Source organism: Phocoena sinus, chromosome 5 (assembly GCF_008692025.1).
Source record: "Phocoena sinus isolate mPhoSin1 chromosome 5, mPhoSin1.pri, whole genome shotgun sequence".
In the NCBI taxonomy this organism is placed as follows: Eukaryota; Metazoa; Chordata; class Mammalia; order Artiodactyla; family Phocoenidae; genus Phocoena; species Phocoena sinus.
Window position 1 is genome coordinate 27,160,908 of NC_045767.1, and position 1,153,433 is coordinate 28,314,340.

The 1,153,433-nt window shown below is 38.6% G+C and overlaps 8 protein-coding genes, 2 long non-coding RNA genes, 1 other non-coding gene and 5 pseudogenes across 31 annotated transcripts; 7 read left to right on the top strand and 9 right to left on the bottom strand.

Moving 5' to 3' along the window:
- Positions 1-74,634: 74,634 nt before the first annotated feature.
- On the bottom strand, positions 74,635-648,921 carry ANK2 (ankyrin 2). 5 transcript variants are annotated; one of them, XM_032631821.1, is made up of 45 exons: positions 648,654-648,921; positions 564,762-564,822; positions 282,820-282,921; positions 250,737-250,835; positions 248,432-248,530; positions 226,876-226,974; positions 222,651-222,836; positions 219,071-219,169; positions 217,295-217,393; positions 210,191-210,289; positions 207,255-207,452; positions 204,959-205,057; positions 204,695-204,793; positions 199,266-199,364; positions 194,308-194,505; positions 190,991-191,089; positions 190,355-190,453; positions 186,038-186,235; positions 181,849-181,947; positions 181,379-181,477; positions 164,244-164,342; positions 163,037-163,135; positions 155,332-155,404; positions 145,639-145,783; positions 139,151-139,253; positions 138,350-138,453; positions 124,822-125,046; positions 121,901-122,055; positions 119,159-119,370; positions 118,649-118,853; positions 116,420-116,516; positions 113,289-113,517; positions 112,683-112,808; positions 110,406-110,528; positions 108,169-108,201; positions 106,226-106,247; positions 95,642-95,716; positions 93,299-93,430; positions 91,885-92,028; positions 88,907-89,189; positions 86,963-87,254; positions 83,969-84,052; positions 83,693-83,857; positions 82,506-82,688; positions 74,635-76,896 (listed from the first exon to the last, which is right to left on the bottom strand). In XM_032631821.1, exons 2-45 carry the CDS (start codon positions 564,780-564,782, stop codon positions 76,882-76,884), a joined length of 5,613 nt encoding a protein of 1,870 aa, XP_032487712.1. In that variant the 5' UTR covers positions 564,783-564,822; positions 648,654-648,921; the 3' UTR covers positions 74,635-76,881. The 5 variants fall into 5 exon arrangements, with proteins under 5 accessions (XP_032487712.1, XP_032487714.1, XP_032487711.1 ...); XM_032631823.1 differs by lacking the exons at positions 82,506-82,688; positions 564,762-564,822; positions 648,654-648,921 and adding exons at positions 80,067-80,158; positions 97,236-103,499; positions 317,962-318,308; XM_032631820.1 differs by lacking the exons at positions 564,762-564,822; positions 648,654-648,921 and adding an exon at positions 317,962-318,308.
- Positions 126,293-128,290, bottom strand: LOC116754480 (ER membrane protein complex subunit 3-like). The gene is made up of 2 exons (XM_032633166.1): positions 127,585-128,290; positions 126,293-126,330 (listed from the first exon to the last, which is right to left on the bottom strand). Exons 1-2 carry the CDS (start codon positions 128,288-128,290, stop codon positions 126,293-126,295), a joined length of 744 nt encoding a protein of 247 aa, XP_032489057.1.
- LOC116754481 lies at positions 255,890-257,322 on the bottom strand (annotated as a pseudogene).
- Positions 390,261-390,720, top strand: LOC116753869 (annotated as a pseudogene).
- A 20,072-nt stretch (positions 648,922-668,993) lies between the features above and the next one.
- Positions 668,994-682,300, top strand: LOC116754482 (annotated as a pseudogene).
- Positions 682,301-810,325: 128,025 nt separating this feature from the next.
- On the bottom strand, positions 810,326-830,123 carry LARP7 (La ribonucleoprotein 7, transcriptional regulator). Of its 4 annotated transcripts, none has more exons than XM_032633262.1 (13): positions 829,948-830,123; positions 823,747-823,957; positions 823,173-823,273; positions 823,017-823,100; positions 822,719-822,883; positions 822,547-822,640; positions 822,125-822,475; positions 821,897-822,041; positions 819,877-820,028; positions 818,961-819,079; positions 815,453-815,612; positions 815,114-815,205; positions 810,326-810,989 (listed from the first exon to the last, which is right to left on the bottom strand). In XM_032633262.1, exons 2-13 carry the CDS (start codon positions 823,946-823,948, stop codon positions 810,909-810,911), a joined length of 1,746 nt encoding a protein of 581 aa, XP_032489153.1. In that variant the 5' UTR covers positions 823,949-823,957; positions 829,948-830,123; the 3' UTR covers positions 810,326-810,908. The 4 variants fall into 4 exon arrangements, with proteins under 4 accessions (XP_032489153.1, XP_032489154.1, XP_032489155.1 ...); XM_032633263.1 differs by lacking the exon at positions 829,948-830,123 and adding an exon at positions 829,594-829,704; XM_032633264.1 differs by lacking the exon at positions 829,948-830,123 and adding an exon at positions 829,626-829,644.
- A 214-nt stretch (positions 830,124-830,337) lies between these two features.
- On the top strand, positions 830,338-899,573 carry ZGRF1 (zinc finger GRF-type containing 1). Its single transcript, XM_032633616.1, has 29 exons — positions 830,338-830,465; positions 833,843-833,930; positions 835,056-835,136; positions 841,443-841,502; positions 843,838-844,023; positions 844,336-846,547; positions 855,995-856,068; positions 857,826-857,876; positions 859,662-859,745; positions 871,210-871,312; positions 871,404-871,501; positions 874,609-874,732; positions 875,382-876,037; positions 876,757-876,895; positions 877,383-877,567; positions 879,228-879,424; positions 880,625-880,764; positions 882,777-882,920; positions 884,195-884,309; positions 885,731-885,990; positions 887,691-887,850; positions 891,106-891,183; positions 891,380-891,527; positions 893,150-893,277; positions 895,169-895,292; positions 897,720-897,896; positions 898,035-898,169; positions 898,885-899,146; positions 899,322-899,573. The coding sequence occupies exons 2-29, from the start codon at positions 833,910-833,912 to the stop codon at positions 899,477-899,479; spliced, it is 6,300 nt and encodes a 2,099-aa protein (XP_032489507.1). The 5' UTR covers positions 830,338-830,465; positions 833,843-833,909; the 3' UTR covers positions 899,480-899,573.
- A 3,900-nt stretch (positions 899,574-903,473) lies between these two features.
- TRNAW-CCA lies at positions 903,474-903,547 on the top strand. The gene has a single exon. It is a non-coding gene; the product is annotated as a tRNA-Trp (tRNA).
- Positions 903,548-905,132: 1,585 nt separating this feature from the next.
- Positions 905,133-906,294, bottom strand: LOC116753914 (annotated as a pseudogene).
- A 10,450-nt stretch (positions 906,295-916,744) lies between these two features.
- LOC116754731 lies at positions 916,745-932,139 on the bottom strand. Its single transcript, XR_004350153.1, has 3 exons — positions 932,025-932,139; positions 920,112-920,258; positions 916,745-916,863 (listed from the first exon to the last, which is right to left on the bottom strand). It is a non-coding gene; the product is annotated as an uncharacterized LOC116754731 (long non-coding RNA).
- On the top strand, positions 931,458-934,112 carry NEUROG2 (neurogenin 2). Of its 2 annotated transcripts, none has more exons than XM_032633619.1 (2): positions 931,458-931,787; positions 932,161-934,112. In XM_032633619.1, exon 2 carries the CDS (start codon positions 932,162-932,164, stop codon positions 932,984-932,986), a length of 825 nt encoding a protein of 274 aa, XP_032489510.1. In that variant the 5' UTR covers positions 931,458-931,787; position 932,161; the 3' UTR covers positions 932,987-934,112. The 2 variants fall into 2 exon arrangements, with proteins under 2 accessions (XP_032489510.1, XP_032489508.1); XM_032633617.1 differs by having other exon boundaries at positions 931,474-931,783; positions 932,161-932,986.
- Positions 934,113-942,486: 8,374 nt separating this feature from the next.
- Positions 942,487-947,511, bottom strand: LOC116754812. The gene is made up of 4 exons (XR_004350160.1): positions 947,329-947,511; positions 943,878-944,059; positions 943,628-943,760; positions 942,487-942,886 (listed from the first exon to the last, which is right to left on the bottom strand). It is a non-coding gene; the product is annotated as an uncharacterized LOC116754812 (long non-coding RNA).
- Positions 947,512-963,334: 15,823 nt separating this feature from the next.
- On the bottom strand, positions 963,335-1,105,652 carry ALPK1 (alpha kinase 1). 10 transcript variants are annotated; one of them, XM_032633023.1, is made up of 16 exons: positions 1,105,542-1,105,605; positions 1,100,423-1,100,579; positions 1,081,758-1,081,806; positions 1,033,214-1,033,445; positions 1,028,743-1,028,897; positions 985,838-986,036; positions 981,834-981,893; positions 979,452-979,538; positions 978,621-978,698; positions 977,645-977,740; positions 975,575-975,679; positions 972,753-974,886; positions 969,999-970,152; positions 966,620-966,782; positions 965,171-965,357; positions 963,501-964,001 (listed from the first exon to the last, which is right to left on the bottom strand). In XM_032633023.1, the coding sequence occupies exons 10-16, from the start codon at positions 977,693-977,695 to the stop codon at positions 963,802-963,804; spliced, it is 2,994 nt and encodes a 997-aa protein (XP_032488914.1). In that variant the 5' UTR covers positions 977,696-977,740; positions 978,621-978,698; positions 979,452-979,538; positions 981,834-981,893; positions 985,838-986,036; positions 1,028,743-1,028,897; positions 1,033,214-1,033,445; positions 1,081,758-1,081,806; positions 1,100,423-1,100,579; positions 1,105,542-1,105,605; the 3' UTR covers positions 963,501-963,801. The 10 variants fall into 10 exon arrangements, 9 of the variants coding, with proteins under 9 accessions (XP_032488906.1, XP_032488914.1, XP_032488910.1 ...); XM_032633015.1 differs by lacking the exons at positions 1,100,423-1,100,579; positions 1,105,542-1,105,605 and adding an exon at positions 1,094,466-1,094,615 and having other exon boundaries at positions 963,335-964,001; positions 977,645-977,742; positions 978,624-978,698; XM_032633019.1 differs by lacking the exon at positions 1,100,423-1,100,579 and having other exon boundaries at positions 977,645-977,742; positions 978,624-978,698; positions 1,033,214-1,033,393; positions 1,105,542-1,105,652.
- LOC116754851 lies at positions 1,017,888-1,018,054 on the top strand (annotated as a pseudogene).
- A 23-nt stretch (positions 1,105,653-1,105,675) lies between the features above and the next one.
- Positions 1,105,676-1,112,389, top strand: TIFA (TRAF interacting protein with forkhead associated domain). 3 transcript variants are annotated; one of them, XM_032633026.1, is made up of 3 exons: positions 1,105,676-1,105,996; positions 1,106,408-1,106,586; positions 1,110,896-1,112,389. In XM_032633026.1, exon 3 carries the CDS (start codon positions 1,110,920-1,110,922, stop codon positions 1,111,475-1,111,477), a length of 558 nt encoding a protein of 185 aa, XP_032488917.1. In that variant the 5' UTR covers positions 1,105,676-1,105,996; positions 1,106,408-1,106,586; positions 1,110,896-1,110,919; the 3' UTR covers positions 1,111,478-1,112,389. The 3 variants fall into 3 exon arrangements, with proteins under 3 accessions (XP_032488917.1, XP_032488918.1, XP_032488916.1); XM_032633027.1 differs by having other exon boundaries at positions 1,106,446-1,106,586; XM_032633025.1 differs by lacking the exon at positions 1,106,408-1,106,586 and having other exon boundaries at positions 1,105,681-1,105,996.
- A 5,043-nt stretch (positions 1,112,390-1,117,432) lies between these two features.
- Positions 1,117,433-1,144,391, bottom strand: AP1AR (adaptor related protein complex 1 associated regulatory protein). Of its 2 annotated transcripts, XM_032633343.1 has the most exons (10): positions 1,143,901-1,144,391; positions 1,133,632-1,133,680; positions 1,133,113-1,133,139; positions 1,130,468-1,130,493; positions 1,128,066-1,128,162; positions 1,126,784-1,126,882; positions 1,124,784-1,124,842; positions 1,123,892-1,123,965; positions 1,122,691-1,122,819; positions 1,117,433-1,119,567 (listed from the first exon to the last, which is right to left on the bottom strand). In XM_032633343.1, the coding sequence occupies exons 1-10, from the start codon at positions 1,143,981-1,143,983 to the stop codon at positions 1,119,302-1,119,304; spliced, it is 909 nt and encodes a 302-aa protein (XP_032489234.1). In that variant the 5' UTR covers positions 1,143,984-1,144,391; the 3' UTR covers positions 1,117,433-1,119,301. The 2 variants fall into 2 exon arrangements, with proteins under 2 accessions (XP_032489234.1, XP_032489235.1); XM_032633344.1 differs by lacking the exon at positions 1,126,784-1,126,882 and having other exon boundaries at positions 1,143,901-1,144,345.
- Between the last annotated feature and the right edge of the window lie 9,042 nt (positions 1,144,392-1,153,433).

Consider the following 1,153,433-nt stretch of genomic DNA (forward strand, 5'->3'; position numbering starts at 1 on the left):
CTCAACTTCTTTCAGTTTATGAAAAGCACCACACGTTTATGTTTCTAGAATATTCTTCCCCTACTTCTTCAATCTAATTCTTACTCATTCCTTGAAATTCAATTTAGACTATCATCCCCTCCAGCAAACCTCCCTAGACCATGCTCTAAGCTCACTCTCTCTCTCTCTCTCTCTCTCTCTCTCTCAGTACTGACAATACTTTGTGTTCACCTCTTCTGCCAACCACATTGTTTTGGAAATACATCTTTGTGTGTTCTCTACTGGAGTAATGTCTCTCTAGGCAAGAACTGTGTGTTTGTATCCGTGGCTCCATATAAGAGCCAGGAAGGGAGACGCTGTCAGTGGTTGCTGAACCATGGCCAAACCATAAATGGGAAACTCACAGTGCAATCGGAGTCCTGGGTTTATTGTTCGGTTCTGTCGTTGTTGTCTTTGACACTCTGAGCAATTTGCCTCTTCCCTCTGAACCTTCGTTTTCGTGTTTATAAAATGAGAAGGAAAAAAACAATAAGGATATTGTGAAGGTTAGAGATAATAGGTACAGAGTACCTAGAATAATATTTGGTGGAAAATATTAAATGAAAGCAGCTCTAACTGTTCTAATCACTGATAGTAATACTCCCAATGTTCTAGTTATTCCTTACTCAGAAGCGTATAGAACTCTTGTTTTGATATGAGCTGCCCTGTTTAGGTAGATTTACTGATCATTGCTAAGGATGTACTCATATTCAAATGTCTCAGCAGCAAAATAAGGAACAGCGAGGTAGTAATCTAGCCGAAAGTAGGGAAAATTAAATGGAGTAAATCAGTATATTCTAGGGAAATTCAAGGAATCTTAGCCTAAAGTAACTGAAATTTTGAATCTCTGTAAATAAAAACTATATAATGTAAGGGTGAACACAGAAAGCACAACCTTTGAGTGATTTCATTAAATAAAATTCTACTGACTTCTACAAATGTTTCAGTTTCCATGGTCTCCTTTGTCAGATGAAAGTGAGAATATATATTTATTTAAAAAAAAAAAAAAGATACTGAATATCAGCACACTAAACCATGTGTCCGTGACCAGAACAATAAGCAGCCATAAAACACCCTGGCCCGAGAGAGCAGCACGAAGTATTTACAGGACTTCTGCTTTTCTGTCAAATAAAACAATTCTCAAAAGTAAGCTGAAATGTTCTCCTGAGGACCCGGCTTCTGACTTCACAGCAAGAAATAAAGCCATCTCTGCATCTCTGTCTACGCACCTGGCCTTCTCTCCCGTTGCTGTGGATAAATAGTTTGTGCACCTGGCAGAGGCCGACACCCTTCCCCCTCACACCTGCTGGCAGGCATCGCAAGTCTCCCCGCCACACCCCGTCATCATAAATCGCTTCCTCTACACTAGACATCCCCACCAACGCCCCGTTTCTTTCCTTCATGTCCAGCCTCCTTGAAAGGCCTGCATGCGCTTGCTGTCTGCCACCTCTCTCCTCCTGTCCCCTTAAGCCCACCCTCACGAATCTACAAAGCAGTTTCTCCCAAAGTCACCGATGACCACCGTGTCATTCATTCCAGGGACCAATTTTCAGTCTTCATTTTACCTGCTCTCTCAGCAGCATTTGACACAGCTTCCTGTCTCAATCTTGAAACATTTTTCTCTTGTCCTTCAGACAATACACTTGCCCAACTTTCTTCCTACCATTCTAGATGCTTCTTCCCAATCTCTAACTGGTCTCTTTTCAACAGCCTGGCTTTTAAATTTTGGAACGCTTCGACTTTTTCTATATTCACTCACTCCCAGGATAATTGCACCCAATCTCAATGACTTTATAATGACTCTCAAATACGTCGTTATCTCCAGCCTGGATCACTCTCTTAAACTCCAAACATGTAGATCCAACTGCCTACCTAAAATCTACATTGCAGATCTACTAGGCATCCCAAAATGTCCAAAGCCGAGCTTTTAGTCGTCTGTGCCAAGACCTGCTCCCCTTAGAGCTGTTTCCATATCTCAAGAATTAGCAATTTAACTCTTCCTCTGATCAGGCCAGAAATCTTGGTCTCTCTTTTAATTCCTCTATTTGAAATCCCGTCATTTTTACCTCCAAATTATAACCAGAATCTGACGACTTCTGACAATGGCTTCTGCTACCTCCCTTGGGCCAAATCACCTTCGTGTTCTCTATACTATTGGAATAAGCCCCCTAATTGGATTCTCAGCTACTCTTATCTCTCTTCTGTTTACTCTTGATGTAGCAGCTAGAAATGAGCCTGTTAAAATAGAAGTCAAAGCATGTCACTTCTCTGCACAAAACCCTCCAGTAGTTCCCCTTATCACTCAGAGTGAAAACCAAAGTCCTGAGAGTGGCCTTGGAGGCTGGACCTGATACTGCTCCCTGTTATCTTTATGGATGCTCCCACCTCAGGGCCTTTGCACTTGCCTTTTCCTGTGTTGAAACACTCTTCCTCAGACATCCAAGTGGCTGTCTCCTTCACTTATTTGTTTGCAAAATATAGTCACTTTCTCAGTAAAGCCTTCCCTGACCATCTTATTTAAGACTTCAAACCATCTTATCCAAGACTTCAGATGTAACTCTCCTACAGGACACTTCATATCCTCCTTCCCCAATTTTTTTTTTCTCCTTACAATGACTATTTTATGGTTTCCTCATTTTATCTATTTCATGAGGGTGGAGATTTTTGTCTTTCTTGTTCATGATATATTCCCCGCTCATAGAACTGTGTTTGGAACATAGTAGGTGCTTAATAATTTGTAGTTGAACAAATAAATTAATGAATTGCTCTCCTCTTTTACAGTTAGAAAAGCTGAGGATCCCAGCCCATATATGAGTTGCCTCAGAGTAATGCCAAGGGTTGTAAACTGCCTACATCATCATTACTTGAAGAAGGAAAAAAAAAAAACTTTACTATAAAGAATAAACTTTCAGCATCAATGTACAAATTTGGAACTTTTTTAGGCTGCAAGGAACAGAAAACTGAATTCCAAATAGCTTAACAAGGAAAATACATTATTTCACAGAACGAGAGATGGATGAATTAGTTCTAGGGTTGATAAACAATCTGGATAAACAACCCGATAAATTCAGTGACAACAACATAAACATTTTTCAGCTTGCCCTTCCAAGGGTATAAACTTTATAATCCAGTTTAAAAGACCTCACGGTCCCAAAATACAAGGCATGGCTTCTAGTGACACATCCGGACAGGACAACATCCAATGGAAGGTTGGATTGCTCTCTCTCTCCTCTACCTGCCACCCCTCACCCCCCAGCAAAGAAATATTTCTTAGGTCACAAGCCTTACCCAGTTCAGCTTAGACTGATAAGGACCTGCCCCAGGGCTAGGGGTGGGCTACTTCCCCTTAGACTATGGGTGTCTACGGAAGGGAGAAGACCTGCACAGAGACTGGATCAAACTTTCAAAAAGTTTAGGCACAAATATTGTATAACAAATACATTGGGAATGTCAAAAAAAATCTTTGTTTTTATCGACCCCTTTAAAGCTGCTATTCTATGCATGTAATGAGAATGGTGAAAAAAGAAAAGGAAAATGAATCGTTACCTCCTCCAAACTACATCTCATCCACAGAAGCCTCTCTCTTGTTATATTCCTGATGTGCCCAGTGAATTCTCCCCCCACAGAACTCCTCGGGAGTAGGAAAGTTTAGTCATTTCACTCCACTGGAAGTTCTTCCAAGAACTCCAGTCCCCCAAAAAGGGCCCATTTAAGCCCTCCAGACACCCTGCCCAAACTTCAGTGAAAACCTCGGAAAAAAAAAAGAAAAAAGTAAAGAACACTTGGTGCCTGAAACCACATTTAGTGATCAATTTCTTCAGTGCTGTTTTTCTTTTTTTATCACTTTAAATAAGTAAAGTAGGAAAGTGGGGGTGTCGAGCCCGGGGAGTGTAACAACTAAGTAAACATCAGAGACCTTATTCACCATCCACCCACTGGATTCTGCTCCACAAAGTGAACAAAAGAACAGGCAGTTCATCTCTAGAACCTGTTCCTGCGGGGTCTGAAGCAACAGTTTGCTGTTGTGTGGGAAGAACTGATTTGTGATTACATGCTATGTGTACAATGCTCTCTTTGTATCACAGTCACAAATATAGGTGACTCAGAGGCATCTTCCACTGAAGATGGGGTTGGTCACCACAGTCTTTCTTCCAAAAGCCTTAATTCTCAGACTTTACCTTCCTTTCATATTTGCTCTTTGAATATATTCATAAGCACCTCTTCACCCCCAAACAAAAGAACTAGATTCCCTATTACTCAAACTATGAGGGAGGGGCTCCCTCTAGGGTGCGGGGCTAAGAGGACAAATTTGAAAAGTGACCACTGATCTCACGCTCCCACCTCCCCTCATTCAGTTTGTAAGAAAATTAGCTCATCCACCTTGAGACCACTCTGCTAAAAGATGAAACGCTGAATATACACAGGCATAAGCTTACATATATATGAAGAGACAGGGAGAACGAAGCGCTTTGGGACGGCAAACAGGCACCGGGCTGGCAATGGAACGTGATGAGTGGGAAAGACAAAACAAAACTAAATACCCTCACAGGCAGGCAACAAGGACAGAAGGAAACATTGACCAAGTACCTACTCTGTCACAGGCTCAGTGATAAAAATTGTCCCAGGAGAGGGCCCCTTGCCAGGAGATGGCCGCTGTGGGCGTCTACCTTGTTCCTAAACTGGCTGCCCTGCTGACTCATGCTAAGGCCACCAAACTCCTTAAAATTTACACAATAAACATATCTGACACTTGGTAGACGTCAAGAAAGCGGTCTCTCACCACCCAATCTGTTACCATTCCCTAAGAGCCGTCCCCAGGGTTTGAGGCATGGAGGCTGCAGAAGCCTCCTTGCCTCGTACTGTTTCCCCCTGAACAACGCAGGTCTGAAGAGCACAGATCCACTTACATGTGGATTTTTTTCAGTAGTAAACATGACACCACTGCAGGATCCTGGCTGCTGGAATCCTCAGATGCAGAACTGCAGATATGGAGGAACCGTGTATATGGGGAAAGCTGACTATAAATTATGCAAGGATTTCCGACTGCATGGAGAGTTAGCATCCCTAACCTCCGTGTTGTTCAAGGGTCAACTGTATAATGTTTCCTATATGATTTCTACGCTGATTCAATGATGCCACTTGGCAGGAAAGAAGGAAAGAGGGAGTGAAAAGAAAGAGGGATTATGAAGCTCCAGATCCCAGCAGCCTGAAACCTCAAGTTTCTCTTTTGAGTTAATCCCACCTTTGTGCTCCACATTCACTCTTTTTTACTTTTTTGTTTTTAACATATCTGTTAAAAGCATGAATACACACACCCTCCCAAGAACAAACACTAATTCTTCCAAGACAGAAAGTGATAAAAGAAATTTTCAAAAAGAAATTTTCACATATTGAGATATGGAGAAGTCATTCTGGCTTATACATGAGTTAACTTCCGTTTGATGCTAACTAAAACAGCCTGTTTGTGGCCTATCAAACACACACCATACATCTGCTTTAATTATTAGAGAAAAAGACACAATGACCATAAGTAAAGAATATCCATGTTGGACTTCACTGGTGGCGCAGTGGTTAAGAATCCACCTGTCAATGCAGGGGACATGGTTTCGATCCCTTGTCCAGGAAGATCCCACATGCCACAGAGCAACCAAGCCCATGCACCACAACTACTGAGCCTGCGCTCTAGAGCCCGTGTGCCACAACTACTGAAGCCTGCGCACCACAACTACTGAAGCCACACACCTAGAGCCTGTGCTCCGCAACAAGAGAAGTCACCATAATGAGAAGCCCGTGCACCGCAATGAAGAATAGCCCCCGCTTGCTAGAACTAGAGAAAGCCCATGCACAGAAGACCCAACGCAGCCAAAACTTAATAAATAAGTAAATAAATAAATTTTTTTTAAGTCCATATTAAAAAACAAAGATTAAGGGCTTCCCTGGTGGTGCAGTGGTTAAGAGTCCGCCTGCCGATGCAGGGGACACAGGTTCGTGTCCCGGTCCGGGAAGATCCCACATGCCGCGGAGCGGCTGGGCCCGTGAGCCATGGCCGCTGAGCCTGCGTGTCCGGAGCCTGTGCTCCGCAAAGGCAGAGACCACAACAGTGAGAGGCCCGTGTACCAAAAAAAAACCCAAAAAACCCCAAAGATTAAGTGCCTCTATTCCTGGCATGCCAGTGTTGGTTATCCTTTGATGATAATACTCCCTTCCCAGGTGAAAGGCCATGCTAACTTGCTATGTACATGATGTACTGTCCTTTTTTTGTCTTTTTTGAGGTAATGTAACCCTGATGTGTTTAGTGTTCTTTTCTTTGCTCTGACAAGATATAATACTGTGCTGAAAACTCCGCTACTCCGGAGCAGTTTCTCAGAGTAATCCGGGAAGTGGGCTTCCAAGCTAGTCCTCAGTTTGGCTCAAATAAAACTCTTTTCTATTCTTATTATAGATTGTTTATTGATTATTTTCATTGACAAAAGGAAACACATTGCTAGTTGCCTCATGATCACCAACAGCCTTTCTCATTCTTAACGGATTTGGTTTCTTTCCTACTTCTCCTCCAAGCTTACTAGAAAAATGACACGGCCCTGTTACCTTGACTGATTATTTCATAAGAGAGGCTTGAAATGCTGAGGATCTTTCGTTTTTATCATTCTTCATCTACAGGAAGGAAAAACTCGCTGTTCAGTTCTCCCAATTACAGACATAAAACAAAAATAAGATGATACTATATGTTTCCTTATATAAGTTGCTTTTTTCACTTGCTAGCATATAATAAACAAATTTCATTTCAATATGCTCCTAGGGCTTCCCTGGTGGTGCAGTGGTTGAGAGTCCGCCTGCCGATGCAGGGGACACGGGTTCGTGCCCCAGTCCGGGAAGATCCCACATGCCGCGGAGCGGCTGGGCCCGTGAGCCATGGCCGCTGAGCCTGCGCATTGGAGCCTGTGCTCCACAACGGGAGAGGCCACAACAGTGAGAGGCCCGAGTACTGCAAAAAAAAACAAAAACAATATGCTCCTATACCATTACTTTTAGTAACCTCATACTAAATTATTTACCCAAATGATATACCGTTACTTATTTAACCAATTCTCTATTGGTGAACATGCATGTTTCTTTTTACTTTTATTCTATCAACAATAAGTAATGAACATCCTTGTAGCTAACTTTTTGCACAGATCCTTGATTATTTCCTTAGAGAAATTACCAGAGAAGAAAATACTGAGTCATCCATTTAATCTTAGCCTCACAAAAACAGTTATGATTTATAGGGAAGAAACTATCAGAGAGGGGAGGAAACAAGATGGCCGAGTAGAAGGACGTGCTCTCACTCCCTCTTGCGAGAACACCAGAATCACAACTAGCTGCTGGACAATCATCGACAGGAAGACACGAGAACTCACCAGAAAAGATACCCCACATCAAAAGACAAAGGAGAAGCCACAATGAGAAGGTAGGAGGGACGCAATCACAGTACAATCAAATCCCATAACTGGTGGGTGGGTGACTCACAGACTGGAGAACACTCATACCACAGAAGTCCACCCACTGGAGTAAAGGTTCAGAGCCCCACGTCAGGTATCCCAACCTGGGGGTCTGGCAACGGGAGGAGGAATTCACAGAGAATCAGACTTTGAAGCCTCGTGGGAATTGATTGCAGGACTTTGACAGGACTGGGGGAAACAGAGACTTCACTCTTGGAGGGTACACACAAAGTAGTGTGTGCATCGGGACACAGGGGAAGGAGCAGTGACCCCAGGGGAGACTGAACCAGACCTACCTGTTAGTGTTGGAGGGTCTCCTGCAGAGGCGGGGTGTGGCTGTGGCTCACCGTGGGGACAAGGACACTGGCAGCAGAAGTTCTGGAAAGTCCTCCTTGGCGTGAGTCCCTCCAGAGTCTGTCATTAGCCCCACCAAAGAGCCCAGGTAGGCTCCAGTGTTGGGGTGACTCAGGCAAAACCACCAGGAAGGGAACCCAGCCCCACCCATCAACAGTCAAGCAGAATAAACTTTTACTGAGCTCTGCTAACCAGAGCAACTATCAGCTCTACCCACCACCAGTAACTCCCATCAGGAAACTTACACAAGCCTCTTAGGTAGCCTCATCCACCAGAGGGCAGACAACAGAAGCAAGAAGAACTACAATCCCGCAGCCTGTGGAACAAAAACCACATTCACAGAGAGATAGACAAGATGAAAAGGCAGAGGGCTATGTACCAGATGAAGGAACAAGATAAAACCACAGAAAAATAACTAAATGAAGTGGAGATAGGCAACCTTTCAGGAAAAGATTTCAGAATAAAGATAGTGAAGATGATCCAGGACCTCGGATAAAGAATGGAGGAAAAGATCGAGAAGATGCAAGAAATGTTTAACAAAGACCTAGAAGAATTAAAGAACAAACAGACAGAGATGAACAATACAATAACTGAAATGAAACCTACACTAGAAGGAATCAATAGCAGAATAACTGAGGCAGAAGAACGGATAAGTGACCTGGAAGACAGAAAGGTGGAATTCACTGCTGTGGAAGAATGAGAAGAAATGAAGACAGCCTAAGAGACCTCTGGGATAACATTAAACACAACAACATTCGCATTATAAGGGTCACAGAAAGAGAAGAGAGAGAGAAAAGACTCAAGAAAATATTTGAAGAGATTATAGTCAAAAAATTCCCTAACATGGGAAAGGAAATAGCCACCCAAGTCCAGGAAGTGCAGCAAGTCCCATACAGGATAAACCCAAGGAGAAACATGCCGAGACACATAGCAATCAAATTGGCAAAAATTAAAGGCAAAGAAGAATTATTGAAAGCAGCAAGGGAAAAATGAAAAATAACATACAAGGGAACTCCCATAAGGTTAACAGCTGATTTCTCAGCAGAAACTCTACAAGCCAGAAGGGAGTGGCATGATATACTTAAAGTGATGAAAGGGAAGAACCTACAACCAAGATTACTCTAACTGGCAAGGATCTCATTCAGATTTGATGGAGAAATCAAAAGCTTTACAAACAAGCAAAAGCTAAGAGAATTCAGCACCACCAAACCAGCTCTACAACAAATGCTAAAGGAACTTCTCTAAGTGGGAAACACAAGAGAAGAAAAGGACCTACAAAAAACAAACCCAAAACAATTAAGAAAATGGTCATAGGAACACACATATCGATAATTACCTTAAATGTGAACGGATTAAATGCTCCAACCAAACGACACAGGCTTGCTAAATGGATAGAAAAACAAGACCCATATATATGTTGTCTACAAGAGACCCACTTCAGACCTAGGGACACATACAGACTGAAAGTGAGGGGATGGAAAAAGATATTCCATGCAAAAGGAAATCAAAAGAAAGCTGGTGTAGCTATACTCATACCAGATAAAATAGACTCTAAGAATGTTACAAGAGACAAGGAAGGACACTACATAATGATCAAGGGATCAGTCCAAGAAGAAGATATAACAATTATAAATATATATGCACCCAACATAGGAGCATATCAATACATAAGACAACTGCTAATAGCTATAAGAGAGGAAATCGACAGTAACACAATCATAATGGGTGACTTTAACACCTCACATACACCAATGGACAGATCATCCAAAATGAAAATTAATAAGGAAACACAAGCTTTAAGTGACACAACAGACCAGATAGATTTAATCAATATTTATAGGACATTCCATCCAAAAACAGCAGATTACACTTTCTTCTCAAATGTGCATGGAACATTCTCCAGGATAGATCACATCTTGGGTCACAAATCAAGCTTCAGTAAATTTAAGGAAATTGAAATCATATCAAGCATCTTTTCTGACCACAACACTATGAGATTAGAAATAGAATGAAAGGGAAAAAAACGTGAAAACCACAAACACATGGAGGCTAAACAATATGTTACTAAACAACCAAGAGATCACTGAAGAAATCAAAGAGGGAATCAAAAAATACCTAGAGACAAATGAAAATGAAAACGTGATGATCCAAAACCTATGGGATGCAGCAAAAGCTGTTCTAAGAAGGAAGTTTATAGCTATACAAGCCTACCTCAAGAAACAAGAAAAATCTCAAGTAAACAATCTTACCTTACACCTAAAGGAACTAGAGAAAGAAGAACAAACAAAACCCAAAGGTAGCAGAAGGAAAAAAATCATAAAGATCAGAGCAGAAATAAATGAAATAGAAACAAAGAAAACAATAGCAAAGATCAATAAAACTAAAAACTAGTTCTTTGAGAAGATAAACAAAATTGATAAACCGTTAGCCAGACTCATCAAGAAAAAGAGAGAACTCAAATCAATAAAATTAGAAACGAAAAAGGAGAAGTTACAACAGACACCACAGAAATACAAAGCATCCTAAGAGACTACTACAAGCAACTCTATGCCAATACAATGGACAACCTGGAAGAAATGGACAAATTCTTAGAAAGGTATAACCATCCAAGACTGAACCAGAAAGAGTTAGAAAATATAAACAGACCAATCACAAGTAATGAAATTGAAACTGTGATTAAAAACCTTCCAAAAAACAAAAGTCCAGGACCACATGGCTTCACAGGTGAATTCTATCAAACATTTAGAAAAGAGATAACACCGATCCTTCTCAAACTCTTCCAAAAAATTGCAGAGGAAGGAACACTCCCAAATTCATTCTATGAGGTCACCATCACCCTGATATCAAAACGAGACAAAGATGCTACAAAAAAAGAGAATTACAGACCAATATCACTGATGAATATAGATGCAAAAATCCTCAACAAAATACTAGGAAACAGAATCCAACAACATATTAAAAGGATCATACACTATGATCAAGTGGGATTTATCCCAGGGATGCAAGGATTCTTCAATATATAAAAATCAATCAATGTGATACACCACATTAACAAATTGAAGAATAAAACCCATATGATCATCTCAATAGATGCAGAAAAGTCTTCTGACAAAATTCAACACCCATTTATGATAAAAACGCTCCAGAAAGTGGGCATAGAGGGAAGCTACCTCGACATAATAAAGGTCATATACGACAAACGCACAGCAAACATCATTCTCAATGGTGAAAAACTGAAAGCATTTCCTCTAAGATCAGGAATGAGGCAAGGATGTCCATTCTCACCACTATTATTCAACACAGTTTTGGAAGTCCTAGCCACAGCAATCAGAGAAGAAAAAGAAATAAAAGGAATCCAAATTGGAAAAGAAGAAGTAAAACTGTCACTGTTTGCAGATGACATGGTACTCTACACAGAGAATCCTAAAGATGTTACCAGAAAACGACTAGAGCTAATCAATGTATTTGGTAAAGTTGCAGGATACAAAATTAATGCACAGAAATCTCTTGCATTCCTATACACTAATGATGAAAAATCTGAAAGAGAAATTATGGAATCACTCCCATTTACCATTGCAACAAAAAGAATAAAATACCTAGAAATAAACCTACCTAGGGAGACAAAAGACCTGTATGCAGAAAACTATAAGACACTGATGAAAGAAATTAAAGATGATACCAACAGATGGAGAGATATACCATGTTCTTGGATTGGAAGAATCAATATTGTGAAAATGACTATACTACCCAAGGCAATCTACAGAATCAATGCAATCCCTATCAAGTTACCAATGGCATTTTTTATGGAAGTAGAACAAATCATGTTAAAATTTGTATGGAGACAAAAAAGGCCCCGAATAGCTAAAGCAGTCTTGAGGGAAAAAAATGGAGCTGGAGGAATCAGACTCCCTGACTTCAGACTATACTACAAAGCTACAGTAATCAAGACAATATGGTACTGGCACAAAAACAGAAACATAGATCAACGGAACAAGATAGAAAGCCCAGAGATAAACCCACGCACCTATGGTCAACGAATCTATGACAAAGGAAGCAAGGATATACAATGGAGAAAAGACAGTGTCTTCAATAAGTAGTGCTGGGAAAACTGGACAGCTACATGTAAAAGAATGAAATTAGAACACTCCCTAACACCATACACAAAAATAAACTCAAAATGGATTTGAGACCTAAATGTGAGACCAGACACTATAAAACTCTTAGAGGAAAACATAGGAAGAACACTCTTTGACATAAATCTCAGCAAGATCTTTTTTGATCCACCTCCTAGAGTAATGGAAATAAAAACAAAAATAAACGAATGGGACCTAATGAAACTTCAAAGCTTTTGCATCGCAAAGGAAACCATAAATAAGACGAAAAGACAACCCTCAGAATGGGAGAAAATATTTGCAAAGGAATCAACGGACAAAGGAGTAATCTCCAAAATATATAAACAGCTCATGCAGCTCAATATTGAAGAAACAAACAACCCAATCCAAAAACGGGCAGAAGACCTAAATAGACATTTCTCCAAAGAAGACATACAGATGGCCAAGAAGCACGTGAAAAGCTGCTCAACATCACTAATTATTAGAGAAATGCAAATCAAAACTACAATGAGGTATCATCTCACACCAGTTAGAATGGGCATCACCAGAACATCTACAAACAACAAATTCTGGAGAGGGTGTGGAGAAAAGGGAACCCTCTTGCACTGTTGGTGGGAATGTAAATTGATACAGCCACTATGGAGAACAGTGTGGAGTTTCCTTAAAAAACTAAAAATAGAATTACCATATGATCCAGCAATCCCACTACTGGGCATATACCCAGAGAAAACCATAATTCAAAAAGACACATGCACCCCAATGTTCATTGCAGCACTATTTACAATAGCCAGGTCATGGAAGCAACCTAAATGCCCATCAATGGACAAACGGATAAAGAAGATGCGGTACATATATACAATGGAATATTACTCAGACATAAAAAGGAACGAAATTGAGTCATTTGTTGAGACGTGAATGGACCTAGAGACTGTCGTACAGAGCGAATTAAGTCAGAAAAACAAATATCGTATATTAACACATGTATGTGGAACCTAGAAAAATGGTACAGATGAACAGGTTTGCAGGGCAGAAGTTGAGACACAGATGTAGAGAACAAATGTATGGACACCAAGGGGGGAAAGCCACGGTGGGGTGGGGATGGTGGTGTGCTGAATTGGGTGATTGGGATTGACATGTATACACTGATGTGTATAAAACTGATGACTAATAGAAACTGCAGTATAAAAAAACAAACAAAAAAATACAATTAATACTAAACTTTCTTTAGGTTATTTGTATGGAAATATGTTAATATAAATGTTTCAGATATTACATGAAATTTCTAAAAATCTTATATGTTCTGGTATAATGTTACAAGTCATAATTCTAGTTATTATTGTAAAATGTATATCTCAGAAATAACTAAATTTCCTTGTCAATTGCATTATTATGAACTTTCATCAAATCTTTAACCGTGGTCATTTTTAAGTCTTTTGTCATTTACAGACAGTTCTGGGTGTACTCTGATGCTTTTGCAAAAATGTTCCTATAAAAGGGTTTCATCTTCAAGGAATCCATGGAAAAGACTCTGACAAGTACAGGTTTCTGGTAAGTGACTATACTGCTGTACTGAATGAATAAGCATTTTCAGAACTCTAATGGAAAACTGATGAATTCATAAAAGTGCTAACAAAAGATCAAGATGAAAAAAAATTAATTACGTGGGACTGAGTGAACTGATGAGGATGATTATAATTTTTGTGACTTTCTGTTTGAACAAAAAAAAAATCCCACAAGGACTCAGAGGCAAAAAATATACAAATCAATTTTCACTGCAAAGTAAAGGAGCTGTTACAGTGGAGGATTACTGGACTGAATATCAATATTATGACATAGTATGAGTGTGTTTCATGTTTGGTAATTGCAATCATTGTTGCTTTTGTTGTGGTCATCCATTTACAATGCTTGGTGTCAGTTTATTTATCTCTTGTAAAAATAAAATACAGTGTGTGTGTGTGTGTGTGTGTGTGTGTGTGTGTGTGTGTGAAAAAAATTATCAGAGAGATTAAATTACATATCCAAGCTCACTCAGTGACAAAATTTTATCTCAAATCCAAGTTTCCTCATTTCATGTCTAGTATACGCTCCACTGTCAAATCGTCTGAAGTTCCCTTAAGCCCCCATGCTCTACTCTGGTCACCATAGTGGAAGGACAAGGTACCACATAGGAGGGAAATTCCAGAACACTCTTACTATTCATAGGTTTAGTTTTGAAATACTTGTTCTTTCAACTTGATTACATTCATCTCCAGATCTTCCTACACATGGACCTTGCTGTTTAGGCCCTGTTTGGGCTTTTATTCCTTTTCTTTTTTCACTTCTACTTGTCCTTTAAAATTGACATATCTATTTTTCTATTTAGGTTGCTATCTATTTTTTCTATTGCTATCTATTTAGGTTGCTATCTATTTTTCTATTAGGTTGCTATCTATCTATTTAGATTGCTGTCAAATACTATTGGGGCTAGCAGGTTCCCTTAGACAGGCCTAGGAAGTCCTGATGGAATTACTCAGCCTGGATAATCAGTCTGGTAACTACAGATGGGTGAAAATGACTATGAACACTCAAAAGGATCCAAGATCCTTTGAAACTTCCCTTTGTTATTCTTGTTCTATTGGTTGTATTAGTTAGGGTTTTCTAGAGAAACAGAACAAATATGATATATGCATATATAAAGAGATTTATTATAAGAAATTGGCTCACATAATTATGGAGACTCAGAAGGCCCATGATCTGCCATTGGCAAGCTGTAGTCCCAGCTCAAAGGCAGTCAGATGGGAGGAGCTCCCTCTTACTAGAGGGAGGGTAAGCATTTTTATTCTATTCAGGCCTTCAGTTGATTGGATGAGACCCACCTACATGAGGGAGAGCAGCTTGCTCTACTCAGACTGCCAATTCAAATATTAAACTCATCCAGAAACACCCTCACAGACACACTCAGAATGACATTAACCAAATATCTGGGCACCCCATGGCCCAGTCAAGTTGACACATAAAATTAACATAAACACCAGTCTTAGCAGTAATAGAGAAAAAAACTGTCTGATTTTTCAAGAAGACCAGATAAATTGACAGCTTACAGATGGCATCCAATCTAGTAGCCAATCTTGTGAGTAATAAGATCCAAGAATTGGCAAATAGCTATTACCAATTTTAAATGTGGAATGAAAAGGATGAATTTATGAAACCTAGAACAATGTTTCTCAAACACTTGAGTCTTTGGACACTTTGTACCCTTAAAAGCAACTGAGAAACTCTTAAAGGTATTGTTGATGTGGGTATGTTTATTGACATTTACCAAATTAGAAATTAAAACCAAAAAAGGTTTTCAAACATGATAATATACAAGCACACACCATCTATTAGACCTTAGAGCAACGATGTCACCATATGTCATGCAACCTCTAGAAAAATCTACTGCCATCATGAGAGAATAAAACAGGCAGTTAAGACTTTAGTATTATTATGAAAATAGTTTTGACCTTATGTAAACCTTGCTAATGTCTCAGGGACCCCTCAGATATTCTCGGGTCACGCTGAGAACTTCTGGTCTAGAGGAAATAAGAAAAAAGTGTGGAGTAACTAATCAGAAATGCAGTAATGTTCCTGAAGTCTTCACAAACAGAAAGCTATTTGCAATCCACTCTCCCCCAGTACATTTATGATGATAAACACAAACAGTGATTAGATACTAAACAGAGAATTAATTAAATGTAGGATGAGAACAAAGTGAAGGTCACCACTGATTAATAGGATAAGATGTAAAAACGATTTGGACAGAAATAAGGAGGAAAAAATGCAGCCAAAGACAGAAATTGACTGTATGAATATGACACTTGGAGGATGGGAGAGAGAAGAAGTCAAGCATCCAAAATTAAGTATGTCAAGATGGAATATCAGGGGTTGAATTTACCCTCCTGAATGAAACAATTTTAAAAACAGACAAAACAGTTTAAAAGCAAACCATGGTTTTCAGGCATTAGGTATTAGGTGCCACAGGACAGTGACCTCTGAGAGATAGGAAGAAACAAGGTAAACCCTATGATTACCCAAGTTCACTGCCTGGAGAGAGTTTCCAGCCGTAACACAACGTGAGGGTGGGGGCCCAAGAATTACTCAATAGTCTCCTTGAGTTGAGGAGAAGGAGGTGTGAGAACAGGGAGGCCAAGGCAAGTAGAATTCACAGAACCAAGTTCCAAGAAGAAGAGAACTGCACGGAGAGTGCTGTGGAGATTTGCAGAGGATCCGCTTCAAGTCTTCAGGTGAGTAATGATTAGTAAGTATGGGGGGAAATACCTGAGAGCTGATCATGAGGGGTCACATAGGCCTGGGAATAGTTTGTGCTTTCACTATCCAGAGTGGGAAATCCTTGTAATTCACAGGCATCAGATAGAGTACTCAAAAGTGCACTGCTCTTGTAGTGGAAGAAAATTAGCCCTGCAGGATTTACTGATCCCACCTAACAGATCATTAAAAAAAAAAACTCAAGAAGAATCAAACTCTTTCCAAGTAACTTAACTGAGCCCCAGAAAAAAAAAATTTTAATAATTACAAGAGTACAAAATACCCAGTAATAAATAAGGTAAAATTCACTGTGTCTGGCATACAATAAAAATCACCAGGTATGCAAAGAAGCAGGAAAACACAAACCATGTTCAGAAGAAAAATCAATAAGATGAACAGATCCAGAGAGGGCACAGATGATAAAATTAGTAGACAAGGGCATTAAAACAGTTACTGTACTTCTTGTGTTCGAGAAAATAGAGGAAATGTTGAGAATGTTAAGTAGAAATTCAAATATATATAGGAAAAGGTCCAAAAAGAACTTCTCTATATAAACATGACAATGTCTGGGATTAAAATACACTGTATGGGATTATTAGCACATTAGACGCTACAAAAGAAAAAATGAATGAACTTAAAGACAAAGCAGGGCTTCCCTGGTGGCGCAGTGGTTGAGAGTCCACCTGCCGATGCAGGGGACACGGGTTCGTGCCCCGGTCCGGGAACATCCCACATGCCGCGGAGCGCCTGGGCCCGTGAGCCATGGCCGCTGAGCCTGCACGTCCGGAGCCTGTGCTCCGCAACGGGAGAGGCCACAACAGTGAGAGGCACACACAATGCAAAAAAAAAAGACAAAGCAATTGAAACTATGCAAAATGAAGCATAGAGAGAAAAACTGAAAAAGCATGAGCAGTAGTTTAATGTACTGTGAGCAACTTCAGGCAGCCTAATACATGTATACTTGAAATCCCCATAAAAGAAGAAGAATAGGAAGAAATAAAAAACAAACATTTGAGGAAATTATTGCCAAAATTCCCCATATTTGATTTTAAAAATATAACCATATCACTATGGTTGTGTATTTTCTCCATATGATGTGTATTTTCTCTGTATTTCTTGTGCTTGGGGTTCATGGGCTTCTGAATCTGTCAGTTATATGACATAGGACTGGGTGGGGGGGACAATTGCAGGAGCAAAGTCCTTGAAAGGAGATGGGATCTAGTGCCCCAGAAGAAGGGTTGCCTTAGATGGAAGCACTGGCAGACCTTTTATATAACAGGAAGAAAAGTGGAGAACAGTAACTCACTACATACAGGATGGTAGGTTTTAGACGGGCAGCATGAAATTCTCTTCACTTTTTTCCTACTGTTTCAATTAAATAGGAAGCAAAACCCCCAGCTTAGTGAGAGGATGGAAGATGGGATATTAGGCTTTGAGAGGGGAGGAAAAGGTAGGAAATATTGTTGAGGGAGGGAGAAGGAGAAGAGGGAGCAGGCTAGGGAAGTGTACTTGTGTTGACAGTAAGTTCTGAGAGCCCACTAGGGTTTATGGTCACAAATAAAATATGAGACAAGTCAGCACAGTGAAATGTTTTTCTCCTGTCATGTTCATCTGCGTGGGTGCTGGTATAGAGCAAATCAATAGTTGGATTTTGTCAGGCTTATGCAAGGCAATTATCAAAGACTTCAGTTGAGCAGGTACATATGTTAACATTTGAAACATTAATAGAAGCTTTCTAGAAGAACTAAAGAAGAGATTCAGGTAGACATGTGGGAAAAAATGAAAGGCTAAAATGTCATGATACATTCAGAAACCTACAAGAAGTTTAGTGTTGCTGAAGCAAAAAGTAGAAGAGCAGGGAATGTATTAGGAAATAATACTAGAGAGATTGGTGGTTTAGTGTTTTCTCCTGGCAGGTAAATCTACTAAAAGTAGCAGATAGCAAAGGACATGCAATATCATGTATGGTAAGAATAACGGAACTTATACATAATGGATAAAGAGACATTAAGGAGTTGTGATGAACCTTCCAAGACACAAAAGTTAAGGACCAGGCGGTTTCATTGGTGCATTCTTACCAAACATTTAAAGAAGAATTAATACCAATCCATATCAAACTCTTCTAAAAAACAGAAGATTAGGAAACACATCCAAACTCACTTTATGAGGCCAGTGTCACCCTGATACCAAAACCAGACAAAAACACCACAAAACACAGGCCAATATCCCTGATGAACGTAGATGCAAAAATCCTCAACAAAATGTTAGCAACCAAATTCAATAATATATTAAAAGAATCATAAAATACAATCAAGTGGGATTAATTCCAGGGATGCAAGGAAGGTTTAACATAAGAAAACTCAATCAACATGACACACCACATTAACAAAATGAAGGGTAGAAACCATACAATCCTTTCAATAGATCAGAAAGAGCGTTTGACAAAATTCAACACCCAGTAATGATAAAAAGTCTCAGCACAGTGGATATAGAGGGAATGTACTTCAACATAATAAAGTTCATATATGGCAAGCCCACAGCTAACATCATACTCAATGGTGAAAAGCTGAAAGCTTTTCCTTTAAGATCAGGAAAAAGACAATGATGCCCACTCTCACCACTTTAATTGAACATAGTATTCAAAGTCCTAGGCAGATCAATTAGGCAAGAAAAAGAAACAAAACTCATCCAAATTGAAAAGAAAGAAGTAAAACAGTTACCATTTGCAGATAACATGACATTTTATATATAGAAAACTCTAAAGACTCCAACAAAAAACTGTTAGAACTAATTAACAAATTCAATAAAGTTGCAGGATACAAAATCAATATATGAAAATATGTTGTGTTTCTATATACTAATAATGAACTATCAAAAAGAGAAATTAAGAACACAATCCCACTTACAATTGCATTAAGAGAAAATACCTAGAAATAAACTTAACCAAGAAGGTAAAAATCTTTATACTGAAAACTACAAGACATTGATTAAAGAATTTGAAGACATAAATAAATAGAAGGAAATTTGGTGCTCAAGGATTGGAAGAATGTTGTTAAAAAGTTCACACTGCCCAAAGCAATCTACAGATTCAATGCAATCTCTATCAAAATTCCAATAACATTTTTCACAAAAATAGAACAAAAAACCCTAAAATTTGTATGGAACCACAAAGACCCTGAATGGCCAAAGCAATCTTGAGAAAGAAGAACAAAGCTGGAGGCATCATGCTCCCTAATTTCAAATTATATTCAAAGCTATTATAATCAGGACAATATGGTATTGGTATAAAAACAGATATATAAATTAACTGAACAGAAGAGAGTCCAGAAATAAACCCATGCATATATGGTCAATTAATTTATGACAAAAGAGCCAAAAATATACAATGGGAAAAGGACAATCTCTTCAATAAGAGGTGTTGGAAAACTGGACAGATACATGCAAAAGAATGAAAATAGACCACTATCTTATACCATAAACAAAAATTAACTCAAAATGGGTTAAAGACTTGAATATAAGTCCTGAAACCATAAAGCTCCTAAGAAGAAAACGGGTGATAAGCTCCTTGACACTGGTGTTGGCAATGATTTTTTTGGATTTGACACCAAAAGCAAAGGCAACAAAAAATAAACAAGTGGAACTATATCAAAAAAGTTTCTGCAGAGCAAAGGAAACCATCAAGGAAATGAAAAGGCAACCTACCAAATGGAAGAAAATATTTGCAAATCACCTATCTGATAAGGGGTTAATAGCCAAAATATATAAAGAACTCAAACTACTCAATAACAACAATGACAACAATCCAATAAAAAAGTAGGCAGAGGACCCAAATAGATATTTTTCCAAAGAAGACATACAGATGGCCAACAGGTACATGAAAAGATTCTCAATGTCACTAATCATCAGTGAAATACAAATCAAAACCAAAATTAGATATCACCTCACTCTTGTTAGAATGGTTATTATCAAAAAGACAAGAAATAACAAGTGTTGGTGAGGATGTGGAGAAAAGAGAACTCTTGTGCACTCTTTTTGGGAATGTAAATTGGTGTGGCCACTATGGAAAACAGTATGGAGATTCTGCTAAACATAGGGTATTTACTCAGAGGAAACAAAAACACTAAATCAAAAAGATATATGTACTCCCATTTGCACTGCAGCATTATTTACAATATATGGAAGCAACCTAAGTGCCCATCGAAGGATAAATGGATAAAGAAAATGTGCCATATATATAGCCATATATATATATATATAAAATGTTCTTCAGTCATAAAAAAAATAAGGAAATCTTGCCATTTGTAACAACATGGATGGACTTTGAGGGTAGCATGCTAAGTGAAATAAGTCAGAGAAAGACAAATACCACATGATCTCACTTATACGTGGAATCAAAAAAAAAATACAGCTCATAGATACAGAGAACAGATTGGTGGTTGCTAGAAACAGAGGATGGGGGTGGAGGAGGGTGGTAGGGGAAATGGGTGAAGGGAGTCAAAAGTGCACACTTCCAGTTATAAAATAAATAAGTCATGGGGAAGTAATGTACAGCATGGTGACTGTAGTTAATAACACTGAATTGCATATTTGGAAGTTGCTAAGAGAGTAGATCTTAACAGTTCTCATCATGAGAAAAAAACACTGTCACTATGTATCACGATGGATGTTAACTAGACATACTATGGTGATCATGTTATAATATATACAAATATCAAATCATTATGTTGTTTATCTGAAACTAACATAAGATTTTATGTCAATTATACCTCAATTAAAAATTTTTTTAAACCATGTATGTCATAGGACACAACAAAGTAAACTGGGAAATTACAAATGTTCCTGCTTCTGTATCTGATATGCATTTTCTCCAGTTGTTGTGATCTCATTTGATTCTTCATATTAGGTTTGCTTTGAGAAGTGGTTTTCCAAAATTGACTAGTCTAGTAATAAAATGTACTACTTCTCAAAAAAAAAATTGTAATGATACGAATGATTTGGTTAGTTTTGTACTTTAGAGAGATCACTCTGGCAGCAGTGTGGAGCATATATTGAAGTGGGTCAAGATTAGAGATGTGGATTCTGGGGTAGGCAAAATAATAACCCTTCAAAGATGCCCATGTCCTAATTTCTGGCACCTGGGAATATGTTATCTTATATGGCAAAAGAGATGTTATGCATGTGAGTAAATTAAGGATTTTGAGATGGGGAGATAATCCTGGATTGCCTGGGTGGACCTAGTATAATCACAAGAGTCCCGATAAGGGGAGAAAGGAGGCAGGGAAATTAGAGAAGATGTGACTACAGAACCAGCCATGAGAGAGAGAGGGAGAGAGGGAGAGAGGGAGAGAGGGAGAGAGGGAGAGAGGGAGAGAGGGAGAGAGGGAGAGAGGGAGAGAGGGAGAGAGGGAGAGAGGGAGAGAGGGAGAGAGGGAGAGAGGGAGAGAGGGAGAGGGAGAGAGAGAGAGAGCGCACGCAGGAGAGATCTGAAGATGCTATACTGCTGGCTTTGAAAATGGAGGAAAAGATTATAAGCCAAGGAACACAAGTGGCCTCTAGAAGCTGGAAAGGCAAGGAGACAGATTCTCTCAGACAGCCTCCAGAAGGTATACACTTTAGCCCAAGGAGAGTTCCGACTCTCAGAATTGTAAGAAAATAAATATGAGTTGTTTTAAGCCACTAAGTTTGTGGTAATTTCTTACAGCTGCAGTAGGAAACTCATACAGACTTCAACTAGGAATTTAAGGCAGTAATCCAGGTGGACGATGGAAACTCCTGAGCCCTGATGGTAATAGTGCATGTGGAGAAGAGAAGATGAATTCACTGGGTATTTATTAGTTGCCACCATAGAAAATTAGTGTTCTGGTATCCAGATCAAAAAGGAATTTGCCCTAGAAAAGGAAATGTGGCAGATGACTAACTTGTCACCACAAATCATTCTCCTTCCTAAGTACAATGGTCACTGGAAAGTCGCTGCCTGGCCCTGGGGAGGGATTGCATGTCTTAGTCCTCCCCCACCTCCCCGCTTCTCCTGCCCGGCAACGAGTGTCATGTGACTACTTCTCACCAATGGAATGTGAACAGAAACATTGTGTGTCACTTCTAAGGCCAAAGACCTGAAAACCCAGGTGTGCATTCTGTCCTCTCCCCGTCCTTTGTCTGAGTGAGGATTCTGAGGCTCTGGGTGGCAGGAGAGCAGGGGGTGCAGAGTCACAGTGTGAATGGAGGTCCTCAAATCTCTACATGGAAGGTCACTTGCTGACAAGGAACACCCACATAGGTCTGTGTGAGGAGCAGGAAATGTACTTCTATTTTTTTCAAATCACTGACTGAGACATTTGTTTTCATCCTAAAAATTGGCACTGCAACTAGTATGCTGTTCTAACAGAATCCTACAGTAAGTACCATCATTCAGGGGATGGCAGAAATTGATGGAGGAATTGGAAAGAGGGAGAGTCTGTTATGCAGTGGCAACTGATTTGAAAAAACTTGGCTGCCAATAAGTAAGTACCTGCCAAGCTTGCAGCTCTAAATTAGAATGTTAGTTGTGTTAGCTCGTTACTGGCTCTTTTTAGCACGCTGTTGGAAGAAAGATGAGCTTGGGCAAGAATTGACCAGTTTGCAATCAAAAATGAAAGGAAATATAGAGAATGCAGCTCTCTGGGGTTTCTCACAATTGGGAAGTCTGCATAATTCTAGCACTCAAACATCAATAGGTAACTGAAAAGTTTTCAAACAACAGAGGCCCTTTATGTTTTCAGTTAAACAACGTGACTCAGTCTTGGAACACAAAATCAGAATAAAGATATTTCCTTCCCACCTAGGCCCATTGTTTTAAGATAGTTTTAAGATAGGCATCACTAAGTTAAGAGAAAGGTGTGGGGCAAGAAATCCAAGAAATAAAGCAGACCTGAGAATGAGCTCTGGGATAAAATTCTAGTTGTAAGTCCTGGTATACGAAACTGCCTGGGACAGGAATCTACTCTAAGTTATGGAGGGAGGAAGTTACATTGCCAAGGAATCCACAATCCTGAACAAAAAGGCTGTTGATGGTCCAGCCACTATAGAAAACAGTATGCAGTTTCCTTAAAAAACTAAAAATAGAATGACCATATAATTCAGCAATCCCACTCCTAAGCATGTATCTGGAGAAAACCATAGTTTGAAAAGATATATGCACCCCAATGTTCATAGCAGCACTATTTACAATAGCCAAAACATGGAAGCAACTTAAATGTCCACCAACAGAGGAATGGATAAAGAAGATGTGGCACATATATACAATGGAGTATTATTCAGCCATAAAAAAGAATGAAATAATGCTATTTGTGGCAACAAGGATGGGCCTAGAGATTATCATACTAAGTGAAGTAAGTCAGACAGAAAAAGACAAATATCATATGGTATCACTTATATGTGGAATCTAAAAAAAAAAATGATACAAATGAACTTATTTACAAAACAGAAACAGACTCACAGACTTAGAAAACAAACTTATGGTTACCAAAGGGGAAAGTAGGGGGGATGCATAAATTAAGAGGTTGGGATTGACATATACACACTACTATATATAAAACAGATAATCAACAAGGACCTACTGTATAGCACAGGGAACTCTACTCAATACTGTGTAATAACCTATTTAGGAAAAGAATCTGAAAAAGAATAGATATATGTATAACTGAATCAGTTTGCTGTACCCTTGAAACTAACACAACATAGTAAATCAACTATACTCCAATATAAAATAAAAATTTAAAGAAAACAAAGATATTCAATGCCCATGAAAACAAATTGCTATTGAACATTTAAGCATTATCCTCAAAACTTGCACAAACGGAAAGCTCAACAGAACCAAAGGACAGTCTCTGACGCCCACTCCAATATGGCCATTCCCACCAGTGGAATCCCTACTAGAAAGCTGGTTCCATATTGAATCAAGGGACACTTCCCCCACCTACCACTCACCCGCGGGCCAGGACAGAGGGACTGACTTCACAATGCCACAAACTTAGCATGATTTCAACTTTGCCAGGGAGCAGGGACTTCTCTGTGATTCCCATTTTTCCTCTCAATTGTTGAATGCCCCAGTGTCATTAGTCTGTTAAAACAAATCTAAATATTTTAGACCTCATTGCAGTAAAAGAGGTTACTACCTCGTTGGAGGTTTAGCTGTGTCTCAGGAGGGAGAAGTCAGAAATGGGATATTGATAGATTTCAGAGTCCAGGATGAATTGGTTTAGGGCAAGTCATTCAAGGTGAGGAAGTATTTGAGTTAAGGCAAAGTATGTGCTATAATAGTCTAGGATTGGTAGATGTAAGTGAGAGGGAAGGTCTTGAAGTGAAGCCTTGAGCTGTTACTGATAATTGAGCTATTTACCCAGGTGAGCAGACCATTGTATCTCAATGAAAAATCTGTGGGAATTTCCTAAAGCAAACCATAAAATTATTTTGTGATTTACACCCATGTCTTTCCAGGTCAAATTTTTCCTGGAACAAACAACGAAATTGTGGTCCACAATACTTAGCTAAGTCCCATTGACACAAGTACTATCAATTCTCACTATTCTAGCTATCCTGTCCCTGCTCCACCATGATATGGGTGTCAGGGAGTGCCTTTTAACCCAAATGTTGCCAAATCATGAAGAGCCACATCTAAACCTGTGGAGAGGACTGTTCCTCGTCCAGAGATCTAAGATTTGGGGGATGTATTGACTGAAAATTCCTTGGGGAGGAAGTAGGCATATTCTGTGTTTAGAAAGAAGTTTGAATGTAGATATTGGCTGTGCAGATGGTGGAACACGTAAGAAACATTCAACTGATCATCACAAATTCTGTGCTTCCCTTCCATGGCCTAGAATCATCACTGGGAAGTAGCTGCCCAGCTAGAGACTACATTTCCCAGCTTCCTGCGAGGCTAAGCGGAGCCTTGCCACTGGTTCCAGCAATGTGAATGCGATGGGAGTAGAGATGATGCAGGTCACTTTCAAACTTGAAATCTGTGAAACAGATGTGCATTCTCCATTTTCTCTTTCTCCATCTGCCACTGAAGGCAAACAATTTTCAAACTCTAGGGGAGGACCAAGCCACAAGGGAAAGAAACCTGGATGCCTAAATCCACGTGTGAAAAGTTGCCCACAGACCAGAGCTACTCACAGTGGTTTGTTAGGTAAGACAGATACAAGCTTCTCCCGGGTTAAGTCACTGAGATTTGGCAGCATATTTATAATCATAGGTAGCACTGTCCTAACTAATACATAGGGCTTATTATAAAAGCTGGAAAATATATATCAATAGCAACAGTTGATATATTCATTGTAAAAGCAGGACAAGCACACGTGAATGGAACCATGCTATCTTCGTAACAACCACCATCTATATAAATAGAAGAATCAAGGAAGAATATCCATTAAAATGTTAATAAACAAGTCTGAATATTGTCATTACTGATAATTCCTGTCTTATTTTTTATGCTTCTCTGAATTTTCCAAATGCTCTGTAATATGAAACATTTTTGATATAAGGAAAAAGAAGTTTTTTTTAAGAAGAGGTAGCTATTAATAACCATATGTCAGTGTCTCTAAGACAGAAAGCATTACTACTGTGTCCTGGCACATAGTAGGTCCTCAACAAATATATACTTAATGATAATAATATTAATTAATAATAAAGCTCTCATATACAAATACCCTTTAGTTTCCCAGGGGTTGGTGATAGAATAGAAGTGGAGTGTTACATAGGTGCTTTTTCAGGTTTGTGTTTGAAGATGTTCTTTTCTCAACAAAAAGCAACTTCATTAATAAGTCATTTTTTAAAAATAAGAGTGTTTGGAAAGTAATACCAAAATGAACTTTACTCAGGCAAAGTTTTAAAAGTGTAAGACTAAAATAACAGCTTTCCAGACATGCCTGACCTAATACTGCTGTGACTCATAATTAAGAACCATCACCAGGGTAAGCAACTTGTTCCTGAAATTGCCTGCGATCAGAGTGGAGTTGCTGGCAGTGGTGTCTTTCTCCCCAGGGGAATGCTGAAGTGCCATCCAGTTCTGACTATCTCTGAAAACACGCATTCTATCACCATAGCAGCAAGGCTGATCATCTCATCTTGATTAAAGAGGTCTCTGCTCTCAGTTCCATGAGGGTAAAATCAGCACTTCCAGACACAGGATGAGTCATTGTTTTTGACCTCATTAACATGGTACAGCCCTTCTGTCTGCTAACAACCAGATATTTAAATAAAATTTAAAAAACATAAAAAGCCAAAGTCAGTTAACCAAATGAGTAAAATGAGGCAGCCAGGCAGTGAGAATTACAGCAAATAATTCCAAATCCCAACTTTGCTTTGGACGAAGAAAAGGTGAACTAAAAAACAAAACAAAAAAACACAACTCTAAAAACCTACATTAACCCTTTAAATGTGCATGTTCTCTAAAGAGCCAGGACCACCTGGTTGTTAGAAGAAAATGTTAATTCAAGTATGTACTTAGTTCTGAAGAACAAACAAGTTTGTTATGATGAAGGATTCCCGGTTGAATGTGCCTCTTCAGAAGAGATTTGGAGCCAAAGCAGAGGCTGTGTCTTGCTGCTGCTGGAATGGAGGGTTCGGTGGACAGGAAATGGAAAGCCCAGTAACAGCTTTGTGTGGAGAGGAGCCAGTTAGGCAGTTGGGAACATTCTGAAGCAACCTTGTGGCTTTTGGAACAGTAGATATGTTTTGTTAAGTAAGAGAAGGCACATGAAAGAGACTGAGCTGGACCAGAAGAAAATGCAACTGTTCAGCTCAAAGTTGTCTAAGTAAGGATTTGAGATCAGATTTTCCCAGGGTTAAACACACACACACACACACACACACACACACACACACACACACAGCGTAGAAAATAGAGTTCAAACTAGAATTTTTTCCACTCCCCTCACCACAAAAATGTACAGACAGCCTTTAGCATTAATAGCTAATTGAAGCCCCATTTTGTTTTTTCCTTGCAAGGATGACCCTCTAAAATTTCACAATCTTTAATACAGCAACTGGGTTAATATTCTTATATGGAGACCCTTCCTGATGATTCTGGTTCCAAAGAGAGCATATCTTGTGGACGGGATGGCAAAAGTAAGACGCTCCATTAGGATGAGAGGAGAGGCTAATAATTTGTCAATAAAAGTTATGAAGAGCAAGGAGTATCTTTAAAGAGCCCAAGTGAACATGATCTCATTCTTAAAAACATTACAACATAGAACAGTTTGGTAACAAGACAGAAAAGCTGAGGGAAAGAGATTCCATCCAAGACGGCAGTGAGATCTACAATATGCATGTGCAAGTGGAGAGCAACTTAGAGGGTCTCCTAAGGTCAAATGTATACTGTGGATGGAGAACAGCAAGTAAGTTCTCAGTTACTCTGAATGAAAGCTATCTCAGTGTCTCCAAACGAAGCATTGGAAGAAATCCAATAAACAAAATAGATTCAGGCTCTAGAGACCTCTAACAAAATGTGGTTACTGAGGAGAAAATACCCAAATGTGAATTGTAAACTAAACAAGTGAAGGAAATAAAGAGCCCAGTGACCATATTTAGTTTGCAATGTACTAGTCAATTAAACTTCACATTTCCTAAAGCAGTCTGATTTTGCTTGGGTTGAATGGATATGTGATTTTCCACAGAAAAGAGCATGGCAGTTGAAAATTAATAAAGTACCTATTAACCAGTGAGATTGATGGCAAAATGCTTGTAGACATGATAAGATTGTCTTTAAAAAATCTGTGGTGCCTAAGATCTACTAACAGTGCATTGTCCATGTTAAGGGCTACTGGACAACCTCTTCCTTAATTCCTGGGACATCTACCTTGCCTAGAAAATTCAGGTAGGTAATTGCTCATTGGTATTTTCTCTCTCCCTCTCTCCCTCACCTTACATAAAAGCTTCAGAGAAGAATGGATGTTCCAGCTAAATCAAGGATATGGAGTTTGTTTCCTACTCCACCCTAGATAAAAGCATGTTTAAAGATAGAGGAAAGAAATCCCTTTTCCTCCAAGGACTCGTGATCATCAACCTCAAATGATCACTGTCATTAATTCTTTCATAACACCACCCACCCCATCCACGAATGTCCCAGCTTGGATTGCCAAGAAAAGGATGATGAGATGGAGTTAAGGCACAAGATATTTATTAGGGATCAATGCTTATGAAGAAAAGGAGAGGAAGCAGGACTGCGGATAGGAAGAAGTCAAACTACAACGGACTACCGGCAAATCTTGGCCAACCAGACCAGAAACTCTTGAGCAAGTGTGGCCTGTCAAGAGTGTCATACAGGGCTTCCCTGGTGGCGCAGTAGTTGAGAGTCCGCCTGCCGATGCAGGGGACACGGGTTTGTGCCCCGTTCCGGTAAGATCCCACATGCCGCGGAGCGGCTGGGCCCGTGAGCCATGGCCACTGAGCCTGCGCGTCCAGAGCCTGTGCTCCGCAACGGGAGAGGCCACACAACAGTGAGGGGCCCAAGTACCGCAAAAAAAAAAAAGTGTCACACACTGAATGGAAATGGTTGGTCTTTAGATTCCTGCTCTGGTCAGTCATTCTACATGGGCTGCCCTGGGAAAGGCATGAACTTAAGTGAGGAGATTCTCTGCTGCTGAGGCAGACATTGAAGGAACTGACAGATTATCAGGTCGTCTAGTAATCATACTCTCCACAAACTGAGTAGCAAGCTTTTCTTTGAAGGGGATCTAGACAGTGCTTCTTCATATTTATCAAAGGAAAATTTTGAATTTCCTCTTAAAAATGGCCGTGACTCATATGTCCACACAAAAACTTATACATTAATGTTTAGAGCAGTGTTATTCATAATAGGTAAAAAGTGGAAACAACCCAAATGTCCATCAACTAATGAGTGGATAAATACAGTGTGGTATATCCTTCCAAAGGAATAATCATTTGGCAATGAAAAGGAATTAAGTGCTAATAGATGCTACAACATGGATGAATCTTGAAAACATAATGGAAGTTAAAGAAGCCAGTTACAAAAGATCACATATTGTATGATTTCCTCTTCTATAAATATCTGGAATAGGAAAATCTACACAGACAGAAAGTAGATTAGTGGTTGCTTAGGACTTGGGATGGGGATGGAAAGGAAAATGACTGATAATATACATGAGGTTTCTTTTGGGGATGATGGTTGCAATGCACAACTCTGTAAATACACTAAAACCACCCAGTTTACCATTTTAAATCAGTGAAATTTACACTATGCCAAGTAGATTTCAATAAAGTGGTCACCACTAAAGTCAGGTAGGCAAACGGACTTATTGCTCTCCTCTGAACATATTGGACTAATCATTACCATTGGCAGCATTATTATCATCATTAATATTTATAGGCACTGGTACCAGGCACTCATATAAAATGCTTTGCATCCATTTTCTCATTTCTATATCAACCAACAATTATTTGCTTCCCCATGTTATATATGATAAAATTTAGACTTAGAATTAAGTAATTTGCCTAGGACTACAGAGTTAGTAATATCAGAACTATGATTCAATCTCTTTCTGATTCCAGAGTTGCTTAATGGCTTCATTACCTGTGTTTTAGAAAGAGATCAAAACACCTGTGTTGATTTAGTGGCACTGTGCTAAAATTAACCCAGGATGACGATATGATGATTTCACGTTTTACATGCCCTGTCCTCTATGAGGTTTAAGAGAGCTTAAATCATATCTTCTAATTATTCATTTTGATTTTACTTGGATAATCAAGGTTTAATCCATTTCTCTACTTTTGGGAGCAGATTACCACTCTACCTCCATAATAAAATAATTATTTCCTAAAATATATAGAAATCTGAAGAGAATTAGCCCGTGGTTGAATGTTTTCCATTGAAGATATTAAATTTTCTTTGCATGTGGGTATAAAAAACTTTATAAGAAGATAAAGAGACTGAGAATGGGGTGACAGTAAGGTTTATGTAGAATGTTGTTGGATTTGTACAGACTTGTAGACTAATAATTTTTTTCTTTATAGACAGTTGCAAACTTTTTTTTTTTTTTTTTTTGCGGTACGCGGGCCTCTCACCGTTGTGGCCTCTCCCATTGCAGAGCACAGGCTCCAGATGCGCAGGCTCAGCGGCCATGGCTCACGGGCCCAGCCGCTCCGCGGCATGTGGGATCTTCCCGGACCGGGGCACGAACCCGTGTGTCCTGCATCGGCAGGCGTACTGCGCCACCAGGGAAGCCCAACAGTTGCAAACTTTTTGAGGCATGGCATGGGAACATTCTTTACACTATGATTTAATATGCCAGAAAGTAGGACTGAAAACCAGTGACCTCATGGAAACAGTCTCAAAAAAATGTGCCCTGATACTTTATTTAAGGCCTTGGGGTTATTTGTGATGTTTCTTCAGTGAAGTGGGATTTTAATTTGTTGCAGATTAGACCGTTTGAGTCTAGAATCTATCTCTGGCGGGTGCTCCTTGCCCTGGAACACAATGATATCTGAAGAACTATGCATCTCATCAAGAGGGAGTCAATCCAATATACACCCCAAGGAAGTTTATTTTTAAAATAAGAGAAATTTGGGGCTTCCCTGGTGGCGCAGTGGTTGAGAGTCCGCCTGCCGATGCAGGGGACACGGGTTCGTGCCCCGGTCCGGGAAGATACCACATGCCGCGGAGCGGCTGGGCCTGTGAGCCATGGCCGCTGAGCCTGTGCGTGCAGAGCCTGTGCTCCGCAACGGGAGAGGCCACAGCAGTGAGAGGCTCGCATACCGCAAAAATAAATAAATAAATAAATATAAATAAATAAAAATAAGAGAAATTTTGACAAAGTGAATAATATTTTGGACAGAAGCAAAATTTAAAATTCAGAGATTTAAAAAATTATTGTTACCAAGAAAAAAAAGACACAAAGTACTAATATCATAAATGAAAAAGGAGTCATTAATATCAATCTCCTGGATGTCAAAAGAATAATAAAGGAAAACTATGAACAGCTCTATGCTCACAAATTTGATAACTTAGATTTAATTGACTAATGTCTTGAAATACACAAACTACCAAAACTCATACAAAGAAAAACAGATCATTTAAATAGGCCTAGGGCTTCCCTGGTGGCACAGTGGTTGAGAGTCTGCCTGCCGATGCAGGGGACACGGGTTTGTGACCCGGTCTGGGAAGAACCCACATGCCGCGGAGCGGCTGGGCCCGTGAGCCATGGCTGCTGAGCCTGCGCGTCCGGAGCCTGTGCTCCACAACGGGAGAGGCCACAACAGTGAGAGGCCCGCGTACCGCAAATAAATAAATAAATAAACAGGCCTGTATCTATTAAAATAACTGAATCAATAATTAAGAAACTTCCAAAAAAAAAAGAAAGTGCCAGGCCCATTTCACTGGTTAATTCTACCGAACACTTAAGAAAAATATTATATAAATTCTCCACAATTTCTTCCAGAAAACAGAAGCAGAGTGCACACATTCTATAAGGTTAGTATTACCTTAATATCAAAGCCAGATAAAGACATTATAAGACAGGAAAACTATAGACCAATATCCCTCGTGAATATAGATGTAAACATCCTCAATAAAATATTAGCAACTTGAACCCAAAATTTATTTAAAAAATTAAATACCGGGCTTCCCTGGTGGCGCAGAGGTTAAGAATCCGCCTGCCAATGCAGGAGACACGGGTTCGAGCCCTGGTCTGGGAAGATCCCACATGCCGCGGAGCAACGAAGCCTGTGCACCACGGCTGCTGAGCCTGCACTCTGGAGCCTGTGAGCCACAACTGCTGAGACTGCATGCCTGGAGCCCATGCTCCGCAACAAGAGTGGCCACCGCAATGAGAAGCCCATGCACTGCAATGAAGAGTGGCCCCCGCTCGCTGTAACTAAAGAAAGCCTGAGCGCAGCAACAAAGACCAAACGCAGCCAAAAAAAAGAGAAAAACAAATACCGTATGCAGCCAAAAATAAAATTAAAAAAAAAAAGAAAGCATAACCTTAAAAAAAAAAATTAAATACCATAATCAGATGGCTTATTCCAAATATGCAAGGCTGGTTCATCATTTGAGAATCAATTAATGTATTCCATCACGTCAATATGTTAAAAAAATATGATCATATAAGTTACAGAAAAAGCATATGACAAAATTCAACACCATTCATGATAATAAGTCTCAGCAAACTAAGAACAGAAGTGGCTTTCCTTGAGTGATGTCAGCAAGATAATGGAATAGGAGATACGAGCCTTTGCTCCCCCTTCAAACCCAACAATTAGACAGCTATCCATGAATGAAAATAACCCTGGGAGGGCTCATGAGTACAAAAAGAACCTGCAGCAACACAGTGGAACAAAAAGCAGAGAATAAATGTAAACAAAGAATTGCTGGGGAGATTGGCATAAGTGAGATTTCTGAAAATAGCTAGGAACAAAAAAAGAATGGTGGGAACTCTCAGCATCAGCCATGCATCAGGTGACACCATGGTTTCCAGTGGCCCTTGTGGCAGCGACAGCTGCAGACTCCTTATAGTTTTCACAGCTGAGGGCCCCATAGTGTTCATCAGTGTGGAGCCTAGGGTCCTGCACCAGCAGCTTTTGCCACTGATGCAACCAACAGCCATCACTGCAGTGAACACCTGGAGAGGGAGACATTGCTGCATGCTCACCCACTCCCAAAAAGCAGCCACTGTTGCACCACCCCAAGACCAGGTCTTCCCTACCCCCACAATCCTGCACACACCCCAGATCTGGAGCTGCAGCCACTATGCGTACCTACACTCCAGACCTCAGCTTTGTGGCTGCTCTGCCCATGCCCATGCTACAAATTCTGACTCCGCAGCCAGTCCACAACTGCCTGTGCCTAGAGCATGAGCTCTGCAGCAAGAGCACCTGCACCCCAGACCTGTGGCCTCACTGACAGAGCTGCATGGAGACTGTGCTGCTGCACCCTCCCCGGTGTTGAAACCACCACACCCCACCCAGCCAGTGCCCTCACACCCACTGGTAGATAAAGATCTTTCCCTACCAAAGCCAGTCCATAACGTTTGGAAGAGATAACTGTTGCATCAAACTTGTGCAGACATCAAGGCAAGTCTACAAGAAACATGAAAAAAGTCAAGGGAAATGATAGTACCAAAGGAACACAACAATTTTCCATAACTGTCTCCAAAGAAATGGAGATTGAAGACTTGATGGACAAAGAATTCAAAATAATTTTTTCAGGGAAGCTCAGCAAGCTGTAAGAGAGGATAGACAAAATGAAATAATATCAGGAAAAGAATCCATGAACAAGAAGGTCAACAAAGATAGAAATTATGGAAAAGAACCAAACAAATTCTGAAGGTGAAGAATTCAATGACTAAAATAAAATCGCAGTGGAGAATGTCAACAGAAAACTTGATCAAGCAGAAGAAAGAACCTGTGAGCTCAAAGATAAGTCATTTGAAATTATCCAGTTAGATGAACAACCCCACTCCCCCAAAATGAATAAGACTAAAGCAAACATATGGAATTTATTGGACATTATCCAGTGAAACACATTAGGGGAGTCCATGAAGTAAAAGAGAGAGAGAAGGGAACAGAAAGCTTATTTAAAGAAGTAATAGCTGAAAACATCTCAAATCCTGGGATAGATATGGACATCTATGTGAAGCTCATAGGTTCCCAAGTTCAATCTAAAGAGGATTTCACGAAGACTCATTATAATAAACAAGTAAAGATCAGACAAAGAGAGAATTTTGAAAGCAGCATGAGAAAAGAAACTCTTCACATATAAGGGAATCCCATAAGGCTATCAATGTGTTTTCAGCAGAAACTTGTAGGCCAAGAGAGAATGAGATGATATATTCAAAGTGTTAAAAGAAAAACCTGCCAACCAAGAAGACTTTACTTGGCAAAGCTGTCCTTCCAAAATGAAGGAGACATCCATGGTCAGTTAATCTATGACAAAGGAGGCAAGACTATATCATGGAGAAAAGACAGCCTCTTCAATAAGTGGTGCTGGGAAAACTGAACAGCTACATGTAAAAGACTGAAATTAGAACATTCTCTAACACCATACACAAAAATAGACTCAAAATGAACCAAAGACCTAAATGTAAGGCCAGACACTATGAAACTCTTAGAGGAAAACATAGGCAGAACACTCTTGACATAAATCTCAACAATATCTTTTTTGATCCTCCTCCTAAAGTGATGGAAATAAAAACAAAAATAAACAAGTGGGACCTAATTAAATTTAAAAGCTTTTGCACAGCAAAGGAAACCATAAAATGAAAAGACAACCCACAGAATGGGAGAGAATATTTGCAAACAAAGAAAATGACAAGGGATTAATCTTCAAAATATACAAACAGCTCATGCAGCTCTAGGTCAAAAAAACAAACAACCAAATAAAAAAATGGGCATGATATAGTGTCTTTCCTTGTCTCTTCTGGACAGTCTTTATTCTAAAGTCTATTTTGTCTGAGATGAGTATTGCTACTCCAGCCTTCTTTGATTTCCATTTGCATGGAATATCTTTTTCCATCCCCTCACTTTCAGTCTGTATGTGTCCCTAGGTCTAAATTGTGTCTCTTGTAGACAACATATATACAGATCTTGTTTTTGTACCCATTCAGCCAGTCTGTCTTTTGGTTGGAACATTTAATCCGATTACATTTAAGGTAATTATCGATATATATGTTCCTATTACCATTTTCTTAATTGTTTGGGGGGCTACAGTAATCAAGACAGCATGGTACTGGCACAAAAACAGAAATGTAGATCAATGGAACAAGATAGAAAGCCCAGAGATAAACCCACTCACCTATGGTTACCTAGTCTATAACTAAGGAGGCCAGAATATACGATGGAGCAAAGACAGCCTCTACAATAAGTGGTGCTGGGAAAACTGGACAGCTACATATAGAAGAATGAAATTAGCACACTTCCTAACACCATAAACAAAAATAAACTCAAAATGGATCAAAGATCTAAACATAAAGCTGGACATTATAAAACTCTTAGAGGAAAACAGAGGCAGAACACTCTGACATAAATCACAGCAAGATCTTTTTTGACCTACCTCCTACAGTAATGAGAATAAAAATAAACAAATGGGGCCTAATAAAACTTAAAAGCTTTTGCACAGCAAAGAAAACCATAAATAAGATGAAAAGACAACCCTCAGAATGGGAGAAAATATTTGTGAATGAAGCAACTGACAAAGGATTAATCTCCAATCTATAAAAACAGCTCATGCAGCTCAATATCAAAAAAAATAAACAACCCGATCCAGAAATGGGCAGAAGACCTAAACAGACATTTCTCCAAAGAAGACATATAGATGGCCAAAAAAACACATGAAAAAATGATCAACATCACTAATTATTAGAGAAATGTAAATCAAAATTACAATGAGGTACCACCTCACACCAATCAGAATGAGATCAGACAATCTACAAATAATCAATGCTGGAGAGGGTGTGGAGAAAAAAGAACCCTCCTACACTGTTGGTGGAAATGTAAATTGGTACAACCACTATGGAGAACACAATGGAGGTTTCTTAAAAAACTAAAAATAGAACTACCATATGATTCAGCAATCCCACTCCTGGACATATATCTGGAGAAAACCATACATAAAAAAGATACATGCACTCCAATGTTCATTGCAGCACTGTTTAAAATAGCCCAGACATGGAAGTAACCTAAATGTCCATCAATAGAGGAATGGATAAAGAAGATGTGGTACATATATACAGTGGAATATTAGCCATAAAAAAGAATGAAATAATGCCATTTGCAGCAACATGGATGGACCTAGAGATTAGCATACTAAGTGAAGTAAGACACACAAAGACAAATACCATATGATGTCACTCATATGTGGAATCTAATTAAAAATGATACAACTGAATTTATTTACAAAATAAAAACAGACTCATAGATTTTGAAAACATACTTATGGTTACCAAAGGGGAAAGGTGTGGGTGAGGGATAAATTAGGAACTTGGGATTAACATACACACACTACTATATATAAAATAGATAATGAACAAGGACCTACTGTATAGCACAGGGAACTCTACTCAATATCTGTAATAACCTATATGGGAAAAAAATCTGAAAAAGAATAGATATATGCATATGTATAGCTGAATCATTTTGCTGTACACCTGAAACTAACACATTGTAATCAACTATATTCCAATAAAATTTAAAAAATAAAATTAAAAAATTTATACAAAAAACCCACAACAAAATGAAGGAGAGATAAAAACTTTTTTTAGACAAACAAAACCTGAGGGATTTCATCACCACAAGACCTGCCTTACAAGAAATGCTTAAAGCAGGAGTTATTCAAGTTGAAATGAAAAGACACTAATTAACATAAAACATATGAAAGTGTAAAACAATGGTAAAGGTAAATATATAGTCTAATTTAGAATATTATAATACTGTAATAGTAGGTGTAAGTCACTGTTAACTCTAGTATAAAGTAAGTATTAAAGACAAGTATAAAGATAAGAGTGTTAAAAATAACTATAGCTATAATAATTTGTTATGGATACACAATATAAAAAGTAAATTGTGACATCAAAAAGCATAAAATGTGGGTAAGGGAGTAAAGGGGTAGAGTTTTTGTATGCAATCAAAGTTATTATCAGCTTAAAATAGACTGTTATAGCTATAAGATGTTTTATGTAGCCTTATGGAAACCACAAAGCAAAAACTTATAGTAGATACACAAAGGATAAAGAAATCAAAGCATACCACTACAGAAAATCATCAAATAACAAAGAAAGACAGCAAGAGAGGAAGGAAATTACAAAACAGCCAAAAAACAATGAACAAAATGGCAATAGTAAGTCTTAACCTATTAATAACTACTTTAAAGCTAAGTGGATTAAACTATCCAATGAAAGAGAGAGTGGCTTAATGGATTAAAAAATAAGACCCAATTTTATACTGCCTACAAAAGATTCACTTCAGCTTTAAGGACATACATAGGCTGTAAGTGAAGGGATGGAAAAAGATATTCCATATAAATGAAAATCGAAAGAAGAGAGATAACAATAATAATATCAGACAAAATAGACTTCAAGTCTGAAAATTTAAGAGGAAACTAAGAATGTCATCATATAATGATAAAGGGGTCAATTCATCAAGAGGATATAACAATCATAAATATATATGAACATCAACCCCTAATTAGTATATTACTATGTTAAGCAAGGAGATTAAATCAGTAGTCAAAAATCTTCCAACAAAGAAAAGTCCAGAACCTGAGGGTTTCACTGGTAAATTCTACCAAACATTTAAGAAAAAATTAATGCCAGCCCTTCTCAAACACTTCCAAAAAGTTGAACATGAGGAAATATTTCCAAACTCGCTTTATGAGGCCATAATTACCTTGATACTATAGCCCGATAAATTACAGGCCAATATCCCTGATGAACACAGATGCAAAAATCCTAAACAAAATATTAGCAAATCTAATTCAACAGTAGATTAAAAGGATCATACACCAAGATCAAGTGAGATTTATCCCTGGGATGCAAGGATGGTTCAACATAAGGATATAAATCAATGTGATACACCACGTTTAAAAAAAATGAAGGATAAAAATCATATGATCATCTCAATAGATGCAGAAAAAGCATTTGACAAAATTCAACATCCTTTATGATAAAAACTCCTCTCAACAAGTTAGGTACAGAAGGAATATACCTCAACATAATTCAGACAAGGCCACAGCTAGCATCATACTCAACAGTGAAAATCTAAAAGCTTTTCCTCTAAGATCAGGAACAAGATAAGCATGTCCTCTCTCTCCACTTTTTTTTCAACAGAGTACTAGAAGTCCTAGCCAGATTGTTTAGGCAAGGAAAAGAAATAAAGGCATCCAAACTGAAAAGGATGATTTAAAATTGTCTGTTTGAAGGTGATATGATTTTGTATATAAACCTAAAGACTCCACAAAAAAGTTGTTAAAGCTAATAAACAAATTCAGTAAACTTGCAGGATGCAAAAATCAAAGTGCAAAAACCAGTTACATTTCTATACATTAACAACAAATTAACTGAAAAAGAAATAAATAAAACAATCCCATTTTCAAGATCATCAGAAAAATAAAATATTTAGGAATAAATCTAACCAAGTAGGTGAAAGATCTGTACACTGAAAACTACAACAGGTTGATGAAAGAAATTGAAAACACAGATAAGTGAAAGAATGTCCTGTGTTAATGGATTGCAAGAATATTTTTAAAATGTCAATACCACTCGAAGCAATCTACAGATTTAATGCAATCCTCATTAAAATTCCAATGGCATTTTTTGCAGGAAAAAAATCCTAAAATTTGTATGGAACCACAAAAGACCCCAAATAGATAAAGTGTTCTTGAGCAAGAAAAGCAAAGCTGGAGGAATCATGCTTTCTGATTTCAAATTATATTACAAAGCCATAGTAATCAAAAGAGTATTGATCTGGCATAAAGACAGACACATAGACCAATAGAACAGAATAAATAGCCCAGAAATAAACCCGTGAATATATGGTTAACTAAACTTCGACAAAGATGCCAAGAGTACACAGTAGGGAAAGGATAGCCTTTCCAACAAATGGTGTTGGGAAAATGGGTTACCCACGTGGAAAAGAATGAAATTGGACCACTATCTTACACCATACACAAAAATCAATTCAAAATGATTTAAAGACTTGAATTTAAGACCTGAAACTGTAAAACTTCTAGAAGAAAACATAGAGGAAATCTCCTTGACTTTGGCCCCAGCAATGATTTTTTGAATTTAACACCAAAAGCACAGGTAACAAAAAACAAAAACAAGTGGGTCTACAGACTTTAAAAAGCTTCTACCCAGCAAAGGAAATAATTAGAAAAATAAAAAAGTAACCTACAGAAGGGGAGAAAATATTTTGAAAACCATATCTAATAACCATATCTAAATATCTAAAATATGTAAGAAACAACTCAATAGCAAAACCCAAAACAAACAAACAAACAAAAAACTAATTAAGAGGGGCTTCCCTGGTGGTGCAGTGGATGAGAGTCCGCCTGCCGATGCAGGGGACACGGGTTCGTGCCCCAGTCCGTGAAGATCCCACGTGCCACGGAGCGGCAGGGCCCATGAGCCATGGCCGCTGAGCCTGCGCGTCCGGAGCCTGTGCTCCGCAACGGGAGAGGCCACAACAGTGAGAGGCCGGCGTACCGCAAAAAAAAAAAAAAAACTAAGAAAAACTAAGAAATGCACAAAGGACCTGGATAGACATTTTCCAAAGAAGACACACAAATGACCAACGGGTATATGAAAAGATGTTCAACATCACTAATTATCAGGGAAATTAAAATCAAAACCATAATGAGATATCACCTTATACTTGTTGGGACAGCTATTACCAAAATGCCAAAAGATAATAAGTGTTGGTGAGGATGTGGAGAATAGAGTACCCCTGTACACTATTGGTGGGAATGTAAGTTTTATAGCCATTATGGAAAACAGTATGGAGTTTCCTCAAAAAATTAAAAATAAAACCATCATATGATACAGAAATCCCATTTCTGGGTATATATCTAAAGGAAATAAAATCATCATCTCTAAGAGATATGTGCACTCCCAGTTTATTGCAGCACTATTCACGGTAACCAAGATATGGAAACAATCTAACTATCCATCTGTGGATGAATGGATAAAGAATACACACACACACACACACACACACACACACACACACACTGTCTCTCTTTCACACAGACACACACACACAACAGAACATTATAAGATCTTGATAAAGAAGGAAATCCTGTCATGTGTGACACAGAAAGACAATACTGTTACGATGTCATTTCTTCCCAACTTGTTCTATAGCTTCAGTGCAACCCAATCAAAACCCCAAGAGGCTATTGTGTAGATAATTGACAAAATGATTCTATAATTTATATGAAAAGACAAAAGACCTAGAATAGCCAACACAATACTGGAGAAGAACATAGAGGACTTACATTACCCAATTTCAATACTTATTATACAGCTCCAGTAATCAAGTAATCAATACCAGCATGGTATTGGTGAAAGAATAATACACTGATCATTGGACCAGACTAGAAAGCCAAAAAAAAAAAATAGACCCAAACAGATATAGTCAATAGATCTTTGACAAAGGAGGAAAGGCAATTCAGTGGAGAATGGATACTTTTTTCAATAAATGATGGTAAAACAAATTGGATGTCCATATGCAAAAAGATGAACCTAAACATAGACCTTACACTTTTCACAAAAATTAACTAAAAATGCCTCATAAACCCAAATATAAAATGGAAAGCTTTAGCACTTCTATAGTTTCTTCTAAAAGTATAAAAATTCTAGGAGACAAAAATCTATGTGACTTTGTGTTGGTGATGATTTTTTAGATACAACACCAAAAGCATAGTCCATGAAAGAAAAAAATTGTTAAGTTGAACTTTTGCTCTGTGGAAAACACTGTTAAAAGAATGAAAAGACAAGTCAGACTGGAAGAAAATACTTGCAAAACACATATCTGATAAAGGACTTGTACCCCAAACATACAAAGAACTCTTAAAAGTCAAAAATGGAAAAACACAGTTTAAAAATAGGCAGAAAAAACACCTTAGACACCTCACCAAAGAATATATACAGATGGCAAATAATCATATGACTCAACATCATACATCATTAGGGAATTACAAGTTAAAACAGCAAAGTGAAAGCACTGCACACTCATTAGTTTGGTTAAAATGTTTTTAAAAACCTGATAATACCAATTGCTGGTGAGAATGTGAAGCAACAGGAACTCTCATTCTTTGCTGGTGGGATTGTAAAATGGCACAGCCAATTTAGAAGACAGTTTATTAATTTCTTGCAAAGCTAAACACAGTCTTACCACACAATCTAGCAATCACACTCCTATGTATTTACCCAAATTGATAAAACTGTATGTCCACTTAAATATCTGTATTAGAATGTTTATAGCAGTATTCATACCCCAAACTACAAGCAACCAAGATGTCCTTCAAAAGGTAAATGAGTAAACAAACTGGTACATGATTACAATGGAATGTTTTTAGCAGGGGAGATAAAAAAAGAGGTATTAAAAGACAAAAAGCCATGTATGGATCTTAAATCCATATTGCTAAGTGAAAGAAGCTAGCCTGAAAAAGTACATACATGATTACAATTATATGACATTCTGGAAAAGATACATTTTTGGCAATGGTGAAAAAAAATTAACGGTTGGCAGAGTTTTAAGGGTGGAGGACACAGTGAATAGGTGAAACACAGGACATTTTTTAAGGTTGTGAAACAATCCTGTATTGATACTGCAATGGTGAATAAATGACACTGTGAATTTGTCAAAACCCGTAGAAGTTTACAGTATAAAGAACGAACCTTAAAGCAAATTTTAAGAACACGACATAGGAGGTCAGGGGAATCCAAGGATGGAATGCAGAATGTGACAATACAATCTAACTGTATCACAAATGTATGAAAAAACTTCACAAAAGAACGTGAGGGAAAAGGTCCTGATCAAGGCAACTTTAGAAAAGAGTGGAGTGTGTAAGACTGAAAGCAAAAGAAATTGTATATAAGCACTGCACTCTAATTGATAAATTTGTTTCCCATGCGGGTATTGGTTAATAATTCTGATACCACTCTACATATATACTAGAAGCAAACATTATGTAAGTGAAAAGCAGCTGGTTTGAATGGGAGATAAGTAACATAAATGAATGGTAAGATAAGGGGAAGAGGCTAGAATGACTCATGTAACAATGCATTAGAGTTGGAGACATCAATATGAATTCATATGTAGCCTAATGTAGATACAGATGGTTACAGATAATATTTTTCAATATATGTATATGTAAGGGTTATTATACACATACATTTCCTTGCTCTGGCAGCTGAGAAGGCCTTTGAGAAACAATATTTCAGTAGCAGTGAGCACACTTAAAGCCCAGATCTTTATACCATTCTCCAATGAAAGGAACCGAGAAATGGCTGGTTCTAGGACTAGAGCAGGAAATAAACAAGATGAGCCCTGGATATCTGTAGTGCCACTATGTAAAGAAGTGCTTAAAAAAACACCCCACAGTGATGGGAATGTATCAAAGGGAATACTGGAACCAAATGAAAGGGCTCTCGATGACCAACGTTGAAACAATTTAATCAACAAAATAAAGTTGTACTGGATTGTAACTCAAGATATAAAAATGGTCCTAAGTCCATACTGATATAAATAAATGATCAAATAAATTAATAAATGGAGGGAACAGGTAAGTTTCCTTTGCATAAGAATTAAAAATAATTCATGGAAATGTCTCCCTCAAGGAGGTAGAGCATAACTATCCACTCCTTACGTGTGGGCTGTGGAGAATGACTTTCTTCCAAAGAGTACAGTTCAGAAAGGGGGGAAGAGTAACTTTACAGTGGAGAAAACCAACAAGCATGACCTGAGCCAGGCGATCAAGGTTTAACACCAGTAGTGACGTCACAGTGAGATGGGTACTATATACCCCTGAAATATGATAAAAATGGTACATTCCCTCTGGGGTTTTTCTCCCTCAAACATTTAACTCTGGTCTAATCATGAGAAAAACATCAGACAAACCCCAATAGAGGGACATTCTCTGACCCGTACCCCTCAAAACTGTCAAGGTCATCAAAAATAAGAATGTCTGAGAAACTGTCACTGCCAATAAGAGTGTAAGGAGATGCAACAACCAAATGTTATGTGGTATCCTGGAAAAGAAAAAGGACAGAGGGTAATAACTAAGGAAATATGAGTTAATATGAACTCTAGTTCATAATAATGTATCATATTGGTTCATTAATTGTAACAAATGTACCATACTAATGTAAGATGCTAATAATAATAGAGGAAATTGGAGATAAGTATACAGGAACTCTTTGTACTTCACATTTTTTTCTGCAAATCTAAAATAAGGATTTGTTTTAGTTACTGTTAGAGAGGAGTTATGAAAGCTTACTTTGATAGAAAAAAGTTGACCAGAGTACAGAATCCCTGCCCTAATTTGAGTTTATGTGTATAATTATCAGAGAATACCATGATAGGTGAGATAGCCACCCTGAAAAGTATATTTCTTGAGGCATAGCTCCTAAAAATCAAAGCCAATTTCTAAGATTAGGAGATAAGATTTTCTCAGCACAGCACACCAGCAGTTTATGAATATTAGCTTTTAGTTCAGAAATGAAGCCACTGCTCCATCAAATTATGATTCTTGTTGGACATCCTGCAGTGATGTCCAACAAGTCCTTCCAAACCCGGAGGTCTTGATAAATGGGGCTCACTTTCAATTGTAGCATTCAAGATTTCCTGTTTTTCTTTGCTGTGTAAAATCACCACCCAGCCTGAGATCTTAGGGATTCTAATACTGTGTTCATGAATTTTAGTCGATTCTGTAACAGTTCCTGCTTATCATCTAATGATAATAGAGAAGGAGAGAGGGAGGGTAAGAGGGAGACATCACCTGATTATCTTGCATGTCACCTTCAAACCATATAAAACAAATGTGATATGGAGGAAATAATTACTCCTGTGTCCCTTGAAACCTTAATTTCCTTTCTCCTTTCAGGTGAGTAAACATGGCATGTAGCTACTGAATGACTGAAAGTCTCCGGGCAGAAACCTAATACCCTTGCCTCCTAAGACAAGGCTGGATTCTGGAATCATACTGGCAGACAATGATGCCTGTCTCTGAGTTAATCACTTCGTGTAATAAAGTATATGGAATTGGTTCGGCTATATCAAGCTTCTGTTCATATATCCAATGTGACAGCTTTGTAAGCTAAAAGCTATTTTTTGGCCAGCAATTTAACTTCCCGAGCCTCGATTTCATCATGTGAAAAAGGGGAGTTTGTGCCGTATTATAAGAGCCCTCTCAGCTGTATTAGTCCACACCCAGTGGCCTGAGATTAACTTGAGACCCAGAGCTTTTGTACTTTGTCTCTGTTATTTTAATGCATGGTAATTCTATTTCTATCTTCATTGTTTTTCAGAAAATTTGACTTCAACTTGAGATACCACCTTGCCTATCAACCTTATTTTCCCACTCTCAATTTCTAACAGTCCATTTACCAAACCAGAAAATTCCTTATAAAATTCTTATCTCCCACAGAGCAAAGTTCTACAATTTCATAACATTTTAATTTGTTCTTTTTAATTCTAAATATCATTTTCAAGAAGTATACCCATTTCCAGGGGCTGCCATGACAAAGTACCATGAACTGGGTGGCTTAATCAACAAAAATGTATTGTCTCAAGTTTTGGAGGGTGGAAGTCAGAAATCAAAGTGTTGGAAGGGCTGGTTCCTTCTGTGGTCTGGAAGGAAGAATCTGTTCCATGTCTCTCCTAGTTTCTGGTAGCCTCAGGCATTCTCCCCATGTCTTTACATTGCTTTCTCTCTGTCACGTTGTATTTCTGGGCCCAAATTTCCTCTTTTTATGGACACCAGTCATATTGGATAGGGCCCACCCTAATGACCTCATCTTAATTTGATCATCTGCAAAGACCCTATTTCCAAATAAATTCACATTCACAGGTACTGGAGGTTAGGACTTCAACATCTTCAACACAATTCAATCCATAACAAGAAGAGAAAAACTGTTATTCCTAATAACAGGTAAAAATGTTTCCTCTTCCAAGTTTGATCTTTATAAAATGATACTGACATCTAATGTCTAGTTGGCATAATCTTGCTTTCTTTTCATATTTATATAATTCTCTCCTTCTCCTTTTTCCCTTTCCCCATCACTTTTTATTTCTTTCTTCCTACATCATATGAAAATCTAAGAAGCTGATGCAGACTTTTGAACTTTCTGTTTTTTCTCATTCATCAAATTAGCTTCAGCCAATGCAAATCATAACCCAGAACTATTTGTTTAGCAGGGATGGCTAGGAAAATGTACTTAACCCCAGGAAAGAGGGAGAGTTAGAGCAAGGGAGGGAGGAGTCAGCATCAGCTATGAAATGAAAATTGGCCAAGGAAAGGTGAGATTCTACCTGCATGTCCATTTGCCCAAGCCTGGATAATTAAGAAAATTGCTTGGGGAGGGTGTAAATTGGAACACTGGGATTGACATATACATATTACTATATATAAAATAGATAACTAATAAGGACCTACTGTATAGCACAGGGAAATCTATAATGGCCTATATGGGAAAGGAACCTAAAAAAGAGTGGAAATATGTATAACTGATTCACTTTGCTGTACACCTGAAACCAACACAATACTGTATATCAACTATACTCCAATAAAAATTTTTAAAAATATTGTAACAGATTGAATGGAGAAACAGTTATGACAATCCAGCTCTTTTATTATTAAGCCAGATATTAAAGAAATTTTGAAAATTAAAAAAAAAAAAGAAAGAAAATTGATTGTAAAGCTGCTGATAAAATTTGTATAATTCTTCTTGGTTGTAATAGGATACCCCCTCACCCCAGATCCTGTTATCATGGAATAAAATTGGCTCTGGTTTGAAATTTGTACTTATACCAAGGTACCGTTAGTGTCTATGAAACAGACCTTGAACTTACCACTAGCAAGATACACATAGTGCAAAAGCCAATTAAGCCTGTCAGGAAGGCTACTTAATGCTCCTGGATCTGAGACTGGTCAGCAATTAGCATCTCTGTGCTTAGCACTTATTAGCAAAGAGGATTCTTTGCTAATATTTAAAGTTTTTCTTTGCTAATATTTAAAGTTGTTTGCGCCTTCTTTGAAAGGCATGATAGATACACGGACGAGGAATCTGTGTCTCTGTCAGCACCCATGGTAAACCTTTCTCCTGCTGTTTACATATGCAACGTATCTAGTAGTTTCATGCCACATGGGTGGAACTATTTTATAATTCAGCAAATTTGATAAATAGTGATTTCTGATCTCCCTAATTCTTTTCAAGTCCAGCCGAAAGATATTGTTTATAATCTTAGCAGATCCAAGAAGAAAGCATCAATTTGTTTTCTTCATGCATTTTTGCTTGATATAAATTGTGTTTCAGTGGTTTCTGGGACTGCAATACAATAAGTATTATTCTCTTTTTATCCACATTTATTATCATGGGTTAAATGTATTCCTTATATCTCTTTATGTTCTTACTTTACATGTATATCTATGCCAGATTGTACTCTAAGATTGTAGACTGCCATAACAGTACTCCTAAACTGTGGTGTGCATAAAATCAATGAATTTTATTATTAAAACGCATGTTTAGGGCCATTATCCAAACAGATTCTTAATCAGTAGTTATGGAAGAGAGACCCAAGAACCTGTACTTGTAACAAGCATCCTATATGGTTCCAATGCACCTGGTCCTTGGACCCCACATTAGGAAACAAACTGAAAGGATGGGGATTAATTCCATTTAAGATGATTTATACCATGCTGGGAGATATTTAACTAACTCTAGGTGTTAGCCTCTGCTGATTTCCTCCTAAGCACTCCTTATAGCCAACTTGCTGTACAAAAATGGAGTTTTACATGGTTCATTAGCCACTGAGAAACAGGAGAAAGGGCTGATGGATTTTTTTTCCTGAGTAGTAGAGACGGCCATTAATTCCTGGACAAGTTACTCAGACGCCCTCTTTTTCTTCAGTGCACACAATCCCTTTGGCTACAGCAGTTCTTATAGATGGCTATTCTATCTATGACTGACAACATATGAATGGAAAATGTTTAGAGTTTTAGAGCTGTACTCATTTCTATTTCTGTTTTGCCTCAGCATGTCACTTCTCTTCACATTTGTTTGATGTCAGTTGAGGAAGATGCATTTGTTTCATCAATTGCAAAAGTATTGCACATGAAGGAAAGTACGTAGTAGGCAATACCATGCCACTAAGGCTAAGGTTTGTGTACGAAGAGCTCTGCAACTTCAGTACCCCTGGCAGACACTTCACCTGACCCCGCATGATGTAGTCTAGCAGCCTCTGCCCCCCTCACTCCTTTTCTAGTCTCCTACAGTACAGTGTCAGAGACAATTTACTTGTCTGAATCCCACTGTCATTTCTCCTTGAGGGTAGGAATTATGTCAAAACCATCTGTATCCACAACTCTTGGCAAAATGCCTGACTTAAAGTAGACAATGTAAGAACAACAGTCTAATGAATGAGTCAATAAACCAACCTCCTGGAAAAGTAGAGCTAGTTTCTCCCACAAGCTTCTAGGAAAATTTCTAGTTTCTCCAGCAGTATTGGATCCGTACAGGAACCCATGTTGCTGCCCAGCCAGTTCACCACGTCTCAACCCTGCATGGCATCGACTTCACCAGATTTGTTTTGGAAGGATTGGTTGAAAAGAGATTTTAAAAAGAAATCTAACTTTCGCTCCCAAACATGAGATGTCTAAGGCAAAGGGCAAGCTTAGACCCATGAAGGGGGCATGTGTGTGTGTATGTATGTATGTGTGTGTGTGTGTGTGTGTGTGTATGTGTGTGTGTGTGTGTGTGTGTGGTAGGTGGGAAGTTAAAGGCATTCTCACAGATTATAAAGCTTCTGAAACTAACCGTTCACAATTTTCAAGTGAATAAACAGTTTGGGAAAATTATGGGCCACAGGCTGAAACCACAGCATTATGGTTAGTTCTCCCACTGAACTTAAAGGGGCCCTAGGATATAGAATTTAGCTTATAAAATCTCTCTCTGGACAATATTAAAGCACCTGTGATTACTTCCATTAAAAGGCTCTTCTGTGCTTCACAATAAAAATTTTATAGGAAATTATATGCTATGTAGCTGGAGATTTTAAAGACAATTTTTCTACATATCCAAAACTGTTTTCTTTTCTACCAGCCATGAAATCAAGAAGCAAAAAAGACTGTGGTTACTGAAAATAAAATCCTCCTAGGAAACCATTTCATACAATACAAAAATAATCTAATGCTGGCAGAAACGGTCCCTTGGAAATAGTGGCTCATTTGTTTAGAGTTCTACTGTTATTAACTTCTGGTGATCAGGGAGTGAGAAATGGAAAGGATGCCACAGAGAATCATTAAAAACAACACACCAGACAGAGAACCATTTAGCTGACAAGCCATATAATGCACTTTGGATTAAAAGCAAACAAACATAGAAAAAGAAAAAGTTTAAAACCACTGCTGGAGAGCATGTCCCTGAAAATCCTGGCAGATTCCTGAGGTCTCTACAAAGGAAGAGGTCACTGCAACTTTATTGTCCCCAAACAGTAACAAATGCCTAGTGCATTTAAAAGGAGCTAGGAAAATGAAAAAGAGACATTCTTATCTGGATGTTGGCAATGTTTAAATGAGAGATCTGAAGTGTCTAGTGGCTCATGACCTTTTGTGAACTTAAATGCTCAGATGCCTTGGAGGGGCAGAGCCTACAACGTCAGGCCTGACCTAACTGCAGAGCCCTATCTGGAAACCTGTGCATTTCCAGAGAGCCTTGATCCCAGCCTTTGGGGTTTTGTTTTGTTTTGTTTTGTTTTACTGTACTCTCTTTGTGCTGTCACTTACTCAAAATGATAGCATGAGGCTTTGAACTCTAAGACTAAATTAATCATTGTGTCCACACTGAAAAGTTTCCTGAACACTTGCTGAGGGCAGAAACAGTACTGACCTTTAAGAAGGTGAGGGTGTGATGGACCCACTTCAAGCCCAGAGCAGAGCCCCCTCTCCAACACAGGACAGATATGAAGGATGCTTATCCTCTCTTCTTGGGACTTTGACAAAGTCACCATTGAGTGAAACCAGCTAAAGGGTTAGAGCACTCTTGCCTTCTTACTATTTTCTTCCCTATAGCTTCTCATTTTGGAAAATAGGATAATTATTGCATAGGCACCAAAGGATTTCCCAGTGCAGTTATTCAGATATGGAGGGGATGACCAAGATTCTTGATTCCACACACAAAACAGTTTAGGGATGTTCTCAGTCATTAATAGAAGATTCAGGCATGTGGATCATATCAGGCTTGCAAAATGAAGTACCTTCAAATTATTAGATTTATTTGACTCATAAATAGAAGCTGGAAAACCAAGTCAGGTTAATTTGCCCTTGAAGAAAGACTTTTTCCTGAATTCATTTTTGAAAATTTTATCTTATTGTGGTAAGAACACTTAACATGAGATATACTTTCTTAATTTTTTTTACCTGAATGTATTGATCATTGTCTCATACATTTACTTTTTCTCTATCAGAGAAGATTTTCTGTTATTTGTCATAAAAATAATTGCTTCAAAATGAAATGCAGTTAAATCAGTTATTTGATAAAATATAGTATGTTTTTTTGAATTTAACAATGCCTTATATAAACAGATTTGACTGTTTTATTTTAAATACAGCCATTTTAGACAAAATCTTTTGAGATTTCTTCACACTGTTTTATCCTTTCAAACCAATTAGTTAATTTCATAGGTGTCTCAGTCCTTTTGGGCTACTAAAACAAATTACCATAGTCTGGGTGGCTTATAAACAATAGAAATGTATTTCTCACAGTTCTGGAGGCTGGGTGCCAGAATGGTGGTGCTCTGGTGAGAGCTCTCTTCCAGGTTACAAACTGCCTACTTCTGGGTGCATCCTCACAGGGAGATAAAGAGTGAAAGAGCTCTCTAGCTTCTTCCTGTAAGGGCACTAATCCCATTCATGAGAGCTCCACCCTCATTACCTAATCACCTCCCAAAGACCCCCTCTCCAAACACCCCCTCTCTAAACACCATTACATCAGGATTAGTCCCAACATATGAATTTAGGGGGAACACAAACTCACAGTCCATTGCAATAGGTTTCAGCCATAAACACAATCATTATGGAACTATTGTCTCCCTTTTGCAACACAAGGACAAAAAGGAATCAACCTATATATAAACGACCACACTCACTCTTCTCTCTGACCAGTCCTTCTTCCCTACATAGCTGTAAGCCTCACTCTCTTGCCTTTTTCACATCTTTACTCAGTTGTCACCTTAGTGAGACCGTCCCTGCCCAGTTCAAAATTACAGTCCCACCCCTACACCCTAGTTCTTATTATGCTTCCCTGATTATTCATCTCAATAGGACCTTTACTATCTGTGTTGCTATATATTTTATTTCTTTAGGAAAGCCTCCCATTTCCATGAGTGAACAGATCTTTGTCTCTTACTTGCTGCTATATCCCCAGGATCTAGAATAGTACAGACACATAGTATGCAGTAAATAAAGACTTATTGTATGAAGGAAGGAGAGACTTGTTTAATTGGAAATTTGCTTTGCAATCACCTCCAAAGTCACTTTACTATGAATGAAATTAATTTATAGATAGTCCCCAACTTATAATGATTCTACTTAACGAGTTTTTGACTCTGCAATGGTATGAAAGCCATACGCATTCAGTAGAAACCACACTTTGAGTCTCGAATTTGGATCTTTTCCTGGGCTAGCGACATGTGGTACCACATTCTCTCGTGATGCTGGGCAGCGGCCACAGCTCCCAGACAACCACGTGATCAAGAGAGTAAACAACCAATACACTTTCAACCACTCTGGGCCCACACAACCATTCTGTATTTCACTATCAGTACAGTATCCAACAGATTACATGAGATATTCAACACTTTATTAAAAAATAGGCTTTGTGTTAGATGATTTTACCCAAGCTGTAAGCTAATTAAGTGTTCTGATCACGTGCAAGATGGGCTAGGCTCAGCTATGATGTTCGGTATCTTAGGTATATTCAATGCATTCTCCACTTAGGCTATTTTCAACTTACAATAGGTTTATGAGGACATAACCTCACCGTAAGGTGAAGAAGATCTCTATGTATCCAGGAAAAGTATATCATAAAAGGTCTTTGCAGGGCAAATCAAACAACAAAAACAAATAGTGACAGTAAGTTATACATTATTTTTAGATGTTATGAAATAGAACAGAGAAAGGGCAAGCTCTGGAGGGGGAAAAAACATACGAATTCTATATTTGAGTAGAGAGACTAATTCTCAAAAGGGCTTTACAGTGCTTGGAACTCTGCAACAATAAATAGTGTGCACGGTCATAACTATTGTACATGGGTGAGTTGGCGGCAGTTTACTGTGGGTTTTCAGTTCCTTCACAGGTGACTGAAGAGATTGCTAAACCTCGTGAACTGAAACCAAAGGAAAGATTTCCCTGAGCTGCTGACAGGCTCTATCTGCCAAGAGTTTGATGTTTCTGATCGGGAGGTGCTGTTGAACAGCAAAAGAGACTTCCTGTAGCTAACAAGCCCTTTTGCAGGTGCTCTGCATTTGCTGAGGCCTCACAAAAGTCAACACCATATCAGGGATTGCTCAAGGGAACTTTCTGGAGCCAAACTGGGCTTTCCGATATTGTCATTAGGCCCAGCTATTGGCATGCCCTCAGGTGACCCAAGCTGCCTTCTCTGTACTCATTGCCACCTTCTTTAGCACCTGCTAGAGAAATGTTTGCAGTTTGTTGAGTTACAGGACAGAAAGGGCAGAAAAGGATTTACTGTGAGGCATGATGGCAGCCATCTCACCTCACAGGAGACCTCCCTCATAAGCTAGGTAGACCAGTCAACAGAACTGGGACCGGCAGCATCTATTCTGTCCTGTGTGTGGAGGACAAGGGTACACAGTGTGGCTCCCTCTCTCTCCCTTCCATTTTCTCTTGCTGTTAACTTTCTTCTCCTCTTATAGTAGGCTGGGTCGTCTAAATTCCATGACCCAGGCATACCTTGGAGATACTGCGGTTTGGTTCAGACCACTGAAATAAAGCGAATATCGCAATAAAGCAAGGCACACAAAGTTTTTGGTTTCCCAATGTATATAAAAGTTATGTTTAGGGCTTCCCTGGTGGCACAGTGGTTGAGAGTCCGCCTGCCGATGCCGGGGACACGGGTTCGTGCCCCGGTCCGGGAGGATCCCACATGCCGCTGAGCGGCTGGGCCCGTGAGCCGTGGCCGCTGGGCCTGCGCGTCCGGAGCCTGTGCTCCGCGGCGGGAGGGGCCGCAGTGGTGGGAGGCCCGCGTACCGCAAAGAAAGAAAAAAAGAAAAAAAAAGAAAAAAGAAAAGTTATGTTTACATCATGTCTAGAAAAACAACGTACATATCTTAATTTAAAAAATACTTCATTGCTAAAAAATGCTAACCATAATCTGAGCCTTCAGCAAGTCAGAGTAGTAACATCAAAGATCACTGATCACCATAATAAATATAATAATGAAAAAGTTTGAAATATCGTATTACAAATGCTGACAGAGACGGGAAGTGAGCAAATGCTCTTGAAAAAAATGGCACCAATAGACTTGCTCGATATAGCGTTGCCGCAAAGCTTCGATATGTAAAAAACAGTATCTGCGAAGTGCAATGAATGGAAGTGCAGTAAAACATGGTATGCCTGTACTCTATCGCCAGCTAGCTAGTTTGATGAAGTCTGTCCAGGGAGCATTGCTTTAATGACTGAGTTAACAACATTGAATGGGAGATCTCAGCTCTCGATAAGATATTTCATTCCACTCTAACCCCATGGAGGAAAGGAGGATATCACAGATTAATTCACTTTCTCAAAAGAAAAATATGTTCACCATACTTTCTCTAAGAATGAGTATGCCATAGTTTGCTATTAGAATAAGGAGGGTAATATAAAGGTTCAACTCTTGGGTTCTACAATCAGATAGCACTGCTTCTTACTAGGTGTGTGTGCTTGGCTATGGCCCAATTTTTGTGACTATGAAATAGGGGTAATAAAAGCATCTACCATTAGGGTTCTACTGAGAATTAAATGAAACCATGTACATAAAGTATTTAAGACCATGCCGGACACACAATCTCTCAATAAACATGCACTGTTACAATGATTTCTTGTTACACTGTTGAAAAGAAAACACTACAGTTCTTCCCAACCGTGTAGGGAACAAACAAACCAACCCAGTCTTTCCTTCCTATGAGTCTTCTGTTTTTCTTTCCCATGTGTCTCCTTTACTACTCAACACAGAATACCTCACTCCTGACACTTCTCATCACCAAATGTGTTGGGGTTTTTCCCCACACCAAGCAATTCTCCAGGCCAGCTGGGTGTCCTACAACTTAATTCACTTCTGAGACTTTCTACCCAGCTACATCATCAGATCCCACGGGTTAGAGGTTCAGTTGCACCAGATTGCTGCTCCCCATTCAGATGCTAATTACAAACCCAGGTGGTCACCTGTGTTTCTGACCTACAGGCTATAGATTAGAGCTTCCAATGATCCCCTCCTTGAGTTTGATTGATTTGCCAAAGGAACACACAGAATTCACAGAAAGATTTTACTTACGTTTACTGGTTTCTTCTTAAATGATATGATAAAGGATACAGAGGAACATCCACATGGGACGGATGCTAGGGCAGGGTTTGGGGAAAGGACACAGAGCTTCCACGACCTCTCCAGACACCTCTACTCGTTCACCAACCTGGACGCTCTCCAAACCCAGCTTTTCTTTGGGTTTTTATGGAGGCTTCATTACATAGGCATGACTGACGAACTCATTGGCTGTTGGTGATTGGCGCAAGCTCCTGCCCTTCTCCCCTCCCCGGAGGTCGGTGGGCGGGACTGAAAGTTCCAACCCTCTAATCATTTCGTTGGCTCCACTGGCAACCAGCCCCCCATCCTTAAGTGCTTTCCAAAAGTCATCTCATTAACATAATAAAAGACACATTGATTGCTCTCTTCATTTAGGAAATTCTAAGGGCTTTAGGAGTAAAAAGGGGGACAAAGCTCTAAAATATACTTATTATAAATCACAATATCATAATGTGAGAAAAAACCGCTTTAAACTCTTCTCATGAAGATGTGATAAATTTAGAGTGTTAAATAATATCACAGACACCTCTCAAGTATCTGCGCATCTGAGACCAGGAGGAGATAAAGGATGATCATCCCCAGTTCTAACTGCATTTCAGCTGCAACTGGTCAACTCTATTTTCACCAGTGTTAAGAAGTAATTAACAGGCTTCTGTTTAAGCTCGCCATCTCTAGCTCCTCCTCAACATCTGGCTCAGGTGCTAATTTGCAGTGAAATAGTTGAGGGAAAGAGAAGAAACAGAGAAAAGAGGAGAAACCTGGGGCCAGGTTGATCCCAAGCAAAGCAAGGACCCTGAGTCAGTGAGCAGGGAGCAGTGGAAGAACTGGTGAATGGCTCTGGGTCGAGTGGCCACCTATATACAAAAGTACATGTTGTACTTTTCTACCATTACAAACCTAGGGAAGACTACAAAGGGTTAAATGACGTTAGTGAGTCTGTCTGAAAAATCCTGGGAATTAGTTTCAGCCACAGCACGAGGCTTCGGCTTAGGTAGTGCCTGGCTGGCTACAGGACACGGTTTCCTGACTGTGTGAGAAAAAATATCTGCCTCTCTTCACCCTCCAGAGCAACAAAGCTCCACACTCTGGGATTTTGGCTGAAACTCAATTATCTGCCCAAATCCATCCTCCTTTTCTTCCAGGGTGATAGGACTCTAATGGGCAAGACCTTGCGGCCATGGGACTGAATTCTCACCAGTGAAACGTTAGCACAGGGGATTTTGCCATTTCCTGATGGGAGCTTTTAAACAGAGCAGCGGGACCTCTCTACACTCTTTTCCTCCCACCGCTGTCCACATGCACCTGTAAGGCCTAGCACATGGGTCTCTGAATCGCCAGGTGAAGCAAAGCTATCCAGTCACCCAAACATCCACACTGGATTGTTGTGTGAATGGGATATAAAATTCTGTTGTATTTGATCGATGATATGGTGGTTTAGCCCGTCCCAATTAATCCACCACCTTCAATTCCACTGCTGGAAATGTACTCCTTTGGATTAGAGCTTTATTCCTTTGTCCGACCCCAATAAAAGACTAATATGTCTGAGATATGCAAAATAAATGTTTTCTTAGTCATTTTCTCCTTGGTGAGATGATTCAATCAAAGATCTCTTGAAAAGTGATTATGACATGGATCACAGAGGAGGAACTATAAAAAAGCAGGAACATAACATAAGAAGGGAGAAGAGATCAGGACCTTGAGAGAATAGGTGAGAGTGACTTTAAGTCCTTTACAACTTTGTGTGGAGTCCGCTCTAACTAACATGGTGGACCTAGTAAGACCAAACCCTATCCTCTCTGTGTTTATAGGGTGAATGGCTTTTCTCTCAGCCTTGCTCAGGAAACCAGTCATATGGTATCTGCTGTTCTCCGGGGCACGTATGAAGGAGTTCCTCTCTGTTGACTGAGCACCTACCATGTGCCAGCTAATGTACATAATGTCCCAAAGAGCTGCCTCCCCCCTCCAGAAGTTACCAGACCTCTGACACTTACGGCTGGGCTTTCCACAGGGTAAGGTGGGGCTCACATCTGCACCCAAGGTCACCACAGCTGGAGGATCCCATTGGACAAAGTGATAGCTGATGTTTTTCATAAAGGTGCCTGCTTCCAAAGGAGCTTTGATCTACTAGACTCACTGGGCTCGGCTGCTAACCAAATATATATATTTCTCATTATAAATCACAATAACACAACATTACAAGGAGGAAAAAAATACATGAAACTCTTCTTAACATGAATATGTGATAAAGTCAGAGTGTTAAATAATCTCACAGACACTTCTCTCAAGCATCTCTCGAGCATCTGTGTCTATGAGACCAGGAGGAGATAAAGGATGATTATCCACAGTTCTAACTGCATTTCAGCTATAACTGGTCAACTCTATTTTCACCAGTGTTAAGAAGTAATGACCAGGCTTGTGTTTATTTCACCCTCTCGATCTTCTTCTCTTCACCATCTGGTTCAGGTGCTAATCAGCAGTGAAACAGCCAAGGGTCTTCCTGAACCAAACAGCCATTTCCAAACTACTTTCATTTAGTAGAAGGGCATTTATTGAGTACCCACTATGTGCTGGGAATTAGGTATTTGCTAGAGCATTAACTTTCCTCTGTCCCCTTTGAGACGAAGAACTTTACCTATGTGTACACATCTGCCCACGTTCTGGGAGACTGAAGTTTCGAAGAACAGGATCAGCCTCCACTAGTGCAGGAGCTGAGGGTGAGGGAGAATCCAAGCCATTGTGGATACAGAGGCCAAACAGAGAAGCCTTCTTCCTCATCTCTGCCCCAAGCCCTCCTCTCCCATCAAGGCTTCTGACCTTTCCTCAGCTCTTGGCTCTTGATTCAAACTGGCTCCTAATACAAAACCCTGGATCAACACCAAACCTTGGTTCTCTGCACAAAATCTTGGACCATTATTGAGGAATCCAAGCCAGAAACAAATAAGACCTCTATTCATCAGTTTCCATTTGTTGCAAGACTCATAGTTTGTTTCAGGGATAGCTCAGTTACCAGATCTTCCCCTGATAGGGAAGGTCATGAGGCCATAATGATCTGTTTACTCCATCATTCCTAAACCCAAAAGAAGGACCAATAAACACTGCTGTTAGCTCTGAAACTGAACTCTTATTTTAAAACTCCTCATAATTTACTCTCTTCACTTTAATGATCATTAAGTCCATTCATTTAATCCAAAGGGAGGAAATATATAAAATCCTAAGTAAAGCACTAGTAAAAGAACACCATGGATACTGTGAGAGCTGATCCACCAATCACCTCCTTGCATCTACAGAGTCCTACATTTTTAGCAACAGGAAAAAAAGAATTCAGACATGTTCAGTAGTAAGCATGACATTTATTATGACATTCCTCGTGTTGCTAAAGAGAGTGCTCTATTCCCTATGAATGAACAATTTTTGAAGAAAATTATTTCTTTTCCTCTCACCTTGCTTTGGCAGGTCCAGAAAGTTTGCAGGACATATGCCTTCTTGTAGGACATTACCCTGCTGTAACCAAGCAGGACCCTATGGGGTCTTCTCGGGAGAGACCCCCACCCCCGCCCCCCATGTCCTCCATCTGCCTCTTGTTTGTAGAAAAACTTTACCCTCCTAGGCCTTCCCTGAGTTCCAAAGGATAAATTTAATCAGAGAAGTGAGAAAATGCAGAAACAAAGGAAAACAGTTAAGCAAGACAAAGTAATCATAGTTTAGCCATTATACAAAGTCAGGGACCTTTAGTTCCTCCTCAAGGGCTAGAGATAATATTCTGAGACATATATTCTAGAGCTATTTTGCAGATACTTAAACCCCCACCAGCCAGAAGAGGTTAACCGTATGCTGACCACAAGCACGTAGACCCCAGACCGGTTGGAATCAGAAGGTTGATGATGTTGACCCCCAGTTACCTCACCACCAATCAATTAGAATAATGTCTGTGAGCTGATCACACACCCCTCAAAATTCTCCCTCACCCCCGAGAGAGCCAGGGGTGTTCAGGTCTTTTGAGCATTAGCTGCCTGGACTCCTTGTTTGATGTCTGCAATAAACATTGCACAACCCACTGTCAGTAGATTGGCTTTACTGTGTGTGGGTGAGTGGACCCAAGTTTGGTCCAGTAACGCTGCCACTATGTGAAAAGTAAGGTCATCAGGGCAAAACCTCTCCACCCACCCTTTCAAATAGGGTGGAAAAGTCGGCATAAAAAGTGGGAACAGAGCAGGAAGCTCAATTTTGGCCCAAATCCTTGCCTACTCCTATTTTATCTTACTACCAAAGTAAAGCTGATCTTTACTCCTAAACTTTTCTCCATCTGGTTGAGAACTCTCAGGAGAGGGGATGTGATTTACCATCACTTTCGGATCCCACGGCAAGCAGGGAGGTGGGTAATTAAAGAAGAATATTCACTTCCTTATACATAAACTCAGATTTGGTTTATGAAAACTGTTTTCAAAAATTTATTTTGAAAGTGGAAATTCCAATATCCCTTTTGAATGATTTGTTGAGTTTGTTGACCAAATTCTGGGTCACCTGTGACTCTCACTGGAGATGACCAGGTGGCTGACTATGACACAGGAGGCCAGAATGAGAGGACATTCAGAACCTCCAGTCTGTGGTGAGATAAGCAGGGTGGGGGGCGAACTTCTGTTGATGTTATGTGTGTGATTCCAGGCTTCTGTTGTGATTATTTGAAGGAAAGGAAGAACATTCATGCATTAATCAGATTTTCTAAATAAATATTTGCGAGCCACAACCATTTCTAATGCAATATAAAGCCCCAAACTCAACTTTCAACTTTCAAATGTGAAATCAGCACAATTGGAAGGTCTCTTTTTCAAGGTGCAATAACTTAAAATATATAAATATTTCATTGATTTTTATTACATAAGTTAGTAAGGATTTCTGCAAGGTAAAGAATGAAACCATAAATTTTCACAAATAGAAATGAGTCAAATGGGTCATTAGACATATAAGAGAGGAAATGTTCTTTCTCTGAGGAGTTTTACCAAATTGGAGTAAATTACATAGAATTTATTTTGCTTTTATTCTTATATTTTACAATATTTAATATTTTGTTACTTGTGAAAGTAACATATTTTCAAGGCAGAAAACTTGGAAAGCACAGAAAAGAATTCCTTTTTGTACTCACAGAAGACTATTGTCCATCTTACCCTTCCTCCATGTTGTACGTGATTGTGTGTGAGTGTGTGTGTGTCTCAGATGCTAAATGATCCTTTCCTGCTGACTCACAGCTTGGAGCTTTTGTGAGCCCCAAAGGGCAAGAACTATAGGTGCTCAGCCAGTTTGGCAACCCTAGCTCATCACTCACTCTGCAAGAATTGAACCGAAAGGGGAAGGTAGGGGAAGAGCCAGGCCTGATGATGTAGAGTACAGGTTGCACCCCCCCCCACCCCCGCTATCTGCAAGCAGAGCCTTCCTAAGAAACCTTTGTAAGCCGAAGTGACATATAGCAAAGACGCAATTACCTTAGGGACACGTCTTGCTCTGGATACACAAAATAAATGGAGCAAAAGCCCAGATGCTCACAGACACAGGTCAAAACTATGGTGGCCTGATGCTGAGATGCTGAGTGTAGTTCCCAGGGAAGGAGCTTGGCAGTGCCTCTCTCGGGGTTGAGGGTGCACGCTGCCTCTATAAAGGCTCCTGCAAAACAGACACTGAACGCTATTTTCAATTTTCGCCTTTTTCCATAGACACGAAAAACCTTTGGCATTTCTTTCAGTTGGTGAAAACAAGTATTAAAATTAGGTCTTTTGTAAAGGCGATGTGGCATAAAGCAAACTTTAGAAAAGTGGGGATGCCTGTACTTTGCAGAGACTGCTGGTGTCCTGTGAATTCCACTTTCACTCCCAGCTATGCAGGGAGAGCTTCAAGGAAACCACCTGCGCAGATAGGCATGTGTCCTCTGGAACTGGGGAGACTGAAATCGCCTGACTCGGGCCCGAAGAGTCTGGAATGGTCTGTGGTGGCAGAGCAAAGGCAAGAAACAGGTCTGCTTTGGTATGGCCTGAACTTGCAGATATTAACAGGGCAAGAATGCACAAGAACCAAGTGGACAGGAAAAGGTGAGTGGCCTTGAGCTGGCCTGAGAAGAGCTCAAGATGAGGACACACAGAGTGAGGTGGCCCCCAAACAGATTATTGGTAGTTGGGGGTAAGGCGGGTTAGCAAGCGGCCAGCTGACGGGCTCCAGAGATGGGGGCTGCAGTCAGAGGGAGAGGATGGAGGTAGCGCCTCAGGCCAAATCACACACACAGACGAGCACGCACGCACACACACACACACACACACACATGTGCAGAAGACCACCCTGTCCCTCCTAATCCCCCTTAGTTTTTTTCAAAGCATTAGTTATGTATACATGTATTTGTATGTGCATTTCTCCTTTGCAAAATAACATTTTACTCCACATACCAGTAACTCTATTCAAAAATTTTCCACTGTGTGTAAAATCCCATGTATAAACACATTTTTAAATACTAATTGCAGCTTTATTTTAATAAACCCTGTCCTTGGTAATTATATCCTACTTTTCCAATAATGTTCTTATTTTCAAAAAGTTTGCTCTTGGTAACACCATCAGGATTTTCTTTTCTTTTCCGTGTTTGCCAGGCTCTCTTTCCTGCACCACGCAGCACAGCTTTCTGTGTCTCCTGTCTGTGACCCTTCAATGCATTCTACCCAGCGCTTTCCTAACCAAATATCTGCTGTGGCTGCACAGACAGGGCTAACCCCATAACATCCAAACTCCACAGCCTGGATTAAGACTTTCGGTAATTTAATTTTAAAAGACCTTTTCAGATTTACTTCTCATCATTCCCCAAAACCAGCTTCCACTGTCACGAATACTGGTCTATTAGTACCCTTTGAATATGCCGCCTATAAGTCCTCCTCTCTGGCTCTCTTACATTCCTCTGGGCTCCTCTCTACCTACCAAGGAATAGTAGGTGAAATTTTTGGCCTTAAGGTTGGGGAGGAAGAGATAATGGAATGTATTTGGAGGAAATAGCAGATTCTAGTCAAGTTCATTTTAAGTTAGGCTAGAAAACACCATGGGGAGGTGGGAGACATTGCCAGCAGCTATGGAGATGGGGGCGGGGAGAGATTAGCGCAGAGATCAACAGCCATTGCAATCAACAGATTACAATGCTTTTACGGTAACAAAATATTGCTGAAATAACAAGGTATGGGATGCAATTGCATGAGTATATGCCTTGGAAAAGCTCCCAAGAAGGTCATTTTCTTAGAGACAAAACTATGAATTGCCAGCCAGATGCAATTAATGACATTTTATTAGACATTTGGGTTGCCTTTCATTGCGCGAGTTCCCAGCATGATGGAGCAGTTGTTATAAATGTGGCCTCTGGCGTCAGAGCTCTCACATCCTGGCCCTACCCCTCCTGGCTGAGAGACCTTGGGCAAGTTACCTCACCCTCGTCTTCTGCAAAATGGGAGCGTTAACTGCAGACACCTCAAATGGAATGTTGTGTACAAGCAAAGTGCTTAGAACAGTATCTGGCTCATAAGAAGCTCACCATAACTGTTAGCTTTTTAAAAAGGAATAGAATAGTATTTAAACAGTTTGGCTTAAATAAGGTTTGTTTATTTAATGGTTAAACATTAACGTGGCTAATTTCTAACTGAGTCCCTGTAGTCACTGAGTCTATCTAAAATCACAGCTTGTGAGAGCTGGCAGAGGTCTTAGAGCCTTCCAGTCCACAACTCGTCCCCATGTCTAATAAAATGTCATTAATTGCATCTGGCTGGCATTCACAGTTTTGTCTTTACAGAAAATGACACTCTTGGTAGCTTTTCCAAGGTATATAATCATGCAATTGCATCCCATACCTTGTTATTTCAGCAATATTTTGCCACTTCCCGGTAAAACTGAGATCTGGAAAAGTTCAGCCACTTTTCCAGTCGCAAAGCTCCTGAGCTGGGCGATTCCCACTCTCATTGGGGCAGCTACCACCTGGAGCTGTATGGCAAATGACCCATCGTCTGCTGCCCTCTAGTGGCAAGTTGGGGAAATCCTCTTATGTACAATGATAGCAAAGAAAACTGTACTAATGATAGTACAGTGGAGCCTTGAATATGGGACAACAGGGGTTAGGGGTGTTAACCTTACAAGCAGGTGAAAATTCGGAGATATCTCGTAGCCGGCCCTCAGGATCTGCGGTTCCATAGCCACAGTTCCCAGCTGAGGATCGTGTGGTACTGTACTGTTTACTATGGAAAAAAATCTGTAACTAAGTGGACGCTTACAGTACGAACCTGTGTTGTTCAAGGATCAACTGTATAACAAGAACTGCTTATTTGTAGAGGGCTCAACAGGCATGGACCAAAGTCTCTCTGTGTTGTCTCTATAATGAAGTGAAAGTTAAAACTACTAGACGTTTGTATTATTTATGTTTATAAGTAGCTAAAATTCTTTCTACACAAATAATATAAGGGATTATTCCTCTTTTATATACAGATCTCCCTCAGCATACAATGGGGTTACATCCTGATAAACCCACTGTAAGTTGAAAATATTGTAAGTCAAAAATTTAATACACATAACCGACAGAACATCATAGCTGAGTCTAGCCTATATGCTCAGAATACTTACATTTGCTTAAAGTTGGGTAAAATCATCTAACACACAGCCTGTTTTATAATCAAGTGTTGAATATCTCATGCAATTGAATTCTGCACTGAAAGTAAAAAACAGAATGTTTGTATGGGGACAGAATGGTTGTAAGTGTATCAGTTGTTTACCCTCATGATCACATGGGTGATGAGAACTGTGGCTGCAGCCACTGCCCAGCATCATGAGAGAGTGTGGTACCACATATCACTAGCCTGGGAAAAGATCCAAACTCAAAATCCCACATATGGTCTCTACTGAATGCATGTCAATTTCACACCATCGCAAAATTAAATGATCATAAGTCTGAGACTGTCTGTATTTACATTTCCCTGTTTCATGTACCTCCCTATTTGTTTAAAATTAAAGTGTTGTTTATGTATTAACAATAGCTCTTTATCGGTATCTATTTCTACTTGGGCTTAATCACCTACTGAATAACTAGATCCCCTCTCTCAAATAGCATGTGGTTTTTAAAAAAAGAAGAAAGAAATTAAACACAGCCAGAGACAGGCTACTGGGTTAGTCTCTCATACATACAACCTGGGGAACAACTGCCAACAGATTCACACATTCCCACCAACACATATATATTAAGTTCTACACAGATGTGGGCATACTATACCCCTTCCTCTGGACTTTACTTATTCATATTTATTCATATAAGACGTACTTGAAGATAACAGCTACATACTCTTCCATTACGCATCCTATTATGGATATAAAATTTGTCTTTTTTTTGAAGGTACAATATTTTCCTTTCCCATGGAGACCATCAAAAAAATCCCTTAAGTAAAACTGTTGAGTCAAAGGATTTGTACATATTTAATTCTGAAAGGCATTGCTTTGTAAATTATTTTTTATTCCCACTGGCATATAGGTGCCCCATTTTCCCACACTTGGGCTAATACTTGGTCTTAATGAAAATTCTAAGAGCGTACAAATTGACAGGTTTAAAAATAGCATATTATTGTTTTATTTTATGATGTCTAATTGTAGGTGAGACGGGGCTATTTTCTCAGGTAAACAAGTCATTTGAATTTCTTCCTATACCTGTGTGAAGTCTGTCCGTATCCTTTGCTGTTTTCATGTTAGGTTGTTGACATATGCAGTCTCTTTATATAATCAGTAAATTCATATTTTTTCATTTATATTTTAATTTTGCTTATGTTTTTTCTGTGTGCAAATTTCAAATATTTATATCATCAAATGTATGGGTTTTGTTCCACCTGGGCTTCTGGGTTTTGTCTTGACTACAAATATCTTCCCTATTGAAGGTAATAAAAAAATTGTTACTGTTTTCTTTTATTATTTTATGGTTTCTTTAAAAATTTTTGCATTTAATTAATTGAGTTATCTATAATTTGCTTTAGTGAAGGGAACAAATAGGGATTTAGCTTTATTTCATCCCCCAAATAACTAGTCATTTGACCCAACACTATATAGAATAGTCTGCTCTTTTCTGCTTGATTTGAAGGGCTACATTGATCATATACCAAATTTCAATTTATTTTCGATCAATTTCTCTTTCTGGATTTCCCATTCTATTTCATTGCTCTTGTTGTCACTTACTACACTCATATTAAACTATTTTAGAAACAGTAGCTTAAAATACATTTTAATATCCAGTAGGGCTACCTTGTTACAAACATTCCTTTTTTTTAGCCCCTAGAATCTTGATTAATTTCACATGCTTGTTTTTTGTCATACAAACTCCAATTAAAATCCTATAAGAAATTTTATTGTGATCGTATTAGGAAATAAATTAATGGAAAATTGACATCTTTACAATATTTTATAATTATATACAAGATAATATATCTATCCAATTATTTAAGTAAAGCCATTAAACATTTTTTAATAGGTCCTGTACATTTCTTGTTAAATTTATAACTAGGAATTTAATCTCTTTTGTTGCTATTATAAATTATACATATTTTTTTCTTCCATTTTTAATTTGGAGATTTCCTATGTTAAGGAAAGTTATGGATTTTCTATGTTAATCTTGAAAAGAGTGACAAAATTGTTGACTAATTTTTCTTTCGGTCTGTCTCTGGTTTTCCTGCTTCACAAACATATTACCTGCATAAATTGATGTTTTCTACTTCTTGTCCAGGTTTCATGCTTTAATTTCTTTGTTTTTATTCAAATTTGCATTGATTAATACTTCTTGATCAATTCTGGGCAGTAATGGAAATAATGGACTTTTTGTCTTGTTCAGAGTTTTAAAATAGGAATGCTCCCATTGTTCAAGGTTAAAAAGGATGAATTATGGTGTAAGGGGCACATGTCCCCTCCTTAGTGCCCTTAATTCATTAGAAAATAATCTGGGTTACAAGGCAAAAAAGCAATGAAATAAAAGTTATTTTCTATGAAGTACAAATTTTGCTTAAAATTGCTACATCATCTGTGAACTATGAAAAGTAAATTCTTTCTATTTGCAGTATATGCGTAATGAACAAAAGAATCCTCTGTTGCACATTCTTTCTGTTCTTATGCTTTAAATAACTTAATAAATGTATTAATTTTGAAACTTCTACATGCAAGGATTCATAAATATTCCAGAAATAATATCACCTTGCAAAGAGACAAGCTTGGGTACAAACGAAAAGTTGCTATTTGAAACAACCTGGATAGACTTGGAGGGTATTAATGCTCGGTGAAATAAGTGCAACAGAAAAAGACAAATACTGTATGATATCACTTATACATGGAATCTAAAGAATACAACAAACTAGTGAATAAAACAAAAAACAAGCAGACCCACAGATAGAGAGAACAAGTCGTTACCAGTGGGCAGAGAGAAGCGGGGAGGGGAAAGATAAGAGAAGGGGATTAAGAGGTATAAACTATTAGACATAAATTAAGCTAAAAGAATACATTGTACAACACAGGGACTATGGCAAATATTTTATAATAACTGTAAATGGAACATAACCTTTAATATTGTGAATCACTATATTGTACACCTGTAACTTATAACATTGTATATCAGCTATACGTCAATAAAAAAAGTTCATAAAAAAAATGCCATGGGGGATGCGGGGGAAGAAAAGAGAAAGAAATGCTTTCACCGGTGATAAAGGAAATCGTACATTGGGACCCATAAAATAGAGGCCGCCCCAGTGGTCTGGCCCACGTCACAAATCTGTCAGCTGCCACTTCCAGGAAACACATCACTGTCAAGGAATCCTAATATACCAATCACAACCCTCCAAATTAGGTTCAACTAGCTTACCTGACCCTAGAAAATAAGGCCTGCTTGCCTTATAAGGAAATCCTCCACCTCCTGGCCAATCATGCCCTGATTCAGAGTTGTCTCCTCTAATGCTCTGTGAAACTCGCTCTTGTCCCAAACCCCTCAGGAAGAGCGCCCCACCTCTTGGGAGGCACTGCATTCCTTCAATCCAGTGGTTGTTTTTCCCTTGAATAAAGAATCTCAAACTCGTTTGATAGTAAAACTAAATTATTTTTGTCATATGACGCTGGTGACGTGGAGGGCTAGCACAAGGCAGCTGAGGAGAAGCCTGTGGTTTTGTGTGGTGTGCAGTCAGAGAAGGTTTTCTCTATTACCGCAAAAGCCGTGCTCAGATGGGCATGACTTAAACGTGCTCCCCAAATTTATCTGAACATTTGTTAAGGACGTGCTGTTTATACGTGCACATGTATCATGTGATCATTTTAAGGAAGAATATATCTCTTCTGACTTCTTAAAAAGATACAAAAATCGGGCTTCCCTGGTGGCGCAGTGATTGGGAGTCTGCCTGCTAATGCGGGGGACGTGGGTTCGTGCCCCGGTCCGGGAGGATCCCACGTGCCGCGGAGCGGCTGGGCCCGTGAGCCATGGCTGCTGAGCCTGTGCGTCTGGAGAGACCACAGCAGTGAGAGGCCCGCGTACCGCAAAAAAAAAAAAAAAAGATACAAAAATCAAGACTGGAGGGGCTTCCCTGGTGGCACAGTGGTTAAGAATCCGCCTGCCAATGCAGGGGACGCAGGTTCGAGCCCTGGTCCGGGAAGATCCCACATGCCGCGAAGCAACTAAGCCTGTGTGCCATAACTGCTGAGCCTGCGCTCTAGAGCCCGTGAGCCACAACTACTGAGCCCGCGCGCCACAACTACTGAAGCCCACGCACCTAGAGCCCGTGCTCCACAACAAGAGAAGCCAGCGCAATGAGAAGCCCACACACCGCAACGAAGAGTAGCCCCTGCTCGCCGCAACTAGAGAAAACCCGGGCAGCAACGAAGACCCAACGCAGCAAATAAATAAATAAATAAATGTTAAAAAAAAAATCAAGACTGCATGCTACATTTTAGCAAATGCCTCTTGCCCAACTATGGGTTTGTCTCTTTCACTTTTCAATATGGGTAATATATTAACAGCTATTAGTAATGAGCCACTTTCATCTTTGAATGAAGCCACTTAGTCATAGTTTATTATTTTTAAAAATGTGTGCCAAATTATATTTGCTATTTTATTTGTGATTTTTGCATAGCTATACCTTAGTAAAACTGGTCTATGAGGTTTTTTTGTTGTTATTTTGGATGTTTTTTGGTCACATTTTGTCCAGTTTTGGTACCAAAGATATACTTGCTTTGTTAAAAAAAAACTAATGGGAAATTTTCTTTTCTCCCAGGGCCCTGTGGCAGTTTAAATGGTATTGGAATTGTCTGTTTACTGAAAGCTTAATATAATCCATCTGTGACAGCACCAAGATCTGGAGCTTTCTTGTGGGCTTAAGTCTTTGGCTACTTTCTCAATATCTTCCATGGTTATTGGGTGTGTTAATCAGTGTTCTCCCGAGAAACAGAACCAATAGGATATATATAAATAGATAGAAATTAGAAGGAAAGGGGGTCAGGGCACAACCTTTAAAAGAATGACACAGCCATTGACGGGTTAGAACCAATTAGATCCAAAATGGTGAAAAATTCAACTTCCCGTGGACCTTGAGCTTCACTATACGTTCATTGTAATACATCAGCAACTAAATGACACGCCCACAGGAACCATGACAGCCCCAGGCCGACCATAAAAGGCCAAAAAGTGGGTAGTCGCCCAATTCCTCAAAATCCTCGCCCCTTCCCCAAAATAGTTGGAATAATCCTCCCATACACTAGCCTATGAAATTACCCACCCTTAAAAACTGACCACCCCTGCAGCCCAGGCCACTCTCACCTTCTGAGACAGACTGCATTCTGCCTATGGAGTGTATATCTCTCTAAATAAACCTGCTTTTACTTCACTATGGCTGCTCTTGAATTCATTCCTACACGAAGCCAAGGACCCTGCTTTGGCAGCCCATCCCAGGGACTCACCTGCGACCTGAGACATGACCATCCTTTCGCGCCCCATTCCCCTGTAACAGAAAGAGATTCATTGTGAGGAATTGGCTTACACAGTTATGGCGGCTGCGAAAGCCCCACGGTCTGCTGTCTGCAAGCTGGAGGCCCACGGAAGCCGGTGGTAGAGTTCCAGTGCAAACCCGAAGGCCTGGGAACCAGGTGGTCCGTTGTATAAGTTCCAGGCCAAGTCCCGAGGTCCGAGAACCAAGGGCAGAAGATAAACGTTCCAGCTAAAGAACACTCGCCCTGTCTTTGTCTTTTGTTCTGTTCAAGCCTTTAATGGAATGCACGATCCTCACCTGCGTTGTTGAGGCGGTGTCTTCTTTACTCCGTCTACTCATCAAATGCTACCCTCTACCGGAAACAGCTGCACAGACACCCAGAAGTAACGTACCAGCTCTCTGGTCATCCCTTAGCACAATCAAATTGACAAGCAAAATTAACCGTCACTTTGGGGTTTACCTTTACTATCTCTTCTGTGATCAATTTTTAAACAAAATCATCTCTTTTATTCAGGTTTCTGCATTTACTTACATAAAATTAGGTAACATTTTCTTATAATTATTTCCTCCCTGATTATCTTCCTAAAGAGATTCTGCTCCTCATTCCTCTGTGTGCGTGTGCGTGTGTGTGCGTGTGCGTGCGTGTGTGCGTGTGCGCGTGTGTGTGCGCGCGCGCGCGTGCTGGCGAGGTGGAGGGGCCAGGCGGGGGGAGGGTGCGGATTCCTCACCCTAAGGAGCAACCCTCCAACACCAGCTGGATGGGGTCGATTCTGACACTATACTCGGAGACAGTATCAGATCCCACAGGTTCAGGGCTCAGTCTTACAAGACTGTCCCCTCCCCTACCCGCCCCCGCTTCAGACACCAGTCAAAAGCCCAGGTTGTTACCTGTGTTTCTGCACACCAGCTATAGAGTTTCCAGTGACCCCCCTCACTGGGTTCAATTCATCTGCCAAAGCAGCTCATAGAACTCAGAGAAACATTGTACTTACTAGATCGCGGGTTTATTATAAAAGGATATAACTCAGGAAGAGCCAGATGGCAGAGCTGCACAGGGCAAGGTGTGGGGAAAGGAGCTTCCAAGTCCTCTCTCTCCTAGCGCCCACTCTCCCCACATCTCCAAGTGTTCATTCATCCATCCAGAAGCTTTCCAAACCCCAGCCATTTGGGGTTTTGTGGAGGCCTCATTACACAGGTGTGATTGACTAAATCACTGGCTGTTGGTAATTGATTTAAACTCCAGCGCCCGCCTCTCCCTGGAAATTGGGGGGGTGGGGTGGTGGATGCAATATTCCACCCCTCTGTTCACGGTTGGTTCCCCTGGCATCCAGTCCCCATCCTTAAGTGCTTTCCAAAAGTCACTGCATTAACATAAACTCAGGTGTAGTGGAAAGGGTTTGTTAAGAATAGCAAGACATCTATTTCACGTTTGCGGCTCTGAAGCCATGTGAGGAACTGAGGAAAAGAGACCAAATATTATAACAAAAGATGCTCCCATTGATTTTGTCCCTCAGGAAATTCCCAGGGTTTTAGGAACTCCATGCCAGAAACCAAGACCAAATATATTTCTCGTTATAAATCACATTATCACACTCCCCCATTCTCTTTCTTACCATTGCACATTTCTGCTTTCTCTGACCTCTCGTTTATTTATGTTAGTGGCAATTATCTATATTATTGTTTCAAAAGACAGCTCTCGGATAGATTTTGCATTTTTACTGTTTTTTTATTGTAATTAATAAATTGATTCTTGAAGGTTTATATTTATCTCAATATATATTACATGTGGCATACTCTCTAAGTTTGCCACAGGCCTTACTAGTTCTTATTTTCTTTGTCCAGACAACTCACACATTGTTTTCCTGTCTGGCCACTCCAGGCATAAGAATTATGACCCTTAGTTTAAGGCTTTTAGTTTTCCTTTGACCTATGCTTAGACATATCCCGTAGTTTCTAATGCATTAAGTTTGTAGATTTTTTTGAAGCCAGGCTTGAAGGAGGCTTGTGAAAGAGGAAACTGGGGAAGCACACGCAGGGAGAGAGAGAGAGAGAGAGAGGGCGGGCATTGGTTGCCAGGACCGGAGGATAAATTTGTTTTCTCAGAAACTGGAAGAAACCTGAAAGTGTGCCTAGGCAGGAGAGAGAGCCAGTAGAGAGCATAACTGGTGAAAACAGTAAGGGCTAGCGTGCATGTGGATATGAATAATTTGGGAGGTAGGAAGAGGAAAAGCATTTGTGATGGTTAATTTTATGCGTCAACTTGACTGGGCCCTGGATGGTCAAGCGTTGTTCTGAGTGTGTCTCTGAGAGCATTTCGGGATGAGATTAACAATTGACTTGGTAGGCTGAGGAAAGCCAATTGCCCTTTCCAACGTGGGTGGGTGGGCCTCATCCAATCAGTTGAAAGCCTGACTAGAACACAAAGGCTGACCCTCCCTTGAGTAAGAGGGAACTTCTGCTTGACTGCCTTGAGTTGGGGCATGGATCTTTTCCTGCCTTCAAACTCAGACTGAGACATTGCCTCTTAGATCTGGAGCCTCCTGGCTCTTGGACTGAAGCTATACCATCCTGGATCTCAGCTTGCTGACTGCAGATCCTGATACTGCTTGGCCTCTAAAATCACATGAGCCAATTCCTTACCATAAGTTTCTATTTATGCATACATCCTACTGTTTCTGTTTCTCTGTAGAACCCTGACCAATACAGCACTGAAGTAATTAATGCCCATTGACAACTAATTTCTTATAAAACAGAGTCGAGGTCATCGGCTGAGTATGAAGCATGTGAGGAAGAGAAAGTCGGTTTTGGGAGAGATTTTGCAGAAGGATAGAAGTGAGGATGGTACTGAACAGGGCTTATTTCCTTATAAGTACGGTAACAAGGTCTTTCTCTAGAAGAAACTTAAATTTTAATTAATCATTTGTGAAATTATTGGTTCCGTATGTGTCTGCTGCAAGATTATATATAAACCCAAGGGGTAGGGACTGTGTTTCAAAGATGGAGCGTGGTTTGCTATTGGAGCCATCTGCTTGGGTTCTTATCCTAGCTTTGCTGTTTTTCAACTGCACGATCTTGAGTGAATTACCCAAGTTTTTTGTCCCTCAATTTCCTCATCTATATATACTTCACAGGATTTGGTAGAAATTAAACAAGTTTCAAGGGCACTTTCAACGGCGACTGGCAATGGTAAAAAGTCATGATCATCTTGGCCTCAACCTACCCTAAGTACTTAGGAAAATGTCTGGAATAGAGTAGGTCTTGAGTGCATGAGTGAGTGAACGGATGAAGACTGTTATTCTGTGGCTCAGCCCCTGTGTTGTTGCCGCTCTAGTCTACATTCTTCCCTGCAGGCAGGGGAAGATGCTCAGAACTATATTTCTTGGAATCCCTTTCCAGTGGCATTATGTGATACATTCTGCCAATGCTAAGTGTCTGCCTGATGTTTGAAAGGGAAAGAAAAGGAAACAAATTATTTGTCAAGGGGCAGCTGGGGAGCGTGCCTGGACTTTGGCAGAAGACAGAGGAGGGTTTTGTGCACTCATGTCCGGGCAAGCACACACTTCTTGCTGCAAAGAGCCCAACCCATCAGTGGCTGCTTGGAGTTCTGATTTCTGATTTCTGCACTTAAGAAGTTTCTTCAAAGTAGCATCGGCTTCCTTGCCGTCACTCTTCTGACTCTTCCAACATTTGTGTAAGCATCTAATTCCCTGCATTAAATCCTTCCCTACTTAAAATACCTAGTGGGCTTTGTTTTTTTGGACTAAACCCAATTGTGGGTGGAGTTGTGTCCTCCAAAAACTCATATGTTGAAGCACTAACCTTCATTTTGTCAAAATGTGACTGTAGTTGGAAACAGAGCCTTTAAAGGGGTGATTAGTTTAAAATGAGGCCAGTTGGGTGGGCCTGATGGAATCTGACTGGTCCTAATAAGAAGATATTTGGACGTACAAAGAGACACAGGGATGCACACACACAGAAGAAAGACCACGTGAGGGCATAGGGAGAAGACGGTCATGTGCAAGCCAAAGAGAAAGAGAAAGGCCTCGGAAGAATCCAATCTGCTGACACCTTGATCTCAGATCTCTGGCCTCCAGAACTGTGAGAAAATTCATTTCTGCTGTTTAAGCCATCTAGTATGTAGTGTTTTGTTATGGCAGTCCTAGGAAACTAACATACCAATCTAAAGGCTAACGGCATTGTTGGAACAACAGACTCTCCAAATTGTTCCTCTGACTTTTTGGGGTGAGAGAGTGGGTGGCCGGGGGAGGTGTTTCTCTAAGGTATCAAATATTTGTGAGTCACTTGGAAAATACACACAAGGTCCACCTCATCCAGAAGTTGCTGCTAGACTAGTGTCACGTAAACCCTATATCATGGCCTGGAGGAGGGCTGAGTTCTGATCAACGCCCAAGGAAAACTGGCAGGATGTGGATTTCACGCTGACATTGTAATTCAATTGTTTCTGCACAACCACAAAGGCAGCTGTTGTGTTCAGACCCACCTCCAGTCCAGCCCAGGGCCCTGCCAGCACGTCTCTTTGCAGCAGCTAAGCTGGACGTAGGGGAGTTTGGGTGGCTTTATCTAATTCGTTAGTTTTGAAAGCGGAAAAGAAAGAAAACCGGAAATAGAGTATGTGTGGGAAGTTTGAAAAAGGACTGGAGACCAGAACTGTGCGCTAAGAGCCTGATGAGAAAAAGAGTTCCTGAAGAATCCTTCCCCAGAAGGGGAAGTGAATCAAAGGGCTTAATTGACAAGCATGTTCTGCGAGTCCCTGAGAGGAAGCAGCTAACTTTATTTTCTAACCTAGAGGGCTAACACCTTCAATACCAATCCAGAGGCTCACTCCTCCCCAAAGAAGTAGAAGGTCACAAATACGGGTCCATACCTAATGGCCTCCAAGGACACATAGGCTACAGCGGCACTTCTGGATTAAAGGGGGTGTCAAATGGGGCAGGACTTGCTGCCCTTCCCTGGGTCTGGTAAGGCCAGAGGGTCCTGAGGCAAGTACAGTCAGCCCTCCTTATTCGAAGTTCTGCATTCTTGGATTCAACCAATCGTGGATCAATTTTTCACCTATTGAATCCCTGGATGCAGAACACGCGGATTTGGTGGGCTGACTCTACTACACAATTTTATACAAGGGACTTGAGCATCCACGGATTCTGGTTTCCGCAGGGGGTCTGGAAGCATCCCCCGTGGATAATGAGGGATGACTGTATTATCCTGTCTTATTTTACTGATAAGGGAATTGTGTTCCAGTGGGTAAACTTTCACAAAGTCACATAAATATCGACATAGCTGGATTGATTCTAGTCCAGCCTTTTCCAAGATCATCTATTTAACCCTTGTGTCATATTGCCTCACTGAAATATTTCAAGGATATATTAACTGAGCATTTCTAGTTATTGAAGATATCTGTTGAAGTACTGCAAATACCACTGTCAAGTATCTCTGGCTACCATACATAACAGCTCTACCCAAAATATATTTATGTGTATCGTTTACTCCATACCTTGGAGCTAATCCAAAGCAAGGGAGTACTTCTTTTTTTTCCCAGGAGTATAACCGAAAAAGAATATTTTAACTTGTGTGCAGGAGTTGGGTGGGAATGTTTTTCTTAAGGTCTTTAAAAGATTTTCTTAAATGTTCTATTCTTAGAGTGAGAAAAAGTTGTATTACATATTTACATAGGTGATTCATTCCAAGATTGTAATTCTAGCTTTAATTAGATCAGAAGCAGAAAGCATACCTTAACTGAAGGAAGGACAGTGTAGTTTTTAAGCAGGGAGTGGTGACTGAAGACAGACTTGTTCAAACAGCTTTTTTTTTTTATAACATAATGAAAACAAGCAGACCATCTTTATGAATTAAGAAAAACTTGTAGTGATTTTGGTTCTCATTAAATATTTGTTTAGCTTCCCTTTATCTGTTTTATTCATGTGCTTGTCTACTTGCCCACACCCAGACCTTCCGTGATGACATAAATGACACAGGCATCTCAAGTTCAAGTTTGTTTCAATGTGCCTGTATTTAATTTGCAACTCTCTATGGCTAATTCAAGTCATTTATGAGACGTGCATAATCTTCCCTCAGTCTGGAGGGCTCCCCCCAACTTCACATCTTAAATATATTTCTGTAAAAGGTCATATGAATCACTGTTCCTTTTTTTTTTACTGGGGTTTGCACACCACATAATTAAACATGGAAAGACACTGAACATTCTCTGATGCTTTAATCTCCTTAATTCAAACTCAAGGCAATGGAAGCTCAGAGTTCCTGTCAATAGAAAGCATAGCACGTGAAACAAATGGGAGGAAGAGGGATGGTCACACAGACACTCCCACTCTGGAAAAAAAATTTTTTTGACTCTCTTTTCTTTGAAATATTTCAAACATAACTGGTACTTTAATTTTGGAAGGTCTTGTAAATCATCCAGGCAGATAAGCCAGATCCAGTGAATTTCCTATCTCATACTAGATAAGATTTAAATAAAACTTAACTTTTAAACCATGTCTTTCTGTTCTGTTTTTGCAGTAAAAAATGCTATAGCAGCACTAAAGGGAGTTTTCAAAAAGCAAAACCCAAAATAGTCTCCAAACAAAACTGATTCCAGTTTTGCATATTCCTGCCCTGTCTTTATTTCTATTAACGGATCCATTTCATTTCTAATTCTCAGTCAATGAGAGAGAAATAAAACCCCAGAGCTAAACACTGCTCCCAAAGGCAGAAGGTGTTTCCTGAGAGCCATGACCTTACAGGAGAGAAGTGAATCCGGGGTCCTTCTCTGTGCTGCCCACCCCTGGATCCCCTCTCCTCATGTCCTCCAAGCCCACAAGTTCCTATTTCTCATTTACTAGTGATCCCAAAACTAAATCTTTGTTTTTCTCCCTTTGCATAACGATCGCAAGGAAAGTTCTTTGAGGGCAGGGATACAATCTTTCTGTTTCTCCCAGTGCTTAAACAGTGCTGGGCATGGAGCATATATTCAGTTACCAAATAAAAAGAACAAAGGCAAGCTGCTTTTCTTTTGGCTTCACATCTATTTCATCTCTTTAATAATGTCTCACCTCCTGAAATCACAGGTGAGTTCTAAAGAAGAACAAATCACTGTTGCCACACTTAACACTTGTACATTTTATTTAATTAAATCAGCCATTGTACACATTGCAGCTATGTATTGTTAGTGTTGTATTTTTTTCCATTAACTAATACATGCCCTCATAGATATATTCAATTAGTGTTATCACCATGGGAACAAGATGCTGATTCATCAACTGAAAATTCACTTCTTCTCACATTATTCAAGTTTTTTGATTACACAGCAAAAATCAAAATCAAAAAAAGGTGATTAACCATTATGTTGTTACACAGACATCATCTGCACTGCAAATAACACAACAGAAATGCTTTTCTTGAGCTCCAGTGAAGGTGTAGACAAGGAGGCCATGGTACGTCCAAAATGTTTCACCATTGGCCTCCTTCATTTTGGCTGCCAAAGATGCTTTCTTTCCTATCCAGCTGCCAAACGTGCTAGCATTCAAGGCTTAGGAGATTTGGCTTGTGGGAAACCTCCCTCCCAGGAAATCTTCTCTCTTGGCAAAATTACTTGAAATGATGAAATGCCATTGTTTGTCATCTTTGTTTTTGACATTCAGAACAATGAGTCATTTTTGCACAACAGGAAAAGACCAGATAGAATTCGAAAATGTTTAATCCCTGGAGGATAGACTCTGGTTTTCAAAATTTTTTAATTTCATCTTCATTGAATATACTTTTCTTTAACAAATAACTGATTCAAAATGTATACTGTTTATATGAATATATTTGTGAATATATATATATGTTAAAATGCTACACAGCTTCCACCACTAGAGGAATAAGGAATAGGACATGGAAATCACTCAGATGATTAAAGTCCCTTCTTTGAAACAAACAAACAGGAAAGTGCACAAATGCACTTCAGGGTTTCCAAGGGAGTTTGGATTTCAAATAAATAAACCCAAAATTTTAACCCAAACCAAAATTTTCAGGATTTCTCAATCTCATCTGCAAGCTAAAAAACAGACCTAGCTGAAAAGTGAAAAGTGCTTGCTCAGGGTAAAAAGAATGAAAACCATCAATGTGATTAGAAGATGGGTTTGAACTGTGGTTTGATTCTTAAATGCTACATGCAGGTATTAGAGAAGATATAAACCTGGAAGAAAAAAATGAAAGAAACCACTCCAACACGGGGAAGGAGTTTAACCGTTTGTGTAGGGGGCAAACCTTGTTTCCAATGAATTATGTACAGTGCAGTGGCCAGGAGAAAGTACCACCAATAAGACAGCGTGGTTTGCTAAAGCAGCAATGAAAACTGGAAAACTACAGTAGTTATAGCTTTTTAAAATACCCTGCCAACATGTCCCAAATCTAAAGGACCTGAAGACGCTAGACAGCTGCAGGATGCCACTGCTGGCAACTGAATACCTCACCGCTTCACCTCGTTGCCACTTCTCCCTTCCTCCCCTCCCTCAGTGGCTGCTGGAGAGTCATAGATCACAGCTGGCCAGCACCAGCAATAAGTGCTTAGTTAGGACAGTTCTTCAAGGTTATGAACCCATCTTTCACTAGGAGCCAGGGCTACTCTGGAAGTCCTAAGGACATGGTAGGTCTGAAGTGCTTCTTTTGCAGGAGAACTGTTATTACGTGCGATCGTGTTAGCAATGTCTTAGTGAACCATTGTTCAGCAATTCCTAGAGGCCTTTTATTCTGTGATGCCCAGTGTCGTTACGACAGGCAGTGGTTTTAATATTTGTTCGTCTGAGCATTTTAGCTATATATATTGTACACGGGTATCTCTTTGAAGGATTCCTAGGTATCGCCATTTGAAGAGGTCTGCAGGTGAAGTTCTTCTGTTCAATGGATTTTCATGGAGCTTGTGCAGAAGCCAAGAAGAATAATGGAGGTGGCCAGGTCCCAGGTGAGCACAGACACAACAAAGGAGTGGATACAGCATCCAGGATGAAGGATGCTATCTTTGGTCACAAATTAGCTTACAGTTAAAGAGGATGGGGAAAAACTCAAACAAAATGCAGTGTATATGCTAAGGGTGGAAATCCCATTCATCAAGCCAGTTAGTTCACTCCTCTAATGAAACGGGAAGTTGCATATCGAGTGAATGTGTGGTTTCTGGTGTGAGAATTGGACAGCCTCTCATTTGGCCTCTTGCTTCATGTCCTCCTTGCAGAAATGCCGAAGGAGTCGCTTGAGGTCATGCTGGAGGTCGTCCTGGTCTAATGCTTCTGGGACATCCTCCAGGTGCTCCAGGTAAATGCGTTTTCCATGCTGGTCCTTCACCACAGCCCTCTTCTGGGTTCTAGCTTTACTCATTGTTGTCCTGGAGGAAAACAGACAAGAGGACATTATATTCTTTCTTCACTGCTAAAAGGCAGCCACTACCTTTGGTATAAGAGTACCCATGATACGAAAGTACTGCTTACTGTCTTAACCTCTAGATATTTCTACACTGGGCTATTAGTAGAACAAGTACAGCCATCTTTTCCCTTCTTCCTTTTAAACATGGTTCTCCTATCTGAAATGACTCATGAGATTTTTAAAAAGTATTTTGGAACAAGGAGTTTTTTTTAAACCTTTAGGAAATATTTCAAATAAATGAAACCGTGCTTTCATATGATTCCCTCAAAAAGTAAGTAACCACACAATCATTCATGTTTTGATTAGGAAAGAACGTGACTCCTCCTGAAATAGCGATTCCATACGTAATTTTTGACAGGCTAAGAAAAACAGTTTTTGATTTAATTTATTTAAAATACCTTAGCTGCCAGCTTAATCCTTAGGAGTACTACCCAGCTCAAACTTTCCTAAAATGTCCTAAGAGAACTTTTCCATGGGACATAGGTCTTTAAAAACTGGAATAATATTCTATCAGCATAAAGGCGGGTGACTACCAGCAAGAGTTGCAGGTTGGCCCAGGCCTCTGAAGCTTCATCCGGAGACAGTGGGGAAGGGAGAGGGAAAGGAAAAAACCCACCGAGAGACACATCCTTCCTCTGTCTTCCCAGAACGCAAGTACTGGCCCACTTTATACCTCCTACAGCTACTCAACAGTGTACCGATTTCTTGGCCCGTCATCAGACTGGCCATTACTTGAGAAAAGCGGCTCTGACGTACTATTATGTCGGTACTATTATTTTCCTGCATCCTTTCTTGAAAATGATTATACTGTGATTTGTTCCCTCTCAGTTCTTCTCCCTCTCTACTTGTTTATGGATTTACTTTTGGTTCCATTGGATTTTCGTTGCTGCGCACAGGCTCTTCTCTAGTTGCGCCGAGCGGGGGCTACTCTTCGTTGTGGAGCATGGGCTCTAGGCGTGCGGGCTTCAGTAGCTGTGGCGCACGGGCTTAGTTGCTCCGCGGCATGTGGGATCTTCCCGGACCAAGGATCGAACTTGTGTCCCCTGCATTGGCAGGCGGATTCTTAACCACTGTGCCACCAGGGAAGTCCCTTCCTCTCTACTGGTAAATATAATTCTTCATTCCGCACATATGTGGTGAACGTGCCTTATGGGCCAGGTACTATTATTATAATAACAAGTAAGGAAACTGGATCTCAGACAATTTAAGCAGTGCTCCAAATAAAAAATAATCCAGTTACTACGCAGCGAGGCCAAAAGTCAAAGATTCCAGAGCTTGAATCTGTAACCACGACACCATGCAGCCTTGCTTTACACCACCATCAGAAGGATCAGTTTTCGTAGCTTTACCCAGCATTTTCCTTATAGATTCCTAGTGTCCGGAAGCTGGGGGCTCTGCCCATGGGCTGCCCTTAGCATTACTCTACCTTCCAACACCTCTATGCATTTCTTAAGATCACCTTGACTTTTAAAAAATGGCTGACTTCAGCCAGCACTCTTCTGGCTTTCCTTTGGACATCTCGTCTCCTACCTTCTTTCATGTTTTCTTACCTCCCCTTTCCTTTGATTCTACATGAATTATTTTGTATCGGAAAGCTAACTTAAATTTGTTCCTTTTGATAAAAAGGTCAAATTTGGTTCCAGTGGTTGAAATCAGATTATGTTTTCTAACTATTCAGCATCCACATATATTTTTTTCTCCCCAAAGGCAAATATCTGACTATTGCTGCCAAGAGCTAGTAAAAACCTCTTTGGCATTAGTGTCGGGGGATAAGCTTCTATCACAGGACATTCCCTGGTGTTTTGTGCTCACACACGTAGACAAATATATTTATGAATACGCATATGTATACGACTCAAGCAGCGGGTATGATCAAATGTCTTCAGCAACATATAAGATAAAGTGCTGCAGATAACAAACAGACTTCCATGACTAAGTAGCTGTGGAACTGGACTGAGATGTCTATATCCCTAGCTTCGCAACTCACCAGCCGTCACTGCGAATTTTGGATTAATTGATCTCTAAATCTATTCCCATGTGAAGATCTCATGACACTAGGGTGTCTGTGGTTTATGTGGTTCCATATGAATGATTGAGTAAAAGACTTAAAAGTTCAGAGTATAATAAGCACTTTATCCTTAATTCATATATAGCATGTTTAAAGTTCTGTGAGCAATTACTCTCTTTTACATTCCTAGCTGGGGCTGTTTTTCACATGTGGTTGGAGGGTGGAATCGTGACAGAACCTTTAATTTCACTGTTCTAATTATTATGCTCTACAGGCTAAACATAGCTTTGTAGAGTACTATAAATGACAATCTTTCTCTTCTTTTCAATGAAGTGAAAAGCACAACAGTCACTTCAATTTCCATTGTGTCTTTTCACTGCAAAGCTGAGAACATTCTGTCAATCCTCACAGTGCTGCTAGAGGCCCAGAGAGAGGTGAGGGTATAGACCAAGGCAACAGTGCCGACGTTTACACATCAGGTAGGTGATGAGGATGGGGGTGGACTGGAAAGCCTCATAGCTGGTCCCTGTTCATATGCACAAATATTAGCTGCTTACTGCTTTTATGATACTTTCTTAACTTATTAAAGCACCTGGTTTCAGCCTCGCTAGGTGCATTGAGGTTCAAACCTCATGTTATTTGCCACTCACGCTCATGTTATGTGCCACTCACATGCAGAGTCACGAAGCAGCTTGTTTAAAACAAAAACAAACAAAAACACCATGTGCCGTTCAAAGGAATGATTACCAAGAGCTGAAGGCAGCTGGTCACAAGATTAGTTTGTGAGCAATTGATTAGATTCCTCTTACTGTGCTGGGCAATGGAATATCCCAGCTGCTTGGCCTCAACGAAATTGATGACTTGCTAAAACCCAGGGAGCGACTGTGTAAACAGTTGTCTGACTATCATCATGCCTTAGTATTACATTTAAAGCATCAAGAGGACACTTCAGGAATGACACAGCGACAGATGTACCACATGACAAAAGTCTTACAATGCAGGGAGAGTCTGCAGTTTCCAAGGGGTTTTAAGGTAGATGCAGGGGCTCTATTTTTCTTTTCTTAAAATTGGAAAACTTTTTAAAGGTGTTAGTTGGCAAAGCATCACCCCATGCTAACCCAAACCTTCTAAGTATTGATCCATCCTCCTTCAGGATTTCATTCTCTACTAAACTGGGGGAGTGGACTTTCATGTGGCTACCTGTGTAACTCAGAGCCTGAAGTAAGAAAAAAAAGAAAAGAAGACAAAACCCATCATAAACCATAGACTGTAACATAACCTATTATTCTGCTTAACGAATAGTATAAAAAAAAATGCTTGAAAGGATAAAGAAAAACAATTCTTAGGGGCAGATCTAATTATTGAGTTTTATTTAGCAAGTCTGTTAAATTTCTCCCGTTTGTGAGGGAGATTTGTTCTATTGATAATTATTTTACAATTCTTGCAAACTATACTGGTTGACTTCTACTTTTGTGCTTGCCTTACCTGCATCCTTTCTGCAGTGAAGACACTAATAACAAATACAATGAATAATGACCAGAGGCAAAAACAAGCAACAGGCAAATAAGGCCCAAAGTGTATAATCAGATAATACATCTTTTGATTGTCCAAGGTCACCAGTTGTCAAAATGTGAAGAACTAAAAGTATTTAAAATAAGGTATGCTCTTAATATCCCAATGCATTCATATATAATCTCAATGCATATTGTGGGTATAAAGGAGGACATACATGTAACATTTAACTTCAAAATGTTTCAATAGCAAAGAGTGTTTCAAAGATGTTTGCACATGCCCGCCATCCCTTAGTTGAAACCTTTGGCGCCAGATGTGTTTTAGATTTCAGATTTTTTTTCCTTTTGGATTTTAGAAAGGTAATATGATATATATACTGTATATTCTAATAGCTCAGATAGGATAGGGACAGCATCCTGTAATCAAAGCCATTGATATATCAATAGCAAAACATGAACATTCACTCTTGTAGAGTAAAAAAGACTGCCAAGTCATTACAGCCCCATGTCAGTTCACATTAAGTTTTATTGCCAAATTAGCTTGCTACTAACTTATAAAACTTGTTTTGGTTTTCAGAATGTTGGGTTTTTTTTTTTTAAGATATGGAAATTTATTTCAGATGATCTTCACCAGCACCATAAGTTCCATTCCCTGGATCAAAATTCTTATACCAACATTTTGATATCTTCAGTGTTCTAAATCCAGAATTCAAAATAGAAAATTGTGACATTTTATTCAAATTGGCTGTTCATTTATTGAAAAGACGTAGAATGTGTAGTTTGAAAAACATTCTAGACAATAAGCGGCAGCCTGAAACCCTCTTTTAACTGGTGATATAGAAACAAAATATTCAATATTATATAAAATAAGCCAATTCATTTTTAATTGCAAAATGCTAATATAAGGTTATCAATTATGGCATTTGTAGCATTACCAATCTATTAGTTGTGGGGGTTTTTATTAATTTTTATTGGAGTACGGTCGCTTTACAATGTTGTATTAGCCTCCACTGCACAACAAAATGAATCAGCATATACACGTACAGATATCCCCTCCCCTTTTTCTTTGCGGTGCGCGGGCCTCTCTCTCCCGTTGTGGAGCACAGGCTCCGGACACGCAGGCTCAGCGGCCATGGCTCACGGGCCCAGCCGCTCCGCGGCATGTGGGATCTTCCCGGACCGGGGCAAGAACCCATGTCCCCTCCTGCATCGGCAGGCGGACTCTCAACCACTACGCCACCAGGGAAGCCCTATCCCCTCCCTTTTGGACTTCCCTCCCATTTAAGTTACCACAGTGCACTAGGTGAGCTCCAGAATGTTGGGATTTTTGAATTGTAATAAGTGTTTGTGGATGTCACCGTGGACCTGTTTCCTAATTACTGAAAATCAGAACTTAACTAGTAAAAGATACCCGAATTTTCTTTAATGCCTATCGTTGGAAATATCTGAGAATACTAGCTAGCAAAGATAATGTACAATACCTATTTCTTTCCCTTATTAATTGGGACTGCAAGTCACTTCTGGGACTTTTAGGCAAGATGTACAATCATGTCCCGACTTCAGAGATTCTGATTCTCATTGAGCTGAAGCGAATCCTGGTCATATGGATTTTTTTTTTTTGCGGTACGCGGGCCTCTCACTGTCGTGGCCTCTCCCGTTGCGGAGCACAGGCTCCGGACGCGCAGGCTCAGCGGCCATGGCTCATGGGCCTAGCCGCTCCGCGGCATGTGGGATCCTCCCGGACCGGGGCACGAACCCGCGTCCTCTGCATCGGCAGACGGACTCTCAACCACTGTGCCACGAGGGAAGCCCCATATGGATTTTTTTAAAGCTTTTAAGGTGGCACAAATGAACACAATAAGTTGAGTAAAATATCATTTCACTGTATACATTATTCAAACAGGAATTCTACTCTCTTGAATTATTCCGCATCCTTCCATGAATACATGTATGGAATGACACAATGATAAATGATTTTCTTCTCAAACACAAAGCACACATAAAATACCCCCCCCCCCCCACACACACAGACAAAGTGATGATGCTTTATACCTCTTCAAAGTCATCTTTGGCTGAAGGAAGATCACTGGCTAAACTAGAATCCCCCAGATGCTTCTCCATCCTCTCTCCATGTACCACAGTTGTTTTAACAACTTTGCTGACTCTACGGCCTTCCACTGGTTCAGCCTGAAATTGTGAGGTACTGGACAAAATGCTGGGCTCAGACAAAGTTACCTGATGAATGAAGGACATACAATATACAGTTTCTGACTGCCAAAATGTAACGATGATGAATTTTTCTATGTTAAAAAACACATTACAATGGTATACCCTGAAAACAGCATTTTGTCAACAAGAAGCAGTTAGAAGAAAACTCTAGAATCAATTGGTAATATCTATATTATGACTATATGTACACAGTACCAAATCAACCACTTAATTAGTCACTTGAACGAAAATTGGTCAGGAAGCTTCATGACTGAGAAATTGACTGCTCAGTGTAGTGCAGACATAGCACCCTGTGGATGAGCTCTCTTTTCCCATGTGTAAATGCTTTGTTTTGACATTATGGAGACGAAATTAACCTCCAAAGGAGGAACTGTCAGAGCTATGAGAAACTGAAAATGTAGATTTTTAGAGAACCTCATGTGTATAATAATTACATTTTGAGGATGTGAATGAATGCGAGATGGTAAGAATCTCCCAAATTACATGTCAAAGAGAGTAAATACGTTTCTGAAAGAGGGAAGTAAAACAGAAAGAAATAAAACTATAAATCAAGTGAGTTTCTGGATCCTGATTTCAGTGACTCTGAAATGCAGAAGTTTGGAAATCAAATATCTCTCTAAGGTGCCCTACAGAAGGCTGCTGCTGCCTACTGGGCAAAGCACCACAGTGCATTTACACAAGTATTTTTCAGAACCTACTGCTTGCCAACTGATCGGATCGCTGTCTTTTAAAATTTGACTTTTGGATTTTGGCTGCAGTCAACTGAATTAAAGAGAAAGTAGAACTAGAAAGGACAAAAGACAATGAGTATAATGGTTACAAATCTCACTGATGGTTACCTAAAAATTCCACAAAATCACGAAGAAAAAAAATGAATGTGTAACTAAACGAAGACTGCCTTATAAAGGGGAGAAGTGAGGCCAATAGGAAAAAGCAATCTCGTCCATCTCCTGTGAGCTGTATTTTACACCTCTCCATAAAATCAGTTCTGGAGAATAAGATGGTCTCACCTCTGACTGTTCAGTGTCACTCTTTAACACAATGCGCTTTATGACTTTGGAATAGCCATCCCCTTCCTCAATGTTGATGGGATCCTGTGGTGTTCCCTGCATCGTAATCTCTTCTTTCTCTGTGCCATCAGAGGAGACGTACCGCCTAATGATTTTCCTAGTAACCTGGAAGATATTTTATTCCTGTGTCTTGTTTTTGAGTGACAGTGCCAGGGTACTGATACATTTTAGACAGGAGGCTTGAAATTAACCATGGGGAGATACTTAAGATAATACCTTCTTTACCACAGTGTGTCCCTGCTCATCGATGTATTCTTCTTCTGTGACTGTTTCCGGGGGTATGTCAGGCATATCATCTCCCTACACATTTGAAAGAAAAGGGTCACTTCCATGTTTGGCATCAATGCTGAGGAACTACTCCCAAGTGCTTACAATGCCAGGAACGTTAGAAAATTACAGGGGCTTTGAGAAGCATTGCTGAGATGCCAAATCCTGTTAAGTAGTATGTTTAAAAGAAAGAAAAAAAAAAGGTGGGTAATAACATGCTAGAGAACCTGACCAAAGTCAGCTCAAACTTAAACAAACAAGCAAACAAACAAAAACAGACAAGCCAGAGGTGAGGTGGGTGGAACTGAAGAGGCTAAATCTTGCTCTTTGCTCTCTTGGAGGTAGGCGGCGAGTGTCATTACCGCTGCATTTCTTCACAAACAGAACTTAGGAGAGTTACGGGATCTGCTTTCTGAAGGCCATGCATTACCTAAGGAGCATGCCAAGCCCTCCATTCTAGGTCAGCCACTCTCGAAGGGTTACGGGGACAGAACTGTCCCGGACGTGCAGTAATTTAACAGCTGGTACCTGAATAATCACTCGTCGGCGGACAACCCTGGTAGTTAGCATCGCTTCCTCATCTGAGCTGGCCTCCAGCTCACCTAATTCCTCTGTTAGCTCCTGGTGGAAGCATGGAAGCACTTTTTTTTTTATCATGCTAAGGAATGTCCTCACTACTCGTTTCTGCTTTAGCTCACACCGGTTTCCGAAAGCTTTATTCATGGTGATTTTGGTGGAAAAGCCAGCAGGAGTGAAAACAGTGCATGCTGGGCTCAAACTTCAGTGAGAATATAGCTTTTTGTTCTTTGAATGAAAAAAACAAATTCTGGATTCTGAAAGCTGTCTGAGCACCCATCTGTCGAAATCCATCAGAAGAAACAAGCAGCTTGCCCACATTACATCTTGGACTCAAACTCCTGGTGAATAACCAAACGTAAGCATAGACCCTAGGCAGCACGATAAATACTTGTGAGCCATTGCCTCTTGGGTTTAAGCTTAGAATGATCCAACCAAAGGTACAGAAATGTCTTAATTCTTGTAGCAGAACTTTCTGCAGGAAGTCAAAGTTTCCTGTAGTTATTATCTGGCCAGTAGTACACTTCCCTACTGGCAAGACAGAGGAAGGAAGACGGGCTACGAATAGTATTAGACTCATTTTGCAGAGAAGTTGAGGTGCAGAGGCCAATCCAATTTTATGGGTCTGGCCCAAGGCCAAAGCCGGAGCTAAGAACATAACTTTAGATTAAAACGTATGTCTTGGGAGCTATATATCGAATCACTCTTTCCTAATGGAATGCTATTAAAAAAAAGAAAAGAAAACTCAACTAAATTTTGTCAACATAGTTTAAAATACCACTTATATTTCTATATTCTTTCCTGCTAAAGGAAAACATGTAAATTTTAAACCAAATTATTATTTAAATACACTTAGGAATCTGCTGCCTAGAAATATGGTCAGCAAGAAAAGTGATTGAAATTGGACCCTCAAGTCAGGGTCATGAGAGGATAAGGGTCAAAATAGGAAGCTTAAGAATTGGAAATTCATCAAGAATAAGTAGAACAGGCCCATATAAATAATGTGGAATACAGAACAACTTGTCAAAATTTATTTACATACACAGAACAGATTAAATATATGAATTATCCAGATGACTGTCTCAAGCCTATGCTTCAATTAGCCTATAGATTCTTAGACTAAAATTGGCAACATTTAAGTCCAGACAGCATCTACCAAACATTTTTACTAGGATTCATTTAAGCCAAAAACTTGGAGATGAATAATTCTATACAAAGGCAAACTTGGAATAAAAATTCATTCATGGGATGAATTCATTATTTAAGATAACTGCCAAAATTTCGAGCAGTTCTCATCTGCCTGGACCTCCGCTAATTTTAAACTATGATTTTAGATAAATCCTGCTAGCAGATATCACACTCATAGTGAACAAAAACAAATGTAGATGTTAAGCCCAAAGATATGTCATATCACTTTCTCCCCCAGAGTTTTAACTATTTTATAAAACATTCTTTCCTAAAAGATGTATATTCATGCTTTAAAAATACTTGGACATATGTTTTTGAATCCAAAAAGGAAAAATATATCTAATTTAATCCTCTACAGAGTTACTGGAATGCAGATTCTTCTCCCTCTCCTCCCCTTCCTGGGATTCATTCTGATTCAGGAGTCCTAAGTAGGGAGGGATCAAGCCCTCCAGTTAAAGCTGAGGGATATGAACCATTCAGACCAGTTTTGAGAATAAATGGTTTAAATGAGTTTCTCCACCTCTCTTCACAACATCAAAGCTCACTTAAAGACAAAGGAAAGACGGATGCATATTCACGCTGCTATCGATTTTCTGACATTTAGAACCAGCCATCAATTTAGGCATAATGTCCTTTTCATGAGTCATTCTTAAAATAAATATAAGGAGATTTTGCTTGGAAATAATCCTCCGTCTAATGAGAAAAATTTGTTTTGGGAGTAAACCCCACTCAATATCCACAGCTTGTGTGCTCATCACCTGACAGCACGGACCTAATGAACAAGAGTGCAGGTTCCAGCAATTTCCCATGGCAGGCCGACTTACTTACCTGAGGCTCGGTTAATTCCCCTCACTAGTCTTCTTTATGCCCAAGATTACTAATTTTGAAAAGCTACATCTGGTATATTGTTTTACCCCAGGGTTCATTTTTCTTAGCAAAAGGGTTTCCAGCTATAAAATTAGGGCTGATGGTCAGGTAGCTAGAAATGGAACCATGTATCATCTTTTTCTAGATTCACCGGTTCTCAGATTTTAAAAGGGATTGAGGGCTTCCCTTGGCCCAAGATAATTACTTTGGCAAACCTTTCTGTGAAAACATAAGCCATCAGAGAAATGGAAACTGGGAGAAGGTTTGTAGCTTTGTTACATGTGGGCAAGGAAATAGAGGAGGAGATTTTACCTTTTGAAAAGCAGCATCTTCATCGAGCCTTTCAAAGGCCTGTGGCTGGTCATCGGCAGACTCCACTATCACGAGGCTGGTTTTTCGAGGCGAACTCTCTTCCCTACGTTCTGGGGGCTCTTCGGGTTCTTGCACAATGGGAGAGTCTCCCCGCTCACTTGATGTCGGGGTCTGGAGATATGGCCTCTCCTCCTCAGTAGGGCTGCTGATTTCCTCAGGTGTCTTGGTGGGAGAGCCAGATGCTGCCATAGCCTTTTGAGTCTCTGACACTTCTGTCCCTGGGGTTGTCACACTGAAACAGAAAAGCCCAATTATACCATGAGAGCATATGCATTTCCGCCCCTGCTGATGCAAGGGATTTGGAAGGAAAGATGGAACTTGTCTTCACAGTCCGTGAAAGTCTAAAGAGGTTTTGTAAATTTGGCTAAGAAATGAAATGTGAATAAAAATTATATGCAAAATACAGAATACAGTTACAGCTCATTGATCTAGCACTGATTGGGAAAAATGTATTCTAAAATAATAAAAATTATCCTCAAATGTATTACCATTTCCTAATCTCTACAAAGTAGAGATAATTAATAATGAGAGATATTAATAAATAATAATTTCATCTCTCCTTTGATAACTCAAGGTAATACTGATGATTTGAGGAGGTATATACAGCAAAGATCTGTAGACAATAAGGCTTTTGAAGCAAGGATCAAAATTTGGCAAAATTTCAAAAAAGCAATATATAAACCCCATGTTGATATAGTTACCATAATCATAAACATAGGGAGAATCTTATTATCCATCCAGAAAACTGCGTTACTTGATAGGAAGATCTGTTGGCACTGAAACTTTTTCTACTGATATAGTTTGGAGATAAGCAATGTAATCTTTATAATACTCCTAAAAGAAAAACATTATCTGCTTGTTCTGCTCCTTCCTTCTAATTTTCTGTCACTCCATAGATATTAAATGCCCAAAATGCCTTTCTGATAGCCCCTCTTTGCTTCCCATCTTTTTCTCTTTCCCTCTCTCTTTTCCTGACCTATTCTTTATGCTCTCCCCTACAATCTAAAGGTAGATGGGTGAGGGGGCAGTGCTCCGTGGAAGAAAAGCTCATTTCAATAACCCCTTTCACCCTTTTCTCAAGTTCCAGTGACTCCAGCACAAAACTCACTCAAGGACAAAGGAGATGCTGTGTTACAGCCTCCTGACACGCTATTCTCACATTTCAGGGCTGGGACATGCTTGCCTTTCTCATGATCTGGTTGCTTTTTCTAGACAAGAAGTGTCATTTATACAACTCTTTTTTGCCTTTGCTTCCAGAAAGCCCAGAACTTGAGTTCTAAGCTGACTGTGCTCTGCAGCTTCCTTTAGGCAGAAGTGCTCTAGAAGACTTCTCTTTATTCCCACCCCAACCCCTAACGGCCTTTCATTCTGTGTGAGTAATCTGTGTTGCATTTGCATTTCTATTTTTATTGCTAGCCACCTCATAGCTTTGTTGAAATACACAAGGGCTGCTTCACCTACACTGTCACTGTTCACCTTCTGAACCAGCCAGGGTGTGACAGGCACATATTCAGAGAAGTGAGGTGCAGCAAACATACGAGTAATAACTGTGTGGTCTACAGTTTCAACAATGGTTTCACAGGCATATCTGTGACCTTTGAGCCTGTAAGATGAATAAGGTGTATATTATTATCATAATTTATAGACGTGGAAACTGAGACTCAAAGGGCTTAGGCCTTTGCCCAAGGTCATGGAACTGGCAGTCGGCTCAAGCAGGCTTGTGCCATACAACACCGTCACAGTCATGTCTCAAGTACTCTGCTTTTTTTCCTGTAGTTCTGAAAACTATATGAAAACGATTTACGCTTGTATATGCTTGGCACCCTCTGCATATTGGCTTGTGTCTTTGGAATGAGACCGCATAGGCTTTCTTTTGGAACTCACAAGTATTCCTGCTGTTCGAGGGCTGACTCTTCAGGCAGGTCTTGCATTTTCCCTGAGAAATCCTGTTGAACTTGTTCCTTGTGAGTCTGGGGAAGGAGCTCTGTTGCTGAGCCGTCGCCCTCAGTTTTGGAGATGCTATCCTGAAAAGTGGAGTAACCGACAGAAATGTCTTCCTCCGAGACGATGGGAGGGTGATCATAGGACTCGTCCTCTTTAGAAGCAGCTAGCTCCTGTTTCTGCTTGTGCTGGGCGGTGCATAGCTCCTCTTGAAGTACTGAGAACCCTACAGAGGAGAACGATTTAAATTAAGTATTTAATTGAAGCTAAACTATATTAAGTGGGTATTTATTAAGCGACTACTACATGCCATGTCTGTGATCAGTCATGGTTACAAAGCTGAAAGAGGCACTGTGTCTGCCTTCAAGATGCTGACCACCTAGGGAAGCTCAGGCAAGTAAGAGATAATTAAATGCAGAGTGACTGGGCCACAGGTGCCGGTCAATGAATGCCGAGCATCCAACTCAGGGTTAAAGAATCAGGAAAAGAAATGCAGAGGGTATGGCATCTTAAGGAGGCCTAAAGATAGGCAGGTATCAACTGCGACAGTTGAGGCATAAATCTACATGGTAAGAAGAGCATTAATAATAATAATAATAAATGCCTAACACCTTCTGAATATTTACTATGTGTCAGGCACCATTCTAGGTGCTTTGCAAGTATTAACTTGTATTAAACAACACTCTGAGGTTAGTACTCTTTTGATGAAGGGTCTCTTAGGCCAAGCTAAGGAATTTCATATAGCAAGGGCAATAAGGAGTCACTGAAAAACTTTCGGCAGAGGTGTGACTGACCTTCATCTATCTAGTTATTCACTCAGTAGATATATACTGAGTATCAACACTGTAGTAGGTGCTGTTAGATGCTGGATACATAGCAGTGAACAAGACAGAAGAGGCTTCTGGCCTGACTGAACTTGCATTTCTGCAGAGTCCTATTTCTGAAACCAGGGTAAAGGTACAAAGAAAAGAGGGCCAGTTTTTTAGATAGATTTGTCAGAAAAGGCTCCTCTTAGGAGCTGATACTTGAGCAGAGGCCTGAATAAAGTGAGAGGAAAAGCTACCGGGTGATCTTAGGGAAGAAAACTACAGAATGCAGGGAAGAGGAAGCACCAGAGCCTGGAAGCCTGAGAAGGTGTAGGGTGCCCAGGGCACAGCCCAGAGGCCAGGTGTCCTGGGACTTGGGAAAGACGAGAGAGGTGGGAGATGGGCCGAGCTATGAGGCTCTTGCTGAACAGTAATACATGCCATCATGTAAACCTATGGAAAGTAAGCTGCAGAAAGACATTGAGGAAGACTGTCCTATAAAATAAGAAAATAAAAAAAAAAACAAGAAGAGAGGTTATCATGGAAAGTGAGTGAAGAAAATGTCTTAAGAAGAAGGGATTAACTTTCTGTGTCAAATGTTAAGAAGAGGTAAAGGAAGATGAAGACTGAGAATGGCGTCAGTGCATTTGGCGATGAGGAAACAATTGGTTAATTTTGCAAGATTCTTTTCTGTCGAGTGGTGATGACAAAACCTGACTTGTGTGGATTCTAGAGACAGTTCTAGAGAGAAGGAAAGAGAGAAAGTAGAGAGTAGTGACAGAAAAGTTAGACTATTCTTTTGAAGAGATTTCCCATGAAATGGATGGAGAAACAGAGCAGTCATACAGGGGAGCATATAGGGTGAAAGGAGTTATTTGCTTTGCTTTGTTTTTAAAGCTGGGATCTATTAAAGCACGTTTCAGTGCTGTTCACAATGTTCTAGTTGTAGGAGACAGAGTGGGTGATTGCAGAAGTGAAGTCAATAGTTGGTAAAAGGGGATGAGATCTAGTACAAAAGAAGAGATGATGGCTTTGGCAAAGGAAGGCCATTTCATACAGCAGGGAAGGTAGAGTATAAGCACTGAGATGCACTTAGGTTGAGAGACTTTGTGGTGAAAGAATATGGACATTTGCTTACAGGTATTCCTATTTTTTCTAAGGAATATGAAGTATGGTCATCAGGTTGGAATAAATAAAAAGAAGAGTAATGTTGGAGGCTTGAAAGAAGAGAAAGTGTAAAAATAGCAATGAGAGAGAGAGAAGGAGAAAGAATGGGAGTGAGTGAGCATGGCAGTGAATGAGGGTGGATTCGAGAAACTTTAATACTGAAAAGGGGGTAGGACCAATGACTAGAGGTCCAATGGGTTTGCAGAATTATTGTGTAGAAGTAAAAGAGGATGTAAGTAAAATGCTTCAAGTTAGGGCCTGGAAGTAGTACAGTCACTGATAATGATTTAGTTTGGGTTGTGGGCACAGAAATGGGTCATTAAGGTAGAGTAAAAGACACAAGTATCAGAAGTGCCATCAAGGAGCTGAGCAAAGGGCACTGGACGGATCATCCATGCTGATGGCTGTTATGGACTGAATGTTTGGGTCCCCTTCAAATTCATATGTTGAAAGCCTAGTCCCAACGTGATGGTATTCAGAGGTGGTAACCCTGCGAGGTAATTAGGTCATGAGGGTGGAGCCCTCATGAATGGGACTGGCACCCTTATAAGAAGAGGTCAGAGGGCTAGCTATTTCTCTGTCCCCTACGTAAGGACAGAGCAAGGAGACAGCCGTGTACAATCTAGAATAGGGCCCTCACCAGAACCCAGCCATGCTATCCCCCTGATCTCGAATTTCCAGTTTTCAGAACTGTGAGAAACAAATTTCTGTTGTTTAAGCCACACAGTTCATGGTATTTTGTTATAGCAGCCCACGCTGACTGAGACAATGATGAAATAACAAAGAACGAGAGGGATGGGGGCACCTAAAATGGGCAGGGAAGTCTCGGGAGAAGAACGTACCAGCAAAGGCCATGGTCGACGCTCTGAAAAAAGGAAGACAGTGGGTCCAGTTGCCTGAATTAACCATACATCACAGACACTCATACACATACACAAATTGTCTGACCTTCACTATGATCCAGTGTAATGGTCTGTTCAATCTCTGCATAGCTATGACTGATGCGCTCCTGGAGATGCTCTGTGCTGGTCTCCATGAGATGCACAATATCCATTCGGTTGATCTTGGTGAGACATTCAATGAGACTGGTATCTGGGATATTAGAGAAAAACTATTTATTACGCCTGAGGGCTACTCTTTCAAAAATCTCTTTCATTTAGTTGCCTTACTGAATTTTTTTGGTGATATATTGTAAGCACAGGAAAAATTTACTACAATTTTGATGTTTGTACAAGAAACAACCAAAGCCCAATTAAGGGTCTTTGTAAACGTAAGCAAACAAACAAGGGCTATGTACGAAATGGGTGACAGAGCATATGCGCATAAGCCCTAAAGGCGGAGTTGCTAGATTACACATAGGACACCCTGTCAAATGTGAAGTTTAGATAAAAGACAAATTGTTTTAGTAAAAGTATATCCCCAATACTGCGTAGGATATGCTTATACTAGAAAAGTATCTGCTGACTATCTGAAATTTAAATTTAACTGGGTGCTCTCAATTTTTATTTGCTAAATCTGGCAATCCTACCTAGAATAATGTTAAGAGAAGGAAAGATAAATGTGGGCTAGATGTAAATAAGGGAGGTCTCTAGGTAGGTCTTCAAAGAGGCATTAAACAAAGTGGCAAACTTAGATCAGCTGAGGGATAAGAAGTAGTTATGTTCTGTATCACTTCCCATTTTATTTGATGTGGTCAGAATATCATATATAAATCATTATGTAGAATATCTACTTGACATTTCCCCCGATTTTATTTATTTATTTATTTTAATTAAAAACATTTTTTTTTCGGTACGTGGGCCTCTCACTGTTGTGGCCTCTCCCGCTGCAGAGCACAGGCTCTGGACGCGCAGGCTCAGCGGCCATGGCTCACGGGCCCAGCCGCTCCGCAGCATGTGGGATCTTCCTGGACCAGGGCACGAACCCGTGTCCCCTGCATCGGCAGGCGGACTCTCAACCACTGCGCCACCAGGGAAGCGCCCCACCCCATTTTAGTTATTTAGGAGTAAAGGAAGCAGGGACTGAATGTAATGCACCATCAGTAAGACAATGGCTAATAAAGCAAGTGTGTCTGCTGTCAATACATAGAAAATTTTAGGACTTTAAGAACTTTCCTGTTAGCAGCCAGTGCTAGTATCACTTTCCACTAGTTAATGCTGTTCAAAGGAACACAGTACAAGAATTTTTATGCAACATGCATATTTGAGAAATGTTACAGCTTCTTCTCATTTGCTTACAGTAGCACTTCAGGTTGATGGCATCTGTCATTTTATCTTTTTACTGAATTTGCATAAAAGGTTTGTTGAACAAGACTTTTTTCTACTTCCGGCCTATTGCCTTTTACATATAGCTCTCCACCTACCTGTCGCATGTTTCCCATCCCTTTCTAGCCAGTACTTCAATAGTGCATGACTCTGGTCTTGGAGGGAGTTAGGGTTCTCAATTCGAATTTGATGAATTTGCTCCTCAGTGAAATCCAGTTCTCTTGCTAATTCTAAAAGAGAAAATACTCCTCTGTAAATACATTAACTTCATAGTTTGAGTCTCTACACGTTGCCTTGTGATTTTCTTGTGATTTTGTAAATGACGTGTTCTTCGTATTGCTGTAACAGAGTTCCTTTATTTTTTCCTACTTATTAGAAATGACTCTCGTATGCCTCTGTTCTTCTAGCACTAACTGCAGATATTTTCCTTAAATTTGGGTATAGAATTGATCACTGTCATAGTGGAAATAGTAAGTTTGAGGCAATGATGATAAAATATGTAAATTCAGGACCATTTAATTCCAAAATTTGGAAGAGACCATTAATACTGGCTTATACTCTTAACCAAGACAATGGAAAATAAATGACTGAAAACAGTAGAAAGAGACCATGTCTCACTTTTAATCATAATTAGGGGACTTGCAAATACTATAAATTCTGTTTCTGGGTACTTGGATAAATACTGGTTGTAGCTATATTATGGTGGTTGGATAAACTCCTTTCTGTGATTTGATGTCACATGAATAAAAGGTCTGGGAAGGATTAACTGACCTAGGGAAGAAGCCTCAAAGTTTTCCTTTAAAGTCTACCATTAACATTCTATATGGTTGCTTACACATTGAGGTGTGTGTGCACGTGTGTGTGTGTGCGTGCGTGTGTGTGTGTGTGTGTGTGTGAATGAGGTGTCTTTTTGGAGGGCAATTTGCCAATATCTTTCAAAATTAAAAATATACATATATTTACGCAGCTTTTTTCCTTCTAGGAATATGCCCTATAGAAACACCCACAAAAATCTATCGGTGCATAAGGATATCTACTGCCACTAACAGGAAACAACCTAAGTAGCCATCAACAAAGGCCACTGATAAAATTGTGGTACCTCCATAGAGTGGAATTAAATAGCCATTTAAAAGAATGCCATAGATATTTCTATGCTGATGGAGTATTTATGAAGAATACTGTTAAGTAAAATTTTGCTTATTTTTAAATAATAAGCATAGATGTGGGCACTGCAGATTTTTTTCTGAATACATGAGAAAGTGTTAGCAGTTACCTTTGAGGAAAGGGGCTCAAAGATGAGATGTAGGTGTGAGAGACGAATTTATTTTTCATTTTATACCGTTCACTGATTGTAAGGTTTGAATTTTCACCAACTATTATAGATATTACGTTTAATGTATACACTCATAAATACTTAAGAAGCAAAATAAATAATTCTGAATGCTACCTACTTAGTCAGTCAATCAGGGATATTTTGATAACCTTCCTTCCCCTAAATCCCTCAATTAAATAAACCTGCTCAGTATTTTTAAATTACTTTAAAATGCTTTAGTCATTTATTCTACATTATTTATTCTACATAGATAATTCTACATTATCAATTACCTTTGTTAAGGATATTATGACTCCTAGCTCCTATTCATACCAAATTTTTAAGAAACTGAAAGGAGATTAATATTAACTTTAAACTGCTTGTTTCAATTAAGTAGTCACAAGTGACATAAAAGGAAGTCAGACCAAACAAATAAACAAACAACAAAAACAGAAAAAAGAAAAAAATCCAGACGGACAATCTTGCTTTAATATGTTAAACAGCAGGGAAGATGAAAGGGTAGAGTTTTAAAACCTACAACTCATGAGTTGTAAATAAACCATATTGATTTTAGAATTCACTTCCATTAAAAAATTATTTAACATACAATTTCTAAACTGAAACATACCCATCTCTCAGAGAATTATTAAACATCTCATTCATATGTACTTCAACAGTCATCTGAAGTAAATTTTAGTACTGTTCAGGATGAAGATATCTGATTCAAGGCATCTAAAACAAGGAGCCCCGGCTGAATCTCAAATTAAATTTTATGACAATTACAACTAACAATGGTTTTGAAACACAATAATCTCCCCGAAGTTTAGATATCCACAGCTCCCAAAGGAGGGTAGTGGGGCTTCTTATATTCTCAAAATCTCTTAATCTAAAGTTCTATTATTCAAAATGCCGGAGACAATTAAAGGCCTGCCCTGGTTCATGCAGTGAGTTAATGCAGACCCTGGATTCTCTAGTTCATAGTATCATTCTTTTCACTATTCCATGCGTTCTTCCTCAAGGAAAGAAAAAAAAAGGCCTTTTTTCATTGTTAATGACAGTTGGCTGATGCAACAATGTCGTTTAAACCAAGCAGGTTTTGTTGAAAAAAAAAGGGTCACACTCATTTTACCTGTCCAGCTGAAACCAAGGTGATCAGCAATATAAGCCAGCCTTTCCTCAATCCGTTCCTGCTCATCCTGTTGATCTACAGAAGGTCAAAAACAGAATGGCCAAAGGTTGTCCATGACAGGAGAGGAACCACAATACTGATCATCCAAAGAAAGGCAGTCAATTGTCCAAATATTTGATCACAGTACAAATTAACGATTACATTTTAAATCATATTAAATTGTGTGTTTGCCTGATTTCTGGAATGGAATGGGGAATAAATGTAATAAAAATCATGAAAACCATCTGCTTCCATATCTCTTTAATCAAGACTAGTCACTGGACATAATTATATAAGTTACCGATTTCTAGTAATCTTAGGACTTTCCTCTTAAAAATTATCTGAGAGGATACTGCCCACCCGAAGAGAATCATCTAGCTCATCAAACACCAGAAAAATCATAAATGGGATGGAGAAATGGAGTAATTGGTTAGGACCTCCTATTATTGCCTGTGGCAGTATAAGATCACGTCTGGGTCATGCTGCAAAGAAATCACATCCGAGATTCACAAGAGACCGAGATCATGGGTTGATCAGACCATCCTGGCTTTTTTCAGTATGGCCAGAAACAACATTTGTCTTGGTTCTGGTAACCTTGGAAGAAGGAAGAATAAAGTGTATGTATATGTATGTGTATGTTATATTGTCTTTTGGGCAAAGTTTCTGTCTGCTTACTACTAAGTAAGCTCATATAATACTCCCACAGACTATAATTTTCCCTTTGATTTTTAACCCCCATTAATTGATGGGCAGCATTTTAGGTCATGGTCATTTTTTTATAACCCAAATTTAAGAATAATAGTCTTTATTGTAGAGATATTGGAAGACCAGAGGCTACTTCTCAAAGCCATCTATGGTTTCCTTTTTTTATAATTCAAAGAGCCATCATCCCCTCACAGTCAACTTAAATCATGCAAAGTTTGAGTTTTTGTTGTCTGCTGCATCTAATCAGAGTCCATTCTCCATTCACATAAATGAAAAGCATGTTTTTACCTTATGATTGTTTGCTTAAAGTGTTTACCAATGGTATCTGAAATCCAACCTTTCTGAATCAAAAACAAATCCTCAACAATTAGAATTTCACGGTATGTGAAATCTTCTTGTGTAAATGGCTTCCTAATCATTATAAAATTGTTAAGTACTTATTAAAGTACTCAAAGGTAATTAGAAAAAGCAATGAATCCTCATAATATGAAACAAAACCAAATATATCCGTATGCTTAATTTAAGGCTGAGCCTGGAACGTCAGAACAACAAAACTCAAAGCTTGCATGGCGTCACGTGCAGCAGCTAGAGAAAAGGCAAGATCCCCGTTGCCTGTCGATCATGTTTATGTTTTCCATAAGCATTCTCATTACTCAATCTTGAGATTGTTTCCACAGACAAGAGTATACAGAGAAAGCACAAAACACAAAGGGCTTACACAAACATAGTAACCACTACAGAAAGCTTAAAGAAAATGAGACACAAATCACCAAATAAAACAGACACACAAAAAAACGATATCAAATTTATGACATGCGTAGCACAGGGAATCCCAGTGGCTGGCAAATACCTTCAGCATGGTCATGGCCATTTTCATCAGGGATGCGTTCAATCAGAGTCTCAATGGACTCATCCCAAATGGGCCTTGTGTCAAAGATGTCCTCAGGAATTGAGTTCTCGGTCTCAACAGGTGGCAGATTTTCAATTACTGAAACTTCCAGGGCACTACTACTTTCGTCATCTGAAACTAACTCCTGCTCCCTTTCTGACTGTGTAAGTCTATCCACTAACTTGGAAGCCTCATCACTAATCTCCTCAAAGAATTCTATGGAGTTCCTGTAAAGGTCAAAGAAATGCTCCTTATTTTCTTTTGTGGGGCTCGTGGGCCCCCTGCAGAAAGATGTGGTGCTTTTGCTCTTTACTGGCAATCGGGATGCAAATATCTTTGGTTTTGTGGCCCCTTCCTCTGATTCTAACTCAAGCTCCTCTGCCCACTCTGTGCTTTCTGTTTCTGTCTCAATGTAACTTCTAGCTTTTACTGGACATTTGGTCTTTGCATCCAAACTGGCATCAGATTCAGGTTTGCTTCTATTACTTGGCGCTCTGCTTGTCATGTCCTGTCCCTGAGGAGCCTCTGTTTTCTGTAGAGACAGGTCTAGATGCGAAGGCTGCTGCTCGACTCTTTGGACGGGCACTTTCGTGGGGATTTTAGACTTTGGTTTTGTTTCATCCTGTTTACTTTCCTCATCCAGGTTGGGTAGAAAATCTTCAGAAAGGGAGCTCTCAGACTCCACAGATGGAGGTGCTGGGGTTGAAGTGGGTATAGTCCTTACAGGGATTTTGGACCTGCTTTCAGTGGAAGGCACATTCTCCATGGGTGCAGTAGGGATTTCAATGACTGATTTCTGTTCCTCTGGGGATGAATCGGGAGAATCATCACCCCGATCTGCATATACAGACCTAGTGACTGTGGAAAAATCTAACTGCACTTGTCCAACCGGTTTAGGGGAGTCGGGGCAAGCTGTCTGCTTCACACTGGACAGGGGAGGTGTGTCACCCATTCCCATGGAGGGGAGGTCCTCAGCTCCCGCAGAAGTTGCCTCTTTCATTGATGTTTCAATGGAGGCTGAAATCTCCATTTGGGAGTTAAGTGGAGCATCTGAAGCGTGTATTTCTTCTACTTCCTCACTCAGGTCATCTGGGAGTAGCTCTGCTTCGTCATCCACTGTTTCTTTCGATTCTAAGAGTGCTAATGACTCAGCTGATGTCTCCAGCTGTAGGGGCTCAGCACCAGTACCCCCTTCTCTCATGTCTTCAGAGAGAGTCTCTTCCCTGGATTCTTGCCCAATTTGGAAAAAGTGAAAACTTTCATCTGCATAGGACCTTTTGGTCATATCAATGGCACCACTTCGGGTCATCTCAAACAATTTTCCTTCCTGAAAGAGAAACGGATTTTGCTCACTGGTTGGGGTCCCCTCTTCAGTTGGGGTCCTAGCAGGAGTGGTGTCAGGGGTGGTACCCTGCGATTGTCTGTCTACCATCAAACCAAATATCTTCTGTTCTTCCTCTTTCACTCGAGCCTCAAAGGCTTCATCATCCTCACGGATTTCACTCCAGGAATCAGAATCTACATCAGTTTTTGTGATGATGACTTTGCTTCTCTGTTCACCAGCAACTGTTGATGTATTTGGTACAGTTGGCTCTAAAGATGAGGAGGCTCTATCCGACTGCATTTCCCACAAGGTACTTTCTTGTTTGGGTTCTACGTCCAAGTTCTGGTCCTCAAAATTAGATTCTTCACTTGAAACAGTTCTTCCAGAGGCGCTTGTCACTTCTACGTCTTCAGTGGAGGATGTGATGGTAACAGAAGACACTTCAGAAGAGTGAAAACTTGTGTGTGTTGTATCTGTTTGGGTTTTGCTTTCTTCACTAGAGAAAAAAGGTTGAGAAGGAACATTTTCATAAGGGCTTATGATTTGAGGATCAGAGATTTCATCAGTCTCCACTGGGTCAGACACTGGAACATCCAAGGACGATCTATCAGCTTGAGTAGTAATGGATGAGTCTAGAGTGGACCGGTCCTCTGGTAAGCTCTCAAAAGCTTGGTCAGGTTTTGTGACCTCCATTTTTGTAGCAGAAGATGTGGAGACTGTGTCTTCATCTAATTCTTTTGCTTCAGATGCTGGACAATGATGCAAAGAGGACAAAGATGAAGAGCTTTCACTGGGGCAACCTACTTGTGGAGATTCGACTCCAGAAACATCAAGCTCTTCTTCTTCTGTATCTTTTCCACCAGCGTCTTGGAGAGCTAATGATTCCTTATGGATAACTAGCTGCTCACTGACAGCATCACCAGTGGAACTGTGGAGACCTGAAGAGATAGGAGTGGCTGAGCCGCTGGGACTCCCTGCTTCATACCCATGGTCATCACAAAGTTTTTGTTGATCAGCATCTCTGTTTAGATCATCGTTAGACATCTCTGGGCCATCAGTAGAAACAGTATGACTGTCTTCAGGTAAATGAGATTCACGATCTTTTTCTTCCTCTGATTTACCTGAATCTTCCTGAGTATCTTCATTCATCTTAAAAGTGTATTGTTTGGAAACGACAGGCTGGAATTGTATTTCTTCGGGACTGGAATTTGAGTCTATGCTGGACGGAAGAGGGGAAGGGGGTTGCACTTGAATAACTGGCTCTGATAAGAGGCCTGAGTCAGCACCTTTCTTCAGCTGTGTCAACTCAGGTTCACTTTCTGAGGAGGAAGAAGCCTTTCTGCTCTCTGATGTTACAACCACAGGGACATCGCTTTCATCCTCTACACTCTCCGTGTGTTTTGTTTCATCCATGTCTGCTGAACAGTCAACATCTGCGTCAGAGGATGAAGAAGACTCTTCTTGCTTGGCTTCTCTTTTGTAGTCCCTTTTCTGCTTTGCTTCTTGTTCAAGTTCATCAAACGTTTTGATTTTGGTTACCATTTTAAACATTTCCTCTTCAGGTGTGAACCTCTTTCTCTCCCCATTTTCTGAGTCATCCTCCTCTGCACATTCAGGAATCACAGCTGGTTTGGGGGTGCCTGCATCTGTGGTTTTGGGTGTGACCTCATAGCTAATTTCTTCGGAGCTGGGGGTGTCAGGGGAAAGGGGGCTCTTCCCTGAGCTCTCCATGAGTGACGTCTGCTCAAGGCTGTCATCCTCAGCACTGCCGTCTGGGTCTCGGAGCAGCCGGGACCGCATAGAGGCCACTTCCGTGAAGAGTTCTGTTTTGGCAACGGCTGAAGGAAGGGGAAAGTGACTCGGCAGAATTCCAGCCTTCATCTTTGGTTCAACAGGGCTGCTTTCAAGAGAATCATGGCAAGGGGATTCTTTCAGAGGACTCGGTTCCAGAGAGTCAGGAGTTTTGTGTGAGGAGTTATCCTCCAGCACTGGGCTGGCTTCCAGGGAGTCTTTGTGGCTCACTGTGAAGGATTCATCAGCCCCAGGGCTGAGGACCTCACTATCACGGCTAGGGAGTGCAAGTTCTAACCCTTGGGGACTTCTAGTGACTCCCTGGGGCTTTGATTCAGCCCTTGGGCCTGTCTTTACAGCAGCATCAGGCAGCGGCAAGGCCTTTGTCTCATCTGAGGGCTTGGTGGCTGTGGATCCCTGAGCTTCAGTATCAATTTGTGTCTCATGGGCTGAACTAACATATTTAAGTGGACCTTCATCATAGGACACTTCCTCAGTCAGTCCTTCGGATGTTTCTTTTGCTAATGATACACCTTGACTGCCAAGGCCGTCACCTTCTTGTGGGGGGCACGTGTCTTTGGAAGGGTCTAGGGTGACCTCCTTCAGCAAACACTCAGCAGAGGGCTCTGTGCCCCCCGTGACTGCAGCACCTTGCCCTTCAGAACCATCAGTAACGTCTTTGGTTGAGGGATGTCCTTTTTCGGAATGAATTTCTGGTGGTGTTTTTAACTTGGTAGTTTCCTTTGTTTCCTCAATTTGCTCCTCCCTTTTCTTTGGTGAGAAAGAAAGGCTTTCTGGGCTTGTCTCGGGGGTCTCTGCTAGGCCCTCATGCTTATAGCTTTCTTCTGAACTAATCTGAGGGGTCCCTTCCATCAGGCTTCCACACGGAGAACCTGCTACCCCTTCCTGCTTCAGGCTTTCCGAACTGCCATGTAAGGCACCACTCTGTAAAGACAGGGCTGGGAGGAACTCATCTTTCATGTAATCTAGTGGGAATGTTGTGTTGAAAGGACTAGTGAGCACTTGGTCTAAGTGAAGCTGCGCCTTCTCAGTCTCTTCACTCAGGCGGAACTGTTGGTATTTGTCATTGTCTTCCAGTTCCTGCTTAATGACCTCAGAAAAGTCAGTGGAGGTTTTCCTGTCTGGGCTGATCTGGAGATCCATGTCTCCCTGTTCATCAGCCAGCTTTTCTTTGGGGACTTCACTATCTTTATGGCTTTCTTCTTCAGGTGCTGGCTGAACAGGTTCGGGTGTTTTGTGGTTGAGTGCTTTCTCCTTTCCTTCAGCTACATCTTCTCTCTTAAACCCTGCGGAGGAAGCACGGACCGCTCTTCTGGATTCTGAAGGTCCCGTGACCAGGAATCGCTGGCCTCGTTTGATTGTCTGACTCTCCGTTTTCTGCGTTTCTCTCGGGGTTACTATCTGCCCCTTTTCTTTTTCTACCCGAACTTTGCTTTTTTCTTGTGGCTGTTTTGGTTTTGCGGATTTGTGCTCAAAGAGTCCAGTCTTATGTTTAGATGGGTCCTGACCTGACTGGAAAGCTTTCATCAACTCCCGAACAGACATCGTCTCCTCGATTCTTTCTGTTTTTGAGGTGGGGGAGACAGGTGGTTGCTTGTCTGTTTTCCCAGAAGGTGACACAGGCAGGTGCTTCTCGGTTTTCCCAGAGGTTGAGACGGGTGAATGTTTTTCCATTCTTCCAGCTGGTGATACAAGCAAGCGTTTCTCTGTTCTGCCAGGTGACACTGGTGGATGTTTCTCTGTTCTCCCAGAGGGCGAGCCGGGTGGGCGTTTGTCTGTTTTACCTGAAGGCGAAACAGGTGGGTGTCTTTCTGTTTTTGTAGAAGAGGATACAGGGGAGTGTCTTTCAGTTTTTGCGGAGGGTGACAAGGGTGAGTGTTTCTCGGTTTTACTTGACGATGACACAGGTGAGTGCTTTTCAGTCTTTGCAGAGGGTGACAAGGGTGAGTGTTTCTCGGTTTTACTCACTGGTGATACTGGAGGGTGCCTCTCAGTTTTTGCAGAAGAGGAAAGAGAAGAGTGTCTTTCTGTTTTCAAGGAGGGCGATGCTGGCGCGTGTCTCTCGGACTTCAGAGAGGGGGATGCAGCTAGATGTGTCCTTTGTGTTATCTTTTTTGGCACATCTTCTTTGCCTTTGACTCTGACAGGCAACTTGCTTCGCCCTTTCTGTTCATCTTCCACTCGTTTTTGAAGGGCCTTCACCTTGTCCTTTATGGAACCAATGGGAGTTTCTTCTATCAAAGGTGACGTAGCTTTTACAGGGGGAAGAGGCTCGGGGGCTAAACCTGGGTCCTCATCTAATGACTCTTCTGAACTACCTTTTTTAAGTTCAGTTTTTTCTGCACTAGCTTGTGAACTATCCTCTTTTTGTTTTTGTTTTTCTTTTAATTTCCTTCTCACTGGCTTCTTTATGCCCAGGCTTGGTTTGGGCTGTTTCTGCGTACTCTGTGTCTCCTCTGAAGACGCTCCTTTAGCTTTCCCTTCGCTTTCAGAGCTCCTGCAAGGACCCAGAGCCTCACGTTTCTCCCCTGCCAGATCTTGCACCGTCTGCGGTGGCTCTTTGTGAGGAGACACGTAGGTATTTAGATCCTCAGTAAGGGAGTTCACTAGCCCTGCTGAGTCTTTCTCTACTTTTTCTTTGGTCTCCTTCTCTATTCTAACTTCTGCACATGGGTATTCGGTGATTTCTAAAGATGCTTTTTGCTTAGCCTCCTCTATTTCCTCATCACTGACAATAACCCATTCCTCTTCCACTAATTCTCTCTCTGGCTGAGACCTTGGCACACTGTCTTCATCTCTCATGCAGGTTCCGCTTCTCAGGATTTTGTTCACCTTCTCTAAGTCCTCTTTAACTCTTTCAACAATTTCAAAAGGCTCCCCTGGCTCTTCCTCAGCAGCCTTCACCAGCTCCTTCACTTTGAGGGAACCTGCCCTATCGGATCCATCTGTGGTCAAGATGGCAGTCATTTTGATCAAATCTTGTTTCATCTCAGAAACTTCAGAGAGCAAGTCCGGACTTGCTAGGACAGGAACTTCATTAACCAGGTGACTTTTCAGGACAGATGTTTCTGTAGATTCTGTCTCATCATCTTTGATGTGAATGAAAAACATTGAAAGTAAAATGGAAATCAAAAAAGATATTGGCAAATGTAATCAGGACTGAAACGACACAGTGTCTTTTCCTGTTGTGGCGGGTGGAACAACAAAAATGGGCTGGGAATGGTGGATCCACAAGGTCTCAGGATACAAAAGCAAAGCAAGGCTAACGGAAAAAAAACTGAAAAGGAAAAATGAGCAGGAAATAACTTGCTTAATTTTCTCACTTGTAGCACATCCACACATACAACAAAACTGTCACAACTAATCAAGACACACACAAAATCACAAAACAAAGAACGAACGCAGTGAAATTACATAGAGATATCTCAAGATTGTTCAGATGTTACAGACCAATGTTGAAAAAAGATGAACATGGGAAAAAAAGGAAAAAAGCATTAGAAATTGCAGAAAGTTGATTTCCTCTAGGAGAAAGCCAGTAGTAGCAAACTCAGAATATCGTCTAATGATGTATAGACATTATTTAATCATACAAAAATCTGGAATTCAGTATATTTAGTTCTGCCAATATACAATGACTATATAAAATATATCTGAATCAGCTGCAAACCGGCATTTCATCTAAGGGAAATTCACACCAACAACAAAACAAACAGTCTTGTGCTGAGAGGCATGGTCCTTTCCTTGGAGCAACCTCCTTGTTTAGACACGTAATGGACAGACCAAGGAGGGAAAGAAAGGAAAGGAAAGAAAAACAACAAAAACAACGATTGTGATTAAACTTATATGTGAGTCCAAAGTTAAAATGTGATGCATGGCAACCCAAATCAGAGACAGTCACACAGGACACACGCACAGTTTATGTAAGCCAAGTTATTTCCATGCAAAGCAAAGGTGGAATAAAACTGGTGGGAGAGGTGGCCTTGCTGAAATGTGCAGGCAGGAGAATGGTAAGAAATTAGAACAAATATGGAAAACGTTACTGTGGTGAACCGTATTTACTTCCCTAAAAGTCCACATACAAGATGCTCGATGCAGTATGTTTGAGGCATAGGTAGTGGGGGCCTGCACCCATTAAAGGCAAGGGAGAAAACTCAAACTCTTTTAGGATTTACTCTTGAAAAGACCTTAGGAAAGAGTCCTTTCAACAGAGCCCTCCTTTGGAGATTATTTCATGCCTGGTTGAAGATTATTTTATGATTGTCTTTATACTAAAAGAAAGCCATACATGAGTCTATATTTGAAACTTTTAAAGCAGTCACAATACCTGGGAGTCATTCAGGAGGATCTATGACATTATAGCAATATAGTAACTTTTTAAAAATGATTGAGCCAGATGGATGAATTTTTAATTCCTACTAGCTTGTATCCAAGGAACAAAGGGCCATTTAAATAAACATCGTAGTCCCAGAGAAGAAAGTGGGATAATAAAATCTCTTTAAAAAAAGGAATTAATGAAGGCAATGATAATGTAAATTTTTTTATAAACATAAATGCCTTCTCTTGAGAGAATCAGTATATGTTGAGGAGCTATACTATGTGAAATGCATATACAAAGACATATTAATTTATATCAATACAGATTTGTTCAGATATAAAACAATGAAAACATCCAGAATTTCAAGTATTCTAGTCCTGAATAATGATTTAACATGAGGGTAAGGAGACTCTCATTTAAAAGTATTTCAATAACTTAGCAGTAAATTACATTGTGCTAGGACTTCAAAAGAAGGGAAAAAAAAAAAAGGCCTGATGATTATTGCATAGGGCCTGATGACCATATTAAACATGGTTCTAAGTTTTCTTCTTTTGGGAATAGCGCCCTGAAATACAGTGAATCAAAATAAATCTTAAAATGAATAAACATTAAAAATTAGATTTTTTTCTAGAGCATTTGGGGCATAAAAGCAAGAAGGAAACCTGAAAAACTCAACTTCTTCCACATAAGAAGCTAGAGTCACCAGAAACAGTCCAACAAACTAAAAATTTAATTGACTGTTACAAACCTGAAATGAACTCTAAGATAGCTCTCTCAAAGTCTGTAAAAACCAGTTCTCTTTGTACTAGATTACGTATAGGCTTTGAATCATTATTTAAAATTAGCACTACTATGACATACTGCTGTGATTAATAATTTCATCCAGGAGGTTTTAATTTTTGCTTTTCTGGTTCTTAATTTTTTCAGAAAGTTTTCACAAAAGTCCATTAGACCTCAGCCTAGAAAAGTCAGTTATACTTCACCACAGTAAGAGGTGTAAGGGGTAGGGGTCGGGGTGGGGTGAGGGGAGAGTTAGCTTTAGCTGAAAACTATTAAGACAGTATCACTTTTGCAGGTGTAGCCTACATAAATAATGAGCTCTCTACTGATGTCAGTTGTTGCTTGATATAAAAAGTGATACTGTCATGTCAGAGCTTAAAAAAATGAGATGACAATATTATGCTAACAAATGGACAAAAACGGTAGGGTGGGTTTCTAAACAAGCATAACAGCAGTAGCAGGGTTAACAGGGATCTAAAAGAAAGTGAATGCTTAGATGAATAATCATTGCATTTTACTGCTAATTAGCTCACAAATTAGATATATTCATAATTTAACTGGCCAAGCTGCTTTTCTAAATAAATATTAATGATTAATAAGGATAATATAAAAACATAATTATTATAGTGGTTAGTAATGGCAACTAGCTTGCATCCTGATTCATGCTTTTCTTTATTGTAGCCAGCTTTCAAACAAACTCAATTTTATTCGAAATCTTACTTTTTTCTGATGTCATATCGATCTGAAAGAAAACATACATAAATTGAATGGTTACAAATAGCATCTTGCCTCACAGCCCCTGATGTGTACAGTAAGCTCCTATTTTATATACGTGGGAAATGCCATAAGCTAGAGGAAGGTCAGAGTAATTTGCTACGGTTCTTCCCTAGAGTCTCTGATTCTTATCCTAACTTTGAAAAAACAAATCTCCCTTCTAGACACTATGGGTGGAAAGTCCTTTCTAACAGGTTACTCCTGGGAAGGTATGATGCAGGTGTGTTTGATGTTAGAAATACGTATTTTGGAAAAGGCCAGGAAAAAAGTGAAGTAGGTTTTAAACAGTAAGTGTCAATTTAGTTGAGAGAAAGGAAAGAACAAAGAGCATGCCAGGGTGTTACATTCTACAGAAGTAGTTTCATTATTAGTTATAAGCCAGAATTCCAAATCCTGAAAAGAATACAAACTGGATCTGTAGCCCTGAATAGTTCCTGAAAATACTCATTAGAAAAATCATAAGCCTAACGGAAGAATTCATTTGAACATAGCAAAGTTGGTTTCATAATCGTGTTGCTCTTTCAACAAGGTATGCACGTATCATCTTGAATAGCTTGGGGATTGAGTCACCAACTACAGAAAGGAAATTGAATATGAGAGACAAAGAGTGACTGCACAGTTGAGAGAAAAAATGACTTCAGTCTTGTCGTAAGTTTATTGTGTATCTGGTTATACATGGCAGGACAATGAGTCTATAATCACCTCTCTCATCCTGCCCCACTGCCTGGGTATCGGTAAAGAAGTGACTTCAGGGGCAGTCTATGAACTGATAAGGCCTTACATTTTAAGCTGGTGAGTACAAGCGTGTTTATTATGTTTTTCTTTATGGTTTTCTAGTTTAAATCCAACAGAATAACATTAAAAAATAAAATTAGTATATTTGACAACATTTATGTGCAACTAATAACAATTCCATTTGTCTGTCTTAGAAACAGGAAGCAACATGTTAATCAGTTAAGTGTAAGGACTTTTCCAATGACTTCTTTCATTTCTATGATAATGTTTGGGCATTTTCAGACCTTTACAAGGGAAACAAACACATACTTGCTTTGACTATCGAAGCAGGTATAATTCAAATGGATGTTTATTCAAGGTAACCTCTCTAAGGCTCATTTTCTTCATCTGTCACATATCTATGATATGATAGCACACACCTCATAGGGTGATTGTCAGATCAGTGTTGGTGGGGTATGTGGAGCACTTAGTAAAGAATCTACCTTATAAGAAATGCTCATTATATGTAGAGTTCTGCATTATAATATTAGTATAGTCAAATGGATGAACTACATGCTCCTTAAAGTTTTTTATTTCAGTGGTTCTCAAACTTTTTATTAACCCCCCTTTACACTCCTAAAAAAATACTGAGGAGTCTGCAGAACTTCTGTTTAACATATATAAATAAATATCTGTATTACAAATGAAAGCTGAGAATATACAAGAACCCAAGTATACACAAGCACACATTCCAGACTGTCAGGGTGATGATGTCATCACATGTAATGGAGCCTCTGGAAGACTCCTATGTAGCTTCTGAGGATATGGGAGCTAAAAGGCAAAAAATGTTTCAGTAATATTAAGGAAAGAGTTTTGACCTCCAGACATCTCCAGACCAACCTTTGAGAACCACTGAGATAATGGTTTTGGTCTTCAGCTGTTAGTAATCTATATTGCTGCATAAAGACAGGTAACAATTTATAGGGAAATATTACTGTCCTCTGAAATCAGTCCATAAGATGAGAAAACAGGCTCAGAGAGGTTAAGTAAGATCGTGACCCTTTAATTACTAAGGACAACGGTGTAACCCTTCTAAGACACAGGTAACCATGTGCTCTTATCAGTGGTTATAGCAGTAACACAGCCATTAACAAGTGACAATGCCACACAATTACCTCTTCCTCCTGTTCTTGATCTGACTCTGATTCCTTGCCGCCCCAAGATGCCATGCAAGATGGAAAAAAGAGAGCAGGAAGAGTGGAGAGTATTTAGAAGAAAAGACAAGACTAAATACCCTGACAACAGATATCAATAGGTAAGCATACGTCAGCGTACTTGTATTTTTTCTTACTAACAGTGTACGGAAAACAAGCACAAAAATTAAAGAAGATTGATTTAAATGCAAATGTCTGTAGATTCAAGAGACAAAAGAACCAAGATTATAAATAGACTAATCTACTAGACAAAAGAACTAAAATTATAAATATACTAATTTCAGATGCTCCGTTACCAGCAGCCTCAAAGTTTGACGTTTAATGGATTTGATGGCATATGTCTACAGAAATGGTGATGACAATATCTCAGCCATTTACAGATATTGGCTAAAAATGTAAAAGCCACAAATAAACATATGGTGAAAATATTTTCAATACACAGGCAATATTTAGGAGTTCTATTATAATTAAGAGCTACTAAGTTCTAAAATATATCTGAACTATACACTGTTTGGCAATGTTTTCTTTTGTTTTGAGTTACTAAATGGAAAGTTGTCCTGGACCATCACAGCATTAATAACTGTGTCTGATACATCTTGACTTAAAAGTAAAAAGTAATAATAAACTAAATCCTTTCTTTTATAGCACATTGAAAGCTCACTGAAATCAGAGACAAAGCTCATTCATCTTTACATATCACTTAGGTGGATTGCCCCAGCAGTACATATTTCTTCGTGGTTCTTATTTGGTAATCTGCTTCGGTGACTCAAAAGTGAGCAGCAGTACAAACCCCAAAGTACATTCTGTACCATTGGAGTGCAATTACAGTCCACTTACTGGATCAATATACTTATTGCTGTATTCTAATTCTTGGAATAATATGTAAATTTATGTAAACAGATACTGGTATTTCATTTAATTTTTATCATTTAATAAGAATTTACAATGTTAAACATGACACTACATGCTTATCTCTATGTGACTGATCTCTAATTTATAAGAATAATTAAGTAAGAAAAATATACTGTGGTAAATAAAAAGAAGTATAGGAAATGTTTTGTTTTGCAGAGTCAAGATTTAGAATTTTTTTTTTTTTTTTTTTTTGTGGTACGTGGGCCTCTCACTGTTTTGGCCTCTCCCGTTGCGGAGCACAGGCTCCGGACACACAGGCTCAGTAGCCATGGCTCACGGGCCTAGCCGCTCCGCGGCATGTGGGATCTTCCCGGACCGGGGCATGAACCCATGTCCCCTGCATTGGCAGGCGGACTCTCAACCACTGCGCCACCAGGGAAGCCCTAGAATTTTAAATATACTTCTACCTCTCCTCCAGGTCTCACCTGCCACTACTCATCCCACTTCCTAACCTCTAAAATTCACACTGATCACTTGCTATAACCTCCTATAAATTGCCATGTGGGAGCTTTCCATTAAAAGGAAAGGGATACTGGTTAAATTTTTTTTTAATAATAAATAAAGTTCTCCCCAACATTTAATTCATCCCCCTTGACTTCTTTGATTTGATCAGAGTAATCAAAGAATTCTATAATGGGGAGAGGTTTCACTAGAAAGTAATACCTGTAGGTAGATTTGGGTCAAGAATTAATGAATTTTCCTTTCAACCATGTTTCAAATCTACTCCTATAACATGCGAGTATTTTATATACTAATCATGTTAAAATACTTGAAAAATTAATTTGATGCTCCTAAAACAGTATAGGGTACAAGATGAACAAATAATTATTTTAGCAACAAGGTAAAATATCCTGTTGTTGTTCTGAATCTCATAATACATAATCCACCTGTGAAATGGTAGTAAACCGAAGCTAATAGACTCATAAAGTTTCGGTAGGGTGAAATGTACTAGTATGGTGCCAGGAGGGCACATAAAAACAATAAGAAAGGCAAAGTGAACTATTTAATTTTTAAAAATTAGTCCAAAAAATTAAATCTTAAATTTGAATTTTCTCTCTTCCATATCTAATATGTATTTACAGAAAAATTTCCATCAAAATGAATTTAATGTGAAATAAGGTAGAGTTACTTTTTCCCTTACTTAAATGGAAAATCATAAACTGGACAGGGTATCAAAAATGATTGTTATATATGGTTGCATTCAGTGTCTTTGCTTTTGTTTATTTTAAAGAATTTGAAAATCAAATGCTATACTCCCTGAATTGCACTACAGAAGATTACAATACCTTCGCATAAATTGGCAGGGTGATGTTTAAGTTGCAAATAGCTTGATGCACCAGGCCTCTTGTAGATTTTGGCTCTTTCATAAATGATAGTCGTCCGCAAGGTTCCTGAGTTGTATCACGTACCTTGAACAAGAAAGGCATACATGCTTCACCTATATGATGCACACTATTTATTTTAATGAGATGATACTCAAAAGAATCAGGAAAAATCATTAGATAATGCTAAATAAGGATTTGGAGGTGTTCCTTTTCCCCTTTCCTATTGTCATTTAGAATGGTTAAAAAAAATCATTTAGCTTAAAAAAATGTGGTAAAATATACATAAAATTTACCATTTTCGTTTATACACTCACCATTTTCAAGCATACAATTCAGTGTCATGAAGCACATTCACAAAGTTGTGCAATCATCACTACTATGCAGAATTTTCCATCATCCCAAACAGCCACTCTGTACCCGTTAAGCAGTAATTCCCCATTCTACTCCTCTCCCAGCACCTAGTAACCTCTGTTCAACCTTCTGTTGCTATAAGTTTGCCCCTTCTAAGTGCCTCGTATAGGTAGAGTTATACATTCACGTTGCAACATATATCAGAATTTTGTTCTTTTTGAAGTTTGTGTTAAATTATACATAAAACATCATTTCAACCATTTTTACATGCACAGTGTAGTAGCATTAAGTACATTCACACTGTTGTATAACTATTACCACCATGCATCTTCAGAACGTTTTCACCTTCACAAACTGAAACCGTTTCCATTAACTTCCCATTCCTTCCTTCCCCGATCCCCTGGTAACCACCATTCTATTTTCTGACTCTGCATTTGACTACTCTAGGTACCTCATATAAGTGGGAACATACAATATTTGTCTTTTGTGTCTGGCTAATTTCACTCATTTTAAGGCTGAATAATATTCCATTGTATGCATATACCACATTTTGTTTATCCATTCATCTGTGGATGGGTATTTGGGATGCTTCCACCTTTTGACTACTGGGAAGATGCTGCTATGAACATTGCAAGTAACCGAGTCCCTGCTTTCAATTTTTCAGGAATTGCTGGATCATATGCTAATTCTATGTTTAACTTTTCGAGGAACTGCCATACTGTTTTCCACAGTGGCTGCACCATTTTACATTCCCACCAGCAATCAATGTATCAGGATCCCAATTTCTCCACATCCTTACCAACATTTGTTATTTTCTGTTTATTTGTTTGTTTGTTTTTGATAATAGCCAACCTAATGGGTATGGAATGGGATCTCACTGTGGTCTTAGTTTGAATTTACTTAAGCTGTTGAGCATACTTTCATGTGCTTACTGGCCCTTTGTATATCTTGTTTGGAGAAATGTTTATTTAAGTCGTTTTCCTATTTTTGTATTGTGTTGGTTATAAAATGACTTTTGCACATCAATAATATCAAATATTAGCAGTTATACAGCTGTTTGTGTTAAATGGATCCATTGCCCCTCAGCAGTTAGTGCTTAATGTGTGATCTGTAAAAGCCTTTCTTTAATCAGGCAAAACAACTGAACCAGAAATGGCACAATGAAAGCCTGCAGTAGAGATCTTGAGAAAACTTAACAGACTTAGTAAAATTTAAATAGAATTATTACTTCAATTTCACAAATCTCTCACTCATATCCATTTTTGTCCCTCGTTAGAACTGGGAATCTAGGACAAAACTTGTATACGTTACTGCCAAATTCCTAATGTGGATTAATATTCCTAAAGAGGGACGACAAATTTATGGTACACTGAAGTGTCTCCATAAATGTTTGTTGAATGAATTTATGAAAGTATATCCAGTCTATAGCTCTATCTGGGATAATCTGTTAATAGATTAAGTGAGATCCTTGGTCTTTTGAGAGTTTTTTATTACAAAAATTTGTCACTAAGAACTCTTTTGGTCTCTACAATTGTGAAATCACATGTTTTAAAATTTTAAGCACAAATATTTAAAAGAAATAATAGTAAAAAAAAAAAAAGAGAGAGAGAGACTTGCCTTAAAATTTGGAGAAGAATGGCCAGTTTTTCTAATAAATGAATTGGCTATTTGTCCCTCATTCTTAGCCATAAACATAGTCTATAACTAAAATTTAAGGTTGAAATTTTAAAAAATGGTTGGTTTTCTAGGACTTGAAAAATTTTACAGAAATGGTTTCAAAAAATCACTGGAAATGACTGAAAAGCAAATATTTTCTTCTACTAAAGGAAGTCAAAGCTTTACTTGATCTTGAATTAAATGCATTACAAAGTTCCATGTATATATTACCTTGACAAAGAGAGGGAGTCTGTTTTCTTTAAAGGCAAAAAAACTGAATATATGATGTTGGCCACTCTTGGTTAATGGCACCAGGTTGCCAAAACAATCAACATAGATGGGTTTTCCTTCTAATACCTGGTGGAAATAGAGAAAAACAACACAGAATATAATAGCTGCAATTATTACTTGTTATTTACATGAAGAAGTGGTGGTATTACCTGGAACATTAAAATTCTTAAAATGTGCATACAATAATCTTTAAACTCCTGGCTGACATTTGGTCTTATCTGTGACAAAGCACGTACCAGCACTCCCTGGTATAAGTATATATGTATATGTATATTCATTTACATACTTTGAATTTATCAATGACATATAATTTTTCCCACAATAATCTTTAAGAGTCCTTTTACCTCCTCACACTGAGACTATCCCAATTGAATAGGTCCAAACTGGCTAAAAATGGCTGATTTTAGACCCTGACCTTCCAACTGATCAAGATGTCGACTGGTCTTTTTTTTGATGGCTCTATTTATGGTATACTATTTTAAATATAATTTATTAATAAAGGTATAAACAACATATTAACAAAAATTGGTTTTACAAATACAGTACCTCCACATCCCTGCTTCTGGCCACCTCAGCAAAGTTTTCTTGTTGTTCAAGCGTCTTATCCACTTTATCATCAGTCATGCAGAAACACCTCAACCTGGCTTCAATGGGGTCATGTGATTTGGCAAACACTACAAATTTGGCCATATATGGTACACAAATAATTTCTCTATACACTTGTGATGCAAAGGTAACGGACTCCTGGATTTGTCGACAATCTATCAGCCAGAACCTATAAAATAAAATAAGGTCAGTTATCTGAAATTTAACATACAGTTAGCCCTCGGTATATATGGAGGACTGGTTCCTGGAACTCCACAGATACCAAGATCCACAGATGCTCAAGTCCTTTATTTAAGATGGTGGAATACAGTCAGCCCTCTGTATCAGTGGGCTCCACGACTATGAATAAGGAAGGCCAACTGCATGAAAACCAAGTCCGTTCCTTCAATATGATCAAAGTAATCATTAAATGCTTCTTGGAAAAAGAAGGGAGCAAGAAAGGGAGATAATGAGAGGAAGTAAAAAGGAAGGGAAAGAAAGATGGGGAAGGGAGGAAAGGTAGGAGGATAGATGGGAAGGAGGAAGCAGGTGAGGGGAAGAGAAAAAGAGGTACCAGGTGTTTAAGGTCAACTATTAAATACTGTGTTTGTAATTTTTTCCCTTGGAAACTCTTCTGAGTATGCAATCTCCTGAAATATAGCTTCAGTGTTTAAAATCCTTTAGTGCTATAAGCCCAGTACTGGATATTACAACAAGTATATCACTGGATGAGTTTCTATTTTCCATGATTGCCCCTCCTGTTCATTTCATTTCCTGAAACTCTTTTCAACAAAATCTACCTAGCTCTTTTCCTCATTCCATCATTCTTTTCCAAAGGACTCACAGTCACCAAAGTTGGATCAACTCAGCCACTTAAAAAAAAATCTGCTTTTGCTTCAGAACTCCTAAGTATTGCTTAATACAATTAATAGAAGAAACTATTAGCTTTGTGACTAATTTATGATTTCTAGCCTCACCTAAATCTGTGACATATTTTGGCAACTTCTTCCTCAGATACCTTTTTTTTTTTTTTTCCGGTACGCGGGCCTCTCACTGTTGTGGCCTCTCCCGTTGCAGAGCGCAGGCTCAGCGGCCATGGCTCACGGGCCCAGCCGCTCCGCGGCATGTGGGATCTTCCCAGACCGGGGCACGAACCCGTGTCCCCTGCATCAGCAGACGGACTGTCAACCACTGCGCCACCAGGGAAGCCCCCCTCAGATACCATTTTATTCAGTACAGTAATGGTGCTAAACCTTTATGATACCCCTGGACCTTCTCCCTCACCTCAGAAAGGTAACTACACTGAGAAAGCAGAGATGATCAGATGGCCATTCTCTCAATTTGCTATTCATACACTTCAAAGATTTATTCCACATCCTCTTACTTTGAAACCTTTCTCCATCTATGATCACTCTCCTTCCCCCAACTCATTGCCCATAATCTTTAGGTATTCTGAGATTTCCTTATCTTCTTAGCCTTTCTTTCCTTCAGTTCCTGACCCATCTCTCTTCTTCTTTTTAATTGTGATAAAATATACGTAATATAAAACTTACCATTTTAACCATTCTTAAGGGTGCGATTCATTGGCATTAAGTACGTTTACAATACCGTGCAATATGACCACTCTCCATTTCCAGAACTTTTTCATCATCCCAAACACAAACACTGTACCCATTAAACAATCACTTCAAACTTTCCCCTTCGCCTCAGCCCCTGCTAACCTCTATTAAACTTTCCGTCTCTATAAATGTGCCTGTTCTAGGTACCTCATTTACATGCAACACCTGTCCTTTTGGGTCTGGCCTATTTCATTTACTATAGTGTGTTGAAGGTTCAGCATAGTTCCTGGCTCTCGGCAGGCACTCAACATTACCTTCCTCTTTATACTGATTGAACTATACTTTATTCACTGCTTCTTCAGTTGTCTGAAAAACTTAAATTATTAATACACTAACATAATAACTCATGATTTCCTGGTCTATCCTACAAGGCCTTCTGTAAATAATGTTGTTAACCAACATTCCGGCATTATTGCTGAATTATAGACTCCACTGTTGCCAGCTCCCAATGCCCTTCTGCATCTTTGCTCATGTTACCATCTTTTCCACTTTTATATATCCGCCTGTTAGGTTCCTACCTATCTCATGAGCCACCTCTTCTCAGACATCCTCTGTGACCACCCTGATAAAAACACCCTCCTCTAAATTCTTTTAGTACCTCTTTTGTACCTTTCCATTCAGAACTTGTCATTTTCTGGCATTAGAACGTGGATGCCTGAGTGGCAGGGCACACTGACACATAGAACAGGAGACTCAAAGTTGAGCCCTCTGGGTGGCTCGAACTATAAACATGTGTCACCACACCTATCTATTGCTGTGCACTGTTGTTTATGCATCTATCTTTTTTCCCCCCGAATAAGAATTTAAGCTTTAACCGCTCTCAACTTCAGTTTTCTCATCTGTGAAATGGACATAATGCTTCTTGCCCTTCCTAGGTCGCAAAGTTGTTGTAGTAATCAAATTAAAGAAATGGGAAAATGCTTGGCAATCTATTAACGATCATGCAAATGAAAACTCATATTAATAAACTGAGTTAGTGTATACACATGCAATAAAACTAAATAGCTTTTTAAAGATGCGTGATACATAAGTGGCAATATGTAAATGCATATTCGGTGCATAAACATCACCGAAACCTCTACACTGTTTAAGCAAACCATGATACGCTTTGTGTTTTGGTTATCATTCTGTTGGAAAAAGTAGTTCAGGCTATTTTGTTGACAACAGGAAATCTATCATTCCTAAGACCTTTGGGACTGGAAAAATCAGCAGTGGCTGCTAAAACCAGAGTCTGGGTCATACAGTAATAGCCAACAATCATTTATTTTCTTTAGATTTTAATCTGACTGGCTGTACTTTGTTATTGCATTATCACTATTACATTTACTGGCAGGTCTAGTTTATAATATGAAGGTAAATGCAGATCATATTTATAACCATACCAAAAAAAATGACTTTTAAAGAATGTAAGGAACAAAATAAAAGACATCGGGGGCATTTCACAGTAGGTTTTTCTGTGGAGTATAACCATACCTGGCAGACACATTAGTTGTAAAGGAAACACATTCATTGACAAATGTTAATGGCGTAGTTCCTGTAATATCTTCCCACTGAGCAGGGGTGGTTCCACCTGAAATAATATGATTGTTGAAAAAAATTAGGCAAAACTCCAGACCCTGCATTGTAAAATAAAGTCTCTGTGGTAGTAGCTATGTTCACTCACCCTTCAAGATGACACATTGGAAGCAAAATGACTAAAAACTGTATGCTAAAAAATGACGCATTGAAAACAAACAGCAAACACCACACTTCATGGAACTAAATTTAAGGGAGGTCATTTGAATAACTGCTTCAAATTACTAGGCACTCTATTCTCTGCTGACATTCTAAAGATTTGATTGTAATTGCGAGGCTCTGAAGATAATTTTGAATTATATACAATTGATGATTTTAAAAGATCCTTTGACCAACCAAGGAGCTGAATACTTCGTTAAAACAAAAATCCAAATATTCTTTTGTTCTTTAACTTCATATTTTATGCAATTATTTTCAAGAAAGAAAACTTCCTCTCAATTTGTAATTGAAGGCTGGCAAAAAAAGTGCTTGGAAAATATTAAGAGCCCAATAAATACTGCAAAGTGAATGAGCAAATGACTGAATGCCAAAGGATGACCTCTGTGCACAGACAAATCACTATGGAGGGTGATGCTGACTTTTATTTCTACTGAGAAATTAAGTTGGCATAGATAGGACAAAACCGTCTTCAAGCACTGCAGGAGAAATATATGTTTGAGATGAAAACCAATTTTGACTAAGGTTTCTTAAAGAAGGGAATGAGTTATCAAACAAAGGTCATGGAAACTTATTCTTGGAGGCCTCTAAAATATACACTGTAAGCAGAACCATAAAATATAACCGAGCAAAACACAAAAATCCAAACACCCAGGTTAACATATTTGTAAAAATTAATAGATAAATTAAAGAAATTGTTTACTACAAATCCATCCAAAGACAGAGGGCTGGAATAACTAGATCAGATGGTGCCTAGGCCCAGGTGGTATCTCCATTTTATCATCTATAAGGGCAGGATGTGCCACGGACATTTTTCAATCTGACTTGTTTTGCATCCACACTATTATGCTGCACATTGTAGGAAGGTTAATCATATACACATGGACCAAAAAGTATGGGAAAGATACCCAGGAATGCTATGTAATAACCAGAAATGAGTAATTGGGAAGAGGCCATAGGTAAAGCATATGATTTCCCACTACCCTCATTTTAGTCCATGTACGTTAAAATTATGTCATATTATTAAACTTATGCGGTAAAGTCTCAATGATTCGCTATCAAGAGTACAGAAAAAACATTAATAAGAAGGAAGAATGAAAGAGAGAATAAAAAAAGGGTAAACATTTCTGCTAATATGAAGGAGAAATGAAAAAAAAAATTCCAACAATACTTAAGCAAGCAGAGATGGTCATTATTCCTACTGACAACAGTATGAATATTTACTGAAAGCCAATACCATGTAGTTATTGTTAATTAGGGAAATTATCAGCCAAATTGTGTAGTTCTAACACAGGTTACTTGTGTGGATTTTTCACCTCTCACCATTTGTGGTGGTATTATTGGCAGAGACAACCAATATTCTGGGAATGTCTTTCTGGAGTTTGGTAGCTGACTGAAAGCTACTACAACTTCCAACTGAAAAGACCAATGTTCAGTTAATCACTAAAAACCTTCATTTTGTTTTTCCAAAGTTAGTTCAGCACATCAATTATAAAGACATAACCAATTCCTGGATAGAAAAGTTTGAATTATTGGGTATAATTATACAAGATATTATTTATTTTTCAACAGGTATAGGATGATGTCTTCAAAGAAGGCTTAAAGCTTGGGTTTTGAGGAATATGGGCTTGGGTTTGAATCTCAACTCTGCTAGATATTTACGGTATAATCTCAGGCAAGTTATAGAATTTCTCTCAATCTTGGTTTCCTTTTCAGCAAAATAGGATTAAAGTCTCCTCACAGGGCTACTGTGGAGATAAAAACAACAATGTATATGAAGTGTCTAAAAGTTTCGCATACAGGCTTTATTTAGTAAATATTAGCCCATTTCCTTTCCCCTAGTTAGAGTGCCTTTCCTGAATTAATGCATATAACCTTACAGGCATCTTACGACCAAAGTAATTTAATATTTATGACAATCTAAGTTTCTTCTTTCAGAACTTTCTCCTACAGTAGTCACATGTGACTCACCTGTGATGCTGCATAGTAATCTTAAGGTTGGTGCATCTCCCCCAAAACCATTCAACATGACATCACTTGAAGCTTTGGGGACAGGAATGGTCATGGTAATTGGCTTGTGAAATTTTCTTCTTCTAGGTTCCAAAGTGACTATAGGGCTGAAGGTAGCTTTGTTGCCTAGGATCTTCTTAACCAACTCACTGTGCATAGGTTGAGCCTTTTAAAAGACAAAAAAAAAATTAAAATAAACAATATATGATTATATTCCATGTCAAATTTCTTAATGCATTGCTCTTTATTTCATAAATCAGTTTTCTGGCTTCAAATATGGCAACTGAAAGTTTACTACTGTTACCAAACACTCATCTAAAACTTTATGAGACATATGATCTCCTAGGGCAGCTTTTGCTCACCCAGGAATAATTTGATTCTTTAACCATTTAATTCCCATTTGAAAAGTTGATTTTTAATCACTGGAATAAAATCCATGTTCGGTTAACTTGCATCTTGATGTGGGCATACCTGTAGGCCTACACGGATCCGCTTGGTTAGTGCCCCCTCTGGGAAGACGGCCTGCACCTGGGGTACCACTGTGCTGCTCAGCACGCCTCCCTCTGGGCCAATCAGGTTGCTGTCCTGTTTGATGCGAGACACCACTGCAAAGTACTGTGGGAAGTCACGGGTGATGATGCGGCAGATCCGTTTCTTTTCTAGGTCTTCCGGGCTATCCAGCACTGAGACAAGAAATGACCCTTCTTCATATAGCAAGGATTTCCTTCTGAAAGCATTCTAGCAGACTCACTGGCATAGTTAATAGTGAACAGGTGTTGTAACAAAACACTTCCTTTTTTAAATAATAGGAAAATTTAAAAAGTAAGGCTATCCTAACAACACCTGAAAAACGACTGCAATCTTTCAAGACCTGTCAGCATTTAGCTGGCACATTTTCTCTCTTTGTGGAAACTAGGTCTTTCCAGGGCACTGTGAAAGAAAAGCATCTAGTTCCAGATGCGGTATTGCAGGGCTGCCTTTGTAAGTGAGGGGGTTTGAGGGCAAACCTGGAATGAAAATGAACCTGTTCTATTCTCAGCTCAACAAGATGGAGAGGAAATTTGTTATGGGCTCCTTTTCTGTGCAAATTTCAAAGTTAGCTCAAGAACCAGTTATTGTGGTTTTAAGAAGTAACGTGGCCCTTTCAGCTCTCAGGGGAGCAGTGCGTGAACAAACTCTGTCTTGGAAGGGTAAGATTCGTGTTTGTGTGTTCATTCCAGTGGCATGGTTGTCTCTGAGATAATCACTGTGGATATTAAAAAAAAATCAGTGACTATAAATTCAGGGATTCAATATTCCCCGGAAACCATTAACTTACCAAACAGATCATCTAACATCAGGAGAATGGGATAATGGGCTCTTTATCAATTGTATTAGTGTAGATATGTAGGGCAATACAGTAAATCTGACTGGTTTAAAATGCTGAAAATTTGAACTAAGTGGATCACTGAATTTTAAGGGATTATGGAACTTTATTCGTTTTTAGAAATCATTTACAATTCTTATAGAGGCATGAACAACAATCATGTTTTTCCTAACTATTGAATATAACTAGATAGCAAAAGTCAGAAGTCCCAGGATCTGATCATTCATGATTGAAGATCGATGCATTGGCAAATACTAGCTTATACTTCTAAAAGAACAGGTTACCACACATAATGAACATAAAAATATACAAATCCTATTCTCTGTTTTAAAATGAGCCTTTTACATATGTAAAAAGTTATAAGAGTGGGTCCCCATCCAAGGACAAGATGGCAGTGTTAATGACAGGTAAATACTTCAGATGGAAATATCCTAAACTAAATGCAAGCAAAAGAAATGGTTTCAAGGAGTAGAAGCAGCTAAATACTGCACAGAACAAGCCTTATCAGTAAGAATCCTGATCTTTTCATCTTGCGTGGAAGATGCTGACCTACACATCTAGAAGGCATAATTTCCTCTTCCATCCACCTCTTGGATAGGGTAAGCCTGGCCTCTCTTCTTATTCAGCCTCAGCAGGGTGCAGAAAGAAATGTTAGAGCAGCTGCTGTCACGCTACACTTCGCTATTCATGAGCCATACCTGAAGCTACAGCCGGTGGTCCTGGAAGACTGATAAAACTTGACAAATAGCCACATGGCTGTGTGTCTACCTCTGTACAAACTTTGGTATGCTCTTGGCACTTAGGCAAAGAACCTGCCCTATTTCTGTAGTTACATAAAGTGCAACATACCTGCAGTTATCAGGACTGAGAGACCTCATCTCTGTGCAACCTCAGGAGGCCTAAGAATGAGGCACCTCCCTCTAGTCAAACTGAGATATTTCAACCTGGGGCTAAATGGCCTAAGCTGGGTTTGGGATTTACAGAGATTAAAGCCCTAATGAAAAATAAGTTCCTTAACTATATGTGTAGGTTTGTATATGAAATTCAACCCTAACTAACTCCCTGTTCAAATTATATATAAAGTGTGACTGAACTTAATTTTCCTATCTCCTTAATAGAAAGTTAAAAATTACATTATCTTATAATGCAGTAGTTATGGTTATATGTAGGTTTACCTACAGAAAAGCTTAACACTTTTTATCAGTGTCTTAAATATCTAAACGTTCAAGTTAGGCATTTTTTAAAATCATGGATTTATTATTCAGTATCAGTCGTTTTGTTATGAAACAAAAATATCTATCCTATCTCACGTTTTAGAAAAGTTTACATTAAAGATAGAGATGGGCTGTATCTTTTTGTTAAAATGAGATATTTACTATTAATGATTTTATTTTCCCAAATGTTAACAAAAGTAAGACTAGACAAATATATTGTATACTCCAACACATCACCATTGGAACATACAAGAATACTTGCTGTGGTAAAATAACAAAGGGACACATTTGTTACTAAACCAAACTTGGGTCTGCTTACCCTTTTGCAGTAGAGCCAATCTACTGACACCAGGTTGTGGTGAAGGAAATTGTGGCGTTTATTGCAGGTGCCAAACGAGGTGTCTGGGCAGCTAATGCTCAAAAGACCCAGACTCCTTGTTTGGTACCTGCAATAAACGCTGCACTTTCCTTCACCACAACCTGGGATCAGTAGATTGGCTTTACTGTGCAAGGGCGAGCAGACCCAAGCTGGACTAGGCAATACACACACACACACGCCCATAGGACATAAAGAAACGCATCATTATCATGCTTTCGCTTCAGAGTTCTTTTAAAACGTTTAATATGAAGTACCTTCATCCATGCCATTAAGGATTTCATTCAGTTCATCTTCAGTGTAGTCGCAGTAATGCTCTTTCCAGCTGTCCCCATTCTCACTGCGCAGGACAACCAGTTCCCTCTCTTTTCCTCGAAGGGCAGCAAAATGAGGGATCTCCACGATCACAGGCCTGACACAGTAAGGCAGAACATTCAGTGTGGACAGGAGCTAACCAATATCGAGACAAGCACCTTGACTCTGTCTGTTGCAAAGTGACCTGGAATTCTTCTCTTTCTGGGGACAGGGACCTAGTGGGCCATCCTCTGAAGCCCTGAGGCTAGCAAATGGTCCCGCAGTAGCTAGCACTTCACCTCAGGGGCACCAATCCTCAGGGCCACGCTGTTACCTTAAGCCAATGCTGTTTCTCTGTGAGTGCATGTGGCATTCTGGAACTTCTCCTTTGATAAATGCAAGGATAACACATTTAACCAAAAGAAATGTACATGCATATCTATGAGGTGTGCCAATCACTTAAAATGTTTTCTACAAGGTACAAAATGACAAAATGGTTTAAGAGGGAAAATGGCTCATACGCTGTGTAATTTGATGTGTTGTAAATGAGGAGATGTCAGAAAAGTCAACTACTTGGTAACTAGAAAGACATGCACTCATGGGATTCTTTTCCTTATGTTTTCTCCATTCAAGAAAACAATAGGCATGTGTACACAGTGTGGCCCTAATTGAGCACCTCAGCAGGCAGCCCCATTTGTGTCCAATGCCTATTATATTCAGGATCCAGAACATGCACTTCCCTACTGCTTTTTAGGTCACTCTCAAAATTTAGAGAGGCTTTGGATTTTTCAGTCCAGGTTGCTTTGATACAGACTCCCAATTTATCATAGTCACATCATAACTAGCACATAGTACAACTAGGCAGATCTCATGCTTTAAACGAAAATGAAGGTCACAGCACTTTAAGGAAAAAGATAGAAAAACATCACTCGAAAATAAAAGTCACATACCACAAGGGTCAGAAATGGTCCACTAAAGATAGGTTATACAGAATTTAAATCATAGAGAGGGACATGTCATGGGCACAATGACAAAAAGAGAAATCATATTGCAGAAGAAGGAGAAGAATGGGGGCCGGCAGCCATCAATTTGTTTTAAGTCACTCCTACCCAAGGAATTTGGTTCCAGGAGGCCCCAGCTGAAGGATGCGGCTGACCAAACTTTCTCCCTCATTAAGTGGGGGAGGAGCCGTTGGCAGGTGAAGTTTACTGAGTACATCCAAAGCAGCAGTGAAAGAAAGAACATAAGTAAGCTTCAGGTGTTGTTTTCCACAGAACCCCAGCATCACCAGCTGATGAACAGGGTGAAGTTTGGTTTCACACTGCATTTGGTTCTGCCCCCTCCATTGGTCACAAAGAGCAAGAACAGAGACCCAGAGTGTACAATGGAGGCGTGTGGAAGGAGGGAGCATGGGGGTCAGATCTGTCCCTACTTAGGTTCACTGCCAGGGCATGAGCCAAAAAAGAAAAAAATATGCTCCACTGGAAAGACAGAGCTGTTGGGGATACAGTAAAAACTCTGACTCCATAGCGAGGCCAGAAGTTTTTATGGATATTCCTCAACAGATGTGACGAGTATTCAAAAGCCTACAACTACCTGCACATGAGGGAGGGGAAAGGACCTGGTACATACAGAATGAAAGGAACCACTGGGGAATTACTCCAACCATGATGGCATCTTCTGATGCAACCCAGAACTTCACAGGCTCCTTCTAAATCTCTGGTCTGTCTGATGGGACATGGGGAGTGGTTTCCATAATTGGGAAATACAGACACACCCCTTTTCACGTGTGAACATAATTTGGAGCAACCTGTTAACAGGTTGCTCCAAATTACAAGGCTTTAGAACATTTCCTGAGTTCTAAAGCAAGAAATCCTCTCCCCAGTATGACATTGGCAAAGCAAGAGTTCACGATTAATAGAATTTTCTCCCAGTTTTTGAGCACAAAGAGTTGATATGACAAGACTTAAATACAATTGATTTGTTTCAAAATATTTTGAAACTTGTCCCCCTCCAAAACTTCATTGTTTTGTCAGTTTTCAGCAGTAGCTACTCACTTCTTGGCATACTGAGATACCACTTAATAAAATAGCAGCCATACAAACAAACAGAAGAAAGAAGAAATGTTTATTTCTGCTCAAAATTGCTAAAATGAGCATGGCGAAGGTTATTCTTGATTTGGTCCTCTTAATGAATACTATGGCTAAATAAAATGCCAGTATAATCACAAGACTCAAGGTAGCAATTCTGACAACAGAAAAGACAAATCACATAGACTAAATTTTTGGATGTTCTATAAAGAACACTGCTCTCCAAAGTGAAGATAATGATTCTGTTTTGTAACTATACAAGACTTTATATTTGGAATAGACTAGTACAGTTGACCCTTGAATGACTAGGCAGGTCCACTTATGCCCTGATTTTTTTCAATAGTAAATATTACAAGACCACACAGGCCGACTCTAAGGTGTATGCAAAGTTTTGACTGTGTGGAGGGTCAGCACCTCTAACCCCTGCATTGTTCAAGGGCCAACTGTATTTTTTTCTCTATGACTTCACCACTTAAATCCCAGATTCAAAAAATACCTACCATCGACCAAAACATGATTATTCATATTGGGAGACTAGCACCTACTATCACATTCAAAGAGAAAGAGTAAATAACAGTTAACCTGAATGTTTAATCCATTAATGCCTTAAAATAAGAGGCATTTAAGTGGAGTCAAGCATTGAGGCATTACTTCCAATTCTTAAAGAAATTTCATAGGGGCCAATCTTCTTTCAAAATGTTTTGACGTACCTTTTTCCATTCCATCCTAGTGATTTCATGTGGAGGACACAAGCTCATCGGTGACTAAGTGGGAGGTTTATCAGAAACCCTTACCCAAGGAACTGAGCACCCGAAGGTCCGACTTCAATCAGGCGACTGGCCAGGCCTTCTCCTTCCACCATTGGAGGCATTGTCGCCAGTCTATGGCGTTTGACCAGTCGGCAGGTGACTCGTGTTGGGGCAGTACACTTCCGAGGCGGAATGATGATGCGGAGCCCATTGTGTCTGCATCCTCGCATAGCACCACCTCGGGCGTCCACCATAAAACTAACCAGGAAACTAAAAATTAAAATAGAAGGTTAGATGTGTTTAGAAATATCAATGGCAGGTAAACAAGCTTTGTCAAGTTATTTTTTTTCCGTAATGCTCTGTTCTTAAAACATCTCTTTTTTATCTATATGCATGGTGGCCAAAAATTGGCCCTTAAAAGTTATTTTGCTTTATACCAATGCCTTTATTTTAGTTTGGTTGTTGTTTTAATTTTTGTATTTTTTGATCTGTAGCTAAAGAAGAGTTCTAATTTTTTTTGATAATGGTAATATTAAATATAAATTGTAAATTAAAAATATATCCAATTGACTCAGAAAGTAGAATGAAATTATGTAAAGAATATTGATTAGTTTCCTTTTGTTATAAATGCAAATACTTTTGCTTCCTTCTATGTGTGTCCTGAAAAAAATCCATATTTTGAAATAATATAAGGATAGAGCAGAGGGGAAAGACTAAATTGCAGCTTTTCTAAGTAAACTCAACTTGACTTTTAAAAATTACATCTTGTCCAGATCATTTTACTATAATTTTATGACTTAAAAATTTTCACAGGCCTTCTCCCAAGATCGAACCCATGTACATGCATCCTGCTCCAACATCGTCTTACCCAGGATGCAGGTTTTTAACTCATTACATTCTAAGAAAAAAAAGAGGAAAAGCAAAATAATCAAATGTTTTGGATAGAACCAATTTACTGGTTAAAATGCACTTTTTCACTTCTTACGTAGAAATCTCTCTGCTATACCTTTTTTTTTTTTTTTTTTTGCGGTACGCGGGCCTCTCACTGCCGTGGCCTCTCCCACCGCAGAGCACAGGCTCCGACGCGCAGGCTCAGGGGCCATGGCTCACGGGCCCAGCCGCTCCGCGGCACGTGGGATCCTCCCGGACCGGGGCACGAACCCGTGTCCCCTGCATCGGCAGGCGGACTCTCAACCACTGTGCCACCAGGGAAGCCCTGCTATACCATTCTAATTGAAGGGGTAGACAGGAAATGAAGATTATAAATACCCTCTATTCTGGGTTTTGACGTGGGAAAACCTGGGCTCATGCTAATGGAGGATATCTGTGCATCATGATTTTCCCCAAATTATAATAAATTGAATATGGAAAGTCATAGGTAGTAATTTAGAAATGTAAAGGCATCTCTATTATTTTTGCTCCTTTTTTGCCAAGCTAATTACTTGTAAATAGGGGAATAATGATCCAAGGTGACTTGGTTTGTTTATTTTAAGTGTACCAAGAGAAAGGGTTTGTCTTAACTTTGAAGTTGTTTCCTTTGGGCTGTTCCTGCAGCTTAGTTTGAGTTCTTCTCACTATGTTAGTGTAACACTCATTAAAGCCTTGGAAGCACGCACTTTGTCAAGGAGCAAAAATTAAACCAGGCAATCTGATGGTCATACACATAGACACAAAGACACACACAGTGTGCACACCCTTACACAAGTAACATTACTGTCTTTCCCAATTCTCCTTGCATTTGCAAGCTTTTTATACCAAAACAGAAAGAGGAAAGCACCATACAGGTGTATTATGGATCTAATGATAGCTTAACGAGCACAGAACTATACCAGATTCATCACACCTAGATATTGCATCCATGACAACATGTAAAACATTTCAAAGGTATTTCATCAAAGTAAGTTATGGGATAGAAACACAATACATTTATGTTATTTTTAGATAAGTGAAGGAAAAATACCTTAGCGTCCTCTTTATAGCAGAACACAACTCATTAAGCATGCTATTAAACAGAAACCCTGTTGCTAGTAATACAAATGGATGTGAAGGAGCCCAGATTGCCCGTCTGAAGCAGGTCGTGCAGGATGAGACCATGAGAAGAGGCGACACACTTCCTCCCACATGCAGGAGCCGGTCTAGACCTACCAAGTCACACCCAGTCCTCTAAGGTTTTAGTATGGGGCACAAACTGGGGAGTATAATCAACAGTTAAATCCTGAAGTGTGGATACTTCTGGTCTTTATCAAATCACAATGAGAAAATGTTGGCTGCTTTTCTTATTACTAGCGTTTAAGTAGGCTTTTTTTTTTTTTGGATCCCAAGAAAACAGGAGTTTACTGTGGTTTAGAATTCAGAATGACTGTACATAATAATTAGGTTTAACTGACAACACTTTTTCTGAAATTTCTGAATTTTTGCTAAGTTTTATATATTATCACTAGCTTGAGTTTCCCCCCCTCTCTTACTTTTATTACTAGAGTCACCAGAAGGAAAATTTAAAATATTTCAAAAATAGCTGTTTCTGGGCAAGTCACCCAGCACACACTCCTAATGTTTCCTCTGGTTTCAAACATAAAGGGGAACACGGCTCAGACAAGAACAATCCTTGCTGCACACCTGCCGGCTCATGCATCCCACTTTTTATTCCGAGAGGCTCCAGCTCAAAACAAAAGTTACAAGGTTAAGCGCTACTCCGAGTTCCTGACACAGCTAACCCCTGCTTCGTCTTCAAAAACATAGAAGTCTGTAATTCCTTTTTGAACATGCCTTCGAAGTGGAGGTCTTTGGCCATAAGCTCCTTCCTGACACCATCTAGTGCCCACTGGTGGTCCGTCAGCTCCAAAGCTTCCCACTCTGTCTTAAAAGCTTTATTGGTGTCTGCGAGCATGGCCATGGCTGCTCCAGTCATCTGTTGCTGCATTATCCGTGATTGGTCAGCAGCATTATCTTGGCCCAAAATCACAGAGTAAATGCTCCAAAGCCCAAAGACACTGAGGAAATACCAGGATGCAGAACTCACCCAGGAGGCATCTAATGTGAGTAGTTCAATTTCTTGCTGTAGCATAGGCTTAAAACAGAGGGTCAGTGGAAACAGGACCTTGGTTGTGACAAAGCCTGAAAATGTCATGTTGATCCATCCACCAATAAGAATCAGAGGGAGGACATTTGTGACATTGCCTTTCATTGTGTTGGTGAGCATAGTGGGATCAGTCATAAGAGAAGGAGGCACAACCTTCCTTTTAGTTTTTTGAAAAAACCCATCCTCTGGGTTGTTGAAGTAATATTTTCGTGTCAGGAAAGACTGTTCGGGAATGTATTTTCCATTTTCCCTGAGGACTCTGCTTCGAATTAGGACTTGACTGTTGGAGACTTGCTCCTGGGTGAGCTTCTTGTCACTCTGCAGCAGGATGGACATGTAGTGGCAAATCATGCCCATGAAGAAGGTGATGATAACGATGGGCAGGACCACCCAGAGGCAGATGTTGGAGTCGAGCAGCAGCTCCGGTCCTGCCATTTTCACAGAGAGCCGGCTCCTGGCCCGCTGTAGCTGGGTTGATCTTCACTGGGGCGTGGGCTGTGGGGCTCCTCGTCAAGTTCGCCTCTGGGCCTTCTCACGACCCTCAGCCAGGTGAGGCTGGGACAAAACCACAGCCTCGGCCCTTGCGCCCTGCCCACCGCCAGGCCGCCCACTAAGTAGGAATTCTTAAAAAATTATTTTCTATTTGCCTTTTAAAATGCACTATTGCTCAAAAGAATGAGAGAACTGGTAACGCTTCTAGATGACTATAAAGGCTTTCTTTTCCATTTTACTATTTTCTTTTGACTATGATATTTATGTTGATTTTTATAAAAACTAGAAAAAAGTGACTTAAGTTTCAACCAGTGCTATTCCAAACTCATTGCTACATTTCTGACTTTCTCTACTTTCTCTGATTTTGTTTCGTCTTTTGAATACTAGCAGCACTGGTGAAGAATAGGGACTCAAACTAGTAAGGAACCATAATACATCTGCTTGATATTATCAATCTTCAATACTATTTGTACCATTTGAAGGCATTTAGGGAATTTCCCAATTCATGTTACATGCTGTTACATTTCCACTATGTTTATTCCAGTGATGGCTTAGGGCCTATATAACATCTCCATTTAGAACATCTTCTAGAGGTGCAGGATAAAGCAGGGGTCCCCAACCCCCGGGCCATGAACAGGTATCTGTCCATGGCTTGTTAGGAACCAGGCCACACAGCAGGAGGTGAGTGGCAGGCAAATGAGTGAAGCTTCATCTGTATTTACAGCCGCTCCCCATCGCTCGCATTACTGCCTGAGCTCCGCCTCCTGTCAGCATTATGGTGAGCTGTATAATTACTTCATTATATGTTACAATGTAATAATAATAGAAATAAAGGGCACAATAAATGTAACGCACTTGAGTCATCCCCAAACCATCCCCCTGACCACTGTCTGTGGAAAAACTGTCTTCCATGAAACTGGTCCCTGGTGCCCAAAACGTTAGAGACCGCTGCTCTAAGGAATGAATTGAAGTAGCTATGTTCTTGGCTGTAACAATGTTAAAGTAACTATATGTTTGATTACTTTCTCTGATTTTGTGTCATTGACTGATTTTTTTTTTTTTTTTTTTTTTTTGCGGTACGCGGGCCTCTCACTCTTGTGGCCTCTCCCATTGCGGAGCACAGGCTCCGGACGCACAGGCTCAGCGGCCATGGCTCACGGGCCCAGCCGCTCCGCGGCATGTGGGATCTTCCCGGACCGGGGCACGAACCCGCGTCCTCTGCATCGGCAGGCGGACTCTCAACCACTGCGCCACCAGGGAAGCCCTGACTGATCTTTTTAAAATTCTCTTTTGTTCTCATTTACTCCATAATTTCCACGCCCCTTTTCATGAAACAATTTGTTACCCTCCTAGTAAGTACTAGGTGCCCTGCTAGGAACCAAGTGAGAATACAGAAAGTGAAGACGTAGTTGCTGCTGCCGAGATGCTCACAGCCTAAGCCCCAAATGTCACATGATGGTTTCACTTACTCAGAATCACTTACTTTCCTGATCAACAAGAAATGAATTAAACCATATATAGAAGCCATATCAGTGCCACAATGGCAGTGACCTTGTTCTCCATATTTCTTCCTGTGTCCCCTCAGTGCCTAGCACAATGTAAATGGAGCACATAGTAGGTAGTTAATAAATAACTGTTGAACAGTGAATGAACGGAAGAGTGAAAATGGTAAGTTGTGAGAAGCTGTATATATTTATTTCTTATTGAGAAGAAGCCTAAAATAGAAGGTTATTTAATTCTCTGGTCCCTGGACAAACAATCCAGTCAGACCTCATTCAAATTACTACACTCAGATATTTCAGCTCATAAAATAGCAAAACAGTTGAGAAGGACCGACCTCAATGTTAAATATTCCTCTATAGGTATTTTACTGCTCCAAAATGAGAGGCCCAATATATTTATTTCCCTTGATAGAGGATGAAGAAAGACCAAAGATTTGAAAATAAAAGAACTTAAAGACCGGAGCTGCAAGTAGATAAGTTTAACTATATGTGTCTCGGTGTCATCACAGATCTGGAAAATTATGTTTAAGTACTGCACTGGAACACAAAGCAAGCTGGAAAAATTTAGGTGCCAATGTGCATAATTCAGAGAAAAGAAAAACTAAATTTCCAATGAAAACAAGTTTTTGTGTCTTTATCAAATAACTAAAGGAAATGCAACAGAGTAACAAAAAGCAACAAGCTCTACTGAGGGAATTATTTGACAAGGGAGACAGAGAGAGAAAGAAAGAGACAAAGAAAGGGGTGGGGAGGGAGGGAGGGAGATGGAGAGGAAAGTAAATCAGAAGGATATCAAGAAAGAAACAAAAGCATTGGAAGTCATGAAAGAGCTAAATACTGATAGTAAAAATGAATAAAAATGTTTACAAATTTAGCAAGAAAATACCCTAAGCCAATCAGACTCAAATAATGTAACTGCAGAATAAACAACCAATTAAAAAGCTGACTATGTAGAACTCTATACCAAAAGAAGTCTTTTCTTCAAATAAGAGGGAATAAGAGAAATAATGATTCAAGATTATATCTAGTGCTGATGTAAAATCTTTTTGATAAAAGTCAACATGCTAATCATTAATCCCAATAGTTTGTAATATAAAATTAGGTTAGCATTTGAGCATTTTCATTTAAAAAATCAGAATCAAAAGGTGTCACTATTTGGATAGGTAGTAGAATTAGTGGATAGTTATTTTGTGATGTATAAAACAATTTCAAGGGACATCCCTGGTGGTACAGTGGTTAAGAATCTGCCTGCCAATGCAGGGGACATGGGTTCGAGCCCTGGTCTTGGAAGACCCCACATGCCGTGGAGCAACTAAGCCCATGCGCCACAACTACTGAGCCTGTACTCCAGAGCCCGCGAGCCACAACTACTGAGCCCGCGTGCCACAATTACTGAAGCCCGCGCGCCTAGAGCCCGTGCTTCTCAACAAGAGAAGCCACCACAATGAGAAGCCCATGCACCACTACGAAGAGTAGTCCCCGCTCGCCACAACTAGAGAAAGCCCTCGTGCAGCAACGAAGACCCAAAGCGGCCAAAAATAAATAAATGAAATAAATTTATAAAAATTAAAAAAAAATTTCAAAAAGCTAAAAGCAGATTTTAAAAGACCATTTACTTTTTTTGGTACCATAGGAAAAAGTGAAAGGTTGGAAAGGAGGGAGTCATTATATGAATCAGTTCACATACTAGGTTTGATTAAGTAAATACGATTTTCTCATATGTTCAGATTAAAAATGGGACAAGATAATGCCTATAAACAGTTGGAGATGAAAGGAGTTGAAGTAAAAACATGTAATTAAGTATGCACAGAGGTATCGTATATGGATTAAAGCTCAGCTCCACTGTCTGTGAGCACCGACTAAAGCCTCGTCTGTCAATGAAGGATAATCATACCACCACTTAAGGGCAGAGTGAGGATTAAATCATGTATGGGTAAAGCATATAGAATTCAATAAATGCTTGTTCCTATCATTTTCCTTTCCTGGCACCATATGGTTTTATATGTCTTAAAAATTATAGTGTAATATAATACCTAAAAAATAAACAGAGAAACTAACGTTTATTAAATACCTACAATGAACCCGGAACTTTGCTAAAGCAGTTTAATATGGAGTTTTCATTGGTTTATGAACTGTACTATTCAAAGAAGATATAAAAACACTATTACCACAGAGCACGAGGTAGTGCAGCAAGTACCATGCTGTCTCCTGGATACAACTCTGATCTACCAAGAGGTCTATCCCTGTCTTGAATTATTGCTGTAACCTTGGGCAAGTCACTTAACATCTTTAGGTTTCAGGTTTCTCATCCATAACATGAGCGACGTTAAATTCTTAAACTCTAAGATGGCCTTCTGGTGTTAAAATTCTAACTAGGTTAGGCAACCTACTGGAATATTCCATTCCAGATGTTCTGGAAGCATTCCTAATTGGAAAATAAACTGCTACTTCTGCAAGAAATATACACTATTTTTGCTGTATGGTTAAAACAGTCAAGGAGCAGTTTTGCAGAAAATGTATACACATACTGCACTAAACACTGAGTTCAGACTGTACAGACAAAAAACATCACGTGACATACTCAGTTTTAACTGTATATCTTACTCTCCAAATGAAATTCAACAATCATGCAAAGTAGAAACTCTTATTGAAGTTTTCTAAATTGTGAGATACGATGTTATCACAATTTAAAAGGAATAAAAGCAAAAGCAATCCACCATTATTATGCAGATGACTTGCCTAGGAATATGTAGTTGATTAGCTAGACAGGTACATGCTTCAGAGGAGGCAGCAGAAAACAATGATTCTGCACTTTTGAGGACTATATCCTCCACCCCAAAAGTTATGAATCCTTAGGTTTACTTTTAATTCATCCAGGACCATGGGGTGGGGACGGGGAGGACACTGCAGCATTCAGAGTTAGTTATTGATTGAAATAGGGGGAAAAATGTCATCAGGGTGCTTCAGTGATCCACATATACATAGCAAGAGGGCCTTAAATTAAATCTGATTTCTGGGGCACTATGAGAAAACCGTATCATGAGCTCTTTCTCCTCTATAATTTCCTTAATTCCTTCCCAATCTTTGAAATTCCATGAACTGAAAAACTGATGAAAAACGGCTTTGAAAAAAGTGCCTCAAACTTGTTAAAATCACCAAAATATTTATCACTCACTATGTTCACGTATAGAAACATAATATTCAGTGTGTATTTCAGAAAAAAGTAAAAGTATGGATGTAAATTTTTCAAAATTGAAAACGGTTTTATTTGTAGACAATCTTTAGTATCATGATGGATGACTGTAAAATAAAATATAATAATCAGCAGCTTGATAAGAACCTTTAAAAATAACTTTATTAAAATGAAATAGAATAATGGATATCTTTAGAACACTGGATTCATTCTATAGCACAATTTGTAAAATATCAAAAGGCTGCATTCAAAGTAGTACTAGCAAGCAAATGCACTCTTAATAAACTTTCACCCCTTGGTTCACCTAGAATATAGTTAAAAAAAAAAAACTCTGCTAAGTGACGCTTAAAATCATAACCTTTACTATAACTTGAAAATAGCTCAACCAATTTGCATAATTGCTGGAATAGCATTTTTCAGCTCTATGTAGCACTTGTTCTCACAAAAGAAGCTGAGATATGGAGACCCATGACCAAGACAGGCTCTCACTTTAGGTCTACATTCATTTTGGTACAACCCCACCTAATTTCCAACAAAATAAGAAATACCCACTTTCTCTATACCGTATGACCATGATTTGGAGAAAATACATCATTCTCCCTCGCGCTCTCTCTCTTTCTCTCTCTGGCTAGGTAGGGTCACACTAAAGCATCCTGAGGCAGGGTATATGCAGAAGGAAATGACAAAAGGAGGAGAGGAAGAGGCAACATGTTCAGAGAAAGAATTATGCAGAAGTTCACCTGCTGTTGTCACGATCAAGACATGGAGAGGTGCGGCTGCAACAGAATAGATACTTTAGCACAGAGAAGGAATGGATAACGTGAAATATAAAGAAGGAAATCAGAAGTGACTTTCAACTGAGATATATTATTTATATACCAATACCGTATTCATTGAAAAAAAGATGGAAATACAAATGGGATACAGCTCTATGCAAATGCTGAGAGAAGAGCCAGGTACGGGGGCTCTGTAGCAACTCCCAGACTAGGGAACTTGGATATTATAAAATCACTGGAACATGGATTTGTAGCCTTATTCAACTCTGGCTTACGTGGGCACTTAAAATCTAAATGTCCAAGAAGCTACAAAGCATCAAAAGGCATTATAATGAGAGTTTCAAAGTTTTCGATTTGATGGACATAGTTTTGCCTCCAAAGGTTTTCTTTCATACTTTCAAAATAATGGTAATGACCTTCTGGGCTCTTACAGAAGAAATGCAAACAGAAAAGGCACAATTTTAAAAAAATAGCTCCAATGACACACAATAGCAAAAACTATAAGGCAGAGTAGGTAACATTAATTACCTACTAGTAAGTAACAAAAACTATGCAAACAAAATCTTAGTGCTTTTTTCAAGACTTTCACTCCCTGTTTTGGGGATTGCTGTCTTCCTCGCTGGTCATATTGTTGAATCCCACTTTACAGTTCTGCCTTTCACTCCTCTTCTACCTGAGTCTGCTCTTCCTCAAAACACTCCATACGTTTTTCACAGTGTTCACTTGGGTTTTCAACACCTGATGATATACAAATGGATATACATATCCTTTGGACCAGAAACCCAGCCTTACAAAACAGTTGTTTTGCTACTTATAAAATAATTTTCTTCATCCAGAAGAATTTACCTCATGTACCTTTTAAAAAAAGAGTGTTTGAAATACACTAACAGCTAAATTAACCGCTATATGTACTTAGATAAATATTAACGTTGTCAAATGAGAAACAGCTTTAACTTCCTTGAGTTTCAAATATCACCCTCCACTATTTGAGCTAACATCTTTACTTTTTTTTTTTTTAAATAGACTATATTTTTTAGAGTAGTTTTAGGTTCACAGCAGAACCATCTTCAACATGTTTTTATGAAAAGGAAGTCCTTTAAAAGATTACTTTCTTATTGACTTCTAGTTACCATATCTTGTAGTATAACATCATGAATTGACATTTATTTGTTGGCACTTGGCTGTTATTAAAAAAGTATAAAAATAAAGACTTTCGAAATAATATTTCAAGTGAGTCACAAAACTAGCTCTCACTAGGAACTTGTGCCTTTCATCTGTTGATTCATTATGCACTTATGAAATAGGGAAGATTAAATTCAAATTCAATCTTGTCCAACCTTGTGTTGGATGTGATTATGACTGGGATACTAGAAATAATAATTGTTGGTTAGAGTGTGAATCAGTAAGGCAACTTCTTCAAGAACAACAACAAAAATATTACTGTCAGCCTTTCTTTTGCTAGCTATTGGCCGTATCTCTTGGTCAGAACAGGTTTTTTAATCACTGATACCTATTCTCCTATAGTGACAGACATTAGTCATCGGAAACAGTAGAAGTAAAAGAAAATCACTAATAGCGCTCATTGGTAGAAGCTGTGTCTTCCATTAATCTAAAATCCCTTTATCTAATCTAATAGAACATTATACATCAAATTAGTGGCATATGCATATAAAAGCTAACTTTATTATCCCTTCTATCAAAAATTATTTTTTTCTTATATTTTGGGCAGATTTTGAAGTGGCTTAGGAATTCACCCATTTAATTAAAGAGAAACTCAGTTCCTTGAAAACTATATAAAAACTATTACTCAGGAATCTGGTGTATAATGAATAAAATTACAGGTCATTGTTACATGATATATTATGAATTTTATTCATATACATTCATATCATGGTAGCTTTCAAATACCATCACCCTCAGAATCACTGAGTTTTCAGTGGTAACTACCCATCCTCTTAGAGTCATCTTTTGCACTGTGTTCTTTCAAATACTACAGTAGAGACACAACTTTATGATAGATTACCTGATTAAAAATAATAAGTCAAACACTGCCATTATGAACTGTACCACATTGGTTATTGTCATTTAGAGGATTCAGAATACACTTTGTTTCACTGATTTGGAATTTGTTAAAGATGTGGAAAATGTGTATGGGGATTATATAAATACTAATGACTATAATCTATTGAGTACTTATTCTTTCTAGGCAAAATACTAACTACTTAAGAAGTGTCGAATCCTTAAAGCTCCACTATGGAATTCATAATATAACATTCATCTTATAGGTAAGTAAACTGAAACTTATATATTTTATACAACTTGCCCAGTGTCACATATTGAGTGTCAGGGCCAGGATCTGAATTCTGATTGATCTGATTCCAAACACACTCTTAACCATCATGTTATCTCTCTTCCAGAGATTGTCTTCCAAGTTCAAATAACAACACATAGGCGTGTTTCTTAAAGGTAGTGGCTAGGTTTTACTCATCTATGTTCCTTAGTGCCTGGCACAAGGTTTGATACATTGTAGAATTCAACAGTGTGTGAAGAATGAATACTTAAGTAAACGGAAAGGATAAAAAATATTTGAAGTAACTAGTCATATGTTAATTACCTAAGTCACCCTTAAAGTCAAACTTTTATTAGGCAATTTTGTTCCTTTCTAACAGTTTGTATAAAACATATATATCTGCTCTATTGGTACTTGTAGAATATACCAGTGCCAAGGCCCCAGTGACAGAGACTGTGATGTAAGTGATTTGAGTTGGGGCCTAGGCATCAATATTTTTTAAAGCTCCCAGGTGATACCAATGTACAGCCAGAGTTGAGGATTAGCATCAGTGGTCAGGTGTGAAGTTCACAGAAAAACTGATTTATTAGAGACCAAGATTTTAAAGATCCTTATTTTAATGAGTGATTATACTTTAACCACTGGACACCCTTGTTTCATCATAAGTAATCAATTCTAATTACTTACACATGTATCTAGTTTTATACTATTGGTATGTATACTGATGTACGTCATCTGAGTATTTTACTGCCCTTCAGTAGTTAAGACTTCTTTAAGAAATTCCTTTTATAAAGTAAATTATTTTGGAAATTGAAATATCACCATAACACTTTGACTCTTTTATAAATTCGGTTACTAATAGTTAATTATATTTTGCTTAAAATAATCTTGTCACTTTGTAGGCTGGGTATGGGCTTCAAATACTAGACTATGGTTTCTAGATTCTGAACTATTATCCATCAACACTCTAGGTCCAACTTTCTTTTTTTTTTCTTCTCATCATTGTTGAAAAACTTAGTAGCAGAATGCAATGTTATGCTTTTTTGAATAATTTATAGCTGTCAGATTTTAATTATTTTATACTTAAAAATATGTAAGTAAATTTGGATGAAGTTTAATTGATTTTTAGTCCCTTGAATAACACCTGCATCAAGAACTAGCTTTTACTTATTTAACAAAGAAGAGTATTATGATTATTTTCAATAACTAATTTTACATTCATTCTCCGAGCCTTTAACAGAAGATCAGGCTAAGAAGTACAACATTTTTAACTACAATATCTTAGAATGCTTTCCTGAAAGGAGAATATTTTAGAATAATCAGAACAAGAAAAGAATCTACTAAAAATAGTTCTGGGGATTATGGAAAAGGAGCTTGGGATAATAATTTAAATCAAAATATTATATTTAGTTAGATAAAATATGAGCAAGGATTAAAAGTGATTAAATAAAAACATCTTAAAAGTTTATATGTAATTATGAAATTACTATACAACTTGACACCATTGAAATGTAAGGAAAAAGCAATCATGAAGAGTTTACAATTTCAAACTCCTTAAGGAATTTATATTCCACATAATTGAATCCTTATAACTTAAGAACATCTTTAAGAATGCTTAAAATTATTAACTCAAAGCCCTACTTTTTAATGAGTTAATATAAATAGGCAGCATTTCTTAAGTAGTGGCAAATATATTATCTGGATGACTTTTAAAAGATAACTGAGAACCTGACTGGTTGCATTCAAATTTTCCTTTTTAGAATATCCCAACTTCAAACAGCTTGTGAACTCCTCTATACATTTGTATGACTCACACTTCTGTAAGCGTGATTTTAAATGCATTAATACATAAGCAAAGGCATTTATGAAACTGGTCAGTTAATCTTAGTAAACAGAAATTTCAAAAAAGCAAATGATCTTGCCCCTCTTTTCAAGGCCATCTTAGAGACAAAAATGTGAACAGTAAGGAGGCCACTGGTATACTCTGGTTAGTCAGCAAGCTGTTTGACGCAATTCTACGACTTATTTGAAAACAATGGTCAGTTCTTCTGTGCTGAATTCAACGCTTTTTGCTGGTTTGTTTGTGTGGATAGAGTCCATGGTGGATAAAGCAGTGACAAGTTTTCAAAAAGGTCACTTCCCCTGTAAGCTAGCCATCAGCTAAAGCTACTGGACAAAGCTGTTATTTTCACTCATCTCTTTTTACCTCTCGATCTGGATGCATAATATTGATTTACTTACCCTGAATGAATAGGGCTGGAAGAAAGAGCCACGTTGTCTAAGTTCTCAGTGCCCCAGCTTAGACGATAAGAATTCCTTTCTGCCTCCTTGGCTAGAGTTGACACCTAAACACAAAGAACACTGGATTTAATAAAAAGACGTTCCTTCAATTAAATTAAAATATAATGAACTTTAAGAAAATGGCGTGACAGGAAAGTGGTATTACCTGGAAAAACGCTCATTTAAAAATATGATAGAAGACCAAGGCATTTAAAATGTATCTTTATAATGCATTCCCATTTAAATTATATTATTGATATAGGATCACATTTCTGTAATTGTCTTTGAAAAGAGTGGGTGTTCATCTACTTCCTATATCCAGCCAAAGCTGATAAAATTATATCTAAAATGAAAATATTCCATAACAAATTCTACATCTTTTCTAATAGAAAACAATTTTAAACATAGAGACACATTTTCACCTGTACCTTTCATCTTATACCTTAAATGCATCCTACCTTACATTTTCCTTTAATAGAGATTTTATAAAGGAAATGAGTTTTATATATAATGTCCACAGGGAAGAATCCAGTATAGCTGAAGAAACAAGCAGTATGTTATTTTAGAAAAACCCTGCTCACTGAAAAACGAAGTAAACACTTTTTATGTTTTAGAAAAACTCTTAAATCCCTTATCCTAGATTATCAACTGAATTAATACAATGTTTTTTAGATTAAAAAACTTCCTCTGGACATTTCCGGCATCCGATAATGCTAAAAAGCTCTCCAGAAAGCAGAAATGTGAAGGCAAAAAGTCACATACCTGGTGACTGGGGATCACAACTGTGTCGTCAATCATGGCACTGTCCCTCAGGTATGAGGCATGGCTCAGGGTGTGAGACCTGTCGGAACTGAAGGATCGAAGGCTGGTAGGTTGGCAGGAGGTCATGGTCAAATACCAACAGCAGTAGTAGGGTTGGGAGGATGAAATGATGAGCCGAGCAGGAGAGTGAAAAAAGCGTGCTATTAGCTAACAGTGCAACTTCCAGGGGGACATAAATCGCAACCGTGGAAGAAGGAAACACAGGTCTCTGTGTTGCCGTACCTCTCTGTCCCACAACTAAACTAACGTATCTTTTGACTGGTTCCTACCACTCAATGGCAAGGGCACAAGGGAATCCAGAAGATAAAATTTGATACTCCTAATCTGATTCATTTTCTTCCCAGAAATGTCTGAAACCAACAACTGTAGCTTACTGACTGCCACTATAAGAAATTCACACAGAAAATAATTCCAGGATAGATTGCTTAAATCTGTGTTAAATGTAAATCTCCCTGCAACTAAGAAAAATATTAGGGGGCGGGGGAGGGGACTACGACAGCCCTTGGAGAGAATGAAATGAAAGCACAGGTTCCATTTTCACTCATTTTCCTTTCTCTCCACGCCTCTTTTTCCTCCTCTCCAACTGTGAATGACTGAATGTTGGTGCACACCCCTGGAAGCTACAGAGTGAGATGAACTGTGGCCAGATGCATGTTTCCTGCGGAAGTGGTGTCCCTCCTGTTTGTCCCTGGTGTTTCCAACAATGCTATTTCAAAGGACAGCACTGTTCCTTGTGCATGTCCTGTGTGTGGTGAGTGAAGCACCAAAGAGTGCTGGTTGCTGTGGCAATGAGATGCAAGAGCACAAGAAACTGTTTCCAAGACCAACCCACAAAACACACACATCCGCCGGCACGAAAACGAACTGCCAGTAGACACTGACCCAAACTGAGGTCTGGCTTCAAAATGGGATTTAGGCCTTGATAATCAATGCTTTACATTTCTGATAAATCTGAATTTCAAAGTTCTGAATTATATACTCAAATGACATTGGTGAACCTTGACATTTGCATAGATGCAATTTCATTCCTTCCTAGTCAATTTGTACAATCAAATGACAAATAGATTGATAACTTAAATAAACTACATTTTATACAAGTTAGTCCAAGTATTAAAGATCTGTATTCAAAATATTAGCCCAAAGCCCATAGGGGAAAATAAAGAGATATGCAAACTTTCACAATATTGATAGAAGCAAGGTTTCATTTACGTTTAGCTAGTAGGTATGTGGCTAGTGAAGCGCTACAGAATTATGGACTAAACATCAAGTTAGCATATTTATTAGCTGAAGCTATTTTCTTTTGCAAATATACCTAAGTTTGTAAGCCATATACTGTCATCTTTATGAGGTGTCAATATTGCCAACTTCAATTATTTTTGAGGAAATCATCACTTGGTAGATAATTCATAGTAATTTGGGGCTCTCTCCTATTCTGCTGTAGGATTTATGCCCCCAAAGTGAATGCTGAATATTAGAGGGTAAGTGACATGAATCAAAAAAAGTTTAACTGTCTGATCCTGGGACTTCCCTGGCAGTCCAATGGTTGAGACTCCACGCTCCCAATGCAGGGTACAGGGGTTCGATCTCTGGCTGGGGAACTAAGATCCCACATGCCACATGGTGTGGCCAAATAAATAAATAATCAAATATACTTCAATAAAAAATAAAATAAATATTTAATTGATCCTATGTTTTTACACCTATATTAATCTGTGTTTATAATAAAATCAAATCTAAATAGAATTTGACAATATACTATTTTATGTTATATAAGCTCTTGGGGAAGATTGAGGCTCCTGACACGGCCAAGGCAGGAGCAGCCTGAATGCCTAGCAAACCCATTCACAGGGGTTTTAGTCCTGGCGCTTGGAAACAGCTTATATTATAGCTGTTTTTACAGCTGTGCAGTTAGATTTTGATGGTGCGCTTCATAAACAGGCTGCTGTGACCAACCTTGGTGTGCCCTTGAAATTGACAATGGGAAGGTGATTAAATTATTGGGGAAAGGGGTTTTTAATCTCAGCAAAAGCTTGTCTCAATTAGTGGACTGAGCATTTTTTTTTTCCTGCACTTGTATTGTTTTGTACCAGGCAGCACTAAGATCAACAGCTCTTAAATTCTATTATCCTTTATTTTGTTTTGAATTGAGCCAAGAGAGGGCAAACAGTAGAGAGGTCAACCTCTTGAAATGATATGGTGTCTACAGGCTCAACCATCTGCCCCCATTAGTTCTGTTGGGCTCAGATTTGTTAATTACTTAATCTCTATCCTCAGCTTTAAAATTCAAAGATCCAGATGGTGACTTTACACATTTAAAAGTGCTAGATTTATATGAATGAACAGTACTAAAGGACCAACAGGCACTGGAGTAAAGGAGTAAAGATGCCTGCTCATAACAGCAAGTAGAGACGTCGTCACTACGTAGATTAACCCTTAAAGGCAGCACTGGAATAGTAGAAACACAGGTCTCAAAGGGGAAATGGAAATTTAGCTTGGATGGGAACAACTCGAATGGCAAAAAGAAGGTACCAGTGACGTGGCTGCCACTACTGTAAATGTGTAAACTTTGAAAAAAAGGCAGCCAGGTCTCAATGGCCACTCTCAGGGAGGCACCACAACTGGGTGGATGTCTGTCTGCTTTAGGCATGAGGTATTAAAGAGCTCATTTGGCTGTGAATGTAGAGCTACATCCTGCAATCAATGTATCAGTAATAAAGGTGGATTACTGATATCCATCTACCTGATACCTGGGTCTATCTTTCAATTGGTTTTGAAACAGGAGCAAAGGGGTGTTGGTGCTATTTTTTGTCTTTCCTAGAGCCCCAACAGGAAAGAAATACAGGGGGAGAAGAAAGGAAAGAAAGAGACAAAGTGACCACAAAAAGGAGATTGGGGTAAGGAGAAAAAGATATTAGAAGATGCAGACAGAGAGTGAGGAAAGTTGGAGAGACAGAGGGAGAGAGAATAAGTTGAAACTATATGTCTAAATATCTCTATCCTCTGATTTTATTCTAGTTCACTCTGCTTACTGCCTTCTAAAATGCTAATTGGTATTTAATCAATGTTTATAGTTCTAACTGATCTTTTTTCTATGATGTCATAGAATCTACTTAAATGAAATATATGAAGTAAGAATATTCCAAGAGTAAAGAAATTATTCTCTCTAAAGGAATCATGACCAGCACAAAGGTCTGGGATAACTCAAGTCTCTGGATCAGAAATTGCCTACCCCGATTTAAAACAGTGCAAGCAAATTCAAATATTTTGTGCCTTTTTTTTTCCCCCAGTAAGTCAGAGGTGGTGCTGTTCAGTTAATAAATCTGCAATAACACATATCCATAAAACTGTCAATTTTTACTTGCTGTTTAGCTAAGGGATAGGCCAAAAGTTTTTTATGATCTTAAATTTATACTTTTTTCACCATGATACAACTGGTTTCTGGACACATATTAGGTGGTATCAAAGTCTGTAATTCCACAGAAAAGTATAATAATTACTATCTTAGGAAGCTGCAATATTTATTAGACATCCAATGGACGGTGTTTTCAAACCTACTGAGCAAGTGAATATCCAAAAATGTTAATGTGTCTGATTTAATACATGGAGAATCTTTTGTGGTTCATTGTTATTTAGCGTTTTACATTGAATTTGAATAGTATTTTAAATTTGTGAGTAATAATAAAATAAAATGGACACAAAATCCAACGAATCAACTTGACTGTGTTTCTATTCAATGTGATTAAAATTTACCTATTTTTATTCTTCTGCATCCATGTTCATTTTAGGCACCTGAATCATTTTTTTTTTAATCATCTCCAACTATACATAGGCTAATTAGGTTCCTTTTGGGGAAGCCATGCTAATGTTTTATCAACCACAAGGTGGAGCTGTGACAGTTAAAACAGTCAGGCCTGGGGCCTGTCACAGACTTTGATTCTAGTAAAATATTCACCCTTCTAGCTTGAATAGATATTCAATTTAATACATAAAAATCCTAATTTGAGAATAAATCCATAATTCTAGAATATAAGCACCCCCTGCCAAGACAGACACACACACACACACACACACACACACACACACACACACACACACACACACACATTGAGCAGGGAGCAGGGAAATGTGGATGTATCCAGGAAAATCATGTTTTCATGCTATGTAATACCTACCTGGGCATGGTACTATTGAAAGCACACCAAATAAAGAAATAATGAAAAGGAAAAAAATGGTTACCGAAAAAAGGTAACTTATATTGAATTGTCTAAGCAAAATTTAAAAAATAAATAAAACACTGCATTGCAATCATGAAAATGAGATACTGACTATAATTCCATCTTGGAGAGCATGAATACATCTGGTGTTCTAGAAATGCAAGTGTGGAGCTGGACAACAGCTCACATCTTCAATGTTTCATATCTCCTGTCTTTACAAGCTGAGAAGTATTCAGTTTAGGTAGAATCCTCTAACCACTGACCCCTGTCTTATAGAAAGTATTGTTCTAAATCTTTCTCAGTACTAAGTACTTTCAAAGAAGGCAAAAGGATCAAATCAAGCACTTACTCTTAGTAAAAGAAATCAAGCTGGAAAAAAAAAAAAAGGATTTTTGGATAACAGTAATATGATTATTCATAGCTTATTATGAATTTTTGCAAAGCCATAAACATTTCACTTTATTGAAATTTGAAGCTTTTTAAGAATCTCAGACTGTGAGGCCCAAATCAATCAGTGTATCAAAATTCAATATCTAGAACACTGACACCATCACAAGCTCCCCTACCCTCATCTGCCAAATGGCTCCTCCTTGTGTACCCTGATCCCAAGGACCACTCTCTACCTAAGTCATTGAAGCCAAGGAGCCAATCAAGTCTCCTTCCTCTTCTTCACCCACCCCATGAAATCCATCGCCAGATCTGGCCAGTTTTACCTCACAGATATGTTCTCAAATTTTTCATTTCTAAAACTCTCCCCATGACTGCTACCACCCAGGTTAGAGTTCAAGTCGTATCCCAGCAACTTCAGCGAACATTACCGCAATAATTTCTCAGGTGGTCGATACTGCTAAGTGTAGCCCTTTGACTACTTTCCTCTAAAATTCATCCTCTATATCACGGTCAGAGGGATCCATCTGAAATGTAAATGTGACCTCCCCTCCTGCATACTTACACTCCAGCCACACTGCACTATTCTGTTTCTCTCACACACCACGAGTCTTTGCTCACCTTATTTAAGGCTTCAAACGCCCTCCCCACCTTTCTTCACCATCATCACTATTATTCTGTCTCGGTTTGGGCCCATTCCCTCCAGGAAGCCTGAGCCTCAGGGCTCCAGTTGCACTCTGTGGGTACCACTAGCTTCATCTCTCTCTCACTCCATTAGATTCTGAACTTAGCAATTACATATTAGTCATGTTTGTACCTCTGGTACCCACCACAAAGCCAGCCCAGAAAGGCACTCATTACACGCACACTGAATTGTTTTAAAAAAAAAAAAAAGATAGGAGGGAGGCGTTAGTACTCAAGGGAAAGGCCCAAGAAAAGCTTGTTTTTGCTAATTGCCCATTCAGAATTGACTACTCTTTAAGGCACTTATTTCTTACACTCCAAATGTGCTGGATACAGCCAGGAATAGAGCCAATATTAAAGTTATAAACCTCAGATAATTGATTAGCAAAAGACATTACACTATATGTACAACCCACATGCTTAACCTAAATTGACAGTCATACTTTTGATGAGGCACCACGGAATGTTCTTAATGAGTTTACCTCAAAAAATAATAAACACCTGGTGTGCTAGTTAGTAATAACCCAAAAAATTGATTGTATATTTCAGAATATAATATAAACCTCCCTGGATTTGGCTATAAAATCTGGGCTCCTTCAGATTTTGCTATCATTGCTTTTGGTATCCAGGCTCTTTAGGGATTCTGTTCTGATTCTTTTTCACGAAAAAATCAGTTCCAGGCAACATTTCCTTCTCAATTTGTTACCTTTTAATCCTTCTTCACAACATACTTTTGTTCACAGAAACTATGGCCCTAACAGAAAACCCCAAGGAGATTGGGAGGGTCTTATAACTGCCGTTTAGTAAGAGTGTCCATAAGGCAAAACCGTCCTTTTAATTTGCCTAGAGAAAAAAGTTGCAGATGATAAAAAATATCATATTTTAATGGTTCAGAGCTCTTTACTGATCACGGCTCTGATTCTTGCAATGCTTGACTCCTACTAAACTACTTAATCTCTCTAGGCCTCAGTTTCCTTTAAAATGGACACGAAGTTGTTAGAGAACGCAGTAAGATAACATGCTAACTGCTGAGAGGAGTGAGATACCTATCTAGTGTCAATAATGGTGTCTACTTTTTAAATTATTATCATAAAAGTGTGTTGCACTCACTTCTGATATCAAGGGAAAGCTTTATGTGAATACCTGTCAGAGCGTCCTCCCTCCAAGCTGTATCTCAGGTAATTCATCCCATCCAGGAACTGACTGCTAGGTAGGGAGTCATCACCCAGTTCTTTTAGATCCTCAGGTCTAAGGTACTCTCCCCCATCACCTGTCATTGTGTCATCACCTTGAAGCAATCAGAGAAAGATGGAGAATTACTTGTTAAATGTAATATCGACTACAAAATATGATTATGATTGTGAAGAAATCAGCATAATAGCACTGACATCACTGAAACACTGCACGCTAGAAAAAAAACAGAAACAGAACACATGCAACTGAAGAGTGCTAAAACTCAGGTAAACAATGTTTGACCCATTTTTCTATTACCTACTAAGAAGAAAGAATTACCTGAATTGGAATTCTTTTAATATCAATTTTCTTTACTCATTTCTTTATCCCGATAGCTGATTTATCATGATAGCTGATTTATAGCTTTATATCTAACTTAGCAATTAGCACAATATGTAGACAACTTAGCTTCTGTCTATAGTATCAATAATTTTGTACGTAATGTCCAGCATTAACAGCCTTTTCATGTAATTGACAATATGCTAAGAAATACCTACTGCTCTAAAACAAATAAGAGGTGTATTAAATGGAACAATATGACTTATAAGATTAGCAAAATATGCACATTAGGGAAAGAACACTAGAACGAAGTAGACAGATTATGACATTGTAATAAACAACCTTGAATTTAATTTTAAAATCATTACGGAGCATAAAAAGGATGCTTTGCTGGAAACTAGATGGTTTCCCAAAAGTGAAGTACAGGGAAAAAAGTGAGATAGATAATAATTAAGCAGTGGCCAAAAGCGATGATTAAGTGTTGTAGCTCTCATTTGGAAGCACAGATGGTACGAGTACATTCCCTGCCCATGAACTGGAATAGAACACTTTTAAAGATACACATTTCAGGAAATTCAATAAATAATACCTCAGTCACAGAAATGCTCTCCATACCATTAATGTGCTGGGATGGGGCATGAGGCATTAGTACTCAAGGGAAAGGGGGAGTAATTTAGCTGAGAGAAACAATTTTTGATGATCCTTTAAGTGTACTAATCACACACTGAAAGCCTGATAACCAATGTAAGGGAAAATGTGAAAGAATGTAGTTCATTCCTATAATTCAATTAAATATTTATTTTAATCTCATCTGTTTAAAAGAAGTGTTCTAAATCAATACTAATTTATTTATAAAGATACAGCATTAAAGACTTTTAAGAGGAATATGTTTTCAGCATCTCATTACTTCCCTGTATATATGATCCTAAGAGCCCATAATCAAGACTATTAGCTCTCTAAATTACTTAAAGGCAAAGACACTTTGAACAAAAGACCTTCCAGTAAATAGAAATGTAACTTATTCACCACTAAATTTTTTTCTCAAAGTCAATGCATTTAATATTTGGCAGTTACAAATCTCATCATTAAAATTACTTTTATTGCTCCTCAGTGAAATCATTAGATTTTTATTTAGTTTTAGCTAAGTGAATTAGGCTACACAGAGTAGTTATTAAAAGTTTAGTCTTTAAAATCAGATAGACCTGGGCTCAAATTCTAATTCTACTACTTACTGGCCAGTTAATCTTCCTAAGCCTCAGTTTCCACAAGAAGAAAATGGGAATGATACTAATAATCTATCTCATGTGTCAGTTATCTGAATTAAGTAACATATAAGGATTATAACAGAGTTCTGGAATATAATAATCGCCAGTTATCATTTTTATCAATACAAAGTGATCTAAGTGTTGACACACCAATGAAATATGAGCTAAATTTCACTTATGAGAATAATTTTTGAAAAATTTAAAGAAAAATATAATTGCACTGTTTAGATATTTCATAAATCTGACAACTCTAATGAAAACATGAATACGTTTTTAAAATTAATTTTGTTAAAGTGGTTCCCCCCAACTCTTGTATATATTCTCTTCTTCAAAGTGTTCCCTCACAAAACACGATGCAGCAACAGCAGCAATCCAGGGATAAATAACAATATAGATGAACATGAAATGCATGATGTTGGTGAACTTTAAGAACCAAAAAGGTCAGAGGAGGGAGAGATCACTTTAGAATAATGTAGTGGGTTGGGTAATGTCTCCCCTGCCCCCAAATTTCATGTCTACTTGGAAGCCCAGGATGTGGTCTTATGTGGAGATAGGGTCCTTGTAGATGTAAGTAAAGTAAGGATTTAGACGAGATCATACTGGATAATTGCAATGAGGGTGTTTTTTACAAGAGGAAGAGGAGGACACACAGAGACAAAGAGGAGAAGGCCACGTGAAGGCAGAGGTTTGGAGTGATGTGTCTACAAGCCAAGGAACACCAAGGATTGCTGACAGGCACAGAAGCTGGAAGAGGCGAGAAAGGGTTCTTTCCTAGAGACTTCGGAGGTTAGCATGGTCCCACCATGGACTTCCAGCCTCTAGATCCGTAAGAGAATGAATCTGAGCCACCAGCTGTGGTAATTTGTTGTGGTAGCCCTAGGAAATTCCCAAGGAAGCTGGAGAAGGAATCACTGCACAAGGCATGGGAGCTGGTCAATTGCTTGGGGGCAATTTTTATGGGCAGAGATGATGGTATTTCAGGTGAGAGGCTAGTGTGTAAAGGGTCATGGAGGGCAGTAAAAACAGTATGAATAAAAGAGTAATACGCATTACTTACTTAGAGAATACTAAGTGGAATAACTTAGCACTACTCAGCGTCCATGCTGGTGAGCAATGGCAGAAAGTCCAGGAAGAAAGTTGGTGTCTGAACAGAGTGACAAGATCGTGAAGCTTGGACATTTTATTATAGGACTTGTGGGACTTATGTGTTCCACTATTTCCCCCTTCTTGTTTAATTGGTAAATCTTTATATAGGAGTATTTTTATGAGTCAAATAAGTTGGGATCCCCATTGCTTTATTTCTGGGAGAAAAAAAATTCTAAGATCAATTCTAAGACTTGGTTTACCAAAACACAGGCATTGTCTGGTTTGGATATAAGCCTAAATTATTTTCAGAAAAAAATATGCACGTCCTGTTAACTTTTGAGAAAACTAAGCCTAGTCTTATTTATGAAAAAGTGAAGGGAATGACTGAATGCAGGATGTCATATAATACAAGCTGTACCTTATGGATCCCTTGAGCAAGAGGCCTACAAAACTATGTAAAACCCCAAAGTCTGCTTGAATATACTCTCTCTCTTTCTCTATTCCCCACTCTACTACCCTCCCACCCCTAATCCCCAAGAATCTAAAATAATTGAGCTTTGCTTTCTAGCATCTAATTCCTAATTTCACCCAGATTAGGGCATCCTGCCCATCTTCAGAGTCAATCTGCTTTTGCATTTCATCTTGCTTCTCCTAATTTGCCAGTTCTCACCACAGTCTCTTAGCAACCAAGATGGTTACAGAGAACAAAGACAACTCAAAATAAGTTTCAATTTCTTGGTTCTTAAAATTACTCAAAACTCCTTAATACAGTAGGGCCTGCACTTCAAGTTTTCTGTCTTATTCCTCTCATCTTCCCCTCTTGTTATTCCTTGGTAAAGAGAAGGTTTATGAGTGAAGGAAAGAAAAGAGAAAAGAAGGAAATCTAGCTGGATTGACTCCCAGTATGGAGAAGCAAGGCCCAGTGCTGGCAGTTTTATCTTGTAAAAGATGCAAACAAACTACTTGAACTTAGCTTTCCCCCTCTTGTGCATAAAGAAACTTACTATAAGACAGAAGGAAAGCAACTGGAAGAGTACATTTTTAATCAAATGTATCAAATTGTGTGCCTCTGGTGTCCAGTCAATGTACAATTTCAAAACCCCTGATTACACTGAGTTCTGTGAAATAGTGGATGTCCTTTACATTCTCCTTCATTTCTGCATTTTGATGGCTTTATTACAATGCTATCTGACTAAGACAGCTGCTACATTAAAAAATCCCCTCCTAGTTTCCATGTTACCAAATGTGAAGTTTAGAGGTTTGGGGACACCTATGGTGGCCTTAGGTGTATATCCTGATGTCTTGATTATGTCTCAGAGAGAAATGGCCCAAAGATGCAAAACCCCTAAATGCTGTTGCCAGTGGCCAGATGCTAACCCAATGTTGGAATTAGCTGGAAAGGTACCTGTTTAGGTACTAATCTCACCAGTGCTACCATAAAATGTCTCTCCCAGGATACGTGTGCATAAAGCATGCTATGCAATAGTACATATCTGCAGTGTGGGATGGAAAGTAGAAATGCCTGTAGAAAATGAAAAATCAATTTGGGAAAAATATAATACAGCTCAACATTTTAAATGTTATTAATGTGCCCAAAAAATAAGATAATCATATCCTTGCCTTTCATCTTGGTAAGTGAGACGACCTCTACAGTCCAAGGCTAGCCTATCCCGGCCTTCAAATCCTCATCTTCTTTCATCGTCCTAGATACCTTGTCTGCTAGGACCTTCATCTTCAACCTCTACTTCTCTGTCAGCCCTTTCTTTCCACAGTAACATCATCCATATTTCTGCCATCTTTGAAATACAGCTTCCTCCAGCTCTTTAGGCCTTCTTTATTTCACACTCTGAGTCCTCTTCCTTTCATAGTCAAACCTATTAAAAGAGGCTTTCTATTTTACAAATTAATCAGTGGCCAAGAGGTGATTTCTTCTTTGGAAAACTACCCTCCTTAACTTCTCTGACATAGATCTCCCCTGGTCTTCCCCCTACCTCTTTGAGTCTTTCTTTTCAGTCTCTACTCTCCTTAAATGTTGATACTTCCCATCTGACTTTTCTTCTCATTTGACAAATTATCGTGTGTTTTTAAAACTTCAAGGACCACCTATATTTTGCCTGCACATATATCTGCGTCCATTCCAAATCTCTCTCACAAACTCAACATGCACATTCAAATGCTTCCTGGACTCCACCTAAACTTCCTATAAGCATCTCAGATTCAGCATGGTAGCATACAATTCATCTTCTTCCCCACCCCACTCTCTGCCCATCTGCTTCTCTGCAAATTCCCTACAGCAGCAAACAGTACAACTACTTCCCTACCCTAGCCAAGGGTGGGTGGGGGAAAGGGATGAAGGTCTGCTTTCACATAAGATTTTGAATTTAAATATTTAACTCTTGTTTGAGTACAGTTCTATTAGGCTTGGAAAGAATTTTGCATAACTCAGAAAGCTTATGAAAGAATGGTTATACCCTAACATACTTTCTTTTATCAACTTACTTACTTGATGTAAAACAAATAAACAAAAAGCAAACCCTATTTTTTTGCATCATAACAAACCTAAAGTGAATGTCCTTTTTGTTTCCTATACTTGAACAACCGCTTCCCTGCCATTACATATTTACTTACTTAATAGAATTCTGACTTCCAGGTTTTAGGACTTAACTTTTTTTCATTGTATTCTCTAATCTTTCCAAACAATTTTATGAAAACCCTTTCCTACTAATTGTAGAGCACTGATGTATCACTTGCTTTAAAAGTTTCATGTTTTAATATCTGGAAACTACAAGATTCCTCAGTGATAGAGGCACATTTAGCCATGACCAGCCTCTATAAGACACAGATCACAAGAGTATGGGCATAAATTAAGATAAAGTGGGAAGGTCCCAAGGATTCTTCATTCTGACAACTCTTCACAGTGCTGGGAAGAAGGAGATTCTCTGACATGTCACTGAGCTCTCTCTCTCTTAAGAATACTCAGCACTTCTGCTGATAAGTGGGTAAAGTACTGAAACCTCGGATGTGGAGCCCCACTAACGTCAAGTGTCCACAGTGGAAGTATGTCAAAAGGAGAAGGTAGATGTGCCTCAGTATTTCATCCCAACACTCAGTCATTCTGGAGTTCTCTTGATTATTAGTACACATCATCCCAGAGAACTAATGGAGAAGTTTATACAAACCACCCACTGACAAATCTCTGAGTATAAGGGATACGTGGGTCACATTTCCACAGGTAATTTAGTTACACAGGTATATAACCCCTGAGCCCTACCATATACTTTATGGCTATGGAGCTGAGTCAGCAAAGACAGGAGTCAGCTCAGGATCCTATGAAGATGCAGAGGATTACATTTACAGCTTTGTTTTAGTCTACACAGTAGAATATTCTGAGACTGAGTTCCCATTTCTCTTTTTCTTCCATTTCTCTGCCATTTTGCTCCATCAGGACTCATTTACTTCATGACTGAGCTATTACAACAGCTTTCAAAGTGGGTTTAGATTCCACATTCATCACTTAGTAGCTCTGTGCCACTGAACAAACTACTAAACGTGTTTAAGCCTTAGCCTCCTCATCTTCAGGTGAGCCTTTCTCACCTGAAAAACAAATGAGGGGAAATCCATAGCCTATCCCGTATGGATGCTGTAGGGATTAAATGAGACAATGCACCGAGCATTGTGATGTCTAGTAAATGCTTTCTCTTCCCTCAGATACCTGCTTCCTTCCAATTTCATCCTAATGCACTCCTTCGGTGCATTGTTGATTTAATCCTTGGACGAAACAGATTTAATTGTTTCAATCATTAATTGAAATCTTTAACACATCCTAATTTCCTTGACTTTTCAGTTGAGAATCCAAACATTCCACAGCGAAGCCCCGTGTGTTTTAATGCATCATCCAGAATGAATGACTAGATTATTCTGTCACTCTGTGTCTCTCTCTTGCCCTTTCCCATCTCGGGACCTTCCCATACTGTTCCTTCTCCACTCCCTAAAACCTGTGCCACCCTCCTATTTATCTCTCAGCTTTCAGCAGTTCCTTGAGACTGTGCTAGGTCTCTCCATCTCCAGATTTTTCCAGGCAGATATGAAAAGCAGATGACATAGTGCCTTTAGTTATGCTTCATTGATTTATACATCACCTCTCCATATATGTTCACTTTTGATTCCCCCATGGTACCAGTCATAGAGCTTTACACACAATAACATCACTTTCACTATCTGTTGATTGGATTAATGAGTGGAAAATTCTGATTGCTTCACTATAGCAAGTTAGCCTGAAAGGACATCTGTACTTGGTTTGCATATTCTTCTGAGTATTGACACATAGACTATCATTAAAATAGTAGAGCTGTAAAGAAAATAGGGACTGGCTCATACTATCCAAACACATGTGGCTGCACTTTGTCCATATAAATGATGGTAGGTTCCGTGAAAACATTTTAAGAGCACAAAAAATTAAAGGATTGGCAATGTCAACTAGTCAAATTCCTTTATACTAATTGTTTGTACTAAAAAGTTACTTCACAAAACTCAGACATATCATATACAAAAATATTATTCAAATTGAATTTCTTTCTGGGGAAAAATGTTAAGTTTTTGGCCATATCTAGACATGGAGAGCTTCCTCCATCACCATGAAAGATATTCTTGATCATTAGCCAACATTCCTCTCAAATCAAGAGTTCTTATCACTAATAACTTTTAATACATAATAGTTTTAACAAAAGTATACAAGATGTTATAACTAGGTCTTATATTATGCAATGGGCAGGTCCAAGAGGATGTTTCACACAAATGGAATTTCTAAAAACCCAGTAAATACTTTGGATGCATTAGCTATTGGAATTCTTTAACAATTATTTTGGAAATCAATAACTATTTTTAGATTAAATAATCACTATCTAATTTATCTGATTTATAAAGTTAGATTTTCATGTAATAGGTTGGCTTAAAGTGGTACCACATATACTTTGGAAACTTCTTGCTAGATAGAATATTTTATATTATTCATTTTTCCCTATATGCCAAAGTGCCCCCTAAATAATATTTAAAGGTTCCTTTATTCCTAGCTAACTTTAAAAAATTAGATTATAACTACTAACAATATATTTTTAACCACATCTAAAATATATCTTTATCCAGGAATGGGATGACTGCATATCAAGTAGCCTAACGTAGTTGTTAACGTGTTCATGATAATTCAATGTCAACTTGTCCAAAAATTAAGTTTTCTCTAAATTTGTATTTTAAGAAGAAATATTAGTTTTGGGAAAATATTTATATAATGTTCATTAGATAATTTAATTATGTTAATAGGTCTCAATAATAGTTTCAAAAATCATTAATAGCATAAGCAATTCATAGCGTTAACAATCCACACACCCAAATGCACACGTAAGCAATTCCACTCATATTACACACACTATTTCAAAAACCACCAGATTAGTATTAGGCACCCAGATTTAAATATTAAGCTAGTTGCTTCTCGCCAGTTAAAAAAAGTTAAAAGCAAAGACAAACTTTCACTTCAACAGTTTCCTCTAAAGGTACCTGAATCACTAAGCACTTCCCCATCAATAAAGTGGTCACCAAACTGTTTAAAAGCTGTTCAACATGTAAGCGAAGATAAGAAAGAAGATCACACGAAACAAAATATAGTGTGCATGTACGGATGCTGAAAATTGGCAAGTATTAGGATGGAACTCAAAATTATTATAATAAATACTTGGAACCATTAGCTTTGGCAATACCTTTTAATTTACTTACAATAATACATTGACCCAACATTTGTTTGTTCTTGTCGTAAGTTCTTATAAAAGCTGAGACAACTCAATGTCTGTTACCGATAGGTGGATTAACAAATTGTTTCCAAATAAGGGCATCTCAATGTAAAGTTTTACCTTCTGAATACATCTTGAAGAACCTAAAGAAATACCTTTAATATTTCTCCATAAAAGCAGTTAGTATTGGGCCTACTACTAGGGTCAGTATGGCAATAATTTTTCAAACATGTACACTTATGTACATGTATTCATGTATACATGTCATGTCATGTATATACATACATATATATTTTTCTAACAGGTACACTTGACCAATAGCTGCACTACTGAAACTTGGTTGCATACTTTATGTGCTGCATTCATGATTTTTTTAGCAGACTTTTCTTTTTGTTCAAGAAAAGTCAACTACTCTAGTTGAAGTAGAGGTGGGGAGCTAGAAACCCTGCTGGCAGTACCTCTAGCATGATGCCCCATACCCACCCCAAGGCAGTCCCTGGTGCTCCTCGTAGAGCTTCTCAGACCTTTGAAATCCACCGGCTTAGATAATTTTTATCAACTCTAGAACTATAGGGGGCATATAGTTCTTCTGACTTAAAGAATCAAATTCTTAGGTTGAATTTGTATGACTTACTCCTGCACTATTTTTAACCTTCGCTAAGGCTCTTTTTTTCTATGTATTAGTTTTTAAATATATTTTTTTCTATATATTAGTTTTAAAATATATTCTGTATGTTTGAACCAATTAGAAAGCAGAGATTTCTCAATATACCGTTGATAGAGTATACGTTAAGTTCTTTTACTTTAAAGCATTTTAATAAAAAATGTATTTTAGCATAGTTAAAACATATTAACAATAATTGTATTATCAGGTAGATATTTTAACAGATGGCCGACTTCCAGTTTCTCTCCCTTGTCCTAGTCCGGTTATTTAGTAAGTCATTAAAGATAACACCAAAAAAAAAAAAAAAAAAAAAAAGAAAAAGATAACACCAGTTGAAAATATATAAACAAAATCCTCCCTCCCCCAAATTGAAAAAGTAAATGTACTGAAACAAAGGTGAAAAGGTTACTTTAAGTGCTAAGATGCTGTCATCCACATCCACCGTACCAGCTTGTTCCCTGAAAAAATGGATGGTTTCCTTTGTGTAAGACCATGACAGATGTCATAGAAGAATGAATAAAAGTCTTACCCTCTTCATCAGAAACATCAAGAACCTCAGTCATGGTCTCAGGAACATTTAGCTTGTGTTTTTCAGTGATAGTCTGGAAAGACAAAAATCATTAATGTTCAACTTAAGAACAAAAATCAAACAAAAGATCAAAAGAATCACAGAGGAGAGGCCATAGTCAACAGCATCAGCAAGCGATCAGGCCCCGAGCACTCCATCTTCTCCACATGGACATTTTGGAAGCTTAGTCTCTTATTCTCCTTCATGGAACCTCATTTGTTCTTTCTGAAGATAAATGATCATTTACTCCAGTGAAGTTGTACAAGAGAAAGTTCATTATTTTGAATTCCCATTTGCAAAATAAATTCTTTAGCAATGGCATTAATAGCCATATTGAGAAAGCAGATTCAGGTTTTCAGGGCTTCCCTCAAATGGACTAAGTAATGTCTCCAGAAAAGCTTTCAAAAGAAGCAGTGAATATGTTCAATTTATGAAAAACAAAGGCACTGGAACGAAGCTGTAAACAATGGGAAAGACATAAACTTCGGGGCAGAAAATGTGATGCATCTCTTCTGGGATTAGAGGATCAACAGTGGAGAATCACCCATCCTTATAGTCTTTCATTGGTCTACAATTCTGGCTTGCTGCTTATTTGCCTTCCATAATAGCCCTCCAGAGTTGCCAGATGCACTGCCTTCTATCCCTGATGGATGATGTAAGGTTAAGAGACCAGGCTCTGGAGTCTGGCTACATGGGTTCAAATTCTAACTTCATCATTTATTAGCTATGAGGCCTTAGCAAGTCCCTTTATTTCTCTGTGCCTCAGTTTCATCATTTGTAAAACAGGATAATAATACTACTTCATAAAATTGTTATGAAGATTAAATGAAATATATAAGAGCTCTAAGAACAGTGCTTAGTATATGTTAGTATTCAATAAATATTAGCTAGCATAATTTATCATCACTATATTTTGATATTAAATTAATCTTAAAAACAAAGGGCCTCTGAACTTTTTAGTCATTCAGGCATTCAAGAAACACTCTGAGTGCCTATTGCATGCCAGGCACTGTTTCAGACACCAGGGATACCACAGTGATAAAAAAAAAAAAAGGATAAAAATCCACATCTCATAACTTGAAATATCACCTAAAGATAGTTGAGTCTCAAATTCCTATCTCTAGTTTCTGCATTGAAAGTGCATTAAGTACATCACTTGGCATTGTTATGAGAAATTTAAAAAACTAATCTCCTAAAATAAGAGCAAAATCTTCAACTAAAGCCACCAAAATACAGTAAAAAGGTTGTCTAGGTTTTTAAGCTTTGCTACCTAGAGACTACAGACCTGTTGGGCTACAATACCCCTACCGCCAACTCTTTTTTCTCCAAAAGCAGTAGAGAACTTCAAATAATTTTACAGGGAAATTCAACTGATTAATTTAAGAATATATTAACATACAGGGGTATAATTTCTATATGTGAAGAAGGACTGATTAAATCACAATGTGATACTGCATAACCTTTCAGTGGCTTCCCATTTTCTTCAGAAGAAAACTTAATACAGTTGATCCCCGAACAATGCAGGTTTGAAACTCATGGGTCCACTTATACGTGGATATCTTTAAATAGTAAACACTACATTACTACATGATCCGAGGTTGGTTGAACCCACGGATGTGGAACCGTCCATACAGATGGCTGACTGTAAGTTATATTCGGATGAACTCCCCGGGTTGTTCAAGGGTCTGGCAAACTGGCTGGAAGATGCCTGGTGATGTAGTAAGGAGAGGCAGGGAGGCCTCATCCCTCCACCACACGCTACAACCGTGTTGGCAGCCATGTTCTCTTATGCCTCTGCTTTTTTTCCCCATATATTCTTTTCTTTACCAGAAATGTTCTTTCTTCTCTTGTCCTGGCTCATATAAGATGCAACTTCTTTGGAGAAACACTCCCTGACCCTCCCCAATGAATGTGTTTGTTCAACCGTGTTTATCTGCCGCTACCCACTCCTATAGCATCACGTGCACCACACCACACACAGCTGTACGTGCCCCCTTCACCTCCCACCTCATGAGTGTGAGTCATGAAAGAAGTTGTTTCCACAGAACCTGAAACATAGTAGGGGCTTCTCAAATACATATTGGAATAAATTGATGACATAATACATTTAAAATCCACATAATGACCACATAGATTTTCTTTGGAAAGAAAAGAAGAGGAAGAAATGCAGAAAGTAAAGAAAGTCTCATGTTATCCAGATGAAGGTACAATTGAAGACTAGAGTAGTAAATTCAGCTTTCCAGCATGCTGTTTCTGATGTCTAAATAATTCCATAATGTCTTATTCACTGAAAACAAATTAAACACTGTAGGAAAGACAAAAGCATCTATCCAAAGTTCTGGAGAATAACAGGTAGTCAATAAGAATTTGATGAATGAACAAACTTAAAAATATACCATTTAATTATAATATTAATTAATTTATGAATTTAACACAGAAAGATGATAACCTAAGTTCTATATTAACGGTTCTCAGCTCTACCTGCATATTATAATTATTAGAGAAATTTAAAACATATTGTTGCTTGGGTCTCAACGCAAGCCAATTAAATCCGCATCCCTGAAGACAGGGCCCAGCTATAGGTATTTTGTAAAGTTCCTCAGGTGGGTCTATTGTGCAGCTCAATTTGCAACCCACTTTCCTGCATTAGGAAAATGTATAGATTGCAGAAAAATGACTTACATTTAAAATACAGGATAGAGACAATGACATTCAATTAAACTATGACTTTTGGGGAAACTTTTAAAATAAGTATCTAAATGTACATTAAATGATTAAAAATTTTAAGGGATACCTACTGCATTAGACCACACCAGAAAGTCCATTTTTGCAGAAATGTTCTAGAGTATTTACCCTTCATTGGAAACATTTCCACAAGAAGATGCTTCTCCACTTGAAAATAACTGATGGAAATACACTTTAAATGATTAAATTATATTGCCTGACCTTCTCAGTTTCTATTTTCAGATGCTGATAATGTGACTATATTTTCTTTGAACTTGTGAGAGTGGAACTAACTTTGCTTTAGTTTGGTTATTGAATGCTATTAAGGTTATTATCAGCAAATATATGTGGCAATAGAAAAAGTAACACTGATCATATTGGTCATGGATATTTTTTGGCATAGATATTACAACTGCTTTCTATATACAATGTAGTAAATATAGTATGCATTTGTACATGACGTAGTGCCTGACCCTTAAAAGGTCGTCAGTAAATATTTGTTGAATGGATAATAAATAAGTCTTCCCACTCATTAGTAATGTGATCAGAAATGAAAAAAATTGTCCCTTTAAATGAAGTGTCCTTTGAAAACTTGATTAGCCAAACATAAATATGGTTTTATGCAAGTACATCTGGATAGCCCAAAGAAAACAAGGATATAATTAAATGATCATGGGCATCTTCTTCTGCTACAGAATCTCGGATTCTATGGTCAAGATTAGAAACTACTTTAAAAGTTAAAATGAGTAGTGCACGATGCATAAGTTTAATAGGATGTAATTAAATCATATAATGTGGCAAAACAAATAGAATGCGATAGATGGCAGACTTAATAATGAGTTTTTAACATTTATCATGATGTAGAAAATAAAACATGAGTCCTTACATGGTGTTTTATAAATGGGGGATAATATCTGCTTTTTTTTTGTGCAAAAGAAAAAGTGTGCTTTACTGCTCTTCATTTAGCCCATCTCCCTGGTCAACCACCTCCTTTGTACCACTTACTCAGCAAGTCACAATAAGTCACAGCGTGGCGAGTGACCTTGGCTAGTATGCCACCTTCCAGTGTCCACACACATTGGCTCCCATCAGTGCTACAAGCTAAACCTGGTTTTGCTCCCAAACCCCTTTATACCAATTGTACATGTTAACATAATTTTTATATATAAGTTAAATACTACATAAGTAATATTTTTCTATAAAAACTAAGGTAAATGGTTTGGAAAGTCTCAACAAAGGTGGATCTCCAAAAATAACTGCTACTCAGGTGTGGTTGAGACAATTATAGCACGTTGGGGAAAAAATGTCAAAAGTTTAAAAAGGTTCTGCACTCAGAATAGTGTCTCTTTAAGATAATACACAGGATAAATTGTATATAGATATAGACATTATAGGATAGACACACACAATACAGTATGTATTATACATGTTCTTTGTTCAAGAATGACGACTTAGCCTTCTAGTCAATGGACCTATATTCAAAGAAAAGTTCTTGACTCCACTTAAAAAGTGTCAAATGACTTTACATGTATTGATTGCACTGCCACTTTTATGATCCCCATTTTAACGGACTTATGGCATCAGATAAGATTTAGAACCAAAGTTTTAATGGTAATATAACTATAATGTCATTTTTATTTTAGTAGCTTATTCAGTAATTTATGCTCTACATATCAATGATTATATGCAACGATCACTTTAAAACTATGCAAATAATTGATGATAGCTGATCAGTAAGTAGAGGGATGAGTCATATCTCACAGTTCTTCCAAACTGCATTAGGAGACTGAGCTTGCTGGCTTCTGCTGCCAGAAATGTGTCCCTCCCACTCTGATGTCCATTCCGGCAAACAGACGACTGTAATCCCCAGAGAGTGCTCAACTGTCTCACATCCTCTGCTAGGTCTTACGAAGTAAACTTAGAAAAGCAAAGGTTAAGGAAACAAACCAGGATTCCAAAAATGTCTCACAAATTTTGGAAGCAGTGACTTTTCCTTTACAAACTGCTGTCTTACTCTTCTCTCCACACAATGACTTTATTCATACTTTGGGGTGAAGAATTCTGGAGGGAGGAATAGCAAAGGAAACTTTCTCTGACGGCAGAGAACTCACATTGCTGCTCAAATGGCACATCGTATGAAGCCAATGATGTGAAATTCGTATGTTAGATGTATGGCTGTAGTTCAACTATTACATTCAAATGGTAGTAACATGAAATTTAATTGGATTAATTTTACATAATTATTGCCTCGTGCTATTTACCTACCACCAGTGAGTAGTTCCAAATTATTTTTAGTGAATCTGTAGATTTTAGAAAATGATACTGAATATGATACTTCCATGAAAATCAATAAAGGGCGCTATTTAAGTGAGTTTTTAAAAGTTGAAAATTCCTGGTAAGCTACTTTTAGCAAAGCCAAGATCAGTTACATCAGAGTGGTTAAGAATATGGATTTTGGAATCTGACAACCTAAATTTGAATCCTAGATCTACCCTCAGTGTCTGGCATATTTGTAACTACTAAATTTTAGTTATAGTTTTTAATATCATTAATATCATCGTTATGTGGGAAAAGAATGAATGAAAATCTCTTCTGAAAGAGAAGTATAAAGTAAGAAGACTCACATCACAGAAGGAATAAGTTCATCTTTTCAATCCTTAACCCCAAATTCCGTTTTACAAAACAATAAAACTCACAGTTCTAAGAATCGAATTCTAAGAGAAGAAGAAAGGATAGGGCAGCATTAAAACATGCAACCAATAAAACTACCCGTTTAGATAAAGGGGGTACTTGTATAGTTAATGTGGGCAATGAGTTCTTATCTTCCCAACTGAAAGCAGACATGTTGTTATGTTTTACATTTGTTTGTTGGCTTTTCACCTAGAAACTTGATTTCTAAGTATGGTGGTTTTTATTGGAGCAATGATTAGCTAGGCAGCATAGAGATTAATAGCTACCAGAAAAGAAAAAAAGCTCACAGAGAGTTTTATGAGGAATTTTCACATCCCCCCAGAGCTACATATGTGGAGATATGACTATATGTCTGATTTCTGACAAGGTATTTGAGAACTTTAGCAATAGTACTTTAAAAAATTGCTCCTCTTTTTAAATATAGACCTGTATAGTTAAATTCATTTACTCTAAGTAATATTTATGAGCCTGAGATCTCTTTGAAATTAGACGTGTACGTTCTATAGTTCTATTGATATTAAACAAGAATTTATTGACATTTTCTTACAAAACTTAAGTCTCATTCTTCACTACACTGTAAGTTGCTGGTAGGGAGGAGTAGTATTTACACCGTTGATGACACTTCAGCACTGAGCACAGAACCCAGCACATATTTTATATCCAATAAACACTAAAGGAATGAATTAATGAAATGAATGGAAGAAAAAGCAGGTCAAGATAGCTAAAAGATGCAAGTTTGCCATCTAGTGGTCATCTGATAAAAATGTACATGCATAATTCCCAGAACATGCAAGAGGTAAAGTTGAGAGAAAACATGACTTCTAAGAACAAAAGTGTTTACCCAATCTTGCCACCAAAACCTTCACTTATCTGTGATGTGCACATTGTTTCAAAGATGCCAAATAAAGATATATGTACAGGTCCCCAATATGAAGATTTTCCTGGTATAACAAATCATATAGTAAGAAAAAGCCATTACGATTCAGCCATATATAGTGACTCAGAAATATAGTGCTAGGTGATGACAAGACTTGTTTTTCTACTATATAATTTATTGACACTATACTTTAAATCTTTAAAAATATTGTGGTACACTGGCCAAAGATTTTGCTTGAGAAAAGCAGTGCCATTCTCTCATCTAAATTCAGTCTCTGTCTTGTAGTTCATTAATAAATCATACTCCACTCTATTTAAAACTTCACATCAAACCAACTACCTCAATATCTGTCAACAGGGACTTGCTGTCAGCCTGAAGAACAAAATTCCTTTCTTTTTCCTTACATCTATCAAAAGAACCAAGTGTTCCAAAACTCTATATGCATCATTCCTAGCTTGGAGCATTTATTAGAACCTCATTCAGAATTTTCTATTTGTTGATTCATGATCTTATTGTCTCTCAGGAACATCTAAATGTTCTGCTGTCGGTCTACTTTTCTACTTTATGAAGAGAAATTAAAGAGCTGTTGTTCTTAGAGTTGATGCTTAAGGAGAAAAGTTAATAAACATATGCAAAGAGAAGAGCACTTTCAGCTGCGAGTTTCCTCTCAGGCCTCCTTTCAAGCTTTGCTCCAGCTGACTAGCACAAGAGCATTAGGACTCATTAACATCACGGTCCTCACTCTTCCAGAGATTCTCTGGCAAAGGCCAGTGATGATCACTGTTCTCTCCTAAAGAATCAGCAGTCATATTCCAAACAGCAAAAATAAAAAATGTTACATATATATTCTGTCAAGATACAGACACAGTTTCTCTCTTAAGCACATTCGATTTTCTTTTTGAATAAAAAATAATCCGAAATAGGAAGAAAAGCAGGATGAATTGTTCTCACTGGGAATGCATCTGACCCAGTCATGAGCGTAGCAGGGATCAGGGTCTTCCCAGAGTCTGGCGTGACCTCCAGGCTAAGATAAAAAGTTTGCTGTGGAGTGTCCTACCACTTTGCCAGCGGTAGGTGTCACACTCAACTACAGCAACAGGGCAGAGGAGCCAGAAAAAAAGAAGTCAGTCACAGAAAAAGGAACTAAGTATTATAAAATTACATTCACGCATTTTATATGGATTCATGTTGACTAAAGGAAGCTGAAATCCCTGTTACTAGTTGTGTAAATGCCTTTACATCTGCATACTTCAATGTATGCTCTACAATAAAAGAAGTTCAAAATCAAAAGCTCAAAACATTTTGTAAGTGAAAATGTCTGTGGCTTAAAAGCCACGACAAGGGAGCCGAAGCCGATGGGTTCCTTTCACTTACCGTGGTGGTGGTGGTGACCTCCTCGGTTACAACCTTCAGGGTGTCCACCACGGAGATGTAGCCCAGACGCTTAGCAATCGCCAAGGCAGTGTTGCCATTCTGAAGACAGAGTGAAAGAGAGAGTGAGAGCCGGGAGGGAGGACGGCGATGTGAGCCAATGAGCTCACCCGCGGCTCCACATGAGCCAGCATTTCCTTCCAAAACAGGCACAGCTTAGGAAAATCACTAGTTTTTACCATTACAACTGAATCTTCTTTGTAACTTCTTTAGACTATAGCCCAGGTCACCATGGTAACACAACAAGCTGCAGCTGCTTGCTCTTTCTAATAAGAAGCGCTCACGGCTTTAACCCTAAAGTTGTCAAACCCCTCTCCGAATCCTGTACTATGCTTAGGAAAGTAACTCTTGAACTGAGGATGAGGCCTCCGAAGAAAACTATTCAAGTACCAAGTACACTCACTCCTCAACAGAGGTCAGGCCATCTGTTGCAGGTAAGATGTTACCACAGGGAACACAGTAACATATTTAGCTGCAGCTGTGCAGAAGCTCACCGTGCAGCAAAAGCACACAAACAAGCAACGCAGGCTCCAGCAGCCACTGGGGATCCCGGTTTGTTAAACCGCTTAGTTTACAATTCAACGGCTCCACATCCCAAACAGCTTAGTCGGAGCCAGCGGCCTCGGAAACTGTGCTCCCTTAAGAAGGCCGGGCGGGAGGGGGCGGACTCCGCGCCCAGCCGAGAGCCAGCTGGAAGCCAAGCTCTTTCCAGCAGCCCGAGCTCAGGGCCCCCTCCCGGAGGAAAGACTGGGTCAGGCCGCGGCGCGCTCCCTCCCGGGACGAGCGCTCCCTCCCGGGACGAGCGCTCCCTCCCGGGACGAGCGCTCCCTCCCGGGACGAGCGCTCCCTCCCGGGACGAGCGCTCCCTCCCGGGACGAGCGCTCCCTCCCGGGACGAGCGCTCCCTCCCGGGACGAGCGCTCCCTCCCGGGACGAGCGCTCCCTCCCGGGACGAGCGCTCCCTCCCGGGACGAGCGCTCTCAGGGAAATCCCAGGCTGATTTCTGGAAATCCCAGGCTTTTCCGAGTGCGGAGGCTCATTTAAGGAGGCTGTATGGGGACTCAGCTCAGCCAAGCGGCCCCCCCTGGAGGGGGATGGGGGCGGGGGCAAGGAAGGAGCTGCGCGGAAAGGGGCAGCCGGCGCCGCCTTACCGCGGTGGTGGCGTTGGGCTTGGCCCCGTGCGGCAGCAGGACGTTGATGATGTGCGTGTGGCCCTGCTGGGCGGCCTGGTGCAAAGGCGTGTAGCCGTTCTGCAGACGATGGTAGCGGCAGATCGAGCAGAGATTTGCAAAAGGAGGAGGAAAACTAGGTTAGCCTTTATTTTGAATTTCTTAGTCTTATTTACAACCAAACCGTCACGGATGCCTGCGTCTTTGGCGCACAGTATCACCAGCAGCCCATTTTCTCAGCAGCAAAACTCCCCCCCACACACACACCTTATCGTCTGCTAAACAGAGAGGCTGGCTTATGAAGTAGCAAGATTAACAGACTCCAAATCATAACTAGAGTTATATTTTCACCAATTAGCATTTGAGTTAGCATTAAAAATGTGTATGCTGAGAGAAGATTTATGAGAAAGAGCACTGTCACAGTGATTTCTTCCCTAGGAAAAAGGAATGGTCAAGTGTTTAACTGACGCTTCGGAGGACCATACAAACAGCTGCTTGTTCATCGAGACTTCCTTCATCATTAACCTCTGGGCTAGCTTTAAGAATTCTAAGCCAATGAAAATAAATCTAAATCTTATATTCCTTTCAGAGAACACCTCAGTCAAAGACGTACGCACTTAAGAGAAGATTTCATTGGAAGCTGAGTGGCCCACTTTCAATTAAATAATGTTTTTTAAAAGTAGGTTCTTTTTAACATTCTAGTCTAAACTTTCACTCCAATGAAAGTTCTGTAATCCGTGATTTGTGAGGAATTGCTGTTGAGGTTAGTGGGACGCCAATCTTGCTCAAAACTCTAGTGGGTGGTGGGTATGGTACAGGTTGGTCGCATATACACATTAATTAAACTGCATTTGAATCTTTGGAGGCACAGCAAAACATTAATAGCTCTTGTGTATTAAGCATCCATTTTATGCCAGATACTGGACCTTATATTTATTGTCTCTTTTTTTTTTTGCGGTACGCGGGCTTCTCACTGTTGTGGCCTCTCCCGTTGCGGAGCACAGGCTCCGGACGCGCAGGCTCAGCGGCCATGGCTCACGGGCCCAGCCGCTCCACGGCATGTGGGATCCTCCCGGACCGGGGCACGAACCCGTGTCTCTTGCATTGGCAGGTGGACTCTCAACCACTGCGCCACCAGGGAAGCCCCATTGTCTCTTTTAATCTTTATTACCATTCTGAAAATGCGAGTGCTTGGTACACAGGTGTTTTATAAATAATAGATGCCTAAATGAGGGCATGAACAAATGACTGAATAAATGAATAATTTTCTCCCCATTTCAGAGATGATGAAACTGAAAATAACAAGGTTAAGTAATTTCTTCACAGTCATTCTAGGTTCAGATCCTATGTAGAAGAGCATGATAGACAATGACTACTAGATTACTTTTTTATTGTCTACCTGCCTCACCCCCAATAAAATTTCATCTATGTATGTCAAACCCAAGTGTCCTGGGCACAAAGTCCTGAGTAGTAGTCCTGGGTTATATGTTCCCTATATGAGTATATGTTCCCTATATCTAGTGTCACTGCCTCCTCATGACCAACAGGCACATTTGCTTCTCCTGTCTAGATGAAGTGTCTGACTCTGTGCTGTTAAAAAGAAAACCACAGGCCCAAGATGGAGTCACTTATGCTAAGCCACACCACCATATTGGGGCTTAATACCTAACCTAATTGAAATTTAGTCTTAACCAGGCAGTCAAGAATTTTCTAGTCAATACCAATCAGGTAATACGTTCATTCCCCAAAGGAAGATGAAGTAATCTGCCACATAGACCTTTTCTGTCCCCCATAGGTAGGTTACCTAAGCCTGAAATAATCATTTTTCTTTATGATTTGCTTGTCCTGCCTTTAATAATCTTTCCCTTTTGGTAGCCCTTTGGAGCTCCCCTCTACTCACAGAAGGATGCTGCCTAATTCATGAATCATTCAATAAAGCTAATTAGAGCTTTAAAATTTAGTCAGATGAATTTTGGTTTTTTAACAGATTTGGTGGCAGCAGTGTGAACCAAAGTGAAGTTCTGATGGCATTTTGGGACAACAAGAAACACAGTCGTGATACCTGCAAACTCCTATCTGAGTCCACTGTCTTTCTCTCCATTTCTGGGGGCTGTTGGTAAGTTCCTCTCAGTTTGAGCTCTGCTCTTTTTGTGTTGAACTCCAGATCTAACTGGCTTTCCAGTTGGTTCCCAATTTGTTTGGAATCACTAGTTCCATGCTGGGTACTTCTGGTAGTCCTGACCACAATTTCCTATTTGATTGGAAACCCCAGCTTATGGTTCTGTCCCTAGATTCCATGTTGGGAACTGCTAGCTACAGTTCCCCATTTGTTTGGAATCAGTCCACAGACCCTATTTGTTGAGGTCTGCTGGTTCAGTTCTTCACCTCAGTCTCAGGTTCCAAGTTGGGAATTGTTGGTAGTGTACCAGGGCCTTTTTCTTGGCCAGGCTGCAGTATTTGGTATTTACTGTACTTAATTCTGCAGTGTTAAGGTACCCATACTTGTCTGTCCTGTTTTGTGTAGATAAAGCCTAGCTAAAAGAGATGGGATCTTTAATTTCTAAGAGTCAAGTGCACCACCTTCTGGCACAACTGCCTGTTTTATGTCTAAGAACTATAATCGCAGAAGCTATAGATGTCTACAAAAATGTCAAAATCTTACTGTGTCCTGAGAGTTTTACCTGGTAACTATCATGTTGGGGACCCCCAAATATGACCAGACAGAAATGTGGGTGGCACTCCGTTTGTGGCAAAATATGGCTGGACAGAAATGTGAGTTGAACCCCATATGAAGCTAGGGTCCTACCGAACTGCTGCCAGCCCTCAGGGAAATTACAGTGGCCATTATGAGGAACATTCCAATTAGATAAAATCTTTTAAGAAGTGAACTTAAGGGCTTCCCTGGTGGTGCAGTGGTTGGGGGTCCACCTGCCGATGCAGGGGACACGGGTTCACGCCCCGGTCCGGGAAGATCCCACACGCCGTGGAGCGGCTGGGCCCGTGAGCCATGGCCACTGAGCCTGCGCGTCCGGAGCCTGTGCTCTGCAACGGGAGAGGCCACAGCAGGGAGAGGCCCACGTACCGCAAAAAAAAAAAAAAGAAGTGAACTTAAAAGCAAGGGATACATATTTTAATTGGTATGCAAAAGCCTCCAAAAGGGTTCAAAATTTCAAAATAGCTCCACTGAAAGTTCTGTTGCAAAGAGCTAAGAAAAAATTAAAGATATAAGAGGTTCCTAAAACAAAAGACTGTAAGACTGACATCACTCCAGTGGTCTCCTCTTTCCTCCTTTACTTAAGTATTCATTCTAGTAATCCTGTCTGAATTGTCTTTTCCACTCTAAAGAGAACAGGAGACTGTAAACAAAAGCCCACCATGTTAATGGCCTTACAGACACCCCCATGCCTATCTTTGAAGGAGGGCCCCCATATGGACACCTCTCAGAGTTGATGAGACTTTGAGGGATCTTCTGGTAAACTGCTACACTATGCCCTTAGCCAAGAAAAGCTAAAATTGAAGTGAATAAAAAACAGGAGCCTGCAGAGGGGATCCAGGGAAAAATGGCAGAAGCCAGAGAAAGGTAAGAATTCTTACCAAACCCAGTTCTACTGAACCTGTCCATAGTGCCCAGGTGAAAGAGGAAAATAAAATTTCAACTTGTCCCTTCCTTTCCAAATACAGATCCATTAGTTATTGATCCTTTCTCTCCCAGGGATAGCCATTGCCTTCTTGCTTGTTTTGCTTGATGCCCTAAGTACCTGGCTTGGCTTTCTGCCTGCCTGGGACATGCAAGTTGTCAGTTCTTTCTTTTGCTTGCCTTTGGGTGACTCTAGATCTTGTGAATATAATATCTTTTGCACCCTTTTGGGGGACACCTCGAGTCCAAGAGTTTGTTCAATATTACCAGAAATATCCATTGTTTGCCCTGGCTGAAAACTGACAAGATATTTGAAAGGATTTAATAACTTTATAACCAGAGGTTTGGCCAAATTGGAAGCTGATATTCAGAGCCTGACAGATTAAAAAAAAATTTTTTTGGCCATCTTCTCTAAGCTAAATGTAACCAGAGAGAAACACTCCAACATAGGTAGAGGGGTATGTCAGTCCATTAGCATCCAGGCTCCAACCCAGTTCTTTAAGGAATTGAGAACAACTGTCCTTATCTTAAAAGTCTTTGCAAAGCTATAAGTATAGCTCTAGAGAACTGCAGGAAAAGAAAAAGGAGGTGGGGAAGGGGACTTTAAAAAAAATACAAATTGCTAAAGCAGCACTCTTGCCCAAAAATCTAGTTCAAGGAAAATTTTTAAATGAAAACTGTAAGATCTCTGTTTATGTCTGTCTGTATGCTCATGTGTGTCTATATATGTGTTGTAGGTGTGTGGCATGTTTCTACCTTTGAATGGTATTGCTAAAGTTAATTTGTAAAAGAGCTCCATTTAACTGGCTTAAACAAGCAAGCCTTTTACAAATTTAGGATTCAAACTAACCCAAATGCTTTTCAAGTTCACATGATCTGCGATAATGTTTGGTAAATAAAGGCTAGTTTAAGTTTGATGGTTTAATGAAAATAGATATGCCTTTAGAGTTAATAACATTGAATATAATGCAGACAAAACTTTTTATTCTACCTGGGCTTATTAGTCAAATAAATTCATGTTATCTCTTGCAAAATTTGTCAGCCAGAAAAATAACCTAGAACATTAACAGACTTTGTCTAATGTCTCATGAGGTTTTTGTGGGTGGTCTAAACATAATTATTGAAAACAAGTAAATTAAAAGGGTGTAAGTGAGAGAAAAGTTTCTAGATGAACTTTTTCGTACTTACCCCAAATCTTTCTAGTATCCTGAAACCTTAAAGTTTTGCTAAGTTGAATTAAATGATGGATAGTCATTGAATATCCAGACCATTTCCAAATAGGATAAAATATTGAAACATTTATTACTGGGCATAGGTTTATCCACTTTTTGCTTCCTTTCACAAAGGAATTAAAGATATTTGGGTCTATTAGCAAACATCTTTTGTGCCATTGTGAGAAGCATTTTTCCAGAAATTATAAAAAGTATTTATAAGTCTGCCAGTAAACAGAATGCTGATATAAATGACAGTTTATAATGCTTACTTCTTAGTTTTCACTAGAAATTAAAGGCTACTAAGAGTTAAATATTCTTATATGTGCAGTTAGTTAAGCCTACTAGAAATAATAAGGAAAAGGAATTTTACATGTGGTCAGGACTAGATTAGTAGAATGAATTTAGTTAAGTAAATAAGTTTGAATATCAAAAGTTGGCTGGTGCAAAATTGGAATTTGGTTTTTTCTCTGTGAGAAGGTCAACATTTTTTGTTTTCTATAAGTCTGTTCTTGAAAATAAGAGATTACGAAAGGTTTTTCTTTAAGTAATCTGCCTAGAAAAAACAAAGATATTATATCTTGTCAAAATAATCACCTATGTTCTCATTATCAGGTCATTGATTACTTAAATAAACCTAGTCCTCTAGATATTAAAAGAGCTAAGTTTTGCTCAGAACTATGTAACCTTCAATGTCTACCTAGGAACTCTTTGTTATTTTGATTAAATAGGTAACTAAGTATTGTTTCACAATGACCTATGACCCTATTTGATCAAGTTATAAAATCTTCTGATATTTTTGACAAACTTCCCCAAAATCAAATTCTAAATGAAGTCTTTTTGACCTTAAACTAACATGGAAATTTTCCAGAGGGCCCCTGGAATGTTTCAAAAGATTTGTTCTCTCTCCTTATAAAAAGGGAGATGCTTATTTGGTATTAATTATGCTTATTTGGTATGTTAAATTACATGGGAAGCATGTAAGAAGTAATACAAACCTTCTTTATGTTGTGTTTATTACAGGTATATAAGTATTTCATAAATTGTGTGAAATTCCTGGAAATCTGATATGTCCTAATTCCAGTTATTATCTAAATATGTTGTATGTCACAGAAATAACTAAATATGCTTGTTAATTCCATCAGGTCTTTAATAATGGACATTTTTTAAGTCTTCTGTCATTTGCAGAGAGCTACTGTTTTACTCTGACACTTTGCAAAAGTCTTCTGGCAAAAGTATTTCATCTTCAGAAAAATTCAAGAAAATAACTTTTTGACAAGTGCAGGCTTCTGATAACTTGAAGATCATAAAACTGAATTGGTAAGCATAAAGCCTGCCTTTGGATATTCTTGGAAGGGATTATACCAAGTCCCCTTTACTATTCAGATGACAGCGAAACTTCAACAATTCAAGCCTTGGGTACATATTTCACTGTTAACAAAGACTCCAGCTGACATCTGGTCCCATCCAAATGCTGGAGACCTCCAAATTAAACTGACTAGGAAGAGAAGTAGCTGACATCAAGGTAGACTGCTTCTTCCCAAGACACCAGATCACGACTTCATGCTTTAACTAAACGTGAAACCCTCTCTTCTCCTTTCCTTTACTCCAGCATTGGCCTGGAAAGATAACACCACCATTCATATCTCCCAGGCCATTGCTAAGAGAAGTAACCTTTCAGACTGCTGGATTTGTCATCAAAAACTTGGATCTGTCCATGAGGCTAGAGACCCCTGGTATGTTTCCCTGTCTCTTATTAATACCCCAAATTTGGGAAACTTTGTGTCCATGTTCTATGCAAAGAAAGGGATACAAGGCAAGAATAACCAGAGTGCAACTGCCTACACGGTCCACAGACCCTTAATACCAGGAGGCATGCATGATTCCAAATTAACTCTCTTTGACAGATCCCTACATCCCTGATTAGGAGTAAATGTTAATGAGGAACCTCTCTTCGCTTAACTTTTGAAGATGTTCCAGATTCTGTTGCGAAGATAAGAGCTGCCCAAGAAAGGTCCTTAGACTCTGTGGCTAAAGTTATTCTTGATAATAGGATAGCCCTTGATTCTGTTTGAGCTGAGCAAGAGTGTGTGTTGCAGCCAACACCCCCCGCTGCACTTGGATTAACACTTCTGGGGAAGTTGAAACAATTACATAAAATCACTGAGCAAGCCACTTGGCTTTAAAAAGGTGACTCCTTCAATGAGGTCTTGATTTCAATTGATTTCGGTCTTGGGCACCGTGGCTCAGAAGTGCACTCCAAACATTGGGAATTATCCTGCTTATAATAATTATAATAATCTCCCTCGTGCATCGTGTTCTGGCAAAAGCTTTAAATACCTGTTCACAGCCACTAACCACAAAGCAAATGATCTCCCTAAGACTGGAACATCAGGAAAGGAACGAAGAGAATAACCAATTTAAAGATTGTGAACCTGAAGCTATAATCTTTGAATATCACAGGGGTAGAAGAAACATCATAACCTATGGATACCACCAAAGGGATGATAAAAACCATGAGAACTTCAGAGAGGTAGCTGAGCGTGAGGCTAATGCCTTAAAGTTTGATCACTTCTTTCAGTTAAGTTGAAAGTCTGATCAAAAGGGGGGAACTGTTAAAAAGAAAAGCCATAGGCCAAAAAATGGAGTCACTTGTGCTAGGCCACACCATGAAACCGGGGCATAATACCTAACCTAACAGAAGCTTCAACCTCGCCAGAAATGTAGTCTTAATTGGTCAGTCAGGAATTTTCTGGTCAGCACCAAGAACGTAATCTGTCACGTGGGCCCTCACCATCCCCAAAACGAAGAGGTAACCTGCCACTTAGACCCCTTCTGTCCCCCATACGTAGGATACCTAGGTCCGAAATAATCTTTTTTCTTTATGACTTCCTTGTTCTGCCTTTTAAAACCTTTCCCGTTTTGCAGTCCTTTGGAACTCCTCTCTACTTGCTAGATAGATGCTGCTGATTCATGAATCATTCAATAAAGCCAATTAGATCTTTAAAATTTACTTAATTGATTTTTTTAAAACAATGCATAGGGTGCCACAGGATTCCTTCTATGCTTTCACTCTGGCCTTTCCATCCATGGGGATGTACCATATGTGTGACAGTCTATTTGTCTGACTACCCCCAGTCTGGAATGTCATCAGCTTTGCCTTGTCTGTTATGTATCCCTACAATGGAATGACCCCAGGAAACCTGGAAATATAAATCAATTACAAGGACTCTGGGAAACTTATAGCTACTGCAAGGACTTTGCTCTCAAGTCAAGTAATCCATGGATATTTCAGGAGCATAAAGTAAGTAATATTTCTTTTCCTAAAAAAATTACTCCTTTCCACTGTGTTTATAAAGATTATACCAAAGTTTTATAAAATTTCCCAAATTTTTATACCAAGTGATGAATGTTTGAAGAGTAAACGAAATACGTATGTTTTTATTTTCATAGCAACAAAACAATTTTTTAGTAACTATGGTTACATATGGGATGTGAGGAAGAAAACATGATTCCTCCTCCAAAAATGTCATTTTCTGTGAAAAAATTCTGAAGTATTTATTAAAAGAATGTCCTTTGAGGTATGCATCTGTCCACTCCCCTGAAGATATATGAAAAGATATATTACTTCCAAAAGCAGGTAAAATCTACATAGTTCACTTTTTTAAAATCTGAAAAGTTAAAATGAGATTTTTCTCTCAACCAAATGTCCATTTGAATGCAGATGAAACCCAGGGGAGGTAAACGATGTTATATAGACAACATGTCTGGCTTTTAAATATCCTAACAATTTCAACAAATACTTAACAAAAAAATATGGTAAACGTTTTCAAGTTCTGACAAAATCTCATTGCATTGCTGCATTTATGCCTTTCCAGAGAATACCTGGATTCCAACAAGAAAGTCTTTCCAGCAATACTTATATGTGAACTTACTCAGCAAAAAGGTATCACACGCTAAAGCCTGAGAATTCATATGGAAGCTTTTAAATAAGTCTCAAGTGCAATTTCATGAAAACTCAAGAACTGCTCAGAAACTAGGCAATAGCTATTCTTGTTAGAGTCAGATTAGAAGTTTTGAATCTCAAACGTTATTAATATTATCAATAATTTAAAAAATAACTTTATTTTTAATTCAGTTACAAATACGCTTATGTATAGGCATGCTTTTGTTTCTACTTCAAAGAGGATATAAAAAACTGAGTTCCAAAACTTATGTTTCTAATTAGTAGCATCTTTTTTTTTTTAACATCTTTATGGAGTATAATTGCTTTACAGTACTGTGTTAGTTTCTGCTGTACAGCACAGTGAACCAGCTATACATATACATATATCCCGATATCCCCTCCCTCTTGCGTCTCCCTCCCTATCCCACCCCTCTAGGTGGTCACACAGCACTGAGCTGATCTCCCTGTGCTATGCAGCTGCTTCCCACTAGCTATCTGTTTTACGTTTGGTAGTGTATATATATGTCCATGCCACTCTCTCACTTTATCACAGCTTACCCTTCCCCCTCCCCATATTCTCAAGTCCATTCTCTAGTAGGTCTGTGTCTTTATTCCTGTCCCACCCCTAGGTTCTTCATGACCTTTTTTTTTTTTCCTTAGATTCCATATATATGTGTTAGCATACGGTATTTGTTTTTCTCTTTCTGACTTACTTCACTCTGTATAACAGACTCTAGGTCCATCCACCTCACTACAAATAACTCAATTTTGTTTCTTTTTATGGCTGAGTAATATTCCATTGTGTATATGTGCCACATCTTCTTTATCCATTCATCTGTTGATGGACACTTAGGTTGCTTCCATGTCCTGGTTATTGTAAATAGAGCTGCAATGAACATTTTGGTACATGACTCTCTTTCAATTATGGTTTTCTCAGGGTATATGCCCAGTAGTGGGATTGCTGGGTCATATGGTAGTTCTATTTGTAGTTTTTTAAGGAACCTCCATACTGTTCTCCATAGTGGCTGTACCTATTCACATTCCCACCAGCAGTGCAAGAGTGTTCCCTTTTCTCCACACCCTCTCCAGCATTTATTGTTTCTAGATTTTTTGATGATGGCTATTCTGACCCGTGTGAGATGATATCTCATTGTAGTTTTGATTTGCATTTCTCTAATGATTAATGATGTTGAGCATTCTTTCATGTGTTTGTTGGCAATCTGCATATCTTCTTTGGAGAAATGTCTATTTAGGTCTCCTGTCCATTTTTGGATTGGGTTGTTTGTTTTTTTGTTATTGAACTGCATGAGCTGCTTGTAAATTTTGGAGATTAATCCTTTGTCAGTTGCTTCATTTGCAAATATTTTCTCCCATTCTGAGGGGTGTCTTTTGGTCTTGTTTATGGTTTCCTTTGCTGTGCGAAAGCTTTTAAGTTTCATTAGGTCCCACTTGTTTATTCTTGTTTTTATATCCATTTCTCTAGGAGGTGGGTCAAAACGGATCTTGCTGTGATTTATGTCATAGAGTGTTCTGCCTATGTTTTCCTCTACGTTGATAGTGTCCAGCCTTACATTTAGGTCTTTAATCCATTTTGAGTTTATTTTTGTGTATGGAGTATGGGAGTGTTCTAATTTCATACTTTTACATGTACCTGTCCAGTTTTCCCAGCACCACTTATTGAAGAGACTGTCTTTTCTCCACTGTATATTCTTGCCTCCTTTATCAAAGATAAGGTGACCATATGTGCATGGGTTTATCTCTGGGCTTTCTATCCTGTTCCATTGATCTATGTTTCTGTTTTTGTGCCAGTACCATACTGTCTTGATTAGTGTAGCTTTGTAGTATAGTCTGAAGTCAGGGAGCCTGATTCCTCCAGCTCCATTTTTCGTTCTCAAGATTGCTTTGGCCATTTGGGGTCTTTTGTGTTTCCATACAAATTGTGAAATTTTTTGTTCTAGTTCTGTGAAAAATACCAGTGGTAGTTTGATAGGGATTGCATTGAATCTGTAGATTGCTGTGGGTAGTAGAGTCATTTTCACAATGTTGATTCTTCCAGTCCAAGAACATGGTATATCTCTCCATCTATTTGTATCATCTTTAATTTCTTTTATCAGTGTCTTATAATTTTCTGCATACAGGTCTTTTGTCTGCTTAGGTAGGTTTATTCCTAGATATTTTATTCTTTTTGTTGCAATCGTAAATGAGAGTGTTTTCTTAATTTCACTTTCAGATTTATCATCATTTGTGTATAGTAATACCAGAGATTTCTGTGCATTAACTTTGTATCCTTCTACTTTACCAAATTCATTGATTAGCTCTAGTAGTTTTCTGGTGGCATCTTTAGGATTCTCTATGTATAGTATCATGTCACCTGCAAACAGTGACAGCTTTACTTCTTCTTTTCCGATTTGGATTCCTTTTATTTCTTTTTCTTCTCTGATCACTGTGGCTAAAACGTCCAAAACTATATTGAATAATAGTGGTGCGAGTGGGCAACCTGGTCTTGTTCCTGACCTTAGTGGAAATGGTTTCAGTTTTTCACCATTGAGGATGATGTTGGCTGTGGGTTTGTCATATATGCCCTTTATTATGTTGAGGAAAGTTCCCTCTATGCCTACTTTCTGCAGGTTTTTTTTTTTATCATAAATGGGTGTTGAATTTTGTTGAAAGCTTTCTCTGCATCTATTGAGATGATCATATGGTTTTTCTCCTGCAATTTTTTAATATGGTGTATCACATTGATTGATTTGCACATATTGAAGAATCCTTGCAATCCTGTTTTGTGATTGCTTGTGATTGCTCTGTTCATATCTTCTATTTCTTCCTGGTTCAGTCTCAGCAGGTTGTGCATTTCTGTGAATTTGTCCATTTCTTCCAGGTTGTCCATTTTATTGGCATAGAGTTGCTTGTAGTAATCTCTCGTGATCCTTTGTATTTCTGCAGTGTCAGTTGTTACTTCTCCTTTTTCATTTCTAATTCTACTGATTTGAGTCTTCTCCCTTTTTTTTCTTGATGAGTCTGGCTAATGGTTTATAAATTTTGTTTATCTTCTCAAAGAACCAGCTTTTAGTTTTATTGATCTTTGCTATCGTTTCCTTCATTTCTTTTCCATTTATTTCTGATCTGATCTTTATGATTTCTTTCCTTCTGCTGACTTTGGGGTTTTTTTATTCTTCTTTCTCTAATTGCTTTAGGTGAAATGTTAGGTTGTTTATTTGAGATGTTTCCTGTTTCTTAAGGTAGGATTGTATTGCTATAAACTTCCCTCTTAGAACTGCTTTTGCTGCGTCCCATAGGTTTTGGGTCGTCGTGTTTTCATTGTCATTTGTTTCTAGATATTTTTTGATTTCCTCTTTGATTTCTTCAGTGATCTCTTGGTTATTAAGTAGTGTATTGTTTAGCCTCCATGTGTTTGTATTTTTTACAGATCTTTTCCTATAATTGATATCTAGTCTAATAGCGTTGTGGTCGGAAAAGATATTTGATACGATTTCAATTTTCTTAAATTTACCAAGGCTTGATTTGTGACCCAAGATATGATCTATCCTGGAAATGTTCCATGAGCACTTGAGAAAAATGTGTATTTTGTTGTTTTTTGACGGATTGTCCTATAAATATCAATTAAGTCCACCTTGTTTAATGTATCATTTAAAGTTTGTGTTTCCTTATTTATTTTCACGTTGGATGATCTGTCCATTGGTGAAAGTGGGGTGTTAAAGTCCCCTACTATGGTTGTGTTACTGTCGATTTCCCCTTTTACGGCTGTTAGTATTTGCCTTATGTATTGAGGTGCTCCTATGTTGGGTGCATAAATATTTACAATTGTTATATCTTCTTCTTGGATCGATCCCTTGATCATTATGTAGTGTCCTTCTTTGTCTCTTGTAATAGTCTTTATTTTAAAGTCTATTTTGTTTGATATGAGACTTGCTACTCCAGCTTTCTTCTGATTTCCATTTGCATGGAATATCTTTTTCCATCCCCTCACTTTCAGTCTGTATGTGTCCCTAGGTCTGGAGTGGGTCTCTTGTAGACAGCATATATATGGGTCTTGTTTTTGTATCCATTCAGCCAGTCTGTGTCTTTTGGTGGGAGCATTTCATTCATTTACATTTAAGGTAATTATCGATATGTATGTTCCTATTCCCATTTTCGTAATTGTTTTGGGTTTGTTATTGTAGGTCTTTTCCTTCTCTTGTGTTTCTTGCCTAGAGAAGTTCCTTTAGCCTTTGTTGTAAAGCTGGTTTGGTGGTGCTGAACTCTCTCAGCTTTTGCTTGTCTGTAAATATTTTAATTTCTCCATCAAATCTGAATGAGATCCTTGCTGGGTAGAGTAACCTTGGTTGTAGGTTTTTCTCCTTTATCACTTTAAATATGTCCTGCCACTCCCTTCTGGCTTGCAGAGTTTCTGCTGAAAGATCAGCTGTTAACCTTATGGGGATTCCCTTGTGTGTTATTTGTTGTTTTTCCCTTGGTGCTTTTAATATATTTTCTTTGTATTTAATTTTTGACAGTTTGATTAATATGTGTCTTGGCGTGTTTCTCCTTGGATTTATCCTGTATGGGACCCTCTGTGCTCCCTGGACTTCATTAACTATTTCCTTTCCCATATTAGGGAAGTTTTCAACTATAATCTCTTCAAATATTTTCTCAGTCCCTTTCTTTTTCTCTTCTTCTTCTGAGACCCCTATAATTCGAATGTTGGTGCGTTTAATGTTGTCCCAGACGTCTCTAAGACTGTCCTCAGTTCTTTCCATTCTTTTTTCTTTATCCTGCTCTGCAGTAGTTATTTCCACTATTTTATCTTCCAGGTCACTTATCCGTTCTTCTGCCTCAGTTATTCTGCTATTAATCCCTTCTAGAGTATTTTTAATTTCGTTTATTGTGTTGTTCACCATTGTTTGTTTGCTCTTTAGTTATTCTAGGTCTTTGTTAAATGTTTCTTGCATTTTCGCTATTCTATTTCCAAGATTTTGGATCATCTTTTACTATCATTATTCTGAACTCTTTTTCAGGTAGACTGCCTATTTCCTCTTCATTTGTTAAGTCTGGTGGGCTTTTACCTTGCTCCTTCATCTGCTGTATGTTTTTCTGTCTTCTCCTTTTGCTTATCTTACTGTGTTTGGGGTCTCCTTTTCGCAGGACGCAGGTTCGTATTTCCCATTGTTCTTGGTGTCTGTCCACAGCGGCTAAGGTTGGTTCTGTGGGTTGTGTAGGCTTCCTGGTGCAAGGGACTAGTGCCTGTGTTCTGGTGGATGAGGCTGGATCTTGTCTTTCTGGTGGGCACGTCCACGTCTGGTGGTGTGTTTTGGGGTGTCTGTTGCCTTATGATTTTAGGCAGCCTCTCTGCTAATGGATGGGGCTGTGTTCCTGTCTTGCTATTTGTTTGGCATAGGGTGTCCAGCACTGTAGCTTGCTGGTCGTTGAGTGAAGCTGGGTCTTGATGTTGAAATGGATATCTCTGGGAGATTCTTGTCATTTGATATTACGTGGAGCTGGGAGGTATCTTGTGGACCAGTGTCCTGAAGTTGGCTCTCCCACCTCAGAGGCACAGCGCTGACTCCTGGCTGCAGCACCAAGAGCCTTTCATCCACACGGCTCAGAATAAAAGGGAGAAGAAATAGAAAGAAAGAAAGAAAGAAAGAGGATAAAATAAAATAAAGTAAGATTAAAAAAATAAAGTTATTAAAATAAAAAATAATCATTATGGAAAGTATTTTAAAAAGTAAAGAAAAAGAAGAAAAAATGAACAGACGGACAGAATCCAAGGACAAATGGTGAAAGCAAAGCTATACAGACAAAATCTCACACAGAAACATCTCAAAATCTCAAACAAAAAGAGAAAAGGGGAAACAATAATATATCTTGCTGCCAAAGTCCACCTCCTCAGTTTGGGATGATTCGTTGTCTATTCAGGTATTCCACAGATGCAGGGTACCTCAAGTTGATTGTGGAGATTTAATCCACAAGCAATCTGGGTTGTAGGTTTTTCCCTTTCATCACTTTAAATATGGTCCTGCCAGGAGTTTCTGCTGAAAGATCAGCTGTTAACCTTATGGAGATTCCCTTGTATGTTATTTATTGCTTTTCCCTTGCTGCTTTTAATATTTTTTCTTTGTATTTAATTTTTTTTTTTTGCGGTACGCAGGCCTCTCACTGTGTGGCCTCTCCCATGTGGAGCACAGGCTCTGGACGCGCAGGCTCAGTGGCCATGGCTCACGGGCCCAGCCGCTCCGCAGCATGTGGGATCTTCCCGGACCGGGGCACGAACCCATGTCCCCTGCATTGGCAGGCAGATTCTCAACCACTGCGCCACCAGGGAAGCCCTGTATTTAATTTTTGATAGTTTGATTAATATGTGTCTTGGTGTGTTTGTGCTTGGATTTATCCTTTATGGGACTCTGCACTTCCTGGACTTGATTGACCATTTCCTCTCCCATGTTAGGGAAGTTTTCAACTATAATGTCTTCAAATATATTCTCAGTCCCCTTCTTTTTGTCTTCTTCTTCTGGGACCCCTATAATTGGAATGTTGGTGCATTTAATGTTGTCCCAGAGGTCTCTGAGACTGTCCTCAGTTCTTTTCATTCTTTTTTCTTTATTCTGCTCTGCAGTAGTTATTTCCACTATTTTATCTTCCAGGTCACTTATCCGTTCTTCTGCCTCAGTTATTCTGCTATTGATCCCTTCTAGAGTATTTTTAGTTTCATTTATTGTGTTGTTCATCATTACTTGTTTGCTCCTTAGTTCTTCTAGGTCCTTGTTAAACGTTTCTTGTATTTTCTCCATTCTATTTCCAAGATGTTGGAACATCTTTACTATCATTATTCTGAACTCTTTTTTAGGTAGATTGCCTATTTCCTCTTCATATGTTTGGCCTGGTGGGTTTTTACCTTGCTCCTTCATCTGCTGCATTTTTCTCTGTCTTCTCATTTTGTTTAACTTACTGTGTTTGTGGTCTCCTTTTCGCAGGCTGCCAGTTCGTAGTTCCCGTTATTTTTGGTGTCTGCCCCCCAGTGGGTGAGGTTGGTTCAGTGGCTTGTGTAGGCTTCCTGGTGGAGGGGACTGGTGCCTGTGGTCTGGTGGTGGGGCTGGATCTTGTCCTTCTAGTGGGTAGGGCTGTGTCTGGTGGAATACCTGTATATCTTTTTTTCTTTTCCTTTGTGCTTGTCTAGTTTCACTTGAAGTGCACCCCACTCTTCAGACCAGAGTTCCTAGTGTGAAATGGCTGCGCCCAACACCTCAGCTTGGCAGGCCGTGTGCCTGAGCGCTATGCTCCACATGGGCAGCTCTCTCTTTCTCTCTCTCTCTGTCTCTCTCTCTCTCTGTCTCTCTCTTACTCTCACTCTCTTTTTCTGTGTCAATTGTGTAGTCTGTCAGAGTCTTATCCCCCTGGGAAGCCTCACCAGCAGCTCTGCCCAGCCCTGGAGCCTTTTTATTCCCTTTGTGCTTATTCTGTTTTTACTTGCTCATAGGGTACTGCATGCAGAGGCCTCGAACCCAGCACTTCAGACCAGAGTTCCTCGTGGAAATCGGGACACCACGACAGCTCAACTCAAGATGGTGGCGGCGAATTATTAGCATCTTGAATGATGACTTTGAAAACTCCCGAATGTGCTCACACTAATTTACTTGAGCCTATTCACACAGCTGCAGTTAGTGATTTCTGATACATAAACTTAAACAAATGCAATTACATACTTCTTTGGACCAAGAAAATTGGAGCTGCAGGTTATATTATGCATAGTAGCAGTAGTCATTTTATGCATTTCTCTTCCTTGAAATAATGTGAATATACTGAAGTGTGGTTTTATGTTCCCATCATGCTTTGCAGGATAGGACCCTTCAGATGGCACTGAGAAAAACAGTCAGCTCTGCATTATCTTTGAAATCTTCCAGGCCAGGCCTTACACAGTATTGCCTCACTGAGCACAACCACATGGTAGTCCAAATGTGACAGAATTCATTAAAAATGAAAGGCATGCAGTCCAGGCTGCCTGTCTGTATTTCCTCACCAGAGACTGAGGGCTAGGGGAGGGCCAAGGCCGTGAAACAATGTAAAGGAAATCGGCCAGAACATCAAGATATTCTAGCCAGCATCTATTGTATCCTATAGTAAATTGTTAAATCGATGTCGCCTACATGGCTGTCAAAGGTTATTAGAATGAAAAGTCCCAACAACTGTACAAAACTACATCGCTTATTCAAAATCACTTAAGAAGAACTAAAAAGAAAATATGTTTGTAACTATGGCGAGCTACTGAAGTGTCCATATAGCCGAACCATTTGTTTATAGAAAATAAAAATGAGTACATGTATTTTACCTTGGTTTTTGCATTGACATTTGCTCCCTGCTTCAGAAGAAAGTTGACCATTTTCACGTTTCCATAGTGACAGGCCACAATTAAAGGAGTGTAACCAAGCTATAAATAATAATAAACAAATAAATTACTACTCTAGTAGTTAATACTCAAGGGGAGAGGGGGGCATGGAGGGAAGCAAGTACAGGAAGAAAAGTGCAAGTCATCCTGACTAGCTGAAGTAATGAGGGAGAGAGGGTAAACCTAAGTCTGCAAAGTTGGAATCTTTTTGTAAAGATTCCAAATATCTGCTATCCATTTGCACTTGCTTTCAGCAAAAATGGAGAACCATTATAGATTTGTGAGCAGGAGACTCATAACTAATTCAGAATGGGCTTTGAGGAGGGGGAACTTGGACTTGTGGTGACTTGAATGGGGGCTACTGGGAATAATCCAAGGCAGAACCTGTCAAATATTACAGTGACTCGCTTTACCTTTGTGTGAGCATCCTTGTCAGCCCCATGCTTGGTGAGAATATCAGCAACATTCACTTTATCTTCCTGGGCTGCAAGGTGTAAGGATGTGAGTCCACTCTATAGAGAGAAGGGAAGCAAAGGGGGTACAATTGAAGAAGAAAATACATTGTATCATCTATAATACTATGTCTTGAAAAATCCTGAAAAGTTCACAGCCTCTCTCTAGAAACTGCATTTTCTGATATCTAAGACAAACCCTCCAAGTTAATATGACTTTCCATCTAAGACATACTCTCTAAGTTACTCAACACTTCCTTCAAATTACATTTTCTATACTGTGTACTTATATTATGATGTGAGCCTTTAAAATAACTCAGCTAGTAAGCTTCCAAACAACATTTATTTCAAACCCATCTGTGCCTCCTGTTGAATCAATTTATTTCCTTAAATAATGGACCAACCGGTTACTACTTCTACATTATAACCACAGCAATAATTTATATTTTCATCAATAAAACATCACATCAATGAAAAAGATGTCCAGAGTTACAGGAAATGAGTTCAGAATAATTTTCTCCAGCATCCAAAGATAGTACATTATTTTGGGGGTTCCTCTAAGTGCTAAATAGTGACCCCATCATTTATATATTGCCCCATAAATTTGGCCAGTTTTATGTAAATGTCCTGGCACACATACATCAAATAATTATTTTAATTATTTGAATATGCAATTAAAGTACAGTTAAGAATTAATAAAAGATGAAAGAATAGAGAAAGGAGGAGGGAAAAGTGGTTTATTCAGTCAATGCCACAGTCTGGCAGCGTCACTACATATGCAAGTATCTCCCATCAAGCAAAATTGAAATTTAAAGAGTATCTTTAAAACCTAAGTCATTTGTATGTTTAACTAGTGTTTTTTGAGTACCTTTCACATATCAGGAAGTGTTCTAGGCACTCGAATATATCAGTGAATAAAAGCTTCTGCCCTTTTAGAGCTTATATTCCAGCTGACAGTATATTCATGCCGTATGTTTCTCTCCTGCTATATTGTTCAAATACCTAGTATATTTATCCTCTACCTGTACATCCTGCATCTGTATACTGAGGTATCTTACTTGTTCTGAATTGGCACCCCCTCTCCCCCAATTCACACCCAATTAAAGTTGACCATCCCATGGCTTTGCAGGCCTGCTTTACTTCTATAAACTGACAAGTTCTCTGACCTTTAAAAAATCGAAGTGATATTTACAGAGAAAGAAAAAGTTCTCCAACTAGAGAAAGGGCTTTATATTTAAGAGTCCAAGGCTTTTTGATTCTTAGAGTGCTGGCTGAGCTCAGCTTTTGTTTTTCCTTTTTTTTTTTTTGGCTGTGCCGTGCAGCTTGTGGGATCTTAGTTCTCCAATGAGGGATCGAACCCAGGCCCTTGGCAGTGAAAGCGCTGAGTCCTAACCACTGGACCACCAAGGAATTCTGGAGCTCAACTTTGAGTTTCATAAACCATGAGAATGAGGTGGAATATGCACTCTTTTGCATTAAAATGTTATCACTTCTAAACAAATAGTATACAGTCCTAAAGTATAAACAGTATGAATATTAGGATAAAACAGAAGATTATTCTTCATGTTGTTTTTCTCCATATTAAAATAGCAAACAAAAATATTTCTCCTTTGAGATCATTGGTCTTTTAAAAATGTTATTGAAGTGATCATCAAATATCTCCAAGGCATCTTTAATGGCCTTTCAAATATATGTGCTGTTTTCTACATGACTTTGCAGAATGGATTTTCTACAATATAAGATTGCAAACTAACAACCAGTATGAAAATCCTCTATAGTTTATTATGGTAAAATTGCATACCTAAATCAAATTATGTAAACCTTCCTAATAAATTAAGAAAATAGAAGATGCTGAAGGAGTTCTTTTCAAAAAAAGTAATTTATTTCCTAAGATGTACCGGTGGACTTTACAGTTGGTTTTATTATTACATGGTGATTGGATAAGGAATGTAATATCATTTCTATGTTACAGTTCTTACTGAGAAATAATCATTTAGAGAATATGAAATTACTGATTTTAGCCGGTCTTAAGTAGAAAAAGAATATATGTAATTTACAAAAACAGGAGAATTTATTATCAGCTTTGCTTATTACCTGAGATACTTTCACGGTTGCATTATCTTATAATTTATTTATTTCATATATAACTTATTAATTATTATAATGTATAATTATAAATAATACCAACCAAAAGCCAGGGTCATATTTTTATATATTATATTGTTATTCAGATATATCTTAACATATTTACTAACATTTTACTCTAGTAGCAAATATCAGTACATCATGCCTTTGTTTTTAAGACACCACCCAATGTTGAAATCATTGTTATAAAGATAACATAAATACTTTGTGATTCAAATTGAATATTTTTCTCCATTGCTGCGTGGAGAAAATATTCAAAAATACTCATTAAATATTTGCTGATTGACTGCTAAAATTCTCTCAAAGGAAGTAATATGTTTAGAAGAATACTATCAGGGAGAACATAGTGAACTGATTCCAGATATGTATCTATAATTTTTATGAATTAAAAATTACACCATCAGAAGCACTGTGTGATCAGTTTCATGAAATGTCTAGAATTTCCATTCTCAAAATTTTGCCTGATTTGTTTATGGATTTCTTGTGTTTATTTTTTAATGAAGATTTGTTTTTAATGGACAATAAACACTTACATGACTCATTTGTATACTGATGTTAAATGAAATATTCTACTATTGGTTTCATGGTGAGACTATCCCCAGTGGGGTAAAAGACCACCTGAGAGGCATGATTTTAACGACCACAAGGAAATCCATGCCCGGGACTTTAATGACTGTCTGACACACTGAATTTCACCATAAGGCTTCATCATGTTCATTCTTGTTAAAATGCAAATATCTTTTGGAGGGCTAACCATGTAATTAGTTTCACCATGCTTTAAAAAAGGGTCTCAGAGGCCTTTCGATAGAGAAGAGAAAAGTGCGTAAGGGCAAGGGATGTACTGGAACACTTCTGAGTGATAAAGACACAGAATAGGGCTCTAGAGGCATTCAAGACAGCCTGTCTTTTTCACAGCTCTTTCTAAAGGACATAAGCTACACGACCCATTTACAAATGTTATTAAGACCAACTTACAACTGAGTCTCCAAAAGTACTAATTAATTCAACAGTGAGATGTGGAAAACATCTTATTTGTATATTTGTGGAAAATCCTAAGAAACTTAATTTTCTCTAAACCCACACCACGTGTTACAAAAAATATTAGGAGATCTAACTGATGAGCTAACTTATAAATACAGGCTCCAATTTTTTGTTTCTCAGCAGCTGGCTCCAATAGAAGTATATATAGATATAAATATATAGATATAGATACAGATATAGATAGATATAGATAAGATAGATAGGGGTATAGCTATATATGGAGAGAGGCTGACATGTACTTGTAAAAATCTAAATATTTGAATAATCTCTTTTTCTGATATGTCCCTAACTATTACTCTATTAGAGCTAATATGCTGTTCACAAAGGCTATTCTCTGGACAGGTGCTTTATCTGACCACCTCCACAACAACCAGCCAAGCTAGGCTCAACTGAAGCTGGCTCAGAAATCTTTATTTTACTGAGTTCCCTGCTCCCAACCAACAGGTGCCTCAGAAGCTCAGCCCAGCTGAAAATGACTTAGGTCATGGGCACAGACCAGCAGCTTAGAAGCAATTGCTTGGGCCGGAACCCAGACGAAACTGCCACCTCTCTCCCTCTCTGGAATTTGGAATTAGGACCAGCAGGTACCATGGCAATCTGGACTGACTGCTTGAATTGCAGCGATGCTGACTATTGGCAGCTATAGGGTAGCCTCTTTGGTCACATACACAGAGACGCACAGGAAGCAGATCCACAGAGAGAGGCAAATGAAACTGACTTGTCGGGAAAAGTCAAGATACAAACATGCAGCCCTACAGGCAGAGTCTGTGAGCCTCACTCCTGCTTCCCTGTGATCTTCCGGTCCCTCATGAGGCTTGACTCCTTTGCTACACTTGAATTCTATGAGATATTTTTGTTTCTCTTTCAAACCTGCCCCCTTTTTGTTCCAAATTATCTTAGATTGGTTTCTATTTACATTCATTCAGAAGACTCTTCACTAAAGCAAGAGGCAAAACCGGAATACCTTGGTTGACATGTGGATATTTGCTCCCTTATCCAGAAGCAAGGTGACCATATCTGTGTGCCCCTCTTGCGAGGCCAGATGGAGTGGAGTGACTCCTTGCTTTGTCACAATGTTCGTCTCTGCTCCATAGTTCAGGAGTGTGGAAGCTATCTGCATTTGATTCTTCTTGGCAGCAATATGTAAAGGAGTATAGCCATTCTAAAAAAGTAAAGATAAAACACATGTAATTTGTAAGCTTATCAACTGCCGTGATATATGTCTGAAGGAAATAAGAATCTCTAATCAACAGAAAAGTTCAAAGTGCGTTTATACTAAATCCAAATTCTTGCCCATCATGTTTCCATCCAACAACACCCAAATCTTTGCAACCCATGTCACAAGGCACCCCATTCTACTTACACGTAAGACAGATATAGACACAAATGCCCCAAAGCTTAAAATCTCCCCCTCATAATGCTGCCCCTGAAGAGCAATAAGCCAGATTCCTCTTTTGTATGACCGTCCTTTAAATACCTGGTGATGGTTTTCATATCTCCCTTTAGTCTTCAGTTTTCCAGGCTAAATTTCCCATTCCTTCAACTATTCCTGACAGAAGCCCCATTTCTAGAGCTCTCTCCATTAAGGATGACCTGCTCTGGACTGATTCTAGTTTGTCGATATAGCTCTTGAATTGTGTTGCCTGGAACTGGATACTACATTTCACACATGGTTTTAATAGAAGAGAGTAAAATGGATGTCTATGGTCTTGTTATAACATTCCTACTAATGTGCTTCGGGTTGGGTTGTACTTTTTACTCATTCAACAGCTATTTAGTAGGTACCTAGCGTGTGCTGGTCAGTGTGCTAGGTGTGGGGATATAGAGGTGGACAAGACCTGATCCCTGTCCTAAAGGGACTGCATTCTGGCGAAAAAGATATTAATAAAATAGGCTTCTATTAATCCTATTAGGTTAATTAATTAATTAATCCTATTAGGCGGTCAGTTAAAATCCTGGATCCCCCCCTTCATCTCTACAAACTGCTCAAAAGTAGCAATAAGAGGCTACTAGTTTTATGTGGGAGTTTGTGGAGAGGACCAGAGGAACTCATACTTCGTTTACAACAGCCAAACTTTAAACCCCATACTTAGTTAAAAGAACAAACAAACAAAACCCTGGAACAAGTGTAAGTCTGGAACCTGTATTGTTTCCTTTCCTTTTCTTTATCAAGTCAGGTAGAATTTTCCATGAAAAATGCGTGATAGAAATGAAAAACAGTGGCTTTGCCACTGACTGTGGCATGCTGAAGGGAAAGACTGCATATTGATCAAGGGCTTCTTTTGAAACTCTAAGAATTTTAGGTCATGGGAATTCCTGAAGTCTAACTGCAAAGGGTACCAAAAAAATACAAAGGAGTTTTGAGAACTTAAATGCCCTTATGTGTTGTCATGAAACCTTGATCTTCAAATGTCCCTACATTATCTATCTACTCTGTCTTCGTTTCTCCAAGCCAAAATAAGCATCTTTCAGTTCAGATGAATATTTCCCTCTAAGCTGCTCAAGAAATTCAGCAGCTCTTCTTGGAAGTCCTTTCATAGGTCCTTGATGTTCCACGTCCTCTAGAACATTGCACTTGGACCGTGGGCTCTGTTGAATAAAAGGGCACATAGATTTTTGTGGAACCTATAAGTTTAAACACTTTTTTGGCTACGGTGGGCTTTCTTCAGCCCCAACTCCCCCTATTTCTGCAGCACAGGCTTTACCAAGGCTAAGCAAAGAATCAGTAAACCTACCAAGTTTAGGTAAAGTCAGAGACCTACGTGGAGAAGGACAGGGAGGTTTTAACATAACAACATAAGAGATCATCAAAGAGAGTGTCAAATTTTTAAAATATAAGAGGTCTGACTGACCAGCAGATACTCAACCTGCAAGTCTGAAGAACCCTCCTAACTCCACGTAGAGTCAAAGTTTTTGGAACCAAATAACAACAGCAAAACCCGATGAAGACTAAGAAAAGATTCCGGATTTTGGTAGAAAGAAGCAAAGAGGTTCTAGGGTCCAAGGGACCATGTGTGTTGAGAGATGGGGTGGGGAACTGTAGTGAATAGAGTGTCAAAAGTGGAGTTAGGGGTGGGGTCCAACCAACTGGCAGCCTCTCGGAGTGGCCCCCGAGCTACAGGACTCATGCTGATTGACAGGCGAGGTCAGATGAGTGGAAGATACTAGAGGAGCCTCCTGAAGCCCCCCTGCTGTGGACCCTAGAGTAGAGGATGCTCTCCCTAGTGTTCTGGACTTTGCTCACGTGTGCCAAAGAGTAAGGACCACACTCTATAGAGGCTGGAGATCATGGGTACGTGTGTCTCTTTAGAAGAACCATACACGTTATTTTATAAGTTAGGTCTTCTCTCCCTGGTACATTGAGAGCCCATTGTGGGAGGAGAACACGTGTTTTATAGTTTTACTACAATCCCTTCTTTATACATATGTGTTGTATTTGGTGTTGATAAAGTCATATCTTTGTTCAAAATGGTCAGCCTAGAAAGTTAATGAAAGCAATACTGGCATGTTAAATGAGCATTTTTTTTTATTCCATTGGAATAGTCGCTCAGTCTTCATTCTTCCTTCAAATCTATTGAGAACCCACATAATACTGAATGAGACACCTCAGAGATATGCAAATATGAATATAACATGATTAATGTCCTCAAGTAGTTTATAATCTAGTAGGAAGAAAGACATAAAACAAATGCATGGTTGATGAGATTACAGAGAAAGGGTTATAAAGAAATAAGAATGGTATGTACAATAAAAAAATTTGTCCTGTTCTTTTGACAGTTTAAATATTTTATTATAAGCCGTATATTTGTAGCAATAAAATATGTGTATGTGTGTATATATATATATACATATATAGATCTATATATAGGTATGGGTACAAAGTTATACATATATAATAGTTTATTATATATAATTTGTTTATATACAAAATATACTTTCACATAGAGTATTCTATTTTATTATATATGTATAATGTGTATAATTTAAATAGACATGTGAGCATATATGTACATAGTTATATAATAGAAGTGGAATAATTCTCCTCTACTGCTTTGGGATGCAGTAGACCCAGTGGTTAAGAGTGCTGCCTCTAAAGTCAGATTGTCTGAGGTCAAATCCTAGCTCTGTCAATTAGTAGTCATGTGACTTTGGACGTACAAAGTAACCTATTTAAATCTCACTTCCTCATCTATAGAATAGAAATCATTATAATACCAATCTCATGGGATTATTATGAGATTAAATGAGATATTGCATGTAAAATGCTAGGCACAGTGTTTGGCATGTAAGTGGTAACAGTTGTTGCTTTATTATGTCATCTAACATAGCATGAATATTTTCCCACCACAAGAAATATTTTTCTTTTTAAATAAACTATGACATCTTCTCAATATATATTTACTGAATGAATAAATGAAAGATACAGTGATGACTTTATCTGTTATATGACATTTATGCATATTTTCAGTGTAGTACAGAGGCAGCTCAAATGGTGGGAAACACTCTGTCCAAAGGTTTAAGTCTTAGTTGGAGCTATTTTATGAGTTGGTGCTACACATACCCCCAAAATGCATTTCTAGCCTAGGAACTTGGAAGGATGTATGCTATAGTTAACACGAATGAAACATGTAAAGAACAAAGAGTCTTTCATATAGAGCACAGTGAAAAATTTGAAGTCAGAAGGAATGAGTGAATAAAAGGGTAGGTGTATCACGACATTCTGTTTATACGAGAGAAGGGAAAACCTGAACTACCTTTCTTAAATTTAATTTCTCAAAACTCATACTTGTGTGTCTAAAACACTGAGTGTTGGCAATCAGAGTCATCTTTATTGGTTCCTTGGGACGTCCCCTTAGTATTTGCTGACTTGTAAAAAATCTTAAAAGGCTTTGGGCTTCCCTGGTGGCGCAGTGGTTGAGAGTCCGCCTGCCCATGCAGGGGACGTGGGTTCGTACCCCGGTCCGGGAAGATTCCACATGCTGCGGAGCGGCTGGGCCCGTAAGCCATGGCCGCTGAGCCTGCGCGTCCGGAGCCTGTGCTCCGCAACGGGAGAGGCCACAACAGTGAGAGGCCCGCGTACCGCAAAAAAAAAAAAAAATCTTAAAAGGCTTTGTGGAAGCAAACTGTAGGGGGAATAAAAAAAAAAGGACAATAACCAAAAGCTACTATTGCCAGGACTGGTTGCAGTTATATCAGCACCATGTGCTTAAAAAACAATTCCCATGTCCAGTCAGATTAGAGTTACACCCTACAGTCTGTAAATCCTTTCTGTGGTCCTCACCTTGGCAGTGGCATGAGGGGAAGCACCCTTCTCCAGTAACAGCAGCGCCACCTTCTGGTTGTCATAATGAGCAGCAACATGGAGCGGGGTAAGGCCATTCTGTAACGGGTGTGTTGAAGTTTCAGTATTAATAAATTAGCATTAGCGGCCCTGAAGCTGCCAGGATGCAAGGAAACTGGTATCGATTAAGTCCATGTTAATTAATTAATATAGTCAATAGGAAAAAATAAAAATAAATACCTCATGATTTTCTTATTAGAAACGTAACTAAAACTGAAAATGATACGTTGAGCTTTCAGTTAGCACAGGGCACCTTGATTCCACCATAATTAAAATCTAAAATGCCATGTAAGGATTATTACGTTAACATTCCAAGGATTCTTCTTAACATAGAGAAGTTCTGGGCCCTGTTGTGACAGGAACACACATTTGAGGCACAGCTCTTCTAAACACCTTCTGAATCAGTGTATATGTGGGCAGGTCATGGACACCGCCATCATATCTATTTGGTATAGTTTCATCCGTTACATTCATATTCCTTTAAGAAGAGTGAGCAAAATATCTTGAAATGCAGATCTCCCAAGCTTCCAACTTGACCGAGTTATATAACAAACATATATGCTTGAAAACTTTTACCTTCCCTGCAGAATCTGCAGCAGCACGGCGTTGTAAGAGGAGTTTTGCCACATCCAGGCTTCCATACTTGGCTGCTACGTGCAAGGGCGTGAAACCCTTCTGAAAACGCGAAGAACAAAAGTAAAATGTAGCAGTTTTCTTTGTGACGGCTAACAAAATCTTTTTTTACTGGTTAACATATTAAGCAAACTTATGTTGATTCTCCATTTGGGAAAAATACTGGGAGCGTTAAATGTTAGCCATAAACAAGGACTAGGACAAAGAATAAAGTTTAACAAGCAAGAGTTTGGCTTGACAGACTGAACAAAAGAAATTTTATTTGGAGGGCTTAGAGACTGAAATTTGACGTTCTAGGCTTGGAATTTATGTGTCAGTAAAATGGCTCTGATTTGTGAGTGGAAGAAAAACAAACAAACCCTGTCTTTTTCTTGCCTCTAAAATTAATAGGATTGAGACAGTAGTACCTCCTGTCCAGGCCTTCTCGTTTTTCCTATCCTTTTTATAATACCTGAATTCCAAATTTCTTTATTTAAGGTTTAGGGTATTTCAGCAGCAATGATTAAAAAAAAATTATCTGTGATTCAGTTGATCGCATTTTCTGCAGAAATAGCAAGATAAAATGGTGGACAGAACAAAAACAGTTCACCGTTTAAAAAGCACCTCTCGTCCTGACTTTTATCCCTTGTCTCAAGAGACCCACACTTTATATAAGACCAATTCCTTTCGGAAAATACACTCTACTTCTGGCAGGATGTTGAGCTGATTAACATCAAACTTTTAAACTGCTGCTCTCCTACATGTTTACACGTACAGATTCTATGTCTTGTGTGCCTGACCAGTGTCACTCTCTGTAATTAGCAGTGTGTTACAAATAGAGCTAGGTCCCTGGACTCAGATCTCAAGGATGGCACAGTTCCTACACCATGATCTCAAATCCATCCTCTTGGCCAGACAGTCTAATCACATGTTCTTCTGGCACTATATTGGGAGTGGGAGAATTCTAAAGCTGACCCGGGCTTGCAAAACACACACAGCAAACATGCCTGGGTTAAGTGGTCTAAGATAGGGCTTATCCTTCAGACCATTTAAGCCTTCATCAGAATACAGAATATTCCTCAAGAAGCAATACTGCTTTTTCACAGTGTCACTACACAAATTATTTTTAGCTGAGATGTCATTTTTCTTTTTGCTCTTTTGAACATTAGGTACTAAGAAGTCCTTGGAGGAGAGTAAATCTGCTTTTTCCAAGTGTGGGGCAAATATAGGAAGTCCATTTAAGCCAACATTTGTTGTTAATGCTCTCTTCCCTCTAACTCAATCCACACAATGACCGAAGTGACACTCAGGATGAAGTCGAGTTCCCTGAGACAAGCCATGTGGTAAGAAAGAAAAAATAAACTCCTTATCCTTAAAGTCTTGCTGGAATAGCGGTCCAGCCCCTTTATAAATTTGGAAACTATTTTTAGGCAAAACTACATAGAATCTTTACTGCAGAATCACAAAATAGAGGTCGGGAAGCATCTCTCGAATCACACGTCTTCCTTCTACCCCTATGTTAATCTCATCAGGATTTCATTTACCCTCTGATATTTATCAACACTTAAATAGCTTTACTGATGATGAGACAGCTACCCTTCAGAATCCCAGTCAGTTCCACTGTGGAACTGTTTTGTTTAATAGTTTCTTCCATTTAACTGTCCTAATTTACTATTGCTTTAGATATATTTTTAATTCTAAAAATCTTTGGAAGACAAGGGATTATGTTTTATTCCCTATTTCTGTATTTTATATATCTAAATTTCATTTATTTATTACCTTCATCTGATGAGACAATCACCCAGTCTCTCTTGGGTTATTATTACTATTATTATTACACAGTTGCCCCTTGAACACAGGTTTGAACTGTGAAGGTCCATTTATATGTGGATTTTTTTCAATAGGCAATACTACAGTACTACACAGTCTGCAGTTAGTTGAATCCAAGGATGTGGAACCACGGATATGAGGAACCCAAGATACAGAAGAACTGTGGATATGAGGACAGACTATAAGTTATATGAGGATTTTCAACTGTGTGAAGGGTGGGCGCCCCTAACCCTCTCATTGTTTAAGGATCAACTCTATGTTTGTTGTTTAGTTTATGATTTTTAAAAAAAAATATTTTAAAAATCCTTTCAACCCTTCTGATTTCAGCATTTGAATAATTACCAACTTCTTACATCAAAGCATGTTTTACAGCCATAGGCAACCAGGTAAGTCGTAACAGCCAGCAGGCTGCTCCTACCTCTAAGAGGACAGATGCCACCACAGTACTTCAGTTCGTACTTGCAAACTCCCTTCTCCCCCAGATGCAGTATTTGTGCCCGTTCCTTAGTAATCTGAATCACTGTTGTATTTGTGGGAATTATTTTGCCCTGTGAATAATTCACTTGTTGTAGGCTATAATCTGTCTCATTCTTCTTCTCTTCTGTACTAGTCCAATTTCTTTTGCTCCAACTAGCTGTGTTCGTGTTTTATTCTAAGTCATATCCAAAGAGGGGATCGCAAATATAATGCATCAAGTGGAGATAAAATTACTCTGCCCTAGTTCAAAACTTTGAACATAAGTAAAATTCTTTGTTAGATGACAACTAATACAACTAATAAAGTGTGACTCTCCAGCCCAGTTCTGTTTAGACACTGTGTAGCTGGTAAAGTGTAGGGAGCAGAAAGGGCATAATAGCTGACACCAGGGATGGAAAAATGCAAGATTATGTGAAGTGAACGTAGTACTAAAACTCAACAAATACAGTATTGCCAATCTAATGCAACATTATCTTCCTCAGTAGTAATACTAGCTCAATGTATTTGGGAATTGTATTTTTTTTCTATAATATATTCATGGGAATATATTATAGATTTTTATCATGGAAAGTAAAGAGAAAATAACACTTGCTTTATGGAAATCATCTTACTTAAAGTTCTAGAGGGAATTCCCTGGTGGTCCAGTGGTTAGGACTCTGTGCTTCCACTGTAGGGGGCCCGGGTTCGATCCCTGGTCAGGGAACTAAGATCCCACAAGCCACACAGCGTGGCCAAGTCATAATAATAATAATAAAGTTCTAGAAACAACACCGGCATTAATTGGAAGAAGAGAATCCAGCCCTCCTTTTGAAGATATTATATGCAATCTCACAACCCCCCTTGGTCATTTAGAAAATGAATCTAAAACATTCAAAGAGGAAGAAGTCGGAGGCCTACAGGAGATCTACCTTTCTTGACACTCTATGATTTGGGATTGCTCCTGGTCCGTGCCAGCATGAAACCATTCCTCTTACCTTGGTAGCTAAGGAGTGGGCGGCTCCTGCTTCCAGCAGGACTGATGCCACGTCTACCTGGCCTTCCCTGGCAGAGATGTGCAGTGGTGTGTACCCATTTGTAGTGGCCGCATCTGGGTGAGCCATATGTTGTAGAAGCAGCTGAACAATTTCTGTCTTACCCAGGCGAGAGGCAATATGCAAAGGCGTCTGTTCCTCCTACAACTCAGATCAAGTAAAAAGTTAGTGCCAGGACAGACCAAACGTCACCAGTAATACATTTCACTCAGATGTTTCATGATGTCTTCTTGGAATCTCCAGGAACCCCTACCCAAAAGGAAATTACTGCTACTCTGACTACAATTTATATCTTGTTATATAGAATGACCTGTTTGGTCACAAAATCTTCCTTCAATTTTTTAAAAAGTAGATATTTCCATGAACTTGGTCACTGTTTTCTGGGCATGCCAAAATGTTTCTCAACTCATTAAGGCCTCAGCCTTCACTTACGTTTAAATATAAACCAGCTCATGGTTCTGAATAAGAAAGAAATCTAGTCCAGAAGCCCTAAGACCTAGATTCTCATCCAAAAGCTTTCACTAAGAGACAGTATTTATTCTGGGAACTGTATCAAGAGGAAAAAAAAAAGAGGGATGTTGGGAAAACTTTGTTCTTACTCCACTCAGCAAGCCAAGGATACAAATGCTGGTTATTTTCTTCAAGGAGAGACTGTGGATAAAGAAGATGTTGCAATCTGATTTAAAAAGATGTTGTTCCAGGAAACGTTGCAGATGGGTCTGGGACTTACATCCAGGGCTTCAAAGATGAAATGGAAGCCTGGCGAGGAGCAAATGGGGTTAAGTATTTGCCAAGTGCTTCTCATTTAAAAACAAGGAGAGGAGACAGCTGGTATAAGGGACAGGAAGGACACGCTGGAGAAGGCTTAAGAAATCACCTGACTCTAATGTGTGGTCAGGAAAATGTTTTCAGTGTTAAGAAAACGAGGCCAAACCATTGTCTTGATAAAAGAAAATTGTGTGTAACCTTAGTGATGAAAAGAGGTATATCTCTATAATCTGCCCAAGGGCATGTCATAACAAAGGTGAGAAAGGAAAAGCTGGGCCAACTTCCAGGGCTAAGAATGAATGGACAAGGTAGAATAGAATAGGGAGAGCTGTTCAAATAAATGCACTTTATCTTAAAGTTATAAGGAAAAAGTATTAAGTGGAAGGTACAGGAAGGGATGAACAGCACTGCATGCATTTCAGGGTGGTAAGAACTAAATAATAAATGTCATAGTACAATTATTTTAGCAATAGAATTGGAATTTTAGAAAGATTTGCACCTTATAAACTTCCTTCATGTATGATGCATACCTGACAAGTCCTATACTTAGACCTGAAAGGAAGGCGTAACATATATTATTCAACCATTTTCCAGTGAAAAGAGATTAAGAGGAATTAAATGAGTTTTCCAGGACTGTCCAAGGTTACACAGCTATGAAAACAGAACTTGAATTCAGGCATTGGATTCTAAAGACATTTCTTTGTCTATTCCTTCCACAGAAAGAGATACAATATGATGGCCTCTAAGAAAACTAACAGGACAAGAGGTCTCTCAATAGGAAGGGAGACAGACAACACTTGAAAGATACAACTTTCTCTGAAATACAGAGGAGAAAAGAGAGGAATGGAGAGAATTAAAAGTTACAAAAATAAATGGACAGCAAAACACAATCAAAGACCAAAGAACTTGAGGAGAGCTATCATGAACATCTGTCGTTTCTGGGTTTCCTGCTTGGACTTCTGCCCAGCAGAATTTGATTGAGGTGGGTATTACAAGTGACACACTCTAACATGTGTTTTCAGTGAGCGAGGGGGAGCGTTAGGGCAATGGTGACCCCTTAATCCATAGCTGAGAAGCAGCAGTCCTTGACTGGTGGTGGCCAAGTAACTGGTTAAATTATCGATCAGTGTCTCTTGGTTCTCAGAGCATTAAGGTACTTGTTTTTCTCAAAAAAAGGAAGTTAAGAAATAAGCTGTTTTGCCCATTTTCTTCAACTTTTGGTACGCTCCTATCTGAAAGTGGAAAAGGGAAGAACCTACAAATTTGATAAGAAAGTCTTTCTACCTGTAATCAGAGATTATAAGACCTTGGAGGTTTGGGTAATTGTTTCCCCAAACCTCCTTGTAGAATTGCAAAAGTTGAATTTGCCACCCCAAGCTAAAGCTAATTCAATCCAAGGCAAAGAATTGGGAAATCACAGAAGATAATATTCGTGGGAAGAGCTAAAGAAAAAAATGTGGGCAGCTTGATCCTCTAGACCTCTTCCAAATATAAGGGGCAATAATTCTCTCACCATAAAGCATCACTGACAGTGATACAGCCTGATCCAGGAAGACGTGAGCTCTGCCTTACCATCACTGCTAGTTTCCAAAATTAGGGAAACTTGCTGAGCCCCAACTCCTTTTACCAAAAGACAGAAATAGCAAAGGCTGGGACAGGGTTCAAATGTTTGATAAAATTTCTGCTGTAAGTTACTAGCTAACAGGATTCCCAGGAACCATATATGCCAGCAGTTAACTAAAGTTTTAAGTGAGTTAAGTTTCAAGTGAGTTTAAGACTAGGGGCCCTGTGATTGCTCAATCCCTAAAGCAAATGCCAGGCCCCTGTATTGTGCCAACAGAATACGGGCACCTAAAGCAAGAGAACTCCTAAAAGGGCAGGTCCCAGCGGCCCTCTCAGCTATGTCCATGGTGGACATTGGACAAGAAAGGACCTTCCTGAGGGCAGGGCCCTGGGGACAAGCACATTGGCTGACCCAGGAACTTATGCCACTGCAGCCCCAGCCTTCCAGTCTGTACAGCAAAATATGTCTTATGCTCTTGACTGGTGAATAGAGAATGCTGCTTGCACTTTGAACTGAGAGATATTATTGTGATGATATGACTTTTCTTTCATTATATATTGGGAGTAGGCATAAATATGACTTAGCCCCATGATTATATAACCATGAGGTATTATTTCTACACCTGATAGAGAAGAACACAGACTACCCAGAGATCTTGACCTTGGAGATCAGTGTAGTACTGGGTATAATTTTAACTATCTCCCCTTTGGAAGAGAGTGAATTGTAGAGCAATGGTATTCAGTTAAGAGAGGGAGCTTTCAGAAGTGCATGCATGTGGGAATTTGACTACAAACTATTAAGCAGTTTTATTTTATATTAAGAGGGATTCATGAGAAACCCTTTTATTATTAAGTATGGATTACAAAATATTTACCAGGAACACTACCACAATTTCTGGTAAAATTAATGAAGTTCAAGATATTCAGAGCGCATTGACGGACCATAAATTTTTTTTTAACAGCTGAATTGCCAGGTAAACTTAAAAGGAAATGAGACTAGGCAGAGCACAGAGGATTTTTAGGGCAGTGAAACTACTCTATATGATACTATAAGGATGGATACATGTTATTATATGTTTGTCCAAACCCATAGAATGTACAACACCTAGCGTGAATCCTAACGTAAACTAGGTGCTTGGGGGAATAATGATGTATCAATGTAGGTTCGTCACTCACAACCAATGTACCACTCTGGTGGGGAATGCTCGTAACTGGGAAGACTATGGGGTCAGGGGGCCTATGGGAAGCCTCTGCACCTCCCTCTCAATTGTGCTGTGGAACTAAAACTGCTTTTAAAAAATAGTCTTTAAGGGGGTGGGGAAGGGAAACAAGAAAAATGTCAAGGCAGGGAAGAAGAGAGTTTGAATAACAAAAGCATTCAATATATAAGAGCATAAAATGCCAATGATGAGTACCAAAGAACATAAATTACACTACTTGTACAATGGATAGAAAGGCAGAAAAAAATTAAAACTACTAGAGTAATGAAGGCGGCCCACGTATCACTGGATTCTGCATGAAGGTCTGTGGAAAAAAATGCTATAAAATTCATAGAGTCAGAGAATGTTAAGAAGTCTGGAAAGGAGTTTCAAGGTTTCTAAGTCCAACCCTTATATTTTAATAATAAAGACCCAGAAGTGAAATGACTTGTCTGAAATGACAATTTGTATGTTTCCAGCTGAATGTTTTCATTCCAATACAATACTGTTTTGAAAATGGACTCACTACGGTAGGATTCAAGGTGAAGTGAGTTCTAGCTTAGATATATCAAATATTGAAAAAGAAGCGAAAGTGTTTAAATATTCCATGAGAATCCCAAAGGTGCTAGTGCGAAAGTTAATGAAACAGCGTGGAAAAGGAAACAGAAGATATTGATAAAATATTCAGTGTAAAGGAAGAAGGTGAAAAAAGCAACTGGGAAGGGACATTTTTTAAAAAGAAGAAGAAAAAAAGTCAAGTTGTGGGAATCAGAAATAGGAGAATCCAATCACACAATCTCCCGGGCCAAAATTCATTTATTTTGGAATAGTGGAAGGGTAGAATGCCTAAGTATGGAAAATCAAAGTAAGAAGAAAAGTAGAACTCATTATAGAAATGAGGAAAGTAAAACAGATGAAGGGAAACAATAAAACTTTGAATATGGTTTGTCTTTAAGTTACTAGTAAGGAATGCCTATGGAAATTTGATTGGCTTTGGTGGTAAGAAATAAATTTTAATATATATAGTATCTATATAATATAGGTTAAAATGTTAAAATTCATGAAAATGAAGATATATGTGGAAGGGCTTTCATAAGTAAAAAAAATTTATTAAAATGTTAGTCAATGCCAAATTTCTTAGATACTAAATTGTATTATTTTTTCAAACGCTAATGTTTCTGAAATTGAAGTGCATTTTCCATTGTGTATATTTACCGTACCATTTCACTTTTGCCTGAAAAACTGTCACTGAATTGATGTTTTCACTTACAGTCCTTGGCATTTCCACATCAAGAGATGAAGAATAGCGGCATCTCTTAAAGATAGAACTCATGCACGTAACAGAAGAAAACCGCAAGCACCAGCACCTACCCTGGCTCTGGCATCGACAAGGGCACCATTTCTCAGGAGGCATCGGACCACTTCCACCTGCCCCGCCCGGGCTGCCATGTGCAGTGCAGTCTCCCCACGCTGCCAGGAAACAAAGATCATTCAATCATAAGTAAACCCACTGCTCTGCATGGCATAGAATAAAAATGTGCCTTTTTGTGAAAGATAGCATTATATCCGAAAATCTATGAAAAGGTATAATTATTCCATAATTGTTTAGTCTGGAAAAACAGTATCTTCTCCATCTTCAAAAGGATAAGACAAGCGTTTAATTTTTTTTTCACTCATGACAAACCAGTGAACTTACCCAAACATTCAGGATACCCTGAGGTTTAACTTCACAGTCAACGTGGCATAACCTAAATTGCTTTTGGTGGTATGAAGTTACCTTTCATCCTTCAAATCTAAAATCTGTCACACTTAAATATGTGATTACAGCTCTATCCCGTTTTTGAGAAACTCTAGATGCTGCCAATCTAGTCAACACAGTGCAAAAAAATCACATCATCTGTTACCATACATGTTATTTCTTTTCACAATTCAAAATTTACTTCTGAAATAAACTATTTTTTTTACTTTGGCTTTATCTTTGTGTTGTCAGACTAGATAAAGACTGTTCATACGAGGAATCTGATTTGCCCAGGAGGTCCTCTGCTTGTTATTGATGAGCGTATTTAATAACAGACAGTTACTTGAGAGAAATACCGAGAGATGAGTAAAGCAATGTTAACAGTGCCATCAGTTGAGGTGGGCAGCACTGAGCTTCAGGTGTCTCCTCAAGTAGCTTCATGCTGCATCAAGGAAGACACACTTATCAGAAAAAGGTAGCTTAACCTGCAGCATGAAGGATGATGGTTAGACATCAGAGAATTTTCTCATTGGGAAGCCTGTTAATTACTGCCTCTAAGAGAAGGGTTTTTTTTCAATCTGCATATTTTAAAACCACATGTAGTTCTAAAGAAAGCAGGGATTCATTCTTTCAAACAATTTTACAGTTATAAAAGAATAAGATATTGCAATAAAAGTTATTTTAGTCACCACAACTATACGAGAAAATAAGGTTGATTTCAACCAGGTAAACTAGTCCAAATAAACTAAATTGATTTCAACGTTGGTTGAGGTAACTGGATAACGTTTGACAAATTCCAGTGAATAATTTCTTCTGATTACTTGCACAACAAACCCTTAAACCCAGATTTAAGACAGACTTTAGTTTGGTACTTAGCTCAGAGTTCATTTTTTGCTAGTATTCAGAGACCCATTCCTTATGAAGTTATGAGAAATTCAATTCCAATGATTTGAATTTGAGAGCATTAAACTGGATGTCTATGCTAATCCTCTTTTTGTTGATAATTCATTTATCCTCTAATGGCCTTATTTTCTGATGACATCTTTTGACTTTTGTAGAGTAAATGTATTTGGAGTATGTTATTACATAAAATAACATGACTGGAACAGCAGTACTTTTCAGACTTCGGATGTACGGCAAGATTTTTCCTCTTCAGACAGCCATGATTTCTAACTTTTCTATATCACTTAAAACCTGCCTCTAAAAAAAAAACCCCTCAAATCTTTATTCCATTTCTAAGTCTTATAATAGTACAACAATTTTACTAATTTTAGTAGAATGAAGACAAAAAATGAGTTTCCTTATAAGAAGTTAAATCAAAGAGGCCTCAGGAGTACCTACTCAGCGATGAATTTATACGCTTACAAGCCAAACTTTATCAATGAGGGGTTTTCAAAATCTAAAAGGTTTCAAATACTAGTCTTAGTATTTCTAGTACCTTTATTTATGCTTAAAATAAGTTGTTTTTATGATGTTTACACATTTGAAATTGACAAATTAGATATAAAACCTAAAGTATTAAACATTATATACAAAGAAAACATTATATATACATATATATGCAAATGGTCTCTCTACTTTAAAACAATGGTCTTGTTTAATTCTTATTTAATGATTTTTGGGTAACTGACCTTTATGTAAATTGCCTTTACCTTTTTATATTATGTTACCCTTGTTTATACATAAGTATAAATAAGAAAATGAAAGAGGGTATATATATTTTAATCAGTAGGTTCCATTTCTTAGTTACTGGGCACCTCATCTTATTCAATGCTCTGTTTTCCTTATCTTAAGCTCATTAACTTTAAGGATTAGGGGAAATTCTTAAACATAATATGAAGTGTGAACTTAGTCATGAATCCGTTGATTTGCTGTAAGAAGAGAAAAACTCGATTGTCCCCCACTTTGCATTGTGGACAGCTCCAAAAGTGCTGGGTTTTCTACTCCCACAGTTGTCAATGAATACTTTGGATTATAGATGTATTACAACTGGCTTTCTAGGTTTTCAAGTGCATTTGTGAGCCTTCTGGAAAGGGAGATTTGCGGTAATAATATCTGCACATGGTTGAGTTATTGGTACACTTCACACTTGGAGTGAATTTTGAGACAAAAACAAGACTGGCAGGAGAATGGGTATGCTCATGTCCGAAGCAGGTACTACATTTCATGCCCCTCCCCCAGTTGTTAAAACTGACTGCTGACAGCTACATTGACTTCCACTTTGGCTGCATCAGTTGTAAAGCATCAAAGCACAACAGACAGCACTGCATTCAAAAATGCAACATGATTTCAGGCAACACACAAAGGCTTCAAGGGTAGGGTACTTTGGGGTCAGGAAATGACCAACTCTGACACAGCAAGCAGGCAGTCAGTGTTCACACCGTTTCTTAATCAACCTGCAGAGAGTTTTGGATGCAGCAGCTATATCCTCACGTTCTGAGAATACACCAGTTCACAGGCATCCCACTGCTAGAGAAAGTTAAATTCCTCTAAATGTAGGGTTGCCAGATTTAGCATATCACAATACAGGATGGCCAGTTAAATCTGAATTCCAGACCAACAAAGAATAATTATTTTAGTATAAGTGTGTCTCAACTATTGCATGGTACATACTTATACTAAAAACAATTATTTGGTGTTTATCTGAAATTCAAATTTAACCAGGAGTCCTGTATCTTATCTGGTAACCCTGTGTACATGGTATCTGCTCTCTGAAGGACACATCATACAAAAATTAAAATGAACAAACAAAAAGCAACTAGGAAACACATTTGAGAAGAGGATTACATTGGCAGGTGGCTCTCAAGTATTTGTTTTGAGAAGGCTGAAGAGAAAGAGTATGTAATGGACGAATGAGAAGATAAAACAAAATGAAGAACTTTATAATGACAACAGGTGGAATTTAAAGTTTAATATAGCAATTGCCAAATTTGGGAGTATTCAAGAACCTAAATATGTCAACATTTTTATTGTTTTAATTGATTTTGTTTAACAAATAAAAATTTGTTTTTTATTTGAAAATCTATATGTAGCCCATATAGTTTTTTGGTTTTGTTTTCATTTTTTTTGCGGAGTGGAGTATATCAATATGGAGCAAATACATAACCATCAAATAATTTGGAATTGGTCAGTTAAGAAGCAAATTAAGAGTGCCGCAAAATCATACAATCATTTCATGTGGCTTTTCTTTGATGATTTTGCAAAAATCTCCCCTCAGAAAAATTAACATGGGGGATTTCAATCAAGCATTGCATAGAATATACTTGTCTATGATACTATGATAATATAATTTCACATAGTATTACCATTGCTCCTGAGATCCTGTAGGCATTTTAATGCAAAGAAGGAAAATACAGTACAGTGGGAAAGTACTCAGAGAACTTCTTTTAAAAGGTACTGGTTTGGGGCTTCCCTGGTGGCGCAGTGGTTGAGAGTCCGCCTGCCGATGCAGGGGACACGGGTTCGTGCCCCGGTCTGGGAGGATCCCACATGCCGCGGAGCGGCTGGGCCCGTGAGCCATGGCCGCTGAGCCTGCGCGTCCGGAGCCTGTCCTCCGCAACGGGAGAGGCCACAACAGTGAGAGGCCCGCGTAACGCAAAAAAAAAAAAAAAAAAAAAAAAAAAAAAGGTACTGGTTTGTGTAGGTCTCAATTTTAAAAAGGGAGGTGGTCATCTCTGAACAGAAAAAGGATGCTATTGATATCTTTTAAAGTTCTAAGAAGTGACCATAAATTAAACTCAAATTGGCATGTTGTGAAATTACTCTTATCCTTCGTGGAGAAATTTTAAATTAGCATATATTGTTACTTTAGGATCCGTAAGCTGTAATTAGGGGGGTGTATAAATACAGACTATATTTCAATTCTTTGATGGTTTTATACTCCAATTGTGAATAATATGAAGAGAGGTATTAACACATATTTAAAATCAAATAAATTTATTTCACATGGATTTTGTCCATGCATCAGAAACTTCAGCACAGAAACAGTGTATAAAATACAAGGAAATGAGAAAATGAAAGGGAATATGAATAAAAAGTAAAATTGAACATTCCATTTCACAACTCAAAAGGAATGGAATACCAAAAATTAGCAACAATAGTAAACCAATTGCTTTTGAAAATATGATTCATTTTAATAATAAGCACTAAGATTTATTTGGGGAGTTATTTCTGTTGAATACTTTTTTAAAAATCTCAATATTCCAGTGGGTCCTGGTGAGCTTCAAATACATGACAGTATTTTGTACAGAGCAAGTTCTCTTGCTCAGGAGAAAATCTGTATTCAATGATCAAAGTTTAACTGGGTTGACACCAAGAAAATGAGAGAAATATAAAGAAATGGGAAGTAAAAATCCTAATTTATATTAGGTAGAAGAATTCTGGAATATCCAGCATTTATTGTCAGAACAAAAGTTGTCTGAAGACCAACATGGATTTCAGGATACATGAAAAAGTTGCAAGTTATAACTAATTCAGCCAACCAAATCAAAAGGAAAAATCAAAGTAAGGTTAGAAAATGGAAAATCCATGTAACTGAAGGAGGGAGGGAGAATTTGATATTAAGTAAAAAATCTTCTAATATCGGTCTATCTCTGGTTAATCGTTTGATAGAATTGATTATGGTATTGACTTAATATTTTAACCAAAATTTCCTGGAATGTGATTCACTCAAGCAAGTAGAGTGAGTCCTGAACATTTTATTCCAATCAATCATTTCTTCACGTTCAGAGGAGCTTTTAAAATGTATTTTGTTTTATAAGTGTATTTAAGATGCATGTTCAATTTATCTGCACCAGGAAGCTGACACAGTCTTATTCCACAGCTTCCATTTTATTACTTTCTAAAACATTTCTTACCCTATGGAGGTTCCTCTCAGCGACCTTCTAGCAATTATTTCAATAATACGTTATCACGGGGGCTCTTCTCAAAGCTCAGCCACTGAGCTTTGATCACACACACACACACACACACACACACACACACACACACACAAAACATCCCTACACACCCACACGCTTCCTCTCTTTCTCCCTGTGGTTATTCTGACCCAAGCCATACTCACAATGTTAGTGACATCTGGAGAGGCTCCATTCTGCAGCAGAAGTAGGACAATGTTCAAGTGGCCCATGAAGGCAGCCACATGTATTGGTGTGAGGCCAGACTGCGAAACAAAGCGACAGCAGTTTTACTCCTCTGCACCGGTGGGGGCTTTGGGGCTTCTTCAGATAAATAATGCTTGAGTGAAGAGGACAGAAGATGGGCAGAAGGAAGGGGAAGAAGGAGTAAGAGAAGGAATGTTTCGTGACAAGCTGAAACATTTTTCTACCTCTGTTATAGCTTGGATTGAAGCCCCATATTTCACCAGCAGTTCCATGACTTTGATGCGGTTTTTCTTGCAGGCAATGTGCAGTGGAGTAAAACCATTCTGTGCAAAAGACAATCAAGTTAGTTGAAAACATGCAGAAATGATTCTCACACAACTCCATGCTGGCACATTGCAGGCAGTAATGTTACATCCTCATGTAGTGCGACCATTTCTTCAAGTGCTGTAGGTGTTGGATTTAGAGAGAAAGTGGTGGTGTATTCCTGGAGGTTCTGAACTTGGTTTGTATGTGGTGGGCAGGTACGGCATTGTTCGCGTGGTTACAGAGAAAACAAAAAGGAAGAAAATTACATGGGTGGGCCTACTCTTCCAAGAAGGAAAAAACAGAGGCAATTATACTTTACAAGTTCTAAAATGTTTTAAAGTATACTGATTGGTCAGATTATGGAATGGCTTAAAGATGCATCAAAGATAAGCATGTGTCTTTCTGATGATGAGCTATTTCTTAAAGGGAAAAATCATTACCTGTTTTACTTCAAAAATCTAAGAACATGACTATAATAAATGTTTCAGCCTAGCTACTATTTTCTTTAGGGAATAGGTGTTACAAATTAACAGAAATTGTTATTTGTGTTGATAATTTTTTTATATCCAGAAGTTATGTTTATATTAAAAAGTTTTTATGAGGAGTTGTTGCATGTTAGTGGAAATCATTATTTATGTTGATAATATTTAATACCCAGAAGTTATATTTCTTATATTTTAATATAACATATTTTTTATAACTTATGTCAATCACATACATTTTGTTTCAAAAAGAAATGATTATTAAGTTCCCAAATATTTTCAAAATAAGTATGGAGAATTTTTGGAATAACTGGAAGAAGGTATCTCTTAGAAGCAAAGGAATGTGGAGAAGTCTTTAAGGTATTTTCTAACTTTCCATACTGAGCTAATGTGCAGCAATTAGGGGAAACTACATAAAAATTTGTTAACTAGCCCCATGCTTAATCCTTATGTGTTATATTTAAGTATTATATTTTTGTCTGAACAATGATGTCTCTACATAGAATCGTATCTATTCTGCTAGTTAACAATTTTGCATGTCCCAATAGGGACTGTTTATCAGTCAATATTTTTCTACACTAGCAGTTCTCAGGAAAGCATATGACTTTCTTTAACCTAATGACATTACTGTTCACAATATTTGTTAAGTAATTTCCCATTTATGAGCTGTGTAATAAGCCAGATATAAATAACTACATGTATGTGCAGCACTTAAAAGATCTGCAGTGATTAGAATGTGATATTTACATGCTTATTGACCACTATCCAAATGAAAATGAGTACTTTCCTCCTTATAAGAAAATAAATATCCTTACATAATGGCACATAAACCTAAAAGTATAGTTGCTTCCCAGGCAATAATAAATAAATTGATTCCAATGGAAATTTTCTAGTAAAAATAAGATTAATATTTGCTAATTCTAATGACATTCTCTTAAATATTGATTGTCTAAAGACTAATTTAACTTACATAAACCATTTAACAAATAGAAAAAAGGGTTTGCTTTTAGTTGGAGAATTAAGAAACAAGAGGCATAAATTAGTACATGTCTAATACTTCCAATGATTATGGTTAAAATATAAGTGAAGCAAGAAGATTTATTCAATATTAGAACTTGGGAGAAACACAAGCTGGTCTAGGGACAGCCTCTTGCAGATTTCTCCTGAGCAATTCCTGAAATAGTTTATATAAAATGCTTCCTGAAGCAAGAAGACCCTAAGCATTACTTCTGCATTAGCCTGTGGCTGAGTAATCAGGTCAATAAGGAATATCTCCAAGTGAATTCTTCACAGGCTTACATTTTATATTATCTTACGTAGTAAAATCTATTCGCCACTTTAAAACTTTCTTTGTCAAAAAGAAATTAATAAAGTTCAACTTTTTTACAATTTTATTCTGACTCTATATAGAGGTGTCTAGAACTCACTTGATAATTGCCTATTTTTCAACTTCTATATTCCGTTTAAAAATGCTATCACTCCAGAGGTTTCATACCTATGAGTTGCTAATTATGGAAATGTTACCTTGGTGTTCTCTTAAATCTATCCTTGCCATCATTTAATAGCAAACTGTGAAGGCATGAAGTAGGCAGGCGGCTTGTGGGAGGTGACAAATTTAGAATTAACTACACATCTATAACCATGCACTGCTGTGCCTACAACCATTGGTCAATCAATGCGGGTTTGCTTATGTCGATCTGTATTCAGTTAATGTGGACTGGGCTAGGTTTACCAGGGCTCTGGCGTTTGGATTGGCTCTCTTGTCCAGAAGGAGTTTGGTTACACGGTAGTGACCACAGTGTGCGGCAACGTGGAGGGCCGTCAGGTAGTCCAGGGTGACGTCATCAACAGGCGCCTTGTGCTGGAGCAGGTGCTTCACACATTCCACGTGGTCTCCTTGGGCAGCCATGTGAAGCGGAGACAGCCCATTCTGCGCATCAAAACCAAACCAAACCAAGACCACATTTTAGTCATTACTTTCAGATTCTGAAACACGACAAACAATTCTTGATCTCTGGAACCATTGGCAGCAGAGAAAAATAATTTCCACTTGATACCTAAACATACAGCAGATTATGTTTGGCAGAGAGGAAAGATAAAAGAATGTTTAATTTCATAACTGTGATATTCTTAGGCAAAAATTAACAGGTCTTTCATGAATGAATATATAGTACGTGTAGCAATTCAGTTGGCCCACAATTATCAGGGCAATATTAGATGTACAAAAACAAGTAATAGCTGATGCTCAAATTATCTGTATCCAGTTCCATACATAGAAATCTACATTCAATTCATCTCTCTGCATGAATTTCTTTACTTCTCAATGGTGGGGAAAGTGGATGCAGGAGGAGCAAGTGGGTGGATCAGGGAGAGAAGGAGACTTTGATCATCTCTGAGATCCACACTGCTCGGAAATTCTTTTTTCTGTCATGAGGCGTAAATTGGATTTGGTGAAAGCAGTCAGATAAGAGCTAGAAAAGTATAAGGCAAGTATGGACCATGTGTCAATGACCTCCCAACTTTAAAATTTTGAGGATAATCTAAATTTATCATCATTGATACTGCCAAAAACAGCTTTAGACTTAATCCTCAGAGAAGGTCAACAGCAGGGATACAAGACAGCCCAGTAGTTCACTGATAATTATTAGTCTAGGTGAGACTCTCATTTTTAAAAATTTAATAAACAAGCTTATAGGAAAAAGCGAAATTAGAAAATATTTGCCCATTAAAAGAAGGGGACTATTGTCCTTTCTTACTAATCAATGCAAATACAGTCACTAGAAAATAACTGTTGACCAAGGATTTAGTTTGGCAGTCATTATATTCAAAGAAGCAGAAACTGTCTGGATAAAGAAGCCAGAATAGGCCAAAGGCCCAACATTCTCAACCAGGAAGGTGATTTCAACAGTGTAGGACAGTCGCAGATTATGCAGCCACAGATGCTTTATGCTGTATGCTTACATATGAATGCTTTATGCTGTAACCTTATATGATGCTTTATGCTGCATCCTTATATATGAATGATATTTGATTTTACAAGAAGGCCATTAAAAATGTTCCATCTAGGTAACCCATGGTCTTCATTAGTGATATGACAATTACTGGCAGATTCTGTAGATGAGATTATTTTATGGTTTGTGCAACAGTATATCTACCTACCCTCAATTTGAGATGGGCCTTTTACTGGTTATAACATGACTAGTCTGAAATGTTGTTATTTCCATTTAAATTTCAATCCGTTTCCTCAAGAAAACTTTCCATAATTATCTTTGCATGACCCAGCCCAAAATGTTACATTTTAAAGACAGATCTCTACAACATTCTCAGTATAGGTATGAGAATAAAAATAATGCAGATGATTTATTTCTCATCTTCATATATTTCTGATTTGAAGCCACCCTTTCATGATCTGCGTGGCACATCCCTAAAGACTGAGTTCGTTCTATACAAATTTTGAATGTGTGGGCCAGTTTTGCTCCAAATGATATCAACTAAATATTCAATTAAGATATAACAAAAATTTAAAAATATTTGCTGTGTTTGCTGCCTTATTTTTCTCACCTTACCCTAGTAACAGCATCAGTTGATATGAATCATGTTCAGGGGATGGGGGAGATGAAATAGGGGGAAAATATTAAGACATGTCCCTTGTCTAAATTTTTGTTGTAGTTAAGGATCCGAGGGTTGTTACATGTCCCATTAAATAACTCTGTGTGATTATCTTCAAATTTCGTCTCATGATATTTTCTGGTAACCCAAAGAAAACCTCCAACAAATCAGCTCATCACTTGGTTTCTATCTATATGGATAAGAGTTTTCCCCATGGTTGGGCATGTTGATGAAATGAGACAAAAAATACTAGATGTACTGTGCCATAGAGAACAGTATGCTTGTTTATTGGTTCTTTGTAGCTGGTCTATTCTAACTCATGCTTTCCACATCACCTATTAATCCCAATTATAATCAACCAACACCACCGGTGAGTAATTCTTTCTACTAGTATTGTCTAAGAGATAAAGATTGGAGAGCCAAAAGACTTATCTTGTATTGCTACTTGTGCTTCTTTAAAAGACAGTTTTATAACAGACAGTTTTTATATATATTTTATAGTCATCTCAGAGAATCATAAAAATGTAGACTAATAAAATGTAAGAAATTTCTCACTTATATATAATATTCTCATTCACGTATAATAGAGTAATATTTACATTTCCATCTGCAGAGAGAATAGCAGGTAAAAATATAGAAAGAACTTGAAGTTATACATTTAATACATCTTAATGCATTTTTTTTTTTTTTTTTTTTAATATTTATTTCTTTATTTGGTTGTACCAGGTCTTAGTTGCGGTGGGCGGGCTCCTTAGTTGTGGCATGCGAACTCTTATTTGCAGCATGCATGTGGGATCTAGCTCCCTGACCGGGGATCGAACCCAGGCCCCCTGCATTGGGAGTGCAGAATCCCATCCACTGCGCCACCAGGGAGGTCCCTTTAATGCATTTTTTTATTTTAAATAATTTAAAAAGTTTGATATCTATTACTCTTTCCTTGAACACAAATATTGAGCAACTAGAATATGCTTGGCTGATGCTTTGATTTCAAGAAAAACAGAGATTATCAAAAAAATGTCTTAAAGAGTTTGTTGGATCCCATCTTCCTCATAATCTCACCTTCGTCCTTGCCAGCAAGGGAGCCCCCCGCTCCAGCAGAAGCTCCACCACTTGGTCATGTCCACTTCTTGCAGCGCAATGAAGGGGCGTCAAGCCATCCTGCCAAAAGAATGAAAGATAGGCCTGAGTTCACTTTTTTTAAAAAAAACAAGATTGCATCTATTGCCACCTTGAAGACAGGGTTTCTGAAACTCAGCCCTAGTGACTCAGTAGATCAGTAATAGAATTGCTATCAGTTAAATAATTAAGAACAGTAAGAGAGAAAACAAGACAGAGATCTCGGCAGAGAGAAAGAGAATGAGAAAGACGGAGACAAAACAGAAAGAGGGAGAGAGCAAGAGAAATCCCATGTGTGGAAGTTTAATGTAAAAAACACCGTGGCTGGTCATGTGTTTGCAAATTTAGGAAGATGGAAAAGCAGAGGGTGTTGCATTTGTTGAACGTGAAAGCCCTACCTGCCTGGAGCCACACCCAGAGATTATATTGTTATACTATTTTCCTTCTGGTTGTCCTAACACAACTCCTAAAAATTCTTCTTAATCTAATTTGTCTATCTTCTCTCTTGAATTACTATTATTTTCATAAATTCTCCTGAGCTCCCTGAGGCTCGTAAAAGGGAAGGGTTATTTTTTCACATTCTTCTAAAGGTTTCCACTCATATTTTTCATCATTTTACAAAATACATAATTATTTTTCAAAAATTAAATTTAGGGCTTCCCTGGTGGCGCAGTGGTTGAGAGTCCGCCTGCCGACGCAGGGGACACAGATTCGTGCCCCGGTCCGGGAAGATCCCACATGCCTCGGAGTGACTGGGCCCGTGAGCCATGGCCGCTGGGCCTGCGCGTCCGGAGCCTGTGCTCTGCAATGGGAGGCCCAACTGTATGTTATGCTATTTATAAAACTTTCTGACCCTGATAACCTCACAGGTAGTTTCTGATTCTAGAGCAATCTCCAAATACCTTCTGTCTTTTAGGTTTTATCTCTCTTTAGAGCAATCTCCAAATACCCTGTCTTTTAGGTTTTCTCTCTCTTTAGAGCAATTTCCAAATACCCTCTGTCTTTTAGGTTTTCTCTCTCTTTAGAGCGATCTCCAAATACCCTCTGTCTTTTAGGTTTTATCTCTCTTTAGAGCAATCTCCAAATACCCTCTGTCTTTTGGGTTTTATTTCTCTTATTCATGGCCAAAAAGCAGAATAGCTGGAAAATATGAGGCAAAATATAAGAACAATGGGCAAGAAGTGAAACAGAAAATAAAATCATGACTACATAAATTAACTGGTGATTTCAGACTTAAAGGACTGTCTCAGGGAAAGAGGTTGAGAAGGTAGGTAGCGGTCTAGAAAATGAGGGATGACAAGCAGTTAAGAGGACTTTAGAAGCTTCTGATTTATCCAGAACTCTAATGGACCATATCTCTGAGTTATGCTTTCCTCCTAATAAATATAATTCACCGGGATTACAACACTCTTCCCGATCCAACATTCTGGGATTCCTAAGCTAGCTATCTTCCATTTGCCCTTCCAGATCCATCCTCTTCCCTTCTCCACTGTTTCTTGTCAGCTGGTCTGATCTCTCTCGATTGTATCAGTGGGCTACCCTGCCCTCTGGCTTCTGGTTGGGGCTGGCCAATGGGATCTGCAGCAAGACAAGGAAGCAACTCCCTGAAGGATCTACTAGATCTGGCTGTGACTCTTTGCCCAAGGTTACGCTCCTGCCAGAGCAGCCTTCTCCATACAATTTTCTCCTTTGAAAGGATGGTAACCTCTTCTACTTCTCACCTTTCAGGTCTAGGGTTGATAATGAGCCCTGCTGTTAACTAGCCCCAAGGATACCCCGCTATCCCTTGTGCCTCCCCTTCAGTCCAGCCACAATGGTATAAATAAGCCCTTTAATAATCTCTATTCAAATTATCAAATTTGAGTGTGTCATCTGTTTTTGTCTAGGACCTTGATGATAATTATTCCTTGCTTTGTTAAACCTATTTAGCCAGTATTGAGATACTAAATAACCAAAACAGACCTTGCAGTTTTGGTTACCTGGGAATTAGCATGAAAAGACTGTCTTTTGAGAAAAAAGTATGTAACTACTGTAGTTGGGATGCCAAGTTATTTTAAAGTTTGCCAAAAGGAGCTTAAAAGACAAACTGTGCGGGCAAAGTGATTAAAATGATGATGCTTTTGTATCTTGTCCTCAGTGCCCTATGGTGGAAACACAGAAACAGCATTGGTTGCTATATAAGTGAAATAGCAGTTAGATACAGCTTGATTTCTCAAACATATTCTTCGTGGGAGCTTCACTGAGATCTAGAGTTTGAGAAATCCAACACAGCGAATGAAGGCATGATGTGCACAGTCCAGCGGGTAGGCCCTGGAATCACAGAGCTCTGGGTGTGAGTCTCAGATCAGCCCATCATGGGTGAAGCTCTCTGAGGCTCAGCTTCACGATATTTCAAATGAGGATGCTTTTTCTTACCCTGTTTAATTTACAGCCTTGTTTGAAAAATGAGGGGATGCTGCCTTACATCATTTTTAAAAAGGTAGAGTATTGTTTTCTATGGATTACATGAAATAGTTATTGGGTAATCACGTTGAAACCTCTAAAATGCTCTCAGAACAACAATAGGAAAATATGGAGAACACTTAATAAACCCGCAAGAACATCAAGTAACAATAAGGATTAAGTAATTGGGTCTAAACCTTACAGTTTAGTGATGCAGTTTATCTGCTCTTAAAAAGGATATGTGAGTTATATCAAATTCAAGTTGCCCAACATGCTCAATCTGGGTAGATTTTGGATATTTTCTACAAAGGGCAGTGTCTCATTATTGTCCCCCATAAAATCTTTATCAAAAGGTTTTGTATTCAAGAACTTTTTAACTTACTCTTTTAATTTAGTTTTTACTCTTAGAGACTATGATCTGTTCATTATCTTTTTTTTTTTCTTTTTTTAAATTCTTAAGACTGCGTTTGAAGTTTACATTTTCCTCCCCTCCAGAGTCCCCTTCCCTGTGTTCTCTCTTTTTCTTCCCTGGAATCAGTTCAAATCACATGGTGATGTCAGTAATTCTTAAAGGGACACCATTCATCTAGCTGGTAACCCACAGCATTAGCTTCTTACGACCATTTCTTTCCTTATCTTTTCCTCTCTTCCCTCTCAGCTTAGATTATTCTTCCAGCAATGTATCCTGAATTCTGTGTACTAATATAGGCTCTGCTAATTACTAAGCTGTGTGTCCTAGGTTAAGTTATATAACTCCTCTGGAACTCATTTTTCCCCTTGGTAGTCTCATTTCTCAAATGGAGACCTCTATATTTTCTCAACAAGAAAATAATAATACTTTGTAAGTTGTTAGGAAGATGAATTAAGATGATATTTGTATAGTACTTAGCAGGGTGCCCAGAACATAGTGGGCATATGACAACTGGTAGCCACTATTGTTATTATTTTAATTATTACTCCTAATAACAAATAGCAAGGGTGATCCCTTTTTCTGATGTATTGTTTTTCATTCATCATCCTTTAATGTTTTTTGTATACTTTTATTGTTTTCATTGAAATATGTATTTCAATATTTTAGCCATAATCCTTATAGGAAGTATTTCCACATTTAAATAAAAAATAAGTTTAGGGCTTCCCTGGTGGCGCAGTGGTTGAGAGTCCGCCTGCCGATGCAGGGGATACGGGTTCGTGCCCCGGTCCGGGAGGATCCCACATGCCGCGGAGCGGCTGGGCCCGTGAGCCATGGCCGCTGGGCCTGCGCGTCCGGAGCCTGTGCTCCGCAACGGGAGAGGCCACAACAGTGAGAGGCCCGCGTACCGCAAAAAAAAAAAAATAAGTTTAAAAATAAAAAATGAATAATGCCTTTAATAAAACTTGAATTAATAATATAATTTTAGCTCTAATGTTTCTGTTTTAACATTAAAATGAGGTTTTCCAGATACCAGAAAACCAGGGCTCTGGTGAAAATGTCTCAGAGTTTCACACTAGATTCTAGTCAATGATGAGAATGCCAATGAGATGCAAAATGTCTCAGTGATTGACATAGTGCTGGTGAAAGTGGTGGAGAAACTACGGGTATGATTTTTTTTTAATTACCCCAAAGCCTTTATATATCTTGCTCTTCTCCTAATAATGAAAACATTACAAGTGAGAAAATAATAAGACCAAGGGAAAATTTTTGATGGAACATACTAAATTTAGAATGTTTATGACTAATTTGACGGCTAGGGGAAATTGAGACCTCTGTGAAAAAAATGAAACAATAATATTATTTGAAATTCCATATAAAGACACACTATCGTGCTACCTAAAAAGATAGTCAAAAACAAGTATAACATTTTTTAATTTAAAAATATATTTTTAAAGGACAAAAGAAAAAGCAAACCATATTCCCTTAGTAATCAAATATTATAGTTCCAAAAATATATATATATTATAGTTCCAGAATTGGCCTCCTGATTCCAGACCACAGTACTGCATTTCAGTATTTACCTCCTACTTGATTTTACTTTTGGTAAGAAGGATACAGGTCTGATAGTTATAGCCAAAACTGAAAGAACCTAACTGTTTTTAAAATCCTACTCCTTATTGATGAGGAAGTATTTTCACTTACAGGGAAAGGCTCAGCAGCACCTTCATTATTGTGACTGATCCTTAGGGTGCACTGGAACCAGTTTTCACACACTAGTGAGAGTCAATTTTTTGCACATCTTTTCCCAATTCTGCATTCAGTGATACCATATTGGTAGCTCCAATTTGCCATGGTGAAAGTATGGAAGTATTTACACCATGGAAATCATCAAAGGCAAAGGTTACAAATCAGAGCTTTTTATTTTATTTTTTTGAAGAGCTGATTATTAAATTTTTACCAGTATACTGCTAACCTAATCCCTTGGGTACTGTTGATTTGCATCTCTGAGTAAAGGGATATAGTCTGTCTTGTTAACTACTGTTATCTCTAGGGTTCACAACACCAAGTAGGAAATCAATAATTATTTGTTTAAGGAAGAAATGAACAGAATGTCCGTACAATGTTTAATTAGAAAATCCATTTTCACTTTATAAATTCTTGAATGAAATTCCATTTATTTGCTATATCTATCTAAAGGCTACACCGGATGAAATACAGTCCAAATATTCCCTTCAAGAATAATTAACCAAGGCTTACATTTCATTGCTAACTTGCTCAAGGACAATTAGTTAGTGGCAGAACTAGCATAAGAATCCATTTCTCTCCATTTCTTACTACTCTTTCATGAAAAAACAATGTCTATTTGGAGTTAGACTTTTAAATTATATATGCAAATGTATGTAGGGAATGCAAATTAGAGCATCTTTTAAAGAATAAAGCAAATATTGTGACGATCAATAAAAACAAAATCAATTGCCTCAATAATGAATGAATACTCCAGAAAAGCATTAATAAGAGCAATGTGCATCCTTAAGACATTGACCAAGATAAAAGTTTTTTGCATTTACAAAGTGCTGTCTTTCCATTGGTCCTCTCAATTATTAGAGAGTCTCAAGAGAAACAGAAAGGTGAGTGTAAAGGGACTCATTATGTTAGAAATGTACTTAAAGGAGGAGGTACAGAAACTCCTTCCTTTAAATATAGAGAACAAGTAAGCAAAGCATGCAGCATTATATATAATTGTTCCAAATTCTGCACACCTACAGCATAGCAAGGGAAAAGGCATGCCATCAAATCAAAGGGTAGAAACCATATAAAACTCTGATGCAAAGACAATGGACACCAGAACAAAGATCTTGATAGACAAAGCAAACCACTCCAGAACTCCCACATGATAATATGACACAAGTGCTCTGGACCAAATGTCTTAGAGAAATGAGATTAAGAAAGCAACATTTCCTGAGGTCATTAAAACCCAAAATGTATAGTCTGCGACTGGTGTAGTTTCTAGAAGCTCAAAGATGATAAGGTTTACTAAACAAAATATTTCTTAGCCTCAAGATTTGCAAGGTAATTAAATTAGATCCTTATTCCTTGGACTATGAGAATGCAAAGTCCCAGAATTAAACAAAGTGAAGATAAAATATCACAAGGGACATATTCTATCTACTAACTTCCACAGACTTCTTCCACCATATATTTCAAAATTTTATATAATAGGAATGTTTAAAGTTTTACTTAAGTCTATGATTAATCAAGTCTACTCCAGAGAATTAATATTAAAGTACAATACTAGTTTAGTTTAAGCAAGTAATTGTGCATAATTTCCATTACATAATAAAAAATTATGAGTAGCTAAGTAATTTACTTAATGCCACTTAAAAAATACCTAAGAGTTGATTCTCAAACGACCCTATGAAGTAGGTAGTATTATAGCCTAAGCTCAGAGAAGGCAAGTAAATTGCCAATGTCATTCAGCTTGTAAGCAGTAGAAGCAGGCTTTGAAATTAGGTAATCTGCATTCAAAGTCTGCACTTACAACAGGTGTACTGTCCTGCCTATCTTATTATTTATTTGTTGGGAGTACGTAAAGACTCAGAATTATATTTAACTCAACAAGTCTGAAATGAATGAAGGGTACTGCCTCTTAGCCAGCTGACATGAGTAAAAGTGCAACATAATAACTGTATGCCTTTTTTTCCGTGAGCATAACAGGAGATCTCCTGCTCAGATCCCTATAGCGTAGCCACTTAAGAAAAATGATTTAGGAGCTGAAAAGTTCGAAGAAAAGATTTTCAACATGTATTAAAATATTTTACATAAACACCACACTCTCATAGCTTAATGTATGCAAATGAGTTTGGGTTCTTGATACTTACAGCTAGCCAAATCAGAGATGAGTAAGTTCAATCTTTGATCTTTGTTCCATGAAAATCAATAAGCAAGGACTTGAAAAAACTGTCTCATTGAGAGAGGCTAGCATTCTGTTCCTCCAGGCACTTATGAGCAAATATTAATTCCACTTTACATATGATGTGCAACCTTTAAATGCTGTATGAGGTTTAAATCGAATCCAAGAAAGCAATTTCCTTGAAAACACATTGCCTGTGTTTAGGGACTGGTATTTTAAAGTGTCTGCTAAAAGAATACAAAAAATAATAATGGTAGGAAATTGAAAGAACAGAGACACTCACCCTGGTTTTGGCATCGATCTGACCACCACGATCCAGTAAGAGCTTCACCATGTTTGTGTTTCCCCTTTTGGAAGCCACATGCAGAGGAGTGATTCCATTCTACACCGTGGAAAGACCAAACAAGAGCATGTTGGGTACGACAGGGCATGATGGTGATGGCTTCATATCAGCACAAAGGAGATTGTGACCTATTTTGTAATTTTATCTGAGGTTTCTATGGTTTCAATGCTTTTGATTTTTAAGGAACAAAAAAAAGCACACAAACCACAAAGCACTGTAGAGAATGACAAATGGAATGAAACTGCATAATTAAGTTAGTCAATAACTACAACATATGTACTGAATGTACACATCACAGTCAAGAGACAAAGGGAGCACTTTGGCATAATACTCAATGGAAACAAAATTTCAGATCCTACCTAGATAGAGCCCTAGGCTAAAGACTATCTTTCTTATTATAACACTTATGTACTTAAAGATTCTGGGATCCTAAAGTTTACTATGCTTAAAAAGAGAGTACACATATACATATCAATACCCAATGGAAAAATGATTCTTAAAAACACCTTCTTCAGAATAATTCAGTATGAAAAACTTGAAAATAACTCAATGTAGTTTCAGAGAAGAAGACTTCTAAGGACAAAAATACTATATACATGAATTATATGTATTTCTTTCCTTGGCTATCATATACCATCATTAGGTCAAGGATGTATACCTGATTTTTTGGTATGTTATGATTTTGCAAATATTCAAGTCCTGCATTTACTGATTCATATTAAGTACACTGAGTTTTATAATTGTCATGTAAGTGAATTCTTTCCAGTGAAAGCATACCATTAAAACTATAACACAACATAATGTTTTTACTATTTCAGTAAGACTCCTCATATGAGCAAATTCTCAATTTATTAAAAAACAAAATCCTGCGACTTCCCTGGGTGGCACAGTGGTTAAGAATCTGCCTGCCAATGCAGGGGACATGGGTTCAATCCCTGGTCCGGGAAAATCCCACATGCTGTGGAGCAGCTAAACCCGTGCGCTGCAACTACTGAGCCTGTGCTCTGGAGCCCGCGAGCCACAATTACTGAGCCCGTGTGCCACAACTACTGAAGCCCGCACGCCTAGAGCCCGTGCTCAGCAACAAGAGAAGCCGCGGCGATGAGAAGCCCGCGCACCGCAATGAAGAGGAGGCCCCGCTCGCTGAAACTAAAGAAAGCCCGCATGCAGCAGCGAAGACCCAACATAGCCAAAAAAAAAAATACCTGTCAAATTGTATGCCCTATAGTCACTCTTAGGACATACTCTATAAATGTAGTTATACATTTTATACCTAATGTTTTAACAGTTTAATTTTTTATCGACTTGAAGCTGCTTGTTCATGGTGTGACCTTTAAATGTAACTGCTCATACTGATGTCAGAATCAACATCTTCCTTATTGCAAATGATTTGCATGCATGTGAACTGACACACTATTTTTCACATGTTGGGTTGTGACGACTTCCTGTGATTTGAAGGGAAAAAAATGGAAAATCTAATATCTCCAGCACAGATAAATCCAGGTAAGGAAAAGGAAATAAAATCTTTATCATTGTTAACTTTTACTTTAGTAAAATGCCAAATTCTCTGGTGGTGCAGTGATTAGGACTCCACGCTTTCACTGCCAAGGGCCTGGGTTCAATCCTTGGTCAGGGAACTAAGATACCGCAAGCTGGGCCACATGGCCAAATAAAATAAAATAAAATAAAATAAAAAGAAACTATTTTAATCCATACCCTGGCTGTGAAGTCCACAGCAGCTCCCCGGTTTAGAAGAAGAGTTGCCACATTGACGTTTCCATAGTGGGCAGCGATGTGCAAAGGGGTGAAACCACTCTGTGGAAAGCAAAGAAAATGACAGTCAGTAAAGCACTTCACCTCTGTATGTTGTAGTCACTGGATTAGAGAAGAAAATCACATCTACCTAATACGTGAACAATGCAATTCAGATCATAAATGCTTTATAAGACTTTTTAAGTTTCAGTGCTATTATTTAAATTTAGTGGTAAATAAGTCAACATATAAACAGGTAAATAAATAGCCTACATTTCTTGGCAACATTATTTCCAATTACATTAACAATTTATCTATTTATGAGATGTGTTATCTGTATGAAACCATGTTTCTTGAGTTGATTTAGCTTTAGAACAAAACGATATGATTAAACAGCATATTTTTTCAGCCATAGTATGAATAAAAAATGTTTTCTCCAGAGAAAATCTCAAAACTTCTATTTTTTTCATTTGTTTGTGTTTTGGTTTGGGTGTTTTTTAAAATGAAAAACAGCATTGGTTGATGTTGTATCTTTGGAACTATGAAAATATTGTGAGAAATTCTTACAGAACATATACAATTCATCTTACATCATTTACACTGTCCTGACATTTCTATCCTCTTTAACAACTATGTTTAGTCAGACTATATTGTTATAATAAAAAAAAAGTTAAAAAAAATTAAACAATATACTTGGAATTAATATGAATATAAAATAAAGAAAAAAATTAAGTGGAACCCAATTTTGAATGTTAATTAAACCAAACTTTATCAATAAAATAAGATTGATGTAGAATAAAATAAGCAAGTTGAATCAATTACATGAGCATTAGAGAACAGTTTACTATCAGAATGTTTTAAAAATGAGTCTGAAAATCTTAAATGGAAGAAAAGCATATTTCCTTTCTTTGTTTTTCTAATGAAAATTTAGTTAGAAATCTGCCATTTTCACAGTAGAAGCATATTAATTCTTTTCTTATTAAAGTATGAAAAGAGGCATTATTCTTGCTCTCCATAATATTCATTGCTTAATAAAAGATTATAGGAAAAATAAACACTGTTCCTGTAAAACTGGATATCAAATCCTGCAGTTTTGAGGACATTTTGCATTGTTTTCTTTTATTTGAAATGAACTTTGATGTGTATAATACTGTTTCTAAGAAACATTATCTAAATCACAACCATTATTTTTCTATTCACTTGATATATAGATTTTGGTGGCTTTATTTTTAAAATGGCCTAAAGAGGCATTCAGATACCTTAGGTAATAGAAATTCCTCTGTGCTATCAGCCAAATTAGCTGCAAATAATTTCTGACTGTAGCAAATCAAGACACAAAATAAGAATAGTAACTACCAATCCAAATCCTACTCTTGTGGTCATGTTATTTTTATTTTGTGTCTACATGATGGCAAATACTAATGTCAATATAGAAGAAAAAAAATCAGTCTACAACTTGGTTGTTATTTTATAAAATGTCAAGCTTTAGTATTTTAGGAAATAATTCACTACATGTTTTTCATTTTTATCTTGATATTTCCTGTCACCCAGTTATATCCTGAATATGCATCTTTTATTCAAGTTACAATTTAATTTCAGAAAAACATAGTGACTGCTGATGAATCATTTTCAAATTATTCAAGTATAATAATATTATTTTTCCTATTTGCAGAAAAAAAACTAATTTATCTTCTGACACAGCCTCATTGAAAATCCATGATGATGCCTCAGGCTGTGACTCTTGGATCAACAAGACGCTGGTATAAGCCCCTCAGAGGAACTTTTCCCTGAATAACCTGGAGGTGGAAGGCTCAGGTCATCCTCCTACAGGACTATTGATGGAGGGGTTTTCCCTCTTTGTTATTCTATTGTCCCCGAAGAAATATTTCTAACTCAGTCTGTATCTACTCAAATAGCTGCTTTCAGCATAATGATTAGAGCCAATACTGCTTTAAAAAATGTAAACGATTACCAAAAATCACCTACAAAAGAAAGGTATTAAAATCAGTAATTAAGATATATCAATTTGTATGATTCCAGTCTTGAGCAATTTCACCAAGCAGTTGGGCTTTTAAAAAAAAAATCTGTGACCTAAGTTCCACACACAGATATGGAACAGAAGAAATGATATGAATAATTCAAGTATATTCACATCTCAATGGGTAAATTTGTCAATAAACAAGATATTAGGTTTAGAAATACACTACTCTCGGTAAATACTAAGTGTGAATGCTCAAAACCCCCATAGGCCCACAACCCAGTGATCATATGAGATGTTAGTCTAAAGAATTCCCTCAGCAAAGTGAAAATCAACCTACATAAGCAGTCGCTTGCCTTTGAAAGTTAATTTTTATAATATAGGTTAATTTTTATAATATACTTTCAATGTTTGTGTTAGTGCCTCTTATACCACACACACACACACACACACACACACACACACACACACACTCTCTCTCTCTCTCTCAGAGGCTTCTGAACCAAATACTCCTGTTGATTTTGTTAACTGATGGGACTTATTTAGGTATGTGGAAAATAGATGACTTCATGACAACTATTGTAAGAGCAAGATAAAAGTAAATGCTTTACTCATGATAGGCTCAATATCATTACTGATTATATACAGTGTGGTAAAAAAATAAAGACAGAATAGAAGGGCAACTGCAATTAGGTAAGAGGATGAAACAGTGGCAGAGAAACCTTAAATTTCACTTCACTAAATTCTAAATGGAGAATTCTTATTAAGAAAGGAGGTCACATCTCTTATTGGCCAAAAGTTAATAATAAAGCTCACTTAGTAAAATACATATTACGGAAGAGTCTTGTTTCATGCTCTACTCTAATAAGCTACTTAACGTTTCACTGATTAAATAATGCTTCAAATACATGCTATATTAAAATTTTTGAATTATCTATCCACTTGCCTTAATTATGGGCAAAGTTTCCAAATTAATTAATTTCCTAATAATGAAATTCCAATCATTAGTATAAATTAGTGAGCATTTATTCTAATTGGACAAAAAATAAAATAAAAACAAGGTATATTTTGATATAACCGCAATACTGTACCTCGGTTGTCCTATTCACCATCATCTGAAGCGGTGTGGTGTGGGAAAAAGAGGGAAGATATTACACAGTGCAAAATTAAGGAAACAATCAATCTGTTCTCTGCAGTTGAATATACCGTTCCAGCATGCCAAAATGCATTCTACTGAAAAAAGACAACTATAACATTATACAATTATATCTTTCTAATTCTGCTTCTATTATTTTTTTTTACCACAAATAGAAATAGAATGAATAAGCAGATTTCTAAAAAACTGAACCTCACCTTTTATAGAAAATTATCTTGAGGTTTTTTTCTGTTTTCTTACTGTACTCAACAGACAGTCCCCTTTTTTTCTGAAATACCTCTGAAAGTAAATTATCTCTTTTGATGACCAGAAGTAATTTTGCCTTATCACCATGGCCTACTTCTTTATCATCTCCCAGGAGGAATCTGGTGGCCGAAGAGTGCCTTTCCACAAATGTATGAAGCTTTTACCTTGGATTGTACGTCAGCGTTGTGATCGTTCTGAAGCAGGAGTGCAGCAGATTTGGTGTCATCTTTCCTAGCTGCAATATGCAGAGCTGGCAGCCTTACTTTCCCTTTGGTGTCATTCTCCAAGAGGATGGCCACTGCCTGGTTGTGTCCTTGCTGGAGTGCCACCGCTAGGGGCGTAAAGCCATCCTGGTAAAACAGAAGAAAAAATCTTCCATCAACTTTTGGAAGGCTGGGATTCAAGAAATAGTGCATCTAATTTTCACATTAATGATTAAGACTGACAAGAAAAATGAAAGGATTAATTATTACTGTGAAGATTAAAGCAAATTATCATCACTTGTTGTACTATGCACTGGCTTCATCAGATTTTTTTAAATACCCATTCTATTTATTTTTTAAAACATCTGCATTTCCTAACAAAGCATAATGCACACAGGATGTATTCAAATGTGTTTTGAATATGAAAATAAAAATTAGAACCAACCCTAAGTAATGCCTGCTTATGGAAAGGAAAATGTGGGAAGGATAGAAATAATGGAGAACAAGTCTGACTGAGAATCAAAGATATGGTAGCCAAGACAGGGAAATAAATTACATGATTAACTATGCAAGGTGCTAAATATCTCACAACAACTGTTAATGGAATGGTCTGTTACCAATTAATTTGGGAAGTTTAGGACATAATATGATCTAAAATTCTTTGGCAAATAAGGCTAATTCATTAAGTTTTCACTTAGTTGAATTGTATATTATTTAAATCATTTAGATATAAAATTGTGCTAAGTAATGTAAAGAAAATCAGTCTTTCAATTAGAAACTTAACAAACAATTAAAAAAATAACAAAGATCGGGGCTTCCCTGGTGGCACAGTGGTTGAGAGTCCGCCTGCCGATGCAGGGGACGCGGGTTCGTGCCCCGGTCCGGGAAGATCCCACATGCCGCGGCGCGGCTGGGCCCGTGAGCCATAGCCGCTGGGCCTGCGCGTCGGGAGCCTGTGCTCCGCAGCCGGAGAGGCCACAATGGTGAGAGGCCCGCGTGCAGCAAAAAAAAAAAAATAACGAAGATCATCAAAGTTAGAGGAGCCTTAGAGGTAGATGGATAACCACATTAGAAAAATTAGAATCTATGTTTTCTCTCTAGAAACAAGTATTCAGCAACGGAAAGGTGATGAATAAGTAGAAAAAATATACGTATATATTCTAGGCTCTGTTAATGTGAAAACCTCCTTTAATTCACAAAAGCTTGAAAATAAGTCTCAGAGTTAAATGTTTCCATTCACAGAAGAGATGAGGGCAATTGGATATGGTACATCTATTGAATATATTCCAGAGACAATGATAATTTATCAGCATCTAACTACTCCATTTGTTTTCAACAGTATTTTTTTAAAAGGTAACTGTAGACTTCGGAGGCAAAATCATTTCCCTCAAATGCATCATATCATATATGCACTACCACAGTAAGAGTTGAATTTTTTAAATTAAAATTGAATTTTAAATAAATACATTACTTAACGGAATGGAAGAGTAAAGCATGTAGTGTTGTAAGATGAAAGAGAGTAGCCTAAATTTAGAACTTTGTTTGGCACAAATTAAGCCCTCTGTGAAGGAGGAAAGAACAGGCTCATTATCATGCACACATTTAATTTGATTCCCCCCTGCAACACTGGGATAGTTTATATTAAAAGAATGTGAACTTTATTTTTTCTTAGAGACAAGGCATTTGCTGACAGCACAGAACCTAATTAAAAAGTTTTTAGCCTTCAATTTTGGTAACATTCAGGAAGAAGGAAGAAAGCAGAGAATTATAAAAATGGTACTGGACAGACAGAGAACTCCTTTGAGAGAATTTAACTTTGGACCTCCACCACATGGATTTCATTCTAATCTACACTTCATGGGAGAAGGGTAAAGATTTGAAATGATTTTTTGAAGTACCTTCACCAACTCTATGAAAAGGAAACCTATATTAAAAATCTGTAGCTTAATTTTTCATCATTTATTTACCAATGCTAATTGCTATAATTACGGGAAATTTCAACACTTTAAATATTTCTTTTCAAACATGAGTTTCATTGCCATACTGAATGATCTCATAATTATCTGATTTTTAAAGTGGTCACAATGTCTTGATTAGTAACTAAGTTTTGCAAATTAGGGCTACTAATGGGTTCAGGGTAAGTGTCTTCTTTAGGTATATTCATACGTGTACATACAACCGTAGAAGGTATTTAGCAATATAGCCTGAAGATCAGATAGTAATCAACCATATAGCCCTATGAAGATGTTATTCATTCACAGAATGATAGACTAAAAGGGAACATGCCAAGATTTTTCCATTAGTGTATTTCCTGATAACCATTCGGGCCAGTGGTATGGAATTAATCAACTAAGTTTATACATATCCAGTCAGGGAAAATTAATTTTACTTATTTAAATGATTAAAAAACAAAACAGATATATGTTTGTTTAGAGGCATATATGTGTCTAAACTAGGATTCAAAACCTCATGTGATTTACTTGCAACAGTCATATTTCTTTGTGGAAATAAGAGACAGTTTTAATTCTCTGAGAATCAGAGTGTAACACGGACTCCACTGAGGCAACATACATAAAAGGGTATTTCTGGAAGCAGAGTGAGATGCTACAAGGGTCCAGATCAGAGGAGTCTTGAGAAAGCTGACAATGCTGTCAGGCAGCATTTCCCTAAATCATACACTAGAAAAGTCTATTTGGTGAGTAGAACACTGTAGTGTAAAGGTTTCTCTAGATAAATGATTCTGCTTTCAAGGAAATAAAATAAAACAAATGCATATTTCCATGGTTTGGTACATTTCTCAGAGGTCCTAATGCAGAGATATAGTCTCGTACTGTTATCCAAGCTTTGCCTGAGGATATTCACGTGCCACTCATTGACAGAATTAATGTCTCAGAAAGTCATAAAATCATAATCATAAAAATCACGCTGTACTCATGTGGTAAGAGTGTAAAATCTGTGTGGGCTTAGTAGAGAACGTGAAATCGTTTCATACTAGGCAGTCGTGTTTTCCAGTCATAAACAGGAAATGTGGTCCCATTAATAGTGATGTCTTGGGATTGTTTTTAACTAATGAGAGTAAGCTGTCAGAAAGTTATCGCCAGGCTCCATAAAAAGTTTTCTCTCAAAGGGCCTGGACATGAATTTAATAGATTATAAATGACCTCTCTCCACAGTGCAGGGTAGAAGGGATTTCATGGTTATTTCACCTAAAGACTTAATTGTCCAGAAAGGAGGCCATATTAGACATTAAAAGTTATCAGGATAGTTTCTGGGTGACAGCCATCTATCTACCAGTCGTCTTTCACTCCAGGGCAGGAGTTTTAAAATTTTATCAGTGGAGCCACAGAACGTGAAATAGGAAAACTAAAGCCTGGTTGCTTTTGGGTGAGGAGAGGCATGTCCCAATGGAGCTCTCTTCCCCTCCTCTCCTGTGTCACCTACTCCCAACCTTCTAGTGGCCCCTGAGGCATTTTCTCCAAGCTCTAAAGCATCCTAAGCATCACTTAAAAATCACTGTTCCAAACAATCACTGAACTCCCTCCTTAATCTGCTTAGGCAGAAATGAGAAGGAAAATACAAAGTAGGTTCGGCTTATTGGAGAACACACACACGAAAAGGAAAGTGATGCTAAGTTGGCCCATTCCAACCCCTTTTTATGCCTAGATGGCCTGAATGTTTTGAGACTGGATTGATTTTGAACATTCTATTCGGTTGTTGCCATAATCAGTCACACAACCACATGTCATAATTTGTACTTCATAAAATATGAACAGCTTTCTGATGACATATTTCTCATGAAATTGTGTGAACATAAATAACTCTGAATTCTTGCTAATCATTAAAAAACTTTCCTTTAAGGAATTGCATTAGATCCTAACAAAGATAAAACAGTGATGAAAAGAGATGGATAAAATTTACTATAAATTGATTTTAGAATAGTATAAAGCTCCCAAAAGCTAGAGAATGGCAAATTGATGGAAGCGTGATTTCACGTAAGAATAAATTGACATGAATCCCAAATCAGGGCATAAACTCATTGAACTGTGTGCACTGGGTCATTCGTTCATGGCCACTGTTGTAGATTACAATAGTAACATGAACACTCGTAGGATAAAGGTAATGGAGACCCTTTGCATCTGGATACAAAGAACATGGACATTAAGATCAAAGAATTCAAGTGTCTTACCTCAGTAGCAGTGCTCTGATTAGCTCCATTTTCCAGCAAATATTTTACAACATCAATGTGGTTCTCTTGGGCAGCCATGTATAAAGGAGTGAAGCCATTCTGAGGACAAACAGTGAAAAAGGTATCTTCAACCATTTATAAAGTTTAAACCAGGGAAGAATACAGGACAAAGAAAGAGAGAATACTGTGAAGCAAAACTCTGAAATGGTGAAACATACAGCATACCTTCACATTGAAGAAGTCATACATGCATTTACCATCAGAAAACTAGACAAATCAAAGTTAACCAATTCCCACCCACAATTTTTGAAAGAATGAGGAGAAAGGGAAGAAATATCCCCCTCATTTCCTGCCTTCATTTCAGCACCAGAGATTCACATTTCTTATCACCCAACACTGTGTTAAAAACTAAAGATATTTAGTATCTTAATATCTATATAATTCCATAATATATATCATTCATTATATATAATATCTCTATAAAGATATCTGTAATATTTATGTAGTATCATCTATATTTATCAATTCATAAACTATTTAAACAGATGATTATCTTGAATATATACATTTCAACACCCTTAAAAGTATAAATTATTACTCATATCAGAATAAGCTGAGAGATTGCAAAGCTGATTGAAAACTTTAAAAATCTGTATTTCAATGTTCTGCTTGAGGTAGCATGATTTATACTGAACATCTTTACATTACTTTTTAAAAGCCATTCTGAAATTCTATCATTCGTTAATTTTCATATTCAGTTATTCAATTATTTAATATAAATCCAAGCACTGGTAGCTGGGCCATCACTGGGAAACACTAATAAACAAGACAGACATCTGCCCTCATGGAGTACATACTACGGTAATATGATAACGTTATGTAGTCAGTTTTTTTTTTTTAAAGCACTGAAATTTTGTAACATGAGTTTGAAACTAAGTATAAACTGGCATATTTTCTTTTCATTAGAACCTTTGCAATATATAATACTTCATTAAGGTAAAAACCCACAGAACTTTATTTAAAAAAGAAAACTTGTGAAATAATTCATCAACTCTCAAAACATAGCATTCTCTTAAAATTATGTCAGAGTCTTAAAGACAGCTGATTACTTTAAAAATTCCACCCATTAATGAGAATGAGTAAAAACATAGATGAAACTTCAGGTATTTCCAAAAATTTATAAGGAGAGAAAAATTTTTTTCTTTTTTGAAAAATTCTTCTGTATACCTTGTATAAGTGTGGAAACATTATTCAAAATGGTCAAGATAGAGCAAAATACAGAGTATACAAGTAGAACATGAAAAGTAACTTTAAATTTCATTACAAAAGAAAATCTGTAGGTTTCAAATGATGGTGGAAAATTTAAAACTAAGAAACATTACAAACGGAATGAACTGACAATTTTGTAGGATTCAGGAATAACTTGCTAGCTGGAGAGCATATTTTTTAAAACACAGAAAACAGGTGAAACCTTGTGTATTTTAAGAACTGAAGAGGTGGCGGAAGGATGGAATTAGAGATTCAAAGGAAGGGAAAGCCAGTGAGGATAGTTAAAAACAATGAGTGGGTGTGGAATGGGGCTCTTTCACGACAAGTAAAAGGCAGGGATGCAAAAAGAACTTTGAACAGAATAAAACAATTTGCTTACGTGTTTCCCTCTGACAGAATCTTGTGTGTAGATCAGAAGAAAGGGAAATAGACTGTGGTTACCAGATGAATAGGGGAAAGGAGAGATGTGCCATCCCTAGGCTCTTGTCCTGGGTCCTAAACTTTAGAGAGACCTCTTCTAGCTGAGCTGGGCAAGGGATCCAGAGGGCCAAGGGGGCATGCCCATCCTGACCCTGCAGCTCCCCTGCTTCCAGATCACACACCAGACATGAAACCACCCAGAGTTCCTGCCCACACAGCCCCAAGTGTGGTTCCAGCGCTGGCTCAGATTTCTTCCTTGGGTTCATCCTCCCAAGGGTCCACAGGTAGGCATACCCTATATTAGGCTGAATAACGCCCCCAAATATGCCCACATCCTAATTGCCGGAACCTGTAAGTGTTACCTTAATGGTAAAAGGAACTTTGTAAATGTGATTAAGTTAAAGATCTTGAGATGGGGAGATTATCCTGAATTATCCAGGTAGGCTTGATATAATCACAAAAGGTTTTTATAAGAGGGAGGCAGGAGGTCAGAGAGAAGATACCACACTGCTTCTCACCTACAGCCTCAAGTAGGAACCAGAAGTGCCAACACCTTGGTTTTAGCCCTGTAGGACTGCTTTTAGACTTTAGACTTCTAAAATTATACAAGAATAAACTTGTGTTATCTTAAGCCACTGAATTTGTAATAATTTGTTACAGCAGCAACAGGAGTCTAATACACACTCTTAGAGTCGTTTGTGAGGGAGGGTGGAAGTTAGGAGATGAACAGAGCTTGAACGTTCAGGCTGGGGTGTGTACACCTTTACACATGATGCGCTTGTGGTGTGGATGGAGCAGGGGATGAGGAGAGGAGAGGGGCCAGAGTGCAAAATCAGCCCCAATCCTGCATGGAACGAACTCCAAGGTTTCTAAGAAGTCTAAATTTGGACCTATCTTATTGCTAGAAAGATATATTTATCAAGGTAGGAGGATAGGAGAAACTTATTTTATAGTTTATTAGCTTGATATATAGCTTTTAGTTTTAAAAATATACTGTAAGTGGACCTCTTGTGCAGTCTTGTCCTGGGCCCTGCAAGCATTAATGGTGGGCTAGAGTAATAGAGAAAGAAAAGGGAAAATATAAAAAATAGAGAAATGTCAGGGCTGACAACATATAGTATCTGGTGGGGAAAGGGCAGTGACAAATGGTCAGGCTCTTGGTTAGAGGGCATCAAGAATACCATGTGCTCCTTGTGCCACAACCTCAGCATGCAAGGGCTTCCAGCAGAGTGGGATGCACGTATAAAGAATGATAAAAATAAACATGATTTATTGAACTTCTGCTCTATGCCATTCACTGTGGGAAATGCTTTGACTCTACTGCTTCAAATCACCATGACCACATGCCCCGGTTTCCCCAGGACAGTCTAAGTTTATGCATAGTTATCTTGGAGTAATTATTAATAGTATCTCAGTTTGGATGATAAATTAAATGGCACAACATCATCTCTAATCCTTAGAATAGTGCTGTAACATTGGTATTATTATCCCCATTTGAAATAAGGCAGCTGAGGCTCAAACACTTAGGTAACTTGGCCAAAGTCTCCCAGCTAATAAGTGAACTGGAAGTGACAGATAGGAGCCAGTACGTGGACAGCCTTCTTCCCCATAAAGGAGTTGGGATTTGATCATGTGGCTGTGTGGTTCGCAGCCTGGCTGTGTTATAGAATCTCCTGTGGAAACTTGTAAGAATGCCTAGGGACCACCTTGCCTCTCCTGAATTGTAGTCTCCATACATGAAGCCAATGTACATGCATTTTTTAAAAAAGCTCAATTTTAAAAACTGACCCAAGGACATAGTTTTAGGTGATGCAGAACAACTGAATGGTTTTGGGCAGGGATCACATGTGCATTTTGGAAAGTTCACTCTGGTGACCACAGATGCCTTGGTTTGGGATGGCAGGATTCAAGAATGGAAGTAAGGGATTAATCAGCTTTTGCAATATTTGCGATAGTGTATTTAAGTGATGAAGGTAACATGAGCTAAGACAACACCTTGGCTAGAAGAAGGGGGAGCTATTTACTGTTACTAAATGTATGAAGTGAGAAGGCAGTAAAGATTTACTACAGGTCCTAAAGATGTGGGAAATTATCCTTCCTTAACTTACTGATGCTATTTAACAAGAACTAGTCCACCAGAGAATGTGAAGCACACCTCTGGGTAACTGGGGAAGGGCATGGCAGCACTTTAACACCATTGTAAATTTTATAGGAAAGCTTTTATCTTCCCACATAAATAGGTCAACCACACAGGATTATTGGCTCCTGTGTCCATGTACCCAAGTGCTTTCCAATATATTATGTCTCCACGTTTTTCTAAAATGGTCTGGCGGCAGGTAGGTATGAAAGTATATGCATTTTCTCCTTTTTGATATAAAAAAGTCAAAGAGATCCGGAGCCCAGGTTGATACTGGAAGGATGCGTACAAGAACAGCATTATTTGTTGTTAGGGTAATTCCAGGGTGACCAATAGGTGCCTCTACCAACTGGTTATTAAATATTTTGAACATTATCCCTCTCCATGGCAAATTATTAATTATTTGCCATTCATTTATATTTATTCACTAAAACTGTGCTTGGTGACTCTTCACTGCTAGGCATTGTGCTCAGCTTTGGTGATTCAGAGATGAAAGCTCCCTGTTTATTAGGAGCTCACTGTCCAGAGGCTGAGATGGGCAAGTAACCAAACTACTGTATTACAGTTCAGTGAACGCATATATAGTTAGTTTCTTAAAAAAAAAAAAAAGTTATGGGGCTTCCCTGGTGGCGCAGTGGTTGGGAGTCCGCCTGCCGATGCAGGGGACGCGTGTTCGTGTCCAGGTCCGGGAAGATCCCACATGCCGCAGAGCGGCTGGGCCCGTGAGCCATGGCCGCTGAGCCTGCGCGTCTCCACAACGGGAGAGGCCACAACAGTGAGAGGCCCGCGTACCGCCAAAAAAAAAAAAAAAAAAAGTTATGTGTTGGGTATAACGAGAACATAAAAGGACACAGAACTCAACTGGATAAAAAATTACATCTGAAGGAAACACTGGGAGTGACACTTGGAAGACACTGGGAGTGATTCGGTTTGAGCTAAGATATGAAGACACTGAATTTAGGCACAGAGGCAGGAAAGGTATTTCAAAGAGAGGAAACCCCATGAGAAGAGAAAACCCTGAGCATATAGGGATCTTTGGAACATTCACCGTGACTAGCGGGGTGAGCAAGCCGAGACAGGCAGGGATCAGCCCCCATCCGTCACGCTGAGGCACCCGAATTTTATTCTGAACTCTTGGGTGTCACTGAAGGGTTTTAAGCAAGGGTTTGACATGGCCATATTTGCATTTTAAAGAGATTAATTTGCCAGAGAGGGGAGGATGAATTAGAAAATGGCCAGAGAATAGTCTGGAGGAGTAAAAAGAAAGTTTTTGTAATAATTCAGATGAGAAGTGAGGATTAGAAACGTTAAAATGGTTTTCAGATTTTGAAATGTCATTTAGTATTCATGTATTTATATTCCACTTAAAGATCGGAAGTGGTTTCAGTCTGCATGAGTTATTAGTTATTGATAACATTTCTCAGATTTATTAAAAAGTTAAAATGCTTTTCTTCAAATCTAGAAATTATATCATATTTTAGAGAATTCAAACACTTATAATATTACCAAAAATGTTGTTCCTATTTTCATTAGTGATATATGAACCAGTAATCAGGTTTTAGCCACTGGAGAAAAATTTTTTTTTTGCTAATTGGATTATCTGGGAAAACTGAATGAACATGAGCTGATAATCTTCCTATCAAATGTTAGATTTATTGCAGTTTGGGGGAATACTTTAATGCAATAAACCTATTGATATCTGTACGTCATTTCAAAGAAATTATATAGAGACAAATAATGTCAGTATGAAAAGTAATAAATGGTTTAGAATCAATGTTTTGGATAAGGATCAAAACTCTAAGAAGTATCAATATTACCTATTTTAACAGAATCTTAACTTTTCAGACATAATTTTGCCAGAACATATAACCTTATTCTTCTATTACACAAATTAAGATTCATCAGTCAGATGACTTGAAATGACCATACAAAATCACTTTTATCTTAACATAAAGGTCAATGTTCAAACGTATGGACACCAAGGGGGGGAAGTGGCGGGGGCGGGGGGTGGTGGTGGGATGAACTGGGAGATTGGGATTGACATGTATACACTAATATGTATAAAACAGAAAATAAGAACCTGCTGTATAAAAAAATAATTAAATAAAATTCAAAAAAAAGTCAATGTTACTATTCAATTCAAAAGGTCTCTTTTTAAAAAATGAGATGCAACTAACATGTTATATTAGTTTCAGGTGTATAACATAATGATTTATTGTTTGTACATATTGAGAAGTGATCTCCACAGTAAGTCTAGCTATCATCTATCACCATAAATAATTTTTCTTGTAATGGGGACTTCAAAAAAAGGTCTTTTTTTAAAGCACCAAATCTGTTCTAAAGTTTTTCTCCTTGACACTGGACTAGGTGCCAGGTAACAAATATGGACATAATACTGTTCCAGCCCTCAAGAGCAGAAAATATAACAGATTCACCGACTACACGTATATGGAACCATAGCACAAGACACACTGTAATTGCCGAAAGCGAAGCATGAATCAAATGCTGCCAGAGCACTAAAGAGTCAGCAACTGATACCATGAAGAAAGGCTTCTCAGGCCCAAGCACACAGACCTGAGAGGAAACCAGGAGGCCTTAATGAAATCAAGACGGTAGATCTAAAGAAATGAAAATGTGCTTTGCCATTTTTTTCTATTCTTCTTTCGTTCTCCCTCTCAAGAAATGTGGTGTTTGTGTGAAAAGTCAGAGTGTATTTGCTACAGGCATATATCACTTGGGGAATTCTGTTCTCTAAGCACAATACTGAGTCTAATGAATTAAAAAAAAGGACTTCAAGTAAATTTACCAAACATGAGTAAAATCTCATGCAAGAATGCATCTTGAAAGGAATTCTTACAGGTCTAAAAATTTTTTTTTAATTTCAAAGATCTCTAATTCACGTCTAACATATTACCACCCAGCTAAAGATATACTTTAGGTAATTTCATAGATCGAGTGTAAGCTTAAAGAGTAGAAACTGATTATAGAAACTTCAAATGGTATATAAATTAATTTCTCTGTAACTGCTCACTGTTATTTCACTTGTTCTTACTTTCAGTTCTACGCTGCTAAAATTATTAAGTATATTTCAATGATTAAAAGAAATTGCCCTATTTTTCTAGATGAAAATGTTATAGCTAAAAGGAGACTCATCCTTTTACTGCTGAGGAAATTTTAACCCAGAGATTGAGTAAACTTCCAAGTGGACTGGGCAGTAACATTGGTTAAGGAAGGAACAGGAAGTTAGTAGGAAGTAAATGGACACAGCAGAGGCAAAGATGCTTGGAAACTTTTGCCCTCTTCTTTTCATCTTTCAGGCATTGACACGTGTCACCCTCTCTGGGAGGCCTTATTCAGTGCCCATAACACTCTTAGCACATAGTAGGTGTTCAATAAATATTCGTTAAATGGATGAATAAATAAAGTGAAATAGGATCCACGTTTCTTTCTACATCTGTGGTGGTTTTAAAATATGCCTACAGATTCTTTTCCCATAAAGGTTATTATAGAATACTGAGTAGAGTTCCCTGTGCTATAAAGTAGGTCCTTGTTGGTTATCTATTTTATATCTAGTAGTGTGTATATGTTAATCCCAAAAAAGAACAGACATATGTATATGTACATGTATAACTGAGTCACTTTGCTGTACACCTGAAACTAATACAACATTGTAAATCAACTATAGTCCAATATAAAATGAAAATAAAAAAAGAGCAATGCATATGTCTAAAAGCTCAAAACCTAAGTATAAATTCTGAAGAGAATTCTGGGAAAGAATTGTGTTGTTGGCAAAATGGCATCTTAAAAAATCAAAATAAAAATTAAAACTTCACACACAAAAATATATGGCTGCGAATTCTTTGACACTCCTCCCTTCAAAAGTGGAACCTAACTCCATTTCCCCAGAGTGTGGACCAACTTAGTAATTCACTTCTAATGCATTGATTATGGTGGAATCGATGATGTGTGACTCCCAAAGCTAGGGTTCAAAGTCACTGTCCTATTACTAGGTTTCTCTCGGGTAACCTGCTCTGGAGGAAATGAGCTGCCATGCCATATTAGCATTCAAGCAGCCTGTGGAGAGACTCACATGAGATGGAACTGAGACTTCCCACCAACAGCTAGTAACGACTTGCCAACCATGTGAAAAAAACTACCTTGGGAGTGAATTCTCCAGCCCCAGGAAAGCCTTCAGATGGCTTTAGCTCTGGTCAACATCTTCACTAAAGACTCATAAGAGACTCTGAGCCATAATTTCACAGCTAAGCTACTACTGAATTCCTGATCCACAGAAGCTATGATGATAATATATGTTTATTGCTGTTTTAAGCCACTAAAGTTTGGGATAATTTGTTACGCAGCAATAACTAACACAATGTCTAACAAGGTCATACATGATCTGGCCACAGCCTACCTTGCCAACCACATCTCTTACCACTCTTACTCTATTCTACTTCCTTTCTGTTTATGAAAGACATTCATATCCTAGACAGTTTTATTTTTTCAAATTTTCTAGTCGTATAACTCTCTTCAAATACTATCTAACCTAAAAACTCTGAAAATAAAATATTAAACACTGCTGCTCTGTTTGATGTTGAATGAGTTATAACTTTCAGCAATGTCTTCCTTATTCCCAAATTACCAGGACAATCGTTTGTAAACTGTGCTGTGTTCCAAGGAGGTATATCAGGGATCCTTCTAGTAGAATGATGAGTTTTAGGAGCTATCACTGTTTGAAAACACAAAGACAGAGTAGCCTAACATGGTAGTCATGTGTTACCTTTCTTTTAGTTTTTTGCAATTAAAAATGATATAGCCTTTCCATTAATAAGAAGGAATGAGTAAAGTAGGTAGTTGTGTATATTTGCTTAGATGGAGCAATCTATATCTAAGAGTCTGAAAATTGCAGCTTTAAGTATTTATAATACCCTTAATTCCCCGTGCCATTTGCCAGTTAATAAGAACATTACATGTACTCTCCACATCTACTGGAAAACTCATCAACAGATTACACAATCAATCCCAACAGTAGAAAATGGGAATGGTTACAGATAGCTCTGGGTTTAAACTTGGCAAAAGTAGAATTCCCCTTTTGATGAAATCTTCTTGTCTTTTGCAGGAAGGTCACTGTTAAGATTTAGATTTTTTCACAAAGCAGAATTCTTCAGCAGCCTTAGCTATGAAATGTAGTAGGCTTTTTGTCACACACCAGTTAGCACTGGTTGAGAATTACCACTCTAGTTTCTATTCCAAATACTATGTATCATCTTCTTCTTTTGAATTAGCATTATGAGAGAGAAGTTTGGAAAGCATCCCAAAGTTATCACACAGCTTTAAGGTCAGGATAATTCAAATTAGTTCCCTAAATACACTGTAAATGCACAGCTGAAAAGGATGTAAAAAAACCAATGGGTACTAATTGTAGTCACAAAAATAAAGACTACTTTGTGTACTTTGCGGGTGTGCTCAGGGCAAAAGAACAAAAGATACAAAAGCAAGATTATAAGCTTGCTTGGAAGTTAAGAAGGCATTTTATTAATTAAAATGTCATACAAATTTTCTCAGATAATCAGAACATGACAACTCTTTACCAGGGTTAGGATATTATAAGTTATTTTAACCTCTTCTCTCTAAAGGTCCTCTTTAAAGGATTATAGCTAAACTATTAGATGACATTAAAATGAATAATGTACTAAATCTTTCTAGGAAGGTTAAACTCTATGGAGTATTTACTATGACATCGTGTTTCATCCCCACCTCTATGCTATTAGGGCCATTTAAGACTACAGCTCATAGTCATTCATCCAAGGGTACACCCATAAGTGATGTGATCAGGGTCTGAACACTGAAGGACTCCAAACACAGTGCTCTTTCCACTCCCTTCAGCTGTCCCCTTTAACCGGGATCAGATTACCTCAGAGAACAAACACTAATTGGACAATTAGCCTTTTCTTAAGCTCTTCACTAGAAATGACAGCATTGGAAATGCCATGACTTGCTTAATGAAGAATGTCCAAGTGCCCTCTTAGGTATAAGGATTCTTCCAGTCTTTATTTCCAGTGATTAAGAAATTTGGGGTGGTGGTAGTGAGGAAAGAAAGCTACACACTTTATATTTGTTATTTAATCCTAACAGCCCAGTGAAATAAGTAATATATCTCTACATGACTTAAGGAAGTTAACACTCACAGGCATTAGGAAGCATTCCTAAAGTTTCACATCACTTACAACGTGGAGCTGGGATTTGAATCCACGTATAACTAATTCTAGAGCTCATGTTCTTTCTACTACACTATACTGTCATGTGTTTTAGCAGCAAATTTGGCAGACAGTATTTTATCATGTATGGGTATTGCCAGCAATCAGAAACACCACTGAAAATACTGTATTCCCATAATCACCGCTTTCACCTCCTCATGGATAAATTACCAAGAAAACATGTGAACTATTCTACATATTTCAAGTTACTCACTCCAGTGCACCCTACACATCAACCTGAACTAATCTTCCTAAAACTATTTTCAACGCTTTCCTGAATTGATTGTCATCTTACTGACCATAATTAAACATCAGTTTTTCACAAACCATGGCTAAAGATGAAGACCTTTTATACCCTAGCTCCATTGTCATATTAAGAACAAACCTTCAATGCACATTCTGATGTTGTTCCAGACCAGCTTGTCTCACCAATATTTCTACACTCACCAAGCTCAATTATACCTCCCATCACTGTTGTAACTAATCTTCCCATGTGGAAAGTCTTCTGTTTCAATTTCCCCTCTGCAGAACTTTCAGTGATGGGCTCAGGTCCTCTGAGAATTTTTCATTAATAGAATTTGGCCAATTTCAACCTTCTTCTCTAGAATATAGTCTAGAGAGGAAGGTTGAAATCATCTACCATCTTCTGTTGTTTGCCTTTGTTCCTGGTGTACTTGTCCTGACTTTGCAGGTAGCCTATGTACTTTTAAAAGCAGCTTCCTGCCTGACACTTGTTTAGAATCCTCCACAGCAATGAGAACTCTGCTGAGTACACAGTAAGCACCCAATAAACAGCTTCTAACAGTTTACCCTCGATTCCTGACAATGATGAATAACTTAGATTTATGCTTCTCTCCTTTATTCGTTTAAAATTTAAATTTAACAGGTGACTTACCACCAGTTCATTCTACAAAGGAGATGAGATGGCTGGTGATGTTCTATTCATTCTCACATAACTCCAAAATACTGAAAACATTTATCTCCGTGTTTTACTTTACAAAAATGAATAAATACCTCATTACATTGTTAAGCCATTACTGATAACTATATAGTTAATCTCCTTGGATTTGTCAACAAAAAATGAGAGGCAAATGAATTTTTAAACAAATATAGAGAAAGCAAATGAATTTTAAAAGTAAATGAAATTTTAAAACTGAAGAAAGCAAATGAATTGTTTTTTTTATTCAGAATCCAAAAAAACAACAACGAATAAACAGATGTAGTATACAACTAATATAATCTATAATGAATTTTTAAAATGGAGGGCCCAAGATATAGTAATAGGTATTGGTTGATGCCTACCCAGCATCCCTCCTCTTTTTTTGAAAGCATCCTGGTTTTTCCTTAGAGTATCTGTCTTTACTCACATAGTTCATGTAACTCCAGCAAAGCTGAACTTCTCAGCTCCCAGCTCCAGGAAGAGCATCAGATAACTTAAGCCAATCAACACATTCGATTCTCTTAGATACAATGAGTGGTTCAAGTTTGGGCAAGAGATTTAAGATAGGCTAATCAGTCAAACTCAGGATTCTCTGGTCGAAAGCTGGGACAAAGTTCCCTTATTTTAACAACAAGAAAATGTCTGACTCTAACCTTAGGTCCACAAAAAGAATAAAAATGACAACAGCATCTAACATAGAGCGCTTGTTATGTGTCATGGTTTGTGCTGTATACTTCGATCCTCACAACAGCCCTACATTTTATGTACTATAATTACTCCTGTTTTACAGATGAGTAAATCCAGACACAGATATGATAAGTAACTTGCCCTAAATCACAAGGGTAGGAGGTGGGTGATGGGGGCAGGGTTCGGGATTCAAGATTGTCTGACCCCAGAGATGTTGCTCTTAACCACTGCTAAACTGAAGCCTGTCCAAGTTTAAATCAACTGCTTATTACACTGGTCTTGATTGGTTCTCATTCTAGTTCTTCCAGACCTGCTATTTTTCACTCACTGTACATTAAGAATCCACAGTCCGGGGCTTCCCTGGTGGCGCAGTGGTTGAGAGTCCGCCTGCCGATGCAGGGGACACAGGTTCGTGCCCCCTTCCGGGAAGATCCCACATGCCCCAGAGCGGCTGGGCCCGTGAGCCATGGCTGCTGAGCCTGCGCGTCTGGAGCCTGTGCTCCGCAACGGGAGAGGCCGCAACAGTGAGAGGCCCGCTTACCCCAAAAAAAAAAAAAAAAAAAAAAAAAAAAAAAAGAATCCACAGTCCTCTGGACAATTACTATAAATTTTTCAAAATTTTGGCCATATATCTTAAATTTCCTTTATCACCTCACTTTCTCCAATCTGAAAAATTTCCTTAAAACCTAGACCCTCTTCCACTTCTCCCTGGCTTCACTGCTTTGGCAGTCTCATTCAAGTCCACTGCTTCGATAAACACTTCTGTCAGATGACCCATAAATGTCTTCATTTCATTCCAGAATTCTCCTCTGAGCTCTAGACTTGCAGCTCAGACTTACCATTAAAACCTCCTCTTGGATGTCTAACAAGCACTTAAAATACAACTCATGCTCTCTACCCTCCTTCCCACCCAAACAAAAACAAAACCTTGTCCTTATCCCATGTTCTCTATATCAATGGACTACATCACCATCCGTACTGACAGAGGAGAAATCCAAAAGTCATCCTTGTACCACCCCCTTCTCACCTCCCTTCTGCCATCATCACCAAGTGCTCTGAAAGAGGTCCTACATGTCTCCCAAAGCGGTTCCCTTTCTCCATCATCTAAAGCAGCAGCAAGCACTCCACTCTAACTAATATCACCGACTGTCTAGAGTCAACCTCTGTAGCAGTCTCTAGATACTTTGCTTTGCATCTGTCCTGGCCTCCTTCCAAGCTGTTCTCCGAACTGCAGCAGGTGAGCTTTTCAAAATCCAAATCTTGTCTTGCTGTACCTCCCACCTCCACCTCATACTGGGCTTAGGATAAACATCTTAAAATGAAATCCTTAATATGGCTCACAAGGTCCCATAGGATCTGACTTTCTCTCTCAGTCCTCATATATACACCACATTTCCCACTCATGTTTCAACCCCCAGATTTCTTTTAGGCTCTTGCACGTACTATATCATTTTCCCATAGCACACTTTATCTCCTCTTACCCCCTAGTTTTCATATCAATCCTTTCTTTAAGAGAATAGGTCACTGGAGGTCATTATGCTAAATGAAATGTCAGACAGAGAAACACAAGCATCAGGTGGTATCATTCATATGTGGAATCTAAAAAAAAAGCCAGACTCATAGAAACAGTGCATAGAAAAGCAGTTGCCAGGGGCTGGAGGTTGAGACAAATAGGGACTGGTAAAGTGTATGAACTTTCAGCTATAAGATGAACAAAGTTTGAGGATCTAATGTATAACATGGTGGCTATAGCCGATAACACTTGTATAACTGATATTTGCTGGGAGTAGAACTTAAATGTAAAGAAAGAAAGAAAGGAAAGGAAAGGAAAGGAAAGGAAAGGAAAGGAAAGAAAGAAAGAAAGAAAGAAAGAAAGAAAGAAAGAAAGAAAGAAAGAAAGAAAGAAAGAAAAGAAGGAAAGAAAGAAAGAAAGAAAGAAGGAAAGAAGGAAAGAAAGAAAGAAAGAAAGAAAAGAAAAGAAAGGAAGAAGGAAGGAAAGATGTGAGGTGATGGATTGTTAATTATCTCAATGGGGGGGAATCCTTTCACAAAGTATATGTGTATCAAATCATCACGCTGTATGCTTCAACTATCTCACAATTTTACTTGTCAAATATACCTCAATAAATTTGGGGAAAATTTTTGTTTTAATTATCTATGAGTTTTTAAAAAAGAGAGCAGTTTAGTCATCACTTCCTCAGACTCCACCACCCCAACCTATTAGAGAGCACACATTAAATTCCCAAATACCTGCTAAGTGAGTGAAGGAAGGAGGGAGGGAATGAACGATTGCTTCTGACAATTTTCTATTGGGAAGTTTTATTTAGTGTCATATTTTTCCAATTTTGCTTTGTTTTGTGGTCTTTGCCTTAAAGGATGATTGTTTTGAGGTCTTCCTGATGGTTTCACCTACATCTTGGTTGCTGTGGAATGAACACGTTAAGCTGTGAGATCTGAAGTAAGAGGTAGACTGCTACACTGCTATTCTTACTATTTGCTGCCGGAGTAGCTTATCCTCCATACTAACTCAGAAGGAGAGAGAAGGAATGGTCTTCTGTATGAAATTCGAACTCCATATTTATTAACAGAAATTTGGAGCTATCTTTGACATTTTACTCTTCTCCCTACAAGTCTTACCTTACTACAAATTTATTTCCTTTAAAACGCAGTAATATTGGACTTGGATAGGCTTGTGAAGGGATAAATAAATGGGACATCTACCAAAGAAATAGATTTGATGATGCTTATGCCTTAATTCATTCAATTTTTAAAGATATCAATTCTCATCATTTCTCTAAGCACATTGGAGGATGGAGAACTGGAGAAAGCATATTTCCTTTATTTAATTTGGAATGCTGAGGAAGGCAGATACTCTTGCAAACTTGTAATCACCCAATAAACTGACTTTCCGAGTCAAAAATACAACAAAAATATCCTGACTTCTCTCGTATCTCTGGTCAAATGCAAGTAGATGCCATCATCTTAACTTTAGAGAATTTGTATTACAATAGTAACTTTCCCAATTAAAAAATGAAGAACCTTATTAAAAAAGAACCGTATGTATAGGTTTGGAAAAAAAGCTGAAAACAAAACCTTTTTTGGAATCTGTGATCATGGATCCCATTTTATACTGTGCGTGTGTGTGTGTGCGTTAACAGAACGGAATGTTCCATTGAGTTTTTATTTTGAGAGGCAAGGATGGCTCTACGGCCATATGGAAGCGATTCCGTGTAGTGGGCATGCTGGCCAACTGTGTAGGCTTTCGTCCTCTTCACAACCCAATTCAAATTACGTTTGACAATGGGTGAGTGCCAATGAAGAAAAAACTATTGGAAGCTACACCTGAAAAGACATTTATCATTGCATACAGTGAGTGTATGCACCTCTAAAATTCTGGGGGTGTAATCAATGGTCATGTAATCTTGCAACTGGCATTACTGGTCATAATCTGAACATCTGAAAGCTAATAAAATAACAGCCTAATCATGTTTGTGTTACAAATAGGAAAATCTTCTTCTGGAATAAAATGTCCAGGAGTAAATGAACACAGAGTAGTGAGTATAAAATAGGCAAAAGGATTCAAGAAAAATAGAAGTAAATTCAGTAAAATATGGTATCAAGAATACCAAATCAGAATATCTTATTTGGACTTACCATCAAAATAAAATAAAAAGAAAAATACAGTGTTCCTGAAGTCCTCATAAAAGGACTGAAAACATAAGAAATTCCAAGAAAAAGTAGAACAATGTAGACATAGAGAAGAAAAATGAATCAAAACAATCACAAACCACATTTCAGAAAGTATAGTCTTCCCTGTGTTAAAAATTGTTGGTAAGAGAACACTCCAAGAAAATGGATGGCTGAGTGCCACAGTGCTAATGAATCCCCTTACTTGCTAGTTGTCTAGCTTCTGTGAAATGCTTTTAGTATTCCCAGCATCTGAGTGGACAGACCAGGAGCGAATGGATGGCATTTAAGCCATAGAGCTGGCTCTTGTGGGATGTAAGTAGGGTCTTGGACCTCCCTAGAGGAGACAGAAGGTGTAGAGACAGCTTAATGGGAAACAGTGAAGTATGCTGAGGATTTTTGGAAGGGAGGGGTCCATGCCATTTGGGTTTGCGGCTCCATTGCTAATTTTTTATAAGACCTTGGTTTTCTTATTTGTGCCTCAATTCTCCCCATATCCAAAATGAGAATAATCACTGCTGATTCACATCATTATAAAGATAAAATGAGATTAAAGAGCACATAAAAACACTTTTTAAAATTAAGTGTCTAAAAAAAAAAATTGAGAGTCTAAGTGCAAGATATTACAATTGGGCTGTATTTCTTTGGCATTTGGAATCTATTCCAAGAAACACTCAGCTCCCTGGACGTATACGTCTAAATCAGTCTCATGAGAGCTTCTAGCCCATCCTTTCTTCTAATGAAATCACATTTTCCTCTCTCTCTATAACTGTCAGAGAACTCAAACATCATAGGCTCCACTGAATAAGGTAAAAGATAGAGAGCTACAGCTGACCGCAAGTTCTGTTCCCCACGTTCCACAGTTTCACTTAGCTGTACGGAGATATCACCTATTCTAGGACCCAGTTTGTTTTATAAGCTGTGGTAAAATATAAATAACATACGCCAGTTTTCTTTGTAAAATCAAAAACCAAATACCTATTTTTAAGTCACTTTGTTGTATTTCAGCGGTCATTCTGATTTTAATAATTTTATATACGGACATTATAATAAAGATCTAAAACCAATACTCACATAGATGAGGAACAAGAAGTAAATTTTGGTAGAGATGATTAAAGAGGGGCAATTTCTCAAGCCAGATTTCCTTGGAAGCAACAGCACTTGGTTCATGTTTTGAACATTTTGCGGAGATACAGCGTTTATAGTTCACAAAAAGTACCAAGTAAAAAATTTTCACCTCAAACCTTTTGCATGGATTCTACTTCAGAAGAATCAGCTTACTTGGACCTTAACAGGGTTTGGGCCAAAAGAAAGAGGAATTTTAAAAATTATTCTCTGGGGTCTGTAGTGAAGGTAGAACTGTTATGGGAACTAGGAGAAGCAGTTTTGCCTGGAGAAGAAAATTATGAGCAGGTAAATGAACCATCTTTGTCTCAGTCTGTCATCAATACTGACAGTCAATGAAGATCAAAAGAGATAATGCACACAATGCATCACAGACAGTGCCTGGCAGCCAGTAATATTATTTGTACTATTATTAATATTAATATCTAGGGCTTCTCTGGTGGCGCAGTGGTTGAGAGTCCGCCTGCCGATGCAGGGGACACGGGTTCGTGCCCCGGTCCGGGAAGATCCCACATGCCACGGAGCGGCTGGGCCCGTGAGCCATGGCCACTGGGCCTGCGCGTCCGGAGCCTGTGCTCCGCAACAGGAGAGGCCACAGCAGTCAGAGGCCCGAGTACCGCAAAAAAAACAAAACAAAAACAAAAAAATTAACATCTACTATTAGGAATGACTGGAATACACACCAAAGCTAATTCTTATACGTGAAGAGGATACATGCATATGTTTAGCCTCCAGTTGTAAGTAAGCAAGGCATTGTGCCAAATCCTAAAACTATAAAGTGCGAGAAAAATTATCGGCTCCCAAGAAGTTTACCACCTTGCAGAAACTGTAACTATACATTTAAAAAATAAACCTGAGATGGGCAAATATCAACAGGCAAAGAAGGCTACAAGAATTTAGAGAAACTCCTCACTCGGAGAATATTTTTAAAACCTTCTCAAAGTATAATTTCCTTGATAATATATAATAGGAACAATTTTTTTAAAGTCATATCTCCAAGTCTAATAGGTTTACAGGTTACAAAGGTGACAAACAAACGTCCGCACAGATAGCTGGAAAGCATTCCAGCATTACTTATATAGGACTGTTTAAAGGATGTTAACATGCTTACATTTTATGAACGTGCCTGTGTTTTTCAGAAAGCAAGCAACCACCTTCAAAGCAAATAGCATTCCTCAAATCACTCTAATGTGACTTCCACTCCCATTATTCCACCAAAACAGCTTTCACTGAGATCTTGATGAGATCTTCACACCATTAAATCCAGGAGACTAAAAAACCAAGCCAGAGAGCTACATGGTCGAGGCAAGGCTTAAAATCACACCAAGAACTGACTCAGTAGAGACTACACTGCTACCACCATTGAGCACAGAAACTTAAACATTTGTTGACTGTCATTGTATCAGTCACATAATTCTATTTAAAACACTTAAATTACTCCTGCTAGTATACTGGAATTCTTTTTTTTTTTTTTTTTTTTTGCGGTACGCGGGCCTCTCACTGTTGTGGCCTCTCCCGTTGCGGAGCACAGGCTCCGGACGCGCAGGCCCAGCGGCCATGGCTCACGGGCCCAGCAGCTCTGCGGCATGTGGGATCTTCCCGGACCGGGGCACGAACCCGTGTCCCCCGCATCGACAGGAGGACTCTCAATCACTGCGCCACCAGGGAAGCCCTGGAATTCTTTATGAATTAAGCACACCGCCTACCAAAACTGGCACTGTGCCATGTTGAAGGTCAGCCTCCTATGGATCTCATAGCTTACGTAGAGAATGCAGAAAAATTCCATAGAGGCACACATCTGCATAACCTAGGAGCCTGTAAATGTTTACACATCTGCATAACCTAGGAGCCTGTAAATGTTTACTGAGTGATTGTTCCTTGGAGCTTTGCAGAGTTTCCTACCTTCTTAATTCAACAATAACCTTAGTGCTCCATTTCCAAGTAACTCGGAAGTTTGTCAAATGTAAACGACTATGCAGTCACCCACGTTCCTATAATAACAGATTATTCTGCACCCACTTTGTATTATGTTCTTAAAAAGATGTAGGAGAAGGTATAATTTGAGTACAAACTTCAGAATTTATGTTGTGCATCTGGGATTCCTATGCCCTTTTTCTGGTTCTCAAAAGGGAGTGACTGTTCAACTATCATGAGCATGGCTCCTAACCATTCACCTGACATTCATTGTTGTCACACAAGAAATTTGTATCGTAAACAAGACACCACCAACAAGAATCATACATGGAGAGGGGTTCACATTTCCCCTCAACAAATCCTTAAAACCATGCCTTTGGAATTTGATCACACACAGGGCAAAATAATCAACCTCTTTTATATAAATTCCTGCATTTTAATTTCAATTATTAAATTATAAAATATTCTAAGTAATAACAATTTGCGTTACTTGTTAATGATGGCTACCTAAATTTAATAGCAAATGATGTTACAGGTCTTATCAAATGACATATGCATTTAGAAAAGCACCCTAAATTTTAATTACTAATTGTTCTTACAGTATAAATTAAAACTTTCTCACAATATAAAAATCAGTGTGAAACTATCTGTCAGGATTTCCTACAATATAAATCTAAACAGAGCTAACTGAGTACAGTACAAATAAAGATTATTTTAATCTCATCGATAATATAAATTTTCCTTTAAGGTCTGTTATTATCTGGCATGATTGTGACTATGAAGAACAGCCTCACTGACACTGAAAGCAAATCACTGATTAAATGGTTTTAGCTTGTTTACCTTGAAAAGTCTCCGAAGCATCTAATGTCTAATAAAACAGTATAACAACTGATACAATTTTTAACAAGTTTTTACCTTGCAGCATTTGATACCTGTCAACTTTTATGAAATCACTATGTTCAACTAGTCATTCTGAGGAAGGTAACCAAGCTCTTTTTATAGATATTAACAGCACCAACACATATGTGAACTCCCTGTCAAAAGTAACCTCCTACAGGCAATGGGAGGCTTTTACTGCCATGCTTTTTTAAGAACACAAACTACTGATTCATGCATGTAGTTGAATCTATATTTAAACAATCTTATTGCGATATTCCTACACTCAGTTTTCTCTTACATTCTCTAAATCAAAGGTTCTCAAAGCGTAGTCCCTGGACCAACAGCACCAGCACTACCTGAGAACTTGTAAGAAATGAAAATTCTCAGGTCCCTAGCCAGACTGAATCAGAAACTCTAAGGTGAGGCCCAGAAACGTGTGTTTTAACAAGCCCTGCAGGTGATGCAGGCTAAAGTTTGAGAACCTCTGCTCTAAAGCAAAAAGATGTTCTCCAGCTGTAAAGAAGTTTTTATCCCTTACTTTGGAACAGTCAATTTTGTAGTATCTTGTGTCTCTAAGCCCAAGATGCCATTATCATTATAGAATACACCAGAGTTCTTTACAAATGATACCAATTTTTTAAAGAATTTCACTTAACCAAGATTTTAGAATATGGCATATTCTCAATAAATGTTAAAATACTGATGCACACTTAACTAAAAATGTGGGTGGTAAGGGGAAAAAAGCAGCATGATATTATAGAGATAAAAATGGATAATTTCTTGTCTGTCATAATTTAAACAGATTCTTCCCTATAATTAAGGTCAAAGAAAATAGGGCTCTTTCTTACTTTTCCCCATTGGTATTTTATGGGTCCAGAACTTGTGCCATTTATACAAGTAGAGTCATGTCTGCACGATGAATGAATGAACAATATACGTAACGCATATTCCTACACAAAGGCCTTCAAAGGCCCAAAGAATGGATAGAGAGGAACTGGTTTATTTTGCCAGTAGCCTGCATGGTGTGGCCTATGTTATTAGAAAGGCTAAAAACTTTAAAAAATAGAAGAAATGGATTTGACTATAAAGATATGCACCTCAATTTCTGCATAAATATATAACAGATACTAAGAGTAAAGCTTTGGGCAAAGCAATATTTTCTTCCCCTTTCAACCAGAGAAAAAATAGGGATCAAATTTATAGTATGATGTATTTTGATTATTCTTTTAAAACTGTTCTTAATTTCATTTTAAGAATATCATTCCCTATTCTATACAATTGTTATTACATGCATCATAAAGCTGTGGGTCTCGAATTTTCCTTTCCCTTAGGAGCTTTGTAAAAACCATATTTTATATGCGAAGTACCCAAAGTAGTGTGATTCCCACTTTATAGCAGATTTCCCACTGGAATACAAATCTTTTGAGAATTTTTTCAATTTAAGAAGAGAAAATACTTTTATAGAGCAACATAACTTGCATGAATAATTCACCTTTCACAGACATCACTGTCATTCTAGAAAAAACACTATATATTCTTTTTTTCTTTGCACTTAAAGACAATGATAGACTGTGAACTTGTCAAATTTTCAGTTATATTAAGAGGAGATGATGTGCTAAGTGAAGTAAGTCAGAAAGAGGAAGACAAATGATATCAAATGATACCATATGATATCCCTTATATGTGGGATCTAAAATATGACACAAATGAACTTATCGATGAAACAGAAACAGACTCACAAGCATAGAGAACAGACTTGTGGCTGCCAAGGGGGTGGTGTGGTGGGGGGAGGGAATGGGAGTTTGGGATGAGCATATGCAAATCATTATATCTCTATATGGATAAACAACATGGTCCTACTGTGTAGCACAGGGAACTATATTCAATGGTTTTCTATATGGTTTTCCTGTGATAAACCATAATGGAAAAGAATATGAAAAAGAATGTATATATATGTATAACTGAATCACTTTGCTGTATAGTGGAAATTAACACAACCAACTATACTTCAATAAAATAAATTAAAAATAAAAAAGAAGCTAGAAAAAAGAGGGAGATGATGATACATCACGAAAATAAGAAATGTCATGGCATGAGTTAATAAAATAACTGCCTGAAATAAATCACAGAGTGTTTATAGTAAATCTATCTACCCAACAGATGGCTAAACCCATTAAATCAATTTCACAAGGCTGTTCTAAGTTAAATTCATTTACATCAGAGAAAATCTGAATGTAATACCTGAGACTGTGCGTTAATATTGGCTCCTTCCTTAACGAGAACTTTGACAACTTCTGCTTGTCCAGCCAAAGATGCAATGTGAAGAGCAGTATTTCCTTTCTGTTTTGGAGAAACAAAATGGAAAATGTTGGAGGCTTCCAAATTTTGTAGAAATCAAAATGTACAGGTATTTTCAATTTTGCTGATGATTTGAAGTGGTTAAAACTTGTCATTCTATCAAGATTGCAGCCCACCTTGGGAAAAGATAATTTTTACCATCAAAACATTGGCAATAAAAAAAAAAAAAAAAAAAAAAACATTGGCCATCCCATACAATGTCTTCCTTTTCTATCCTGCACAATTCCAGTTTAGTGTTAAGAACATGAAAAGACTGAGATCTTACTGAATCAAATAATCTGGGATGTGTGTACATGCGTGTCTGTGTGTGTGTGAGAGAGAGAGAGAGACAATATTACCATTCATGTTATTATAAAAAAAGAGTCCTACTACAAGGTAATATAAACTAAGAATAAAAGTTTATCTGAACCATTGAATTTATTTCACCTTGCAGAGAAACCTAGGAATTTTCAGTTGTAGAGAAACTGACAATTCACAGTTGTATGTTGAGTCACTGGAGCACACGGTTGTTCAAAATATTTTGGGAATAAAATAATAAATTTCACATGAGCTATACAATGTTACCAATAATTTCTACCATTTGCTACGTCAAAATTTATCATCAAAAGTACCAAACAAAAATGAAAAATAATTTAAACCTATCATGAAAAGAAAATATAGGCTAAGAGACTGAAAGATGCCGATCATAGGATTAAAACAAATAACAAAAAGAAAAATAAAAACCAAGCAAATCTATACATTCAAAGCCATAAATTTCGGACACTAGTTCTCTTTTTGCCACCTCCTCACTGTGGGTCTTTATCCACTCGTACTATTTTGAAGACTTACTTGCCTTCTCTTTAAATGAGGAGATTTAATGAGATATTTTTCTGGATCTAAAATTCTACAATTGTAATCTGTGATTAAAAATGAACCTATATTTTAAAACATCAACAGAGTTTAAAGGAAAGGAAACAAACGATAATAAACAGTTAAGCAAGAAAGAGTGATTGGTTTAATAAATATATTAATATGAGCAACTCAGGGGAAGCAAATAATTTGATATACATTCAAACTGACATTCTTAAATATTTGTTTAACATTTATCTCATGTTGTCAAGAGAAATTTTAATAAAAATATTTATTCTCTCTTTAAAGTAAGCAATTTCTTGCAAAGCAAACATATTTTAACATGTTTGGAACTGCCAAAGAGTTCTTTGTTTGTTTTCGTTTTTAAATTTCCACTAGAACTGCTGTACACTATACTGTGAGCAGGGTCAGTCTACATTTTGGCAATTATGTATGAGGTGTTGGAAACCCAGGTTAACTGGCCATATCCCTAATTTACTCCAGGGCTCTTTCTGTCTATCCCTGATTAGACTAATGACCCGGCCAGGGGTTTGAGTACTTGCCACCTCTCTCTGCAACTCCCACGACCAGACTGTCACACTGCAGCCCTGGTCAAATGGTGTGATTCTGATTGGCTACTGTTTTTTTTCCAAATTAAAATTTCACCTTCTAAAGACAAAGATGTGTCACCACTGATTTTTTTTAAAACACCTGTTGCTTCTGAAATGATCCCCCAAAGACAAGGTTCAAATATATTTAACCAAAAGAAGTATCAACAAGGAAGTAACAGGTTGTAGTATGCCAAGCATCTTGTAAATTCCTTTAAAAATGAGTCAAATTTCTTTACAAACACACGTTACAGTGACATAATCTAATTTTACCCTAATAATTCAATCCATGATCCCCAAATCCCTTTTCCATTAGAGTATAAAAGATCTGTATATTCTCTTATCAAGTTAAATGAATACATTAAAAGATATAACAATTTAATGAAAGCATGAAAATTATTCATTTCCATTGAGAAGTTTACTATATCAATTATTTTAAAAAATGAATTAACCTTGGGAAAATAGGTGTTTTTGTCTACAGAGGATTATATTAGTCTAGTCTCTCTGTGAATCAAAGGAAAAAAGATAGAATACTAGAAACTAGAGATACAGAATTCTTCAGTCTCTGATAAGTCCCTAAACGAAACCATTCAAACTCTGCAAAGTTTAATGGACAGAATTTCAATTTCAGTTCTGCATTGTTAAGAATCTTTGGTGTTCCAGCAAACCTCTGAAACGTATAACCTGGGAAGAGAAGCTTTAAATCATTTCCTCTTTTCCAAGGAAATAAATTCTACTAGCATAAACACTACCTTAGTGGCAGAATCCACAGCGGACCCTCTTCCCAGTAGCTCGTGAACCAGCCCCACATGGCCTTCCTTGGCAGCCAGATGGAGAGCGTTGAGTCCATTCTGAGAAGAGAAACAAACAAGGCCTCAGAAGTGGAGTAATGATGAGGCAGACAGTGGCTGATCTTATGCAAGTATATAACCCAGAAGATGGACAGACTCTGATCCCCTCATTTTCTCTTTCTTTTTGCATTAGCTTGAAGCTATTAATTTCAGAGAGACTAATTTCCAGTGATTTTGATTCAGAGAGGCAAAGAGGTAAATATTCATTAGAAATGTGGATCTGCAACTTCAACAAACTTTCTTTTTAGACTAAGAAATATCTAAATACTTTTGCAATGAGGAAAGAAAAAGAGCAACTCTGTATCATTTGTTGTGCTAGCCAGAAATAAAATTCTGTAGTTTCTAGAACATAAAGAACTTTAAATAAATCTTACTTTTTAAACAAATGGGAGAGAAATGTCCTCTTCATAAAAAGTAATTAGTGTCATAGGACAAATTCTAAGGTAAAACAACTTTGTAAGGACAACATTGTACTTAAAAAAACATTTAGCACTATGTCACTAATTTGTCTTGAAGGTTTTTTTCAAAAATTTATCTTATAATCTATGATAGTATTGAAATACCTGGTTCCCATCTATCTAAATTCCTGAAAAATTCATTACTCACCATAGCATTGAAAAAACTCTTTGAAAATTTCACTAAATATGGTATCTACATATATTATACTGACAAAGTTTGAAAGCAGATCTTGTCATACATATAGGAAGAACCAAGTACAAATTGCTTCATGGCAAATTTCCTATTTGTGGTCATTGTATATCTTATACTTAATGATTTTCTTATGAAAAGTATTCAGGCTTTTATGTGTGACTCAAAAATAAAGTAATATTTGCTTTTCTTCTTTGCAAAACATGGTCCTGGTTTGTCAACAACATCTAACTTTGAGTAGTTGACAAAGTTGCATTCAGTACTATTAATACATTCCTGTCATGGTTTCCATATATTTACTGGCACAAAATGATAAGAATTAAATTTATTATTATCATTTATTAAATTAAAATTTGAAATTTATGATTATGTATATTCCTAGAACATTTAACAAATGAATTGACAATATAATAAAAACTTGAAAAATATGAAGTTTTATGACCCCTGGATTCTACTAGCTTGCCAATGAGGTTAATGGTGTTGACTGTACACAAATGATTCCGCAAAGAAAATTAATTTTCACTCCCTTTACCAGACCAAGGAAAGCATTATATTTTAAAGTTGTTTTCTGAGTTAATTACTCAACACCCAGTCTCCTTGGCAACAGGAAGTATTTGATTTAAACAGAGGTAATCTATTTCACGAACAGTAAATTCATTCTAACAAATAAGGAAGGGAAAGCAGTATGTCCATTGGGTAGGAATTTTTGTTGTTGTTGTTTTGTTTTTTTGCGGTACGCAGGCCTCTCACTGTTGTGGCCTCTCCTGTTGCGGAGCACAGGCTCCGGACGCGCAGGCTCAGCGGCCATGGCTCACGGGCCCAGCCGCTCCGTGGCATGTGGGATCTTCCTGGGCGGGGGCATGAACCCGTGTCCCCTGCATCGGCAGGCGGACTCTCAACCGCTGCGCCACCAGGGAAGCCCGGGTAGGGATTTTTAAGGAGCTAACTAAGCCTGATGATAGTTAAGAGCCTTTAACTTTCCCGATATCTTTTTTAATTTATATATTCTTCAGCATGACATTTATTGATTTTCCTACGTTGTTTACAGGAAGAAATCTTTTACTCTGTATCATGAGCCATTGCTTAAATGTTTTGGAGAGTGGATCCATTCTTTCAGTCTGTAAGAATCAAATGTTCCAATCCTTGGGAATTGTTGAAATAGCCTAGCAAACTAATATTTAAATAATTTTGCATTTTAAGATGTTTCTTTTTTTTAAAGATGTTTCTTGTAAGAAGTTGCCTTTCCTTTTCCTCAATTCCTACCCTAGACTGGCTTGAAAATGATCTCAACAGTGCATTCTGAATGTAACTTTCTATGAAATTTAAAATAGAAAGGTTTGAGAATTAAGACTTTTTAAAGGTGAAAATTTTTATTTCATTACATGAGTGACCAACTTTCTGAAGGTTAGAGCATTTGTGATACTCTTCTCAATCTCCCATCTGGGAGATATTACTCCCGTCACTACAGCATCAGCTCAGCTGAAACCTTTAACTTGCTGTAGACCACACTGTTAGAACACTAAACTTACTATGTTCATGTTTCAATAAATATTGACAATAACTTTTTAAAAAGTTAACAAAGGTAACAAGACACCATCTCAAATAGAATATAGTTGACACAATCTAAAAACTTATGAAGTTCAAATATATATTTAACTTAAAAAATTTCAGGAGACATTATTCTAAGGAGGACTCCAATGCCAAACTATTTCTTAGTTTACTCCATACTTTTCTTTTCATGAATACAAAATGTAGCCTACCTCATTTTCACACACACAAAAACACAAACAGAAAACATTTAAATCTGCAGAACAGGATAGAACATTTTCTCAATAATTGGCCAGCTTTCTTCTCAATTAATTACAAGGCTGGGATCTAAAAAGAATTTTATGAGGACAAAGTACCTTTTTGGGGGGGCACAAAGATCCTACTACAAATCACTGCAATATAGTTGCAATTTATTTAAAAAGTCATTAAGAATATGATTAAAATTTTTTATATGAGGGAATAGTTCAGAAACAAAATTGTCTATAATATGTAAATCGAATTCAGGATATACATATGTCTTCAAGATTTCTGTAACACTAATACTACCAAAACTAGAGTGATTATAAAGACACAGATGATAATAGGTGAAATTCTAATTATAAATGTTGTAAATTCTTAAGCTGCCTTCTTTTAAAATACAGTCAAATTGGGACTGCTATCATATCGTTGAATTCATATCCTTCAGCTGTAGGAAACAGAAGACAAGCAACTTTCTTTAAGTTAATGTTTTGGTTTTAGAATTTCTAACCCAAAATATATTTAATTAGCAGTTGAATATGTTGGGTCATTGTTATCAGAAAAAGCAACTCAGCAGCAACTGGACTTAACACCAAAATGTTTGATCTTGTGAATATGAGCTAACATATAAATTAATCATGTTTAAAGTGGAAAGTGATAAATAAACCTATTTAATAGTACAGCTCAGCTAACTCTTTGAGAATGTATTTTGTAGTTAACCCATTTGGGTGAGTCCCTCAGATCATGCTTCTAAAAACCAAATTTCCTATAGGAGCTACGCTAACGCTCTTTAGCTTTCCACACTCTATTACCAATACTAGCCCGCATTCCAAAGGATGTTTTGTTGTTAGATATTTTTCACTTTGTTGGATGTGGGGTGGGAAGGAGGCAGACATGCAAAACTGGTCAGACTTTTTGTATTTGGGTTCAAATACAGGGCAGGGCTTAGTATTTTCCCAGGAATGCCTCCCACACATATGGTATTTGAGGCACATAGGTCCTTTTTTATATCAAAACAGAAGATATTGTCACTTTCTGCATTTATTAGGACACTCATGATGAGCTTACTGAGCTCTGGCTAAAAAGTGTTCTGAGGCAAACTCATATTTAACAGAAACATTAACTATTCATTCTCCTAGATTAATATCAGAGTAGACATTCAGTGAGATCACCAAAAAGCAACATACCCGGGACATGTTATCTCTGTTCTCTACAGAAATGGCTTCACGGAATCATAAAATGTTACTACAAATTTGATTTTTACATAAGGCAGATACAAGCAATGTCCATTTGAGCAATATTTATGTACTTGTGTCTATTTTTAGATGGGTTATCTTGATGAACTATTGTTGAGTTCAATAACAGGAAAAATTTTAGTAATAGGAAAAGCCACTGTGCTTATTCTCACTAATCTTTAATTTAGGAAAATTGCATAATTCAATGTGTTTGTCTTTTTTCACAAGTTTACAGGAAACACAGAATAAATTCAGTATCCATTGGAATTAAGTAACACATGTCCTTATTCCTCTCGTCTTTTTACTTGGTTTTGCTTTTGTCTTGTTTAGTTTCATTTTTAATAATATCAGAATTACAGTATACAAGTGAGTGTGTATATATTGAATATATGTTGTGCCACCAATACTTCATGGCAAAAAAAAATTGTCAGTGATTTTGTATCTCAAAACAGCACTATGCCAAGTGCTATTCTCACTTAGTTTTATGTATTCCCTACCTGATAGGATTTATAGACAGCAATTATACTTTGATAGACAGAGTTGCTGATTCTAATTAGCTACTCAGTGACTCAAAATACCGACCAACACTGTTGAAAAAACTTAGAAAATTTTAAATGATTCAAAAATCAAAAACAAAATTTTAAGAGAAAAATTCAAGAATTAATTAAATCTGAAAAATAGTAGGCTAAGCAGTGAGTTAATATCCTCAGTATGTTCGAGAATAAAAACATTGGTATTATAATTCTGTTGAAGCAAACCTGGAGGAAAATAAATAAATTCACAGTAAAAAGAATTTAGATGAGCACTGGAAGAACATCCTTACCATTGAGTTAAAGAATACTGGAAATATTTCTTTTTAAGGTTTTAAAGTTTAAATATTTCTCATTTGTATGTGATTGACTGAATGTGGGGATTTTCTTCCTTTTTCTTTCTTCCCTTCCTTTTTATCTTTTAATTCTTCTTCTACTACTACTTTTTTTTTTCTTTTTCTTTTTTGAGACAGTGTGGTCAACTGCAGGAATAACATGGTGATGGGAATGATAAGAAATGCAATCTTCTCCTTGCTCCACTACTAACCAGAAGTGTGAATTTGGGCAAATCACTTAACCTCTCTGTGGTCTAATGGTCTTATCTACAAATAATATTTATAATGATGACAATGAAAAACAATGATGATGATGGTAAAGAAATAAACATTCATGAGCACCTGTTATGTGCCCATCATTGCTTTAGCCTTTTTCGGGGGGTCAGGGCAGGGATGAATGTAAATTTATTGAAACTGGTTTTGGGGAGGATGGGTGAGTGGATAGTTATGGGTTTTCCAAAAAGAACTGTGGGTAGCAGCCAGCGCCCAGCCAAGAGGAAGCAGGTGCTCAGCCACAGACCCTATCTCAGTCCCAATTTCTTCTGCTTCTTGCACTCAAGGCCCAGTTTCCGGGCCTTCCACGTGCTCTTGCGCAGCTTGGTGAGGCGCGAGCCTACTTACTTCGCATTCATCTCAACACACGGAGCGCACATAGTTGCTGGGGTCCTTAAAGCTGAAGAAGCTATAGCCCATGATCTTGCCAGTGCACTTGTCGCAGATCCCCTTAGCCTTAAAGAAGCATGGGAAGGGGAAGGGGCTAAAGGTGAGTTCCAAGATGGCATCTCCATTTCATTGCCCAGATCCCCACAGAAGATTCGGAAACCATCTGCATCCCACTCCAGCAGGCTGAGGTCCTCCCAGCTGCTCTCAGCTGCCGGTGCGAATGCTGCGTCAACTTCTCTGGCTTTCCTTTCTTCTTGTCCTCACCCAGGGACTCTGGGATCTAGAGGGTCACAAGGCCAGGGCAAGGGGGCAGGGGCCAGGAGCTAAGGAATGTGTGCTGGAGTCAGTAAGCCTGGCACACTACTTCCAGCAGGAGGGGTAGGGGCTCAGGCAAATCCATGGTCAGGGCCAGTGGTAGGTGGCCAGGGCCCAAAGACCAGGACCAGCTGGGGTGCTTCCTGCCCTCACAGCCACCAGCACCCTAGCCTCCTCCAGCCCAGCTGCTGCCACCACCACTGCCTCTTCCTTCTCTTCCAGAATCAACCCCAGGCTGACGCCTAGCTCTCGGTATGCTGCTGGCTCTTCTAGGAGAGGCCTCAGAGCAGCCATGGAACCCAGGGAAGGGCTTCAGGACCCCAAGCCATTGGTGACAGCATTAGAGGTGGTCCGGGGGTTGGGGGGGGGTCCAGGCAGAAAAGGGGGCCCACGAGGGCCTGGTGAGGGGGCAGCAGGGCCATGGGGTGAGGACTGCCTGCTGCAGAGTAAAGAGCACAATGTGCTCTCTGTAGCACGTGGGGGACTAGCGCTGGATAAGGAGAGGAGCCCTCTGTGGTGGGTGCCACAGCTGTTCATGGCAGGAACAGGGCTTCTCCAGCCTTTGGACTGTCCAGTTGAATCCAACCATGGGGGCCAAATGCACCTGGAAACGAGGTACACCACAAAGGGAGGGTCACCCACCATGGGAGGAACCACTGGCCACGGTGGCTGCCCAGGTCTGGAGAGTCTGTTGGACCCGCTGGTATATTGGTCGCTATCATTGGGCAGGCACAGGAACTGCTGGGAACTGCATCATTTCTACCATGGGGACTGTGGGCACTGGGGTACAGCAGGCATAGCAGTTGGGATTCTGGTTACCAGAGCCCCAGAACTTCCTGCTCAAACAGGGCCGTCTCTGCCTCCATCTCTTCCAAGCTTTCCTTGCTGCCCTTGCCCGGGTGCTGGCACCAGGGCCCAGGAACACAGGTCCTCCTGCACCTGGGGATCGCAGGGCTGGCCCGCCACCTGCTATCATTACTGTGGCAGCATCCTGAATGGGGACCAACCAAAGCAGGCTACTACTGATAAGTCTTTGATATTGGCTTTATGTAAGTTAACGTGGATAAAAGAATATGAACTTGAGTCTTTTGAAACAATCAAGAAATATTCATTGAGCTGGTTTATTGTGAGCAAAATATTGATTGGGCTTATAGATCTGTGAGTTCCAGGCAAGATATCACTTTGATCTACAACTTTTGGAATAATTCTATTTCTATATAATATCATTAAAATGACTAAATATACCATGTAGTTTAAAAATAAGATCTTAAGGCTACTTTGAAACAACCATGTGCACATTAATCAACCTTAAAGGACAGAGTTATCTTCTTTGTTTAGCACTTCTATTAAATTTTTATAAAGCAATATTATAACATTTTGTCTATAACCAAATTTTGCAATAAGCTCTATTCTCCATTTCTCTTGATGATTCTATGAGATATTTTGCCCATTGACTGCTTTTCTATGATCATATAAAACTAGTGGATGAAACCCCAGGTAGAACCAATAAAAATTTTATACCACCATTTCAGCATTGGTTACATTTCTGGCACATACGGACAATGTATAGACTAGTCCATTTTTAAAAGTTGAGGAACAGATTCAAGAAGATACAGCTAACCATACATGAAACTTAAATGCTTGCATCAAAATGCATTAAATTGTTTTGGATCTTAGGACAAATCTGTAATTAATATAAACTTATCAGTTAATCAACAAGCATTTGCTAGTTACCCACCAAGTACTTAGCTCTAGGTGCTAGGTTCTAAAAGAGGACCAGTGACATAGTTTCTGTCCCAAGAGAGCCCCCCAAATATTTATTATTACACAACTGAAAATCACCTCTGTGCTAGCATATACTCATCCATGATGTTTTCAAATCTTTGGCTATTCTACTTTGCAAATCTTACATGTTGAATTAAGGGTCCTCCAGTCTGTCAGAAAAGTACAACTAACTTAATATATAACTTCCTTAATAACATTAAAATTTAAAAATTTGAAAGGAGGCAATTGTAAATATGAGTTCTTGAAAATACTAAAGGAAAAAGATGGAGGGCAAATGGATATATCAACGGGAAAATAACAGAGAAGAGAAAGTGAAATTTGTTCCCTAACCTCCACCCCACCCCCACTCATAACGGGGCTCCTGTGTCAGAGACACCCTAAATGAGGAGCTCTTTTCAAGAGGAACTACATGCCCACATATAGAGATACAAATAATTATGAAATGCAGTTTACAGTTTCGCTCTGCCATTACCATAAATGACACTGGTGAAAGGAATCATCTATATAATGGGAGGAAAAAATCAAACTCAAAATGAAAATGACCTGTTTACATATTCCCAATCCAATTCCCACTCAGTATACTCATCCATAATGTATCTGCACCTTTCCCACCTCTTTCATGGTGGCTGCTCTAAACTAAGAGTACTCACTATGATGGAATTAAGAATGTATTTAGTTTTCATGAAGATGGGGAAAAGCAAAGCATGTGTCATCTTTTGTCAGTTGAACTGATCTTACTGTGTCTTTGATGTCCAAAGATTTCTGATTTAATATATAAATCAAACTATGGATGACCCAAGAGGAAACTTGTTTTACTAGTGAGTTATTCTCAAATCCTAGAGGCTTTCTTTTTAATTCCAAAATGATGAATATTTAATGAGGATTTGCTAAGTCTTCATCAATTAAAAAATATTTACAATGAGGCTTGAAATTTGGTGGCTCATTGGTCATTTCATAGGGAAAAAGCTTAGAATAAGACTGCTTCAAAGATACGACTTTATATAGTCTATTTCTGGATCTCCATTTCAACCATAGTGGAAGCCCATCTAGCACTCCTGGCTGGTACCTCCCTTTTTGGCACTGGTCTTTTCCCCTGTCTAACCCCATCAAATGTTTCAATCATACAACCCCCCAAATACGGAGAATGACATTAAATATGATGGTGAGTTAGCCTGGGAGAAGAAAGAGTTATGAAAATTCTTCAAAATCTTACCAAGAAGGATGAAAGATTATGAGAGCTGAGAAATAAATACTTAATGAATGAAAGAGAAGCTTAGTGACATGGATATCATTATTATATTTTATATTTTACATATATTATTATATTCTATAGATGAAGATACTAAAATTCTCAGAAGCCAAGTGATTTGCCTCAAAGATCCTTACCACCAAGAAGAGGAAGAGCAAAATTTCAAACTTAGATCTGATTTCCAAACTCATGCTTTCAAAAAAGCTAAAATAATTAAGCTCCACACCAGTGTTTCAAAGTGTAGGTCATCATGCACAAGTACATCATAAAATCTGTTTAATGGATTGCCCATCAGTGTATTTCAAAACATGAAGTAGAGCAAAGAAAAATAGAGTGCACTGTGGGTGGCAAGTGTAGATTTTGTTTCGGAGGGTTTTTCTGGTGTAACTTTACATACACATATATGTGTACACACGTCTGCATGTGTGTGTGCATGTGGTGTGCTCCTGTGTGTGTGTGTGCCTGTGCACACATGCTTCTCTAGATTACAAAAAAAAAAACCAAGGAAGTTTAGGCAAGACCCAAGACATGAGGGCATCTTGGGGAAACAAGATGTTGTTTCAGACCAAATAAGTAAAAAAGCTAATGCTTACAAAGGGCCCTCTAAGACAGGAATGGTTTTTATGATATGCTTATTTGAATTTTATGATATCAATAATTTTCATTTTAGATGAGTGCTGTGATGCAAATAAGATGAATAACGTTGGGACAAACAAGGATTCTTCCTTTTGAAAATACTAGCAGAATCATGGTTAAACCACATCCACATCTGGAGTTCCAAGAGGGAGTGTAGAATAGTGGAGAACACACATGTTAGAGTTCCTATTCTGTCTCTCCATTACTAGCAATATAATTTAGTTTCTTCACTAGTAAAAGGGGAAGTTTCCATTCTGCCTTCTACAGATAGTCATTTAAAAGAGAATATAGAGGGGCGCCTTCAAGATGCTGGAGGAGTAAGATGTGGAGATCACTTTCCTCCCCACAAATACATCAGAAATACATCTACATGTGGAACAACTCCTACACAACACCTACTGAACGCTGGCAGAAGACCTCAGACTTCCCAAAAGGCAAGAAACTCCCCACATACTGGGGTAGGGCAAAAGGAAAAATAGACATTAAACAATAGGGATGGGACCTGCACCTCTGGGAGGGAGCTGTGAAGGAGGAAAGGTTTCCACACACTAGGAAGCCCCTTTGCGGGCGGAGACTGTGGGTGGCGGAGGTGGGGAACTTCGGACATGAAGGAGAGCGTAGCAGTAGGGGTGCAGAGGGCAAAGCGGAGAGATTCATGGACAGAGGATCAGTGCCGACCAGCACTCCCCAGCCCGAGAGGCTTGTCTGCTCACCCACCAGGGTGGGCAGGGGCTGGGAGCTGAGGCTCGGGCTTCGGTGGAATCCCAGGGAAAGGACTGGGGTTGGCTGCATGAACCAGCTGGAAGGGGGCTACTGCGCCACAGCTAGCCGGGAGGGAGTCCGGGAAAAAGTCTGGACCTGCTGAAGAGGCAAGAGACCATTGTTTCAGGATGCGCGAGGAGAGGGGATTCAGAGCACCGCCTAAACGAGCTCTAGAGACGGGTGCGAGCCGCAGCTCTCAGTGCGAACACAAGAGACGGGCAGGCATGAGATGCTAAGGCTGCTGCTGCAGCCACCAAGAAGCCTGTGTGCAAGCACAGGTCACTATCCACACCTCCCCTCCCAGGAGCCGGTGCAGCCCGCCACTGCCAGGGTCCCGTGATCCAGGGACAATTTCCCCGGGAGAACACACGGCGGGCCTCAGGCTGCTGCAACGTCACGCAGGACTTTGCCACCGCAGGCTCACCCCGCATCTGTACCCCTCCCTTCCCACGGACTGAGTGAGCCAGAGCCCCTGAATCAGCCACTCATTTAACCCCGTCCTGTATGGGCGGGAACAGATGCCCTCAGGAGACCTACATGCAGAGGGGAGGCCAAATCCAAACCTGAACCCCAGGAGCTGTGCGAACAAAGAGAGAAAGGGAAATCTCTCCCAGCAGCCTCAGGAGCAGCAGATTAAAGCTCCACAATCAACTTGATGTACCCTGCATCTGTGGAATACCTGAATAGACAATGAATCATCCCAAAATTGAGGCAGTGGACGTTGGGAGAAACTTTAGACTTCAGGTTTGCTTTCTGCATCTAGTTTGTTTCTCGTTTTATGTTTATCTTAGTTTAGTATTTAGAGCTTGTTATGACTGGTAGATTTATTGATTTGGTTGCTCTCTTCCTTTTTTAATTTTATATATATATATATATATTTTTTTTTTTTTTTCCTTTTCTCTCTTTCTGAGTGTGCATGTGCATGCTTCTTTGGGTGATTTTGTCTGCATAGCTTTGCTTTTGCCATTTGTCCTAGGGTTCTGACTGTCCGTGTTTTGGTTTGTTTGTTTTTAGTATAGTTTTTAGAGCTTGTTATCATTGGTGGATTTGTTTTCTGGTTTGGTTGCTCTCTTCTTTCTTTCTCTCTCTTTTTTTTTATTACTTTTTATTTTTAATAATTTTTTTCTATTTTAATATTTTCTTTCTCTTTTCTTTCTTTCTTTCCCTCCCTCCCTCCCTCCCTTTCTTTTTCTCCCTTTTGGTGCACTGGCCAAGTGTCAGGCCTGAGCCTCTGAGGCGGGAAAGCCGAGTTCAGGACACTGGTCCACCAGAGACCGCCCAGCCCAACGTAATATCAAATGGCGAAAGCTGTCCCAGAGACCTCCATCTCAATGCTAAGACCCAGTTCCACTCAACGACCAGCAAGCTACAGTGCTGGATACCCTAAGCTGAACAACTAGAAAGACATGAACACAAACTCACCCATTAGCAGAGAGGTTGCCTAGAATCATAATAACTTCACAAACACCCCAAAACACACCACTTGACGTGGTCCTGCCAACCAGCAAGATAAGATCCAGTCTCATCCACCAGAACACAGGTACCAGTCCCCTCCACCAGGAAGCCTACACAACCCACTGAACCAATCTTACCCACTGGGAGCAGACACCAAAAGTAACGGGAACTACGAACCTGCAGCCTGCGAAAAGGAGACCCCCAAACAAATTAAGTTAAGCAAAATGAGAAGACAGAGAAATACACAGCAGATGAAGGAGCAAGGTAAAAACTCACCAGACCAAACAAATGAAGAGGAAGTAGGCAGTCTACCTGAAAAAGAATTCAAAGTAATGATAGTAAAGATGATCCAAAATCTTGGGAATAGAATGGAGAAAATACAAGAAACATTTAACAAGGACCTAGAAGAACTAAAAAGCAAATAAACAATGATGAACAACAGAATAAATGAAATTAAAAATTCTCTAGAAGGAATCAATAGCAGAATAACTGAGGCAGAAGAATGGATAAATGACCTGGAAGATAAAACAGTGGCAATAACTACCACAGAGCAGACTAAAGAAAAAAGAATGAAAAGAATTGAGGATAATCTCAGAGACCCCTGGGACAACATTAAATGCACCAACATTCGAATTATACGGGTCCCAGAAGAAAAAGAGAAAAAAAAGGGACTGAGTAAATATTTGAAAAGATGATAGTTGAAAACTTCCCTAATATGGGTAAGGAAATTGTCAATCAACTCCAGGAAGTGCAGAGATTCCCATAAAGGATAAATCAAAGGAGAAACTTGCCAAGACACATATTAATCAAACTACCAAATACTAAATACAAAGAAAAAATATTAAAAGCAGCAAAGGAAAAGTAACAACATACAAGGGAATCCCCATAAGGTTAACAACTGATCTTTCACCAGAAACTCTGCAAGCCAGAAGGGAGTGGCAGGACATATTTAAAGTGATGAAAGGGAAAAACCTACAACCAAGATTACTCTACCCAGCAAGGATCTCATTCAGATTTGATGGAGAAATTAAAACCTTTTACAGACAAGCAAAAGCTAAGAGAAATCAGCACCACCAAACCAGCTCTACAACAAATGCTAAAGGAACTTGTCTAGGCAGGAAATATAAGAGAAGGAAAAAGACTTGCAATAACAAATGCAAAACAGTTAAGAAAATGGTAATAGGAACATACATATCGATAACTACCTTATATGTAAATGGATTAAATGCTCCAACCAAAAGATATAGACTGGCTGAATGGATACTAAAACCCTTACATATGCTGTCTACAACAGACTCACTTCAGACGTAGGGACACATACAGACTGAAAGGGAGGAGATGGAAAAAGATATTCCATATAAATGGAAATCAAAAGAAAGCTGGAGTAGCAATTCTCATGTCAGACAAAATAGACTTTAAAATAAAGTCTATTACAAGAGACAAAGAAGGACACTACATAATGATCAAGGGATCGATCCAAGAAGAAGATATAACAACTGTAAATATTTATGCACCCAACATAGAAGCACCTCAATACATAAGGCAAATGCCAACAGCCATAAAAGGAGAAATTGACAGTAACACAATCATAGTAGGGGACTTTAACACCTCACTTTCACAGATCATCCAAAATGAAAATAAATAAGGAAACATAAGCTTTAAATGATACATTAAATAAGATGGACTTAATTGATATTTATAGGACATTCTGGCCAAAAACAATGGAATACACTTTCTTCTCAAGTGCTCATGGAACATTCTCCAGGATAGATCATATCTTGGGTCACAAATCAAGCCTTGGTAAATTTAAGAAAATTGAAATCATATCAAGTATCTTTTCTGACCACAACGCTATGAGACTAGATATCAATTACAGGAAAAAATCTGTAAAAATTACAAACACATGGAGGCTAAACAATACACTATTAAATAACAATGAGATCACTGAAGAAATCAAAAAGGAAATCAAAAAATACCCAGAAGCAAATGACAATGAAAACACGACGACCCAAAACCTATGGGACACAGCAAAAGCAGTTCTAAGAGGGACGTTTATAGCAATACAATCCTACCTCAAGAAACAAGAAACATCTTAAATAAACAACTTAAGCTTACACCTGAAGCAAATAGAGAAAGAAGAACAAAAAACCCCAAAGTTAGCAGAAGGAAAGAAATCATAAAGATCAGATCAGAAATAAATGAAAAAGAAATGAAGGAAATGGTAGCAAAGATCAATAAAACTAAAAGTTGGTTCTTTGAGAAGATAAACAAAATTGAAAAACCATTAGGCAGACTCATCAAGAAAAAAATGAAGACTCAAATCAGTAGATTTAGAAATGAAAAAGGAGAAGTAACAACTGACACTGCAGAAATACAAGGGATCATGAGAGATTACTACAAGCAACTATATGCCAATAAAATGGACAATCTGGAAGAAATGGACAAATTTTTAGAAAAGCACAACCTTCTGAGACTGAACCAGGAAAAAATAGAAAATATGAACAGACCAATCACAAGCACTGAATTTGAAACTGTGATTAAAAATCTTCCAACAAACAAAAGCCCAGGACCAGATGGCTTCACAGGCAAATTCAATCAAACATTTAGAGAAGAGCTAACAACTATCCTTCTCAAACTCTTCCAAAATATAGCAGAGGGAGGAACACTCCCAAACTCATTCTATGAGGCCACCATCACCCTGATATCAAAAGATGCAACAACAAAAAAAAACAATAGGGCTTCACTGGTGGCGCAGTGCTTGAGAGTCCGCCTGCCAATGCAGGGGACACGGGTTCATGCCCCGGTCTGGGAAGATCCCACATGTCGTGGAGTGGCTGGGCCCGTGAGCCATGGCCACTAAGCCTGCACATCCAGAGCCTGTGCTCCACAACGGGAGAGGCCACAACAGTGAGAGGCCCATGTACCGCAAAAAAAAAAAAAAGAAAAGAAAACAATAGGCCAATATGACTGATGAACAGAGATGCAAAATCCTCAACAAAATACTAGCAAACAGAATCCAAGAGCACACTGAAAGGATCATACACCATGATCAAGTGGGGTTTACCCCAGAAATGCAAGGATTCTTCAATATATGCAAACCAATCAATGTGATACACCATATTAACAAATTGAAGGAAGAAAACCACATGATCATCTCAATAGATGCAGAAAAAGCTTTTGACAAAATTCAACACCCATTTATGATAAAAACCCTCCAGAAAGTAGGCATAGAGGGAACTTACCTCAACATAATAAAGGGCATATATGACAAACCCACAGCCAACATCATTCTCAATGGTGAAAAACTGAAACCATTTCCACTAAGATCAGGAACAAGAAAAGGTTGCCTATTCTAACCACTATTATTCAATATAGTTTTGGAAGTTTTAGCCACAGCAATCAGAGAAGAAGAAAAAGAAATAAAGGGAATCCAAATAGGAAAAGAAGAAATAAAATTGTCTCTATTTGCAGATGACACGATACTATATAGAATCCTAAAAATGCTACCAGAAAACTACTAGAGCTAATCAATGAATTTGGCAAAGCAGCAGGATACAAAATTAATTCACAGAAATCTCTTGCATTCCTATACACTAATGATGAAAAATCTGAAAGAGAAATTAAGGAAACACTCCCATTTACCATTGCAACAAAAAGAATAAAATACCTAGGAATAAACCTACCTAAGTGCACAAAACACCTGTATGCAGAAAACTATAAGACACTGATGAAAGAAATTAAAGATGATGCAAACGGATGGAGAGATATACCATTTTCTTGGATTGGAAGAATCAACTTTGTGAAAATGACTGTACTACCCAAAGCAATCTACAGATTCGGTGCCATCCCTATCAAACTACCAATGCCATTTTTCACGGAACTAGGACAAAACATTTCACAATACGTATGGAAACACAAAAGACCCCGAATAGCCAAAGCAATCTTGAGAAAGAAAAACAAAGCTGGAGGAATCAGGCTTCCAGACTTCAGACTACACTATAAAGCTACAGTAATCAAGACAGTGTGGTACTGGCACAAAAACAGAAATATAGATCAGTGGAACAGGATAGAAAGCCCAGAGATAAACCCACGCACACATGGTCACCTTATATTTGATAAAGGAGGCAAGAATATACAATGGAGAAAAGACAGCCTCTTCAATAAGTGGTGCTGGGAAAACTGGACAGCTACATTTAAAAGAATGAAATTAGAACACTCCCTAACACCATACGCAAAAATAAACTCAAAATGGATTAAAGACCTAAATGTAAGGCCAGACACTATAAAAGTCTTAGAGGAAAACATAGGCAGAACACTACGACATAAATCACAGTGAGATCCTTTTTGACCTACCTCCTAGAGAAATGGAAATAAAAACAAAAATAAATAAAAGGGACCTAATGAAACTTAAAAGCTTTTTGGCACAGCAAAGGAAGCCATAAACAAGATGAAAAGACAACCCTCAGAATGGGAGAAAATATTTGCAAACGAAGCAACTGACAAAGGATTAATCTCCAAAATATACAGCAGCCCATGCAGCTCAATATCAAAAAAACAAACAACCCAATCCAAAAATGGGCAGAAGACCTAAATAGACATTTTTCCAAAGAAGATATACAGATTGCCAACAAACACATGAGACGATGCTCAACATCACTAATCATTAAAGAAATGAAAAGCAAAACTACAATGAGGTATCACCTCACACTGGTCAGAATGGCCATCATCAAAAAATCTACAACCAATAAATGCTGGAGAGAGTGTGGAGTAAAGGGAACCCTGCTGCACCGTTGGTGGGAATGTAAATTGGTGCAACCACTATGGAGAACAGTATGGAGGCTCCTGAGAAAACTAAAAACAGAACTACCATACGACCCAGCAATCCCACTACTGGGCATATACCCTGAGAAAACCATAATTCAAAGAGTCATGTACCACAATGTTCATTGCAGCTCTATTTACAATAGCCAGGACATGGAACCAACCTAAGTGTCCATCGACAGATGAATGGATAAAGAAGATGTGGCACATATATGCAGTGGAATATTACTCAGCCATAAAATGGAATGAAATTGAGTTATTTGTAGTGAGGTGGATGGACCTAGAGACTATCATACAGAGTGAAGTACGTCAGAAACAGAAAAACAAACACCATATGCTAACACTTATATATGGAATATATATATAAAAAAAAAAACCAATGGTTCTGATGAACTTAGGGGCAGGACAGGAATAAATACTCAGACATGCGGACACAGGAAGGGAGAAGGGTAAGCTGGGATGAAGTGAGAGAGTAGCATGAACATATATACACTACCAAATGTAAAACAGATAGCTAGTGGGAAGCAGCTACATAGCACAGCGGGATCAGCTTGGTGCTTTGTGTCCACCTAGAGGGGTGGGTTAGGGAGGGTGGGAGGGAGACGCAAGAGGGATGAGATATGGGGGTGTATGTATATGTATAGCTGATTCACACTATTCATATGTATAGCAGAAACTAACACACCTTTGTAAAGCAATTATACTCCAATAAAGATGTTAAAAATAAATAAATAAAAATATGAATAAAATAAAATGGCAAAAATGCAAAAAACCAAGAATATAAAGTAATGTATGTCATTGTAAAGCAATTATACTCCAATAAAGATGTAAAAATATATATAAATAAAGTAATGGATGTTTATGTTATTTGGACTCTTACAAATGTAAGATATTATGATTTCCTGGTTAGATGCAGAAAGTAATAAATTCACACATATTCCTAACTCTTTCTGTTTTCTATCACAGAGATCTGGATAAAGATGATGAGCTGAATTGAGTGTTTTTTCTTTCATGGAAGGGGCCACAAGCAGATGGCACTCTGAAGTCAGAAGTCCACGTTGAGTTTCACTGGGCTAAAATCATGGTGTCAGCAGGACTGCATTCCTTCTAGAGGTTCTAGGGTAGAACAGTTCTTTTTGCCTTCTCCAGCTTCTAGAGGCCACCTGCATTCCTTGGCTTGTGGCCTCTTCCTCCATGGTTAAAGCCCACAGAGGAGCATGTACAAATCACTCTTGAATTGAGTATTTTGGGTCTAACATATAATGCTTACCTGGGCTGGGAAAATTATTAAGTTAGACAGAAATGATTATTTTTAAATGTATTTTGAATTCTAATGAAACCTAAAAAGCAGATGGGAACCTGGTCTCTTAGTAGTCATCCTGTCAAAAATTCAAAGAGCTGTTATTTTACTACTGAGTTTTAACTCTCCTAAGTTAAATGTCATTTTCATGTGGTCTCATTTCTCTGGTTAATTTTATGAGAAATGATATATAAATTACTTTTTAGTATTTGACTTAACATGTGTTAAAGCAAGACATCTGACTTAACATGAAGCTCAAAGACAGAAAATTATTTGAGCTACTTATTATAATAGTCATGGTTTAAAGAGATTTAGACATTAAAAGTCAGCAGCAAATTATTTAAATAAAACCTAAAACTTATTACAGTTTATTCTCATGTGTCAGACTTAGATCTAAGCTTTTAATTGCATTAACTCATTTAACCCTGAACTGAACATTATGAGTTATGAACTACCTGGTGATTCTAGCTCAGAAACTATATTCTTAACCCCTACCATTAAAACAAAAAAAAAAAAACCTATGGGCTCTGCATTATAATTCTATTTCGCTTTCTTTAGACCTCAATTTCTCATTAACTCTTAGTTGATATTTTTTAGAATAAAAATATCTTAGCCTCTGGTAATAAGTCAGTAGTTAAGGAGAAAAATTATTTCCTTTAGGCTTCTAGACTTACAATCTCTAAGAGTGTCAAAATTAGAAAGGAATTCTATAATGATTTCTAGACAGTTACAGTATCATGTCCATGCCAAGCTTAGTTAGTTTTAATTTAACTTAAAAATGGAGGAAAGGGGTTATGTTTGGTTGATCCCATAAGTTACTTACAGTAGTAAAATTCTTTGGTTCTTAAATGACAAGTAATGAGAGTATAATTTCCAGAAGATTTAAAGAAAATATCGGGCTTCCCTGGTGGCGCAGTGGTTGAGAGTCCGCCTGCCAATGCAGGCGACGTGGCTTCGTGTTCCGGTCCGGGAGGATCCCGCGTGCCGCGGAGCAGCTGGGCCTGTGAGCCATGGCCGCTGGGCCTGCGCGTCCGGAGCCTATGCTCCGCAGCGGGAGAGGCCACAACAGTGAGAGGCCGCGTACCGCAAAAAAAATAAAAATAAAAAAATAATAGAAATTATCTACTAGACGAAGTCTCATCTTTGTATATTTATCACTGACTCATTTAATATTTCAATCAATTCATCTTAAAAGAGGGCATTAAAAACATGGATCTTCTTCTGACATAGAATTTATCAAGATTGGCAAGCAGGGGAAGGAATGTATATCAGAATTAACCAGTAACTTTTTTTTAAATGAAACGAGAAAACTCCTCTAGTGGGGCAGCCTGAAGTGGATGTGCCTCCAAGGGCCAAGGGTGAGATTGAAGTGAGAGAGTGAAAGAGCAGCAGGACCTCAAAGGGAAGGAAGCAAGACAGGAGCGTGCAACCTAAAAAGGTTCCGCACCGCTCATTCTAGTATGTGCTGTGTCCGCCTACTTCTAGTGAGACACAAGAATGTTGTCCACCATATTAAACTCAGATAAAAACATGGCACAGAGTTTCAAATTAATGTAAACTAGAGAAAGCTTAAATTCAATAATTAATAATAACTGAATATCAATTATTCACCTAAACTTTTTTGTACATGTATTATATGCCAAGCATTGTGCGAGGAACCAAGTTTACATTTCCAGCTACCCATAAAAAAATCTAGTAATGTTATTAGATAATTAATAATAATACCCCTTTTTTACAATTTTAATTAAAAATAAGCCAAATTTGGCTTGCTGGGCTCTAAAAGAATATGGGAAGAGTGAGGAGGGAGCCATCAAACAAGAAAACTTAGCTTATGGGAGTCTTCCAAGTACCACACCATCACTCTGCTTTCCATCATAATATTGGGCTGGCCAAAAAGTTCATTCAGGTTTTTCCAGACGATGTTATGGAAAAAACTTTTGGGCCAACCCAATAAAATGATTCCTGCAAATTGCATTCATTATCAATTTCAGGTTTGTCTGCAATACACAAGCCAGCTTAGTCACTTTATCCTCTGAACAATCACAAAATTTGGTTCTTTTCACAATTGATTGAATTTTGTGTCCTGTTTATCTTCCCAACAAGGCTTCTTATGAACAAAAGTCAAATCTATTCACCTTTGTAACCTCTACGCCTAATATAGTACCTAGCAGAAGGCGAAGGATACTGCAGTAATATTCTTACAATGAATGAGCTAATGAATAGTATGTACCATGCAGAGGTAAACAGGATTTTGTTTAATTCATCCAGTCACTGTGCATTCTATCAGGAAATGTGGTCAGTGCACAGACAAGTCAGGTACAACTACGTCCACCTCTAGCCTTTGGAAACACAATCAGGAAAAGTGCACTCTCTGAGGCTAAAGCTGGTTAATATTAATGTGTATAAGAGCAAATTAGACCGTGAGACAAGGATTTAATCTAAAGTGGCTTTTCGGGCTTCTCTGGTGGCGCAGTGGTTGAGAGTCCGCCTGCCGATGCAGGGGACATGGGTTCGTGCCCTGGTCCGAGAAGATCCCACATGCCGCGGAGCGGCTGGGCCCGTGAGCCACGGCTGCTGAGCCTGCGCGTCCGGAGCCTGTGCTTCGCAACGGGAGAGGCCACAGCAGTGAGAGGCCCGCGTACCGCAAAAAAAAAAAAAAAAAAAAAAAAAAAAGATAAAGTGGCTTTTCTCAGCCTGGGATCCTTGGATGTGCTCTTGAGGATCTCAGAATTCTCTGAGAATTTTTTTAATCTGATATTTTCATTTAAGTGCCAATCTTAAAAAAAATTAATAGACATATATGCTAGATCATCTGGGTAAATCACATTTAATTAAATATCATCTAGTAATTTCTTGTTCTTGTGTTCTTGATTGATTCCAAGGGATTATTTAAAGGAACATGAATCTTAATGCAGGATTTCTGAAACTGAAGCATACAGATGTATTCTCAGGGCTCCCCCCCAAATCTCCTTCTCTAAGTAGGAGAAATACTACCTCAAGAGATGGTCTGTAAACATAACGTGATGAAACTTGGGTATTTCCATTTGGAAAGCAGAATAGATGGTTGAGGAAGGAACACTAGAACCTTCCTAAGTATTAGAAGCTTTACTATTTCCCACAGAATAACAAGTTGTCTGAAAGGGATAATGACAATTTTGATTAAGTTGGAAGGAATAAACTTGTTAGAACTTATCCAGAATTTGTCCATCCAGCTACTCTAGCTTGAGTGAAATCATCCACTGTGGCCAGCCCAACTTTTTGTTAATTAACTTCTCTCCAACTGCAACTGTCACAGCCATAATTTGGTCTCCTGAATGAGTGTGTGCAACACAGTGGGTTTTCTCACGTATCATTTGAGCCCAAAGTAGTCTCCCTTTAAGGTAGAGAAGTATGTTGTGAAGATTACATACATAAAGTATGTAACACAGTGATGAGCATGTCGTAGGCATGCAATAAAGAAATTATTATTTGATATCATAGGTATTATTACTTCCCATTTCACGAATGGATTATTTGACTCAGAATAATTTAAGTGATTGGCTCAACGTCTGTGTTTATTCAATTATTCATTTATCAAATATTAATTGGAAACCTATTGTGTACCAATCCTGGGTCTTATTCCTTCCAGCAAAGTGCCCTTTTCACTAAACACTGAAGCTTAAATACTAGTTTATAAATCATTCATTGTGACCTGGTTCATATAAGCTAGTAGCCGTATTTAGATTGGTATACTGCATGGGCCTTTCTTTTTAAACCCCTTAATTTTCCTGTGTTGTTGATGTTCCAAGTTCCCAGTTTGTGGATCTTGCCTTCCTTTCCGTGTATTGCTAAATTGTTAGCTGTGAACGCAAATGGTTAATAAGAATCTAATGTCTTCTTTAGAGACACAGAAATCTCACTAAAAGGAGTCATTAAAAAGGGCTGTAGGATTCCCTGGTGGCGCAGTGATTGAGAGTTCGTCTGCCGATGCAGGGGACACGGGTTCGCGCCCCGGTCCGGAGGGATCCCACATGCCACGGAGCGGCTGGGCCCGTGAGCCATGGTCACTGGGCCTGCACGTCCGGAGCCTGTGCTCCGCAACGGGAGAGGCCACAACAACGAGAGGCCCGTGTACCACAAAAAAAAAAAAAAGGGCTGTAGAGACCGTCTCCAGTTTGAGGTCTAAATTAATAATTTCAAGGGAACTTGAATAACAGATCTCTTGATATAACTTCTGGTGGTTGCTTTGGATGAGAATATATATTCTCACCTCCCTGGTAAATTGCTTCTTTCTCATGCTACTTCCCTCCTCTGCCTCCCATGGGCACTATTGTTGTCTTCCCTCATTCCTTAAGGGAAATATCACATCACAGGTTCTCCGATAAACTTCTTTCCCAAGGGCAGTGGCATGCTTCTCTCACCCCCGCAGTGAGTCTGCATACCCACTCAGGTGCAGGGTTTAATTTCAGATTGTCCTCTCTGCCCCCTCTACCCTGCACAAAGAAGTTTTCTTCTTTTTATTGATGGTAGCTTTTTTTTTTTTTTTTTGGGTGGTGGTAGCTAGGGGAACGAGGGTGTGGGGAGAGCCAGGGATGACCTCTTCCAAGGTGTGCCCTTATAAGCTTTTGTTCATCTGCATCTTAGACTCTTTCATCTTACCCTGAAGACCTTTCATTTCTGCGGGAAGAGGCTGAAAAGAAACTGAGTAAAGGACTAAAATCAGTTGCCTACATCAAGTTATACGCATGTATATATATAGGCTCATCAAGAGACAGGTGGCCCCTGATCATGTCCATCTCAACAGACAAGCACTTTTTCATACGGAGCTGCTGAATTCTCTTCTCTTTTTCTGAATCTAAAGAAGGTATCATCTGAAAACAAGGTTTCCTTTTTTTCCTTCCTCCTTATTCCAGAAGAGAGAAGGCCTTGAAAAGACTAGAGATCCTAGGATTTGGGGTTACACCTTTATAATCATCAAAACACATACACATACACATGAAAGGATAAGGAGAAATCTATGAGGGTAGGGAGGGATGGGAGAGGCTTGGGAAACTTCTATAGAAGAAAGGAAAAAGACTGTTTAGAATAAGTGATCAGCAAACAAAGAGACTGTTAGACTATGAGTGGACAAAATCTCGGTTACTGCAAAGGGGCTGGTTGATTTTTAATGGCACAAAGGAAATAACCAAGCAGAAAAATGACTAAGCAAAAATGGCATCTACCTCTTACCTCACACACCACCTGTGTTTGGTTGTAGCGCATATCTGAAGAGCTGTATTGAATACGTGTTTGGATCAAGATCTTCCCTCTGTTGACCCTCCATAGCAGAAATCAAAGTGAGACTCCATAACTCTATGGGCTCCTGGCTAGACTCCCTGCTGCCTCTTCGCTTTCTCCAGACAACTCTCACAATCTCACCATCACCATCTGGTTGGGACCATGTGGACTAAACTTATTACACCCTGTATCCCTCTTTGTGCCAGTCACCACGTGAATCCTCATCCCTCCAAATGCAACCCCTGTACGCCTTGCTATCCCCTTTTCTAACTATGTCTCTGATCACTTCCCATGTCCTGAAACTCTTACACAATGGCCTCTAGAAGACATGAATGTGGTTATTAGCAGCATCTGTGTCTTAAATCTTTTCTCTGAGCATTCCTTTTAACCTTTCTGTTCTAAATGAAACCCGAAGCTACCGCTTCCCTGAAGTCTACTCAAGTGATAATATTTATCCCCTACACCCCAATTAACCACTGGACTCAGTGGACCTAAGCTAATGCTCCTTGCTCTTCAAAACTATTTTTTCCTCATCCTTTTACATAAACCTCCAGAAGCCACCAGCCTGTATGTTTTAGATCCCATCCTCATCTCTTGAAGATTTTAGCTTCTAGTTCATTGCCACCTTTTCCAACATATACGAAGGTGGTTTTCCCAGAACTCTACACATTCAGGTTCCTGACTTTTCTACCAATAATTTTTCTTCTCTCTACCTCATCTACTCTTTCCACGGTCATTTCCAATGATATAATCTTCCTCCAGGATTTCAACTTCAAGCACCCGAGCCGTTAACTTCCATTTACCCTCCTGCCAATCTACTGACCCCAATCAAACAATCCTTCAGCCCCTGACACCTAGAGTCTGTTCACCTTTTCACTGTGTCCATTTCTTTCCTCATTCAGCCTAAATTCCATGCATAATCTATATAATCATTTTAGTCATTCCCTTGTATGCATCCGCAGTTGGCTTGCCCTTCTCTGGCTGTACTACACATGCTTAGCTCAACCACAATCTCTGCAACTGATCCCATGTCTGAATGTGGCTGCAGAGATACAAATACGTACTCGCTCGTCATAATCCTTAAGTGGGCCCTTAACACTGCCTGGCAATCATACTCTGTTACCCTTAATCACTCTCTCTCCCACTCTCCTAGATGATTATTTCATATCTTCTGTCTCCTCAATCTCCAACACCTCCTCTCCCATCTTAGCTCTCTGCTGATGACATTCATATTTCACTAAAAACTAGAAGCAATTAAAAGAGAATTTCCATTCCACATCCAGCTCCCAGCACCACACCTACACTACTTCTTGGTCTCTTATCCCTAAACCCTTCTTTTTCCTGAACTATCCATGTTCTTAGCAAAGGCCAACTCCCCCAGTTGTGTACCAGGTCCCATCCCCTCTCACCTACCCTAGGACACCATCCAGCAAGTCTACCCTCTCTCTCATGCATCATTGATTTTTCCCTCTTCTGCTTCTTTTTTCCATTAATGAAACAAAAATGCTATAATTTATCTCATATTTTTTTTAAAAGCCTCTCTTGATCCTACCTCCTCTTCCAGCTACATCCCCTGTTCTCTCCTTCCCGTTACAGAAAGAGACCTTCCAGTAGTATCTGGTCTGCTCATTACCGACTGAATCAACTCCAGGCTTTCACCCCACCAGGCAACTGAAAATGCCTTTAACAAGTCATTAGCTACCACCACTTCACTACAGCATTTGTTCTGTTCCTCAGCTTATTTGATCAACAGCATTTTATAGGGTTGATCATTTCCTCCACCTGAAAATAACTCCTTCACTTGGCTTCCGGGACACTGCACTCCAGGGTTTCTTGCCACTTCTCTGGGCAACTCTTCCCCATTCCCCTTGCTGGTTCCTCCTCATCTTCCTGACCTCTAAGAGATGGAGGGTCCCAAGGCTCAGTCCTTGGACCTCTTCAATTTTTCATAAATTTTTCACTCACTGTTTTGGCAACCTTGTCCAGTTTCCTAGTTTTACATAACATCTATAACACTGAATGTTCCAAATAATAGATCTCTGGCCAAACTCTCTCCTCTGAACGCCAGACGCATCTATCCAACTACATGCTCAATATCTTGGATATCAACTAGACAAATCAAATTTAACATGTTCTCAAGTGACCTTCTGATTATTCCCTCAAACCCGCTCAAACCACAGTCTTTCCCATCCCAGTTAATGAAACGTTAGCCTGCATTCGTCTTGCGACCCCAGCCTTCATCTCTGACTCCTCCCATTTCCACTCAGCAATCATTCACTGTTACACTTAATCACGCTCTCCCACTCTCCTAGACGATTAGTTCACACCTTCTCTCTCCTCTCGGGTAATGAATCTTCCACCCTCATTATTCCCTTTGTGACCCCAGCCTTCATCCCTGACTCCTCTCTTTTGCTCTTAGACTACATGAAATCCATCAACAAAACCTATCAGCTCTATCTTCAAAATATATCCAGAATCCAACCACTTCTCACCATCTCTCCTGCCTGCTTACCTAGAATAGAACACCTCATCTCTCACTGAAAATATGACAAAAAGTGTAATACTCCTTTGTAAAGTGTGATACTCCTAAAAAAAAAAAAAAAAGTGTGATACTCCTTTGTCTTGGTAAAGTATTTCAAAAGTGTTCCCTCCTTCTGCCCTTGCTCCCTTTCAGTCTAAGGGTGACTATTCAAACTTAAGTCAGCTTATGTCCCTTCTCTGCTAATCACTTCTCTTCTCTCGGAATTAAAGCCAAAGTTCTTAAAATAGCCTACATGCTCTCTGGTGCTGCCTTGGGCTCTCCCCGACCTCCTACTTCTCTTCCCCTCCCTCGTTTTACTCCAGCTACACTGGCTTCAAACACGCCAGGCATGCTCCCTCCTTGGGGCTTTCTCCCCATCAAGCCTTCTTCTAAGATATACTCTCTCCAAACAGTGCAGGGCTTCCTTGTTCAATTCCTTCAGGTCTTCCTCTGACCATCCTACCTCAAGTAACATGCTGCTCCCCTTCCCCTCCCTCTCCTTCCCCGCAACTATGTTTTTCTCCCTGTCATTTGCTTCCATCTCTCTTTCCAGATATTTTACTTTTTTCCTTGGTGACTGTCTCTCTCCTCTATGGTTGTAGATTATAAGCTATATGAGGGCAGGGTTTTGCCTCTCTCTTCATGGCACCTAGGACAGTGCCTGCCACATAGTAAACACACAATACATGCTTGAATAAACAGATAAACAAATGGTAAGCCTGAGTTCAGACTGGCCGAAAGACTGCTATGATGATAAAATTTGAGACGACTTAAGGAGGTTTGAGTGGCTGCCTGGGAGTTATGTTTTAAAATCCACATCTTTTAGTCATAGAAAAAGAGCATTCAAGAGAATTCTTAGAATATAAATTGTTCTGTTCAATCTAAATCACATTAGCAGAGTACTTAAGAAGAGGAGCCTGGATTTCCCTGGTGGCGCAGCACTTAAGAATCTGCCTGCCAATGCAGGGGACGTGGGTTCAATCCCTGGTCTGGGAAGATCTCACATGCCATGGAGCAACTAAGCCCATGCACCACAACTACTGAGCCTGAGCTCTAGAGGTTGTGAGCCACAACTACCGAAGGCCGCATGCCTAGAGCCCAAGCTCCACAACAAGAGAAGCCACTGCAATGAGAAGTCCACGCACTGCAGTGAAGAGTAGCTCCCGCTCACCACAACTAGAGAAAGCTCGCGGGCAGTAACGAAGACCCAAAGCAGCCAAAAATAAATGAATAAATAAAAAATTTTTTAAATAAAATAAAAAAAGACAAATCACAAAAAAATTTGAGTGAAGCTACCCTTGGCAATTTTTAAATGAAAGAAGATCTTCATAATCCTGTGTAGTTACACACAGAAGTGAAACTTTTCAGAGCTATGGACAAGTAGTTGAGGAAGTCTCTACCGGAATTACTTTACATTGGATAACTTATCAACATTGAAACTAAAAATTCTAAGTTCTCAAAATATTTAGCATACATTATTCAAATCCAACTTAGTGCTACTCAATATAGAGCAAGAACTGGTATTAATGTATTGAAAAAAATCAGAGAATAATGCAGAATCCAGAAACAAGAGCACACATAGCCAGAACTAGACAGATGCAACACCTTTGGCTTCTTCTAAATGAGGGGTCAAAATAAGCTCATAGATATATAACAAGATTATTTGTACAAATATTTTTACCTCATTTAACTTGTTAGAAAACTATATATAGTTCATTCCATATTCCATTAATTCTATGAATTCAATTCTCAGTTATTCATTTTTGTTGTTTCTGGCATTTTTAAATGTCATTTCTGGCATTTTTAAAGAGAGGTCCAGACCAGATGGATCCAAATGGCATTTATAAAAAAGATTTTAGTTCCAAAAAAGATTTTAATTTAAAGAAACCCAGATAACAGTAACTGTTACCAAATTGCTACTAAACGTGATATTTCCTAATTGGTGACACAGGCTACAATAATACCTTTTATGTTCTGTCCTGCCTATAAGAACCAGTACCACTTTTGCTAAAACTTAGGTTGAGAATCAATATAAAAATATTTGCTAATATTTATTGAATACTTGCTCTATTAACCTTGTTTATAATATTGTAATCTTATGAACAATTACTAAATAAATGTAAAAAGTAAGTATATATGAGTTTCAAAAATAGGGAGCAAACACTACGATTTATTCTCCTTTCTGAATGTACAAGAGATTAAAAGATAAATAAATACATTACCAGCTTAATCTTTTACGGAAAATGAAAGTTAACAAATTTGTAACTATTTGGGAAAAATATGAAAACAAAGTTTTTTTTTAAAGAATATTGTCTTGTGTCAAATTTATGAATTTTTCCCACGTCATTTAAACAATTAGAAGCCAAATGGTATTTTTCAACTAAATTTCAAAATTCTCATGGTAGTTACGAGACCAATTTTATAAAGAAAAAGATTTTCATCCAAATTTCAGTTTAAGGAATCTTAGCACGCCAATACATGTGGTATTTTTGGAAAGTTGGTACAGCCCAGATTGCCTTTCATTGAAAAATACAACAGGGTACAGAAAATCCTGCTTTCTATGTTACATGACATAATGCTCCCCAGAAACTCAGGCTTACAAGCAAAATAGAGAATACTTTTTCTTTCCTTCTTTCATATGCCATATTAGCTTTGAGCTTTCACATATTTAGAAATAGCAGTACTTTGGCTGAAGAGTTGCCTCTTTTGCCCTCCTAGGTATTTGGAAATTATATTCTGCTCTATATTTTATTTGAGTTTTAGTAGTAATCCTGGTGGTGGTGCTCTTTGACTTAAAAGTTCCTTTAACTACATATTATGTTGATCTGAGGATGAATAAAGTCCTTTTTATATTAGCAATGGTAGATTAAAAATAAGATTCAAACATCTCAGGAAGACGTCCTGTAGTAGAAAAGATTTGTATGTGCGAGACAGATCTGTGTGACCCTGGGGACATCACTTAACCACTTGTGGACTCAGTTTCTGCATTTATAAACTCTGGCGAATGCCTACCTTATAACATTTGTCTCTGCTGATTGATGAAACATCACACATAAAGCCCCCAGCACAAAGCCTAATACATAGCAACTAACTAGTTAACATTAGTCACTTCATTTCCCTAATCTCTATTTAATGTACATTCTTGAATGGTAATAATAAAGAACCAACACCAGACAACAACATTTACTTTCTACCTAGTAAACTCAGGTGACTGAGGAGAGTCAATCTCATACTTTGTGTGGAGGTCAATTTTAATTTTTCTGATTCTTGGTAGACATACACAGTAACTGCAATTAGAATAGGTACACCCTAGAAAGTCCTTTCATATTTCATATTTAATTTACACTTCAACTCGGTGGTGTAAGACTGAATGTATTATTACTTTCTTGTTTTAGCGGTTAGAAAAATGTCACTTTCTGAATTGAAATGACTTAACAAAGGTGGAGATGGAACTTGAACTGCTGGGCTCTAAGTTCTGTGTGGTTTCACGACATTTTGTTGCCTTCTCACAAAAATACATGTTCTTCCCCTTTATAGTAACATGCTAGTGGACAGTCGGCCACTACACGAAAAATACGTTAGGCAGCTAAAAACTTCTCAAAGTAACTCAAAAAGTGAGCTTGGTCAATAAAGCGAATAAGAATTGAGTATTTACTGCTGAGAGTTTATTTTTCTTTAAAAATAAACTCCAAGGTCTTTTATAAGATTAAGATATTTCTTATACTTTAGGGTGAAGTGGACTTGGTTTGACGGAGGTTAACTTTATTTTCCTTGGGTTCGTCTTTTGGTATCACTTACGATGATTTTACCAAATGAATTAATAGTTCTAACAGTTTCATTGCCTATTTTCCAGCATACTGCAAATTTAGAATGTTAATGAGTTGATATTAAAATTGGGGGAATGTATTTAATATACTTGAAAAAAGTCTAAAATAACATGTGAAGGGACTTCCCTGGTGGCCCAGTGGTTAAGACTCTGCACTTCCACTGCAGGGCCACAGGTTTGATCACTGGTCAGGGAACTAAGATCCCGCGTGCCATGTGGCCAAATAACTAAGTAACTAAATAAATAAAATTAACATGTTAAAAATTTTAAATATTTCATATTCAATCTCACAGGTAGCTTTGGAAGAATTTCATTTAACTATAATCTATATAGGAATTTGGATGTTGTCTTAATCTTTTAAAGTAACTAATGTATCTAAACTTCAAATTATTTGTTCAAAAGAACACTAAAAACATATCAAAAAGAGATTCATAATGAAGTATAAGATGGATAAGAAATAGAGATGTAAAATATGAAGATTTTATATATTGGGATAAAGGAATTTACTCTTATTCCATAGGTCAGGGTCAAGAACTATGTAAGGTCTGGGATTTTATCTCACCTACAAGCTAAAAAGCTTAACTGCTACTATTTCCTGATACTGGTAGAAGACATGAGTCTCCTGGATCAGAGACAATGGACTTTATAGTTCATGGCAAAAGGAGCGGCTGAGTGTCAATATGTTGCTTACACCAGTTCCCTATGCCCCCCTCCCAATCCCATGCGAGTGACACACAGGACCAGTGATGGATGCCTGTGCGTGTCGTGGGTTATGTTAAAGAAGAACATTAACCTTGGGGAATTCACAGCTTTTAAAATAAGAAAGAACAAGCCTACTTCTTATCTAGAGGAAAAAGTTACCTAATCCCTCAAGGTTGCTCACTGCAATCACTACCCTGAGAAATGCTCCAGATAAAGAGCATACAGGGTCTTTCATTTTCGACACACACAAAAGAATATATAGGGATGCTCAGGGTGACAGCAGACTGGTATTCCCTACAGCAAACACTCAATATATTTTTTTTTAAATGTTGAACCTTCTTTTAATTTATTTATTTTTATTTTTGGCTGTGTTGGGTCTTCGTTTCTGCGCGAGGGCTTTCTCTGGTTGTGGCAAGCGGGGGCCACTCTTCATCGCGGTGCGCGGGCCTCTCACTGTCGCGGCCTCTCTTGCTGCGGAGCACAGGCTCCAGATGCGCAGGGTCAGTAGTTGTGGCTCACAGGCCTAGCTGCTCCGTGGCATGTGGGATCCTCCCAGACCAGGGCTCGAACCCGTGTCCCCTGCATTAGCAGGCAGATTCTCAACCACTGCGCCACCAGGGAAGCCAGCACTCAATATTTTTGACGCCACGGGAGTTACTCCTCTAAAGGATAAGAAATACTGCCATCGATGACAGTACTGCTTAAGCCAGTTACTCTTAAGAGGAGCAAGGAAAACCCTGCACCCTTTGCAAAAGGCTTCAGGTAATTTTTATACAACTATCTTACTGACCTAAGCACTGGAAGCCATAGAAAGTTTGGTAGTGAAAGGAGTGCCATAATCATATTTTTATTTTAGAAAGATGACTCAGGACATAGTGTGGAGATTGACCAGAGTGGACAAGGTGAAGACAGGACCTAATTAAGGAGGCTGTTACTGCAACCATGGTAAGTGACCATGTCGTGAGTTAGTGCAAATTTGTGGATGTAGAAGATGAACTGAAAAAGGAGTGCTAGACTGGTGTAGGGGAGAAGACAAGGGTGGAGAGCTGTTGGAACTAACATATTGGTGAGGAAACCAGCAGGTAGGAATTTGAGAGGAGAGTAAGTTTGAGTATGAAAAGATATCAGGTTGTTTTTGAAAAGCTGTACTTGAAAGATATACTAATTTCAGGCGACTATAGATGGAACGTAACTGGGCTCAATATATATCAGGATATATATCAATATATATCACAGGCATTCTATAGATGATTTAGAATCTGCCAATGAAATTCATTTCCTGTTAACTTAAAATTAGTCAGGATTATTCACTTCCCAGTCAGCTCTGTCTCACACACACACACACATACACACACACACACACACACACACACACACACACCACACCGATGTGCAACATTTAGCACACTATATTGAATATTGGAGTCCACTAGACACTTTAATTCATGGCATTAAAATCTTAGTAAAAAATAGCACAAAAATCTCAACATCACTGGGACCAAATAATATCCAAATGTATAATATTGTCTAAAGTCCTTAGCGAATGGATGTGATAAATAAATAATCCAAATACCTCATTTAAGCCAACAGTTGCAACCTCTTCTCATTCAAATTTATATTTTAAAACTAATTGGGGGGATTGTTTTGGTGGTCCTAGTCAGTGTAATAGAGCATAAAAAATAAATAAAGGCATAAAGTTGAAAAAAATAAAAAACTAATTAGGGGGAAAGGGAGGGATAATTTCGATTTTATCCTCTTATTTCTCTATCCCAAATTGTAACAATCAGTTACCCCTAAGTAAAAGGCATACAGCAAACAAGAAAAGAAGCCAGAGTCTGGATAACTAGTTGATGATAAACGAGAAGTAAAACATCGTTCTTGGTCAACATTCCAGCTCACGGCAGCCCAGATTATTTCATAGGCAAAACTGAGGTTCAATTATTTTTGATCTATCTAATTTGCCAGCCTTATTAGCTCTAGATACAACCATATGAGGCTTCAAAAGTTGGTAAGGAAGAAAAATGGACTTTCATAATTCTGAACTGCTGCTATTTGGGTAAATTCAACAAGCACACGAAAAAAGCTGGGCTCTTGGAATGTATCTGCAGGTAATAAGAGTGTCTTCAATGTATAATACAGAGCCAGCGGCAGTGCTCTTACCTGGTTGCAGGTATTGATGTCTATGCCCCCCTTGAGATATTCCACTACTTTGTCTAAGTTGCCTGCTCTGGCAGCACGGAGGAAGCTTGCATTGCTGTCAGACTGTGAGAAAAAGAAAAGACCTTTAGTGAAATATTGATAAAATGAAAACATATCAAAGACAGAAACACAAGAATGTTTGCACCATGCATCAGAAAAGCTTCAGTTGCACTGTGTCCATTGACAGATGAAAGGATAAAGAAGATGTGGCACATATACACAATGGAATATTACTCAGCCATAAAAAGGAACGAAATTGAGTTATTTGTAGTGAGGTGGATGGACCTAGAGACTGTCATACGTGGTGAAGTAAGTCAGAATGAGAAAAACAAACACTGTATGCTAACACATATTTATGGAATCTAAAAAAAATTAAAAAAGGTTCTGATGAACCTAGGGGCAGGACAGGAATAAAGACGCAGATGTAGAGAATGGACTTGAGGACACGGGGAGGGGGAAGGGGAAGCTGGGATGAAGTGAGAGAGTGGCATGGACATATATACACTACCAAATATAAAATAGCTAGTGGGAAGCAGCCACATAGCACAGGGAGATCAGCTCGGTGCTTTGTGACCACCTACAGGGGTGGGATAGGGAGGGTGGGAGGGAGACACAAGAGGGAGGGGATATGGGGATATATGTATATGTATAGCTGATTTACTTTGTTATAAAGCAGAAACTAATACACCATTGTAAAGAAATTCTACTCCATTAAAGATGTTAAAAAAAAACAAAGAAAACCTTCAGTTGCAAAATATTTCAATCCTGAGTTTAAAACACTGAATAATAATTCACAGTACAAGTCATCAACTTCACAGTATTTCTAGAGAGTTGTTTAAGGACATTAAAGTCAATAGGAAATACACTCTGCTATATTAAAGAGTATAAAAGAACAATAAAAATAATTATTACCACTTTGCTCCAAATCTTCAGCCACATTTGAAGATGAATTTACACTACCCCCAAATCCACTGTTATCCATACATTTTAGCTTCAGGAAGCTAGTGACTTTATACTGAGCCTAACGTCGAGCTAAAAAACAAATGAAATAAGGTACTGGGTTTCTTCTTTCTCTTCCTTTACTGTTTGGTTTTCAGATTTCCTCTGAGGGAGAGCACTGTGTATGGGTCACCTGACAGTCTGTCCTCATTATAAGGGAATAACAGAAAGCTCCAAGGATGCTTCGAGGAAAGCAGATAGCACCAGTTGGCAAGTGTGGACTGGGCCGATGCAAATTTTGTGATCCCAGTGATTTTGGAAAAACAAGATTAAATTTAAACCAGTTGACATAATACCAGGCTCAAATCTCTTGGTAAAGATGATCACTCTGGGTACAAATTGCTTTTTAAGTCCTCATCTTGCACCCATTCCTCTCAAAATCTGATTCTGGGAGAACAGTTGAATTTCCCCCACAAAAAGTCTCGGGGAGACTTCTCAAGAGATGTAGCCACAATCGCCCTGCCTCTCTGACTTGCTGACAAAGCCTGATTTTCAAAGCTTAACACAAGGATGATGATAAGCCTTCATTAGGTTCCAAGGGACTGGCATCACTTTATAGTTCTTTGGGTGGTACAACATCTGACTACAGAGAAAATGGTAACATGAAAAGGGAGCTAGTAGGAATTAAGATTCAGGTGGGGCAGCTCTTAATCCATCATTCTCCTCAGTAGGCTGCCCTGCCCTCTCTCGAAGAATGGACTTGGCCAGGGCCCTTGGCACGCTCTGTCAGGCCTATTTATTGTGACTGGTGATGACGTACGGAGATAGAAACGTAAGGGTTTTCTCTGGGAGTCTCAAATACAGAATTATTTGCATACCATTAAAATGATTTACACAGGGGAAGACTGAAAACCCTAGGACGAAATTACCTCATATTTAACCCAAAACCACAATGGCGTATAAATTTACAAATAATATAGGTAATTTCTGAGGATTTGAGAGGTATGACTGAAATCTACACATCTGGAATTCACGCTCGGAGTCCTGGTATGACTAACATCACACTGTTTCTCCTCCCGCCTGCCCTGCTACGATGCCTCACGCTCCATCCTTCCTGAAAGCTGTGCCCATGGCAGGGTGCCCCAAGTATATCTGCAATGCTGCAGGGACTGAATTATGACTCATTTTTAAATGCCTATTCTATGAATGTATTTTGCGGCTTGCAGCAAATTCTAAATTCCAGGAAGATTTTCCACCTTCAGGTTTCTCACCGCAGTACTTAAAAGCGAAACATTAAACTCTGCATTAAATTCTGTCAATATCCCACAAGAAACATCACTTACTAAAAAACAACAAAAATTAAGTAATATTAGGTCACAGAAAGTATGACAAGGTTATTTCCCATAGATTTTTAAAATAAATCCACATGCTCTATACTATATTAAAGAGGATGCCTAGAAAATACTTCCATCTTATACATGAGGCTTCATAATTATAGGTAACATTTATGCGTGTTTACTGTGGGTCAGGCACAGAGCTAAGAAGTCATATGCATTTTATCATTATTACAATAATACTAGGAGAAAGGAACTATTATTACGCTCATTTAATAGGTGAGGAAAGAGGCTTGGCAAGTTTCCAAGGTCACATAATTTTTCAGTGAAGATTCAAGATTTAACCCATGTTTATCAGCCTCAAAGCTAGTCTTATCTGCTATTCTACCTCATCGCTGCAAAGTATCAAAGCAGATGTTAGTACAAATACCTAACCTATGAGCTATAAGTTTGTTTCACTTGTGATAACCTCAGTATGCCCTTGGTCTACATATTCGCTCTGAAAATCATGGCACTTGCTAAACAGAGTGGCTTAGCTGGAGAGGGAATTCTTGGCAGATGGCCCTAGCCTCAAATTTATCAGCCATCTATGCACCTAGAAAAATGAAGAGCTGGCTTGAGACAAACTGATTAGAAACATACTCACTTGGGAATAAAGAAAGAGATGGTAAAGTACACACTGCATTTAAAAGCCAGTTGACTGTCTCTCTCTACATGTCTAACATGACTAAACTCATGAACTAAGATCAGGGTGCTCTATCATTCTTGTAAAAAAAAAAAAAAAAAAAAAAGAATGCCATGAACAAGTAGAGCCAGAAGGGAGCACCTGACCCTTTAGGGATGAAGAAACACCTGGAGACACCCTGTGAAAGCTTACAGAGGCAATTGTTGGTCTGAAGGGGGCTTCTGGCATCACGGAGGGGAATCTATTAGACCCTCTTAGAACCTTCTCTAGGGACAGTGCATGACATTGAGGATTGCTTTTGCTGTTACATAACAACAAGTTTTAATATCTATTTTTCTCTTTTCTGAATCAAACTCCTAAAAAGTAGAGGTAAGTCAAAGACTTACAGCCAGTCCCTGGAATTTTAGCAAAAAATGCTCCCAGTGCTTTGGAGGGGCTAGAGACGGTGGAAATGTAGCATCTGAGCCATCCTGCCAGGGACCTCTTCAACAGTTGAGTCACAGTAGATTTTGCTATAAGTTGGATTCTTCTAGAACCCCATTAAGGGATTGAGCTTTCCCAAAGTGAGAAAATGTATTAGAAATGCATTTTGCAAATGCAAATAAGTGTGTTATTATAAAACGGTTCCAGAGCATGCGTTTCAAGAACAAAATTCAAATGAGACTTCAAAATTTATATGTAGATACTGACATTTTGAAGGTTTAAAGTATAGACCAGCATGGAAGTATATATTTTTCTCCTACTCCCACATAAACACATGCAAACCCTATGCTACAAAGAGGTCAATCTGTGATTAAAGCTCTTGACACAAGAGCTTAGGATAAACAGCAGTCAGTCTGGTTACCTTCAATCAACACAGAGATAAAAGACGATTCAGGGACTCATGGTGAGAGATGCAGCAATTTTTACCATGCTATATTTCCCTCTGAGTATGACAAAAGTAAGAATTTAAAAATTAAAATTAGGTATTAGTAGGGGAGAAGCATGCTTTCAAAATAGACTGTTGTCTCTTGCCTCAACCAGGAGATTTCACACATAAAAAGTACAAGAAAGAGAAAATGAGGCAATAGCAATTCCTTTGGGGTAAAAGTCTCAGACAAATAGACTAATCTCTTTCTGCTTTGCTGCTTTAGGTCCCTAGAACTCTCAATCCTAAAACCAATTGTACTTATGCCTATAAAGTGTGACTCTGGACAAGGCATTCAAATGCTGAGCTCCACTTATTTTAATCTGCAACAGATGGATGTCATTAAAACTTGTCCCCTTTTCAACCTGAGTGTGGCATCTCAAGCCGAGAAAGAAAAATTTCCTCTTCAGTTCTTCTTGACACAGTTCTGTACATTTTTGATCAGAATGTTAGAAAAACAATACTTTCTCAGCATCCAGCAGGGTGGACATGAAAGGCAAGGAGGAATGTGCATTCACAGAGCCACATTATGTCCTAAATGAGTGCTTCCCCGAAGTGTCCAGGGGCACACTCACAGAGATTCATGAGCTTGCTCCAAGATTTTGTAAAACTTCTATGCTTACAGTTCAGTAACAACCTAAGAAGGAGAATATAAGCATGTTCCAGGTCATCTAGATGGCTACCCTTTAACTGAGTACAACCATATAATTTTGATATATGCCTTTGTGTTTACAATTCAGTGCATAACAGTTGAAATAGGGATGGAATATAGACAGATGCATGGGATGCAAAATATTTTGCCATGGGACAGAGACTGATCAGACAATCTGGCCATCATACAAGGTAGGATGTACCAAAAGAACCTGAGCACAGCACTCAGTAGCACATTAAAGCTTCAAATAACAACAGGCTCAGATGCTATCTTTGTAGGGTCCAACTTACCTGGACTATTACCAGTGACTGTAACAGAAAATCCAGAGTAAAATGTTTTTCAGTTCCCAATTGCAGCTTTTACTGGATTAGGTACACATCTTTACCACAATACTAATTTCATCTCCAAGTAAATGAAGAGAGCTTTAAATGATTATCAAATGGCATGCCATTAAAATTGGCATTGGCAAAGTTCTCTAATCACTTTAACTATTCTGAAGTAGGAAACAAAACCTTAAATGTATTAATAATGCTTGTACAACATGCTTATAAAAACGTACACTCTATATTATTTTCATTGAAGTCAAATTCAGAAATGTATTATAGAAATCTGAGGTTAAATCTTTTTACTGTTAAATCCAACATCTGTGATTTAGTTTTAGACAATCCTATCCATTCGATTACATTGGTGTTATCTATTTGAATAATACTAGTTTTGTAGTTCTGTTCATGCTTAATTTGTACAACTTTCTTTTTAGTAATGGTCTAAGAGTTTAAGGAATTTTATGTAGTTTTATTTTTGTACTTAAATTAATGCTATAGGGCATTCCCTGGCAGTGCAGTGGTTAGGACTCCATGCTCTCACTGCCAAGGGCCCAGGTTCAATCCCTGCTCGGGGGAAATTAAAATCCCACAAGCCTCACAGCACGGCCAAAAAAAAAAAGTCTTTTTTAATTAAAAGAAAAATAAGTTAACACTACAATAAAAATAACAGCACTGGAGGTCACAAACTTTTTTTATACTTCAAAAGAGAGGAATACATTATTCAAGTTTGAGAAGCAGGCATCCTCTAGTGTGAGTCAGCCACCAGCCTCAACTACCCTAGGGAGTGACATGGGGCACCTCGCCTCACAGCCTCTGGCTTATCCTGTACCCTCCACAAATATTTGCTGACTGATTAACCATAGGAAAGCACATGCTCCTTGTGGAATTTAGGGAATTTGCTTATTTTCTTAGGATGCAGTCATTCCTTTGTAAAAACAGGGTCATTTACCTGCCTACTCCAAGATCCACATTTTTATAGTAATACAAAATAAATAAAATATATTAAAATCACCTGAGGGGAAAACCTTTAATATATACATAATGAAATAAGGGACATTTCTACAATTCCTTAGGTCTTTTCCTAGGAATGTTGGATAAGTTAAAACCATGTCCAGCAAATCATGAGTTGTATGATCTTGAGTCTTTGTGGGTCTTAATTTCCTTATCAAAAAATAAATATATTTTATAGAGTTGCTGGGAGAATGAAATAAGATTTGAAGATGCTTAGCTCAATGACAGGCACAGAGGACCCTGACCGAGATTTTTTAATAATTGTAGTTTTTCTTATAAATGATAAAGGCAAAACAACAATGACAAATCAAAGGATAGATGCATACACATTATCTTCTTTAAATAAAAAGGTTGTTGCCAGAAGACCAGAGTGTTTAAAAATATTATGCTGTGTGCAGGTACAAAAGGACAAAAAAGAAAGCAGAACTGGGTGTGGTCTGTCTCCAAAGATGAAGATTTTACAAAACACCCTCTTTGTGATATATGAATGCTTTCACTTAAATAATCATACTTTTGTATAGGGACTGCTGGATTGTTTAAATGTTTTAGCTCTTTTAGTAGCTCAAATTGTTATCACTATCTTGTCATAAACCAATAAATTGGGGGGCAACTGAGAACCGCACACTAGATGTACTGAAATATTTCAGAAAGAAGTCCACAAGTTGCCTTCCTGCAGTTAGAACATATAAATGACCAGTAAAACACTTTATACCACGAAATCCTACTTAATTTCAATTCAGCTGGACACTAATAACAAAAATTGCTATAAACCATATGTTTGTACACTGTAGCTCAACCATGCTGATTAAGCTCCATTTTTAGCATCATTTCAATAGGTCTTTACACTGCTATTAAATGGGAAATGCAGAAGGAGCTATGATCTTCAGAAAGAAATAATGCCATTTCTCTAAAGACTGTTCCTACTTCAGTGACCTATGTTTTAAGAAAATTGGTTCAGGCATAGGTGTTCCTATTTTACTTTTAAAATGTTACTTAACAGACTTCCCTGGTGGTCCAGTGTTTAAGACTCTGTCCTTCCAGTGCAGGGGGTGCGGGTTCGATCCCTGGTCAGGGAACTAAGATCCCATATGCTGCATGGTGAGATCAAAATAATAATAATAATAATGAAATAAATGTATTTTTAAAAATAAATAAAATAAAATAAAATAAAATGTTACTTAAGATAATTAATGATTAACACAGAAAATATCAAAACAATAACTAAATTCTTCCTGCATATTTTAAGCAAATATCTTTTTGATATGTGAGATCATTTGAAATTACACTTTTATATAAAGACAAAGTTTGTTTTCCCTTAACTTAGTGTTACACTTTGACACTGATTATTCACTAGCATGCTAAAATTATTTCATTATCGGTTGTTGGAAGCCATCCTGGAGTCCCTGCGCCATGACAAAGTCATGATGCAATCAAAGGCAGGACTGCGAAGCAGCACTGTGCCAGGACAGTGGACTACATCTCTATTGATTTGTTTGGCTGTGTTAAGCTTATATATGGAAACAGCACAAGGGGGATTTGCGCCCAGGGTTAGGAAAATGAGAAAAACTACTACCCACCCCCCACTATTATTGTCACAAAATGGAAAGTACCTATTTCGGCCCCAGGAAACTGGGAACGCAATACACAATCTGGAAATACAGCGATGTTCCTATGGAAAACACCCCCAACTGAACAACAGTGGCCCCTACGAAGGGGCTGTTGATGATTTTGCTTTCATATGGGTCCACTATAAAGAAAGGTTAATACTCTGGCAACAATTGGCGGATGATAAACGGGAGCGTAGGAGGTATTGTAAGTGCTACTAGTGGAGTCAGGTACACAGGAACTGTAGGATATATTGTAAATATTTTCAAGGCACTATTCAAAAAACTTGCCCATGCAGAAAGAACACGAAGATTGCACTTCTGTAATAAAGACTTACATAATAGCTTGGCTTAACTACTAGAAAATAACCTGCAACTAATGAGAACTTGGGGAAGTATCTTGTTAGTACATCTAGAAACTGGGGATGTTTTCAGAAAACTGATAAAAATATTCTGAGGTTAGAACATGTTGACATTTTGTACATGATGATGAAACCTGCCTACATATAAATACCTGCTCTGAAAAATAAATTTGAGCTTGATGTGCTGACATCTACAGAGGGTGTCAGGTCTTATTTCCTTCGCCGACGCCGTCCATCCCTCAGGTTTCCCTGGACTCGTTGGAGCTAGACTCCAACAATCAGTGTCTTCCCTGAGATTATCATCCATGAAAAGAAAAACTGCCTATAGCATACCAATTCCAACCCTTTCAAAGCATTAAGAATATTTTGCAATACTATGTAGAGATTCATGAATCCCTTGTACAATTCTTACGCTTCAAAAAAGAGTCAATCTAGAATATTACATAGCAGTGGGAACAGAAGTGAATGAACCATATCCACATGGAACATCGACAGATCTCACACAAAAAAAAGGCTAAGCAAAATTAGTCAGACCCAAAAAGGACATCTTTATGATTCCATTTATTAAAGTTCAAAAACTGACAAAACTAATCTATACTGTTAGAAGTCAGAATAGTAGTTTCTGGAAGGAGGCAGAAAGGGCCTTCTGGTTGCTGGTAATATCATAGTTCTACCTGCTCATTCTGGGTGTTGTTAAATGGGTATGTAAATTTTGTGAGAAATATCAAGATAAACAATATAATTTATGCATTTTTCTGTATGTTTGTTATAATTAAATGAAACGTTTACTTTAAAAAGACGGCAACACTGAAAAATAAGTTGTTCCTAACTTACACAATAGTGACAAAAATCACTGAAGAGTAAATAGATGAAAAAATTAGTATTCAAAAGCAGCATCTTTTTCTTACTATGGAGGCAATTTTTCTAAGGCAGACTATTCATATTATGCAAGGCTTTTAATGAAAATTTGATTTGCATATATTTAAGGTGCTACACAGTCTAAGAGAAAATGCAGGCTACTAAATGCCCACGGCTTTGTGCTTGAACTCCGAAGAAGGTTGTTGCTAACTCAAATTCTACAGCATCTTTTTATTAGACTGTACAAATAGTACTCCTCTGGTCTTCAAAAATATTTACTACAAATCCAAGAAGACCAGGTCTGGTTCAGAGATCTCGGTTGTTACGTCTTCTGGGATAAATATAAGTAAGTTCTAAGACACAATTTTATACCTTAAAAAAATTTCTGTACACTCACTTTGTGTCACTCACTTTTCTGAAAACTGAATCAAAATAATAATGTGATGATATCTTTCTCAATAAATTAGAAATACTGCAAGAACACAAAACTAGTAGGAACAAAAACCCTAAATCAGAAAAAAAGTTGTGATATATATTTGATAACTATTTTATACTTCAGATTCCCTGTGATTTTGAAATTTTTAAATGCTTATATATTTTTATAGATATTCATTTTAAAATAATTATTGAACAGAAGAAATAGGAATTCCTGAGTTAGTATGTTATGAGACAGTAAAAGTCTAACTTGCAAAGTAACTGTTCTGCTGACATGAGTTTGGTTCCATAAGATGTTTCTACAACTAGGCTCAATTCGAAGATATCAATACAATGAAACATTAAAACTTTCACTAAAATGAGAACTTTTACAGAGATAGGTAGAAACTTTCTTAAGTTTCTTAAGTTAACTTGCTTACATCTCAGTTTCCTACTGAACATTATCATAAGTTGAAAATTTAAGCAACTTCTCCTAAGGCAGGGAAATCAACAAGTTTTGATTACTTGTATTCTAGACATATGTTCTGCCTACGACTCCAAAACACCTACAGAACTCAGAAGTTCTGTCACAAAATAAAACACATCAATTTTTTTCTGAATTTAAATGGGAAAATGGTAAATTTGTAGATGGAAATATCTGTGGCTCCTCCACAACATTTACAAATCTAAGAAAATCAGAATAGTGAGGGAAACATTTTGCTGTCACTGTAGGTCAGACATCAGATTAAATAATTGGAGGTTCATCTTAAAAATTTAAATTGAAGAACACTGCAACTGAATGCTTCAGATTGTCTCAAAGGATAAGATACTCTTTGAGAGGCTTCAGTTACATCAACAGATTTTTCTTTTTAACATCTTTATTGGAGTATAATTGCTTTACAATGGTGTGTTAGTTTCTGCTGTATAACAAAGTGAATCAGCTATACATAAACATATATCCCCATATCCCCTCCCTCTTGTGTCTCCCTCCCACCCTCCCTATCCCACCCCTCTAGGTGGTCACAAAGCACTGAGCTGATCTCCCTGTGCTATGCGGCTGCTTCCCACTAGCTATCTATTTTACATTTGGTAGTGTATATATGTCAATGCCACTCTCTCACTTCATCTCAGCCTACCCTTCCCCCTCCCGTGTCCTCAAGTCCATTCTCTACGACATGAACAGATTTAAGACATTATTGCTTTGGTTAGGTAAGCACCTTAATGATTGCTTTAGCTATTAAACTATTTATCAGGAGTTAATATTTCTTCCTAAAGAGCTTATCATGCTTTGAGAAAATGGCATATGATTAGGAGATTATGACACCCCACTTTCATCACTGGTTCCTCTTGAGGTAGAAGTATCTTGTCACACCATGGTTTAATGTCATATACAACCACTAACACTATTGGGTGAACTGATACATTTGAAAAGTTCTGCTTTACCTTTTTTTCTTTGACTTTTTAAAAAAGTTTTTTACTGGGGTATAGTTGATTTACAATGTTGTGTTACTTTCTGCTGTACAGCAAAGTGAATCATATACATATACATGTATCCACTCTTTTAGATTATTTTTCCATATAGGTCATTACAGAGTACTGCTTTACTTTTTATGTTCAAAATGTTGACAATGCAAAGACAAGCAAAATATTCCACAAATCTTATACTAAATATTATACTTTCTCTATAATATTCCCTAATATTTTCAATAGCTAAAGTAACATGGATATCTGCATTTAACATGCCAACAATAAAAATAATGAAAATCTAGAGCTCCACAATAGAAATTTAATAACACATATCACATCTATTTAGGATTGAATTCTAAACGGTTCTCTATTATTGCTTTGGGATCTCCAACTGGTTTTGTGTGTAAAATAATGAAGCATTATTTTTAAAACAATCTGTATCCGAGGTCTAATATCTTTCCTAATTTTCAATGAGCTGGACATCTCTGTAAAAATGTTCTGCCAGCATCATAAACTCAAATGAACATGGGCCAAAACATGGAAGAGCTTATCAAGCTTTTATGCTGTGTACACAAATCTCCAAAGGAATTTGCCTTTGGCCCACAGCTGGCCATAGAAAGAGTAGGTTTTATAAATGAATAATAACCTACTATAATAATACTTGGGTCAGGAGAAAAAAGAGAGACCTTTTGATATAATTTGGCAACAATAGTTTATTTAATGCTTTCTTTAAGAAATCTTCTCTACAGGAAACTCTTCATTCCCTGACTAATCAGTGTGTTAAAATACTACAGGGCATTTGGAGGGAAAGATATATTAGAGTTTATCCCACTGCTATACTTAAGTATCAGGATAAATGGAACTGAATTCGGTTTTAGTCTCCTTTGAAGGCCTTTAGAACTGTCAGGATATGAAAAAACCAAACCCAACCAAGTGAAAATATCTTTCATCAATTCTTTATTATGTCAGGCATCCGACAGTGTTAATTTACTATTGCCCCCTTGAGGTAGGCACTGAATTTCTATCCCCATTGGTCTGATTATTCATCTTCAGACCATCTGCTCTGAAGCAGACATCACTCAAACAGAAGCAGCTTCGTGACACAGCACAGATGAGGCGCTGACCGCAGCCCCACATACCGCACACACTAAAAAGTAGACTGTTTCTCTTGCATCCAATTATTCAAGATGCAACAACAAGAAAATACGCTCTTGCAATGAAAGCTTCACAATGGCTTACCTCATTATATGACCACTATTTTAAAAGAACTTGCATGTATTTTTGTATCCTTACACTGTTGATTTTAGTGTAGCCCTGTTAACATGCACATAGAAACAGAGAAGGGCTTTCTGTTTACCACAGTTCAGTGTACATCTGTAGTTGTCAGTCAGATGGATTTTCTAGGGGGTATCACTTAATTACAGCTCAGCAAACGCACACAGTAACAACCTGACTGTACTTGTTTAAATGTAATTCTGAACTCATACTGTTTTCAAAAAAGACTAATTTAGAAAAAAATGCATCAAAACTGAGCTGCTAACTCAATTTTTTTATTTTACTTTTTTGAGTGCATAAGTTCTGCAATATTAATGTCTACTCCAGAATAAATAAGAATTTGAATTCATCACTTTCTAAAAAAAAAAGTGATTCAAGATCACTTTTTGTCCCAAGACAATATTTTAATTTTATAGGAATAATAGGCCCAAGAACTCTATTTGTGCCACCCTTGGAGTTTCTATGTTTTTGGAAATCTTTCTAATTACTGGGTGTCAGAAATTTGAGCATGAAAATCATGTTGTTTATTAGAAATAATCTGTGTCTCTAGTCCCTTTGGTTAAACTGCTATTAAGTTCATTGTCATCTGTAAAATGCAAAAGCCCTTCTTTCTAATGTGCATATAATTTTTGAGAAGTTGTTTATTCAACCCATTCTCCCCAGTATGTGGGTCCCAAAGGAGCATGCACAGTTTTCAGACTCTTTTGCACATTCCTGATGATCTACATGGAAAGCAAAATTGTAATTCTCAAAAAATCTGCATCATCCTAAATGTAATATGGAAAATCATTTTTACATTCATTTCTTGACCCTCACCATGCTGGTCCTTGATGAATGTCAACAGACCTGTTAAAAATTAAATTAAAATTTTTAAAAACCTAAAGAATATGCAACATGTATGCTGTATAAGAAGTAAATAACTTCCAGTTTGACTCACTTTATTCACTTGATTAAATTTCTGAAAAGATCTATAGTTGTACCTATCTAAACGTGTACATATTGGAAAAATCACAGCTTCAGGGGACTTCCCTGGTGGTGCAGTGGTTAAGAATCTGCCTTCCAATGCAGGGGACACGAGTTCAATCCCTGATCAGGGAACTAAGATCCCACATGCTGTTGCAGGGCAACTAAGCCCACGTACCACAACTACTGAACCCGCACACTCTAGAGCTCGTGTGCCACAACTAGAGATAAGCCCGTGCGCCACACCAAAAGATCTCGCGTGTCACAACGAAGCTCCCGCATGCCACAAATAAGACCAGACATAGCCAAATAAATATATTTTTTAAAAATCATAGCTTCAGTTTGGAAAAAAGTGAAAATAAATTAGTCAAACAACAGATTATTTTGATAATAAATATTATATATAGAATGGCTAAACGGCAAGGTCCAACTCTATATAGCATAGGGAACTATATTCAGTATCCTGTAATGAACCATAATGAAAAAGAATATATATACTATATATATACATGAAACTGTCACTTTGCTATACACCTGAAACTAACACAACATTGTAAATCAACTATGTTTCAATACAAAATAATTTTTTTTTTTTTTTTTTTTTTTTTTTTTTTTTTCTTTTTTCTTTGTGGTACGTGGGCCTCTCACTGTTGTGGCCTCTCCCGTCGCGGAGCACAGGCTCCGGACACGCAGGCTCAGCGGCCATGGCTTATGGGCCCAGCCGCTCCGCGGCATGTGGGATCTTCCCGGACTGGGGCACGAACCCGTGTCCCCTGCATCGGCAGGCGGACTCTCAACCACTGTGCCACAAGGGAAGCCCCAAAATAAATTTTTAAAAATTAGTTAAAATAATTTAACCAGCTCTTAACAACCAGGCTAAGACAAATTTTTGGAAGCACCTATTGTATGCCCGGCAGTGAGCAAGGGATTAATGTAGAAAAAATAAACATGATCCATCCCCTCAAAAGATTTTAAGGTCTGCATTAAAAAAATTTTTTTTAGCTGCAACGTAGTCCATGAATTAGATAGAAATGGGTAAAAGTGGATCCAGGGAGATCCATTTAGAGACAGTAGTCCAAGGAATGAGATCCATTTAGAGACAGTAGTCCAAGCAACAGATGCTTGTTTTGTTTTACAAATAGATTTTACATTTAGATATAGAGTAGGAATAGCAACATAGTATTTTATAAAGTTCCTGGTGATAAGTTAGGTGGAAAACATAGCAGGCACAGGGACTAATGAGTGCAACATCATAGTGGTAGGAAAGAACACAGTATGAAGAAAATTATAAGTAATGCAGTGTGTGTGAATTATAAAGATCGTGTTGGAAATGAGAAAAGTAAAAGTCTCAAAGTAAGGCAGGGCCCAGACCATGAATGTTCTTATAGGCCGTCATAAGAAGGCTGAGCATTACCCTCTAAGTGAAAAGACAGGAAAAGCCAAGATCAGAATACTGTTTCAAAATAATCACCCTATAACATATGGAAGATGAGTTAGAGGGGAGTCTGTGAGACAATCTGGGATACTATTGCAACAGTTCTGGCGAGCAGTATATCAGGGACAGCAATGTGAAAAAAGTAACGATTTGTCATAGATGTAGGGAAAAGAAGCTATAAAACTTGGGGAAATTGAATATAAGGGTTTATGGAAAAGAAATTAAGGAAAATTTGGCAACATCTAGCTTTGGCGTGTAATGAGCGACATTACTAATCAAGACCAGAAATCTGGGGAAACAGAATACCCTAAAATTGGAGAGAACACAATAGCTTGGTTTTGGTCTGGTGAAATTTGATGTGCTATCACGGCATGGCAGTGTGTTGAGAATGCAAGACTAAAAAATCCAGGAGAGGATGTGGACTACCGACAGAGGCCACAGCAATACTGGTTTTTGCTTCATTCCTTACCATTTCTCTGTCAATAAAACTCCTAGGAATAGGGAAGCACTTCTTGTATTGCCTCTGGAAGCAAATACTGTTGACCTATCAACATCTTGCATGAAATGCCAGGAAGTGCTGATAAAATAAAAAATTGCAAGATCTATGTATACTGCAGTATATGTGTATACTTATACACCAGTGAGACTAAAACAGATTTCTGTACAGGAGATTTCGCATGAGCTCAGAATACTAATTTCATGCAGCTGACATTTCCCTATTAGACCAGGGTACAACTGAGCTATTGCTTTATCCACAATGGATGTGACCTGCTGTAACTTTCTAAATTTACCCTTGTGCTATGAACTGCAATTGTCTTGACTAGTTTGAGCTATTCAATTCTAACTCTATGCAAGGTAAAGAGCTTCCGTAACTTTACAATGAAATGTAAAAAGAGGATGGAAAACTGGCTTTAAAAAGGAATGTGTTAAATTAATTACAGTACATGACACATGGCAGTGGAAAAAGACGAGCAAATCAAGTATTTGTAGCGTGCACTGCCTTTTTTCTTTTTTTTTAACATTTTAGCTTATACTACAAAATCCCTCAGTTGGAAATCAGTCAATAAAAACCCCTCTGGTTATTACTGCATTTCAGAGAATATGTGAACTTCTTCTAAGGCAGCTATCAAAACAAATTCTTGGTTTGTTGGGGTAAGAGCATTGGCATCAACTCCAAAGAGAATTTTGAAAAGTAAGGAAACTCAAAATTTAAACATAACTAAAAACAAAAATAGGGTTAATTTATCTCATGAAACTAAGCTTTGGTTCAGATGCCCAGGACCATTTTTTTAAAAAATCGGGCTTAAGCCAGCCAGGTTTAATGAGAAATGGAGAATTCTCTGTTAGTTGTTTTTTTATTATTTGACTTCTACGAGAAGTTGTATTAAGTGGATCTATGGGTGTATTTCCCAGAGGCTTGGGATAACTTCTTCACAACACCCTTCCAACCTACCCTTCTCCCCTCAAGTTTGACCAAGTTCCTTTACTCTGGGGTCCCATAACACGCTGAGAATTCAGTCATTCATAAAGGTTTGTTGACTACTAGTTATAAGCACAACACTATACTAGATATTGTGAATGGCTCTAGCAGGATCCCCAAATTATCTGTTTACACATGTATCTCCCCAGCTAGCCTGGCCCTCCAGGATAGATGAGGCCATGACTTCCTCACCTTTGTGTCTCCACTGCCCAGCACAGGGCCCAACACAGAGTAGATCAATAAATACTTGTGGAAATAAAACAAAATAAAGGAAGAAGTTCAACAAAGTGAAGGTGTACAAATAGGCACACGAAGCAGCATTGGTCTGTATGAATTAAACTAGTGAAAAGTTTGGTGAATCAAGTAAATTTTTGCAGACTTACTAAATTTAAAAACTTGATTTAAAATCCTGATTAGCAAAATTTATACTTGTTATGTTAATTCTATTAGATAACCACAATAAAACCAAATCCTGTCTAACTCTTCCTAAGGGTAAGTGAATAAAGAATAATGGGTCAGGATGCCTGCCGTCTGTATAATTATTATCTTACAGTTGAAATCATGGGAAAATGACTATACTTAGCAATGGAATTGATTAGATAGGCTATGGAACTCAACATTCTCTGACCTTAATTAGTTTAACAGATAATTGCCAACTCTGACATTAGTAATGAAATTAAACATAGAAAGAAATGGTATCATACTGATACTGACTACACAGAACCATTAGTATCCTGTTTCTCAGAAATAAGAAACTATAATTTTGTTCTTTTCTGGGGGGAAAACTTTACATAGAGCAATAACATAAGCTTTTATTATTGTATAAATTATCCAAAGAAGAGAGGAATTACTGAATGCATAACAACATATGGTAATATATTGCACTATCCCCAGAAGTTATAGTAAGACTAACTTCTAAATAAAAGAGTTGGTATGTTTAAATTATTCGATGAAGATACAGAGGAGAAAGGCTGTTTCCTTTTAGAATTATTATGCATGTAAAATTCACCTCACTTCAGTCATAGGTAAAACTATATATTTAATTCTACCTCTACATTCTCATATAAATATCTACCTGTAATATGACATGTAAAATTAAACTATCCTATTTGTGCATATGTGTATGTGTGTGTAAGAATGTGTGTGGAGAGTGGGAGAGTCATATAACCCACCAGTCAGAACAAAATTATAACTTCTCTTGAAGACAGAAACTATGTTTTATAATTCTAGAATTTCCAAAGCATAGTTTAGTGCCTAAAATATATTAGCCAATAAAGATGATTTTGATGACAACAGAACCTTGGGAAGAACATTATCATATTTTTTAGTCTTATGCAAAGCTGAGAACAGGTAACATAGATGCAAGATATTCTAGTTTAAATTGCTCAAAACTTAAACTTAGAAATTAAAGAAAAGTTAGATTACTTTTGTACATATAAAAATATAGCATTAGAACTTTTTTTGCAAAGCAGTAAACTGTAGCCACAAGGACCTCATTCGTCCACCAAAATTAACTTAGTTGATATATAAACATTTTTTCTTAAATATTAACACCATAGAATCTTATTTTTGGTCCTTGACTAAGAAGCAGGTGGCAGGCTACATTTGTCTTAGTAATTAAAGGGAAAACTTGTGAAACTAAAAGATACTAAGATTTTTATTCAAAAGATGTTTAGCCATATATGAAAAACTCATAGCTAACATCATAGTCAATTGTGAAAAGCTGAAAGCATTTCCTCTAATCAGGAACAAGACAAGGATACCCACTCTCACCACTTTTATTCAATATAGTATTGGATGTCCTAGGCAGAGCAATCAGAAAAGAAAAAACTAAAATGAATCCAAATTGGAAAGGAAGAAGTAAAACTGTCACTGTTTGCAGATGACATGATACCATACATATAGAAAATCCTAAAGATGCCACCAGAAAACTACTAGAGTTCATCAATGAATTTGGTAAAGTTGCAAGGTACAAAATTAATATACATAAATTGTTGCATTTTGATACATTAACAATGAAATATCAGAAAGAGAAATTAAGGAAACAATTCCATTTACCATCACATCAAAAAGAATAAAATACCTAGGAATAAACCTACCTAAGGAGGTAAAGGACCTATACTCAGAAAATTCTAAGACACTAATGAAAGAAATTGAAGATGACACAAATAGATGGAAAGATATACCATGTTCTTGGATTGGAAGAATTAATATTGCTAAAATAACCATACTGCCCAAGGCAGTCTATATATTCAATGCAATTCCTATCAAAATACCAATGGCATTTCTCACAGAATAAGAACAAATAAAATTTGTATGGAAACACAAGAGATCTCAAATAGCCAAACAATCTTTTTTTTGTTGTTTTTTTGCGGTACGCGGGCCTCTCACTGTTGTGGCCTCTCCCATTGCGGAGCACAGGCTCCGGACGCACAGGCTCAGTGGTCATGGCTTACGGGCCCAGCTGCTCCGCGGCATGTGGGATCTTCCCGGACCGGGGCACGAACCCGTGTCCCCTGCATCAGCAGGCGGACTCTCAACCACTGCGCCACCAGGGAAGCCCCCAAACAATCTTGAGAAAGAATAACAGAGCTGGAGGAATCATACTCCCTGACTTCAGACTATACTACAAAGCTACAGTAATGAAAACAGTTTGATACTGGCATGGAAACAGACACATAGGTCAATGGAACAGAATACAGAGCCCAGAAATAAACCCACACACTTATGGTCAGTTAATCTACAACAAAGGAGGCAAGAATATACAATGGAGAAAAGACTCTTCAATAAGTGGTGCTGGGAAAACGAGACAGCCACATGGAAAAGAAATTAGAACGTTCTCTAACACCATATACAAAAATAAACTCAAAAGGCACTAAATCCTAAATGTGAGATTGGAAACCATGAAACTCCTACAGGAAAACAGAACACTCTTTGACATAAATTGTAGCAATATCTTTTTGGATCTGTCTCCTAAAGTAAAGGAAATAAAAGCAAAAATAAGCAAATGAGACTTAATTAAACTTAAAAGCTTTTGCACAATAAAGGAAACCATCAACAAAATGAAAAGACAACCTACTGAATGGGAGAATGTATTTACAAATGATATTACTGATAAGGGGTTAGTATCCAAAATATATACAGAGCTAATACAACTCAACATCAAAAAACCAGACAACCCAATTAAAAAATGGGTAAAAGAACTGAATAGACATTTTTTTCCAAAAAGGAAATGCAGATGACCAACAGGCACATGTAAAGATGCTCGACACATCACTAATCATCAGGGAAATGCAAATCAAAATCACAGTGAGATGGGCTTCCCTGGTGGCGCAGTGGTTGAGAGTCCACCTGCCGATGCAGGGGACACAGGTTCGTGCCCTGGTCTGGGAGTATTCCACATACCGCGGAGCGGCTGGGCCTGTGAGCCATGGCCACTGGGCCTGCGCGTCCAGAGCCAGTACTCCGCACTGGGAGAGGCCACAGCAGTGAGAGGCCCACGTACCGCAAAAAAAAAAAAAAAAAAATCACAGTGAGATATCATCTCACACCTGTCAGAATGGCTCTCATCAAAAAGAACACAAATAAAATAAAATTTAAAAAAAGAACACAAATAACAAATGGCATAAATGTGGAGAAAAGAGAACCCTGTATACTGTTGGTGGGAATGTAAATTGGTGCGGCCATGGTGGAAAACTGTAGAGAGGTTTCTCAAAAAGCTACAAATGGAGCTATCATATGACCCAGCAATTCCACTCCTGGGCATATATCTGAAGAAAACCCCAAAAACATGAATTTGAAAAGATACATGCACCCCAATGTTCACAGCAGCATTATTTACAATTGCCAAGATATAGAAGCAACCTAAGTATACATCAACAGATGAATGGATAAAGAAGCCATGGTATATACACACAGTAGAATACTACTCAGCCACAAAAAAGAATGAAATTTTGCCATTTGCAGCAACATGGATAGACTTGGAGGGTATTATGCTCAGAGAAATAAGTCACACAGAGAAAGACAAATACTGTATGATATCACTTATATGTGGAATCTAAAAAATACAACAAACTAGTGAATATAACAAAAAAGGAGGCTCACAGATATAGAGAACAAACTAGTGGTTACCAATGGGGAGAGGGAAGAAGGAGGGGTAATTGGGGTAGAGGATAAAGAGAAACTATTATGTGTAAAATAAGCTAAAAGGATATAATGTACAGCACAGGGAATATAGCCAACATTTTATAAATTTATTTGTAAATGGAGTGTAACCTTTAAAAATTGTGAATCACTATATGGTATTGTACACCTGTAATTTATATAATATTGTACATCAACTATACTTCTATAAAAATAAAAATTAAAAAAAAAGATGTTTGGATTGTGCCATTTCTGATTAACAATGTTTAACGTGAGAACCCAGCACATAATGTGAAGCTTGAAGAGAACTTGGGTATATATTAAAATCCTGTGGCATCCCTACAAGGTACAGTCCTTTATAGTTGGAGAAGCTCCACTTCTATTTGGTTTCTTTTTCCCACATATAAGAATTGTGGCATATTTCAGCAATTGAGTTCCCTCTACTAATAATACCTTTTCATAGATGTAACTATTAATTTAGCATGAATTATGTAAAGTAATCATTACAAAAATTTAGCCTGACCTAAAGCCTTTCTCTTCTGGTTATGATTTCAAGTAAGAGAATTAATTACATGTGTTTTGATTGGGGTGACTACACTTTTGTTCACTATATTTTGCTTGAAGATAATTGTCAAAGTCACATTGAGCAAGTCAATTTTTCATCATTTTTACATGATTTGTTTATATTTATGTAGTTTTAGTGATATTTTTACTTAAATTTTAAAAATATTTTCTTACAGAATATGAACTGACATACACCGTATTAGAATTTTACATGCCACCTAGACTTGCTTTTTCCTTTAAGCCATTCATCTACTCATGAGACTCCATGACATGCAGCTTGCTTTGGGTGCATACACTCTGGCTGCTCGACTTCTTGAAGGAATGAATAATAGTTTGTACCTTTTGTCAAAAAGTTTGTACTATTGTACGTACTACTACAATATTAATGTAGTATGTCAAAACATTTATAGTCTCATTTAATCCTCATAAAGCACCCAATTGAAGAAACTGAGGCTTAGTGAGATTAAAGCACTTGTCCACAGATATTTGGTAATAAATGTCAGAGCTGCAATTGGTACCCAGTCAGTCTTACTACAGAGGCCATGATCATACCACCATGTGGTACCACTTCCCTAGCTCCACCCAAAGATGCCAAATACCTTTCCACTGTTGAATGATTTGTAGAAGTGTCTGCTGCTTCCTGTTCTGGGGAAAAACTACTGCAATCACATTCCTGGCCTCAGTGATCATGTTATGATTGCCCTTGATGCCCAATTCCCTTTCCTGTGCTAGGGGTAGGGCCTAAAGTTTGAACATTTGCCACTGACACCTCTGGACTACCAAGATTTCTTTTCTTTAATGTTGCTAACCCAAGAGTTGTGACTTTAAGGGACTCAGTTACGTTACTTCAAAATATTATTGCATATTATACTCGACAAGTGAATCTAGAGCAATGTCTCCATCACCATTATTTTTACTACCATGCACAGAAAAAAAATATCAATCTCCACAGCACGGTAGGCTTCAAAGACAACATTTGTTCCTCTGTTTTCAAAGCAGCATGCAGACTTTTACAAGCTCGTACTGACATATTTTCCTGAGTGGGATTTAAACCTGGACTGCTTCCAAGGTGGATGAAACCTCTCTCAGCTGTTTTTAATTAATCACCACACCTGCTATTTAAATGTTGATTACACCTATAGAAATGATCATAGTAAATCTTATTTCCCCTGTAAAATCTTAGTAAAATGTACCCATAAAAAGTCCTCTCCTCCAAATTAATTGAAAAGCTAAATAAGTGTAGAATATTAAATAAAATAATAATTTGTTATGAAACCTAAAGAATACAGAAATACATATTCCAAAAGAGCATTTATCTAAAACTATAAAACTTTCTAGGTTCTTTAGCTACTTTTTGGTTCTTACAATCTCTCTTCTCTTAAAAAACATAGGGGAATCATTATAAAAACATATACGTATTCTCATAGAATATTTAAGAAATGAATTTAAAAAAATCAGCCAACACCATAGTCCCATTACTCAAACTTAAGACTGCATATTTTGATGCATTTTCTTTTAGAATTTTTCTACACATACACTGTATCTGTGCATATAAATAATATTTTTACAAAGTTGGGATAATAATACTCCGTCTTCTACTTTTAAAAACTAACATTGCCAAATAAGTATTGCCTACAGCATTCAGAAGTCATGAAAGATATTCTAAATCTTATATAGTAGTTTACAGATGGGTTACAATTGTTTTTAGCTTTCCCTAATTATTTGTAGAACTAGTGCCTTTGTTTTCATTGTTGTACATAAGTCTTTGTCCTTGTCTTGATTGTGTCCATTGTTTAAATTCCTGAGGGTGGAATAATGATGTCAAAGGATATAGATTATTGGTACATATTGTAATATTGCAAAACTAACCTTGAGAGAGGCTGAAGCAAAAGATGCTACCATAACTGTTTGTGGAAGAACCTGTCTCAACTTAATCACATGCTCAAATTTGCTTTGCTCAATTGATATGCCTATCTTAACGGTTTTGATTTACCTTTTTCAGTTTTGAAGAGTTTAAAAGCTCAGTCATACATTTAATGTCTATTACAATTTTTATCTTCTTTGACTTGTCAACATTTTTTGTCCTTTCAGAGTTTCAAATGTCTCTTTTATTTTCAAAAACTTTATATAGACAAGATAACTCTTTTCCAAGTTTGTTATTTTCTCTTTAATATATTTTTTGACTTTTACAAGTTTTAAATTCTATAAATTGAAAAGTATAAATTTAGATTTTTATTCCATTGCTTTCATGCCTTCCAACCCTGAAATCAATAAAATACTTCTCATTTTCTTCTGGCTTAAAAAAAATTGCTTTTCTTTCCATTTAACTTTTAGTAACCTGAAATTTGTTTTGGTATGGGGCATAAGTGACAATCTTACTTGAAATTTTCCAAGCAGACAATTTTTTTCAATTGTTGAAAATCATTCAACCCAATTTAACTTCCCCTAATGTCTCCTCTTTACATTTCTCTGTCTTCGAAAAGTTAGTCTAATATAATGAGCTTCAAACTACTTTTTCAAGGAGAGTACAAATGCAGGGCTTTTAAAATGCATTTGAAAGTAAGAGATCAGAAACTTAAAACAATCACGCATATGTATAGACTGCTATTAAAAAAATCCTCATGGTAACCAAAAACCAAAAATCTATAACAAGTACACACACAAAAAAGAAAAAGGAATCTAAACATAACACTAAAGATAGTCATCAAATCACAAGAGAAGAGAACGAAAGAAGAAAGGAAAAATCTATCTTTGCAATCCTGGTTCTATCACTTACCATGAGTTGTGCGACCATGAGCAAAGTACTGAACTCAAATAAGCCTCAGTTTACTTGTCTATAAAATGTATAGGATTATATGGACTAAATTAGATATTACATGTAAAAATCCCTAAGAAGAGTACATTGGGTACATTGGAATAGCAGACACTCAATAAAAGTAAATTTTAATACTTGATTCACAGAGCTATCATAAGGAGTAAATGAAATTTATATATGTAAATGGTATGTGGAGCACCATTACAGAACCTGGCAAATAGGGGCTCAATAAATGACAGCTATTATTATTACTAATTAATATAGAAACTCCCCTACATTTCCACATTTCATTTATTTATTTATTTTCTTTATTTTTTATTCTCCTGCTATTTTCCACATCTAAGTCAACTGTCGATCCTGAATAGAATAGATCTAGTCTCAATGCAAAATCAAGTGGTTAGGGGTAGACCAGAAAGAAGCCCAGTATCGATAACTTGGCTGACAGTGTTATGGCTAGGGTCTAACACGTAGCTCTAAATGCTTGGGTCACATTTTAAATAGAAATGAAAGTTGACATGTCCATCTGGATCACTGTTTAATTCTTCAAATAATTAATTGGTGAGTTTACACAAATCAACACCAAAGAAAAGACTGATTCTTTAATCTGTATTTATATATTATATAACAAAAGAAAGAACGCAAGAAAGAAAGAGCATGTAGACAGTAGAATTCATTATTTACTTTTGTGGAAGAAACTGATTTAATACTTAATTTTAGAGGTCTTTTAGAAATGCATATATAATTTTTTAAACTGAAAATATACGGAGTGAATATTTGACACCTCACATTAGTTGATGTACTAAGAAATTTTACTGAGGCCAAAAGAACTTTGTTAATCATCTCTCACATGCTTTTTAGGCAGAAGTGCGGAATTCAGTCAGGAAATCGTACTGGGCTTCAATTCCAAGAAAGGATCAAATAATTCAGAACAATCTTACTCTTCAAGCTGGCTGCTCAATGGTGGAATGAAATTCTGATTTTTAAAAAACTGGGAGACACATTTTCATAACAACATCTTATGTTGTTAGCGCCTAGATTTCTGATGGGAGTTTACAAGCTTAAACAATGAAAGGACTCTACATAGGCGTACAGCAATTATTAGTTTTAGGAAGTGGAGCTTAAATTTACTTTAAGTACTGTGATTTAAAATTACATTGCGATACAATGCAGACCCCTTCTTACTGTTAAGATAATGCATTGGACCATAGGAGGCCCCATTTGCTGGCAGAGCAGCCTCTGTCCCCACGTGTCCTGTGTGGTCTTGGTGCCTTTAATTGCCAGTAAACAGAATTTGGCAATCAGTTGAATTAACCTGGATTAGAAGAAATTTAATATAATGTGAAGGGTTTTAATACTTTTATGCCCTTATGTACAGTTGTTACATATTCAGCCCCGTTTTTTCTGTAAAGTCAACCTCTTAGAACATAAAGCAGTGGTTATCATACAATAACGCACTTAAGGGTTACTTAGAGATCATGCTTAATCTTTTTTTTTTTTCATGCTTAATCTTGTTAAATAAATATTCTCAGCTCCCACCTCAGAGATTCTAATTCTGGAGGTCTTATGTAGAGCTTAGCAAGCTACATCACTTTAAAACACCCCAGGTGATTCTTCTGATGTGGGCAGTTCATGGAACACACTTTGGAAGGTGATGACATAAGGGATTAACTAGACCTTTCATTCTATGTATTTATTACACAACCCAAAACACTTTATCCCTGATGTCATCCTCGATCATTTAGGCAGTCAGAATGTATGATGTAAGAATGCATAGGGCTTCCCTGGTGGTGCCTGCCGATGCAGGGGACGCGGGTTCGTGCCCCGGTCCGGGAGAATCCCACATGCGGCGGAGTAGCTGGGCCCGTGAGCCATGGCCGCTGAGCCTGCGCGTCCGGAGCCTGTGCTCCGCAATGGGAGAGGCCACAACAGTGAGGCCCGCGTACCGCAAAAAAAAAAAAAAACAAAGAATGCACAAGAAGCTGAATATGATAAGCCAGTTTTTAAAGAAATAATTATGTATTATAGACATATGGAATATTCTGTGAAACATACACCTTACTAACAGAAAACTGTTGAATGTCTTTTACTTCTGAAAATGGAGTTTTCCCTTTGGTAAATCTAAAGAAAAAATTATATGTGATGACCAGTGGTTTTCAAAAAGAAAAGAGCCACAAATTTTCCTATGTCCTTCTGTTTTACTAGATGTCTTAGTACATGCTTTCTAACTAATCTCCTTCAGAAGGCTAACAATCCAGAAATATATGATTCTAATGTAGCAAGTCTGAAGAGACTTCAACCGTAGTTTTAACACATTATTTCTGCCTGGAGCCATCTTTTCCATGATAAAGTGAGAATTCCTCATTAGACAAATTAACAATCTCAGATATTTAATTTTAAGTACATGATGTGTTTATTTAATAGAGTTGTTATACTAGATAAAGTGCTACGGTATCAAGTAGAACATAAGATTATACTTCAAAGCCCCCTTTTGAAGCTCATTGATAACTGAGGTAGGTAAAGAGTACAAAAAAAAATCCAAATTTTAAAATAATATGTCAGCAACATTTATAATTCATCAAAAACACTGTTTCAACTCACAATCTCTACTATTCAACACCTGGCTTTCGCATAGCTTTTAGATACAATTCATTAGCTCAAAGATGCCATTGAAATGATTATACTTCCGATGATTGTTGTAGTATTTTTACACCTTATAAGCAAATTTTAAAGAAAGGTACAAAACAGTTTTACTATAGTCACATAAGCCCATACAAATATGACGTGAATGTAAGCTTTGAAAAGTCAAACTCTTAAAAGTCTGACAATGAAATGTAATATAATATGCCCCAAATTTCAAAGAGAAGCCTTTAAATGACAATGAAGGAACCAGTAGCTATTTCTTATGGCAAAATAAATTTTAAGTTTCACCCATTAAGAAGGCATTCAATCCAAACCAGCAACTGAAAGTGGGTAAGAAACAGCAGATGTCTGTGTGGGAAGGAAGCAAAATATGGTTGAAAAGACAGCTCTCTCTCCACAGAGTATTCTCAGCTCTACCATACATGTGACCCTGAAAAAGCCACTGTATATCCAGTAGAACCAATGTTATTAAATACAGAAGACTTAAAATTATTACATAGTTCAAATTATGTTTGGTTTGGATGAACCTCATAAGAAAACTATAATGGAAATAGTATTAGATATTGATTGTTTATATTATAATAATAATTCCTCTTATCACAGTGTAATATTTCACTGAAAGGTATCTATTGCATTTTATGTACAATTTCATACAGAGATTGCATAATAATTCAAGGAATTATTATAGTAAATATGTTTTATACAATTAATATTTCACAGTAGTAATGTGTGTACACTTGCAGTAGGGTACATTTTTTTTTGAGAAGAAGGTTATAATTAAATCTTCTTAGTTTTAATTCTTAGTTTTTCCAGGCTCTTTAAATATTTTTAGAAATGCCTTTTATACCTCTATCACTTTTTCAATTTTCACAGCCTTTGGTTTCATCTGGGGGCTTGTCACCTGCAGCTGGAAAATGCCCACAGCTAGATTCACTATCTTGGGTGGTTTCTTAGTCATTAATTTATTCAAGTTTTCCAAAAATATTTATTGAGCATCTGTTAGGTACTAGGTGCTTGGTTAGGCACTGCAAAGAGAGTGGAGCTTCTGATATGCAAACCACAACCTAATTGGTTCTCCTAAAACAGCCTTTGTCAGTGGTCTTTCAGTAGAACAGAGTCCAAATTCTGAAGCTTGGCATATGAAGCTCTTGATAGTCTGATCCCATGTATATTAACCAAATTTCGTGAATTCCACATGTGTCCAAAAAAACAAGGTGTTACAGCCATGGGGATTCATACACTGCTTCTCTCATTCTAATGTTACTATTGACTCCAAGACTGAGATTGTGATCTGCTCATAATGCTTCAAGATTTGACTTTTCTGTAACCCTCTGAGACTGAGTTGTCATTCTTAGGTATTCCACAACACCCTGTGCTTTCTCACCACACTGTAACACCATATTGGGACTCCTGCTTTGTCCATCCTTGGATTACGCTCCTTTCAAGCCAAAGTTGCATGTCTTATTCATCTTGGTAAGCCCAGTGCCTGGCACTTAATAAATGCTCAATAAGGGCTTCCCTGGTGGCGCAGTGGTTGAGAGTCCGCCTGCCAATGCAGGGGACATGGGTTCGTGCCCCAGTCCCGGAAGATCCCACATGCCGCAGAGCGGCTAGGCCCATGAGCCATGGCCGCTGAGCCTGCGCGTCCGGAGCCTGTGCTCCGCAATGGGAGAGGCCACAGCAGTGAGAGGCCCACGTACCACAAAAATAAAAATAAAAAAAAAATAAATAAATGCTCAATAAATGCTAACTGAATGTGCCTTCTTCCCAACAGGAACCAAGATTGTACTCTGCTTCCAAGATCCACTGTAAGCTAGCACATCTATACAATGGAATACTACTTGGCCATAAAAAAAGAATTAAATTTTGCCATTTGCAGCAACCTGGACAGACTTTACGGGTAATATGCTAAGTGAAATAAGTCAGACAGAAAAAGACAAATACTGTATGATATCACTTATATGCGGAATCTAAAAAATACAACAAACTAGTGAGTATAACAAAAAAGCAACAGACTCACAGATATAGAGAACAAATTACTCATTACCAGTGGTGGGGGGGAGCAAATTAGGGGTGGGGATTAAGAGGTGCAAACTACTAGATATAAAATAAATAAGCTACAAGTATATATTATATAGCACAAGGAATATAGCCAATATTTTATAACTATAAATCGAGTATAAACTTTAAAAATTGTGAATCACTATGTCGTATACTTGAAACTTATATAATATTGTACACCAACTCTACTGCAATAAAAAAATTAAAAATAAAAATTTTTTAAATCTACTACAGGCTCTAACTTCTCCATTAGCAGAATGGATGTTCAAAATATTTAACAACTGGTACAGTTCACACACCAGCCAGTCACAATGGACACTGTCTGTAGCACCGGAGGAAGGTAGTCCTGGAGGCCCCTAGCTGGTCCAGGCATCATTCTTCTATTTGTTCATTTGGGGGTTGGAAGTGGACTGGGGAATCCTGAGGATGGGCTCCAGGTAGCCACAGTAGAAGGAGCAGCTTGGTGGGCTCATAGAAGCGGCTATTTAATTAGTCTGTATGGAATCATTTCAAAGTATAAACAATTGGTACAGCTGCTCTGCTCCGTACTAGCTGAATCTCAGCCCTGTCCATGAGACATTCCCAAAACAGTATGTATGATCTGTACCGTTCCTCTTCTTCCTTGTCATCTTTTAGGTACTCATTTCATCACTCACACTGCCACCTACTCTCCTATTGACTTTAATAGTTAATTAATTACATGTGGGTAAGTCCTGCTTTTAAAACTAGATTGAAAGTTCCTAGACGACAGAAGCCATATCTTATGTTCTTTCAATATTTATCTTTAAATAAATTATCCAAAAGTACATAACCATGCTCTATATCATTTCGTATTTTTAAAAATGCTTTACCAGAATGATTTTCAGCATACTCTTGGACCTTTTTAGGGTTAATAACAAAACTATAGGGAGAAAGTTTTCTTATAACAGCTATAAAAAAGGCTACCAGGGCTTCCCTGGTGGCGCAGTGGTTGAGAGTCCGCCTGCCGATGCAGGGAACACGGGTTCGTGCCCCGGTCCGGGAAGATCCCATGTGCCGCAGAGCGGCTGGGCCCGTGAGCCATGGCCGCTGAGCCTGTGCGTCCGGAGCCTGTGCTCCGCAACAGGAGAGGCCACAACAGTGAGAGGCCCGCGAACCGCAAAAAAAAAAAAAAAAAAAAAAAAAAGGCTACCAAAGATAATGTTCACAATATCATTTAAAGTCTCTTATTTCTATCCTCTTAGAACTCAAAATTGAAGAAAAGTTTAACTCTCTTGACATACTGTATGATTCATAGATAGGGAACCATCTCTCTTTCACACACACACACACACACACACACACACACCACTCCACCTTAGTAAATGGCACCATCTTGTACCCAGTTGTTTAAGCCAAGAACCCCTTCTCTTTCTTTCAAGAGCCAAAACAATCCTTCAATAAAAACAAAAATACATCTGGAATCTGATCACTTCTCTCACCACCACTGTTAACACCCTAATTTAATCCTACGTCATCGTTCACCTCAGGGGTTTCTGGGACAGCTTAAGTTGGCCTCCCTTGATGGAATTTACAATCCATTCTCCACCAAGCAGAGATAGACAGAGACAGAGAGAGACAGAGACAGAGGCACAGAGAGGGAGGGAGGAGGAGAAAGCTCACACGAGAAAGATCTTTTGAAGCATAAATGAGGTTCTCCTATTTCTCTAAAACTCTCCAGAGGTTTCCCACTGTACTTTGAATGAAATCCAAAGTCCTTTACCAAGGCCCACTACATTTAGAAAGAAATCTAAACTTCTGCCAAGGTAGGCCTGTGCCTGCCTCTCAGACCTCATTGCCAGCCCCTTTCTTCTCTGTTCACAATGCTGCAGCCATGCCTTTTTGTCCCTTGGACTCACCCGGCACATTCCTACCTCAGCTGGGCAGCACACTCCCCCTACCTCCCTATTTAAGTTTAATGTTTGTCTCCCCCTACTCTGTCTCATCCACATATGGCCAGCATTTAGATCGATACCTAGCTCAATAAATATTTGCTGGTTGACTTACTACCTTTTGATTCAGCACAGCAGAAAAGTACTAAATTGTTTTCACAAAAACACCAGAATTCAATGCCTATGGGCTAAGGTCACAAGAAAATGTATACAGTAACAAGAAGGCTGAAATAAAGAAGATAAAATTTTTTTACTATAACTGAAAAAATGTTTAAATAAATGAAACAAGAAAATAAAAATCTCTGAGAAAAAAACTGGTAAAACAAGGAGGATAACAATTTAAAAGTCATCTAGGACACATAATCTAAGTAATATTTGTGATGAAGCATCACATTTATGGTTTTGCTCTTGGGACAAAGCAAATTAATCTGATATGGTAAAGAAACTACAGTGAATATATGTCCATGCCACTCTCTCACTTTGTCACAGCTTACCCTTCCCCCTCCCCATATCCTCATATATACACTACCAACTACCAAACGTAAAACAGATAGCTAGTGGGAAGCAGCTGCATAGCACAGGGAGATCAGCTCAGTGCTTTGTGACCACCTAGAGGGGTGGGATAGGAAGGGTGGGAGGGAGGGAAACACAAGAGGGAAGAGATATGGGAACATATGTATATATATAACTGATTCTCTTTGTTATAAAGCAGAAAGTAACACACCATTGTAAAGCAATTATAGTTGAATAAAGATGTAAAAAAAAAAAAGAAACTGCAGTGAAAAGTACATGATCTCAATGCAAGACAAATATAAAGAACACTTAGACCAATATGCAAATCTATAAATGATGCCATGAAAAAATACAAGCCAAGAAGAACAAGAAATGAAGATCTATTCCTGAGGCTGTTCTAGTCTTCACTTTACCAAAGCATGGTCAAGAAGCCGCCTCTCTGGAGCCCGCTTAGCCCTTGCATGGCTTTGCGGACTCATGTCCCAGACAGAGCTCCCCTAAGAATCCAGGACAAAATCTATAAAGCATCTCTGAGAGCTTCTTCTTTCATAAGTAAAACTGGAATATATATACCCATCATCTGTAAAAAGGAAAAGGAAAAGGTATCTGAGAGGTCATGCAGTTTTTCCTTCTGTGATCAACAGAAATATTTAGAAATATCACTAGGATTTCCTCTGAATAAGAATTTTAGTACAGCTGAATTTTGTTCTCAACTCTCTACTACCCCACATGCTTTCTCTTTTTGGAACTGTCAAGCTGATTGTGATAATAGCAGATCTTGGAGTCCTTTAAGGACTAATGTAAGAGGCAACCACATTTCAGAGGAAAACCCTAACATAGGCTCATAAGCCTTACATCTTCATTAGGAAGGCAGACATTTTTTCTCAATAGATTTGGAATAAGGTCTCTCTGGGAGTAGAGTTCTCTCGTGCCCTCAAAGTTTGAGTGAAGGGAGAGATGGACTTGGGAATACTCATAACACAGGGGTTGGAGTCCAGTGTAGTTCTTTATCTGTGGTCGGGGGTGAGAGTCTGCCCTGAAAGGTTTGCCTACTCTTTTTCTCCATGCAAATCTCCCTGCTACTAGAGTCCTGGCTGCACCAGCAAAATGAAAAAGAGACACTGTAACTAGTTTGAAATGTATTTCCAAATTGCTTTCCAAATATTTAGAAAAATTTACAGCATACCCTGGAACGTCTACCAGTCTCAACACCCTCTTCTAAGACTGAATATTATTATATTTTATATCTTTGTTAACGGAATATTTTATTATTATTTTAATGCATATCTTTACAAAATAGGAAAAGAATACTAAAATTAATATTTAGTGACTGAAAAATTTAGCAATCAAAAATTTAATAATAGAAAAATTTAGCAATTGTTGGAAAACAGCCAGATCGATTTGTTGCCCTACTGTCTAAGGCTGCGTTTGCTCTACAACCAACAGGGCTGAGAAGCAGCAACAGAGACCACGTGCCCACAAAGCCTATAACATCCACTCTCAGACCCTTTACAGAACGAGTTTGCTGGACTTGGCTCTAGAATTTAAGTATTAATTTGAATACACATTATAAAATATTTGTCCAGTTATAGAACTTTAAAATTTTGTGGTATATTAGCTGTTCATCATTTTTGCTATAACCTTTTTTTTTTAATATGTATTTATTTATTTTGGTTGTGCCAGGTCTTAGTGGTGGCAGGCGGGCTCCTTAGTTGCAGCTCCAGGATTCCTTAGTTTTGGCTTCCTGGCTCCTTAGTTGCGGAACACGGGCTCTTTAGTTGCAGCATGTGAACTCTTAGTTGCGGCATGCATGTGGGATCTAGTCCCCTGACCAGGGATCAAACCCGGGGCCCCTGCATTGGGAGTGCAGAGTCTTATCCACTGTGCCACCAGGGAAGTCCTGCTACAATCATTTAAAGTTACTTTAAAACTTAGGAAATTATTATATTGCCACAATAATATTTAGTTTCATTTTCTACTTTTTTGTGGTATAATTTCTGGGTTTAATTATGTAACATATCTGGAAATAATTATGGTCTGATTTTTTTTATCTTATAAAAAATGTATAAGCCTATTAAGTGGAATTTCAAATATGCACATACCATAATATGGTTCTAGAAGAAATTATTTTTGTTCGCTCACTTTCAACAATTCCTGGTAACTGATTTATTCCTCATTGCTATACTTATTTATACAAACAAATGTCAGACTATTCAAAATTCTAAATAAAACTTATAGAAAAGAATGAAGTATTAATTTACATAAAGCCCAGCAGTTTTAGAACTTTAAATTTATATTTTTTTCCATGAGTTTAGTTCCGATTATGAATAAACCTGGAAATTTATTTAGTTGCAATTTGTGTCCCCCAAACACAATAAACTCTATGAAACATTTCTAAGTTAATTTCCAGAAGAAAAAAAAGTGCTAAGGACCTGTGTTTCTGTTTTTCCCCCAAAAAAAGATTATTATAAAAATAAAAGTTAGTAAGTTCTGAACCTCTTAACTTAATCATTAATAATGACAAGCATGAATGATGAAAAGGGACTAATTATGAAATGTATCTAGATGATGTAAGGAGTGAGTGGCTTCAGTCTCACAGTACCCATTTAAAAGTAAAGAAAGACAATAGATTTCTTAAATTTGGGAAACTTAAAGCTAGATAGAACCACGTATTTTGCTTGTCATCTTTGGTATTAGCTTTTTTTTTTTTTTTGCCCATGTCTAAAGTGGTGACATCCTGAGTAAAATATCACTTCAGAAAGTAGGCAACAGGTGCATTGCCACTTCTACCATACCTTTCCATGTCACAACAATCATTATATGCTCCTGTCCATAAAATCTTTGACAGAAGAGATTATTCAATGATCAGCAGGTTATATTATTTAATTCAGAGAAATCAGATTGTAGTAAATTTTTAAATATCAACTCAAATTTTTTTCAGGGCTAATATCTATATTAAAATGGATAGGAGGATTTTAACAAGGGAATGATATCGCTATTGATTATTTCTTCTTAAAACGTTTTTAATCATTTTCTGAACTCGAAAGTTTTGAATGAATTTCTTATTTCAGCCCTTGGATCTAAAAATCACGCTAAATCTTGCTCTTCTTTACCCAAAAGAACCTATCAGTGCATCAAAATATCATCACTTCTGTTCTCTACGTTTTAAAAACAGGCTTTTATATTTAATTTTTAAAGTACCTCTAATTTATTTTCATGCTTTACATTTTTCTTAATGGTTTTTAAGAGGTGAAAACAGGGAATACACTTGTGTAGCTTAAAAATATTGAGGGAATTATTAACTAACATTTTAAAGAATGGTCTCAATGTTAAATTAATGAAAAGAATTCCTGGAAACTACCTTTTAAGCAAGGTAGCCACTTCTTGGAGAATATATTCATATACTGCAACTAAGCAAGCTTGTAGAGCTACTAAACAGTTACCCAAAAGTTCACCTTTTTTCGCCCCTTCAGTCCAGAAATTGCACTTGAAGTGGCCGCTCAGAAATGCCGAATGATGCTGCTGGGGGATGTGGATAATTTAAACCATAAAACCATAACCCAAAAAGAGAACTGCAACAGTCCCTGGTCACAAACCTGGGCAGTGTGGTTGTTAAGGCAGGTGTCCTCCCTCCCCACCTTTTTGCCTAATCTCTTGCCTGGGGTGGCTTCTTTCCAATTCGGGAAGCCCCGTCCTCATCTGCACTACAGTGCTGACAGACTTTCTTTTCACTGCAGCTATCTGGAAACACTGGCTCTGCACGTTGTTCTTACTGGTAAGTTCTTAGTTTCTCTTTCAGTTTCATTGTGGTCTGACAGAATTTCAATGCTATGAAATTATGAAATTCACCCAGGTCAGAGTAAAAGCCAAAGAGAGTAGGGAGTCACCTCAAAGTCCTCACTCCTGGAAATATCAGGCACACACTTCGAAGTACAGAGTATGTTTCTCTGATTCAGAAATCTTCCTTATCTTAGTTTCATGGCTACGCTCTGAAATACATGACTTGAAGTAAGGTCAAATTCCTGCATCTGACAGATCAAAGATACACTTTATCCTCCAGCAAATAGGAAAATCAAAATATTTCAGAAAGATTTTTGGCCCTCCCCCCCCAAAAAAAATCACAATAAGCCTTTGTAATTATTTTAAGAAACATACCATGACTATGAATTATTAAAGTCTGAAAGTCAACTTAGGTATTTGATGGCTCGACTTTTAGGCCTCTGCACAAAATATTATCATCATAATCAGAACAGTATTTAAAGGGCTTTTCACTGTAGTTAGTTAAATATTAGAAGAACGCCTTTATAGGCTGAAACTGGGAAGTCAGAACGTGCTTTTTAATCCTAATGAAAAATGATCCTAATGAAAAATGAACTATGAATATATACAGGCAAAATAATTTAACAGCCTGAATGTAAGTGAATCTCTGCAATATTGCTGCAAGTCACTCCATAATAAAATATATGTTCAGCTTTGGACAAAACTTAATTAAAGAGACGGCATCCTTGCTTATTCCCAAATGTCAGTTCATAGCTAAAACCAGCTCAGAAGGAACAAACATGAACACGGCAGAACACGAAGAGGAAACAGCAGCAGGCCACTGAATCAGAGGCAGTCAGCTGGTTTGATCACATTGGTTTTATTCTGTCAACTTCCTTCCAGGAAGTTTAGAGTTTTAACCAATGAGGTCCAATGTTGATTCTTGGGCCACCATCCTCCTCTCCTCCAGTCTGTGACTTAGAACTTACCCGCACCCCAAGTTCTTTGGTGTCCTCGCTGTTACAGCCGTAGTAGTCTGGGGTTTTGTCCAATTCCTGCAAGTGTCCCTGTGCTCTTACACTCTTATCCGCATGACAAGACGGGCAGAGAGCTGCATTACCCATCTCAGTTCTACGGTTCCCGCTGTCAGTGGGGCCGTCCTTGCCCTCTGTGCTCTGTCCAGGGCTCCCAGGGGGACACTAATGTGGCCGATTCATCCAGACGATCCTGGGTTCCTCTGCTCAATTCCCCTACACGCCCCTCACCAGTTCTCCCCATCTGCTGGCTGGCTTGCTGGTGTCAGAGAGAACTCAAAACCCGAGCAACTGCAGGCTGCCTTCAGTGACCATTTCCAATTCAGGCTCTGCCAGTCTATTTTTACACCTACCAGGCCAGCTATGCATGTCAATGGAGTGAGGGGGGGCGAGGCCAGGGGGGAGCAGGGGAGGGGGCAGTGTTGTTTTATTTTTCACCATGCAAGCAGCCTCCTTTACACATGGACTGAAGTTCCTGCTGTGTAAAATGTCTCTACATAGGAGAATTTTTGCATTACTCAATGAATGTCTTTGATTTTCCCCCTCTCGGTCTTCCTATTCACAAAGAACACTAAAGTTGCTAATGACCTCGCTTCACCAGCATAACAGGTAAAAATTACTTTTGTGATTGCTTAAACCAAGAAGGATTCACTTGGCTTACAGATTTCTTTTTCATAATCATTTACAGAAAGCAATTAGCCATCCTTGCAGCATTTAAAATTCACTGGAAACACATCAATCAAAATGGCTCATTTTACACCAGTATGGATGTTTTAAATTTAATAAGTTATCCACGGTTTTTCATTATTCATGAGTGTTCCAGTAAGAACAAACATTTTGCTTCATTTATAATTCTTTTTAATTTTTACTATTTTGAAAATGTTTCCCTCAGCTTTACAATAGATAATCAAGAATGGCTTTCAAGGGGAGGGGAAAAAAAATGGCTTTCAATATGATACATACTATCTTTGAAACCATATTACAGATTTTGAAAGAAATTGTTTCCCACTGAGATGAGCACAGCAAACACACCATAGATTTTTTTAAACATCTTTATTGGAGTATAATTACTTTACATTGTTGTGTTAGTTTCTGCTGTATAACAAAGTGAATCAGCTATACGTATACATATATCCCCATATCCCCTCCCTCTTGCATCTCCCTCCCACCCTCCCTATCCCACCCCTCTAGGTGGTCACAAAGCACCGAGCTGATCTCCCTGTGCTATGCAGCTGCTTCCCACTAGCTATCTATTTTACATTTGGTAGTGTATATATGTCAATGCCACTCTCTCACTTCATCCACTTAGCCTTCCCTCTCCCCACACCATAGATTTTTGAAGCCAATTATGATACTTTTAAAAATCAAGACTTTGTTATAGACTATTATGGCTTGAACTTCATCCCCCATTGAATTTCCTCTACAACATTATATATCTAATTGTTTTAATAGTCCTGTACTTCTTCATTTGTTATTTGTTTTGTGTGTGCATATTTTCTCTTCCAAATAGGTTTTAAACTCTTCACTGGTAGGGTCCAGACTTGATTATTGTATCATCCACCCATATGTTACATATTAAATATTAAATGTTTAAGAAACGTACTGAAATGAAAGCGATCATTTGGGGAAAACAGGAAGTAGAAGATATCAATACTTAGGAACTAACCACATTACATTTGATAGAACTCACCTTTCAATTTGTCATTTTTTGAAAAAAGTAAAAATGCTTTGTCATTTTTTTGTTAAAAACAGCATTCCTGAAATAGTCCATCACTCTATATTGCTGTCCAAAGCCCTACGAACTCAAATCTGCAATTGGCACTTTTGGATTGTTGATTTCCACAAGAGCTCCACAATGCTTTTTTACCAATCCTGTTTTGAATAAGTCTTTATCCCAGAGTTCACAAGCCTAGGGTATGTTACTAAATATTGGCGCCCTACACGTCAGTATCTAAGGCATTATCAGCATTCAGTGAAATTATTTTTACCTTTCAGCTATAGGTGACGATATTGTTTAAACCTTTCTAAAAAAATTAATTGACTGAACCAACAATATTAGGACAACAATGGAGGGGTGGAGATGATTTCTCCATTCACATTAAAGAGGAGAATAGTCTAAACATTTAAGATATTAAAGATTTGGGTGAAAGTATTAAAAAAGATGGAGCTTCAATATCAGTAACGAGATTAGACTGGTAGCTGAGATGTATCAAGCAAAGCCTTCCAAGTTGCCTGAATTATTCTTATATAGACTAAACTAATGATTTTGTATAATGTGGTAATTTTTCATCAAACGTTCCAAATACTTTGAACCATGTACTGTAGGAATTCAGTAAGCTATGATGTTTAATGATGTGGTTACAAACTCTACCAAAAGGATATGTTTTAATTTTTCCTATCTTCTCTAGAAGAAGGTTCATAAAGCCGTATAATGCCTTACAAAGTCTCAAGACAGCTGCTTCTTCTTCAATATATATGAACTATTTTATTCAAAATAGAAACCAATATCTCACCAACCGTTTACATTTACGCACATTTAGAATTAGTAAGTTGACTATTTTTAAAACAAGAAATTTAACAGTCTTTTGATATAAAATCATGCAACTTAAAAATTGGAAGCAAATCCTGAAAATTCCCCTCTCCTTGAGCTGTACTTATACATATAAAAGAAATATTTAACCACTCCGGATTGGGAAAGATGTTCCTAGGTGCTTCATAAATACTTCTACAGTGCTTTAACATCATGAATTGTTTCCTGGCGTGTTTCTGTTGCGTTAATACATTACCCATTCTACCACTGTGTCTTTTGCTTCTCTTTCAGCCAAGCATGCATCTCCCTTCCTCTACCAGTACAAGTTCACTGTCTTTTTCAAAATTCATCTTAAAATTCACTTTCCCCTGGAAGTCTTAATGACACCTATGTTGGTCTCTTAATTTGTTCTATCTTTTTGAATAAAGTTGAGACTACTATCAGCTCTTGTCTTTTTACATAAAATGCCTCATCTCTCTCACTGACCTTCTCACAGAAGTAAAACACACACAGGAGTATTAAATGTTTGGTAAGTAAATGAATAAAAGGCAGCCCCAAATAGGAGCACAATCTCAATATTTAACTGGACTACACTGACCTAAACGTCTCCTTTTACACATTAACAGTAACAGATTTGAAAATTATAAACATTTTAAGCATAACAAATCTTTAATTTTATTTCCAGATTTGTAATAAACACCCCTTTTAGTGTTTGGAAAAATATTCACATTGTTTGGGGTGTATTTTCCTAGAAAGTAATTTGTAGTGCTTTGTTACAAGAGAAAAAAAAGTCTAAAAGTACACTGAATTATTAACCAACAAAGAAACATGTTGACAACTCTTAGAAGATACTTTTTCTAAGTGACTAGCCATCAGTCTTCTACCCTTCTCTCCCTTCATCACAGGGAAATCTTCTCATTCTTTCCCTAGTAGAGAAACTTTATGCTTGTTGAAGATAACATCCATGCTCCTATCATTTGGGCTGTCCAAAATACGCCCCATAGTGGTACCAAAATCTCACTGCTAAAGTTGAATGCCTAAAGAAGAATGAGCAGAGGAAAGACAGGTACACATCACTTGTGCTCCTGTGATTGCTGAAATTTTCTATTTTCTGGCTGAACAGATTTAAATTATCGACCTGGAAGATATGATAGCTACAAAAACATAACTTGCAATGAACAGCTTTCACATTTGTGATCACTCCAAACTTTGCCAATGGTCTGATGCTTTCAGCCTGATCAAAACCAAGGAGGAGAAGGGTCCACAGAAGAGGGCATTACTTCAGAAGTTAAAACATTTCCAGTTTTACTCCTAGCGCTTAACTAAGAGTGGGGCCTGACAGGTTTGTCACCAAGGCTTGGGTGACGTGACAGCCTATATACCTAACACTGTGTCACACGGAAGGCAAGATCAGCAAATACTGTGCAGCACCCATGCCTTAATAATGTGCCTGCAGACTACTGGGATCTCTGTGGACATAACAAGGGACATGTTTTCTGCCAGGGCAGAACAATGTCACCACTGTTTCTCAAAAATGCTTCAAAGTCATTAGGGCAAATTACTCAGAAAGCAAATATTTGCATGTTTGGCCACACTTGGAGCAGGATACTTGAACTTAGTATACGATATAGAAAGTGAAATTCAAGACCCCCGTGCTGTGACATATTTGCAATATCTTCTTAAATTCCCAAGCACTTTTACTGGTATTATTTCATCTGTATTGCTGTGTTTCAAATCCATCAAAAGAGAGAAGTGATTAAGGACTGAGAACAAAGGCCAGCTTCTCAGCTGTAATCTTCTGAAAGTAGCTGCTAAGGTCCCTATGACAGCAAATCTGAAAACCATCCATTGCAGTTTTAAATTTCACCTCTTAAGTAAGAAGCAATGATTACAGAATCATCAGAAAACTAACACCTTGGAAAAGGAATAACTGTCACAGTTCTATAATTTAACCTAAAGAGTTAGATCACAGCTCCTGCAGAGGTGTGAAAGGACCTCTTAGCTAGGAGTAAATAATCCCAAATTTTGGTTCTATCACTAAATTACCTGTGTGGATGTGTGTAAACTTTATCAAATCTGGGCTTTCATTTTCTCTTTTTTAAAATAAGGGGGTTAGACTGAATGGTTGCTAGATCCCTTCCAGCTCTGAACTTCTTTACTTCTATGAAACAGAACTTAACACTTGAACATAACATCTAACACGAGGTGGTGTCTGAAGCTGACCATCTATTTAGTTTGTTAGCGTGAAAAACAAACAAACAAAAAGGATAAGAACTACTCAGTGTCTTGCATCATGGGTTCCTGTGCTAGGAGCTGACTATGATCCATAGCATTTCCCTGGGAGACTCACAAGGAAAGATGAAAGGACCACAGTGTGAAATGCCACCAACTCTCTGTTGGGATCCAGAGCTCTTTTCCAGGATGTAGACTCCTTTGCTCTTGCCCCACCCTTCCTGAATATTAGCCCCACTGAGAAACTTCAAACATTTTGGAAACCACACCCTGCCAGTTTTCTACATCTCACAATTTGTAATAGAACTTTCACTCTGAATGGTCTCACTCACCAAAACGGACATGGTAGGGCAGCTTTATAGGACTTTGTAGAACAAGTTTTTGCAAATCAACTGCAAACACTAGTAGGGGTTTTATTCTCCTTCAAATATTCTGATTCGCTTGTTCTTAAAGGGAAAGTGCTATCATATTAAAAAGACTGAAATAAAATATTTTGCCGAAAGTCTTTTAAGTGGCAAATCAGAAAAAACATTTCACTCAGAGTCACGGAAATTAATTTTTTCCTCTCTTCCAAGTTGTAAGGGTTATTCAAGAGTATCCATCACACAGATGAAAAAAATCAAGGTAGAGTCTCCCTTAATCTAAACTATCATGTACAAAATGCACTGTCCTAACATGATATTCAGTTAACACTTTGTATTTTGCAGATCATTGTTAACATGTAAGATTTACGTTACCTTTGCTGAATTTAGAAATCTGCTTAGATTACAAAACATCTCTCCCTTTCCTCTTTTTTTCCCCACGGTAGTCATAATTCAAGCCTACCCAGTATCCATTCTGTACTACGTCCTTAGTAGCAGAGTCCTGGGTATTCTGCCTAACCAAAACCTTACATTTCCTAGTCTGCACTTCAGATAAAGTTGTGCATTAGGATTTAAGAAGAAGTGGGAAGACAGTCCTAGGAAAGCTCTTTAATGGTGTGCTCCCTTTTGCCCTTCCCCCTTTCTCCTTCCCATTGCCTGGGATGTGGATATGATAGCTGGCACTCTAGCAGCCATTGGGACCATGAGGTGACCTTGAAGATGGAAACCTATGCTAAAGACTGTGGAACAACAAGATAAAAGAAGTCTGGATCTATAAGAAGTTGAGGTTATATATTATAATCTCTAGGGTAGTCACTAAAAAATATATATATAATTAAGAAATTCAAAAAGAAAAAAATGGAACAATAAAAAATAGCTGATTAATTCAAAATAAGGCAAAGAAGAATAGGAAAAAGAATATAACAGGTGGAACCAATGGCATACAAACAGTAAAAAGGTGGCAATAAACTCAACTAAATCACAAGCCTAAATGGTTGCTGGAATCCGAGCTATCATACCTACACACTGACCCAACATGGGAAAATCTGAGCCTCAATAAGGATAATAAAAGCACTGGGTTGAAACTAAAAAAAAAAAAAACAGACTGTTTTGGTCAAATGTATTTATCTGGTTAAACTAATATTTCGTTACTCTTATTGTGTGCAAAATTCTCCATGCCCAACCACATGAAACCAAGGACAAGTTCTTCTAACTTTGGGAATCACTGACCTGTGGAAATAAAACTGGAACATTTTGTGTAACAACAGAGGCAGCATGTTAATTTTCTCCCAGGTCTGGGTACATTCAATATCATTTCTTTGGCTAAAAGTTAAATATGTAATGATTTTCACCAGTTGGATCTGTTATATAACTGATCAATCATGAAAACTGTTGCATAATTTATAGATCTACACTAGATCCCCTATATTAACATGTGGCATAACTTTTCTAATTGAGGTCAGTACAAAGGAGTTTTACTGTTTATGCTGTACACAAATGAATCAAAATGAATATTGCCAAGCTATTTATGTGCCCACAAACATTAATTAACCAATTTAATTTTACATTCCTGCCAGCGATTATTTTCATTCCAGACTGCTGCCTCTTGACTTCTAGTACATAAAGGAGGACATTCTTTAATAAACAGTGCTAACAACTTGAGAAGTTTTCTAAAGGCTACTCCACACAATGCCCACTACAAAGTGGGCACTCAATAAATGTCGTGGACTGACATTAAAGAGACCATGAAGCAAGAAGTGTAGGGTATGCAAAGCTAGCCATTTGACCAATTCTATGCCCTGTCATATTAGACTGGATTTTGAAACACAACATGAATAAAACAATTTAGCCATTGTGCACTCCTACTTTCTCCGAAGAAAAATATGTGTGTACATAATACTCAGAAAAAGGTTAATTACTAAAGCAAGGGTTCCCAGCAAGATTTGTTTATAGAAAGGGTCAAGCGACGAAAATAAAAAAAGAGGAAGAGGGCTCTATTACAATCTGGCTTTAATCGTTACCGTCTGAAACGCAAGTCAGTGTTATAGTTCACTAACATTTCTTGTAAGTTTCTATCTGTAAACTAGGAAGACCGCTGATAGAAGTAATTTGAAAAGTACTCTGTTAAGGTGATTTTAAAATCAGTGAATGGTGCATAGCACAACTGTGGATTAGTTAATGGGGAAAGTCTAGTGCTCAAAGGTACAACGTTCTCAGAGGCTGGGGAGAAAGCTGACCAGCTCTGTTCTCTATGTTGTGTGCCACAGTTGTCTAGACCCATCTATCAGAGAGGTCTCTGACACACCACAGTGGTTAGACACAGGGCTTGAGCCTTAGGACAAGATAAACAGAAGAGCTGTGCTAGTGAGAATTTATAATCAACCTCTCCAAATAATGTTCTCCTATTAGGCATATAGGGAACTCTACTACTAAGTAAGCTTAAATGAATTATCCATGACTGAGACTAGCAAATAAAAATTTTCTAATCCTTTCTATACTTCTCAATTCTCACTTCACTCAGTATCTGGACAGTGTTTTCCTTTGATGGTTCACAGGCATTAAGCTACATGTATTTATATTCTCAGTTTGTACATTCACCTTAGAGGTTATAGAGAAATAGCAACTTTTCATCAACTTTGGGGGTTTTGACATACAATATGATGGTTTAAATGTTTTGATACATTTGTCATTACTGCAAGAATGTCTTCAGTTGTAAAACAGAGCCCAGTTCAATGTAATCATATACTTACAGAAATATTTTAATCTATTGGTCTCAAAGTATTTTAAAATAATATTTTCTAAACAAAATTAATGCACATGTATACACACACACACACACCATTTGACATACACTGCCTGTCACTGATCAATCAAGAACAAATTCAAGTTCAAGCTAAATATCTAATACTGGTTCAAACTGAAGTAGATATGAGTGTTCATCAAAATTACCAATTAAACTGATTTATTATGAGGATGATAACTGATACCCTCGTACTATATTAAAACATTGAATCACGTAGGTTCATCCAGTTGTGTTGCACTTACCTCAGTGAGTGATTGTAAACTATGGTACCACCAGTTTTTTTAAAACTGCATGTTAAGTGTGCATTTAAACAAGAATTAAAAGAACTAAAATTATAAAGTGACAGACTATATATATATTTTTTTCTTTAGACACATGTTCTTTCTTATTTTATTCTTTTTTTTTTAACATCTTTATTGGGGTATAATTGCTTTAAAATGGTTTGTTAGTTTCTGCTTTATAACAAAGTGAATCAGTTATACATATACATATGTTCCCATATCTCTTCCCTCTTGCGTCTCCCTCCCTCCCACCCTCCCTATCACACCCCTCCAGGCGGTCACAAAGCACCGAGCCGATATCCCTATGCCATGCGGCTGCTTCCCACCAGCTATCCATCTTACGTTTGGTAGTGTGTATATGTCCATGACTCTCTCTCGCCCTGTCACAGCTCACCCTTCCCCCTCCCCATATCCTCAAGTCCATTCTCCAGTAGGTCCGTGTCTTTATTCCTGTCTTACCCCTAGGTTCTTCATGACATTTTTTTCTTAAATTCCATATATATGTGTTAGCATACGGTATGTCTTTTTCTTTCTGACTTACTTCACTCTGTATGACAGACTCTAGGTCTATCCACCTCATTACAAATAGCTCAATTTCGTTTCTTTTCATGGCTGAGTAATATTCCATTGTATATATGTGCCACATCTTCTTTATCCATTCATCCGATGATGGGCACTTAGGTTGTTTCCATCTCCGGGCTATTGTAAATAGAGCTGCAATGAATATTTTGGTACATGACTCTTCTTGAATTATGGTTTTCTCAGGGTATATGCCCAGTAGTGGGATTGCTGGGTCGTATGGTAGTTCTATTTGTAGTTTTTTAAGGAACCTCCATACTGTTCTCCATAGTGGCTGAACCAATTCACATTCCCACCAGCAGTGCAAGAGTGTTCCCTTTTCTCCACACCCTCGTGATAGACTATATTGAACTTATTTCTAAGTTTGAAAACTTAGAGCACCAAAAAGAATCTGAATTGCATTGTCCAGCTGATAATTAATGTGGGTTCTTTTTCAAGATCTCTCTAGAGCAAATTTATTCTTTGTACCTTAAGTATAATAATTGTTTATAATCTTTTCACTTATTATTCATACTGGAATAAATATCCTGATTATTATATATCATTTGTTCTCCCTGAAAAATGGGAGAAATTGTTCAAAAGTTTTTAATTATGCCCTAATTTTTTGAAGGACATAATAATTTTATAGGCAATCAAAAATCGTGGTAATATAAAAATTAAAATATCATAAAATTCATATTGTTAATTCAATTCTTCTAAAATTGTGTCAGTGTGCTCTTATGTCCTCCAAGGTACAATGTTATTGGCCACATGTTGTTAAGGAATGAATACTGGACAGAGCACTGTCAGCTGCCATTTTGAAATTTGTTCTCATCTGTATAATAATGAGCTACAGTAAATAGACTCTTATGCTAATATTTGTATGTGTTTAATCTTTACAGTTATAAGTCTATAAATCATGCTATGAGGTCAGCAGATGATTTATCTTCTCTGCAGAAGATAAGGAAGAAGGGAAAGAGGAATGGAAGCAAAGAAGGAACATAAATATGATAAGAACACAGATCTGTTTCTAAACCTTAAGAGTTTATTTTTAAGAGGAGTTATTTTTTAAATCTTTGTAATAGAAATGTTTCTCGTTTTTACTAGATCTTTAAAGCTAGTATTTAAACATGCTCAGGGCTTTCCCGGGTCAATAAACATCTCTCCTCTGAGCTACTCTTCTCCCCAAACCTGCTCCTGACCCTGTCTTCTTCCACTCACTGACCAGCACCCCTATACACACCTTGCTCCTCAAGCTGGAAATGTTCATGGTTGTGACATTTCCTTTTCCATACACCCAATCCTGAAGAGTCTACTTTTGTCCATCCTTTTGCCACTATGTTAGGTCAGGAATTCATCATTTCCTGGCTGATTTACTGTAACCATTTCCTAAATAGTTTCTTACTTCTAGCCTTGCTCGATTCCAACCCATTCTCCACACCATAGCCAGAGTGATCTTTCCAAAGCTTAAACCTATTCCGGGCACTTCTTACCATCTTCACCATAAAAGACAGAATCTTTAATGTGGTCTACAGAGTCCTGTAGTATCTGATCCCCTCCTCCCCTCATCTTAGCCTTTTCTCTTGTTGATTTCTTCTGGACTTTTATAAACAATTAATATTCCACCTGGATCACCTCCCTCCCTCCCTCTATATCTACAAGACTTCTCTTGGAAGCCCTGCCTGGCCAGCAGGATTAAGAGCCTATTGTGAACATAGAGCCATCACAGTGATTGCTACACTGAACTGCAACCATTTTTCTACGCCTCTCTCCTTCACTAGAATATGAGCTCATTATATTTTATTTTTCTGTTTTGTCTTTAGTGCTTCTGATAATGCCTCTAATATAGCAGACACTCACAATTGATAACTGAGTATGTAAAAAATAAAAATCTTCCTTAACATATTTAAAATAAGATTGGTTTTTACAAACATTTATTTCATCATCCCATAAATATCTATTCAGCACTATATGCCAGGCCGAAACATATCATTTAAATAAAAAGAGGCAAATGTGTAATATTTCTGACGTACACACAGAAATGCTTCAACAAGTCTCTGAGAATGGCAATCCACAGCAATCTATTCAATTACCAGTAAATGCTCCTTGGTTTTGTTCACATTACTATCCTGTCAGCTCTCATATGATTATTTTTTCAGATGTTTCATTTTGTCGTGAAATGGTCTAGGCACTGGACCTATTGGTAATCATCTGAATATGAGTAGGATTGAAAAGGACAAAAATACAAATGCCCACAAAAGTAGCCACAAACCAGATGGTTTAATGTAAGAGTAAGACAATTGATCACACCATGGATATTTCATCCATGCCTAAAACCTATGGAGAGTAATCACTGTTAATGCCAGAGAAATGCAATGAATACTCTTACAATGAATGTCTACACACACACACACACACACACACACACACACACTACGCTGTGGCTTGGCCACCACGGGCCTCTAATGTGTTACGTGTGGTGGAAACCCACTTTCATTCCATTCTTTCCACCTGGAGAACTGCTCTGTGATCTTTCATTATTGGCTCTTTTTTTTAATTGATGATGATAGATCATCAACAGATCCCTTCCCTTACTGTCACATATAATCCTCTTCACAGCCATCACCTCTGTACAGCCAGAACCTCTGACATTGCCTCCAATCTATGACACCCACTTCCTTCTCCTCCCTCCACTGTTTTTCTTTATTTCTTCACACATACCCTTACTTCTAATATGTCTTACCTTCAGTGCAAACACTAACCTCTTGTAGACAACAACAAACAATACTATTACAAATTCATAAATGCAAAAACACCTCACGGTGATCAGCCTACCACAGGACTCATAGAAAAGATGTACATTTTCTACTTTTGTTCATGAAAAACAACCAATCCAAGTGCTCATGTGGAACTCTCCAATCTTTGCCACTATTAGACATCAGTCATCCAGATATATGGTAACTGCAGTAAATGTGCATCTTGAAGAAAGGAGCACCATAAAAATTCAACTCTTGCCTTCTTTTTTTACGTCACGTCTAATGTTTAAAATTAGAATTTACAATTTCTAAATCCCTATGGCAATAACATTTATTTCTGACTTCATATTTTGATAACTCATAGGACTAATCAGATTTTGTCAAATTTTAATAAACACATAGGTAATGTTCTATTTGGCTGACTAAAAAGCATGTTATGATAACTTTATTTTTTTTAACATCTTTATTGGAGTATAATTACTTTACAATGGTGTGTTAGTTTCTGCTTTATAACAAAGTGAATCAGTTATACATACACATATATCCCCATATCTCTTCCCTCTTGCGTCTCCCTCCCTCCCACCCTCCCTATCCCACCCCTCTAGGTGGTCACAAAGCACTGAACTGATCTCCCTGTGCTATGCAGCTGCTTCCCACCAGCTACCTATTTTACGTTTGGTAGTGTATATATGTCCATGCCATTCTCTCACTTTTTCCCAGCTTACCCTTTCCCCTCCACGTAACCTCAAGTCCATTCTCTAGTAGGTCTGAGTCTTTATTCCCGTCTTGCCCCTAGGTTCTTCATGACCATTTTTTTGTTTGTTTTTTAGATTCCATATATATGTGTTAGCATACGGTATTTGTTTTTCTCTTTCTGACCTACTTCACTCTGTATGACAGACTCTAGGTCCATCCATCACACTACAAATAACTCAATTTCGTTTCTTTTTATGGCTGAGTAATATTCCATTGTATATATGTGCCACATCTTCTTTATCCATTCTTCTGTCGATGGACACTTAGGTTGTTTCCATCTCCGGGCTATTGTAAATAGAGCTGCAATGAACATTGTGGTACATGACTCTTTTTGAATTATGGTTTTCTCAGGGTATATGCCCAGTAGTGGGATTGCTGGGTCGTATGGTAGTTCTATCTTTAGTTTTTTAAGGAACCTCCATACTGTTCTCCACAGTGGCTGTATCAATATACATTCCCATGAACAGTGCAAGAGGGTTCCCTTTTCTCCACACCCTCTCCAGCATTTATTGTTTGTAGATTTTTTGATGATGGCCATTCTGACCGGTGTGAGATGATATCTCATTGTAGTTTTGATTGCATTTCTCTAATGATTAATGATAATAACTTAATTTTCATCCTAAATTCTTCCTAAAAATGAATCACCAATAAGCGTGAATGTGGCTTCCATTAACCACTGACATTTTTAAATGTCAGTTTTGCTAAAATATGTTCTTTCTATTTTAATAGCATTCGATTTTAGCCACTTTGGGGATCAAATGTTAAAACCATATCTTATAACTTTCCTTCTCTTTGCTCTGGAACCCAGAATAGTTCAGTTTATTATTAGCCCACACTAAAATAAGGGAAGATCGACCTCTCTATATTATAAAGGTAATATACAGATTTTGGACCTCACTGTTAAGCAAAGCAGAAATGGCATTCAAAGACCTTTACGTGCTGCCCACCTTTTTGTGTTTGGAGTCAACAATACCCCCGTGGTCTTCCTTTTCCACTTCGTTTTGTATTTATGTCCTTGGGTTTTCTCTGTGGTCCAGTGAAACAACTAATTTTCAAGAAATTTTAGAACTACCTGCATCTGCAATTTGATAAACTGACTTCAAATTAACTGACCATTTGGTATTTTGGATCTATGAGACCTACATCATCTGTCCTCCACTCTTACAACAGATTCCTGTTGAAGACATCTAGGACTTAGACATCTGCTTTGAAGCTATTTTGATTGTTGGAGATGCGAGTCGTACTTGAGCACTTGATAATTTTAACCGTTCTGTCCTTCTTCCTATAATCTTATTATTGAAGACCTTCATGTAGTGTAGACCACATTATGACTCTTAAGAAGCCCCTCTATCCTGTTTGCTTTGTTCCTGGAAGTGTTAGAAATATTTTTGTATATCTTAGTGACATATATTCTACATCTCAGCTACTTTTCTCTCTAGCATTATAAGTAGGAGAAGTACAGATACAAGTTGTCCAGAGCTTTCTCTTTCTTCCTTCTTAAACCTCACTTTTCCCACTTGACAAAAGGGGTTTATAAGCATTTCTACCTCGTGGTGTTGCTGAGGGATGAAATAAGTTTCTGTGTCTTAAATGCTTAGCATAGTGCCTGGCTCATAGCATTGTTCAGGAAATGTTAGCTACGATTATCTTTCCTCAGCTTTACTCTTCCTTGTTTGAATTGTACTTGTATCTATTTTTCTGTTCTACAATTTAATGTAAAAGTACTCCAAAATTAGATATTGTGTCATAGTACATACCAGCATGGTTTAAAGAAAAAGCATGAGCTTTGGAATTGGATATCTGGGATCTATTTGCTGTGAGATTTTGGGGCAAATGAATTAATCTTTCTAAATCTCATTTTCTGCACCTAAAAAATGAGGCTGAAAATATCTACCTCATTGTGATAATCAAATAATATAGTGAATAATTGTTAAAAAAAAAAAAAAACAAGTACAGAACCTATATGGTCTTATTTCCTTCTGCATCCCATCTGCTGCCACCATTCATCCTTAATTTCAGAATAAATAGGTCAGACTTCCTCAGGCTTCCACCTAGGGGTAGCTCACAATGAAGTCATCTTCAGGAAAAGTTCCTCTTTCTCCCCTGTCTCACCAACCATTTAGAAGCAAGTCCTTGTACCTCCACCTGTATCTAGGGACAACGAATAATGATGTCACCCCAAAGTATAACTTCATTTTCCTCTACATGTTGTCACTGAAGAGGAGTAACCCTTCCTTCTAAATTTAGTCTGTGTGACCAAAGCTATAGTGCCTCTCTCTGGTTGGAGAGCTGCCGGGAAGAAGATCGTGGGTGGTACAACTTCCAAGGTACATTCATGACATTTTTCTTTCCCAATATCAAAGCTTTATCTCATAATCAATACCAGTGAGTGGTATCATGCTGGCCAAGAAGAGATGTTTGCTTGATTCCCAAGCTGCTGAAATTCCCCATTTCTATATTCCCCCTGCCCAATAAAAACCCCAATGTTGACTGCTTTCTACACTGTGGATGAGGTAATTATGTGATAACATGCCCGGCATACCTGGCTGGGCCCAGTCTCTGCAACTATTTGGATCTAATGTCAGATCCCAAACGCACCCATCCATCTCCTGAGCTATGTCTATCTGAGACAGCGCCATCAGGCCTCAGGCTAGAGTTGCAAGGTATACAAAGTAGTGCTGTGAAATGATTCTATACTTTAAATTTTGATACTTTTTAAGTTACAAAATTTGTTTTCAATTTCACATACTTATGACAAAGATCATTTCTTTTGTTGATTCTTACTAAAATGATCATTCCCTTAAGTACACTTGAAGTACATACTACAGTAAAATTGCAATGCTGTAACTTCAATATTTTGAAAACTCAGGGGGAGAAAAAATATATAGAGAGAGACATTGTTAAAACACATATAAACATGGAAATAGGGCTTCCCTAGTGGCGCAGTGGTTGAGAATCCGCCTGCTAATGCAGGGGACACGGGGAGCCCTGGTCTGGGAAGATCCCACATGCCACGGAGCAACTAGGCCCGTGAGCCACAACTACTGAGCCTGCGCATCTGGAGTCTGTGCTCCGCAACGAGAGAGGCCGCGATAGTGAGAGGCCCACGCATCGCGATGAAGAGTGGCCCCCACTTGCCACAACTAGAGAAAGCCCTCGCACAGAAACAAAGACCCAACACAGCCAAAACTAAATAAATTAGTTTTTTAAAAAAGTAACAAATTTTCAAGTACAATTGGTGTCTAAAAAAAATGGAAATAAAATTTTGAGAAATATAGATGTATAGACTATAGATACGTATGTACATACATATACATACACATAATACCTTAAGAACAGAATTCCAAGGATAGGTTTTCTCAAAGAAGAACCTACTTCAAAGTGAGCTAATTAAAAAAAAAAAACCTCTAATCAAGTTGCATTAGTATTTATGATCTGATAGTTTGACATCTCAGAATAGTATCCTATTTTTTCTTTTTTATGGTAGAGACACTTTCCTAGTCAACTTTACTACTCTGGTGGGTCAAATTCTTGACCTATCTACTCCAAGGAATTAAATGATCATTGAACTCAAAGAGGAAAGGGGGAAAAAAAGCCTTTGAACCCTTAAGGCTTTTGTCTATACATTTCATTCTTATATCTTGCCCAGATGTGTTTTTATCCCTAAATCTTTCATGAAAAATGCATGTGGTTTCACACAGAGAAAAACTGCTTCTTCAGGATATGTAGAATCACAAAGAGTCCCATTTACCTCTACCACACTTTCGTGTGCAGGAATGTTAGAAGGTTTATACTCAGTTACAATATACTGCTTGTTGCAACAGAAGTGTGCCTTTAGTGTCCTGTTCTGCAGGTTGGTCTCCACTTGAGTCTATAGAATATGCTGACATGCCAGGCTTTAAAGTCTAAATGAGCTTCACACTTCCTTGCTTTACTTTTGCATTTCAATGATGTGCATACTTTGCAGCAGCTTTCCAATTGGAGAGACCTATACGTATCAGGAGAGGTAATCCCTCAAAAGTTTTATAAATCACTAGAACTCTGATATGTTTCCCAAGGAATGAAACCTAGATTTCAGTAATGCAACCTATACCTAAATAAGCTATATGCCCAGGTCACTGGCATGCAGACACCTCATTGCGGGAGCCTGGGTGGCATTCATCAAAATAGAGCAGGAAGACAACAAGGAAATTTACTGAGTTTGGCCGTGCTTTAGGGCAGCTAAATGTGCTAAACGTGAGTGTGAACAAGGATCAAGGTTAAGAGGAGAAACAGGGCAAACAGGAGTTATGAGAGAGTGTTGCCAGACTAATGTAGTAGACTTCATGTACCACAGAGGAAAAGTTCCAGGTCCTACAAAGACAAGGGAATTTGTATTGAAAACAGTAAAATTAATAGTTTACAAATTTACTAATTTATAGTTTGAAACGTTAGTGTGACTTTAAGATGCCAATACAGTGCATTAACATTTAAGTATACAAATACAAGGGAAGATAGAAAATATTTCTCCAGAAAATTTTTTGCCTCATCCTTCATAACATCTTTAATTTCCTTGTTAGTATACACAATTGAGAATAGCTGTTCACGAAATGTTAAAACCTCTGGTTCTGTTTCATTCTGTGACAACGCTTATGCTACAATCTACAAGTTGCCCAAATAAACTTCTTTCTAGGTTTGACTCAGAAGACTAGCATATGACAAATTTGAGTTTATGACACAAAAAGAGTAATTAGATTGTTTAGAACCGGTAGGGTATCTACTGTGACTTAGGCAATGGTAGCATGATATAGGAAGAAGATCAGTAGCCATTACGGGCACAGCAAGTTGGTCATACACCATGACATCCAGGTATTAGGCTGTTCCATGCAGGACACTGTTCTCATCATATGCATTAAAACTTTAAAGTACGTAGGCTTAGAGAAAGAACTTTGTCTTCCTAGATAAACACATTTAGTTATCACTCTATCATACAGTCATTTACGCAGAGAGAACGCATGTAACATTAACAGAAATACTTGTGTGGGCTCTGATCCAGGGTCAAGTGCTCTCTGCAGGAGGCTGTTTAAAATACATGCTCAACTTACAGTATCATCATACATTTGATTACAGCTAAGAATTTAGTGTCAAGAGTGAAACAACTTTACGCACCTAAATATTTTACCAAGCTAGATTGAGGTAGGCAAATGAATTACTATAGGCAAAGGAAAACAAAAGGAAAAATTTCACTGACTTTGGCCGTGCGGTAGCAAAGTTAATTAAAAGGAGAAATGGAGTGCACTTTTGGGAGGGACCAGGGAGTGAGTCATTAGTTGTGAGATTATCATCTGATACATGGAGAGCAGCTGCCTGGTCATGAAAATTATCAGAGAATCAAGTATGGTAAATCAAAGAGAAAGTCAATTCTCATGGTCAAAGTGGACAAAGGACAACTCTGTCATGTATTATCACCGCTGAAACAGGTTCCTGCAGATTCACGGTGTGTCTTAGTTACAAAAAGAGGCAGAGAGGTAGGACAATTATCTCAGTAATCAAACTATGTAAAATTATAATTTTGCACACCAATGGGAAGATGAAAAGTGCTCAACAAATGTTACTTGCCAGTGTAATTTTATCACCAGCAAATAAATATACCCCACCAATTACCAAAACAAGGATCTTTTAAATTACCATTTTGCTCAAAAAGGATTCAGGAATAAAATGAAAAAAATAAGAAAAGCATTGTATTGATGCCAACATCATCTATGTCAAGAGTGCAATATTCAGTATAAGGCAGACATATGATTCATAAAGACCCACTTCAGATAATTGAAAACTAGCACTGTCATGAATAAAATACCATTCTGATAATTTGGTTATATCATTTGATATACTGTATATAAGTTCTTTGCATGTGCCTTTTAAAAAATATTAATTTATGTAAAAACCTTCAGAAATACATGTAAAACAAAAACCCAAAACAATTCTGTTTTGCCTCTATAATTCCATTATATCTTTAAAATAAATCATTAAAAATATCATCACACAATCTCTTTATCTGAATGTGTTTGGGAGTTCAAAAGTTATTCTAAACTATACAAGATAATTGTGTCTCCTAAGTTTTTCCCTCTTTGAAGACTTAGGCACAATCAGTTAATTATTACCAAATTCTGTAGCTAAAAACAATTCACTGATAGAACTTTTAATCGTTTGAACTATCTAACAAGCTAGATTGCTGTTCACCTTTGTATTAATCATAATTTATATGATTTCTTCCAGATTTGTTAATTGGAATTCTACTGTAAGAAAAATACTCCCCTTTTCCTTATTTATTCATTTATCCAATTATTTATTTCTATTAGTATGGACTCATGGATATTTATTTTATTCTATAAATTAATATCCATTATTTTTGTTATTTATTTTGTTGCTGAAATTTCTCTATAGCAGGTCATTGGGACTTCTTCAGGTTGACATGCCCCATCATTTTTTGAGCACTTTCTTACTTGAATCAGCCACTTCCCCAAGGGATTATGGTTCCTTGTATTGGAAAATGATATTTAGAAAAGGTCTGGGCTACATATGCCCATTGCTACTGAGACATCATTGCGAGATATATGTATTTACACATACACACAACATAGCTCTCTATATTTCTCTTTATATCTATATGTATGTATAGATAGTAAAAATAATGAGTTTATATCAATACTTTCATGAACATTTTGTTTTGTTTTGTTTTTGTTTTTTGCGGTACGTGGACCTCTCACTGTTGTGGCCTCTGCCGTTGCGGAGCACAGGCTCCAGACACGCAGGCTCAGCGGCCATGGCTCACGAGCCCAGCCGCTCCGCGGCATGTGGGATCTTCCCGGACCGGGGCACGAACCCGTGTCCCCTGCATCGGCAGGCGGACTCTCAACCACTGCGCCACCAGGGAAGCCCAAAAATACCATCATTTTTAATATCATTCAAATGTATGACCTTAAGGTCATTTTTATTCACCTCTTTTGTTCCCTATTCTTAGTTGAGTGCTAATATCCATCCTGTTTCCCTCTCCACCGATTTTCCTGTGCAACTCTTCTAATCCAAGCCCGATTCACATTCTTGGATGACTTTACAGTCTCCTGGGTGACCTCACTAGCTCCACTTCCTCCCCATAAGCTTAAATCATCACAGAAACTTCCATAGTTTCTTATTTTTTGCTTCACTGAGCTCAGTTACCTCTTCCTTGTTTTAAAGGCTCTCCTGTGCAGTCAGCTTTATTTCCAACTATCCACCAACTCCTATCCAGCCCTACTCTCTGGTCATGCCATGCTAGGTTGTTCATCAGCTTCTTTGTCTGTCCTCTGAGACAGCCTCTCCACCTAAGCCAACCTTAATTATCCTGCTAATGCCCAACTTGAAGTCCACAACCTCTATAAACATAAAAGGCTATTACACCAATCTAGCACTGTCCTCTAATTTTTTTCCCCATTGACATCAATCTTAAATACCTATCTAGAAGAGAAGTTCTTTGACAGAAAATATTTCTTTTACTCAACCAAAAATCTTTACCACTCAACTTAAAAGTTAGCTCAGGGCTTCCCTGGTGGCAGTGGTTGAGAGTCCGCCTGACGATGTAGGGGACGCGGGTTAGTGCCCCAGTTCGGGAAAATCCCACATGCCGCGGAGCGGCTGGGCCCGTGAGCCATGGCCCCTGAGCCTGCGTGTCCGGAGCCTGTGCTCCGCAACGGGAGAGGCCACAGCAGTGAGAGGCCCGCGTACCGCAAAAAAGAAAAAAAAAAAAAAAAAAAAAAAGTTAGCTCATAGTAGTTATTCATTTAATAACTATTTTATCCAAGAACTGCAGTATCCTGAATTATGTTACATCTGAACTCATACTGGAAATAGGATGATTAATGGGAAATGAATTGTGATTTTTTTAATCTAACACACACAAAAAGAGGAATTAACAAGTACAATCTAAAAGCTTCTGGGTGGCTCTAAGTGAAAAAATGTAAAACTCTCTAGCATAATTATCTGGGTTTCTTGATTAATTGAGTTTTATAGAATTTTAAAGATCATTGGAGTGACTAAATTGTTTTGTAAGCTCTTATACAACTTACTATAGAACACATAACCCAGAAGGCTCATGTGTGGAGGCTAATTACAGTGATTAAAGAGACATGCATCTCAGTTATCAAGCTGCCTTTGATGACAAAAAAATTTCTCATATTAGCTTACTACAAATTCTTCTTCCATCTTTCCAGTGCTGTTTTCTAGTATAAAAGTCAAAAGTTCTGAAATATTGCCTCTTGTGTTAAATGGCTGAGTATGAGTGTTGTGTTTTCTGTCATATACAAAATCCTTTATATGATTCAATATAGTGTAGTCATAGGGCTGGCATCTGCTACTGGGTCCTTTGTCATCCGCTTCCTCCCCATTAATGACAACTTGTGCTTTCACAGATGGCTTTTTTCTCCCCCACCCACGCCCAGTCTTTGATTCCTGTCCCTCAGAGCCCACACTGCAGCCCCATGTTTTGTAGGTGACTGCCCTGAACAAAAGCTCCTCGTTTCCTAAGTGACCTCTTCCTCAAAGGAGTTACTGTTTCCAGGTAACCTGTGCTACTTACACTTTATTGGTTTCAGTCATGTTAGAATGTGACATAGTTTAATTAAGCATCTGGCCCAGTTTGAGGCAGGAGCCATAAATAAGAAGGAAATCTGCACTTCTACCCCAGAAGAACGCAGGAGGTGTCTTATTTTCCCTGAGCTATACAGCTAAATGGTTTGTAAATTGCTGAGGTTGCTTTAAGTGCTTACCATGGGCTCGTTAGCCATAGCGCCCTGTGGTTCAAAGGCAGTTACCATTACTACCACTGGACCTTTGTAAAATGATTAACAACACTGTGATGATATTTGTCTGTGGGTTTATAAGTCATGGCAGTACCAGTATACACAGGCTTAATAGAAAATAAGGGAACCACAATAAACTTCTTCCTGTGAAATGACTCAAATCAGTACCTAAAATACAGAACAAAAACAACTGCAAGCTTCATAAGATTACTTCATTTTCTATATCTACTGCCTTAACAACTTCCAGAAAATTTCAAGTACCACAACAGGAACAATTTCCCTCCATTATTTCTTCTGCCAGATAAGAGCTTACAAATACAAGACCTATTAAAGAAAACTTGCATCATATATACAAAAATAGACAATTTCCATTCCACCTTAATGGCCCAAATACATTTTATTCTTGTTATTTGTGAAAGTACCTATCACCCCAGGTGGTCTGAGAGCTTCTTGGATGCAGGAACTCTGTCTGAGACATAGTGTCAGCTCAAAAAAATTCCTATTAGATGAAGAAAAACTTGGAAATTCCATTGAACTATCTCAATCACTTACAAAAATAGAAAGAAGCAAAGACAATTTAAAATGGTGCAGAATCATACAAGTACAGAAAGACTTCTAACAGATTTTAGGTCCTCATCATTTTACAGGTGAAAAAACTAAGGTCAGGTCAATAATTTACCCAATGTCACAGTTAGTAGACAGAGTTACACACAGGTCTCCTGAATTTGTTTTTATGGAGCTTTAGAAGTATCTGGTAATTTTGTGTAAATATCACTTATTAAATTAGTAAACAGCTTTCTGGTATGTGGCCTGTTCTTTATAACCTTAGATCCCATATCCACTTCTAATCATGCTGAATGTCTTGAAAGTGTTGGCAGCTAAACTTAGTTTCAAATACAAAAGTAATATTTGATCCCTGTATATTAATAAAAAATGAAAGTAGATTCTTAGAGTTCATGTTTGTGATGCTAATATAATTTATGTTTTAAAATTTAATCTAGAGATTAAATAGCTCCCCTGAAAAATAGACATTTGGTAAAACCAACATTACTCACATACAGATACATAGCGGTCAATGTCAGTTTTGATTTCAACCTCTTTTTACAAACTGTAAACAAATGAGTTAAAACTGGTAATTAACAAGTCTCTATGCAAAATATAGAGAGAGCCAAGAAATATATATTAATGTGAAATTACTAATGTGAAATAACACTATCACTCCTAACCAAATAAAAACTAGATTATGTGTTTATAATAATTGTTGTACCCTGATATTTCTCCTCCTTAATACCTCATAGTTTTCTATTAAGGTGTTCCTCATGACACGAGCAGTGCAGTAACGATATACATACAACAAAGGGACGTCTCTAGGAAAAGGCTAAGTTGGATTACAATGAAAGTTTAATGGGAAAAAGAAGTTTTGCTTTTCTTCTTGCAAGCTACGAATGAAGTGATGGAAAATGGAAGGAGTAATTCCAACTATACATGCTAAAAAGTCCATTCCAGACTTCTGTACAACCTAAGGGGGAATCCCTTTCTGGCTGCCCTGGCAGCTGCGGTGAGCCAGGAGGAGAGTGAGAGAGCAGCTGGTAAAATATTCATGCAAGAAACCAAAAACAAACAAACAAACAAAAACACCTGGCATTGTAAAGATCCTGTTGAGTTAAGAAATATTAAAAGGAAATATCTGGGGCTTCCCTGGTGATGCAGTGGTTGAGAGTCCGCCTGCCGATGCAGGGGACACGGGTTCGTGCCCCAGTCCGGGAAGATCCCACGTGCCGCGGAGCGGCTGGTCCCGTGAGCCATGGCCGCTGACCCTGCACGTCCGGAGCCTGTGCTCCATAATGGGAGAGGCCACAACAGTGAGAGGCCCGCGTACCGCAAAAAAAAAAGGAAATATCTGAAGAATTGGGAGAGAGAATTTATCTATGAGTTGCTCATTCCTACTTCCTTCCCCACATCCATGGATTTTATATAATTTTGAAAATATGAAAAATCTAGCAAAGTTGAGTACAAAGAACAAAAAGTAGTTACTGACTTGTGTTTAGGAGTTCCAGAAGTGCTGACATCTCTAAAGGTTTGAGGTCTCCAAAGGCTGCTACATTACCAATTAAATTCCCAGGACATTTACTTGAGTTCATTCAAAATAGCACAATCTTTTTAAGACATAACTTTTAAATCACACTTCAGTGATTTTCTTTCAAAAATTTAGCTTGGATAACACTTCGATTCTCTATGAGCTTAGTTATGTATGTGTGTATACACAGAAACATACAAGCCTCATTCTTGAAGATCATACCATCAGGGCAGAGATAGTCATACTGCATGCAGATCATGAAGCCTTACAACTTACCTATTAAACACTCTTTCCTCTTTTCCTGGCTCAAAATTAATTGGTTATTATATAGACCAATTAGTCTCATTAAACATTCAAAAAGTTGCCAGGGTGTCTCCTATATACACATGGAAAATTTTTCTCAATGGCAATTTAGAGTAACCCTGATTATTAGGAGCAGATCTGTTATTGATTCAAATCAAAGATGGAATAGAGGGCTTCCCTGGTGATGCAGTGGTTGAGAGTCCGCCTGCCAATGCAGGGGACACGGGTTTGTGCCCCGGTCCGGGAAGATTCCACATGCCGCGGAGCGGCTGGGCCCGTGAGCCATGGCTGCTGAGCCTGCGCGTCCGGAGCCTGTGCTCCGCAACGGGAGAGGCCACAACAGTGAGAGGCCCACATACCACCCCCACCCCCCCACAAAAAAAAGATGGAATAGAGTAAGAGTTGGTGGGGGGATGAAAATATTTATTGCTGTGGTTTCCAGTTCTGGTTGGCATCACCAGGGGAGCTTTAAACATATATAGATTATGGTCTTCTTTCCCTTTCAGTCTACCCCAGGATCCTGATTTATTATGAATGGAATGGAGCCAGATGACTCTAATGGGATTTTCCACAATATACATTTAAAAATGACAAGTCACCTTTGAAGTAAAAGGGTCACACTCAAACAGCTGATGATTCCACTAGCAATTTCCACAGAACTCCAAAATTTTGGAAGTGACTTCTTTGTACTATTCTCCATTTTAATATACCGTGTCTCTGTCTCTGATACTAAAAGTAATCATTCTTTGTGAAGAAGAAATTATTTCGAGAAATACAAATGAAAAAGGGCGACATAATGGAAAAATAAAAGCACATACCAAAAAATCATTAAATATGGCACAAGTAGAATTCTTAACTTCCTTGTATTTTCACTGACTCCTATAATACTTCTACAAAATATTTTCAGTATTCTTTATGATGTAAAAATGTGCTGTAAATATCATTACTTTTACCCAAATGATGAATAAAGTAACTAATAAAATTAAAATTTGATAACAAGGGTCACCAATGAAAACTGTTTTCATAAAGAATAAAACATTTATATGAATTCAGATGAACACAACTAAAAAGGAGGTGGGGAATTACACTGAGTTTGTTTAAAGAGTTTAGATTCCAAAAATAAACTCACGCACAGTAGGTTTTTTTACTTTAAGATTTTGTCTTTTAACAGTCTTCCTAAAAACTTACCTCAAGCCATATATACTTGGGACTATTTTTGCCACAGTCCCACAAAATTTGACAGCTGTAATCCTAAGCTAGCAGTCAGTCACCCACTCAAATGGTTGAAAGAGGTGCTTTATAATTAAAAAACCAATAAAAACTCAGACTTAGGGTGCTGGCCAAGAGTGCCATTAATAGTGCAAGTCACTTATATAAAGATAATTATTCTAGTCCAGAAAGGGTTTCTGAATTGAACTAAGAAAAGGGGATAGAAGGAGGATTAAAGAAGAAGAAAATAGGTTTTTAAAAAAATCATGCTTCTGCGAGTTCCCTGGTGGTCTACTGGTTAGGGTTCAGCGCTTTCACTGCCGTGGCCCGGGTTCAATCCCTGGAGTTGAGATCCCTCAAGCCACGCGGCATGGCCAAAATTAAAAAAAAAAAAAATCATGATTCTATGGAAGCCTCCACATGTAAATAGATATGCCTGAACATATTTATTTAGACTGAAGTGAACATTAAGTCCTGAAAAGAGATTAAGCTCAAGACCTCACCAATCTACCTTATGTTACTGTGGTTTCTAGACATACTGATGTATTGGTGAAGGGGTCATGGGAAATTATATAAAGACAATTTGATGTAAATGCTAAAATATGTTATTGGAAGTTTCCACGTTTGAAGGGTTCTAGAATGTAATACATTATACAGGACCACATTATTGTGTTGCGATTTGTACTTTTAGTCACATCGCATTTGGTTTGGTGTCCAGAAATCTTTGCATACACGGTTCTTGACTAAGTTTTGCTGGTCTCAGAGCTGGGCTTCCCTTTGGAATCAGGTTGCGTGCCCGAGCAAAAGACTCAAGGACAGGAGAGATATCTGGCCTGTCCGCTCTTCTCCCTACACAACTAGGTTCACTCAAAGACCACCGGGGAAGGCAGGTTCAGCTGGCCATTATATTTTATGTTTATTTACAACTCATAAGTCAAAAGTTGCAGAATACATTCCTCTCCACACTTGCAAATAAGCATTCTTTCATTTTAACAAAGTATACTAACAGAGTAACTTTTAAAATTCTTCATGTTCCCTTACAGCTTAGTAATAAGTCCATTATATATACTCAGTAAGTATTCTCATTGTCATCAACTTAATAACAAAGTGGACAAGGAGAATATGGTTGGGGCAGTCCCCCAAAGGTTACCCTAGAAATAAGAAGTCTTGTTCCTTCCAAGATTTTAATTATATATGTGTAAAAAAGCAAATAACTGATCAGAACCCTCTTCTATGAAATTCAATGAAAAGGATGTGGAAAGAAGTTTGCTTTTATTTTCTATTTAATCCTATGCAAAGTCACCTTTCAGTGTCAGTTTAATAAATGTAAATATGCAAATACATTTTGAAGTCTTGGTAAAACTGTAACAAAGAATGGTCGTATATAATCATCTATCATTGACGGCAACTGCTATATTTAAGAAGCAAATGTGGACTCTTAATAGCTGATTTTCCAAGAAATCTCATGAAATGTTTTGGTGCAATCACGACAGAAGCACAACCTTAAATTTATATAATTTCCTCTCAAATATGTTATTTAACTTATTCTCACAGTAAATTTCAGTTATAGGAAGGTATTTTGGAGGTTAAAAAACCAAGGCATTGGCAGATTAAATGATTTACTTATGCTCTAGATTCAGTGTAGGTACAAGACCAAGCAATCATATTACGTTTTTTTCCCCAATGAACTTTGGAGCCTGGGGATCAAATCCCAACTCTGCTATATACCAGCTGGGTACAATTAAGCAAGTTCCATAATGCTGAGCCTCAGTTTCCTCATTTGTGAAATGGAGAGAATACCTAATATACAGGACTGCCATCGGGATTAAATAGTACAACGTGTGTGCCAGACACAGGGCCACATTGGTACTCAGTAAATATTATTATCATAGTTTTTACAGGAAATGTAAACTCTGGCATTTTAATAGTATAAATTAAAATAATAGGAATACCAAGAACTAGTCATACAAATTGCCTTTTATGCCACACGATTTCAGTGAGTGTTGCGGACATTATGATGGACTAGAGAATGGTTTGTCCATGCTGAGAAATGGAGAACATATCTATTATTTGAAAATAACCGGTAATCATAAGTTTAAATGAGGAAGAGAATTTAAACACATGCTTTACATTCAAGAATGAAATTGTTTTATTTACTGATTCTCTGAAAATTATTTATTTTTCCAAATTAAAAAGAGTACAGTTGGGAAATAGTATATGATTGTAGAAAGAATATTATACTCAAAATCTCATTCTAGAACAAAGTCTTACAAGTCTGTGAGAAATCATTCCTTTTGGAATCCTTCTCAAGTCTAAAATTCTCAGCGTTTAGAATAGACACTAGACATCTGGACATACAAAGAAATGACTGAAGTTAATATAAGCTAATAATGAGCCCTATCTCTGTAAAAAGCTGGAATATCAATGTACTCTTTTGAACAAATAAATGGGAAATGAGTTTGCTTCAACTAATCTTAATCCATTAGCTTGAAGCTTAGTTTTATTCTAGGTCTACCACAGTATGACACATATACAATATGTGTTTGGTACATACTATATTTAAATATTAGCTCTCCAGACTGTAGCCCAAAGAAGCCTGAACATTTTATTCTAAGATAAATTCTGCTTGTGATGAGGTTGAAACTAGGTCCCTTAGTACACAAATCTGGCCATTTACAAAAACCATAGCACTGAGAAGTTGGTAGAGGGCTTACAGCCAAGCATGCAATGTGTTTTAACTTTACAAATAATTAAAATTTATTTCAAATGTTTTATGGAGTACAAAATAATAATGCAAAGATTCTTTTAATTAGCAGTGAGTTTACAAAAGAATATTAAAATGAAATCCAAATATAAGGCTGCTTAATTGATTTGTTTTAATACTCAATAATTTTACTTCAGTAAAAATCTTTTCAAAATCAGTTTATTTATTTTTTTCAAGCTCCATGGTTGGCTTTTATTGCCACTAGGGCAGGTCTCATCTGAATTTTCGAATAAACAGTTTCATCTGCAACGCATTTTACAAATGGACATGCAAACAATAAACTCAATCATCTCTACAACTGATGTATTCCCTTATGGTTATAAAATGGCATCAGCAAATAGTATAATGATTTTTAGATTACTTTCTGGAGATGGTGTTACAGAGTGCTACTAATAGGCAACCATCCTTTTTCCATTTCTTTATGAATTACCATTATATATACCTTAAGGAATAATTATGAGGTAAAGTTTTCTTCTTTTAAACCAAATTTTAGAACTGGCTCAATTGCTTATGTGTGCATGGGGCCAGGGGAGGGGGAGATATAAATGTATCTAGAAAACAAATCTGACACAGCTAAAAAACCCAGCCACTCTTTCAGCAAGCATTTGTTCTGCTATGTAAATACCTATGTAATGCCACATGCACCTGAAGTAGAAAAGGGAAGGGGACCAATAGATGTGTATATATATATATATATATATATATAAAAAAGAGGAACAAAAACAAATAGTAGCTATGCCATCATTCCCCCAATTTCTCTGGTTCTAGCTTAATGATATTATCTAAATACGAAGATCAGATGATCCTGTCATATGATCACAGTATCAACCAATGATCTCTCTCCTGCCGTGCTGGATTCAAGCTAAAGCAATGCAGCATCCAAGCAACTGAGATTCTCAACAACTATTGGCACTTTTCCATCTTAATGATGTGGTTTTTCAACTTTAATAAAGTATAGAAAAAGAAGAAGCTTGAACTAGATACAGAAACAAACCAGAGTGAGACCAAGAGATTTGCCAGGTGTGTACGCGCGGTACTCTAGGTGAGCAAAGTTACTAGGTCACACTGTGTACTGAACAAGCACTCCCCGGCAAAAAATAATAGACTGTGTTTTGGTGAACAAAAGATCAAAAAGATATAATCACAGGAAACTGCTTTATGCCGTAAAGTTCCATTTAGACGATTAGAAACAGAACTGCAGTAGCTGTCAAGAAGGGTGCCAACTCCCTCAAAAATGGCCAAAAATACTTTTGATATTATGAAAAAGAATTAATGCATCCTTGAAACAAGGCCTTTTAAAGGTCAGACAGGCAGCATTAAAGTTTTCCCCAGAAGGGAAATGATAATATACTGCAAATTTTATTTATTCGTGTTGCCCAATGACAGTCATTTGATCTAACTACTGATGAAATAAGTAGTAAAACTGAAATGTAAGGAATCCCTATGCAGTAAGATCTCAACTTAAGGTGGGTCCTCAAATGTCCTTCCAAAAGTAAGGCAAAGCTAATATCCCCCAAATGGAAAGGTAAACACGTCTATTACTGAAGAAAAAAAAGACATTGAACACATGGATTTCTAAGCCTATGGATCCCTAGTGCATGCCTAATCCCAGAGCTATGTTTAACAGCTTGTGTACAAACCACGATTTTTATGCTCTGCTAATGTAATATGCTATTTATCGTCTTCTGAAATTATTCAGTGACCTACTTTGTTAATTAAAGCATTTACAGAGATCTTCTTCCCTTAGAGAAACAGAGCACTAGCTAAATGAGTACAGCAGTTCCATCAAGTTGTAAGGTTGTTTCTATTTTAAAGAAAAACAATATTTTAAAAGACAACGATTCTACACTTTATCGTAAAGGGAATCAACATTTTGTCCCATTGGTTAACCTTGGTCTTTTCATTTAGTTGCTATAGTCAGAAAAGAAAATCATAAGATTAATAATGAAAACCAAAAAGTGAATGAATTAAAATCTTAAAAATCCTGATACACGGCTCACTGCACCAAGATTCTTAGCGCAGTTTTACATAGAACAGTGTCAACCTTCAGAAGGGGGAAAAAAAGAGTAAATAAAACCTGTGGTTTATTCTTAACCAGAGATCTACATCAAATACATGAAGTCAGTGAGAAGGCACAGGCTTAAAGATCTTGTAGTAGAGGTGAGGAACAAGAAGAAAATACTTTAACCCTCCAACCATAAATCAATCCCTTCCTTCTTCTAAGACAAGTGTTCAGAGTCACTTGGAGAAATAAAAACACCTGGCTTTGAGACTGAATAAAGATATTGAGAAAAGCAGAAAAATGAAGTGGAGACATTTTCTTGCTTTACTTGGTTAAAGCCAAGGAAATGTGCCCTGCTCAGGCATCTCCTCCCAATGCAGCAAATTTAGGCACGAGCTATAGGCTGCAAACTGAGCTTGGAAATGGTGCAGGGGAATGATGGAGGGAAAGGAGAAGGAAGTTGCTGGTTCTCAGGCTCATGGTTCTACACAGAACCACAGAGGCAAAGGGTTAAAGGGATGCTCCTCATACCTTTCTTTTCCGTTCCATACGTTCCCTGGGGATTTTCCGTTGTTTTTTTCTCTCTCTCTCAAGGTTTTTTTCCTTTTCATCCAGTTCAGCCTCTCGAACTTTTTTAACAGAAGCAGCAGCGTGAGCCATTTTTGCAGAGGGAAGCAGCAGAAGCAGTTGCCGCGGCTCAGTTTCCACTCCCCAGCAAACCAGGTGATTTTAGAGCTAGATGGGGATGTGATTTTCCCCGCTAGGGCAATGGCTGGCAGCCAGAACACTCACAAAATAATCCACTCCACCCCCGAGCTAGGTCGTAATCTTGCTCCAGCCTCTGCAGCACCATAATTCACCACAACGTACCGAGGTCCGAGGCCAAGCCCCCCAGGAGCACACACCTGCACACACGCGGGCATAGGTGTGCGCCCACACTCGGAAATGGTCCCACGGGAAGGCGGAGCACTAGACTTCGAGCTCTTCAGCCGTTGGGTAGCCGCAAGTGCAGACAAGCATCCTACTAGTTGAAAAAGCCTTCCTTAGGCACACATCACCAATAGGAACGGTCTTTGGGGACTCCTCCAGACAGTCTGTCTTCCGACTGAAGCCAGGAAGAGGCCACCTCCGTGGAACTGCTGGGGGGGTGGGTAGTTTATTGCCGCTTCCAACCACACCTCTATGCAGGGTGAGAAAAAAATGGTGCAGTCGCACTAAATGACTCGCTTCTGCTGCTGCCGCTGCTGCCGTTGCCACTGCTGCTCTGCTGTAGCACATGACACGAATCCCTGCTTTTAAATCTCTCAGCCCTTCCCTTCTCCAAGGTTCATTTAAGAAAGAAGAATCAACGCTGCCGTTTGGGGAGAAGACGAGCACAGTTGGAGTTACTTGCCACTGCCAGCGAAGCACTGGGGTGTGCACGTCTGAGAAGGGCTGGGAGAAGCCCAGTCTTCGGTGTGTCAATTACAGACCTACGTGAGGCTGCCTCAGGGAGCTGCATTAAGCAGGGAATCGAAAGGAGCTGTCAGTGAGCACGCAGCATAATCTGGGCTCAGCCAGGTTATCCTGGGAGAAAGAGGGCGCCCTCAAAAGAGGGAGAGGAGGACAGAGGCAGAGAAAGGGAGACAGGGAAGCAGGCAACACCTGAATCACTCTCCATCATTCTAAGAGGCACACAGGTGCTCATTATTCATTACCAAAAACTTTGGTTAAATACCAAATTAACATTAAATAACATGAGGAAGTAACACAGAATTAGTATTTCTGGATGTTCCTGTATGTATACCCAATAAAGAGACACAGTGAAAGAAGAGAAAGGATACAACCTGTTAATTCAAGAAGATGAAATTCTCTATAGTATTCCAATTGCATACACTACCAATTTTTCAGAATTTTACCACAATTTTATCAAGGGCCAATAGGATGTCACTCATTTCTTAATTATTCATCCCTAGACTCTGGAGACAGAGTCATAACACTGTGTTGTACACAGTGGATTACGGACATCACCACCCTTACATACAATCACACAGTTGTCTCATTTTAGAAGAAAAGTTTTGATAAGTACCTTAACTGTTGACACTTAAACAATATAATTCGATTCTATATATATCCTATTACAAAGAAAAAAAGTAAAATAATATTAAAAGTGTCCTTTTAGAAAATGACATATTTTTGTATCCTAACTCTATGACATATCTACCTAGATAAATGGAAAATGTAAAATTTCATTTCAGTACTATTTCTAGGAGGGAAAATACTAATTTTCTATACTGTGGGTGGTCACTACATGTTTTAGCCTATTACAACAAAATTTATAATTTTTCTTTTTTACCTAAATTAAGTTGAAAGCTGTAGGATTACTAAAATATCCCACAAGCAAGCAAAATGCACTCCATGGCATAGAGAACCCAGCACTTAATTGGATTCAAAAGTCAGTCGAAGGAGAGAATAATTGGCAGGGCATGAGCCAGCACTGTATTGGCGCCATGATGGTTCACGGGCCAGTTAACTTCCAGGCAGCATGACTAGTTTCTTATATATGGGGAGCATAATCTTCTCTGACTTGAGCAGCTGAGAATTCATCTTCTAAAAAAAAAAAAACAGCTTCGTATTAACTCCCTCCTCTGGAAAATATTTACAAAGAAACACACATAGACATTTAAGTTCCTTAACCAGGTGAGCCATCACCTGCCACTTTATATGATTCAAACATTTTCTCCTCTGAGGTACTTTGAAATAATTAGCTGTGATGGTGTCAAAGCAGCCATTAGGAGTGAAAGTGGTTCAGTGAAAGCATCAAGACTGGAGCACAGGGTGATCTTAGTGCCATCTGGCATTCCCTTTTCTTTTAAATATTTTTTTTAAATGTTTACAACCAACAAGTCTTACTTGATTTGTGACTATCCTTTTAACTTAATAACATGAGTCCCAACAAACTGTAGCGGAGACTCCTACAGTAGATTCCTTTTAGTGAGGTTGACTCTTCTGGGCTTCGTCTAGGATAATGTCCTTCCCACGGCTCCTTTAGAACCTGCTTATACTATATCACAATATTTTCTCCCCTCTATAGATTTCCCAAAAGGAAAGTGAAAAACTACAAGCAGTAGCTGAGAAGAAAGTGGGGAGTTCCTGTTGTCAAAAACATTAGTTTATTTCATTAGCCTTTAATGAACTCAGTAGACCTACTCGTAAAATTGGACAGCATCAATTCAATTATGTGATTTTCTAATGCAAGGAGAATTACACATTTTTAAAACTTCAATCTAATAACTTTAAAAAAAGAATTTAAGCATGGTTAACAAAGTCTTAGTCCCCTAGATTCCCTCCATTTTTCTACAAAAAGTATGTGAGCTCTGGGGCTTCCCTGGTGGTACAGTGGTTGAAAGTTCGCCTGCCGATTCAGGGGACACGGGTTCGTGCCCCAGTCCGGGAGGATCCCACATGCCACGGGGCGGCTGGGCCCGTGAGCCATGGCCGCTGAGCCTGCGCGTCCGGAGCCTGTGCTCCGCAACGGGAGAGGCCACAACAGTGAGAGGCCCGCGTACCACAAAAAAAAAAAAAAAAAAAAAAAAGTATGTGAGCTCTTTTCTTCACTTTGCCACATGAAGAAAAGGTAATGAGTCAGATGTTAGTTTGTTAGATGTTAGCTTGACATTAATATTTCACAAAGCACCATGACTGCCATATCTTTAGAAACAATGATTATACTACTTTGCTTACATTTTCTCATATCTTTGGATGCAACCCAGAGAAGCAAAGTCACCGTAATTTTACAGTGGAGGACCCTAGAAGGCAAATGACTTGTTCCAGATAGCCCTCCCCAGGAATGGCAAGAGGCCTGAGGTTCAGTGCTCTTAAATCAGCCCACCTCAAGAGAAGGAACCCACTCATAAAACCCTCCTGTGGGCTCCCCTACTGAAATCACAAAACAGAAAATCTCAGACTAGTATGAATACTTTTATATAAACTCAACTAATCACAAGTTCTTTTTTAGCATGTGATTTTTCATTTATCTTTTTCCCAATCACAGAAAATTTTGCTCCCACATGAGATGAACAAAGACCACATAATCCTTTTTGGAGCACCAGGCAGATTAGACATTCCTATGCAGTGATAATATTGCCTCTCTACAACTAACCTATTCAGTAGTAAACTGTTGAGAAAATAATTTTCTAAAATCATTCCTTCTTGTATATTTGTGTTGCTCAAACTTTCCTATAATTTCTATTTGAATGGAAAAAAAAATCAGTATCAGTTTTCTGGAGAAAGAGAGCGGCACACACTCACCAGCTGACCTGTGCAGAGACAGGGCACCAGGTTCCAGTCCCAGGAGCTCCCGGCCATTTAAATGATGCTTGTACCACATTAAAGGAGTCTTCCCATCAAGCCTCCAGCAGAGATATAATACTGGCTGAATTTTGAACTTGTAACAAAAGCTGTTTCCTTTCACAAAGCATCTTGGCCTTCAATGGGATAAGCTTGTGTCTGCCTTCAAAGTAAGGAATGCACTGTCTTTACATTTAAACTTGAGATCCAGTTTAGATAGATCACCCTTCAGAGAGGACATACTTCATTTTAAAGACAGGAGAGAAAATGGCCATTTGCTGTTCTCAGTGTCCAGCATTCCATCGATCAGAATCCAAAGAAAATCCTCTGCAGACGTCAGGCATCAGTCAGGATGTTGTTCAATAACAACTGAGCTAGCCATACGCCGTTTAATCCCCCTGCTCTCTCCCCAGCCTCACCCAGGAGAAGCAGCAATGCAATTAAATAGCATATATTGTCACTCTTCCACAAATGGAATGTGGGTGGTAAGTGGGAAAAGAAGCAGATACACTACAAAGACAGTTAAGACATCACCTAACCAGAATAAAAAAAGGCTCTGCTCACTTGAACTATGAACCAAGAGTTCATTCTACTCAAGTTCAAGGGTGTTTATCCATATTTAAAAATGTGTGCGTGTTCTGAGACTAATGAATGGTCAGGGTAAGGTAAAGCAAACCTAACGAGTGACTACATTGATATATCACCGCCCAATTTGTTTTACCTGAAGCCAAATCTAAAACTCAATCTGATAACAAGAATAAAGCAGAGCTTGCTAGTAATATAATAGATCCTACTTTCTGTTGATAACAGTTTCTGTAAGGAGATGACTTCATTAAAATTAGAATACCCAAAAGGTATCTTCCTTCTGCTTCTGCCTGAGGAATGGAAACAGAGGGTTTCCATAGCTCAGGATGGAGAAGCAAAGCAGTCTCAAGTTCCCCACCTTCCAGCCTCCGAAAGAAGCTCATAGCACTTCTGAGGTTTCCCAGAAACCTTCAGCTGGTAACAATGGTAAGCCGACAAGGAGTGAAAAGCTTCCCTCTGGAGATGCCTTTACACATAAAGAAGATCAAGCCACACAAACTGTAGGTCATAAATATAGATAGCATTTTGTGACCGCAGGCCTCAGCCCTATAAGGACGGTGAGGATGGTCGGGGGATTACTGGCAGCAGTTACATCTGCAACGGGCAGAGGTAAGAGAAAGGCATAGAGAAAAGAAAATTGAAAAAGCCCAGTTCAGAAGAAAAAGAGAGACACAGCCTATCTCTCCCTGCGTCCTCCCAACCCCCATCACCAATCATTCATTCCCAGAGTGCGAATTTAGATGGACAAAGATGCGGGTGCCTCAGCCTTGCTTGCCTAAACTGGAGTCTGTGGACATGGGTTGGATTTGCTCATTGTGAAAAACTCTTCTGACAGAAAATCCCTTCACTGAGGCTTCCAAATTTATTTTCTCTGTGCTCAGTTGGACAGGAAAAAAAGAAACAAGTTCATTCAGGAATCAGAAAAGCCCCACAATGCTAAAATCTTCCTTCCTTTTAATTTACTCAATGGTATCTTGGATTGAAAGCCTAGGAATTAATCTTAAAATGTGCTTTAAAATTTTTTTTTTTTTTTTTTTTTTTTTTTACAGTACTCGGGCCTCTCACTGCTGTGGCCTCTCCCGTTGCGGAGCACAGGCTCCGGACGTGCAGGCTCAGCGGCCATGGCTCACGGGCCCCGCCGCTCCGCGGCACGTGGTATTTTCCCGGACCGGGGCACAAACCCGCATCCCCTGCATCGGCAGGCGGACTCTCAACCACTGCGCCACCAGGGAAGCCCCTGAAATATTTTTAAAATAAAACCTTTCTCCCTGTCCTCATCTTGTTACTGCACAGCTTCTGTCTCTGGTGCCATCTTTTTATCGAATACAGTTACTGAAGGCCAGTCAAGGAGCACTACGGATCTAGTAGTAAAAATGACAAAGTCCCTTCCCTCGTGGAGTTGAAAATCCAGCGGTTATATATTTTCAGACTTCCGGCAACACCTCAGTCACTTCGTAAAATCTGCAGTGACTGGAACTATGAATATTAAGATCTTGAGTAGAAAGCTGCTTCACGGGCTTCCCTGGTGGCACAGTGGTTGAGAGTCTGCCTGCCGACGCAGGGGACACGGGTTCGTGCCCCGGTCCGGGAAGATCCCACATGCCGTGGAGTGGCTGGGCCCCTGAGCCATGGCCATTGAGCCTGCGCGTCCGGAGCCTGTGCTCCGCAACGGGAGAGGCCACAACAGTGAGAGGCCCGCGTACCGCAAAAAAAAAAAAAAAAAAAAAAAAAAAAAAAAAAAAAAAGAAAGCTGCTTCACAAGCTTCACGTGCCTGGTTTCAAGTTTCCAACTATTTCTAGATATCTTTAAATGTCTTCTCAAGGCCACTCTCGTCTCATAATTAAACTTTTATTCGGAAAAACATACTGATCCTGGACAAGAAAACCCCATAGTCTATTAGAGATTGAAATATTGGGGTTAAATTCTTAACTCCTACTGAAAATTTACTGTTGTGTTTTAAAAAACATAAAACTTCCCTTTGGGGTTCGTAACAGCTTTTTATAAAAGCTGTGAGTGTATTTTTTAGCCCTTTTATTTTGGTCAAATAAAGAGCACTGAATTGTGGTTAAAATGTAAAAATGCAATCTCAAGCCTGTTAGTCCTGAAGACCCCTGAAGATGTTCTGTGTGCCTATAATCCACGAAAAAATTTATATTTTTATTTTAGAATTTTTTTTTTTACTCAGGAATTATTATGTTAGTAGCTCTAGCATCGCAAATGAAACAACTTATTGGTAAGAGAGAGAGAAGTTTGATCAATACTTGAAGGTTTATATTCGCATAATGTCAATTATAGAAGTGTTATTGGGATAGTTTGATAGAACATGTTTTAGTTAGACACAAAAAAAGATTATTTTCTTGGTTGTGACAAAACTCTTTTTGTTATTCTTTATGTGACTCCAAATTTAAGCCATGGGTGTTTTAAATTTTCATGAAATAATTTATATTTGCATATAAATCAGTAAGGCTTAAAAGCCAGTAAATGTGGCTTTAAGTGACTGGGCTATTATTCTATACTTTTTATGGACCATGAATTATAGCCCTGTAACTCAGTATTCCCTGGCCAGTAAATTATTAGCAAAAAGATCTCATTGTTTTTCAAAATTAACTGTAGAAAGATGGCAAAATGTAATCTTAGAGTATAATCAAATTTGCTGAAGATCAAACATCAAATCAGTGATAGACCCTTCAGATCTCTGATTTTCCAACCCTATGCCCTTATCGTTAAACCACACACATAAACACTTTCAGCAATTTCAACAACCAACGCTATGCTCAGCAGAGTTTCTGTGTAGTAGATACTGCAATAAATATAAAAGACATAAAATATCTTGTTTCGATAACACAAACATTCAAAAAACAATCCCCTTAGGGCTGCATTGCTGGTACCAGAAAACTGAAGTGCTCTAAAGTGCTACTGATGTATCCATGGGTAGTTAGTAATTTTTATAAAGGTCTGGATTATTTCTGGACGCTACTACATGTATTTAACTGTCTCCTCCCTGCCCCACTGAGTGTCCCTGAACTGCTTCACGTAAGATATTCTTTTTATTGCAACCTTTGTTTAATTAACCTATAAATAAAATCTGTTGCTAGGCAGTCAGTGTTTCTTGCTTTAGGCATGGCCAGCACTTTTCATTTTATACTTTTACTCATGCAAAGTCATAGTCCACGAATACGGAAGCCAAAGTCTAAAATTAAATCAAACTTTCTTTGGAAACCACATTTTCAGAGGTAAGGCATAGTAACACCTTTTATGTGACATGGTGTTTGTATCACTTCTAAATCAAATCAATCATGGAAATACTAAGCGCTGTACAGTATGTGTTTCCAGCTAATAGGAGCCAGGTCATTCAGACCCACCCTCCCAATGAAACACACTAGGCATGCTGGATAAAATATAAATAACTTCCTGTTAAAAGCAACAAATAGCTGACATGATAATAAGGAATTCCTAGGCAAAACTGAAGGAAAATGGAACCACTGGGAGATAAACAAGCAGAGAAATTCCTTTTGTTTCTTGAGTGTATTTCCTAGAAAATTTGAATTTTCATTTTGAAAACTTCATGAGCAAGAGGGCAGAAGTCAAAGACCAATGTCTACACAAGGTGCAGAGTCTAACGGGGGGCTCCCCACAATTATCTGAGACCTCAAAAAGCTATACTCTTAAGCTAGGGGTAGAATAATAAATAACCTGCCCTCCAGCAGAGGTTTTATTGCCTGGAGTTTCAACAAAACTCAAGCCTTGAACTTGGTTTAGGGTGATTTCCAAAGCATTTGTGACCACAGACCCTGGCGGAAGTAAATATATATCTTCTCTGCAGAAGTTACCTTCATCCTTGACCTCAAATTATCTATATAAATAACTTTGCAAGAACAATGGCCAGCATGTAATCAAAGACAATCAAGCATACAGCAGAAGCCACAGAGCAGAGAAACAGACTTATAAAGACTTGAAGTGATGGAACTATGAACAAGGCCCTGACACAAAAGAGGTGAATTAAAAGAAAAAAAAAAAAATCAGTTCTGGTCCCCCAAAGTAAGATCACCTAGTTGGGAAGTTAAATAATCTGAACTCTTCAAACTAGTTTTATTTCATTTTTTTCTGTACCTTTCCACCAAACTATACTACTTGGCATAAGAACAAATAATAATAAATGTTATATAAATGGGCAATATAAGCAGCAAATGAATTGTAGAAACAATATGTACTCTAGGACTTTAGAACACTATACTTATTTCTTTTCTTTTTTTTTTTTTAAACATGGAGTAGAAGTTCTCTTAACAAACCTTTACTTAACAGAATGTCTCCATTCCCTCTGCATACTGACTGATGGCCACCGTATTAAAAGCTTGTAGCTTAATAGCTTTTCTTTACTATGTGTACATTCTTCTCCCACCACTAAAGTCGTATGCTTACCAAGAGCCAGGTATGTTTATTACTAACCTTTTTATCCCAGTTGTAACTGTTATTGCAATTATATGATTTAAATGAAACTTATGAAATATGGGTAAAAAAGAGTCGTGGGCTTTTTGAAAATTAATATAAATGCTTTGTAAGGACTTGATAAAGATGAATCCCTAACAAATATTGCTGTTGAATTATAGGTATGGCTGAAATAATTGTAAAAGATTGGGGAGGCGGCTTTGGAAACCTAGAAATTCTACAATCAGATGGTTTTGCAAGTGTCTTTAAGTTCTGACTCTAATTAAAAGATGCCAAACTGTAAAATATAGATGAGACAATACCTTTAAGTAGGTATTGTTTATTCAAAAAAGATAAGGTGAAGCCCCAAACAGTGGAAAATTCGTAAACAAAACATTCTTAAATGAAGGATTATGATCCTACATCAAACCATTGGTAAAAGAATTCCAATGTATACGTTTCAAATTTTAAAAAACCCAAAAAACGTTTAAAGTATGTATGTACCATTGTTTTTGGTTCTCCACTTTAACCACCTTTTTTTTTTTTTTTTTTTTTTTTTTTTATGCGTTACGCGGGCCTCTCACTGTTGTGGCCTCTCCCGTTGCGGAGGACAGGCTCCGGACGCGCAGGCTCAGCGGCCATGGCTCACGGGCCCAGCCGCTCCGCGGCATGTGGGATCCTCCCAGACCGGGGCACGAACCCGTGTCCCCTGCATCGGCAGGCGGACTCTCAACCACTGCGCCACCAGGGAAGCCCCCACCTTTTTTTTTTACTAAGGGATAAAAATAATAGCTTTGATAATGTTATAAAATAGAGCTTCTTCTGTGTGGTAAAGGGTCTTGAGTTTGGGTTTTGAATTCCAACTTGGGTTTTATAACTTTGGGTATATTATCTAGCCTACAAAGACTTCAATCTTCTTTTATATAAGTGGGGATAATGTCTATCAAATAGAACCAAGAGAACTCGCATATGTAAAACATCTAGTAGGTGCTCAATAAGTAGTAACTACTATGATTATTGTTTTGAGAAAAGAACCATGAATATAAAAGCATGAAAGGGAAGGAAAGTAGACTTGTAAAACAGAAAAACAGGGAATGAATAGGAAATGAGATAGGATCACCCCTCAAAATAGTGTGTGTAGAAAGACAATGCTGATCACTTTGGTTAATCAACACCAATAATATGTTCACACTTCTTAAGACTATATGGTAATAATGAAATCCAACATGAACCTTGTAACAGAATAAATCTTAAAGTCAATGAACATGTGCTATGGTCTGAATGTTTGTGACCCACCCCCAAAATTCACACCTTGAAATCCTAATGCCAAATGCAATGGTATTAGTAGGTGAGCCTTTGGGAGGTAATTAGGTCATGAATGAGATTAGTTCCCTTATAAAAGATACCCCAGAGAGCTCCATGCCTCCTTTCCACCAGGTGAGGATACAAGGAGAAGCCTGCACCTGGAAGAGGTCCCTCATCTCACCTGACCATGTTGGCACCTGATCTTGGACTTTCAGACTCCAGAACTAGAAAAAATAAATTTCTGTTGTTTATAAGCTACCCAGTCTGTAGTATTTTGTTATAGTAGCTTGAACAGACTGAGACAACATATGTGCCTTGGAAAGTATTTATTAGCCCCTATGAAAGCACAGCTCTTTACAGTTATAATACTTAAATAAATTCAGTACCAAAGATTTAGACCAGGCCTCAATCAAAATAAAGGGACATCCTACAAAAGCTTCATTTTGATTGGAAAAACAAAGCAAAGAACAATTACCATTTGGCTAGGAGGTAGGCATAGTTCCAAATGGAAGGCTCTGTAATGGTTTCTTTTGCAAATAGATTTATTACCAAGGCAAAGTAACAAATAGGCAAGAGATGGAATGCTTTTTCACTCTCATAATTAATCCCTAAAATTCAATTTTAGTAAAGGGCAAAACTGGTCCCGTTACAGGAATAGTTTTAGAAGTACAAACAGTCCATCAGTTTGGCACATCTATGAAATATTGTGAAGAAAATTTGTCAAAATAAATGCCTTTTTCACTCAAAAGATTGGAGATAAAAATGCCATCTTTCCCAGAAAAAAACAAAACTAAACAAGACATATAACCACACAGTAGGAACTACAATTGAAGACAAAACTCTGTATGAGGCACTTTCATAATTTGCCTATATTTTTTCCCTGCAGTGTCAGCATTAGGATTTTTACAGAGGGAAAAATATTTATGACTATACTCAAGAAGAGCTGACTTTGAATTTGGAAGAGTATTTCTGGAAAAATCAGAGCAGAGGGTTTCAGTTATCTTCCACACCTCACTGGGGTTTCTGCAGAGGCAGCTTGGGGGTCCTTTTGAAACTAAAGCAGCTCCATGTGCATCTCCCTTACGTGTTGGAAAACTCCATTTTAAGAAAAGGGTCTGGTGCTTAAACAAACAAATGACTAGAAAACTGAAATAAACTATATAAATTTGTAGTCATGTGTGTAAATTGAAATTGATAGAGTTTGCTAGCCCTCTGCTGGATGAAAGATATTAAATCCAGTTGCTCTAAAATATTATTTGAGGAACTAAATGTTTTCGTAAGGTTTATAGGACAACTTTAATGCTTGCTATATGCATTTTTTTGTTTAGTGGATACTTTTCTGTTATTGCAGAAGAGAGATAGGAAATATCCGCTCTGCCAAGCCATATAATGTAACATTAACCTAGAAGAATCTAATGCAGGTTATAAATTAAAATACTGTGCAGGTTTCTTAAAAATAAAAATAGAAATGGAAAAAAGCAAGTAAACTTTGCAGACAAGAAATATATTTGTAGGTTGTCAGTTGTCAAATCCCAACCCAGGATTTCTCTTAACCTCATTCTAAGTTAGATCAATATATTTATAACCAATTTTAAAAAGTATTTGTTGATGCAGTCTCAAACTGTACACTAATATGCATTGTCAGATCTAATCTTACACACATTTGATTAATACAATATAGTCAGGTTTTTGTTTAGAGTAAGAACATTTCTAAACATCATGGCAGAATCAGTCTAGAATATTCATCTCAATTTGGATGTGCAATTTCTGAAGCAAATCACGTCCTAGAACAATACTATTTTTACAAAAATTGTTTCACAATTTAACTTTCATGCTTACATCAAACCCAAATGGAAAATTAGTTCATGTATATTTTTAAGTCTCAGTAGTAAGCCTTAAAATGAATGAGTCTTGAAATAGTCTGTTTAGGTCTTGGATCAATTTCTGGTTAATTTTATTTCACATATCCAGTCTTTTCAAAATCCCATCTTCCTGTTGTAGGACTTAAAACCGTTTCTTACTTTTAACCCTCTCTTCATATGCCCAGCCTCTGTCACTACTTCTTCCTAAACCAATTGATAAGGTTTTGCCTGGTTCACAGTCTTCAATTTTCCCATCCCCACAGCAGAGGCCACCTGATGTTCACTTTCAAATTCTGCTAATCTTGTTCCAAGGCAAGAAGGGTTTAAGGAATTCATTTCCAATTCTCCAAAATGCAGGACCAACTCACTTTTACATCTCAGTTTAGATAACTGGGCTTACGCTTTGATGTCAAAATGAATCCCAACCTGAGTTGGTAAAATGTCTATGACTTCAAAAGTGCTACCTACTGACACGAGTTGCCTGTTACCAACTGCCCATCATTCTACCGAATACCCAGAATGACTCCCCTCCTGGATTCCCAACTCCATGCCTTACCTGTCTGCTGGGACACCGCTGTTATGCATATTAGATCCTCTCAATCTGCTTGGATTATCACCTATTTCCTGGAGCCATTTTCGAATATCACCCTGACCACTGAGTGTACTGAGTCTAGCTATTTCCTGTTTCTGTGGTTCATTGTGCTTAACTAGACACTGCTGGAGGGGTTCCAAGGTACTACGCTTATTACCAAACTTATGTTCTTCACCTTCACCCATTATATTTTATTTCACTTATTTTAAATCATAAGACTCACTTCACTTGCTTTTTTTAATGATCCTGCCTTCTCCTTCAGTTGTTTTCTCAATTACACGTTTTTCACAATTCTTTTCTCTTCTTCAAAAAAACTGTCTAGATTTATAAAGCTCTTTGTGTTAATAAGGTTTTCAAATTTTTTTAAAAAGGCAAAATCTGCTTTTCTTTTTCTTCTCATTTGCCAACCCAGAATTCCCACAATGTCTCCATCAAAATCACAAATCACTAACTTTTGGGGAAAAGGACTGTAGCATTTCACCCAGGGAACAGGAACATCAAGCAGGGATTACATTCTTAGCTTTCACTACTGAAAAAAGAAACAGGCTGGAGAATGAAAATGCAGACAAATGAGGTTTACCCTTCAATCTGTTTCTAACGTTAGCAAATACTCATCAAACCCCAGGTTTCTGAGACCCTTGATATTTTAAAAAGTACTGCCCAAGTCAGCATTTTGTCTGTCTTCTAAGGGAAAGAATAAGAGGCATGTAGGAGGACAGGGACACAAATGACAACTAATATTTTTGAACTTCCTAAGATCCAAATATTTGTCTTTCATTACAAAACTAGGCTTAAACATCTTCCTCTTATTTTATATTTAAGTAAACGTTCCATGAAATATTTATGCAATATAAAAATTTACAAATGGATATATCTAACGTGTATACTCTATCAACTTTATACAGCTGACTTTTAAAACACTGGCAATAAAACTTATATTCCTAAATGATGATGAATCATTAAAGGCACAAATCATATTCAGTAATGCATTTCCAGAGATCCTATGTGCTTCAAAAGTACTAAGCACTGGGCTTCCCTGGTGGCAAAGTGGTTGAGAGTCCGCCTGCCGATGCAGGGGACACGGGTTCGTGCCCCGGTGCGGGAAGATCCCACATGCTGCGGAGCAGCCGGGCCCGTGAGCCATGGCCGCTGAGCCTGCACGTCCGGAGCCTGTGCTCCACAACGGGAGAGGCCACAGCAGTGAGAGGCCCGCGTACCGCAAAAAAAGAAAAAAAAAAAAAAAAGAAAGAAAATTAAAGAAGTGAAAAAAGGTGAAAAAGTTCAAATCATCTTGACATAAGCCGTGTCACAGTATTTGTGTTCCAGATTAAGGCCAATTTCATTGTATGCGATGGATTACAGCAAAGAAAGTTCTATTTGTGATTTAATTACATCAGGAGTAGACAAAACAAGGACGTAGTCACATGGGTTTGATGAAATACTTTATTTCATCAAATAATACTTTATTATTAATTTTCCTAAGTAGAGGAAGGTAAGTAAATTAAGTAAATCTAACAAAGAGGAAAAGTAATTCTATGAAGGATGGTACAAAATAATTATATATTGAATATACATTGTATTAACTTTTTCTTTTGGCCTGTTTCATTCTCCCTGTCTCCCCTCTCCATGTGTCATACCTTTCTTCTGGCTCAAAGAGAGGAGAAAAATTACACAGATAGGGGAAAATAACTTGGAGCAGAAAAGAAAATGAAGTCATTCCCTGGGGACAATACATGATGAGAAGGATAAAGAAGAGGATGTTCTAGAAATCCAGCTCAGTCTAGTTATGTGCTTTCAAGACACCTGGAAATACCTTACTAAGTTACCAGTGACCTCCATGCTGCCAAATCTTATAGAGGGTTGTCAGTCCTCATATTATTTGAACTTCTAACAGTATTTCATATAACTGAATATTCCTTCCTCTTTTGGAAAACCCTCTTTCCTCAGTTCTGGCTCTAGAATCTTCTGTTCTTCCTCCCATCATTTTAGCTAGGCTTCAATATTCTGTGGGGTGAACTCATTTTCCATTATCTGAACTCAGATGTTCCGAACTGTCCTGGGGTCTTCTCTCTTCTCACACTACACGTGTTCCCCAGCAGCAGCAACTTCCGTGAATAGCGGCCAGCCAAAAACCTGGGAATTGTCCACATTCAACCTATCTTGTATCCATATTGTAAAATTTTCACTTAAATGTGTCTTCATCATGTCCTTTCTGGTTTTGGTATTACAGTAATGCTGGCCCATAGAATGGTTCTATTTTCTGGAAGAGATTATAGAGAACTGATCTTATTTCTTCCTTAAGGGCTTTCTTTATTGAAAAGTTATTAATCATTGATTTAATTTCTTTAATAGATACAGGCTTATTCAGATAAGCCTTAGTCTATTTCCCTTTGTATGAGTTTTGGCAGATTATGTTTTTCAAGGAATTGGTCTATTTCCTCTAAGTTGTTCAAAATATTTCTTTTTTAAAAAATATTTATTTATTTATTTGGCTGCATCGGGTCTTCGCTGCAGCAAGCAGGATCTTCGTTGCGGCATGCAGGATCCTTTTGTTGCAGCGCGCGGGCTTCTCTCTAGTTGTGGCACGTGGGCTTAGTTGCCCCACGGCATGTGGGGTCTTAGTTCCCCTACCAGGGATCCAACCCACGTCCTCTGCATTGGAAGGCGGATTCTTAACCACTGGACAACAAGGGAAGTCCCCAAAATATTTCTTTATTGTCTTTTTAATGTACCTGGGATCAGCAGCGATAGTCCCTCTTTCATTTCTGACATTAATAATTTGTGTCTTCTCTCTTTTTTTTTTCTTGGTTAGCCTGGCTGGAATTTTATCAACTTTATTTATCTTCTCAAAGAACCAGCTTTCGGGTTTGTTGATTTTTTACATTGTTTTCTTATTTTCAATTTCATTGACTTCTGCTCTAATTTTTATTATCTCTTTTCTTCTGCTTGCTTGAGGTTTATGTTGCTCTTCCTTCTATAGCTTCCTAGGGTGGAAGCTTAGATTATTGGACTTTGGATCTTCTTTTCTAAAACTGCATTCAATGCCGTAAATTTCCTTCTAAGCACTGCTCCTGCTGTTTTGCTTTGCTTTGCTCATCTTTATTTTTTAATTTTTCAAAATAGATTCAACACATATTACACATATAAGCAAACAGAGAAAAGAAATGGAAACTTTGAAACACGGCTAGAACTAATAAGATGTTAGGCCTTATTTATCATTCTACTCAAATCATACATGTATATATGTGTTTATGTGTATGTGCAAAAGAAAAACGTCTATAGGTATTTTGATTTTTTCTCTGAGCCAACAGTTAACCCAAATTTCAAAACTAGCTTTCTAAAAGGTAAGATAATTAGCAGTCCTCAAATATCTGCAGCATATGACGTTCCTGAATCTAAGTCCACAATTTCTCTTGACTGTATCTGAAAATTAATATCCTTTCAAAGAGGATCAGCCTTAGGCAAAAATTAGAAAGTTTTTCAACGATATACAGTGCTTCCTGAAATAAATATGTATCAAAAGCAGATAGCTCTAAAAATGACCTAACATTAATTGATCCTGATTTATTTTCCCTTTGGATTAGGAAAAAGAGTAAACTTTGATAGGAAAATATTCCCAAGCTGCATAAATTGGGCACAACTGCATCCTGGAATCTATTATTCTTACCATCACAGCTTGAAGCAGCCAGATCTACCAGAAAAAAAACATAGGCTAGGACTCATTTAGAAAAAAAGAATTACATGCTGAGTGTCTAGAAGTCCACCATAAACAATCTGCATGAGTGCTATTAACTCTAGCAGATGGCCCCATCAGAAATATACCTTTCTGTGGCCAGACTTTAGGGGACTGAATACTTGTCATCAAAGCGTGCCATCTGGTACAATCTGGTGCAAAGATCACATCATACAGAGAATTCTAGCACAGCAGAGAGAGAATGAGTGACTTACTTTGAGCAAGTCCAATGAGATAAAAAGGAAAGGTGGCACTGGACAATTCTATAAATAACAATCTTAGCTAGAAGGGAAATTAAAGGAGTGGTAATATTTTGCCATAGAGAGGGCCAAATCAAACAGCCCATGATGGCATTGGAGCCAGTTAATACTGGTTTGGCCCAAGGTCAACCGGTGGGTGGTCCAGAAAACTATTTGCATGACCACTGTGGCAAAGTCCACTTGTTATTCCTCAATAGCTATTCTCTCTTCTGCCATAATAAAGGCTATATTTTTCAGTCTCATCTGAAGCCAAGTATAGTAATGTAACTATGTGATAACCAGTAGGTTGTTTTTAAAAAATACGGCCACTTGCAACTTTTGAAAGTGTCCTCAATGACAAGGAGTGAATACCCTACTCTACATTTCCCCTTTCTGTTAGACATGATGGTTAGAGCGTGAGTCATTAGTTCAGGCTGTGAGGTGGAAGCCTCATGGTGAGGATGACAGAGCCGAAAGAGAAAAACGACCCTGGATTCCTGACCCAGTGGAGTACCTTACCAGTCCCCAATTATTTTATGTGAGAGAGAAATGAACTTCTCTCTCATTTAAGCCACTGTTACTATGGGTTTTCACTGGTTCTAGTGATAGATGAATCAGTGAATTAACTAATTAATTCTAATGATGAAGAGAGTAGTGAGCCTTTTGGTAAACAAACAAACAAACAAAAAACTCATCCAATCTTTTTATCAAGTGATGTTGAGAAAGCTGGATGGCCACATGTTAAAGAATGAAATTAGAACAGTCTCACACCATACACAAAATAAACTCAAAATGGCTTAACGATGTAAATATAAGACATGACACCATAAAACTCCTAGAAGAAAACATAAGCAAAACATTATCTGACATAAGTTGTAGGAATACTTTCTTAGATCAGTCTCCCAAGGCAAAACAAATAAAAGCAAAAATAAACAAATGGGACCTAATCAAACTTAAAAGCTTTTGCACAGCAAAGAAAACCATAAACAAACATGTTTATTGTCTTGAACAAACATACGTTGTTCAAGACAACCTATGAACTGGGAGGAAATATTTGCAAATGATGCGACTGGCAAAGGATTAATTTCCAAAATATACAAACAGTCTATACAGCTCAATATCAAGAAAACAAACAACCCAATTAAAAAATGGGGGGGAAGATCTAAATAGACATTTCTCCAAAGAAGACATACAGATGGCCAAGAGGCACATGAAAAGATGCTCAACATCACTAATTATTAGAGAAATGCAAATCAAAACCACAATGAGATATCACCTCACACCAGTCAGAATGACCATCATCAAAAAGTGTACAAATAATAAATGCTGGAGAGTGTGTGGAGAAAAGGGAACCCACTTACACTGTCGGTGGGAATGTAAATTACTATAGCCACTATGGAAAATAGTATGGAGATTCCTTAAAAACTAAAAGTAGAGTTACCATATGATCCAGTAATCCCACACTTGGGCATATGTCCAGAAAAATGAAAACTCTAATTTGAAAATGTACATGTATCCCAATGTTCATAGCAGGACTATTTATAATATCCAAGACATGGAAGCAACTAAGTGTCCATCAACAGATGAATAGATAAAGAAGATGTGGTATATATAAACACACACATAATGAATGTATATATATTACATATATACAATATATATGTGTGTGTATATATGTGTGTGTACATACATACACACACACAGGAATATTACTCACTCATAAAAAAATGAAATATTGCCATTTGCAGCAATATAGGTGGACCTAGAGATTATCATACTAAGTGAAGTAAGTCAGAGAGAGAAAGACAAATATTATGATACCACTTATATGTGGAATCTAAAAACATGTTACAAATGAACTTTTTTGTATAACAGAAACAGACTCACAGACACATAAAACAAACTTATGGCTACCAAAGTGGGGGGTGGGGGTTAAGGGATAATAGGAGCTTGGGATTAGCAGATACACGCTACTATATACAAAATAGATATACAAGGACCTACTGTATATAGCACAGGGAGTTATATTCAATCTTATAATAACCTGTAATGGAAAAGAACCTGGAAAAGAAAATATATATACATACATAAAACTGAATAGATATATAAAACTGAGTCACTTTGCTGTACACCTGAAACTAACACAACATTGTAAATCAACTATACTGCAATTTAAAAAAAAAAAAAACAGGGCTTCCCTGGCTTCCCTGGTGGCTCAGTGGTTGAGAGTCCGCCTGCCGATGCAGGGGACACGGGTTCGTGCCCCAGTCCGGGAAGATCCCACATGCCGCGGAGCGGCTGGGCCCGTGAGCCATGGCCGCTGGGCCTGCACATCTGGAGCCTGTGCTCCGTGACGGGAGAGGCCGCAGCAGTGAGAGGCCAGCGTACCGCAAAAAAAAAAAAAAAAAAAAAAAAAAAATCAGAAAAACTCATCCAAATGGAAAAAGAAGTGAGTCGCAGAAGATTTATGTAATAACAAGGTCGTCTTCATAAAACAGGGAGAGCTGGCAACTGTCACAGATATTTAACTCCTCATCAGCTCCTGAGTCCTCTCATATTTGAACTTTATAGAAAGAATTGGAATAATGAACTCTGTAAGACACTGGGGCAAAAGCTACACTACTTTGGCCGCCCTTCAGTGTAGCACAGTGGGGAATGAGTTCCAATCAGTCCCTTGGTACCTCAAGGGCACTGGTGCTGTGTCAGTGGAACCTGGAGACAGAGCAGTGGGCAGTGGAAGAAAAGCAGTGATGTGCTCAAACGCCTTATGGCAGCCGATGAGATGGCTCACCAGACTTGATCATGAGCACGTGCTAGATCCCACCTAGAGACCCCACCTTCCAAAATACAAGAGTGGTGAATGAGGGCAAGAAGAGTAGGCTTCTCAGGAGACCGAGATGGGGATGTGGGTCATAAAATAAGATATGTGACTATTACACTGACGTTATTTGTATCCATGGCTGGTGAGGTCTAAGAAAATTTGGACATCCAGATGTGGTTTCCATCTGCCAGTGCCTGAATTACAGTTAACGAATACAAAACGCCACATACACAAAAACTATAGAAGAATATAAATATGAGCATGCGCAGTGACATGTACAATATAAATGTATTTAGATGCGAAACTAAACAAGGGGTAAAGATTCCATAGTTCCTGGAAAGCAGAAGGAAAAAAAAGTATGCAGTGGTGGTGGCCTGAAGGAGGTGAGCAGAAAAAGCTTAGAAAAAACTTAGTAGTGGTCCAGATTTTCTCACAATTGGTTCTAACCAATCTAATTGGTATGTGAGGTTCTCCTTTTAGTATTTGAAGAATTTGACTTTCTATAGATGAATTATTAACATACTTATAATCAGAAAAATACAATATTTGCTTCATCTATTCTAATCTAGACTCTTTCCCTGGTCCCCATCATTTTATTTATGGTTCTTCTTGTCTACTGCTGGAGACAACAGAATAATAGAGAGAAATAATAAGGAGAAAGGACATGCCAAAACATAGTTCAAGGTCTGAACACTCTCTGTCTTCAGGCAAACCTCCCAGTTACCCAAACTCATCAATAAAATGGCTTCAAATTAACAGGGCCATTGTTTTGTGGATCCTTCATTTTCATCTATATAGGTACAATTTCAGAGTTCTTAGAGCATCTAACCAAAATTAAAAGCTGCCAGAAAAAACAGGTAATACAATAAAGATATATCTTGAAGAAGTGTCAGCATAGCTGAGAGAAGTTAGCCAGAGAGAAGTCAGTCTCTTCTCTGAGAAAAAGAAAATCAGTATAAACCTTCCTCTGTGAAAAAGTCCTGAGCAACTACTGCGTTAAAGTATCACCCAGTATCAGAACACTTTTTCCATATTGGGGGAATCCCAAGACTAGAGGGAGACAGATCCCACCTCCCGTTATGGAAGACCTGATGTTCCATTTCACGAGCCCTGTGGATTAGCACATGGTGCATGATCTTAGCTGATGTGTCACTGCTCTTTAAATTCACCTGTTGCTTTGAAGCTAGCAGTGATGCTGTTCTGCCTAGACACCACTTGAGGCCAGTCACGCTACAGTATGAATTGCAGCCACACTAAATTAAACAAATACTTACATCTAAACCGTATTTACAAAAACAGTGCTTGTGACCAAACACAAATAAAGGTACACAAATCTAATTTTAAAATTCAATATAATAGTAAAAATGTTTTCTGGAGAAGAGATGGGATTTGGTTTTGACATTTCAGTTAAACACCTCCATCAATCCAAAGACAACTAAATATGTTGATTATCTTGATTGTGCTGATGGCTTTTCGGTTTATATGTATGTCAAAACTTATCATATTGTATACTACACTAAATATGCACACTAAATATTTATGTCAATTATATCTTTAAAAGCTGCTAGTAGAAAAGAAGACACACACACATACAAGAGCTATATACAAACACATGTATACAGAAATACACACATACATACACTCATACATACACACATACATACACACACATATACACACACATTCACACACAAGAGCTACACACACACACACACACACACACGAGCTATACACTCCTCTCCAGATCAGTAAATTTTTTCTGGTCCTCTCAGCGCTGAAGTAATCATTTTGAATCCATAACCAAAGATCTTTCTTCAGATAAATGTCCAAATTTTTAAACTTTATATAAACATGGTTCCCTTGAGATTGTCTCTTTTCTAATGACACAAAGCCTTTTTCTCAGAGATATGTTGATAAGAAAAGTATTTATTTGTAAATCTGATGACTAAGCAAAATAGCATTCCTATGGTTTTTAAGAAACAACTCTTTTAAAAAATTTTTTTTAAGTTATTTATTTATTTATTTATAGCTACGTTGAGTCTTCATTAATGCATGCAGGCTTTCTCTAGTTGCGATGAACTGGGGCTACTCTTTGTTGTGGTACGTAGGCTTCTCATTGCGGTGGCTTCGCTTGCTGCGGAACTCTTTTTTTTTGAATCACAGAGTACCTCAATGGGATATGACTTACAGATGTATTAAAATAAGCAGAAAAAATGACCCAATTTGATTTGCATTCACTTTAACATTCAATTCAATTTAAATATTTATTAAATGTGCTGGCCACATGTTCACCAGGAAAATTTACCATGACTAATTGAGAAAGAGAAATAAAGGCAGCAAATGAAGAAAGGTCCAAGAAGTTCTACTCATTTATAAAATTTTCATAATATACTCTGGTCTAACATAAACCCTGGCTAAGGTGATTATGAATCTGGGACAGGTTTTTCAGGCAAAGAAGAATTAGTCAACTCCAAACATTAAGTTTTTGGTTATCGTAGAGTTGATATTTTGCTATAAACTTTATACCCAGAAAAGAGAAGCAACAAATTTCAGAGAGTTTTCCAGTGGAGAGCAGACAATTAGGGTGAAGTCACTGTCTTTCACTCAATGAAGATTTACTGTGTGCCTGCAATGATTCAGCCAGTGTGCTCACATACTGCCTAGACAATAAGGTGACAGAAAGAGGAGAGGACAGCAGACTTTTATTCGAAGCTTTGATAAATGAGCTATTACATTTTCAAATAACAAATTATTTCCTATAGAAATAATGGATTTGGGATTAGATCTAGGCAATTAGGGTATATATGTGTGGCTGAAACAGTAACTTAATAATTTGAATGATTTTCTGAGCTTCTAAAAGTACCCAGTATAGTGCCACAAAAGAGTAGTCATCCGAACACAAATTCTCATCATTAAGATAACAAATGCATAATAATTGGGTTTTGCCAGTTCTATAAAATCTATAAAATAGTACTATAAGCATTTTACAGCATTTTATGTTCTCATATAATACCCATGAAATCCAAAGATGTCAAATGACAGGTCCAAGGTCAAGAGAATGGGACTAGAGTATAGTCTGTCTAATCCCTACTCCAGTGTTTCCTCTACTGGGCTCTAACTAGAAAATCTTCCTCCTTTTAACTTCAATTTAAAAGCATATTTATATTGGTACAACTTTGGAAAACAATTTTGTATTGCCTCATAAAATTGAAAATGTGCAAAAAAATGCATATCTATTTATAAGTATAGGGGATTCTGAAATAAATGTATTATCTCACTTGCTATGTGATCAGTAAGGTAATACAGTACATCAGATAAACAATAACTAAAATAACCAATGCAGGCATTTATTAACTGCATACTATGTGAAGGATGGTATACACCTTTTAAGCATTACTTCATTTAATCCTTACAACAGAATGAGGTAAGTATTGTTATTACCTCTATTTTCCAAGCAACTAAATGAAGATACAGAATTAACTGGTCCAGAATCAATGTAGCAAGTGGCAAGGAAGGAGGAAACTAAAATAGAGGTATAGTAAGTGACTTATTCAAGGTTGCACAACTAATTACTGGCAGAATCCAATATCTCTAGCCCAGTGATTCTCAAACTTTAGTGTGTACGTGAATCACCTGTTGATGTAAATATAGGTTCTGATTCCCTAGGTCTGGGCTGGCATCTGAGATTATGCATTTCTTACAAGGGGATGCCCATGCTTCTGGTCTATGGATACACTTTGATTAGCAAGGATTTATACCATTGTTTCTGCCTCTATATCAAGTTACTTCTCACTAATTCTTACATATATTTATTAAGCTTAATAGTTATTAAACCCCAGTCCCCACCGTCAAGAGTAAGGGCAGTTTTGCACTGTGATAAGTGCTATATATAACTTTGCTGTTGTGTATAGCATAGACTTTGACCACATGGATTTTAATCCTATAGTCAGATGCCATTCTAAATAAATCCAAATATTCTAACCTTAATTTTCATCTTTGTACATTACTAAATTTTAAAAGTAACTTTGAGAATGTACACTGACTCTATTCAAACCATCTTAGAGGAGAAAAATAATGTTTAGAGTGGAAAAACATGATTTTATTTTATAAGATTCTACCAGTCTTCATATTAATGAATCTTGTTTTTATCTGTCACTATAGTACCTATGATGAAAATTCCTTAAGTCTCATACAATACGTTCCAGAAGCCCAGTACACTTTAGACTCCTGCACATTATTACAATGTCTGAAAACAGGCCTTTGTGAAATTCAGTGGAGGCTGGAATGGGTGTCTGAGAGAGACCAGCAGAGAGGAGGTAGAGAAGAGTGATTAAGAGCAGACTTGGAAATCAGACTGCCAGGAAACAGATCTCTGTGCTCTGTGAATTTAGACAAATTTTATTCCCTCTCTATGCCTCAATTTTCTTATCTATAAAGTAGGGCTGGACTTCCCTGGTGGCACAGTGGTTAAGAATCCACCTGCCAGGGAATGTGAATTGGTTCAGCCACTGTGGAGAACAGTATGGAGGTTCCTTAAAAAACTACAGATAGAATTACCATATGACCCAGCAATCCCACTACTTGGCATATACCCTGAGAAAACCAAAATTCAAAAAGAGTCATGTACCAAAATGTTCATTGCAGCTCTATTTACAATAGCCAGGACATGGAAACAACCTAAGCGCCCATCATCGGATGAATGGATAAAGAAGATGTGGCACATATACACAATGGAATATTACTCAGCCTTAAAAAGAAATGAAATTGAGCTATTTGTAATGAGATGGATAGACCTAGAGTCTGTCATACAGAGTGAAGTAAGTCAGAAAGAAAAAGACAAATACCGTATGCTAACACATATATATGGAATTTAAGGGAAAAAAATGTCATGAAGAACCTAGGGGTAAGATAGGAATAAAGACGCAGACCTACTGGAGAACGGACTTGAGGGTATGGGGAGGGGGAGGGGTGAGTTTTGATAGGGCGAGAGAGAGTCATGGACATATACACACTAACAAACGTAGTAAGGTAGATAGCTGGGGGGAAGCAGCCGCAAGGCACAGGGATATTAGCTCGGTGCTTTGTGACAGCCTGGAAGGGTGGGATGGGGAGAGTGGGAGGGAGGGAGACGCAAGAGGGAAGACATATGGGAACATATGTATATGTATAGCTGATTCACTTTGTTATAAAGCAGAAACTAACACACCATTGTAAAGCAATTATACCCCAATAAAGATGTTTAAAAAAAAAAAAAAAAAAAAGAATCCACCTGCCAGTGCAGGGGACACGGGTTTGAGCCCTGGTCTGGGAAGATCCCACATGCCACAGAGGAACTAGGCCCATGCGCCGTAACTACTGAGCCTGTGCTCTAGAGACTGCAAGCCACAACTACTGAGCCTGTGTGCCACAACTACTGAAGCCCATGCGCCTAGAACCCGTGCTGCACAACAAGAGAAGCCACCACAATGAGAAGCCTGTGCACTGCAACGAGGAGTAGCCCCCACTCAACACAACTAAAGAAAGCCTGCACGCAACAACGAAGACCCAATGTAGCCAAAAACTAATTAATTTTTTTTAAGTAGGGCTACCTAATAGAAACAAATGAATTAATTAACATGGAACTTAAAATACTGGCATGTAATAAGCTAACAATAATGTTAGCTAGTTATTAAAAACTAATTTGTATAATTTTCAAAATTATTCATGCTGATCCATTCTTTGATTCAGAAAGGAGAACTATAGACGTTTGGTAATTTTTTCTTTTTAATCACCCTTAAAATTGCCAATTTGCATGAAATTCATAACTATACTCTGGGAAAAATTTAATAATGACTAACATGGCAGAACACAAAACATTTAAAAATAGAGAGAGAGAGATCAAGGAACACATCCTATAAAGGCTGTCCCAATCCAAAATATGATCAAAAGATCTGACTACTACTTTGTTTGCCTAGATTCCTGAATTCAGAATTCAAGGTAACTTGGAATTATATATATATTTTTTTATCCTTTGCAGCTTTATAAGAGAGAAGTCAAAATTTCATGCTGTGTTGGTTTGCATTTCAATACGATGCTAAAGATGACTGATAAGTATTTTTTAAAACGGCAGGTGCAATCTGTGCTGAAGTATTACTGCCAAAATCAGGTTTTATGATATAGTTCAGAGACACGCAGAATCCATACCACTGTAGTTCAGGAGGCAGATTGACGGAGGTTCTTTTTTTCTCTTTGCACCCGTACACCTGATGGTCTCCATACTCTGTTACCTGTATACCATTGACACCCCGTTGTAGCTCCAAAAGTCTTTGACTATCAGACATCACAGGGGTGTTTGGATCCTTTCAGACATAATTCCTTCACTGTCTCAAACTCAAATGCCTACACAGGCAAACAGGTTATGTAAGCATAGGAAGTGGAAATGATGGTGACCAGATCGCAGATGCCCCATCTAAAGAGGGCAACTTCCATTCAGCTTCAAACCATTATGTTCAAGTGGGAATGCTGGCCCAATATTATCAGATATTCTTTTTTTTATTGGAGTATAATTGCTTCACAATGTTGTGTTAGTTTCTGCTGTACAACGAAGTGAATCAGCTACATGTAGACATATACCCCCTCCCTCTTGGACCTCCCTCCCACCCCCTCCATCCCACCCATCTAGGTCACCACAGAGCACGAAGCTGAGCTCCCTGTGCTGTACCAGATATATCAGATATTCTGATTTTTATAGAGAAGCTGGAATTTCAGACTTTTATGTAAAATCTTCTATCAAAATATTGACAACTAAGTCAATTTTTAAACATTACGTAAGCAAAACAGAATATGCCTGTAGCTTAGGCCATGTATTTTCTAATCCCCAGATTTTATTGTACAGGATGCAATTTGAGCAGACAAACTTATATAAAAACAACCTAAAAAACAACCAAAACCCAAAAAAGGAAACTTTAAATCCTTACAACGTCAGTTACCGGCGCCATTTAAGAACAGATCACTCAGGGTTAATTTTCAAGAACTTATTCCTAAATAAAGTTCCCAAATCTCAGGCAGCCTCCTCTTAGAAAAGAAATCTCAGGAGGATATCTCTTTTTGTAGCACCATTTAGGTTTTCCATTTTAGAACTCCTTTTAGCACACCTCAATAATATTTTGAGATGCCAAAATAAATTAGATTTTGGAAGGAGAAGGAGTTGAGTAATGATTTATTATGTAAAATGGTAGTTCATCAATTATTTGGTATTTTTAATGAAAGTCATGTTCAAGGTTAGAATAATTCTTAGAAAGAGAGAATGTCACTGAGAAATCTTATATTGGGGGAAAGGCTTTAGAGTTAGCAGGTATTTCTGCATTAGCCAGGACCATTCCATGTCCATAATATGATTCCACAGACTTCTTGGTATGAGAGCACTGGATCTAATAGTTAAGTATCTGAAGGATGGCAAGACTTTGACTTCACACAGCTTTTACTTATTGCTTGATTCTACACAAACAACAACAATCCAAAAAATCACATTTCATAGCATTTTACAAAACTATTAATGCCTCTGTAAGTCTAGGTGAAAATTCCTATGCCCTATGAACTAGAGATTATGTTTCACATTTCTTTTTCATCTCTTTTTAAACTATTAAAAGTTCCTTTCAACTGCAAATCTAGCATCTTCTGTAACACCTTAGATTACAGAGGGCTCTATTTATAGGTTTTCAAGGTATCTTCATGCTCCTTCACAATGGTAAAGTAGGACAAAATTAGGAGACATATTCAAGAATCTAAAATGTTGGGCTTCCCGGGTGGTGCAGTGGTTGAGAGTCCGCCTGCCGATGCAGGGGACACGGGTTCGTGCTCCGGTGCGGGAAGATCCCACATGCTGTGGAGCGGCTGAGCCCGTGAGCCACAGCCGCTGAGCCTGCGCGTCCAGAGCCTGTGCTCCGCAACGGGAGAGACCACAACAGAGAGGCCCGCGTACCGCAAAAAATAAATAAAATGTCATTTTCTAACATTCTTTAGTGCTTTGGTAATAATACAACATAATATAACATACTAAAAATTAAAAACAGAAAAGAATAGCGACCAATTAAACACGGTCATAAAATGTTTGCAGCCATTCCCATCAGGAGACAAATTGTTTTTCCCACCCATTGAGTCTGGGCTGGCCTTGTGACTTGCTTTGACTAACAGAATGTGGTGAAATAGCACTGTGGGACTTTCAGAGCCCAGATCTCAAGGCACCTTGCAACTTTAATTTCCATCTTCTTGGAATGCTTCCTCGAGACCACCATGAAAAAAAGCTGATCAAGCCTTCTAGAGTATGAGAGAATCTAAATTGTTGTTGTTTTAAACCATTAAGTGTTCTGCCGGTTTGTTATGCTGTGATAATTAACTAGAGCAGAACTATGGCTCAGAACAATCAAATGATGTGTTTTAGCAGAACTGGGACTCATGATAGGTGAGACCATGGACATTAGAGCCAGAAAGACTGTATTCCAATTCATGATCTGGTCATCCAACTTCTCGGAGCCTCAGTTTACTCATCTGTAAAATACGGTGCTAATGACGTCTGTGTAACAAATTGTGGCACATGAGCTAATGTAAAAGACCCAAATACAGATAAATGTTAGCTGCCTTTCCAGCTCAGGTCATTTGTCTTCTGTTTCATTGTCTTTTGGAGACATAAAATGTTCTTCTTTTCTAAATAACATTTTGTAAAAGATTAATATTCTGAGGTTTTTGAGCTTTGTTACATAAAGCTCATTAAAGCAACACTGCGATCATGCTTTTAGGCATGTGAGACCAGTTGTTGACGATGGTGTGCTCTGAAAGTCTCCACTTTAAAATTATGTTTGAAAATTAAGAAAGATGTTAATGTTCTGCTCACATGGACATGCATATGCTAAAACACCACTGCTATCTGCTCATTCCTAGATGAACTGTGACTGTTGCCAACCACTAATGAAAGGCCCCCTCACATAGCCAGAGAGACTCCTGTGAAAAACTCCTAGTGACCCAGCTCTCAGGGAGCTGCCTACACCTCTGGAGAACCCCAGAGTCCCTGAGCTCAGGTTTTACACAGCCTGTGGTATCCCAGCATCAAGGGATAGCTGACATAGCAGTTTATCAGCCCTAAACCTATCCAGTGAACAACACTCATGAGTGAATTAAAACTTCTTATAGAGAGCACACAACGCTGTTCTAGGAATTCTAGAAGCACTTAAATCTTCAAAAACAGTATAATGAGGCTCTGCAGATGCCACCAACGCCAACACCCAGCCAAGGTCAACCCACCCTGTTCTTTGACATCACAGTCAAGGGTGAGACCTTAGGCCATGTTTCCTTCAACCTATTTGCAGACAAAGTTCCAAAGACAGCAGAATACTTGCATTCTGAGCTCTGGGGAGAAAGGGTTTTGTTGTAAGGGTTGGTGCTTTCACAGAATTCTTCTGGGGTTTGTATGTGATAATGGCACTAGTGGCAAGTCCATGAAGGGGGAGAAATTTGATGATGTGAACTTCTTCCTGAATCACAGAGTCCTGGCATCTTGTCCATGGCAAATACCAGGCCAACACAAACAGTTCCCAGTTTTGCACTTGCATCATCAAGACAGAATAGTTGGGTGGCACACGCAGGTAACACGAAAGAGGGTATATAGTGGAAGCCGTGGAGCACTTTGGGTCAAGGAATGGCAGGACCAGCAAGCAGCTCACAATTGTCCACTGTGGACGACCCTAATAAATTTGACTTGTGTTTTTTTTTTTTTTTTTTTTTTTTTTTTTTTTGCGGTACGCGGGCCTCTCACTGTCGTGGCCTCTCCCGTTGCGGAGCACCGGCTCCGGACGCGCAGGCTCAGCGGCCATGGCTCACGGGGCCCAGCCGCTCCACGGCACGTGGGATCTTCCCGGACCGGGGCACGAACCCGTGTTCCCCTGCATCGGCAGGCGGACTCTCAACCACTGCGCCACCAGGGAAGCCCTGACTTGTGTTTTAACTAAACCACCAGGTCATTCCTCCTGTAGCTCAGGAGAGCGCCCGCACCCCTCCCCCACCAGCAGGCAGCATCCTGTAATCTTCAGGCTCTTGCTGCAATTCTTCAAGGTCCCCCTTTTCCTATATCCCTGCAGGTCTAGCTGGCTTCCAGACTTAGGTTTATGATTATAAAATAACGAAAAAACAAAAAAGAGTACCAATGAAAATATTACATGGAGAAAATTTATGTTCAGAATCTAGAATTTATTTACCATTCATTTCTAAAAGTTTCCAGCCAGGATGTAAGATAATAAAGCAAATAAATTTTAAGCAATGATAACAGTCATTCAAAATATGTGAAATCTCCTGAAAACTAATATTACTTGAGCATGAAACAGCTGTTAAAAATACATTACTAGATGGACCTAGAGTCTGTCATACAGAGTGAAGTAAGTCAGAAAGAGAAAAACAAATACCATATGTTAATGCATATATACGAAATCTAAAAAAAAAAAAAAAGTGGTGCTGATGAACCTAGTTGCAGGGCAGGAATAGAGAGGCAGACATAGAAAATGGACGTGAGGGCAAGGGGTGGGAGGGCGAAGCTGGGGCAAAGTGCGAGTAGCACCGACATATATACACTACTGAATGTAAAATGGTTGGTTGGTGGGAAGCAGCAGCATAGCACAGGGAGATCAGCTCGGTGCCTTGCGATGACCTAGAAGGGTGGGATAGGGAGGGTGGGAGGGAGGCTCAAGAGGGAGGAGATATGGGGACATGTGTATGTCCTTTGTTGTGCAATGAAAACTAACACAGTATTGTGAAGCAATTATATTCCAATAAAGATCTAAATAAAAGGTACACGTACACCTTCCCTATGACCTAGTGATTCACTTCTAGAGAAATAAAAACATATGTTCACAAAAAGAAAAAAAAACAAGTCACGTTGACTCCCATGTTCATTGTACCATTATTCCCAGTAGCCAAAATGTAGAAACAACTCAAGTGTCTATCAACAAATGAATGGATAAACAAAATGTGGTCTATACATACAATGGGATATTATTCACCCATGAAAAGGAATACATTTGTGATGTATGCTACAACATGGATGAACTTGAAAATATGCTATGTGAAATCAGGCAGTGACAAAAAGACAAATATTGTATGATTCTACTTATATAAAATATCTAGATAGGCAAGTTCATAGAGACAGAAAGTGGAGTAGAGGTTCCCAGTGGCTGGGAGAAGAGGTGGATGGGAGATATTGTCTTATGCTTATAGTTTCCTTTTGGAGTGATGGAAAAGATTTGGAAACACAGAGCAGTGATGGTTGCACAACAGCGTGAATGTAATTAATACACTGAATTGTACAATTAAAATGATTTAAATGACATATTTTTGTCATATATATTTTATCACAATAAAAAATGTTTAACCCCCCCCAAAATACATTACCATATTTATATCTCTAGAACTTGGGAAAAGTCAATTTCTGTGAGGAAATCTATCATTTTTAGAAGTTAAATAATTATTAAATAATATACATATAACTTTGAGATCTTGATTTTTTTCCCAAAAACTAAAAGTTAAAGTAGCCTTGGAAATTCTCCCTGTTTTCCTGCACTGAGGAAATGAATAAATCATTTTTATTTGATATTATTAATTGATTGTTAACAATTTTCCCTGCTTTTAAAGAGTGCCAAAAAGAAGAGAAAAACAATGAGCTTAATATAATGGATACACATTTTAAACTTCCATAGAATAAAATAAATTAAGAAGGAAAAACAGTCTAGAATACTTTACTGTAATGTCTGAAAGATTTTTGTAACTTGGGACCTTTACTATTTGGTTCTAATCTATTTTCCAGCCTCATCTCCCATTACTTTCCGATATACCTCTTTGGTTTTTGTTTTGTTTTTTTTCTTAATCTCATTAAACATTTTTCCAGACCTAAAAATATGCTTTGGCTTTGACATGTACTCCTTCCTTCCCTTCCTGGAAAACTCCTATTCATCCTTCAAACTCCATTTCACCATCATTGCCCCCAGCCTGCGCAGTGCAGTTAGTTATGCTATCTACTGCATTTTGTTCCTTTCTTTATAATGGCACCTAACACATTGCATTGCAATTTATTTGCTTACACATCTCTGCGTATTTGAATATAAGCTTCGTGAAGCTAAGGGCTGACACTTCTGTATTTCTGTATCCCAACATACACCTGCCACACACAGTGGCACTTTCGTGACCTCTGACCTTATCTCTGACCATTGTCTTGGTGTTTCAAGGTCTATATTAAGAGAGTACTCTGGTTCTTAAATGAGTTCTGAGGCAGTTTTTATGTTTATATTAAATATAATATAGTACCTTAGTTCTACTATAATCTTCTGATCAATAAATATATGCTTTGGACCAACTTTTGGGTCACACAAAAGGAAAAACCTGTAAGTAAAACTGACTTGAATTTTACAGGGACTCGAAGCTAAAAGCAACTGCTAGGTCCTCTGTTCTTTCCATCTTTCCCTCTCCTGTCTATATTCATGCAGGGCTTCCGATAAACTGTTCCAGAAGATGAGAAACAATTTCTCTTAAAGAAAAATAGATCAAGGTTTTATAAAGCCTAGAGACTGAATGTTCCTCCCTCCTCTAAACGTCTTAGGCTGCCATCTAAGCCTGTGCTGGTGGGCTTCCCCACCATGTTCCCACAGCCAGCCTTTCTGCTAACAGGGCCTTCAGGTAGTTCAACACTGACAAACTTGTGTTCTAGGTCTATTTTCTCTATGATGAACTTTCTTTGATCTGCCAAAGGACTTTAATACGCAAAGTCACAATTTGCATCCATTGGTGACTTCTAGGTAGGCAATAAATATTACCACTGGGACTAATGAAAACAAAAAGCCTGCAGAAGCAAAAGTGCCACAGAAACCTACGAAGGACAAAGATTGACACAATAAAGTTGGGCATGAGTAACCCACATGGAAACAAATACACATCATAAGTGCATCAGAGCAGGTGCAGGAAATGATTTAATGCGGGATTAGCCACAGGTAGAATGGAGACGAGTAAAGGGAAGGATAAACTACAAATCGAGAAATACACATAGGTCACAATACATGACAGGAGAGAATAAGCTCAAGTTAATTATAAATCTAACCATAATTCATGCCTACTATAATATCTTATTTTTTTAATTGGTTTTATTCCCCAATGTTTATGACTCTCTACTGAGCTATCCTTTAAATTACTTTTCTGAAGCCCAGATGTGGATATTATATTTTCGTATTATTTCAGAATTTTAAGTCAAATATTGATAATGTAACTGAACTTTGTATTTTACATTTTAAAAAGTACCACATGTCAGGCTTCCCTGGTGGTGCAGTGCTTAAGAATTCGCCTGCCAATGCAGGGGACACGGGTTCACGCCCTGGTCAGGGAAGATACCACATGCCCTGGAGCAACTAAGCCCATGCACCACAACTGCTGAGCCTGCGCTCTAGAGCCCGCGAGCCACGACTACTGAGCCCTCATGCTGCAACTACTGAAGCCCACGCGCCTAGAGCCCGTGCTCCAGAACAAGAGAAGCCACTGCAAGCCTCCACACCACAATGAAGAGTGGTCCCTGCTCGCCGCAACTACAGAAAGCCTGCATGCAGCAACGAAGACCCAACGCGGCCAAAAATAAATAAAATAAATTTATTTTTAAAAAAAAGTACCACTTGTCTATTTTGAACTCGCACTCATCCTTCCAGAATCAATTCAAACATCACCTCCTCTGGGACACCTTCTACAGCAATCACTCCATCCCACCCAACACTGAGGTAGCCTCTATTCCAAGGACTTATAAACCTCCCTGAATATTCTTCTTTCATCAACTTTATCAGATTGAGAAGTCTCTGCTTACTCTCTAACCCTTGTGAGACTGTGATCTTCTTGAGAAAAGCAACTTTGTCTTTTATATCTGTACTAAACAATTTTAGGCAATAAAAACTCAATAATGTATCAGTGAATAAGAAGTTTAAAAGTTATTTATACTAAATAAAATCATTTTTGAAAAATATAGAAGAGTTATAGGTTCATTTAGAAATACACTGGAGCTACAGCTTTGATGGCCCTTGTGGATTAAAAGAAAAAGCCTTAATATCTGTCCACTCCTGGAATTCTACTCTATGAATATTTAAAAGCTAATACACAAGATATGCCTACATCAGCAAAATGAATAAACCAACAATGCTGATCCGTTATTTCAGTCACCTTGTGATTCTCACATCACCTACATCAGTGGTCATTCTTATAGATTGTACAAACTGCAAAATTCAAACTAATGGTCCTTTCCAGTGTCCAGGTAGATTCAGTCATGTAGGTAATGAAAACAGCATTACAAGATTACAGTTCTCACTCATCTAACCCTTACAATCCCAAGTATTTTAAGCTGGCTGTTTAAACACTGTGAGTCTATATTTCTTTTTTTTTTTAACATCTTTATTGGAGTATAATTGCTTAGTCTATATTTCTTGTCCAAAAGGGGGCTAATAATACCTTTTCTATCTTTCTCAAAGGCTCATTGATGGGCTCAAGTGGCATAAGCACTTAGAAATATTTTGTAAAGTACTATAAAGACACAGTTATTAATCACAGAACTTTATTTTAGCAGCACAGAATGACTATATGTCATAATCATTAAAATACAAAAGGCTGTGTTGTATATATCTTCTAAATAAAACTAGCATCTTGCTTAGCAATTTTATGTAAGCAACTGCAGAAAGAGGGCTTTTTATCCCATTACTTAAAAATAATCACCTGAGGGAAAAAAGGAAATAACTATTTTGAACTTCCGAAATCTAAGAATATCTCCATAATCATCTACACGGGATTCTACTTGATGACACAACAATCCTCTAGTTCTAAAACAACAGTCCTAAATATATTCAATTATGGATTGATAATGTTTAGTTTTCATTTTTAAAAATAGCCTTATTTTTAATACCATTTCTCCAAAGACAATTTTCAGTTGTTGCTTGAATACAGCAATCATAATCACTCTCTTACCATAGCAGAGGAAGCAAGCTATTCACCAAAAATTCATGCTGTCCTTTCACAGAGAAGTGTTGTTTTTGGAAAATGGCCACCCACTGTTAACCTTGTCTTCCCACTCGTTTTGCATTTGGTTAGACTGTAAGACAGATTATGGAACCCAAGTAGAAGAAATACACACCCCTTTCAGATAAAGGTCCACAATTCTCCACATTTCATTTCCTCAGTTGGTCAACCCCGAGAGACACCTCAGAAGCCCAATGTTACAAGAAGCAGAGTTTTTATCAACCTGAGCCTCTAAACAGACCTGTATAAACTCAAGTCCCTGACAATGGTGTGCAGAATATATAAGAACCTCAACCCACAAAGCACCATCATCACACTAGACTTTATGTGAACAAAAACTAAGCTTATTTTGTGCTAAGACATGAAATTTCAGGCTTGTATGTTATAGTGACCATCAACCATAACTCTTGTATCACCTAAATTTAGCATGCAATCTAAATATCTTCTTTTTTATAACATCTTTATTGAGTATAATTGCTTTACAATGGTGTGTTAGCTTCTGCCGTATAACAAAGTGAATCAGCTATACGTATACATATATCCCCATATCTCCTCCCTCTTGCATCTCTCTCCCACCCTCCCTATCCCACCCCTCTAGGTGTTCACAAAGCACCGAGCTGATCTCCCTGTGCTATGTGGCTGCTTCCCACTAGCTATTTTATATTTGGTAGTGTATATATGTCCATGCCACTCTCTCACTTCAGCCCAGCTTCCCCTTCCCACTCCCCATGTCCTCAAGTCCATTCTCTATGTCTGCATCTTTATTCCTGTTCTGCCCCTAGGTTCTTCAGAACCATTGTTTTTTTAGATTCCATATATATGTGTTAGTACATGGTATTTGTTCTTCTCTTTCTGACTTACTTCACTCTGTATGACAGTCTCTAGATCCATCCACCTGGCTACAAATAACTCAATTTCGTTTCTTTTTATGGCTGAGTAATATCCATTAGAGATACATTTTCAGAAAAAAGTAACCTGAATGAATTGCTTATTTATACCAGATGTATAAATATTTTACATACTTGCTATTGGCTAGTTTCTTTAATGAGACTGAGATTTCTTATTTCCTAAGCAACACTGTCACTATAAATCAATACATGTTATAGTTTTGAAATTCAATGCCCACATGATTTTGTTTGGCTCAGAGGGCCTTATAGATTACATGGTGGGAGGAATACACTGTAATCCCCCTTTCCCACTCCTTATACCCATCAGTGATGGAATTGATTTGTGCTTCTGAAAGAAGATGGAGTTGAGGACAAGACGCAAGTCACTTGCGTAATCTAACTGCAGAACTAACTAGGAAATTATAGAGAAATGCACTGTCCTGTCCAGTGGAGCTGAGGGCATGTATCAGAGAGTAACTCACACTACTTGTGCCCAAGCTGCCCAGACATGTTTCCCTCTTTGAGACTCAGACAGATTTTGTAGTTTTAAGCAGGATCACTTTCACAAAAATGGCTCAAAATTTATAGCAGAATTTATATGATATTTTAAGAAACATAACAATGAACTCTAAATATATAAAATTTAAAGAGAGAGCTAGGAATAAATTACTAAGGCATTCTCTCTTGTAATAGTCATAAGATGCAAAGTATATTGAGTCAGAATATTTAAACCACATTTTCTCTCCTGTCTTGTATAATATTCTCAACTGAAGCAATTATCCACAACAGAGGAATCCACTCATTGTGTTTCAAATACTGAAGCTAAATTGGTTTTGTAAACAGTCCAATGGATAAAATGAAAGAGTAAATTGTGCACTAAAACTAAACATGTTTCATTAAGTTTTAATAATCATGGCATTTCATCATTAATAATAGTATAAAATTAATCATTAAATAAATAAAATGTATAGCCATTAAAAAATCTGAATATAAATGTAATCCTGCAGAAATCAGAAGTAATGCATTCTTATACCAAATGAAGCTGAATTATTGTACACATTTGCCGCATATTTAAATGCAAAATGTAGATCATGCAAATCCAAAACCAAGTTAGTACAAAATGTAAAAGTTTTGTACATTACAGATTTTCGTGTATTATTTATTCGGCAAATATTTACCAAGTACTTAGAAGGTGCAGCCACTGTACTAACTGCTGGGAATATAAGTAGGATCAAGTTATTTTACAGGGAGTAAGATGGAAAAGTGTAGAATGTAATGATTGAGTTTACTTAAGTAGAAAAGATTTCCTTAAAGAAATAGCATCTAATCTGAGACTTGAAAGATGAGTGGCCAGTTTTGCTTGTTATTAAAAAATAACTTTTCATCATCATTAAAAGCACTTATCATTTATCATGTAAAACCATCTGAAGTCTAAACCAACAGCTATTACGTGCTCTCCACTAGTGGTTTAAATAATCTATTCAACCATCAAAACACCTGACTGTAAAGCAGAAGAGCAAGATTCTGCTAAGAACAGTTGCCATGACAGCAAAAATTTCCCCAAGAATTGTCAATGAGAATAACATTTTTACATTAAAAAATAGATCTTTCTTTCTATTAAATATTCAGCTTCTTATTACTTTATTACTAAATGGTCCTTAATGTCATGCTGCTAGGATCGAGATAGTTGAATTAGTGATTAACTCAATTAAATGGAAGCCAGCTTTATTAATTTGGAAAAAATGTCCAGTCATTGTAGCAGGGCATCAAAGACTGTTATCCTGGAGTGGAATCATGTTCTTTAAAGGAACTGATGACTATTGAGAAATATACTCCTTTTCAACTTAAAAGCAATCATCATACGTAGGAGTTTCCCGCTGATACCAGTTAACGCTGAGCTTAAAAATCTAAAGTGGTAAGTGGGACTAGATATACACAGTAAAAATCTTATTAACAGGCCCAATTAAATGAAAAGACAGTCTGAGTTGGTGAAAACTCTGTATTATAGTATTTTTTAAAAGAAATTCAACTTCTTTAAAATATACAAAATAATAGATTTCTGGATTCTGATAAGAATAATATATATTTTATAAGTAATACCTTTGAAGTGCTTGAAAATAGTTTGTTCATGTATTTTATAGATTAAAATTTTCCCATACAATTGTGTTTATACTGCCAATGTGTTGATAGTGGATCAATGCGGAGGTTACCACACTGTCCCTAATGGGCCTTCCTGTGTCTTTTTTCTCTGCCATCCTCTCCCTCCCCATCCCTGCTATTTCCTACCCACAGCATCCCTGGTCTCACTTTCTCCCACATCTCCCTTTGTCTTTCTGTCTTAGGGAGATGGATTCCAAATACAAAGGTGTAAAAAAGAATACAAAACCAGTGGGTTACTTGCCCACTAACCAACAGGTGACAGGGCACAAACAGGAAAACTAGTAAGCAGGTGAAGCCAGCTACAGATGTAATGGATTTTTTTCCAAGTAGCAGGATTTCTTGCCTTCCATTTGAACGGTTTCTAATGGCCTTTCATATACATATGCTAATTCCAGGCTTGAACAGTTTAACCTGTCCAAGAGTATAGTCATGAAATTGGTTTTCCTGTGTAGCTTAGTCACTCACAACTGTAATCACCTAAAAATTGGTCATGGCTTGGAGGTTCCTTAAAAAACTAAAAATAGAGTTATCATATGATCTAGCAATACCACTTCTGAGCATATGTCCAGAAGAGGTGAAAACTCTAATTCGGAAAGATACATGCACCCCAATGTTCATATCAGCGCTATTTACAATCATCAAGACATGGAAGCAACCAAATGTCCACCAACATATAAATGGATAAAGAAGATATGGTATATATATATATATATATATATATATATATATACACACAACGGAATATTACTTAGCCATAAAAAGGAATGAACTAATGCCATTTGAAGTAACATGGATGGACTAAGAGATTATCATACTATGTGTATTAAGTCAGACAGAGAAACACAAATATATATATATATATATATATATATAACTGAATCACTTTGCTGTACACCTGCAACATTGTAAATCAAATATACTTCCATTTTTTAAAAAATTAAAAATAAAATAATAAATTAAAAAATAAATTGGTCACGGCTCAATTTAGAAAGTGACCTTTCAATTTGATTAGAACCTAAGGTTTATAGATAGTAGAGTCTATATCCAGTATATTGGGTATATTTTCTCAAAACGATATGGGAAGGAGGCCTTCCAAAATGTGCACTTAGTAAGCAAAACTGTTTTTCCATCAAACAATTTAAAAGGCTTCCCAGGGCTTTTATACTTTATACTGATTTTTAAAGTCTTCTAGTGATAAAGAATAACAATGGAAAATATAACCATTAGGGGTTGACTGTGAAATGACAGAGTGCTCTAACAATAAAACCAAATCTACCTTAATAAACCACACACAAATCACTTCCTCAGGAGAGCAATAGCGACTGTTTTGCTCTAGAGATCATCTTAAAGCCTAGCTAACCATGTGTCAAGTTCATCATTCTCTGAGGTCACAAAGGACCACAGCCAGATTAGCTAGAACTGCATCTGCCAGAACGTCAGGGTGGCAACTGGCTCTCCTCTCTTAAATGAATGGTTAAAATCGCTTTCTGTTATTATCTTTGATTAGGTTTGAATATTTTTTGCTTTAGTTCTTGTGTAGGTTCCACCTGTTTTACTGTGAGAATTTTAGGAGGAAATGAGCCTTCTCTAGGTTTTAATTTCTCATTTTTAGAAAATAAATGGGTTATACGAAATATTCTGAGACTTTCCATCTTTGAAACTCTCCTCTAAGGTTCTCTAATTTGGGAATTAGCAATTTTACTTGTATATTAAACTATGAGTTTGAGAAGAAAGCAGCTTACTATTTTGCACTATTTTTACATGAACGGCTAACCCTAAAATACCCTCTGGCAGTTGGTTCTTCTAAGTGCTTCCATGTTCCTTTCTGAACTTTGTTTAGAATACTTCTGGGTAAACATTGCTAGGTACTGTGCAGCAGAGGTTTTACAATCAGCCTACCTAGGAGGCTCCAAATTTTGGTTCACTACTTACCAGTCAATAGACCTTGAGTGTATTGCCCAGTTTTTCTTAGCCTCAGTTTCTTCATCTTTAAAATGGTAATAACAATAGTATATCATAGTACTGATGAGAAGAATCAATAAGACGAGGCACATAGAATGTTTTGGATAATGCCTGCCACATGGGAATTGTTCAAGAATTGCATTTACATGTGTTTACATTTCTTTTCTCTACTGGGTTGTAACTAGACAGAGAACATTGGTAGCTACCTGTTGATGTGTCACCCTAGACACCCAATCTAGAAACTTGGCAGTTAGCTTTACACCCAGTCTATACCTGTTGATCTCACCTCCTTAATATTTCTTGAATTCTTCTTCCCATCCCTGACTACCAGTGCGCCCATTGAAGAAATCCCCATCTATCCCCTGGATGATAATAGCATCCTTACATGTCTCCCTGACTAGATAGCTGCCAAAGTGACTTTTCTATAATACAAATATGGCCATCAATTCCTCTCTTGATCAAAACTCCACTGCCTAAAGGACAACGTAGCTTGGCGTTTAAGGATCTCAAAAAATATGGTGCCTGATCAGCTCTTTGCATACCAGGCTTTAGAAAAAAAAATCATAGAATGATCTCATGGAGAGCATCAGGGAAGGTTTAATCAATAAGGTAGAAAGAGAATCAGAAGAGTACACTGTTCTGTAACAAACATCAATAGTATTTCTCCTTCCTCAAAAAGGTAGGAATACTGCTCTATAAATTGAGTAATAAAACAGCTAAAGAAACCATAGCAGGAAAGGCTCACACCTGGGTATTTTTCTATTCTGACAAGAAAGAGGAAAATGTCTACCACAAAATTAATAAACTTTTGAAAGACAAAAGAAATCAGTGCTGATAACTCTATGAGGTTTAAGCTTAATTTTAGAAAAAAAAAAAATCACAATTCATCTGGGTCCAGCCTATGCCTCGGACAGGCTGTAACCACTAAATCATTAGTAACATAGTGCTTCACTTGACCTTATTTCCCCAGACATCACTGCCACTACTGACCAGCAGCATCCAATATGCTGAGAGAATAATGTCATAGAAAACCCTCAGCAACTCTGCCTTCCGGAAGTGCTGCTTCTGCCAGTGACGTCACAGCTTGTCAGCTCAATATGCCACCGGCATGTGGGTTCACTTCAAGTGGTGCTAATAAATAGCATCAAGCCATCCAGTTGCACTCCATTTTGAGATCACATTACAAAGCTACATGAAGTCCTGGGCAAGGCAGGAGGACTGATGCTATTTTACTGTCTCTTTAGCATCATTATGTACTTGAAAAGGAAAAGAAATCATAAGAAAAATAGGAACATAATCATCTAACAACTAACTGTAGTTTACAAACTTCTTTCTTACATGCTTTACAGGAGATGGATAAAGCCAATATGATTCCAGTTTTAAAGATAACTAAACTGGAGTTCAATTGAGTTTCCCAAGGTCACTCAATAGGATGTGGCCCTCACGTCTTCTGTCTTCATATTTTCTGTAGGTATTGCACGAGCAGAATCAGATAGACCGGGCCTCGGTGGTGTCTGCTTCTTATGCAGGCGTATTCAACATATGGGAGCAGGGCCCCTCTTGAGGGGCTTGGGCTTGGACTATTGTTCTCTGTAATAACATGGATGGCCAGCTGCTGGTTTTGATTCAGTAGCCAGTTGTAAAAAGTGAACAACACTTGCATAGAAGCAAAGTAGAAAGCAGTCCTCCTTGGGGACAGCTTGAACTCAATAAATAGCTCCATTAGTTTAAGGCGGGAAATATGCACAGGGATACAGATAGAACTCACAAAGGCACTGTTTCTTTCTACCTTTACTAATTGCATCTAACTTCTTTCAGTGGTTACTGGTTAATAGGACTGGGCATATGGTCCTTAGAATTGAAGGGACATTAAAGGTTCATTTCTCCCATATGCCTGTTCTTAAACAGAACCACCCTTAACACCATATCAGATTTTTTTCTTATATTTCTTTAAACTATATAAAGTCACATAAGCTATTGAAGCTACCTAACAATTGAAGCTACCTAACTATAAAAGTCACATAAGCTCATTGAAAAGATTTTGAATTATACAGGAAATTATCAAGAAAAAATTAAAATCACCTACAATTCAATACTCTAGATATGGTCGTTATTACATTTTGATGTGTTTCCATTCAATTTTTTACATGTATGTTTCTATCGTTTTCAGAATTAACTTTCTTATATCCTGCTTTTTTTCTCTTAACATTATATGAGCAAGCTTGATTATATGATGAGAATCTTCCCATTAAATATTCTTGAAAATTATTAATTTAAATGGCTGCACTTTTTTCTCATATGGATACACCAAAATATGTTTACCCTTGTCTCTACGGTTCAACAGTCAAGCTTACTTTGCTATTGATAAAGAATGCTGCAATGATCATCCATTTACAGAAATGGTTGTTCAAGTTTCTGATTATTTTCTTAGACAACTCTAGAGAGGGAATTACTAGCTGAAGGAGCATTAAGATTTTATGACTTTTAATACAACTTTTTTTTTTACTACAACTATGACTTCTTTTGTTTTCAAGAAAGCACCACCAATATATGAGGGATGTTTTACATTCATCAGCTTTAAATATTATGTTCTGTATTTGTTTGAGTTTGCTAATCCAAGAGTTTGTGAGTATTCCTGAAATGTATTTTCTTTTTAAAGACATTCAGAGAATGAGATCTGACACCCTCCCTTGACAAAACCCTGCATGACTGATTGAAGATAAACTGGCTTTGAATATAACAAAGTCTAAAATGTTACAGACACTAGTTGTTGTTGTTTGATGCAGAATAAAATTAGGAACAAGAGAGAAAGTGGGCCGGAGACCAGACCAGAGGCTGAACTCAGGATCCGACAAGATGGCCGGGCTGCCTCGCAGGATTATCAAGGAAACCCAGTGTTTGCTGGCAGAACCAGTTCCCGGCATTAAAGCAGAACCAGATGAGAGCAATGCCCGTTATTTTCATGTGGTCATTGCTGGCCCTCAGGTATTCCCCCTTTGAGGGAGGGACTTTTAAACTTGAACTATTCCTTCCAGAAGAATACCCAATGGCAGCCCCTAAAGTATGTTTCATGACCAAAATTTATCATCCTAATGTAGACAAGTTGGGAAGAATATGTTTAGATATTTTGAAGGATAAGTGGTCCCCAGTACTGCAGATCCATGCAGTCCTGCTATCGATCCAGGCTTTGTTAACTGCTCCCAACCCAGATGACCCATCAGCAAATGATGTAGCGGAGCAGTGGAAGACCAACGAAGCCCAAGCCATAGAAACAGCTAGAGCATGGACTAGGCTGTATGCCACGAATAATATTTAAATCTATCCAATCATCAAGTGTACATCACTTGCCCTGTTCTGCCAAGGCTTCTTCCTTTTTTGTTTGCATTTAATGGACACAGTCTCAGAAACATTACAGAATAAAAGCCCAGACACCTTCAGTCCTCTGGTGACTGAATGCACAGTGGCAAATCTATGTCTTGTCCTGATACACTGTTGTAAAGCATGAGCAGAGGCTAGAAATATTATCTGGGTTGTTGTGAAATGTTTAAAAGCAGTGGCCCTTCTCTGCTTTTATTCATTTCCCTCATCATGGTTTAAGTATAAAGCACTATGAATGAAGGTAGTTGTCAGGATTAGCTGCAGGGGTGTGGGTGTTTTTCTTTTTTTATTATTATTTTTTTTTAGTGGTGGGGAGGAAGGTAGTTTTCATCTTATGGGCTCCTTACCCCCTTTTTATGGTGATCTAATTGCATTGGTTAAAAGCAGCTAACCAGTTCTTTAGAATATGCTCTCTAGCCAAGTCTAACTTTATTTAGACACTGTAGATGGACAAGCTTGTTTGAACCAAAATGGGAACATTACGCAAACATCACGGCCCTCACTAATAACGTTGTGACTTTGCTGTCAAGTGTAGAATCCTCCCTTCAATTAAAAGCTTGTGACCACTTTGTATGGCTTGTCTGGAAACTTCTGTAAAACTTATATTTTAATAAAAAATTTTTTGTTATTCTACTTTGCCTCTGTACAGTTTATTTTACTGTGTTTATTTCATTTTTCCCAATGTGACCATCGTATTTAAAAATTAAAACTGATGAAACATTCTATTTTGGTCTTCACCGTCTGACAAATTGAATGGTGAGAGATAGATTTTGCCAGTTTCTTTTCACTGATGCAAATTTGCGTTAAGATACATCACTGAATGGAGTATTTATAAGCTGGCCCTGAGCAAGCCGAAAGCATCAGTATGTGACATTTTTTACCTCCTAGAAATTTGAAGTAAATGTGTTTGTATTGTCTGATTAGTTAGACGATCACAGAGTCACAGCACAGCCACACCTGTGACTGGCTTTGTGTGGGACTTTCACCTGTGCCACATTTGTGTCTGCCATTTGCGTTATGACCTTGCTCTTATTTCTTGTCTCAGAACTTCATGTGTGACCACCGGTGTGGATTATTAGGAAACACCAGTCTGATAATCACTTGGGGTTTGCTGAGGCATTTATGAGTCTTTCTTACAGACCTGCTGAGCAAATCTCAAGCAGCCAGCTTGCATAAGTATCATCAGAAAGGTTTCTCCCTTAGAAGGCATCATATCCTCAGTTAATGATTCTTACTGTCATCCCTCTAATATTAGTTACGGGAGCTCCTTTTATTCTTTAATTTGATAATCAGCTCTTTTTTCTGCATTGACAGAGTTCCTCCCCCACAAAACTGTTCTTTCCTACCCTTCCATATCTAATTCCTGATTCTTGTTGTTTCTAAGACATAAATGCAGTCAGTCATAAGTATGCAAATGTTAACCTGTGGGTTGGAACCTTCGTCTCTTGCAGTTTGAGGTAATGGACATTGTAGCCCATCTGAGTTTTCCCCACTCTTATTCTCGTAACTTCTGGAGTTTCTTCAGAATGTGGTGTATTTTATTGTGCTCCTATGTAAGATGAAGCATTATCTATTAAAATTACATTTTCAACATAAAAAAGAGATAAAGTGATACAGAACATGAAGGTAATTTAATCATATTTTGATCATACTATATCTCAAATAAAAGGTTTCTTCGTTTCTTAAGTAAAGTAAATCAAGTACATTGTTCTCCCTTACTGTCAAAAAGGTATTTCAAATTTGTCAACCTGAGTTTTTTATCTCTTGTATCTTCTTCTGTATTACAAAAGCTCTTAGCTCCATTTTACATGGGAATGCAATAAAGTCATTGACTAGTCACAGTTGTAAAAAATCACCGATAAATTAAGGAGGAGAAATGATACAAACTCCCCACTTTCTAAGATAAAACCTGACGTTGACCCATGCAGCAGATTTTCAACAGGACAACTGTTATCTAATATTTCTCAGCCCACTGAATGACCTCACAACGGATAGGAACATCCGTTCCTATTTTCTTATTTTCTTTTTTCTTTTTTCTCCTTCCCTCCTTTCCATCTACAATGGTAAGTAGGTATGGAAAAAAACAAAACAAAACAACAACAAAAAATTTCTAGCCCAGTAAAGTCAGATATTAATTATAAATTTCTTACAAAAAATGTACTGGACTATCTCCTACAAAAATGCAACATGATCAATAATCAACTATAATAGATTGTACCTTTCAATGCTTAGAATATGAAATTCTACAGTGAATAAAAAAATCATTTTCTAATATCATCTCCATCAGAAAGCTTGCATGATTAAGTGGATTAATCTACAGTTTACTAAGCTTAGGTAATAGCCTGACAATTAGGTTTTAGCTGATACTGGAAGGAAGTTATCAATTCCTAAAAATATAATGCCTACAGCAATGTTTTTTTCAAAATGTAGTATTCTTAGAACCCATAAAAGAATCTCCTGGAATATTTGTTTCAATGCAGATTCCTGGGCCATTTCCAAGTTACTGAATCAGAATCTCAGTAGAGTTTGGGATATCTTTTTTGAACGACATCCTCGATATTCTTTTGCACACTAAAGTTTGAGAAAAGCAGATGATTTCTACATCTAAAGCGAAATAGCTCTTGTTGCCAAATATCAACCTAAGGATATTTAACCAGATCACCAAATCCAGTGCTATTTTGAGAAAAGGAATGTCTTAATAATTATTTGTGAATATACAGGCTTTTCTTGAATCGGAGGCACTGTTGGAAAATAGCCATTCATAAAATATTCTGCCATTTAGCAAAACCTCTCTGAACCACTATTTACAGTTATGTGTTAACTTCAGATTAAAGAGGTAACTAATGCTTAAGCGTCTATGCTAGACCCTCTCCCCGTGTACATCAGGTCTATTCTGGCATCCAGGTTTCCATGGATGAAGTTTCACAGGTCCCTGTCTTTCTTTCCCATCTGCCATATGCCACCAAACCCACACGCAGTAGGATGGCAGTGGCACTGTATAGTGGATTATAATGGGGTTTCAGAGGTGATTTTGAGGACATCCATTTGAAAAGCAAACGCAATATTGTCAAGGTCTAAAGTGAAAAGATCTTCATTCAGGACATGAGGATTGGAACTGAAGAGGAATACCTTCAGTCACATGAATTTAAATGCATTAATCATGCTTAAGGAAATTATCATATGGGAAAATAAGGTGTGATAGATATTTTTTAAATCTGATAAAAAGACACAATTATTGCCTGTCAATATTATATATTGTTCTCATTCACAGTCAAGTATAATTTAATTTATTGAAACATGTGCTTACTTCTCTACTGTCCTCAGTTGATTATAGCTGTATAGTTGTAATAGTAATTTAGATACAAAAGTAGTATTTCTCAGACTTTAGTGTATATACAAAAATCTTTCTAAAATGCATATTTTGAATCTTAGGTCTGGGGTGGGCCCCAAGATCCTATATTTCTAACAAACTACAGATAATATGAATGCTGGTGATCTGAGGACCACACACTTTGAATAGCAAGGTGCATTTTTACAACCATTTTTAATTGAAGTATAGTTAATTTACACTGTTGTCTAAAGTACATTTTTAAATCTATACCTACTGCACCATACATAAGGCACTTTCAACCTTGTGGTCTTAGGAGTAATGTTTAGAGCATGAGAAAAAAAAGTTGTTGAAATATCCCACCATTTCATAAATGTATTTGGGCTCTTACTAGCTAGCCAAAAATTATAAATCCATGGTACTTTTCATAATAGCAATCAACCCCATACTACTTTTCTCAAAATATGCATTAGCTACTCAGTGTTCACAGAGCTGGCCCCACCTTTCTCATCCTTGACTTCGACTTTCTTCCTGGACACCCAACTCTGCCAGTCAAAATTTTACACATTTCAAGTCCATTGAAATATTACCTCCTTCATGAAATTTTTCCTGATGGCCTCAATAGAATGTAATTTCCCCTCCTTCCAAATTCTCATACTTATCAAATAGACAAATCATATAAACACTGTCCTTTGAACATCTACTTGGACTTGGCCATCTACCTTTTCACTTCCTTTAGACCAGCTGTTCTTTCTCAAATCCATAGGCACATTATGCATATGAGGAGACATATGACAGAAACTGAGGCCACAAGCCTCACCTAAGACTCATTAAAGCACAGTTTCTGGGGAGTGAGACCCAGGCATCAGAACTGTTTTAAACTTCTGGGATTCATGGCACCACAGTTGAGAAACACCATCTTAGATGGTAGGCTCTCCAAAGGGTTGCACTAGGTCTTAGGCATAAGCATTTATAATACTATACTAAATTCAACTCAATAAATATTTACTAAGGGCCTTGGACACTTAAAAGTAGGCACTTAATAAATACACATCAAATTGAACATCTGTCATATTTGCACACTGGGAAAAAAAGGAAAGCGCGTCAATCAAACATTTTAATTCTTCACAACACATTCTTAGGTGATAGACTATCAAAACAGACCAAATCCTTTGTATAAAAAAATTCTGAAATTGCTGATGTATTCCTCAACTCCTCTGCCATCACATGTTCACTCTGTAGATTAAGATTTTCCATAAGACTGCGTCCAATTTACTCTTCTTTTTTCAGAAAAGCACTTTTCTCCTCTCATAAGTTGAATAGATATTACAAATCATTAATGGAATTTGCAGCAGCAACCATACTGGAAATAATCAGCTGACATCCAAGGTAGGGCACACTTTTTGCTGCTGTCAAACAAAATTAATCACACATTTCCAGCATGCTGAGTAGAGGCGGCCTGGGCTCCATCAGATGCGGTATTTCTACAGCCTGGCAGCCATCGATGACCAGCAGGAGAGCCAAGCTGTTTTCAGAAAACACCGCAATGGGTTTCTGTATCTTCTCTTCTTTTCTTTCTTCTTTTCAATTCCTAAGGGAGAATCTCCTGGCAATGTACCCAGGAGATTCCAATGCCATGGAAACAAGGAAGTGGAGTGTTTGAAAAGCTGGCTGTAGGAAAGAATGCCATTCTCCTTGCTTTGTTCTACCTCTGCGTTATAGTCTTTTGCAGAGGACTCGGGGAATTATTTAAATAATTCAAGCTGAGTCCTAGTTTCACCTGAGTTATACAGATGATCCAGATATACTAGGTTGCCCTGGCCGTATTACCCAGATATACCTATTCTAGTATTCTTCAGTATTATTTAGTAGAGATCTAAGTTGTATATGCTCAATCAACAATGAGTTAACTTACTCATTATTTTAAAAATAGGGCTTCCCTGGTGGCGCAGTGGTTGAGAGTCTGCCTGCCGATGCAGGGGACACGGGTTTGTGCCCCGGTCCGGGAAGATCCCACATGCCGCGGAGCGGCTGGGCCCGTGAGCCATGGCCGCTGAGCCTGCGTGTCCGGAGCCTGTGCTCCGCAACGGGAGAGGCCACAACAGTGAGAGGTCCGCGTATCGCAAAAAAAATAAATAAATAAACTGCCAGGTATTGTGCAAAACTCCAAGAATCGACACAGTGGAGAAAACGGGCAGGTCTACGAACAGTACATTTCAATTGTCATAAATTGTATAACAGAGTTTGAATAGGGACACTCTAATATTTTTAATTACAGCACCCAATAAACAATAAACACGTACTTTGGGAGCTAGAAAGGAAGGACAGCAAAAGAATTTTTCTTGAAGAAACTGTCTTTTAAGAAAAAAGAAAGAACAATCAAAGTCATCATGATAATTTCTTACACTTACATTTTGGTTGAGTTTTGGCTAAGGCATTGTTATTGCCTAAACAACCTCCCTATACAACTCTCTGAGGTGATCTCACACCCCATCCCCCCCCAATACCTCTAAGAAAATAATCTTCTAATTTTGAGAATACCTCATGCTTACTTTATTTGAACATCACAAAGGCCAGTCTAGCAAGAAGACTGACACTTGAACACCTGGATAGACTGGCACTTTGAACACTGCAGCATTCATAATACAGTTTTCCAGTACTTCCCTGGTGGTCCAGTGGTTACGAATTCGTCTTGCAATGCAGGGGACGCTGGTTTGATCCCTGGTCGGGGAACTAAGATCCCACATGCTGCGGGGCAACTAAGCCCATATGCTGCAACTACTGAGCCCGCACGCCACAGCTAGAGAGAAGCATGTGCACCGCGATGAAGACCCCGGGCGCCGCAACTAAGACCCGATGCAGCCAAAAAATAAATAAACATTTTTTTAAAAATCAGTTTTCCCCCAGAAATTCAACTGTCTATGTTGCTTGAGTTTGCTTGTCATATGACTCCACACAACTGAATCTCTGATTCATTTCTGCCTGCTAGAGATGCCCTAGACAGAGGATCTGGTTTGAGCACATAAAGACTGTTACAGAAGCTGTGTCTTATTGGCCTTCTTTCCCATACTAAGTAACCCTTAGGTTATCATGAAGCCAGAGCCCCCTCCTACTTATATCAATAGGACGATGGTAAAAAGTGTTGGTAAAAGGGGGGGCGTTAGTTGGTAAATGCCTCCTCAAGGTACTTGCCTTTCTGTCTGATCTCTTTGGCTGTACAGTGCTGATTTTATTAAAAAGAGGGTAGGGGTAAGGTGTACAGCTATCTAAGCCTAGATCAGATTATAAAGCTATTATGGCAACAAAAAGGAAGCAGTTAATCCTACCAAGGGTGCGGGTAGTGAGTAGGGAAGAGTAAATATGTTAGTGGATCAAGGAAAGACGAAGCCTGGTTAAGGAGAAGGTGGATTTAAGTTTGGAAGGTCTTCTGGCAGCCAAGGTAGGCTACAGTCCAGGTAAGGTACAAGATATGATGAAATATATGGAGATGTTCACAAAGTCCTGCCTGATCCCTTGGTCTGAGTAGTGAACTGTACTATGCATCTCTAGAGCACTCTTTAAAAATATGTAGCACAGCCTTCATCGCAGTGAACTGTAAATGCTGTTTATTATCTAGCCTACCACCCTGTCAGCTGACTGACGTTGGAAATCATGCTGTTGTATCTGCCAGACCCTGTCTCTAATCTGAGTGAAAAGACATCAGGCCTAAGCTTCTGTCAGCCCCTATTTCACTTAGGCTTTGTTTTTAAATAAATGTGAGGCAATTAAGACATGTACAATATACATGAGAAGCAGTCATTATTTTAGAACTATGGGATGGTTGCCATCTCAGTTTAAAGTGGACTCAATCCTATTCTTAGGGCTTTCTCCTGTCTATTATTTCTTTCTAAAAAAAATCTAACTAGACATTCTTGGCTCATCACTTCTCTGGGGCGTGATAGTGTCCTTTGTCCATCACCATTACTGTCAACAAAACTGGATGTTATGATAGGTACCAAGGGTTTACTAAGCAAGTAAATATAAGCATTTCATATGTCCCAAGGGCTTATTGTCTTATACAGAAAAAGACCAAGGCAGAATGGAAGGTTAATGACATATGCCTTAAATTAATTAGTATCTAAGGGTTTTCAAAAGACTCAGTGCATTCAATGGCAGCAGCGAGTAAAGTCGGGAAAGTTACACAAGGGAATGAGGGCACTGGATCTCTATTCAAGGAAATGTAGTACAGTCTGACTGAGTAGGAATGGTTGCTGCAGAAGAAAATAAAGAGTGTTTAATTGGTTGATTTCGAAATTGTAATGATAGACTTACAGGGCAAATATATTCTGTCTTTCAGACAAATGCAGTGCTTTCCTGATATCCCCAAACCAAGCAATTCAAGTAACTGCATTTTTGTTGGAATTCAAACTCAGAGTCACTAAGTTTAGTTGGAATCAGATGAAAAAATTCAAACAGTGGTAATGCCATTTGCACTGATTAGTCCCAGAGTAAAAGATGCCAAGTACTCATGAGCTTAGAGAATCAGCGCTACACTTCTAATTAGAACACACAATTTCATGAACTCTAGTGATGCCGAGACTTTTAAAATGACAAAGTGACAATGTCTGCATTCTAGGAATAGAGCTCAGTAGAGGACAAAGGAAAGCAGATCAGCTTTGTCTAGCAGAAGGGAAAGCATTCCACGACAAGAGAAATGAATAATAGTACATTTTAATTTGGAGAATATAAAATGTCTGTCTGAGCAGAAAGGCTTGGAGAGAATTTATGTGCCAGTCCTCTGCAGTGTCCACCCAGGATGAAGAACAATAGACAAGTGGTGTAAAGACTGACATGTGGGCTGACCCTCGACACAAGAGGGTCATACGAAGCCACAATATTGACCAGAACATCCAACTGGGCTTGGGATAAGATGGGTTAGATTATTCCGGTCAAGTGTCAATACAGAGGGAGATAATACCACTTTACAGCACAGTGTAAAGCTGTAAAGGCTCCGCACCTAGAAAACAAGATGAAAGGGAGGAGGAGGTTACCAGAGTCAAACAGAAGACAGAACTCTGGCAGTAGCACTACAGGTAGAATACTCATGCATCCTTGAGGGAGGCCAGAGAAGGAGGAATGATTAGGGACTGTGGTAAAGGTAGAAGTGATGAGTTCCAGGAACACACTGGATATTCAGTTTGAGAAAGAACAATGAGCCACATGCAGTCCCCAAGGTTAAAGAGAAACATTACCCTTTAATGGAAAAGTTTAGCATAAACGATGATGCAATAAAGAGATGAGCAGTTCTTTCTTGTCCTATTTAGTTTCATTCGGTAGCAAAATACTCAGTTTGAGATATCATATAGGGTGTCAAAGGCCAGATGCATTGTCTGACTTTTAAAAGACTGATTGCAATAGGGAAGTCTCACGAACCTATGTGGATCTTCTTTGATTGTGTTATCCCTTCTCTTACTAAGTACACCGTCTCCTCTCCCAGCCTTCCTGAGGCGTGTAGCTGTTGCTAATCGTTCACTGTAGCCCGTGCTGGAGACCTGGATGACAGCCTGCTCTAATTTGGCTCATTTGATGGCTTGTGCCAATAAATTCTAAAATTCGGCTCTCCAGGTGGCAAGGCTGTTTTATAACAAATTGCTGGCTAATTAGGGCATAAATGTTCTTTTCTTCATTTCTCCCTGACCTTGCTGATTACATGCCCAGCATCCTCCCTCCCTCCTTGTTCTACAGTAACCCCTGCAATCTGTTCACATCGCCTATTCCTTCTAGGACTTTGATCTTCATTTCCAACTTTCTTAATCTGTTGAATCTGACATCACTTACTTGATTTTATATATTTTCAGTGTTTCCCTAAATCTAGAGTTGTACTTTATTATTTATTTATTATAAAATTGCCTACATTTTGGGACTCTTAGCCATTATTCTCTTGGTAACAAATATACAATCATATGAGTCATTTCTGATCATTCTCTTGATCCTCATTTGATATCAAACTCTAATCTGAAATCTGGGAAATACATACATACAGGTGCTCCTCTAGGCACTTTTCTAATCCATTCCTAAAATAGTATATTTTTATTTGCTTTTCATCATATGTTATCAAGTTAAAATTTTCCAAAGTTTTTAGGGGATGCCTATTTGTATGACATTCACAATATAGCAACCGGTAGAAGCAAACAAGGGTAACACAAGTTTAAAGGACTTCCAGGGACCTCTAGTTCACAAATTATTTTAAAATAAAGTAAATATTCTTATAATAATTTCCATCACCACTTACATGTGACACATCCAGTATATACATAACTAATTGCCTCAATTTTGTGTATCTTTACAATTCTTTCATTGTGTAAGAGAAATTCACAATGAAGGCAGGAAAAGCTTAAAGATTTTTTATCAGCTAGTCATAGGCAATTATTAGCAGATTTGTTTTGTTGCAAAGACGTGGCTATAAAGTTCAGATCTTTCCAATACTCTGGAGAAAACTGAAGAAAAAAATAAAATATCACAGAAAGAGATGATTTATTTTGGGTTTCTTTGGGAATAGTTGCCCAAATCATCTCTTTAACTTGTGATCTTTAATGATCTCTTTAATTTAGGAATAACTGCCCAAATTATATACTTAATGCCCCAACTGTACAGACTCATAACAGCATGCTTAGAAAATCAACTAGCATTACTCAATGGCCCCAAAGACACAATGATTGTGTGACCAATGGACAGGAGAACAAGCTTGGTCCACCTAACCAGGGAGAAACATGTGACCAGTTAACTTATTTTCACTGTGGCCATGCAGCCTGGGTGAAAAACCAGGCAACTTTAGACTCATGGTTTGGGTTATCATATGCAAAGTGCAGCCTCAGAGGAATACTTGTTAGAATCTAAGCCTGGCATTCTTATGTGGGGAAATCATACCTGGAGGCAAAGATGAGCATGTTCTCTCTCCCAGCTCTCCTAGGAGCTCTTCTATCTCCTTTTGTTGTCTCTACCCTAACAATTTCTTTATTGTAACTACAGGTGTCACTCCAAGACTGTCCTCCATCTATGAGCGATTTCATTACTTCTCATGATTTCAACCTCACCACACTGATGGTTCTTAAAATTATAGCTGTCCTGATCTTTCTCCCAAGTATCACACATCAAATGCCTGTTGGACTGTTGGAAGCCATCCTGGAGTCCCTGCGCCGTGACAAAGTCATGATGCAATCAAAGGCAGGACTGCGAAGCACCACTGTGCCAGGACGGTGGACTACATCTCTATTGATTTGTTTGGCTGTGTTAAGCTTATATATGGAAACAGCACAAGGGGGATTTGCGCCCAGGGTTAGGAAAATGAGAAAAACTACTACCCCCCCCCACACTATTATTATCACAAAATGGAAAGTACCTTTATCGGCCCCTGGAAACTGGGAACGCAATACACAGTCTGGAAATACAGGGATGTTCCTATGGAAAACACCCCCAACTGAACAACTGTGGCCCCTACAAAGGGGTTGTTGATGATTTTGCTTTCATATGGGTCCACTATAAAGAAAGGTTAACACTCTGGCAACAATTGGCGGATCATAAACAGGAGCGCAGGAGGTATTGTAAGTGCTACTAGTGGAGTCAGGTACACAGGAACTGTAGGATATATTGTAAATATTTTCAAGGCACTATTCAAAAAACTTGCCCATGCAGAAAGAACACAAAGCTTGCACTTGTGTAATAGAGACTTACATAATAGCTTGGCTTAACTACTAGAAAATAACCTGCAACTAATGAGAACTTGGGGAAGTATCTTGTTAGTACATCTAGAAACTGGGGATGTTTTCAGAAAACTGATAAAAATATTTTGAGGTTAGAACATGTTGAGATTTTTTGATTTTGTACATGATGATGAAACCTGCCTACATATAAATACCTGCTCTGAAAAATAAATGTGTGCTCAAAGTGCTGACATCTACAAAGGGTGTCAGGTCTTATTTCCTTCGCCGACGCCGTCCATCCCTCAGGTTTCCCTGGACTCGTTGGAGCTGGACTCCGACATTGGACTTTTCTCTCTGCATGTTCCACAGGCACCATGAGCCCTACAGGTGAAAATCGGAACCCAGCCCCTTTCCCTCTGAACCTGGTCCTCTGCTATTAGCTGTTGCTAGTACCAACTAGCAGTACCAACAGCCACCAAATCACCAGAATTGGACACCTAGGAGTCACTTTTCACTCTTACTCTTCCCCCACTTCACCTCACCACTAAGTCCACTCAGTGGCTTAATCAGACTCATTTACCTTTATCTGTCCCTTCCTCTCCACAGCTACCACCACTACATCTTAGTTTATTCCAAGATCACATCTCCCAAGTTTTATAACTCCCTAAATAAATTCTGTCTCTAGACTTTCCCATTCTCTGCAGTCTCCACAGTGATGGAAAAAATAAATCTGGTCATGTCACCCCACTGCTTAAAGCCTTTTAAAGTCTCCTCTTTAGCTATACAGCATACAGTCCAAGCTTACTACCATGAGGCACGATAGCTTTACTTCTGCCTCATGTATCATATGCTCTACTTGCTTTTCATTTTATAATCTAGCAGCAGAAAATCTACATGATGCTCACTATTGCCAAGGCCTACTCTATGCATTTTACATATATCAACTCACGTAATTCTCACAGAAACTCTATTAGGCAGGTTCCGTAATTATCTCAGTTTTTACAGATGAGGAAACCGAGACACAGAGAAGCTAAATCATTTGTCCAAGCTTACACACCTCGCACACGTCAGAGCCGCTGTCCCATTCCAGACTCCAACCTCAGCCCCAATATGCCCTTCTTTCCAGGCTCTGCCGGCCTGTTTTCACTTCCCCATGACATGAGTCATGCTCTAACTTCTGTCAGAAATGCTTCTGCCGCACCTGTACCTGGATCACTCCTACTTATCCTTTAAAGCTCAGCTCAGTCATCAGAACTCGCAGGAGTTCTTGTCCGGCCTATTCTGTGCTCTTGTACTAGACTATGCACATTTCCATCATGTCAGTTATCATGTAATAAGATAATCATCTATTAAATGAGGGAGACATATTCCTGGGCCTCAAGGAATTAGTATTCTATATTTTGTATTTTGCACCACACAATGTCCTGCCATTAAGAAGCATTCAATAAATGTGTGTTGAGTGAAGAATTAATAATACATGGATGAATAAAGAATACCCCCACTAGTAACCAAGAACCTTTCTTAATAAGAGTACCGCAACAACAGAACTTTAAGCACTCACAGAATGGGTCCAGTAGCCCCTAGAGTCAGCTTACAAAAACTGTAAGAGGCCTAAGTGTGTGTGTGTGTTGGGGGGGGAGGACAACGTGAATCAAGGTAGGAAGAGATTAAAACTTGAAGCTACACAGACTGTTCAGTAAAACCAAGCACCTTTATAAGATGGATGTGTTAATGGTTCAACAAATCCATATACAGTTTCCTAATAATGCTTTGATTTTGGCTACCTTTTTAGTTTGTTTTAAAGTTCTAATTTTAAAAGGCCTTAAAGTATCATAAAATATATACCTGGACCCGGCGGACACCAGAGTCATGACTCCAGCAAAGTAGCCCCCCTTTTACACATCCCAGCTGAAAAACAGCCCTAGATTGGGAGCACTGGTATAACAAGTTCTCATGAAGCACTCGATTAGTAAATATCAAGAAATTAGCTTTTGCATAATAACCTTGCAGATGAAAATTGGCACGTCACTTGGTGTTAGAAACATGGCCTGTCCTCACTGCCAAGTTGACCTGAGTCTCCTTCATAAGCAGATAAGGGGCCTTTGTAAAGCTGTACCTCGCTCAAAATCAACATTTAAATACTCTTCTCATTGCTAGGCTTTGACTGCTCTTTAAGATGACCTCTAAGCAATAGAAAGATCACTGTTCTAGGGGTCAGGAGACCTTAAGTCTAGGCCCACATCTGCCCTTAATGACTTACATGATTTTGGCCAATGTATTTGATTTCTCTGCATCTCGGTTTCCTCATATAAAATAAGACATTGGGATTTTGAAATTTTAAGCTAATTCCAGCTCTATTTTAAGCTACTTGGAGCCCTACAAGTTTATACTCTCGAAGAAACCAGTATGAATCACACAGTAAATTCACTTGTATGCATACACACATCAACACACACACACTTTCGAAAGAGAGTGTGTGTGTGTGTGTGTGAGTGAGAGAGAGAGAGAGAGAGAGAGAGAGAGAGAGAGATTGAGGGTTCGTAAATATATTGGTTTTGCAATAATAAAAATATTACCTTTATTATACACATAGGATAGGTGCTAAGGATATTTAAGAGGTATTACATTTGCTTAAATTTCAATTCTAAAATTGTTTATTTGTTAGAGGTTCTACAGATGCACAGAAAATGAATTGCAATTTATGACTCAGATCATAAATAAAAGACTGTTTACTTCCCAAAGAACCATACAGGGCCAGAGTGTTCACACTAGTCTGGATTTTCTAAAAACGGGGAAAATGAGGGGCTTCTGGCATGGGAAAAACAAAAGACGGCTGTGTGCCACACCGGAGTATAGAGTCCTCCTGGTTAATCCTGATTGAATCCTGACTGGCATGCCTGATGTTACGTATATACTCACTGAACAATTGGTATCTGCATATGGGAAACACGACTAAAGCAGGCACAAAATCCTATCATCAAGATAAGCCCCTAGGAGTATTGCTGAGGGAACTTAATCCACACAGAGAGATGGATGAGGTAGGTGGAAGGGACCTTTTTTTTTTTTTTTTTTTTTACTGTTAGACTCAAAGCGAAATCCACTATGCCATATCAAACTCTAAAGGGTTTCAAATTCATAAAGAATTAATGAGGCAAAATTTCTCAAAAATAAGTAATATACATCTTTAACACCAAAAAGCAAAACAGCTTAAACTGGACCACACTGCAAAAAGTTCCAAAAATGACTTTCAATGGAAGGAAAGCCATTTGTATTGTACATATCTACTAAAAAAAAAAACAAACTTTTTTTGTGTTTTTGAAAAGAATCGTATTTCAGTTTAATGTCTTAGGTCAACCACAAAATAAAACGTTGTACTAAAATGAGCTGAGTGGTGAGCACTCCATAAAGTGACATATGAGCCATCAAATGAAATACAGAAGCAGAAAAGTATTTTTCCCTTTGCAACGTAAACAAATTCTAATGTATTTAGTTGAAAATTAGCAAGAACTATCATAATGTCTACTCAAAGTAGACTGGAGATTTCTTTTTCAGCCTTACTTTTATATTTGCTTTGAGTTTGGTTTCATAATTCTAAAGGTAGAAATATTTTATTATGAGACAAAATACCATTTTCCATAATTCAGTTCTTTGATTTCCAAATTTACATTAATTTTCAAGAATTTTTAAACTTAAAATATAAAAACAGCTATCTATAACTGCCAGCAACTGAAAATAATCTCTAATAAATATCATAGATGTAGATTACTATTTACCAGTTTATTTGGTCTTCCATCTTCTCCCAGCCGAGAAAGTGGCCACAAAAACCAGAAAATGTTTTTTGATTGTGACTAAAAGCAGTTCTTTTTCCAATGGAAAATGACATATCTGCGTCATTAAAGAAGTACAAACTTTGACTACATACATGGTGAAAGCAAACTCAAGAACTACAACATATTTTCTAAGAAAGTAATACTGAAGTCCACTTTTCTCAGAATGTCTTATTTTAATATGACTGTTATCAAATATTATCTTATCTGCAATTTTGGCTGCAGATATGATTTTACTAAATGATAACTGAATACTATCACTTAGAAAACATGGCAAATTTTGTGGTACCTTTTGCTATCATTTGGTAATATCCGAAGATTTGTTATATACACATATATATATGAATACATGTTCATATGTATTCCACTGGATATATTTTTACCAAATTTCATATTCAACTTCAAAATGTTAGACTCAAGTAGAAACTACACTATAGAATGTGAATTTTGGACAGTTATAACACAGACACTTATAATCTGTTACCTAAGTTGGTATAAGCACCTCATTTCCTCAAGGTCAGTTTAGGGTCAACAGACATAATTACTTTTCATTGTGGTAGGCCTAGGGAAAATAATCAAATTAGAACTGTAGAAAGAAGCAGCAAAATATCAATTCTATTTTTAAATATGTCAGCTATACAGCCTTGAAATTACTGGGTAAATAATAGGTGAATATGTACTTGACAACTGCCATTGAACAGAGGCAAGGGATCATTCTCATACCCCAGAATATTCAGTATATGGAAAAATGTAGTCAGCTATATCTGCCTAAGTATCAATCACCCCCATGAGGTACTTATTTGTATCAAAAACATTCTAGGAGTTCCATGTTGGATCACATATTCTCAGTTTACTGAATTATTCATAACTGTTCATTTCTTCAATTCATATAGTGTTAAATAATCTCTACTCAAAATAACGTTCTTCTGGAGGTTTAAAAAAAATGTACAATGAAAGGGTGATATGCATTCATATAGAAATATACAAAGAGCTGTATAGTCAGGAGAGAATATAACAAGATCTAAACTCATTGATCACCTTGAAATGAATTTGAGAAACCATTCCAAAGAGTAAAAATTCCAAAATGCACACTAACATTACTTTCTTTATTACAAAGTATTAAGGCAAAATGTACATGATATTTGAATTATAGATTAGGCCATCTAGGGACTTCCCTGGTGGTGCAGTGGTTAAGAATCCGCCTGCCGATGCAGGGGGCATGGGTTCGATGCCTGGTCCAGGAAGATCCCACATACCGCAGAGCAACTAAGCCCATGCACCACAACTACTGAGGCTGCATGCCACAACTACTGAAGCCCACGTGCCTAGAGCCCATGCTCCACAGCAAAGAGAATCCATCACAGTGAGAAGCCCACACACTGCAATGAAGAGTAGCCCTCCCTCTCCACAACTAGAGAAAGCCCGTGTGTAGCAACAAAGGCCCAACGCAGCCCCCAAATAAATAAATTTATTTTAAAAAATAAATAATAGTAGATTGGGCCATCCCATGATAATCTCTACATGACCCTTAACTCCTGGGTTGAAACTTGAGATGGCCATCATAGATCCTGGCATACACAGATGAAAGTAGCCAAACCCACCCTAAGGGGAAGGAAGCCTGTTTGAATATTTGGAAATTCAATTTATAGCTTCCAAATTAATAATCCTGCTGTAGACAAGGATCTAAAATCTATACATGGCATATCACTAGGTTTAGAATGAGGATAATTCATTATAGAAACTTTCTATAACAACAACAATAATGAAGACACTTCAAACATCCAGGCAACGATGAGTTAGAGTACGGTTATAACTTTTTTTTTTAATCAAAAGCTTCTAAGCCATTTACAATATATCATAGCTGAAACTCAGAATAATACAAATGTGCATGTATGTGTGTATATAATTTTTTCCTAAACTCTTTGACATTGTTATAGGCAGCCTACAAAAAGTATATCCTAATAACCTTTTGGAAAAGAAAAATTAATTGCTCTGCAAAGGAAAAAATACTTCCATTCAGCTAATTGTCTTCACATCTGGATAAATTATAAATAAAATGTTGTAAAAATATAATCATCCCTTAAAATTATTATCAGGAAGAAGCAATAAGGAAAGGAACTTCACTCTTTCATTGGACTCTGGCCAGTGACTCAGAAAATTGTCCGTGAGTAGTTCTTTATCTGATCAAGGCATTCTGTCAAAGTAAGAGTAAGTTCCCAAACCACATACACTTGTTGCTGTTGCCTAAGAACTACCTTCACAAATCAGGCATGGAAGCCATTTCGGGTCAGGCCATCTGGAAGAATTTGCAGATGGAACAGACCTCCTATCCTCTCAAAAATGAAGGTTCCCACATGGGCCAGGAGAAAAAATGCCTGATTGCCCCATGTAATAGCCCAATCACTCCTACTGATTCTTTAACAACTGGAAAGAGGTCCCTGCTGTGTAATGAGATTATGGAACACATGATAGATTAGTGACCTTTTGAATTAGGACAAGCAACATGAACTCACTAACAAATTCCCCCTTATATTGGAGAGGCTATGTTAAGGGTGTCAGCCATTTGACTAAAATAGCTGAAGCACAGATGCAAATACCAATGTATAAAGCTTCATTCTTCAGTGTTCCAGTGCTAAGATTGAGAACTCACATCTGGCTTGGATACTGTGAAAGCATCTGATAATTTTAGTCAACAACTACATAAAAAACATTTTCCTATTTGGATTTATACTTGTGTTTTAAACTATATTTGAAAAAAATCAATCAAAATAGCTTTTTAGATTCATTGACCAATCAGTGAAGGCATATTGGTACAATGGATTTTGGACAATGGGTTTATTCTTTCATTCTTGATCCTATTTTAATTGTTTAAAACTTTGTTCTATTAGCACAGCACAGGGTTTTGGAGACAGGCAGAATGGTAGGTTTGACCCGGGGTAAAACCTGGGAGAGCTATATGGATTCAATCAGGGAAATCTTTCAATCCCTTTATACATCAATCTCCTCATCTTTAATGTGAGAATAATATAGTACCCACTCATCGGATTATTGTGAAGAGAAAATTAGATCATCTATGTAGAACTCTTAGCACAATGGCTAGCACCTAATACTATGATAAGCTCTCAATATTTTTAACTATTGCTTTTTATATTTTTACTTATTCTTGTAAAATGTTGTTCCAATGAGGTGAACTATTTTTCCTAACGAATAATTTTTCTATAGTTAAATTGCTCATCTTATTGGATAAAACATAATTTATTCAAACAAGTTTGACTTCAGTAAACACCATAAAGCCATAGAGAACCTCCATTCTACTTTCATTATTTTACTATTGTTACTCCTCATTTGGATCTTTTGGACAAGACAGAATTCCTTATCATATTATGGAGATAGTAATTAGGGAATAATCTTGACACATAAATACGTGTCAATAGAGTATCCATTTTTAAAAAGTGTGTGTTTGGGTAATGGATTTAGGTTTGCACACATCTAGCAGTATCCTCCTTCTGTGTCTCCCTTTGATCAACTACTCTTTGAGGTTACACATGAAGTCCATGCCTTTGAGACTGAAGAGAATTGGTCTGTATGGAATATAGTGGCTAGACTAGCACTATACCCTAAATAGCTGAGCAATTCAAACCAAAACCCAGTCACTATTCATCCTAAAACCCCAGTACATGGACTTATTCAGAGTCTCAGAGTAATGTGTTACTCACAAACATTTTATTAGTGCTATTCAAATGTGGTTTTCAAAACAGTCTAAATTTATGAAAACAAATGGGTAATTTACATTAAGGCTTTCCATAGTCACTACTATAAATTATAGGCTATGAGGAAAGTGTTGCCAATTTCTGAATTCTCAAAGCACAAATACAAAATTCTCAAAGACTTTTACACATATACTTTATTTTACTCCTGTCACTTGCTTCATTTTGTTCTGTATGTTGTCCTGGGAGAACCAAATCCCTTTGCTAGAACTAGGGGTAAACTCCACAATGTAAATTCTATTTTAATATCAGATTCACATGTTCAAAATGATCAAACGATTATAGTACCTTGAAACCCACACCAAAATAACTGCTCTGCAGATAAACCTCAGATACAAATTTATTTTATCCTTCTGAATCACAAACTTTGATGCATATCTTCAAAAACAGGTGGAAGAGAAGCTACTATGGGACATTTCCTCTATCCTTCTCCTCACCTGTACTATACAGGATAAAGCATCATCACCAGGATAGAGCAGTACCTTGACTTTCTACAGAGGATGAGAAGCTGACAATCATCCTGGAAGGCATATTAGCTTTCTTCAGGAGATTTAGAAGAAACATCACAACCCTGAGTATGACAAATTTGCCTCCACCCTGTCACAGGCCCACATCCCCATTACATGCTGTATGACCTGGCAATGCACAGGTGTGTGGCATATAGGAACAGAGGAATGCTTACACAAATACACTGTTATGATAACCCTCTCGTCTGCATGCTGAGGCAGAACAGAACTGATTCCTATAGGCTATTTATGAAGTCTCTCCGTTGGCCATTTAAACATAAGCTTTGGAACAACTTTTCTACACAGATGATGATACATGGTAAATCATGCTAAGCCTCAGTTGCATAGACAATTATTAAATATACTACTACAGCTCATGACAACAATATACATATACCAAATTCATATGTAGATCCCGTCTTTTGAATTTGATTCAAGAGGACACTGAAATGATTTACTGTGTCAGTTACACAGAAAATACTAGACTATTGTGTCAGGTGAAACACGGCTAACACAGATTTGATTGGATGTGTGAAAATTAGGTAGATATTCATACTCATTTTAATAAGCCAATAGCATGGATAGTGCTAATAATTCTAATGGTATCTCTGAACTACTGAATGAAAAGTGTCTGTATTTGTCCTAGTTTTTTTCCTTCCTGATTTTCATTTTTGAATATTGGTTTTTAGCTTTGCTGCCACCTCTCTGTGCAATGATTACAAGATAATGCTACGAAATAAGAGAGGAGGGCATCTTGCCACCACACTGTCTCAAATCAGGGCAAATATTGAGAACACCCAGGAAAAGGAATATTTAGGGATATACATTTTATGAAAAGAGAACTGAAATCCTGACACAGAAAATACCAAACTTCTCATACATAATTCTCTTATAGTAAATTATTACATTATTATATTAAAATACTTATAAAAGGTATCACTTTCTAGTACTTGGTGAAATGAATGGTCCACCTTTCATTTTTAACTTCTTCAAACTTGCAAAATCCACACAGATCCTAACATTTATTTCTGTTTTCATAGTTTTACTTCTAAAACACTCCTTTACTTCCTTCTCTTTAAACTTAAGTGTTCTCTGAAGTGGCAGCAGCTATAACTGTCTTTACTTTATGGGTAGAAAGTCCAAGTAGGCTAACATACAACAGATATAATAATAACCAAATGAGAAAAGCCATTTTTGAGAAAAGCCATTTTCAGCTAATATGTAAAGTCTTAGAAATTTCTGTGTAAGTGTTCTAGGTAATTACAGCCCTGGGTTAACTATACCAGTATCTCTTAAGGTAAAGGTAGAGGTTGCTTATTTGTATAATTTCAAAAAGCATTCCTATGCTTATTTTTTGGAATTTACTATTGACTACAGAAATAAAGTAGAAACATGAATAAATGTGGGGCAAGACCTTCATAGATGAGTGATTAGTGATATATTCTATAAGAGAAGGACACAGTATAATCCCCCAAACGAAGTGGATTCCAAAATGTAAGCCTAGAACTGACCAAGGCTCAGAGCATAAGGACATGTCAGAGAGAGTTCACCCACAAAGTTTATAACTGTGAACTACATTAAATGTCTCACCAGTTTCTTAATCTTTAATGTAGCTTGTAATTATATGGCTGAGGTTGTTCCATCTGATTGCCTGTGTATCCCCTTCCTTCATACTTAAGTATTAGTTGAAATTCAAGGCTCAGGGCTATTGTTCACCCATTCATATGGCTTAATGTTTTAACAAAATCACACTGGTCTCTTGCCCTTCTCCAGGCTCCTGAGAATTAATTTTTGGCAATGTACAACATAATAATTATTACTTATAAGTATTACATTATATTTTAATATTTCTCTGGATGGCTTATTTTTTTGATAGAAATGTCTGCTCAGTCAGATTATAAACTCAGTGAGGGTATCAATCATTGACTTTTAGTCCAGCAATGCCATAGCAGCTATTGCAGTACTATACACCTAGCAAACCAGTTGTTGAATTAAAGGAGCTTTCCTATGTGTTAGGAAGAAACATCTAAATTAAACTGAGTTAAACAAGTTGATTCTTAGAAATCGAAGCTCATTAAGCAAATGTTACAAATCAAGGTCTTTGTCTTAATGAGCACAAATACAAATTAGTGGGTAAAAGAAGAAGAAATTTGTCTGTGAGTTACCAGAAAAACATGAATAAAAACCAGGTCTGATAACTAAGTAGAAGCTTACCCTCTAGATTTACGTGTATCATTAACTAGAACATTTCTTACTGTCTCCCTCCAGCTTTAAAAAATTGACCCTCCCTAAAAGGTTGGCAAGTATTAATGGATTTCAAAGAAAAGAAATACCCTATCATACTGACTTGAACTCGAGTATATAAAATAATTTTTTTCTATCAAAAGATTGTCTCATTTGGTAGCAATCCTAATTCTGCCCTTCCAAAGTCAAAGGAAATTGAGATGGTAAGTTTATTTGTTGTGATGACTCTTGCCAGTGCCCACTGATATAAAAATAAGCAGTGGCTTTGTTTCTGCTACCCACAGGAATTAGAACAGAATACAAGCAGGAAAGAAATAAAACTGTAGACACATTTATAATCTAGTATGCTCTAACAAATGCAGATTAAAATCTGAATTCTATTTCAATATGCAATCACTTGTCTCTTCAGAAACTTTATCAAGAAGGAAAAAGAAACCTCAAACACTTCAGAAAAGAGTATATGAAAAAGAGCCTTCCATAGAGCAATTACTAGGAATAACATGCTAACAAAGTTCCTCAAGGGAATAATTAGAACTCATATTGTGAAAGTAGGATCAAGTTTTCACGTTAGCTTAATTTAACACGCCTAAACCACATGACGATACCTGTTTGCTTCTTTTGTTGTCCCATTCCTTTCTGTGGATTTTCAAAGAAACATCTATACCAACATATCAGAAAATATAATGGAAGCAAAATGAAGAGAAAGAGGAGTCCTGCTTGGAAGAATATTATAGACATCCAGGAAAGACATCCTCTTTACATATTATTCCCAGAGATTAGAGTGGGTATTTTGAAAAACATGACCAACTGATGAAAGATAGGAAGCAACAATGGGGGAAAAGATCTGGAGGATATCTTGGCAGAAGATGAAGCTATAGATAGCTTAGAAGCTTTGCTAGAGACACAGGAATAGCTTAGCATAGAATAGTTTAGCATCTGGTTTCCATGGGAGAAATGGTTCAAAATATGTCATTTGTTGATTGGTGGGAAAAATGTCTATCATTTCTCCATCTCTCTCTCTGTATAAAGTCTCTGAGTCTCCAGTTGCTCATCTACAAAACTGGGATAATACTACTCAATGGGAGTTATTTTGAAGATTAAATGAGATGGTGTATGTGAAGCATTCTGGGTTCTAGAGGTAGAATAAGAAGAAGATGGGTGAAAAATGCTTTTGCTTCTTTTGTATCATTGCTGTTGCCATCTAGACTTAAAAGAAAAAAAATGTAAGAGCCAAGTAGCAATCTAACACATCTAATTGAAATCAGAGATTCTTCTTTCTAAAATAACTCGACTTCATGACTGCTGACCACTTTCTAAAGCAATGGTTCTAAACTCTAGCGCACATCAAAAAGAGTGGGGCGCCAGTTAAAAACCCTCAAAAGAGACTGAGCAGGTCTAAAGCAGGTCCTAAGAATTTTGTTCTTTTAGCAGGTAACCCAGGTAATTCTAGTAGTTGTGGTCAGCAGACAGCACTTTACTCTAAAAAAGGGTATTTTAGGATTAGTTTCTAGCTATTACGTACATATGAAATTAGCAGTGAAAAATATCAGTATCATGAAGGTGGGTCAAAAGAGATGGAAAGAGAGAGACAGACATAGAAAGAAAATCACAGAATACTAGGTTGTAAGGCAGGGGTCCCCAACCCCCGGGCCGCGGACCGGTACCTTTAGGAACCAGGCCGCACAGCAGGAGGTGAGCAGTGGACGAGCTAGCGAAGCTTTACCTGACGCTCCCCATGGCTCCCCATCGCTCGCATTACAGCCGGAACCCTAACCCTAACCTTCACCTCCACCCGTGGAAAAATTGTCTTCCACAAAACCGATCCCTGGTGCCAAAAATCTTGGGGACTGCTGTTGTAAGGGATTTTTCCATCCAGTAAAAAAATTTCCGTTATCTCCTGACAGATGGCCATTTTAAATACTTTCAGTGATGGGGAATTGCTGTCTTCAGGCAGCACACGCTATTCTGGGTTATAAACTGATGTAAAATAAAGGGTAAATCGTAAGTTTTTGGAAAATTGAAGAAATGTGGATATTATTCAGGGTGAATTATATATTAAAGCCTTTCTAGACTTGACAAGATAAGGCACCAACTAAATTCAAAACTAATTTGACTGCAAGACAAGTTGAACATCCAAATGTTGGATCTGCTACCTGATTCCACTAAAAAACCCATGCTTTCCATGGCTGCTGTAAAAATAAACCTTTCACTATGTCTCTCATTCACATTTCAATGGTTCAACATTTCACTCACATATCTGGCACTACTTTCATCTCCCCATTTAGGCAGTGGCAAGTAAACAGCAATAAAATTATATAAAACAAAAATATTTTTGCAAAGGTCATACATATTTTCAAATAATGGTACAGGTCAAAACTTCCTAAATGAATATAAGGTATCCTACAAAGCCATTTTATCTTACTATTCTGTTAAAAACAACACTACATATTTATACATTCATCTTTATATAGTTATTCCACCAAATGAGGAAAATAGTTATTAAGCCATTTAATTATTTACTTGTTTTAGAAGAACTCACCAAGCCTAGTGGTTTCAGATGGCTCTGTCACATGTGATTGACATTTGAGCATTTCCATTATCATTTATGTAAATTATCTAAGGCTCGTGTAGCCTCTTCCAGTGTAAATCCACTGCCATGTCATTGATACAAAATTGGAAAGTATGGGTGCTTCCCACTAATATGGTCTTGGATTCTTTTCATCTAATCTGCCAAAATATTGTCTGGGATAAGAAATTTTTACAGAGTTGGCTGGGATTTAGAACAGGCTAAACACTTACCCTGATACATTTCACACAGTTGCCAATGCTTCCTTTTAGTCCAGGATCCCAGGTGAGAATTCCAGTAGTTTCTATCCATATCCTCTTCTCCACTGAACCCTCACTAGAACGTCAATCCCAAATCTGTGTCCTAGCTAATATTTATTTGTGTGAAATAACTGAGCCTTAAGGAAACTATTTTTTGAAGTATTAAATGAAAAAGGTTTCTATGAATATTTTAGCAACAATACTATCTGACTTATTTTCCTTGGACACTAACGAGCATCCAATAATAAATAAATCTCTCTCTCTCTCCAAAAGTATCTTTGTGTTCAAGCTTGAGAAAGAGAAAAGCAGCCGCTGACATCCAGGAGCTGGCCTGTTACTATCAGCTTGACCTAGGTGTTTTGCTGTTGAACATAAATCATTTCACAGGGCATCATCATCAGACCAGGCCACTCTGTGACCACGATGGAGCAGGACAATAATGGCACCTTATCATGTCTAAACACAGACAAAATATGAACATTGTCCAAGCCACAAAATTCTAGCCATCCCTCTCTCTTGCTAACTGAGAGATTGCCACTTCTTTACTGACTACAGCTTTAGTCTCCCCTCCTACAGCTAAGATTTATTGGGATACACAATCATAAAACTGTTCCTGCTTTCTGACAGCACCTAACCCAGAGTGAGTCCCCACTTTCTTGGACCCTCCCCCAAATCACTCATTCAAAGCCCGAACCTAATGAGTCATTTCAAACTCGGTTCCTTGTGATGTGCATCCTCCCTCACTGCAGTGAGTCGGAACCCCAATACACCCAACGACAGGTGTTTTCCTGGTGGTCTTTGCAGGGAGAGTGCTGACAAGCTCAGTCACTAAAGCCAGAACAGACATTCTTAAGAAAAGCTAAAAGAATTTTTATCTTCCAGATACTCACTAAAATTCTAATACAAAATAAACTCCTTGAGCTTATTTTCTCACATTGTGGCTTTTTTGGCAAAGGACCCTTTAGTTCTGTCCCTCAGAAGAATTCCTTTGTGAGGTGTAGAATAAACAGGTGGATTATGGCTCAACTGTTAAATATTTACTCAAGGAAGAGGCACGTTTCCAAAAATTATGATTCAACATGTTAGATCAATACCCAGGCCACAGTGAGCCTGGTGGCCCATAATCCTGGATGCTTACGTAGAATCCTATAGTGGGACTTCCCTGGTGGCGCAGTGGTTAAGAATCCACCTGCCAATGCAGGGGACACGGGTTCGAGCCCTGGTCCAGGAATATCCCACATGCCACGGAGCACCTAAGCCCCTGGGCCACAACTACTGAGCCTGCGCTCCAGAGCCCGAGAGCCACAACTACTGAACCCGCGTGCCACAACTACTGAAGCCCATGCGCCTAGAGCCCATGCTCTGCAACGAGAAGCCACCGCCATGAGAAGCCCGCGCACCGCAACAAAGAGTAGCTCCTGCTCTCTGCAACTAAAGAAAGCCCACGCGCAGCAATGAAGACCCAACGCAGCCATAAATAAATAAATATATATATAAAAATTTAAAAAAGAATCCTATAGTGGATTCAATGTGAACCTCTAGTAGAAAAGCAGACAATAGAATTAAGTGACGTGGCATTGACTTTGCTCCAATTCTTGCTTTTCTCAGATTTCATCCTTATTAGGGATGAATATCTCTCAATTATTACTTCCCCAACAAAGCACATTTAATGGTCTATTAAAGTTAGCAAGAGAGGGGGATGTCTGGTATTTTCTGGCTTGGACAATTTATAAGTTTCTAAATAGGAAAATTTAAATTGCCTGCTGTGCAAAAGATGTGAAGCAGTAATCTAAAGACCTGGGGTACATTTATATAAATCTCAATAATTTGTATGAGACAAAATGTTTCCAATTATAGCATATAACTTCTGACATTTTGAAAAATGACTAGTAGCCTTTGCAAAGTACCAATAGCATATTCTGCCTCTCTCTAAATTATAAATAGACTTTCCTCTACATGGTTTATTCCAAAAAACAATTCCATTTAAGGGAAGAGCAATAACACCTAAAAGTTACTGTCATCACCTATATATTAAATACTGCTCAAAGAATTTTATACACATTTGTGTGTGTGTGTGTGTGCGTGCGTGTGGTACGCGGGCCTCTCACTGCTGCGGCCTCTCCGTTGCGGAGCACAGGCTCCGGATGCGCAGGCTCAGCGGCCATGGCTCACGGGCCCAGACGCTCCGCGGCACGTGGGATCTTCCCGGACCGGGGCACGAACCGCGTCCCCTGCATCGGCAGGCGGACTCTCAACCACTGCGCCACCAGGGAAGCCCCACATTATTTTTAATCCTCACAAAATACCAAAAGGTATACATAGCTGTTCACATTTTACAGATGAGGACCTGGAAATTAAGTGATAGGCTCCAAACACACAACAGTAAATGACAGAGTTAAGGTGATAACGCACTTTCATCTGACTTGCCAAGCTGAAGGATGTTTACCTGTGTGCATGTGTGGTATGTGTGTGTGTTCTTTTTAGGTGAAATTACTTTTAGCATTCAAAATTCACTGTGTTTTAACCGCTCATTTAGTATGTGCCTTTTAATGTATGCACAAACATACACACACACTCAAAACTTGCTATTAATTGCTATCATTTTGACTGCAAGTTTGGAAAAGAATTTATTCCTAAAATAAATATGTTTGAGAAAACGGAGCTTTAAAAATATTACAGTTATCACATATGATGATTTCTTCTTCTCTAACCCCTCAAATACTTTAAGATGGCTTTGGTCGTGTGAATTTAGTATCATCACTCAGAGCTTAAAATCTTCTTGAGATACGTTCTCCACCCCTTTAGTAGTTCTGAGTATATTGTTTCTAATACAGCACAGGGAATTCAGAAAGAAATTAAGAGGATTTTGAAATGATATTGTGAATTCAAGCAAACATTCCCTTTCTCTTTTTCCCTATCTCTTGCTCTCTTTCTCTTTTCTAGTTGTTTTTTCTTTTTTAAAAAATTATTGATCAATTAGCTAACACTATAAAAATGTCCTCGAGGGCTGGGGGATCCAGAAGTACAAAAGGACATTCTACCAGTGTTCCTGCCTGCCCTGAATTATCCTTTTACGTTTATCATATTGCATCACTATCTTCATGCTATTATCTAAAAACTGTCATATGTGGGCATGCATTTTTAAATCAAATTACACTACACGGCACTGTACAAATATACTAATCCCTTGTCTGCCAGTGATCTCTTCAATATCAGAGGTTTGGAATTATTTCAAATTTTTTAGATTAAGAGACATTTAGTACATCAGAGCTCTACCACTTTGGAGCACAATGCAATTTCAACATTATCAAAATAAAAAATATTCATTTGCTCACGATACTTATTTTTTTAATCTGCTCATTCAAAACCCCAAACCATCTAGCTTTGGAATCCATTTACATTAGAATCATAGATCCCGCCCATATTATTGACTCAGGAAATAAATGGATTTTAGGAGACTTTATTTAAAAGGCATCTTCTTCAGAGGTGGAGCTCAAAGAGCTCTGTGAGGCTGCAACAGTTTCCCAGGAGTCAGGCCATAAAGAAAGAAGTGCTGGCACTGGGTGGGGCTGAATAGTTCACATCTTTTCCCACTGTTTCTCACTGGTATGCTTCCATGAAAATCAAGGGTGTGGGAATGTATGCCAGGGTAGGAAATCCTACAGACTGCTTTGTGTGCCCAACACCCCCTAACCCCTAATATCTTTAGCCGTTTATCTTAATCAATGAAAGAGCTATCACATTAATGTCTGGAAAAACTGCAAAGGAGCTAAGCAAACCAAAGAAATGTCATGCTGGGGATCAAATTTCTCCTGTCACATCAGTCTTTTCTCCTTCGGAAGAATACACTTAGCACGGATCCAAAAGGCATTTGCTGTCCAGCCATCTCAAGATCGTCACGGAGCCAAAACATCTGGCCCCGAATCTTCCTTTTGCTCCACAATCCACCTTGCTTAACAGTTCCTTTTAAACTCACCCATTCTAAAAATAAATTGACTCTCTCTGTACCCAGTTAATACCAGAAGCATCCATCAGTGGCGACAGTCCTCAGTAATCCACATGCCAAACACACCTTATCTCTGTGCATTTCACCACGCTCCAGTCAACGTTATCTATTATGAACCGAGGTCTCTTTCCTATTCTCAGAAAGCAGCGCTTTGCACCTACCTCTTTAAAAAGCAATGCTTGCACAGCTATAGTCTGTAGTTACTCTTAATGCTCCATGGTTTCTACAGCCTCACTGATATTACACACTCACACATACACACACATCTCTACACAGACATTCCTAATTCCAGCAGTTTACCTTTTTGGGTCTTTTTCTTCTCTGACTACTGCCATTGAACTTCTCTCCACTGTCGCTTTTCTGAGCTGCATCTTCGTTCATCATTTTGAACAGTTTGGAAAGAAAACAGCGCTGCCATTAAACCCTGCCGCCTGTCCAGACCACTAGCGAGTATGCACTTACTGGAGGAAAGCTGGAGGAGGAGGGGTGGGGAAGGGGCGCGCACTGGGAGGGTGAGGACGGTGACGTTGCCATGGCAGCAGCTGCCACAACTGTTTATCTGACTGCATTGTTCAATCTGATTCAACCAATTACCATCAGGGACCGGTTACAAGGAAGAAAGCCTTGAAAAAAACATGCCAGGGACTCGAATGATTTGGGGACACTGCTGGTTGGTTTTTGACACACCCGCAGTCCCAATGGCTCTCAACCCACACACAAAACCTACACTTAATTTTCTTCCTACAGGTACTTCAACACAGCAGATACAGTGCGTAATGAGAAAACTATAACATCCTTGAATGTCTCTGAACCTGAAGAGGCACATTTTAGCTGGCGAAGAGGCTACTCAAGGAACAGGATTAGCTATTAATACCCTAAGGTAAATGTAAGAAAGTTATATTTTTAAGATGTTATTCACTTGATTCCAGACGATAATCTTTAAAAACTAAGCTCAAGGATGATTTCTGTTATAAAGCCTTGTGAGCAGGCTCCCCAGCAACCAGGTAACAGACCTGTCCCTCTTCTGTGCCTCCCCTATCCACTGAGCCTTTCTGACATAGCACCCGTAACACTGTTTCACAATTGCATGTTTACCCAGCTGTCTATTTTCGACAGGCCAAGAGCTTCTTAAAGCCAGAGACTGAGCTCTGTGTGTGTGTGTGTGTGTGTGTGTGTGTGTGTGTGTGTGTCTGTATGTGCGTGTGTGTTTGGGTTGGGGGAGATTGCTGAATTTCCAGAAACCAAGCATGATGCAGTGGTACATTAAAGACACTATGGGTAATACAAATATAAGAAAGTTGTGGAGTTAAAACATTTTATAACTGATCTTTTAAATCTTCTTAACCTAATTCTCTCTATTGACTGATGAATAAAACATAATTCCTGCTCTCCAGGAGCTTATAAAGTTCCAGAATTCTTCTTGATAAGAAAAGAAATTAGAGCCTGTTTTTATAACAAGAAACCCAATTTTATCCTATTGGATTGAGGTGGCCATATTTGTATGTTTAAACATGTTAAATTGTGGACGCAACCAGAGCCCAACATGTTTTGTACAAATACACACATGCACACACTAAACACTCATCCCTATTCCTAGAAAACAAACTCAAAGCGTAACACACAGAATACTGAAATGGGAAAAATAGAGTAAGGATTAAACCAATGAGATAATGTATATAAATACACTTTGCAAATTGAAGGTCCCTATGTAAATGCGTTATTGCTATTGTTACTCCTATTATTATTACAAATATAGGTAATTTTCAACTCAGAAAAGTATATCTTAAAAAGGTTTCTTACAGGAAAACAGCTACCAAAATTGGGAATTCACCTTTCCAGTAAACACAGCAAGAAAAACTCACCTTTTCTCCCCACTGCTGTTGGGATTGCTCCTTATCTCTGCCTGACCTCCCCTGAGACCCTTGCCACTTCCTCATCTAGGGTCAGCCCCGCCTTGCTGCCTCTCATTCCCTCCACCCTCCTTCTGCTTGAGCAGACCCATCCCACCGTGATGCCTTGGATCCCACAAACAGGACAGAAGCAATAGGACCCTTTTTTCCTAAACAAAACCCTACAGGAACTTCTACAGAAGCTTCTAAGAGCCCAACTCCCACTGTTGTCAGAGCCTTCATGAAAATCCCTCCTGATAGCATCCCACTCCTCCGCTATCCCCTCACCGAACCCCTCACTCATTCCCTCACCTGTCCCCATTATGCCTCCCTTTTTGACCTTTCTTAGGAGCACCCTCAGCCTGGAAACTGGATTAATTTACTCAATAAATATTTATTGAATACCTACCATGTGGTAGGAACTAAGCACTAGGGACACACTGCCCTAACCACCAGGGATATAATGGTGAACAAAACAGGCAACATTTTTTGCAATCACGGTGCTTATATTCTAACAGGGAAACTAGATAGTAAACAAAAATAATAGTGGTAAGGGCTATGGCGGAAAAAAGTAGGATAAAGAGCGACGGGGAACAGATGCTATTTTAGATAAGGTAGATAGAACACTCTCTAGAAACCTGAATGAAGTTAGGGACCAAGCCAAGCAATTATCTGGAGGAAGATTATTTCCTTATTGCATTTAAAAATAAACTTTAGGCCCCTATTATATGCCGTGCAATGTTTTAGGTTCCATGTGGGATGTAAAGATAGACACTAATCCTGCCCTCAAAGCAAAGAGAAAAGCAGTTCAAAAGTCCTAAAATGGGAACTTCTTGCCAAACATATTAGGAAAACTATGATACTCCAAAAGGGGAAAAGAAGGGAAAAGGAAAACTTTTCTAGCAACTGGATCCATAGGAGAGATATGTTACTAATACCCTTCATTCTCATGTGACGCCAGAATGGGTTTTTCAATCAATCAGTTTGGTAGCCCAATTTGGAACCTAATCATTGCTTTTACATCACCTCTGTAGTGTATACCGCAAACAGATGTACTTCATATTTCACTACTTTATGAATCAGCAACTGTTTTTTTTTTATTTATTTTTTTGGTTGCACCAGCTCCTTAGTTGTGGCACATGGGCTCCTTAGTTGCAGCATGCATGTGGGATCTAGTTCCCTGACCAGGGATCAAACCCCGGCCCCCTGCATTGGGAGTGTGGAGTCTTAACCGTTGCACCACCAGGGAAGCCCCAAGCAACTTCTGATTATGTTTGAACTGCCTCTTGTAACAGTGCCTTCTCTGTCAACATTCAAATATATAGTACACGGCTTAAACACTCAGATGCAGGCCTCCGATTCTGACAATGAGCTATAACCTCTTGCTGCTTCTTCTAAACTTTTATACAGTATACTTTCTTTACAGAGTGAAAGTACTGCACACATACTAGACCAGCATACCACAGAGGTCAGCACCCATCCTCAAACTGTAAAATAAAAATCTCAGCACGCAGATAAACAGGTGCTAGTAACATTATGTTCATTACAGCTTTAGAAGGTACATTTTATACGTACAGAGAACATCAACAACATGTTATGGTACTGTGAATGCGGGGGGTTTCTCTTTTGAAGCTTTCAATCAATTTCTCAGTGCCTCTCTAGTGGGCACTCCTCCCCGCCCGTCCTCATAGTGCAGTTTTTTTTGTTGTTGTTGTTTCTTTGCGGTACGCGGACCTCTCACTGCTGCGGCCTCTCCCATCGCGGAGCACAGGCTCCAGACACGCAGGCTCAGTGGCCATGGCTCACGGGCCCAGCCGCTCCGCGGCATGTGAGATCTTCCCGGACCGGGGCACGAACCCGTGTCCCCTGCATCGGCAGGCGGACTCTCAACCACTGTGCCACCAGGGAAGCCCTATAGTGCAGTTTTTTGTGGGCATGTGTCCAACTGGACGCTAAGCTCCTTGAGGGCAGGATGTGTCTATCTTTGCATCACACGTGGAACCGAACACATCGCGTGGCATATAATAGGGGCCCAAGGTTTATTATTAAATGCAATAAGGAAACATTTTAAATATCTACCATGAGTCTATGCTTATGGTTAAACTTCTAATGGGTAAATTCTTCATTTCTTAGATTATTTTGTGTACTTTCTGACCTCTAGGAGCTATGCATAATTTCAAATAAGATTTTTAAAGACACTTGAGAAATTGGAGTTGCTGCAGACAACATAGCAGCGATAATAGTACGTTACATTTTAAAGCATTTTATAATTTGTATAATTTTTAGCTCCAAAATAGAAAATCCATGAAGACTGGGATCTCTGTCTGCTCACTGATATATCCCAAGCACTTATAACAATACTGGCATTTGACAGACACAAATATTTAGTAACTTTATGGGATTCTCACAACCACACATGGAAAAAGGTTAAGATCAATCATAGCACAGGTGAAAAAACTGAGGTAAAAGGCAGTTTTGGTGACTTTCCCAAGATAACAAGGTTAATAAGACACAGAGCTAACGTTCTTCTGATTCTAATGTCACTGTTCTTTTGTTAAATCATGGCTGGCTTCAATGAAGAGCAGCCACTTAATAAAGTGCAGGAAGATGGAAACTGCCAAGAGTGGAAACTACATTCGGATGACAGTGACCCGAGTAGAAAAAGGAAACCTTTATTAGTTTTATGTTAAGCATATTTTTATAGGCATGGCATTTTAGCGGTGATATATATTAACTTTAATAGGCCTGCTGTTCCATGTTGTTGTCCAACTGCAGCTGGGAGGAGAACCCTGGGTACATGACAGAGCGGACATGACTCCAGGCACCGCAAGAGGGGCTCAAAGTGGGACTGGGCCTGGTGATTGGCATCAGAAAGAGGAAGTGGTATCATGGCTGGGTTCAAATCACATCAGGATATGTCCCGTGCCCAGCAGTGTTTTGGGCCAAGGCCACTGACTCTGTACCTCATTTCTATCCTACCTACCCATTCTTGATACTTTGCTTCTTCTGTCATTTATTTGAGCGGGGTAAATTTCCCTGAAGTGTGAGCAATTGTGTCTATGTTTAAGTCCTAACCCTCCAGCACTGAGAATGTGATGAAATCACGTTGAGATGAGGATGGGTGGATTAGGGTGAGCCTTAATCCAATGACTGGTATCCTTATAAAGAGGGGAAATTTGGGCACAGAGACACACAGCGGGAAGATGGCCATGTGAAGACTGAGGTAGGAGCAATGTAGCTGCAAGCCAAAGAAGACCAATTGCCAACAACCACCAGAAGCTAGGAAGAGGTAAGGAAGGATCCTTCTCTAGAACTTTCAGAAGGAGCATGGCTCTGACAACACCTTGATTGCAGACTTCTATCCTCCATAACTGTGAGAGGATAAAGTTCTGTTATTTTAAGCCACCCAGTTTGTGGCCCTTTGTTACGGCAATCCTAGGAAAGTAATACAACCATATTTTCCAGCCACCCTTGCAGCTGGACCCAGCCATATGACCTAGTCCTAGTGTTACGGCACGCAAGTCTGTGTGCCCAATGCACAGTGAGGCCAACCAATACCAAAACTTCAGAGTTTAGAGCAGCGAAAGGTTTATTGCAGGCCAGACAAGGAGACGGCTGGCTCATGCCTTAAAAACCCCAAACTCGCTGAAAGCTTTCAGCAAAGCCCTTTTATAGGAAAGATGAGGGAGGGGCATGGTTAGTTGTTGCATACTTCTTGGGGTCAGATCCTTTGTTCTCTCTCTTTTTTTTTATTTTCATGATCCTTTGTTCTCGGTCAGGTCATGATGTTCTGTTAACCTCCACCAAAACAAATGTTATTCTCTGGTCTGACCAGAAAGCGCAAGGTCCCAAGGCTCAACTTTCGCCCTCTGAGGTCCAGACCCTGGCTAAGAGGAGGGGATCCCTGCGCGGGCAGTTACCCTGCCTGAGAACGTTCATCCAGCACCCCATCTGGGTCCTCCCAGCACTGCCCAGGCCCAGCTGAGGAGGCAGATCTCAGCTGGCAGCGCCCTCAGGGCCAGGTCCCCAGACCCTGCCCAGCCGTCATCACTGAGGGAGCCAGGCGCCCAGGACCCAGCCAGCCCTCAGGCTTTTCATTTAAACTGGAGAGAATCATTTGTATGGGATCGATAGGAATACGTGTTGTAGCAAATACCCATCAGGTGAATCCCCAGCTCACGACAACTGCCCTCTTTGAGAAGAGCCCCAAGCACAGAGATGGACCTGAACTAAGGATGTGCAGTGTCCCTACCACGTAAGCCCGACCTCGGGCCACCTCCTTGCGGTAGACAACTGACCTAAACTGGACCAATTTTGGAAACTTGAACAGAGAGACTCAGGCTGGTTGAAGCTGTTACCTTAATGGCAGTGTTCATATACTCCAGTTGCTGAGGCCCCCGTGCACTGCGACCTATGGAGACTGGAGCCACCATTCAGTCGCGGGGGGTGGGGAGCGGGAGGGGTTCGCCACTGCTTCAAGGCCTGGGCCCAGCCAGCGGACGCCACGGCCAGGGCCCTGGAGCTCTGCGGGACACAGCCCCTCAGCCTCTCTCAGGGCCCCTCAGCTCACTCACCAGCCCTGGAGGGCCCCAGAGGGCCTGGAGGGCCCCAGGGAGAAGGCCGCAATCCAGCTCTCACCGTGCTCTCTGCTGCAAGGACCACTGCCAGGCTGACTGTTGGCGGAGCGGGACTAACTCACGTGCTCAGGCTCTCACGCTAACGGCTGTGCACCTGCTCCGCCCCTATTACACCAGCCTGTAGAATGTGGGTGGAAGTGTATGCCACTCTCAGGCCTAGCTAATACAACCTTCCCATGAGCAAGCTTTTTTTTTGTGTGTGGCCATGCCAAGTGGCATGCAGGATCCTAGTTCCCCAACCGGGGATCAAACCCATGCCCCTGCAGTGGAAGCACAAAGTCTTAACCACTGGACGTCCAGGGAAGTCCCCCCATGAGCAATCTTACCTGTTTTTCCCATCTAGTGGCTGAATACAGAGGAAGATATAACCTGGAAGGTGGAAGAGCAACAGGTCCAAAAAAGCCTGAGTCCCTGAATCACTGTGTGGAGGAGGGACCCTCTTCTTCCTGTTCCCTCCTCAACTGACCCTCATTAAACCTGAGTAATTTTTCTCGTGAGTGCTTTGTGGTTACGGTGTTGTTCGTTACAACAGTTAGCCTGTGGTAACTAATCATATCTACTCATGTTTTCCAGGGAATATGGAGTCACATTTCTATTTTATGTTGCCTGTTACATGAATGACGCTTGCAGTGCATCAAAGCTTTTAGCCATTGGAAATGGATCTTGTGCCCTGGAGCAAAGGTGCTAGTCTCATTTAAAGAACAAAAAGAAAAAGGAGGAACACAAGTAATTAGAGTTGAGCAACATTGTTGATTAGTGGTGGGTAGGGGAAAGGGATGCCTGACAGCTCTAGGGGATCAGAATCTCAGAACAAATTTTGTCCACTTTCCTCTTCATCCTGTCTCTCTTCCTGGTTAAATCCTTTGCTGCTTTTCCTATTTCCAGAAGTCATTGCTTCTGAGCATAGTAGTCTCCCTTCTCTGCCCCACTGAGTATGAACACATAGAATGCAAGTCTATCATATAAGCAAATACAACGCCTTCTTGAGGTTCTCTAAGGATTTTTCTTTCTTTTTTTTTTTTTAATATTTTTGTTATCAGTGGGGAGAAAATGATGGAAGCACAAAGTCATCCACACAAAGGGACATCCAACGTAGTCTGAAAGAATAGAGCAAGTTTCTGAGAGGAAGTGACTTGAATATTGAGAAGACTTGAATGATGACTAGGAATGATCTAAGTGGAAAGGGAAGTATAAGGTGAGATTTGGGAAGAATGATTCAAGCAGAATCAACAGCACAGATGAATGCCCTGTGGTGGGGAGGAACGTGCAATTGGCAGAACTGAGACAAGGCCCCCATGGTTGTATGGGGGTAGCTCCTAGTCAGGCCTGCAGTAATGACTTCACCCTGGGCCTTAACGGTTCAACAAGTGTGCCTGTCCACAGACTGGTTATTGCCCCATGTAGGTATCCAAGTGTGATACCTAAACATTATTATGTAACTTGTGAATCATGTAGCAAGATGACCCTGTTAGCTTATAAAGAATATGTAGGGCTTCCCTGGTGGCACAGTGGTTGAGAGTCCGCTTGCCATCGCAGGGGACACAGGTTCGTGCCCCGGTCCGGGAGGATCCCACATGCCGCAGAGCGGCTGGGCCCGTGAGCCATGGCCGCTGAGCCTGCGCCTCCGGAGCCTGTGCTCCTTAACAGGAGAGGCCCGTGTACCAAAAAAAAAAAAAAAGAATATGTACTCAGAACTAGGATGTTAAAACCAGGTGGAGATGGCCAGAAGAAAGCAGATTTTGCAACCATGTAACATACTTATTCTGGAGCTTTGAGGAACACATTTGGAGACAGAAAAAGCCAGTCCTCACCCTGGACGGGAAAGATTCCATGATCACGAAACTGAGTGCATCTCCTATTAAGAACTGGGAAGACTTAAGAAGCCACACACAGCAACATCCCTCAGCCTGATGTCACCAGGTGTCCTTTGGCAAAAGTATATCCTTTGTGCTTATTGCAGCAAATTTAAACTAAAACAAAGTAGTCATCTTCACAGAGCCACCCCTTCAGTCTTCTGTAGGACATTCTAGGCTACAGCAAAGCAAAGAAGAGGGAGTCATGAGAAGAGGCCAGAAGTATAGGTAAGGACTGAGGCATAAAGAGTCCAGTAAGCCATGTTAAGGATTTGGGATTCAGACTGCAAAGCCATGTGAAGTCGTTTTAATGACCTAAGGAGAGAAGTAAGATGATAAGATATGTTTTTTTAAGAACATTCTTTATAAAGAGCTATTCAATGGGACCTGAACAGAGAATGAATGTGAAGAGTTGTGTTTAAGAGGCCATATCAGCAGTCTGGGAGAATAATGATGGTGGAGCAGACAGATGCATTACTTAGTCTGTCACCATTAACGGTGCTACATTCATAAGTTCTGGAAGGAAGTGAGAAGTAAGAAGAGGGCGGTGGGGAGACATCCTTCCTAAATAGCAAGAAGAAGGAGACCTCATCTTTGTTAAAGTCTCATATTGAGAAGAGGCCTCAAAGAAAAATTTTGGAAATCCATCTCATTTAACAAAGAAAGAACAAGACTCAGATCAGAAATTTTCCCCAAGGTTCCATAACTAGTTAGTAGTAGAAGGAAGACCAGGATCCAGGACTCATGCCACCTCACTGAGCAGCCTTTACACCATGGTAATCTGCACGTGGGTGAACTTACAAAGCCTATGTCAAATCTTATCTATTTTTATTTTAAGTTAAGGAACCCTCAGCTCTTACATAAGGTGTAAACAGAAATTAGAGAGAGGGCTTCCCTGGTGGCGCAGTGGTTGAGAGTCCACCTGCCGACGCAGGGGACACGGGTTCGTGCCCCGGTCCGGGAAGATCCCACATGCCGCGGAGCAGCTGGGCCTGTGAGCAATGGCCGCTGAGCCTGCGCATCCGGAGCCTGTGCTCCGCAACGGGAGAGGCCCGCGTACCGCAAAAAAAGAAATTAGTCCACTAAACAACCATGCCCCTCAGGGAATGATTGGGAAGAAGGACCCTTGTTTCTCATGTAAACATGGTATGTGTCCAACCCCAGACTGGAGCAGGCTCAGTAGATGTTTCACTGACATGGATCTTAAAGAAGCAGCAGCAACAATTGATTAGGGACCTACTTCTTTCCCTTTAAGCCAGTCTTACATAAGGTTTACCAAAGAGGTATTTGGTTGCAAAACTTACCATGTCCAGCATACAGAGGAGCTTTTGGAACCCATAGCAAACAATTTTAGCACCTCACTTCACCAGAGGCACCCACTTATTAAAATTAGCATACTGATTGATTATAGTCTCATTTTACATCAATATCAGCAAAAATACTTGAGATCAAAGGCAGAATTTTACGGGAGAATAACAAAATGTGGCTGAGCTCACCATGTCTGTGTCCCTGTCTAGGTCAGTTTTTTAGGACGTGCTGTTACTTGCTTGCTCTACTCTAGGGTCTCTCTGCTCAGTCTCCAGTGATGTGAGTTCTTGAAAATAGCTGTTATAATTGGGTTTCCTTACAGATGCAAATGAATGGCACATTGGGGCAGGCTGTGTCCTTGACAGACATATTTTTTCAAAGCAATTTAACTTTATAACTGTAAACATTTTAAACCTTAAACCAGCTTGAAAGTAAGGGCATTTTTTTTCTCTTTTAACTATGAAGAGAAAGTATGTGTCCATTGATAAATACCCAACATAAAAATAATCTAGAGGCTTAAGTCTCATATAAACATAAATCATATTTTGAAAGATGCATAACTATGGTGGTAATAGAAGTGACAAAACCACAAAGAATCACAATGTTAGAAGGTAACTTAGAGACTACTGTATCCAGCTCCTCACTTTTAACAAGAAAATTGGAGCCCAACTTGGTTATGCTACTTACCCAACACTGTACCTACAGTTAGTAGCACTTTGAATTAAATTCCAAGTTTTCTCATTCCTAATCTAGTATTGATGTCTTCCAGTGTGGTGTCTCTCTACTAAAATGAACTTTAAGAAGCCCTCCCTTCTCAGCAAACATACAGGCCCAGTGATGGCTCATTACTCACAGAATGGGGAAAAAAAATTATATGATTCATTATACACCAGGCAGAAATGTTTCAGGCATTAGAAGTAGGGAACTGAATAAGACAAAATAATACGTTTCTTAATGTTGCAAAACATCTCAAGTTTAGACCAGGGTTTACTATAACAGATTCATAGTAGGAGAAGGCAAAGGAGGATCAATTGTTTTTCCACAGTGCTAACTCTTTGCCAAAGACTCTCAAGAATGATAAAAAAAAAAAAAAAAAAAATGTAGTGATAGGGCTTCCCTGGTGGCGCAGTGGTTGAGAGTCCACCTGCCGATGCAGGGGACACGGGTTCGTGCCCCGGTCCGGGAAGATCCCACATGCCGCGGAGCGGCCGGGCCCGTGAGCCATGGCCGCTGAGCCTGCGCGTCCGGAGCCTGTGCTCCGCAACAGGAGAGGCCACAACAGTGAGAGGCCCGCGTACCACAAAAAAAAAAAAAAAAAGTGGTGATAATATGAACATTAAAGCTCCAAAGAGCCTTTAAACAAATGGCTATAATAAAAAAGACAGATGACAACTGAAGCCCATTTGCTATCTTATCACTCCTGAGAATGAATTATTAATAAATGACCACTACTATTCCTCCCATTTAGAAAACAATGGTCAAAGTGAAGAGTTTATTATCTATTAGTGCTCTCGGACTTCTAACTATCATCCAGCCCAGACTGATGGTGTTCTAAATATGTATTGCCATTGCAAACTACCTCATAAACTAGTGGTTTAAAACAGTAATTTTATTTTGCTCACAAACTTGTGGGCCTGGGATTCTAGAAGGGCTCAGCTGACTGGTTCATTCATATTCATGTGGTGACAAACAAGGCAGCTGGGGCTGGAGGTTCCACTTTCCACAATGGCATCCTCACCCATATATCTGGTGCTGACTGGCTTCTCTCTATCCACGCAGCATCTCATGTTCCAGGATCTCTCCACATGGCTGAGGCTTCTCACTGTATGGTGGTCTCAAGGTAGTTGTATTCTTCCATGATAGCTGCTTCTAAGAGGCAGGACTTGGAAAGTGCCGGACCAGTTAAGGGCGCTGCCATATTTTATTGGTCAAGGCAGTCACAGGGCCAATCCAGATTCAGGAGGTAAAGAAATGGACTCCACCTCTTGATGGGAAGGGTGGAAAGGTCAACTGGAAGAAGAACATATGGGATGGGAGCCATCTTGGAAAATGCAATTTGCCACAGATGGTTAGCAAGTGAAGTAGGCCATGAGGGAGATGAAGTACAAGGGCTGATTTTGCATACTATAAACACAAGTCTTTTCCCAAATGAACAGACTCTGCTAGCTAGAAATGCTGTCTTCTGCATTCTTTTATTTATTTATTTTATTACAAAAAAGGTTATCAATATTAATTCCTGGAATAATTAACTACATATTACTGGGTCAAAGTCAACTACTTCCTTTCAAAGCAGAGTCTCTGTTGATCTCTGAAGATGAGTTTCATGTATTACACTTTCTGACTGTGAGCCACTGTGGCTAATAAATTCACAGGAAGTATTTTACATTTGAAGTACAGCTTGTTTTGCACTTTTTCTTTTTACTCTTTCTTTCCACTCTCCTTGGCCTCTCACTCACCCTTTTTTTTTTTTTTAATAAATTTATTTATTTATTTATGGCTGCTTTGGGTCTTCAATGCTGTGCACAGGCTTTCTTTAGTTGCGGCGAGCAGGGGCTACTCTTCCTTGCGGGGCATGGGCATCTCACTGCAGTGGCTTCTCTTGTTGTGGAGCACGGGCTCTAGGCACATGGGCTTCAGTAGTTTTGGCTCGCGGGCTCTAGAGCGCAGGCTCAGTAGTTGTGGCACACGGGCTTAGCTGCTCCGCGGCATGTGGGATCTTCCCGGACCAGGTCTCGAACCCATGACCCCTGCATTGGCAGGCGGATTCTTAACCACTGCACTTCTCCCTCACTCTTTCATCCATTCTATCCTTCTATATAATATCAATATGACCTCGTAACAACCTTAAATTCTCCTGTACAAAAAATATGATAATAAAAACGCTTAAAAAGAAAACAGAAGTATATAAAATAGCTTAGAGCTAACTTTAGCTAATGTCTAAAAAGAGAGACATGCAGTGCACCCACATTCATTGCTAGCTTTAAACTCTGTACCAGGAAAATGATTGGAGGCAAGATTATTAACTTGTTAACTACACAGTTACTACAGCCCAGAATTTAGTCTTTAGTGCTGATTTGTGTAAATGTTGGATATTATTTGTTCTGGGCCTTAAGAAAACCTATGTATCTAGTGGGTTCTCTTTATCATTCAATATTTGTGGTATTCTCTTCTATTTAGGCCTCACATTTCCTGTTTATGGCTTGATAGTAAAACTAAAACAGACAATGTCTATTTTAATTATTCAATCTGCTTAACTACCAAGAACAGATTGTGCCTCGGGCCTTGATAATATAGTGATAAGCAGACCTGGAAAGAGAGATTCCAAATTCAGGTAGGAAAAAGAATTTTCCTCAAGGAAGTTCTTGCAAAATTCAGGAACTAAAGTAGAGTCAATCCATCCATTTTTGTCACATTGACTATCTATACAAATTACTATATAATATCTGCTTGCCAGCTGATCCTGCATAAGTGTCCAAAAATAACTTTTCTCAGTATGCAATTCACAGAAACATTCAGAATATAACAATAATGTATTCAATGCTATATGGGTTGTAAAGGGTGACAGCGAGTGTTATTTCACAAATCCTATCACTGAGCCCCAGGATATTAATGTCACACTTGGATCTCTGGCTGTTGTATCTAAAACTATAGAAGTCTAACCAAGTAAAAACCGATATACAGCATTTCAAATTTTCTTTATGCCTAGCCAATTATCAGACTTTTCCAGGGTCCACAAACCTCTCTACCTAGAAACTGTTAAGAATTGTGAAGGGTCTGAGATCTTACTTGCAAGCTAACAAGTGAGCCTGCTGCAGTTTCATGGATGATGCCAGAAGGTATGAAACTCCTGGGTCTGAGACAAAGAATTTTATGACTCATGGCATAGCAAGCAGCATGGTCATCAGCATACTTGTGTCAGTTTCCCTTACTCTCAATTTTCACAGCGGTAACTTCTATGGTCCAAATGCACACCTGCACACTCATTGGGTTGGCTGCACACGGGAGAGGAACCCTGAGTTTTGGGAACCTGAATCTTTTATAATAGGCAATAAGCATATCTGTACTTTGCTCCAGAGGGAGCCATTATCTTTACTATATTGGATAGTAAGCATGCCTGAGCTTCTCTCCCCTATCTTGCAGGGCTATTTGCTATATGAACATCTTGGAAAATATAGTCTGGAACAAAGACAGCCAGTGCCTCTGCTTGCAAAATGTACAGAAATGTAAGAAACTGACAGAAAATTATCTCTTCAACAGAAAGTTTCAAAAAATATACATTATCCTACAGATGAGGAGATAAATGCCAAATTGCTCTTCATGACTATCTAAATTTAAGCGGAAACTAAACAAATTCTCTGCAGTCATTTACATACATGTCTGTGCAGTAAGTTTTAACAGTTAGCTTGGTTGTAAACATTTGGAAGATTTCACAAGATTTCACACACAAAGTAGTTTTGCAAGCATTACTATCGTGTACAATAAGGAGCAATGGTTTGAAAGTCAGCACACGTAGGTTTTCATCAGCATTCTAACAACTAACAACACACTCACAACAAATCATATAATTGACCTGGGCCTTAGTTTCTACATATCTCTGAATGTATGATCATTCTCTTATTTTTCCTAGATAATTCTCTACTTCTATATTGCTGAAAGTCCTTGAATCTATGAACCTACATTTTAAAGGGGAAAAAAATGACTCAAAGAGAATTTAATAAGCAGATTAAATAGCCAGTGATTCAGTAACAAACAGAATGTGATGTAGCTGTCTTCCTTTTCAATTTCTTTTTCTTTTTTCTAATAGACAACAATACATTGGAAAACATATGAGTTACAGAACCTAATTTTCTCAAGGTTAACAAATGAAGTAAGAAAAATAATGAGGGAAAACAGAAATGCTGACAGTTACGATACAAATTATTTAGACCTGGAAAACAATTTTGGCACTGGTAGAAATGCTGTGGAGTTTTACCCACCAGTCTGGACAGAAATAAAAAGTCTACTAGGCTTAAAACTTCTGTCATTTTCCCTTTTCTCTTTCCAGTCTCTCATACCCAGTAAATAAAATCATTTTTGATTCTACTTTGGAAATGTATCTTATGTATTCTTATTTTTTCCATTCTATTCCTATCACCACTGTACCACCTCTTTTTCTCTCATATATATGAACTATTTCAATCAGCAGAATTTGCTGTCTCACCACCTTCAGGTTTTTCTCCTCCAATCTGACCTCCAGACTGTTGTAATTTTTTTCTTCATAAAACATTTTTTTCTAGTCTTCAGCATCCTCAGAATAAAGTTCAAATATCCCCAATTATTACTCAAATCTATCTGTCTTCACGTGTTTTACTCAAAATGGTCTATTTTAAAGGAGATGGATAAATCACGAAACAGAATGTTCAGCTTTTTGTTAAGGAAATGTTACCAGAGCTTTTAGGTGGAGGAGCATCCATGAACTGCATCAGTTAGGTGGGTCAGTGAAAAATTCACAGTTAAAAAATACTACCCTTATTTTCTTCCTTCTCCCTAAAATCTACCCACCTCAAGTCCAAAACTGATCATGGAGCTTTTTCTAACAACAAACTATGTTAAAATTTCCCTCTCTCAAGATTGCTATGCTACTTCTCTGTATTAATTACACAAGCTAGTTAACTGCTTAATATACATCTATCTTTTATGCCCCACTAAATGCCTTGCAAAGTCAAATAAAATAACCATGGATAAATTCAGAACAATCCCCCACAGCACCACTTATCCTTTGATAAATATCTTTTTATCTTAAGTGAAAGGCACTCTTGATATTTATTTCCTCTACAGAGTCATAGCAGCAAGAATAGTAGAAAAGCCTACTAGAAAAAAAAAAAAAAGGTGGATGTGAGAACCTAACTTAGAAAAAGGATGGGTTCCCAAGTTTGAACACATTTGGTCCTAGAAACTATATGTGACCCGATGAGTTCCTGGATATCCCACAAAACCCTTTGCATCCCCCCAAACAGTTTTTGATTACATCTAAACTGCTGTTTTAAGCGTGTCTTCTATAGGAAAATGAATTTCATTCTCCACTAGGGATGCCAAAACACACTTCCTCATCATGGCAGCCTATGCAGGGAAATGGGGAAAAGTGGAGAGAGGGAGGTCATTAGATGGAAAAGAACGAAGTAATTCACTCATTCTCTACATCGGTCCCAAAAGATTGCAATACTCCTTCAGCAAACATTATTGTGCACCTCCTAAGTGCCAGGTTCTGTTCTCTCTTCTAGAGATGCAAAGATAATTAAGACATGATTCTTGCCCTCAAGGGTATGCACAAAAAGGCGCTCTCTTCTCATTGAGAACTCTCTGTTCCTGCCTTCACTGTAACCTTAGGAAAGTTAAAACCACCCCTGGGAGGTTCCTTTATATTGGCTGCAGTCTTTTCTCAACAATAATTTCTTCCCAGTAACGCTGGTCACACAGCAGACAGTGCATATTTCTTGATCAACTGCACAGACTGCAGATAAATCAATTATTAACTCAGTTATTATTTAATTGGAAAACTCTGTGTGGTTATAAGCTACGTAAAAATACAAAAAAAAAAAAAATAGCGAAGATTCCTCTTTTTGGTCTACCTAGAAAGCGTTGTGACATAATTAAAACTGATCTTGGTTTCCTGTCTTGTATAATTTCATTCTCAAATTCGCCCATCTTCAAGGTTTTCCTGTTCCACTATTCAACTTGGCTCTTCCCTTGAAGTCAGAGCCTCTTCCTCTGGAACATTTTTGGTAATTCCCAGCAAATGACTCATTCCATTCTGCTAGCTAATTTGACATGGCAGCATACTGACAGAAAAATGAAGCAAGCAGGAAAAGAGATGGTTCCCCAGCACCAGATCTACGCACTGAGTCCTACTAGGAGGCTCAACCAGGAAGCCAAGACACAGTCTTCAGGATCGTTAACAAAGCTCTTCCTGTAACTCAACCAGTCATCCAAGACGTAGGAATGAGAGAATGTTGGAGACAGAATCGAGGCAGGTGATTGCTGGAAGTTGTCAATATAGGGGTCAAGTGGTAGTAATAAATGGGCAATTAGATTGTCCCTACAATGCTGTCTGTCTCAGAGCCTATACTTGTAGAACAAATGAAAAATGCCCATTTCATTTGCTTTTTACCATAAGAGTCACATACCCGGCTGGGCTTCATGATACTGTTGAATGAGGATAGTCATGAAGATGACAACTTCCATCTGACCAAACTTGAAATGGAATCCACAAACTTCTTTTTCAAATTGTCACTAGCTATTATTAGAGAAAGAAATCCCTCTTCTCCAAAAATATAATAAAGGCATATGATAATAATACAAAGTTTGCGTTTGATGTGGAAAAGTTCTGTTTTGCTTTGTTTTTTAAAGTATGTCTCTAGTTTCTCAAGTTTAATTCCCTAGAGAGCACTTTTTTCCTATCATGCTATTATTCACCTTGAGTTTTTGGTCTGCTCTATAGGATAAGAAGTCAGGACTCAAGGATCCCATTCCTGGATCGACCACTAATTGGATTACATCCATGGGCAAGTCACTTTACCTGCGTCTCAGTGCCTTTATTTCTAACATAAGAAAGTTAAGCTATAGTTATGATTTCCAAGGTTAAACTATAGGTATGATTGCTGAACTTGTAGTCCTGGTATACCCTCAGTCATTCTCACCTCACGTAATACAAGATTGTGCTGTTATCCTGCCATTACACTGGCAGCTACATGGTGTTCCTTGAATCACTATTTATCGTGTTTCTTAAGTCCAGATAATAAGTGGTCTTTAAAACACAAGAAAGAGGCTGTTTCATTTTTCTCAGGTGTAATCTAATTTAAACGGCCCTTGTGGGCAAATACAGCACTACTTCTTATTCCACCAAGGTGCATATGCTTTTCCTGCTAATGGAAGCTCTTTTGTAGTACAGTGAATGTCAGCTGGACCCTCTTCCAAAACTCACTCTAAAATTTGATTCTCTGGAAGGAACTCATTGCTTTCCTGAGTACAGAAGAATGTTTCACATGGCTGATAGTAGATATTTTCAGAAAAGATATATCTCTAAGTGTTTGAGTTGGTATTTTAACTCAGCCCAGGAACACTATTGCTATCAGAAACAGAACACTATGGGGTAGCTCTCTCTGGATAATATAAAACAAATGAGACTCACTGAATTGTAAAAGAGTACCTTCCTTCTTTCTAAACTGATTCTTACGTCTTTCACTGGTATCACTGACTTCAGAAAACAGAAGAAGCTACCTTTGGGAAATACCTCATAGACACGTTACAGCCTTCCTCATTGCTAAGTGGAAGATTTGGGAACCACACGAACATCTCTAGATCTACTTTCAGAGCCCCAACACCAAAATGACCAGATTGAGAAATTAATAATCTATACATTCAGCATGGAATTCCTTTGGGAAAACAGTTAAATGTGAATACTGTATGTTATCACTTATAGGTAGAATCTAAAAAATAAAATAAAAACAGACTTACAGATATAGAGAACAAATTAGTGGATACCATTTCAGAGAGAGAAGGAGAGAGGGGCAAGACAGGGATGGGGATTAAGAGACACAAACTACTGTGTATAAAATAGACAAGCAACAAGGACATATTATGCAGCATATGGAAATATAACCATTATTTTGTAATAACTTTAAAGGGAGTTTAGAAAAATATTGAACCACTATGTTATATACCTGAAACTAATATAATATTGGAAATCAAATGTATTTCAATTAAAAATAAGAATTACTTACAAATGACCAAAAATGAAAAGGGTGAAGGTGGGAATGAAGAAGAGCTGGCAATAGAAAAGGGACTCAGAGAAAGAAAGATTGATTTCTCATTGCTCTGGAATCCCTCTTACGCCCCACTGGGAAAATGGAGTTCAGTTCCCCAGTGAGAAACCCAATCGGTACTGTAGCACATGACATTCACAAGGTGACTTCACCCAGATTATTGCCGTTAGTCTGCACCATAACCCTCTGTGAAGAGGTTCTCCTTGGTTCTCCATTTTACATGGTAGGAGACTTGTAGCTCAGAGAGGTTAAGTACTAGCCAAGGCAAATCCTAGTCAGTGGCAGAGAGGGAGCTTCAACGCAGGTCCTCCAGTTCCCATTTCCACTGTTCCACATTCCTTATATTTAACCTATGCCCTTGACTCTTCACACAGTTTGTGCCCCAGGTCTGGGACAAATCTGTGGAACAATAGGTTTTCTATATGTAGAAACCAACTGGAAATATAGAAAAAAGAAGAGACGAATTCAAAACGTTCTTTATGTTTTTCTCCCTCTCAAAACCACAGATATATGATTTAAGTTGCATATATTTTTCAAATAGTCTGTGTAGCCGAATAGTAGTACAGTAAACAGAACTGTTAATTAAAGTCAAAATAATGCTTTGATTCATGTCTGAGGGCATTAACATTCCTGCCATGGATATTTGGGATGCTTTAGTTTGAGAAGCTCTTTATTTTTAAAGGACTCTATTGGGCTCATAGAGGAATTACACTACAACTTGATCACACAGTAATTACATCGAAGGGGACTTCCTCAAAACATGCTGTGCTTAACTTGAGTAAATACAAACGTTTTGATTTAGAAAAAGGAAGAAAAAAAAAGAAAGGAAGGAAGGAAGAAAGAAAGGAAGAAAGAAGAATGAATAAGGTTTACGGCAGTTCTCACATACCCTTGCATTTGATATTAAGGATCTCACTGTTTTATTCATCATGTGTATTCCATTTACAAAATAATAGGAGGAGGGGTATTCAGATGGGATTTCCCAATTTTTCTTTAATGAGAGGCTTCTCCTAGCTACCTCCCGCTGAACCCTGCAGTTACATCTGTCCTACTCTGGTAACAAAAGAACAAACCACTGGTCGACTTAAGGTTTCATCAGTGATAACACTAAGTCATCAAGTCAAACCAGAATACCAAAAATGAGAAATAAGTGGGGGCTAGGGGAAGTGAAATAATATCTTTATTTTTATTTATATTTCCATGATTTAGTAAACCTCATTTTAAGTGGCTCCTATCCCTCAGGAAGAAGTTTAAAGTCAAACCGTTCCAGCTTACTAATAAGCAAGAAATCAGCCCCTCTGCCCTTTATTCTGCAACAGTCCCCAGGGCATCTTCTCTCCCCTTAAACAAATATATCTAAGGCAAGATGAATGGATAGTTCACAGAGAGATAAATATCTCCAAAAAAGATGAAATAAAGAGAAATTTTGAGCCAATTAAGAAATTAATTATAAAATGTAATTTTATAATTAATTATATCTCTATGCATCTATATCGAATGCATCTCTATAGGAGTCTCAAAAATAACGTTACATAGCTCTGCCTTTCATTTATTTTAATTAAAATTTATAATTTATTTCAGAGTTTTTGGCAAACTTCAAATTACAGTCACAGGAATGGTAGACAAGACGATTCAAGTCATGTGCTAATTATTTTTCAAGCAAGTAAATATCTCAAATCTTAAGGAAAAACAAACATTCATTATCTCAGTCAAGATTTCCAGGATGGTAATTTCACTATTCTCCTTGTCTCCTCTAATATTTATCATTCTCATGGTCACCAAAATGTCTTTTTCCTTTCACTGAGCCCATTTTCCCTCCATCTCAATATAAAAAGGAAATAATCAACATCCCTTACTAAAAAAAAAAAAATCCCTTCCTGTACTTAAAAGCATCTATGTAAGTAATTTTTAAGCTTATCTGTTTATTTTTTAATTTTCTGGATTGAACCATCCTGATTTCTTAAACCTGTACTCATGTATGACCTCCTTTTTCTTTCTTTTATAGCATTTGGATTACTTTTCAACACTCTTCAGTTTTATCTTTTAGTTCTTAAAGTACATTTGCCATCCACAAACATGGAACTAATAAAAATCACAGTCAGCATGGTATGGACATTTTTAAACAATGGTGTTGTATTACTGACTCATATTCAGCTTGTACTAAATTTTTTTCCTGGTCTTTTCCTTCATTTCTTGTGCTGAGTCCAATTCTGTATTTAAGTTACAAAGAGCACCATACTTCTCTGTATAGAAATATTATTTCTGTTTGTAAAACTACTTGAACTTTACTTCTAACCTTTGGGGTCTCACCTAGGATTTAAGCATCAAGTATAAATCTGACAAACACATTCCAGATTCTTTTTTTCAGGTCCTTTGTAAAGGTATTAAAGCAAGGGGCCTCAAGCCCAGTCCTGTTGCTTGATATCTCATAAGAAAGATATGAGATATCTCTGAGCTACAGAGAACTGCGTAGGTTCTTGCTTCAAGCTCTCTCCTCTTCAAACAATCAGCCAGGCTAGAGGTGACTACTTTGTTTAGGAAACTATCAAGTGTGTCAAATATAAGACTTTCCATTCTCTAGATGGTTGGCCCCTCCCCGCAGGTTATCGATTGTTTTTACTATTATATTAAGAGTGTACTTTTTCTTCTGATTTTAGTTCCATAAATGAAATACATGCTTCATTTTCCATATTACCCATCTATACACTATCATCCTGTTGCCTTTGGTGATATTTAAAATTCACATAGTACACTAGATATTATTTTTAATATGTATTTTTATTCTAAATAATAAATAGGATTATTTACTTTTCATTGAAAAAGTGTAACTTAGTAGCAGGTAAATTAAAAAGTAAACCAGATTTTACATTTCAATTTCAAATGGAACAATGAGAAAACCACATAAAATTGTGTGACTATTAAGTGATAAGGTATATACATTTTATTATTTCTCTCACTTATAATTTAAGAACAAGTCAACAGACATCCCCATACCCTACCTCTTTAATCTACCTCCTTGACCTACTGGGTATTTGGGCTGTCAAGATAAGGATGTCATTCTGAAGCATGGAGGTACAGAGGAAAGGCACACACAGGAATGAGGAAAGGTGCACAGGTGAGGCTCTACGTGTGGGTGTGTCATTCTGAGCAGTTCACTCCAACTCACTGGGTCCCCCTGGGCCTCAGACTCACTGATCACCATGGTCTCTTAAGCTCTAAAGGGAAGAGCTAAGGGAAACTTCTGCCACACTTATTTGTAGTATCTTTTGTCAAATACCCAAATCCCCACGTATCAGAAAAGTCCTTACTTTAGAATAATTTTGTTTTCTTAAAATAATATTTTTCTAGGAATTAATGACAAGTAATATATAATCTATTCTTATGTATACGTTAAAAGTGCCTGTAGTTTTTCTAGCTACTCTGAATCCAGGTTTTCATTTTATTTATTTTTTAATTTTTTTACCTTTGGCCATGCCTTGCAGGATCTTAGTTCTCTGACCAGGGATTGAACCTGGGGCCATGGCAGTGAAACCGCCATGAGTGGTTTCAGGGCAGTGAAACCACTGGACTGCCAGGGAACTCCTTGGGTTTTCATTTTAATCTTCTAAATTCATTCAATTGCGTTGACACTCAATATGATCAAACCTTCAGAAGCTGAATTGCACTAAAAGAACACCTAGCAACACAACACTCCAAGATATTAATTTATATTAGTACACAGTACTTGAGTTGATTGTGTACTTCAATCCTTTTCCTGAGGAGACTACACATATTGGGTTCACATAAAGCAAAATATAATGGAAGTAGATGGCCTTTAAAGTATCTCCTGCAACCTCTGAGTTAGCAAACCATTATTCTTCATCATGGAAACAATCCCCCAAATAGAATGTATAGACACTCCACAAGCATTGTTCTGCTCACTTATTCTAGGTTTCTTATTCTGAAACCTGCTGAAAGCAAACATATTATCTAGGTAGTACAATCTTGAATTCAGAATTAAGCTCCTAAATAAAGACTTAACAAAAAGTCCCTTTAACGTTTGGATTGTTGTAAAATAAATCTCCAGCCTTCCTTAGAACCTCTAAACATAACTGATTATTCCTTCTTCATTCTACTGCAGTCTTTGTACATGTCTGTCTATTCCAGTATCTATATACTGCTCTGCAATTATTTGTTAATGTGTTAATGTTACTTCTTGACTACATAGTAAACACCATGAAGACAGTTGCTTTGATTCTGTAACTGATTTTAGTAGAGTGCCTGGCACATAATAGGTGCTTAATATATCTGTTTGTTGGATGAATGAGAGCTAACAAATGTTCTCTCCATTTTTCTGAATTGCTGTGTCCTGACTGACCTCTGGGACAGTGTCATCACCTGCCTTTCTCTCTGTTCGGAATCACCGCCTCCCTTTATTTCGTACCTTCCTATGCTACTTCAGGTCTTATGCCACAGGTGACTTCCTCTGAGAAACCTCTGTCCTGTTAGATTAATTGCTTGCTCACTCTGTGCTCTCATGGCATTTTACACTCCCTACCATGGCACCTGCCACTCTATTGCAACTGCTTAATGGGCCATGTCCCCTGCTAGATACAAGTAAATATGTGCAAATTGTTTACCGTCACCACTACGGTATAATCCACAAAGGTGCTAAATACATGTTGGTTGGATGAATGACTGTCAGTCACCTATTTTAATACCTTTACCAGAACAGAAGAAATAAATTTGAAGGAAATTAATTTGAAATTTGAAACAAATAAATGGATGAGCTGTAGGAATGTACATTTTTACACCATCACATTTGTGTTATTTTTAACATCAACAAAACTATGCCACATTACATGACAACAGGATGGTGTATTGTAAACAGAGAAATCAAGCATTTCACCCGAAGTCACCATTTCCAGATAAATCCACTAGTCTCCCCTCCTCTATATGAGCTATATTTCTGTGGTTTTAGGGAATTTCAACGAAGAAGACAGATGTCTATTTCTATTTATTGCCTGTATACCACCCAACAGAGGATTTATGTTTAACTTCAGCTAACAACAGGCTAACAGGAATTTTAATATTTGTGAAAATGAAAGTGTGTCATACTGTTCAGTAGAGATCAAAGAAAATGGCTGCAAGACACCTGGGGACATGAGCTCTTCCTTAGCTCCCGGCAACCTGATACAATACTGGAGTCCAGGGTCCGGAACACGTGGGTCATCTCAGGTAATGGTGGCCCCAGGAAGGGGACAGACATGGATTTCAGAAGGGCTATACATAAAGAGGTAGAGATCCAGTTCTGCACAGCCAGCAAAAATAACCACAGAAGACTCTTGGCTCAGCTTAGCCCCACAGTCATATTTCTTGAAGTACAGCCCACCTTTAAAGAACTAAGACCATGGGTCTGGAGACACTATTACATGCTGCAGTGACCTTCACACATAGGAGAGAGTTTACCTTCTGCAACCTGTGAGGTAGTGAAGGTACTGAACTTCTGAATATACTCTGAATATGCTCAAATTATGAGTCATAATTTCATTAATCATCCCATGCAGAAGCAAGCAAGAAATTTTATGTTTCAACTCTACACACCACAGAGGGGTTCACGTATGTCACTAGGCATGCAAGTCAAAAGAAGTCACTTACTTTCCAAGATACCAGTGACAATGAAGAGAGGGTATCACCATCCAACTTCAAGCAAGCACAGGTGCTCCCCATTTCCAACACACCGTCTTCCCTGAAATGAATGGATTCCTCTACTCTCACCCTAGTCCCTTTTCTCTTTGTATCCAAGCTCCTGGAAAAGTTGCATACCTCTGGCACTTCCAGTTTCTCACCTCTCACTCCAGTAACCTTCTCCAACCTGGCTTCCATCCCAACTCATACAAAGGGCCACCCTTTCCAAGGTTTCCAATAACCTCCTCTCAGCCAAATCAAATTGCTTCTTCCCTAGACTAATCATTTTATTTCTTTCCTCCAGAAAGCCAGTCAGCACAGTCCACTATTATGAATAACTCCCCTCTCCTTGATTTCCCATTGTCCTGTACTTCCAGACGTAATTCCACCCTCTCCTGCTATTCCTGTCATTTTTCTTTGCATCCTATTAAATCTTTTCCAGCCAGATTTGACTATGTTCCACAGCTTAGCACTTTCTTATAAATGGCTGCCCTCATAATTATCAATGTCCTTTGTCCACTAAAAATACTTCTGTAGGTCAAATTTCCCCATAAAACTTCAATCCAATGAAAGTTTTGATTAAAATATTTCTATCAGTTGCTGATCCACAGTAGCAATGCTTTGTTGATATAGTTAAAGAGCAGACAGTTCCTGCCCTCAAGGAACTTAGAATAGAGCTCTCTAGCACAGAAAGGAATCTTAGAGGTGATCTAGTCTTTAGGAAACATATCATGACAGGCCCTGGGCGGCATATGACTCCATTGTGTGGTCTCATTGTGTTTAGTTTGGCCTACAGTTTCATTTTTGATAGAGGTCACTTTAAAAAAAGTCAAGAGATTTTGTATCAAAATTTCAATTTCTGGTCTTCCCTGGTGGCGCAGTGGTTAAGAATCCACCTGCCAATGCAGGGTACACGGGTTCGAGCCCTGGTCCGGGAAGACCCCACAGGCCACGGAGCAACTAAGCCCATGCGTCAGAACTACTGAGCCTGCGCTCTAGAGCCGGCAAGCCACAACTACTGATCCCGCGAGCCACAATTACTGAAGCCCGCGTGCCTAGAGCCTGTGCCCTGCAACAAGAGAAGCCACCGCAAAGAGGAGCCCACGTACCATAACATAGCATAGCCCCCACTCACCGTAACGAGAGAAAGCCCGTGCACATTAACGAAGACCCAATGCAGCTAAAAATAAATAAATAAAATAAATTTATTTTTTAAAAACATTTCAATTTCTTAATTCTTTTGAAAACTCAGATCTGGCCACATTGAGCTCACATTCCTACATGGCAACAATAAGTAGAGCTAAATTGCCACAGTTCCCTTCAGACAGGGCATTTGTTTTCCATGTATCAGGTCCCAAGTGTCAGCTTCCATATATCATGGCACTTGTGTTTGTACTTATTTTCCCTTAAGAAATTTATCACACTCTGTGTCTGTCAAATGTCAAGTTGCTAAGTGATCAAGAAAAAACAATGAAATGCTTATTAGGCTTGTCCAGCTTCATTTATTTATTTAACCTGCCTGTTCCTGTTTTAATTTGTATTCCTGATCTCCTAATTTTATAAATTAGGAAATTAACACACAAAAAGATGAAATAACCTTCATAAGTTCAACCATGTATCATTTCTCACGATTTAAAGTTACACTGCTATTAGTTATACCACCCATACCTCCACATCTCTGAAAAACTTTTTTTCCACAAAGTAATTCCTGATCCCATCAGAGTGAGACCCCCTTCCCCTCAATCCCCTCAGCTCCCTTAGCAATTTATATTTACAGATTACATAGACAGAAAGAAAGAGGTACTCATTAACCATTCGCAAGAACCCAAGAAAGAACGAAGAAAGCTCATTACAAGTGTATAAGGAGATAGCTTCATTCAGCTTGAAAGAATGTGGGTATGACTGAAAAGAAGCTTTAGAAAGCGTCACAGAGATTAATTTTTAGTGATGTTTTGAACAGAAGAAACATTATATCTCTGGAGTTCAGAGATTATCCATAAAGGCACAAAGAAAAGAGAAATTTACACTTGTTTGGACAAAGTGAAGAATACAACTGGAGATGGGCCTATCAGGAAACACTGTAAATCAACTATACTTCGATAAAGTTAAAAAAAAAAAAAAAGATGTATAGCTGATTCATTTTGTTGCAAAGCAGAAACTAACACACCACTGTAAAGCAATTATACTCCAATAAAGATGTTAAAAAAATTAAATTAAAAAATTTAAAAAAAAGAAAATACCCAGGGAGACTCCCAAAGTGCACATATACACACAAACTTTCTTTCTTTCTTTTTTTTTTAGCATCTTTATTGGAGTATAATTGCTTTACAATGGTTCGTTAGCTTCTGCTGTATAACAAAGTGAATCAGCTATACATATACATATATCCCCATATCTCCTCCCTCTTGCGTCTCCCTCCCACCCTCCCTATCCCACCCCTCTAGGTGGTCACAAAGCACCGAGCTGATCTCCCTGCGTTATGCGACTGCTTCCCACTAGCTATCGATTTTACATCACACAAACTTTCTTGCTCTGTCGTGATTCTTACCTCATGAGTATGTGTTGTGAGGGGTGAAGGGTGGGGAGTTCATGGAGACAGCCACTTTATACATGTTACTGTCTTTTCAGAAAATGCCATGTGGTTAGAGTGGCATCTGAAGATTGATCCTGCCTCTTATGTTTAGGATAAGGTGGGGAAGAGAGCAGAAAAAAGCAGAGAAAAAGAATTAGAAAAGAATTGGAGGAATATGGAGGTGTACTTTGAACACGAATTATGAATGTAAGAAATAGGGGAAAAAAGATGATGACTTTTAGAATTTTAGCTTTGGAATAATAATGAAAGAACACTTACAGAGTAATAAATCAATTGTATGCTACAAAAAAACAAGAGGTACAAAACTAACATGAAATACAATTTCTAAAAACTGACACAAGTAGATTAACTATAAATGTAAAGATAAGGGGTTCCTTGTGAAATCTCTGTACCTTACTCTTAATTTTGATGTGAACCTAAAACTGCTTTAAAAAATATTTTTTTTAAGTAAAGAGATTTTTTTAGTTTAAAATATATTTTTAAAAAGTATGCTGGAGGGCTTCCCTGGTGGCACGGTGGTTGAGAGTCCGCCTGCCGATGCAGGGGACACGGGTTCGTGCCCCGGTCCGGGAGGATCCCACATGCCGCGGAGCGGCTGGGCCCGTGAGCCATGGCCGCTGAGCCTGTGCGTCTGGAGCCTGTGCTCCGCAACGGGAGAGGCCGCGGCAGTGAGAGGCCCGCGTACCGCAAAAAAAAAAAAAAAAAAAAGTATGCTGGAAAAGATTAATCATTAACATTTTTAATAATACATTCTTCATATTTGTTACTATTATCACAGGGCCTGAAATTTTGTGACTAACAAATATTTAGAACCCATAACTTAAATCGTACTATTTCTAGCTTCAACAATAATTTATACACAGCATTTATTGTCTGTTCTTTGTAAGGCTGGGAAGTGGAAGTGTATTTAAATTTGCATTATGTCCTCAGAGTCTTTAAACTTACAAGCTCTACGATCCTTACAAACAGAGAATGGTTTGTCCTGGCATACTTCACAGTTATCCTGCCGGCCACAGGCCACGTGACTATCGCTATAGTTACACAACTTCTGGCAGGGACACTTTGTTTGGAGGAATATTCCCTTGAGTGTCTTGGATTTTTTTTCCTCCTTTTAGTGTTTCATTTGGTTTGTGTGTGTGTGTGTGTGTGTGTGTGTGTGTGTGTGTGTGCGCGCGTGCGCGTGTGTGTGTAGATAAAGGAAAATTTCTGCATCCTTTTAAGAATGTTTTCTCTATGTGACAAATTGACAAAGTAAATAGGTAGAGAAAAATTTTAATGAGGGAAAAGAAATCTGACACCATAAAGTTGAACAACAGACTATCTCACCTGTGTCTCTGAGAGAACATCTAATATGTTCTCAATTTTTAAGTAAAACAGATGAACACATACTGCTCATTATTAAACCCTGTCTCTGCAATGGAAGAGGATGCTCTTTGGGTAAATATACAGTTTCGTGCTGTTAACAAATTAAAGAATTCCTTTATATGTATCTTTTTTGGTTTCCATTCTCATTTCCTCGTCTCTTTAAGCCTGGTATGAGTATATGTTCTGTGTTAATGGACTAGAATAGATGTAAAGTTACTAAAATAAGAGGTTAAATATTTCAAGTTCCATGAAGGAAGGGACTTGATCAGTTTCCTTCACTGTTACCTTTTAAAATTATCTTCTCATGAAGGAACTCATTGATTTTCCCCCAATTATTTATTAAGCACCCACTAAGTGCCAGGAACTGATCTAGGTGCTGGGGATGTAGCAATGAACAAAACAAAGACCCCATCTCATGCAGCTTGTATCATAGAGCAAGGAGAGAGAAAACAAGCAAATGAAGATGGAATATGGCCAGTAGTGATACAAAGACAACACAAGGTAAGGTAGTAGAGAGTGGCGGGTGGAGGGATTTTAGATGAGGTGTTTAGACACAGTGACTCAGAAAGTGGCATTTGTTCAGAGACCTGAAGGGAGTGTGGGAATCAGCCACTAGCACATCTGAACAGAGCATTCCATGCAGCAGAGTAGAGTCCACCTGCATGGAGCACGTGGTGAGGACCAAGAAGGACCAGGCAGGTGGAGTGGAGGATGGGACGAGGACATGTGATGGGGCTGAGGTAGCCGGAGCCATCCAAGGAGAGCCTGGCTCCTGCTGGCTTAGACTGTTGGTGGGGAGTTTGTGAAATGAGATGAGGGCTTAATGATAAAGAGTGGAGTGAAATTTAAGCTGTGATCTGAATGCACTCTATTCTTTGGCCCATACTTATGGACTGACTCACTCCTCATTTCCTCTCCCACCCATACTATAAACTGTTTTTTTTTGTTTTTGTTTTGTGGTACGCGGGCCTCTCACTGTTGTGGCCTCTCCAGTTGCGGAGCAACAGGCTCCGGACGCGCAGGCTCAGCGGCCCTGTCTCACGGGCCCAGCCGCTCCGCGGCATGTGGGATCTTCCCGGACCGGGGCACGAACCCGTGTCCCCTGCATCGGCAGGCGGACTCTCAACCACTGCGCAACCAGGGAAGCCCTATAAACTGTTTTTGAATCACAGATACCACCTGGAGCTATGTACAGATTTTTTTTTTTTTTAAATCAATCCTAACATTTATTACTTTTATAAAAATTCAAGTAATGGAAGGAGAAATCATCTCTTTTGCTGTAGCTCCATTGTATTCGTTATGCCAACCTCCTGAAATTCAGCAACAATTCTCCTGTCAGGATAGAAAAAACATAATAAGAGGAATTTGGCTAATTTTTCAGGACTCATCACTGCATCACCCAGTCAATGAAAAGTGATATGAAGTCTCTGCTAAGAATAGGCCATGGTTATTATGACATTAAAGCCACTCCCTGGACCCCCTCAAGGTTAAGTAAATTAGTGTCACAGCCACACTGAGAAGTAGCAGCTATATTTTTAGTTTTTAAATTTCTCTATCATGACTAGCTCTAAATGAATGATATATGCCCGAAAATTCATTCACATACAGTCAGTGCCTCCTGGCAGGCAATGGTCAAGTGCCTGCCGGATGTGACCAGGATCCTAGGCCTACCAAGAGCTGAAAAATCTCTGAACCACTTGGAGTCACTGTGAAAGTGATGAGTTCGTACTAGAGCCCCTTCCAGTTGGAAAATGCTGTTATCTTGGAACTGATTATCAAACACAATTTGGGTGAGGAGTGTCCAATTTAAGGATGAGGAATTAGAATAGATTTTAATAAAAACAATGCCTTTTCTCTTAGGCTTTCATTTGCAATCTGGTAAAACATGAATTTCATAAATGACGGGAGCAATGTTGCTGAATTTGCCCCAAGTATACTGATCAGTTAATTTATGTGTGTTATCAAATACATATGATCAGCAACATCATATGGACAAATTGATAATCTGCTCTAGTTTCCCTTCCCAGGTAGGGGGAAAAACACAAACACACACATGTACACACACATATATTCTTTGTAAAAACAAAGAATAGGGGGTCCTTGCTGGACCCCCTGACCAAAGAATCCCAAAGTTCTTATTTTATTTATTAATATAAAATTACCAAAACTTGGGGAAAAATTTAGAAGTTCTGAAAGGTTGGGAAAAGGGGAAAATGGGAGAGAACAAGAAAGCAATCCAAAGACTGTTCAAAGTGGGAAGGTTAGTTTACTTTAGTTGTTAATTAATATTTTAAAATATAGTTAATTTTTATAACAGTTTTATCTAAGTTTCCTTTCTTTCCCTTTAGATTCCAAGCTCCTCAAAAGCCATGGCTCAAATTACCTAATACATATGTAAACGTAATACAGCTTTAACGAACAATCACATAGGGAAATAGAAAGAGGTTGCCATAAATACATATTATGTCTCAGTCAATGAATTATAAACATTTGTACATATTTCAGAAAGGCAACTCCTTATAAAGATGGCAAAGTTATTTCTCAAGATAATGTTTCTTGACATTAAAAAATCATACAAAATAGATAAAATGAGATCCAATCCACTAAGGGTAAATAAAAAATGTCCACAGAATTTACCTCCCTGCTCCTCCAGAATCCAGCCTGAATTTCTTCCCTGACTCTACCATCAATACATTTTCTCAACTCAAGATCCATCACCAGAGGCTCTCTATATCACCTCCCTCCCATATTTTTGGGAAGCTTTTTCACCACAAAACTGAAGTAAATGTCATATATTTAAAGTTTCTTTTAAAAAATAAATGAAGCATCACCTAGGGTATCAATAGTTACTTAATTGAGAGTAGTACTCACTATTTTCAGAATTAATACAAGGCCTATAGCTTGTAGGTTACATGACCTGCAAGTTTTGCACCCCTGAAAGAAAAGCTTCTTTCAGTTGTATGAGTTTCTCATTAATGAATTCCTTTATTTTGCAGACTCCTAAACCTCAGTAAATATACGGGAAGAATTTTTACTTAAAGCTACATTACCTTAAAAAGGAAAACAAGAATGGAAAATGAGAGGATATACTGGATTCAATCACTGGAATAAATGGTCAGTCATTTTGGCTAACTTGGTCTCAGTTGGGTCATTAGAGAATCACGGAACAAAATTTACAATTGTTTTCAGTGCTAGTTTTGAGTCAGGTTGGGCTGAATCATATGGGTGACCTAATAATTAATGGACTATTTTTAAAAATTGTGACTTTGAATGAGCTGCATCGTTGAAGTTAATATCAGCAAGAGGAGAAGGACATTTCTGATATCCCAAATTGCTTTTATTTGAGAAATCACGAATGGTTTTCTAAAATATGTTTGGTCTCCATTACAGGCAGAGAATTATTCTGAATGTTTCTAAGGAGCTATTGAAATTCAGTGATGAGTCTACATCGGGTGGAACAGCAGTGATATGTCTTTTCTATTGAGATTGCCTTTAGGAAGTAAATTCATGTTGTCTGTACTAGGACATTTTCTGAAAATGTAGTTTTAAGGAACAAAAAGACAGGAGAACAGTAGAGAAAACCTGATAGACCTCCATCTGATACTAAATTGTATCGCAATGTTCTCTTCCTCTTTTGAATAATAATAATTATTATTACTTAACTGTGCTTTATTGTTTACAAAGCTTATTCATATTATTTCAGTTGATCGTCTCAAGAGCCCAAAGAGGTAGGTAGGTTTATACCAGCAGCATAGGGGAGCATTTGAAAATGCAAACACTTGCTTCTTTCCTCTCCCTGGGATTCTTATTTCCTTAATCCTTTTAGGTTTTTACCCCCAAAATGCCACCTTTTTCTGTGAGACCATCCCTGGTGACCCCACCTAAAATTATAAATCATCCCACATGTTTCACTGCTTTTTCTTTTTTCTTTCTTCTTTGCACTTACCACTCCAATACATGATATATTTTCTTTTTTAAAAATTTCATTCATTCTCCTTCCCGATTAGAACATAGGCTTATAAGGGCCCAAGCCCCTGCCTTTTTTGTCTGTGTTGTTCATGCCTACATCTCCAGCATCATGAAAAGGTATCTTGCATGTAATAGGGGTTCAGTAAGTACTCTTTAAATGAATGGAATCAGATTCCTCTCTGTACTTTTCTTTCTCTGTAAAATGTTTTAATAGTTCCTATTACTTAAGGTTGTTAGGGCAATTAAATCACCTAAGGCATGTAAAGCACTTAAAACAGTACCTAGAATGTAATAAGCACAGAATCAATAGAAACCATTATTACCTCCATCTTTCAGATAAGTAAACTGAGATTTGGAGAATTGAAATGACTTTTCTAAATCACCCGGCAAGTATTTAGTAGTGTCTGATCAGGATCTCGTTTGACTTCCATTTCAGTATGTTTTTTAAATGTACAGAAACTATTCAATACCATAAATGTCACCTTCTGTATACAACGAACCTACTGAAAAGTGCTTAGGAATAAAATGCCTAATAAAAATAACTACAATTTATTCAGTGCTTACATGAGCCAGACATTTTGCTTCCCATAAATCTTTTCCGTTAATACTCATTAAGGACCCTATGAGATCCTCATGCTATTGATAAAACACTGAGGCACAGCTGAGTAACATGCTCTCTGTATTAAGTAACTTGACAGAGATCCCAGCGCTACAAAGAGGCAGAGCTGGGAGCTGCTCTGGGATCCCTCGACTCTGGAGCCCTAACTGCCCCGCGGCACTCCCTGACAGCTACACCCCCAGCTTGGCATTGCTCCACACCCTCTCCTTGCAGAGATCTTACAGGGGTTCACCCTAAGTTAACTAGCAGGGGTCCCCAACCCCCGGGATCTAATGCCTGATGATCTGAGGTGGAGCTGACGTAATAATAATAGAAATAAAGTGCACAGTAAATGTAATGCTCTTGAATCATCCCGAAACCATCTCCCTCTGGCCCCATCCTTGGAAAAATTGTCTTCCACGAAAACGGTCCCTGGTGCCAAAAAGTTTGGGGGCCGCTGCTATAGTGTGTTCTGGTTCTGAGTGATTCGTGGCAGAACAGAATAGTCTTGTGCGACCAAAAACCCCTGAAACATCTTACTCTAAGTATCTGGTAGAATAATGGAACTGTAAAAGGGGAAGAAGTGTTGTGCTCAAAGAGCACAGGACTCTGCATTTTTTCTTTGTGTATAAAGGCTTCTATTCATTGGGATTTAAGAGAAAAAAACAAAATCCCCTTTACTCTCTGTGCTTTGAAGGGTTTACATCATAGCTTCTCACATTCCAATAATTCAGCAGCAACAGCTGTTCTGCTCTCCTGGGCAAGAAGTCATGAACTGCATTCCGAAGAACGCGTTCCATGCCGTCATTATTTATTAATTAATGCTATAGCTCCTGCCTTGTAATAAATGAATATCTGCCCAAAAGAGTAAAAAAACAGAAAAATAATTTATTTTCTCTATTTCTCTAACCCAAAGCAATACCCTGATTTTATATCCCTACCCTCTAAATGAACTGCTATGTCAGTCTCTCCATTTTTCTAATAAATTCATTAAGAATCCTTTCTTGTCTTTGCTAGAAGGTAGACTAGAAACATTTTATCATTTAAACTGCTTCGTAAGCAAAAGTGAAAGTTTTCTTTGGCTCAGGGAGTCAAAAAAATATAAACAACAAAAAAATATCCAAGACAGTGAAAATGGGAAATGTCTTGTATATAGATTTTTTTTTAATGATAAATATTCAAAATAGAAAAATTCTGCACAGCTAGTATCAATCTAATCACTAAAGCCTAGCCAGTTACCCAGGCCTTCGGAATCATGGAAAGACCAATACATCATTACTGCAATTAACAACATCTAATCTTTGAAGTTTACTCCTTATCTATACAGTTGTATCTATATATTTATTAGATGATAGAGAATATTTTCCGAGTCTATATTTAGTTTAGAAATAAAATCCACAACATAAATACACATTCAGTTGTTTCTAGGAATACGTGCACTATTTTTCTGGATTTTTATGGTCATAAAAAATAGTTCTGCTACTTGAGATTTTAAAATAGTGATCTAACTCTTTCAGAAAACAGAAACATGGGACCTTTCTCCCTAAAACATAATAAAGCTCCAAACCCAGACTCAGAAGTGCTGAAATTTTGTTGAATAGCATTATAATTTTCTCACACACAGAAGGTATTTTTTATGTTCAAATGATGTTTAATCTGTGTTCATGGAAAACATATTTTAATTTCTTTTTAAGATTAAAATTTTTTGAAAGAAAGGATTCATATACTAATATGAACAAAAATAGTTTTATTTACTCAATCATCAAAAACAATTATAGCTTTTTCCTACAATATTTAGTATGTTTTGTTTTCCCTGATTTATTTCTGTCCAAAAAATCAAAGGCTATACAAGATCACATAAAAACATTTAACTGAAAACATTTTGCTTGGAAGAACTGACTTTTATATACATAGGGCAGATTTTAGATACAAAAAGTGTGCTCACAAGTTTATTTAGAAAAGTGATTAAATATACAGTGGAGAAAAGACAGCCTCTTCAATAAGTGGTGCTGGGAAAACTGGACAGCTACATGTAAAAGAATGAAATTAGAACACTCCCTAACACTATAAACAAAAATAAACTCAAAATGGATTAAAGATCTAAATGTAAGGCCAGACACCATCAACCTCTTAGAGGAAAACATAGGCAGAACAATCTATGACATAAATCACAGCAAGATCCTTTATGACCCACCTCCTAGAGAAATGGAAATAAAAACAAAAATAAACAAATGGGACCTAATGAAACTTCAAAGCTTTTGCACAGCAAAGGAAACCATAAACAAGATGAAAAGACAACCCTCAGAATGGGAGAAAATATTTGCAAATGAAGCAACTGACAAAGGATTAATCTCCAAAATTTACAAGCAGCTCATGCAGCTCAATATCAAAAAAAAAACAACCAATCCAAAAATGGGCAGAAGACCTAAATAGACATTTCTCCAAAGAAGACATACAGATTGCCAACAAACACATGAAAGAATGCTCAACATCATTAATCATTAGAGAAATGCAAATCAAAACTACAATGAGATATCATCTCACACCAGTCAGAATGGCTATCAACAAAAAATCTAGAAACAATAAATGCTGGAGAGGGTGTGGAGAAAAGAGAACCCTCTTGCACTGCTGGTGGGAATGTAAATTGATACAGCCACTATGGAGAACAGTAAGGAGGTTCCTTAAAAAACTAAAAATAGAACTACCGTATGACCCAGCAATCCCACTACTGGGCATATACCCGGAGAAAACCATAATTCAAAAAGAGTCATGTACCACAATGTTCATTGCAGCTCTATTTACAATAGCCAGGACATGGAAGCAACCTAAGTGTCCATCAACAGATGAATGGATAAAGAAGATGTGGCACATATATACAATGGAATATTACTCAGCCATAAAAAGGAACGAAACTGAGTTATCTGTAGTGAGGTGGATGGACCTAGAGACTGTCACACAGAGTGAAGTAAGTCAGAAAGAGAAAAACAAATACCGTATTCTAACACATACATATGGAATCTAAGAAAAAAAATAATAAAGGTCATGAAGAACCTAGGGGTAAGACAGGAATAAAGACACAGATCTACTAGAGAATGGACTTGAGGACATGGGGTGGGGGAATGGTAAGCTGGGACAAAGTGAGAGAGTGGCATGGACATATATACACTAACAAATGTAAAATAGATAGCTAGTGGGAAGCAGCCGCATAGCACAGGGAGATCAGCTTGGTGCTTTGTGACCAGCTAGTGGGTGGGATAGGGAGGGTCGGAGGAAGGCAGATGCAAGAGGGAAGAGATATGGGGACATATGTATATGTATAACTGATTCACTTTGTTATAAAGCAGAAACTGACCTACCATTGTAAAGCAATTATACTCTAAGAGAGATGTTAAAATAAATAAATAAATAAAAGTGTGATTAAAGTAAAATGTTCTCTGCGTATTTATTTCACACTACAAGTGTAGTGACAGAGAACTGATGAGAACTTTCAACTAAATATTGTTGAAAAATACAAAATATTTTTAACTAGGATATTTAAAAATTTTTAAACCTACTGGCGGTAAGTTATTAACTACCTTTTCTTATACACAGAATCTGTAAGTACATGTATCTTTAAATATAAATATGTACACATATCTTTAATTGCTACCTTAAATAAAAAGTTTTGAAATCCTATCATTAATGCTCAAGAATAAGGAAGTCACACAGTTCCCCTCAGTTGGTTAATTTGAGGAGAAATCCAATCTTTTAGGAGATTCAGCTACACCTTGCATTTATGTGACTACTTAGATGAAAAGAATAATAGCTAATCCCAGAGAATTGCAGAATTAACACAAGAAATTGATATTCTTGCAAGAATCAGCAACCCTGTTCTGTCCATTCGCTTACCAAGGAAATGGGGAAAATGAAAAGAGTGGTGCCACCTACAAAGTAACCCATCCGAAAGATCTGAAAGCATGCAGTTGCCTACTGGTGGCTGAAACATGGTCAAGGGCAACCTGGAGAAGCATCCCCCAAGCCTCAGGCTCCTGTGCTTCTGTGAAATGATAGGAGGGGAAACCTGGCTGATGATAGAATTGGTATATTCTTTACAGTTTTGCTTTGGTTAGCCCTGGCTATGTCCCTAAAACATCATCTTACTTACCACGTTTACCACAAGTGCTAAAGGAAGCACCCTTCAGACTTTATATCTAAACTCTAAGTTTCTGGACTGGTGAGCTGTCAAATAGTAAAGAATGATTTGATTTTTCTTCCATTCACACAGGCTTTTCTCCTAAGAGAATGTGATCAACCACTATGATGTTGATTCTTAACACAATGGTTCCTTAGAAATTTTGCTACCAAAGCAAAATCATGCATTTTAATTGTAAGCTGGTGTTTTGATTGATGATCAATGACTACTATCCCTCAAAGTATGGCCCTTATCCCAAGGTAGACTTAATTTCAAATTTTCTCCAAGTCACAACCACTAGCTTTGTAAAATGGCTTCCTGTCAAGTTGCCTGTGTTTTATATCATTAATTTCAGCCAGCTACCTCAGGCAACAGAATACTGATCTTGTCAGTTCAAACACACAGACTTGGAGAATGACTGACAAATAAAGCACTCCTTAAAAATCAAACACCCTGAACAGTTCATCTTGTTACTTTCAAGGGAAATGTCATCAAAAATTGTGATAAATTCCTATTGTTTTCACATGTATGACTTTGAACTTTTCTTCTTTGTATCCATTAAATTCTCATAAGAGGGAGTGCCTCAGTGGCCCTTTTGCCCTTACACCTACCACATACAATTATGTAGAAAATGAATGCTTTCTATAACTGAGGATCAGGTCTGATGGGTCATTTGACACCGAAATAAAGGTAGGGAGAAAAAGCTTTTCGGAGCAATTGGTATGGATCTCATTGCATCATATACCACCAGCTCAGTGTCTAGTTAATAGGGGCTTCCATAAAAACTGCATGCTGCAGCTAAAATTCAATCTCACTGGCCAAGTTTTCAAACCCATTTTTAAGTGCACTTAAAACAATTGGAGGATTAAAGGTCCCAATGAAAAGCTACATGTTAATGAGAGATGCAAATCCAAGGTTTGGATGGAACCCAAATAATACGAGTTTCTAAAAGATTTATAGTTGCTTCATGAAGAGAGAGTCCATCAGCTGAATTACAGAGTCTTCGGGAAATGTATTAGAGTTCTAATTTCTGCAATATTGGCTTAGCTTTTCTCTTTTGGATAGGCCAAAGTAGAGGTTTCAGTCTTGCAGAATTTTCTCTTTAAAGAAAAAGATCAAAGACTACTATGCTATACATGAAGCACACTGGGCTTCATCCTTCGTTTTTTCTATTTTTATTTTTTGCAGAGTTCACATTGTCAAGCATAGTTATTCACAGAATAAAAAATTGATCAAGTCAGAGTTTCCAAACCCCCAATACATTTCTTGAAAGTGAAATGGGTGCTTGAGAAATTTTAAGCTATACAATGTACTCAAGGAATATGAAATAAGTTTGAATATTTCGCTAAACAAAATAGGAAAATAAACCCTTGCAAAAGAAAATTCAGCAGCATACATAGAGGTCAAAAATCAGCTACAAAGCCTTTTGAAACACTTTTAAATTAGATATTAAGAGCTGTTTATTTACTATAGGTGCTCACAACAGTTTCAGAAGTGGTCTGCCACCTTTCTAAGTACATACTTGCTTAGAAATGAAGTGAAGGGGATGGTAGGGAACGCTAATAGTAATTCTCCTTCACCAGCTGAAGAGAAGAGGCAGGCTGGGGGTATGGAGACATGGTCCCCAAGCTCTCCAAGTTGCTGTGAGGTAGGGCCATCAGGGACAACCCACATGCCTCTGACCCTCAGAGACTGAGACTCGGCAGGGTAGCCTATTCTCATCTCCTGGCCCTCACTACCTCTCAATAGCCGCTCTGGCAGAATGTATAGGTGGGCTCTGCAGAGCCAGAATCCAGCTTCCTTTCTGCACTGCTACCTTGGACCCATCTTCCTATTGTATAATTTTCCATTCCTTTGGGTCTTGACAACAGCCCTTTTAAGAAACACAAACCCTATGCTGGGGGAGATGGGTCAAGGCCACAAGAGGCAGAGGGAGGCATCAAACTATCAGTTAATGCTTTCATTAGCATTTAACCCTTTGCAGGGCCCAGACGGCACCCCAGGGAAGAAGGGGAGACCTAGGGAAGAGCATCCTGGAGCAGAGAAAAGATGATAGGAGCTCTGAAAATGAAAAGGCTGGTTGTCAAAACAACATGACAATGTTGCCATTTCCCCAAAACTGTCTTGCATCACCATTTGACACATGAGCTATGAGTCACTGAGCAGAAACTTGGTAGGTAAAGAACCTACAAGAGTTTGTGCTTCCTGTACATTAAGAATGTACATGAGGACTTCCCTGGTGATGCAGTGGTTAAGAATCCGCCTGCTAATGCAGGGAACATGGGTTCGATCCCTGGTCCAGGAAGATCCCACATGCCATGGAGCAACTAAGCTCGTGCATGACAACTACTGAGCCTGTGATCTAGAGCCTGCGCTCTAGAGCCTGCAAGCCACAACTACCAAAGCCCGCGTACTCTAAGGCCCATGTGCCACATCTACTGAGCCCACATGCTGCAACTACTGAAGCCCACGCACCTAGAGCCCATGCTCCACAACAAGAGAAGCCACCACAATGAGAAACCTGTGCACCGCAACAAAGAGTAGCCCCAGCTCGCCGCAACTAGAGAAAGCCTGAACGCAGCAACAAAGACCCAACACAGCCAAAAAAAAAGAATGTACATGAAAGTTTTTATGGGCCGCACATCAGATGAGGCTTCCATCTCTCTAAGGTCTCCTGATCATTCCCTAAATGCCCTTAATGACTGGAAGCCTGCCATCTACTAGGAAATTTGGAAAAAACAAAGCTATGTGAGGAGAATCACCAGTTTCTCTGATGATTCTCTTGAATGCTTCTATATCTTTTTTTTCCTGAAAAATTTGTATGGGTGAGCTTTGCAAATATTGACTTTTAAAGACCATATCATGATCTCCTTATTAATCATTTGCTTGTCTCCCCAAATATACAAGATGTTATTCCTCAAAACTTGAGCCTAGGGCTTCCCTGGTGGTGCAGTGGTTGAGAGTCCACCTGCCGATGCAGGGGACACGGGTTCATGCCCCGGTCCGGGAAGGTCCCACATGCTACGGAGCGGCTGGGCCCGTGAGCCATGGCCACTGAGCCTGCGCGTCCGGAGCCTGTGCTCCGCACTGGGAGAGGTCACAACAGTGACAGGCCCGCGTACCGCAAAAAAAAAAAAAAAAAAAAACTTGAGCATAACTTTTTAAATCTATGCTGAATTATCTTTAACTCTCTAGGAATTAAATGAGCAAAAACTCATGAAAGTAAAAAAATATATGGACAAACAAAATATATGCACAATTGGGAATTCGAAATCTGTCAGGTTTTTATACTTCCAAATTCCTTTTGTGAAATGGCATCCTCCATAACAATAATCATGAGACCATGTAGTTTGCATGGAAAATGGAACATGATTCAATATGATCCAACAGCCTATATATTTTTCACTATTTATGAAGTAGAACAGAGAGAAAAAAAACTTCAGGTAGCAAAAAAAAAAAAAGAAACTAATAAACTAATATTATGAATGACCTCATGAACATATTAAATCATGACATTTAATTCAACAACTGGAAATGCAGTAAACAGTGCATAGAGGGCTAGGGTTAGATGCTCTCAAAGTTTGTGCATATGATCACGAAAGTAAGACCCTTTGAAATTTCAATTACTTACACTATTAAAAAGAAATAGTCATTACCATTTATTTAGGGCTCTGAGCTAAGTCCACTCTCATCTTATCCTTAAACTCTATCACAACCTTGAAAATTAGGTCTTACTGTATTTCCTCAAAGAAAGGAGGAAATTAAGGCTTGAAAGAGGCTAGGAATTTGCCAGAAGTCACATGCTTTTAGATGCCAGGGTTATTTCTAAAATTTCTTTAAACCTGCTCTATAAACAACAGATAAAATTTTGTATGATCCCTATTTACAGAAATGATGTCTCTCAAATCCAATCCACATGACAAGAATATTGGCTCCCATGTACTAAGAGCACCATGTGACTGACACAGTAGTAAGTGCTTTATATACTTTCTCATTTAATTTTACAGTAACTTTAAGAGAGTGTCTTAATCCATTCAGGCTGCTATAATAAAATACTACAGGCTGGGTAGCTTATAAACAACAGAAATTTACTTCTCACAGTTCTAGAGGTTGGAAGTCTAAGATTAGAGGGAAAGCATGGTCGGGTTCTGGTGAGGGCCCTCTTGAGTTGCAGACTGCCAACTTTTCATTGTACCTTCAAGGGCACAAGAGGCAAGGGAACTCTCTGGGGTCTCTTTTAAAGGACACTAACCCTATTCATGAGGGCTCCACTCTCATGATCTAATCACCCTCCAAACACCCCACCTCCTAATACCATCACCTTGGGCATTAGCTTTTCAACATATGAATGGGGGGGCACATTCAATCTATAGCAGAAAGTTCCTAAAAAAAAAAAAAAGAAATAAAGTTCCTTATTATTTCCATTTATAAAGATGAGAAAACTGAGGCTTAGGGAAGTAGCTTCTGAAGGGGATGTGGAGAAAAGGGAACCCTCCTACACTGTTGGTGGGAATGGACATTGGTACAGCCACTTTGGAAAAAAGTATGGAGGCTCCTCAGAAAACTAAAAATAGAATTATCATATGATCCAGCAATCCTGGGCATATATCTGGACAAAACTCTAATTCAAAAAGATACATACACCCCTATGTTCATAGCAGCACTATTCACAACAGCCAAGACACGGAGACAATCTAAATGTCCATCAACAGATGAATGGATAAAGAAGATGTGGTATATATAGGAATACTGCTAAGCCAGAAAAAAAATGAAATAATGCCATTTGCAGCAACATGGATGCAACTAGAGATTATCATACTAAGTGAAGTCAGAAAGAGAAAGACAAATACCATATGAAATCACTTATATGTGGAATCTAAAATATGACACAAATGAACCTATCTATGAAACAGAAACAGACCCACAGACGTAGAGAACAGACTTGTAGTTGCCGAGGAGGAGGGATGAAGTGGGAGGCTGGAGTTAGCAGATGTGAGCTAGTATATATGGAATGCATAAACAACAAGGTCCTACTGTATTTAGCACAGAAAACTATATTCAATATCCTGTGATAAACCATAATGGAAAAGAAAATAAAAAAAGAATATATATATATATATCTGAATCACTTTGCTGTACAGCAGAAATTAACACAATATTGTAAATCAACTATACTTCAGTAAAAAATAAATAAATTAAAATGTCAAAAAAAAAAAAAAGAGAGAAGTAGCTTCCCCCAAAGCACATAGCTATTAAGTAGCAAAGTCATGATTGAACCCTGTCTGCTGGCCTGCAAAAGCCATGGTCCTAAACCACTTTGCAGTATTGCCTTAACCTCTTCAAGTTGGTCAGCAAATGAAGTGAATTCTCATTTATCGTTACAGAAGGTGAGCTAAATGCATGAAGAAGAGCAAGTTAATACCTACTGGGTAGTTTTTATCCAGCATACTGTGATGTGAAAGTGCTTTGATCTTAGATGACCTTTTTTTCCTTGACAGTAATATATTCCTAGAATTAAAGAAAATCAGCTACAATGAAAATGAAAACTTATTTTGAAAAATAGTCATTCTAATTCCATTTTCACCAGAACTTTCTGATTTGTAATTTGGTTCCCTGAGTAGGTCTGTACAAAGAAAATGAGATGTGCTCTGTGGAGATGACTAGTCCATATTTCAGAAAAAGTTGTGTCTTCCTTTGTAAATGGTTTAAATTGTTTATGCATTTACTTACTGTGAGCAAACCACTAAAGATAGTGCACCCCTGGATGAACTGACAAAAAACACAAGTCTCTGGACCAGCAAAACTGCGGATCAAATCATGAGCCATGAATATCCCCAACAGAATGGCTTCGCCTAAAACAACCACCCAGTGTCCCTCAGAGCAAAGTACAGTGGTTTTAGATGATGGCTCTGGAAGCAGTCCAGGTTTGATTTCTGGCTCTGATACTTAGTAACCATGCAACCTTGGGAAGTTGTTCAAAATCACTCTGCCTCAGTGTTCTTATCTGTAGAATGGGGATAATAATAGAACACTCATAGGGTTATCAGTAGAAATAGAACCCCTGTATGGTATCATAAGACTTAAGTGAGTTAATAATGGAACTCTTATTAACAGTGCCTGGCACATACTTAGATCTCAAAACATGTCAGCTATTATTTTTTTATTTTTGCGGTATGCGGGTCTCTCACTGTTGTGGCCTCTCCCGTTGTGGAGCACAGGCTCCGGACACGCAGGCTCAGCGGCCTTGGCTCACGGGCCTAGCTGCCCCGCGGCATGTGGGATCCTCCCGGACCGGGGCACGAACCCGAGTCCCCTGTATTGGCAGGAGGACTCTCAACCACTGCGCCACCAGGGAAGCCCTCAGCTATTATTATTTTCTTTTAGGTGCACAAGCAGCTCAGTCTTTATTGATTAGTCAGCCATCCTATGAAATCTTCAAAGATCTTCTGTTTTATTTCTCATTTATGGGTCTCCATGAAACGACGAACAGTAGACAGAAAGTCCTACTTATAATTCATGTCTGATGCAAACCCATACTCAGCCAACCTAAAGCCAGTTCTCCAGGCTTCAGTGCTCAACCTGTTAAAATATGTGCTTATTTTAATTCTTATTTTAGTTAACTGTTTAAATGAAAGTTACACATTCTCTTTCCCTCACTCAAAAGTTTAGTGATGAAAATAAGAAAAAATGCTGGCTTTATGTTAAGATGGTGATTAACCAAATCCTTAAACCAAATATTCTGAATACCTCTTGGAACAGGACAAAGCAGATATTTAGTAAACAAGGAGGATTTCAACTTTACGACTAACCCCTGACCATTTCAATGTTTCAGTGTGCCTGTAGAGGAAAGAACGGTGTCAAAACCACAATAGAACAAACATGAAGACAGTGTTAAAGCAGATTAAAAATTCAATGTAAAGGTACCTTCAAAAAACACACTGCCGAGGAAACAAATACATTGTACATCTCTTTATTTAGCAGCTATAGATATACATGATTTTTACCACAAGATGTACAAAGCAGTTAGCTCTAAGAGATTTTTAACTATGTGCTTTATGCTTTCTAAACTGTCTGCATTTTAGATAAGAAATATGTAATAAGTATAACGAAAAAGTTATTTTCATTTTGGAAAAGAGAGAAATACAAATACTAATATAATTTTTGGAGTTCTCAAGCATTCTGATGCATGACAGAAATATGAAATAATACTTTTGCTTTCAAATCATCAATGTGTGATGACTGATGGTCTGACTCCTTTGTGGGCCCTTGGAAGAGTCAGGTGGAAATGACCTTGAATGAGGCAGTATCTGTGAAATCAAAACACTCCAAAAAACAGGCTGCTAAATTACCACCCTGGTACTGAAGATTACATATGCTGGACTAATCATAAATTAGAGTGCAATTCATTGCGGATACCAGCTCCTTTCCCAAGTATGGAGTTCCTGCCTTATGCTAGCTAGGATCACTTTAAAATACCACTGAGATAAACAATGTCTTTCACTTATGAATTCCAACTGATTGCAGGGAAACTTTAAAGTCCTAGCAACACCGTTGCTATAGCAATGCAACCTGATTAGATATTCTTAGCAACCAGCCACAACTCACACCCACAGAGTCCCTTCATTTATTCCAAGAAGAATAATGTTGACATTCCAATTTCTAAAATATACAGAACTCAGTGACAGACATTTATGGATGAGAGGCCTGTGAGATCCAATAGAATAGTAAGTTAATAAATAATATACCTGAGCCTTGAACGCATCTTATATGTATACAATAAACATATATAAAAGTGTATTCTACATGGCTAAAAATTGAAGACATTTCATTTGGCCCTTGGAGTATATGTAAATAATAGCAGAATCCTTGAATTTCATATTATAGTAGCTAAAGTTTACATGCTTCCCAGACAAATAGTATATTTCATACTGAATTAACAGAGATAACAATAAAATTGCATGTTTGCAACCAACAGCAGTAATTTAACATTTTAATTCTAAAGCTTTCATCAGAACTGGTATCATACTTGAAAATCCACAGGCACTATTGAGAGTGAGGGTATGGCTAATTATGAGGGTACACAGCAGAAATGTGGCCTTGATATCACACATGCTTAAGCAGAGCTGATACAAGGGACTGAGTGAGTTACTGCTCTGAAGGAAAGGATCTGTCACATTCTGAGCAGGGTAAGATTTGAAGACTAAACTCTGGAGTCATCCCCAGGCTGATCTTAATCAGGATGGTCAGATGCAGGATCAGATCTATGAAGGCTCAGAAAAGACAACAGCCCAGAAATATACAAACATGACCCATGGTTCTATAACTAAATAAAGGATGCTTTTCTATAAACCCAGATCCTGAATCATTCTGTTTTGATACGGAAAAGAAACGAATTACATTCTTGCCTTCCCCTGAATGGCTACATTCTGTGGTTAATAATCCAATCTCTCTCTGTATGCAGTTTCTGTTACAAATGGAGTGTGGTGAGAAGGAATTAAGGTGAAAATAACCAGAAGCAATAACCAATGCTTTTTTTGTTGTCATTGCCTTTGAAAGTTATTAAATTTGAGCCATGGATATGGTATTCTGAAAATAATTACTCTCAGCTAAGCTACAGAATTAGAAAGCCCTTTTGAGAAGTCTCAAATTTGTTAAATTATTTTAAAATATCAACTCTATATAAAAAATCTGCATCAAAAGCATGTTGCACATCCCTATATAACAATTCAACGTATCATAAGAAAATCATTATTGTGTACATATGCATGGTTAGAACGTTCATTCCAGCAGTCGAAAATAACAAGGGGAAACAGTCTAAATATATAAAAATGTGGCATTAACTAAATTAATTATGGTGTTTCGTATCATGAAATACTGCTCCACAATCCCCTTACCTACCATCTTGAAACCTAAAATCTACAAAACATCGAACGTCTATATATAACCTAATTGGCAGAAAAACCTGATCTGACCAGAACTCATGTGACACCAAAACTTAACTGGAAGTGAGACCATTCAGAGGCTTTATTTATCTCACACAGCATGATCATTCTTATGCTTCACTACAGAAATATTCATGTGTTTGATTACAGGGTGCTACCCTAGACACTGCTGAAAATGTTTCCTAATATATGAATTTAAACATATTACGTTTCAAAAGTTAAAAAAATTCTGCATTCTATGTAAAATCTTGTGGACTGTGATAGACCCCATGTTCTCTCTGCCTGAAATACTCTCTCCCTGACTTTTACATGACTTGTTTCTTCTCATCCTTCAGGTCTGGACTTGATAAATCTCCTCCTAGGTTCCCATCTGCCAAGTCTAAAGAGAACCCATGTAGTTACTCTTCATCACGTATGCTGTTTATTTCCTTCACAGCACTTATTACAACCACTGGTGATCTCCTTTGTTTCTTCACTTGCACATCTAATGACTTTCTCCTCCACTAGCTCCAGAAGGGCAGGGACCTCATTTACCTTGCTCACTGCAGTATCCCCGCATCTCACACAATGTCAGGCAACTAGTCTGTGCTCAGTACCTATTTGCTGAATGAATGAATGAGTGAACAAATGAGTTTTTGTAAATATATGTGCATTAAAAATGGAAAAAATTACCCAATATTAACAATTTAGTGGAAGTAGGGGTGTCTTTTCCCTTTGGGGCTTATTTTTATGTTTCAAATTTTCTGTGAAAAAGTATTGCTTTTGTAACAGTGGGAACAATTTTTAAGTGGATAGTATATCAAGTGCTTGAATTGATTCACATACACCAAACACTTCTCTAAAAGCACTTATTATTACAAAAAGTACACAAGCTAGCAAGAATTTCTTCAAGTCAGGATTACACAGTGCAGTTCCACCAAAATGAGAAACCAGGCAAAATAAAAATGAAAGATAAAATTAAGCCTCTCTAGAGGTTCCATATTTTCTTCAATTCTTTTGAATTTTCAGTTCTTCACCATGTGTGGATTATTATATTATTTGCTCTCCTGCCTAATTCTCAGGCCAAAGCACTGCCATACCGCAAGCATAACAGGTGTGTGTGTGTATGATCTCTCCCAACAACGAGGCCTTGAAAAACATGGAACCTACCAAAACCTTCAGGCCTGTTTATGAAGAGAGGCTGAGAATTAGAAACACAAACCTACTTCATAAAGGTAAAACATTTTTTAAATCCACAATGAGGCATTTCCAAAACTGATTTATCACGCTGAGTTACCGTGGATTAGTTTACAAAGGGCACATACAACCAAATGTTAAAATTTCCAAATCCATTCCCAAGATCCTTTTTATCCTGAGAAGCCGCCCAGCACTGAGCAAGAGAAAGCACCCTGTGTCCTCTGACCCAGCCGCATGCAGGCTCTAGAACTGCAGGGGGTCTGGAAACAGAAAAGCTACATTATATTATACCTACAGTTACACAAAACATTCTCAATATGCTTTACTCCAACTTCCAAACATGTTTTCAGGTGAACAACCTCTAAACACCCTGGTGTTTGCAGATTTTTTAACACTGCTTTGTATTTACTGCACCTTTTTCAGATTAACACCTGGGCCCATTGCTTTGAAGTTAGAGGTACTTCAACTAAAAAGGTATCTGGACAATGAAGAAATACATCCTAAACACATAAAACTTTAAAATAACTCATGTATATTTAAAAGTTTCAGAGTTTTTGGACCCTGTAGTTTCCAGAATACATTTAAACCAAAGAACAGCATGGATTCACCATCATTTTGAGGAATCACTGGACACCACACCCATCTCACTTATTTCTTGCTCTAATTTAATAGCGGCTCAAAAAGCAAAACAAAACAAAGCCACTCACCAGAACAGAGTTCTCCTTTATATGCATGTCTGCTTGTTTATAATTAAAAATCTTTAGTTTAGGCCTAGTGGAGGAATAAGTTCCCGACAGCCCTCCTTGTAGACTACCGTGGGCAGGTGTGTTGTGTTGTACTGTTATTTAAAACATGCTGTTTAGAACATTGAATTCTTTCTCTGAGGCTCCTTAAGTGGTGAGGCAGCTGAAGACCAGCAGCTGCAAGTCTTCTGCTTTATTCCTGAGCTTGTCATTGTTAGCTCTGGTCACTGAGCCCTTTTCCCTAATGAACAGGCTGGGTCTGGGGGGCAGCTGGACGGCACTGCTCCTATTCACCAGCCAGACATGGAATACAGAACCCCAGAGCCACACCTGCCAATGGCCAGCAGGCATGGTGCTTACTTTAAGTAATGGAGTATCTGGGATATTAGATAATAAAATTATCCTGCTAATGATACAAAATGAAAAATCACCATTTGATTCAATAATTTTTTCCCCAATGTTCTCCAAATAGTATTTGGATACACTTATGTTTTATTTTTCTACAGTGGACCTCATTCCTTAATTCACATTACAACACCAAATACCAAAGGCTTATTTCAGGGCCCCCCAACTACATAATAAGCATGAATTAAAGTAAATTCTTTTATTGCCCGTTCTATTTTTTGTAAATGATTTTCAAACTTTTAGCCTAAAACTGGCTTATAATCAGAGGTCACAGATACTCTTTCTGGTATGAGAATTAAATTTCCTGTCTAAAAACATCAGTCTTGACTAAAGCTAAAATAACATTCTCATTGGTATATCAGAACTAAATTTTAAGGCTACACTTGCAAAAAACAGATGGTAATCATGTGAGGTTTTGCTCTAACTACCAATACAAGACATATGGGCAAAAACCTACACTTAGCTGCCTTTAAAAGCCAATAAAGTGTAACACACAAGGCTTTATACGTGTTTACAGTCCTGTACAAACGGGAAATCCTGAAATTACAGCCTGAGTTTATTTCCATTAAAATTTAGTTCACAAGGAAAAAAAGAAAATTCTTTTCAGGAAAAAAAAAAAAAAGAAAAGAAAAAAGCTTAAGAAGTGAATGGTGCAGATACAATATTACCAGGGTAAAAGCTACTATAAAATATAAGAATTAAAACTGTACATGATGGTGGCTCCAAGGAAGAAAATGTTTGCTGTTCTTAACACTGAAAGATTTTTGAGTAGCTGAATTGGAATCTTGAAGCCCACTAGCTTGGATTTACACAGTGTGAAGAAACAGCACTCTATAATTCCTGTATGCTGCATTTTCATGCCATGTTACTACCATATGACAGCATTGTTTCACATTTAGCGTACAATCCACTCCAATGCTGGTTTTCATTTTAGCTATGCTTATGTTTGTATAACATTGCCTTTTTATTCACTTTCATCTCTTTTGCTTCTGTTTTTAAATCTTAATGCTGTACTTCCAGGTACAAACTTCCTCACCATTAACAAATTCAGTATGCATGTTCTCTGTTTAGCAATCCAAATCATTAATTAAATAAATGTGATGTGATGCTAAATAATATTTTCTTACATCAAAGTCTTTCAGAGCTCTTTCTCTTCTTTGAGTAATAGTTTTCTCCTGGGATGGGCAGAATAAAACACTCTCAATAAAGTACATGGGAAAAATACATCTACCCACTTTGGCAGATGGCACTTTGGGTGACCTGTAATGGAACTATTGATTCTTCACAGTTTCTGAGCGTAGCTGTCAGGTAAGGATAAATCAGGGGTTTTGGGGCCAGGGTCAGACTTAGCCACCTGCTTCTGTAGGACAGCACAGCAGGTAGCCATATGTGTGAGAACTCCATTCTGAAAAGCTTAAAGCTTACTCTGTTGCCCAGGGGCCAAGACCAAGGTCAAAATATTTATAACCAACTGCTCCACAAAACACTAAGTCAGGTAATTTCATGTATTATATATTTTTCCATTTTCCTTATAAGTTAAAGTAACCAACATTCGATCAAAGCATCTACTCTAAAAGATATAACTGACTTTAAAAATAGGTATTTTGGAAAAGCAGTGGATGGTATATGCCAATGTATAGTGTATCTATATATATTTTTAGACCACTTACTTTCTCAGGCTAAATAAAATGCTAGCATTTCAGCTTCAAACTAGAAGATAAGAAGAGTAACTCTTTTCCTTCCTTTAAATTTTCTAACTGTTAGCAATTTTAAAATTATGAGTTTCTGTGGAAATGTATTTGTCAGAGTCATGGTGGATTCATGACAAAGTTTTACAGGTTTGAAGCAAAATATAGGGAGATACATTGCAGGGGGTGGAAAATGGGGGAAAGAAAAAGACAATGCTGAACTAAAAGATGGTGAAATAAAGGTTTTTAAAAACAAAATTCATTTAATTTTAATTTAAAATTTTATTTATTTTTTAATATAGGAAGTACATTAACACAGTTTTAAATATTTCTGTGAATTAAATCCCTACATGTAGAATTACTGGGTCAAAGTGTATTTATTTGTAATGTTGATAGATGTTGCCAAATTGCCCTCTATAAAAGTTGTACCCACTTATACTCTTACCAAAACCCTATGAGAAAAATTGTTTTCCCACATTTTCTAACACAAATTATTATCAGAATTTTTTCATTTTTGCTAATCAGAAAGATGGTAAATGATAATCCAATGAGCTTCAATGTGTACTACTCTTGTGAGTGAAGTCATGCCTCTACGCATATGTTGAAGGGACACATTTCCTTTTCTGTTAACTATCTCCTGTCTTTTACCTATTTTTATTAGTTCATTGGACTTTTTCTTATTCATATGTGAGGGCCCTTTATATATTAGCTAAACAAGTCCTATGTCCTGATACATGTTGCAAATATGTTTCCCTGATTTAGAGATATTTTCTTGAACTGACTTATAGTGATCTCTGCATGCAGAAATTCTTTATTTATATGTAGTTGAACTTGTCATTTTTCTTTCTTAAGGCTTATTGTTTTTATGTTATACTTAGAAAGTTTTCCTTACTCCAATTTTATAAAAATATTCTATGGCTTATTGAAATATTTATTTTATGCTTCCATTCTTCATATTTAAATCTTAATTCATTGCCATTTATTGTGGCATCACGTAAGATTATTTTTTCATACCTGATCAGTGGTCCCCACAGATTTGAGATGCCACCTTAATCATATATTCAATCTTCATATGTATCCCAGTCTATTTTTTTTTCCCCAGTCTATTTCTTGACCTTCCATTTGGTTTCATTGATTTGTCTCTTTTCATATTCCAATACTATGTTCTATGTTTCATGGTTTTATAATATTTTTAAATATTTAACATTTTAAATATGTAATATAATATTTTATATAATATTTAAAATATCCAGGCTAGCTCTCTTCCCATGTATTACTCTCCTTTTCCAGAATCTTTTAGTCAATTTCTTTTTTTTTTTTTGCGGTATGCGGGCCTCTCACTGTTGTGGCCTCTCCTGTTGCGGAGCAACAGGCTCCGGACGCGCAGGCTCAGCGGCCATGGCTCACGGGCCCAGCCGCTCCGCGGCATGTGGGATCTTCCCGGACCGGGGCACGAACCCGTGTCCCCTGCATCGGCAGGTGGACTCTCAACCACTGTGCCACCAGGGAAGCCCTAGTCAATTTCTTTTAGTCAATTTAGATTATTTTATTTTTTCATTTGAATTTTAGATTCAGTTTGTCTAGCTCAAAAAAAAAATCAGTAATATTATTTTGGGGGTCATGTTAAATGTATAGATTGACTTAGGAAAAATGATATTGAATTTTCCTATGTGAAAACATGGTATGCCTTTCCATTTGTTCATATTTGTTTTTGAGACCTCAGGAATAGCTATAACTTTTTTTCATAAAAGCTCACACATTTCTTGTTTTATTTATTCTGAAGTATTTTATCTTTTCTGTTGCTGTTGTAATTGGGGGTACAAAGAATTGCAAGATAAGATTTCCATGCTCAAAGAATTCAAACTCCAATAATAAAACATTCAGGTTACTAGAACCACTGAAATAGGTGATGCCTGCCATAAAAAAAAAAAAAAAAAGTCTGGAAAAACACACTATGGGAATGGGACCATGGAGATTACCACACAGAGAAGTGTCACCTGAAGGATACATAGGTGTCTCCCAATAGACAATGAGACCAAAGGCACTTCAGATGGATGGAAGAATCTGTACAGTGCCACAGACACCTGAGAGAAAGAGGTGACTTGATGAACTGTAGTTTCTCAGAGCAAATCTGTCAGAATCTTAGAGGGAGTGGGAGGAGATGAGGCTGAAAAGGTGGACAAGAGCCCAATTGCAAGGGACCCTGTGTCCTTCCAAGGTGCTTAGACTTTACAGATATTGAAGTGTTACAAACAGAGAAGGCCCAAAGTGCCCCAGAAAGGGGCTAGCCCAGAAATTAGAAAATAGGAGACTATTTCAAACTTCAAGGTAGGTAAAAACAAAGGTCTGCAATATGGAGCTCAAGGAATGGATTAAAGAGATTCTCAGGAAGTAGAATTTTAGGACTTATAAATAATAGAATATGAAAAGTAAGAGGGAGGATTCCAGCTTTCTGCCTTGAGCACATGCCAGGCCCGGACTGGAGAGAGAATTTCAAGGAAGTAAATATTTGGAGATAGATGAAACACACTGTCATAGTCAAGATACTCATCTGTTGGTGGTCTATCTCATGACCCCTCACCAGAGAGGTGACAGGGAGGGGACAAGTCTGACAACACAGTCCTAGGAAATCCCAAACTTTAAATGTCAGGTGGAGGAAGGGAATCCTCGTAAGACTGACAGGAGTAACCAGAACTGTAAGTGGATTTGACTCAGTGGTGTCTCAGGATCCAGGGCAGGAACAAATTCAGTGAGTGAGGGTCAATCACTAAAATCAAAGGTAAAATAATATTCGAATAATGTTCACCTAATCAGAAACACAGGGACACTTGAAATGCTTCAATTTTGGGGGGTAGAGTGGGATGGGGAAGGAAAAACCTTAGTTAAATATTTATTAGTCTGACACACTCCCAGAATATTCAAGAATATATCAATCATTTGACTGCAGTCTTCCCTTTAGTAGTTTTGCTTCATCATTTATGTTTTTCTGTATAATAAAGGTATTTTTATTAACATTCAATGATAAAGGTTCACCTTATTTTTAAAGAAAAGAAGCAAGAAAGTGCAATGGAATGACAGAAAACGTTCAACATTCATCTCATATCTTTACCATCACAGACATGAGCTCAGAATTTTGTAGAAATTACTCCCGGGTCTTTTGTAAACAATTAGAAAAAGTGACAAACAATTATCAGTTTATGTTCTTCTTTACAGTGATGATTGTTTGGGTGATAAGGAGAATAATAAAATCAACATCGTTCAGTCATGAAACTATAACAAGGAGCCATCTGAAGGCATCTGGAGTTTTGAGTCGATTTGCTGGGAGTTGATCTGAACCACCCATATGCTTTCACCAGAAGCTGTGTGCACAAATCTAGTTTTCCTGGTTTACCCAAATTATAACTCTGTCTTTAGCTACCATATTCAACTTTTCATTTTTTTTCCTGGAAAACTTGCAACTGCCTTATCAGATTACCTTCCTCCATTAATACATTGGCCAGTGTAGTATGATGAGAAAAATATTGGACAGTGTATTAAGAAACCCAGACTTTACTGCCGATTGTCCCAGCTTTATTATATGTTACTGAATAAGTCCCTTTATGTCTCTAGACCTCAGTCATTTCTAAGACCCTCCAGATTTCACGCTCCCAAATCAACTTTCCTGTGATGTTTGCCAAGAAAAGCCAGAAAGAATTCCAGGGATTCAAATAAAATTAAAATTCACAGCCAAACCCTTCATGGTTGGTATTCTGACAGTGAATATGGGCCCTTTTTTTTTTTTCCTTTTTTTTTTAAGGAGGTGGAAGCAGGGTATGGGGGAGAGAGGAGACTTAGTATATTGCTAGAAGTCTCCTACTGTTTTTGCAGTATAAAATTTTAGATGTTCTTTGGTGAACCAAAACAGTGAACTGAATACTTCAAAACTATGTATAGGCTTTAGGAATTTTTGTCCCTTTCCCTCCTGAGATGCAGGCCTAGATCAGGCTGTGTGGTCTTCAGCAAGTCATTTAACCTCTCTGATCTCCATTTCCTCAGTGTAAAAGGAGGTCAGGCTGGGCCTCTCTACCCTGCAGTATGATTTCAAGAACTAAGTTAAACAATATATTTAAAATTTCTTGGTGAACTGTGACATACAAATATGGAGTGTTACATTACAGTTACTCTTTTGAAACTGTATTCCTTATCGTTATTTTATTATTAAAAATTTGGGTAAAATATTTTCAACCATGAGGAATGATCTCTTCCCATCTATCCGTATTGCACAGGAAAATGGGAGGGCAGAATCCATGACAGGAAACTGTTTATTTTAATATTTAAAAAGGCGTAATGTGCACATACAGAGCATTTTGTCTAATACGTCTTGCAATACTTTATATATGTATATACCTTCTACAAGTATAGAGACAAGGCTACTCTTGCTAAATTCATAATTATTGTTCTGATTTCTCCTATTTTGATTTGCAATTAAAATATATACCAAAAGGAGCATATACAGAAAGATTTCTCCAAAATAATTTAGAAGTGTTTACTTTTTGCAAGATGAAAATGGGTATTTTTGAATTTCAAAAAAAAAAGGTGCCGTGATCAAATATGTTTAGTCAATGCTGTGGACGACATGCTTATCTTAGAGATTAAGAATATAGCAATTTATGAAAAGTTCCAAGAAACCCTGCAACAGAGGAATCTGTTCAACTTTATTTAACACAGTTTCCCAAATTTATTTAACGTGACACTCAATTTTTTTTAACTAACCACCTATTAATAGCTTATGAACTTGCAGTGTTCTGCATAACACAATGTAGGAAAAGCTGAAGTCTGTTTCAAATATGCAACAGTCACTATGAAAATAAAAGACACCCAGTGTTGACTTTAAACTAGGCTTGCTGAGCACTTTTTTCCTCACTCACTAACATTTCAACCTAAAAGTCCTCCTGGAAAACCCTGGCAAATGCAAATAAAAACATGCCGCCATGTGACTGAGATTGAATGAAGGCAGAGGACACTTCTGGCAAATGGAACAAAGTATTACAGTCGTTAAACACCATCATTCATTTTGGACACAAAACCTCTTCTGAATTATACCCTAAGGGCCTAGTGGGTGAGGGGAAAATTGCACCTAAAAGGAGGCAGACATAATTGACTTCCGCTTGAAAGAGTCGGTCTGCCCTTGGCAAAATAGCTAAATGTACCTTGAAAGTGGCAATTATTTATTACCACTGGATTATCTGAGATTTATGAAAAACTCACAGTGGGCCAGACTCCATAAAAATATTCATCTCAACTAATGGACTTTTTATGATTCCCGTAACTTTTGAGAATAAAATGTGAGGAATTACAACCATCATATTTAGAACCGCATGCTCAAAAGTTGACTTTTGTATATGTTACAATTTCCCACATGCTATATAATTAAACAAAGTAGTCAATGGCACCAAAGTTTTGTGAAAACTGACACCACAATTAGAAAATAATGACCAAAATATTTGTGTATACTGTGAGAATAGAACAAAACGCTACGTTCTCTAAAAACAGGAGAGTTCTGTTGACTCTTTTTAGTGTGTAAGTGGAAATGAGCTCCGAAGGGTGAAAAATCCAAGAGATTATGATGGAGGCAACACCTCAGCCTCTGAAGAGTTTCAAGGTGAAGAGCTGGTTGACACTGTTGTGTGTTTGTTAAGCATGTTGTATCATTAGTGGTTTCCTGGGGCGGGGTGGGGGTGGGGGGGTATGAACTGGGGGAGGGGGATTGTGGGAGGGAAGCTCCCACAGGTTGGGTTCTGTCAGATTCCACAGAGTGGGATGTATTTGCAGTTTAAAAACCTTTACATATTCTTACTACAGGAAAAGAAACTCCATCATAATCTTGACTAGTGAAGATACACTAGTGAAAAAGCACTAGGAAAGAACCTTAAAATTTACGTGGATTAAAATGAATGAAATATTATGATACAAATTAAGTGAATGGTGCAATAAAAGAAGGTGTTCCTATTGCATTCTATAACACAGTCCATGTTTGATGTGTAAACATAATACACATTCTGTTTTTTAATATAGTTTTATTGAGGTATCATTGATGTAAAATAACCTGCATATATTTAAAGTGTACAGTCTGATGAGTTTTAACATATGTATATATACAGAACATATGTGAGCCATCACCACATTTAATATAATGAACATATCCATCACCCCCAAAAGTTTCCCTATGCAGCTTTGTAATCTGTCCCTCCCTATGCCAAACCTTGTCCCCAGAAACTCACAGATTTGCTTTCTGTCACTATGGTTTTGTTTGCATTTTCTAGAGTTTTATATAAATGGAAAAATACAGTATGTGTTTTATATCTGGCTTTTTTCTTTTAGATAATTATTTTGAGATCATCTCTATTGTTGTATGTATCAATAGTTCGTCTCTTTTTGTTTACCCATTTGCCAGTTGATGGATATTTGGGTTGTTTCAAGTTTGGGGCTATTACAAATAAAGCTGCTGTAAATATTTGCATATTAATCTTTGTACGGATTCATGCTTTCACTTACCTTGGGTAAATACTTAGGAGTGGAACGGCTGGGTATGGTAAGTGTATATTTAACTTTTTAAGAGACATATTTTTCTCCAAACTACCTTTTACATTCCCACCAGCAGTGTATGAAAGCTGGAAAGGGTGTGGAATCCTCACCAATACCCCATAAAAATAGATCATACTATCAAAAACCCAACATAGATATCACAAAGAATTTTTTAAACTAATGAAGACTTACTCATGACAACTTGCATTCCAAGTACTGCCAACATTAGTAAAGGAAACTCCAAAGTAGTTCTTAGCTAATTCTCTTATGAATTATTGACCTAGCTAGGATAAAAATGTTCAAATTTTGTAAAGAATCACATCATTTTTCTTTTTGCTATTAGTTGCAATGAATCGACCAGTAAAGGGAATTATACCCATTTGTTTATTGCAATATGTGAAAAAAACATGGAAGAAGAATGTCTTTTCCTCAGTGTCAGAGGAACCTGTAAAAATATCTTTGAGATTAAGTCAAAACAAGAAAATTGGCTGGATTAATATCTGTTTTTATTAATGTATTCATTGTTTCATTCAGGTCCAAGCATCAGCATACAAACCTACCTAGAAATGAATAAGAGGCTCCAATAAGATGACTGTCTGTCCAATGGAAATGTGTTTGTGTGCATGGATGAGCTAAGGAATTTAATTGCCACTAGAATGTAAGCTCCATGTACCTGGGGACTTTGTCTAGTTTACCTCTGTGCTCCTAGCACCTGCAACAATGCACAGAATACAGAAGGTATACAACCAGAGAAACAGAATCAGTAGGAGGTATATATTAAGAGATTGACTGCAAGGAATTGGCTAACACAACTGTAGGGCTGGCTAAGCAAGTCTGAAATCCATAGGGCAGGTCATCAGGAAAGGCAGGCTGGAACTCTCAGGCACAGGCTGAGACTGCTGTCCTCAAGAAGAATTTCTTCTTCATCAAAAAAACCTCAGTGGGCTTCCCTGGTGGCGCAGTGGTTGGGAGTCCGCCTGCCAATGCAGGGGACGCGGGTTCGTGCCCCGGTCTGGGAGGATCCCACATGCCGTGGAGCGGCTGGGCCCGTGAGCCATGGCCGCTGAGCCTGCACGTCCGGAGCCTGTGCTCCGCGGCAGGAGAGGCCACAGCGGTGAGAGGCCCGCGTACCACAAAAAAAAAAAAAAAACCTCAGTTGTTTTTAAAGGCTTTCAACTGATTGAACCAGGCTCACTCAGATTTTCTAGGAAAATCTCCCTTATTTAAAACTCAGATAATGGACTTTAATCACATCTACAAAATACCTTTACAGCAACACCTAGATTAGAATTTGATGGACTAACTGGGAACTCTTATTGTGGACACATCAAAATGACCATCACACCAGCCATGCAATCCAGGGGTGGGGTGAGGGAGTAGGGGAGAGAAAATGCTGACGTTCTAAGTGTACTCTGTCCTGTGATAAGTGTAGAAGATTCACACAAGCAGTGGATCATTTCCTTCTTTGTCTACTTTGCCCCCCAAATTGGTACCGTCTCCTTTTTTGAAGTGCCTATCATTTGAAAACATGAAATGTTGATTTACACGGGTGCATTAGAAATGATCATTTGGACTGTCTCTCTGGAACAGATTCAAACATGTATATGTAACTCTTAGGTATGCCAAGACAAAAACATACACCAAGACAAAAAAAAAATCCCTCTCACTAACATGCTGGACATTAGAGAACAAAGAAGTATCTGGGCTTAATCAAAGAATACTCAGAGTAGGGTATCATATAACATCTGAGAGTAGGGATTCATGCATTAGAGATTCTGCTCATGTCAGCCTTCTTATGGCCTTAAAGCTATTGTTTTGGCTTAATACGTACATTATTTTAGAAAATTATTAATTCAGATTGCTGATATATTGTAATTTCAACAATACCTATTGAGCTATGGAATTGAATGTTAATTTTCAATTTCATCTTGGAAGGATACAGTCATGAACTACTATCCAAAGTTAAAAAACGTATTTCCTTATGATCCATTGGTTTAAAAGCAAGCATTATTCCAATGGTGCAAAACTTGGCAGGCTATTAACATACCATACACTACCATTATACCATCAAGCTCCCTGGCCTCCCACCATTCCCTTTGAAGCTATATTCTTTCCAAGATCTCTGATGAATTTCCACCATCTTGGGGAGCTGACAAGGCTGCAGGACATTTTCTAAAACTATTTATTTAAAATTTGCCCCACTGTGTTGTTTCTTAACATCTGATAATCTAAGACTTACTTTATGAAACTATAATGAGAACATACTGTACAAGACTGCTGAGTCTTTGAGGCACCAGGGCTTATTTTTATCCCCAGAATCAATTAGCTACAATAAATATAAAACACCACCACAAATAGAAGGAAATATGGTAGGTAAATATTTTGGCTAAGAAGGATCAATGAATCCGTAAGAGCACATGTTTTTTCATATGCTTGTGTCTACAGATTTCATTTTCATCAATATTATAATGTAAATTGCCCTATTAAAGTTATTTATGAGTTTCTGTTATACTATTAAGTAAGAATTTTTAACTCGGGAAACTGATGACCTCTTTGTGTCTCCGTTTTCTTATTAAAATATGAGAAGAACTAGATCTCTAGGGTTACCTCTAGTCATAGTGTTGGTTTTTACCTGCTTTAAGAAAAACACAGCTTGGAGATACATCTACACATAAATTAAAGTAGCATTTGTCTACACAGAGTTGAGCAGAATCATTCCCATGTCATCAGGCTCACCTAGAAAATCTGCCTCCCTCCCATCAGACTGTTTTAAAACAAAGCTCTTTTTCTCTCCCATGTGGATGAAGAAAGTCACCTGCCATATCAGTAAACAAAGGATGTTGCAGCCATCAAGACATCAGCCACTGCAGCTGCCCTCCATGTGTACCCTGAGGGGATTCAGATTGGAAAAAAACAGGATACTGGCCCTAGACAGTCAAGGTGCATATCAAAGGAATGATTTCAATAAGCCCAGACTCTTGCACCTTCCCATACATAGCTAAGTGCTAAATTTTTTTAACTTGAGATGTCTGGTTTTCCTTTAACAATAATCTTTTGATGTTCAGACTACCTGGTTTTTTTGCAAAAACTCCTATATATCCTGGATCCTCCCTCACCTCTTTGGAACAGTCCCTCTGAGCTGAGAGGCTGCCTCCCAGGCTTAAGTCCTCATTATGTCTACCGAATAAAAAATAATTCTCAACTTTTAGGTTGTGCTTTTTTTTTTTCAGTCAACACCCATTAGATTTTTTTTTTTACCATTTGGGTTACCCAGCAAAAGCATATATATTGGTCTCTGGTTAAAAGCTATGAGTAGAATAAAGACTCTAACTTCCATCTACTAGTTCATCTACCTGTCCTCATGCATACATCCAGGTTAACATTACATTTCCCATTTATCTAAAGGGCTCTGTTAGGTTCCAAAAGGATAAGTTAGGTGAAAGAAGATTGTAGATCATGAGGCATTGCATGTACTTTAGCTGTTACATTTAACAAAACAAAGAAACAAAAAAAGCTAAAATATATCCCAAGTTAATCAGTCATTGTATCTCCAGATACTATTCTCCAATTTCCATCCCTAAATCTGGGGACTGGAGGTGACTGTGTTTGATTGGCCTGTAGCAAATTGTTTCCTCTCCCTTTGAGAGTAAGTGTATGCTGGATTTCTTCTCAGCTCAAATCTTCTTTCCACTGATTCCCTAAATCCTTGCTTCCACATCTCAGGACCCACCGAAGTTGGGGGCTGGTGTAAAACGTGGAATAACGAGTCCACATAAGTAAGAAGTGGATCACCAACTCAGGTACGTCAGCCATCATCCTATAAGCAATGCTCCTAACATGGTCACCAGAATAACAGGTACAAAGGTCTGTTGATGACATTTGATTCCCACAACAATGTAAGTGACAAAAGAGCAAAGTGTTTTCTCTGTTTTACTTAATGTTGCATCCCAGTTGCTGGAATAGTGCTTGGTACATACAGTAAGCTCAGTAAATATCTAATGAACAGATTAACCTGCTTCAAGTATGCTTCCTTAACAACTTCTAAAAGATTTCTTTTCTTACACAGCAGCCATATATGTATAGCTATTATTACTCTGCAGTGCAAACCACTGATTTCTTTTCACTAGGGCACTGAGAAAGTGCTAGAGCATAAACGATATCCAAATTCGGAGACCATTTCTCCTTTGTTATGCTAGTCCTCTGCTATCTGAGTCACTTCCCTGTTTCTATATCCTATTCTGTTGCACACTAATACTGTCACTTCCTGGAATCTGAAATAATATATAGGAAATACCCTCTTTTTTTTATCATAATGTGCACCTGAAAAAAAAATGTTACAAAGTTTACTGTCTGAAAGTTGGGCAACAGTCCTGCATGTTATAGTTGCTCCCTCTGAAACAAGACATGAAAAATAATAATTCTTGAATCAAATTTCTTTCTGGTACTGACTTTCCCAGAGATAAGCAATCCTGTTGGTGGATGATAATTTTCCGAGGTGTGTGGGAATTGCTGACCTGGGAGCCAATTGGTTATTTCCATGTCCTGCCACGTTTAATCAGGCATTCCCTTTCCCAAAACATGCCACCTTCTAACAAAGGTGGGTTAGAAAGCCAGCCTCCAATCTGAACCTGGTTAGTACCTGAAACAAAGGATAAAGGATTATTGCTTATCTCCTGCCCTATCAACCAGGAGAGCTGAGCATAGAGGGCGCTGCTACCTGCTTACAGCCCAGCACTACCCACAAAGCTGGGGTAGAAGGAGTTTGAGCCGGAAGAGCAGCTATCTGCCCTGTATGTCAACCTAGGATGAAGAAGACGGGAAGATGGGACCACAGACGCATGCAATATCTTGAAATAATTAGGTAGCTGATATGTGAAAAGTTTAATTAGATGTATGCAGTGTGTGCTGATGTCCATTTAATCTGCCAAAGTGCAAGTTCAGTGAAATTTTAACAGAAAAGGTGGAACACAGCACAGTCTTATTGTCTGCAAGCACTCAATGTTCACTCTAAACAGCTACACTTACTTCATCACCCAAAATACTATTACCCTATATATGTAGTATACTCATAATGCTACTTAGCTATTTTTCCCATTTGATATTTCACAAATCCAAAGTACTGGAATGGTTAACAGTGAAATGCCTTAAAAGCACTCTGTTACTGGCTTCCGTAAAAATGTCACCTACAAAGATATCTGTTGCAGGCACACAATATATAGGGCATCTTAGACGTGTTGAAGATTTTCCAAGGCAAATGTTACCAGGAAGGTTCTTCCCAACAGTCAGTTCTTCTCTGCATGTGTTCCTTCTCCCACTCTCAGCAGTTCCCTGGCTGGAATAACTTAAGAGAAAACCCTCTGCTGGCTACTTTTCTAGGACTTTTACAATTTGCTGATTTTATGCTCATGTGGGTTACCAAAACACAGGCCTTCATATAAAACTAGCATTGTAAGCATTTCAAATGCTATAAATTCCTATTTTTATAAATGGAACTTCTACTATGTTTTAAATCTTAAAATGCATTTGAATGGTATGACATTCAATTAGAAAAAAATGGCTATTTATATACAGAAGCTATACACTTCTCTAAATGTATTGTACAACTCAAGGATAAACAGAAACTAACCGACCTTACTGGGATCTTAAACCCTGATTCTATTAACTTAGACCAGAGTCTATTTCTTTAATCAGAGCCTAGGGTCTCTGAATATTCAGTCCCAAAACCTGCCCTCCCGGGAAAGCTGTGGAGCCTAATCAGAATGCCCATCAGACAACTTGAGTAATGAGACTGCAGGTAGACTGCTATATTACTAGGGTAATATACAGATGTCCTCTGAAACTAGTAGCTTCAAAGAACTAACATTAAACCAAGCAGGTCCCTGTGGAAGAGTGAATGTCCTCATAAATCTCCAGATGAGAACCGCTTTACAAATATGGAGAATAAGGACTCTCCTCAATAAAAGCTCGGAAAGAGGTGTCTTTCTGTTAAAACCACAACATAGCTGCAGAAGGAAAGCACACCGCTGTGAGACCTTCTCTAGAAGGCTTTTTGCTCTCACTGCCTACCTTTCACCCTTAGAAAAATGACAGGAGAGAAGTGGGGAAGACAACAGGCTTGGGGCTTCCCTGGTGGCACAGCGGTTGAGAGTCTGCCTGCCGATGCAGGGGACACGGGTTCGTGCCCCGGTCCGGGAATATCCCACATGCCACAGAGCGGCTGGGCCCGTGAGCCATGGCCGCTGAGCCTGCGCTCCACAACTGGAGAGGCCACAGCAGTGAGAGGCCCGTGTACGCAAAAAAAAAAAAAGAATATGTTGAATAAAATATATAATGATGTAAGGAAATACACCCATTATATTCAGAAATGCATATTCTTTTACAATCCTGCCTGACAGCTTTTCTTCAAGATAATTAAGAGAATTTTGACTTTAAAGATGGCTATATATACACCAATATGTATATATAAAATGGATAACTAATAAGAACCGGCTGTATAAGAAAATAAATAAATTAAATTAAAAAAAAAAAGATGGATAAAATACTGCTTAGAGTTAATGAGAGAAATGAAAATGATTACTATTATTAGTCTTGTTGGGGTGGCTGAAATGCTGTGTGGGTCTGGTACCCTGGTGGCCATGGTGTATATTGTTGCATTCTTCAAATAGAGGATAAAACAGTTCTGCAATCAATAACAAATATTGAAAGAATGAATTCCACTGCACAGACCACAAAACAACTTTCCCATCTCTGCTTTTTCCTTCAACTACCAGGAGGAGCCACAAAATATACACTAAATGATGGAACTTTCTAGAACTGCTTAACTGAAAGGTGTAAACAGTGTCTTCTTGGTGGTTCAGTTTCAAATTTGGCCAGCTTTTGTGTCATTTTCTCCCCATCTGCAGGATAAGTTCAATTCATGCTATTCTTACAAATTAGATTAGTCTGCCATTCTGATCACTCTATACTAATGGTTCTATATAAGACAATAATAGGACTTTTCAGTGCCTGTCAAAGATGACGATCCTATTTCAGAATTTAAAGCTGGGGAAAAAAATTAATGCTGGAGATCACTTACCTCTAACTCAAAATTTTCTCCTATCAATTTTATGCTTCTCCTTGTACTTCTCAATGACCATATCTCCTGCATTCTCCACTTTCTCTTCAAAACAGACATTTCTTGAAGTTTCTTGCTTTGATAAATTTTCTTCTCTATAATCTTTTCCTCAGTGACCTCATCCTTTACCATGGCTTCAAAAATGTCCTCCATGAAGATACCCACCTCAGTCTAAAATAATGACAGTTCCCAGTTTTTCCCTTCAACACCCCTCATTAAAAATATACATGGGGCTTCCCTGGTGGCGCAGTGGTTGAGAGTCCGCCTGCCGATGCAGGGGACACGGGTTCGTGCCCCGGTCTGGGAGGATCCCACATGCCGCGGAGCGGCTGGGCCCGTGAGCCATGGCCGCTGAGCCTGCGCGTCCGGAGCCTGTCCTCCGCAGCGGGAGAGGCCACAACAGTGAGAGGCCCGCGTAACGCATAAAAAAAAAAAAAAAAAAAAAAAAAAAAAAAAAAAAAAAAAAAAAAAAAAAAAATATACATGTGTTTCTAAATTTAATGCTGTATTAGTTTGCTAGGCTACGGCTGCCATAACAAAGTGGCTTAAACAACAGATATATATTTTTTCACAGTCATGGAGGCTAGAAGTCTGAGGTCAAGCTTCCTTCTAAGGGCGTGAGGGAAGGATCTGTTCCTGGCCTCTATGTGGATGGCCACCTTCCCCCTGCGTCTTCACATTGTCTTCTCTCAGTATGTGTCTATGTCCAAATTTTCTTATAAGGATACTAATCATATTAGATTAGGGCCCACCTTAATGGGCTCATTTTAACTTAATTATCTCTGTAATTACTATCTCCAAATATGGTCACACTCTGAGGCACTAGGTGTTAGGACTTCAACATGTGAATTTTGGGAGGACCATAATTCAGCCCATAACAAATATTATATGATTGCATTGTACTGAGATATGATTATTCAGTTAAAACTTATAAAATTAATACTACCTTGTCATTATGGGAAGAATATTATCCAAGTGAGGTCAATCTTCATGTCAAAGACCCAAGAAAGAAATAGATAAACACACAATCAGGATAGACCCCAGCTATGGAATTGACCTGTCTATCTTGGTCAAAAATCTTGAGGCTCAAGATATTAGGATAGGGATCCTAATAATATCCTAATAATAAAGATATTAGGATTGGAATCCTGGATGGTGGGTTTTGGGATAGCCATTGCATGAAGGGAGTCTGAGAGCCATGGGGGAAAAAAAACAAACCATGCTCATAGTAGGTCCCAACTAAAGAGAAGTTAGAAATATTTTGTGAACCAAATTATCTGTCATGCTTAGTATTTTAAAAACTTATTCTCCATCTCAAATTCTTTTAAATTTTCAGCATTCTATAGCTTTCTCTCAGTGGTTGACAGTGAATATTAATAATAATAATTAGTACTCACTGTAAAAATAAAATGAAGTAAAATTAAATGAAGTAAAATAAAACAAGATTTTGTAATTTTTTAAAAACGATTTACCTTTGTTTAACTCCGGCATTTCCAAGCTCTTTTAACCACAGACCTTTTTTTCCCCATGGACCAACAATCCTTATTTCACAGAACATATTGAAAAGGGCTTAGTTTGGCATAGCTTTGTTTACATTTTTAAACCTTGTCCCAGGTGTTCTCTGGGGTCAAAGTGAAAGTCCCACTGCTTCTATAAGCATAGCACTGGCAGAGACAATTGTCGAAAGGCAGAGAAACCCTTTCATAACCCCACTCCCAGGAAGATGCACCTTACAATTGTTAAATGAATAAAGTTAGAATCACCCATGAAAAGATGCTCAACATAGCTAAACATCAGGGAAATGCAAATCAAAACCACAATAACATATCACCTCACACCTGTCAGAATGACTATCATCAAAAAGAACACAAATAACAAATGTTGGCGAGGATGTGGAGAAAAGGGGACACTTGTACACTGTTGGTGGGAATGTAAATTGGTATAGCCACTATGGAGAACAGTATGGAGGTTTCTCAAAACACTAAAAATAGAATTAACATATGATGCAGCAGTTCCACTCTGGGGTGTATATCTGAAAAAAACAAAAACACTAATTTGAGAAGATACATGCACCCCAATATTCATAGCAGCATAATTTACAATTGCCAAGATATCATAAGTGTCCACCAACAGAAGAATGGACAAAGAAGTTATGGTATATCTATACAATGGAATACTGCTCAGCCATAAAAAAGAATGAATTTTTGCCATTTGCAGCAACATATATGGACTTGGAGGGCATTATCCTAAGTGAAACAAGTTAGAGACAGAGAAATGCTGTATGATATCACTTACATGTAAAACCTAAAAAATACAACAAACTAGTGAGTATAACAAAAAAGAAGCAGAATCACAGACATAGAGAACAAACTAGTGGTTATCTGTGGGGGGAGGGCAATATAGAGGTGGCAGAGTAAGGGATACAAACTACTGGGTGTCAAGGACATATCATATAAATTGTACAACATGGGAAAATAGCCAATATTTTGTAATAACTGTAAATGGAAAGTAATCTTTAAAATTGTATAAAATTTTTTAATTTTATAAAAAAATTTAAAAATTAGAGTTGGCAGATTATAATTAATTAATTCATTAATTAAAATAAAGTTAGAATCGCACAATCTGGCCTCCTCCTAACCTTGGAATTTAAAGATTTGTTTTTAAGGAAGAGGCAGTGCTTCACAATCCGAAATTCCTACCTCTAGCCCAGACTCTCTTTTGCCCTTAAGTTTTTCAGTACCTCCATTCTTTTCCACTAAAGTTGATATTCCTCCAGTGTATCTTCCTTGGGTATATCAGCAAAAGGACTAATCTCTAGACTCTTAAACTCAAAACACCAAAACCAGAATTCGCCACCTACTCCCCAGCTTCTTCCTCCTTCTGATTTTATTATTCCCATTAATAGAACTATCATTCTATTAGTCCTTTCAACTTAAAACTTTAGTCGGTCCTTCTTGCCTCGATTTCTCATCCAATAAGTTACTACTAAATCCTGTGGATTTCACTTCTGCAGTGTCTCTTGAATTTATCCCTTCTTTTTCATTCCAAGCTATCACATGAATCCAGCCGTTTTCATATAAACTCTTCTGATATTCCTCTTCACTGTTCTCAATCTGCCTCCCACCTTCCCTTCTCCATCCTCTACATTTCTACTCGTTAGTTTTCATGAAGGCAACTCTGACATTTCTGTACCCAAATCTTTGATATCTTGCCATTGCTTACCAAGTCAAACACACACAACTAGCATTCTGCCTAGGATATCTACTCCACAATTTCATATCCAAATTGCTTTTCCAGCCTTACTACGCATCCTTCCCTACTCATATACCAGTGAAGTCTTAAGCATGTGCCTCACTTGAGCACATCTCTGCCACTTTTATCTGGAATGTTCTTCCTCCGCACTCTTCTCCCATATCTTCTGCCAGATCCATCTCAAGTATTTACACTTTCAGCCTGAGGCATGCTGTAGTAAAATGGTGAGCACAGGTGTGTACAAGCTTGGCCAGCAGGCAGATCTTGATTCATACTAAACTCTGACTCCTACCAACTGTAAACTCTCTCTGATCCTTAGTGCCCTCATGTGTGAAATGGGGATAATAGTCTTACCACATAGGTTTTCATAAAGATTAAATGAAATACATATACATACACACGCATGCACGCAAGCACGCATATCTGGCACATAATCATTGAAAGCTTTCCCAATTTCCTCTATTTTGAAATGATCCCTTTCAATTAAAAATCTCACAATTAAAAAACTTCACTTTATTGACACGAATTCTGCTTTATTGTGCTTACTAATCCCTACCACAGCTCCCACCCCAACCCTAAGCACCGTAAAGAGGAAGGACTACACCACGTGTTAGCATACAGTAGATCACTTAACATGATGCCTGATTAAAGCACTCAGCACATACATGTTTAAATGAATTTAAGCAGCGGAACTGGTTTGCAATACTCTTCTCACAGGCAGAACTAAATGTCAATTCTTCACTTACCATCCATAGCAATCAAGTGTTATGCTATTATAATTTCCATTGTAAAAATGTGGAAACCTGGTCCCTGAGAGACTAACTTACTCAAGGTCACATGGCCAGTGATGTACCGAGTCAAGATTTGAGCCCATATGGAGCCTAACCACACTCTATGGTCAAAGGATTTGTTAAAATTTATGCTTGTTGGGCTTCCCTGGTGGCGCAGTGGTTGAGAGTCCGCCTGCCAATGCAGGGGACACGGGTTCGTGCCCCGGTCTGGGAAGATCCCACACGCCGCTGAGCTGCTGGTCTCATGAACCATGGCCGCTGAGCCTGCACGTCCGGAGCCTGTTGCTCAGCAACGGGAGAGGCCACAACAGTGAGAGGCCCACGTATCGCAAAAAAAAAAAAAAAAAAAAAAAGTTTATGCTTGTTGAAGTACTTTAAAATTACTAAAATTACAGTCCCAGAAGCATTAAATTATGGGGAAAATTTTTTAAATGGTTGGAAGCAACGCAAATGTCCACTGATGGATGAATGGGTAAACAAAATGTGGTATACACATACAATGGAATATTATTCCGCCTTAGAGGGTAAGGAAATTCTGACACACACTACAACATGGATGAACCTTGAGGACATTACAATAAGTGAAATAAGCCAGTCACAAAAAGACAAACATCTTATCACTCCACGTACGTTAAGTACCTAGAGTAATCAAATTTATAGAGATACAAAGTAGAAGGGTGGTTGCCAGGGGCTGAGAAAACAGAGGAAAGAGTAGTTGTTGTTTAATGGATATGAGGTTCAGTTTGGGAAGATGCAAAAATTCTAGAGAGACGTGGTGGTAATGTTCTCACAGCAATGTGAATGTACCTTATGCCAGTGAACTGTACACTTAAAAAATGCTTAAAATGGTAAATTTTATGTTACCTATATCTTACCACAATAAAAAAAATGGAACAAAATTACATTGCAAACAGAGTAAGAGGAATTTTTAAATGAAAGTAACAGAAAACGAACTTTTAAAAAAAGACTCAATTACTTTCTTTTTTATCAGAATCTTATGGGGAAAAATCAACAAATCAATGTTGTGCTTAAAGAAGAATGATGATACACATTAGAAAACATAATCCCATTTAAAAGAAATTCAGAAGAGACATTAGACTCAATGATTCAAACTCAGTTTCAAATTTCTTTATATTATAAAATTAATATAAAACTATTCTTGAAATTAAATTCCACAAAGTACTTTCTAAAAGTTTGGACCTTGTTGAAAAAGAAAAGTATACTTTGCTATTGTTAATTTCAACAATATCATTTAAGGGAGAAAGGTAATTATTCATAACAAATAACTTTATTTTTTTTCCATACCAAAACAGTCAATTTGACATCAACTCATTTCTTTAAAGATGATAATAAAGATGAAAGAAAGGCATATGAATACAACTTAATTCCTACTATTGGCTCCCCCTTTCATAAAAAATCTAATTTTTATAATAAATTTGGCCCAAGACAAACTATTCTTTTAGCAGGGCAAACCTCTATTTTGTTTAAGAAAAACAAGTGAAAGAATAGAACACACAATTCCTGCTTTCCAATCTTCCAAATTAAATCTAACTCAACAAGGACTTGCAAGAGCATATAATTGGCAACCCCCAGTATGAGATGCTAGGGCTACAAAGATGACTAAGGCCCTTTCTCCCTGCTCTCAAGGAATTAAGTCCATGGGAGACATACATGCACGTAAATGCATCTCCATGTTGTGAGTAGAGATTCAAAGAGGTAGACTTAATAAAAGAGGTAGATTCAAAGTACAGTAGGGGCACAAAGAAGTAGTCAACTCTATGTTGGTGATTCTGGAGCTCTCTTAAAGGAAAGAGAAAAAAGAAAAGGAAATTACAAGTCTCTCTAGTTTGGGATGGATGTCTTTAGAAAAAAGCCAATATCAACATTAATATCCCCTTACATTTCTAATATCACCCAATGTTTCATTGTAAAATTTATTAAGTGACTATTCATACACTACTGGATATAAACAGCCTGTTGGGGGCTCTATGATTACTCCCATATTTCAGAAGAGGAAGGTGTCTCTCAGAAAGCAGCCAGCTCAAAATTATGCAGCTAATAAATCCCAGGGCTATTTATAATAAACACTTTTAATTCCTAAACTGCTTCCTCACTGCACTTCCCATTAGCATACTTACAAAAGAAAGGCATAGAGAATTTGTGGATTGCAAAAACAAGTCTGCAAGAAGTGAAGCGAAGAAATGTCAGAAGCATGTTTTGGCATATCACATTTTCAAAATGAGAAACATCAATTATATATAAAATGGGAACAACTTTAGCCATCTGAGGCTTTCTGAATAATAAAAAACTAAAGATTAACTAACACCCGACATAGATTGGTCATATCCAAATATACCCGCAAATGGTACCCATTTACCATGTCAAGAGAATTCTCTAGAAAGAAATTAATAAGTGCTGTAATCTAATAATCTAAGAGTTTAAATGAAATATCTGATTATCACAATATAGAGGAACCACCTTGAACCTGATTATTGTCAACATTAAGGAAAGCATTTGTGCACAAAGAATGGTAAAAGGGAGTTTATTTGATTCCAATCCTGCTGTATGTTATTTATAGAAGGAATAAAAATTAGAGTGGTTGATGATGTTTGCTTTCAATTCATAGGTCACATTAGATAAAACTGTCAGCCCTTCCTTTTGATTTATTTCCTCCAATTTAATTAAACTCATTTTTTCTGTATTATTGAATACACCAAACAAGGAAAAATCATTTGAAGTTGTGTGTAATGTTTTCCAAAAATTTTTTTAGGATCCAATAAGTTTTCTTTTTTCCTTTTAAGTTTATATTTTCCTCAGCTATACTTGACAGTCTGAAAACTGTGAATATATCATTTTATTTGAGAGAGCAATGGTAACTTCAAATTCACTCTAGCAAGAAAAAAATTGTAAAAAATAATCATCATGAACTTAGGAAAATTATGATTCCTGCTAAGTGAACATAAACATCAATAAAATATACTCATCATATACAAGTAACTAAATGGAAGTTCCTAAGCAGTATATTCCTTTACAAAAAGACTATGTCAGACAGATCAATAACCTCATGTAACAAATTTTTCGCGGGGCATTTTCTGGATTTGAAATGAAGAAAAGCAATGTGATATATGAAAAGTACTAGCCTGGGAATGGGCAACATTAGTTTCAAGTCCAGGTTTACTTCTAACTAAATGTTTTACTTATTTTGAAACTATAGTTAAGCCATATGAAAATGAAAATGTTGGACTAGATAAACTGAAAATTCTTTCCTATGGTATTTCCTCTCTTCTTTTGATAACCCCGCTTCTTCACTTTTGAACAGGCAAAGCCCACATCTATGTTCTCTTCTTTTCTTCTTTTTTTACGTTTGCCAAGGCAAAATTAGGAGCTACGGAGGAGAGAGGAAACAGAGAAGACATTTCTATGGAGAATGTGAGTTCTTTATAGAAAACTAGCTAGGGAAACAAAACCAGACCAATTTTGTTAATCTCTCTGAACTTCACTGTGCTCATCTATAAAGTGAAATAATAAAATGATCCCAAGGATTCAGGAGATAATCCATATGTAGTCCCTGCTGCATAGAAAGCACCTAAGAAATTCTGGCCATTATTGCCATTGTTTATTTATAGTGGGGAGATGGAAGGAGAAATAGGACTAGTCCAGGATCATCTATATCTTCTCTTCCTTCTTTTTATTTTATTTTCCCTCTCTTCACAAACTACTTAGCCATCTGAGGCTTTCTGAATAATAAAAAAATAATAAAAAACTAAAGATTAACTAACACCGGACACAGACTGGTCATATCCAAATATATATTTTAAAATATATATATATATTCACAAACATTTACAATTCCATTTCACTCTGTGCTATGATCTATATGAAATATCAGTATTTTAATTTAGTAACAAGAGAAAGTAAGCCTTTTGAATTAGCATTTTGTGTTGTTTATTCAATCCCCCTAGCTCTTTATATTGGACACAGAAAATTAGCAAAGTCCCCTCTTAGTGGAAAATGTTTTCTTGCTAAATCTACATTGCTTTCCAATTTAGGGCCTTGTCATTGTGTTCCCACAAATGACACAATTTAACAGTGCATGGGTAGATTCTCTAGAGACTGAGAAGTCTCATGAAAACATGCATAAGAGAGGTGTGTCATTTCCCTCAGCACTACACACTGCACCCAATTTAGAAAGCCAAACTCTCAGCAGATGGGTCTCCTGGCCCCTTTCCAATACGTGATTTGAATTGTTTTTAAAGACACCACAAAGCAAAAGCTGACTGAATGTTGCAAGCAATTTTTATGTCTCCGAGAACCAAGAGACAAGGTCACTGCTTTTACTTATTATACCTTTTAATGACTTGCTTTTTCAAGTATGGTAGCTGGTTGCATAAGTAGTTTGAGGCTTTCCTAAGATTATAATTAAATATTTCTTACTTTTAGTTATCTATCCAGTCAGACAGGCAGTGAGTGACCCCTAACGATAGTGCTGTGGCCTATAAGGAATACATTTCTGGTTTTAATCCAGTTCCTTAATTGGGAACCACCTACATCACACAACCCATCACCCAAAATGTGACAATTCAGACTGAAGGAATGATAGCCAGAAGTGGTCCTGCATCTGGATTAGTAAATATTTCAATCAATATTCTAAATGATGGCACAAGGAACATGCTTATCAAGTCTGTATAGGAAGCTATGCTGGAAGGAAGGCAGTGGCTGGCATCTGAGAAAATACTAATCAGCTCTCTGTGACCATGTCTAATTGGATCCTTATCAAAAGCAACACAACAAACTCAGAAGGAGAGTACAAGCACAGTGGGGGAGGAAAGATAAGATAGAAAAGCACTAAACTAGTCAGAAGCTCTGAGGTCAAGACTTAACTCTGCCATCTACAGATAGATCTATAATACAAATTTATTAGTATATTATTATAATCATATAATATAAATATATATATGTACACATATATTTAAATCTTGAGCACATCACTCTGCTTTTCTATACTTTGTCAGCTGCAAACAGAGATAAAAATATCCTACCACAACTATTTGCTAGAGTTTTGCAAAACTCAAACTGCATCTGCTCATTTGATTTTAAAAATAAAAACATGAAAAACATTCACTCCAAAGAGTGCATTTCTCATAATCTCATTTCTTTGTTGTCCTACTCATATGAAAGTTTTACTGAGGAAATTGTATTTTTGGAAGACTATTTGATTACTACCTCCCCCATATTCACTATTTGTGCTATCCTACTGCCAAGGCCACTACCACTCATTCACCTTTCCTCTCCAGGCCCTCCCCTGGCTTACAGTAACACCTGTACACTGACAACTCTCAAACACTCATCACCAGGTCCCTTCTCCCCTCTGAACTTCAGTCAGTTCAGTCCACCTGACATCCGCACTTGCATATCTAAGAAACATATAAAAACTTATTTTATAGTAAGAATAATAATTATAATGATGATAATAGCAGCTACAGATTATTAAACACTTACTTCATTCCAGGCACTATGCTAGGTATGTTTTCAATATCGCTTTATTGTTCCTGCCCTGGCAGGACTCCTCTCCCTTAAACTTCACACTGCTCTTGGCACAACTGTCAAAAGAGCCCATTGAACCTTCGGTGATTCTTCTACATCCCTTTGATAAGAACCATTGCTAGAGGTGGATCCATCTTAAAGTCAAATTCTTGGACTATAATTATTTTTTCCACTCCCTTCTCACCCTATCCCTGTCCCACTGGAATTGCCTTCTCTGGGTGGATTGTAATGTCACGTTTGAGGCTTCCATCACAGGGCACTCTAAGAAAACAGCCCTATGACATCTGTTATTGTGTTTGCTGGAGAACTGTTTTGAGGACCATGGGATGTATAATTCCAAGCCCTCACCCCACCCCCTGACATACAATCTGAGGCTCCTCAGGATATACTTGCCTTTTCCTAAGAATTGATGTATTTATTCTTTCCAACCATAAAATCTTCCAACCTTTCATATCTTCTATTCTCTTTGGCTAGCAGAAGACCTACAACTAAATGTAAATTTCAAACATATTGATTAATAGGACCTTACGGCTAGACTGTGTACTCATGGTCCATTTCCCACCTTGCTCTTGACACTTTACAGTAATTTTTTGAATTATTTGTCAGAAAAATTATCTGAAACCTGGAAATAGGAAAAAGAAATTACTGAGTATGCTTTCAGTGCAGTACTGTGCTTGACATTCTACTTTGTGCCTGTTTACAACTCTGTACGGACGGAAGTTAAAACATACATTCTGTTCAATAGAAATGCAAATAATGTCTGTCCAGTGGAACCCAAAGGTTATGGTTTAAGGCCCAGTTTTATATCTAATTTAGCTGTCCAATAAATTGTAATAAATCTAATAAAACCCAAACCAGTCTTTGGACTGGTTTTTAACATTTTACTGGTCCCCTCATCAATTAATAAGATGAATGACATCTGTGACATGCATTCATTTTATACTTTTATGAGTCAGGATTTTTCATTTTTAAAATCATAATTTTGGAAACAATCCCATTTACCATCATATCAGAAATAATTAAATACCTAGGAATAAACCTACCTAAGGAGGCAGAAGACCTGTATGCAGAGAACTATAAGGTCCTGATGAAAGAAATCACAGATGACAAAAAGAGATGGAGAGATCTACCATGTTCTTGGATTGGAAGAATCAATATTGTGAAAATGACTATACTACCCAAAGCAATCTACAGATTCAATGCAATCCCTATCCAAGTACAAATGGCATTTTTCACAGAATTAGAACCAAAAATTTTACAATTTGTATGGAAACAGAAAAGACCCTGAATAGTCAAAGCAATCTTGAGAAAGAAAAACAGAGCTGGAGGAATCAGGCTCCATGACTTCAAACTACACTACAAAGCTACAGTCATCAAAATAGTATATTCCTGGCACAAAAACAGAAATATAGATCAATGGAATGGGATAGAAAATCCAGAGATAAACCCACGTTCCTATGGTCAACTAATCTATGACAAAGGTAGCAAGATTACACAATGGAGAAAAGACAGTCTCTGCAATAAGTGGTGCTGGGAAAACTGGACAGCTACATGTAAAAGAATGAAATTAGAACACTCCCTAACACCAAACACAAAAATAAACTCAAAATGGATTAAAGACCTAAATTTAAGGCCAGATACTATAAAACTCTTAGAGGAAAACATAAGCAGAACACTCTCTGACATAAATTGCAGCAAGATCTTCTTTGATCCACCTCCTAGAGTAATGAAAATAAAAACAAACAAATGGGACCTGATTAAACTTAAAAGCTTTTGTACAGCAAAGGAAACCATAAACAAAAAAATGAAAAGACAACCCTTAGGGGCCTCCCTGGTGGCGCAGTGGTTGAGAGTCCGCCTGCCAACGCAGGGGACACGGGTTCGTGCCCCGGTCCGGGAAGATCCCACATGCCGTGGAGCGGCTGGGCCCGTGAGCCATGGCCGCTGAGCCTGCGCGTCCAGAGCCTGTGCTCCGCAACGGGAGAGGCCACAACAGTAAGAGGCCCGCGTACCGGGAAAAAAAAAAAAAAAAAAACCCTCAGAATGGGAGAAAATATTTGCTAATCAAGTAACTGACAAGGAATTAATCTTCAAAATATAGAAACAGCTCATGCAGCTCAATATCAAAAAAACAAACAACTCAATCAAAAAACAGGTGGAATATCTAAACAGACATTTCTCCAAAGAAAACATACAGATGGTCAAAAAGCACGTGAAAAGATGTTCACCACCACTAATTATTAGAGAAATGCAAACGAAACTACAATGAGATATCACCTCACACAGGTCAGAATGGCCATCATCAAAAAATCGACAAACAGTAAATGCTGGAGAGGGTGTGGAGAAAAGGGTACCCTCTTGAACTGTTGGTAGTAGTGTAGATTAGTACAGCCACTATGGAGAACAGTATGGGGGTTCCTTAAAAAACTAAAAATAGAACTACCATATGATCCAGCAATCCCACTCCTGGGCATATACCCAGAGAAAACCATAATTTGAAAAGGTACATGAACCCCAATGTTCATTGCAGCACTATTTACAATAGTCAGGACATGGAACCAACCTAGACATCCATCAACAGAGGAATGGATAAGAAGATGTGGTATACATATACAATAGACTATTACTCAGCCATAAAAGAGAACAAAATAATGCCATTTACAACAACATGGATGGACCTAGAGATTGTCATACTGAGTGAAATAAGTCAGACAGAGAACAACAAATATCATATGATACTGCTTATTATGTGGAATCTAAAAAAATTGTACAAATGAACTTATTTACAAAACAGAAATAGAGTCACAGATATAGAAAACAAACTTATGGTTACCAGGGAGGAAAGGGGAGGAGGGATAAATTGAGAGATTGGGATTGACATATACACACTACTATATATAAAATAGATAACAAATAAGGACATACTGTATAGCACAGGAAACTCTACTCAATACTCTGTAATGACCTACGTGGGAAAATAATTTTAAAAAGAGTGGATATATGTATATGTATAACTGATTCACTTTGCTGTACACCTGAACCTAACACAACGTTGTAAATAACTATACTCTAATAAAAATTTCTTTTAAAAAAACAAAAAAAGGAAAAAATAATAAAATCATACTTTAACATATTTTATGTAATCATGATTTTAAATTTCTATTTATAGCTTCTTATTTTGTTATACATATTTTTTGTAAGCTGTTCTGAATCATTTATCATTTACACGTCATATATCATCTATATAGAGAGATAACATATAAAGAGAGATATTTATATCATATATATATAGTTTAGCACTATTGTCAAATAAAACAGTATGACAACAGCTTGCATCAAAAATAGTATTTAGGGGACTTCCCTGGTGGTCCAGTGGTTAAGACTTCACCTTCCAATGCAAGGGGTGCAGGTTTGATTCCTGGTCGGGGAGCTAAGATTCCACATGCCTCATGGCCAAAAAACCAAAACACAAAACAGAAGCAATATTGTAACAAATTCAATAAAGACTTTAAAAATAGTCCACATCAAAAAAAAATCTTTAAAAAAATATATTTTAGAATTAGATGTTAGCCCTCTTATACTCATCACTAATGAGACTAGTATATTAAAGTACCACGTAAGGACTCAGCTATGAAGAAGCATAATACTTATCATCAAATACAAAAGGAGGTTGCTGAATAACTGCTATGCATATCCACCAAGGACAGAACAAGAGGATACTGGCGCACGGTACAGGGCAAACATTGGTTTAGATGTAAGAACAAACGTTATATAAACAAAATGTCCCAAAATATTTTGAAAACCTGGCTAGATGAGGTTTGATTGAGTTTTCTCCTCCACACCATGCAGTTCATATTCTGCCTCTTCAGAACATCAGCCTCAGACTCATTTTTCCATTCTTTTCCTCCCTACCCTTCATTTTCCTTAAGCCTTACCCTTGCAGCATCTAAACTTCTTTTGGAAACAGTACATATTTTTCAGCATTCAAGTCCTGGGCAAGACGAATGACATGAGAAGTCAGAAAAGAAGGCTGAAAGGGTAAGAATTGAAGAGAGAGATTTGGAAGTAAGAAGGAAAATTTTGGGAATAGGCAATACCTTTATCCTGGACGCTCAGGAAATGACAGACCCTTCCCCAGGAGAAATGACATGCTGCATGTCCAAAGCAAAGAGTATTCAGTGCATTTCTATGTCCTGAAATCTAAGTGGAGCTCCAAGTAACTCTCACTAACAGAGCTGTTGTAGATTCAAGAAAAGAGCTCCAGTGCCTGAAGTCTGAGAAATATAGATACCACCATTTATTAACCATGTGGCCTTGGGCAAATGTCTCCCAGAGCCTCGTTCTCCCGTTTATAAAATATGGATGATCACACCCACTTTGTAAGACAAAGGTGAAGATTAGACAATGTATGCAGAACCTCCAGTGTAGTTCCTGGGCTATTCAAAGTAATAGCTAAGTAATTCGAATCTGTAATTACTATTAAGGAAGAGAGCCATTCTGAGTTCAGGCTGTGGTGATGAATTTGAGGCCAAGACACAAAAAGATCCTGTTTCTCCAGAGATCTAGGATCAGCTTAAAATGGTATAAACAATCAAGGAAGGTCAGTATCAGTAGAGAAATGAGCAACTAAAGGGTTATAAAAATATTAAACTCTCTAAAACAGACTGTTTAATGCTTTAACCCTATACTAAGCTAATTAAGTAATAAAGGATTGTGTCCTGTATGGAAAAGCATACAATTTCTAACTGGAGATTCCTTCCCATTGTAGCAAATATTGCTGTGAGTGTTATAATGGTGGTTGCTATTGGCAACAGCGGTCACAATGTGGGAAAAGAGGAAAAACAGAAAAGGGTGATTCTATAAGGAATCTGTCTTTGCAGACATTCTGTATCCTCATTCCTCTGTTCTTCATTTGAGGGTCAGGATAAATTTACTAGAGACAAGTAGAAGGAAAAAATCGGGCATGAGTAATTTCTCAACCAAAGACTCACTCTTTTCTCTGGGATGGCCACTCCCTTCAGCCAACGGCATGTTATAGGAGAGCTAAGATAGGAAAAAGCAACGGCCAGCCAGTCTAATGAGCCCTGTCAATGGTGAAGTGACAGATGTCCCATTCAATTGCTCTAACATCTGAAAATAAAATCTGTGGCTATGAGGATCAATGGATCTGACCATTATTTAATAGCACTACTACCTCTCTGAACCCTGTTCAGTGATAGAGATCTCAAGTTAAGAATTTCACTAACCTACTAATAATTCATGTTCAATTATAATTAATGATTCATAGAAAAGTCCTTCAGATGAACAATCAACTGAAAGTAAGTTCAATGCCTTCAAATTTTAAGTATTCTGTGACTGAATAAATCTCTCTGGAATAAAGAAAGTCAAAGATGAATAAAAATCACTATGAGAATCATCTAATTTTACCTCCTAACATAAGTAATCTACCATCAACTATTAGGGAAATGTCTGTATGGTAGACAAAATGGATCAGTTACACTTCCTTTTATGAGACAATGGATTTGACAATCTTCCTTGACATGTCCACAAGCCTCTGTCTATTCAACTCAAACTGAGAGAGGAAATGATTAAATATTAAAATAAGCAAGCTGCTATCTCTCTGTTTCTGCCACCCACAACTAAGGATTTTGCATTTAAGATCTGTCTGAGTGTGATTAACAAGCTAAAAATAAAGGATCTAACTAAAATAAAAATCAGTATAACATCAAAAATATACTGGCTTGACATTTTTTAAAGGAGAAATATGAAATTTTAACACTTTTGACTTACTATAACTTTGATTTCATCTCTGTTCAGTTCTATTTTTTATACCTTTGGAAATGTATACATCATTCAAGTAGCCATTTTCACAGATTAAAAAAAAAGCAAAAGCCATTTAATAATGGGCAACTTTATCATCTAAACTACTATTTTGATTATAAAATAAAGGAAAGAGACTTCTGAACCTCTGTACAAAATGGTGGTGAGAGGAAAGGTGATCAAACTAAAGCCCTAAAATGCAAGTTTCAGCACTGGCTCAGAATTATGTGGCCTGGGGGAAGTTGTTTAACCTCTTTAAGTATCACTATACTCATGGGCAAAAAAAAAAAAAGATCTAGATTAGTCTAATCTTGATCTTGACTCTTGGTTTCCAGCCCCAGGAATGTGTAAACCATAATCCAGCCCTTGTACCTGACAAGAGAGCCAGGCCATACAAACAAACTCGCAAGTTGCACCTTCCTAGAGGGTGGAGATTACATTGCATTCACTTTCTTATTTGAAACTCAGTACAATACCATAATATTTCAGCATTTTAAAATCATAAGTACTTATTTCATGAAGAGTTCCATGGAGAAAATTTCTAAATTATCTGTAGAGAATATATTTTCTCCTACCACTCAGAATGGCTTAATGTGTCTTAAGAACATCCCCAAACAACTATTATGACAAAAGAACCAGCAATTTGCCCTGACATGCTAACCCCAAGGCTCTAGACAAGCTTCCTTACATTTATTGACAGTGCTTGTTCAGGCTGAAAATGAGATTTTGCCATTCCAAGAGGGGAGGGTCAGAGGAATAACACTTTTATTTAATAGGTTTTACAACATTTTATGTATCAATCAAACACCACCAATCAAGATTATTTAATTGTTTATAAAACAATTTCATAATGGATTTTTAAAGCCTTATATAGAATACATTGTTTTATATATCTACCATCTTACATATGGCTATGGTTCTCAGTGATACTCAAACACAGACATCTTTAATTCTCTAGAATTGACTCTATGTACAAAAATGTTCTTTGTAGCATTACTTGAAATATTTTTTTAGAAAAGCAACAATAAGAGAACATTTTCTCAGAATATTTACAAACATGAAGAAATTCTCATTATATAATTAAGTTGAAAGATTAATTTTCAACATGATCACAAATTTGCTTTTAAAAAGTATTATATATCTATATACACACACACTCATTTTAAAAGAACTAGAAAGAAAAATAAAACATTAACACTAATTTACATGACGAATGTAACTAATGTGAATGATTTTCTAAATTTTCTACTAGTAAAATTTTTACAATGAAAAATATGTTTGAAAAGAGTTATATTAAAATTGCATAAACAAAGATTATTTTAGTATACTTTAATTTTTTAATGAGTCATATCTTTTAAGAAGGAGAAGAAATAAATTTAATTGAACATTTATGATATAATTTGGTTTCACAGAAGTATTCATGAGGCAATGGAAATATATCATCATAGTTTCTTCCTATTTTTAAACTTGATACATGTAATTAAATTATTATAATTGAAGATGTTTATAGATTTAAAATTTTGTTTTATAATTAACAATGTGACAGGTATAATTCTATCTAAACACACTGAATATAATTTGAAAGTGTCATTAAGACTCTTTTTATGAATTTTAATGGTTTTGTAAAATCAGGCAATAGCTATTATTATAAAATATAGTATTACATTTTTGGCTATAACAGGAATATTCTAATAAATGTAATTCAAAATATCGTCTAGACAAAAGGCTAGTAAAAATTGAGTATCATATTTTACTGTAAATAATGTAAGAATACACAACAGGGATACAGTTGAATAATAATACAATGCAGCCACTAACATGATGCATAGAATGACTATACAATCATGAAGTGGTTATACAAGACATCAGCATCAGTAAGGATAAACAGTTCGCTACTATAAATAATGGGGGTAAAGACAGCAAAGGATCACAAAAGATGAAATTGTGCTAGTATGTGGGTGTTATCCTTTGCTATATTTTTACTTTGTATCAAGGTTATGCTAGATGTTTTGATTTATAACTATTTGATTCTTGCAAAAATCACATTCTATAGAGATATAGTTAAGCTGCCATTTTACAATGTTTTTTTAAGCTATGTTTTTCCTCAAAGAATATTTGTGAGAAGTTAACAAATATTTTATTATTTCCATTTTATATATATGTGATGATTTGCAGGTACCTACAGTACCTACAGGTAAGCCAAGGCCCAGTCTCTAAGGTATTTTAAAGTATTTAGAACCTATTAAAGAAATGAGGAGCTGATTAAACACATACTTTTCCTTTCTCAATTCCTATGTTCAGAACCTTTATGTTCATAGCTTTGTTTTGGTAATTTTGAAGTAAAAACAGGTTCTGTTTGATAATATTTTGAAATGGAAACAAGTAACTATCACTTATATACCTACAAAACCATCCTTTAAGTCAGTTGTCTTTTTCCCACCGACACTGAAAGTAGCACACAAGAGTACTGTTGCATTTGATATACTGACTTTTAGAATCCAGAGAAAGCACTGTTTTCTTCACACAGAATTCACTGCAACCAGATCAGACAAACACTTTCCATGGGCTGTCTGCCCAGGCAAGGAAATAGCTGTTTGTACAGAACTCTTCTCTGTAGTGACATTTTTGTAATGGAATTTTATCTGTAACCTATTTGTCTCGATTAAGCCCACTATTATAATAGCAGTTACTCAATTTACATAAACTAAAGAATTTACAGTATACCTTTAAAAAATAACAATGCTACACAAGTTTGATATGGAAATTGCATTTTGCAAATACCTTACAAATCTGATGATCTGTGAAAGCATCTGATGATAAGGCCATGTGGCAAACTGAGAATAACGTGGAACTTAGGTCCTAAGGAAAAGAGCAAATTATTATTTTCTGAACCTTGGTTTTATCTGTAAAATTAGAGTAATGATACCTACATCAGGACACCGGGAGGGGGAAGGGTAAGCTGGGACGAAATGAGAGAGTGCCATGGACATATATATATATATATATATATATATATATATATACACTACCAAATGTAAAATAGATAGCTAGTGGGAAGTAGCCGCATAGCACAGGGATATCAGCTCGTGCGTTGTGACCACCTAGAGGGGAGGGATAGGGAGGGTGGGAGGGAGAAGCAAGAGGGAGGAGATATGGGGATATATGTATACGTATAGCTGATTCACTTTGTTATACAGCAGCAACTAACACAACAATGTAAAGCAATTATACTCCAATAAAGATGTTAAAAAAATTTTTTTAATTAAAAAAAATGAGGGACTTCCCCGGTGGTCCAGTGGTAAAGAATCCGCCTTCCAATGATGCAGGGGATGCGGGTTCAATCCCTGGCCGGGGAACTAAGATCTCACATGCCTTGGGGCAACTAAACCTGCGCACCTCAACTACTGAGCCCATGCATCTCAACGAGAGAGCCGTGCGCCGCAAAGTACAGAGCCCAGGCGCTCTGGAGCCCGTGTAACACAACTAGAGAGAAGCCCACGTGCCACAAATAAGACCCCATGCAGCCAAAAATATAAAAAAATAAAAAAAAAAAACAAGATACCTATGGCAATATCCTCATGGGGATATTATGATGGTTAAGAGGAAAAAAGCATGGGAGGAAACTTGACAAGTCAATATATAAAATAAATTACTCTTAATACTATAAAATGCAGTTAAGGAAAATATTGGTAGAGTTAAATTTTAATGTTAAGAATTATCAGTAACTTGTTATCTTAAAGAATACATTTATCAAGATAATAGTGTTTGTTTATTTTAAATTGATTTAATTCTGGTCTTGAGCTGGATACAATCTAATTTTAGGCATTATGATTGCCCCAAAGATTAGGACAAATAGTTTCTTTTAAAATAAAAGATGGGGACTTCCCTGGTGGTGCAGTGGTTAAGAATCCACCTGCCAATGCAGGGGACACACGTTCAGTCCCTGGTGTGGGAAGATCCCACATGCTGCAGAGCAACTAAGCCCGTGAGCCACAACTACTGAGCTCACGTGCTGCAACTACTGAAGCCCACATGCCTAGAATCCGTGCTCCGTAACAAGAGAAGCCACGGCAATGAGAAGCCCACGCACCACAACGAAGAGTAGCCCCTGCTCACCGCAACTAGAGCAAGCCCGCGCGCAGCAACGAAGACCTAACGCAGCCAAAATAAATAAATAACATAACATAAAATAAAAGATGTTCTGGGTTCTGGTTCTTAAAAATAAACAGCAAAAAATAAAGAAAAAAACAGGCCACTCTCACCTTCTGACTTGGACTGCATTCTACCTATGGAATGTGTCTCTCTCTAAATAAACTTGCTTTCACTCTACTTCAGCTTGCTCTTGAATTCTTTCCTGTGTGAAGTCAAGGACCCTCACCTGGCAGCTTGTCCCAGGGACTCACCTGAGACCTGGGGTATGACCATCCTCTCGCGCCCCATTCTATTACAACACCCTGGGGTCAATTATATCTCAATTTGAAAAAATGGTACTTGCAAGCTGCATTGCAAACAATTCTAACAGTGAGTGGAGGTCACGTCCATTTTCTAATGCACGTAGAGATGTGTTTAAGGACAACTGAAATAAGAATGTTTCTAAAAATCCTAAAAATAAATGAATAAATAAATTTAAAAAATTAAAAAACAAACAAACAGTGATTATACTTGGGAGCCAGAAAAACTATGTTAGAAAATGGAAACTTCTTATATGTCCGGTATAATGCTCAACTCATCTATTTTCTGTCATTTTGAGTGGCTTTGGAAATGAGATACCAAAAGATAACAATAAAATTTTTTTAAATGCAGCAAATATTCACACTGTTCCTTCTCTGGTTTAGAATCTACCCTACATACATTTCATCTACGGTCATCCCATTTAGACCAGCTTGCCCACAGAAGGAGGCTTTCTGACTATATATAGGTCCTCAAATCTAGTGGCACCTCCTGACACTCCTGACACAGATGGGCTTCATATTATTACAGTATGGTTTTCTCAAAAGTTTTTCTCTTAGATGTTGCTATTCATCTGAGTTGTTAGGCTTGGATACACAAAATCTTTTCTCTCCACCTAGGTTATTTTAAATAAACTCTTATTATTACCAGTGTCACCACAGGAGACAAACACAATGAAAAGCTCATCAGAGTTTCCATTATGCACTTTGTTTTGCTGCTTTCAAGCTATTTCAGCTGCTTAACATTAAGTCAGTCTAAGCCTTGGCCTCCAGATTGCAGGAACATTTGTAATTGTTGACAGTTCTGAGGCAGATTTCAAAGAAGAGGGTGTCTAAAACTGGGCTGACATAAGGTACTTCTCAGGGACTGAGCAAGTATTGGTAGCTGGATTTGACAATTCTTCTCCCAATCTTCCTAGAGTCTATTAGCCAGAATTTATTTTTCCTTCCATTCTTTAATCTTACTGCCAGCACTTTCAGCAATAGCACTTATATTTCTACACATCAATACATTTGAGGTAAGAATTCTGGTCATAAAAGGCAATTATACTACAGACAGAGACTATCGCAAGTAAAACAAAATATTGTCTATCTACCTATCCATACGCATGTGTGTGTCCCATAATATCTTCACAACGTCCCCAAGCCTTTACTTTTTCACCTTTGCATCAATTCAATTAGGCAAATATTGATTAAAGCATTAGAGACCCACAAATAACTTTTTTAAATCCCTAAGGAACATCCTCTTACTTGTGGCAGTAGGGAGGGCTTCATTAATAAAATAACATTTCATATACTGAAGCTTATTTTTTCCCCAGAAAATACGCTTTTTAGGGGTTAAGTCTGCATTTCAACCTCCTTTTTCCCAATAAAAGAGACCATTATCATTGGATAGGGACAAACACTTGGCTCCATATATTAACAATAATTTGTCATTACATGTTGTTCAAGTACAGTCAACTCAAAAACAACTGACCATATGTGGTACATATTAAAGCTTTAAGACAAAGGCAATACTGCAGATTCACTTTAGGGAAATTTAAGAGGCCACTTTAAAGAAATATGTCATAATCTACAGAGTATAGACAGTGTCCACCTTCCTATCCTTAGCCATTATATTTAATTAATACCCAGAGCACTCAATGTCTTTATCCACTTTATTCCCTTCTTTCAATTTTAGTTTTTTCATCAAGACCCCAAGTGGTAATGACTTAAAGATTATCCACAATGATTATCTCAGGATGACTGATATTTATAAAATGCAATGGTTCTCTTTGAAGGGAAGAATAAAATAAGAATTTTTAAAATGTTTTTATATGTCTTTGCTAATCATTATCTCTCCTGCACTAAGTACAGCAATTGGCACATACTAGTGATTTATAAGTACCTATTAAGTGAATGAATAAATTAATAAATGCCTGTACTTGCTGCAAAAAAAAATTATTTAAGAAACAAGATGACATCCATACAAACTTTCCTAAATAGAGATATGGGTCCTTCGTTGTCCCTCATCCCTCAAATGCTACTAATCAAAGATTAGTACATAAATATTGGTACTTATATATTTAATGTTTTATATGCCCAGCATATTGCTGCATATGTTTGTTTTTAGTAAGTAACATTCATGACATGATAAACTAGAATCCCATTGTATCAGGCTGTATGTGTGCCATGTAGCAAATTGGTAATCCCTTATGTACTCACATAGACAATAACTTCACATTGATTAAAAAAAGTTTTTTTATAATAAGATGTTTTGGGGTTTAAAAGATTTTGGACTAAGAATTAAAAGACTGGGGTTTTAGTCTTCCTTGCTATAAATGTTGTCACATCTAAATGTCAAATGGAAATTTAGAATATATGATCTCTAAGGTTCTGGCCCTTTCACTATTAAAAATTCTTACCTTGAACATAAACTTAAATTATTACAGGGGTGAAAAATGGTTTGTATAATCATTAGACCTAGGTTAATGTGATGCCTATTTCTGGATGAGGAATGCGGCTTCTTATTTTTCATGTTCCTTATTATAAAAGTAATATGATGTTTTTAATTTTAAAACAGTAAAACATATTTAGAACACAACCATTATTAGCATATTGAGTATTTTCTTCCATAGATAGCTTAAACTCTTGCCTATTTTTAGTGAACTTTATTTGATTTGTATCAAAGAAAATTATTTCTATCTTTTTTATTTACATGGTCATAAATTTTCATTTTATTGCCTTGTTTTTGTTAATATAATTGTAATGTGAGCATAGTTAGTATGACTTCATACCTCTTGCCAGAGATCTATATTTTTCACAATTATACACTCATTTGGCCAGGCACAGTTTTTTTTTTTTAACATGTTTAGAATTATTTCCTTAGGACTGATTCCTAGAAGTTGACTTCTTGCCTATGTACACTTTAATGTTTTTAATATATATTTCCAAATTATTTTCCAAAAATATTACCCCATCTTATGCTCAAACACTTTTTATAATACTGTATCTACACAGAATATGTATCTACATACAAAAAGCAGAAGTGGCTTTTTAACTCTAAACTTTTTCATTTCATAAACTATCACCTTTCTACTTTAAGAAGATGGGGCTTCCCTGGTGGCGCAGTGGTTGAGAGTCCCCCTGCCGATGCAGGGGACGTGGGTTCGTGCCCCGGTCCGCGAGGAGCGGCTGGGCCCATGAGCCATGGCCGCTGAGCCTGCGCGTTCAGAGCCTGTGCTCCGCAATGGGAGGGGCCACAGCAGTGAGAGGCCCAAGTATCGAAAAAAAAGATGTTGCCTTCTTAAAGACTATATTTATTTATTGCTATTCTTTTTGTTTCGAAATAAATGCCAGTTGGTCAAATAAAATTAAATCTATTAAGAAATCAATGGAGGTTGAAAACCAGGAATTACTGGTCTAGGGAGGTAGTACAATTTTCTACTGAATGAAGCCCAAAAGCCACCACCTGTTTAACAATTTAGAGTTCTTAATAGTGTGCTTATATTCGAATTGTGTATTAGATATGAGGCATATGGGCTCCTGGTGCACAATCCCTTCCATTTAAATACTTTATCTCATTATTCCCATGGACAATAAATGGCATAACTGGAGTTCAAGTAATATTCTGCCTTGGTTCAGGAAATAAGTTAATGGAAGTGCTTTTTGCCATTCTAACTCTGTAGAAGGAACTATGCCTTTTTAGGGTTGATATGTTGCTGAACTGACTTATGGAAAGATAAGAAGGAAGGAAGGGATGAAGGGATGAAAGGAAGGAAGGGAGGGAAGGAGGGAGAAAAATGGGGGGAAGGAGAGAGAATGCTAAAAGTTCAATAACCAATGACAAATATAATTGCATAAAAATGAACCAAATTATTCACATGGTAGTCGCAATTAGGTAATAAAATTCTGTTCGGGTTTAAAATGTGGACAAAAATTACTGTATTTTTCTCAGTCTTTAAAGTGTCAACCTATTCTGTTCTCTAGCCTTTCTTTTTTTTCCTTACACTGTACAAAAGAAGAAAAGATCTGTTTATGTAACTTCAACCACCTAACAGAAAACTTAAAAACTGGGATAACTGAATAAAGTGGATAAGATATCTGTGGCTAGGGCCTATCTATTTTCACAATGTATGAGATGCTTAATATTAGGCAACCAAACACCTGATAATATCCTTACCAAAATTCAAGGGGTAAGCTTTAGTGCCAATCAAGCAAAAGAACTACCTTCTTGCAGAGTGGAGAGCCAGGGATTAGACCTCTAGAAAATGCCAAAAGTTCAATTTCCTTAATCAGAAATTAGTATCTAGCAGAAGCAGTCCCATATGAGAAATGCTAATGTCAAAGCTCTGAAATTAATGCAAACTAAACACATGTAATCCTCTCAACAACCTAATGATGGGATTCTCCCCACATCCACGTGAGGGTGCTTGGGAACAGTAGGCAGGGTGGCCCTCACTGTGAACACCTCCCTCATTGGAACAGCAGAAAAGAACTCTGGCCTTGGAGTTTCACATAGAATCAAATACCTGAATTCAGCACTTTACTACTTTCTGGAATGATGCAAAATAGAAACATGTGTAGCTGAGAACAATGAAGCTGTATTACTGATTGGTTAATTGTTTAAAAATAGGCAATCCCCTACACAGCAGAATACTGTTTACCAAGTTAGCAGAGAGAACCTCACATGCAACAAAAGTCAGCAAACAAACAAAACCCCACAAAGATGTGGTATGATACAGTATCTGTTACAAGAAATCAGTTTTTTTTTTTTTAACATCTTTACTGGAGTATAATTGCTTTACAATGGTGTGTTGGTTTCTGCTTTATAATAAAGTGTATCAGCTATACATATACATATATCCCTACATCTCTTCCCTCTTGCGTCTCCCTCCCACCCTCCCTAACCCACCCCTCTAGGTGGTCACAAAGCACCAAGCTGATCTCCCTGTGCTATGCAGCTGCTTCCCACTAGCTATCTATTATACGTTTGGTAGTGTATATATGTCCATGGCACTCTCTCACTTCATCCCAGCTTACCCTCCCCCCACCCAGTGTCCTCAAGTCCATCCTCTACGACTGCGTCTTTATTCCTGTCCAGCCCCTAGGTTCTCCAGAACCATTTTTTCTTTTTTTTTTGTTTTAGATTCCATATATATGTGTTAGCATGCAGTATATGTCTTCCGCATTCTGACTTACTTCACTCTGTATGACAGACTCTAGGTCCACCCACCTCACTACAAATAACTCAATTTCATTTCTTTTTATGGCTGAGTAATATTCCATTGTATATATGTGCCACATCTTCTTTATCCATTCATGTATCAATGGACACTAAGCTTGCTTCCATGTCCTGGCTATTGTAAATAGAGCTGCAATGAACATTGTGGTACATGACTCTTTTTGAATTATGGTTTTCTCAGTGTACATGCCCAGTAGTGGGATTGCTGGGTCATATGGTAGTTCTATTTTTAGATTTTTAAGGAACCTCCATACTGTTCTCCATAGTAGCTGTATCAATTCACATTCCCACCAACAGTGCAAGAGGGTTCCCTTTTCTCCACACCCTCTCCAGCATTTATTCTTTGTAGATTTTTTGATGATGGCCATTCTAACTAGTGTGAGGTGATACCTCATTGTAGTTTTGATTTGCATTTCTCTAATGATTAGTGATGTTGAGCATCCTTTCATGTGTTTGTTGGCAATCTGTATGTCTTCTTTGGAGAAATGTCTATTTAGGTCTTCTGCCCATTTTTGGATTGGGTTGTTTGTTTATTTGATATTGAGCTGCATGAGCTGCTTGTAAATTTTGGAGATTAATCCTTTGTCAGTTGCTTCATTTGCAAATATTTTCTCCCATTCTGAGGGTTGTCTTTTCATCTTGTTTATGGTTTCCTTTGCTGTGCAAAAGCTTTTAAGTTTCATTAGGTCCCATTTGTTTATTTTTGTTTTCATTTCCACTTCTCTAGAAGGTGGGTCAAAAAGGATCTTCCTGTGATTTATGTCATAGAGTGTTCTGCCTATGTTTTCCTCTAAGAGTTTGATAGTGTCTGGCCTTAAATTTAGGTCTTTAATCCATTTTGAGTTTATTTTTGTGTATGCTGTTAGGGAGTGTTCTAATTTCATTCTTTTACATATAGCTGTCCAGTTTTCCGAGCACCACTTACTGAAGAGGCTGTCTTTTCTCCACTGTATATTCTTGCCTTCTTTATCAAAAATAAGGTGACTATATGTGCGTGGGTTTATCTCTGGGCTTTCTATCCTGTTTCCTTATCTCTCTTGATCTTGGTCAAGTCATTTAACTTTTCTGTATCCCCATTTCCTAACCTGTAAAAATGAGAGCAATAATATGCCCCTTAACTGGATTGTTGAAAAGGTCAAATAAGACAATATGAAGAAGCATTTTAAAATGTAAAAGGTTTACATTATAAAAGTATCACCAAGAGATAGTTTAGTTCAGATAATTGTATCTGCATGGGAATAATTTCACTCGGTAACTGGGAGCTTTGTATATATCTTTTATGTTTTCTTCCCCTTTTTTTTTAAACAAGATGCTCAAAGACTTAAAAGGTGCATGTTAAAAGTCACCTCCTTAATTACTGCATGTTAAGGAAGTAATTACTCTTCCTTAACATGTACTAACGGCAGATAACAATAAAAATGCCATAATACACTGCACAAATACAAATTAGAAACTCAAAGAATGCTTCTATTTCATGGTTCTGCAGTTTCCCAGAACAATAAAGGTAACTCAGAAAGCAAAGATAAAAGCTATATTCAGAAGACACAGACATAGAGAATGGACGTGAGGACACGGGGAGAGGGAAGGGTAAGATGGGACGAAGTGAGAGAGTTGCATGGACATATATACACTACCAAATGTCAAATAGATAGCTAGTGTGAAGCAGCCGCATAGCACAGGGAGATCAGCTCGGTGCTTTATGTCCAACTAGAGGGGTGGGATAGGGAGGGTGGGAGGGAGACACAAGAGGGAAGAGATACGGGGATATATGTTTATGTATAGCTGCTTCACTTTGTTATACAGCAGAAACTAACACACCACTGTAAAGCAATTATATTCCAATAAAGATGTTTAAAAAAAAAAAAGTTATATTCAGTGGTGTGCTGTAGCTGTCTCACACAGGCGTGCAAGAGCCAAGTGTTAAATTTTCAAGAATTCTGCAAGACAGTTGGTACTGATCATTAAAGTTATATAAACTTACAATTAAGTACATTATATTAAAAGTAAGGATAAATACACATTTCAAACTTATCTCCTCCTATTTATTTTACTACATTTACTACAATTCACTATTATACCTTTTTGTTGAAAATACTATATAATGGTGTGCACTGTGCATCTGTTCCCAAATCCATGTTCAGTGATGTCACATTGATTAGACTGAGACTGACCATGGTGGGATATTTACACAACAAAAATTTACAGGTGCTACAGAAAAGGGCTTGATTTGGTGCTAAAGCTGAGATTTGAGTTTAATGAATATAATTTGTACAAGAGGGATAAATAGTTACACAGTAGATCATATATAATTGGGAAGACAGTTAGTGGATTGTGATACAACTCTATGTGTCAAATCATGGCTGAACTCACAGTGAGATATCACCTCATACCATTCAGAATGGCTATCATCAAAAAGGCTACAAATAATAAATGCCAGAGAGGGTGTAGAGAATTGTAAATTGGTGCAGCCACTATGGAAAACAGTATGGAGGTCGCTTAAAAAACTAAAATAGAACTACCATATAATCCAGCAATCTCACTCCTGGGTATATATCCGGAAAACTCAAATTTGAAAAGATATATGCACCCCACTGTTCATAACAGCACTATTTGCAATAGCTAAGACATGAAAATAACCTAACTGCCCACCAACAGACGATTGGATTAAGAATATGTGGTATATATACAATGGAATATTACTCAGCCACAAAAAAAGAATGAATTATTGCCATTTGCAGCAACATAGATGGACCTAGAGAATATTAGTAAAGTAAGCCAGAGAAAGACAGACACTATATATCACTTATATGTGGAATCTAAAAAATAATACAGACATTCACAGAAGATAGATAAGATGAAAAGGCAGAGGGCTATGTACCAGATGAAGGAACAAGATAAAACTCCAGAAAAACAACTAAATGAAGTAGAGATAGGCAACCTCCCAGAAAAAAGAATTCAGAATAATGATAGTGAAGATGATCCAACCTCGGAAAAAGAATGGAGGCAAAAATCGAGAAGATGCAAGAAATGTTTAACAAAGACCTAGAAGAATTAAAGAACAAACAAACAGAGATGAATGATACAATAACTGAAATGACACCTACACTAGAAGGAATCAATAGCAGAATAACTGAGGCAGAAAAATGGATAAGTGACCTGGAAAACAGAATACTGGAATTCACTTCTGCAGAACCAAATAAAGAAAAAAGAATGAAAAGAAATGAAGACAGGGCTTCCCTGGTGGCGCAGTGGTTGAGAGTCTGCCTGCCAATGCAGGGGACACGGGTTCAAGCCCTGGTCTGGGAAGATCCCACGTGCCACGGAGCAGCTGGGCCCGTGAGCTACAAATACTGAGCTCTGCGCGTCTGGAGCCTGTGCTCCGCAGCAAGAGAGGCCGCGAGTGAGAGGCCTGCGCGTCTGGAGCCTGTGCTCCGCAGCAAGAGAGGCCGCGACAGTGAGATGCCCGCGCACCGCGATGAAGAGTGGCCCCCGCTTGCCACAACTAGAGAAAGCCCTCGCACAGAAACGAAGACCCAACACAGCCAAAAATAAATAAATGAATAAATAAATTAAAAAAAAAAAAAAAAAAAAAGAAATGAAGACAGCCTAAGAGACCTCTGGGACAACATTAAACGCAACAATATTCACATTACAGGGGTCCCAAAAGGAGAAGAAAGAGAGAAAGGACCAGAGAAAATAATTGAAGAGATTATAGTCGAAAACTTCCCTAACATGGGAAAGGAAATAGCCACCCAAGTCCAGGAAGCGCAGCGAGTCCCATACAGGATAAGCCCAAGGAGAAACACGCTGAGACACATAGTAATCAAATTGGCAAAAATCAAAGACAAAGAAAAATTCTTGAAAGCAGCAAGAAAGAAAGCCCAGAGATAAACCCACTCACCTATGGTCAATTAATCTATGACAAAGGAGGCAAGGATAGACAGTGGAGAAAAGACAGTCTCTTCAATAAGTGGTGCTGAGAAAAATGGACAGCTACATGTAGAAGAATGAAATTAGAACACTCCCTAACACCGTACACAAAAATAAACTCAAAATGGATTAAAGGCCTAAATGTAAGACCAGACACTATAAAACTCTGAGAGGAAAACATAGGAAGAACACTCTTTGACATAAATCACAGCAAGATCTTTTTTGATCCACCTCCTTGCGTAATAGAAATAAAAACAAAAAGAAACAAATGGGACCTAATGAAACTTCAAAGCTTTTTCACAGCAAAGGAAACCATAAACAAGACAAAAAGACAGCCCTCAGAATGGGAGAAAATATTTGCAAACGAATCAACAGACAAAGGATTAATCTCCAAAATTTACAAGCAGCTCATGCAGCTCCATATTAAAAGAACAAACAACCCAATCCAAAAATGGGCAGAAGACCTAAATAGACATTTCTCCAAAGAACACACACAGATGGCCAAGAAGCATATGAAAAGCTGTTCAACGTCACTAATTATTAGAGAAATGCAAATCAGAAATACAATGAGGGGCTTCCCTGGTGGCGCAGTGGTTGAGAGTCCGCCTCCCGATGCAGGGGACATGGGTTCGTGCCCCGGTTTGAGAAGATTCCCACATGCCGCGGAGTTGCTGGGCTTGTGAGCCATGTCCGCTGAGCCTGCGCTCTGCAACGGGAGAGGCCACAACAGTGAGAGGCCCGCATACCGCAAAAAAAAAAAAAAAAAAACTACAATGAGGTATCACCTCACACCAGTTAGAATGGGCATCATCAGAACATCTACAAACAACAAGTACTGGAGAGGGTGTGGAGAAAAGGGAACCCTCTTGCACTGTTGGTGGGAATGAAAATTGATACAGCCACTATGGAGAACAGTATGGAGGTTCCTTACAAAACTAAAAATAGAATTACCATATGACCCAGCAATCCCACTACTGGGCATATACTCAGAGAAAACCATAATTCAAAAAGACACATGCACCCCAATATTCATTGCAGCACTATTTACAATAGCCAGGTCATGGAAGCAACCTAAATGACCACAGACAGACGAATGGATAAAGAAGATGTGGTACATATATACAACGGAATATTACTGAGCCATAAAAAGGAACGAAATTGGGTCACTTTTTGAGACGTTGATGGATCTAGAGACTGTCATACAGAGTGAAGTAAGTCGGAAAGAGGAAAACAAATATCGTATATTAACGCATGTACGTGGAACCTAGAAAAATGGTATAGATGAACCAGTTTGCAGGGCAGAAATTGAGACACAGATGTAGAGAACAAATGTCTGGACACCAAGGGGGGAAATCGGCAGGGGGTGGGGGGTGTGATGAATTGGGCGATTGGGATTGACACGTATACACTGATGTGTGTACCATGGATGACTAATAAGAACCTGCTGTATAAAAAAAAATTAAATTAAATTAAAAAGTTAAAAAATAAAATAAAATAAAAAATAATATGAATGAATCTATATACAAAACAGAAACAGACTCAAAGAGATAGAAAACAAATTTATGATTAACAAAGTGGAAAGAGGGGAAGAATAAATTAGGAGTATGGGATTAACAGGTACAAACTACTATACATAAAATAGATAAGCAACAAGAATTTAGTGCATACCACAGGGCATTATATTCAACATCTTGTAATAACCTATAATGAAACATAATCTGAGAATAAATTTATATATATATATATCTCAAAATCATTTTGCTGTATACCTGAAACTAACACAGTATTATATATCAACTATCCTTCAATTTAAAAAAATCATGGTTGACCTGCAAACATTGGTTACCTACAGACACAAGTTCAGCAAAAAATCAATGAAAGCATTTTGTGAAAATGAATTAGGTATATATAGCTTAAATAAAGAGTATTTCCTATTTTATTATGACTTTTAAATTGTGTGCTACCCTCATATAATTGTGTGCATCTCTTATGTGAGTAGAATTTGTTAAAAATTTATTAATATATATAGTTTTTCAGAGACCTGGTTGTTAAACATTCATCAGTACACTGCTGCTTTGTTGTTGTTGTTTTTTTTAACTCTTAAATAGTGGGAAAAAACAAGCTGTAATCTCAAATAGTAAAAAAGAAAACAATTCCTCACCCACTAGGTGGCAGTAACAAGAATTAAGAAAATAGAAAAACAAACTAGAAGGAAAAGGAATTTACAAAGAAATTACTTCATTTGTTTTCTTTTCATTTGATTTATTAAATAATATTGGAAAAGAAAATTATGACCACTTTAAGGCTGCCTGTACTAGCTAGTTGTCAAAATACCCCACGTTCAGTATAAAAAATTCATAAAATGAACAAGGACATATAAATTAAGTGAAATGACGCATAAAATGATTAAAGAATTAAGTGCTGTCAATATTTTGGTGAATATCCTTGTAGACGTTTTACAAAAACAGGGTCATATTGCACATACTTCTTCATAATTTTATTTTTTCCCTACTGTATCATAAAAATGTTTTTCCATCAAGAAATACAGATCTATACATCATTTTTAGTGATTACATAATATTTGGTTGTTTGGATGTACTACAATAGATCAATTTCCTATTTATTAATGAACATTTCACTGCTAATAACTTTTCCCATGATAAATAATACTTTGATAAACAGCCATGTGCATGTATCTTTGTGCATAATTTATCCAACAATTTTCTTAGAATAAATTCCAAATTGTGGAATTACTTGATCAAAAGGATGCACATATTAAAATCTGATTCAAATTGCCAAATTTTCCTGCATAACTATTGTGTTAATTTATAAGACTACATTAGTTCACCCACACTGTGTATTTTGTTTTCAACCTTTCTCAATTCAATAGGTAAATATTGTATGTAATTGTTTTTAATTTATCTACTATTAACTCCTTCATTCATTTACACAATTATTCAACAACATTTGAGCGTCTACTGTGACCAAGCACTAGACATATATTAGAAAAAACCCAGAGATTAGCTTCCTGGCCTTAAAAAGTTTCTATTCAAATAAAGTCAGACAGGTTGTGACACAGAGAGTTACTGAGCTGAGGGGCAGTAGAATGAAGACCTGAGGGAAAAGGAATTAAGCTTATAAATTTGTGAGGAAAGGAAGGAAACATTTAATACAGGCCAAATAGGTCATTTGTGAGGCTGAACATATAATCACAGTTATGTTTATTGATCAACCGCATTTCTTCTTTATCGAGTTGCCTATTTCTAGCCTTTGTTCATTTTTCTATATTTCTATTTTTCTTAATATCTCATATATTGAGAATATTAACCCATTTTACAAATTATTTCTCCACTGTATAATTAGTCTTTTAACTGTTAATGGTGCATGCCATACAAAAGTCTTTAATTTTTACATATCTCAATTGAGCATTCTTTTCCTTTATGGTTTCTTAATTTTGACATCAAATTTAGAAAGGCCTTTCCAGACTAAGATGACAATATCTCTTTTTTCTACTACTTTTATCAACTTTATCCTTCATTTTAATCTTTAACCCATCTCAGGTTTATTTTTGTGTGTGGTATTAAAACAGAGATCATACTATTTTTGTTCCAAATGGTTAGCAGGATATACCATACCATTTGGAAAAAACTTTCTCAAACATATATGATTATTACATTTGAAAAACATTGTGGAATAAAACTCTTTGTTTCGGCTCAGAATTTAAGCTGAAGCCCTAGTAGGTCAGAGATATCTACAAATATTCTAACAATAACCAATAAATAGATCCATCATCTTCACGAGAATCAAAAGATTACAACAGTCAACCAGTGAATATGTACAAGAAAACTATAGATTCATTAAGACTGTTTCCTTGATGACAATTTTAGGAGGAGAATGCTCTCTGATGTCTCCCCTCTGTCAAGCCTTGTAGGAAAAGGAGGGACCAAGAGAACCACTTTGGAGATGGTTGCAAGTTTTACCCAACTGAGGAGATACCAATCTCTTCTTTCAAGCTAAGACCAATGAAACTAGATTGAAATAGCTAAGCTAGACTTTTCGTGGACTTCATAGGCATTGCCAAGAGAGCTGCCGCCTGCTGGGGCAAAAGGATCCAACAGGAAATGGTGGGAATTGAACTGCCCTGCGCAAAAGCTCAGGGGTGAGAGAAACTCTGAGACTCACTGGAGAAATCCCACGGGAGATCTTCAAAGAACTCTAGTGGCCTCACAAAAGAGGCAGCATCTGAATACTTGAAATAAAGAAGACATTTGATACAAGGCAAGTACTACAAACAACATTACTCATTACCCTCTTTCTCCCAACCACAGAACATCTGAAAGCGAGGAGAATATGAGGCAAGAAGAGTAGAAGTACAGGCCATACTCCTCCTTACACTCTTCTGGTTCGGAGTTCAACCAACAGTCAGGCCTGAGCGGAAAGGAGACAGAGCCTTTAGATTGAGTATCAAAATAAAGTTTCGGGCTTCCCTGGTGGCGCAGTGGTTGAGAGTCCGCCTGCCGATGCAGGGGACACGGGTTCGTGCCCTGGTCCGGGAAGATCCCACATGCCGTGGAGTGGCTGGGCCTGTGAGCCATGGCCGCTGAGCCTGCGCGTCCGGAGCCTGTGCTCCGCAACGGCAGAGGCCACAACAGTGAGAGGCCCACATACTGCAAAAAAAAAAAAAAAAAAAAAAAAGTTTCGATATACAGGGACTAGACTCTTTAAGGTCTGAAAATGAGACCATTTGGGCACATGAAAGTGACCAAAAGCTATCAGATGACTTGAGATGATATCCAGGGCCAGGAAAGAAATGACAGCTTGAATGAAATGCTAGGAAAAAATCAAAGCTGTTTCCTGTGTGCAGCCCCTTCATTGAATCAAACCAGTTACACATTTATCATATAATTGGATTTCTTTCTGGATTCCACTCCAGCTCATTGATCTGTCTGTCTCTTCCTTCACCAGGAATAGTTTTAGTAACTAATTACTGTTACTTTAAAATTGCTCAAACACAAGTAACAAATACATTCAACTTTAATCCAAACAGTTAAAATTTTACATCAATTCTCACAAAAATAAACCACAGATAGGAAGTAGGCATGGGGTTAAGTGTGTGTGTGTGTGTGTGTGTGTGGCTTCTCCAAGGTGCTGATTTTTAGTAAGTAGGCAAAAGGCAGCTGCCAGCCCCTCAAGCTGCCTTATCAACTGTCAATGCCCAGTTTTCCAAGGCAAGTGGCACACGCTTGATCCTCTGTGATAACTTATCCCCGACATCTCCGTTTCTGATCTTTCTCTACTCTGATTTGGACAGAAAAATGTGATGAGGAAAATGATAATCATGGGTCTGCGTGTAACATTAGGAAACGCATGTAATAAAATGACAAGGGTCACGAGGGAAGAGTGGCTCTGAGCACTTCCCGAGACCAGAAATTTTAAATCTCATCATGAGGTTGGCAGATATCATAAGGTTCTCCTATTTGCCACAATATGTTCTCCAGAAAAACAGAAAAGATGGCATCGCCAGTAGATTCGCTGACTTCTCAAAATACTCTTTTAAGTGTTGGGCTTAAATAATGATAACAGTAATTACTGTTTACTGAGTGCCTACTTAGTTCTAGATGTTTTACACATTTGACCCTCAGAACAACCTTACAAGCTAGGAATTATAAACTCCATGTAATAAATTTTAAAAAATCAGTTTCAAAATGATTATCTAAATTGCTGCAGGTGACATAGCTACTAGTGAGAGAGCCTGGATGTGAACCCAAGTCTACCTGACAGACTTTGCCCTGTGTGTTTTCCATTACTTCCCACAAGCTCTCTGGCTACTTACTATAAATGGCAGCAATTTTTTATTTTATAAATTAATATTTTTAACTTTATCAGTATAACATCTATGCTAAATATATACTTCCTCACTGTCTGGAAACAGTAAGATTATAACCTTCAGTTGTACAGATTTCAGTGGGCTTCCCTCTGTGGCTTTGTTCCAGATGCCTGCATGCTTTTCTTGTTTGTATCTTAAGATTATGAAAGCATAATTAAATAATTTTACTCATTTTTTTTTTTGGCGTAACTCAGAACAAAGTATAAGTACCTTATTTGATAGCAAGATCCCAGAGCAAAGATTTTCATTAAAATTTGGGGCATATGTCATCAGTTAATGAGCTACATAAAATGCCTAACCATAAAAAAACTACACTTCATAAAATCAGCCACTAATTGAAGGGCACTACACCAAGAATAATAAAAGCAGTTAAATAACTGTTTAGCTATGGTTCCTACTCCCAAAGGGCATACAATATTATGTAGAAGATAATATGGACTTAATAATATGGACTTAATTAATGCAGCACGCATTCATAAGAGTGAATCATTCGAGAGAAAATACTGCTGTTTCTGCATCGGCTTCATATCAGTGTTAACTGGGAAAGGGAGTCTAGAAATGTGGGGTGAGTAGAGTCTTTGAGAAAACATAATTCTTCAACTTAAAAGCAGAATTGATGCACTGAAAATAATCACCTGCGCAAGTGTATTTCAAAGGAAAGCAGATGTTTGAAGCTTAGCACTGTGACTTTCCAGCCGTATAATGTGAGGGAAATTACTTAATCTGTTTAGGCCTCAGTCTGCTTACTTATAAAGTGGAATCATAATACCTACCTCATAGGGTTGCCCTGAGGAGTCAATAAAAAATCTGTATTTACTATAGTACCTGGCACTGTTTAGTAGTCAATTTTAAGAAAAAGCAGATCTTATTACGGTTGTAAATACCAAAATTAGTCGGTCTGATATTGTTCCTGGTATATACATGGTAGAGGCCTTATTTATTTCTAAGTTAGAAATGGTCAAAATAGACAGCTGTGTCTGGCTGACTGACAATTTCACCCTATTTGCCTTTTAATTCTCCCAGAGTGCCGTCTTCCTCACTTGATTTAATTCTCCCCGAGTGCCGTCTTCCTCACTTGATTTGCTTTAAGCACTCCTTTAAAGCTCCATTTAGCTGACTGTGCCTTAATCAAATTATAGGCACTCTTCCATTTACAGGAATCCTCACACCACTGTTCTGACTTTCGCAGCACTTAAGACGAATCAGTCCGCCTGTTCATTTCCCCAGTGTTCCGGCTCCTAAAAGCCCACCTCGCCCTCAGTCCCACCACATCCAAGCATCAGGAGGAAGGCTCTGCTGCACAAGGTCTTCTTCCCAGGAAGGGCTCTGGTCTTCAACTTCTGGGATATCCCTGGCTCTCAGCCTCAGACAAAGCCCCTCTCGCAGGCCCAGGAAAAATAACAATAATAACTGGACTTCTGTAGCAAAAGCCCAGAAAATCGCTAATTTATTTATTTTTTTAAAAATATTTTTTTTTACTTATTTATTTTTGGCTGCATTGTGTCTTCGTTGCTGCACTCAGGCTCCCTCTAGTTGTGGCGAGCAGGGTCTACTCTTCGTTGTGGTGCGCGGGCTTCTCACTGCAGTGGCATCTCTTGTTGCAGAACACAGGCTCTAGGCGCGCGGGCTTCAGTAGTTGTGGCTCGCGGGCTCCAGAGCGCAGGCTTAGTAGTCGCGGCACACGGGCTTATTTGCTCCATGACATGTGGGATCTTCCCAGACCAGGGCTCAAACCTGTGTCCCCTGCATTGGCAGGCAGATTCTTAACCACTGCACCACCAGGGAAGCCCAAAATCGCTAATTTAAAACACTTCGTTATAGCAAGAATTATGAGCATGACTACCATGCAGAACCGAGATCAGTCACCCTTCCCTCGGGAGTCCAGCTGGTCCAGCTGCACCAACTCTGTCTCCTGACCCTCCACGGCCCCCAGCAGTCAGCTGTCCCGTGGTGCCAGGCTGCTGCAAACTAGCAGAGTATGTTGATGAGCACATTCACTTTGAGGCCAGACAAGCACAGCTCCGTGCTACTCGGGAAATGGTACTTGACCTCTTAGAGCCTGCGCTCCTTGTCCATAAAATGGCATTACAATACCACCATCACTTATTATAAGTACTATAGGATATAACCTTGTATTTCTCAAACCAGAGTCTGTTGAATTGAATTCTTGAGGTAGGGGGTTACAGGGTGGGAGTAGGGTCCTGTGTCTGCTGCAGTACTCATATAGAATTATTTACCCCTTTCCAAAGGAAATAAAACATTTCCTTAGTGATAATTTGCAATTAATAGGTATTTTCAGAAAATAAACCTTCAGTTTCTTAAATCGGGACTCCTCAAACTGCTGTTCATGGATGCATTCCCAGGTACACTTCTCAGAGTGACTGCTGTGGTTACTGATAAGAAATAGTAGCCCTGACCCAGGGATTTATTCAATAATTTTTTTGTGATTCGTCACTATGTCCACTTTTCCTTAACTAATGTACTACTTTTAAATTCTTGATACTAAATAGTAATTGGAAATATATTTTGCTCCTTTTGGTTGAGCTTGGTGCCATTCACCAATATTTCTGGCTCTCCTCCTTTTTGGGTTCAAGGTGGGACTGCCCTGTTCCTGCACTTGCTTTGGTCAGTGAAGTGTGAGTAGAAGTAACATTCCTTTCTTCCAAGGAGAAGCCTTTCACAGTGTGTGCCCATTTCCCCTGTTGCTTCCCAGTGCCATGGCAGACAGCAGTATTCCAGGCGCTGGAAGCTCTGCCAGCCTGTGCCTTGAATGAGGGCAATGCTGGGCAGCAGCCCTGCCAACCCAAGATACACATGTGGCATAAGAAGAGCTAAATCTTTGTGGTTTTAAGTCACTAAATTTTGTCGTTATTTGCTACTTCAGTATGACCTTGCCCATTGTGATGGGTACACAGTTGGTTCAATATTACCTAATAACTTGTATAAAACCTTGGCTATGACAGCCTTAGCCTGAGAATGTTAGCTTTCACTACAGCATTGTCTTTTTCAATAAGCTACCTTTTCCTAAAAGGTTATCAGCCCTGAGAGGGAGAACTACCTGCACGAATTCCTATTCTTCCTCAAAGGTGAGGTGTCATCCTCACCAGTCCACTGATGGCTGTGTTACCTCTTTCCCTCTAATGTCCTCTACAAGCCATATTTTTATTCTATACTATCTGCCTCAGTTCTCTTTGCTGAAAATAAGCTGGTCTTTTCATTTTATTTTCTATGTTGCACCTTAACCTTGGAATCACTTCTCAATTGCCATGTGCAAGCAACTACCCTGGGATCCTCCCATTCAGAGGTCACCATCAAGGAGGGAGGAGAGGTTTATTAGATGGATATAAAAGAGAAAATTAGAGTTTAGAGCCTCCCTAGGCTCTTAAAGTTAAGGGTACCTGCTATGCGCTATAGCACTCATTAAATGTATTCTTTTTTTTTTTTTTTTTTTTTTTTTTTGCGGTACGCGGGCCTCTAAATGTTGTGGCCTCTCCCACTGCGGGACACGCAGGCTCAGCGGCCATGGCTCACGGGCCCAGCTGCTCCGCGACATGTGGGATCTTCCCGGACCGGGGCACGAACCCATGTCCCCTGCATCAGCAGGCGGACTCTCAACCATTGCGCCACCAGGAAAGCCCATGTATTCATTACTGAATAATTTCCCCTTATCCTATCATAAAGAGGTAGAATGTTCGCATCTTTGAAAAATTTCAAATTAGCCCATGATTTTATTTACCCAAGCTAAAGAAAATACTATGCTTGGCAGGCCTGTCAACTGCAAAAATCATTTCCTCAGTTTATTAACTGGAAATGAAAATACTTGTACAGTAGTCTGTGGGTGAGATCATGGTAGACAAATAAACAAGGCAGCAAATACAATATATCATTTCTTGTCAATTAATAACAGGCCATAACAAAGAGATGCATACCAAGTCCAAACCCTCCCAGAACAATAAGTGAAAGGCTTGTCCAGAAATGGAAGAGGGTGTAAGGGCTGATTTCTATGTAGATAACCCTTATACATGTTTTCTCTAGTCCTTGTTAAAGAGATATATTAGTTCAATGGACTGAAAATTCTGCAAACTATACCTCAGGCTTCTCTAATTAAGGGCTACCAAAACCCATTCTCATTTCACATAAATAGTCTGAAGTCATCTAAATTATATCTGACATACAAATTAGGTTTGAATCCATAAAGCTTGTTACTGAATACCAACTCTTTCCTAATTAAAAAATATTACCTAAGAATGCCAGAAAACAAATCAAATTATATTCTATGAGTAATCTTCTCTTTCCACAAACCCTATTCCATCCCCCAAATGTTTACAGCAAAACAAGGTAGAGGAAAAAGTAAAAATCATTATGGGCTCCATTTTACTATTATTTTTGTAAAACGTCATTAATCCTGACATTATCGTGTACACACACACATACACACACACACACACACACACACACACACACCTTTGATATACAATAAAGTTAGAAGAGTTTAGAGCTGAAAGGGTCTTTAGACGCCTAATGCCATTATTGTGAAGATGAGAAGACAGAATCCTACAGAAATCAAATCCAGGACTGGAATCCAGATCATATGACTTCTAGTCAAGGGCTGCTCTCACCAGGGTACAATGGCCACAAGTGAAGATAAAGAGAAAGGAGAAGACTAACAGGAATCTGGTTCTCCCAACATCTCTAATTTTCTCCAGCAGTTGTTCAATCACTATAGTTAATTGTTAATTGAGGTTGCCTACCTTTGCAAGTGGAAGGAAGGGATAGAGGGAGGGAGGGAAGGAGGGAAGGAGGGAAGGAGGGAGGGAGGGAGGGAGAAGGGGAGGAAGGAAGGGGGAGAAGGAGCGGGGAGAGAAAAAATTTCAGTTTATTATGAGAGATTTCTCACAGAGAATACACTTTCCTTTCAAGTTGTACATTTGAGACATCAGCATCTAGGATCTAGGATAAGAAGACTTAGCCACCTGCTGAGCCCCATCTTTCTACTTAAATCTGATCTCAGAGTCAGGGGTTCATTATGAGACTTAGACTCTCCCATCCTCCTGTTCACAGAAGTCTAGAGAAAGAAAAGAAAGATTAAGAGCTACAAAAATGGTTACCAAGTTTAATTATTTATATGCTGGGCAAGTAAAATTGGGTTCAATTTAGTCATTTGTCTTTTGCTAATACTTTAGATTACCGTTAGTTTAAAAGCTCCTCTCCCGTAAAAGAGATAGTATGTAAGAAATTAATGGAGAAAATTATTTTCTTAATTTTATGAATAGGAGGTAATATAAAGAGATAAGCAAATAAATATAAAATTAAAGTTGATAAAAATGATTTGGGAAATTATAAGGAACGAATTTGGCATGTGTACTCATGCAAACCCATCTGTAAAGCATGCTAGATATGTACATATTCCGTTCCATTCTTACCAGTTTTATTTTTTCAATCCCAATAAATATTTCATATATGTCCTATATTATTGGTGTAATTCCCTAATAGTATTGCTTTGATCATTGTTCCTCATTTTTCTCATTGGAGGCCATACCCTTTAATAAAATTACCTGGGTTCAAACCCTGACCCCACTATTTGCTTGTTGTGAGTCAGCTTGGTTTTCTCATCTGTAAAATGGGAGTAATATCACTAAATAACATAACACATAAAACTAAAGCACAAAGTACTAAGTGACTACGAATTTCTTTAAACATATCCTTTAGCTTTCAATTGTTCAACAAATATTTACTGAGCACAGACTAGAAACTGGAAAAGCATTAGACACAAAGGAAACTAAAATCACCAAGACCTACACAGCCCTCTCAGTGAAACTTACAGCTTACTGAAGACAATCCTCATACAGATAATGAATTACAATATCAGTATGTGCTGCAAAGGAGAATGATAAGATCCTATCTACCCCTCTAATGTTTGGATGACAGCATTTGGGAACTAAAAAATATCCTAGAAGTAGATAATATATTTTTAAATAACTTAATCATAAAATTAATGTTGATTATAGAAAATTAGGAAAATAAAGGAAACAAAAGAAAATAAATCTATATAACAGTAATCTATAAAACACTATTCATAACAATAAAGATGACAATAATAATAGCTATCATTTATAGGAGGCATTATTCTAAACATTTTATAATTATTATTTTATTTAATCTTTATAACAACCCTATGAAATACCTCCTGTCATTATCCTCACTTTTAAACTGAAGAAACTGAGGCACAGAGAAAACGTCTATCAAAGTTTTTGTTTGTTTGTTTTTGTGGTACGCGGGCCTCTCACTGTTGTGGCTCTCCCATTGCGGAGCACAGGCTCTGGACGCGCAGGCTCAGCGGCCATGGCTCACGGGCCCTGCCGCTCCGCGGCATGTGGGATCTTCCCGGACCGGGAAACGAACCTGTGTCCCCTGCATCGGCAGGCAGACTCTCAACCATTGCGCCACCAGGGAAGCGCTATCAAAGTTTTGATGTGTAGCTTTCTTTTTTTTTCCTGTGCATATGTATTATATATTTTTTCTTTTTAACCAAATTAAATTAACACAGTTTATGTTCTTTTCTAATATGCTTTAATATGTTCTATTTACTCAACAAAATAGCATGAACATTTTCCCATATTATTAACTATTCTTCTGCCGTATGATTTTAATACAGTATTATATAAATGAAGAATATAAATATCTTAAAGATGCTTTTAATAACATTCATGACAAAATAGCCAAACTCCTCTGACAATTTTTCAGTGTACGCTTTCTCAACCTTTAGAAATGCCAAAATCTTATCTACAACAGCGTGGGTGGGTTGAAAGTATCTGTCCCTTTCACCCTCTGATCTAAAGTTCTTAATGAGAATTCAGGCATTAAACTGTGCTCCAGTACATAAATAAATCATATGCCTTGACACAAGAATCCCTGTTTGGCTACACTTTCACCAAGAGAACAGATGCCTCAGGGACAAATCAGTGTGCTTTAAGCCATCTGAAATAAAAATGCTGCTTTTCCATGCAAAAAACAAACCAAAAAATGTTCAAAGATTTTCAATAGATTCCTTCACTTTGGGTTCCTTTATTCGCAATGTAAATACTGAGTTGACATTGTAGGTATGATTCAGAGGCTGTTATGCTAAATGAAATCCTACAACAGTTATCCAACTGACCATATGTCAGACAGTCTGAACACCCAGTGCATGATATTAACGGGTATGCTAATTTTCTGTACAATGCCTCCGGCATTTGGAGAGTCTTAAAATGCTAATGACATCCCTTCTCATTATAACCAAATACTGAAAGTGATCTGGTGTCAGTCATTTTTGTTAAGTAATTAGACATTCCCTGTGTGTGTTCAGATACAGCCAATTTTCAAAATGTCACTAGCTTCTTCTATTTATGTGTCCCTAGGTAGAATTTGTACCTCAAATGCTCTACATAATTATTACGTGATTTCTACAGTCTCCAGCGTAGTTTTAGGGTCATAGGAGTATTTAAGAATGACTTGTCAGGTAAATATGTATCTTGCGTGTCTACTGGTTTCTTAATAGCAAATTAAAGAAATAAGGCAAAAACTAGCCTGGGTAACAAGCAAATAACATTTGATAGTGTAAAATGCCTGTAATTGTGTTTCCTTGCCTGCTGATATGATTGCAGGATATTACTAAGGCACCAGAAACATGAGATGGCTTGGTGGACATTTACAACAATCTGGTAAAACTCTCAGCCAACATACCGAGAACCTGTGTAAATAACTCACATGCAAATAAAAATTTATTGTGAAAACTAACTTAAGAAATTGACAAAACTAAAATAAGAACTCCTATTTAAATATAATTTAGGGAATACCTAAAGGAATTTTTTTCAGTGGGAAAACACTGCCATTTCTAATAATTAAAAGCATATTATGAAAATCGAGAAGACTAAGTAAGTTTTCCATCAAATTTTGTCCTATATAGTAATAGGTTTAAGTTGTATAGTCGTTTTATAATAATAGGTACAATTTTATAGACAGGCATATTCACTTGCAAACATCTAAGATATCTCAGGAAGGACACATGGGAAAATAACATTGGTGGCTTCAAGGGAAGGGAACTGGGTAGCTGGAGGACAGAGACAGGGAGGGAGAAGTTTCACATTTTTTGTACTTTCTGAATTTTGAGTCATTCTAATGAATATCCAATTTTAAAATAAAATTTAAATTTTAAAGAATGATTGTTCCCTGATATTATGTTTTTTAAATTCAGTCTCTTCTGAACTTGACTTGATTAATATGCTTACAAGCTTTCCCATTTTCTACTGACTGACTTGCCATTTCCCAAGCAAATTTAACAAACTACTCATGAAAATATTTCCACAAGCTTTATTTTAGTTTAAAAAAAAAAAGGAAAACTGTTTCAAGTTCCTCCAGATATTAACAAATAAACTTTATGATAGGAGCTAGGATCCAAAACTATAAAGTACTAATAAGACTTACAAACTTGTTTTTATATATGAACTGCAGAAAATTATCCAGCAAAAAGAAAAAGATGAGTAATATTTTTAATTTAAAAAATAAGTCAACTTTAACAATTAATTCATTTAATGAGTACTTACTGAGTTCCTACTGCGTGGCAGGCACTGTTCTGGATTTGGGGATACGGTAATGAAGAGAAAAGAAAAATTATGGTGCTTACGTTCCAGTGTAATATTCCACTGATGAGTAGTTAACAGTATACTAGAGATTCTGAGGTGGAAAACAGACCCCATGGTTACTTTTCCCCTTTCATTGTTTTCCATTTATTTCCACTTTTTCCTCTTGCCTCCTCTAATTTTTCTTTCTTAGCTCAGCTATCTAGAAAAATTCCACTAGGTGGCACTGTATTCATTGATCAGAATAAAAAGTAACTGGTTGTTCATGCTGTATTCTTTTTGTCTCCTTTGGTTTTGTTTTTAACTTGCTTTTTTTGTGACCAAAACACAACTTAAAATATACCATATGGGGAAAACAAAAAATGTACAAAAAGATGAGATATTAGTCTGAGTTTGCTAGAACATACCACCTTCTAACACATCACTCAATCACATCCCAACACACATGGTGGTGGATAGAATCTTCACCACAAACGAATAGAACTCCTGAAAAGAAATAGTGTAGCATGATGGAACAGAAGTCTGGAGAAGGTGTCTAGAGATATGCATTCTCAAGTCCTAGCTTTAGCTCGCCTTTAACCCACCTTTAGATGAACAACCACGGACAATTCATCTAATCACCATTACCTTTAAGTTTCCCATTAGAAAAATATTGGGAGTAATACATCCTTACTCATCTAAGAAGGTCTTGTGAAGATCAAATGATTTAAAATCTGTGAAAGTGCTATTTTGGACACGTTTAGCTATGCGGTTCTGACCAGATATTTTGGCTGGGAGAAAATAACATGATTTTTGGAATTATGAACATAATATTTTTATTTTTTTTACATCTTTATTGGAGTATAATTGCTTTACAATAGTGTGTTAGTTTCTGCTTTATAACAAAGTGAATCAGTTATACATATACATATGTTCCCATATCTCTTCCCTCTTGCGTCTCCCTCCCTCCCACCCTTACTATCCCACCCCTCTAGGTGGTCACAAAGCACCAAGCTGATCTCCCTGTGCTATGCGGCTGCTTCCCACTAGCTATCTATTTTACGTTTGGTAGTGTATATATGCAGAATGAAGTAAGTCAGAAAGAGAAAAACAAATACCGAATGAATGCTAACACATATATATGGAATCTAAGAAAAAAAAAAAAAAAAGGTCATGAAGTACCTAGGGGTAAGACGGGAAAAAAGACACAGACGTACTAGAGAATGGACTTGAGGATACGGGGAGGGGGAAGGGTAAGCTGTGACAAAGTGAGAGAGTGGCATGGACGTATATACACTACCAAACATAATAATTTTTCTTTTTACATCTTTATTGGAGTATAATTGCTTTACAATGGTGTGCTAGTTTCTGCTTTATAACAAAGTGAATCAGTTATACATATACATATGTTCCCATATCTCTTCCCTCTTGCGTCTGGTTCTAATTGCTTTAAAATATTAATTCATTTAATATTTAAATGTAACACTGTGAGGTAGATACTATTGTTATCCTCATTTACAGCCAAGGAAACTGTGTTACAAAGAGATAGAATAACCTGCCAGAGGCCACTCAGCTATTAAATGGCAGAGCTCATCTCTTCCCAAGGACCACCTCATTTCTATAAACCATCCATTATATGAGCTGCTTGAGGAGCCCCTGCACCACTGAAAACATCATAACCAACAGAACACTTAGGGTATGCTAGGACTAAAGAACAAGAATTCCTTTCAGAGCATGACAGAGTAATGAATATAACTGCTTCATTCAGGGAAATCCAGCTACTCAGACCTAAAGATGCCCAAATTGAAAGAGTAAGAACTGTGATCATACAAATAAAGTCTATACTCACATATCTTGGGTACTTTTTTAAATTTTTTTAAAATTTTATTTATTTATTTTTGGCTGCATTGAGTCTTTATTCCTGTGCACTGGCTTTCTCTAGTTGCAGCGAGAGGGGGTTACTCTCCGTTGTGGTGCGCGGGCTCGTTGCGGTGGCTTCTCTTGTTGCGGAGCACGGGCTCTAGGCTCGTGGGCTCAGTACTTGTGGCATGCGGGCTCTAGAGCACAGGCTCAGTAGTTGTGGCGCACGGGCTTAGTTTCTCCGCAGCATTTGGGATCTTCCTAGGCCAGGGCTCGAACCCGTGTCACCTGCATTGGCAGGCAGATTCTTAACCACTGCGCCACCAGGGAAGCCCTTGGGTACTTTTTTAGCTGCTCCAACATAAAGCCTGCCATCCAAAAGGTAAGTAATGAAAGGTAAGATTTTCAACACCTACCACTATTTCATCCAATCCTTCAAATACGTGTAAGCTCTTTGAAAACAAGTTCAGATTTATTTGTTGGCAACTATTTAAAAAGTTGTTGAAGTATAAATAAACTTTATCAGTAGAATAGTTTGGAACATGATCTCTGTAGAGTACAGACTGTCTTGGAGAATTCTGGCTCCCCACCTGCCAATTAAAAGATTTGGGGGAAAAAAAAAAAGATTTGGGGAAAGTTACTGAGCCCCGCATCTGTAAAATAGGGGCAGTGATAGTACCTTCTTAGAGTTGCACGAAAAAATGAGTGAATATATGAAAACGCCTAGAATAGGACCTAGCACATAGTAAGAGCTCAATAAATGTTAACAGTATTCTTGTTGTTCCTACTTCTCAAATCACATGAGCTCTTTACACTCAGTGGTCAAATCATCTGCCATTTAGTGGTGTACAATACAGAAGCTCCTCCGTTTACAAACTTTCAATTAACACAATTCCAGAGACAAAGACATGCTCTAGAAGAAAAAGCATCTATCACTGATAGATGGTGAGAGTGGGTCACTGACATATCGTCATTCTGAACTAGTGACAGATTAATTTAACAAGTCTTTCTGTCCCAGGAAAGATAAACACTCACTATTTTACATCACTGCTATTCCTTTGTCATTCTTTTTTTTTTTTTTTTAAATTAATTCATTTATTTATTTATATTTTTGGCTGTGTTGGGTCTTCGTTTCTGTGCGAGGGCTTTCTCTAGTTGCGGCGAGCGGGGGCCACTCTTCATCGCCGTGCACGGGCCTCTCACTGTCGTGGCCTCTCTTGTTGCGGAGCACAGGCTCCAGACACACAGGCTCAGTAGTTGTGGCTCACGGGCCCAGTCGCTCCGTGGCATGTGGGATCTTCCCAGACCAGGGCTCGAACCCGTGTCCCCTGCATTGGCAGGCAGATTCTCAACCACTGCGCCACCAGGGAAGCCCTCCTTTGTCATTCTTAAATTTTAATTTCTGTATATCTTTCCTTGTCTCCGGCTATGAATGACTGTAAATTCCTTGAGGCAGTGATTTTGTTGTATATTTTTATATTCTTCATAATATTGACCAAGGAAGACTCTCAAAGGGCGTTTGTTGTCATCCTTGTTATGCTTATTGTATTCTTCAAAACTCACATAACTGAGAAGACAAGACACCAGATGGATGGTCTCAAAGGCAGGGACATGGCCTAGGTATCTTTTTCTCTCACGACTGATCACTATCATAGGTGCTATAATCCCATGATACATGCCCCAAAATATTTATTCAAATAAACAAAAGATGATATCATATTTGTCTTCACAGTTTTAATCTAAGTTTTTTGCTTGTTTGTTTTGTTTTGCTTTTTACTTTCACCTCCAAGAGTATAAACCCCGAGAAAAAGAAAACATTAAAATGCAACTTGGATCTTGTCACTTCTCAGCTAGAAATCCTCCAATAGGATCCTGCATCTCACTAGGAGGAAAGCTAAAGACCTTACATGGCACAGTATGTTATAGCACCCCAGCTGTACCCTTACACACACACACACACATACACACACACACACACCTCTGACTGCAGTTTCTACACTCTCACTTGCTTACCCCATTCCAGCCACAGTGGCCCCCTTGGAATTCCTGGAGCAAGCCAAGCAGGCTCTAACTCAAAGACTTTGCCCTCACTGTTGCCTGCACATGGAATGTATTTTCCTCCGATATTCACACTGTTCTCTTACTTCCTTCAGATCTTTGTTCAAATGTCATCCAATCAGAAAGGTCTTTCCTGTCTAATTTATATATTAAAAAAAACCCTCCCCTCCATACTCCCTATTCCTTTATCTATAGCACTTACTACTATCTAACATATATATTATTACTACTTTGCTTTCTGTCTTCTTCCAAGAATATAAACTCCATGAGAGCAAGGATCTTTTGCTTATTTTGTTAATGCTGTATCTCCAGTATCCAAAATACTGCCCGGCATATAGAAAATGCTCAATAGTTATTTATTATAAGTTAATTTTACCTCATCTTCCTAATATATAACTATGTGTTCAACAAAGTATGAAGAAATAAATACTGGGAAAAGGAAAGAGGTGGATTGATAGTGACCTTTAATGGCAGAAAGAGAAAATATGATAATGGAATCTAATAAAATACCAATGAACTGACTTAAACCCTGAAAAAATAGAGATGTTGACAAAAAATTCAAGTAGGGAGGAATTAGGAGGCCAGAGGGAGAAGAAAAGAATGTTGAGAGAGAGTAATGTCTTGGATAAAATGAAAAATAGAATGATATGGAGAGACAGGGATCAATGAAACCACAGACAGCTGGAAGGTTTCTCAGGGCTCGAGAAGAGGATCTAACCTCCCATTTAAAGACAGAAACACATAAGCCGGGGTCGATAGTAGGTCACTAGCTTCCACTGAAAGCTTCACACAGAGATAGTCTTATTTCACAAGATTATTAAATTCTATCTGAAGAAAATTCTCATTAAGAAGTCCTTCCAAATTCTGAATCCAAACCTTCCACTTTATTCTCCCATAAACTGGTCCCATTCTGCCTTCCAGAACTGCACTGATTCTCTTTCCACAGCTCTTCAAATATTCAAAAGAAACAAACAGGCCCCAACTCCCCCAACCATCCTTCCTGTAGGCTAAATCTCCCCCGGGTCTTTGGCCACTCTAATATGACATCATTTCCAGATGGCCATCCTCTTAGTCAATCTCCTTTAGATCTATTATAATTTTTCAGTTTTCTTTTTTTTTAAATTATTTTCACAAAGTTAAGTGATTATTTAATAACCTGTACCTTATTTATGGAATCACTTTCTACTTTCTTCAGAGTTCCTTCATGTGAATTATATTAACACTCACTGTAAAATGCCTTTTTTTTAATTTTAAGTTGGAAAAACTGAGAATCAGGAGGGCTCATTGACATATCCAGAGCACAGGTCCAATATCAAGTACCTGCCTCTAGGTTTGTTTTTACTTAACTTTCTATTATGAAAAATTTCAGACACACAACAAGCAGAGAGAGATTTGTAAAGTGAACGCCCATATTCTCTTTCCCTAGATTTAACAATTATTAACACTGGCTTCATATAAGTTTTTTTATTCTTTGGCAAAGTATTTTGAAGCAAATTCCAGACATAGGCATCTTGGCAATTCATCACTAAATCTTTTAGTATGCATCTCTAAACCACAAGAACACTTGCTTACATAACCATGAACTGGTATCACATCTAACGAAATTAACAATAATTTCTTAATATCACCTAATTTGCCTCTCCATATTCAAATTTTTCTGCTTATATCCAAAATGATTGGATTTTTTCAACTAATTTATTCATGAGTCATATCCCTTAACTCCTGATCCATTCTTCTTTCTACTGTACCGTGGAAATTATAAAGAAAATGGAAAAAGGTATGCTTAAGAAAGCAAAGAGGAAAGAGGAATTTGAGTGAATAATCTATTAACTGATATTTACATTTTCCTGAATATAGGAAGAAATAGGAGAATATCAAAGGTTACATGAAGTTAACTCCTTTGATTAAATGAAGGAAAATTACATTGGCAATTTTACTAAAGTTTTTTACTAACACATCATTTTCCTTTAGCTTTACATTAGGGAAACTTTAATCTTATCTAGTATGAAACCACTTTAAAAACTAATTGAAAGAGGTTTTTGAAGAGTGAAATTATATGCAGTAATCTGGAAAATACGTTCAAGAAGTTTTCTTTCTCATTGGCCTTAAAATATTCTACTAAATCTGTTTACAAACAACTTAAACTTTGGATTAACACTAAACCTTATATCCTTTGTAGGCAGAAAGCCACACCTACAGACATGAGAATGAGGCTAGCTCATTGAAGACTGTTCAGCATTTCAGCCAAGTGTTTTATCTTTATCACTATCAGGCTTGAGGTTGACCCTTGCACTTATTAAACAACAAATTAACACTCACTGATAAACAACTAGTTCTTAGCAGTGGGAACACTATGATATTCTGTTGTCTTTTTACATATGAATTAAACTGAATCTTCAGCACCTATATTAAGTTGCAATTTCCAGTTTTTTAGAGTCACTCTAAGCTTCATTATTTGATTCCATGACAACTCCCAAATATGAATGAAAATTAATTTTGTCTGTAAAAAATGTGCAATTCCTATTAAGATAGAGATACCAGGATTGGGGATATAAATCAGTATGGAATGCTGTCTGATGGAATTATCACATGATTGTCTAGTCAAGGCATCAAGACCAACCTGCAGTTCCTTCAAACGAGGGAGGAGCCTTTGTGGAACTGGTTAAAGTAGAAATCCTGGAACTGTACATAAAATAAGTAGTATGCAATCAAGCTTGTCATTAACTTACAAAAGACATAGGGCTTCTTGGATCCCCATGGATTTATGCTGTGAGCCTATGATAAAATGGGATTGAGGGGTAAGACCAATTTTGTAGGGTGCCAGCCTCTCTATTCACAACCACTAAGACTCTGGCCTCCAATGCTCTGCTCTGCTCAACACTTTCCCAGAAATGCCCCCCTATCATCTGCACCAGGCTGTCTCCCTAGTCACATGCAGACTCCACAATGGGTTTAAAAGTTCTTATCATGACCAAGAGGAAAGGACTAAAGTACTGTTACAAATCATCAAAATTCCTGCTCATCTACACCTGATATCTTGAAGCCTCGGTGTCCTATTCCACTTGTGCTCTGACCAAATCCTGGCAGTTATTCTCAATCCTTGCTTAATATAGTTTCCCTGCTAGGACGTTGTACACTTGTAAATGGAGACCCCACTTACTATTCCTGTCTGTTGTCCTTTTTCACTTACATCACTCTTTTTCCATACACAGTGCAATCCAGCCTTCTCTCTCCCCCACTCTTACCCAAACTCCTCTGCTTGGTATTCACAGGTAGCACCCTAAACAACACTTGAACATTTTCAATAATCAGGAAAATGACTGTACAAAGATGAGCTCCCATTCTGATAAGAACTTCCACCCCCAAATACTCTATTCCTCTACTCCTTCAGCAACATCTTTTTCACCCACTCCCTTTTATGGGCCCAGAAGCAAAAAGTGCATTATTCTGCTAGTCGCCAGTCACTCAGAGACTACACTTCATGAGTCAGGGCGTCTGTCACAGTCTGCTCGCTGGGCAATGTCTAACTCATTGTTAACTGGGTATAGGAGAGTTCTTCCAACATCTGTATAGGCTGCTACTTTCTGGCAACAAGAGAGAACAGGCCATTATGCCAGTCCTCATCCCATAGAAGGATATCACTAGACTTGTGGTCATCAGAGAGTGAGAATCAAGGTTGAGTCTGCAGCACAGATTGTTAGATGAGAGCCTGCCGCTGGATGCAAGGACAATCGCTCATTGTAACCCAGACTCATTTATCACTGCATTCACCTAGAGACACTCATCTGAGGTGAAGAAATGGAAGATTTCTTAGGGGAAAATCAGCTTGGCCAGCTGGCTAGTGCCTAGGTTGGTCATGACAGAAACAAAAACGAAGGATTAATTCAATGACTGCACATGAACACAACTACAGACTGAATCCTAAGAACAGTATGCATATTTGTCACAGCAAGCCTACTAGTTCAGGAGCTCCCTTCCCACAAAGTTCTCCTCATTTCTTCATTACTTTCATAATCCTAAAAACAATTTGTTTTTATCATGGCAAACCCTGGTTACAATAGACATATGTCTAAGAATAAATAGTATGCCAATCACTTTTAAATGAAGAGATACATAGTAGTATAAATCAGGGACTTCCTAAAAACAGAAGTTGACTTTGACCAAAAAAATAAGCCAAATAAATGTTGACTGGTAAGCACAAATTAACCTACTTACAGACTTTAATATACGTGGTTCCTTATCCCACCTTGAACTCATTGAAAAAAAAAAACTTAAGACTGGGTATCTTAAACAAGAGAAATGTATTTTCTCACAATTCTGGAGGCCAGAGGTCCAAAATCAAGTGTAGGCAGGGTTGTTTTTTTTCTGAAGCCTCTCTCCTTGGCTTATAGATAGCTGTCTTCTTCATGGATTTTCAATTTTCAAATGGTTTTCCCTATGGGTGCGCCTGTGTCTTAATCTCTTCTCACAAAGACAACAGTCATATTGGACTAGGACCCACCCTAACGACCTCACTTTAATGATCTCTTTAAAGCTATATCTCCAAATACAGTCACATTCTGAAGTACTGGAGCTTAGGACTTCAACATATGAAGTTAGAGGGGACACAGTTCAGCCCATAACAATTGCTATTCCAAAAAATTCTACATTAGGTGTTTTAAGTAAAATGTATATTTTAATGATTGATAATGGAAACATCTCATAATGTCATTTGTGTTTTCTATCATAAGTGCTAATTACATGAGCATATATTCTTTTCCTATTTAAAACATTTCCTAATTGCATCAGCTTAGGAAAATGAAAGGTACTTCCTCCTGTCAATTATAATTACTGCAAAAGCTAGTTCAAAAAAACCCAGCAACTGTTTATTCTGAACTCCAATATATTATACTTTTCTCTATATATTATTTTAAAACTTAATAAATATGTTCTCACACATAAGTCTATTCTTTAGCAAACTTTTTTTGGATATTTCTAAAAGTGTACATACTCATTTATTTTTTGATTTTTTTTTAAATCAGAATGAACCTACAAGACTATTAGAACATCAGAAGATGCTTCTAAACTTTATAGGCTAATGACACAGCAGGGACCTTCTTAATCAAATATGAAGAGTATCTAGAGATCACCTTAAATTGGCTCTGATCATTGGTATGAGAAGGTTTATCAGTCTGGAAAGCAAGAGAGGATATCTCTGAATTGTTTCAAGAGCAAAGTCACATCCCCACAGAAGAGGTCAAAGAAATAAGTACAATTTATATATAACTTTGACATAGTTTGCCTGTTGCCATGGTAGCAAACAATGTTTCTCCAGTGAATGTGATGTGGTTTATAACCATAGCTTAGCAAAAGCCATAAGAATGATTATGATGTAATTAAAAGATGCAGGATAGTTGATTTTTGTCAATAAATCTGCCAGAATAGCTTTTTCAGAAAAAGACAGGGTAGATGATTTTATGAATTTTTTCTGTGTGATATCAGAGAAGGAATCATCTCAACTTATGAAACAAGCAGTGATGGGCAAGGAGGATATATATCGTATCTCCAGCTCCATTGCCAGGTAGTGATAAGTGAGAAAACAGCCAGCAGTTGGAAGAGCAGCAGGTATACAAATATTCCTGATGAGAAATCTTTCCAAAGGCAAATCTAAGTCATGAAGGGATTTATAGTTGAGAAAGCACAATTTTCAAAAACGTAAAATCATAACTATCATTCAAATATTAGATAATACATGTCAAAGATTTTATACAGCTAATTAATGACAAGATCAGTAAGATGTTAAAACTGGTTCAAAGGAGGATTAGAAGAACAGACTTATACATGGACCACTATGTATGCTAAATGCTGAAATAATTTGCTAGTATATGCGAAACTGGTTAATATCCTATTGGCAATAAAATATTATGTTTTGGATTATCTTTTCTATAAAACAGAAATTAAATGTATTCATACTGGACAAAATCTATTAGCATTTGTATGGAAAAGAATCATTTGCATTCCTATCAGGTTAATACAAATTAACTTCTACCTCCACAAAGTTGTAAAATGCCCTAGAAAGAAAATTAAATATGCAAACCCTTATAAAGTCAGATAATTCCAGGAAGGTCTGCTTGATAATGCTTAGCACTCCACTGAACAGACACCCAGTAATCTCTTCTGCCCATTTCATATCTTTGACAATTTATTCTGACATAGTTGAATCAATCAATCGGCCTGTTCTTTGCCCTTGTATTTCTGGCATGGTAGAGCCTTAGACAATAAATATAAAAACTATCAACATGTGGGATGAGAGCTCATGACAGAAAAATATCTTTTCTATTAGAAAAATAAGTATTTTATCTATTTTAAAAAGTAGACTCTGACAAGCCTCTTAGATAGCCTCATCCACCAGAGGGCAGACAGCAGAAGCAATAAGAACTACAATCCTGCAGCATGTGGAACAAAAACCACATTCACAGAAAGACAGACAAGATGAAAAGGCAGAGGGCTATGTACCAAATGAAGGAAAAAGATAAAACCCCAGAAAAACAACTAAATGAAATGCAGATAGGCAATCTTCCAGAAAAAGAATTCAGGATAATGATGGTGAAGATGATCCAGGACCTCGGAAAAAGAATGGAGGCAAAGATCGAGATGATGCAAGGAATGTTTAACAAAGACCTAGAAGAATTACAGAACAAACAGAGATGAACAATACAATAACTGAAATGAAAACTACACTAGAAGGAAACAATAGCAGAATAACTGAGGCAGAAGAATGCATAAGTGACCTGGAAGACAGAATGGTAGAATTCACTGCTGCAGAACAGACTAAAGAAAAAAGAATGCAAAGTAATAAAGACAGCCTAAGAGGCCTCAGGGACAACATTAAATGCAAAAACATTCGCATTAAAGAGGGAAGACATATGGGAACATATGTATATGTATAGCTGATTCACTTTGTTATAAAGCAGAAACTAACACACCATTGTAAAGCAATTATACCCCAATAAAGATGTTTAAAAAAAAAAAAAATTCGCATTATAGGGATCCCAGAAAGAGAAGAGAGAAAAAAAGGAACCAAGAAAATATTTGAAGAGATTATAGTCGAAAATTTCCCTAACATGGGAAAGGAAATAGCCACCCAAGTGCAGGAAGTGCGGAAAGTCCCATACAGGATAAACCCAAAGAGAAACATGCCGAGACACATAGTAATCAAACTGGCAAAAATTAAAGACAGAGACATATTATTGAAGGCAGCAAGGGAAAAACGACAAATAATATACAAGGGAACTCCCATAATGTTAACAGCTGATTTCTCAGCAGAAACTCTATAAGCCAGAAGAGAGTGGCATGATGTACTTAAAGTGATGAAAGGGAAGAACCTACAACCAAGATTATTCTACAGGGCAAGGATCTCATTCAGATGGAAAACTCAAAAGCTTTACAGACAAGCAAAAGCTAAGAAAATTCAGCACCACCGGGCTTCCCTAGTGGCGCAGTGGTTGAGAGTCCGCCTGCCGATGCAGGGGACGCTGGTTCGTGCCCCAGTCTGGGAGGATCCCACATGCCGCGGAGCGGCTGGGCCCGTGAACCATGGCCGCTGAGCCTGCGCGTCCGGAGCCTGTGCTCCACAGCGGGTGAGGCCACAGCAGTGGGAGGCCCGCGTACCTAAAAAAAAAAAAAAAAAAAAAAAAATTCAGCACCACCAAACCAGCTCTACAACAAATGCTAAAGGGCATTCTCAAAGTGGGAAACACAAGAGAAGAAAAGGACCTACAAAAGCAAACCCAAAACAATGAAGAAAATGGTTATAGGAACATACATATCAATAATTACCTTAAATGTGAAAGGATTAAATGCTCCAACCAAAAGAAACAGGCTTGCTGAATGGATACAAAAACAAGAGCCATATATATGCTGTCTACAAGACACCAACTTCAGACCTAGGGACACATACAGACTGAAAGAGAGGGGATGGAAAAAGATATTCCATGTAACTGGAAATCAAAAGAAAGCTGGAGTAGCAATACTCATATCAGATAAAATACACTTTAAAATAAAGAATGTTACAAGAGACAAGGAAGGACACTACATAATGATCAAGGAATCAATCCAATAAGAAGATAAAACAATTATAAATATATATGCACCCAACACAGGAGTACCTCAATACATAAGGCAACTGCTAACAACTAAAAAAGAGGAAATCGACAGTAACACAATAATAGTGGGGGACTTTAACACCTCACTTACACCAACGGACAGATCATCCAAAATGAAATAAACACGGAAACACAAGCTTTAAATGGCACAATGGACAGATCAATTGAATTGATATTTATAGGACGTTCCATCCAAAAACAGCAGATTACACTTTCTTCTCAAGTGCGCACGGAACATTCTCCAGGATAGATCACATCTTGGGTCACAAATCAAGCCTCAGTAAATTTAAGAAAATTGAAATCATATCCAGCATCTTTTCTGACCACAACGCTATGAGATTAGAAATGAATTACAGGGAAAAAAAGTTAAAAACACAAACACATGGAGGCTAAACAATACGTTACTAAATAACCAAGAGATCACTGAAGAAATCAAAGAGGTAATCCAAAAATACCTAGAGACAAATGACAATGAAAACACAATGATCCCAAACCTATGGGATGCAGCGAAAGAAGTTCTAAGAGGGAAGTTTATAGCTATATTATACAAGCCTACCTCAAGAAACAAGAAACAAGAAAAACCTCAAATAAACACTCTAACCTTCCACCTAAAGGAACTAGAGAAAGAAGAACAAACAAAACCCAAAGTTAGCAGAAGGAAAGAAATCATAAAGATCAGAGCAGAAATAAATGAAATAGAAACAAAGAAAACAATAGCAAAGATCAATAAAACTAAAAGCTGGTTCTTTAAGAAGATAAACAAAATTGATAAACCATTAGCCAGACTCAGCAAGAAAAAAAGGGAGAAGAGTCAAATCAATAGAATTAGAAATGAAAAAAGAGAACTAACAACTGACACTGCAGAAATACAGAGTAATGAGAGATTACTACAAGCAACACTATGCCAATAAAATGGATAACCTGGAAGTAATGTACAAATCCTTAGAAAGGTATAACCTTCCAAGACTGAACCAGGAAGAAACAGAAAATATGAACAGACCAATCACAAGGAATGAAATTGAAACTATGATTTAAAATCTTCCAACAAACAGAAGTCCAGGACCAGATGGCTTCACAGGTGAATTCTACCAAACATTTAGAGAAGAGCTAACACCTATCCTTCTCAAACTCTTCCAAAAATTGCAGAGGAAGGAACACTCCCAAACTCATTTTATGAGGCCACCATCACCCTGATACCAAAACCAGACAAAGATACTACAAAAAAGAAAACTACAGACCAATATCACTGATGTATATAGATGCAAAAATCCTCAACAAAGTACTAGCAAACAGAATCCAACAGCCCATTAAAAGGATCATATACCACGATCAAGTGGGATTTATCCCGATGTGAGGATTCTTCAATATATGCAAATCAATCAATGTGATACACCATATTAGCACATTGAAGAATAAAAACCATATGATCATCTCAATAGATGCAAAAAAACCTTTTGACAAAATTCAACACCCATTTATGATGAAAACTCTCCAGAAAGTGGGCATAGAGGGAACCTACTTCAACATAATAAAGGCCATATATGACAAACCCACAGCAAACATCATTCTCCATGGTGAACAACTGAAAGCATTTCCTCTAAGATCAGGAACGAGACAAGGATGTCCACTCTCACCACTATTATTCAACGTAGTTTTGGAAGTCCTAGCCACGGCAATCAGAGAAGAAAAAGAAATAAAAGAAATACAAATTGGAAAAGAAGAAGTAAAACTGTCACTGTATGCAGATGACATGATACTCTACATAGATAATCCTAAAGATGCCACCAGAAAACTACTAGAGCTAATCAATGAATCTGGTAAAGTTGCAAGATACAAAATTAATGCACAGAAATCTCTTGCATTCCTATACACTAATGATGAAAAATCTGAAAGAGAAATTAAGGAAACACTCCCATATACCATTGCAACAAAAAGAATAAAATACCTAGGGATAAACCTACCTAGGGAGAAAAAAGACCTGTATGCAGAAAGCTATAAGACACTGATGAAAGAAATTAAAGATGATACTAACAGATGGACAGATATACCATGTTTTTGGATTGGAAGAATCAATACTGTGAAAATGACTATACTACCCAAAGCAATCTACAGATTCAATGCAATCCCTATCAAATTACCAATGGCATTTTTTACGGAACTAGAACAAAAAATCTTAAAATTTGTATGGAGACACAAAAGACCCCGAATAGCCAAAGCAGTCTTGAGGGAAAAAAAAGGAACAGGGGGAATCAGACTCTCTGACTTCAGACTATACTACAAAGCCACAGTAATCAAGACAATATGGTACTGGCACAAAAACAGAAACATAGATCAATGGAACAAGACAGAAATCCCAGAGGTAAACCCACGCACATATGGTCAGCTAATCTATGACAAAGGAGGCAAGGATAGACAATGGAGAAAAGACAGTCTCTTCCATAAGTGGTGCTGGGAAAACTGGACAGCCGCACGTAAAAGAATGAAATTAGAACACTCCCTAACACCATACACAAAAATAAACTCAAAATGGATTCAAGACATAAATTTAAGACCAGACACTGTAAAACTCTTAGAGGAAAACATAGGAAGAACACTCTTTGACATAAATCACAGCAAGATCTTTTTTGATCCACCTCCTTGCATAATGGAAATAAAAACAAAAGTAAACAAATGGGACCTAATGAACCTTAAAAGCTTTTGCACAGCAAAGGAAACCATAAACAAGACAAAAAGACAACCCTCAGAATGGGAGAAAATATTCGCAAACGAATCAAGGGACAAAGGATTAATCTCCAAAATATATAAACAGCTAATGCAGCTCCATATTAAAGAAACAAACAACCCAATCCAGAAATGGGCAGAATACCTAAATAGACATTTCTCCAAAGAAGACATACAGATGGCCAAGAAACACATGAAAAGCTGCTCAACATCACTAATTATTAGAGAAATGCAAATCAAAACTACAATGAGGTATCACCTCACACCAGTGAGGTGTGAGATATATAACAGAGAAAACCATATACCCAGAGAAAACCATAATTCAGAAAGACACATGCACCCCAATGTTCATTGCAGCACTATTTACAATAGCCAGGTCATGGAAGCAACCTAAATGCCCATCGACAGACAAATGGATAAAGAAGTTGTGGTACATATATACGATGTAATATTAGCCATAAAAAGGAAAGAAATTGGGTTATTTGTTGAGACGTGGATGGATCTAGAGACTGTCATACAGAGTGAAGTAAGTCAGAAAGAGAAAAACAAGTATCATATATTAACGCATGTATGTGGAACCTAGAAAAATGGTATAGATGCACCGTTTGCAGGACAGAAGCTGAGACACAGATGTAGAGAACTAAAGTATGGACACTAAGGGGGAAAAGCCGCAGAAGGTGGGGATGGTGGTGTGATGAATTGGGAGATTGGGATTGACATGTACACACTGATGTGTATAAAATGGATGACTAATAAGTACCTGCTGTATAAAAAAATAAAATTTGAAAAAAAAAGTGCACTCTGAGCTCTTTCAGAGAGTAAACAATGTGAAGACCGACCTGACATCTTATTTCTTCATATCCTCAGTGGTTTGTACATACAGCCCAGTCATTCTCAATCTAGGCTACACATCAAAATGACTAGAGGGGGTTTTATGCTTCATTTTGTCTTGTTTAAATATAGTCACCCTGACCCTACTGAAATCTACTGAACCAGATTCTCCAGGCACAGAATCCAAGTCTCTGAACTTTTTTAATGATTTTGACGTGCAGCCCACAGGAAAGACACCCTGTTGACTGACAGAAAAGGTTCAAAGAAGTTATTTCTGAAATTGTTGTGTAGGAGCCCAGAACACAAACTAATAGCTGACTTTACTTGCAACTCTTCTATTAAAAGCAAAGTAACACTGTATTTTCTTTTCATGATCACTACAAACTTTCTCTCTTAGCTGACAATAGTCCAGTCAAGAGTGGAAGAATAGATTGATTACCAGGGAAGTGCAGGAAAGAAACTTATTTCATGCTCTACAACTTTAATTAATTTTATATTCTGTACCAGCTAACTCTTCTGAATAATCTCTCAAAGTTCTTCCAAGTTTATTCCACTAAAGTAATCCCAAAATGTTTACAGTATACTGTAACCAATGGATTTTATTAATAAAAAATTCCTTTGAGGGGCTTCCCTGGTGGCGCAGTGGTTGAGAGTCCGCCTGCCGATGCAAGCGACACAGGTTCGTGCCCCTGTCCGGAAGGATCCCACGTGCCGCGGAGCGGCTAGGCCCGTGAGCCATGGCCGCTGAGCCTGCGCGTCCGGAGCCTGTGCTCCACAACAGGAGAGGCCACAACAATGAGAGGCCCGCGTACCGCAAAAAAAAAAAAAAAACTAAAATTAGAACTACCATATGATTCAGCAGTTCCACTTCCGGGAATATATCCAAAGAAAACAAAAACACTAACTCTAAAAGATATGTACACCCCCTTGTTCACTGCAGCATTATTTTCAATAGGCAAGACATGGAAACAACCTAAGCATCCATCAATGGATGAATGAATAAAGAAGTTGTAGTATAGATGTAAAGAACAAACATATGGATACCAAGGGGGAAGCAGGGGGTTGGGTGGGATGAACTGGGAGATTGGGAGAGACATTTGGATCTGGTGTGATAAACAAAGAAATAGATGATAAATGCCTCTCAAAAAAAAAAAAAGTTGTAGTATGTATATATACTATGGAATATTATTTAACCATAAAAAACAAGGATTTGGGACAACATGGATGGATCTTGAAGGCATTATGTTAAGTGAAATAAATCAGACAGAGAAAGATAAATACTGTATGATCTCACTAATATGTGCAATTAAAAAAAAAAAAAACCTCATAGAAAAAGAGATCAGACTTCTAGATACCAGACATGAAGTGTGTGGTGAGGGGGAATTGGAGGAGGGTGGTCAAAAGGTACAAACTTCCAGTTATAAGATAAATAAGTACTAGGGATGTCATGTACAACATGATGAATATAGCTAACACTGTTGTACGTCATATAGAAAAATTGTTCAGGAAGCAAATTATAAGAGCTCTTCTCATAAGGAGAATTTTTTCCTTATTTTCTTTTTATTGTATCTATATGAGAAGATGAATGTAAGCTGAAACTATTGTGGTAATCATTTTGTAATATATGTAAATCAAACCATCATGCTGTATGCCTTAAACTTACACAGTGATGTATGTCAATTATTTCTCAATAAAATGGAAAAAAAGATTTTTTAAACAAATAGGAAAAAATCATTTTAACATATCATCCTTTCATTTTTTACACCAAGACTTACAGAATTATTTTTGGGGTCATTAAAACAGAGGTGTGACTAAGATGTTTCACAACTGGAAGAATAATTATTTTTAAATCTGTGCTGAATTTAAGAGATCATATCCTTTTGGTTTGAATCAAATTCCGAGAATTTGGGCGTTTCACTGTATTCCTTTCCAAATTCCTCACTCCTCTCTATTCCAATATCTAAAATATCTTAACAACATAGCAAAAGTAACCAATTCTTTTTTTTACAGCTTTACTCAAGAGATGACATAATGTTAATATTTTTGTTCCCATTTTGTTCAAATCTCAGCACTTGCCCCTTTGGAGTATTTAAAATGAACATTCTAATTTTAGAGCAGTCATGAACTTTTTTTACTTAATATCTAATTCATATTTGCAAAAGACAGTGCTTTTTCTTCTCAGAAATACCTAGTTCATCTTATTTTCCCCCAACTTCATTTATTACTTGAGCTTGCTATTTGTTGGGATTTTTAAAAGGCCCAATGCCCTTTTAAAACAATACAGCAACAATTACCTTAATAATTAGCTAATAATCAGCTTCCAAAAGTAATTCCATACTACAGAGTTTAACATTTTAGTTAGCAGTTTAAGTACCCACAACACACTCTCTACTAGAGCGATTGTTTTAGCATTTAATTTGGACAGGCAAAGAGGCAACAGCATTAAATACATTTTTTAAAACGCTTCATTATTATCTTTTACAACAATTATTTAAAGTGTTGGAAAATAAATAAATTTCATTTCTCTAATCTCTAGCTTAGTACTATGTGTTAAGTGGGAATGGCTTGGAATCTAGTGCTATTAAATGCTAAAATACAAAAATGTCAAGAAATAGAATAATGTGTCCACTAGAGTATATTGGTTAATGAAACTGCACTTCCATTTTGGAACTACTTATCTTGTGACATTTAAATCTATGCCATTGTAACAATAAGTCAAGGAATTACTTTCTTTGTAGTTAGAAAAATAATCTTAGCATTATGTAAGAATGTTTTTCTTTTTTAAAAAAAAAAAACGTATCCTTTATAATACTAGAAAAAGGGGAAACAACCTAAGACGAGAACTCTGTTCCCTTTGCTACTGCATCTTGAGTTTTGCTAGTTTGGTGTCAGTGACAATGAATTAATATTCATATTCACAGTCATTTTTAATTATAGCTGTTTTTTTCAGGGTTTGGCCATACTTAACTAAAATTCAACACTGATATTGAACTTTCCAAATTGATTAATGTATTAAGTCTGCATCAAACTTCAAAACCTTCTTTTTGAAACTCCAAGTAAGCAAGCTCTTTATGAAACTCCTTTGCTCAAAATAAGTGATTCACCCCATCTCTGACTCTGTCGCACCAGGTTGAGCAGTCTTTGCTACTATCTCAAACATTCCTAAGCAAACTACACTTTATTCAATATGCACTTCAGTTTTGCGAGATAATAGAAAATATATATATTGGTCTCTGCCACTGGCTCCTGGCACAGAGCTCCTAAAACCCATGTAAATAATAAGAGCAGAGCAGAAGAAGGTAATCCTTCTGTTCTAATATTTGGTCTTTGGCCCCGGTTCCTGCTACCAATTTGGAACTTCCTGTGAGACAGGAGTGCCTCTTGTCCTAAAGAGGTGACTCTTAGTGGGGTCCTGGATGGAGGCTGGTCACCAGGAAGACCAAGCCTTGATGAGAAGCTTGTTATTTTCAGCCCCACCTCATCCCCACTCTCCAGAGAGAGGAGAGGGCCTGGAAATGGAGTTCATGAAGAATCATACTACATGATGAAGTTTAAAAGTAGGGGATTTGGGGCTTCCCTGGTGGCGCAGTGGTTGAGAGTCCGCCTGCCAATGCAGGGGACACGGGTTCGTGCCCCGGTCCGGGAGGATCCCACATGCCGCGGAGCGGCTGGGTCCGTGAGCCTTGGCCGCTGACCCTGCGCGTCCGGAGCCTGTGCTCCGCAACGGGAGAGGCCACAACAGTGAGAGGCCCGCGCACCACAAAAAAAAAAAAAAAGTAGGGGATTTGGAGTGCCCCAAATCCGGTTGGTGAATACATGGAAATGCTGGGAGAGAGGATGGAAACTCCTCTCCCCTTTCCACAAAGCTTGTCCTACGCATCTCTTCCATCTGGATGTTCATCTGTATTCTTTATCATATCCTTTTATAGTAAACCAGCAAATAGTAAGTAAACTGTTTTCCTGAGTTCTATGACCCACCCTAGCAAATCAATCAAACCAGAGGAGGGAGTTGTGGGAACCTGCAATTTATAGTTTCTAGGTCAGGAGCACAAGTAACAACCTGGGCTTGACATAGGCATCTGACGGGTGGGGGCAGTCTTGCAGAACTGAGCCCTTAACGTGTGGGATCTGACACTATCTCCAGGTGAATATTGTCAGACTTGAGTTAAATTGTCGGACACTCAGCTACTGGAGCACAACTACTTGGTGTGGGGAAAAGACCCGACACATTTGGTGACCAGAAGTATCAAGTGGTCTGTGTGAGTAGTAAAGGAGACACACAGAAGAAGTGAGTTTTTGCTATTCAAATGTCTTTAAGTCCTCTTTGACTTCTTTGTATTACTTTACTACTGAGCCTTAATTGAGAACACTGTCAAAGTTTGCCAACATAAATCCTAGTTGGGCTACATATGTTGAACAGGATTTCAGAGTTAGTGAATATTCCTTGTCAATTATTTTATCATTTTATTTTAACTATGGCTCATAGTATCGATAGTAAAGAACCTGGTCGCAGAACTAGATGTGTCATCATGAGCACAGATGCTAGAATCCTTGGGCTCCATGAAAAATAGGATTGAAAGACCAACCACTAAAAAACTTACAGAGATCAGGACATGTACAAATACAACCCCATACAGAGCTACTCAAAAATTGCTTACTCTCCTCAAAAATCCTAAAAATGAGAACCAGTCTTCCCTCTCTAACTGACCAGTTAAAGGAAATCAAGGGTTCTAGAGACTGGTATATTTGGACATTCGCAAGATCAATTAGAGTAGCCCTACAATTTCATGAATTGACAATATTTGAACTTAAAAGGACCTTAAAAATCATCCAGTCCTACGTCTTCATTTAACAACTCAGGAAACTGAGGCCCAGAGATGTTGGTTAGGTGTTCAAGGCCACACGATTAAACAGCACTGGAGCTAGAACTAGCACCCCAGTCTTCCGACTTCCAGACCAGACTTCTGTTCCCTCTGCTGAGTGTCAGATGACCGTCCCCAGGCAGATGAATACAAGGACAAATGAATAAGAGCTGAATTGCTGTTGCCATGGCAACAAACTTTTAAACATATGAACAAATGGAGGGAACTGAAAAAATGTGGAATTGTATTTAAAGTCACTCTTAAAAATCTGATAAAAATTAGAGAAATGGTATCTCACATTTCTCAACATACTTCTACTCAACTCTGAATCAGAGTATATAATAGTGACTATAAAAAGAATGAAAGAAACCTAATGCAGAAACTTTTCTCATAAGAAAATGATACTTAGAATTATTCATTTGGACTAATCACCATTAAAACCGTCTGATAATATATTTAAGTAAATAAGATCCCCTGAATATTTTTTAACAGAAATCCCTGAGCTATACAAGCCAAAGTTTTGTTTTAAGGTAGGGTTTTAAATGTAAAATTTAACAACTTTATATTTGGTGTTTAAAGCAATATTAAACAGAAAGGGAGGGAGGGTGGAAGGGAGAATTCTTGATCCTTAAGTATGTGTGTGTGCAATAAGGTATAGCCAGAATTAATGAAAGTCTACAAAGTAAACATGACAATTTTATTATATAAGAATAGAACAGACCATCTTTGATGGCAGAATCAAAATCTATACACCCTGTATCTCTGAGGAAGGTAAGCAAATAAATGGCTTCTCTGTGCCAGTTTGCACACTACTTATAACCAAGATGGTAAATCCTTCAAAAAATCCAAGAGAATTTAAAATATTAATGCTGAAATTGTTATTCATAACTGAAAATAATACATAATTGTTAGTAATCAAAAATCCTTTAAGATTGCTTTACTTTGTTCAGATTTTAAAAGCACAGCTCTTAATAAAAAATAAATCTTTCTTTTTTTACTGTTAACATTCTATATCCTCTGATATGTGCGTAGTATTTTGGAAACATTTATTATCTCTTAGCTAATTGCTTTTCCATAGGGAACACATTTTGTTTGGCTGTGGGAAGGTGTATGTATATATTGACATTTCCCACTCAAATGTCATGAGATCATGTCTCTCACCTGACACCATCTCAGGAGTTGTTGCCAGCACATAATGTATTTTACAGATATTTGAGGAAAGAAAATTGAACTGAGTCTCCTCAGTGTTAGAAATGCAGCCTGACTTTGTGTCAAATAAAAGGTTTAATGGATATTATATACCATAATCAGAGGTAGCACTGAGTGAGGAACAACATTCTGAGCTTAGAGGTGGAAGATGTGAGGTCTAAACCTAGCTTGTCCACTAACCAGCCAGGTGGAGAACCTTTACTTCTACAGCACTTAAAATAAGATCACTGGACTGAATGATCTGTAAAGGTCCTTTCCAGGAGACATAAAGTTCTAAAATTTTATTATTCTACTCTAAAATAAAATAAATGTTGTTAATACCTGCATGAGGAAAAACTATAAGCAGATTGGCAGATTCATTTATTAAAATATTTATTCTTATCTAGACAAATAATTTTTTCATTAAGATGGTCAATCTTCACTGATGGCAGACATTTTAATGCATTTAAGGTTCTTTTTTTAATTTTTATTTATTTTATTTTATTTTTTGGCTGCGTTGGGTATTCGTTGCTGCACACGCGCTTCTTCTCTAATTGCAGCAAGGGAGGGCTACTCTTCATTGCGGTGCACAGTTTTCTCATTGTGGTAGCTTCTCTTGTTGCGGAGCACGGGCTCTAGGCATGTGGGCTTCAGTAGTTGTGGCACGTGGGCTCAGTAGTTGTGGCACATAGGCTTAGTTGCCCCGCGGCACGTAGGATCTTCCCAGACCAGGGCGTGAACCCATGTCCCCTGCATTGGCAGACAGATTCTTAACCACTGAGCCACCAGGGAAGCCCCTTAAGGTACATTTTTTTTTTTTTTTTTTTTTTAAGGTACATTTTTTTATTTCCCGACTAGAACTTTAGTTGGCTACACTTAGCTACATTTGCAAGCATTAGCAAGATGCTTAATATGATTAAAGCAAACAAAGGATTATTCCCTATTACAGAAGTATGAGCAAAATGCTGGTTTATGAATTTTCTACTTGTTATTTTTTGCTAAGGGAATTCTATTTGGTAATGCACTTATTTCATTTGTCTTAGGAAAAATAAAGAGAATAAAAGCTCTATGCATCTCAAATTGTTAGGATTTAGATATACGTTGAAAATAATTCAATATATTTTCAAATTAGTTACATTAATTATCCTCTATTGGCTTTCATAAAGTAAACTAATTGCTTTATTTCCTCACTTGAAGGGTTGGATTTCAACCAACGTTAATGACAATCAGTGAGTGAACATAAGTTTTCTATTTATTTAAAAATACCATTTGTTTTTTAAAAGCATAGCTAATACTTACAAAGGAAAATATCTGTGATAAAGAAATGAAACCTGACTAAAGCTAATGGAAGTATAAACTACACTTCCATATAGTTACTCCAAGTCTTCAATGTCACCTATAAATCCATTTAATATAAAAGATGCTTCTCACAAGAAAAGATGCTCAATATCACTAATTATGAGAGAAATGCAAATCAAAACTACAATGAGGTACCAACTCACACCAGTCAGAATGGCCATCATTAAAAAGTCTACAAATAACAAATGCTGGAGAGAGTATGGAGAAAAGGGAACCCTCTTACACGGTTGGTGGAATTGTAAATTGGTGCAGCCATTATGGAAAACAGTATGGAGGTTCCTCAAAAAACTAAAAAAGGAGTTGCCATATGATCCAGCAATCCCACTCCTGGGGATATACCCAGACAAAACTCTAATTCGAAAAGATACATGCATCCCTACGTTCATAGCAGCACTATTTACAATAGCCAAGACATGGAAACAACCTAAATGTCCATCGACAGATGAATGAAAAATGATGTGGGGTGTGTGTGTGTGTATATATATATATATATATATATATATAAATATAAATAAAATGTAATATTAGCCACCAAAAAGAATGAAATAATGCCATTTGCAAAGCAACATGGATGGACCTAGAGATTATCATACTAAGCAAAGTAAGTCAGAAAGAGAAAGACAAATACCATATGATATCAATTATATGTGGAATCTAAGTATGGTACAAATCAACAATCTATGAAACAAAAACAGACTCACAGATATAGAGAATAGACTTGTGGTTGCCAAGGGGCAGGGAGGGGGGGAAAGAATGTAAGTTTGGGATTAACAGATGCAAACTATTATATATAGGATGGATAAACAACAAGGTCCTACTGTATAGCACAGGGAACTATTCAATATTCTGTAACAAACCATAGTGGAAAAGAATATGAAAACGAAGATATATATAACTGAGTCACTTTCCTATACAGAAAAAATTAACACAACATTGTAAATCAACTATACTTCACTAAAATTTTTACAAATAAAAAATAAAATAAAAAATGCTTCTGCCAATTTTCAATATGGAGCTAAAGCCAGCGGACGATACTGATATGCATATCCCAGTATACTAAGACATTTCTACTAAGCTAGGAAGAGTTCCATTTTAGTCAATCCAGAAGGGCATTTGCATGGAGAAAATGGTAAATATTCACTAAATACAAAGTGTAAGAAAATAGAAACTCAATAGCGAGCATATAACACAACACTGTAAAGCAATTATACTCCAATAAAAATTAATTTTAAAAATAGCATAAGTAATGGGGGGTCAATTAAAGCAGAGCATGTTGGGACCCCTGATTAGCATTATATAGACTTAAATGATTATGCAGAAATGATGATAAGCAAACACTAATCCCAGTTCCAGAAGTAGCCAATTAAAGAACAGATAGGAACACAGGAAAATAAATTGCCATGAAAAACTTTAACAATTTTTCAAAAACAGAAAATAATGGGCATGAAAATTAAAGAATTAAAAAATGAGGAATACAAAAAATTAGTTGCAATCCAAAGCCAATAATTCTTTTGGCATGCCAAACAACATAAACATAAAAAGCAAAACACTAAGAAGACAGCTGATAATATCATTAGTATTACTGCCATGCTTTTTTATTTTATTTGTTATAATGTGGCATAATCTTCAGGTTAAAAGATTTTGAGAGAGAATGTAAATAGTATCAATCAGTTTACACCCTACAGAATCCTTTGGGAACAACAGCACGAATAACATTCAAATTATTGTATTTTGCAAACTGTATTCCCTCACATATGTTCCTATGTAGTTATAATGATGGTAGGCTTTGTCATTAAAACAGGCCTGGGTTCAAATTTAAATACCATTTTTAGCTGTCTAAACTTGAGCAAATTATTTGATCTCTTATAATGCACATTTCTTATAAATGCACATTTCAAAAGTGAATATTAATAATGTTCCCTCAAAAATTAATGTGGGGATGCAAAATTACATCCACAAAGTGTCTAGCACATAAAAAGCATCTGGCTCATAAAAGGCCCAAGCCTACTAGTTTGTAGTTACTTACAAAAATAACCATGTCTTACAATAAAGTATATGCCTAAGCCAGGTACCTTAGAGATAACATTTAAAAAATACTCTTTTAACAGGCAAATGAGACTCTAGTCATTAAAAAATCTCCTATGTCCAGGAAAAAGAAAAAAAAGCTGCTCAAGAAAGAGTCTCAACCCTGTTAGTGAAGTGCACTGTCTGTTCATGCTACAGTCCAGGGCTGCCCAATCCCATCCACAGCAAAACACAAAAATGACTCTCTTTATCAAGTAAATAGTCTTTTATCAAATTGATTTCACTTACTAATGAAATAAAGCAACAAAACTATAAATCTTTAGATGTGAACATGGAAGTGAGGTAGTGAGGATTAAAAGCACTTAGTGGAATGGTTTGAGTAATACTAAGTAGTATTCAGATTAAAAGGCACAAGTAGATTTCAGCCATAAAATATGATGAACTTGTCTTTCAATTAACCATTACTCAGAATTAAGCAAGAATTTTCTGCTTTATAATTGAGGAGTGTTGACCGAATTTTAAAAGTCCCTCAGCTTTGCTGAACAAGGCCAAGATTTTTTAATATGTTTCTCTTTATTCTTCAAACAGGAAAAATAGTATTCACTTGGACAACAGATGCCATCATGCTGAAGGCAACCACAGAAAACTAGTGTCTGAGGTTAGATGTTTCTGCCATGTCCCTCGGCTACTCCCAGCCAAGTAGCTTACACTCAGTGATGCTGGGTGCAACAAATCTGGGCAGGTGACTTGATCATCTTGGTCCCTCCTTAAAGGAGAATCTGATGATGTCACTTTTCTGCTTATGCTCTTTCAGGTACTGTACATAATATGAATAATTAATGCAGGGAAGGCAACTATATTGAATTATGTCTACCCTACCCTCCCGGAGCCCAGAGCATTCTTCAACCACTCTAGATTTGAATCTCTAGAGATTCAATCAATCTCCCAGGCACTCTAGTCCACGGAGCTTGTCTGAGTCTTGGAGTCCTTCTCAAGACTGCTCCAGGCAGCCAATTCCAATCAATCAGAGGTGGCCCATGAAATAAAACCTATTCACCTCCTGAATACCTTGCTAATGAGGAGAATGCTCTGACCAGATGACAGTCTGGGCAGCAGTGGCCTCACAGGTAAAGCAGAGTCAGAGAAGAAAGATGTGGACAGTGCCAGTCCAAGCAAGGGAAGTGATGCACTGGCCCTATGTCATCTGCATCCCTACCCTGCTAGCCACCTAATCCTTTGTATGCAGATGGTATCTTGAGATACTAGGCTGATGCCATTGGCAATTAAATTATATAATTATCTTCCTCTTCCTCTGGCCTCATGCTTATGTAAAAACCTTCTGTTGGGCTTCCCTGGTGGCGCAGTGGTTGAGAATCTGCCTGCTAATGCAGGGGACACAGGTTCGAGCCCTGGTCTGGGAAGATCCCACATGCCGTGGAGCAACTAGGCCCGTGAGCCACAACTACTGAGCCTGCACGTCTGGAGCCTGTGCTCCACAACAAGAGAGGCCGCGACAGTGAGAGGCCTGCGCACCGTGATGAAGAGTGGCCCCCGCTCGCCACAACTAGAGAAAGCCCTCGCACAGAAAGAAAGACCCGACACGGCCATAAATAAATAAATAAATTTTTTTAAAAAACCTTCTGTTAATATTTGGTTCCCATACAATTTCAGTTGCTTTTAAAGTTAGAACACCATAGTCATGTTAGCACTACTATTCAAATGCCTTGAAAATACAGTGGAATCCTGTTTTATACATCACTTTCTGCGAGCTCAGTTAATATGAATTCACCCCTGAGACTGCTCTATTCTTGATGTGCTGACAAACACAGTTTCTGAACCTACAAAGTAAGGATTCAATACAGAACCATGATGGATTCCCCAAGATCTGTGGCATCTTACAACACATCATAACAACCAAACAGCTGGAATTTATTGCTAATGCTACTTCTTTCTCACCAGACCCTCAACATCTAACACATGGAAGACAGGTCCCCTGTGAACTGAGCCCCTCCCTTTTTTTTTCTAATTTTACATCTTATGTGGTCCTCCAGTTAGTACCAACAGCAGGAGTGCCACCCATGGCAGTGCTGGTGGTGGAGGATAGGATGCATCAAATCTAAATTTATGAAGCAAAATCTAAAATAGGAGAATGAGAAACAACATTGGGAGCATCAAAAGCTTGTAGAACTGACCTGGATGTAATATGATATGGGAACTGGGTTTACATCCAAGAGAGCTATCCATAAAGAGACTTTTATTTATTTATTTTTTTGGCTGTACGCGGGCCTCTCACTGTTGTGGCCTGTCCTGTTGCGGAGCACAGGCTCCGGACGCGCAGGCTCAGCGGCCAGGGCTCACGGGCCCAGCCGCTCCGCGGCATGTGGGATCCTCCCAGACCGGGGCATGAACCCGTGTCCCCTGCATCGGCAGGCGGACTCTCAACCACTGCGCCACCAGGGAAGCCCCCATAAAGAGACTTTTATGAGTTCTGTTTTCTTGTGGCGTTTGGTGCTTTGGCAGAAAGATGGTAGCTGAAAGCAGTTGTGTGACTCTTGGGCCCTCTACTCAGACTTGTTTTGTACACAAGCCCTGAGGACTAGCTATCCTGAATCACTTGCTGTTCTGGAATCAGCATGTTCTACACACCCTTGTGCCTTTGCACATGCTCTTCCTTTTTTCTGCCCACTGTCCTTTACTCAAGCCTTCCCTCCTCTCTGCTCCCACAGCATTTTTGGAATTGGAATTTAAGTTGCCCCTGTATATTTCCTTTGTGATTGTAAGTTCCTTAAAAGCAGAGCCCTGTTTAAGTCATCTTAATTCCACTGAAGTGCTATAACAGTACTTTATATATAGTAAGGATGTATGTAATTTGATCATTGAATTACTCATTAAAATACATTGAATGGAAATCCTGATGCCATTATAATGGTTGAAGATGTTCTCACACATACTCATTTATTCACTTATCTGACAAACGCCTATTGAGGTTTTCGTTTTTTACCTTTTTAGTGTGTCAGACCTTGTGCTAGGAATGGAAGGTACGAAAGTGACTCAGTCTTGACCGTTAATGAGAGTACAGTCTTAGCAGAAAGTTGACGCGTTTACTCTCAGTCACATTACTTTCCAAACACACTCCAACCTATATTCTTCTTTGACAATTTTAACCTATCCTTTTAAGAAAAATCTCTTTGGAGACTAATTTTCCTCTCAAACTTCATATTCTTGGTAAAGATTTCTTCAAATCTAGTTTGGCATTTACCATTTATTTGTTTAACCTAATATGATTACTGAGCTCCCATCATGAGCTTCAAGGCACTGAGGATCCTGAGGTTAAGAAAACAGACAAGACTCCGGCTTCAAAAGAGCTTTCTCTAGAAAACACACAAGGAAGTAGAAAGAGAAATAATAACTAGAGAAGTAATCGAAATCTAATTTTTGTAACTCAGTTCTATTCACTAGAAGTCATAGACTTACTGTCTTGGGAAAATCAGAAAATACAGACCCCATATTTAGCCGCAAACTTTAGTCTAGATGTATTTTCTAGTAACTATTCAGAAGACTGCAGTCATCGGGGACTCAGCCCCAGAAGCACCAGTCATTACCATTAATATGAAGACTGTGTTGCATTATGCTTTCAAAAATAGTATTCACATCTTCAAATTCACATGTTCCTTCATGTATCCTCAACAGATCTCTCCTCCAACAGAAGAAACATTCTGTTCTTCCTAGACTATCATTTCAACCGTGATTTGGGGATTCGAATGTAAAAAAACAAAAAAAAAATCCCCCCAAAAACAAAAAAACAGGGGTTGGACTAGCTCTCTAAGGCCCCCAAAAGCTCTAAATTTTAGGAAACAGCAGGTGCTACTCCCTCCCAATCTGAATACACATGTGCTGGGGCCTTTCCCCCGTCAGGTTACAGAAATAAAAGTAAGCAGATATGGAATCAGATTGTAGATCACATTAGAAACCCTATGCAATCACATCTCATCTTACCCTATGTTAATTCTATCAATGACTGGATGTAATTAAAGTAACACAAATGGATATTTCATTATTATGTTTACATATGAAAGTTATCTATGTATTTAGATACATAGGTTGCAGTTTGATTTTGTGATTAAAGGCATGAGTTTTGAAATCAGACAGGTGTGGATTTGAAGCCTAGCTATGCCACAACTGATGTGACCCAAACAAGTCAATATCCATGCTAAGCCTTGGTTTCCACTTCTACAAAATGGGAATAAAATTCTACCTCAAAGTATGATGCGCCTGGGACTTCCCTGGTGGTCCAGTGGTTAAGACGCTGTGCTTCCCCTGCAGGGGGTGCAGGTTCTATCCCTGGTAGGGCAACTAAGATCCCGCATGCTGTGTAGTGTGGCCAAAAAAAAAAAAAAAAAAAAAAAAAAAAAGGTATGATGTGCCTGAGGTCCTTAGCATGAAGTAAACACTAAAGATGTCAGCTATTACTGCAATAAAACATTTCCATTGAAAAGAACATAAAACAAGCATCAGTGAAAGTTCCCTAATACAAGAAAACATAAATGCAGAAAAAATATCTTGAAGATGCTATTATATCTAAATTTTATAACAAACTGCACCATGTTTATAAGACTTGGATCTCTTTTCAAACTCCACACTACAACTTCTCTATGGTTTCCAAATAACGCTTTCAAGCTACTGAATAAAAATAGGTACATCTTAAGAGTTTTATGATACGTGTCTAAGAAATTTACAGACGAGGCCAACACAGATGAAGAGAATAAAGGATATAAAGAGTTTTTTTAAACATTTAGAGAATTCAAAGTGTTGAACTCAAGTACAGACTCCAAAATCTAACTGGGAAAATTCAAGAACATATCCTTTTCAAAAGGTATTATTAAAAAATTAATTCTGATCTAAAACAATGTTTTAGGAAAATAATTTAAAAGTACAAACTAAAACCTATTTTCAACATCAAAATATTCCATTTAAGGGGCTCATCTGGACTTGACAAAGTAGTCATGATACACTGGAAAGTCTTTCTCATTCTCTCATTCCCTGTATCTCTCCTTTCTTTCCTTTTTACCTTTTTTGTTTTTAAAATGGTAGAGATTGTATTCATTTTTTAAAACTTTTATTAAGAATTATTATATTGGGACTTCCCTGGTGGTGCAGTGGATAAGGCTACGCGTTCCCAATGCAGGGGGCCCGGGTTCGATCCCTGGTCAGGGAACTAGATCCCACATGCATTCCGCAACTAAGACCCGGCACAAACAGATAAATAAATAAATAAAATTTAACAAAAAAAAAAAAATTATTATATTGACCAAATATCTTATTCTCTCAGTATCTTAATTACCTTGGCTCAGAAAGTGGGAATGATAATAACTTTACCTATTCAACAGGGAAAGGAGTTACACTGGTCAAAAGCATTCACAATAAGCTTCATTTTGCTATAAAATTGTACTGCAAAAAAATACTGAAGTGCCGATGACATTTTATGTAAATATTTCATATTATATATTTATTATTCAGGCAATATTTAATATGGCACTATTTGAGTGTTCCCAGATAATGTGGATAGTTACAATGGGAAGAACTAGCAACAATAGATGTGAACAACTATGTAAAGTACTCTAACCACAAGCTAATATTAGTTCTACTGTTACATAGGTAACCTGGGCCAACATAACGCATCTTGTTCCAATCCTTTATTGACCTATTATATCAGAAAATTATAGATCTGGAAGAAACGTTAGAGACTTCAGTAAGTATTCAGTTCAGTACATTTTTTTCCCTAATATGTTTTCCTAGAGGTAGTCATTATCATGCTCCTGAAGGATACAGACCATATGGAATTTTAATGTAGATTTATAGTCAGTGAAACTGATGGACCCAAACCAAAACTCTACATATGTTATGGGGGGAAGGGGGGACTCTAATTGCTAATTACTTTTCCACTCACTAACAATGGCTAATGATGTATTTTGTAACTCCACCACATACAGTCTTCTCTATCACAGGGATGCTTTTGTGACTCCCCAGTTTCAGTCCTTTTGGAGTAACATTTACAAATAGAAATAACTTTATGTCAGTGCTACTCTCTTGACACCATCCTAACTCTACACTTCCTGCCAAGTTCTCAGCCTAATTATCTCAATAGAACTGCAACGTTTTCTAGTTGTCAGTGTCCCTATTTGACAACAAAAAAGTTCACCTCTTCCTCATCCATAATTTCAAATGATTCTCATAAAAATCATGTAAAATAAGCAGATCTATTTACTTTTTTAAATGGTCACACACTCAATAGCAAAGTTAGGACTAACAGTCTTTCCACTATGTTATTCTCTTTAAAATATATACATATTCCCTTAGAAAAATAAATATATATATATATGTGTGTGTATGTGTTAATACACTCTCATTGAAAAAAGATCCAAACAATACAGAATGTATTTATAAAAATCTCCTATGTCTACTCAGAGTCCTATTTACCAAAGGCAGCCACCATTAACAGTTTAGTGTCCTTCAGATATTTACTATGGCCAGGCACAGAAATAGATTCAATCATAGTATTCTATGCCTTTCTTTACTTTCTTTTTTCTTTTACTTTGGCCATGTTTCCACCTCAGAACATATAAATTTATTCATTTTATTTAAAAAACTCTATCCACCAGTCCCCTCTTAAAAGTGCATGTTCTCTTTAATGTTCCTATTTTAAGCACATTAAATATTATTTTGTAATGCCACAACTGTAACTAAAAAATTCTACAAAATGTGAAAATCAAGGATTTACATTTCAAAGTCCTCTCTACTGTTTGGTATGATTTAATTTTTTTGATAAAAATACTTAAAATATGTATACTGGAATTTAAAACACTTAGGTCCAATTACTTTAAATTGCTACAATAACTTGTTCTGAAAGATCGTCATCCACCTATCCCATATATTTTCATACAAACACATATAATATAAAACACATACTATAATATATGTTAATATTGATATATCAGAACATTTTCATATATGCCAATATTTTCTAGGAAATATTCTTTGGAGATAAACTCATCTCTACTCTTTTGTGGCTTGTTTTTCTGTAATGTAAATAATCTGAGTAGTAAACAGGGTTTGTTTCATACAGATACATAGTTAGAGAAATAATGGCATTGGTTTCATAACGATGAAACTACAGCAATAAGCAGCAAGGAAAAAAAGATAATGAAAGAGAATTTTTTTAGTTAAAAGGCAAAGAGCAAATAATAAACAAACATCTTCAAATTATAAACCATATGGCTTGGACTACTGTTAATTATGATAAATTATTTAGGGAGCACAAATGGATATTAAAAACTTTTTTGAAAAAGGCTAAATATAGGTTTTTCTTTCAACATTTTTCAAACGTTGCTTCTAAAATCTCTTAGCAGCTAATCATCTTCCAAATATTATCCTCTTTCTAAGGTGAAAAAAACAAAAGATAATTAGTTCCTCTGGAAGTCTCTGTGTTTGCCTGATTGTTCTGAGTAGAAATATGCACATTTGCAGATTTGCCAAGTTCAACCCATTTTGCTGGAGAATTCCCAGTGCACTGGATTTTTGCCAAAGAGCTAAGCTAGGTTGTTGAAAGTTCCTTTTTATCCATCTGCAAAATTTCACTCTCCCTCTGCTGGCGGCCATAGACACCCTTTTCAGATTAGGTTTAGATGTGCAATGAAACAAACATTTGTTCCCTTTAAGCTTTACAACAATGCACACTTCAGCATCCCCTTCTTACAAGTATTTTACTTTAGAGCAGCTCTCACTAACTGGCGTTCACCATTCCCTGTGGAGTTGAATAAAGCTTTTCTGTGATAGGCTCTTCCTATAAGATTTGCAACTCTTACCATTATTTGAAGAGTTCAGAAGCACTTCCAAAAGCTGTAAGCATTTTACAATGTTTTCTTTGCACCACTGAACAGCCCCAGCTGATGAAAGCAAAATGAAAAGGGCCAGATGCATGCTGAGAAGGGCATGATCTTTTCTGTGAGATCAGTATTTCCAGCTTCAGACCACTGATCAGGGTAAGGCCGTGCTTTTCTCATATGCTTTGCCTCTAAGCATGTGGACTCAGACATGGAAATTGCTGTGATTCATATGTTTGTGGAAAAAAAAAAAAAGGCTCTCTAACATGCCCAAGAAGAACATACTTACTCTACTGTTACTTTGTTTGCAAAATTTTAAACACTAAAGAATATGGTTGATAAAAATAATTAACACAAATTTTACTGTTGTGCCCCTGATTATGTGACCGATATAGTAGCTGTAATAAAGAATTACTAATGTTGCTTGAATTACAAATAATTTATACAAGTTGAACGGAGGGACTGTGGGAGAGGAAGGCAAATTTTGCTTTGAGAAAAGTAAGTAATCAATTAGCTCATTAGAGCTTTGTTCATTTTATCAGATAAAAACACGGTCTGTGTTGTACATAGACTGACCACAGAGTGAGGGATTAGTTCCCAAAAAACTTGTCATAGAGTGAACATGTTCCCCACCACCCCCAAATGCTCTTCTTTTCTTTCAGAAAAATCAGTAGTACTTTGGTTTACTGAGTTTTCATTTTCCCCCTCTTTCACAGTGAAGACAGAAAAATGGTTTTTATGCCTATTGTAAACAGCTTTAACCAAAAACAAAATATAACAAAACAGGAAATAAGATGAAATGAAAAAAGATTCTTATCTTCAGTCACAAGAACTGTATGTAAAATACAATTACAGTTACACAAGGGTAGTATATCTATTAAATTTAGCTGAGGAGAGACAGACCAGAAAGCTGCCCCTTTGATTTGATGGTTAGTTACACTTAAATGGGTTAATAGGAACAAATCTAATTCTATCATTATTCCCAATTATGTATGTTCTCCAGGAAAAAAAATATTCCAGAAGTTACAGAGCTTAAGAGTTTGAGTTTTCTAAATTAAAGCAAGTTATGTTATAATTATCGATCAGAACAGAGGGTCAATATTTCATCACTGTAGGAAAGTCTCAAATATTACATTTGATTTACACCAAAAGATAAGAAATTGACACCACTGAAGTATAAAAAAATGTGTTTGACATCACAAACAAAAGTACACGTATTATCAATGATCATGCCCATGCAGGGTATTCTATTCCCTAACATCTGAGAAGTTTATTAGTCTTTGCTATTTTCTCCCAGTAACCCTACACATTTTAAACAAGCCTTAAAAAACCTTTTCAAAACTCAAGATTGTAAACTTTATATCTGGCTCACGTGATGTCAAACTTAACCCTTTTAATTGTTCTTATTTCCTTTCATTACTTTCTTCTCCATAACTACAACAAGATTTCACAAACTAGGAGATACAGATCTTAGTGTGTGATTCAGGGATAAACACCTGAATAGAAGATGTCAGAACTGAGCTCCTTTTCCTTCCCCAGGAAATGAATCTTGGAATGAAAAGACAAAGCTCTCCCCATCAATGGCCAGACTCTCAAACGGGGACATCATGGGGAGTCCTCAGCCAGCTAGAGTTTTTCCCATCTGACCTCAGTGCTAAAGCTCTTGGTGGCATAAGCCCCAAGTGACCTGAGCCCCAAAGGGGCTAATCACCGTAGTATTTAGAGGAAGGATTGTCTGGAGGCAATGAGAAAGGCAGTAGATTTTAAGGATACAAACCGTCATTGGACTGTCAGAATCACTTCTTTCTCATGGAGCTATTGGAAGTACTTAACTTCCTGGGAAGCACTCTGATGTGGAGGACCAGCCCTCTTCTAGCTACGTCTCTAACAGTTTAGGACATTGCCTTCACTTCAGCTACTTCTAGTTCCAGCTGGCTGTTGAATCTGACTTCACTAGGCCACTTTGGTGATGAAATAAAATGATCCAGATCTCAGTTTTGACCCCACTACATTTGCTGGTGACTCACTGTGTGAGTTGGACAAATTGCTTAACCTCTAAGAGACTTCATTTCATCGAATATAAAATCAAGTCATAATATTTTCCTCATTCAGTTGCTATGACTGTTAAAAATAACTCAACCAAACAATTTGACATTGTATGTGGCACAAATCATATGTTCAATACTGTCCCATATTAGTTTGACTTTATAACTCTGTTAGCAAGTTACACATACTCCACTTTAGCTTTCTTTTGACCATTCCTTATATCTACTTTATCCGTGCTCTAGTTTTCAAAAAGGTACTATTATTTTCTTGAAAACATCCAATCCCATGTCTACGGATACTGTCAGTCATAGACAAAGTCATACCCTAACAGAAGAACAACATCTTCATAACTTATAACAACATACTTTCATGGCTACTCAAGACCAAGGCAGTTAAATCCTCCCTGCCATAGTCCTATGTCCATCCTCTGAGGACAATAAAGAACAGTTCTATTCCTGAACTTAGTAAAGGGGTCCCCGTTTACGAACTTTGGTCATCCTGACCTGCAGAATTAATTAAATTGAGTGCCTGGCTTTTCAAACCTCAGATTTGCAACATAAATAGCAGTAGTTTCTATGGAGTTGCTTTGTCCAAATTCTGTATCTATTATACTATCATTAAAATTAACAATATAAGATAATTATACACTTTGGGTCAAAGTAAACACTAACCTGCCTATTTTATTAGAGAGAGAAAAATTATCTTAAAGCCACAGCTAACTTATGTTAAGAACTTTATATTTTAATGAAATTCAGTAGAGTTGTGACCACCTAGAATTGTAATTTTCAAGCAATGTTTCACGGAGGGTCAATGGTGATGTCTCAGGGGACCTACCCGAAAGTGGGTGAAGAGGAGGGGAAAGAGATGACCTGAGTAAGTGGGCTCCAGGTCCCCCATGCCTACTGGAACCAGAATAGTTCTCTTTATATCTTTATTTACACCAGATTTTATTTTTCAGTGTGGTTTTGCAGCTAAAACAACATCTGAAAGTCCCTCAACTAGAGATCTCTTCAGTTTTATAAAAAGCCCTATACTCTCAAGTAAACAGTCTAAAATATCAAAATGGGAAACAGAAATTTAGAGTTTCTAGTTAAATAAGCATATTAACATTCTTATAATTCAAAGTCAACAAACTGAAGTCTTTCATCTTCGGGCCTGTTTAATACTTCCACAGTCTAACTAGACCATCCAAAGGACGCGCACCAGAGTAGGAAGAACATGCCAAACTAATGATGCCTGAGTAGCTTCGGAGAGCAGGCTCTCTTCAGTCATGGCAAACAAGATATAAGTTTTGAATTAAAAATAAAAGTCATCTTTTCTTCAAGGCCAAACAGTTTCTTAAATTTTGCCATAAAAATACTGTCATTAGGAGACACACACCAAAAATGAGTACCCGAGAAAAGAATACTCAATATCTTTCTTTTCCCTTTCATCCAAGCCAAATATGTCTGATTTCTGATTTTTAGAAAGAAATATTCATGCATATAGTACACTTATAAACACACATATGTTCATGCAAATTAAGGGAAAACACCACAATTAGATTAATGTCTTCAAATATGGCTCTATTTTAATTCTGTGGGAGAAGGTCATTCTATATTAGGTTTCAATAAATCCTTCAACCACCTAAGGCTTGTCATGGTCTACAATGGTTGACTGAGAATTGTAATCAGACTGGAAGCTTAAATCCACTGGCAAAATTCAGGGAATTGGATGACACAGTCATTAATTCCCAACCATTACAAATTCCCAGTCATTAATACCAACCTAGTCTAACACTGTACCCAGTGCAAATTTCCTTCTCCCATTCTCCACAAACACTACTTCGAACTCTTCACATTTCCTCAAATCCCTACTAAGTATTCTGACCACACCCTCTTCTTAGAGAAAATAGAAACCTTTGTTGATACTCCCCTAAACCACCTACCAAGTCTATAACCCTATCTGTGTCTGTACATATCCTACTGCCATTGCCTTAGTTATGTTGAGGCGGATTCCTCCCATCAGCTACAAGTAATCCCCCTTCCTGCACTGAGACTCCATCCCTTCCTTCCTTCTCAGAAACCCATGCCTTTAATCTCTCCCCTTCTCTGCAATGTTCCCATTAACACTTCAACATGTTCGAAACTCTGTCATCCCAACATCCCAGTCCAGCTACTGGATTCTCTCCACTTTTACTTACAGACAAAAATTTCACAAGAACTATCTTTTTTGCTAACTTTTTCTCCTAACCTCCTATTTATTCTTCAACCCACGCCAATATGGCATATGCCCCCACCATTCCAAGAAAACTTCCCTTGCCAAAGTCACTAAGGACCTTAATGTGGAAAAATTCAGTGGGTTTACTGAAGTCTTCATCTTCCTTGACCTGTCAGCAACATTTGACACTCCAGCTCAACTCACCATTCTCTCCTTTTCTTCAGGTATTGGAACCGGTCCTCTGTTCTTCATCATACTATAATCTCTACAAAAGTGGTCCCATTGGTTTCCACAGTCTTTGTTACCAACTGTGAGACAATGGTTTCCAAAACCTACCATAGATCTCTGCTCTGAGTTTCTAAGACTCATCTATCTATCCAACTGCCAACTTAGCATTCACACTTGGAAATCTCACTGATATCTCAAGTGAAGCAAATTGTATCATAATATATTCATATAATAATACAGGGTAATACCTGCCCTTCCTAAAAATAGCCCAAGCTAATTAGTGCTCTCTCATTATCAGTATTAATAAAGTTGCCTAATTCTCATTTGACATTCAAAAAATAGCCACAAAGTAGAGAAAATTCATGCTACTTAAATGGTCATCATTGGAAGAGTATAAACTTTTTGGTGTAAAGTTATTTCCTTAATGTTTTTTTTTTAACTTCTCTTCAAATTAAGCCTCTTCATAGCACCTGCCCTGAGTTCTTATAAGCCCCTTCAGCAAGATTAGAATTTTTTTAATTGCGGTTTTATACAGACAAGTTGAGTTCTTCTCTTTTACTATTCTCATATATCTTCTATTCATTGGAATGAATTTTTAATTTAGTATAAAGGGACAATACATGCTTCATTACATCTAAATGTCACTGGTCTTTTTCATAACTGTCAATGGTAGTGGAGCCACACAGCTCATCTAATAGCTCATAGTGCAATTGTCTCCTTCTCAACCAGATGTCATGGTTTCTATATTTTAAAGATTCCTTCTTGAAAATAAAGAAGTTCTTCTAGATAAGTTTCATAACTTCAAAAAGGAATCATATTTCCCCAAATCATGCATGTGACAGATATCCAAGATCTCTATATTCTATTATTTAAGTGTAATGTTTCCTTCTTCCCTCCCTCCCTTTTATTTAAATTTTTTTCATATAAACAGAATCTGGCAAATTCTCCACACTGATGCAATCCATTTGAATTATCCAAAATCAAATTGCCTTATTGACAAGCTTAGAGCAATCAATTTTATGAGCGATTCTGAAGATAATTTTTTGATCACAGGAAACGAACCATAAGCCCTTGGAGAAAACATACAGCTTTGATGCACAAATCTCGATGTGTTCACTTTGTTGCATCTAATTTCTTTCCCCCACCTCCCTCATTCCACCAATGAATATGTTGACAAAGTGATCAATTTATTTATCTTTCTATTCCCAAATAATACTTACAATAATTTCCTAGACTCAGAAAGAAAAGTCCTATCATACAGGTATTACATTTCTCATAATTAAAATATTATCAAAACTATAACATCTTTAAATCTGTTTACACAAAAAATTATTTTTACCAAAATAGAACTTATACATTCCAACCTCTGTGTCTTTTTATAGTGCTCCTTCTACAGTAATATTAAAATACCAAAAGTACCTTTTGCAACATGGTTGTCATTTGAAATATCAGTTCTTCATGTCCCTGTTCAGTTACTTACCTAAAAGAAAAAAAAAGAAAACATAAGTCTGAAATAATTTCAAATTATCTTTAAGAACAGCTTTTACATTTCTAATAAAAATAGGTTTGTCGTAGGCACTGATAAACTTGTTAATAAGAAAACTGTCACTGTATTATAAATGTGAAAGTGCAACCAAAAAAATGTAAATCTTTCAAGAGCTCAGAAGAGTAGGCAAAACAGAGTAGATGAAAAGATGGAAAAATCGCATGTATAAGAGGAACAGATTTAAGAAATTATGAAAATGTTCATCTAATCATAAGGAACTGTAAGCAACATTAGTAGATTTGAGATGGTCAAGATAATTGAGAACAAGATTAAATTCTGTGTTCATACTTCAGAATTATTTTTTATTGGTTCAAGTTTCGTATGACAAACATCATCTAGCCAACACACTTTGGTTGATGCTTTAGTCATAGTCTATAAAAGTTTACATAATCTACATTAAAACTTTTATTGTTAAAACATTACAAAAACAGTAAGATCATTTTAGGAACAACAAAAATCATTCTTATTCCACTATCTGAATTTAACAAATGTATTTATTCATGTTCTTTCTCTTTTAAATCTATGAATATGAATGTGTACTCATTTAAACAGGTGAACATACACCGAGCACGAATGTGAGTATGTTCTCCTTTAACCTGGCATATATAATACATTATAATTACAAAATATTGTATTCCTTTTTGACCTATTATTTATAATTATTTTTCTATGTGTCTGTCTACTGTTCATACATGTCATTTTAACATCTGCAAGTTTGTGCTGTTTCATAATTTACTTAGCCATTATCTTTTTAATGACATTTAAATTATTGTCAAATTTCTATAAATAATAATTCAAGTATATGTGTATACGTATCCTTTTATCTCTTTTCACTTCCACTTATCTTTAGTCCTAACTTTTGCTGATTTACAAGTGTCCCTACATCTGGTAGGATACATCCTTCCTCATTGTGGTTCCAGAATATACTTTTATATTCATGCCTATATCTTTTCCAATTGAAGCTTAGTATCAATTTGTTGAGAGTTTAATTCCTTAAAGTCCAACGAGGCTTACTAGGATTACATTCAGTCGATAAACAGACTTGATAAGAACTGACATCCTAACAACCATTTGTCATCTTATCTATCCCTTATTCAAATCTCCCTTTTCATCTCCTAAAAGAGTATTCAGTTTTCTTTGCATAATCCATGCATATCCTTTGCTAAACTAATTAAGAAGTACTTCAAAATTTTTCTTGCAGTTGTCAAAAGGAACTTCTTTCTAATTGTATTTTCTCTCTGATATACATTACTACTATTAATTCCTATACTTTTATTTTGTGTTTATTCTCCTTAGAACGTTTATAGCCTCTTAAAAGTTTCTGACATTTCTCTAATTACATCACAATTTTTAAAAACTATAAGGAAAATTCACAAAGTCTTCCTGAGTATTCCCTTTATAGAAGTTAAAATAATTAGACAGACTATGATATTCAGAACAATCTGTAGTTAATGACAGTGAGGACGATTAAGATGACTTAGCCTCATTTCAAAAGCAGGCTTTGATTTTAATGCGTCCGTCCATTTAGAAACTATGCTGCCTCATACATAATATTCGAACATTTTATACGTTTGCATGAGGAGCCTGTAAGTACCAACCTAAATAGTTTTCCTGAACAGATTTTCAGAGAAAACTTACTACACAATTATACCCTTTGACTTTTCTTAGGAAGCTATTATAAGTGTATTTGCATCTTATGGGAGGAAAGGCCAAAGGATGTGAACTGCAGTTTAACAGCAAGAGGCCTGGCTTTGGGATCATATTGGCCTGGCCTCAAGGCCTGACTCTACCACTGGTAACAACAGGCCCTGCACAAATGGCTTACTCTGAGCCTGAGTTCTCCTCCTGAAATGAAGTTACTTGGAGGCTTGGAGATAGTAGGTAGAATGTACCTGGCATAAATTTGGCACTCAAAAGTTGGTAGGTATCATCATTCATCGACAGAAGGCCATGTCTAGATCTCATCCTAAGCATTTTACATATGTTTATTCATTTAATTTCACAATAGCCATGTGAAACACTATGCACATTTAGTCCACGAGGAATGAGTTCAGAGTCTGTATTGCACAAATTTACGGTAATATTCAACACTGATCCAGGATTCTAACCATTGTTTCTCTGATCCTAAGTCAATGTCCTCTCCACTATGACATCCTATCTTCCGTTTTCATTACTTTTCCCTACTAAGATCTGGGATTTCATAATATTCTACAGATTTCCTTTTAATTTGAAATGATTGGAAAAGAGCCTTTTCTAATTTATTTTAAAATCCAGTGAATATCGCCTATAATCTTGAAACCGTCATTAAAAACCATTTATCATCTATCTGACTCAAAATAACCTTTTCCAACATTATCACTACTTCCCTTTTCTCATCCTACAAGACCAAATTCCTTGATTTTCCCCTTTACATACATACAAACTTTTATCTAATTTTCCTGTTTCCATACTTTACCTCAAGGTAATTCGTTTTTTAAAAAATTTATTACAAAAGAAATAACTGCTCATGCTGGTTATTTTCTAGGCACCCCTGAGCTCCCATGTGTTCATTTTTCTTCTCTGCCCTGTTCTCATTCTGTGAGGTTGACCCCTACCCTGTGTCACACAAACTCTCTTGCCCACTGGCATCCATTTGTGTTTGCTCAGTTGAATGCACCAGCAACAGATCCCAAAATAGAATCGGAAAGAGATTAACGTATGTATTCTTCATGTTCTCTCCCTGCTTTGACATCCAGGCAGTAGCTGCATTCCTCTAGCACCATAGCTTCCATCAGACGTTCCCTCCTCTACATTCTAGTAAACACAGCTTCCTCCACCTCTTTCAGATCTAGCCTAAGAGTGATGGTGGTTGCCCCATGGTCCCTCACCACCCTTTGATGGTTCCCTTAAACTGACTCACTTCTCTTTAAACTACCTCTTTATTAAAGTCTCTTCAAGAATCCTGGCTGAATGTTTCATCTATTCCTTCTCATTTAAAAAAAAAAAAAGTGAAAGAATATAAAGTACAAAGAAGAATATTCTATATATAAAGCATATAAAAGTAAAGAGAAAGGTGTTCTTGGAATAACCAGGCTTAACAAGAAACACACTACTTCCAGAATCACTTTATATACATACATATAGTTACTGTCTTAAATATTATATAGTATTGTTATTATATAACATTGATTTTTTTGCCCTCATAGTCCTTAACTATACCAAAATATAAACTCACCTCATCTGTTTAAATTTTCTTAGCATTCCATAAAATATGCATATACCATATACCTATTTAATCAAAGAAAGACATGCTTTCTATTACACAATATCCAAAATCAGTCTAAAATTTTCTTAGTTTTAATTTATATCTTCAAGGGCTATATTCATAATTCTTACATGAAAGAAACTTGAGGGATGATGTCTACTTTCAGAGTCAGTCTCAAATTCATACAAAAGCATTGGTTGAAATTGCTGTTCAAGGAATGTTAAGCTGGACAGGCATCTCTTGTCCCAGTTAAATTGCAATGAAAAAAACTAAGAGATGAGAAGTGCCTGTGTCCTATTTTTTCTTCTTCCTTCTATAACTACCATTTATTAAACACAATATGTCTGTTTATATTATCTATTTATTCTTCATGACATATAAGACAGGAATTACTAAATCCCCTTCACAGATGAAAAAGGTTAAGTAATGTGCCTAGGCTCTAAGTGCTGAAGCCTGGAACTGTCCATCTCCAAAGTCATCTTTTTCTTCTTTTAGTCTTCTTTTTCATTATATCTTGCTGCCTCCTTTAAAAGATTTGATTTATTTACATTTTACTTGATATCAGGAGATTACCAACTTTTTCATGCCAAAGTCTTGTTATATTATATTATATCAGGTTTTGCTAAATGCTCATCATATTTTATCACAATATATCATATTTTCATAAGATGTGATTTGGCCTATGATATCATTAGGCCATTAAAATATTATAAAACAAAAACAAAAAAATATTGTAAAACAAATATTGTAATGTTTCCATTTTATTTTCTCTTACTCTTCAAGGCATAGTAGAACTCTAACAGTCTTTAACTGACAGTCAAGTTATAAATAGTTATGAAAATATGAAGGACCCAAGTACTAAAGAGTTAGTGATGTCCCAGTGGCTTGGAGCCCCTAGACCAGTGTCCCTGGACCAGTTACAACAGACCAATCACTAAGGGTGCTTTTATTTTTTAAATCACAGTCTTGAGCCTCACTCCAGTATAATTTTTTGACTTTACACTTTTTACAACTTCTGCATATTCAAGTTTGAGAGAACAAGACAAGAATCATTGCTTTATTTCAGAGATCCCAAGACCAGCAGTATATCAGCATCACCTAGAAACCTATTAGAGATGCAAAATCTTGGACCCTACGCCAGACCTTTTGAATTAGAAATTCAGGAAATGGGCCCAATAATACGCGTTTTAGCAAGCCTTCCAAGTGATTCTGATACAAGTGAAAGTTTGAAGACCACTGCCCTATGTGAAGCAATTTCCTGGCTCCTGTGTCCTATTTGCATTCTCTTATTATGGGACTATTCTAGAGCCACTATGGAGCCAAGGCATTGTCACTCTTCACTTTCCCAGGAGGCTCTTTGAAGTCCCAAAAAGAGACCTCTCTGGTACACACATTATCAAATGCTTACCATTTCTCTTTCCCTGCCCTTATCTATTTGACCTACCCTATGTCTAGATTAAAAGATTAAAGTTTCAACAGATGCAGTGTCCACACTCACATAATCTTATTAGGAGTTACCAAAATCAGAAAGGTATTCAGACACTTACATCAGAATTGTCATTTCAAATTCCTTCAGAATCACATATGTAACCATAGAGATCACATAGTTTGCATAATACCATTTAGAAAAAGTCTTCCTCTAGTCCACTTTTTCTCTGGTGAACAATCCTCTCTGTGCCTTAGCACCAATTTAGAAAGTACAACATTTAAGCATTCATAAGGTGTTTCCATGGAAAAGGCCAATCAAATTGAAAGAAGAAAAACATCGCCTCCAGGTGTCAAAAGAATAAAGCAAGTTCACAAATACCTTGTCCAATTAAAGTTCAAGGCAAATAGGCAATAACATCTCAGAACAGTAATTATGGATGGAGTTGCCTTCCAGCTCTCATATTCGTGAATGCACTCACAGGGACGTCATTCAACATCTCACGCAACAATGCGTAACACAATAGGAAAATCAGTGTTGTACACCACACGCTGAGCAAAGTGTTTCATCTGACACTTAGAACTGGTTGCACTCAACTACTTTTAATTTTAGTCCCAATATCAAGAGATTGCCACTGACACAGAGCTACTACATGAAGTCCTTGCATCCAGCTCCCATCAGGCTGTTCTGTCGAGCCTTTGAATACTTTGAGCTCCACTGACAGAACACACATTATTTCCTTTTGAAACTGAAAACCAGGGCCTGGGCATTTGCATACGCATTTATTCTTCTCCAAGAGAATTGAGAGCAATTTACGTGATCTCCTCTTCACTGTGAGCCTGTAACTCTCCTCTCTTAATGAGGCAGTGTCTTGTGCTTAGCTTGGTTTAAAATGCACTTTTTTGGCCTCCTTCAGATCCACAATTCAACTGGATTCTCCTGGCCTCTGACTGTGAATAGCTTCCTGTGGTGAAATATAACACACCTCTGATTTTTCTTCCTTCAAGGCAGAGTGTTTTGCTTTGAGGTTGGCAAGGAAACAACTCGGAAAACCATTTGCAACAAATAAAATATTAACAAGACAGAATCTCTCAGCATCTGTTTCTCAACATCACTCTTTCCTGCCTAAACTTAATAGAAAACCCCATATAAAGACAAAGACTCACTAATTTAATCATTTGGCCTAATTTTAACTCCTTATATAGGAATAATAGCTACAGTTGCTTTCCCTTCATGTTCTAGTCATTTTTCACAGTGTATGTTTCTGTTCATACCTTATAGCTGTCCAGTCAAAACTGACTACTAAAAACAATATCTGGACAAGTGGATCAATATTTAGATGACTATGCAGGAACCCCAGGGGCTAAAAGTGGTAGGTCAGAAACCTAAAAAAAATGACTGCCCACAAAATGACACGCAGTATCAACAGTGTACAAGGAATTATTTAAAGGCCTTTCAGTCAAGTTGGAAATGATGTAATTAAACAAAATAAAATAATTAATAATAAACTATCACTTATAGAATGCTTCCAAGTACCAAAAATTGCACTGACTACTTTACACACATTACCTCAATTAATATTCAAAAGAGCCTCATGGGACTTCTCTGGTGGCACACTGGATAAGGCCTCCATGCTTCCAGTGCTGGGGGCCTGGGTTCAATTCCTGGTCAGGGAACTAGATCCCACATGCATGCCACAACTGGGAGTTCACATGCCGCAACTAAGGAGCTGTCGAGCCACAACTAAGGAGCCCACAAGCCACAACAAAGGAACCTGTCTGCCCCAACTAAGACTCAGTGCAACCAAATAAATAAATATTAAAAAAAGAAAGAACAGCCCCATGAAAATCATCCTGTATTTATATTCTAAGACAAGGAGAGTGAGATTCTGTGAAATAAAGGGACTTGCCGCAAGACCCTATTACTAATAAGTGATTGGACTGAAAATCAGATCCAGGGCTTTCTGGTTTATAAAGTCTAGGTCTTAGCCACAGCTGGTTGTATAAATGAAGGCAAGGGGCTTCCCTGGTGGCGCGGTGGTTGAGAGTCCGCCTGCCAATGCAGGGGACGCAGGTTCGTGCCCTGGTCGGGGAAGATCCCACATGCCGCGGAGCGGCTGGGCCCATGAGCCATGGCCGCTGAGCCTGCGCGTCCGGAGCCTGTGCTCCGCAACGGGAAAGGCCACAACAGTGAGAGGCCCACGTACAGCAAAAAAAAAAAAAAAAAAAAAAAATGAAGGCAAGGTAAACTAAGTGGCACATTGGTAGACTGGGCATTAAATGGCTTGGTGGTGTGTAATCTTAACTGAGGTGATGAAACTTGTGCTGAGCTTTGAAATAGTTAAGAAGAGAGAATACAGAGCTTCCCTGTTGGTACAGTGATTAAGAATCCACCTGCCAATGTAGGGGACACGGGTTCCAGCCCTGGTCTGGGAAGATCTCACATGCTGTGGAGCAACTAAGCCCGTGTGCCACAACTATTGAGCCTGTGCTCTAGAGCCTGCGAGTCACAGCTACTGACCCATGTGCCACAACTACTGAGCCCGCGCGCCTAGAGCCCATGCTCCACAACAAGAGAAGCCACCGCAATGAGAAGTCTGCGCACCGCAACAAAGAGTAGCCCCCGCTCAACGCAAATAGAGAAAGCCTGCGCGCAGCAATGAAGACCCAATGCAGCCATGAAGACCCAATGCAGCCAAAAAGAAATAAAAATAAATAAATAAATTGAAAAAAAAGAGAGAATAGGAAAAGAAATTGGAGGGAAGGGAAGAGAATGACCCAAAGAAGAATGTAAGATGCATTACTATTGGCTTAATGTAAAGATACAGAGCAGATACTCAAGGTAAGCTCAAAAGACCAGTCTGGCTGCAGAAGAGTTAACGAAACACAAAGATAAAATTGAAAACATAAGTTAAGGTCAGACTTCAAGGTCTTAAGTGCCAAGCTAGGCAGTTTGACCTTTATTGACAGAATATGAGTCATACTTTAGGTTTTTCGGTAAGGAAATGACATGATCAAAACGGAGTTTTAAGAAGATTCATCTAGTGAGTAGGCAGGCAGCTTGGATGGGAGTTAGAGAGAAATAATTGCAATGGAAATAATGCTCTAATAAGGACCTGACGACTGCGAAACACTTCAAGTCTTAATAATATCTTAGCTCCTAAATGCCAAATCTGCATCAGTTAAATCTTCTGGACTTACGGTTGAACTTCCTTTCCTCCCTTCCAGGTCAAATCTAGTGCTATCACCTGCAGAGGCTCCAGCCACCCGAATGCAATCTCCATGAAGTAGGGATTGCTGATACTGTTTTAACTGTTGAAACTCTGTGCCTAGAACAGTGCCTAACACTGAGTAGGCATTCAGTAAGTACTTATTGAATGAATGAACACATACATGAACCAAAATGCTCGATCATGAAAATGGCTAATTCTAGGCCTAATGTTATTAAATGTTTAAGTAGAACAGAGAAAAATTGAAGCAGAAATAAACTTTTTATGCAGACCATCATTTATCCATCTTTGACATAAATCACACTCCCCTATAAGTGAAGTTATTAAACAAGGCCTCACCTTAACCGAATGCAGTGTACGGGTCTTGTTTGGGTTCTGATTTGAACAAATCAACTTTAAAAAAAAAAAAAAAAAAAACAGGTTTGAGACAACCAGGAAAATATGAAAATTAGATATTTGGTATTAAGTTATATGAATGAGGTATGATAATGGCATGGTGGGAAAAAACGGAACTTACCAGGTAGAGGCATAATGAAATATTTACAAGTAAAATGAGATAGTGGGGCTTCCCTGGTGGTGCAGTGGTTAAGAATCCGTCTGCCAATGCAGGGGACGCGGGTTCAAGCCCTGGTCCAGGAAGATCTCACATATCGTGGAGTGACTAAGCCCATGTGCCACAACTACTGAGCCTGCACTCTGGAGCCTGAAAGCTACAACTACTGAAGCCCGCATGCCTAGAGCCTGTGCTCAGCAACAAGAGAAGCCACCGCAATGAGAAGCCCGCACACTGCAACGAAGAGTAGCCCCCGCTCGCTGCAACTAGAGAAAGCCCGCGCACAGTAACAAAGATCCAACGCAGCCAAAAATCAATAAATTTTTTTTTTTTAATGACACAATGTTTGGTGTTCTCTTTCAAATACTCCAGCCAAATGAAACCAAAAAAATGTAGGATGGGAGATAAGGTGAAACAAAATTAGCAAAACGGTGCTGATTTTTTAAGCTGATTGGATACATGGAGATTCATTATAGTATTCTCCTTACTTTGGTTCATGTTTGAAAATATTAAAAAAAAAATGTTAATCAAAGATTTTTTTAAGAGACTCATGAAGGGTGGGCAATAAAACAAAAACAGATGCCAGTATTTTAGTCTATGCATGAAGATGTCCACCAGATATCCTCCAAATATACTCATTCGTTCACTCATTCATTCAGCACATGGTTACTGTACTGGGGGTTATTCAAGGTGAATGAGACACTGTCCCTGCCCTCAGAGATCTCATCATCATGTAGGGCAGGCAGGATGAAAAACTAGTGATGGCAATCCAGAGTCATTGTGATGTGCAGATATGAACAAGTTACAGTGGAGGCATAAAGGACATAATTAAATTTAATATTGAGAAGGCAAGCTCTGGCTGCAGGGCACTTAATAGATTGAAGAAAAGCAGAGAAAATGTGGGTGAGAACTGAAGCAGTAGCACTAAAGAAGGGATGGATCCAAGAAATTTTAAGAAAGTAGTAGGGGCTTCCCTGGTGGCGCAGTGGTTGAGAGTCCGCCTGCCGATGCAAGGGACACGGGTTCGTGCCCCGGTCCGGGAAGATCCCACATGCCACGGGGCGGCTGGGCCCGTGAGCTATGGCCGCTGAGGCTGCGCATCTGGAGCCTGTGCTCTGCAATGGGAAAGGCCACAACAGTGAGAGGCCCGCGTACCACAAAAAAAAAAAAGAAAGTAGTATAATTCTCACATTACTTATAATTTACTTTTAATATTAATAAAATAGCTACCTCTATTACGTGACTACTTTGTACCCAATTCTGTAAAGAAAATTATGTTTTTGATCCTGTCATCTGTGCTAATGGCTAAGAAAATGGTGTTGGTATATGTGGACCAGAGGAGGAAAAATGCAATTGTACAATACGTGTATGCACAAAGCAGTAATAATGTAAATACTCATTGACAAAAGGAGAAAAAAGTTTATGGAGAAATATATAAATAACTAGTATAAAAATCATTTTGGACAACACTAAAAATTATGTAAATACACATTAATCTATACAATGGGTTTTATTTAAAGGGAACTCCTTTTGCTAAACTCACATATGTGGTATTTAGAATTCAAATGCTACAAAGTATATCTAATTATAAGGTCACACCTGTATTCTGTTAAGGAAGTTATTTTCCTAACTTTCACTAATATTAACATATGTGACAGGATATTTAAGTAACTACATACCTGAATTATTCTTCATAATACTTCTTTCACTCAATTTTAAATAAGAATAACAAGCCTGAGCCCACAGGAAAAGCTTCACAACCCCATCAACCTGCATAGAGTCAGGCTAGAAAGATGCAGACGAGGGTTAGGAAATGCCTTTTCCTTCCTTCCCTGAGCAAGGTGTTCCAAAATGCTGAGAGTACCCCTGGATGGTAACTTCTTTAAACGGCTCTCAGACCAGAATGAAATATTTGAGTCGACAGTCATGATCAACAGGGCAGTGATTCCTTCCTGGGGCTGACACTTCCCAGAGAAAAAGATCATCTTCTGTTTCCTCCTTTTTATAGGGCTCACGGGCCCAGCCGCTCCGCGGCATGTGGGATGTTCCCGGACAGGGCCACCGTGTCCCCTGCATCGGCAGGCGGACGCTCAACCACTGCGCCACCAGGGAAGGCCCTGTTTCCTTTCTTTTTATCTCCTGGTGTGTCAACTACACACACACAAAATTTATCTCTCTTGGTGAGTGGTCTCGGTAAATGACTATTCCATTTGTTTCCATTATGCTGAAGGCCCTTTCCTCATGCTATTTTCCAAATTAATTTCCAAATCTAGAACTCTTATTTGAAGAAATAGTCAACACAGCTTTAAAACTAGTTGGCTTCCTTGGAGAAATCTGACAAACACTATTTCAGTCAGGCAACCAAGATTCACATCAACAGTGATAAATCATATTGAAGGTATTACCTTTGATCAGATGTGATGAGAACAGCACTTTATTCTGTGATTTTCCTCTCAAAAACATATAACCCAATCTAATCATGAGAAAACCATCAGACAAATTTCAGTAGAGGGGTATCCTCCAGTATACCTAATCGATACGCCTCAAAACTATCAAGGTCATCAAGAACAATGAAAGTCTAAGAACTGTCACAGCCAAGAGGAGCCTTAGGAGGCATGACAATATGTAATGTGGTATCCTGGATGGGATCTAGGAGCAGAAAAGGAGCATTAGGTTAAACTAAGGAGATCTAAATAAACTGGACTTTAACTAACAATAATATAACTAATAACTATAATTCGTAATAATTTCTTATTAATTGTAACGAATGCACCACACTGTTGTAAGATGTTAACAATAGGTGAAATGGGGGGTGGGGGATGGGTAATACAGGAATTCCCTGTACTATCAGCTCAATTTTTCTGTACACATAAAACTACTCTAAAAAATAAAGTCTGGGGCTTCCCTGGTGGCGCAGTGGTTGAGAGTCTGCCTGCCGATGCAGGGGACACGAGTTCGTGCCCCGGTCCGGGAGGATCCCACATGCCGAGGAGCGGCTGGGCCCGTGAGCCATGGCCGCTGAGTCTGCACGACCAGAGCCTGTGCTCCGCAACGGGAGAGGCCACAACAGTGAGAGGCCTGCGTACCGCAAAATAAATAAATAAATAGATAGATAGATAGATAGATATCTAGATAGATAGATAAAAGTCTGGGACTTCCCTGGTAGCGCAGTGGTTAAGAATCCGCCTGCCAATGCAGGGGACACGGGTTCGAGCCCTGGTTCAGGAATATCCCACATGCCCCGGAGCAACTAAGCCCGTGCACCACAACTACTGAGCCTGCCCTCTAGAGCCCACGTGCCACAACTACCGAAGCCCGCGCACCTAGAGCCCGTGCTCTGCAAGAAGAGAAGCCACGACAGACAATGAGAAGCCCGCGCACCGCAAAGAAGAGTAGCCCCCGCTGGCGACAACTAGAGAAAGCCCGCGTGCAGCAACGAAGACCCAATACAGCCAAGAATAAAAAACAAACTCATTAATTAATTAAAAAAATAAATTCTGTTATTTTTTTTTTTGTGTGTGTTATTTTTTTAAAAGGTTCGCTTCTCCCTTGAAGAAATAAATCAAAATATAATTTTACCTTTTAAATTTATATTTCATTTTATAAATTAATACCAGACTAGATATTAAATCTCTGTTCTTTTGAGCTACTTGAAAGGAATATATTTTTTTTCTCCATTACCCCAAAATAGATTTCCCAGTCTCAGAAAGGAAATATGAAGGAAACTAGCTCTTATAGTATTCTTGGAAATAATAAGAATAAAAAGCTCTTCCAGAGACAAGAGGCCTGATGCCTTCTGGAGAGGCATTCTGTTGCTGCCAGCTGAAAGGGTGAGCAGTGGGAATTGCAGTGCAGTGGTATCAGAAATCCCAAACAGATGTTCAACCCATTGATCAAAAAGATGAGTAGTATGAAAGCTGAGCATCCATCTGTTCTCTCCCACAAGGAGACAGAGCATCATCAGTGCACGGCAACTTTTAGCGCGAGAAAGAACCTTATGAGATCCTTTGCTCTAATCCCTTCATTTTCACAGATGAGGGAATTTTAACAGCCAACTAATTTCTGATAAGCAATCCTCTCAATACTTTTCTGAAACATGAAAAATAAAGACCCTGATTCTAAGAGGTTAGAGAAAATCAGCCTCTTTTCTTTATCATCATGTATGCAAATGATTTTTGCTTGAGACAGGAGTTTTTTCCATTTGAATTCCTATTATGGAGAATGAAAATGAAACAGTAGCAAGGACGAAGACACAAGTAAGAGTCACTGGGCAAAGAAAGAGAGGGTTGGTAGACTAAGTCAACGAACTTGAAGCTCAAGGGAAAATCCAGGAGAGGGGAGAAACTTCTGTCATGAGGTCCAGAAGCCATAGTTTTTGGAGGCAGATACAGTTTTTGTTTTGCTTGAGCGAAACCCTGAGTACCCATTGCCAGATCCCTAAAGAACTGTCCTCTCCCTCAGTTACCAGTTATCAGAGAAGCTCAAGTAGAGAGGGGACTCTAGCCTTGGCTGTAAGAGAAAGAAGACTTGTCAGATCACCAGCTGGAAAAGAACCAATGGGAGAGTGCCCTGGAGAAGGGAAATTGAAAAAAGGAATTCGTGACTAAGGAATGATCTTCACCTAGGATACAAGAGGCTGCACTGTCACTGACACGTCTGTAAACAGTTGTGCTCAGCAAGCTCACACTTGGAGTTCAGTGGTTTGTTCTCCTCTGAAGGACAGTTTGACTCTAACGTCAGTAATGACTCAGTGGAAGGAGCTGTCCTTAGAGCAGGGAAGTGGCCATGGCCATGATTCCAAGGTCAAATACAGACAGAAGCCCCTAATAAGGTCTCAGGTTGGTGACAACAGAAGTGACAACCTGACAAAGCCGCCAGTGTGAGCCCAGCATTCATAGTGTTTATCCAAACGAGCCCCATAGCAGCAATAAAAACCTTGGCCAAAACCTCTTTAACCCCTTTCTCAGCATCTGAGATGCCCTAAATGCGAACTCAATGGCTGCCTTTCTCTAACCCAAGAAAAGGGTTACGAGCACCCAGACATTCATTTATCCCTTCTGCAAGGATAGAGAGATTTCAGTAAGCTAAGTTTTATGCTGTGTTCCTCAATCTTTTTTTCTCCCCCTCTTTATTTTGTTCTGGTGAAAATGGTTTGAACTTTCCAATGCACAGATTTACCTCTCAGAATCCTCACTTACTTAGACAAAGCAAAGGGCTTAGAAACAAATGGAATGTAGGAGAAGTTCATGCTTGCACTTGAGAATACGACCCCGGTGAATAAACAGAACTTTTTCAAACCATAGTCTATATCACCCATGGCAAAAGAAATAAGTTTTGCAAGTATACTGTAGCCCCTCCCATGTGGCTGAGAAACAACATACACACAGCTAAGCTCTCAAAATAACCAATGGATATAAATTAAGTCAGTGCTTCACTCCAAGTCCAGCAATCCTGCTGACCCTTCAAAGCATTCTAAAGTGGGTTACTTTTTCTCCGTTAGAGTTTGGGCACAGTGGCCTGGAACACAAGCAGTGCAGTGACAGGAGACTGAGGACAAATGCCTCCATTGTGCAGCTTGCTAAGACAAAAATGAGAGTTTGACTCACAAATACAACACAATTAGAGGCAGCCCAGAGGCCACAATGGGCCAACATGGAAACACAGCCGGTTTGAATGCTTTCACTTTGATGCACACCCTGAGTCCAAAAGTTCTCCAGCGTGCCCCTGAAATTACTGTCAACGAGAAAACTATTTTTAAACCGCTTCTGTTCATATTTTGACTTTGGAATTCAGGAATACTTAGGAAGGTAGACTTGACTGGATGTCTTGCCTGGTTTATTGTTTTTGTTGTTGTGGTTGTTGGCATTTTTTTTAACATTCGAGTCTTGCATTTCTCTTTAGTTTGGGGACGCACGGGTCGGGGAGGGGGGTGTTAGGCAGAATTTCAAAGTAACTGAACTACACAATACAGTTGCTTACAAATTAAAAGTGTTTTTGGAAGAGATATGGGAACATATGTATACGTATAACTGATTCACTTTGTTATAAAGCAAAAACTAACACACCATTGTAAAGCAATTATACTCCAATAAAGATATAAACAAATAATTAAAAATAAATAAATAAATGAAGTTGGTGAAAATGAAAAAGAAGGAAAGAAAAACAAGCCATTAAAGAGAAATTCTTCCGAGAGAATTAAAACATGTTATATACCTCTGAAAAATAAATAAATAAATAAAATAAAAGTGTTCCTTTGGGTTCTTATCACTTGTCTGAAAAACACAGAAATGCCAGCCTCTGCAAGCCCTGGTGCTCTATGAGAATAAAAGTAAAACTGTGACCTCACTAGAGCATTTTAAAAAATCTATCTAATTCCCCTGAAGAATAGACAATGATAACTTTCTGTCACTCTGGGGAGAAGTTGATGGCATTTTTCACCTAAAAGGTCATATAATTGGTGGGGAAAGTAATCCTGATCCTCACTATGAATGAAAATTCCTTTTGCAAGTCCTGCTTTGAATGATTTTTTTTTCTTTTAAATTGAAAATAGGCTTACATTTAGACTTGGTTCTGCTATTAAATAACTTTGTAATTTTAAACATATGACAGCCTTTTTTCATCACTCTCAGCTGTAAAATTAAAATTGTTGAACTAGAAAACAAAAAAGAAAATAGGCTTACCTCCTCCTCAAGTCTGGGAAAGAGAAGATTCACTGGCTTTATGGCAACTGTAACCAGTTCTCCCCTAAGTACTGTATTGATGTCATCCACTGTGGCATTAGGCTAATTAGGCATTACGCCTGTTTTCAATGCCATCTGTATTTTTACTCAGACAAATGGAATATGATAGCAACGATACTAAGTGGTTCAATGCTCATCACAATAAAAATTTCCATTAGGAAAATATGTTTAAGAATGCTCAGGATAACTAAATTACCCTTAGGTCATTTACCAGTACACTGATGCTTCATTTCTAAGCGTCTCCATCGGAAGCGGCCTTATAAAACTACTGCACAAAATGTGTCTAATGCATCAGGATCTTGATGTCACCAGTGGTATAACTGGTACATTAACCCTGCCAGGCATTTAGTGAATTGCTGAAATTTTATCGCTTGATAGTCATGAAAATTGAGGGGAAGAAAGAAATATATCAAACTTGGCATTCAACCCATGCGGTCTCATCATATCTACTAGCTCGGCTGTTCTAAAGCATGTTTCATTGATGTGACTCAAAAAAACCACAGCTAAATCATGAGTATACCAGACTCCCCTCTTGTTTCCACTCCTGTAAAGTCATGCTGGAACAGCCAAGGGATGGTGAAAAAATTGGGGTGGTGACTGAATCCAAGAGAACATCATGCTTCCAACGAAGAATGACAGGGAGTTTGAGTATTTGTATTTTACTGTGTTTCTACATTTAACACTTAGGCAATTGTAGAACATTCTACAGCACACCCAGAGAAAATAAGTAGTCCAAAAAATTTTATGACAGTCAATAACATCAATCTCCCTGAAAAGAAAAGACTAGCGGATGCCATCTATACAAATGAATAGAGTCCTCCTTCCCCATAGAATTTTTTTTTTGTACTCTTTATTGGAGTATAATTGCTTTACAATGGTGTGTTAGTTTCTGCTTTATAACAGTGAGTCAGTTATACATATACATATATCCTCATATCTCCTCCCTCTTGCATCTCCCTCCCACCCTCCCTATCCCACCCCTCTAGGTGGTAACAAAGCACCTAGCTGATCTCCCTGTGCTATGCGGCTGCTTCTCACTAGCTATCTATTTTACATTTGGTAGCGTATATATAAGTCCATGCCATTCTCTCACTTCGTCCCAGCTTACCCTTCCCCCTCCCCGTGTCCTCAAGTCCATTCTCTACGTCTGCGTCTTTATTCCTGTCCTGCCCCTAGATTCTTCAGAACCATTTTTTTTCTTTTTTTTTAGATTCCATATACAGGCGTTAGCATACAGTATTTGTTTTTCTCTTTCTGACTTACTTCACTCTGTATGACAGACTCTAGGTCCATCCACCTCACTACAATCAACTCAATTTCGTTTCTTTTTATGGCTGAGTAATATCCCATTGTATATATGTGCCACATCTTCTTTATCCATTCACCTGTCAATGGACACTTAGCTTACTTCGATGTCCTGGCTGTTGTAAATAAATTTGTCTGTGTAGCTTTGCTTTTACCATTTGTTCTAGGGTTCTGTCTGTCCATTTTTTGTTTTGTTTTGTTTTTTAGTATAGTTTTTAGCACCTGTTGTCATTGGTGGATTTGTTTTTTGGTTTGGTTGCTCTCTTCTTTCTTTTTTCTTTTTTTATTACTTTTATAATTTTTTTAATTTTTAATAATTATTTTTTATCTTAATAACTTTATTTTTTTCTTTATTTATTTTTTTTCTCCCTTTTCTTCTGAGCCGTGTGGCTGACAGGGTCTTGGTTCTCCAGCCAGTGTCAGGCCTGTGTCTCTGAGGTGGGAGAGCTGAGTTCAGGACATTGGTCTACCAGAGATCTCCCAGCTCCATGTAATATCAAAGAGCGAAAGCTCTCCCAGAGATCTCCATCTCAACGCCAGACCCAGCTCCACTCAACGACCAGCAAGCTACAGTGCTGGACACCCTATGCCAAAAAACTAGCAAGACAGGAACATAACCACACCCATTAGCAGAGAGGCTACCTAAAATCATAATAAGGTCACAGACACCCCAAAACACACCACCGGATGTGGTCCTGCCCACCAGAAAGCTAAGATCCAGGCTGATCCACCAGAACACAGGCACTAGTCCCCTCCACCAGGAAGCCTACACAACCCACTGAGCCAACCTTAGCCACTGGGGGCAGACACCAAAAACAACGGGAACTACAAACCTGTAGCCTGAGAAAAGGAGACCCCAAACACAGTAAGTTAAGCAAAATGAGAAGACAGAGAAACATACAGCAGATGAAGAAGCAAGGCAAAAACCCACCAGACTTAACAAATGAAGAGGAAATAGGCAGTCTACCTGAAAAACAATTCATAATAATGATAGTAAAGATGATCCAAAATCTTGGAAATAGAATGGAGAAAATAAATGTTTAACAAGGGCCTACAAGAACTAAAGAGCAAACAAACAATGATGAAAAACACAATAAATGAAATTTAAAATTCTCTAGAAGGAATCAATAGCAGAATAACTGAGGCAGAAGAATGGATAAGTGACCTGGAAGATAAAAAAGTGGAAATAACTACTGCAGAGCAGAATAAAGAAAAAAGAATGAAAAGAATTGAGGACTGTCTTAGAGACATCTGGGACAACATTAAATGCCCCAACATTCAAAATTATAAGGGTCCCAGAAGAAGAATAGAAAAAGAAAAGAACTGAGAAAATATTTGAAGAGATTATAGTTGAAAACTTCCTTAATATGGGAAAGGAAATGGTTAATCAAGTCCAGGAAGTGCAGAGAGTCCCATACAGGATAAATCCAAGGAGACACACGCTAAGACACATATTAATCAAACTATCAAAAATTAAATACAAAGGGCTTCCCTGGTGGCACAGTGGTTGAGAGTCCTCCTGCCGATGCAGGGGACATGGGTTCGTGCCCTGGTCCAGGAAGATCCCACATGCCACGGGTGGCTGGGCCCGTGAGCCATGGCCGCTGAGCCTGCACATCCCGCAATGGGAGAGGCCACAACAGTGAGAGGCCCACGTACCGCAAAAAAAAAAAAAAATTAAATACAAAGAAAAAATATTAAAAGCAGCAAAGGAAAAGCAACAAATAACATACAAGGGAATGTTAAGGTTAACAGCTGATCTTTCAGCAGACACTCTGCAAGCCAAAAGGCAGTGGCAGGACATATTTTAAGTGATGAAAGGGAAAAACCTACAACCAAGATTACTCTACCCAGCAAGGATCTCATTCAGATTCAACAGAGAAATTAAAACCTTTACAGACAAACAAAAGCTAAGAGAATTCAGCACCACCAAACCAGCTTTATAACAAATGCTAATAACAAATCCAAAACAATTAAGAAAATGGTAATAGTAACACACATACTGATAATTACCTTAAATGTAAATGAAGGAAATGCTCCAAACAAAAGACACAGACTGGCTGAATGGATACAAAAATAAGACCCGGGGCTTCCCTGGTGGCGCAGTGGTTAAGAATCTGTCTGACAATGCAGGGGACACAGGTTCGAGCCCAGCTCTGGGAAGATCCCACATGCCGCAGAGCAACAAAGCCTGTGCGCCACAACTACTGAGCCTGCACTCTAGAGCCCGCGAGCCACAACTACTGAAGCCCATGCGCCTAGAGCCCATGCTCCGCCAACAAGAGAAGCCACCGCAGGGAGAAGCCCGTGCACCGCAATGAAGAGTAGCCCCCGCTCACCGCAACTAGAGAAAAGCCCGCGCGCAGCAACAAAAGACCCAACTCAGCCAAAAATAAATAAATAGATAAATAAATTTAAAAAAATAAAAAATAAAAAAAAATAAGACCCGTATAAATGCTGTCTACAAGACACTCACTTCAGACCTAGGGACACATACAGACTGAAAGTGAGGGGACGGAAAAATATATTACATGTAAATGGAAATCAAAAGAAAGCTGGAGTAGCAATTCTCATATCAGACAAAATAGACTTTAAAATAAAGACTATTACAAGAGACAAAGAAGGACACCCCACAGAATTTCTCAAAGACAGGGACAGTGTTGTATTCACTTCTGTATTACTGGGGCCTAATACATGCCTAGCACATAGTAGGTGCTCAAGTAATGAAAGAATTAGGTTAAAAAATATATGCTTATAAGTAGTCAACTAGGACTTCTTGAATTGAGACATCACTGAGCTTCGAAACTAGGAATCAACATGACATGGTGGAAACTGCACAAGCTTTGGGGTCATACAAGCTTGTGTTTGTATTCTGATTTTACAATTTCCTGTCTGTGTGATGTTGAATAAATAACTCAACCTCTGTGGAGATTTCCTCCATCTCTAAAAAGAGAAGAAGCTTGCAAGACAATTATGGAGAATGTATGCAAAATGTAGAGTTTGATAAATGGTAATTATGATGATACCCTCATTTCCTGAGGTTACTTATAGCAAGTTAAGATTTAAGGTGCATTGTTATTCATATTCACAGTAATAATATCTCACACTTGTAGGTATAATGCACTTTTCTAAGCATCTCATAACTTTTATCATGTTAACGCAATCAACAACCATATGAAGTAGTATTACCTCCATTTTATATCTGAGAAAATTGAAGTTCACATTCCTAGGTATATTCACAAAATTAGAGTTAGAATATCAGAATGGGCTCTAAAGGAAACATAAAAACAATTAAATAGAAAACCTTACACATTTATCCAAAATGTGGTTGAAATGACTATTTTTTGGGTATATTACCTGTTTTAATGAATAACTTGTAAAAAATATAAATAAGATACTTAAAGCACATGTAAATGCAAGAAGATTATCTCTTCTCACCTTAAAGGCCACTGATGCAGCAGCATTCAGTAGCCAAATATGTGGAGTGAAACTGGTTTTTCAAAGATCTTTATTAAGCTCAAAACTACTTAAGCCTCATTTTTTTTCAAGGGAATTTAAAAAGTAGTTATGCTTTAAAGTTTAATCTCAGTACATTCTTAGCAAACACATCAGTCACAACCTCGACTCTTGAATCCTTGCTGCTCTGACCACGTGAATACGGAACACTGCTGTTTCCAAAGAATAGCACACCCAAGGTCCAGAGATTATAACTAGAACAATGTCAGCATTCATAGCAGGGCCACATCTTTGTAAAGCACTTATAGTCACAAAGAGCTTTCAAGTACTTGACTTCAAAATTCTATGAGTAATGTAGTTGTTACGATCCTTAAAAATTATAAAACTATCATTTGTTGAATTTCTACTATGAGCAAACATTATATTCATGTATACACATTTGCATGCACACACATACTTCGTTCTAATCCTTACAACAACTCTATAAAGGAAATATTATTATCCCTAGCTTTCCAGTGAAGCAGCTGAGGCTGCTTGCCCAAGGGAATTTACTCAAGGTTAATAAAGATAGTCTGACTTCAAGGGCCGAATTTTCCTGCCATGCAAGAGCTATTTCTCTTTTCCTAGCATATAATGCCAATAAAATCTTTGTGCAAATGACTATTTATCTAAGGGCCTCTTCCATTTCTACCCCTTCTTTCCATCTGAACTCTAGAAGTTTTACTGGCCCACAGAACTTGTCTAGAACTCCCACATCCCATCTGAGTCTGCCCCCGCCAGAAGCTCCATACAACATTTCTCCTACCCAAACTCCCATCCTCTACTGCCACCGTCAAAACCTACCTATCTATCTCTATTCTTTTATGTCTCTTTAAAATACAAATTATCGGGCTTCCATGGTGGCGCAGTGGTTGAGAGTCTGCCTGCTGATGCAGGGGACACGGGTTTGTGCCCCGGTCCAGGAAGATCCCACATGCCGCGGAGCAGCTGGCCCCATGAGCCATGGCCGCTGAGCCTGCGCGTCCAGAGCCTGTGTTCCGCAGCGGGAGAGGCCACAACAGTGAGAGGCCCGCGTACCACAAAAAAAATAAAATAAAAAAATAAAATAAAATACAAATTATCTTTGTAACACAAATGGATGCTAGTGCATTTTATTTCTCTGGAATAGTATATTCATTTATTCATTTAATAAATATTTATTGAGAACTCATTATGTGATACTTCCCCAAAACTAATGTTTTAATTCTAAGAACCAATAGAGCTACATTTATTGTCAGACAAGTGTTTGGATGGCATTCAAAATTCTCTATGTATAATAATAGATAATACTCACCAAGTGTTTATTCTGTTTTAGTGATATACATGTATTACCTCATTTAAATCAATGACCTTATAAAATACGTACTAATAATATTATTCCCGTTTTATATATAAGGAAATTGAGGCATAGTGGTGAGATATTTTGACAAAAATTATTTGGCTAGTAAATAGCAGAATCATGGTTTGAAGTAAGTTCTGTCTTGAGAGCTGCTCCTCTTAATAAGCTATACTCGCTTTAGGGTTTTTTGTTTGTTTTTATATAAAATTAGGGCATGTATACATTCTAACTTGCCTGGGATAATTCTGGGATGAACCTGTATTCCCAGAATAATTAATAGCGCCCCCTTTCACTCTCAAAAGTGTCCTTCTTTGGAAACTTCCCTGATGGTCCAATGGTTAAGACTCTGTGCTTCCACTGCAGGGGACACGGGTCCACCTCTGGTTGAGGAACTAAGATCCCGCATGGTGAGTGGCCAAAAAAAAAAAAACCAAAAGTGTCTGTCTTTGAAGAATAAATTATATTGTCACCCTATTGCCAATAAAAGAATAATAGGGGCTTCCCTGGTGGCGCAGTGGTTGGGAATCTGCCTGCCAGTGCAGGGGACTTGGGTTCAAGCCCTGGTCCGGGAAGATTCCACATGCCCCGGAGCAACTAAGCCCGGGTGCCACAACTACTGAGCCTGCACTCTAGAGCTTGCGAGCCACAACTACTGCAGCCCCCGCGCCTAGAGCCCGTGCTCCACAACAAGAGAAGCCATCGCAATGAGAAGCCCGCGCACCGCAACGAAGAGTAGCCCCCACTCGCCTCAACTAGAGAAAGCCCGCACACAGCAATAAAGACCCAACGCAGCCAAATATAAAAAATAAATAAATAAATAATAAAATAAAATAAAAAAGAATAATAGTTAACTGGACATGGCCAAAAGAGAAAACAGCACAGGAATATTCTACAACATAGTCACTAGGATACAAAGGGACTATGGAGAGGAAGGAAAAACAAAAAACTAGAAATCAATAGACCTTGATTCAAGACCGGGCTCTGCTACTAGTCAGTTGTGTGCCATCGGCCAAGTTGCCTCTGTTAGTCTCAATTAATATCCTCTATAAAAAAGTTAAAAACACCAACTCCCAGGGCTATGGTGAAAAGCACTTAAGATTACCTAGGAAAAGTACCTGGAACATGATATGGTCTCAAAAAAATAGACATTTAGTTATTCTTTGGAACAGTTTCTCTTACATTTTACATGATTTTTCTACTGCAAATGAAAATGAGTTCTTAGAGGAATTAAACAGGCTTTGGACAGGCACCTAACATTCAGAGCCAACAGAAATTTATACCAATAATTCCAGCTGTAATCTTAATTCTTCAGAGTTATAGAATTGGGAATTATTTACAAAAATGAATCCATTACATAATGCATTTCTTGAAGGCCACACAATATCCTAAAGCCCGACTATCAACTCAATGTAGGTGGTCTTACCATGTAGGTTGAAGTGGGAAAACCACATCACATTCTTGGATACATATTTTTATGTTAAAATCTGGGACTTCAAAGACTGAGGAACCAAGTTTCAAGACATCTTAAGGGAACAGGAAAGGAAATCCCAGAGCAGCAAGGTAAAATGAAGCTCTTTTCCTTTCTCCCAACGTGAAAGAAAACTATTTGGCAAGGATACTATGTTTGTATCTCCTTGTACTATGTTTAAAAGAAGAAGAAGAGGTGAGAAAGAATGGAGGGGGTGTGAATGTATTATAAACCACTAAATATTATTAGTTTAACATTTCCTAAGCCTATTTGTTTATTTCATCTTTTAAGTAGTCTTCCTTCATAGCATGGCTTGGCTAGATAGTCATGAGGCAAGATGCCAAAGAATTATGTGTTTTCACCTAACAGGCTATAAAAAAAAAATCAATTTAAAATGGCACTCAACTAAGAAAACATCACAGTCCCACAGACCTCTGGAACCCTGAATCCTTGAAGAATGTAGATTTATCCAGCACTGGGTATCACTATATTGTGGGGCGATTGTGTTTCCTTAAACTCAAATAATTCATGCCAATTACAGAACTCATGCAACTCCCTATGGATTTAGTAATTCCCTAACAGCTGGGATGTGAAATAAAGACCATAAACTCAGTTCTTTTCAAGGACAAATTAAAACATAAACCTATTTTATCATGACATGCTTTACTAATAAAGAAAGTATCATGGTGTACTTTCATTTCTCATATTAATTTTGTAAAGAAGAAATAATTGGTCATTTTTAAAAAGGAAAAAAAAGAAAAAAATCAGGAACCCAGCAAAAAATGGAGGAAAAAGGAAAGATCTTTAAAAAATAATGATATCCCGAAAACCTACAGTATGACATCTAAAATACAATTGAGATAAGTGTTTATTCTATTCTATTCAGTGTAGCTCTGCAGAATTATGGGCTCCACTGCACCTAGAAGAATGAAAATAGGCCATGTAGAACGTACATCTCTAAACGTGCATAATAGCCTGTATGTCGTACTCTATTATAGAAGCAATATCATGCATCACTCACCCCAAAGAGAAAAGTCAATATCTCCCATAAAAGAGATGATTAATAGTAGCCAGAGTGTTCAAGTGAATTTAAAGTTAGTCTTTTTGAACGAGAACTTCAAGAGAAATAGCACTCATAGAATTCAGGAACTGTAACTGAAATAGTTTCTATTTAACAGGCTTAGAAAAGCTGGAAAATTTTGTTATTTTAAGGAAACCTTCATAAATTGAAATTTTAAGGAGAAGAGAAATGTCATTTACAGGAGAGTTAGGAATTGCAATTCACATTTTTGTGACACCACTTGATGTATGTTAGTTGATAAATCTGTATCAGTCAAAGGGACCAAATATAATGTGGGGTTTATGCCCTGATTTCTTTTTTGCATCACTATTAACAAGCCTTCCAGAAAACCCACCAGAGTCAATAAGGTTCAGTGTACTGGGGTCAGCATTCTGAATCATCCCCTTCTTTGTTTGGCTATCCTGACATGATACTTGTTGGTACCACAACAAGGACAGCTGACAACTGCTTTTCCTATTTGAAAAGACTTTGCCATTCAACTTGAACCAAAAACATTTGTCATGTTGTAGGCAGTGGATTAACTATAATCGGACCAAGCCAGTGGTAGTGCCAGTGCCAGGTTGAAAGAATCTTGGGGAACAAAGCCTGGATTTATCTCTTTGAGCATTGTTAGTTTGTTTCTTTTTGGGGGGGTGGAAGGGTGAGAGGTTAGAAAACAGGCAGAACTCCCCTTTCTGTAAAGTAAAAAGAAAATATCAAAATTAAAATTATTTAGAGCTGTTTACCTTGCTAAAATTTCCCCCAAAAAATACGTTTTGACATTGAGTATTTATCTTAGTTATATTTTAAAATGTAAACATGTTTATTTTCAGAATGCAAAAAAAAAATCTTCATTGTGTATTTTTATTTGAAAAAAGTGATTTTCCAAAATATCAATTTATCCTGACTGTGAACTACTCTAACTTTCTGGAATTAATTTTTCATCACCTCTAGTGATTAGATGAATCTCTAGGGTCCATTTTGGCTTGGGAATGTGATGACGCTAAACATTCTGTTAACCACCATGTTTTATATAACTAGCAATTCCCCATCAACTGATTTTTAACTTGTGAGTTGTTATCAAAGGGAGAATAAAATTACTGTCAGGGGCTTCCCTGGTGGCGCAGTGGTTGAGAATCTGCCTGCCAATGCAGGGGACACGGGTTCGAGCCCTGGTCTGGGAAGATCCCACATGCCGCGGAGCAACTGGGCCCGTGAGCCACAATTGCTGAGCCTGCGCGTCTGGAGCCTGTGCTCCGCAACGAGAGGCCGCGATAGTGAGAGGCCCGCGCACCGCGATGAAGAGTGGCCCCAGCTTGCCACAACTAGAGAAAGCCCATGCACAGAAGCGAAGACCCAACACAGCCATAAATAAATAAATAAAATTAAAAAAAAAAAAAAAAAAAAAAAATTACTGTCAGTATGATATGTATAAATAGCAAATAAAATCTTCAGCTGAAACCATCTTGAAAGAAACTAACAAATAAAGGAAAAGACTACTTATCTTAATTTTTGTTAAAATATAGATTTTAGTTAATAGGACTTACATGCAACTATCATTTCTGAGAAAAATTATTTGGAAACTCTGAAGGCTTTTCTTGATACACTTAACTGGTTTAAAATAAATTATCATGAAATGCTAAAATGTGTATCATATTTATCAAAGTTTGGACAAATACCAGTCGATGTAAGAAATTTAATAAATATTTATTGAGCATTTACGATGTGACACAAATTGTTGAAAATACTGGGGATACAAACAAAGTCTCTATTCTCAAGGAGCTTACATTCTAGTGGAGAAGATAGACATAAATAAATTTATATTCAACGTTCTAAGATAAAAACAATAAGCAATTACTTTTCCCATTAATACAAAGGGAATGAAGACTAATCACTTTAGCCTACTAATTTTTGGAAAACTCTACGAAAACTCATGATTCATGATAACATTGAGGAAGATTTTCCACTCATACACATATGTACCTAAGTAAACACAAAAATTTCAGAAAGTAAATATTTTTAAAATGGGAAAAGAACAGAACACATACATCTTTTACTCATATATTCAAAAATAATTTTTGAGTGCTTACTGTATGACTTTAGTGGGTAAATACATTAGTGACTAAAATGATAAGGAAATACAATCTCTGACCTCAACCAAGAAAATAAAATATGCATGGAGGTAACTATAATATAATATAATATAATATAATATAATATAATATAATATAATTAGATAGCATGGAAGAGGCATAAATCAGTGAGAAGTCAAAAGAGAAATAAATTATTTCAAGTTGGAGGAATTCAGGGAAGCTTCTTGAAATTTTCCTACCATTTAAATAGAATCTTGAAGGATGTATTAAATATTAACTTTAAAAATGGGAAAAGGCACTACAGGTTTTTTTGTGGGATGGCAATATCTGGGTCATCCCAGGTACACCTTCTATTGACTGCATTTTTTTCTTGATCATGGGTCTCATTCGGCTTTCCCACATGGACAGTAATTTCTTTTCAATGTCTAGTGAACACTGTTGGTGATAAATTGTAGGAAGTCTGGATTATGTCATCTTCCTGTAAAGTATGTTGAGCTTTTTTCTGGAAGGCAGTTAAATTACTCAGACACTTTTAGTCCCATCAGAATCAGTTTTGCATTCTTTGTTAGGGCAAGTCCACTTTGAACTTAAACTTAAGGCATAGCTCTTATCCCTACTCCACACACTCGTTGAAGTGTGGTCTTTAGGGAATCTCAACTGAACACTTAAGGTGCCCAATGTGGTGTCTCCATTCTTGCTGGACCAGAACCTGAACATCTCTCAGCATAGTACAAGCTCTGTATCACATTCACCTCTCAACCTTGCACCAGGCAATTTGTGCTGGGCCTCCTGGAGCCTTGCCTTATATATATATGCAGGTCTGCCTTTGGCCAAGGATGAACAGTAAGTCCCCAAGAAGACTTCCATGACTCTCCTCTTCTCCAGGGCCCTGCCCTACAAAGCCCAGCTACTTCAGCAGGCTCAAACTCTGATCCCGGCCTCCTCAGCCCAATGAGACTGTGCTTCATTTGGGCTCCACCTCCATGTGTCATGGCAGGAAAGTGTTCCCAGGAAGAAGTTAGGGCCACCTCATCCCTATCCCTTTAGATATCCAAAATATATTATCTCAGGAAAAACTAAATGCCTTAACTCAGTAAGGGATACATGAATACCAATATAGACAGAAAGCTTTATTGTTATTGTTGTTAGTTTTTTAATAAAGCGGAGACTTGAGCATGATTATGAACAAGGAGGGAAGTCAATGGAGAAAGATTAAGTAAAGATAGAGAAATAAAAGGATATTTGAGACCAAAGGCCCAAATCAAAATGCTTTAAAACTTAATGAAAGAATAATAAATATTGTATTTTGATAGCAAACATGTCAACCTATTAAGTATTTATCCTTCTATGTGCTCAGTACTATGCTGAGGGGAATTAGAGGGAGTATAATACATGATCTCTGATCCTAGAAATTATACTCAAAAGAGTCAAAGCTCACGGATCTAGAATAATAAAGTACTAATTCACAGTAATCATAGGAAAGAGACCGAAGGTACTTAAAAGAATTTGAAAGCAAGGGAGACACCTGAGAGAAGCTGGGAAAGTTATGAGGAAAGGCAGAGGAATTAAGCTAATTCTGGATTAGAAGACACAAAGAAGCTATTCCAGGCAATAAAAAATGTGAGCAAAAGAATGTGTCAGCAAATATGAACACAACGTGTTTCTGTTTTACTGAAACATCCTGATTAGGTCATGAAAAGGCAACGTTGAATAACTTGAATGAGGGACAGATCAGGGGTTGGCACACGAGGGCCCAAGGGCCAAATCCAGCCTACCATGTGTTTTTATAAACAGTCTGTGAGCTAAAAATGGTTTTTATATTTTTAAATGGTTGGGGGAAAATCTGAAGGAGAATAACATATCATGACATGTGAAAATTATATGAAATCCAAATTTCAGTGCCCATAAATAAAGTTTTATTGGAGCACAACCATACTGACTCATTTACATGTTGTCTACGGCTGCTTTGGGTACAAGAGTAGAATTGAGTAGTAACCATATAATCCACAAAGCCAAAAATATTTACTATCTGGTCCTTTACCAGAAAAGTTGCAACCCCCGGTCTACAAAAATGAAACTCCTAATTTATTCTATTATCCACAGACCAACAAGTTTAATAATTTCAGTCAAAATAGGTCAGTTCTTTTCATTTTTGTGATAAGGCAACTAGAGAGAATTTTAAAGATTACAAATTTATATTGTTGTCGATCACTGTTTTGAAAACCTTTTATCAGAATTTCAAGTTTTCCTATAATTACTTACCAAAAGTACTGATGAGTCTAAGTCACATTTTCATAGTCAGTCAGAGGAATTTATGAAATGAGACCAAATTTGGTTGAACCATTACTGAATCTTTTTTTTTTTAATCTCTATTGAAAACCACTCACAGAGTTAAGTCCACTCTCTTATCTCCTTACCTAGAGCAAATCAGGTCCAGGTGTTGACTGATAAGTTGAAAAAGTTAGAACGGAGAATTAGTTTAAAAGATGTATACGTAACTTAAACATTTTATTTTAACTTAATTAAAAGTGCATTTAGGGCTTCCCTGGTGGCGCAGTGGTTGAGAGTCCGCCTGCCGATGCAGGGGACACGGGTTCGTGCCCCGGTCCGGGAAGATCCCACATGCTGCGGAGTGGCTGGGCCCGTGAGCCATGGCCGCTGAGCCTGCGCGTCCAGAGCCTGTGCTCCGCAATGGGAGAGGCCACAACAGTAAGAGGCCCGCGTACCGCAAAAAAAAAAAAAAAGTGCATTTATTCACCATTTATTGCAAAGGGACAAAACCCCTTGTTTAATTTCATATCTACAATATGGAGTTCCAAGTCTTCTTCCTTGCAATTAAACCACATCCTCAGTGGATATTCTCCACTTCAAATTTCAGTTTCTTTAAGTGGAGGAAAAATGTCAAACCAAATGTGAGGCAATCTGAATATAGACCCTTCATGATTTATATTTATATAAAAGGAAATTCTCTCTAATCTTTTACAGTTTTCTGGCCCACCTTGACTCACTTTTATCATCTTTCCAAAGCATTCCATTTTTCATACAAATAAAATTTTTTCAAATATGTTTCATCTACAATGTAACATTTAATCAGTTTGCATAACTATAATAACAAATACAAAGAGAAACATAAGGGACTATGGGTACGCACACAACTCCCAGGCAAACCAGAAAGTGGTCACTCGCCACATGCATTCAGCACATCACGGCCAAATTCAGCATATTCTCCAGGGGAAAGGAGTATATAGGTTAATCCAGCTTGATGACTTTGTGAACACTTATTGTATTCTGTTAAAAGCTAATAAAGTTTTGTATCCTTTGTACAAGACTTATTTTCATGGAATTTGTCTAGAAATATTTTTCATATTCTCAGAATTCCTAAAAAAATTAAGTATTTTCTGCTTATATTAAGTGATGAAATCAACAGAACCTAGGGATTTTTGCTTTGTTTTTTAATCTTTCAATTATTGATGCATTAGAGCTGGTATTCTTGCTTAATTCTAATTTGGATAACTCCATGTTGCTTACATAAATCTTCCCAAAGTTTCAATTAGACATAGCATCCTTTGATTCTGATCCTAAACCAACATTCTTATTGCTCTGAACCATCGATCAGCTGCCAAATTCCATTTCCCAGATCAGGTTTCCAACCATTCCAATTAGTAAACATCATTCAGAATATGAGATGGAAAATACATTTTAAACTACTAATGAATATTTCAGCAACTTAAAAAAAATTAATATTTTCTTCTTTTCTAACTGAGCTGGCAACCTTGACCCTACCATTGCTGGCAATTACTTCTGTACATTTTTCCCTACATGTGGGACTATAAAAACAATTCAGGGGTCAAAAGCTTAGAGAAAAAATATCTTTATTCACAGCAGCTGATATATTCAAACTTCATTAAATAACAGTATATGTTAGCTATTTTAAATTGTGCTATAGAACATATTTGATAACATAATAATTCACAATACAGTAAGTAAATAACACTTAAAATGTGTGGTATATTTTCATTGTTATAAAGAATGAGAATTCTGTTTATACTAAAATATAAAAGTTAATAAAACTGTAATTGGGGCTTCCCTGGTAGCACAGTGATTGAGAAGCTGCCTGCCAATGCAGGGGACACGGGTTCGAGCCCTGGTCTGGGAGGATCCCCCATGCCACGGAGCAACTGGGTCCGTGAGCCACAATTACTGAGACTGCGCGTCTGGAGCCTGTGCTCCGCAACAAGAGAGGTCGCGATAGTGAGCGGCCCACGCACCACGATGAAGAGTGGCCCTCACTTGCCACAACTAGAGAAAGCCCTCTCACAGAAACGAAGACCCAACACAGCCATAAATAAATAAATAAAGCAAACTGTCAACAAGTAAAAATAAATAAACACTATTAAAAAAACTGTAATTGTAAAAAACTATATATATGTAAGGCACAGTCATGACTTTTACTTTCTTTTTTTAGCTTATCTGTACATCTGATTTGAGGCTATTCTCCAAGAAACAAACAATTGGAGCTATTCTCCAGAAAAAGACTGTATTAATTCATGAATTCTAATCTAATCGTAATTCATCAATCTCTTTGAGGAATTTATAGGGAAGTTACCAACCTCTGGTCTAATCAAATAGAGAAAAGAGAAGAAGGAAAGAGGATCAGAGGACACAGATAGGGGATGCTCTGATCAAATTTTTATGTAATAATTAAATGGAAACAGCAAGTTTTGTTTTTCTTCTACCTCAATCAAAAACTACAAATCTCTCTTTCAACCTATAAAGCTAACTTTTCTAATTACAGTCAGAAGCTAGTTTCCTGGAGGAAGATGATGCTTTGCTGTTGGCATTTCACACTCTGCTCAATGGTGTAAACTTACTATATCTCAACCGATCTGGCAAACAGATCTCTAAAACCCAAGAGCCATCTCATCACAACTGTCAATAGATAGAATTGTTTCCCTGCACTATTAGGTTCCAATGCTCACTGACTTTGTAAACAACTAGTATATTAACTACAACAAAATAAAATGGGGTATTCTTTACCAGACTTACACAAGCACTTTCCAATAGAACTTTCTGTAATGATGGAAATGTTCTATAATTTGCCCAAAGAAGTATAATTTGTCCAAAGTAGTTTGGAGAAGAAGGAGGTGACGTGAGAGGAAGAGGTTTGGAGGAAACTTTTAAGCATAATGGATATTCACTATCTTGACTGTGGTGATGTTTTCAAATTTATTTTAAATTTATCAAAGTGTATGCTTTCAATATGTACAGCTTATTATATTTTAATTATACCTCTATAAAGTTGTGTATGTGTGTGTCCCACTGTGCTAGTAATATGTAAGGGATATCACTTTTGTTAAAGAGCTGCTTTAGGGTATATAGCTGGAGTTTCAATTCAAGAAGCTGATCTTTGTTGATCCTGGAATTCCAAAATGTCAGAACATAGATGAAAGTCCAGGGGAACCAGCACTAAGTATCTCCTGGCTGGAGACGCTGAAGAGGGAAATGGAACCAGATCACATAGACTGGGTAAGTGCAAGGAATTCGAAATGTAATGAGAAACCATTGGGGGATTTAGGGAGGAATTTAATTTTCAGAGCTCCCTTTGTAGTTGCCCTTGCTGTGTTTGTTTATACATATAATACACTCCCATGGTTCAAGAGTTCAATACCTATAAAAATGTATACAACAAAAAGCCTTCTGCATTAGTTTTCTATCGCCATGTAACAAATTACTCTCAAACTTAATAGCTTAGAACAATAAACATTTATTATTTCACAGTTCCTGTGGCTCAGGGATTTGAGAGTGGCTTGGCTGGGTGGTTCCGTCTCAGGGTCCCTCACAAAATTGCGTCAAAACTCAGGCCAGGACTCCAAGCATCTGAAGGTTTGCCTGGGGAAGAGGATCTGCCTCCAAGAAATGACACACATATGGCTGTTGTCTGGAGGCCTCAGTGCCTCAACAGATGAACCCCTCTACAGGTGTGGAGCTGTTTGAGTGCCCTATACCAAGGCAGGTGGCTTGCTCTATAGGTACTGATCCAACAAAATAAGATAGAAGCTGCATATCTTTTTCTTTTTAAGAATTTTATTTACTTATTTTTATTTTTATAAAAGATATGTGGCTTGGGACTTCCCTGGTGGTCCAGTGGTTAAGACAAAAACCTCAATTTAAAAATGAGTACATCTCTCCAAGGAAGACTAAAAATAACCAATAAGCATATGAATAGATGTTCAACCTCACAAACACAATGAGTTACCACTTCATACCCACTAGGGCAGCTCTAATCAAAAAGTCCGGGGACTTCCCTGGTGGTCCAGTAGTTAAGAATCCACCTTCCAATGCAGGGGATGTGGGTTTGATCCCTGGTCAGGGAACTAAGGTCCCACATGCCGTGGGGCAACTAAGCCCGAGGCACACCACAACTACCGAGCCCGCACGTTCAGGACCCTGCACGCCACAACTAGAGAAGCCCAAACACCACAACTAGAGAAGCCCACATGCCACAACAAAGATCCCGCATGCCGCAACCAAGAACCGATGCAGTCAAATAATAAAATTTTTAAAGTCCAATAATAACAAGAGTTGATGAAGATATAGAAAAATCAAAACCCCCATACTCTGCCAGTGAAAATGCAGTCTCTTTGGAAAACAATCTTGCAATCTCTCAAATGATTAAACCTAGAGTTACCATGTGGCCTAGCAATTCCACTCCTAGGTAGAACCAACAGAAATGAAAACATATCCATGTGAAAACTTGTACATGAATGTTTATAGTAGCATTATTTATTAATAATAGCAAAAAAGTGGAAACAATCCAAATATGTGTCAACTGATGAATGAATAAACAAAGTGTGGTGTATGTATACAGTAGAATATTATTCAGCCATAAAAAGGAATGGAGGACTGATACATGACAACATGGATGAATCTTGTAAGCATTATTCTAAGTGAAGCCAGACACAAAAGGTCATATAATATACTGGGTTGGCCAAAAAGTTCCTTCAGTTTTTAAGTAAAAATAAAAGACACATTTTTCATCTTCACCAAGAACTTTATTGAACAATGTATTCACCATTTTGTTCTACTACCTTCTGACATTTTTCAGGCAACTTCATAATTCCATCTTCCCAAAACATTTTATCTCTGAGCAAAGAACTGTTCCAGATACCTTTTACAGTCTTCCAGGGAATTGAAATCTTTTCCATTAAGAGAATTTTGTAAAGACTGAAATAAATGTAAATCCAAAGGTGCATTGTCTGGTGAATATCGTAGATGGATCAGAACTTCCCAGAGAAGCTATAACAGTTTTTGCCTGGTCATCAAAGAAACATGGGGTCTTGCATTAACCTGAGGGAAGATTATGCATTTTCTGTTGACTAATTCCAGGTGCTTTTCATCGGGTGCTGCTTTGTTGGTCTAATTGGGAGCAGTACTTGTTGGAATTAATTGTTTGGTTTTCCGGAAGGAACTCATAATAAGGGACTCCCTTTCAATCCCACCATATACACAATATCATCTTCTTTGGATGAAGTCCGGCCTTTGTTGGTTGGTGGTGGTTCATTTCTCTTGCCCCACGATTTCTTCCATTCCACATTATTGTACAGTATCCACTTTTCATCACCCGTTACAATTTGTTTTAAAAACGGAACGTTTTCGTTATGTTTCAGTGGAGAATCGCATGCAGAAATATGGTCAAAAAGGTTTTTTTCACTTAACTTAGGTGGAATCCAAACATCAAAGCGACTAACATAACCAAGCTGGTGCAAATTATTTTCAACACTTGATTTGGATATTTTGAGTATGTCAGCTATCTCCCGCGTGGAATAACGTTGACTGTTCTCAATTTATGCCTCGATTTCATCATTATCAATTTCAACTGGTCTACCCAACAGTGGAGCATCATCCAGCTTGAGAAATCTCCAGCATGAAACTTGGCAAACCACTTTTGACACGTTCAATCAGTCACAGCACCTTCTCCATACACTGCACAAATCTTTTTTTGCATTTCAGTTGTGCTTTTACCTTTCTTGAAATAATAGAGCATAACATGCTGAAAATGTTGCTTTTTTCTTCCAACATTAAAATGGCTATACAAAAATTCACCAGTTTTGATGAATTTCTTTTAAACGCATGCTGATATGACAGCTGTCACAGTACAATCTAACAAAATTGTTTTGAATCAAGTTAAAGACAACGAAGCGCTACTAGAGCCATCTTATGGAAAAAAAATGAACGAACCTTTTGGCCAACCCAATATGATTCCATTTATATAAAACATCCAGAATAAGCAAATCCACAGACACAGAAAGTTTATTAGTGGTTGCCAGGGACTGGGGGGAAGTGGGAATGGGAAGTGACTGCTAACAAGTACAGAGTTTCTTTTTGGGGTGATGAAAATATTATGGAATTAAATAGTGGTGTTAGTTGCACAACTGTGAATATGCTAAAAAAACCACTGAATTGTATTCTATACAATGGTGAATTTTATGGTATACGTATCATACCTCAATTTTTTTAATAGTATTTATACAAAAAAATGCAAAAATGAAGAAAAACAGAAGAAATAAATAACAAATTAAGAGTATTCACCAGAAAAGTGCTCCGAAAGACACATAAAATTTAATCAAGTATATATTAATACTATTTTTTTTAAACTTTTAAAAGTAATTACCTTTATAAAATAAGAGCACAAAGTAGAAATACAAGTACTTAGGGAAGATAGGGAAATACTTTCAAAGGAGATAAAACATGAACTGGTAGAGTTCAGGAAAAAAATGGAAGAAAAAAGTTAAAAGACCTCAGGAGTTCCCTGGTCGCCTGTGGTTAGGATTCCAGGCTTTCACTGCCAGGTCCCAGGTTCAATCCCTGGTTGAGGAACTGAGAGACCGCAAGCCATGTGGCATGGCCACACACACACACACACACACACACACACACAATTAAAAGCACTCAAAAAACGAAGTTATTATGAAAGCAGAAAAGAAGTACATTACAAACAAAAGATCTTTTGGAGTATATTAAAGGAGAACTTAGAAATCCAGTATAGCATGAATCTAGGAAATAGCTAGATCTATAGAAATACAAATAATTTTTTAGTGTATGAAAAGTAAATTTGAATTGCAGAAACTTAGATTTATTTACAATTTATGTAATTTTAGTTACAAGGAAGTAACTATTCTGACACAGACCAAGACTAATAAACCACCACAAAAGATTATCAGCAGACAATGTAGAATTGTGAGGGAAAAAGAAAAGACTATAGTTTTTCTTTAGATATATTTAACTTTTAAGAAAAAGTTAAGAATTTAACATTGGGACCACAGCACAAAGCTCCCATCTCTTTAAAAAATAATAATAAACATGAGGAAAAATACATCAAAAATTAACTGTTGGGGCTTCCCAGGTGGCGCAGTGGTTGAGAGTCCGCCTGCCGATGCAGGGGACACGGGTTCATGCCCCCGGTCCGGGAAGATCCCACATGCCACGGAGCGGCTGGGCCCGTGAGCCATGGCCGCTGAGTCCGTGCGTCTGGAGCCTGTCCTCTGCAACGGGAGAGGCCACGACAGTGAGAGGCCCGCATACCGCAAAAAATATATATAAAAGAAAATAACAGGGTACTTAATTGCTTTAAAACTTCGAGCAACGACTTTTTTTTGGAATTAATATGTAAGAAACCTAGTAGACCATTCCTACCAATAACAGATTTCTTTTTTTTTTTGCACAGGCTCCGGACACGCAGGCCCAGCAGCCATGGCTCACGGGCCCAGAGGCTCCGCGGTATGCGGGATCCTCCCGGACCGGGGCACGAACCCGCGTCCCCTGCATCGGCAGGCACACTCCCAACCACTGCGCCACCAGGGAAGCCCCAATAATAGATCTTTTTAAAGGTGCAAGGAAATTTGTGAAACTCATCCATCTTCAGTGTTTCAAGTATATATGTCAGGAAATAAATCTTAGGTAAATGACAATATATTTTTTAAGGTTATGGTGTAAAATTAAATTAGATTCCTTGTAGTATTTTCTATGAATTCTAACTGCAGCAAAAATTCGTTCAAGTAACTCATGTTTCCCATCTCCATATCCCCACACCACATTTTGTTTTGTCCTCACCACTCTGTAAGTAGTTTATTCATCTATTTTTCATGGGTGAAACTGGCAGTGGAGTGAGATTACTGCAGCAAAGTACATCCTTTTTACGTGGCACAGAAATAAATGCTTTTCATATACCCAGAAATCTGTTAAAAAGTGATTTTTAAACCATTTTTTAAATTGAAGTATAGTTAATTTACAACATTGTGTTAGTTTCAGGTGTACAGCAAAGTGATTCAGTTTTATATATATATATATATATATATATATATATATATATATATATCCCTTTGCAGATTCTAAAAAGATTTTTGTTTTTAACTTGAGTTAAAAACAATACACAAGCATTCTCAGTGAGACCTTCTACAGTTGTGAGTTTGGTATAAACCAAAATTCATTGTAACTACAAGTAACAGAGCTTTCAAAAAGTTTTGAGAAAATGAAAGATGGGAAGGTTAATTTCTTTACTGCAATTTTTAAACTCTCCACATTAAGTTTCAAGACTGTATACAGTGCTTTTGGGAGATTATGACTTAAAATGCTGAGCCAGAGTTCTCCCCATTACTTTGGCAGCAGCTAAAGTATAACCTGTACCATTGGGTGGATCAGAGTCATCATAATGCACAGGTCTTAGCTAATGCCATTTCTAAGGCTAACAAATCCCTAGTTTCTACTTCTAACTGTCACCAAAATTAAAGTGCCACCAGCATAGCACCTAGTTGTTTTTATATGGTTTCAAAATACAGCATTAGTTCATCACTTTTGACCAAGTAAACATTAAAGAAAAAATATCTTGGAGGTGTGGACTCAAACCCTAATAAAAGATATTGCCTGTTTTTTATTTTTGTTTTGTTTTTTGTTTTGATTTTTGTATTACAGGCAGTATATAATGTCAACAGTCACAAGTAAGAAATCTGATCTCCTCCAAGAATTAACATATAAAATCAGCCCATAGTGCAAAGTCATCTTAAAGAGGCAGAGTAGCAGAAGTTAAAATAAAGGGAATGTCATACCTGCCACTCCCCTGCCCTGATCAGCACCTGCTACACAATAAGGATCTCAACAAATATTCATTGAATGAATGAATGGCAGTCTCTGATATCATTAACACTCTGAGATCTCATTTACTATATGAACATATCCAAAGTAAGAATGTACTATTTCGAATTAGAATTCATCAGTAGCAGAGGAACACAAAAGGAAAGTCGTCAATGCAGATGTTGGCAATGTCCATCTAAAAAAAAAAAAATTTTTTTTTAATTCTTATCAATGTGTTAATTAACTAGATGGGGGGCGGGATTCCTTTCACAATGTATATATATATCAGATCACCAAGATGTACATTTTAAACATCTTACAATTTTGTATGTCAACTGTACCTCAATAAAGCCTAAGTTTTAAAAAAATCCCTACCATTTAATGAAAATGTTACTGGTCCTTCCCAAAATGTCATAATGATGAGATGGCACTGAGAATCAGTGATATATCTGATTAAGGGATATCTTGATCCCACCTGGAACAAAATCTTTGTTGAATGCTAAATGAATGTTAATATTCATTTATTAACCAGAACCCTTATTTTAGTCCTTCCCTATTACTTTGAATCTGTTTTCTTCCTTCTACAAGTAATTTTTGGCTCTTCTCCATAATACCCTATCTAATCCCTGTTTCTTCTTCTCATGACCTCTACATTTAGATAGTTTTTCTGGTTGCATGTATACCTACATAAATGTAAGGCCCTTGGGGACCCCTGAGTATACTGTCATTTACCTTTTATTAATTCCTTTAATAACAGTATTTTATCATATAATATTTGACCTTCTTTTGTTTACGAATATTTGATTATTTTCCTTGTAATATTACAAGATGGAGTTGCTCAGTTATAGTCATCACCAAATCAAATACATATAAAGATACTCTAAAGTTAGATATTTTCCCCAAAATTACATAGGAGTAAAAAATAAAAAACAGGGGCTTCCCTGGTGGCGCAGTGATTGAGAGTCCACCTGCCAATGCAGAGGACACGGGTTCGTGCCCCAGTCTGGGAAGATTCCCACATGCCGCGGAGCGGCTGGGCCCGTGAGCCCTGGCTGCTGAGCCCGTGCATCCAGAGCCTGTGCTCCACAACAGTGAGAGGCCCGCATACCGCAAAAAAAATAAAAAATAAAAATAAATTAAAAAATAAAATAAAATAAAAAACAAGATTTTTTAAAATTTATTTACTTTATTTATTTTGGGCTGCATTGGGTCTTCATTGCTGCACACAGGCTTTCTCTAGTTGCGGCAAGCGGGGGCTACTCTCTTCATTGCAGTATGCAGGCTTCTCATTGCAGTGGCTTCTCTTGTTGTGGAGCACGGGCTCTAGGCATGCAGCCTTCAGTAGTTGTGGCACGTGGGCTCAGTAGTTGTGGCTCACACGCTCTAGAGTGCAGGCTCAGTAGTTGTGGCACACAGGCTTAGTTGCTCTGCGGCATGTGGGATCTTCTGGGACCAGGGCTCAAACCCGTGTCCCATGCATTGGCAGGCAGATTCTTAACCACTGCACCACCAGGGAAGCCCAAAACAAGATTTTTTTAACCTTGAAGATAATGCTGAAAGCTCAGGCTATTGAATTTATTACATCTTACATAAAAGTAGAAATTATGATTTTTTAATTTGGGAGTAATATATGATCATTCATTTTTTTTAATGAGACTATTTGAAAGATAAAAAACTCTAAATCACCAATGTTTCCACTACCCACACATAGCCACTCTTCCTCCTAGCCTTTTTCTCTATTGAAAGACCCCTTGGTTTTTTATAGTTAATCACACTAACTATGTATAAATTAATATCCCTTAAAATCATTTTTTTAATGAAATAGCATATTTGGTGGGGGAACATAGCTTACTAACCTTTTGTTCTAGGAAAAAAACATAAACATAGGTTAGAAGAAATTATAAAATGGCAAGGCATTTAATAAATTCCAAAATCTTTACTTCATCACTAAAGGTACATGTGATCATTTATGTATACAAACTGTATTTACAGGAAAATTCAAATTCTGGAATTGCCTGCATCCTCTAGAGTAAATGGTTTTCATTTAATTTTTTATTCATAGGAAAAACATTTATCTCATGCCTTAAGAATGTTTTCCAAATCAAATATGTAAAATAACTGAAAAGAAAAAAACTAGTTAATCAAACAATACGATTAGGTCATAAGACTTCACATTTGAGTATCTGACTGACTAATTTCATTGCCTTCTAATTTGAGGAGAAATAACCCTTCTCAATGGAATTAGACTCAAATCAGAATCCATAAACATTTCCTCCACTAGTTTTGTTTCTGAGCTTTTTTTAAAATCCCATAAAAAACCACTGGGACTCTGGAATACAGCTGCCCTTGTTAGCATTCCAAAAATTAAAGCTCTCATGTGCCTTGGCCAGGAACACTCCAGAAATAATGAAGCCCAGCTTTCACACGGAAGATAAGCATGTTTAAAAATGTAGCTTAGAAGTGCTCTCATGGAAAAAACCACCTCTATCTCTTTATGAAATCAAAAAGTAATAATTGGATGCTAAAAATAATGAGATGAATTTATTCCAAGAGGAAGCATCATTCCTTAAGCCTGTGAAATACCACCATATAAAATCTCTTTGTTCCTATTTTTGATATTGAGTGCTCAGCAGTTTAATGCCAGTGGTGGAAGTAACGATGATCCTTAACTTCTACTAGGTGTTGGGCAAATGCCAGATATTTTCTTTCCATTCTTTATTTCCTTTCATCTTCACAACCACCCCCAGTGAAACCAGGACCCCCTAAAACTAAGCTCCTCTGCTGAGTTTATGATCAACCTCTCCACCCAAAACTTTATTCCCTTTCTTGTTCCACACCTGTTCCCCCTCAAAATTGAGGAGTATCAAAGAAAATGGGGATTGAAACTGAGCAGGATTCTTTGAGGTCTTCCCAGGTACAAATGCCCCTATGTGCCCCCCTCTTTCTTATTTGTAGCAAAAAAAAGAAAAAAGGCTTTAGTCTCCTAGGCCTCCCCTGAGTTCCAAAGAGCAGGCTTAAGCAGTTAATAATTAGGACAATAAAGTCATAGGACTTAGTTCCTCCTGAAGGGATATACATCTGATGATGAGTTGTTCTACAGAAACTGAGACTCCAACCCAGGTGGAGGACGGTGACTACATGCTAACCACAAACACTAGACCCCAGACTGGTTGGAGCCAGAAGGCTGAGATTCTAGAAACATCACCCTGTTACCTCAACACCTACCAGTCAGAAGAAGGTCCATGAGCCGATCATGCAACCTACGACCCTCTCCCTTAACACTATCTTTGAAAACCCTCACCTGAAAGCCAGAAAGTTTGGATCTTTGAGCATGAGCTGCCCATTCTCCTTGCTTAGCCCTGCAATAAATCTTTCTCTGCTCCAAACTCCGATGTTTCAGTTTGTTTAACCTCACTGTTCATCAGGAACCTGACCTTGGGTTCAACAACACTAACTATTTTAGATGAGGAAATTGAAGCAGAGAAGCTAAATAACTTGCCCCAGTCACTTAGTAAGTGGCACACTCTAGATCGGAATCTAGATTTGAACTCAGTGCCAAGTTCTTGATGCTCTTATATTATAGAATAAGGAAAAATTTTCTTTATGTTCTCCACATAGCTCTGAATACCACCCCCTATTCTTCCCCCGTTTTCTCTCACCACCTTTTGTTTGCTTGTTTTTAACAAAGAATTATCTCAATGCACATTTATGATAAAATGTTGTACCCTGAAAGAGCTACATTTTAAAACATCATACCAAGTAAGGATTAGAAGCACTATCAGGTCCCCTGGGACACGGACCATATCATTAAATTTTATTTAATCCTCTCAATAACGCTTTACATACCCCATTTTATACAAAAACTCAAGTAATTCAAGTAACTGCCCTCAAAGCAAATAGCTATTTATAAAGCTGAAGTTTTTGTACAGCCAAATTTGAAACCCACATATTGTTTACTCCACAGTCCATGCTCTTTAATAGGCTAAAATATGTACACTGCCATGCCTGCAATAAACAGGGTATTTAAACAACCCTCAGTAAATCAGAGTAACCACATGTTTAGTTTGGGTCTTAATCTAAATCCTCGTTAGTCAAATATGATCAGCCTTTGGGAGAATCCTAAATTCCTCAGAAATGGATTTAGAAGTTCCAAATTTCAAGGAATTCCAACTTATTTAGTAGTCCATATGCAATTTCAACCTTTCCTTTCCCTAAGAAGACAAAGAGTATAGCCCAGCTAATTAGGTCTTTGTCAAACAATAGTTCTTTTCTTTAAATCTGTGGCTTCTCACCCAGATGATAAAAAGCTATTTCAGCTCAAGACTCTTACTTAATTGGTTTGCACCCTACCAGGGACCTCCTGGGCTCCTGCATATCCCCACATCAGAGTGCAGGGAGAATTCTCTGCCTGCCAGCAAAGCACAGTTCTAAGATGTATGCCTGGCTTTCATGTTCACCCAATGAATTAACTGGAAAGGCTTTGCTCCTATTGCTACAACTACCTTCCCTAAGGAAAGCACTGCTTCGGAAGCTTGTGCATGTCAAAGGAAGTTTGTTTACCATTAGAAAAGTCCACCAGAATTAAGAGTGAAGCGATTCTTTTGCAGGCTTTGGCAGCCCACATAGCTAAGGACCCCAAATCCCAATAGCCTCAGTCACCCAAGCTTGGAAAGCAAAACTCACATCCAAAAACTAGCCATTATAAAAATCTTTCCACTTTAAAATGTTAACTTTTAAAATATCCTACTGGTACTTTTTAAACCCACATATTTAAACAAGCTCCTAATTTAGCAAGTATTGCCTTATGTTGTAACTATATGGTGATACAATTTTAGACCTAAAGATACCAGTAATCGTTTTTTCTAACCGCTTCATTTTTCCAGACACTTAAGGACCAGAGGGTTCAAATATCTTTTCCAGTTAGTAGCAAGGGGGGGAGGGGGGGATCCGGAAGCCAGATCTTCTCAATTATTTCTTAGTGTTCAAACAAAAACTTTTTAAAAAAAAAAAAGGAAGAAAAAAAACATCTGTTAAAAACTTGGGTCACAATACATGGTAAATTTGACTCCAAGAGACTGTGGAAGGAGAGAGTGACTGGGAATGGAAGCACAGTCAATGGCACTTAATCAAATAAATGTTTTATTCTCTGAGTGATAGGATGCTGTAATAATGAAACACTGACATGAATCTTCCTTTCACTACAGCTATTTTCCCCCACAGAATGGATCAGATTTGCTGGGATACACCACCCACCCAATGTAGAGAATGGTATTCTGTATTCTGTAGAGAATGGCTGCTCCATGATTGGCAGATCAGCCAGTGAATTCACATCTGTTAGGGAGCAAACAAACATCATGGAAACCAGGGCAAATTCAGTAAGCAAGTAAAATTTCATCTTTTCATTATTATTTTTTTCAAGCAATGAAGGTTATCAGTTCAGGAGAGTGCTAGCTCTCTTAACCATCTAACCGGAAGTCAGTCAGGCGAGAGGGAGCCCCAGAAAGGGCTTGTGGCCAGGCAGGGTGGTCACAGATGAGTAGGGATGCAGCTGTCCCCATGCCGATTGCACACACACTAGCTGCTCAGCAGAGACTTTATGAAGGAGACTTCAGGCAACAGAACAAAAATCTCTGGCTTCCTGCCATACATGCTGGCAGCAAGTAAGAGACAACAGAAGGGCACAAGCTTAGGCACAGCACCACTGAGGGTTGGAGCCTTCCTGGACCTGGGGAGGAGGAACCTGCTGAGTCCAGAGAACTCAGGAAGACTGACATCTATCTGGGCCCACCTGCACGTACCCTTTCCCAAATGCAGAAAGCACAAAAGAAGAGTACCAGGAGTATAAAAGGCATGGTATTTTAATGTAGATATTGAAACAAATGATCATAATTACCTTATTTAAAACTATAGCTCTTTGAGACAGTATGGCTAAGAAAACCCTGAAGTTCTCTCTTTTTGCTTTGCCCAGGAACTATTTAGCCCAGTGACTACATAGCCCTTGGCCCAGACATACTTGTCTGTCATTTACTTCAAAGACTTCAGGGTAGGCAGCGGGCTAATGTGGTTGTACACTGATTTTAATCCACACTCTGAGGGCAGCTAAATCACGTGTCCTAGGGGGTGGTTTTTGGCACTGGACAAACCCTCACCAAGAATCCAAATTCCCAAGGTTGCTTGGGCAAACACTTCAGTCATCTCCCTCTGAATCTGTGCAAGAGGGGTCATTAATGAACACAAGGGCCTTAGATATAATCTATTAATGGTGAACTGAGTGGTGCTCAGGCAATGGGGACTGGCTGGAAATGATGGATGGAAAGCTCTGCCCTGCAGGGTCGAGCACCTGTCCAGCCCAGCAGCATAACGATTTTAAGACAGCTCTTATGACAAAAACTTCATTTGTTCCTCTGTCTGTCACATAACAGAAAATTCTGTCACCTGATCCAAATACAGGGTTAGGAACCCTGCTGCCAGACTATCATAACATTGCCTCAGATGGACCTCCCATATGTTGGTGATTTCAGGAAAGCATGAAAGGGTGGAGACCAGAAGTTGCATGCCAGGTTGTATGACTGCTTTTGTGCTAGCTCGCTATTAAATGTATGTTCATGGAACACAATTTGGTCCAACACGTGCTTTTATTGTATTATGTCACATGGTAGTTAGGTTGTAGATGGGAGAGAAGACGACTCTCACTCACTTCCTCTACTCATAGCACCTACTATGTGCACAAAAAGAACCTGGGAACTGTGACTGCCCACACTCTGAAGAGAGACCAGTGGTGGGCGCCACTCATCCCACCACTGCCCACCTCTGCTTGTGTTTGTTCTTCCTGAACAAAGAGGGAATTAAAAGGGAAATTTCCCACATGTAAGTCCCCCTCTAGAACAAGGTATTACTATAAAAGTTTTGAAGTTACATTTACTTCTATAATCTCCAAGTTTGTTAGCAAAATGATAAAACAGTACAGACAAGAATGCTATATATATGGGTGACATGTGAGGTTGGTGGCTGAACTTTAATTGATCCCACTAACTGCTGACAAGATGAGCACTGTGGGATTCTAGGATGACTAGAGGCACGGCCTCTGAAGGTTAAGTAAGCTGTGAAATACACGTCCCTTTCAGTAAATAGCATCAGTCAGGCCCTTTGCTTTGGGTTTTGTTTTTAAGCCTTGTCAGATTATATATCAAGGTTTTTTTTTAAATATATGCAGCAGGTTCTTATTAGTTATCCATTTTATATATATTAGCTTATATATCAAGTTTTGTTGTTTTTCACCAAAAATTATGCAGTGGACTTTGCTGCCAGTGTAGCAATTTACTGAAAATACCTGTGTATGTGTGTTAATTCACTGATTAGCATTCTTTAGTATATAATCATGAATCAATACTCCAGGTCAAGAAAAGAGAAACTTTCATGGAAGACAATAAGAGGGTAAATATTCTCTAAATCATCTTTGTCCTCAAAGATATTACATACAGCCATAGTCCTAAAGAAAATCATTAAGCCAAGCTGGTCTTCTTTTCTAATTTTCCCTTTGTTTCAGTCAATACAAGAACTAAGATGGAGTGTAAAGAATAGAATCCTCCTGGAAAAATAAGAGAACTTGACATCATTCCAGTTACCAACCCCAAAATTGCTCTTATAGATTAGAAACAACTTAAAAGTCAAGCAGGGCTTCTCTGGTGGTGCAGTGGTTAAGAATCCACCTGCCAATGCAGGGGACACGGGTTCGAGCCCTGGTCCGGGAAGATCCCACATGCCTTGGAGCAACTAAGCCATGCGCCACAACTACTGAGCCTGTGCTCTAAAGCCCGTGAGCCACAACTACTGAAGCCCACATGACACAACTACCGAAGCCCACGTGCCTAGAGCCCGTGCTCTGCAGCAAAGAGAAGGAGCAGCAATGAGAAGCCCACCCACTGCAACGAAGGGTAGCCCCGCTCGCCGCAACTAGAGAAAGCCCACACGCAGCAACAAAGACCCAATGCAGCCAAAAATAAATAAATAAAATAAATTAAAAAAAAAAAGTCTAGCAGATCTAAGTTCAAATTTCCCTTCTTTCATTGCAGATACCTAACTTCTCTGAACTATGATTTCAACCATCAACAAAACATATTTAATAATATCTACCTTGCAATGTTGTTTTAAGGACTAATACAGATAACAGATAAAGAGCACCTGAAAGAATGCTTAACACATAATCTGTGCTCAATATATGACAGTGTTATTATTTTTCTTATTGACCGTATTTCTGTGAGTAATAATATTGTCATTCATTAGTAGCTTGCCTAGAATGAAGGAAGCAGTAATATCTATAAATAATTCATGACATTCCATGAAATAACAGTCATCTTCATTGCCTGGAAGCAATAAATAAATTAAAATTCTGATTTTCTTCACGATGTGACAAGAATGTGAATGGGATCAAAATATGCTGCCCCCAAATATGCCACTTTGGCATAAAAATTGTTTTGAGCTGAAGGCAATTAAAATGCAGCAAATGTAGCATGTAGAAAGAGATCTCTGCTCTCACCCTATCTGCCTAAAAGTGAAACATAAATTTCCCTTTTTGAAGTTGTTCTCCCTTTCCTCTCCAAAACCAGGAAAAGGAAAACAACCATTATTACTGGAGACAGAAAGATGACACCAAAATCAGTCTGCACAAACAAACCTTACTAAAATAAATTTTATCTTTCATAACTTTCCCCCATATACTTACTTTCCCCCAATATACTTTCCCTAGAAGCCCAAACTCTTTTTCCTTTGTCTAATCACTTCTACACAATTTATCACTCTTTGTTTAAACGGTATATGAGATCTCAAGGCTAACTGCTTCTTTGATCTTCGTTTCCTTTCTATGAAGGGCTCTGTACCCTAAAATTAAACTATTAACATCAAATAAAATGTGTATGCCTTTTCTCCTGTTAACCTTTTTGTCAGTTTCAGTCTAATTTGAACATCTCAATAACACAAGGTAAACGGTAGATTAAAAGTTTTTTTTTTCTTCCCCTACAAATTTGTATATGTTTTGAAACTAAGAACTATTCATCTTAATTTTAGGGGAGACAAGTAAATAAACAGTTTGAAAGAGCACTTAGTGCTATTCCTTTTGAGTTAGATCTTTGCTACACATCCAAGGAGCAGCAGAATCAGCATCACCTGGGAGCTTGATAGAAATGCAAAATTTGAAGGCCTATCCCAGACCTACGGAATCAGAACCTGCATCGTAACAACCTCCAGGGGATTTGTATGCACTTTAAAGTTGGAGGAACATTGGACCCTTACTGTCCATATTCCTCCACTTGCCAGCCAACTCAGAGTGGTGACATTCTATTATTCTGTTTCTAATCAGTAGGAGGTGACTAAGTAAATTATTACAGCATAGAAACTTGTTATTTCTTTTTTAAAACCCAGTTAGAGCCTTGTACAATGCATAAAAGGCTCGGAATACCCATGGTGCCAAATTCTGGACAAATACATTCTTGTGAATTTAAACATGGTGGAAGAATATTTCCTAATGATTTTTCAAGCTGCCTAAGCCTAACCATGAGCACCTGCCCTTTGTGCTATGGCCAGTGTAGCACAGATACATTTTACATAATATGTTATGGTAAGCTCAAAAAGCAGACTGTCTTACATACACTGCTGATTTGATATTTCCTGACTTTTTGAAATACGAATGCTCAGTAAGTCTGAGGAATACCTTCCTCCATTTCTTAGAAGACTAATTTCATCCACATCACATGTCTATTGTTCACAGTCCTTTTAAAATATTTTCTTTCTTTTTTTTTGCTCTAATTGACAAAGACTCTTTTCACCAAAATTTAGTTAGGTTCCTTTGAGCCCTCAACTAAGCCTCAATCTTGACCCCCATCCTTGCTGGGACTGGAGAACCCAACTTTAGCAAGAATCCTGTTAAGTCAGTTTAGAAAGAATCTCCCACCCAGGATATCTGAGCAAATTCTTCATCTCCCATTCTTGATATCTAGTCACCCTGGCTTGCCTTCAGCAAGAATCCTAAGTCAGTTCAGCAAGAATCCTCCTCCTCTGGATGTCTCCTCTTATTATTTTCCATCCACTGGCCCCCTCACTCTGCTCACTAGTTCTAAATCCCCAGCTCTCTTCGCTATATTGAGAGTTGAGCCTGATCTCTCACTTCTATTACTGAAGTCTTGACATCTTTCATAATAGTTCCAAGTAGTCTTCCTTACCATTTTAACAAGTGTCAGAATAATTTTATCTTTAACAATACCCTTTTTAAAACTTCTTATTAAGAAGCAGCCAGAAAAAAAAAAGAAAAAAAAAGCGACAGCCAGAGCACAGAAACATTGGCAAGAACTGTAGCTTACTCCCTGAGAACTGTAAAGCACTGGGAACAGTGTGTTTGAACCAAGTTTATTTTATTAAAAGTATATTTGAGACTATTTAGCTCAAAACAAAACAAGTTAAGTTATTCAAGGCTGTGATTTTACCCAGAATGCTAGATAGAGATAGTCTAAATAAAATCAAACATCTGAACGATGGTCCAAAGATGTGAAGCCCCCAAATATTAATGATCTATTTCTGTTGGGAGTATAAATAGAAATGAGCCAGCTGAACAGAGGTCCAGTGATCCCGCATTAACTTACCTCTTGGGCAAGTACCCACATCTAAGTTTCACTCATACTGCTCAATTGAAGTCCCAGAAACGAGACAACAGGAGACTCTTCTCACATCCCTCCAAAGGCCATCAAAAGGACAACAGGGTGGTCAATTTCCAAAGGTCTGGGCACTCTACATAATACTGCCCCCATCACATCAAGCATTCTCACTGGAGATAATTTTTATTTTTTTAAAAATATTTATTTATGTATTTATTTAGGCTGTGCCGGGTCTTAGTTGTAGCATGCAGGATCTTTAGTTATGGCATGCGGGCTCCTTTATTTTATTCTATTTTTATAGTTGCAGCATGTGGACTCTTAGTTGCAGCATGCATGTGGGATCTAGTTCCCCAACCAGGGATCAAACCCAGGCCCCCTGCATTGGGAGCACGGAGCTTTACCCACTGGACCACCAGGGAAGTCCCCCACAGGGGATATTTTTTAAAAGACGAGATAAATACTCTCAAGTCTAAAAATTAACAAAATAGGTCAAAGTAGATGTAGTTACTAAAATGTGGATAGACGATAAGACAATTTCAGGCCACTTTTACAGGCATCTCCTTGGTTGAGTGCTTCATTATCCATACCTGTGTTTCCCAAGGCTGCGTTCTATAAAACACTAGCCGATGAGATGTTTTAAAAAAAAAAAAAAAAAAAGGTTCCTTAATCAAATTAACTTGGAAAAGAATGAATGCTCTATCCTCCCTGAAAAGAATCATATGTTCATTAGCATACAAAAGATTCTAAATCATATTAGCATGTAAGGTTCTGAAAAGTTCCAAAGGAAAGGAGCCTGTATAACTTTCTTTAATCCAGGGCCTTCCCAAATGCAATTGCCACAGAACATTTTCTTTAAATCCCACACTGTGTGGGAATTCCCTGGTGGTCCAGTGGTTAGGAGTCGGCGCTTTCACTGCTGAGGGCCTGGGTTCAGTCCCTGGTCGGAAACTAAGATCCTGCAAGCCGCGTGGCCCAGCCAAAAAACAAAAAGTTTATTTTAAAAATCTCACAATGTGAATTACTCACTGAAAATCGCTGAACCTTATGGTGAGGACTTCATCTTCTTGGGGAAAGAAAAGAAGGAGGAGATGGGAGGGACAGGTGTCTTATATTATCAGTGAAGCTTATTTAAAAAAAAAGGATTAGGTATGGCATTCACAATACTCGTAGACACACAAATACACTAGCATCATTACTTCTCATCTCTCCAAAAGTATAGAATAATGGGGAAATTTTGCTTTTCCTTTAAAGGTGGAGAGCCTAGAGGTAGAGTGCAGTCATCCAGAAGAACCCCTACTGGTAACAGAGTTAGAAAGTGAGGACAGGCATGGAGGGTGAGAGGCGTTCCGTATGGGGCTGGGACAAGACACCTGCACCTGACAAATCATTCCCATTTATTCAGAAGGATGAAACACAATCACTGAGGGCACTAGAAGACTGGGAGGAGGGCTGGAGAAAGCAAAGAATGAGGAGGGTAACAGAGGCGATCGCTGCACCCATTGTTATTCACCATTTGCTGTTTCCTTGAAGAGATGGGTAACTTGGTGGTTAAGCTCAGGGACTCTGAGTCTGAACCCTGGCTCTGTCACTCTCCAGGTGTGAGGTCTCGGATAAGTCACTTAACCTTCCTGTGCCTCTAGTTTTCTTGCATATAATCATACTTACCTCATAGGGTCGTTGTGAAGTTAGTATGTGTAATTCGATTATGGCAATGCCTGGCACACAGTAAAGTACTAGAGACATATTAGCTATAATCCTTACAGGTATTTCTGCTATAGCTTGATGTATACATCCTGAAAAAAATTTCTATATTCTACAAAACTGTGCTCTAAAAATACAGTCTATGGAGGGCAAAAGAGGAATAGAGGGACTTCTTAAAACCTATGCAACCTGTCATCAGGGCACTACCAAAAACTATAACTGGTATTGCTTGGACTTCCTGGCCAGGCAACTTAGCTGAAAGTTGCCTCAGCAGGTGTTCAAAATGCACAAAGACAATCGAGTAGAAATGTGGACAATACTTCAGTCTGAGCAGGCTAGTAGGTACCAAGAGAATGCAGATGGACACAGGAATCTGGGCCAGAGGGGCTGGCACAGAGGTGATCCCAGGAGGGCAATGCAACCCACCAGGAGTCGTAAGAGGCATGCGGCCAGGGGTGTGTCCATCTGGGAAGGTAGCCCTTGGTCCAGACACTCGTTTTTAATTTTCACAAAATCCAGCAGAAAGTATCCCTGGTAACAGTGCAATTTATCTATTCCAGGGTCTCCACTGAGGGAGAGACAATTAGGAAGCTCACTTTTTCCACACATCTAAGCCACATCCTTTCACCCAGCTTTTTCAGTACTACAGTTAGTTGTTTGCTGTCTGTTTGCCTGAATCCTTTGTCATTCTCAGTTAATTTTCAACTCATGGAGAAAAGAGGAGTAATTATATATTAGCCCCCTGCTTAATACATTTTCCCATTTTAAGATGAGGAAACTGAGAAAAAAATCATTAACTTGCCCAACGTCAGGCAGCCGTGCAGAGAGCAAGTTCACGGGCTGTGCCCAGAGAGTGGGTAGCCTGTCTTATTCAATGTATTTGTGGGATTAAGAAACTGAACTGCAAAAACAACACTTGTGTCATTCGGAGCTTAATGTTTAGAAACAAACTAAAATCTTTTTTGAGGTTTGTCTATATACGTTCAACCTAACTCTTCAACACCCAATCAGAAACACAAGTAATACTATACAAAGACGCAAATAATCAAAATCAAGCCAGAGCACCTCACCCCCCATGCTACCCCATTCCTCCCACACCGAGCCCTTTCTCAGCACCCGGGCCTCCCATTCTTTTTCCTCACCCGAGCCCCCACCTCTGCACAATTGGTCCTAAACCGAATCCTCCATCACAAGCTCATTATGAACCCATTATCCATCTCTATCAGGTGTTGCTCCTGAATCCACTCTTCTACCTGTAACTCCAATCTTGGTCAATCATTTCTCCCTATCGCTTAGGCTAGAACTCTTCAGCACCTTCTTGAAATACTACTTCCAGACAGCTGAACTGCTGAATCATGTGGATCTAACCTCTCATTCCTACAGTACTGGCCCTTATCGTCTGTCCCCTGGAGTCTACAACACGCTCCCAACTTATCTCCTGTCTCCCTGCCACCACCTATGGGGTCTTCTACCAATGTGACCGTGCGGGAGCACAACGCTATCCCGCCACCACAGCACGGCAGGCCATACATCATCTGGACAGCCAGTGGACAAGACGTCCACTGTCTACGGGTTCCTCTCCTACCACGTGCCTTAAAATTCCTTAAACATGCCAGATTGGCTCTTAAATTTTTGGTCCTTCAATCATGTGTTTCTGCCTGAAAGACCCCTCCTCGACTCCCAGGCCCCACCTCCTCCAGTTCTACAATCTATATAACCTACTTCCTACTAAACGCCCCCCCCACCCCAAGTTTATAAGACTCCATTTAAGAATCATTTCCAGAGGAGTTTCAAGATGGCGGAAGGGTAAGACACGGAGATAACCTTCCTCCCCACAAATACCTCAGAAATACATCTACATGAGGAACAACTCCTACAGAACACCTATTGAACGCTGGCAGAAAACCTCAGACCTCCCAAAAGGCAAGAAACTCCCCACGTACCTGGAAACAAAAGAATAGGGACGGGACGTGCACCAGTGGGAGGAAGCCGTGAAGGAGGAAACGTTTCCACACACTAGGAAGCCCCTTCGCGGCAGAGACTGCGCGTGGCGGAGGAGGGAAGCTTCGGAGCCGCGGAGAAGAGCGCAGCCACAGGGGTAAGGAGGGCAAAGCAGAGCGATTCCCGTACAGAGGGTGGGTGCCGACCGGCACTCACCAGCCCTAGAGGGTTGTCTGCTCACCGCCGGGGCGGGCGGGGCTGGGAGCAGGCTCGGGCTTCCGGTGGAGCACAGGGAGAGGACTGGCGGCGTAAACACAGCCTGAAGGGGTTAGTGCGCCACGGCTGGCCCGGGAGGGATTCGGGGGGAAAAGCCTGAACCTGCCGAAGAGGCAAGAGACTTTTTCTTCCCTCTTTGTTTCCTGGTGCGCAAGGAGAGGGGATTAAGAGCGCTGCTTAGGGCTTCCCTGGTGGCACAGTGGTTGAGAGTCTGCCTGCCGATGCAGGAGACACGGGTTCGTGCCCCGATCCGGGAAGATCCCACATGCTGCAGAGCGGCAGGGCCTGTGAGCCATGGCCGCTGAGCCTGCGCGTCTGGAGCCTGTGCTCCGCAACGGGAGAGGCCACAACAGTGAGAGGCCCGCGTACCGCAAAAAAAAAAAAAAAAAAAAAAAAGAGCGCTGCTTAAAGAAGCTCCAGAGACGGGCGCGAGCCGCCGCTAACAGCACGGACCCCAGAGACGGGAATGAGACGCTAAGGCGGCTGCTGCCGCCACCAAGAAGCCTGTGTGCGAGCACAGGTCACCATCCACACCCCTCTTCCGGGGAGCCTGTGCAGCCCGCCGCTGTCAGGGTCCCGGGATCCAGGGACAACTTCCCCGGGAGAACGCACGGCGCGCCTCAGGCTGCTGCAACGTCACGCCGGCCTCTGCAGCCGCAGGCTTGCCCCGCATCCGTGCCCCTTCCTAGCCCCCGGCCTGAGTGAGCCAGAGACCCCGAATCAGCTGTTCCTTTAGCCCCATCCAGTCTGGGCGGGAACAGACACCGTCAGGCAACCTACATGCAAAGACAGGGCCAAATCCAAAGCTGAACCCCAGGAGGTGTGAGAACAAAGAAGAGAAAGGGAAATCTCTCCCAGCAGCCTCAGGAACAGCGGATTAAATCTCCACAGTCAACTTGATGTACCCTGCATCTGCGGAACACCTGAATAGACAACGAATCATCCCAAACTGAGGAGGTGACTTTAGAGCAAAGATACCTTTTTTTCCCTTTTTCTCTTTTTGTGAGTGTGTATGTGTATGCTTCTGTGTGTGATTTTGTCTGTATAGCTTTGCTTTCACCATTTGTCCTAGGGTTCTGTCTGTCCGTATTTTTTTTTTTTTAGTATAGTTTTTAGCACTTGTTATCATTCGTGGATTTGTTTTTTGGTTTGGTTGCTCCTTTCTTTCTTTTTTTCTCCCTTTTATTTGGAACCATGTGGATGACAGGGTCTTGGTGCTGTGGATGGGTGTCACGGCTGTGACTCTGAGGTAGGAGAGCCAAGCTCAGGACATTGGTCCACCAAAGACTTCCCAGCTCCATGTAATATCAAAGGGCGAAAATCTCCCAGAGATCTCCATCTCAAAACGAAGACCCAGCTCCACTCCATGACCAGCAAGCTGCAGTGCTGGACACCCTATGCCAAACAACTAGCAAGACAGTAACACAACACCACCCATTACCAGAGAGGCTGCCTAAAATCATAATAAGGTCACAGACACCCCAAAACACACCACCACACGTGGTCCTGCCCAGCAGAAAGACAAGATCCAGCCTCATCCACCAGAACACAGGAACCAGTCCCCTCCACCAGGAAGCCTACACAATCCACTGAACCAACATTAGCCACTGGGGGAGGACACCAAAAACAACAGGAACTACAAACCAGCAGCCTGCGAAAAGGAGACCCCAAACACAGTAAGTTAAGCAAAATGAGAAGACAGAGAAACACACAGCAGATGAAGGAGCAAGGTAAAAACCCACCAGAATTAACAAACAAAGAGGAAACAGGCAGTCTACCTGAAAAAGAATTCAGAATAATGATAGTAAAGATGATCCAAAATCTTGGAAATAGAATGGAGAAAATACAAGAAATGTTTAACAAGAACCTACAAGAACTAAAGAGCAAACAAACAACAATGAACAACACAATAAATGAAATTTAAAATTCTCTAGAAGGAATCAATAGCAGAATAACTGAGGCAGAAAAACGGATAAGTGACCTGGAAGGTAAAATAGTGGATATAACTACTGCAGGGCAGAATATAGAAAAAACTGAAAAGAATTCAGGACAGACTCAGAGACCTCTGGGACAACATTAAATGCACCAACATTCGAGTCATAGGGGTCCCAGAAGAAGAAGAGAAAAAGAAAGGGACTGAGAAAATATTTGAAGAGATTATAGTTGAAAACTTCCCTAATATGGGAAAGGAAATAGTTAATCAAGTGCAGGAAGGGCAGAGAGTTCCATACAGGATAAATCAAAGGAGAAACATGCCAAGTCACATATTAAACCACAAAAATTAAATACAAAAAAAATATTAAAAGCAGCAAGGGAAAAACAATAAAAAACATACAAGGGAATCCCCATAAGGTTAACAACTGATCTTTCAGCAGAAACTCTGCAAGCCAGAAGGGAGTGGCAGGACATATTTAAAGTGATGTAAGGGAAAAACCTACAACCAAGATTACTCTACCCAGCAAGGATCTCATTCAGATTTGACAGAGAAATTAAAAACTTTCCAGACAAGCAAAAGCTAAGAGAATTCAGCAACACCAAACCAGCTTTACAACAAATGCTAAAGAAACTTCTCTAGGCAGGAAACACAAGAGAAGGAAAAGCCCTACAAAAACAAACCCAAAACAATTAAGAACATGGTGATAGGAAAAAACATATCGATAATTACCTTAAATATAAATGGACTAAATGCTCCAAGCAAAAGACACAGACTGGCTAAATGCATACAAAAACAAGACCTGTGCATAGGCTGTCTAAAAGAAACCCACTTCAGACCTAGGGACACATACAGACTGAAAGTGAGGGGATGGAAAAAGATATTCCATGCAAAAGGAAATCAAAAGAAAGCTGGAGTAGCAATTCTCATATCAGACAAAATAGAATTTAGAATAAAGACTATTACAAGAGACAAAGAAGGACACTACATAATGATCAAGGGATCAATTCAAGAAGAAGATATAACAATTGTAAATATTTATGTGCCAAAAACAGGAGCACCTCAATACATAAAGCAAATGCTAACAGCCATAAAAGGGGAAATCGACAGTAACACCATCATAGTAGGGGACTTTAATACCCCATTTCACCAATGGACAGATCATCCAAAATGAAAATAAATAAGGAAACACAAGCTTTAAATGATACATTAAACAAGATGGACTTAACTGATATTTATAGGACATTCCATACAAAAACAACAGAATACACTTTCTTAAGTGCTCATGGAACATTCTGCAAGATAGATCATATATTGGGTCATATATAAAGCTTTGGTAAATTTAAGAAAATTGAAATCGTATCAAGTATCTTTTTCGACCGCAACACTATGAGACTAGGCATCAATTACAGGAAAAAAAATCTGTAAAAAATACACCCACATGGAGGCTAAACAATACACTGCTTAATAACCAGGAGATCACTGAGGAAATCAAAAAATACCTAGAAACAAATGACAATGAAAACACAATGACCCAAAACCTATGGGATGCAGCAAAGCAGTTCTAAGAGGGAAGTTTATAGCAATACAAAAAAATCCTACCTTAAGAAACAAGAAACATCTCAAATAAACAACTTAACCTTACACCTAAAGCAATTAGAGAAAGAAGAACAAAAATCCACAAACTTAGCAGAAGGAAAGAAATCATAAAGATCAGATCAGAAATAAATGAAGAAAAATGAAGGAAACAATAGCAAAGAAAAATAAAACTAAAAGCTGGTTCTTTGAGATGACAAACAAAATTGATAAACCACTAGCCAGACTCATCCAGAAAAAAAGGGAGAAGACTCAAATCAATAGAATTAGAAATGAAAAAGGAGAAGTAACAACTGACACTGCAGAAATACAAAGAATCAGAGACATTACTACAAGCAACTATATGCCAATAAAATGCACTAGCCTGGAAAAAAATGGACAATTCTAAGAAAGCACAAGCTTCCGAGACTGAACCGGGAAGAAATAGAAAATATGAATAGACCGATCACAAGCACTGAAATTGAAACTGGGATTAAAAATCTTCCAACAAACAAAAGCCAGGACCAGATGGCTTCACAGGTGAATTCTATCAAACATTTAGAGACGAGCTAACACCTATCCTTCTCAAACTCTTCCAAAATATACTGGAGGGAGGAACACTCTCAAACTCATTCTATGAGGCCACCATCACCCTGATACCAAAACCAGACAAAGATGTCACAAAGAAAGAAAACTACAGACCAATACCACTGATGAACATAGATGCAAAAATCCTCAACAAAATACTAGCAAACAGAATCCAACAGCACATTAAAAGGATCATACACCATGATCAAGTGGGGTTTATCCCAGGAATACTGTGATTCTTTAATATAGGCAAATCAATCAATGTGATACACCATATTAACAAACTGAAGAATAAAAACCATATGATCATCTCAATAGATGCAGAAAAAGCTTTTGACAAAATTCAACACCGATTTACGGTAAACACCCTCCAGAAAGTAGACAAAGAGGGAACTTACCTCAACATAATAAAGGCCATATATGACAAAACCACAGCCAACATCGTTCTTAATGGTGAAAAACTGAAAGCATTTCCACTAAGATCAGGCACAAGACAAGGTTGCCCACTCTCACCACTGTTATTCAACATTGTTTTGGAAGTTTTAGCCAAGCAATCAGAGAAGAAAAACAAATAAAAGGAATCCAAACCAGAAAAGAAGTAAACCTGTCACAGTTTGCAGATGACATGATACAATACATAGAGAATCCTAAAGATGCTACCAGAAAACTACTATGGCTAATCAATGAGTTTGGTAAAGTATCAGGATACAAAATTAATGCACAGAAATCTCTTGCATTCCTATACACTAATGATGAAAAATATGAAAGTGAAATTAAGGAAACACTCCCATTTACCATTGCAACAAAAAGAATGAAATGCTTAGGAATAAACCTACCTAAGGAGACAAAAGACCTGTATGCAGAAAACTATAAGACACTGATGAAAGAAATTAAAGATGATACAAACAGATGGAGAGATATACCATGTTCTTGGATTGGAAGAATCAACATTGTGAAAACGACTCTACTACCCAAAGCAATCTACAGATTCAATGCAATCCCTATCAAACTAACACTGGCATTTTTCACAGAACTAGAACAAAAAATTTCACAATTTGTATGTAAACACAAAAGACCCCGAATAGCCAAAGCAATCTTGAGGAAGAAAAACGGACCTGGAGGAATCAGGCTCCCTGACTTCAGACTATACTACAAAGCTACAGTAATCAAGACAGTATGGTAATAGCACAAAAACAGAAATATAGGGCTTCCCTGGTGGCGCAGTGGTTGAGAGTCCGCCTGCCGATGCAGGGGACACCGGTTCGTGCCCCAGTCCGGGAGGATCCCACGTGCCGCGGAGCGGCTGGGCCCGTGAACCATGGCCGCTAAGCCTGCGCATCCGGAGCCTGTGCTCCGCAACGGGAGAGGCCACAACAGTGAGAGGCCCGCACACCGCAAAAAAAAAAAAAAAAACAAAAAACAGAAATATAGATCAATGGAACAGGATAGAAAGCCCAGAGATAAACCCACACAATCATGGTCATCTTATCTTTGATAAAGGAGACAAGAATATACAGTGGAGAAAAGACAGCCTCTTCAATAAGTGGTGCTCGGAAAACTGAACAGCTACATGTAAAAGAATGAAATTAGAACACTCCCTAACACTATACACAAAAATAAACTCAAAATGGATTAAAGACCTAAATGTAAGGCTAGACACTATCACATTCTTAGAGGAAAACACAGGCAGAACACTCTGACATAAATCACAGCAAGATCCTTTTTGACCCACCTTCTAGAGAAATGGAAATAAAAATAAACAAATGAGACCTAATGAAACTCAAAAGCAAAGGAAACCATAAAGAAGATGAAAAGACAACCCTCAGAATGGGAGAAAACATTTGCAAATGAAGCAACTGACAAAGGATTAAGTTCCAAAATTTACAAGCAGCTCATGCAGCTCAATATCAAAAAAACAAACAACCCAATCCAAAAATGGGCAGAAGACCTAAACAGACATTTCTCCAAAGAAGATATACAGATTGCTAACAAACACATGAAAGAATGCTCAACATCATTAATCATTAGAGAACTGCATATCAAAACTACAATGAGATATCATCTCACACTGGTCAGAATGGCCATCATCAAAAAATCTACAAACAATAAATGCTGGAGAGGGTGTGGAGAAAAGGGAACCCTCTTTCACCGTTGGTGGGAATGTAAATTGATACAGCCACTATGGAGAACAGTATGGAGGTTCCTTAAAAAACTAAAAATAGATCTACCATACGACCCAGCGATCCCATTTCTGGGCATACACCCTGAGAAAACCATAATTCTAAAACAGTCATGCATATATACACTACCAAACGTAAAATAGATAGCTAGTGGAAAGCAGCCACGTAGCACAGGGAGATCAGCTCGGTGCTTTGTGACCACCTAGAGGGGTGGGATAGGGAGGGTGGGAGGGAGGGAGATGCAAGAGGGAAGGGTTATGGGGACATATGTATATGTATAACTGATTCACTTTGTTATAAAGCAGAAACTAACACACCATTGTAAAGCAATTATACTCCAATAAAGATGTTTAAAAAACAACAACAGGACTTCCCTGGTGGCGCAGTGGTTGAGTCCACCTGCCGATGCAAGGGACACGGGTTCGTGCTCCGCTCCAGGAGGATCCCACGTGCCGCGGAGCGGCTGGGCCTGTGAGCCATGGCCGCTGAGCCTGCGCGTCCAGAGCCTGTGCTCCACAATGGGAGAGGCCACAACAGTGAGAGGCCCGCGTACCGCAAAAAATAAAAAAAAAAGAGTCATGTACCACAATGTTCATTGCAGCTCTATTTACAATAGCCAGGACATGGAAGCGACCTAAGTGTCCATTAAGAGATGAATGAATAAAAAAAAAAAAAAGACATGAATGGATAAAGAAGATGTGGCACATACATACAATGGAATATCACTCAGCCATAAATAGAAACGAAACTGAGTTATTTGGAGTGAGGTGGATGGACCTAGACTCTATCATACAGAGTGAAGTAAGTCAGAAAGAGAAAAACAAATACCGTATGCTAACACATGTATATAGAATCTAAAAAAAAAAAAAAAAAGGTCATGAAGAATGTAGGGGCAGGACGGGAATAAGGACGCAGACCTACTAGAGAATGGACTTGGGGACATGGGGAGGGGGAAGGGTAAGCTGGGCCAAAGTGAGAGAGCGGCATGGACATATATACACTCCCAAAGTAAAATAGATAGCTAGTGGGAAGCAGCCGCATATCACAGGGAGATCAGCTTGGTGCTTTGTGACCACCTAGAAGGGTGGGATAGGGTGGGAGGGAGGGAGACGCAAGAGGGAAAAGATACGGGAACGTATGTATAACTGATTCACTTTGTTATAAAGAAGAAACTAACACACCATTGTAAAGCAATTATACTCCAATAAAGATGTTTAAAAAAAATTCATTTCCATTGTTGTGCCTTTACAAACCCACATTCCCTCCTCCATCCCCCAACTTCTGTAAAAGTGCCCATCCCTTCTTTTTGGTCCCCATTCTTTGTCATATAAAGTTCCACCTTAGTCCTTATAACACTCTTATTGCCCTTATTTCCTTACAGGTACATCTCCGTCTACTACACTCTAGGCTCCCTGAGGACACGTACTGTATCTAAATTGTTTCAGTTTCTCTGGTGCCTAACATTATTCCTGGCATGTAGCTGTGGACTATTAAATGTTTGTTTACTGAATGAATGAATGACACATATGTTTAAGGTATTTATTTCTACACCACTTTGTGGTCATTCCTAGACATGGCACCTTCTCCAGGATCCTGAAATCCTGTGAATTAAAAAACATTCCCAATTTCTCCAAGATTTCCTCCTATTCTTAACAGTTCAAAATATTCATAAAAGATGGAAGACTCAATTGATTAGCTAACTTGTAATAGTTGTTCTACTGTTAAAAGGAAGACTTTTTTAACGACTGAAAGTCAAGAACAATAAAAGCTCAAGGAGTCAACCTCTCAAATTGTTCTGTATTTATTAGAAAAAACAACTGTGTGGATGTAAGTAAGACAAAACTTCTGCTTTTAATGTTTTCCTTTAGTAAATTAAGTTCCAGTAGATACTTCTAGAGCATCCTTTGGCCTTTCCATCACATATTTTATGCTGTTGTACAAAGTCAATTCAAATTTACCACTATACATCAGAGAGAAACCAGAGTCATTATAAATAAATAACTTATTTTCTAAGATGAAGGGTCCAGAAAGTGGCTTTAAATATTAAATGTACCCAAATGTTTTCTTTTAAAATCAATAAGCCCAGATGACAACATGTCTTTTCTCCAAATTCCTGCTTAATTCCTTCTGATGCTTTCTTGATTGAGGCCATGTGTTATCTTCAGAGCTTTTTTTTTTCCTGTCAGTATTCCACTCCAATACTCTCACTTAGGATTCAGCAAAGAAAAGGGTCTTATATTCCAACAAGGAATGCATCAGAAGAACTCTAAATTGGATACTTACAAATGCCATGTCATTTACAGAAGTTCTTAACTAGGAAATGGAGAAATTTTTTGTTGTTTAATATGTAAAGACTCACATCTTAGCCTGGAAATTTAACCTCAAACATATTAAATAACTCACGTTATTCTAACTTTCTTGACTAATCAGTTCCACTGATTTTTTTGTTGTGTTTAGCCCATACTAGACATGTAGGGAAAGGGAGGGCAGACATAAGAAGTAAAGGAAATCCTCTTGACCTCAATAAAATTAGTTGAAAAAATAAAACAAAAAATAAATAAGTTGAAAATTATAAAATAATAATTTTTAAGTACAATAGCAGAGATGCCAACTAGAGGTACACAAAGAGCCATCTAGGAGAGGTGGACAGTGAATTGGAAATTTAGGAATATAAAGGGTTAGGGGGCTGTCCTTCAAGCAGAAATGTCCACTTGGGCAAAGATGCAATAGGAATGAGCATGGAATGTTCCAAGAACATTATCTTTCTAAAGTGCTGTTTGTAAGCTGGAGTATGTTGTAAAAGAATGTCATGCATTAGGGCAATGAAGAGACACTCGAATGCCAATGTGCATCTAATCCAAAATACCTTGGATTTATAAACATTCTTCTTTAGGAAGCAAACCAGAAGTGAAGGAGAACACTTACAGATTGGACAAATCCATTCGAGGGTGCTAAGGGTCCGTCCTAAGTTAATGGTAGCAATACTGGAGAATTGTCAAATTACCGAGGCATTTTAAAGAAAAGGAACGATACTAAAATACTCAACTTTGTGGCATATGAGGGAAGTCAAGTTAAAGGTGGTGAGAAGTTCTAGTGTAACAAGAGCAGTCGGGGAGGAGAGCCGTCTTTGAGGGGAATATGATGAACATGGATGCAGGATGAGAGTGGGAGAGCAGGAAGGAGACTTGTGTGTCAGGGGAGGAGGAGAAATGTTCCTCCCACTCCCGATGTTTCCTCCATGTGGACAGATGTCCAGTAGTGCACCCCCCTCGGCCTTGCTCCATCTCCTCACTCACTTCTCCCCACAGGAGGCTGACTGAGGAACTTGAGAGCAAAAGCTGGACATGTACAGCATCTCTCCTTTTTCTCTTTATCTTTGGGCAGCAATCGCCAGTAGGAAGTGCATCCTGCTGTACACCACCTGTTTAAGTTTTACAGTGGACTAATTTTAGGTCCAGCATTAGGAACTCTATTTCTCCCAAGTATAATCCACCTTTTCCAGTTGCAACTTTATTAATAATAAAGATGGTATTTTGGTTTCATTTGTCTTACTCCTAGTCTATCCCTTAACTGGCTCATATCTTGGGTGTGGAGGATGAGTGCTAGTCGTTGGTCCCCTAAAACCTCAGTAACATCCTTGAGGCAATGAGATCATACACAGCAATGCTAACTTAAGAAATATCAACATATAGGTCAAGGTTAAAGATGAATTCCCTAGGAGCAAGTATAGAGAAATAAGAGCAGAAGATGGCAGACAGAGAGATGAATGACCAAACGAGGGTCACCAGCACATGCTAATGCATTCCAAGTAAAAAGACCAGCATGGGCAAAGTCAGGAAACTATGGGGCAACACAAGGAAAAGGCGATTCACCTTGTTTAACTAAACTATAAAGTCTGTGTAGGGAATGGGAGAAAGGAACAAAGGATAGGCTGTAAAGGTAAGTCAGAGCCAGATTTTAGAAAAATTTAGACATTTCTGCACAGCAATGGGGAAAACTTAAGTATTCTAAACAGATCTATAACTAGACATATGCTTCTTTAAGAAGCATAAACTGGAGGCAGTATATTGACAAGCCTGGAAAGGGGAGAGATATCATATAAGGAGGAGAGAGAAATCCATACAGGAGTGATAAACCATGTGTACAGTGGAATGGAGACAGAGAGAGAGAATGGATATAAGAACTATTACCGAATTGAGTGGTCTTAGGCAACTCTTCATTATAGGGGACAAGAAAAAATAGAAAGAGATATTTCAAGACTTCAGAGCTGTATAATACAAAGACAGGTAATGTCATTGAAAGAAATAAAAAAGTTGGGTAGGACACCAAAAATACAGGCAACAAAAGCAAAAATAAGTGGGACTACATCACACTTAAAATCTTCTGCACAGCAAAGGAAACAATCAATAGTGTGAAAAAGCAATCTACAGAATGGAAGAAAAAAATTGTAAAGCATATATCTGATAAGGGGTTAATATCCAAAATACATAAGGAAATTTCACAACTCAGCAACAACAAGGACAACAGCAACATCCAATATTTTAAAAATGGGCAAAGGACTTGAACAGACATTTCTCCAAAGAAGATATTCAACATCACTAATCATTAGGGAAATGCAAATCAAAATCATATGAGATGGGCTTCCCTGGTGGCGCAGTGGTTGAGAGTCCGCCTGCCGATGCAGGGGACACGGGTTCGTGCCCCGGTCCGGGAAGATCCCACATGTCGCGGAGCGGCTGGGCCCGTGAGCCATGGCCGCTGAGCCTGCGCGTCCAGAGCCTGTGCTCCGCAGCGGGAGAGGCCACAACAGTGAGAGGCCCGCGTACCGCAAAAAAAAAAAAACCATATGAGATAGCACCTCACTCTCATCAGGATGGCCACTATCAAAACAATGGAAAATAACAGGGATGGTGAGGATGGAGAGACATTGAAATGCTTGTGCACTGCTGGTGGGAGTGTAAAACGGTACAGCCATTACGGAAAAGAACATGGAGGTTCCTTAAAAGATGAAAAATAGAATTACCATATTATCCACCTATCCTACTTCTGGGTATTTCTCCAAAAGATTTCAAAAGAGAATCTCAAAGATATCTGCACACGCATGTTCATCACAGCATTAACACAATAGCCAAAAGATGGAAATAATCCAAATGTCCACCGACAGGTGAATGGATAAAGAAAATGTGGAATATACAAATAACAAAATGTTATGAAGCCTCAAAAAGAAGGAAATCTTGTCATGTGCTACCACATGGATGAACCTCAAGAACATTATAAGTGAAATAAGCCAGTGACGAAAGGACAAATGCTCTATGATTCCACTCATGTTAAGTATTTCAAGTACTCAAAATCAGAAATAGAAAGTAAAAGGGTGGTGCCCAGGGCAGGGAGAAGGCAAGAGGAAGAATTAGTGTTCAGTGGGTGCAGAACTTCACTGTAACAAGATGAAAAAGTCCTGGAGACCTGTTGCACGATAATGGTAATATACACTACTAAATTATACACTTCAGAATGGTTATTATGGTAAATTTTGTTATGTTTTTTACCACATTAAAATAAAAAGAAATAGAGAAGTAAAGAAGAGGAACTTGTTTATTTGTTTGGTAGGGGGAAGTTGATGTTAAGCCTGATTTTGTCACATATATATACACCCTGCACCTAGTGCCAAAATTTCCTCTATAAAAATAGCAGATTATGTTGTCAACTCTGCATGCTTGAACACATCAATTTGTTTTACATGTCACTTTTTTGGGACTGTGCCCCACTTCAACTTTGGCCTCCATACAGATGCTCCTGTAAATCCCTTGCATGGTTCAATAAACATGGACTATGAAAAAACATTCTACCCTACTGATGCCAAAACAAAACACTCCAGGATAAATGCAATTTTGCAAATTGTTTCACAGTCCAGCAGTTGCTATTTCATGTTCAGAATCAGAAGTCTGCTCCTTTTTATTGCAAAACAGCATATGCACATCCATCAAACTCTTGTTCCATTCCTTACGAGAAGGGTAAGTCAGAGCCAGAAAAACTGATTGACCTTTTTTTTTTTCTACTACAACTCCATTTCAATTCAGTTCAATGCACTTCAGTTTAAAAGACATTTATTTTATGTCTATTTTTGCCTGGCACCAAAGATCAAAGGTGAGTCAGTCAAGACTCCTATCTTCAAAGAACTCAAAATCCAACAGGTGAGACAACTACATACATAAATAAATATAATAATAAAAGTTCTCTTATAGAAGCATTATCAAATGCTATAAAAACAGATTGGGGAAATCAACTTCTTCCTGCGGTGTTCACACACACACACACACACACACACACACACACACACAAACACGGAACTGACATTTAAGAAGGAGAGAGAAGGAAGTGGCATTTTGAGATTCGCCTATGGCCTGGGTACTGTACATAGATTCTCTTATTAAACCCATGCAATGAGGAAACCAAGGCTCAGATGAGGCTCTTCAGAGGCTCTCCAAGTCTGCCTAGCTCCAAAGCTCATGCCCTTTCAGGTGAGTAATGCTGTGGCCAGTGTACAACAAGGAGGCACCGCTCAGGACTGAAGGAACATGAGCAAACACAGACCCACAAGGGCCTGAAGTGTGTGAGAGGGGTGAGTAATGCCATGTGACTAGAGCAGAGAAGATGATGGAAATACTGGCTAGAGGTAAGTTTGGGAAGGTCAGCTGGGCCTGGATTGTGAGGATCTTCTATTTACCAGCAAGTAATCTGAATTAAAATCCTGAGGCCAGTAATTTTCAAATGACATTCTAAGGACAATGCCCATATAAGAAGTTCTGAATATTTTTTTATATGGGGAATTTGGGGTAGGATTTATTTTAAGAAAAAAAAAAGTGTTCTATTTCTAAAAATCGTATTTAAAGAAAACCCACAGGAGCAAATGGAGGGTCACTACAGACTTTTAATCATCCATATGTGCTTTAGAAAGATAAATATGGTGGCTGTGTGGGGAGAACGGTCATCTAAGGAAACAACTTTTGGACTAGAGACCAGTCAGGGGGCTTCAGAAATAATATAAGATAAAGCTTTTTAGGGTCTGCATAGACACAGACAGTGGTAGAAGGATGGATTCAATAATTAAAAAATATAGAACTTGGTGGCAAATTTGCTGTGGGGAATTAAAAAAATCAAGAATGACTAAGTTTTCTAGTTCAAACAACATAGTAATAACCACTAACTAAGACTGAGAAAGTTTGGTAAGAGGAGTCGACTTGGAGAAAACAATTAGTTCACACTTGTTTCATTTTGACATGTTGAGTTTGAGGTGTCTGCAGGACACGCAGAAGAAGACATCACATATGTGAATTAATTAGATGGGGGAATTCTTTCACAGTGTATATCAAACCACCACAATGTACACTTTAAATATCTTATAATTTTATATGTCAATTATACCTCAATGAAGCTGAAATTTTTTTTAAAGAACTAATGAACCATAAAAAAAAAAAGCATCACAAAGTAGACAGATCTATGAATGTGGAACATGAGAGAGTGGGGTTGACCCACTCATTTAGCAGGGACCACTCATTTTGCCTTCTCCCCTTCTTCCTCACAGGTATTAAACTCACCGTTTTCACAGAGCACATGGCCACTCATTTCCCAGCCCCTCTTGAAGCTACAGGTGGTCAGGAGTCTATAACCTCATCAATGCAATTTCAGCAGAAACACTATATACAATTTCTTTATCATTTCCTTTGGAAATTCTTGACCTTCACTTCCTGGGTGTTGGAACATAGACATGGTGCCACTGGGCTACTGCAGATGGTGCAGATAAAGACAGCGCCTTAGGGGATGGTGGAGCAACAAGAGATAAGAAAACTGAGATCCTATGTGACCAGATGGAGCAGAATCACGCACCTACCTCTTTGTTACAGCAGCTTAGCCTCACTCTGACTAATGCATGGGGCATCAGCATATAGTTCAAACCTCAGGATGAATGAGATCAGCAGAAAAAAAGAGAGAAAACTTAAAGGAACACAAACATGAACAACAATCTCTAACAAATGAAGAAAGGCCCTTTTACAAGACCAAAAAGAAACAGCCATAGGGGTAGGAGAAGGTCAAGAGAGAGGAGAGTACTTCGGACAGGAAGAAGACTGGTTTAGAAATATACAATGGGGCAGAGGAAAACTAAGATGGAGATTTAAAAGAGGCTAATCAATTTAGTGAAGAGCAAAATTTATCTTTGTTCTTTGCCAGAACAAAGTCAGTGAAGCAGTAGGGGTGGTGGCCTATTAAAAGTTAATAGGAAGGAAGGAAGCAGCTAGAGTTGCGGAAGACTACTGTTTCAAGAAGTAAAGAGGGGGCTTCCCTGGTGGTGCAGTGGTTAAGAATCCTCTTGCCAAAAAAAAAAAGAATCCTCTTGCCAATTCAGGGGACACGGGTTTGAGCCCTGGTCCGGGAAGATCCCACATGCCGCAGAGCAACTAAGCCTGTGTGCCACAACTACTGAGCCTGCGTGTCACAGCTACTGAAGCCCACATGCCTAGAGTCCGTGCTCCGCAACAAGAGAAGCCACCGCAATGAGAAGCCTGCGCACCACAATGAAGAGTAGCCCCTGCTCGCCGCAACGAGAGAAAGCCTGTGCACAGCAATGAAGACCCAACGCAGCCAAAAATAAATAAATAATTATTTTAAAAAAAAAAAAAAAAAAAAAAAAGGAAAGGGAAGAGAGACGGAAAAAAGTATTTTGACGGTCATTTTATATAGGCTTAAAACTCCTAAATATATGGTGACTCAAAGGAATTAGAAACCAAATAAGAAGGCTTATTTTCCATTCTATCGATAGATCTGATGGGTTCCCCTTGCCAGTACCAACGCTGTAAGTCAGAAGTAAGGGAGGAGGCCAGGGTAAGGTTTTATCCTAACCCTAGAACTTCCAATAGTTAGACAACATCCCAAGAAAATCTCTAAGATTTAACAATAACTTTTGGAAATTCACAGTTTTAAAAGTAAACTCTTCAGTAAAATTTTGCATGTTGACAAATATCTCCAAACTGCCATTGGTGGTGCCTCTGTTACAAGATGGCAACATAAAATCCACACGGGTGCATAAGACGGGAAGCTAGTGATGGTTAATTTCCCAAAAGACATGCTATTTCCATCTATCACATCCCTGCAGGTACAACACTCCCATCCAACTTTCCCATCCCCAAGAGAGGGCTCCAGGTGCATGCTCTTCTTTAATTGGTTTCTACTCTCACCTTCCTTTTAAGTCATCATTTTCTGGGATAATTGGTATCTGTGAATTTTCACTAGAGTCCATGTCCTTCTACAGAAAAGGAACTTAAATTACAACCTAAGGAAGAAATAGATTCTCTGTTTAACTGAATTTTCCCTGTTGTTTAATAACTAGTTCCATTTGCTGCATTCTGTAGTTATACATAGAGAGAAAAGTTTAAAAAAAAATAGTAAATTATGTTCATCAATATTTGAGCCCCATCTTCAGATAATTGATTTTATTAATTGATTACAATTTTATTCTAATAACTAGGCAATAGATTTTACATTAGTCCACATTCTTTTCTTTTACCTGCTAGTGAAATTTTATATGCACATTAATTGCTAAGTACAGGTTTTGCAAAAAATGTTTGAAAGCTATCTTGCAGTTTCCTTTGAATCACAGGATTTCATGAACGACTGTTTATCCCTTTCTACAGCTGTACTCTTCATATAGGTTATGGTGGGGATGCTATCAGTATAAACCAAGGGTAATATAAAAAATTTCTCTTTGAAATGCATCGCTGTGTTTAAAGATAAGCTGAATACATTATTCTTTATATTACACAGTCAACTCCTTCTGTTATACCATAAGAAGAGTTTCTCTCTGGTCCTAATTCCAGGAATAACTGTTTCATGTGAGCAACTGACATCATAATTTTCTAGATATTGAAAATCAAATAACCGACTGCTTCCTTCATAGGCTTCCAGTAAGCTTAGCACCAAATTACTGTTCTCCCCTTACAAATGCATAAGATTTTGTGGTATATATTTTTCAGAACTAGGCTCAGTCCTAAATCCATTTTACTTTCCAGCCCTTATCTTTCCTTTGCCTTAATTGTCTTACCTAATTTTAATTTAGCTTTTTCCTTATTCTCTCTATATATATTTGGGAGTTTCCTCAAATTTTAAGTAGGGAAGGATATAAATGGATGGATCAACTGATGGATTATTGATATACACACTTGATATTGCTAGGATTTCCATCCTAAATTAATGCATTCATTCATTCATTGAGCCATTCATTTGCCAAACACTGGTCCAGTTCCTGCTAAGGGAAAAGCATTGAAACAGGCACACAACAGATATATTGATGGCTCCTACCCTCAGGAACTTTACTTTGTGCAGGTAAGCCATAATATACAACTAATAATATATGATTAAAAAGTGATCAGTGGGGCTTCCCTGGTGGCGCAGTGGTTGAGAGTCCGCCTGCTGAAGCAGGGGGCACGGGTTCGTGCCCCGGTCCGGGAGGATCCCACATGCCGCGGAGCGGCTGGGCCTGTGAGCCATGACCGCTGAGCCTGTGCGTCCGGAGCCTGTGCTCCGCAACGGGAGAGGCCACAGCAGTGAGAGGCCCGCGTACAGCAAAAAAAAAAAAAAAAAAAGTGATCAGTGTCATAAGAAAGTGCAATGAAAGTCTTATCTGACAAAGATTGCGTTGCCAACCTATGCTAAGGACCATCTTTCCATGAACCCAGAAGAGGAGGCTAAAGCTCTCTTCACACCACTGTTGGAAGTTTCAGGTGAATCAACATAAGTTATCAGTTACCATTCTGGACCGCTTCAGAGGAACTGTCTTCTCAAAATAGGGAAAAGATTAATATAATTTTTAAACTAATGGATTCCAGTCCAGCGATTCAGAAATAGTATTCACAGTAGTAAATTTTTCTACATGCCTTGAAAAACATCAAGACATTATCTTGCTTTTAGAAACAATTTTGTTTGTGTTGTCATAGTCACAAAATGTTTTATGCATGTAATATTATTCTAAATATTTATTAACAGAAACTTAAGTTATTCTTAATATCAGGTTTTTAATTTAAATTATGAAAGTTGGTTGCTTTACAGTCTAAATAAACTAAGTTCCACATAAGTAGTAGAGACAGAATTAAATAGGAAAAATGTCATTTAGGAGATATTTAGAGTCAGCTCCACTATGCCCTTTTTATTTTCTTTATTTTTTCAGGGCAATATAGTTAGTTAAGTTTTAGAATGAAAGACCACATTAAGAACAACAGTTCCTGAACATGATACACTGGTATCCTTGAGAAGGTCATTAATAAGCATTCTTTTATAAAATATATATATATATATATAAAGAGAAAAATATTTCATTGCAAAATACATTTGGAATCACAGACAATAGCAAGAATTCTCTGTAGCTTTCCCATATGCTAATGTGTATTAAAGAGGAAGGTGAGTGGGAAATGTGTAATAGATAGCTAGTGGGAAGCAGCCACATAGCACAGGGAGATCAGCTCGGTGCTTTGTGACCACCTAGAGGGGTGGGATAGGGAGGGTGGGAGGCAGACGCAAGAAGGAGGAGATATGAGGATGTATGTATATGTATAGCTGATCCACTTTGTTATACAGCAGAAACTAACACATCATTGTAAAGCAATTATACTCCAATAAAGATGTTAAAAAAAAAAAAAAACAAGAGGAAGCTGAGTGGGTAGGAGCATACAATGTATTGAATATTTCAATCTTATTTGACTCAGAACACTTTTTTTTTTTTTTTTTTGGCTGCATCAAGTGGCTTGCAGGATCTTAGTTCCCGGACTAGGGATGGAACGGAACCTCAGGCCACAGCAGTGAAAGCGCGGAGTTCTAACCACTGGACCTCCAGGGAACTCCCTCACAACACTTCTTAACGCAGAACATCTTTAACATTCCATGGGTCACTAGAGCGCCAGTTTGGTAAATGTTGCTCTAGGGCCCACTTCACATCACTGTCAGGTGTTCTCAGATAAATCAAATGTGAGACCTTAATGGAGCTTCTGGTATTTGGATGAAAACAGAAAGAAGAGTTGAGGGAGAAGTGCTAATTTAATATGAGTTTCTCCCACACAAAATCCCTGAGCAAATCAGAGTCATATGTCTCTGTGGTAGCTAAGTAATGCCTCCACCACAAGATGTCCACGCCCTAATCCCTATAACCTGTGAATGTCACCACAGATGGCAAAAGAGACCTTGCAGGTGTGATAAAGCTAGGGATTTTGAGATGAGAGATTATCCAGATGGACCCAGTGTAACCCCAAGGATCCTTATGAGGGAGGCAAGTGGATCAACAAGGGAGAAGGTGATGTGATGACAGAACCGGAGGCTGGAGTGATGTTTTTTGAATATGGAGGATGGGGTCAGGAGCCAAGAAATGCAGGCAGCCTCTAGAATCCAGACAAGGCAGGGAAACAAATTCTCCCCTAGAGCCTTCAGAGGAATCACGGCCCTGCCAACACCTTGGTTTCAACCCAGTGAAACCCACTTGGGACGGCTGATCTCCAGACTGTAAGGTAATACATTTGTGTTGTTTTAAGCCAGTAAATTTGTGGAAATTTATTACAGCAGCAATAGGAAATTAATATAGCCTCTTAGTAGTCAAAAATTTAAAAATAACTCTTATGAATCATAACTCTAGCTTTCAGCGGTTTAAACTATTGTTTTGTTAAACTATTGTTTTCTTTGGTGGAAAACGGTTTTAAGAGAAGCACCAGATATCTGTGAACACTGAAAATAATTGGGGGTTGAGAGTCACTCACCTTTTACTTCATATATTTCTTCTATTGAATTTTTTATAAGAAGCACTTATTGGGACGTCTCTGGTGGCACAGTGGTTAAGAATCCGCCTGCCAATGCAGGGGACACGGGTTCGAGCCCTGGTCCGGGAAGATCCCACATGCCGCGGAGCAACTAAGCCCGTGTGCCACAACTGCTGAGCCTGCGCTCTAGAGCCCGCAAGCCACAACTACTGAGCCCGTGTGCCACAACTACTGAAGCCTGTGTGCCTAGAGCCCGTGCTCCGCAACAAGAGAAGCCACTGCAGTGAGAAGCCCACGCACCGCAACGAAGAGTAGCCCCCGCTCGCCGCAACTACAGGAAGCCCATGTGCAGCAAAAAGACCCAACGCAGCCAAATAAATAAATAAATAAAAGAAGCACTTATTATTTTAATGGAAAACAATTAGTTGAAATTAATAAAATAATTTGGGTTTGGATATTCAGTGGGGTCTATCAGAAGTTCATGCATCTTTTCATAGTCAGAAATAACCATGCCCTTCTGTAAAGCGGCAAGAGCTGACCCAGTTAGGCAAGGGTATTGATGAGTGCAGGAATAAGTGTTTATGCAGCAAACCTACACCTAAGAATGATTGGGTCAGTGTTGGATAATGTTTTGTGGGTATAATTCTTCCAGCAAGGAGGCCAGGAAGGTGTCTACGTTGCCAGACTACTGGGCAAAATTTCCAAGAAACGGCAGGCCTCTTGCTCCTACTCCTACAGAGAGAAAGAGAGCCACTCAATTCACCAGTTTCCTTCTGATTCAAGATAACTCCAGATCTGTTTGTAAGCCAGGTCTCTGTCAGCTGGCACAATATGTAAAAATGTTAAATAGCTCCTGAATAAGAACTCAGGCCAAATAACTCTCCATCTCAGAAGCTCAGACAGAGTTCAAAAGTGTTTTTCCTTGTTAACATTTTTTAAACTTGTTAATAATTAGCCATGTTACTGAACACACAACATGAAAGCTTTTAGATACTCAATCTGATATTAAAATCAAATAAAAGAAGCTAAAAAAAATAAAAGAAACTGAAAGGTTGTTCAGCCTTCTAAATATGCACTGTGAGTTTGGGGGGTATTTTGTTTGGTTGGTTTTGTTTTGTTTTGTATCACACACTTGCTTAAAGACTAAGATGTTGGGGCTTTAATCTCTAAAAAGAATGCATCCAGTCTTCATTCAGGCAGTGAAGTGAAGGACCACATCTTCTGTAACAGCGATTTTCACTGCATCTAGATTGTAAAGTAACAACAAAAAGAAGCATGTAATTTCTTCTCTAAAACCGAAGCCAGTCCTAAAGGCATTTAAGAGGGCAGCTGTCAGGGCTTCCAGAAGTGTTGTGTGGCCCATGGAGGAGGGAGGATATTACTTGGTGAAAAGCTGAAGAAATCAATGCTCAAGTAGAACAGTATGAAAGGTGTGCACTTCCGCTTTACCATTTTACATGATGCTGCTTCTAAGAGACAGCTGGCTGCAGTGGTAATGAGCTAACCTTCTGTACTACACTTATCTGTGTTGGAATCCTGGGTCTTCTAGGGGACTCTGAGCATTGCTTAACCTTCCTGTTTCTTCATTTGTAAAATGAGGACAATAGTACTAACACAGTTATTCATAAGGCTGTTGGGATTGAATGAACTAATGTATGTAAAGTGCTTCTAAGCACCTAGGTATAACAAGACATTGCATATGTACTAGCTCTTATGGTTTTACCTCTACATTTTTCTGTCCCTAAATGAATGTTCAGAATATTAGCAGCCAGCTATATTCTCCCCGTGAACAGTCCAGGGACTAAATTATGGACCCTCTAGGGGTACAAGCCCTTATCCCCACCACCACCACCCCTGACCCAACCCAGAATCTGCCCCTCGATCCAGAACTAAGAATTTCTGGAGGACAGAACTCATACCATTCCCGGAAGCCTTTACACCAGCACTCAGCCTACCCCTTCCAAGGGAAGCTCCTTCAAGCCAGGCAAGATGTTCCCCTTCTGTGGAGCCTCACAGAAATATTAATGCTGAGTGGAAAGAAAGCTCTCTCTGAGGGATGTGCTGCACTGCATGCTGGCTGTTACTGTCCCCCTTAACCACCTTATTCCTACTATGCTCTGGACCAATGCATGAGAATCATCTGATGAAAATTCAGATTCCTCAGTCTACCCTGAGATTCTGACTTGGTAGCTGAGGTAGGGCCCCAGGAGAGGCCACAGACCACACTCTGGGAAACCTGCCTGTTCCAGGCAGAGATGCTTAACCTAGTGCCAGCTGTTACAGCAGGACCTCATCTTATTTCTCTTTGTACCACCAGATCTAGCACTTAGTAGTTGCTTAATAAAATTACTGTTGCATGAATGAGTGAAAGCAGGAGGAATAACACTTGTCCTTCATAGACGGGAGAAACAATCTATTGCCCAACGCATAAAGGAGTGCAAACCTAGCAGAGAAAGATCACAAGTTGACATTTTTAAGAGGTTTTCCTCTTTAGGAGTTCCAGGTACAGAGAATGTACAAGACAAAATTTCAACTTCTACATATAATTTTTTAAGTCATCCTTCATCCTAGGTTTAGATTTTTTTTTTTTTTTGCGGTACGCGGTACTCTCACTGTTGTGGCCTCTCCCATTGCAGAGCACAGGTTCTGGACGCGCAGGCTCAGAGGCCATGGCTCACGGGCCCAGCCGCTCCGCGGCATGTGGGATCTTCCCGGACCGGGGCACGAATCCGTGTCCCCTGCATCAGCAGGCGGACCCTCAACCACTGCGCCACCAGGGAAGCCCTAGAAATTTTTTGATTGAAGAACAGACATGGGTCATTCCTGCTTAAAATTGATCACTGACATCTGAACTAACTTGTCATGGATTAATCATAAAGTGACTGAAAAAATAAGCGGCCTCTGTGTTCTTGACCTTCTTTCCTCTGCTTTATACTTTATTTTTCATTTAAGTAGCAAAGCCATTCTATGAGAGTTTGTGATACTCCAAATCTCAATTAATATACCAAATGGCAGTCATCTTAACCAAAACCACACCTTAATACTTAAAAGTCATTCAAATTTGGCAAAATATTTAGCCTCACCACTCTTTAAAGACTCAGCACACATTCATGGTATCTTTCTGTCAAAGTAGAGTATCACTAGAATTGCCAAAAGTACCTCTTGTTTTCCAGACTGTTACTAAAATATGTGTGTGCTCCTTCAGCAGATTTCATTGAAAATAGCCTGATCCTGGCATCAGGGAGCCAACCATCCTCATCCAGTCTGCAGGGCTGACTCCTGTTATTATCTTCCGCATATCATTTCAAATCACTTAACCTTTCCGCATTCAGTATATCTAAGAAACCTGGGACCAGTGAAAGAAAAGTGCTTGTCAGCTATTCTATAGGAACATGGGAAAAAGAAATGAGGTAATGCTGAGAAGGGCCAGTTTTATCCAATCACATGAACAAAGGAATTGTGCAAAATGTCTCCTTACTTCATGGACAGATGGTGCTTCTGAGAATTGAAAGATTAGAGCAGAAAGTAAGGAGAGGAGGTGCTAGAAGCCTAAAACCCTAGGAGAAAGAGGGAAGGGTGGCCATGATTTGATAGGGGAAAGTAGAGGAATAAAGCTAAGATGAAAACCTCACTAAGATGAGGAATACATGGGAAAGAGAAATGCCAAGAGCACAGGAGAAATAGTCATTCTCATGAGTTGCTAGCAAAAATAATTTAGTGTATCAACTTTCAGGCAAATTGCATTTATTCTAGAGTAATGTTTGATGGGAATGTTAATTGGTCATGGTTCTATTTGCAAGGCAGAGGAGAGGCACACTCTATTTCTACTGGTCATGGTTAGAACTTAGTGTTGTTTGCATTCTACCTATTCTTTTTTTGGACTGAGACAACCTGAAAAGCAGTTTCTCCGTATGTAGCCAGCCTCTGCGACAGGAAGCTGCGGCCCCAGAACTTCCAGGTGGGTCTCCATCAAGGCTAATACTAGAGTGACAGAATGGTCTCTCAGCAAAAGGCTCAGAGGAGCTAAGACTTTTTGGTTTTTATTTTTTCATTCCTGAAAACAGTTGGAAAAAGAACAATCATTACTGCTCAGATTGGGGGCAAAAGTGAAGAAAGGGAGAAAAGTAGCACTACATATTGAGCATCTATTTGCCTGGGGCTGTCTATTGGACTTTGCATGTGCTATTTCATTTAACCCTCAAATGTTAACCAAGTTCATCTTACTGAGCACTTACTATGTAGTAAGCACTGTACCAAGCATTTTGATAGATTGTTTCAAAGATTAAATAAAATCAGGAATTGGATATTACTGTTATTCCCAATATATGAATGAAGAGAGTGAGGCTTAGAAAGGATAAATAAGTTGCTCAAGGTCATGTGATTAATAAGTGATCCAGGGTTAAAATACATGTCTGTGTGACTCTAACTCTTAGGTTTATACTAAACTAACACTCAGAAAGTAAAAAATCCAATAATTATTTTTCTATTAAAATATAAATATCTTAAAATTCTATAGTTTTCTCATATGCTTATGTATGTATAATGAATAGTAAATACAGTATGAAAAAATATTTAATCCAAGAAATAGCAAAAGAAACACTCTAAATATCCATAAATAGGGACCCGTTAAATTACGGTACAGTAAAATGCTATATGGTCTTTAAAAGAATAAGCCAACTGTACTTAGACTAATCAAAAAGTTGCTGAGGGGAACTTTTTTATTTTGCAATAAATGCAAAAATGAATGGAGAACTAGAAAATTATTTTGCAACCCCTAATGGAATAATGGACTGAGGCAGTAATAAACACTGGATGTCAAAAACATTAGACAAAAAGTTGATGGGAAGCTTTACAATAGGCAGATCAGATTGACACCACCCAAATCCTCTGCTCAATCTTTGAATCACTCAAAATCAAACGTGAGACATATGAGCCTCTTAAGGTGATGCAGCAAGAGCACAGCAGGCACCATCTAGGAAGGATTCTTGCCAAAAATATTCACTCTGAATCCAATCAAGCCTCAAATACAAGGGACAGAGGAACAAGCTGAACAACACATGGACGGAACAGTCAAATCCAGAAGGTGTGGTCTTCTACAAGATAAATGACTTAAGTTTCTTAAATGAATGGATGCCTTTTTTTAAGGAAGAGAATTATTAAAGTTTAAAAGTGTCAATGGATGCCATAGGTGGACCTATTTGACTTTTAATTTAAACAAAACAACTTTAAAAAGATATTTTTGAGAAAATTAGGGAAATTGAAAAATAGATTGGGTTTTAGATTATTAAAAAATATTGGGCTTCCCTGGTGGCGCAGGGGTTGAGAGTCCGCCTGCCAATGCAGGGGACACGGGTTCGTGCCCCGGTCTGGGAAGATCCCACACGCCGCGGAGCGGCTGGGCCCGTGAGCCATGGCCGCTGAGCCTGCGTGTCCGGAGCTTGTGCTCCGCAACGGGAGAGGCCACGCAACGGGAGAGGCCACAACAGTGAGAGGCCCGCGTACCGCAAAAAAATAATAAATTAATTTTCTGAGACGTGATAATGGCATTGTAGTAGGTTTTTGTTCAGTATGTCTTAGGAATACATACTAAAGTATTTATGGGTGAAATTACGTGATATCTTGGATTTATTTTAAAACACTCCTGAGAAAAAAGGAGAGCTATAGTTGAAACCAGATTAGCAAAGGTATTCTTACGGAAATCGTCCAACATATACAATAGCAGAGAAATAATACAATGAATCTGCATTCATCCAACTTCAACATTTTGCCTATCTTGATTCAAGTTATTCCTCCCACACATATCTTTTCTTGTATATTTTACACTAAATCTCAAACATCAGACAACATATCATTTCACTCATAAATATATCAACATGTATCACTAATCAATAAGGAGTTTTTCTTTTTCACATAACAACTAGGCCAATATCACATGGAACAAAATTAATGATAATCTCTTGATATTTTCTAACATACAGTAAGATTGTCAAAATATTGATATGTATGTTGAAGCTGGATAATAGATATCTGGGAGGGGTCATTATACATGCTAATCTTGTGTATGTTTGAAATTTTCATAATAAAACACTTGCTTAAAAAATAAGGAACTTTGAAAAAAAAAAAAAGAAAAAAAAAAAATAAGGAACTTTGTATGTACTGATATGGAAAAATGCTCAAGACATATTAAGTGAAAAAAGACACAGAATAGTGTACGTACTATGCCATAATTTGTGTTTAACAAGATATAGAGATATGTGTGTGTACATATATACATCTATATAGATAGATAGATAGATATGTATATATATAGAGAGAGAGAGAAAGTCATGAAATACAACCGGAAAATACACATGGAACTAAAAACAGTGATTGTCTCTGAGGAGGGGAACTAGAGCACAGGGGAAGGAAGAAGATATGTTTATCCTTTTGTATCTTTTGAATTTAGGGTTGTATATTATATATTCAAAAACATAAATCATTCATAAATTAAAAGAAAAGAAACAATGTATAGACACCTGGTGTATCATGTATCATCAAAACTAATCATTAACTGTGATTATCAGTCACTGCTTAAACTAATCTAACTTTGGTATCCTACCAGATTTATGTTGGAAAATTGCTCTGATATCTCTAAAATCAGAAATCTCCAGCCATCTGTTTAATCCAATGTTCTGTTCTGGGTTTTCAAGCTACTATGGTCTAAAAGATTGCCACTTCAGCTTATTGTTATCTCCCTTACTTACTACCTCATGTTTGGCTTATTCTGGTTCAAACCTTTTCATATTTCTATGTTCCAGCGTTTCCTCAGTAGAGCAAAGCCTCTCTGTTTATTTCTCTGGTGGTTAAGCTGAAAGCAAGACCACCTTTCAAAACTGTCCCACATCCAAATGAGACCTGTATTACAATCCAGCTGCTACAGATCATTTTCTGCCCTTCCAACCTAGCTAAGTGTTGATCAACTAACATATACCAGTCTGGCTGTCATTACGGGGGATTTGCCTTCTTTCCAAATTAAATTTTAAATAATTTAAACAGATTAGTGCCTAAACACAAAAATATATAGTTGTCTCTTTACAGCAACAATTTAGGTTTAACTGAGGCAGCATATTGGGAGCTTATAAAGCACCAAGGCATCTCCTTTTTAAATATTTTTTTTTCTAAATTTCTTCTTTTCAATCCCAAATGGAAAATGAAGCCAGAGTACATAACAAATAGAAAATCATGGAATGTTATTCCCTGTGTGAAACTTTAGAGCAACAATTATTTTTAGTAACATCTGGGCCAAATGTTCTTACAGGATTCAGTTTATTCTGAAATTAAATACCATACAATATCAGGATGAGGAGTTTAAAATTCTGCCGTATTACTCCACAAGTAACTTTACAAGTAGAAAGAATATGCTTTTATACATACCAACAGTTTAGTAAGCATAAAATATACAACATGGAGAAATAATAGTCTTTTCTGGACAAAACATAATAATTGTGTGACTGTGAATTCACGCAAAATCTACTTTGTAAATCAGCTTCATTCTTCATTATGGATGCTTAATGTTTCTTTTATTATAAAACCCAATAATATTGAGTTATGAGGAAAAGTTATGAATGGCAGAGTTGATGTTTGAACACCAAGATGAGAAAAAAGATCTAATATATAAACCTTTCTGGAACCTATTTTTCATTAACACTTGAATAGCACATTTAAGGGTATACTTTCAAGTGTCACAAACAAAACCTGCAACAATGGGTAGGTATTCTGAATGGCTAGCATGAAAGGATTTGTCAAATTGCTTTGCTAAAAACCAAGGCACAAGCAGTTCAGTTTGGAATACTTAGATATTTTCTGTTTTTCTACGATGTATTCTCTTAAGAAGTCAAAGAAATCCTACTTTGAAGTTTCAACCACTAAGCTTACACCTTTAGAGAGCTGGCCTCTGAGTGGATGGTAATTTTGTGAACAAGCAACATCCTGTACCAGCTACTGTGCCCAGCTGAGAAGGCAAAGGTAAAAGTTGGCCTCTCTCTCGAGGAACTTAAAGAAATCTAAGCTATGAGGGCAACTGACTACCCAAGTTCGGGGACGTGAACTAATATACAAAAGGAACAAAATATAACAAATATGATAATGTGCTTTTTTAGATTTTTAGTAATATCGTTCTGTGAAATAACTGTATTAGTGCATTAAATTACATTGATTACCTTTAGGAAGTCCTTAATCATTGCAAAACTTTATAGTAAAAGTTTACCATGTTTTGGATAAAGCTAAAAGAGCTACCCTTTTAATAATAAGGACCTGTAATGCAAAATTTTGTTAAATTACATTTTCATTAGGAACTTGCTACGGGGACTGTCTTCTAGATACCAAAAGTAGAACTAACAAGCAGGTAAGTATTAGCTCTAAGCATTCCCTGTACCTTTCAACCATATCACACCATGATTCATTAATACAATGAAATCTTACCTAAAATAAAGGCATTCCCTCCTCATCTGTAAATCAACATCCCCCCATCACCAAATCTGTGTTGTATGTAGATAAAAAGGGCTTTGTCACAACCTTTTAGTTTGTGTACAAAACTCAATAGAAATCTATAGTTGAAACAATAAGTTATAAGAGAAAGCGCTTTAGACTTCGAAAGACCCGGTTGGAATCTCAGCTAACAAGTCATGTGCTTTGGGGCAAGTTTACCTTACCGTCTGTGAAATGTCCATAAATAAATGAAATGTTGGTACTGGGTATAGCATATGGGAAGTGCTGAGCACGTGGTAATTGCTATTGTTATTATTATTATTGCTTATGATACTTCCTCAAAATGTGATAAAAAGGCACAAATCAAATGGGGTAAGATTAAAATAAAGGATCTAACTGAGTCAGTAAAACCCAATACTGAGTCTTGAATGATAGAATTGTCTTTACAACTGAGGACAGTAGATAGTCTTTTTCTAAATCAGTATACACAGAACGGTTTTTCTACCCAGTCTTCTCAAAGGCTGTGATGTAGTGGTGCTTTCAAATGTAGTGTTGTGCAATAGATCTTCATGCCTTCTTTTCCATGCTCAAGACAAAGGACAAAAATATGCTGAAGACCTACACCAAACCCAAAGCCCAAAAGACAATAAACAGCTTTCACAAGGAAGCCCTCCATCTAAACAGTTTAGAGAGTTGGGTGTAAACTAGGCTTAAGAGATTGTACCAAAAAGCAGCATTAATTAAACCAGACTGGAGTGTAGAAGCTTGAATTCATGATCAGAAAAATCAATCTATAACTTCCATTGACCCCAAACTGCAATCTCAGATTTCACATTGAAGCTGGCAGAGTTATAGCACAGTAAACAGTAGCATCTGGCTCTCATGTGGGATGGTGTATACAATGGACTGATCCATAACTTTAGTCTACTTGAGACATTTAGATGGATGGGCTAAGAGCCCAGTGTGTTATAATAACCCTGAAAAGCTTTTGGCTCTGCCTGTGAACACATTAGCATTAACTTAAATCTGTTGCTTTGTTTACCACAAGAGGTATTTTCTTGTGCTTTCAGCCTAAATGGAACCAGTTAAAGGCACCCAAGACCTAAGAGTGAAATTTACAACCAGGACAGCAGCTATTCATTGTATTGAGACTCCGGTGAACATCCTTTTTGTTTTTTGGATTTCCTCTTAAGTTACATCTTTTTAAAATAAGTGGTACCTTTATTTGGAGTCTCTGTCTCTCCACAGTAGGAACATTAATGCCTAATTTCCCTTTTCTGTTTTTTTCCCCTCTCCATAACCTGAAGCTGAAAATAAAAAATCAGAGGGTTCCTTGACTATGTCACCATTTAGAAATGTCACACATGCAGCCATTTGTTTCTAAGCTAGAGAGTGCAGGCTCTTTAGAACAGTGTTCCAATTATTCTTGTTGAAACCACTCAAAGCTACCAGAACTAATTTCTCCCAATATATCACTATAGTTTAACGTCTGGAATGAAAAGATGCCCTCACTGGACCAGTAGAAACTGACGATTGCACATTAAGGATATAATCAGAGGGCCTCTGTATTGTAGTCAAGGTTTCCAAAAAATGTAATTAAACAACACCCAACCTAATTATGTGTTTATTGCTTTTACAAATAGCATTAACATAGACAAATTACATGTGACATTTATTCATAATTATATTGATTTCAAAGAAATATGTGAATCTCACCCTGACTAAAATTAGACTGGATAATTTACAGATGGGCATTCTAATACCATTAAGGAACAGCATAACATTGTGTTACATTTTAAATTTCATTATACTCATAAGCAGGCATTGTAGTATTCTTTATATTCTATCACTCAATCAGTAAGTATTTTTTGAAATCTCTTTGGGGTCTAGCAGTAATCTAAGGAGAGAAGGTCAAGCTGAAACTTTAAATTAAACATCCCTTATACATGGTTTTAAATATGTCACCATAAATAGGGCCTGCATAAACAAAGAACATTAATATGACTCCGAAAACTACCCAACTGGGAAGAAGCTTCTAAATGATCTTGTGGTATTTGATTTGCCAAAACTGAACAATAATCCCTTTATTAATTAGGGTGGTCCTCATTTCCGGTACGGCAAGATTGGAAAACTAATGATCAGGTATTTGAGATCTCATCACATGACCTACAAAGAATATATACATGCTATGCCCCTAAGAAAAAGAAACTTAATTTTCTCTTTAAGGACTTTCCAACCTATTCCAAGATATTCTTAGGCAAGTGAAATGGCAGTGGTTTTATTATTCCAGCAATACCATAGCTAAATAAAAAGAAAAAGAACCTGAAATTGAAAAAACACCTAAGTTTGTAGGAAAATACTCTTTCCTTAAGTTATGTGACTGCAGAGGTGCACTGAGATCTAGGTTCTGGTCCTGATTCTGTCACTCATCACATGTATAACTCTGGCCAGTTTCCCCCTCTGTAAAATAAGGGGGTGAACTGTCAGTCCTTAAGGTTTGTTCAGCTCTAAGTTCCTAACTGCGCATGTCTTCCCTGAAAAGTAGTATGGGGTATAGGTGGCCTCTGCATTAATCATAACCTGCCCAAAGTAATGATTAAGACAAGGGAACATAAAGACAGTAAATGGAGCTTGTGCGAGTGAGATGGGGAAATGGGTAACTTTTCTTCCATTTCTTTTCATAGCAGTGTATTAATTTTTGAAGAAAAGAAATTCTAAAACTCCCATAAATGGGCATCTCTACCCTGAGAAGCAGGACTTGTTTGCTTACGGAGAGATGAGGGTTCCTCAAGTTTCTATCCAAGGAATCAACACGCCCAAGCATGGACATCACTTCATCAGGCTTCCCCTCAGAGAGATGGTGTTTGGCACATGGCCAGAAAAGGGGGTGTGGTCTCAGGCTGGTCAGAGAAGGCAGAGAGAGAGGGCTGGGTCAGTAATACCTCTGAAAATATTCCTCACACTGGGCTCACCTACTCTCCCCCGGCAGAGTACCAGCTGCATTTCCTCTGCCCTTTTTGTCAGCGTCTCTGGAATAGCTCACAAATTTACAAGCAGTGATAGGGCCCTTTCCAGCATAAATCTGCCTTCACTCAACAATATGGAAGGAGGACAAGGTAGGGTGGGGCGGGACAGGGGGAAGCTCATTTTTCTATGCTTCATTTGATTTGGTTTGTACTCTATTCCACAGAGTCACAGGATGAATTGGAACCCTTTCTGCACTGAGTGCTCATGCGATTTAGTGGAATAAAATGGCAAGCGAATAATCCATGTTCACAACACTATGGGTGGGGCAAGCTCTTGTCTGTTGTTTGATGTTCTGTGACTTAAATCATCTATTGCAAAAGGCTATAAAAAAGAATAGACCTCATCTCAGCTTACTTTCTTTGCTCCCATCTCACCATCTTTCCCACCCAAAAGTTTCTTCAATGGCTACATGTTTCTGGAACCAGTCTTTGGCCCCAAAGCCTACAGTTTGTGCAGAGACTCACAGAAAAGACTAGGGTTATCCCTCAAAATAAAACAAAAAAAAAAGAATAAATATTTTACAATGCTTAAAGATATAGCCTAATTATTTATTTGCTATTGTCTTTCAAGTGGACATCCTATACCTTGACCTAAAACTCTGTCAAGTTTTCATAGAAAAGTACTAAGGCAAAGAAACGATTTGTTCTCCTAAATTTCCCTTTAAAGTCCCTTCCAACCACACACACTTATTTTCACTTATCTCTAAAATAAATTTAGTGTCATATGCCCAGAAGAAACAGTAAGATGTTATTGAATTTATTCCCTTGCTCTCCAAAAAGCCCACACCTAAACATTGCCAAGGTGAGGATCTCTTCTGATGCATGAGTGTGGGAATGTGATGCTTGTTACCAGCAAAAAACCAAAAAGCAGTGCTTAGAAATCTGTGCTGTAGCACTTCTCACTGCTCTTTAATTGGGCTTTTGAAGCAGGCAACAATTTGCTTGCTGGGTAAAAGGGGAGAGAACTCCATCATTCTTCCACTACCGGCACCTGTTCTGCCAGCTGACCCCACCTAATATAAATTAGACCATTAAAAATCGCAATTTACCAGTAACTACCTAAATCTACATGCTCCTCACTGCTGGTTCACCCTCCTTCCTCTCTCACCACCCACTCACCCAAAGCAGAAAAGAGGCGGCAACCACTAAATATTTATCCAGCACAGACACAGCCAATATCTTAACAGAAGCAGTGATTCTGACCAAGAGAGCCACCACCCTCTTTCCCCTCTCCCTGCTTACCATACAGAGAATACCAAGTCCACTCATGGGTCTGTGAATCTGAAATCAATTCGCTTTAACCAGCTCTAACAAATCTACCCTACAATTACAAAAATAGAAAATGAAATTCAGAAAGACACATCCTGTGGAGAACAAACAGAAATCAGGGCTGGGGGACATTTGCACATCAGTGCTGCCTATGAACTCCAGGATGGCACAGAAAGCAATGCTGCCCAGCCCAGATCCGGGAGAGTGTTTTACAAAGGGCTTCCAGAAACCCCCATCAACACCAGTGTTTCCTTTCCACTTCCAAAATGCTCTGAATAAAGACCTTCTTTAAGCACTTACTGGGAGCAGCAGCTTCTCTCAGCAATGCGCCTGTGAGTCACGCAGCAGGAGGGGTCCCGGAGCAGGGCAAATCGGAGAGCCCCCAGCTTCCCAGCAAGCTGATGTCTAGCAGACAGTAGCCCAGGAGCCGACTTTCCCATTACAGCCTCAGACTGTAATCCATGCGCTTTCGGCGGGCCAGTCCCAGCTGCCCACAGAGCACCACATGATCTGCTCTGACATCAGATCAGCCAGACGTGACAGCCCATCGGCCAGCCTCTTCCACACTCATGGGTTGCATCATTTGGGTGCCTTTAGTTTGCCTTTAAGCAGGTGGTACAGAGTAAGGAACTGTTGTTTTCTCAGAAAATTTTTTTTTTTTTTTTTTTGCCTGATTCCTTCTGTTTCTAACAGAAGGAAAAAATAAGAAAGAAAGCACTTGGATTTGTTTGCAGCCAGAATTTATCAGCTATATGGGAAGTAACTGGACTTCCACACCTGGTTCAGGGAAGGTGAGGAATGAGCCACTGTCAAGATACCAATACCAGGGGGGTGATTTCATCTGCAAATCACCACCACCTCCCCCATGTTTCTGTAGATCATCATGTATATAATATATGATATTATATATATCATAAAATAGCAGTGGGTTTTGTGTAGATTTTATAAGCTAGGCACCACTGATGTTAGTTCATGGAAGATGTCAGGGAGGTAACCACTAGACTCAGTGCCAATTACAATAATTCCACCGTGAGGGCACTCATATACAGTCCAACAGAAATAGACTTGTAGATCTAGACGGACAGAGGTAAGTAGGTAGAAAGTCAGGATGATCTATTCTTGCTTGTGTTCATTCATTCAGTAACGATTTATTGATCACCTGTTAGGTACCCAGCACAAGGGGGGAATATTAAATTGGGGCGGTGAATATTTGAACAATATGCATAGTTTCAAGTTTTTTTTTTAATTTGCCACAGAGCTTCTAATTCTATTTCTGTAATATGCTGTGGAAATAATAGCTTTATGAAGGCTTTTTACGATATGTTCTGCGTCGAATACTGAATCTGACGGCTGATAACAAAACCATGTTCTACCCTAATTTCATTATGATAAATGGGGATAAATGTAACTTTTAAGGAAAGAATAACCAAAATTATTAAGCTTCTATGAAGCAAAATCATAGCCAAGGTAGGCAGCAAGGACCAGAAATGTATTCTTCCCTAATCAAGAGGAGAATTCACTCTGTGTGCTTTAACTATATTATTTCCTGTGAATTTGGTTAATCAACTGCATTTCAGATATTTATGTGGAAACAGGAGCTCCCTAACCAGCTTAGAAACCCATTGAATGCCATGTACCTCGGTATTATGTACAGTGATTTAAACATAATAGGTGTTCAATAAGTAGTAAGAATAAATGAATTGACTCAAACAGTTTTATTCTTTATGTGGCTTATTCCCAATAGAGATCAAATGGAAATTAGTTGCCTCATGGAATCTCATATTGAATTCCATAGTCACAAGCAACCAGGTAATCTTCTCAGCGGTAAACATCACAAGTTTCATGCAAAACAAATAGATGACTTAAATATTACATATAAAATAACAAATAGATTATTAGATTAATAATTATATAGATAATAGATTCCTATTAGATTAGATTGCTTCCATAACAAAGATATGTAGATACTATCTAATCACTGATATTATAGCTTTAATAAATGCATAAGAAAACAATACAGTCCACTTTAAATATAAAGAACAAAGCTGAAAAGCTGCTCAACATCACTAATTATTAGAGAAATGCAAGGCAAAACTACAATGAGGTATCACCTCACAGCGGTTAGAATGGGCATCATCAGAAAATCTACAAACAACAAATGCTGGAGAGGGTGTGGAGAAAAGGGAACCCTCCCGTACTATTGGTGGGAATGTAAATTGATACAGCCACTATGGAGAACAGTATGGAGGTTCCTTAAAGAACTAAAAATAGAATTATCATATGATCCAGCAATCCCACTACTGGGCATATACCCTGAGAAAACCATAATTCAAAAAGAGTCATATACCATAACGTTCATTGCAGCTCTATTTACAATAGCCAGGACGTGGAAGCAACCTAAGTGTCCATCGACAGATGAATGGATAAAGAAGATGTGGCACATATATACAGTGGAATATTAGCCATAAAAAGGAACAACAACAAAAAAATAATAATAAATAAATAAAAAGGAACAAAACTGGGTCATTTGTAGAGACCTAGAGACTGTCATACAGAGTGAAGTCAGAAAGAGAGAAAAAAATATCGTATATTAATGCATATATGTGGAATCTAGAAAAATGGTACAGAAGAACTGGTTTGCAGGGCAGAAATAGAGACACAGATGTAGAGAACAAACGTATGGACACCAAGGGGGGAAAGTGATGGGGGGTGGGGGGGGGTGGGGAGATGGATTGGGAGATTGGGATTCACATATATATACCAATATGTATAAAACAGATAACTAATAAGAACCTACTATATTTAAATAAATTAATTAAATTTAATTTAAAAAACAAAGCTAAAATGTTTTTGGTTATTCTGTAGGAAAAAGCATATTAATAAACTAAGATACAAGAAAATGAAAATGATATATTTTTCTACTTAAGAAATATCCTTTAGTTTCTTGGCATTTTGCTCACCTTTAACTTTATAAACATAAGTAACTCGAACATTTTAAAATAATACTTCCCAGGGCTTCCTGGTGGCGCAGTGGTTGAGAGTCCGCCTGCCAATGCAGGGGACACGGGTTCGTGCCCTGGTCCGGGAAGATCCCACATGCCGCAGAGCGGCTGGGCCCGTGAGCCATGGCCGCTGAGCCTGCGTGTCCGGAGCCTGTGCTCCGCAACGGGAGAGGCCACAACAGTGAGGGGGCCCACATACCAAAAAATAATAATAATAATAATAATTCCCAGATATGTGTCTGTACCAACACTCCACTTAGTGATCTTTTGCCATTATCTCTTACTATATAGGCTAAGTGAGAAATTTGGCTTCACAGACAAAATGCTACTTCCAAATCTATACAGCTAATAAAAATTTAATATTCAAAAGACTATCAAAAAAAAAAAAAAGACTATCACTGCTACTGCTAAAACCCTAGTTCAATCTGCATCATCATTTGTCTCCTAGACTATGGCAACTGCCTCCACTCTGTCCTCCATTCAGGAAGCAGAATGTTCTTCCTGAGCCAATTGAATCACTCTTTTACTTAAAACCTTCCACCAGTTTCCCATCTCATTTAATTCCTTACCATGGCCCTTAAAACCCTTCAATAATAGTGCATAGATGTTTCTCAAGAGCCTTTCCTCTCTAGTAAGTAACATACTGAACATTACTCTCCTTGACTGAATTATTGTTCTTTAAGGAATTAATACATTTTCTATAATTGATTTATTTCATTAGGGTAGACTATCAGAAAATGGAATTATTGCATCAAAGCATATGGTCTTCTTCCAAAGTAATAATGTTTAAGCTAGATACATAGTTGACTGTCCAAAGACTAGAGCTCCCGACCTCCCTTGCAGCTGGGTGTGGCCTTGTAGGCAGAATTCTACCTCTCTTGCTTAAAAGAAAATTGCTTCTCTTAGAGTTCTTTTTTTCCCCTTCATGCAAATTGGAACACAGACTTACCTGTGACCGGTAAGTGTTAACCACACAGCTTTAACACTTTGGAAATGGCAGGGCAAGAGAATGGAAGGAAAAGTGGCCCCTGAATAATGACAGAAAGCAGAGCTGTTCTTCCAACCCAGACCACTCACTATGGACTGTTATATGAGAGAAAAATAAATTTGTTTTTTTAAGACACTTTATTTGGTACCTCTTTGTCACAGAATCTTAGGCTCTGTCCTAACTAGTATAAGTGGTCATAACTTTCTTTTTCTTTTTGGATCACAACTTTTTAATATTGCAACTTAATTCGTATTGCACAATTACTTAGCAGAAAGCCAAAAATCAAGTGACATTTCCACCAATGTGTACAAGATTAGTTTTACTGCATTCTTGTCAACACTGAAGCTTATTTCTTTTAAAGAAAATCTACTAAATTGATAAAGGAAAATAATAGTATACGTCCTCTCTTTTATTATTAGGAAGTTAAACATGATTTAGTGTTCATTTGTATTCCATCTTTTGAGAATTGCTTATTCATGTTGTTTTTCATTTTTATTGGATTTTTAGTATTCTTGTCCATTCTGTTGGGCTTCGTAGTGTGCCTTTTAATTCTGCTTTTGGAAAACATGCTGAAATGTTTTATTGTCATCAAATTTGTAATTTTTCTACTACAACTTGTTCCATGGAAAGCATTCCTAATGCCCAGATTTTGAAACCTAAATACCATTACCTCACTAAAAAGAGTCAGGGTTTTTAAGGGAAAAGGCTGATTTCAGATCTGAGGCAGAGAAGGTACAAGGTAAACTTGGGACATTCTCTTACGCCAGAAAGCAAGGAAACTATTGAAGAGCATTGGCGTCGTGTCAAAGAACATAGGAATCAATTTGGGGAGGCTCCCAAAAGCCAACTTCATCAAAGCATCTGTTCTAGTTACTATGGATATGTAAGAGCCACACCAAACTTAACTTAAAACAACATTTATTTTTGCTAAAATCTTTAGTGTCGGCAAGGCTCAGTGGGTCAGCTGGTGTCTACTCTACTCAGTATCAACTGAGCATCTCAAAAGCTGGAGGCTGGGGACTTCCCTGATGGTGCAGTGCTTAAGAATCCACCTGCCAATGCAGGGGTCACGGGTTTGATCCCTGGTCTGGGAAGATCCCACACGCTGCGGAGCAACTGAGACCGTGCTCCACAACTACTGAGCCTGTGCTCTAGAGCCCGCACACTGCAACTACTGACCCAGCGTGCTGCAATTACTGAAGACCACGCACCTAGAGCCCATGTTCCGCAACAAGAGAAGCCACCGCAATGAGAAGCCCGTGCACCGCAACAAAGAGTAGCCCCCGCTTCCCGCACCTAGAGAAAGCCCGCACGCAACAAAGACCCAACGCAGAAAAAAAAAGCTAGAGACTGAAATCTACTGAGAGCTTGTTCACTTGCATGTCTGTTGTTGCCTGGACGTGAACAGCTAAGGAATGGAACAATCTGGACTTCTTAGTTAACCCTCTTTGTCTCTATGGTGTCTTTTGATGTGCTCTTTTCAGTGCGATGTCTTCAAGGTGATCGAATTTCACTAAACACTCATGTCCCAAGAGAGTGCCAGGCAGAAGTGATGGAGAAGTGTCAATATCACATTATAAGAAGAACACGTGAGACCAAATATATTGGTGTAACCTTCTTTGGTAAATGTAATCACAGCATAATAAAGAATCCTATAATTGACTGATGTATTTGAATATATAAAAATCCTAAAGACACTCAACACAGGGGAAAAAACCCACATTTGCCACTAACTGAGATGACAGTTATACCAATTCCTTACTCAAAAACTGGTAAAGAGAGAAATTTAAGTATTAATTCTTTCTTTTCTACGTGGGACTCTATTTCAGAGTAAAAATTAGTTCCAGTGGATGAGGGGAAGCTCTTCTTGACAGAAGAATTCCAATTAATGAATGCAAAAGGACAGAAGGAAGTGGAAAAAAACACCATTTTTCAACTTGTAATGGGATAAGTGGTTCAGGCAAGAATCAGCAATGCATGCTGAAAGCATTCAATATGAGGTTGACAAGGGACTGGATACTAATCTGCCACAAAGTTAACAACACACAGAATATTTACTTGTCTCAAGGGGAAAAATCATAACTTTACAATGGAGTAATATGGCAATTTTCACGTTAACCATTAATCCAGTGATGGAGCTTAGATTATTAAAAGGTAAAACAACTAGGTATTATGCAACCCCTAAAATAAACAATATAATATGCACAGCACCGGGTCTTCCCTGGTGATCCAGTGAGTAAGACTCGATGCTCCCAATGCAGGGGACTGGGTTCAATCCCTGGTCAGGAAACTAGATCCCACATGCACGCCACAACTTAAAGCCCACATGCCACAACTAAAGATCCCGCATGCTGCAACTAAAGATCTCGCATGCCACAGTGAAGACCCGGAACAGCCTAAAAAATAAATTAATTAATTAAAATATATATATACTCACAGCATCACCCATGAAATATTCTTGACAAGAATGTTTTACCTGACTTTAGTCATAATGTGAGATCAAAATTTCGTGTTTACAGAAAATACAGTGGAGAGTTAATAAAAAGTTAAATGAAACCAGAAGGAAACAATAATGTGAGTCCAGAGGGTGGAATTCTACCAGAAAATTGACGCAGTCTCTTCAACAAGTAAATATAATTTTTAAAAAGGGGGAAATAGAGAAGGGTGGAACTTTCCTGAACTAACAGAGAAATAAGATCTACAACAGCCAAATGGTAAGAGCCATGTAGGTCATTGATTAGATCCTGGTTTGGGCAAATTAGCTAAAAACAAACAAATAAAACAAACAAACAAAACAAACCACACCCTCTGGGGACAACTGAGGAATGTGTATTGGGTATTACAAGATATCAAGTAATTTTTGCTAATTTTTTAGATGTGATAATAATAGTATCATGCTTAGGAAAAATATCCTTATTTTAGAGATGCACACCATAGAATGTAGAGACAAAACATGACCATAATTTGTTTCCAAATGTTTAAAAAGAAAATTAAGTAAATACGGCAAAATGTTAATAATTAGTAACTCCTATATAGGAGTATGTGGGTATTTGTCACGTTATTCACCCTATTTATTTTCATATTTGATAGGTTTTATAGTAAAACATAATAACACAGAAAAGTACTTCCCAAGTCCAGGAGTTTTCTAAATATTTACTTCTAATTTTTATGGTTTGATTTTTTTTTAACCATTTAACAATTTAAGTCACCTGGACTGTTTTTTGCAGTATTTTGTCTTTCCCCAATTATGAAAGCAATTGCCCTAAAAAATTATTAAATAATCCTTCCATTTCTCCTCAATTGTTATACTTCTTTTGTCTTTTGTTAAATATTGATATATTAGTCTATTTCTAAGATAACTATTCCATTGATATATCTATACCAGTGTCATTTTAATTTAATTATTATAGCTTTCTGCAATGATAAAACAACCTTCTCTTTTCAATTTTTAATGCCATTATTGACCATTTGTTTTTCTGTTGTTATTATATTCACAAGTTTGGTTTATTTTTATATTCCACATATAAGTGATATCATACAGTATTTATCTTTGTTCATTTGTTTTTTGGGGTAATTTTTGAAATTTGCCCCCAACCTCCAAAAACAATCCTATTTTTGTTTGTTTGTTTTCTATTGGGGTTTGATTAAAGTTGAATTGGAAAGGATTATCATCTCTATATTACTGACAATTAATACTTAATCTCACTCAAATTTTAAGAGCTCTAGTTTTAATTCCTCCTCATATTGAATTATTAGGTGCTTTCTTCAAATTCCTCAACCCCACAGTTTTAGTTCTGCTCTCTGGAGTGACATAAAATTTGTGAACTCCTTCTACATAATTGAAGAGAGCAATTAAGTTCCCAGTTTATTCAGCCGTTTCCTGTTTGACATGATTTTTCACTCTCTTCATTGTCCTGCTTACCCACTTCGAAATATGCTCCACTTTGTCAGTGTTTCCTCTTGAAATGTGAAGCCCAGATCTAAGGACTCAAGACTCCAAATATATGTGATCTGAGAAGCACAAAGAAGGGATTATTATTTACTTTATCCTGAACACTCAGCTGTTATTAAAGCAGTCTAGATTTGTATCCAGTTTTCTTGGCAGTCCTCTACACTATTGGCTCAGAATGAGCTTGCAGTCAACTAAAATCATTAGAACTTTTCCACTGAATTGTTCTTAAAATAGATCTACATTTTCTTGAACATAAGCAGATGAATGCTGAATCTATTTGTATATATATTACTATATGTACCCTTGTGAAATTTCATCTTTTCAACATTGGTCCATCATTTCAGCCTGACTATAAATCCTAATCTTACTTTTTAAGCAATTAAAACTAAGTCATCAGCAAATTTAATAAACATGTCTGACAAAGAGTAAAGAACCAAGTCCAATGACAAAATAACCAAATGCTTCATTCTGGGGGATTGCCCAAGGCTGAGTTGAAATAGTGGATCTTCAGCATTTCCTTACCAACTAGGAGACCTATGAAAAAAAGGAGCAAGGTTAGTTTGATCTCACCTGCTCATCGTAAACCCATACTGATTCCTAATGATTATCTCCCCCCAATCTGAATGCTCACACACCTCCTATTTTAAAATTCATTCTAAATTTTGCTGAGGACCAACGTCAAACACAATTATACATCAAAACCCAAAGTTTATCCCCTTTCTGAAAATATGAATAAAAATCACCCATCACCTAGAATCTCTGCCATTCTCCAGCTCTCCTCAAAGAATAGTGACTGTGAATTGCACTTACATATTTTTCATTGCTCTGCTATACCATTCCTTAAGTCCTAGAGCCATGAACTTATTATGGTACCTGCATGTACTTCTGTGAAGGTGTTTGCATACACATTTGTCTCTTCAATCAGATTTTAAGTTACTTAAACAATACTGAGTCACATTCAGTTCAATTCAACCTACACTTCATGAATGTCAGGTATTTTAACAGCAACTGTGACAGTTGACAGGGAGGCAACAGAGAAAACAACAGAAACAGAGATGCAGAACAGCACAGTGTGTACAGGGACTAGAAACAGTTCTGCACTGCTCGACTGAGAATTATGGACTTGCAGGAAATAAAGATGGAAGGTACCTTTTAAGTAACATCCTTTAAGGACCTTTGAAAGACCTCAATCAGAGAGTCCCTTGGAAACCATGCTAAGAAACTTCAACTTTATCCTTTAGGAGAAAGTTGGAAACAGGCCACCCAAGAGCAAGGTTCCTCTGCAGTCTCATTTTGTTTGCCCCACACAATCTCAAAAAAAAAAGATACAAAAATCCACAGACCTATCTACTTTGTCACAGTCCCTACATCCTTGTGGTCTTAAACTGCAACCAGAATATTGGCTCTTGGTACACTGGACCTTTGTCTGGATCCTTTATAATGGGCTCCTCGATGCCTAGGTCAGTGCCTGAGGCATACAAAGCATCAAAAGACTATGTTGCTGGTGGTAGGAATGTAAATTGATACAGCCGATATGGAGAACAGTATGGAGGTTCCTTAAAGAACTAAAAATAGAACTACCATACGACCCAGCAATCCCATTACTGGGCATATACCCTGAGAAAACCATAATTCAAAAAGAGTCATGTACCACAATGTTCACTGCAGCTCTATTTACAATAGCCAGACATGGAAGCAACCTAAGTGTCCATCAACAGATGAATGGATAAAGAATATGTGGCATATGTATACAATGGGATATTACTCAGCCATAAAAAGAAACGAAATTGAGTTATTTGTAGTGAGGTGGATGGACCTAGAGTCTGTCATACAGAATAAATTAAGTCAGAAAGAGAAAAACAAATACCGTATGCTAACACATATATATGGAATCTAAAACAAACAAACAAAAAAATGGTTCTGAATAACCTAGGGGCAGAACAGGAATAAAGATGCAGATGTAGAGAATGGACTTGAGGACATGGGGAGGGGGAAGGGTAAGCTGGGATAAAGTGAGAGAGCAGCATGAACATATACACTATCAAATGTAAAATAGATAGCTACTGGGAAGCAGCTGCATAGCACAGGGAGATCAGCTCGGTGCTTTGTGACCACCTAGAGGGGTGGGATAAGGAGGGTGGGAGGGAGATGCAAGAGGTGGGGATATGGGGATATATGTATAGGTATATGTATAGCTGATTCACTTTGTTATAAAGCAGAAACTAACACACCATTGTAAAGCAATTATACTCCAATGAAGATGTTAAAAAAAGAAGACTATGTTGGTTTCATCCCAATAGATGCAAAAAAATCATCTGACAAAATTCAACATCCTTTCATGATAAAACCCTCAACAAATTGGGTATAGAAGGAATGTACTTCAATATAAGAGAGGTTATATATGACAAGGCCATATCCAACATTGTACTCAACAGTAAAAAGCTGAAAGCATTTCCTCTAAGGTCAGGAACAAGACAAGGATGCTCACTTTTGCACTTCTATTCAACACAGTACTGGAAGTTTTAGCCAGAGTAACAAGGCAACAAAAATAAAAAACAAAAGGCAACCAAATAGAAAAGGAAGAAGTAAAATTGCCTCCATTTGCATATGACATGCTCTTATATATAGAAAACCCTAGAGACACCCCCAGAGACACATAAAAAAAAACTATTAGAATTAATAAACAAATTCAGTAAAATTGCAGAATACAAAAATCAATGTACAAAAATAAGTTGTGTTTCTATACACTAACAACGAAGTATCAGAAAGAGAATTTTTTAAAAAAATCCCACTCACAATAGCATCAAAAAGAATAAAATACTTAGGAATAAATTGAACCATGGAGGTAAAAGAGCTGTACACTGAAAACCATAACATACTGATGAAAGAAACTGAAGATGACACAAATAAATGGAAAGATACCCTATGTTCATGAATTGGAAGAATTAATATTGTTAAAATATTCATATTCCCAAGGCAATCTGTAGATTCAATGCAACTCCTATCAAAATTCCAATGGCATTTTTCACAGAAATAGAAAAAAAAAAAACTTCTACAATTCATATGGAACCACAAAAGACCCTGAATACCAAAAAAATTCTGAGAAAGAACAAAACTGAAAGCAACATGCTCCCTGATTTCAAACTATATTACATAACTATAGTATTCAAAACAGTATATTACTGGCAGAAAACACACACATAGATCAATGGAACAGAATAGAGAGCCCAGAAATACACCCATGCACATACATTCAACTAATCTTTGACAAGGGCACCAAGAATACACAATAGGTAAAGGATAATCTTTTCAAAAAATAGTGTTGGGGAAACTGGACAGCTACATGTAAAAGACTGAAATTGGACTCTTATCTTACACCATACCCAAAAATTAACTCAAAATGGATTAAAGACTTAAATGTAAGACCTGGAGCTGTAAAAGTCCTAGAAGAAAACATAGGGAAACAACTTCTTGGCAATAATTTTTTGGATAGGACACCGAAAGCACAAGCAACAAGAGCAATACTAAACAAGTGGGACTATATCAAACTAATAAACTTCTGTACAGCAAAGAAAACAAACAACAAAATGAAAGAGTGACCTACAGAATTAGGTTGCTCACATATCCAATAAGAGGTTAATATCCAAAACATATAAGGAACACACACAACTTAGTAGCAAAAAATATCTGATTAAAACATGGGCAGAGGACATAATAGACATTTTTTCAAAGAAGACATACAAATGGCCAACAAGTACATTTTTAAATGCTCATTGCTAGATTGTTTCAAGATGGTGGAGTAGAACGACATGCTCTCACTCCCTCTTTCGAGAACACTGGAAGCACAATTAACTGCTGAACAATCATCAACAGGAAGACACTGGAACTGACCAAAAAAGATACCCCACATGCAAAGACAAAGGAGAAGCTGTAATGAGATGGTAGCAGGGGCGCTATCACAAAAAACTCAAATCCCATAACTGCTGGGTGGGTGACTCACAGACTGGAGAACACTTATACCACAGAAGTCCACCCACTGGAGTGAAGGTTCTGAGCCACAGGTCAGGCTTCCCAACCTGGGGGTCCAGCAATGGGAGGGGGAATTCCTAGAGAATCAGACTTTGAAGGCTAGTGGGATTTGATTGCAGGGCTTTGGCAGGACTGGGGGAAACAGAGACTCCACTCTTGGAGGGCACACACAAAGTAGTGTGTATATCAGGACCCAGAGGAAGCAGCAGTGACCCCATAGGAGACTGAACCTGACCTACCTGCTAGTGTTGGAGGGTCTCCAGCAGAGGCGGGGGGCAGCAGTGGCTCATCAAGGGACAAGGACACTGGCAGCAGAAGTTCTGGGAAATACTCCTTGCTGTGAGCCCTCACAGAGTCTGCCATTATCCCCACCAAAGAGCCCGGGTAGGCTCAAGTGTGGGTCCCCTCAGGCCAAACAACCAACAGGGAGGGAGGCCAGGACCACCCACCAGCAGAGAAGCGGATTAAAGTTTTACTGAGCTCTGCCCACCAGGGCAACAGCCAGCTCTACCCACCACCAATCCCTCCCATTAGGAAACTTCCTCAAGCCTCTTAGATAGCCTCATCCACCAGAGGGCAGACAGCAGAAGAAAGAACTACAATCCTGCAGCATGTGGAACAAAAACCACATTCACAGAAAGATAGGCAAGATGAAGAGGCAGAGGGCTACGTACCAGAGGAAGGAACAAGATAAAACCCCAGGAAAACAACTAAATGAAATAGAGATAGGCGAACTTTCAGAAAAGGAATTCAGAATAATGATGTGAAGATGATCCAGGACCTCGGAAAAAGAATGGAGGCAAAGATCGAGATGATGCAAGAAATGTTTAATAAAGATCTAGAATAATTAAAGAACAAACAAACAGAGACGAAGAATACAATAACTGAAATGAAGAATATACTAGAAGGAATCAATAGCAGAATAACTGACGCAGAAGAATGGATAAGTGACCTGGAAGACAGAATGGTAGAATTCACTGCTGCAGAACAGACTAAAGAATAAAGAATGAAAAGAAATGAAGACAGCCTAAGAGACCTCTGGGACAACATTAAATGCAAAAACATTCGCATTATAGGGGTCCTAGAAGGAGAAAAGAGAGAGAAAGGAACAAGAAAATATTTGAAGAGATTATAGTCGAAAACTTCGCCAACATGGGAAAGGAAATAGCCACCCAAGTCCAGGAAGTGCAGAGAGTCCCATACAGGATAAACCCAAGGAGAAACATGCCGAGACACATAGTAATCAAATTGGCAAAAATTAAAGACACGGAAATATTATTGAAAGCAGCAAGGGAAAAATGACAACTTACCAGAGAACTCCCATAAGGTTAGCTGATTTCTCAGCAGAAACTCTGCAAGCCAGAAGGGAGTGGCATGATGTACTTAAAGTGATGAAAGGGAAGAACCTACAACCAAGATTACTCTACCAGGCAAGGTTCTCATTCAGATTCGATGGAGAACTCAAAAGCTTTACAGACAAGCAAAAGCTTTACAGACAAGCGAAAGCTAAGAAAATTCAGTACCACCAAACCTGCTCTACAACAAATGCTAAAGAAACTTCTCAAAGTGGGAAACACAGAGAAAAAAAGGACCTACAAAAACAAACACAGAACAATTAAGAAAATGGTCATAGGAACATACATATCGATAATCACCTTAAACATGAATGGATTAAATGCTCCAACCAAAAGACACAGGCTTGCTGAATGGATACAAAAACAAGACTCATATATATGCTGTCTACAAGAGACCCACTTCAAACCTAGAGACACACAGACTGAAAGTGAGGGGATGAAAAAGATATTCCATGCAAATGGAAATGAAAATAAAGTTGGAGTAGCCATACTCATATCAGATAAAATAGACGTTAAAATAAAGAATGTTACAAGAGACAAGGAAGAACACTACATAATGATCAAGGGGTCAACCCAAGAAGAAGATATAACAATTATAAATATATAGGCACCCAACATAAGAGCACCTCAATACATAAGGCAACTGCTAACAGCTATAAAAGAGGAAATCGACAGTAACACAATAATAGTAGGGGAATTTAGCACCTCACTTACACCAATGGACAGATCATCCAAAGAGAAAATTAATAAGGAAACAGAAGCTTTACATGACACAATACACCAGGTAGATTAAATTGATATTCATATGACATTCCATCCAAAAACAGCAGATTACACTTTCTTCTCAAGTGCACACGGAACATTCTCCAGGATAGATCATATTTTGGGTCAAAAATCAAACCTCTATAAATTTAAGAAAATTGAAATCATATCAAGCATCTTTTCTGACCACCACAACACTATGAGATTAGAAATCAATTACAGGGAAAAAAACATAAAAAACACAAGCACATGGAGGCTAAACAATATGTTACTCAATAACCAAGCGATCACTGAAGAAATCAAAGAGGAAATCAAAAACTACCTAGAGACAAATGACAATGAAAACACGATCCAAAACCTATGGGATGCAGCAAAAGCCATTCTAAGAGGGAAGTTTATAGCTATACAAGCCTACCTCAAGAAACAAGAGAAATCTCAAATAAACAATCTAATGTTACACCTAAAGGAACTAGAGAAAGAAGAACAAACAAAACCCAAATTTAGCTGAAGGAAAGAAATCATAAAGATCAGAGCAGAAATAAAAGAAACAGAAACAAAGAAAACAATGGCAAAGATCAATAAAATTAAAAGCTGGTTCTTTGAGAAGATAAACAAAATTGATAAACCATTAGCCAGACTCATCAAGAAAAAGAGGGAGAGGACTCAAATCAATAAAATTAGTAATGAAAAAGGAGAAGTTACAACAGATGCCGCAGAAATACAAAGCATCCTAAGAGACTACTACAAGCAAATCTATGCCAATAAAATGGACAGCCTGGAAGAAATGGACAAATTCTGCGAAAGGTATAACATTCCAAGACTGAACCAGGAAGAAACAGAAAATATGAACAGACCAATCACAAGTAATTAAATTGAAACTGCGATTAAAAATCTTCCCACAAACAAAAGTCCAGGACCAGATGGCTTCACAGGTGAAATCTATCAAACATTTAGAGAAGAGCTAACACCCATCATTCTCAAACTCTTCCAAAAATTGCAGGGGAAGGAAGACTCCCAAACCCATTCTATGAGGCCAGCTTCACCCTGATACGAAAACCAGACAAAGACACTACTAAAAAAGAAAATGACAGACCAATATCACTGATGAATACAGATGCAAAAATCCTCCACAAAATACTAGCAAACAGAATCCAACAGCACATTAAAAGGATCATATACCATGATCAAGTGGGATTTATCCCAGAGATGCAAGGATTCTTCAACATATGCAAATCAATGTGATACACCTTATTAACAAATTGAAGAATAAAAACCATATGATCATCTCAATAGATGCAAAAACAGCTTTTGACAAAATTCAACACCCATTTATGATAAAAACTCTCCAGAAAGTGGGCATAGAGGGAACCTACTTCAACATAATAAAGCCCATATATGACAAATCCACAGCAAATATCATTCTCAATGGTGAAAAACTGAAAGCATTTCCTCTCAGATCAGGAATGAGACAAGGATGTCCACTATCACCACTATTATTCAACATAGTTTTGGAAGTCCTAGCCATGGCAATCAGAGAAGAAAAAGAAATAAAAGAAATACAAATTGGAAAAGAAGAAGTAAAACTGTCACTGTTTGCAGATGGCATGATACTCTACACAGAGGATCCTAAAGATGCCACCAGAAAACGACTAGAGCTAATCAATGAATTAGGTAAAGTTGCAGGATACAAAATGAATGCACAGAAATCTCTTGCATTCTTATACACTAGTGATTAAAAATCTGAAAGAGAAATTAAGGAAACACTCCCATTTACCACTGCAGCAAAAAGAATAAGATAACTATGAATAAACCTACCTAGGGAGACAAAAGACCTGTATGCAGAAAACTATAAGACACTGATGAAAGAAATTAAAGATGATACCAACAGATGGAGAGATATACCATGTTCTTGGATTGGAAGAATCAATATTGTGAACATGACTATACTACCTAAAGCAATCTACAGATTCAGAGCAATCCCTATCAAATTACTAATGGCATTTTTTACAGAACTAGAACAAAAAATCTTAAAATTTGTATGGAGAAACAAAGGACCTCAAATAGCCAAAGCAGTCTTGAGGAAAAAAACGGAGCTGGAGGAATCAGACTCCCTGACTTCAGACAATACTACAAAGCTACAGTAATCAAGAAAATATGGTACTGGCACAAAAAGAGAAATATAGATCAATGGAACAGGATAGAAAGCCCAGAGATAAACCCATGCACCTATGATCAACTAAGCTATGACAAGGGAGGCAAGAATATACAATGGAGAAAAGACAGTCTCTTCAACAAGTGATGCTGGGAAAACTGGACAGCAACATGTAAAAGAATGAAATTAGAACACTCCCTAGCACCATACATAAAAATAAACTCAAAATGGATTCAAGACCTAAATGTAAGACCAGACACTATAAAACTCTTAGAGGAAAACATAGGAAGAACACTCTTTGACATAAATCACAGCAAGATATTTTTTGATCCACTTCCTAGAGTAATGGTATTAAAAACAAAAATAAACAAATGTGACCTAATGAAACTTCGAAGCTTTTGCACAGCAAAGGAAACCATAACCAAGACCAAAAGACAACCCTCAGAATGGGAGAAACTATTTGCAAATGAATCATCGGACAAAGGATTAATCTCCAAAATATATAAACAGCACAAGCAGCTCAATATTAAAAAAACAAACAACCCAATCCAAAAATGGGCAGAAGACCTAAATAGACATTTCTCCAAAGAAGACATACAGATGGCCAAGAAGCACATGAAAAGCTGCTCAACATCACTAATTATTAGAGAAATGAAAAACAAAACTACAATGAGGTACCACTTCACACCAGTTAGAATGGGCATCACCAGAAAATCTACAAACAACAAATGCTGGAAAGGTGTGGAGAAAAGGGAACCCTCTTGCACTGTTGGTGGGAATGTAAATTGATACAGCCACTATGGAGAACGGTATGGAGGTTCCTTAAAGAACTAAAATTAGAATTTTACCGTATGACCGAGAAATCACACTACTGGGCATATACCCAGAGAAAACCATAATTCTAAAAGACACATGCACCCCAATGTTCACTGCAGCACTATTTACAACAGCCAGGTCATGGAAGCAATCTAAATGCCCATTGACAGACGAATGGATAAAGAAGATGTGGTATATATATACAATGGAATATTACTCAGCCATAAAAAGGAACGGGGCTTTCCTGTTGGCGCAGTGGTTCAGAGTCCGCCTGCAGAGGCAGGGGACACCGGTTCGTGCCCCAGTCCGGGAAGATCCCACATGCCACAGAGCGGCTGGGCCCATGAGCCGTGGCCGCTGAGCCTGTGCGTCCAGAGCCTGTGTTCCGCAACGGGAGAGGCCACAACAGTGAGAGGCCCGCGTACCGCAAAGAAAAAAAAAAAGAACGAAGTTGGGTCATTTGTAGAGACGTTGATGGATCTAGACACTGCCATACAGAGTGAAGTAAGTCAGAAAGAGTAAAACAAATATTGTATATTAACACATATATGTGGAACCTAGAAAATGGTACAGATGAACCGGTGTCCAGAGCAGAAATTGAGACACAGATGTAAAGAACACACTTATGGACACCAAGGGGGGAAAGCGGTGGGGGGTGGGGGTTGTGGTGTGATGAATTGGGAGATTGAAAAATATAATAAATTAATAAATAAATAAAAGACCATGGGTTCAAGGCCCAATCTGGGTTGTACAATATCAGTGGGAAACCCCATTTGTTGTCAGCTGAGCGGAAATGTGGGGTAGCCTGGGCAACCCATTTGTGGCTGGTGTCTGACGTAGGGTAGCCTGGTGGGACAGAGGGGTATGAGCTAACTCTGATAGTATCAGAGTTGAATTGAATTTTTGGATACCTAGATGATGCCAGAGAATTGGAGAATTGGCTGTTGATGTTGGAAAAGACACCATGTATTTGGTGTTAAGGAGGATACAAACTTCAAAACTGCCTACTGTGTGGAACTGGGCAAACCACAAAATTGTTCTTAACTGCAGTTTCCTCATTTATGAGCTGTGCATAATTCTTCCTTTGCAAGGTTATTGTACAATTCAGAAAAATTATACAGCAACCTCAAATAAACCTTGACTTTCACAGGTTAAAAAATAATAAAATAAAATAAAATGCCCATCGCTAATCATCAGGGAAATGCAAATCAAAGCCACAATTAGATATCACCTCACACATGTTAGCAAAAGAACAATAGATACCAAGTGTTGGTGAGAATGTGGAGAAAAGGGAACCCTCGTAGACTGTTCGTGGGAGTGTAAGTTAGTACAGCCATTATGGAAAACATCATGGAGATTCCCCCCAAAATTAAGAATATAATTACCATGCAATCCAACAATCCCACTTCTAGGTATATATACAAAGGGCATGGGATCAGCATCTTGAAGAGATATCTGCACTCCTAAGTCATTGCAGCATTATTCACAGTGGCCAAGATATGGAAACAAGCTAAGTGTCGATGGATGAATGGATAAAAGAAAACAAGGTATATATATATGCAATAAAATATTACTCAGGCATAAAAAAATATAATTCTGCCATTTGTGACAACATGGATGACCTTAGAGGCCATTGTCCTAAGTAGAATAAGCCAGACACAGAAAGACAAACACTGTATGATTTCACTTATATGTGGAATCTAGAAAATTGAAAACTCATAGAACCAGAGAATAGAACAGTGGCTGCCAGGGGTTGGGGGTGAGGGGAATGGGGTGATGTTGGTCAAAAGGTGTAAACCTTCAGTTGTAAGATGATAAGTTCTGGGGATCTAATGTACAGCATTGTGACTATAGTTAATAATACTATATGGTATACTGGAAACGTACTAAGATAGTAAATTTTCAATGTTCTCACCACACAAAAAAAAAACAAATCAAAAATTGGTAACTATGTGAGGTGATGGCTGTGTTAATTAATTTGATTTTGGTTATCCTTTCACAATACATACATAGAATAAATCATCACATTGTACAACCTTTAAAGAGGATTATAAATAGACTAAGGTTATTTTAATTATCATAAGAATTTTTTAAGAAATATCCATTTACGTACGATTATTGATTTCAAATTATTCCTATTTAGTGACATTTTCTTGTGCTTCGTTACTCTGTCTTGAAGTACTGCCAAAGAATGTATGTCAAAATAGAGAATGTAATTTTTTCAATCTTTCTTTAAATCAGATTTTAACTAATTCAGACATCTTTCCCGATTAGTTTAATTTGTGAGGCTGACATCTATGATATCCCATACAAGACCTGGGTTCTTCTACTGAATACTTCTCATCATAGATAGCAATCTTGGTAGAATAATTAGGGAATATTATATAACATTTATGATTCTAGACTCAAAACCCTATTCTGCTACTTACTAGCTAAAGGTAAGTTACTCTACCTCTTTGTGCCTCAGTTTCCGCAACTATAAAATGGAGATTAAAATAACATCTATTTTTAGAGGGTGTGGAGAGAATTACGTTAGTTAATGGGTATAATGTGTTTAGTATACTACCTAGCATGTAGCAATGGCTCTATAAAGGTTCATTGCTATAAGAATCAAAATTGAATCCCTAACTTTTTTAGATATATTTTCTCTATATTAAAGATATTTTTATATTACAATTACCAATAATTAATATACTAATAACTGGTATTTACATAAATAATACAACAATCTTTGAAGAAGGTATAAGAGAAAAGTGACCTTTCTAAGCCATGGTACTTGTGAAATTTACTTTTAAATTTTAAAGAATTTTCAGGTCCCAAAGTATTAAGTATCATTTTGAGGTGCACAGTGAAAGAACAACAATAAATGCTTATCGACTGACCTGTAAGCAAACAAGTAATCTTTCTTCTCTGACACATTTTGTACATTTCTCTGACCTATTTTTCCTATTCATTTTTCTTTCCTCATTCTTGTGTCTTCATACACTTTTTTTTTTTTTTTTTTTTTTGCGGTACGCGGGCCTCTCACTGTCGTGGCCTCTCCCGTTGCGGAGCACAGGCTCCGGATGCGCAGGCTCAGCGGCCATGGCTCACGGGCCCAGCCGCTCCGCGGCATGTGGGATCTTCCCGGACCGGGGCATGAACCCGCGTCCCCTGCATCGGCAGGCGGACTCTCAACCACTGCGCCACCAGGGAAGCCCCATACACTTTTAATATATACAATTTTCTTTGTCAATTAAACCTCAGTAAAGCTGGAAAAAGAAAAGGCTCTCTCGGCTGAGATGTTGGACTGGACCACTTCACGGGTTCACAGTACCTGTTACGAGGATGGGCAACCAACAGCAGCTGCTACAGATGCCTCCTGGTTTATTCTCCTCCCATAAAAATGTATGAAGCTTAACTGTAAAATTTTCTTTTTTCAAGAATTTTCTGTTTCTCTGGCACCTGCACATCATTCAACATCCTTATGATGCAATTAAACCTGAATTTTTGAAGCCTACTTTTCCTACAAACCATGGTCTAACTAAGCCCAGCCCTCCGTTCCTTGGCAACTTCATATTCTGGGATGATATGACCACGTGGTCATGCCCTCCCTCAGTGCCAATCACGTCCACGTTTCCAACCTGTTCTTCCTTGGCATTCAGAATCAAGTTCTGGATGTCCATTCTCTTGATTGCTTCCTTGCTATTCTGAGAGGTGAAATTAGCAGCAAAGCTAGTTGAGGGTTCATGAACTGCTTTTTTAGCAGAACAAGACTACCAGAAGTTATATTTACCAGTCTCTGTGCCTATGTTTCAATTTATACTTGGAAAATATTGGCCACGTCTTCTATCTTACCCGGCGTTCTATAGCAAGCTCCTTTAATCGTAGAAGTCTCGTTTTGCTCTCCTGTCATTCATATACAAATGCTTATCATTCTCCACTTTCTGGATTCTTTTGGAAAGATACAGTATCTTGAAATTCAGTGCTATTACTACCACACCCCTCTTTTGCTGTACAAATGTACACATACTCATAAATATACACACACAAAACAAAACCACCAGAGCTACTTATTTTAAACAAAGTATTGTTTTAAAAACTGTGAGATTAGCCAAGCATTGATGATTGTGGAAGCTAGGTGATCCCTACATGGGGCTTCATTACACTATTCTCCCTACTTTTGAATATATTTGGAAATTTCAATAATAAAAATACTCTTTAACTATTTGTAAAATTATTAGGTTATTTATTTACTCACCAAACATCCATTTTACCAAATGCTGTTAAACAGTAATATGAAGATTAACGCAAGATCTCTATCTAGGGTTACCAAATAAAATACAGAATGCCTGCCCTGTTAAATTCAAATTTCAAATAAACAACAAACAATAGGTTTTCAGTATATTTAAGATATTTATTGTCTCCGATTTCTGGAGTTAAAGAGCATGAAATCAGTTTTCGCTAGATCAAAATCAAGGCGTTAGCAGGGCTGCATTCCTTCCCAAGGCTCTAGGGGAGAATCTGTCCCTTACTTCTTTTAGCTTCTAGTGGCTTTCAGCATCCCTTGGATTGTGGCCACATCACTCCAATCTACAAGGCCGACATCTTCAAATCTCTTATGGCTCCACCTTACATTGCCTTCTCTCCTGTGTATGTGTGTTAAATCTCTCTCTGCCTATCTCTTATAAGGACACTTGTAATGGCATTTACAGCCTGTCTGGATAACCCATCTCAAGATCTTAAACTTAATCACATCTACAAGGATCCTTTTTCCAAATAAGGTAACATTTGAGGGTTCCAGGAATTAGGACCAGATACCTTTGGGGGTCATTGTTCAGCCCACCACAGGAGCCATGATAGACATCTATCAGGGAACACTGGAAAAACAGAGAAGGAGTTGACAGTTCAACTGGAAAGGAGATGGAAAACAAGCAGATGCCAAGAAAGGTTTTCTAAATCAGTGATGCCAGAGAGTATAAATAACTAAAGCAGTAGTGATAATAACAACCAGTAATCAGACCAACCATAACAAACATTAGCTATAAATAACCACTATAGCCTACCAGGGAGTGCCGGTTGAGCATCAGTCTTGCTAACAGGTATAATGTTGGAGGCTTGCTACAGGAGAATAAATAAGCAGCAGCAACTGAATGACAAACATTCTTTACACATAGTTCCTGATATACCACTTAGGGAGGCAGGAAGGCAGAAACACCTGTTCCATGTAGTTTGTGGAGTATCCCCACACCTCCGATCTCACTTCCAGTCTTTTTTTTTCTTTCTGGGTCTTCTGCATTGCCCTTCAAAACTTCCTCAACACTTTAACTACTTTATTCAACTCAATGTACTCAAAATTTTTACTCAATTATTTACTAAATAATTTTCATTTTATTATTTTCATAAAAATAAAGTGCTTTGTGTAAAAAAAAATTCTAGCAATATAGAGGTATATAAAGTAATATTTCCCTCTCCTCCAACTAAACCCACTTCCTAAAGATGAGCACATCAACAGATGTATCAAGACCTTATCTATGTATATATAACCATGTGTATATTTAAGTAAATAGGAAAGAGCAATCGTTTAGCTGTTGGCAGAAAGTGATAATCAAAACAGTGTTACCTCAGCCCATTATGCTCCCAAGAAGCAGCAAGTTATATACTCCTGCTTGTTATATGCTTTGGATCCAATCCCACAGGAAGTATCTCTAATTCACAAATTATTTATTTTATAGTGGCATCCTAAGAGAGGATTGGCAATAAGGGCAAGAATTAAAACATCAACAACAATAATTTCCCCTAATCTCCCCCTAAACTTTTCACCCCAAAAGCCTTCTTGCTTGTTGCACAGGCACCTCAAAAAAAATTATCTAAAATTGAACTTACTGTCTTCCCTAGGAAACCTGATACTCCTAGTGTTTTCCATCTAATCGAGTGGCCAAGCCAGAAAAAAGGGAGTCCCCCTTTTTCCCCACATTGTATATCCAGAAAGCTACCAAAGTCCCAAAAAGGAATTATAATATCCTAGACTAGAGCTCCTGCTTATCTCTCTGACTTCATCTCACACCCTCGCAATCTGGTCTCAAACCATCACGTTCACATTTTTTCATTTTCTTAAGAGTGTATGCTTACCCACGCTGGGACTTTGTATGTGCTGTTTCTTCTAAAAAGAGTTTTCCCTCTCCTTGCTTAGCTAACTCCTATTAAATTGATAGGTCTTAATTTAGCCATCAGTTTCCCCAGGAGGTCTTCCCCCTGATTCTTCTGGCCTGAGTTAGGGGTCTCTTTTCTGTTCTATCTCAGCATCCTGTGCTTTCTGTCACTTATTAATACTTAGCAATTATAACAGCCTATTCATTTGTCTTTCACCACCACTAGACCACAGGATCAGTTCACCTTTGTATTATCAAAGTAGTATCAAATACTACCTAGCCTAGTAATGGGGACACAGTAGGATCTCAATAAATACTTGTTAAATAAATGGAACTAAATAGGTAGAAAGAGCAATACTGATCCCAGTAGCAAAGGTACTGTACATTTTTGTTCAGGGAGGCAGTTCAATGCATGGCTTCAGTGTAATAAACAAAATGGCAGCATGATTGTTTACAGCATTTTGTTGACTCAGGCATAAGACAAATAAACCCAAACACCACCACCCCGCCCCCTCGCAAATAAGCCCATTCTCCTACAGGAAGAAAACCAGACTGTGATTCAGCTGCAAATTTGTTTCCACCTTATCTTTCTGAATTTATACAGAAAGTAAGAGCAGTAATGTGACAGCAGAGTTGACTGATTCCTGCATGTTTCTGCCATTATCATGGTCCAGTGAACAGTCCTCAGCTTTGCAGGCTCAGAAGCTCAATTTTATTATTTCACTCAAAAGTGGAAAGTCACTGAGGCAGACTTTCTCAACAGGGGTTCTTCATCTGAACACAGAATACAGAAAATTATTTGAGAGATTATTTCTCAGTTCTCCCAAGGATGGCAAATAATTACTACCATTCTAGATGCAATGAGAAGTTAATTACATGCAATGGATGCCTAATAACCATTAGGGTTTATTTCACTCCCAGAATTCCAGAGGGCTTGAATCCAATGAAGTAAAATATATATATATATATATATATATATATATATATATATATATATATATATACAGTTTATACATATATATGTATACATGCGTGGAGGTATGTACATGTAAGTATTATATTTACTAATTGCTAAAAGAAAATACATGTGTCACAAAAACTAGAATATAGGGCTTCCCTGGTGGCGCAGTGGTTGAGAGTCCGCCTGCCGATGCAGGGGACACGGGTTCGTGCCCCAGTTCCGGAAGATCCCACATGCCGCGGAGCGGTTAATCCCATGAGCCATGGCCGCTGAGCCTGCGTGTCCGGCGCCTGTGCTCCGCAACGGGAGAGGCCACAACAGTGAGAGGCCCGCATACCGCAAAAAAAAAAAAAAAAAACTAGAATATAGTATCTAGTTATAATGTGGCTAATTATACTAATTATAATGTGGCTTGAAAAATATGGACTCTAGTGCCAAAAGGATTAGAGGTTTATAAGGATTCATTAATTAAGCTGTCATATTTTGGTGACTCAGCTTCCCTCCTTGGAGAGATAAGAGACTGTGAGCTCTTTGAGAGAAGGAACAACATTTGTCTTGGCTTCAATTTTTATTGAAATTTGAACTCCTAATAATTAACATAGTGCATGGTACACACTCCATTTCATTAATGGATAGATGAATAAGTTGTAATACTCCCTGGATTATACTCTAATGATATTTCATTTCATATATGAAATGTGAATTCTTGCCCATTCATTTAACAAGCACCTACTATGTGCTTGGAGCCTAGACAGGTTATGCATTATGCATCATTTCTTTAGGATTAACCTACCACTTCACATCCATTAGGATGACATTAACAACAACAACAAAAAAAAAGAAATAACAAGTGTTGGCAAGGATATAGAAAAATTGGAACCCTTGTGCACTGCTGGTGGGAATGTAAAATGCTGCAATCACTATGGAAAATTTGGGGACTCCTCAAAATATTATAAATATAACTATCATTTGATCCAGTAATTCCACTTCTTTTTTTTTTTGGTACACGGGCCTCTCACTGCTGTGCCCTCTCCCGTTGCAGAGCACAGGGTCAGGACGCACAGGCTCAGCGGCCATGGCTCACGGGTCCAGCTGCTCCGCGGCATGTGGGATCTTCCCGGACCGGGGCACGAACCCGTGTCCCCTGCATTGGCAGGCGGACTCTCAACCACTGCGCCACCAGGGAAGCCCTCCACTTCTTGGTATATACTCCAAAAAACTGAAAGCAGGGACTTGAACAGATATTTATACACCTATGTCTGTAAAAGCATTATTCACAATAGCCAAGAGATGGAAGCAACCCAAGTATCCATTGACAGAGGAATGGCAAAACAAAATGTGATATATACATACAATAGAATATTACTCAGCCGCAATAAGGAAGGAAATTCTGACACATGCTACAATATAGATGAACCTTGAAGACATTGTGGGAAGCAAAATAAGTTGATCACAAAAGCACAAATACTGTATGATTCCACACATGAGGTATCTAGAATAGTCAAATTTATAAAGACATAAAGTAGAATGGTGGTGACCAGGGGCTGGGGGTGGTGGGGGTGGGGAGTTATTGTTTAATGGGTATAGCATTTCAGTTTTGGAAGAATAAAAAGTTATAGAGGGAATTCCCTGCCGGTCCAGTGCTTAGGACTCGGCACTTTCACTGACAAGGGCCCAGCCAGGTTCAATCCCTGGACAAGGAACCGAGATCCCACAAGCTGCTTAGCGAGGTTAAAACAACAAAAAAAAGTTCTAGAGATGGATGTTGGTGATGAATGCACAACACTGTGAATGTATTTCATGTCACTAAACTGTACACTTACTTAAAAATGGTTAAAATAGTAAAGTTTATATTATATGTATTTTACCACATTTTTTAAAAGATTAATACAGTTGTCCTTTCTGATCCTGTCCCTGGACCTTGACATCTATCTTACTTTAGCATCTGTGGCTCTTGTTCATCTTTCATAGAGAGTAACAGCAACCCACCTTACCTGAGCACTGGGACTCTATAAGCAACTGGGAAAAATCTTGGATCACTTCAACCTGGAATGAAGGCCTCGTTATCATCATGTCAAGTTTCTAAGTAATATAGCCAAAGATGAGGCTTCTGGGAATTGGAACTAATTGAATTTGCACTGCTTGAAGTTAGAGCAGGGGTCAGGAAGGGGACACAGTGGAGAATGGTAATCTCAATTGTATTTAAAGGCAATGTCCACAGATGGCTTCAGTAGTGGCCCAATGTGCTCTGTCGCCACTTCAGTTATTGTGCAGTTTAGTCTCCAAAGAAATCCGAAGGAAGTAGAATTGAATTTGTAGGGAGACAGGGAGGAAATAAGACATGTAACATGCACCATATACTGCCATTGGTGCTTGACATTCATTATTTCATTTGATTCTTTTTTTTTTTTTTTTTTTTTTTTTGCGGTACGCGGGCCTCTCACCGTTGTGGCGTCTCCCGTTGTGGAGCACAGGCTCCGGACGCGCAGGCTCAGTGGTCATGGCTCACGGGCCCAGCCGCTTCGCAGCATGTGGGATCTTCCCAGACCGGGGCACGAACCCGTGTCCCCTGCATCGGCAGGCAGACTCTCAACCACTGCACCACCAGGGAAGCCCCACTTGATTCTTATAACAAACATATTATTATACTCATTTCATAGATGGCCAAATTAAGGCTCAAAGCAATTAGTATTTCCTAAGTCTCAAAGCAATTAGTATTTCCCAAAGTCATTTGCCTGCAAGTCCTAGGACTAGGATTCAAACTTGATTATTTTCTAATTCTTATAGCCCAGGATCGTTTTATTGTTCTGTCTCACAGTTGCCTATAGAGTCAATTTCTGCCATTGGTTCCTCCTTGGAAAGCGCTATGTTACCCTGAAATAAAAAAACCCATACCCAGGGGCTTCCCTGGTGGCCATGGCCGCTGAGCCTGCGCGTCCGGAGCCCGTGCTCTTTAATGGGAGAGGCCACAGCAGTGAGAGGCCCGTGTACAGCAAAAAAAAAAAAAAAAAAAAGAATTGATTCCCAGCTAGAATAATTAGAGGCAACAGAAGAAAGTGCTTCTTACCCCTGCATTCAGTACCTCCCTTGGCTCAAGAGGAAAACAGCCACCAACTCATATTGAGGAAAGAAATTAAACCTGATGCCTGAAAATCACTAAGTTTAAATTCAGGCTTGGATATTGTACTCCCCTATAAGCATTCTAGGCCTTGTACACTTAATTATATTTAAATTGCATTTTCAGGAGTATTTCTTATGGGATTGATTTTACTTTATTGGCTAAGAATAAGCAAAGCAATAAACAAATAGGATAACTATATACTCTTTTTATTACTCATTTAAGTAATTGAATATCTTCCAACAAGTGACCTGATCCTCTTCCAGACAACAGCAGACTTGTCTATCAAAATACTGCATTAAATACATCAAATTCTTATAAATGAAATCTTACTACACAGCAATTGATTTTATGACTTCCAAGTTAGAAATCTACACAAATTAACTCTTAACTGCATGAAAACTTTCCAAAGGATTTTCATGACCTTCTATGGCTTGTCCTAAAATGAAATCCACTTTTGTCATAGAAGCACTTCAGAGTCTCCTGCATTGTTAATATATCTTCCAACACATTGGATTGCGGTGGGGGAAATCAACAATTCATTATTCCACAAACCCCACCGATGAAATGTGATGAAACCCGATGGGGTTGGGAAGGCAGGGGAGCTGCCAGTTACTCAATGGAGGAAATTATCTCATCTCCATCTGAGCTTCAGTTTTCTCATCTATGAAAGATGGAATTGAGTAAAATCATCTCTAATTATATTCCAGTCTTTGAGCTTCTATGATTTAGTTATTCAGCAACGTGATAAACCAAAATACAAAATAGTTCCTATCTAAGTTTTAATAACTAATGGCATGATGAGATAAAACTCTTAACAAAGGGTTTGCAGGGTAAATAATAATGATAAAAACTACATGTCATAACTACTTTTCTAAGTTATTACAGTATAACTAATATGCCTATAATATAATTAAATTCTTTGAACAAAATACAAATAATATTCCAGGCTTTCCCATCAATAATCTTGATATGAACGATCTTAATTAACACCTTAACTTTTGGCTCGTTTGTGACTTGTTTTAATTTCTTGGGCAAAATAATTTAATAAATGGCACCAAAAGATAAAAAATTAATTTGAAGATTTTCTTATATTTTTAATGCTTTTAGGTTCTTAACTCTAAAAATTGAAGTTCTTTTTAAAGTAAACCACAGTGTTGTGATTTTATTTTATACTTTTGGATCAAAAGGGATGAGTTCAAGTTATCCCCCCAAAAAATTCTAGTCTTGAGGTAACAGATGGTAAGTTTAAAAAGAATGCACTCTTTTCCAAGTGTTCTATAATAAGCATGTATCAAATTTATAATAAAACAAAAACAAAAGAATAACATACCATGAAAATAAAATTCACATTCTCCTTTATATCAGGATAAAACTTTTCTATTTCTCTCTTTCCTTTTGGCCCTTCATTTCTCTACATTTGTAAAATAGTAGGAAATCAACTAAGCAGGGAAGGTAGAAAACTATATGATGTATAGCATCTATACGTTTCTAACGTTTCTTGTCACAAACCAAATATTTTTTTCTGCTGCAGTTAGCATAAAGTATAAATTTTTGTGTGACCCAAAGTAAATACCAAGCACCTAAGATGACCATCCACCTAGTAGCCAATCTATGGTCATCAACAACACTGAACAATGTAGACTATCATCTATTTTTCATGCTAAAAGGATTCAAATTCCAGTGCAATAAACCTGTATATAAGAATGTTTTCAAGGGCTTCCCTCGTGGCGCAGTGGTTAAGAATCCGCCTGCCAATGCAGGGGACATGGGTTCAAGCCCCGATCTGGGAAGATCCCATGTGCCACGGAGCAACTAAGCACATGTGCCGCAACTACTGAGCCTGCACTCTAGAGCCCGCGAGCCACAACTACTGAGCCCAGGAGCCACAACTACTGAAGCCTGCACACCTAGAGGCCATGCTCCGCAACAAGAGAAGCCACCGCAATGAGAAGCCCACGCACCACGAGGAAGAGTAGCCCCCACTCACTGCAACTAGAGAAAGCCTGCGCATAGCAACGAAAACCCAACAGAGCCAAAAATAAATAAAGAAAGAAAGAATGTTTTCAAGTCATTCAAATGTTGATTGTTATTAGGTCCAATTCCGATATCCTAACAGAAGCAAAATTTACCTCACTGCCTACTGAGAAAGGAACTCTGTCAGGACGTGCTGAAGAATAAAATGAAATGAGGTTTATGTTCTCCGAAAGTAGTTATCAACATCCAATAATTACACAACATATTTATAATGTTATTATGAATTTGTCCTTTAAAGAACCAGCTACATGACAAATACATATGTATTCCCTTTATTTCTGTTATTTATGAAGATTAAGACATTTGGAAATTCTATCTAGGTAGATTCTAATGCTTTCAATTCTCATAGCTAACCAAGTACAGGCAGCTCTAGAGGTAAGAGGTTTTCTTTACTTCCACTTTGATTTTCCAACACCTATAATTTTGGTTCCTAACAAGTTTCCAGAATAAAATCAAACCTTTTTTTTTCGAACGTGTGCCCCAATATATGCCTATCTTCAAAAATCTACAGCTTGACCTTGTTCCTTCAGATTTAAGAAAACTGAGATCATCTGGCCAAGCCTCTCCTAGTCTGAGGATGCCCTCTAAAACTTTCCTGATAGATGGCAACCAGTTTCTATTTAAACACTCCAAACACAGTGTTCTCCTGTTTTGTTTGTGTTCCCCCAAAATTCATATGCCAAAGCCCTAACTCCAATGTGGCTGAGATGGAGCTGCTAAGGAAGCAATTAAAATCAAATGATGTCATAGGGGCCCTGATCTGACAGGAATCAGTGTCCTCATAAGAAGCGACACCAGAGCACTCACTCATTCTCTCTCTCCCTCTCCCTCCATATATGTACTGAGGAAAGACCATGTGAGGACATAACGAAAAGGCAGCCATCTGCAAGCCAGGAAAAGAGCTCTCCCTAGAAACTCAATCAGCCAGAACCTTGACCTTGGAGTTCTAGCCTCCAGAACTGTGAGAAAATAAACTTCTCTTGCTTAAGCCACCTAGGCTATGGAATTTTGTTTTAGCAGCAGACTAATACACCTTGCTTCACAAGGTGGCCAATTCCACTCTCAAACAACTCCAAGTGTTGGAAAGTTCTTATTTTAAGCAGAAACCTGCTTTCTGCAGCTTCCACCCAATAATCCAAGGTCTGCCTTCTGAAGCTACATGAAATAAATTTAACCCCTGTTCTCAATTTAAAAAAAGATTACATGAAGAGTCCCCAATATTTTAACATCTCTCCTCTATCCTTTAGCCTCTTACTTAAACATACTCCAATTTACCAAGACTCTCTTCAAAATGTGGCAGCTAGAAAGACTCCTTAAGTACTCCATAAATATGAATAATAAGGGGCACGATACTTTGCTAAATTAGTCTTAAATTTTCCTGAGGAAAAGCTACTCTCTATAAACCCCTCAAAACCCTTAAGAGGAAGGGAACTTCAGTCGATGAGACCACCTATCTATGAAGAAAAACCTGTAAGGTCCCCTCTGCTGGAAATCTAGTCAGCTGGCTCAGAAATCAACAAGATAGACTTCAAGATCAACTGGTGGGAGACCTGATACTTCATGAAAATAAATGAGTACATCATTGAGGACAGATTATTTCTATTTACCTCAAGGTCACTGTGGACAAAGAATCCATTCATTCCTTCTCACCAGTAAAATTCATTTATTTTTTATCACCTTTCTTATGTTCAAAATGTCTACATTAGTCTTCTCTTATTCATTCTCTTTTCTTCCATAGGGATAAACTAGTTAGTCCAATGCACATGTAAACTACTATATTAGAAGAGCAAATAAGCCTAGTCCTTTGGCGCCTAGGGAACTCCTCAGTGAATCCCTTGCTGTCACCATCTTGGGTAACTCTCTGGTGCTGCTTCCAAGGACCAAAGAGAGGGAGTTTTTTTTTTTTTTTTTTTTTTGGCTGCGTTGGGTCTTCGTTGCTGCGTGCAGGCTTTCTCTAGTTGCAGCAAGTGGGGGGTTACTCTTCGTTGTGGTGCACAGGCTTCTCATTGTGGTGGCTCCTCTTGTTTTGGAGCACAGGCTCTAAGCATGCAGGCTTCAGTAGTTGTGGCTTGCAGGCTCTAGAGCACAAGCTCAGTAGTCGTGGCACACGGGCTTAGTTGCTCCATGGCATGTGGGATCTTCCCAGACCAGGGCTCGAACCCATGTCCCCTGCATTGGTAGGCGGGTTCTTAACCACTGCACCATCAGGGAAGTGACGAGAGGGAGATTTTTGCCTTCAAGTCCTGCACCTTTTGGTTCATGTCCTCTCGCATCCCTTTTTTCTTTTTCTCTAGCTTATTCCAACTGCTGTGCTTTTCTTGTAAATATGTCATATCTGAATTGTCAAAAAAAGTACTTTGAATACTAACTGCTGTGGTCCACAACACGGAGATCAAAAGCACAGATTTACTAATGCCATTTGCAGCAATGTGGTTGGACCTAGAGATTATCACACTAAGTGATGTAAGTCAGACAGAGAAAGACAAATACCATATGATATCACTTATAAGTGGAATCTAAAAAACAGTACAAATGAACTTATTTACAAAACAAAACAGACTCACAGACAGAAAACAAACTTATGGTTACCAAAGGGGAAGGAGGGAAGGGATAAATTGGGAGTATGGGATTAGTAGATACAAACTACCATATAAAATAAACAACAAGGATTTGCTGTAGAGCACAGGGAATTGTATTCCATATCTTATAATAAACTATAATGGAAAAATAAAAAAGAATATAAATATATACATATATATGTATAACCAAACTGCTTTGCTGTACACTTGAAACTAACACAATATTGTAAAGCAACTATACTTCAATTAAAAAATAGACAAAAAAGCACAGATTTACTAGAGTATAAAGGAGATAGGGGATGTAAACCACATACACCTGAGTAAATCATTGGAGCAATCTAAAGAATTCAGTAATCTTTGTTGTCCTTGTTAGTGCATGTCGCTTCTCCCCGCACCTCCAAGCCCAGAGTAAATTCAACTCCAAATTTAATAAATATTTTTATTTTTGCATTCTTACAGACTGTTGAAAAAGTCATTCCTCTCTAGGCCCTTCACTTCCTTGGTCTCAAATCATCACTGTGCTCTGTGATGATCCACTAAAAATTCAAAGATGGACGATATCAGTAGACTGCAATATTTGGGGCAGGCTTTGCCTACCTAACTCATTAATATTTCAGCTTGGTAAAATCAGAATATGTGTAAATTCATAGGGAACGTCCTATGGATAAGAGAATAAGTGTCAACAAAAGCAGAGAGGTAGAAACACCTTAGACATGTCTTGGACATAGCAGTCCCAGGGTCACACAGAAAATCTCATTCTTCTCACTGAAATTGCCTACCCATGACAGTGGTGCTACTTTTTCTTTACTCAGAAATGGCCACTCAGTAAACCAGAGTGGGCCTGACCCAAGGGCAGCAACTCCACAGTCTTGACTCACGGGGTGGCCCAATTCAAAGGACTCTTCCTACTGGAGCAGTGGAAATTATTCCAATCCGACTATCTCCCTCCAGAATTTTTTTTTTTTTTGCGGTACGCGGGCCTCTCACCGTTGTGGCCTCTCCCATTGCAGAGCACAGGCTCTGGATGCGCAGGCTCAGCAGCCATGGCTCACGGGCCCAGGCACTCCGCGGCATGTGGGATCTTCCCGGACGGGGGCACGAACCCGTGTCCCCTGCATCCGCAGGCGGACTCTCAACCACTGCACCACCAGGGGAATGCAGAGAAGATTGAACAGGGGGCAGAAAAATAGAGAGCAATCACCCAGAAAGACATCAGAAAACAAAGTCTAGGTCCTTGGTATTTACAATAAACCCCTTTTATCTTAAGATTACCTGAATGAATCTCCTCCTTACAACAACAAAAAGCCTAGTGCAATATATTTTAGGAACAGGCAATACACAGGTCTACCCTGATGAAGGGTTTATCCAGGGGACAGCAAAAGGTAAATTCAGAACAGTAGATTAAGGTCTTCACTTGTGAAGAACTTTGAATACTAGCTATATTTTTCTTTCTTTTTTATGTAATCTTAGTTTCACTTTGCCATTGCACATTCGGCAAAACTTAAAAAAAAAAAAACAGAAGAGTGCCTACCAGTCGAGACTGAAATAAATTAATTTGCAAGAGATATATGTGACTTGAGGAGTCAGTCACCTCAAGCCGGGCAAGCACTGTGGGCTGAGCAGGGGCAGCGGGGCAGTGGGAGTGCAGACTGAAAAAACGCAGACCACCGGGGCACTACTCACTCCTCCTGCTCTGATCTGCTCTTGTACTAGGGGTCTGACCAGGCCTGTGTCTGCCTCCTTCCTGAGGAGGCCAGAGGTCCCATCTGAACAGCCTTCCTACAGCAGTGTCCCACTCCCCGTGGCCAGGCGGGAGTTCCGGATCAGTGTTGTCTCCCGGGACCCTGACACAGCGGGCAAGTTTATCGGTGCTGGAGCCGCCACAGTTGGTGTGTCTGGTTCAGGGGCCGGCATTGGCACAGTGTTTGGCAGCTAGATCATTGGCTATGCCAGGAACCCATCTCTGAAGCAGCAGCTCTTCTACGCCATTCTGGGCTTTGCCCTGTCTGAGTCTATGGGGCTCTTCTGTTTGATGGTCACCTTCTTCATCCTCTTTGCCATGTGAGGCTCCATGAAGGTCACCTACCCACACCTGACGCTTCGACTCCAGGCCATGCCCAGTGCTAGAGTGTGCTAAGAGAGAGATGTGACTTGAATAGCATAAATAACAATGTTTGATTTTATATCTATTTGTCACAGATAACCAAAGGTATTTAAAAATCTAGTAGTGTGTTGACATAATAAGATGCTCTCTAAATCTTTTTTTCACACACAGAAAAGATGTATATCTCCCACTAAGATCAGGTATATGGAAAGGACATTCCCCTCTTACCACTTCTTTGCAGCATTATAATGGAAGTCCTTGTTAATGCAGTAAGGCAAGAAAAGGAAATAGAAGGTACACAGGCAGATTGGGAAGGAAGACATAAAACTGTCTTTGTTTGCAGATGACATGATCATCTATGTGAAAAACCAAAAGGATCAAACAAACTCCTAAAGCTAATAAGTAATTATAGCAAGGTTGCAGGATACAAAGTTAATATATAAAAGTCAATTGTTTTCTACATACTAACAATGAACAAGTGGAATTTGAAATTCAAAACACAATAACATTTGCATTACATCAAAAAAAATACTTAGGTATAAATCTAACAAAATAAGATCTATATGAGCAAACCTCTGATTAATGAAATAAAAGAACTAAATCAATGGGGAGATACTGCATCTTCATGGATAGGGAGACTCAATATTGTCAAGATGTCAGTTCTTCCCAACTTGATCAACTGATTCAATGCAATCCCAGTCAAGATCCTAGCAAGTTATTTTATGGATACAGACAAGGTGATTCTAAAGTTTGGGGACTTCCTTGGTGGTCCAGTGGTTAAGACTTCACCTTCCAATGCAGGGGGTGTCGGTTTGATTCCTGGTCGAGGAGCTAAGACCCCACATGCCTTGCAACAAGAAAACTAAAAATATAAAAAAACAAAAGCAATATGGTAACAAAGTCAATAAAGACTTTAAAAATGGTCCACATCAAAAAAATCTTTAAAAAAAATAAATAAATAAAGTTTGTACGCAGAGGCAAAAGACCCAGAGTAGCCAACACAATACTGAAGTAGAATAACAAAGTTGGAGAACTGATGCTACTCAACTTCAAGACTTAATATAAAGTGGCAGTGATCAAGACAGTATGGTATTGGTGAAAGAACAGATAAATAGATCAATAGAACAGAACAGAGGTCACAGAAATAAACTCGCATAAATATAGTCAACTGATCTTTGACAAAGGAGCAAAGGCAATACAATGGAACAAAGGTAGTCTCTTCAACAAATGGTGCTGCAATAACTGGACATCCATGTGCAAAAAAATGAATCTAGACATAGACCTTACATCTTCACAAAAATTAACTAAAAATGGATCATAGGCCTAAATGTAAAATGCAAGAACTATAAAGCTCCAAGAAGATAAACTCCCAGATAACCTTGGGAACAACACCACCAAAGGCATGATCCATGAAAGAAATAATTGATAAGCTAGACTTCATTAAAATTAAAACATCTGCTCTGCAAAAGAGAATTAGAAGACAAGCCACAGACTGGAAAAAAAATATTTGTAAAAGACACATCTGAAAAAGGATTGTTATCCAAAATATACAAAGAACTTTTAAAACTCAATAATAAGAAAACAACCATATTAAAAAATAGGCCAAAGGCCTTAACAGACATCTCACCAAAGAAGATATACAGATGGCAAATAAGCATGTGAAAAGATGCTCTACAACATACGTCACCAAGGGAATGCAAATTAAAACAATGGGATACCACAACACACCTATCAGATTGGCCAACATCAAACACTGGCAAGGATGTAGAGCAACAGCAACTCTCATTCATTTCTGACAGAAATGCAAAACGGTACAGCCACTTTGGAAGACAGTTTGGCAACTGTCTTAAAAAATTAAACATATTCTTATCTTACAATCCAGTAATCGTGCTCCTTTGTATTTACCCAAAGGAGTTGAAAACATGTCCACACAAAAACGTGCACACAGATGTTTATAGAACCTTTATTCATAATTGCCAAAACTTAGAAGCAACCAATATGTCCTTCAGTAGAGGAATGGATAAACTCTGGTACATCCAGACAATGGAATGTTACTTAGCACTAAAAAGAAATGAGTTATCAAGCTATGAAAAGACATGGGAGGAAACTTAAATGCATATTTCTAAGTAAAAGAAGCCAATCTGAGAAAGCTACATATTGTATGATTCCAACTATATGATATTCTGGAAAAGGCAGAAATATGGAAACAATGAAAAGATCAGCAGTTGCCGGGGGTGGGGGTGAAGAGACAGAGCATAGAAGGGTTTTAGAACAGTGAAAATACTCTGTATGATACTATAATGACATATTATTATATGTCATTATGCATTTGTCCAAACTCATAGAATTAGAACATATAACACAGTGAACCCTAAAGTAAGCTATGGACTTTAGGTAATACTGATGTGTCAATGGAAATTCATCCTTGGTAACAAATGTACCAATCTGGTGAGTGATGTTAATTATGGGGGAGGTGGGAATTCTCTGGTTGGCCAGTGGTTAGGACTCGGTGCTCTCACTGCCGAGGACCCAGGTTCAATCCCTGGTCGGGGAACTAAGATCCCACAAGCCACACGGTGTAGTCAAAAAAAAATTATGGGGGAGGCTATGCACGTGTTGAGGCAAAGGGTATATGGAAAACCTCTGTACCTTCCTATCAATTTTGTTGTGAATCCAAAACTGCTCTAAAAAATAAACCTTTAAAAATAAGATGTACATCTACATCCAAATCTCATATTGCCATATTTTCTTACACACAGTGAAAAATGGATTTTGCAAGCCAAAATATTTTGGTCAACATTGTAAAAAATTTATAGGCTATCTCAAAATAAGATTGATTTTTCTTGTAGTTGAATTTAAATATTAAAGGCTTTATGGTTCCAATTGGTAATGCATAATAACTGGGTCTGCTTTATAACGATTTTTTAAAGCAAAGCATAAATAGCAAGAAAGTTTAAAGGAGTATGATGCTAAAATGTTCTTTCCTGTGTCTAGTAGTATGCTTTAAAAAAATTTTAACCATAATTCTTTAATTGAAATATCTTCTTTGACTCTGTCTGAAGTGAAGGCAGCTGAAACCTTTTAATATTCAGAGAAAAAAAAAAGCAAGTATCCGGTTTTCCAAGATAATCTCAACTAAGAATCTACCTACAGTGCAGGAACATTGACTACTAAGTATTGCTAACGTGGGAAAAAGAGAAAAGCTTACAGTTAAAAAACAACACCGACTGGTAACGATTTATTTTCCAAAGTCATTCCAGCACCTCTTACCTCTTTCTACAAATGTGTGTACCAAGAGCACAAGGGCCACGGCAGCTTGCAAAGAAGATTCACCTTGGTATGCCCAGTGTTCATTATTGAAGTTCAGGCTGCCCTGTATCTTTTCAGGTTTTATGTAAGAAAGGGTCACTAATTCCAAGGGCCTCAAAAGGTCACCAGAAAGGCTAAAGATATATTAGGTATCAAGGAGAGGTAGCAAAATAAGCGTGAGAGAGTGGGCAGTAAAAATGGATAAATACCCCCACCAACGATCCAGATGTATAAACTCTTCCATCATTTACAGCCCACCATAGACTCTTTCTTTCTTCTTTCTTTATGGCTGCACTGGGTCTTCGTTGCTGCGCACTGGCTTTCTCTAGTTGCGGTGAGCAGGGGGCTACTCTTTGTTGCAGTGCGCGGGCTCCTCATTGCAGTGGCGTCTCTTGTTGCGGAGCACGGGCTCTAGGCATACCAGCTTCAGTAGTTGGGGCACACGGGCTCAGTAGTTGTGGCTCGCGGGCTCTAGAGCGCAGGCTCAGTAGTTGTGGTGCACGGGCTTAGTTGCCCCACAACATGTGGAATCTTCCCAGACCAGGGCTCGAACCCGAGTCCCCTGCATTGGCAGGCGGATTCTTTAACCACTGCGCCACCAGGGAAGTCCCCCACAGCCCAAAGACTCTTGAAGATGGATTTCTCTAAAGAGCAAGCAGCTGTTTCACCAAAGCTACCCTGGGATTATTTCTATAAGATAATATATTATTTTGTGAAGACTCCCTCTCTTCTATTTCTGGTTCTTTCCCTCTTTTTTATGTTATTGGCCACAGTACCAAACTGAGTAAAATTTTCCAGCTCAACCACATTATCTGCTTTGTCTATCCACACACTCTTAAAGTTGCTCTTAAGGGGGGCTATATTTTTCTGTGAGAACAGATGAAATACAGTCTGTCATGACAATCAGTGCGAATCATCTGGAATATTTTCAGGAAAGACCAAATAAAATCCAATCAAATACGTTTGAGAAGCAAGAGAGGTTTAAGGTGGTGTTTTTATCCACTAATTGTAAAGGTTATAGATTGCCATTGTTGATAGGTGTTTATCCTTTGAACACACTCATACGAGTATGCCCTATATATTTGTAGGAGAGTGCTTGTCATAACAAAAGACTAGAAACAGCCTAAATGTCTATCAGTAGGGAGCTGGTTAAATAAATTAGTTTACCCAATACAATGAATGGATACTATGTAGCTAATGAAAAGGAATGAGGTAGACCAATACTTGTGAGATGGAAAGCCCACCAAAGAATAATAAGTGACACTGAAAACAAGTTAAAATGAAACGTTTAGCTTTAGTCCATGTATTTTGTTTTTGTTTTTTGCGGTACGGCGACCTCTCACTGTTGTGGCCTCTCCCATTGCGGAGCACAGGCTCCGGACGCGCAGGCTCAGCGGCCATGACTCACGGGCCCAGTCGCTCAGCAGCATGTGGGATCTTCCCGGACTGGGGCACGAACCCGTGTCCCCTGCATCGGCAGGCGGACTCTCAACCACTGCGCGCCACCAGGGAAGCCCAAGTTCATGTATTTTCAATTGTGTACTATGCCAGAGTATGAGTATACCACAATATATTTATAAAACATATCAACATAAATGTGTCTCATAAACATAAATTGAGGGCAAAATGCAAATTGCTAAAATACTAACAATATTATATCATTTATATGATATTTTAAAACATGAGAAACAATTCTACCTACTGTTAGGGACACATATATATGAATTAAGAGTACAAAGAAATGCATGGGGATTAGGAGGGACAATGTAATTGGGACAAGGTATTGGGTTAAACCACATGATATTGCCAATGTTCCACCATTTCTGACCTACAGAAACAACGTCATATATGGTTCAACCTCACATGTAAGTGGTCTTTGACTATGTTAAGTAGGTTCTACTTTTTAAGCTAAGAGGAAGATACACATGGGTTCATAGGAACCCATGTGGATCCACCGTTATTTAGCTCTATGACCCAAGACAAGTTATTTAACCTAATTTCTTTATCTGTAAAATGGGGATAATAATGAAACATATCTCACAGGGGTACCATGAAAATCAAATAAGTGAATATATATTAAGCACTTAAACAGTACCTGGCACATGGGTAAGCACTATTTGATTCAGCTACTATTATATTCTATAGCTTTTTGTACAGCTGTAATATTTCATGAAAATATTTTTCACTTATTTTTTTCACTTATTATTATGGAAAACTGTAAATATAAACAAAAGCAAGGAGACTAGTATAATAAGCCCAAATGTACCAATCACTTTGCTTTAATAATTAGCAAAGCATGGCCAATGTTTCACTTCTACCCCCATTCCCAGAAACGCACATTAGATTATTTTGAAGGGAATCCTAGATTTCATCCATAGATACATTTTTATGTCTTTAAAACATAAGGATTTCTAGAAACATAACCAAAAATACCATTACCACATTTTAAGAATTAACAATTCCTTAATATTATCAAATATCTAGTCACTGCTTCAATTTCCTTGCTTGTCTCATAAATACTTAAGTAAATTTTGTTTTGCAGTATTTATAAGTACACAGCTTGCTGAATTTTTACAAAGTGAACATTCCCATGTAACCAGCCAGCACTTGGAAGAAGAAATAGAATGTTGAGTTTTCCATCTTTTTGTGTGTTTTTTACAATTTTTTTCAAATCAGGATCCAAATAGGGTTATATCTTACAAATGGTTGACAGTCTCTTTCACAGTAATTTTTCATTTTTAAATTAACATTACAGTGATGAATGATATGAGCCTATTTCTACTTTTTAGACAATTTAGGTGCTTTTCATTATTTCTAAAAGAAAATATAAAATACTGTTTGTTACCACTGGCAGTGAGAATGGAAGTCAGAAATATGCCAGGGTAGTCTTTCAAGGCATTACCAACAAACAGCATTTTTAGAAAGGAAATACCACTGAAAATTAAAAACAGATTCAACTATGGTCATTAAAGTATAGCAAACAGCCAGAGATCTATTCTCCAGCTAACTCAATATAGAGATTCGCTTTTAGAATTTACTTTACATATAATTATATTCTACCTTAACTACTGTGCTTCCTTACTTGGGTTTCCAGCCCTGAGTCGAAATGAAATGAAAGTGTCTCAATGGTGCGCCGGTAATAGAATTTGAAAATCTTTATTCTGAGATATTGTAGTTTTGCAACCCTTAATGGCATTGTCCTTGGCTGGAGATGCACAAGCAAATTCATTTCCTGCCAGCCTCTCTGAGGCTAATGGGCCTTCCAACTGCAGAGTTTTCACTGACTTCTAATGACTGGGTGCAGCAGAGAGGGGCCTCTGGGAGCAGGATGCTTGCTGTCTTCTGGCAGAGTTCCTGGGAGAAAGAAAACCTTGAAAGATGCACTGCAATAAATCCCTTGTTCTGGGAAAACAGAAAGTCAAGCTCTACCATAAATTTTTTATTTTCCTCCATAATCCGATTTTAAGATTATGTTCAGGTGAAAGCAAGAGAAGATTGTCTGATAAAATAATTGTGAAAAGGTCTGAAATTAAAATATGTATAAATGCTTATGTAAAACAGTCATGTAGAGTATTTCACTCTCCAAGACTTTGAGAAAAATGCTAAATCTGGTGATAAAATCTGAGACTGTCTCTCATACATTTGTAAAATTAAGATAATTATGTGAGTAAATGAGAAGAAAATGAGAAATCTATATACTATTATACTGCATTGTCAGTAAGAATAAGGTGACTGATTTTTAAAGAAAATGCAGAATTATCAAAAAAAAATCACTTACCTATTCCACATTTATATTATAAGATGTGTGTAGCTATTGAAAATACACCAGAACCTCACCCAGAGAGTGTTTCCACAGTCCGAGAAGACAGCATTGATAAATGGAAGTTGCATATCCCACAAACTGAATGGTGATGTAGAAACCTTGCACAGAAGCAGGCTTTCATTTCTGACCACTTTGGTACAAACTAGATTTCCCTAGAGGTTCAATTTGATGTAAAGAACAGGCAATTTAAGCTAACTCAGCAAGTCAGAAATCAGTGGTAATAATAAGTGGTAAGTGCCGGAAAAAGGTGATGTCGAGAAGTTGGAAGCGGTCTTCCCTGGTGGCTCAGTGGTTGAGAGTCCGCCTCCCGATGCGGGGGGGCGCGGGTTCGTGCCCCAGTCCGGGAGGGTCCTGCGTGCCGCGGAGCGGCTGGGCCTGTGAGCCATGGCTGCTGAGCCTGTGCGTCCGGAGCCTGTGATCCGCAATGGGAGAGGCCGCAACAGTGAGAGGCCCGCGTACCGCAAAAAAAAAAAGAAGTTGGAAGCTATTATAAATTCAATTTCCCCATACAAACGAAAAATTAGCAAAGCAGCAAATGCAGCTCCAGGCAATGGTGTGTGGGATGGTTATCTGAAGGTCAAGCCACTCTCTCATCATGCTCCCACCCCCCAAACACAAACAAGAATAATTTAGCTAGCCAATCTTGTTGCAGTCTGGCATCAGTTCTCAAAGATTTGGTTCCATGACATAGTTATTGCAAGGGGGTAAGCAAGGTACAGGGACCTGCTTTCAGAGGAAAGGAACCTACCGACCTCTCAAGGAAAGGAACTGTGTGTTCTATTTACCCTTGTCTTCCCAGCCCTCAGCACTACCAGGCCTCATTGTATCCTCCACAGATGTTTGTTGACATTGCAGTTGGTTGGAAGTCATATTTCAGGATTTGTGTTCAGCCAGACCTTGAAGTAGCATAGTAAAGAAGAAATCAGCTATGTGTATGAAACTGCTTTTAAAAGGATACATTATTTCATGAATAAGTTAAATTTTGTTAGCACCCTGCTACTTCAAGGTCTGGCTAGAATAATTATTATCCTGATTTACAAAAGCTGTTTAAGACTACCTGGGACTTCACTAAAAAAACCAAGATAGGTAACAAAGATGGGGCTCAAACTCTGGTATACTATATCCAGTGTGATTTTCTCCATACCTCATCTGTTGAGCTATCAAATTCCAACAACCACAGAGAAGGGCGGGTGACAGCCACCCTGATTGGCTCTTCAAAGTCTTACTGTTATTATCAGCAGGACCCTGGTCTTGTTTGTAGCCAGTACAGAGATCAACTGTCTTGACAATCCCAGAATCAGCTGTAGCTGTGGCCTCAGGGCCAGCACAGACTGTTTTCACTACATTCTGATGAGTGTTGGAGATTGGGAATATTCGTCTGGAAGTAGTAAGCAAGATCAGAAGTGACTGGAGGCAGGTAGAGCAGTTAAAGGACCACAAGAATAGCCCTAGAATAAGAGACTCTCTTAAGTAATATAAAAGGAAAAGAAATATACATCAAAAGCTGAAACACAGATAGATAATAGGTGGGTAGATATATATCTGATAGATATCAGATACATACATATAAATTAGAATGTCTTAATTCTGAACTATATATCTTTACACATCTAATGTTTCTGAAATAGGGATGCATTTTATAATCAACGTGCATATTTAACACAACAGTCTTTTTTTCCTAACACTACAGAAGGGAAGAAATATACATGTAATTTCTACTGCCTAACGACTTCTTTCCTTTCATTTGGAACTGTAGATCAGAGAGTGGTTGATCAATAAGCTAAATTTGATTATCATTTATACTCTTTTTATATTTTTGCCTTACTACATATGATCTCTCTGAGACCAGAGGCCCCATTTTACTTATCTCTATAATTTCCCATAACACCTAATATTTCTTGATACACAGAGTTTAATACATATTTGGTAATGGGTATTGTTAAAAGTTACACACATACAATTAGCAAAAAAATGTCTCAAGCAGGTGATTCATGTCCAACAAAATGAAAGAAGTTGAGGAAAATAAAACTGTTGAGCATATTTAAGCACTAGATACATCCATTAACTCAGATGAGATATCATCTAAATATCTAAACAGCAAGGAGAATGTTGCCAAAAATTAATTTCTGTTTATGACATTTTAGTAGAAATCCTCTATCATACAAAAATGAACATTAAGTCTTTCCTCACTGTATTTTGATTAGAATAAATTTTAAAAAGGAAACAACTGGAGGCAATAGTTAAATTATAATACAACCATAAACTAGAATGCAGTGCTGCTAATAAAAAATGAGGTTTCCAAAAGATACTTAATGACCACATTATAATATTTAGTGGAAAAAAGCATGATATAAAATTAAATCAATTATTTGATTTAATTGTTTAAAATATTGATTTAGTTCAGAGCATGCTGCCCCCAAAATATGGCTCCATGACATATTGAATACTTTAAGCTAAAGGAATTTGAGAAATGACAGATACGGAAAGGACTCTCAGACCTACCCCATCTCCCCTGAAACAGGTGATAAGACCATCATGTGAGAGGTGCCATCCTTATACCCGGAAGAAAGTAGCGTCCTTATCTCTGAAGACAGAGGGGCACCAAGAAGAATCCCAATAAACAGGGCTTGCTAAGTTTCCCCCAGTTTACTACCCTTAGCTCATACTTCTTTGTCCATAACTATCCACTCTTCATCAAATCTAGAATAAACACACTCAGGTTTAACTGTTTCTTCAGGTCTTCATTCCCTTATGAAGGCTCCCAAGTCACATAAAACTTAAATAAATGTGGTTGCTTTCCTCTTGGTAATTTATCTTCTGTCAGTCCAATTTATAGGGCCCCAGCCAGAGAACCTAAGAGTGTAGTAAAAAGAAAAGAAAAAAGAAATTTTCTTCCCCTACAAAATATATGAGACTAGAAAGAAATATACCTAAATCTTCATAGTGGTTTTATTTCTCAAATATGAAATTATAGATATTTTTAAAAACTAATTTCTATAATTTCCAATATTTTTATCAGCAGGGCTTTTAAAATGTTTACCTTAATGAGCAAGTTCCCCACAGTGTGATTTTGTTCATTTGAGTCTTCTATGTGCATATTGCTGGCCAGCTGTAGCTTACCCCTCAGAACAAGACTGTATAGAAACGACTCAACCCAATTAACAAAAATATACTACCTCAACCTTTACTGAGTTATTGTCACCAATATTATTTTTATTTTCCTCCTAATAAGAAAATTAAAATCTATTTCAATTTTTAGAAGCAACTCACATGAAATCTCAGAATATAAACTGGGTCTGACTTTTCTATTCCAGGAATGGGTTAAACCGATCAGTTAATGAAAGGACTAGCTACTGAGACCCGTAGGAAATGGATGACACCCAAATGAAAGCCATTCAGGGATTAAACAGAGTGAGAGGGATTCCTCGAAAAAGACCAGATTTCTGGGATTCACAGCATCCTCTCTTTCTCCAGGTTCTCCTCTGATCCTTCTTATCTAACTGTATACCTGAAATGTGCATATTTTATGTGCAAATATATGTGCGTAATGTACACATTTAATGTACAGTTATTTTTCTTACTAAGCAAGGGAACACTAAGACATATCTATAAGTAGCTCTCACTAGCTCCTGTTCCTTCACTTCCTCCTTAAGCTGGGCACTGCCCCAATTCCCACCCTCAGACCTCTTCTTTCACTACATGTTTCTTTAGGCTGATGCTTCTCCAAGTGTGCTTCCAGACCAGCAGCATAAGCACGACCTGGGCGTTTGTTAGAGCTGCAAATTACTGGGCCTATCCCAGACTGAATCAGAAACTCCAGGCATGAGGCCCTGCGGTGAGTTTTAACAAGGCCTCCAGGTGATTTTGATGTGTGTTGAAAACCACTGCCTCCAGGCAATCTCATCTGCCTCTTAGGTCTGTGGCTATAAACCTGTACTGCCTGGCTCTGACCTCTCTTGTGAGCTCCAGACCTGAGTTACCACCTGCCTGCTAAATCTCTCTATCTGAATATCCCCAGTGTAACTCAAACTCAGCAAAGTAATAAGCTTCGACCTTCCTACCCCTCTCCCTGACCACCTCTACCCTAAAGCCTGCTCCTCTTCCGGCTCTCCCATCTCAATTAATGATACCTAATATTCACCTGGTCCCTTAGCCTAGAAATCTTAAAAATCATCTATTTTAGTTTTCTTCCGGTCACAAGTCCTGACTCTACCTTAGCGATGTCTCTCATATCCTACTCTCCTTTCTTACTTTCACTACCGTACTGCAGTAATAGGTCTATTCACCACTGGTTGATCCCCACCCAAATCCATCCCTCACACTTCTGCTGGACAAAACAAATAAGAGGGAGAACGACCATGTTGTACATCAATATAATCCCATTGCTGGTTTCTCCAAAAGATTCTTTTTCTGGGACTTAATTCTCTCTGTGACCCTGTTGCTCATAAATATTAATAGTATTGCGTTATTTTTCCAAAACATCAGTCTTTTCCTGTTAAATCTCTTCTCAAAAACTTTCAGGAGGAGGGGAAGAAAAAAAAAAAAAAACTTTCAAAACTTCCCATTGTCGAGACTTCCCTGTCAGCCCAGTGGTTAAGACTCCGTGCTTCCACTGCACGGGGCACAGGTTCAATCCCTGTTTGGGGAAGATCCCGCATGCCATAAGGCCAAAAAAAAAAAGAAAAATTTCCCATTGTCTATTTTAAAATCTCAACTCTTTAAAATTATGTTTTTAAACCCCTGCCCCCTGCCATGACAGCATGGTCCCACCCCACACTTTCACTCATGCTCCTCCTTGGATCTGGATTTCACCTCCCATTTCCATCCCTCTTTTTTTTTTTTTTTGCCGTACACGGGCCTCTCACTGTTGCGGCCTCTCCCATTGCGGAGCACAGGATCCGGACGCGCAGGCTCAGCAGCCATGGCTCACGGGCCGAGCCACTCCGTGGCATGTGGGATCTTCCCGGACCGGGGTACGAACCCGTGTCCCGTGCATCGGCAGGCGGACTCTCAACCACTGCGCCACCAGGGAAGCCCCCCATCCCTCTTCATTTACCATTTTACGTTTTATCCTTCAAAGACCAGTTTGAATGCTACTTGCCTATCAGAACTCACAAATCAGTTATCTTTGTGCCGCCCATGGCACATTTCTGTTTTTTATAATGTATTTATTTACTTTTTGGCTGCGCTGGGTCTTTGTTGCTTCGCGCAGGCTTTCTCTAGTTGCGGTGAGCGGGGGCTACTCTTCGTTGTGGTGCACAGGCTTCTCATTGCGGTGGCCTCTCTTGTTTTGGAGCACGGGCTCTAAGCATGTGGGCTTCCGTAGTTGTGGCTTGCAGGCTCTAGAGCGCAGGCTCAGTAGTTGTGGCGCATGGGCTTAGTTTCTCCGCAGCATGTGGGATCTTCCCGGACCAGGGCTCCAGCCGTGTCCCCTGTATTGGCAGGCGGACTCTTAACCACACTGCACCACCAGGGAAGTTCCCCAGGGCACATTTCTTACACCTCCGAGAGAGCTTCCTTTCTTCCAGGCATAGTAGTTATTTGCTTATCTGATAACACATGCCCTAAAGGGCATGATGGAGACCTTAATTCATTTCTATCTTTTAAACTACTTAGCCTACTTTGAAAGCATTATGCTATGGTCTGAATGTTTGTGTCCTCCCAAAATTCATATTTTGAAATTCTAATGCCTAATGTTCATAGCATTAGGAGGCAGAGCCTTGGTAAAATGATTAGATCATGAGGGTGGAGTCTTTGCCAATGGATTAGTGCTCTTATAAAAAGGCTCACAGAGCTCCCTAGCCCCTTCGGCCATGTCAGGATACAATGAGAAGCTGGCAACAGGGAAGAGGATCCTCACCAACCATGCTGACATCCTGATCTTGGACTTCCCAGAGTCCAGAACTGCGAGAAATAAATTTCTGTTGTTTATAAGCTACCTAGTCCGTGGTATGTTGTTACAGCAGCCCAAACAGACTAAGACACACTCAATAAACACTAACTGAGCGGAAATACATATTGTATCAATTACCACACAAAGGTTAAGCCAAACCAACCTATCTTGGCACAAATTAAATGCTTGAATGGGTCTCTCCTAGTTTCTCCAGAACAGGGGCTGTCACACCTGGGTGATGGTGAAAGAAGAGGGCTGAGGATGGATTTTGCAGCATGCCCAATTTAAGAAGGAAATGAGGGAAAAGGAGCTAGTGAGGGATACTTATAGATATGTTGTAGTGTTCTCCTCACATTGTAATAAAAATAGTTCTACATTCAGTATGTACATTTCTTCCCCCAAAAAGTAGACTCCCAGAATATTATCTAGATAAAAACAGGGGAAAGCAATGAGTGATTACTTTTTAGTAAAGGAACTAAGGAGAAGAGGATGGAGTGAAGGTTTTACTATATTAATGTTCCAATATATTCATTTTTCTATTCTTAATGCCAATATAGGTTATCTGAGTAGAGGAATATGGGCCAATGTTATGGGGTTTTATTTTTTTTATAACTTTAAAAAAATTTTTTTATTTTATTTATTTATTTTTGGCTGTGTTGGGTCTTTGTTGCTGTGCACGGGCTTTCTCTAGTTGCAGTGAGTGGGGGCTACTCTTCATTGTGGTGCGCGGGCTTCTCATTGCGGTGGCTTCTCTTGTTGCGGAGCACGGGTTCTAGGTGCCTGGACTTCAGGAGTTGTAGCTCATGGGCTCTGGAGCACAAGCCCAGTAGTTGTGGTGCGCGGGCTTAGTTGCTCCATGGCATGTGGGATCTTCCCAGACCAGGGATTGAACCTGTGTCCCATGCATTGGCAGGCGGATTCTTAACCACTGTGCCACCAGGGGAGTCCCTCTTATGGGTTTTTAAAAAATAGTTTTCTGTATTTTTTTAAGACCTAATACATTGTATTAAAATTAAATTAAAATACAGATTCTAAGGCCTCATTCTGGAGGTTCTCAGCTGGTAAGTCTACAGTAGGAATCTGCATTTTTTTCCAATCTCCCCACATGATTCTGGTACACCCCCCTGGACACATGTTCCCCAGTACAATAACCTCCTACCTCTGGTGGTAAGTGGGTGGGGCAACTTCTGTTGAAAGTGTAACAGAAGAAGAAAGCAACTTCACCAGCAGATAATAAAATGGACTTGAAGGTGTGACCTGGCTACAAAATCCGTCACACCAAGGGTACCAAACAGACTAAACAGCAAATGTCTTTGCCCTCTCCCTCTTGAACACACATTTCTTTCCTGAGTTTATGCTGTACTATTTAGTGAAGCTACATTTGCCTTAACTGCCTTCTTTTCCCCTCAAAACAGTCCTTCACACTGTTTTAAGCCAGATTTTAGGGGAATAAAATATTGCCTAGCCAAAAGGGGAGGGTAATCCAGGTGTGACACACCAGAGAGGGGATGGTGCTCTTGGCATTGTCGCCTCTCCGAGGTAGAATCCCCCGTCTTCACATCTGAGCTCAAGTTATGGAGGTCCTTGTTAACCGTGCTGAGGAGTTGGGACTTTATTCAGAGATAAAGTACCTTTCAAAGTGCAATTACCAGACCATCAGTATCAACACGGTGCTAGGAACCTGTTAGGAAATGCAATTCTTGGGCATCACCCTAGATCTACTGAACCAGAAATCCTGGAGGCGGGGCTTAGAAATCTGTGTTTTATAAAGTCCTCCAGGTGATCCTAATGGACACGAATCTGAGAACTACTGATGTAAAGGAAAGGTAGTGACTGGTGGTTTAAAACAAAGAAATGATGTATTGAATACTTTTATCTGTGTTTTAGAAAGGTAACTCTGATTGTATAAATTAAAGCAAAGAGAAACACAAGAAATCAAACATTTATACTGCACCTACAATGTATCAAGTACCAGGTACTTTACAGATATTTATGTCCTTTTTGGACCAAAAGTCAGTGAGGCTGTCTCTGTCCAGACTCCCAGAGAGCCCTCAGTGCAGTTCTCCCAGTAATGGTCCCCTCAAACTGCCCATGCCTGCTGCCCTACTGCCCCCTGTGCCCACTCTCTATTCATTCTGTCCTATGTCCTTCTTAGACGCTGACCTTTGAGTCCCCCAATTCCTGTCTAATGTCCAGAACTGGTTTGCATGGACCTCAGTGAAGCACATGAGATAATGCAGTGTCTGCTGGGCCCGTGTACCTTTTGGGCCTTTGCCACAAAGCTCTAGAGCTCCTTGGATCAGAATGGTAAGTCAGCACCAAACTTTTCAGTATGGAATCCCTCCTCCGACCCCTGTGTCCTAGGCCCATAAACAAAACAGAGACACTGGTGCCAGATCTGGATGAGACACTTGCTAACTTCTACCACAATAGTCTTAGGGTCACAGTCCTCCCCAAACACTTCCTCACTTCATCCTCGTAGTAGAAATACTCCAATATACCACCCAGCTTTTCAGCCAAAAGAAATTTTAGATTTTCTTCTAGAAATGTCAAGCCTACGGCACCAGCTGCTGTTCTTGCAGAAAGTATGAAGATTTAAGGCTCTGAAAGGCATCAGCAGAGGCATGCCCAAGAAGATACCACAGAGAGACACTGCCATCCCAGCCAAGATCTGCTTTTAGTGACCTCCTGTGACCCCAGCGTTAGAGGCCTCCAGAATCTGTTTCCAATGCTGATGCATCCAGTTCTCTGCTGATGACTGTGCTATGCAGACCTGGAATCTTCATCAGCATTAGCTACAGTAACAACTGCTCTCCTGGGCTTCCCTGGTGGCGCAGTGGTTGAGAGCCCGCCTGCCGACGCAGGGGACGCGGGTTCGTGCCCTGGTCTGGGAAGATCCCACATGCCGCGGAGCGGCTGGGCCCGTGAGCCACGGCCACTGGGCCGGCACGTCCGGAGCCTGTGCTCTGCAACGGGAGAGGCCACAGCAGTGAGAGGCCCGCATAACCCAAAAAAAAAAAAAACAAAAAAAAAACTGCTCTCCTCGCATTTAACCAGGGATGTTACCGATGAGTGGAATATGAGTCCTTGGGATGCCTTCTGATACCCTATCGGTAACCGAGCAGGACCCTATGGGGCCTACCTGGACAGATCCCTCCCCCATATCCTCTGCTTTTGCTTGTCTCTTAAGCACCCAGATAATACTGTCTCATGCATATTTCCTGAATTTTTCAGATGTTAAAAACCACCACCAAATGGAAGAAATTAACTACCTGATGATCATGAGCATGTAGCCCTCAGACCTACTGGCGCCCAAGGATTGATAATGTTAACGGCCCTGTCACCTCAACATCAACCAATCAGAGAACTGTGCACGTGCTGATCACATACCCTGCAACCCCACTCCCTTACCTGGCCTTTAAAACTGCTTTGCTGAAACCCTTCGGTGGACTGGGGTTTTGAGGGGCATGAGCCACCTGTCTCCTTGCATGGTCCTACAATAAACCTTTCTCTGCTCCGACCTCTGACATTTCAGTATCGTTCGGCCTTACTGTGTCAGGCACACAAACTTGCGTTCAGTAACATACCCCATGCTGGATGAACAAACAGCACAGAATCTGCAGCAGGCTCACCCAAACCATATGTCCACACTCCCTGGAGCTCCTCACTGCGGCACAGGACTAGGAGGGCTAAAACACCTCTGGGGTTATGAGTCAGAACTTCCACAAAAGGGAAACCAAACTGACGGGGATCTGCAGGGTTGATGGAGAAACTGAACCAGTTTTGTTGTGATCTGATGTAGAACTTGAGAAAACGGGGTGGGGGTGGGGAAGCCTACCAGTGCAAAGACTATTACAGTAATTCAGGAGAGTGATGGTTAAGGTCTTAAATCAATCAGCATTAGTGGGCACTGATGAAGAGAAACAGCTGATTCAATTCAAAGGAAGAATGAAGACAGGATCAAAACTCTGAGAGGAAAACATAGGCAGAACACTCTTTGACATAAATTGCAGCAATATCTTTTTGGAACCACCTCTTAGAGTAATGAAAATAAAAACAAAAATGAACAAATGGTACCTAATTAAAAGTAAAAGCTTTTGCACAGCAAAGGAAACCATAAACAAAACAAAAAGACAACCCACAGAATGGAAGAACATATTTGCAAATGAAGCAACCGACAAGGGATTAATCTCCAAAATATACAAAGACCTCATATAGCTCAATATCAAAAATACAAACAACCCAATCAAAACATGGGCAGAAGATCTAAATAGACATTTATCCAAAGAAGACATACATATGGCCAATAGGCACATGAAAAGATGCTCAACATCACTAATTATTAGAGAAATGCAAATCAAAACTACAGTGAGGTACCATCTCACACAGGTCAGAAAGGCCAACATTAAAAAGTCTACAAGTAACAAATGCTGGAGAGGGTGTGGAGAAAAGGGAACCCTCTTGCACTGTTGGGGGGAATGTAAATTGGTACAACCACTACGGAGAACAGTATGGAGGTTCCTTAAAAAACTAAAAATAGAACTACCATATGACCTAGCAATCCCACTACGGGGCATATACCCTGAGAAAACCATAATTCAAAAAGAGTACCACAGTGTTCACTGCAGCTGTATTTACAATAGACAGGACATGGAAGCAACCTAAGTGTCCATGGACAGATGAATGGATAAAGAATATGTGCCACATATATACAATGGACTATTACTCAGCCATAAAAAGAAACGAAATTGAGTTATTTGTAGTGAGGGGGATGGACCTAGAGTCTGTCGTACAGAGTGAATTAAGTCAGAAAGAGAAAAACAAATACTGTATGCTAACACATATATATGGAATCTAAAAAAAAAAATGGTTCTGATGAACCTAGGGACAGGACAGGAATAAACACGCAGATGTAGAGAATGGACTTGAGGACACAGGGAGGGGGAAGGGGAAGCTGGGACAAAGTGAGAGATCAGCATGGGCATGTATACACTACCAAATGTAAAACAGATAGCTAGTGGGAAGCAGCTGCATAGCACAGGGAGATCAGCTCGGTGCTTTGTGACCACCTAGAGGGGTGGGATAAGGAGGGTAGGAAGGACACACAAGGGGGAGGGGATATGGTGATATATGTATACATATAGCTGATTCACTTTGTTATACAACAGAAATTAACACAACATTGTAAAGCAATTATACTCCAATAAAGATGTTAAAAAAAATAATACCTGGAAAAAAAATAAGAGAGAGAGATGAACAAAGTAAAAGGAATTCACAATCCTATGTGTGATAAGAGGTGAAGGGGAATGAGGGACACGTGATTAGAAGGGTAAACTGCGATGGACTTTTAACACAAAGGACTCAGATGCAACCCAGGTAATCCATGAGAAGGCTCGCATGCCCAGCATTCAGCTGAGGGAACCATGATGGACGGACCTGGCTGGGGTCCAGGGAGAAGACATGGGAACGATGCTGAGGAAGACCATACCTCTGCAGAGAAGCAAAAAGGGCTTCATATACCAGGGATGGGAAGAGCAGGCAAAGCAAAGCTTCCAGCCAACACTCAGCTAATAACAGACATGTGAGGGAGTCAGGCCAAGCCAAGAACTAACCAGCTGATCCAGAGATGCACAAGCAACAACCTGTGCTTGTTATTTTCAGCACCGAGTTTGGGGAGGGTGGGCTGTTTTGCAGCGGTACTAAGGGATGCATCAGACTCAGCAAGGCTGAGGCAACCAGAGGTAACTTCAGTACCATCTCCATTTGAACCAAGTATTTTCTTTGCTGTCCGCCCTTTTTGTGTTGTTTATAAAACCTCAAAAGTATATAATTCACCTCAACATAATAAAGGCTATATATTCTATATGACAAGCCCATTATAAAAAATACTATATAGATCATTCCTGGAATGTGACAAATTCAAATTTTGCTTTCTGGAACTTTCTGGAATTGTTTGTTTGGTTTTTTTCTGAATATTTTTGATCCATGGTTGGTTGAACCTATGGAGGTAGAACTTACAGATACAGAGGGCTGACTGTATTTATATCTTGTTATATTTTTTAACCACGATAAAAATTAAAATCACTGAAAAAAAAAAAGACATGGAAGCAACCTAAATGTCCATCAACAGATGAATGCATAAAGACGATGTGGTACATATATACAACAGAATATTACTCAGCCTTAAAATAGAATGAAATAATGCCATGTGCAGCAACATGGATGGATCCAGAGATTATCATACCAAGTGAAGTAAGTCAGATGGAGAAAGACAAATATTATATGATATCACTTATACTTGGAATCTAAAAAAAAAAAAAAAAAAGGATACAGGGACTTCCCTGTCGGTCCAGTGGTTAAGAATCCGCCTTCCAGTGCAGGGGATGCAGGTTCTATCCCTGGTCAGAGAAATAAGATCCCACATGCTGCAGGGCAACTAAGCCCACGCATCATAACTACTAAGCCCGCGCATCACAACTACTGAACCCGCACACTCTAGAGACCCTGCACCACAACTAGAGAGAATTCCGCGCACCACAACGAAAGATCCCACGTGCCGTGACTATTTTTTTAATAAAAAATTTAAAAATTAAATTAAATTTAAAAAAAGGATACAAATGAACTTATTTACAAAAGAGGAACAGACTCAGATTTTGAAAACAAACTTATGGTTACTAAAGGGGAAACATCGGGGGGAGGGATAAATTAGGAGTTTGGAATTAATATGTACACACTACTATATATAAATAATCAAAAACGAACTACTGTATAGCACAGGGAAATCTACTCAGTATTCTGTAATAACCTATATGGAAAAAGAAACTTAAAAAAATGGATATATATGTATAACTGAATCACTTAGCTGTACACATGAAACTAACACACCATTGTAAATCAACTACACTCCAATATAAAATAAAAATTAAATTAAAAAAAGAAGACATGATCAACTAACTGCATGGCAAGTAAAGGGAATAGAGAAACCAAGGATAACTCTGAGTCAAACTTAGAAAAGTGCAGTAAATTGATTCCATTTAATGGCCCCAATTAAAGGGACTCCCATATCTAGACCCTTTACTCTATATTTAGTTCCCTCTTACTCTGACTCTGGGCTGGGCTATATGACATGCTTTCACCAGTGGGACAATATCAAGCTTGAAGCAAGCAGTGACTTGAAAAAGCTTTTAAGAACTTCTACCTTCTTTTGCTTCTCTGTGATCGCTCTGAGCATATTCTCCAAGCTTGCTTGAAAACATGCTCAGGCTAGCCTACTACAAGGACATGAGAAACATGTGCATATGAGAGACACTTGAAGAAGAGCCCAGTTATCCGACTAAGGTCATGTTAGACCAGCCTATAGCCAGCTGCTCCTCAAACATGTGAAAGCCTCATCAGGCTCACTAGAACCACGCAACCAAAGGGCAGCTGACTTCACACTACATGCACAAAACCAGCTGAGACCTGTAAGCCATAATAATGACAGTATTTTAAGCCACTGAGCTTTCAAAGTGAACTGTTACACAGCATTTTTACAGCAACAGGTAAAGGTAACTGAGAGAGTCAAGAAACCCAATGGGGGCTTCCCTGGTGGCGCAGTGGTTGAGAGTCCGCCTGCCGATGCAGGGGACACGGGTTCATGCCCCAGTCCGGGAGGATCCCACATGCCGCAGAGCGGCTGGGCCCGTGAGCCATGGCCACTGAGCCTGTGCGTCCCGAACCTGTGCTCCGCAACGGGAGAGGCCACAGCAGTGAGAGGCCCGTGTACCGCAAAAAAAAAAAAAAAAAAAGAAACCCAGTGGTTCTCTTTGCAGACTTTGAAACAGACGCAGAGCATGTGAGTAGAGAAAGAAAAATTCAAGTCTAGACATCATGAGTTTAAGATCATTATAGGACAACTAGGTAAAAACATGTAAAAGTAACATAGAAACACAAGTCTAGAACCCAAACAAAATTTTGAGCTGACGACATAAATTTCCTCCTTCAGCATAAACTGATCTCAGAGAGCACAAACAGTAAGATTTCTTTTTTAACAGCAAAATATAAAAGTAATAATAATAAAAAAAAATTTTTAAACAGCAAAATAAGAAATTTGGGGAACACCGTTTAAAAGGTAGTCAGTAAAACAGGTATTCTCTCCTGCTACAGACGAAAATAATACCGCAAAATATAAACAAACAGAATTTCAAGAAGGCAAGCATGAACAATAGTACCAAGTGCTTCTGATTTCAGTTCGGATGAGGTCTGAAAATGTATATGCCTACTGATTATGGAGTAATGTCAATGCAGATAGAAGGACAACATATAAAGTTAAACATCCCTTACATCCATATGCCTTACTCTCATTCACCAGTAGCCATTCAAGAAATTTGCACATCAACGTTGTCTTCCCAGGTTTCTTCCTCCTTGCCCTCTCCCAGTCTCCGGGCCCTTTTGTGCCTCTCTGGCCCTATTCCTTTCTTCCTCTGATTGTTTTCAGCTAAAAGGCAAAGGGAGTATTTCAGACCTTGATATGGGATTGAGGAGATGGGAAAGGTATTCCTATAATAGGAGTATTTGATTGCCTGGGTCAGAAACCTCAGCCTTTTTGAGCATTAGTTCCTTCTTTCTTTTTTTTTTTGAATTTTATTTTTTTTATACAGCAGGTCCTTATTAGTCATCAATGTTATACACATCAGTGTATAGATGTCAATCCCAATCTCCCAATTCATCACACCACCACCACCACCACCCTGCTTTCCCCCCTCGGTGTCCATACGTTTGTTCTCTACATCTGTGTCTCTATTTCTGCCCTACAAACCAGTTCATCTGTACCATTTTTCTAGGTTCCACATATATGCGTTAATATACGATATTTGTTTTTCTCTTTCTGACTCAAAAGTCCAGCATTAGTTCCTTTTAAAGTTGAAAAAAAATGTTACTTCTAACATCTGCTAAGGTAACAACAATGGCCAAAAATGCAACCAATGAGGGACTTCCCTGGTGGTCCAGTAATTAAGACCCCGAGCTTCTATTGCAGGGGGCACGGGTTTGATCCCTGGCTGGGGAACTAAGATCCTGCATGCCTCATGGCAAAAAAAAAAAAAAAGAAAAATGCTACCAAGGAATAGACATTTAATTTTTAACAATAGCACCTACATATTCAAGACATATCCAAAAAGAAAATTTCGTCTATAAATAATATTTGCCTGCTGTCCATTCCCTTTGCCCCAGAGGTGAAAGCTAGGAATATATGGACTAAACTATATTTTTAGAAATTAAATTTAGCATTTTAACTCATACTACCTTGAAGTGTTCTTCAATTATTTTACTAGAAATTTTGTTACCAAGGCTGTTGCCCCAGAATCATATCCCTGCCCTTCCCTTGAATAGAAACCAACTAATCTAAGTTTCAGGAAGAAGCTGCAAACAGAAAAAAAAAAACAAAAAAAAAACCCATGAACTGGTTAGAATCAATTAGGCCCAAGATGAGGGAGGATTTGCCTTCCAGTAGACCTGGAACTTCATTATAGCTAATTGTAATGCACTAGATTGCTAAATGACACACCCACCAGAGCCAATGCAGATGATGATTGCCATGACAACAACTGGAAAGCCCAAACAAGGAATGAAAAGGAGAGTTGCATCAATTCCAGGTCCAAACCACACCCCTGTTCTTGGATAACTCATGAACATTCCTCCTACTCTTTCCAATTTCCTCCCTTTTACCTCCACCCTCCTATATATTTGGTGTCTCTGCCTGAATTGAGAGGATGATTTGTGAACTAGGTTCCGGCTTCTCCATTCTTTGGCCATTGAATAAAGCCTGTGCTGTTCTAGTCTCAGCATCAGTTTCGTTATTGGCTGCACAAATCCTATCAGAAAAAGAACCTCCCTGGCCGAAACCTCCTATCTCTCTGAGGCTAGGACCCAGGCGCCGGTCTGGTCGACCAGTTCAGTACAATGTGACACTAGAAGTAGGCCTCAAGAAATACTTGTAGAATCGAATTAAACACTTCAGTTCTATTTGGGAATTCCCTGGTGGTCCAATGGTTAGGACTTCCAGCTCTCACTGCCTAAGGGTCCGGGTTCAATCCCTGGTTGGGGAACTAAGATCCCACAAGCCATGCAGTGCAGCCAAAAAGAAAGAAAAAAAAAAAAACAAAAAACTCTTCAGTTCTATTTGGAATATTCCTTTAGTTTCTAGTTTCATGGTAAGACAGGGATGATGTTTTACATTATAAGATATTCAACATACACAAATAATATTTACTATTTAGTGTTGTGTAATAATGTTAAAATTATACTGTATAATTACATTTTTAAAATCTGTCCCTGGTTCAGATGATGATGACTGAGTGAATATTTGACTGGTGTTCTGTACTGAGTGATGGGTTTGAGCAGTGGAAATGCATGTTGTTTTGCTGTTTCCTGCTCAGCATCCATCCCCTCTTCTTTTGATAAAAGCATCTGGTGCAGATGGGCTAACTTCAGTGCCTGCCTTGAGTGAAGGAAAAGAAACAATCTTGCCTGACCTGTTAATGTACCCCATCTCCTCTGGCCACAGTGATTGGCTTAGGTATGAGCAGGTGATGCAAATGACTCTAGTAAGATGAAAGTGTGGGTTGGAACTATTAGGAAAAGGAAATTCTCCTTTCTCCTGGACTTCAGGGTAAGGGATATAAACCTTGAGCTGCTGGGCACTCTCTTGAGGAAAGAGCCCATCAGAAAGTGAAGCCAATATTCAGAGTAGAAAGCCAAAAGTTAAAGGAGATCAAGTGCCAATAATACAATTTACGACCATGGATCTGGCAATTTCTGAAGGCAGATACCCCTGAACTTTTCAATTACATAATCCAGTGTGAACTGAGTTTTTCCTCACTTGTAATTAAGGGAGTTCTAACAAAATAATTTTGTGTAATATGTGTGTGTGTGGCAAAACAGTCTGCTTTAAAAGGTCAAATTTCAAAACTCATTCATTCAACAAATATGCACTGAGCACCTACTATGTGCTGGTGTATCAGTCAACCAAAAGTAAATTACCTAGTGTCATCTACATAGTGTTTTTCAACATGGGCACTATTATAACTTTAGGCAAGATAATTCTCAGTTGCTCAGGATTATTCCACGTACGGAAGAACATTTAGCATCCCTGGCCTTTGGCCAATATACATGCCAGTAAGCCCCCAGTCACTGTGACAACTGAAATTGTCACACATTTCCATAAATTCCCCTAGAGGGCAGTACTACTCCTGATTGAGAATGACTGAGGGGCAAGGAGGGGGGAGATCCTGATCATGACATCATAGAACTAAGGATTTTAGAGCTGTCAGGCATGTCCAGTATAAAGGACATATCAGAAGTACCCATCAAGGAAAAAAAAGAAATATATATATATATAGAGAGAGAGAGAGAGAGAGAGAGAGAATAGGAAAAGTTGTTCAAGAACTCAGAACAGAGTGATATCTACTATTAGAAGGTAAAAGACAAATAAGGGTTTCACTGAATAGAAAGAGATATGAAATAGCAAATGATTAAGGATGTAAAGAAAAAAAATGCTTGAGGTCGCCAGCAGCCAGGGGCAAGACAAAACAAGTTAATAATAAAACAGAGCTTCATTCTGACAAGTTCAAAACGGAGACATTCTGCAGTCAGTTGGTCCTCCCTCTCAGCAAGGCAAGGTCAAAACCAAGTTGGGGCTGGGGGGCAGTAAGAACTATTCTAGATTAAAAGAGACCTAAGAAACAGAACAAGCTAATGTGATAAGTATGCTGAGCGTGCTTGAATCCTGATGTGAACAAATTCGCTGTAAAAGACATTTGGGGGACAACTGGGAAAATCTGAACACAGACTGGATCTTCGATGATATTAAGAAGTCGTTGTCCAGTTTGTTTGATGTAGTTATACAGAAAAATCTTCATGTTTTTAGAGATGTATAATTAAATATTCAGGGGTAGACAATCATCATGTTTGTTAGTATGTTAAAATATTTCAGATGAAGCAAATATGGCAGAATCTTAATAAGTGTTAAATCTAGGATACTGTGTTAGAGATTCATTTAGCATTTTAATTCTCTCTTTAACTGCTTTTTAATTATTTTGTTAAAATACTGCTGGATATATAGATTTTCACTAGCGTATTCTCTCTACTTTTCTCTATATTAGAAGAATTTTCATAATAGAATGTCAATTAAAAATTATAACTTTATCATAGTTAATTGAAGAAATAATACATATGCATCCTTCCTACGGTTTTCTATTTCTTGTCCTACATAGTTCCTATGTACTGATACTATTTAAAGATTCTTTTAAACAATTTCCAATTTTTTAAATAAATAACTGTTTATTTAAGAAAACACTGAAGGGTATGAACTGTGCTATAATATTTTGGTCTCCCCACTCCTTTTAATTTTAAAGCTGAAGAAAAACTAGAGAAACAGCTTATACACACTTAGAACATCATTTCGAAACTACTTGAATACAAAACATGGGCAAGTTGCTTAAAATCTCAACACCTCAATTTCTTCATCAGTAAAATAGAGATAATACTTATTTTATATGTGGTTGAGATTAAATGAATTAATACTTGTAAAGTGCTTCAAACAATACCTGGCACATATTAAACTGCATATAAATTCTTTTTAAAAAGATCATTTCAGTTTAATAAGTGACAATTTGGAAGGAAAAAGCAAACTCCTCATGAGACATTCTAAAATAATGGTTCTCAATTATAATTGTACGTTAAAACAACCTGGGTACTGGAGACTATTTTAAACTTCTTTGTAGCCCCTCCCCTAGACAAATTAAATCAGAAACTTTGGGAGTAGAAACTGGGCATCAGCAGTTTTTAAAGTTTCTCCGGTCCTGTGGGCAGCCAACTTGATAATCACTGACCCAAATTTTACTCTGCATTCATGTCTGCATGCGGGGGTCCCTCATCCTATCTGGGTGATGCCCTATCAAATTCCTGATACCAACCTGCAGTTCGGAATTTATACTGACTTGAGGCAAGAAGGGGTTTTTTAATAACCCTGACCCTGCCTTTCAGCATTTGGCTACTCTTTCTTCTAGGGCCATTCTCACTTTATGACCCAGTTCTGAAATCTGAGATAAACCGACTGGGTATCAATATCCCCATTACTGTAAGAAGACACTGGAATGTAAATATATGAAAGATCTTCATAACTGAAGAAGTTTCTGATCCAGATAAGAACTCAATATCATGATTATTAATAATATTTATTATCATCCCATTTTGCAGACATGGCTCAAAGATATTAAGGACTTGTCCAAGTTCACAGAGCTCATAAACAATGAAGGCAAATCATAATCAGAGGCCTCTGCCTCCATGTTCAATGCACTTGAAAAAAGTGAAACCAGGGCTTCCCTGGTGGCGCAGTGGTTGGGAGTCCGCCTACCGATGCAGGGGACACGGGTTCGTGCCCCGGTCCGGGAGGATCCCATATGCCGCAGAACGTCTAGGCCCGTGAGCCATGGCCACTGAGCCTGAGCGTCCGGAGCCTATGCGTCCGGAGCCTGTGCTCCACAGCGGGAGAGGCCACAACAGTGAGAGGCCCGCGTACCAAAAAAAAAAAAAAAAAAGTGAAACCACAGGTTAGCCCTGGCCTGTGCTTGAAGAATATAACTTTAGCAAGTGTATGCAGAATGAATTAGACCAGAGTCTTAAACTACAAATTCCTGAGCCCCATCAACAATCTAGTAAAAAAAAATCTAGTAAAACGTAATCTCAGGTCCAGGAATCACTCTAGCTAATTCTCATCCTTTGGGGAAAACTGAATTGGACTTACTGGTTCTTTGTAGATTGTAGAGGGAAGAGAAAACAAAGTATATTGTTGAGGGTCTGATATAGCCCAGGTGGTTTGAGAGGAGCGGAATAGAAAACTCTCTAGGTGATCTTTTTTTTTCTTTTTTCTCTAGGTGATCTTGATTCATGATGACCACCTGTGTCAGCCCTACCAGTCAGCACCATAAATTAGAGGGGATTTATGGTGAGGTCAAGGAGACCAATTAGAAGACACAAGGGGAAAAAAATCAATGAGAAATATTTTTAAAAACACAAAAGTGACTGGAATAGAAGGAGCCATAGATTAGAGAGCTACAATAGAAAAGAGATCAATGGGGCCAAGAGCCATCTGATTGGATATGCAGAGTAAGTAAAGTCAAAGATGATGCCAATATTTAGTGGCTATATAATGGGAGGATGGTGGGGGGAAAATAATCATGAGACCCAGAAGGAATAAACATGGGAGTTACGTTAAATTTTAAGTGTAAGTGAGATACCCGGGGAAAGCTATAGGACAACCAGGTGGCACCAATCACCTAGTAGGCCAATGGAAATGTTATCTATGCATCTCTGGAGATAGGTACCTAGAAACACAGATGTAGGACTACTCTGCACGAAAACAGTGATTAAAGCATTGGCAGTAAGTGAGATCAGTAAATGTACAATAAGAATGTTGAATATAACGCACAAACCTTGACGTAGAAGAAGCCCTTAGAGCTAGCTCCCCGTGGCCTTTAAAGATAGATTCCAAGTGTGCACACAGACATGGAACGCCCTCCAAGATATTCTTCTCACCCATCTCCCTAGTTTAGCTGCAACCTGCTGTGGACATTTAGCCACACTGAACTTTCATGTCACTAAGGCCAAAACTAGAGTCATCCACATTCCCTACAGCAAGACCTGCTCTCACATTTTCTATTTCACAGTCTGATCTATCTTTAATGACTGTGTCAGAAGTGTGGAAGACTTCCTCTACCCCTCACTCTCTGGCTGACGTCCAATCAACACCAGGTCCTGAGAAATCTATCTCCTGAAGCCTTCCTGTCTTCCTATCACCAAGGCAGCCAGCAAAGCCAGGCCTTCAACTCCTACGTCTCTCCTGTCTCACCACCCTTTTAACTGGGAGCCTGGCTTTCAGTCCAGCCCCTGCAGTCACAGAGAGAGAACCTCCCTCAACCACAAATCTAATCCTTTCACTTGCCAGTGAAAAAATTGCCTTTGGGATAAAATCCTAAGCAATTAACATGACCATTACGGTTTGGCCTCAGCTTGCAGGCTAATGTCTATTCATTTATTTTAGATCTCAACTTTAATATCACCATGTTCTTTCTTGGTAGTAGTTAACTCATCACACCTTAAACTGACTGCTTAACTGTCAACCTCATATGCTACGCTAGATAGTAAACTCATTGAGAGTAGAGACTGAGTTTGTCATTCCTATCATAGTACCTAAGCATAGGTACTCAAAATCTATCAGGTGGTTGGAAGGCTATGGAGTCTTCCAAACTTGGCAAACTCTTTTTATGGTTTTCTTGTTTGTTTGTTTGTTTTTGCAGGATCTCGCTTACCTAACCAGGAATTGAAACCAAGCCATGGCAATGAAAGTTTTGAATCCTAACCACTAGACTACCAGGGAAATCCCCATGGTTTTTTGTGGTTTTTTGCGGGGGCCACGTTGGGTCTTTGTTGCTGTGCATGGGCTTTCTCTGGTTGCAGTGAGCAGGGGATACTCTTCGTTGCAGTGCTCAGGCTTCTCATTGCAGTGGCTTCTCTTGTTGTGAGCACAGGCTCTAGGCACGTGGGCTTCAGTGGTTGCAGCATGAGGGCTCAGTAGTTGTGCCGCATGGGCTTAGTTGCTCCACGGCATGTGGGATCTTCCCGGATCAGGGCTGGAACCCGTGTCCCCTGCATTGGCAGGCAGATTCTTAACCACTGCACCACCAGAGAAGCCCAATCCCATGTTTTAAATGTATGTTTTACATGCAGTAACCTCTGCCCAAAAGGTGCTTACACCCCGTCTTAATTAAATCTTCTTCAAACTCTTTGACCTTATTAAACATTTTTTTAACTTTCAACTCTGGCATCACTACCTCAGTTCTCACTGCTCAGTCTGTAATTTCCTAGGACCCCAAGTATCATAACCCATGTCAGAATAATGCCGTAGCAATGCAATCATACTGTACTGTAATGGTGTGTGTCTTTCCCATACTAGACCTTAAACTCCTCCTCACTGTACTTACTTGGTTTTAAATGTTTTGTTGAAGACTAAGAAAGTGCACAAATCATGATGTACGGCTTTATGAATTTTCACAAAGCAAACACATCCATATAATAAGTAATCAAGTTAAGGAATAAAACATAAACCACCACAGAACCATTTTCCAATGTCCAATGATTAGTTCAGTGACTCTCATCTTCTCTCATACATTCACACACACACTAAATGAATGAATGCCTAAATAAATGAATTTGGAGAAGGACCAGTCAGATTGATGTGTCACAGAAAACAAAAGAAAGAGCTTCAAGAGAGAGGAAGGACTTAACAATGCCAAGAGTAAATGGAGGTTAAAAACAGAAAGAAAATATGTTAGAAAACTGGTGATTGCTGATCTTAAAAAAAAGCTTTGATCAAGAGCCAGAATGCAGGGAGTGGAAGAGTAAGCAGTTGATAAGGGAATAGAGATAGTGGGTTGATTTTGGTGATGAAAGGAAAGGAACATGTTGACAAGATCAGCGAAGGATTTTAAGCCAAAAAAGAAAAAAGAAAGAAACAAAATGCCTGCATAGCACTGTGGTTGACAGCAAGAACTCTGGAGTCACACTTCTCGATTCACATCTTCACGTCACCAAACGCTAGGTGTGTGACTTTGGACCTCTTCACTTCTCCGTGTTTCATCCAGTTCCTCATTTGTAATACAAGGTTCATAGTTTGTACAACACAGGGAATTTAGCCAATGCTTTATAATAACTATAAATAGAGTACAAACTTTAAAAATTGTGAATCACTATATTGTACACCTGTAACTTATATCACATTGTACATCAACTATACTTCAATTTTTTAAAAAACTAAAAACAAAAATTTCATAGTAATACCTCCCCCATAAGATCATGAGGATTAAACGAGAGACAGCTAGAAAATACTGAAGTACTAAACACCCAACATTCATCCTTGAAAAATCTCAGTAGGTGGACAGGTATTTGAAAAAAAGAGAAGAGGTCAGAGGTCAAGAAGATAAAAGGGAGACAGTAATTCAGTGGCTAGAACACTGCACCAGGATCTTGGAGATGTAAAATCTTGTCTTGGTTCTGCCATTATCTAGTGAACACTATCCCCCCACATGTGGCACCTTGGCATACTGAATGTTTTAAGCCAAAGGAATTTGAGAAATTTGAGGAATTTGAGAAGAAATTCTTCTGCAGATGCAGGAAGGACTCTCTGACCTCCCCTGTTTCTCCTGAAACAAGTCTTAAGACCCTCACGTGAGAGATGCCTTCCCTATACCTGGAGGAAAGGAAGATTCTTATCTCCAGAGATAGAGGGACACAGAGAGGAACAGGCCTTGCTAAGTTCCCCCCAGTTTATTACCCTTAATACCCTTTTGTCCTATCACATTTTTCCGGGATTCTTCACTCTTCATCAAACCTAATTCAAAAACTCTCAAGATTAACAGTTTCTTCGGGTCTTAGGAAGGCTCCCAAGTCACATAAAACTTATGTTAAATAAACTTGTATGCTTTGCTCTTGTTAATCTGTCTTTTGTCAGATCACTTTTTAGGGCCCCAGCCCAAGAAAAAAGAATTTTTTCAGTAGGAAAAAGAATTTTTGTTCCGCTACGCTAGCAAATCATAAACTGTTTCTGAACCACATCTGTAAAATGGGATCACTATAACCTATCCCATAAGGATAGTGTAAGATCAAATGAAACAATGGGTGTGTACAAATGTACATCCATTGCTCATATATGGATGGTAAGTAGTCTAAGTAGAAAGGAGCACAGAAACAGCTGATTGAAAGAGATGGCCTAACCAACCAACTCACTACAAAAGCAATTATGTCAGAACTAGGTGGAGGGCTTCCCTGGTGGCGCAGTGGTTGAGAATCTGCCTGCTAATGCAGGGGACATGGGTTCGAGCCCCGGTCTGGAAGGATCCCACATGCCGCAGAGCAACTAGGCCCGTGAGCCACAACTACTGAGCCTGCGCTTCTGGAGCCTGTGCTCCGCAACGAGAGGCCACGATAGTGAGAGGCCCGCGCACCGCAATGAAGAGTGGCCCTCACTTGCCACAACAAGAGAAAGCCCTCGCACAGAAACTAAGACCCAACACAGCAAAAATAAATAAATTAATTTAAAAAAAAAAAAAACTAGGTGGAAATGATTTGGTAGATGCTATAGGGAGGCTGCATATCAATGACAAAGGAGAGCCTTGAAGAACAAAGTCTGTACCAGAATCCAAGAGAGGTAGCCACTGGGGGTATTGTTACCTCTTCACTATAGTTTCAATTTATAACTAAAATAGAAACCCTGGGCCCAGATATGAAGCCAGAGCACAGTCTCAGCATTCCTAGTAAAAAGAGAGGCTGGAAAATCCTAGGGGGCATAGGGAGTGCGAAAAAAGGTGATTTCCAGTGAAAGAAAAGACGACAAGATATGTTGAGAAGCTTTGCCCTAGAAATGTTTGCAACTGTCATTGCTTTAAGTTATTTTAATACTGTGACACAAGCTAGGTTCCTCTGGCTTACTTAACAGTCAAGATTCCCTGGAATTCCTGAAATTAGCTTCAGCAGTTGTATATGGGTTCTCCATTGATTGTGACTTTGAACTACTGAGTTAGAGGGAGGAGAGAGTGCAGTCAGGAGACCAGTTAGAAGATACAGGGAAACACCTCAGTGGAAGAAAAGTGTGTGGATTCCAAGGGAATGATTTCTTTGGGGGAAAACTTCCTGTTTGCCAGATGGTAGGTTTAGTCAAAGTCTAGAATGAACCCTTAGGTGAGTGAACCTTGCATTCCAGAAGCCACCTTGGAGTCTGACAGTGTTAACTCCCACAGGCAGATTCCAATGGGGAAAAGCAGTGTTTTTTTTCCTGGGGCCTGGATCTTAATGGCTGTATCCTAAATAAAGTGATAATTGATATTAAATGTGTTTTGAAAAGTTTCAAGGACAATTCATAAAGTTGATGGAAACACCCCAGAGTCCCCCAACAAAGACCCAAATGAAGCCCTAACAGTTACATAGTAAAAAGAGAAAGGTGCACAATAAACACTATTTACAGATCCAGAGAGAAATGTCTAGTCCCATTCCCTCGGGAGACTAATTCTACATGCCTTTATTGACCTTTCAGGCCTAGCCTCCTATATGCATTATAGTTTTTTTTTTTTTTTTCGGTACGCGGGCCTCTCACTGCTGTGGCTTCTCCCGTTGCGGAGCACAGGCTCCGGACGCGCAGGCTCAGCGGCTCACGGACCCAGCCGCTCCGCGGCATGTGGGATCTTCCCGGACCGGGGCACGAACCCGTGTCTCCTGCATCGGCAGGCAGACTCTCAACCACTGCGCCACCAGGGGAGCCCTAGGCATTATTAGTTTTGAACTCAGAGACTGGCAAAATTTTCAGAATGTCTTAGCAGTTGCCAAAAGCCTGGTTGAAATATCCCTTTTCAATGGCCCTCCATCTCTCTCTGTCTCCTCATGCTCTGCCTAGTAACAATGGTAACAATTCCTAGCAATAAAAATAACCTAATTTTTAGGGACTTCCCTGGCAGTTCAGTGGTGAAGACTCCGTGATCCCAATGCAGGGGACACAGGTTTGATCCCTGGTCAGGGAACTAAGATCCGCATGCCGCAAGGCATGGCCTAAAACATTAAAAAATAATAATAATACAAAACCAAAAAAAACCTAATTTTTAAAGTTGTTCTAAAATTAGCAAGTGCTTTATCTACACATTTCATTTAAGACACAAAATCAAACCAATAAACATTGATATTACAATTTCCACTTTACAGATGAGAAAACTGAAGCCCAGCAAGGATAAAGGGCAACAGCCAGTCGGAGTTGAAGCAAGTATCCAAACTCAGTCTCCAGACTCTGGATCTTGAGCCCACCATTGGGGGATGGCAAACAGGGTATTTTAAATATCGTGGGCACCACCCTCCCACTGGTGAGGTGACTGATCTTGAACTAGAAGCAAGGTCTTTTAGTAAAGTTTTCAGCTGCATGATTCTGCCTTGAGTTTTTCAAAAGAAACATGACAGGTTATCTGATACTTTGTACCTCTATAATCTGATTTCTGGGATCAGGGAAAATTCCACTGCACTTAGTTATCTTTTGAATACAGCAGACTACTGCCTCCCGGGGGCAAAATTCCCTAATTATTGAAGACCTATAGATGAAAGAAACTATGTAAATTACCACTCCACTTTGTGTGTTCTTGATTTCCTCTTGATTTGATATACTTAGCTTCCTAGATAAGTGTATCAGCTACAAACTACGAACTGTAACACTTTTTGAGAACTGTAGCCCACTGATTCTTTTTTTTTCTTAAATGAATTTAATATTCATTAAATGTTCCAACAATGTTTCTAGGAGTTATTACTTTATGTTAATCCAAACTAGTACTTCTTCTCCATTAGTTGTAAGCCTAATTTTCTCCTAATGAAATGTTGAATATGCATAAAATTAACTATATCAAGTAGTATTGAGCATTTTCATAACACTAAATTAAGGATTTAATAGTTCATTCCTGCCACTAGAGGGCACGAGAAAGCTCAGAAGCACAAGCATTTAAAAAATACCATAGTTTTCAAGTTGCTAAAAATTCAATTTTGAAGTATTTAAAAAATAGAGTACAGATTAGAGCGTCAAAATATTTAGAAAATCTAACTCATGGCTTAATTTTATTCTTTTCCATTAAATATTTTTAAACCTATTTTTTAAAACGGACACAATATTTGAAACATTTACAAAAGTAAAAAATTATCAGAATTATATTATCGAGCTTATTGCTATTTTAAATTAGAAGGTATTCTGCTTAAACCAATAAATTACCTCACTTTATTAAGGGTACAGATTTGAGCTTAGCAATTTTCACCTTAGCTAACATATTTCCTTGCCTTCTCTTATTTTCCAAGGATTTATTTAATCAAAAGTTAAGAAAACTTTTTTCTTTTACCTCTTTTATTCCAAAGAAACAGACTAGCCCTCAGAGGTCTATGTTTCAATCTTTCAATGCACTGATCAACTGGGGCAACAAGTCACACCTAAAATGCTGGAACTCTCCCTACCTTGGTGATATGATTCCTTTTACCTGAAACGTCTTTCCCCAAGCCCAATAAATTCAAGGACCAGCTCAAATATTGGTCCAGCTGCCTTTCACACTATGTCACCTGTAGAAAAATGAATCACTCCTTCCTCTGCTTTTCTGTACTCCTACAACACTGGGTGTTTCCAGTGTCATTAGATGAAGGAAATATTTCTTAAAAGCCATGCATCAGAGGCTTAGCTTTTTCCCTCAAGGAGTTTATATCATGGGGTTCAGAACACGCTTCCCTAAAATACGCCATCTTGGTATATTTAATATTTTAAGGTGAAGGAATTTGAGAAATGGCAGGTGGAGGAAGGACTTTTTGACCTTCCTCTAAAGCAGATCATGAAACCCTCCCTACACTCAGACAAAAGGATCATCCCTATCTCCAAAGAGAAAGGAACACAGAGATAAACCTGAATGAACAGGCCTTACTAAGTTTTCCCCCAGTTTACTGCACTTCATACCCTTTGTCCCATCACTGGCACCTTTCCCAAACTTTTCACTCTGCAGCAAATCTAGCATGGAAACACTCAGGTTTAACCATTTTGTTTCATTAGGTCTTCATTTCCTTATAAAGGCCCTGATATCACATAAAAAATATTAAATAAACTTGCATGCTTTTCTCTTCTTAATCTGTCTTTTGTTGAAGGGGTTGCAGTTCAGAACTAAAAAAAATAGAGAAAAAAGATATTTTTTTCTCCCCTACAATAGGTAATAGAGTGACACGAGAAAAAAAAAATACAATTACATGCAAAAATAGGTATATGATAATGGAAGAAGCACAGTAGAGGGAGACTAGCAAACATTAAGTAAGCATTCATTAGTGAAAGAAATATTTCCAAGTACTATCTTTGTACTCAACTTGGTAGAGAACTTTATTTTTATTAATTGAGATCCAGCTCAGAACACTGTATTAAACACTGTGAAGCCTACAAAAGTAATACATGGCACAGTTTCAAACTTTAGATATTTTAAGCATACACACCGAAAACTTCAGTACATTACAAAAGTAATATACATTCAAATGTAATATATTTACTATAAAGACAGTGCACACATGTTCAAGAAAAAAAGGAATAGTTTATAAAGAAGGTACACATAATTAACCCACCTAAAGCACTTTTGATTTCATATATCAGAAAATAAGTCCCATTAAGTCTAGAGGAGAAAACTCAGCTTTAAGAAAAATATTTTCAAAAAAGAAAAGAGAGAAGAAAAATATTTTCCTCCTAACTCTACAGAACGAACTGGAACTGGGGTGAGAATGAGGATGGGGGTGGGGACTAAGCAGTCAAACTGTGATTTATGGTCTGGAAGGCAGTAGTCCAGAGACCTGCAGGGGGCAGGGGCGGGCAGTGGACCTATAATCTTGCCAAAGTTACATAACACTCATATCTCAGTTTCTTCATTTAACAGATGATGTGTTCATATTAAATGGTCTCTAAGGATTCTTCCAGCCCCACCACGCTGTGATTTTTATGGTATCAGCTACTGGAATGGATGGGTTGAATCTAAAACACATAATAGTCAGGGAATCAATAGGAACTTAACAAAAATTGGGTAGGGGGAAGATGAAGGGGAAAACGAGTGAAATACATCATGGATGCAGAAGCCCTCTGAAAAGCATAAAGTCCTCTACAATGTATGAAACTCTAATAATCACTAATTATCAAATAAAGGTTCCAAGTCTGGATGACAGGAAAATGCTGGAGGGATACCACTGAAACCAATCAAAGCCACAGAAGTTAAGGATGAGAGAGAAAATGGACTTTCCTTTCATATGCTAATTTACTCACCACTACCACCCACTTCTCTACAGTATTGAGATGGAATTTACCACCAAGAAATGGACCAGAGGGAATCCTCTTATTTTTATGCAACTTCCACCTTTGTTCTTATTGTCTGAGACCAATTCCTAGGAAGATAAAAGAAAATAGCAATTCAAGTTTGGTAATTAGAAAGATCTGCTGCCTTGTAAAGATTGTTCTGACAGTTTAGTAGATCTGATCCTTAGTATTGTTTTCTGAAAATCATAAATAGAAAAACTAATTTGGAAGGAATGACGTTCAAAACTGATCAGAGAATTAAAATATATTTAGGTTTGCATTTCAAATCCAAAATAGACAATAAACAGAAAAAAATTCTGTTTTTCTAACTTAATGTTCAAACTTGTACATAATCATACACCTAAAACACTGCATCTTTGGAAAGATTACGACAGGGTTCATAATCAGGACATACTACCCAAAACATGGTGCTTTGGCATATTAAACATTTTAAGCTGAAGGAATGTGAGAAACAGCCGGTGCAGGAAGAACTTTCTTACCTACCCCTGAAGCAGGTCTTAAGTTCCTCATGTGAGAGATGCCATCTCTATACTGGAGGAAATGAGCATCCTATCTCTTAAGAGAAAGGGACACAGAGAGGAATCTGAATGGAGAGGCCTTGCTAAGTTTCCCCCAGTTAACTCCACTGACCTCATACTCTTTGTTCCACCATATCTTTCCATGACCTTCCACTCGCTGACAACCAAGCATAAGAAACACTCAGGTTTAACTTCTTCTTCAGATCTTTCCTTATAAGAGCTCACATGTCTTATAACACTTATATCACATAAATTTGTATGCCAAAAAAAAATTTTATATGCTTTCTCCTATTAATCTGTCTTTGTCTCATTTTCAGACCCAGTCAGGAAACCTAAGAGGGTCAAGAAAAACGTTTTCTTCTCCTACAATTAACAACTCCAAATTATGAAGCCCTTGATATTTCTGTCTTTTACCACATACACCATTTCTCAACCCACAGACTTTATTCCTGTGTTAGGATGGGATGGTTACAGACACAAAAGGAAGATTCACCCTAAAACCTATCAGGCAAAATGTTGAAAAGTGTAAGACATTCATGCTTGAGAAACTCTATGACTTCAATTTTGTAAACTGTGGATTACTTATTAAGTGACGAACTGCTCAGAAGTAATCTACCATAGACTAACTCTCTGTACTTCCAATTCCTCATCTATAAAACCAGAGAATATAGTAGATCCCGTCTCACAGGATTATTGTGAGACTTAAATAAATTAATACATGGAAAATGCCTGACACATGGGGTGCCATCAAGGTAGACTCATTAATACTGTTAGTTACTAATAAGAAATGTCACTCTCACTTAGAGACCACAGGAAATGCCAAGTTAACTGTCAACAACGAAATTGTAACATGGGAATTGTAGGATGATGTAATCACAAATGGAAAAGGTGAAATCACAAGAAGGCAGGGATTGACTTTAAAACACTATAGCAACAAAAATAAAGGAAAGGGGCTTCCCTGATGGAGCAGTGGCTAAGAATCCACCTGCCAATGCAGGGGACACGGGTTCGAGCCCTGGTCCGGGAAGATCCCACATGCCTCGGAGCAAATAAGCCCATGCTCCACAACTTCTGAGCCTGCGCTCTAGAGCCCATGAGCCACAACTACGGAGCCCGCGTGCCACAACTACTGAAGCCTGCGGTCTAGAGCCCGTGAGCCACAGCTACTGAAGCCCACGTGCCTAGAGACCGTGCTCCGCAACAAAAGAAGCCACAGCAATGAGAAGCCTGCGTACCGCAACAAAGAGTAGCCTCCGCTCACCCTCAACTAGAGAGAGCCCGTGCGCAGCAGAAGATCCAATGCAGCTAAAAATAAATTAATTAATTAAAAAAAAATAGGGTTCAGATGAAGAGCAAATATTAATAACTGTTGAGTCTGAGTGATGGTTATAGAGAGGATTATTAAACTATTCTCTCTACTTCTCTACAGGATTGAAAACTTTCATAATAAGAAAAGTAATTTTGTGGGGGGTTTTTTTGTTGTTGTTTTTTTTTGGCTGTGCCACGCAGCATGTGAGATCTTAGTTACCCGACCAGGGACTGAACCTGTACTCCCTGCATTGGGAACGTGGAGTCTTAACCACTGGGCCACTAGGGAAATCCCAAGAAAAGTAGTTTTAAAAATCAGAAGAGCATTAAAAGTATGCAACTCTTAAAACAATATAATTGCTATTACTTAAAACAATATAATTGCTATTATTTATTGTTGAACTTATTGAGAGCTCAAAAGGTTTTGTTTGTTTGTTTGTTTTTCAAAAGGTTTTAATCAACTCAGTTTTATTTTTGCTGGTTTGTTCTTCTTTGGTCCTACTGCTGCTAATAAACTTGGCTTTTAAGTCAAGTTCCTAAATAAATCAAAACTGAACTTCTTCAACGTCAAATGAAGGCAAGTTTCTTCTCTGCTTTCCTCTGGTGTAGTCTGTCCACACACTGGAATTTAAGGTTTTTAGAAGAATGATGTGGCTGCATGATGTGATGAAAGATACCCTCACCTGGGATCCAAGCCACATTCTGTTCTCAACCAGCTGTGTGGCTCACCTTTCAGAACCCAACTTACTCACTTCTAAAATGAGGGATTTGAACTCCACCTTTTAGGTTCCTTCCAGATATAAAATATTTTGACTTCTAATTGCAAGAAGAGGGATTTCCTCAATTACTGATACACTATTTATCACCTGCATTTCTTAAGGATAAGGGATAAAAAGGACTAGATTTGCCGACAAGGAATAACCTGTCTTTCTAGAGAATGAGATGGGGATTTGTTGATTTTTTCAGACATTTAGTATAACTGAAACTCAACACATTTATGTATGGCCTATTTTTCCTTTTAAAAATTAGATGCATAGGGGAAGAAAACAGAAAAGCATACAACAACACGTTAACAATGATCATTTTCAAGTGAATACTATCAGGGATTTTTACTTTTTTTCTTTTTATCTGTTTTCTTATTTTTATTTTTCTACATCTATAAGATATCACTAAAACTGTTTTAATTACTACATTCAAATATTTTAAGATTCAAAAGTATCCTTCCCCTCCCCCAATATAATCTCCTATCCCCATAGGGAACAAAGAATATCAGGTTCATTAGAATCCTACAAAATATGGTCTCTCTGTTTACAAGAAAATACTTGGACATTGCTTTTCAATATGGCAAAAGAGTGTTTTAAAGCAATAAATTAAATAAACCACCAATGCTTACTTTCTATTCTAGCCCTTCTTTGCACTGGCCTAACACTGGATCCCGTTTTTCACTTGGTAAAGGCTCTAGTAACCAAAAGTCAATCCTGTATTCCTGCTTCATTCAGGGGCTAGCTGAGCCCCCAGCAAGGAAGGCCCTTTATTAGAGGAACTGAGGGGTCTTTCTGCCTGAAATATATTTTCCACTCATAGTCATTAAGGAGTACAGGATATTTTCTTCCCTTTTTAAAAACTATTCAGACACATAGTGACTCACTTTAATAATAATTTCAAATAAAGAAGATGATGTTACACAGATTATAAATAATGTAGAAAACTTATGAACACAATGGTTAGGAAATAATAATAAAACCATTACCCTATTTATAAGGATTGGCAAGGTTAGCCAAGGTTGCAAATCAAATACGGGGAAAAGCAATGCTAATTAAGTGCCATCTAAGTAATTGTTGTTTTACTTTTGCAACGTCTTCACTTTTTGCCTTCACTTTCTTGATTTAATATGGCCATCCCCTCCCCCTACATCACACTGCCAATCTTTGTTCACACCTCTTCCCTACCTCCCCAGTCTGTCAGCAGTCAAGGGGTAGGAGGGTCCTTACACATCATGTACCTACTCACACACAGCAAGAACTTAATGTTATTAATTGAGCTGTATAATATAAATTGAGGTCAATAAAGATATATCAGAGAGAACCTTTTGGAGTCTCAATTTGTTTTCTATAAACTATGTACAAGTTTATCCACTCTCAACAGTCTATGATTTTATGAAGGTTAGTGCTATATTGGTATTTTTCCAACAAAACTTCATGCAAGGGCAACAATATACTTTGGCCCAAATTAAAATAGACATTTATTCTAAAAATTAGAAAAGGAAGATCTACAGAACAAACCAGATGACTTGCCTGAAAAAAATCGTAAATAGTACATTTGATTTGTGCATTTGGTGGTGTGAGATTTAAGAGTGTATGTTTTATGTGGGTTTTTTGTTTGTTTGTTTGTTTGTTTTTTGCCTGTATCGGGTCTTTGTTGCTGCACGCAGGCTTTCTCTAGTTGCAGTGAGCGGGGGCTACTCTTCATTGCGCTGCATGGGCTTCTCATTGCGGTGGCTTCTCTTGTTGCAAAGCATGGGCTCTAGGCACTCGGGCTTCATTAGTTGTGGCATGCGGGCTCAGTAGTTGTGGCACACGGGCTTAGTTGCTCCGCAGCATGTGGAATCTTCCAGGACCAGGGCTCAAACCCATGTCCCCTGCACTGGCAAGCAGATTCCCAACCACTGCGCCACCAGGGAAGCCCTGTTTTATGTTTTTAACAAGGTTGGGAAGTCCAGATAGACCTGAACAGAGCTTGCAGGGTTAGATTATTAAGGCTCTGATTTCCTACTGTTCTCTGTAGCAGTAACATCCCTGAATAATAGCACTGATGAGGTAACTGCAGAAGGACCATAGTCTTCTATTGAACAAATATTTAGGAAGAACATTCCACCTGACCTTAGAGAATCTACTCTTGCCTTTTTTAAACTGTAGAAACCAGTCCCTATAGTTTACAGGGCAGGACCAAAATCACATGACGTGCTGACATGCTGGAGCCCAACGACCTCCCTTGGGACCCATTTAGTAAACATCCTCCAGTGCATGGTGAGACCAGAGGCTGACAAATTCATGGTCAGATATACTGGAACCATTATCCCAACAGATTCAAATCACATCGGTAAACCTCAGCCAGCCAAGAATAGCCCAAAGGATCCTAGGAACCAACTATGAGAAATACTGAAATATATGCTTGTCTCGAGTACACAAAGCAATAATCTTAAGATTAATAGTTCTCTTATTTCAATGCAATAATCATTTATTCTGCACCAATATCACTCTGCAGGGCTTATAGGCTAGTTAAAAGAATGAACAAGAGCTGTTCCTGCCACAGGGTATATACATTGGTCTACCATCAGACTTAAAATCTTGACAGAGTAAATATTAGTTACTTTTAAGTTTTTGATGTGCCTGAAAGGTTTCATCTTGGATTTTCCCCACTTGTAAATTGTCAGGACACAGAGCTTAAGGTAGAAAGTAAAAGTTTCCTCTCCACACCTCCTCCTCTGTCTCTGTTTACAGGGGTGACCACTGTCAGGTTAGAATTTGTCATTCAGTATTCATCCCACTCAATCTCCACTCCTGGTTTTTTGGCGGAGCACAGGCTCTGGACGTGCAGGCTCAGCGGCCATGGCTCACGGGCCCAGCCGCTCCACGCATGTGGGATCCTCAGGGACCAGGGCACGAACCCGCGTCCCCTGCATCGGCAGGCGGACTCTCAACCACTGTGCCACCAGGGAAGCCCCACTCCTGGTTTTTCTTTACATGATCCCTCACTCTCCCTTTTACCACTTTCCTTTCTAGCAAATTGTCCTGGGCAGTTTTACGGCATGGACTCAGATACAGTACATACAGTGGTTAGGAAATAACATGAAAAGCTGAAACAGGCTTGTGGACCTGGGAACTGGTGAACTTTATCCAGTCTGCAGGTGGTGGCCACAAGAAAGTGGCTCCCAGCTGATATCTATCTTAAGGAAACCAAGTTTTTTCAAAAAAAGCTGGAAATCCATACTTTTATATGAACACTTCTAACCAGTGGATACTAAAAATTTTTGAAATAATTCAGCCCACACATGCAACAAAAACATAACATGGACCCAACTCAGCCCACAGGTTGACAGCTACCTATGCTTTTAATTTACAAGAAGCTTTAGCTTGCTTATAGAAATTTAGAACTGAAAAAGATTTTAGAAATCAGGAAGTGCAAAAAACTTTGTTTTATGGCAGAAAGGAAACTGGGTCCCAGAGAGGGACCATGGCTTCAGTGCAGGTGAACCAGTGTTAACTGGGGTTGAATTACCATGCCAGACAGAGGACACGGATGCTCTCAAGGAACTGTCCTCAAGCTGCTCAGTCTAGTGGAAGAAGGAACCTGTGAACTCTTGGAAATCCATGTCATCAAGGCCCAAGCAATAAGAGAAGATTGTTCAAGGCCCAGAAATAGAATAAAGGAGTAAGTAGTCAACTCTCTGATAGCCAGCTGATGTCTGTCCTCCCAACCCTGGTCTCTCGTTCCAGTCTCAAGCTCCTCCAGGCATACCAGACTGCCTCCTGCCTCCTACAAACAACCCCAAACCCTCACTCCAAGGAAACGGAGCAGTATAAAATGTGGCCGTGCTTGCCAATACAGAGAAAAGCTGCCAGTACTTAGAACGCCATGTACCAGAATCAGGCAACCTGTGAAAGAGAAGAAACACTTGGGCTTTAATTTTAAAAATACGATGGTGCAGCTAACACAGCCCTGGGTATGAGAAAACAGAGGTCTAGTCCTGGCTCAGCCATTAACTAGCTCAAGGATTAGGCAAATACCTAAACCAATGAGGTTAGACTGGAAGGCGACTTAAGGAGCTGCCAGTTCAGTCATCCTAAGACTTTTTATGACAGACTTCATTGAAATTCAAAGAGGAAAGATACCATTGTGGGCAGGAAACATTGGAAGCAGAGGAAACTTTGCGGAGGAGTTATGGATTAGATTAGGTCCTAAAGGATGAGAAGGTTTAAGTAGTGGGGGGGCGGGGAAGGGATGGAATTAGAAGTGGGGGGCGGTGGGAGAGTTGAAGGAAACAACTTTAGCAAAACTGTAGGGAATGGAATGCATCCTGAGATATGCTAAGGTGTGGAGGGAGTTTACACCAGATGGCAGAGATCTTATCTCTAAAGTAGGAAGTGAGGTCTATCTGCATAAGGAATCCCAAGGGAGCTGTTAAGGACTTAAGAAGTGGGGCAAATTTTTTGACCTTTTCTTGTGGGGATGTGCTGAGGTCTCAAGAAGAGATGTTGCAGCAGAGCTGAGAAGCCTGTTTTGTGAAGATGGTGACATCTCAGGGAGCTGCTTGTACTATCAGTACAATGATGGGGGAATATAGTTTGGGGCATGCTCTGGTGTTTTTGCTACAATTCTTAGGACATAGTACCTGAAGATAAAAGATGATGGAAGCCAAGACTTTTTATATACATGGCACAAACTGATCCCCACTCCCAGGAACTCTAGTTTCTTCAGGAGACAGAAAATCGAGGGGGAAAAAAACCCAATCCGGGCTTCCCTGGTGGCGCAGTGGTTGAGAGTCCGCCTGCCGATGCAGGGAACACGGGTTCGTGCCCCGGTCTGGGAAGATCCCACATGCCGCGGAGCGGCTGGGCCTGTGAGCCATAGCCACTGAACCTGCGCGTCCAGAGCCTGTGCTCCGCAACAGGAGAGGCCACAACAGTGAGAGGCCCGCGTACCACCAAATAAACAAAACAAAACAAAATCCTAATCCTTTATTCATCCATCAGTCATCCACTGAGTTCTATACGACACTCTGTTAGGAACCTGACTCTGTTACTTGTCCTCATTAGACTACTAACATCATTCTCTGCTCTTTACCATCTGTTTCAACCCCACCAAACCTCCTTGAGTGACATGCATCGGTGTGTGCACGGTGAGCACTCCACTCACACCTGGGAAACAAGGACGAAGCAAGAGAGATGCTTGCTCTCCAGGTCATTAAATTTTGGGCAGTTGGTGCCTGTTGTTTCATTCTAGGCCTGGCCTTGTAGTGTACACACAGCCTTTCCTTCCCTCTCTTCTAAGCAACACTCTCTTGGTCGGGTTTGTCTCTTTTCTTCACTGCCTTCATTTCATAGCGATGTTCTCAGCAGCCTTCCAATGAGCCTGGTCCCACTCTTTCCACAGGCCTCTGTTTCAGGTTCTTTTCTGTAGCCCCAGGCCCTTTCCTTCATAGAGTACCTCATTGTCTCTCAAGCCCTCACCTGGGGGCTTCTCCTGGGCTCAGAGCACAGGTCTTGCTTCATCTGCTGAGATTTGAAGGATTGCACTGGCAGGAGGTAGAAAGAGTTTAGGAGAAATCTCCACCTCCACAGATATATATACAATAGATACAAATAGTTATATTGTAGTAAATAGTAACATTAGATAGCAACATTGAATCTGGTTAAAAGGCAGTGTGCTGAGATTCTTGTCTGCCCTTATAAGTCAACCAGATCTAAATACATAGAAGTCTGAGGGTGATTTTTCTGAAAAAGAGGTAGATATTTCCTACTTAATGAGCTTCTGTCTCAAGGGCTTCCATTTCTCTTTATCTTTCCTTGATGTGCTGAATCACAAGTTTGTTGGAATGGGGCAGGGGATCCTGGGGCTTTCTATAAGCACTGACTCCTCCTACTAATTACACTTGAGTTAACCTGAGATTCACCCCTTCACTATCTGCTTCCTGTAAGAGAAGGTGAATGTCCTTACAGATCAAATAAAGCCTAAAAGTATCCATACTCCAATGCATGGAAATAAACAGGTGCTTACTTACTGTTGATCTGTTTAAATTTTTCTCATTCATGAACACTAGGGTAATCAAAAACGTTCGGGGTTGGAGGCATCTTTCTTGAGTTTCCAAGTAAAAAATTACGTAAGTAAGAAAATAATGTGTTAGAAGGTGCCTAGAGCTGAATAATAGTGAAACGAACACCCTTTATTACTATGGTAAATCTCGATGTCAAAAATTTGCTTCCTTATTATCCAGCACCATCGAGAACATCACGGTGCAATCTTAGAAAATACTGCTGTGATTGTTTTCAATCCAGCGACATTATTCAGTAGCCAACCATCTACCTTACAAGCACTGCAGGGTTGGAACAGCTGACTTTGGGAAGTTTTAGAGTGAACAACCCATGCTTTTCCATACTTTATCTGAATGTAACATTTTTTTCCCCGAATTTCAAGGTTGATTTATTTAGGTCCATACGCAAATGCTTGCCATTAGTATCTATGGATCTAGTTTAACACCTAAGTGCAAAGTTAACCAAGACATCTTCCCACTAGAAATTTGAAATTCTCACACATATGTTACCAGTGACAACACTTTATAGATGGCGATAATTGCTGAAATGTGCAGGGGTCATAAAAGAGTTGATTAAAAGTGACTTAGAATCATGAATCAGTCCAATGCCTTTATTTTAAAGAACCACCTCTACTTTTACCCGTTATTTACTAAGTTGATTATCTGCAATTCTTGTTTCCAATAATTTCAAGCACTTTAAAAGTATGATTGTGTTTCATAATGTTCTCCAACAAAGTGGTTTTCAACTGCCTTGCTTCAGGGGACCATAAAGCATGTATATGAGAATCTTGTTTTCATCCATTCTCAGAACACATGCAGGAAAAAATCATCTTGTAAGAAACTTCAGGCCCAACAGCACTAGACTTAGAGGAAAGGAAATAAAATTAAACAGGAATGTGTTTTCTGTGTATGAAATTAACACATCCTTATAGGTTAACCATAAGACAAAGATAGGGCCAACTAAAAAAAAAAGACAGATTTAAGGAAAGAAGAATTTATCATTGTTAACTAGTCCTCTCCCCAGGAATTAAAGACACTAGGGTCACTCACTTTCCTAAAAGTAAGTGCTTCAGGTTTGTTATGAAGATGTTCTCAACCTTTCCATAGGAGGTTCAGTTGTAGCAAGTCTGAATTAGATCTACCACACTTGGGGACCTTGCATTTTATTTCTGACTTGTGCCTCCATATTTACTCTATGAAATTACAATGACCATTTTAATTTGCTATCTAACAATTATGACATGGGAAACATGTTTGTGTAAAAAGGCAAATTTGGTGGTTTAGCTCCTGATTAAAAACTGATTTTTGCCTCAGGTATCCCTTGTAAATTGGTACAGAAATTCAGGAACAAGAGTGTTCCAGAAGGGCTTTTAGTGTTCTACATCATACAATATTAATCACTACATTTTCCTGATGTCCTGAAGATATTGAATCACTTGGAGGATACCTTACCAAAAAATGTATGTATGAAAACAGATTTTACTATATCTCAATAGCAAATGTAAAACTCATTATATTCTAGGATGATAGATCTTTTCATCAATGGAAAAAAAAAAGTAAATATACATATGATGACATCTTTGGGAATCTCTATGATAAAGAACTATTAGCTCCTTGTGCCAGGATTATCCTGATAACATCAGCAGATGATGTTAGATTTAGAAATGCTTATCAATTTCTACCTTTTATCTCTTAATTAATATTTATCCTTCTCAACCCTAGGATACTGAAGGGTTAAAGTATTATTTAAAGTCTATTGTTACTTTTGTCCTATCACTCTTCATACTTCTCCCACCTTCTTTTAATTCTCAATATTAAGACGGCAGCTGAATTCCAATAAAGAGAACCGGAAATTAGAGAACCACCATTTTAAAAAATTCACTTCAGAGCAAAGTCAACTTGCTTAACTGTCAGCACTTAATATTTAACTTTTGATTTGCAAAATAAATCTACTTTTAAATTTAGTTCTTTCATGTAAAACTGTGCTTCCCCTACCGCCTCCACCCCAAAAGAACAGCCACCTTCCAACTCCCCTACAAAAGGTATTCACCCAACCAATTTGCGCATAAACCACTCATTTTCACATGCAAATATCCTTGTATGTTACCATTTAGCACCTTTAAATGTGATTTTTTCCATTTAAAGTCCAGTGGCAAGGCTTTAGAGATCCCAGCCTGTGGTCTCTGGATTAAGATTTCATTTCTAATTATCATTTCCTTTAGGTGCTAATGTGTTTGTTCCTTATTAGTGCTACTCACTGGCCTGGATGTAAATCAGATTAAAAGAAATTCCTTTGATTGTCCTGGTTTCAAAGATACAAAAGAATTTCTCACTTTGAAAATCCCCACAGAGTTTTGGGTGAAGAATGTATCACCTCAGGATGTTGATACCCTTCATTATAACTTACATTCTTAGGAATTCCTCAACCTCAAAAGACCTGGTTATTGTTGCTCCTTTCTTTTGGGGAAATCAGAGTCTGAAACTATTAATTGTACTCAATTCCTGAAATAATATAATATGTATTGAAATTCAGTTTAGAAATTTTATAAATAAGTGAATATAGTTATAGACCTAGTTACTGCTTAAAATTGAATATTTGAATGCATTTGAAGTATTTACAGAAAAATAAAATCATGTCTTTTTTTGGTCACCAAATAATACGAATAACTTTAATAAGCTTCATCAGGCATTCCCTGCTATGCATAGTTAACATTTAAAATAATAAATCAAAAAAAATCATTTACACCTATTTTAAAGTAATAAAAATTAATAAATTCTTTTAGATTAATATGTATTAAGTATTTGTTCCTATTTTACAAATATTCAGATAAAACTAAATATTATTTAACAGTAAAGCATGTGCAAAACATAAGGGGCTCATCATCTGCATCTTTCCAATACAAGAAAAATAAAGATATTTTTCTTTATCCAGAAAATTATGCACGTTAGAAAGACGTAGGTATTTAAAGGCACTTTCTGGTCCCCAAGTTAACTCTGCCACCTCCACAATCCAAATAACATTTTATTTGGACTCTCCTTTTATTTGCATCATACTTGAGATTAAAAAAAAAAGGCAGTTATAACTGATGTAAAACACACAAAAAAGTGCTCTTTAAATATACTTAGGAAATGACTCTTAAGATTAATATAATTTTTCAATTTTCTTAATTCCTGTACATTTTAATGATCAACAAAACCTGGCCATACATGCTAATGTATTTGTCATCCCAAATATGTGTAATCTTATCTAATAACTTCCAAAATATCTTAGCAACTGTATAATTGAAAATTCAGTAGATTTCTTTCCAGGGATGAAGTGAGGAGCAGGGGTGGGTTAGAGGAAAGACTCAATGCTGTGTTGCAAAAAAAAAAAAATGTTCTTATAGTTATGTATGAATTCATATTTGATACTTATGTGTTGGTACCGGTACAATAAGCATATATGTAATTTTTCTTTCTAAGTATTAGAGAAGTATATAATGAAGGGAAAAAGAGTGGTAAATATGACTGCCTGCTTATGAATATAATAAAGGAAAACTATGATAAATGGAATCCAAGGATTCCAATCCAACTGCAAAAAAAATTAGTTGAGGGTTTCCCTGGTGGCACAGTGATTGAGAGTCCGTCTGCTGATGCAGGGGACACGGGTTCGTTCCCCGGTCGGGGAAGATCCCACATGCCGCGGAGCGGCTGGGCCCGTGAGCCATGGCCGCTGAGCCTGCGCTCCACAACCGGAGAGGCCACAACAGTGAGAGGCCCGCGTACCGCAAAAAAAAAAAAAAAAAAAAAAAATTAGTTGATCACATATGACTTACGCAAAAAGTCCTCACAAATCAATCAAAAAGAGACCAAAGCACGAATAGAAAATGACAAAGACTGTGAACTGACATTCACAAACAAGGACAATATAAACGACTAATAAACTTATAAAAATATGTTTAACCTAATGACAAATGAAGAAATACGTGTTAATCCAACGTAATATGTTTTGACTGTCAGGTTGGCAGAGATAAAAAATGAGAGGAGGGCTTCCCTGGTGGCGCAGTGCTTAAGAATCCACCTGCCAATGCAGGGGACAAGGGTTCGAGCCCTGGTCCGGGAAGATCCCACATGCCACGGAGCAACTCAGTCCGAGCGCCACAGCTACTGAGCCTGAGCGCTAGCGCCCACAAGCCACAACTATTAAAGCCCACGTGCCTAGAGCCCGTGCTCTGCAACAACAGAAGCCACCGCAATGAGAAGCCCTCGCACCTCAACGAAGAGTAGCCCCCACTCGCAGCAACTAGAGAAAGCCCCTACGCAGCAACGAAGACCCAACACAGCCAAAAATCAATAAATAAAATAAATAAACTTTAAAAAATGAGAGGAAAGATTTATCATTGGCAAGCATTTGCTGAAACAGAAACTCTCATATTCTATAAGCAGGAATGTAAATTTGTGCTGTAAGCATAGAGGACAATTTGGCAATATACTCTAAAATTCAAAATACACTGAAATTTGACTTCTAGGATCTCATCCTAAGGAAATATTATAGGTAACATGAAAACTGGAAACAATGGAAATGTCCTTAGAGTAGAATTACCCATTAAATGTAATACTCTGCAGCCATTAAGTAAATGTATTTATGCTATTTTATCCAAAATGTTCAGTGAGAAATATAAAACTACAGAATAATATACATCTACATGTATTGGTTTAAACAACAGACACGTGAAAAAGTTGGAAGACTGTACTAGGGAAGTTATCTTGAGGGAAGAGACTTGTATTTTCCTTTAATATATTTCTATAATGTTTCAACTTTTTACAAGCAAATACTTTGCTGTAACCAAAAAAATGCATTATTTTAAAATAAAATTCAATATGTAAAACTGAAACAAAATATGTAAATAACAATTTAGTAAATAAACAAAGTGACTCACAGGATTCTACTCTAATGGACTTGTCAGATATCGACTATAGACTGCCTGTAGTTTCATGTTTCTGTCCCAAATGGAAAGGAAAGATTACAGAAAACCATTAAAATGGCGAGACTGGGGAAGAAGCCAGTTTCCTAACAACCGTGTTATTGACCTAGCAATGCAGTGAGCTGATGTGGGAAAAAATTTGCTTTCACAGCCTAAGGAAGATTAAAGTTCCATATTCTTCATGCAAAGTATCATAGAGTCAACCTTTGGGCTTTGACCTGATTTGGTGGCCCCAGTAGAACTCAGAAGGACACATGGAATGAAGATAGAAATCTCCAAAATCTGTTTATGGATTGTTATAATGGAATTTTGGATCATCTGGCATTTCATTTTGGGGGACTTTTACCCAATTTTAGTTTTACTCTGTTTTAAGAAGAAACAAAGTAAATCTGATCATGTTACTTCTCTGCTTGCAAATCTATTACAGGGAACCATTGTTCAAAGGATAATTCCCAAACTCATCCTTATCAAGGCAAACAGGCCCTTAGCATTCTGGCCCCAACCTACCTTAACCAGTCATACCTAGGATCTCAGTTTGCCCAATTCCACACCCAACCTACACACACACACACACACACACACACACACAACTCCGTGAAAAGTTTGATGAGGACACAGTGCTAACATAGGGTGAACTTCATCTCCTCTCTGGAGCCTTCCCTGAGTTTGTGTGATATTTATCACACTTTATTTTCTTTGTTTAAGTGCTTATTCTCTGCTGTAAACAGTAACTTATTCAAGTAAAGTGTAAGGAAAATGCTTTGAGAAGTGTTTAGAACCCAATACCAATTTTAAAGATTTACAAATCAGCCATTTCACAGGAAGCATAATGAAATCCAAATGGAATGGAGAACAAAAAACAAATTTATAATTATAAAATTATATCCAGAACAAAATCTGACTATGAGTGATTATCCTAGACAGCTCTACAGACCCCAGCCCTGAGACAGATGGCTGTGGTGAGGGACAGCCAGCAGCTCTGCAGCCCACACTTCCCAGTTCCAGCCCTAAGAGAGCATGCACAGGGCAGCTTGCCTTTTCCAGATGCCCATGTAAGGAAAAAGGAAGCTGTCTACTGATACAGGGCCAACTGTAGAAGTGTCACACTTGCTGGAAAGAAGAGGCCTTATTAGAAAGTGCTTTTGGAAAGAGGAAAGCCTAATGGTTAGGGAAAAGCCTAGTGGGAGCAGTTAGAACACTGAACAGAAGGGAGTCATGCTTATATCTTTCTCCTGGGTGTTTATGTCAGGGTGAGAAAGGCAAAGCTGAATCTCTGGTTACAGAAGCACATGATAAATGGTTGTTGCTAGGGAGAGGATGGTTGTCATATGTGATAATAATCCTTCAGAGAATAATGCTTTTGGCCCTTTGGTAATACCTATTTGTTTCTGCTTTTCCTCTTTCTCCCCATCCCCTCAGTAAGAAACTGGACTGCAAATACTGACAGCTAACCACATTTAAAAGCAGCTGGCTGGTGGTGAGAATTTGGAAAACAAAATAGCCAGGCTAGAAAAAACCAGCCTGCAAGCAAGATTTTACATATATATGTGTGTGTATATAATTTGTTTGTTTTGTTTTGTTGGCCACGCCGTGCATGTGGCTTGCAGAGATCTTAGTTCCCCAACCTGGAATCGAGCCCATGCCCCCTGCAGTGGAAGCACTGGACCACCAGGGAATTCCCAAGATTTCATTTCTTAAGAAGGGTTTTTCCCAAGAAAAACATTACCATTCATTTAACAATTCATATAACACACATCTTGTGCCTTCTCTGCACCATGCACCAGGTACCATGCTAGACACTGGGGATAAAATGAATAAGACAGAGCCCATGCCCTCCAGGATGTTACAGATGTTAAGACAAAGAAGTGCATTAAACTGTTAAAGGTGGAGACAATGAAAGCTTAAAAAGGTGGAGGCCGAGCACAAAGAAAGACTGATGAATTCAACCTGGGAGACTCAGAAAAGGCTCCCATAGAGGATTGACTCTTAAGATGAGTCTAGAGATAGAAGTAGACTCCGTGGGTGGCAGGAAGGGGGAAGGCTTGGAATCCAAACAAAGGAATTTGTATAAGAAGCAAAATTTGCTTGGCCCATTCAGAGACCTGGGGCCTTGCTCAGAAGGGACAATTCAGACTGTGGAGGATCTTAGAAGCCTTATCAAGAATCTGAACTTTATCTTAAAGGCAATGAAGAATCATTGAATAGTTTCAGGCAAGGAAATAACAGGATCAAATTTGAGTTTTAAAAAGATCTTGCTGGCAACAAAGTAAAGGATGAAATAGAGGACACTAGGAGACAAGCTAGTGAGAGTAAAAAAAGCAAAAAGGGACATGTAAGAGATGTTACTTTATCATTTTAGCGCGGGGTAGGGGGGAGGCGGGAAATACTGACAAGCATTAAATTTTAATCTATTGTTTTAGTATCAAAATGTTTGTATTGTACACCTCTTCTTCCAGCCCTGAAACTCCAGCCATACTTTCCTGATAGACCCAGAAGAAAGCATATAGGCATTTTCTAGCCCAGCATGAGTGTTAATGTAATTATGCACTGGCAGCGAGAGGAGACCAGGTTTCTAATTCAGGGCAAACTGTTAGCCTCATGGAAATTGGTAAATAGAGGAACCACTCATTGAGAACTTAACCTGACATTTACCTGGGTTTTCTTAGAGCTAGAAAGAATCTCCTAGGATGAACAGTAATCCAATCCATCTGGACTATGTCAAATTTCCCACATCTTTCTGAAGAAAATATGGTAACACAAGGTCATACTGATGGGATTGAAGATTGTCCTCCTCAAGTATCTATCATTCAATAAATTAGTCAAAATTGTTTATTATAAACAAAATATTTTAGATATAAACTTTAAAAGTATATGTAAGATTATATATATTATATGTATGTATGTAATTTTTATATATATAATATAATTTACCAATATTTACTTAGTTCCAATTAGGTTTCAGGGTAAATGAACAGTGAAACATGAAACACAATCCCTGTCCTTGTGTAATTTACACTTGAACAACAACAACAATTTATATATATCCTATTTTCTGAATATATATGTCATAAAGGTAAATTTGAAAATGTATTTCATAGCATACTTTTTTAAAATTTTTTTGCGGTACGTGGGCCTCTCACTGTTGTGGCCTCTCCCGTTGCGGACCACAGACTCCGGACGCGCAGGCTCAGCGGCTGTGGCTCACGGGCCCAGCCGCTCCGCGGCATGTGGGATCTTCCTGGACCGGGACACGAACCCGCGTCCCGTGCATCGGCAGGACTCTCAACCACTGCGCCACCAGGGAATCCCATAGCATACTTTTGATTGTATAAAGCATTCAGATATTCCAGAAGTTACTTCACCCTGTGCCTACATTTCTTTTTAAATGGTTTATACTCAGTTGATTATTTTTAACATTATTAATGCAAGATGACAATTTGGGCAATACAGAAAGTATTAGGAAGAAAATTTTAAATTATTCGAGCTATTATTTTTTTAATCACAAACCTTGCATCTTATTGCTTCCTTTCTTTCCCTCACCCACCAACCGTAGCCAATTTATCAGAAAGTCTGCAACTCTATCTTCTAAATACATTCAATACCATCCACTTTTCTCTATTTCTATTGATAGTACTCTAATCCAAGTTACCATTATCTCTTCCAAGGATTGCTATATACTATCTTAACTAGTCTTGTTAACACTCTTGTCCCCATTCCACCTAATCTCTACACAGTAGTGATTGAATTTTTTAAAAAGTAATTCAGGGGATTTCTCTGGTGGTCCAGTGGTTAAGACTCCAGGCTTCCAACGCAGGGGCTGCAGATTCGATCCCTGATCGGGAAACTAAGATCCCACATGCCGCGTGGCACCGCCAAAATTTTTTTTAAAAATAAAAAATAGGGCTTCCCTGATGGCGCGGTGGTTGAGAGTCCACCTGCCGATGCAGGAGACACGGGTTCGTGCCCCGGTCCGGGAGGATCCCACATGCTGCGGAGCGGCTGGGCCCGTGAGCCATGGCCGCTGAGCCTGCGCGTCCGGAGCCTGTGCTCCGCAACGGGAGAGGCCACAACAGTGAGAGGCCCGCGTACCGCAAAAAATATATATATATATATAACAAATTAAAAAAATAAAGGATAAAAAATAATTCAGATGATGTCACTCGCATACATATCTTTCAATGTGGTGACTAATAAGCAACAAATAATAAGCAACTCTTTATAGAAGTTCATCATCCTGACAGTGACCTTCTGTCCAGCAGGATAACTGTTGCAGTTTTTCTCTACTTAATTTTTCCATGGTCGTGAAACACCCCCATTCCCTTCAGTATTATCCTGTCTCATTATTCTACATTAAAGGAAGTCTGAAAATGATTCAGCTGCAAGGGATCTTAAAGATCATAAACTCCAGTGGTTTTTCAGTTTTGTTTTTAGCTGTATAACTCAAATGAACAATTATACAACAACCCCATATATAAGGTGATATGAACTGTATTTTATTAGGATAAATGTGCTATATAAATTCAAATCTATATTTTTTGTAAAGATACTCGTTAAGACTTATCTAAGATAATAACTTGGAGCTGGTTATGTGCTTGACTCTACTTGGTGGACAGAGCATGCTGGTGCTGATGGGAGCCTGTGGAAGTTCTCTTCCGATGGCTTCAACTTTCTCAGTGAATCCAGAAGGAAGGTGAGAGTGAAGGTGAAGGAGATGTTAGAAGTTTAAGAGAATGGAGAAATGAAATTATGAAACAGAGTGAAAAAGTGAATGGTCTAAGACACTAGTTTGCAAAGTGTGGTGCCCAGACCAGCAGCACTAGTGTCATCTGGGAATTTCTTAGAAATTACAAATCTCAAGGAACACCAGACTTACTGAATCAGAAACTTAGGAGGGGAGGTACTCCTGGATGTCTTGTTCTAACAAGCACTCCGCCCTGGTGAGAGTGATATGCAATGAAATCTGAGTACATAGGATGAGGGAAGTGCAGTAACATTTCTGGACAACATTAAGAGCCCCTGGAGGTTCAGGATTATGAATCTAAAGGGAAACCAGGCACCACTGTTGCATATTTTTCTTTGGCCAAATGTAACGGTGGGGTGCAGGCTTGAAGTAAATGGAGATTTTAATTTGACTCAAATTTATGGTTTCTTATTATAGTACTTTTATTTAATATATTTCAATGTTATGCTTTTTTTCCAATGTTTAAAAATGAAAAAAATATATTTAAAAAATAATACCCGAACCACATCGTTTTCATTCCTAAAGCAAAAACACCATATGAAACCTAAACCATGGGATCTAACCCAACTTTCCCATTACACAGATGACTATGCCTCATTTGATTAAGCTGGCCCCTGTTTTATTCCAATTGATAATAATTCATATTTTGAATAGGAAATTGGACAATGGTTATATTCAACAATGACAATGATATTTTTAAGAAATATTGGGAATTCCCTGGAGGTCCAGTGGTTAGGACTCGGTGCTTTCACGGCCTAGGGCCCAGGTTCAATCCCTGGTTGGGGAACTAAGATTCCGCAAGCCACGCGTTGCGGCCATAAAATTTTTTTGTTTTTTTCTGGAAACTTCTTGGCATACTTGAGTTAAATCGGCAGTTCTCTAATATTTTCCTCCGCTAACAAAAGAGAAGGCGACAACACAGATTTATCAGAAAGAGAGGTTGGAGGGGAGGTAGGAGGAAATTGCTCCCCGCCCCCCAAGGAAACATCAGGAAGTTGGTAATTTGGCGTAAGGGGGCATGGGCATAGGTAGCTTTTAAAAGCTTCCATCCTAAAAAAAAAAAAAAAAAAGCTTCCATCCAGTGCAGTTTATTTATTTATTTTTAAGTAGAGCTGATTAACAATATTGTATTAGTTTCAGGTGTACAGCAAAGTGATTCAGTTGTACACATACATATACATATCCCATGCACATTTGCCTCTCCCTCTCTGGAACCACTTGGGAATTTTGCTGATAACCTCAAGGTCGAAGTGTCAATCCCTAGATTCCTGAGTACCAAACGCACACTCCTCTCTGCTTGCTATTTTGCAAGCACACGCCCGTGGCTCTAAGTTAGAAAACAGGAAAGAAGCAGTACAACCTCAGCACGGCTGCTACAGAGAAGAATCACTCACCTCATTCACACACACACTGGCTTCCATTCTCAGCACTGGACTTTTTCATCTGGAATGCTTCCTCCCCTACACCTTACCATTTCAGGTGTTTCACATCATTTAGTATCCAGACAAAAGAGACTTCTCCTTACCTACTTTAACTCTGCTTCTCTTCTTTCATTTGAACTCCTACAGAATGTATTGTTTTTACCTCACAGTTCAGAATTTTCCTGAACCCGCAGACTAGGTTAAGATCTCTGCTAAATCCTGCCAACATATAGTTCTTACCATTCTCAGAGCACGGTCAAATCACAGGTTAGTGAAATCACTTGTTTAATTGCCCGATGTACGCTCTATCAAGGCAAGGATCTTGTACATTTTGTTCACTTGTGTATCCCCGGTGCCTACTACAAGCCCTGGCACAGGATAAATGCTCAGAAAATAACTGTGGAAATAACAAATAAATATCCTCTTATACACCAAGGACAGTCAAATATTTCTATTAGATTAAAGGTGTGGCAGTCTGTTACATTAATGGACCCTGATGAACCACACCTCCTACTATTCACATTCTTGCGCAGTCCCCTCTTCTTAAATCTGACACACTTTAACCAGTATAATACAGTGGAAGATACTCTGTGCCAGTAAACAAGCCTAAACCTTAAGAAAGCTTAGCAGCTTCCTTTTTTTGCACATTTGGAAGCTAATCCATGTACATAGTCCAACTACCCTAAGACCATCAAGCTAGGAGGAAGCCCAAGTGACCTATATGCTGGGGCCACATGGAAGAGCACTGAGAACGCAGCCAACAGCAAGAACTGAGGACTCAGCTGAGCAAGAACTGAACCTCTGCCCGAGCCAGCACCAACTTCCCAGGCATGTGAATGGGCCATTTTAGAAGTGGACCATCCAGCCCCAATCAAGCAGCCCCAGCTGATGCCACATGGAGCAGAGACAAGCTAATCGGCCAAGTCCCACACAAATGGCAGAATCATGAACAAATAAGCGATTTGCTGTAGTTTTAGGCCACTAAATACTGGAAGGGTTTGTTATGCAGGAATTGATAACTGAGATAGATGGCTGATGGACAAATATTAAATTTCATACAAATAATACCCAATAAATAAATATATACACAAGCATACTCAAAGATTTGCTTCAATGAAAGGCAACAAATTTACAGAACGAACCTGTATATTTTCTGGTCATATGAGAGTCTGATGTGTTATTAAATCAAGCAGTAAGAAGTGTTTGCATATTGTAGGCAACACTTAATCCTCACAATGATTCTGTGCTACACATATAATCCCCAATTTACAGATTAGGCAACTGAGGGTTAGAGAGATGAAGTACTCTAACCAGTCCAAGGTCACACAGCAAGCAAGATTCAGTGCCAGGATCTGAACCTAGACAATGTACCTTCAGATCCCAAGATCTTAAAAACACTACAGTGATTTTCAGAAAAGAACCGCTGCCACCACCACCCAATCATCAGAACCATTTAACTGTGCTCCTTAAAGGAAGAAGACAGCAATCTGTCACACTAACCACTTCTCTTTCTCTAGTTTCAGCAGAGCTCCTCCAGGGCTACTGGTCAAGTGGGAGAATCAGCAATATTTTCTCTCTAAAAAGGGTTTGTAGAAAGACAGTCAACGTTGCCAACATTCAGCATCTACGGAAATGATGTGATTGCAAACAAAACCTGTCTGACCAAAAATTTCTTCCCCAGCTGGTAGATGCCTGAAGTGTGCCATCACAGAAGGGAAGTGATACTGATCTGTTACATACTTCTGTAAACCCAATTCTCTGGACTCAATTTCTTCATGTGTAAAATTAGAGAACTTTATTTTTTTAATTCTATGGTTCTATTTGTTTTTAATATTTTTAAGATAAATTTAGCGGCTATGTCACTAAGTTAGGTAAATTAGGGAATGTAGCTGTTTAAGTCATTAAGTTAGGTAAAGGACTATAAAATATCATGACTTAATTGAAAGGTACTGGTAATACATGGGGTTTATTTCTATTCTAAAACTTATAAGAAAAGAGAGAGTTTAGGGAACACTTAGTACAAATGACTCCCAGACAAATTATCTACATTAAATCTGCCAGCAAAGTTAAAACTTGTTGAGAAAAAAAAATTTTAAACCCGAGAATAAGAAATGTTACATAAGTAGCCCTCATGATCTCCACTAGTATGCACGGCATGTAGCTAAAGCAATTCTCTGTATGGGTCAAATTGCTTTATTCATTTAACACAAGTTTATTGAACATATTTAACTAAAAATTTTCTGTTCTAAGCAACATGAACGATCAGAAAATGCACATTAAAAAAGAAAATGTACATGACAATATCTTTCCGGTAGCTTAAAATCTGATAGGAAAGAAAAGATGCATCTGTGAATAATTGCAATGAAGGAAAAATATAGTATATGAAATACTGTGTGATTCTACTTACATGAGGTATCTAGAGTTGCCAAATTCATAAAAATAGAAAGTAGAATGGTGGTTACCAGGGGCTGGGGGAAAGGTGGAAATGTGGAATTGTTGTTTAATGGGTACAGAATTTTAGTTTTGCAAGCTGAAAAAGTTCTGGAGATCGGTTGCACAACAATGTGAATATACTTAACATTACCGGACTGTATGCTTAGAAATGGTTAAGATGGTCAATTTTGGGCTTCCCTGGTGGTGCAGTGGTTGAGAGTCCGCCTGCCGATGCAGGGGACACGGGTTCGTGTCCTGGTCCGGGAGGATCCCACATGCCGCGGAGCAGCTGGGCCCATGGGCCATGGCCGCTGAGCCTGTGCGTCCGGAGCCTGTGCTCCACAATGGGAAAGGCCACAACAGTGAGAGGCCCGCATACCGCAAAAAAAAAAAAAGAAAAAAAAAAAAAGATGGTCAATTTTGTGTTATGAGGTTTTTTTACCACAATAAAAAAGAAAGGAAATAGAATATAAATACCACATGAATTACACAGATATTAAGTAGTGCAGGGATTCGAGGAGATAAGAGATACATTTGTTTGGTGTGAATGTTAGTGTGATAAGGGAAGCTTTCTTTTTTTTCTTTTTGGGAAGCTTTCTTGTAGGAAGTAAAACTGTGACTTGAGTCTTGACAGGTAGAGATAGGGAAGACTGAAGTGATGAAAAAAACTGGGGAAATAGAAAAGGCCAGTGTATTGGGAGATCAGAAGAGAACCACTCTGACTTTGCACTAAGCAATGAGCACAGAGAAAAATACTTAAAGAACCAAAATCCAGGGAATTTTAACTTCACTGTAGTTAGAGTTATATTTCCACTGTGCACCATTTCATACCTGAGACAACATATGAGGTTGCCCTAGGGAATGAACTTTTTATGGCTTCAATCTTAGATTGGTAAGAACATGTTATCACGTATCATTAGTAACAGCTAATAACAGTAATGATTTAATAAGTTTAATGTAATCTAAGGCACTTTACAAGTAAACAAATTAAACCAAACTGGGCAAAATGCCAGTTCCTACACACACCAACAAAGTACTATACAAAGTAAAAATGGAAACAAGTGTCTCACAATAATGCTGGTTATATTTTGGACGGTAAAATAATGACAGACTTTTTTCTTCTTCTTCCCTGTATTACTTTTTATTTCTGTTTTAAAAATAAGCATGGGGGCTTCGCTGGTGGCACAGTGGTTGAGAATCTGCCTGCCAATGCAGGGGACACGGGTTCGAACCCTGGTCTGGGAAGATCCCACATGCCGTGGAGCAACTAAGCCTGTGAGCCACAGCTACTGAGCCTGCGCGTCTGGAGCCTGTGCTCCGCAACAAGAGAGGCCGCGACAGTGAGAGGCCCACGCACCGCGATGAAGACTGGCCCCCGCTCGCCGCAACTAGGGAAAGCCCTTGCACAGAAACTAAGACCCAACACAGCCATAAATAAATAAATAGATAGATAGATAGATAGATAGATAGATAGATAAATAGATAAATAAATAAAAATAAGCATGAACACCTTGTCTAATGAAAAAACATTTCATGAAATAAATTTCCAATATAATGAATGACATTGGAAAGTGGAAGAAGTATTCTTTGAAAGATGGGGATCCTCTTTGATAAAATAAGGGGACATATTCTGTTGGTCTGATTCCCTCAAAGCCTTCTCAGACCACTCTCCACATCTATGTATCACCAAGCAAAGTGGGGATTACAGCTCCATGGTGGCAGGTAACTTGTGTTTCATTGATTTTACATACCCCTAACAAGGCTCTTTCCAGCATACTTTCTCAGTAAATAGTTCTTGAGGATTAGTGACTCTGAACACAAGACAGAAAGCACTAAGCCATCCCTGGGGTTCATCTTGGCCCTGAACTTAACTAGAAAGACAAAGATGGAACAGTGGGAATACTCCCATCACTTATTACGCTAAGGAGAATGTTTTTATAACTTGTCAAGTCCCATCGGTGAGCCAATTTGGGGAGTTAGTTCCCTCACCCAAAAAGTAGAAGACATGGCATCTTCTCATAAGAAGACACTGCGAGTAGGCTTACAATTGAACTCACGTTTTTCACCCCTAAAAAATACCAATGCTACTAGTTTCTCCCATTTTCTTCCATATTCTGTGTATATAGACACAAATATGTATGTTACACACACACATCACATCGTATTACATCACATAAGTGATCTCTGTGTCCGATTTTCCACTTTCTTTCCACCCCCAATATATTCAGCCTCTACCCATAGTATTAATCCTTGTTCATTTGAATTGAATTGTTCAATTGAATCAAAGAAAATTTCACTTATTCATTCAACAAATGCCTAATTTGAGCTAGATGCTGAGTCTACACCAGTGAACCAAACAGACAGGGTTTCTGCCATCACAAACTTTAGAGTCTAACTTGCAAAATCATAATAGGCTATTAGTCTAAAACCTACCTAATTTATGCAGAAAATACACTTGTATGAAATAACTAGAGAAAAATTACCAATGGAATCAAATGCTTAATCACTGATAGAGCTACAGGCTATACATGGAACAGATGCTGAATCTCCAAACATTAGGGCCAAGAGGCAGAACTGGACAGGCTTCGGTTAAGCAAGAATTTTACGCCTAGAAGACACTGTAGATATAAGAAAATCCAAATTCTTTACTTTTTTGGTGAGGAATCTGAGTCTCAGGAAGAATAGTGAATACTATTTAGATGCAGAGGGAAACCCAGGCCCTTTCCAATCCAGAGTAAACGGTATTGTCTGGTGTTGATGAAAACCCGTATAGATGACTTTGAAGAGTACATTACAACCTTCAATTGTGAGGCTCCGTTTTTTTTTTGTTGAAAACACTGTAAGGAGAGAACACCTCTTTAGGAATAATCAATAATAGCAATGCAAAGCATTTAAGGCCATGAACTCCAGAGCCTGACTGTTGCAACTAAAATTCCTACTCTGCTACTTATTATCTGAGTGACCATGGGCCACTGACCGTAACTTCCCTGGCCTCCATTCCTTCATCTGTAAAATGGGAATGATAATGGTACTCATTTTATGGAGTCATTTTGAGACTAAAATGAGTTGATAAACACACAGTGGTGTGACGGAAAATGTTTAACAATTGGCCTGTGAGATAAGATTGCTTTGAAGAGATTGCCTATTTCCTTCCACAGCCAATTTCAAGCTACCAACATAAAGACAATCCGCTCACAGAATTCCTGATATTTGAACAATTGGTTCTCTCAAGCTGGTACATGGCTCACCACTGCATGCAGAGCATTATAAAATACACACACACACACACACACACACACACACACTATGTAGATATTACTATATATATATACTATGTATGTATATACACAAAATACATAGATATTAGTTAATATATATACTAATATAATACATATGACAGCACTTTCTCTGATTTTGTATCATTCAAATACCCTACAATATTCAGAATAACTGAATTTATAGTAGTGCCCGGGGGCCCTACTTCCCAGGAGGCCCCCCAAAAACATACAACCTAACTAAAATAGTATGCTTACTATACAGATCAACACAGATTCCCCCAATGTCTCTGCCACTTCTAGTCAGATTTCCACCCTTACTCCCCTCCTAGAGTAGAGCCACTGTAAATGCATGAATGATTCCTATTTGAATGACATTATTAATGATACGTGATGTATAATTTCATGACAATTAATTGTGTAGCCCATGTGCTTTACTTACAATATCTCAATGAATCCTTACAGCCACCATATTGGGTGGATATTATCCCCAAGTGAAGAAACTGAGGCTTAGAGAGGATTCATAACTTTCCAAAGGGTACACATCTAGGAAATAATATAACATATATACTTAACCTAGTCTTTTGAGGGCAGAGCTTAGCTTGCTCCATTATCCCACATTATTTCAAAAGTAGCAGAAATTCTTTTGTTTTGATTTTCATTTTTCATCAGTTCCTTGTAAAAATTTGGGTTAGCTTATATAATAGTATTTTAACAATAACTCTCTCTGCTGCATACTACAGCTACTATATACTGAACCATGTATATATTATTTAATTTTATATATACCGTCCATAGTAAGCTCTAGTTGGATATTTATAAACACTGAGAAAACTCATCTTAGTGTATATTTTCCAGTGAATTACCCATAATACCAAAATCAATAAGGCTTATACTTCGATTTCTGTAATTTTTAATTTACTTTCACAATAATGGAATTCTTAAAATAAGCTTTAATTTCTGACTCTGAAGATTTAGACACTGTTAATTCTGTAATGTGAACATTCTGGAAACATATTCCTTTAGAAGAATGGCAAGAGGGGGCAGAGGTGGGGGGTTGAGGGGGTGAGAATCATACTGAATACAGTTAATGGAATGTGTGAGCCAACACAAATGTTAACAGCAGAGGTATAGAGAGTGAAACATACATGATTTAGATCAATACAATCATCTGCTTTCCAACAAACCGACACTATGCCTACAATTATAGAGAAATATAATACCCGTATTTTATCCATGCGAGGACATGTTTATACACACTCAGTATCATAACCTGAAACACGATCTGTCCACCCCCACCTCTGTGAGATCTCATTCTACCACTTTCCTCCTCACCTACTTTGCTTGAGCTACACTGGCAAGCTCCCTATTCCCGGAACACACCAAACTGTTCCTACCGTTGACCATTCCCACTTGCTTTAACATCTGCCTAAAACGCTCTTCCCCCAGAGGTGGGTCCCCTCCTTCACATACTTCATGCCTCTGCCTGACTGCCACTCATGAGGGAGGTCTTCTCTGATCACCAAATATAAAATATCAATCCACACCCCTCCCCGCAAATCCCCTGTGTTCCCACACTCATCTTGTTTTATCTCTTCCATGGGCCTTATCACCACCTGACATTTTATTTCTTTTTAATTGTGGTAAAATATACATAAAATTTACCATCCTAACTAATTTTTAGTGTAGAGTTCAGTAAAGTACATTCACATTGCTGTGCAGCCAATCTCCAGAATTCTTTTCATTTTCCCAAACTGAAACTTTATAAATAAACCACCACATTCTCCCCTCCCCACAGCCCCTGGCAACCACCATTCTACTTTCTGTCTCTATGAATTTGACTAGGTACCTCATATAAGTGGAATCAGACAGTATTTGTCCTTTCATGGCTGGCTTATTTCACTTAACAATGTCTTCAAGGTTCCTCCATATTGTAGCACATGTCAGAGTTTCCTTCCTTTTTAAGGCTGAATAATTTCATTGTATGTACAGTCAGCCCTCCATATCCATGGGTTCCACAGCCATGATTCAACCAATCGCACATCGAAAAAACATTTTTTTTAATTTTTCCAGAAAGTTCCAAAAACAAAACTTGAAGTTGCCGCATGGCAGGCAACTATTTACATAGCATTTACATTGTATTAGGTATTACCAGTAATCTAGAGATGATTTAAAGTATACGGAAAGATGTGCATAGATTATATGCAAATATTGATACTAGACCATTTTATACAAAGGACATGAGCATCCTCAGGTTTTGGCATCTGAGGGGGTCCTGGAACTGATCCCCTATGGATATAAGAGATTACAAGAGATGACTCTCTCTCTCTCTCTCTCTCTCTCTCTCTCTCTCTCTATATATATATATATATATCTCATATTTTGTTTATCCGTTATTCCGTTGATGGACATTTGGGTTGCTTTCACTTTTTGCCTATAATGCTTCTACGAACACAGATGTACAAATATCTGTTCAAGTTCCTGCTTTCAAATCTTTTGGTTATATACCTAGAAGTGGGATTGCTAGATCATATGGTAATTCTATTTTTAATTTTTTGAGGAACTGCCATACTGTTTTCCAGTATGGAAATGGCAGCTGTGCCATTTTCCTTTCCCACCAGCAGTGCACAGTGTTCCAATTTCTCCACATCCTCACCAATACTTATTATTTTTTGCTTTTTTTTTTTTTTTTCGGTACGTGGGCCTCTCACTGTTGTGGCCTCTCCTGTTGCGGAGCACAGGCTCAGGACGCGCAGGCTCAGCGGCCATGGCTCACGGGCCCAGCCGCTCCGCGGCACGTGGGATCCTCCCGGACCGGGGCATGAACCCGCGTCCCCTGCATTGGCAGGTGGACTCTCAACCACTGTGTCACCAGGGAAGCCCCATATTTTTTGCTTTTTGATAGTGGTCATCCTAACGCAGGTGAGATCATATATATTTATTCTTATGTCTTTATTTTCTATCTTTCCTACCTACTAGAATATAAGCTCCATGAGGGCAGGGACTTCATTTTTGTCACTGTTGTATTCCCAAATCCTGTAACACTGCCTGATACATATTAGTTATCCAAAAAATATTTGTTGAATGAACTAATGATAGCCCACCTTAAAGATTTCATTCATCTTAGCATAAGTTTCAAATTGAAAAGACAAGAGAATAGTTATTGTAGGAATTATTAGATAGACCATCTTTAACAGATCCCCTCAGAAGTTTGAGTGTAAAATTGAGACTCTTATTGAAGGGCTATGTTCTACTTTGGTAGAAATAAGACTGAATTGATGCCCTGCCGTTAGGCCGCAGCGCTGCTAGGATTGCATCGATCTTCCTGTTTGTACTGTTTGTAACTATGTCCCCATCTTAAGTATTTCTAATTGAGAAACAAAACCTCAGGAAACCGAAACTTAACCAGCCGCTCTCACTTCTGTAACTATGCTTGCTGAACCCCCTTTTGCAACCATCCAACCAATCAGACGGTGACTAGTGTCTTTGTTTAAAAGTTAGCCAATCAGTACTCCCCACCCCTGGAAAGCCCAGCAGAAGGTCCCGTGCTTGTTTGTACCTGTCTATAAAAGAGCTGTACTAAACTCCATCGGGACCTCTTAGCGTCACCGGCAACGAGTGCGCGGAGGTCCAGGTTCGAACCTGCAATAAATGACCCTTGCCGCTTGGCTTTGACACTTGTCTCTGGTGGTCTTGTGGAGGGGTCTCGCGACCGCGGGCATTTCATTATCACTATTGATGACATTTTAAAATTCAAAAGCAGATGTAACTTCAGTAATGTAATGCATACATCACATCAGCTGAAGAATCAATTATTTCAAAACACATTCTCAGCAACTGTCAAGAACCATATTTGTTTGTTCCTGTGATGATCATCTAAACAGTTTCCTTTGCTGTTAGGTTCTAAAGGAATGCTCTTAGACGACAGTGTTTTTGATCACCATGGAAACATCAACCACAAAGCTTATATCAAGCCCTTGTAGAAATAGCTAAACAGAAAAAGAATTTAAAAATGACTTTTCCTTCCATTGAGGTAGATAAATTGAACATAAGATACAGCATTTAAACCTAATTGTGGTAAATATCCAGTAAATTAATTGCAGATTCATGAGCTCTAAAATTCAATTGAGTTCTATCTATGTAGATGTAGCAGATTTCATGGTTGGCTACCAAACACCTTTCTCTAATTTTTCCCAACCATTTTGGTTGGATGATAATGTATCCAACCTCTACACATGGTATCCTGTTCATTTTTAGGGATTTTTCAAAGGACTGGCAGGCACATGATCCAGTTCTAACAATGAAAGGAAAGGAGGCTTTTGCAGGATGGCTTCTAGGAAAGATTTCCCTCCCTTATAAGAAAAACATATGACCAGAGGAAGACCTGGCCACCACCTGCCCCCTCGCCTTACCCTTGCTTTAGGCTTTGGCTGTTACACAAAGACACGATGCTTGGAACGGTGGCAGCCATCTTATGACCAAGAGAGATAACATAACACCTGAGGACTGCAAAGCAGAGGAATCAGAGAAGCTTCAATCACTCATAACATTACTGAACCACTGAACCAAACATCCTGGGACTGATAACTTCAGCCTCCTTGTTAGCTAAACAGTAGATATCTGTATGGCTTAGAGATGTGTGTGAACGTGCGTGTGTGTTTTAGGTAGACTCTTCCATTAAATAGCTTTGATTCTAGACCACAGCTTCACCTTTTGCAAAGAGAGAGAGGGACAGAGAGACAAAGAGACAGAGAAAGAGAGACTGTTAGGTGGTTCAAACTTATAAGCTTTGGGGACCAGAAGTAAGGATGAGTTAAAAGAGAGTTGAAGACTAAACACAAGATAAACTACAACTATATTATGTTTGTGGGAACTGTCCCTGCCAGCCTTGAAGCAATTTAGAGCATACAAAATGGTGGTAGCTAGTTAGAAATCACTCAGATAATATGTCTACAGATACAGGAATCTATGGACATAAAAGTTAACAAAGAAAAACCTTTAATAAAAGTTAATAAAACAAAACCTTTTATGAGATTACATTTTTTTCTATTAAATTTGAGGACAACAAATGAAGTCTGATAATAATGCATGTCCCTCTCTGATGCCTTCGCTTCTCTTCTAAAAGAAACCCATTTTAATCACTCTCCATGCCATGAGTTTAGATTAGTGTGATCCCAGGTGATTCACTTACTCAAACAATGACTTACTTTTGATATCTTTTCTGTTAAGGCTTGCAATTCCACTTCCATCACACCTGCATGTGAGTTGCTAGCTAGACATAATAACTCCTGACACTTTCAAATCAGGATTCACAATTTCATTGTTACGTTTCCCTTTGACAAGAGCAATAGCTTTGGAATCATTTCTCCTACTTTCCACTTCTCCCACATTCTAATTTGGAAACTCACAGCTTTTTTCCAGGTGTACAGGGACACTGCCTTCCTCAGGGCAGCCAAACTCCTAGTGAGCTCCAGGGTGATGAACGAATCTCTATTACCTTCATCACAATGGCAAACCCAGTTCGAAGAAACACAAAGGAACTCTTCATCTTCTGTCCTACCTTTTCCTCAGCATCCTTCTCCCACCCTACCTTTCACGTACCCAACCTTTAGAGTGGCCTGGGAGCATAGGGGCTTTTGAACTTTAAGAAGAGAGTAAAAAGAGCCCACAAAGTTGAGGGGGGTGGCATGGGGGACTTTTTAAAATACTGAGATAATCCCATGTAACTTTTCAGAAAAACAACAGGTAGGCAAAACTTCTTAGTCATGGACCCATTATATCTTTCATCCCTCACTGACAGTCACGGCCAAATTTAAGCTCTTTTTCAGTACATAATGGCTTTTCCATTTGTCAACACAATCTCTAGACAACACATATCTGAGTTATTCATTACATAGTAAAGTGCTCCGAAATAACTTAATTATATCAAACTCTACTTTTGTCCTTCAATCTAGTCCACATATGTGAGACTTTTTGTGGGGTAGGGAGAAAACAGTGACTTCCTTTAAGACAATATTAAATTTGAAGGACCTGAGGAATAAAAAGGAGAAGATTTACAGAGGTCAGATGAAAACATTAAGAGAAGCGTTGGCGCTAAGACAGTGATGGAAGAAAGATCAGCATTTGAGGGGTAATGGAGGCTATAGGACTTGATGATTGGGTCTGGGAAGAAGTATAAACACATAAGAGACGAAAATCAAAGATAGCAAGCAGAACTCTGAGAGACACTAATATCTAGATAACAAGGGAAGGAAGAGGAAGAGATGGAGGAGAATGATAAAGAACTGCCTGGGAAAACCCTAGGAAGAAAACCACAAATGAGTCATGATAATAAACAAGGCTTCTTATGATCTGGCTCTAGGCTGACTCACCAGTCTCATCTCCTGTGACCTCCCCCAAACACTCTGCTCCAGCCATTCAGGACTGCTGATCACTCCCTAAAATGCAACACGCTTTCTACTTCCATGCCTTTGCACCTGCTGTTTCCTCTGCCTGGAATTCCCTCCCTATCTTACTCTTCCTTCAAGCACCAGCTTCTCCTTGAGGCCTTTGCTGAATTCCCTAACCAAATAAAAGCCCCCACTGCATTGGATCATACCTCCATAGGAAAATCATCACATTCTACCTGTTTAGTTTGTTTTCCCTATAACATATATGCCACATAACTATAGTGTAAGTTCCATGAGTACTGAGTGTTTTCACCTCTGTATTTGAGGTGTTTTCACCTCTGTATTTCCAGTCCCTACCAGGGAACCTGGCATGAAGAGGTGGTATCATATGCTCTGTTTAAGGATGAGGGTTCTGATGCCTAACACATGTGAGTATGAATCCCTCACTCTGCCATTTACTTGGCTGTGTGATCGTCAGCAAACTACTAAGCCTCAGTTTCTTTATCTTTAAATTGGGATAATTATTGTACCTACTTCATAAAATGGATGAGAGGATGGAATGAGATAATACATGTAAAGCACCTGTCACAGAGCTTGGCACACACTCAGGCTCAGTTAAGTGTGAGCATCATTACTTCAGAGGAGTTAATGTAATTATTGAACATATGAATGGAGATCTACAGTCCTACTGGGAAGAGTTTCAGGAAGGAGAGAAAGATCAACAGAATCAAAACTTCTGAGACATCTAGAAGGATTAGGGCTGTCAGTTGGCTAAATTCTCAACCAAAGCATCCTTCTCTCCACAGCCATTGGGTTTCCTTACCCTCACCATCAGGCTCACCCCTGCCCTAGTCTCTATAACAATGAAGACTGAAAAATTGGGAAAAAAAGAAAAGCACCTCCTGGACATAGTCAACTCCTAGGACAGGCAAAAGGACTGTGATCGAGGTCAGGATAACTCTTCCTCTGAAATAGGAGGGAAGAAAGCAAGAATATGTGAAAATACGAGGTTTAGAGGTAGAGGTATGTCCCTGGTTTTCTTTTATAACTGAAGAAGGTGGCTGTAAAAGAGGCATTCATGAATAAAACATTTTGTACTCTCAGATGAAAGAGTTAATTCAGTGATAAGCAATCCAAGCTTTTATCAAAAATAGAGATAGGATTTTCTAAGTTGCCATACGAGGTCTTTTATCCAATTGGAAGTCTGATTTAGTCAACAGCTCTGTTACTGTCGTACATTTTAGCTTCTTATAAGTTCATGTTTTTTTAAGTAAATATTTATTCATTGGTGTCTAAATAAATTGTATGAGAACTTCTAACAAAGCTATACAAATACTTGATAACTATCATGGGTAGGGAATAACACTAAATATACTGATTTACTGAATATTATTTTTAGCTCAATGGTGCAAATGTACAAAACAAATATTTTTCTTTATAAATTGGCACTACGAAAGTCATTAGTCCACATAATTTACGTTAAATATAACTGTTACTCTTAAATTTATAAGCTTGCACAATTTAAGCAATATCACAAAATCATGCATCTAATACTTTTGCTTGTGTTCATGATCATCAGTCATTACATGGGGCAGCAAATTGGTTAAACCAGGTCAAATCCAGTTCCAGAAAAGGTTTATTTGACTTGCCTGATCCCAAAATAAACTAGGGTGAAATAACCTTATGATATTAAAGCAAAGACACACATCAAAAGAGAAACACAGCATTCATAAAACCTGTGGGAAGATCTCTCTTAGTTTCACAAGCCTATCCTTTAGGACAGTCAGAAAAAAGGTCAGACAAACCCAATTTATATTAGATCATACACTGAAGAAAAATGATGTGATCCTTCTACATTTATTACCATAAGAGTTGAATAAAGGTTAATGGATTTGAAAAACTGCATTTCCAGGAGTCTGGTTTTTAATACCAAGTGGCTGGCAAGTTACCATCTATTATAAAGGAAAATTGTCGAGATAAATAACTTGTCTGTAAAGATAGTGTAGCAGATTCAAGGAGATTTGTTACTACCTCAGTCTACGTGAAATAAAGCATTTAACAGAATTAAACCGTTTTCAGACCTCCTCAGGTAAAACAAAAGAATGTTTGTTTAATTTCCATTAAAAGAAAAAAAAATAAATTCCAGGTGTAGCTCTTGACAAGAACTCAGATCTTGGTGTTTCCTCTAATTCCTTTCAGCTGTGAGATACCTTGCTCCATGAGCACGATCGCATCTTTGCTTTCTTGTTAGGCTTCCATTGTCTAAACTTGAGTATGTCACCACAGATTCTGCTTCTGGTCATGTGTGACACAGGAAATACCAGCAGTCTGCCCAAGGGGTTCTGTTTTCAGCCTGAACTCTCATCAAGAAATGACCTAGTTGGGGCTTCCCTGGTGGCGCAGTGGTTGAGAGTCCGCCTGCCGATGCAGGGGACACGGGTTCGTGCCCCGGTCCAGGAGGATCCCACATGCCGCGGAGCGGTTGGGCCCATGAGCCATGGCCGCTGAGCCCGCGCGTGCGGAGCCTGTGCTCCGCAGCTGGAGGGGCCCCAACAGTGAAAGGCCCGCGTACCGCAAAAAAAAAAAAAAAAAAAAAAAAAAGGAATGACCTAGTAAGCTGTAACTTAAAATACCCCTCCCATCACCTACAGCTCACCAAATGATGACCATGGCCAAATACACATTCTCAAGACTGAAGACACTGATTAGCTAGGTATCATTAACAGGTTAATAGGTATAAAATGGTAGAAGATTTGCAGAGTAAAGTGACAGAGGCACAAAAGCCCAGAAATCAGATGATAAAACTTAGTACTTTAAATAACATTTAAATTAATTTTTAATAAAATCAACTAATTTAACAATTTTCAAATTAAATCCCATTAGTATCAAATGAGATTAATATGCAAATAATAATAATGGCCTTAAAGAATTTATCAACTACAGCACAAACATTACTGGGAAAGATAATGGGATTCAGAATGTGATCAGGCTCTATCTGGAAGAAAGGAAATCCAGACAGGACTGAGAGATACTGAAGAGGCACAGAACTTCGTATCAAAACCCCACTGAATAGTATTAATAACTGCAAGGATATGCTTAACTTATTGTATCTTTAAAGACATGTAATTTTTATTCTATATTGTGAGTTCAATTATTCCCTATGCATTCTTTTTTTTTTTTTTTTTTAATTTATTTATTTATTTTTGGCTGTGTTGGGTCTTCGTTTCTGTGCGAGGGCTTTCTCCAATTGCGGCGAGTGGGGGCCACTCTTCATCGCGGTGCGCGGGCCTCTCACTGTCGCGGCCTCTCTTGTTGAGGAGCACAGGCTCCAGATGCGCAGGCTCAGTTGTGGCTCACGGGCCTAGTTGCTCCGCGGCATGTGGGATCTTCCCAGACCAGGGCTCGAACCCGTGTCCCCTGCATCAGCAGGCAGATTCTCAACCACTGCGCCACCAGGGAAGCCCCCCTATGCATTCTTTTACTACCTTCATAAAGTCCTGAATTCAAGAACTTTTTGAAAGCATTGTTACAAAAAAATATCTAGTTTATTTCCCAGACATTAGTCAAGACTCTGGAGCTCAAATGAGACAAACCAGATAAGCAATAACTATTACAATGTTCTTTTTTTTTTTTTTCTGAGTGTTCTACAAGTTACATTTACACAAAAGGATCTGAGTGACAGCTATGATGTTAAATCTATTATTGTTCAGCCTTTGAAATAAATTATTTCTTCAACTAAAATCTCGACATGCAGCAACAGCTCCAAAATTTTTATTCAAGAGAAGGTAATCTGATAGGAAGACAGAGCATCTAAGGGAGCATGGCATGAAGTTATTTCTGCAGAGAGTAAACATATGGTTTTTCTTAGATTTTATGTTACAGAATTGATGAAAATAGCAATGCTTCCTAGTTAAGATTGTGAAAATATGGTTTATCCATGATTAGGTGATGGTGAAGATGACGATTTTATTTGAAGGTAGCTTTTATCTGAGGATGAGAAGGAGGTGGACAATAAAGCCAAACCCTAGCAGGAGTATGCATACTCTCAAGAATAAAGACCAAACTCTGGTAAACTGAAGACTTTGCACGATGTGATACCAATTATTTTTCCAATTTTATCTTGCACTAATCTCTCCTTGTCTCCTACTCTGTAGCCAACTGGGATTGATTATTAACCATTCTGCCTACCTGTAATATTTTTCCATCTCTATGTGTCTCTTCATGCTGTTTATTCTGGATTTGAAATGCTTTTTATCTAATCTCTACCTGTCAAAATGAAATCCATTCTTCAATATTCAACTCACATTTCAACTATTACACTAAACCTAATATGATTTCCTCCAATCAAAATAAACTTCTTTTATCTCCTCCCATGGTATTTTGTACTCTATTATTATACTTACCATATTCTATCTGCATTACAGTAAGCTGTGTACACTGCTTGATTTCTTCTATAGGACTGTAAGATTTTTGAGAGCAGGGATAGATCTAATATCCTTTTGAGGAAGAATTTTCCAAATGAACCATAACTTATTTTATATAATGATGGCTTTTCTTTTGAAAAATCTGAGGAAGTTATCTCTTAAAATGACCACTTAGGGGTATTCTACACCTGATTTGTTAAATTTGATTTCTCATTTTAAGAGCTACTTTCTATACATCCATGTATATACTATCTATATCCAAGTGAAAATATAAAGGAGAGTTACATTATTAGTAACCTTCCACCGAATGATAGTTAAAATTGAAAATGTGATTGATTGCTAACTTGCTGTTTGAAATGCAATAAAGTTCTGTTGGTTAAAAAGCAAATAGTTACTAATTAGGGCCTTGTTCAGACTGCCATTCATTTGCTAGGTAATCCCAAGCGAACTATACTCTTTGTGCATCCATTTAACTAATCTGAAATCTAAAATATGGATTATCTGCTTTCCAAGTTGTTACACATATTGGTCATTGTGAAATTAAGAATTATAATGAAGGATTCTGAAAAGTGAACAGAAATAATACTTGTTAATAACACTCTGGAACTTGAATAATCTAAAGTGATCTAAGGAAAGAATGGATTTAAATGAAGAAAAGTTTTCAGCCAAAGTAATGTGTGATCCATAATGATGCATCACAAGATTATGATGGCTCTTTTCCTAATATGTTGACATTTGAGTATGTAACATTTAAAAAATGGAGAAAACAAAAAAGGATTAGCAAAATATAAAGTTGACTGACAATTATACACCTAAGACCAAAATTGATATCATTCAGTTTTGCTACTTGAGGGTTTCTACATTGTTGAATATAGTATTCAGAAGTGAGAGGGAATAAAAAGTAGTTTTTGATCCAACAATTTGACTTCTGGACATTTATTTACCAATACATGTGTTCAAAGACCCATATATGCCCACACACATTCTTAAATACAAATGTACAAGATTTTCACTGAAACAAAATACTAGAAACAACCTAAATGTCCATTCACAAAGAGTGAAATGAATTATGATACATTCATTTAATAAAATAATATGTAACAATAAAAGATCAAGTGTATGTACCAAACTGGACCAGAATAAATTTTTATGAAAGAAGCAGAGTATCAAGCAATGTGTATAGTAGGCTCCCATTTGTGTAAACAAAAGTGGGGAGGAGTATGTGCACAGATAAATGTTTCTATAAACAGAATATTTCTAAGGGAATACATATGAAATGATTGTTTCAGGGGCAGGGGATTGCAGAGTTTGGGTTTGTAGTAAGGTTTACTTTTCAAATATATCCATCTCTAAAAATATTAATTTATTACCACACTTTTTTTCTTTGACCACACCACAGCTGGCAGGATCTTAGTTCCCCAAACAGGGACCGAACACATGCCACAGCAGTGAAAGCACCAAGTCCCAACCACTGAACCACCAGGGAATCCCCTACCACATTCTTATATGACTTCTTCAATTTTAAAAAAAGTATAATAAAATTGTTTATAAACTGTTAGAATAAGTTCAATTAGTTAACCAAGATGCTTAGGTCACAAACAATTCAAATCAACATTACATGTTTTGGGCTTCCCTGGCGGCGCAGTGGTTGAGAGTCCGCCTGCCGATGCAGGGGACGCGGGTTCGTGCCCCGGTCTGGGAAGATCCCATATGCCGCGGAGCGGCTAGGCCCGTGAGCCATGGCCACTGAGCCTGCGCGTCCAGAGCCTGTGCTCCGCAATGGGAGAGGCCACAACAGTGAGAGACTCACGTACCGCAAAAAAAAAAAAAAAAAAATTACATGTTTTTTCACAATAAAGTATACCTCTGTATTATTTTATTGTTTAGAAGTACCTGCCCAAATATATCAAAGTTTAATAATGGGTTTATGAGATAGAATGATAATTATTTGCATTTTATAGATTACAAAACTACGGTTTAGCAAGATGAAATTATTTACTCAGAATTACTCAAATATCAACCAGGACAGCTGTACAAACCTGATTTCTGATTTCTCGGAGGCTCTAGAGCCTTGTGTCTAACGGTGGTACTATGCAACGCCCTCCAAACGCCACAGGCAGACCCCAAGTCCAGGACTACTGAGCAATCGAAAGTCAAACAACGTGAAAAAAGTACAGTGTTTGCACAGAGTGATTTATGATATTTAAGTGGGAAAATATTTCCTGTGAAATACTTATTTAACCAGTTCTTGTCACATCTGTGTTACCTCCTGATCCGATGACAAAAATAATGTGCCGAATATAGCAGCTTACTTCGTATTAACTTAGTTCTCACTCTGTGGTAGATCATATTTTCAAAGGTGGCCAAATAGCCTATCCCACATGCATTTCTTACAATGTAATGTTGATATTCATCCCTTGCATAGAGCAGTGGGGTCTATTCCCCTCCCCTTGAATCTGGTTGAACCTCTGTGATTGCCTCAACCAAGAGAGTATGGCATTAAGTAACCCTATGTGATTTCCAAGGCTAGGTCATAAGATGTCCTTTACTTCTGCTGTGATGTCTGGGGACTCTTACTCTTAGACCCCAGTCACTATGTTGTGAGGAAGACAAGTATCCACCTGAAGAGGACTCATATATAGGTGTTCCAGCCAATAGCTCCAGCATTGGCCAGTAGACATGCAAGTGAGCAAACCTGAGATGCTCTGTCCCCAGCCGTAAAGTCACCTCCAGCCTTCCAGTAACCCCAGCTGATTCCCAACGTTCTCATCAAGCCCTACTCAAATTGCAGATTAATGAGCAAAACATATGATTACTGGTGTTTGAAACCACTATGTTTGAGGTGGCTTGTTATGCAGCAATAGACAACCTAACGTAACCTAAAAGCTAGGTTTAGACTATTGAACTCAATGCCATATGTGTCACTAGGAACAGATAATTAGCTCCTTAATATACCATATCTACCCATATAGTAATGCTTTATAAAAAACGAAATGCTAATCTTCGCCAAAGCCTATAGTGAATGAAGCTTAAAGTCCCCATTTATTTCTCATCTCACTTCCATATTCAACATAGCTGAGTTAGAAACTGTTTTCTAAAAACCTCTGGAAACTCTTTGTATTCATCAAATAGGGTACACCTTGTCTTTTTTCCATTTGTTTTCTTGATATAGTTTTATTATATGCATTTCACTTCCATAAACTGCTTCCGTTCCAGACATAAGGGCTTGCCTTGTACATTAATATGATGTTTAGATCGAAAACTATGTAAATAACATTTAAAAAACAAAGTCAAAAGCATGTTAATGTCATTAGATTTTCTAAAAATTACATGATACATACTTTTTTCTGAAATCTGAAAAACTCAAAATATCTAAATCCAGAGGAGACAGTCCAGATATTAACTCATGACAATATGTCAACTGATTTTTTTTTTACAAAGATGCAAAGGCAATTTAATAAAGCATAGTCTCTTCAACAAAGGGGAATAACTGGATATTCATATACAAAAAAAAAAAAAGAACCTTGAACTACACATCACAAAAATCAACTCAAAGTGACTGAAAGACTTAAATGTCAAATGTTAAAATGATAAACTTTTTAAAAAATGGGAGAAAATCTTTGTGACTTTGGGTTAGAGAAAGAGTTCTTAGATACAACAGAAGGACTACCTATTAAAGAAAAAACTGATAATTGGACTTGGTCAAAATTAAAAACCTTTGCTCTGAGAAAGACACTAAAAAGAGAATAAAAAGAGCAGAGATTGACTAAAATAAAATATGTTCAAATCATATATCTAGGGCTTCCCTGGTGGCGCAGTGGTTACGAATCCCCCTGCCAATGCAGGGGACACGGGTGCGAGCCCTGGTCCAGATGATCCTACGTGCCATGGAGCAACTAAGCCCATGCACCACAACTACTGAGCCTGTGCTCTAGAGCCCACAAGCCACAACTACTGAAGCCTGTGCACCTAGAGCCTATGCTCTGCAACAAGAGAAGCCACCGCACCACAACAAAGAGTACTCCCCACTCGCCACAACTAGAGAAAGCCCCCGTGCAGCAATGAAGACCCAACGCAGCCAAAAATAAAATAAATGAATTTATTTTTTTAAAAAAAATTATATATCTAACAAAGAACTTGTCTCCAGAATATATAAATAACTCTCTAAACTCAACAAAAAGAAAACAACCCAATTTAAAAGATGGTCAAAATATTTGGACACTTCAACAAAGAAAATGTTGGCAAAAGTATTCAAGTATCATTAGTCATTAGAGCAATACAAATTAAAATCACAATGAGATACCTCTACAGATCTATTAGAATGACTAAAGGAAAATAAATGACAATACCAAATGCTAACAAGGATGTGAAGCAAGAGGAACTCTGGTTCATTGTTGCAAGGAATGGAAAAGCCATAGAGCCACTTTGAAAAATAGTCTGGCAGTTTCCTATAAAGTTAAAATATGCTTATCATATGATCCAGCAATCCTATTCCTAGGTATACACCCAAGAGAAGTGAATACTTATGTTTACACAAAACCTGTATACAAATATTTAATAGCAACTTTATTCATAATTGCCCCAACCTGGAAACAACCCAAATGTCCTTCATCTGAATGGCTAAACAATGATTTACCCATACAATAAAATACTACTCCACAATAAAAAGGAACAAAATATTGACAAATGAAAGAAGTTAGATGGCTATTAAGGGCATTACGCTGAGTGAAAAAAAGTCAGTTTCAAAAGGTTGTATTCTGGGGCTTCCCTGGTGGCACAGTGGTTGAGCGTCCACCTGCCGATGCAGGGGACACGGGTTCGTGCCCCAGTCCAGGAAGATCCCACATGCCGCGGAGCGGCTGGGCCCGTAAGCCATGGCCGCTGAGCCTGCGCGTCCGGAGCCTGTGCTCCGCAACGGGAGACGCCACAACAGTGAGAGGCCCGCGTACCAGGGGAAAAAAAAAAAAAAAAAAAAAGGTTGTATTCTGTATGATTCCATTTATATGACATTCTGTGAAAGGCAAAAATATAGGGACAGAAGACAGCTCAGTGGATGCCAGAGGTTGAAGGTGGGAGGATTTGTTTGACTACAGTGGCATTAGCACAAAGGAATATTTCAGGGGAATTCCCCAGCAGTCCAATGGTTAGGACCCTGCACTTCCACCACAGGGGACACAGGTTCAATCCCTGTTTGGGGAACTAAGATCCTGCATGCTGCTCAGGTGGTCAAAAAAAAAAAGGAATATTTCAGGGAGCTAGAACTGTTCTACACCTAGACTGTGGTGATAGATACACAACTCTAAGGATCTGTCAAAACTCATTAAACTGTATAAAAAGTGAATTTTACTGTATATAAACTAAAAAACAAAATTAAAAATCTAAACCAATTATATCAATGCATCACTATATTCACTTATTGCTTTTATTCTCTTTTATCCCTTCACTGTCTAAAGGAAATTATCCTCTTTTTGTAACTCAAATACTTTGCATAACACAAAAACTCAAAATATAACTTATCTTGACAAGCATAAACAGAGCATGGAATTAATATTGGAAGAAACTAAAAAACTTGAAAATGAGAGCCTCCTATTTTTTATGCCTATTCAAGAAGACTCTCCATTAATCCAGCTCATTCTTAGAACTATTTTTCTCAGGACCAACGTGGAAACAGCAGGAATAATTGAGGAGCTCTCAGGGGAAACAAAAGCTAAATGAGGGCCTTAGTCTTTCCTCTCAGCAACCATGAGGCTGCAGAAATGCTCTATTAGGGAGTACAGAAGTGCAAATGGAATTCAAGTTATTTTCATTTGATGAATTAAAATAATGGAAATTTTTTCAACTCTGTTGTAAATCCTACAGTTAATCAAGGCAAACTAAAGGAGAATTCCTGAGAATGGTTACAGAGGGCTCAAAGTAGAAAGAGTGCTAAGAAGATCTCCCCCAATTGTTACAAATTAGAAGGGAAAGACAATAAAATAACAGTGAGTGTGAAATGAGGCATCATGATGACGTTTTAAATCCCCGAGTTGCATAGTTGCAGCTTACTAGCTATAAACTTGAGGATGCAGCTTAGTTTGCTAAACCCACATTACTCATCAGAAAATGGGAATAATAATATCTCCTTCATAGGACTGTTGGGAAAACTGTGCCTTGCTTAGCATCACACCTGGCCCCTTTGTAAATATTTTATCATTACCATATGAGAGGTTTCTGAGTTTCTACAACAAAGAAAGAAAGAACACTGGTTTGCTTCCATAAATAACACTAATACCCACAGATCATGGAGAAGGACTGATCATGAAACAAGAAAAAGACACTAAATTCTACTGGCACCAATTATAAAGGATGTGTTATAGCTCTCCAATTCTCAAAGCAATCAATGCTTTGGAAACTCCCATCATAGTTCATCAGAAAGATGATAAGGCCCAGAAAGATGTTAGCAAAGTATCTTAACTTCAAGATCTCAATAAATACTCATTTAATTAACTGATTTAAATTGTCTGGCAATGGCCATAGAAATCATATGGATCTCTTGATACACATAATATATGTAGACAAACTATTTAAAAACTTAGTGGCAAAACTATCGTTTCTTAATCTTTTATGGTCAGAAAATGTATAAAGAATAAACACGTAATGAAATCCAGGAGATTTGTCTTTATAGTTTGGTAGCTAATTTGATTTAAATGGCTTTAAAAAGTAGTGAAACTTCTGTACCATAGTTATCTTGTATAGAAAATAAAGAAAATACAACCCTTTTCTTAAAAGAGGAAAAAAATTAAATATCTAGTATCTTAGGAGCCTGAGAAGACAGAGCATATTAATAAATTTTTCTCTCCCTTAACATGACAGAATGAAGTTGAAGGTCATTTTCCCTTGATCATCTCATTTTTGGAAACCTAGATTTTAACTGCAATGTGCAAAGGCACTGGATTACTTCAGCTATTTCATGCTATATCAGCAATTTCCAAAAGCTTAAAAAATAAAAATAAAACTTTGTCCAAAAGATCAAGTTGTAAAAATAATATATACAGTTTCTGATATATCATTCTAATAACAGATTAAATAATTAGAACAGAAATATATCATATATCAAATGGATGCAAACATTAATTCAGTCATACAGTGACTTTTTAGGTATATGCAAACCCAGGAATTATTTAGACTCATTATTAGAGGAATGATCAAAACAAAAAGTTGAGAAATATATTTTTAAATAATGTGGAAAAGCCCCTATAAGCAATTCAAATTTCAGATACTTCAATGTTTGTCTTCATTAAAAACACCTACACCTCCTAATGGATAACATTTTTATCTTCTTCATTTCTTTAGCTTTAGGGCATGAAACATTACTCTGCTGAATAAGTGTTTGTTGAATAAATGAATCTTCACATAGAATATTTTCATTGAAATTAGCAGTTAAATATACTAATTTTCAAGATATAAATATATATTCACTGAAAGCCTTTCTAAAATATTTTATTTCTAAATTTCTGTTATATAATTAAAATGATGACCAATAAATTTATCTGTTGCTAAAGCCCATGCCATGTCTTCAATTAAAATCTTTCAACCTTTGGACTTCTATGTTCTTTCAATTATACTTTTTCTGTCAACTATGGTTTAAAAAGAGGAGAACAATTCATACTTTAATTCAATTCTGATTCAATCCAGAATTGATGTGAAAAAGCATTACTAAAGAACAAGGAGAAATACGTCAGGGAAACAGTGACACAGTTAAAATATACCGGGACTGGGACCTAAAATATTTCACCACTTTGCAGGAAAACACTGCTATCCCTTCTGTTTTTTTTTAATTTCTAATTTGCTCAAAATCGGTTGCAGGAAAGTGGTGACACTGTAGTCAGAGGTTGTCAGGACTTCCGTTCCACCTGCCTAGATGAATCAGGTAGACTGGAATGACCAATAATTCCAGCAACCTATTTCTACACCCTATGCAAATTAATGCACCAATCACTAAAAGAGTGCTTCTGTAAGGTCATATAAATGAAAAGCTGAGCAGAGGACACCAGTCAAATACTTGAATGTTGCAGCATGATGTCATTTACACAGCTTCTAATTATGAGGTCCTCTAAGTAGAGTGTCTACTCTGCAAAATAGCAATGACCTTTCATACAAATTTTTTCTCCTGACCATTTCCACACATACTATTTCTTAGATCAGTAAAATTATTCTAAGTATAGAATGAGGCTTCACAGAGATTCTTATGAATACATATAACTATATACACAAACGTACATATATATTTAGCCAAATAGGTATAAAAAATGATTTTTCACATAGGACATCATTTTTCTTACATTGCAAATAGTGGTGATTTCACCATCATTCTTAGACGCATAAATATCACAAATACAGATGTAATGATGCCTGCTACCACAATGCTTCAGGAAAAAAAATTAACTCCAAGTGCAATTAAAAATGCATTGTCATAAAATTAGAGTCTTGGACTCTACAAGCATTTAAAACCCTAACAACTTCATTGAGACACAGAGGGCCATTAAAAAAAAGTACACATTGATTTTTAGTCATTGCATTAAAAATGCACAAGGTTATCCCTAAAATAACATTATCTATACACATTAAAATTCAAATGTGGCAAAGACCTTGTGAAGTGTCAACCAAATTTTACTGTCATGTTTTCATAAATTCTAAAGCTTCTGGGTTCTTCAAAATTTCCACACTGCCCTGAAGAAAAACTATTCTGTTGGGTATTATCCTCCTGCTGCATTCACCAGTTTTACCATATTTCTAAACAGGAGTTCGATTCTCCTTGGTCAAGAGGTTGCCTGTCTGTAGTCAGTGGATCATATTCTCACACCCATACACTACACTGAACAGGGCAAACTGACGTTTGCGTTGCTACAGCGATAACCTAAAGTGCTAATGCTGTAGTTCCTGGCAATGGTAGCACAAAAAGAAGAAAGCTCCTTTAGATACCAAATCACAGATCACAACCAGATGCAGTACTCCCATGTTTTAATATTACCATACAAACAGAAAACAGGGTTTATTCAGACAGCCAAAGAAATGTGCATCACCCACCCCACAGCCTCCCTTGCAGTGTTGGGGAAAACTGTCTCTGCAGACAGAGACAGTCGGGAGAGCAGGAACACATGTTTTCCACTACTAATGTCTAATACAAGGCTGCAATTGTTGGGTGTAGCTCTATCTGAAAGTTGAGAATTAGTAAGCAACCTCTAGACACGGTTCCTTCTCTCCTGTGCGTGGGAAGTGAATGCTTCCAGCAGTCCCTCTCAAGGTCCTCGGGGGTTAGGGGTGTGGGGTCTGGGGTGCATTTCCCCCCTGAGGGCACCAAGGGCTCCTCCTTAATGGTGTAGCTCCGCAGTGGGTCATGTGACAGCTGGGCGTGTGTCTGTGCGCGGTGGGGGGATGAGTTTGGGTGGTGAGTTTGCGGGGTGTATATGAGCGTGTGTGTATGCATAAGTTACACATCTGGTTTTGGAAAAGGTGTTTTTCTAGGAGTGTGTGTGTGTGTGTGTGTGTGTGTGTGTGTTTCTGTGTCCGTGTGTGAAGCGAGACTGGGAAAAGGGCATTCAGAGAATGGTCCTGGACCAGGCGATGCGGCCAAGTATGCCTGTGTCAGTCCCACTCCTCGTCAGCCTCTGCACTGGGGCGACGTCCCCGTCCTTGGGGAAGGCGAGAACAATGGGGTGCGGGCGCCCCTCCCCGCACTTTGTGCACCCACCTGACGAATCCGCGGCGGGTTCGGCGGCGTGGAGGCCCCGCCTTCCGGGGCCGGGGAGGTGGGAGAAGCCATCTTCCTGGTGCTCCGGTTTCTTCCTCCTGTCACGCCCGGGTCCCTCGGGTCTCCTGTGGCTCCTCCACGCGGGGCCTGCGGCCCGCGGCCCCACACGGGCGGGGAGGTTCCGCAGCCGCCTCGCTCGCGGCCCCGCCCGGCTCCTCCGCCGCAGAGCGCGAGGGGCGGCTGCCCGCTTGGCTCGCCCGGCCGCAGTCCTGGCCGGAGCCCCTCGCCCCTTCCTGCGCCCACCTACCTCCCGGCGGGGAGACTCCGGGCCATGGCGGACCAGGGTCGGGGGCGACCTTGGCCTCGGGGTTGGGCCGGCGGCTGCTCCTTCCCGGCGCCGCGCGCCGCGCGTGTGAATGTGCGAGCGGCGGGGCTTATTCTAGCGGCGCCGGGGGGAAATGAGGCTGCTTCCCTCGCTGCCGCCGCTATCGCCGGGAGAGCGATGAGCTCATGGACAGCTCCCAGAAATATGTCTATATGCACCACTGACTGCTGGAGTTTGGGAGGTGGGTGGGGAGAAGGAGGCTCCTCGGCTGGCGCTCCCGCATCACAGGCAGACGTTCCCTCGGGAGGCCCCCGGCCACTGGGGCGCCGCGTGCAGCTCTTCCCTGCCCATCTCCACACTCATTGGCCTCTTTCCATTCATACCGTGCACACACTGCCTGGTCCCACGCATTCTCCCCTTTCACATTGAAAGGCACCCACCCAGCCACCCCTAGCCTCCGCAGACACACATTCTTTGTTCCGCCAACCACTCCCTCCTGATTAGGAGGAATTAATTTCTGGAGTGAATGCGGTGAGAAATGCGAACTGCGACTTCAACCCCAAGTCAGATGTGGGCTGGTGAGCGAAGCGACTTCAGCCGTGTGTCTTCCACGCTTTGGGCGTTTCCGCCTTCCCCAAGATTAAGCTTCTCCCTTCCCACCTTCTTCACTATGAGAAAGCATCTTTCAGCTACTGTGCAGGGTAGTGACGGCCCCCCGTCCTCACTAAGGCGGAGAACACGTCTTCTGCAGCCCTGTGAAGAACTTAAACGGCAGGAGCAGGTTCTGCAGACCTCCATCTGTGCCAGGCCTGGTGGCAGGAGGGGTGAATCCCCACAGGGGCCAGCCTTGTGTACATCACTGTTTCTCAGGGATGCAGTTGGAGCTGTCTTTTTTTTTTTTTTTTTTTTGCGGTACGCGGGCCTCTCACTCTTGTGGCCTCCCCCGCTGCGGAGCACAGGCCCCGGACGCGCAGGCTCAGTGGCCATGGCTCACCTCACGGGCCCAGTCGCTCCGTGGCAATGTGGGATCTTCCCGGACGGGGGTACGAACCCGTGTCCCCTGCATCGGCAGGCGGACTCTCAACCACTGCGCCACCAGGGAAGCCCTGGAGCTGTCATTTTGACTGAGGGCAAACCACTTTCCAAGACCTGATCCTTATCTCCCTTCATTAGCTCAGTTGCCCCATGGAGGTGGGAGTTATGGCTTTTTACAGATAAGATGACCCTCAAGAGATTAATTTGTTCCCTCTCTTATGGATCTCCATATAGACATATTCCCACCTTTGAAAAATGTTTTCCTTTACCACAGACACCCTCCTCTCTCCCCTGCAACTAGTGTTCCAGTCTCAACACCGCTTCTCAGCAAGATCTTCCACAAAGTTTTAATACAGCCAGTTCCTCTCTTCACATTCTTCGTTGAACCCACTCCATTCAGGCTTTTTACCCCACCAAACTTTCTCTTGACAAGGTTCCAAGTGACCCCCATGTTACTACATCTAATGATCAATTTTCAGTCCTCATTTGGCTCAACTTGTGAACTTCTAAACTTTGAAATGTCAAAGAGTTCAGTTCTGGTTCTCCTCTTCCTCTCCATATATATCTTCTCTATCTCTGTACTCACTCTGTTGTTGATCTCACAGTTCCATGGCTTTATTTATGTATTTTTAAATATTTATTTATTTATTTATTTATTTTGGCTGCACCGGGTTTTAGTTGTGGCACGCAGGATCCTCCTTGTGGCATGTGGACTTCTTAGTTGCGGAATGAGGACTCTTAGTTGCAACATGCGGGATCTAGTTCACTGACCAGGGATCCAACCCAGGCCCCCTGCATTGGGAGTACGGAGTCTTACCCACTGGACCACCAGGGAAGTCCTGCATCACTTTAAATAGAATCTACATTCTGATATGCATTTCCAAATGTATGTCTCCATCCGCAGTCTTCCCCCTTAAGTTCAAACTCCTATTGCCAACTGCCTTCGCCTCTACCTGATATCTAGGAGTTGCAAACTTATCACGGGCAAAACTGAGCTCCTTTTTATCTTCCCCTGCCAAATTCACTGCTCCAATAGAGCTTTTGCCACCTTTAAGATGCTCAGGACAAAAACCTCAGAGATAGTCTTAATTCCTTACTTGCTCTCACAATCCACATTTGCTCAATTCATGCAGAATCCAACCACTTCTGTATTTCCAGTACAATCTGTCTAGTCCAAGCCACCATTATCTTTCACCTGCCTGATAGCAAAAGTCTCTATAACCAGTCTGTATTCTTCCACCCTTGCTCCTCACACGTGGCTTACCAGAGAGCAGCTAGCAGTGCTCAAAGCCCTCCTGTGTCTTCCCTTCTCACTCAGAGTAAGAATCAAGGCTTTTCCATCTTTTGATGTAAGATAAGATCTATGTAATCCATCCTCCATTCCTGCCCACCCCTCTCTAACCTTATTTCCAGGCATCCCCTCACTCACTCACCATGGCCACACTGGCCTTGTTTCCACTTCTTGAACATTCTAGGACCTGGTCTCAGGTCCTTTGTATCTGGACCACTCCTCCCTCAGATATATGCATGGATCATTTCCTTACTTCCTTCAAGCCCCTGTGCCAATATCACCTCATCAGTGAGGACTTCCTGATTACCCTGTATTATGGCGTAAATTGTGTCCCCCCAAATGCAGATGTTGAAATCCTAATCCCTAGTACCTGAGAATGTGACCTTTTTTGGAAATAGAGTTATTGCAGATGTAATTAGTTAAGGTGAGGTCATATTGGAGTAGGATGTGTCCCCAGTCCAATATGACTGGTGTCATTATAAAAAGGGAAAATTTGTCCATAGACACACACACAGGGAGAGCACAATGTGAACATTAAGGCAGGAATTGGGATGATGCACCTACAAATGGAGGAATGCCAAAGTTTGCCAGCAAACTACCAGACTCTAGGAAAGTAGCATGGAGCAGATTCTCCCTTGCAGCCCTCATCAGGAACCAACCCTGTAGATATTGATCTCAGACTTCTAGCCTCCAGCGCTGTGAGACAATAGATTTCTGTTGTTTAAGCCACCCACTTTGTGGTACTTCTATAGCACCCCTAGAAAACTAATATATCCTATAAGATAATAACACTCCACCCTTTTTATACCTCTTACCTTGCAGTACATCCCTCCTATGCACTTACCGCTGTCTGACAGAGTTTATATATTTACTTGTTGATTTATTGACACTCGCCTGTCACTGGAAGGTAAGTTCCATGAGATCAGGGAAGTGATTTTGTTCACTGTATTAAACACCTAAGGGGGGCTTCCCTGGTGGCGCAGTGGTTGAGAGTCTACCTGCCGATGCAGGGGACACAGGTTCGTGCCCCGGTCTGGGAAGATCCCACTTGCCGCGGAGCGGCTGGGCCCGTGAGCCATGGCCGCTGAGCCTGCGCGTCCGGAGCCTGTGCTCCGCATCGGGAGAGGCCACAACAGTGAGAGGCCCGCGTACTGCAAAAAAAAACAAAACAAAACAAAACAAAAAACACCTAAGGGAGTTCCTTGGTGGCCTAGTGGTTAGGATTCTGGCTTTCACTGCTGTGACCTGGGTTCAATCCCTGGTTGGGGAACTGAGATCCTGCAAGCCGCGTAGCATGGCCAAAAAAAAAAAAGACAAAAACAAACAAACAAACAAAAACCAAGCAAACAATTAACATGTAGAACCTCCAGTACCTTGAACAGTGCCTGACACATTGATGTTCAATAAGTATTTGTTGAATGAATTAAATATTTCTGTCAAGTTTATTTAGAAGACTGGAGAGTCATGATTTGAACTCTAGTTCAAATCTTAAAACCCAAACTCTATACTATAACTCAAACACTATACTATGGTTTCTCAAATGTGTGGATAAGAATTACATTCATATTCAAATATGAAAAACTCGTTATGAAGCTACATCATAAAAACTGTTTTCTTTTTTCCTTTACAAGCATTTCCTCAAGTCAATCAATGTGAAAATTTTTATGGTGGCAGTGTAGTAGGCTTTAAGATGGTGAACTTCCTTTTCAGTTTAAATTCTAGTTAATTAACATTTCTATACTTTAGTTTCCTTATCTATGAAATGGAAATAATAACAGTACTAACTTTACAGGGTTATTGTGACTATTAAATGAGATAACGTTCATAAACATTATAAACACATAATGTAAACACTCAATAATATAGTTATTGCTATTTATTTATGTAATGATAGCTACCTAAAAAATAGGAGGCTGAGTCGGGGGAGGGATAAATTGGGAGTATGGGACTAATAGATACACACTAGTATATGTAAAATAGATAAGCAACAAGGATTTACTAGCACAGGGAACTATGTTCAACATCTTGTAATAACCTATAATGGAAAATAATCTGAAAAAATATATAAAACTGAATCACTTTTCTGTACCCCTGAAACTAACACAATATTGTAAATCAGCTATACTTCAATTTAAAAAAAAAGAAAAAGAAAAAATAATAGGAGGCTGAGGATAAAGGTGGTTAAAAAGAAACCATTTCAGGGAATCAGGGGAAACTTAGTGAGGCAAGTTAAGTGACAGTAACTTGGCTATGACTTCCAGCTCTTCTGTATCATGACTGGGCACATAGAAATCCAAATCAGGTTCTTCAGTCTCTAGTGGCCTGGGGTACTTAATTCAAAATTAACAAGAAAGGAATATATCAATAAATAATGTTAAGGTTTAAAGTAGACAGATAGGTAAGTAATAGGTAGATACTGAGATTGATAGATATGGATAAATAGATTTATAATGTAATCTTGTGAGTGGGAAAAGAGTCCCATTTTTACTTTCATACATCTTAGTATCACTTGCACCTTCCACAGCAGTGAAGAGTACTCCAGGAAAGTGTTTGCTCCAATGCATTAAGTAATGGCATTATTCAGTCCCTAGAATATGAGACGAAGTAAAACACATCCCTTTTTTCTTATCCATCTCCTCTATCCATCCATATACACGAATACTCAAAAAAACCTGCTCCATCCTCCATTCCTAATCTGGATGAAAATTCTCAGCATAAACTGAGTGACTCCAACAAGAAACTGTACTGTCACTCTAGGCCTCTCTACATCTCTCACACTCTATAATAATCTCTCACCAAACCCCGAGAATTCTCATATGGTAATGTCCTGCTTCTTTTTTTCCATACCCATGGCTTTATTCTAGGCTTGCAGCTACACCTAGTGTATTGTAGTTTCTTAATAATGACCCTGCAGAGCTTCTTCTATCCTGGAACATCTTGTTACCTTCCTTAAAAAAAATATTCTCTCATTTCAAAAGCCCTGATGGCTTTCCGTTGCCCTCAGGATGAAATCTACATCCCTTTGCTTTGACGTAAAAGCCCTTCTTAATATTAATATACTTTTTGTGTTGAGGGAGATTTTTCAAGAATGATACCTATGGGGCTTCCCTGGTGGCGCAGTGGTTGAGAATCTGCCTGCCAATGCAGGGGACATGGGTTTGAGCCCTGGTCTGGGAAGATCCCACATGCCACAGAGCAACTGGGCCTGTGAGCCAAAACTGAGCCTGCACATCCGGAGCCTGTGCTCCGCAACAAGAGAGGCCGCGATAGTGAGAGGTCCATGCAACACAATGAAGAGTGGCCCCCGCTCACCGCAACTAGAGAAAGCCCTCGCACAGAAACGAAGACCCAACACAGCTAAAAATAATAAATAAATTAATTAATTTAACAAAAAGAATGATAGCTATAAAATAATAAATAAGAAAAAGATTGCTGGATTTTTTTCTATATAAAATTTCTTTATGTTAAAGCTCATTTTATTATAATTTGGGTATGAAAATGAATAATACACATAAATGTATGTATTTGTGTGTATGAAAAGAAAAAAATTAACAGTTAAATGACCCCAAGCAAAAGCATTTATACAGTTTTTATGGACAGATGGAGTTAATATCCTTAATATGTGGAAAAGACAATCACTTTATAAAAAGGGAGGAGGGGTTTTAGGAAAACTCACAAAAGAATAGTGACTTCCAATGAGCAGATGAAAAAAAATGTTTAGACTTATTAAAATTAAAGGAATGCAAATTCAAATGACAAAATACTATTTTCACTTATAAACTGTCAGAGAAGCGATTTCTAGTAAAGAAAATTCCCCCAGAGCTTCAGAAAGAATATTCAGGCATTGTTGATAGAGCTATAAATTGGTACAAACTCTTTGAAGGGTACTTTGTCACTCTGTACAAAAAAAGCCCTAAAAATATACATAACTTTTTTTTTTTTTTGCTGTACGCTGGCATCTCACTGCTGTGGCCTCTCCTGTTGCAGAGCACAAGCTCCGGATGCGCAGGCTCAGCGGCCATGGCTCACGGGCCCAGCCGCTCCGCGGCACGTGGGATCCTCCCGGACCAGGGCACGAACCCGTGTCCCCTGCATCGGCAGGTGGATTCTCAGCCACTGCACCACCAGGGAAGCCCTGTACATAACTTTTGGCTTCGAAAATAATCATGAACAAGAGTAAAGATTTTTTTCTACTGCAGCAGTCTTTATAATAGTAAAACAAATAAACAATAACAACCTGGAAATCACCTAAATATTCTAAAGGAAAAATTGAGTGCATAAATTATATAAATTCCGCATATTGGGATGTATAATGGAATGCTATTCAGGCCATTCACATAATACTTTAGGCAACTATTTCAGGTATAGTTGTTGTCATAATAAAATTGTTTCAAGTTATTAGTTGGTTGGGGGTTTTTTCCCTTTAGTGCTTGTCCTTCCCAATCTTTCCACAGCTGGCCTTTGAGCCTGTCTCCTTCTGTTTCTCATTCATGTTCTTTTCCTGCCACTCCTCAGTTCTAAAAGCCAGCCTTGCCTGTGACCGGGGCCTCACACATGCTGGGTTCTCTCTGCCCAGAATGCCTTCACCTCTCTTCTTCATCTGACTAACATCTGTGTACCTTGCAACACCTAGATCAAGAGAAAGCCATCCTGACTCCCTCAGACCGATTAGAGTTTTGTTCTCTGGGTCCCACAAGCAATTTTTCCTAGTTCTATTTTAATACTTGACGTCTGTAAATTGTCTGTCTACACAGTTATCTCCTCAACCAGACTATGAGCTCCCAAGGGTTAAGACTGGGTTTTATTTTTTTCTGAATTCCCAGTGCCTAGCATAGTTCTTCACATTTAATAAATACTCAGTAAAGCTTGTGATTTAAAAAAGCACAACTTGAAACAGTATTGAATCGTAACCTATAACTAGAGATAGCTGATTGCACTGAGGTTCCACCAAACCGTGTGTGTGAAAGAAAGTGTGTGTGTGTGTGTGTGTGTTTGTATAAATAATTTGGAGAGATCATTGTATCAAATATGAAGCAAAGAAACATAACCACATAATTCTTAACTTACAGTTCTCAGAAGTCCTCTCAAAGGTCGATGCTTTGTTTCCTCTAAGAGATTATAACTTCTTACAGAGTAATAGAAATGTACGTATAAAATTTTAAAAAATCAAAATAAATTTATTATCTTGTATTTTCTTAGATTCACAAAACTCCTCAAATAGTATTATATATAATGTAATATATATGTTAATAATATATTTTAAATACATATTAATAAGCACTTCAATCAAGCTTCAAAACACACAGGGCCCCCAACCTCTCAAATGTTTCCCATTAGCTCCTGATCTCTATTTCATAACAGAGACTCATTACCCTCATTGCCAGAACACATAGATATTTGTGCAGGTCTAAAAAAGTAAAGGTATGTATTTTGGTGTGACAAACTTGGCTTTGAGTTTGGATTCTGTCTCTTATAATCTGTGACATTAGGCAAGTTACCTCTCCAAACCTCATGGGTTGTTTTGTGTGTGTATGTGTGTGTCTAGTGGGGTAGAGGCTCTAAATGCAGTATAAAACACTCATTACTGGGTCTGGGAACTAAATGAGTGAGAAACAATATTGGGTATTATTTTTTCCTTAATCTGAAATTCCCATTAGGATTACTTTTTCATTTGTAGGCTTTTATACCTATCACACATTTGATCTTCACAAATACAACGTGGAGCAGCAAGACCACATTACACCTATGTTACAGTTAAGGAAAATAAGACCCAGAGAAGTTTAGTTCTATGACCCTGGTCACGTGGCTAGTAATCAACGTTTTCAGAGCCCTTGTCAAGCACTTTCTGCTGAATTATACTACTGTGGAACTTTATTAAAATTCCCAGGTGTTTTCTAATTCTGACTAAAAAGCACTCTTTTCTTTCCTTTTCTTTTCTGACTCTGGAGCTTGATTTCCCTCCACCTGCTTTTACTCGTTTGCTCAGATGAACTGAAGACCATGAATAACATGAAATAAATGCTTCAATGTGTAACCAGACTAGATCATGTGAAATGCTGAATTAAATTCCTAGGAAGTTATGGGTCTGCCACTAATGTGCCATTACTCTACCCCTTCTGATGTTTATCACAGGCTGCACTCCCGAGGATCAAATATATGTCATAGCACACTGTAAATGATAAGGGCCATGGCATACAAATGTCAAGGATCATTACCTGCAGCACACCACCTGGCCACAGCATTTGTAATTAGCTTACAGGTATTTCCTCCTCCTCTACCTCCATATATAACTGGAAAAGAAGCTAAGGACCCATCTTACTCATAAGAGAATATAGTTTTAATACAGTATAATTGATACTTTAGCTCAGATTTTTAATCTAAAACCCTAGACGTTGGAACTTCCCTGGTGGCACAGTGGTTAAGAATCCGCCTGCTGATGCAGGGGTCACAGGTTCGACCCCTCGTCCAGGAAGATCCCACATGCCGCGGAGCAACAAAGCCCATGTGCCACAACTACTGAGCCCACATGCCACAACTACTGAAACCCATGCACCTAGAGTCCATGCTCCGCAACACAGACAAGCCACTGCAGTGAGAAGCTCGCGTGCCACAAGAAGAGCAGCCCCCACTTGCCAGAGCTAGAGAAAGACGCACACAGCAGCAAAGACCCAACACAGACAAAAATAAATTTATAAAACATATATATATAAAAAAAAATAAAACCCTAGACCTTGCTTTCCACACTATACCCTAGCAAAGGTTTAAAAAGTCTCTCTCCAGCTTCCAGACAAAATTGAGAGGGTAATAAATCTCTAAAGAGAATTGGGCCTTTTCCAAATAAACATACTAAACCAATATGCAAAGGTCCAAAACAGTCTTAAAGCTGACCAACTAAAAGGACAGGAGTTTTAGTTACACAAAACAAATCAATAGGCTGAAATTCAGATATTCTATCTTATATAGATCTTGATCCAAGTTCTATTTTCATATTAAATGTAGACTGAGGGCTTCCCTGGTGGCACAGTGGTTGGGAGTCTGCCTGCTGATGCAGGGGATGCGGGTTCGTGCCCCGGTCTGGGAAGATCCCCCATGCCGTGGAGCAGCTGGGCCTGTGAGCCATGGCCGCTGAGCCTGCGCGTCCGGAGCCGCGACGGGAGAGGCCACAACAGTGAGAGGCCCGCGTACCGCAAAAAAAAAAAAAAAAAAAAAAAAAAAGGTGATAAATGCTCATGATAAACAACACACAAACATTACAAAACTATATAAAGTGAAAAATGAGTCCGCCATTCCCCATTATTCTAGTCCCATGACCCAGCAGTAAACTACCATAAACTGTTTCTTATTTGTCCTTCCAGAATTCTTAGCACACATATCTACAGATATAAGTATAATTTAGGGATCGTGTTATACAGCCTACTTTTTTTTCACTTTACAATATAGTGTGTTTCCATATCAGTACACATAAATCTACTTTGTTTCTTTAACTTTAATATAATACTTGATACCTACAAACAACTTATGTAACAAATATATAATAATTAAAACAAAATATGAGCCTATTTGAGATAATTGTAGATTCACTTGTAGTTGTAAGAAATAATACAGCAAGATTCCCTGTACACATTGCCCAGTCATCCTCCATGGTAACATTTTACAGTTATAGCATAATATCACAACCAGGATATTGACTTTGATACAATCTACCAATTCAGATTTCCCCAGTGTTATATAAGGGGAATCATATAGTATGTTACCTTTTGAGATTAACTTTTTGTTAAATTCCCGGTCAAGTTGTTGCATGCATCAATGGTTCATCCCTTTTATTGCAGAGTGGTCTAAGTTAGAATCTTAATACTATAAGCAGCAAGGTATTATCAGATGCCACAGCATCTTCTATCACAACATGTTTCAAGAAATCAAATCGAAGTGACTCTAAAAGTCAAGGATTGTGTTATGAAATTAATACAGGCCCAGCTTGTTTTCAGGAGTGTAATGGGAACTTTATGAATATGGTCCTGGGTGAGGGCCAGGACAGTCTTTCCAGTAGAAAATGTATAAAGTTCAAAAATACCATTCCATTTGTACGTGTTTAATCATTTGGTAACATGATTTAATTTGAACTTAAGAGACAAAAACAGCAACCTTAGGTTGAAGGAAACCCAGAAGACTTCTGACCTTCTTCTCTACTGGGATATCCTCCAGCTCACCCAGGGCAGAATGCCTGGTATATGAAGAGCCAATGTGAAAATCAGCTATCTGAGTAGGTCAAATGGGTAAGCACCCTTTTATGGACTCGCTCTAGTGTTTGAAACAACTTCAAAGGACAGGGAGTATCTTAGTGTATTAAGATAATATTGCCCCTTCGGAGCAGTTACCAAACTGTGAAAGAAAAGGAAGACTGAGGAAAACTACAAATCTAGGACACATTTAACCTCACAATTTCTGAAACAGCTATATAATGTGTTTCAGAAAATGTGAAATAATATGCTGTCAAAAAGCACTGTTCTAAAAGAGGAAACTAGAATAGAAAAAAAATTTACAAATATATAAGAATTCTTCCATAACGGGGCTTCCCTGGTGGCGCAGTGGTTAAGAATCCGCCTGCCAATGCAGAAGACACGGGTTCGAGCCCTGGTCCGGGAAGACCCCACATGCCGCGAAGCAACTAAGCCTGTGCGCCACAAGTACTGAGCCTGAGCTCTAGAGCCTGCGAGCCACAACTATTGGGCCCACATGCCGCAACTACTGAAGCCAGTATGCCTAGAACCCGTGCTCCGCAACAAGAGAAGCCACTGCAATGAGAAGCCCACGCACTGCGATAAAGAGTAGGCCCCTGCTCACCGCAACTAGAGAAAGCCCGCGCACAGCAACGGAGACCCAACACAGCCAAAAATAAATAAAATAAAATAAATTTATAAAAAAAAAAAGAATTCTTCCATATCGGGGCTTTCCTGGTGGCACAGTGGTTGGGAATCTGCCTGCCAATGCAGGGGACACAGGTTTTAGCCTTGGTCCAGGAAGATCCCACATGCCGTGGAGCAACTAAGTCCATGTGCCACAACTACTGAGCCTGTGCTTTAGAGCCCGCGAGCCACACTACTGAGGCCGTGCACCACAACTGCGGAAGCCCGCGTGCCTAGAGCCCATGCTTCGCAACAAGAGAAGCCACCGCAACGAGAAGCCCGCACAAGGCAGCAAGGAGTAGCTCCCGCTCGCCGCAACTAGAGAAAAACCCGCGTGTAGCAGCGAAGACCCAACGCAGCCAAAAACAATAAATAAAATTAAATAAAATAAATAAATTTATTTTTTTTAAAAAAAGAATTTTTCCATATAATAGAATTTTTTTCCTTAGCAATGTTAGTTCTTAGGAGGGAATACAAGCACAGGAAATCAAGTTAGACATAGGTTTATAGATGGGACAATGTGCATTTGACCTTTTATTTTCTTTTTATCATTTAAAATGTGATCTAAGGATCTGTAAATAGAAGTAGAATGTTCATAGGCAACTAGGAAAATTTGAATAGCAAATTTCATTGGTTTGCAGATGGCATGTAAATATGACTGTTAAAATAAATCAGAAAGAACGGGAGAGAAATGGAGAGTAGTTTATTTCAGTGACAAAGAAAATAATGTGTGGATCTCCAAACTAAACAATTATTTTCCTATTTCTGCAAAAATGCTTATATGTTAGCTTTTAAGATAAATACCTCTATTTTTTCAATTTGACACGCAAGCAAATTTCAGTTTGTGTCCTTGAAATACTTTCTTCACTTATATGCATCTTTTTTTTTTTTTTTGCTAGGCCTTTTGGCTTGTGGGATCTTAGTTTCCCTACCAGGGATTGTACCTGGGCCCTTGGCAGTGAAAGCAAGGAGTCCTAACCACTGGTTGGCCAGGGAACTCCCTACATCCTTTTTTTTTTAACAGTGCAAAAGGGGATATGGAGAATAATAATGAAAGACTAGAATGAGGATAAAACATCCTTTATAGGTCAACTATTCAGGCCCAGTAAGCATCTCTAACTCAGCATGTCCACAACCACCTTGGCTGCTTCTCTGTGTTCTCATAGTGAAATCGCAGAGATTCAGGGATTATCCCAATCTCCTTCCTCTTTTTGTCTAATCATCCCCACATCAGATATTAAATTCCCTTTATACCAATTTATTTTGTATCAGTTCCCTTCTCTTTCTTCACAGTTGCCATAATCTCAATTCAGGCTCTCACTGCTTTTTTTTTTCCCTGTTTTACTGCAGGGATTTCTTTTTTTTTTTTGCGGTACGCGGGCCTCTCACTGTTGTAGCCTCTCCCGTTGCAGAGCACAGGCTCCGGACGCACAGGCTCAGCGGCCATGGCTCATGGGCCCAGACGCTCTGCAGCATGTGGGATCTTCCCGAACCGGGGCACGAGCCTGTGTCCCCTGCATCGGGAGGCGGACTCTCAACCATTGCGCCACCAGGGAAGCCCTACTGCAGGGATTTCTTGACTGGTCTCTCCCACTTCAATCCTGTGATCTATCCTGGAATGATCTTTCTAAAATGAATGTTTAATCAGGGGGCACATCTGCTTCCACTTCTTCAAAGGTTCTGCATAGTATTCAGGATAAACTCTAAACTCCTTAGTTCAATGCACAAAGCTCTTCACAATCTGGACCCTGCCTGTGGCTCTTGCATTATCATCTACCATTCCTACACACTACACACTGCACACTGCACACATTTTTCACCATCTTGCCTTCAGACATCCTGCCCCCAGTAACTCAAATGCTCTTCCCCTCTTTAAAACACAGCTTAAGGTCCTTTTTTGGGTTCTGCTACCCCTACTCCACCATCAGTTTAATTTAAATTCCTCTGTCTTGGGGACTTCCCTGGTGGTCCAGCAGTTAGGACTCTGTGCTCCCAATGCAGGGGACCTGGGTTCAATCCCTGGCTGGGGAACTAGAGCCTGAATGCTGCAACTAAGACCTGGCACAGTCAAATAGATAAATAAATAAATAATTTTTAAAAAGATAAATAAATTCCTCTGTCTTATGCTCTCATTTTACCTGTGTTACTCCTTCATTAATTCAACAAATATTTGAGTGTCTACCATGTGCCAGGCATTATATTATATTGTCACAATGTGGTGATGATTTATGTCTCTCCTCCTGGCTTGAATGTAAACTCCTTGGATACTGGGTTCAATTTGAATACAGTGTCTAGTGGGTGGATGGGTGGATGGATGGATGGAGATATTTAAGGATGGCTGACAGTATTCCTTATAAGCAACAAAAATATTTTTATATTAATCATTTTATGTAGAAAAATTTCTAAGACATATTATAACCTCCCTGCCTTCTAAAAAATTACTAAGACTGTTTGACTCTTCTAAATGACTCCTTATTACTATTCTTTGAAGTAGTTTTTTTCTATATTTTTCTGTTCGCTTCCTTGCTGACATGAAATCACTTGTCGCTTATTACTGTTGTCCATATGCCACCTGAGTCAGCTGTTCTTCCTCTAATACGATTCTGATCTGTTACAAGTTTGGGAGACACATCATGAAAATTGCTCTAACTGTATGCAAAACACAAGTAGATTCAGAATGAGGTCCTGGACACTGTCTTATAAGAATGGTCATGAACTCTAGGGCAGTAGTCTTAATGACAATTATATTTGCCTAACAGAATACTTTCCTTACTTCATGATTCTTTGGGCTCTGGATAGGAATGGTATTAATGTATAAGATTTAGTACCGTTTCAGAAACTAAATCTGGGACTTCCCCAGCAGTCCAGTGGTTAAGACTCTGCTTTCCAATACAGGGGGCACTGGTTCGATCCCTGGTTGGCGAACTAAGGTCCCACATGCCGCAGGGTGCAGCCAAAAATTAAAAGAGAAGAAAAGAAACAAAAATCTACCAAATAGAAATAAATATTTGAACATATACCAAATTAGGAAATAGTGGTAAGATATGGTATTTTAAAAAGACATATCACAAAATCAATTTGATTTAAATATCTGACACAGTCTATGTTCTTTTCAATATATGGTGAACTGAAAAGAGCATGGGCTTTGGAAACAGATAAATTCAGGCCCAAATCCTTGTTCATTCTTTGGATGACTTAGCTATTCTCCCTTGATTTCATCTATAAGATCCCTAGGCTGGAAAATGGTGATTAAAAACACTCTTCTTACTGAGTTGTTAGCAAATAGATTAAGATAATAATTTAAATAGTCAACAGCAATGTACATTTAAAAATTTGTTGAGAGAGTAGCTCTCATGTTAAGTGGACTTAACAGTAAAATAAAAAAGTTTTTAAAAGATAATATTTAAGAGCAGTTACCTATTTGGCATTTCCTTTTGCAAAAATGAGCACCTTCAAAATAAGATAGTGGTAACATCAGTAATTAGAAAAAGAAAGCTAAAGTCTCAGCAAAATGATAGATCATTAATGTTTTACTGTAAAACATCTTGTAACTCCTTGCAAATGTATGCTCTCAGTGCCTCTTTCAAGCAACCTTGTGACCTTTGCTAACTCATGATTACAGCCTTAGCCTCCTGTCAGGAGATCTCCCCTCCTCTACTCGGAGTGGCAACAAGCTCCTCTTCCCCTACAGACCACCAGGCCATTCTTGGAGAGGGTTTTGTTTTATAAACTCTGAAGCTGTGCTAAGCACTTCATAACTAATAACATTTAATCACACGAGACAGGTCTTTTTTTTAATGTTATCTTTATTTTTTTAGTGAGGTATAATTGACAACATTGTATTAATTTGAGGTATACAACATGCTTTCAATATTTGTATTACTGCAAAATGATCACAAGTCTAGTTAACATCCACCACCATACATAGTTACAAAATTTCTTTTTCTTGTGAGAACTTTTAAGATCTAATCTCTTAGCAACTTTCAAATATGCAATACAGTATTATTAACTATAGTCACCATGCTATCCATTACATCCCCAGCACTTAGTTATTTTATAACTGGAAGTTTGTACCTTTTGACCTCCCTTTACCCATTTCACCCACCTCCCCACCCTCCAGACCTTACCGTTCTTACACACACTTTACAGATAGGAAAACTGAGGCAGAAGTTTAAGCCTGAGTTGTTCAACACAGTAGCCACTAGCCCATGTAACATCTGAGCACTTGAAATGTAGCTTGTGTCAACTGAGATGTAGGGGTGAAGCACATATAAGATTTCAAAGACTTAGCACAAATTAAACGATTGTAAACTATCTCATTAATATTAGTTTACATTAGGGAATTCCCTGGCGGTCCAGTGATTAGGAATCTGCACTTCCACTGCAGAGGGCATGGGTTCGAGCCCTCTTCAGGGAACTAAGATCCTGCAAGCCACACAGTGCGGCCAATAAATAAACAAATAAATGTAAAAGTTTACATTGATTGCATGTTGAAGTAACATTTCGTGTATATTGGCATAAGTGAAATCCGTTATTAAAGTTGATTTCATTTGTTTCTTTTACTTTCTTTAACATGGCTACTAGAAAATTTTAAATTGCTTATGTGTCTCCTATTATGCTTCTATGGGACAACTCTGGTTTAAGCAAGTTGCCCCAGATCACCCTGGTGGTGTCAGAGGCAGGGTTAGAACCAGGTGGTCTGGTTCCAGAGCAAGAGCTCTTCATCGCTGGGCTCTAAATATGCACACAGCACTTAGTGCTCCCGGGCATATACTGGTAGCACAAATTCAGTGAATGCAGGTTTCCTTCTATGTTCGCTAATGACATATCCCTTTTCCTGCACCTCTGCTTCCTTCTAAAGTACTTAAAAGATAGTATATGATTTAATTTCTATAATAAGCCTATTAATTGCCTGCTATCATTATCCCCATTTTATAGACAAGGATATTGCAGTTGAGAGAGGTTAAGTCCCTTGGCCAAGATCACAAAGCCAATGAGGAGTTAAACTATCTCAGAATATGTACATTAACAAGGATCATAATATTCAGTCCATCTGAACTGCCTGAGACAACTGTATGGAGCATGCTCTGTGGAACCAGTATTTCTAGGTAATTGTTAAGACAATCTGCTATCAGGAGGTTGAAATCAAGTTTCAAGTCCCCGGTAGTCATATTCACAGAGACACAACCTCAGAAAAGTATCAAGCAATAGCTGCTGCCATATTTCTTCTGTCATAAGCTATACATCATTTTCAGTATGAATTAATGCTAACCAATATGTTAATTTTTATTTATTTATTTCCCGTTATGCGGGCCTCTCACTGTTGTGGCCTCTCCCGTTCCGGAGCACAGGCTCCGGACGCGCAGGCTCAGCGACCGTGGCTCACGGGCCCAGCCGCTCCGCGGCACGTGGGATCTTCCCGGACCGGGGCACGAACCCGTGTCCCCTGCATCAGCAGGCGGACTCTCAACCACTGCGCCACCAGGGAAGCCCATCAATAATCTTTTAACAGTTAGTAATTGTGTTTTAATTTTCAAAAAATTAATTTTGTGTCTAGCAGTAAAAAAAACAACAAGAAAATCCCTTGCGTCAATGGAGCTTACATTCTAGCCGGGGGATAGGAGGGGAGATAGATGTTACAAATGAATATGTATTATTTCAGGTGGTTAAAGGGGCTATGAAGAAAAACAAAGCAGAGTAAAGGCACAGAGAATGACAGGAGAGTGATGGATGGAAATGGTGCTATTTTTAGTAGGAGAATCTGGGAAGTCCTCTTTGATATGCTGACATTTACACAGGGGCCTAAATGAAGTGATGCACGCTTTGCAGTTATTCTGGGGAAAGAATTCCAGGCAGAGGGAAAGGCAGGGGCAGAGGACCTAAGGTAGGAGCAAAAAGCTAATATGGCTAGAACGGAGTGAACAAGGGTAGATCATGAGGTTAGAGAGATGTGGAGTGGGGGCAGATGCAGAGTCTGACAGGCCGCTGTAAGGACTTTTGACTTCATTTTGATTGACACTGAAAGTCATTGGAGGTTTTAGAGCAGAAGAGTGAGAAATTCTGAGTCACACTTTTACTGTTTTATGGAGAATAGATTGTAGGCAGCAAAAATGAAAGTAGGGGTGTCCGTTAAGAGGCTATTGCAATTGCCTAGTTGTGCAAGTTTGGTAGCTTAGACTAGGATGGTACCAGCGTAGGTGATGAAAAAGGTCAGATGTGGGTTATTTATGGAGGTAAGGCCGACAAAATCTGGTTGGATGTGAGATGTGGGAAAAAGATAGCAGTTAAACTGTCCTGAATGCATAGGACTTTGTTTTCTTTCATTCATTCATTCACTCGTCCTTTCATAGGCTCTGAACTCTGCCACTTGTCCTGTGCCCAAACCCAAACTCGTGCTCATACAGAGTAACCCCTCTTGCTCTTGGGTTTTTGTTTTGTTTTGTTTTTTATTTATTTTTGGCTGCTTTGGGTCTTCGTGGCTGCGCCCGGGCTTTCTCTAGTTGTGGTGAGCGGGGGCTACTCTTCCTCACCGTGCACGGGCTTCTCATTGCGGTGGCTTCTCTTGTTGCGGAGCACGGGCTCTAGGTGCATGGGCTTCAGTAGTTGTGGCTCGCGGGCTCTAGAGTGCAGGCTCAGTAGTTGTGGCGCACAGGCTTAGTTGCTCCGCGGCATGTGGGATCTTCCCAGACCAGTGCTCGAACCCGTGTCCCCTGCATTGACAGGCGGATTCTTAACCACTGTGCCACCAGGGAAGGCCTCTTGGGTTGTTTTTTGAGTGTTCTTTTTTTTTTTTTTTAGATAATTTTTCCCTTTTAAAAGCAAACTACAGGGCTTCCCTGGTGGCTCAGTGGTTGAGAGTCCGCCTGCCAACGCAGGGGACATGGGCTCGTGCCCCAGTCCGGGAAGATCCCACATGCCACGAACAGGCTGGGCCCGTGAGCCATGGCTGCTGAGCCTGCGTGTCCAGAAGCCTGTGCTCCACAACGGGAGAAGCCACAAAAGTGAGAGGCCTGCGAAAAAAAAAAAAAAAAAAAAACTTAAAAGCAAACTACATCTATAAAAAAAATTTTTTTTGAATATAGGGGGAAAATCAACCTAATTTCATCTCCCTAAATCTAATTTTAATATTTTGTATATTCTTTTCCTAGTACTTTGCAAAATGCCCACATATTTTTACATAATGACATTATTGGGAATAACCTATCATCTGTATTGCATATTCAACTTTGCCTTTTGTCTACATGGTATTCAAAAGTAGCATTTATAATTGTTGTATAATGCAGAGTATATATATTACTATTTCAGTCACTATTTCACTTACAGTTTCTTCTAATTCTTCCTTATTATAAATAGCCCTGAAGGAACGTTCCTATTTTGGGATTATAATATTAGGTCAAGTTTTCAGATTTGGATTGCTAGGTCAAAAATAATGAATATTTTGTCTAATATATTAAAATTCATTTAACATTTATCTCTCTATTCAGTATCTGTATAAGACCAAAATTAAACTGAACTTGGTGAACATAAAAATTTTAAAAAGCTTCTAAATTTTCAGTGAAAGATCCCAATCTTTCTCAAATTGATTAATATATGAAAAGGAGTTACTTTTAAATTTGTATTACTATGGCTTTTCTGTTTATTTCAAATGTAACATACTTACTTTAAAATTTTTAGAAATGCTGAAAGATAGAAGTAGGAAAAACACTTTACTCATGTCCCATCCTCAAAGTCACTGATAGACTATTAATGGTTTTCCTTCCAGTCTTTTTTTAATGCTTAGATTATTTTTATTTTTTAAAAAACTTATTTGTACTCCTACTATAAATACAATTTCACATTCCAATTTATTCAACATTTTTCCACATAATTAAAGTTTTCATAAATATACTTTTTTTTAGATTATTTTATTTTATTTTATTTTTTAACATCTTTATTGGGGTATAATTGCTTTACAATGGTGTGTTAGTTTCTGCTTTACAACAAAGTGAATCAGTTATACATATACATATGTCCCCATATCTCTTCCCTCTTGCGTCTCCCTCCCTCCCACCCTCCCTATCCCACCCCTCCAGGCAGTCACAAAGCATGGAGCTGATATCCCTGTGCTATGCGGCTGCTTCCCACTGGGTATCTACCTTACGTTTGGTAGTGTATATATGTCCATGCCTCTCTCTCGCTTTGCATAAATATACTTTTTAAAAAATGTTTATTTATTTATTTATTTTGGCCATGCGGCTTGTGGGATCTTAGTTTCCTGACTAGGGATTGAACCTGGGCCCCAGCATTGAAAGCACCAAGTCCTAACCACTGGACCACCAGGGAATTCCCATTGCAACATACTTTTTTATTTTTTTATTTTATTTATTTATTTTGCGGTAAACGGGCCTCTCACTGTTGTGGCCTCTCCCGTTGCGGAGCACAGGCTCCGGACGCACAGGCTCAGCGGCCGTGGCTCACGGGCCCAGCTGCTCCGCGGCGTGTGGGATCCTCCCGGACCAGGGAATGAACCCATGTCCCCTGCATCGGCAGGCGGACTCTCAACCACTGCGCCACCAAGGAAGCCCCAACATACTTTCTTAATGACTGTAATGTTCTGTGGAATTTACTTGGATATTAGTACGATCTATCTTTGACTATTGTTAACCCAACCATCAGAGTTTAATCAGGTTGACCCGTCAAGCTAAGTGGTTTTAGCCCTTCCTTAGCACACCATTAGGGTCCACTGAACAAATTTTCCCAAAAGTAGGCTTATAGACATCTCCATGCTAGACCCTCTACAGATTTTCCTTAACTCTTCACCTATTATTTTTAGTTTCTTTAATTCTATCTTGGTGCTACATCTGTCCTTATATAGCCTTTCCAATTTATATATTGTTTTCCACTTTTAAATATATTGGTAAGTCATCATATATGCATATTTTAAAATGAAATGTAATCTTCATCTCCTTTATTAAAGAAGCAATACCTGTTTACTAAAGAGCATCATAAAATATACAAGGAAAAAAAAGGAAAAAGAAATCCAAGAGATGTATTCCAAGCAACAACGTTAATTCCTGGCATATACCGTACTACATCTTTTTTTTTTTTTAATGTATGTATATATACCCCTTGCACTTCACCTGCACTTGTCTGTGTTATTTATCATCAACAATGGAGAATAACCTAATTTTTCATCTTGGAGGAATAAAAGCTGCCTCCTTGAGCTGAAGTTTCATATTGTTGTAATGTTTTTCTCAGAGGGATTTAGGAAGCCTCACCTATTCATTTCAGGGAACAGAAAACACAAAGTGAGAGAAGGTTGATGCTGGATATAAAAGAAAGTGGAAAAAATAAGTCAAGGTCAAAGAGGAAGGATGGGTTTCAGAGGCCCTGGATCCTCAGCTGCTGTTGCTTCTCATTTTGCACCTGGCCTCCTGCCGGACACCAGTGCCTGCCCTTAACCCTCCTCCTCCATCCTGCCCTTGAGGAGACACACATTAAGACATGGTAAGCCTAAACTCCCACTCTCCTGTTCTAACTGCATAATGCAAATGCCCATGACATTTAGGCTGGTACTGAGTGATCCCTTAGGGTTCCTAATGATCAGCATTGCTTTAGGCAACCTCCCTGGGTTTGGGCAACATTCTCACCTCAATAAAAGATCAAAGAGGGGCTTCCCTGGTGGCGCAGTGGTTGAGAGTACGCCTGCTGATGCAGGGGACATGGGTTCATGCCCCAGTCCGGGAAGATCCCACATGCCGCAGAGCGGCTGGGCCCGTGAGCCATGGCCGCTGAGCCTGCGCGTCTGGAGCCTGTGCTCTGCAACCAGAGAGGTCAAAACAGTGAGAGGCCCACGTACCGCAAAAAAAAAAAAAAAAAAGATCAAAGAGATCTGTCTTGCCATAGGGATACACAATTTAAAGAGTTTACTTATGTTTAATGTTCCACGAAATAATGAAACTATATGTGGACTGTATGCTTGATATTCATATGCTATTTTACAAAATGTTATCATTTGTTCTGGTAAAACGTGGGCTTTGATGTCAGATAAACTTGAAATCTTACTCCTGACTTTGCCACTTATTAATTATGGGAACTTCATTAAGCAATTTTTAATTCTCTAAAGTTCAATTTCTTTAGACGAATTGAAGCTAATAGTACCCAACTGCAAATTTAAGTGCTAAATGAAATAATATATTCAAAAAGACTAATAGAGTGCCAGGCAGATAGTTTTTTTTTTTTTTTTTTGCGGTACGCGGGCCTCTCACTGTTGTGGCCCCTCCCGTTGTGGAGCACAGGCTCCGGACGCGCAGGCTCAGCGGCCATGGCTCACGGGCCCAGCCGCTCCGCGGCATGTGGGATCTTCCCAGACCGAGGCACGAACCCGTGTCCCCTGCATCGGCAGGCGGACTCTCAACCACTGCGCCACCAGGGAAGCCCAGATAGTTTTTTTAAACCTTTATTTCTTAGCACAGCTAGAATGGTGTCTCATGTATATTCGTTGCAACTGAATTAAATAGATGAGCACGTATATACATGAGTTTAATTCTTTGCCAGCATAGACATCTGAGAAGTTTTGCAAGGGAGAGAGAAATCTCCTTGGCCCTTCAATGTCACAAAATGGTGCCCAGCATTGCCCCTCATATGTACATACCCCAGGCTATGAAGTCTACTTGGCTCCATGTCAAAGAAAAGAAAGGGGGTGAGAATTTAAGAGTGGCCAGTGGGACACAGATCCAGGAATTTTCTGCTGTGTTGCCATAGAGCCTGCACTACTGAATTGACAGCAGAGCCACACAGGACTTTGCATTAGCCATCAACTTCAGGGACTCTCAATATAAATCTGGTTCAGGCAGAGAATTTAGAAAAGGAAGACGAGAGAAATAATGGTCCTGCCTCATCCTAGAAAGAACTTAGGATCCAACAGGAGAGAGAATATGAAATGCTAAGAGTTGGTCAGCATATTTTTATGATGAGTTAGCAATGATGGGTCCCCATCTAATGATGGGTTCCTACTAAGAATAATATTTCTGGAACAATGTAATTTGATACTTTTCTCTTTATTTCTTATTTTACCTCTTGTCACTAAAAGAAGACCTTCATTCTCACATCGCTAACGAAGTTCAGGGTACTACCTTGTTGGTCCTGTCTATAGATAGGGGAAGAGAGAAAATGAGGTGATTTCAGAAAGAAGATATCCCTTGCCCAAAAATATCTTCCTACCCCTGAAATTCTATTTCAGAATCTCCTTGTAAAATGCCTATCACAGTGCCAGCACATATTTATTAATTGTTCAATATATGATGGCTATTCTATTACTATATAATATATATATAATATTACATATTATCTTTACTTTTTTTTTTTTTTGGCCATGTTGCGTGGCATGTGGGAATCTTACTTCTCTGACCAGGGATCCAACCTGGGCCCCCTCAGTGGAAGCGCAGATTCCTAACCACTGAACCACCAGGGAATTCCCTATTTTTACTTTATCTCTACAGTTTTGTAGTCTTGGAAGGGACAGTAGTCTAAGATGTTTTAGATCACATCATTCTCCTCAAAACCCTCCAGTGGCTTCTCATCTCCCTTAGAATCAAAATAAAAAATTTTTACAGTGACCACCCCACCAAGGCCCTACATCATCTGATCTCCAGCTCCATGCTTACCCTCATATTCTACCACTCTTACCTACTCTGCAGCTGCTCTGCTGGCCTTCTTTTTGTACCTCAATATCCAAGGCACACTCCCACCTCAGCGACTTTGCATTTGATATTACTGGACTTAAAACCTAGACTCCCCCTATCTCACATCCTTCAGGTTCTTTGCTCAGATATCATCTTCACAATGAGATCAACCCTTCCTGGCTTTATTTTTCTCCATAGATGTGTCAAAATCCAAAATAGCACATATGCATTTATATATTGATTGTTATCTCTGTCCACTTATGCTCTCTCCAGAGCATAAGCTCAACAAGGGCAGATATATATTTTATTGCTGATGCTTAGCCATTAACAGCTACACAATAAATGTTTGCTGAAAGAATAAGTGAATAAGTCATATACCTTGCCATTTGAAATGGATTAGCTAAGAAAATATTTTCTAAAAGTACAATCATGAGAGGAAGCATGAGAATCAGATGGGACACACATGGAGGTAAAAGGCATGGAACAGGACAGTCTTGGAGGTCTGAAAATAAACTCGTCTACCTGATCATTTTGCAGAAAGCCAAGCCTTTTTGGTGGGCCAGAAACAATATTGCATTAATCCAGGCAATTGAAGAAAACCCAAACCTCATCTCAGAAATTCCACCGTATTAAAACTCTTTTGTGGCCATTTCTCATTCATGTTAATAGATCTCTCCTTTTCCTCTAAGAGCAGTAGAGGAAAAAAAAAATTCACTTCAAGGGACCGGAAGGGAATGACTTAACTAAATATAGCCACATCGTACTGTAAGAAATAAAGACTAGGCACCGGTCCGCACGGGGAAGCAGTAGGGATGGAGCCCGGCACCACCTCCTGGTTCTCCCTCCTGGGAAACCAGGAAAACAAGAACTAGCAAGAGCTTGACAAACGCCTGGCTTTGAACTGGAGACCGTTCACCTGCCTATTGCTTCATTCCTGGAAATTTCATTGCAACAAAGTAAGGAAAAAAAATACCAAGAAAGAAAACAAAGAACAAAATACCCGAGAACTCCTAAAGAACAATACACCAGAAATACATCTACATGTGGAACAACTCCTACAGAACACCTACTGAACGCTGGCAGAAGACCTCAGACCTCCCAAAAGGCAAGAAACCCCCCACGTACCTGGCTGTGTGGATGAAAGGCTCCTGGAGCTGCAGCCAGGAGTCAGTGCTGTGCCTCTGAGGTGGGAGAGCCAACTTCAGGACACTGGTCCACAAGAGACCTCCCAGCTCCACATAATATCAAATGGCGAAAATCTCCCAGAGACCTCCATCTCAAAACCAGCACCCAGCTTCACTCAACGACCAGCAAGCTACAGTGCTGGACATCCTATGTCAAACAACTAGCAAGACAGGAACACAACCCCACCCATTAGCAGAGAGGCTGCCTAAAATCATAATAAGTCCACAGACACCCCAAAACACACCACCAGACGTGGACCTGCCCACCAGAGAGACAAGATCCAGCCTCATCCACCAGAACACAGGCACTAGTCCCCTCCACCAGGAAGCCTACACAACCCATTGAACCAACCTTAGCCACTGGGGACAGACACCAAAAACAACGGGAACTACGAACCTGCAGCCTGCAAAAAGAAGACCACAAACACAGTAAGATAAGCAAAATGAGAAGACAAAAACACACAGCAGATGAAGGAGCAAGATAAAAACCCACCAGACCTAACAAATGAAGAGGAAATAGGCAGTCTACCTGAAAAAGAATTCAGAATAATGATAGTAAAGATGATCCAAAATCTTGGAAATAGAATAGACAAAATGCAAGAAACATTTAACAAGGACCTAGAAGAACTAAAAATGAAACAAACAATGATGGACACCACAATAAATGAAATGAAAAATACTCTAGATGGGATCAATAGCAGAATAACTGAGGCAGAAGAACAGATAAGTGACCTGGAAGATAAAATAGTGGAAATAACTACTGCAGAGCAGAATAAAGAAAAAAGAATGAAAAGAACTGAGGACAGTCTCAGAGACTTCTGGGACATTAAATGCACCAACATTCAAATTATAGGGGTTCCAGAAGAAGAGAAAAAGAAAGGGACTGAGAAAATATTTGAAGAGATTATAGTTGAAAACTTCCCTAATATGGCAAAGGAAATAGTTAATCAAGTCCAGGAAGCACAGAGAGTCCCATACAGGATAAATCCAAGTAGAAACACGCCAAGACACATATTAATCAAACTGTCAAAAATTAAATACAAAGAAAACATATGAAAAGCAGCAAGGGAAAAACAACAAATAACACACAAGGGAAACGCCATAAGGTTAACAGCTGATCTTCCAGCAGAAATTCTGCAAGCCAGAAGGGACTGGCAGGACATATTTAAAGTGATGAAGGAGAAAAACCTGAAACCAAGATTACTCTACCCAACAAGGATCTCATTCAGATTTGATGGATAAATTAAAACCTTTACAGACAAGCAAAAGCTGAGAGAGTTCAGCATCACCAAACCAGCTTTACAACAAATGCTAAAGAAACTTCTCTAGGCAAGAAACACAAGAGAAGGAAAAGACCTACAATAACGAACCCAAAACAATTAAGGAAATGCAAATAGGAACATACATATCAATAATTACCTTAAATGTAAATGGACTAAATGTTCCCTCCAAAAGACACAGATTGGCTGAATGGATACAAAAACAACACCCATATGTTTGCTGTCTACAAGAGACCCACTTCAGACCTAGAGACACATACAGACTGAAAGTAAGGGGATGGAAAAAGATATTTCATGCAAATGGAAAGCAAAAGAAAGCTAGAGTAGCAATTCTCATATCAGAGAAAATAGACTTTAAAATAAAGACTATTACAAGAGACAAAGAAGGACACTACATAATGATAAAGGGATCGATCCAAGAAGAAGATATAACAATGGTAAATATTTATGCACCCAACACAGGAGCACCTCAATAGATAAGGCAAATACTAACAACCATAAAAGGGGAAATCGACAGTAACACATTCATAGTAGGGGACTTTAACACCTCACTTTCACCAATGGACAGATCAGCCAAAATAAAAATAAATAAGGAAACACAAGCTTTAAATGATACATTAAACAAGATGGACTTAATTGATATTTATAGGACATTCCATCCAAAAACAACAGAATACACATTTTTCTCAAGTGCTCATGGAACATTCTCCAGGATAGATCATATCTTGGGTCACAAATCAAGCCTTGGAAAATTTAAGAAATTTGAAATTGTATCAAGTATCTTTTCCGACCACAACGCTATGAGACTAGATATCAATTACAGGAAAAGATCTGTAAAAAATACAAACACATGGAGGCTAAACAATACACTACTTAGTAACAAAGTGATCACTGAAGAACTCAAAGAGGAAATCAAAAAATACCTAGAAACAAATGACAATGGAGACACGATGACCCAAAATCTATGGGATGCAGCAAAAGCAATTCTGAGAGGGAAGTTTATAGCAATACAATCCTACCTTAAGAAACAGGAAACATCTCGAATAAACAACCTAACCTTGCACCTAAAGCAATTAGAGAAAGAAGAAAAAAAAAAATCCCAAAGTTAGCAGAAGAAAAGAAATCATAAAAATCAGATCAGAAATAAATGAAAAAGAAATGAAGGAAACGATAGCAAAGATCAATAAAACTAAAAGCTGGTTCTTTGAGAAGAGAAACAAAATTGATAAACCATTATCCAGATTCATCAAGAAAACAAGGGAGAAGACTCAGATCAATAGAATTAGAAATGAAAAAGGAGAAGTAACAAATGACACTGCAGAAATACAAAAGATCATGAGAGATTACTACAAACAACTCTATGCCAATAAAATGGACAACCTGGAAGAAATGGACACATTCTTAGAAATGCACAACCTGCCAAGACTGAATCAGGAAGAAACAGAAAAGATGAACAGACCAATCACAAGCACTGAAATTCAAACTGTGATTAAAAATCTTCCAACAAAAAAAAAAAAAAAAAAAAAATCTTCCAACAAACAAAAGCCCAGGACCAGATGGCTTCACAGGCGAATTCTATCAAACATTTAGAGAAGAGCTAACAGCTATCCTTCTCAAACTCTTCCAGGATATAGCAGAGGGAGGAATACTCCCAAACTTATTCTACGAGGCCACCATCACCCTGATACCAAAACCAGACAAGGATGTCACAAAGAAAGAAAACTACAGGCCAATATCACTGATGAACATAGATGCAAAAATCCTCAACAAAATACTAGCAAAGAGAATCCAACAGCACATTAAATGGATCAATACATCATGATCAAATGGGGTTTATTCCAGGAATGGAAGGATTCTTCAATATACATAAATCAATCAACGTGATACACCATATTAACAAATTGAAGGAGAAAAACCATATGATCATCTCAATAGATGCAGAGAAAGCTTTTGACAAAATTCAACACCCATTTATGATAAAAACCCTGCAGAAAGTAGGCTTAGAGGGAACTTTCCTCAACATAATAAAGGCCATATATGACAAACCCACAGCCAACATCATACTCAATGGTGAAAAACTGAAAGCATTTCCACTAAGATCAGGAACAAGACAAGGTTGCCCACTCTCACCACTCTTATTCAACACAGTTTTGGAAGTTTTAGCCACAGCAATCAGAGAAGAAAAGGAAATAAAAGGGATCCAAATCGGAAGAGAAGAAGTAAAGCTGTCACTGTTTGCAGATGACATGATACTATACATAGAGAATCCTAAAGATGCTACCAGAAAACTACTAGAGCTAATCAATGAATTCGGTAAAGTAGCAGGATACAAAATTAATGCACAGAAATCTCTGGCATTCTTATACACTAATGATGAAAAATCTGAAATTAAAATTAAGAAAACATTCCCATTTACCATTGCAACAAAAAGAATAAAATATCTATGAATAAACCTACCTAAGGTGACAGAAGACCTGTATGCAGAAAATTATAAAACACTGATGAAAGAAATTAAAGATGATACAAATAGATGGGGAGATATACCATGTTCTTGGATTGGAAGAATCAACATTGTGAAAATGACTCTACTATCCAAAGCAATCTACAGATTCAATGCAATCCCTATCAAACTACCACTGGCATTTTTCACAGAACTAGAACAAAAAATTTCACAATTTGTATGGAAACACAAAAGAGCCCGAATAGCGAAAGCAATCTTGAGAACGAAAAACAGACCTGGAGGAATCAGGCTCCCTGGCTTCAGACTATACTACAAAGCTACAGTAATCAAGACAGTATGGTACTTGCACAAAAACAGAAAGATAGATCAATGGAATAGGATAGAAAGCCCAGAGATAAATCCACGCACATATGGTCACCTTATCTTTGATAAAGGAGGCAGGAATGTACAGTGGAGAAAGGACGGCCTCTTCAATAAGTGGTGCTGGGAAAACTGGACAGTTACATGTAAAAGTATGGAGATTAGATCACTCCCTAACATCATACACAAAAATAAGCTCAAAATGGATTAAAGACCTAATGTAAGGCCAGAAACTATCAAACTCTTAGAGGAAAACATAGGCAGAATACTCTATGACCTAAATCACAGCAAGATCCTTTTTGACCACCTCCTAGAGAAATGGAAATAAAAACAGAAATAAACAAATGGGACCTAATGAAACTTCAAAGCTTTTGCACAGCAAAGGAAACCATAAACAAGACCAAAAGACAACCCTCAGAATTTGAGAAAATATTTGCAAATGAAGCAACTGACAAAGGATTAATCTCCAAAATTTTTAAGCAGCTCATGCAGCTCAATAACAAAAAAACAAAAAACCCAATCCAAAAATGGGCAGAAGACCTAAATAGACATTTCTCCAAAGAAGATATACAGACTGCCAACAAACACATGAAAGAATGCTCAACATCATTAATCATTAGAGAAATGCAAATCAAAACTACAATGAGATATCATCTCACACCAGTCAGAATGGCCATCATCAAAAAATCTAGAAACAGTAAATGCTGGAGAGGGTGTGGAGAAAAGGGAACCCTCTTGCACTGTTGGTGGGAATGTAAATTGATACAGCCATGGTGGAGAACAGTATGGAGGTTCCTTAAAAAACTACAAATAGAACTACCATATGACCCAGCAATCCACTACTGGGCATATACCTTGAGAAAACCATAGTTCAAAAAGTGTCATGTACCAAAATGTTCATTGCTGCTCTATTTACAGTAGCCCGGCAATGGAAACAACCTAAATGTCCATCATTGGATGAATGGATAAAGAAGATGTGGCACATATATACAATGAGATATTACTCAGCCATAAAAGAAAGCAAAATTGAGTTATTTGTAGTGAGGTGGGTGGACCTAGAGTTGGTCATACAGAGTGAAGTGAGTCAGAAAGAGAAAGACAAATACCATACGCTAACACATATATATGGAATTTAAGAAAGGAAAAAAGTGTCATGAAGAACCTAGGGGGTAAGACAGGAATAAAGACACAGACCTACTACAGAATGGACTTGAGGATATGGGGAGGGGGAAGGGTAAGCTGTGACGAAGCGGGAGAGAGGCATGGACATATATACACTACCAAACGTAAGGTAGATAGCTAGTGGGAAGCAGCCGCATAGCACAGGGATATAGGCTCGGTGCTTTGTGACCGCCTGGAGGGGTGGGATGGGGAGGGTGGGAGGGAGGGAGACGCAAGAGGGAAGAGATATGGGAACATATGTATATGTATAACTGATTCACTTTGTTATAAAGGAGAAACTAACACACCATTGTAAAGCAATTATACTCCTATAAAGATGTTAAAAAAAGAAAGAAAGACTAAGTTCTGCCAAAATTAGATCCTATCAACAAGGAACACATTATGTTATTCCTGGTTTCAACCTTGAGATAGGAAAGTTTAAGAAACTAAGATTTGCAATTCTCTATTTTCATATAATAATTAGAAATTTAAATGATCTGGTATTTGGACCATCTTTTCCAAGCGCAAACTAGATATTTAAAGGCAGGGGCTACGTGACTCCAGACAAAAATACTCTGTATCATATTGGGAGCCATGTATGCCTTCCCAGCAGCTGCAAGAACATTTGTCATGTGGTGACAGCATTCTTCTCACTTCTGATAGCACGCACACTCTCAAACCAGTACTCATGGCCTCTTCTAGTCTTTGTGAAGTCAATTTTCAATAACTGTTTCAGATTAGAACAATGTAAGAAAGGTCTTAAGTCCCCTACTACTTTTTCAAACCGTTTCAAAATTAAGAATGAAGTCAGTAGAGACTACATTTCAATGATATGCAGTTTGGGGCCAGAGGTGTAGTGAAACCAAACACTTCTTTGGCCCTGTGCAGGGTCTCACAACTCTAGGATTAAACATCAGCTTTGGATGCCAACTAAATCAGAGTCATCCAAAACTTGCTCTGGAAAACTTTTAATTATAGCTCTTTCTTTCTTGGCATAGGTAAGTTAGGAAGCAGTGATGGAAAGAAACGCTATTTAGAGGATGGTAGTCTTTTTTACTTAGAGGGTTTAGGGGAAGAAAAATTAAGTATAAATGAAGAGGGGTTATGTTGGAAGCAGACAATAGGTTACCTCACAAGGGAATACGATGTGGGGTTTAAGCAAGTAGAAGCAGCCAAATGATATGCAAAAATGTATTGTATGGGATAGTAATACACTTCCATGTATAATCATGAGATAATCTCCAGAACAGTGGTCCTAAAGTGTGGTCCCTGGACCAGCTGCATCAGCATCACCTGGGAACTTGTTCAAGATGCAAAGTGTCAGTCCCACCCCAGACTTACTGAATCAGAAAGCCTGCGGGTAGAGTGCAGCAAGCTTACCCAGCCCCCCAAGGATTCTCCTGCACAGTAACGTCTGAGAACGATTGAACTAGTGAATCTCAAGCCCTGGTGCAGTAGTTCCGCAACCTTAATGAACATTAGGATCATCACCTGGTGATAGATCACAGCCTCTAATGCCCTGCCCAGAAGAGGCTCTTCATCAATTCTTGTGGGCTTGTGGACGAAAGGAAAGGTGGGAAAGGAGGAACATATTCACATATATCAAAGAAGAAGAACTTATCAGCTTCCATCACTCATCTCTCATGTTTTGGATTTTGTTATACTCAAGCAAATTTACAAAGAGATACAAACTACTATGTATAATAAATAAGTAATAAGGACATATTGTACAGCACAGGGAAATATGGCCATTAGTTTACAGTGACTTTAAATGGAGTATAGTCTACACAAATATTGACTATGTTGTATATCTGAAACTAATAAAATATTATAAGTCAACTATACCTCAATTAAAAAAAAAATTACAGAAAATATTAATCTTTAACACCATTTACGTTGTATGAAGTACACACAATATTTTACCTGAGTTGAAATCAGTGTATATGTACTAGTTTTGCAATATGATTTTAATTTTTTTATTTCTGCTTTGTGTTTATCTATTAAGGATTTGAGGCTACCGCTTCTTTTTCACGTGTTTTATGTACACACTTCCATGTATCAGTTTAGCCAATATGCTTTTTATTGTTATGCTTTACAGTCTTTCTGTGTGTTTCCTTTTCAGTGGCTTAAAAATAGAAAATAACTAACTCTGATTTTTACGACCAACAGTGGCAATAGCATTTGAATCTCCTGCAGAAAACAGCATTGAGTGCTAAATTCAACTCCAGTAACAGAGAAACAAAGAATCAGTCCCTGTTCTGTAGAGACAACAGTCAGTGAAGTAATTTAAGGAAATAAGTGAGAAGCACCACAGTACTTAAGTGATTAGAGAACGTGCAGTAAAGAAGTGATCAGAATGGGAAGGCTTCCAGAAGAAAGTTAAGTTTTGAATCAGCACTGAGAGGAAGTGATGGATATGATTGGCAGAGAGTGGGAAAGCCATTCCAGATTTAAAGAATGGCCTTTCCAAGGTCCAAAAGAGAGGAACTAGCAAGTCATATGCTGGGTGCTATCTGCCAATTAACTTGGCTCAAGAAGAAGGTCATGTTAGGGAATAACAAAAGTTGAGGTTGGAGAGTTGACAGTGAGCCCAGAATGCTAAACTCAGAGATACGGTAACCAGTAAACAGAGAATTCTGATAGATTTACAATGAGGTAGTGATGTGATAAAAACAATTAAAAAAGGTTCACATCCAAAATGAATACTGATATAGAAGTAAAATCCGTGGGTTTATATTGTTGGCAATATAAGCCATTTAAAGCAAGAATTGTTGTGAATAAGACACATAATAATTATTTGCACTATTATGTCTTTCTCCTGTTTGTATACTTAATCTGCTTTAACAATTCCCTGCCCTATTCCCCCCCACCCAAGCATCAAACAATGTACAATAATTCTAATGTAAATTTGTGCTGGAAAAAAATAACTTTTAATACACCAAATTTCTAGCATGAAAAAGGAGTTCAGGTTTTTTTGAACCAATCCTAACACTGTATTTCTGAACTACATTTCTGAACCTCCACTTGCCTTGAGCTGTAAAGGCTGTACCACTTAACCTTGGTCAAACCAGTGAAGTCTCTGCTTGCTATATGGTTTGCGTACAATGTCAGCTTCATTTAAGGCAACTGCATCTAGACTTGAATTTCACCATCTTTAACTGGAGCAGTAACAAGGCTGAAAATAGCTCTTAAAAATCTTGATATTTTTAAATATGTCAAAGATATTAAATAAAAGGGAAAATGTGATGCTATACTGTCTAGTACTAATCCTGAGTTTTACTGTTCTTTTTAATTTTGATATTCTACATGCATAAGAATTCATCTATAATTGAGCTCTAATTGTTCACTCTGGGGTCCACACAACTAAAGGATACTGTGGAGAATTTAAATCAAGAGCAGATTTGATGAATAACAAATCAGTGTAGGAATTTTGCCAAGACTTGATAGCCTGGAAGTGATGATGTCAAAGAGAAACTTTTCCAAACCTGTCTAGGACTCTAAGAGCTAGGGAGAGCGAAGTATTGAAAAGCAGAACCTGTAGATTTCATTCAACATGTGTTAAGGGTCAACACTAACTTTTGGCCAAAAGTATAGAGAAATGAGTTTTGCATTTTGGGAGAGCAAGTCATTGGGATGGCGAGAAAAAATGTGTAAGGATTTCCTACTTGATATAAACCAAAGAAAATCACTAGGTAGTTTCCTCACCAGCAGATGCACATCATTCTTGTATTTTCTTCTCTGTTCCCACTATTTCAGTTCCTCTTGTGGTTCTATGGGCCCATCAACTATGGTAGAGTCAGAAAATATGTACATTGACCTTAAATAGCAAACCATACACACTTAGAAAGAAGATAGGGAGAAAATGAGGGAGAGAGTGAAGAAAAGGAAGGAGAGGGAGGGGATTGAGAGTGTGACAACGATGTAATTAGTACGGAAACGTCTCCTTAATTGGGAAATGGGAATATGCTCTTCCCTGAGTTTTTTAAAATAAATTTATTTATTTTATTTCTGGCTCAGTTAGTTCTTCGTTCCTGCGTGTGGGCTTTCTCTAGTTGTGGGGAGTGGGGGCTACTCTACTGCGGTGTGCAGGCTTCTCATTGTGGTGGTTTCTCTTGTTATGGAGCACGGATTCTAGGTGCATGGGCTTCAGTAGTTGTGGTGCATGGGATCAGTAGTTGTGACTCATGGAGTCTAGAGTGCAGGCTCAGTAGTTGTGGCACATGGGCTTAGTTTCTCTGCAGCATGTGGGATCTTCCTGGACCAGGGTTCAAAACCGCGTCCCCTGCATTGGCAGGTGGATTCTTAACCACTGCACCACCAGGGGATCCTGTTCCCTGACATTTTTTTTTCCCCTGTCTTTTCTCCTCACATTCCTCTCTGAGTGTGGGCATGAAGCTACATTTAGCATTTAAAGATTCATTTGTTGAGAGGGCAGACAGCAGAAGCAAGAACTATAATCCTGCAGTCTGTGGAATAAAAACCACATTCACAGAAAGATAGACAAGAATGAAAAGGCAGAGGTCTATGTACCAGATGAAGGAACAAGATAAAACCCCCAGAAAACAACTAAATGAAGTGGAGATAGGCAACCTTCCAGAAAAAGAATTCAGAATAATGATAGTGAAGATGATCCAGGACCTCGGATAAAGAATGGAGGCAAAGATCGAGAAGATGAAAGAAATGTTTAACAAAGACCTAGAAGAATTAAAGAAAAAAAAAACAGAGATGAACAATACAATAACTGAAATGAAAACTACACTAGAAGGAATCAATAGCAGAATAACTGAGGCGGAAGAACGGATAAGTGACCTGGAAGACAGAATGGTGGAATTCACTGCTGCAGAACAGAATAAAGAAGAAAGAATGAAAAGAAATGAAGACAGCCTAAGAGATCTCTGGGACAATATTAACTGCAACAACATTCACATTATAGGGGTCCCAGAAGGAGAAGAGAGAGAGAAAGGACGAGAGAAAATATTTGAAGAGATTATAGTCAAAAACTTCCCTAACATGGGAAAGGAAATAGCCACCCAAGTCCAGGAAGTACAGAGAGTCGCATACAGAATAAACCCAAGGAGAAACATGCCGAGACACATAGTAATCAAACTGGGAAAAATTAAAGACAGAGAAAAATTATTGAAAGCAGCAAGGGAAAAATGACAAATAACATACAAGGGAACTCCCATAAGGTTAACAGCTGATTTCTCAGCAGAAACTCTACAAGCCAGAAGGGAGTGGCATGATATATTTAAAGTGATGAAAGGGAAGAACCTACAACCAAGATTACTCTACCTGGCAAGGACCTCATTCAGATTACACAGAAAATCAAAAGCTTTACAGACAAGCAAAAGCTAAGGGAATTCAGCACCACCAAACCAGCTCTACAACAAATGCTAACGGAACTTCTCTAAGTGGGAAACAAAAGAGAAGAAAAGGACCTACAAAAACAAACCCAAAACAATTAAGAAAATGGTCATAGGAACACATATATCGATAATTACCTTAAACGTGAATGGATTAAATGCTCCAACCAAAAGACACAGGCTCGCTGAATGGATACAAAAACAAGACCCATATATATTCTGTCTACAAGAGACCCACTTCAAACCTAGGGACACATACAGACTGAAAGAAAGGGGATGGAAAAAGATATTCCTTGCAAATAGAAATCAAAAGAAAGCTGGAGTAGCAATACTCATATCAGGTAAAAAACACTTTAAAATAAATAATGTTATAAGAGACAAGGAAGGACACTACATAATGATCAAGGGATCAATCCAAGAAGAAGATATAACAATTATAAATATATATGCTCCCAACATAGGAGCAACTCAATACATAAGGCAACTGCTAACAGCTATAAAAGAGGAAATTGACAGTAACACAGTAATAGTGGGGGGCTTTAACACCTCAGTTACACCAATGGACAGATCATCCAAAGAGAAAATTAATAAGGAAACACAAGCTTTAAATGACACAATAGGCCAGATAGATTGAATTGATATTTATAGGACATTCCAACCAAAAACAGCAGATTACACTTTCTTTTCAAGTGGGCACGGAACATTCTCCAGGACAGATCACATCTTGGGTCACAAATCAAGCCTCGGTAAATTTAAGAAAATTGAATAAATAAATATTCATTTGTCATATGACATGACCCTCATGTTCACTGGTGTCCACCTGAAGGAACAGGGACTGCTTCTAATAGTGGTAGAAAAATGGCTCTGTTGAGTTTCTTTTGTTTTGTGTTGTTTCATTTTGTTTTGTTTGCTTAAGATCCCACATTGCACGTGGGATCTTAGTTCCCCAACCAGGGATCAAACCCGTGCCCCCTTCAGTGGAAAGTCCAACTTCTTATTGAAGTGTAACATGTATACTGAAAACTGTATGTTAAAGCTTAGTAAAGATCAATGAAATTTTACAAAAGGACTACACTTGGGTAAGCAGAGCACCCAAATCGAGAAACAGATAAGCATCCTAGAAAAACCCCTGCTTCCAGAAGTGGACTGGATTCCATCAGGTCAGCATACACGTGTGCCTTTGGCTCTGGTCTAGTCAGTTATGGTCACAGTAGCGAAGTAGGTTTTTGACATGCATGGCACAAACCATATTAACTTTGCTGGAGGGGCAAAAAAGGCTTTTAGAAATATTTAGCAGGCCCTTACTTAGGACTGCATGGCCCAACCTCCTCTGTACTCCACCAGCTACCTGCCGTCAACACTTCCAGGAATTTAGCCTAAGCATACACAAAAACTTATAATAATCAAAAAATAGAAAACTAAATGTCAAGTAATGATGGATTGATTAATAAATTATGGCAGATGACATAATGGCACACCAGATAGCTATTAAAAATAAGGATGCTATTTTTAAGAGATTTGATGAGTGCTTACCATATGCCATGTATGTGCTAGATGGTAGATAATATTACTATCTCTATTTTTCAGATTAAAAAACCTGACCTGAAAGTAATATTTATTGACAGAAAAATCTTTACAGTATACTACTCAGTAAACATAGGAAGTTATGAAACAGTGTAATAATATGTATAGAATTCTGATGACTTCCTTTTCTTCTTTCCATATATATTTTTCCTCAGAATTTGTGTTATTTATGTATTTGAATTATAATAACAGGGGAAGAACTTTTTAATAAAAAATTTAAAGTTATTTTCAGTACTTGAGATAATTTAAAAATAAATATATTTTCATTCCTATATTTAGTCTTCCTTCCTTACCCTTTATCAAACATTTTTGCTTTTTTTTTTTTTTAAATCTAGAGAAAGGGCAAATAAAGTTGGTTTCCTTAGTAATAGCAGCTAAAGCTTCCAAACATTCTTTCTTTTTGTTTTCCCCATTACTTTCTTTTAAAACTGTTTGGATTTCCTGAGTAATAGATATGCATACTAATTATCAGTCTGATTTTATTCTAGGGGTTTGAAAATGATGACTGTGAAAATGGCCTGATTCAAAGTTTAAACCAACAATTTTAACAGCTTAAATAAACAAGTTTAAGTGGGTCACCATTTCCTCCTAGAATTTTCAGACACTTTCCAATACTACAATTTAAGTTCAAGGGCCAATGTCTTATTGCACAGATGGCAAGAAGGATTCTCATATTAAATGTAAGGATTGTATTCAGAGGATTCTTCAACTTTCTATTCATATTTTTAAAATTAAATACAAGTAATGTATGTTTACTAGAATATGGAAACAGGACAGAAAGACATAAAAATTAAAGTCTTTGTCATTACTTCAGTTCTTCTTCACCAAAGGTATCACTATTATCAAATTTCCTGTGTATTATTCTAAAATGTGTTTAATGTATATAATAGTACATATATGATACATGCTTTTCTAAAGGAGATATATTCTCTTTAATATGTTTACCCAGATGGGCTCATATAGTATTATTGGTTTGTAACATCTTTTCTCCACTTCAATCTTAACTGCTACAGAGCATTCAATTGTATAAATTGTACCATAATGAAAACAACCAGTCTCTTTTTGATGACTTAGGATTTTTCTTTTAGAAACAATCCTGGAATGAGCAAACCAGTGACCTAAAAAGAACATCTAAATGTTTGATTCTGTTTGGATCAAGCACAAAATCAGCTGAAACTAATCTATGCTGAGCCCTCCCTTGGTGAAGGGAGTCGGGGTGACTGGAAGCAGGGGTTTTTCTAGGATGCTTATCTGTTTCTCGATTTGGGTGTTCTGCTTACCCAAGTGTAGTCCTTTTGTAAAATTTCATTGATCTTTACTAAGCTTTAACATACAGTTTTCAGTATACATGTTACACTTCAATAAGAAGTTGAAAAGAGAGTTGTTACTGTAATTGCTATTTATAAGACTTAAACACTGGTGCTTTTTGCAGCACAGCAATTACTTAGGTTACTTTTAAGTTTTACCTCTGTGCTTTTGCATATTTAAATGACTAAATATATAATAATTACAAATAAATAATTGATATGTGACCTTATACCCTCTTTTCCAAAATACTGCTCTAGCATCACAGCCTCAGTAGCATAGCTATGTGGGAGAAACCCAAGTCCCTGTATTTGGCCTCTTGCTATTATCTAATCGTGGTTCCTATTTGTCCAACAAACTGTAGTATATTTCCACTTAGAATTCTACCCCCAAATTAGCACATACTAAAAAGCTAACAATCACACCTCCACCTCACTGGTCTGCCTCTTGAAAAATCAACTCTCATCTTAACCTTTCTTTTTTTTTTAAATCAACTGCTGTGTTCCGCCATCCAGCCTAAAATCTCAGGCTTTGGCCCTTCAACTTCCATCAACATTTATATCTGATCAGTCACCAATGATTGTCAGCTCTTCCTCAATAATACCTTTTCCATTTTCACTGAACTCCACTTCTTCATGACAGAGATATTCTAGTGGCTTTCTAATTTAGTTTCAATGATATCTGTTTTTTCCTTCATCACTTCAAAGAGTTACATATTGATGTTGGTTTTATTAGACTGATATTTCACAATATCTTTCCCGTGTTTAGAATCTTCAGCTGCCTACAAGTCATACCCCTGAGTCTGCCATTCAAAAAATTTCTATAGACTGATCCTTATCAACTTATCCCATTCTTTACCTTTTCCTACTTTCTTTTTATCAATCTTTTCAGCTGCTTAGATTCTTTGCTGTGTCCCAAACATGCCAGACAAGTTCCAAATTTATTATTTTTACATATGCTGTTCTCTCAACTTTACTACTATAATAGAATTAGTTAGGTAAATATTCAGCTAACAACCTTTGCCCTCTCTAAGAAATACTTCCAAACCTGTAATCAATCCTAGTGTGACTATTCAGAAAATCTACTCCTCTGGCCACAACTGATTGATCTAAGAATGCACCTGACCCGGGCTTGGTCTGTCAGAGTCTGTCTTCTGGGAACTGGACATTTGGAATTGAGAGTTACAAGCCTGGAGAGCACTGAGTCAAGTGAACAGCTGAAGTAGGCTCTCTAAAAACTCCTATTGTCAAGAGGTCCAGAGCTGCCCGGGGTCCTCCACTTCTTGAGGCTTTATTATTCATCTATCTCTTCCACAAGAGTTCATGGGCCTCCCTTGTATTCTGACAATAATTTTTTTCCTTTGCTTAATTTAATGGAGTTATTTTCTGTTTCTTGCAACCAAAAAAAACTGTAAATAATACAATTTCTTTCTCACTCATTCTTGCACACTTATTCTGTAAATATGTTGCTGGGCCCCGTATTGACCTATTCTTACTCTGATTGACAGGTGAAGAAAATCAACAATCACTGAGTATTTATTTCATGAGCCGGGCAAGTTCCAGCACAGCACAAAAGCTCTGGAGTTATTCTTGTGTCCTATGCATGGCCCAGAAGTACCATGAGAACTATTGAGCCAAGTATACAAGAATACCTTTGCAGCTGGAGTGAATTCAAGATTTGTAACTTCATAAATGGAACAGTGGCCTTCTCAGATATATTTCTGGAGATAAATGGTCCCCTCAAACTTCATATTGCATAGCCTTGAGAATTCTGATCCAACACTAAGTGAAAGGGAGAGAACCCTGAATTGACTGAGATTAAGAACATTTGTGGGTGTATCAATTTACATTCCCACCAACAGTGCAGGAGTGTTCCCTTTTCACTACACTCTTTCCAGCATTTATTGTTTCTAGATTTTTTGATAATAGCCATTCTGACTAGTGTGAGATGATACCTCATTGTAGTCTTGATTTGCATTTCTCTAATAATTAGTGATGTTGAGCATCTTTTCATGTGCCTCTTGACCATCCGTATGTCTTCCTCGGTGAAATGTCTTTTGATTTTCCACCCATTTTTTAATTGGATTGGTTGTTTTTCTGATATTGAACTCCATGAGCTGTTTATATATTTTGGAGATTAATACTTTGTCTGTTGTTTCATTTGCAAATAAGTCAGAAAGAGAAAAACAAATACCATATTGTAACACACATCCATGGAATCCAAAAAAAAAAAGGTACTGATGAACCTAGTTGCAGGGCAGGAATAAAGATGTAGACATAGAGAATGGACTTGAGGACACAGGGTGGGAGGGGGAAGCTGGGGCGAAGTGAGAGTAGCATCGACTATATACACTACCGAATGTAAAACAGTTAGCTAGTGGGAAGCAGCAGCATGGCACAGGGAGATCAGCTCTGTGCTTTGCGATGACCTAGAGGGGTGGGACAGGGAGGGTGGGAGGGAGGCTCAAGAGGGAGGGGATATGGGGACATATGTATGCATATGGTTGATTCACTTTGGTGTACAACAGAAACTAACACAGTATTGTGAAGCAATTGTACTCCAATAAAGATATATTAAAAAAAAAAAAGAATAGGGCTTCCCTGGTGGCGCAGTGGTTAAGAGTCCGCCTGACGATGCAGGGGACATGGGTTCGTGCCCCGGTCCGGGAGGATCCCACGTGCCGCGGAGCGGCTAGGCCCGTGAGCCATGGCTGCTGAGCCTGCGTGTCCGGAGCCTGTGCTCCGCAGCGGGAGAGGCCACAACAGTGAGAGGCCCGCGTACTGCAAAAAAAAAAAAAAAAAAAAAGAATATTTGTGGGATGTGGGGCTTGAAATAAAGTTGTATTATGGGAAAATAAAGTTATATTTCTTGCACACCTTCGTTTGTGGGCTGATTTCTATTGCAACAGAAATAATGGTTTTGTAATATTTTAGGTAAAGATGTACATTATTATTTTCCATATTCATTGGTTCAGAATGTAATTTATCAATTGAATAATGAATTCACTAGTTAACCCACAAGATATGAAGATTAATTTTTAAATAGCCATCCTATTTTTGTACACTTCACTTTATATTAAAATAAGGATTTGGCAGGAGTTTGTTTGAAAGGTTACTTTATAAGTAATTCCATGAAATAAATGTTCTTTTAAGTACAGGAAAATAAACTCCTTAAATTGCAACAATTTTTATTTACTCATGCCACTAAAGACTCTTGGAAATACAAATTCAGATCTATTCTAGTTAAAAGATAACAGAGCAAGAGGCTTATCAAATGGACTCAAGGCACATAAAAGCCTTCTTCCCCCCCCCCCATCAGCTAAGCCTATTGTAGGGATATAAGGATGCTGATATTGTCAGTTGATTCTTTCAAATAACTGTTCATTGGTATAAGCTATTATTCTAAATAATACCGTGGATTCCAGTTGCATGGTGGTAAAGTTCTATCAATTCACAATACAGTATATAATATTACCCCTTTACCCCTATCCCTGACCATACAGGATAATACTAATCTTTCTTTTTGTACAAATTTTATTTATTTATTTATTTTTGGTTGCATTGGGTCTTCGTTGCTACCCACAGGCTTTCTCTAGTTGCAGTGCACGGGCTTCTCAATGCGGTGGTTTCTCTTGTTGCAGAGCACGGGCTCTAGGAGCGTGAGCTTTGGTAGTTGCGGCACGCAGCTCAGTAGTTGTGGCTCCCCGGCTTAGTTGCTCCGCAGCATGTGGGAACTTCCTGGACTACGGCTCGAACCCATGTCCCCTGCATTGGCAGGCGGGTTCTTAACCACTGTGCCACCAGGGAAGCCCTAATCTTTTTTATTTTGTCAATCTAATCGACCCATAAAAGGCAGGGTGCCTCATTTTATTTTCCTTTTCATTTTCTTGATTACTAGTGAGTTCATGGGTCTGTTCATTATGTTTATTGGCCATTTATACTTCCTTATCCTCATCCATTTTTCTATTAAGTTTAGTCTTTCCTCATTGGTTTGTAGGATTAAAAACAAAAACACTTTTCTTAAGACCAAGCCTTGTTTACTCAAGATAAAACAAATCTAAAACCTTCCAGAAACATAAATTATATTCCATACCCTTGGAATATAGTTATGATTATAGCTCTAAGTATTTGCTACAGAAAGAATAATAATGAAAAACTAATATTGTCCTATAGTAGTTCAAAATCTCATGGCGATGGACTACCTTTAGAGATCCCTATTTTAATTCTTGTCCCTGAAGTCTCTACTTAGATGATGATTTGGTCTGTATTACAAATCATGCCTCTAGGTTTGGATCACCCCAGACCTGGACTACTTGTGATGATTTATAAGAATGTTAGTTTTTTGTTCTGTTTCCTTCAGCAGTGGAAGAATATTCTCAAATACAAAATACAAAAAGCTGAACATCCTTGTGCACTGGGCTGACACGTATGGTGGGCAGATTGTGCACTGCACAAATCCAAGAACACTAAATCCAAGAACATAGGTTCACATTGTAACCTATGCAAATGCTGCCATCAGTGCATGACTTGTGCCTCAATATGAAAAAAGCAGCCTTGTTTGTGTGGTATCATTAAGAAGATCAACAGACAAGTGGGGACTAAGTACAAGTGATAGTGTTGACTCTTTCCTAGCGTGACTCCTTTCTAGTCTTTCATTCCAATTGCTTTTCTGTATTATAAACTTCCTAAGGCATTTTCAAAAACGTGTGATTTAAAACCAACAGGGACCTACTGTATAGCACAGGGAACTATATTCAGTATCTTGTAATAACCTATAATGGAAAAGAATGTGAAAAAGTATATATAGTATGTACATATAAATCACTTTGCTGTACACCTGAAACTAACACAACATTGTAAATTATACTTCAATTTAAAAAAAAGGTTAAAAAAAAACTATGGAAATTTGGGGAAAAAAATTTTAGATGAATAGTATAACTTGGTCACAGCAGCTCTCTTAAATCCAGAGAGAGGTAAGGAAGCAAGATAGCATAGAAATATGTCTTTAAAAAGACCAAGGATGTGGTTATTAGCATGTGGAATTCTCTGGAATCAAGGAAGTCTACTGAGTTCTTGAGAAATTACTGCTGTCTAAAAACTCATGAACCTAGACTAAAAAAAAGTGTGATTTATTTTTTAAAGAATGATATTCCTTTTAATTAAGGTTGTACTGGCTGCAAAGAATGGACTCACTCATGCTAACTCAAGAAAGATCTCTGCTTATGTCTCTATCTTCTGGATATCAAAACCAAAAAATGAGGTAAAGACAGGATTCACAGGTTTCAGACTGGGAAATCATGTTCTATTAACAGCAGATTAAAAGATATGGCGCTGGGAATTCCCTGTCTGTCCAGTTGTTAAGACTCGGTGCTTTCACTGCCACGGGCCTGGGTTCCCTGGTAGGGAAACTAACATCCCACAGGACCATGTGGTTTAGACAAAAAAAAAAAAAAAAAAAAGATATCACTGTAAAGATATAAAATATCTGTACAATAAATGTTCCGTAAACCAAGTTGAAAGGCAGAAGAATTGAATGGGAGAAAATATTTACAAGAATGTAGTTAACTGTTGCTGGGCAGTGAAAATTTGTACAGTGTTTTTGGACTATTTCAGTCATGCTATGTAAAATATATTTCTGCCCTGGCAATTCCTATTCCAGAAATCTGTACTGCAGACACACACACGTCAACAAATGTGGAGGACACACAGCATTGCTTTTAGTAGTAAAATAAAGCAGATAACTACAAGAAATTGCAGTACATCTCTACTACGAGAGGCAAAGCATTGGTTGAAAAGAAGGAAATAAGAAAGGAAGTGGGAAGAGGTCGGGAGAAAAGGAAGTGTTCTAATCATTTAAATATGTGGTCTTTACAGTAGGAGAAACTGAGTTTAAATCCTAGACTGGCTAGCTATTTTGACCTTGGGCAAGTGCTTCAGTTTCAGTTTTGAAGTGGTGATAATAGTGACACCTACTTCACTGAAGTAACACAGTAAACAGGTTAACAAAAGACAATGACCATGGAGGTTTTCTTTGTGACAGTGGTACTGAGCTACTGCAAGGTGCTCAAATAAAATTAGCATCGCAGTTAAGGAAGGAAACCCCACTGACATGCACAAAGCCAGGTATGTAGTAGGCACTTTAAAAAAAAAAAAAAAAGGAACATGAGTACTGAGAATCAGCAACTTGAACGAGAAAATATCCTTTATGCAACTAAATCAGCATCTGATCTTGGGGAACATCCTGAAGCACACATTCAATTAAACAAATACTTACTAAGCAATTACTAGGTACTAAGTGTTGGATAATGAAGGGAATACACTTACCCAAAGGATCAAAGGTTAGAGACCTTGAAAGGTCATGCAGAATTATGACTTTGCTTTCAGGAACCCATCCCATATCTGGAGTAACTTGTCCTGTCACTTACATTGTATTGCAACTTTATGTTGACTTGCCTGTCTTCCCCAAGGCTGTAAATTCCTCAAGGGCAGGGGACCTTCCTTACTTCTTCTTTGTATCTCTAATGTCTATAGTGTCAGTGTCTGATATATAGCAGGGGCTAAATAAGTATTCCTTTAGTTAAGTGAATTATAGAATAAATGAGGGCTTCCCTGGTGGCACAGTGGTTGGGAGTCCACCTGCCGACGCAGGGGACGTGGGTTCGTGCCCCGGTCCGGGAGGATCCCACGTGCCGCGGAGCGGCTGGGCCTGTGAGCCATGGCTGCTGAGCCTGCACGTCCAGAGCCTGTGCTCCGCGACGGGAGAGGCCACAGCAGTGAGAAGCCTGCGTACTGCAAAAAAAAAAAAAAAGAATAAATGAAAGAATGAATGAATAGGGTTTTCTCCTTCTCCACATTTTTCCCTTTGTCCCTAGGACTTATCTAACCAACTGTGTGATTTTTACTTATTTTTGTTTATTTTCTCTATCTACTGCTGAAACATAAGCACCACGAGAGCAAGAGTGTCTAAACACAGATATTTGTTGAATGATTGCTTCTCTTGTTTTAAAGACTGCCAAGAGGAGAAGTTTTGAAATTTTATCTGATAACCTCTTGGAAGTCACCTTATGACGGTCCTCCTTGAGATTAACTCAATTCTTGAGACATACACACACCTACTTTTGATTATTCTAGATCAACTGGAGCATTATTTAGTCACAATCCTCACAAAAGGGTTTAGCAACTATTAATTGATCATTCTTTTCCTTCACGAGTGTGTATGCTAGTTTTCCTTCATGGCGAGAGAAAAACTAGTGAGTCAGTGGCAACCTGTCAGTATACCTTTTTTTTTTTTTTTTTTTGATAAATTTGTTTGTCTTTACTTTTGGCTGCATTGGGTCTTTGTTGCTGCGTGCGGGGTTTCTCTAGTTGCGGCAAACAGGGGCTACTCTTCATTGCAGTGCGTGGGCTTCTCATTGTCGTGGCTTCTCTTGTTGCAGAGCACAGGCTCCAGGCACACAGGCTTCAGCAGTTGTGGCGCGTGGGCTCAGTAGTTGTGGCTTGCGGGCTCTAGAGCACAGGCTCAGTAGTTGTGGCGCATGGGCTTAGTTGCTCCACGGCATGTGGGATCTTCCCGGACCAGGGCTTGAACCCGTGTCCCCTGCATTGGCAGGCAGATTCTTAACCACTGCGCCACCAAGGAAGCCCCAGCATACCTATTTTTGGTACTGATAAGCTGTTGCCATCCCAACCAATGATGCAGCCAATTTCCTCAAATTTCTGGCCCATAGGAATGAATAGATTCTTGATCCTTTGCTTCCCACAATGCATAGAAGGGACAGCCAAATTAGTCCTTCACTGCTGGACAAGGCTGATGGAACTAAAAATGGGTTTGTAGCCCAAGAAAATGAACACCAGGGCTGTCCAGAGTACTTTCCTGATACCTGGTGAGAGATTAAGATGCCAGTCACGTACATGCCCTTCAGGTTCAGTTCTGGGAAGGCCTTCAACATATCATTCTGTGATTTTCCCGAATAAAATGACAGACTTCGGTTATGCCTAAGGCTGATTCCTAGATTTTTTTTTTTTTTTCTGTGTTCACAGCATCTGGTACATTTTATTTTGTCTAACCAAAATAAAATGTTTATTAGCTTCATTTATGAAAACAAACTCACTTAACATTTTAATTGGAAACAGTTCATATGGTCTGTTCAGTGGAAGCTCAGATAGGCAAAGTGCAATAAGCAGAATGAAATATCACACATACGTCTCTGCATAAATCAACATGAAAAAGTATTTAAGATGTTTCAAATGGAAAAAGCAAGCTTCAAAATAATAACTACAGGGAGAGTTCTCTGTTAAACATTATTTCCTAAACTATTTATTTATGTAGTACTATTATTTTTGCAAAAATGTTTTGTAATACAAAACAGCAAAATTAATGATAATGTTTGGAAAAAAATATAATGTTCAAAACACATTTATTTTCTAAATCACTTTGAGGTTAATTTATATCAGATAATTTCAACAAATACAATGTTTAATGAAAAAACTGTGGTATACAGTGTAATTGTCTCTGGACAAACGTCTTGTTTACAAGTTAAGGAACAAAACTATTTCTTTTAATTAAATGTAGGTTTTAGAAAAACATTCATTACACATTACTACCGTAAAAAAAAAAAAAAAAGAATTCCCTAAGAATAGCTCTAGCATCCAGTGAAATCTTAAGAGGTGAACCAAAATGGTTTTTTCAATCATATTCAGAAAATCTAATGTGTTTACTTGCTTGTTGAGTCTTTTCGAGTCTGATCTTTTCGGCTTTGGTGATTAACTACAGAGAAAGAAATCAGAAATTAGAATGTACTGGATACGTAGAAAGAGAAAGATAATTATGACTAGAAAAATCTCATAACAATTAGCTTGAATAAAACTTCTTAAGGGCTTCCCTGGTGGCGCAGTGGTTGAGAGTCTGCCTGCCAATGCAGGGGACACAGGTTCGTGCCCCGGTCCGGGAAGATCCCACATGCCGTGGAGCAGCTGGGCCCGTGAGCCATGGCCGCTGAGCCTGCATGTCCGGAGCCTGTGCTCCACAACGGGAGAGGCCACAACAGTGAGAGGCCCGGGTACCGTAAAAAAAAAAAAAAAAAAAAAAAAAAACTTCTTAAAAAGGGGAAGAAGAAAACAAATGAGATAATTAAGCTTACATCAAATCAGTTACAGAGAGAAGTGTCTAGATTATGGCTTATTAAATAGATATTAAATCTTTGAATTACCTAAGATCCTCTCATTTTAGTTCCAGATTACTAAAAAAATTTTCAATTAAAAATAATCATTCCACCAACAAGGACCTACTATAAAGCACAGGGAACACTCCTCAATATTCTGTAATAAACTAATGGGAAAAGAATTTGAAAAAAGAATAGATACATGTATATGTATAACTGAATCACTTTGCTCTACACCTGAAAGTAACACAACATTGTTAATCAATTATGCTACAATATAAAATTACAAAAAAAAAACATTCCATGCTGGTAATTTTTTTGACATTTAGGAGGCTTAAGGACCAACATTTGTTGTTTCATAGCCCTTTGGGTTTGAGTATTAATTATCAAGACACTTCTTAAATGATGTGTGGTCTTTAATAATTATATTGTGCTTGAAAATTTATATATTATTTGAATGAGACAGCATACTTTGGGCTGAGTGCTACACAAAGGTTTGCTTACAAATTTAAAAAATATTCCAAATAAGAAACTGCTATTAAGAGTACTTATTAATTACACTCTTACATAAATACTTGAAAATTTTAAAGAAAGCAAATGAAATTATGTGGAATGCAGAAGAACATTTAAAATATCCATATATTCCAGAAGATTTCTTGATAAAAAAACTTAAGGTATCTTATTTAGCTTTGGAGGAAATGAAAATTTTATTCTCTTGAAAACACAGATTCTAATGAGTATTCATTAAAATAGTTTATTTAAACTGGTGATAAGTGGCCACTGGCAGGAAATCACTTTCAGATTAAAGTAAAAGCCTTTTTATCAGTGAAGTGAGTCAAAATGTAAGTGTTTAAAACTGTCACACCGATATGCTCTTCACAAATTTTATGAATTCCACCTATACCTGCTTAATATCTAACCATCAGTACTTTGTAAAGGAAAGAACATTTTGATAAAAACATTAAAAAAATTCAAATATGTTTTAAAAGCTAAAGAGAAATGAGAAAAACCTTACTGTGTCTCCAGTACCTGTTATCTAATTTTACCAGTGTGCTCAAAGTGATAGGGTACACTACAAAGATTTGGTCTGGGTAGAATGAATCAGACCCCTTTTGGCAGATCTTTCCTTCATCTTACTGATCTTTTGTCAGAGGTCTTAATTTAACTTATCTGTACTTGATTTTTATGGGTAAAAATATCATACATAGAAAATAAAATATTTCTACCAATTCTTTTCTCTTTTAATTCTGTGTAAACTGACCAGAGCTCAGGAAAGTGTCCCCAGTAGCCTTCTCCTCCACAATGTGAAAATAAGAACCAGGATTTTTTTTAGTGCTTTTTTTCACTCAATTATGGACCAAGTATAATGTTACTGTGGAAATGGTAGGCTGGCATGTCAGTGAGGTATTTATGCTATACTTTTGGCTGCTAATTTTTTCTAAAATACTTAATTTCCATTACTAACATGCTTGCTTCCAGTACTCCAGCTACACTGTCCTAGTCTCACAATCTCCTTTCAAGACCTCTGCACTTTCTTCTTTTTTTTTTAAAAATATTTTTATTTATAATTTTGGCTGTGTCGGTTCTTAGTTGCGGCACGCGGGCTTCTCTCTAGTTGTGGCATGTGGGTTTTTTTCTCTCTAGTTGTGGCATGCAGGCTCCACAGCGCATGGGCTCTGTAGTCTGTGGTACTTGGGCCCTCTAGTTGAGGCGGCGGGCTCAGTAGTTGTGGCACACCGGCTTAGTTGCCCCATGGCATGTGCGATCTTAGTTCTCCGACCAGGGATCAAACCCTTGTCCCCTGCATTGGAAGGCAGATTCTTTACCACTGGACCACCAGGGAAGTCCCAAGGCCTCTGCACTTTCTGTTGCCTCCTACTGGAAAGCTGTGCATCTAATTTTTTTTTTTGGCCGTACATGGGCCTCTCACTGTTGTGGCCTCTCCCGCTGCGAAGCACAGGCTCCGGACGTGCAGGCTCAGCAGCCATGGCTCACGGGCCTAGCCGCTCCGCGGCATCTGGGATCTTCCCAGACCAGGGCACGAACCCGTGTCCCCTGCATCGGCAGGTGGACTCTCAACCACTGCGCCACCAGGGAAGCCCTGTGCATCTAAATTTTCCTGACTTGCTTGCTCACTTCCCTAAGGTCTCCTCTACTGTCACCTTTGTAGATAGAACTTCCCAGACAATCTCATCTCATGTATCCCATTATACTTTTGAGTTTTCTGTACAGCACATGTCATCATCTGACTTATTAATATATTACCTCTAAGCCTCAACAAAGAAGGGGACTTTGTTACTCACAGCTATATACTCAGTTCCTAGAACAGTGGCTAACACAAACTGGCACCAAAAATATTAACTAAATGAATTAAGAAAGAAGTAAACTAAATTACAGTCTAACCCCCTCTCCTCTGAGAAGCTTCTCTGTGTGGTACCTTTTTTTCATTTCATGAAATGAGCAAACTAGTTACATCCATAGCTTTAGCTAGGAGTCTATACTTTCAGAGGTTTATCACACAAATCATGTGTATGATAAACCTGATGGTGTAACAGGTAAATGAGAACTCTCCCAATGATAGAACTACTCACTGCTTTCCAACCCAATTTATAAAATTCCCTAAGTCAGTGTTTATTTCCTTGTCTCAAATTTAATTTGTGGAGATGGAATTTTTCTGAAAAATAAACTTTCTGATTTCTAGTTTTAAAAATATATACAATTTAAATGAAATTTCACACCAATTAGAAGGATAAGCATTATTTAACAAAATGATTTCATTTCAGTTGTCAGTTCTGGATTAATGATTTTAACATTGAAATACTCTCAAGCAGGCTTTGAAATTAACACCTCATGAACCTGAAAGAGTCCTTAAGAAGGGAGGCCTCCCCATCTCAGCAAATTCAGTCCACATTCACAGAATTAACAAAGACCAGTAGAAAACCTCCTCCTAAATCATCTGAAATTCCAATGAATCCTAGGCTATCTAACGCTGATGAAAAAACTTAATTTTCCAATTAAAAAAAAAACAACAAAGAATTTTATAAATAGGACCCTAAAGCAACAAACCTAGAATACAGGAAGTATGACCTTTCAAGTGCTAATCAATCATAAAAGGATGTACGTACATCTTTCCGTATTTTACCGATTTTTACAATATACATTAAAAAATTTATACTAGTAATATTACTATTATTATGTGCACATAATAAGGCACAGTTATTATGTGCTCTATTTTATTCTAAGCACTTTAAGATGTTCTAACCTTTACATGTACAATAATGTTTTAAAAGAATAAACTAGACAGCTTACTAGCAACAATAAATATCTGATAAATTTAGTGTCATTTAAAATAAAATTATTGAAAGAGAGGCTTGCTTTAAATTATTTAATGTACTTATTTAAGTTTGTTTCTTTCACTTGTCAGCTAGCCTAGAGAAAAAGGAATAAAGCTTACCATTGCTACAGGGAATGTTATGCATAGTCTCTCAATCTTATCTGTGGAGGCTCATATTTTTAAAAAGTACAATCTAAATACATTGTGTTTTTTACCATTAAGACAATCTTTAAATAATCATTCACCACAAAGCCATAAATGAAAGCAGCCAGAAATTTAAATTACATCACTATTTTCTTTTTTAAAAAAGATAAACTTATGTACCCTTGTGTGGAAAATAATTCTAATTTCGTATATTTCAAAATCTAGAGAAATAAAAAAAACAAATATGATTACCTTCTCAGTGCCTCTTTTCTTTTCACGAGGCTGATTAAGTTTGGCCTGCCTATCTACCAAAATCTTCTGCCAATACCTCTGTTCATGGTCACCTTAAAAAAAACAGAACAAAAAACCCCACGAAAATGCTGATCATAAGGATACAGATGAAGAAACATATTCAAGGCTTTATATTGTCAACAACCGAACCGGAATAGTCTCATTTTATTAATGCTACTTTATGCATATTATAGTACCAAAAAAACCCAACAACGTAGTTTCATTAGCCAAACTCAGAAATTATAAAATAATCACCCCACAATAAGAATTGTTGAAAAAGAATGTTCTATAAAGTTTTACCAGAAAGAATCTCTAGTTTCCAGCAGTGTTTCTTTTTAATTTCCGTATATGCATTTATTACTGCTTGAGCATCCTCAGGAGTTTTAAATCTAGCATGGCATTCTGTATCTCCTTCCAGCAAATCAACATAAACAACTTCTGAGATTACTGCCAAAGTATCCTGCGTTAGAGTTTAGAAAGGCTTAAAGTAAATAACAAAAATGTTTCAATATAATTCTAAAATTATTCCAATGGCTGTACTGGAATCTATTATAAAATTGAGCCATATGTCATTTAAAATGAGGAGAAACTATCCTATATCAAACATTTCTTCTAAAATATATACAAATGGGGAATTTCCTGGAGGTCCAGTGGTTAGGACTCTGTGCTCTCTCTGCTGAGGGCCCAGGTTCAATCCCTGGTCGGAGAGCTAAGATCCCATAAGCCACACAGTGCCGCCAAAAACCAAAAAAAAAAAACAGAAAAAGAGAAAGAATAAAAGCCCCCAAAACGAATGCTCTTAAAAAGTGACTTGGACAAAGCTGAGAACCAATTTAACATCAACTCTAATAATAACTTTCCTTCCTTCAACGGCATCCTTAAAATCTTAACTGGCATGGGAATATTGCATAAGGAAAAGAGATTTGTAGAGCAGAATGTACAAATACAACTCCAAATTCAGAAGAAGGTTTCCAAGTCTGGGTGTAGTTAAAGAGTAAAATTAAAAACAAACAAAATCGAAAAGGGATGAAGGAAGGTGTGTTTCCACTTACCTGTACCAAATCACTTATGACTTAAAATATATGTAAACTTTTTATAACCACTTGTGAAAAACATTTCAAGGAACATACAAAGTAGTTCCCAAGTAGTCTATGGGACTACAGATAGTTCAAGAGCTTTTATTCTGTGATAAAAACACCTAAGCAACCTCTTCTAAACAAGTTGAGTCACACAGCAAGGAAAAGTTTTACCTATACGGCCTGCTGTGAGGGCAAATTAACAAGATTCCTGCATTCCTAGTCTTTTTTTTTTTTTCACAGCATGTTCTAGAGTGTACGCAATGCAATTATGCAGGAATGTTACACTAATTCTTAATTCATCAACTTCCATTCATAAAGCTAAAAGAAATAACTGAAGGTTCCCAACTGGGGGAAAAAAGCCTTACCCACCTCACCTCCTTTAGTTTTAACCCAAAATTTCAAGGCACAACTAATTTAGATTACTTTTATTTATTTATTTTAAAACATTTATTATTTTCTTTGGCCCTGCCATGCAGCTTGTGGGATCTTAGTTCCCTGACTAGGGATTGAACCCGGGCCCTCGGCAGTGAGAGCGCGGAGTCCTAACTAGTGAATCGCCAGAGGATTCCCTAGATTACTTTTAGACATTGGATTTTTAAAGTATGAATTACAAAAAGAACTGAGCAATACCTGGAAATATATTTTCATAAGAAAAGTTTATAAAGTAGTAAAAACCTGTGCTTATGTACAAGCCAGGGACTATATCTTAATTCATCCCAACACTTAAAACACTGCCTATCACAAAATAGGCTCTTAATAAATGTATGCTAATTCAATGAAAAAAAAATTAAGAGAACTGGAGAGAAATATACCTGCTAATTCTTCCCATTTCTCTACCTAATCAGTATTAAATTTAGACACAAAGCAAGAAACTATGGTATGAAGTGATGAAATTTTAATGTGTTCATTGGTAGTAGTGAGAGTTTTATAATTGATTTATCAGACAGATTAGATTACTACAATTCAAAAGATATTTACTAAATATCCATTATAATGTCAGGCTAATCTCCGGATTTAAAACCCTTCTTAGAATGACAAATTAACCTGGTAATCACATGGGCAAGTCACAGACAGCAGTAACAATCCTAGCTCAGTTTTTGTTCCAGCAAAATGTAAGTAATTACTAACTTGGTTAATGCAGTTATTTTACGATTTTGGTGATCATAAATGAAGAATCTATAATTGACATAATTACCATTTAGATAATAAAAGCTATTTGATAAATATAATTAAACCTACGTCAGTCATTCCAAATAACAAACTTTGTGTAATTTTTCTGTTAAATCTTTTTCAATCTGACTAACCACAGCAGCGTTTACATCCTCAATTTTTTATCCTTCTTATTTGAAAGTCTATACTGTGACCAAACTTGAAATGCAAGCTGGTAATACCAATTTGGGATTGACCAGGTTTAATACTGTAATGAGAATCTAAATTTTGTGTTAGTGACAGCTACAGGATTTTAGGGGATAGGGTTTCAGATGAAGAGTGCTTACAGATGGTTACAATGAGCAACCTTAATGGTTATGCAAGTCAAAAAATGTGACTGCTAAGAGTCTATGCAAAAGCAAAACAATATACTACATGGTGCTGATGTCAGTATAAGAATTTTAAATATATTTGCTATGTTACAGAACATGTTATATAGTTTAAAAAGAAAGCGTCTTACCTAAATGGGTGACAAGGTTTAAAAGTAAATAAAATACGGTACTCTCACTCAAAGGAATATGTGAATAAGAAAGGAATATTGCTGTGCTGGTACAAAATGCTGTAGAAGATAACTTTATAAAGTGAAAAAAGACTAGTACCGTATGAATAGCAATTTAAAGTGTAAATTGTGTAGAAATAAAGATTTATTTGCATATGCATGTAAAATTTTTGGAGCTTTGGAAAATAGTTTACACTTTTCTGTAATTGTTTCAAATTTTTAAAATAATCAGCATGGATTAAAAATACCAAAAATTTTTAAAAATAAAAATTTTAAAGGCTCTTTTCTCCAAAAAAAACTGCCTTTCAGGAAAAAAATTTCTATTCCCAAGAGGATTCATTAAGACAAAAATAAACTAAGTCCATGGAAAGTGAAAAATATGCATATTAACCCTTTTATTCCAAAATCGTTCTGACTTGTTTTAAGTCACAAAATCTTTTAGGAATCTATTGAAAGCTAAGAGCTCTAATGAAAACAAATTACAAATTCTCTAGTTTGCTCCAAACCAGACAACGGCAGATAATTACAATTTTATTTTAAAAATAATTTCAAACCAACTCTAATGTTGATTAAATATTTTAAAAAGTTTTAGCACTAAGTATTTTCCTAAAATCTAGTTTCTCTAGGTTTTCCTGAAAACAGAGGAAGTCCCCTAAAAAATGAATACTGGAAAACATTTTACTTTATCTACCCTATTAGTTATAACTATAGTATGGTTTCCTCATCCAACTATACAACCACCATTAAGGGCACCAATAAAAATAAGTACAAATTGCACTTTTCCTATAAATGGATTAAACCATGTTCACTGTAAATTTGATCCAGTGAGGAATTTCAGTCTTTAGAATTAGCTTCAAGTCAAACTTAAGGGTTATTATGGAATCAAAACCAGTAATCAGTTTACCACAAGAGAACAAATTCTAATTTGATTTGCTTCATTTTCCACATTCAAAACACCTTCACATGGGGGAGTTTTTTAGAGGAAAGAGAAACAACTATCCTGGGGATACAAAAGCATTACCCTGACTTGTTTCCTGCCAGGTAAAGGCTCAGTGCTAATGATCTTCACAATCACACCACTCACAAACTGTGGTCCTTCTGTATTAACCTTCTCCTGGGGACCACCCTCTTCACTGTCTGCTGTTTGAAAAGAAGAAGACCAGAAATAAATCTCTTACACTTAATAATTTAACCCTTAGGAGGCCCACTTTAGAATAACAATAATGATTTCTCAGCATGATTTAAATAATTAATTTAAATTTACTCATAAAGTCATTATGTTGTAAGTTATACTATTTATTGCAGATCACCATGAAGTAAAATACAAAAACCTTTATTATTGTAAATGCAAACTTTTACCATTAGAAGAGCACTTGTAAAACCTTAAAAAAAAAAAAAAGCTCCTTTTCAATGAACCAAGTAACAAAGTGCTTTACTCAGTGAAGAAATAAACAGGCATAGGATAATATATAAGAATATTGTATATAAATTACAATTCAAATGTGAAATTTATATTTTCAACTTACTGGAATTTAAAATATATCCTAATATTGAAGATTTCACAAAAATCTTGTTTTAATTTGTTCCTGCTTGTGGTTAATACCAAGGAATAACATGTCAGGTGAGAAATTATCAGCTTTGTTTCTAAAAACCTGCTCAACTCAAACTAGGCACTCATTATTAAATTTGATTAATAATGAAAACTGTAGAGAAAACTTATATGATTAAAAAAGATTCTGTTTAAAATGAACCCTTCAAATATTCTTATGTTAAGAATAAATCACACGTCTGGACAACTTGACAAATCAGTAATTTTTCTAATAACAACCATTGTATAATCAAGTTTTTAAAACTAAAGTTGATCATGTAATAACTCAGAAAGTACATTTAGTGTAAGTACAATATAATGCTACAAAAACTATCATAGTGATGCTTACTTTTGTCATTTTTCATTTCGGACTTAGTAGGTACTCCATGGTTTGTTTCCATTTCTGACTCTAATTTTATCTGGGATATTGTTTTTTTTAAAGAAGCCATGCTAGCTTTTTGCAGTGCTAAATACTCTTTTTTCAAATCCAGCCATTGGGTCCTATAATGAAAAAACACTGTACTTTTAAAATAGTGACAATAGATCATTAAATAAAAAGTAAGTATCTAATACAGACATTCAGTGACTTACAATCACTCCTCCTCCCAACCTTTCTTTCTTTAAACACTTACATTCAAATTATTTCCTGGGCTCTAAGTCCATCTGGCAAACAAGCAAAGGGGAGTTCCCTTTGCCCCAACATTCAGATTAAATGTTTTATATTTGATGATTCAATTCTTGAGTATGTTTCAAATATTTGAATTGATGAAACTAAAAGTATTGAATTAATTAACTAGTAACATTTACTAGAAAAGTCAGTCAACTCTGGGGAAAAAATGAGAAATTAAAATTTAAAGATTTGTTAAACTGCTTCCAATTTGAGAGACAACATTCCTTAGTATTTACTTGAGTCAAAAGGAATTTCTAAGAAGAAAAAAACACCCCATGGAAGCAATTTATTTATTTACATACATTTAACGTGTAAGATGTTTCTTCAAACAGCTAGAGCTCCTCCAGATAGAAACACAATGCCTCGCCTGGCTCTGCAGGAGCACTCATTGTTACCCTAATCTATACCATCAAACAAGCAGATAGGGGATTTTTTTTTTTTTTTTAAAAGAGGAGAATATCTGTGGTAATGGTTTTAGCTGTTAACATTGACATCTGTATACTTCAAAAAAAAAAAAAGTATCCAGACCCACCCAGGACCATACATTCCCTGAGAGCTGATACATTAGAATAACAAAGGGCTCTTGTAATGATTCTCTGAGATAAAAAGGCAAAAGGAATTCAGGAGTTAAGAATAGTATAAATAGAAGTACCCAAAGTCCTTGCCTTTTAACCCTCCAAGAGGAAAACTGGATTCTTTGGAAAGTAATCCAGGAAGGTTAAGAAAACTCTCTTCTAAAAGGTATGCCATTTGCTTTCTTCTACTTATCTCTCACCCCTTGAGTAGATGGACTCCCTTTAACTTTAACATGGAAGTACTTTCTGTGACTTTTAAAATAGTAAGTGCTTCCATGTTTTAGTAGAAGTGAATCCAAATTATGCCTCCGGATTCGAGATATCAACCTTTCTAATTTACAGAAGCCAAGGGGATCCCCTTTGCTTTAACATGGGGGTACCTGCTGTGTAAAACAAAAGTAAGTGCTTCCATGTTTCAGTGGAGGTGTCCCCAAACCGACACTTTCAAGGATTCAGATCTATTTTTATAGGATAAGCTGTTGAAGCTGGCTACTAATGAAGCTCTGAAAATAATGAAAATACAGCATTGCTTGAAAGGGTAAAAATATATAATCCTTACAATGAAATTTTACTTAATTTAACTTAAGATATCTTTGTCGGACAGGTCCAAACTGACACGTTTGTTCTGATCCCAGATTATTTTCTAAATTTTCTTTACAGGTCAAAGGACATTCATGATTTTTATTTTTCTTCCCAAGACTGGGCTCCCCACCACTTAAACGTGGATGTACTTGCTTTGAAACTAAAAAAGTAAGTGCTTCCATGTTTTAGTGATGGTAAGTCTTCCTTTTTCATTTTAACTTCAAGAAAACTTCAGGAGTACTTAACTGAATGGCCGGTCTATGATACATTAAAGCTCTACTTCTAAATTTATTAAGGAACACCCTCTACTTTAACATGGAGGCACTTGCTGTGACTTGATAAAAAATAAGTGCTTCCATGTTTTAGTGTGGTGGTTCCTTTTTAAACCCCAATCGTATTAAAGCAACTTGTCTGCAGATCATGGCTTCAGGCCATTACTGTTGCTAATATGCAACTCTGTTCAATACAAATTGGAATTGCACTTTAGCAATGGTGATGGAGTGTGTCAAACGCCAACAATATAATTTGTACCGCTGACTTACTTTGATAGTACCCGTAATGGTATAACCTCTTCTCCCATTTTATGCCTCTCTTTATGCTTTTTCTTATGCTTTCTTTTTGCTTTCAAGAGGGATCCATCTTTTATATCTCCAGTGTCTTTTTCCTCTTCAGTAGAGACTTCTAATTCTAAATTAAAAAACAATAAAGACGTGAGTTAAGAAAAAAAGAAAACCTTATTTATCTAATCGTAAGCTTAAAGTTAGAAATACCTTTGTTTTCTTTACAAACTTCTGAAGCTTTTTTAATGTTGTCTTTCTGAGCCACTTTTTTAAGTTTTGATTTGGGAGTTAAGTAATCTGCATCTTCAGAGCTACTTCTCTTTCTCTTCCCTGTTTTGCCTAAAGGTAAGCTGGATACTTCAGTTCTTTCTCGTTTTTTCTTCTTCTTGGTGGGTGGTTTTTGGGGTTCAGTAACCTCTACTTCAGAGCCCTCAGATGTGGTCCTCGATCTTTTTTTACAGACGCTTTCCTTGCTTGGGTCCATATTTGACTCTTTGGTCTGGATACTACTGTCTTCTTTCTTCATTCGGCCTTTCTTCTTTTTTTTCTTTTTCTTTTCTTCTGTAACAATTTTTTTATTATTTATTATTTTACTTCAACTACATCTACTTTAAAAATATTTAATAACTCACCAGCTACTCTAAGGGCAGGAATGGGCTTGTTTTTCACTGTCTTGGGAAATACACCAGGTTTTCTTGGTGCTTCCTCTGGTGGGTTATTAAGAAACTGAAATGAAGTAAAATTTTGTTACTATTTAAAACAGTTGGTTATTTTCTTTTCCTTTGTTTTAGGTTCTGGACCTACCTCAATAGCTTTTGCTGCTTGTTCTTTTGTCTCAAATTCCACAAAGGCAAATCCCTTTGGATCTCCAGTAGACTTATAATGTGGTATACTTATATAAACAACATTGCCACATTTCCCAAATACTTTTTCAATCCAGCTGTGATTAACATTTTTGGGAAGTAATTCCTATGATAAATTAGAAGCAATATTAAATAAAATGTTAAATCTTAGAATAAAGTTTTACTTAACTGAATATTAAAATGTTTCTGTTGTTTTTTTGGGGACAACACTTCTGCGCTTTTCCAGAAAAATGGCTCACCACATACACAGTCCGCTCATCCTCATCCTTTGGTCTTTCACCCAGAGGCTTTTTTCTCCTGATTCTGGTGCCTTCTAAATCCAGCTTTAAAACAGTACATAAGGTTAATACACTAATACAATACTATGTGACATAATAAGTTGTAACAATTCTTACCTCTACAACAGCTGAATTTTTCAGTGCTCTGGCTATTAACTTTCCATCAGTGGTCAATTTTTTCATTTTGTTGAATGACACAAGAAGTGATATATCGACATCTAATGAAAACAAGTTAAAGTGAATAAATATAATTAAAAAGATAAACCGGCAGGATAAATGGTACTTGGGATGAATTAAATCTGCCCCTTAAGTTAGACACAGCCCTACTGGTCACGGTTATACATTCATAACAGAAAACTGATACAACTTCCCTTCAAAACTAGTCAAAGGTGTTTTGAAATGCAGACTAGGTAAAATGCCTTTCTGTCTGAATCCTGTATATACCTCTATGTATTCTCAAATAAACATGCGTGGTAAATGTTCATCTGCTTTTAACTTGCTAGAGGCCTAGTGAGTCTTTAACTGTAAAAATATAAAGGCTATAAAAAGTGGCCTACAATAGTTCTTGTAAAATTATACACATTACACAAGCGTGGTGGATTTGATGCTATATACACTACATTACATACACTATCTTAGAAGTAGATACACCTCTTAAAACTAGTTCAATTATACACTGAAGCAAACTTACATCCATCTCTAGATTTTTCTATCTGCTCTCGAAGAAATCTATCCTTGTGAAGATTTGCATCTCCAAACCAGAAGTCCACCTGCTTTGCAATATCTGCAAGCACCTGTTTTACCCGAGACCGTTTCTTTTTTTCTACTTCTTTTTTCTTTTCAGTGCTTTCCTCTTCCAGTGCTTTTTCTTGATTTCCACTTCCAGTTTCCATTCCTGTCAACTGGAAAAAGGTAAATATCAACTCAGTACAAGTAATTAGTAATACAGAAAAAATGTTTAGTTTAGCCTTTGTCTGAAGGGAAATGGACTCAAATTTGACTGCCAGAGAACCAACTTCAGGGGAACACTTTTCATTTTTCACATCAGCTGAGGAAACTTTCATTGGCCTTCTTGAGTGGTTTTTTTTTTTAGTTCTTTCTCGTTCACTTCTCATTTGGCCTTGTTTTTACTTTTAAAATAATTTACCTCCTATGTTACGGAGCACAGCTTCAGTATTTTATGTCTTAAACTGCAGAACCAGATTATCCTAGTATAATTTATGTCTACATTTATATCTTAAAGTATAACATTAGGAACTGAAACATTCTTCATTTTGAAAAACCTCAAAAGTTATTTGCATTTTAAAATACAACTTCTAATGAAATAAAAATTGATTCTTGATTTTTAAACATGTTAATTTGTTTACTAGAAGCAGAATTCAACTGACAAGTCACAGAATCCACCATCTCTTTTTCAGGTGACCTTCCTGTCCCAGTGTTTATTTCTTGGTCAGCAACTTTCAACCCCTTCATTCCTCAAGTCACTGTGCATGCCTCTTTGCTCCCTCCGCTCCAGCCATGCTGCTTTTCTAGCTGTAGCTACAACTCAACTGGCAAACTGAACTGAGGGATTTTTGAACTTGCTATTCTCTCTAAAATTATCCCCTAGATAACATGGCTTCCTTCCTCACTTGCTTAAGTCTTGTTCAAATGTCACTTCAGTGAGATCTCCCATAACCCTATTACTATACATTTGTTTATTCTTTATCCTTCCTAGAATGTAAGATTGATGAAATCAGATTTTTGTCTCTTTTGCTTACTGGTGAATCCCCAGTCCCTGGTACACAGTACTCATTCAAAAATTTGCTGAATGAATTGTGTCATCTTAGTTGAATCACTAAAGGTATGCACACAAAAATGAGTAGATGAGCAAAGGCTTAACATGAGGCCTGGGGTGATGCAGCCTTGCCTAAGAATAACGTCGGTCTCCCATAACATGGTTTTTTTGGAAACGGGAGCATTAAGACAAATGGGGAGAGTCATCTGTCTCCTCTGTCGCACTGGGTTGGGTGCTGCTATTAGCTGGTGTGCAGTCCTTAAGGCTGTGACCAGAATGACACAGTAGATTGGTGGGCAAAAGGGCTAAAGCTTTTACATATCAAGGTGACCCAAAACACCGTTTGCCTTTATCTGTGGAAGCCATACTTATCTACTGTAGATGGGGGGGCTGGGGGCAGGGGAAGCAGTGGATTTGAGTAAATGCTGGGGCTAGGACTCCAGATGAGATGAAGATTCTGTCCCTACTGTATCTTCTGCCTTGCATCCTTTAAAGCTCAGTAAACACAGTATTAGATTAAAGCCTATTTGTGTCTCCTGAGTCTGACTGTCAACTAGAATCTGTCACTGCAGCAGTGATGCTGCAGACAGTACCAGAAATAGTGTTTCAAAGTGACATCCAGTAAGAGAGTACAAAGCCATTAATGCATTTCACTTCAATCTCCAACTAAATGTGCATTCTCACCAAAGTCAATAGAAGAGTATTCTGGTATTTTTAGAATACGCTTCCGCTGATTGGCTAAGCACCAATTTTTTAAATATACAAGTAATTAAGTATTTACTTAGATGATGCTAGCATAACTAGCATATGGGGCTTCCCTGGTGGCGCAGTGGTTGAGAGTCCGCCTGCCGATGCAGGGGACACGGGTTCGTGCCCCGGACCAGGAGGATCCCACATGCCGCGGAGCGGCTGGGCCCGTGAGCCATGGCCGCTGAGCCTGCGCGTCCGGAGCCTGTGCTCCGCAACAGGAGAGGCCACAACAGTGAGAGGCCCTCGTAACGCAAAAAAAAAAAAAAAAAAAAAAAAAGGAGGAATATGTCAGAATTTATCATTAGAAAGACAATCAGATGTCATTCAGTGTTGCATAACCACAGTCCTCACCTCGCACTCCCACTCCAACCCATCCTGTCAGGCTTTCCTTTCCACCTTTCTAATGAAACTGAAAACAATTATCTCCGCTGTCTACCGGACCTCTCAGCAGCATCCGCAGTGGGTAACTCCCTCACTGAAAACATATTCTCCCTTTAGCTTCCAGGCGTCTTCTTCTCAATTTCCTTTTCTGGACCCTCCTACTCCGCTCTACCTTTACATGCTGCCTAGGATTGCATTCAGTCCTGAGCCCCCTTCTTATCTACACAGACCTCCTTTCAGAGGGCGTCTGGCTTGAAGCTCCTTGGCTCTATGCTGATGTTTCATAAATCTATCTTCTCCCTGACTTTTCCCATTAGCTCCCCATTCCAACATGGAACTGTCCATTTGACCTCTTCACTTGTTTATTTCTTGCATATCTCAAGCTTAAATTGGCAGAAATTGAACTCTAATTTTAACAAACCTATTTTTTGCCTAGTTTTCCCCACCTCAGAAAACACCAGAGACAAAATTGCTGAGAGGGCAAAAACACTGAAATCCTTCTTAATTCTTCTTTCCTCACACCCCACAGCCAATTCATTAGCATTTCTGTTAGCTCTACCTTTTCGAAATACATACTGAATATGAATCTTTCTCATTTCTTCCATCACAACCACCTGTTCCAAGCTATCACAGTGTCTTGCCTGAACTTCTGCAAACACATCCTAACATTTGCTTGCTTCTACTCTTCTTCCATTATCATCAATTTTCCAGATAGCAGCTGGAATAATCATTTAAATACGTAAATAAAATGTCAATCTCTTGAACAAAATCCTCCACAGGTTTCTTATCACACTCAGAATAGAATCCAAAACCCTTACTGTGGCCTACAGGCCCTATTCCATCTGGACTGGGGATCTCGCTCTAACTTCATCACTCGCAACTTCTTCCAGAGTGCTCATTCCAACCACAACACACCACCTTTCTGTTCCTTTTTAAACAAGCTAAGGCCATTCCCATCAAGGCTCCTGTTGCTCTCTAGCTTCCCTGCCACACCTGCAGGGATTACTTCCTTGTTCATTCAGGTCTCTGCAAATGTCACTTTCTCAAAGAGGCTTTCTATTTCACCCAATCTAAAATATCCCCTCCCAGCCAACCTTAACCCTACCCGCCCTCTCAGTCACCACTTTCTACACTTGTATCCTCTTATCCCTAACTGGAATTATAATTCTATTGCCTGTCTGCCTCACTAGAATATAAACACTATGAAGGTAGAGACTAAAAGGATCTAATAAACTGTAAAGTGTTAAGCATTTCAAGTTATTTTGTTAGGGGGTCAAATTTAGGGTATGACTGTCACTACAGCAGGGTCCAAGCTAACTTTCCCTTCTAAAAAAACTACAAATTATAGAGGGCAGACTACCAGCTCTCCACTTCTTTGCATCGTCAAAGCCACCATCTAAGGAAATAGCGGACAGAACTGCATAAGCACAGAAAGTCACAATTCTCCCAGAAATCAGACTTTTCCCATCATTCTCATATCTCAGCCCAGATACTCTCCTTCTTTCCTTCTCCTAAAGAATTTTTTGTGGCTTGGAGAATTAAGTTCAGAAAATCTTGCCTAGTGTGAATAACACTCATCTGCAAATTTTAATCTTAAAAATATATTCTAAAATTAAAAAAATATATATATATTCTATAGATAATCAAATATACCTTCACTTTAGGGGAAGACATGAATTAAACAGGAAATAACAAGCTATGGTACAAGTTAGTTTCCCTACACAATGGGTGCAGAAGATCAGGAAGTTACATGGCAGTATTTTTGTTACAATTTTGATCTTCAGTTTACTTTCTCAATGTCCTATGATAACAAATATGTGTGTTGTCATTCCATACATTCAAAATCAAACTTATTATCTTTCCTACCCATGACTGTTCTTCTCACCATCCTCATTTTATTTAAGGATGACATATTCCATTTAGTTAACCAATCAAGCTATTTACTAGCTGTATGGATTTTGACCAAGTTACCTTTCCGTGGTCTATAAAATGTGAATAAAAATTATACCTCCATAATAGAGTTGTAAGAATTAATCAAAATAAATAAACCACTTCCCATTGCTGCTATATAGCACACACTCAATAATATGTAAGCATTATTATTTATTATCATTTACCAATCTGTTATTAAGTACTACCAATTCAACCTTTGGAATGGCCCTTATCTCCATCCAGTGTTTTCCACAACTACTATCACAACAGTATGGAACTAGTTTATAAATTGTTCTAGAAGTCATCCATCTTTCACAGAAGCTGTGTAACTTGTCTAAAACACAGATCTAATTTTCTGACTCTGACATTAAAACTTCCAACATTAGAAACTCCTCAGCACCTTCTAGTAACATAATCTGTAGTTTTAAAAAATTGTTAAATGAATGAACTGGTTTCATGGGCTTTAAACAAATAAAAGTTACCGTGTAACAATGTCAGTTACTTTACATACGTTGTTTTAAATCCTCATAATCCCTCTAGGTTCTTTTAACTTCTTTTTACAAAGGCTCAAAGATTAAGTGACTTGGCTAAAGCTAGCTGGGTAAGTAAGCTCAGGTATGCTTGACTCCCACACTGCCTACTTTTTAGTAGACCTTCTTGCAACCTGTTACCATGTGCTCTATGTTCTGACTCAGAAATCCTTAATCTGAAGTCCCTGGAATTTGCGATGGATTTCAAGAATTCTTGTGAATCCCATGAAATTTTCAAAAGATAAATTTTAAAGAAAAGGTGAAATCATGACTCTTCTACAAATATAAAATGATCACATGTCAAAGATTTTATTTAAGCAATTAACTAGGGAACTAGCCAAGTGTTAAAAACCAGGAGTTTTTAACTCCTGGTTAAAAGGAGTTACTCAAAAACTCCTTTTCAAAGGAGAACTCAAAAATTAGACAAGTACAAGCAATCAGGAATGTTGACATGAATTTGTTAAAATAGATTGCAATACTAATCAAGGCAATAATTGCAAGAATGATTTCCATTATTGTTTTCTACAACTTACACAATTGTAAAATAGCTCAATGACGATGAAAGGCAGAGATAACCTGGAACAGTGAGCTAGACAAGACACCACATATATGTGTGTGTGAATATATATATATATATATATATATATATATATATATATATACACACACACATATATTATGGGCCATTTCAACGTCTTCCACAATTTTTCTTAGAAAAATTTGTAGCAAAATGTTTTCACATGTACATGCATTTTCCTGGGAGGCTCATCCATAGCTTTAAAATCATGTTTTAAAAGGAAATGGTGTGCCCAAAAGGTTAAGAACCATTGTTCTAGTCACAGCTGACTATTCAGCAGTACCCACTTTCTTGTCTCTTGGGCCTTCACTTTAAATGAGTCTTCTCGTCTTCCTTGCCTTATAAACTTCTATACAATTTTCAAGGCCCAGGTTAAATGGTATCTTACTCTTTCTAGCCTTCCACTACCACGTCTCCCGTAATCAACTGCCTCCTCATCTGTTTTCTCTTAAGTAAGTTTATTAACGTACTCGGTACACTATTTAACGCTTATTATTTGTTCCTTCCATAACTGGATTTTCAGCTCTCTGAATGACAAGGACTAAAGTTCTGAGAAAGAAAATGACTTAATTTTAAAATACAAGTCCTCACATTCGTTATCTTTTAGCCAGCAAAACTCGAACCTGTGAAGTAAAGCAATTTCACTTTCGACTACTGCCTCTCTCGGTACCCGTCCTTCCGGCACGGACGCCGCCAAACGCTGGACGGCCCCGAACCTTCCAACACCGGACAACACGCGCCCCCAATCACTGAAAATTGGGAACTACAAGGGCTGCCGGAGGACTTTTGCGCGTGCGCACAGAGCACTACGACGAGCAAACTGACGGTTGATGGGAGGGGGCGGGGTGAGAAGGACAGATGTTAGAATGGGCTGCATAAAAAAGGACTGAGAGAAATTCAGACCTCACCTAACCTGGGCGACCCTATAATCCACTTAGAACTTACTCCGTCCAACTCCCAAAATACAGGGCCAGAGACTGCGTCCTCCAGTTCTTCCCGTCTCCCGATCCTTAAAGTCGTAGTTGTTTTCGCGTCATAGGAGGAGCGACAGCGTTCTTCCGTACGCCTCGGAAAAGACAGGCCCAGCGACTGTGCGATTGTCGTTTACGTCACAGGCGTGGGCTGCCTCAGCGTGCGGGGCGGGGCATCGGAGAAGGCGGCCGCTGCGGAGGCTCGCAGACGATGAAGAATTTGATTGGCAGTTTGAAAACGGCGGTTTTCGCCGGGGCGGTTTGGGCGGGCTAAATATTGGAGATTGATCTGGTGTGGTCGCGAGTGGATGACGTCACGGCTTTTCGCGGGAGACGTTCGAAAATGTATTTCGTGCAATAGACGGGTGAAGTGAACTGTTTCACGGGGTTTCCGGGGAGTAAGGAGGGTTAGGCTGGAGTTTTGAGCGAGAGGTGGTGTCACTGATTTTGGCGCGACTGGACGAAGGAATTTGCTCCGCCAGAAGCGGACCGGTAAGGAAGCCGTGTGGAACCAGGATTGGATCACAGGGTTCTCGGACAACTTGTAAGAACTGGTGTCTCCATCGCCTTTCCCAGCCCTTACTTTGCAGTTCCCACATACGTGTGAGAACCAGAGATGGTTTTGCTCTTTGTTTTGGGGACTGACAAAGGGTCAATTCTCCACTGTCATTTGGTTACACAGGATCATGGTAATTAAACTTTGGCAAATGAAATGTGAGCGTCTTTTGGTTATCTGGACTGGATGCTTTCTTAATAAGCTATCGGGTTCGTGACTCTTAAATCTCTGAATCATTTAGGGATTCGAAAGATCCTGCTTGTTCCAAAACAAAAGAACCAAAAACATCTCGTCGTACTTAACAGAAAACATCTCATTTTAGTGATAACACAGAATTTTATACATAAATCTATAAAGCAGCACAATAATGTATGTGTGAAGATATGTATGTATTTCTGTACTTAAGTATCACAGAACAGCTAGGGTCTCCATGCCAAAAACTTATTTGCACATTAAGGTTTCACCCACTAGAGGTGGGTCAACACTTGAATTGTTTTAGAGATATGGGTAGATGAATACTTTCAGAAAGCTTTTTATCTTTGCACCTCACTGAAATATATGATGCTTTTCGCTAAAAACGTTTTTCCTGTTTAATGGTAAGAAAGGGGTGTTGACTCACCTTTGAATGTGGGAATTAGGGCTTCTAAATATTTTAAGATCCAGTTAGTCTTTTTTTTCGATGTCTAGTCCTATAAACTAACTTACCACATATATGAGTTTGGACCTTCTCAGTTCCTTTTAAATTTTAAACAAGTAATATTTCTAATTTAGGAAAACAATGGGAAATTTTATTTTGCAGTTTGTAAATGGCATATAAGCAATCCTAAATTAGTAAATACTGGATTTCTAATATGTAAATTGTGATGGTAATAACTACTTTTCAGGATTATGAGATGATAAATATTATATGTAAGGTATCTAGTCCCATTCCTGCCTGATACAGTAGGCGTTCAACAAATAGTCACATAATGTAGTTTTTGTGAATATGAGCACCAGAGTTTAGACTACTTAATTTTGAATTCTGAGTCTGCCATTTATTTACTTCATGATCTTAGGCAGATTACATACCTATTATGCACTTCAGTTTCCTTTTTTGTAAAATGAATATAAAAAATAGTATCTATACCATAAGGTGTGAACATTTAAAGCATTTTAACAGTGTCTAGCATATAATTGCACTGAGTAAATAATAGCTGTTATTAAAGGGGCTTAATGTTAACACCTGCCGCATGCCAGGCATTGTTTTGACACCATGTAGTCTTACCTACATATATAGGATGTCTTAACCCATTCAGTGGCTAGAAGCAAGTTGCTATAAAAGCAGCAGTGAATGATGTATTTCTCTGGACCTCTCTGTTATCTTCTTGGCATTCATTGGACATCTAGCAATCCCGTGGGCTGCAGGGGAGGGATATCGGATATGGGAGTTATATTTCTGAATCGTAGTGCCTCTGTAGGTCTGGGTCCTGTCCTGTGCACTGTGTCGTGGGGCAAGTATTCACATCTCATTTGCGTACCCCTTGCGACACCCTTTCTCCATTTGGCAGCCAGAGCAATCTTTGTAAAACCCAAGTCACATTATGTAATCTTATTCTTAAAATCCTGCCTTGGCCTCCTACTGTCTTTATAGAAAGTCCAGACAACTTAGCATAAAACAGAAGGCCCCTTGAATCCTGTTATTGCTCACTTTTTCAGTGTTATCTCTCACAACTCACTATCTTACACTTGATTGTACTAGAGTTCCTTGATTATGCTTTGCTGTGTCTTCCACAGGGTTTTGGACATGTTGATTCCTATTTGGAAATACCTTCCCTGGCATTTTTCCTTGGTTAATGATTATTTCAGTTTACAGCTTAGATATTATGTCTTTCAGGGAACCTTGTTTCATGCCCTAAACCGAGTTGGGTGCCCCTCCTGTGCTTATTCCTGCCACATTTTATTGTAATTACCGTTTATTACCCTGCTATACTGAAAATTCCTTGAGACTAGGAATAGTATTGTGTTCAATTTAGTATCTCGGCCTAGCACAATGTCTGGCACGCAGTAAGTACAAATATATGTGATTTATAAATAATATGTAGGTGGCCTGTTTTTATATATATTATATGTATATAGGATGAATTTAATCCAGAATTGCAAATTATAGCTTTATTGAATCCGTCTGGGTTTCAAATTTGAGCATGTATCACTAAAACCTGCAGGGCTTGTTAAATTACAGGCCATCCAGCCCCAACCCCAGACTTTATAATTTAATAGGTCAAGACCCAAAAATTTGAATTTCTAACTTGTTCCCATGTGATGCTAATGCTGTTGGCCCAGGGACCTAAGGCAGTGGTTAAAAATAACTTTCTTGGGGTTTCCTTGGTGGCGCAGTGGTTGAGAGTCCGCCTGCCGATGCAGGGGACACAGGTTCGTGCCCCGGTCCGGGAAGATCCCACATAACGCGGAGGGACTGGGCCCGTGAGCCATGGCCGCTGAGCCTGCGCGTCCGGAGCCTGTGCTCCGCAACCGGAGAGGCCACAACAGTGAGAGGCCCGCGTACCGCCAAAAAAAATAATAATGATAATAATTTTCTTTGGCATCTCTACTTACTTCTTCAATTCACCCTCAGATTTTAGATTTCCAAATTTGTCCACAGTAATAATTTTATCCAATAGCGTAGGATAACTACAGTACTCACTGCAATGATATTGGAAAGGTTTTTCCTTGGAGAGGTATTATAATGTATATTTGGTCTTAGATACTGTGTGATATTGACTTTAAAATGTAAAATGAAAAATTGGAAATGCAAGAGGGCCATCTTGTGGTGATCGTAGCAACTCAGAAAGTTTTAAAAATTGAAGCTTTTTCTGTAAAGAATCAAGCTTGGGGGGAAGGGAAGAATCATATTTTCTGATACATATTATGGCAGCTGGAAAAATGTTTGCAGCCTACTAATTATTTTATATATTTTACTTGATTTTCTCTTTACTTGGCAAATTCTTTTTCCACGGTGTAGTGTCTCTATTCTATCGTGTCCTCAGTGGCAGATAATTTGATTACACCTGTGGGTTTTTTTTTTGGCCGTGCTACATGGCTTGTGGGATCTTAGTTCCCTGACCAGGGATTGAACCCGGGTCCTCGTCAGTGAAAGCGTGGAGTCCTAACCAGTGGAGCGTCAGGGAATTCCCTATACCTGTGTTTGCCTTGATAGTTACGTAGTCTCAGGACGCTTAGATGCCTCTCTCTGGTCAAGAGATTGTGGGGGAAAAATTGTATTTGATACTTACTCTGTTCATCAGGGTTGAATATTCTTTGTCATTTTTCATTTTAGGTGATATAAATTGTTGAATGACCACTGATTATTTTCTGGACCTGACTATATAATTTCAGAAGAAACAATGGAAAGCCAAGAATTTATTGTAAGTCTTACCAGTTTTCACTATTTCCTTTTTTCTTCCTTCTTTCCATGTTTCACAAATGTCTTGCCAGATTTAGCAAAAAAACCTAAAATAAATTAAAAAAAAACAAAAACCCAAACCTAAAAGAAGGACACTCAGTTAAATTTGAATTTCAGATAAACAGTGAATAATTTTTTAGTATAAGTATGTATGTCCCAAATATTGCCCTATATTGTGTCTGGCAACCCTACACATTGGTTATACAAAATCCTTTGGAACAAATTCTTTGGAAGTTTGGGACCAGGAAATAATTTCTTTCTCTTGAAGGACTGGCATGCCTCTTCTAGATTAGTGGTTGTTAACCTGTTTGGTCTAAGGACCCTTTTATACTCTTAAAAATTATTGAGGACCCCAAAGAATTTTTGATTATGGGCCTTATATCTAGTGCTGTCTTTCATATTAGAAATTATAATGGAAATTTTTAAAATGTTTATTAATTCATTAAAAATAATAAGCCCATTACATTTAACATAGATTACATTTTTAATGAAAAGTTTATGGTCCAATAACAACAGAAACGTAAAGAGTAGCAGTGCTGTGCATTTTTTGCAAATCCCTTTAATATTTGACTTAATAGAAGCAGTTAGATTCTCAGATCTGCTTCTGCATTCATTCGGAAATTGAATCTTGCAATATTGCATATATATAACCTTGGGAGCTTCTACTAAGTACATGACCAAAGGAGTGAGATTGAGATACATACAACATCATGAAAATAGTTCTGACTTCACAGACCCCTGAAAAAGTCTTGAGGGGGACACCTCTAGGAGTCTCTGTACTCCTGGACTTTGAGAACTGTACAATTTTTTCCATCCCACAAATGACTAGGAAGCTCAAAATAGTTTTTGTTGCTCAGTTAACTTTTCAGTTTCTTCCTTAGGTTTTACCTCTCCTTTCTCCCCTCCCTTGCCTTTTGCTACCAGGTATTTTTTGTTGTTGGTGTTTGTTGTTATTGTTATATCTGTGCTTTTATTTTGATAAAAGATGTCTTCAATATTTTTTGTAGGTAGGAAGGGTATAAAAATATATAACATTTAATACATGTAAATAGAAACCATTTCTTTCCTTTGTACTTTTGGAAATAAGGTACTATATACTCATCAAAAGATGAAGAAGTCAAAAGTGTGGCAAGATGGAATTCTGAAGATCACTCACTTAGGAAACAAAGTAAGTGCATAGCAGTTGACTACAGAGTCTAAGAGTTGGGTTCTTGCCTTTTGATTGAATATTAAGAAAACTCTGTAGATGATAAAATCTTAGATATGTCCATAAGCTGATGTGATATGAAAACAGAAGTTGTCAAATGATTCCCATACCACAGTGATTCATTTGTGCATTATAAAAGTTCAGTTAATACTATTTAATTGGGCTTCCCTGGTGGCACAGTGGTTGAGGGTCCGCCTGCCGATGCAGGGGACGCGGGTTCGTGCCCCAGTCTGGGAGGATCCTACATGCCATGGAGCGGCTGGGCCCGTGAGCCATGTCCGCTGAGCCTGCGCGTCTGGAGCCTGTGCTCCGCAGCGGGAGAGGCCACAACAGTGAGAGGCCCGCGTACCGCAAAAAAAAAAAAAAAAAAAACTATTTAATTTCTTCTGATTTTTTTAAAATTAGATTTTCTATGAAACTTTTCAGGAATTTTAGCACACTTTTTTCTTTTGTTTTTTTAAATTTGTTTGTTTATTTATTTATTTATAGCTGTGTTGGGTCTTTGTTGCTGCGTGTGGGCTTTCTCTAATTGCGTTGAGCGGGGTGGGGGGCTACTCTTCACTGCAGTGTGTGGGCTTCTTACTGCAGTGGCTTCTCTTGTTGTGGAGCATGGGCTCTAGGCACACGGGCTTCAGTAGTTGTGGTACGTGGGCTCAGTAGTTGTGGTTCACGGGCTCTAGAATGTGCAGACTCAGTAGTTGTGGCACACAGTCTTAGTTGCTCTGTGCCATGTGGGATCTTCCTGGACCAGGGCTTGAACCCATGTACCCTGCATTGGCAGGCGGATTCTTAACCACTGTGCCACCAGGGAAGTCCTGGCACACTTTTTCTCTTTGCAGGTAATAAGAGTTTAACTATACAGAAAAAACTACTATTAAAATATATTTCTAGGGCTTCCCTGGTGGCGCAGTGGTTGAGAGTCCGCCTGCCGATGCAGGGGACACGGGTTCGTGCCCCGGTCCGGGAAGATCCCACATAACGCAGAGCGGCTGGGCCTGTGAGCCATGGCTGCTGAGCCTGCGCGTCCGGAGCCTGTGCTCCGCAACGGGAGAGGCCACAACAGTGAGAGGCCCGTGTACTGCAAAAAAGAAAAAAACAAACAAACAAAAAAATATATATTTCTAACACAATAATGCTCACAGTGTAATGGTACATAGAGTTGACATACCATTTTAGAAAAGCTGCCAATTTCTGAAATTATGTATAGAATTCTTCTATTTTTGGATTTTCTTTGAATCTGTTATTTTATGATATGATCCTATCAGTCCTGAGAAAATTATTTACTAGGATAATCGTCAACCCTGCTAGATATGGTGATCCTTCCTTGGGTTTCCCATCCTGATTATCTCCATCTGTCAAATTTTCATGTTCTTCTCTTATCAGTTCTCGTGACCTTATTTAACACCCTTGTCTCTTCCATTCTTCACAACACTTCTTCATTTGACTTCTGTGACACCATGCTCTCCTGATGTTGCTTACTGCCCACTTCTGAGTATTTTCTGTGGGCTCATTCTCTTCCCATACTTAAAATTTTAGTCAGGACTCAGGATTACATGCTCTTATATGTAAAGATATATAAATTATCTCTGTCTCTCTCTCTTTGTCACTCTCTCTATGGAGAAGACAGAGATTTATTGTAAGGAATTGGCTTATGTGATCATGGAGGCTGACGAGTCCCACCATCTGTAGTTGGCAAGCTGGAGACCCAGGAGAACTAATAATGTGGTTTTAGTGTTTATGCCAACAGGCTTGAGACCCAGGAAGAGCCAGTATTTCAGTATGAGTCAGAGGTAGGAAAAAACTGTTGTCTCAGCTCAAAGACAGTCAGGCAGGAGGAGTTTTCTCTTACTTGGCCGTTGTGTTCTATATAGGCCCTCCACGGATGGGATGAGGCCCAGCCACAGAGCAATCTGCTGTAGTCATTTATTTTATTGAGGTATAGTTTTGACATTTAAGTTTCAGGTGTACAACTTAATGATTTGATATTTATATACATTGAAGAATGATCATAATAAGTCTACTTACCATCCATCACCATCCATAGTTAGAAAAATTCTTTTTCTTTTCTTGTGATGAGGGCTTTTAAGATTTACTCTCAGCAACTTTCAAATATACAATACAGTGTTATTAACTATAGTCACCATACTGTACATTATATCCCCATGACTTATTTATTTTGTAGTGGATATTTGTATCTTTTGACCCCCTTCACCCATTTGGCCCATCACCCTGTTTTGATTTCTTTAAAAAAAACTTATCAAGTGCTTACTGTGTACCAGGCATAATGCTTTAAATGTATCAACTTACTTAGTCTTTATAAGTCCCCTATTAGTTAGGTACTATTTTTATCTTTATTTTATTGATGATGAAGCTAAGGCTCAGAGAGATGAAGCCCATAGATCTCACAGCTAGAAAGTGGAGGAGTCATTTATTAATTTAGATTTTTTGGCTCCAGAGCCCATGCCCTAACCATTCTATTGTTTCTTTTAATATTACTAATTTAAAAGAAGAACTTTATTATAAATGAGTTGATAACATATAGGACACATTGACAAGATTGTGGCCTCCTGAATGAAGCCAGCAGTTAAAGATCTCCATATTCTGTCCTTGTTCTACATATCTATCACTCTGAAATTATCACTAAGAGAAAATTTTTAATGTAGAAAGACTACTTATCATTTTTTAAATTAACATTTGATTTATTAAAACAGAAAAGTAGGAATTCCCTGGTGGTCTAGTGGTTAGGCCTCTGCGCTTTCACTCAGGTTCAACCCCTGGTTGGGGAATTAAGATCCCACAAGCTGTGCGGTGTGGCCAAAGAAAATAAAATAAAAGAGATGGTAGGGAAGGAAGTGAGCACTATTCTTTAAAAACAAAAACAAAAACAACAACAACAAAAAACCAGAAAAGTAAAAGAAAAATTAGTTTTGCCTTAAGCCGTGAATTTCAGCTTACAGATCCTATTCAGTTTATAAACCTAGTTTAGTTTAACTTTTAGTTGAGTCCTAGCTTAATATTCAGTCAACTTAAGTCAAACAGGCTAGATACTTTTAAACTAATTAATCCATTCACTGTCCAATGCTGTTCTGTAAAACTCTGGGGTTTTTTTTTGGGTGTTCTTCCTATTCAGTTAAGGCCAAGTCTTTAAAATCTTATAGTTTGTGTTATGTTAAAAAGACATATGATTGGATTCTGCCTGTCTTTCATGTCTTCTTCTGGTACAAAATCATAAGTATTAAGGTTATACTAGTGGTATTATCCAACCTTATCTTCAACTATAGCTTATATTTATTGAGTGTCCATTATATACCTCACACTGATAGGTTACAGAAAAGCAAGATAAATACAAGTTAGTCCCAGAGAGTTTTTCTATGATCCAGGAAAATTAATAATCTCATATCCTAACCCTTGTTCCCAAATCCAAGTTATTGTTTACAGTATTTTTCTTGATAGTAATGCCTTTTCTCTATGTATTCAGATTCTTACTGTCAGGGTTATTCATCTTCCATTAACTGAGTCATCATTCAGTAAACATATGTTGCTGCTGGGCAGTGGGAAAATTCAAATAAGACGTATGGAAGCAGTGTAGAAGAGCAGTTAATGTCAAATAGACATTAGCCTGAATCCTTCTCTTCACTTACTAGATGTGTAATCTTAGCAAGTTATTTAGTCCCTCAAGGCGTATAGTCTCTTCTTTGTAAAGTGGGGAAAATGATACTTCATAAAGTTTTCTTGAGGGTTAAATAAGATAACAAATAAACCTCTTAACGAAGTACCTGGCACATTTTAAGCATGCAATAAATAGTAACTGTTATAGTTTTTGTCTTCAAGGGAATTTTATCTAAGCGCCTAAGGATTAGAGTATATACAGAGATATGCTTAAGGGTCTATGAGATTACAAATGAGAGACATCAAAATTGGACTCTGGTTCAGAGAAGTCTTTCCAGATGAAGAGTATTTTTTTGAGTATTTGTTTTGTTTTGTAAACAAAATTGATAGGTCGGAAGGAGGGGAGCTGAAGATTGAAGATTGTGTCATTGCTGTAACAGTGTTGAGGTGTGGAACAGTGTGAAATATTTCTGGGGAATTATGAACAATTGACTCTGGCTGGAATGAAGGTCCCATGTGGGCAAACTGTAGAATACACAGCTAAAGAGGTAGGCAGGAGCCATATCATGAAGGACTTTGTGTGCTCAGCTTGAGGAGCCAGTGAAGAATTAGGAGTAGAAGAATGACATAATCATGTCTCTATTTTAGAAAGATCACTCTGGCAGCAATGTCTAACATACCTTTTAAGTTATGTAGGATGAAAGATTGGATTTTGGAAGACAGTTATAATAAAGAGGCTATAAAATAATGTAGATGAAAAGTGATGGGGGTCTGACTAAGGAGGCCTTAGCACTGACAATGGAGAGAAAGGATGATTAGAGAGAAATTGTGAAAATATTATAGAATCTTAAGGTCTTGGATATGGAAGGTGAAGAGAATCCAGAATGACTTCAGGTTTCTGTATTATGATTATGGTATTGAGTGAGATAGGATATCTGAAAAAGAAAAGCAAGTTTAGGGGGAACAATGAAGATTTACAGTTTCATTTTGAACATACCGAATTTTCAGTGTCATCAAAACACTCAAGTAATATGGCGATAGGGACCTGGAACTCAGGAAACAGTTTTGGGCTACTGATGCAGATTGGGCGTACTTGGCATTTAGATGATATTTGAAGCTCCTGGAGTGGATTCATTCATTCATTTATTTAACAAATACTTTTTGAGCACCTGTTAGGAGTTACACACTGTTCTAGCAGATGCAGCAGGTAACAAAACAGTTAAATCCCTGGCTTTGTGGAAATAACATGGAGGAGACAGACCAGTAAACTAAATGAAGATGTATGTCTAGTGAGTTAGGCAAACAACAAGTAGAGTGAGCAAGGGTAAGAATGAAGATAAAGGGGACTATGTAGGCCTTATTGGCTAATGTAGGGACTTTTGTCTTATTCTTTGGGAGCTGTGGAGACATTTGAGCAGAAGTGTGACATGAATTTTGTGAATAATATGCTCAGGGATGGAGAATAGAATGTAAAGAGTAGAGAAGAAAAGGTAGGAGACCTTAGAAATACCAGAATTTTTAACGGCTTTATTGAGATATAATTCACACATTTTTCATTACACCCATTTAAAGTATACAACTCGATATATTCACAGAGTTTTGCAACTATTACTGCAGTCTAATTTTAGAATATTTTTGTCACCCCAGGAAGAAATACTATAAAGGCACTACTCAGTCCTAATCTGCTTACTGTCTCGACACAGTTGTGTATCCTGGACTATTCACATGAATGGAATGATACAATAAGTGGTCTTTTGCAAATGACTTCTTTCATTTAGCATGTTTTCAAGGTTCATCCATGTTGAAGCATGTACCAATACTTTATTCCTTTTTATTGCTGAATAATATTCTACTTTATGGATATATCCCACTTTGTTTATCCATTCATCAATTGATGAACTTTTTTGAGTTGTTCCTACTTTTTGGTATTATGAACAATGCTGCTCTGAACATTTGTATGCAAGTTTTTCTGAAAACATGTTTTCATTTCTCTGTATGTATATCGTACTTAGGACTGGAATTGCTGGATCATGTGGTAACTCTGTGTTCAATCTTTTAAGGAACTGCTAACTATTATCCAAAGTGATGGAAACAGCAATGTTTAAGGGGCTAGTAGAGAAGCCGCTATGAAAAATGGCTAGAGAGCTAGAGAGACACGAGGAGAAAGCCAGAAAATGACAATCACCTTGGTTTCCTTTTTCTCCCATATCCTGCATGTTCCATAAGTTTTACTCTTTATGCCTCTTATACAATTGTCTTATCCCAGTGCTAATGACTTATTTCAGACTCTAATTATCTCCTTGATCCTTCATATCACACCATTACAATAATCTCTTTACTGATCGTGTTTCCTGTTTTGCCTCCTGTAACTCATTCCAATTCTGTCTTCTCCCTGATTCCATTCCAAGATTCTCCTGGTAGGGAATAAGTTGTTGAATTTATGTGTATGCCTTTGCTCTTTTGCACACACTGAATGGATGCTTAGAAAACATTTGAGATAGATGCACTTTCTAATCCAGGTTTACAAAGTGGGTAATCCTTTCATTACATGATTTGCTTATATAACAATTTTTGATTTGCTTTGAAGATGTTTAAGAAAAGTGGAATTGTGTTGTGTCCCTTTTTAACATTTTTAACACTTTTTTTGTTTTAATATAGGCAATTCTATACGATGACAAAGGAGAATGTTTGGAGAGTTTATTTCTTAAGTGCCTTGAGGTATTTTAATTTATCTTATTTTTAAGTTATTGTTAAATCTTAATTCCTTTGTGAATATTGTTAAATAGTATAGTAATGGTACTAATACTAGTAATTATAGCTAGTATTTATTGAACATTTATTATTAGCCAGACTCTGCTAAAAGCTTTTAGGTACTTTTTCATTTAACCTTTATACAACCCTGGGGTTTTTTTTTTTTTTTTTTTTTGCGGTACGCAGGCCTCTCACTGTTGTGGCCTCTCCCATTGCGGAGCACAGGCTCCAGACGCGCAGGCTCAGTGGCCATGGCTCACAGGCCCAGCCGCTCCGCGGCATGTGGGATCTTCCCGGAACGGGGCATGAAACCGTGTCCCCTGCATCGGCAGGCGGACTCTCAACCACTGCACCACCAGGGAAGCCTGGACCCTGTGATTTTTATAGATTAGGAGTATAGTACTGAAAGTTTAAATAACTTGCCCATGCTTATAGAGTTAAAGTGGTAAGGCTGAGATTTGAACCCAGAAAGTGACTCTAAATCTATATATGGTTTTGATAAGCAGAGACCTACAGTGGGATATATTTTGTGAAATTATTCCTATTTAAAATATTTTCTCAAATATTTATTCCATGTTTTCCTCTGTTGGAAAATGGAAGGGAATATTTTAGTGTAAAGAATAAGGATATTAGAATTTGTTTGTTCTTGGTTTATTTCCCACTTTCACATACTTCCTAGGTAACCTAACCTCTCTGTGTTCAGCTTCTCGGCTGTCAAATGTAGACCGGAGACAGCCTACTCGGTTGGTGGGAAAGTTAGAAATAGCTTAGGCAAAGTGCCTAGCAGTTTAGTACAGTGATTTTCAAAGTGCTAAAATGCATGCATATTCTTATTATCACTGTGTTGATTTTGGCCATGGTACTTAACCTGTTTTTAAATTTTATGACAGTAGTGGTTGTGGAATTTTTATACTTACCAAAAGAGGGTCTTGGAGAAGCACTGTTTTAGTAGATACTTAGTGATGGTAATGACTGTTGTTATTACTTCATGAGTAAAGATTGAGCACATTATCTGTGATAATACACAGATTTTGTATATTATCAACTAGGTTGATAATCTTATGTTTATGCTGCAGTCAGAAGTGGTGGCAAGTGCTGTATTTGTTAATTAAAGTGATTAAAAATGCTTTCTTGGGAATATGATTAAGAACTAAGAATAATTTGTGATAATTATGAGTATGTATCTAATTCACATTAATTTATAAAGATATATATATAACTGATTATTTAATAGCTTTCATTGTTTTTTAATTAATTTTTTTTAGCTGCATTGGGTCTTTGTTGCTGCGTAAAGGGTTTCTCTAGTTGTGGTGAGCGGGGGCTACTCTTCGTTGCGGTGCGCGGGCTTCTCATTGCAGTGGCTTCTCTTGTTGCGAAGCACAGGCTCTAGGTGCGCAGGCTCAGTAGTTGTGGCTCACGGGCTCTAGAGCGCAGGCTCAGTAGTTGTGGCTCACGGGCTCTAGAGCGCAGGCTCAGTAGTTGTGGCGCATGGGCTTACTTGCTCTGTGGCATGTGGGATCTTCCCGGACCAGGGCTCAAACCCGTGTCCCCTGCATTGGCAGGCAGATTCTTAACCACTGCACCACCAGGGAAGTCCCTAATAGCTCTAATTTAAAAATTACATTTAGATTTATGAATTCTAGGTGAATTGAGAGGAGGCATCTTTTCCTTGCTTGTCTTTGTATCCTCAGCATGTAACAAAAGTTCTCACATAGGTCCCTAATATGTATTTTTTTTAGTATAAATTTATTTATTTATTTTTGGCTGTGTTGGGTCTTCGTTGCTGCGTGCGGGCTTTCTCTAGTTGCGGCGAACAGGGGCTACTCTTTGTTGCGGTGCACGAACTTCTCGTTGAGGTGGCTTCTCTTGTTGCAGAGCACGGGCTCTAGGCATGAGGGCTTCAGTAGTTGTGGCTCGCGGGCTCTAGAGAGCCGGCTCAGTAGTTGTGGTGCACGGGCTTAGTTGCTCTGCGGCATATGGGATCTTCCCGGACCAGGGCTTGAACCCGTGTCCCCTGCATGTCCAGGCAGATTCTTAACCACCGCACCACCAGGGAAGTCCCCCTAATATATATTGTTGAATAAACAAATTAGTGAATTTTTTTTGTTGTATTACTTTTTTTTGTTCTTGTTGATAGTTAACTAGTGCATAGTAATCAATAATTTAGTTATCGATTCATTCATTCAACAACTATTTATTGAATATCCATTGTGTCTTTGCTTGTGCTAGAAGCTTATTGGAACACATAAGTAATCAAATAATTAGATGTATATGATCTTGATGTTAATTCTTTAAAATTTAGGTGAAACCTGGAGATGATTTAGAAAGTGATCGATACTTAATCACAGTTGAGGAGGTTAAAGTTACTGGAAGCACAGCTGTCAAACAGGATGTTGTTAAAGAAGCACCAGCATTGAATTCAAAGAGGTTTATATCTTCTGGCCGATCCCTTGGGTGTCAGCCTGCTGGTTTAAAAAGGAAGTTTGCTGTAAGTTTCTCTGTTGAAAATAATAAATCAATATATATTTATAAAATTGTTTTAAGAAGTAGTGAATTGTGAAGATATTAAATTAAAACAGTGTATGATTAAAACAGTGCTTCATAGTATATGCCTAGGTAGAAAGGAAGTAAACCTTAATCTTAATACAAATGAGTGTTTGCATTTTAGCTTAGCAAACTTTATATCTTAATTATTACCTTGTGAAACATCCACATTCCTTTTTCTTTTTTTTTTTAGTCAGTTCATTTTACATTTTCTTTATAGGATATAGAACAGCTAATAATTGTTTAATATTTTTAGGGTTTTCAAGGACCGCGTCAAGTGCCGAAGAAAATGGTTATTACAGAAAATAATGAATCGGCTGCTTCATTTGAAGCTAAGAAGCCTGGTCCTATTTTTCTTTCTCCATTCTACAGCACACCTCCTTTGTTTTCTACAGTTGGCAAGAAAGATATAAATAATATACCAACAGACCCTGAGAACATTGTCACTTACAAGAACAGAGAGAGAAATGGCATACCTTTTTCTTCACTTGTTTCTACTTCGTCCTTCAAGGTTAACCCAGAAATGCTATGTGAAGAAAATTATTTTTGCTCTCCTGTCAGTTTTGTAAATAAGCATTCAGATTCTTTACTGACCAATGAGCCTGTGAAAAGAGATAGTTTGGTATCTCACTGTTTAGGAGTTTCACAAAATATTAGAAGCAAAGCCCAAATATTAGCTCTTCTGAAGTCCAAATCAACTAGTCCGTCTAAGGAACTAAATTCTGAGATTACAGGACATTTCCCTCAGATGCAACCACAAGGAAGTTTAAAAATTCCTACTAAACCAAAGTGCTTGATTGAACAAGAAGAGTATGCTGAGGTGAAGAGCACAGAAAGTTTACACTACCAGCATCAATCAGAAAATACCATGAGAAATAAAAGCCGATGGGCCATGTATTTATCCTCACAGAGTTCGCCTATACATTCCTCTGCGGTAGATGGAAATCATATAGAAAAAAAACCCAAGGCCCAAGTTGGTAATTTAAACTTGAAAGACCTTTTGGTGCAAAAAAGGATACAGGTCTTTGAAACAGGTGCTGAAAATGGAAAAAACTGTAATGAAGACAAGCCAGTAGATGATAATGATCAGACCTGGGATCAAGAAGGAAAATTAGAAATTCCTTCATTATGTGAAAGCAGCAGCTTACCAGTTTCCTGTAGTAACGCAGAAAATGATGGCTTGTTATCAGAATCTGACATTCAAAAAAATAATAAAAGACTTCTTAATCAAAATGACCAGATGGGCATAAAAGGGTCAATTCTCATTAGAAAAAAAGCTCGGGAGATAGATATACGTGGAACACCAGAAAAGGAGTATAAACATCTACAAATTGAATCTTCACTAAGTAACAATTCTGGGATCTCTGATGATAATACGGACATATTTTCTAAAAGTAGTACTAATAATGAACTCCTTAATAATATTCATGAACCTATGAGTAATGTAACACAGCCACTTGTGGAGGTCACATTTAATCTAAAGAATTTTGAAACCAGTGACACTGAGGAGGAATCAGAGGAAAGCAACAGAATTTCCCAGGATTCAGAGGGTTGGGTGAAAGAAACTTTGGTTAATGATGGCAATTCAAGATGTGAGAATATAAGCTGTAAAGAAGTTGGCAGTGAACACTTGCCTCTCTTAACGTCTACTGGGGGCAAACTATCAGAGACATTTCCCATGAAAGAGATTCTGCCATCACAGTTTTGTGATAAAACGTGTGTAGGTTTTGACAGAGGACCTTGGAAAGCTGGAAACACTGAGAAAGAAATAGAGGAGGAGTGGAGTGACACATTAAGCAATTTTGACTCATCCTTAGAGTGGACTGATGATGTATATGCAGAAAATAATGAAGGCAGTAATAAATCTATTAGTGCTTCATTCCCAAATAAATCTGAAAGTATAAACATGAATTTACATATTCCTCATTTTTTAAACATAGCCACTCATCAGAATCCTGAAAAAAACCTATTTTCAGAACAGGCTCAGCCTCGGCCTCTTATTATGGGAAGTGACTTGGACAAAAATACCAAACAGGTTTTACCATTAACCTCTAGCAGTGACAACAGTATCCAGCTATTAAATGCCAGTCAGATTCACTCTGAAGAATGTATTGCACTTGATAAATCACATACCCAAGTTTCCAATTCTTTGTTTTGCCCTTTGGGAAAAAAACATCCTATTTCCAAAGACACAGAATCACATGTTCCTGAATCTGAAGACTTGGGAAGGACTAGAAGTTTACCCCAGGACTGTATTGATGTAGAAACTGCTGGAGAAAGCAAACAATACTGGAATAATCCTAGACATTCTTCAGAACTTTCCAGATTAGTAAATAGCATTTCCCTATTAAAATCATTGTCTGAACACAGTACGGCTTTGGAAGGCTTGGAAGTATTGAAAAAGAGGAATACCGCTTTTAAACAACAAGGAACTCGGCAGACTAATGAGCCAGATAGCAATCCTGAAGGTTAGAATGTCATGTCTGTTTTGGATTGTTCTCTTTATAGTTCAAAGGATGAGATATTTGCTCTGGAGGCTACATTAAGAATTACATGGTATTTAAATAGGTACTACATGTACTTGATAAAATCAACTGTAATAGAGGATAATATAGTGAAAAGTAAGTCTCCTTCCTACCACAGCCCTTCAGTCCACTCAGAATTAGCAGTCTTCTTCCAGAGTATCCTTTCAAAAATATGTTATGTGTATATAAGCATATATAGGCACATATAAGCAAATATGTGTGTGTGTTATAATCCATTCCTGTCGTTATACATTTTTGGTCATGTGCTAGGAGATACTTTTTTAAGAAAAAAGTCATGAGCTCATATTGATATCTCTAACTCCAGTTCTAAACCACAGGGTTCTTCCTTTCTTCCCTTCATTACATAATTGTGTTTCTTTATTCTCAGAGTGGAAAGGGTCCTGGTGCCCAGCAGCATCAGTATATTTACTTCCTCAATTCTATGGTGCGCACCAAATGGTTTCCAAATTGTTAAACCAATATCACTACTGGCAAAAAAAATTGTAAAGCTTACAAATTTCTTGGAGTTTTTCTTTGTTTGCATTTTTTTTTAAACTGGTTGTGTTTTGGTTCTTTGTTTGTGTTTAGAGTATATCCTGAGAATATAGAGTTGGAGTATTATGTTCCAAAGTTATTGGGTACTTTTTTTTCTTTACCGTGATTATGTTATCATTTGATATATAGTTAAGTTCATCGTCTATATTTCGTATGAGGATATAGCTGATTTATTCTTTAAAAAAAATTTTTTTCTGACTATGTAGAATATTAACTGAGTATAAAAATCAAAACTGTATAAAGACATATACTCAGATTCCTTCCTTATGCCTTCCATCCTATTCCTACCTGCTGTAGGTAACCAATATATCATACTTGTGGTCTGGTTTTTATTTTTTACTTTTTTGCAAAAATAAACACCTCCCGGTATAAATTCTTGTTTCCCTTTATTCAACATAAGATACTGTGCTCTGTATTCTTTAGCACCTTGATTCTTTTCACTTAATAATATATCCTGGAAATCACTACCTATCACATCATAGGACTCATCCTCATTTTATTTGTTTATAGCTATATAATATTTTACTGTGTGGATGAACCATCATTTTTGCAACCAGTCTCCAGTATTTTGCTATTGCAAATAATGTGACAATAAGTAACTTTATATATCTGTATCTATATAACTATATGGACTTTTTGCATGTTACTGCAGGTATGTCTTCAGGGCAAATTCCTAGCAGTAAGGTTGTTGGGTAAAGTTGTGTCTTTGTTAGATACTTCAAAATTCTCTTGAATCATACCATTTCTCATTCCCACCAATAATGTATGAGAGTGCCTGTTTCTCCATAGCATTGCCAGTAGAGTATTTTGCCAAGCTTTTGAATTTTTACCAATCTAATAGATGAGAAATGAGAGTGTATTTTAAATTTGTATTTCTATCACTACAAGTGAAATTGAGCTTTTCATATGTTTAAGCGTCATTTGTATGTCTTTTTTCATGAATAGTCTGCTCTACTTTTTTGTCCAGTCTTTTAATGGTTGTTGGTCTTTTATTCTCTTTTACTTGGAAGAGCTCTTTATATATTAGAAATAGCAGCCCTTTATCTATGTTGCAGATATTTTCTTTCAGTATGTCATTGATTGGTCTTTTGACTTGGCTTGTGGTACGTTGCCAATAACATTTTTTTTTTAAGAAAAATAATATTATAGGACATAAATATTATGTACACATGAATGTGAATGAACAGTGTACTCAAAAGTTAAAATTGAACTCTTCTTTGAATATCTCAAGGAATCCCTGAGAAAAATAGGAATAAATTATTGTACCTAGTAAAATGTTTCTTTCAAATGTAGTTAAATATGATGACTATTATTACAGTTTATTTTCTTTTAAAAAAAAATAAATTTTATTTATTTATTTTTGGCTGCGTCAGGTCTTCGTTGCTGCTTGTGGGCTTTCTCTAGCTGTGGCAAGTGGGGGGCTACTCTTCGTTGTGGTGCGCGGGCTTCTCATTGTGGTTTCTTCTGTTGCGGAGCACGGGTTCTAAGCACGCAGGCTTCAGTAGTTGTGGCATGCAGGCTCGGTAGTTGTGGATCACGGGCTCTAGAGTGCAGGCTCGGTAGTTGTGATGCATGGGCTTAGTTGCTCCGCGGCATGTGGGATCTTCCCGGACTGGGGCTGGAACCTGTGTCCCCTGCATTGGCAGGAGGATTCTTAACCATTGTGCCACCAGGGAAGTCCCTACAGTTTATTTTCTAAAAAATTAAAAATAAGAAGAAACCTATTGAAAAATAAATATGGGTAGGTGTAGTTATGCAATGTCATATAAGGAGATAAATTCCTAATATGAAGGTTTAGAAATTACAGAATTCAGTTTTGGGAAATTTATTCTTTTTTCTTACCAAGTTGGAAAAGAGGATTACAGTTGATTCTCATTATTTGTGGTGGTTGTGTTCTATAAAGTTACCAAACAGTGGATTAGTGAAAAATAGGCCATTGCTTTTTGGAGAAATGCAGGGTTAGGTTCCTTCAAACCTCTGGTCAGAACATTTTCATCAACTGATCAGTACAAAACCTTGTTTTATGTATGTTTTCATTTAAAGATGCCTTATTTAACATATATTGGTGATTGACTGAACTTATGACCAATAGCACTGTAACTGACTCATGCCTGAATGAAACTTACCACGTGTTTCCTACATAAGGGACATCAGAGCCTTCTTGCACTTAGGAACACTAGGCAGCACTATGCTTAGAGAACATTTTAAATAGCAAAGTCACCAATAAAAAGCCCCCAAATATGAAAAATGTACTAAAAAGATCACAAAAAGGACACTTGTTTGTAGCATGAGGGCTGGAATTAGAAGGCAGAACGTCGCCTTGTTCTACCTCAGCTGGGAATGTGCATGTCAAGCAACTCACTTTTTGTAGCTCTGCATGTCTGCAGATGACCTCAGAAACACAGTATTGATTTGGGGGTTACAAATAAATTTTAGCAAATAGGCAGAATCTGTGAATAGTGAGGATTGACTGTATTTTCTGATATAAATATATTTCTCTAAAAATGATTAAGTTGGTTTTCTTGAGACAATTTGAGAATTGGAATTTTTTTTATTGGAATATAGCAAATGACTTCATGGATTTTAATACAGAATTAGAGAAGAATCTGTTTTACCACCATTTTAGAATGTGTGAAAGTGTTAAAAAACATTTTCTCCATTATCTTCAAGTTTTTGTGAGATGACTGGATATATTTTATAAACGTTAATTTAGAATTTTATTCTTGAGTGAAGGCAGTAAAGGGAAAAATAATTTTCATCCAGTGTCTTCTTAAAATTCCTTTTATAAATAACCTCAAGTTCCAAAATCCACTTATTTTTGTTTCATTTGGTATAGTCTGAATGTTTACAGGAAAATAATGAAACCAAAAGTAACAATTGGCAAAAAGTGAAGTTTGCACTGGATATGGCTATTTTTTTTTTTTAGTTATTGAATGTCTTTTTAAAAAAATTAATTAATTATTTTTGGCTGCGTTTGGTCTTCGTTACTGTGCGAGGGCTTTTCTCTAGTTGTGGTGAGCGGGGGCTACTCTTCGTCGCGGTGCATGGGCTTCTCATTGCAGTGGCTTCTCCTGTTGCGGAGCATGGGCTCTAGGCACACGGGCTTTAGTAGTTGCAGCACACGGGCTCAGTAGTTGTGGCTCGCGGGCTCTAGAGTGCAGGCTCAGTAGTTGTGGCACACGGGCTTAGTTGCTCCACGGCATGTGGGATCTTCCCGGACCAGGGCTTGAACCCGTGTCCCCTGCATTGGCAGGCAGATTCTTATCCAGTGCGCCACCAGGGAAGCCCCATGGCTATACTTTTTAATGGTAGTTATCACTAAAATTATAGTCTTATTGGTGACTTTGCAAGAAACTGAGATTATTGAATTTCTTTTAAGGGAAAAATCCCATTTTAAACAGATACCTGATAAGGTGGTTTGGCGTAGCCACCCTGTCCTCCTTTTTTTTTTCCTTTTGCACTTTCCTTTCTTTTTTTCCCCCTTTTTTCCTTTAACATCTTTATTGGAGTATAATTGCTTTACAGTGTTGTGTTAGCTTCTGCTGTATAACACAGTGAATCAGCTATATGCATACGTATATCCCCATATCCCTTCCCTCTTGCGTCTCCCTCCCACCTCCTTATCCCACCCCTCTAGGTGGTCGCACAGCACCGAGCTGATCTACCTGTGCTATGCAGCTGCTTCCCACTAGCTAGCTATTTTACATTTGGTAGTGTATATATGTCATTGTTACTCTCTCACTTCGTCCCAGCTTACCCTTCCCCCTCCCCGTGTCCTCAAGTCCATTCTCTACGTCTGCATCTTTATTTCTGTCCTGCCCCTAGGTTCATCAGAACCATTTTTTTTCTAGATTCTATACATATGCGTTAGCATACCATATTTGTTTTTCCCTTTCTGACTTACTTCACTCTGTATAACCAACTCTAGGTCCATCCACCTCACTACAAGTAACTCAATTTTGCTTCCTTTTATGGCTGAGTAATATTCCATTGTATATATGTGCCACATCTTCTTTATCCATTCATCTGTTGATGGACATTTAGGTTGCTTCCATGTCCAGGCTGTTGTAAATAGTGCTGCAATGAATATTGTGGTATATGACTCTTTTTGAATTACGGTTTTCTTAGGATATTATGCCCAGTAGTGGGATTGCTGGGTCGTATGGTAGTTCTATTTTTAGTTTTTTTAAGGAAACTCCATACTGTTCTCCTTAGTGGCTATATCAATTTACATTCCCACCAACAGTGCAAGAGGGTTCCCTTTTCTCCGCACCCTCTCCAGCATTTATCATTTGTAGATTTTTTGATGATGGCCATTCTGACTGGTGTGAGATGATATCTCATTGTAGTTTTGATTTGCATTTCTCTAGTGATTAGTGATGTTGAGCATCCTTTCATGTGTTTGTTGGCAATCTATATCTTCTTTGGAGAAATGTCTATTTAGGTCTTCTGCCCATTTTTGAATTGGTTTGTTTTTTTTCTTTTGGCGGTATGCGGGCCTCTCACTGTTGTGGCCTCTCCCGTTGTGGAGCACAGGCTCCAGACGCGCGGGCTCAGTGGCCATGGCTCACGGGCCCAGCCGCTCCACGGCATGTGGGATCCTCCCGGACTGGGGCACGAACCCGTGTCCCCGGCACTGGCAGGCAGACTCTCAACCACTGCGCCACCAGGGAAGTCCCCCTGTTATGTTTTATGTCATAGAGTGTCCTGCCTACATTTTCCTTTAAGAGTTTTTATAGGGTCTGGCCTTACATTTAGGTCTTTAATCCATTTTGAGTTTATTTTTGTGTATGGTGTTAGGAAGTGGTCTAATTTCATTCTTTTACATGTAGCTGTCCAGTTTTCCCAGCACCACTTATTGAAGAGGCAATCTTTCCTCCATCGTATACTCTTGCCTCCTTTATCAAAGATAAGGTGACCATATGTGTGTGGGTTTATCTCTGGGCTTTCTATCCTGTTCCATTGATCTCTATTTCTGTTTTGTGTCAGTACCATACTGCCCTGATTACTGTAGCTTTGTAGTATAGTCTGAAGTCTGGGAGCCTGATTCCTCCAGCTCCACTTTTCTTAAGATTGCTTTGGCTATTCGGGGTCTTTTGTGTTTCCATACAAATTGTGAAATTTTTTGTTCTAGTTCTGTAAAAAATGCCATTGGTAGTTTGATAGGGATTGCATTGGATATGTAGATTGCTTTGGGTAGTATAGTCATTTTCACAATGTTGATTCTTCCAATCCAAGAACATGGTATATCTCTCCATCTGTTGGTATCATCTTCAATTTCTTACATCAGTGTCTTATAGTTTTCTGCATACAGGTCTTTTGTCTCCTTGAGTAGGTTTATTCCTAGGTATTTTATTCTTTTTGTTGCAGTGGTAAATGGGAGTGTTTCCTTAATTTCTCTTTCAGATTTTTCATCATTAGTGTATAGGAATGCAAGAGATTTCTGTGCCTTAATTTTGTATCCTGCTGCTTTACCAAATTCATTGATTAGCTCTAGTACTTTTCTGGTAGTATCTTTAGGATTCTCTATGTATAGTATCATGTCATCTGCAACAGTGACAGTTTTACTTCTTCTTTTCTGAACTGGATTCCTTTTATTTTTCTTCTCTGATTGCTGTGGCTAAAACTTCCGAAACTATGTTGTATAATAATGGTGAGAGCGGGCAACCTTGTCTTGTGCCTGACCTTAGTGGAAATGCTTTCAGTTATTCACCATTGAGAATGATGTTGGCTGTGGGTTTGTCATATATGGCCTTTATTATGTTGAGGTAGGTTCCCTCTGTGCCTAGTTTTGGAGAGTTTTTATCATAAATGGGTGTTGAATTTTGTCAAAAACTTTTTCTGCATCTATTGAGATGATCATGTGGTTTTTATACTTCATTTTGTTAATATGGTGTATCACATTGATTGATTTGCATATATTGAAGAATCCTTGCATTTCTGGGATAAACCCCATTTGATCATGGTGTACTATCCTTTAATGTGCTGTTGGATTCTGTTTGCTAATATTTTGTTGAGGATTTTTGCATCTGTGTTCATCAGAGATATTGGCCTGTAGTTTTCTATTTTTGTGACATTTTTGTCTGGTTTTGGTATCAGGGTGATGGTGGCGTAGTAGAATGAGTTTGAGAGTATTCCTCCCTCTGCTATATTTTGGAAGAGTTTGAGAAGGATGGGTGTTAGCTCTTCTCTAAATGTTTGATAGAATTTGCCTGTGAAGCCATCTGGTCCTGGGCTTTTGTTTGTTGGAAGATTTTTATTTATTTATTTATTTATTTATTTTTTGGAGTACGCAGGCCTCTCACTGTTGTGGCCTCTCCCATTGTGGAGCACAGGCTCCGGACGCGCAGGCTCAGCGGCCATGGCTCATGAGCCCAGCCGCTCTGCGGCATGTGGGATCCTTCCGGACTGGGGCACGAACCCGCATCCCCTGCATCGGCAGACGGACTCTCAACCACTGCGCCACCACGGAAGCCCCCTGTTGGAAGATTTTTAATCACAGTTTCAATTTCAGTGCTTGTGATTGGTCTATTTATATTTTCAGTTTCTTCCTGGTTCAGTCTCAGAAGGTTGTGCTTTTCTAAGAATTTGTCCATTTCTTCAGGTTGTCCATTTTATTGGCATATAGTTGCTTGTAGTAATCTCTCACGATCCTTTGTATTTCTGCAGTGTCAGTTGTTACTTCTCCTTTTTCATTTCCAATTCTGTTGATTTGAGTCTTCTCACATTTTTTCGTGATGAGTCTGGCTAATGGTTTATCAATTTTGTTTATCTTTTCAAAGAACAAGCTTTTAGTTTTATTGATCCTTGATGTTGTTTCCTTCATTTCTTTTTCATCTGTTTCTGATCTAATCTTTATGATTTTTTTCCTTCTGCTAACTTTGGGGTTTTTTTGTTCTTTCTCTAATTGCGTTAGGTATAAGGTTAGGTTGTTTATTTGAGTAGTTTCTTGAGGTAGGATTTTATTGCTGTAAACTTCCCTCTTAGAACTGCTTTTGCTGCATACCATAGATTTTGGGTTGTTGTGTTTTCATTGTCATTTGTTTCTAGGTATTTTCTGATTTCCTCTTTGATTTCTTCAGTGATCTCTTGGTTATTTAGGAGTGTATTGTTTAGCCTTCATGTGTTTGTATTTTTTACAGTTTTTTTTCCTGTAATTGATATCTAGTCTCATAGCGATGTGGTTGGGAAAGATACTTAATATGATTTCAGTTTTCTTAAATTTAGTAAGGCTTGATTTGTGACCCAGAATATGGTCTGTCCTGGAGAATGTTCCATGAGCACTTGAGAAGAAAGTGTATTCTGTTGTTTTTGGATGGAATGTCCTATAAATATCAATTACATCCATCTTGTTTAATGTGTCATTTAAAGCTTGTGTTTCCTTATTTATTTTCATTTTGGATGATCTGTCCATTCGTGAAAGTGAGGTGTGAAAGTCCCCTACTATTATCGTGTCACAGTCGATTTCCCCTTTTATGGCTGTTAGCATTTGCCTTATGTATTGAGGTACTCCTATGTTGGGTGCATATATATTTATAATTGTTATATCTTCTTCTTGGATTGATCCCCTGATCATTGTGTAGTGTCCTTCCTTGTCTCTTGTAACATTCTTTATTTTAAAGTCTATTTTATCTGATATGAGTATTGCTACTCCAGCTTTCTTTTGATTCCCATTTGCATGGAATATCTTTTTCCATCCCCTCACTTTCAGTCAGTATGTGTCCCTAGGTCTGAAGTGGGTCTTTTGTAGACAAGCATATATATGGGTCTTGTTTCTGTATCCATCCAGCCAATCTATGTCTTTTGGTTGGAGCATTTAATCCATTTACATTTAAGGTAATTATTGATATGTATGTTCCTATTACCATTTTCTTAATTGTTTTGGGTTTGTTTTTGTAGATCTTTTCCTTCTCTTGTATTTCCTGCCTAGAGAAGTTCCTTTAGCATTTGTTGTAAAGCTGGTTTGGTGGTGCTGAATTCTAATAACTTTTGCTTATCTGTAAAAGTTTTAATTTCTCTGAATGAGATCCTTGCTGGGTAGAGTAATCTTGGTTGCAGGTTTTTCTCCTTCATCACTTTAAATATGTCCTGCCAGTCCCTTCTGGCTTGCAGAGTTTCTGCTGAAAGATCAGCTGTTAATCTTATGGGGATTCCTGTATGTTATTTGTTGCTTTTCCCTTTCTGCTTTTAATATTTTTTCTTTGTATTTAATTTTTGATAGTTTCATTAATATGTGTCTCGGTGTGTTTCTCTTTGGGTGTATCCTGTGGGTGGTACTCTCTGCTTCCTGGACTTGATTGACTATTTCGTTTCCCATGTTCGGGAAGTTTTCGACTAATCTCCCAATATTTTCTGAGACCTTTCTCAGAACGCTCTTCTTCGTTCTCAAGCCGGCTGAGATCCCCCCATCCTCCTTTCCATTCTGCAGGCTTGCCAGCTTTTTCTGTCTCAGAGTCTTTACACTTGTTCTGCCTTTCGCCTGAACACCTTTACCCCTGCATAGCTGCTTTTTTCTTGTCTTCAGGTTTCAGCATAAATGTTACTTCCTGTGAGAGATCTCTTCAGGTCATCCTGCTAACGTTACTCTCTCATTTCACCCTGTGTTATGAAACCTTTTTGTATCACGATCTGAATTTATTTATCTTCTGTGTCCCTTTATTTTCAAGGGATCTTGTTTGTTTTGTTCACTGCTGTTTCCCCAGTGCCTGGCATACTGTATTTTGAAAATAATTGTTATATTCCTTGTTTCACTCAGTTTTAGAAATAAGTTTTTAAAATCTTTAGAGCACTACTATATTTATGATGATTAAGATCATTGGATTTTGTCCATTCTAGCTAGGAAACCATTGACTGCAGTAGTTTCACAAGCTATACCAAAGTCTCCTCATCTGAACCAGGATCCTCAACAGGTACATTTTTTTCTGTCAGTATATTTATTATTTTGATATAGAATGTTCTGTAATTTGTAATGATACTATAGAAATACAGGGGTCTGAAGCTATGTTGGTTCATGACCTCTCCTGTATCTTAGTGATTTTTTTTTATTGCATTGCTTGGCCAAAAGAAACCTAGCAGTTCCATTTATTTAGTTAGTAGTATTAAAAACTTAGTAATTTGGTAAGCATTTTGTCTTTTTTTTCCAGTGTTATTGAGATATAATTGACCATATAACATTGTATTAGTTTAAGATGTACAACATAATGATTTGATATATGCATATACTGTGAAATGGTTATGATAAGCATTTTATTTTATTTTATTTTATTTTTGCGGTACGCGGGCCTCTCACTGTTGCGGAGCACAGGCTCCAGACGCGCAGGCTCAGCCGCTCCGCGGCATGTGGGATGTGGGATCTTCCCAGACCGGGGCACGAACCCGTGTCCCCTGCATCGGCAGGCAGGCTCTCAACCACTGCGCCACCAGGGAAGCCCTAAGCATTTTATTTTTAAATAAACACAGTTACTAATGGAATGCATGCACTTGTTGGGTACTGTGCAACTTCTCAAAGCTTGGAATAGATTCAGTTTCTGGGTCCACATTGATTTTTGTATGGCAATTGATTTTTATCATAGCCATTTCCTAAAACCCAGTCACAAAGATATGATGTCACTGACAGAAATGATGTGAAATCTGATGTTGAAACTGAACTACCTTGAGTTTGCAGTTTGTTCCGTTTCTGACAGATGTCTAATGACACTGTGTTTCCCTCAAATTTAAAATACCTTGTGGAGCCTCTGTTGAGTTCACTGTGGCACCCCAAAGTACCTTGTTACAGCAGTTTGGGAACCATGGAAATAATATAAAAAATAATAGTACTAATTAGGATGAAATGAAATTCGACAGTAAGTTATCTAGATTAGTGTTTCTCAGTGAAGATGCTTTTAGCACTTTTGAAGAGACGGTTCTTTCCTTGTTTCATTTACCCCCAGTTTGTATCATATTCTATTTTCCATGTTACTGTTTTTTTAATAATATCAATTTTTTCCTCCTTTTTTTTTTTTAAATACAGAAAAAGGTAAAGAAAAAATAAAACTTACCCTACCACCTGGAGATAATTACTATTAACATTTCCAGCATTTTTGGCCTAATTTTAAAAATATGGTCAGATTGATGGGTACAAATAGTTTTATATCCTTTCTCCTTAATATCATATTGTATTTTCTCACATTATTAAGAACACTTACACATACCTTTTAAAGGTTACTTATCATTTCATCTCGTGGATATCCTATGCTTTGGACAAACAGTTCCCTATTTTGGACATTTAGATCATTTCCAGCATTTTGCTTTTGTAAATAAAACTTTAGTAGATGTTTTTGCACATAAATTATTGTTTACGTTTAGTTATTTCCTTAGATTTGATTCTTAGAAATGGAACTGATAATTTGAGAGGCCAAGAACAACTTTCTTAGATTGTTGATATAAGTCAAATCAAAATATCTCAATGTTTTACAATATGGATATTTGTTTCATTTCATATTTACCAGTACTGAGATCTTTTAAAATTCTTCCTAAGTGAAATAGTATTTAATCGACACTTAGTTTTTATTTCTTTGATTATTAGTAATGGTGACCTTATATTTCTTATGTCTAAAAAAATCTGTATTTTATTTTCTAAGTTACTGTTACCTTTTAGCTTATCTTATATTAATGTTCTGTTCCTAAGATGATAAAAGACAATGAAGTTGAACCAAGTAAATCACTTCAGTCTTTGCAGGTGAGTTAACTTTTAAAATGTAACATAGCCAGAAATTGTATTCATATATATAGGTATGGCATGTAGTTATACGTTTGTATTCTATATTGCCAGTTTTCAAATTTATTTGTAATTAGTTACCCTTTTATACTCATTTAGATGAGTCTACTGTCTTGTATAAGTGTCCTGTGTAGTCAGTAGAATTTGGGTAAATAACAAATATTTTATCATAAAGCTAATTTTTCAAACTTGCAAGCATTACCTAATCCAAGAATTGTCATTGACAATTACAACTGCATCTGCAGGCTCTGTTGCCTAGAACAGTACAAAATAAAACAAAATCCATTGTGGTGACTCAATCATTTTTCACCCTTATATTACAAGATCAAGTATAAAATAATGAACAGTCAGCAGCTGCTTACAAATGATCACATTCTTACTGGGTTTTTTTCACTTGAAAAAAATACGGTTTAGGGCTTCCCTGGTGGCGCAGTGGTTGAGAGTCCGCCTGCTGATGCAGGGGACATGGGTTCGTGCCCTGGTCTGGGAGGATCGCACATGCCGTGGAGCGGCTGGGCCCGTGAGCCATGGCCACTGAGCCTGCGCGTCCGGAGCCTCTGCTCCGCAGCAGGAGAGGCCACAACGGTGAGAGGCCTGTGTACCGCAAAAAAAAAAAAACAAAAACAGAAAAACAAAAGAAAACTTTTTCAAGTATAATTATCACAAAGTATAAATTGCAAATTAACACTATCACTGTTTTTCCCTCCAGGATGAGTTGCCATTTAAATAAATGTCATATATTTTTAAAGCAAAATATTTTATAATCTCACAATAATGAAAAAGGTCTTAGAATTTTTTGCAAAAAAAAAATTTAATCTTTTTAGCATTAATATCAAAGTACATTTGTGTTTTTATAATAGCTTTCTTGCTACAACTCTCTGAATCAAACTCTTCATACACACCTAGTGATAGAAGGAACTTTCAAAACTTAAAATTAGGGTGCTCTTAATATTTAATGCCACCTTCACCTTATTTCTGTAAGTGTGATTAGTCACACAAAGCAAAGGAGCTAGAAGATACAATATGCTAACTAATTTTTTAAACTCACTATATTCAAAAATGCTAGTTCTAAAATATGAGTTGAATGTTTTTAAGATCTACCTGATTGGCAGTTGTGCTTATGTATATTGTTATAAAAGGAAAGTGACTATTATTTGAATAAATACACTATTTTACCTCTTTTAGTGGCAAATTTTTTCTCCATATTTGTTAAACATAAAGAAATTACTTCTACAGTTGAGTTCATTTTCTGAGTCTGTAGTTCATATTAGAAATTATGGCTATTTTATATAGTTACTTGATGAACTAAAAATGACTAGTTGCTGTTGTCTGTATCTTGTGTTTTATGGTGGCTAGAAGATGATTCTCTCTTTAAATAAACTATTACACTTCTTTAATTTTACACTAATTTTTGAATTAAATAATCTGTATTAACATAAATATTAGTATGGGATTTATAACATACCCAGCAATGTTAAAAAAGAATTCAATTAAAAGTTTAGAATTCCAATTTTCTAATATGCTGAGTTTTTAAATTAACTAGTATAGTACTTTCTCTGCTAGAGCACTCCTTTGCCGGGGGTTGCTTATTGTATGTATGTATATAGAGAAGCAAGATGGAGATGACAAGTATCATCATTTTGAAAGGGCAGACTTAACTTTAAGTTTGAGCAATATTTTCCCATCAAACTCATAAACACCTACAAAACTATTTTAGCTAACATACTTATTGATATTTTATCCTAGTTCTTTTCCTTGGGCAGTGAAGAAGAGACTGCTTTTCTAGCTGTTATTCCTAAACAAATGGAGAGAGAAACCTCTGACCCCAAGGTAAAATTTGTGAAGAATTGATTTTCTAAGCCACAGTGTTTTCCTGCTGTTTTTTTACACAACTATCAGAGTTTTCATAAGCAGAAGATTAGTGAGCAAAATGAATTAACCTGGTTTTAAGAACAAGAGACACTAATGACTCCTACCCCTTTCTTTGGTCTTGAGCCCTCTCTCTGTTACTAATGAACTAATAATGCATTATGTATGCATAGGATATCCTAGGGATTGGGCACAAAGATATGTAAAGTACAGTTAATGAATGTTCTGTGTAGAACAAAGTGAAGATGTTTATAACTTTTAATTCATTATAGTTTACTCCACCACTTTTACTTCAGGCTGAAGGGATAGAAGTATATATAACCCAAGCTCTGAGTAATGCTACCCACTCCACAGCAAAAATTGATAGAGACAACAGCATATAAATGGTTGGGTTTTGTAAATAGTGATTCTATTCTTAAAACTCAACAGATCTCTGGAAAGGATCTACATAGCATCAAAGAAAGCAAGGCACCTGTTTGCTTGTAGAGAATTTGTATTCCACATGAAACAAAGCAGAAATATACAGTCTTTAAAGGTTTAGACTTTTTATTGATATATGTTATGTTTTAAAATTCAGAATAATGTTTTCAACAAAACTCTTGTTTCAGAGGCAATTTAGTTCCTTTCAAATGTGTGATTTAGAATCCTCATTTTTAAATGAGAATATTCAGATTATGTATTTTTGTCATTCTATTAATTTATCAGTTAGAAATAAATTCATTCTTTATGTACATTCCTTTGACTCTACATACTCTTATTTTTCCACATGCTGGGTAGGCTTTGTCACCCTGCACAGAGTAAAAATCCTAGAACCCTCAATGGGGCAGCAGAGAAAGCCATCTGAAGTCTGAAAGCAGACCAAGTCTCTGAGGGGGTGAAAGCACCCCTCTGAGGTACATGTCTGTCTTGGTACTCTTAGGCCTTTGTGTTCAGAGCTATAGGATCAGATCATCTGGGAAGCTGGGAACCCAGCATCCCTCTTGCTAATAGCCTGATAGTTTACAAAACCCTTAAAGGAAAATGCTTCCTCTGTTCCTTCTCTCTTCCCTTCCTATTATCATGTGTTTATTGATTGCCTCCTGTATTCCAAGCATGGTATTAAATGCAGGTGATATCCTGATGAAGCAAGCAGAAGAGTCTTTGCCCTCAAGGAGCTTGCAGTACAGTTAGTATACAGATAAGAAGAAACTTCATTGTAGTGTAATGTGATGTCTATAATGGAAAGTTGTGGGGAATTCCCTGGCAGTCCAGTGGTTAGGACTCCACGCTTTCACTGCGAAGGGCCCGGGTTTGATCCCTGGTCAGGGAACTAAGACTCCACAAGCCATGCAGTGTGGCCAAAACAAAAATAAAAAACCAAAAATGTTGTGTGATGTATAGTGGAAGCATAGAGGAAGGAGAACCTGTGTCTTTCTGGCTTAATCAACCCATTATCAATACACTCCTTGTGTTTGTAAAAAGACAAAAAAAAAATCATACTTATTAATGTTGACCTTGAATGCAGTTAAATCACTGCACTTTATTTATTTTTTAATGTTTTACTTATTTTTATTTATTTATCTTTGACTGTGTTGCTGTGTGCGGGCTTTCTTCTAGTTGCCACTAGCAGGGGCTGCTCTTCGCTGTGGTGCTCTAGCTTCTCATTGCAGTGGCTTCTCTTATTGCAGAGCATGGGCTCTAGGCGCATGGGCTTCTGTAGTTGTGGCACGCAGGCTCAGTAGTTGTGGCTTGTGGGCTTTAGCGCACAGGCTCAGTAGTTGTGGCACATGGGCTTAGTTGCTCCACGGCATGTGGGATTTTCCCGGACCAGGACTGAAACCCATGTCCTCTGCATTGGCAGGCGGATTCTTAATCACTGTGCCACCAGAGAAGCCCCAATCACTGCACTTTAAATTAGTCTACCTTTAACATATTTTAGGATAATAGGAATATTTCCTGGTTTTCAGTATTAGTCTCTTAGCAATTATTTACATTAACTAATATTCAATAGAAAGCCGAATTATGCATTATTTTCTTTGTATGTGTGTATTGTAAATATGTATACTTATGTAATACTCATTTTTAATAATTTACTATAGCCTGTTGAATTTCAAGGGCATCAAGTGAAAGGATCAGCTGCTAGTGCTGTGATAGTGAGAGGACACAGCTCACAGCTTGAATGCAGTCAGTTTCCAGATAGCATTGTGTATGAAAACTGCACGACAAACAGTTGTTTTTTGACACCAGAGTTGCCTAGCACTTGTATGCAGATTGACTTCTTTCAGGTAAAAAAAAAAAATATATGTATATATTTAAATTTTATTTTATTTATTTATTTTTGGCTGCATTGGGTCTTCAGTTGCTACGCATGGGCTTTCTCTAGTTGCAGCGAGTGGGGGCTACTGTTCGTTGCAGTGCGTGGGCTTCTCATTGTGGTGGCTTCCCTTGTTGCGGAGCATGAGCTCTAGGCACGCGGGTTTCAGTAGTTGTGGCACGTGGGCTCAGTAGCTGTGACTCACGGGCTGTAGAGCGCAGGCTCAGTAGTTGTGGCACACGGGCTTAGTTGCTCCGTGGCATGTGGGATCTTCCCGGACCAGGGCTCGAACCTGTGTCCCCTGCACTGGCAGGTGGATTCTTAACCACTGCACCACCAGGGAAGCCCTTAAAAATATTTTTATAGCTGCATCTTGCCAAATCATTTTCTTTATGTCAATACTAAATTTTATAAAGAGAGTATATTTAAATCTTTGTACAGTTGTAAGTTAAAAAAAAGTTTAGTAAATTGACAAGAAATATCATATCTTAAATCAAACTAAATAAGACAAAAATATTTGAAAGATTTACTGCCTTTTTAGGATCAGGAATTTAAAGGATTACTTTTCACTTCAGACAATAGTAGAAATTTATGACAAGAACAGATAGGCAGATTACATGTAGAAAATATATTTAACAGCTAGCAGATTTTTTTTTCCTTCTAATATCCACCCCTCTCCCCACTAAGTAGGACACCAAGTACCTCTCATTGCTACCCAAATAGAAAAGGTTATGGAGAAAGGATGTATGCATATATTTGAAACAGTAACTGTTAAAGAGACTTTTTTAAACTTTTCCCTTTTTTATTAAAGCATAATGCACATACAAAATAAGTGCACAGATTGTAAGTGCTCAGCCCAATAATTACCACAAAGTGAACACACCCATGTAACCTCCACCCTTAAGAAATAGAGCATTACCACCATCTCAGAAGTACCCCTTCTGCCCCCTTTCAATCATTACCCCTTCCATTCATTCTCCCCAAAGATAACCACCATTTTGACTTATAATACCATATATTAGTTTCGCTTTTAAAACTTTAAATAGAGTAATACACAGTGTTTTTTTTGTGTGTCTGCCTTCTTTTGTTCAACATTGCAGTTTTGAAATTCATCCATGTTGTTGTTTGTCGCTGTAGTGTATTCATTTTCGTTGCTGGTGTAGGATTCCATTGTGTAAATACACCCCAATACATTCTTCAGTTGTTTAGGTCATTTGCCTTTGGAGGTTATCACAGATAATACTGCTGTGAATAATCATGTACTGCTGTGATATATCATGAATGTGTATACGCATGACATGCTTCTGTTATTTACACTACCTAGAAGTGTGATTATTGGGTCACTAGATATGCATGTCTTTACTTTTAGTAGGTAATGCCAAACTGTTTTCCAAAATGGTTATTAGAGTTTATATTTTCTATCAGGAATGTATGAGGGTCCCCATCACTCTATATCTTCATTAACACTTGGTGCTGACAGTTTTTTGTTTTGAATTTTAGCTATTCTGGTGGGTATGTAGTGTTATTTCATTGTGGTTTTAATTTGCATTTTCCTGCCTAATAATGAGGTTAGGACCTTTTTGTATATTATTAGCCTTCTCTGTATCCTCTCTCATGAAGTGTTTGTTAAGCTTTCTTCCTCAGTTTTTAATTGGCATGCTTACCTTCCCTGACTCTGACTTATCTTTCATTCTTAATGATGCCTTTGATGAATGGAAGTTTATAATTTTCAATACAATACAGTTTATCTGTTGTTTCCTTTCTGATGATTGCTTTTTTGTCTTATTTTAGAAGTCTTTCTCTACCCTCAGGTCATAAAGGTACTCTCATGTTATCTTGTAGAAGCTTTATTATTTTGCCTTTCACATTTTGATCTGTAATTCACCTATAATTGATTTTTTTTTTTTTTTTTTTTTTTTGCGGTACGCGGGCCTCTCACTGTTGTGGCCTCTTCCGTTGCGGAGCACAGGCTCTGGACGTGCAGGCTCAGCGGCCATGGCTCACGGGCCCAGCCGCTCTGCGGCATGTGGGATCTTCCCGGACCAGGGCATGAACCCATGTCCCCTGCATTGGCAGGCGGACTCCTAACCACTGCACCACCAGGGAAGCCCTTCACTTGGATTTTTAATGTTATGTTTAGTGGAATATTCTTTTATATTTATTTGAGCATAGTGTTTTATTGTATATCATACTGTTTTGTTTTCTTGTCTTTCTGTGAACACAATACTTTTTGTTAACCTTTTTAAATTTTTTAATTTAATTTAATTTTTTTATACAGCAGGTTCTTATTAGTCATCAATTTTATACACATCAGTATGTACATGTCAATCCCAATCGCCTAATTCATCCCACCCCAGCCCCCCCATGGCATTCCCCTCTTGGTGTCCATACATTTGTTCTCTACATCTGTGTCTCAACTTATGCCCTGCAAACCGGTTCATCTGTACCATTTTTCTAGGTTCCACGTATATGCGTTAATATACAATATTTGTTTTTCTCTTTCTGACTTACTTCACGCTGTATGACAGTCTGTAGATCCATCCACGTCTCAACAAATGATCCAATTTCGTTCCTTTTTATGGCTCAGTAATATTCCATTGCATATATGTACCACATCTTCTTTATCCATTCATCTGTTGATGGGCATTTAGGTTGCTTCCATGTCCTGGCTATTGTAAATAGTGCTGCAATGAACATTGGGGTGCATGTGTCTTTTTAAACTATGATTTTCTCTAGATATAAGCCCAGTAGTGGGATTGCTGGATCATATGGTAATTCTATTTTTAGTTTTTTAAGGAACTTCCATACTGTTCTCCATAGTGGCTGTATCAATTTTCATTCCCACCAACAGTGCAAGAGGGTTCCCTCTACTCCACACCCTCTCCAGCATTTGTTCTTTGTAGATTTTCTGATGATGCCCATTCTAACTGGTGTGAGGTGATAACCTCATTGTAGTTTTGATTTGCATTTCTCTAATAATTAGTGATGTTGAGCAGCTTTTCATGTGCTTCGTGGCCATCTGTATGTCTTCTTTGGAGAAATGTCTATTTAGGTCTTCTGCCCATTTTTAGATTGGGTTGTTTGTTTTTTTAATATTGAGCTGCCTGAGCTGTTTATATATTTTGGAGATTAATCCTTTGTCTGTTGATTCGTTTTCAAATATTTTCTCCCATTCTGAGGGTTGTCTTTTCATCCTGTTTATGGTTTCCTTTGCTGTGCAAAAGCTTTGAAGTTTCATTAGGTCCCATTTGTTTATTTTTATTTCCATTACTCTAGGAGGTGGATCAAAAAAGATCCTGCTGTAATTTATGTCAAAGAGTGTTCTTCCTATGTTTTCCTCTAAGAGTTTTATAGGACCCGGTCTTACATTTAGGTCTCGAATCCATTTTGAGTTTATTTTTGTGTATGGTGTTAGGGAGTGTTCTGATTTCATTCTTTTACATGTTGCTGTCCAGTTTTCCCAGCACCACTTACTGAAGAGACTGTCTTTTCTCCATTGTATATCCTTGCTTCCTTTGTGATAGATTAGTTGACCATAGGTGTGTGGGTTTATCTCTGGGCTTTCTATCTTGTTCCATTGATCTATGTTTCTGTTTTTGTGCCAGTACCATATTGTCTTGATTACTGTAGCTTTGTAGTATAGTCTGAAGTCAGGGAGTCTGATTCCTCCAGCTCTGTTTTTTTCCTTCAAGACTGCTTTGGCTCTTTGGAGTCTTTTGTGTCTCCATACAAATTTTAAGATTTTTTGTTCTAGCTCTGTAAAAAATGCCATTGGTAATTTGATAGGGATTGCATTGAATCTGTAGATTGCTTTGGGTAGTATAGTCATTTTCACAATATTGATTCTTCCAGTCCAAGAACATGGTATATCTCTCCATGTGTTGGTATCATCTTTAATTTCTTACATCAGTGTCTTACAGTTTTCTGCATACAGGTCTTTTGTCTCCCTAGGTAGGTTTATTCATAGGTATTTTATTATTTTTGTTGCAATGGTAAATGGGAGTGTTTCCTTAATTTCTCTTTTCAGATTTTTTATCATTAGTGTATAGGAATGCAAGAGATTTCTGTGCATTCATTTTGTATCCTGCAACTTTACCAGATTCATTGATTAGCTCTAGTGGTTTTCTTGTGGCATCTTTAGGATTCTCTATGTATAGTATCATGTCATCTGGAAACAGTGACAGTTTTACTTCTTCTTTTCCAATTTGTATTCCTTTTATTTCTTTTTCTTCTGTGATTGCCGTGGCTAGGACTTCTAAAACTATGTTGAATACTGGTGGTGATAGTGGACATCCTTGTCTCATTCCTGATCTGAGAGGAAATGCTTTCAGTTTTTCACCATTGAGAATGATGTTTGCTATGGGTTTGTCATATATGACCTTTATTATGTTGAGGTAGGTTCCCTCTATGCCCACTTTCTGGAGAGTTTTTATCATAAATGGTGTTGAATTTTGTCAAAAGCTTTTTCTGCATCTATTGAGATGGTCATAATGGTTTTTATTTTTCAGTTTGTTAATATGGTATATCACATTGATTGATTTCCATCTATTGAACAATCCTCATATCCCTGGGATAAATCCCACATAATCATGGTGTATGATGCTTTTAATGTGCTGTTGGATTCTGTTTGCTAGTACTTTGTTGAGGATTTTTGCATCTATATTCATCAGTGATATTGGTCTGTAATTTTCTTTATTTGTAGTATCTTTGTCTGGTTTTGGTATCAGGGTGATGGTGGCCTCATAGAATGAGTTTGGGAGTGTTCCTTCCTCTGCAATTTTTGGAAGAGTTTGAGAAGGATGGGTGTTAGCTCTTCTCTAAATGTTTGATAGTATTCACCTGTGAAGCCATCTGGTCTTGGACTTTGGTTTGTTGGAAGATTTTTAATCACAGTTTCAATTTCATTCCTTGTGATTGGTCTGTTCATATTTTCTATTTCTTCCTGGTTCAGTCTTTGAAGCTTATACCTTTCTAAGAATTTGTCCATTTCTTCCAGATTGTCCATTTTATTGGCATAGAATTGCTTGTAGTAGTCTCTTCGGATGCTTTGCATTTCTGTGGTGTCTGTTGTAACTTCTCCTTTTTCCTTTCTCATTTTATTGATTTGAGTCCTCTCCCTCTTTTTCTTGATGAGTCTGGCTGATGGTTTATCAATTTTGTTTATCTTCTCAAAGAACCAGCTTTTAGTTTTATTGATCTTTACTATTGTTTTTTTTGTTTCTATTTCATTTATTTCTGCTCTCATCTTTATATGATTTTTTTCCTTCTGCTAACTTTGGGTTTTGTTTGTTCTTCTTTCTCTAGTTCCTTTAGGTGTAAGGTTAGATTGTTTACTTGCGATTTTTCTTGTTTCTTGAGGTAGGCTTGTATAGCTATAAACTTCCCTCTTAGAACTGCTTTTGCTTCCTGCCATAGGTTTTGGATCATCGTGTTTTCATTGTCATTTGTCTCTAGGTATTTTTTGATTTCCTCTTTTATTTCTTCAGTGATCTCTTGATTATTTAGTAATGTATTGTTTAGCCTCCGTGTGTTTCTGTCTTTTACGTTTTTTTCCCTGTTATTCATTTCTAATGTCAAAGTGTTGGGGTCAAAAAAGAAGCTTGATATGATTTCAATTTTCTTAATTTTACTGAGGCTTGATTTATGATCCAAGATGTGATCTATCCTGGAGAATGATCCGTGCACACCTGAGAAGAAAGTGTAATCTGCTGATTCTGGTTGGAATGTCCTATAAATATCAATTCAATCTATCTGGTCTATTGTGTCATTTAAAGCTTGTGTTTCCTTATTAATTTTCTGTTTGGATGATCTGTCCATGTAAGTGAGGTGTTAAAGTCCCCCACTATTATTGTGTTACTGTCGATTTCCTCTTTTAGAGCTGTTAACAGTTGCCTTATATATTGAGGTGCTCCTATGTTGGGTGCATATATATTTATAATTGTTATATCTTCTTCTTGGATTGATCCCATGATCATTGTGTAGTGTCCTTCCTTGTCTCATAACATTCTTTATTTTAATGTCTATTTTATCTGATATGAGTATTGCTACTCCAGATTTCTTTTGGTTCCCATTTGCATGGAATATCTTTTTCCATCCCCTCACTTTCAGTCTGTATGTGTCCCTAGGTCTGAAGCGGGTCTGTTGTAGACAGCATATATATGGGTCTTGTTATTGTATCCATTCAGCAAGCCTGTGTCTTTTGGTTGGAACACTTAATCCATTCACGTTTAAGGTAATTATCGATATGTATGTTCCTATTACCATTTTGTTAACTGTTTTGGATTTGTTTTTGTAGGCCTTTTTCTTCTCTTGTGTTTCCCCCTTAGAGAACTTCCTTTAGCATTTGTTGTAGAGCTGGTTTGGTGGTGCTGAATTCTCTTAGCTTTGCTTGTCTGTAAAGCTTTTGATTTCTCCATCGAATCTGAATGAGATCCTTGCTAGGTAGAGTAGTCTTGGTTGTAGGTTCTTCCCTTTCATCACTTTAAGTATATCATGCCACTCCCTTCTGGCTTGTAGAGTTTCTGCTGAGAAATCAGCTGTTAACCTTATGGGAGTTCTCTTGTATGTTATTTGTTGTTTTTCCCTTGCTGCTTTCAAGAATTTTTCTTTGTCTTTAATTTTTGCCTGTTTGATTACTATGTGTCTCGGCTTGTTTCTCCTTGGGTTTATCCTGTATTGGACTCGCTGTGCTTCCTGGGCTTGGGTGGCTATTTCCTTTCGCATGTGAGGGAAGTTTTTGACTATAATCTCTTCAAATATTTTCTCAGGTCCTTTCTCTCTCTCTTCTCCTTCTAGGACCTATATAATGCAAATGTTGTTGTGTTTAATGTTGTCCCAGAGGTGTCTTAGGCTATCATCATTTCTTTTCATTCTGTTTTTATTCTGTTCTGCAGAAGTGAATTCCACCATTCTGTCTTCCAGTTCACTTATCCATTCTTCTGCCTCAGTTATTCTGCTATTAATTCCTTCTAGTGTAGTTTTCATTTCAGTTATTGTATCGTGCATCTCTGTTTGTTCTTTAATTCTTCTAGGTCTTTTTTAAACATTTCTTGCATCTTCTTGATCTTTGCCTCCATTCTTTGTCCGAGGTCCTGGATCATCTTCCCTATCATTTTTCTGAATTCTTTTTCTGGAAGGTTGCCTATCTCCACTTCATTTAGTTGTTTTTCTGGGGTTTTATTTTATTCATTTATCTGGTACATAGCCCTCTGCCTTTTCATCTTGTTCATCTTTCTGTGAATGTGGGTTTTGTTCCACAGGCTGCAGGATTGTAGTTCTTCTTGCTTCTGTCTGCCCTCTGGTGGATGAGGGTAACTAAGAGATTTGTGCAAGTTTCCTGATGGGAGGCACTGGTGGTGGGTAGAGCTGACTGTTGCTCTGGTGGGCAGAGCTCAGTAAAACTTCAATCTGCTTGACTGCTGATGGGTGGGGCTGGGTTCCATCCCTGTTGGTTGTTTGGCCTGAGGCAACCCAACCCTGGAGCCTACCCGGGCTCTTTGGTGGGGCTAATGGCTGACTCTGGGAGGGCTCATGCCGAGGAGTACTTCCCAGAACTTCTGCTGCCAGTGTCCTTGTCCCCACGGTGAGCCACAGCCACCACCCGCCTCTGCAGGAGACCCTCCAACACTAGCAGGTAGGTCTGGTTCAGTCTCCCCTGGGGTCACTGCTCCTTCCCCTGGGTCCCGATGCTCACACTACTTTATGTGTGCCCTCCAAGAGTGGAGTCTCTGTTTCCCCCAGTCCTGTCGAAGTCCTGCAATCAAATCCCACTAGCCTTCAAAGTCTGATTCTCTAGGAATTCCTCCTCCTGTTGCCGGACCCCCAAGTTGGGAACCTGACGTGGGCCTCAGAACCTTCACTCCAGTGGGTGGACTTCTGTGGTATAAGTGTTCTCTAGTCTGTGAGTCACCCACCCAGCAGTTATGGGATTTGATTTTACTGTGATTGCGCCCTTCCTACCATCTCATTGTGGCGTCTCCTTTGTCTTTGGATGTGGGGTATCTTTTTTGGTGAGTTCCCGTGTCTTCCTGTTGATGATTGTCCAGCAGCTAGTTGTGATTCTGGTGTTCTCACAAGAGGGAGTGAGAGCACGTCCTTCTACTCCGCCATCTTGGTTCAGGGCCACAAATTTTGCTTCATCCTTAATTTTCTCCCACCAAAAGTATCAGCTTTTGTGAAGGCACCGTCAGTGGCTTCTTGTTTGTTGTATTTCCCGTGCCTCACTCTGTGCCTGACAAATAGAAGCTATCCATGAATACCTTTTTTTGTTTTTAATTGGAGTATAGTTGCTTTATAATGTTGTGTTAGTTTCTGCTCTTTATTAATCTTTATTTTTGGCTTTATTGGGTCTCCCTTGCCGCACATGGGCTTTCTCTAGTTGCGGTCAGTGGGGGCTACTCTTCGTTGCGATGCCCAGGCTTCTCGTTGTGGCTTCTCTTTGCAGAGCATGGGCTCTAGGCACCGGGCTTCAGTAGTTGTGGCACACGGGCTCTGTAGTTGTGGCTCGTGGGCTTCAACAGTTGTGGCTCGTGAGCTCTAGAGAGCAGGCTCAGTAGTTGTGACGCACAGGCTTAGTCGCTCCATAGCATGTGTGATCTTCCCAGACCAGGGCTCAAACCCATGTCCCCTGTGTTAGCAGGTGGATTCCTAACCACTGTGTCACCAGGGAAGTCCCCACAGTACATTTTTTTCAATGCTAAATCCTAGTGTGATCTTTCTGAAGGCATTTAAACAGCAGAATTGCTTAATATGTCTAATGTTAACAATGCACAAAGTCATATTTAAGTCATCATTATTTGAATAGTATTACTACTTTGCATATAGTTGCACTTGCACAGGCAAAGACAACTATGTCACAGATGTTGCCTGTGCTATTAGAGATGTAAAAATGTCATTTTTGAGGTGCATCCCTATTTCAAAGTTGTTAAGATGTAAGAAACTTGAGTCATAAGAATTGATGAAATATAATGTACCCTGCTTTTCCGGAATGGAACTGGCTTTATAACATATTTCTTTCTGTTTGTCTATGTCTCAAGTTATAACTATAAACTATATGTGTAGAGAGAGATAGGTAAATATATGGATATGCACACACATTTTTTCTGAACTGATAAGTAGATCTCTATTTTCTAGTTCCCAGATGAAGAAAACTTTCCAAAAGGAGGTACTAGCTTTAATATTGAAGAGAATTTTCAAGTGACAGCTGAGTCTAATAAGGACTCAGTTGAAAATGATTGTAAGTAAATTATAAATAAAATGTGACATTAAGAAGTTATTTGACATTGAACAAACTATATAAAGATCCATGCTTTTTTTTCCCCCCACAGCAATTTTAGATTTCCCTCCTAAAGATTCAGAACATTTATATAATTATTTGGATTATAATTTTAAATCAACAGAGAGGACTTCGTGGGAAGCAAATAAGGTATAATGTAAACAAAGGTTTTTTTGTTGGTTTTGTTGCCTGCACCCTGCGGATTATGGGATCTTTGTTCCCTGACCAGGGATTGAACCCAGACCCCAGCAGTGAAAGTGCTGAGTCCTAACCATTGGCCCACCAGGGAATTCCCTAAACAAAGTTTTAACAGTTGTGAGTAAAAAATGTTTGTGGTCTTATAAGAAATGACTCTACTAAAAACTAAAATGATAAAAATCTTAAGACTAGATGATTTTTTAAACATGATCAAGAAAGTTTATGAACAACCAACCATGATTATTTTAGTAATGAAACAGCACAGTATAATTTTTGTTAGAATAAATAACAAAATGTGGATTACTGCTATCTTCTTTGTTATTCAGATGTTTTATTTTTTGCAATGTGACATGAAATGCGAGGCATACATAATTAGAAAGGAAAAAATAGAATTAGATGAATCAATTAAAAATGAGTGCTTCCCTGGTGGCGCAGTGGTTGAGAGTCCACCTGCTGATTCAGGGGACATGGGTTCGTGCCCTGGTCCAGGAGGATTCCACGTGCCGCGAAGCGGCTGGGCCCATGAGCCATGGCCGCTGAGCCTGTGCGTCCGGAGCTCCGCAGCGGGAGAGGTCACAATAGTGAGAGGCCCGCGTACCACAAAAAAAAAAAAGAGAGGTTTAAAAATAATTTTGTAAAGGAGCTGAAGATAAGATAAACTTGAAAAGTTAATAGCTTTCTTAAACCAAGTAGAAAATATACCAGAAAAAGAGTCCCAAGAGTAGTAACAAATGATATGCAATGAAGTGCCTAGGCATGATCTTAATTGGAAGTGTGTGGAACACGTGTGAAATGAGCACTGAAATTTTACTGTGAAATATACAATTCATGAATAAATAGGAAGTCAGCAGTGTTTACTGAATGCCTTCTCTAGGTCAGGAACTTGTAAGACTTGGATATAGAGTGGTGGACAAAACAGGAATGATCTCTGATTTTAAAGGCCAGCAGGGGAGAGAGATGTTACTCAAGAGAACAAACAAACTGAGATAACCGCTATACAGAAAAGTTATGAAGATACTCTGAAATTATAGGGGAATCTACTTTATAGATGATTAGGAAGGCTTCTCCAGCTGGGGCAGCAGTAGGGGGAAGAACATACCACGTACAGAAACAGCAAGTGTAAATACCCTGCGATTGAAAAGAGTTGGGTGGGTTCAAGAATGTGAAAGGAGATCAAAGTAGCTGGATTGTGGAAAGTGACAGGGAAAGTGGTAATTAAATGAAATTGGGAAAGGGAGCAGGACCAGACATACAAAGCCTTGCAGGTCAGGTTAAGAACTTTGATATTGCTCTGTGTTCCCCGGGGAAATCACTGAAGGGTTTTCAGCAGAACACCCATTACATTTACATTTTTAAGAGATCTTGCTGGCTGCTGGGTGGAAGATGCATGTGATGGGCACTGTGGTGGAAGCCAGGGAACCAGTCAAGAGGAGCCGTAGACGATAGTGACTTGAAGTAGAGATTGTGGCAGTGAAAGTGTAGAGCAGTTGATAAAGAGATTTAAGATAAATTTTTGAGTTAGAAGCATGGTTGTTGCTGGATTGGATGTAGAGAGTAGGATGAAGGAAGGGCAGGAGAAAGACTCCTGGCTTTTTTGACTTAACAGCGTGGACTGAGGTGGGCTTTACTGAGTGGAGTGAGATGCAGGACTCTATTAGTTGGCTAGGGTTGCTGTAACAAAATACCACAGGATAAGTGGCTTAAACAACAGAAATTTATTTTGTAACAGTTCTGGAAGGTAGAAGTTCAAGATCAAGTTTCTGGTGAGAACTATTCCTGGCTTACAGATGGCTACTTTTCACTATGCCCTCTCACTATGTCCTCACATGTCCTTCCTTGGTATGTGCACATAGAGAGAGAGAGAGAGCAAGAGAGAGCACAGCGAGTGAGAACTCTCTTGTTATAAGGACGCTAATTCTGTCAGGTTAGGGCATCACTCTCATGACCTCATTTAGCCTTTATTACCTCTTAAAGGCCCTGTCTCCAAATACAGTCACACTGGGGGACAGGGAAAGGAAGAAAGCAATAATAAAAGGTGTTGAGTCCAGCTGGGAACCCTCTAAGACCTATAAAACAAAACTCAGAATTGTCCTCCCAAAGAATGAGGAAAGTAAGGTATTTATGCACCAATTCCCACCCCTCTTTGGCTGAAGATTACTCCTGGGCATATTAACCACCTGGCACTTCTGGTCTGCCCTACCTGCTGTCCCAGCGCACTCCCCCAGCCGCTGTCCTCAGGCAGAATGATGCAGATGCTAGAGGTAGGAAGCCTGGGACAGGTAGGGGAGCAATTCCCCAACTGTAGATGACCTCATAGATGGGCCAAGGAGACATGGCCAGGACAGCAGCAGCGTCTGCTACAGTGGTTAATGGTGTAAAGTTTAGGAAGTTTTCAGTGGGCTGTGCTTCCTGCCATGTGGAGGAATCTGGTCTACAGGGAAAGAGAGAGAAGCAGACTTTCAGAGAAAGAGACGGAGTTAGTGACAGCAGTGTAAGCCCTGATTCCAGCTGCCTGTGAGGCCCAAGCCCCAGTTTTGTCTGTTCAATTAGTATTAGATTTTTAGGGTGATTAATTTCTGGAAGCAGCAACAAAATTAAATACTGTTCTAAGGAGAATAACATAGAGAATAATATGACTGTTCAGATGTGGAATATATCAAAAAAGTCCTCCTAGACCTGAGGACCTAAGAGAAAGCTGTCCTTGGGTTTTCAGGAAGTTTTACCTTCACAGCTCCAAACATAAGATCTGATTAAGCCTGAGACCCTTAGACTGGAAACTGATCTTCACAACCAAATCCCCATAACCCAGATCAATCCAAATCAGAATCTGACCCATTTCAAGTAAATCCAACAGGTTTTATGTTCTGTATTTCACTTTCTATTATTCTTGTTTATTGTAGTGAGTTTATTCTGTCCTGCCCCTTTTGGAGGAAGCTTTGCCCCACTATAGCTCTACACAATGTGCTTGAAAGCATTATTTTTACAATAGTTATTAGAATTCATTCAAACTATAGGGGAAAAGATTTTGATCTGTAGTTTTGTCTCTTCTTTCTGGATAGGTGACGTCACCAGAACAAAAGATCTCCACATTAAGCCCTGTTTCTACTTTACCTTTGAACTCAAGAGATGAAGACTTCACACTGGAATTCTCTGAGGAGTCCCTGAAAGCAAGAACTTTACCTGGTGATTTTCACTTTCTCAACTTAGACAGTTGCTACCATATGGCTGTAATCTGTCTGTCCATGTAAAGTGAAGTTTTTTATTTGAGAGACTGTTACTAAACTAAAAATAATCTTTCATTCACAGACTTGTAAAGTCTGTGAATGTAATAAATATATAAAGGAAGTTGCAACACATCGATAAATAAACCTTGAACTTCAGTCTCTGGAGAATATAAAGTTGAGAACAAAAAACTAGTTCTGGGTTCTTGTCTTAACTCTGCCAATTGGTAGTCATGTTACCTCTAGGCCTTGTTGCAATCTTATCTATAAAATGAGAATGATGAATCCCTTCTCGGCTGTAAAATACTTTGAAAACTTCAGTGTTATGTAAATATAATGTAGTAATTGGTGGGGCGCTGGTGAGTGGAAATCCTTAGCTAAGAGGGAAAAGAAAAAGAGAAAGATTTCAAGTTTATCAACCTTGGAAAAGTTTCTTTATTTTTTGGAGACTAAAACCATTAAAGTTTTTTAAAGGAAATGTGATATTTTTGTTTGTTTTGGTACAAGGCATGTTGGTACTTTTTGCTTTTTTGTATGGATACCCACTGTTTTCTAGAGATTGGGTGATGTCCGTAATACATTTTTATTTAACTAGCTTTTTTTTTCTTTAGTAATGAAAAAATCGAGTTCTCTGGAGGATAAGAACCTTCAAAGGCTTTCATTAGTAAGTGGAACCCGAGTTCCACTTATTACTTTGCCACCTGCCAGTGGGCCACCTGATGTAGATTCTTGTTCATATGTGATCGACTGTGACAGGCAAGGGTCTTCTGGTTCTCCAATATTCAACTTTTGTGAAGAGTCAGAAGTTCCTTCTTTTAGCTTTGGGTCAGAGGACCAGAGCGAAACTTCTATCTCTAAAGAATCTAAGGAAGTGACTCCGAGGGACGTTTCACTTTTTGATAATATATCTACTCAAAGCAAGTGGCTGAAATATCAAAACATACTCCAGTGCAACTTGACTACTCCAGACAGAGTTGATCAGAAAGTAACAGATGGCTTCTTTGCTGAGGCTGTTTCTGGGATGCATGTTAGTGACACGGGTGAAGGACAGAGTGGTGCTGTGAATGAAAGTTCTGTAGACTCTGGGCATTTGCAAATCATGAAACACATGCTTCAGCAACAGCAGCAGGATCTTAGCAGTCAAGATTTGGTTTCCAGAAAGAAAGCGTTTTCTTTGAATTTAAAGCAGACTTCTAAGACTGAGGAAATTCAAAATGTGTTAAGAGAGTATGCCTGCTACAACTGCAGTGTAACAGGAGATTTTCAGGTGAGGAAATGTACCCGTGTTTTGCATCTTTTTTCCAGTAGTTATTATCTGAATTTCAACAAAAGAATTACCAAAATCATGTAGGTGCAATGATTTTAGTCTCGGAGCCAATGGCTTTGTTTTTTTTTTAGAGTTTTCCAAAACTCTTGCTACACTCGCATTTTCTTTGACTTAAGATCTTTCCTAGAGTTTGTGGACGTTAAATGAAATTATATATTTGAAAGTATCTGGTGCAGTATCTGGCACGTAATAGATACTTACTAAATTATAGCTCTGTTTCTACCATCGCTTCCACTACTACAGTTACTATGATTGTTTTCATTTTTCACTCTCAGCTCAGTTTTGCTGATCAGATCATTATTAGGGTAAAGATACATCTTATTATACATTGGTTATGAACAATTCTTACTATAGTTGTAACCAGAAATAGAGATACATAATGATTCACTCACATCAGTTAAGTTTTTCCTAGCAAAAATATTTAAAAACTTATTAAGGGGCAGACAAGAAAAGTTAGTCTTATTTATCATTAAAAGTGCCATGGCATAGCCTTTCTTGCTATACTTAGTTTCTCATTTAAAATTAGAAAATGGTTTTCATGGATTCTGGAAGTCAAAAGAAAAATTTGTTTATTTCCTTTAACATATCTATGGAATTTGCTTATTAGTAAACAGTATTTTTCTGGAGTTGTTATAACAACTTGAATTATTCCATTTCAGGAGATAAATGACTCCGAGCTATGCTTCCCAAGTGGGCAGAAAATAAAATCTGCATATCTTCCCCAAAGGCAAATTCACATACCAGCTGTTTTTCAGTCTCCTGCTCATTATAAGCAAATTTTTACATCTTGTCTCATAGGTATGACTGTTATCTTTTTATTTTATTATGATTGATTGCTGCTTAATGTAAATAGTTTAGCTGTAAGAAAGTGTATCTTTTATGAATTTTTACATTAAATCGTCTCCTTGAGATTTGTTATTTTCTATATATTTAATCCAGTTTTTGACAGCAAGTTGTATTTTAATTTCAGATCAAAGTTGAGTTTTGAGTGGGAAATGACAGCATTATCTTTTTCAAGGTGTAGTTTAAAAAATTTTTTTTAACTGGAACTGTTACAGATGGTTTTGTTATGTAGGAAATTTTAAGTATGGTGCATAGTTTGTTTCGTTCAAGAGTAAAACTGGACTTAAAAAATGGATGTTAGTATTAGGTTATAGTTTACTGTCAAAAGGCTATTTTCAAGTTTAGCTAATACATATCTGATACAAATGTGAAATTATTTTGTATTTAATTTTCATCTGTACCTATGTATTTTTTAAAATTATCTTGAAAAATTTTTTTGTAGAACATTTAAATATATTGCTGTTTGGGTTGGCACAAAGGTTGCACAGAGCTCTTTCAACAGTTGACATATCGTTTTACACATCATCAAACAGAGACAAACTGAAAAATGTAGAAAATAATGTGCCATCCTGCCATCATCATCAGCCTGCAAAACTTGTCATGGTTAAAAAGGAAGGTCCAAATAAGGTATTGTTCCCTCTTCCCCTCCTTTTATGAGACAAGTAAGTCTCATAAAAGGCTTAGGTACCTATTGCTTTACAACAAGCTTAAAGAGTAAGTCTTGACTGGGAGCCTTCTGCTTGAGACATTAGTAACGAACATATAGTAAACTCTCAATACATTTTTCCTGAAAGATGATTTGCATTCGACGATACAAAAATATGAGTTAAAATCAACCTTCAAGTTGCTTAGGAACTTGTTGCACAGTAGTGGATGGAGAGAGATATATAAAAGGAAATTTTATATAATACTGTAATTGATAAAGTAGGAGGGATATGCCCAAATTACAGTGAGAGCACTGAGAAGGGAATATGTCCCAACCTGAGGGCTTAGAGAATGCAGAGATGAGCCTGAAGGAAGTAAAGGTTAAAGCTGGTCTACTGTGTGATCCCTAGTATGAGTAACGTAACTGATAAGGCCAGGGGAATAGAAAAGCATATTGATTTAATTTATACTGCTGATAACATTATTATGGAAGAAGTTAAGTTAGTAAAATGTTTGTAATATTGACCGATGTTCTGTACTCATAAGACTGTGCTTTCACTCATAATAATACAACTTTCCTCCATTGCTTGCATATTCCACTTCATCATTAGTTGAGTATGTAAATTTGGTTTTAAATTTAGTTTTCAAAAGCAAGGATTCATAAAAATATTATAACCATAGAATAAAATATTATAGAGCCACTAAAAGTGTTTTTTTTTTTCTTTTTAAGATTATTTGATGACATGGTTGTCATGCTCATAGTATGTTGTTGGGTATAAGAGTTAGGTTATAGACTAGAAAATGTGTTGTTATCTGAGTTTTATTAAAACAATATACATGTGTGTATCCTTGTGTGTGTGTGTGTGCATGCTTGCACTTACGTGAGTGAGAAAAAAGTCTGGAAAGAAATGCACGAGGGGCTTCCCTGGTGGTGCAGTGGTTGGGAGTCCGCCTGCCAATGCAGGGGACGTGGGTTCGAGCCCTGGTCCGGGAGGATTCCCACATGCCGTGGAGCAGCTAGGCCTGTGCGCCACAACTGCTGAGCCTGCGCTCCAGAGCCCGCGAGCCACAACTCCTGAAGCCCGGGCGCCTAGAGCCGGTGCTCCGCAACAAGAGAGGCCATGGCAATGAGGGGCCCGCACACTGCAGCGAAGAGTAGCCCCCACTCACCGCAGCTGGAGAGAGTCCGCGCATAGCGACAGAGACCCAATGCAGCCAAAACTAAATAAAATTTTTAAAAAAAGAGTAAATGATAAAAAAAAAAAGAAGAAATGCACAAGATGTTCCCTATAGTTGTTTTGGGGCAGCTTTCAGGTTTTCTATAGTGAACATGTTAAGTCAGAGATCAATAAATATTATTTTTCAAATAAGATTGAGTTTTCAGAATAGTGTAATTTTTGATAAAAAGTAATAAATGAAAAGTAGGTGGTTTTAAGTTTTAATTTATTGTTTAAATTAATAAAAAGATTAAGTTGTATAGCGGCTAATTTATTGGAGTACATTAATGCCAAGCAGTCTTTTTTTTTTTTTTTTAAGCAGTCTTTATAAAAGTCTTGACAAACATAGTACAAAAACAGTAAAAAAAAATAAAAATAAAAACATTATTTTTCTCACTAAAGTTTCAATATCTTTTTCCCCTTAGGGTCGTCTCTTTTATACCTGCGATGGACCCAGAGCTGACCGATGTAAATTTTTCAAGTGGCTTGAAGAAGTGACCCCAGGATATTTAACACAGGAAAAATCTCTACCTAGCATGGTTTTAAATGATATAAAAAGTATTGGCTTGTACTTAAGAAGTCAAAAGATACCCCTCTATGAGGAATGCCAGCTTTTGGTGAGGTATGTTTTATGGTGCCAAGTAATTGCCTCTAATTATATCAGAAAATAGTAACCTCACAGAATTATGATCAGTTTTCAAAGAGATTGAGATAGGAAGAATGTCTAAAAGATAGAGTACCTCATTTTTTATGACTATAAAATGGCAATAATTCCCTAAAGCTATTTTTGGCCCCCTCTAAACATTGAGCAGTGTCAGCAATATCAGGATTACTGGCGGGAATGCCATTTTTCTAAGCATTTTTACATATAATCATAATTCTAAGGGAAACCCTATCAAAAAAATCACAAGAATAATTTTTATCATCACAGGATAATACATATTGGTCATTCACAAGCCTGAACTACATAGTTTATAGGATGATAGAATGCTACTTTTTGGAAACATGTCTTACAAAAGTTGGATTACCCAAAAAGTAAATATAATGAGCATTTGCATGGTAATTTAATAATAACAGCATTTATTGGGAGTTTGTACATGCCAGGCACTCTTCTAAGCACTTTGCGTGTATTATTTCATTTAATCTTCATAATTTATAAGAAATAGTAATATGATAATTTATTATTCCATTTTTACAGTTACAGAAACTGAAGTACCCTGTCTTTTAGATACTATTCCTATCTCAATCTTTTAAAACTAATGATGTTTCTGTGAGGCTTGCTATTTTCTTCCTTTGACACAATGTATTTTTATTGTGTATATATGTATGAAAGTATATAAACATACACATCCCTGGTTCTTGCCTCTTCATACTGTATTTTAAAGATTTTTTTTAAAAATTTGTACCTTCAAACTTCCAGTTATAAAATAAATAAGTCCTGCAGATGTAATGTATAGCATGGTGACTATAGTTAATATTACTTTACTGTGTATTTGAAAAGTGGTGAGAGAGTAAGAGCTCATTACAAGAAAAAATTTTTATTTGAAAAAAATTTTATACACGCAATGAGTTCTTCAGTGCTTTTTTAAAAAATTCAATTTATTTAAAAATAAAAACTTCATCCATTTTCTTCACAAGAAAAAAACTTTGTGTGGCAATGGATGTTAACCAGACTTATGCTGATAATTTCACAGTATATACATATATCAAATCATTATGTTGTACACCTGAAACTAATATAATGTTATATGTCAGTTATATCTCAAAAAAAAAATCATACCTTAATATTCAAATTCACTTTTGTCTTTTACTCATTTTGCAGAAAAGGGTTTGATTTTCAAAGAAAACAGTATGGTAAACTAAAGAAGTTTACTACTGTAGATCCTGAATTTTATAATGAACCTAAGAGCAAACTTTATCTTAAGCTGAGTCGGAAGGAAAGTTCTTCGACTTACAGCAAAGGTAAGTTGATCTGATTATGTTGTGGCTGCGTCTAGCCTTGTATCTCACTTACATACAGCCCTGTAAATTCTTTATATTAAAGAGATTTTTAAGAGTACAGTTTCATAGTACATATTGTGAATTATTGTACAATAAATTAGACCATTTCTAAAAAGCATATTTTATTTTATTCCCCCCACCCCTAAAAAGCATATTTTAAATTTTAGTTTTTTTAAAAGCTTTATTATAGGCTACCAAAAACTGTTTAATTTTGGTTAAAGAGTCACACCAAGCTCTTGGCATCATAAGTATACTGAATGAACTGTATCCTGAACCTAATATAAAAAATAAGCTGAAAATGTAATGAGTTTATTGATACTTCTGTCATTGCTGCACAATATGACAACCCTGGACCCCAAATTTTGTATATTTGGAAATAAAATCCTTAAAAATTTTTTTCTTTTTTTGGCTGCGTTTGGTCTTTGTTGCTGCGCACGGGCTTTCTCTAGTTGCAGTGAGTGGGGGCTAGTCTTCATTGCAGTGTGCGGGCTTCTCATTGCGGTGGCTTCTCTTGTTGCAGAGCACGGGCTCTAGGTGCGCAGGCTCCAGTAGTTGTGGTGCTCGGGCTTAGTTGCTCTGCAGCATGTGGGATCTTCCTGAACCAGGGCTCAAACCCTTGTCCCCTGCCTTGGCAGGCAGATTCTTAACCACCACGCCACCAGGGAAGTCCCTAAGTTGGGTTAATTTTTATCTTTGGTTTCATGACCTACGCTTGTCATTGATCCTAACCTAGCTTGCTTTTGTTATTTGATTAGTTATTTTTTTTTTTTTTTTTTTTTTTTTTTAATTTTTTTTAGTTTTTTGCCATACGCGGGCCTCTCACTGTTGTGGCCTCTCCCCTTGCGGAGCACAGGCTCCGGACGCGCAGGCTCAGCGGCCACGGCTCACGGGCCCAGCCGCTCCGCGGCATGTGGGATCTTCCTGGACCGGGGCACAAACCCGCGTCCCCTGCATCGGCAGGCGGACTCTCAACCACTGCGCCACCAGGGAAGCCCTGATTAGTTATTTTAAATGATATAAGAAACTTTGAATCAACAAAGCAAAGCTAAATCTAGTACCTTATAGCTACCTACATTTTTAAAAAAATACATTTATTTATTTATTTATGGCTGCATTGGGTCTTAGTTGCAGTGCACGGGCTTCTCACTGCGGTGGCTTCTCTTGTTGCGGAGCACAGGCTCTAGGCGCATGGGCTCAGTAGTTGTGGCAAACAGGCTTAAGTTGCTCCACAGCATATGGGATCTTCCTGGACCAGGGCTTGAACCTGTGTCCCCTGCATTGGCAGGTGGATTCTTAACCACTGTGCCACCAGGTAAGGCCGGAATGTAGTTTTCTTTAAACAACAAGTTTTTTCCTTCATACTCATAATGGGTCAAATAATATGTGATTAAGTTATATAATTATAATAGCAAATACAACTAGTATAAATAAGTTTTAGAATAAATGCAGTTGACTCTTTGTAAACTCCACTGATGGTAGAAATAGTGCATAGATATTCTGGAAAGCAGCCTACTAGCTATGAGTGCTCAGTGTACTATGGAGAAGAAAGGAGAACGTTAATTAATCTGGAACATATGTTAAGTGGAAGTCTGTTAAGAGAACTTGTATTCTATCCATGGATTGCCAACTTTATTTGAGCATAGAAACCTTTACATGGTGGAGCATCTTTTTAGACTAATACCCTACCTTGGGAAAATCAAATGTAGCTATAAGAGAAAAATGAGTTAGATGTTATCTTTGCTTTATTTACATTTTTTTAAAAATTATAAAGTAACTTTAAAAACATTAAACTAATTGAGTTAAAAACATGGGAATGAAATGTTATGTGTTTGGGTCTCTGGGTGGAATCTTGTTGGTGATAATAACCAAGTTTGTTTTTTTGAGAAATAATGTAGGACTAAGCATCAAAGAAATCCAAGGTAGCTTTGGATGGAGCATAGTTCTGAATCCTTTAAAAGTGTTTGTCTTTTCAGATGATCTTTGGGTGGTTTCAAAAACCCTAGACTTTGAATTGGATACTTTTATTGCATGTAGTGCTTTCTTTGGTCCATCATCTATCAATGAGGTAGAGCTACTACCTTTGAAAGGTTATTTCCCTTCGAATTGGCCCACTAACAGTAAGTATTATTATGCCCATATTAATTTGTATTAAAAAAGAATGAAAGACATGTGATGACTGTGAGCAAGAATGCTAACTTTGTGTGGGATTGTTTGATTAAAGCCAACAAAAAGCATCCACCTCTACTACCTATTATTGTGTACAGTATTCTTGAAATGTGTATGAAAGTTGAATATCTAAATATTTCTGCAGCTCAAGTCCTAGAGGGCTAACAATATAATAAAATCTTGACCCCTCACTTAAGTATTTTGTTAAAGTTGAATTTTACATGGTATATACCTGATTTCTAAAAATATAAATATTAAACATATAAATAAGAATTTTCTTAAATAATTTCTTATATCAAGTTCCAGTTCTTGATTTATTTAATCCTCTTGGTTTATTATTCTAGTAGTATACATTTAGTAAACAAATCATTTATTTTTACATTGAGAAGGTCTTGTAGATTTTGCAAGAGATTTCGTGAGCAGTTGAGCAGGAGGGTATGATTTTCATTTGAGGCTATTTTATCATCTGCCTTGAGAAATTCTTAATAAGACAGTAGGCTCTGAGCCTTACTTTTCTTTTAATAAAGGAAGCTTTAGTAAGCTGAATCCCTATCCAGTTCTATGAATCTGTATACTTCTCTATACATTTTGATCTCTGGAGTAATTTCTGATGGTCGAATTTGGTCCATATCTAATTAAGACACAGCATTTAACGACCCATTTCAAATATTTCATAGACATTTTTAACTTGATTTTTTTTCTTTTAGAACTGAATAAACCTAGTCAACCAGCTTGAGTTCAATAAGAGCCTAATTAAGTGAACGTTTGTCATTTTTTGAATGCATATTTTCATATTTGTTGCAGTTGTTTCCTCACCAATAAAAGCATTCTAATTTTCTGCTTTCCATATATTCCTATAAAATAATTGAGGAAGAAATGCAAGAAAATGTTAACAAATTCCATAAACACTACTGTACAATGTATGCTGATTAAATCAAACTGGCTGTTAAGCAGTGTCACCACACCCGAACTCAAAACAGTTATTCTTACTCATTAACTGACATATGGAAGTCCAAATTTGATGTTAAGTTATGCAATTTATAAAGTATGAATGAGCATGTAGTATAGTAGTTTAATGGATAAAAGGACCTCTGCATGTACTTAAGCGTTTATGTTGTGTGATTAATTCAGTAGCTGAACTCTGAGTTATGTGTACATTTAATAGAGTTTTTTTAATGGTTCATTTCATTTACATTAATGTTAATTTTCTGCATTCTGTCTACAGCAGTGGTCCATGCATTATTGGCTTGTAATGCTAGCACAGAGCTGACCACTTTGAAAAATATTCAGGACAACTTTAATCCGGCTACTCTACCTCTAACACAGTACCTGTTAACAATGTAAGTCATTGTTTACCTTTGGGTCATTGGTATTAAAAAATGATGACTAATTGTAAATATGAAAATGTTATAAAAGTACATTACATAAATTTTTGCCAACAAAGTGTTAATTTTCTTTCAGTGATTATGAGGTTACTGTTTGTCAGTGGTTCAAAAGAGAAAGGGGAATACACATCATTTCCCAACAATCCACCCATTCATCTATCTGTTTATTTATTTATTGTGGTAGAGTCTAGTAAGGGTTACTGCAAATCTTTTTCCTTGGTCAAGGAATAATTTCCTAAGGATCTTTTGAGTGTTTTTATTTATTTATCTGTACTTTTATGCTACAAATTATTTAACATTTAAAACATTTAAATTATGTAACATTTTACAGCTTGAATCCAGTATATATATTGATACTAATTTTATTCTTGACATAACCTATATCTCATTTTTAATTTCTCAAGCACCGTGCCCCTTTTTTAAAAATTGGGAGCGACATTATATTGAATTCACTAAAATGATAGAAAAAGTCTAGTTTCTAATTTGTAATATTATGATCTAACTTGTGGTATTTCATTTTTTTCACCATAATAAAGTCCTAGGTAAGAAAAATAAATATCCTTATCCATTATGTCATTTATCTACTTTGAAAGGAATGTATTTTTTTTTTAATTAATTTTATTTTTGGCTGCTTTGGGTCTTCATTGCTGTGTGCGGGCTTTCTCTAGTTGCGTAAGCGGGGGCTACTCTTTGTTGCGGTGTGTGGGCATCTCATCGCAGTGGCTTCTCTTGTTGCAGAGCACGGGCTCTAGGCATGCGGGCTTCAGTGGTTGTGGCTCACGGGCTCAGTGGTTGTGGTTCGCGGGCTCTAGAGTGCAGGCTCAGTAGTTGTGGCGCACGGGCTTAGTTGCTCCGCGGCATGTGGGATCTTCCCAGACCAGGGCTCGAACCCTTGTTCCCTGCATTGGCAGGTGGATTCTTAACCACCGCGCCACCAGCAAAGCCCAGGAATTCAGTCTTAATAGAAATAAAACCAGTTTATTGCAGTTTTACCTTAAACGGAGGCTATATTAATTACCTAAGTCGGTTTTATTTAATAGAACATGGGCTTTTAAGTCAGTATATGACTTATTAGCTGTGTGCTTTGGGGGAAAAATGTTAATATTTCTGTATCTCTATTTGGGATAATTAACTACATAGTACTGTTGTGAAGATTGCATCAAGTAACATGTAAAATGCTTAGTATAATGCCAGCACATAGTAGGTTTTCAACAAATGTTAGTTCTCTTCCACCCTCCTCCAAATTGGGGTATATGTTTATTTGTGTCTCCAAAAAAATGTTTGCTGTGATGCTTATAAAGTGAAGGCTAAGTTATGACTAGGTCTACTCACCTATTTCAAAAGCCTCTCATTTAAAAAAATTTTCATTTGCATAGGTCTTCATCAACTACAATGAGCAACAAAAGAGTCAATAAGAGAAAATTTATCCCACCAGCCTTCTCGAATATCAGCACAAAATTGGAACTACTCAGTATAGGAGCAACATTGCAGTTAGCTAGTGAGTTAATTCAGGCACACAAGTTAAACAAGGATCAAGCTACAGCTCTAATTCAGATAGCTCAAATGATGGCATCACGTGGAAGTGGTGAAGTGAAGGAACTGGGAATTCATACCCTCCCTATCACGATCATACATGGTAAGAAGCAAGAAAAGAAAACGGTTCTAGTAAATGCATTGTCATATAAGCTTTTGTAACTCAATCAGCTCGCTTGTAATTTCCTAGTCAGACAAGATTCCAGAATAACTCTACATTTTTCAAATCTGGACCCATTTTAGTAAACTATTAGATGAGAGCAGAACTGACCACCCTAAAAGGGAGAATAGGCAGCATATCTGATGAGTGGGTAGCATTATACTCTCATTATCAAAGTATCCAGATTTGATCTAGACATCTACGTGTTGCTCTCTATTAATTAATTCCTAGTCCGCTCACCCTTCATCCTTCATAGTAGCTATTCCAAACCTTCATCCTTCCCATAATACCATCCTTGCCCCTGCCCCACTCTCTCTCTCTGAAATTGATTTTGCTTCTAAAATAGGAAATGGAGGTCATAACAGAAACTCCTTTCAATGTCCTGCCTTCCTTTTCCAACTTACCTAAGTATGGACCTATTCTTACTCTTCTGGTTCTGTCTCAGTGAAGGAGCTTTACTTTCTCCTCTTCAGAGCTACTACTTTTATCTGGAATCTGTTCCCTCTTTAACTCATTTCCTCTCACAGACCTTTTCCCTGAAGCTGATGCTACTTTTCGTCCTATTTTGAGGATTTGCTTCACATCCACTCTGTTGACCAAGCTAGACACTTGGGAGTCATCCTAGATTATTTTTCTCCCTAGATTAAGTGACTTTCTCTTAACACTCCTCCATCTTGCTGTTTCTCTCCCCTCATCAGATCAGTCACTGAGATGTCCCTTCTTGTTTGTACCCACTTTTCATATTGATTCTCTCCTCGCCAGTTCATTTGCACCTCCTCAATCCAAGCCTTCATCATGCCTCCGTATAGCCTAGTTGGTGAGACTACCTTGTAAAATGGAGTTTGATAATAGCATCTGTCTCATAGGTTTGGAGGATTAAATGAGTTAACATAAATAAAGGGCTTAGAGTGGTGTCTGGCACATGGGAAGCACTTAGTAAAGTTGGCATGTATTATTGTTATGATCACCTCACACAGCTTTCTAATTGACCTACCTTTAGTTTTACCCTTCTTCATATTTTCCCTCAAGTAGTTTTTCTAAAAAAAAAAATCTGATTTAGTTCCATTACTTAAAATCCTTCGTTGATTTCCCCTGGTCTTTAAGATAAAATTCAAACTTTTAGCCATAGCAAGCAGAACTCTTGTGATTTATCCCCTTGCCTACCTTGTCAGACAGCCTCATCTCTTGCCTATTTGCTGTAGGCTGTATGGAAATACTTGTCAGCTGTGTGCTTTGTCATGCCTCTGCCTAGAATGACCCTCTCTTTAACAGGATATCTTATCCTGGAAGATTTAGTTCTGTTACTCTTTTTATTTTTAGGAAGCATTCCCAACTCCACCAAAGCAAAGAGAGATGTTCTTTCTCTGATACCAACAATGTTACTTACCATATTGTTTTATCATTGTTCTTTGCTTGTCTGTCTTCCTAAGTAGACTATGGTCTCATTAAATATGGAGGTCTTTTGAATAATTATCTATGTATTTATCCCTTGTCCTAATTAAGCACATAGTGAGCACTCAGTTAATATTTTTCAATAAATTACTTAAATGAAGGAGAGAGGGAGATGGATGAAATATTTCTTGTGCTTTTCAGAAATTTATTTATGATATTGCCTTTATTTTTTTCCCTTTCAAAATAATTAGGTGTTTTTGGAGCAGGAAAGAGTTATTTGCTGGCAGTGGTGATTTTGTTTTTTGTGCAGCTATTTGAAAAGAGTGAAGCTCTTACCGTTGGAAATGCAAGACCATGGAAAGTTTTGATTTCTTCTTCTACTAATGTAGCTGTTGACAGAGTACTTCTTGGGTAGGTATCACAGGTATATTTCAGTACCTAATGTTTTAGGTTATTGTTGAGAGAGGTAGATCACCATAGGCCCTGAGTGTCCATGCACATTTTTCCTGGGTATGCCAGACATGCAAGGCCTTTATCTCTGACTCAAGAACCAGCATCCATGAAACAGTAACAGGCTAACTTATTAGTTGCTCGTGTAAAAATTTGAGTCCAGCCCAGAACGTGTATTGTTGGGGGAGGAATCTACCGTGCAAGGCCCTGACCACTCTTACTCAGCACATTTCGCAGGGTTGTGTCTGCAGTGAGCAACCTTGACTGATGAGGTAGTATCTCCCTCCCAGACAAAGAGCAGGGTTACTTACTGCTTGTTATAAAAATAGTGGATTCCCAAGCTCAGTGTTCCTTTCCTACAACTCAATCCACTGCAGTGCAGGCATCCATTTGGATTCTCTGTGTCTCCTCATAGGACAAGGGGACCAAGGGAAACCATAGAAGATATGTTGGTGCTTATGCTGCTTCCTGTGCCATAAGTAAAAGTCCTTTGCCTCTGACCCAGGAGCTTTGGGTTGTTACCTTGGAAGTAGGCTAAACTTGCAAAACCAAGTCATGCGTTATTCTCTTATCCACCTGCCTATATGAACAAATAATAGTAAAATAGCTGAACAGTTTGATTAAACTATGTTTTTGGTTTCAATAAGAGAGATCTACCTTTAGTTTTACCTTTATCCCATCCTTGTACCAAAATTGTCAGGTTTTGTATTTGATTTTATCCTACTTACAGACTAATAAGTTAGCCGGTTGCTGTTTCATGGAAGGCAATAGCACAATCTGTTTTACAGGTGTAAAATTTTTGTGTAAATTTTATTAAAAATTGGGACTTTCTTGGTGGTCCAGTGGTTAAGACTTGGTGCTTCCACTGCATGGGGCGGGTTTGATCCCTGGTTGGGGAACTAAGATTCTTCATGCCGCAGTGTGGCCAAAAACAAAAGCAAAGAAAGTATTATGTAATGTTTTACCAATATTCCAATGTTTAATGATCTGAATTTCACACAAATGATAAAGTTTGATTAGGAGAAATAATCCGTTATTTGTAAGTGTAGACTTTTTAAAAATTAACTTTTATAATTATATAAGTTAATGCTTATGGCAGAAAATATGCAAGACAGTACAGATAATATTTTATTGTATTTCTTTACAGACTTTTAATACATATACACACACTCATTTTGTTTTCCAAACTTAGGATTCAACAGTATATATTGTTTTGGGTCCTGCTTTTTTTTTTTTTTTTGCGGTACGTGGGCCTCTCACTGTTGTGGCCTCTCCTGTTGCAGAGCGCAGGCTCCGGACACACAGGCTCAGTGGTTATAGCTCACGGGCCCAGATGCTCTGCGGCATGTGGGATCTTCCTGGACCGGGGCACGAACCTGTGTCCCCTGCATCGGCAGGCGGACTCTCAACCACTGCGCCACCAGGGAAGCCCTGTCCTGCTTTTTTTTACTCAGTGATTATTTCTCTATGGTATTAAAGCTTAGAAACCAAAATTTTTCATAGCTCTATTAAATGCAATGATTTTCTTATACGATAAGCAATTTTTGATCAGTAAGTTCTTACCAGATTTTTGCCATTATAAATAATATTGCAACCAAGTTCCTTAAACATAAATCTTGGTATCCATTTCTTATTCTTTCCTGAAGAAAATGTCCTAGGCCTAGAATAAAAGATATGAACATTTTTAAGCTTCTTAATATACTTTGCAAGATTGCCCTCCAGGAAGGTTCTACCTGTGTGTACTCTTTCTTCTGAGTAATCGAAAACAGTGGCTGAGGACATTTTCTGATTCAAGATAATGACAAGTTACCTGGAGACTAAACAGCAAAGAACTTCAGATTGCTTAGCCTAAGATTAAAATTTAACTGTAGACTGTTATAAAAGAAAAATCAAGAAGCTAGAAGAGTAAGTACTAACTACTGAAAAGTAACAGAAAACATGTAGAAGAGATTCTTTAGGGCTTCCCTGGTGGCGCAGTGGTTGAGAGTCCACCTGCCGATGCAGGGGACACAGGTTTGTGCCCCGGTCCGGGAAGATCCCATGTGCCGCAGAGAGGCTAGGCCCGTGAGCCATGGCCGCTGAGCCTGCGCGTCCGGAGCCTGTGCTCCGCAACGGGAGAGGCCACAACAGTGAGAAGCCTGCGTACTGCAAAAAAAAAAAAACTACAAAAAAACAAAGTTGCCCCTAAAGACATAATAATATGGAAAGCAATAGCTACCATATATTTAGCATCGAGATTTAGTAGGAAGAGTGTTAGCTTTTTAACATACCTTATCTTGTTTAATACTCATTACAGCTCTGCACAATATCTTATGTTAGAGATGAGGAACTGAAACTCAAGTCAGGTATTTTGCTGAGGCCACATAGCTAATAAGTAGACTCCCAACCACTGCGCCACCAGGGAAGCCCTGTTTTTTTGTAGATTTTGTTTTTCTTTTTGGCCGCGTGGCTTTTGGGATCTTAGTTCCCTGACCAGGGATTGAACCTGGGCCACAGCAGTGAGCCAAGTCCTAATCACAGGACCACCAGGGAATTCCCAGGGCAATTTTACTTGTGATAAATTCTAACATAAATATTTTATGAACGTTTCATGAGCCCTCAACATAAGATGATACATATTTTTGGGCTTCCCTGGTGGTGCAGCGGTTAGGAATCCACCTACCAATACAGGGGATACAGGTTCGAGCCCTGGTCCGGGAAGATTCCACATGCTGTGGAGCAAATGGGCCCATGGGCCACAACTACTGAGCTGGTGTTCTGGATCCCGCGAGCCATAACTACTGAGCCCACATGCCACAACTGCTGAAGCCCGCACGCCTAGAGCCCGTGCTCCGCTATGGGCGAGGCCACCACAGTGAGAGGCCCGCGCACTGCGGCAAGGAGTGGCCCCTGCTCGCCGCAGCTGAGGAGGGCCCGTGCGCAGCAATGAAGACCCAATGCAGACAAAAATAAATAAATAAAGTTAAAATAAAAGAAAATAAAGGCATGCTTTAAAAAAAAAGATAATACATTTTTTTAAATTCTCTGAAACACATTTTATAAAAAAGTCTTTCAACTACATTATATTTACTTTGAGGTTAGCCATTTCACATTGAACTACATAATATAAAATATACTGTTATGCAAAGTTAATTTTAATAATGTAAATATTATGTGAAACTTTTAGATTCCATTTTCTAAATAATCAGAATCTATTTTACCCTGTTTTCTTTAAAGGCTTCTTAGTCTTGGATTTGAAAAGTTTGTCAGGGTTGGGAGTGTCAGGAAGATTGCCAAGCCAGTTTTACCTTACAGGTAAGAACGCTAAATTCCAAAAGTCACAGGATGTTCACAGAAGTATAATTTTATATAAGTCTTACCTTAAATCTGGTTTCTGGAGAGAAAGCTGTATCTTTTTCTTGGTGTTATTTTAGGAAATCTGCATTTTACTTTTTTGTGATGCTGTGAAAATGGAATCAAAGGGTATTCTTTTATGTAATTCTTTTTTAAGTTTGCATGCTGGCTCAGAAAATGAAAGTGAACAATTGAAAGAACTACATGCACTCATGAAGGAAGACCTGACTCCTGTGGAAAGAGTCTATGTGAGGAAAAGTATTGAGCAGCATAAACTGGGGACCAATAAAACCTTGCTGAAGCAGGTGAGGGGAAACAGCTTCAGTTTGTCTGTTTGTTTATTTAATTTATATATACGATTCAGATCCCTTTTATTCCTGTTGATAGGAGTATTATTCCTATTTATTTCCCTTAAATAAAACAAATGACTGTGATAGCTCGGATCCAACTGAAGTGTGCCTGTCTATCCAGTGCACGTTTTATTGCAAAGCATTCTTCAAATTTGTGAACACATCCAACTCTCCATGACAGAGTCATCTTTTCTCTTTCTCCCTATATGTATATCTTTTTATAGGCGTAAGGGGAAAGTGAAGAGGTGGGAATAGATTCCTGGGAAGTTAAACGAAACGTGGCTTTTTTCTAGGAGAAACAGAGGAAGAGAAAGTCTGACACTAGGCAAAATATCCAAGTTCATTTTTATCTTTGGTGCTTTCTTAGAAACCAAACCAGTCCTTGCAGGGTCTGTCTGAAATCTATCCTAAGAATCTAGGAGGCTCAGACACTTAATCCCAGGTATTGGGAACCAACACTGGACACATAGGGTCTCCGGCTGCAACAAGTAGCATCATCTCCTTCATCAAGTTCTGATCCAGGCCAGTCTGGGTGTCAGCTGGGAGGAGAGAAAGAAGTCATTTAGTAGCTTTCTCCTGTGAAAGGAGAGGCTGGGGGGAAGAAAAGGGAGTGGAGGAAAAGAGGGTTGTTGGCTTGTTGGACAATGTGGACATGGGTCCACTTTTTCTGCGAGAGATTTGGGACAGTCAACCTGTTTGGGACCCTGTTTTGGTCAGCTATTGCTGAAATCATGTTGCTTAAACAGAATCTCAGTAATTTAAGACAACAAACTTAACAACTCTACAGGTCATTTGGTGTGGGTCAAGCCTCTCGTTCTGAGAACAGTTGTCTGTGGCATGATGCCCCTCTCCTGACAGACTGCAGAAGTGCAAGAGGGCAGGCAAGATCGTACAAATACGTGTAAAGCTTCTGTTCCCAGCATGTCAGCTAACATTCCATTGCTATAACAGGTCATATGGCCAAGCCCGACGTCAGGGGGCAGGGAAGTATACTCCACCTACTTCTCTGGTGGGAGACACTGCAGAGGCACGCAGCAAAGGGTGTGGATGAGTAATACTGTCACGGGGAAGGAGGGAATGGTAAATAATAATCAATCTACAACAAGTTTGGGTTCTAGAAGTCCTCAGAAGCCTTCAGACCAGCTTTTTATTATCTGAGTTATAGACTTACGTTTCCTCCCTTCTCCCCAACCAAATCCAGAGGGGCTTAGTTTGACTACATTCAGTGAATGCAAATGAGTCATTTATGTAAACTACTTACCGTTTTACATCCTTATCCAGCATATTGATATGTAAGAATAATTATTAATGGTTTCTTTGATACCTTTCCAAGTGAAAGCCCGGTTTACTATAAACTATTGCTCATTGGTATCACCTGTTCATAAATAAAACTCTTAGAGGAATTTCCATTTCTTATGTGGGAATAATGAGAATATAAAGTGGCCTATGATTTCTGATTGCCAGTGATTAAATTAGGACCTGCTCATTTCTGATTTTAGCCTGTAAGTTCTTTGGTAAATATATTCTCTTAATTTGTTTAATAGTTATTAATGAATAACATTCTTCCTGTAATAAAGGTCCGAGTAGTTGGAGTTACCTGTGCAGCCTGCCCATTCCCATGCATGAATGATCTTAAATTTCCTGTGGCTGTCCTGGATGAGTGTAGTCAGATCACAGAACCGGCTTCCCTCCTTCCCATTGCAAGGTAACCTAAAAAGTTCTTTTCCAAAGATGCTCAGATGTTACAATTATTTCAAACATTTCCTCAGTTCAAACTCTTCCCAGACTTTTGTGAAAATTCCTAGCAACGCAAGTACTAAACTGATTTTTTGAAAGAATCCAGAGGGAAATTTGAGGGAGGGGTTAATGTATCAAAATTTTGTTAGATCACCGTTGAGGCAGTTGGATCACTACTTGGATCACAGTTTAGACATTCTTAAAGCCTTGAACGTTCAAGTGCTAGGATTCTACTAGAACGTTGCAGGCTTCTCAACCAGACTAAAGGTGCCTCTTTAGTCATAGTTTAAGAACCTAACTTTACTGAAGAATGTTCTTTAGTTCCTTACCTTGATATAATTCCAGTGTTTAGGTTCCAAAAATATTTTTTAGATTATGAAAGTAGATAAAGAAAAATAAGTTGAAAATGAAAATTTGTCTACTAAAATTTAGGAAACTATGAAATCTTCTAAGCTGTCTCAGCCAATTGAAACACTGTGCTTTCAAAGCATCTCTTACTGAGGAATCCTAAAGGTAGTGGAAGGAGTACTAGACCAGACTCAGTAGGCTTCAGTCCTAGGCCTTGTTCTGTCCCCCTTGTTGTTTCGTTTTCTTTCTTTTTTATAGTAAATATTTAATCTTCTGATTTCCAGTTTGTAAGTGTTGAAAACGCACAAGAAAGATTTTACTTCACAAGTACTTTTATGTTAATATATTTTGATTCAATATATATGGCAATAAATCTCCACACGTCATAACCAAAAGTATGTTTTCTTCCCCTTAAAAAATGGGGATGTAACATTAACAACCACTGTAAAATAAAGCACACAATTATTTTGGTGAATTTACAGTTCTTTTTTCCCAGGTGTAAGGATGAGGGAGTAGGGCATCAACTGTCACGATCTGCCTGGGACTTGGGAGGTTCCGGCATCATGGGGTCTTCAGTGTTTAAACTGGGACAGTCCTGGGCAAACCAGAATGAGTTGGTCACCCTACTCAGGAGCCAGGGATGGAGAAAGTAACGCCCTGCATGAGAGGGTGGAGGGTTAATACTGTGGAGCACCTACTGTCTACTAAACACATTACATACTTTATAAAGTCCTTACAACAGCCATGCATGGTATTATTATATCAGGATTACTGATAAGAATAGTGAAGCTGTAGAGATTAAATAACTTGCTGTGTCCACACAGTATAACAGAGCTAAAATTTGGATATAGGTTTCTCTTCAAAACTTGGACTTTTCCCCACTATATTCTATTCCTATTTAGAAAGACATTTTACCCCTGAGAGCCTAATTTGCTTCATCTCTAAAACAAGAGTTTAAGGCAGATGACTTCTAAGAATGTTTCTAAGTTTATAGATTCTAAAAATCATTGTTTCTCAAAGTGTGTTCTGTGAAATACTAAGTCCTTGCAGAGGCAGGGGACACTTACTAGGTTTTATGTGGAAAAAAGTAAAGTTATGTAAAGGATTCTTTTTTTTTTTTTTTTTTTTTTTTGTGGTACACGGGCCTCTCGCCACTGTGGCCTACCCCGCCGTGGAGCACAGGCTCCGGACGCGCAGGCTCAGGGGCCATGGCTCATGGGCCCAGCCGCTCCGCGGCATGTGGGATCCTCCCAGACCGGGGCACGAACCCGTGTCCCCTGCATCGGCAGGCGGACTCTCAACCACTGTGCCACCAGGGAAGCCCAAGGATTCTTTACTGCACAACTTTTTAAAGCCTTTTAATACACTTATCACTGTTAAGCCTTGTTAGTTCTGAGAACGTGTCATGGTATTCAAATTCTTTGAAATACATTTTAGAAAATAGTGCAGTAAATGATGTTAATGCATGTTTCTCTCATTGCTTAGATTAATTTTTAGAATTCTGTTTTTAGGTTTGAGTGTGAAAAGCTGATTCTGGTTGGAGATCCCAAACAGCTCCCTCCTACTATTCAGGGTTCTGATGCAGCTCATGAAAATGGATTGGAACAAACGCTTTTTGATCGACTTTGCTTAATGGTACTACTGCCAAGTTCATACAGAACTATCATTTGTTGATTATACACTGTGTAGGTTGATAGAAAGTGAAAACATTAGAAGAACAAGTCCTTGCCCTAAAATTACGTTAATTGGAATTGTTTAGAAAGTACTCATCTTAAAGATAAGTTGAACCCTAATAATTTAAGAATGAAATGAATCTTTTCCCTGTGTACTTTCGTAGTGGGTAGTAAGTATATTGATTTTGCTGTAAAATAAAAAAAAATCTATATGTCTCTGTTATCCATGTCCCCTATTGTAGAGCTGTTGTAGAGCTCTACTTCACATTTTTTTTAATTTAAAAATGATTAATATAGCCCTAAGCTGAGGTGACATTCACATAACGTAAAATCAACCATTTTATAATTGCTGTCATTTGGAGGCTCATTCTTCCATTTTTTTTTCACTGGGATGGATGCAGATTTGGGGGGCCTGGGTTTATACATTTTGGAAGTTCACTTTCAATGATGCAAAAATTAAAATTCAAAAGTGAATATATATTTAAATGTGGAAAGCAATCATAACAATAAATTTCACAAATCATCCCCCCCCAAATTAACCATTTTAAATGAATAATTCAGTGGCACTTTAGTACATCCACAGTGCTGTGCAACCACTACCTCTGTCTAGTTCCAAAACATTTTCATCCCCCCAAAATAAAACTGTACCCATTTAGCAGTTACTCTCTATTCCCTCCCTCCAGCCCCTGGCAAGCACCAGTCTGCTTTCAGTCTGTATGGATTTATCTTTTCTGTATTTCATATCATACGGTCTTAACAATTTTCGTATCATTCAGCTTGAAATCATAAAATATGTGACCTTTTGTGTCTGGCTTCTTTCACTTAGCACGACATTTTTGAGGTTTATCCACACTGGCGGCATGTAACAGTACTTTTACTTTTTTTTTAAGTACATTTACAGTGTAGTGCAGCCATTACCCCATCCTTTTCCAGAACATTTTCATCAACCCAACAGAAACTTTGTACCTATTAAACAATAATTCCTCACTCCCCTCTCCCCTGAGCCCCTGGTGACCCCTATTCTACTTTTGGTCTCTATATTTGCCTTTTACAGGTGCTTCAAGTAAGTAGAATCATACAATATTTTCCCTTTTGTGTCTGGCTTTATTTACTGAGCATAATGTTTTCAGTTTGTCCATGTTTCAGTATGTGTCAGAATTTTATTCCTTGTTAAGGCTAACTAGTAGTCCATCGTTTTATGTGTACACCACATTTTATTTATCCACTCATCTGTTGATGGACATTGGGGTTCTTTCCGCCCTTCAGCTATTGTGAATAATGCTGTTAGGAAAATTGGTATCAATTATCTGTTCAAGTCTCTGCTTTCAGTTGTTTTGAGTACACACCCAGAAGTGCAACTGCTGGATCTGATGGTAATTCTATGTTTAACTTTTGAGAAACTGCCAAACTCTTTTCCATCGCTGCTGCTCCATTTTACATTCCCAACAGCAATGTACAAGGGTTCTAATTTCTCCACATCTTCACCAACACTTGTTATTTTTCATTTTTTAAAATAACAGCTATCTTAATGGGTATAAAGTGGTATCTCATTGTGGTTTCCCTAATGTCTAATCATGTTGAGCATCTTTTCATGCACTTATCTTTGGAAAAATGCCTATTCACGCCCTTTGCCTATTTTTGAATTGGATTGTTTGTTGTGTTGTTGAGTTGTAGGAGTTCTTTATATATTTTGGATATTAATCCCTTATCAGATATGATTTGCAAATATTTTCTTCCATTTGGTGGGTTGTCTTTTCACATATTTATGCCCTAAAAGAGTATTGGGGATTGATTTTTTTCCTCACATATTTCTCCCTCATAGAAGATCCTTTGTCCATGTGATCACTAATCCTGCATTTTATTACATATTATTAGAGTGCCTTGTAACTATTCAAAATGTTCAAACAATATTACAGAACATTTTGCAAATAAAGAACATACTCAAGGAAAGCCCTGAAGTAGATGGGAGTTGGTTTATGATGTATTAAGAAAATTGGAAACGTCTTTGAAGATTCAAAATGGCTTGTACCTAAGGAGGATAGTTAATGAGTTATCAACAACAGTTTCTAATTTTTTTAAAGATTTATTTTCAATTTAGTGTTAGGCCAATTCCATATAGATTATGAAAGCATGATGTTAGGTACCATACTTATTAGATAGTCTAAGGTTTGTTTATATTTTATAATTTTCTGGTATAAAAAGTTTACTATAAAAATATTTTTAGTAAATTCAAAAAAATTCTTTTTATTCATTTTATCATGGCTGTAATTTACTAAGAGCACAATATGGCAGTATTTTTAAACTTTAAAATATTATTGTGGATTTTTTTTTCCACTAAGAAAAAAAATGCTGTTTTAATTCTTTATTTTTCTGCATTTAAATTTCTTAGGGTCACAAACCAGTTCTATTGAGAACCCAGTACCGTTGTCACCCTACAATCAGTGCTATTGCTAATGATCTGTTTTATGAAGGAAACCTCATGAATGGTGTTTCAGAAACAGAGAGGAGCCCTTTACTGGAATGGCTCCCAACGCTGTGTTTCTATAATGTTAAAGGACTGGAACAGGTAAATGACATTAGTGTTGATAAGAGTCAACACAGTTTAGTTTCCTGTTTTAATTTTATTGTTGTTGTTTGCATGCTTTTCATGGTCTTTCCGTAGTGTTTCTGGGAAATGTAATTTGGGTTCTGTTTCTTATTCCAGATTGAAAGAGATAACAGCTTTCATAATGTGGCAGAAGCTGCTTTCACACTCAAGCTCATCCAGTCACTGATTGCAAGTGGAATAGCGGGCTCTATGATTGGGGTGATAACATTATACAAATCCCAAATGTACAAGGTTTGTATTACCTATTATGATATTTACCATTATTAAATATTATAATTTCATATTATAATATTTTATATTACATTTGTAGTAGTTTGGTTTGTGTTGGTTTGGTGCTAGAAAAACTTTGGGGACTGTAGTTACTATATTAAAACAGCATTCAGACTTTTGTCTAGTCTGGCTTTTTTTCTGTATAATTAAATGTAAACCTAACAAGGGTTAATTAAATTCAGTTTACAGCTGTTGGGGCAAAAATGCAAATAAACAAATTAGAGGGAAGGAAATATGGTATATGCTTTGTGTTTTGGGACAGATGGGATTGAGTCTGTTTTCCAAAATGTTCTTTCATTATTATTACATTTTATCAGTAAATCAAAGATAGATACCAGATATTAATCTACACACAAGCCAGTTACTTCTAACTAGTTTTCATTTATATTTATTTATTTTTAGTATTTTTCATGTTTCATTTAGTTTATCAGCTCTAAATTAGCATATCTAAATACGTTTCCTAGCAAAAGATAAATCATCACTTTGATTTTGTTTCATAACTTACATTATCATTAGTTATTTATCATTTCAGAAATTAGCCAAATCTCTGTAATAAAAAAGAAAATGAAAATTACCCACCATTAGTTAAATGATGACAGCTGCTGTGGGTAGGTTGAGAGGCGTAGGTTCTTCATGACGTCTGCACCGCATGAACCTTGTCTTCTTTCCTCCACAGCTCTGTCATTTACTCAGTGCTGTGGACTTTGACCATCCTGATATGAAAGCTGTGCAGGTGTCCACAGTAGATGCTTTTCAGGGAGCTGAAAAGGAGATCATTATTCTGTCCTGCGTAAGGACCAGACAAGTAGGATTTATTGATTCAGAAAAAAGAATGAATGTTGCATTGACCAGAGGAAGGAGGCATTTGTTGATTGTCGGAAATTTAGCCTGTCTGAGGAAAAATCGACTATGGGGGCGTGTGATCCAACACTGTGAAGGTAAAATAAAAATGTATTTAATTCAAGCATTTTGAATTAAAACAGACTTTTGGGTTAGTGCTTGGGGTGGTTCTGGTAGGAACAGCTCTGAATTTGCCACTATGGGAGATGAGTGAAATGATAATATGGAAACTACTGTAAAGTATAGTTGTCTCATGTTTTGTATCTTTCTAAGGGAGGGAAGATGGATTGCAACACGCAAGCCAGTATGAACCACAGCTGAACCATCTCCTTAAAGATTATTTTGAAAAACAAGCAGAAGAAAAACAGAAGAAAAAGAATGAAAAAGATAAATCTAAAGATAAATCTTATTTGCAAAAAGACATGATATAGTTTGTATTTATATAATTTCAAATTCATTTTACATTATACATTTGTATATTTTTATTACCCCAAACCCATTATTGAAATAAAAAAGACATTTAAACAAAAGTAAATAAACATGTAAAATTTTGCTCTTCAGAAAAAGTATAGTTACTTATATTAAGATAGGCAGATGTTGAAAGTAATATAAAATCTCACTAATAAAAATAATTTTTTTCTAAAAATTATGGCTTCTGTTTGCTAAAGAAATTAATTTTACAAGGAGCAAGAAAAAGCCTTTATGGGGAATACCAATGTTACTTCAAAAATAAGTGAATATCTCAAAAGCTCATCTGTGAAAACATGTCTACACAGTTATACCAACACACTCCTTTCTGAACTACAGCTCTAGCTGAATCTTTTAAAAATAATTATAATGCCCTGTCATTTTGTAAGTAAAAACATATTCACAATAAAACTTTTAAGCAGTACAAAAGAAAGAAGAGAAATGAACTAAAAGTTCATTCCTGAAGACAGCAGTGCTCAAAACTTGCCATGACCCTGGTATAGTAGGTGCTCAATAAGTATCTGTTGGATGAATGAATGAATGGATGGATGAAAGACTTCCTTTGGCTCATTTCATTCTATAGTCTTTTTCCTGTGCATTTATTTGCATAGTAGTTATTGGTATATATAGTATATAATGGATTTTAAAATATTATAAAAAGAATACATTCCCCTTATAGAAAATCTGCAAAATACAGAAGAGTATACAATAGAAAATAAAAAGCACCTGGAGATTCACTACCCAGAGATAATAATTGCTAACATATTGCTTCAGTCTTTTTTCTATCCTTATATTCCATATGTAAATAAACCATTTGTTGTATGATTTTTAGCCATTATTAACAAAGGAACATTTACTTATCCTACATGGAAAAATGGCAAGGGCTTGATTATAATTAATACCAATGAAATATTTGTCTTTACCAATTAAAAACTCATATTTTTTATGAGTGATTCGAGTCAATTTTTTTTTTCTTTTTTTTTTTGCGGTACACGGGCCTCTCACTGCTGTGGCCTCTCCCGCCACGGAGCACAGGCTCCAGATGCGCAGGCCCAGCAGCCATGGCCCACGGGCCCAGCCGCTCTGTGGCATGTGGGATCCTCCCAGACCGGGGCATGAACCCGTGTCCCCTGCATCGGCAGGCGGACTCTCAACCACTGTGCCACCAGGGAAGCCCAACATTTATTTTAAAGATGCAGAAAATTGCTTACTTGAATTACTTCACTGTAAAAAATGACCAGTCTACCTCTATGAAACTCTTCTTTTGTTTGGGAGAAAAATAAATTTAATGAAGAAACAAAAGTTGTAATTCTCCAAGCCTTGTCCACAATGTGTTAGTGATTGCGACAGCATTTGCTCTTTTAATGTAAGTGAAAAATGTGACTCTCGAGTTCCAGGCAATGCCTGACTGAATAGGAGACACCTCAGAAATTACTCATTGCCCCTTGGGGACCCTGGTGGGGTCCAAAAGCCCCTTGAGCCCAGCACATCCTCAGTAGATTCACTAGGACAGAGACCTAGGCCTGATGTGAGATGCCACCTGTAGTCTAGACAGGGTGGGTGCCCCAGCTGAGCTCTGCATCACCATCTGGGGAAGCAGGAGGGGAGAGAAGCCTTTAACAATCTGCCATTACCCCAAAGAGGCCTTGCTTAGTTGGAAGTTACTTTTCTACCCTGGAATTGTGTGTCTTACAACCAGAAGAAAAGGAGTAACCTTAATGGACCAGTTTACTTCCCAACTCTACTGAGAATGCAAACTTGAGTGCCACCTTATGTCAATTACATGGACAAGAAAGGAGCCACAATTTCACAAAACACAAGATGGCAGAACAGAAGGACCTTGAGCTCATCTTCTCTTACGAGGAGATTAAAAATGAAAAAGACTGAAAAAAAAAATTAAAAAGACTGGAACCTACCAAAAAAGATGTTCTACATCCAAAGACATAAAGAAGAAACCCAACAAGATGGTAGGAGGGACACACACGATATAATCAAATCTCATAACCCCTGGGTCGGCAACCCACAAACTGGGGAACAATTATATGACAAAAGTTCTACCACAGGAGAGTTCTGAGCCCGTCGTCGGGCTCCTCAGCCTGGGGGTCTGGCATCAGGAGGAGGAGCCCCCAGAGCATTTGGCTTTGAAGGCCAGCAGCACTTGAGTGCAGGAGCTCCACAGGACTGGGGGAAACAGACTCCACTCTGGGAGGGTACACACAAGGTCTCATGCGCACCAGGACCCAGGGCAAAAGCAGTGACTTCATAGGAGCCTGGGCCAGACCTACCTGCTGGTCTTAGAGGGTCTCCTGGGAAGGTGGAGGGCAGCTGTGGCTCACTGTGAGGATAAGGACACCAGTGGTGGGCCTACTGGGGAGCATCCATCAGTGTGAACTGTCCTGGAGACTGCCATTTTGGGACCAAGACCTGGCCCACCCCAAAAGCCTGTGGACTCCAGTGCTGGGACGCCTCAGGCCAAACAATAGGGCAGGAACACAGCCCCACCCATCAGCAGACAGGCTGCCTAACAACGTCCTGGGCCCACAGCCACCTCTTGACACGCCCCTAGACATGGCCCCACCCACCAGAGGGCCAAGACCCAGCTCCACCCACCAGTGCCCAGGCACTGGCCCCTCCCACCAGGAAGCCTGCACAAGCCTCTAGACCGGCCTCATCCACCAGGGGCAGACACCAGAAGCACGAAAACTAAGATCCGGCAGCCTGTGGAACCAAGTCAGCAGACACAGATCATAACCTACCCTGGGACCACCTGGTTCCTGGCCCTTGGGTGACAAGAGGCAAGTGTACTGCTGGGACTCATAGGACACCTCCCATAGAGGGCCCCTTATCCAAGGTTGAGAAACATAACTAACCTTCCATATATATAAAAATACAAATATAAATGTAGACAAAATGAGATAGCAAAGGAATATGTTCCAGACAAAAGAACAAGTCAAAACCCCAGAAGAACAACTAAGTGGCATAGAGATAGGCTATCTACCTGAGGAAGAGTTCAGAGTAGTGATCATAACGATGATCCAAGAACTCAGGGAAAGAATGGATGCACAGAGCGATAAGCTACAAGAAGTTTTTAACAAAGAGTTAGAAAACATAAAGAACAGCCAGAGTTGAAGAATACAATAACTGCAATGAAAAACACACTAGAAGGAATCAATAGCAGAATATATGAGGCAGAAGAATGGATAAGTGAGCTGGAAGACAGAATGGTGGAAATCACTGCCATGGAACAGAATAAAGAAAAAGAAATGAGGACAGTTTAAGAGACCTCTGGGACAACATCAAATGCACCAACATTCACATTATAGGGGTCCCAGAAGGAGAAGAGCAAGAAAGAGCCTGAGATAATAGCTGAAAACTTCCCTAACAACAGAAAGGAAACAGTCACCCAAGTCCAGGAAGTGCAGAGAGTCTCATATAGGATTAACCCAAGGAGGGACATGCTGAGACACATAGTAATCAAACTGATGAAAATTAAAGATAAAGAGAAAATATTAAAAGCAGCCAGGGAAACCAGCAAATAACATGTAATGGAATCCCCATAAGGTTATCAGCTAATTTTTCAGCAGAAACTCTGCAGGCCAGAGGGGATGGCACAAAACATTTAAAGTGATGAAAGGGAAAAACCTACAACCAAGAATACTCTACCCAGCAAGGTTCTCAGATTTGATGGAGAAATCAAAAGCTTTACAGATAAGCAGAAGCTAAAAGAATTCAGCACCACCAAACCAGCTATATAACAAATGCTAAAAGAACTTCTCTAGGCAGAAAAGGCCACAACTAGAAACACAAAACCTACAAATTGGGAAAGGTCACTAGTAAAGGCAAACATATAGTAAAGGTAGGAAATCATTCACATACAAATATAACATCTAAACCAGTAATCATGAGAAGAGTGCAAATGCAGGATATCTGAAATTAAGAGACCAGCAATTTGGGACCTCCCTGGTGGTCCAGTGGTTAAGACTCCATGCTCCCAATGCAGGAGGGCCCAGGTTCAATCCCTGGTCAGGGAACTAGATCCCACATGCTGCAACTAAGAGCCCGCATGCTGCAAATAAAGATTCCACATGCTGTGACTAAAGATCCTGCATGCCGCAACGAAGATGCTGTGTGCCACAACTAAGACTTGGCGCAGCCAAATAAATAAATAAATGTTAAGAAAAAGAGACCGGCAACTTAAAACAATCATATATATATACAGACTTCTATATCAAAACCTCATGGTGACCACAAACCAAAAATCTATAATAGATATACCACCACACACAAAAGAAAAAGGAATCCAAACACAATACTAAAGATAGTCATCAAATCACAGGATAAGAGAATAAAAGAGGAAAGGAATAAAAAAGACCTACAAAAACAAATCCAAAACAATTAACAAAATGGCAATAAGAATATACATATCGATAATTACCTCAAATGTAAATGGATTAAATACTCCAACCAAAAGACAAAGACCGGCTGAATGGATACAAAAACAAGACCTGTATATATGCTGTCTACAAGAGAGGCACTTCAGATCTAGAGACACACATACAGACTGAAAATGAGGGGATAAAAAAAGGTATTCCATGCAAATAGAAATCAAAAGACACCTGGAGTAGCAATACTCATATCAGACAGACTTTAAAATAAAGACTGTTACAAGAGACAAAGAAGGACACTACATAATGATCAAGGGATCAATCCAAGAAGATATAACAATTCCAAATAACATGCACTCAACATAGGAGCACCTCAATATATAAGGCAAATGTTAACAGACATAAAAGGAGAAATTGACACTTATACAATAATAGTGGGGAACTTTAACAACCCATTTTCATCAATGGACAGATCATCAAGACAGAAAATCAATAAGAAAACACAGGCCTTAAATGACACATTAGACCAGATGGACTTAATTGATATCTATAGAGCATTCCATCCAAAAGCAGCAGAATATACATTCTTTTAAAGTGCAGGTGGAACATTCTCCAGGATAGATCACATGCTGGGCCACAAAGTAAGCCTCGGTAAATTTAAGAAAACTGAAATCATATCAAGCATCTTTTCTGACCACAGCACTATGAAATTAGAAATCAACTACAAGAAAAAAACTGCAAAAAACAAACACATGGAGGCTAAACAATATGCTACTACACAACCCATGGATCATTGAAGAAATCAAAGAACTCAAAAAATATCTAGAGATAAATGAAAATGAAAACACAGTGATCCAAAACCTATGGGATGCAGCAATTCTAAAAGCAGTTCTAAGAGGGATGTGTATAGCAATACAAGCTTACCTCAGGAAACAAGAAAAATCTCAAACAACCTTACACCTAAAGCAACTAGAGAAAGAAGAACAAACAAAACCCAAAGTTAGTTAAAGGAAAGAAATCATAAAGATCAGAGCAGAAATAAGTGAAATAGAGATGAAGAGCACCATAGAAAAGATCAATGAAACGAAAACTGATTCCTTGAAAAGATAAACAAAATTGATAAACCTTAAGCCAAACTCATCAAGAAAAAAAGGGAGAGGGCCTGAATCAGAAATGAAAAAGGAGAAGTCACGACCGGCACTACAGAAATACCAAGGATCATAAGAGTCTACTACGAAAAACTATATTCCAATAAAATGGACAGATTTTTCACATACTTGTCTGCTGATGCAGTCACAAGACAGCCCTTGATTTGACTGCTTAGATCAAGACGAGAAATTTCATCATTGTGTGCATTAAGTGTAAAAACTGGCTTATCTGAGTGTGCATCCAAATTATATACAAAACCGTCATCTGTACTGGCCAAAAAATGACAAGGTGAAAAGTGATTCCAAGTCACTCTCAATCTGCCCACTGAATCGCCACATTTGATGGCTTTCCTCTGGACTTCAGGAGTCATACAAAGCCACTGACTTATCATATGATCCAGAAATCAGAGTCTGTGTTTCAAATGGATGAAACTGGAGAGTCTGGATCTTGTCTGTATGTATGGCAAGGCTGGCTGCTGGTTTCCCCAAGGACGTATCCCACAGAATAACAGTGTTATCAGCTGATGCACTGGCCTGGCCAGCACATTTCTGATCAGCTTATTCCAAGAAAGGTCAAGGACAGCATCGGTATGCCCATCTGCTGAGGAATTCATCTTTCCTTTCTTTTTCTTCTTTTTTGATAGCTTATTTCTAAATGTAAAGACTGGCTCTAAAGAGTTCCACTATATCGAAATCCCACACTTCAATGATGGGGGTCATGTTTCCCACAGCAATGTAATTTCCAGTTGAATCATCTGGGCTAGGATCAAAATTCAGCCATTCCACACTCAAAGGGTATGCAGACAACAGGATATCATGGTGGACATAAAAAGAATCTTCTTATTGATTATAAACATGTACCTCTAAATTGCATTGGTCCTGTTCGGCTCTGCCACAAACTATGAGAATGTCATTGGGCTTAATCAAGAAAACTTCACATTCGTACTGCTCTGTATCTTTCAGAGTAACATAAGGATCTTGATCATTACTCCCATAGACTGTAAGACCCAAAAGAGATTCACCAAGAGTTTCAGTATCTGGGTCACCTTCTTCATTATATTTATCTAAGTCATACTCAGCCAGCTCATCATCATCCAGCGTCCTGTCATCCTCTGGGTCACCATCCTCCAGGGGCTCCCGAGGTCGGGCCTGGGTACAGGCACCCTGCATGCCATCTTCTGAAGGATCACCTGTCTCCTCTTCATCACTGCCACCTTTTTCTTGTAATTTTTCCTTTGCTTCAGGAATAAGACGTTTCACTTCCTTTTCACTAAGCTCTACAGATTATTCTAGGTAGAAGAAATGGACAGGGGCTTCCCTGGTGCCACAGTGGTTAAGAATTTGCCTGCCAATCCAGGGGACACGGGTTTGAGCCCCAGTCCGGGAGGATCCCACATGCCACGGAGCAACTAAGCCCACGCGCCACAACTACTGAGCCTGCACTCTGAAGCCCGCAGGCCACAACTACTGAAGCTCGCGGGCCTAGAGCCGATGCTCTGCAGCAGGAGAGGACACCGCAGTGAGAAGCCCGCACACCAGAACAAAGAGCAGTCCCCACTCGCCACAACTAGAGAAAGCCCCTGTGCAGCAACAAAGACACGACACAGCCAAAAAAAAAAAAATCTTAGTAAGAAAAGAGTGTAAAGTAACCTAGTAATAATTAAAAAAAAAAAAAAAAGAAATGGAAAGATTCTTAGAGAGGTACAATCTCCCGAGACTTAACCAGGAAGAAATAGAAAATATGAACAGACTAATTACAAGTACTGAAATTGAATCTGTGATTTAAAAACTCCCAGCAAATGAAAATCCAGGACCAGACAGCTTCACAAACGAATTCTACCAAACATTTAGACAACAGTTAACACCTATCCTTCTGAAACTATTCCAAAAAATGGCAGAGGAAGGAACACTTCTGAACTCATCCTACGAGGCCAGCGTCAGTCACCCTGATACCAAATCAGACAAAGATATCCCAAAAAAGAAAATTACAGGCCAATATCACTGATGAACATAGACGCAAAAATCCTCAACAAAATACTAGCAAAGCGAATTCAACAATACATTAAAAGAGTCATGCACCATGCTGAGTGGGATTTATCCCAGGGATGCAAGGACTTTTAAAATTTATTTATTTTTATTTTTAATTTTTTTTGGCCATGCTGCCCAGCTTGAGGGATCTTAGTTCCCTGACCAGGGATTGAACCTGTGCCCCCTGCAGTGGAAGTACAGAGCAAGGACTTTTCAATATCTGCAAATCAATCAGTGTGAGGCACCACATTAACAAATTGAAGAATAAAAACCATAAGATCATCTAAATAGACGCAGAAAAAGCTTTTGATAAAATCCAACACCCATTTATGATAAATACTCTCCAGAAAGTGGGCATACAGGGAACCTACCTCAACATAATAAAGGCCATATATGACAAACCCACAACTAACATCATACTCAGTGGTGAAAAGCTGAAACCATTTCCTCTAAGACCAGGAACAAGACAAGGATGTCCACTCTTGTGACTTTTATTCAACACATTTCTGGAAGTCCTAGCCATGGCAATCAGAGAAGAAAAAGAAATAAAAGGAATCCAAATTGGAAAAGAAGTAGTAAAACTGTCACTGTTTGCAGATGACATGGTAATACACATAGAAAATCCTACAGACGCTACCAGAAAACTACTAGAGCTCATCCATGAATTCAGTAAGTCGCAGGATACAAAATTAATACACAGAAATCTGTTGCATTTCTATACACTAACAATGAAAGATCAGAAAAGGGAAATTAGGGAAACAATCCCATTTACCATCACATCAAAAAGAATAAAATACCTAGGAATAAACCTACCTAAGGAGGCAGAAGACCTGTACTCTGAAAACTATAAGAAGCTAATAAAAGAAACTGAAGATGACACAAACAGATGGAAAGATGTACCGTGTTCTTGGACTGGAACAATCAATGTTGTCAAAATGACAATAGTACCCAGAGCAATCTACAGATTCAAGGCAATCCCTATCAAATTACCAATGGCATTTTTCACAGAACTAGAACAAATACTTTTTAAATTTGTATGGAAACACGAAAGACCCCAAATAGTCAAAGCAATCTTGAGAAACAAAAAAAGAGCTGGAGGAATCAGGCTCCCTGACTTCAGACTATACTACAAAGCCATAGTCATCAAAACAATATAGTACTTGCACAAAAACAGAAATACAGATTAATGGAATAGGATAGAAAGCCCAGAAATAAATCCATACACCTATGGTCAATTAATCTATGACAAAGGTGGCAAGAGTATACAGTGAAGAAAAGACAGTCTCTTCAATAGGTGGTGCTGGGAAAATTGGACAGCTACATGTAAAAGAATGAAATTAGAACATTCTCTAACACCACATACAAAACAAACTCAAAATGGATTAAAGTCCTAAATGTAAGACCACATACTATAAAACTCCTAGAGGAAAACATAGGCAGAACATTCTTTGACATAAATCACAGCAATGTCTTTTTGGATGTGTCACCTAGAGTAATGGGAATAAAAACAAAAATAAACAAATGGGACCTAATAAACTTAAGAGCTTTTGCACAGCAAAGGAAACCGTAAAACAAAAAGACAACATACAGAATGGGAGAAAATATTTGCAAATGATGTGACCGACAAGAGATTAATCTCCAAAATATACCAAAAAAAGAATACAACTCAATATCAAAAATACAAACAACCCAATCAAAAAATGGGCAGAGGATCTAGATACACATTTCTCCAAAGAAGACATACAGATGGCCCACAGGCACGTGAAAAAATGTTCAACATTGCTGATTATTAGAGAAATGCAACTCAAAACTACAACGAGGTATCACGTCACACCGGTCAGAATGGCCATCATGAGAACATCTACAAATAATAATTGCTGGAGAGGGTGTGGAGAAAAAGGAACCCTCCTACACTGTTGGTGGGAATGTAAATTGGTACACCACTATGGAGAACACTATAGATGTTCCTGAAAAAACTAACAGAGTTACCATATGATCCTGCAATCCCACTCCTGGACATATACTCAGAGAAAGCCATAATTCAAAGAGATATGTGCACCCCAATGTTCATAGTATCACTATTTACAATAGCCAAGATGTGGGAACAACCTAAATGTCATTGCCAGAGGAATGGATAAAGAAGATGTGGTATATTTATATAATGGGTATTACTCAGCCATAAAAGAGAATGAAATAATGTCATTTGCAGCAACACAGATGGACCTAAAGATTATCATCCTAAGTGAAGTAAACCAGACAAAGAAAGACAAATATCATATCGCTTATATGTGGAATCTATATTAAAAAATGATACAAATGAACTTATATACAAAACAGAAATAGACCCACAGACACAGAAAACAAACTTATGGTTACCAAAGGGGAAAAGGGGGAGGAGGGACAAATTAGGAGTTTGGGATTAACATATACACACTACTATATATAAAATAGATAACCAACAAGAACCTACTGTATAGCACAGGGAACTATACTCAATGTTTTGTAATAACCTATAAGGAAAAAGAACCTGAAAAAAATAGATATTTATGTATGTATAACTGAATCACTTTGCTGTCCTGAAACTAACACAACATTGTAAATGAACTATACAAAGGAAGGAAGGGAGGGAGGGAGGGAGGGAGGGAGGGAGATGTGATTCTCAACAGTTCCTTACATTGGGTAAGGAATAGTTAAAGGAAGTATTACAGAGCCACGCTTTACCTCTGAGCTGTACAATTTGACAACACATATTTAAACTTTATTCCTGAGTTTTGCTACCCAAACTTCCCCTATTTTTCATTTCTTTCTTTTTTTTTTTTTTTTTGGTTGCGGTACACGGCCTCTCCCATTGCGGTGCAGAGGCTCCGGACGCGCAGGCTCAGCGGCCATGGCTCACGGGGCCCAGCCGCTCTGCAGCATGTGGGATCTTCCCGGACAGGGGCACGAACCCGTGTCCCCTGCATCGGCAGGCGGACTCTCAACCACTGCACCAGCAGAGAAGCCCTATTTTTCATTTCTTGAGTCAATCCATTCTTGGCCATCTGGAGCTAGGTCTCAAGTAATTTTTTTTTCCGAGAAGAGTGTATAAATGACATAACTTTTGAGGCATGGTATACCTGAGGATATATTTTTGTTACATATACTTATGAGAGCTATCTAAACACCATGGGAATTGCCCTTGGACTCACTTCCTATTCATTTGGATGACAGTTGACTTTCCATCTCAGATCTACACCTAGATGGCAGGTTGATGTCACACAGCTCGTAGTCTAATTCCTACTGGTTTTCATCTAATACTACTCAAAGACTTTGATACAGTCTTCCCCACCTGTGCTCATGCTACCATTAGTTCCCACATCCAGTCTCATTTTGTCAGTTTTCAAGAAATTTTGATTTCTGCAACGATGTAGAAAGAGGTCTTGATGGTGTACAGCAGGATCTCTCAACTTTGGCGCTCTTGACATGCGGGGGTAGATAATTCTTTGCTGTGGGGGGCTGTCCTGTGCCTCATAGGATGTTTGGCAGCATCTCTGGCCCCTGCCCCTTAGATGCCAGTTCCACCTTCCCCACACGCTGTGACAACTAAAAAAGTCTCCAGCCATTGCCAAATATCCTGATGTAGAGTGGGCCCAGCATCCCAGCTGTCTCCGAAAGAGGAAGCTGCACTTAGAAGTATGGCTGCCCCATTTCCTGGTTGGTGTCCCTCTTGTATTTTTGATCCAGGCAACAGTTAATAAAGGAGAGCGGAGAATCTTTTTATTTTTAGGTAGGCGTGCCTGCCCATTTCTAATGACATTATATAGGTAGTCCACCAGGCATGTTCCCAGTCCAGTGCTGTCATCCTTATAGCTCATGACTCTTCCTCCCAACTTCTGAGATTAGGTCAGCTATGAGTGTCAAATACTTATGTGTCTTCACAGTTATTTTAATGTGACAGAGACTACTGAAACCTTTTAAACAGGAGCACATCAAAATCTTTAGAAGAACTTCCGATTCATTTAGCAATATTCTTATATAGAACATAATAATAGGTATAAATGTTAATAGGTATAGTAGGTGGTTAAGAGATTGATAGTATAGTATACGGTATTCTACTTTTGCTAAGGGGTAGCTATATCTTATAATTACATACCTAATTTTTTCTCTAATTTATAGTATATATATATATTTTTTTCCTTAATGGCAATACTTTTTTTTTGATAAGTTGACATTCCATTTTTTTTTCTTTTTACCTCTTGACCCCCTTCACCCATTTCTCCCACCCCAGCCCCCCATCTCAACACTGATCTGTTCTCTGTTCTATGAGATTTTTTGCTTTGTTATTTTTGTTTTTTAGATTCCACATATAAGAGAGACAATATGGTATTTGTCTTTCTCTGTCTGACTTGTTTCAGTTAGCATAATGTCCTCAGGGTTCATTGATGGTGTCGTAAATGGCAAGATTTCCTTTTTTTTTAATGGCTGAATAATATTCCATTGTATATACACAGTCATCCTTTGGTATCCGAGGGAGGCTGGTTCCAAAACTCCCATTGGATTACAAATCCATGGATGCTCAAGTCTCTTCTATAAAATTGTGTAGTACTGCATATAACCTATGTACATCCTACCATATACTTTATTTTTTAAATAATTTTATTCAACACTACAATGCAATAACCTTGCCTCTGCCAGAGATTTGTGTTTAATTCTTTTATAAAAATTTTTATTGGAGTATAGTTGATTTCAACGTTGTGTTACCTTCTGCTGTACAGCAAAGTGAATCAGTTATACATATACCTATATCTGCTCTTTAAGATTCTTTTCCCATGTCTTTATGGAGTATTGAGTAGAGTTCCCTGTGCTATACAGTAGGTCCTTATTAGTTGTCTATTTTATATATAGTAACGTGTATATGTCAATCCCAATCTCCCAATTATCCCTCTGCCCTTTCCCCCCTGGTAACCATAAGACTGTGGTGACTCTATTTCTGTTTTGTAAATAAGTTCATTTGTACCATTTTTTTCGATTTCACATATAAGTGATATTTGTCCTTTTCTGACTTACTTCACTCAGTATGACAATCTCTAGGTCCATCCACGTTGCTGCAAATGTCATTACTTACTTCTTTTTTATGGCTGAGTAATATTCCATTGTATACATGTACCACATCTTCTTTAGCCATTCATCTGTTGATGGACATTTAGGTTGCTTCCATGTCCTGGCTTTTGTAAATAGTGCTGCTATGAACATTGAGGTGCATGTATCTTTTTGAATTACTGTTTTCTCTGGGTATATGCCCAGGAGTGGCATTGTAGGATCATATGGTAACTCTATTTTTAGTTTTTTAAGGAAACTTCATAGTGGTTGTACCAATTTCCCACCTACAATGTAGAAGGGTTTCCTTTTCTCCACACCCTCTCCAGAATTTATTGTTTGTAGATTTTTTGATGATGGCCATTCTGACCCGTGTGAGGAGGTGTCTCAATGTAGTTATGATTTGCTTCCCATATACTTTAGATAATCTCTAGATCACTTATAATACCTAGTACAATGTAAATGCTATGTATGTAAATAGTTGCCGGAGTGAGGCAAATCCAAGTTTTGCTTTTTGGAACTTTCTAGAATTTTTTTTCAAATATTTTTGATCTGTGTTTGGTTGAATTTGTGGATGCAGAACTTGTGGATTAGAGGGCTGACTGTATACCACAATTTCTTTATCCACTCATCCACTGATGGACACTTAGGTTGTTTCCATATCTTGGTTATTTTAAGTAATGCTTCAGTGAACATGGGGTTGCATATATCTATATAATTTACAGTATATTAAAGTTAACAGAGTTCTAAAACCTAATTAACAGAAAACATTGGTGTTGCAGAATTGCTTCTGGGCCAACCTTTTCTCTTTTTTCTAGCCCACCTGCATAATTTACCATATTAAGCAGTCCTTTACACAAGGCACTTTAGAAAAGAAAAAGAAGTAATAGTGGCTCAGTCTATCTTCTTTTGCTTCCCTCAGCCCAGCGTGGAGATTCGCGGTTTAGGCTTTCTTTCCCTCTGGGTGGACATGACTTACAGTGGATACAGTGTTGGTGTCTTTTTCTCTGGTTCTCATCTTTCCTAGCCTGGAGAGAGATTATCTGGATTGGCTCACAGATCACCATCCCAGGGTGTACTGTCTGGTGCAGCAGGTCTGTGAACATGCCGGGGTCAGAGCCTACACAGTGTTCTTGCCCTAGCTCCTGCACATCAGAGCACAATCAAGCTTCACGCATTCCTTCTCCCCAAGGCTGTTACAACAGAAATGGGGTGAGGGACAGTTGGCTCTCACTTCTTTATTTCCTTCAAAAACTCAGTAAGAGGAGCTGGGGAATCTATCGACTTTCTCAAAGATTAATTTAATAAATCAAAACATTCTTCTGATTGGGTGGTGTTGACCACTGTAGAGTTGTTTTTGGTTCATGATCTATTCTGAGCAAAAACATACTGTCTGAACCCTGAATATTAGTAAGGCCTTGATTTCTATTTTCAAGAAGAAAAGGGCCATAACAATTCTTGATAAAGAAAAATCTCCCAAATCCAGACTAATGCCTGCTTTATCTTTTTCATCTCAGATACCAAGGTTAGATAGACACAAATTGAACTTTAAGGAGTATCCCATTCAATAAACAACAAATATTAAAATTTCTCATGATTTTACAATATACTCAAAGTAGCAGGCCAGTTTTACAGCTAGAGTCATCATATATCTACAGATAGCAATAATATATATATATTTTTGGCCACGCCGCGTGGCATGCAGGATCCTAGTTCCCCAACCAGGGATTGAACCCGTGCCCCCTGCAGTGAAAGCACAGAGTCGTCCCAACCACTGGACCACCAGGGAAGTCCCCAGATAGAAATAACATTAAAACAATATTTCCCATCTTGTGCTCAATAAGTGATAGAATTAAATAAGAATGTTCTCTAGATTTTTCTTTATAAAAAAGTCTGTTAGTTTAGGCATCACATAATGAAACAATGAAATTTCTAGGCTTTAATCCACTCACCAATTGCCTTTGCTTTCCACAGGGTATGTGTGTGAGGTTTCTTCCAAGATTCTTTCACAAACGTCACAATGATCCCTAGGGAGGAGAACAGGTATTTTCCCCATTTTATAAATGATGAAGCCAACAGTCAGAGAAACTGAAGTGATCCATCTAATCTACCATACAAGGCAGGATACAGGCAGGGCTGGAACCCAGACTAATCCAGTGGAGTCTTTTCTGCTCCACTGCACTGCCTGCGTGGTAAGTCACTTCACTTTATCAAGCAGTGAAAGACACAAAAATCGTCTTTGACCGAACCAAACAGGCTCATTTCCTGATAACTTAACTTGGTTAATTTATTATGCAAAACTTTATTAACAATTTATTTGTTTGAAAAATCTATACCTTCCTGGTAAATAAATTTTGCTAGAAAATGGGATTGTTGATTTTTCTTTGAAGGTCTTAAAGGTCTACATTTGCTACTAGAAGATCTGTTTAGATTTAATGCAAGAAAAACTGATTATTAACAAAAATGTAGTAATAGCTGAGCTGGTGATTCTGTTTTTATTATCAAAAGTTAGTTAAAAACTAATAGTTATGTTGCATACTCTGCTCCACTCTGCAGCCAACCCCTGTCCTTAGAAACATACATTTCAGGCTTCCCTGGTGGCGCAGTGGTTGAGAGTCCGCCTACCAATGCAGGGGACATGGGTTCGTGCTCCGGTCCGGGAAGATCCCACATGCCACGAAGTGGCTGGGCCTGTGAGCCATGGCCGCTGGGCCTGCGTGTCCGGAGCCTGTGCTCCACAACGGGAGAGGCCACAGTACCGCAAAAAAAAAAAAAAAAAAAAAAAAAAAAAGAAACATACATTTCAATATTTGAGTTACTTGTGAAAAATCACAAGTTAAAATCTGAGACTATGAAGCCCGGCTTAAAACGTCAAAATAAAACATAACTATTGGTATTGTTCTTTAGTATCTGAACAAAAGGAATGTTTGATTTGGAGATGCCAAAGCAAGTCCCAAATGCTGCATGCTCTTGATTATGTTTTAATTTAAAGACAGCTGTAAAAAAAAAAAAAAAAAAAAATAAAGACAGCTGTGAAATAGCTTTATACTAATTTGATTTTTTTATATTAAATAAGAATGAAATGGAAATTGGTGATTTACTTGACAGATATTGGACGCTGAAAATTAAATAATTGCTCTAAAAGCATTAGCTCAACACTGATTTGAAATGCCTGCTTTGTAATTAGTCATGAGTGAAATGTATGTTTAATTCAAGTTATGTTTCTGGTTTATATTAGCATGACTTGATTATAAAGTAAAGGAAAAATACAATCCAAGTATCTCTGCAAGCCCCTGAGTTCCTTTCATCCTGAAACACTAGTTAGGTTGATTTTTTTAAAAAACTCTTGTTAGTCTCTTGATTATAGATATTCCTTACTATTCTACTTTCTAATTGGGCAAATCTGATCTTGATAATACAGTAAATGAAGGTGTGTGTGTGTGTGTGTGTGTGTGAAAAATCAGGAAGCAGTCAACTTTCAGGTTAAAAAAGTAAAGGAGACTTCCTAAGTGAAAGTTTTAAGGTACCTATTGCTTCTTTTAAAACAAAAACTTCCAGTACATTGATTTTATTGGCTGAATGATGATGGATTTGTGGCTTCTTGGAATAGATTCTTTGGTTCCATTGAAGTCAGTGCATTCATTGAGCATCTACTTTGTGGCGGGTCCTGTGTAAATGGAGAGCAGTCTGGTTCAGTCTGGAAGACATGTGCAGCTTGTTTTATTTCTCAGCCCAGACGTAGAGTATAGGTGAACTAGTTACATATCACTCTACCCCTACATGGGGCAAGCTAAAGCTCTCCCTGATGGAGAAACTTGGTGGAATTCTTGAGGTATGAAAATTGGGCTTCTTTGGCCACTCTTTTGGAATGTACACTTCTAAATGAAACAAGAACCAACATGGCCATGATGCTCTGGGAGCTCAGATACATTGTCCTCTACATCCTCAGGTTCCTTATCTCTAGAGTTAATGTCAGGCTTTCAGGCTTTGGGTTGTGAGGCAGAGACCAGATCTTTGAGGACCAAGTAAGGCAGTGAGAAGTAAAAGAGGGACGGATACGCACAGTGAGGAAGACACATGGTTGACAAATTCTGAGGCATGAAAAGATCCTAGGTCTTTCAGCACAGATGGTGTGTGGGGGGGGGGGGATGTGGGTGTAAAATCAGATCATCTGTGACTTCTTTTAGGTCTCACAGGCCCTATCTAGTGTTTTGAATGGATAATAACCTTCTCAACCCGCATGGTGACATCACATGAGTACAGGATCAGGGCATCAGGCAAAGTGTAATTGCTCAGTCTAGATGTTGTATGAGACTTGCTTTTTTTTTTTTAAATTATTGCCACAAAGTCAATCTTTTCTTTTTATTTATTTATTTATTTATTTTCAGCTGCGTTGGGTCTTCGTTGTTGCGCCCGGGCTTTCTCTAGTTGCGGCGAACGGGGGTTACTCTTTGTTGAGGTGCGCAGGCTTCTCATTGTGGTGGCTTCTCTTGTTGCGGAGCATGGGCTCGAGGCGTGGGCTTCAGCAGTTGTGGCACGTGGGCTCAGTAGTTGTGGCGTACGGGCTTAGTTGCTCTGCAGCATGTGGGATCTTCTCAGACTGGGGCTTGAACCCGTGTCCCCTGCGTTGGCAGGCCAATTCTTAACCACTGCGCCACCAGGGAAGTCCGAGACTTGCTTTTATGTGCTGGCATACTCTAAGCAAGCTGACTGAATATAAAGGACCAAGGACAAAATAGACAATATATTGTGAAGAAGCTACATGAATAACTTTAGTGCCAATGGCTCTTCAGAATCATATTTTGCATTAATAATTTGGTATCAGCACCAGCATGGTAGGTGCTAAGTGTTTAGCCATTAGATAATATAATCTAGAATGTCCAGTGATCTGCTTTTATTTTTCTTTTTTGATTGCCTTCTTTTTAAGCATTTTTGTCTATATTCTTTTTTTTTTTTGCAGTACACAGGCCTCTCACTGCTGTGTCCTCTCCCATTGTGGAGCACAGGCTCCGGACGTGCAGGTTCAGTGGCCAAGGCTCACGGGCCCAGCCTCTCCGCGGCATGTGGGATCCTCCCAGACTGGGGCATGAACCTGCGTCCCCTGCATCGGCAGGTGGACTCTCAACCACTGCGCCACCGGGGAGACCCTCGTTTATATTCTAAAACAAATCAGGAACTTCCCTAGTGGTCCAGTGGTTAAGACCCTGTGCTTCCACTGCAGGGGGCACAGGTTCAATCCCCATCAGGGAACTAAGATCACACATGCCACGTGGCTAATAAATAAATAACTAAACAAATGAACTAGGGCTTGTTTCTCTCACCATCCAGTACTCGTTCACATATGTGCCTAAGCGTATATATATTTGAAGCATACCTTTATATGTGAAGCATGAATACCTCACTTTGCGTTCTGTTTTTATTCATTATCTCACATCTATTTTCTTTTTCCTTGTTTTTAAAATTTTATTTATATATTTTTAATAGGTAATAATATACACATGGGTCAATATTCAAGAGAAGAAGGGAAGAGAGCGAAAAGCCTCCTTCCCTCCTGTGTCCCCCAGCTACCTAGCTCTCCTCCGCAGAGTCAACTGATATTATAAGGTTCTTATATTTCCTTCCAGAAATAGTTTACTAACATGCAAGTACATACATATAAGTGGTCTCCCCTTTTACCTGGTAGCCTACTATACACATCTTCCTGTATCTGGTCTTTTTCACTAAACAGCGCATCTTAGAGTTCATTCCATGTTGTCTAGACTTTTAAAGAATTGCCTGGGATTTGTCAGCCCCTAGATTACTCCAGCACGCCACTGACCACAGCCTCTCCCCCTCACTTCCCCTACACATACTTTCCAGCCCCATCATGATCTCGCATCTCCTGACTCCTTGCTATTCTATCAGCTGCTTTTTATCTCTTCCTGTCACCATTATTTTGAATCATTCTCCGTTGCCTTGGTGCATTGCCTCTCTGCTACACGTTTTTCCACGGATTAGTCTAAACATCCTTTTCCATGTTCTTACACCTGGGCTGCTGGTGCTCTAGGGAAAAGTATACTAGTGTGCAGATTAGTGCCACAACACATTTATGATAACTGATCTCACAGGTCCCACAGGCCCAGAAGTTATACGTCCCTAAAAAGCTCTTCAACTCACTGCCTCCAGTCACTCTTCCCACCAGAATGATTTTTCAAACATGCAAAAATCCCACTAATTCAATCAATCCCTCCACCCAAGGTAACCACTAATCCACTCTGTCACCACAGATCAGTTTGATCTGACTTAAAACTTCATGTAAATCAAACCATACAGTATCTACTCTTTCAAGTCCTTTTACTCAGCATGTTTTTAGGTATATCCACGTAACTACATGTCTCAGCAGTTCATTCCTTCTAATGCTGAGTCATATTCTCTTGTATGAATTTTGTTGTCATTGTTTTAAATCTGTTCACCAGTTCTTCACTTCTGAGATACTTTCATCTTCTCTATTTTCTCTATCCTCTCTGAAACTCCTACTGGTCAGATGATGGACTCCTAGACTGATAAATATCAATATCTTTTCCTTACTGTTGTTTAATCTTTGACTTTTTTTTTTTTCTATACTCTGGGAGATTCCTTTGAATTTATCTTTTTATTTTTTTTGAAAGGACTTTATTTTTTTAGCGCACTTAGGTTTAGAGCAAAATTGAGAAGGAGGTACAGAGATTTCCCATATACCTTCTGCTCTCACACACGCAGAGCCTCCCCATTATCAACATCACTCATCAGAATGGTACATTTTTTTTTATCAAGGATGAACCTACATTGACACATCATAATCACCCAAAGTCTAAAGTTTACCTTAGGGTTCACTCTTGGTGTTGTACATTCTAATTCTATGGGTTTGGACAAATGTATAATGACATATAGCCATCATTATAATATTACAGAGGGACTTCCCTGGTGGCGCAGTGGTTAAGAATCCGCCTGCCAATGCAGGGGACACGGGTTTGAGCCCTGGTCCGGGAAGATCCTACATGCCGCGGAGCAACTCAGCCTGTGAGCCACAACTACTGAGCCTGCACTCTAAAGCTTGCAAGCCACAACTACTGAGCCCGTGTGCCGCAACTACTGAAGTCTGCATGCCTAGATCCCGTGCTTCGCAACAAGGGAAGCCACCACAATGAGAAGCCCGTGCACCACAACGAAGAGTAGCCCCTGCTCGCTGCAACTAGAGGAAGTCCGTGCGCAGCAACGATGACCCAACATAGCCAAAAATAAAAAAATATACATATATTGTAAAAGAAAAAAAAATCATACGAGTATTTCCCCTTCCCTAAAAAATCCTCTGTGTATACATTATTTGTAGACACTTAATGACAGCCAAATGACACTGTCCTAAGATTTCTCAATACATCTAAAAGAGAAAAGTGGTGGGCATCATCATATAATACTAATGTGATACTAAAGGCACCCAGACTTGAAACTTCACAGTGGCAGGCTGTATAAAATTTGTGTTGTGAGGTCCTTAGGGGAAAAAAAATATAAAATCTATCACATCAAACTAATATTGATTTGGATGGAATTGCTTTTATAGTTGTGCTTATATTTAATTAGTAAATTTGTTGGTTTCCATGGTTTCATAAGAGATATAAACATAAGAAATGTACACCAAGATTTATGTTTATAGATCTTTAAACAACATCATAACAATAGCCATGGTCTACACTGAGGGGAACACAGAGAATCTTTTCCTTTACAGAAGGATCAACATATTACTCAAAGAAGGTGCACAGGCCTGGAACTGTCAAGTCTTTGTAAACAGTGTGACAGGTCTAGACAGCGATTGGGATTCTGACCTTTAGCCAACACGTGACCCTGGGCAATAGTTTCCTCATTTGTGAAGATGGTAATGGCAACAACGCTCTCCTTGGGATTTGTGTGAAGACTAAGCAAAGTAATATATTGAAAATTCCTACCTGGTACAGGGCCTGGCCCACTGTAGGTCTGCTTCCCCTCCATAAGAGGTAGTTCCTACTTCTTCAGTTTTCATCAGGTATCAGCCACAGATAAGCCTATGAGAAAGCACTCCGGAAAACGCTGCCTCCTTGGCCACTCACTGCAACCTAAAAATATAGAGAAAGACTAAATGAAGGAAAAACTGCAAAAGAAATCATTCCTGTAAAAGACAGTTTTAAGACTCAGTGGTTAAGACTCAGTGCTTTAACTGCCAGGGAACTAAGATCCTGCAAGCTGGGCAGTGCGGCCAAAAAAAAACACAAAACACAGTTCTGTCAAGAGCGCTGATATTGATCTGCTCAGCCTTAGCACAGCCATGAACTATGTACCATCCAATCAATATTAATTAAGAGGAGGAAGCGAAAAAAGTGATGGTCCTCATTCCTATGAATGCCTTGTTGACCTAAATTCTGACTTAGCACCCCTACAATGATTAAATTCACTCTGTGTTCTATAGATACAGATTTATTTCTTCTTAAATATTGAGTTAGAATTTCCAGTTGCCCACAAATTATGACTTGAAATCACCAGCAAGGTGTTCTTTCTTGGCCAAATGCTGGGAACAAAGGAATGTATTACTGACTTCTTATTGGACTGTATGCATATGTTTTTATCTATTATTTTAAAATTCTGTATGGTATATTTTATTTCACCCCTATTTTGTGCGGAAAAGAAAAACACTTTGAGCTTTTGGGATAAGAAGAAAGGAGAGGGCTGCTATTTTAATAAGACGCTACTTCATAATTAGCTTATTCTGAATAAAGGAATTGTTTCCAAGCACCAGCTCTGGGGAAAAGTAAGCACTGTTGATGCCAATTTCATGAGACTGAGGACCAAAGGAAGATTCAGAGAAAAAAACCAAAATACCATGTGATTCTTTGGGAGTGGCCAGCAATTTACCCTAAGGAACAATGCACAAAGCCCCAAAAAATTCCTTAAACCTCCAATGACTCATTTTCTGAGAAACAGTGTTGGTCTCAAATCCAGTGTAACTCAAATAATTTGTAGTATAAGAGTAGAGGTCACTAGATTCATGAAAATAATAAAACTGTACTTTCCTCTCATTTTTAGTGGCACATTAGATTCTCCACAGCTGGGAAATTTTTAAAAAGGAAGGGAAAAGCTATGTTCTATTTAAGGCATTAACAGGAGTTCAAATTTGAGTTAATATTGACATGAAGTTTTAGTTTTTAATACTAGCCTCTTTTATGTTTTCAGAATTTCTTAGTAAATGTTTACCCTGAAAAATATATTGATTTTTCTGTACAATATTGTACTGTGAGATTATTCTTTCTTTTCCTTCAAGAGAAAATGAACTCTCAAATCCTCAAAAATAAAAACCCTGGAGAAAAAAGAATTTGCTTAGAAGCATGTCATTATCCTCTTGTAAATCCTTTCCTTTCTCTTATTCTGAGTCCTGCTGCCTTGTGCACTGACAATAATACAACATAGTTTCAGTGTGGTGATTGGTGCTATAAACAGGCAGAGTTAAACAGAAACCCACAGCAGCCTCCTTCAGTGTAAAGTTGGCTTCTGTCAACAGAGAAAGCCAAAAGCATAGGAAAGCAAAACTCAGAACTAAACATTTTCTGGATCCTGATTATTTTTAAAATAGAAGCATCAGATGCTATATTTTCAAGCACAGAATGACAGAGGAGGAAAGTTTGTAATCACTACTGAGGAGTGGTCAAGAAACGCGTTTAAGAAAGGTTAGACATAAATAATTTCCTGTTACCAAATATTATTAAATAAGGAAATATATGACCTTAAGACATTGGTAAAAAAATCTTTCTTTAAAAATCCATGAAGTCGGGCTTCCCTGGTGGCGCAGTGGTTAAGAATCTGCCTGCTAATGCAGGGGACACAGGTTCGAGCCCTGGTCCGGGAAGATCCCACATGCTGCGGAGCAACTAAGCCCGTGTGCCACAACTACTGAGCCCGTGTGCCACAACTACTGAAGCCCGCGCACCTAGAGCCCGTGCTCCGCAACAAGAGAAGCCACCGCAGTGAGAAGCCCATGCACCGCAATGAAGAGTAGCCCCGGCTCACCACAACTAGAGAAAAGCCAGTGCGCAGCAACGAAGACCCAAGGCAGACAAAAATAAAATAAATAAATAATTAAAAAAAAAAAATCCATCCAGTTCCTGGGATGTGATCTCACACCTCCGGGAAAATTAGATGTGATTTACCCAGAAAAGAGAAAATAATAGCACTGAGGAGCTTTTCTTTCTCTGTCCAATCCCAGGAATTGTGATTTGACAAAAATTGAATTAAAAAATTAGCACTGAATGTTTCTCTTCTTTATGTTTCCATTATAATTAAATGTTCGGTTTTTTTTTGTTTGTTTGTTTTTTTGTGGTACACGGGCCTCTCACTGTTGTGGCCTCTCCCCCTGTGGAGCACAGGCTCCGTACGCGCAAGCTCAGCAGCCATGGCTCACGGGCCCAGCCACTCCGCAGCATGTGGGATCCTCCCAGACCGGGGCACGAACCCGCGTCCCCTGCATCGGCAGGCGGACTCTCAACCACTGCGCCACCAGGGAAGCCCTAAATGTTCTTTTTAAAGTTATAGTATCGCACGTCAACACAAATGGTCCAGCTCCTGGGGCCTTAATTTTAACTGTGAGCAAGGTTTATGATATAACTCACCCCACTTCAGACATCTCTGATCTGAAATTTACTCCCAATCTTTAATGAAGACTAAAAAAGACAAAGGCATTTCCAGAAGGCCATTTTTTTTTTACATAACAATTTCTGACTATAAATGTTCCAAAATTTACTTGGAAAACACAAAAAAGAAAATTTAAATTCCCAGTAACAAAAAGATAAGTACTATGAATATTTTTCTCTCCTGGATGTCTGTTTCTATTTCCCTCCAATCATTCAGAGATATAAATCATCTACATATTGGGGTCATACTAAGCATTATATCAAATTTGAAAAAAATTAAATATCCATCAAAAATATGATTTTAAAGTCTTCACGACATTTTGTTACTGTGGCAGTATTATATTTATTATTAGTCTCTACTGTTGGTAAATGTGGACAGCTTAAAAGATTCACAGGTAAAGTGCTAAAATAACACGTCCTTAAGTTGCCTTTGACACTTGGGAAAGCACAATTTCCCTGACAAAGTTAAGGACAAGCAAATTTAAGCAAGAAAGAGATGAAGCAGAGCGGAAATAGGAATTCGGGCGTCTGGATCCAGGGGATGAGGCCCAAGGCGACTGGCACTTTGAGCCTCTTAGACTCCTCCCCCAACATTTTACACACATGACATCTAGCTAAAATGAGCATTAAGCACCAATTCGGAAGAGAATAAAAAATACCAGGGGAGCGACAAGTACTCTGGAGAATGAATCTGGAAGTGGCTCTGGGTGTGAGGAGAATCACAGATCTGTACTGACACAGTATATACCCGCTAAGTGCATATGAGGTCCTTTTTAACAGTCTGGAGTCTAAGTCTTTCCCCAAAACTATTGAGTCTTGGCGTCGCTTCTAGCGGCTGAATAGCTAACTCCTCAAAACAAAAGTCTTGGGACTGAGGCCCGCTCGTTCTCGAACTTGGCAGCCATCAGAACCACTGGAGGAGGCGTCTTATAGGTCAGTTTATTTCGGCTCCGAGGCGCACACCACTGACGCTTTTGAGCCTGAAGGTTACAGGTGGCCGCGTACCTGCGTTCGAAACCCGAGCCGCAGGGGAAGGCCCCAGAGCCGGTCCCGGGAGGGACTGCGAAGCGACGCCCAGCCCAACGCGGTGTCTGCGGCTGGCGGGCCGGGCAGGGGGCTTGTCCGCGGACCCCGCCAGAGGGCGCCAGGACCTCGCCGCGCGCCCAGCGGCCCCGGACCTTAGGCGAGACCTGAAAATGCTCAGGTGCGGCAGGAAGGGCGCGTGATCCCGGGCCGCGGCGGGCTGTACCGGCGCCTGCTCCAAACCCATCCGCGCTCCGGCTCCCTCGGCTATCGCCCGAGCGTAAGACCTTGTTTTGTGTTTTATTTTTTAAAAAGCCTTCTCCGCCCCCGTACTGCTCGAAGGCGTAAATGAGAGAGGGCGGGAGGGGTGAGAGGGGGAAATGCAGAAAAGAGGCGCTGGAAGGCTGAATGCCTTCTTTAAATTACTGCTGACACCTCGGTTCCAGGCCCCTACAATCTCAATCAACAATCCATTAGAACTCAACAGGAGTAAAACGAAATCCTCGTTTAAGTGTATTTATCCGATCTCCTTTCTCTCTTTCAAATGCTAAATCCATTTCAGCATATGCCCCCTTCTTTCTCTCAAGACTGGCAGCCCATACCACTCTTGTAAATATGAAAGATGCTAATCATATGACATATCACGTCTCCGTCGGAGCCGGAATAAAGCCTTCAGATTTGGGATCATTGCCTCCAGACAACAGCTTCATCAGCCGGAAAGTTGGTTTTTTTCTCCTTTCCTTCAACTCTCAATCCCTTCTTTGTCTGGAGTAAAATGCAGCCGACTCGAGCCACCCAGGCCATATGGTTCACTCTGTATTTTCTTAGTTGAATTCTGAATTGTTTCTGTGACTTGCGAAGTTTTTTTGGAAGTGCGTATAAAGACATAGAAGAGCTACTTGTGCAGGGAGAGCTGCTGGACGCGCCGCGGCCGCCCCCTCCCGGCCTGGAGCCCCGGCGGCTCCGCGGAGTGTAACACCGGCGACTGCGTTGTCTTGCGGTTGGGACCAACGACCAGCAGGCCGCAGCTGCCCGGTTCGCTCGCGGTGCCTACTCCGCGCCTCGCACGGCGCCCGGCACACAGCAGGCGCTTGCAGAAATATTCGGGGGGAATGAAAAAATGAATAAATCAGCTACGCGGGTTGACCCCGAATGGTTTGTGTCCTAAAGTATCCTTTTGGATCCGTGAAGAGAAAAGGTAGCCTTGCCCTCTCCCGACACACGGTTTTCTGGCATGTAACTTTCTCATTTTTATGTCTACTTATTTGAATGTAAGCTCTATGGGGGTGGGAATGGTGTCTGTCTTGTGCATGGCATTGTTCCCAGGGGTTGGTACAGTGCTTGGCACACACTGGGTGCTCATTAAGTACATTTTGAAGGTAAAAGGGAGAGATGATTGAATGAATGCGCTAACGTAGAAGGATGATATCTTATTTCCCAAAGGAACAGATTTAAGAACTTTCTCTGCTAAAGATTCGAACTTATTTACCCCACCTCACCCTTTTAATCTATATCATCAACAAACAATTTCCAGAAGAGAATTCTGGGAGGTTATGTTTTTCCTTAGTGGGGAGAGGAGAGGGAAAATCGGCTTTCAGATCTTTATCCATTGCTTTGAATAAGTTTTGTGTTTTCCAGGTTCGGGACTGTCCGTGCAAGGGAGCAGGCTGCCAAATTTCCATTCTCTCTTTCTAACTCCTTACACAAACCCCAAAGAGTTCTTTCACCGAATCATTAAATTCTACAGAGGTGGTCAAGCTCGCACTGCTTTTCATGAAACAGAGAAAGAAAAGGGTCCTTGAAGTTTAGAAGATGCCCAAGGAAAACTCCTTGAATGACATCAAAAGAATGAGTTTCCATAGCTGTTGAAGCACGAGGGCCGTGTATCCGCACAAAGAGGGACCGGGGCACCGGGACGGGCCCACCGCTCTGTCCCAGGACAATTGGGTCACTGAAATAGGGAATTAATTACCATTGGAGAGTGGGCAGCCCATTCACCACTGGCTGAGTTTTATTAAACGCCAATATAAATAACAAAACAACTCTTGTGGCTGCACTATTCCTACACGCCAAAGGAAGGATTATGCTGGGGATTAACATCTTAAAGTCTATGAGACTTTCTGACTCAAGGCTCGGAGCTGGTAATCGTGTTTGTCTCCTGGTTCAGCGATTAGTGCTCTCTTTCTTGCACTTTCCCCTGGATGGCCAATGTCCCTTTTTGCAGGCACAGAGGGGTGGGGGGCTTCTCTCCCTAGTGGGCCCCCAGCCCCCCCATTCACACGCCGGCTGTTCTTTTCCCCTTACCTGAGGAAAACAATCAGAAAGCTGGCGGAGATTGGCAAAATCTCCTACAGTGATTTCTTTCCTTCGTGGGAAAGAAGAGGGGTGCTTGGACAGCGGGTCGCGTAAGGAGCGAAGAGAGGCCTTCCGGGCGCTGCCTTTCCGGAGCGGGTGGGGAGAGGGTAGCGTCGATGCAGAAGGAAGGGAGCCTTTCGGCACCTGCCGGGCGAATTTCGCCGCCATCAAGACGACATGTGCGTCAAGCTGGATTTCCTGAATGTTTGACTTGAGACACCAAAGCACGTTATGCGGGTTCAGGGCAAGGGCCTCGGAATGCGGGTCCCGGGGGAGGGTTACGATCTTCTCTGCCTCTCTTCTCCTCTTGTAGATTCTCCCGCCTCTCCCCAAACACGGAAGGGGGAGGGGCTGGCGCGCTGAAATGACAGCGCAGCATCCTAGCTCGGACCTCTTCAGGACTAGATTTGACAAATCCTCCCCGACAGGATCCGAGGGAAAATCGAGGATGAGACTGAGAAATCCGCACAGGGGTCCAGTAAGAAGGTGGGGCGTGAGTTTACACGGTTATTGCTCTTGGCTTCCTTGGCTCCCCAGAAGGGAACTGCCAAAAATTCCGAGCTCACTCTGGCACCCAAGCACTCACCATCATCGGTAATGAACTCTGACAGGGTGAGGAGTCCTCTGCTGGGGTGTGTGGAGGGGGAGCTGATCTTTCCCACTCGGGCCTCCTCGGCGCTGGAAACTGTGCTTCTAGTCCGCGGCGAAGAACTAAAGCTCTTCAGGACTGGCTAACTTTTTCTCTCCCTCTTTCCGCCTTTCTGAGAGCTCACCAGGCAGACTAGGATTTAGGCTACAAAGCCACCCTTGGCAGATACGTCATCCGGTCCTTTTAGCACAGCAGAAACCCTCCCTTCCCCTGCAGGCAGGGCGGTTTACTGTGAATTGGGGGACAGGCTTGATGGGCGGGCAAACTTTTGCTCCTGCAACGCTCTGGGAAAGGAGCCCTTCTCTGCCGCCGCCCTCGCCCCATTCACCTGCAACAGCAAGAGTATGGGCGTGGGGATCATTTGTCCTCTCTGGCCACTTGTGAGGTCGAAGTGTGGAGGGGATGTAGCCTGTGGCTCCACAGCAACACCTACCCTAAACTTTGGGGCTTTTGGGTCGTCTCAAAGTTCAAACTTCTTAAAAACAACAAAGACTTTCTAAAGGTCTCCACCCCCTTCCTCTCCCCTTACGTCACTTTTCTCTCCCTACACACACTCGTTCCCCCTTTCTTTTTAAGGCTTGGGGATGAGTTTAAATCATTGGGCTCCCGTTTCTTGATAACTGCCTGCTTTGAGCTTTTGTTCCCTTAAAGTAGGACTGCACACTGAAAGAGGGGCTGAAGATGAACAGCTTGACCCTTTAGGACAGTTCAGGCAATGGACAGGAGCAGTTCTCGGCCACCAAACTCCCTGACACTATTCACGCGCTCCCCTCCCCCTTCTCATAACATTTCAGTCTCGTTTCATCTGGACAATCTCTTAGACCACACAAGTGCCTCTTGAATTTATTTAAGTTAAAAGAGTGTAAGAAAAGTCCAGCTAAGGATATTTGGCGTCGGTCACGTCTTTGCAAATCTGAGTACAAATCGAAATTGCTTTCTTTCAGCAAAACCGAGCGAAATGTTGAACATATAAAATTTTGCAACTGAGTGTGAACGGCTGATTTCTGGATTGCACTAGCAAGTTAGTTGTCCTTGGCATTCTTTTAAAAAACAATACTCTTCATGGTGGGAAATATTTCCAGAAATATTATCAAGAGTGATGTTTCTCTTGAAGGCTACAATGGAAACACACAACCAAAATTCTTAAAATTCCATGATAATGTAGAGGGTGACTTTTTTTTTAAACACCTGTACTTTTGCACAGTGATCTAACACACACCACTGCATATATCCAAAGAAGCCCTTATTTTAAAAATAAAGTTATATAAACTCCCTGATATCTTTCGATTTACATAGATTAGAGACTGATTTATGTCATGTGAATATGTACACAATATATTAGTTTCTTGGCATACTTTTTCTTTTTGAAAATAATTTCCTTTCCTGGAAATTTCCAGAATCAGAAATGTGCAGTTCATCCTAATAATATTTTACTGTTACTACATATCTGCACAGGATACACTTAAATATGCACTATTAGCTTCTTATGGACAGTAGAGAACGTTTGGATTTTGACAAAGAAAAGCATTCACCGTTTCAGTGCATCATAAAAACATAAAGTCTTGGGAGAACATAAAAACTGGAGGGTCAGATACCCAAATACTGTTAAAAATCAACTAAAGAAATCCATTGTGGGGCTGCCCTGGTGGTCTAGTGGTTAAGAATCCGCCTTCCAATGAGGAGGACACAGGTTCGATCCCTGGTCGGGGAACTAGGATCCCACATGCCGCGGGGCAACCAAGCCCGAGCGCTCAGGCCACCAACTCGAGAGAAGCCCTCGCACCACAACGAAGAGCCCGGGTGCCACAGCTAAGACCCGATGCAGCCAAATAAATTAATTAATTAAGAAAAAAAAAAAAGAAATCCGTTGTGTTTTTCACTAGCCCTAACAATTAGAACCAGCTTGATCTCAGTGTTTGTTTGGAGTTATAAAAGCTAATCAGGTCTTCCTGTAGTCCTCCACTTAACTGGATTCTGATTCTATTCTTCCCCCCAATATATTTTATCATAAAATCAACCCAGTACTTCCTAGCTTAACCAAAAATTTAAGACCTGTGCAAAGAAGCATGTTTCTATGATGCTAAAGTAAACTTTCTTTTGTTTCTATTACATTAACCTATTGGTTTGTCTTTCTTTGCAGGCAACTCCTTCCATGAGACGTAGATATCTAAAGACTGACACTCCATAATATCTCCCATCATTCCAGTATTTGTTTTTAGCAGTCTGATCATTTCCTCAGAACCTAGCTTTCTCATCCTCTGTTTCTTTTAAAATTAACACAAAATTCCTGCATCCACTCCCATGTGTCCCTTCCATTTTTTACCTTGGCTAGCCAAGACATTAGAGGGTTTTCTTTTAGGGGGACTGTAAAGAGTGTTTACTTGTTTGGCATCAGTGATCATCACCTATAAAATAATGCTAATGTGTGCATGCAACCATGGTAAGCACTTCCGCTATCTTTCACTACTGACACATCTTTTGCTTGGTCAAACTCTTTTATGAAGTTCTTATTCTGCAGGTTCATGATACAGAGATAGAGACCCAAAGAAGTGTGAGAGAGGCAAATGCTGTATTCTGGAGACACTGAACATTTCTTTCTTTTTTAATATCTGCATTTCTGCCTTATGAAATTAATCTGTTCTAAAAGGATTGAGGAGGGAACTGGGGAAATAATTCTTTTAAATTTAGGGAGTTTGTTTTTAAAGTGGAGGAGACGCAAAGCACAAATATCAACCAGCAAGGTGAAAATCGTGGCAGTTTTCAAATAAATTCAGGACAGAAGGAAGTCTAGAGGTTGGGTAGCTGCAGCGGATAACAGTCTCTTTCATGGGATTCTAATTTTCATTTTCTTTACTTTGTGCCTTCCAGGCCGGCTCATGATCTCCCTGCAGAAAACATTAAACAAATTGAAACCACTCCAAAACACTTCCATCATCCCCTTCTCTGAAGTACAACTTGTTTCCAATTCCTACAATTCGAATGAGACCGAGACCACAGACAATATCCTTTTTCTCCGGCCACTTTTCAAATCCTAACATTCTAACTGTGCCTTGCTGAAACTTAAATCTGCAAAAGGGACTCCTCTCCAATCTACTGGAGTCAAGATCCATCTCCGCTACTCATGCACCGTCTAACACTCGGCCCAGCACACATTTCTGGGGGCTCTGGTTGTAAGAAGTCAGCCACTTCGACAAGAGGGTGGGCGTGAGCGCGAGGAGGAGGACGACGCAGGGAGGGCTGTTGAGCAATTCAGAACAAGTTCCCTTCGAGGTCCAGTAGCCCTCCAGCTCTTTTTTTCCTATTGAAAAGCCGGGAGAATCGGGAGGACGGGCCCCATGTCCCTACAACGCCCCCCAGCGCGGAGCAGAGGTCATGGAGATGTCAACGCTGCCCATTCGCTCAAGGGAGCTGCGAGTCGGCCGCTCTTCCCCCTGGCCCCCCCGCCGCAGGAAGCCTCTTTGCTGTCCCGCCCCGCCATAAACTGGGGTTAACCCTAACGCCCCCCACCCCCAGCAAACCAAAAACCTATATCCGTGCTCGGAGCCTCAGTGTGTCACACGTAAAATGAGGAGGTCCCTTTTCGTTCTAATGTGTGAGTGCTTTTATTCTCACATCCCCTAAAAGCCTATCAGCTGCTCCCCTACTCTATCTGCCCTGGCAGGAGACGCCCCTATGAATCCTCCAATCTCCTCTCTCTTCATCCTCCCACGTCAGTCCTTCTGGAACCTAAACACGCTTGCCCACCAAGTGCCCACAGCTCGTCATCCATATCCCATTCCTCCTTTAACCAAATGAAAGCGTTTTTAAATAGTTTACTATTTGATACAGCTCCTAAGACGCTTTGCCAAGAGACGTCCGGCATCACCAAAGGGCTAACTGCTTTCCCCAGGATTCTGACCCCCATTAACTAATTCCTCGGATCCCGACGTCCGGGAGCTAGGAGGCCGGGCAACGCCCGGTGCGGTGCGCGCGCGCGCGTCGGGGCGGGGGTGGGGTGCAGCCGCAAGGACCCGGGCGGGGGCGGTCGCCTCGGTCTCCCCGCCGGCCCCCGGAGCCCTGGCCCCTAATGAGCCGCTGAAAGGGAGCGGGCTCCGGTGCGCGTGGCTCGCAGGCCTCCCGGAGTCCCGGGCGCCCTGATTGGCCAGCTGCGCCTCGCGACCTCCATTCATTAATAAATTAGCGGCACGCTCCAGCCGAGCGCGAGCCACCAATCACAATGGGCAGCGGCGGCGACAACAGCCGCAGCTTGAGCGGGTGCAGCCGCCACCGCTTCAGCACTCCGACCGCAGCCTCGAGCTCCAGCAGGAGCTTTAGAACCATTTTATGCTGATTAGATAAAGGGGGGAGAAGAGAGGCGGGGGCGATGGGAGGAGGAGGATGGATGGCAGGGCCAGGGGAGGGGGGAAGTGGGTGAAGAAAGAGAAAGAAATGAATGATGATAATGCAATGAAAAGAGTAAGCCGGGGAGGGAAAAGCGGGGGAGAAGGGGGGCCGGCACAGGGGGAGGAGGCGGCGGCGGCCGCGGATGGGGGGAGATGGGGGCCCCGGGGGCAGATCTGATTGTTTTCTTGGTGGTATATAAGGGGTTTTAAGGAGAGTCGTGTGCCAGACACGCAGCCACTGAACCACAAGCAGCTTCGCTTTAACTGGAGTGCCTGGGAGTCGCGTGCCAGGAGCCGCACGGCCGGGGACTTACTGACAGACAGACACGCACCACCAGCACAACACACGAGACCCGGGCGGGTCGCCGCGGCCGCCGGGGCTCTTGGCAAACTCGCACGACGGAGAGGTCCCCCGCGGAGCCGCGCCGCAGTAGCGCCAGTCTCGCTGCTTCCAAGGCAGCAGAAGGGGCAGCGCTGCGCTCCGGACTACTCGGAGAATCGCAGCACACGCCAAAGTAATAGCGACGCCGAGGCACATTTAGAGAGCGAACCAAGTAAGTATCCGCGCGGCGGCTTCCAACTTGGAAGGGTGTTTCCCGCACTCCGTCCCAGCACGCCCGAACGCCCTTCGCTCGCGCTGAATCTTTGTCACGGGGGCCGCAGCCCTTTCCGGGGCGGGAACACAGCCGTCAGGGCGGCCGGTAGAGTTCGGGACTCAGTTGGCTGAGGACGGGGTCACAACAAGGGGCGCTCCTGAGCTTGGGGAGCACTGGAGGGGTTTCCTCCCCAATTTACCTTCCTCCTTGGCGCCGTTCCGAGGGGTTCTTTTCGGGTGCGCGCAGCAGTACATCCCGGTGACACCAAGAACATGCCTCTGCTTCTATACTGACGCCTCGTTTGGTTCTTTCTCCCTCTCTGCTCTCTTCTCCAGGATGTTCGTCAAATCTGAGACCTTGGAGTTGAAGGAGGAAGAGGACGTGCTGGTGCTGCTCGGCTCGGCCTCCCCCGTCTCGGCGGCTCTGACCCCGCTGTCTTCCAGCGCCGACGAGGAGGAAGAGGAGGAGCTGGGCGCGTCGGGCGGGGCGCGTCGGCAGCGTGGGGTCGGAGCCGGGGCCGGGGCGCGAGCTGGCTCGCCGGGAGGGGCCGAGGGCTGCCGGCCAGCGCGGCTGCTGGGTCTGGTGCACGAGTGCAAGCGGCGCCCCTCCAGGGCGCGGGCCGTTTCTCGCGGCGCCAAGACGGCCGAGACGGTGCAGCGTATCAAGAAGACCCGTAGATTGAAGGCCAACAACCGCGAGCGCAACCGCATGCACAACCTCAACGCGGCGCTGGACGCGCTGCGTGAGGTGCTCCCCACGTTCCCCGAGGACGCCAAGCTCACCAAGATCGAGACCCTGCGTTTCGCCCATAACTACATATGGGCGCTCACCGAGACGCTGCGCCTGGCTGACCACTGCGGGGGCGGCGGCGGCGGCGGCGGCCTGCCGGGGGCGCTCTTCTCCGAGGCCGTCTTGCTGAGCCCCGGAGGCTCTAGTGCCGCCCTGAGCAACAGCGGAGATAGCCCTTCGCCTGCCTCGACGTGGAGCTGCACGAACAGCCCCGCGCCGTCTTCCTCCGCCTCCTCCAACTCCACCTCGCCCTACAGCTGCACTTTATCTCCTGCCAGCCCGGCGGGTTCAGACATGGACTATTGGCAGTCCCCACCTCCCGACAAGAACCGCTACGCACCTCACCTGCCCATAGTCAGGGACTGTATCTAGAGCCGCCAACTCTGCTACCCACGCCAGGCCTTAGTGGCTACCCTTTCCTGTCCCCGTTAAAGCCCTCCTCCCACCCCTCTCCTGACCCCGCTTCCATGCCCCAGAAACGATCTCACTACTCAGAGCAGGTGTAGCCGTTATGATTCCTGGGTGGTTTGTTGCCTTCCTTGGCGAAGGGCTTCCTTCATTCAGACGGGCTCTCTAATTTATTGGTGTGATGGAGCTTATTGTCAAAGAGGATGGTAGAGTTTGGGGGGCACTTCTTAAGGCTAAAAAGATGCTGGGAAGAGATGAAGGTGGCATGTCGAAAGAGTTTGCAGAGCGGACTGACGCTCCTCCCCTCTCCCGGTGCAGTGCGTGTGAATCTCCCAGAGGGAATGCAACTGATTCCTGTGATCTCTTCACCTTTGCTTCTATGTAGAGATGTTAATGTCGAGTAGAAAGAAATGTATCTTAGCATCTGAATGATTTTACCGGTAATAATATTATCCACAGATTTGCAATGGCTGGCATCTGCTTTATTCCCAGTGCTGTCTGCGGGCTGTGGGAATTTCACCTGTCAAACCAAACTTTCCCTCTCTGATGTGCACTTTGTTCTGTTTCCCAGATTCGTCACAATGCCTATTGTCCCGCCCTTCTCTTTCCTTTTTCTTCTCCATTTTGCCATCTGTCTCTTATGATTTATAAGGGGAAAAAAGTTGTTTTGTTAGAGGGCCAGGTTAGAAGTCATTGTATAATTTGTAGGCTTTGTAATGATTGAATGCAAGCGTGGAAATTTAGGCTGAACTCTCTATCAAAAGGAGAAATGTGGAGGAAAAGGGAAAAATCAGGAGGGAGGATTGCTTCATGTATTATTTATCTCGACCTTTTAGGGGAGAAGGAACTCCCCTATTCTTTCAAGAGATTAAAAATAAATCAACAGGCTGAAAACCTAAGCAGACACGGAGCATTATCAGGATCAGCCACACACGTGTTTCCTTCTATTTATTATAAAGAAAAATTTCATGAGAAAAGTATGTATTTTTTGTATATTCTACAGAGTTTATTCTAGTATGTATTTACATCTTGGAAGAACAAGAAAATTGTTCTCATGATTAAACTATAAATAAAATATCTAATTTTCATAGTTTTTGTGTGTTGTATTACAATTTTTTCTTGCTTATGTGGCTTTTAGAAGAATGAGTTGCATTTTTCTGAAATTCTCCCAATATCAAATTGAGTAGAGTACTTGTATTTTTTTGTCAATGTTTGTGTAGAGATTTCACTGACACATAAGGTCTAAGCAATCACAGGAAGCTGAATTATATTCGAGACACTAACATTGATATAAAAGTATAACTCTCAATACAGACAAAACTTAGTTTTTAAGAAATCAATTTCGGAGCAAACAAGATTAGTAAAAAAATGGGGGAGCATTTACCATAATTTTATTTTGATAATTAATAATTATTTTAATTAATGATAATTAAGCCATGATAAGTGCCAGTGTTCAGAATCCTTGATTTTAAAAAACAGTGAAGTTGAAATTTCTTGGTGGAGTATGTAGAAATTTGATTCTTACACTTCACTTCTTTGAGCTTCAGTTATCATCTGTGAACTAAAGGGATTGGACAGTGATCTCTAAGGGCCCCTTCCAGCTCTAACATCTGTGACGTAACTGAGTATTTATAAATTTATTATTGAAAGCTGATTTCATATTAGCCAATCCAATCTTTGTTAAAATAGTTTACACAACTTCTTCAAAGAAAAAGCAAAGATGTTTTCCTAATCTCCAGGGTACATAACTCTGTAACTTGTACCTCAATCTCCAAAGCAGAAATCAGTGACCTTTGGCCTTGGGTCAAAGATGACCAAGTGAAGGTTGACCACATTCTAGGTTTAAGCCCCTTAGGGAAGGGTGTCCAGGCCAACACAAGCTAAAAAAAGATCATGCCAGTAAAGAAATGTTGGTTGTTCACTGTCTCCCCAACCCTCATGAACTTCTTATCTGCTTCTGGTTTGAGCCAAATCCTCCACTCCTCTGCATAAAGCAATGATAACTCTCCCGAGACGTCTATCTGACACTGCTCTTCCTCTCCATCCATATGGAAAATATTAAGTGTTTAATATCTCAATAACTCCTTTTTTTTTTTTTTTTTTTTTTGGCCGTACGCTGGCCGCTCACTGCTGTGGCCTCTCCCGTTGCGGAGCACAGGCTCCGGACGCGCAGGCTCAGCGGCCATGGCTCACGGGCCCAGCCGCTCCGCGGCATGTGGGATCTTCCCAGACCGGGGCACGAACCCACATTCCCTGCATCGGCAGGCGGACTCTCAACCACTGCGCCACCAGGGAAGCCCAATAGCTCCATTTTTAATAAAAGGAAGAACCAACCAGGGTTTGTCTGGCTTTCATCTCTGGGTGTAAGGGAGACCTGTTGGAAAACCCCTTCTAGTTTAAAGGTTGTATTATTCTTAGCCACTCGATTATCTGATATGAGGAGAAAGTGATTTTTCTCGTACATTCACCTTTATGTTTCTAGTGTTTAAAAAGCCAAGCCAGCAAGCAAAGCAATCGTAGTATGAGAGTGTTTAAAATCACGGTTTTAATGCCAAATAACTGTTAATTTAGTGATGACGATGCTTTTATGGTGATTATAGGCTTCTTTTGGAAACTTGCCAAGGAAACAGGTTCATGACACAAGTCTGGGGAAGGTAAATCTTCAGGTGCAGGTACTCAGGAAACCTCAGCTGGTGAGGAGGATACTATAAACAGGTGGTGACCCTAACAGTTTATTTGGAGAGGCACAGATGGGGGGAGGGTTCAATAGTCATAGTTTTGAGTAATGGGTAATACACCTAATGACTCAACCTGCGACCTAGTTGAATCTAGCAGCCACCTCTGCAGTTTCTCCAGGACCAGAGACCCGTTCAGCAAGAGCTTGCAGTTCCTCTTACACATCAGCATCACGTCATATACGGCAGGAATTCCGTCTCCCGTCTGTGGTCTACACTCGGGCTTTTCCTTCGCTATCTACAGCAGAACTAATTTTACACTAAGTAGGTGCAGTTATTTTTTATGGCGTCTAATCACTTTCAGCGGTTAAGAACGATGTTCTTTCTGCCTCACTTCGCGCTGTGAGTTCTCCTTGCCACCCCCGGCAGTCTCCGCAGCCTGTGGGTTGAGGCCCAGTCGTCCTCTCCCGTTCCCTGTAGAGATGAGAATTACTGGTCGAAGCTTCCAGCGGTAGGGAATATAGTCGCTCTTCCATTTTACCCATTCGCCTCCCGCCCTGGGACCAGATCGGTCTGTCTGCACCAAGCAGGTTCGTGGGCCGCTGAGCCAAGCCATTCTATTTTTGGAGCTCTCTGAGAGCCGTTTCAAGCAAGGCCATGACGATGTTGTTCTGATGACAGTCCCACACTGCAAAAGTTGCCAGATCTTTCCAGCTCCAGGGGCGCGGTGGCGTGTTTACCTAAGCCTGGAGAGGTGCGGGGGTTGGTCCTGGCCCGGGTGGATCTCTGCTTCGGCGCCGCCAGGCTCCGGGCATTGATTGTATTTACTTGTTCAGAAGTGCCCAGGACTTAGGGCTGATTTTCCTTCACCAGATCTAAGACAAATCCATCTGAGGGCGAACAAGGAGAAAACGGAGAAGCGGAGAGGTGGGCCGCCGGGCGAGGTAGGGACGAGAGGAGTACTGGGGGTCCCGGAGCCCCCAGCACCTGGGCAGGAGCCAGGTAGTCTCCCTCCCGGGCAGAGCCCTGCGGACCCGGCGGAGGCGCGGGCTTCGGAAGGCCCCGGGCGGCCTTGGCCGGGAGGGAGCGAGGGTCCTGTTACCCGCGGAGCGCATCTAGACCCAGGGCCCGCTTCTGCGGCGCCCACCCTCCGGCCCGGGTCGCCTGGGCGCACGGCTGCGGCAGGGCCGAGGCAGAGGCAGAGGCAGGGAGTTGCGAGCCGCCGCCGCCCGCCGCGTGCACCCCCTGCATCGCACAGCCTTGGGCAGGTTGTGACTGCTGGGCCTCAACACCTGGAACCCGTTAAAAGCGCCTCCTCCTCACGCCCGGCCTCGGTCTCTTACCCCACCCCCAGGCTCTCGGGTCCCAGGCGAGCTTTGAATGTATTAATTAAATAAAGCAGGCAGCCCTTGAATCGCGCCAACGCAGGGCGCTCTCGGGAGCGTGAAAGTCCTGGCCTCCGAATCCGCAAAAGAAAAATGTGTGAAAAGAGAATTAGTGAAATTAGGTTAGACCAATAAAACGTGAGGGCTCCAGCACCCCCCTTCCCGCTCCCCCAGCCTGGGGCTAGAAGGGCTATCTGGTCTGATCTATTGTTTCCCGCCCTGGCAGGGGGTTCATTGTTTGATAAATAATTCCCCCTCCATCTTATTCTTTAAAAAAAAAATGGGTATTTGCATAATCACTGCTTTGATGTGGCCAGAAATAGGAGGCTTGGTCTCCCCAAGTCTGCTATTGGTAGCGAAGCAACAAAGCTCGATCCAGATCTTTCACTTCGCTGACAGCGTGTGGGGCAGATTGTCAGAAACGGCTGCGTTAAGCTCCTGCCTCCTTTTAAAAAAGGATCCACTTTAATGATTAAACCTAAGGAATGTCCCCAAAGGGGGAAGGCGGTGAAGGACAAGAGTTCTCAGCCCCCTCCACCTCCCTCTGTCCTCCAGCGTTCATTGTTCTCGGCAGTCTCTTTTCCAAAGCCTTTGCGGGCGTGCGCCTCGCTTGGGGCCTCCCCACGTGGCTCGCAGTGGGCACCCGCCGGGGTCCGCCGGGTCCGAGGTCTGCAGGAGCGGTCCTCCTCGTCCCCCACCCGTTTTTCCTTTCCCAGTTTGGTTTACCCAGCCTGGGTGGGGTTCGTCTTATGGAGGACGCCGAAGTGAGCTGCTCTTTGGTCCCTGAGTGGAAACGAGGCGGGTGGGGAGGGCCCCTGGGAACGCAAGATGGGGGCAGTTTCAGATGGTCCCCGACAGGAGAGAGGAGCAAAGAAATTCAGTCATCCGGAAAGCGGATCGAGAAAGCCAGTGTGGCCGGAGCTATTATATCCCTGGACGGTGGCGGGAGTCGGAAGATGGAGTGGGAAAGAGTCCTGATGCTGTGTGCACTACAATAAATGACTTTTTTTTTTTTTCTTTCCTCTCGGTGCCGGGGTCGCAGGAGGAGGGAAGGCGGTGGGAGTTCTCTGCTTTCACCTCTGCTTTCTCTCTCACCCAGCTTCTCCAAACCCTAAAGCACGAAGGGGGAAAAGCCAACTTGGATTATTGTCTAGGAACGCTATGTGATGAGGCTGGGGCTTCCTGAGCAACCGGACAGCCGCCAGCTCTGCGCTCCAGCCTGGGTAGGTCTCACCTGTGGGAGAAACGCTCAGCCTCCTCGGGCCCTAAGCCCAGGATTCCGGGGAAGGCGGGGGCGGTGAGACGAAGGGGGATCCGCGAAGCACCTGCGCGACCGGGGTCCCATTCCTCTTCTGAGCCCCCGCATCTTACCAAGCTGGACTCCGGGGCATTCTTCAAGTGTCCCACCAGCTTTTGGACTCAGAGCTTCAACAGTTGTTTAGCTCATTGTAACTTCTCTTTTTACTTATCTTTCCTTTTTACTTTTCAAGGCTGTAATTGTATAAGCAATCGTTTTCCTTCATATCAAGTTTCTCACAAAAGTCATACTTATGAAATAGAAGGACTTGGGATTCAAGATTTTTCCCAATGGAAGCATACTTTTAATTTTGTTTGGACTTTGACAATAGCCCTGTAGAGTCATGTTACCTGGTAGACACTGTAGGGTATACTGAATTCCAGAGATGTAAGAAATCAAGAGGCAAAAAGTTAGAGTTATTTCAAAGGACACATCTCCCAGAGAGGCTGTTTGGACTGTAGCTGGTCTTTCAAAGATTCAAAAACAAGTGTATATCTTCTCTGATCTTGCTGAAGTGTAGAACAGACTGTGCCACCAGTATTTTTCTTCATTCATCCTTCCCTTCTAATGATTCCATTACCACCTTCTCCTTGATTCTCTTCACTCCAGGACCTGGAGGCATACCTGGAGACATTAAACAACGAAGCAAAGAACCAAAATCTTTCACCTATCTTACCTGATCTAGAAACAATTAAGTAAAAGTGCTGAAGTCCACGTTATATGGGAACAGGAAGCTTCAAAATAAGCAGAGAAAGCTGGGGGCTGGTTTCCAGGGTAGCAGCTTGCAATAAAGCCTAATTCCTTGTGACAAAGAGGTCATCTTCCTTTTCACATGTGTTTATGATCCCTTTGTGCATTGTATTTTGGCATAAAAGCTTCTATGCTCTGTCAGGCCTCCACAGGCAGCTCTATGACTCTCAAGGGGGTTTATTGCCTCTTTGGTATAAGAATAGCAGAAAGAAGCCAAACTAGTGCCAGTGTGACAAAGGACAACCACACGGGCTTGCCATTGCTTTCTTTCTGTAACATAAATTTTGCTATGCATTGAAATAATTTAAAAATGAGAGATTCTGGGATAACTTTAATTTGATTTTGTGGTTTTTCTTCGTACCTTTCACATCTATTGAAACACTACATGACATGTACAAGAAGATTGATTCATTGTGAGGATATGATCAATTTATCTTTTTGCCTTACTTTCCAGATAATTTTGGAAAAGAAATCAAATGAGGTAAAACCTTTGAAACTGTACGGAGAAAAGTCTAACCATAAACCTTAGATAACTATTGTATTAATGCATTAATACTTCTTTCATTCCTAGAACATGATCAAAAAAATTTTTTTTCTGAATCAAACCTATCTGAACTAATATCTTCCTTAACTCAAAATTTCCATGGCAGCAGCTTGAAATAGACAAAGAAGAAAACATGATTTTGCTGGTGGAGCACTAAAGCAACTCAAAAGTTTTGAGTTCAAATCCAGTGTTTCTCTTGAATTAGAAGAAAATGATTTCACCATATCTGCATGACATGGGCACTGCACAGGAAAGCCTTGCCAATAGAGCTCTTGATGGCTTTGCAAAAGAAATTCCTATCATTTTCAGTAGACCTAGGAGGGTCTATATGACATCTTTAGTCTGGGAAGAATCAGAAAGAGTGTAGTGAAAACTGAGTTTTATTTTTTTGTGAGCAAATAATTTAAAAGGGGTTTCAGTTCTACTTGAGTAAAACTGTCCTGGAATCTTAAGACCATTCTGCTCTCCTACGTTGGGGAGACTTGTCTAGACTTCCTAGAGTTTTTGTCAGAGCAAAATGGTTCTAAACTATGTAAGATGAAACTGAACTGCTGAAGGCACTGGCCAGAGTACTTCCCTCACCTTCACATTACTCTGAATTTCTCAGATACTCATGTCTTCGATAACAATATGTATAAGATGGTAATGGTGATAACACATTACAAAGCAGGCTGGAGCAAGTCCCTATGGTGGCAACTACTGGTCATAGCTCTCCAGATAATTGCTAGTTCCATCTCTTTCCACCAAAAAGACACCAAAGTTCAATGGTTCCCTTTTCCTACCCCAGCAAAACGAGTGATGTTACAAGATCTTCCGTAAGGGACTAAAAGGAGAGTATTCATAAATGTTAGGCTTCTCAACTTTTTGGTATTCATGACACACTTTAGAATTTTGATAGCATATTTGAAGGGATTGGGAGTCTCCAAATAACATTAAACAAGGTAGCTATGATTACACCACACAGTATCTTCACTGTCTCGCAGAATCTGTAACAGTCACAATCATCAGCCACTGCCCTTCATCATGGTATCACTGTTTCAGTATTACTATTTCTTGTCCTGATAGCACCTCCCATATACACTAGGCAATATTCCTGCATGTTTCAGGAAACAGAATTTCATTGGTACTATCTTTACCCTACTCTGGAACTCTTATTCAAAGCCTGTGACTTCATTTCATTCCATCTGGACAAAATCCTGCCACTGGATACTGTGGAGGACATTTCTAGTCTCCACGAATATCTGATGTTCTAACCCTATTGGGCATGCTCAGGCCCCTTACAGTAGGGTGGGGCTCCATCTCTGGTCTCTATCTTCCTCTTCTCTTGAGAGGGTGAGGCCAACATATCAAAGCTCGTTGGGCTTCTGAGTGATCATATAAAGAGTAGTGGTTCTTGTGAGTCACCTCAACTCACAGTGGATGTTACATGAGGGAGAAAAAAACTTGTGAGTTGAAAGCCAGGAAGATTTGAAGGTTGTTGCTGCATCATAAAAACCCACTTTGATTAATATGGAAGTATATTTATTTGAAGACTATATAACTTATTTGTAGCAAAAAAAAAAAGTCTGTAAAACTTGGTGGCTCACCTCTGAATAGTTCGAAGATTCTGTTATAAAAGACAATTTTATTTTTATTTTTGGCCATGCAAGAAAGCTTTATGTCTCAAAGTCTACAGCCATTCTTAGAGTGATTTTTAAAAATCATCTTAACCTTTTTAACTGTACAGTTTAGTAGTTTTAAGTATATTTGCAGTGTTGTGCAACCAATCTCCAGAATGTTTTCATCTTGCAAAACTGTAACTCTACACCCATCAAACAACAGCTCCCATTTCTCCTCCTTTCCAACCTCTGGAAACCAATATTCTTCTTTCTGTTCCTATGAATTTGACTACTTTACATACCTTATGTAATAAAAGCTATTTTTATTTTTAAAGCCTATAGTGTCACTGTCCTCATTTTCTCTATTGTAATAAACTTTAATTTTATTTCTCCCTACTGCTGATGTAGAAGTAAGCATGTATGAAGTTCTGTCATTCACGACACATAACTTTTCTGCTATCTTGTGGGAAATAATAATATGCAGCTGTACTCTCCTTTGTATAGTGTTACTGATTGACTGAAGGCAGTTTTGCAGGAGGGCACCCATTATCTGAAGAGCCATCTATTCTTGAGAGAGCCCTGCACGTAATTATGTGTTTGCCCCATCCTATACAGAAAGCGACCGAGGTGCTTCCATAGGTTCTGGGGGTTAGTTTGAAGAGTAGATTGACTCCTGGGGTGCTATGGATAAAACTCACTGTGATAATGTTATTTGATCCTGTTGTACCCAAGCCTGTAAGGGGACAGTAAAGATAAATTACACATTTGGCCAAAGTACTATAATCAGCTTATTAACTTAGAGTATGTGATGAGGCTTTTCATTTTGGGGAAGCCAGAGCACTGGATTGAGTCAAGAGGCTGAATTTGTGGTGAGGGTCCTTTTTGTTACTGATTGGCTGTGTGACCATGAGTAAGTCTCTCAGCCTGACAAGCCTGATAAGACTAGGTATTTCCAAAGTCTTTTCTAGTTCTGATTTTCAAAGTTTTTATAAAATACTATAGGTTTGTTTTTAGAAACACTTTTGGACAAACCCTAACTGTTTTATGTTCGTACGTGTATTTTCAGAAGACGTATCTTCAGAAGAAGAGCTGCGTTGATTTTCAAAAATAGATGAAGACACAAAATTTTAAGTTGCCTTTTATAACTGTGTCTTTAAAAATGGAAACTGGAGGATGGAGAAAGGCAACTGAAACATCCCTCAAGCTATGCTCATATTTAACACCGACATCTAAGACTTGCCGTGCACTTTGAATCCAATCTTGTTTTTTATTCAGCGCTTGCATTGAACAGAAAAAGTCAATCATTTTAGGTACGGATGAAGAGCAAACCTTTAAACAAGATTCTCTCTTTCAAGCTGCCTCTGAGCAGAGGATGACTATTTCTTTTATTCAGAGACATATTTCTTCATCTACCTCCTTTCTCCCTCATCTTTAAAGGTATATCTTGATTTGGGCATCAAGGATCTACAAACACATCACACAAGTAATTTAAAACTGTTCTTCTTGGGGCGAAAACAGATTAAGTCTCAGCTCCCCATGAATAGCTCTGCTCTCTCCTTTTTAATAAAGAAGAGTTAGACTGGACCAGTGCCGATGGCATATTTACCTTCATGAGCTAAAAAAAAAAAAAAAGAAAAGAAAAAGAAAAAAAGTTAATTACTGCTCGGAGCAAGTTAGTCTGGCTGTCCTGAGCTGTCTTTTATTAGTTGTCCCCTTCATTAATTTCCCTCACTGGATTTGCTGCTAATAGCTGCCTGGTCCCAGTCAGCTCAAAGCCACATCTGTGCCATTGAGCAGAAAAGTAGGAGCCTGGCCAAAGGGGGATGGAGATGGCGCGAGGGAGACGCTATTTACAAATCAACTCTTATTAACATGATGGTCTGGTTTGCTGAAGAGGGGAGACGGTGGGCATCAGAGCAGAGAGCTGTAGAGCAGAGGAGAGGTAGTGAAAGCTGAAGGAATCAGCCCCAAGCATGGCAGTTTGGATTTTTACTTCATTCCTTATGCACTAGTGTTCTCCTAGCTTCACCTTAATGTCAATACTTGTTTTCCAAAGGCTGGATGAAGTATACTACTCTGTCACTGAACTTCATGAAAAGCAATAAAAGTATGGATCTTTTAGTAAGGAGGTTTGCTCTTCACCTTACGATGCAGAGACTTTGAGAGATCCAAGTCAACAAATGGGCTTTTTCCTTTTAAAGTTTATACCTCATTTTTAGATATTAATTCAATTGGAGACAGTGTATTGAATACATGTATGATTTGTTTATTCTTGTCCAGTTGTGTACATCGCTTTGGAAAGGTCAAACCATCTTTATTTTCCTCACACTTATCACCAACAGGTATAAGAACTTACCAAGTTATCTTGTTACAGTAAGCTCCAGGAGGAAGTGTGCGCGCACGTGCACACACGCCGGTTCTCATTCTCCAGCGTCTGTAACAGGGCCTCCCATACAGTAGGAGCTCAGCAAGTATTTGTGGAGTTAACGCTGACGAATGAGGAATTTTTTTAATAGACAAAGAACAATCAGTCCCAAATTCCTATTTATATGCATACTCAATTAAGAAACATCTCAAAGCTCTCCCCCCTGCTTTTATTTACTTACTTATTTATTTGGCTGCGTTGGGTCTTAGGTGAAGCATGTGGGCTCTTCCTTGCAGCGCCGGCTTCTCTCTGGTATTGGTGCTCCCGCCTCAGAGTGCTCGGGCTGGGTAGCTGTGGAGCGTGGGCTTAAGTAGCACCTTTCTGTGTGCGTTGTAATATACTTGAGCTTCCATTCACATTGCTCTATCACAGTAAAATAGAAAAGTTAAATTTGAATCCTCTGAGTATCACATGCCTGGGCTTGGGGATCAGTCAGCTTGGGTTCAAACCTCATTTCTAATATTTATTAGCTGTGTGGTCGACTTAATTTTGGCTTTAGTTCCCTATTTCTAAATAGAGCTAAATGAGCTAGTACATGTAATGTGGTTGGCACATAGTAAGTCCCAACAAATGGTTGCTCTTTGGTTATTCTTTGGAAATACACGTGTACCAAATGTGAAACCAAGTGTAGTCACCAGTTACAGCCTTTAAATTGTTTAATAAATAATGCACTGTAACGTACCTTCTCTGATAAATCTCCACTTTGATTATTTTTGCAAAAATTTGCACGTCCTTCAAGTGTCAGGTAGCCTAAACAATGTTGCCCAAGTTGTTCTATCAGGAACTTGGAGTAAGCTGTGTCTAGTTCGAGCGGGTTTGAGATGACCGACCCTCCAACTGGGCATGTGCGAGTGTCCACTGGTGACCCTGTGATGTCAGAGGGCCAAAACCTCCACCCTTACAGCATGCTAACCGCCGTTTTCCTCCACGAAGAGGCTTGTTATTGAGTTGCACCTGTGGCATCTACAGGGCAGGACAAGTACCTCACCTTTTCCTTATCTTCAGTCACTTTTCCCCACGCTCCCCATGCCTCAGCTTTATCCCATAAATATTCCGAGCCCCTCGCCTTGGGGGAGGCTGACTTGAGACTTTTTCTTCTTTGTCCTCACTTGGCTGCCTCCTGAATAAACCTTTTGTCTGATGCGAACCTCCACGTCTCAGCATTTGGCTTGCTGGACTTTGGGGCAAAGTTCAGTAACAAATGAATATGGTATTTTAAATATAAAAATTATAGACTTCGGATTTTTAGTTATTTCAAAAATAACAGAGAACAAACTAGTGGTTACCAGTGGGGAGAAGGGAGGGGAAGGGGGAGGAGGGGCAATATAGGGGAAGGGGAGTAAGAGGTACAAACTATTAGGTATAAATTAAGTTACAAGGATATATTGTACAACATGGGGAATGTAGCCAATATTTTATAATAGCTATAAATGGAATGTAACCTTTAAAAATTGTGAATCACTATGTTGTACATCCGTAACTTATATAATATTGTACAGCAACTTACTTCAATAAAAAAATAAAGTAATAATTGAGAAAGGTAAAAAACAACATGAGTTCTATTGAAGTATCAAGGAAAAATCCAGATTAGTAAAAATCTAGAATAATCGTAATTACCATTGATTTTAGAATGACATTATTTATAGTTAATAACTATAATTAATGTATTTATTTGGAGAATGAAATAAAATGCTTCATCATTTGATAATACATTGTAGAACAAGAAAGGAGCCTATGTGGTATGGTTTTGGAGGGGTTGTTTCAAAAATTAAAAAGCAGATACCCCTTGAACCCGAAATTCTATTTTTAGGAAGTTATTCTACAGAAACTCTTTTTTTTTTTTTTTTTTTTTGCGGTACGCTGGCCTCTCACTGTTGTGGTCTCTCCCGTTGCGGAGCACAGGCTCCGGACGCGCAGGCTCAGCGGCCATGGCTCACGGGCCCAGCCGCTCCACGGCATGTGGGATCTTCCCAGAGCCGGGCATGAACCCGTGTCCCCTGCATCGGCAGGTGGCCTCTCAACCACTGCACCACCAGGGAAACCCCCAGCACCATTTATTGAAGAGACTATCCTTTCCCCATTTGAATGTTCTTGGTGTCCTTATCAGATTAGTTGACTGTATTTCTGGGATCTCTGTTCTGTTCCATTGGTCTGTGTGTTTGTTTTTATGTCAGTACCATACTCTTGATTACTATAGTTAAGCAATATAGTTTGAAATCAGGAAGTGTGATACTTCCAGCTTTGTTCTTCTTTCCAAGATTGCTTTGGGTATTTGAGGCCTTTAGTGGTTCTGTAAGAATTTTAGGATTTTTAAATATCTCTATGAACAAAGCCTTTGGAATTTTGATGGGGATTGCATTGAATCTATAGATTGCTTTGGATAGTATAGACATTTTAATATTAATTCTTCCAATTCATGAACATAGGGTGTCTTTACATTTATTTGTCTCTCTTTCAATTTCTTTCTACAATGTCTTATAGTTTTCAGTGTATAGATCTTTTACTTCCTTGGTTAAATTTATTCCTAAGTATTTTATTTTTTTTGATGCTATTGTAAATGGGATTGCTTTCTTAATTTCTCTGTCAGGTGGTTTACATCTCTCTATTGAAACTCTCAGTTTTGTTCATACATTGTTTTACTGAATTTGTCACACGGTCTGTGTGCTCACTGAATTGTACTCACTGAGCGTCCTTAGAACAATTATTGTATTTTGAATTCTTTGTCAGGCAATTCATAGATTTCTATTTCTCTGGGGTCAGTTGCTAGAGAATTATTGTGCTTCTTTGATGATATCATGCTTCCTTGACTTTTCATGCTCTTGCTTGAAGTCTTACATTGCTGTTTTCACTTTTTTTTTTTTTTTGCTGTTTTCACTTTTGAAGAAGAGTCACCTCTAGGCTTTAGTGACTGGCTTTAGCAGAGAGATACTTTCACTTGATAGCCCAGCCAGAGGTTCTGAGGCTTTTCCAGACCTTTTCTATGGGTGTGCCTGCTCCACACTTTTTGTTCCTTCTTGGGGAAGTTCCTAAGAGTGTATACCTTCTCTCAGTCCTGCAAAGCCTGGTGTTGAAAGTGTCCCATTTGTTTTCCCTGATGAAGTGTTCTGAAACGCTCGAGTCTGTGAGTCTTCATCTAATCTTGCAGAATTAGACTGGCTTTCTGCGCTTGCTTGCTAGTCATCTGCAAGTACTTGTTCTCACTGTCCACAGAAGATGGCTACGCGAGGAGGTGGGCAGTTAGGCGTTGGGGGTGCATGTGGGGGGACGTTGGGGGGGGCTGCATGTGAGGCATCCATCATTTCTCGTGGAGGGACTTTCTGACAAGAGTCTGTGAATCAGTTAGTAGGCAGAACCATGAAGCAATTAGTAGTATCCCTTTGCTGAGTTCCGAGCCCTGGCTGCTGTACTCTCAACTTCTCCCAACACTCAAGGTTGCAGATCCCCTCAATAATCTGGGTGAAGTGAGAAAGAAGTGGGTCTCTTGGGTAGCATCCTGCCCAGCTGGGGAACCTGGGCACTCACTCACATGCTCTCAGTCTTCCCTGTGAAAGAAGTCATGGCTGTGGGGGTCTTTCCTGGCACCAAGCCTTAGGAGAAGAGTGATGTGGGCAAAGTGAAACTGCTCCTCTTACCATCTTCAATGAATCTATTCCTGGATTCTTCTGCTTCAGTGGCATGCTGGGGTTTCTCTGCTGGACTCCTGGATGCCCACAAGGGTGCTCTTATCCGTAGGTGACTGTAAAAGTCGATGTACTGTGGGGGGATGAAGGCGGAGAACTCCTATTCTGCCATCTTGCTGATGTCACTTCAATTATATTTCTATGTACTAGTAAAGAACAATTGGAAATTGAAACAAGAAAATAAGACTATGTACAGCATCAGAATATAAACTACTTAGGAAAAATTTAACAAAATATGGGCAAAATGTGCATGCTGAAAACTAGAAAGTATTTATGGAAACATTAAAGAAGACTTAAATAAATGGAGAGGTGTATGGTACTCATGGATCAGAAGATTCCACGTTGTTAAAAATATCAATTTTCCGCTACTGTGGTCAGCCTGCAGATGCACAACGGGTCCCCTGCTCCATCCAAAATTTGGATGTCAAAACTGATGATGCCACACGTGCATCAAAAGGGTGTGAGGTTATTATTCACATAACACGGCTTCCTGGGGAGAACAAGGAAGCCTCCCAAACGAGTGTAAAATGGCTTGAAAGAATGGGCTTAGGGTTTCATGGAGTTTAGAGGGTAGGGCTGGTGTGAGAGTTCTTTCCACGGGCTGGGGTTTCATGCTTTTAAATTCCTGCTGGTGTCAAAGAAAAAAGCACCTAGGCTTTCTGGTCAGCTCATCCAGATGTGGGGAAGAGAGGTAAGGGACAGTGGAAGGGCTTCATAGCTGTCAATCATCAAACATCAAAAATGGAGTCAGGGGGCTTCCCTGGTGGCGCAGTGGTTGAGAGTCCGCCTGCCGATGCAGGGGACGCGGGTTCGTGCCCCGGTCCGGGAGGATCCCACGTGCCGCGGAGCGGCTGGGCCCGTGAGCCATGGCCGCTGAGCCTGTGTGTCCGGAGCCTGTGCTCTGCAACGGGAGAGGCCACAACAGTGAGGGGCCCGCGTACCGCAAAAAAAAAAAAAAAAAAAAAAAAAAAAAAAAAAAAAAAAAAAAAAAAAAAAAAAAATGGAGTCAGACACTTTGTTAGATTCCCAATTTGGTCCATAGACTTCACACTACCCAATTAAAACCCCTCTTTATCCCTGATAATTTTTTTTTCTGAAGTCTGTTTTGCTTGATTTTAGCTTTATGATGTATCCTTAATCTCAATGATGCTTGTCTGCTCTGGCTAAAGGATGAACCACAGTCTTTAATTCATGAAACTTGAAAAACAGCCTTCTTTTTTTTTTTTTTGTTTGGTACGCGGGTCTCTCACTGCTGTGGCCTCTCCCGTTGTGGAGCACAGGCTCCGGACGCGCAGGCTCAGCGGCCATGGCTCACGGGCCCAGCCGCTCCGCGGCATGTGGGATCCTCCCGGACCGGGGCACGAAGCCGTGTCCCCTGCATCGGCAGGCGGACTCTCAACCACTGCGCCACCAGGGAAGCCCGAAAAACAGCCTTCTTAATGCACTTTAAAACACTTGGTTTCTGAGCCAAGACCAATAAATTAGGTCTTCTTTATTGCTTATTTTAAAAATAATTCAGTACTTTATTTGACGCATATTATGTAGTAATACATACAATGAGGGTTAGCAACATTCATTGATCATTTTAAAAATTTGATTACTAACACATTTTGGCCACATAATAGTAGAATACTCCTGGTGATAATGATGCCTTATCACTAGAATCCAAGAACAGATGATAACCAATTTCTCCAGAGTTATAAAATAATGATAAAAATCAACATTAACACAACCCTGGGAACCATTATTTTTTATCAATTTTAATTAATGTACCCAAAATAGTTTAATTTTCTTAATTAAATAAGCACTAAAATTAAAATCATGGAAAATAAGAGGGGATTAAATCTCCCTAAGCCATGGAGCACTCATCACTCTTTTACGTTTTTACCCAGCCGAAAAACAAAAACAAACAACAAACAAACAAACAGAAAAAACCTGTCCACCCAGGAGCTAATCCATTTTCCACACTCATTATCATTCAGATGAGTCTTTTGTAAGACAAAGATGGCGGCATAGTTTTTTTCAGTGTCTGAGAACGAACGCCTTTCTTGTTTGGATTGTACAAAGAAAGAGGACCCTCTGGATCTAATTAAGAGATTTTCACCTGCCATCATTCATTCATTCAGTTCACAAACATTTATGGAACACGTGCAGTGTGCGTGGCATAATGTTAAATAGTGTATTACACCAGGAGTTATGCCACAATGGGTCAATCATAAAACTACACTCTTAATTAATCTTGTGATTTTTAATGATTTAATTCTCTCATTCAACAGGGTCTTATTAACGACCAAGTGCTAGGCTAGGCACTGGTGCTGACAAAATGAACTCACAATCTCTGCTTTCACGTACTCATAATCTAATGGGGGAGGCAGATACATAAACAAGCAATTACTGCTCAGCTGAGGTCCCACCATAAAGGTTGGTGATGGTGTAATGGAGCCTCTGTGTGTGTGTGTGTGTGTGTGCGTGCGTGCAAGTGTGTGTTTGTGTGCGTGTGTAACTAGAGGGAAGTAGGAGAAGAGTCAGAGAAGGTTTCCCTGAGGAGGTGAAACTTGAGTTGTCTTGAAGGGCAAATAAGAGCTTCCCAGGAGAGGTAGGGGAGGATATTGCAGGCAAAGGTAAGAGCCTCGCGAAACAGTTGTAGGAAGGCAGGCTTACCTGGGGAACTGCAGTCAGATGAGGCTGGGTGGTTGTGGGACTACCTGGTGATGAGGTTGAAGAGAGACAGAACAAGAGGATCATGTTAAGTATTATTTAGGCTAGGCCATAATGAACTTGTCAATATTAGACTACTTTGACTTAAAAAACAGTAATTTGATACAGTTTAAATGACATGATAATGATGACTAAGCATTAGTAAATAACTACATGAATGGAACCTATTACTGTTGCTGTTTTTGTTATTTGCATTTCCCACTTCTTCACACCCTGATTAGAACTGACTTCGCCAAAATATTTGCAAACGATGTGACCGACAGGGCTTAATTTCCAAAATATACAAACAGCTCATACAACTCAATAACAAAAAACCAAATAATCCAATCAAAAAATGGGCAGAAGACCTAAATAGACATTTCTCCAAAGAAGACATACAGATGGCCAATAGGCACATGAAAAGATGCTCAACATCACTAATTATTAGAGAAATGCAATCCAAACTCCAATGAAGGGGGTTTCCCTGGTGGCGCAGTGGTTGAGAGTCTCCCTGCCGATGCAGGGGACACGGGTTCGTGCCCCAGTCCGGGAGGATCCCACATGCCGTGGAGCGGCTGGGCCCGCGAGCCATGGCCGCTGAGCCTGCGCGTCCGGAGCCTGTGCTCCGCAACGGGAGAGGCCACAACAGTGAGAGGCCCGCGTACCGCAAAAAGAACAAAAAACTCCAATGAAGTATCACACCAGTCAGAATGGCTAACATTAAAAAAAGTCTACAAATAACAAATGCTGGAGAGAGTATGGAGAAAAGGGAACCCTCCTACACTGTTGGTGGGAATGTAAATTGGTACAACCACTATGGAGAACAGTATGGAGGTTCCTTAAAAAACTAAAAATAGAATTACCATATGATCCAGCAATATCACTCCTGGGCATATATCCAGAGAAAACTCTAATTTGAAAAGATACATGCACCCCAATGTTCATAGCAACATTATTTACAATAGCCAAGACATGGAAGCAACCTAAATGTCCATTGACAGATGAATGGATAAAGAAGATGTGGTACATGTATACAATGGAATATTACTCAGCCATAAAAAAGAATGAAATAATGCCATTTGTAGCAACATGGATGGACCTAGAGGTTATCATACTAAGTCAAATAAGTCAGAAAGAGAAAGGCAAACATCATATGATATCATTTATATGTGGAATCTAAAAAGAAGGTACAAATGAACTTATATACAAAATGGAAACAGACTCACAGACACAGAAAACAAACTTATGGTTACCAAAGGGGAAAGGGTGGGGGGAGGATAAATTAGGAGTTTGGGATTAACAGATACACACTACTATACATAAAATAGATAAACACCAAGGTCCTACTATACAGAACAGGGAACTATATTCAATAGCTTGTAATAAACCATAATGGAAAAGAATATGAAAAAGAATATATATATATATATATATATATATATATAAATGGAATCACTTTGCTGTACACCAGAAACGAACACAACATCATAAATCAACTATACTTCAATAAAAATTTTCAAAAAAAGAAATGACTTCTTAAAAGCAAGACTATCCCCTGCATCTGGGGGGAGAGTCTGAGGTTACCTGCAGTTAAGTGGCCTTGGCCACTAAAGTTAGTGAGAGTGGGGCTGGGGAAATAAATTCAGCAGGGCTGCAAAGGAGAAAGAGTTTAGATAATAATGATAACGAACTTCTATCACTTACTGAACACCAAAATGTGCCAGCCACTGAGCTAGGTCCTTCACATGCATTATCTCCATCCTCACAACATCACAAGGTGTGTCTTTTTACACCCATTTTACATATGGGAACTCGAAGGCTCTGAGAGGCTAGGCACCATTCTTCTAGTAAGTGGCAGAGCCAGGGCACATACCTGTGATTTCACCAGACTCTTCCCTTCAAGGAGGCCTAATGAGAGTGACTGCAGGTAGAACTAGAAGTGACGTCACCACCTGATGATGTTTAAAAGTTATTTCCCAGAAGAGGAAAGACCAGAAAATCGGTGTAGCCCCACCCATCAGTTCAGTGCCAGAAGTTCTCGATATTTAATTTTAATGTTTTTGGCTTTAGAGAGGTAGGGAGGGAGGAAGAGGAGAGGGTGCAGGAGATGAGGATGGGGGTCTATAAGAAGCAGTTCGGTAACATGGGAAGAAAAGTGAAGACAGGATGCTCTTTCCTCTCCAACCTCCCTGGCAAGCAACCAGCTGGCTCTATAATTTAACTGTTTACTGTAGCAAGGACAAAGAACATTCTGCTTAGTGAAGTCCTTCCCGACAACAGCTAAATACCAGGGGGAAAAAACTGTGTGCACATGATATAATTAAAACGTTTTCCTTGATTTATTCTCCTAAAAATGTGCATAGGAAGGAATATACAATCACCAAAATACAACATCACAATCTGAAATACATTACTGAAGGAGTGTTCTTAGCTGGGAAACTTTAGACAGTGTTTTCATCACTTTGGGATGATGGTCCAGTGGAGATGCTGCAGTTCTCTGCAGCCTTGTAATCTCGAAGCCACCCAGCATGCTCTCACAGTGGGAACAATGCCTCAGGAGCCCATGTGGTCCACGAGCACAGCGTCTCATTTATTATCCAAGTGGCCTATTCTAGAAACCATCTTTTGGGTGTGCCTTTTCATTTGTTTCTTCTGTCCCACATGCTGAGAGTGATGACAAGGGTCATTTCTAGTTAATGTTGTGGACAGTGCACTTAAAGTGACCTTTCCAACTGAGAAGCAGCTATTCAGTCTGGATTTTTAAACAGTTTTCTCCAAAAAAAAAAAGTGGGTGTATTTCCTGAAAAGTCATACTTCTGAATTTAGACTTAGGTGCCTTTGGCTCTCTGAGTCTTAGTTCTTTTCACAAGAAACATGATGTTGTTAGCGTTTGAAAGAGAAAATAACTCTAGGGTTATTTTGCAGGGGCAAAAGGGAAGTGATTGTCAGCAGGGTGGAATATATATTTAGTCTTTCCAGTAGAAACACTACAATAAATACACAAATCACTTGGCAGGGTCTCTTCTCTCTTCTAGCAATTGCATGAGCTAGCTGTACTGAACTATAAAATGCTTCATGAAAACAATATTTTCTCGATGACTGGACTGATTTTTAAAATTTATAAAGTATTGACTTTTCTTTTTCAATTCACCTTTTTCAATTCACCATTTTAGCATTTGAGATACACTCTGGTTGGTAAATGTTCTGAGCAAGGCATTTTGGGCACATCTTCAAAAATCACCAAGGAACTAAAATAGTTGACATATACCAAGTGATCAAAGCACTTAATTCATCTTGATCTGTCTTTTAATTTAATTTTTAAGTTACTGACAAAATCTGGCATCTCTTCACATCCAGGGCAATTTGGAGCTTTCTGTCTCCCAATCATCAGCTACTGTGTTAGCCACTGAACAACAACAATGTGTCACTGGCCTATGTAGAAGGGATCTTAAACAAAAGGCTTCTTTTTGATTGTTTGCATTTTTCCCCTTCCCTCTGGTAACCAAGAGTGAAATGTAATAAAAGCTGATACTTAGCAATGCAGAGTTTTAGAGATGCCAAGTTTAATTAGCCTTTATATGTGATCATGTTGTCTCAAGATGCTTAGGAATAATTTTTTGTTTGTTGACTGTGTCCTTGCTCAGCTCAGACAGGGCAGGGGCCATGCTGCCGGGATGGAGTGAGGAGAGCAGGCAGGAGGGGATGAGCTCGGGTCTCTTTGCAGTAGTTGTCGAGGTCACGCTGAATTGCAGAGCTCTCACTAACGTCTAGCTCAATCTCACATCGTCTTCCTTGGTGCTCGTCTGAAAGACCTAGGACTTTGATATTTTAAATTGCCTTTGTCAGTACAATTTATGGCTTTGAGTCTTTGCACAAGGCATGTTTCAACGGCCCCAGGCTCCACTGCACTTAACCTTTATCTACACCCGTTGAAGGACCTTGCTAACATGTCCATGGTAGGGCAAAGAGGCCAGCCACTCAGACGATGCCTGTGTGCTCCTCGGGCCTGGCCTGGCTCCTGCACTAACATGCCCCGGAGGCTGGGGAAGGATACAGCTGGCCAGAGGCTCCCGTCCCTCATATACCATCCTCTCCGATGCAGGTGGCTCAGTGACTGCTGTCCAGCCCAAGGGAATGCTGCACACGATCCAGGTGCTCAGCCCAGAGAGAATGTTCCCTATTGAAACCACGTTGGGAACACGGCCCTTCAAAGCCAGTCTCCGTAGGTCTTTCTGTTATTTGGAAAAGACCATGTCAAATGTCTAACAAAAGTGTTTAAATAGTCCCTCTCCTTTTTGGTGATTTGTGTAGGAAAAGAGGGTTAAATCTGGTGTCTGTCCTTGGCAGAGAAAACTTGCATATTCCAGCACTATCATTTATTCATATAGAACATGTATAGAATATATAGATGGATATAGATAAGCAATGTTTGAAAATTTAGTTAAAAGTAACAAAATAGGGCATTCTTTGATTTGAAACCCCATTGACTAGAAAAACGGTCTGTACTTTAAGGAAGAATTTGGCTTGGCAAAGTATGGGCAAAATGTACATAGTGAAGACATTTCTAATAACAGTGTTGCCTAAAATTCATGAGAACCTAAAAGAAGACAGAATTCCTTCTCTTTAACCTGTGTCATTTTCAGTGTATGGCTTAAATGGCAAAACACAAATTAAACTTGAATATCATTTTAAGTTAAAAAATTTAATTAGAGAGAAATGAATTTTTCTCATGTTAACTTTAATTAATGCACTTATTTAATCTTAAACAGTTTGATACTCACTTGGGTCTTCTTCCTTTTGAAAATTACTTTTGAAAACAAATATAGCAGTTACAGATTCAATTATTTAAAAATACTATTTTCTGTAATATGATAAATGTTTACCTCAGCTTGTTAAACTAAAGGCTGTAATCCCAGCCTTCCATTGTGAACTCATTTCTGTATGAGATTCATTAAAAATTTTATTACTGTGTAGATCACACAATGGAATAACAGTGTTAATAACTAGATACTGTAGGTGCAGGATTTGCAACCTACTCTCATGAAGCTAACTGCCCCAGGGCCAGCGGCTGCTCATTTATTTCACCATATTTAAATCAATTGTAAGGCAGTCAGACAATAAATTGCGTGCCCATCTCTGGTAATAAAATTGGCATCTCAAACAGCAGAGGCTTGTACAAAGATTTAATAGCTCCTCCTTTCGGGGTGGATTCTTCTTTGTACCATTTTTTCAGGGAAGGTGCCTAGATGTAAAGTGACATTCTTTTTCTGCCTTCTTGTTAGATTCTCTGATTTACCACCGTATAGTTGAGTCCAACTTTTTCAGTTTCTGTAAAGCTCCCCTTACTGCTTGAGGGGAATTCTTTTGTCTGGGCAGCAGAACAAGATAACTGACTTAATCTTCCTAGTAACACGTGAGTCGCCATGTATCATTTTAATCTGCAAAACACTCGGGCTGAGTAGTGTCACATGCTGATTTTACTTTTCTATGAGAAAGTGACTCCCTGGTTCAATGATGGATTGCTTGTTCTCTTTAAACAACAGTCAAGATGGTGAATGCCCTGGGGTGATAGACAGAGTGTGCAATGGGAATGGGGGCCAATCTGATGGCCCGGTTCAAGTTCACCTGACAAAGCTGGAGCAGTCTGCAAGCAGCATTTGAGAAAGGATTATTCACACTGGCATTATAGTTTTGAATGCATTTTTCTCCTTGTGCAGCTGCAAAGCTCCCTCACACTGAAGGTTTATGCACCATAATAAAGAGATTTATTTTTTTTTTTCTCTCACTCTCTCTTGCTTCTTATACTTTACACCTAGTTTCTACTGTTCAGGCAGAGGACATCTGTATAACCAAACTGCACAGAACAAGCATCACCCTCAAAACAACAGCAGTGCTGAAAGACAGTAACAAAAGCCTGACATTTCTGATGTTCGAAGGGACAGAAATTGTCTCCTTACGTTGAACTCAACTCCTCAAACTTAGCTTTTAAAATATTGTCATTTCACAACTCTACACACAAAAGATTATAATATAAATTAATTATTTAGTTCAATTTAGAAAAATGATAATGGAATTTTTCTAAAAATTACTTGAAAATTTCCTAATATCAATTTTGCTATGAGAAATTAAAGAATAGGGGGAAGAAGTTAGAAAAAAGTAAACACGATGAAGCAAAATAATTTTCCTTATAAAAACAGAGGTGGGGCTGAGGGGAACTTTGCTGTTCTTTCCTTCCAACTTTCTCCATCCTTCTGTCCATCCACTTATCTACCCACAACCCACCTTATTGCAGAATGGTTTTCTGAAGGCTGGAGAGCTCAGACATTCTTTACTTCTATAATTAAGACATAAATTATCATTGCCTCTTGCCTTATTGTAGCAAGAGGTAGTTAGCTAATAAGCACTTACTGAGCATATAAAATACATAGAATTACCACTGATGTCTCATTCATTTACTCACTTACTTAAACAAAAATGAACTAATTACCAACTGTTAAGCAGACACTATAAAATGCAAACGTGGGATGAGGGATACAAAGGGGCCCAAGGCTCAGTTTAGGCTAGTGAGATAGACAGAGTCACCTTTGAGTTGGCCTCCGAGTGATCTCTGCCTCTTGCTATTCATGCCCTTTTGATCTCCTCCCACATGGTACCAGGGTTGGTCTGTGCGACTAACAGAATATAAAAGTGATGGTGTGTAATGTCTGAAGCTAGGTTATAAAAGATGTTGTGACTTCTGTCTCTCTTGGCCTTAAGATTTTTTGCTCTGGTTGAGGCCAGCTGCCATGTTGTCATATGGACAGGCCCACGTGGTGAAGAAGTGAGGTCTCTGACCAACAGTCATCAAGGAAGATGCCTCCTGCCAACAGTCACATGAGAAAGCTTGGAAGCAGAACCTTTAGTCCCAGTCAAGCTTTCAGATGACTTGCAGTCCCACTGACATTTTGACAGCAACCTCAAGAGAGATTCTGAGTCAGCACTACACAGCAAAGCCAATCCCCAATTTCTGATCTGTAGTAACTCTGAGATGGTAGATAACTGTTATTCTCAGCCTCTAAAATTTGGGGGTAATTTGTCATGAAGCAATACGTAAATAATATGACAGATAACTATAATTCACCTATAGTGTAGATAATATGATACAAGGGTATATTAGCTTCCATGATAACCGTGCAGTGATCGTTGCATAGTTATTCGGGGAGTTCAAAGGAGGGGTAACTTACCTAGGTTGTGGGAAGGGAGGGAATGAGAATGAAGGGTATCAGGGAGGATTTTCTGAAGGTGGTTGAAGTGAGTCTTCAAGGATGAGAAGATATAGGGGGTAATTGTCCCTGTAGGTATAAGCATGAAAACACTCACCAAGTGACAAAGCATCTTTGTACCGGGGTGGAAGGAGGCAGGGTGGACTACAAACTGACACCATAAGCAGTTCAGTGTTCCTAGAGAGTATATTACAAGACTGGGAGTAGCAGTGGGCTAAAGGAGAAAGCACTATATGATCGTCCATAATGTGGACTTTCTACTGAAAAAGAGAACCCTTTGAATTTCTTATTAAATACTATTTTTTGGTATAAGTAATACATGCTTATTGCAGAAAACTTGGAAAATATAGATAATAAAGAAGAAAATAAAATTCCCTACCACCAATACACTAGCCAGGGAAAAACACAATGCACATTTCCATATATATTAGTTTTTCTATTTACATATATATACTGAGATTGTGATCAATACTATAAATGCTAGTTTATGGATTGCTTTTTTTTACTTTGAAGTTTGTATATCATTAAATATTTCTGGAAATATACAATTTCAATGGATGAATAATATTTAGGCATATGGATAAATTATAACTATTTCCCTGCTCTTGAAAAATTATTTTTTTACTATTATAAGTAAAGTTATAACAGACATGCTTGTATATAAACATTTGTTCACATTTCTGATTGTTTCCTCATTAGAGATTTGTAGAAGTACAATTACTGGGTCCAAGAATGGACATTATAGATTGTTAAAGTTCTTTCCGTAAAGGCTGTCATAGTTTACATTCCCTTCATCAGTTATAAGAGTTTCTTCCAACCTTTCCAGAATTATTACCTTTTAACCCATTTGTGATTTGATGACTGAAAATAGTATTTCCTTTTTTTGTGAATTCACTATTTACACTCTGTCTGTTTTTTCCTCCTTGTTTGTTAGTGTTTTATGGTAGGATTTAAAGCAAGTTAATGACATGATAAGGTTTGTATTTAAGAGAGATCACCAGTATCTCGGAGGATAATGTGGGGCAAAACAGGAGTCACAGATCACGCAGACCTCAATTAAGGTTCTGGTCATAGGGACAGAGAAAGAAATGAATTCAAGAAGAGCTAGAGAAGGACTCACAGAGAGTTTCCTCACATTATTACCTACATCCCTATTCACACCCGTGTGCATTGCTCTCAGGGCTCTGCCTTCTCACCTGTTATCATGGGTAAACTATCCGTGCTTTGGTCTAAAGCCATTCCCTCCATTTGTATAATGATTCCATCCCTCTCACCTACTCAACGGCATTGTACCAACAATTCTTTATTCTGTTTCTCCTGTATCATTTCTTCAATCTCTTCTGTAACTCTCCCATCAATATGCTGTAATTTCTCCCATTTACAAAAAAAGAATCTGTATCTCTCCTGATTCCACTTTCCCCACTACCTACCACACCATTCCTTTGTTCCCTATTACAGCAAAACACACAGATGGTTCTATTTGCTCTTCCTCCAATTCTTTTCCTCTCTTCTCTCTTAAACCCTTTTGTGTGGATACACTCTAAGATAAACCCCAGCGAATCACACCCTTGTATAACTCCCTCCCCTTCAATGTGGGTGTAAGTTGTGAGTGGCTTCTATCCATCAGAATAGGCTCTTAATTAGGTTATGTTACATAAAACTCCCTCTTAACCTACTGGAAGGGAAAGAGATGCTCTCCTGCTGGTCTTGAAGAAGCTTAGCTGATGAGAGGCGCTGTGAAAGGGCCCCTTGGCAGGAAGCTGCAGGTGGCCACTGGGAGGTGAGCATGGCCCTCTGCCAACAGCCTACAAAGAAATGTGGGCCTCAGCCCTGCAACTGTGAGATGATTCTGCAACAACCTGGTGAGCTTGGCAGTGCATTCTCCCCTTGTTAAGCCTCCAGATGAGAACACAGTTGGCCAACACCTTGATCACAGCATAGGGAGACACCGAGCAGAGGACAGCTAAGCTGTGCCCAGACTTCTGACCCATGGTGACTGTGACATGATAAATGAGTGTTGCTTTGAGCTGCTAAGTGTCTGGTAATTAATTGGGCAGCAAAAGAAAACTAACACACCTTTCCAGGCAAGTTTTCAACCTCAGTATGAAACTATACTGCCCATATCAAGGTCAGCAGGGAACTTCACATGGCTAACCTCAACAATGTAGTTCATAGCCCTCATCTTATCTATCAGCAGCATCTGACACAATTGATCATGCCCTCCTTGATTCATTTTCTTCACCTGATTGAGAGGATTTCCTCTCCTTCATTCTCTTTTTCCTCTTTTAGAACTCCAGCTAGTGATGTTAGACCTTCTCCTTCTTTCCTCCAAATCTCTTAGTCTCTCTTTTATATTTTCTATCCCTTTATCTTTCTGCTGAATTTTGGTTAATTTCTTCACATTCCCCTTCCATTTTAATAATGCATACTTGAGTTATGCCTAGTCAGCTGTTTAACCTTTCTATTAAATTATAAATATCAGTGACTGTATTTTTCACTTTTGAGAAAGTCTGTGGCTCTTTTTAAACCCAGCTGGTCTTTTCCTGTATTTATACAAAGCTTAAAAGTATTTCAGAAAACTAATACTGGATATTTATTGTTACTTTTATACAAAATATAAGTGTATCATATTAAATAAATGAGTAACAACATTAAGGGGAATAAGAATCAACAGTTTCTGGGCAGCGATTGCCTCTTGTGGGGAGGAGGAGGTAGAGATCAGGACATTTAATTTCTTAAGCCAGATATATGGGTGTTGGTGTAAATAAATAACAATTTAAAGAGATTTTTAAAATGTAATTTTCTGCAAATTCCTCTCAATAGTTCTATTTCTGCCTTTTGAAATACAGAGATATGTATTGTTTCAAAATCTTTATTCCTTTCAAATTCCTGACTTTGCTAGTCTCATCTCACTTATCAGGTATCCTATCTTTTTCACTTCACAAAGAAAAATGTGTTCTGACATATGCTTTCTAATAACTTCTTTCTCTATCACCTTCAGTTTCCAGTTTCTTCATCCATTATTACCCCTTTTTCTTTTACGTTAGTAGAGATATCAATATTTCTTTGTAATATGTTACCCACAAACCATATGTAACAAAGTGTGTAAACATCCCGACCTTTTTTTTTTCTGCTTTCATCTTCTACAACAAGGGTTGACAAAGTTTTTTGGTAAAGGGCCAGACAGTAAATATTTTTGACTTTGCAGGACAAATAGTCTCTGACACAACTGTTCCACTCTGCCACTGTAACACAAAATCAGCCGGAGACAATACATAACTGGGTGAGTGTGACTGTGCTGCAGTAAAACTTTACAAAAACAGATGGCAGCAGGATTTGACCCATGGTCCAGTTTGCTGATCCCTGTTCTACAACATCCAAAAGGTCACTCTGGGGCTTCCCTGGTGACGCAGTGGTTGAGAGTCTGCCTGCCAATGCAGGGGACACGGGTTCGTGCCCCGGTCTGGGAAGATCCCACATGCCGCGGAGCGGCTGGGCCCGTGAGCCATGGCCGCTGGGTGTGCGCGTCCGGAGCCTGTGCTCCGCAACGGGGGAGGCCACAACAGTGAGAGGCCCACGTGTAAAAAAAAAAAAAAAGTCACTCTGTCAATTAATGGCTTCTTTTTCTGCTAGCAATCTCTTTTCACTGTCCTCAGTCTCTCACCCAATACATAATTCTATTTCTTCTTGATTTTTCTGCAGGATTTTACATTTTCGAACACTCATTATATTCATTTCTGATTAGTTTGTCTGATGTAAATCTTGGTTTTGATCATCTCTATCCAGTCCTTTGGAGTTTTCTTGGTATTTTTTCCTTTATACGATCTTACATTTAAAGAACATTTTTGGAGATTTAAAAATATATACAGGGGCTTCCCTGGTGGCGCAGTGGTTGAGGGTCCGCCTGCCGATGCAAGGGACACGGGTTCGTGCCCTGGTCCGGGAGGATCCCACGTGCCGCGGAGCGGCTGCGCCCGTGAGCCATGGCCGCTGGGCCTGCGCGACCGGAGCCTGTGCTCCGTAACGGGAGAGGCCACAACAGTGAGAGGCCCGCGTACCGCAAAAAAAAACAAAAAACCAAAACAAAACAAAACAAAAAATATATATATATACACAAAAGCAGGGGCTTCCCTGGTGGCGCAGTGGTTGAGAGTCCGCCTGCCGATGCAGGGGACACGGGTTCGTGCCCCGGTCCGGGAAGATCCCACATGCCGCGGAGCGGCTGGGCCCGTGAGCCACAAATACTGAGCCTGCGCTCCGCAACAAGAGAGGCCGCGACAGTGAGAAGCCGGCACACCGTGATGAAGAGTGGCCCCCACTTGCCACAACTAGAGCAAGCCCTCGCACAGAAACGAAGATCCAACACAGCCATAAATAAATAAATTAATTAAAAAAGTATATATATATACAAAAGGGGAAAGACTAGTGTAATGAATTCTTATGTACCCTTCTCCTTGCTTCAAGACTATCAAGAAAAAGCCAAGCATCTTTCACTTTTTTTTTTGGCTTTAGTATTTTTAAAAGACGTCACTTCATTAATTTTATCTAACACTCAATACACATTAAAAATCCCTAATTGTCCCCCAAATGTTATTTTATTATTGATTTACTGTCCCACTTTTACTGATGATTGATTGAGGTGTAGAGTCACCTCATTATAACAAGAGACACTTCTATCACCAGGAAATTCCAAGGGATTTAGGAGCTCTGTGCCAGGAACCAGGGACAGAGACAATATATATATTTTCTGATTTTTCCAAATGGTGGATAGGGTTGGTATAGTGAGCTAATTTGCTTATCCCCTTTCTCAAATGGAAAACTTTAAGTGCTTCACTATTAATTATGATATTCCTTAAAAAAAAAAAAGTTAAAATACCCTTTACCTGATTCAGAACCTTTTCCTTTATACCTAGTTTGCAAAGAGCTTTTTTTAACCATAAACTGATTTGTCTACATCTTTGAGATTATAATATGATTTTCCTCCTTTATTTTGTTAATAAGATAAATTAAAATTTTTTCTTTAATAAACTTTTGTTAGTTTGGGTTTTTCAAGAAGCCAATGCCAAAAAGGGATTAGACATATAAGGTATTGGTTGGGAGAAATGACTGTAAAGGATCAATGAGGGAGACCATGATGGAGGTCTGACACTGTGAAAGGAGAGGGCAGAGAGAGGAGGACTGGGAAGGAAGAGTCTCAACAGAGACCACAGCAGAGTGCTAAGAAGGTTCTGGTCAGGCCGATGGGAAGATCTTGTGCATAGTCACCCGTTAGAAGTATTTAACGCCTGGCATCCTTGCTTTATTTAGTCACTGGCTGAGAGCACACTGGGGGAGCATGACTTCAATTGTGAACAAAGTGGTAGATCGAGAGGGGTGCAAGCTGGCGGTGTCAGTCAACTATACTCCCCGTATCAGGAGATCTGAATGGTTCTCACCTGCTCCATCTGCAGTTATGAAAAGACATGTGCAGTAAACTCAAACTGAGAAAGGTATAACTATTTAGAATTCAGAACCTGCACGTATGTAGGCCTGAGTCACATCACTAGGTAAGGCACTCAGATTTGCTGAGGTAATGGTTAAGGGAAATTTAGAATGAATAGTGGAGGAGGGAGAGAGTGTGTACCAGTTGCAACCCCGAAGACTAACTGCAGTAAGGGAATAGCTCACCAATCTTCTTTCTGTAAACTTCCAGTGAGCTCATGGAGGCGCTGATCCCCAAACCTGTGTGAAGCACCAGATCTGTGTGGTGCAAGGGCAGACTGTGGTGGCCATCAAAACGCACCATCTTCCCTCAGACCTCTCACAAGTGTAAATGCACTAGAAGAAAATGTGGGAGGATTAAAAATAACAAAACCCAGAGTAGGGAAGATCTACAGAAGACATATAACCTAGAAGCCATAAAATAAAAGACTGATGAATTCAAGTGTATAAAACAAATTCTGCATGGAAAAAAGGTTCATACAAAGTCAAAAGACAAACAAAAAAAAATGGAACACATATCACAAAGGCCTGAATTCTTTAATATATATATAAAGAACTCCTAAATCAATAAGAAAAACACCAATAGTATCAGTCTTGATCGACAGTGACAAAAGCTCCAAAATTTCCATGGCTTAAGCCAGAAAAGTTTATTTCTCATGTGTGTTTTCTGTCCATCGTGGGTCAGTGGGGCTCTTTCCTGTGATTTCCTCATTGCAGGACTTATGCTGATGAGCAGCTATCTCCTGGTGTACTCTTGGTAATTGCGCAGAGGGAAAGAGACTCTGCCCTGGTGTTGCCCTGGCAATTTAATATGGGCCTGAAAGTGATACTTATCAATGCCTCTCACAAATCATTGGCTGGAACCAGTCCCATGTTCCCACCTAAACCCAAGGGACCAGGCTGTGCCATAATTGGTGTTCCTGGAAGGAGGGGAGAGCCCGGCGCTGGTGAGCAGCACTAAGTGGTCATTATCACTCTAGATAGTCTATGAATTATTTGGTTTCTCAATTGAAGGTCTTGTCAAAGAAAGGCGATGGCATATTTCATTACATTCCACATGCTGGTTATTAAAGAAGTAAAAAATTCCTCTCTTTCCAAAATTGGTAGTGACATCTTTCTGATCAACAGAGTGAATCTGGGGATCTGTGAGGTAGATAAGCCCTTTTCCATTACCAGTCACCCAACCTAAAAGAGAAATACATATGTCTGAGAATTAAATCCTCTATAAATGTCAGTAAAGTGTTTCTGAAAAAAAAAACATATGTATAATATATACAAGACACTTTAAAAACCTGGTCATCCTCTGGTTTATGATAAATAAATTTCTGTTAAGGGACTTGGCGTTGCATATTCCAATTATTGCTTTAAGAAGAATAATTAAATATTGGGTAATTAAATTTGTCAAATATGACATACCAGACCCAGGAATTAGAGAGCAATAACATGCACTTAGTATAATTATTAAATCACAATATTTTCATGATTCAGAAGTTTCTTTAATGCTTCACTCATTAGTTCATACATTCCTCTGTTCATTTAACAAATACTTATTGAGTGTACACACTGTATAAAACACTGTTTTGGGTGCTCGAGATACAGCAGTGAACAAGTTAGTAAAAAATCTCTGTACTCATTTGTGTAACATTCTTGTGAAGGGGGACAGATTAATAAACAATGTAAGTAAGTAAAATATGTAATATAACAGAGTGATGATAAATGCTATGGAAGGGGGATAGAAAAGATCTTGGAGGATGGTCATAGAATCTTTACTAGATATAATTATAATAAAACTCATTTATCATTTAAATGAAGTATAGAATAATGGCTAATAATTCTGATAAATAAAATACCAAACTGAAACAAAATTTAAATGTTAATGCAGATTTTAAAGGAAGTTAGATTCAAGTACACACAGCTTTCTGTTCCATAATGATTCCAGTTATGAAACCCAGTATCACACCTGTAATAAAGGTAAAGAGCTAGAGGAAAGAAAGTGTGGAAAGACTGTGACACATTAAAACATGCAGTCATAAGAAACCTACATCACTCAAATCCACTTGAGTGAAATTTTTAAAAAAGCTGTTACAGATTTGCTCTAGAATGAAGCCCAAGAGAATGTGAGCCAGATCTTCTCACTGATTATTTGACACCTTAGACACTTGTAGAAAGCTTTAAACATTTTTTCTAGGCATCATTTGCTACATACAGCAAAATTGATTAATTTAATTCGAAATAGTAGCCTATGCACTGAACAATCTATTTATTAAATAATGATTAGTAGAGCTAGTTACAAAATCTCACATTTACATATAAATAATACTAAAAATAAAAAAATAATTCCCAGTTTCACATACCTTGTAAATCGACCACAACATCTCTATGATTGGAAAACTCATAAGAAAAGTGGCCGTAAGCCAAGCCATATTCTGTGGCTTTGTATTCTGTTTTCACCACTTTCGTGTTATTTGACAATTTTACAAATTCTCCCAGTATGTAAGGTTCCACAGTGACACATCCTTTTATTGTCTTGCCCTCTAAAACCTGAAAAGTAGAAATGGGAGACAGTATAACAATGGTGAAGGCCATGGTCTTTGAGGTCAGAAGATCTCAATTTGAACCCAGGCTTTGCCACTTAGGAGCACTATTACTTCTCTAGATTTTGGTTTCCTTATTTGTAAAGTGGGTGTAATAATAGCTATAGGACCATTAAAAGGATTATATGAGACCATGCATGTAAAGTGCTTAACATGTATGTGGCATATAATGGAACCTAAAACTTTTATTATTCTTTTATTAAAAAGTGCAAATAAAAATTAGTTCATGAAGTGACCTATGCTAGGGGGCTGGCTTGCCAGGGCATGTAGCTGGATCATGCACTGTGACTCTGGGTTGGAATATCAGCTCAAGCATTTTTGTGCAATGTGATCTATTTTGTAGACTGTAGAACTATTTTGTTTCAAAGGTTAGAGTTAATGTTTGTTTGTTAAATGCCCAGCATAGTGCTTCACATAAAGAAATTGCAAAATAGATAATAGCTATTATTAAATAAGTAATAAAATATGGGTCTAAAAATATCTCTGGCCAAAGTAAAAAAAAAAAAAATTCTTTAGGGTGTAAATCTTTGGGGAAGCAGGGTATTCTCAACCCAAAGAAGAGAAATGTCAGTGGGGATGGGTGCCTTTGCATATTTAAACAGATATCATAGTGAAGAGGGATTGGTCTCAATGGTCCCAGAGGGAAGAACTACAATCCAGGTAGAAATTAGAAGATGACAGATCTGGGCCAACTTCCTAACAACTGGAATTATTTAAAGTAAAAAAAAAATGATAATTATTTTTTTCTTACTGAAGGTGTTTAAGTTATGGCTTAGTTATCACTTGATTGCAAGGGGTGAGGGTCATTGAATATGAAACAGGATTTATGCACCATGTTGAGGGAATAATTTGTATTAGATATGATCTTTAGGGTCCCTTCTCTCTCTCTAGAAGTACAAAGACAACATAAAGGAAAAGTATACTAAAAATGCTAACTCCACCATGACGGACCAGGTACCAGGATCAACAGATCTTCAAATGTGACTTGAAGGATCCAAATGATGCATCAGGGTACAGAGGGTCATGTTTCTTACATATCTTACAAGTAGTTGAAGCAGATGAGGTAGATGAAGGAAGCTGGTAACTGAGTTTATTGAATTTTACCAGAATGATGGTGGAGGTTGATGAATGGTAGGTTGGCAATAGAAATCTAACCTAATATATATTTACAGTCCTGCTTAATCAAACTCTTGATTTCTTTAATCTTACCAGTAATACTGAGGATGGTATGTAGAATATCTGTGTATGAATATTTTGCTCATAAAGTCTCTTGTTAAATTCTGTCACATAGTGCTGTGCAGTCATCTGCCTCTCCACATCGATGAAGTGGTGCCAGAGCCCCTTCTTCTCCTTATATTCTTTCCCAACATATCTGTGAATGGAAAACACCACACAAAGAAATGCAAAGTGATCCTACTATACAGTAAGAAAGAAGAGATCAAGAGAGATAGGCAAAAAGGCTGAAAGATGTTACTCTTTCTTTGCCTTAGATTGTTAATGTTATCTTATCTCATGACTCAAATAATTTTGTAAGAGCCACCTGAACAGTGGAACATAACTCATACTAGCCGACTGATGGTTAAGTCTATGTGTCCACTTGATTTGTCCATAGGGTGCCCAAATATTTGGTCAAACATTATTCTGGGTGTTTCTGTGAGGGTGTTTTTGGATGAGTTTAACATTTAAATCAATAGACTGAGTAAAGTAGGTTGCCCTCCCTAATGTGTGTGGGCCTCATCCAGTTGAAGGGACAAATGGAACAAAAGGCTGACCTTCTTTCAGGTAACAGAGAATTCTTGCCTGACTGCTTCTGAGCTGGGACACTGATCTTTTCCTGCTTTGGGACTTGAACTGAAACGTCATCTCCTCTTGGGTCTCAAGTCTGCTGGCCTTTGGACTGGAACTACATATCATCAGCTCTCCTGGATCTCCAGCTTGCCAATTATAGATGCTGAGACTTGCTAGCCTCCATAATTATGGGAGTCAATTCCTAAAAATAAATCTTTATATATATATATACATATATATATATGTATATATACACACAGACACACGCACACACATATACATTACTGGTTTTGTGTTTCTGGAGAATCCTAATACAATGACCCCAGATGATACTGATTTTAAAGAGAGTGTCCACTTAGTGTAGCAGTTCACCAGACTTCTTTGGTAAGTCAAGGGAGCCAGCATGGGTACTGGAAAGTGCATGGACTCTGGAAGCAGATCTCTCACTCCCTGCAGCATGACCTTATATTAGGTCAACTAATCAATCTGAAGGTTTCCTCTGCCCTTTCCTTTTATAATTACTTCATCTGTACAAATACTTGTTTTCCATCATCACCTATTATGTGCACAACACTTTTTATCCTACTTGGGATTCATTGTGATTCCTGTATTTGAAGATCAGTATGTTTTGGCAGTTCTGGAAAATTGTCAGAAATCATCTATTAAAGTAGTAATTCTTTTCTATTTGCTCTGTTATCTTTTTCTGGTCAGATGCATGTTAGACCCTTTCACTCCATCTTCCCTGTCTCTTCTTCTCTCTTTTATTTCCCATCTCAGATCCTCCTATCATGTATCCTGGTATATTAGTTGCTTAGGACTGCTGTAACAAAGTGCCACAACATGGGTGGCTTAAACAACAGAAACTGATTTTTCTCACAGTTCTAGAGTCTGTAAGTCTAAGATCAAGGTGTCAACAGAGCCATGCTCCCTCGGAAGGCATTAGGGAAGGATCTTTTCCAGGCCTCTCTCCTGGCTTCTGATACTTCCTGCTTGGTGCCAGTGTAACTACAATTTTCACATGCATTCTCCCTGTGTGTGTCTATCTCCGAATTTCCTCTTTTTATAAAGATACCAGTCATAGTGGATGATGGGCCTATCCTACTCCAGTATGAACTCAACTAATTACATCTGCAATGACTCCATTTCCAAATAAGATCACAGTCTGAGGTACTTGGCGTTATAAAGTCAACTTGAATCTGGGGTTGGAGGGACACAATTATACCCGTAACACCTGGCTTCACCACTTTGACGTGTGAATTGGTGCAGGTTTCTTAACATCTCTGTGTCTCAGTTCCCTCATCTGTAAGATGGGGATACTAATACAGTAGTAACTACCTCATAGGGTTTTTTGAAGATTAATTAAATTAGTATATCAATGACTTAAAACAGGGCTTGGGAAGTATTAAGAAATGTACATGTTTACTATATTTAGTATTATCATCAACAACCTTTTCAAGAAATGTATTTCTACTATTTAAGAGTCACCCAATTTCTCTCTTTTTTTCCCTTCCTATTTATTTCTTACATTTTTTGGATTTGGCTAAAGATCAAGGTCTACATTAAATTAAAAGTCTTGCCTATAGGCCCTTTAAAATACACACATGGTATAAAATTAGGCCTTAAACCCAATGAGTACCACCTGTGATCACTAATTTTCAGGTGAGTTTTTGCTTAAAGTTGTCATCAAGAACTAAGGCCAAACAAAAAACTTTCCAGGTTATTTGCCTCAGTGGGGTGGCATTTCTTTAAATAACCTATTTTTGAGCATGTAGCCATTCCTGCGTCCCTGCTTTATATCGGTGGTCTCTATGGATGGACCTAGAGACTGTCATACGGAATGAAGGAAGTCAGAAAGAGAAAAACAAATATCGTATATTAAGGCATATATGTGGAATCTGAAAATATTGGTATAGACGATCTTATTTACAAAGCAGAAATAGAGACACAGATGCAGAGAACAAACAAATGGATAGCAAGGGGGGGGCGGTGGGATGAATTGGGAGATTGGGATTGACATATATATACTATTGATACTATGTATAAAATAGACAACTAATAAGAACCTACTGTACAGCATAGAGAACTCTACTCAGTGCCCCATAGTGACCTAAATGAGAAGGAAATCCAAAAAAGAGGGGATATATGTATATGTATAGCTGATTCACTTTGCTGTACAGTAGAAACTAACACAATATTGTAAGGAACTATACTCCAACTGGGGGGGAAAAAAAAAAAAAAATATATATATATATATATATATATCCATAGTCTCTAAACTCATCCCCTTCCATGTGTAATTTCTGTCACTAGCTGCTCTCTCATCCCTCCCCTGCCCAAAACTTCTATGGAGGGTGTCTTAAGGATTCAGTATTCACTTATATCCCTGGATATGCTTCAACCCTGGCCTTAGAGGATTTTTCTGCCTTTTTTTGCAGACTCATCCATTTACTTAGAAATATGGCTTGCATAGTTTAGCCTTTCTTGCCACCATTTTTAGTGACAGTGTTTAAGACTCTGTGGCCTGTCATATAGCCAGGAACACTATTTTTCTTATCTGTACAATGGGGTTTAATGTTCCCTAATGGGTTTGAAATCATGTATATAAAACATCCAGCCCAATGGCTGACATAATGTGGGTCCTCCATATATGATAATGAGGAGGAGGAAAAAGGAGCTGAATTCTGAAAACATACATTTTAGCCATTTTTTCAGCCCTTTCAAAGTCTCATAAACAATTACTTAACAGAAGGGAAAAATTGGCCCTTTTTACATTAGTGATATAGGTGCTTTTAAGCAATACCTCCCCAGAGTTTCTTCTTGATGAAGATGATGTACCCAAAATGCATTCCTTTGTCGGCCTTTCTTCTTCACATTCAGGTAGTCCCCCAAATACACAACAGTTTCCTGGGCTGTCCACAGTTCAGACTTCTTGGAATATTTTAACAAAAGAGCATCTTGAAAAAAAGATAAGATGAATATTGATCTTATTTTTCAAAAAGATCTTACAATTCATGGATAAAACTGAAGTAACACAGGTCCCAGTCCAGCTCATTTGAAATATTCAACTTTTTAATATATTTTCTCAAACTTTATCCTCTTCTATGACTATTACTAAAAAGTTAGTGAAGTACGATAAAAAGTTAAAGCTTGAGAAATTACAGTGAAGAATAGCCTTTGGTTCACAAAATCTCTTGTTTGTGATGGAAACGTATTAAGGTCAGAGCTTCTGTATGAAAGTAATGGAAAATAAAAGGCCTTTTTTTTTTTTTTTTTTTGCGGTACGCGGGCCTCTCACTCTTGTGGCCTCTCCCGTTGCAGAGCACAGGCTCCGGACGCGCAGGCTCAGCGGCCATGGCTCACGGGCCCAGCCGCTCGGCGGCATGTGGGATCCTCCCGGACTGGGGCACGAACCCGTGTCCCCTGCATCGGCAGGTGGACCCTCAACCACTGCGCCACCAGGGAAGCCCAAAAAGGCTTTTTAAACAGCAAAATCCCAGAGACCATCTTGGAACAAGTGATATGTGTGTGCATCTTCTTCTAATTATCTGGGGACTTCAAATAATAGAGGCTGCTACCTATGCCAGATCACGCAGATAGAAATAAATCGAATAATTCTACCCCAAAGGTTCCTGGCAACTCCAGGAATCCTAGATTGCATATGAAAGTGCACCCTAGTTTTCTCTTACATATTTTGTTTAAGTTGGGAAAGTCCAGGAACTACTGAGAAAATATAGCTACTTTACAAAGATGCAAACTCAATTGAAAAAGGAAAAGATAAGAGGAAAAAGTAAGGGTTGTTTCCACCTTAAAGAAAGGAAGACCAATGCTAGCAAGAAAACATCTCTTTAACGGGGAAGACCAACATGAACCCTAAGGAAGAAATGCAACATTTTGGGATCCAAGTTAAAGTGAAGTGAACAAAGACTTCCAGTGTCTAGGTTGTGATAAAGGGTAAATGAACAGGAGACTCGGGAGAGGAAATACTTAAAGTGAGATAAACCCACAGGTCTGGGATCGGTAAGGGAGATGATGGGGTTGGGGGAGATGGTGATCGCGGTTGGGTGACTCAATCAGAGAAGCTGGGGAAGGAAATGGAAGGTGAGCTGCTTGCACACACACATAGAAAGGGCAGTGAACTGAGGGAAGAAGCAAGCAGAGAATGCATAACTTGTTCAGTTTTTTCAACTTTGGGCCCTGCTTCCTCCAATGTGTTTTTTCACCTATAAATTGGCACACAGACAAAACAATAAGGCAGCTACCTAACTCTCAGAAATGTGATTTTGAAACTGCAGAATCTTACAGTAAGCAGGGAAACCCTATTATTAGAAAATTTTGCTTCTTTTGGCAACAACCTGATCTATCTTTTAGTCTGACTTCAAGGTGGCAGGCAAAACACTGGTATTTTGAAACAGAAGTTCTTTACATTGGCTTTACACAAAGTCACTGGGGAGCTCTTAAAAAATAAGGATGCCTGGATCACATCACAGACCCATTAGACTGGAATCTCTGGGGTGAGGCACTGGAAGTTTAAAAAAGCTAAAAAGCCTCTTGGGAGATTCTCAGGACTTCCCTGGTGGCGCAGTGGTTAAGAATCCGGCTGCCAATGCAGGGGACATGGGTTCGAGCTGTGGTCTGGGAAGATCCCACATGCTGCAGAGCAACTAAGCCCACGACAACTACTGAAGTCCGCACCTCTACAGCCCATGCTCCACAACAAGAGAAGCCACCACAATGAGAAGCCTGTGCACCGCAAAGAGTAGCCCTCACTTGCCGCAACTAGAGAAAGCCCGCGTGCAGCAATGAAGACCCAAAGCAGCCTTAAAAAAAAAGCCTTTTGGGAGGAGATTCTCATGCGATACCAGTGTTGAGAACTACTACTTTAATATCCAGTGTTCAGCAATCTACGTAGTTTCCTCTGAAATGCATTTTACAATATATATATTTTTCTCATTCAAATAATTCTTCAGTACCTTGGAGGGCATTACAATGTGATCCTCTGGGCTAAGAGAAGAACCTTTTGTCTTTGTCCCAGCTTCTCCACCACTTCTAAGCTGTTGTGGACATGCTGATGGCTGGGTGGCCCCAGCCGAGGCTTCCTGCTAGGGGAAGAGACCTTGTGCTGTTCCTTAAGCAGGAAGCAGTTGCTAATTGTACCTAATCAATCCATTGACTGGCACTTAGGACAGGTGTGAAAATCTCTGCCCACTAGAAGGATGATGTGTAACTAGGTCAAACCCCATCTGAATGGGAAAAATAGGGAAAAATCAGCTGGTTGGTAATGAGAATCAGTGGAGGAGACAAATGCTGAGTGTATATGGCATCCAGAGCTGTTTTAAGCCCTGACTGATGACTGCTCCTGAGTCCTGTAAGATTCTCCCTTACTGCCTTGTGTGTCTTTACAGCACGGAAGAAGGTCCCTGAACTACACATTTCTCTATATATTCACAAAGCATAACTGGGGTCGATATCTTTCATGAGCTTTAAGTGATCTACATAACAAGAGCTTCAGAGGGCCCCGAACATGCAGAGATGCTTCCTGAAAGGCTGTACTTACTATGTGCTCCATGGAGTTGCCTGGACTTAAAAACTCCTGTATTCTCCAGTCTCTGGAACAGCCAATCATGCCTCACCCCTGCCAAGAGTTTTTCAAAGTCATCAGGCTGCAGGGTGCGAGCCTTAAGGATCTTTTGTGTTGTCATTCCTGGCAATGAAACAAAAGAACTTCCACTGGAATTCAGAAAGGACCATGGGTTTTCTCCCTCAGAAGAACCACTGGAAATTGCAGGTGATTCCAACCACCATGCCAAGGACGAGCTGGAGCTCTGGCTGCAGTTTAGCAGGTTTCCAGGTTCATCTGCTTCCTCTGTGGTAGTGCAGCCCTCGCTGAGGACAGGGATGGAAGTGTTACCACTTACAGAGGAATTGGGGATCTGGGCTCCCCGACCACGCAGCTGCCTCAGAGCACATGGTCTGTGAGAGCCATGTGTGCTTGTGGCGTGAACATCTGTGCTGTCCAGCAGTTGGCTCTCCTCATCCACCGTGGAGGCATCAGGGTCAATGCCCTGCTCTTTGACTGAGCCACCACTTTTCCCTGAGTCAGGATTTTGAACAAGCCAATGAGGAGTGAAAGTGCTACATGCTATCATGGAACTTTTGCCCAGAGGCTCGTCCACAACTATGTGGAAGTCTACGGGCCTATCTTCTGCTCTCTCTGCTGTTTCTTCTTCTGGGTCAACCCAGCAGCGGCTACCTTTAAATGTGGGACCTGTGTCTCCTTTGATTTCTTCTCTCTTCTCTTCTTCATGACTGTCTTTGGCGTCACCGTTGATTTCTGGAAACTTATCAATTATTTCAAAGGTTTCTTCTTCTTGGATCGAAGGATATGTGGCCATGTTCTTGGGCCAACCAGAATCAGAAGACCAAGAAGCAGAACCAAATGAGGGTCTGGAATGAGCAGAAGTATCTCTGGACCCCACATTTCCGGCTTCCCACATACCTTCTGGAGCTCCTTTTAACAGCCCTGCACCTGAGGCCAACAAAGTACCTGTTGTGTTATGAGGAGGAAAAGTTGTCAAGGGCATGGGCTTGTGTAGTTGACTTTGAGAAGACTCTAAACTGTCATCCCTGGACACCTGGAGAGAGAGCCCATGAAGCTCTGAAGACAGTGGCTGTACAGCTCTGCTCTCCCCATCAATCTCCAGTTCTTCTGCCAGGGCAGTGGAACACTGAGTGTCCACATGGTGCTCTTCCTTGCTAGGCTCTCTTCTGGCTGACGTATCACCAACGTGGTAATTCACTTCCTCCCAGCTTGTAGAAGAACTACACCCTGATAACTTGCTCCAACAACTGGAGCTCTGGCTGTCGCTCAGAGACTTGCTCAAAACAGCTCCCCCACCACTGCTATGGTCTGTTGACTCAGCCTCAGTCTCCACATCTTCATCCACGGAGACTCGAAATGCATCAGAACTGGCCAAGTTTCTCCTTCCTACCTTCCTGAGTTTCTCCCAACCATTCTTAGCCATTTGGGAGGAAGATATTACCATGCCTTTTTCAAAACGTGGTTTGTCCTCAGTAGTACTCACAGTATCTATGTTTTTTGTTTCTGTTTTTAGATCAGTGATACAGACTCCTGTTTTTGTACCTTTCTGTTTATTTTTGTTGTTTCCACAAGTGCTTTCAAATATTTCGCACACTGAAGTGTGGTGCTGTGAATAGGTTTCAATAATTTTTTGGAAATCCACTTGCCCATGCAAGATGGGTTTCTCCAACCCACACTTGAAACCCTCTGGAACATAAGACTTGTCATCTAAATTTGAGAAGCTTTGAACTTGTAACTGTTCCTTCACCCTGGTGATAACAGACATGACTTCCTGAGAGACAGCTTCTCTCTCCTGACTTCTGGAGGAAGTACTGAAAGTATACAGCTTTCCCATAGCTTCACTACAGAGCTGACTTGCTGTGTGGACCATCTCCATCTCCCCATAGAGCCTCTGGTGCACCGTGGTGAGACCGAAAGCAGCTTTGAGAAAACTATGGAGCTCCTGTTTTCCAGTAACTGGTTCATCACATTTCTTGGTAAGAAGGCCAATTTCAAAGGCCTCTTTGGCTTCACACAGATATGAATTTTTCATTCCTGGAGGACAGTCATTAGAACTACTATATGACAACAGGCACGTGCCACGTATATTCTGAGGAAAATACCAAATACAAAATCAGACACTGAATTGGAAACTGGAGGTGAATCAGGGAAAACTTTTCATCCCTGGAGGACAGTCATTAGAAATATTATAAAAAAATAAACATGTGTCATGGAAAAATACAGAAACTACCAGCTACCATCCTACCGTAGCCCTGATACTTTTTGATCAAAGATGATAAATTTGTTACTGTTGCTATTGTTAGTTTTAGCAAACACAGTCTATACGTGGAATGTGGACATAATAATTTGCTATATACAAACACATCATTTGTTTAATAATAGTCAAAACAATAGATTAGTGGCTTCCAGACCCCTCTGTGCATTTGAATCACCCGGGCAGTATTTCATAATGAAAGGTTTCTGGGTACAAACCCCAGGGATTTACATTTAGTGGATTTAGGGTAGAGCCCAAGAATATGTATTTTGAAAGGGCTTTTAGGTGATTCTGACATGCTTGGGAACCATTGTTCTAGAGCAGATAACATCAAATCCTCCAGCTGTATTAACTTAGCTCCCACCAGGATGTCACTACTCTGACTGATAAAACCTTTACATACGTGAGGTCTGATCACAATTATCTAATGATATACACAAAGCCTATTTTAAGGTTAGACCCTTCCCTCCCAGCAGTTACATCTGTCACTGGAGAGAGGAACAGTGAGGGCTGCACTGTTTACCATAGCCGTGAGCACGAAGAGAGGCGTGTAGGGACTGAAGGCGGCTGCCAGCTTGCAGGCTTCAGCGGCTGACAGCAAATGGTGGTCAAACTCCTTCAGCAAGCCCTGTGAGAAAACAGGAGGCCGAGTGTACTGTTGACAATTATTGATCCATTAGCAAAAGACAGGCTATAAAATTCCTTTGCTTTTCTTTCAAGATTCTGAGGCATGCCCTGCGCCTCATCACAAGCATTTCAGAACAGGGCCAAGAAAGAGTAAGTGGGTCAAAAGGACCCCAGGACAGTGACTGTCCTTTCCCCACACCCATACATCATCCATCCCCAACTCATACCGCAGAGAAGGCCTCATGTGTGCAAACATTCACACTGCCTGCCTGTGCAAAGTAATTCAGACAAGTTTCTTTGGAGGATCATGCAGCTCTTTGTTCACAGAACTCTGCACATTTTGCAGTCAGATTCACTGATGATTTCTGCATTGTTCTTGTCAAAGAGCCCTTTAATGTACGATTTCACAGCAATTAAGATTGAATCATTTATTCCAGAAATATGTATTGAGTACCTCCATGTGCCAGGCACTGTTCTAGCCATGAAGGAGAGAGCAGACAGTGAGCCTGCAATAAGCTTATTTCCTGTTAAGGGGAGGAGATCAGTCAATACACAAAACAAGTAAAATGCATAGTATTTGAGATGGCAGCAAGTGTTCCAAAGGAAAATAAAGTGAGAAGAGGCTGAGGAGGTCAAGGCGGAAGGGTAGTTTGCAATGTTAAACAGTCCTCAGAGACAACTTCACTGAACAAGGGGCATAACCCTTTTCCTGTGTTTTGGTCTGACAGCAAAAGCAACATTTTGCTAAGATTCAGATTGCTAGCAGCAAGCTGTATGTGTTCTTATGCTACACTAATTAGTACTGAGTACAGTTACTGTTGCTGCCTTGGTATTTTTTTTTAATAAATGTATTTTATTTATTTATTTATTTATGGCTGCATTGGGTCTTCGTTGCTGCGTGCAGGCTTTCTCTAGCTGCGGTGAGCGGGGGCTACTCTTCGTTGCGGTGCGCGGGCTTCTCACTGCAGTGGCTTCTCTCGTTGCGGAGCTCAGGCTCTAGGCACATGGGCTTCAGTAGTTGAGCCTCGTGGGGTCTAGAGTGCAGGCTCAGTAGTTGTGGTGCACAGGCTTAGTTGCTCCGCGGCATGTGGGATCTTCCCAGACTAGGGCTCGAACCCGCTCTGCAGCATGTGGGATCTTCTCGGGACCGGGGCACGAACCATATCCCCTGCATCGGCAGGCGGACTCTCAACCACTGCGTACACCAGGGAAGCCACCCTGGTATTTTTAAAAAAGCAATAATTGACGATACCGTTTAAAAATCTTCAATTTCAGTGCAGTGCAGGAGAGAAGTCAATGTCTGTGCAATGCTGCAAACTGCTTAGAGACCTGGCTTCTGCTCCCAGTTCTCTTTCTTACTGATTGTACAAGTTGCAGAGGTCACTTAGTTTCTCTGGACCTTAGTTTATTTGCCTCTAAAATGGGACTGACACATTTTGCTCTACCTACCTCATAGGTAGATGTGGTGTATGTGGATCATATACATACACACACACACTTTTTGAATTATAAAGCAATATACATATATTTGTAATCATTATTATCACAGATAAGAGCCTAAGCAAGTGACTGATGCTCCGATTTGAACAGATGGTAATTAAAGTCTTCAAGTTATTACGCCTTTACTTTGTCATTGAGATAGCCCAAGTGTAGAAACTGAATTCTGTGATAATTTGAAAGGAAATCATGGAGTTCAAAGCATTTATCACTTTGATTTCATTCATTCATTCATCCATCTTTTTTTCCCCGGTACCCTCTGTAGGTCTGGTACTGTGCTAGGTGCTGGGATAATAAAGCCAAACAGGACACCATAGGAACCGTCTCCAGGACTGCTCACATTACTTGAAGAGGGGAGACACCGTGCCGCCTGACTCCTGGAGAGAGAACTAACCAAGCGCCCAAAATAATGTTGACCGTTTTGCAGGTGATGCCACTCTGCACCGTGGTTTTGACAAGTGATAGTTACCAAGTTAATTTCAGGATTGCTTTTAAACTTTTCATAATCTTTCCTGCTCATGGAAACAAAGATATCTGCCAGTATACCTAGTGATGTGGAAATGCCCTGTAAGGAAACACAAACAAAACACAGATTAGGAATTCACAGTCAATTGTTGCTCTCATCTCAAGGCCTAAAGTCAATGATTAGCCTTCTAAATAAACCATTGCTTATTATTATTGCTATTGTTATTATGACACTGTGGATACTTCTCAACTGGATGTCACTGGGCTTGAGAGATCATCACATCCTGAGGACATGGGAGTAATGCAAACTCAGCTATTTCTTAGTTGGGCTTCACTGGATTGTCAACACTAACTTGTCCACACTGCTAGGCATTAATGAATTGGCCCAATCAAGAGTCCCCACACCCCATTCCACTTGTGCTGTTAAAAGGACTGTGGGCAGCAGTGCTGCTGGACACAGCCTTGGGAAGATTTATAACCCAAAGCTTCAATTAACAAGGAGAATATTCTCACAGAGTCACAGAGAATGCAAACATCAAGTAGGAAAGCAAATGTTGCTTCTCAATTTCTTGAATAAAGATGCTGCGGTAAACAGTTTAATCAAAGTCTTTTTCCCATTCAACTCAAGAAAAAATGATTTTACACATAAGCAACTTGACCACCTCAACTTTGCTATGGAATTAGGTAAAGGCTAAATATATAATAAAATAGGTATCAATAAAAATAAATGGATTGGTAGAAATAAATGCATAAATAGTTACAAATATATATAGAAATACTAAATATATACCAGGCGTCTAGCTGTGAATGAGGACGAGCAAGACACTAGAAGGAAGTTACCAATGTTCCTGGTCTGACGCCTGTGTAGAATCAATAAAAATAGGACCAATTAAAATTGATAACTGATAAACTGATTGTGCCATAAGGAGATAATCTTTCAAAGACAAGTATAGGAAATGAGAAAATAAGCACTAGACCACCTTTTTTATCTGGCTGAGGAAGTGTCAGATATCCTATGATTGAGGCCCATATTAACTCTGCTGCTTCGTACCACAACCCTGCAAAAAAGGAAGATGGGACAAACTGCTAGTATCTGCGAGTATCTGTGCTCTTGTGTCAGAAATACCTTTAAAAACTAATACAGAAAGAAGATTCATTGGATTTTGTTAAGAAAATATATGACTAGATTAGACTGACAGCAATCAGCAGATAGCCAATCTGCTGGAAAAATAGCAATCTGTTTTTTCCAGTTGGTTTAATACAGATAATTTTTCTCTTCACAGGGAAACAGTAAGAAATATTATATATTACATGTGTACATATAAGATATATTAATATAGAAATAATTTTCCTCCATTATTTACAAGATAACAAATTACCATCCTCTGTTTAAATTTCAAATACATAGTTTGCATTTTAAAATATAATAGGGTCCTATAAACTTTGCTTGTAAAACTCAGGAATTACCTTCCCAGGAACGAATGGGTAAGCTGTCAGGGTGGGTTTAGAATAAGGTGTCACTATATCGAACGGAAGTCCTAATGAGCTGAGAGCCAGATGCCAGAAATATACCGAGAATACCTGTGGTTAACAGTCATAATATACAACTGTAAATTTCTTTAACAGAACTCAACAGAAAAATATTTGTTTTGTTAATGTTCATAATATTCCTGGCATCTTAAGTGTCATTCTCTTTTCCATAAGGAACTAAGGGAAGTGGGGATGAACTGTATCAACCAGATACAATGAGAAAAGTCCATAGTAAATCTTGTAGCCAGACTGGTAAATGAGCCTTGAGAGGATGACTGTACCTAACTTTTGCAGAATTTGCCCTCTGATCTGTATGCAGACTGACTGCACCAGGACCTTGTCGCTTTCATTTCTGTACAGCCAGGTACCTACAATAAAGAGGAAAAAAATAAAAGCAGTTTTGGCCTTGAATTATTTTTTAAAATTAAAAAAAATTAATGTTATTTATTTTATTTATTTTGGCTGCACCGCTAAGCATGTGGGATATTAGTTCCCTGACCAGGGATCGAACCTGTGCCCCCTGCAGTGGGAGCACGGAGTCTTAATCACTGGACCTCCAGGGAAGTCCCTGGCCTTGAATTATTAAAGAAATAGCCTGGTGAAATAAAATGATTTTCATAGAAGCCTTAATGAACACATGTGATATAAATTCTGGAGACAATCTCTTCTTGTATTTAGAGACAATCATACTTCTTGCTGCAACCTATGAGGCTTCACAGGAACTGAATCCTGCCTGGTCTCCACCTCTCCCCGGTTACCAACTGGGCTCTGCCATGCAGCTTCATTGTGTTCCTTATAATAGCAGCCATCTCCTGCTTCATGGTATCTGCACTTGCCATTCCCTCTACCTAGAGGGAGGGATTCCGCCCCCCTCTAGCTCCTAATTCAGGGCTTATCCTCAATGCTATTGCCTCCAAGGCTTCCCCAGGTTAATTAACTACAGCGTCAACCGTCAACCCCACTGTCTTGTGGTTGCCTCATGCAGGGCGGGATCCATCCCATCCACCCAAAATTGGTTTGAATGTTGAACTGATGGCTCTACCACAGGCACTAAGAGTATATGAAAAGATTCAGTGCTCACATAATGAGCCTTTCTGAGGAGAGCAGGGAAGGCACCGAAGCTTGGTCCGTTTGACTTAAGTGTGAGGGAGTGGTGAGTGGCTTTTGTTTTTATTGTGATTAGGGTGTGGGTCTGGGGTAAAGGTTCCCACAGCTAGGCCAGGGTTTACTGATAAATGAGCTTTAAAAAAATCAGCCTGTTCAGATGTGGGGCAAAGAGGGAAGAAGCTGGGGCCTGACAGCTGCCAGTTGCTAAACATCAAAAATAAACTCAGGGGTTTCCCTGGTGGCGCAGTGGTTGAGAGTCCGCCTGCCGATGCAGGGGACGCGGGTTCGTGCCCCGGTCCGGGAGGATCCCACATGCCGCGGAGCGGCGGGGCCCGTGAGCCATGGCCGCTGAGCCTGCGCGTCCGGAGCCTGTGCTCCGCGACGGGAGAGGCCACAACGCTGAGAGACCCGCGTACCGCAAAAAAAAAAAAAAAAAAAAAAAAACTCAGACTCATTATTACATGCCCTTATTATTCTGTGCCACATCACCCTCCTTACTTTCTCCCTAGCTTTTAATCTGTGTGTGTGCGTGCGTGCGTGCATGTGTGTGTGTGGTGTAGAAGATGGGAAGTATGCATATTGTAGGTTAGTGATGGTGGTCACAAATGGGGGTATGTGGTCAATATCTGTTATTTCAAACTGCCTCCCCACTGGAAATGTCTACAAGTTTCAAGGAGCTCAAGACCTTATATCCAAGCATATTGAGCTTAAAAGTCGACAAGGAATTGTGTTCAATGTAATAGGAAACTTGTTGACTCAAGTGCCCAGAAATTCAGACAAGGTATCTGAGGCTTAAATTGTTACCCAACTATTAGGACTTTCTTCCTCTCATGTATGATTAAATATCAAAAGAAATCTATTTCAAAGTAAGTTTTTACTATAGCTCCTCTGTAGCAAAATAAAATTTATTTTCCAGACCCTTTAAATACATAAAACTGTAAGTGTATTCTCCTGAATTTATAGGCTCAATTTCCATTCACAATTCTTTTCAAAGCTGTAGCTGAGCCCTTTCGGAGGTCCAGGGAGTTACCTACCTTCACAGCGAATGTTGATTAGATAACACACTCTACAATAAAGCAGGGCGATATTAGAAGAGTTGGTTGGGTTGTTTTTTGTTTTGTTTTTGTTTTTAAATAGAGGAAATGGAAACACAGAGAAGTAACCTGCTTGACCAAAGCCATTTCATTTATCAGTAGCAGAGCCAGTCCTAGGTAGTTCTGGGAACGTCTAGTGTATAGTAACTACCAGGTCATTACGTTTTATTTATTTATTTATTTATATTTATTTATTTATTTAGGCTGTGCTGGGTCTTCATGGCGGCGCACGGGCTTCTCTAGTTGCGATGTGCGGGCTTCTTTAGTTGCGGCATGCAGGCTCAGTTGCAGTATGTGGGATCTTAGTTCCCTGACCAGGGATCGAACCCTGGCCCACTGCATTGGGAGCGTGGAGTCATAACCACTGGACTACCAGGGAAGTCCCCACTAAGTTGCTTTTAAACTGGAACTCTGGTAGGGATGGAGGGTGAAGGTCATTGTGAAGATATGAGAGCACCTTACCTGTTGCTCCACTGTTGCTTATTAGACTGCTCAGGATATACTCTGCTTTTAAAAGTTTCCCTGAAAAGAAGCAACACATAATTAGTTATGAACATGTGCTTTAAATACTGCTGTTCATGCTCTAAGGTTAACACATTATAACGGGGAAACATTCTATTTTAAAATTTAAAATCAGTAACTACATCATACACAAAAGTGAAAAAGAAGAAGTTTTCAGGAAATGGTAAGGTGGGAAGTTGTACAGTATCTGAAATTGCAATTAAATTTATATACATGTACATACATATACACACACATATTCATTCATATGAATGAAAAATACATTCATATAGAGTAAGGCTTGAGAAGTAAAGGCAAACCTTTGTCAAAGGCTGTGTCTCCTTTTAGTGAAAACTATGCCTCCAGAAGTGGAGGAGAGTTGCCTGTGAATAGGTCTATTTACAGAATTATCAGGAAGGAATTATTTTAGGGGGTGGGTAGAGAGGTTCTTTGTAAACTTTTCATTTATTTCATTAACACCACGTAGGAGGGGCCTACACTATGGATGGCTGTTTTTCTGTAAGGAGGAAACTCAATCATTCATCCTTTTTTTTTTTTTTTTTTTTTTTTTTTTTTTTTTTTGCGGTACGCGGGCCTCTCACTGTTGTGGCCTCTCCCGTTGCGGAGCACAGGCTCCGGACGCGCAGGCCCAGCGGCCATGGCTCACGGGCCCAGCCGCTCCGCGGCATGTGGGATCTTCCCGGACCGGGATACGAACCCGTGTCCCCTGCATCGGCAGGCAGACTCTCAACCACTGCGCCACCAGGGAAGCCCAATCATTCATCCTTTTATCCATTTCTGCTCCCAGGTGCCTCTAAGCCCCATATGACCTGGCCCCTGGGACTTCTTTGACCTCTTCTCTTAGCATTCTTTCCCTCATCCTCACTCCTTCTACTTTGGTTACAGTGGCCTCCTGACTGCTCCTTGAATCTGCCAGGCTTGTTCCCATGTCAGGGCTTTTGTACTTATTTTAGTCTGGAATGCGTTTATTCCAGATATCTCCAAAGCTTGCTCCCTTCTCCTTCAGGTCTTTGCTCAAATGTCACTTCACTGTCTCATAAGGCCTTCCCTGACCACCCTATTTCAAAGTGCAGATACAGACATATACCTGACTGTGGTAGATTGTGATCCAAAGGAGGTCACAACAATATCTTCTATCCCACATGCTCTTCTGCAACGTGACCTTGCCATTCCTCCATCAAGAAGTGGAATCTATTTTCCTTCTCCTTGAGCCTGAACTGGCCCTGTGACCTGTTGTGACCAATCGATGTGGCAGAAGTGACACTGTGTACCTTTCTGGTCGGGACATTAAGAGATGCCTCTGGAGTGTGGGTGTTTCTCTACAGCATAATTTTGTACTTGACCTGCTAGGTCCCAGAAATTTCAGTCCTGAATTAATTTCTTCTTAATTACTTGCTGGGTGATTCCCTCTCTTGTGGGTAAATTCAGACTCCACACAGACATTTGGCACAGACTTGGGGTTTTTATTTCTTTACAGAGATTTTTTTTGGCCTCCACCTCAGAGCTTGGGCAGAGAATAAGCTTCCTCATCACCTCTCTGGGTGGGCTGGTAGAGCAGTTCAGTCCCATTTCATAGCTGTGCAAACCTTTAAGGATTCCAGCTTTATCCAAATATTTCACTCCACGTAGGCCCAAGGCCCTATCTCTTGTCCCTGCACAGGAATTAAAGTGGCAATCCCTTCCCCTAGGACTATATCCAAGTATAAATCTCTTTGGCTATAGTGTCAGGAGCAGTAGTCCACTATTCTGATTTTGAATGTCTTCTATGTTTCAAGCACTTAAAAAATATTTAATTCACGATATTTATGTACCGTGAATTAAATATTTCGATATTTAATATTTAAGTGGGAGAAGATTCCACACTTGCTCAATCCTCCACGCTGATGGAACTGGAAGTCTGACTATTTAACTGTGGCTTGAAAGGTTTTGTCTCCTAATTTCAGGCAGGAGTGAGCTGGGCAGGCCCAGGGCATCCTCTCTTGCCTCTGAAATCCCACGACATTGAATGCTTGGACCTTTGGAATGGGTTTTGAGTGGATACCAGGATGGGCTGGGTCAAAGGGGAAAACAGGCAGACTGTGCTGTCCCTTCATATTATCTTTATTCCTTTCCCTTACCCCTTATAACATCGTACACACCTCTCCTTTCTCTATCCCAGGATTCCCAAATGCTGGGGACTGAGACCCCTTTTCACTGTACCTTGTTCTCTTTTCAGGACACCACCCCTGCCTTAAGTCCCCCTTTCTGGCTGAGAAACCCAGCGTACGTAGAGCCTCAAGAGATAACTGGGGGCAGAAGTTTACAGAGAAGCACTTTAACTCTGAGGCTGTGTCTGTTTTCTTGTGGCATTTCTGGTAGTATCTTTGAGGAAAAGACAACCCCAGCTGTTGCAGAATAAGATCTAGGACTTTTACCTTAGACATGTGATGTGCTGCTCATGATGGTATCAAGGCTTAATTGTCATCAGAAGAAAAAGTCTATACCACCTTAGTTAGAGGCATGAGAGGAACAATCAACTGAACAAGTGAAAAGATTATTTGGTTGTGTAAAGCAAAGCTATCAACGTGACTACTTACCACTTGACCTTGATTTCCATGTCACACTATAGCAAATCTGTGAATCTGTGTATCATGAAACATGCCTCAGTAACTGTTCCAAGTTCAATTTGATGAGAACCAACATTAGTTTGCCCACGCACGCCTGGCCCTCAACTTTCGGTTCCCCTAACAGAACGCTCTGCTCACACGTTATTCCATCTGATGCCATCAGAAGGCGTATTAGTGGTTAGGTTTTTCTCACACCCTCAACATGATAAACCCCAAACATTATAAAATGTCCCAAATCATGGACATTTGAAGTAAGAATTTTTTCCTAAGTTCAACTCTGTTGATGCAATTCCTTTAGAAAAGTAAATAATAAGATATGGGTACAATTTATGCACAGCTGCAAGGAATTGAGAGTGAATGAGCCTGGGCTTGTGAAAAGTTAACCTCCACAAGCCCATGTCTCTCATGGCCTTTTCTCTCTATCCCTCTCTGTGCTCAGTAACTGTCCCATTCATTACAGTTAGTACAGTTCCTTTTCAAAGGAAATGAAGTAGTTAAAAGATATTTTAACTTCTTCAAGGCCAGAGTTATTAAAACAATAGCAATAGCTAAACCAATTTAAAAAACGAGCCAGTCCTGTTTCTGGGACAGGCAACTTGCATTCTATTTTCATCCTTTATCCTTTCACTCTTGGAAAAGAGAACAGTAGGCTACAAGTTTCTAAACCTCATGGTTATCAGTAATTTAAATAATTCAAGAATTCTATGAAAGTGAACTTTGCTGTAACACATAGCAGGCCCCTCTCCCCTCCAGTCCCCCTCTACATTACAGCCTAAGTTAGAATGTCAGCCTCATTTTTCATTTTATTCAAAGTGACAGAAGGAAAAAAAAAAGATACTTTAAGGCCTAATCAGGTACTGTACTGGTGTTCCATGTGATGGAAAAATATCTCAAATTACTTCAGTGGGTTTGTCAGGTCTATTGTTAGCATAGTCAAGTGGCCCTACAGAAAGGAGACTGGAGAGCTAAGAGAAAATAGTAGAATTCTAATCTGATTTTTAAAGGCTGCTGGTCAGAAGTATAGCAATTCAGATACCCCTGTTTGAAAGCAGCAGGACAGATTTGTTAGACGACAAAAGCTCCAATTAGTATTTTCCACCCCCTTTCACAATTTTCTCTATTGCTCTTGGCTCTGAAATCCTTTATGCCAGGGCCTTTGTGCTGGCTAGAGGCAGGGGGAAGGGCAAGGCGGCGGGCTGGCGGGAGCGCCGGCGGCTACAAAAGAAGGCCCGAGGGCCCCGGTGCCCGCCGTCCCCGCGGAAGTCAAGGAGCCCCGAGGAAGGTGAGTCCCAGACGGGACGACTCCGGGACGAGGAGGGCCAGCAGGAGGGAGCCTACCTGAGTGCATCGAGATTCGGGCTTGGCGAATAACCACCTGCGGGGCAATTGGCGTTGCTGGCTGCAGCTTGTGCAGCCCTTGGGCGACCTGCAGGAGTTCGCCCGAGACGTCGAGCCCGTACAGGAACCGGTCGCTCAGGAACACAATGGCAGCTGCGGTGGCATACTCCCGGGCGAGGATGGAGGCTTTCAGGGACGCCTGAATGAAAAGAAATAAAGTCGGACAGAAAAGAAGGCATTCTTGGGACCAGTAGTCTTCTAGGTATTATTATCAAAACAAGAACAACAACAAAACCTAGAGCTAGGAGAGGAAACAGTACGCTACTGAACAAAAAGCTAATAATAATGATAATAATAACGATAATGAAAAGTCCAATTCATTTGTGGGATAAAATAATATTTCTTTCACTCCATTTTCCCTATTACATTTCTAATATTATACATGTAATAAATGCATATTTCTTGTTATGAAAAAATTCAAACACCAAGTAAAAATTAAAAGTGCCCCTTTGTTTTTTTCTGACACCTTACCTTATTTTTTCCCTTCCACAAATTTCATTCTCATTCTTCCTGTTAATGGTTTCCCAGAGATCCTTCCAGAACTTCCTCTACCCTTTTCTGTTTATTTAGACATTAATTGATTCTTTGTCCTACCTTGCCTTCTCTCTCTCTCCTTTCTCATTTTCTCCCTCTATTTTTCTTTTCTTTTTTCTCTTTCTTTTCCTTGCTTTCTCCCTCCCTCCCTCCCTCCCTCCCTTCCTAAATGGCATTACACTAGACATATTCTTTTGCTACTTGATTTTTTCGGTCATCATAACATCTAGAAGTTTCCATGTCAGTTCATAATATTCTGCTTCATTTATTGCCTCTATTTTAATTAAGAAGAAATATAGGGGCTTCTGCGCTGGTGGCGCAGTGGTTGAGAGTCCGCCTGCCGATGCAGGGGACACGGGTTCGCGCCCCGGTCCAGGAAGATTCCCACATGCCATGGAGTGGCTGGGCCTGTGAGCCATGGCCGCTGAGCCTGCGCGTCCAGAGCCTGTGCTCCGCAACGGGAGAGTCCATGGCAGTGAGAGGCCCGTGTACTGCCAAAAAAAAAGAAGAAATATAGACTTCTAGACAATATTTTATATTTGTTTAATATGATTATGTTTAGTTAATGAATAAAATAAGAAAAAAACAGACATGAAATGAAAGTATAAAGAGTGAGAAGTAGAGATAAATGAGGCAAACTTTTATGGAAAAAATCATCTTTTGGCCTCTTAAGGTATTATACAAAAGACATTGAAAGTCATGCAGCTGTTAGCATAAATGAGTTTACCACCCACCAGTACTTTCTCCATTTGCTAAACTATATCAAGCAGAGTTTTTTCTGGGCATGTTAGCTCACGTATGAAGCCTAGAAAGGCATTGTAAGCACTGCCCATTCTCCTACCACAATCTTATCATACAAGCATTGCTTTCTTCACCACATAAGTACTAACACTTATTGGGCAAAACCAGGTGCCAGGCACAGTGCTAAGAGCTTTATATGTATTAATTTACTCGATCCTCACAACAATCCTAAGAGGCAGGTTCTATTTATTTAAAGGTCAAAACCAATATTTTAATCATCCAGTTGAATCACTCCTCCCATTCTTACTCCTAGAATCCTATTTCTTTTCATTTATACCTTGCCTACCGAGAACCAGCACAATAATCCTTCTCTTATCAAACTGATGCTTTCTTAACTTGTTAAGGGTTTTAACCTATCGCTGTGTTTTTTAAGTTTGAAAAGTGATAATGTGCTCTTGTATTTATCCTTTTGTTCTTAGTTGATCACTACTGAAACTGTGATAGTGATGCCAATTGTTAGGGGAATACCTCTTCTCTCCTTTGATGTTTCCTTCCACGTGAAGGGAGCTCAAGTACTGTAGCACTCCTGGCCTCTCTCTACTCCTTTACCCACTCTGTCCCAGGAGAGGTGGACTACACTGATAAGAAAAATTGGGAAGAAGAAACTGGGTATGCATGGCTTAGCTCCTCTCTTTTTTCTTTTGAGAATGAGTTGTTTAAAGGAAACAGGGATTCTTCTCTGCTCTTCTATATCAGAAAGCCACCCTATATGGGGTGTTCTGCTTGGCCCAGTAATTTCTGTGACTGAATGGGGAAGTCAACATAATTCTGGGGTTCATCTAGCAGACCCCCTTGTTCTAATACCAAGCTATATCTTTCAATTTAGACTTTGTCAGAATTAAAGGTAATATTTAATCTCTTGTCTGCCTAACTCCCCTTTTGTTTTATATCTTAGTTTGCTCCAGGAGGGGAAGAGGGGTGTTAGTTACCCCAACATTAATCACTGCCTGACACACTGTAACCCTTTCTAAGGGAAACTGCTCTGCCCACAGCCACTGCCTTTGAAGCAGCAATGTATTTGCTACTTGACCTTGATCCCCTCTCCCCATCTTACCACCAGCTCAAGGCTAACCTAAGAGTACCCACCTGACACTTGGCCCATGACTCTGTGGCCTGGCTTGAAAAATGAACTTATTGATCTGAACTAAGAAGGATAGAAAAAATTTTCCAGTTGTTGCAGGATGGGAAGAAGCAGAGAGTAGAGTGTAGCTAAGCTACATTTATAGACGACACCAGAGTGAAGATCCAAGAATATGACTCCAAAGCCACCTTTTCACAAGTGCTGTTCTTAGAGCTACAGGTTTCCTTTATTGCTCCATGTGTGTCTTCATAACAATGTACACTCCATTTTATGAGTTTTCTTGTGTGAGCCTCTGTTTTACCCAACCAAAAAAGCCTAACTAAAACTGAAATGCTCAAAACTGCAATTGAGGTTTGTCAAATAAACTATCAATCTGAAAAACACAAGTTTTAAAATGAGAACATGTCAGTCATTTGACATTCATGAAATGTAAACTTAAAGATGGAATAGGAAATTGATGATTTTATGTATGCCCAGCTCTGTTGAATAAGGACAGTCTCTGATCAAGAGTCCTTTCTATGCTAGCTACACATAAATACAGCCCTTTGGTTTGCAACCTCAGCTGCCATCTGTAGAACTTGCAGCTTCTGCCACTGCCAGCCTCCCTTAAACCTTTCTTTGAAACAGCATCTCTATTCCTGTCACCCTGCTCATGACTATGTACCCTGTGGAGGGTACTCAGCAAGCCAGAGTGAGTCTCCTCTCTTTGAGGTACATGCTTCATGTTTAGTTCTGCTCTCTATTCTCACAGGTGCCTCACTTCAGTTTTGGGGTAACTGTTTAGAGGCCGGTCAATTCTCTAGGGCTGATTCTCCACCCTTTCCTCCCTGATAATAATGGTTTCCATCTTCGTAGTACCATCTAGTTTATGAAAAACGTTCACACAAATGAACTCATTTAAATCTCTAGTAACTACAAAATCTAAGTAAGATAAGGAAACCGTGGCTGAGAAGTTGACTTTCCAAAGGGTCAGGGTGAGGCAGGAAGGAACTCGTCTCTATCTTTTTTTTTTTCTTTTCTATTGTGGTAAAAAGCACAGAACGTAAAATTTGCCATCTCAGCTTTTTTTAAGAATGGCGTTCAGTAGTGTTAGGTATAGTCACATTATTGTGAATTAGATCTTCAGGACTTTTATATCTTGCAAGTATGAAACTTGATACAACAACCCTTTCTCCCTTCTCCCTAGCCCCTGGTAACCACAATTTTACTTTCTGTTTCTATGAAGTTGACTATTCTAGGTAACTCATATAAGTGGAATCATATAGTTTTTGTCTTTCTGTGACTGGCCTACTCGACTTAGTATAAAGTCCTTAAGGTTCACCTGTGTTGTAGCATGTGAAAAAATTTCCTTCCTTTTAAATGATGAATAATATTCCATTGTATGTATATACCAATTTTTGTATGGATGAATCTATACCCATTCATCTGTCAATGGACATCTGGGTTGCTTCCACCGCTTAGCTATTGTGAACAGTGCGGCTATGAACAAGGGTGCGCAAATATCTCTTTGAGGCCATGCTTTCAATTCTTTGAGATATATACCTAGAAATAGGATTGCTGGATTAAATGGTAGTTATATTTTTAATTTTTTGAGGAACCACCATACTGTTTTCCACAGAGTTTACACCATTTTACAATACCACCAACAGTGCACAGAGTTTCAATTTCTTTACATCCTCAGCTAATACTTGAGGAACCCAAGTCTCTCAAGGGTCAGTTTTTCTTCTGCTTTCCACCTGTGTCTGATGAAGGTGATTTTGAGTAGGGCCTAATCTGGGCACAGGAATCTGGGTCTTTGTAGCTCGGGCTGAACTCACCACTCACTGAGTCCAAACAGTGGTTCTAAGGAACCTGTATCCCTTATTATGATAAAAAAAAATTATAAGAAAAAAAAAAAAAACAGGGACAAATAAAAACAAATCCCAATTGAAAAGAGTGTTCTTGTTATGTGTTTAAAAATAAGAGAAAGAAAGGAAAACCTTCCAGGAGATGGCCTTTAATTTCAGCATTTTGAAATTCTCTAGTGAAAGTTGGTACCAAAGGACCAAATGATAATTTGGTGATTAGCTGGGGATTACTCCAACTGGGAATTTCTTACACAGAGCTGAAAGCACGCTCTACAAGTCTAGTGAGGTGGTCTTCCCAAGTTGAGGAGATGGAGCTTCTAGGAGTCTGTAGAGGCTAAGGTGGCCAGGGTTCACAGAGCAGAGAACCAGAAGGAGAGAGCTGCACAAAGCAAGAAGTCCAGAGGTCTGCAGAGGGTCCCTTCTGAGTCTCCAGCAAAACACTACTAATCAGCTCATGTATGAAAAGACACCACCCAAGGCCGGGGAAAGAACCACCTGAAAGGGGCAGAGGAAACAATCCCCAAGCCTCATGTAGTTTGTTTCTACCAGCCATAGTAGGAAATCATGTCATTCACAGGGCAGGGGATAGAATATTCAGAAGGGTATTGCTTCAGTAGTGAGACAAAATTAACCTCAGAGGAAGATGGCTCTTGGCCCACTCTGAAAGTTTAGAAGCAAGCATGGCATGGATCAAACTACTTCCTAACTTCACTGAATTCCAGAACAAGGTTCAAGAATATTTATAGGCACCCAAATTATCTGCCATATGATAAGGTAAAATTTATAATGTTTGGCATCCAGTCAAAAATTACCAGGCATGGAAGAAGCCTACACTAAAAAGAAAAAGAAATCAATAGAAACTGAACCCCGAATGACAGTTTTAACTGTATTTTATAAGTTCAGGAAGGTAGGGTAAAAATTAGGTGGGATTAGGGACATGGGAGATATAAAAAATGATCCAAATCTAACTTCTAGAGATAAAAAAAATGTCTGAGATGAAACCACAGGTATCTGGACTGTGTCCAAGGTCCTCCATTTGCTTGCCTCCTAGTCTCAGACTCCTAGTCCTAGAGAGAGTCTCCTAGTCCTAGGAGACTAGACTCCTAGTCCTAGACTCTCCTAGTCTCAATTTCCTCATCTGTGATATGTGGATAGTACCTATTTTCAGTGCTGTTTTAGGATTAGAGGAAATGTGGGTCAAATGTTCAGCACAGAGCCTGGCACATTGTGGGTGCTTAATAAATGAAGAGGAACACTACGAAAAAAAATAGGAAAAAAGAATTCCGTTCACGTGCTCCCATTCACCTGTATGATAAAATAACAACAAGCAAAGACAGGCTCCTAAAAGAAATGTCAGTGGAATTTTCAACAGAGTAAAAAGGAAATAACAGATCATGCATATAACATCTCTAAGGTTTATCTCAGAAAATGGTGAAACCTCTCATTTAATTTCTTCTCTTCACTAAGTCTAAGGACTGATGTTACTGGAAGCTGAGGAAAAAAAAAAAAAAGGAAAATGAGCAGGCTCTATGGCAACTGGTGAAGGAAAGCTGGTTCTTGAAAGGGAGGCTTCTTAGCGTGCACGTGTGAGTTGCTTTTGGCTGTCGCCAATGGAGGAATCCCTCCCGAGCACCTGTAAAGGATGCCACAAACACCCCATTCTGCATCCTGCGTGAACACGCCATATATTTGAGCAGAGAACATTCCCTCATCTATTTTTCCCCCTTCTACTCTTAATAGTTTGAAGCACAAAGCCTGAGAGAGGGTGACCTGCCAGACAAAGGCCCTTTGAGTTCCTTGGAAAAGTAGAGTTGGAGGAGGATGGAAGGAATCCAAGTGGCCCTATTATTTCCACTTGCACTAATTAGACATTTTTCTGTCAGCTATTGAGCACTGCTGAGAGGCCAAACTCACTGAATTCATTTCTAAAGTGTTTACAGAAGTTTGCATCTGTTTGTGTCTCTTCAGGAGGAAAATAAGCACTTCAATAGCATTGTGGAAAATCTAAACGAAGCATCCTATTCTGGAGGACCTGGCATCCCCGCAGCTGCATAATTTGACTCTGTTCAGGGCCCGAACCTCTCGCATCTCTCTCCAAAACCTAACGACGCAAAATGCAGAGAAGTCAACTCAGGGGAATCTTTTCTTTCTTGTCATTGTCTTTCCTCTCCCTCTTTTGAAACGGTGGCCTGCTGTGCACTACATACAGATTTAGGTGGGTATCATTCTTGCAGCCCCTCTCTCGTGTTTCCACCAGCACTCTGAGAAATTAATACCCACTTTCATTTGTTGCCAAGTGGGGGGATAGTAAATTCCTCAGCAGCGAAGCAGAATACATCACCATCCTGGGAATCTCCCCCAAATGTACACCGGGGGAGAACTCTGACTTCAGAAAGGGAGGAATGAAAGGAGGCCCAAGTGTGTGGTAGGGAAGGATGCTAAAGAGAACGTTTCCCTACATGGTAAAATGTGCCTGGGGTATGCACAATTAGATTAACATGAAAGAGAGTCCCTTTCCCTCCCCCACTCCCCCCAAAAGAAAGAAAACAACACAAAAACCCTAACCCACTGACTACGTGGCAATGCCTTTGAAATGCATATTGGTCTACGTGGTATTTGATTCAGGATTCTTTTTGTTTGGGTTTTTAGACCCACGACTGACCTGCCATCACAGAGGGCTCAAAAATATAATCTTTTAAGATGGTGTCACAGTAACACAATTTTAGTGATGGAACCAACATAGGATAACTCAAGATAAAAAAAAAAAAAAAGGAATTCTATTTTATTATCTTTCCTCAGAGGCTGACTTAGGAAGCTTGTCCCAATAGCCACTGAATTGTGGCTTTTCTTCCTGAATGAACCCGTTTAAATAAAAATATATGGATACAGACAAGGGAGTGTGTATGCTGGAGCTCTTAAGAAACAGGCTCACAAATGTGCACACACACACACCACAGTTTTTTCACATCTGTTTTCGGGATGGGAAATATGGGGTCCTAATTGAGTTTATGGCACAAAGGGAACTTCATGGCGAGGAAGCTGAGTCAGGTGGTAAGGGAATTAAACTCCACAATGAGATTTCAATACGCAGATGATTGAAAAAATGCGAAAGAGCCTTTTCTAAGGGCTTTTACTGAACAGCAGCAGGAAAAGTGTGTGCTGTTTTCATGGCTCCTGGCATTAGTGCTAGCCCCTCCCAACGCTGAGCATCAAGTTTGGGTCCCAGCTATGGGTTCAAAGCCACGATGTGTTCACAGCAATGACAATGGCAGCTGTTCTCAAGGGGGGCTGGGTGAGGGGACTCAGAACAGAAGCCATCTGGCATTGCAATTGGCAGGCGCAGTGTAAGGGGAAATTATTGCTGCATAACAAATTGGGAGATAGGAAAAAGGCAGGGGAAAGGGAGGGGGGAAGTGTCCTGAGGTGAGGAATTAGCCGAATAAACAAATGAAAAGTGACTGAGGGCTGCATAGTTATATATCAACAATAAGGCAGAGTAAGAGTCAACTGATCAAACTGGACTACTCAAGGTCAAGGGAAGATCAAGCACAGCATGCACCACGTTTGTCCACCCACCGAAACGTGAGGAGGAGGAGAGGAAAAAACCTGAACCTTTTTACAGTTTATGTTCAGGGCCTGTTAACATTTCACCAATCTTTCCTTCATTTTACCAGTGGGGCATGCAGATTCAATCTCTTTCCAGAAATAGTTATAACCTTTCTCTCAATCTCAATACCTAAAGATAATAATTTGGATCATCTATCCCTGCTTTCTTACCCTCCCTCTCTCAAATCTACCGTGAATGGAGTTGGGCTGTCTGTTAAAAGAACGAGAAAGCAGTATCAAAACAGAGCCCACCCACCCAGGATCCTGGTGAGCCTCACGGCCCCGGGTACTGTGGACCTGCGTGTCTTACCTTTCTTCTGGACTCCAGGTTGCTACAGCCACCATGGTGATTTCAGCATCCACACTGATGACTCACCCAGCACGCTGGTCTCTCTTGCCATGGCCTCCTTATCTCCAAGGATCTTGTTCTACACTTAAGCTTAGCCACTCTCATGGTCAGTCACTTTAGAACTTGCTACTTTGGTGGCATCACAATCAGAATCGCAATTCCAGCATTTGATTCTTTAATCTTTACCTCTTATTCTCCCAGCTCCCTTCCTGGATAGCCCAACTCCAGTAATTCTGCAACCCTTTGGGGACACCCACACTATCTGCTGACCTTACTGGGGTTTTTTGTGTGTGTGTGTGCTATGCCATCAATCCCTCATGTCCTCACTTGCCTTTTTAAATTCCATGGTGCATCAACATAGCAACTTTTTAATAAGCATTCTTTGCTCCTTTGCTGCTTTCAACTTCTATCATATTTGTCTGGCAATTCTGACCATGTTTATTGTTAAGGAAAAATGTTGGCCTCGTATTAGAATCCCCTAGGTAGGCTTTTAAAAATCCAGATGCCCAGATGGCACCCCAAGCCTGTTAAATCAGAAACTCTGGAAGTGTACCCAGGCATGTTTCTCTAAACGATGCCCAGGTGATACCGATGACCCCCAGGTGATTCCCATGATTCTAGAGTTGAGAACCCGGGAGCTAGCCTGACCTTTAGCCTCTTACCCCACCCCTCACTCCTCCTCCCTACTGGGGGTGGAGTGAATTATCTGATGGGAGTAGCATATCTGGCTCAGACCTTCCTCTTTCCTCTCTTCAAGTCTTCCTTCCTGTTCTACAGTAAGGGAAGGGGCCTGCCAGCGACAAGATGTATCTGGAGTGAAGAATTTTCCAACCCACTTGTCTGAAAACCTAAAGCTACATTCTCCTATCTGTTTTAGAATAATAAAGGTTGCTCTTTTGCATCTATCTTTCAGTTGGTTCTGAACACAGGAGGGGAAGATGAATATTATTTATTGTCACTTAATATTTTCAAATTATATGTAATTCTCTGCCTAATCTGAGCTTCTACCCAAGCAAGTGAATGTGGCTGGAGAAAAACACACAACCATAACACTTTAAATTTATGACCATGACCTGAGGCTGGCCCTTAGCATGGCCTAACAACCCAGCTACTATTATACTTCTGCTCTCCTCTCCAGCTGCCACAGCCCCTTTAACCTCCTCACACTCAGCTGATGACCTGGCTTCTTATCTCACTAAGGAAACAGTCAGTGAGATGACATCTTCCTTATTCTCTTACCCAAATCTGCCAACCCTCTTGTACTGTAACCCATGTGTCCTCCCTACTTTCCTATTGGCATGTTTAAGGCCAACCCCCCACTTAAATACTCAATTCTATCCTGCCTTCTTTACTCTAGGACATTATGCCTGTAAATACTTTCTTTCACTTCTGCATCATTAATTTCCTCATCTCTACTGGATCATTCTCATCAGCATACAAACATTACAATATCTTCCATCTTAAAAAGTCCTCCCTTGGGCTTCCCTGGTGGCGCAGTGGTTGAGAGTCCGCCTGCCGATGCAGGGGACACGGGTTCGTGCCCCGGTCTGGGAGGATCCCACATGCCGCGGAGCGGCTGGGCTCGTGAGCCATGGCCGCTGAGCCTGCGCGTCCGGAGCCTGTCCTCCGCAACGGGAGAGGCCACAACAGTGAGAGGCCCGCGTAACGCATAAAAAAAAAAAAAAAAAAAAAAAAAAAAAAAGTCCTCCCTTAACCACATATCTCTGTCTTAGTCCTTTCAGGCTGCCATAACAAAAATGCCATAAACTGAGTGGTTTATATAACAACAGAAATTTATTTCTCACAGTTCTGGGGATCGGGAAGTCCAAGATCAAGGAACCGGCAGATTCCGTGCCTGGTGAGGGCCTGCTTCCTGGTTCACAGATGGCATCTTTTCTCCATGTCTCTCTGGGACCTCTTTTATAAAGGCACTAACCCCATTCATGAGGGCTCTGTCCTCAAGGCCTAATCATCTCCCAAAGCACCCCCTCCAAAACCATCACCTTGAGGGTTAGGATTTCAACCTATGAATTTGGGAGGTAAGGATACAAATATTCAGTCCACAGCATTCTGCCTCCAGCACCTGTCCCACTTCTCTGTCCCTCTTTACAGCCAATCTCAAGAGTTGTCTAAACTCAGTCTTTGCTTCCTCACCTCCCACTCTTTCTTAAATCTATAGCTTTCATCCCCAGCACTCCACTGAACCCATTCTTTTCTAGGTTGCCAACAACCTCCAAACCCAATGACCATTTATTAATCCTCATCTTATTCAAACTCCCAGAACCATTTGGCTGTGACAATCAATCCCTCTTTTTTTATTCATGTGACTTCTGGCATTTCACACTCTCCTGCTTTTCTTCCTACCTCACTGGCTGCTCACTCTACTTTGCTGGAGCATCCTTCTTTTCCAGCCTCTGAATGTTAAAGCCCTAGGATTCAGTCCTAAGACGGCTTCCCTTCTCTAGCTACATTCACTTAGACTGTCCCATGGCTTCAAATATCACTTCCGTTGACAATCCCAAATTTAAATACCATCCTGAGTCTCTTTCCTGCAATGCTGCCTGGTGTATGAAATTGCCTAGACAATAAATAGCCCAATGTGGATGTCAGTTAGGTATCTCAAACTTACCATGTTTAAAACAAAACTCTTTATTTTCTCTTCCATACTTGCTTTTCCATCTCAGTAATGACAACTCATCCATTCATTTGCTGAGGAACAAAACTTCAGAGGTTTCATTCTAAGTTTGTGGCTCTTCTCCTTCTCTCATACTCTACATCTAATCCATCAGCAAATGCTGTTGGCTCTACCTTTAAAACATGCACAGGATCTGGAGGAGCTTCAAGATGGCAGAAGAGTAAGACGCAGAGAACACCTTCCTGCCCACAAATACATCTACATGTGCAACAACTCCTACAGAACACCTACTGAACGCTGGCAGACCTCAGACCTCCCAAAAGGCAAGAAACTCCCCACGTACCGGGGTAGGGCAAAAGAAAAAAGAAAAAACAGACAAAGAATAGGGACGGGACCTGCACCTCTGGGAGGGAGCTGTGAAGGAGGAAAGGTTTCCACACACTAGGAAGCCCCTTCGCGGGTGGAGACTGCAGGTGGCGGAGGGGGAAAGCTTCAGAGCCGCGGAGGAGAGCGCAGCAACAGGGATGCGGAGAGCAAAGCGGAGATTCCCACACAGAGGATCGGTGCCGACCAGCACTCACCAGCCGAGAGGCTTGTCTGCTCACACGCCAGGGCGGGCGGGGCTGGGAGCTGAGGCTCGGGCTTCGGTCGGAGCGCAGGGAGAGGACTGGGGTTGGCGGCGTGAACACAGGCTGAAGGGGTTAGTGTGCCACAGATAGCCGGGAGGGAGTCCGGGAAAAGGTCTGGAGCTGCCGAAGAGGCAAGAGACTTTTTCTTGCCTCTTTGTTTCCTGGTGCGCGAGGAGAGGGGATTCAGAGCGCTGCTTAAAGCAGCTCCAGAGACGGGCACGAGCAGCAGCTAACAGCGTGGACACCAGAGACGGGAATGAGACGCTAAGGCTGCTGCTGCCGCCACCAAGAAGCCTGTGCGCGAGCACAGGTCACTATCCACACCCGCCTTCCGGGGAGCCTGTGCAGCCCGCCACTGCCAGGGTCCCAGGATTCAGGGACAACTTCCCCGGGAGAATGCACGGCACGCCTCAGGCTGGTGCAACGTCATGCTGGCCTCTGCCGCCGCAGGCTCGCCCCGCATCCATACCCCTCCCTCCCCCCGGCCTGAGTGAGCCAGAGCCCCCGAAGCAGCTGCTCCTTTAACCCTGTCCTGTCTGAGTGAAGAACAGATGCCCTCCGGCGACCTACACGCAGAGGTGGGGCCAAATCCAAAGCTGAACCCCGGGAGCTGTGTGAACAAAGAAGAGAAAGGAAACCTCTCCCAGCAACCTCAGGAGCAGCGGATTAAGTCTCCACAATCAACTTGATGTACCCTGCATCTGTGGAATACCTGAATAGACAATGAATCATCCCAAATTGAGGAGGTGGGCTTTGGGAGCAACAATATATACATATTTTTTACCTTTTTCTCTTTTTGTGAGTATGTGTTGCTTCTGTGTGTGATTTTGTCTGTATAGCTTTGCTTTTACCATTTGTCCTAGGGTTCTGTCTGTCCGTTTTGTTTTTTTTATTACTTAAAAATTTTTTTTCTTAGTAATTATTTTTAATAACTTTATTTTATTTTATTTTACTTTATTTTATTTTATCTTCTTCTTTTATTTTCTCTCTCTTTTATTCTGAGCCGTCTGGAGGACAGGCTCTTGGTGCTCCAGCCAGGCGTCAGGGCTGTGCCACTGAGGTGGGAGAACCAAGTTCAGGACAGTGGTCCACAAGAGACCTCCCAGCTCCACGTAATATCAAAAGGTGAAAATCTCCCAGAGATCTCCATCTCAACGCCAAGACTCAGCTCCACTCAACGACCAGCAAGCTACAGTGCAGGACACCCTATGCCAAACAACTAGCAAGACAGGAACACAACCCCATCCATTAGCACAGAGGCTGCCTAATATCATAATAAGGTCACAGGCACCCCAAAACACACCACAAGACGTGGACCTGCCCACCAGAGAGACAAGATCCAGCCTCATCCACCAGAACACAGGCACTAGTCCCCTCCACCAGGAAGCCTACACAACCCACTGAACCAACCTTAGCCACTGGGGACAGACATCAAAAACAGCAGAAACTACGAACCTGCAGCCTGCAAAAAGAAGACCCCAAACACAGTAAGTTAAGCAAAATGAGAAGACAGAGAAACACACAGCAGATGAAGGAGCAAGGCAAAAACCCACCAGACCTAACAAATGAAGAGGAAATAGGCAGTCTACCTGAAAAAGAATTCAGAGTAATGATAGTAAATATGATCCGAGATCTTGGAAATAGAATGGAGCAAATACAAGAAACATTTAACAAGGACCTAGAAGAACTAAAGAGCAAACAGTGATGAACAACACAATAAATGAAATAAAAAATTCTCTAGAAGGGATCAATAGCAGAATAACTGAGACAGAAGAACGGATAAGTGACCTGGAAGATAAAATAGTGGAAATAACTACCACAGAGCAGAATAAAGAAAAAAGAATGAAAAGAACTGACGACAGTCTCAGAGACCTCTGGGACAACATTAAACACACCAACATTCAAATTATAGGAGTCCCAGAAGAAGAAGAGAAAAAGAAAGGGACTGAGAAAATATTTGAGGAGATTATAGTTGAAAACTTCCCTAATATGGGAAAGGATATAGTTAATAAAGTCCAGGAAGCACAGAGAGTCCCACACAGGATAAATCCAAGGAGAAACAAGTGAAGACACATATTAATCAAACTATCAAAAATTAAATACAAAGAAAACATATTAAAAGCAGCAAGGGAAAAACAACAAATAACACATAAGGGAATCCCCATAAGGTTAGCAGCTGATCTTTCAGCAGAAACTCTGGAAGCCAGAAAGGAGTGGCAGGACATATTTAAAGTGATGAAGGAGAAAAACCTACAACTAAGATTACTCTACTCAGCAAGGATCTCATTCAGATTTGATGGAGAAATTAAAACCTTTACAGAAAAGCTAAGAGAATTTAGCACCACCGAACCAGCTTTACAACTAATGCTAAAGGAACTTCTCTAGACAGAAAACGCAAGAGAAGGAAAAGACCTACAATAATAAACCCAAAACAATTAAGAAAATGGTAATAGGAACATACATATTGATAATTACCTTAAATGTAAATGGATTAAATGCTCCATCCAAAAGACACAGACTGGCTGAATGGATACAAAAACAGGACCCATATATATGCTGTCTACAAGAGACCCACTTCAGACCTAGTGATACATACAGACTGAATGTGAGGGGATGGAAAAATATATTCCATGCAAATGTAAATCAAAAGAAAGCTGGAGTAGCAATTCTCATATCAGACAAAATAGACTTTAAAACAAAGACTATTACAAGAGACAAGGACACTACATAATGATCAAGGGATCGATCCAAGAAGAAGATATAACAATTGTAAACATTTATGCACCCAACATAGGAGCACCTCAATGCATAAGGAAAATACTAACAGCCATAAAAGGGGAAATTGACAGTAACACAATCATAGTAGGGGACTTTAACACCCCACTTTCACCAATGGATAGATCATCCAAAATGAAAATAAATAAGGAAACACAAGCTTTAAATGATACATTAAACAAGATGGACTTAATTGATATTTATAGGACATTCTATCCCAAAACAACAGAATACACATTCTTCTCAAGTGCTCATGGAACATTCTCCAGGATAGATCATATCTTGGGTCACAAATCAAGCCTTGGTAAATTTAAGAAAACTGAAATCGTATCAAGTATTTTTTCTGACCACAATGCTATGAGACTAGATATCAATTATAGGAAAAAACCTGTAATAAATACAAACACATGGAGGCTAAACAACACACTACTTAATGACCAAGAGATCACTGAAGAAATCAAAGAGGATATCAAAACATACCTAGAAACAAATGACAATGAAAACACGACGACCCAAAAACTATGGGATGCAGCAAAAGCAGTTCTAAGAGGGAAGTTTATAGCAATACAATCCTACCTTAAGAAACAAGAAACAATTCAAATAAACAACCTAACCTTACACCTAAAGCAATTAGAGAAAGAAGAACAAACCCCAAGGTTAGCAGAAGGAAAGAAATCATAAAGATCAGATCAGAAATAAATGAAAAAGATATGAAGGAAATGATAGCAAAGATCAATAAAACTAAAAGCTGGTTCTTTGAGAAGATAGACAAAATTGATAAACCATTAGCCAGACTCATCAAGAAAAAAAGGGATAAGACTCAAATCAATAGAATTAGAAATGAAAAAGGAGAAGTAACAACTGACTGCAGAAATACAAAGGATTATGAGAGATTACTACAAGCAACTCTATGCCAATAAAATGGACAACCTGGAAGAAATGGACAAATTCTTAGAAATGCACAACCTGCCAAGACTGAACCAAGAAGAAACAGAAAATATGAACAGACAAATCACAAGCACTGAAATTCAAACTGTGATTAAAAATCTTCCAACAAACAAAAGCCCAGGACCAGATGGCTTCACAGGCGAATTCTATCAAACATTTAGAGAAGAGCTAACACCTATCCTTCTCAAACTCTTCCAAAATATAGCAGAGGGGGGAACACTCCCAAACTCATTCTACAAGGCCACCATCACCCTGATACCAAAACCAGACAAGGATGTCACAAAGAAAGAAAACTACAGGCCAATATCACTGATGAACATAGATGCAAAAATCCTCAAATACTAGCAAACAGAATCCAACAGCACATTAAAAGGATCATACACCATGATCAAGTGGGGTTTATTCCAGGAATGCAAGGATTCTTCAATATATGCAAATCAATCAACGTGATACACCATATTAACAAACTGAGGGAGAAAAACCATATGATCATCTCAATCAATGCAGAGAAAGTTTTTGACAAAATCAACACCCATTTATGATAAAAACCCTGCAGAAAGTAGGCAGAGAGGGAACTTTGCTCAACATAATAAAGGCCATATATGACTAACCCACAGCCAACATCTTTCTCAATGGTGAAAAACTGAAACCATTTCCACTAAGATCAGGAGCAAGACAAGGCTGCCCACTCTCACCACTATTATTCAACATAGTTTTGGAAGTTTTAGCCACAGCAATCAGAGAAGAAAAAGAAATAAAAGGAATACAAATTGGAAAAGAAGAAGTAAAACTGTCACTGTTTGCAGATGACATGATACTATACGTAGAGAATCCTAAAGATACTGCCAGAAAACTACTAGAGCTAATCAATGAATTTGGTAAAGTAGCAGGATACAAAATTAATGCACAGAAATCTCTTGCATTCCTATACACTAATGATGAAAAATCTGAAAGTGAATTTAAGAAAACACTCCCATTTACCATTGCAACAAAAAGAATAAAATATCTAGGAATAAACCTACCTAAGCAGACAAAAGACCTGTATGCAGAAAATTATAAGACACTGATGAAAGAAATTAAAGATGATATAAATAGAGGGAGAGATATACCATGTTCTTGGATTGGAAGAATCAACATTGTGAAAATGACTCTACTACCCAAAGCAATCTACAGGTTCAATGCAATCCCTATCAAACTACCACTGGCATTTTTCACAAACTAGAACAAAAAATTTCACAATTTGTATGGAAACCAAAAGACCCCGAACAGCCAAAGCAATCTTTTTTTTTTTTTTTTTTTTTTTTTTTGCGGTATGCGGGCCTTTCACTGCTGTGGCCTCTGCCCTTGTGGAGCACAGGCTCCGGGTGCGCAGGCTCAGCAGCCATGGCTCATGGGCGCAGCCGCTTTGTGGCATGTGGGATCTTCCCGGACCAGGGCACGAACCCGTGTCCCCTGCATCGGCAGGCGGACTCCCGACCACTGCGCCACCAGGGAAGCCCTAAAGCAATCTTGAGAAAGAAAACCGGAGCTGGAGGAATCAGGCTCCCGGACTTCACACTATACTACAAAGCTACAGTAATCAAGACAGTATGGCACTGGTTCAGAAACAGAAATATAGATCAATGGAACAAGATAGAAAGCCCGGAGATAAACCCATGCACATACGGTCACCTTATCTTCGATAAAGGAGGCAAGAATATACAGTGGAGAAAAGACAGCCTCTTCAGTAGTGGTGCTCGGAAAACTGGACAGGTACATTTAAAAGAATGAAATTAGAACAGTCCCCAACACCATACACAAAAATAAACTCAAAATGGATTAAAGACCAAAATGTAAGGCCAGACACCATCAAACTCTTAGAGGAAAACATAGGCAGAACACTGTATGACCTAAATCACAGCAAGATCCTTTTTGACCCACCTCCTAGAGAAATGGAAATAAAAACAAAAATAAAAAATGGGACCTAATGAAACTTAAAAGCTTTTGCACAGCAAAGGAAACCATAAAGAAGATGAAAAGACAACCCTCAGAATGGGAGAAAATATTTGCAAATTAAGCAACTGACAAAGGATTAATCTCCAAAATTTACAAGCAGCTCATGCAGCTCAATATCAAAAAAACAACCCAGTCCAAAAATGGGCAGAAGACCTAAATAGACATTTCTCCAAAGAAGATATACAGATTGCCAACAAACACATGCTCAAACATGAAAATGCTCAACATCATTAATCATTAGAGAAATGCAAGTCAAAACGACAATGAGTTATCATCTCACACCAGTCAGAACGGCCATCATCAAAAAATCTACAAACAATAAATGTTGGAGAGGGTGTGGAGAAAAGGGATCCCTCTTGCACTGTTAGTGGGAATGTAAGTTGATACAGCCACTATGAAGAACAGCATGGAGGTTCCTTAAAACACTAAAAATAGAACTACCATATGACCCAGCAATCCCACTACTGGGTATATACCCTGAGAAAACCATAATTCAAAAAGATTCATGTACCAAAATGTTCATTGCAGCTCTATTTACAATAGCCAGAACATGGAAGCAACCTAAGTGTTCATCAACAGATAAATGGATAAAGAAGATGTGGCACATATATACAATGGAATATCACTCAGCCATAAAAAGGAACAAAACTGAGTTATTTGTAATGTGGTGGATGGACCTAGAGACTGTCATTCAGCGTGAAGTAAGTCAGAAAGAGAAAAACAAATACCGTATGCTAACACATATATATGGAATCTAAAAAAAAAAAAAAAAGGTCATGAAGAACCTAGGGACAAGATGGGAATAAAGATGCAGACTTACTAGAGAATAGACTTGAGGATACGGGGAGAGGGAAGGGTAAGCTGGGACAAAGTGAGAGAGTGGCATGGACATATATACACTACCAAACGTAAAACAGATAGCTAGCGGGAAGCAGCTGCATAGCACAGGGAGATCAGCTTGGTGTTTTGTGACCACGTAGAGGGGTGAGATAGGGAAGGTGGGAGGGAGGGAGATGCAAGAGGGAAGAGATATGGAGACATATGTATATGTATAACTGATTTACTTTGTTATAAAGCAGAAACTAACACACCACTGTTAAGCACTTATACTCCAATAAAGATGTTGAAAAAAAAAACATGCACAAGATCTGACCACTTTTCACCTCCTCTAGAGCAACCACTTTAGTTCAAGCCATTATTATAAACTTGCTTGGATACAAGCAACAGCTTTCTAACTTGAATCCCTCCCTTTGCCACGTAAGTCCTCTCCCCCTTCTCCCCGCATTTCTCACACAGCAACCGAAGTGATCCCTTTAAAATGTAAATCAAATAATAATGTTGATTCTCTGCTCTCAACTTCAACACGACTTCCCATCACAATTAAAATAAAATTTAAATCTGTTGTCTTGGCCAACAAGGCCCTATATGATTGTGTCTCTGACTACTTCACTATTTCCTCTCATTCTCATTATTTCTCACTGTTCTGGAGCCTCCCTGCTCACCCTCCAAGTGAAGTTTGTGCTTCGGGCCTTTACACTTACTGTTTGCTCTGTCTGGAATGCTCTTCCCTCAGCTATCTGCAAGGCTCCCCCATTCAGATCTGGGCCCCAGTTACCCTTTCAAAGAAGCCTTCTCTGAGCATTTCTCTAAAATTATAGTATCTATATCCACTTGCTATCCTTTCCTTGACTCTGCTTTATTTGTCTTCATAGCACTTAACCTCCAACATTAAATTGTATATTTTTAAATGTTTACCTGTTTATTTCCTTTTTTCCCACCAAAATATAAGCTTTTCGTTTACACTGAATGTCAGTGCCCAGGCACTTTGTTTTGTTTACTGCTGTAGCCTCAGTGCCTTGAAAAGTGGCTCAATAAGTAGTTGTTGAATAAATGAATTAATTCATGGCTCTCTAGTTGTTTCCCCGATTCATTTGTTTTCACATATGCATGCATGGCTGCCTTAGTGCTACTTCAGATTTTAGATCATGATTATTTGTTATATGAGGCATAAGTGAAAATATTGATAGATCAAAGTTGTTTTCAGGAAGTAAAACACCAAATAATTAAAGAAGATCAAAACAGACAAAAGGAATACAGAGGGATTTTAGTTTCCAAGCTAGCATGCTTTAAAAATATAGACTTTCGGGCTTCCCTGGTGGCGCAGTGGTTGAGAGTCCGCCTGCCGATGCAGGGGACGCGGGTTCGTGCCCCGGTCCGGGAAGATCCCACATGCCACGGAGCGGCTGGACCCGTGAGCCATGGCCGCTGAGCCTGCGCGTCCGGAGCCTGTGCTCCGCAGCGGGAGAGGCCACAACAGTAAGAGGCCCGCGTACCGCAAAAAAAAAAAAAAAAAAAAAAAAAAAAAAAAATATATAGACTTTTATCATTGGGTATAAAGTCCATATTTTTATGAAAACATTTATTAGTGAAACCGATGTCATGATTATGTGCAGTGACAAAGAAATGTTAGAGAAGCCTGAGAAATTTGGATCCTTTTTCTTTTCTAACTATGAAAATGCCTATAAAACCATAGTAAAGCCATATTCTCTTAAAGGACCTTTCCACTAGAAATAACCATAAATAAAAATGAAAATCAAAATAACACTTTGCTGTGGACAGAACTAACAGATTTGGGGCCCATGAGCTTAATCTCAAAAAACGAGAGGGAACTCATCATTGCAATATACTACATTAATAGGGGAAAATTTTGCACCTGAAGCTTTATAATGTAGCAAACAATTCTTGGCACATGGTTTAGTGGGAATTTATGCATTTATTCAACAAAATATTTATTAAGCATCTCCTAGATGCATCTGATATTCACTGAAAAGACAACAGTGAAAGACAGACCCGGTGTTATCTGATCTATAAACATTCTGAAGATGAAAATTCCCAGCTAAATGGGTTGGGTGGGGAGGCTTATAGAAACTATAGCACAGATGAGTATCAGAGTTGGAGATTAAAACTTAATATTTAGACTGCAAATTAGGATTCTAATTTGAGTCAATGCATTAACTGCAGGTCCCCCAAAAAAGGGTCCTGAGAGGAAGAGTTATCTGATGAAGAAGAGGATGCATTCTTCTCCCATATCCCAACCATTCGGGCTTATGGGAACATGCCCCTCCTCCCAGAAGAGTACAAAGTCAGGTCAAAGGTAAAAGTCTTTTTTAACTGATATGGAATTGGAAGACCCTTGTAACTTATGGTGGGGTGTTCCTTTGTTTCCTGGGAACTAAGTCTACCCCATGTGGATATTACCCCTTTTAACGACCAGTGTGTTCCATCGAGGGTTAAGGCTAACAAGTCTCAGGCTTTGTCCCAAAGGCTCTGCAGGGAGCAATCCATAATACTGAGTCACCACGACCTGAAGCTTCTTCTATCTCAGTAGCTGTCGCTGAGATAGAAGAAGCTTCTATCTTAACTCAGTGAAGAGGTGATCAATAATGAAGTCGCAGAGGAAGTGGCTAGAATGACAATCTAAGTCTTGCTGTCTAGGTCCTCCCACAACTTCATTATTGATCACCACTTCCCTCTTTTTTTCTTTAAATAGTGGCAGTGCGTATCTGGTGGTATTTGGGGAGGGACTCTTATGGAGAAGTTCAAACTGTCAGATTCACTAACATACTATTTGGAATGTTAAGTTGTTTGCATTGTTTGAAAGGTTGCCTATACATGTTAATGGATTATTCTGCAAATACATCACAGTCATTTTTTGATGTCCTGATAGCAAAACTGAGTTAAGAGGCTTGACTACGCTATTTGATCTTAGCTTCTATCTGTCTTGCCTCATAACTATAATAATCCCACCTGGTCCTAAGCCATGTCCTTTTGTCAATTAGCTTATACAATATTAAGGGCTATCATTCGTTGAGTGCCAGGCACTGTTCTAAGCATTCTATGTTATCCACTCACTTAATACTCCAAACGATCTATGAAGTAGGCACTGTTATTACTACCACTGTAGAGGTAGAAAAATGGAAACCAACTGTTTAGGTAAGGTACCCAAGATGACAAAGCTAATAAGGGGCAGCACTTGGATTCAAACTCAGGCAGTCTAGCTCCCAAGTTAGCTTTCTTAATCTCTACCTATATGACCTTAATTTTATCAAGACTGTCATTGTCACTGTTACCAAAACCATATACTAGAATAGTGGTAGATATATAGTACAAAGAGAACTGTTTGAACTTCATTGTCCCTAGGGCTTTTTACTTGTTCTTTTTTTTTTTTTTTTTTTTTTTTAACATCTTTATTGGGGTATAATTGCTTTACAATGGTGTGTTAGTTTCTGCTTTATAACAGAGTGAATCAGCTATACATATACATGTGCTCCCATGTGTCTTCCCTCTTGCGTCTCCCTCCCTCCCACTCTCCCCCTCCCAACCCTCCAGGCTGTCCCAAAGCCCCGAGCTAATATCCCTGTGCCTTGCGGCTGCTTCCCCCCAGCTATCTACCTTACTACGTTTGTTAGTGTGTATATGTCCATGACTCTCTCTCGCCCTGTCAAAACTCACCCTTCCCCCTCCCCATATCCTCAAGTCCGTTCTCCAGTAGGTCTGCGCCTCTATTCCTGTCTTATCCCTAGGTTCTTCATGACATTTTTTCCCCTTAAATTCCATATATATGTGTTAGCATACGGTATTTGTCTTTGTCTTTCTGACTTACTTCACTCTGTATGACAGACTCTAGGTCTATCCATCTCATTACAAATATCTCAATTTCATTTCGCTTTAAGGCTGAGTAATATTCCATTGTGTATATGTGCCACATCTTCTTTATCCATTCGTCCGATGATGGGCGCTTAGGTTCTTTCCATCTCCGGGCTATTGTAAATAGAGCTGCAATGAACATTTTGGTACATGACTCTTTTTGAATTTTGGTTTTCTCAGGGTATATGCCCAGTAGTGGGATTGCTGGGTCATATGGTAATTCTATTTGTAGTTTTTTAAGGAACCTCCATACTGTTCTCCATAGTGGCTGAACCAATTCACATTCCCACCAGCAGTGCAAGAGTGTCCCCTTTTCTCCACACCCTCTCCAGCATTTATTGTTTCTAGATTTTTTGATGATGGCCATTCTGACTGGTGTGAGATGATATCTCATTGTAGTTTTGATTTGCATTTCTCTAATGATTAATGATGTTGAGCATTCTTTCATGTGTTTGTTGGCATTCTGTATATCTTCTGTGGAGAAATGTCTGTTTAGGTCTTCTGCCCATTTTTGGATGGGTTTGTTTGTTTTTTTGTTATTGAGCTGCATGAGCTGCTTGTAAATTTTGGAGATTAATCCTTTGTCAGTTGCTTCATTTGCAAATGTTTTCTCCCATTCTGAGGGTTGTCTTTTGGTCTTGATTATGGTTTCCTTTGCTGTGCAAAAGCTTTGAAGTTTCATTAGGTCCCATTTGTTTATTTTTGTTTTTATTTCCATTACTCTAGGAGGTGGGTCAGAAAGGATCTTGCTGTGATTTATGTCATAGAGTGTTCTTCCTATGTTTTCCTCTAAGAGTTTGATAGTTTCTGGCCTTACATTTAGGTCTTTAATCCATTTTGAGCTTATTTTTGTGTATGGTGTTAGGGAGTGATCTAATCTCATACTTTTACACGTACCTGTCCAGTTTTCCCAGCACCATTTATTGAAGAGGCTGTCCTTCCTCCACTGTACATTCCTGCCTCCTTTATCAAAGATAAGGTGTCCATATGTGCGTGGGTTTATCTCTGGGCTTTCTATCCTGTTCCACTGATCTATCTTTCTGTTTTTGTGCCAGTACCATACTGTCTTGATTACTGTTGCTTTGTAGTATAGTCTGAAGTCAGGGAGCCTGATTCCTCCAGCTCCTTTTTTCGTTCTCAAGATTGCTTTGGCTATTCGGGGTCTTTTGTGTTTCCATACAAATTGCGAAATTTTTTGTTCTAGTTCTGTGAAAAATGCCAGTGGTAGTTTGATAGGGATTGCATTGAATCTGTAGATTGCTTTGGGTAGTAGAGTCATTTTCACAATGTTGATTCTTCCCATCCAAGAACATGGTATATCTCTCCATCTATTTGTATCATCTTTAATTTCTTTCATCAGTGTCTTATAATTTTCTGCATACAGGTCTTTCGTATCCTTAGGTAGGTTTATTCCTAGATATTTTATTCTTTTTGTTGCAATGGTAAATGGGAGTGTTTTCTTGATTTCACTTTCAGATTTTTCATCATTAGTATATAGGAATGCCAGAGATTTCTGTGCATTAATTTTGTATCCTGCTACTTTACCAAATTCATTGATTAGCTCTAGTAGTTTTCTGGTAGCATCTTTAGGATTCTCTATGTATAGTATCATGTCATCTGCAAACAGTGACAGCTTTACTTCTTCTTTTCCAATGTGGATTCCTTTTATTTCCTTTTCTTCTCTGATTGCTGTGGCTAAAACTTCCAAAACTATGTTGAATAAGAGTGGTGAGAGTGGGCAACCTTGTCTTGTTCCTGATCTTAGTGGAAATGCTTTCAGTTTTTCACCATTGAGGATGATGTTTGCTGTGGGCTTGTCATATATGGCCTTTATTATGTTGAGGAAAGTTCCCTCTATGCCTACTTTCTGGAGGGTTTTTATCATAAATGGGTGTTGAATTTTGTCAAAAGCTTTCTCTGCATCTATTGAGATGATCATATGGTTTTTCTCCTTCAATTTGTTAATATGGTTTATCACATTGATAGATTTGCGTGTATTGAAGAATCCTTGCATTCCTGGAATAAACCCCACTTGATCATGGTGTATGATCCTTTTAATGTGCTGTTGGATTCTGTTTGCTAGTATTTTGTTGAGGATTTTTGCATCTATGTTCATCAGTGATATTGGCCTGTAGTTTTCTTTCTTTGTGACATCCTTGTCTGGTTTTGGTATCAAGGTGATGGTGGCCTCGTAGAAGGAATTTGGGAGTGTTCCTCCCTCTGCTATATTTTGGAAGAGTTTGAGAAGGATAGGCGTTAGCTCTTCTCTAAACGTTTGATAGAATTCACCTGTGAAGCCATCTGGTCCTGGGCTTTTGTTTGTTGGAAGATTTTTAATCACAGTTTCAATTTCAGTGCTTGTGATTGGTCTGTTCATATTTTCTATTTCTTCCTGATTCAGTCTTGGCAGGTTGTGCATTTCTAAGAATTTGTCCATTTCTTCCAGATTGTCCATTTTATTGGCATAGAGTTGCTTGTAGTAATCTCTCATGATTTTTTTTATTTCTGCAGTGTCAGTTGTTATTTCTCCTTTCTCATTTCTAATTCTATTGATTTGAGTCTTCTCCCTTTTTTTCTTGATGAGTCTGGCTAGTGGTTTATCTATTTTGTTTATCTTCTCAAAGAACCAGCTTTTAGTTTTATTGATCTTTGCTATCGTTTCCTTCATTTCTTTTTCATTTATTTCTGATCTGATTTTTATGATTTCTTTCCTTCTGCTAGCTTTGGGGCTTTTTTGTTCTTCTTTCTCTAATTGCTTGAGGTGCAAGGTTAGGTTGTTTATTCGAGATGTTTCCTGCTTCTTAAGGTGGGCTTGTATTGCTATAAACTTCCCCCTTAGAACTGCTTTTGCTGCATTCCATAGGTTTTGGGTCGTTGTGTCTCCATTGTCATTTGTTTCTAGGTATTTTTTTATTTCCTCTTTGATTTCTTCAGTGATCACTTCATTATTAAGTAGTGTATTGTTTAGCCTCCATGTGTTTGTATATTTTACAGATCTTTTCCTGTAATTGATATCTAGTCTCATGGCGTTGTGGTCAGAAAAGATACTTGATACAATTTCAATTTTCTTAAATTTACCAAGGCTTGATTTGTGACCCAAGATATGATCTATCCTGGAGAATGTTCCATGAGCACTTGAGAAAAATGTGTATTCTGTTGTTTTTGGATGGAGTGTCCTATAAATATCAATTAAGTCCATCTTGTTTAATGTATCATTTAAAGCTTGTGTTTCCTTATTTATTTTCATTTTGGATGATCTGTCCATGGGTGAAAGTGGGGTGTTAAAGTCCCCTACTATGAATGTGTTACTGTCAATTTCCCCTTTTATGGCTGTTAGTATTTGCCTTACGTATTGAGGTGCTCCTATGTTGGGTGCATAAATATTTACAATTGTTATATCTTCTTCTTGGATCGATCCCTTGATCATTATGTAGTGTCCTTCTTTATTCCTTTTAATAGTCCTTATTTTAAAGTCTATTTTGTCTGATATGAGAATTGCTACTCCAGCTTTCTTTTGGTTTCCATTTGCATGGAATATCTTTTTCCATCCCCTTACTTTCAGTCTGTATGTGTCTCTAGTTCTGAAGTGGGTCTCTTGTAGACAGCATATATAAGGGTCTTGTTTTTGTATCCATTCAGCCAATCTGTGTCTTTTGGTGGGAGCATTTAGTCCATTTACATTTAAGGTAATTATCGATATGTATGTTCCTATTCCCATTTTCTATATTGTTTTGGGTTCGTTATTATAGGTCGTTTCCTTCTTTTGCATTTCTTATCTAGAGAAGGTCCTTTAGCATTTGTTGTAAAGCTGGTTTGGTGGTGCTGAACTCTCTCAGCTTTTGCTTGTCTGTAAAGGTTTTAATTTCTCCATCAAATCTGAATGAGATCCTTGCTGGGTAGAGTAGTCTTGGTTGCAGGTTTTTCTCCTTCATCACTTTCAGTATGTCCTGCCACTCCCTTCTGGCTTGTAGGGTTTCTGCTGAGAGATCAGCTGTTAACCTTATGGGGATTCCCTTGTGTGTTATTTGTTGTTTTTCCCTTGCTGCTTTTAATATGCTTTCTTTGTATTTAATTTTTGATAGTTTGATTAATATGTGTCTTGGCGTATTTCTCCTTGTATTTATCCTGTATGGGACTCTCTGTGCTTCCTGGACTTGATTAACTATTTCCTTTCCCATATTAGGGAAGTTTTCAACTATAATCTCTTCAAATATTTTCTCAGTCCCTTTCTTTTTTTCTTCTTCTTCTGGAACCCCTATAATTCGAATGTTGGTGCGTTTAATGTTGTCCCAGAGCTCTCTGAGACTGTCCTCAGTTCTTTTCATTCTTTTTTCTTTATTCTGCTCTGCAGTAGTTATTTCCACTGCTTTATCTTCCAGGTCACTTATCCGTTCTTCTGCCTCAGTTATTCTGCTATTGATCCTATCTAGAGTACTTTTAATTTCATTTATTGCATTGTTCATCGTTGCTTGTTTCATCTTTAGTTCTTGTAGGTCCTTGTTAACTGTTTCTTGCATTTTGTCCATTCTACTTCCAAGATTTCGGATCATCCTTACTATCATTATTCTGAATTCTTTTTCAGGTAGATTGCCTATTTCCTCTTCATTTGTTAGGTCTGGTGGGTTTTTATCTTGCTCCTTCATCTGCTGTGTGTTTTTCTGTCTTCTCATTTTGCTTATCTTACTGTGTTTGGGGTCTTCTTTTTGCAGGCTGCACGTTCGTAGTTCCCGTTGTTTTTGATGTCTGTCTCCAGTGGCTAAGGTTGTTTCAGCGGGTTGTGTAGGCTTCCTGGTGGAGGGGACTAGTGCCTGTGTTGTGCTGGATGAGGCTGGATCTTGTCTCTCTAGTGGGCAGGTTCACGTCTGGTGGTGTGTTTTGGGGTGTCTGTGGCCTTGTTATGATTTTAGGCAGCCTCTCTGCTAATGGGTGGGTTTGTGTTCCTGTTTTGCTAGTTGTTTGGCATAGGTTGTCCAGCACTGTGGCTTGCTGGTCGTTGAGTGAAGCTGGGTGCTGGTGTTAAGATGGAGGTCTCTGGGAGATTTCCACCGTTTAATATTATGTGGAGCTGGGAGGTCTCTTGTTGATCAGTGTCCTGAAGTTGGCTCTCCTACCTCAGAGGCAGAGCCCTGCCTCCTGGGCTGGAGCACCAAGAGCCTTTCATCCACACGGCTCAGAATAAAAGGGAGGAAAAGTAGAGAGAATTATTAGAAGTATGAGGAAAGGAAGGAAGGAAGAAAGAAGCAAAGAAGGAAAGAAAGGAGGGAGGGAGGGAGGAAGGAAGGAAGGAAGGAGGGAAAGAAGGAGAAAATGTAGAGAGAATTAGTAGAAGTATGAGGAAAGAAAGAGGGAAAGGAGGAAAGGAAGGAAGGAAGAAAGAAGCAAAGAAGGAAAGAAGGGAGGGAGGGAGGGAGGGAGGGAGGAAGGAAGGAAAGAAGGAGGGAAAGAAGGAGAAAATGTAGAGAGAATTAGTAGAAGTTTGAGGAAAGAGAGAAGGAAAGGAGGAAAGGAAGGAAGGAAGAAAGAAGCAAAGAAGGAAAGAAAGGAGGGAGGGAGGGAGGAAGGAAGGAAGGTAGAAGGGAAAGAAGGAGAAAATGTAGAGAGAATTAGTAGAAGTTTGAGGAAAGAAAGAAGGAAAGGAGGAAAGGAGGAAAGGAAGGAAGGAAGAAAGAAGCAAAGAAGGAAAGAAAGGAGGGAGGGAGGAAGGGAGGAAGGAAGGAGGGAAAGAAGGAAAAAAGACAGAAAGAAAGAAGATACAGTAAAAATAAAATAAAGTATAATATAGCTATTGTACTAAAAAATATTTAGAAAGAAAGAAAAAAAAAAAAAAAAGAACAGATAGAACCCTAGGACAAATGTTGGAAACAAAGCTATACAGAGAAAATCTTACACAGAAGCATACACATACATGTTCACAAAGAGAGGCAAAGGGGGAAAAATCATAAATCCTGCTCCCAGAGACCACCTCCTCAACCTGGGGTGATTCGCTGTCTAAAGGAGGGAAGGAAGGAAGGAAAGAAAGAAAGAACGAAGGTAAAGTACAATAAAGTTATTACAATTAAAATTAATTATTAAGAAAAAAAAAATTTTTTTTTTTAAAAAAACCATGGACGGATAGAGCCCTAGGACAAATGTTGGAAGCAAAGCTATACAGAGAAAATCTTACACAGAAGCATACACATACACGTTCACAAAGAGAGGCAAAGGGGGAAAAATCATAAATCCTGCTCCTAGAGACCACCTCCTCAACCTGGGGTGATTCGCTGTCTAAAGGAGGGAAGGAAGGAAGGAAAGAAAGAAAGAAAGAACGAAGGTAAAGTACAATAAAGTTATTACAATTAAAATTAATTATTAAGAAAAAAAAATTTTTTTTAAAAAAAACCATGGACGGATAGAGCCCTAGGACAAATGTTGGAAGCAAAGCTATACAGAGAAAATCTTACACAGAAGCATACACATACACGTTCACAAAGAGAGGCAAAGGGGGAAAAATCATAAATCCTGCTCCCAGAGACCACCCCCTCAACCTGGGGTGATTCGCTGTCTAAAGGAGGGAAGGAGGGAAGGAAAGAAAGAAAGAAAGAACGAAGGTAAAGTTCAATAAAGTTATTACAATTAAAATTAATTATTAAAAAAGAAAAAAAAATTTTTTTTTTTTTTAAAAAAAAAAACCATGGACGGATAGAGCCCTAGGACAAATGGTGGAAGCAAGAGTATACAGACAAGATCTCACACAGAAGCATACATGCACACATTCACAAAAAGAGGAAAAGGGAAAAAAATCACAGATCTCGCTCCTAAATTCCCCCTCTTCAATTTGGGATCACTCCCTGTCTATTCAGGTATTCCACAATGCAGGGCACATCAAGTTGATTGTGGAGCTTCAATCCGCCGCCTCCGCGGCTGCCGGGAGAGACCTCCCCCTCTCCTCCCTGCTCTCACAGCTCACAGGAGCTCAGCTTTGTACCCGGCCCTGCCCCTGCGCACAGATCGCTGGAGGGCGTCTGTTTTTTTGCTCAGACAGGACGGGGTTAAAGGAGCCGCTGATTCGGGAGCTCCGGCTCACTCAGGCCGGGGGTTGGGGGATGGGGGAAGGAGGGGCACTGCGTGCGGGGTGGGCCTGCGGCAGCAGAGGCGGCGTGACGCTGCGGCAGAGGCTGGCGTGACGCTGCACCAGCCTGAGACCCGCCGTGCGTACTCCCGGGGAAGCTGTCCCTGGATCCCGGGAACCCGGCAGTGGCGGCCTGCACAGGCTCCGCGGAAGAGGGGCGCGGAGAGTGACCTGTGCTCGCACACAGCCCCCCTGGTGGCGGCAGCAGCAGCCCCAGCGTCTCCCGCCCGTCTCTGGGGTCCGCGGTTTCAGCCGCGGCTCGCGCCCGTCTCTGGGGCTCGCGCTTCCCGCCGCGGCTCGCGCCCGTCTCGGGGGCTCGCGCCCTCAGCCGCGGCTCGCGCCCGTCTCTGGGGTTCGCGCTTTTAGCCGCGGCTCGCGCCCTTCTCTGGAGATCCTTTAAGCAGCGCTCTTAAACCCCTCTCCTCGCGCACCAGGAAACAAAGAGGGAAGAAAAAGTCTCTTGCCTCTTCGGCCAGTGCAGGCTTTTCCCCGAACTCCCTCCCGGCTAGTCGTGGCGCCCCAACCCCTTCAGGCTATGCTCAAGCCGCCAACCCCAGTCCTCTCCCTGCACTCCGTCCAAAACCGAAACCTGAGCCTCAGCTCCCAGCCCCTCCCGCCCCGGCGGGTGAGCAGACAAGCCTCTCGGGTTGGTGAGTGCCGGTCGGCACCGATCGTCTGTGCAGGAATCTCCCCGCTTTGCCCTCCACACCCGTCGCTGTGCACCACTCCGCGGTCCCGAAGCTCCCCCCTCCGCCTCCCGCAGTCTCCGCCCGCGGAGGGGCTTCCTAGTGTGTGGAAACTTTTCCTCCTTCACAGCTCCCTCCCACTGGTGCAGGTGCCGTCCTTATTCTTTTGTCTCTGTTTTTTCTTTTTTCTTTTGCCCTACCCAGGTACGTGGGGAGTTTCTTGCCTTTTGGGAGCTCTGAGGTCTTCTGCCAGCCTTCAGTAGGTGTTCTGTAGGAGTTGTTCCACGTGTAGATGTATTTCTGGTGTATCCGTGAGGAGGAAGGCGATCTCCACGTCTTACTCTTCCGCCATCTTCCCGCCGACCTCTCACGTGTCTAGTTCTGCGCGTCGCGCGGCTCCGCAGAGGCACTCGGCGAGCCTCTGGGGACTGTAGGGGACTGTAGGCCCGGCGGCGCCAAACCGGGGCTCTCCGCCCGCGCTTGGCCCCGCACCCAAGGCCAGGTGAGGACCGCTCCAGGCCTCAGCACGCACCGCCCTTTACGGTGGGGCAGCCAGTCACCTGCCCTTCCTACCCCCGCGGTGGGGAGAGGGCCTCTACTTGTTCTTAAAGTAATAATTATCACTGAAAGGACTGAGAGCTTTATTGTGCCTTTTGCAGTTTTAGGAGGATGCATGATTAGAGAAGCAGACTGATCTGTCACTTTAGAACCTTATTATCCAAGAGAATCACATTTACATAAGCAAAGCAGAAATAAATGTTTTAACAGTAAGGGTTAGCTTTGCTTTAATAAAACCTCATTAAAAAAATCTCAGACTACTAAACTAGGAAGTGTCAACTTAAGGAATGATTATTCACTAAATCAGAATCTCTGGGTAGTAGGACTTGGGAATATATATATATATATTTTTTTTTTTTTTTTTTTTTTTTTTTTTTGCGGTACGCAGGCCTCTCACTGTGTGGCCTCTCCCATTGCGGAGCACAGGCTCCGCACGTGCAGGCTCAGCGACCATGGCTCACGGGCCCAGCCGCTCCGCGGCATGTGGGATCTTCCCGGACCGGGGCACGAACCCACATCCGTTGCATCGGCAGGCGGACTCTCAACCACTGTGCCACCAGGGAAGCCCGGGAATATATATTTTTTAAAAAGCCATACTTTTCCCCATTCTTCCTCTCCCTCCCCAACTAATGCACGTGCACACACAGACACGCACATAGACACACAAGCACACAGACACCAGGTAATCTTGATTCAGTCACCCCCTTGAGCAGCATTTAGAACTCAACCATAGATCATTAAAGTCATAAGTAAGTCTAAATCATGTGCATTTTAAGCATATTAGGCAAAGATTTGGCCTTACACAAAGAGTGAAGAGAAGCTGCCACAGCCTTGTGTTCAAAGTAATAAAATGTGAGAGTTACTGAGAGAGAATGTTAGGAGTCCAACCCCTATGCCCCTTTAACACTCTACGTGACAATGACTCCAGAGGCAGAGATTTTTAACTTCCTATACAATGCCAGTGGGAATAATTCATGCCTAACATGATAGAAGGTTTTCAGTAACCATGAAAGAAACATATTTTGCTTCCAGTCTTTACATGGTGAAGAAATATAAAAAGTTCCAGAATTGAGTTGGTAATACTTTCAAAATGTGACAGATTATACATATGTATGGAAAAGAAATCAATTTGTTTGAGACTATTGTCAGGAGGAAGCAAGTCAAATCAGTTACTAGAGGGAGATATTTTATAAAATAAAGATAATAATACCACAGAGATTACTGAGAAAATTAAAGAAAAATATATGTAAAGTGCCTTGTACTTAGTAGATGCTCCATAAATAATAACATTATTTTGAGTGGGTTGAGGGTAGATCTGTGGAATCAGTACCTGAGATCTCAAAATATAAAGAAAATTCCAAAAGTTTCCTCCAAAGTTTACCAATGAGAAAGTAAGTAAGCTTTACTAACATTTTAAAAACTGGGTAGACCCCAGCCCCTTACTTTGCCTGTATGTCAGATGGTGACTCATCACAGATGGTACACAAGGAATTCCTCATCTCGGAGGGGCTGATGATGAGGACTCACCTACTGGACTGTTTTCAGCTTATTGTATTGCAGTTTATTTATAGCTGGTTAAGTAGATTTACAGGCTATATTATCACAAATCATAGATATGTTAATTCATAATGAGAGGGAGAAAGACTGCAAAAAATCTCAAGGCAAAGTACTTTAAAGAATAGTCAAATGTAAAGAGTTTGGAAGTCTTTCTATAAAAGAAAGACAAGTGCTAGCTTTGTGCTTTGGCAGTATCATAGCCAATAAATTTTATCCGAGGTGCGATTATTGCTAATTGAAACAGACAAGTGCTCCAAATTTGCCAACCTTTTCTGTGATGACAAGTAGCTGACAATAGTATGTTATCCAACAGGTATTCTGAAAATATTTTTCAGATAATGAGGCTGGAAGTGTTTTCATCATTGTGATTTTCATACTAAAAGAAAGTACCACATATAAAAAACTCACACAAATGGGAGACTTTCCACCTGTTTAAAAATCTCCCAAAAGAAGAATCTGAATGAGTTTTGACATCGTTTGTTAAAACATGTCTTCTGATTATCTTGCAGAAACACACAACTGACACTGAAGAAAGTGGAAATTTGCCAGCTGAATTTTATCAAATGATTTTTCGTAATTGGTAAATGGATTGAAATACGAGCAGCATGGATTAGCAATCACAGCCTATCTCTTATTCGGATCTACATATCTTTGAGACAGTTTTTCAACTATTACAATCAGAACTAAGTACTGAAATAAACTGTACTAGCCATATCTTCAAAAGAAAGTGCTAAGCCAAATTTAAAAAATAATTAAACATACTCAATTACAATTTTAACACAAACAAAAAGTTCTTGTGCCAATAATGCAGTTTAAAAAAATTTTAAAATATTCATTTAAATCTTTGTTTTGTTCTTCTTAAATTTCTATCCTAAAGAAATATGTATAACATAGTATGTGCAGCACATGCATATAATTTATTAAACAAATAAATAAATGTGTATCAGAGTGCCTGCTCAAAAGTTTTTACTGATGAGCAAAAAAAAAAAAAAAAAAACTCAGATTCAGAAAAAAAAAAAGATTCAGAACGAATTAATCAATGGGATAGTGAAAATCTTCTTTTGTTCTATACAAACACATCCGAAAAAAGAAGGAAGTAATTCCACTCATCTATGAATTTGTTGAGCTTAAACATTTTTGGTTTCTGCCCTCTGAGGCAAGTTGGTTTAATAAGCAGGGCAGGTGATTCTATATCATCAAAGGATGGTGGCAAGCAGATGGGGGTGGCACAGAGGGGAGGTCTGGAGTCATATCCCAGCTTCACCACACTTAGTAGTATGGATGGGGAACATCTCTCAAGCTCTCTGAGCTAATCATCTCATCTGCAAAATGGACATAATCAATTCTAAATATTCTGCAGGGTTTTATCAATATTATATGTTGTGAAGAGAATATTGTATCGAATCACATGAAATTGCCTGTATTTGGTGTTTGTTGACATACAGTACAACACTGTGGTTCAACTAATATAAACAGTATCAGATATGTTATGGAGGTGATGTTATTCTTACTTGCCAACAGGACTGAATAAGCACATCCCTAGGACTGATCATTTTCTGGAGGTTATCACTTTCTTTTTTCAGCCCAACACTTCAATCTGTTCATTTTCTGCATTTTGAGCTGGGTTGCTCTGCCCACTTGTCTTAGTTTGATGAACTCCTCCAAGACTTGGCTCAGCTTTTGGGCCTCATTATGGGGAGACATGAAATCCATGCCATAGGGTTAGTCCTCATCAAAGGGATAACTCGCATGCCTGATTCTGTGGCAACCAAAGTTTCACTGGTTGAATTTTAAGGACAAGTCACCATTTTCATTTATCTTCCATTGAAGCTTGAAAGTACCGTATAAAAAGGGGCAGTTTTTGGGCACAGTTGTAGAGCAGGCTTTAAATACTTGGTGATTTTAATCATACTCTATCTCGAAGTCTGAACACACAGAGGCCTTGGGGCTAGTATTTATCCTCCGAAGGCTCCATTCTCTTGGTGCCTGATTTTTACTTATTAAATGAAATTCATTTTTGATGGATCTGAACCTTTTGGCTGGTTTCTTTTCAAAAGAAGAACTATAATGTTCAGCAGAGGAAACTAAAGTTTTAAATGTTGGTAATTGGAAATTATAAAATTTGTCTCAATTAATTCTGCTCTGAGTAAAAAAGTCAAATCGCATTAACAGAGAAGGCAGAGGGCAGGTTACAGGGCAGCAGAGACGATAGGAATGCAGCAGGGAAAGGCTGCCCCAGCACTGCAGCAGCCCTGTGTGAAGGATGGAATTGTGTAGACTGACGGAGGACACGCCAGGCTCAGGCTAGGAAACCTGGGTGCTGTGGTCCTGCTGCTCCCACTGATGGGCTGTGCAACTTACAGCAAGCCATTTCTTACTCTCTCTGGGTTTCAGTTTGCTCATGTATCCAATGATGGGCTTGAAATAGATGACCTCTAAATTGCCCTCCAGGTTTGGTATTCTATCATTTGATAAAGAAATACTTTGTATTCATGAATATCAATTATGTAGATATATATAATAATGTGTATATCACATAAGTGTGTGTATGTGTCTTCACACGTGTGCTAAAATGATCTCCAAAAACTTAACAGGAGAATAATGATACTTAGCTTACAGCAGGCCATCAAATGGGAAAAGAAAAGAATCAGAAACAAGAGCACTGCATTTTGAATCTTCACTTTATCAGTGAAAAGATGCATGGTCGATGTCACTTAATTAATGATGTCAGCTTCTCCATTAGAATCTGAGCAGTTCAGTATTAGACTTTATATGCTCTTAGAGAAGGGATGCAGCATAACTTTACTATCCTCACTTAGGTTTTTGAACATTTGATCCTATTTAGATTTAAGGGCAACTGAACAACAGATGCTCTTCTCTTTCTCAATTCCCTTCCATATTTTTGTTTATAACGGTAAGAGATGTCTCTTATGGAATCAAAGAAATATAAAGAATAAAAGTAACTTGTAATCCCACCACTTTAATAAAAATGTTCATTCAAATTTATTTAGATTTTATTGTTCAGGATTAGTATTAGATGCTTTTGTAAAATATACATGTTATTTATTTATTATTTCTAAATTAACTGAGATTCCCCCACCCTCACCCTCAAAATTTTAAGCAAAAATTTTAAGAAAAAATGTCAGATTGCTCTTTTAGAAAAATGGCTTTGGTTACAGTGTGGAGAAAAGCTGGGGAGCCATGGCAATAATGGCTACTATCTGCCCATGTATTTCTGGGTCTCCTCCTTCTGAGCACACGGTAGAATTGTGCTTCCCTGGCTCCTTGAAATGAGGTGTGACTATGTGGCTTATCTTGACCAATGGTCACTTCTGTATGGAAGTATTTAAGAGCCACTGTGCAAGTCACAATTTCCCCTTCCCCCTGCCATGGCAACCAGCAATATTCTAAATGATAGGTATCCCATCAAGCTGTCTCTAAAGGGGAGTGACATAAGGCTGAACTCCCACCAACATTCCCTCAGATGGACATGTAGCAAGAGGAAGGAACAAATCTTTATGGCTTTAAACCCCTAAGATTTTGGAGTTGTTTGGGTTTTTTCCCTGCAGTATAACCTTACTATCCTTATGACACATGGGACATGACTAGAAATAGGGAGAGGGTTGGATATGGTCTAAAGAGATAATAGGGGCTGAACTAGTATAGCTGCACTAGGGTTGAAGAAGATGCATTTGGGAGATATTTAAGAGGAAAATTAGGATTTGATAACCAATAAGAAATGAGGGTTGAGGGGGAGATAGAGTTACAGGAGATTCCTAGGGCTTGACCGGGGTGACTGGGTGGTTCATTGTACCATTTAACGGTACGTGACCACTGGAGGAGGATAAAACATAGTTGGCGAAGGGAGGAGCTGGGAGATGAGGAGTTCAGGTTTCGAACCTCTTGGACTTGAGCCATCTGGGACATCCAAATGGAGATGTTTAGTGGGCTGCTGTATTACAGCTCAAAACGGCATGAAGTAGGAAGAGTGATATGTTTTCTCCAGTCTACTTTCTCCAGTCATGTTTGGGGATGAAATAATACAGATACTAGATACCAGAACCTACTTTTTTTTCCTTGTAGACACTACTTTTGTCGAAATGTTCTCTGGAACAAATTCTGTTCTTGACTGGACTGTGGTTTATTTTGCCTTCCTCCCTATGGGGGCAGAGGACCACATGCTAAGAATCTTGAAGTCATTTGAGAGCTTTCTTGTATCATTATATTCTACATGTGCATAAGCCAGCTTCCACTTGGTGTGCTAGTTTCCTGTGGGTGACATAACAAAGTACCACAAACGAGGTGGCTTAAAACATAAAGATGTGTTGTTTCAAAGTTCTGGAGGCCACAAGTCTGAAATCAAAGTGTCAGTAGGGTCATGCTCTCTCTAAGGTTCCTTGCCTTTCTCTTAGCTTCTAGTGTTGCCAGAAATCCGTGGCATTCCTTGACCTATAGCTGCATAACTCCAACCTCTGCCTCCATCGTCACATGGCATTCTCTCTGTGTCTCTGTTTTCACAAGGCTGTCTGCCTATAAGGACACCAGTCAGATTGGATTAAGGGCTCACCCTATGCCACTATGACCTCATCTTAACTGACTCCATCTGCAATGGCAGCATTTTCAAATAAAGTCACATTCTGAGGCACTGAGAGTTAGGACATCAGGGTATTTTGATGGGGAACAAATCAACCCATAACACTTGGTAAAACTGTGATACCCCCCAAATTTCAGTGCCTTTAACAACAAAGTTTTTGGTGTTTGTTCATATTTCACATTGGGTGCAGTCTGTCTCCAACTCGGAGACTCTACTCCATGTATCTTGCCCTTTCCAGGATCCAGGCTGAGGGAGCAGCCCTTCTTTTTCTCATGAGGCAAAGGAAAGCACCCAATTGCTGAACTACACAATGGCTTATAAAGCTTCTGTCACTTCTAGTCACTCTTCACTGGTAGGACAGGTCATATGGCTAAGTCTGTAGGAATTAGAAGAATATGTATTGACTACCCGCCACACATTTGGTGGTTAAAAAATGGAAGGAACCATTCCAACAAGCAGGCCTTTGACAAAGGGTTGCCCTATCTCTTCACTCTGGTAGTTTTTCTGGAACATGAATTAGGTCTTCTATTTCTCTTGCATTACTCTCAGTGCTCTACATCAAATGCCTGCCACATGTTAATACTCAAGTTTTCCTGAATGAATGCATAAATATACAGTTCATATTCACTTTGCTTTTAGCATCCTGATGAAAAAGATTTCAGTTATTAAAGCCCCAAAGGACATAGTTAAAGATGAAAACCTCATTTGAGAAAATAAGTTGCTGAACAAATCAGAACCCCAAAAGCACCTATGACTGTTCTGAGTTCTCTATTATTAATACGAAAACTGGTGCCTGAAATAAATGGTCTTAAAATTAGTTTTAAGAACATCTTTTAACCCAGAGCTTATTCATGGAGGAAATTTTATTGTTCCCATGGATAGCATCTCACCCCCTTACTTTGTCCTCATACCCGTATCTTTCTTCGACCTCATATTTCATTTTCTAATAAATTCATACTTCAGTTATCTTTTACTAAAGGCCCTTCTTTATTACCTCTCTGCTTCCCGGTTAATCACACTAGACATTTAAAAATATTTCCCTGCAGTCTTGTAATGAGCGATTCTTACATTTATTCATATTTATTTATGTTTTAATTCTTGACGCTTTAATATTTTAAGTAGTTCAAAATTAAAAATATCAAAAAAACAAAACAAAACAAAAAAAAATTACAAATATCAACAACTTAAAGGCACCTAGATTATCTAAAGAGACATATTAGAAACAATATTCTGAAAGCTAAATTATCAAACTCGATTCATTCACAAATGTTTTTCAACCATATGAGCATAAGAAAACAGTTATTTTTTTGGTCTCTCTTCAAATCCCTGCAAGGTAGCACAGATATTTCCCTAAAAGTCTGTTGAGTAACGGTTATCAGATTGTCCATCCTCATGGTTGTGAAGTTGAAAAGGAAATGGGAAAAATACCCTCATTGTGAGCCTGCTTCATCTCCTTGTATTGTATGTAGTTAGCCAACCTATAAACGGTGTGTCTCTTTACAGAGGTACCACACTAAATCCAGGTTCCCTCCCCAAACAGAAGGAGGGTTGGAAAGAGGCCAGTCCCTGCAACAGGACCCCCAAATCTGCAGGGAATGCTCAAAACCCTGGTCTATGAAACAATTCTTGGCCCTGCAGCCCTGTCTGCTCCCAACTGCCACTGACACGCAAATCTAAACAGGCCCTTTCAAAAGTTTTCTTTTCGTATTTTCTCTTAATCATGTAGAAATTGTCCTTTTCAGGAGTGTGAAAGTCACTGAAGAAATCACGAAAGTTGGCAATCACATTGAGGCCAGTGCCTTCGTATCCTGGCATCTCATAAGCAAGGACAGTTTTACTAGTTAGAACTCTGCTCTGTCCTCCCAAAACCAAGCTAAACTGAAGCTAATGCTAAAAGCCTTCAATACTTTTTGAAAAATCCATCAAAGGTTTTGCTGAATGATATTTATAAGGGCCTTACTGTTCTCTTTCAAAAACTGAAATGCCCTTCTCTGACAGTTGAAAAAAATTGCTTCTGCTTTTCATCTTTCCCTCTCAGAGTGTAAACATTGTTTTGAGTGAAAGGAGCTGAAGGAGCGCTTACTTTCCCTTGAAATTTTATTTTTAAATAAGAGAGGGAGAAAATCCTTTTTCTGACTAATACTAATAATACAGGTCAAAGTGTCAGGCGATATACAATTAAATGGAAAACAAAAAAGGTTCCCCCTCTTTTTCCCACAGTACAATGGCACTGGAATATAAATTACCGATGAAGATGAAATAATACTTCAAAGCTTGTAGGGCAGGGCAGGGCAGTGTTTACAAAGTATTTTCTATGGCACGATAAGACACTGAAGATGACGGTAACCCATGGACTTGAGGGTGTTGCTGAATAGTCTAAACCTAGCATGAGGTAGGATTTTAGGTCCCTATAGCCTGTGACCCCGTGATATGCTTTGTTTCGCAAGGGCAGCTGCAGTTATCAACAGATGTTTCAGCAATAAATAATTGGTATCATCTCGGAAAAGACCCATCTACCTGGGGAGAGGGCATAATACCAAAAACACTGCCCAGCTATTACAGCCACATTAATCTCCCATCTCTCCAGGTTTCTTGGGGAGCATGCTGCAGGTGTTTTTTCTGAGAGAGAGCAGACAAACTCTCTCAAGTCAGCAAGCTTTGTGTGGAGTGTAAAGGAGGTTGGCCCCTGCCATAAATTTCTGTCTGTGGCCACACACCAAAGGAGAAAAGATTGGGGGGATGGGGACTTAGGAGAGGGAGGAAACAGGGGAGGCTGTGGAGAACAGAAAGGAGAGCACAAAACACATACGATTTTTCTTAAGTTAAGCCTAAGAGAGGAACATTAGAAATGACCCTTAATTTTACTAACTCAGGCGCTCAGCACAATTCTATGCTTAACTTTGCCCTGTTATTTGTGGAATTAACTTAAAGACAGCGTTTACACTCCAAGTGTAATGCTAATATTTAAAATGGAAGGGAAACTTTTTATGGGAAGGATTCATTTCAAGGTAAGAAAAAATCACGGAAATTTAGATTTATAAAAAAACGAAAAAAAAAAAAAACGGTAAGAAGAGATAACTGAAAAGACAAACTTAGCAGCCTTCAACTATTTTTTATGTAAGAACAGAATCTCACAATTATATTATAACATGGTCGTCCAGCTTCAGTAAAGTGTAATATTGAAACCAGTGGATAACAGGACAAAAACAAATCATGGATCATGGAATTTCCTCGAGATACTTTTGACAAACTAAGATATTAATAGTAGCCCGAGTTCACAGGGTGCTATAGTTCTCCATATTTACAAAACAGAGTGGTTTAGCAGTTGTGCACTTGGGGTCTGACACAATAAGAAAGCATCCTGAGAGTCTTTAGGAGGTGTGGTTGCTTAATTTATAGCTTGCTGGGTAAGCGAAAGAAAATGATGCTCAGAGTTCAAAAAGCTCCCAGGTTAAACACATTATGGGCTAAAGCAGCCTAATGGACTGATTCTTAGAGCTGCGCCTGAGTGATCTTGTGAGCGGGGCACAAACTTCTTAAATTCTCTATGCCTTTACTTCCCCCCAATTGTGACATCCGTGCAATATATAGAGGGAAAGTAGAAGGAATAATGAATGGATTCCTGAAATAGTCTAACAACTATGAGCTGTTTGTCTCTCAACTCACATTAACCCCAAATGCAGCGAGACCTGGAAGTTTTTAAAACACCATTTTCAGTTTTTCAGCCAACGTCACCACCAGCTTTGAATACGGCGAGGGGGATCTGGTAAGCGTGCATGGAATGAAGGGAATAAAACCCTGGTTGTAGTGAAGTGCTGCATCTCAGTTTCTCAGCCTATGCTGGAAATTCAGAGGAACTTTCTAAGCCCCAAAGCAGGGGTCACTCCCTCTGTGAAGCTATCCTGCTCTTACCTTCCGGGGAAGCTGTAGAAAGTTCTTATATGCCACTGGCTGAATCACACAGGGCTTTCCAAGCCCTTCTCCACTCACATTCCTGTTCAGGCTGTCTGCCTTTAATTTATAGCTTGCTGGGTAATCTAAAGAAAATGATGCTCAGAGTTCAAAGAGCTCCCAGGTTAAACACATTACGGGCTAAAGCAGCCTAATGGACTGATTCTTAGAGCTGCCCAATTAATCGCCACCCTATTTTTTGCAGCAGTCATTCTTAAACTCTAACATGCAACAAAATCATCTGAAGGTCTTGTCTAATGTTGACTGCTAGGCCCTCACACCCAGAGTTTTTTTTTTTTTTTTTTTTTTTTTTTTGCGGTACGCGGGCCTCTCACTGTTGTGGCCTCTCCCGTTGCGGAGCAACAGGCTCCGGACGCGCAGGCTCAGTGGCCATGGCTCACGGGCCCAGCCGCTCCGCGGCATGTGGGATCCTCCCACACCGGGGCATGAACCCGTGTCCCCTGCATCGGCAGGCGGACTCTCAACCACTGCGCCACCAGGGAAGCCCCAGAGTTTTTGATTTGGTAAGACTAGCGCAGGGCCCAGGAATCTGACTCAGTTTCTGCGTGATGGTAGTGCTGTTGTTGGGAGGTCTAACTTAAAGCACCATTGCTTTAGAGCTGCACTATCCAGTTAAACAGTAGCCCTAGCCACATGTGGCTATTTACACAGGAGTTCATTTTAAAAATTAAATAAAACTAAAAATTCAGTTCTTCAGTCATTCTAGCCACATTTCAGGTGCTCAAGAGCCACATGTGGCCAGGGGCTAAATGTATTGGGCAACAGAGATATAGAACATTTCCAACATTGCAGAAAGTTCTACTCTACAGCCTGCATTAGAGTAAACAAGTTTCAGGACTTCTACCTGTGCTCTCAAGTTCATTCCTTGAGGCTTCCAGAGGGAGAACTGGAGCAGGACGGAGGAAGGGGCTAAGTCACAGCTCCACCACTCACTGGTCTGTTCCCCTAGGCAAGTTAACCTCCCTGCACCTTAATTTCCTCATCTGCAAAATGGGCTTGATAATGGTAATAATCACTGGAGGGCTACTTTGAGAATTAAATGACATGATGCATGTGCAAGCATTTTGTAAACTCTACAGTGATATACACACTACATTTTTTGTTCCATTCCACTTCTCCACTAACAACAAGCACACTTATTTAAACCCCCTGGTTCACCACTGAATTCGTTCCAAGTATTCACTTTCCTTTGCGGTCCTCAGTCTGCTTAACCTCGGGTGTTTGTTTTTTGGAGGGCTGGAAAGTTTTTTGGGGGGCAGTTACTGTTCCTCCAGTAACAGTAATGACTGGACAACAGTAATGACTGTTGGAGTCACTGTCTCCAACAATGTTGTTATGTGTACATAGATTAGGGGATCTTCCCTGGATTTTTGTTTTAATAGGTAAAAACAATGTCTATATCTATACATTTATTTTGGGATGACCCCAAAACACATTCCCATGTAAACCAATAAAATAAAATTTTGGGAATATTATCATTGCTTGTAATGCCTGGTCTCCAGACAAACGTCTATATTTTATGTGAGAAAAAAAATACAAGCTAATAGAGTCTCTTCTTTGATAATCATCTAAGAGAATGTAGGAAAAAAAAAAAAAAAAACACTATCAGAAAGGAAAATGGCACTCCTAGTAGCATCCCCAGAACCTAAGCCTGAAATCTGAGCTCAAATCTGAGTTCATGTGTTACTCTTGAGGCTCTCTCCTGAGGTAGAGGTACCCATTTGATTAGTTTCCAATAAATGAGTAGAGGAATAAGCATGCCAATGACTTTGACATGATACTTCCTGAACAGTGTGAATCATGAGGAGATAAGGGAGTGAACAGGATTCCAGGCAGGGCTCAGGAAAGGGACATGCCAGACCTCAGTAGCTTAGACAGCAAGTCACATGGATGAAATAGTGGTGAATTTATTTTTTTTAACCTACCCAACTTTTAGAAAGTAGTATTTCAAAATAAAAATGCTATGAGGCATGGCGGAATCAAAACTACTGCTTCTGGCCCACCAAGAATATGCAAATAGGGACTTCCCTGGCAGTCCAGTGGTTAAGACTTTGCCTTCCAATACAGGGGGTGAGGATTCAATCCCTGGTCGGGGAGCTAAGATCCCACATACCTCGCAGCCAAAAAACCAAAACATAAAAAACAGAAGCAATATTGCAACAAATTCAATAAAGACTTAAAAGAAAAGAATATATATATATATTTTTAAGTCATGCAAATATTTCAGCATGACATGACCACCCTTCTTCACTTGTACTTGATTTGCCTTTCCAACAGAAGGTCTTATGGGCAAGCAAACCCTCTTAAAAAGCTTCCCCCCACACACATTAGTCAATCTGGCAGAGCCGACCATAAGGGTAGGGGCTGTTTTATGCTTCAAAGAAATTTAATCTATTAGACCACTTAGAGGCTAAATGCCTCACTTGGGGGTGTCAGAGGAACAGGTGGTGTGGCTCTTCCTACCAGTAACTGCTCCAACCCGGCGCCAATCACATCCTGCAGGTTTGTTTTGTCCTCTGGGCCCACAGCTTGTTTGTACTGCCACTTTTCAGGCACGAAGGGCCACTTCATTTCCTTTGCTTCCTGGATCAGGGTTCTTAACTCGCTGGGGAGTGAAGCTGCAAAGGTCAGAGTTCAGGTAAGGAAATTGCAGTCAAAGAAAAGGCTGTTGAGTTACCAATGTTATGATGAAGCACCTCAGTGGCAAAAAAATTTTTCCTACCTCTTGCTGGCTGGCCTAACCTGGTGGTTCTGACTCAAAGAATAATAGCAAAAAGCTATCTGTCAGCGGTGGCCCTGGTCTACTTCGCCCTACGGGTAAATTGGGGTAGTCAGGCATTAAAAAAGGTTTTAGCAGGAAGTAAAGCACTTCAGTGACTATCTCTGCATGAAGAATCAGAGAAAGGAACGAAGGAAATATTATTTTTCCTGTAAAATGAGAACGGGACTGAGATGGAATGGCATTTGGGGCTTGTGGCAGCTGGGTAATGCAGAGAATCAATCTGTACAACCTCTTTTTTCTCCTCTAAGACCTCACCTCACCTCAGACTTTCCCTGTGGACTACATTTGAATATAGACAATGGATGCAAAAAACCCATATCAATTTATTATGAAATGGCCTTGTTTCACATTAGGAGATATAGTTAATCTCTTAATAGACATCAAACCTAGTTAATTATATAAGTCAACAATCTCCTATCCAAACTTGGGAAACCCAAAAAGCTCTGCAAACTAGAAGGTTTTTTTTAAGTTTGGCACCTGAACCAGACTTGAATTGACTAGAGGCTATTTATAATCTTGTTATAGTGAGATTAGTCAACATTTTGTTCTGAAAATTTTAATGTTTGACTATAGATGCTGCCCCAGCTTCTACTGGAGTGTTAGTATAACAGACGGTATATACACCATACTTCCCTTTCTAACATTTGAAAAAATTCTGAATTCTGCAGCACATGTGACCCCCCTCCAGGGCTGTGAATAAGGTATCATGGACTTGTATATATGACGGCCAGCTATAAATCTCCAGGTGCTTGTCTTGCAGATATCTCAGACTCAACATATCTAAAACTGAACTCATCACCTTTTTTCTAAATATTGTATTTCCCTCTCTGTTTTCTATTTTGATGAATGCTACTATCATTCACTGACTCACCCAAGTCTGAAACCCAGAAGTTGGTCTAGACTTTTTGTTCTCTCTTCCTCCCTGAATCTAATTGGTTATCAAATTCTGTGGATCCTAAAATCGATTTCTTCCTTTTAATTATCAGTAATTCTTTCCTGAATCATTGTTTTCTATCTCCCCCCATCCATTTCATCTTCCAAACCGTTAATTCCCATTTTGCTAAAAACAAGATGGACCAGGCCATTGCTCTGCACAAAATTCTCCAATACTTTTGCACATCCTGTCCTCACTGTTTGCACTGCCCTCCCTCAATTGCCTCATGACCAAGCTCAGGCCCACTGACTTCATTCATCATTCAGTGCAGACACTGCCACTTCTCATTAGCCCTGCCATGATCTCCCAGTGGAATTGAGATGTCCCTCATGAGTGCTCCCAAACCCACAGGTGCATGCTCCTTTCAGCGTTCATCCTACTGTTCTCTAGCCACATCTATCCTTTCATTGAACTGTGGACTGTCAGCTCCCTGAAAACTGGCATCACATCTTATCACTTTTGTAAATCACACCATGATGGTTAAAAGAAAGATTAGTCTCATGTTTACTCTCTGAGACATGCTAAATAAGACAAAAGAGATATGACAAAGAGAGTGAAAAAAAAGAAGAGAAGGAAGAAAAGCTAACTCTGCCTTGGTTCATGATGTCTTCTTGAGTCCTTGCCACCAGCTGGGCAAATGTAAGGAAGTCTCCTGAGGGAAGGACTGCTTGGCATTGAGGGGATAATGCATGGGCTATGTCAATGAAGGATCGATCTGGACTGACTACTAAGGATAACTTACAAGTATCACACTGAAACCATTGTCCCCCCACTCCCTGCCCCATTCAGTAACCCAGAACTACTGAGCACCCTCTGTGCAATGGCACTCCCCCAGTGAAAGCAAAACCACAAGGCTGGAAGCCTATGTGGTCACAATCTCCTCTTACCACCACTGACATAATTTTAATCTCTGAAAATGTTTCCAATATACATATAGAGAAAATTTCTTAAATGATATTTCTAAATAGTCATGAATAGGATGACTATTCAGTTCTGTTTGCTTAGGACAGTCCTATGTAATCATAGTGTACTTATTAATAGTGCTCTTTCACTCTCAAAAGTACTTCAATTCTGATAAATTATTTGGATACTCTGTCCATGAGTGTCAAGCTCAGGAGTCAAAGGATTAGTTAAATGACAACAGAAATGTGATTTCTGGATTCACAGAATTTCACTGTATTTTGGCAATGAATAGCTTTAAATATTTTCAAAATTTCTTCGTGATGATATATTTGTCACAAATCCTTTTTTCCTCCTCATACCACCCTTTCCGTACAGATCGTGCCAGAACGTGCATAGTCCACTGGGGAATACTGAAATAAAAGATGCCTCTGAAGTATGTTTTAAAAATATATCTCTTTTTGGATTTCAGTTCCTTCTCTATCCCAGTGGGTTAGAGTTGCTAGGACTAGTCACCCATGCTGACTATGACAATTTCTGAAGAAAAAGGATGGGGTTGAGAGGAAGAGGGAAAAGAATAAAACCCACAGTGTTCGTGTTCGAGCCTACCAGCTGGTCCTGTCGCCTTAAGTGACCCTGTACTAATGCCTTTCTCTGGGAGCACATGCGGGTGATGACATCAGTGGCGGTGGCAGCCCGACCCGTGAGCTAGAGCTGCTCAGAAACCACCTGCCGAGGGACAGGCTCCGTGTTCAGACTGTGTCCAACCACACTGATGGCACTCGGGTGGACCACGCAACATGCAGTGACGATGGGCGAATGCTGAGTTTGTCAATGGCTCAGCACAGGGTTCCTCCGCCATTGGTTTACTGGATTCAGCCAACCCCAGCAGTCCACCCCTGACCGAGCAGTAGCCTCCTCTGCCTCTCTGGTCACTTACTTCCCCAAGCAGCTTACCTGAAGGGCCATGGCTAATTGAGTGATTTTGCAGTCGTGATTTGCCTTATCTGGAACTAAACTGATTATTTCTCCTATTCTGTGGCACTTGGGAAGAAAAAGAAAAAGAAAATCCTTCCCGAATGAGGGCTCAGAGTCTTCACTAAGGAGAACACAAAGCTTAAAGGAATTTGGGCTGAAGAGACAAAGGACATGATGTAGTAAAAGGAGAAGAGAAAAACTTCAGGAGAAATAACAGAACACAACGCACTGCCCCTGGGGAGAACCAGGACCAGCACTGGAGCAAGCGAAGTTAGACTCTGATGTATCTGGCTAGTAAAGAAAGAAAACACTAAGGCTGTGCAACAACTGGACATGGGGCATGTTATCTGGAAAAGAGCCTGGATGACAGGTTACAAAAAATTAGACTTCTAAAGGCACCTAAAAGTTCTCTTATAAAAATATATGTGCCTATATACAAGAATGTGGGAAAAAGACTCTCCTAGAACCTTTTCCCATTACATAATCAACAACAACAAAAGAGATGGGGAGTGTGCATTTTATATGGGGATCTTATTTCTGTAAAGAATAGCAAATGACTAAAAATACAAAGAAAAATATTAAAAGCACATAAAAGGGACACACTGATAGAAATGAAGGGAAATTTATCTGAATGCTAAAAAGAAATCTAAGAAGGCTGCCTCTTCAAAACTGGCTAAAGAAGAAATCAGAATTGCTTTAACTTTCTAGACTTTGTGATTGAAACTTCCCAAACAATGACTCATCTAAAACTATGAACGGCACAAACTATGAATGAGCAAAAAAGCCAAATTCTTAAACTCTGATAATGATGCAATAAGTATTTATCAGTATGAGTGGATTTATTTTAAAAATGGCATGTAAATACAAGATAAGAAAATGTACTGATGATCAAAAAAGAGAGATGGCACTGATGAGATGACATATTTGTGGAAACTGTAGAAGTCTATGGAAACTGATGAGGCACAAAAGCCTAGTTTGAAAAAAAAGTATGTGCCACCATTCAGAAGTTGCTTCAATTTTTTAATAATTGAAATTTACGTGCACCAGCCCACTTGGACCCTTTGTTCTTCTTGAACTAAACTGTTTCTTGTGGCCTCATGTTTACTGAAGCTTAAAATTAGAACTGACAGCAATTCACTGCAACAAAGTGGGCTTCCTCCCCTGCCCGTCCACCCACAGCCCATGTCCCATTCATGCCCTAGAAATCCACTCATCTCTCTGTGGTCATCTGCCAAGAGAAGAAAAATAGGGCAGAGATGAGAATGTGTTGTTCAGACAGGGGAAAGGAGAGCAAACCTGCTGCTCCCCATTCCCCCCAGCACCTCCCATCAGGACCTCACCTCTGCACCGCTGGTCCTCCCTCTTGTCCTCCTCTAACACATCTGACGCCTCCAACAAGAGCTGGTCCAGCACTTGCTTGCACTCTTGCAGTAGCACAGCTACAGCTTTTTGATTATTCATGATGATTACCCTCCCTCGATGATGAGTCGAGTGTCCCTGGGTCTACGGTGATCAATTACCTAGGAGAAGACATCGATTCTCAATAAAAGAGCCCCTTCAAGCCTGAGGTACCTGGTGAACAAAAGAGGGGGAAAGATGATTAACTGAAGCATCATCAATTATCTGTAAGACTCAAGCAGGGAGGGATAATAGAGCAAACACATGAAAATACATGACAGCCCCTGAGGGCTTTCTTAGGGGAGTGTGTGAAATTACTGCAGGGCCTGGTCTAGATGGGCAGCACCTCGAAGTCATCAGAGAGCAGAAGGGAAAGGGTCCTGGTGCAGACCTGGTTACCCACAGTGAAGTCAGTGGAATCACATGGAGCCAAATGAAATGAATATACCCTATGATTCATGTATCTTCTGAATACCTCATATCAGTGCCTCTGGATCCCAGGGGCACCACACTTTCTTGCCTCTCTGGAAGTCTACAGGAAGCATCTGGCTAACAGCTCTAATATTCAGACACAAGCACATGGTAATATGAAGTTTACCACTCTCATAACCCACTGCTGATTTCCCCTGTGCAGTATTCTTTATGGTATTTAGCATCATATAATTTGGACCAAAATAGGCAATGACAGATGCCAAATTTAAAGCTCTTCACTGCCAGGCACATTGCCAAATAAAATAAAGAAATGTAATCCCAGAAAACCCAATTTCCTAGATCTATCATATGGATAGATCTACTTATATCCCATTTAACACATATACAGCTGAGAGACTTCTTATATGAGTATACTGTAATGAGCTATTGCAGTCAAAGTAATTTCAGGAACAAAATAACCCACTGACTGTACAAAAAATGCCTGACAAATACTGAAAAGTCTCTTGATTAACAAATATTTTTTTTAATTGAAGTATAGTTGACTTACAATGTTGTGTTAGTTTCTGGTGTACAGCAAAGTGATTCAATTTCATATATATACACACACACACACACATACACAAACACACATATATATATATGTTCTTGTTCAGATTCTTTTCCCTTATAGGTTATTACAAAATATTGGGTATAAGTTCCCCGTGTTATACAGTAGGTCCTTATTGTTTATCTATTTTCTATATAGTAGTTTAACAAATCATTTTGCTTGTTTTCCTTTTATTAAAGAATGTACATTGTAAACAAAACAAAGGAAGTTATTCTCTTTCTGAATTTGCCAGAATAGACAGTGGAGCTGCTGTCTGGTTGTGACACTCTTGTATGGCATGTAGAATCAAAGAAAGAGAATCTGAAAAGGAAGAAAGTACAACAGATATATGATCTACTCCCTCTGTTATCTAGCAGATCCATGAAACACAATATTTCACTGTTTTAGTAATCATTAAAACTATTAAACCAGTGAATTATTGTGTTGATGTTGGGGAAAATGTGCTCTGCTACACAATGGCCTCACTTTAAGAAGCTGGTTTTGAATCTGAAATAGTAAGAAAGCATTTTTCTATCTTTTATCTATTCTATGACTTAACAGGAACAGAAAATGAAGGATGAGCTGTGAAATCTAAACTCTGTAATTTTCATTCTAACCTGAATTTTATCCTCGCTGTACTTTAGGTTTTCATTCACACACAGGCAGACACACACACACACACACACACACACACACACACACACATACACACGTAGAAGTGCCAAAGCAAAGTTTTAGGATGCAACAGACTTGTTTCATGAAGACAATCATGTACTCGTTGATGAAGAACACAAGCAGAGTTTTCATACAACAGTCTTGTTACTTGAAAGAGCATTTACATAAGTGAAGTCATGAAATTAGTTACTGGAAGCATTTAAACATAAATATAAATTTAATCTCTATTCTGTTTAAGATGTTTCATAGAGTATTCCTGCATGGATTGGGTTGTTGGACTAAATGGTTTTCAGTGTCCCTTTTAGCTCAAGTGTTTATGTCAACGTTTTGTGGTACAAGCTGACCATTAGCTTGCCTTTCTATGAAAAGAACTAAACAGTAAGGGCTGGTCAGAGAGTTAATCAGTAGACTAGAGTGAGCAAGAGGCCATGTAGCAATGATAGCCCATTCCCACCATTCCCTGAAAAAGGGAGATGGTGGCTATAATGGAAGGTTAGTATGGAAATTGGGAAATGCAGTTGGTGGATGAGAAAGTTAAGAACAAACTTTGGTTGGAATGAGTAACGGGTGAGTAGGACTCTCACTTTTCTTCAAGTCCTAAATTAAATCAAGAAGGGAGTTCACTTTCCCAGGATCCTTTTTATAGGACTTCATATAGAAATAGAGGTATAAAAAGAAAATATGAAGAGTCATGCACAAAGAAATAAAACTGCACTATAATATAATTTTAATAGCACATCACCCCTTTGTCTAAAGGCTTAATGTTTTATTAGTGCTGTATCATCCTCTTAGGGTAGACAGTAGTCTTCCATTATAAATTTTAACTGCTTTGTTTCTGTTAATATTTTAAGCAGAGAGAGTATGTAGTAAAGAAAAGACCTAGAAATAGGAAAACTAATATACATAATAGTGCTCAACAACTAATTCCACTTCATTCTCTACTATTAACTATTTGTGAGACCTCTGAGTTTCACTTTTGACATGCACTTTTCTCATCTATATTTTGAGGGGATTGGTTGGGAACAATTGTTAAAATGTTTCCAGGTCTTAAATTACATACTCAGCAGCAGTTTAGATAGACCAGGTTGTCTATCTAAAGAATAGATAGACTAAAGAATATCTGATATTTATTTACTGAAAAATTCCTGGCTCTTTTCAGAACCTTAAGTGTAATATTTTTATGCACACTCTTCTCTGTGGGTTAGAAGTATGGGCTTGAATCTTACAGGCTGATTACTAAATATTCTTCTTTGCTTTTGTTTCCTCACTTGAAACCCTGATTCCTGATGCACAGGATCATAAATCTCTTCCTTTTGTCTAAGTGCTGTGAAAGAGAGGTAAGATACATGGTTTTGTGAGGGCAAACAACAGGACTTGACCTAAGCATTTGGGTAAGGATAGGGCAGGTCAAGGGGGGCTTCTCTGAGGATGTGATGCCTGAGTTAACCTCTGAAAGAGGAACAGGGCTTAATGAAGTTAAAATGGTAGGGAACAGTCCTAACGTAGAAGGAAATATAGAGGGAATGAAAGAAGGTCAGGTTGGCTGAACTAGACATAAAAGGAGAAAGCTGACATGAAGTGATGCTGGAGAGGTAAGCAGGGACTGTGGAGGGCCTTGTGTGCCAGGTAAGGAATTTTGTGTTTAGCCTAAGAGTCACAGAAAACTACTGGTAGCAGTAGGAACACAACCAGATTTACATTTGGGAGTGATTATTCTGTTTTGAACGTAGTTTGTATATAAGGGGGCAGGGACGAAGAGGGTGACTGCAGGAAGATCAGTTAGGTACTTATTGCAATAATCCAGGTGAGAGATACAAGGACTTTGGACCAGAGTGATGATATCAGAGATATGGAAAATTGGACAGATTTGAGAACTGTTTAGGGAGTATATGCACTGTTGGTGTTGGATGGCTATGAATGGTCTTAAGGATGAGTCCCAAATTTCTACCTCACCATAGCTCAAAACTGAATAGATGATGTTAGCATACTTTGAGACAGGGAACATAGACAAGAAAAGACATAAATACACCTTCTACTTCTAGCAATATAAGGAAGCTAAATCATACAGTTCAACATAAGCAATCAAATTTTAACCAAGAAAGCATGTCTAAAACAGAAGAGATTTCCAAGATAATGAATGTTTATTACTTGTGACTTCCCAAACTATACCAAAGATATTCTTTATACTTTTTGAAAGTTATAGCATTTCCCCCTTTCCCTGTAGAATTCAGGAGAGACAATAAGAAGAAATATTGTAACATGAGAAACACTGTGGAATCCAACCATCTGTCTAGACTTGTATGGTTCATTGTTAGGCATAACAGAGGCTGGAGCCCAGGAAATTTTCCTTCAGGCAACAGTCCCGCTGAAAATTTTGGTCAGCTTCATTTATAAAAGAATCATTTTCCATTTTAACACATATTGATTTTTGCCCCCCTGAACTGTGATGCTCTGTGAGCTATACATTATTTCTAAATTGGAAAATGGATGTTTCCCAATATTTTTTATAATCTATGAATTACTTTTTTCTATTTTAACGTCCCCCCATATATTTTTTCTTTAAAAATCAAATAGAAAGAGAACAGAAAAAGCAAACAAACATGCAAACAGATAACTCTAGAATAAGTTAGAATCATACTCTAAGGCACACATGCACACACATAGCCAAATGGTTATTTGTTCATACACTCTGTGTTTGATTTTGGCATATGAATACTTTAGTTTTATTAATGACTAAGAATTTAGCTGAGTAGCTGATTTACAGAATAACTGGCAAGTCAGCCATCATTAGAAAGAAGCACATCAGTGGATTATTCAAAGCCCCATTTCTTTTGGCATTTGTGTTTAAGTTTTTTTCACTGGACAATCAGTATACTTATTAGGGGGTAAATTAGGGAAAATAAAAGAACTCCAAAGATATTCCATGGTCTACTGGCTGCCACCTTTGTAATAAATGACCAGCCAACTACTGAGAATCCTTAGGCTTGAAGATGTGGGGAAGCATAAAGAGGTAAAAGAGATGACTCCTACTGTCAAGAAGTTTACAATGTAATTAGAGGAATAAGACATAAATATATAAAAAATGAACTATTCAAAGCATATCACACATGATTGTATTCTAAATGCTCTATTTAAATTACCTTTGTTGGAATTTAATTAATGGTTGGTTGAATTTATAAGCAAGTTTAAAGAGCTCATTTAATTCATATGCACATGAATAATTATACTAAAAGTACTGTTTCATCTACATTCAAAATTATGTACCACATTGTTTTTAGGAGAAAATATATTCTGGTCTCCCACATAGAACAACAAGAATAAGTTTCTCTAATCAGGCCCCAGCAATGACAATCCAGCCTTTCCCACCTTTTCACCCTCTTCTGAGCAACACTACACATCAACTCTGACCATATTACCTCTTGCACTGGTTGGTGGTCGAAATGGGTAAATAAAAGGAGAAAAAGAAATCTGACTGGAGGGTAATACAACTGTGCAGCTTGGTTAGATACGTTTGGGTGACAGCCATTTGTTAGCATTTTAAAACTGCATGAAAAGGGAGAAGGAGAAGGCAACTTCTAAGCCACAAAAAACCTGAAGGGTAGACTTCTCTTTCTAGCAGTATGGAAGACGATATGCTCTGACCAACATTCCTGCTGAAAACAACTAAAAATGCTGGAAAAGTGTGTTAAAATATCTAAAATAGGGCCTCCCTGGTGGCGCAGTGGTTGAGGGTCTGCCTGCCGATGCAGTGGACATGGGTTCGTGCCCCGGTCCAGGAAGATCCCACATGTCGCGGAGCGGCTGGGCCCATGGGCCATGGCCGCTGGGCCTGCGCATCCGGAGCCTGTGCTCTGCAGTGGGAGAGGCCGCAGCAGTGAGAGGCCCGTGTACTGAAAAAAAAAAAAAAAAAAAAAAAAAATCTAAAATATATCAATGAAATGGCAAAAAAGGAAGGACTACTCAGAAGACAAAAATCAAGTAAAAGCTGGAACCCAGAAAGTTAACACAGAGGCTAGCGTTTGCCTTGAGTGTATTTGCCAAACACTGTGAGTTGAAACTGGTTTTCACTGTTTTGGAACATGGGAGGATAGGAAATAAAACCAAAGGCCTACCCAGGAGGGAGTAAAAGAGGAGACTCCCCCCTGCATAAAACTGAGATCCTAAAAGGTTGCACTTTTAGTGTAGGGGTGAGCTAAAAATATATTCTCATCTTCTTCCCCTACCTGCCAGGAAAATTTTCTGTGGCAAATCATGCTGCTTCAAGGAGGAGAACAAAAATTTTTCCCTTGCAAATTGGAAGGCACAGGTCTGCAAAACTGCTGTCTGATAATAATTATTATTCTTTTAATAGATTTTATTTGCTTATTTATTTATTTATGGCTGCGTTCGGTGTTCGTTGCCACACGTGAGCTTTCTCTAGTTGCAGCAAGTGGGGGCTACACTTTGTTGTGGTGCGTGGGCTTCTCATTGTGGTGTCTTCTCCACTCTTGCTGTGGAGCACGGGCTCTAGGCACATGGGCTTCAGTAGTTGTGGCACGTGGGCTCAGTAGTTGTGGCTTGTGGGCTCTACAGCGCAGGCTCATTAGTTTTGGTGCACAGGCTTAGTTGCTCTGCAGCATGTGGGATCATCCTGGACCAGGGCTTGAACCCATGTCCCCTGGATTGGCAGCCGGATTCTTAGCCACTGTGCCACCAGGGAAGCCCCATCTAGCTGATAATTATTTTTAAATAAACTATTTACAAATGAGCCCAGGTTGGTGGTTTTCTCAGGCAACTGGTGCAATGAAACAATCTTCTCTAAAGGAATCTGATTTCAATCCAAGTTTCAAAGACTGTCACCTATAAAATACCAAGAAACATGAGCTCCTGGTCAAAGCTCACAAAATGCATAAGATAAAAAGAAACAATGAATGAAAGCAGAAACAACAGATAGTAAAATTAGACCTACAAAAGACTATAGATAATGGAATTATCAGATATATACTACAAAATATACATGTTTAAAGAACTGAAAGAGTAATGTTGAGTGTATGAGTAAAGAGCAAGAAACTATAAAAAGGGACAAGCATATTGAAAAAGAATCAAATACAATTTCTACAAACAAAAAACATAATAAAAATTTTAAATTCAGGGCATTGGATATATTTGACAAAATATTAGCTCTGGCTAAAGACAGAATTTTTGAACTGAAAAATACATCAGAACACATCACCTAGAATGCAACAGAAAAAGACAAAGGGATGGAAAATACAAGAGAGATTAAGAAACACAGAGGACTGATGGAAAAGCTCTAACATATATTCAGAGTCTTAGATGGAAAGAAGCTGAGGAAGCAGAAGAAATTTGGAGAGATAATGACTAACAACTTTTAGACCAGGAGAAAGACAATAATCAAAATTCCCATAATACTCAAGCAGGATAAATTAATAAAAATTCATACCTAGAAATATCAGAGTGAAACTAGGTAACACAAAAGACATAGAGAAGATCTTTAAAATGGCCAGAGAGAAAAGACAGATTATCTTCAAAGAAATAACAATGAATTTATAGATAGCTACCTAAAAGCAAGAGTGGAAACTAGAAGACAGTGAAAAGATAGCTTTAATATGCTAGGAGGGGAAACCATGCAAAATAAAAGTATTTTAAAATAAACATCAACAGTTCCAAACATACCTCTATAGTATGTACTTTAGATAAAAGGAAAGTGGTCACAGATGAAAGGCTTGAGATTCAAGGAGAAGTAATAATCATAAAAGTGGTAAGTTACTGGCTAAGTATAAACAACCATTGATTGTATAATGCTACAGAAACAATGTCTGTCTTGTGGATGAAAAAAATAGAACAATACACATACAAACACCCACAGCATATATGTCAGGAGGAAAGTGAGCGACATTAAAGTTTTCTAAGATCCTTGAGTTGGTCAGGAGGAGTGGAGGGATTAACTTTAGACTATGATAAAATGTCTAAGACAATCCATAAAAAATTAAAATAAAACATATAACTTTGAAACTAGTGAAAGGAAAAAAAAAGAAAACAACCAATCTAAAAGAAGGGAAGAAAAAAAGAAAATCAAGAAATATACTTCTAAATGACTCACAGGTCAAAGAAGTCACTATTATGGAAATTAGAAAATATTATAATGGAATGATAAATACTACATATCAAAATGGAATTCAGTCAAAGTGGAACATAAACATATTAATGCTTCCAATAAATACACATGGGTTAAATACTACAGTAAAATGATAATGATAGACTAGATTAAAAAATAGCTACATGGGGCTTCCCTGGTGGCGCAGCGGTTGAGAGTCCCGCCTGCCGACGCAGGGGACACGGGTTCGTGCCTGGTCCGGGAAGATCCCACATGCCACGGAGCGGCTGGGCCCATGAGCCATGGCCGCTGAGCCTGTGCGTCCGGAGCCTGTGCTCTGCAATGGGAGAGGCCACAACGGTGAGAGGCCCGCGTACTGCAAAACATCAAAAAAAAAAAGCAAAAACAAACAACAAAAAAAATAGCTACATGGATTTAGGTAAGCATAAGAATATGGAAATGTTAAAAGTAGTAAGATGAAAAAAGATATAGAAAAATACTAACTAAAAGAAAGCTGATGTAGCTATATTAATATCAGATAAAACAGACTTTAAGGCAAAAGGCATTAGAACTGATGAAAAGGTCACTTCACAATGATACATAGTTCAGCTCACCAGAAAGGTATGGCAATGCTAACTTTGCATATATTTAGTAGCATAACTTTAATATATATGAAACAAAAATTGAAAGAATCATACAGAAAAATATGCAAATACATAATAATAGTGGGAAAATTTAACACACTTCTCTTAGAAGCTAACATATTAAGCAAATGAAAGTCAGAAATGATATCATTGATTTGATCAACAGAATTGACCAACGGATCCAATAGATATTTATGAAACAGCATACTCAACAGTAGCAGAATACACATTATTTTGAAGCATACCTGGAACATTTACAAGAATTTAACACCTGCTGTGCCATAAAAGAAATCTCAGCAAATTTCAAAGGATTAATATCAAACAGATGACATGAACTAAATAACAAAAGAGAGGAGGGCCCTGAACCAAGATGGTGGAATAGAAGTACGAGCTCTGGATCCCTCCTGTGAGAACACCAGGATCACAACTAGCTGCTGGACAATCATCAACAGGATGACACTGGAACTCACCAAAAAAGATACCCCATGTCCAAAGACAAAGGAGAAGCCACAGTGAGATGGTAGGAGGGGGGCAATAACAACAAAATCAAATCCCATAAATGCTGCGTGGGTGACTCACAGACTGGAGAACACTTATACCACAGAAGTCCACCCACTGCAATGAAGGTTCTGAGCCCCATGTCAGGCTTCCCAACCTGGGGGTCTGGCAAAAGGAGGAGGAATTCCTAGAGAATCAGACTTTGAAGGCTAGTGGGATTTGATTGCAGGACTTTGACAGGACTGGGGGAAACAGAGACTCCACTCTTGGAGGGCACACATAAAGTAGTGTGCACATCGGGACCCAGGGGAAGGAGCAGTGACCCCAGGGGAGACTGAACCAGACCTACCTGCTAGTGTTGGAGGGTCTCCTGCAGAGGCGTGTGGTGGCTGTGGCTCACCGTGGGGACAAGGACACTGGAAGCAGAAGTTCTGGGAAGTACTCCTTGGTGTGAGCCCTCCCAGAGTCCGGCATTAGCCCCACCAAAGAGCCTGGGTAGGCTCCAGGGTTGGGTTGCCTCAGGCCAAACAACCAACAGGGATGGAACCCAGCCCCACCCATCAGCAGTCAAGCAGACTGAAGTTTTACTGAGCTCTGCCCACCAGAGCAACAGTCAGCTCTACCCACCACCAGTCCCTCCCTTCAGGAAACTTGCACAAGCCTCTTAGTTACCCTCATCCACCAGAGGGCAGACAGAAGAAGCAAGAAGAACTACAGTCCTGCAGCATGTGGAACAAAAACCACATTCACAGAAAAATGGACAAGATGAAAAGGCAGAGGGCTATGTACCAGATGAAGGAACAAGATAAAACCACAGAAAAACAACTAAATGAAGTGGAGATAGGCAACCTTCCAGAAAAAGAACTCAGAATAATGATAGTGAAGATGTCCAGGACCTTGGAAAAAGAATGGAGACAAAGATCAAGAAGATGCCAGAAATGTTTAACAAAGACCTAGAAGAATTAAAGAACAAACAAACAGGGCTTCCTTGGTGGCGCAGTGGTTGAGAGTTCGCCTGCCGATGCAGGGGACACGGGTTTGTGCCCTGGTCTGGGAGGATCCCACATGCCGCGGAGTGGTTGGGCCCGTGACCCATGGCCCCTGAGCCTGCGCATATGGAGCCTGTGCTCTGCAATGGGAGAGGCCGCAACACTGAGAGGCCCACATACTGAAAAGAAAAAAAAAGAACAAACAAACAGAGGTGCACAATACAATAACTGAAATGAAAACTACACTAGAAGGAATCAAAAGCTGAATAACTGAGGCAGAAGAACGGATAAGTGACCTGGAAGACAGAATGGTGGAATTCACTGCTGTGGAAGAGAATAAAGAAAAAAGAATGAAAAGAAATGAAGACAGCCTAAGAAACGTCTGGGACAACATTAAACGCAATAATATTCACATTATAGGGGTCCCAGAAGGAGAAGAGAGAGAGAAAGGACCCGAGAAAATATTTGAAGAGATTATAGTCGAAAGCTTCCCTAACATTGGAAAGGAAACAGCCACCCAAGCCCAGGAAGTGCAGCAAGTCCCATACAGGATAAACCCAAGGAGAAACATGCCGAGACACATAGAAATCAAACTGGCAAAAAGTAAAGACAAAGAAAAATTCTTGAAAGCAGCAAGGGAAAAAGGACAAATAACATACAAGGGAACTCCCAGAAGGTTAACAGCTGATTTCTCAGCAGAAACTCTACAAGCCAGAAGGGAGTGGCATGGTATACTTAAAGTGATGAAAGGGACTAACCTACAACCAAGATTACTCTAACTGGCAAGGATCTCATTCAGATTTGATGGAGAAATCAAAAGCTTTACAAACAAGCAAAAGCTAAGAGAATTCAGCACCACCAAACCAGCTCTACAACAAATGCTAAAGGAACTTCTCTAAGTGGGAAACACAAGAGAAGAAAAGGACCTACAAAAAACAAACCCAAAACAATTAAGAAAATGGTCATAGGAACACACATATCGATAATTACCTTAAATGTGAACGGATTAAAAGCTCCAACCAAAAGACACAGGCTTACTGAATGGATACAAAAACAAGACCCATCTATATGCTGTCTAAGAGAGACCCACTTCAGACCTAGGGACACATACAGAGAGGATGAGGGGATGGAAAAAGATATTCCATGAAAATGGAAATCAAAAGAAGCTGAAGTAGCAATACTCATATCAGAAAAAATGGACTTTAAAATAAAGAATGTTACAAGAGACAAGGACACTACATAATGATCAAGGGATCAATCCAAGAAGAAGATATAATAATTAAAAGTATATATGCACCCAACATAGGAGCACCTCAATACATAAGCAACTGCTAACAACTATAAAAGAGGAAATCGACAGTAACACAGTAATAGTGGGGGACTTTAACACCTCACTTACACCAATGGACAGATCATCCAAACAGAAAATTAATAAGGAAACACAAGCTTTAAATGACACAATAGACCAGGTACATTGAACTGATATTTATACGACATTCCATCCAAAACCAGCAGATTACACTTTCTTCTCAAGTGCGCACGGAACATTCTCCAGGATAGTTCACATCTTGGGTTACAAATCAAGCCTCAGTAAATTTAAGAAAATTGAAATCATATCAAGCATCTTTTCTGACCACAACACCATGAGATTAGAAATGAATTACAGAGAAAAAAACGTAAAAAACACAAACACATGGAGGCTAAACAATACATTACTAAATAACCAAGAGATCACTTAAAGAACCAAAGAGGAAATCAAAAAATACCTAGAGACAAATGACAATGAAAACGCGACTATCCAAAACCTACGGGATGCAGCAAAAGCCGTTCTAAGAGGGAAGTTTATAGCTATACAAGCCCACCTCAAGAAACAAGAAAAATCTCAAATAAACAATCTAACCTTACACCTAAAGGAACTAGAGAAAGAAGAACAAACAAAACCGAAAGTTAGCAGAAGGAAAGAAATCATAAAGATGAGAGCAGAAATAGATGAAATAGAAACAAAGAAAACAATAGCAAAGATCAATAAAACTAAAAGCTGGCTCTTTGAGAAGATATACAAAATTGATAAACCATTAGCCAGACTCATCAAGAAGAAAAGGGAGAGGACTCAAATCAATAAAATTAGAAATGGAAAAGGAGAAGTTACAACAGACACCGCAGAAATACAAAGCATCCTAAGAGACTACAAGTAACTCTATGCCAATAAAATGGACAACCTGGAAGAAATGGACAAATTCTTAGAAAGGTATAACCTTCCAAGACCGAACCAGGAAGAAATGGAAAATATGAATAGACCAATCACAAGTAATGAAATTGAAACTGTGATTAAAAATCTTCCAACAAACAAAAGACCAGCACCAGATGGCTTCACAGATGAATTCTATGAAACATTTAGAGAAGAGCTAACACCCATCCTTCTCAAACTCTTCCAAAAAATTGCGGAGGAAGGAACACTCCCAAACTCATTCTATGAGGCCACCATCACCCTGATACCAAAACCAGACAAAGATACTAAAAAAAAAAAAATGACAGACCAATATCACTGATGAATATAGATACAAAAATCATCAACAAAATACTAGCAAACAGAATCCAACAACACGTTAAAAGGATCATACACCATGATCAAGTGGGGTTTATCCCAGGGATGAAAGGATTCTTCAATATACACAAACCAATCAATGTGATACATCATATTAACAAACTGAAGAATAAAAACCATATGACCATCTCAGTAGATGCAGAAAAAGCTTTTGACAAAATTCAACACCGATTTATGATAAAAACTCTCCAGAAAGTGGGCATAGAGGGAACCTACCTCAACATAATAAAGGCCATATATGACAAACCCACAGCAAACATTCTCAATGGTGAAAAACTGAAAGCATTTCCTCTAAGATCAGGAACAAGAAAAGGATGTCCACACTCACCACTATTATTTAACGTAGTTTTGGAAGTCCTAGCCATGGCAAACAGAGAAGAAAAAGAAATAAAAGGAATACAAATTGGAAAAGAAGAAGTAAAACTGTCACTGTTTGTAGATGACATGATACTTTACATAGAGAATCCTAAAGATGCCACCAGAAAACGACTAGAGCTAATCAATGAATTTGGTAAAGTTGCAGGATACAAAATGAATGCACAGAAATCTCTTGCATTCCTATATACTAATGATGAAAAATCTGAAAGAGAAATTAAGGAAACACTCCCATTTACCACTGCAACAAAAAGAATTAAATACCTAGGAATAAACCTACCTGGGGAGACTAAAGACCAGTATGCAAACAACTGTAAGACACTGATGAAAGAAATTAAAGATGACACCAACAGATGGAGAGATATACCATGTTCCTGGATTGGAAGAATCAATATTTTCAAAATGACTATACTACTCAAAGCAATCTACAGATTCAATGCAATCCCTATCAAATTACCAATGGCATTTTTAAAGGAACTAGAACAAAAAATCTTAAAATTTGTATGGAGACACAAAAGATCCTGAATAGCCAAAGCAGTCTTGAGGGAAAAAAAGGAGCTGGAGGAATCAGACTCCCTGACTTCAGACTATACTACAAAGCTACAGTAATCAAGAAAATATGGTCCTGGCAGAAAAACAGAAGCACAGATCAACGGAACAAGATAGAAAGCCCAGAGATAAACCCATGCACCTATGGTCAACTAATCTATGACAAAGGAGGCAAGGATAGACAATGGAGAAAAGACAGTCTCTTCAATAAGTGGTGCTGGGAAAACTGGACAGCTACACGTAAAAGAATGAAATTAGAACACACCCTAACACCGCACACAAAAATAAACTGAAAATGGATTCGAGACCTAAATATAAGACCAGACACTATAAAACTCTTAGAGGAAAACATAGGAAGAACACTGTTTGATATAAATCACAGCAAGGTCTTTTTGATCCACCTCCTAGAGTAATGGAAATAAAAACAAAAATAAACAAATGGGACCTAATGAAACTTCACAGCTTTTGAACAGCAAAGGAAACCATAAACAACACGAAAAGACAACCCTCAGAATGGGAGAAAATATTTGCAAAGGAATCAATGGACAAAGGATTAATCTCCAAAATATATAAACAGCTCATGTAGCTCAATATCAAAAGAAAAACGAACCCAGTCCAAAAATGGGCAGAAGACCTAAATAGACATTTCTCCAAAGAAGACATACAGATGGCCAAGAAGCACATGAAAAGCTGCTCAATATCACTAATTATTAGAGAAATGCAAATCAAAACTACAGTGAGGTATCACCTCACACCAGTTAGAATGGGCATCATCGGAAAATCTACAAACAACAAATGCTGGAGAGGGTGTGGAGAAAAGGGAACCCTCTTGCACTGTTGGTGAGAATGTAAATTGATACAGCCACTACTGACAACAGTATGGAGGTTCCTTAAAAACTAAAAATAGAATTACCATATGATCCAGCAATCCCACTCCTGGGCATATACCCAGAGAAAACCATAATTCAGAAAGACACATGCACCCCAATGTTCATTGCAGCACTATTTACAATAGCCTGGTCATGGAAGCAACCTAAATGCCCATCAACAGACGAATGGATAAAGAAGATGTAGTACATATATACAATGGAATATTACTCAGCCATAAAAAGGAACGAAATTGGGTCATTTGTTGAGATGTGGATGGATTTAGAGACTGTCATACAGAGTGAAGTCAGTCAGAAAGAGAAAAACAAATATCGTTTATTGATGCATATATGTGGAACCTAGAAAAATGGTACAGATGAACCAGTTTGCAGGGCAGGAATTGAGACACAGATGTACAGAACAAACGTATGGACACCAAGAGGGGAAAGCCACAGGGGGGTGGTGGTGGTGGTGTGATGAATTGGGCGATTGGGATTGACATGTATACACTGATGTGTATAAAACTGATGACTAATAAGAACCTGCTGTATAAAAAAATAAATAAAATAAAATTTAAAAATTAAGAAAAGGGCTTCCCTGGTGGCACAGTGGTTGAGAGTCCACCTGCCGATGCAGGGGACGCGGGTTCGTGCCCCGGTCCGGGAAGATTCCACATACCACGGAGCAGCCAGGCCCCTTTGCCATGGCCGCTGAGCCTGCGCGCCCGGAGTCTGTGCTCCGCAATGGGAGAGGCCACAACAGTGAGAGGCCTGCGTACCGCAAAAAAAAAAAAGAAAAAATTAAGAAAAAAAATATACAGATGACACTGTATGGCCAAAATTCAATTAAGTTGGTAATCAATAATGAAAAGTTGACTAGATAAAAACCCTTATATAAATGAAAATTAAGAAATATGCTTCTAAATAACTCACAGTTCAAAGAAGTTATCATTATGAAAATTAGAAAATATTAAAATGGAATGATAAGCACTACATATCAGAAAGTGTGGAATTCGGTCAAAGTGCAATGTAGAAGGACATTTATAGCCCAAATACTCATAACAGAGAAAGAAAGAATTATGGAAAATTAATGAGCTAAGCTTATATAACCAAAACTAAGGAAATGAATAGAAAAAGTAAACTAAAAGAAAGTAGAGGAAAGAAAGAAAAAAAAGAGCAGAAATTAATGAAATAAAAAAACAAATAATAGGAAGATCAAGAAAATAAAATTCAAAAGACCAATGAAATTGACAAATTACCAGTAAACTTGATTGGGCAAATAAATCCAATCTTTTGCAAAATATTTTTAAAATCAGCAACAAATGGCTAGAAAATGTAATTGAATAAAAATATACCATTTACAATGGTATAAAATATGTAAGTTATAATAAAAACAATATATGTGTATATATAAAGTACCTAAGAATTATTCTAACAATAAATATGCAAGACATTTAGAGAGAAATTATAAAACTAACTTCATTGAAAGATATTAACGAAAATCTAAATATATGAGGAGATACCCCATGTTAGTGGCATGGAAAACTCAATATTATCAAGACATCAATTTCACCAAGTTAATCTAAATTATTAATGCAATTCCAAGCAAAACAAACAGCTCTGTGTGTGCCTGTCTTTGTGTGTATCCTTACAAGATGATTCAAATTTATGTGGGAGAACAAAGTTCAAGAATAATCAAGATACTCCTAGTGAAAAATAACAAGGGAGGAGAGGGTGTGTCACACCAGATGTCAATAATTAATACAAAATGACATTAAATGATACAAAAATTACTGGCACTAGGATAGACCAAATGGATCTTCTAAATTAATCAGGAGCCCAGCAAAGGACCCACGTACATATGAAAACTTGATTTATTACAGAGCTCAATATATGACACTGAGCTAATTGTTTTTTTAAAAATCAATATAGGGACTTCCCTGGTGGTGCAGTGGTTAAGAATCCACCTGCCAATGCAGGGGACATGGGTTCAAGCTCTGGTCCAAGAAGGTCTCACGTGCCGCAGAGCAACTAAGCCCGTGCATCACAACTACTGAGCCTGTGCTCTAGAGCCCCCATGCCACAACTACTGAAGCCCTCATTTTTGGAGCCCGTGCTCCGCAGCAAGAGAAGCCACTGCACTGAGAGGCCCACGCACCGCAATGAAGAGTAGCTCCCGCTCGCCGCAACTAGAGAAAGCCTGCACGCAGCAACGAAGACCCAACACAGCCAAAAACAAACAAACAAACAAATAAATATGTTGTTTGTTTTTTTTTTGCGGTACGCAGGCCTCTCACCGCTGCGGCCTCTCCCCTTGCAGAGCACAGGCTCCGGACGCGCAGGCCCAGCGGCCACGGCTCACGGGCCCAGCCGCTCCGCGGCATGTGGGACCCTCCCAGACAGGGGCACGAACCCATGTCCCCTGCATCGGCAGCAGGACTCTCAACCACTGCGCCAACAGGGAAGCCCAATAAATAAATATTTTGAAAAAATGAATACAAGTCACAGACCAAAAAGTGAAAGACAAAACCATGAAAAAAAAAAAAAAAAGACAAAACCATGCAACTTTCTAAAAGAGAATACCTAAAAGAGAATATCTTTATGAGTTCTGGTTAGGAAAGAATTTCTTAAACACTTGCAAAAAAATGCTAATTATAAAGGAAAAGACATATATTTAATTAACTGGAAACATGAGTTTCTGATTAGTAAAAAGTCATCAAAAAAGAAAGTGAAAAGAGAAGTCACAAACTGGGAGAAAATATTTGTAAAATATGTAACTGACAAAAAAATTCTATCCAGAATGTGTAAAGAATTCCTATAAACCAATGAGAAAAGGACTAACCACATAGTAGAAAAAGAATGAGCAAAATAATTGAACGAAACTTCACACAAGTAAACATGAATGGCCAATCAACTTATGAAAAGTGTCCAACCTCATTAGTAATTTGGAAATATATATTCAAACCACAATGAAAAAACATTCACAACTTCTTGATTGGAAAAAAAATGTAAGTTGGATAACAGTTGTCAAGAACAGTCAGTATTAGTTACTCCCATCCACCACTGTTTGGTATTATCCAGTAAAATCAAAGATGCACACACACTATGACCCAGTGTCACTCTTAGGCATATACTCTAGGGAAGCTCCTGGACCTGTGTCAACAGGACATGTGTAAGAATGTCCACAGTGACAGCTTGTAATAGCAAACAAACAAAAGGAAACAATCTGAATGTCCATCAATATAGGAGAATGAATTAGAAAACTGAAGTACAGTTACACACTGGAATAGAATAAGCAAACGAATGAATTACAGTTACATTACAACATGGATGAATCTTCGAAATAAAAAAGGAAGTCACAGATGAATACATGCATAAAATTTATAAACATTCACAGCTAAACAACATACATAGGATACAAATATATAAGGTAAAATTACAAACAAAAGGGAATGATAAACTAAAAACTAAGAATAGTGGGGACTTCCCTGGCGGTCCAGTGGTTGAGACTTCACCTTCCAATACCGGTGGGGGTGCAGGTTCGATCCCTGGTCGGGGCGCTAAGATCCCACATGCCTCGTGGCCAAAAAACCAAAACATAAAACAGAAGCAATATTGTAACAAATTCAACAAGGACTTAAAAAATAAAAATAATAGTGGATTTACTGAGGGAAGAGTGAAGAAGACGGGAGGTAGGTATACGGACACAGGAGATTTCAAAGAAAGTGATAGGTTCTTTTACTTAAATTGGTTGTTTGATCTATGGGTATTCACTGTGTTCTGTGTATATTACACCTATTTTACAATTTTTTGATATCTGTTTGACATTTAATGAAAAAAATTAAATATAATAAAATGGAAACCCAAGTCTAGGAGTATTGCGTAGGTCCGAAGTCAGTTCCCACCCACAGGGATGGAACCACTGATTCCACTGAAAGACAGTAAAAGACAGGATTTCAGAGCAGGGAAGGGCACTTGCACAGGGACTTTTCAAGGGTAGGATTTGGAATAGTTGAAGAGAAGATAAGGAAAGAAATCTAGTTGGGGAATGAAGTGAGCAGAGGCTTCAAGGAAGAGATCCTCCTCGTGTTGGGAAGTCATGACTATGCATAGGCTACTGAAGTAACTGATGAGACAGGCAGCTTGAACCATTAGTTTAACAAACACTAGATTGCCCAGAAATTCAATTTATCTTTCACTCCATTTATAAAGAAAATGGAGTGTGCTGTGATTTTAAAAAAAAAGTGAAATAGATTTTAGAAAATTCCGTAAGTGAAAATGAAGTTCTTCGCTATGGCTTTTTTATATCAAGATTTCCAGCCTGAGGGCCACACCTTGTTAAAATGGGAGACTGGAGGCCAAAGCTGCCTCTTCCCTCTTTCTCTCTTGCTAATGTGCCCCACCCTCTCCAGTTCCCTGCAGCTGAATGTGTTTATCAAACTTGACTGCACAGGAAAGTGCAATGAGAGTGTTCCGGGTCACAAACGGGTTACCTGCCGGCCTCAGGAAGAAAGAAGAGGAAAAAGAAAAGGCCACAGTTGCAGGGTTTGTTGCTCATACTCCCCGGCTACAGTTACCTACTTCATCAGCCATGGTGACATCTGATGAACTATTAGCCTAGCCCCCATGGCTAGAAGAGCGACATCTCAGGTCAAGGTGAGTCAGGCTTGCCATCTGGTCCTGCTCAGGGCTCCTGTGCTTATGACTACCAAATGGTCCTGCTAGGAGAGTTTTCTTTGTATTTCTGCGCCTCAAAGAAGAGAAGAGCACTCCCATATACCGACTCCATTATGTCCCCAAATCCAGAGCTGCCATGATACTGGGAGCCATTTGCAGAGTAGGAAAAAAATTTTTTTTAATTAATTAATTTATTTTTATCTTTGACTGCATTGGGTCTTCATTGCTGCACGCGGGCTTTCTCTAGTTGTTGCGAGCAGGGGCTACTCTTCGTTGTGGTGCGTGGCCCTCTCGTCGCGGTGGCTTCTCTTGTTGCGGAGCACGGGCTCTAGGTGTGCGGGCTTCAGTAGCTGTGGCACGCAGGCTATGTAGTTGTTGTTTGCGGGCTCTAGAGCGCAGGCTCAGTAGTTGTGGCGCACGAGCTTAGCTGCTTCCCGGCATGTGGGCTCTTCCTGGACCAGGGCTTGAAGCTGTGTCCCCTGCACTGGCAGGCGGATTCTTAACCACTGCACCACCAGGGATGTCCTGGAAAAGTGATTTTTATAAACTTTGGAGGGCCTTCAATCTGAGGCGTATCCTCTGGGAAGCAGATATTGTCTACCCAAACTCTAGGTAAAGAATTTGAGCCATGAAGAGGGGGTGAAGAGGCAGAAGGAGGTCGAGTAACTTGCCCAAAGCCCCATGCAGAGATCAGGTAAGAATTCAGGGTTCTGACTTGTCCTCAAAACACACCTGCTCCCTTTTAAATAGACATTAGAGTTCTGGAGATAAACTCAGCAAGTGTAATTTGCTAGAAGAGAAACAGTTTTCTTTTAAAAGAGAAATTTCTTTAAAAGAAGAAATGGAGTAGTCTGTGCTGTGGTGGATGAAGCAACTGAAATGCTGTTTATTCCTACAGAGTCAGAATGGCAAAGCTGCTGGTAGTCTCCAGGGACGGAATAGGAGGAAAGTCCAGGTGATGGTGTGGTATGTATACGCAAATGGCATGAAGCGTACTGTGATACAAAATTGCCAGGGCTATGAAGCATTATATACTTCTGATGAGGCCAGCAAATGTGAGGATTAAGGTTAACTCTGCAACAAAATATGTTCAAACCTGTTATCTATAATTCCCACAGCCAAGAGAGTTATTTTACAAATAACCATGTACATTTTGAAGTTAGAGATAGCCCACAAAGGAGCAGTCTGTATTGGAGAAAAGGGATGAGGGGGCTCTGAAACTGTTGCAGCAGAAAAATGAAGGTATTGAAATGAAGAACTGCAGTTTCACTGTGATGGTCTTCAATAGGCAGCCAGACGAAGCACTTGCTCTTTGCAGTCAGGGTTCTTGGGTTTCAATTTCAGTTCTGCTACTTGCTAGCTGAGCAGCCTTAGGCAAATCATGTCTCAGTTTCCTCATCTCTAAAAAAGAGGTAGTAATAGGACCAATCTCCCAGAGTGTTAAAAGGATCAATTGAGTTAATATTTGTAAAATATGAGGAACATTACCTAGCATGTAATAAGTGCTTTGTAGGTATCAGTTACTGTTATAAATAAAGTTTTCAAGAAATAAAGTTTTATTTTTAAAGGGTCACCCAGTTTCTCCTTAGTTTACCTTTTATTTTTGGATTTGGTTTCCTTGTTGGCTTCATTAGCATTTATGGTTTTGAGAAAGAAAATTGCGTGACTATGCAAAGTCTTCAGGTTCTTGATATTTTTCCCAGTATAAAGCCATGTAATAAATGGGATTATCACCTAAATAATTCTCCAGGTCCACATTCAATTAATGAATAGACATGCTGTTAGAGAATTGAAATATTATGACCAGTCAGACATCTTCAGAAGGAAAGATGTGAGTTTTATTTGCTTGAAAAAAAAAACCCTTAAACCCAGCCAACTTGTTTAATCAGCTGTCTGAAGTGTCAGTAAAGTGAGTCCTGAAGTGGCTAAGGGAAAGTGTGTCCACTGGATTACAGATCAGACAGAAACACCCCCCAGCCCCTCATCTTCTTCTTTGCTCTGAGACACATGCAAAGCTCTTTATTTACTTTATACTTGAAATGTCAAAGGCGCCTGGGGGTGGGCCTCTGGACCAGGGATTGGCAGACCACACTCCTGGGCAGACATAATAAAAGTCCACCATGGGGCCGTGTGATTCACACAGCGTGTGCATGTCAGCAGCAACCGATGGGTCTTGGCAGGGAGCCTCCTTCTGGCCTGGGAACAAGTACGGACTTGTGTTTCCTCCAGTGGCAAGTGACTGTGATGGAGAACCACTCAGATATCCACACACTTTGAGGGCCCACAGGCAAAAATACCGTTCAGTGGGGCAAACATCCACACACCAAACTACTTCAACATGGTGACAACCAAGTAGAGCCTGGAGGCAAGGGGCTCTGTAGGACAAAGAGTTTACAGCAGAATTTTACTACTTCTGTAAGATGGTAAAGGAAAAAGAAGTGTCTAAAAAGGAAAGATAGCACATTTAATTTGGGGGGTATTTACCTCTTGAGGTAGGCATCCCAACGCATATACAAACACACAGAGTCCTCAACATGGCTCATCTTAGCCAAAAAGGCTCAAGTAGAACATCAGACCTACTCTGTTCTCTCTGTACCTGCGGAGAACCCCAAGGCCCTCACTTCATCAGGCTGACTTGGAAAATGAGTACAGTTTTAGAATTTCAGGATTCTATGCTTTCTGTAAAAGTTGTGCTACTCAGTAAAATGCCACTCAGTCACGGAGCAAATGCTCTCAGTGTGTTAAATCACCTGATTTGGGGGATAACTTGATTGTTTTTGAGCCACTTCACTCACTTTCTTTGGTAGCTCCTCAAGTGGAAGAACTCTCATTTTCTCTTTTCTTTAATAAAGAGGATAGAGATCTGAGACTTGGTGTTAATTCTATTCTTTACTTTTAGCTAATGAAGGAATATTTGCCAGTACAGAATTAACAGTGATACAGAAAATTTTTTAAAAATGAGAAAATCAAAAAAGGCAAGTGAAACACACTAGCTTTCTACACCATCTATTACTGGCAAAAAAGTTTTGTTTCCTACTGTTCCCTTAATGCTTGGCTTTAATAGCTAACTTAGAGGTTTAAAATATAAAATAATACATACTGACTGTATTTGCAAACTGCTGAATGGTAGTTAAGCCTTTATTGAGTATCCATTATATACTGTACTTCAAACTTTTAAAGGTTACCAAGAAACAGAATAAACATTTCCAACCCTCAAAGACAACCTGATTGGGGAAGTAAAATGAGTATATAATTCAACTTACAAAAAATTCCAAAGCAACATTCTGACTCACAGGATGAGTTTATTTAAATTTAGACAAGTTGGAGAACTTATTCTATACTTCCAACTATTAGAGAAGAAAAGGCATTTCATATTACACCTTGACAAAAGGAAATAGAAGAACTGGATTGATAATTTTACTTTTATAACATTACAGTGAGGAAGGTAACAAGTAATATGGTGCCAATTTGAAAGTAAAGTCAGAAGTTTAGTGATCTGTCCAAGTTCACTGGGAATTCACTGGGATTATCTGCAGGAGTTAGACACAAGCTATTAAATATCCAATCCACTGTGGTTTTACATGAGACCACTCTGTGTCCTGGCTTTTGTGGGGGAAGAAACCAATACACACACTGAGAAAAAGTATGTATTATTTTGGTAGTTTGTTGATTCTGTGACAGAAATGTTTAACACAGTCTGTTTAAAAAAACAGGCTTGATTCTCAAATTTTAAAGCACTGAAATAACAACTGCTATGTTTTTTCTTGGGAAAAATAACCTAATTTGACCTTATTCAAGCAGCAATATACTTCCAGGGGGACCAGTGAAGAGGAAGGAAAGAACTGATGAGGTCTAACTGGTGACTGCATTTACAGATTAATCTTGACAGGGAACAAATAACATCTCCTCCCAGGAGGCCCCAATATAGCCAACTGAGAAGTGGGGTCATTATGAGCACAGTGGACTTTTCTGATTACAATAAACTTTTTAATTACTTTAAGTGAAACATTCTTTTCAGTGGTAGTAAACTTAAAAATTAAGCCCTGTACTGTCTTGTTTTGTCATACTGGCCATGCATGCAATCCTTTCTTATTCTTTACATTGCTTTGCACAGCAATTCGTCTGCCCTGAAATCAAAATGGGAAAATGGTACACATTTATTAAAAAAACACTCACATACCAAAACCTGCAAGAACCCACACAGGGAAAGAATGAGCTGAATTAGTGGTCAGCAGCTTAGCCCCAGAGCAGTTTCATTCTTATCCATGTTCTACAGTGGACTTTCTCATGTAATTTCATTTGAAGATAATAAGTTTGGAGAACAGTTATCCAAACGAATCAGTGAAGGTGGGGTAGGACTAGAATAATGATTCAATTTTTATTTTTCAATTAGGTGATAAATTTTCATTCTAGGAAGATACTACAACATATCACAAAACATACCAACTACATACATCCACAATGAAAGTCATTATGAAAGAGTATTCATGAAACGATTGTGTCATGGAAGCAAAACAACTAATTTGGAACATGAGAGCCAAGTAATCAAGTTCCTTTAAAAAGCGGGGTGGTGGGGGGGAATGACATTTTCTGACTGATAATATTAAGTCACAATAAATAATATTAAGGAATCAGTGTTAATTTTCAAGGTGAGATAATAGTACTGTGGTTACGTTAAATAGGAGTTCATATCTTTTAAGGAAACACTCTGAAATATTTACAGATGAAATTATATGAAGTCTGAGGTGTAGGGCATGGAAGCGGGGAGAAAGTGAGAATGTAAATAAGGCGAGATTGGCTATAGGTCGTTAAATGTTGAGGCTGAATCAAACTACATCAGATTTCTTATATGGCCCCCACCACTTTTGCACATATTTGAAACCTTTCATAATAAAAAATTTTAGAAGACTCTGTTTTGAGGACTGTAAGCAAAAAGGAATGGCTTTGATGAACTCTGAGAAGCAGCAAAAGACATTTCTGAAATTATTTTAATTCTGCTTAGTCCCTGCTTTCAATAGTCAACAAAATTGGGCTTTAGTTCCCTAATGTGAAGTAAGGCTCTATAAAGTGAGGCTACGGCTTCATCCAACTCTGTAATTAAGCCCAGACTGTGATGATGTACATTTGGAGTGTCTGCCTAATGAGTTACCAACAACACGTTGTGTTTTTTATCATGGCCCCATTCTACCTACACACCCATCATATAACATTTCTAGCGTACTCTGTTGCATTTTTCTGTTAGTTTGTGCTTCGAAATCACACCCGAATTTTAATATTATCTTAAGCAAAACATAAACAAAAAGTTAAATGTGGTGCAAAAATAATCATATCAAATACTTCAAAGCCATTAGCACGGGTAAATGAGTTCTGTCTATAAAAACACAAGAAGCACACCCGCTATTAACACTGTCTTGGGAAATCAGAGGCTATGACTGTGAATGAGTAGAGACGCCATGGCTGCTTTTACCAAAACTATGTGACATGCTCTTATTTTTCTACTTTTCACAGAATTAAAAAGTTAAACAAAATGAAAATTCCAAACTATGGAAGGAAAATCTCCAACTTCATCTGTCTTTTAAACATTTTTTAAATATGAAGAAGTAGTCTGATGATTTGAATGTTTAGGGTATTTGAACTAAGTTAACTAATATTTTTAATCCATAGTTTGCTGTCACCAAAAGGCAGCGTGGAGAGGGAATTTTTCATTGGTTGAATACTTTCTATACTTTAGGTACTGTGTACCTCAGACATAATCCCTTATGATGTAGGCTTTATTATTCCCACTTTAGAGATAAGCAAGTTGAGGGTCATGGAGGTTAAGTAATTTGCCTTAAGGTCACATACTGAATAAGGGGCATATTCAAACTTTCCAGAAGATTTTGACGCCATGGGTGTTTTTAAAATCATTTGCCTTCCAGCTTGCTGACATAGTCCTGAACATTTCAGAATGCAGTAATATACAGAAAGATAGGATTAACAGAAGCCCTTCTAGGTACTCTTATTAGACTTCCAATAAAGTAATTCTATAAATATATATGTGTGTATCACGTATGTATGCTTCCATTTTACTAATGAATCAATTTCTACCCAGCCGGGTCCAAAGAAGGTTAATCAAATTCCACAATTTCCTCTAAATACACTAGAGAGAGACAGCTGAAAAGTCAGAGACTAATTCAGCTGGTCACTCCTAGTATTTTCACATTGGAAAGACAATTGCTTACAACTGAATTCTCTCTAAACTTCAAGCAGCAATAACTCAGGCCAGAACACGCTCTCCTGTCACACTCTATCTTCTCCAAGTTTGGGGGAGTTTTGTCTCATAAAGATAATTAAAGACATGGCAGTGCCACTTGCTAGGATTTCTCTCTTTCTCTTTTACCTCTTATAAAAGAAGAAACTTCAGTTTAAAGATTAGATTTTTTTCTCTTTCTAAAGCTGAGTATACCAACTGGCATCGGCTGTATTAAAATCAGGAAAAACCTCAATCAAAAAGCCCCTCTCAGAAGGCAGGCTTTCTTGTTAATATGCACCAACATGAAAGGCTTTCTTTTCATCCTATACAACTACAGTGTGTGTAAATTGCAGGGGGCTCATTGGCATAAATCTTGGCTGCGACCTCTGAGGTAAACTGGATTTACATTACTTTCTGACAAGAATTAAATGAAGGCCTTGTGGATATACGAACAGCCTTCTAGGCTGCAACAGATGGGCATGAATGTGCTCCCTAGGAAAACTATCAGTGACATCTGTGTCCTCCAAATTCTGGTGGTCTCAGCCAATTAACAAGGGGAAAGAAAGGGTGGGGTTGGGAGGGCGCTGCACAGCCCGCAGCCAAAACTGAGGCAGAGTGTTTGTGTTTGGAGATGGGATCAGGCTGGCCCGAAGCAGTGAGGTTAGCACTTTATTGTTATCTTTCAAACGGAGAATGTGGCTTACAAGCTATTTGTATACCACAGTGAGGATAATATGATTTTTCTCATTTGACCGGAGGAGACGGCCTTCTCTTGCAGCTGATATCATATTTCAGTGCAATCTCTTTGAGATGGGTGTTTACTTTTGTCTCTTCTGAGGCAGGCTGACGGTGCTGCTGTCTGCCAGTTTATGTGGTGCGTTCACGTCACAAAGCAGGTGAACTCTAAGACAAAACAGAGATCTCTCCCCAAAACCTTCCTCAAAATCTATTTCTTTCCTCCTCCAAAGTAGCTTTTACTGATTTCACAAGGAAGTCAAAATCAAGGGTTTCTGGTTAAAACAGTCAAGAGAGATTACATCACAGAACTTCAATGAAGTGATGGAGGATTCCTTGAAAAGACAGCAAAATGAACCATGAACCCTACTGTCTGAATTTACCAGATTTTGGCATGCCAATCCCCCTGTGTTTAATGTGCAGGCAGAAGGAAAACTGGATGAACATAAGCAGAGAATAAGATTCCCCATGCACTCTCTCGTCTCATTTCCCTGGATTGCATGGAGCAAACGACCAGGATTGGGGAGCTAAAGACATGGCAGGGGAGATGAGAACTAACATTTACTTGTTCAGCACCAGAAGGAATTAGGAGATGACTATTTAGATATTTTAGGCCCCGTGTCTCCCAGGCCCAAGCATTAAGAACAGAGGCTTTGGACCCAAAGTACCCAAATCTGGCTCCACCACTTCCTGGATATGACACAGTGGGCAAGTTACTGAACTTCTTTGTGCCTCACTTTCCTTATCTGTAAAATCAAGCTAATAATCGTATCTACCTCTTAATAAGGATAAAATAACCTAACACATGGAAAATGTTTCTGACATTATTTGAGGGCTATTTCTATCCTGACTTTATGAAGAGGAGTACTGAGGGCCCATTTTCCCCAGCCTCCTCCTTAGGCTTGGTTTAGAGGCCCAAACCTCTAAACTAATTTTTTAAAATGAAAGGCATCATGTTCTATTAGTTTTTAGAAATTCACAAAACTGATTTTCAAAAGAAACAATTTGTATTGCTTTTAGGAACTTAAGGTCATACTTTACATATTTCCTTTAATGTGTAAGATTCTGAAATTATGATTTGCTAAAATAAACTTATCAATGGCATCTGAATATCTCTAAAATATAAAATAGTCTGTCAAGAGGCTAATAAAATACTTAGACCCCCCCCCAAATTTAAGGCATTTGTTTTAACCCCCTTTTCCTAGTTGTAGAAATGGAAGTGAGTAGCTTGTGCTGTTGTAAATTGAGGTTATTATATGTGACGTTTTAGAAGACAACAGTTAACTGTGATAGTTTGGATATAAACTATTTACCTCTTTGTCCATGGCATTGTTTAAAACACTAATTCCATATAGCATTTGTTTAGAACAACAACAACAACAAAAGGAGGGCAAAAAGGGTAAGAGGACCTTCTAAACAAGAGAGCCACTAGCTGTACATGCTCCTCTTGCTGTGCTTTTAAAGTAAATTTTCACTTATGTATTCTTAGTCTCTTATTTTCTGCTCTTTATGACTTCTAATGATCCAGTTATAAAAACTGGAGCAAGGTGAGCCTCAGCAAAATGTAGGATTGCTTCTAGGGGAAGCCAAATTATTGGTCCACAAAGAAGTGCTCGCTCTTTCTCCATTACTTATTTGCTGGCTTTCAAAACTCATGGACTCAATAGTGAGGACGAAGACAACTGTGGGCACAATTTTTATACAAATTGTGAAGTTTTCAAAATCTTCATTAGGCTGTAATGCCAAACATAATTTTCTCTTATTCTACTGGTATGATATCTTCATGTTGATCTTCAGACAGCAGAGGGGCCTTTGTCTGCATAGAGATTCAGAAGAGAATTGACACTAAACAAAAGCACCTGTTGTTTCGTTCTCGTAATGGCCTCAGAAGTGACCAGTTGGCTGCATTTTCCCCACCCTCCTCCTTGGGCTTTTCCCAACACTACCATCTCACACATCATTACTGGACGTAAAAGGAGAATAACTGAGGAGAAGGTCAATAAATTTAAAAGCTCTTTAAGGAAAGACATAATGAATTTGGTACAGCACATATTTTTAGATCAAAGATGCCTTTGAAGTGACAAAACCCTAATCCATAAACTACCGAAGCACTTCCTTTCTCTCCCAAACGGCTTGTTGTCAAATAAAATGGAAGTTAATGAAATTATCTTTATCTGAAAATGGCCAAAAGAAGCCATCACCTAATGACAGCCTTGTCACAAACGACAATTGGGGAAACTGTCAGGAAGGCAAGGCCTAACAAGCAGAGGAGTGGGCTTGCTGTTTGCACTAATCTGGCCATGCAGCCCCACACACAATCCCAGCCAGCTTGCTGTGTGAAACAGCTAAGGCTTTGTCAGTGGTGGCAAGGACTGGAAAGAGTGCTCTTTCATGAATATGTATTACCATCCCTCGAAGCCTACAGAGACAAACCCTTCAAAACGGAGATATAAAACACACACACACACACACCACCGACCAACAAAAACCAAGAGAACCTAAGCTACTCGGTTGAGTGTAGGGAAATGCTAGTAACTAATGAAAGATCACGCATTGGAAATTGAGCCACAGGCACCCGGTTCCATGTGTTTGCAGGATCTTTATTTCCCAGCAATTGAGATGAAATCTTTAGGGGGCTTTTCAATCTTTGGGAACCACGTCTATAGATTCCAAGAGGCTACACACAGTAACATGGTTTGCAAAGCACACACCTTATAATGAATTCACCTTCCCAATGCCAGATATGGTCTGAAATTCTAAATATGTGAAAATAATTTTCATATTAACTAAGTATACATGCAGTTTTAAGAAACCAATCAAATCTCACATTGGCTTCCTATGAAAGTAGTAAAAACACTATATGGAAAACTATGATAAAGATGCATTTGTCCAATATTGGGCCGAAAGACATTGTGCAGGCAAAAAGTAAAAACTGCAAGCAAGAAATTTTAAGGTGAAATGGGGAAAAGACCCACTCTGCAAGCCCTCTGTAATCCTAAAATAGTGTTTAAAAAATAGTGTTAAAATATTTTTTAAAATTCATATTATATGTATATCCTTTTCTACAAAGATGAATTATTTCACGTTCATCTCTGGACACAGATCTAGTAGGATGTTTTTGAATGACTGAACTTTGGTTTTTCTACTGACATGGCAACTTAATTTAGTTCAAATATGAGTATATATTTAAATTCACTTTTCATAGCAGCAGATGCATAGGCAGAAGAGTAAAAGGTTGTTTCTCTTTTAGTTTTTCTTCTGATATGATAAAGTTTGGTTTCCCACTGTGCAAGAGACAAAGCTCAGTTTTGAGGGTTTTGATATTATGCCATGTTTGCCATAGATATTTACATTTCATTAGCATATTCTACTCTACGTGAAATCCAGCATTGAATGCTCCCAGCACACTGAAGCTAATCCTCTTTAAAGAGCTACAGGCTATATTACATGTAGCCACAGCAGCAGCCGTGCCATCGTAGCATCACTTTGAAGACGATGAACAGAGTTCTCTTGTGCGTCCCCTGTACCCAGACTCATAAGCCACTGCTTTCTGTGCTGTGAAATCCTTCTGTTTTCATCAAGGAGAATTATGAGAAGGCCGAAATCCACGTTACCACTCTGAAAGCTGGATTGTACTTGAAGAGATGTTATGCTGATTTCACTTTTTCCTAAGTGTCTATCCACAATGTTTTCAACTAAGATTAAAATGAACTATATCCAAGTATTTTGGGTCCTTTGATTAGCATCAAGTGCTAACCACATCTTTCATCTAGAGAATCTGATCGTGGATAATCAGAGGAAAGAGACTCAGTGATGCCACAGGTCTTCTTTTCTTTACCCTATTTTTATAGGATAACATTAAACATTTAGATGAAGTAATTTGTAGTAGCTCACTTCTCCGCAGACAAAGATGACTTAGCTAGCATTATCTATGCAGCAGATAGATAATCCAGTATCCAATTTCAACAAAATATAACAAACTAAAAGTTGTACAACATTGCAGAAAATGTAATTTTTTAGTTAAAAACAAGAGTACATCCTTCTACTGATGATATTCCCTTACTAATGCTTAGATTGTACTATAAATAAAATTGATCTTGTTTTTCTTATTTGATTATAATTAAATTGTAAAAAATGGTTTATAAATTGTAATTTTGAAAATAATTATTTGGTAAAAATTGCTATTGAAGATGTCCATTATACTGCTTAATGTTATTTTACTTAAAGTGCCACATGGTAAATTTTCCTATGATTAAAACAGGAGACACTCTGATTTTCATACCAAATGGAAATATTTCTTTTTATTAGACTATGAGAATCTAAACCTCATCATATTGTCCCTTTTCGCCTTTACTCCCAGGAAACTCAGATTTTGTGATCAGTTCCATGCTGTCCTTCACTTAGATAATCTTGTACAAACCATCTAACCCAGACCCTTTGTTACTTGGTCCACATTCTTTACCATTGGCTTAGTAGTTCTAGACATATGAATGTGTCTCTTTATAGGTAATTTCAAATATTTTTGAACGTGTGTGCAAGTTAAAATACAATTCACAACAGTGTTCCGTATTTCATTTCGCCATTTTCTTCACAAGCATGTGCCAGAAAGTCTTTTTGGTGCCAGAAAGTCTTTTTGGAACAATGGAAAGAACTCAGCGCTTGGAGTAAAATAGGCCTGGATTTGCCGTACACCTACTAAGTGGCAGGAATTATTTGCCTGCTCTTCTGAGGTGACTGAGCCGTGAGGCAGGCAACCAATTATTTCTGTTGCTGTAGGCAACTTTGGCACTTCCAGACACCAAAGAAAACTTTGCTGTACGTTTTCTTGCTGTACCCCTTGCTTTAATCCTGGCAATACCTAAATTCAGACTAAAGCCTCATTTATAATTAGTATAATTCTCTGCTTATTCTTATATTCCAGTAATTTCCAAGGTAAAACATACTCTGAAAGATTTTATTACAGTCATCCAGACATTAGCAAATACCTTTCCTAGGTGGCGTGCCTCCTTCTGTGTCTGTACCACTTTAAAGCTGTTAAGGCACCTCTTTCTGGGTGATTTTCCTATTCTCTCTTACATTTCTTCCTGAGTGTCTGTTTAGCGTCACTTTTCCCCCACACTTCTAATTTTTTTTTTTTTTTTTTTTTTGCGGTACGCAGGCCTCTCACCGCTGTGGCCTCTCCCGTTGCGGAGCACAGGCTCCGGACGCGCAGGCTCAGCGGCCATGGCTCACGGGACCATCCGCTCCGTGGCATGTGGGATCTTCCCGGACCAGGGCACGAACCCATGTCCCCTGCACCGGCAGGTGGACTCTCAACCACAGCGCCACCAGGGAAGCCCTCTAGGATAATTCTGATTTACTATCAAAACTGAAAAAAAATCTAGAATATAATTAAGACTAATAATAAGTGAAAAAATTCTCTTACTTTCAAAAGAAAGGTGTCAGGTTCAGATGATATCAGAGTCAATTTCCACCAAATCTTTCAGATTTATGTGATTTCCAGGATATTTAAATTATTACAGAAGACAGGAAAGTGTAAAAGACATTTCCAGTTCATTTTATGAGGCTGACATAACACTACTATTAATATCCGACCAAGACAATGAAAAAAAAGATAACTAAAGATAACTATAGTAGACACAGTTGTTGCCCACTCACATCTCCAAAATATAAACTGCCAAGTGTAAATTTAATAAGAGGTGAATCTGAGCCATAAGAGGAAAGAAAGCTTTACTAAGGTGAACAAAAGAACAACCAACCAAATAATATTTATGGTTTCAAAGCCTTAATATTTTAAAGATGTCATCCTCTCCTAAATCATCTATACTTTTAATAAACAACCCCAATGTCCATCAGCTGATGAAACGAAAGTGTAGCATACCCATACAACAGAATATTATTCAGCAGTAAAAAGGAACTTGCTACAACATAAACGAACCTCAGAAACATGCTAAGTAAAAGAAGCCAGACACAAAAGACCACATATTTTGTGATTCCATTTATAAGAAATTTTAAGAAAAGGCAAGTCAAGAGATAAAGAAAGAGGATTAATGGAGTAGAACGAGGGCTGGGGATAGGAACAAGGATTAAATGTAAATGAGCAGGAGGGAACACTGGGTGATTAAAATGTTCTAAAACTGGATTTTGGTGATAGTTGCATAACTTGGTAAATTTACTAAGAAGAATTTAATTGTACTGTTAAATGAGTAACTTTTATGGTATGTAAATTATATCTCAATAAAGATGTTAAAAATTGTATTTAGCTAACAAGTTTCATTCATTAATTTTTGGTTATCCCTATTTACAAAAGAGGCAAATGAGGCTCAAGGAAATTAAGTAACTTGCTTGCTGTTAAAGCTTTTTGTTTTACACATCAGAATTCATACCTCAAACTGTAATTCCTGTCTGCTGTTCTCCCCTGATCGAATGCTTAAAGACATCTATCTGAATCTCATTTTACCCACTCTATTAGTGAACCTACTTTCCATTATGCAGGGTACTTCCCTATCTATCCCCACTGTATGTTGGTTACGCAGATCTATATATGTGTTAAAATTATAAAATAAAGACCAAACTAAAGGTCAATTTTACTGTATGTTAAGTTAAACAATAAAATAAATAAAAATAAAGCCAATTTATTCTGGTTTCCAAAAAAAGAAAGAAAGAGAGAGCGAGAGAGAGGAAGAAAGGGAAAGGAAAAAAATTATGAAGCTGTAATGTCTTACCTTTTAAAACTGAGGTATCTAAATAGCAGAAAAAGAGTCTGACCAAGTTACACCTGGAGGAGTGGGCTTACACACCAAAAAAAAATTGCATGATTTTTTTCTGACTTATATTAATATCAACAGAAACTAGGGGAATGTGTGTGAAAATAAATTCTAAAATGCTACACTAAGGAAGGAGAAAGGAACATAGCTCCCTTAGGTCAAAATGATTAACATGGGTACATTTACCAGAGATTCCAGATTCACTGTGCTGATTCATTAGGTGGGATTGGTTATCACAATTTGTTTAGAAAGTAGAAAATACATAAGACGCCTTGGTAAGACACACATGTAACCGAGGATAAGAGACAAATTCCACGAGAGTTCAGAGATCTATTAGTTCACTGATGTTTCTGGGAGTCTAGAGATCTGGGGTACACTGAGGTATCCCCTCCAAACTAAAAGACAATTTGCTGCACCTTGTATCCAGTTCCACAAAGAAAGAGGCACACACATTTGGTGGGATTCTAGTATAAGAGAGGCAAAATAATATTACATTGGTGTTGCTCCTTCCTACTTATTGAATAAGCCATGAGGCTTCTATATTTAAGGAAGACTCAACGCAAATGAATATTCTTCAGCCAGTTCAGTTTAAAGAAAAAGCCACTCTTGCCACTTAGCTCTTGTGACCCAGGAAATCTAATGTGTACAACATTCTGTAGCAGATCATTGAGCCCATGGAATTTCCAAATAACACAATAATAGTACAGCCCCTAGAACTGACAGCAAAGCCATACCTCTCTGACAAATAACTAATGTCCTCAAGAAACTTCTGTTTTTTTCTGTTGGGTTCTTGTAAAGACTGAATATCTGGTCATGGGAAATGAACTGATAATGATACCTGTGCTGTCTCTCCCAAATTAGATGCTGTTTGACGGACCTATTGTTAAATTTGGATGTGCAGAGCAGCTCTCCATCATCAAGATGAAATGCCACATACAAGGTCACCCTCAACCACGTTCTAGAAGCACAAGAAACTTTCATGAGCAAATGGCTCCAACTCTCGTGGCCCCTAATCTTGCTGTAATGCCACCTCTTCCTGGACCCACACATATAAGGGACTACCTTATGGACAGGGACGAAACAGTTCAAGACTGATTTATTAATGATTATGCATAATATACTGGCAATGGCCATAAATAAATTGATGCAGCATTAAGAGTTTTCCACACTGTTGGCCATGAAGGACAAGTAGGAAGATAAATCTTCACAATAAGCAGAACTTTGAGAAGTACATCTAATTGTATATTTTACCTAGAAAGAAAGGTCATCATAGTGAAGATTTATACATAGAGCCTAAAGGTTTGTCTCAATGATGAGCAAGTCGGAAGGAACAAGATTGGATGACAAGGAGGTTTAGGGTAGAGGTACACGTATACACCTCTCAAAATAGGTTCACGCTGTGAGAATATTGCGCCTCACGTGAATGCTCAGCAAAGGGCTCTCACCACAGAGGAGACTCAATAATCAGATGGGCAGGAAGCTCAGTACTGCAAATGTCAGCTATCCTTTCTCCCCAGAAACACGACTATTCCTCAGTAGGTTCAAAATCAAAGTGGCCGTGGTGACAGAGATGGAGGTTATCGATGGGCTCAACCACGAGAACTTGTTACCAAGGCAGATCCAGCAACCACCTCAACTGAACGCTTAAAATGCCAGCAGCAGAAACCCATGCTGAGCCCTCCATACAGCTCCAAGTGTGGGGAACAGGGTGGCGTGGCTAGCCTCCTGCTGACTGATTATACTGAACCTCTTTCACTGTGGACTTGGTAGCAATTTTTCTCACTCGAATATGTTATGCATATAGATTTTACTTCCCTGTTATGCTTCTATGAGCAAAACTTTCTGTGAACTTACTGAAAGCTTATTCAGCCCACAGTAATCCATATAATATTACTTCTGGCCAAGAGTGCTATAGGATTCCCACAGGATTCATTGGTTTTACCATAACCCAGGAGGAGCTGGCCTTGTAGAGAAGTGCAATAGTCTGTTACAAAGACTCACAGAGCCAGCTGGAGGACATCTTATGAAGTTGGGGTACTGGCATAGAGAAAATGGTGTATGCTCCAAATCAATAACCAATATATGGTGTGTTTCACCCAAGGACAGATCACATGGATCCAGGGATCATAGGGAAGAAGTGGGAGTAGAACCTCTCATACTACGCTTCCTCCCCTTACTCAGAGTGCATTAAGGAAGCTATAAATCTAGCCTCATAATAGTTGCAAAAAGGGGAGCTGTGGTCAATATTTATATTTTCTTGCTTTCATGGTAGTGTATATGTTCATACAGTAATCTATTTGTTTCTTCCCCATCTCTTTTCACCTATCATTTTACCTAGGCTGTGTCGGTGGTGATGATCTTTATAGTTTAGTCCGTGAATAATATATATGTAGCTTTCACAAAACTTATCAAATGTCCTCTTCTTTTTCTTATTTAACTGTCTACACAATAAATTCTTTCTAGAATTAAGTTCTAAGAATGAGTCTGCATTTCCAGATGAATTTACACACTTTACTGACTCATGAGAACAGTATAATCTAGCACGTTTCTCTTTTAAACTGGTTGTCTAGAAGCTCAGAGATTCCTATAAACTCCATTGTAATGATTCATTCACTTCAGGTTTCCAGACACTGCTTCCTTCCTTTCTTCTAAATGGTTTCTGATCAGTGCTTTTCACTTTAACTTTTCCTGCACTAGTTTATACCCACTTTTAACGGTGCGTGTCACTTTGGTTCCTATTTATAGATAAACCCTGCCTTTAGCAAAGCAGTTCATGACTTCCCTTAGCAGCAGCTGAGCCACAGAATGACCTGTTCACTCAACCAGGATTTGTTGGGTGCTTACCATGTGCAGGTGCAACAGTGCCACTCCTCTTCATTGCGCACGGTCCTCATATCCTCCACCATCCCTATTATCTCATGTCAGATGCCCATTGTCAATTCCATAGGCAACACTTATGTGATGTGTGGCTTCTCTTATTTGGACTGTCTTTCAGAGTCTGTTTCTGACTGTTCCTCAGTTCCATCCTCTAGGTTCTGTCTTACACCAGTGGGTGCCTTTAGACCCAAATCCACTCTTAAATAAGATCTTATAATTTCTGAATTTTCTGATAACTTCTCTATTTACCATGGCTTAGACTAACTACAACGTTTTAGAAGCTTTTAGAAGTTACCTGAAAACCAGAATTGCCTCATCCTGAGAGCTGGGGACTTTCTTCCTTTTGAAATGAATGAAGATGCCGTGACCGTATAGTGGTTAGTAGTCTGCATTGTGAAACGAATGAAGATGTGAAATACATGGAATTGGGACACAATGCAATCTCTGGAGAGATGTGCTCTCCACTGGCAATAGTCAACCAGGATGTTGGTGTATACGTCAGTCTCTTGAGAGTTTGGTTAGTGAAAATAAAAGGATTAGGCTGCACACAATCCACTGCTCTTTCCTCTTTTTCTATTCTTTAGGAATAATACTTGTCTAATATAGGTACAATCCCTCATGGGTAGGTGGACTATCTTCCTCTTTTTTTCCCCTAAATTGACCTTTCCTCCTTCCTGGCTGCTTGTTCTACCCAAGCACATATATTTATTCTTTAATTCATTCAACATTCTTGTAAGTACCTACTACGTGCCAAACACAAAATATTTAAGGATAAAGAGATGAACATGGTACTGTTTCTGGGCTCTAGAAGTACATAGTTGTGGGGAGGCTGATATGTAGACAATAATTACAGCCTCATGATAAGTGACAAGGCAGAGGCACTATAGAGGCCTAGAGATGTCCCTTCACCTGACCCACAAGCTGAGAGGCTCTTTGGGGACAGTGACCTGCTTTATAATGCAGCAAAAAGTCATGTTGGATGAGTTGCCGAGCTTTTTCACAACTGAAAGAACCAACAAAACATCTCAGGCCACTGCAGGAACAGGCAGTTTGGGAAAGTCACACTAATTTTCCCACAAACTCATGTAGTTGTGATCTGGGATAGTAAAACCTGTACTCCAAAGTAGAATTTTGAGGAAAAAAAATATGTTTCTCCAGAAGGTAGGGCACATAGATTATACAAAGTACTACAGAGCTCCCTTAGGAGTCCTGAATGCCCAGTGTGGTACTCTAGAAATTTCCTTCAGCCAGTGAAATGATGTCACTAAAGGATGGCAATTGGTCCCTAAAGGATTGCCTTGGGGAGGGTACAGAACAAATACTCAACAGTGGCGTAATCAAGCAAGGGAGGATATAATTACTTATACACATCAAAACATGTGGACTCTTTGGACATATACAACGGGTTCAGATAATTAAATAGTGTTACGTATGGATATTCTGAGAAGGTAACATTTCTGTACCCCTCAAGAGACTTACAAGAAATCTATTGATGTTCCCTACTTGATACTCCTTTTCTTTGTATCAGTGACTAGCAACCAGCATGAATACTCAACAAAACATTTCTACCAGAAGCAAATGCAGACTTGTCTCTCACAGCACATATGATTGAGGGTGGACTCACTTTGACAGACAGATTAATGGTCCCCTCGGAAGAAGGAACCCAGTGTGTCGGCAAAGGATGCTTTTGGCTTGTACAGCCTTTATTAATGTATCCACTTTACTTAGCCCTCCATTCAACAAAACAAAAACCACTGCTTTCTTTTCTAGGTAGTCATTGCTTAATACTCACCCGATCCAAGTTCGCCATCTGCAGGTCATACAATTTACAATTGCTTTTGAGAAGATTGCATGGGAGGATTCACATGTGCCTCCTTTTGGGGGAGTTTATACTGCTGTTGATTGAAAACCACAACTGATGGCTATTTACTGCATAACTACTGTCTTGTTAGATATTTCCTGGACTCTTCTTTTACATCTGTCTACACGCAGGGATTTACGTTAAAAAGGTAACAGTGAAGAGGAGCTATGAAATACATGTTTTAGTGTCATGTTTCTTAACTTAAAAAAATACAACCTTCCTTCTGGTTAACATAAAAATAACACACATTCATTAATGCTTGTATTACAAAGCACTAATAATCCTAATCATCCCTACCATTTACTGAGCCCTTAGCTTGGTACCATTGGCCTAAGAACTTATAAACATTATCTAATTTAATACTTACAGCACATTTATGAAGTACTTTTATTCTCATTTTGTAGATGAGAAATCTGAGGTTCTAAGAGATTCAGCAGCTTAGCCAAGGACATAGAGCTAGTTAGTGAGTTGGAGATCTGTCTCACTTCAAATCTATGCTCTTGAAAAACCCACCATACTGCCCCCAAGGATTCCATTTTTCTGTGTTTCAAGCCTACGATGACTGCCTATGTATTTTTCAACTACTCCCCTGCCTTTGAGGTAAACATATAAATATGTGTCCTCCCAGGCAGGGAGCAGGAAAGAATAACCTTTTTCCTCAACGTGCTGTACAACAGCAAAGAGTACAACCAGAAACTGCGAAGCAGTCTCTTGCATCGAGCTAGTCCAGTAGTATTCCAGAAGCATTCCAGAAGTCCGGGGTAAAGCTGTGACCCACTCTTCTTCTCCCTCTTCCTGGAGCTTAGGTTGGCAAGTGTGTCCTGATCAAATCTGACCCTCTCCACTGACTTTAAATTTAAAGTTGTGTTCAATCAACAATGCCTAAGGTCCAACCCTCTCTCCTAAAGGATCCTCAATTTGCAGTTTCTGTCATATTTTTCTTCAGAGTTTGCCTTTTTAGAAGATCAAGATTTATTTGGGGAGGTATTTTCTTTATTTTTAGTTGAATTTGAGTTTCTATTCTTTTCTGTCCCCAAAGGTGAGGTTCACTTGGGCAAAGTGGAGGCCTGCCCACTTCTGGAATCCAGTAATTTTTGGATAGGCTACCGAAATAACTAGTTTGCGTGAGAAACCATAGTTCCCTGGGGACAAGAAGACTTTAAAGACTGAATTAGGAGATTCTTCAGTTTAATTTAGCTGCAAGGAACAGAACATACCCAAAATAGCTTTAACATAAAGGGGAAATTATTGGGTGGACACAGGGATATCTCATGGACGTACGGACAGAAAATGAAGATAGTCTTCATGAGGGATTACAATCAGGACATGGAAATTTGTTGGAGGCAAAAATAATCTCTCTCTCTCACTCCACAGTCTGCTTCATTCATTCCACCAAGACTTAATGAAAGCCTACTATGTCAGGCACCATGCTAGGTGGTAAAGAGTGCAGAGGTGAACAGAACAGACAAGGTCGGCTTTATTCCTCTCTGTAGACCATCCGTATCTGATCCACTTACCCTGGTTTTACATGCCCTCCTGATTCAAGCCCTCAACAGAAACTGACTCAGTCTCAGCATCCTCAGTTCAAAGACAAAATCTTAGCACAACACACAGCTTGTTACCTCTGGTATCAGCTATCCACCCCTGGTCCAATCAGGTATAGCAACAATGACTCTGGTAGGGAGGGAGGGGGAGTTGCATGGGACAGTCTCAGCAGTCAGGGAAGAAGAGAGCAAATTGTGTGGAAACGGGATGTTGGTAAGGAGAATATGACCGGTGAAGGAAATGATGATCATCTCATCTCTACTGCAAAGATTTTCAAAGGTAAAAGAATGGGGCTTCCCTGGTGCCGCAGTGGTTGAGAGTCCGCCTGCCGATGCAGGGGACACGGGTTCGTGCCCTGGTCCGGGAGGATCCCACATGCCACAGAGTGGCTGGGCCCGTGAGCCATGGCCGCTGAGCCTGCGCGTTCAGAGCCTGTGCTCCGCAACGGGAGAGGCCACGACAGTGAGAGGCCCGCATACCGCAAAAAAAAAAAAAAAAAAAAAAAGATACAAGAATGATGAAAGTTTCCATAACTTGATAAAAGAAAAGGAAAGCACCTCAGAAGGGCTGAAAACTCACCATGAGGTATGGAAGGGTTCCCAAACATATGGCCTATGTGGGGACACAAGCTTGAGTCTGAGTGGAAGGCTCTGAATGAAGAACGGGTTACTCAAAAGCCCTCTAACCCTGCATAAGGGGAACCTAGGTGACTTTCCTTCCGAGTGGAGAGGAGAGAGCAGGGGAATTACAGATCTTAAAAACAAGGCCTTACTTGAAAAGTCTGAAAAAATCTTGTGGCTGCTTAGAAGTTCAAATTATCTAAGGTAAGAAGAAACATTTGTAAACCCTGGAGGCAGTCAATCTCCAATTTTAAGAGCAGCAGATGGAGAACAGTGGCACTGCAGCAATAGCTTACGAAGACTGGAAAGCCTCCCAAAAAATGGGGAATGGAGTGGCTAAAAGGTGAAATATGCAATAACAAAATTTTTGTGATGGTTGCCTAAGTTTTTCAGGCATTAGGGCTAATGTGGTCTCTGGAAATAGGAATTATAATTATCAATGTAAAAATAAACTCCCCTCTCCCCTCCGAAGTCTGGACTGCCAACTTGAATGTCTCAGGTACCTCACTTCTATACACTGACGAGATATTTCAGGTTAACTCCCTTCTTTCAAGATAATCTTGAGAGGGTAAGATATGTCATTTGTTCAACTGCAAATTTCTAAGGAAGTGTTTAATTCTGATCAGATTTACTAGCAGACTCTACTTTGATTTGTAGTTCAACTTACCATTTTGAGAAAGTAAAAATCATGTCTGGTAAAAGTTCCCAAATGAGTATAGTGTCTAAAGTTCTTTAAAACTTGCAGTGAAATTCAGTATATAGCAAAAGGCTGCAGATGTAAAGAACTATGGTTACTGTAATACTAACTTAGCAAGCTACAGACATTGCCTTAGGTTGTTTGGACGTAGCAGTTATTTTGTATATGAGTCATAGACTCACTTGTCATGAGGTAAGGTGTCTAGAAATTTTATTTGTTATGAAACCAGGCGGCCTACAATAGCTTATTCTCATTAGCCCTCTTATTTTTTTCTCCTAATCAGATCTGAAATCTAGAACTGTTTTCTCAGGGGATGGTCATCCTAACCAGGGGACTCTCTGCCTTTTTTCAGTTCCTTAGTGGTTCCCCTTCTTCTCATTAATTAGTTAATTTGATTCAACAAGTATGTATTAAGCCCCTCTGATGTGCCAGGATCACCACAATCCTTATTCTCACCACACGATTTGGGGAGGGGCAGTCCACCCTGGGCTGTGGGCATGTCTGCAAGTTTTTGCTGGATGTTAAGAATGCCAGACCAATCTCTCCTTGCCTGGGCTATCTATCAGGTTCGTATTTGCCTCAACTTTGAGGGATGAGGTAATGTCTTACTCTGGGCCAAAGAGTAGCCTTGCTATAAAAGCAGTGGATTCCCCAAGCTCAATGTTCCTTGACTGCAGCAGAAACCCACTAACGTCTACCTGGATCGTTCAGTGTCACTCCTTTGGACTAGGAGGACATGAAGAACTGATGGCAACACGATGCTCATGCTGCCTGCTGTGCTCTGAGTAGTAAAGTCCTTTGCCTTCGACCCAAGAGTCTCATGTCTTCTGCCAGCATCCATGGAACAGTAGCAGGCTAACTTATTAACTCTAAGGAGAGTAAAATAAAATCCCAGACCCTGAAACAATCTTAATTTCCAAGAATTTCACCACCCTTAAACAAGCCTCTTGCAGAGTAAAATTCCCTAAAAGTCTGTCTAAAATAGGACAAAGGTAAAAATGTCAACTTTATTCATTATAAATTTGTTTTTATACTTTCTACATTCTCCCAAATTTGTAGCCTGCATATTACAAATTCCATGCTCTTCAAAAGTAACAATTCTTAAAAATTAAGATCTGTGGTACTTTTCTTCCAACAATGCAAACTAAGCAAAATTTCCATGGTTTCTGCTATGTGCCAGGGCCTGCAGGGGATGTAAGGATGAATGAGACATAGTCCCAGTACTTTTAGGACTCAGGGTTTAACAGAGACAGCAAACACAAATGTGTATCTCAAATACAAGACTGAGTGTGATCAGATATAGTTGAATTCTAAGCAAAGAATGGGTAAAGGATGGGGGAGAGGAGATTTAGTTCAGTTATTGTTTATTCAGAAGTCCAAACATGAGCCAAACACTGAAGGACGGAGACACCAACAAGTGGGAAAAGTGGGCAAGAGGCAGGGTATAGGAAACGAGGGAAATGGTGTGAAGAGATGCATTGCAGACAGATGGCATGAGATGGGGACACAGCAAGAGCAAAGATGCAGAAGGATCTTGCAGATCATAACAGGAACCAGCAGGTAGTCCAGGGTGCCCGGACACCACTGAGAGATGATGAGTTCAGGCCATTTCTGCTTGAAGTGCCCATGAAACCTTGTAGAGAAATGGCGCTCTCTACAAGAGGTGGGAAATGTTAGTTAAACTGAGGAGAGAGATTAGAACAGGAGATCAATCTGGGAATCATCCACACAGGGGCAATAATTGAAGCCATTACATGAGATTAAAGGAGGCAAAGGTTGGATATGAAGAAGACATGGACTTCTAGAGAATGCCTCTATCCAGGAGTCAAAGAGTGAAACAGTGGCCTACAGAAGCAGCAGCTGGAAATGTGAGAACCACGAGAGTGTAGAGACATGATACTGTGCAACAAGTTCTACAGGAAGCCCCAGGATAACAACTAGGAAGAGGCAACTAGATTGGGTGCCTGGAATGTTCTCATTGATCTTGTAAATAGATGTTTCCGAAGAGGACAGACCAGAAGAGTTGATGCATGAGTGTTAAACAAGGAAGTTTAACAGAACTATTCTGAGAAGCACTGCTGTTAAGGGAAGGAAAAAGAATATAGTCTCAAGGGAAATGAATATTTCATAAGAATCATTAGATTTGAACATGTGCATAGGCTAAGGAGAAGATGTCAGAAGGCAAAATTTTTTTTAAAAAAAGATGAAAGAAAGGGACTATGAATAATGAGAAAAATCACAAAATAGGTAAAAAGATGTTGGTTTAAGAAGATAGAAGGAGTAGGCTTGGACACAAGGTAGAACATTGTTTTTCTGAGGCAGAATGGAAGGAGAAATGAATGGCTAATGATATAGAGAAAATCTGAGAGTTCATCATGGATAACCCGGTAACCTAAGTCAAATAGAAGGAAATCTGGCAGGAGTGAGTTCAGCTTGAAAAGAGAGATCCTGGATTGAAACAGGTGCTGTGGAGAACTGGAAAGATAATCAATTAAGGATGAATAAAAGAATCGATAAGCATCTTTGAGAACCCAGCTATGGTTCACCTTAATGGATCTCATCAGAGTCAGCTGGGGAACTGTCTCAGCTCTGGCTTAGAGAGCTGAGCCAACAGAGGGAAGTGCATACAATGGAGGTCAAAGAAACAAAACAGAAGTCTAAGGAGGCAAGGGGCATTTTACAACACTTCAAATGGGCAAAGTGTTTTATTGCTGCATATCAACTACCCAAATACTCTTTTACAATGTTATTTTCACAACTCTGTAAATTTTACCTGATCCATTTTATGTATTGTGAAAGACATAAATAATATAAATGGGTATTAAGAACTTCAGACAAGTTGTTCTTGAATCCTTTTTAAAACTTCACTGAATTTCCAATTTGGGGGTTGAGCCCAAACTAATTTATTTAGGGCCCTGTGGTAGACTGGTTTCCATTTTTTCTCTCAACTGTAACTAATGAATTAATTATAAGGCTTTGTGTAAAGTCTATCCTCCCCACTATAATATACATTCCAACTGGGCAGGGAATGTGCCTGTTTTGTTCTGTTCTATATCCTGGAATATTCAGCACCTGGAATAATTCCTAGCACATAAGAGGTATTCAGAAATATTGGTTGTTGATGTGTGGTTGCCAAGGGGGAGGGATGGAGTGGGAGTTTGGGGGTTAGCAGATGCAACCTATTATGTATAGAATGGATAGAAAACAAGGTCCTACTATCTAAACCATGACCTTCATAATTTTCATACATGTACTGACCACAATCATTTCTTCTACTACTAAGCTATATATATAATAATAAAAGATGAACAATCAAAAAAAAAAAGAAAACAAGATCCTACTGTATAGCACAGGGAACTATATTCAGTATCCTGTGATAAACCATAATAGAAAATAATATATTAAAAAAAGAAGGTATATATATGTATAACTGAATCACTTTGCTGTACATCAGAACACAACATTTACACATTGTAAATCAACTATACTTCAATAAAAAAAATTTGTGGTTGTTAAATATTTATAAAAGAAGATATCGGATAAGTCTGGGCAACCTCTCTTAGTCAATTTGTCGTATGCATTGCTTACTGCATGTTTGATAAGTTTGAAGTGTTTCTTTTTATTTCAGGAATATCTATAATGTTCAAAGAAGAGAATGCCTTTTATTGTCTCTATAAACTATTACATTCTCTGCCTACACTGTTGAAATGACAAGAAACAACATGCTTACTTTTAATTCACCCTCCAATCTCCTCCTTGCAAACGGATGTAAAATTTTCAGAGTATCTCTTAGTGTCGATCCTCATCAATCTTAACAGAAATTTCCACAAATTATTACCGTATTGCTTTATAAGATCATCATCAGATTTTCTGAAAATTCTGTGACAATGTTTATGTCATAGTCTCTGGCTCAGAAAATGAGTCAGTTAATTAGGTTGTCTGCCCGAACAAATGTTTTCGTCATTCACGTCATGATCTTAACTGTCTTTCAGCAATTGAAGAGCCTGTAAATTTATTCTTTCTAACGCCTCACTGCCGCCCTCTTCTGGTGGCACATAACAACACAGGCACATGAGATAACTAAATGTATATTTTTACTTAATGAAAACAAATATTGCACTCCACAGAATAAAAAAGATACTAATAAATTACAAGACTGAGTAATGATGTGAGAAAATGGAAAACATTTTGAAACATTATAATGTGACATATTTACCTCACCAATAATCTTCTTTTAACTCCATTTCAGTAAAAATCCATTAATCTTTTTGAATTTCATTATAGAAAAAAAATTAATCCATTGTTTTGTCTCTATGATGTTTTAATATAACAACAATAAAAATTACACTTGTACTACGGAGAAAGAGTTTGCTAACCAAATTAACAGTGTAAATAGCACTGCAGGGCATGTTTAAATTGCTTGAGAGAAAAAAAACTATTAAACTATTAGAGTATTTTAGAATGACTAAATATATGAAAGAAATACTGATAATTCAAAAGAGTATTATCTATTTATGAAATGCTCCATAGGTCCTTCACTTTCAAATAATGCAGTGGTTCTGAACATACATATCACCTGAATCCTCTGTTCACACTATTCTCTTGACTCCTACCTTATTCTCACTACACATCCTACAGTCGAGGAGGTCTGCCACCTTCTCATAAATGTGGTCTCCACGCTCTCTGTCTCTCCTGTTGCTGCCTGTACTGGGTCCTCTCCAGTTCAGACTGTTAGCCTCTATACTGGTTTTCCTGCTACCCGTCTCTTCCCCCATTTCCACATTCTACTCTTCATGGACTGCCAGATAGCTTCTTAACAACAGAACTGTGTCACTTTTCTACTTAAAAATGTCTGTTGGCTTGTTGTTGCCTATAGGATGAAGTCCAAGCCTCTGATCTTGGCATGGAGAGTCCAACCTGCCATGCTCAGCACTACATACAGTGCAGCATAGTTTCTGCCACTGAGCACCTGCCCTTAGTATCCTGGAATAGCATCCCCCAGCACTTTGTTTTTGACTCTGTGGCAGAGCTTGGTCGGAGGCTCTGTCATACATCAGTTACTTAACTGTCTTCCCAGAGACTGTGACTCCTGAGAGTGGCCAGTGTCTCACTGGTTCTCTTTTGAATCTCCAGCACACAACTGGAGCTAGCTGTGTAACTAACACACAGGAGAAGCTCAGTGCAGGTTTACGAACAGATAAGTGAATGAATGAATGAATGCTACTCTCTCCACCTTTAATGAAATCCTCATTTTCGAGCCTTAGATTATAATGCCATCCTCCTAAAGCCTTTCTTGACTCTTATCTAGCAGAATTAATTGCTATCACAGTTTTTTGTTCATGTTACAGTTAGCTGTATATACTCCTGTCTCCTGTGCTAGGTCATAATCGCTGAAAAGCAACCTGGGAGAGTGAAAAGGGCATGAGCTGTGGACACAGACAGCCCTGAGCTTGTATTCTAGTTCTGCCACTCATTCTCTGTGTCACCTTCAACAGGTAGCTCAGCTTTTTTTTTAATGTTTAATTTTTTTTTTTATTGAAGTAGTACAGTTGATTTACAATGTTGTAACAATCTCTGCTGTACAGCAAAGTGACTTAGTTATACACATATGGACATTCTTTTTTTAATATTCTTTTCGTTATGGTTTATCACAGGATATTGAATATAGTTAGTTCCCTGTGCTATATAGTAGGACCTTGTTGTTAAATTATTTTATTTTTTTTGGCCGCACCCTGCAGCTTTTGGGCGATCTTATCCCCTGACCAGGGATCGAACCCAGGCCCTCAGCAGTGAAAGTGCAGAGTCCTAACCACTGGACCGTCAGGCAATTTCCAAATTATTTTATTGTTTTGGTCAGCTTTTATGACATGAACATTATTTTCCTCATCTCTAAATGGAGCTAACACTGCTTCCCCATAGGTTTAATGCAAAGATTAAAAAAGAAAGTGAGGGGCTTCCCTGGTGGCGCAGTGGTTGAGAGTCCGCCTGCCGATGCAGGGGACGCGGGTTCGTGCCCCGGTCCGGGAGGATCCCACATGCCATGGAGAGGCTGGGCCCGTGAGCCGTGACCGCTGAGCCTGCGCGTCCGGAGCCTGTGCTCCCTGGCGGGAGAGGCCACAACAGTGAGAGGCCCGCGTACCACAAGAAAATAAAAAAAAAAAAAAAAAAAAAAAAAAAAAAAAAAAAAAAAAAAAAGAAAGTGAGGGAATTCCCTGGCAGTCCAGTGGTTAAGGCTCCATGCTTCCACTGCAGGGGGCGCGGGTTCCATCCCTGGGCAGGGAACTAAGATCTCACATGGCTCATGACACATACTAGACTTCCATGAAATTTTAGTATTTATTGCCTTTCCCTGAGGGTGAAGACCATATCTATTGTATATCTAGGTCTCCAGGGCTTCAAAAACTACAGAGACTCAGTAATGTTTGCTGAGTAAATAAATGAATTCGAGTTGTATTTGGTCAAAAGTAATATAAGTATATATTTTAACAGTCTTTTAAACTAATACAATTGGTTGTCATTCCTTCCTACTCACAGTATAAATATTGCATCCTAATACTCTGACATGTCTCAAATCAAATTTTTCTCACTTTTATGATTATAGTATTGAAAAGTATACAGATGTCACATAATTTGAGGCATAAATGTTTTCTAATCTTTCAGTTATACTTCCATTTTATATTCTCCTTTATGTAGTCACTGTACAGTATGTTCATGAAGTGTTTCAATAAAAAGAACTAATGTTTATTTTTTAATGGGATAACTATATTATACAATGTTAAGAAAAAGCAGAATATAAAATAGTTCATACAGTATGATAGCAATTATATTTTAAAAAGTCACTGAGGACCAATGATGTTTTTTCCAGAGACAGCAAAAATCCACCCTAAAATTCATATAAAATCTCAAGGGACCCTAAATAATCAAAACAATCTTTAAAAAGAAGAATAAAGTTGGAGGTATCCCACTTTTAGATAAGTTGGACTACATCAAAATTTAAAAACTTGTGTGCATCAAAGGACATAATGAAGAGAGTAAAAAGGAAACCCATGGAATGGGGAAAATATTTGCAAATCATATAGCTGATAAGGAGTTAATATCCAGAATATATAAAGAATTCCTACCACCAAACAACAAAAACACAAAAATCCCAACTAAAAAACAGTCAAAGGACTTGAACGTTTCTCCAAAGAAGATATACAAATGGCCAATAAGCATATGAAAAGGAGCTCAACATTACTAACCATTAAGGAAATGACAATTAAAATCACAATGAGATACCACCTTACACCCACTAGGATGGCTACTATGAAAAAAAAATAAGGAACAGAAAAAGTTTTGGCCATGCTGTGGAGAAGTTGGAACCCTAGCACGCTGTTGGTGGGAATATAAAATGGTGTAGCTGCTATGGAAAACAGTATGGTGGTTCCTCAAACAATTAAAAATAGAATAATCATATGATCCAGCTATTCCACTTCCGAGTACATACTCAAAATAATTGAAAGCAGGGGCTTGAAGAGGTATCTGCACTATTCACAATAGCCAAAAAAAGATGGAAGCAACCTACGTGTCCATTAACAGATAAATGGATAAGCAAAATGTGGTATATACGTACAATGGAATGTTATTCAGCCTTAAAAGGGAAATTCTGACAACTGCTAAAACATGGATGAACTTTGAGGACATTGTACTAAGTGAAATAAGCCAGTAACGAAAGGACAAATATTGCATGATTCTACTCACATGAGGTCCCTAGAGTTGTCAAATTCAGAGACAGAAAGTAGAATGGCGGTTGCCAGGGGGCGGGTAGAGGGGAGAATGAAAAGTGTTTGTTTAGTGGTACAGCGTTTCAGTTTGGCAAGATGCAAAGAATTCTGTGGATGGATGGGAGTGATGGTAGCACAACAACGTGAATGTAAGTTAATACCACTAAATGTGTACACGTAAAAATAGTTACAAAAGTAAACTTTATGTGCATTTTACCACAATTTAAGAAAATAATTTAAAAATAATCAGAAGGAAATACACCAAAATATTGAGTTTTTGCCTCTAAGTAATATTTTTTGATTATTTTCCTCTTCTTTTCATATTTTCTACAATGACTACATATAGCTATATCATTAGGAAAAAAGAATTTAATTCAAAAGTTTTATATGAAAACTTACCCAAAATCCGTGTTTATTAGATTTCAATCCACTTCTGATTTAGAACTTCCTAGTTAAGAAAAAAAAAGTTAAACTCAGAGGCCTCTCTTATAAGAAAAGTATAAACACAGTAGGAAATAATCTCTACTCTTTATTTCCTGCATTATGTCATAGGCATTGTTGCATGCTTGCTATCTGAAACATCCGGGTAAGAGAACAAAGGAAACTCACGTTCCTGTGTCCCCAGCGAGAGTGGGGAAGTTACATCTGGTCATCGCTCTTCCTCACTTTAGATACACAAGGAGGAGGAATATCACATCAAGGAAGACCAGATCCTGTCCAGAGTGCTTGATGGGGGACAAATCTCTTTTGGCCTCCCCCTTACCCGAGCCCCTTAAACAGAGGAGGAGGTCTCAAATCTCTCCTTAGACTTTTGAAGCAGTTCAACCGTAAAGGAGAGAAACCTCACTATTGCAGGTCTAAACTATCAGGGGTGGTACTATCTGATAATTTTGTTATGCAGGAAATAGCAAGCCTTTGCAGAAAAAACCCTACTGGATATCTTGTCTCTTGAAGTTATTAACTCCCATTCACCGACTTAACAAAAAATCTATTTATTACTTTTGGGGCTTGCCAGAGAGAGGGAATTCCCCTGGTTATTTATACAAAATTTTTTTTAAAAGAGTTTGCAGTAATAATCACTACTTTTTTATATGTTAACAATGGCAATACAGGACTTCCCTGGTGGTCTAGTGGTTAAGACTCTGCACTTCCACTGAAGGGGGCAAGGGTTCGATCCCTGGTTGGGGAACTAAGATCCCACATGCCTGCTGAGCAGAGCGGCCGGAAAAAAAAAAAAAAAAGGCAATATATTACATTTCATAACGCTTTACATTTTTCAGTCACCTTGAAAAATCTCTCAAGGGGCAGCTTAGGTACCTAGCGCCCCTGAACCACCAGTTCTGGATAAGCAGCCTCCTGTGCTTTATTGCCACTTTGGACCTTGCTTTTTCCTTCCTTGTTTAAGCTGCACAGCCCTCCTCCCCACAGCTTTGAATTTCATGTCATCACCCACTGTCCCTCATTGTTGCTGTCAACTGCCAACTCCCAGGGCATTTAATTCCTGGATCCTTACTATTCTCTCCAAACCACACCTACTCTTGGAGAATTCAACTATATAGTGATGAGGGGTTCTCAGTTCCTTGAAATCGTTTCTTCAAAGATCTTGTCCTTAACCCAACTTTAGGTATTTGTTCCCAAGGTCATACAGCCTACACTTTGTTATGAACAAATTTATTCTTCCATACTTTCAAATTCATGTATTCCACTCTCTGTCCACTACCACACATCTTGTCCCTTTTGAGTCTCCCAAATCCAACAATCCTAACATTCCACTGGGACTTCTAATCCACTGATCCTATCACCTTTCCATAGACCCTCACCCCCTTTGAGGTCCTGTCTGTTCTTTTTAACCAGCTTAATTTCCATGGTCAATCATGATAATCACCATCCACATACACCTTTGACTCCCTTGTTTTTAATATTTGCATGTCAAAATAACAACTTTAGTTAAATCCAACTTTTACACAGCTGAGCAATGATGGGAAGAAAACATAACTGTGCCACCTGTTCTCACTTTAAATTTCTGACTCTGTTGGGAAAACTAATATTCAGGCTTCAGAGGCAGAAGCAGGCCTCTGACAGACCTGTGACCCTGCCCGGACTGCGCCGCCCCTGCTTGCACACCTAACAACTGCTGCTAGCAAGTCAAGTGGCGCTTATGATAAGGGAGTGGGTCTTGGAATTTCTTGAGCCCTGGGGACCTGGCCAGTCCCCCAGGGTCTGGAAAATCTTGTGACTCACATGGTGAAATCAACAGCATTTTAAAAAGTGAATCCAGAGCTGCATTTTTGCACGCAAACTGATGATATCAATTTGCGGCCTGGAATTATAAACGGAAGTCCCCAGAACTCCAATCTGAAGTCCCACCCGTGGGGTGGATGCACGGCCTGGGACCTTTCCCAATTGGGGCTCCAGACTGCTGTCACTTGAGACTTCGCAGCTGCTATTTGGATCCGGAAGTAGGTGTCAGCCCAATTCGGTGATGTATACCCTGTTACATTTCCCTAATATTCTTGTTTCTTTCCTTCTAATGATTGTATATTGAAATTAAGTTGAATCACCTTTCATTAAAGAATTGATTAAAGCTATTTTTGTGAAACGAGTGGTTATTTTGCCAGTGAATCCAATGAACCTTAAAACCGAAAACAGGCTTTCAGCAAAACAGAACTTCAGCAACTAATGCTGCAATCACACTGCACTTCTTGGGTCCATTCACCTTCCAATCTCTTAGTTGCCTATTTAACACTTTCTCTCCCTCCTCTACCCTCATTCTCAGCAATCAGAAGAGGATTTCCACAGACTCCCACCCCCCTCTACCAATCTAACAGCAGCTGCACCCCACACCCTGCCTTCCCATCTGCTGTCAGAGATGAATCACCCATTCTCTTTTTTTTCTTTGTGTGTGTGTTTAAAAGAAAATCAACAAATGTTTATTGAGATGTCATAGAGTACAAAATAGATTTTTAAATGCTTGAGATAAAAATCAAGGAACTGTTTATGTCAGTAAAAATATTAACTTTAATATGTTGTCTCTTGTGTATGGAAAAGATGGTCTTGATTTACTATCAGTAGGACATTCCCTTTGATTTGTTTACTTAACTAGTGATTAAAAAACTCTTACCTCCTGAAGCAATTAAATGGATAGTGTTGGTCTCATTAACATGTTTGGACCATCTGATTCACATGGAGGTAGATAAATCTGAGAAATGTGAAACTAATAAAAACAGATAATTGCAAAATTACAAAGCACACTGGATGAAACAGGGCTAAAATCACTTGCCTATACTACTTTGTTTTATTTTTTAAACTTTATTTTATTTATTTTTTATACAGCAGGTTCTTATTAGTTATCTATTTTATACATATTAGTGTATATATGTCAGTTCATATATCACGGTTCATCCCACCACCACCCCTGCAGCCACTTTCCCCCCTTGGTGTCCATATGCTTGTTCTCTACATCTGTGTCTCTATTTCTGCCTTGCAAACTGGTTCATCTGTACCATTTTTCTAGATTCCACATATATGCATTAATATATGATACTTGTTTTTCTCTTTCTGACTTATTTCACTCTATATGACAGTCTCTAGGTCCATCCACGTCTCTACAAATGACCCAATTTCATTCCTTTTTATGGCTAAGTAATATTCCACTGTATATATGTACCACATCTTCCTTATCCATTTGCCTGTTGATGGGCATTTAGGTTGCTTCCATGACCCGGCTATTGTAAATAGTGCTGCAATGAACATTAGGGAAGAATCAATATTGTGAAAATGACTATACTATACAAAGCCATCTACAGATTCAATGCAATCCCTATCAAATTACCAATGGCATTTTTTACAGAACTAGAACAAAAAAATCTTAAAATCTGTCTGGAGATACAAAAGACCCCGAATAGCCAAAGCAATCTTGAGGGAGCTGAAGGAATCAGACTCCCTGACTTCAGACTATACTACAAAGCTACAGGAATCAAGACAATATGGTACTGGCACAAAAACAGAAATACAGATCAATGGAACAGGATAGAAAGCCCAGAGATAAAGCCACACATCTATGGTCAACTAAACTATGACAAAGGAGGCAAGGATATACAGTGGAGAAAAGACAGTCTCTTCAATAAGTGGTGCTGGGAAAAGTGGACAGCTACATGTAAAAGAATGAAATTAGAACACTCCCTAACATCATACACAAAAATAAACTCAAAATTAATTAAAGACCTAAATGTAAGACTGGACACTATAAAACTCTTAGAGGAAAACATAGGAAGAACACTCTGACATAAATCACAGCAAGATCTTTTTTGACCCACCTCCTAGAGTAATGGAAAAAAAAAAAAAAGGGACCTAATGAAACTTAAAAGCTTTTGCACAGCAAAGGAAACTATAAACAAGATGAAAAGACAACCCTCAGATTGGGAGAAAATATTTGCAAATGAATCAACAGACAAAGGATTAATCTCCAAAATATATAAACAGCTCAGGCAGCTCAATATTAAAAAAACAAACAACCCAATCCAAAAATGGGCAGAAGACCTAAATAGACATTTCTCCAAAGAAGATATACAGAAGGCCAAGAGGCACATGAAAAAAAGCTGCTCAACATCACTAATTATTAGAGAAATGCAAATCAAAACTACAATGAGGTATCACCTCACACCGGTTAGAATGGCCATCATCAGAAAATCTACAAACAACAAATGCTGGAGAGGGTGTGGAGAAAAGGGAACCGTCTTGCACTGTTGGTGGGAATGTAAATTGACACAGCCACTATGGAGAAAAGTATGGAGGTTCCTTAAAAAACTAAAAATAGAACTACCATACGACCCAGCAATCCCACTACTGGACATGTACCCAGAGAAAACCATAATCCATTCTCTTATGTAAAACCAATCATTCCATTCACACAATAATTCTACCCTTCTCTCTACTCAAGCACATTGATGCACGTTTTTGCTCTTCTCTCTCTGCCTCTTACATCACCAAGTTTTTACTCTCCACTGGCTCATTCTTATCAATTTACAAACAAGCCATTATTCCTTTCACCTTAGGAGAAAAGTCTCCTGACTTCACTTTCGTCAGTAGCTATTGCTCTTTGCAGCAAAAATTCCTTGAAAGAATTGTTCCTACTTGAGCTTTCAACCTGTCTTTTCCCATTCTCTTTTAAATGTACTCCAATCAGACTATTGTTCCATCACTCCACTGAAGCTGCCCTGGTCAAAGTCACTGATAAACTCCACATACCTAAATCCAATGGTCAGTTCTCACTCCTCATCTTAGTTGACCTACCAACAGCATGTACACAGTCCCTTCCTCCTCTACTGCCCTCCGGGATACCACACTCTCTTGGTTTTCCTACTATCTCACTGATCACTCCTTCTCAGACTTTTCAGTTGGTTCCCTCTCCTCTCCTAGACCCCATCATATTGGAATGTGCAAAGGCTCAGTCTCTGGCCCTCCTCCTTTCTCCATCTAGATCCACTCCTTGGTGATTTCATTCAGTTCATGGTTTTAAATAGCACATATTGGTTAAAAGTCATCTGATTTCTATCTCCAGTTCAAACTTTTCTCTTGAACTTTTCAGAAACATATTTTCAACTGTTTGATATGTGCACTTGGATATGCAATAAGCATCACACTTTCAAGATGTCCACATTGAACTCCTGATCTGCCTCAGCTTATGCCTACACCCTTCCAGAAGAGTGAAATGAAAGACCAGCTCTTAGAAGAGCTGTGCATTCAGAAGACGCTGAGTGGGAGCAGATGGGGTGACTGGAAGGGATACATATTTTCGGGAAAATTTGGCCAGGGGAACTCCTTGGTTCCCTCATGTTCACTCAGCCTTTCACTTTGTAAGTGTGCAGCTTTCAGTCTAAAAAGCTTTTCCTTTGACAACCGTGACTTGGGGGAATTACGGTGTTGAGATGCTGTGGAACTTCTGAAATCTGTTGCATAAGTAATGCTTTTCTTTTCCACTCTGACTTCCTTTTTCACACACAGTGGCTACTAGCTTACAGGTGAGAGGTATTACCAGCCTACTGGATGCTTCCCAGTAGCCCTGATCAAGAAGTATTTAAATTATAAAAGTCTTGAAGGTTGTGCCACAGTAATCTCTGATATATTATTTCAGAATTTAGATTTTTTTTTTCTTTTTTGTGGTACGCGGGCCTCTCACTGCTGTGGCCTCTCCCGTTGCGGAGCACAGGTTCCGGACGCGCAGGCTCAGCGGCCATGGCTCACAGGCCCAGCCGCTCCGCGGCACAAACCTGTGTCCCCTGCATCAGCAGGCGGACTCTCAACCACTGTGCCACCAGGGAAGCCCAAGAATTTAGATTTTTGAAACAGTTTATTATTATGAGTGCAAAAAGTGTTATTGTAGAAAATCTGGAGAAAAAGTAGGGTAAAAAAGAAAATAAGAATTACCTATGGTCTCACTAATAAATAAGCGCTATAAATATTTTGATATCATTGTTTCTGTGCATGGTTATAATACTCATAATGAAGTTTTAAAAAGTGTAAGTTTTCAAAATTTGAGTATTCTTTGACTATAATTAAGTCTGATTTTTGCCTCTCAATTACGATGCCTACATATATTCAGAAGTGATTTAACAAAACATGGTGACACTGTACATATTTTGGTGGCACTTCCTTTTACTATGTCCTATGGTTAACTTAGGGATGTTTACTGCATGTGTTATCTTCTGTTTTTCTTTCAGCCTTACTTTGCAACTAGACATCCTTACCACTCTGCCTGCCCCCTACATCCCACCTCTCACAGATGACTAATCCCAACCCTCATCAGTGAGTGTTAACCTTTATCAAAGTTTTCCTAAGAAAAGATCTCTCCTATCGTGTATAGGGCAGGCATAGTGCACTTAATAGCAGGATGCAGGAGCCTGGAGTAAGGCCATAACCTCCTTTGGAGTTATCTGTTCAAGTCAGGAAGGCACCTGAAGGACAAACACAGCTGCAGGTACTGGGGAAAGTCTGGTCTGGCAGGTATGTCATCTCACTTTCAAGGGATGTGAAGAGACACTGGCAGAGTTCTAGCAAATGGTTGCAATTAGAAGTGGAGGAAGTGTACTGCATGAGGTAGAGTAATGGAGTCACCCTAACAGCACAGCCAAGAGGTGGAAATAATAATTATTACCATTTATTAAACAAATACGACAAATAATAGTACCTGACTCACAAAACTGTAGTGCATATTAAGTAAGATAATGTATATAAGCCTTGTAGCAATAAGACTGACATACAGGTAGTCCCCCCTTATCCACAGGGGATCAGTTCTAAGACACCCCAGTGGATGCCTGAAACCGTGAATAGTACTGATGAAATAAAATTTGTATTTTAAAGTAGGACAAGAAAATTTAAGCATAAAATTCTCTCTCTCTGTCCGTTTGGGCCTCCTCCCTCCCCCTTTAGTGTGCCGTGTTCATCTGCATTATACATTAACCAGACCTCCTCAAAGGTGGGAATGCCTGCTCAACCGCAAAAGTCAATTTTTTTCCCCCTTTCTTCGACGCTAACGTTTTCTTAACTTGGTAAGTGAATTTTCGTTGACAGTACCGAACCTTATATATACCCTACATACATTATCTATGACAAAGTTTAACTTATAAATTAGGCACAGTAAAAGATTAACAATAACTAATAATAAAATAGAACTGTAATAATATACTGTAAAAGAAGTTATGTGAATGTGGTCTCCCTCTGTCTCTTTCTCAAAATATCTTACCGTACAAATTTTATGCCTTTTTCTTTTAACTACACACTAATCATGCACTAGAGCCAAAATTGTTGCAGTCTGAGGTGTGACAGCAAAACTAGCACAAATTTCACTTTCTTTCTTTACAATTTCACGAACAGAAGATTCGTCCTTACCTTAGATCTTAGCAAATTCAGCGTACGACTTTTTTTCCTTTCCTTATTAATTTGAGAACTTCACCTTTTCACTTAGAGAAAGCACTTTAGAGCTTCTCTTTGCCATATCCGAATTGCCAGTATCACTACTCTGGCTTTTTTTTTTCTTTTTTGCGTTACGCGGGCCTCGCACTGTTGTGGCCTCTCCCGTTGCGGAGCACAGGCTCCGGACGCGCAGGCTCAGCGGCCATGGCTCACGGGCCCAGCCGCTCCGCGGCATATGGGATCCTCCTGGACCGGGGCACGAACCCGTGTCCCCTGCATCGGCAGGCGGACTCTCAACCACTGCGCCACCAGGGAAGCCCACTACTCTGGCTTTTTAGGGCCACGGTTCAGTAAAATCATGGTGACTTGAACGCAGCGCCTGCCTATCACATACCGCCACCGTCGGACTGATAACCAAGATGGCCGCTAGATGACTAATGGGCGGCCACACTCCACAAACAGAAGATCCACGCTCTTCACGCCCCAGCCAGACAGCGCGAGATTTCATCACGCTACTCAGAAGGGTGGGCAATTTAAAATTTAGGAATTGTTTACTTCTGAAAATTTTCATTTAATATTTCCGGATGGAGAGTAACTAAAACCATGGAAAGCAAAATCATAGATAAAGGGGGACTACTGTACAGAATATGCTCAATAAATATGCATTAATGAATAATGGATATTTATTATTAACTATCTTTATTCAGCATTGGTGAACAGATTGTCATTTATGGTGAGTAGGAGAGAGACCTGCTTTCATGGCTTCTTAGACTTTTAGATACTGCCTGTTCATGAATTCCCTGAACTCTGTGATCTGTTCACGTTGGATCCCAACCACACAGTAAGTCTCTTGCTCCCAGGCTCTTTCTATTCATCACGCATTAGGATACCTGGGTTCTAATTCTGGCTCTGTCACAAACCAGTTGTATGAATTTAGGCGAATCACCTTTCCCTGCTAGACCTCAATTTACTCACCTCTAAAATTAGGGGGGTTTTAGAGATTATCATACTAAGTGAAGTAAATCAGAGAAAGATAAATATTGTATGATATCACTTACACGTGGAATCTAAAAAATTATACAAATGAACTTATTTATAAAACAGAAACAGACTCACAGACTTAGAAAACAAACTTATGATTACCAAAGGGGAAAGGTGGGGGGAGGGATAAATTAGGAGGTTGGGATTAACATATATACACTACTATATATAAAATAGTTAATCAACAGGGACCTACTCAATACTCTGTAATATCCTATATGAGAAAAGAATCTGAAAAAGAATAGATATAAGTGTATGTATAACTAAATCACTTTGCTGTACACCTGAAACTAACAAAATATTGTAAATCAACTATACTCCAATACAAAATCATTTTTTTTTAATGTTAAGAAAAGAAAAAAAATTTTTTAAATAAAATTAGGCGTGTTGCTAAGGTCTCTAAAGTCCTTTCCAACTCTACGATTCTGTAATGCTATTTCCACCTCTCAAAATTCAGCAGCAAGTAACTGAAGATCAGTGCCGGCCTGGTCTGCTAGCATAGGAGCTACGTGGTCTCCACGGGATTTAATGTAGAATTATTTCCTCCCTAGAATGAATTCCCAAAAAGAAACTGCCAGTATGACCATTTTAATGGTCACTGGCACATACCATGTTATGTTAATGGCCCTGGACCTAGATGATGCTCTCCCCAACTCCCACCCTTCAGCCCCAACCTGAACCCCACTTCAGAGATAATGGTATCTCAACGAAACCAGCAAAATGGAGCTACAATGCTTACTCTGGGATAATTCACCCTCTCTATGATTCTTATTTCAAAAAATATTAGCTACATCTCTTTGATTTTATGACAATTCATGAGGACCGCAGGTCTGATAAAAGTTTGATAAAGCATTTCTCTATCTATCTATATTTTGTACGTCTATAATTAGGAATTTCAACAGATTGTATTATCAGTTGAGCTCTGTCACCAAGGACCAGTGAAGTTCAAAGATATTGCACTGGTTCGGAAAATATCCACTTCTCAAACACATTACAGCAGTATTTCCAAAATTTTAGCCATTTACATGCCACTTTCACAATCTTGACCATATCTGCATATTATCTGTAATAGTAGTTATTTAATCATTTCCTTAAAATCAATAGTAAAGTGGCTCACTTTCTTTTTACTTAACATCTTTCTAGGCAATAATATCCATGAAATCATACATTTTAAAAGCTAATTATATTTTTAATGCACATTAAACTAAGCACAACTCAAATTTTCAGTTTGGATATGTGACACCTAAAATCATTAATTTGTATACCATACTTTGGGCAAATGATATTAATATGTAACTGATATTTAAGCTATGATCAGCTCTTTCTGTTTTTCAGACATAGAAGAATGATAGCATCAGATAATATTCTTACTTTTAAATTCATCTACTCCACTGAACTCTATAAACAGAGCAAATCACATCCTGAGAAAATAGATGTCACTGTCAATAACAAGAAACAGAGTCCCCCATATAGAGCGGCAACAAATACAATAAACATAAATATGGGGCCTCCCTGGTGGTGCAGTGGTTGAGTATCCGCCTGCCAATGCAGGGGACACGGATTCGATCCCTGGTCCGGGAAGATCCCACATGCTGCGGAGCAACTAAGACCGTGCACCACAACTACTGAGCCTGTGCTCTAGAGCCTGTGAGCCACAACTACTGAGCCCACGCGCTGCAACTACTGAAGCCCGCGCGCCTAAAGCCCGTGCTCCGCAACGAGAGAAGCCACGGCAATGAGAAGCCCGCGCACCACAACAAAGAGCAGCCCCCACTCACCGCAACTAGAGAAAGGCCCTCGCGCAGCAACAAAGACCCAACACAGCCAAAAATAAATAAATTAAAAAAAACCATAAATATGGAATGAGTTTACAACAAAAGTTTGAGTGTCCATTCCTGTTAAAGTTCTTCAACCCATAGAACTTAAAATATCAGCAAATAAAAGCATTTACAATGAACATTTTATTTTGAAAAGCTGTCATTCTCTGCAAAAGATTAAGGGACAGGAAAATAGTACATGTGCTGTGTTCTGGGAAAGGGATCAGTGAAATTTTGGAATGGGAGAAGCCATGGAATTTCAGAAATATTTTGAAATGCACACACTTATTCTTAAGGAAAATTCCAGGTTCTAAACCCAAACTTAGATCACATAGCACTTAAGGGGGGATTGTTACAGCTTAACAAATCAGGCGTGCTCATTACACAGTATTATTTTATGTGAGATTTTATAATATCCATCATAATTTACATATAGCTTTTTTTAACTTCAAAAAATAATATTTTAGTGTTTAAAGTAGTTATTGTCTCTCTACTCATGCAAGTGGATGCTATAAAATTTTGGAGTCTTGGGGGAAGAACTTGAAGAATTCATCTCAGACTCAAAAAGACATTTGAAGTGGAGAGTAAATTATTGCTAGAATAATTTAAAGTGTTTTGTTTCTTTTGAGGCTGCAGGTTGACAGGATTTGGACAAAGGAGGTGGGAAGACAGAAGTAAATTATTTTGGTCAGTGGATATAAAGACTTGACTTGGCTTTTGTTTACATCTGTTGTGTTATCCAAGCGGTAAATTAACCTACACCCACCCTTACCCAAAATAATGCACACCGTACAGTCATGTAATCTGCTGACACACCACTCAGACCTAGAGGTGCACAGCTTCTGTGGTACAATTACTAATACTCTTTTTGGTTCACTTGAATTCGAGGTCAAGGAGGAAAGAGGAGAAACAACAGAATCTTGAGACTATGATGAAGCATCATGTATAGACTTGTACAGCAACAGTGATTACATGTGAAGAATTAAAAATGTTCTTAACAATGAAGTATCAGCCAACCAAAACCAAATATTGTTTCTCATAAGAGTACTAGCTGCACTAAGTAAAAAGAAAAGGCAGAGGGAGATAGAAGCAAACAGGGATGCCATTATGTTGTGACATAAAGTCCCCTCCCTTCTAATCCTGCCTCTCTTTTCGCCCTCACCCACCTGCAAATTCCAAACAATTCTAAAGGTTTTAATCTGCGGCTTTAAAAAGTCATCCGGACCCCTAATTTTAAATGCTAAAATTGGTTAATGAAAGGACTCTTTTGAATAGAAATACAAAGGATTTAAATTTCTCATACTTTCTCTCTACATAATGCTTCTCCACATCCAGAATTCCCCTCGGGGTTCATCCCAAATGAGAAGAGCAATTTTTCAGCCTTATCTGTTTCCTGGCAAAACTATTGAGGCCATGATAAAAGTGACAGTTTCTGTTATCACTACCTATATACTCCAGGCAAACGTCCCAAGGTTAATTTTTCAAATAAGTAATCCCAATTCCTGTAATCAAAGATCATAGTTCAGTGATAAATAAAGCCAGATGTTCACTAGCAGCAGTTCTAGCAAGTCTCATGACTTGAGGACTTTATTATTTAAACTTTTTTTTTTTCTTTTTTGGCCGCCCAGCGCGGCGTTGGGGATCTTAGTTCCCTGACCAGGGGTGGAACCTGCGCCCCCTGCAGTGGAAGCCCGGAGTCTTAACCACTGGACCGCCAGGGAAGTACCCATTATTTAAGCCTTTAAAAGAAAGGGGTTTCGGGACTTCCCTGGTGGCATAGTGGTTAAGAATCCGCCTGCCAACGAAGGGGACACAGGTTCGAGCCCTGGTCCGCGAAGATCCCACGTGCCGTGGGGCAACTAAGCCCGTGCTCCACAACTACTGAGCTTGCGCTCTAAAGCCTGCGAGCCACAGCTACTAAGCCCGTGCACCTAGAGCCCGTGATCCGCAACAGGAGAAGCCACTGCAATGAGAAGCCGGAGCACCGCAACGAAGAGTAGCCCCCGCTCACCGCATCTAGAGAAAGCCCGCGCACAGCAACGAAGACTCAACGCATCCAAAAATAAATAAAATATTCAAAAAAAAATAAAGAAGCTGGTTTCTTTTCTCTTCCTAATAACCTAACTTTACTGCTGTAGGTGGTCCTTCGCCCCTCCCCCTCCCTTTCTGGGGAGTTTTCAGAAGTGCAAATGTTCTTGGAGCTCCAAAGTTATTTTAATGTAGAGAAGGCCACCAGGTGGAAACAGGGTCACAAGTTAAGAAAATACTGCCTTAAAAACTATGTCATCTTTTATACCCACATCTACTGAGTTTTTGTCATTAAAAGGCTGATACTCACCTTTATGTCGAAGAAGAGGAAATACACTATAAAACTAGCAAATCTAACTCTGAAAAAAGTTAATTATAGCACAACCTCCCTGAAATATACTGTTTCTCGTAAACGGCCTCCGTTTCAGGAAGTAGGAAACACAGACTGTTATTGTCTCAGTTTGATTGTGTAATTCAACTCCGGGACTTTCAGCAGTTCTAGAATTGCTTTAGTGAAAGGTATTCTGGGAGTTGTATTACTACAGAAAATTTCCTTCTTCTAAAGAAAGTGCAAGAAAACTCCTTATTTGGACTAAGTCAGGATGGAGGGCCAGTCCCCTTGAGAGCCGAGGAAAGAGACCCTTAGTAAGAAACAATGAACATGACATTGTTTGTGATCTATTATCAAAAGAAATTCATGTTACAGCACCATTCGGCGCTCCATCTATTTTAGAATTAGTGTGCAGAATTGAGCTTATTGTTACAAGGACACCTATATTACCAAGTTTTTTGAATTGAAAAATGAAATTGGGATTGACATGTATACACTGATGTGTATAAAATTGATGACTAATAAGAACGTGCTGTATAAAAAAATTAATTAAATAAAATTCAAAAATTAAAAAAAAATGAAGTTGGAATTTATCTCATAGAAAATCTCATTGGGCTGATTGGCTTAACAGTGAGGACTATCAACTAGTGTTATATAGTGGATATCGTCCTTCAATCTAAATCTGCGGCTCCAAATTTTGACAAAATAATATCAAAAGTACATGAAAAGATATTTAAATGTTTAACAACATTTTATTGGAAAAGTTGTTGACGTCAACAATATTTTAATTTCCTCAGTCCTTTCTGAGCCTGCTGGATTAAAGAAGTGTCCTCTCCAGTGAAGGAGTAAGACATTTCATTAGTAGTAATTTGATAAGTCTTGGTAAAGCCTTTTTGATATAGTTCCCCAAAACTGAGAAACTGAATGACGAATAAGTGGGTGACAAATCCTTCGGCAAGCTGGATGGTTTCCAACTCTGCTTCTCAACAAAACAGAAAAAGAAACTACTTACGTATTCAGCTACTAAGTATTTTAAGTACTAAATACTCAGTATTTAGACAACTTAAAAAATTTTTTATGATAGATCACTATGTAATTCTTAATATATGACCTTAGAAGAAGTTCAAATAACCAAATGAATTGTATATCAAAACTCTTTCTATCTCCTTTTATTTATGTAAAGAGTTTCTCTTTTCTTTGTATGCATTTTTTTTGTAGAAGGTTGGTTTATTCCAGCTTTCAGTAACATTCATCCATGAACTAATTTTTACAAACCTTATAAATCTGGCTTCCCTGGTGGCACAGTGGTTGAGAGTCCGCCTGCTGATGTGGGGGACACCGGTTCGTGCCCCGGTCGGGGATGATCCCACATGCCGCGGAGCGGCTGGGCCGGTGGGCCATGGCCGCTGAGCCTGCGCATCTGGAGCCTGTGCTCCACAACGGGAGAGGCCACAACAGTGAGAGGCCCGCGTACCACAAAAAAAAAATAAATAACTAAATAATAAAAAGAGAGAAAACCTTATAAGTCTCACTGAGAAATGCATTTTCCATAAAATCTTATTCTGTTTAATAGTTATTCACCAGAATATATCATTTATTTTTGTCTTTCTAATCTATTATGAATTCATAATCCTTGTAATGTATAACTCTGTATTTTAAAAGTTAACACTTAAAGTCTATGGTCAGAGGAAATAAAAACGAAATTTAAAAATGTTTAATTTTAGTATGCACATGTTTCTATTGTAAAGAAATATGACTTTTTTTTTTTTTTTTTGGCTGCTTGGCTTGCAGGATCTTAGTTCCCCCACCCAGGCCCTCAGCAGTGAAAGTGCGGAGTCCTAACCACTGGACCGCCAGGGAATTCCCAAGAAATATGATTAAAATAACTTTCAAGCATATAAACTACTAATATTAGGAGAAAATTCTATGGAGAAAGTGGAAAGGAAATAAAAGTTAAAGGAGATGAATCATATAAACTTTCCAGTTGTTAAACTTGTACATGTACAAGAACTTGTACCTGTGTTTTTAAATGGATGATGGGGTCAGCAAATTACTAGCATATATAATTTCCATTGGGTACATCTAAAAGAGTTATTAAACATCTGACTTAGATCCTTTGCAACTATTTAAAGTGATGATAAAAGATGGATATCAACTTAAAAATGTGTGAGAGGGTTGTTTTTGTAAAATTCTGTTTGAGAGTAAATGAGCAAAAATGTTAGAAATTCAGTATTCTAGAGCCTAAAAGAGGGCATTGGATACTTGGGAATGGAAAGAGAGAAAAGGGTACTGATACTTTTATCATCCTTATTTGAGGGGTGCAATGAGGCATTTATCTTGCCTACTATCTGGACAACAGTTGAATCTGTCTCCAATAGCGATTTCTGGTAGAATTCCCAGAGCCATGGAAACACAAAGGTAGAATGTCTCATTTATGATCACAATGTTGAGCTTTAGAAAGATTTCAAAGATAAAAATTCTTTGAGATGGAAAACTAATAATGCAAGCCTCAATTATTGTGAGACGTACACTCATAAAAGAAGTATATTATGAATCACTTAGAAAAACTGGTTGCACCATCATATTCATTTTTATTTTCTAGGTTTGACTATTTTCTAATCTTGACTATAAATCGCTAAAACAAGCTGATATCATTCGTTTGTTCAAATAACACGTTTAGAGCATTTATATTGTGCCTAGTGTTACATTGGTGCCATGGATTCAGACTGACCACGTAAGAAATACCCTTAATGCAATCACAGCGACAGATAGATTGGTGGATATATGGCTAGAAATTACCTGGAAAGATAGGAGTTAGCTCATAATATGAGAGCTTTGTGTTTAATTCTAAGGAGTTTGAACTTTTATCTTGAAAGCACTGGGGAATCATAGAAAATTTTAAGGAATATGGTAAAATCATATAACTATTTTAGAAAGAATGCTCATTGTAGTAGGAAGGTTGGATTATGGGACAAGGTTTATTCCAGGAGAAAATCATGGTAGTGGATGGATTAGAAGGCAAGACTGGAGTTAGGAAATTGAGTTAGAAGACTACTGCACTGGTCTATACCGCAGTGATGACTGGGCTTAATTAATAAGAATAACAGTAGAAATAAAAAGCAGAAAGAAACACCGGCTTCCCTGGTGGTGCAATGGTTAAGAATCTGCCTCTCAATACAGGGGATACAGGTTTGAGCCCTGGTCCAGGAAGATCCCACATGCCGCGGAGCAACTAAGCCCGTGCGCCACAACTACTGAGCCTGTGCTCTAGAGCCTGTGAGACACAACTACTGAAACCTGCGTGCCACAACTACTGAAGCCCACGTGCCTAGAGCCTGTGCTCTGCAACAAGAGAAGCCACCACAAAGAGAAGCCTGTGCACTGCAATGAAGAGTAGCCCCCGCTCGCCACAACTAGAGAAAGCCCGTGCACAGTAATGAAGACCCAACACTGCCAAAAATAAACAAATTAAATAAATAAATTTTTTAAAAAAGTAGAAAGAAATATTTAGGAGTTAGGTTCACAGGCCTGTGTGAGAGACATAGAAGTATGGGTAAACGACTTAGAGGCTGTCCAAAAACAATAACTGTAGTTAGAGATTACCGAGGGAGGATGTGAAAAGTCACAAAGAACAAGTGTGGTAATATCAGTATTCATGCCAGAAGAGAGGGGCCACAAACGAGATGGGGAAAGAATGTGTAGATCACAGCAGAGAAAGCAAAACAAAATTATGCTCTAAAAACAGGATTGGCTGTATAATCTGTGGGACCTCTTGTCCAAAAATTATTAAGAATTTCAAGATGACGACAGCAGAGCCAAGCATGAGGCCCTGAGTATGGGGCCCTGTGCCACCGTTCAGGTCACACCCTCATGAAGCCAGCCCTTCCTAAAAGCCAGGTAGGTGAGAGTGGTTGGGTCATATCTCAATAAAGTGGGAGTGGTCAACAGTACCAAATGATGTAGAGAAGTGAGAAGGATGAGGATAGAAAAGTGTCCATTGGCTTGGCAAGTAGGTCAAGGATAGTTTTAATAAGAACAAATTCAGTGGAGTAGTGGTAGAAAGGAGATGAAATATTTTAAAAATCGTTGTAAGATAAATAGAGTAGAAAGAGAATCTTTTAATCTAAGCCTACATTAAATAAAATATCCAGGTGGAGCCTATTTTTGGAGGTGGTTACATTTTTTCAAAGGTTTTCAGTGATGGAGCAATATGATCTCAAGACCAACTTAACCCTTTTATTATATAACTAACTACATAATAAACACGAAGGCCACAAACAGCAGGGAATAGTGAGACTTCTATGGGCATAATGGCCAGAATGTCATTCTGGAACTTTCTTCAATTAGTTGTCAGCACAATGATGATAAGCACAAAGAAAGAACCAGAGATGGAGGATAAAAAGAGAACTTATTCCAGGTATGGCATTTTTCTGGGGAAAGACTTTCTGTTTTATTTTATGAGAAAATGAAATTATTGTATTATAAATTAAATAATGTATATTGTCTAATCCCTCATTAGTAGTATAAAGTTGTTATTTCTTAGGATGCTAGTAATTCATTAGATTTTAAAAATTAATGGAAAAGCACTGGGACTTCCCTGGTGGCGCAGTGGATAAGACTCTGTGCTCTCAATGCAGGGGGCGTGGCTTCGATCCCTGGTCAGGGAACTAGGTCCCACATGCATCCCATAACTAAGAGTTTGCATGCTGCAACTAAGGAGCCCACCTGCCACAACTAACACCCAGTGCAACCCCCCCCAAAAATTAATGGAAAAGCACTAGCAAATGATATGTAAATATTTAAATATAATATTAAAGAGGAGGAGGTTTTGGGTTTTTATTTTCTTTCTTACTAAAAATTACACTAATAAGGAGTACTATATGACAAAGTTTAGATTTAACAAGGCAAAATTAAGTTACTTGGTTTGGAGGATATGTGACAGGTAGAAATAATGCATCCCTCCCCCCAAAACTGGCCCTTCTTTTCCTGCTTACATAGCTCTCATAATAAGTGACTGGGGATTCCAGGATCAGGATCCACTGGAGACTCTCATTATCCACTGGGCTCCTCTAATCAAAAAACCTTATTAGTGTTTTATTGTTGTCTAAAAATTACCACAAATTTAGCAGCTTAAAACAGCACCCATTAACTGATCTGTTCTATGAATAAATGGAAAATATCTATAAATGAAGATGCATTTTAAATGTCTATAAAATGATATAACTAGAGCATGGACATTTTATAAGTATTTAAGAATTTAGAGGAAAAGTAATAAAGGTCCTTTGGTATACGAAAACAAAAAAAAAAACAGCACCCATTTATTATTTCAAGGTCTCATCAGTCAGAAATCTAGGCACATTACAGCTGAGAACATTGCAGTTCTCGTGTGAGGCCTGGGGGGACTCTTTCAAGGCCCATTCAGGTTGTTGGCAGAATTCCATATATAGGACCAAGGTTGCCAATTTTCTTGGTAGCTGTTGGCTGGGGAACACTCTCAGCTCCTAGATGTCAACCACAGTTTCTTGCCGTGTGGTCTCCATAGACAGTTCCTGACATGGATGTTTGCGTCCAGGCCAGCAGGGGCATGTGTCTCTGACTTCCTGAAGGGCTGAGCCCTTTTAAGGATTCACATGTTTAGGTCCGGCCCAACCGGATAATCTCCCTTTGGATTCAAAGACAACTGATTAGAAACCTGGTCACAGGAAGATATCCTAACATATTCATGGATTCTGCCCACACTCAAGGCGAGGAGATTTTACAAACTGTGTATACCACGGGGTGGGAATCTTGGGGGCTGTCTTAGAATTCTGCCTACCACATAACTTCCCCATAACTGCCCAAGGAGGGGCCAGACAAATGGCCCGAGACAGCATGACTCCTTCTCTCCCTCCACCCTCCAGGTGTCCTGCCTCTGGGGGCTCCAATTTTCTCCTCACCTTCTGCTCACTCTCTTGAGAGACTGAATTTTATTGCAGTTCTCCTCATGTGAAAAATATTGAGGCATCAAAGCATTGAGACCTTTCTCTCAGGAGATTTCTTTCATTTGGTTCTTCTTAAAAAAGCTTTTTTTGTGTGTGCATGGAACCATATTGCCTGCAAATGAGACCAAAATCCAAACAGTTTGAAAAAGTACACAATGAAAAATCTCTCCCACCTCCACATTCTGCCCTCTGTCTCCCAAATTCTTTTTCTCAGACGAACCGGTATACAGTTCCATTTCTTGGATCTCTTTGTAGATAGTTCATGCATTAACAGACATTTCCCCCCCACCACAAATATAGCATTTTTGTTCTGCACTTTGGTTTTTTGCTTTAGTGATGCATCCATCAGATCTTTCCACATAGATCTAAGTTGTTTTAACTGCAGGTGCTTGACCCCCAAATAGGGAGAAAGTGAAGTCTAGGCTAGTTTTTCTTCATTCTCAATACTTTGGGCCTACTCCTGTCTCCCATTTAGCAGATAATGGGAAAAGAGCTAAGTGAGTTATCTCAGTTGATTCTGAATGTTTTCACAGGTTTGCAGAGAGCAGCAGCCCTGAGATGGGACACTCCTGAACTGAGTCACTCTGAATCTGAACATTTTAGCTGGGCCTGGGAGAGTTAGATGAGTCTGTATCCAAGGTGCTTAGAGTGCACTGAGCACAAGGCGAGTATCATATAACCCAGTTGCCACCAGGCAACGCAAAAAAGCAACGCTTTCTAATTTTTTTCTATAGTGCGCAATTGTATTACCACAAATTAGCTTCTTCTATTTTTGATTTTTAAGTGAAATACAGTAGGCTTTCAGGTATATCAGCTTAGTTATGGGCTAGTGAAAGTATCTAAAAGCAGTTTTTTAGATTGTTTCCATGGACAAATATTTTTGTAATTCCAAACATGGAAGTAACTGAATTAGAAATTATGTTGCAACCCATATCATGGAGGTGAGTGGTAGTGATAGAAGGGGAAACAGTTACTGAAGGGGACATCATCAATTGAATATGAGAGCTGAGACAAAATTTTACTTTATTGTTTAACATTAATACAATTTGGAAATTTCAAATTGTTCAAAGCTAGATAGAAATTTATTGGATTGTAGGCATTTTATGTTATTTCCAGATTAAATGATTCATCACTAATTCAGATAGTAAATCCCTCTTTTTTTTTGGTATCAACAATATAGATGCCTAGTGTTTCTTCTGTTTTGCTTTGATAAACAATTCTGGTCTGACCTTTGAGGTACCATTTCTCTGAAGGGTTCCTTTTAATCTCTCTAATTAGCAGCCTAGGAATACTTAAACCTTCCAGAAAGCATTTAGCTTACTCCATATATACCCAGCAACACTCACAGCATTTGGCTGTGTCAAGTGAAGTTAACCAAGCTTTAAAGCCATCCAAAGCCTTCCTTCATTAAACTCACAGGATAGGAGTCTATCCACATTCTGTGTAATTTAAAAGATGTTGAAAACTCATGAGCAGTTCTGAGTGCAAGAGAAAGTTCATGAAACTTCAAAATCAAAGAATGGGTTTGTCAAAATGACACAACCGAATCGAAACCAAAACAAAAATTGTTTTGCTCCTCTCCGAAATGGAAATCTGCAAATAAGAGCCCTAAAAAGTGCTTTTCAGTAGGTATGTTCTCATCAGCACATGCGTGATGGTAGCACATGCTGGAATCCTTACATTTCTTCAGACTGATGTTACTTTGGCTGAAGTATTTTCACATGGGCTTTTAGTAATTCTCTTGCTTTCAGAGAAATCACAGGCTGAGATGAGGATATTTTATAAACCTCTTCCTGTAATATCTAGTAAACTTTCATCACATAAAGTCCTATTGTGTTCCTTTAACAGCAAAGACATTTTCATCATCAAAGAATGATGTTCATGCTTCTCTGTAAATGCTATTGTTACTGTATTTAAACTTTGATCTTGAATAATAGTAAAAAAAGTAAAATCTGTAGTAGAACTGTAAAATAATCTCTTCTATTAAAAATGTTTCTAGTGGTTTTACACAAACAGTAACAAAATGAAGCAATTAGAGTACTTTGCCTAATTTACATATTAGTGATTTAAAATCTTTTAAAATTGAAGTACAGTTGACTTAGTATATGAGTTTCAGGTGTACAACATAGTGATTCGATATTGTTATATTTTATGAAATGATCCCCATGATAAGTCCAGTTACCATTTCTCACCAAAGTTATTACAATATTGTTGACGGTATTCCCTATCTTGTATGTTACATCTCTGTGACTTCTTTATTTTATAACTGCAAGTTTGTACCTCTTTATCCCCTTTCCCTATTTTGTCCACCTTCCCATACCCCTCCCCCCTGACAACTACCTGTATGGTTTCTGTATCTATGAGTCTGTTTCTGTTTTATTTGTTCACTTTTTTTTAGATTCCACATATAAATGAAATCATACAGTATAGATCTTTCTCTGTCTGACTTATTCCACGTAGCATAATGCCCTCTAAGTCTATTCATGTTGTCATAAATGGCAAGATTTCATTCTTTTTATGGCTAATATAACATTGTATATATTTACCATATCTTCTTTATCCATTCATCTATCGGTGGACACTTAGGTTGTTTCTATATCTTGGTTATTGTAATAATGCTGCAGTGAACATTGGGGTGCATATACAATTTCAAATTCGTGTTTTCGTTTCCTTTGGATCAATACCCCAGAATAATGGAATTGTTGAATCATATGGTAGTTTTATTTTTAATTTTTTGTGGACTCTCCATACTGTTTTCCATAGTGGCTGCACCAATTTACATTCCTACCAACAGTGCAGGAGGGTTTCCTTTTCTCCAAATTCTTGCCAATATTTATGTGTTGTCTTTTTGATAATAGCCATCCTGACAGATGTGAGGTGATATCTCATTGTAGTTTTGATTTGCATTTCCCTGATGATTAGTGATGCTGAGCATCTTTTCATGTGCCTGTTGGCCATCTGTATTGTCTTCTTTGGAAGAATGTCTACTCAGGTCTTCTACCCTTTCTTTAATGTTAGTTTTTTTCATGTTAGTTGTATGAGTTCTTTGTATATTTTGAATACAAACTCCTTATCAGATATATCATTTGCAAATAGTTTCTCCCATTGAGTATGTTGCCTTTTTGTTTTGTGATGGTTTCCTTCACTGAGTGAAAGCTTTTTAGCTTGATATACCTTCATTTGTTTATTTTTGCTATTATTGCCCTTGCCTGAGGAGACAGACACCCCCAAAATATTGCTAAGACCAATGTCAAAGAGTACACTGCCTACGTTTTCTTTTAGGTTTCAGGTCTTACATTTAAGTCTTTAATCCATCCTGAGTTTATTTTTGTCTATGGTGTAAGAAAGTGGTCTAGTTCTATTCTTTTGCATGTAGCTATCCAGTTTTCCCAACACAATTTATTGAAGAAACTGTCTTTCCCCCATTGCATATTCTTGCCTCCTTTGTCTAGATTAATTGACCATAGGTGCATGGGTTTATTTCTGGACTCTATTCTGTTCCATTGATCTGTGTCTGTTTTTGTGCCAGTACTATACTGTTTTGATTATAAAGCTTTGTAGCATAGTTTGAAACCAGGAACAGGTAGCCACCACCAACTGTCCCTTCAAACCTTTAAGGAACAGAAACTTTTCATATGTGCACTCTTGGTTGTTTTTCAACTTGCACAAGCCATTTTCGGTTCAAGGCCCATTGTTTTTAACCAGTTGTCAGAGGGTGAAAACCATTACTGAGATTAGATACTGATCTGGAATTGAAGGCTTATTCAAATTTCATTTTGGGTCATTTAGTAAATCAAATAAGTCATCTTAAAGGAAAGAGAAAAATGGAATAATGTTCAGCATCATGAATTTTAACAGTTGTTGCGTCTTCTCGATTAGTGTTATTGATAACACCTACTTAAATAGTCCTTTGCAGTTTATAAAGCATTTTCACATCTCATTTAATTTTAAAGCTTAGAGATCAGAAACTCCAATTCCGGTAATACTATTTCATTGTGTGAGCTTATTGGTGTAGTCAAATTGCATGTCTTATCTTCCACCTGCTCTAATGTTCTTTGACTGGAAGAAGATAACTGTGACTGTCTTTCAGGGGAGAAATAGTAAGTGTTGATGATTAACGAACAAAATTGCAGCCTTACAGGAATCTGCCTCACTTATAGATGCACCGGTCCTTCCTCATGCTTATGGTTCTTGATTACATGTAACTTTGAGAATTCAATACTTAACCCCTCCTCAGAACCTCTTTATCAAGTGGTGACGCAGCAAGAATCACTGTTATTTTATTACCAGTGAAACGAACCCATAAACAAGCCCTCTCTTGAGGTCAAGGATGGAACCCAGACAAATGAGCGGCTTCCATCACACATTTACCAGAGTTGGTGGGCGGTTTCCCAAGCCTTGAAGTAAGTAAGCCAGTATGACCTCGGTCACCAGAAGCTTTGTCCCCCCACTGTTGTTCTCAGCCCTTTTTCTCTTCATACAGTCTCCTGTCTCCCTCTAGACACCTATTGTCTTTATGTTCATCCCAGATCTTCTCCCTGAGGCAGGAAAATAGTATCATCTTATTTACTCTAAGCTATAAAGGACTCCTGGGAGGTTGTTTCCTGTTGCATCAGGTACTAGCCCTTACTTTTGGAACCCGAGACCCTGGGTGTTGAGTGAGGACTGCCTTCAGGTTGATGGGGAGACAAGGAGCGCCTGGATGCTCGGGTGTAAGGTGAGGGCACCATGGGTACCAGGAGGCTGCTCAGGAGTTCTGGAGCAAGTTCTGCCTCTTCCTCGCTCAGAAACTTAATCACTCTCTGGGCCTCAGTTGACTCATCTGTAAAGTGGACCTACTCTCCCGACTGTGAGGATTGCATAAGAATAACGTGCGCCCCGCACCTGTCTTGCTTTATGGTTAATTCAACTCCTCGCCTCTCCCCACGCTGGTCCCAGGCCAACACTCGCAGCGTGTGGGGGGAAGTCGCCCTTAATGTTGAAGTGATTCAGTCCCCTTTTCAAAATCCGGCTCGAGAGCCACACCCTCTTCGGAAGGGCCCTCGTTTGGGAGGTGGGGTCCTCGCCGGCTTACCTCGCATCCCACCCGACGTGGAGGCTGGGCTTCCTGGTCTGACAGGGCAGCGTCGGACACGGAGAAGGCAGGGGGCGGGGTGGGGCTGGTAAGGCCGGGGTGGAGTCTGGGAATCTCCGCGCTTCCGGTGTTAAGGGCTCAGCGGAGGGGGCGCACTCGGCCGGCCGATGGAAGAAGTCGCCGTGCGCGTCGCCGCGCGCGTCGCCGCGTCTGAAAGCTGCAGTCCCCCGCGGCCCCAGCTGGGTTGCGTCTGCGTCCCTCTCTCCCCGCTCGGCCCTGTCCCTCCGCTTCGGCTCACACCTGCTCCCCCTCCTCGCACCCCAGACCGCAGTGGCTGCGGCGCGGCCGGCGGGCGGAGACCACCCCTCGATCCAGGGCCTCCTCCAGGTCGCGTCCTTTAACCTCGTGCCTAGCCCGGAAAGCAAAGGGAAGTTCACGGACTCTGGGACCCCAAGGTACCTGTCTAGGGGAGGTCTGGGGTGTAAAGTGGGGACTGAGTCTTTTCTGTTTATCGCCCGGAGAGGGAAGCTTTGTCGAGGGGTCTTCCGGGGCGTTGCGTAGAGTCATCTGCTCCTCCTGCGGACTCGGCTGCGGGCAGACGCTCGAGCGATTATTTACGGCGTGATCCCAAACTACAGGAATATTTATAAATGAAGCGAGGGAGCACTGAAAGGAAATATTGGAGATGGGTTTTCCTTGTACTTTCCTGTGCTTTGCAAAGTTTTTTTCCCCCTCTAGTCAGTAAACAAAAAGGAATTCCAGTTATGAAGTGTAGCTCACCGAGCGGTTGCATGTAGACCTGCCTTGCTTCAGCCTATTTGGTTAGGAAAATAACGTAATCCGTTGTTTCCTGGGACTTTCTCCAGCTTTCAGATTGAAAGGAGGAATTTCCCAAATTTTCTAGAGCTTGAATACACCCTGAGCCTCGAAGCGGAAGTCCGCAGCCACGGAGAACCGGACTCTGCAATGTTGGCTGGCTACAGGCCAATCAGGCACAGTGGGAGAAAGAAGACATCGTCTCTGGAAAAAACTGAGCTTTACTAAGGTTTTCGTCCTGTTGATTTTGGTTTTCACGACTCCTTTAGCAAGACCTGTTGCTTAAGTATTGATTCTGCTGAACAATAGCGTTCACGGATGTCTTCAGAGCCACACTACAGGGTGATGACCTGGTGGGGGGGGTCAGGATAGTTGTCTTTTGCTGTGCTTCAAAGTTTCTCTACCCTTCCTATTAGCTCAGTGCCAGTAAAGTTATTGTAGTTCATTTGTTAACACAAATATTACTTTATGTCAGACATCATTACAGAGTTTTACAGCTTTTTGATGTCAGAGATCATGGTTTAAACCCACTTTGATGACAATCTCCAACTCCATTTAGTTCCATAAAAATCAGATGGTTTGTGACTTTGTAAAGAAAATATTTGTTATATGTTTGAATAGATATTAGATGCACATGGTATAATATTCCGAAAGTACAGAGTGTGCAGTGACAAGTCTCCTTTCCACCGTCAATCCCAGTTTCCCTCTCCAGAGGTAACCACTGATACCACTATATAAGCTCATTGTTACTATGTTTCTTTGATAACTTAGGCCAAACAGATTTGAAAAAGCTGCTTTTGAGCACCTGCACGCTAGTGACTTTTTAAATAAAAAATCCAATGATTTTATTATTTTAGGGTTTTTTTGTTAGTTTCTGTCTTTTCTGTTTTTCTACTGACCACTCTGAAATGTCAGAGATTCAGGTCACTTTGTAGAGGGAACTTGCAGCTCTGCAAACTAATGAATGTTAGTTTCTGAGTTCCTTGAGGTCAGATACCATGGTTTCCTAAATTTTGGAGCTCCCTAACAACCCGCCATAATTATTAGCGACCTGCCAACGTCCATACACGCAGGCTTAAGGTTAACTGATAATTGAAGTAACCTGGTGCTTCACAGCCTCTTCCTCTTATGAGGAGCCAGTAACTGTGTTTGCCTCCCCAACACTAGATTCTAGGTTGGTGTCCTGCTAGTTCTGACAGACACCTCCGTGGCCCTCTTCTCTACTGGTTAGCTGCTATAGTTTGTGAAGTAACTGGTATTTGGGAGTAATGTTTGTAGTGGGCAAGAGAGAGGGTGCATTTCTGTTGTGTGAATCCTGCCTTTGACACTGTCTTTGTGGCCTGGGTTACTTAGATAAACCCTCTGAGACTTAGCTCCCTCATCTGTGAAGCGGTGATTCATAGCGTTATTTTGAAAATTAAGTAAGACAGTACGTATAAAGGGCTACCCCTGTGCCTGGCGCATGAAAGGCATACAGTAAGTAGCAGCCTTTGTTACTGTCAGCCTTTGTTATCATTTCATACATTCATAAGATAGGTGAGTGCATGTGTCAGGGTACCTTATGGCTCAGTAACACCTTACAAGAAGGGTTAATTTTTGCTTATATTATGAGTCTCTATGGCTCTGTCTTTGGCCCTTCCCTCTGGGAGCCCACGCTGAGCTGCTACTTTTGTGGAGCACCGAGGTGGCACACGGAAAGAGAAGAGGCAGGTCTATCTACACAGTGGTTTTTAAAACCTGCGCTTGGAAATAAGCTTCATGTTACTTCCTTTCACATTTCATTGATATGGTTGTCACTGGAGTGGGAAGTATCATCTTTCTAAAGGGGCAGAACCAGTAGAGATAGGCCTGGTAGTGAGGGGCAGCAAATACTTGATAGTAACACAGGTTACAATTGTGAACCCAGAAGTTCATCAAAAGCTTAGAATTGAGTCACTCCAAGACACTTATAGCCACTGATTTATAAGCCAGAATGCCAAATTTTTCCTTTAATGTATCTCCCTTGGGTACTAGGCATAAGAGCCTGTACGGGGCAAAATTTTCTTGATGGTGGATTTTCTCAAAAGACTGAATTAATTCTAAGCTACTAGGTTACATAAAAAACACAAAAACACAAATTTGGGTGTTACCAAAAGACTGTATCCAGAATATACCATGTTTTAAAATCCAGGTCTCCTTTTGGAACTGTTACTGTCCAAAGTCCAAGAATGAATTAGAGTGATGGCAGTGTATCCTAGACAAGGTGGAAATCATGACAGATTCTTGCTCTTTCTTTTTTTTTTTTTTTTTTTTTGCTGTACGCGGGCCTCTCACTGCTGTGGCCTCTCCCGTTGCGGGGCACAGGCTCCGGATGCGCAGGCTCAGCGGCCATGGCTCACGGGCCCAGCCGCTCCGCGGCATGTGGGATCCTCCCGGACCGGGGCACAAACCCGTGTCCCCTGCATCGGCAGGCGGACTCTCAACCACTGCGCCACCAGGGAAGCCCTTGCTCTTTCTTTTTAGGCTCTTTACTTGTTATCAGCTAATTGTTTTCCTGTCAACCATTAATTGCATCATCTCATGATTTATTATATTTATTCTAAGCTGTTTCTTGAATAACGACTTTATCATTGTAATTAAAGTATTTTCAAATCGTGGTGATTAACCAGTTCTACCCACTGTGTGTTAATTCTTGCTGCCTTTGGTTTCATAGTAATTTTTAACACCCTCGCTCCAAGATTCTTAGCATTCCTTTCTCTTTTTCTGCTTATAGCTGGACATTTGTTGCTTGGGTAAGGCAATATGGTAATGTCCAAAAAGAACCTATTATGAAAGTAAATTTAAAACTAAAAATACGTTTCTAAATCAATAAAAAAGAAATTTTGCTTAGTTATTTGTTAAGTAATTGAATAAACTGAGTTTGATTTTTTGCAACACAACTTTGAAAAACAGAAGATTGTATTTTAAAAGTAAACAGCAGCAAGCATGGAAAGAAAAGGAAAACATTGTTTTTTTCTTTTTAACCAGCATAATTTTGATACCAGTATCTAATATAGATGGCAAACAAAAACCAATAAAACTACAAATCAACTTCGCTTAAGGCTATTGCTCCCCAAACCCCACTGTAAATACTGTATAGTATTTAAGGAATGCAGGGAGCACTCAGCATCACTCTGCCTACTGGTATAATTTACTACCACACTAGATTAAAGGAATTCTATACAGCTGTTTAAGATTGAGGTATATTTATATGTATAGATATGGAAAAAATCACCCATTTGTGTTACTAATTGAAAAATACAAGGTCTAGAACTAAATACAATATGTTCCTATTAGTGTAAGAAATTTTTTTCTCTCTGTGTAGAAATGTGTTATGTGTCTTTGCACACAGTTTTGCTTGAGGTGTAAAGAAGACTTCTGTAAGGATAAAAGCAACATTTATAGTGGTTGACTCCAGAAGAATAAAAAACAGATTAGGGTGGAGGGAAGATACTTAAAAAAAATCCTTTTTAAGTGTTTGAATTTTTAAATCATGTGCGTGTAATTCTTTTAAAATAAATTGGCTTTAAAATGGCAGTTTTGGGTCAAAATAATCTCATAGATTTTAATAATTAATTCTTCTGTCTGTTTTACTGCTTAAACTACTCCACTGATTATTAAAGGTACATATAGTGAGTTGGAGGTGGAGGGCACCACGGGGCCGTGCACTCTAGAGGGATGGGTTAACAGCAGTTAGATTGAGCTGCTTGTGGCTAATGACAGTTTTTCCAGTCATTAGGAACCACTGACAAAAATGAATAATTCCAGTACAAGTACAGACTGTGATATTTAGAACTACCTCATGGAGATTTTTTTTTAAATAAAAAGTGTGTAATGTCTAAATTAAAAAATTATAGGATAAAGTAAACTTTTAAAGCATTTACTATTTTTAACCCTTTACCTCCTAGAAATCTAAGTCAGGATATAAAGGACAAATGTTGCAGTTATTTGTGTATAACTTTTACATGTCTTTAATCAGGATAATACATAATACCTCAAAAGTCACAGAAGCCCATACCTGAGTGTGGTAGTTACTCATCTTGTTCCACCCAAAACAATACAAAATTCATAATACGTTAAGTTTTAATTCAGTTAATAAACTGTAGGTTTTCTTCATGTGTATATCTTCATTTCTTTATTCCTGATTTTCTGTTTAAAGTACAGCTGTCATGTTTGGTCTGGGACCAAGTCACTCTATTTAAATGAAAAAGGAACAGAAGTTTCTTTATGCTCCCCCCAAATTACTTTATCAATAGTCATTCCTTGTTATCGTCCAGATTATATGTATGGTCTTACTGTCAAACTAGAAATGAAAAATAGAGAGGAAAAAGTAATGCACCAGTTTGTATGGGGTTTGGTATAAGATTTCACATATCTACTCATTAACTGAAAGTATCCTGCCTATGTATTGTTTTCTTAAAGTCTAAATAAATCAGAAGATTTTCATCAAAATATTAGAATCAAAGATCTCAATGCCTGATGTATGGGAGTGAACTAACGTGCTGACTTGATTGTTGCAGGCGGGTCAGATTCTGGTGTACATCATGTCCAGTTTCGAAGATGCCGACACAGAAGAGACAGTAACTTGTCTCCAGATGACTGTTTACCATCCTGGCCACCAGCAAAATGGAATATTCCAATCAATAAGGTTTTTTAACCGAGAAAAACTCCTCTCCAGCGAAGTGGTGAAATTTGGCCGAAATTCCAACACCTGTCATTATATGTTTCGGGACAAACAGGTTTCCCGAGTTCAGTTTTCTTTGCAGCTATTTAAAAAGTTTGATAGCTCAGTTCTCTCTTTTGAAATTAAAAATATGAGTAAAAAGACCAATCTGATTGTGGACAACAAGGAGCTGGGCTACCTAAATAAAATGGACCTGCCACACAAATGCCTGGTTAGGTTTGGGGACTATCAGTTCCTGATGGAGAAGAAAGATGGAGAGTCATTAGAATTTTTTGAGATTGAATTTTCTTTGTCGACAAGACCACTCTTGCAAGAAAACAACTGGCTGCCACAGAAGCACATACCTGAGTGTGGCAGTTATTCATCCTGTTCCACCCAAAACAATTCTCCTATAGAAATGGGTGAAAATGAATGGTAAACGCACAGGGCTAAAGGAATCATGAAGGATGAAGAACTCTGTAGACACTTTATAGACATTCCACTTATTAAGAGTTTCTTAGTGTAGTATATTACTGTCATCTATTACTTTGTCAAATTTGAGATCTGGTATTATCATTTGAAGTCTGTAACGTGCTAGTCATTGATTTAGTCACCTGTTGCATTGCTGGATGTGTGAAGAATTACTGTACGTGTATATCTGTGAGCATTAATGTACAAATAGTATCCTTTGTGATGAAGGAATAGTGTTCTCAAAATATGGTTATGTTACTTTCTTTTTATGCCTGATTTTGGTCCTGTGTTTTATATTGTTTCATTTTGGTTTGTAAGTTTTGGTTTGGTCATATTATTTCACAGTAGTCATTTGTTTCCAAGGTCAGGGCTACAAACAAGTTATTATGGGTGTTGAAGCCTGTGGGTACTTGTACCAGAGCATTGGAACAGAGCATCATGTTTTTTAGTGTGTCATTGTGGTTTTAATATGGGAAGACTTATTTGAGCAATAATACCTTGATTTTCTGTTTTTTCTCTATAGACTTATACTGTTTATTCCCAAGAATACCGCTTTCCTTATCTGTATTCAGTATCTAAAACCAATATTTTAAACATTTTAACAAACCACTGTGTTAAGTTTAGAATTCTTTTTCTTTTTCCTTTTTTTTGGCTGCACCACATGGCTTGTGGGATCTTAGTTCCCGACCAGGGATTGAACCCCGGCCTCTGGCAGTGGAAGTGCCGACTCCTAACCACTGGACTGCCAGGGATTCCCAATTTTTCATTTTTATTACCAAATTTTAAATAGCTTTTTACGTACTACAGAGTTTTAAATTCCATGAATTCAAAATTTTAACAGCATCCATGTACATAATAAAGTCAAAGTTTAATTCTCTAACCATTTTCTTTGAAACTCTGAAGAAAGGGAGGAACTGTTTTTAGACTGCACTTAAGGGAGGACTGCAGTAGGCCGCAGGCAGAGGCTGTGGCTGGGGATTCAGACACATCGAGCTGTGCCCCTCAATGCATATTGGCTCCATTATTTGTTCCTCACCCCGCATGGAGGCCCATGGCCACCAGTAGCTCCCAAGTTCTATGTTACCAATCACCCACCCAAAGAGAACCTTATCTCCCAATTCCAGTCCAAGAGAAGGGTCAGCTTGGGTCAGGTGCCCACCCATCTACCAACCAACTTGCCACAGGTCACGTTAAATAATGGCTGCTCCAGTCAGTGACCATGTGGATAAGAAAAGAGTTTTCTCAAAAAATGGCCACAGGGGCTTCCCTGGTGGCGCAGTGGTTGAGAGTCCGCCTGCCAATGCAGGGGACGCGGGTTCGTGCCCCGGTCCGGGAAGATCCCACATGCCGCGGAGCGGCTGGGCCCGTGAGCCATGGCCGCTGGGCCTGCGCGTCCAGAGCCTGTGCTCCGCGGCGGGAGAGGCCACAGCATTGAGAGGCCCGCGTAAAAAAAAAAAAAAAAAAAAAAAAAAAAAAAAAAAATGGCCACAGTGGGGTGTGGGTGAGGGCAAACAAAAATGTTGGTGTTTGATACTAGGTACTGCAGCTAAGTTGTGAGACTCGCTTATCACCTCTTAAGGACTCACTTGTCCCAGGAAACTGATTTTTCTTGGGCTCTTTAAGTAAAGGGGTGTATTAATTGGTGCCAGTGTTACAGTCATAGGCAGTCTCTTCTTGAACCTGCAACTTTATGACAAGGGGGTGCTTTCCAATGATGGAATCTCATATGCTATGTGATTATATAACCATATTCTAGAAGATTCTATCTCTACTATCTACTGCATTGACTGACTTGAAGAAGCATTACTTTTAGGCTCTAACATGAGTGTAGTATTAATTTTAATACGCCTTGTGGAAAAATTAGCTATAATCTTTACTACCAGGAGATAACTGTTGTTCACATTTTGTGTGTATATATTTAGTAGCTGATTCCATGTTATCTCATGGCCCTTTTAACATTTCCAGTTCTCTTTAACGCTTGTTTAATTCCTTACAGTAATTGTTATCATCTGCTAAAATAACAGGTAAGGTTACTATTTTACTTTCTGGAGCCTGATTGAAACAATTAGATCTTCCATTTCAGGTGGTGACGGAGGATGAGCACTTGGAAAATTGTGATTGGAATTTACTGGGCTTCTAGTTGGTATGAGTTGTACCCAAGTCCAATCACTCATCATTCTACTAAACAACCTACATGAAAATATTTATTTGGCCAGGTATCTCTCTAAGCGATGCATTTAGGGCAGGGACACTGGTGAAAAAAATAGGAAAGCAGTGGTTTTAGCACTGATGCTGGTTTCAACATTTTGTTGCTGGTGGAAGGCCACTGAGGGACTAGAGATGAGCCAGTTTGGCATTGCTTACTAGCATCTTCATAGAAGAGATCATCGTGAGATGCAGGGGAACACAACGGCTTTCTTAATACTGTTAGTGGAATCATTTCTCAAAAACCCAAATCAAGGTAGTAATATTTTAAAACAGGAAACTTCTGGGGTTAGACAGTCAAAATAAGGTGTGACATGGGAATTCCCTGGCGGTCCCGTGGTTAGGACTCCACGCTTCGGCACAGGTTCAATCCCTGGTCTGGGAACTAAGATCCCCACAAGTCGCACAACGCTCCAATTACTGGAAAGAAAAATAAAAGCAGGCATAATTCCTGGTTACACCATTTTAAAAGTTCTAGCATCTTAAAACCCTCACACAACTCCATATATCCTCTAGTTACCCCATTTCTCTGCTCTGACCACAACTTTTCAAATAATTGTCTACACTGGCCATTCTTTATTCTTCACCCCTTACAAGATACTTCTCAGTTTCCATCCCTTCATTTGAAAAAATGGAACATGCAATATTCATGTTCCCAAGCCCAGCTGATGCACCTGCCCTTTCTCTCAGTGCCCAAGCAGCATTTGATATCATTGACTCCTCTTTCTGGCTATGGTGACACCACATTCTTTGGTTCCTCGAATTCCTCCCCTATCTGCTTATTTTGGCCTGTTCTGTACCCCTGACTTCTGAAGGGCAACACTTAATTGAGCTTCTCTGCCTGTCTGCTTCCTCAGGGGGATCTCAGCTGGAATAATTACTTAAATTACTATTTACCTACTACTGACTCCTAAACTTGTACCTATTCTTCTCTGAGCTGTAGACATATATCCCATCACCTACTTGGCAGACATCTTCATTCCGGTTTTTTTAAAAATAAATACCTCAGATTTAACTTTACAAAACAGAGCTCTTAATTTCCTCCAATTTCCCAAACCTGTTCCTCCCACTACATTTATTAAGTCAGAAACCAATAAGTTATCATCAAGAGTAGCTGTAGCTGCTAGTTTGGCTGTCATACTTCCATAGATTTGGCCAACAGAAAGGCAATGAACTCCAATAGATTTAGACAGTTTATTACTTACACAAACAGAAAAAGCAGGACCAGTGAGGAGTCAGTGTCGCACATCCCTGGTCGCTAGGGATGCCCGGAGCCAACACTGAACCGAGGGGGCCAGATGACAAATGCCTTCAGTGGAGGGTAGCTGTTACTGAGGAGCTAACTCTAAACTCCAACCAAGCAGTCTTGTTAGCCTACATCTGTACCTGAATGCGGGTGAGGCGAACATCCCTTGCCTTGCTGGAACCAGGGAGTGGGATGAGAAACTGCCTCACGGCAGTCTTCTGCAAGCCAGGGAGGCAGATGATAAATGGCCTTGCGGTGGCTCCTCTAAGACTGCCTGTCTTGCCATGTTCCAGGAAGGATCGTAGGGGTTCCTGTCAAGACCTGGGTCAGGCTATGGTTGAGTGTTGGCTATGCAGATATGCAAAGTGAGCAAGGTCGCCAGGGCACCATGCTGAATGCATTACCCTACAGTTAATGGGCAGAGAATCTGAAGACGTTTTTTCCAAGGAAGACATACAGATGGCTAACAGGCCATAAAAGGATGCTCAACATTAATCATTAGGGAAATGCAAGTCAAAACCACAATGAGGTATCACCTCACATCTGTCAGGATGGCTATTATCGAAAAGACAGCAAATAACAAGTGTTGGCAAAGATGTATAGAAAACGGAACCCTTGTGCACTGTTGGTAGAAATGTAAATTGGTGCAGCCACTATGGAAAACAGTATGGAGATTCCTCAAAAAAATTAGAAATAGGGCTTCCCTGGTGGCGCAGTGGTTGAGAGTCCACCTGCTGATGCAGGGGACACGGGGTCATGCCCCGGTCCGGGAAGATCCCACATGCCGCGGAGCGGCTGGGCCCGTGAGCCATGGCTGCTGAGCCTGCGCGTCCGGAGCCTGTGCTCCGCAATGGGGGAGGCCACAACAGTGAGAGCCCCACGTACCGCAAAAAAAAAAAAAAAAATTAGAAATAGAACTACCATATGATTCAGCAGTTCCACTCCTGGATATTTATCTGAAGAAAACAAAAACACTAATTAGAAAAGATATATACACCCCAACGCTCATTGCAGCATTACTTACAATAGCAGAGATAATGAAAGCACCCAAAGTGCCCATCAATAGATAAGTGGATAAAGAAGACGTGTGTGTGTGTGTGTGTGTGTGTGTGTGTGTGTGAGACTATTACTCAGCCATAAAAAAAAAATGAAATCTTGCCGTTTGCGACAACACGGGTGGACCTACAGGGTATAATGCTAAATGAAATAAGAGAAAGACAAATACTGTATGATTTCACTTATATGTGGAATCTAAAAAACAAATGATCAAACATAACAAGAAAGTTAAAGACAGAGAACAAGTGGTTCCCAAAGGGGAGGTGGGTAAGGGGAAGAAAGAAATAGGTGAGAGAGATTAAGTGGTAAAAACTTCCAGTTGCAAAATAAATGAGTAATGGGTATGAAATGTACAGTGCGGGGAATATAGTCAATAACTATGTAATAATATCTTTGTATGGTGACAGATGGTAACGAGATTTATCGTGGTGATCATTTTGAAATGTATAGAAATACCAAATCACTATATTGTGTAACATGAACTAACATAGTGTTGTACGTCAATTGTACTTCAAAAACAGACAAACGAACAAATAGAAAAAGAGATCAGATGTGTAGTTACCAGAGGTGGAGGGTAGGGGGAGATGGAATTTGGAGGAAGGCAGTCAAAAGGTACAAACTTTCAGTTATAAGATAAATAAGTACTAGGGATGTAATGTACAACATGATAAATATAATTAATACTGCTGTTATGTTATATATGAAAGTTAAGAGAGTAAACCCCAAGAGTTCTCATCACAAGAAAAACAAATTTTTTCCTGTTTAATTTTGTATCTATGAGATAGATGTTTATTAAATTTATTGTGATAATCATTTCACAATGTATGTAAGTCAAATCATTATGCTGTATACCTTAAATTTATACAGTGCTCTGTGTCAATTATATCTCAATAAAACTGAAAAAAAATCTTGTTGGTCTACCTCTAAAGGTAATCTGTTCTGCATTCCTATAGCAACTATCAATCCAAGCCACACCATGTCCCACTGGGGGTACTATACATATATCCACTTATGCCCTCCTACAGCACATTCTCTACATAGCAGCTAGAGGAATTTTTCGAAAATGCAAATCTGATCACTGTACACTCTGGCTTACAAAAAGTCAGTGGCTTCCTATTCTACATCAAATAAAATTCACTCTCCCTAACACCCTACCAGATACAGTAGATTCTCCAATATTTGCTGAATAAATGTTATTTCTAGTGTTTTTTATAAACATACAAAGCAAGAAAATTGATATCCTTTTCTTAGCAGTTCAAACACATTTTCAAGTTTAGTTCCATCCTGCTTTACCAATTCATTCCTTTTTGTCTTCATAGCAGATTTAATAAAATAATTACAAGCCAGGAGTCAAAACTGTTGCATGTTTATGGAGTAAAACTAGTAATAATCAAATAATTTATTATAATAATCAAATTATTTAAATGTAAAAATGTGTTTATTCACAATCTTTGAGAAGTTACCATTCCTTCAAAAAATTCTTTATGAACAAAATGCCAAGAAAAATTACAATAGTAGCTTATGCCAAACCAAAAATATACATCTGATGTATACAAACTTTAAAAAGCATAACACAGGCAACGTGAATATAGATTATCTTTAAAATATTTCCAATGACATAGCTACAACTTAAATTATGTTGAGACATAACAGCATTACCTAATATATTTACATATTTAAAGTGTCATATTTATTTCTATGAGATAAAAAAAGGTGACAAAACTATAGATGTCATTGCCCAGCAGTTCAAATATTGAAAGGGCCACATGATATTTTTAAAGTATAGCAAGAACTTTATATTACTATTTATATCTGGACCTTCCTATATTTTCGAGAACATGCACTGTCATTGTTGCAAGAAAAAGAAAAAAAAAACACTAAGGAAAAATTGAAAAACAGTTTGCTTACTACTAAAGTCATATTCAATCCTCAGCAAAATCAAGACAAGCAATCAGGGAGTGTCTTATATTCTTGGCCTTTTAAATTGATACGTAAACTTTAGAGAAAAGAAAAGTTAACTGTATATTGTAAAATTCAGTTATATATATTGATTTACTTAGTTCCATCCCATTAAAGCATGTTGTATTACAAGGCAAAGGAAAGCTTAATAAAATCAATGGATTCTTTCATGCCAGAAAGGATTTTATTTACTTTGAAATACCCGTATTACCTTTTTCAGGTTTTTCCTTCTTAATAAATCATGCACAGAGAATATGTTCTGTGTAAAATCTTTCAAGACCATTCATTAGAAACACAGAATTTTTAAAAATGACAGATAGAAATTTACTATATCAATTAAAGTCAACATTCATTTATAGTGGCACAGAAAAGGAAGTGAAAAACCTAAGTATATGGCTTCCTTGGTGGCGCAGTGGTTGAGAGTCCGCCTGCTGATGCAGGCGACGTGGGTTCGCGCCCCGGTCCGGGAAGACCCCACATGCCGCGGAGCGGCTGGGCCCGTGAGCCATGGCCGCTGAGCCTGCATGACTGGAGCCTGTGCTCCACAACGCGAGAGGCCACAACAGTGAGAGGCCCATGTACCGCAAAAAAAAAAAACCAAAAAAACAAAGCACAAAAAAACCCACCTAAGTATATATATTTTCTTAAATATCTTTTGATTACTCACTTTAAGTGTCCAAACTCTGAAAGATTATCTTAACATATCACATACCTTGTTTAGATTGAGTCAACATTATTATAGTAGGATATGCAACAAGTGTAGAAAGAAACTGATACTTCGGCCTTTCTTTCGGGTCATCTACTCAAATTAATTGTGCTTACTATCACATAATAAAATTTAAGTAAGTCATAGAAATGAATAATGCTGGAAAAGGGAACACTATTCTGAATCTGAATCTGGCAGTCCCTCCTCATGCTCCCTTCACATCTGCTGAGAATTAACACAAAATGCCTTAATACTTTTGCAGTTAGCTACTGAAACAGAGTTAAGAAAGCATTCAAGGTGAAATTAATAAAACTATTTTAAAAGCTGAAAATCTACAAACAGTAAACAGGATTGCTATGAAGAAAAGAGTTAAAGAAATTTAATTAATAACATGACAGAACCATTAAAGTGTTTTTGAAAAGCAGAAGGCAGATGATGAAATTGCACTTAATTCTGAAGCAATTCAGATATAACCTATCATTCCTATTCCTTTCTAATAAGCATTTATAACATGTTTCTTACTTCCCCTCTTACAAAAAGGCTCAGCACAACCATTTATACATTCTAGTTGGTTTTAAACATTTGGTCATAACTGATAAAGAAGATCACACAATTTTTCCCTACCGTTTTTGTTGATCCACATCATATTGCTTTAGGCCAGAATCAGACAGTTCTAATACAGGATTTACAAATCCAGAATACTCAGAATTGCCATTATCATCCATTTCGGCACTAACAAAATCATTCTCCCACTCCAGCCCGTTGGAATCATCCGAGGCAGATGTAGGATTACTTCCAGTCTTCTTGCTGCTATACTTAAGTGCTGCCTGGAGAATGTCTTCCTCTGTTTTGGAACGTTCTCTCATTGGAAGCATTCGATTCATTCCTATTATATGGGCAGGGTTATTAGAAATCTCAGTAAAGATTTAAAGAGCTATATTAAAAGACAAACTATCAGACTTGATTTGTGAATTAACTTAAAAAGCCAGTCATACGGAAGCCTTTCTTAAGGGAAATGTTAGGGTATAATCCTACAGTGAACATTAATACTCAACAAAGGACAGTTTTATGCAACACTGGTAATCTAGTAAGATGAAATTTCTGAAGAGCCGTAAGTAGAGCAGAATGCATGGAGGATTTCAATTGCTATTAGTCTTATACGGCCAAATTAGTGTGTCTGCAAAACTTCTTTCCTACCTAGATGACAATTTCATTTCTCAAAGATAATAGTAACTAATGATAACAATATACACATTTCCAGCACTTACTAGGTTCCAGTTAATGTAGTTTGCACTTGACATATATTAACTGATTTGATCCTCAACAACTCTATGAAGTTACCTACAGTACTATCATTATCCCCCATTCTGCAGTTGAGGAAACTAGGGCAGAAAGAGGAAAGTGATTTGCCCAAGATCACAATAGCAATAGAAGTAGTGGGGCAAGAAACAGATTCCATGCAGTTTGGCTTCAAAGTCTGTGCTCTTTCGCTAGTCTGACTCTAGTATAACAAAGTAGAGACATTTCTAGGGGAAACTGTTCTAGATCTAATTCTGAACAGAAAGAAACTGATCAGTAAAGTGAGCGTCAAAAATCTTCGAAAAAAAACCATCATTTTGGCAGAAGGAAGAGAGGGAGGACAGAAAAGAAATTTGAATTTGCAAGTGCAGAATCAACACTGCTAATAGAATTAAAATCTAGGAAAAGAGATTATAAGAGAATATCTCTAGACACACCCAATAATTTTGTTTTCTGAGCTTAAAGAATCAGATCCTACAATAATAAAAGAACATTTAAATCTAGGGACTTCCCTGGTGGTCCAGCGGTTAAGACTCCACGCTCTCAATGCAGGGGGCTGGGGTTCGATCCCTGGTCAGGGAACTAGATCTCACATGTTGCAACTAAAGATCCCGCATACCGCAACTAAGACCTGGTGCAGCCAAATAAATACATTTAAAAAAAAAAAAAAATCTATCACTATTGTCTGTCACTCCCCCAAAATTGCACACTCAACCTAGCAAACGAAATCATCCTTATAGACACAATAAAAATATGAGCTGGAGACTAATATAAGTTTGTGGATTTGTATTTAATTGAATAATATGTCTAAAGGAAGCTGGATTAGACATCATCAGGTTTCTAGAGGGTTCTGTCCTCTACCTAGTTTAATAATTCTGTTATAATAATTTGAATAACAAACTTGAAAGTCATGTTATCTAAAAATTTGATTAGCATACAGCAAGGATGACAAATCAGGAATTAAAACACCTGAAAGGCTTTAGATCAAATTGAACAAGATGCTAAAATAAAAATAAATTTAAAATCTAGATTGGGATATAAATACACAATAACAAAAGTATAGGGTTGGGGAAACAGTGTTTAGCTGAGAAGACTTAAGTAAATTAACGCAATCTTTGCTAAAGTTATTCAGTTTCTTTATTGATAAAACAAATGGCTCAACTAGAGGACATTTAAGGTCTATTCCATCTCAAAATTCTATGAAATATTTGATATTGAATATTAAAAAAAATTAAAGTTCCATATTCTGTAACTGATTCTTCCTTTTGGGATTACCTATTTCTTAAAATGAAAATAAAGACTTGGGCCTTATTCAGTGAAATAGCTGAATATATTTTTTAAAAATTAAAAAAAAAAAAGTCCGCACCTAGCTATAATTTTGAGTACCTGCTATGTGCCACACTATGTACTGGGTGTTTTATATAAATTTTATTTACTCCTCCTAACATTCATGATTTAATTTGTTCAAATATTTATTGACTGTCTATTATGTGCCAAGCTTTTTTAGACCATCAGTATATAATAGTGAATTATCATTCTTCAAAGTAGGTTTATAATTCCCTTTTTATGATGAACTAACTGCAGTTTAGAGAGATTAAGAAACCTATCTAAAGTTCTATAGCTGGGAAGATATACCAGGTAAAATTCAAACTCATGTCTGTGTTATGGCTTTTGTACTACCAACAGAACTAACAAATTGCTTATTTATTATGAACCAAAAGTTAATTAAATTTTGGCTTTAGGTTGCTCACAAGCGGGGAGTAATTCCTACAGAGTAAAATGGGCTGGATTACAAAAACCTTAAAATGAGAAACAACATTTATTTTCTAAATCTCAAGAAACACTAAGAACTAAGCAACTTTCAGACTTCCCTGGTGGCACAGTGGTTGAGAATCTGCCTGTCAATACAGGGGACACGGGTTTGATCCCTAGTCCGGGAAGATCCCACATGCTGCCGAGCAACTAAGGCTGTGAACCACAACTACTGAGCCTGCACTCTAGAGCCCCTGTGCCATAGCTACTGAAGCCCGCGCACCTAGAGCCCGCGCTCCGCAACAAGAGAAGCCATTGCAATAAGAAGCCCATGCACCGCAACGAAGAGTAGCCCCCGCTCGACGCAACTAGAGAAAAACCCATGCGCAGCGACAAAGACCAATGAAGCCAAAAATAAAAACAATAAAAAAAAAAGAATTCAGAAACTTTCTAAACAATTTACAACAAATGACAAAATATAAGAGTCTAAGAAATTTTTACACTAATTTTTCAAGGCCTTGCATTCATTTCAGTTTAAATAAAGTAAAACACAAAGTAGATTTCTATAAATTAACACATATTAAATAAAAATATTCAGGTAGGGCTTCCCTGGTGGCGCAGTGGTTGAGAATCTGCCTGCTAATGCAGGGGACAGAGGTTCGAGCCCTGGTCTGGGAGGATCCCACATGCCGCGGAGCAACTAAACCCGTGAGCCACAGCTACTGAGCCTGCGCGTCTGGAGCCTGTGCTCCGCAACAAGAGAGGCCGCGATAGTGAGAGGTTGGTGCACCGCGATGAAGAGTGGCCCCCGCTTGCCGCAACTAGAGAAAGCCCTCGCACAGAAACGAAGAGCCAACACAGCCATAAGTAAATAAATAAATAAATAAATAAAATTTTTTTAAAAAAAGGCAAAATTCCTTTAAAAAAATATTCAGGTAAAATTGTAAATATAAAATACCTTCTTCATCTTCCCATTCTAGATCTAAAGATGTGCTGTCATCATTTCCACTAGTTGATTTAGTTTTGGTCATTAAATCACAACTGCTTTCTGTATTTGGTGTCAAAACTGTGGCATCTGATGAGAGTCCTAGAATATACACCAAATACAATTAGATGTGGTGAGCTATACTCTTATACTACAACCATTTACTTTACAATAATTACCTCTCTTCAAATCATAACATCATAAAAAACAATTATTGAAATCATTACATTGGTAAGTTTCTGTTAGAAATAGTATAAAGGGCTTTTCCTGCTTTCTTTTTACTTTTTTTTTTGCCATATAGCACAGTACACATGCAAATTTAAATGAATTATAAATTTTTAAAATATGATGAACTCTAGGCAGTATTTTTAATAGTCAATTACAAAAGGGGGCAAAAAAATTGAAAAACTAAAAATGATAAATGAAAAGCAGCCTATATTTTCAAAAGGAACCACTACTATTCTTCCATATCTGGGGAGCACAGGAGTTTTGACTTTTGAAACTTGGAGAAAAGATTAATCTTGTAATTTGTAGTAAGTAAAATAAATACACTTTTGTGTACCTACTTCCCTTTTCTGGGAGGAGGAGAGGTGAGAACAGAGTGGAAATGGAAAAAGGAATTCCTGATTCCCTATACATATCTACAGAGATAGCCTGAGGTTTTTCTTTGCTTCAACTCCTTTTATTTATTTTTAAAATTTATATTACTGAAGTATAGTTGATTTACAATGTTGTGTTAATTTCTGCTGTACAGCAAAGTGATTTAGTTAATACATATATATTCCTTTTCATATTCTTTTCCATTATGGTTTATTATGAGACATCGAATATAGTTCCCTGTGCTATACAGTAGGCCCTTGTTGTTTATCCAGTCTATAATAATAGTTTGCATCTGCTAACCCCCAACTCCCAATCAATCCCTTCCCCTCCCCCCCTCCCCCAGCAACCATAAGTCTGTTCTCTGTATCTCTGAGTCTGTTCCTGTTTCTCCAACTCCTTTTTAAAAAGGAAAGATAAAATTGTATAATTAAGGACTAGTTAATTGACTTATTTGGGCAACATAAATTGAAGGGCAGAAAGTTCTTCTAGAAAAACAGAGCCAGGATCTTCAATTATCTGTTTAACATGGCATAAAGTAACCTTAAAATGAACGCAGATATTTTAAAAGACTTACTACTACTTCGAAATACTTCATACTGTGACTTTATATTTCTCAAACAAGATTCAAAGTCATCTTCTGGTTCTGAACTGTAATAAAAGTGAAATAATTTTTTTTTATATGTTCATAGTAGATACAACATAATTCATGCTTAAGTTAAATGATGGCATTTTGGTTTGAAAAGGTCTATCCCATACAAATTCATAATTGCTGTACAATTAGAATAACCTCGTCAAAACAGGTCTTACTTTTCCTAATGCTAGCAATAAACTGAAAAATAAGATTTTGGTTAGTCTTGAAGTCAAAATCCAAAGCTTAGCCCTAAGTCTAACTTGTAATTTACAATAATGAAGCATGAACAATTTTCTTTGAGTGAGTAGGAAATACTCCTGGAAATGTGACACTGAAATGTATCTTCTAAAAAATGATCACATAGGGACTTCCTTGGCGGTTCAGTGATTAACACTCCTTGCTCCCAATGCAGGGGGCACAGGTTTGATCCCTGATCGGAGAACTAAGGTCCCGCATGCCCCATGGCACAGCCAAAAAAAAAAAGATCACACATAAACTTTATTATAAGAAAAGAGAGGAGCTAAGGAAAACACAAGCAACCAAGGCATAAACAATTTATCCAAAGGCATTCAGTGTGCTATTGCATCATATTCTGTATGAAAGATGTGACCACTCTTAAGAATGCAATAAAGTCAATTTAAAATAAATGATGATCATTTTCCAACATAAAGAAAGCAAATGTTCTCAGTATTCTTACAAGTGTCTTCAAGAAGCAATCATTTTTTTATGCAACATATACACATGAATATGTATATAAGCATCCAGAGGTGTACTGTGTTCTCTTTGGAAATAATATTTTCTACCACAAAGGGAAGAAGTATATTTCACTATTTACCTTTGATATTCTCCATTGTTTGAAGGATGGTATTGCTGCAAAACTCTCTGTCTTTCTTGCTTTGGAAACATAATGCAACACAAAATCACTCTGTTGTAAAATTATGTTTTTTAACACTATTCATGCAATGCCAAAAAGTGTTATTTTCTAGTTTCGGGGGAAAAAAAACTTTAACATTGAAGTTTTTCTTTCTTTAAATTAATCACTGTTCACTTCTATATCCTCTTATTCATGGGTAGAATTTCTCTCAATTTTTCAGTGTATAATCCTTAAGTGGTCAGAATATTCATACTGTTATTAAAAAATAACTTTAAAAGTATATATTGGTATATCTGACTTCCTTATTACACCTAAGAACTTCTAATAACTGGAAAGATGAGGGGTAAGAAAGTAATAGTTAAAACAGTATATGAAGTTCTATTCTGGGTGAAATAAGTAGCAATTAAACAAAAAATCTAAAAGACTGGGCTGGCTTGACTCAGAAATAATAAAAACAGAGGATTTAGAAAACCTGTCAGAGTTATGGCTCTGACAGTTATTACTGTATGTCCCTGGCATGTCCTTTATTTTCTGTTTCTTCATCTGTAAATTACAGATGGCTATAATACTATCCTAGCAAATTCATACGGCTACTGTTAAAATCAAATGAATTTGCATGTATCTGTGTATCTTTGTGTCAGCATATGTGTACAGACTGCTATGTGTTCCCATATCAATATTTATTCAAGGAAGAAAAAACTCAGGAACTCAGATTTTGCATATGGAATCATTTTAGTCTTTAAAAGGTAAGCAGCAGAGAATTTATTATAGCAAAAAGAGATGTCTAAATTATAACCAGAAAAATACTTTCCTTTCTTAGTAGAAGGTGAGTTAATTTTTAAACTTTCCCATTACTTAGAAGTTAGTAAAAAATAAAAATAAAAGATACTCCCTCACATAATCTAATTAATCTGTTGAAACACCAAAAAAAAAAAAAGAGAGAGAGAGAGAGAGATGAAGAGCACGGGTCCCATAGAAATCACACAGAAAATGATGCATGATTTTTTAGTTCATCTAAGTTACAATAATTATGTGACATAATCCTTGTACTACACTTCAGTTAACACTGCAGTAGAGTTCACACAGGCAAAAGATGGAGGAAGATACTAAATAGAAAAGTGGCTAAGCAGTGCTTGAATTCTGGCTCTGCCATTTATTAGCTGTAGGATCTTAAGTTACTTAACATCTCTGTCCCTTGGTTTCATCGCTTATAAAATGGGGATTAAAAACACTACCTTTCTCCTAGGATTGTTGTGATGATTAAACAAGGTAAAACATGTAAACTAATCAGAACAGTTACTGACACTTAGCCAGGGCTCCATAAATGTCTATTATTAATAGCTGTCTGGCATTATAACAATGCCGTGTTTGAATACAGCATGGTAAGATATGATAAATCTGTTGTTTTTTCTGATACTACATCAAAGATTTCCCAAGACCCAAACTCCCAATCTCCCAAAGACACAAGTATAAAGATGAGAAATACAGAGTATTCCTATGGGGCAAAATCACTCAGCTTACCCAATTTTAGGAAGTATAAGAATGTCTAGCAGTTCAAGAAATTGTTAAAAAAAAAAAACCTCACAAAATAAACTAAAAAATGCTGCAGAAATGATATTTAAAGGTTAGTTTTGCAATGTTTCATCTAAGAGTATATTTATTTTTCCAAAAGAATGCTGAATTTTGGAAAAGTATAAAGTTCATTTCTGGGATAAACAAGAATTAGCTTCTGGTAATTTAAACCTAAACAGCACTCAGTAACAAGCATATAATTTGATGTTATTTCTAGCTGTTAAAGACCAACTAATTTCCCTTTAAAATTCCTAAGAGTATAGGAATAAATACATTTGTTGTTAAACAAGAAGCCCTTGATTCTAGGGGGAAAAAGTCCCAACTAAGATTTGTCAAATAAAATCAGGAGAAAAGCAGCCCTAATATATGTCGGGGTCTTTTCCCCTCACCTCCAAGAGCTTTTGCTGCTTTGCTGCCCTGGCTGCTTCACGCTGTGCAGCGTATAAAGCTTCTTCTTCTAGTCTTAACTTCTCTTCTTGTAAGGCTAACTGTACATGAACAAAACAATAAGGATTAACAAAAATCAGAACCTGTCTAACTGCTCTAAAAATAAAATGCTTCTATTTATAAAATAAAAAATAAATTATTAAAAAAATAACTGAGCTTTACAAAGCATAATAGAATTAAATTTCTGTGATTTCTCAATTTCTCTTTTTACAAAATAATTCAAATGATATCAAACATGTTACAGAATTCTCTAGAAGCTGAATTATAAAGTAGAGCATCTAGTTTGCATAAATACAAAACTGTTTCTTTCCTTAGAATATGCAGTGATCTTCATTCTCAACAATCGTTCCAATGCCGATCACCCTGATTAGTTTCATGGTTTGGGCCCTTCTTAGTCCAAGGTCTTTAAAACTAAGGTCAATCATATCACTGTCTACCAAAGTGAAGTAAGCTTTCACAAAGTTCATGGTGCATTGATACACATGTCCTGTATTTTATTACCATCAAGTTATTAAAAAATTACTTCCAAATTTAAGTTCTTGCCATTCATAATAGCATACGAACTGCTTTAATGATAATCTACAGCAAGTCAAATCAAATTTAAAAATCAAATTTCAACACAATATTTTTCTTTAGCCTAATATTAGCATCTATTGTGTAGCTTAAGTTAATGCTGTTGAAATCACTAATTGGTACTAAACAGACTATTTTTAAATGTATAATGGAATATGACTAATTCCATTTAGTTTAGTGAATGCAAAACTATAATTACAGGCCACCTCTGTAAATATATTAAGTAAATATAACATTTATGATTGTTAGAAGTACTTGGTTCACTTACTAAGAATAAATAAATCCAAGACAAAAAAGAAGATTTTAAAAAATAAACCACTTATTGTGAAACAGAGTAATTTTTAAAGTTAGTTTTAAACACAAAGGTGCATGTATCTTGCCAGAGTCCCTACTTGTGAATTCAGAAATTATTTTCAGAAGAATGTATTCTCTTCACTTATTGGCAGCATATGATTTCTGATAAATTGAACCAAACTAAACCAAATTATTATAGGCTGGAATAATTTTTTAACTTTTAACTCATTTTCACCTCTATATATCTAAATTTAGGTCCAATGACCGTTCACATGCAATATATTATTTAATGACATCTTTCCCATATAAACAGAGACTTTATGATAATATATACTTAAGCAACATAAGACTATTTACCTCCTTTTGGATTTTCATATCAAGATCTTTCTGTTTTTCAACAATAGAATCATAATGCTTCTCTCTTAGGTCAACAATTTCTTCCTCAGTAAGAGGCCTACAGAGAAAAATAAGGCAGAAAAAGAAAGAAAAGGAAAAAAAAAGTGCTGATGAGTCCAAGTTAAATAAAATACTCATAAAATCAGTGAAATTATGAAATTTTACTGTCAAAAACGTATTAAAGCAATTTGATGCTATTTCAATTGTTAGAGTAAAAACTCATACATTCTAATACTTGTTATAATTTGGTATATAAGATGATATACTATCAGAGTACCGTTTTTTAGCCCTAAAATCAACTTTAAAGAAATGTGGACTCCCTTTACTTTGGCTCTTCAGCCATCTGACTATATCCCAAAATGTTCATCATAAAATATAAACTTCAGTATACTATACTCTGATCTCAGACCTCATATCATTTTGGAACTCTTAACTCTCATACCCACTGCCCTATTTATCCTGCTCAATCCCTCTAACCACCCCAGGCCCTTGATCCTCCCTTTTCTCTCAGTTTATCGATCCTGATCATCTTCTGGCTTTACTTCACTTACAACCAGTGTGGACTCTGTGGCAAATCTGAAGTACTTTCTTACCCACATACTCGCCTTCCTGCACACCTGTCATTATGCCTTATTCATCCAGATTACTCATTCTCTGACCTTGGATCATTTCCATGATTAGCTCTTTCTGCTGAGAGCTGTGAGAGAAAATCCTACATGTTTGGTCCTCTGCCCCTAGCAATAACCCTTTACTTATACATGGCCAACCCCCTCTCACAGCCTATGCTAACTACTTCAAAATCTTCACAAACACACTCCTTAAGTTCTTCATTCAAACTCTCTTCTCTTAGAAGTCAATTTCACCCCACTCTGAGACATGACGAGCATGTCTCCAACCATCAAATCCCTCAACTTCTTGCCAGTCCTCCTCTCACCTAAGTCTATCCTCCCTACTCTTCCCTCCTTCCTCTAAAGAGGTGGTATTCCTTAATTTGTTCAAGGTCACCTGTCACACTTACATTCATCACTAATGCTACCCCACACCACCTTCACTCCAGAGAATTCTGTGGGACATTGCTCCATCAATTAGTACCTCTTTTCTTCAGTCTACTCTTTTTGTCTGTTTTCACCTCTCTTCCTTGTGAAGATTGGAAGAAAGGAAGGAAGGAAAGGAAGAAGGAAAAACTTTCATTTGACCTATATCTATCTCTAACTACTGCTCCCTCCTTCCCATTTCAGCCAAAATGTCTGAAATTACAAGTTTATTGATAGCACATCTAGCACTTACTATGTGTCAGGTTCTTTTCTATGCGCTTTACATATATTGACTAATTTTAATTCTCAAAACAACCCTGTAAGGTAGATACAGAGATCATACATATGAGGGAAATGAGATGAAGACAGATTATGTCCAAGTAAGTCAGATAGTATGTGGCAAAGCTAGAACCTGAACCCAAGTAGTCTAGCTCCTTGCTCCTAACAACTGTTTCTCTTCCCTTCTATGTCCTTACTTCCCATTCTCTCATCAACTCACGACAGTCTGCATCTGCTTTCATCACTCTACTAACTCTAACAAAGGTAATTAATTAATGGCCTCTATGTTGCCAAATATGAGACAGTTTAAGTCCTTATAATAGTTCTTCAGTTTCATATGGCAATGCTGACCATTCCCTCCATTCCATCTGTCAGTCTGTCTCTACCTCCTCCCTTGGCTTTCTATGCTCTCCTGGTTCTTTTTGCCCACTGCTTCTTGGCTATCTTCTGAATCCTCTTCTAGTGTCTGCCTATTCAGTCTTCAGACCAACTGCTCTCTCTCCATGCTCCAATCACCCCACTTCCTCCCCCTTCCCCAACTTCAGGTCTTGATAATTATCATGGTTATAACCAGCCATGTATAAGGTAATGTCTCCTACTTTTGTTCCTTTAGCCCTAACTTCTGCCTAGGGCTTTTTGTTTGTTTGTTTTTTGAGGTATTACTTATATAAAATAAAAAACATGATTAGTAAAACAAGTTTTAGAATGTCATAAGGAAGCAAAAGGGGGATAAAGTTTTACAAATTCAAGGAAATATACTTATCAATATTAATATATTAAATAGTTTTTTAAAACTAGAATATACATAACAACTTACGTTCAGTAGGAAAGCACTTAGGCACTTATGTAGATTAAATTCTTTAATGTTCAAAACAACCTTTTGAGATATTGCCTCAATCTTATAGAAAGAGAAAACCAAGGTCCTGAAATGTAAACTGTTCAATGCCTCAAAGCAAGCAAATGACAGAGCCTGGATTTTTAGAGAGCTTCTTATAGTTCACACAGAAGTCATTTGTTTTATTAAAAAAAAAAAAAAAAAAAAAGCCTTACCTATGATTGCTTCCTGGGCTTTCCCCCTGTGCAAGAATTAATTAAACAATTATACAAATTTCACTAGCTGAATTCTATTTAAGGCAAGCCAATAAAATTTTTATTTAATCAAAATATTTTCTGCTTATCTATTTTACCTTGGTAATAAATTTCATTATTAAAAGTGTTTTAAACAAAAAGCTTTAACATTTTACTATTTCTCAAAGGCAAAATTTAGTTTACTATCTATCTTAATTATATAGCAACCAATTGTTGGACATTTCTTAAATTTTTATAACAAATATTTACTCTACCCCAAATAACCTTCTGGGTTCAAGATGGTACTAGACAACATATTCTCTATGTTCTCATCATTTACAATTGATCTTCATTATTCGCAGATTCCAGATTTGAAAATTCACCAATGAGTTAAAATTTACTTGCAACATCAAAACCAACGCTCCCCTCACTCTTATGGTCATTCATGGGCATACACAGAGCAGCAAAAAATCTGGTTGCCTGACATACACATTCCCAGTTGAAGTAGAAGGTGATGCTCTGCCTTCCTGTTTCAGCACTCTTACTGTGCCCTCTCTGCAGCCTATGCAGTGTCACTTTTTGCATTTTTGTTCCTGATTTTGCTGTTTAAAATGATCCCCATGTGTAGTGCTGAAGTGCTGTCTATTGTTCCTAATCCTAAGAAGGTGTGACATGCCTACATGTGCCTACACATACATGTGTTAGATAAGCTTCATTCCGGCATGAATTATTAGTGCTGTTGGTAGTGAGTTCAAAGTTAATGAATCAATAATATACACTAAAATAAGGTGTCAAACAGAACCATAAAACCATAAAACCACAAAACCATAAAACCATAAAACCATATTGATCAGTTGATGAAAATGTTGTGATCAGAAGCCTGTAGGAAGCTAATTCTGTATTTCCCCTAGGAGTAATATTCCAGTATCCACTAATTCAGTATTCACGGCAACTTCATAGAATGTAACTACCACAGATAACGAGACTGCTTTTGTTCTCTTTCCTGGAATTCTGAAATTACCTATAGTTCTTTCCTCCAAAGCAAACTGTAACTACTTTCAAGACTGATTTGGATTTATACATTTCTTACATATTTGTGCTATTCACATCTCACAATTAAAATATATGACTAAGTAACAGCAGAAATAAAATTTCAAATGGTCCAAATTAACTTAGGAAAAAGCACTACAAAGCAGGATGTGACATTCAACTAAACCAAACATTAACTATGACATGAGAGAGGAAAAGACTGGTTAGCAAAACAAACAAACAAACTCAAACCAAACAAAATGCACCTTAGGAAAACACTTGGAATCACACATTCTTTTAAAGAGCTGTATGATGGGGGGATGAACTATATTGAAGGTTAACAGAAATTTTACATTTAGTACTTGTCAGAAACTTTAAAAATATCATGATAAGTGTTTGTTTAAAAAAATACACAAAATTAATGTTACTTCTGAAAAGGGAAAGAAACAAGATTCTATGAAACACTAAAATATTTGGGAGACATTTTACTGGGAAACAAAAGGCTAAGGCAGGTCCTCAAATATATTCTACCAGATAATAATAAATATGTATTACTACTTTAAAAACGGATTTATACCCAAATTAATTTGGGAAATGCTAAATTGGACAAGTTTAAATAATTTTCTTTAACAGTTCTTTAACAATTTCTCTAATAATTCTTCCCAGAACCTTTAATATGCCAATTTACACTCTGAGACTAGTATTCTATACACACTCTGGGAAATGCTGGGCTAAAGAATAATTTAAATTTGGTTTAATACATTTTTCTCTTTCCTTAGAAAACAAAAATGATGAAGAAAAAAAAAAACTTGCAATGCTCTTCTAGTCAAATTCACCTTAGAGATGTGGAAAGTAGGCCCAAGGCAGGTTAAGTAATTTACACAAACTCATATAATTAGTTTAGCAAAGTTGGAGATTAACACACAAACTAAAACTCTTCTAACTATACCAGTGCATAAGAAATATATACCATATTTCACTAATTTTAAAATGTACTTTTTTTTTCCATTTTAACATTTCTGTACTTGGGATGCATCTTAAAATTGATTTTTAGATGAGGTGAAATACAAAAATCAACAAAAAGAATAACTTATAAAAAAGATAATGGCTAAAGTCAGAAAGTGATTGCAGAACAAACATGTATAAATTCTACCCTCAGAAATCTATAAAAACTATGGTCAAACAATGGGTCTACTCTGGATTGTTGAGGAATTTTACCTTAGGTAAGATGGCAAGATGTTAGAAATATCTTTTTTTAAAGTTTCTCAAGTTCTACAGAATACTTTAAAAACCTGTTTTATATATATGTATACATATACACACACACACATATAATATATAACTGATGTATGAAACTATAATATATATGTAGTATATATAGTATTACATATGTTAAATAATAGAAAATTCTGAATAATTTGCTAATATAAATTAGTAAAAGAAGGAAATGATAAGGGACTAAAAAGTAAAAATAACAACTAAGAAGTAAAAATTCTAAAGTAAAAGAATATAATAAAAATTAAAAAAATAATTGTCAGAACTTATGAGATGACTAATGAGAACAAATATGGATTTTATACTGCTGTGAAAATACTTACTTCATCACTTTCTACTAGATTCTCAAACTGAAACAACAAGAAAGTGAGTGTTAGGATGAATATTTGTCTAAGGTACATATCTCACAAAAAATTATATGGTGGAGTTGCTCAAAATCAACTTGCTGTTTTGATTCTGCCACACCTCTACTAGGGCAGACCAATGATCTGTTTCTAGAATCACTGGCTACTATAAGCCACTATAATTGATAGAAGTGTACCCTCTCCCTCAGTTGTATAGGGCAGAAAAAAGACAAAAACAAACAAAAAATCCCACCACTTCTTAAGCAGAAATAACAATTCTACTAGAAGAATGGGATCTTAACCTTTTGCAAACTTGTTCTCCCCTATTCATGCTTCCCCACCACTCCAATTCTCTCCCTATTCACTAGCTATCTAATATTAAAATATAAAGAGTCCATACTAAATTTAGGTACAGAGCCTTCCCCTTACTTAAAAAAAAGTGTCTCTCCTGCTGTTCCGAAGGTAGTTTTATTCAATCAGATTTACGACTCTACTTACCTCTATAGTTAAGTGCTCACCTCTTGAGCATGTTCTAAAATACTTGGATCTGGGAAGAAAAACAGGAAAACAACTTTAAAAATTACAATCAATCCTAAAACTGAGTTAATATAGTGGCATAAAAACATTTCCTCAAAAGCGACTTTAAATTCTCCAATGTATAGTATCTTATATTTACAAAAAGGAACCACTAAACTTACATAAGAATATAAACACTCCAGATTTTTAAACTTAGCTGTAGGTTTAAAAGTGTTTAGTCAACCAATATTTTTCTATTGATTCTAATATTTACTATACCTGTAATAATAAGTTAACTTACTATATTCACTACATAGAACAGAATACAATTAAATTTAAAATTTTATCTCATTATTTTTACTGTATCAAGAAAAATATCTTGTTAAAGTACTGCTGTGTTAAATAATGTATAAGAGCATGTTCCCAATTTTGTTAAACATTTGCAAAACAACAAAAATCTAAAAAAGATATATGCCAATATGCTAAGAATAGTTATCTCTAGATGGTGGGATCATATATGTTTATATAAAGCTTAGGTACTTTTTATTCTCATCCCATGCCTGCACAAATAAAAGAAAGAAAATGAAAAATAATATACATCACATATACATCTACCAAATAATCCATTACATTAATTTTTCCAACTAGGGTGAAATATTGACTTTAATTTTAATTTCTCTTCACAATGTATACATATATCAAATCACCACAATGTATACTTTAAATGTCTTACAGTTTTGACAGTTATACCTCAATAAAGCTGAAATTTAAAAATTCTAGTTATTATCTTCTGCTCCTACTAGTGAAACTTACATGTAGTCAAATAAGCATCTCCTTTGTTATATCTGCTCCAAAGATATCACCACATTCTATTAACTATATGTCCTCTAAATATTATAGTATGAAAGCTGGTACAGGACAGAGCCCCTCAAGCTCCTTTACTACTGGAAGTACCAGGAAATTTTAAGACTTTCACTTATAATGTGGATCCTGTTATTGCTGCCTAAATTGATGGCATAGAAGACCCCCCATCCTCCCATGGGGATCCAGAATCACACTGTGGGTTCCTAATGTGTCAGGACTCTTGAACAAAAACCACCCCTTTGAGAGATGGGAAGAATCCTGGGGTTAGGACAGGTCAGAATGCTTTGTATTATGTGTGTATGTGTGCAGAGGTGGCGGATGGGCTTAGTAAAAGAGAATGGTATATTATCATGACTAAGTTTTTATTACCATAAAGAATAAAAAAAGCAATTTTTCCTGTACAATCTTTATTTGCTAACAGATGCAAAGCAGTTTTATTGCCCATTAAGAGATCATTGGTAAAAACGGAACATTTGGTATTGTCATCCCATAGATCTAATAATTCATGGAACATATCCAATATAAATAAAATACCCCAATTCTCTAGGCATCTAGTGCTCCCATTCTTTTATTTTCCCTATTTCTCAAATAAAAACAGAAATGAATTGAGCCTTCCAGTAGCACTGTGTTCTGGCATTAGGATTCATTCATAAAGTGCTATACGCTCTCCCTCAGCAACCATCACTCTCTTCCCTGAATGAAGAGTTTGTCTCTGATTAATCTATTTCCTCTTCCAGGCTTACTGAATGATAAAACTGAATAGTAAAATAAAGTTTATTGATACCAAGCATCCCAGTATAAGCCGTCAGTGTGACTTCACTGCTGAAGCAAAGCCTGAAGCTAAGACTGTCTCAATACAAACCAAGGGAAGTAACTGTTGCACTACACTTACATTAGACGGCAGAGTACTGTGTTCTGTCCCAATTTTACACAGATAATATAGCTAACTTCAGTAGAAGCCCAAGGTGTTGGCTGTTGTAAATGTCTATCTTTTCTGTCCCCTCTCTCTACATCTAACTATGGTGAGGACAATCATGCTCTTGCATGACCCTGACTCCCTGATTATCTGACCAACCTAGATCATAGCCATCCCCCAGACTTCATTTGATTGGTTCAGGGTTATACAGAAACTGAGCAGACATATACCCTCCTGAGAGCTCTAGGGAGCTGCTAGGGGTTATACTTCTGACAACCTGCAAAGAGGAATGAAATCAATTGAAAGAGTGTTCTGACAGTGTTGAAGTCATTCCTAAGGACCAGTTGCATCCCTGCCCTGCCCATAGTTTCCTTAGTACTTGACAAACTTAGTATCCTTATAAGAAATTCTACCTTTTGCCTATGATAGTTTGATTTGGGTTTCTGTCCCCATAACCAAAGTCCTGTCTAATAAGTAAACAAGAGTCTAAGAGATAGAATGGCAAAAGGGCAAATTAAAAAAATAGCAAAAAAAATTTTAATGGAAAGAAAACAAAAAAGCAAAATAAGTTTTGAAGAAAATTTAAGCTTTCCTTTTAGGACAGATTAGATTGAGACCTTATTACTCACAAAGGGCACATACTGACTCCTACTACCATAAATGCTAAGATTATATTGATAGATTAAAGTAATACGCAATTTGGCAAACTCAGGGGTAACATTTTTATTAGAAGAGCTTTATCCTGGAATTTATCTGAAAAGAAGATGAGAAACTTTGTGATACACATTTTATAAGTAATTAGAAAGCCAGTTTTTGAAAGTATCCTTTCAGATTTCAGAGTGCTCTCCATTACTTAAGCAGTAAATGAAAGAAACTGAAACTAAAATCTTTCTGTATTATTGGATTCTTAAAAGCCTAACACATTTCGAATGTGACTTTTTCAGTATTTCCCATTATAAACTGTCCTGACAGGAATAAAGATGCAGACGTAGAGAATGGACTTGAGGACACAAGGAAGGGGAATGGTAAGCTGGGAAGAAGTGAGAGAGTGGCATGGACTTACATATACTACCAAATGTAAAATTGATAGCTAGTGGGAAGTAGCCGCATAGCACCGGGAGATCAGCTCAGTGCTTTGTGACCACCTAGAGGGTGGAATAGGGAGGGTGGGAGGGAGACACAAGAGGGAGGAGATATGGGGACATACGTATAGCTGATTCACTTTGTTATACAGCAGAAACTAACACACCACTGTAAAAAAAAAAAAAAACAAAAAACTGTCCTGATACTTTGTGTTTTCTTTTAAAAAATTTTTTTAACATTTTTATTGGAGTATAATTGCTTTACAATGGTGTGTTAGTTGCTCTCCAAAGCCATCCATGGACATTCCTTTATACACAATCCTTATGCCCCTGAGAGCTGTCTCTAAGTAATATGTTTCTATATAACCATTCTACTATTGCTGACGATGTGAAAGTAGACTCAAATATGTAAAGGATATAAAAAAGGTAGAAAAGATAGGCTATCATACTCCGAATGATCGTGGCATGTAAAGGAATTTGGAAAAGGTTGAAAGTAAAGAGGTACAAAAGTGGCAATTCTTGCATATATATTTATTTGTCAATGTTGTGAAGGGAGATATCAAGACAATCTTTTATTAAGGATAAAATCAGTCTCATCAAGAATAGAATGAAAATGCAGTTTTTTATGCTTCTACATGTTATTATGGAAAGCAGGCAAATACTCATAACAAAGTGACTTAAGTAAAAGATAACTAAAAAATCCTCATAAATCCTACATTGTTATTGGTCCTTTTCTTCATATTCTCCTGTATAGTATCTGTTAAAATAACAGTCTTTCCTTATATCTTCTGTTTGACATTATAAAAAAATAATGAAGAACCATGGTAAACTGTTCCACAGTCTATTAAAAATTAAAAGCTTCCCAAGACTCTTCTTTTCTAGACAAAAATTGGAAAGGTTACAAATAGAAGTCTGGCAAAAACTATTACATTGAAGATGATGGACACATTGTTTTTCAATTAGTACCAAATACTTCAGTGAAGATTTAAGCATTCAGATCTCAAGGGATGATCCATCAACAGATTTTCCAGGTAGAACAGCATCAACATAGGTGGTAATAATAAAGTAATAATATTTACTGTTAAATAAGCCCCTCCCTAATGAAGGCAAATTTAGGAAGACTGGATGTTCAAAACATTTATTTTGTTCCTTGGAAGAGACAAATTTTCCTGTTAAACATGTTGAAGACGGAAAACATGTCAAAAAGAGTCACTGTTCTTTAAGAGGAGGCTGATTTAGAGGAGACCAACAACGAGAAGGGATCTTAGAGGTCTTTTAGTTCTTTCTTGTTCATCCTCTGCAGTCTGTGAGCAGCATCTGAAATTGTTGACCACTTTCTTCTTTCAGAAACTGTTGCCACTTATGTGTCTATGATTTTGAATGTTCTAATTTTTCTTACTTCCCTGGATAACTGAATGACAGTCATAGCTATGTATTTATATTTAAAGTACAGAAGTGAGTAAAAAATTGACCCACGTACCCAGGAGGTTTACAGTCTAATGGGGTAGACACACAGGTAAATTAACAACTACCATGCTCTGAAAGGGATACGTTCAGATGAAGAGCATCAAAAATCAGCTGAAGGAGAAGGAATTAGCCAGGCCCCCAAGTAGTGGAAAGGGATGTTTCAGGGAGCAGCAGCTACCAAAGGCAAAGGGGAATGAAAAGATCAAGACTGCATACATTAATTCTGTCAACAAGTATTTACTAAACATCTACTACATACTATGCACATAACTTGGAGCTGTGTATTCAATGGTAAGCAAAATAGGCATGAACTTGTTCCTTTACACTGAGAGCGGAAGACAGACATTAACCAAATAATGACACTATTTCAGGTATAATTATAACCTGAGGAAGTGCTGAAAGGATAAGGAAGATGGTTCCATCATGGTGTGAGAACTCATCCCCTGAGGGTAGGAAACAGATTGGGAAGACTTCTGTGGGAAATAATCCTTGAGCTGGCACCTAAAAGATGAGTAGGAGTTATGTAACTAAAAAGGGAAGAAACTGATTCAAGGAAGAGTGTGGCACAAATGAGGCAGAAAAAAAAAAAAAAAAGGCAAGGAATAGATAATGTGAGGTCTTGAAAGCTACATTAAATATTTCAGTCTTTATCCTAGAAGTATGGTAAACCACTGAAGAAAATGGTAGGGGACATTCAGAACTTGACAACACAGATTTGGAGGATGAGTGAAAGGGAGGAGTTTATTATGATTCGCAGGTTCATGGCTTTGGTAACCGTATATTATTTTACTACTCACAAAGTAGGACAAAAAGTAGTAAAAATGGTTCGGGCTTTAAAAAAATGAAGAAAAGGAGTAAAGAACTGTGAGCAGGAAAGAAAGATGAGCTCAAATTTACAAACCGAATTTGAGGTTATGTTTGATACCCAAGGGGAAATACACAGTAGGCAATTAAGATATTCAGGGCTCAGACTGAGATGACTGAGCTCATTAGTACTCAGGTAGTAGGTAAGGTCATGTGTTTTCCTGCCATCACCCAGGGAAAGTACATTAAGGAAGGAAAATATATTAAGGAAGAACAGAGTGAGATTCAGAACACAGTCCTGGGGAGTCTTCAAGGTACAACACAGAATGTTCAGGAAATTCATATCCATTTAAGTCTGCTACTGTTTTCCTTCCTAACTTCTGAGATTTCAAGAGAAATATCTTATGCTTGTGTATTTCTCAAAGCTGACAAACATGCAGAAAACCAAACTGAATCATTCAATAATAACTACTGATTAGTACACTTTAGCAATATACATTATGATAAAATATTTAAAATTCTCATTCTCTATACGGTCTCTTTAAAAAGTAAGTCAACATAAAACTGGTAGGATATATATTTAACTATGTGAGTGATGCCAAAGTTAGGGAATTATCTTGAGGAAAAAAAAAGGAGAAAATACTGTTTTCTAGATTTTACAAGTTCATTTAGGAAAACAGAAACAGGTATAGTCCAACTGGTATACAGGCCACTGGGGATGTACCAAGTGAAAGAATGGCAGAGAATCCTTTCACTAATTCCCCCTGCCTGTGCTGCCACGCTATGTGCACAAGGAGTAAAATCCACAATTTTAATGCTACGCTGTAAGGAAAATATAATTAGAAAATGCAATTAGGCTGGTAAAATAGATTAAGGTTAAGTTATCTTATCAGGGGTCTGAACTTCATACTACTCTGAATTGGAGGGTTATCATTTATCAAAAAAGTTAAAATACTAAGGTTTATGAATGAGTTAAGTTTTTTGAAATTAGAATAGAGTCATTGTTTTCCTTTTAATGTTATTCTGATTTGTATTCTGACATGATTTTCTGAATGAGAGAACAAAGAGTGAGATCATACTCTTTACCCAAATGCAGAACTGCATATAATCCTGAGTATTCAGATGGACATTATGTTGCATGTTTGAATGCCATGCAACTCATCATCTGTCACAGAAGGAAAAAAAGGTTGAGCAACTTAGCTGTAGGAAATAGTTGGCAGATGGAAATTGTTAAGCAAGGGAATGGCATGATCCAGTGTGGTTTTTAGAAAGCTTAACTCTACTGATAGGAAGGGGAGATGGCATGAAGTGTAGAGATACAACAGGGAGAGCAATGTGAAAGACAAAGTTTAAGGAAGAAGCACAGAGGAAGGAAACAGGTTCAGTATGTATTAAGGAAAGACTGAATAGCTGATTAGTGAGGACTATAAAGTTGGTAGTACAGAGACTGTGAACAGAGCTGTTAAGGGAGTCCCTAATCCCTGATTAGGGAATACACAAAGCAGAGGAAGAAAAAATCTAGGGGAAAAGGAAATGCACTATTTCAGATATTTAATGGGACACAAATATTAAATATTAGATACTTTAGATAAGTTGATTTGAGGAGCTTTGGTACATCTAAGTATACCTCTTCAATAGGCAACTGAAAATACAGTGCTGAACCTCTGAAAAGAAGCCTGTTCAGAAGACATGAGATTTGGAAGTGGTGGTGGTTGAAACCATAGGAGTGGATGAAATTAAGGGAACTACATAAAGAAAAGAAAAGACAGAGAAAAATTCCATATTTAATGGGTAGAGAGAGTAAATATAGCCAAGACAGGAACAGGAAAATAAAAAGATAAAAGCAATGTTGCAGAGGTCAAGTGCATAGTTTCAAGAAAAGGAATACAGCTTATCACACAGAATAAAGAGCCAAGTTGTGGAGATATATGCATAAGATCTCCCAGTGACAAAGTACAAGATAATGCACACAGAGATAGAGCAACTAAATGATTATAATATTTATGTTTAATAAAATGTTTATAATGTTTAATACAAAACCATGAGATATTAGTGGTTAAGGGTAAAGGCTCTCAGTTCAGAGGGACCTGGGCTGCAATCTCAGCTCTGCTATCTTAGGCAAGTTAAACTTTCTAAGCTTCAATTTTCAACCTACAGTGTATATAATGGTACTCACCTTCCTCACAGAATTGTGGTGAGGAATAAATGAGATAGTGTAAAATACTTAGGAACAGTGCCTGGAACACAGGAAGTAATCATATGTTGGCAGCTATTATTAAAATCATTTTTTACCAGTAAAGAAAACAGCAAATCATTGTAAATTATTGTCTGAAGGCAACTTTGCTGCTGCAGCCAAAAAGGCCAACAAATGTTAAATATCAAGAGAGATATAAAACATGAGCATACTTTCATATAAACCTACAGTACATCTTAACTGGAACCACTACGTGCAATTATATGGTAAGATAGAAATAGGAATTAAAATACAACACAACAAAACTTAATTGGACCTTCAGTTTGAGAAAGAAAAAATTAAGAACACGATAAGTATCTATACAAAAGATTTCTCGTACTACCCAAAAAAAAGGAGAGCTGACCAGCAGATGGAGCCCTCTAGAATGTGTGGTAGGCAAAACTCCCTGGAGTGAAAAAGGATGACTCATTAGGATGCCTAAATGTTATTCCTTGAAGATATTTAACTCCCTCTGCTTTAACCATCAAATAACTTTATTAGTAGCAAGGTTTCTGACATACCTTAACACTGATATTGATATTCTGACTAGTCTACATATTCTAGAATATAAAATACCAGAATTCTCTAATATGTTATAAATTTAAAAATAGGTAATTCTGGTTTTGAAATTGGATAGTGAAAAGTGAGTGATCTGACTCTGAGCTACCCCTGGGAAATCTACAAGGCTAAGAAATCAGGCCCTGGATTACAACGTACCCTTGTGAGGCCCAGCTTAAAGCAGCCTAAGAAAGTCCAGGATTCTTCCACCTACGGTCACTACGTTGACAAAATATAAATCAAGTTTTTCAGATTGCTCCTCAACTTTTTTGCCCTTAGATGAACTACTAGTTAAGTACCTAGACCTATAACCGAAAGAAAATCAGAACTACCAGGTGATTAAAAAAAAGCAACTACTAACATGAGAGGTAAAGTTTAACCTTATTCTGTAAACAACAATGAACTATAACCACATTCCTCTCTGCATGTTTATTAGAATCTCCTAAAATGAATATAAAACAATAAGTTAATCAGAAGATTCAAGTAACTGACTGTCCAAACCTACATTTATGGACTAAAGCAAAAGGATGGATATCATTATTATATTGTTTTAGATGACAGTGTCCACAACCCACAGACTCTCACTGCCGCAATAGAACTTGTTTGTTCAAGTTTTGCCCACAGCCAGAAGAGTACAGATCCAGCTATTATGCTTTTATGACACATCTACAGACAATTAACACTCACAATGATTCACTGATTTTCCTCTCACCCTTCCCTATGCTGTCAAGTTCATGTGCTCAGGGAGTAAAACCTGTAATTTTAATGCTATACTCTAAGGAAAACATTTTCAGTTTGTAAAATCACCATGAAAGAACAAAACCCCAAAATCCCAGACACCAAACAATGTACTCCAAAGTGAAATATAAATGATTTTTGCTTACCTAATTTGAATATAAGATCCTATTTTTAGTTATTCTACAACACAACTACAAATGAACAAATAAAAATATTAACAAAGCCAAAGATTCTGTGGCACCTAGTCCTTAGGAAAGCCTATTTAAGCAGCTTGACTATTATGAGTACCTACGAATAAAAATTAGAAGTAACGTAGATGACTTTTGCTGACAAGATAGAAGAGCTGCCATGTTCCCCTGTAACAGTAATAACCCTTAAGTCAGGAAAACCAAAATACTAAAACTAGGCACAAAGTCTTCAAGTCCTTACTTTTCCATTCAAGGGACACTTAGTGTAAAACCCTAACTACTCTGCATCAGAGAGGTCACACACAGTGCCTGATGAACGAATGAGTGACTCATATAATATCTACATCGCCAAAAGACCCAAATGATAAATCATTTGTTTTCAGTATGTGTATGTTGAACATCTTATTACCTAATGATGTTGGTTAAATGGGACAGATGGTGAAAACTTAGCAATCTGTTCCAGAAAGTGCAAAATTAATGTCTTATTCCTTACATAAAGTGGTGTGGTTCAGATTTTCAATTCTAAGTTTGAATTCCTGGGAAATATTTAACAACAACAACAAAGCCAATTTCCAAGGAATTTAAGTTTTTCACTACTTACGAAATAAAAACACAAAAATGGAATAATTACAAAATTCTATTATTCTATGGATGGTGTGGGTAGAAAAACCTAGGCATATCCCAGATTTAATCAAGAGAACTTCAGAAGGACTGTGATTTCCCTAGTGTTACAGAGCTTGTGGGTAGCAATCTGGGTATAGCATTCCCCTCGAAATTCCAAAAAATAAATATGAAAAAGCTACACACTGCTCTTCTTGTTATTAACATTAAGAATCCGAATGCCCAGTGGAAACCCAGCAATTTGCAAGTATCAAGGAAGTGCTCAATGTCTGAAACCTTATTTCACTCCAGCATCCAAATGACTTCTACTAAAAAATCTCTCAACTAAAAAATCTCTCAGAGACATCAACTTTTTGGAAGAGATTCTCCACCTGCTCTGTCAGAGCCAAAGAGAGAATCAAACACATAGCTACTACCAGCTTTAGCAATAAACCAAGCTCAACGTAGGGAATGCTCGGGTCGCCGTGGATCCTGTTCTACTGACCATTCGTGTGAGGGTGCCCCGTGCTTCCTAGAGATGATGCCTCCCGTCACTCTTTCCCCGCGTGATAGCGCGCCCAGCGAGAATCTCGCTCGGAGGCGGCAAGAGCGGCACCCCGCCCCCTTCTCTACCTCTTTCCCAGGGCCTCCACTACGACAACCCGCTCGACGCCTGTTCACCTGTGAGAGTACCGGGGCTCCCAGCCTCCTCTAAGCCATTGGGGAAGTGAAAGGGGTTCCCCGCCAGGGGCCGAATAGGAGGAGCCAGCGAGCGCCGGGCCCCTCCCCGCGGGGGCTTACCCTCCGCCTCCGCCTACTCGCTGCAGCCGCCCAGCTTCCTTGCGGAGGAGTCCGAGGCACTGCGTCCAGCAGCAGTTCCCCATTGCATGCCGCCCAGGTGCCGCCGCTTCTCCTCCTCCTCCAGCTCAAAGCCCAAACCCAGGCCCGTCAGCCGCATCCGCGCGGCACGAGCCGATTGGGGGTTCGGGGACCGAGGGCTGGCCGGCCGGAGCGCGGCGGAGTGAGAGGCTAGGGCGACGGGAGGGACAGGCGCTCGGAACAAAGGCAGCGGTTACTCCAGCGGCAGCCGAGTCGCCGCTGTGCGAGGGAGGAGGGCCGGGCAGCGGGCTCTAGACTCCCTCGTTGTCCTCATGGCCCCTCGCTCGCCTCAGATCCCCAAGCTCAGATCCAGTGACCGCCTCCTGGCGCCGAAAGAGGCCAGTCTCCGCAAGTCGCGCGCCCAGGCCCCGCCCTCCGGCGCGCCCAGGCCGGCGCGGAGCAACCGTCTCCGCCACACCCCCAGGCTTTCCCGGGCCCCAATAGGTCGTTCCCTCGGCTGCCCCGCCTCCTCCGGCGACTGGGTTACGTCACTTCCGCCAACTCTTGGGTACGCATCTCAATTCGTGGGTGTGGGTGTTTGTTTTGTTGGATCTTGACCTGACTAGGAAATCTTTTTTCCTTGCAGTTTCCCGCCTCTGGGTCCCGAGCGTCTCCGGTGTCACACTATCAAGGCTCAGTTTTCGAACTTTGTACCAAAGCCTTGTGAGCGGCTTACCTAGAGCCCCGGGCCAGGAGTCATCAGGTGTGAAGGGGGCACTTCTCTGTGAGGTGTGTGCTTAGGTTTTGTTTATATTACACCATAAGTGGCAAATAGAGTCAGGGAACTGACTGTGGTTGTTTTGAAGCACTAAGAATTTTTTCTCTCTCGTCTCTAATTTGCGTTTCAGTCTCCGTACTGTCAACATTGTAGGAAAGTTTATAAACAGTGCCCTACTGGCCTTATTTGTTCTGTTTAGAATCGAACCGTCAGATAATTTCGGAGGAGCGGTTGGGGTCCAGAGGAAATATGTTAGAGGGCTAAGGTTTTTCAGGGACACCAGCCTTGCCAGTCCAAGCGTGCTTCCCAGAACAGTAGTAGGTGGGAAGAGACAGCTACTCTGATGCGACTTGGTTTGCGGCACCCTCCTCAAGTGCTCCTTTAAAACTAGGTTTTTTTCTGTGGTTGGCCTTAAAATCGGGTGTAAGTCATGGCTTAGTAAGCGCCTGGTCTAGTGGATAGGATGTTTTAATTACTAACTAACCAGACATGCCAATTTTTAGGAATATTTTTACATTTTAGAAAATTGTTATTAATGATAACATATTCTTTGACCTCATTTTCTTGCTTCCTGAATTCTATTCCGACGTGGGTTTCAACCTTAGCCCTGCTACTTCACTAATTTTGATTTTATTTTGGTCTTAGTTTTTTTTCGTAATCAAGTGTATAGGGATATATTTGGCCCAAGAGTCTGCCGTCAGTGAATGTTGGCGGAATGACTTCCTGAATAGTGACTGTATTTTCTTTTCCCGTTTCAGCCCCTGAAATCAAGCAAATATATTTGTGAATAGTCTTTAAAATTTAACTCTACATGTTTAAAGCAACTGGAATTTCTATTCCAGTTGGAATTTCTATTCCAATGGAATTTCCATTCTATGGAATACTAGTCAGCAACAAAAAAGAACATATTATTGATACACACACTTTAAATGAATCTGCAGGAAATTATACTGAATGGATACAGTATCACTTTCTCAACCCTACGTTTGGGCATGGGTATGAAATCAGTAAAGACAATAGACAAGTGTATCACAGCTGAAGAATTCATTTATATGGCAGTTGCCCAGGCAGAATATTAAGTTAACCAGTAAGAGACACAAATAGATTATTTACAATGATGGGCACTTAATGTCAGCCTTCTAGAGAGACCCCATGTGCCCACCTTCCAGGTAATAGGACCTTTCTCTGTCTTCCCCATCCCTTTCAAAGTTCCTTTCTCTCTCGTAGTTTATCCTGAAGTCAAAGCAAGAGTTTTTCTTATAGATGCTCTGGAGTCCATCAGGATACAGTTTATACCTTGAACTGTCTTTTGGATTATGTGCTTCCAAATTGGAATCTCTCTTCGCTCAGAACTCCCTCTGTATTGACTATTAATCACTTTTTGTTCTTTTGAGATTGGTTGCTACCATCGTGCTGTTTTGGGGGTTAAGGGTTCCCTGCTGGGGAAGAATTCTGTGCTCCTCATTGCCACACTCGTCCACTGAGTTTATTGATGTAGATGCATCCTTTTAATTCATTGGAGCATTGTTTGAATTACCAAATTTACACAGGATACTAGATATGACCACTACAACATGGAGATAATAATGAAATTTACCTTATGGGATTGTTGTCAGTATAAATGATTAAGCATTTAATCAAATGCTTAGTAATATAAAAGTAAGTGCTTAGAATAATATAATTACACATATAATTCCAATCGTGTACTCTGTATATTATGCTGTAATTATCTGTAATACCATAAATGTAATATAAGTATTAGCTGTTATTATTATCCACAGACCAAAGGAGATTTTCATCAGCAAGTTATTCTTTCATTTGTAGCTACATCCTTGGCATCCCATGAAAAAAGTTAGCTTTTTCAAAATTGCACTTCTTAGGCATGCATTCAGGCATACCCCACATTACTACTTGAGATCAGGCTCTAAGCAAGTGTGGCCTACGTGGGAATGAGTTCTCAAACTCAGGCCTTATCTGTACCATGATCTGCCTCTTTCCAGGATGATTGAAAGTTAGAATATCCACCGACTTACAGGGAGACCTCATCCCCTACCAGCTAGGAGTGTTTGTCTTCGGAGCCCACAATCTCACCATAACACAATAATCCAGTATCATTATGATTCCTAAAGTCTTGTTATTAATTCTTAACTATGTAAAAGACCAATAGTCCAATCCAGGTTTAACTTAACCCAGCATTGCCTAGTTCTTTTGTACATACTTACCTTCATTATGAAGTGAAAATTTAGGTGCACTAAACCTCGTTTTACCTTCTGAATGCTCGAAAGTGGCTTGAAAAGAGCATATTTCCATAAAAATAAGTCCTGACATTTTGCAGGCATGTCACAGCTTAAGTTCATACTTAAAAAACAAACATTTCTCCAAAAAAAGTCCAAGTGAAACAACTCTGCCTACAATGCAGACAGCCTTTGCATTATCTTACAGAGGGGTTTAGCTCCTTAAAATCACTTCTCAAATGACTTTATTTCTGCAGTGGTCTTTTACTTTACATGTGTATAACTAAATAGCTAAATGGATCGTTTAAGTGATTTTCCAAGAACAAAGGGATGCAAAGATGGGCTTAAAGATAAAAGGGAAAGTAGAAGGGGAAATTACTTAAATCTTGGCTGAATCTCCAGTGACCCGTTTATTCTGACTTTTGGGTGTGTGATGAGCCACTGAGTAAAATGAACACTGAGTGATTTCCTTCCTTTGCTCATTCAACATTTACATTTCACAAAGAGAGGGATTAATAAGAACAGTTATGTGATTAATATGAAGTGCTTCCACTGGGTAGAGTTTGTCCCAGATCTCTCTTGCCTGTTCAGAAACTGTGTACTAGTGATTTGAGCAGGGAAAATTTAAAACAAGGAATCATTAGGTAGGTAAGTAGTGGTTAATGCTAGAAGGAAACTTGAAGGTCTAACAGATGTAGCTACTGCTGGGAGCTGCCACCAGCCTGGGACTGAGGAAAAGTAAAGAGGGAAGAAATTTAGAGGAAGGCCCTACATACTAGACATTCAGACCTCTGAGAAGACAATGTGGATGCCATAGAAACATGCTGCCTATCATGGTGGTAACTGAGAAGCTAGATGGAAAGCTGTCTGCCAGTGAACCCACTTCTGTAGGCTAGGGGGCATTCACCACTGAAGTAGAGGGCTGTGGCCACTGTGGTAATCACTGCCAGGATTCCTTCCTGCTCATCTGCTTGCCACCATATGGAGAACAGAACAGCAGAAAAAGAGTGAATTGCTTCTTCCAGCCTTGCGGTGTCCCTCTAGCACCCTTATTGGAAGATCCCAGCATAGAGCCTGCCCGCAAAGGAGAAAGGTAGTCTGCACAATTGAGTTGTAGCATCAAAAAACAGGGCAAAGAAAGGTGGGAGATATAAAGGAAGCTTTTTAATATTGATGTGATCTGGGTTAGGAAAAAAAAAACACAAGGTCTGTCTTCTTTCTACTTAAGGAGTTGGAATTTACAGTAACCTCAGAGTTTTGAAATGCCAGGCCAAGAAATTAACATAAAAGTGGTTTTGATGCAGTGATGCCCTTGAGATTTCTTGCAAAGCAAAAACATATTTGGTCTGAGGGAGGGATATAACTTCCATCTAGGTTGCACAGGACTCCCGTGGATATAAAACCACACTGAAAATGAACCTGCGATCACATATTACAAACTACCATGACATAGGCATGACACAGGGATAGCAGAGGGAAAAAAATCCCATGCATTTTATAGAATAAATGTAATAAAGCAAGCAGATACTCTAAAATAAGTATGTTTAAAATAGTTAATGTCATAAAAAAGAAAGCAAGGAAATACAAGAGAATAGTTAATTAAAACAACTAATAGAAATGAAAAATGAAGATATTAAAATCAAACAGTAAGGAGAGATTTCTGCTTTCATTTAAGATGTAGAAGTACATGAAAGACAAATGGTAACAACAAGAAAAACCTCAACAAAGTTAAAATCATATTTTTCAATGAGGTCAGTGAGGAATGAAGAATGAAAGAAAACCCTGAGGAACTGCTTTTCAAAGAGAAATGAGGCATTCATAAATGAACAGAAAGCCTCAGCAATTTCCCACTTGGGAGTAGGCACCTGGTCTAAATACAGGCAGATGGAGAATTAGCTTGTCAAAGATGGAGATGAGAAGAAACCAACCAAGATTTTGGCAGTAATGTGGGTTTGTGGGATGCACAGGAATTTGGAAGAAGACTATAGTAGATTGAGTTTTCCAAAAATGTCCTCAACAGTATCTTCCATTCTACAGAATCTTTCCTACAATGTGACAATGACACTCCTTCCACGGAGTGGTAGTGTTCACGGTCCCTGCCTTGAATCTGGTCAAGTTTGTGACAATGGTGAAAATAATGATATGTGAATTCTGAGGCTAAGTCATAAAAGGTGTTATAGCTTCTAGCTGGACCTCTCGCGATGCATGACTTTGCAACCCCTGCTGCAATGTAAGGAGTCTAAAGCTGCTGTGGTATGAGGAAAGGTCATGTGGAGGTGTTCTGGATCATCCCAAGCTGAGTTCGCAGCCAACGGTCGGGATCAACCCACAAGCGTGTGTGTGATTGGAGCCACCTCTAGAAGATTCCTGCTCCCTGGAGGCAGGTTACTTCCAGCCTGATTCACATAATCCCCGAACATAATAAAATGATCTTATTTCAAATTTTATTGTTTTATTTCCGTTCAAATGTCTTTGTTTCAAATGTTTAAACAGCGAAATTTGGGGTAACGTGTGATGGAGCAATAGATAACTGGAATAAGCTCCAAATTTGAAAATAAATTACGCACCTTGACAATTCTCCCCTCTCCACATACCACTTACACCCAAACATTGCCAAGAAAGCAGCAATAAGGAGTAAAGCCTGGAAAATAGATACAAAAAATATACTCCTCTACATCCTCACAATGTTTGGTGTTCTGGGCCTTACCAGAGTTGAATCTAAAAATGAGCCAAACTTATCTGAAAGTACCCAACCTCCTCCCAACTCAAATACTTAAAAAAAAAAAAAAAGACATAGAGTTAATGTGTTGGGAGTTGGGCTAATTATGGGTGAATTAAAGCTAAAAAAAAAAGTGTGGCTTGACTCTCTTCAGCATAACTTTTGGAATAATCTGAATAATCACCCTCACCCTAACTGAGGAAAGGGCTTACACTTTCTGGGAATAATCAAAATGAAACAAATTACATTTTTGTTTTCATTGCTGTTTTACATAAATATCTGTAAATTTTTTTAATGGGCATGAAAATAAGCAGAAAAGTGGGACTATAATCAAGAAAAATAGTCAATAAAAGTAGACTTAGAGACCCTCCCTCCCACCTCTATAGAATCTAACAACTAAAAGGTTAGTTCCTGGCACAGAGAGAGGCTTCCAGGACCTTGTTCCAGCCCTGTGATTGGTGTCTATTTTGATTGGTTGGGTCCTGCCCATCTGCCAAATCCTGCTTCCCAGGCACTGCCATTGGATGTCCCAGAGAACCCCCAAAAGACTGGCCTATTCTTTGCCTGAGCCTATCACCTGGTCCTTGTGGCGGAGGTCAACGTGGGTACCACTGGAAGTATGTGCAGGTACCTGCCAGCCTACAGGTTTATAAGCCAGGTTGCTCTGGCTCCCATGTGGTAACACCCAATATACAATGTTCTCCAGGCCAAAATGGGCTTCTGTCCCACTGGAGCAGCCCTTGGGGACAAATGCTCAGCACCAGTCTGACTCCCTCCCCAATGCTGTGGCCACCTGCTGCAGGCTGACTCGCCTTTGGATTCACATTTGGTCACTTGTGGGAATTGTAATCTCCTTAGGACTTTGAGAAAGCTATGAAGAAACAGAAATCAGTTAATAGCAGTAATGGAGGCCACCTTCGTCCCTGCTCAGGTGCTGCCAAGTTCTTCCAGCACAGGAGACATTCCATGGCAGACACAAGGCCACAGAGGATAAGCAGACCTACATGGGTGGTTTGGAGCCAGAGGATGCCCTTTTTATTATCCTGTTTATTTTCAGTTCTATTTAATAGGATGACTTGGTTAAAACCATTTTTACACCCTCCATCACAGGCACACAACATTTGTTTTTATAGTAAAAATGAGAACTAAATTATATACTGCTTGCTCTGTGTCAGGCATCACTATAAACATATATTAACACATTTGGGTCATAGAATCACATTTGGGTCATAGAATTATCACTATCACTCTCATTTTACAAATGGCAATACTAAAACATAAACAAGATATTCAAAACATAAGTTGAAGAGTTGGTATTTGAACCCAGGAAGCCTAGACAGAGAGCCAGTCATAATCATTGCAATGTTGTGCTTCTTTTCTTCTGGATTGTAGGATTAGGTTTAACCGAATTAAGTATGATAATCCTGTAAGAGATAATAGAGTTAATAACTTTGTAAAAATCTTAGACAGTAATATGAGAATTGGAAAAAAAATTATAGGTCAATATCTTAACAATTAAAATTATTAATATTATAACCACAGGACCAGCTCAAACTGGTCCTTCTCTGTTGATAAAAAGGATGTTTAGTTGTCCTGCAGATACAGCAGAGCCAAAACTGCAAGTCAGGTAACCTGGACATGTGCAGAGAAGGAAAGCCCCCCTCAAATAACACTCAGAACCTACATCTCCTCCCCTTGGAACCTGAACACTGGAACCCTTTCAGAAACAAGGGGTCCATTTCCGATGCTGAAACCCACCATTACATACCTTACCATCTATGGCCAAGTGTAAAGCTCTTCAGTGGAAACTTGCCCCGCCAGCAGTTGTGCATACCAGCCTGCCCTCCATAATTCAAAAAAGTTGAGCCCTGCCTCCTGTCTTGCTGGTCGACCTTGCAGTAAAGCTCTTTCTTTTCTCAAAGGCTGGTGCAATAGTATTGACGTCTATGCGTGTCTGGCAGCGAGCCCGTGCTTGGTAGCAATATTAAGAGAACTTCTTTATGTACTGAGACTGAAAGTTGCCTGATTACTCTCAATTTAGTGCAGAGTTTATTGAAACAGTTTGATATAGTTTCCTATGTCAAGTCATGGCTAAGAGAGGAGTATCATTCAGCAAGGGACACCTATGTAAAATAAAAGATTGTAATGGCAATTTGTAAAATTCAGTAAATCATTTGGAAATAACTAGAATGATTTGATGAATGATACACATTATAATTTATGTTACCAACAAGCAGTTTTACATAATTCTATAGTATAGAGGACAAAGGTGAAATACATTTTTAATATTTGAATCTATATATTGATTTCTATAGTAATTTAGATTAGCATATCAGTTGTAAAAATTTTTAATAGCACCTTGGAAGTTCTTGAGAAAAAGGGAGGGGGGAGACAGTAGTGCCAGGGGCCACCTTCAGAGATTTGATTTAACCAATCTAGTCTCAGTACCTAGCATGGGTATTTTTAAAAGGCTTTCCAGGAAACACTAATGTTCTGTCAAGGTTGAGAACTACTGCTCAGCAGCTGAGGTTGGCAAACTACCATCCACAGCTGCCTATTTTGGTAGATAAAGTTTTATTGGAACATGGCCATCCTCATTTGTTATGTGTCGTGTATGTCTACTTTTGTGTCAAAGCACAGAGTAGTTGCTGCAAAGCCAATATGGCCCCAAAAGCCTAAAATATTTTCCATCTGGCCCTTTATGGAAAAAGTTTGCCAGTCCTTTCTCTATAGCACTGAAAATGAATGAACTAGTACTATGATAATATTTTTTAAAATCTCCAATAAAATTTTTAATGAAAGAAAGCAAACTGGTGAACGATATGTACAGTGTAATACAATTTAAATGGAATTCCAAAATACACAATGCTACTGTAAGGTACTAATTTATGTAGTAACTATTTTTTAAAAACTACATAGAAATGTTAAACACAGCATTCAGGTTAGTAGCTACATGTAGGGAAGAAGGAAGGGAAATAAGATTGGGAAAAAGAGGGAGAGGAGAGCTAAAGCAAGCAAAGAAACAAAAAGGCAAAAATGGCAAGATTGACTAGAGCTGGAGGATAGGTACATACAGGTTTATGTTATTCTCTATACTTTTCTAAATGCTTCAAAACCTAAATAAATTAAAGAGTGGTGGGCACTGAGGCATTTAGATTTTACCTGTAGTACATTACAACAAAATATTTTAAGTATATTAACTTGTTTCATTCTCACAATAATCCAGTGAAGCAGGTTTTTGTTTTGTTTTAATTGAGGCATAGTTGATTTACAAAGTGAAACAAGTTTTAGTAACTCCACGAGGGTAGGAACTATATCTGTATTTGCTCACTATTGAACCACTAGCAACTAAAGCAGTGCTTGGTACTTAGTATGTGATCAAGAAATATTTGTTGAATAAATAAGCCAAAGAATGCATTTGTAATTGCAGAAGCCCAGCCAAGCAAAGTGGCTTATACGAAGTAAAACAGTTCATTCATGGAAGAGCTAGCATTTGAATTCTGGTTACTGACAGCTAGTCTAGTGTCATTTATAATATTCTAAGTTAGCCTCTTTTCTCCTCCTTTTCTATAATCTGTTATGCCTTTGAACCAATGGCTTGACAAGAGCTGAACTTGTGCTAGCATTTTTCTTTAGTTATTAGAAACATAATCTTGAGACCATCAATTTAGTGATTTTGTGTTTTTTGTTGTTGTTTGACATATACAAGAATGGGCACATGGCTTGGTTAACTGTTTCCTATGGGATTGATAAGTTTTATGAATTGCACATCTGGGAAGAAGGG

Coding starts and splice junctions, on each gene's coding strand:
- LOC116754480 (XM_032633166.1), bottom strand. CDS start 128,290: ATGGCAGGACCGGAGCTGCTGCTCGACTCCAACATCTGCCTCTGGGTG. Junction 126,331..127,584: donor CCACCAGTGGGCACTAGATG/GTGTCAGGAAGG, acceptor ACTCAAACTAAG/CTGCAGGAACAGCCCAAAGG.
- ANK2 (XM_032631823.1), bottom strand. CDS start 318,096: ATGGGTAATGCAGCTCTCTGCCCGTCTTGTCATGCGGATAAGAGTGTA. Junction 199,365..204,694: donor CTCCAGATGTCACTAACATT/GTGAGTATGGCT, acceptor GTTTCCTGGCAG/CGTGGGGAGACTGCACTGCA. Junction 84,053..86,962: donor AAGATGCTGCTTTTCAAAAG/GTAAAATCTCCT, acceptor TCAAATGTGTAG/GGAGATGATATGCCTGACAT.
- LARP7 (XM_032633262.1), bottom strand. CDS start 823,948: ATGGAAACTGGAAGTGGAAATCAAGAAAAAGCACTGGAAGAGGAAAGC. Junction 815,613..818,960: donor CTGGCAGGAAACAAGTCAGG/GTAATGCTTTTG, acceptor ACTCTAACGCAG/GATACTTTGGCAGTAATCTC. Junction 815,206..815,452: donor GAAACTAGAGATTCTTTCTG/GTAAAACTTTAT, acceptor GTTTTTTTTAAG/GTGACCATGAACAGAGGTAT.
- ZGRF1 (XM_032633616.1), top strand. CDS start 833,910: ATGGAAAGCCAAGAATTTATT. Junction 871,502..874,608: donor CTTCGTGGGAAGCAAATAAG/GTATAATGTAAA, acceptor CTTTCTGGATAG/GTGACGTCACCAGAACAAAA. Junction 887,851..891,105: donor GTTGACAGAGTACTTCTTGG/GTAGGTATCACA, acceptor TTTTCTTTAAAG/GCTTCTTAGTCTTGGATTTG.
- NEUROG2 (XM_032633619.1), top strand. CDS start 932,162: ATGTTCGTCAAATCTGAGACCTTGGAGTTGAAGGAGGAAGAGGACGTG.
- ALPK1 (XM_032633015.1), bottom strand. CDS start 1,033,334: ATGAATAATCAAAAAGCTGTAGCTGTGCTACTGCAAGAGTGCAAGCAA. Junction 986,037..1,028,742: donor CCGGGTTGGAGCAGTTACTG/GTAGGAAGAGCC, acceptor CTTTTCATTCAG/GCGTCCCTGAAAGCCTCCAT. Junction 979,539..981,833: donor AAGCAACAGTGGAGCAACAG/GTAAGGTGCTCT, acceptor TCTTTATTGTAG/GTACCTGGCTGTACAGAAAT.
- TIFA (XM_032633026.1), top strand. CDS start 1,110,920: ATGTCCAGTTTCGAAGATGCCGACACAGAAGAGACAGTAACTTGTCTC.
- AP1AR (XM_032633343.1), bottom strand. CDS start 1,143,983: ATGGGGAACTGCTGCTGGACGCAGTGCCTCGGACTCCTCCGCAAGGAA. Junction 1,130,494..1,133,112: donor ATCTAGTAGAAAGTGATGAA/GTAAGTATTTTC, acceptor ATTCTTGCACAG/GGGGAAAGCCCAGGAAGCAA. Junction 1,124,843..1,126,783: donor AGCAGCAAAAGCTCTTGGAG/GTGAGGGGAAAA, acceptor ATGTTTCCAAAG/CAAGAAAGACAGAGAGTTTT.